The following is a 1,098,458-nucleotide window of genomic DNA, read 5'->3' on the forward strand; positions in this document are numbered from 1 at the left end:
TAACAAGCAATTAACTGACACAGCCAGCCAGTTTGACAACGCACTAGAAATTGCTGCCAAGAGGAGGACTCTGCTGAAAGCACAAACCAGCTTCAACATCCACCTGTGCAGCTCCTCACCTCAGTTCTGCCCCGGCCAGGAGCAGGCAGGGCTCGGTGATCTGACCCGTTCCCAGTCTGCCAAAGGAGGCAGCGTGACTGCAGGACGGAAAAACAGGGGTAGACATTCAGTATTCTCCCCTCTGAATAAACTAAGGCAGAGCAGAAAATTAAACGCAAGAAACTTTGTGAAATGAAGCAACTCCTTTGTCCTTCTAGAGAAAAGAGCTTTTGGGAAGGGATGTCCCTAGAGTTCCTCCTGACACTAGCAGTAATTTCCTGATGAAATCAATGGTTGCCATTGGCTTTGATTTAAAGGATGAAAGAAGTGCTTTTCTTCTTCCTTCTCCTTTCCAGATCCAGCCAAACCCCAGCACTTGCCTCATCCTTAGCCCAGCCAAAGGGTCCCATTGTCCTATGGCCCCAGAATTTAAATTACTGAACACTGTGGATATTGGGATTATAGGAAATGTCAATTAAAAAAACAAAAAAAATCTCATCAGTCCATCTTTTCTGATATCTGAAGATCCTTTGAACCTTTGGCACTTCCAAACATACTCAGGATGTTATCAGTAACTTGATTTCACAGTTTATTAACGTTGTATCTTGCAAACTGTCCTGCATGCCAGCAGTCCATAGATATGCAACTCTGTAAGCAGAACAGAAACTGAACAGCACGTCAGCAACACAGTCCAGTGACCCTTTCTTGCTTGCAAAGCTTTTGCCCCCTCACACTGAGCTGTGCTGGCTAAGGCCCAAAGCAGGGGAAGTCTGCTTCCCACAGAAGGACTGGTATTACCCATAAATTCTGCTTTCAAACCTGTGTTGTAACCTGCAAGCCAGTGGCAAATAAGGGAAACTGCTCTATTCCAAGATCAACCAATTGAAACAAGAATATTCCACAAGGTCCTTGTCACCAGAGCAGAACCCTCACTTGCAAACTGCAATAAAGAAATAAATCCTTTTTAATTGCCATCATTTTTTAACATTTTTAGAACATTTTAACCAATTCTCTTAAGACATTGGCACATAATAATTGTGGTATTCCTCAGATTAGTACATGTAGAAACGCAATGCCCAAATTGCTAACAGCATTTCATCCATCATTTACCACCCTAAGTGCATTTCTTCCCTGCCTGCCTTTTCTTTATCTGATCTATCTCCATACCATACACACAAGTTACAAAAGCATTTGAGAAAATTAATTAACAAGAGAACTTTTGCTCCATTTCTTCTGGCAAGGTCAATTTAGTAATTTGCAGTAATAATTACAGGTGCTTTGAGTCTACTACTGTTTGTGTTCCCTAGACACACACCTACTGGTGCAGATCAGAACAGGCGTGATAACTAAAACAGCCAGCACACAGTATTATCTGTTAATGCACTAGTTTAATTTCAACAGTCTTTGATTATGGAAAGTGCAGTAAAATAACCCCTAGCTTTAGATGGAGTTTTATTCATGGCTGGCTGAATAACTAAATCACAATGTGCACAAATAACATGCTGACAAGTATTGATTCACAAGTATTTATCACATTGTTTCTAGGATTGTTTTCCAGTTCCAATTTATTTTCAAAATGTGCCTCCTCTCAGTTTCCATCTTTCTTTTACTTACATGACCATGTGTTACTGACCCTGCTCAAGTTACGTATTTTGACATCTGAAAGTAGGAAACTTATAGTATATTACCTTAAGTCTTCCCCTGGCAGTAATGCACACACACACACCATTTTTGAAGCAATACATCGCTTGAAGTTTTTTCAGCCCATGTAGCCTTACAGCAGGGAAATGAAAGCTGACCTCTTCATGTCCCTTTCAGGTTATGCTTCTAATGGATTTCTTCTATAGTTTAAGATACATTAAAAACGTTTCTAAGATAATGTAACCAGAATTATAAGAGTTGAATTTTACTGCCATGCAATTAGGGTGCTGTTTAAAGTTTAAATCCATTTCTTCTTATACTTGCTGGTTGTTTTGTCCAAATGGGCTATGACTGTGTGATCCTTTCAATAACCTTCTACTTGGCATAGGCTTCACATTTTTGCACAGAGCCAGACAAACTACATTCATGCAACAGGAGATTATAGCAGTAGTCCTGCATACACTTTTATAGCTTGATATTGTATATATATTGTTATGCATTTTACTGCATAAATAAGCACTCACTATTGAATATCAAAGGAAATGTATGGAAATGTATTGCATCCAAGAACTGAAAATAATCATGTACTATCAGTGCAGTCTAAAAATAGGCAGTGTTTTGAGACTCTCACATGCAGACAAGTGTAACTCTCATTTATCACATGCTCTGAACATCTTCATACAGTTTATAACAACATAAAGAAAGAACTAGTTCCTTTCAACATTAGCCACTCATATTACCGATGTAAGTGGAAGAGAGATCAACACGTTAAAACCTGGTCTTCGTCATATCTGGCAGGAAATAGCCTTATAACACATTCCTAGCACTGTGTCACAGATAGAACAACACCCTGAATCCAGCGTGAAGAACACAGCTTCCCATAGGAACTGCTTACTTAGAAACAGGAGAAATTTGGATCAGTGAATGTTTTTTCACAGCCATGTGTTAACCGCTTTCCCTGCACTGAGAATCTTATTTATCTTAGCAGAGACATAAGTCCAATGTTAGGACCGATCTGCTGTTAAATTCACATGAGGAGACCTTGTTGCTTTATGATGAATACAGACAGAGCAGCATTGACATAATCTGAAACTGAGATACAAATTAATGAGGTGTGGTAGCATAAAATACTAACAGGATCTTCAAATGTATGTGGGGGACTAATAAGTAGGAGTAAGAAAGTTATTTTTCAGCACAGCTGAGGCAGACTGGAGGACTGTGCAGTCTGGTAGCCACGTTTGAAAAGGATATTGAAAAATCCTGAAATGATGGATGAGCTGTGGCTGGTACCCGGGGTTCTCTCTGACTGTTGCGTGGCAACAAGGGGCGCAGGCTTTTGGCCCAGCTCCCGTTCTCAGAGGAGCACCTTTAAAGGGAACAGATCTGCCAGCTGCAATCTTCCCTACAAACCCTCCTCCATCGTCTGACCTACTCCATGGCTCGTCACAGTTAGGCTCAGGAAAATGGTGAAAAGTTTCCATATCTCCTCCAGATAAAGGGAAGGGGCCCGAAAAAGAGGCAATCTAGGAATGTTATGCTGAAATGAGATACCACCTATAACTAAAGCAGATTTTTTTTTTTTCTTTGAAGCATTTTGTATTGCCAGTTATAATGTGCTTGGAGAAGTACTTATTTTTCACTAGTGGTATTTCTAGTTTGTCTGTGATAACAATTTTCTGTATTTTTTCCACTGAAGACACATCAAGCTTTTCCTGAGGAAGAGAAGGAATTAAACCAATGTTTTTTTCCCTAGCATTAGAAGAAAAAAAAAATCCCTTGTGCTTTGTGCTATCAGTTTTTGCTGTATGGTAGAACAAATGATACATAGGTGGCTTCCACGCCACATTTACAATTTGAGGAAATCTAAATCTCAAGGCTTAAATTTTACAGTACCATTTTGCCATTTTTTAAACACACAATCTTCCCTTCCTGTGACAGGGGCAACAGTACACCCCCCACCCCATTCCTTACCTCCTGACTCTAGGGATGAAAAAATAAATCAGTCTCCCATACTGAGTCAACTGTTACAATTAGTGTCTAGTGCCAGCAGCTTGAAGACTCAAAAATCCAAAGTCAGACTCCAGAATTTATCTGATTGCCCCCAAACAAGACATGTTTTACTGAAACAAAAATGATGCTCATGTCCACATATGTACTGTGTCTTTCTGCCCCACCATCTGTTGAAAAGGATCCATGTGAGCCCCAAATCCCACCAGGGTTACTGGAGAGCCCCCTTTTATTTCAGTGGTTTCTGGTGTGGATTCTTGTGAGCAAACTGCCTTTTTCTTTTCTGATTCCTACTCATTCTCATCCCAACTTGATCTAAGCTGCACTACCATCAAATGATGAGGATCTTGCCTTCACTTTATTAATGCCTCCCTTGGGAGTGCTAAGGACAGACTGGGAGAAGATGATCACATTATCAAAAGCTCTGTTCCTCAAAGAGACAAGTCTTGAGAGTTTATTTACATCAGATGTAGTGACTGAATTTCACTTGACATGTCACAAGCATCCAGTCTGTTGGCCACAGAATAAAGTGAATAATTTAGCAGAGAACTGCTCTATGCCAAGCAAACAGGTTGTAAAACAGTTCTGCACAAAATCTGGGGAACCAGCTGTCTAGATCTGAGGCACAGAATAGTATTTATTGCGTATGCATCATGCTGAATTGCTAACAACATGGCCCAAAGTTAGGAAAAGGATGATGCACATGGAGGAATTCTTTTTTGTTGTTCATCGTCAAAAGCTCTTTCAGCACATGGACAACTACGGGGAACTACAGGCATTACTTTTAAGGTTGCTAAATTTAAAGAAGTGTATACCAAAGCAGACATATTCATGTTGCAAACAGGGGAATATCACAGTCTACCTACAAGAGATGAGACAACCGCATATTTTTGTGTGATGAGAGCACTGGTGCACAGTTTGGGCAGGAAATGAAGAAGTCATTCTAATGAGTAAGTTGGGAAGCTAAATGCAGACCCATGTTTGCCTGGATGTTGCAGTTAGAAAACCTTTCCTTTCCTATCATGATACTGAACAAACAAATGCCAGTTTTATTCATTCCTCAGTAGGTGGATTTTGCAAGAAAGCTTGGCATTGACCTAATTGTGATCATGCCAGAATCAATGGGAATTTAACACCAGATTCAGCCAGAGTAGGAATTGGCTATTGCTGCCCCAAGATGTCCAGTGTTACAGATTTACACATTCTGTAAAGCCATTATAATTACCCCATTATTCAGAGTGGCTGCACGACCATGTAACTTCCCCCTTTTCTGGTCTGGCTTCCACAGTTGTCCATTTCTTTTCCAAGTGGCACCTCTGTCCATTTACAAACAATGCCTTTCTCCTGGCTTTATCGAGTTGGATTTGGAAGGAAAGATTTAAAATTCAATGAGGAAAAATTTTGACTGTCCTTAATTTTAGTCAAGGATATGTAGTTGTAAATTTGTGATTGATTTGCCAAACTTCTTTTAACTCAATAACAGAGGTAAAAAACATCTTAGTGGAGCAGACACCGAGAATAATTACCTATTCTCCTCCACACATGAAGTATTTATAATTAAATATATCCGTATCCAGCTATGTCTATTTGAAGAAGCAGTAATGCCAATGAATTCTTTAAAAAATATTCAAGGAAATGTCATCCTTTAAATTTTCAGTTAATTCTGGGTAGATTGTTAACGTTCAAAAGGTAAGACATACCTAAACTTTACTGCTCATCCAGAAGAAGACAAGAAATAAAATAAAGGAACATTTCACTATTATGCATAAAAAACTAAAACTGGGAAATAAATCATTATATTATCTTTGTGAAAAGAAATGAAGACTTCAGCAAACAAATTGTAGATGGAGATATATTAAACAGAGGCAACAGCTGTAATTCAAACAAAAATGTATAATCATTAGAGCAGAGCAGCTCTTTTAATAGAATGACAAATATAATGAATGGAGTTAGAAGACACGAGAATAATGGTATTGATGCCTCTCAGAAAACTAACAATTAACAATTATAACAATTTTTCAGGAAAAAAAGGTGAACTAATCTTACCGTGTAGTTATAGTCATTGTTCAGGTATAGTTTACAACACTTGAGCCTCAACAATCATTGGATGGAAATTCCCCCCTCACCCCACTGGAGTCCATCACCTCCAAAGCACTTCTCTTCCCATACCCCACACAGGATGTTTACACAAGAGTAAACCAACATAATTTGTGTCCTTTACTGAGGTTGCTATTATAACCTTGTATTAAATTGATGGTTTGCTCTTCAAACCTTCCAGCTGAGATTAAACATTATCACCTCATTTGTAGCCCAAACATCTCTGCAAGCACTTTTAGTATTTAAACCAGAAACTGGCCAACATTTAATTAGTGTCTGGCACACTCTGTAACCTACAGCGTCTTCCCCAAGGAAATGACTGTAGTTTTGCAGGCTGTGTTTTCGCCACCTTCTGTGTGACACTGACCTATCCCTGCAGAACAACCATGGTTCAATCCTGCTGTGACATGAGGAGCTCAGCACCTGCAATTCCACGTGACAGCTGTGGATTATCAGTAACGTGCAGGATCAGACTCTTAGTAGTCATTCTTTTTTTGGCAAAGAAGTAGATAGGGCTAAATAACAGCATAAAACTGTAGAGACACAGGCTTATCTATGAGTTAAACCATAAAATAACTTCATTGTACTATACCCTTGTGAACCTTCAAGTAATTCCCTGACTTGATTGATTACATTTGAAATGCAAAGACTGCAAAACCAGCATTCAGTTGTTCTATTTGTTCTAATTTCAATTTAAAGCTGCAAATAAACTAGCCCGCTGTCCAAGGGCAATTCCAGTTCCTCTAGCTCAGAAAAACTACTGCAAAACTAAATACATTATTTAGTACTTACTGCCTATCCTTTGCTTAATTTGGGAGCGTGAACAGGGAGACTGTGTGCTCAAAGTCAAGTTCAAAATGGTTTGGCTACGTCTTCAAAAACAACAAATTTTCACTGAAGTGGGCCGGGTGTTAGTTTGACCTCCACCTTTGAGTGCTGTGTTGGTTTTGTGTGTGGCAGTTTTTTGGTAGCAGGGGAGGGGCTACAGTGGTGGCTCCTGTGAGAAGCTTCTAGAGGCTCCCCCGGCTTCAAGTTGGGCCCACCTCTGGCCAAGGCCGAGACAGTTAGTGACGGTGGCTGTGCCTCTGCAATAACGTATTTAAGAAGGGGAGGAGGAGGAGTTGTGAGGGAAATACCAGTGCAAACACCGAGGTCAGTTGAAGAAAGGAGGAGGGGGAGGTACGCTGGGGCAGAGACCCCCCCGCAGCCTGTGGTGGGAGGGCAGGCTGTGCCCCTGCAGCCCATGGAGGTCACTGGTGGAGCAGATGCCACCTGCAGCCCGTGGAGGACCCCACACTGGAGCAGGGGCTGCAGGGGAAGCCCACGAGGGAGCAGTCTGTTGCTGGGAGGACTGCACCCTGTGGGAGGGACCCACGCTGGAACAGTTCGGGAAGAGCTGCAGCCCGTGAGAAGGACTCGCATCAGAGAAGATTCACAGAGGAACTGTCTGCTGTGAGAGGGACCCCACGCTGGAGCAAGAGAAGAGTGTGAGGAGCCCTCCCGCTGAGGAGGAAGGAGAAGAAGAGAAAAGGGGTGATGAACTGACCACAACCCCATCCCCTGCCTCCCGCGCCACTGCAGGGGAGGAGGGAGAGAAATTAGGAGCAAAGCTGAGGTCAGGAAGAAGGGAGGGGTGGGGGGAAGGTGTTTTTAAGATGTGATTGTATTTCTCACTGTCTTACTCTGTTTGACTGGTAAATTAAGTGGTGGTGGTGGTGTTCAAATTAAATTGATGATCTTTTTCTTCCCCAGTCGAGTCTGTCTTTTGCCCATGACCATAAATGGTGAGTGATCCCTCCCTGACCTTGTCTCCATTCCCGAGCCTTTGGTTTCATTTTCTCCTCCCCATCCCTGGGGGGGGAAGGAGGGACCAAGGGGCTGCACGGTGCTCAGTTGCCCTCTGGGCTTAAACCAGGACAACCATTCAGCCCCAACACTGTAATATCAACCCAATGTTTGCAAATAAAACACTGAAATGTCTCTTGATGCATAAGTATATCTCTTTGTGGTTAAAAGCCAATTGTCCCTGTGGTACAATCTAGAAAACAGTTTTATCTGCCTCTGCTCTGAAGGTGCATCAGCAGGAAATTCCAGAATTCAAGACAAAGGAAGATTACTTTCAATGATCCTGGACACAAGTTTCATATCTCACTGGGGCCTCACAACTCCTAGGTTAGGATGACAATGGCCACTCAGATACCTCTGAACTCAGCACAACAGTGGCTTTAACAGAGGTGGTGATCTGTACTAAAAACCATCAAGAACAACTACCTGCACCACAGCCAGACCCAGCAAGGTACAAAACATTTCACTGGCATCCCTACCTGGAGAAGAACCTGAATCTCCATTAAGAACTTCTTTCTGCACTGCAAATCTCCTTTTGGCACAGAGAATTTCAGCCAACATTACTGCTAATTACTTGACTGAAAACTCCAATCACTTACATTTAATTAGCACAACAAAATTATTCCTCATATCTGTGGTATGCTCACTCTTTTCAGGAACCTTAATGAGACACTCTCTGGAACACTTATAATTGAAGGAGAAAATGAACTTCAAGATTCTAAAAATGAAGGTCTTCAGGCACTGTAGGTCATAAATGTCAATGTATGTGAGAAACAAATATTTCATTTTGGTGCACAGTCCATACTGCGCATAGCTACGATGAAAGATTTGTATCTCTCCATTAACATTTTACCTGTAAGGTACTGGGCATCCACAGAGCTCATTCCCTTCCATTGAAGTTGGACTCTGTGATTCTCCACAGAAAAATCAGCTGGTATTTGGTGCTACAGGGCAACAAATGAGGGATGGACCTGAAATTGGCAGTGAAGGAGAGGTTATCAGAGAGACTGTTATCTCTAGAACTGCCCAAAGGAGACTGAGACAGCAGTACTTTGTGTTAGCAGAGTATGGCCCTTCCTCTTCTCCTCATGCTGCCTTAGCTGCAGTAGTATTGAGGCAAGGAGCAGCTCAGACAACTTCACACTAATGAAGACTTTCTCTTTTCAACAGGAATTCCTCCTGGTCCTCTGGTACTCAACTGAAACCATTTCACAGCCCAATTTTTCTGTCATGTGCAGATGCCCATCAGAAATAATGGGATTCTGGACTCAGTGGTCCTCATGAAAATTTTATCAAGGCAGAGTTAGAATTGGAATGTGCAGTTTTAAAGTCAAGTCTCTTTTTTGAGGTCCCTTCTACCCTTCCTACCTCTTCCATCTTGCAGTCTTTTCTCATGCTCAATTTAAAATGTCCCCCCACATGTAAAATACCAAAATTCAAATAGTTTTATAAAGTTACTACACTTTTTTGCTCTTGTACAATCAGACATTTCTCTTGGTGAATTTAATTACTGCATTTAATGGACTGCTCCCAAACAAACTGTACATGTGCTGATCATGTAGATCACGTACAAGTTTTTATACATGTGCTGACGGTGGATTCTTTGACCAACATCTCCAAAGACTGAATCTACCAGAGGACAGATGGCCATGTGAAGAAAAACATATCTTAATAGTTTCTTTTAAGGCTCACCTGTCAACAATGGAAGTATCTATATTTAGTTGGCTTTTCTACTAGTAAAATGTCTGGGTTTGTACATATGACTTGTCCTTTTTCTTACAGAACTACTGGTTCCACTAAAAATAACGAAGTATAATCTTATAATCTCTTCATTGTCTTCTTATAGGTTGTTCCTTGAGCACAGTTCCTCTTGTCCTGGCCCTAGAGATGCCAGTCAGCAATACCATACACTACCATGAATTACAAAGCAGTTATTATTAGGCCACAGATACTGCCATGCATTGCCACACTTTAGCATTGCTTCTGATTGCCTTCTGCTGCTGAAAGTTTAGTAAATCTAAAGGAAGAACAGTGTAACATCTTTCTCCTTCCACCACCTCAGCAGGAGTTTTGGAAAGAGCTTTTGGCTTTGTGGTCACTGATCATCATCAAGCTTTTCCCTTCGGGAAAGTATAGATTACAAAAGCTTTTCTTCTCTCAGTCACAGAGGGTTTAGTAGCAATGCTAAAGAAGTAACATTCTGAAGTGTCTGTGTACAAGAATGAAGTGGGAGAGCAAGGAGGAATGAGACTGTGAAAGTGTAATGTATGAAATATGATAACATCCCTCTATCTCCATCTCTTACCTTGCTTGCCTTCCTCTGGTCCGACCTCCTAAAGTGAAATCTGTCTACTCTTAATGAATCCCTGCTTGTCCTTCTCTTCCCTCATGTGGCCCAAAGGATCTGAAGCGCCCAGAGAAATACTCCTTGATCAGTTCTGATGGCAGGTAACAGCAAGCTAATCGAAGACTGAAAATGCAAAATACAGGATAAATTACCAGAGGGGAATAACTACCACAATCTCATTTTGTAACAGGAGTTAACTTCATGTGAGAACTACTCATACAAAAGCTATTTGTTTTAGTTGCTGAAGAATAATCTGAAAAAAGCACTGTGAATTGTTTCTGTTTTAATACAAATCACTTTCACATTTATTCTAGACCTGGTTTTGCTGTTTCCATAATTTGTGCTTTATCCAGTTAAATATTCACGAGTCATGATGCTGAACATTTACTTTTCCCTTGACAGTTGTTTTCTAAGCACAGTTCTTTGTTTAATATGTTCTGACCTCATGTATATTTGACAGCCTCTGAGGAGTGTTATTCCCCTAGAAGTAATAAATGAGTTCTATTTGTTATATTTTTATATTTTCTCAAGAATTTCTGCCATGAGCAACTCAGGTCGCAACTGAAATATTAAAATTTCATTCTCAAGATTTCATTGTAAGTCTTTGGCTTAAATAAAAAGAAGATATCTGTGATTTTTATGTGCTGAGTATCTTAAGATCCATAAATCCAGCACATTCAAATAAGGGAGCAGGCAAGAACAGTTGCAACAGTTTGCGTGAACAATCATTGTATGAATAATACTCAGAACTACCACAATTATCTGAAAGTCATCAGGGAGCCCAAAAAAGATTTGAGGGTCAAAGCAATTTAAGTATAGTTGCTGTTTATTGCCTCACAGAATACACAGACATAATAATAACGTCTTTTCTAAACTGTTACCACTGAGCTAATGCACCATAATTGTACTAGGTCCTCTGGAAGAGCTGTTATTTAAAAAAGCTGTAAATATAGGACTACAACTCTTTGAGGTCATTACAAAATTGACAACAGTGCTTTTGGTAAGAACAGGGTCTTTTGCAAAAACTTTCTTTGCAAAAATTGCCTTTAGGAAACTTTATTCTGCCTTTTTAAACTTCGATTTCATTAGATCCCTCCCAATCCCTGTGTTGAGATTTCTGGAAAGAAGGCCTAACAACAAATATACAATTAATTCTGCAGCACTGACTATTTAAGGTGATTTTGTGCCAGTTAATGGCACAAAAAAAAAAGCTGTTAAATGAATAGCCTTTTTTTTTCAAGTTATTGAGCTGTAACCCTGCGTCACCAAAGGAAACAGGAGCTGAATCAGACGTAAAGAGACCAGTACCAGAAATCTCTATCAGGTTCCCACAAAGGCAAAGTTCATTTTGAGTTCTCTGGAAAACTGAAAACGTGGCTGCTTTTGTACAAATCCTGACCATGACTTACTGCTACATGAGGTCAAATCATTCTGCATTGGAATTACATATCCCTGCATTTTAAAGGAGTTTCATTAACTGTTTTTAAATTTATCTTTGTAAATTTCCCTTGATTTTAAGGAAAACAACAGGCTCTTTGTAAATTTTAAAGGCCCTCCTTCTCTGTACACTTTAAATTAAGACTTTGTCAGGAAAAAGCTAGCAAGAGAATTCAGCCTTCTACAGCTCCATTCATTTTAGTAATCTCTGAACATTACTGTGAAAGGATCATTAATCCTACCAGTCCTCCTTGCATAGCATTTTCTTTCAGTCCAGTCTCAAAAAGGAGACAAAACCCTGCAAATTTTCAGTCAGTCATTGTTTAACTGTGCCATGCTGGGAAGCAAATGAATAATGAAAATGTTTTATCCTGACATGAAAAAAAAAAATCCTAAAGTTATGAGAACAAGTGTGCAGCCATTTGACACTTACTAAAAATCTTAATGGCCCGAGGAATCATTTTGTTAGTCAGATCTGACTCCCTGCATAACAAGAACTGCTATGCTCATTTAGTGGACACACATTTTAAGTCAAAACCATCTAGGGCCTGTCCCTGCCCCAAAATGGAACATAGTATTGGGACAATTGTGCTAGAAGAGGCACCAGCTGAATCTACAAAGCATCTTATCTAAACTTGCCACAACTGGTATCAGTTTGGTCACAAAGTAGTGAAGTCAAATCAGTAATGTTGCATTCTCAAGGTCAAGCTGCAACAAAACCATCTACAAGAACAAAGCTGGAGAATCAGGCCAATCCATGATTTTTTTTCTTCTTAAATGATGGAGAACCAAGAAAGGCATGTGCACTGTCACCTGCTGAAACTCCCGGAGGACTGCTGCAGGGAGAGGGCTTTCGGACATATTTTTTTTCCTAGTTGGCATCTAGCTACAGGCTGGAGCCTTGACACCCTGGTCACGTGGCTAGAAGAGACAGAAATGGCCTCCAACAGCTTGACATGTCAAGCAGCTTCTCCCCACTGTGTTTGCATCTGCCGGAGTCATCGCAGAAAGCCAGAACTGCCTGACGGAGCAACACACGGTGCAGACGGGGGAGTCCCATGCCAGCGAGCACCGTGTCACTCCCTGAACAGTCCAACATTCAAAAGTGTGCCGGGGGAGACACAGTCCCCAGACAGACACTGCAATAATACCACATCCTTCTGGGTCTGGAGCAGCCGGGCAGGAGCCTCAGCCCGACCCCGTAAGCATCACCACTTGCCATGAGACTCACACCAGCGCTCAGGGGAGCCGAGAGATCTGCACTCTGACGTGCCCGGGAGACCTGATATGATGACCTTTTCAAAACAACAGTTTATGTGATTCAAATAGCAGCCATAAAAACAACCGCCTTTTGTAAACACATCAAACAAATAAATGGGACTTAATTTCTTAGCATTTTTCAGAACAAGAAGCCATAGTTACTTTTAAACGGACAACAAAATTTCCCCAAACTGGCACTAAGTAGTTTTTTTATTACTACCGCAGTGCTCCAAAAGGCACATTAATAATGCAAATGCCCTGTATCTCACATTTGTTACTAGTTATGGGATAAGGCAGAGTGTGTCAGCACATTGTATTGGCTTTCAGGCAAAATGAGACATTTGAGAATCATCTGCGGCTAATGGGAAATGTTCTTCATTTACACATTCATATACAATGTTTTTGTTAACTTCAGTTTAGATCTTCTCTCAGTACACAATAACCAAGTCATGTAAATATCAACTCACTTCACAAAGGAAAACTACAAATGAGTTGTTTAGGACTAAAAAGCCTATAGACTTACATTTAGGAAATACTTATCCTACGTCCATCCCCACCGCGAAAATCCAGTCTATGAAGCTTTACAGTCTTAAAGACCATGTCACTAATCTGTGGCAGACATGAATTTAATCAGCTGTATGCAACTTTGTTATTTGTACTTTCTTTCATGAAGACAATATGCCACAATAATATATTCCCTTTATTCATCAATCCACTTACATAACATTCCAACTTCCAGTGCTAATCCCTAATGCTGCCTTGCCACTCTCCGAAGGCAGATGACCTGCAAATGTTTGCTGGCCGGGCTTAACTGCTCATTCCTTTTTAAATAAAACCATAAAAAGGGGGAAGGCCTCTTCAAGCAGCACCATTTCTCATGCTAGAAAAATACATTTGTAATCTCCAATTTGCAAAGTTGATTTTTTAAGAGCATGAGCAAAACTATTAAATCTGTGTGTGAGGAAAGCTTTTACTCTAGGCATAAGATTACCTGTAAACTTGACACTTTGAGGGGAAAAAATACATTTTAACACCTTCCCCTCCCATACTGCTGTGCCAGTGCTCTGTTTATACCAGACGTCGCCTCCTACACCGAGTGACCCCACACGGGGGAGGCCCACAGGGTCCTTATTTCACACCCCACAGCCAGCAGCGGAGGGGGATGAGGCCGGGCCGGCAGCCTGGGGGCCGGCAGCCTGGGGGCCCGCGGCCCCCGCTGCCGTGGGCAGCCTGGCAAGGTGTGAGCGGGCTGCCGTGCCCTGCCGAGTGCCACCCTCGCTGCCTCAGGGTGGGGAGCGGCGACAGCCTGGAGACGGGGCAGGCTGTGGATTTTCCCGCCCAGCGCTGCCCCGGCCTCGCCCCTCAGGCCGCGGGGAGGGGCAGCTGGAGGACTACGCTTCCCAGAATGCCCCGCGGCCGGCTATTCTCGCGAGAGCGGCGCCGGAAGTGGCGGGGCGCGGCCCGGAAGCGCCGCTGCGCTGGAGCCGGGAGCCGAGCGCCCGCCGAGCCCGCCATGGCCGAGACCGACCCCAAGACCGTGCAGGACCTCACCGCCGTGGTGAGGCTGCCGGCACCGGGCCCGCCGCCTTCGGGGGGAGCGGGCAGTGCCAAGTGGAGCGTCGGGCCGGGGCGGCCGGGCCGCGGCCTCCCTGAGGGGAGGCCCCGGCAGAAGGGGTGGAAGCCTCCGGCCTCGCCCCGTTCGCGGGCCTGGGCGTTGCCTCCTGGGGCCGACACGGCCGGGCTTGGGTGACCCGCGTCTGCCTGCTGTGGAGGGGCTGCTGGGCTGGTGGTGTGGCCTGGGCCTTTTCCCCGGGTCTTCTTATAAACCGCTTCTACTGTAGAGTTGTTTCTGCTGGGTCCCCCGGGAAGGGCTCAGGTGGGAGCGCGGTTATAGCCGTGTTCCCCCTCGCAGCACTAAAGCCGCTCGCTTATCTGAAGTGCTCTGGGCTGAGCCAGGATAGCCGGGGCCTTCGTGTGCCAGGAGGAGTTACCTGTGTCTGGGTGGGATGTGGATACAAGCAAGGGCTTGGGAGTGTGGAGAGGAAGGCTGTTATGCTGATACCGAAAAGTGTCATCGTGTGAGTAACAGGATGCTGGAAGCAGCTGTTGTGGGTTTAGTCCTGGTTGTGGAACGCAGGCGTTTTCTAGATCTTTAAAATTGTTTACTGTAAGCCTCAGTTCTTCTCTCTGTACATATATATATGTAAAAATGATGCTTAAATATGGAACTGTGTGGCAGAATTTGTGCACAGGTGAGCTCAGCAATGAAAGAAAATGTATTTATCTCATTACTTGAGATCAAATACTGTAGCAACCTCTTTAATGAAAACAAAACAGACTTCTATTTTTCCTTTCTATTAGGTGCAGACATTGCTTCAGCAAATGCAGGACAAATTTCAAACCATGTCTGACCAAATAATTGGAAGAAATATCCTTTTTTAAAGTCAGGTGCTATACACTGCAGAATCATAAGTATTTTAAAGTGTATTGATCAGTGGGATTTGTAAGATAAATTTAAAGTGACCAGAAGAGTTTGAGCAAAGCTGTAATAAAACTGCTACTAGATTGCAATCACAGTCCTTAACTCCAGTGAACTTGATGACATGAGCTGTCGCATAGATGACCTGGAGAAGAACATAGCGGACCTCATGACGCAAGCAGGAGTGGAAGAACTGGAAGGCGAGAACAAGACCCCTGCTACTAACAAGAGTTAAAGTGAGACAATTGCTTGCTAGCCTTGAAACAAACCCTTGGGTCACTTGAAATTACTGACTATAAAGTAGATGGACTTTTCCCTTTGATTTGTGCAGTAGCCTGAAATTCATTCAGAGCAGAATTATATATATATAATTATATATTATAATACAAGAAGCCTTAAGAAGCGCTCCTCAGCAGGCTCCTACTAGTCTCTTCACTGAGGATGTTTTCCTCATCAGTATTGGGAGGAGAGGTATGTTCTTCATGTCTAGTTAGTTCTGAGGAAGTGCAATAGCTGCGTTCATCCTCTGGTTCTCTGAGTGAGATCTGAAATAATGACTGGTTTTGCAGCATGGGAAGGAGAAGAGATGAGAAAAAATACCAGTAACAAACTGAGCTGTTTTTTTGTTTTTTTTTTTTTTCTCATCATATTTGAACGTTCTGTAAAGGACCATAATCTCACATACGTTACCAGCATCAGCTCCCTGAGCATGGTGCTACTCTTCCATCTTCCACTGCATCCTGTAGAGTTCAGCTCCCACTAAGCTCCTAAAGACTCAACTTGCTGCCATGCAGAGGGGCTGATGAGTGAGTTACTGTTGATCAGCTGTAATTCCTCCTGTGTAAGTTCGGAGCTTGCTGGGAGTACGTGACTCTCACGTACCACTGCAAAGCAGCAGGTCCTGACTCGGACAGTGTAAGACAACACTCAGAGACACAAGACAAGATGTATTCTAGGGCAACGCTTCCTGGAAAAAGAAATTTCTTATTGAGAGATAAATGTGATGATATTATCTATTCTTCTTACATAATTTCTTAATTGATAACCTCTCCCTATATTACACAAAAACGTTGGAGAAGTAGATGTTTCATCTACTTGGCAAGTAGCCTTTCAAAATTCAGTAGAAAAACATGTAAATAAATTCAAGTGATCAGGTGGCACCACACACAGCATTTACAATTGTTAAATGCATTTCAGAAGGTGGGGGCAGTGCAAGAGTACTAGAACTGTTACAGCATAAACAAGGCGGGTGTGTGGTGCTTAATTATAATTATATTAGCACTAAGATTTCACTTCAGTTTGTATAGAGCTTGATTTTTGTAATGCATGGAAGGCAACTGCTTACTAAAATACTAGATGTATTGTGTTAGATTATTTTTGAGGTGGCTAAGAAAGGCATGTCTCAGCCTCTCAGGCTTGAAATTCTGAGGTCACATCCAGAATACTATGTAGCCTGTATAGTAGGCTTGTATGTTTGAAATGGGAGTGTCTTGCCTGTTAAGGTACCTATTTTTTGCGATACTTTGACAGAAATACAAATTATGGGCTTTGTTGCACCCAGTGCCAGTTCCCATAGCCTGAGCCCCACAAATGAAAATTTCTGATGAGCACGATTCTCTTATTCTTCTCAGTAATATATTTTTTAAAATTATTTTTCCCCAACAGGTTGCCAATAACTTAAGATGAATCCTGGAAGACTTCTTTTTTTTTTTTTTTTTTTTAATTACAAATCCTTGGAATTGCAGAACAGCTTTTTGCAACTACTGTGTGTAAAAGCATTTTTATATTGTTACAGAGCTTGCATTCCTAATGTATATTGTATAGTTAGGGATAGGTTAGTTTATATTTTGATTTGTGTACTGTAATTTCACTTTGAATTCTTGTTATGAGGATCAATTAGTTGTGTTATTAAAACACAGATCTTATGGATCTCAACTACTGGGTATATATTTTTGTGAAGTCACTTTTTTCTCTTTCTTATACTTTTTCTAGACGTTTTCTTTTTGATAGCTAAACATCTAGTGACTCCTATGGAATGGAAATCTTAACTTGTCCTATGTAACTTTGTGGAGTGAAGCACAAGATTGAAACGTAGCATTAATTTTAGCTCTAAGCATCAGTCACTTAACTAGTTGAGGACTATATGTTGTTTTCTCATAAATGTAATAAGGTGATTTTGGAAACATAAGACACTGAACAGCAAAATCCTGTCTCCTACTCCTGGTGTTACCTTACCTGTGTGTTCCTAGAACATAAACAGAAACAGAGATTAAACATTAGAGACATCGGTACACAGCTGAGCAACCACTGCCGTTCAAATCTGTTATATTTAGACAGACAAGGAACTATTAACTATGAAAAATCTTTCTATGGGATTTAAGTTTTTTAACACTGTAAAACTACTTTGAAACTGACATGTCATTTAGCATCACCTTTGAACTATAATTATGATTAGAATAGTGATACTGGACAGAATAGGGATGGGATTGCAGGAGTGTCTGTGGGCTTTCAGTTCAAATCACTGGGTCGTACAAAACAGTTTGCTAACAAAGCAGTGATACACTGAGTAACAAAAAAAGGAGAGGATCCAGCTTCTCTTTGAGTAACAACTAGCTGGAACTGTTCAAAATATTTGGTTTAGAAGGGTGTTTGCTTTTATAATGATACCCACCTTTATGGGCCTGGAGTTTAATGATTACATTAGAGTATTTTGGCAATGAAAAGTGTATTTAAAGAGTCTGTACTATGTCACTTGTGAAGAAAAATGACCAGTGTGGGATATTACTGACAATCATTGCAATGCTCCTCCAGCTGGAAATATAAATTTAAGAAAGCACTAGTGGCAGTCAGCAGTTATACATGGACCATGCTTAAGACTGCTCTTTGAACGCCACCATGTTAGCGCCTGTGTGTTACCAAGGCAATATGACAGGTCATTTTTCAAAACTGAGGGGAAATTGTAATGAAAGCTCATAATAATGGGAATTTTGTGAACACAGGAAATGTATCAATATGCTTTGTAATACCAGCCTTAGGTTCTTTGTAATGTCATTTAAAAGATCTAATAAACTATTATGTGGTAACAAATAGTCAGGTCATATATATTAAAGCAAAATCTAGCATAAGTATATCCTTGTATGTGAAACTGTATTTAGTTATACATTACAGAAAGACTTTAGCACAGCCGCTGCTTATAGAATATAGTCTAGAATGTAGTGTGTTCTGTATATTAAAAGGGTGAGCGTGATTCATGCCCTGTCAAATCTGGATTTCACTAGGTAATTACAATATAGACCAAATTCACAGGAGAGTATGTTAAAGTGGAGGATCATTTTGTATGATTTTGATACAACTATAATTCTCATCTGGCCTCCTGTGGGAGAAATGGTCATTCTTGAATTTGCTTGCACTGTCCTGTACACAGCAGTAGTAGGCCTGCTTTCCTGAAGTTTATCGTGTCAGAATAACTTACTGGAAAATTATTCAGCTTTAAGAAGCTGCTGGATTCTTCAAGTCACTGGAAGGATTCTAATCACTAGTCAATAGGGATAGTTGTCCCTCATAAATTTAACAGTTAACTGATTTTGGAAAGTAACAATTCAAAACTTCAGACAGGAGGGTATTACTTGCAGCCCTTTAAATACTGCTTATTTTTGAGAAACATGTTTTATTCTTACTCAGAACCAGTGATAGAGCTTCTGCATATAAACAGCATATGCAGGCCAAAGTACAGTCCTTTTTAGCCACATTTTCTTGAGGTACAGTTAGTTTAGTAGACAAAGCAAAGCAGAAGATGATGGTTCTTAAGTGTTACTTTATATGGATTTGATAACACTTTACAAAATAATAGTGTTCTTTTTTTTTTCCTGAATAATGCTGGTTCACATCTTACCTGACAAATACTTGTCCCTTCCACTGGGCTGCTTCACTTGAAAAGAAAAGAATCAAGCTCTTGAGTAGGGTCTGTCTTTGTTACTAGAATATGAAGAAAGTTGTTCCATATATTCCATTTAAATCAAACTACGTGCTGTGTTCTGATCAGGATTGTTTGAGACAGCAACTTGCATTTTTTAGTTATTTATCTCTACGCTAAAGTCTAGATAAGCACTTTCTACTTCAAGAGAAATTTTCTGCTACCTGTCATCATGGTAACATACACTTGGATTTTATCATTGACATATTTACCTCCTACAGTTTTTTTTCCACAAACAGTTACAGATTAACTGTGCCCTGCTGTGATTTCCTTGTACAGACAGGCGTGGTGGATGCTGTATTTTCCAGTTTGCAGTTCAAAGCTGGTGTAACTTTGAGCGGACCTGCTGTAATTCCTAGGCACAGCCAACCTATGCTATGGCAGGAAAACTGTCTGCTCTGCTTGTGTGAGTGAGGGTGGGCATGTGCCCACGTCTGCCTCCTGCCTACCTGCAAGAGGGAAGAGGGTTTCTGGCATAATCTAGGAGGAGGTGAGATAGATGGAAGATGCACTGTGTTGAACTTCCCGCTTCCTTCTTTCCCATCCTAGCGCAAACAGCAGGTAAGGGGATAGCAAAGCTCCTCTTCGTAAGCAGGTGTGAGGTACGGAATTACACAGGACAAGTAGAGTCTAGGGGTCCTGCGCTTACAGGGAAAAGGAAGAAGAGCTAAGGGTGGAGAATACTTACCCCCCCCTCAAGTTCCTTAAGCTCTCCATTGTCTCTGCTTTCACCTCTCACCACCTCTACTCCAGATTTCCATTGCCATCACCCTCTTTAACCCCTGCTTCTCTTCCACTCTGACTCTTCAGAACCCAATTTCAGCTGTTACTGAGGAAAAAGCCAGTTTCCAAACTACCTCCAGGTAGCTACAAAGTACTGACGCTCTTTCACAAAGATCTACATGAGGAACAGCAAACAATCAGGTTTTTTTCTATGACAGGAATTAGAAGTGACACCATGCAAGTCTAAAACCACAGCTTTCCTAGCCAGTCATTAATAGCAGTATTGTTTTGTGAATGCTAGACTTAGGACCTGAGAACCCAGAAACAAGCTGAAGATCTCAGGAGCTGTGTGGCCTATGTATTTTACACTGGGCAACAGAAATAAATCTGAAATGCCTGTCTCGTCTCTTCTGGTGTCTTAATTCCCATTTTTAAAGCAGGAATGATACTCTCCCAGTACAGAGGAACAGTGTTATAATAAATCCATGTTTTGAAACACTTAGGCCTGCTGATAAGTGATCCAAAATTATGGTATCCTTAAGAGGATTTTTCATTTAATCTCTGCCCTAAAGACAATGTATGGTACGTAAGATCGCACACAGATAGCTCTTCAACTACCACCATCTGGTCCATGCACTAAGGGAAGCTGGTTATAGGCCAGAGAGATGCACCCAACTGCCACACTCACTGTCTGCAGGAGCTAATTAGAAGCCCCCCTTTCCCTGAGTTGAACCCGGGTCTCCCAGCCACCTGGCAAATACCAGTGCCTGCACTGCTGCCTGCTTTGGGACGGAGCTCATGAGAGATTACTTGGGGTTTATCTTGCAATTCTCACAATCTTTTGTTGGCAGGGGAGACAGCGAACATTTGTGCAAATTCATGTTATCTGGCCTCCTTTAGACTTACTATCTCAGCACTCCCAGTGAAGTACTGTTGGTTCCTTTCAGATGAATGAGGCACGGGGAATTGGTTTGCCTGAGATTACTATGGAAATCAGTAAGAGACCTAACCCGCCTGTCTTCCAAACCCAGGGGGAGCGCTGAAGTCAGTCAGTGGTTCTTCCTCCAGACTTGAAAGCTCATGAAATTCATTCCTTCATATTGTAAATACATTTGACACTGTGCCTTCAGAAAGAAAATAATTTTGATTCCGTATGGTTTTGCTGTGAAACACCTGTAACCAAGGCCAGAGACACTGTCCATCTTCTCTCTAAAATTACATCTGAGTCTGCAGTTTTTCTAGAGGTATTCACATGAAATTATTTAATGAAGCTCTCCACTTTTCCTCAAGATCATTACTTTCTAGCAGATAGTGCCTTCTAGTGGGCACACTCTCACTAGTAGAAGAAACACTACTCAGATTAATTATTCGGTTACCTTCAATGTACCAGTTCAGATATTAGGACTTTAATGAGCCACATGCTGCTTTGAAATGTGGTTATTACACAAGACACTGAGGCTTTGTTTACAATTAAGAAAATTAATAGAATACACAAATCCCTTCCTGAGCTGTAAGCCTTACTGTGTTTTGAAAAGACCTGATGCTCGCTGAAGTTTTTTTTCTGCCTCCAATGTAGAGTTAATGAATTTAGGTCATTAGGAAAATAAAGCGTGGGAATAGAGACTTTACTTCTTATAAGCACTCTGAGATAAGAAAGGTTAAACAGGAATTGTGTCTCTGAAAAATGCACATGTATTAATAGAAAGTGTTCTTTCATGCCATTTTGCCACAGACCTGACATTTTTATTTATCAGGCTCTTGTAGTTAGATACATATGTAAAGAACTCTTCAGTTTACAAAGGTGTAGAATATACAATTCTTGCTTGAGAGATTAAATTCTGTTCAAAATAGCAACCATAGAAGTGATGGAGTTAAGTGTTTCCCAAGTCTCAGATTCACGGGTGTTCATATGACAAGTCTGGATGGAAGACCCGTGACCCTTTCGTACAAGCCCCCATACAGATATGGAAAACAGTAAAAGAATCCATCCTCTTATGGGTAAAATGGAGAAAACAGGCAAAGGGCTACCTGAAAAGTGGAGGCAAAAGATATGAGAAAAATTACTTAAGGCTTCACAGCAGATCACTGGCTGAGCCAGGTCTTAGATTTAAATCTTTCTTAAGTGACCTGCAAAAAACACTTGCCTGTCTCCCAAAACAGGTAGGCAGGCAGGTATACTTGCAAAAAATGATCTGCTCCTTCACATCTGAATTCCCTTAAGAGTTTAGATCAGAAAAACACGTGCTGCGTAGTCTGCTTGTCTTCAGCCAAAGGTATCCCACATTTTGATGCAGCATAGCGTTCTCTTTTACGTAGGTGTCAAGTGGAGAAATGTTTGTCCAAATGCCATCTCATGGGCATGTAGGAATATCATCAGCTCAGGTGGGTGGATTACTGACAAAGACCTGCCTGGTATTCTGCCAGCTGACATTTCCAGTTGCTCAGGCTCAACGTAATTCACCTACAGGGCACCTCAGCTTTTACTTGTAACATTCTTCCTCAGTCCAATTTCTCCTTCCCTAAGAATATGAATTTCCCAACAGATAAAAGTTTCTGATTCCCACACAGCTCTAATAAATATTTCACTTATTTCTGTTGCAGACATGTTTAGTTTTGAAGACCAGATCCCTCTCTGTTTAAAACATCTTAGGGAAGATTTTTGCATTTTATCCTGCACCACCACACTGGAGGAAATCACTGCAATCAGCTGTTCTCTATCCACTGGCACAGAAATATCAGTTCCTTAGGAGCAACACAGGAAGGTTTCCAGGAAGTTTTTGTTCGTTCATTTATTTTTACAAGCAGATTGACAAGTCAGGAGGCCAAGGATATCCAGGACAGACATTGTGTAGTTTGGGAAAATTAAAGTAACTGATAACACAGAGGAAAAAGAGACAAACTTTAAGACATGAGGCTAGCTGCTAGTTTCTAGGCATTTAAGACCCCACATGTGGAGACTTTGTGTGATGAAGTGTCCACCATGGTCTGAGCTCTGACCTATAACACATCCCAGGGGCAATAATGAAGGAGCGTTCATTAGCTTCCCAAGAGGCTGCTCAGCAGAAGAACAGCAATTAATTTAGTTTGCCAACTGCTATAAAACAGGAGAAGTTTTGTATCGTACAACAGGTGCTCAATTCAGTTGTTAGGCTGTAAGAGGCTGAACCTCAGCCAAATCCTCTCTTCAAAACATGTTCACTCTAAAAAGTATTCTTTAGAGCTAGAAGGCAATAAGAAAAAAATCAAAGAGCACTGCGATAGTTAAATATCTAAGTCCCAAAAGTGCAAATGTCATTGATTGTTGTGAACAGATTGATTCTGCAAGGCCTTTGTTCACTCCTGAAGTACCAGAAAGAAGATGCTTCAAGGCTTGTCACCAGATCTTTTAGGAAAAAGTATGTGAATTTTTTCCTGGCTCTACAGAGCAGTAAATTTTTAATGCAAATGACTGGTCACCAGAGATAAAACAACCTGAGTGCTGGCTTGCCTAAATTCATGCTGTGAAACACAAGTACAGGACTCAGTCATGTTACAATCTTTTAAAAAAATACCTAGGTCCAACAACTGGAAAAGTGATTGTTAATGAATGTTAATGTGATAGAAGGGGGGAAAAAACCAAACCAGAACCTTACACAGTGAAGCCAGCACTCCTGCTATTGACACACAAAACATATTATAAATCAGACCAAATCTTAAAATATTAATGCAACTGCAAATGTTAAAATTGATGACAAATGCAATCAACATTTATGAGAAGGGACATCATTGGGATCTCCAACAAGTCAGGCAAAAAATTTAATCAGGTTCTTACCAGAGGGTTACAAATAGATGTGTCATTTTAATAAATTTGACAAGTGTACCATGCAACTGAGAATTGGGTGCATCTTGAAAGACAATTAACCGTAGATCCTTGAATAGGATTCAATGCTCTGGAAATTCTTTGCAAGTCCTTTTCCAAATTATTAGTGTTACCCTGTCATATGAGAAGGTACAGAATTGTGCTGCTCTTCATGAGTAGCCCTAATTCTCACCTTTTTAACTGAAGCTTTTAATAAAAAAATATATTCAGAACCAGTACAGAATTCATAAGCAAGAGCTCTTAAATTCTTTGAGTGTTGCAGGTGGCTGTGGAGGAGATGATTGGGGTACCTCTGATAATCTGGTTTTAAATGTTCTTATTTTGTTTTTCTACAATGTCTTCATATTAACATTGTTTTTCTTTCAGCTCAGAACCACTTTTAAATAAAAATCAAGACAGCGGTTTAAGATTTTACTACTGAACAACTGTGGAAGTGAATATGACCATGAAGGTTTAATTGCTTCACAGAAATCCCAGGTATGATCAAGGCCTTCCCCGCTACATCCCCACTGAAGACACTCTTTGGGATTCAAGGTGATTGACAAGTTAGATTATCAGTGCCACTCATTAGCAAGAAATGCAGCAAATTGAAGCCCTTGAAGGAAAGGTTTGTCACTTGAACAATAAAGCTCTTGTTTAAATTCCATTTTGAGCACTTCTAAAACAACAGGCAACAGTAAACAATATTTAGCAGAATGACACCATCTGCCTTTTTTTTTTTTCTTTTGTGTCATCTTTCCAGCGTTTTAAGCAAGGATTTGGTTATAAATACTGACAATTGGCACTATAAATTATGATTTTCTGCTCTCTGAATAGTGAGGAGCAAAAACAAATAAAGTGCAGATTTAAATCTCAGTTTTCACACATTACTGAGCTTGTGAGATGGGTTTCCAGATTAACATGCTTCTGCCTCATGTTCATGGGAGGGGGTATGGTCACTGCTGAAGCACATTCACTGAGTTTTGTAATTGGTTCTGCATTCAGTTGGGCCACCTGGTACTGGAGATAGGGTTCTGCTTTGTAGAGATAATGACGAGATGAATGGCTGAAGGAGTGCAGCAAGACAAACCAGTCACCTCTGCATCTTTATTTGGAGGCCCTTTACGTCCCAGTGCTGTTCCTTCTAAGGCAGAGACTAGCAGAAGTGTCCTGTTCTTCCAAATACTGCGAAATTTATAGGAGCTCTGTGTTCTTCCAGTGATACAAGACAACAAAGAGAATGGAAATTTCTACTGTCTTTACACATTTGTAGCCTCGTTGATCCAGAGTGTTTTAGGAAATCCTGCTCAACCCCCCTGAAAGCACTGAACAAAATCACTGTTTCACACATCACACAAAATTAAAAACAAATTTATTGAACCTGAGGTGTATTTAAAAATCGGGAGGCTTTTCATGCCGTAAGTTATTTTAAAACATTTTTGAAACTACTCCATAGACTGAAGTTAAACAATTAAAATGCATAATCACATTTAAAAAGCAGCACCAAAAATGTAAGTCATTTTGTCACAGACACTGCTCCAGCATGGTTTGATTATTTAATGTTATGCTCTAAAACCAATTTATACCCTATACCCTTGATCTCTATTTCAATTTCAGGATGTTAATGCATGCACCGTTGCTGTATTAGCTGATAGGGCAGAACAAATACTTCAGGAAAAGTCATGATGAGAATTTGAAATCTCTCTCAGCCATGTTTAATACCCAAATGTACTCACCTCACTGGCTTTTCCTGCAGATTTTCCCCACTGGAATCCCATGTTTTATACCTGGAAAGAATGATTATTTAACATCAGTAACAGGTGACCGTAGAGCTCTACAGGGAATATATAGATGCAGTCACTCCTGCCACGAATACTAAAATTATCAGGCATGAACTAAATCTCTTCAAACTGAACTGTTACACAGACCAACAGCCCGGCTCTCCGGGTAGGGAGAGCAAGCAGTCACCACATACCATGCTACAGAAATCTTAGAATCCAGATAGCTGAGTCTGATCTTCTTTGCATTACCCTCACCTCCAGTTTCTGCACTTTCCTCTATTCCTTGTTCTGACTTTGTTGCACCATGTACAACCCTTCAATGTGAAGACATTAGGGGGTTTGGATCACTGAAGCACACCACATGTTTTGAAGCCTCTTACACGGCCCCGAGTTCCATTCATTCACTACTAAAGGAAACAACACGCTAGATAAACAAGGAGACAGAATCATCATTGTAGAACAAATGACGTTATATCCCGAGCATTGGCAAAGAAATGAGTGAAATTTGAGGAGAAGCTTATTTATAGGAATTTAGCCGGCAGGCAACGTTAACACAGGGGCTACTATCCCCTGCATTATTAATGCTTTATTAATTGCGTGCATACAGCCAGTAACATGATTCATTACCTTTTCTTGTTCAAGACATATTGTGTATAAGTACAGCCCGCTATTGGAATATGCACTCCCAAGCATCTCAGCCTAACTGCTTGTCTAGCAGGAGGATGTAACACGCACTTGCGCTCTTTGCAGAAGGCACAGAGGATGTTCACATCCTCTCCCAGTTCCTTCAAGAAAGGAGGGATATTGCAGATGATTGCTTGAAAGGCACAGGGAGATGGGGACAGTGTCGAGCACATGTATTCACGTCTCAAAAACCAGTTGGCATAGATGCAAGTCTTTGCCCCTTCAAACGAATGTGTATAAATGATTTAGTGCCAGTTACCCACAGGGCAGCTGCCATTTCAGGTAGCAGAGGGACTTGCACTGGAACTGGGATTTACAAGGCTGGTGCCTGCCTTGGAGAAAGCAGAAGTGCAGTGCAATACTTCATAGTGGCACAGCAAAGACTGTAGGAACCCTGTGCAATAGGGCTGTCTCAAAAACCCTGCTAAATAAGCCTGATTCCTATAAAAAGGAGCAGATAATTTGAAGGAGACAGCTTTGCCTGGAATTAAGTGAACAGTTATTTTCACTGCATACTCCAAATTCACTCTTAAAGATCTGCCTGGTGTTTGTGTAATGAATCTTCATTCCGAGGACAGAAAGCTTTCATTTTTGGTATCAGTTAGTCTTTTTCTTACTGTTTTACAGCTTGTCTCTGAAAAGGATAGAAATGTCTCCCTATAGCAACCTCTTAAAAACCACAGAACCAAGTGGCTCATTCTTGATAGCAAAACCCCTGTATTTTCTGAGGAAGGTTTACTAAGCAAAGGGACTATGACACTTTGCAAAAGTTCTGCAGTTTCTCTTGTACAAGATAGGAAAGGATGGTAAAAGTACAGAATTGTCCTTCAAGTGCCCTTGCCTAAACAAAATGAACAGCTTGAGTGCCTATCATTAGCAGGCAGAACACCTCTGCAGGAGGCACACGGCTTGAAACCCAGAGAATTCTGCATGATTACAGCTAAGTAACTCCACAAAAATCAAGCAGAAAGTTTTCCTGAGGGAATTTATCTATGAAAAAATGTTTACACTAAAGTTAGCATGTATTAACTGAGTCTGAGTAGAAAAAATGTTATTTGCAGATAAACAGGGAGTTTCAGCTCTCAGAGGGAGAAAGAGTAGAGGGCGCACACCCTCACTGCAAGGACACAGATGATATATGCTTCACCTCAGGGTACTGTGAACACTATCTCCAACTCCAAGGTGATGGGTGAAAACACACTCACAGCATAAATATACAATTATTGGAAATTTTCTTTAAAGATGGGAAAGACTATGAGCCACGCAATGCAAGTCTACTTGAAAATGGTCTGTTTTAAATGGGAAATTGGAACTGCTAACCAAAATTATGCCATACCAGTTTTTCTAGCTCTGTCTTTATTTTCTATTCTGTCTTTAGAATCATAGAAAAAACAAGAAAGTACCTTGAGAAGTCAGCTATCTCTTGGTCTGCTCCAAAGCATAAGTATGCTATGAAGTCTGACAGATTTCGTTTAACTGTTGGTACAGATGCTCAATAATAGAAATTTCAGTCAGTTTTTGTGATTCTGGAGCACTCCCACTTGATCATCCTCTTGGAGCCACCTCAAAGGATGATGCTCAACCTGTAATTCTTTGCGCTTTGGATGATGCATGCCAAGGTGGAATCACAGAATCAGTGAGAACAGGTCAAGCAGGTCAACTTTTTATAATAAACAAGGCTCTTATACTTCTGTAGGAGGAGATCTACAGGTTAAGCTTTATCACAAACTAAATACACACAGTATAATTCCTCAGAATTATTGCACAAATGTCACTAGAATTTTTATTTAACTAAGGAATTTGGATCCATGACTAAAAGTCTTCTAATCTTCACCCAAATATCTGTTGTTGTTTAAACATCAGCCCATCTTACTTGTTACAATGACCATTTTTTAAATCCTAGTCTTATGGTAATGTTAACTGATTAGATTCCCACTGTTCTCTAGCACATAGAAGTGAATTGTCAGCTGGGTGGCAAAAATCTTGCTAACAGAGAAAATCCTTCTATAGGTTGAGTAGCAGAAATATGTTTTTTTCTGAGCTGACACCTTCGGACTGGTGCTACATTTTTATTACAGGAGCTTATTACGACTGAAGTTTTGCTTCAGTGTGAAATTAGTCCAGGTTTTTGAGAGTCCAGGTAAGCTGGCTTGCATGTAAAATACATAAATCTTCTACTTTATTCATTGCTTTGATTTTACCACTTTTCGGGTACAGTTGTTGGAACTGATTAGCTTCTGAAGAGATCACATCAGTGAGCAGACACATAGGCCAGACCCAACCTAGCCTCTGAATTTTGATAAGGTTCAGAGTCAAACTTCCCTGTCTCCACAACCTTTAGCAAAATAGATCAACTACAATTCTACAGTTGATACACTGGAGTCAGAGCCTCATGGTGAAGAGCAAGAACAATCCCTTGATTTTTCCTGTTCCAAAGAACAGGAACAGGTTTATTGCCTGAAGGGAAGGAGTGAAGCAGCACTAAAGCATTTACAACTGTCAAACTTGGAGCCGGTGGGATAGCAAACCTCCCAGGTTACATGAAAAGAGCAAATCTCATCCATTTTCCCCTTTAGATGACAGGTGCGTATAGCCTTTAAAAAAACCCGGGACAGTACTATTTAATTCATTAGCTATAGAAAACCTCAGTGTTTGCTTGAGTTAAGAATCAGTCTCCATTTACTGTAGGATTCCGGCCCACCAAGTAGATCCCATATTCCCTTCCTCTCTCAGAACAGCCATGTTGTGGGTATATTTGTCAGTATAACTGGGAAGCTTCTGAGTAAGTGGCATATACAATAATTGTTCACAAACAGCTAAGAGTTCAAGAGCTGAACAACTGCAAAAGAGCCTAAGAGCTGATGGAAATACATGTGATTTGGATAAAGATTAGACATTTTCTATGAAATCTGTCAAAAAGTCTTCAAAATGACACAAAACTGTACAGGGAAGCGGTTGGAATAACGCGATTTCAAAATTGCTTGTGTGACTACTCTGTACTACTGATGCTAAGTTATTGTCCATTATTTATTGTTAGTGTATTCAGCTCTAGACAGAACATACAGGAGGGCTCAGACCAAGCTGAAGGAGCGGAGAGTGCTATCTTAAATGAATCGTCAGCAGAGAGCACTAGGATAAATCGATAAATGTACAAGATCGTTTCACATTTTTGAGGAAGGTACAAAACCACATTGTCAGCCTGACTCAGTAGATGGCACTCTACCCTCTGTAATGAAGTCATGCTTCAGCACAGTGTTAAGGGAAGAATCAGGTTCTGGATGAGAAGTATAGCTGAGATCCTTACTCCTTGTACTCATTAGATGCTCAGATACCGTGGCAGTAAGTGCCACTGATAGGCCTTAACAGATGGCAAGATCCAGGGTGCTTTTCAACTCCAGGCTTGATAGCCCAATGACCTAGTTGTAGACTGGGTATTGACAATCTGCCTCCCAAAATTCCTGTGAAGTTGAAATTGGGCATAATGGCATCATTCATTTCCTGTCCTAAACTCCTTGGTCATCTCAGTGCCACTTCTCAACCCAGCAGTGAACTGTATTCCAGGCTGTGCTGAATGATTTCTGGATGCATAAATGTAACACTTGGTAATCCACTGGGGATGAAGAAATATCTTGAAAGATGTCAAAGATATTTCGCTTAGGCTTAGGGGAGACACTTTACAAGTTACATAATTAAGCAAATGAAGACATAGTCCTTCAGTTTTTCACAGCCAGTCTCCTTTTTTCAGCTCTTTTGTTGCTAAGGAAAGTCATTCTCCGACCTCAGTCTAAAAGAGATAGACAGCCACATTTCAAGAGTGGCACCTTTGTGAACTCGTTTCAGTACAGGGTCAGACTGCAACCAAATTCCTGATGGTGTTAAAACTGGACAGACTGGTATCCTTTACTTCATATCCTAAATCACTGGTGACAGCAGTATTCCAACCTAGGCCGCATATCAACTATGGATAAAACCATGTGGGTATACATGTGCAGCATTTTAGGGATGTAATGGGGGTGGGAAGGTAATGCAAAATTGAATACGAGCAGTACAACAATCAGAAGGTATTTTACTTACTATAAATTTGGTGACTGAAAAATGAAATGGGTCAGAAACTTGGCAATGAGATTGTGTTGGTGACCAAATAGGAAGTAGCATTTCTGGCCCACTTTGTCCTGCAAAAATAGATGTAGAAGATCTTAAACTTCTTTCCAAGCAAAACAAGAATCTGTAGCATCTCTGTGTTCCTCTGCAAAAATGCTATTCTCTTTTTAATAAAAGCACAAATCAGAAACAACTCACTTCAATGAGGCAGAATCAGAATGGGTGTGAGGAAATAAACCTTTTTATTCCTGAGGGCTGGCATGATGAGTGAGGTGGGATGGATGGGTGCATTACTGATATTCTCCTCCTCCCAGCTCAGGTGACAGTTCGGAATATTAAAGACCCATGACTCTAGGGATGGTGAGGCAGGGAATCCACAGATGAAAGCCGTAGATCACACTGTTATCTCACTTTTGGGTGAAAATAACAACCTTCTCTCTTCTTATATTCACTTGAATTTCAAACCACATCCTGACAAGCATAGGATAAGCACAATTTCCAATTACAGTGAAAGTCAAATTTATGTTGTACTTTATGCCTGCACTGTTCCACTCTCGTAAGCAAATACACGGTCAAGAGAGATGATGTTCCACCCATCATGCTACTCCCAACTCCCCAAGTAAAAAGGAAAGAATGGCAGATTCAGTGTTCTTCTGCTGAGAATTCATTCCTGCCCCCAGAGTTTTTGTGTTTCAGACCAAAAAAAACCAATCCTCCACTTTAGCTTTGAATAGTGATTTTTCAAAACGAACTCATTCTGCCATGATTCTTCTTATAACACTTCCATGTTTTTTCCACATCAGCAACTTTCTAATAGAGGCACAGAAGGAAAGAAGAGCTCCATAAAATAGTATTAAACAAGGAGGCTCATTGGTAATTAAAGTGGGAATGAAGATAAAGGAACAGTGGGTAAAGCCTGCTGGAATACCTCTTTGGGATATTTCAAACAGTTTTTTGAAATAACATTTCTGTCTTTCTAGAGCTAATTATACATTTGCTGCACACTAAGCAGAAGGCTAAATTAATTGGAAGAACAAAGGTAATTTGTTGAGGGTTGGAATGAGGCCATGGATGCTTGTTTCCCTTGTGGGAGAAGAACTGATGACCTATCCTAGGTTTGTTATTGACAGAAGATGGGATGCAGGACCAGAACGTGCATCTCACCCAGCCCACCATGCAGCAGTACTACCCTCCAGCCTCCCCTTCATCCCTAGCTGTGCCAGCCACTGTGACTACTGACTGAGGAGCAGCAGGTGGAATGTCCCTCTGCCTCTCCTTCCAGCCTCCCTCCATTCTTTCACCATCTGGCAGTAGACTGCTTCAATAAGAGCTGCCAAATTCAACATGTCAATATTAATCACCAAAGTCACAATGGAGTATTTGTGAGGCCCATACTCACGTTCTGCCTGTCAAATACATCATCTCCTTTGTGCTGGTTCTTCATAAACAGCTGGAGATTTTTAAACACCTTATTAAAATAGAATAGATCATCAGCAGCTGGAGCATTTCAAAGATGAATAGGCTTTATGCCAGTAAATATGGTACTTGCCAAAAAACAGGTGGCAACTATAACTGTAACGCTCTACAAGACTGCTGCCCTTCCTGCTGTATATATTGATTTAGACAGGCTTTACCATGTGGGACAGGTATTGAATACCTACCTCCTTTTCCCAGATTGTCAAAAGTTGCAAATATACAACACGTATTCTCAGGCTTCCAGAATGTCTGCTTAAATATGAAGAAATTCAGTAGTTCCTTCTTCTGATGGGGGAAAAAAAAGTATGATCAAAAAAAAAAATCTGCTGAACATTTGCAGAAAATCAGTTTCTCTAAGGTACAAGAGGGCCTATATTGCCAAACTTGGAAGCCGTTCAATAATATACATTTCAGTTTGAGGTGTTAGTTCTTTTTTGGCAAAACATGCATATGCTGTTGGTGTCTTTAAACTCAATTTTATTCCCCCGTGAGAAGGATTTAATTGGCTTCAAATAAGAAATCACTGTTTTACATAGTACAATCTTTCACTTAATAACCAAGAATCCATGTCATGTATTTAAATTACAAGTAAAATACTTACTAATGAACTAATGTTTTGCAAACACCCACAGAAATATTTGAACTTAACCACTTTCCTTTTAAACAGGACATGGTGTAGAGAGGGAGGTAGCTTTCTTGGGTAACCGCAGTGTTGGTGAGAGAACAGGGCTGTTACACAGAATTGTGGCCCTTCATTTTCCTCCTAGCATTTCCCTCTAATTCACTGTTTAACTTCGGGAAAGACACTTAACCTCTACACGCCTCAGTTCACCCGTCTGTAAAATAGTAGATAAGTCACCTAATTCACAGGGATGTTATGGAGATTAATTAACTAACGTCTGGAAAATGACTCAAGATCCTTCTGTGAAAGGCATTATAAGGGCAAGGGATAGTAGTATAACCATATGCAAAAGGTTTTATCACTTGGCACAAGACAGTTTGGTTTTATCCTCTTTCCCTCTGCAACATCACTGAGTATTTTTACAGGGACCATTGACTAACAGCAGAGTCACGCAGCTTTGCAGAGTACCATTATCTTAAGTCAAAGGATATGTTGTTTCAACCTAACTAAAATTGTATTTAGTCAGCTCCTGATACTGCTTCAAGATCCCCAGTGAGATCAGAGTCCTGGCAAGCTAGATGCTGTACACAAAGTCCTTGGAAAACAGTCCTTGAATATGTGAGAAAGCTGCAGCTTTTTAACATAAGAGATCTTTTTAAGCTAATTTAATTGAACTGACAAATGTGCTATGCAGGCTGTCTTTAACAGTGGTGTATTTTCACGGCCAGCTCTAGGTAGAGGCGAGGCAGGCAGTTGCCTTGAGCAGCAGACTGCTGTGAGTAACAAAATGGCCACGGGCTTCCTGCCAACTTTGCCTGTGCCGGATCCATGAGAAGTCTGACCAGCTACTGCTGCTTCCTGACAAAGAAGAGTTGGGATGGGATGGGATGGGATGGGATGGGGCATTCGTTAGTGACTCCTTCTACCCCAAAAATCAGTGGCATCAGGCTCCCACCCCTGCCCTTGCTTTTCGTTTGCCATTCTGAATATGCTGAAAGAACAGATTGCAGCTCTCTGACATGAGTTTGAGACAGTAAATTGAAGTCAGACCTTTCATTAATTCAGCTTTGCAGTACCCACAGTCACTGCTCTTTGGTGCTTGCCACATGAATAGGAAAAAAGAAAAGGCAGAGCAGAACAGGGACAAAGTGGGGAAATGATATGCCCTTCAATAGCATAGTCAGAAATAATTCCCAGAGTCCCTCGTCCCTAGTGTCCTAACTCCCAGATCTAGCTGGTTCCTAACATATATTAGTGATTTGTCTTGGTCTACCTGCTTTACCATCAACACTTCCTTGTATTATCTGATAGGGCTTTTACCAGGAAACTGAATTCTTCCACCATGTCTTCTCCACTGAGCTCTGCATGCAGCTTGACATGCTCCACTCCCTTTCACTTGTTACCTGCTCTTAAGAGCCACTTTTAAAATAGGAAAGTATCTGTCACAAACATGTTGCTTTCAACTGTAGCACAGCACATTGCAGTAAATTTTTATATTAGGAAGAGAACTGGAAAACTTTGTTTTAAAGCAGCTGTTTATCTTCCTGAGCTATTCTGATTCAGTTTTCTCTTCAAACAGCAGACCTGGAAGGGCAAGGGAATGGGGAGAAAGAAAGGTTTGGTCACAATTTAGAGTCATTTGTTCCTGTCAGAATTTATATGAGCTAAATCTCAAGCCTGGACAAGCCTTAATAACTATCATATTTAAAGTTCAGCTTTAACAGGGGAAGACTGTGTGGCCCAAGGGGATAAGTAATAGAATATAGAATAGTTCACCTTTCATATGCCCATTCACACCCAATCCAGCAAGGACAGGCTGGTGCTGGCCTTTCAGAAGCATACATGACATGAATTTAGCAGTCTTTAGCTAATCCCATTGGACCACACTACTGCTAATTGGTGTCCTTACTGGATAAAGTCACTCAGCAGGTCACTGACAAAGTCAAAAGAGCTAGCTTTACTGCTAGTTCTGTGCCGGAGGGATGGGAAGCCTCTACTTTCTCATGATAAATTGACCCACCCAAACCATTTTTAATGTTTCTATACATACTTTATCTTTACAATCACACAGGGTTTGTTTGAAGAGAATGCACCCTACTCAGACAGTAATCTAAAAATAAGAAAAATCAACGTGTGAGTGGACAGGTTTTCTGTGGAGTGAGGTGCACTGTGGATAGCAAAGACATGGAACAGAGCCAAAGATTCTCCTCCATTGAGGTGTCACAGGTCACAAATGGAAATGTCCTCACAGAAAACTCAGGAATGGCTTTAGCATATTTTTACCACTGCAGACTGCTAAGAAATTAATGATGGCAGAGCAAAGCAATAATTTGCCACTTACCCCTTCAGAAATTGGCCATAAACAAAGATGTGTCTCCCATTATCAGCCTCTCAAGTTCAGAGCTTCTCTGCTCAAGACTACAAATTATATGTTCCTGTTCCAGAACAGAGGAGAGCTAACACAAGCACTAGGTCTTTACCAGAAATATTTCAATTTTAGTTGATAGAGGCCAGTGCCTTCTGTATGGAAGGTCCCAGAGTTGGTCCCTGCTGACCTGTTGTTGTGAGGTTTACAATCAAGACATGAACAATACTGCTAAGAAATCCCCCTTGACGAAACTGCTTCTGACCCTAAAGCAGAATTCAAAGCTAGTGTGTTCAGCAGTAACCTATTTCTTGTTAGTGGTTCAGTCACACAAGATATCCACAGCAGCAGTCAGCATTCCCCATGGAACCTAATAAAGGAGTCAGCTGGTACAGGCCAGTGTCTTTTCAAGAAAGGGGTGAGGTAGAGTAGAAGAGAGACCAAGAAGAGGGGAAAAAAGGAATTTAGGAATAAATTCAGTTGGGCAACAACCTTGATGAGGATGTGATGAATGCTAATAGGCTTGAATTATTAATGTGTAATCTGGTGTGAAAAGGTTCAGCCCAATAGCCTTTTGTGGTATCTCTCTGGAGCAAGAAATCTCATTAAAAGCAAGATCTGAGAAAGAGACTGATCTGGTGAGAAAACAAGAGCAAGAGGATCCTCCCATAACAGCTGTAGCTAGAGAAGACATATTTCTCCAGCACTAGAAGCTGACAGCTTTCTGCAGCTCTAAATTTATTTTGGCAAAAGGACAAACACAAAGAAGAGGTCTGACATTCTGCATCGAGTCTTTAACCTCTCTCCCCATGTCCCCAGCTTCTGCACGTCAGGCAGTACAGAAATAGATCAGGTGAATCCAGACAGCAGCTTCCACACGCAGGTTCACCTCACCCCACCACACTGGACACAGCTGCAGCCCAGAAGTGCAAAGGCTTGTTATTTCTTATTGATGACCAGAGAGCTCCCTGTTCTTCAGTGCTGCCAACTGTTTCTGTGGAGGGGCAGCAGCAAAGTCTGAGGTTTGCAGACCACTGAACCTTGTTATTCATTACAGCCACAAGACTGCCACAGGGTATCAGTCCACAAAAACTTGCCCATTTTATTAGTCTGCTGATTGGAGTCCTTACTGGAGAGGACCCTCTTTGTATCTCCCCATATAAAATCCTTCAGGTGGAAGCTGGGACCTTGTGAGAAGCTTTATCATGTGCTTTCTATTAGTGGGAATCCACAGTGAAGTCTATGTCTGCATGAAAGATAACGTAGGGGAAAAGAATATTTCCTTATTTTTTAAAATCAATCTCATAATTTGTTTTAAAATCTGTAAATTGAAGCTGAGGCCAATTTACAATTGTTAACACCAGGTTTGCATAGAAGAGAGAAAGAAACGGCTCTAAAATTAGAAGACTAAATAGTCTCTGGTTTAAAAGCATCACAAATGCTGGTCTTGTAAACACTCTCATCAAGAGAAATACAAGTATGCTTGCCATGTAATTGCATATTCAAAAAATAATATGAAGAGAACATTTTGTAAAGAAATGCAAATGTGGTGCTCGCGAAAGGTCCTGTCTGGCCAGCCTACAGAACAAAGCTGCTCTGCTGACTCACTAAGGTGATAAGGCAGTAAGGCAGGTCAGTCTCCCTTCAGTTCTGCTCACAGTGGAACAAAATCAGTGCAAACAGCCCCTCATTTACACTTGGCATTCCTGTAGTTCACTCCTCTTGTCCCAGAGGTTGCAAGCCTTTGTTACACCATCACAGACAGCAGATAAGGATACAAGTTCACTGATTGTCCTTAGCCATTTTGCCTCAAGAGGTAGCTTGTCAATGAAAGACAGAAAACTACTTGCTGTCATAACTTCATTTCCTTAGACCTCCAGTCTACACAACATTCAGACAAAATCCTTGTTATGCCTCTCTTTTACTAGTAACTCCATATTTTTCCAAATCCTTTTCACTCTGAATAAAAATTAATAGGGATAGTGAGAAAGATTTCAAGATGAGGGATTAAAAGGGGTTAAAATAACCTCAATTTTCAAACACTTCAGGGGTCTGGTGTAGGCTAAATCTATCTCCAGATATCTCTAGGGCTTCTGGGAGGTTCAGGATCCAAACATGAATTTAAGTAAGAGTCACTTCTGACTCATCAAACTGGAATACATTTTAGCTGTTATGAAACTGAGATGCCGCTATTGCAATGATCTAAGCCCAGACAGTCCTGCTGGTGGGTGCTCAACCTTCAGACCCAAATGTTGCAACTTTGAATTATCTTCATTTTTTTCACGCTTACATATAATGTTGAGTAGGGGACGGATCCACAGAGCTGCTGCTCAACAGAGGCATATTAGGAGGTTCCTCAGAAAACTTTACTCTGCAGCTTCAATGTCTCAAAAGTGCATTTGCTAAAATAAACCAAAACATCACAATTTTAAACCTCTGCTCATGGCTTTCACACAGGTCTAGGATCGGCACAGAGCTACCAGATGGTGTCATATGCACTTACTGAGCTGCAACTCGGGGACCAGACCAAATTGGCTTAAAAAGCAATGGAAAAAACCCCCTGTGTCTGATGTAAATAATAGATTTGCAACTCTTGCAGCAGACATTCACACACAGACATGTTCTTCAAATAAATTCTGAATCTCTGCTATAATCAAAGGGTATTGAGCAGTACATTATGCAGCTTAAAAATAGACCCAGAGACTGGTTGTACCAGTTACTGTAACTTTAATCTGCAAGAAAGTTTTTTACTGAGGCATAAGTAGTGCCTGTCAAGAGCATAATACAAATCCTATCTGGTAAACCTTAGCAATTTTGATCCCTTTTGAATATATGACCTCATTTACAGTGTGTAAGACCCAAAACCGAGTCCTGCTGAACAGTGTTTTCCATGTTAAGCTTGAGCACCATTCTTCCAGACCTATTCTAGTGAAATATTGGTTTATCAAGGGAAACTATACAAATGGAATGGATGCATTACATTCTCATTGACTTTATTCAGCTACTTTGGTGGATGCATTTTCAGTAAGAGCGAGATGGAAGCCGGTGGAAAGCAGTATTCTTTGAAAAGGCACTTTGAAAATACTTCAGTGGGCACTTTCTAATGCGATTCATGTGATAAGATCACTTGTAACTCTGTCTCTGCAGCTGTGTCAGTCAGAAGCGATAGGAAGCGATAACTGCAGCAGTGGAGGTCTCCAAGTGTTTCCAAAAGGAATTCTCCATTTTATCGCTTTCTGTGTGATATTATGTGTTTGTAATAGTGCCCAAAGACTTCAAAAAAGCTTCCCCGAGGGCCTGCCATGCTAAATTCTCTAGATTTACCTAGGAAGCACCCTGAAAAGCTCAGTCTTATTTAGCCTTGCTAGTACAAGTATTGAAGTACCTGTATCAGGAATGGTAACACAGGGTGAATAATAATTTTACTGTCATAAATATGAGTTGACCATCTTTTTGAACAAAACAGCAAGGTTATATGTAGCTGAGAGAGTTTAGCAGCATCTACCATGATTAATCAGGGTACAAAGAAGGGGCATTGTCCTGCCTCTGGTAGAGGTTAACACCATCCAATTATGACAGAGAGAACCCTGGGGAGTTCAGCCACCTCACCCTTAAGGGCTCTTCCATTCAGACAAATAAAACCAGCTTCCATTCTGCAATACAGACATTTGAAGCAAAATTTATGAGTGATATTCAGCCAGAGTGTTTGCTTTGCACTAACAACCAACGTGCTTACATCGTAGCTCAGATCAAACGTAGCACAGAGTATATGCACTCCCTCTGAGGATTAATCATCAAAATAGGGCTGGAAGAGAACCTCAAAGGTCATTCAGTCTATCTTCCTGCCTAAGGCAGGCTCAGCTACACAAACTATTCTTGACAGACATTTCTCTAATCTCTTCCCAAAAGCCTCTAAGGATAAAGACTTCACCACCCCCAAGGAAATCTCTTCCATGCTTAACCACCCTTGCAATTCCAAAGTTTCTCCTAGTAAGTAAAATCTCCCCTGGTTTAAGTGACTCGTGAAATAGCAAAACAGTGCAAAATTAGGTCAGAGAGATCTTCTTGTCTCCATCTTGCACACTTCATTGCAATTTTTATTTTTTTTTTAACCAGAGCACATGGCCATGACATATTGATAGATCCCTGTATCTTGTCTGTCCAAGACATCAGCCAAGTGATAGGATTGTTGTGACAAACTTCTCTCCAGTTGTGACTTCATCTTTCAGATTGTAATGGAACAACAGAAAAATGTTTAAAGTAGAGCCTGTAAAAACAGTGTATCTATGAAATGAAATGAATTTGAATTTTCTCTTAATCTGATTGTTAACTAGGCCCTTTTCACATTTAAAGAGTTCACTATGTTTCTGCCTAGTTTTGTTGTGACACAGGCAGAAAAACATTGACTCGAAAGAGATTCTTTTGGCAATCATGCTTATGTGCACTCAGTTTTTAAAGACAGGCTTTTCATAAGGTTTCTCTTGACCTGAACCAGCATCAATCCATCCACAAATCTCTCCCAAATCTCAAGTCAATGATATAATCCCATATTGGACCAAAATAAGGTCCTTAAGACCATTTCTTCTTTGGATGTTCAGAGTATTTGAGAGGGAATTGCCATTTGGTCAAGATATACAGATTTTAATGGTCAGAAAGCAGCCCCGAAGAATTACATTAAGGCCAGAGAACTAAATAAGAGCCCAGAAAAGGGAACTCACTGCAAGAATACAACGAGTCGCAGGACCATGCAGAGAAGTACCCAAACCCAGCTAAGAAATGCAAGCAATTCTGAAGACCCTCCCCAGCTCTGCCACTAATGAACAAGTCAGAAGGCCACGCCTGCAAAAGCAAATGAAAATAGTCCAGAGAGAGCTTTTGCATTTGCTAAATAGAAAATGACAGCAAGTCCCCCAGCAGGCACAGGTTTACAAGCTTTCACTTCTCCATAGCGATCTTCCCTCAACCGCAGTACTCCCAGAAATGGAGAGGCATGACATCCAGAAGATGGTGCTCTTGGGTAAAGTACAATCTGGACAAAAGTTTCTTTAAGATTCCCTTGGCTTTCATGGTATAGCAAGGATTCCTGCACATTTTGTTCTTAATTCACAGAGGAAGCCCGTGTAATAATCACCAAGCAGCAGAAAAGAAGGCATAAGGAGGCAGGCAGATTAAGGGAAATAGCACTGTGCCACTGAGAAATGCCCCTCACCCCTTGCGAGTATATACGCACAAACCATAAAATAGCAAAAATAAACAATTTTGCTGGCAGTTTGATCAAGATCTATTCAGGATCAAGGGACTACTTGGAGTCCTCCTCTAAAACCCAGAGCAGAAAACATGGCAGAAATTGTGTGGGGAAGGGAAACAAATACACCATGAAGACCATGTCTAGCAATTCCCTCAGTCATCACATAATCTTTCCTGGGATACTCATCAGGGACTCTGGTGTGCAAGAGAGCACCACCTCTGACTGTTCTCCACAGAGGAGGAGGGGTTACTCCCAAGGAACCAGGAAAGGAAGCAGCTGCGTTATGAAGCCTCATGAATCAGTATTATTTAGCCACTGTTTCATTTTTTAAATGCATCTATCAAATAAACAACATTTTCTCTCAAGGATCTCCAAGTATTTTACATAAGAAAATAAATATAATTATCTACATAACAGAGATTGAAATGGAATTATTTTCACTGCCTTCCTTTTTAAAAGAGCAAAACCACAATTGTACTGTGGAGATGATGCATTGGAGTAAGCTACTGTGCCTTGTTCCTAAATTTCAATGCAATATATGAACACTCCAGAAAGAAAGAAAATATATGTTTATGTAGATAAACATCTAAAAGTTTGATTCACAGGAGGTCTAGTTGTGCTTGCATCTGAGGTGTAGTGAAATGAAAAGCAGATGGGAGACATAATGGATATTAAGGCAAGCTTCAAGTGACTCCCAAGGCCGGATCTGTGGCAGTGCCAAGGGTAGGGCATCTCGCATTCAGCTGAACCCTTGCTGCCACCTTCTTTAAGCTCTTTGCTTCCAAACAGGCAAACACGTCAGCCAGCCTTATCGTGGGCATGCGGTAAAGCCCAGCCTGCCTTTGAGCTAGAACTGGGCCACCCAGTGTGATGCTGCAAGCATCTTTCTATTAATCTAAAAAGTGGTTAATAACTCTCATCTTTTTATTTCTTTTAGGGTTTGGGTTTTTTTTTTTGTGGTGTTGGGGTTTGAGGTTTTTTTTGGGTTTGCTTTTTTTTTTTTTAAAATAAAGAATAACCTTGTACCTTAGTCCTGGGCTGGAAGAAAAAAATACTTCACCAAAAATAAATTAAGACCAGACCAGCAGGCTCAGAAACCTCTATTCCCTAAACTGAGAGTCAATTAGTTATAATCAATTAAATAAAATTAAGGAAAACAAAGTCACATGGGCTTGGGAAAGGAAAAATGATACATGAACTACCATTGTAGTCACTTGGGGAAAAAAAAGTCACCATCAAGGAGAAAAAAAAATGGAAGCAATTAAAAAAGTTAAAGACTTTCCTTATTGCAGGGAGACGAGGGACTGTGCCAGCCCCCCAAGGTTTTTGTCAAGACTTTTCAATTCATTTCATTTTTGTGTCTTTGCTGATAGTTTCTGGTGGGCTGTGGGAAGTACTTAAGCCATGGGGCCCAGAGCCTTGCAGAGTGCCCTACTTTGCAAACCCAAGTGTAGCTGCCATCACTTGTGCTAACACAGGCCAGATGTTTACAGCTGATTTCAACCCAAATGTTTTGTCCCCATTATATTTTAAGAATGCCCTCCCTGGGCAAAGAATGATCATAGAGTCTACACAAGTGTCAACTTGAGAAAATGTATATTCAAAGCCAAGAAAATGACTAATTAGACTCTATGACTGCTTACTAGCTGCATTTATCAGACTTCAGATAAGACCCAGAGAGAAAACATTTTAGATGAGGCATGCAGATTACAGTAAAAACAAACTCAGAAAAGTCCAAGGACATAGGGTGTCTTTGTGATGATACCTCTGAAGCCTGCACTCTCTGGATTTAAGTCCAGACAAATCTGACAAGTCTAGTATTAATACATCTCACTTTTAACATAGATGGAGCTTCCATGACACACTGCCAACAAGAATGTCAATGAATAGCAGCCTTGGTGGTAGGTTTCAAAATCAATATAATCAGCACAGTGTTCTATTCACAGCTTCTAAATTGCTGTCACAGTGGCTAAATTCACAGTCCTATCAGTTCCAGAAGCCTTGTTAAAACTGCCTGTGAAGTTTGCTGGACAGAGTTTTGTCAAAAGGTATTCTGCCTGCAGCTTAACACGGACACAATATTCAGTCTCTGCCCAGAAACTGCCCACATGGCAATAGCAGAGAGGCCACAGAGGAGAAAGAAAACATGCTGACAAAATTTCAAGAGATAAGGTAGAAACCAAAGTGGCATATTTGGAAACAGAAGTTATTTCCCCTGCCCCACGAAGAGGCATTCTTAAAGGCCATGAATTTGGGAGTCTTCAAACAGAAGCAAAAGGTAGAAAAATAAAGCAAATATCATTTAGTGTTTTCTACTTCAGCAGTTCACATTAACACCACAGACTTCCAGACATCTAAAAGCACATGAAGACTGAAACAGGCTATTTTTCACCACAGGACAATCCTACACCGCCCACAAGGCATACTTCCTTTCAACATGAATTCACATCATTATCAATCAACTAATTTAGTCTTTCACCTATCAGGTAATTAGGTGAAGAACTCACCACCCACTTTCAGTAAGCTCTAATATTATTTCAGGATTCCTGTGCTACGTGCCTTGGATCTGAATTTCACAGTATTTCCTAATTTTTCAGTCACTACTCCAGAAGTATCTCATTTTTCAAAGAATTTGAATAAATCACTTCTTGGTATAGTTCCCTTGATTTCAGTTGAGTTATACCTTTCAGTTTCAAACTTGTCAACATATTCTTAAAGTTTTGAAGAATAAAGTGCAGTTCTTCCCCCAGACAATCCCTTAAGGCCATAATGTTTCATCATGACCCTTAGTGGTGAAGTGTCATTTATTAAAATATTTCTCCTCTATTGTATCCTTTATCCTGCTACTGTTAAGATCTTCAGAAATCAAACCACCACCAAAACAAGGTGGAAAAGTAGTATTGCAAATCTACAGGGAGGGAAATAGACACAGATACTAAGTGATTTGCCTGAGATAGTTGAAGAAAACTGTATCAGGGTTTGGAAATGAAGTGATGCCCCTTGGCTCTTCATTCACTACTTTATTCTCAGAATCACTCTTATCTTTCTCAGCGTCAGCCTGGAAAGACAACACTTAAGTGCCTTGGGTGGTGTCACCTCCTTTCATTCAGCCCTGCAGCTCCTGCAGCAATGACAAGCTCAGAAAGCATGAGTCACTTTCACGGACAAAGCAAGCTCTTGCTTTTTAACAAGAATGCCTCAGTAATAGGTTTTAGTTTTTTTCTTCCCAAAAGATTTCAGGAATTTTAAACCACAGAGATTCACCCATTATTCTTTGGATTTTCTCTTTCCTTCACAGTGGTGTTGTGAAACAGATTAAATCTGTTGTCAAACTCATGATGCCAAAACACCAAATCACTGCAGATATGAGCTTTCTTAGGTAACTTGGTATTTCTGCTGAAAGAGATAGACTACATAGGAAATATCCAGTATAAAAAAATAATCATATATATTAAAAATACCATATATAAAAATATCAATATAGTTTAGATTCTTAGTATATGAATTTGGAACTGAACTGGTCTTTTCTCCATTTCTATAGATAGAAATCCTTGGAGAAATTGTATAAAAGTACAAAAGCAGCTTGCTGGAAAAAGGAATCACAGATCACTATCACCTGTCCATCATCTTTCCTTCCCTAAAGGACTGTAAACATACACAGTCCTTATTGGTGATATTCTACTCTAAATGCAGAAACATGTCCTCACTTTCTTTCCCCCTGCTGATTTGTTTACAGGTATCTCTCACCTGAAGAGATGGACAAATACTACCCCTTTTGTACTTAACTAAGTGGAAAGATAGAAAGTGTCTGCCATACAACCTGACTAGAAAGCTGAAAACCACACTTCCCATTTTCACCTCCTTTCATCTCATTTCTGCAATCTCCTATGAGCCGTCACATATCTACTGTAAATTTTCTTGTATACATCTGCCTGAACTTTCTCAATTTTTTTCTGGAATATTTTTCTGCACTCAGAATGGGAGTCACATGAGTGCACTTTGCTCAGATCCTTCTGCATCTATTATCTCATGTAACATCGTGAACATTAGTGATAGACTCAATACAAATGCTTTCAAACATCAGCTGTCATTGTTAAGAATACTAAATCAAATGAGAAAACAGCTCTTGCTAGATTTTTACCATCCATTTTCTATACGATCTGCCCCACTTGCTCACAGATCTCTAGCAAGATAGTTCTATTTAAAGATAAACCTCCACAATTTCTGCTATAATTTTTTCCCCCCTTCCCAAAAAATACATGCTCTCATTACTTCAAGCTGTATTGCTGCTCATTTTCAATGTGCTGGAAATATCTGCTATTGAGGTCTTTCAAACAGGACTGTTTTTAGTATGGACAAAAAGACATCTACAGTTCAGCCTCACATCACATCTGCAGTCACTACACAGGTAGACTCCTAGGCCTCTTTCACAGAAGGACCATATCTTTTCAACAGGAATGCAGGAATTTTTTTTTTTTTTCCCTGCTGAGTATTATCAACCTTGCTGAGTTACTCATACCATCTAGCTCCAGACAAGTAATTTCAAGTGTACCGTATTGCATGTTTGAACCCAAACGCATGGCCTTCAGTAAGCAAACCTTCTGACCCCTGGCCCTGCAGGCAGTGATGGATGCTCCTTACAGAGCGATGTTAGGGATCAGTCTTTGCAGAGGTGGAGCCGAGAACTGCTATTTTTCAGTCACACAGGGACCAGACTTGTCAAAACATTCTCCTCTGTTTATGCTCACAAGAAAAGCTCATAAACATCCTCCTACTCTCATCTAAGGCATCAACTTCCAGCACTATCTTTTAGTCACTAGATGCTGGTGAGTCTTACTTGCTTATAAAAAAAGAGAGGTACTGAGATGTCTGCTTTTCCTACAGTGTACACCTCTAAGGAGGCTTCTAAGCATTCTCGGAAGGGATGCCAGAACTGGGCATGAGACTGAAATATTTGAAAGCTCAGTGGAACTGAATTCTACCTTAAATGCTGGCTTGATTAACTTACTGGGAGCCCTTTCTCACCACTGACTTTGCAAAGAGTATAAAGACCTTCAATGTCTCCTTAGGGTGAGATTCAAGTCACCTACTCCACACTGATCCGAGTTGGGTGTGAAGCCAACTGAGCCTAAACTAGTCATCTGCACTGCCTCACAGCAAGCAATACAGAGGGGCCTCCAGCCAGCAAGTCAACCACTCTTTTAGCACAGAATAATCACCTGCTGGGCATGCCCAGCTTCCCATCTGCCTATAGAAAGCAAGCTTAAAGAAGATACCTATCTGAGGACAAGTAAAGTTAGCTGAATGACTCCACCCCTAACTTCACTTTCATAGACCACCCTATATATAGTTCACACCTTTCTGCAGTACTGAACACATGATTCTGTACACCACAGTATAAATATCTGTTTTTCTAAGGAATTAACTGAAGTAAAATAAAAATCCATGCTCTTTTCCTGGCTTTTGCCACTGATAGTGTATCTCACCCTGGGCACATCACTTTATGTCCCTTAGCTAACTTAGTTTCTCAAGTGTGAAAGTAATAAGAGTGCCTCACAATAGCAGCGCCCAGTGTAAAATTAATGTCTACAGAGAACATTCAATCCTCCCATGAAAGAGGCAGCATAAAGACAAGGCATCACTTACATGGATATTTTTAAAGAGGCAAAGGCTATAATGCATCTTATTCCATTTGACAGGTATCACAGACTCAGATGGAGTTACCCTGGATTCCAGCACAGTACTTTTCTATAATTATGCAAATGAGTCTGGTTACAACCACTGGATATATTCACATAAATGACCCTGATTTTTCAGAAACAGTCCTCTTTTTCAGGTGTAATTTTGCATGCACAATAAACTGTGGATTTCAGAGAAGCACTTTAAGCATCTAAATATCAGACTGTGCCTACAAATTGTTTAGACAGACATTTTAATACTGTAATTTGTTAGTGCAATTACTTAAGTAGGGAAGACTGTGTGCAAGGAGGCAGTAAATAATTAAGACCACCAAACTGGAGCCTAGGGCACCATTTAAAAATCTTTTATCTATTATCTAAATCTGGCAAGTGGAGGGAAAAGGTGCTTAAGGAGAACACACATAGACAACCAGCACATAAGCCTCCCATTGCACCATACAATCTAGTTTCACTTATTGCTGAAGATTATTTTTGAATGCTCTGATTCTAAAGTTATCAAAATTGGCTATTGTAAGTAGTTGATGCTGCTTGGCTTTTCAAAGCCTCATCAAGTTTTTAAAAACACAGATGGCTGTTCTACAATAAAAAAGAATCTACCTGCAGTGATGCATTTACACCAGAATAATCAGGCTGTAACAAGAGAAAGAACAAGCCATATATTCAATATGGAAAGTTACATCCATGAACTCTAGTGCTAACTGTCAGTATAAACAGGTGCTATGCTGAAAATGTAAAGCCTCATTAATGCATCATTTAATAAAATGCCCCATTTTCTTATATTCCAGGTCTCTTTACATCTTCCATAAAGATTTGCTTTTCTAAGTTAACTCATCTCAACCCAATGATGTGATAGATCTTGAATCTCAGAAATGGTTCTGACTACAGCAGTTGACAACATAAAATGCCATACAAAAGAAATACTAAAACCTTTATGTATGTGATTAAGGCTACTCGGAATGCTCCATCTATAGCCCTGAAAATAAAAAGCTTCTTGCTGCTTGAAAATGTTGCTCCAGCAGCATTTTAACTCAACAACTTTGCAGGAAAAACAAGAGACAAAAAGCCTTCAACAATCCCCCTTGCAGAAAACCCATTAAACACAACAAATTTCACAATGTCAAATCAGTAGCTTGAAGCTTTTTCGCAGGCTCAGTATTGTAGTGGGGAAACTGTCCAAGCCAACAGAGCATGGTACGAGCGGGTCAGAAAAAACTTGCAGAATCAGTGCAGGAGAAATCCTGCAGCCAAAGAAAATGAGAAGCAGTGGGGTAGAGATAAAACCACCATTTGGAAAGTCATTTCTCTGTGGACAGTGAAGAAATCCCTTTGGAGTCAGCTAGCTGAAAAAACTGTCCTCTCTATTGAAAGGAGGTGGGCAGTGTGGTCTCTCTATGGGCACAGTAACAGACTTTCAGCCTCTGGACATGAAGAGGAAAACGACAACTGGTTTGCTCTGACTGAGATTGTTCCCAGGAAACAACGGATCTACCGAAAAAAAAGTGAATTGCAGCTTTAAAAGCTTAATTTTTCCTCATCTCCCCAAGTTAAAATAAGTTTCTGAATTGCTTATGGATTTCTCATCTTGAAAAGCTTATACCCTGTAAAGCTCAAGAACTCTGGGTTTTGAGATGCAAGGATCCCCAAGGATTTCAGATCTTTGAACAGGAATTTTCCCAAGAAGTCTTCACCTTTCGCAGTTTCCGCAAAATCTTTTTATCAAGATGATTAATAAGTTTCTGTAAGCATATTTTGATTTCACAAGGCTTAGATTTAATTGCCTGGTAGAAGATTCAAACTTAAATCCTGCTTCTGGATCATCTCGATTTTCCTGTGGAACTGCAGTACTTGAACAGGACCTGCTCTTCAGTCATCTCTTGCTTTGTCTTTCTACATTCCCCTCGGTAGGCAAAGGCTCCACAAAGGCCTGATGCATGACAGTGTTGGACTTTCATAATTTCTCACTGCCACCATGTCTCTTCCCACCAAAATCAGAAGCAAAATTCCCCTGACTTCATGTAGAATTTATACTAAGGGCATCTTCAAATTCAGAGAAAGGCAAAAACGACCAATCTGACGAAAATGAAATACTTCAGAGATAAGTTCAAAATGTAGTGCAATAACAGATACCTGTTTTGGTAAGAAAGCCTATACGAGTAATAGGAGTAGGAGATATATCTGTTGTATCTTCATAAAAATATTCTTTACCTTGTTATCAACAGTAATTGGTTCTTCATAAGACTTCATAAATCTAGGTTATCTATACAGCCTAGTGTAGATTCACTGATGTCTGACAACGTGGCTGAACTTATGTTGCAACCTTTTCCACTGTAAGACCATCCACTGGGCTTTCTTCTCCCTGCCCGACCACCTACTTTCACAGAAGTGTTAACAGAAAACATCACTGATGCCACCATACCTCTATCAAGTTTCATTGAAAATACCTAATAGGATCAAAAGTTGCTAGAAGAACAAAGAAGAGACAATGAATTTATAAATCTTGTTTCTTTAAGAAACCAAACTAAAAGAGATAACATGCTGTATTAAATAAAAAATCCTGTACTAGAAATTGAATATTTCACCTGTTGATGATAACGATTGATTGTAATATGTATTTTAAGAAGTGCCTTTCAGCCACTTTCCTTGAGGGGGTGGATTCTCATTGCTTAAAGTTATAAAGTTAAGCTGTGGTGTCCCAACAATCTCTCAGAGCACAACTTCTAACTTAATGAGCTAAGAATCTTTCATTGAAATGAGGATAAATAGGTGGCTCAAAAAGAAGAAATCTTTTGTTTAAACAGAGATTGTCATCATCTAGCAGGTACAGTAGAAATATTCGGGCACTCATTACAGCTGGGCACATGTTTGTTTGAAGTCATGTTGCATAGCTTCCTTTAGGATATGAGAATTTTCCTTTTATTAACTCCTTGTGTGCTGCACTCTTATAAGGAAGGAGAGATTGATGTTTTAAACTGTATTCTTATAATAAAAATTCTGAAGACTTCTAGAGACAAGCATACCGTTAACTCATATCCTAATAGTTAACTGAAGAGTCAATTAAATAATGTTATATTAAGGGGGGGGTGGGGTGGGGTGTGGTGTGTGTGTGGGAAGCCAGAGAGTTATCATTTACAAAGTATTCAGAGATCTCAAAATGAGATCTAAAGTGGTACTGCATTACTACACATTTTGCTAGCCAAATCCACACCCACACTTTGATGAATGAAACTCAGTAACACTGATAGTGTTGCTTAACTGTCAGACCGCCTAAAAGTTGTCAGATTTTGTACAGTGTGCTTGTTATGTTTCTCCATCTTAAAGTATACTATTCTCTTTTATCCTCACATCTCAAGGTAAACAGAATTCATGTACCACTAAGGTAACCTTTTCTTCTCTGTTATACCAGGTGTCCTTGGAATCTTAGCACCTACTCGAAATGGCAAACAATATCTTCAGGCAGTTTGTTGGGTTTGGTGGGGTTTTTTTTGTTTTTGTTTGTTTGTTTGTTTTGCTTTGTTTTTTTTCCTGTTGTGGTGGTTTTTTGTTTGGTTGGTTTTTTTAGCATCATTTAGAGTTATGCCCTTGTCCTCAAAATAAGCCAGGAACATTCTATGTTGAAGTTACCAAACTTTTCTTGATAATAATCCAGAACAAATTCCTGCACAGCTTTTTCATTTGCTTCCTTCATTTCCTTATAGAAGAAAAAAGGGGTATCTTTAAGGCAACTGAAGCCAGTCCATGGCTGTTCTATGTGTTGTAATATATAGGAGACTCAGTCAGAATCAAGTCACATCATGTTAACAAAACCTCATGAGAGATCCCTTAGCCCCAAGGAGCCTGCCATATCAGAGGAAAAACATGAAGAGGAATGGGAAAGTGGACACACTACAGAAAGATATAACATGCTTGAAGGAGGAGAAAACAACACGATGAAGGAGCTTTAGGGTCCCTACAAGTATTTCTAGGAAATTCTTTTTTGCTAAAAAAATCCATGAACAGTTTGCATCTATATTCCACCTTATAAGAATTGCTTCAGTCTTAAAGCACCAGAAATGCTTCACACCATTACCTCTGCAGGGACTTTCTGTCATGTCACTACTGACTGAAAAGGAAAGGAGAAACAAGTACGTGCTAGGCAAAACCCATTACTTCAGATAAAGTAGTGATTCTATTTTAGTGTGAACCATTCATATTTTTCAAATAGAAGAAAAAAATAAGGCTCTTAAAAACAGATAGCTGACATACACTTTGGTTCAGTGTGTGACATTTCTTGGCAAATTTTAGAATAGAGATAATTTTTACCTTTTAGCTGAAGTATTTGGGGATGGGGGGGAAGGAAAGGAAGTGTCCTTAATGCTGATAAATCTTTCAAGTAACAGGAGCATGGGCAGAGCTGCAGACAGACTTCAGCACAAAGATGAGACCCACAACCAGAACAATTCTTGCTAAAGTGCAATCTTTGATAATGACTGTTAACAACAAATAAAAAAAACCACAACAGGAAAGGTTAATGCCCCCTTTTCTAGCATTTTCCTAAAGTTTATTCTTTCGTGCAAAATGCTTAAATCATGCTGAATGCTATTTTTACTTTAAATATAATCAGGGAGAATGAGAAACTAATATTCTCAAATTGCAATTATGAAAGAAAGTATGTAACATTTTAGGTGCTTCATTTAGAGAACACTCCAGGTTAATTACATGATTTTTCTAATGAAGATATTTCCATGAATACTTAGGATTGTTGCATTCATCTCATTTGGTAATGAATAGATTGATACACAGATGATTTCAGCATTTCATTAAAACAGCTGCAGAATAAATGCTGAAATTCATTCAAGTGAATTGAGAATGTTAGTTCCAATTATGCTTCTTCCCAAGTTTAATTAATAAGTTGTATTGTTACAATTAATCATAGTCAGATGGTTACAAGAAGTGAGTTTTTATGATCCGAATGCTTTCTAAATTCATATTGTGATATATCTATATCATATAAGTCCACATGCAGTAAATCAAGCAATATTTACAGTTATATCTAAGTACCTGGTATGACAACCATGAAGCTGCTGTGAAACTCTTTATGTTGAACTACATGCTAACCTGCTTTTTGGAACAGCTTTATCTAGGTGCCCACCTTAATGATGTCATTTACTGTAATAGGAAGTTGTGTGTAAAACAAGTGGGACTGGGTCCCCAGGCTCATCTCCTGCCAGAGCAGGATCATAGAAAACAGGATGCAAAGTCTGAAGGATCAAGGGCTAGAATAATTGAATGACATTTGTACTGGGTTGCTGAGTTTGCCCATATACACAAATGAGCAGAGGAACGACAGGCAGACATTCCCAGTATCTCATCAGAGCAAAGGCAACACCTTGAGCCTGCTCCTCTCTGGGCTACCAGAGGAGGATGGTCAGGCCAAGATCCACATGCGTCACCACGTGAATCAGCAGTTGAGGGTCTCACCAGTCACACATAAGCTGGTGTCTGGTCTTGTGCAGCCATGCCCTGCACCGCATCCCAGCAAACTCTCCTCTGCCTTTTGTTCAGCTCCATTTCTATTTGTTTTCCTGGCTGAGGGGGTCTCAAATCTGTGCACCTATGGAACAAGTGTCAGCCCCTGAAAGTGGAGCCATGGGTCATACAGGTCCACGTGCTTCAGACACCAGCAACTGGATAGACCAGAGTACATACACACAGTGTGAGTGTGCATGATGTGCGTGTATTTGCTGTGTGTGTATTTGGTGGCAAGCATTAAGCCAGCAAGTGGGGTAAGAGGCTTGAGAGCCAAATATTGGAGTGGCCATAAGTCTGGGGTGGATACTGGAGAAAACAGGTGATCTGAGAGCAACCAGGGACATGCATTTGCACATCTGTGTGTGTTTCGGTCTCTGCATGGGGCAACGGGTTGATGAGAGGATCCAGGGGCTAGCTACTGGACAGACTGTCTAAGACCAGCTTCTGAAGGGATCTGTATCACACATAGATATCTGTTTCCCACTAACAGGCTTTCATCCTCATCACTGGTGCTGCTTGTGTTGATCAGGGGCAATCAACCACATGCACATGTATTCTTTGCACGCATGTCTAGTGGGAAAACAGGCTCAGCGTCACTCCTGGCTGGACCTAGGGACACAGAGCCCCTATTAATTAGGCTACCGCATTTGGCAAGTCCCAACACCAGTTATTTCAACTGGCCCTGCTCAAAACAGATCTAACTGTGTCTAGGGGAGCAGGCAACTCATATAGATAATATTTGCTGGAGGAAACCAAGAACACTCCCCCACAGGTTTCTTCTCTATTATTTTCTCCACGTGCATGAGGAAGCAGGGAATTTGCAATCTCCTCCCAGCATCTGCTAAAAATCTTGGCTAACCAACTGTACATACAGCCTGGCCATTTCCAGGCACCTCCACAACTGCTGCTTATGGCCTTCTATCTTTTTTAAAACCAGCTCTTCTCACTGTTTCTTACCTGTCGGATTTCTCCCCTCCCTTTAATTTATGTCATAGCCATAAGATTAACGAGAGCACTTCAGATATGGTTTACACTGATACCCATTACCTTGAACTGGAGTAGTAAAAGTCTTACTGTCACTCTCAATTGAGGGCTTATTTCTAACTATAAAACAAGTGACCTTCTTTTGACCTGCTAAGAAAGCATTTGGTTTTCTACTTTACCTGGTCATTCTGCAGCTTTCTAACCCTCCATCCTTTATGGTACATTAAAAGAAAACCTCCTTTTGACACTGCATCTGAAAATGAGTTTTAAGAACTTTTTGCTGATAATAACCAAGGGCTTGATCTAAGGGACAGAAATGTCAATAGAAGGACTTCCATTTGTTCATGTCAGTGGGCTTTAGATTATAACTTTGGTTTACCAATTGGTTTTTAATCCTTTCCATGTATATTTTTGTCACAGTTCTGCATAACTAAGGTACTTGCATTGTGAAGAGAGAACACTATCAAAATAGGAAGTAAACATTTGTTGACTTTTTTTAAGAGTTGAATCTCCAAGAGTAATACAATTGTAAAGGGATTATTTCAGATTCCCTTCCTTTTTTATTTCCAATTACAGTTCAGATATTAAATAACACCGAATTACAGGCTCTTCTCAGAAGATCAAAGATAAATTGCTGTAATTGGATTCTGATTGGTTGAGTACAAAAACTGTGCTAACATTTACACATACCTTTATCTGTAAAGAATGCCGAGGTTTCAGTTCTTCAGCAGAGTGATACATGGTTTTCTAATAATGCTCCTTGAAATGATGTAGTTTGTTCTTCATTTCAAAACTGCCATAATTCAGGAACTCCTGGTCCTGTAATTTCTTGAAGGATGATCTGTTAGCAATGTGTTGTTTTGACATGTTATCTAATTTGGAGTGGACTTGGAAAAGCAAAGATAACTTGAATAACTAAGCCAAAGTTATTATCTGATAATGATTTTTGTCTGAAGGTTTAGGCCAAATTAATTTTAACACCATTGTGATTTATTTCTGGATGCCTTTGTGCTAGATATGATTATATTATTTCTATCAAAAATTATTTGGTGATAAAAATATACCTATTTTTAATAAATCAAACTATCATTGGCAACTTTTCATTCTGGTCAGAAATGATATATATAATTTAAATAGTCTTAATTTTTGCCTCAAAACCGACTATTGAAAAAGAAATGGAGACTACAGAAAGGTTACCGCTTGCATAATTGTGAAAATAAAAAACTACATAGGAAAAATATTGATTCTTTTATGCAAAACTTTAAAGAGGAGGAAGAGAAGACAAAAATCCCACCCTTTCCCCAAGCCTGGCTGGATACACGTGTTTCATCTACCTTCTTGTTAAACTGTTCAAGAGGTTGAGATTTTTTGGCCCATGTGTCATGACTCCTGACAATACTTTGCGAACCATGATGCAATTGTCTTCTTAAGATCTCCACAGAAATGCTGCCTGGCTAAATGGTGTGCAAAGCATGATTTTTAGTCTTGCAATCCTCACAATTCCCTTTGATCTTTTCTGGAACCCTCACATCAGACAAGTTAAAAGTGACCAAGCCAAAGTGAGGCTTTGCTGCATGACACGCTGCTCCAGTCCTGCATTGCTTCTACAGCCTTTTAGAAGTAAATGCTTGCTTTAAAGATGTTAGTGTATAATTTAAGTTCCCATTATCAGATTTGCTACTCAAACACCTAATGAGTATCTGGTTTTGATATTTCATACACAGATGTGCTGAAGGTCAAACTAGAATATCTAGAACAACTTTAATATGTTCCAAAGATCTGACTGTAAGAGAATTCCTTGGCTAAAGGATTTCTAGATTTAAATGCTCATTCAGAGGAGATTCTAGATGAAGAATTAAGGAGGCAGAAGACACTACGCTTCAGTAAGACCTCAGTTTAAACTATTCAATCATAACAATACGAGGCAGGACCAATAAGGACTTCACTCCTAAGAGATGTCTTTTAAGACAGTTGGGAAACAAGTGTTCTGCAGAATACACACCACACACAGTCTTGCCTAGGCACAATTTTAGATACACAAAGTATAGGTAGTTTGGCAACCACACAAGCTTGCTTTAAACATTTTTCACCCATAGGAAGGGAACTTGACAGTACAAAGTTTGATGTTATCACCTCATTCAAGAAATATAGTTTCTTCTCCCTAATAAGCAAGGGCAGTACAGCAAACCCACCATTGACTAAGATGACTGGTCTTTAATAACCACTTCTCTACATTTTATACTAGGTATTGGTGACCTACAACGGACAGTCAAGTTCCAGAAACATTTAATCAAGTCCAGGAAGCGTAGCACCTTGGTCACACCAAAATGATATAAACTGAGAATTTACTTTCTACAGCAGTTCCTGCGGGTCATTTATGTTAAAATGCGTTCCAAACCATTAGTATGGTATATGAGAAGATACTTACATTTCTGGGAAGCTCCATTATAAAAATAATAATAAAAAGTGATGGTTTTGTGATGGCTTTCCGCATTAATTGGTTGATGTAGAAAAGGATGTGCAATCAAACCACATCACAGCACTATGATTTTTTAATTAAACAATAAATTAACAGTGTGGCGATCAATACTCAATTCCATTTGAAAATGCCAGATGGGTCCAAATTCAGAAAAGGTCACACACATTGTAGATTAGCTCTCCTGAAATAATTAGTAAAAGAAGATGCAGTCTAGCCTCTTAATTTGGAGCACATTTTGAAAAATGTGAGTAATTACTTATTTTTAGTATTAGGAAATTAATACAAAGATTATTGAAAGGCTGGAAATTTTACAACAGCTTGAAGAATGTGAACTGAGGGTTGCAACATGGATGCTACGTTTAAAAGAAAAGTTTAAAGCTAGCTGGACAGAAGTGGGAGAGGGATGAGGTGTTTGCACTTTTGTTCTGATCTCCTTTAAAAGAACTGTTCAGCATAGACACGCAATTTCAAGCCCTGTAGAATTTCTTCTTTTCAGAAATGAATAGCCAAACTCAAGCTTATCTATCTAAGCAAAATATAGGTAAATAGAAAAATAGCAGGAAGGAAGCTAAATAAAATTATAAATAAATACCACCTATGGGATCTCAAGTGATCTGGCTACCTTATTTCTATAAATATCGAGATTGAAAATGCAATTCTAGATATGTTTGATGCACTATATTTTACTATATATATAATGACTACAAGGAAAATCATACTACTAACATCGGTTTTTCCATATACTTGTGTGATCAGCATTCTAATAAAGCTGAAATCCAAACTACAGATAACTTGATCCAGAGACACCAAAAGCACCAGAGGAAACTTATACCAGATAAGAATATACTTAGGCGTCTTCTGACCGCCAAAACTGTGTGTGGCATTGTGCAGTCTGGACTGATTTTTTGATTGCTTGTGGACAATTAAGCCCACCTCCTCCTGACATAGGCCAAGCAATCCAAGCCCGGTAGGAGAGTTCTTTGGGAGGTTAGGATCTGCCATGGTAGTAGGCAGATGCAGCGCTCAGGTAGTGCTACAGGGGAGAAATAGATGAGCATCCATCCCAGGACAGTCAAACCTACACAGTAAGTTTTCCCTTGTTCAACAGACAGTTCAACATTATTGCTCTTTTCTTCAAAATACTGAGCAAATTGCTCTTTTAAGGGGGGCAAAAGGGAGAGACCCAAACCGTTTACCCCAAGTACGCAAATCTGGATTCCAATCCCTGTAAGAGAGATAGGTTCCTGTATTAGGCATTTCAGAGCATGAGTTTAACTTCAGAGTCCTGCTATTTATCATATTAGAAGATTAGTTTCTCTAAGCTTCTAATACATATTACTAAAATTAGGCAGTACTAATCTCTCTGCCTTTCCCATTCTCCCAACTTCTTTACTTCTAAGGTCTCATATTACTTAAACATCACGGATTACAGACAAGAAAGAGGGTCTCATTCTAGTGAAAAGTTCCCTAGCATAACTGACAGAAAAAGAGATGCCCAATTATTTTAAGCAGCTGTATTAATGGGACTACATTCCAGGATACAGGCAGACTTCTGAAGCTCAGGCTAACTTCGGAGGACTTCAGTTTACTCATATTAAGAACCTAGTTCCAGAAATGCTGAACACAGATTAGCTTTATTACTTGAGATTCCTTATGTTATTGATAAAGAAGACACTATATTCTTCAACAGAGCTTAATAAGGGTAATAAATGGAAGCATACACCCTGTAGAGGATTTCTTGTGTTTCAGCAAGCTAGAAACACACCTTCCACCTCTCAAGTATCATTCTCTCAAAATGAGTATAAGCCTGCAATTTTCAGGCAACAGTCCCTGCAGATAATTAGAGAAGTATCAAGCTGGAATCACTACTCAAGGTGGGAATGACTAACTTAGCAACAACTCCATCATTAGTACCCTCGTAGCCACAGGTCCTAATCACATCTAATATTTTGAAGTCTATTAAGTATCTGATGCAGTGTTCAAAGAAAAGTGCAAAGAAGGACACGGAAGCCAATGAGCAAACACACAAATGAAGCATGCCATCTTCTATGAGAGGCTTTTTTTCTTCCTCTTTACAAAGCAAACTCTGTTCTACAACAGATTGGAAGATTGATTTCACACAGCAGCTGATGACCTTTTTTTTTTCTTTTTTTGTCTTTTCAAAAAGAAAGTGCTATTCGACCAAGAAGTAGGTGCCAGTCTGTCTGACACCTTTGGTAGAATAAGTACTCTTGCTCTCTCTTGTACCTTTTAATGGCCTGAAAACACAACTCTCAGGTGGGAGAAAACTAGAAGAAAAATGTATGCACTCACCTAGAAGGCACAGAGACTTCAGTCTAAAAAAATGTGTACTCTAGTTCCAGTTCTTTAATTTGTATGGATATGACTAGGGATTGAAAGAAAACACATTTGACCATGGGGCATCTTATCACAGTATACGAAGGAGCTGAAACCTTTCTTAAATAGAATTAGCATTTAAGAGAAATAGCAAAAGTCCTTGAATTTGGGTCCTAACAAATTAACAGAACTAGACACTTCTCTGTCAATTACAAAAAAATACAGGCTTTTCCCTCACCTTCACTGTATTACTTCAGTGGTATTTAATGGAAAAATCTGTGTTGGAAATCGCTGCACATTTAAGGATAATAATTAAAAAAATGTAAGTAGTTGAGCAAACAGGAATGTTTGGGAAGGGGCAGAAAGAATCTGTGCATCTCACTCAGGCTGGTAACATCAGCACACGCCAAACAAGAATCTGAAACAGGATATGTCAGATGTTACATTTCAGCTCAAGCTCCTGAAAGGCCAGTTTTCCCTTACAATTCTGTTTCTAGGTAACTGAATCCCTGTCACACACAGCTTTCCATATTCTCACTGAGGACACTGACACGGGCAGCACAGAGACCCCTGCTATCAATAGGTAACGCTATATCTTCATCTTTTTATTAAATGTCACGAAAATGTAACATTACATTGTCACCTATGACTGGGGGTAGAATAGAGCTGAGACCGGGCTACGTATGCTTGAATGGTTGTGTGCGCTGCAGTAAACTATTACCTTTCTGTAAAAGCACTTCACAGGGCTGGAAGGCAGCAACCTCAAGATCTGCAAAAGCATTCTTGGTTGAGCAGAACTGTGCTGTCACAAGAATTAGCCTGAAAGTTGTGAATGCCTGGCAGACTTTGAGCTATTGCCATCTGCAGGACGAACGGGCTGATGAGAAAGGAGCTCGGAAGTCAGCAGTCACTTTGTATGGCGGTGCCAAAGTCCTGTAGTAGCAGCTTTTGAGAAGGGATGACTGTTCTTACAGTTACTCAACAACAGACTGGCCCATAAACAGCAGATAGAGCAAGTCAGAAAGTAGCTAATTGGGGGCTGACTGATACCACCCAATAGTGTGCAGACAGCAGCATCACTTCGGCTGTTACACGGCAGAATTTGCTGCATCAAATCTGAGGCTGTCCCTGCAGCAAAAGGCCACAACAATCTAGCGGGAAAGGCAACCAAGCAGCTGAGCTGCTTCCTAGCATGCTGAGAGAGGAAGAAGACGACATTGCCAAGAAACTCCTCATGAACAGTGGAAGCGCAGAGTGGGAGTGAGGATGAGTAACACACAGCGGCTGCATCTTTGATAGTTGTGCAGCTCAGATCAGGCCATTACATGGGAACTTCAGCTTCCCTGTTCATGCTGCTGCTCACCCACTCCCCTTGGGTGCCTTTAAAGATTAATTCCAAGCCTAGGAGTGGTACTCATGTCAGATGCAATACTATTTTAGAAGGCCTTTTCCATGAGGCATCCTATGTTCTTCATACATAAGAGCCCCAAAATATCATCATGAGTTGAAATCCCATTGTGAATAATATCCTTTGGATGGGAACTCGAAGACGTATACAGGCTATCTGTACTTTTTAAGAGTTACAACACACTACTACTGTACTTTTACTAAAACCTTTTTAGCTTAAAATAAAAATAGCCAACAAAAAGAACTACATTTCAACCAGGAGAGACTGCCAGGAGGCATTATAGCATTTATAGCTTTCATCTAAGCACCCTCAACAAGCTCTGTAATTGCTCAACACAAGGCAGTTCCTCTCCTACTCTCAAGACAGTATCTATCTTGATACTCATTGCTCAGAGAGATGCATCAAGGCACAAAGTAGTAAAATAATAAGCCAAATACCAAACTATTCAGGCAGTGCTTAGACCAAATGTCAGAGACCTACTTTCTGGCAAATAACAGAAGACTAAAGGCAGTAAGTTACATTAAATGTTTGAAACATAAAACTGGTGAATACTACTAGAAAAGGAGTAAATTTAGGAAAAAAACAACAATGTTTCTGTCTTTCCTACAGAATTATTCTTCATATATGGATCTATTTGAAAACTGATATACCAGAAAAATACCCATAAACTTTTAACCTCAGTATAAAGACTTCATTGCAACATATCCAAATTGCAGATTTCATAAGCTTGAGGTAAATATTTGCTGAGAAATTATGTCTTTAAAAACACATCAGAACTGGGTCAAAGAAATTAAATGATTTATTGATGAAAATTATGTCCATGAAAAAACAATTACTTTGCACTCAAGTCTACATAAAAAGCCCATGAAGCCATCCCTGTTTCTCACGATCAGGTGGGTAGATCTATTTTTAAATACAGACAATAAGGGGAATTGAATTTATCTTAAGGTTCTTCACATCCACTTTAAAGTTTTAACGCTCTAGCAGTAACAAAATCTTAGTGTCTCTCAGCAGTGATGTCCCCTCTCTCTCCTGTGAATCACACCAAATGTTTGGTTGCTGTCATACCAGATGATGGCGTGAAGAAAAGATGAGAAGTGAGGTGGCATTTCAGCCCAAGTGGAATAGGCAGATTGGCCGGAATAATAAAGTTACCAAGATAAATGTGGCTTTGAAGAAGCCCTCAGCTTTAGTCTAGTCCTGTTATCAGTACTCACTGCTGCTGCTGCATGTGCCTGAGAAGAGAGGCCTAGATGAAAGACAGCAGGGGATGGAGAGATCTGACACAAAGGAAGGAAAATTGACAGGGAATGAGTTGACTGATCACTATTATTCAGCTCATAACCCTTAAATGTATTAAGCTGCAAACAGGTTACATGGATTGACAACAGCACAGCCATGACAAAATCTGGAGTCAATACAGACTGCAAAACCTGCCTGCCATTTTGGTAAAGCACTGAGATAGCCAACTTTGGTGTCTTTCTCTGCTGCAGAAACCCCACCGCTCTCCAGGCCCTATTACCAGTATGTGAATCACTTCATTTACAGCTGTTTTGTCCTGCAGACCTCCTATTCCTGCAGGATAACACTAACACTACAAGATGACAAGTCTTTAGATGGGTAAGATTGCTCAAATACACAGTATTCATACATATACAGCTATTAACTGCACTCCTACCATTCAGCTTTAAAGTTCAACATCTATCTTTCAGAAATTTGTTACAGCACATGTCATTTTCTTCAACTGGACCCAGGAGCTGCTGGGTACATAGTTCAAAGGAAAAAAAAAAAAAACACACCACCAAAACAGCAAGCAAGTCCATGGATTTAACTAAGAAAAAATTTACCTGTCATTTTATTCTTGCAGCAAGTTATAAAACTTAACTCAAACCCTTTTAAAACTACTAGAACAGTGAAAGGTACCTTTTTAGACTGCTCTTGTAGCAAGAGCCTGCATTAGGTTCTTGAATTTTCAGCTCAGTCACAGCCTGTCAGAGGTGTTTCTACCTCTTCCACTAACTTTTATTGCTCAAGTTTGTACTTTTCCAAGATGGATATCCCTTGTGGCCAGATTTCTGTCTGAATATTCCCATGATTCTGTTGCAACAATGACAGAGATCTTGTGACACCTGTGGAAAAATCAGTGTACCTTATGCATCACTAAGAAAAAAGGTGTTCCAGTGCTGATGAGGGTTAGAACACTGATTCCCACCTGCAAGACTATGGGGGGAGGGAAAAAAAGCTGCAGGAGAGAAGCAAAATCCTTGAGTCAAAAGACAACATACTTCTTCCACTTTCTGTCTGAAAATGTCACTTAGGAGAACTTAAAAAATCTTGCTGAAATCGACTGGGTATCTACTATTTTTCCTGTAGCCACAATTGTTTTCTCTATCAAAGAAATAAACTAGAGAGATTTGTCAGGAACAAATTTCGAAACAATGTTGGTTCTTACTCATCTCTTTCTTTTCTATTTTCACAATCATTTGTTAACTTTTTCAGTACTTCTCTGGGAACAGAAGCTAGCCCTCTGAGTAATGCCCCCTCTTCTAATGTTTCTAGCACCTCATCCGTTCCAAACAATCAGTGCTCAATCACTAGAGTGACTAAAGCCATCTCAGGTAAGAGTTCTGTCATGCCTGTCTTCAGGATTTCTAAATAATATAAATATTCCGTAGCCTGTTCTTTGCCGGCTTTAGGTAGAGGAATTCTGGCATTAACTGGAGTAACAATCTCATTTGTTGTAAATCACCTTCTTTGTGAAGGACGAGGCAATATAAAAATGCATAAACACGAAAGTTTATTTGGATCAGTTTGTAAACCTTTTTTTTTTTTTGTCAGTAGCAAGCCAACATTGTCTTTGCTATTTCTCTTATTACATATATACTTCTATGATGATCAAACTAACATTACATCTCTAACATATTTACAATGGACTATATCTTTCCAGTTGGTCTAGAAGTCAAAGTGACAAAATTAGAAGAAGCTATTTATGTCAAAAGTTTTAAATTGGTGACTTTCTCCTCAGACTTTTAAGATACTAACACTTTGCCATGCCCTCTTCTTCACACACTGATCCAGTTATACATGAAGCATGCATTGTCCCCTGCAACTATTTCACACATGGGCAGAATTTACTAACTTGGCAAACAGCATTAACATCTGCACTGCTTTAAAAGACAAATTCAGGACAAAACTTGAGGAATTTGGTACCTATAAAAGGATACCTGGGTGAGCGGTTTACTTAGTGTCTTCAAATTATCCAGTAAAGCATCTGACGAACACAGATGCAGAAGCTACTACTGAGAAATATCTGGACAGGATTCAAGTTTGCTTTGTTTTGCTCTTTTAACTACAGGAACCAATGTGATATTTAAATAAAGTTTCCAACAATAAACTACATTCTCAGTACAGAGAGATTATTTATGGGAAAACAAAGGTGAATTCAAAATGGTTTCAACTCCTCAAAGCCAATTCATATAATACCATAACTATTAAACGCACAGAGTATAGCAGATTTATTGTTTGTAATTTGTGCTTTCCAGCTCCGGGGTTTATGGTGATATTGTGTATGCATCACTATAAATGAAAAGACCATTTTTTAACTCATGTGAACTCAAGGCACGGAAAGGTGCTGCTCTGGCAACTGAAGAAACCACCTCTCTGTTTATGCTAACAAATACAATACTGAAAGCAACTCACATTTCTCATGGGTTGCCTGTCCCTTCTCACATTAAACAGAGTTTTAACACCAAAGCTGTCAGAATTTTCCATTCTTTTCTTTTATTAGAACTTAAATTCACAAAGATCAACAACTTTTCTTTTCAAAAGGTTATACCAATTTCTTGTATACTGCAACAGTGCAGTGGAGTCTCTGGCCAAAACAGCCAATAATGCCACAGCTAAGGACACAAATTCAATTCCCTGTTGGACCAGACTGAACCCAGAACCTCCATCTTCCATATGTTAACAGAGGGTCCAGACTACAGAGCTACAGAATATTCAGATTGCTGCCTTTCTCAAAATAAGAAAAGACACCTCATTTTTGTGAGAGCACAACAGTCATTTTTAAAAAAATATTTTTTGGCAAGAGAATTGGTGAGGGAAGGTGCAAGAGCACCATGTATAGGAAGGGAATTACTGCAACCTTGGTACCTATAAAAGGACTTTCCTTTCATGGTGATATCAGATCTTCTATTTGAAAGTTGGCTTCTAGATGATATTAGCAGCATTTGATTTTTCCTAATCCTAAAACTTTGAAGCTGTAAAAAGTATATCTATTTTGATCAGTATGTTAAGTTAGGAAGTATTTTCTGCTGAAACTGTAGAATCATTCCAGTAGCCTTCCTTATTCAGCTATACTGTGACTGCTATTACAGTAATGCCATTTTGTCAGTTGCCCTTTCATCTTTTTTTTTTTTCTTAACATGGATCCATTTTTAAATCTACCATAGGTTTTATGACACACCACTTTAATGTGTCATTTATACTCTTCCCACTTGAGTTTCGGCCTTTGTCCAAGACTCCAAAGCTACATGATAGTCTGCTCAATCTTAAAGCAAAGCAAAATAATCCCATTTCACTTACACAGGAGCAACCCATTTTACTTTGAAATGTAAATAATTCTAAGTGTGGGAGAAATTTCCTCACACAAGTTTCCTATTTAATAACTGAGAAAAAGTTCTGTCCCACCGCCACTGAACTCTAAAAATTCTGGCTGCAGCTCAGCAGAATGGATAACACACGTTTAAATCCTGCTGATCAATACGGGACTTACGTGCTTTGCCAGATCAAGATCTATGCAAATACAAGAAAAGTTATCAGTACCTCCCTATGCTTCACATTAACGAAATCTGTAATTCCAATCCACAAACAAGCATACAGATAACTAGCACACAGATAACCACACAACATATGCAAAAAAATAAATATATATATATGATATCATTCACATGAGCCAGTATTTTGTGGATTGGTGTGTTTTTGTGTTATGCTGCAGCAACTGCAGGGCAAAGTAATTTATTTCATCACATAGCAACAAATGTGCTTACAGCTAGCTGCAATTATCCTTGGGGAGCAACAGAAGCCCCAACTGATCTCAATTAAACTAGCATCAATTCTGAAGAACCCCAATGAATCCAGGCTGTAAGTGGAGATGACATTTAGCCATTTTTATACAGGTAATGCATTAATAAAACTTGCAACATTCTCTCTTAAGTTCATAATTTAATAAAATTCCAGAACAGTTTTTCACAAAAAAAAAGAGATGTTTTTAAACATATTTGTTCTTAAAACAGTTTTAGTTAGAGCTATCAACAGTTTAAGATGATTCCGACATGTTCTGAAAAACTATTCAAGTGTAATGATATTAATAAAGCAAATGCTGTTATTCTGGAAACACCACAACATAGTTTTGGGAGCCTTTGTTTTCCCACAACATATTTTTGCTTTTAGTCCCAATCACTATTTACTGTCATTGGCACTCAGATATGGAAATACAAGCCTAGCAGAGACTATTTTACAGACAAATCAGAACAGGCATCACATTATTTATCAAGGTTGGCACCCAGTTCTGCATTATGTATATAATACATTCAGAAAATGTCTTCACTATAAAGCAAGTTGAATGTTCTTTAAAATTAAGTGAGATTATTGGCTGGAAAGGTTTGTTATTGGTCCTACGCAGAGAAATACTGTAACATTTTATTGCTTTTTCAACAGCTGAAGAAGGTCCTGTTCCCTCTGCACTTTCTAGTGTATTATTTTTCAGATTTTATGAGGCATTTTATTATATGAATTATGGGTGGTAGATCTGACCTTGTTGCAATTTAAATTGACCAGTCATGGGTCAACATTTGCAAAAAATGCTGAGCATCTAAAGATTATATAAATTTTTGAAGCGAGTTATAAAATAATAAAATTAGTCAAGAACAGCAGCATTTTTTAATTCAGGTTGAAAGAGAGATAAAGTGGAAAATATATCAGGATTGATGCTGCTGAACCTAATAAAATTTTAATTTCTTCTCTCCACATGCATCACCTTTTGTTTAACTTTGAATCAATTGCTAAATTCATGCAAAACTCAATGGATATACAGTTGCACTACCTGATCTGAAAAATGCTCAAAGCTTATTATATGGGGGGAAAATCAGCAAATTGGAAACTTCTGTATAAAAACAACCCCATAAACAACACATTTATATTTAACATATCAAAAGCCAACAAGAAATACTCCAGTACATGTTCAGAACTTATTTTGACAAAGCTCTGACATTTTAGATCCAACCTCATGTGTTCCTTTAGTTGTCTATCTGTATGAGGATGTCTCTGCCACATCATTATAAATGGGGGTTACTCTAATGAAAAGCTCAGGGATTCCACCTTCCCACCCCTACTCACTTCCCTCCACACAAACAACCACCACTATTACACAGGTCCAGTCTAAAGCCAGCTAAGATAGTAGATATATTTCAATTATTTTGACAGGGTTTAGGTCAGAATTGTGTATGCACATTTGTGCCAGAAAACACTTATTATATGATTTATGAATGAGTACTGTTCTATTTTTAGAGGAAAGCATGAGGTATGAAGGGAAGGCAGTCAAAAGATGGTTTCAAGAACCTTTAAAATAAGGTATTTTCCTACTACTGATCTCCCTTCACAGTTCTTTTATTAATGATTACTCTATAGCAGAAAACAACCTGCTTGGCAGAGTTGACGCATTAATTTTTTTTTTTAATACACTATCATTAGTTCATTCAGTGGTAGGATCTCTTGGAAAAGATCAATTATATAAACTACTAAATTTGTTTCAGTGGCTACCCTGATACCAAATAAAAACCCATACTGAAACAATTAGTGCTCAAAAGCTCATTATACAATTCATAATAGAGAAGGTAAACTTCCTACAGACACCTACTGGGAGCTGTTAACAAGACAAGTACCCCTCTAGTGGCTAAATAAAAGAGGTTTTTTTCACCTTATTACCTCTGGCAAGGATGTGATGAGATCCTAACTCCCAAAAAGACAAAGCCTCAGAATAGGAAAAGCCAAATGCCATCCTGGCTGTTTCTGAGTATTCTTTTATTTACACCATAGATAAGGAAAAAGCCACATTAACTTAACCTAATGTCACATTAACCTATTATGCAGGCTAACTTTAATATCAAAGGAAATTATTCTTACAACATATGAAATAATTATTTCTCCTACACTTCATTGTTATTGAAATAAAGTGTAAGGTCATCGCGGGTTTTGTCTCTGATGCTTGATTTCAGAACTGTCTACTCTCTACCCCAGAACAAAAGCAATTATTTCTGGCACACACCACCCTTTAATATCACTCTATCAAATTCAGCTTTCAAAGTTTTTTATGCAACACCAGGTCAAAAACCTGACAAGCTCTTCATCTCTGAAAGCCCAAATAATAGTTCTCAGTTAAAAGTGAGTATTGAGAAAGTATCTTCATTTTACAGAAGAGAGAACATATATTAGTCACTACAATAATACAGAGAATCAGTTCTCCAAAATGCTTTTGGCAGTAATATTTCCAGTATATCAGGAAATCACAACTTCCAGGTTTTGCCTAGATCACCAAACAATATCTTTTCATGAAAAGTGAAAAAATCCGGAATTAATGTAATCTAATACAGTAGCATGTCATTAATAACAACTTGTCTGTGATTTGGCACTGATGTGACTGTTTTGCAGCTGTTGCTCTTACCAGGCAAATGATGCAATACTACTTAGAAAAATGTTCCATGAGAAACATGCCCTGTAAATAAGTATTGCTGCTTCAGGTAACACAGCAAATTAATGTGCAGAGCACTGTGATGACACCATCACTAAAGAAGTTTTCCTCTGAAATTTATTTTAATGTGTATAGCAGAAGGTTAGCTAAAGAAAAATGCTTACTTAAAATATAAAGCAATTATTAGGACAAAAGCACAAATTTGTAGGTTGTTGTTGGATTTTTTTTAAATAAAACAATGAGTTATTTTTATTAAAGCTTTATTCTTGCATAAGTGTAAAAGCCCTGGAAAACCCTGGGGAGCTGAATACAGGAAATGTTTAATAATTTTTCAGTATAGAATATTCTTAAACTGATTATTATGCTAAATTACAGTGGGTGGTTGAACATTTAACAAAGTTGAGTCATTTGGAAGCAAGTTTGTGAAATTACCTTTGAACTTTTCATAGTCACACAAACAGGGAAGAAAAATACTCTAGACACAGGTCATCCTATTAGCAAGGAATACTTTCTGAAGAGAAGATTCATCCGGTTTCAGCACTATATTACCACTATGGTTCCTTCAGTCTGATTGTGCCACTGACTTGGGGCCACACTGGGAAACTGATCTGCCTTTAAATAATCTGTTGCTCTGACTCCCCAAAGTAGGAGGCTGCACGGCAGTATTGAGAAGGCAGTGTGTTTATCCTGAACTCATCCAGGGTAAAATACCCCACAATCATCTTACAGGATCCTTAGGCTGGACTGGCCATTCTGTCTGAGCTATCATGGATGTGAAGTGCTGATACTGATTTATAAACAGTTATGAGATTCAGCCATATGTACCAACCATATCTTTTTCTAACAATAACCTAATAGTTCAAGTAATAATAACCTAATTTCAAAAAATATGGAAGAGTTTGGAAGTAACAATTCATTTATATGACTGTCATCCATAAGCTAACTTTGGAAAGTTTAGCTTTTTTTTTTTTTACTTGATAAAAGCCAACAAAATAACCATAGATCTATTTACACACATGCCCTTGCATGCAACAGTTAAAGAAAAACATGATTTGGGACCTTTGAATGAGAAGACAGAATCATGGAGAAAGTTTATAGATACAGAGTGGGGTTTAATTTCCTCATTTTCCCCTGTATGCAGAAGAGAGTGCAATACACAGATGCAAAATGTGCATGAAAAAGCAGATTTAACCTGGCAGAGTAGTACTATGCAGTCAAACAAAAAATCTCATCATTACTACAATGTGAGGCCCTAAACATCTGTACAGTGCAATATGATGCTCCTTAGCATCAGACAGTAGGAATATGGATACAATAAGGCTTGATAATCCACAGGGGCTGAGTAATTTGAAAGGTTTTCCCATTCCTTGAGGCAATAAGTGTAAAGTGGTGCTTCAGTACAGTTCAAAAATTATTGTTAGCATAAATAAGGCACTGGCACATTGAGGTGAGGGCAGATGGAAAATTCCATCATGTTCGAGGGGAGGTGCGACAAAACAAAGAAAACTGCTTCCATCTTAAAGCTGGAAAAGTTTAACAGCTAGACAAGAAAAAACCCCACAGCTTAAATAAGAAAACTAGTTTTTATTTGCTCATTTGGAGCTCTCCTAGACCAGCCATCTTGTGAAGAGCTGCCTTTCTGCTATAGATGCGTGGGGACACTGCCACAGAATTAGGAGGCTTAGATTTGTTGGGTCAGTTCTGTCTCCTGGTGTTTCTTCCATCATTCAAGGAAGTCACACAGTACTCGGCTCTCTGGTTCTTTATAATCAAACCTCCGTTTAACATGGCCCCAAAATTTGGAAGGGAGGAGAGAAAGAAAGTCTATATATGAAGGAAACAGCATTTCTAAAAGGGAGGAGAAAGACAAACTATTTTCAATGTCAAGCATTAGGAATGCCAAAACATTTGGGACCAAACCTCAATTACAAGGTTTCATATAAACCTGAATCACAGGAAAAGCTTTCATCTGAATCTAAGTGCTATCTATACCCTGGGAGATACATGCCTCAGAAAAGGTCTCCAAAGTGTAACTGGAGTTAGATCAAGGAGAGAAACTCTTCCTTAAGACTGGCGGAGTTACTTGCAGCAGAAGAATCAAGGGTAAATAACAAACCAAGTTTGCTTCTTACCTGGGCAATATAGCTTCTAGCTATGTTCACTGCCAGGCCTGTAACACCAAACAGGCAAGTTTAGGGGTAAATAAAAGTGAGTAAATGGCCACTTCCGAGCCTCACCGAGTCTGCAGGAATGATCTAGTATGTCATACTCCAGAGTCTTTCCAAGTAAATACCAAATGGTTAAGCACCATGTGCTGACTGCGCTGGAATCCAGAATAAAGCATTAATAACTACATTTTAGTGGGTGCCATAAGATTCAGGAAATTTGCTATAAGTAAACAGCTTTAAAAAGTGATTAATATGAAGCTGATCCAGGAATAAAAACATCCCTTTGTCTTCCTCATTATAATTCTGGGCTGACAAGTCCCAAAATTGCTAAGTCAAAACTTTGTCCATATTGAGTTTACAAGAACTCATTTGCCTCTTGTCTATCAGATTTGATATTGATTTAGTAGAATAACCTGTATTTCATTCAAAAAAGTGGCAGAACCAGTCCCTTTACAACTCTGAAACAATAAAGGATATCAAAGATGAAAACCTCTACTTTGCTTCTTGTTTGGGAAAATAATTGAATTGAATTCCTACTGAATACTTGCTCTAGGGAAGAAATCCAAAACAAATAAATACAGGTGGAATGTTATCTACAACATCAGAATTTAAAGTAATTCATAAATCTGGGGATCAGCCCAGATATTAATTGCAAATAGCACAGATCAGGAGAAGAAACGTTATAAAACAGATCCAAATACGTGAGTAGCAACTGTGTGATGGAGAGCAGCTTTCGAAGTAGCTTATTGTGTCTCAGTGAAGCTGGAGGCGGATAGAAACAAGTCCTCATTTGGGAAATGGGCAACATTTCACTTTAAAAAACTCAAGTTCCTCCACTGAGATAAAAAAACGGTTTTGTTATTCCCCTTACTATGCATTGAATGATGTCTCTGAAGCGTAGTGCTTGGAGTTCAGTGAGCTGTAGTTTATCTCCCCAAAGACTGACATGGTGCAAATTTATTTTAAAAACTCTCTCAAAAGTTTCTTTGGAAAAACAGAAAATAGCAGTCACTTGTACTTTGACATACATATTTTTATCCTTGGTGGAAGACCAGTAGGTTGACAAGCAAGACCTTGTTTTCACTATGCACATTTCCTTATTTTGTTTTTTCTTTGTTTAAAACTGTGCCTCCAAAAGGACAGAGAGTATGTCTCAAATACAGATTAGGCATATTACAGTTGAATCACAGTCAGCTCTTCTCAAATTCACCTTTTGCAGTGACTTTAGGGTTTAGCCCAAAATATGCCCTGGTGTTATTTGACTTTTATAAGATCCTTACCAGGATTTCTGAATTTAAGTCAAGTTCATCAAGAAGTGGGAAAACTTTCCATTCTTTTTAACACACCTCACAACACAAAATGCATCAAAAGGAGAACTGCTGTATACATGAAAAATTGGGAAAGGGGATTCTTATGTCCAGGTGATGGAGTCAAGCATTTAACGGTGTTTGGAAATAAACTGATAGTGGAGCATCACATCACTCAACTACTAAATGATAATGCAAAAAGAAAGTGTTTACAAGTGAGTCCTCCAATTTTAAATCAGTAGTACAATATGTACTAACCTGGCAATGAACTCTGGTATTTATGGGTAATTGCTTTGTGAAAAAATCAAAGCATATTTGCATCGATCGTGGGTGCTGTATGGGGAACACAATTCATTTCAAGAGATAACAGCAGCAAGTAGCTGGAAAGAAGAATTTTAGTCTGCTCCAGTGGAAAAAGAAGAAATAACTACAAGTAGTGGAGTAATGCAGGAAGCAATTTGCAAATGCCTTTGTGATAAAGTAGTGCAAATTAATTCTTTCTATACTTATATTTGTAATGTCTGTTTAAATATTTTCTAATAGATATTGGTTTGTCTGAAAACATTTATGAACCCTGAAGCTGCAAGAATGATATTTCAATTGAAATATGTTTTAAAAAATGTCCTTTTCAACTTTCACTTTTCTTTAGGAAGACTCAGTAAGCCAAAATGTAAAACAAAGACCTTTTGAACTCAGTAACAAATCACACAGAAAAGTCTGACACCCCAAACAGTAGTTTGGCGAAAATTCATAGTTTGGAATTTATCTGCAAGTGTTGTAAATTAATCAGAAATATCAATTAATACTTCCCAATTTCCCCCTCCTTATGAACGAGAACATGGAAGACTTGCAAGATAAATGACTAAATTCATAATTATTTAATTATGCAACGTGATCTCTACTCATCTTGTTCTAGCACAGGTAAAATCTTTGAAGTCCTTATAGAGGATACATTGCTTTAACCTGCTCGCTTATTGAAGAGAGACTCCTTTGAGCAGCAGGAACAGAGAAGAGGAGAGAATTTATGGAACTACAGCAGCTTGACCTGTAATGACCATGGACACATTGCTTCCACGAATTGGAAACATAATTCTAAAGCCAGACAGTAAGGTTCCCAAAGCTCATTTCCCTCCTGCATAAACCATTATTAAAATCTTTGTCAAACCCCCTCATGCAGAGGGGTTCAGATTACTAGACCTCAGAAGCTCTGCTAGTAAGAAAATGGGAGATTTGGGTGTCCTGGATAGAGAAAATTTGCAAACCTTGACCCAGTGTAATTCAAGTACAGACAAAGTGTATTGTGTTCAAGCTTCTGCTTTATATCCAAATCACTGGCCTGAAATCAGCAGGATTTCAGCAGTGCACAGCCTTCCTCATGTTCTTACAAAAACATAATAATTGACCTTGTGCCTACGCATTAAGACTATGCTGTGTGGTTTAGAACTAGCAGATTTTAATTTGAGTAATCTTGATTCGGCAATCTCAACATCCTCTAACACCTTCATTAGCCTGAAGAGTCAGTTCAAACTCTGCACACTAAAGGCAGATGAATCTGTGTCGTGTCTTGGAGGTTGCACTAGATAACCTTTAAAGGTCCCTTCCAACCCAAACTATTCTATGATTCTGTGATTCAAGAGTTTATTTTTAAAATTACTAGAACAGCACATACAAGGCTTGGAATGCTAGACAAGAAGAGGAAATTGAGTAGTCAGTAAAACATACTATAGCAAAGCTGCTAGCTTTCATGCTAAGTTAGGGCTGAAAAACATTCAGGTTTCTGAAGTGGAAAGTAACAGACTCCCCAGAGAAAAATATCACATTTTCCAGGTATTTTATTTACAAATGCTGATAAGCAACTTATTAATCTAATATTAGGAGACAACGTTTTCCTTTGTCTTGTGTTCCATATTTTGGTATTTGCTTTTATTCTACTGAAGGATTCCAATTTTTTTTTTTCTTTTTCCTCCTTCCTAAAGCCTACTGATGATGAGACCAACAAAGTACTTCTCCAGGCACTAGGTGAAATACTTCACCAAGTCAGTTTTCTGCTGTCACGGCTGATGGGAGAGGTTTTATAGTTATATTAACTAAAATATTCAGGGGCCTTAGCCATTTGCAGACATTGACCCACCCATTAAGGCTACTGAAAGCATAAACACTGACTCTCCAATTGCATACCAGTCAAGAAACAGCAGCATATCTTTTATTCCAATGCAATTACCATAAAAGTGTTTTTTTCCCCTAACAGTCTGAATGGTTTTGATTAAATGACATTTACTAACTAAGCACTTTCTCACTGGATTGTGGCAGGTTTTCAGTGCTGCTACATCTGTGGAGTGTTTTCAAGTTATTCTCTTAAGTAAACATAAGACTATAAAATGTAAATATAAACATAACAGTTCTATAACAGTAAAAGCATAATTTGAATAAATAGGGAAGCTAATGAAACACCATTACATGTAAAAGACTATCATCTCCCTCTATGCACTAAACAGTGAACTTGCAACTGCAAATTCAGAAGTAAAAGAATTCATTTGGCTCGATCTTTTGATTTTTATGAGAGTCACAAAAAATTTGTTCCTATACATTAGCTATTAAAGCTACCTTGCAATTTTCTTATTGTTATTACCTTTTCAGCCTTGACTTACCAATTGAGAGCAGACATAGGAAGTGAACCATTTATCTGTAAACTAACAATCAGGACAGTGGAAACAAGCAATCACCAATACAAACTGCAAAATGAAGACAAAGGTAGCAAAATATTTTCAATAGGTTCTTCAGTATTGTCAAACATTATCTGTCATTAACAGGCCAGTTTTTTCAAGAATGTAAAACCAATGAACTAACAGTGTCTGACAAAAAATAAAGTCACATATACATTATGCATTTGGATCAATACTCACTCTGATTTGAGTGCAACAGTTCCATTTGCCTGTTCTTTAACACATAAAGAACATCAACTTTAATTCTGAGTCAAGATTACTTTTGAACCTTCCTCCCTTAACTAAAAATTCAGTGTTATCTGCTACATATTTAAGCCTTTAGGTCTAGTTGTCTAGTTATAAGCAGAGCTGAAAAGTGACATCTACAAACCCATACAGCATTATAAATTATATCTCTAATAATTCTGGTACTCTTCAGGACTAAGATCATTCTGGTCTAGGGGTTTGATACTTCTGTTTATGTTTTCTTAGATAGAAAACATTAATCCACACAGTGTAGTAAAAGTGCATTGGAATGTTCTCCTTACAGGAAATAATAAATACATGAAAAGAGAGAGCACCAAAAGAACAAGACATCTCACTTTGTTACAAAACCTTCAGGATTCTATGTTAACATGTTTTGATTCTGTTGACAAAGCAAAGTGGTAGAATCTACTGTTATGGGGACACTGGGGACTGTTTGGGAAAAAAAAAAAAAAAAAAACAAACCAAAAAACACTGCTACTTCCAGTCAGACAAAGCAATTTAAATCTGTAGAATTAATTAGACATGAAGAACTAAATATAACTATTTTTTTATGGTTTTGGTAGCTTTTATCACAGTGATAAATTTGAGGAGAGGTAAGCGTGCTCAAACGGGATTTTTAAGTGTAACTGTGATTGTCAATTAAAGAAGAGATTACATTGTCAACAAAAGACAACTGTATCTTTTAAAATGCAGTTTGCATATACTTACCTAGAGTGCTGAAGAATCTGTGACTAGATTTTCCTCATTTGGGTGCTTTACTCTTAAACCAGAATGTAAATTCTAATATGTACTTACCATTTCTTTTGTTGCTCTTTCTCTCACTTTAATTTCAAGGCAGAACCATTTTCTACTCATCCCTTGGCTTCCCTTTTTACTGTTTTCGATAATTCCCTTCTCCCTTTAAGTACAGACATACATACACACATAAGAAAACCTCAGGAAAGGAAAATGTATTGTGCTGCCTGAAGTCATCTATCACATAACAACCATAAAATGTATTGCTCTAAAAGGTAATAAATGCAGCTTTGCTTTACAAAGCAATAGTGAAGAAAAACCAGGAGCTATAACTAAGTGGAATCTTTGCTACCTCATTCTCTTTGCAGCCTCAATACATTAAGAGAAATTTAAAGATACTGCTTTATTACTGAATTCTCAAACATTAAATGTTTGGTGTGTAAAACAGGGATAGGGCCTAAACTTTCTGAAAAGTAGAAGAACACATCAAAACCAAGAATGGCCACCTTCTCTGCACCAAGTCACAGAAGACTTTCCAAAACAAGACAGCCTGGCCCTCTATCATCACAGAAATTAAAATGCTCATACACCATGCTGCACTGAAAATCTGAGTTCCCCAAGTCAGACAGTAGGATTTCAGGTTGCAGACCCAGAATTTGCAATTGCACTGAGGTTCTTGCACCCAGCTATAATCCCTGGGCTCTTACAGCTACCCAAGAGCCATAAAATGGCCTGTTGACAGATCAGGAGCACCTTTTATCACTAATCTAAAAGGAGTAGCTGCTTCGGGGAAGAGGGAGATTTGGAGGCAGCAACCTATTCAGCCAGTGCAGCTGCAGGATGTCCACCCTTCGGAACTGCTCCTATAGTGCCTTAAGAAGCAGGTGAGGAATAGGCTTTTAGATTAAGGAAATAGTACAAATTCCTCATCAAGCCGAGCAGAAGTTCAAAACTGTTTCTCTTCATTTTCTGGCTGTTTTGTTAGGAAGAAAGGTTTGTTTGCCTCCACCTCAGTTATGACAGGAGGTTTCCATTCCAAATAAGTCAGTGACTTCAGTGCCTATGTGTTTTTCTACCAAGTAGAAGTATTCCTACCTGCTCTGAGAATTGTTAGGAATTGTCTCTTACTCAGAAAGTGCAATTTACCTTGAAGTCAGTTAAGCAACCTTTCTCAAACCTAGACTATGAACAAAATTCAAATGAAAGCACAATTAACTGCAAGTATAATAAAGAATGAGCAGAAAATGTCTTCATCTACTGATGAGTGGCATAACACCATAGTCACAAATCATCAGTCACATGGTACAATGAAAAGTGCAAAATAAAGAATAACCCACAGATATTTACCCAAGTAAGTTAGACTAGGAACAGAAACCTGCATTATAATTTGGCCTTAATGTTTATCTCTCATTGTTTTAGAATTCAGAAAATTCAGTTTTAATGCACTAAACCACATTACTTCTTGAGAATTCACCTATCATTGTGTGGTTTTGCTTAGTACTCCTACAGTTTCTCAAGAGAAACTTAATTAAACAATAGTCATAAACTGGCAGGGTTTTACAAGCTAATGAACAACTGCCTTTCTGATGATTAAATGCAGATGCCATTGATTGTAAGAACATAATAATCAGAAAAAAAAGTTTATTTCTTCATAAACTTCTGTCAGTTGTTCATGGACACCACACCAGTACAGGGGATACTTATGTCCACTTTTAAGATTTCTGGGCAGCTTTTGTGGTAGCATACTTTCCTGAAGAGGCAGATGAGAAATTAAGAAATTGTGCAGTGTTCAAGTCTCATCTGGGGCACTTAGAGACATTTCCCAGGTTGGCACTGATACACAGTTTAGATTCTACAGACAACAAACATATTCTTAGCTTGGAAGACCCATCCTAGTAAGTCAGACAGTTCAGACATGTTTGCAAAAACCAGAAGCACACAATCACATCTTACTGTTGCTTTTTAGAGATGATCATAAGAAAACAAGGATATAATCTCTTCGATAAGATTCACAGAGACTGACTGCAATGAATAGGAGTGGGCCATTATGTACAGACTACAAAGAGCACTTCTTTCAACTTTTGAGTAAAATAGTAACTTTCTTCTTGAAGAGTTCTGAATATTTGTTCAGAGGAAACAAACTGTAGCCAATACAATATGGCTCTTGGACTTCCCACTGGTTCGAAAACAAGAAAATCTAAGACCGGTAGCTATATTTTTCAGATGAATACAATTATTGTAACAGTTGTTTCTCCTCTTTTTATGCTTAGGTGACAAAAGTGGATTATTTAGGCGGTTTTTTTGCTGGCTTAGTACCACTATTTCTACCCATTATATCTTCTTTTGTTGCAAGATTACTATCCTCTGGGGGGAGAAATTATAACTCTCTTGGTCTGGTACTAAAACACTTTATGTAAATTGAATACAAGACAGCTTTTGTATTAGATATAGCACTTTCTACAAAATTAGAGCAATCATGAGGCCTTTTATAACTCACTTGGCTTCACTTCCCTAGCTCTCTCAGGGATATTATTATTTTTATTTGTTTTTTAATCTCCTGAACATTATGATCATTGAGGCAACTGCTCTCCAAAACTCACAGTAATCAGCCCTTTTGGAGAAAGGTCTTGTGAACATTGCAAATTGTGCCCAATCAAGGGATAGTTTATTCCCTCCAATTCCAAACCTCCATAAGAAACTTAACTGTATCTGCATTTCCAGTACCTGCTCCTTTTGAAATTTGAAGCCTAATGGGACTTAAGCTGGCAGCAGAAACATGATTTTATGACTGAATCAGATCTGTCCTAAAAAAATTTCACTTTTCCCTGGAGAGGTCAACTAAGCTTCACTGGAAATATTGTGATTTGCTCACATGGACTTTCCACGTTATTCTTCCCCTCTGCCCCAATCAGAAGCAGTTCCTGATCTGAATCCTAGCAGACCAGCCATCATTTACTGACACTTCATCACTCCCTGATGATGTAATTGTCTCAGAGAAGTATAAGGAACTAAACCCAAGAACTAACGAATAAACAGCTCATGATAGTTTGAACAGACTCAAATGACAGTTCTGAATACATGACCATCCTTCGACTCAAAACCAAATTATCAGTTAACTTTGATATTGGCTATTTGAAAACAAAAAGAATGGAAAAAAATCCTTGGCTTTTTTCTTTGGTGATGATTTTGTTTAAAGAGGTTCACTCAGCTGTGCTTTTCTCCTGAAAGTCTTGAACTGGAGATTGTTCTTTTTGTGCAGCCATATTTAAGCTGAATCAACAATGATAAAATTGGATACAACAGTTCATATTTCCTCATCACTTCCATTAGCAGAGTGTGCTTTTCCAGTCAGAAGCAATTCTACTTCAGTGTGATCTCATTTCAGCTGAACACTAGGGAAATACATATATATTATTTTTTATCCAAAGTACACATTAGAAACTTAAAGAATTGGAAATCCAGCTGATGAATACAGTAGCTACTAACTTTGTAGTGCAGATTGGTGGCATTTACACCTGATCTTCCCTGTCTTTTTTTATTATATGGAAAATAATTTGCAAAACAAAGAGCTTCACAGAAAAGAAGATATGTGAAATAGAAAGGATTTTTTTACTAGCATTTTCTATGCTATATTTAACATCATCAAATCTGAGGAAACCTAATCTGAAGAAGCCATCTTGATGAAACAGTATCAATGCACATTATTCTCTATGATCTATAACCAAACTCAGATTTAAAGTTAACCTGAAAGCGTTGCAGCCATTTTGGTGCCTAACATACCTGGCCAGGTAAGAGCTATTCCCTTGCTGGTGTGATTAGCACTGCATTAATGGCAAGGATTAGAGCAAGTACAGACAGAGAAGCTTTGGCAGTCATACCTGAAAAGGGCACAGGGGAGTTCTGACTTCACCTAGCCTGGCTCTCCTTCACGCTTAATATCTTATTGTTGCATGCACTTAATTCACTCCAGACATACTAAATGTTCACTGGCAACGATTGTGACAAACCTGGCAATCTATGTTTAAAGGTTTAACCTGATGACACAGCAAGATATGAGCTCATCCTTTCTATTAGGTCAAGAATAAGATATTTCACAGAGCCTTTAAAAATCAAAATACATGATTTAGTATTAGTTTTGGGCTCAGTGATTTTAAAATATTAAGTACTTAAGTACATGGTATTAAAACACCATGATAAAATGTTCAGACTTGAGGTTTAGAAGTGAGAAAGCCTCCAAAACTGAGATAAAAGACTAAAGACAGAAAAAGCAATGGCTTTCTGACACTGATGTCAGATGGATTTGTGAAGTGTTCATTATCTCCCATCACTGGTTGTTCCAGCCAGGCTTTGCATCTTTTCACTCTAGCCTTACTCTAGTTATCCTGCGTGCCTTGCTTTATCCATTCAACCTTACTCTGTTTAGCAATATGTCACTTTTTTTAATACCTTTGTCCTTGCATACATCCAAGATGTGAATTTCACCAAAAAAATTAGCACAAACACCTGAAGAGCCTGTATGAGAGTGTAAGATATTCTGATTTTTAGCCCTGGTCAAAACCACCAAAAACTTCAATTGTGAAACCAATTTTCATCCCAATTCTCCTCTAAATTTGCCACTTAAAGAGTTTCCTATAAAGATAATATTAGGCATTTTGAGTCAAGAGAAATATTTCAGTATTATATTTTAAAATATATAATATAAAAATTAACACACTTGGAAAAACCCTAGAAGTTATCCTTCAGAAATGTTGACATTTATTGAAATGACTCATTTTGACTTCTCTTTCACAACCATATTTTACTGAAGTTGGTATGGACTTGTGGAAAGCTTCCATGTTGGCAAAACTGTTTTCTTGTGAGAAAATGTTCTGTTGGAAAGGTTTCAAGTAGTGATAATTGCTCTGTACAGGCCACTTTTTTTCCCCTGATCCTTAAGCTACTTATTTAGATTCCCAGCTCTGAAGCAACTATTGCTTGCTTTCATAACTGAATAGCCCCAAACCTCACTGAGGATCCTAAACATCATGCTGATAAATAAATGACCATTTAATAGCAATGTAAGATTAATCGTCAATGGGATGTGTGTGAAATCAGTTCAAGAGTGATGATTTTATATGAATGTGTCTTAAAAGAGCCTACACAAAAATAGACTATGGTGGTAGAAAAACAGGTATTGCACAAATCTATAGCAACAAGTTCTTTCCCCAGACTAATGTCTGAAATAGAACTTCATGAAGGAATACATACATCCATAATTTTGCTGAAACAGTGTCTCTAGTTCTATCCTTGTATTTCAAATAAAAGCGATTAAAGTTGGAACTGCTTATTCAAGCTCAAATATTTGAGTGTTTGAAGCATGTAAAATTTAAAGTAGTACTTAACTAGAAGTAGTAGTTTTAAAAATCGCTAAGCAAGTTCTGAGTTTTCCATGTCTCTGTAAGAATAGCTTATAGACAATATGCTGTCTTCATTACATGTTGTTGATAAATACCATAGATACAATTAGCAAGGGAGCTAGCCTTTTGCTTTAAAATAATAATATCATAGGATTACAATACAAAAACAAAAAGCCAGAAGTAAAAGGTTGTTTGCTCCATATTGTCTATTCTGCAAATACAATATTTTTCCATTTTCAGATCAACAGTATCTCTTAATCTACTAGAAGAATACCTGTGGATAAATGCATTTATCACATCACATAAATATCACATTGTCTGCAATGTACTGTAGTATTTCTGAACTCCCAAATGCCAACATGTAATAAATAGAAAACATTTTTACAAGAACTAATGCCTGTCACAGCAAGAAGGATTTTACACTAGAGTTATATTTTTCAGAAAGTTCCTTTCCTGCAGTTGTGTAGAGAAGCTTATTTTATATTGTTATTAAGATGCACTTAACTGGAGGAGTCATGTCTTCCCTCAGCCACAATATTAACAATCTCAAAATTCCTCTCTAACTACAGAAACTAGCTTTGTAAGGCTGTTGCATGCTGCCTTTTCTCACTCTTCCAGAATCCTACAGAGAGCAAAAACCCCAAATCATAGTGCAACAGGAAACATGTTAGTCAAAATAAGTGTTACAGTAGATACTTTTACACCTGTCTTACTTCTTGGCTACAGTCAATGCCCTGAAGTCAATGTCTTGATTATCAAGACCCCTGACCTACACTTGGATTGGCATGATAAGTCTATGACAACTCGTGCTACTACATCAGATGAGATATTGCTCTGCACCAGGGCTCCTTTAGGACTCTGGCATCACTAATCACCATATGCCATTTACAAAAGCAAGAGAAAAACACACTAGGAACTTATTTTTTCAATGTCTCGCAGTTTCTTCACTCCTTTATTTTTTATGGTATCACACATATACAGTTGTCTTTCATAGCATTTGGTTTTCCTCTCATCTGGCACAGACTGCAGAACAGACTAACCTCTTTTACTCACCTATGCGTATCTAATACATAGTCTGGACATGATCTGGAAAGATTGACGGTGATTTCAAATTAGCTTACACGTCTTTCATCTCTGAAACAGCCCTTGGCCTCTCTTCTCTTTGCTCTCTTTGGACAGGGATGAAGTCAGAATCTTCTGTTTCTTCTTTGATTGGCTTTGAACTGGAACAATTTTAAGTTTTGACAAGAAAGGAAAAAAAAAAAAAGATGTCCTTTAAAGTAATAATTCTGTACTTCATAAGGATCAAACTCTTAAGATTCCTGCCTGAAAAAGGGAGGAACACCACACGAAAGAATTGAGGTAATGAACATTTCTGTCACTCACCTTACAAACTCATTTTTCTTCTACATTTTATTAGATGCTGCCTTGCTCTCCTCCTTAAACACAAATGACAGATTATATTAGATGCATAAATTATATGGATTATATTTCTGTCACCAGTAAATTAGCTGTTAAATTTAGTTTGCGTGATGCTATTGACAGGTCCCTGATTTAAGAACCTTTTTTCTTTTCAGTCATTTTTTCCACCTTTTCTTCTTTCTTCTTTTGTCAAGATCTCCAACACATTTTGGAAGAAACCAGTAAAAGTTGCAAATATATGTCAGAGACTTACAAGGACAGAGAGGCTATGTTTCTCTTAAAAGGGTAGGGAAAAGAAGGCTTATGAATGAGTACATAAATTAAGTAAATATTATGGCCAATAAATGCAGCTCTCAATGCAGATAAACATTTTAGTTAGTGTTTTTGTGTGTTTGTTTTCTTACTTTTTGTCCAAATTTTTTCTAAGCCTAACAAGTGTTTCTGTTCCAGATAGGAATCAGACAACTTCTGATATGTTTAAATAATTATTGAGATTTAAGCTTTATTTAAGCTTTATTGTTGATTCCTCAATTTGATTTTGTTTCCAGACCTCAGGGAACAATCCCTCTACTATGAAACCATTTCGACAGATCACTAGCAGCTGACAAGTTACAGCACAGTTCATTCAAGCTCTGTAGGTGTGAAGTTCTGCCATGTTAAGTGCAAGCAAGTTGCAGCAGGGTGCGTTTGCTTCAGCACAATGAGGTGTGATCCAGATTGATTTTTACTGGGGCTTGAACTTTCAAAGTTCAACAAATACCTACTCATTATCACCCATGGTTAAATGTCACAAATGCAATAAGTATTTTTTGAGAGACTTGATGATTCGTATAACACCTCCCAATTTGTTGGGGTTCATGAAGTACTTTAAGAAGAACACAGTCAGCATGTCCCATCCAAATTACAGAAACACTGTTCTGTCATCATCGCTGCCCAATTAGATAACACAGCTATGCCTCAAGTTGTCATTTTAATAAGTTATCAGGAAGAAGACAAGCTGTCGTCTGAGGGGGCGTGCAAAGCCAGATGTGCTGTTATGAGCAGTTTGCTCAAGTCCAGCAAATTGCAATAACACACTGTTAAAAACTTAACAGATTCAGCTCACTCTGCATTCCAGTATTTTCATGCCAAATCCTCAAATCTCCTCCCCTTTAATTAGACTGTTGTTGGGGAATCCTCAGGAAGTTATTGGCATCATCAAGCTTTGCTGATTCTATTATATGTGTGAACTAACAGAGTTTTTATACACACAAAATTTTAACGAAAAGATCAGTCTAAAGATGAATAGTTTCTCCTGGGGTTCACTTTATCAAAAGTCTTAAGTATTAAATTACAGTAAATTCAAGCAACTGAGAAACAGACTTTCCATGAAACTATTTCTTTACTTGCACAGAAATATTTATTCTTTCAGGATTGCTTCCTGAAATACTGCATAACCTTAAGGCAACTGTGATCTACAAATTTCATGAATAAATAGATGTTTTAATGTCTGGGTTAAACTCTGGCTCCAACATGCAAAAAATAATCTCAAACTACTTCATAAGAGGGATACTACTAGAAACAGATGTGTATTGTCAAAAAGTTCACAGCAGTGGTGGTTCTGAACAACAAGAGTTATCAACTGGTCATTTGATTTCTGGGTGATATTTAGAACTATTTATGTTGCCTCTGGTTTACCTAAGAAGGATAATTCTGTGGCACGGCACAGCAGAAAAATAACCAAGGAATTCCCTTAGTAATACAACATACCAAAACTGGAACTTTACTGTCAGGATCATGATGAAAGATCTGTGCTCCAGGGCTCTTTTTGCAAGAAAGGGTGAAAATGCTTTATGAAGCAGTTAACTAGAATAAACACTGGAGGTTGAAAATGAGTCTGTTTCTAAAAGCTTTTAAATGGGACATATGAAGAAATCTGTTCTAACAGTTTTTGTAATAAACACTTCTTGAGCAAAAGTTTTAAAGTTGGAACCTTAAATGTGTTTTTAGCATGAAATAAGTGCAATAAAATTTTAAAACAAAACAGCTCAAGTACTGTTGTTTTGTCAATGCTTCCACAGATATAAGTATTCTACAGACCAAGTGATATTTGGCAAGCTCGACTGCATAAGAATCATCTCAACATTCTTTCAGCTTTTGTTTCTTTTATCAGAAGGAGTCCTGCTTGAACTCTGAATGGGTCAATAGATTGTTTTGTGCCTGCACAGAAAAACAGGAGTAAAACAGGGGCAACAAGTGCTAATTAAGACTCTCCCCTCATGTAGCTTCCCCATCCTTTAACAAGCTTTACAGTATAAATAGAAACCAACACATTGTAGTAACCACCCAAAGAATCATGGGCATTTAACCCCTGCAGCACAACAACAACAATCATTTTACTACTGATACGTATCCCTTTCAGGGGGCTGGATTTTCTGGGGACTAGTCAGGTTTTGTTTAGAAGCAGTTCACTGGAAGAATCAAATTATGCTTGACAGCGCCAACTAAAATTATCAAAACAGACATATAGACAGACATTACTTAAAACCTTCAAATTTTCACACTGACTCTAATCTTCTTACAGCAGCAATTTATATGAAGGTTAAAAATAAAGCATACATAAATATGTCTTTTGAGTCAGACTCAAGTTTTTGCATTCCCCATTTATGCAAGCATGAATTCCAAGGGGACTGAGCTACCTACCAGTTGTATAAGGAAGGAAGCTTTAAAGAATTTGGTCCTAACAGTTAATCTTAAATTAAAAAGGAAAGCCAAAAGAGGTGAAAAATTGTTTCTTTCCTTGTATGCCTATGTGGTTTACTGTGGACAGAAGCAACTTTACAAGAAAATGTTTCAGTTTGCTAAAATTCTTAAGAGACACACAACAACAACCCCCGCCCCCTTTCAGGCCCTGTTAAAATTCTCATCTTTTAGGATTTAAAAAGTAAGTTTTAATCCTGGCTCTGCCAATAATCTTCTGGATGACCTTGAGCAAATCGCTTCGCCTCTGTTCTTTCAGCCTAGCTGTAAAGCTGGATTAATTCTTACCCACTCATAGTGGTGTAAAAGAAATGATTGTCACGCAGTATTCTTAAGCACTACAACATGCAAGAGATAAGCAAGACTTACACTAGGCTTTGCATGAACTTTGCAAAGATAAGCTTAGAAACAACTGTCTATGAGGTCTGAAGGGAAACTATCAATATTCTTATTCAAAAAGGTTTTCATTTTACATTCCAAATGAATACTACCTGAAACTCAGCCCGTTTATATTAAAAGCATTTAAGACAATATGCACAACTTTGATTTGCGTCAATAGGAGTAAAAAACCTAATTACCTCTTTTTCCTTAATATTGAATTTCCTTTCATGACATAAGGCTCTGGGACTTAAGCAGAAGTATGCACTGCTTCAGCCTTGTTTCAGTAGCATTCAAAAATTTTAATAAAGCATTGAAATAACTCAATTTTGCAAAACCATGCAATATCAGACCACCATTGCATTGCACCTGTAGCACGTCAAGACACCAAATAGTGCTGGATGATGGCACAAATGCTTACTAATCTCAGTCATTTTTCTAGCCAGTAACCAATTAATTTATATTTTGAAATACAGTCACACACTTGTTTTGCAAAATATTCCTATTAAATGCAAAGCTATATTACCTAGTGTTCCCAATAAGAATTTTAATTAAACTGTCAGCTTTTTGAAGCCAGAGTTATCTAAAGGCTGGTCTCTTATTACAGCTGGATTTTGTTTTCATTAGTTTCTTTCTTGTGGTGGCTTTATTCTCTACTCTCATTACAGTGAAGATTCATAGATCAAAACGACACTTTTGCAGGAACACCCAATTCAGCCAACACTGTATTTGCTCATAAAAGATACAAACCTGCTTATCAGGAACTCTGCATAAATGAACACAGAAGAATCACAATGACCTACAGCAGTGAAATTATTAAGTGTCAATCGTTCGCATGGGCAGAGAAAAACTGTTCCAAAGGATTATCATCTTTTTTGTTTCTAATTAAGAAAGCAGTTGCAATGTATACCAGAAAACCAAACCCAAATTTTCTACACACATGGATTATATAGTTTGAAACAAAGAGTTTATTTTCTCACATCTCAGCATGCAGAACTGCTCGTGTGCTAGAGATTCCAATTCCAATAATCAAGGAACTGTCATTTCATTAAAAAACCTTCTCTTAGCAAGTCTTCATTCTCATTGTTTGACTGCACTTTAGTATCTATTCTCTTAATACAGTGATAGTATATTCATGGCAGGACACTCTTAAGGCAGTGATTGCTTACAGAAGGAGATGAAAGAAAATATTCATAAGGTGAAGAACCTCAATAATCAGGCATCATAACAATTGACTCAAAAGGTCTTAAGACTAACACAGTGATGTTCCCAGATGAGTTAGCAAGATTTCCTCAGTCCCTAAAATCATATATCAGTCATTTAAAAATTATTTCATGGGACCTTTTCTGTACAAGTCCTTGGGACTAATTGAACATATTGAAATCTCATGCAGCTTCATATACTTCTTGAAAGTATTCTAAAATCTCAAGCACAGTGTCTCAAGGGAACAGGGTGAAGCCACTATCAGGGTTGTTCTTCGGACTACTGATGAGCTGAGTTACAAGTTTACTGACCTTCGCAGCACGCACTCACTCCCTTCCTGCGAAGTGTTACTATCCTCTCACATCTGCTGACAGAAGTGCTTGTGTAATTGCTCTGTATCCTAGTCATGTCAAGTGATCCTGCTTTTTCTTCTTTTAAAAAAAGGACTTGCTATTAAAAGTGGACAACAGTCAGTTGAAATAGAAAAGATTTTCAGGAAGCCACAAAAATCCTAGAGCATTCTGTGACTCCTCATTAAATATTCCCATGACTAAGAAAAAAGGAACTAGAACAATAACAAAAAGAATTAAATTAAAGATTCACTAGGTCTTCTGCTAAACAGGTAATTTTTAGGAGGTGGACATCCAGTGAGAGTAAAATCAACAGACAAAGTGAAGCGTGGCAGATTGAATGCAAGATAGGTATGAGAAAAGCAAAGCTCTTGTGTAAGAACTCTCTGAGTTTGTCTATGGGAGTTGGACAAAAGTAACTCCACATTATTGACCATCACATACAAACCTTTTACAGACTGCTTTGTGTATTGCTGGCATTCTCTATTTTGTCAAATAAGTCCCTAAATTGCAGGGGAAAGTCTTTGGGTGATATGTTTAATGCAGCCTTTCTTCCCTCTCTAGTTAAATGCTATTGCTCTTAGTATTTCAATTGCAAGATATTCAAGACAGGCGCTATTCCCACATACACAAATAAAGCTGTAGAATTACATTATTCAAGCTATTCATCCTGCACATGTTGTACAAACTTTTGTTACCTTCAAACTGTAGAAATAGGAAAACAACACATTTCCATCAGTTTCTGCTCACCAATTCAGTGGCCTTCCCCATCTGTACATCCGTTCTAGAAGAATGTTTCCTTTAATTTAAAGTTTCATAGCACATCTATCCATCAACAAAGAGACTAGCTTGCCTGCGGCCCAGTGCTGGTTTTCTGTGAGTAGTAAAGAAAGCTCCAGCTTACAGCAATAAATATGCATTTATTCCCCAGCAAAGCCAAACAGTGATGCGGTTCAGTCAGTGACTAAGAGGACCAGCACTGAAAGACATCCGAGTACATTCTATCAACCTGACAAGTTATCTAATGTCTACATGAACCAGAGAACAAGGGGAAAATGCAAATTCAGTCACAAACAAAAGAGGTCAAAATAAACAAATATAAGGACATCAGACCATAGACTCATAAGATACCTACATGAGGTTACATATATACTTGTAGTCAGAAACCGACCTACTTTCAGAACTGCTAAGTGTATTTCTGTCCTATCACAACTTACTATTGTTAAAAAAATCAACTTAACTATGCTTAAAACAACCTGCTTATTACAAGGCCCTATATATTTGATTGTATAATCAGAAAAAGGTTGGTTCTCATCAGTTTATACACATTCTTCAGCAGGTCACACGCACAGAATTAACTGTGTGTAAATAAAGGATTTGGGTGAAAAGGTATTTGCTTTTCAATGAAGATACACAATAGGAGACAAAATGCACAGCATGCAAAAGGCAAGTTCTAGTTGTTTATCTAACTTAAAGCTTCCAGAAATACATTACTTTTGTTTATAAACATGTATTGCACAATACTGTTGAGAAGCATACACAAGTACTTAGTTGGATTAAACACTGCACACCCCTTCTAACAATATAACCTGTCTGCAAAGAGAAATATTTTTTTCAGACTACGCAGTAAATTAATATGAAAAGTATACCACTTAAATACAATTACAGTAACTCATGCAATATCTGATAAAATAGAGTCAGCCTACACTAATACAAATGTTGGGGCTGTCACTACGTGTATTCTCCACAAGTTTTGTTTTATGCACTCATTTAAACTGTACACATGAAAAAAACCAAAGAAATCAATTAAATGTCAAAAACAACATAAAGAAGGTTAGAAGTGGAATGGAATTTTTAAATTATGGTATTAACAGATATAAAATTATGGAAGAGCCAATAGTTACACATTTAAGGGGACAAACTTTAAAGTTTTGGGGCTGGGAGATATACTAGCTCTATATTTAGCTATCACTTGGACTGCAAATTCCAACAATTTTGGAGCCAGGAAACTCAAGCTACCCTTTTCATGTGGGCATGCCTCAGGGATGGCAATAACTGGAACAATTAATTCCCGGAAGGAGAAAAGTCAGAGAGATATTTAGAGTGGGTGTTCATAATTATCAAGATGAGGTAATTAGTCTTTTTTTCAGTCCTCTGTATTTGTTCTCATTCTTTAGAGCATAATAAACATGAGGTCATTTTAAGTTCAAAAAGGTTACAATCACAAAGCAGCAACATTGGAAGCTTCATTACTGCAGAACATTGGAACAAGGTGGTTTCAAAAGGCATCAAATGACAGGATGATAATAAAACATTATCGATTTGCTTCTTCAGAAGGCATGCTGAACTCTGTTTTAGTAAATTAAATAACTCTGGACACAAGAATAAGTCCTGTGTTAATCCGTGGCCCCAACCCGATGTTGGGCTCATGTGGGAACAGGAATCAGACAATATAGTAAAATGCCAAATTGGGATTTAGGGTTTGCATTGTTTTCAGCTATCCATAGCTTAATTGTACTTTCAACTAACTGGCATTTCTAAACCATTTCTGTTTACTTGGGGTCAATGGCATGAAAACTGTGAAAGTCACTAGAAATTAATCTATGTATACTATCAGCACCTGTGGCCTCTTGCAAGCAGCTTAAACTAAACTCTATTTTTACAAAAGTACTCTTAATTTTCCATTTAAAACTTGTCTGTAGTAAGCTGTCGAAGACAATGACAGGTTTGCAATGATCATTAGTGTCTAGAAATATTTCAACCTGAATTTAGTGCATTTCGAAATAAACATTTTAGGAAGAAAACAGCTATCATTTAACTTTATGGCAGACAGTCATGCATTAATCCCTAAGCAATGTCCTAGAAGATCTCAAAAGTATGAAAATATATTTCTGACATACTATGTGTATAACTGCTTTTATGGTGGCACTCCAGTGCAAGCGTCGTAAACCACTGAACACCTAACAAATAATTTATAGCCAATAAAGGTATGTGTTGATCCCAACTGCAGTACAAACTTACTTTTTGTCCAAGTTCGTGTGCCAAAGCACTAAAAAAATGCTAAAAGTGGTTAAAAAAATAAATAATTTTAATGCGACTGGCTTCACAAGTATCATACAAGGAAACCTATATTCTTCAGTTATATGAGCTTGCTTTGAAGAAAAGAACATGTTTTTCTTTTATTTTTTTTGTTCTTTAGACACGTCCTTGGGCTTGAGTAAAAATAGTCTGTGTGTCAGTGAGTTACTACAATACTCTCATTTTTTTATATTAATGTATTTAATGGTGCCTAGCAGTGTCAAAAGAATAAAGAATGGTACACATTTATGAATTGTTCTTTCCTATATGGCATCCACACCATCTTAATGCATTTCAGCCTGGGCCACTTCATATCTCAAGCACAGCTCTCCTTGAGGCCACTTTCCATAGTAACCATCATAAGTGTCAAGGAAAATTACATATCATAGTCCTACACTCTCTAAGTGAAAGAAATACTTCTGTTGTTGTTACCATGATCTGATATATGGCTAGAACGAACATCAACACTAATAAAATATTTAACAGCCTAGATTTAACTTGGCTTGCTATAGGGTGCAATGAAGCTTTTGACTTGATTAAATATTCCACTTCAGCGTGGGATGCAGGTTTAGCATTTTTTAATTCTTCCCCAGAGCACCATGCCAGGTTTTCATATAATTAAGTGGGTACACTCCAGACTGTTTACAACTGGGATCCCTGATGAGACTACTGTCTGAAAACTTTATGTTCTTTTCAAAACTACATATAGGCTGTCAAGTTCCTTAATCATTTCCTTCATAGTGGCTGTTTCACAAACACTTTTAAGCAATTTATTATTAAGTCAAATAGATGCTCCCCCCTTTTATTTTTTTATTATTATTATTTTTCTTTTCTTTTACTTTCTTATTTTATTCTTTGCTATGGGTTTATGGGTCTTAATTACAGGAGTAATTAAGAAAAAGCTGAAACAGAACTAGCTTAATTTGAGGCATAGAAATGAGCCCATTTACAATATATTAATCTGTGGAATAATTAAAAAGAAAAGGAGAAACCTTTAGTTCCTTTAAAAAAAGAGTGACTAACAAAGCTATAGGAAGAGAATTATGTTTGATACATTAAAACCACACTAAATCTGAAACACTGTCATCAAATACCTGAGACTGCAAGAAAATAATCTAATAGCATATGAAACAGTTCTCTCAATTACTTTTTTTTCCCCCACAAATTTAATAAGACGGAACAGCTCCTTTATTTACAGGTCTTCAAGCTTTACCAGTCTGCTACCCCCCGTCACATCTTGTTAGGATGCAAGTAAAAAAAATCAAATGGGAAAGGGGCTTCAGATAAATACTTCATTAAGGAAAGCACAACAGTAGACAAGGTAGGAAGTTGCTGTACAGAGCAAGTCCTACAGTTAGAAAAAAGACATTACTACATACATTGTCTTTGTTCAGTGACACAGATGACCCAACCAGCCAACTTTAAGTGAATTTGTCTGCTCCAACGAATCTCTTCCTTAGCATCCATGAGAAAATACAGTCACCATGGAATAAATTGCACTTCAAGTTGCAGGTGATGAATTCACAAAGAAAGGAAAACAGAAGAAGAATATAACAAACACTTCCAATAAGTAGTAACAAAACCTCCATGAAAGAATCACAACACTGAGCCTTCCTTCTTCTTTTCTTTCACAAATAATTACACACCTTGAATGCCACTTCCAAAGGTCTTCAGCAATTCCAGGGATTCACTGCTTCCTAACAAGGATCTTAGATTTTCCACATGCTGATCTCAGTCAGAATATCAGGTAGGTAACAAATTCAGTTGTTCTTCCTACAACCCATCTACAGAGTAGACATTTGCCTATTAACTATTTTCAAGATAAAAAGTAAATTCCATTAATTATAAAAATATCATACAATTAATTGTTACTCTGCAACTTAATCTTTAAGCGTTTTCTTGTCCTGAATGAATACTATACAAAGTATTACAGTTCATTTTTTTAAACTCCTATATTAATCTTTGTTAATCCATACAAATTCAACTTAAACTGGTGATAAAAGCTTCTACTTTGAAGAAAACATCAAACAGTACAGCAATTAGTATGTAAAATAGGATTATTTCATTTGTTCAGCCTCTAGATCCTGTATTATTCCTCACTCATAACCAGAGCATATAAGCACATTGATCCACACACACCAAAGCCAGGTGATTCCAGGTGGATGCAAATACTATGTATGCAGGAACGAAGATCACTCAGTTATCAATGCAAATCTACACTGAAAATCCTGCACCATAACTGCAGTGGAAAACCAGAAAGGTCATTAGCCCCAGTCTCCAACCGTTGTAAAAAGGAAGACCAGAAACACTGCACATCCTCGGTACCGTGCTCAATTACAAGGACTGAGATACAGCCACACACCAAGAGACACAAAATCACAGTTTCGCCCTCAGAGGTGCATTTCCCAAAAAACCTTTCAATTTCTAATTTTGTTATGCTCTAAATTGAGGTTGTGGCCTTGTCTTATTTTTTTCTATCCTTTTGAGGTTTCACCAGCCACCAGTACAGTATTTGCAAAAAACCATCTGCAGCATCAGACAAGTCTCCCTAAGTTTCTACTCCCTCTTGTGTAACTATATTTACTATCACGTTAAATGAAATACACCTCTGCACAGCAGAGGTTTTCATGTTCCAGTTTGTGGGTAATTTCTTCGGGGTCAGTAATCAATAAAAGCTTAAATGAAAACTATGAACTGTATTAGATCTCTAAGTAATGGCATAACAGCACTTTCATACATGTTAGTATAAAATTCAGAAAATATTCCTCCCCCCACCCTGTCTAAAACTGGACACAGACATTTACATTTCAATTTTTGCTTACAAGCCTTACGAGTATACATTAACTGCATCAGCTGCATGCAGTGAGGCTTAAAAATTCAGGTCTAGGAATAAGGACTACATCATAGCCAAAACTTAATTCTGAAGGAGCTCCCTGCATTGAGTACATATTACATTTGAGCCTTAGCCCTTGGACCGATTGACACAGAAGTGTCTGTTTTTCACCGGTTTTTTTATGACAACTCAATGAGCAGCTTCAGTTGAAATTCAAGTGTTTGCTGGTGTAAGATACTTGCTCAGGCTTATGGATATGCTGTTACTTAATTATGGAATGTGTTCGGCATTTACATGAAGGCTTTTTCATATGTTTCAAAACCACCTCCTTGCCTGACATCACAGTGTTACTGAATGCAAGACTGCTCCTAAATATTATTCACAGTAAAGCAGAGAGTGCAGGTCTTAAGGTAAAAATGGTTTTGGAAGCTATGCAGTAAAAAGGGTACTCGGGACAAGCTGCTGACATCTGTCCTGAACTACTGTAGTGAGCTTCCGCAATGGGGAAAAATTGGCTCGAGCCTGATAATAAAATTATTTGCAACTCTTGGAAGTAAACACACTAAAGTATTTTTAATCTCCAAGATGCATTTTATTAGCACATAAAATAGAACAAGATCCATTTTTGGCAGGGAAAACAAATCTACCAAGCAAGAAAGATTTAAAGGTTTAGCAACAATGGCTTCTGTGCCCACTGGGCCCTGGCTGATGGGTCCATACCTCCAGTACTGCTCAAGTTCAGTGACTTCCACTGGCTTCCTGACACAGCCTCCTCTGGAGCTTAAGAAAAGCTCTTCCCACTCTCCGTGAGGCCTGACTGTGGCCTGTTCCTAAAAATTATGAGCGTTACATGAAGTCTCTGCCCTGTGATCTGAAGGCATAAGAGGAATAAATACTAGCTAGTTTGCTTGGGTAACACTGACTACAGACACCAGGATCTCTCTACAGTCAGTGGAGAGAGATGAACACATTTAGTTACCTTCTTGAAGAACCTCCTTCCTCCCATTGACCGTGGGAGTAAACCTGGTGAGATCAGCAGAACAAAAGCTAATCTGTATGTATTTCCCACTCACCAGTAACAGCTGCTTTGCAAACATCATTTAACTGGCTGACAAAGCATTGATTTATTTTTTTTAATTCCACAGTTGTAGCAAGTTTAAGTAACTAAACAGTATGTAGTAAATTCACAGAAACAACAGAAATTACCAAAATAAGCATCACCTTTTCCTGATTGGCAATTGATATGTGGGTAACTGTGGGAATAACATGGAGACACCTCAATGGTAACTGAGCTTTTAGAGGCCTTTAGAGTTAGTGACAGATTAATAGGTCAGTATCATAAGTGTTGACATCGTTTCAATTTCCGTATTCTTGGTTTATACACAAGCTAAACACCGTAAACACTTCGTGCATCAGCTCTAACATTACACATGGGATCAGACCACTGGTAACTTTATGAAATAAGACCACGTGTGTATTACCATATCACAGAGTAAGTCAGTGTACAACAAGAGAACTGAGTCCAAACACCACAACTATTCCAACAGATTATTTTTTTAAAATAATTTCCTCAAGGAAACTCCAGCAACATTAAAAATCAGGTCTGTTGAAGACAACAATATAAAAACACTATTTTCATTGCCACTAGTATAACAGCAAAAGATTTTAAAATACTTTGTTTCCTGACTATTAAGTTCCATGCTGTGTAAAGCAATTATCACATCTCTCAATTTCCCAATCCTTGCGTTATTTTATTAAAACTAATGAATGTTTTTAGCATACAAGAGACTAAATAAATTTGCACAGGATTAGAACAGCCAGCCTACAATCATCCCTGTAGACTTAAATACTAACTGTAAAAGAAGTAACATTTGCACAGTAAATAACTAGGTTGCATCCTGAATTCCTCCTCACATGATCTGGTAAACTCTTTAACTCAGCAAATGCCTGAAGCTGAATTGGAGGGGGCTGGCAAAAACACTCTAATCGCAGAGAGAGAGCAACTAGTCATCTAGGGCAATACCAAGGTCACTCATGGACAACATAACACTTTACGCATAACCCAGTTACAGAAATCAGGCTTCTACTTCAATAAAAAACTTGGATTGTCAGTGCTTCGGGTCGTTTATTCGCCTAAGCACTGCAGAGCTCAGACTCATTGGGCTGTATTGAGCTATTCATCTAATCTTTTATGATGAAGAAGAAAAAGGAGAAAGCAATGAAAAGTAGAAAGTTCACATAGTATTCTATGCTGTTCACAATCTAAATTAGAGCACAGGTGAGTTCAGTCCAACATCTATAATCCTCTCATGACAGATGAAAAATTATACATCCTTCCCCAAAGAATCTCAACTATTTCATTAATTTATCATTCAATTTCTGTGACTAAACACATAAATAAAACACAAATTACTTTTCATAGTCCCTCCATATTTCAATCATGCAACTTCCCCTTCCTGATGACCTCTGTTCCTCTTCCTCCTTGCTCTCTTCCATTATGTTTAAATATCTAATAATTTTTACTTCAAGCAGGAAAATGGGGAGATAACTTCTTACTCTTACATCCAGCCTTATTTCTGCAGGCTAGGAGGTAATTTAATTAAGAACTCACTGTTTTGATATCCAAATTCATGCAAGTGTAAAAATCTGGCTCAGCAATCAAGAAGAAAAATTACAAACATCAGTTTAGAAATAACTATTATAAGGAAGAATTTGGTACTATACTGTCTGATTTGTGCTATAAGCATAAAAGTTTTGTACAGAAAAGATTAGCTTTGTATGCAGTCACTGCAGGATTCTGTCCACCTTACATTAGAGGCAGCCATAAATAGAAGTATCTGCTTAAATCTGTGGCCTCATTTTCCTCTAATTTGCCATCTGAGCCTTAACAAGAATGAATATCAATAAACTGAATGAACTGGGTAAATACTAATAGACGCATTATCTAGGAACTGAATCATCAACTAATACTTCTTAAAGTGAGGAAAAGACAAAATAAGGAAAAAAGGACTATTTGTAAAGTGGGGGAACAACTTTGACTAACATTCACCTTTTATTTTTCATACTAAAACAGAAGTTAGAGTTTTGTTGCTGTTTCTCATAAGCCCAACATTAATAGGGGGGGAAAGAGCAGCTTGAAGCCTGTATGCTGCCAATCTCTGTGCTAATTATAAGGATTCTGAGGTAACAAGGGTGAAGTAGGTTTACATATAAACCCATGTACTATATTCCACTTTTATTTATTATCAAACCCTGTAAGAGCAAAATCAAGTATCAGGCAATAAAGCAAACCAAGTCAATGTTCATAACAACATTTGCAACATTCAACATAGTACTTAGGACCCGTGACTGAAAATAAAAAAGTACCACATTCATTTTAACTATACACTGAAATCCCAAAGACATTGCTTAAGATCTCCAGGATTTATTTTCCTTTTTTACAAAAGATAAAAACATTTAAATCTGAGAAATAGAGTCAGTCCACTATCAGTTATAAATATTCTTAAAGTTGGTAGAAGACATATAAACCAGAGTTTTATCATGAAACTTTTGATTCTACAGACACCTTAATAAGAATCCTTAACTTCATAGCCATTACTTCAGAGAACTACTCAATATAGAAAGATTAATCACTTGAAACAAGTATTACCATGATCTGATCTCAGACACCTATTCTGTTCAGTACTTCATTTCATTACCTAGTGAATAACCCATTGCAGGCAAATTAAACAAGCACTTGAAGATCTGAAGAATCAGGAACAAAACACTGAACCCAGCTAGCCTTACAACAGAACTCTAACAAAATTGTTCAGTTGAGAGTATAGAATTTATTCTATAGCCTCTGTGTGTCTCATGTGCTTAAAGCCAGATAATTCTATAAAACAGTATAATATTTATCTAAAATTAAGATTAAAGCTAAACACTGGCTACAGCTCTGACAATTGAACATTACTATCTAATTTTAAACCTACAGCTTTGGGAGTTGTAACAAAACAAGCCTCAGAATTGCCATATACAATTGCCTATCTGGAGGGTCTAAATAATTGAAGATCTAGGGCAAAAGCTGAAAAGATCCTGCTTTTTACTAAGTAACTAGAGCAGATTTTCCAATACCTTATAAGATTTATGAAATCTTCAAAATGGGATACTCGCATTTTACAAACTCTTTTCCGAGCTATTGCAAAACACATTTAGAGCTCACAACACAGCTTACCACTGTGCTATGGCACTGTAAGCACGGCTAATTCACCAACCTTGAAAGAAAAACAGGGGAAGAGGCCTTTTATCACCTCTCAGCCTTTGTTCTAATATCAACCTGAAAAGGGCTGTTTTTCAGTTAAATAGGGTTTTTTAATATTTTCTAATAGATATTAGAAAAAATCTTTAGTTTGAGGACAATGTTTAAAAAAGGAAAATTTGTGTATAGACCCCATTATTACCACAAGAATAAAAGCTTAGTCATGACACCTTTATGATAGGTGGGGAGTAATGTCTCCTTATAAATCTCCCTAGGATGAACACTCTGCAGGCACAAAGATGGACTTTATTGGAAATGCATGGCTCCATTTTGTTTCCTTTGAAGTTAATTGAAGTTCTGCTGTTCTTTTTTGTAGTAGTAGCACAGTCTGTTCCTCATTTAAGACTCTTGTCCTACTTACGCTTATATGGCATTCCACACGTAAGTGCAAATACTAAAAAACCAAAGTAAAACCCAAGCCACAGGACTATATTCATATCTAGCATAAATCAGTCTATCTTCATTACAGCAGAATTCTTGAGCAGAGAATCCAGGACATGTATTTTGTTTTTACTTAATGTTTGAACAGACTAAATAAAAAGGAAAAAAGGATCAGATTTGACTTTCCAACTTTATACGCTTCTCTTTTTGCTTGGAGACAAAAGTTACAATTACTAAAGTGTAATTAGTCGCTTTTTAATCTTCAATTTTCTGATAACATTCAGTTTTCAACAAAGCCAAAAAAATTTCACTTTAGAAGAATATAATAAATTCCTTTCCAAAGTGTAGCAAGGTCTTTGTTATTTCAAGGAAAAATAAGTTCTTGTACCTGAACAATTTGCTTATCTACCTTTGCTTCAATGGTCTCATTTGTGTAGGGAGTGTCAAGGAGCAGCAGGGGCTGGGTGCTCCCTATGGGACAGGGAACTGAAGACGATAACACAGCCCCACCATACCTGAGCAAGGCGAGCAGGGTGGGCCCAGGTAGCAGCCAGGTTCAACCAAGAGTCCAGATCAACAAGCAACTTCATGGTGTAAGGCCAAGACAGGAACATGAGTCAGGATCAGGCCCAGATAGAGAAGTGATAGAGAAGTCAGACACAGCCCAGTAATTGCTAGGCATGTCCATAGCGCCAAGGCAGGTCCAAAGTCAGGCCAGAAAGCAAGTCTAGAGGTTGGGGTCAGACACCTGCAGCCAGGCACAGGCATAGCCGTGGCTGAACTGGAGACCCACACTCCTACAGCACAGCCCAGGAAGGGACCAAAACCCCCCAGGCTGAGCTGAAATGGACCTCCTGGGCCCACAGGAGGGTGTGAGAGAAGGCCCCTGGTGAGGCTGGTCAGGGTCATTAAAGTCTATTAGTGCCCTCAGGTCCTGACAGAAAGAGATGTGTTTTCATTTTTCAAGCAGCAGCTGAAGCAGATAATAGTTTTCCCTTGGGGAAAAAAAGAAGTAGTAGAAGATTTCAAAAGAAATGTCTTACTTTACAAAGCCTTATAACTTACACCACAATGTTTTTTTGTCAATGAACAATATAGGTAGCTAGTTTTTATGGCCTGTGGGTTACACAGGAGAACTGTTATTGTAAGAATCGTAACCAAGGCCAATCTGAGAGGGTTGTCAAAATGAAAAGAATAGAAGCGATTTCTATGCAGGATTTTTCAAAGCAAGAAATGTTGGACTTGATCCTGAGAAATGCTGACCATTTCCTGGGAGGTCGTAAGCCCTCAGCGTCCATCACCACTCTCCCTGTATTAACAGAAGCCCACTCTTGGGCTTGAAATTTCCAGAAATCTCTGAATCGTACAGAAACTTAACTGGTGCATAAGGCTTTCTACTAACATTTTTGTAAATGCCTTAATGCTTTGTTTGAATTCATTTACACAGAGTTACAAGAGTGTCTTAAGACACTAAAGAGACATTGATGTGTCTTCCTGTGAATATGGAGGTCCATAGGGTATCTGGTTTTCTGGCCTTTGAGTTGAAAGCTGCTGTTTTATCCTGATAGTTTCAGAAGCTGATGTGAGCTAACCAAAACTGCCACAAAGACTAACTAAGCTCATGGAGACTTTTAGCACAATTTTTAGGCTTATGTTAACCAAATCTGCATAATGGATTGTAAAATTATATAATCATATATATGACAAATACAGCACATTAAAGATCATTATTAAACATATAGAAGGAAAAGCTCAATTTCTAGCTACCCTTTATTGAAAAAAAAAAAAGGTTGTCCACCTCTTGTTATGAAGTGTTGCTAAAAAAATGTTTTAGTTTGGTTTTCAAATGGAAAAAGATGTATTTGGCTAATGGATACCCATTTAAAACTGCACAATGCAGTCTATAAACAGTGAACATACAAATATCATCATGTTACTTCGTGAAAGTTCTTGCTTACCCATTCCTCTGTCTCTGAAAATATTAGCTTGGGAATCTGACATAGAAGCTTTCTTTGACAGCCCATTTCCTCTAGAGGTGAAGCAGAAGGACTAATCAGCCAACTTTTGAGAGCTTTCACTTTTGCTGAAAATGAAGTTATAAAGTTGTTAGGGGAATTTCTGAAACTTAATTCATTGCCTGGGGGATTCAAATGTTTTAAAAAAAGTATTTTTCATATATTGTAATCCTTCTGAGTCATGCTTTCCCTCTCTTAAAACTATCTTTGCTTATCTTAGTTTATCTGTAAGTGTCTTAGTTCCCCAGGGCTATGCAGCTCACACGGCTTTTTTTTTCCTACCCCCTTCCTTGGGAAGCTCTAACATACTGTTCTAGAAATTTGTAATTAGGTAGTGCTCTGGTTTTATGTTTGTCTCTTCACTAATAGAGAGGGCTTGATTCCCTCCTCAATTCTTAGTTTGAACGTTGAGAATCAAGAATTCTCTGCTTCTGAAGGTCAGAACGATTGGTGCTCAATTCTGACATCAGTCTGACCTATATCTTTTGTTTTAATGGGCATGTAACAATAGTAATGACAGAGCACATAGGATGTCAAAAGGATACAAATACATTTTTGTAAGACTGAACTGGGAGCAGTATGTATGTTTAGGTTCATTCATGAATAGTCCTGATGCGCTTTAGAGAAGTTTGGGCTCATGACTAGAATTTTTTGCAACAGGTCCCAAAGGGCACACTACTTTCAGGGCTGCATCCTCAAATTACACAATCAAATTTGTGCAGTTTCCTGCACTTCAGAGCAAACAGATGCCAGCAGGCCTGGCCTGGGCTGGGGCTGGGAAGTGACCCCTGTACCCTCACTGTTCAGCCGCTCGAACTGACTGCCCGCAGGCTTCCTGGAGCCCAAACCTGCTAACCTCCTAAAACCATGGGGACAAACCTTTTCAGGTGCCACCACTATCCTTGATACCATCCAAACTCTGTCAGGGCCTTGGCCTTATCATGATGCCTGACCTAGAACACGCTCACCTCAGGCCTCTCCCTCTGGTGCAGGTGGGCTGTGAGGGAAACTGCGGTGGATAGGGGAAAAATGGGAATGACAAGTCAGAGAGATACAGGGGCCAGCGGGTTGTACAGTGAAGGCTTGGGGAAAGTGCACTCAAGGAGAGAAAAGCGCCGAGCGATGTAGCAGCGCTGGCCACCGCGGGAGGAGGCGCAGCCGCCGTGAGGCAGCCCAGCGACCCGTCTGTCGGTGCGCCACACTCAAGATGGCGGCCGACACGATCCCAACCCCGCCACACTCTTCTCGCTTCCGATTGGCTAGAAGGGCTGGCAGTCTATGATGCCAGCCAATCAGCCGGCTGCTACGGCTGCGGGGGCGGTGCTGCGGCCTGTCCCCTGGGGGAGGGTGTTCTGCGGCTGTCGCAAGAGGCGAAATGAGCCGCCTGGGCCCGTGGTTGAGGCCGCGGCCCCTCGGGTGTGGGCTCTGGGCGGTGCCGCGGGGGCTGCGTCGCGTCTTGGTGGCTGCCGGCCTGTGCCGGGGCCTGGCGGGCTCCAGCACCGCCTCTGTCGCGGGCATGGAGGAGCTGCTGAGTCGCTCCGTGCCGCCGTTGCCGCCCTACGAGACCAAGGAGAAGGCGCCGCCTCCGGCGGAGCTGCGCAGCGCGGAGTTCGTGCGGTACTACCGCGGCTTGGAGGCCGGGCCGCCCAGGGCCGAGCTCCTCACCCGCCTGGCCCGCGACTTCGGCGTGGACCATGGCCGGGTGGCGGAGTTCAGCGCCAAGGTGCTGCAGGCCCGGGAGCAGCAGAGGGAGCTGGGGGCCCTACTGCAGGCCGAGGACCGGCTCCGCTACTACCTCAACCCCCAGTACAGAGGTCTCTTCCAGCACCTGGGCCGCCTGGAGGGCGGGCTGCGCTTCCTGGTGGAGCTGAGGGGCGACCTGGTGGAGGGGCTGGCGACCAAGGCGGTGGACGGGCCTCATGTCAAGGTGAGAGGGCTGGGCTGGGTGTGGGTGGCTCTGAAAGGGAGTTGAGGGGGAGGCTGTAGGGTTTGGTTTGGGGCATCTTGCTCATGGTGCTACTCGTTGGGCTGGAAAGCGGCCCGTGAGCCTGATTCACTCTTGGGGTCACCATGGTGTGAGATGACGGAACCCCTTCCCACAAGTGGTGGCACCAGTGGGAGCTGGCCTTGCGGACAGCTCAGGAAGGGAGCGGCCCGTGGTGTGAAGCAACAGGCTTTGCAAAGTGAAGTAAGTGGCAGTGGGAGGCTGTGCTGAGGGCTTGTATCAGCAATAGCGTGGCCGGCAGGGACAGGGAATGGATCTTATCCCTGTACTCGGCACTGGTGAGGCCGCACCTTGATTACTGTGTTCAGTTTTGGGCCCCTCACTACAAAAAGGCCTTTGAATGACTCGAGCGTGTCCAGAGAAGGGCAACGAAGCTGGTGAAGGGTCTGGAGCACAGGTCTGATGGGGAGCGGCTGAGGGAACTGGGTGGGGTTTAGTCTGGGGAAGAGGAGGCTGAGGGGAGACCTCATCGCCCTCTACAACTCCCCGAAAGGAGGTTGCAGAGAGCTGGGGATAAGTCCCTTTAACCAAGTAACAAGCGATAGGACAAGAGGTAATGGCCTGAAGCTGCACCAGGGAAGGTTCAGACTGGCTCTTAGGAAGTATTTCTTTCCAGAAGGGTTGTTGGGAGTTGGAACGGGCTGCCCAGGGAGGTGGTGGAGTCCCCATCCCTGGAGGGGTTTAAGAGTTGGGTTGATGTAGTGCTGAGGGATATAGTGGAGTTGAGAATGGTCAGTGAGGTTAATGGTTGGACTAGATGATCTTTACGGTCTTTTCCAACCTTGATGATTCTGTGATTCTGTGAAGGGCTGGCATTAGGGCAGTGGAGGAAGGGCCATACTGATGCAATGTGACATAATGCAGCTGATGTTGGGACTGCCAAGCTGTGTCAAGAGCTCCCTGCAGGAGTGATGTGCAGTGGTGTGATTCCTGGTCCAAAATAGGGCCACAAGTGACGTAGGAGCTGTGTCATGCTAATGATGAAGAATATCAACAGGAGAAATGAGTTGTGATTTAGCTCAGTAGTGTGTAGAAAATAGGTGAGGTGGAACATCCCCATGGTGCAGTGAGGTGATACGGGTGTGGAGGAAGGAATGATGTAGCAGATGACAGTGGCAGGAGATGACACAACTTCCTGGAAGGCAATGAAGAAAGACAGCAAGTTGGTCAGATGCACTGACCATAACTTGTTTGTCGATACTCAGATACAAATTAAGTTTGACAAGAAAACGATGGTTTTTATGTCAGTACTGTCAATTAACCACGATCATTGCATAACTGAAGTAGCAACAGCATTGGTAAGATTCCACATCCAGTTGGACCATCTTAAGTAAAAACAGACTGAATTTGCAAAATTAACACGATAGAAATGTGTAAAACAGCTGAATGTACATGCGTCAAATAATACAATATGTTCAGAAACATACTAAACCCATTTGAAAGTAGGAAAATACTGTCTGCAGAACTAAAAGCTTCAATAAAAGGGCTGTCATAAGCATTCTGTTATGTCATTTTCGCAAAATAGTTTTTGAAATGTTTGGATTCATTGTATGACTGGGCGTAGTTCTACATATCTGTTCTTGTAGTTGTTTTTGCTCTTGCTGGTTGGTTTTATTTTTCAAATGTGATATATTGTAAAAATAAGAGTTGGTAATAAATAGCACATAGTCCAGAAAAGATAAAGCTACAACTGGTTTGCATTCGTTTTTGTTTGTGACTGTATTGGCTTTAAGGATTTACCCTGGATACTGTTTCCTTTCATTTTGGAGTTCCGTTTGGGTCATTCTCAACTGTTTTGCACAGTAACCAAGACCTAGAACTATGTGCTATTCTAGTGTTCTTGCTAGTGTGTCTGGGAAAGGTGTTATTTCAGAAGCAAGACATAAGCATCTTGCTTGGCCTTTAAAATCTATTTGCTTCTATTGCAAATAAGCGTCAGAATAACTACGAGCGCTCAAGGGAGCACCCAACCCGCAGGAAGCCTTGACAGTCTCAGCAATGGAGCTGATTGCTAGCTGGTGCAAGGTGTTTGTCAGGAAGTGGTGTGAGGACATGTGTATTTAATTTGATACCTTAAGCCGTAGATGTGAGGGTTTTTTTATTACCTGTTCTGAGGCTAAATGTCAAGAACAGAGAAAACTATATAGCAGAATATTGGGGGGAGGAGGTGGGTTGTTAATTTTTTTTTTTTCTTTTTAATAAAGAATCTGAGTCTTGAGTAGAGAACTGTTCTCGTGATACAACATATATTTTGGGATCTTGTAGTGAACAATTTCAGAGTGGTTCTTCGCTAGTTTCCCTAACTGCAGGAAAGAGATGAAAAAAGGTAGAGGAAAGACTCTGGAACTTGGGATGGATGTTAACATGTCAGGATTCACTATTACATATGATGAATTCTTGTCTGTCTGAATTTCATAAGGTATTCTTTTAAAACAAGAAGATGCAAATTACCTGATGATTGTTTCTCCGCTGGTTTCAGTGTTCCTGAATCATTAATAAAATAGATTATTGGCTGCAAACTGGTGTAGTGTTGTCTTCAGTTACTCCCAAATATACTCATCTTCATAATGCCCTCAGTCGTCTTTCATAAATCACCTCTTAAGCTGAATTGATGTTGCAAGGAAAGGAAGAAATGCTAATGCCTAACTTATTCTGATTTTATGTACTGCGTGACATGTGCCTAGCTGCACTGCACTCCAAAACGTGTCTCATTATTAGACTTGTGAAAGATTCTGAGCACTGAAGTCGCTGAACTATTTTAGCAGTGTCTATTAAATCAGAAGTCATAGTGCCCTAGGTGTCAGGATCCAATGTAAGGCAAATTGGGTTGAAAAAGCTGACTTACAAGAAATTGAGAAGAATGGTGACTACCTTACTGGAAGAATTCTATAGATCTTGAACATAAAACCCGAACAATGTATTGGAAATGCTCAGAATGATGGATTGTGCAAAGAGAAGGAACATGCTGCAAATAAAGTTTAGTTTATATTTAAGTTAGTTATTAGAAGGCAGAATCGTCACCTAGAGCAAGGCAGAAAAATTACAGGTATCCTCAGTGACAAGTTGTTAAGACGTAGTAAATGTCTTTCTGTGGATATGTAAAAGATGACAAATACTCTTGACACAAGTCTCTTGATAATCAGATGGCAAAAATTTAGTGGTAAACTGTATTTTTGAAGCTATACAGCCTTTTTTCCAAAGAGTCTGCCAAAAATATGTGCAGGGCATATTGTGAAGAGAAATTTTTCTTCGTGATCTGTCCCAGAGATGGGTTTTCTTTTCTATTACATATATGAATCAATTATTACTGTTTTAAGCCTCATGCATAACGTTAAGATAACCATTTAAAAAAAACAGTACTGGCGCATAATACGTTGTTTGAAAAGTTAAATTAGAGTAAAGCTGGGCCTAATTATTTTTGATTAAGGTGTTTGAATTTTTTTCCTCTCTCTCTTATGTTCTTTTCATGTATTCTGTTTTCCACCAAAGGACATGCATGTTTTCCAGCATCTTCATAAATGAGTTGATTTTCTGATGAGCCCTTGCAGTGCACAGAGAAATTTGCTGAAAATGTTTCCTGAGTGTAGTTCTTCCTGTTACTGTTCAGAAGTACTTCACCTGCAGTACTTCTTTTTCTGTGCCAGCATTTTCCTCTTGAGACTTTTTATGTTTTGCTTGCTTACTCAGTTTCAGCATTTGAAATATGGACTATGGTGAAAAATTCACAACTTAATTATTTCAGGTAGCAAATCATTCAACTATTGCTTTTAAAATACTCTTCATCTTTCCATATGATTCAGAAAAAGTCAGTGGAAGGTTCAGGTTGCTGGTAAAAGATAATGGAAAAGATAGCATTTTTGTCAAATTGATTTATAAATAAACCTGCTTCCATAATTAAGCAGTAGTTGGAATGTATCTGTAATCTTGTTGTTCTTGTATTGGTCTATAGAAAAAAAGAAATACCATAACTGTTTTGGGTATTTTTCCCCTCATAGCAGCTGTTCCTAAACACAGCAAGGACCTAAAGTTGGACTTTTCCTTGAATTATTTTTTTTCTTAAAGCTTTCTCACAGATTTGAATGCTGGCCTTTGTATAATCATGAAAAAAAAGGTTTCAATTTTAGTAGAGGAATTGGAAAAAGTAAAACAGGCTTTAAGGGAGAATGTTTTGCGTGTGGGCTGTACATGGCTTTCTGGGGAGGGGAATTATTTGTGGTGATAGATGTCTTGCCTTCACATGTCCACAGAGGGATGTGTTCATTTCACCCAGTTGTACTGCCTTGAAAGAACTGTGGTCTCATTGATGAGGATTCATCAATGGATTGGAATCTCTCTTCACTCAGGGGAAACAGTGGCTATATGGAGAATCTGAATATTGAAACAGTTTGCTTTAAAGGTCTAAGAAGTTCTTAACTAGAGAAACAAATGAAAGTTAAAAGTTTTTCTATGAAAAAGTGTTTGGTATTTACCTAGCAAAAGTCCTGTATAGCCATTTTGTTACTGTAGATTTGATTTAAATTCTAACATACATAAAGACAAATGTGCAACAAGAATTTTGTAACTTCTGTGTATTTGTATCTGTACTGACAAGGAAATGTGAAAATAAAATTAAATGGGTCTTCTTGGTGCTGGAGGAAAATTGCAGAATGCATTATATGGCCTACTGGGATTTTGTTTTTGCCGAAACCGTCTAAAATATTTCTTACACAGTCCTTAGTTTTTACTTTGCATTTTGAAAGACCTATTAAAACAAGGATTACCCACTGCTGTGTTGTAAATATAAAATATTTTTCTATTTCCTCAAAACATATCAACACAGAAGCAGTTTGGACTGTTAGATACTGGTTGATGAAGCATTTCTATTTTGTGTTTGCTCAACAGATTAAGTAGAATAACATATACAGGTGATTAAGTCACTTGAAAATGCTCGTGCACTCTTTACTCACTGTCTAAAAGAGCAAAAATGGAGGGGGGGAAGGGAAATAAAATTATTTTAGGAATAAAACATCATACAATACAAAACACAAGAGCCAGGGAAGTTCTCAGTGCTACCATTACCACTGCAGTAGTTACTGTTAGCAATAAAAAAAGGAGAAAACCAGTCCCCTTTTGTTTGTGACACACTATTGAATCCCGTTTCGCGGATGGGTGTATTTTTCAGTATCTCACCAGGGGTATTCTGTATGTATATTTTGAAGCTAATTTGTAAAAAAAAACCCCAAAGACACCTTTAAACACTTGGCAATACCGGAGTAGATCTGTAAGTTAGTATGCCCAAATGAAGCATATCAGGTTAAAAACTTCAAATGCTCCAAAGCCATGGAAAAACTGGGCTCTTGTGAGGCGGGCAGAATACTTCTCTTGTGGCCCTGTCAGATATGTAACCAGCAACTAACAATAACTGAGCCATCTGTTTGATATGCATGGAGTGTTAGTTACTGCTGTTTCATATTATGTTTATCTGTAAATATCTGCATATGAATTTTCGTTGTAAGGGGTATTTTATTTTTTAGCAGTTTGAGAGGGAAATTGAAATAGTTACCTCATCAAGACAAGCAGTTTTTCTTACTAAAAAAAAATTGATTTAAGTTTTTCTTAAGGTTTTCCCATTTGTTGCCCAATAAATAGGGACCTGTTGTGAAGATTAAAAAACCTGTAATTTGCTGTCTTGTAGGAAGAACATGGAATGAAAAAAAAAAAAATCACAATTTATTATACTTGGCTAATAGAAACTGAAGTATAACTGGTAATTTTAAATACTAATCTGAATATGTCTTGTTCAAATTTAAAATTGGGATACTGAATAATAAATGTGGCTTTTTTTCTTTTTAATGAAATGTTGGATGTGTAATTTGATGACTAAAAAGGCCTCGGAAATGAAAATAAGAATTTACTTATCACTAAGTTTACAAAATAAGAGAACCTAATTTGAGACTGTCATTGTTGGAGTCAAGCCTTTCAGAAACTTAGCCTATACTATGGTATTGAACACAACCCAAAATTTTGATAAACACAGTTTTGGATAGTATAAAGTGTTTTATGTCTTTCTACACTAAGAAGTTTTGTCAACATACACAGTTGCAGTTGGACTAACTAGATGATCGTTGTAGGTCCCTTCCAACTGGAACTATTCTAATTCTTTGGCCTGCAAGCTGCCCTGTTGTTTTATAGAGCATTATTATTTACAACTGACAGATTATTTGAATTGAGTTGTAATTCCCCATAAACAATATTCCTGTCTTCCAGAATCGTTACTGAGAGCACATCTGTTTCACTTTCTCCTGTGGTTACAATTGCATTGCTTTTATACAGCTCTATCTTGGACCTAAAGCATCTCTGTAATGCATTCTGCATCTTGAAAAGTAGCCTTCAGTTCAGTTGGGCATCATTATGTCCTGTTCTATGGGGCATGTTTGCTAAGTCTATAGGTGCTTTAGAGAAGCAAAATGCACGATTCCTGTGTTTTCCACTTTTACCAGCTTCCGCGTAGTGTAACTGGCTTTCTCCCAAGTCACTCGTTGCCATCTGAGCCATGTTACTGCCAATAGATGCAGAGCAGTGTGTGCAAAATAATGACTAGGAGGAGCGCAGCCATCAGCAGTTTTCCCTCCTAGCTGCTAGACTGCAGCTTGAAATGGTGTCCCAAAAAACAGATGGATGACACGAGAGCCACAGGAATCTGTTAGTTTGACCCCAGATCTGACAACTCTAGCTTATTTTTCTGGTTTACAGTGTGCCCTTACAAAAGAAAACAAAAAAACCAATCCTGAAGACTCTTACTACACCAAGGGATATTTGACCAGAAGGATTTATGATTATTTTCTAAAAGCTTCAGAGCTGTGCAGAAACAAGGATTCACAAGGGAGGTACCTTAAAACCAGAATAAACAAAACAATCAAAATATACTTGTTTAGGACACTTACACCTCTACAGTTTGAGAGGAAAAATGTATTGAGAAAAAAAAAGACAAATCTGTGTATGAGAGCGTACTTGAACTAAAATTCATCATTTCCCAATAAAACTCTTGCTGCTGCAAGCCTTCTTGAGGTTGTAGGCTGGTACCTGTTCAGTTGTGCTGCCCAGGAGTTGCAATTCCTGCATGACTTATCTGTGCCAGAAAGAGCCCTTTTTGTGGATGCTGTAATGCAGACAATTCTGGGCTCTTTTTTGGTACAGCCTGTTTTACCTGCTGCTTTCTCTTTGATCCGCTAGTCCAGAAGCCTCAGCCAAAACAGCTTTGCCAGTATAGCTTACAGCTACTCTAAATGCAGTTGAGTGATGTATTGTCAGAGTGCGACAAGTGTTGAGGTGCCCGAGCCAACAGTAATTATGCATTTTTCACAGTAATGCCATATTATAGAAATATTCTACTCTTCTGAGGTAGTAAGGCAGCACGGGTTTAACATGTGTGTCTGGTAAGCCCCCCAAATCAATCAGACTTGCTATAAACGTGCAATGGATCCTTTCACTAGGGAGGGGAAGGCATACTGTGTATGTCCCTCTTAACTATCCTAGTTGCTAAGTTTTGACACAGCTTATCTGGTTCTTTTTAATGTCATCTATTATGTTACTTCCTCCCTTTGCTATTGTGTAGAATAGTGTTACCTTGAGACAGAGGAGGCAAGAATATTTTAATCACAGCGTCAGTGAAAACTTGTGAAGACTGTCCATACCCAGGGTGGATTTCACCGAGTGTGGTCCTTCATTTTTCTCAGTTCTTCAGTGGTACTTGTTGCAGATAGTCACATATGTGTATTGTTTTCAGGGGTTTCTTTTTATGCTGGTGCCATGCATTATGTGGCTTCCATTGTTTTTCAGTGGAGATTGCTTACCCTATAAATGTACTTAAGGTGAATTTTTTTTGTATTGTTTCAGTTTCATATTCATTGAACAACTTTTTTTACGAGCATATGCAGGCTTTGTTCAGCCTTGTACTACAAGTGCAGATGGAAGTAGAACTTGGCAGAAGACAGTTTGGCAGAAGACTTTGAGCACAGTTTATTATATAACAAATTTACAAATCTTGCGAGGGTTGACCTCGTGGAAGAGTTCATGGATACTCCCTGTGTTTGGAACAATGCAATTGACATTTTCACATTTGAAGTATATGCCAATTTATGCTTCAATAACTAAGCTCTTCTTTTCTTATATATTGGAGGATGCTTTTGAAAAAAAGTAGAAAGATAGCATAAAATTTTCATGCATGACAATTGTTTTATGCAGATGAATGACTGTTTTCTTCTGGATCATTTGTATAGCTGCCATTCCTGCATAAACAAAGATAGATGCCAAACAAAAACCTATATATTTCACTAACACAATTTAGTAGGTGTAGAAGGAGTAGGTAGGAAAAAGGGAAACTGAAGGAAAATTTGAATCTGCACTTCAGGTATGGAAAAGAGCCAGGATTTGTTAGGAATTTACGCTGCAAACTTCATGACAGTGGTCATTACCATCAACTGTAGGAGTTTTTATGGGAGGAGTTAATTCTAAATTTGGGTGGATTGGTGTAGATTGAACTATCTGATCACAGTTGGCTGCAAGCATAGTCAGGGTTTGAAAATTTTAGTTTTTCTAGTACATTGAATTAAAGAATAAAACTGTCCTTTTTTTCAGTCTTTGAATCCTTGTAGACATTACTTTGGCCAACAGGAACCTTCTGGAATGTGTGTCTCTTGACAAGTTCTTCTATGAGTTTCCTCTTTGTTAGGTTACAATAGGAAATATTTTTGCTTTTTTATGAAAGTCCTGAGACTACATCTGAGCTTTGGAAGGATGTTTTAAGTAGCGTTTTCTGGATAGTTTTACATCTTTCTTCTGTTGCTTTGCTTAAATATAGCAAGCTAAAGTACATTGGAGCATAATTTTTGTCTATTTTATGTACAGCAGCGGCTATTTAATAAAGGCCTGAATAGAAGATGAAGTATTTTTGTTTTTAAATAAATGATTATTGAGTTAGTAAGCTTACGTTTCTGATTAGGCTGTTGGTAAGTTGGTGCTGGTATCACAGTGTGCTGCATACAAAGCAAATGTAAGAAAGAAAAAGAAGCTCTACAATCTCTTTAAGGGATATTCATCCTGTGCTGAGTTCAAGAATACTATCTAAACTCAAACAATTTTAGACAGGAACATCTTTAATAATATAGGCAGCAGGAAATTAGTAGGGAATATAAGATTCATATTATGATGAATGTTTCTGAAAGTATTTGATATTACAGTTGGCTTTAATTCTGTATCATACTGTTCCAAATCTGTTATATTTGAGTTCTGTAGTCTTATGCTGCTGTTTTTGTTTTTCTTGCTCAAAAAGGTTCATACTTACAGAGAAGAAAAATTCTGTAAAGCCTATGTTTTTTATCTGCACCCTGTTGAAAGATACTAATTTTCTAATTTATCATCCTGAGTGGGCATGTGCAGCTCCTGTGCCGAGTTCTACATTCCATGCTAAAGTCCAGACTGAAGCATTTTTATTGTTTACTGGTGCCTAAATGTGTCTGTAATGGGTTTCAGTCACCTCCAGTATGTATGTTATGTGCCTTGGAAATCTGTCAGAAGTAGAAAGTTCCATGTGTTAATCATGGTGCAGAATGTGCAGGAGGAAATAGCTATTCTGTATCTTTCTCATAAAGAACAATGGAAAAAATGTTTAATAAAGGAGAGGTGACTCTAAACATGGATAGGAACTAGAAGATTTTAATTTGGTGAGTTGCTTTCTTATATTAATAAGCTAGTACTAATAGTCTTCCTAAAGCATGAACTGCTGAATACTCCGATTCAGATGTTAGAAAATTAGAGTGAAATTAAAGTCCTTATTTACATCAAATTTCACATAACTTTTTTTCATGGTATTTAAATCTGAGCACCTATGCAACTGCGGCCTTATGGTCAAGACTGCTCAAATACTTCTACTTACTGTTTTCAATATCCATTGTTTTGCATTATCTTCCTTTTCCCTGTCTGCAGTTTACTATAGACAGTGTCAGACATTTTCATTGACCTAGTCTTGTGTGAGGAAAGCTGAACTATTAGTGGTTAATCTTCTCAAACAGATGCATTAGTTTCCTTGGAACTTCCCGGTGTTGTAGTTTGAAATATCAAGGTTATTTTTACTCACAGTTGTATGTTCTACCTAGGTTATTTAGCAGATAAATCCCATCTTTCTTCTGTTTGCAGGAAATGAGTGGAGTGCTAAAGAGCATGCTTTCAGAGTGGTTCTCCACAGGATTCCTAAACTTGGAGCGGGTCACTTGGCAATCACCTTGTGAAGTACTCCAGAAAATTAGTGAGTAAGTGCTAAAAGTTGCTAATGATCCTTGATGAAAAGGCGATGAAATAAATGGTTGTGGCTGCACAGATCCACTATTTTCAAGGTTCTGCTTTTCAATACTCAACCATAGGCAAAGTATAATTAAGGAAGCGTTGCATTGAACACACTAAAGAGCACACTTTTAAAAACTGAATTAAGTAAACAGTAAAGGGGATCATTTGTCCCATAATTTGATCCTTTATCTCATTTGTAGACTGTTGTCTCTTCTTCCAACCTTCTCAGTTACTCCTCCCACATTCCCAGTGGTGCTGATTTGCAGCACTGCCCTCTCGCGTTCCCTTTCCTTGCACAGGTGCTGCTGCGGCTGCTGCCTCCATCACTGCTGCCACCTTCTTCTCCCCTCAGCTTGCACCAGCAGTGTTGGTGGAGAATCAGTATTTAAGTCTGATCCAGCATGGGGTGCCCAGCACTCAAGAGCATGTTTTTCTTCTCATGTACTAAGACTCCCCTTCCTGGCTAGAACTGTTGAGGTGCACAGAATCACTTGTAAACAATATGTGAAGAGAGCACCTTTTTGCAAAGCATTCCTTAAAATCTACAACATTTGCTTCTGAATTTCTGTCAAATATTTGAAAGTTGTAGTGATGAAGATGACTGAATCAAGGTTATGTTGAGTGGCATTTTGTCATATAAAAAGCTTGTCATATAAAAAGCTCGAAGAAAAATGAATCTCTAAAGAGTTCTGAAAGTACGTGACTTGATGAGGCAAAGAAAAGAGATCTTACACAAGCTAAATTTTCAAAATAAAAATAATTAGTAATATTTTACTTAATCTTCAAGGTACCTTGGCAAATACACTAGACTTTCAATATAATAGAGAAAAGAATATTTTGAATAATTGGTTGAAGACATGGCTGTGGGAGTGCTAACAGACTCTCTGTAGCTTGGGAAAGCTAATTCCTTAGAGGTGTATTCAGATTTCATTCAGTGACTTAGTTATCTCAATCTGATATCCTGTACTGAACAGTAAGTGCAAGTGAAATCTCAGATACGTAATAAGCATATCCCAAAGAAAACTAGAGAGAGTGGGTATGCAGTGCACCTTTACATTGGCACACTTTGCTGATGAATTTTATTTTTTCACTTGCAGTCTGATTCTCCTTTTTTGATTGGAGAGTTTTGTCATTGACATCAATGGGAAAAGTACTGAGCTTGTAGGGTTGGCAGCTGACCTCTACTTTTAAATGGAAAAAAAATATAATTTTACTTTTTTTTATTTTTTCATTGAGTTCTGAAGCTGTGCATCCTGTTAGAAACTGGGTTGATATGAAGCGTCGAGTTGGGTCATATAGAAGATGCTACTTTTTTTCTCACTGTGCAATCCCAGGAGAACCATTGATAGTCTTGCATGTTGCACTAACCAGTGATATCTCCAGCAGCATCCAGGTACAGTCACTGATGCATTTAGTACACAGCAAGATGCTCAAATTGCAATGTACTTATTTTAAAATCTGTAATTCCTTGTAATTTAGTAATATTTCTTTTTGTTTCATTTTTTTAAGAGATGAGAGAATTGACACTTAAAAATTACAGAGATAATCTGTATATATCCTGTATTACGTAAATTGAAATTTTGGGATTTTGCTCAAGTGCAAGAAAAGTGGGAAAAGGTAGGAAATATGTAAGAAAAGATAGCAAATGAGATTAAAACTTCAGCGCAGTTGTGATTACTTCTGAAAGTTTTAAACCACGTTACAGTTACTTCCTGCACTTGCTAATGGATAAGTAGCTCTTCTTTCTATGTTTTGATTAGATTTTTCTTGTTTCTCAAGGAGGGTAATGAATAAAACAGCAGGGGAAAAGCGTTAACACATTTGAGAGTTAAAAAGAAAGGCCCCGCCCCCATGATGGTGATAGCTACTACTAACTCTTTTTTCTAATTCTTATTTTCCCAGGCCATAGTGAGAGAAGTGCCACCTTTAGAAACAGAAGATACAGACAAAATTACAACAGCAATTTTCTACTCAATCAGTTTGACTCAGCAGGGACTGCAGGGTGTGGAACTTGGGACTTACCTCATCAAGCGGGTTGTAAAAGAGCTGCAGGTAGGTTTGGCAGGGTGTACGTGAGGTGCTGTTTGGCCAGTGTGTTCCCCTTACATTGCTGTTTTCATTTCCATTTTGTGTCATTGCTCAAGGCAAGGAGCTACTAGGTCTTCCCCTACATTTGTAGCTTCTTACCAGATCAGCCTTTGAAAGTGTGTAAAGAGTTGGAAGAACATTTTCTGCTATTGGTTAATGTCTGCGGTGTAGGTACTGTTACATAGTTGGCATGAATTACTTGTGTTTGCCTAATCATGTGCATAGGTTGCCTGAAAGTCAAATTGGTACATTTCTGTTGAAGGTAGCTTTAATATAGCTGTATTTTGCAATGTAGTGTATTATATGATTCACTACTGTGTCTCAGCTGAGTGAGTGGGACGTTCTTAATGCATGCTAACAGGCTCCCTTCCAGGCCCTGATCAACATTTTCTCTCTTCGATGTACTTATCTGTTCCTTTTTCAAAATCTTATGGCTGCTCCAGTAACAAAAATAATTCCTGTACATTAATTAATTCATTTTCTTGTTTGTTATATTGAATTGCCACTGGTTATGTGTGCAATTTGCATGCTTGCTTTGAATATATCTATTTAAAAAAAAAAAAAAGAGAGCTTTTTCTTGCAGTATAGTAACGAAGATGTCTTTAACATTTGAAAGTCACAGGAATCAGTTACTTTATGCAAATCAGTTCTGTGAATTTATATAATATTACATACTATGGGATTATTGTTAATAGTTTTAGGACTTCTTGTAGAACTTTCTTCCAAGTAACTGGAGAAAGGAATGAAAATTCATTAATTTACATACAGAGTGGTATGAGAGAGTTACATTTCTGTGTTGAGTACATTATTTTAGTTAATAGTCTTTACTACTTAAATGATTAACAAAGCTACCTCTTAAAGGTAATGATAGCTACTTGTGTTTCTATTAATTGTTCCAACATCTGGATTAGTAATGATGTCTGGAAAATTGTCTGTGATTTAGAACTTCAGTTCTACTTACAAAAATAGCTTAAAATTGGATGCACCAAATTTCTACTACTACAAAATGATTGATTAGTCAACTACTGAATCATAACTGGCTGTCCTGAAGTTTTTTATTTTATCTTAATTTTAGTGGATATTTTGGCTGAATTTTGTTGCTTCTTGCTTTCGGAATGGCTTTCAGATTAATTGTCTAAAGTGCAGTAGTCCAGGTATAATTAGGCTGTGCCATCTGTCTGATCTTGACTGAGAGGAAATTGGAATGAATTCATGCAGTTATCTGCTTTCACATCTGAAAAATAATTTCTGGATAATTGAGTTGCTCTCATAAAGTAACCCTATTGATAACGTAAACTAAATTGCTTACAACACCAGAAAAGTTATGAGTGAGTTTATAAAGGAAAATAGACATACCATACTTAGATAACCTATGTGCAACTAAAATTTGATGTATCCAACAGAAGAATGTGTTTTATTTATAATTACAATATGGGTCAGGGCAATCCCAAGCAGAAATACAGGCTGGGCGAGGAGTGGATTGAGAGCAGCCCTGTGGAGAAGGACTTGGGGGTATTAGTGGATGAACTGACTGAGCCAGCAATGTGCGCTTGCAGCCCAGAAAGCCAACTGTGTCCTGGGCTGCATCAAGAGAAGTGTGTCCAGCAGGTCAAGGGAGGGGATTCTCCCCCTCTACTCTGCTCCTGTGAGACCCCCCTGCAGTGCTGTGTCCAGCTCTGGGGCCCCCAACATCAGAAAGACACGGACCTGCTTGAGCGGATCCAGAGGAGGCCACGAAGATGATCAGGGGCTGAAGCACCTCCCTGAGGACAGGCTGAGAGAGTTGGGGGTGTTCAGCCTGGAGAAGAGAAGGCTCCAGGGAGACCTTAGAGCGGCCTTCCGGTACTTAAAGGGGGCTACGGGAAAGGTGGGGAGGGACTCTTTATCAGGGGTGTAGGGATAGGGTGAGGAGTAAGGGTTTTAAACTAGAAGAGGGTAGATTCAGATTAGATATAAGGAAGAAATTCTTTACTGTGAGGGTGGTGAGACACTGGCACAGGTTGCCCAGAGAAGTTGTGGCTGCCCCCTCCCTGGAAGGGTTCAAGGCCAGGTTGGACGGGGCTTTGAGCAACCTGGGCTAGTGGAAGGTATCCCTGCCCGTGGCAGGGGGTTGGAACTAGATGATCTTTAGGTCCCTTCCAATACAAACCATTCTATGAGTCTATAAAGTTTCTACATTTAAGTGTTGTAAAATCCAGCCCTTCAGTGCTCATCCAATACATGATGAATAGGAAACACTTTGGCTGAGATGCCTTTAAATACAGTCTAATCATAAAATTATTGCCTCAAGGTTAAATAACTTATTTAATATTGAAAGCTAAGTGCTTTCCATACGGTGCCAAAGATGGAGGTCTTCCACCCTAGTTAAATTTCATACACTGCTTTAAGATGTTATGAAAAATGTGCTGTTAGTAGGAAGGTTTTATATGGTGAATTGGAAATGTCCTTAGTTGACTATGAAGTTGTAGAAAAACTTGAACTGCCTATTTTTATTTACTCCATAACTACATATATGTAAAAGATACAACAACCTCCATGGATTGTCTCTACACCATTTCTTTTCTTGATGACAAACCTTGTTGGGGTACCACTGTAGGACTAAAAAAGATATAAAGGATAATCCAGGAGTGTTTATCCATGATTGATGTTGTTCTCTAATAGTTTTTCTTCCACTCTTACATGTTGTTAATATTTTTTTATTTTCTTTTCTTCCCACTCTTTTGTGCTTTCTTCCTCTTTGTTCCAAAGTATTGTTCTTGAATTTTGCAAGAACTGTCTCCCATTATGTGTGGTACATCTGTGAAATGACCCTAAATCATCATACTGTTGTTATCAGAATTATTTGATTCACTTCTATAATGCCTACTCATTCAGCTTTTGTTGTAAATGTTGTGACTCCCATCTTTGTGGACTTTGCCTTGCAGTGGAGAGAAGCCCTGGGTATTTCAGCTTCAAGATACTTATACTGTGAAATTTCTACAAAGTTAGATGGTTCAGGGCAAAGGCAGGGCATATGATGAGTATACAGCAGCAGGCAGCCTGTTTCACCTGTCTGCCAGAATTCTGAAAGTTCTACTTCAATGCATTAATTGTACACATGTGTTCTCTTTCTCTCTGGTCAGGTGTAAGCAAAGGACTTTCCAAGGTTGTCTGTGTTCAGGTTGGACATAATTCTTTGGAGCAGCATTATAGTCACTTACTTTAAAAGGGACAAATGGTACAGTAGTAGTGCTGAGTTGACTTGGTGACAGCAGCTGAAACAATACAGCCTCAGCAAAAAAATGTTGGGTCAAAAATTACATCTCATTAAGTGAGCTTCCAGCAGCCTTTGTAAAAATAGATACTTGAGGTCTCTGATAGGAAGAGGATTTTTTATATAACCTTTGCATGGCTTTGCAATAAACAAATCTTTATTTAAAGTGCTGCTAAATCACCAAGTGTTCCAGGTTACACAAGTAGAATCTCTTTAATTTAACTGGTAATAAAATGCTTTGGGAAGAGACAACCATTTGTAGGGGTTGAGGATTTTGCTTTTCATTATATTTGCATCATGGATGACTAATACACTTTTACATCTTGCCATTTATTTGAGTTAACTTTTGTGGACATTTGTTTGATCTGCAGGATGTTATTTGATTTGTATTTTCTCAAGGCACTGCAAACTCCTAAAACTTTTTATCTTCTAGTAAAAATCCTTTATCTGACTTTGCCTTAACTTAACCTGCTCTGACACTTCTACTTGTAAGTGCCATTGTAACCTCAAAACTGAATTCTCAGCTGTCATTCTTCATAAGAAAAACTCCCAAATTGGACCTGTCATGAACGTATATCATTAGATCAGAAAAAGACATGCACTAAGTTAGAAATATGCTAATAGCCACACTTTTTTTTCCACTGTTAAAGCCTTTATTTGGCAAGATTTTTTAAAACTGTACTGAAATGTTGATCTAGCAGGTATCTACACTAAAAAGTTATGTCTATAAATTCCATTAGTACCAGATTCCTTAAAATCTCGTTAATGGACAATTAAGATAGAGCTTAATTTTTTAGAAATCTTGATAATTTGCCTGAACTGCCACACACAGTGCTAAACATGAACGTGTGTAGGGTAGCACGTCTCCTTCAAAGAATGTCAAGTATGGATTCCCTCATGAAAGTATTTCTTCCAAATGGATTTTTATTAGGACTGTTACGAAAACTGCAGCGGTAGAGGCTCTGGTGAAGATTACAACCTCAGTGTTAAGCACTGTTAGTTTGAGGCACTGCATAGAAGTTAATGGCCCCTGCTTTGGAGTCTTTCACTAATTTAAGCAGATGGAGGACGTATGAAGTTGAGTCACAGAAATGGGTCCTCAGTTTCATCTCTTTATATGTGCACAGTTAGCAGTTTGAATCCTTAATCTCTACCTAGACATTGTGATCTGGCATTTGCCACAGGTATTGTAATATAATTGGGGAAAGGGGAGGGATATAATGGAGATCAGAATAGGACCTGAGGGGTGTAGCTTCTGTTGCATACAAAGTCCTGGGAGAAAGTGTGCTACTCTAAATAGGAGACTTTTCTTTTTTTGGTACTTGCTTGACAAAAGTTTGCTACATCAGTAACATAGAACGGTTTTGTAAACAGACTTCTATTGTTATCTGAGCATCTCCTGTTTGGGTAAGCAGTGGGGTGAATTAATTAGTCCACTGATACTACTTTGGTTCCAGTTCTCCCTGTACAAATCTGAGAACAGGCTACCTATGCTTTCTGTGTAGTCTCTCTGTAATTAATGTATATAAAGCAGGGAGCAGACACCTGAAATAATCTCTTGTATTTCTTAAATTTAAGCTTGCATTGTTCCCAGAAATGAATTGGATTTTGAAACAGTTTCAGGCAACTAGTAAGAAAACAAACCTTGAATTGGGTGCTGGAAGAGAAGCAGGCAGATGCATTTCTAGCAAGCTGATAGGTACTGGTGCATGTGTAGACAGATAGATTTCTCATTAGACAGACATTTAATTCAGAATGTGTTTATAGCCACTCTAAATGGTCTGTAGCTCTGCAGAAGGTACATCATAGCAATTCAGTCTGCAGATGACAGACACAGATAACTGTGGTGAAGCCTTTGAGAAAACTGCTTAGAATTTTATAGCCTGTGGCATTTGAGGAAGAAAACTGATAGCTACTATGTGACTCAATAGAATGCTTAACAATTGGTGGCAGATTTTAGCTTTCTGGTTGGGCTGTTGATAATTGCTACCTTAATTTGATCTAGGTGACCTGGGGAGATCATAATTTCCAAAACAGACTTTGCTTTCATTGATGAAAAATGTGACCTTGGACTACAGCTTTCAGAGTGCAAGACAGTGTCAGATGAGATATGGATAATAGGAGAAATCTGCACTCTTCTGCAGTGAAAAAAAACCCAACTAAAAGCCAACCAAACCCAGAAATCTACCCCAAAACAAAATGAGCAGCTGTTTCTTAATGGTGTGTGGGTTTCTGACAAGAAAATAAACATTAATGGATCTCCACCAATAGCCTTAGAAACTAGCACATCAGTTTAGCAACAACATAAATGTGCACACTTCCCTGCATCTATTTATTTTTCTACAAGAAATGTCTGCCTCAGATAAGCTCCTAAACTCAAGCATTTATCAGATATGTAGCAGTCTGTACTGTAGCTTCAAAATGGGGTCACTTTCCCATGCCTTATCTGTCCTAAGAAGTAAAAAATATGCACAAGTTCCCATTTTGTATTTATTAATAGAGTAGAAGCTACTAACTTCCTGATAAGTATTTTGGGTTGGGTTTTGTGAACAGGTCACTCCTGAAAGTGAATGATAATCAAAGAGCAGTCGACACCACAAGGAAGAAAAATGTCAGTTACTGAATTAGGAACTCTGCAGTGGTTATTATTAATACACAAATATGTGAAGAAATAGTTCATTCTCACGGTTTTCATTGTGGAATGTGGATGGGTACCCTCTTGGCTTTGCAGGCTGGGAGATGAGATTGGAATTGTTACCCTACGGAAGCCATGGGTGTGACTCAGCTCCTGTGTGAAAAGCCCTGTTTGTTAGCTCTGTTCAGTAGCAAAATAGTATTTTCAGACACTGTGCTTTCTTAGCAGAGATGGTGCAGAGGACTTCCAGACTTGACTTTGTAGTAAGCAGCCTTTTCTCTTGGTCCAATCAGTTTTTACTTGAAAGAAGAGTTTCTGCTTCTCAAATTTCAACATTACCTTCCTTCTTCCCCTCTCAGGTTTTAACCCGAAATATCTGTGCAGAATTTATGAAAGAGACCTAAGCAATATGTTCTCAAAGGCACTATCATTTATAGGATGAGTAATATAGTTAGGAAAAAAGGAAAACCTTTAAGGAATGTAATCCCATCTTTGGGTCAAAATGAAACACATCCTGTATTCCTTGAATCCATACCTAGAGGAAAATAGCCTTTAACAACCTCCTTCTTTTTCTCTCTCTCTTTTTTTTTTTTCTTCTTTTTCACTCCCACTGCACAATAGTAACATCTGTACTCCCTCTAGCAGCACATGTAGGATTTCTCATTGATGGGTCATTAATTTGAAAACTTTTACTGATTTATCCCTCTCTCTTGTATTCTCTGTGTGGTGGACTAAAGAAGAACTTTAAAGCACAACAGGAATGAAGACATGGAAGAATGAAAGCCCGTTTTGAAATCCAGTCTCTTTTGGGGGGAGCTTGCTGTTGCTTAAGGATGCTGACATGAAAAGAGTACTTCTCATTATAGATTACAGGTTTGTGTTTCTGCACCTAAAGGTTCATTTGCAGGTCTATCACATCCTAGAAAGTTGCTGAGTTGTCATCCATCATTATTGTGTGGACAGGCAGAAGGGTACTGGGTCATTGAATCTTCAGAAGGGAGTTGTGGCCTTCCGTTCTGGGCAGAAATTCATCTAGCTGCAGTAAGAGCTGACATGCAAAAGGTCAGGTTTCTTGTCAGCAGGCTGTCCCAGCAGCTCAGCTGCGGCCGGTCACAGTATTCACCACTGGCCAGCTTTCAGTGTGCTGAGGCAGAAATGAAGGTAGCAAGTCATGCTGCTCGTTACCATCTTGACAAAACTGAAAGCTATCACCTTTTTTCCTAGAACAAATATCTTGTAGTATTTTTTCAGTGGCCTTTAAAAATTCGCGTCTGTGCCATCTTTCTCTCTCCTTCTCCAGGAGATCTGTGCTTTTGTGCTAGCAGTGTTGTCTTCAGTAGGAGCTAGTGTTAAGTCAAGGAAAGTGTAGCTTACGAGGAGGCATCTGAGCATAACTCTCCTCTACCATACTAATTAAGATCCCGCTGCTTTAAAGAAAAGTGGATTCCAGATGTGATGATTAGATACACTCCTTGATTGAGAAACACTACAAGGAGGTGGATGAAAGGTGACTAAAGGAAGATTTAGTGAGTGCATTTGATTCTGTATTCAAATTTTATGAAGTTATTTTGAATTGATATGTGCATAAATAGTGTTTGTACCCGTGAGGAAGTATTTAGCATGGGGGTTGGGAAGGGAAAGATTTTTGAAGTCTATAGAGTTGCTTTGTTCTGTTCTCATTTTTGCCCTTTTTCTGCCCCCAGATATTTTCTTTTTTTAATTGTGGTCATTGCTCTCTTTTTCAGAAGCAGAGGGGAGACTTTTCTAAAAAGGCTGAACTGTCTACTCCAAGAAATATTCTTTTAATTAAACCATATTTTCTATATCCATGCCTCTTGTAGCCATGGTCCACAGTAAGAGCACAACCCTAATAAACTATTTTGTTTTATAAATGCTGTATTGTGTAAAATTGTACAAAGAGGTGTAAAATATCAGCAGATACTCCCTTCCACAGACATCTCTTTCCATATATTTACAAAGAATATTTTTCCTTTTATGAAATTCTCATGTGATGAAACCTGATAGTTGTATTTCATGTATCTTGTTACAGACTTATGCTTCAGAATTACTCTTAAAAATATCATCACGTCCTTTAGTGGAGACTTGAAAAAGTGACAGGAGATCAACGCTTTACTAGTATTGCACTATCTGCCCATGGTAGTTATAGCAGTTGATAATGGGACACAGTCAGGATCTCCTGGGTGCTCTGATTACAAAAATGGTTGTTTTGTTCAATAAGATACAGAAATTAGTGTTTTTATAAAATAATTTGCTTTTTTCTTTCTCCAGTCCCCTAAGGAGATGAAATGGGGTGTTTCTTTGTAACTTGGTCTGCCTTTCTTGTTCCTGTCTGGTCCCAAAAGAAGAATTCTCTGGCTTACATATCTGTGTAATAGAGAAGCTCAGATGAGGGGAGCAAGTGAGGCTATCCAGTTTATGTAGTTCTAAGTCATAAAACTGAAGAGGTGGTAGATTTGAGCTGGCTGGTGTATCATAGTGCCGGGAGCCAGCAGAACAGCAGTAAGCCAGTTGGGAAGCTCTGTGTGGGAAGGAAAAAGATGTAAATAACCACCTGAATATTATTCCAGTTATCGAAGTTCCTAGAAATGGTGGTTGGCTCCAGCCTGTGACAGAGGTGTGTGAGGCCCGCGTTCCCTGGCTTCTGCATCCTCATGAAACAGAAGGCAGACAGAGCGTTGTGTGGAGCCCAGCGTTACCTGAGGGTGCAGCAGCGCAGGTGCAGTTCACACAAGCTAGCAGCGTGCCTTCCATTAACGTTTGCTGGTGTAAGGTAGCATCTGAGTGATGATGGCTTTTTAATGGTTATCTCAGCTATGCTCAGAGTAGAAAAAACTGCATTTTGTAGTCATTTAAAGACAATTTTCTGTTGACATTAAGATGCTTCTGTAATGTTGATAAATGTCTTGGTTCTTGCCACTTCTTCCTATATGAGCAGTAATTAAAACAACACTCTGGTTGTTTCAGTTCAGCTCTGTCTTCCCTCTGTTCCTTGCCCCCCTACTCCTTCAGCAGGGTTGACTGATGTAATTTTTGTTAATTCCAAGTGACACTGAGTTTAACAACCTTCTCTGTTCACATTGGTGTGCCCCAAAACTAACACATGGTTTTCCTTACGTATGTTTTGCTTTCACAGTTAACAGTTTTTACTCATATATTAGTAGGAGTAGAGAAGAAATTTTATTAAAACAAGTATTAAGCTGTGTGATTAATTTTTTTTTTTTACTGGAAATATATATTTCTTATCTTGCTATTTTATCTGTGTAGTCCATAGTTTGGGAGTAGCATGAAAAATAGCTGGCCTGTATAAAGAACTGCTTTCATAACTTCAGAAAATACTTATTTCCCTTAAAATCCAGAAATCATACCTCTTCTGATTTTACAATAGAATGAAATAGGAAACCGCTCTTGATTTTAAAAAAAGACAGTTACATTTGAAAAATAAATGATATTTAAAGGGTTTTGAAAACTTGTATGGTTAATTTTAAAAAAAAAAATATTCCTCAGAGTAACTTCTTTATGTGATGTGATTGTTTATTTCTGCCTGTAAAATGATATATGAGAATGTAGTGTTGTAAGTAGTAAGTACTGCATAAGTGCTTTTGTATAGAGTGTGTGTGTGGACTGTAATTCAGTCAGAGTTAAAATTTTCTTTGTGCTCCAAGTGCTTTCTAGTCATTAACCTATTACTGGCAGGGTGATTTCCCCCCCACCCCACCCCCCTATGTGTGTAAGTTAATTTTCAGAATCCCAGGCTTCACTTGACATCAAGTAAAGGGTATCAGCTGTTCTTTCACTCAAACTTCTCATTGTCAGTCACAACAAAACTCATAATTTTTTTTTTCTCTCTTTTTGTCTGCAGAAAGAACTTCCTCAGATAAAAGCTTTTTCTACTCTTTCACCTATCCCAGGATTCACAAAATGGGTTGTTGGTCTCCTCTCCTCACAAACAAAAGAACTGGAAAGAAATGGACTTTTTACAGAATCAGAATGGCAAGAAATCTCTGAGATCACAGGAGACTCTACTACTGAAACACTAAAGAAACTCCTAAATAACAATGAGTGGGTGAGATCAGAAAAATTAGTCAAAGTGCTTCATTCACCATTTATGAGACTCTGTGCATGGTATTTGTATGGAGAGAAACATCGTGGCTATGCTCTTAATCCAGTAGCAAATTTTCATCTTCAGAATGGCTCTGTGATGTGGCGGATAAACTGGATGGCGGACACAAGCCCTCGGGGCATTGCTGCTTCCTGTGGCATGATGGTAAACTACCGGTATTTCTTAGAGGATACAGCCAGTAATAGTGCAGCGTACCTGGGGACTAAACAAATTAAAGCCTCAGAGCAGGTTCTTTCCTTGGTGTCTCAATTCCAGCAAAATAGCAAGCTTTAATTAAATATCATGAAAACTAAGAGCAAGTGTTCCTCACCTAAAAGAGCTGTAATATTTTGCAGTGTCTATATTTAGATGAGAATGTCCCTCATAAAACAAATTCACTCAGCACAGAACAATGCAAAGTTACCTAGATGATCAGTTGTCTTGCTTAATTGCCATATATTCAAAACCTGACTGGCTGTGACTGAGTCACTATGAGTTCTAGACATCTGTTATGTGCATATGGGTTGGAGGTATCTATTAAAAGGTGAGTAAAATTCTCTCAGTCAGTTTCAACTCAGTGGTAACTTGAATGGAAAGTACTCGAGCAGTACCATTATTATTTTGATAATAAACCTGTATAAACTGTGTCTATGAAAGGAGCTGCACTTTGTCATAGTACTACTATATATAGCTCAGTACCAAAGTACCTGGAAAGAAGTACCAAATGAAGGTAAATTTTTGGTCAAGTACATTAGAAAAACAGCAATCTACAATTTTATTTCAATAATATGTGTCTTTTTCACCCTCAAAAATGCTCATGTAAAAACTTCTTGGTATTTTCCTTTTTCAAACCCACTAAAAATCTCACTGAGTCCTTGCTTTGCTGGAGCATGGAAAAGCCTTGCATTAATGTTATTGAAAAATCAGGGTCTCAGTGCAGCAGGTATTGTTGTATTATATTTGCATGTTTGTCTGCTAAAATATAATGAGAAAGAAGGAAGTGTTCAAATAGGAGAGGGAATAAAGAGAGCCTGATACTTATGAGAGTTGAGAAGTTTTCAAATATGTATATTATACTTTGGCTCTGGTAATTTTTTAAGTTGATAAAGAGCTTTTTTAATAAAGAGGTAGGTGTGACCTGTAAACCAATAAAATAAACTTTCTCAGTAAATTATGTCTTGTGTATTTCAGCATGTACCTTTCTTTGCTTAACAGCCCTCCTTGGTAACAGTATCACCACAGCAGAAGGACCATCCTAACAGAATTTCATACTGTTTTGTAATTTCTGATTTATTTCCTGTCTGGTCAAATTCCAGTTCTGTTTTCAAGAAAAGAATTATACAGGAATTGAAAGTGATAGAGTCCCTGCTTGTGTATGAAAACAGAAGTGAAGAAAGCTGTAAGTGTCCAATTAGCCTTTCTCCTAGAATGAAATTATGTAATTGGATACAATTTTTTCGCATTCATTATTAGAAAAAAATCCCATACTCCAAGCTGATAACCTGTTATGGGAATCTGTTACACATATCTTCCAAGCAGAGAAAAGCTTGATTTAACTTCTGGTCATGGTAGATTTTGCAAGGAGAGGGTATGTTCACTGCCTGTTACTCCCTTGAGAGCAAAGACATTTTTATACAGCACCTGGTCATCAGTGGCAGTGATACCACGTTAGCAGTGGCAACTCTCCTCTGCCATGTTGCCTTCATTATGTTTTTAAGAATAGTTCCAAAACAGGGGCACCCTATTTAGTCAACAGTTTTCCATACATCAACAGCTTAGTTTATTGATTTTGATCAGATACAATTTTAAAAACAAATCATATCATCCCCTTGCAGGGAAGATGTGTCCAGCAATTTTTCAGTGGCTAAAACCACTACAAAAAAGTTGAGTTCCCCTTGAATTGTGGTGGTGGCATTCTGGTGCATATACCAGGAGCAATATGATGTAAGCCAAAATATAAGTTCTTTTTTTTTTTTTTTTTTTTCACCTCTGAATAGCTTGCTGAATGGGCACTAGGAAACACTGTAAAAGTATAAGGAAATCTGAATTTGATTATACTTTCTTTATTCTCAACTGAGGAGCTAAGGACTAAGGATTAAACACTCAAGGTGTTGGAAATTTAGTGAGAGACTTTGAGCAAAGCACCTGCATCCTGGCCAACCTGGGGAAATAACTTCAGAGTGATTGTTAATTTTTGCTTTTGGATCAGTAGTTATGGTAAGTATTCTGAAAAACTGTGCAGGTATGTATATAGTTTTTATAATACTTCATATGGAAGGTTTTAAAGTCTATGGTTCATCCTCAAGAAATGCTGGAAGTTGATCACGGGTGTAGAACAATTGTATGTCCAGAGGAGTCTTCAGGCTGGAAAAGAGACTGCGGTTGAAGGCAGCTGGACAGTTGGAGTCTTCAGGCTGGAAAAGAGACTGCGGTTGAAGGCAGCTGGACAGTTGGAGTCAAGTGTATATAATTTTTTGGATTATTTAAGACCTATCTTCTCCTGGCATGGCATTAATATGTGAAGAACCTGGTTGCCACTTCTATCCCAAATCCCACATTTTTAAGAAATAATTTTGTTAAAAGTTCCATCTGAATTTTGTTGTGTAAGTTTTAGACCTGGAACATGAACATAAGGGAGTACACAGTGTGTGTGTGTGTATATATATATGCACATGTATATATTTAGCACCCTGTATGAAAAACTTTCTAAAAAGTCGTTGTCTGCAGTTTAGAATATCAGACCTGTATCAGAATATCAGACTGAACAAACGACTTGGACATTGCTTTTTCTTTTCTATGTGGCATGTGCATTTTGTTAGGTTGTTACACAGAGCCTTAGGGCGAACACATGCACATACTGTATTGGTACAGAAGTTTTCACCATACAAAGTACTGTAGGACACACTAATTCTGTTTTTAACAGTGGTCAGAAGATGGCTTCATTCTCTTGTTTGTTTTTCTAAGCTTTGTAAACTTTAGAATTCAGGTTTCAAGGTGAAATTTAGCTGCTTATATAATTATGTACAAGCCGTTCTTGGCTGGGAGGAATAGAGAAAGAGAACCCTTTCTCTTTGTTATGTTAAGCTTCTCAAGTTTGAGGAAAGCAGGTCACTTAATTCAAATGACAGAGTTCTGAAAATGCAATGGTTTTGAAAGATGTTTTTATTTTGAAACAGGAGGAACTATGAGGGCAATTTACTGTGCATCCATCTGGCCATAGTTCAAAAAGAGCTAATGCTCCTACTTTATTGCAGATGGAAATAAAGCATAATCCTATATTCTTAACAGCTGGAGTCAAAGGATAATGAGTTTTTTCCACTTGTAGCCCCAAACAAATGTATGAGAATTGGTTCAGTGACATGAAGCGATAGTAGCTTATAAGGAAGAAAAACCAAAGCTGCTAACACTTTGTTAACACTTCAATTATTTCCCTAGACCTCTGCCGCCTTGTATCTAATACAGACACTACAGATACATAGATCTACCCTCAGCTTAAGGGAAGCAGGCATATCTGTTTTTTTCTTCCTATCAGTCTTAAAATCAGGAAGATGGTATTGGCATTTGGGCATGTCAGACCAGCCGTAGGAGTTTCAAATTCAAACCTGTACCCTGTGGTGCCAGACTGATTGCTCAGCTGCTTACCAGTGTAGTTTAGTTCATGTGTCATGAACAGGTCTACCCCTTCTACCTTACCTCACACATATGCCACGTTTCTCTAGACATTGAATTACCTGTCACTCCTGCACTAGCAGTCAATTTAATTTATTCATATTCATGGTAGCTGTTCTAAGGGGTTTGAGATGTGGGGCTGAGAAGTGGATTACAGGCAGAGATGAAGCAGCATCTTACTGGAGCTATTATGGATGAGTACATTTGTTGCATAACATCTGTTCTCTGTCAGAACCCTAGCACCTGCAGAGTTATTTCCTTTTCAACGGTTGTTACGGTTTTGGTTATTGGTTGTGTTTTGCTTTCTGAGGTCACTTCATCTATTACATTGATAAATTAGCAATGTGAGGCCAAAAATTCCTACAGCGAGTACTGTGTCAGAATCACAGTACAAATTTAAGTGCAAAAGGATCATTTGAAGATGAAGGTGGGACAGTCCGCTCATAAAAGCTCTCAGCTGTTAAGGGCTATTAGTTTTCTTTCATTAGTCATTGACTCTTAAGTCTCTAGCAGTGCTTGGATTTTCCAACATGCTACTAAAGAGTGATTTTAGCATGAAGAATGCTGAAGAGAAAAAAATAAATATTCACCATCTGTGCTACTTATAACGACAGTAACTATGTCAGAGAGGGATCTTACTCTATCAAAGTGAGTCTTCACAACGGAGAAGAGAGTTCAGTTTCTTTTTCTCCCCCTCAGTGTGTAAAAGTTGTTATGCCATATCTGAAGAGCATGCACATAAAGAAGAGGTAACTGCCTGTCCTTTAAGGAAGCTGAAAAGTTCTCAAAGTCATTGCTTCCTGTTACTATAGTAATGTGTTTCAAACAGTGTATTTTAAGATTAATTTAGGGTATGTAATACTGCACTGTGTTTCACTTTGAAATGCCAAGGCTGAAATCATGAGTAAATTTTCCCTTCCGTGGATTGTTCTTTGGATAAAAAGCTAATAAATACTTTCCCATTTTTCTGAAAGGCTTTTCAGGTGATTTCATTTCCTAGCAAATACTGATTTATTGCTAGTGATTGAGAAGTCTTGCAGCCGTGTGTGGGTCATGTTACAAAGCTCACTGCACTGCAGTGTGAGCTCTGAACTGTCCTGCGTGAAAGCTGCTGTGGTACCTCACAACAGAAGCTAGCACAGCTTGTGTGCATCAGATCCACCCTACAGCCCTTCCCCCTACCATCCTGAATATTAGAGGCTTCTTAAATCTACCTCTTGGGAGTCAACTGTTTTGCAACTGTTACTAGCAAAAGTGTCCCTATAGTTATCAAGGCTTAAGCTGTTAGAAGCCACGGTATTAATAGCTGTAGAATAATACGCAAAGGTATGTCTTATGGGTGGAAAACTGGCATTAATAAAAGGGCAACAGCTTAAAATATATCACTTCTTCCATTGTTTGATTCTAAAATGAGGCGTAGTAGAGACTGAGCATTATTTGTTCAAGTTACAGCTTTCTACTACTGGCTTACATCTACTTTTCAGCAGTCTTCAAAGTTTGAATTTTATTCTATTATTCTAATAGGGTGACATGCAAGTTGCTGGGTAGGGTGCAGTGGTTCTGGGTGCTGGTTTTTAACCAGCACTGCTGAAATGAACATAACACTCCAGGTCATGATGTAACACTGAGGCAGTAAACAGCGGTGCAGACCGTGAAGTGTCTGGACTGTTCCATAGCACTAGAGCCAGTAGGACTGGACTTCAACGTCAGCCCTTAAAGCATTGGGAGGAGGCATACCATGTTCAGGTCAGGGGCTGCTTTGTTTTCTACTGTCATTTATTTTCTCAGCTGCCCTGCTCAGTGCAGTTGGTAGCAAACAAACTATTCCTAAGTTATACAGTGCCATTTCTTCCTCATAGAAACCCACCTGACTGCAACTCCTGCTAGAAGCCCCTCCACGATGAAGTGACGTGATTGCCTAGTTAAAAGCACAGGTTTTGTCAGTAGGCTTTGCCAACAACCCTGGCCCTTCCACCTGCATCCCTGACTCACTTTTTCAGGACACCTTCTGTTACCATGTGTCTAGAAAGAAAAGGTGGTGGCTGGTTTCAGCAGCTGGCTTCCTCAGTAAGCAATGGTAGCTGCTGTGCAGCATGCTAGGTGCAGCATATAAAAGCATCAGAGTTTCACAGCTGCATCCCGCTTTTGAAAGCAAATCAATAGAAATGATGTTACTTTGTCACTTACGCTTGTTTTATGATCAACTTACACTGTTTTCTTGTCACAGGAGTAGGGCCTCTCTTTGTACAAGTTGTATGGAGTTGAGTAGGACCCGTGTTCTAACATGTACCCTGGATAGGAAATGAGAGGTCAAAATATTGCTTGAATGGAGGATATTCAGTTTATTTGCAGATGCAGAGCCATCACAAAGTCCTGTTAAAAGAAAGGAATGAGTGCTTCTTGAATCAGACAAACTTTCCCTGTATATCACTGTAGTTTATTTTAGTTATTGACTGTCATAACCTACAAAACATGCCTCCTGTGGTCTCCTTGTGGGCATGAGTACAAAGGTTTATTAAACCAGGTGGAGTAAGGTAATGGTAGTCTGATCCTTCAGCCTCTTGATAAGGAAACTCCCCTAGGAAGGGAGAGATCAGGGTTACAGTCAGCATGCCAGGAGCAGTTTACACATTTTTAGCACTTTTTTTTTTTTAGTAAATAAGAAATAAGCAATCACATTTATTGTCTTTTTTACTGCTTCCAATAGCGTTTGAATTTTTCAGCAGATTTGATAGAACAGCAGATATCTCGGACATACTAATTTCCAGACACAACAAAGATCAGGTGGAAGAAAAAGACTACATGAATATCACTCAGAGGTGAAAGCCCCAAATATTTCTCAAGCAAGTGTGCTAACCACTAAGATGTCGTATAGGTGTTTGTCACCATTTAGTACATGTCTTCAAAAGAGGACTCATAAATGGACCTAAAGGAAGGTCCTGTGTCACAAGCCAGTTCAGATGTGCTCCTGCACTTAGTCACTTACTCCTCCCTGTTGTTTGATATTTTTCCACATGCAGCTGCCATAAATCTTCCGTCAGGGCATTGACTACGTGGTACACCGGGTGCTAAGACAAGCTGAGTTGCCTTGATGTGTCTCTTCCAAGCTAGATGCTTATCGTCAGGGAACTAAGCGTAGCATAAGTGGGTTAGATTCAAGGCATTTTGTAGTCAGACTTAAGTTTTGTTTTTTACTGAGGATACTCAAAACTGTTCAGAAAAAAAATCACTTGTTGCCACATTATATCTAATAAATGAACACATACTCATTCCTCTTAAAAATAAATCTGTACCAGGACTGATAAGTATTCGGAGAATGCTGAGATACAGCAATATGTAATCTGACATGCTGGATAAGTTATTAAACCTCATACTCAGATTGTAGCTGAAAGCCCGAGGACAGCTTAACGTGGGATTCTGTCTTCCAGTCACTGTTTTCAACGGTGGTTTATTACGGCAATGCCTGGAAGCCATCACCCTCCTGATAAGCCTTGCAGTAGAGGGTAGTTCATGCAACACGTGTCAAACCCTGCTAAAGTTGTCATGACTCATTGGCTTCTTTGGATTTGATACCGGCCTACTCATTAGCTACTACTGGAAAGAGTTTGGGCTGGTTTCCTGAAGTTCTCTTAATTCTCTCAGTGGTGCAGGGCTGGAAGAAGAGCTTCTGGCATTTGATACTAGACCGTAATGCTTCTTGATAACAAGAGAAAAGTTGGCTAATTTTAGCCAACTTTTTCGCTTGTTATCAACAAGCATTACAGTCTGGTATCAACTCCAGATGCTTGCTGTCTATGCAGACTGCTTAAGGTGAGGCTCAGAAGCTCCCTTTTAATTTGGCTTTCTAAATGCTGGAATCTTGTGTCTTGTTTAAGTGCTGCCATTGTTGGAGTCAATGGGAAATTGGTTTTCCTAAGAAGTGTGGGATTTGGGTTATATTTATTGTTCTGTCATTGTGGCAAATGCAAACTCAAGATCTATGTGATAACGAACATGTGCAAATACAGATTTTGATATTTTTTTGAAAGGAGTTGCATTCATTTTCCATGTGGCTATTCCTGGAGATGCAGTAACTCCCTACAGGATGCATTAGCTCGCTGCAGTAGCTCACCTATTGAAAAACAAAAGAAGGTTGTATTGCATTTTTATATTATGTATAATATTTATCAATATCCATCTCTTCCTCTTTATCATCTCTTAATTGTGGGTAGAATTAGCAGTTGTAACCTCTGAAAGGCAGCACCTGCAACTAGTAGCTGAAAGAGATAAACTAGGCAGGCATTGGGTCACTAGGATTGCAAGGAAATAAAAGATACTCTGCTTCCTTTTTTAAGAAATGGCAATCAAAAAAGCAATTTTTACTACAATTGTTTAATACACCCTTTTTTTTTAAAGAATGGGAAGTACAAAGCAGAATTAAGGTAATCATTTGCTGAAACAGATATGTGAAGTTCTCCCCCAAATGTGATTTTTAAACCAGATAACTCATGAACTCAATTACCGGGGATTAGGCTGGAATAATTTACTGAATCTTAGCCAGAGGTGGAATTTGGGAGTGTTCGGGGGAGTGGTGGAGAAAGGGAAAGTATGAGAATTAAAATTACCTGGGTTGTTTCTGCTTAATTACAAAAAAAGGAAATGATGCAAGAACTTTAAATAGTGAAAAAATCATCAAGTTACTACAGTCTGTATCTAAGAATATACTTAGATAGGCTTTATGTTCCAGAACAGTATTTAAAATGCAATTTAAATATTGAAGATATTTTTGCCTAAACTTCTGAAACAAATGTTGTGGGTTTTTTCAAAGAATATTCTCTTGACAAAATGGCCTTGAAAGTTCATATACTTACTGCAAGTAAAGCTCTCACAACGAGTTACGTTTAAAGTTAAGAGGCTGGCTTTAGGGAAGGGATGAAGTTTCAACTGGATTTTTGAATAATCACCTTTTGAGTTCTCACCAAACTTCAGATAGTTCTGTGTTTGAAATACATATTACACCATAGATCTTTGATCTCATACTCAAAATCCAAAGCTCTATGCTTTATTTATGGCACACTACTCAAGCCTTTCTTAACATGACAGTTGCAGATTTTGTCCTGAGATACGTGTCACTGCGGTGCGTGACAGAGTTGTTAGCTCTGCTGCAGTAGCAGTGGGGTAGCTGCTACAGAGCTGGGCCTGACAGAAGCATTGTGCTAATTCTGAGAGCCCAACATGAGATGACTGCAACTTGATTCTAGCTAGTGCTTTTGTAGCACATTATTTGTGCAAAGTGGAGTTGCTGTTTGTTGACTGTAGTCTACACTGCTTGACAACTTTATGAATTGGGACTCGGCTGTCTCTTGCTTGACACTCAAAAACAATGAAAAAAACCTCCAGCTGTGCCTGTGAAAGCATGGATTGGGTCTAGTTCTTCAGAATCTGAGAGAAAATATGGGAAGAGGCCCCAGTAAAATTCAGCTCTGTGGGTGGACACCAGATCTCTGTTTCTCAGCTGCCCACTGGCCCCCTTACAGCACCGCTCTCCTTCCTGCTTTGTGTTGGTTACGCTACCCCCGCTTTTTTCTTTTGGTGATCAGCAGCAGAACTGGTCACAGAGTCACAGAATCATCCAGGTTGGAAAAGACCCTTGGGATCATCGAGTCCAGCCATCAGCCCTACTCTACAAAGTTCTCCCCTACACCCTATCCCCTGTACTGTCGCAGGGGACAGTTTGCTTGCATCCAGCAGAAGTGCCCAGTGCTGTATCCTGCTCTGGGTGCCAGGGACACAGCTGTAGGGCAAATTCTTACTCAGACCCTGCAATCCCAAGCAATGGAGCATGCTGGGGATAGCGAAATGCTTCAGAGAATTTAGCTGTCTGATTATTTTTCTCCTGAGCCTGGGCAAGCAAAGATTTTCTGAGGCTTACAATCAGGACAGATTTGTCCATCTTTCACAGGAGCGAGGTGATCTCCCGGTTTCATCACCAGAGCACTGAGGGGAGGGAGAAGGTGCTAAAGCATCTCTGTGAAATAGCAGTAATATACACTTGAGCAAAACAATACCTGTTCTTTGTAACTTTCCTCTGAAAGAAACATCTAGGCTTTTCTCCTTGCTGAAAATTTTTACCAACAGATAGTTATAGTGGTGTAAGAGTTGCACAGGAGCTTTCTAGCTGAATGGACTACTTCAGCTTGGACACAGGCAAATGAATGTACAGTATTTTTAAAATAATACTGGGCTAGCCTAATTAGGGACATCTGTCTACTGTTTCCATCCTACCTTTTCCCAGTCAGCCTGTAGAGGGATGCTTGACAGATCCATGGTTCAAAAACAAAGGTTATATTTGATTATAAGAAACTATTTCTGTTTTTTATTATGCATCTGATTAAGATAACATCACTCAGAAAAATTGTAAAACCTAGAAAGGCTACTGTTGTAGACTCCAGTTACACGGTTTGATCAGGAGCCTGTGAAATGCTAGGTGAGAGAGAGCATTAACAGAATGAATGATATAGGAGTGAATGCTTTTAAAACAGAACAAGGTTGTTCTTGCTTCTACATAGATTTATCATTTCTTTTCCAGAAGGAAATGATTCTGAGGATTTGAGTATATTCAGGCCGAAACAAGTGGCTGAGAAAGGGATTATTGAAAGAGCAGTTTTTTGATACAAAATACATTGCAGTAAGATAGCATGTGAGCACCTTGCACTTCCCTGAAGTGCAAACTTCTATGCTTAGGCCATTGTTAATGTAATGGGATTTATTAAGGGGAATTTATTTACTATGTTGGCACTTCTCTTGCTGATTCTCCTCCCTCCCTAATGCAGAGTGTGTATATACTACTGGTAAGTATTTGGTAGGCTTTGATGCATACATAATAGAGAAGTAGAGGGAAAGAAAACACTCATATTGTCTTGTTTGTAGAAAAGTTCTTAATTAGAATAACTAAGTGTTTGAGATGAATACATGTTTGGGTCTGTTCCTTAAAGTAATCAATTCATTTTCTTTCTTTAGCCCCTACTAAACTCTAGGGTGGTTACAGGTTTGTATGAGGAAAAGAAATACTAGTAAAGAGAGTGAATGAAGTCTCAACTATTAGCATGTTCCACTTTTTTTTTTTTTTTTTCTCCTCAGTGAGGTTATTTACTGGCATATCGGTGAGTATCATTTCCCATAACCAAGTTTATAAAAGTGAGTGAGAAAAGAACAATAATTAGATAATCTCTAATTTTTATAGGATTAAAAACTTCTTGCCCACAGACAGACAGCTGAAATACTGGTTCTGTTGAAATCAACATCGAAACTCCTAATGACTTTCATGGAGCCAGTAGTGATTTGTCTGTCTGCTTGCTCATTTGGTCTATCTTGATTTATCTCAGGTTTGCTCTTCCTTTGTGTGCTTATTGCTCCTGATGCAGCCTATCAAGCCATGCAACCCCCTATGATAGCTCTGTGGAGATATATTTAATTTGATTTGCTGCTGTCCCCAGGAGTTTATTCTCTGTCAAACAGCTGCCTGTTGCAGTGAAACCTCAATACAGAAGAGCATAATGGTTTATGGATGGAGCATTTAACAACCACCACTGAATGGCATATGTCTGAAAAATATGTTCAAAACATAGTCGTGGCATATGTAAAGGCCATTGTTCTGAAACAGTTATAAGGATACATCTACAAATGCAACACAACAGAGAATTACCTGACAAATGTATTCAAGAGTTTACAAGCACCTCTGCTATTTGAATGTTTCTGTACTGTACATTTTAGTCCATTACTTCCAATCAGGTTCTTAATATAAGAATAAGGTAGCTTCAGTACTCATTCCTGTGCTTTTTTGCGCTGCCATTCTTAAACTCTCTCCATCACTGCTTATTGCTTTCTCTTCCCTCTACCTCAAAAGAAAAAAAATGAAATAAATGTCTACTGAGGATGACTGAAAAAATCTCTGTTAACAGGGAATTAACTGAGGCTGCTAAAGCAAAAAAGACACAGAAAGGCACATCATTTGCATGTATTAATGGGAATAAGGAAACTAAAAAAATAGAAAATGCCTGTGCTCCATCACTGCCAGAGCAGTCATTTGTAGCTACCCAGACAGTGATCCACTGCCAGTGGCTTTATGCCAGAGTACATCCGGTAAGTGAAGTCCTGCCCTTGGTGAAAGTGCATTGATATTAATTTCAATAGGGCCTGGATTTTATGCACTTATTTTAACAGAGTGATTAATTCCTATTATTCCTATTTGTATGTTGTTTCTCACATGCTCTCGGGATCATATAGATGAGCAGTCAAACTGAAAATGGAAATGCTGGATTGTCATGTTAGAATGACATTCTCAACTGGGCCTAAAAATGTTACCTTAAACCTTAATGAAGTTCCATGGGAGCTGGATGCCACATTTCCTGACAACTTGCCTGCCCCTTTCTTTCCTTGAGGTGCTACCCACCCACATACCGCTCATCACTTCAGGCAGTTATTTCTCCCTAAGACCTTCCAGCTCAATGGCTGGAATATTCACAAACATATTTCAGGGCTCTGAAGACCTCACTGGCATTTAAATCTGAGCCAAATCAGTTCACTGTGAGAAAAGCAATCTCTCAGGTGGCATGTGAGAAGAGGTACCAGCCTCCAGCAAGAGGATACCAGCGTGCAGCTCGGGCGTTCAGATGGTAACCTCTTTGGCCAGCACAGATGGAACAGGAAAAGGTGGTGTGTACAAGCCTTATTACTGTCCTCTGAAAATCCTGACCCCATGGATCAAAGCCTGACTTCACAAAAAGAAGAAGAGATGGTCTGTGTCTACTAGGACCCTTCCGAAATTAAGCTGAGCGTCACATATGTGGAGTCAGATTCGAGTTTGCCTTGGCTGATTGATTCCTCCCGGTGTAGCTGTGTTGCTGTTTGGCCCCAGGACCTCGCTATTTCCCTCCAGCTGATTGAACGCCTGAATTTCTGAAGTCTGTATTCATCCAGGTCCTCACACACTGAGGAATTACCAATACATGGCTTAGGTGCTCACACAGGTACAGCTCTGTTCACTTGTAGGAGCATCTGAACAAATGCAAAGAAAGGCTTGATTTCTAGATCCCAGCATCATTTCAGACTGGGCAGCCAGTACATTGAGTAAGTATGGTCCAAAAGCCCTCAGGAGCCACCTCCAAAGGGACATTTTTTCACAGCTATGCTTCAGTGCCAGAGCCATACTTTTGGGGCAGGTATTTACTTCTTGAATGTTTTTGGTGAATCCCAGTTCTCAAAAAGCCCAGAATTCTAACAGATACTCTTAAAAAAAAAAAAAAAAATCAGCTCAAAAACCCCAAACCCACCCCAGTTTATTTTAAAGATATATCTTCTTTCTCAGATAATCCATGACAAGAGTTTTGTACTTCTGTTAACTGGTGAGTTATGCACTTAATGGCAGCTGCATGCTAATGATTGCATGAAAAAAAATGGCCTGTAAAGTTATGAGGGTTTACAGGAATATATATTCAGTTTAGATGCTGTTAGTTTTCTTTATAGGAGGAATCAACATTTGTCCTCAAAATGTTTTGGTTTTGAGGACTAACTACCAGTAAGTAGCATCATAGGCACAAATTTGTCATCAGAATTTCACTGGGGTGAGGAAGAAAAATAATCACGCTTCCTCACATGCTGCCAATCAAGTGACTGACACTTATATTACAGTTACAGCTGAACTCTTCACATGAAACTATGGCATATTACTGCAAACTTCCAGGGAATTGCCCTTTTTAAGGAGGAAAAAGAAAGGAAAAATGATATTTACCTTCTCTCACTAGGGTATGTCTGTACGCAGCAAGCAAATTTCATAAGCTTGTTCTGTGAGTGACAGACTATCCTAGAGTGGTCACACATGTTCTAGCAATAAGAAGCATCGAGACATTTTGAGGGGAAAATCTGCAGAATAACTAATCCAAGTAAATCAAAAAATAGTCATTATCAGGAATATGATTAAAGCCCTGATCCAGATCTTCTTTCATAATTTTTGTAGGAAATACTGTTGCAACATTGCATAAACAGTGTAGCAAATACCTATGCCAGAATAAAAGAGATGAATAATTAAAAATAATAATAACAACATTTTATTTAGTTAATTTGAATTTTTAAAAAATTATTATTATTTTAAATATATGTGGAGGGACCAGCTGTCAAGTCCCCCTCGTGTTTCCTGGGGTCTTCTTTGACTGGTGACCATGTGCAGGTCTTGAATGTACCTTTTTTTAACCCTTTTGAAGCCCCGATGAGCTGCTAGTCTGAGTGCCATGAACACAGGCTGTTCTCAGACCTGCTGTGTGCTCCTTGTGGTGCCTCCACAACCAGGTACTCCCATTTGTTCTCCGTTCACACCAATATTCACCTTTCCATTGTGGTTCTCTATGGTTCTACCCCAAATCTCAAAGAGGCTGTCTCAGTTGAAATGCTCAAAAGAAGTCTGTAGATTGTCAGAGAGTTTTCAGTCTCTGTGGTAGCCTTTACAGTTCTCTCATACGTGCAGTTTTTTGTTGCGCACTGTAAAATACTGCATTGCTGGTCTTACACCTCGCTTTAGTAATTGTTTTATACAATACTTCAGACAGTAAATCTTTTCTGTGTAATAGTAATGCAGTGTCATCTGGAAAATTATTGACTATATTTAACCAGTTTTATGGGATGTATGTACCCTCCTGAATAATGAGACTGTGGTTTGTGTGTTTTCAGTTGTGTTTGGTGCCTTGGGCTTCAGGTGTTTTTCTGCTTCTCGGAGAGTATAGAAGCTTCAGGATATAGCAAAGAGGTCTTCGGAACATTTCAAAATAAGAACAAAGTTATCAGCAAAGGAGAGTAAGCAAAAGGTGATTGTAGGAGAAAACTGGATTAAAGTGAAATTTATCACAGGTCTCACTTCTGCTGGGTCAGTATCAGTCTGTCCTGGATCTTCTGATGTCCTTGAAGTTTTTCTTGAGGAATATGAAATGTTGTTTCTTCTGTGCTCAAACAAGAAATGTACTTATGTATTTTTAAACAAGGTGTTGTTTTGTCTGGATGTATTGTTCTCCGAGTAGAATGTTGCTGTGCATTTTGAATGGGCAAACAATCCAATTAGAGAAGCATGAGGAGGTCTGATACACACTGCTTGAAGTGGAAAATGAAAAATGTCTGGAGGCAGAAGCAAAACATATCTTTTGGATGCTAACAAAAAAACATTTAATACTTTATGGTAAACCATTCACATCTCTAACATTCTGGAGAGGACATGAGTACATGTTCAGGTTTTGTATGTTTATTGCATATTGTTATAGGAGTGATCTGGTTTATATTTTGAAGCCTTTCTTATGAATAGAGAAGTGTGACAGAATGTAATATGTTTAGTTTGTAAAAATACCAGCTATAGAGTGAAAATCAGAGGAACCTTTAGAGGAATTAGCACTACCTTTTTGATTCAGTGGGACTTTTGCAGCTTACCCTGGCTAGGATATAACTCAGTAAGTGTAAAAAACCACATTAAGACACATGAAGATATGAAACAAAGCAGCATGAAGATTGTTTTTGTAATCCTTCCTTAAGTGGCTTAGGGTTACTGTTTTATAAGTGAAGGAATTTGTCTTGAAATTTGTCCAAAGGGACAGGGAGCAGTTGAGCATGGAAATCATCAGAAGGGAACCCTTAAAGCTTAAAATTCCAAACCCTCATTTTTCTTACTAAGTTTCCCTTCATGAATCCAGGTAAGTCTGCTTCACTTCTTTCTGTACCATGACAGTACTTTATTGGTAGCTATATTTACTAAAACATGCACACTACCTGTTTGTAGCGAGTTTTTTATCCAGTAGCGTCTGTAATTCTTTCTAATCTACTTAAGGGATTTAACCAAAGTATTAACATGAGCCAGAAGGCATAATGTTGTTACTTCATCACAGAATAACATGAATATCCTTTAATATAGGTAATGTCTATGCTTCATACCTCGGCTTTTCTGTACTTCACCATTTCCTTCCTTTCCATTCTTTGTTTTTACTTTGGAAGTATGTCAGTTATCTCCATCTCTGTTTGTTTACTTATATGATCAATAATTCAACGTGAGATATTTCCCAAACAACCCCCTGAAAGAGGTCTAGGTGAGACTAAACACACTGTCAAGGGATCTTTCAGAGTCTTCATTTTATCAGCTTCAGTGCAACAAGCTGCATAAGTGTGTGCCAAGTCTTAAGCCTAGAGTGGTCCTGTTTCTTTGACTTAATTACTGATGTATCCTGATGAACTAGGACTACAGGTTGTATCAACGTTGTATCAACATTTTATCAAATATATCGGACAAATCCAGCCTCCACTGTCTATGCCCCAAGCTGGGCAGATGTGAGCTGGCTCCATTTTGCAAACCATACAGGTATGATAATGAAATGATTGGTTGAGGCTCATAAGCTTTGTTGATGGGGTAACTTGGGCATAAGTCTGGACCCATGTGTTTAAACAGTTTCAGATCAGAGGAAGCTCACATCCCACCAGTTATAACATGGGCAATCCCTGTTTGCCATTCTCTTACCACTGCAAAGGGGAGGTTGATCAGATGGGACAAACAATGAAGCCAGTCAGTGTGCGCGGGTGGGTGCCTTACCCCGGGCTCTGCTAGGTCTCCTGCTCGCCCAGCACTGCTGGACCCAGAGCTCGACTTTGTGTGTCACATCCTTTGCAAAACCTGGACACATGCTGACAATTGGTCACCCTAGTATAGCATTAGGCTGCTGTCAGACTGGGAGGGTTCTAGACTGGTAGGCACTAAGGCTGATGCAATCCTTTTTAAACCACCTTCCGAGGCAGAAAATACATTTTTTCTTCATTTCAGTGCCTCTGCAAAAGATCTACTATTATCCTTGTTTGCAGCATACAAACATACCCAGAGATTCTAAGGTTTGATTTGGCAATTGAGCTTATAAAATAACAAACATAATCCCTCCATCCTCCACTGAACAGCTGGTGCAAACTTATTAAATGGCAACCTCATTTTGCACTGGCTTCTGTTGGGTTTTTACTTATTCTGCTCTCTGCATAGTGTACTCCATGTCTTCTTTCTTTTCTGTATTTCCACTAGCCTTTCCTCTATTTACTTATTTACATTTCAGTACCTACTGTTTTGTATGATGTTTGATGCTTTGCTTCATGTAACATTACCTTTGATCTACTGACTGCTATCACCCCAAATACTGTCATCATTCTTGACTTCCTGCTCTATGATATTTCTGAACTACTTTTAAAATCAACGCTTTGTAACCTTTCATAATTGCACTGCCTCCCCTTCAACTCTGTGTTTGAAAACTTCTCATTCTTATTACAGCACACCTCTTCATTCCTGTCTTCCCATCTGCTTGCTTTTCTTCGAGACCTCAGCCTATTCCATACACAATTTTATATACACAGATAATCTGTGTTAGTGTTATTGGTCCTCTGTGAACCAGCAGATATTTAGAGAGCCTTGGTGTTCAGCTTTCCTCGGATACGATATAAGCAACACAGAATAATGGATACTTTTACTTAAGCTCCTGGGAAGAGACAGTCACACACAGAGTGCTCGTGATTACCCAGGTATGAATACCTGGCTCCCACGTGACAAAAGTTTAGCCTAACTCTGGAAAGACTTTACCTCACGCTCAATATTCTCTCGTTGCCTGCTGCAGTTTTAGCCGTAATACAGAATCACAGAATCACAGAATCGTCTAGGTTGGAAAAGACCTTGAAGATCATCCAGTCTAACCATTAACCTAACATTGACAGTTCCCGACTACACCATATCCCTAAGTGTTATGTCAGCCCAACTCTTAAACCCCTCCAGGGATGGGGACTCCACCACCTCCCGGGGCAGCCCATTCCAACGCCCAACAACCTGTTCTGTAAAGAAATGCTTCCTAATATCCAGTCTAAATACTTACATTAATTTACTGCTTCTTGACTAAACAGTGCTTTCATATATTAGGGTAAAATTTTTAAAAGTATAAAAGTGCTGTTTAATGGTTTTCCTATAGTGGTGTAAGTGTGGATGCAAGTATCTTGCTAAATACATAAACATAGATAATCCTTTCTTTCTCTCCTCTTCCAGGCAACATTTTTTTTCTTTATAACTCATCCCTGGAGAAAGGTTCATGAGTGAAAAATCATTGCTAACTTCATTTTTTGCCTTCACTGTGAATTTCTTTCCTGGAACAATAATAAGAAATAATGGGGGTAATGCTTTCCTTCAGAATCCATAGTATATAACAAATTGTCTGTTGTTTTATTTGATGTTACCATATTAAATTTAAGTGTATTAATTTTCTTCTTGGCTTACCTATTTTATTTTAAGTTCAGAGGGTCTTCCAAACCTTTTTGTAATACTATTTTAAGAGCCAGATCAGTTGTGTAGTTAGATGCAGAAACTAAGATTCAGGTCTCAGGTCTCCCACTTCCTTCCTGGATTAACTTCAGCAGTTCCCATTATTTTTTGAGCAATCACCAATAACCAGTTGTAGATGTCCAGCTTAATGAACAGATTGTAAAGCAAAATCAATCAGAGGCTACAATTTAAACCAGCATAAGAAGACAGGCATTTTCTTGGTGTCCCCAAAAAGTAGACCAGCTGAGACACAGAAATCAATGTCTTGTTAGTCTTAATCCCTGTATGTCTCAATTTACCTTTTTATAAAATGGTTGTAATATATAATTCACATGGAAAGAATGTTCAGTCTATTTAAAGCTTGTGAAACACTGCACAGCTCTTAAGTGGATTGCATTTGATGGGTGCTAAGTTAAACGATGATATTATTTTCTGTCACTGTGAGATGGTTCTGCTTAAAACAGATTTGGAAAAAATGGCTGGATGGGCAGATTCTTTTGTCATATCTCAGCAAATTTAGCAAATCCAAGGACAAAAAGATCTCCTCAGTTACATCTTTGTGACCCTGTTTTCTTGATTAGTTCATCAGTTAGAAGAAGAAACATCTATCTGTAAGTGTATATGGTATGAATAATAACCTAGTGTTCTCTTTTTCATCTGTGGGTCCTACTTATTTTGACAAGTGAAGAATCTCATTAATTACGGATGGGAAAATGGAGATTAGAGAATCTTAAATCTGCAGAGTCTGTGTCAGACTTGCTGGGACCTGGTCTGTGCAGATAGCCTGTGTCCAGCTGGAGGGACAGAGGGACACACAGACTACCCTATCTTAAGTGCTTTGGGAGTGGCTCCATCTGAGCAATGCAGTCACAGAAGGCCTCCTTCTTCATCCTCCTTCAAGGCTAAAGTGGCACTCAGGTGCGAGCCTGATCCTTTGTGCTCTGTGTCAGTACTGCAAGAAACACCTCACTGGCCTTTATCTCCTGCTGGACACCCAAACCATTCCACCATGCTGCGGAGATCTAGGTTTGCCTGTTGGCCAGTCGGGTAAGCATCAAAACACAGAGGAGACTTTTTATGTATGTTAAAGAAAACAGGGTTTGTAGGAATACAAATTATCCTTTGAGAGCTCTATCAGAGCTCTTAAATAAAAAAGGTAAATAACACATTAAAATGTTAGTTTAAAAAGTCTTTTCAGTATCTCTTTAGATCCAAAGAGAATATATCTGTTGTCATTTTCTTTTCTGCTCCTTTGGGTTTTTGAAAATATACAGCTGCTCACTCAACAGAGGTAATGGATTTGAGGACAGGCATTCTTGATTATGCTGCAAATTACTGAAGACCTTTCTTTCCATGGTATTCTGAAAGGTTCAGTTTTACACAATCACTGCTTGGGCATTTCATCCAGCAAATAGGTAGGAGCTCCCATTTCGTGGACACGTTAAGCAGTGAAATGTAGTTTTAGGAGCATAAGCATGGGAATGATGACTGCTGAGTTCTTTAGGTTACAGGCACAGGTTGGCGTGGGGGTGTTTATTTCCTCAGTTCTTTCTGGCTAATATTTGCTGAGTGATTTTTCAGAAATAATCTAATCTCTTTTGGTTCCTTTGCAAAATGGGTAGCATTCTGTTCTTATTCACATAAATGCTGTTTGATGGTACACTGAGATCCTGGAATGAAAGCTGCTACATAACTTCAAAACATTGTTGTTAAGCTAAAAGTGAAGCAGCATCATGAAGTATGGATTCAGCTACTAAAGCTGGAGACCGAAAAAATACAAAGGAGTTTCACTCTGGTTTTCTAGATCTAGGTGACTTGTCAGGACCCTAACTGACAGTGCCTCATCCAAGCAGATCCCCAACAAAGCAGGGCAACAGTTTAAACAGAAGAATTTGAGGTCTTCATTTACAGCATAACGTTTAGTATAGACAGTAATTTATTTCTTTTTCTTTGGCTTCCGTTCCAGATGGGAAAGTTTTGCCTAGCCAGCTCAGTTTCCAGGTTGTTCTCGCATTACATTTTTTTGATGGCAGTAAATTGTCATGCAATTGCAGTTTACGCTGTATGAGAATACTATTATATTTGCAATCTTTTAATTTCTAAATTTCTTCTCATAGCTGCAAACCAAAAAAAGACTGTCTTTCTTTTCCTGGGGAAAATTAAACATGCATTTTAGTGTATTGTTATTAAATGCTACTTATGTTATTTCACTTGTTCTAAGCAAAGAATGGACACTTTAAAAAAAAAAAAAAACACCAACTTACTTGCCCTTAGATCCAACCTATGGGTAATCTATTCTTCAAATTATAAAAAATATTTGTAATAATCTTTAAAAAATTTACACATCCCACCAGTATTCACTTCCAAACCCAAGCTACAGTTTTTTTGTGTCACCTATACATATTTAATATACTGTGGGACTTATAAAACAATATGTCTTAGGCCAGCAAGCACACAGCTGTTCAAAGCAGGTTTTAAATTATGTTCTTGGCCTGTAGCTAACAGTATGCTTATAATATACAATAGTAAGAGTAAATAAAAGGCAAAGAAATAACTGGGAAATATAATCAAGAAAGAAGAAAATAATCTCCCTTAATAAAAAGGAGATTTCATTACATAGTCATGACTCCAAGTGCCATTAGGGTGTTGGGTCTCCATTATCTATAATACCTGAAATATTTAATTTGCAGCTATGAGCAATCTTTAACAAACGAAAAGGCAGGGCTCATGCAAAAGTAATTTGGAAGTAGTCAAATGCCTCAACTTTCAGCCTTTGTTTATTGTCTGAGATATGATTGCTGTACTTTAGAATGTATTTTTCACAGTGTCAGATTACTTATTTGCTTTGTTGTGTAACCTTAACTATGTCTTCTTTCACCCTCCTTTTTTGGAGAGGGGGTGTTGGTGAGTTGCCATTAAGGGAAAGACTGCAGTGTCCTAAAAACCACTGTGAAGTCAGGGACTCAGTCACAAGATATTAATGAGAGGGGTAGGTATAAAATCAGGAGATTCAAATCAATGAAGCCATCTTATAGGATGAATATTGGTACTGTGTTTTCCAAGGATGTGTTATCAAGGCCTTCATTTGCACAGCCATGAAGAGCTGCATGTTTACTGAAGTGCTTCATTAAATTCCCACCTGTGGCATCAATATACGTATATTCATTGCCAAGATGTAGCTCTGAACATTAAAACATTCTCACGGGGACCTGGAATTTCTATTATACTATGATATTTCAGATTTTACAAGCTTGAGTAAATTTGGAGTTAGGCACCTTTTGCAGAACTGATAAGGAATGCATGCATGGGAAATAAAGAATAAGATTTCATGCTGCAACACTGAGGCAGAGTTATATGATTTGGTGCAACAACTGTGCTAGTTCGTCCTGAGGATCCACAGGCTGGCCCCTAAAGTGACATAATATGCCTTATTTCTGTTGATGTCATTTGAATTATGATGGCTTACTCAAGCTGAGGATCTGATCCTATAAGTTAGTGGAAAGATTATTCCCCTTGGTGACTTTGAGACGAAACAGAATAGAACTGTGACGCTGGGAAAATGAATTAGTCAGGTGATAATTCAGGAGCACTGGCCTGAAGCTCTGCTCAGGGCACAAGAGGGGATAAGGCAAGACACTCCCTAGTTCAGGGCATGAACATAAGTTTTGTGCAAGTTACGCTGCTAGGAAATAAAGCTATGCTAGCGATGTTGTGTGCTTTTAACCTTCAGTACATTTATGTGAGAAAGCAGAGGGAATGAAAATGTGTAAATGTGCCTATGAGAAACCTTGATCAGTCTGGGAGGTTTATAATATGCTTGTAAAATATACCGTGGTCTATGGCTTTTATGTGGTAGTTCTTAGGATGGAATCACAATTTTTTAAATAACTGATATTTAAGTCATAGGAGAGCAAGTCATAAAGTAAATTGTACTGAGATATTTTTCTCATGTTAAAAGGCTTTGTGACTTTAACAAACGAAATGTTTCAGCCTCCATCAGGCAGCCTCTTATTCTGTACATATTTATTCATATGCTTAACCCTGGGCTCTGTGAATTGTCCCATTATCGGCCCCCCTGATGCCCTGCCTTAATATCAGTTAGTTAAGCTGGGTAACAGCAAGAAACCCTGGAGAGAGATCAAGATGCTATTGCACTAAGTGCTGTACAGACACACAATAAAAAAGGCAGTCTCTGCCCCAAAAGTCTTCCAGGTAAAGCCAAGAGAAAAAAGATGAATACAGAGATGCAGGCCCAGATAGAGCATAGAAAATGTCAAAATGTTATGGTCAGTCTGAAAGTCGAAAGTCAAAATTCTAGCCAGGCCTGACTTTTGGTAGGCTTAATGTTACTGAAGGGTTTAAAAGAAGACGAATAAATTGTTTCAGAGGGACTTGAAGAGTACATGCCCTAGGGGTAAATCAGTGAGAGAACAAATGAAAGTTCCCCCTGGAAAACTTAAACCAGTGGGATGAAAATTATGCATATCCACAAATCTTTGCAGGACTGGTGCCTATGTGTTCAGGGTGATTTTTCACATGTTTCTCGTTATGTATTTGGATTGTATAGTCAAATCTTATATGCTTAGCTCTGTGGGGGGAAATAATTAAAGATTAATAAACAGCTTCAGCACAAGAAAATTCTAATTATGAATAGGCTGAGTTCTTCAGCTTGGAAAAATGTAAGAATAGATATATAGGAGCTATGTGTGAATAATTCTGATAAGATTGGTATTGCTTAAAGGCAAATATAGCTTTCACTATTTATGATTTATCTTGGATGGTTGCTTTGGGTTTTTTTTTTAAAAAATTGGTATTTCCTTAATTTCTTTCTTTTCCTTCCTATTCTCTCTATGCCATAGTTGAGGAATTGCCACCATTAATATTTCATAACCTCCAGAGTACATGCTGAAAACATGGAAATGTAGAAACAAATCACCTTTTGGTATTAATGCAATATTGCAGGGTGTAGTTCTCAAGGCTGTGCGAAGAAAGGATTAGACTTTACAAGGGAAAAAACCTAGCAGTAAAAATGTGTCTAGGAAAACACATTGAGAGTTTTTAAACAGTTTAAACAATTTTATCACATCCTGTAGTGACTTATTAACAATGTCTTCAACCTTTATATATCCCAATAACAACCTGATGTCTTCATCTTATCTTATGGAACTATAATTGGCTGAATCCAGGTACCAGTGCCTGGAGGCCATACAGTCTTGCAGACTTTAATGGCTCATTAGGTATTTATTCACTTTAACTTAAACAGCTCAGCCATTTGTGGAAAATGAGCCTTTAAAATAGAATTAGGGTTTTTTTACCTAAGTGTAGTGTATAGCCTGAACTGCCACTGAATTTAAATTTCCAAATCTGCCAGTTCAATTTGGCCTTTCGGTCTTCCCTTTTCAGAATGGGTTATAGCTTTGTAATAACTTCTTATGCGGAAGAAGTATGCTGGTGGTACTTCAGCCAGCTTGAATTAAACAGAATGATTCCTTTAGTTAAAAAAACAAACCAACTCCCACGAAATGTGTGGTTAATGTATTTCGATAACTCATGCTGACAGGTGTCATCTCTAGCCTTTAATCATCAGAAAGCAGAGACTGGAGGGGTCCTAATTAATCTGAATTTTAGCCAGGGTGGTGGGTGGTTCTACTTCACTGTTCAAAATAGCACAAGCCTCAACACACACGGTGCACCTTGGGTTGTGTCCAAAAACATGAGCCGATGAGAGAAAGAGACTGTAAAAGATCACAGAGGACGGGGAGAATGGGATGGTGAGTTGCCTTTAACAGTTTCAGCTAAAGCCTGCACTTTGCATGTCCAACAGTTGTGACACAACAGGCAAATCTAGTCTCCTCTTTTGCTTATTGATCTGGAAGGCCTGACCCACAGAAAATCGTGGTTCATGTGCACGATTTCACGGCACTTCCTGCCTGATGAACCACATTCCTCTCTGGGAAAGGTTAACTGTGGTACAGCAGGTAGGGGTGAAAACTGAACCCAAAAACTGAACCCGTCACTACCCAGGAGTGGTTTGGAGAACGACTCTGCTGGATGCACACTCTCTCTTGTCTCCTATTCATGCAGATTCTCTCTGAACATGGTGAAGGTGACTGAGAGTCAGGTCCTTCCATACTGTTTGGAGTCTCTGTTTTTTTCCTGGAAAAATATAGTTAGTTCAATGAAAATAATGCCATAACCATAATGTTGTTGAATGGTTTTGTTGCAAATTATTATACAAGGGCTTAATAAAGGAAGTTCATTTCTGTAATGTGGTTGGCTTTATGTAGCAGTCACTGATTGTTTCTTGGTGCGTGCAAGTTTTTTTAAAGCACACTCATGGCTGCCCAATGCTGCCATGCTAGGGGCAATGACAATGTGGGCGTATGGCATGTGAAAAAGAGCATTATGTGAAGGGTGCCATGGAATTTATTGTGGCATTAGGCTGTTTGGATCATCAGGTTCTCTGTAGGAAGGATGAGGAAGGCTAGGGAGAGCTCTTGCCCCTTGAGATGCTGACTTTGGTAGATTAGTGATAATGACAGGTGAAAGTTCTGTTCTAGTGCCAAGCTACACAATTTTTCATTCTAGTGCATCTATTTCTTTCAGACACCTATATCATTAGGCTCCGGCTTCACAACCTGAGAGAAGTTTTATTTTATAAATGCATAACATAATAATGGCTGGAAATTGCTTTTAAGCTGCCATTTTTTCATCTTTCCTTTGTTTGTTCATTTCCATTATTTATATGGTCTGAAAATTTCCATATTTGCTCTATCTTGTTGAAAAAGATGCTATATATTTTGCCAGGGAAAGGGGAAAATATAAAGCTCTTAAAATGCTTAGGAAACAAAATGGTATCTTTAATGTGAACAGATTGTGATGGAATATGCACGCTTCAGACTCATGCAGGCATGGAGGTGGGGACTAAAATACAGTATTGTTAGAGCAGTGGTCTAAAGAATGAACAGGATGAAACTGAGGAAAAGCAGGTGTTGCTTCTTCCTCCATTTAGAATTAAAGAAGCAGTAAAATAGTGAAGGATTCTGTCTCTTCCAAAGCGATCATTAAGGTTAGTCAGTTACTTTAATTCACTGAGAGTGGTGCTTAAGGACAATTTGTTCCTGATTCCCCCCTGCCAGCTGAAGCAAACGGTTTTCTTTTCTTTTCCTCCCTTTTTACCTGATGAGACAACAAAAGGCATTGTGTGGAGGGAACTGCCGGAGGCAGGAGCCTGGTTACTCATGCCATGTCCCCTTTTCATTATCCCGTGTCTGTTTTCTGCATGCTGAACAGGATCTACAACTTTTAATACCCAATTTAAATTGATTTCAAGTAAGTGACACGGGCATGCATAAGAAGTGAACTCCTTCATGTCAGGGAACAGCAGAGGCGGTACCTTGGTGACCCTTTCTTTTAAGCTTGTATAGTCTCTGATGCTGCCTCCATTGATCAGCACCTTTGACAAATGAGTCCATTATTGTCTATATGAAATGTTTCTATGAACCATTTTTTAAGAAGCAATATATCTACAAAATTAACCTCTGGACAACTTTTAGGATTGTCCCTCTCCCCCAAAACACAGTTACACTTAGAGAAGGTGCCTTGATGTTTAATTACTGCAGAAAACTGGGATGATGTTCATTACCTATGCTATTGAAAAGATAACAGTGATAGCATCAGGACTGAATGTAGCTATGATGCACATAAAATGCTGCTATATCCTCTACCATATCAGAAAGACTGTACCCCAAATCACATAGTGAATAGAGGTGCCACAGTCCCTTAACCTCTTATTTTTCCCTGCCAGTAGATCCATTCCACAAATCATTATTAGGATAATGGTTCTTCTGGGGCAAGATAGTTACCACTAAATCAACATTACTTCCTAATGAATCACGGTTTTCCACTGAGCTCTTGAGCTGGGCCTAGCTCTGCTTAATTTAAAGTAGCTGTGTTGACATAATATATTTAGACTTCTGTAATGTGTTTGACTTAGTACTGCACAACATTCTGATTAAAAACAATTATCGCTATACAAAATCGGTGTTGTACATATTAAACGGCTCCCAAACTCTCTCAACGATAGTTTGTGGAAGGGAGCTCTAAATCAGGAATTGGCACTTGGGGGAAGTTTCCAGTTCCTCCAAGGTCTTGCTGCAGGTTCGGCACAGAAACTCCAGTGCAGGTGTGCTGGCGTGAACGAGGCAGAGGGCTGATTTCAGTAGCAACTCGGGGTTGTGTGATGGGAGGAAGTTGTCCAACATCTGCTTTGAATATAATAAGACCCAGGCTCATAATTTAGGCTACACTTCTCCGGTAGGTGCTGCATAATAGAAGAGAATTAATCTTAAAAGATGTGGAGGACATCGCGCATACCCAACTGCTTGTGACTGCTCAGAGTAATGTGGTAACTGAGGAGGCCTATGCCTCGAGGAGTACGATGAGGCTTTACTCAGTAGTACTGCTTTACTAATGGCAGAACTGATCTTGTGGCAGAGGAACACCATGTCAGCTTTTGGAAACTACGCCTCTTTTTTTTAAAGTACAGGGTGTTGGTGTGTGGGTGCTGGCAGCGGGGGCTGCAGGGCCTCTCTGAGGAGAGGCGGGGCTGCACGGGCGGGGCAGAGCCGGTTCCAGCCGGTTCCACAGCTGCCCCACCACAGGGCACAGCTGAGCCCCTCAGCGAGGCTGGAGGAGCCTCTGTGGAAGCCTTTAAAAAAGGGGCAAAACACCACCTGGGAGTGAGGGAAAAGAGTGTGAGTGAGCAGTGTGAACCCCAGGGGTGGAGGAAGAGGAGGAGGAAGAGGCTCCAGGCAGTGGAGCAGGGATTCCCGGCAGGCCCTGGAGGACCCCACCCCAGAGCAGGTGGGTATGTCCTGAAGGAAGCTGCAGCCCGCGGAGGGGACTTACGCTGGAGCAGAGGAAAGTGTGAGGGGGAAGGAGCGGCAGAGAGGAGCCATTATGAACTGACCGTAACCCCCTGTTCCTCATCCCCCTGTGCCGCTCAGGGAGGGGAGGCAGAGGGGTTGGGAATGAAGGAGTGAAGCTGATTCTGGGGAAAGGTCAGGGGGAGAGAAGGTGTGGTTTTGTCTTTTTTTCACCATCCAAATCTATTTTAATTGGCAATAAATTAATTTTCCCCAAGTCAGATCTGCTTTGCCTTTGATGGTAATTGATAAGTGATCTCCCTGTCTTTATATTGACCCATGAGCTTTTTCATCTTATATTCTCCCCCCTGTCCAGCTGGATGGGTGTCTGGATGCAGCCCAAGGTCAACCCACCACTACTTCCTTTCTGAAAAGGTTCAGAATACACGTACAAGAATCTGATGTGGAAAAATTAAAGTAACCAACTTATTAATCTGATTGTAACAAAGGTTTTGATGTAGTTTGATTAAAGCCTATGTGAGGGAACAGCTCATATGAGGCACAGCAGACATTTTCTTCATTTAACAAGCAAAGTCAGGATAGGATCCAGTTAACTTTGCTTAAACTGTAGTGAATTATTCAAATTGAAGATCTGGCCCTATAGGTCAGTGGAAAAATAACTGCCCTGTGTTGACTTTGAGCCGAAATACAGTAACTTAGCAACTGAAAGAAAGATGAGACCTGGTGGCAGACAAGTGGAGCCAGCAGAAATTCAGGTCAGATTTCAGGTGTTAAAATTTCACACAGAAAGTAACCAAATATTGGGATGATTTGCAGAGAGCTATAGGAGAGTTTTCATTATTTCATTTGTTTATCTTTCTAAAAATCTGTCCTAACTCCTACCACCAAATATGATCGGGATGCAGGAGTTTCCAAGTTACATATTTAGACCTGAACTATACTGGAAGTCAAATAGATAAATGTAGTTTTCCCTTCTGGTATAAAAATTCCATGAGGCTGGATGAGATCACAGCCTGCAATGGTAGCTTTTGCTGTCTCCTAGCACCACAAATGATTAGAAGCAGAATTATAGCATGGTGATTTTGTGTCAGAGGACAATGCTTTATTACTGTTTGATTTACTTAGTAATATAAGTACATTGAATCAGAGCAGGGGAAACTGCTTTAGAATTAAATTTTTCATTAGCTCAGTTATTTTTGTTTTGTTCTGTCTTTCTGGTGACCTTCATGTGTGTGTAAGGAATCCTGTAAACCAGGGATGTGACTGTTTTCTTTAAGTTATGATTCACCCAAATATAGCACTAGTGAAACAGCAGTCTGCCAAGGGGACAAAGGAGATTCAAGGGACTTGGCAACAGATTGATGACCTAAATATTAACGTAGAATGGATTCTTTTTGTAATTTCCATGAAGATGATAATAGCTACTGTTGATGACTAGGTGGCCCCTAGCTGAGTCACATTTATGTACTTGGGTGAGAATTTATACCATTTAGTTTTCCCATGGATAAGGTAAATCTGGTCTAATTTAGGAATATAGGTTCTCTCTACAGTCCAAGGAAAGAATTAAACCTCTCCAAAGATGATCATCCCATCATAAGTTTCTGAGATAGGTGGGCTAATATACCTTCTAGAAATATATGTATTACTACATATCATTAAAGGTATTCTAAACAGGTGCCTAACTTTTAGACTCCACCAGAAAAACTGCTCAGTGCTGGCTTGAACATCCCTGTCTCTCTACCTGTGGTTTCTCATTCCATGCTGCCAATTTAGTAGTGCCAGCTGTTTGTTGAGCTGTGACATGAATTACCAGGGAACTGTCCTACTCCCTGCTGCAAGGGCATGACAGGAGGGTGGTGAGATGGTGGGGAATAATTAGAGCAAGAAGACGAGTAGGTGGGGGTTGCTGCCCAGGAAATCTTTAACTTTTCATTAAGGCTAATTCAGTATTTTTCATGGGCACTTAAATTCACATAAAAATACATTCTTTGCTAGTGTACGGCTTCTGTCAAATTAACCCCCGAGTACCCCACCCTCAGAAGTAACATTGTTGTATTCCATGCAGCAATATGACACCACATCTTCAGTGAATGCATTGCCCGTGGGTACACCAGGGGTTAGTTAAGCAGTATTTCTGGATGTTTGATTACCATGTTGAGTTAATTAATGGGCTGCATGCGATCTCTATTAATTAGACCATGCTCAAGCCTTGATAAAGTGTATGTCCTTATAGTACAGCATAATAGTTTCACAAATCCCCTACAAACTGTGGTTAATTACAAGCTCATCATGATTTCAGGATTTAAGGGAAGAAAAAAAAGAATACTTTCTTTTTAATGGTTGTAAAATGGTTTTAAGAAAAATCTTTGGTGAAGTGAAAGAAAGGATGCTTTTTTGCAGATGAAATGATTTGGTGGAAAGAAACAATTTTTCTTTTAGAAAGATAGCTTGACAGCTTTCCTCTAACTACATCACCTGTGGGAGGAACAAGCTTAGGAAGGAAAAAAAGACAGGGGGGACACATTGCTTCAGTGGAGGGGTGGAAAGACAGTAACCTATAGTTACTATTTCTTTAAATTTGATAGTCAGCTCTACTCAGCAGTGTAAACTCCCCTTTCCAAATGCTGTGAGAGCACACCTACCAATTCTCACATCACAAGTTCCCATCACAGAAAACCCCGCTTCACTCCTACAATTAAGATTTCATCCTAGTTGTCCTTGGTTTCAACCCATTTGACTGCTACACTCTCATGGATGCTCAGAGGCAAAGACATGACCAAATTTGATAGCAGGGCTGTACTGCCTACTCTTCAGGCAGAAGATCGCATACACAGGTTTGGTAAAACAGCTACTGCTTCTCTGCCAACTCTAAAGGGTCAAATTCAAGAGTAAATAAGCAAATTAAACTGAGCTAATTGATGACTGCCTGCAGTAGGCAATCAGTAGCTGCCAGGCGACTTGTATGTAAAATTCTAATGCATTATTGACACATTTCCGAAAATGCACCTTCAAAAAGAAAACAGCTAATTAACTTTTCACTGATAGTGTGTGTTTCTTTATTTTGATGTACCTGCCATTTGAGCCGAAAAGCAGGATTATCAGTTCAATCTCGTCAGTTTGGCTTTTGGATTTGTGCACTCCCACAAAGTCCTTGTGACTAGTGTGGGGTCCAAAGACCAGCTTCCCAGTGAGCATAATTATTTTTGTTGCATCTATAGAGACTTCCACATTTTTTCTGTTTGTATTGATCCAAACCCTGAAGTTCTCTGCCCTTATTCTGGCACAGCTGCCCTTATAGTCTACAAGAATTTAGGTTGAGCACAGAGAAGGACTTTGTCCTGCAGAGTTCAATAAAATTCTTAAAAAAAAAATAACATGTAATAGTAAATATAATAGTTAATGTATTTATTATATACACATGTGTGTATTATATGTAATAGTTAATAAAATTAAAATTGATGAGCATTGTGGAACTGACCATGTTTAAGTTACAGTTTTGCTCTTTCCTCAGCTATCTGAAGAAGAGTCCTTCTGCAAGATTAATAATTACGTATTTACACTGATTCACTGCAGCATCATTTGACCTCTTCAGTGATTCCTCTCCATAGGATGAAGGCTTACTGCATGGAAACACCAATGCAATGGTAAGCTCAAATATAAATTTAAAAATATTATCAAAGCAGATTAGAGAGTATCTGTTCAGTTATTGTCTACTTAAGTAATTTTGCAGGACATGAAAAGCAATCAGCTTCATTTTAGGAGTGCTGTTTCACTTACCAAGCACCTTGATTAAGATAGATGCAAATACAGCTCTGGCTATCTTTAAAATGGTGGCTGATCATAGCTCTTTTCGTCTAAGACCTCATTTAAAATTACTACAGGAAATGTAATAGTTGCTAGGGAAAAAGTAGCGTGTGCCACCCAGACAAAGCACTTGTCTGGGGAGACAAACAGCTTTCAAAAAGAAAAAGAGGAGAAACCCAGAAAAAAAAGCAGAAAAAAAGGAAGAGTAAGAAAAAAACCCCACCTCAGTAGGAGCTGAGATTACTCAATATTTCTTATAACAAAGCAAGAATGATTCTCAGTACTGTTGAATCAAACCATCGTAAAAGAAGTTTTAGTGCATTGTAAAAGCAAGATAAACTTTTCCATTTCCCTGTAGAAACAAGCGACAGTCTTGCAACACAACAAATTTCTCCTGCTTTGACTTCCTTTTCTTAAACTTAACTGGAGTGTGGCCAGCAGCAGGACATACACCTAAGTAAACCACCCGCTCACAAAAGACAGGGGTCCTGCTCTTCTGTGAACCCAGCCTGAACACGGAGGTTTCTTACTTTTTCCCATACCAGATAGGTGGCAACGAACAACAGGGGTTTAGTATTCACCTGTACCTTGCAGCACAAGGAAGGACAGCAAATCAGAGGGGGCTGTGATGTTGAGGGGTTCGTTCTGGGGAGGCTGAAAGCAGGTGAGCGAGGTGGCGAAGAGGAGCAGAGAGCGGCGGCTTCCCGGTAGATGGCTCTGTGACACACCAGACTGTCCTGCAGCTCCTGCACCTCTCCCCAGGCAACCTGCGTTTTGTCTCAAGCAAACCTTTTAACACAAAACAGATGCACAGATCTTTGCCTTTTCGTTCGGGCACCAGTGTCAAGCGTAGGTGTCTTTTTTATTATTACTAGTTTTCCCCCCGATCATGACATGTAATTATGAGACTACTGTGACAACAGAAACTTTCACAGTTAAACCCCAGGACACAGAATAAACCAACACTTGGTAAACTGATAGGCTGAGTAATGACTAATAGCTGATGTAGAGTTCTACTGAATCATTGGTTGCACATCTATTCAGATAAAATTTAACAAGGCCAATTAAAGCCTTTTGTTTAACGCAAGGTTACTTCACAAATGGTATTTCCAATTTCAGAATTTTTGTTGGTTTGTTTTTTGCAAAGAGCACAATATGGGATTGATGAGTCTTGTTATTTTGCCTATAAAGAGAGGTCTTAAATGCTTACAAATGCCTGCCAAGTGCAGCCATTCAGTTCTACACCACAGAACTAGATGAGTTTTGCTCGAGTTATAAAATGCATTAATTTAAGATTATACCCCTGTATGCTGTGGAACATATGTAGGTACAGCACAAAGCTGACAATTTGTCAGGCCCTTCTCCAAGCCCTTTTCATGAAGAATGAGATAGCATTTGGATCAATTACAAGTGAATAGACATTATACACTCAAAATCATGCCTTTGTTGCTTAACAGTGCAAAATATTGTTTCTATAATTATTTTTGTGCAGTCATCTTGCCCTGTGGCATTGATCCAAATGTGATTCCAACTCTACCTGGCTGTAACCCAAGACCACTCCACATAAAGCCCTCAGGATCCTAATTCTCTCATTCAACTAACTATGACCAGTGCCTGTGTGTTTTTGGTTCAACATACAATGGTACATGCAGGGAAATCCAAATATTTTTCTAGTTTCTAGTCAGTAGCCTTCTGCAAAAATTGGTACAAATCTCTTGTACAATGCAAGTTCTTCATAGATTTCTCCTGTGTATTTGATACACTCTTAAGTTCTATATTCCTGAATGTCTTTATGTAACACTGTGTCTCCACTTTGGCCCCTGATATTTTTGGAGCTATTATATGATTCTGATTTTAAACTCCTGATACATCTGTTGCATTACACACAAGCAGCCATGCATGCAAATAAAGTAGGTTCCCAAAACACCTTTATTAACTGGGGCACCAAATCCATTTTGAGTAGCACATAATTCAGAAGGGAGATGGAGCATATGACATATAGGCAGAGGGTGGGGGAACTGAGTTTGTTTAGCCTGGAGAGGATAAAGCTGAGAGAATTCCAGCCTTTCAATAGATAAAGGAGGGTTATAAACAAGTTGGAGTTGATTCTTCTCAGAAGTGCACAACAGAACAGCAAAACACAACAATTACAAATTTTAACAAGAACGTTTCCAATTAGATATGAGGAAAACACTCTTCACAGTGAGGATTTGTAAACACTGGGTTAGGGGCCAAAAGACTGAAAAAGAGAGGGGCCAACATTCTCATTTTGGACATTTTCAGAACTTGGCTGGACAAGGTCTTTGGCAACGTTATACAAGCTCAGACCCAACCCTGCTTGGAGCAGGAGCTTGGATTAGATGACCTCCTGAGGTCCCTTCCGTAGCATTTCTCCATAATTCTATGACCAACATTTTTCCTGGGTTGTTTTTTTCACTTCACCTCATAAGGAAGGGGTACCTAATGTATTTTTCTAAAAGTTTTGGGTGAAGAAAGCTGGGACAAAACTTCTTGCAGTAGAAGGACTTGGAATTGGTGATGCTATTTAGATCTTTGGGAGGGAGGAGGGAGACAAAATCTAGGTTTGGCTAGGACAGTTAATTTTTCTACAAAGATGTGTATTATAATTATAAAAATTTTCTTTATGACAGAGAAGCAATGATGTTTATCTGTGGCACTCATTCTCATGTCCTCATGTTGTCCACAGGCTATTGAATGTGTTGTAGATAATACCAGTCTACCAAGCCTCCATTCTTGCTTCCTGGAATCCTCAAACCCTTATCCGTACTTTCATGCCTCTAAAAATTGAGCAGAAAACAAGTCTGATGTCTTATGCTAGACCATACTGCTGAGCTGAGAGATACAGCTTTCTGTATCAACTGAAGTATGGTAACAGGTTCCTTCCATTCCTGTCCTAGCAAGATTAATTCTGGACCCCCCAGATGGTGCAATTTGACAGCTCACTCTTTGACTAAAGCTAAGGCTAAGAGGCTCCTGATTCAGGAGCGTGTCCTCTACTTTGATATATCTAACAGATCCCACAGAGTTTCTCTGATGTTTTCTAAAGAGTTGGAGAGAGGTGGAGTTGGGCACTACAGTCACAGGAAAACCAGAGCTTTGGAGCTTTATGCTTCAGTATACATCTTTAGAGGACACAAAGGAGGTATTTTTTACATTTACCTGAAACCTGTTGCAGCAACATGGAGGATACTTTTTCTCTTATCAGACATTACAAACAGATAATCGAGTCCAAGCTTTTCTCAGAAATAACTTTCAAGAAACAGCTCTTCATGCTACATATACATAAACAATTGCTAAAATATGCGGATCAGGAAAACTAATGATGTGTAATACTATAATGTTTTAAATGTCTTAATTTAGTTTATAGGCACTCCAAAAAAAACCTCTTAAGGAGCCAAGCATCAATAATGTGAGCCTGTGCTGGCTGAGTAATTACCTCTCGGTGCTGAATTCTTAAATATTAATTTGCTATATGCTATTCATCATGTGCAACACTGTAATCTGTGACGGCAAGGCAAAATCAAGGCTCCAAAGTAAAAAGAGAGAGTAGCTTTTCCAGCCAAGGTTCAGAGTTGCCAGTTCTTCAGACTTGCACCTCCCCCACTTCTTGACAGTGCCTGTTTTCATGGCAAGTGCAGATACTGAGATGACATCACTACATACTCTTCAAAGCACTGTTGTAGCTTAGTTACAGAAACCAGCTTAATGTGATGGTTGATAAGGGTAAGGTGTGAGTGTCTGAGACTTTTACAAGTTTACCAATTTGCTCCTAAATTACTGCAGTGTTACTTTTATTTCCTTGTGAGGTGGCCAAAGAAATACTCATGGGTTTATTTTTGCCCTTAGCAAAGGAGTGCTGTTGCTGTTGTTAGTGGGGTCAGTGAATGTCTTTGCAGAACAACTTCTATGTAATCAAATTAGGGTATATTTGCATTGCAAAGTGCAGTATAGTAAAGACAGCTAAGTTCAAATGAATGAGGTCAGATACTAAAGGCACTTCAGCTGCAGTAGTATACAACAACCCCAAGTAATTTACTCTCTCGTAGACTGTAAAGAAAAAAACCCAAGTATTTAACTTTGAATCCTGAAATGTCGTCTTTAAAATGGATCTGACATTATCTCTCATGCTTTTCCACTAGGAAAACTTCACTTCTTGGACTTCAGTTCTTCCTTGTTATATGAGAGAGACAATCTGTATCTAAGACATGTAAACAGAGGGGAAAATTGATGTATTTCATATTCCCTGAAAATAAATAAAATTGATTTGGAGAATTTTCTCCTAGGTTGAGCAGACTATATTGGTTGGGTAGGCAGTCTTTTAATGCAAAGCTACATTCTGCTGCTATGGTTATGGTCATGCTGTAATTACAGTTCATTATGGTTCTGCTGTGGTCACTATTGCAAGCTGTAGCAACCACTAGGATAAAAGATTTCTGACTTGAGAGAGAGGGAAACTTCAGTCCTGATGGAAATCTCTAGTTCTGCTATTAAGAAGATTGCTACCGGTACACCAGTGTGCCTTACAGACAATGCCAATAAACACTGGGGTGGAAAAAAAAAAAATCTGCTTTTACTACTCATTTGGTGTAGGATTCTTGATAAGTGATTTCAACCACTTAGGGCCTCAAGGGTCTAATTTAAGTAGCAAGTCTCCGCAGAGCCTGTGAAGTTACAATACTTAGTGGCAGAAATAGGTATGAAAATCACTCCTTTTTCATTGTGCTTCATGTTAAAATGTGACAGGAGAGATCCATCAGGGTGGGTTTTGTTTTCCTTCACTTAGAAAGCTGTGGACATGCAAAATTAGTCAGAGAGAATGCTTGCTCCTTTTTTCTCTTTCACAATGGTTTATCCAGTAGTAAAATAAGAATAATTCCACTTATGCTCTCACAGGAGTGCTGTGGAGTGCAGGAGTTTTTGAAGGTCCTTCACAAATTTCCTGCAGAGTTTTACACTGGGTCTACAAGCCAAGATGTAAATCCGTGGGTGGGTATTATGTGTCTGAACTGTCGGAAAGGCTATGGCGCTCTTCCCCTTCTGGGTGTTATGAAGTTGAGGGTGCTTTTGATCCTATGAGAGGACAAAACTCCAGGTAAAATCTACTGGAAAAAATATCTCTACATGGGCTCAGTTTTAAGATCTGTAGACTTTCAGCCAAAAATCAGAACATGTTTGTCCACCTTTGCTTGTGCATTCCCTTGTCCGCTCACGCTTCTTATCACAGCCGCCTTCATCCTGAGCCAGTGAGAGTATCCCAAGAGCGTGTGTGTGTGCCAAAAATACGTCCTCTTATTAAGGAGCAGCTAGTGGAGAAGTAATCGTGTTCTAGTTCATCAGTTCCTCAAAGGCAAAGTCTCTTGGGAACAAAGATTGAGAATTAAGACAGCATACTCAGACCTGAACTTTCACCAGCTGATCTCAGAGAGACACAGTGTTCTCCTTGGGCTGATCCTTCAGGGAAGCACGTTTTCCAATCCTGCATCATCCATTTTGGAAGTTGTTTACCTTTTTTAACACAAAATTTTTAAATGATACTTAATCACACCAAAGAGCTTTCTTTTCCTCAGACAAATTATGTATTTACATACAATTCTCTAATTGCTTACAACATGTTGTCTTCCAAATGTAACACCTGCTTAGGGATGCTGCTAATTTAGATATAACAAGATAAACAGTAGAGTTATGCATTTTATAAGGCAGGAGAAAAGTAATTTAAAAAATATAATTAATCAAGATTACATAATAATAGGGATAAAAATAATTTTTTCATATTTCATAGCAGCTTCTATAGAAAATGATTTATTTTTCTACTGATTAAGGGCATATTTCTAGGAAAATTTGGCTTCATTCTATGACAGAAATGAAAAGGAAAATCATGCCTCCTGTTTAAAAATTAGGATATTTTAAAGATATGCAACTTTACAGCAAAAATAGCGCATATTATTTGGCATATGCAAATCAAGGAGGAAGAACTCGTGTTCTGAGAAATTGGCTGCAGTTCAGTGCAGGTGCATTACCTGTCTGCAGAGTGGCATCTGCACTTCAGAACCCACTTCAGAGGTGGGATTTTGTCCTGGGCTTTGCAAGGGCACTGAGTAAAGTTGTTGGTTTAGGGCTGGCAGGGTCTTTGCACCCTGCTTCAGTGCTCTTGTAGAGGCAGACATCTGTGTCTTTGCTGAGTGACAGTATTGTGATGAGTCCCTCAGCATATGCTTGATTTCTGTGTCTGCCACTGTCACTTTGCATCCTTGAGTCTTTCTTTATAGCTGCTGCTATGCCCACCAGAACTAAGATGAAACATACTGAGTTTTCTCTGTCTCTTCTTTTTGCTTTCTTTCACTTTCCCGGGTCTTACTGCAGAGACCTCTCCAAAACCTTTTTCTTCCATTTGCAGCTGCCTGCACCGTACAGTGGGGAGTAAACGTTCTTTGACTGTGGGGGCTTCAAAGGCAAGGTTAGATAATTGTTGATAGGTAAAGCTGTGTCTGTCCTAGTGGAAGTCTTGCTGCTCATAGTTTCTTCCTTTATTGACAAAAATGAGTTTGTTACATTTAGTCTGCTTGTCTTGTTCTGCTCTGTGCGTCATAAACTAAAAGGCCTATTTGGTTGTGGCTGCAAAAATGTTGGTTGAGATGAAGCGTGGGGAATTGATCTGGGCTAGGAAAAGCGTTTTGATTTTCACTAACCATGTTTTGAATATTGTCTGAGACCATTCATAGAAAATAACTGTATAGGGAAGTTGTGTCATTTTTTTTTATCCCTACCACTCAATTTCATTTGCTGTTTTTTCTTCCTCCCTAGGACATAGCTTTTCTTTTCTGAAGATCTAAAAGTGCTTCACAAATTACTGTTTTCTCAAACTTGTATGTAGTTAAATGTAGTTTGTCTCCTTTTTAAAAATGGAGGGAAAATAGGATGCCTTCTTTGTCCAATGTGTCCAAGCAGATGGGTTCTTGCCTCCAAGATTGGTTTTGGTTCATTGAATGAGTTTGAGTTGCAGCAAACCCAGTTTCCTATGGCTCCAGAAATGTTTTTCCTTTTTCTTTGTGGCCTGATTATCTGCTCTTCACATTCTTAGCATGAGTCACAGGTTCTCGGCTGTGCTGCAGATTTCCTGCCTACCATCCTTGAAACCCCCAAAGCATTCTCAGCTGCCCATCAGAATCCAGCTATGTTCATTCCCTCCCACTCCCCATACTTCACCCCAGTCGTTTTAAAAAGAAATATAACACAACCTGGTAACCAAACAAATCCATCATAGAAAGGGGTTTAACTGATCTTTGTGGACTCACATACGAGTCTGAACCGGAACTCAGATCCTGTCCATGCTTTTCATATCAGATTTCATTCCTGCTTGTGTAAAGATGGCTCTATTAAATTTAGTGCAGTGCCTTTGATAACTGTGCTGTGATAAATTGTAATCATGCCACACAATGCAATGCACTCTGATTTCTGTGGCCTGACAATATTTACAGAATTCTATAAAGTCACTTCAGATTTTTTTTTTCCTGAGGAACATATTTCATTTTACATCTGGGTCTTACTAAATCCTAAATGAGCATATATGGAAGGGGCAGAAGGGGGCTGTGAAATAATAGAACCTTTTCCTTCATACTTGAAGTCCATTCTGTGCTGTAACCAAGCAGATAGCTTTGCCACCTGCAGCCGTTTACAAGCCAAAATGAAATGAGCTGATGTTCGCTATCCTATTCCAAGCATACAGGTGTCCACTGTATGAAAAGTGTTATTGCCATTGGCATCATTGTTAATAGTGTCAGCACAGAAACCAAATGGCTCTGTTTGGAAATTGCCCTTTACACTGAACTGGGGCATGCTGGCTGGCAGTATGGATGAGCTTTGTCACAAGGCTGTACCTTGTTAGCAAGGAAACAGGATTTCAGGCTTTAATGTTTGTAGTCCAACATCAGCACCCAGAATATGACTCAAAGTTCATTAAATCATTGTGATCTGTTTATTGAATGCAAAGACCTTTAAACAAGGTCTTGAAGTCCTTTTTATAATGGATACAGAGCTTAAATTGCAAGGTAGACCAGACTTCCTCCTATCCATCTTCTTGTCTCTGATAGCATTGTTACCCACATTTTCTTAGAATCAGGGAATCATAGATTAATTTGGGTTGGAAGGGACTTTCAGAGGTCATTTAGTCCAACCCCTCTGCAATGAGCAGGGACACCTTCCAACTAGATCCGGTTGCTCAGAGCCCTGTCCAACCTGGCATTGAATGTTTCCAGGGAGGGGGGCACCACTCTCATCATAAAAATATTTCTTCCTTATATAGAGTCAGCAGAACCTGTTGGAATTTTGCTGTGGCAGAAAAGTAGTGCTGTTGAAACAAAAACTTTTCATGGGAATATATTTGCTATTTTTGACAGGAAGGATGTCTCAAATCTAAGGTAGAATTTCATTAGTGTACTAGCCTAGTCACAAAGGGAAACAAGGCAGCGATCAGGGCACTCCTTTGCCTGCTCCATCTGTCAGTCAAGATTCCTCTGACTGTGAGGGCAGGGGGTTACCATGTTGACAGAACACAAAGTTTTATTCATATGTGCTTAATTCATAAGCATATTCACATATCAGAACAAGCTGCCTTGCCTCCCTTCTGTTGTACCTGAGAATCTAAACATTTTCAAAATTTGAAACATTTTCAAAGGGCAATTAAACTGTTTCCCTCAGCACTACTTTATAATTCCTGCCCCACCCCAAAAGTCTTGGACTTTTTTACTACTGTTGTTTTTTTTGTAACCTAAGGGTAGTTACTGAATTCAGCTCTGAAAGCCAGATTTTTAGAAGTCTTATTCTTGTAAATCTTCTAATACTGTTATTAAATCTGGTGAAAGGTGAACATAATTTCAGGTGCCGTGTCAAACTATTGGCTATTTTGTCTTATTATTGGCTTCTGAGCAACACTGAAGAACCAATACAGACTGTGAAAGCAGCATCAGCTGAGAATCCCCTCTACCTGAATTCTGGTCCAGTTCAGAGGTAAGTGTGAGAGAACTGGAAAGTAAAGGCTGTGCAACAGCAAGGGAGTCAGCAAAATAAGAAAGCCTGGCTGAAGCAAGAGGGAAAAAATAACAGCAATGCAAATCAAAGCAGATAGGCAGGTGAAAAACACACATTGAGGCAGTCGAGTTAATAGGAACTCAGAAAAATCATGTTATCATTTGGTTAGAAACCCCATCAAATGTACTTGGCAGAAGAAATTTATTTAGATATAACTTCAGAAAATCCCACAAAGGATCCATTCTGACATGTGAATGCTTCGCATTATCTACGAACACACAGGTGGCCTTTGGATGCAACATGCTGCATAACAGATGCCTTTGCCCGTGTCTCAGGAGCCACTCTTTGTGCATTCATTTTGAGCCAAAACACTTTGACAATGCAAAAGATTTGGGAAAGGCTGCTTGGCTGATGCTTATGATGTGAAGCGAGCATTTAGAACAGAAAATCTGGATTGTTTTCATTGGTCATTAGAGGGTAGTTTAACTAGCTTACTGCTTTTATTCCCATAAAACTACTTAAAATAATTGTGGAGACTGAACCACTGCAAAATAACCCTTGTTTATATGTATGTATATTGACATCACTGTCCAATTTGGTCTTTGATACAAATTTCATTAGCACAGAATGCATAAACAGAAGTCTCAAACAGCAGTCAATACTTCACTAATATGCCATAAAGTGCTACATCATACATTTTCACAAATGATTAAAACTTCTGCTTTGTTAATGCATACAAACTTGGTGCAGTGCTGATAATGCTGCACACGTGGCATTTATTAGCACTGTCTTCAGCACTACTAAAGTTCAGAGATAAGGCTCAAGAAACTGCAGTAATATGTAGCCACTAAGTAAGAACTCTTGCCTGCAGTGAGGGAGTTCTACTCAAAGAAATGCAGTGGGTTTTTTTTCCTTTTAGGGATGACAGTGACTGTGAAAACAAGTCAATCCCCTTGTCAGCTGTTATCTGTTTCTGGGCTCTAAGACTGCTAGGGTTTAGTTGCTCGCAACAATTCTTTTGGAAGAACAATTCTGTCGTTATTTCAGTGATTTAAATGTGTAAGGGAAATGACTGTTGTGCTCCTGGCCCACAGTGACATCTGTAACTTAAACTTTCCTCTATACGATATGGAAATATTGTAATGATTATTGTGACCTCATAGTCCTATAGTTTGGGTGACACAGGTGGGAATGGATCACATGGGACATTATCAAATCCATATACCCACAACTACAGTTTGCACATATTTCAGGAGGATTTGGATTAGCTCCTCAAAAGAAAAGGGGTTTATCCATCTGTATGCAGTCCCCACCTCCCAAAATTCACAGCATCCCTCTGAAGTATTTGTAAACACTTCAGTATTTCATTGCTATGCTACTGCATGTCCAGTCTTTCACAGAAATACATTCTTATTTCCCATTTCTGGAGGGATGTTTGCTTATCTTCTTTCAACTGCCTTGGCCTTCAGGAAATTGAAACAGAAGGGCTAAGACCCCCTGCAAGAGACTTTGTTTCACAGTGCTATGGTACTCTTTATTGCTGAATGATGAATACCAATTTAATTATACTTGGGAGCCCTGGCTGTGTTTTCTTTTGTTAAGTCAGAAGTGTGGAAATTAGTTTCAGCTACTGTTAAAAAATTGCTACAATAATACTATGAAATATAGAATTTCCACTGTATCTGGCTTGTTCTACAGCCCTTCTAAATTGAACTCAATTAGGCTGCATGTCTCCTTTACTGTCAAAGATATAAAACTGCTACAGTCACATGTGGGATGTGGTAATGCATTAAATCAGGAGATTTGTCAATATCTCTAAACCGTTTCTTAAGGTGCCCTTTGCTGAAATTCCTTTTAAACTAGTGTGAATGACTGAAGGTATAATATATACATCTTTATCCATATTTAAGATATTTATTGTTGAATGGACCCAAGGGTATGCCATAAGATGAAGAAGAATTTTGCTCCTTTAAGACCTGTGAGCAGTGTATGTGTGCACAGATGGATAAATGAGTATTGATCGCTGTGAAATTTCTGTTGTGACATGGGTAAGGAACCTTCATATAGACACATTTTGCTTGAGTTTGGTCTTTCTGTAGAAACACTGTAGACAACATATGCTTCTAGCATAAGCTGGAGCATTTCCAAAGATTTCAGTGAAGCTTCATTACTTAACATTGGCAGAAAATTTGACCTTGTTTTGGAGAAAACAAAAAAAAGCAAAACATGTAAGAACCTGATGCAAAATTCCTTTAAGTTCTCAGGAAGTCTCAGTGACCACCATGGGCACTTCATGAAGCACTAAAACTATTCATAATATCTGCTTTTGAGTAATTTTGTCTCTGTTATTGCTGGTTCTTTCCCCACCCCCTTTAAACTTTACTAAGCAACACTGGTATTGAAGTAATATTTCCTAAAATACGTACTCTAGCTGACAAAATGTCAGCATACTGTTAAACAAAAAAAAAAAAAAGAAAAAGAGAATGTATTTATTTTTTCTGAAGAAGTGGGATAAGATGGAAAGCCCCATTGTCAGAAACCTATCGGAGCAGGCAATTAAGCAGCAGCAGTATACTATTCACATTCAGAGCATAATTCAATAAATACATACTGCATGCTCACATTCTACAACTAGTAATTACAAACAGATGCAATCAACAGGTCTTTTTCAACATTTTTACAAACCTCATCGAACTGTTAAGAAACCTCAAACAGGAGTTAATTCAAAAGTACGCCCACAGCACACACTCTGCTGAAATGTGTGTGCTTTTAGCACACCTCACCCCCCACTCCCAAATAAATAAATAAATGAATAGAGAAACAGAAATGTGTGGGCAGGAAGCATTTATATAAGGAGAGAATGAAAAATTCAGCATGATTTCAATTACAGGAAAGTGCCCTGAATGTCAGCTTTTAAAACAGATTGGGCCTAGATTCATAACTTCCCATTGTGATGTGTAAACCGCAGCACAGTGGTTGCCTTTGAGGAGGATGTAGTTACTCTATGATGCAAATGTGGCAAGTCAGAAGCAGTCCCTGTGCCTGAGCTGCTCTGTAGTCAAAAGACTATGAGGAAGAAGATACGTGCAAAAGGAGGTTTCCTTCTTTTTCCTCGTGGATGTAAAGATGTCATTCAGAAATGCCACATTTGCTTGATGTGTGGGAGTGGCAATGCCTATTCAAACCTAAATATTATTTTCATACATTTTAACAGCTGTTGAAACACAACTAACACTTGCAGTTCCACCCGCAGTTTTCCTTCTGCACCCTTGGACAGCATCAAATAAGAAATTGGAATTACAAGACGTTGGGTTTTTTGCTGAGTGGTGTAGCAGTTTATGTCACAAGAGGCATAATCTAAAACATGGAGGATGTTGTGGAATGAACAGCAAATATTTCTGTGAATAAGCTCGAAGCATTATATAAATTGACTGGTGTGAAAATGCCCCCTCACAATATCAACATAGTTATCACTTAATGTTCCAAATATAAAGCAATCATGTACCCTGTAATGTTGTTCTGTTTTCCTGTCTAAAGAATAGGATGCCATAGCATTGTCTGTTGGCACCATGAGCAGATAGATCTGTCAGGGAGAGTGAGAAGTCTCAGATCCCTTGTTATGAGGAGAAGGTGAAAGGTGTAAGAAGTCCTGGTGACCCTGAGCAGACCAGGAGGGAATGATCTGGAGAGATTCGGGTTTTGTTACAGTTTTCCTTCCCATAGTTCTGAAAGTTTGTAACTTCCTTATTGCTTTCCTGGTTCCAAAAAGAGCAGGGAATTTTCCTCCCCTCTACAACGTTGTTTGCTGCAGAATTTATAAAAAGTTGTAGCTAATAAAAGAGGGATCTATGGAACATAGATGGATAAGGCACTAGTAGAGGCATCAGGAGCTCTAACACTGATTTATGGGGCAAGTGACTTGGGGCCACATGCAGTAAACAACTTCAGCGTTGTTCAAAATCTTTAAATTACATCCCCAAACTCTTCCAGCTGAATACTGTAATCACCAGGCTATGTTTTCTAGTGCTCCCATTTCTGGCTTAATGCATGTTGAATTCCTCTCTCACAGGGGCCAGCTTTAAGAGGACAGTTGGAGGGCAGTATTCATTTTGTGACAGTCTTTCCTCCTCTGAAATCTCCTCCTTGAGACCCTTTCCTAGTCCTGAGGATATAGCTGTTCTGGGAAACCTCATTGGACTAAATCTCTGAGCGAAATGGCTAGGGGAGACCGCACCAATACAGTCAAAGGGATCATTGGTGGACATCTAATCTTTGCATCTGATCATACTCAGTTTCAGGTGGGAGCTGTTCCTAGGGCAGGGACTAGAAATCTGTCATAGTGTCACCAAAATGGGGTAAAAGAACTTATCGACACCAATGTGATATAGATAAGCAGACACTCCTTTATTAACGGCCAGATGTGTAGGGGAGTTGTCTCACCAACAACGTAACTCGTGTAGCATGCTGATTATACAGGATACAGTTATACATAATAAATTCTCATACATAAAATGGTAATTCCTGTAACTCATTTTCTTATTCCCACCTCTTTCTGGTCATGCGCACTTGAGTCCTGAATTGAGTCAGGGACTGAAGTGAGTCAGGACCACTGACTCAGAAAGAAAGACCCTCCAATGTCCTTGACTCAAGGTCTTTGGCTCATATTGCAATTTTAACATGCTTCGAGGCCCTTTCACAATGCATCTTTTAGAACACCTGGTCTATGGGGCAATAAATCGTCCTTGCTGAACAGTCTAACAATGGTACCTCATCATGAGTCTTATTCTTTGAATAGAAATCTAGTTAATAATTATTACTAGCCTATGCAGCCTTAGCCTGGGATTTTACAAAGGACTTTGTAGCAGCATAACTGGTTGTATGGTTACTCTAAACTAAATACAGTATTTCCATGACTACTTAAAACATTATACTACTATCTTTTTATAAAACTGATACTCCCATAAAATTTCATTTAATTGATTAGGCCTAATCATTCCTTATCAAAATCACAAAAAAATCATTAAAATCAGCTCAAATTAATAATAAATCTGTAACAAACAGTAACAACAGTAACATGCAAGACTCTATTTTTTTTATTTTTCCCAAATTATAGGTAAGGATGGTATTAGAAAGTTACAGGGAGCTGGGACATAATGTATCTCAGAGGGATAAGCTACTACCAATCAGGTGATGAGCAGTATCATCATCCTCTCTGCAAGGCAGAGGCTATCTTGTTGCCAGGTTTCACCAAGTTAAAAATTTTGCTGAATGCTGTGTTTGTAATCATGTTTGTAAGTTGTTCAGCCTGAACTAGGAGCAAGAAATCCATTCCTCTCAAATAAAGATGATTCTGCACCATATGGTATGAAATATAATTTTAGATACCCAAGGAAATGCTGAGTAAAAGATGTATTACCTCTGGGAAGGGTGGTCCTAAAGAACAGGAAGAGGAAGCATCAGTATACTTTGTACTTAGGCACCGATATTCTGATTCAGCCTCATTTTATAATGTTCAATAATTGGATATAGTTTTTCTCTATCTCTTAAATGCTCATTTACCTTTGGAAAGGATTTTGTGATCAATGCGTAGAACGTGTTTATTAAGCATGAATTATCACTTTATTTAGTTGATGATTGAGCTGAGGGCCTTGTACAGGTTTATAGCAGAGCATAAAGAAAGGCAAAGAGAAAGAAACAATAATTCTGTTGAATTACAAATAAAAAGAGGCATGGCTTTGCTGCTGATTTACTCTAGCTGTATGAAATGCACATAATCTTCATTATCTCTGGTAACAGAGGAGGAACACTTGCTTTCTTCAGATCTTTAAAATATCCCAGTTCCAGAGCCTCCTGTAGCCTTTGTCACACCCACCATCCCAAAGTGCTTTCTGTACTGAGAGTGTGTAGGGGAATCATTTTCCTGAGAGGAAATTCCCCACAGGACAGAAGGTGGCAATTGTCATTGTGAGCAGGACTGCTCTGGACTGCCTGAGGCAGGTGGGGTGGCCCTGAATCTCAGAGTTACCTGAGGGCGAAACTGGGCCTATTTTAAAAAAGGAACAGTTAGGAAGTTCTTCATTCTTCTCGAAAAAGACCATTGCAGGTTTGATACTAATTTCTTTCTGGGTGATGTTCACCAGACTAGCTAGAAGGATGAGAGAGCCTCCAGGGTGTTTGTGGTGATGGCACATGGTCAGACTTCAAAATGGAACACCAAATCAGCTATATAGCAAGCGAAATTCCCACTGATTTGAATTGCTACAGGACAGGTCCCAAAGGCTTTTTATATAACATGTTTCTGAAATGAGCAGCAATCCTGTTCTCCTCATGCTGGCTGTGTGGCCACTGAACCATCAGCCTTTAATTTGCTATAGCTCATCTTTTCTCGTCAGATCTGCACATTCCTCCAGTACGCTGAAGTTTTCTCATTTCACTTTGTTTCCCTAAATGCAGCCAGTTGTAAGCTCATAGATTCAGACACACTCTTTTAAGGAACCCCCTACCTATGCTGCTTCTGTATTCAACTAGACACAAGGGTCAGTAGTTTTCCGCACCACCATTTCTTTCTCATCTCTTGCTCTGCTTCTTCGAGCCTGGACCAATTTTTCATTAAGGAGAGCTCAGCAGTAGAAAGAATACATGCGGCAGCAAAAGCAGAGTGGCTTTTTCCATTTCCCACTGCCATACGATTTTTTATTTTGAAATCTAAGCACAACATGTGGCATGCTGTTCTTCAACTCAATGAATTGGTAACTTGCTTCTCTGTATGTTGTCACTAGCAATCATGAGCTGGGCAAAGGCAATCTCTCCCAGTACTGTTCCTTCCTAGGCAAGGGTAATAGAAGCCTTGCCTTCTAGATGAAAGATTATTCATACCCTTCTACTCAGACAGTCTCATATGGTGATTTTCTTTGGAGAATACAAAAAAGTTAAAATTTGCACCATTGGGATCCTGTCTAAACACTGCAGTTTATTTCATGCCTCTAAGTCAGAACTGTGTTAATCAAAATACTTGCTATAGGATTTCTAACTACCACTTTACTGGCTAATCTAGGTTGCTCCCTGAAATGTTCACGTGTGGGTTAAATGAAAGATAGAACAACAGAGCTTAATTTGTCTTTGCAGACTTTTATTTTTCCCTGTATGAGGAATAGTACATTCTTAATTGGGGACATTTCTTTCAAGTAATCAGATGCCTTATTTGCAATCAGAGGGACTGGAGTTTGAAGAGGCTCTACAGGTATGGCCAGATGATCAGAAGCAATTGCATTCACAAGCACTGCTGCCCATCTGCTGAGGATGGTAATTTTCGTCTAATGAGTGGTTATGTCTTAAGATGCGCTAAGTTGGTCTCTTGTGATCATCTGTCCACATTCTTACTCTAGTTGAAGATATGGTGTTGAAGGCTTAATTAAGTCCTAAGTCTCTTAAACACTAGGGAGGGAATTCTGCTTCCTTCTACAGACTTTCTACTTCACAGCCCACAGTGCTGTAGACAGAACAAGGCACCCTTAGAGCAAGTACAACACCAGGTTATGGTAAAGGGCCACATTCAAATTCCAGCAAAAGAGGGAGACTCGTGAAGAGGTGATCTACAATGGATGAAGCACAGAATTAATAGTGTTGTGGAAATGCTAAGCTATACCAGGCCAGGAGGCAGCCCACAGGTAGAGCCTGAAAATCTTAACAGGAAGAATACTGAATTCAAAGCACCTCTTGTGTACTTTGCTTAGGCCTCCTGGAGAATCCCCTCCCAGAAGTAGATGCTGCCATGGGAACAGAAAGAAAGAGCCCTTTAATATTCTGTGCATTAAGTAGACTTGTTATCAATATGCTTTTAGGATGGTAGCATTTCTGAGTTTAACGATTAAAGATGCAAAAGTATGGTTTGGTTTTGTACTTCCCAATGAAAATTAGACCCTCCAGAGATTATGGATAAATGACTAGATGTCCCAGAGCATAATTTGAGCAAGTTCCAGACCACTGACCAGAAGAAAATTCAACTACTGAACACAAAGACATGTTTGCAGCAATGAACACTATCTGACAGGGTAACTAGATTATGTCAGATTTTGCTTACAGGCAACTGAAAGTAAATAAACCTGAAAAATTACTTTACAGTGTATGACTGTAGGTGGTGAAAAATACCACTCATGAAGAATTATGATCCAAGCCAGAATTACCTTTATGTCCCTAATCTGCTCTCAAGGCTTCCTTTTTGTCTTTAAAATAAAAAAAAAGCTACAACCTTAATATTTCTTACATGTCAGCTCAGACCCCCTTGGGTTAATACATTCTGCAGTCTTGTTGTTTACTTCTCATTAAGCTAAATGTTTTATGCAAATCATCTGACATAAAGCCAGACGACCAATCTAGAAAGGCTGTAATTCCATCTGATGAGTTCATTCAACTGAAATCTGTACTTAATTTCCATAATTATACTACCCTATTCTCATAATGTGAACTGATTGCTGCAAAAACACAAAATAACTAAAATGCATTCAGATTTAAAATATGAAAATGATATGTCCCTTTGGGCACAAGAGTTATGTTTTACAAACAGTTTCTCTATTTTCTTTTTTTTCTCCCACAAAATATCTCTTTATTTAAGGCTGTGCCAGCCTAATTTAAAGACTATTAAAATGATAAGAGCTATTTCTAATGCATTTTTGTCTTGATAGAGAAAAAAAAAAGAAGAAAGGAGGAGGGGAAAAGAAAACAAAATTGAGAAAAAAAAATTACACCAGGGCATTAACAATTATATTAATGTATTATGCTCAGAACCCTGAAGATTGCTATCTTCCTTGTCATGGAGCTTAAACTTAGAACAAACTGACTGTGTTGTTGCTGACAAGTCTAAGTATCTTCTTAATTATAGAATCAGCCAAATGAAGTTACTACTGCACCAATCAGGCTGTAAAAGAGCTAGCGTAGCTGCTTTTCACATGGCTTGAAGGAGCTGACAAGGGTCTGAGCTTTCCTTTGGGAAACTCATGCCTTTCAAAACTCATGCTGAAACATCTTGTTTAGTTGCCCAGAACCAGAAAGGAAAGCTGTGTTGCGAGCTTTGACTTGGATTTATTGTGGTATTTGAAGGAATCTAGTCTAACAAACAGTCATATCTATTCAGCATGCTCCATCCAACAGGTTCCTAAAGTATTCCAAAGTTTGAGCTCAGCATAACTCCCCTAAAAATGAAGTCACTGAGCAACCAGGTGGCCAGGCTTTTTGTCTTTTTTCTGTCTGGTTCTATAACCACAGTCGTCTTATTGAGAACAACAGTTACAAAAAGTTGTACTTAAAAAAGTGAAGCAATAATCAGAAAACCTGGTTCTAAGGGCAGGATGAAAGAGAGGCATTTAAAGAGGTTGAATGGCATTAACCAGATGGTGTTACCAGCCCCTGTTGGTGCAGCCTTCTCCATCAGTGATTCATGAACAACCTGGGGAATGAAACTTGTGGCTGTTAGCCATAGAGTAAGAGCAAACTGATCACTCCATCTCACGCATGCTCTGTAGGAAGGTAGTCCGATATTGAGAAATGTATGCTTCTGTTCAATACGATGCATCTTATTATCTTTCTGTCTCCTGCATAGAATAAAACCACTTTTTCCTTGGGTTACTCAGAAAGGTGGTGGCTGTTTTTGGTAAAAGTCACTGATTCCCTCTCTCAGGTTCTGCCAGTTACCCAGGTCTGCCTTCTCCAGTGTCAACTGAGAGTCCTTGAGTCATGATTTGTGATGGCCCATTTGTCTGTCATCTAGGATTTGTGCTACCAAGTCAATTTTTTTTACATAGGTAGATGTCCTTGACTGGTAATCTCTCATTAGGAAGCAATGCTACAGCAATTCAGCTCTACTAATGATAATTGTAATACTATGATTTGAAACCCAGACTCCTTCTCTGTGGGGGGAAAAGTAGAAATTGCAGCTGTTTTATTCCTATTATATTTTTAATTGCTCTTGTCTCAGATATTTCTTCTTCATCTAAACTTCTTTTGTGTCTAGTAGCTGGTTTTAGGATTTGCTTGAACTCTGTGTGCTCTTAATTTACAAGGAGCTGAAAAATGTAGTTCAGTTTTCTAAAATCTTCCAGAGGTTTGAGTGTGTAGAAGACAGTTATATATGATGGATGGTGAAACCAGTTAAATATGCCACACCGCTGTAAGTCTGTGCAATAATATTGCTGCAGGAATTCTATAGAATGCAGATAATTCTGCTGTTACCATGATGACCTTTCTGGGGAAAAAAGAGAGCAGAATCACATTATAGCTTTCTAATAAAAATAAGAAGTAATCCTGTTAAATTCAAGCTCATCCAGCCAAATCACTTTAGCTTTCTCATATCCCTAGTTTAAATATCCTCAGCTGCCTTTCCTGAAATGAGAAATGCTCACAGATAAACAGCATCAGCCATTGCTATGTGGGGAGACGGATGGCAGCCCATCTGTCATCCTTGCCCAATAATGTTGAAATATGCAGACTTACATCCTTCTTTGGTCAGAGAGAATTTGATAGGGCACATGCATTTGGGAAGTGATTGCAGAACTGGGACAAACATGGTACTTCTGTGAAGTTGCCTGAGCCTCCATTTAATGATCTGTACTAAGAAGATATGTGTAGTTCAACAGAGCTCCTTGCTGGGATGCTTGCTGGTTATGCTTCAGGAGAAAGAGTGTCACTTACTTAATTGTCAGCATCACTTCCTGGAGCAACTGGTTATTCTGGAAGAATGAATTCTAGCTTATTCAATTAGTTTAATGGACTGGAAGTATCTAAACCCAAATGCTCACTCCGGCTAACTGAAAAGCTTTCTGTACTGAATAAAAAGGTTGTTCATAGCCTTACGGATTATTAAGTTTATACTTTTTAATCAGAACTGAGAAGAAAATATTGTTCCATAAGCCAAGTCCTATGAATTTTACAGTTGAGAGAAGTCCCTTTAAGAAATTAAATTGCATTTTACTTGTATGCAGGAAAGGCTAATGAAGCCAATTTGAAAAGGATGTCATTTGTTCTGAACAGTGTAGATTCCTTCATCTATTGGAGAGAATGACCTAATTTTACACAAGATGAGCCTAGTTCTGGATCTAGCAGTTTGGTTTTGCATGCACTGAATGAATCTACTTTTACCGGGTTTATTTGCATGAAGCAATTTGGATGCAGTTTGGTCATAAAAAGACTCTTGCCTGTATTTCACTGGAGTTTTCTAAGTGGTAAAGCATAGTAATTACTTAATGAGGAATGTAAGAATACTTTTTCAGTGTCTATGGCTCCCTGGAATTTACCTTGAATTGATCTCAGTATGTTACTGCAACAGTGTTCACCAAATACATATTTTGCTTGTTTTTCTCTTCCCTTCCTGTTCCTGCCACTCAAAATTACATTAAATCAAATGGATTTGTTTTATACTACATAAAATTTCAATGGGTTGCAGCACTGATTTGCCTACCAGTTGAGCAGACTTAACAGTTAATTGTAATTTTATTGGGGTTATAAGTACTACCACTTTAATTTACTACACAAATACCATTTTTATCTTTAGCTTGAATTCTCTTTTTAAGAGAGAATTTTGTGTGCGTCACAGAACTTGCTGCTTTGTGCATCTGAGGAATGGAGTAAAGTAACCTGCTGTGAGCACTCTATTGCCATTGCTCTTCTCCTTCCAGTATCTTGTAGCTTGTTTACAGCTAGCTTCTCTGTCTGTACACTGTTCTGCAGGCTGTAACACAGGCACACTCAAGATGGTTTTGCTAGTACAACTCAGTATAATGATACAAAATCTAGCAGATAAAGCATTGTAGCTGCAGACGGCTGTTGCTGGAAATAACTTTTCCTTGTTCAGCCAGTTTACAAAGTGCCCAGTTAAAGTAATATCCAACAATTAGTAACAGAAAATGTGGGTCTTAAGGCTTAGCTGCAGATCTTCTAAATATCAGACCTTGGGAGCAGAGGGAGTTGAATAGTCACCAAGATAATGACTCAGAAAAGGATTTTCAGAGTGACTTCACTGGCTTCAAGACAGCAGCTCGCTAAGCAGAGCCTTCCCACTGAGGATGCCTTGAGCTATTCTCAACCCAGTGTTAACCTACGATGATAAAAGACCCAAACTCAATTGGCTTATGGAGAATCGCGAGCAAGTTACTTCATTTTCTTGGCCCCAATTCAGCAAAGCAGTTAAGCATGTGCTTCTGCCTCATTAGTGTCCAATGGGGCTTTAAACCCATCCCTTAAAAAGGAGTTTTAATGTTGCTTGCACCAGGTGGAACAAAAATAGAATGAAATAAGCAACTAAAGAGAGACTTGGGGGATAGCAGGGGAACACTATATATAGAGAAAGCGTTTAGTATGAAAATAAGTATTTATGAACATGTGCAAATATTATTGCATTGTACATGAAGCACCTCCGGTAACTTAATATTTTTCCAGGCTAAAGGGAAATTCAATAGTAGAAACTTCCCTTTGCTAGAAGATAAGCAATGAGAGTGCAGAAGAAGGGGGGAAATAGAGCTGCCTGTGGGGAAAGAAAAGGAATTAAATTGAGGGGTGTGGGTGGAAATCTGCTTTGCAGACTCACACCGATTTTAGAGACCCCCAAATTAATGAAGTGATTCAGGGAAGCTGAATTGGAAGGCTTTACTCACTCTTGCTCTGCAAGTTCTCATTGAAAATATACTTCCCGAATACTAGATGAGTAATTGGAGTTCATGTACTGGCTACTAATTGAATGGCTAATCAAAATCTATTACTGCAGCTCCTCCTCACAAAAAATATGTTCTGGAGTGTGATTCAACTCAACTTATCCACCATGTCCATAGATTCAGCCCTCCTAATCTTCAGAGAAACAACTGTGCAGAGCAAATATTGACACATCATGTACATGTCAAGTTGCCATCTCCATTGCTCCGTTTTTTGCATTTCATTTAAAAGATAAACTTGATTTTAATTTTTCTCTAAACCTCATATGATAATCCATGCATGTTTACTTTACAGAGCAGCTGTCTAATTAGTAGACTTCTAATTAAGTTCATATACAAAATGGTTATATTTGGTCAACATTTCAAGCAATAGGAGCTCCCAGAATTGCTTGTGGCCTTGAGTGGCATCCCCATTTGCGTGAAGCAAACAGTATTTTAAAGTACTGGTTAAGTTCATGTGCCTAACAGTTTTAATAACAAATCTTGCACTGCTGTTACAAGGTTAGCCTAAAAAAGTGATGCCCAAGATCCTTGGGATGGTTATGAGACATCAAGATCATCACTGGCTGTACATTAGCTGACAAAACTAACCCCATGCACGTGATTTTGCAAGTTTATGTAGGTGAAGTTAAACATCTGCCCACAAGTCACAATCATGGACACTCTGCAACTAGCTCAGAAATAAAATTAGAATTAGTAATTATTTTTATACTGCTAGTACAGCACAACGAGTGATACCCTGAGTGGTAGGTTTGCTCAGTAGAGCATAGCACCAAGTGGATATGGTAGATTAGGTCTTGAAAAAACACTGTTGACACATCCTTACGGTGAAGTCCCTGTGTTAATACCTAATCTTGCCTATTCACCTTGCTTGAGTGAAATACCTTGCTAGCAGTTTCCTAGTGTCAGAACTTACTCAGTCTCCACTGCCTGGAGCTGTACATTATGCTGCATTGTGCAGAGTAACGAAATAAATCCATTATTTACTTAGTGTCAGTGTTGACAGTATGGCCATACATAGTGAGAGGTGGATTTGGTTGTTAATCCTTCATATGCAATTAATTTCTCTTCCAAGTTTATGTCCAGTTTCTCTTTGAGTCCATATAAATTTCTGGCATCTGTAGCATCCTTTTGCAAAGACTTTCCCTGATCTGCTACCTGTAGTGGTCGGAATTGCCTCCTTTCAGTTGTTTTGAACGTGCCCCCCCACTTCACTTGATGCCCCTGTTCTTGCATGAATGAGATAGTGAACAGTTAGTGAAAAGTTACTCCCTCTCCATCCTTTCAGAATTTTGTACACTTTTATCATATCCTACCAAATGATTCTTTTCCTAGGTTGAATAGTCCCAATTTACTCTAATTGCTTTTATGGAGAGTTGTTGCACAGCCTAGTTTCTATTTTCTGAAATTTTTCCACTTCTAATATATTCCTTTTCAGATGAGAGTACCAGCTCTATGCACAGTACTCAAGGTCTTTTTATAATGCCTCTTTATATGGTGCATATGATTGTGTCCTCCCTTTTCTCTAGGCCTGAGATGCTCAAGTCTCTTAGATGTCCCCTTCAAGGGCTTTTAGACTAGCTTTGTAAGAGTTTGGCTTTATTAAGTAATCTCTTTTGTTTTCTCCTTTTTTCCTCTGAATTCTATAGGCATCTTAAGAATATGCCAGCAATATGGTTATGTCTCTTTAAGCAAGTTGTCTGTATGCTTTTTGTGCTGCGTACCCTTTAACAAATAAATGTATCAACAGGAACCATAAAATAATCACTTGTCCACCATTCAGAGAAGCCAGCAATTCACCTCTTTGTGAATTGCTAAGGAACAGTTACTTGGGACCTGGCTGTGTCTCTGGGGCTTTTCCTATTATTTTTATTCACTGAAGGGCAAAAAAAATGTGAAAATATGAAATTTGAAATTTAATTTGCTATCAGCCTGAATCTTGGATCTCCTTCTCTTGCTAGTCAGTCCTTGTCATGGATGCAGTCCAATGCCATCCATTCCAGTTCATCTAAATTTGCAACCCTATCAATGGCAGATGAATAGTTGGAACATCCACATCCACATGGGTAGTTTCTGGAGCTTTGGCTGCCAGTAGGGCCAACAGCTGTGCCCCAAAAGGTAAAACAAAAATGTATTACTTACTTTTCAGGAGTACCCTCCAGATTACCTTTGCTATGGTTCTCAGTGATGCTTCTTCCACTGCTTGTGAAAGAACGTTCACCTGTGAGACTGTAATGAGCAGCTTATTAGAAGCCAGAAATATTCTACTTTGATTCTTTGGAGAGATGACAAGCTCCCTGCATAATCGGAACGACTTGAGCAATCAACCTCAGTAGGAGCTGATTTTCTAGTTCTAGTCCATTTATAATCCATACATTATTTCACTGTACTTTCGCTAAAGACATATATTCACTTTTATATATATTTTATATGGACTTTACATTATGGCTTCTTAGATGAGAGTCTTAATGTGAGATCATGCATACATTACCCACATACTAATAAATTATACATGTTCTATTAATTCTCCGTTTTCTTCATTACCTATCATGTATGAACCAAGATACCAAAAATATATATTAAATGGTTTGCAGTGCTTCTTAGGTTATTCTCACTTTTCTGATACATTACTTATTTCTATTTATTGGACTAGAATGAAGATTAAAATTGGAAAAGATATTTTCATAGTTTTTCTACTTGGGAAGAGAAATCAAACAGAATGAACTGATTACTGCATCAATGGATACATAGATTTAGTGTTAGCTTGTAAGAGAGAGACTGACTGGAATGAGAAATGATTTTGGTTGGTAGCTTACATTTATGATGGATTATAAAATACAGTGATTTACTATTTAATGCAGGGGCAAGAAATTCTTAAACTTTGATTCAGAGAGGGAATGAAATATTCACACAATTTTCAGCACACAAGTGTCCCATGTTATTCTAATAAAAGTCCTCATAGGTTGTAAGTCAGGCACCAGCCTTAGTTGTAGGTAAGCCTTTGTAATAACCATGATATCATTGACTTTTTAATAGCAGCCACTGGAGTAAGGACAATCTGGAATTAAAGATGCTAAAGTGAATCATCTGTTGACTGACTGGGTAATTAACCCCTTTCTGAACATAACCTTCTAGAGGACTTTGAAACATTAGAACGACTTGCTGCAAAAAGACGAACAGCAGAAAGAGCTTGGAGTCATGATGAGCAGCCTGTAGTATTCTCCCTGTAAGCACAATTAAGAATCTTGTTTTTCCAATGCTTAGATAAAAAAAAAAAAGTGCTAGATATCCATAGATTCCAGGTCAGCATTTCTTCCCAGAGTGATACTCTCATACCAGTAACTGTAGCCATCTATGAAGTGCGACAAGCACAGAATGACTGTCTCTTCCCAGTAAATGCATTTCAGGATGTTAATTAGAATTCATTAGTGAAGTGCAGCTACACTGCAAAATATATATGCCCTCAGTGCACACTCTGGGGTTTGGATCAAGAACATTGAGGAAAATGGCATGATTTTGATGCCTGACTATTCTGCGTACTGGGCTGAAGGCTGGTAGAATACTTTTCACTTTCCACTCCCACCATCTCTCTTGAATACTTATTTAAGTTCTGAAAAGAACTTTCATCAAAATTGAGTTCAGTCCATGTTCAGACTTCATTTCTTGCGAATCTTCCACCAAGCAATTTTAATCAAAATAGTCAACCTAAGAGTAATTTTAACAGAAGGCACATTTGTAACTAACAGTGTTCATTCTGGAAACCTTGATCTAAATGTTAAGTTTTGGGAAACACAAATATACAACAAATTCTATGTATGCAGCTGAAACAATTTATATTCTTAATACTGAATATTTGTAAATGAGCACGCAGCCAATAACTATTCAAGTAAATTTATTGGCACTGATATAATGTCAGAAACTTATGAGCTGTTCATGTACAATTCACCAGAAAGAAAGAGAAATTGCAAGTGAAATAACTTGCAATTGTAGCTTGAATTTTCTGTACCAAGACATTCTTTCTTGTTCCCTCTCTTTCCCTCTATCTTTTTTTTATCTCTCTCCATCTCTCTCTTTTTCTTTCTGTCTCTCTCCATTAGTAGCAGAAGGATGAAACCTTTCTGGAGAGGATTTTCTCCATGCCAGGGTGTTGACTGTGTGTGATAATATGCTGGGACATTACTAATAAGAAACCAAGCTGATTCCTTAGATCTGATTCCTTAGTGTTGCAACCAATTTGGGTTGTGTGCCTGGTGTAAAATAGCTCATTTTCACCCTCTCCCTCTAGAGATGAGTTAGATTATGATGGGAGGGGAAATCCAACTCGGAAAGGGCTTCTTCCAGGGAGACACTTCAGTGAATGTTTGCCACTTCATTTTCAACACTAACCGTGGCTTAGAGAAATAGGACTGTGGTTTAGAGGAATAGGGTGTGGTCAAATCCCTCCTTCAGGCCAGTTGCCCAGATAGGCTCTAGGTAGCATGCAGCCAGTGTGGTGCTGGCAGACTTAAACCCAGCCAGAGTTCAGGGAACTTCAGACACAACTTAAAGCCACCTTTACTCACCACCTCCTGCTCTGCAGTGTGTTTTGCTCAGCAACAGCTGAGAATCACGTTTCTTCATAAGTTACTTTTAGTAAGAGACATATTGATCTAAATTGATTGTCCTCAGTTCCTAAAGCAGTCCTTGGCCCTCCTTGTGCATTCGTTCTTGGTTGGCAGTACCCACACAGGACCTAAGAGCATTCATCTCCTATTCATTCGCTCTGTGGCATGGCATTGTGGATTTAATCCAAATGCACTGCTACAATTGTTTTTGGGGAATAGGCTCATACAATAGTTACATAAATAGGAAAAAATGCATTTCTAACATGGGTTAAAATGCTGTAGATATAAAATGCATTTCCTTCCTGTAATGCCATTCAATAAGAAAACAGTCTTCCAACATATTCTGTTGTACTGGATGCAGTACAATGGAGTCCTATACATTGCAGTCCTCATGCACCTACATCCTTCTCCCTGACCTCATTATCTGGATGGCAGCACTCTAGAATTAAATTTTCAGCCTTATAGAAATAGACTGTACTTCTTACAGTAAGCATTCCTTTCCAGTAGAATGGTTGACCACCTTTTCTTTCTTTTTTTTGTGCAGCAGTAGCTACGATCAGGCTTTTCACATCTGTTCATCCAATGGCCTTAATTTAAAAAGGGCCATCTCCTTCTCAGTAGATAGTATTCCCCTTAAATACTCAAGTCTTTAAAAAGAGTAAATGTGTCAATAAGGACAATAAAATAAACTATTGGCAAATGCAACATGGAATCTAGTAGCTTTATTCCAAGCTGCAGGTAAGGTCAATCGCAGATGAGTGGATTAGTCACACCAAGGTGCAAGCAAACCTACATATTTTCTTAAATTTCTATAAAAACATGCATAAATCAATTTTTAAATACTCTGCTTTTCACCAAAGTGTTAAAATGTCATTCAGCCCTGATCTCATTTTTGGATGTTCTACTTCCCCTATTCATTAGCACAAACAGAAAAGCAGATCACCTGTGACTGAAGAAAAGCTATTGTGTGGTCTCCCTTTTGAAGGAAGCAAACTGAATGAAAGACATGAGTGAGACCTGTGATAGTTTTCTGTTGGACTCAAGTGTCTAAGAGCAAGATTTGAATAGGTTTTTCAGGGAGAAGGATTCTTGTCTCCCCAAACTTTAGCCCTGCCACTCAGCCAAAAAGAGAGCATCTGAGAGCAGTTAACATTTAACACAGCAGCAGGAGTGGAAGCTAGCTTATCATAGCAGACAAGAAAATCTTTAACAGGAAAACAAGACTTCTCTGGAAGGAGAATATTGCAGAAGACCTTGTATAGGGTCTAAAGGCAAAGAAAAAGATACAGCATTTGATGTTTATGTCAAAATAGGTGTTTTCTTTGGTTAAAAAGTTTATTCTTGAAACAACATGGCATGATGGCACTAAACCATCACACTTGTCACATACTCCACTTTCAAGTACAGATATTGCAGATATTTTTAAAGTACATAGCCTTGAACACTGGAGTACCACAAGAAATCACCATGAAAAGAAAAGTTGCCTGGTTTTGACTCATTTACAGAGCATTTGCAGAGGATGCAGTGTAATATCGAGAACACAGGTGCCAATCCCAGTGTCGGTTGACTGCCTTTCTTCCTCTTCTTAACTGATCTATGGAAGCAGAAGAGGCATCCAAAATACTCAGGTATTACCCAAGAGTTTTTTGCTGCTAGAGCAGTGTCTACCACCTAAAGGAACCTATGTTTACAACCTCTGGAAAAAAGGTTGTAGGCTGGGTGGAAGTACCTTGTAGGTTAGATCTGTCCTGTGACTGCACCTGGCCTATACTGATCTAAATTTTCCATCTCTAGTATGAAAGATCATGGGTTTCTCCCATGCTGCTTTTGCTGAGGAGTGTTTTACTAAAACACCTTCTGTAAAGACACATCCATACCGAATCTGAAAAAAATTGTTTCAAAGTTTCGGGCCTCTGTTCCATTCTCTTATCTTCCTGTCTTTTAGTCCACCAGATTAAAAAACTAGAGGACATGGCATTTTTATCTTCTTCGTCCTCAAGACACCTTTTTTCTTTTTTATGATAAGCTAAATGGAGTGAGCTTTTAAGCCCCTTATTGTAAAGCATCTATTTGAATGCAAGAATTTCTCTATCAGACTCTTGAGTGTTTGGTGAGGAGATAAAAATCACATTTCTGTTTCTATTCACATTGCCTCTGTTTATATAAAGATTTCATTAGTTCTTTTTGGTACAGCATCATCCTGGAAACTCATCCATTCAGCTCCATATCCACTTTGAGCAGCAAATCTTTTCGGAGTAATTTCTTTCCAGGCTATAAATCCTTCGTGTGATAGGCATGGCCACCATTCCTTGTGCTTAGCTATGTCCAGTTGCATTTGGCTGTGTATAAGTGTCCTTTGCTTGAATTCCCCCAATTTACCAAGCAGTTCTGTTCAGGTTTCTTACCAATTTTTCTCTCAAGCAATAGCTACAGGAGCCTCCAATTTTCTCAATAGTGATTTTATATTTAATTCTGGATCACTGATGAAAAGATTGAATTCTAGTAGGCAGTGATGCACTAAAGTTCCATTTTTCCATGACAACTTTCCTTGAAAATAGGTTTGTAAAATCTGCCACTTAATGTTAATCCACTTAATGTTTATCTTAAGAAGGTACAATACTAAATTTAAACAGAATATTGTGCATTACAATACTCTAACATGACATTTATAGGAATTCAAGTGTGTTACTTCCATAAACTGCACTTGTAGTTTATCAGTTTATGAAATAGGTTAGTCTGGCAAAACTTTCTTGCACAGAACCGTGTTAACTCACAGTCCATTTTAATTCTTTATCAGATGAGTTTCTTTTCAGATTTTTGATGATAAGGTAAGAAGCCTTTGCTGAGCCATTTCACTTGGTCTTCCTGAATACTGGCTCGACATTTGCACTCTTACACATTTCTAAAATTTTTCAGTGGTTTATTTGGATAGTCTAGGTATGTCCTAAGTCTGTTCTCATTGAACTCTTGAAAGATATCCATTCTTTCTGATCTTTGATTTTCTGATATTGAACATGCTCTTGGAAAGTATTTAATAATCCTTATGACTAGAAAGCACTTCCATGTTTCTTTCACTGCAGCATAAAAAAACTTATAAAAATAGAATTTAGGTAGAAAGTCAGTCACTTGCTGTTGAACTCTCCTTGCACTTGTGGGTTTTGTTTTATTTCTTTTTCCTGACCAATTAAATGGAAATACAAGAATTTGTTTTGCTGAAAGACCCCTTCTGTCTCTCAGGCTTTCTTCCTGCTTGTACAATTCCACAATACTTGGTTTAGAAAGACTTTTTGGGTATGCTAATTTCAGTAAATTCAGTATATATGTTCTGTTTGAGCTGAAGTCAGCTGGGCACTGGGAATATGAAAGAGAAACCACAGGAACAAAACAGTTTGGAAAGGGGAAAAAAAATCTCCTTTGAAAAGCAGAGAGTTCTTTTCCTGGTTTTTCCCTGGTTACATTTAATAAGAGGAAAAAGACTCTTGCAGTGACACCTAATTGCTTTTGTTCCTGTATATTCCCTCTGCAAAACATTAAAAGTTGCAGATCTTTTTCTGGATTTGAGGACAGCTGTGAATCACTTTTCACTGGCAAAAAGGCAAAGGATCATAGCCCCCCCGTACGCAAACAAAAATATTCAGACATTTTCTGTATTTCCCGGCAAAGTATTTTTTCATATTTCTGGACATACACTCATTTCATACATCATGTTACCTCCATCACCTGTAGGACTTGCACCACTGGGTCAAAAAATGCCCCATATTGCATGGTCGCCCTTCAGGTGACAAGATGTGGCAGAAGACGGACTTGCCAGGTGCAATAGTCATCTCATTTGAACAAATTGATAAGCAAATACTCACAATTCCCCTGATAACAGGGACCGTTTCTTCCTAAACTTGAATATGATATTGCTATTAAAGTCTTCTTTACGCCTTGGTCTACGCGACAATTTTTTCAAGCTTTAATGTTGGTCTAGAATTGAAAGGAGAACAATGTTTACTTTCTAATTGCCCTACTTATTTTTAGTTTGATCTCATTTATTTAGCATTAAAATGAAATCTTTCCAAAGCAACTGCTCCATAAACCAAAGTGACAGCACTTAACACTGCTCCAGCACATATGTCTGTCACTCAAATAGACAGCCGTCTGTAAACACATATAAGCAACTTCATTCTTCCATCAGAAACCTTGCTGTTCCCAAGTCAAAACAGAAACATGGGTAGAATATAATTGTTTTGCGAACTTGTTCCACAGTTTCTGTGCTGCGGTACTGGCCTAATTTCACTGGGGAAGAATAGAAGTTTTATGGAGCTGGGAAAACCAGTGTTCAAAAATTACTTATAATTTATATGTGCCAAATGGCGCTTCTGGCACCTTAATTATTCCTTGTTTCATTATCCCTGGATTCATGATAGCAGACTGATTCATAGCTTTCACTTTTTCTCACCCTAAGATAATACAGGGAGAGGCAAAGCAGCTGCTGTTTGCAGCAATATCTGTCACGCGGGAGGCTCCTGAGTAGCGCCTAGGGGAGTCCTTTGAGGAAGGTCTATATGATATGCTGGCCTCTTTGAGGAGTTGTGGAATACTTTGAAAGTTAGTTTAACGATGCTCACTATTTTGTGGGAATGAATCACCTGAAATTCAGCATCAATAATACCTATATTCATAATGATGTCATTCTGCAATACATCTCAGAAAATGGACTGCAGGCAAAAGGCAGTGCATACAGGAACACTCTGCCAAAGCCAAGCAGTCAAAACACACAGAACCATCTCTTCTAACAGCCATTGCTTTTTTTTTTTTTTTTTTTTTCCTTGTAGTGAGTGAGCATCATCCATACAGGCTCAGAGTTCCTCTCTAGTTTGTAATCATATTCTGTATATGGTGACTCTCTACAATTTAGGTAGCAATTGCAATTACAAATTCATCAGTCTGATGTGATCTCTGACCCATTTTTCTGACACATCAGTGATTTATGAGTCAAGCTGCCAGGTTTGGTTTCAAAAGCTGGAGCCTGTGGTAGACATAACCACCTTATGCACAGCAGGAATGGGAGCAAGAGAAGTTCTCAGTGTGTGGGTCCCTCCTGCTGCCAAGGAACCTGCATCAAATCTTCCACTTGCGTTGGTCCAGGAACTCTGAAGATAGTTCATTAGGCTGGAATGATTGTGCTTTGAGGAAAAAAAAAAAGTTCATTTTGAAATTCAGCTGATGAACAACTTTGTCCGCCAAATTCTGTTACAGTGCAACAAGATGTGTTAGGTACGCTCCAGGAGCTGTGAAGTGGTTCCTTAGATCATCAAGGCCTTGTCCAGCTCCACACGGAGTAGTCTGCTCTGCTGCATTATAGGTAGATGAGTGAGAGTTTTCTGGAGCCTGATTATATTTCTGTGGCACTATATAAAAAATTCCATTCATGGCTGTCATAACTCAGCTCAATTTAAACTGAATAACACCTAGCTAGAGAGAGAGTGACATACTGTACTTAACCAGATCTGGCATTGCATGATGGCGTTTGTAATGAATGCCTCTTTTCCTTCATCACTCACTCCTAAATTCTTTCCTTCTCTAAACATTCTTTTTATTTGCAAAATTGAGTTGAAATGTCAGTGCTTCATGCTGACATACTTCAGTTTCTGATGGATTCATTTCTTCTGTGCTTCTCTGTGTTTCTTTTCATTTGTTCTATATAAGAAAAAGGTAATAACTAAATTAGATTTCTAGGGTTAACATCTTGTGTGTAATTTATATTTTGAAGGGCCTTACATAGTGCTAAATGGGAATAACTCTTTGGGCTGTTCAAAAAGATTCTCTCATATAACTTTTTATGATTATTTCCTTTGGTTGTTGTGATTTCTTTGGCAATTACTTTTTCTTTTTTTTTTTTTTTAAAAAAAACCCCTCATGTTAGCAAAATATACTAATTTTTGCTGAACGCTTTCACTTTCCTGTTAATAAAACACATTCCCCCTTTCTAAAAGGAGCCCAAAACCTAGCTAGAATAAGGAGAAGCAAGAAAAAGTAATTTTTTTAAAAAGAAATTCTTAACTTCCTTACAGCATAGGCATAACTATGCAGTTTCATTTCAATAATGGTCCTTGAAACCGTTCAACGAAAGGTGCTCTAAGAAGGCAAATTATAAAGAACCTGCAATTTGCAAGGCCATATTGACACCAAGTATTAATTCCCTGAGTGAAGAGTTGGGACCTCGGTAAAAAGAGGTGAAAGCCAGTCCTTGTAAGTTTCTTTGTACTTTTTTAGTTATGTCCAAATTCTAGCATTTATTTTTCAATAACGTCTTATGCATGTCTTTGAGCATATTGCCAGTATCATTCTTTTGCTATCAGAAATTATCCAGGCTTTCTTCTATCCACAATTTAGTTCCATGTTGCAGTTGTAGGAGGCATTGATTCTATGTGATTTACATAAGAGGTTCTGGGGGTTTTTTTCAGCCTGTACTCAAAATTCTCCCATTGTTAATCAATAGGTAATAGAAAGGACAAAGCATGCTAGGTATTCCTCCAGTTCCTTTTGTAGTCTGAAGTGATTCTGTCCTCCTTTTTCATTAATTCATTTAAAAACTGTAAATTTTAGACATGATGGGTAGAAGAGAGTATTTTTCTCATTTGCTCTGGGTCTGTCACATACAAATGTGTATGTGTAGTTGGACAGTTCCATTTCTGACAGGGTAAAAAATATTGATCACATTATGCATTTCCTTTTTAAGTAGAAGGACAATTTAGATTACAGAAATCCCCAAGACTGTGTTTTATGGATGTGAGACCTGGTGAAGAAGATAAAATGTGAACCAGACTCTTCCCAGAATGTGAGATGAATCTGGAAGAATAGGTTTAAAATGGCTCAGAGATCTTGCAAGTATTCACTCCCTTACAATCCTCTATCTTCTCCTTCTGTGAAGGGCAAGGGACCTATTTTTGGGAGCTGCTTAGTGCTTGCAACCTTCTCTGTATTCCCTGGGTTTTGAAGCTGAAAAGTGAAATTCACCTATACACTGAAAGCGAGCACTTTTTCATGCCATTTAATGGGTCTCCTATATAGGAAAAAAAAATAGTAAAAAAAGTCAGATAACTTTTCAGTAAGCAGAACACAAAGATGTGTCATTTTCACTTGCTGCTTAAATTACTTAAAATTTCATTTAGACAATTTAAAAAGGTGCAAAAGTGTAATCAAGAGCTGCCAACCCATATTAAATTATTCAGATCCTCGATTGGAAGGGGGATGTGAAAAAATAAGATTTGTTAATGTTTCTAGTTTGTGTTGTCTTGCTGTGGCAATTATACTTTCAAATATGATGTGCCTGGATGCCAAGGACTATGCGCATAACTGATTGATTAGAGAAGCTGTGAATGAGCTACCTGTGCTGCACTAATTTGAGACAGACAGAAGGCTCCAGAATGGCCCCAGGCTGGGGTTTGCATGGCAGGTGCCCAGGGCTGAGGGTAGAGCTACGTACCTCCTGGGGCAAGCTCTCACAGATTTGCATATATTTTTACTAGCTTATACTAAGGAGCTTGTGACAGGAAGAAAGTTCTTGCTGGTAGTAAACCAGTTGCACATCTTGCGACAGTTTAAAAAATTTTATTTCATGCCTTGTGAAGAGGGAATGGGCTCTTCCTTGGATCTCTCTGCCTCTTGTCCTTCAAGCAAGCGTACCAAGAACACCAAATAGGCTTTACAAATTCTGGAGCTAGGTCTGATTAGAAGACAGCCTAGAATCATGAGCTTTTAAAAACAGAGAAAATTTCTAAGTGAGACAGAGTAGCAATGTAAATAACTCATCCTGCTACATACTTGTGACTTTGCAGCAGCTGCCCTTCTTTTCAGGTCTGCTCTCAGGCTGGCAATCTCCAGTAGCATCCTGAGCTGCCGCAATCTCAATACACTTTTCTTTCATATCTTGAGATTTTTTTTTCCTTTCCACTGCATCTAAAGTTTGTTTTGATTCTCTTCTCTCCTTTCCTCAGACATCTCCTCCTGCATACATTGCAGGGTCCCTGCTGGCAGTATCTCTTTTTCCCTGCCCACATTATCCTGCACTTCTGTATATTAGTTCCCTGGGCATTATGATTTCCTCTCTAAGGAGGTGCAGTGGTCTCCCCACACTGTGTGCAGTAGCCATAGCAAAGTAGAAAAGGAGGCCTTCTTTTCTGTGGTCCAACCACAAACCCTTTTAAAGAAAACTACACATAGTATAAGCAGTTGCTGTGAGCAGATACATTAAATCATTACACAGTCTAGTGCAAGCAATGTTCAGTGTCAAATCACCAGTGCACATGTTACACAATCAAAGGAAATGATGGGGTTTAGAGGACTTTCAGCACAACAACTGAAATTCAGCTGAGTGGTCACCAATATTTTGAGATGAAGTTTACCAGGAAGAGAAGGAAGGAAGGATGAAAGGAAAAAGTTGTTTTTCCAGTAAAGCTCCAGAAAAGGTGACACAGTAAAGTACACCTTAAGAAGTAGCCTTGCTTAGGAGTAGCTGGAAGAAGGTACTGTGTGGGGATAGTTTCTGTTTACCCTTCCACCTACTCTGAGGCCTTCTCTCTCATTCCCTTCACTGATGAGCAGTCGCACTTGCTTTCTTTTTCTCCTATGTGCAATCACTGCATTAGTTTCTTTTCTCATGGGTGTAATTTCAATGCCAGGCCTACTTCATATTTTATTCTTGAAAAGGTGTATAAATCCTGGCTAAATATCACAGGCTACATCCCTCTCAAGCTTGATGAGAATGTGAAACTGAATGCACACTCTCATGTTAAAAATATCTTCCTCTTCTTTTACGTGTATTCCAGGATGCATTGCAAGGAGCAGACACATGTGCTTCTGTCCAAACTAATCAGCACATAGCGACAGAGTATCTTAGATGCTGAGGGGAGCTAAATGCCCAGCTCCTCCACAGTAATTTACCTATTTAACACCACCATTACAGCTCAGGCTGTCTCCATTTAGTCTTTTCATAATTGTTCCTCAGAATGTTCCTCCAAATAAATATCTCCTGTGGCTTGCATTGAAGACAGGTAACACCTGATTATTTGGCTGTCTATTTGTGAAGGGCCATATTCAGCTGTTTTGCAAGTGGGTACAATTCTGGAGATGTTGCTACAGTTCCATTCACTGTCACAAAAAGGGTATTTAGCCCATCATCTCTTTCCTTAGAGAGAAATCTCATCCTGGCTTTTGTTCCTCCTTGATGGATTTATTTCCCTTCCTGCCATGTGTCCTGGCAGGTAAGAAGCAGGATTAGGTTATAATGAATACAAATGGATTTACATATTGAGGCTGCTGGACACAGATAGACTCTGCTTTTCCACCTGGCTTTTCAAGCTGCCAAAGGGACTGCACATGCCGGCTCTGGTTTGTGTCACCACTTGGAACATCCATCCTGAAGGCAGCAGTCATTGAAGGGGTGATGCCACACTTTCAGCTGCCTTGGTTCTGCCAGTGGACTGTGGCTTGTCCCTTATCATTATTGCTAATGCCTGTTTGGGGGGATTTGGCATATCATTTTCCACTGTGTTTTTTCCCTTCTCTCAAACTGTCAGGGATCCTCTTAATAGAAATGGAAAATTAATTGCTGCTTCAGAAGTTGCTTTGAAATAGACAATATACTGCAATTTGATTTTTGGTAGAGCATCTTTCTTACATACTGAATCCATACCTCTTCAGTGATTTTGATATTATAAAAAACAATGAATAGTATAAATTATCCATCCCCCTCTCCCCCTCCCAGTTCTTTTAAAAACTTAGAGAATAGCCTAAGGAGTTCATTCTTCATACCCACCATTTAGAATCATTATCATCAAATCTTTTACAGGCTGGACATTATCTTGTCTTAGCATCACTTACCAAGATATAAACCACTAGGGGGTTAATAGTGTAGAGGAATGGCTTGCCTACAAGAGCTTATGGACAGACTAGTTAAATGACTCGGTTATATTCTCCATAAAAAGAGATTTTCATGCATTACTCCCAGCACACTGAGACATGAATGTGTCTTACTGTCTACATCTTAAGGTGTCCTTGAGAAAGTTTCCTATGACAGGAATGATTTGTTCTATGAGCTTCAAAAATTCACATCCAGGAAAAGACAGAAACAATGGCAACAACGAATACATATGTGGGATTGAGGCAACAGATACAGCAAATGAGACTTGTGTTTTCACAGATGCACTATTTTCAGGTAGGTAAAGCTGAGAGCTCAGAAATGGAGAGTTTCTGCCCTTTCACATATTATTCTTTCTTTCTTAGCCCTTAGTACTTCAATGCCTAGCCTCAGTTTCTCTGCCAGATGGCAGCAAGAGTACTTGCATATTTTAAAGGTGAATTTGTAATTGAGTGCTCCACAAGACTCCTTAAGAGTACTTGATGATATGTACATAAGGAGCATCTTTATTGGTACTTCTCAAACTGCAGCTGGTTCTAACTAAATTAAAAGATCCAGAAACACTGTGATAGTTCCTGGCACTTCCTTTTCCTTACAACATAGGTGAGGATTTTTAAGGTGGCTGTTTATGTATAAGAGAGACAGAAGTGATGGGGAAAGCAAAAGGAACAAAACAAATCCAAGAGTTCAAATTCTGCATGATGTAAAATCATTGTGGATTGGGAGAGCAATAGAAAAGGATGTTCTGAAATCAGAGCTAGCTTTTAGGCATGCAGAAATGAGGATATATTGTAGTATGCATATCCAAAGTGAGATGAATAAAAGACCAAATCAAATACGTGGCTGAATCATGGGGGAAATTCTGCAGTGTGCGTGACTCTCATTGCACAATGGGTGGGCAGCCCTCAATCAAAGCGGTCAATTCTAGTCAATGCTTTGGAAAGAATATTATGGCACTTGAAAAAAAAGAGGAACATGAGAGTAAAGCATTGACATTGTTGCCTTCAGCTTTAAAAGAATGAGTTATGAGGACTAGTTTAAAACCTTAACCTCAGAAAAAAGTTGAATAAGGGAATCTAATTAAAGAGCTCAAACTCTATAATGGTAGAGCTAATGTCAGCATTATTCATAACTCAATGCAGAAAATTTGACAAAAGAGCACAAATGGAATTTAAATTGAAATAAAGACACAGGGGAGCATCTTTTCTGTCTGAAAGTAATAAATGTTTGGAGCGAACTACCTGGCAAGGTTTAGGAGGTGATGACACCAAGGGCATTTTCAAGAAGCACCTAAATTTTGCTCTGTGGAAACAAGTTATTAATATGGATGAGCTCAGATAAGCCAAATAGCCAATTCTTATTCTCATATGTTTGCTGCCAGCACCAGCAGCTGCTTGATCTCTAATGAGCAGGAGATTGGCAATGGCAAATGGTGTCCTCTTTCGGGCTCGTGGCCTGAGCAAGACCCTGTAACGGATAAAGACATGTTTACCTTGGATTCATGTTTGATCTCTTCTTTACTGTAATCTTTATGAAAATGCTTTTCTCCCTGGGGATACACTGGTTTCCTCTCCATGTATATACCCCTGAAATATTTTACAGACAAGAAAAAAATGGTTAATTTCTTTCACTTGTCACAGCTAAAATAAGCCATTTATTGCTATTTATTCATAAAATGTAATAAAAATTAAGAAGGAAAGGGGAGGAGAGTGGTTTGGAGTTAGTTTTCCTAAAAGATACTGTAAAGACCAGTTTTTACCTTTTGCTGCCCCTTACTAACACCTTTTCTCATACATTAGAGTTTATCATCTGATCCCAGATGAAATGCTGCTCATATTGACATTTGAGCTGGCTCTTGAAATGCATACCTCTTCCATGGTTTAGTATTTCCCTGCTGTCTCTGGCCTGATGAATCCTGTTCTGGTTTTGATTTTTTTTTCTTTTTTCCCCCAAACTCAGGCCACTACTAAAATTTTATGAGTCTCACAGAGGAGTTTAATTCCATATAATGGCATGATAGTAGTTGCTTTGACAGCTCTTTGAAGATTCAGTATAAACACAGGTGTTCTGAAGGAATTGCACAGTTTCATTTTCATCCATAAATGCAGTGGAAATTAAAAATCTTTAATCAACCATCACTGGTCATTATGAGTTTCCAAGAGAAAAGGACTGCGTGGACCAAGCAGATCTCCCTTGTATTTTAAGGTGCACATTGCTCCTTCTAGTTATACCTTCAGAACATATTTCTGGTGACTCTGATGACTGTTTCTGGGTATAGAGTCTGAATTGTGTTCGCTGAAAGTGTAAACCTATCTCTTTATGTAAATTTCAATAGAGGTGATCCCAAAAGGCAGCTGTTGTTGATATGAAGCAAGGCTATCTACTGAGTAGCACAATGGAGCATTAAGGAAGTTTTGGGGGTTCTGTTCTTGATTTTGCCACCTAACTGTTTTGTAACTGTGGATTATTTGTGGATTTGGGGACATCAAAGCCTGGTAAAGTCAAATGATGTCTTTCAAACTATTTCAATACGCTCTGAGAATGGGACCTGCTTCCATTTAGATGAATTGATCTTTTTTACACAGATACAGATTAATAAAATTCTTTCTGTAAATTTATTCTGGATTTCATGTAAAACCATGAATTCAGTGCCTTGAATTTCTTGTCTTTTTTCTAAGTTCCTTTGCATCCTTCATTAAATATTTGACCATCTAGAGAAAGTTTCATGAGAATCACCAAATGTTTATTTTTGCCAGTTTTTCTGGCAAAAATTAACATACAAACAGAATACACATGGTTGTTTTCTCAGCTGCCATAAAAATCATCATTACATCCATCTGGTTGTGTCTCAACATTATTTGTTTCAAATAAGCCAATTCTGAACCTATTTTCAAGTCCAGACTCATCTGACATCCATATTGTTTGCGTGAGACACATGGACCAGCACAGCACATGCACTTTATGACCAAGCTGCAGCCAGATGAGTAGGGGCCCACAAAGCCGAAATGCTGCAGGCCACAGTTTCCTGTCCTTAAGTCTTTTCATGAGCCCATTCTTAATCCTCTAGTACAGAAATAGCCGGGAATCTGTAGATCCCAAATATATGATCTCCCACAACTCCTGTAAGAAATTAAGGTAGATTTTAATTGGGTCCTTGAGAAGCTTTATATAATTGCACGTCATGTCTGTATCAGATAAATTGCATTTGTTATGGTGCTTTCAAATTATGTTCTACAGTTCTGCTCTTTTCGGAGAAATTCCCCATAGCCCTAAACACCAAGTTAAATTGTATCTTTGTCATCCAGGTCCTTAGAGGTTGTGTGCAATTTCACTGCTTTTATAAGTTTGGTCCTTTATGAAATGCTTTAGATTGCTCAATAGAGTGGGAGACAAGATTGTGTAAGAAATAGCTATTTTTTTTAAAAATTGTTCTTTTAAAATAATTAACTCCCTGCAAGCTGTATTTGTTGGGCAGGCAAAATGTGCAGAAGTCTAGCTTTCAGAGAAAACAAATTAAGGTCCTATAGAAAAATAAAATGTTGCTAAGGGAAGCTGCAAACACAATAGAAGAACAACTTCCTCTGACTGATTTCTATCTTCAGCCGTTTTTTCGGTTTGCAAGAGTGGAACTGTCAGTTCAACTGGTGCAATACTTTGAATTTAATCACCTTAATTTATTCACATTGACCAGAAACAGAAGTACAAGGTTCTTTAATTAAATAGTAGTCCCACAGAATGCAGAAAAAAGTGATATCCATAGGGGATTATTATTCCACCTTTCCTTCTTTCAATAAGGACTTTCAAAACCTCAAGAGTCACTTCTGGTCCTTTCCTATTAATGAAATGATTAATAGAACATCCTAATTACTCTTTAACAAGGCAAGACATACTTCCCTCTGAGCCAAGCAGAAGAGCAAAACAAGGATTGTTCTAAAAAATTTGGTCAAAAAACTGAGAGGTAAAAAGAGAAAGATAAAAAAACCAAACCAAAATGCAAATTGCATTCAGCTCAGGTATCAGATCCTTTAACCTGTTCCTTCACAAATCCCACATGAAGACAATGGTTTCATGCAACCACTTGTATTTCTGCAGGACAATATGAATTATATTGAGTAATTAAATTTTAGCATTTACTGGAAATTGTGAAATTTCCCTGCTCTTTCACCTCCATTTTATTTGTTCATTTTCTTGTTAAAGTCAGACTATATGAGTACTTAAACCTATGAATAAGCAGTGAACTTGAGCTTTAAAATGATGTTCTGACAAACTTAGAGAACATTTACCTGCCGTATTGCAGAGCCAAAAGCTTGACCTCTAGAAGTTCTAAGAAGACATAAGCTTGCTCTACCTCGGTCTGAGCTCACCAGAAGTTGTTACTGTATTAGCATAGCACTGAGCCCAAGCTAATAAACCTGCCATGTGCTCAGGTATTAAATGTGCCTTTAGTCACGTCAAAGGGTTCCATACTCTGCAAATACTTTCACTATAGCCAGTGGATCTAATTTCTACAGTTGTAAATCAGCGCAGCTTCAGGGCAGTCACTGGTGCTCTGGCAAGTTATATCAGCTGAGGCTTTGATTCATTATGTCAGGAAATCACAACCTTGACAACAGAAGGCTGTGTAAGAGTTCTTGCAGAGTACCCTTTGCTGCTTGAAGCCTGCAGATCTCCAAGCATAGTCCTGTCCATCCCATGGATAACAAAACCCATGCCATGTTACCATTAGCATCTTCAGAGTTTATATAGTGCAGTATCACCCTGTGCTGTGATCTTGCCATACTAACCATGATGAGCTGTGCTGGATCAATTATTGAAACTTAATACCAAGATTTTGAAAAGCACCTAAATCTCCTGAGTGCCTCAGAGACTAAGAGTAGAGTGTTCTGTGACATGCAAGGGAAGACTGCACAGATTTGTAGATCCAATAAAGTTATAGAGGCACCTGGAAGCTGTGATGTGCTAGGCTGAGTGTAGAAATTAGGAGACTTAAGGAGTCAGGCAAATTCTTTTGGAGACTTGCTGTGTAATTTTGGGGCAAGTCACTTAACCCCTTCTGTCTGCTTTTGTCATCCGTTGAATGGTAGTTAATGGCATTAAATAAAAAATTCTGGAACAAAGAGTATTATTTAAAATAACACAAGGGAAGAGCAAGTTAGCTCATGCATTTCATGTATTTTATTCCTGGGTGGTGCCCTACAAAAATATCATGTCTAATAGGCAGTCTGTCTCCAGGAGTCACAAATTACTACAGTTAGAATGGATTATAAATCTCAAGTAAAGCCTAGTCAATTCTACAAGTGATATATTTCTTTTATTACTGACCCTTTATTGCTTCTCTCTCTCACATACATCTATCTTTTTTTCTTGGACAGAGTGGGTGTCATGCTGCATTAATATTCTTCTCAGCAGCTCTTCTAGTTAGTGCCATTTTCTTTCCTTCTTCTTGCATCAGGAAACGTGAATTCACTTTTTTTTTTTTTTTTTTTTTTTGAAAGTGCTTGCTTGGCTATGTAACAAAATATGAAAGGTATTTAAAAAGGCAAACTGGGAAATTCTGACATTTTAAACTCCCATTTTTTACCAGAGCACAAGGATTCAGTTACTACCACTATTTTTTAGGGGGGGGAAAATAAAAGGTCCATTTCACTTGGACATCAGAAAGACAAACCTTTAAATTAGGGAACACTAATTTAATTGGTCTGGGTTGAAATTATGATAATGAAATAATTTGCTGTTTCTAAATAAACATTCCTAGAAATATTTAATTCCCTGACAAGTTTTTCTTTTCCAGTTTTCATCTTAACTCACCTTGGGGAAAAAGAGTTGACTCATCTCTAGGTGTTGCAGAGCAGTACCAGTGTCCAAGTCTATTAGCTGCTCATAGTGCTTGAAGGAGTGAGTTTCAAGGGATGTAGGGGGTCTGGTATGAGTCCAAATCTAAGCACTGAAGATCTAGGATGCGATGGCCTCTCTGGTAACTGTGGTCATGAACAATAAGCTCCGAGTCAGTTATGCATAGTTGTTTAACAGCCAGGTTGGATGCTAGACCTTCAAGCCTGAACAATCAGAAAACTGTTAAATTAAATCCACTTAGGCACTGAAAAAAGGTGCAGGGTCCAATCTCTACTACAGAGCAGAGAAACAGGGTAAATAAAGCCCCTCATGCCAGGTGCAGGATGTTGAGGGACAATATAGACTCTTTATACTACACAAGGGAATCTTGATCCCCTCCTGGTAACAGGAAAGTTCTGCAAATCTCTAAGTCCGTGCTATTTTGATGTCTGAATGTAAAAATCTCTTGAAACAAATATACGAAACATGCTACGCTGGAGAGAGACAAATCTCTCTTCCACCCTCAGGGACTGAATGCAACTTACAACTGCTGAGTGAATAATTAGTGTTAATTAGCACTAGAAATTGATGCCTTTGGAGATAGTCTGCCAAGTTTTTAAGCACTTTAATACTAATGGATTTTTTTTTTCTCTGGGATAAATCTTTATAGAGGAAGCAAGTGCAAATTGATTTTTAAAGAGTCCGTCCAATGTTGAATTTATCTTACAAAAACATTGGTTTTAAAAACAATTACATTTATTTTCACTGTATGTTAATGCTTTTTCCAGTGGGTTCATTTCTCTTTAAATATTTTTGCCGTCACTTTTTGTCTAGTTTCTTGGAAAATGAGTATATGGAATACATCTTTATAAGGTGTTAGGATAAAATATGACACCATGTCAACCTATTTCATTCCTAAATCATTCTTCAGTTATAAAAAAGTATTCTGCTTTAGTGACAATGGTAACATAAGCACACTTTGAATCATAAGAATAAAGTTTGCTGAGCAGAGTAGGCAAAGACCTAACTGTTAACAAAATCGTGCATGCAATTTCATGCCTTCTCAGTCCAAACAGTTGTTGACTGAACTCACAATCTTTATTTAGGTTTCTTTTCAGATCCTTCCAGCTAAAATCAAGTAGTAAGGCATAGGAGTTGGAACAAGGACTTGAAACTATCCCTCTAACTCATATAATGTATGAGTTCTGGGTATTTCCATGGGGAAATAAACATTAAACTTGTAACTAGGGCTTTAGAGTTGGCACACTGACAGGCCAAGGAGTGGTGGGTCAGGCCCTTATTGCACTGCTGGCTTGGTGTGGGGATAGGGATGTGGTTATGTGCAGAGTCTGCTTCCAGTTGCTTACCTAATGAATTAGACTGAAAAGTCAAAAATAGATATAATATCTTGATTTCCAGAAGTTTTGGGCACCTTGACTTCTCCCTGAAGTTTCTGAGAAAGGCATATATTCAAGCTTCAAAACTCTGATTGGAAAAAGCTTAGAGATTTTTCCAGGCAGTGATACGAAAAACTCTAAAATAGCATAGAAAGAAAGCTGTCTTATTATATTATATGGTAGCCAGGAGTCAGTGCAGTAAATCAGTGCAGTAGTTCCTTTGTTGTTATTACCAGCAATACACTGAGGAATTTCTGCAGAAATCAGAGCTGAAAAGAAGGTTTGAAACATATACATGCTAAATATTAAGTACATTAATTACTGCAAAAGTATGTAACTTTTATAACAGGTGGTATATGGATGCCAGGTTCAGTGAAGCAGTCTGCTGTGGTTTTTTAACACTGTTCAAGTTGTGCAGACAACCTACAAATCAAATTAATTTCCTGCAGCAAGAAAGAAGGACCAATTTTTATTTACAGGGGAAAACATTTTTTTTTCACTGCCAGCTTGAGACATCACAATATTTGTTCATGGCAGTATAAATATGAGAGTTACAAAATTAACAAAGGCAGACCACAGCCTCTCTGTTCCTCCTTCCCTTCCATTTTTAGAATAGACATATTTTCTTATAGGCCATGATCTAAAACCAGCTCAAATCCATGAAATACCATCAGTGATTTCCACAGCCTGACTGCCTACTCCACAAGAGTAGATAATTCTCTGACCCCACAGGGGACCTGTGTGGACAGTTTACATTTGCGTTTGCTTTAATGACAAATTGTACCTTTGTTCATGAAGTGCATAAAAGGGAGACAAGCCACAGAAATTACCTTGTGGACTGTAGCAATGTCAGATTAAAACCTGTCACTAAAGCCCAAAGACCATTCTTTACAACCTAGTTTCTAAGCACACTGAATTTATAAATTGGAGGGTTTTTTTGATAAATATGTTTTAGTGTTTGTCTTCTAGTTGAATGTTTTGTGCACCACAGTGGGTTTCCATCCAAAATTACAAGCACATGGACCATAATGTGCCTGTGACAGAACAGTGAGACAAGGCAAGTATGTGAGGCATGGGAAACAGAAATGCTCTATTGCTGGCCCAGCCTGTGTGTCATCACTAGGAAGAGGCTAGCATTGGAAAATTCCATTCAGAACCCTCTGTGCACATTTTCACCAAGGAACACAAACATTTCACAAGTGGAGAGGCCTTTGGAAGTCTTCAGATTTACAAAAACTTTAATTCTGAGATACACTGAGATTCTGTATAGTTTAAAATCCTGAAACACCGTAATCCTTTGTGAGAATGTGCGTAGTTTTGTGTGTATACTTCAGAATAGCACTTGGACAACTTAGACAAAAGGATGCCTTCCTTTCCTGTTGTATTTATTTTCCCTCTTAAAACCTTCATACAGACAAAAGAGACTTGCTTTTACTGTGAATAAAAATTAATTAATGTAAAAGGTGTTTTACCCAAATAATCTCCGCTTCAGTTTGTACACAGACAGTAAGAATACGAAGCCTCAGCAGACATACTTTTTTCACCTTCACTGTTTATTATCAGGAGATACTCCAGACACGCAGTTGTGAAGTTGTACACTTAGGCTAGTTTGGGCTCAGGTTCTGTAAGCTCTTTGGTTGTGAACAAAACATCAAAGGAGACAAAGAGTAGACACTGAATTATTTTTGTTTATTCCAGCTAACACCAGAGGCCTTTGGGATCACAAATATGTTGCATGCTGGTATTAGGAAATTCACTACTTTATCAAAATTTCGAGTTTAGATTCTCCTTGAAAGCATCAGTTTTCCCTATTTTCCAGTGAAAAATTCTTTTGAAAACCAATACTCTTTACTCACACCTTTCCCTCTGCTGCACCCCTCCTCCTCCTCCATTCAGTAATGCCCTTTGCTCTCCAGGTATATTAAGTACAGCATGATTACTCTAGAGATTATTTTCTCCTTTTTTATTGCTTTTGAGTCTTTATTACTGCTCATTAGAATGTTATTAACTTGGCCTCAGTTATGACAATATTCAACACCTGCTTCATATAATAAGCACATTTCCTTTCCCTTCCCTACCATTGCACACCTGGGCCTTGAATTATTCCCTTTGGCTGAGTTGAAAGAAGGAGCGTGAGAGAGTGGGTCCTTGATTTTTTGAGGTAAGAGGCTTTTAATTTGTGACTCGCCATGAATCCTGTTATTATTGATTCTGCAGTATGCTTTTCATCCTGACTGTATGTAGTGACTGACACTAACAATTATTTTGGAAGAGAAGTAATGTGAGTGGTATTTCAGTAGGAAAAAAGAGGCAGGATTTAGTCTGCTTTTAACTGAATGGGATTGTTTGCTGAAAAATCTCCATGGTGAGAACATAGACATGTACAGACCTGGCCGTGGCTTGACTGGAGCGTGTAATGTGCCAAAGGCCAGCAGTCTTCTGGAGCTCTAGCTGTGTTTTACTTCCACCACTGTTAGCAGCAGGTCGGAAACAGAGGGTCACTACTTTTTATGCTCAGAGGCGGCTAAGTGAAAGCCAGGATTTCTCTCCTTGCAAGTAATGTCTCTGAACCTGATGCTATTAAATGCTAGCAAAGCAGAGACCTATAAGAGAAAAGAAAAATCATGGAAGAAATGGAGAGCATCAGATGAGATTATCCTGTGATAATGTATGTTATCTGAAAACTGAGGAAAGCTGCATTGTCTAGGACTGTATTGCAGAGAAATTCTTCCCCACCTCTCTGGTGATGGTTACGACTTACAAATAAAGACCACAGGTGTTATCTCATCAGGGTTCTTGCTTTTCCCTTTATTTAGTCTGGGTTTTTCAGTTTTCAAAAATGGAATGAAATCACAACAATATCCCATGGAGAGGACAGTGAGGGCAAGGGAACAGGGACAGGATAGAAATGTATCCATACAATTTAGATTTTGTTTTTATCAAATTATGAGGTACCAGAGCTTCTGTACTTCATGCACTGATAATCCTGAACCAGTACTGTGGGAATTGTCAGCATTTGCAAGGAAATAAGAAGCCACTGAAAGTCTATTTTTACCAGCATGAGACATGAGGCAATTGGAAAGTGAAGCTGTAATAAAGAATAGGTTTCATAGCCCCTTTTATCCATTAAAATTAGCCATTTACTTAAACAGGTTTGGGATCAGGTCTGAACTCCAGTACATAGGAAATTCATGTCTTTCTTTTTCAAATACAGTTCTTATGTGCCAAAATTCTTTGAATCTGAAGAAAGCTATAATTCTTCCCAGGCTTTCTGCTTTTTTTTTTTTTTTTTTTTAAAGAAAAAGTTGAGTCAAAGTCAAATATGCAAATAATGAATTTCTAAATGCACAGTTTGGTATTGTAAAAGTAGAAAAATAAAGGAATTTGGCTGTCTTCTAAAAGGGCCCTGTTGTCAAAGGAAATTTGACATTTCCTTGGTAAACTGAAAAACTATAATTTGAAGTTATTATAGTTTATCTGCTATGAATTAGGTTACCTTTAAATAATTATAAGCATCCTAATTAATCGTAGAATGGTTTGGGTTGGAAGGGACCTTAAAGATCATCTAGTTCCAACCCCCCTGCCATGGGCAGGAACACCGTCCACTAGCCCAGGTTGCTCAAAGCCCCGTCCAACCTGGCCTTGAACACTGCCAGGGAGGGGGCAGCCACAGCTTCTCTGGGCAACCTGTGCCAGTGTCTCACCACCCTCACAGTAATAAATTTATTCCTTATATCTAATCTAAATTGACATTTCTAATTGAAAAATAATTTTTAATTGAAAAATAAACCATATTTTCTGAGAAATGTAGCCACTAAACATGTATTTTTTTACCGTTCAGAGTGGAATGGTTGAGGTTTATTCAAGAAAAATTGGCAAAAAGTGACGGTTATTGGATGTCGTTTTGCCAGTTTGTACCCAAAGGTAAAATTTCTCTTAATAGTAAAAGGATATGAAATGTGATCTGTTTCTAAAATTGAAATAGGGAAAAGCCCAGAAACTCCAAAATGAAGGGTCACTGTGGAATGATTCAGGCAATCTGATTTCACTTGCACCAAGAATTTGTGAAATATTGGACTTAACCTCCTCACTTCTTTTAAGGTCTTTATTAAGTAGGCAGAATGCCTTTACAACAAACAGCAACACCGAATCTTGATATCCTTACAAAGACCTGAAGGAGAACCCATACACCTTTTGTGGTTATAACAAGCCTTTTGAAATCAAGGGGATGCTCCTTTAGTTTGTCCCATTTTTAGATCTCAGCTGAAGCTGCTGATGATTAGGTAACTCTGAAAGTCAGCATCCTGGAAAAACTGCTCTAAGGAGGAGGACTACCTAATCTCCTTTTGTTGATACATGGTTTGTTTTCTGGAAGGGGAGTTGACAGAGTTTACTGCTTGTCTGTTGATGTCATAGGAATAGAAACACAATGTGTTAAAATACATGATCTCTTTGTGTCTCAATATGTATTGAGAATATAGGAATTGTTTGAAGGTAGTGAACATGTATGCATGGTGTCCAGTAGACAAAATTTTAAATTTTATAGCAAGTTACTAGGCAGCTTTTAAACATTCCACTATTTGTGGATACATTCATTTTCTAGGCACTATAAGATGATAAAAAGATCAGGATTTTTCTTTATAGCCTCAACTCTTTGACCCATTCTGGCTGTATATCTTGATGTCTGGAAGTGTGAAAAGATTCAAGGCAGAATATTTTCATCCTAGGTCAACTTTCTCCAGTACCTAATGCATACAAAGCACGCCTTCAGGAGATTTCGCACACACTGGAGAGTGATATTGGAAAGTATATGCTTATGACAGCTCTAAATGTAACATTTGTCACTGAGAATCCTTCCCAGCTGTACACTATTTTCTGTTGCCTTTCAAAAGAAGAGAAGGAAAGGAAATTCTCAAATGACCAACCCAAGATGGCACTAATGGTTTCCTCTCCCCTGGGTTTCATGAGAGCAACTGCTGTTGAAGTTACCTATGTAACTGTGTTAGCCATAAGTATTAATCAATACTTGTCCATCTGAACTAAAAATAAATTAATAGTGGCCTTTAAAATACAAATCTGTCTCCCATTAGATACCTTTTTTATTTTATTTTTGTCATCCACTGATAGTAATGGATATTTATGTACACAGTTTTCTTTGCATTTCTCACCACCCATCTTTTGCCCCTATTCATTCATAATAACATGATTATTAGTCACAATAATAGCTGGAGTAACTGATTGTGCTGCTGGAATTGAAGCTATACCGATTTTTCTGTAATGAGCTGCTTTTTTTTTTTTTTTCCTCAAGGCTTTAAGTGAGCCATGAAATAGCTAAGAGTGAGGCAGCAGAAGGTCATAATTTGGGAAAGCTTTTTATTTTTAAAGAAATATTGATGCAGTGGAATTGATTGTTTTGAAGTTAAAATGAGGCAACAGGCACATTTTTGTTTGTTTCTTCTTTTGGATGGATTTTGTGTCTCAGCCTAATAATGGCTTTTCTTTTTCCTCAGATAAGGAAAAGTTACTTTTTCAGCCTGAAACGTTGTAGGTTGCTTTAAAAATAAAACGGATGTCTGTGGAAGTAAATTTTTTTGGGGGAGAGATGAATGGAATTATTATGTGATATTAGTAAAAAGTAAATTTGGAAACAGGAGAGATACCTGTATTTAAACATAGTTGCACAGCCAGCAGTTTGGCAGGGCAAGACTCTGAAACCCAGGAAGCCTTGGGAATGTGTTTTAGCTTACTGTTTCAGTATCTTTAGAAACCTCTGATTCCTTTGTTCTCCCTTTAGAGAGGAACTGCAAAGTTTACTCATTTAGACTTTGGTAGAGCAGCCTCAGGTGTGCAATGCTGGGTTGGTTTTGTACTTCATTATGAAAGGGAGGATACACAAATCTCTAAACCCTGGTTCTAATCAGTAGGGCTGGAGTGTGTGAGGTGGGTTACTGTTAGCAGTTACAGCCACACCTGGTGCTCTGTGGTATTACAGATTTATTGTATCTTTTTGTCTTTTCTTTAAGTGCAACTTCTGTTATGCTTTAGTGAATCCTATAGCTGTAAAAGTTACCAGCTAGGCATTACTAAAACATGGAAATGAAACTTCTCAGCTGGCCGAAGCTGTCATGGCTTCTGTGAAGCTACGTCTGTTTGTATGAGCTATGTATTTGTGGGCAAGCAGAGGAACTGCAGGGGCAGAGCAAGCATGTTATGAGCTAGCCAGTTCTCAACAACTCATACCGAGAGGTTTATGAAGGGAAGGGTAAAGATAATTGTGTTGTCTCAGCATGGTTGAATCCTACTGAGATGCCCAGTAAAACAGGATGTGTTTTTTCACTCACTTAAGCATGAACAAAATTCTTGAAATAGCAAAAATATCAAAGGCAACTTTCAATTTGGAATCATGCTTTTCTCCGTGACTAAACTGGCAAACAATGTGATGATAATTGGATGAAGGATAAGTTGCAGTTAAACACCACTTGATGTTTCCTTTAGCAAAAGAACCTGTCATGGACACATTGTGAAAGTAAAGCATCTAATCTGATAAGTATAGCCTATTTCAGTCATAGGAAAAATACAGCAATTAGACAATAAACTACATGTGTTCACACCATGAAATGTACCTGATTGGTACAGGAAAGGCTGAATGTACCTAAATATTTGTTAAGAAAAAAGAAAGAACATGAGATTTGTGTTTTGTAATGCTTGCAGTCCAGTCTGAATAATAAACAGCTGTCATTCTAAAATACTTCTAGTACATTACAGCATATTTTATGTCCATTCAGTTAGAACTGTATTAGCACTTTTGACTGTGTGCCTGGATCACATATCGACAGATAGATTTGTACTCAATTGGGAAAGTTATTCTTGATTTTCATGAAGATGTTTCCTGTACCTTATGTTACATCAGAAGAACAAAAGGACATCCAATGGACTCCTGTTTATTATTTTTGTATTTTTCTTGATGCATAAACCATTGTTTTGTTTTCTTTTTTTTTTTTGGGGGGGGGGGGGGGGGGCGGGGGGGGGGGAGATGACTTGTAAAAACAGGTCCTGAAAGAAACAGGCCTGCGAGAAACATTTGTCTCCCTCATCTGAGTGGGATGGGGGGGTGGGGGTGTGTGTGTGAGATAAAGTGGTATGTATTATTTTTAATTGATTTCAGTAATTAGAATCATAGAATGGATTGGGTTGGAAGGGACCTTAAAGATCATCTAGTTCCAACCCCCCTGCCATGGGCAGGGACACCTTCCACTAGCCCAGGTTGCTCAAAGCCCCATCCAACCTGGCCTTGAACACTGCCAGGAAGGGGGCAGCCACAGCTTCTCTGGGCAACCTGTGCCAGTGTCTCGCCACCCTCACAGTAACAAATTTCTTCTTTAATCTAAATCTACCCTCTTTCAATTTAAAATCGCTACCGCTTGTGCTACCCCTACACTCCTTGATAAAGGGTCCTTCCCAGCTTTTCTGTAGCCCTCTTTAAGTACTGGGAGGCAGCTCTAAGGTCTCCCGGAGCCTTCTCTTCTCCAGGCTGAACACCCCCAACTCTCTCAGCCTGTCCTCACAGGGATGGTGCTCCAGCCCCTGATAATCTTCGTGGCCTCCTCTGGACATGCTTGAGGATGTCCATGTCCTTCTGATGTTGGTGCCCCCAGAGCTGGACCCAGCACTGCAGGGGCATCTCACAAGAGTGGAGCAGAGGGGGAGAATCCCCTCCCTCGACCTGCTGGCCACACTGCTCTTGATGCAGCCCAGGACACGGTTGGCTTTCTGGGTTGTGAGCGCCCATTGCTGGCTCAGAGTCAGTTTTCCATCCACTAATACCCCCAAGTCCTTCTCCGCAGGGCTGCTCTCAATCCACTCCTCACCCAGCCTGTATTTCTGCTTGGGATTGCCCCGACCCATGGGCAGGACTTTGCATTTGGCCTTGTTGAACTTCATTAGGTTCACATGGGCCCACCTCTCCAGCCTGTCCAGGTCCCTCTGGATGGCACATCCAGAGTGTCGGCCCCACCACACAGCTCAGTGTCGCTGGCAAACTTGCTGAGGGTGCCTCGATCCCACTGTCCATGTCGCCAACAAAGATGTTAAACAGCGTCGGTCCCAACATGACCCCTGAGGTCGCCACTCGTCACCGCTCTCCACTCAGACATCGTGCAGCTGACCACAACTCTCTGAGTGCGACCATCCAGCCAACTCCTTATCCATGGAGTGGTCCATACATCAAATTCATGTATCTCCAATTAAGAGATAAGGATGTCATGTGGGACAGTGTCAGATGCTTTGCACATGTCCAGGTAGATGACGTCAGTTCCTCTTTTCTTATCTACCAACACTGTACCCTGTTGTAGAAGGCCACCACATTCATCAGGCACGATTTGCCCTTAGTGAAGCCATGTTGGCAGTCACCAATCTGCTCCTTATTTTCCCTGTGCCCTAGCACAGTTTCCAGGGGGATCCGCTCCATGATCTTGCTGGGCACAGAGGTGAGACTGACTGGCCTGTAGTTGCCCAGGTCTTCTTTTTTTCCCTTTTTATAAATTGGGGTTATGTTTCCCCTTTTCCAGTCAGTGGGAACTTCACCAGACTGCCATGACTTTTCAAATATGAAGGATTGTGTCTCAGCCACTTCATCCTCCAGTTCCCTTGGGACCCAAGGATGCATCTCATCAGGTCCCATGGACTTGTGCACCTTCAGGTTCCTTAGATGGTCTCGAACCTGATCTTCTCCTACAGTGGGTGGTTCTTAATTAGTACGTATAATGAAATCATCCTGGTTTTCCTTACTGTCCTGTTATGAAATCCTAGTTTAAAGGAAGCCTTTGGGAATTATAGTCAGTGAAAGGGGGTGGGAATTTTATCTAAGGTATCCTGAACTGAGTATCTTGCCTAGAGATGCAGCAAGCCTCTCGCTTTCAGTTTGAACACCAGTGAACATCTCCCAGGTTTGTCAGACCCAGGTATCTCAGTTCTTCAGAGCTGCTGGTTATATTCAGCATTAGGCAATGCATGTGCTATGGGGCTAATTACAAAATCTGCAGACTGAAGTGAATGACAGTTATGTGTCATGGGAAAGAAAAAAGAACATGACACATGCAAAAAATTAATTTAGAAAACCCAAAAGAGGGGTAAAATATGAATAAGATATACTGGAGACACAGTTGTTCAGAAATTTCCCAAAAGAGAACCCTTTCTTTTTGCAAAAAGTGTTACCTGAATTTTTTTACTCTTGGAAGTTTTTTCCCGTGAGCCGGTTATCCGCCTTTTTTGAAATCCATATGAAAACTGTTTGCCATGTATAAACTTTGACCATTAATAATACCATGATGTGAATCTGTTACCACTACTCACACATCCAAATACAGAGATCAACTTCCAATTTAAGAAAATGGAGGAGCGATTTAGAGGGAGCTGAGCCACCCAGTACACTGAGCTTTGTGCCACTGTGCTACTGAGGAACTTGTGGTTTCTTAAGAGCTATTGATTGATAGGTTGTTCTAAGTTGTGATGTGCTGGATATGTCCCACAAATGGGAATATTTTGCAGTCCCACTTAGTTTCATTACATCCAGATGTATTTTGTTTAGAAGACCCAGCTGAAATGTTTGAGTTAAAAAGGATTTTTGTTGTAGATTGGAATGCTGATGGATTTCTGGTTTTCCTTGAAAAGGACTTGGTACATTTCAGGACAGCTCGTTTGTTAGTTGGTGCACTGATGCCAAAATATAAAAGTAACAGTTTTGTCTATCTTTGATTTAAGATGGCTTTTTCCCAAACACCAGGAGATCTCCAGAAGACCACACCCTTCTAACTACTGCCCCTGTGCCTGAATGTGTCTGAATTTCCTTGTTCTTCTCTTGAAAATAATTCTCTTCAAAGATCATTACTATATTGGAGATGGCTCGTGCAGAAAGCCCTAATGATCTTTTTGGGGGGCACACTTCAGTTGTTCACTCAGAATCCTGTCCATCCTTTCTCTGCCTCATGGGTATTCCAGGTTCTAGAAATGAGTCTTTGGATTTTTGGGCATTGAGAGCATCAGGTGACATACAGCTGATCCATTTTTCCATTCAGAAAACTGGTCTCTTGTCTTCTGTGCAGTGTTCTTTTTTTTTTTTTTTTTTTCATGATTCAGTGGGAGATAATTGGTTTTCTGCATAAAATACCTGCATATTTTTGAAACAAGCAAAAAATACTTCACACACCAGAAGGCTTTGCTAATCAGTGTGTAATGTGCAATATAAAAGCATTTGCCAGCTTTTGGTCCTGGAAAATCTGAAGGCTGACAGAATTATGCCATAACTATAGGGCCTGAACAGTTTTGTTTATTTCTCTCTTTTTAATATATTTCATTAGGTTTCACATTATGCAGACATGCAGAACAAACCAGGGAAAATGGCTGTAAGCCTAAATCACCAATGAAGAGAAATGTTAGTTCTCTTCCTTCTTCATCCGTTGTTTTTACAGAATAAACACCTTAAAGATTGCATTTTGTTAATGTCGTATTTTTCTCACTGTTCTTGTTTCCCTTCTGATTCCACAAAGAAATCTGTTCATTGGTAATGTTTTGTTTTGTTTTTTGGTTTATTGTTTTTTTTGTTTTTAACCTGGAATATATGTCTGTGCACATCTTCATGTACTGTGTTCATACACAGACAAATTCCATCCCTTCTCCCAGGTACCATTTCTATATCCTTAACTGCATAGTTCATAAAATTAATTTCTACTGCTATATGTATATTTTCTAATGCTATTTGCTGCAGTGATCATAGTACAATAATGCTTTCCCAATAGAAATGTTTATGGCAAACTATATTATTGTTACAGAAACAATCACTCTATTTTGATTTGTATGAGGAATTGACACATTTCCTGCAGACTTTATTTTCATTTCCCTTAGATACCATGAAAGTCAAATCAAATCAAATCACCTCCAATTTATTACAGCATTTAACACCAACACAGCAGCAGCACCCGCTATTCAGTTGTTTGAAACTGCTTTTTAAAAGACAGTTATGTCTGTGTCCCCCTCCCCCTCTCTTTGAATAAAGCAGTAACCATAAAAGAAACAAGGATTCTAGTACAGGACGATAATTTGAACAGCTTCTTAGTCTGCTGCCTGAAAATTGTCTCCCCAGCCTATTAAAAGGAATTGGAGTCTTCCCAATGCCATTGTGTGCTCTGGGTCAGACCTGCATTTTCTGGAATATGCCATCTCTGGTGAGCAGGCAGGCTAGATTTGCATGGGAGAGTTTCATTTACTGTGCCTTAACCATATTGTTTGTCAAGTTTAATATTTTTTCCTACATTTTGATATGTTTGAAGTGTTTATCAGACAAACTTACAAATTAAATTTTATCAGTCTTTCAAATGCCAAGACTTTTTGTGTTTTCTCTGCACATGTATACAGAATAAAATTACTGCAGCAAGCAATGCTGGGAGACGAGCCAGAATATAGCTTTGATTAATACTTTGAACCCATTCCTAGATTAAAAATACATATATATATATATGAAAACATTTAATAATAACCTTTTTCCTGGCTGAGATGATGTGCTTAGCATTTTATTCTCATCTGTTTGGGGGCTACTGGTTTGATTTCTGAGGTTAGATTTTGAATGCTGCATTTCTCAGGCCACGGAAATATAGATGGTATTTTAGTTGATGAGCTATAGGAAAATGTATTTGCAGCCGTACTAGAATGGTTATAGCAGCAACACAGGTTATTATTCATGTGGTCAGGTGGTGATGTGGTAAACATGACTATATGTTACTGTGCAGTAATCCTTTTTGTCAATGTAGTTAGCTTGGAGACATTAAATACTCCCTGCAAAAATAATATGTGGCATTTCACAGCAACTAATCAAACTTGCATGACTTGTATCAGCACTACAGCTTATCTTAGCTTTCTTTCTAGCTGAAATGCTTAGTCGTATTATGACTTTATACTAAGGCAACCAAGAGAGGAAAGCTTGTGGTCTATATGTACACAATAGTATGTAGCTGGTTGAGGGAACTTGCTGGCACAGGAAATCACCTGCCATTGGATGGATTTAAACAGAAGATTAGGGTATTATATGAGAACATATTTAGAGCAGAAATTATAATATTTTGTGTAGCATAGTTTAAGCAGGGAACCTGTGTACAGCGAATTACAGAGGTGAGCAAGTGTTGTCTCAATGCAGGACCAACGTGGAGAGACTTTCCACCTCCGAGTCATGAATCAGAGGTTATTTTTGGAGCTGGAATATTAGGTGTGACAGGCTCTTATCAGAAAGACGGGGCAGCAAGGCCATCACTTGGAATATACTATTGCACAACAGACACTTTCCTTTATTAGATACTCTGGCTAAGCAATGTTGATACCCTTTAATAAAGGATGCTGATTAATGTCACATAGCAGGAATGTTTATGCACAACTGTCTGTACATTCAGCTGTAGCCCAGGTGACTCGGAGGTGCCTAGTGCTGGCAGCACACAAACTTTACAACTTCTATTCTGTACTTTTGAAATGTTAAAATATTAGACAAATCCAACTAACACAAGGAGCTCACAGATTTAATATGAAGCCTGAAACACTTGCAAGAAAGAAACCAACAATATTATTTTTTTCACTGATAAGATCCCCAAATCCCTTGCAGTTGAAAAATTACAGAGGATTTAAAAGACTTCATGCTCTAGGTTATAAATTGACAGTGAGCCAGTCACAGTGAGAAGTTCTGTCTTACAGGGACACTGAACCACTATTACTTCAAGCTTTCTAATTCTCTGCAACCTGAGTCTTGACAGATGACTGCAAAGAGAAGCCAGAAATGTCACTTGTTCCACCCCCTATCATGGTTTAGTTATTTACTTAAATGCTTCCTACACCATCCTTCCAGAGAGATGGAAGAATAATGAAAATGGAAAGGAAATCTTTCTTGAAAACACAGTGAGCTCCTCCTGAGAATTCTGCTTCACTGAAGCACAAGGGTGATTCCTGAGGGAGAAAAACTATCTGTTTGCTACATTGTTGGGGAAACCACAGAAAAGAGGGTGTTCTGCCTGCTGGGCTGCAGTAGCACAGACTTTGGGCTAGGCAAGCGGAGTATAGTCAATGCTATAGGCTGAGTCCAGTCTAAAACTCAGCAGCCACTAAAGGAGACGGTCCCATTAAGAGTTCTTGGTGCACCTCTTCTGCCCATCAGGTCTTGTGCATTTACATGGTGATGTCATCTAGTTGAAACTAACCTTGACCTGTTGTGGTGGTTGTGCTTTTATGAGTGCTAGTGCCAGCAAAAGGGAAAAACAACACAGAGCCAGCAGCAGAGAAAGGAGCACTGCTGTTGGGGGCTGCACAGGTGGAGGTTAGTTTACTTTGTGCAAGCGCACCCACTGACTGCTCCCGTAGAACTGCATTGGAGGAGGGATTTTCTCCCTATTGCTCAGCCTGTGTATTCTGAGTTGTGCCATTCAGTTACACTGCACAGAGCCCAAAGGGCTTTGAGCTAACAACAAACAAATTTCATTGGCATTTTTATATTGATGGGCAAGATCTGTAGTAAATGCAGAGGAAGTTTCTAGGAATAAACACTGTAGCTAACTTTCATGCAAGTCTCCTTTTCAGTTCATTCATTTCAGGTCCCAATAAGTTTAATGATAGAACAGGTCTCTTCTAAGGGTTTTTGCAGATATGTAGACTTTTAAAATTCTTTTCAGGCCCTTTATTCCCTGAAATAACATCATCCCCCAATCAGATTAAATGGGTCCATCAACTGCAGACCCTAAGCAAGAGCTCAGGTGGAGGTAAGCTGTAGTCATTACACTGAAATGAAAGCAGCTGTGCTGACTTGCACCAGCTGAGAGTCTAGTGAGGTGCGTAGAAATGGTTTCTCTAATTTAAGCAGTATCTGGGATAGAAAAAATCACTTCCCTGGAGACAGCCTAGAAACTCATGCTAGGATCATTTCTTGCTGTAAGTGCAGGGAGCTATTCTATACTGCCTCTCAGCTGCAGTCCCTAAAGCACAGCAAGATCTTCAGCAAGGTCTCTGGTGTGTTGAGTCAACACATCAGAACTCGTGGGTATGTTCAAGAAAGCATAACTTAATGATGCAAAACTGCTAAGTTCTGCACTTATGAAAAAGGGAATGCTAATTTAATGAGTGTATGTCTCTCATAACTAGTTTCCTCCATGGGTTTTTTTTCCTATTGATATTAGTTACACTCTAACTGCCTTCTTAAGCTCATTCTTACTGTAAGTTCATCAGCATGTTTTTATTCATAAATGCTTTGTATTTAGCTATTTCATATGTATATAGAAAACAAATGTAGGCCTCCCCTGAGGAAAATAAGAGCATTATTTTGTCTAAAATATTCTTTTTCCACGTGGATTACTACCCACATGCAACAGCTCAGCTGACTCAGGGTTTCACTACCTTCATAAGGGTTTTCAGCATAGCCCATATGTGTAAGTGCTTTCCAAACCTTAATCAAGGCCTTGTAAGTGTTTTCCCCTGATTGAAAAGAGTAAACACATGGATCAGCCACCTGAAATCTATTAATATTTTGTGGAGGGTAATGCTTCTGGTGTAGTTAATAGTCTGCAGAGATGATATGAGGTTATGGGTGTTGTAGCAGGATGAAAGTGCTACAAACCTGGAGTGAAATGCTTAGCTAGTAATTCTTCTCATAAAGACACACTTTCTCTAGGAAGTGTCTGTGCTATTCTTGGATTTAACACTTTTGTTTCCTGCTACTGGAGGTCTCGGATAGCAAAGCAAGTGTTTGGCGTATGGATTTCTTATCTAGCTCTCCATTAAAGGTGAGTGAGATGCTAACTCATAACTTTACATATTGCCAAGTCTGTAGTTGATAACTGAAATCAGAAAGCTGAAGTTGGGAATGAGAGATAAAATACTGATTAGCCCTTTAACTGCATTTTTTTTCCTCATTTTGCTCAGCTTTTTCTGAAGGTTTTTTTTTCGTGGGAGTACAGAAGATAAAGTTACTTATGGATAATTCATGAACTAGAGACTGAATATTTGGATTAAAGGTTTAAGATTTTTTCTAAACATTTTAATGAAATGAGCAAATAACATATAGGTATTTTTCTTCCTCATGTCAATCATTCTCAAACTATGTTAGCAACTTAATTTTTTTTTTACATGTTAATGACATCTCATTATTCCATTAATGGTGTGCAGCAGGATTATCTCTATTTATTTTCCATTAGTGCTTATGCATCTTGGTATGCCTGAACAAGTATTAGAAAGTTAAGCTTCATTTTTCCTTGGAAACATGGGAGAACTGAAGCTTCTTACAGACATTTTCTCAGTATACATATTTAAATGTTAAGTTCTAATTTTTGTTTTCTATTCCTGTAAACTTTATAGTTTTAATTTTCCAATCACTGAGTGATTGAGAATTCAGTGGGAATAAGAGCTGGTATCTACCAGGCTCCAGGACAGAGTTTTTAAAGTGATGTGAATGGATATTTCTCCACTGATCGCTAGAGCTCTGCTCACTTATAGTGGTTAAGAATCTGGCTCCACAGGCTCAGTGAAGCTGTAAATATCCTGTAAGTCCTTACAATCTGCTGAAGTAGGTTATCTTTATTAGTTATGTCTGTAGAACATTTCTATTAGGAAAAAGTGGAATAAAGTCACTAAGTTTACTTAAACAGTAAAAAATGGAGCATTTTTCAGTTTTCTTTTGCATTTATCATTGAAGAAGGTTCTGGAATCCTATCTTGGCAATGGTGTAGTGTTTTCCCTTGTGATCTCCTGAACAAGTGTTTTCCCAACTTGATGCAAGAGTTGACAAGATCAAAAAGCTTCTGGAATAGGTGTGTGGATTGGAGTCAGTGTTATCCACTTGAAAATATTTTCTAAATTGTGAATGAATATCTATTCAGAAACCATTGTGCTAATGCATCTAGCACAAGGAACTGGAGGTGTTGAATAGATCAAGTGTGACCATTTCAACTTGGCAGTACTAATTGATGCTAAAGATTGTCATGAAAGGAAATCTGAGCCAGACAGTGACCTGTTCTGTCCTGTTGTCACAAAAGCAAAGTAACTTGTAACTTTAGAAAATAGGGCTGGTGGCTTTTCCAGGACTTTAAAATAATAATGAAATATGACACTCAGTGAATGGTTTCCCTACATGTTGTTCCTGTTTCTTTCATGCTTTTATCACTGTTATTTGCTGTTTTGGTCGATTTTCTTCTCCATAATGATAAATCTTTCTGTGTAATACAAATTAAAACCTGTGCAATGACTTTAAAAAACATCTTCTCTGGATTAAGTCTCCATTTAAGAGAAATTTAATCTCAGCTGGTTTCTATTTTTGGAGGATGGTACTACATTTTGATTCATGAGGAAATCCTCTGCTTGAGGCAGGAACTGAAGCCAGTGTTGAATGTGTTGGTTAGTCCAAAGCAGTGCGTTTCAACAGTACCTTCTTCATCTTTACTGATTACAAATTGTTTGTCGGACTAAATAAAAATTGTTGCTTTTGAAATATAAAGTCCTGTATGGGTTGGGACTGCACTACAGAAATTTCTCTCTTGTATTGCAAGCATAGCAATAGGTAGAGACACTTGCATTGGTTCACTGCTGGTTTTGCCTGAAGTGGAGCATTAAGAAACTTCAGCTGTTAAGCAGGCTTTCATCTTGATTTGCAAAAGCCCAGGCCTGGTGATGTCCCTGTTTGTACTAGATCCTATGGGCTAGGTCTTTGAAAGAAAACTAATATATGTGGTCAAGATGAGCTACATGTCCTGCAGGTGAGTTAAATTATTGACTTTGAGCAAGAACACAGTCTTTCAGGTGAGGGTTTCTTCAGTAAGTTGTTCACATATGACAATGTTAGGCTTTTATAAAATCAGGTTAATGAGTGGTAAGGATTCAGTGGTACTGTTACAGGAAATCAGTAGAACACAGTTGGGTTTTTTAAAATCTTTGAGCTTTTTTCCAATTCCTTTAAAAAATTTCTCAGACTGACCTTCTTTCCCCTCCCTGTGTTACATACTGCACTTACTGCAAGCTAACTAGACAGTCATTTGCTTTAGCCCAGCTGATTTGTGGTATTTCTATTTTGTGTGTTAGCTGTGAGGTTCCTGTGATGCCTTGGAAAAGAACACACCTTATTTATTCCGTACATTTATCAAATGAAGCCTGACATGAAGTCATTGGATTTGACAAAAGATTTATGGTGGTTTTGGTTGGCTTTGCATTAGCCCCATGATATTCTGTGACAATGTGTTGAACAGAATTGGTTAAAGAGACTTTTTTTTTTTAAGGCCTCCTGTCCCATCAGGTTTGTAAAAAAGTTCATAGAATATTTGCAGTCTGACCCCTCTAACCCCTATGAAATTTACACATGTAGTATAATATTTTGTTGTCTGTCTTTCCAACTTCTGCAAAGCAAGTTCTATAGATTTTTATCTACTGCTAGTCTTTCTGCTCTCCGTCTTGGCACTTGACCACATGGGTTGCTGTTCCCCCTCCCCCCTGCCCCCCCACTTTTATGCTGCTTATGTCTCTCCAAAAATGGTCTGAAGCCTTGGAGAAATGCATTTAAAGTATGACTTTTGGCTCTAATAAAGAGGAACAAGAAGTGGTAGAGAGAGGGATGGAAAAGAGACAAATATTACAGACATGGAGAACATAATGCTCATTCACATTTAAGTCCTTAATGTTTGGTGACCCTTCTGAAGGAGTGGTCAGCATCATTGTTTTGACAAAAGATTCACCATCATTCTGATTCTGACCTTCTATGAGACCTTTAAAGTTGAAGCTTGTCTAAGAATAAAATTGGAGATCTTAAACTTTTTTGAAAAAGTGTAATCCAAGATGCTTTGACCTTTAGCTTAGAGTAGCCAGCTTGGGCCATTTAACAAGTGATTATAATAATGCAGCAGTCAAAAAAACCCCCAAAACAACCCACCCCCAAACACTTTTTGATCTTGAATGTAGACTTTATGTGCAAAAGCTACCTATCAGTGAACTGTTAAATATTGACCTTACAAAATTTCTGTGCTATAAAACTACCTCTGTAATATTATAGAACATGAAGAATCAGTCTGATGGATAATTCCTTCTTTCACTAGGGCTTGGAGTGAGGGTCTGAATTTGCTTTCTATACAAGAATATCAGAGTTAGGTCAAGGCAAGCTGATGTATTTTCTGATGTCTGTCATATTTCTCATAACCTTTGCATCCAATCTGCAGCTAATTTACCTCTGAGAAAGAGAATACTTCCTTCCCTGCAGCATTATATCAATCAGAAGATACTAGAGCTTGCATTTTCATGTGACCTTGACTTGTACTATAGTTGTGTCTAATATCTGGTTAGAGGGATAGCTAATTTGGTTTGGTGGTGACTACCTTTAAGAGCTACCTCTCCACCAGGAGGGGCAGGTGATGTTTTAGTGGGACTCAGTGGAAATTCTGGCAGAATGGAAATAAATATTACTGTGGGAGGTGTTGTCTATGCCAGAATTTACAATGCAAATCTAGTGGTCTAACTATTGAACTGTTCTGCATGTCTAGTCTTTTCTTGATTTTTGGATCCTTCTTCTGCCTACTTATCTGTAGGTGTTTTACTGGGGCATCAGGAACACGTCAAAAATGAAGTTGCATCAAAACAAATTCTGCCGTGAAAAGTTGCGAAACTGAATGTTGATTTCTTTACTTTCAAAATGATAAAACTGCAAAATATGTCCTACAAGTCGGCACCTCCTGTATCTAAGAATGGTTTCAAAGACAGATGGCAAAATATAAATGCACAACAGAGCTACCTAAGGTGGTTTTTGGCTGTGATACAGTAACAGAGTAGAAATAAATATGTATTCAACATAGAAATTAAGAAAAATGTTTTCCTGAACAAAAAAAGTTGGCACTCTGTCACTACACCACACATGCATCAGCCAAGCCACTGTTTTCAAGAATATCTAAATGATGTAATGTTAGATTTGTCCTTCTCCCAGCTGAATTCATAAGGCAGACAGACTTCCTCACAATCCCCTTATAGGAAAGCATACTAGAAAATACACAGGAAAATACATGTAACTCTGCTGCCTTGGTGCAACATTTGAATAACTCTTCTTGACTACAGTGGAAAACAATCTCAAATTTATTGTACATCTCAAAAGCAAGCACTCACCACATAGCTTTGCAGTATTTATTCTTTCAGTATCAGTAATCAGTTGCACCACAAGTTTATTGGACCATTTTACCTTTCTCTTTCTTTGGTTCTGTTTTACATTACCGCATTGCATTTACGTAGAGATGATTTTTACCCATCAGTTTGCAGAAGGTCCCACACAAGTTGTAAATAAAGAGCAGACCATAGGACATTGTGGAATAATTCTACCTTTACCTCCTGAGTAAGGAAGCCAACCTAATTAATGACTTCACCCCCAACTGGAGAGGTACAGAATAGTAATTCGGATACTGGCAAACCAGGGATTTATTGTCAATTCAGAAGACTGTGAGTGCCAACTCTGCAGTTCTCTACATCTCAACTTACAACTGGGATCAATACTGCACTTGCAGCTTCCACTTGTATATTTTATTTATGGAGCACATATTTTGAAACTTTTTCCCTGTTGTTTTTAAAGAGTTACTGCCACTACCTACTTTGATTTAGGCTAGCCAGAATTTACTTTGCTTTCTTTTGGAAGTAGGACAACAATTGCTAGTGATAATGGGATATGCATTTGGGTGTATGTAGTTAGAGGTAAAAGTATATGTAAATCTGTCAATTAAAAATGAATTTAACTTAATTTCTCCTTCAATGTCCCCTGGCAGTGCTATTGTCATGAACACATATCATGACCAACAGAATGGAATAAAGTCTTTGGGATGTGTGAGAAATATGCTTTGGATATATCTGGAAAATTCCAGTGAGCTTTCTATAGGCAACTGCAATTGATGGTTTAGAGGTACATTTAAACCCAGGTCATGGAGCTGCAGAGGTGATTTCCTCCAGAGCTGAGGTCAGCATCTCTATTCAAATCTTCCACCTCTTTCCATGATGTGCTGACACTTAAAGGTTATGCTCGATGTTGTATTTACTGAGGAATTATATGTTAAATGATCACTAAAATGGGAAGCACTACTTCCAAATCCTCCGTGTCGTTGTGTGTGTGTGTATATATACTTATATTTGCAGATATGCTTTGGGTAGACACTGGAGGTATCCAGGTTCACGGTGCTCTTTTTGAGTTACAGGTGCAATATCACAGTAAAAATTAGTTACTCTAATGGGCAAGGGGATGAGATAATGCATTTTTTTTTTGTTTAATGTCTAGCATAAAAATCCCTGGTTAACTATGTATAGGCACTGGGAAAACCAGGGAATTTTAATATAGAAGCCAAATGACATAAACTGTACATTCAGATAGCAGAATGACACTTTGAATAAAAGACAGAAAATACTTTAAATTTAGTCTCTGGTATATTACCTAGCTATGTAGTGTCACTGATGCCGAAGTATGTGAGTAGGGATCAAGCAGGAATCATCTACCAGTTTTGTCTTTATGGGAAGACAGAAATGAACTGGTAAACCAGTCCATTAGTCCCCTTTACTCTCACATGATAAAGATTTTAGGTCCTACAAATTATTTAGCAGTACCTCTGTTTTCCACTTCTCAACCTTAATTTTGCCTTTTAAAAGAAATGCAATTAATGATTACCTAATTAACCTGCTTACAAAAGGGTTTCTTGCATTTTAATTTTGTTGCATTACTATAGTGCATCTGTGTGAGGGTTTGTATTCCCTAGTTATTGTTCTCTATTAAATACCTGTGATTTTTTTTTTGGACCAGGCAAAGAGTAATAACAACCAAACCAAATGGAAATCGGGCAGGTATATTTTTCATCTTTTACAGTTAATGCATTTACATTCTCTGGATTATGCGCTTTACTTGTGACTACCCTGAACGCAGTCATTGTCACAATATCCCTAGATCTCAGAGCTTCAAGAAAAACAGCTAGAAAATTTTAATTAAATCCCTCTTTTTACCACCAGATAAAATAGCCTGCCCCCCCCGTAGGGTATTTTTTGGTTTTCTGTTCTATAAACCACAGACTATCAGCTTAGCTGTTGCCTAAAAGGTAATGTGATGGAAGTCTGGCTATAGATTTGATATATTGCAGGAAGGCTGCGTTCATGAATTGTGAATAAGAGCAACAATTTTTCAGATATATATTGTCAAAGCCGTTTTCTCTCCAATAACATTGCACATAAAATGTTACAAGTGTAATGGCTATTTTACTTGCAGTTAAAAAGTGCATACAATTGTAATATATCAGCTGTTGTTAAAATGACATCTGGGAATATATGAAGGTTTTTTCTTATCCTGTCAGACTTCTTTACTGCCAGTATTTCCTGTTAAAGGTATTAGTGTTAAAGAATTACTAGAGAGGACAGCACCTACATACATATATGTGTGTATATACACACGTATATATGTATTTGTTCTTGGCAGATCTTGGTACTTGAATTTAATGTACGTTACTGTCTATTAAATGACACAGTAATTTTTCTGTAGTTCAAACTGGACCTCACTGTATACTTTCACTTGCATCTGTCAAATACTGAGTGGCCATAGTTGGCCAATGCTCATTCTGAATAGCTATTTGTTTCCCAATCTCATGGAATTCAGTGGTTGATACTTGCTGCTCCAAAGATCGCAAAACTGTAGGGATGATCTTGATTCAACTCATCCAGTGAAGTCAGTTGCAGTAAAATTAATTCTTCAACTGCACTTCAAAGGTATTCTAATACAGGTTGTTAAAAGCTCTAAAGGTCTGACAAAGAAATTCAAAGTGACTTATAAAGAAGGATTTCTCTATTATGAGCAGATAACATGCAGTCCTTGATCAGTTGAGGACAAATGCAAAGCTTTCCTTTTGCTGAGGCCAGGATTTCATCCACAGTATGGGATTTTTGAGAAGTTCTCATCATAGATGTTTGAAGTCTTTAATAGGAATACCAGTGTTGAAAATCCCTCTTAATATGCTGTGCATATGGCACACACAGAGCATCATGTTCCTTCTACCCATCGTTGAATAAGTCATTGCTTATCCTTAATGCCTTATTTCTGCAGTTTCTCCTTGATCCTGCATAGGCATCTGTACTTGCAGGCTACACACTAGAGGTTCTGAAAGGATCTATGTTAGCTACTTCTACTTTGGACGAAGGTTTTAGCAGGCAAACCCTTGAGAGTAGGAAACTGCATTTATTAATTTAGAAATCTGTGAGGCTCCTCTCCTTAGTTTTAGGACTAGTGCCTGACACTGAGAAATGTGGTCTGGGCCTACTGGATTAGATATCTGGAAGGTGTTTCTCCAGTCTTCCCCTGCTTGACCAGCAATCCTGGACTAGCAAGCACAGTTTCTTGCATAAGATGACTGCAACTCCCTTCCGTGATCTGGGATGGAAATGCAACTGAGCTTCCCTGATCAACTTTATTTTAGACCCTAGAAATAAGAAAGCTAAAAGCAAGAGTCTGTTATGAAAGTTAACATAGTTGAATATTCCTGCTTAGTCTGAAGTTGCTGCTTTGTCCTTCTGCCTGTGTTTCCAGAGTGCTTTGATGCTGCAACATGCACTTTATCAAGCTCTGTTCTGAACTGGTTACCTCATTAGGTTTAATGTTTGATTAGTGAGTCATTAAATGCTATATAAGTCAGAACACAGAGTGTATCCAGTTTTCCTCTTACTTCCAGTAATAATTTGAAAAATGTTCAGAGTACGTGTGATATACCTTTGTCATGAGCAGGACAGAGGGAATGATAGTTTCTAAAAATCAATTCAAGCCAAATATTTTATAACACAATTTGTCATCCAATATTTGTAGACTGAAATTGCTAGTCTAAGGACATTGTTATTAAATTTCTAGTATGATATTTGACAATAAGTTGTAAATAGACCTTTATACTTGTAGTCTCTGGTGGGTGCCTTTCCTGGTTGTGCTCAGCTGAAGAATTTGACTTTCACAGGATTCAGTCCTTTGAAGAGAGAAGCAGCAGAGGTTAACATCATACTGAGTCAGGGATATGACACAAGACAGTTTGTCACTGACAGCATTCTTGAGGTTTAATTGTTCTTCTCTCCCTTCACCCTCTTCTTCACATCCCCCCCCAACTGGTTTTCCTGAAAATAGTTTAATACCAGCCATTCCTAATACAATCATACTGAAATTATGGAATAATTGAGCAAAGCTATGATCAAAGGCCCGTGAGCTTTTTTTCCTAAGCAGACTGTAGGCTACTTTTGATAATAAAATTACATGTGTTTCTGTCAAAAGGAGAAATTGCTATTGTTTTGTGTGATGTTATTTTAGTGGTGCCACTTAAAAATTAAGTTCTGCTGCTGAAACGCTAGCTGTGAATAGTGTTTCCTAGGTTCCAACATGTCTACCAAAGATGTACCTCTTGGGAACCGATCAGCGGTTAACATTGAACAGTATGCTTGTTTAAACTGTAGATGACAAGCTCAAGAAAAATGATTCACTAAATTCAAATGTAGTAAAAACAAAAGCGTGCTGATGCTAACGAGTGTGCATGGTGGCATGTAACTGCATATATCGTTGATGGGTAAATGTTCCTCTGCCCCTGCTTTCTGTGGTGAAGGAAAAGTGAGGAGCCTCTGTCAGGACCAAAGGTGCTGTGCTCCTGGTTTCATTTTGTGGAGCAGCAGTGGTGTCTTGGGCTGTGCTAGCTTTCATGAGCAGGGGAGAGATTAAACACTCTTAACAACTGTGACTAATCCATAAAGTGAGAGAGGATTATATGCTGTCCCATTATTCAAATGCTATTTCCTCTTCCTAAATAGCCAGAGGCTTTTTCTGGATCGTTTGTGGTCACTTCACTGTCCACAGTGTTGTCCGTTTCTGTCACTGTGTTACAGTCAGGGCATGTTTCCCCACAAGCAGGCCAACCAAAACTGTTTGTACTGAACCACTTGGTTTTCTTACTTCAATGGGAGTAGGAGCAGCAGAATCTGGATGTGTGTGGGTTGGATAGTGAATCTCAGTATGAGCATTAACAAAACATGTGCAAAGTGCTAGCTCAGGTCACAGAAGCCTCTGGCAAGGAAAAAGAGTATATTGCCTTGCTGTAGGGCTAGTTGCTGGCTTGGAGAGAAAAATCCGTACAGTAATAAGCATTCTGAAAAGTTGTTATTGTGTTACTTGCATAAAAATGAAGGCTCTGAACTATTTTTGTTTGTCATTGTATTAAAAAAAAAAATAGAAGACACTTGTTCCTGGGCAATAGAGAGTCAATAGGTAATTTGTGGAGGTGATAGAAGAGTTGATGCAGGTGAAGCTGTGCAGGGGGGGAGAAGGGGAGAAGCATGCTTCGTTCACAAGCAGCAGAGGATCTGAAGAAAAGGGTTATAGCTGGACATGGCAGGATGTCCGCTGGCTTTGTAATTCTGCATAGCAATCTTTTAGGATCAGTGCTCTTCGGCATTTAGCAATGAAGTAAAAACCCCAATCTATGTGTCCTAGAGCAGCTGAAGAGAAATGTCAGAAGTTCAAAGGCTCCAATTGAAGGCTTAGTCATAGTGGTGGCAATGACAAATTCGGCAAGCGTCGCACCGTGTTGGTAAGTGGCTTTACAGTGTATCCTAAAATGAGGCATGAGAGTTGTGAGTGGGGGAAGCAGCAAAAGAATCTTTGTTTGAAAGGAATTTGGTCTAAATCAGTATTTGGCCACTGTTTCAGTTTCACTTGAAAAAAACACATTGATGTCTCTTGAGAGGTTATTCTTAGAGGTTTGGTTTGTTGTTAAAAATAGCAGTAAACCCCTTGCTGCTCTGGTCATAAGGAAAGTTTTGGAAAGTGATATGACCAAAGCTGAGGTGTTTCTGAAAGTCTAACGAGGCTTCATGTGTTTTGATTATTGCCTGATATTTTCACCAACTTTCCGCTGGTTTTAACTTTTACAGTCCTTACAGAAAACCATACTGAGTCATCTTTGTAGTTACCTGCAGTTTGTGAATTTTAAGAAATCATGAGGAATCGTAGAACTCTACAGGTTTATTGTGAAGGTAACCTCATTTTGGTATGTCCTTATATATGTCCTTCTTTAATCTGCTCTTTCTCCAAAGAAAGAGATTTTCCCAGTCTCGTGGCATTGTCTGGTCTTGCTCACCAGATGAAAAATTTCAGGTGTTCATGGGGTCTTATGTATCATGCACTATCTTTTGATGAACATCTGCGAATTTAGTGTGATTATGCTTTCATCTTAATGCCTTGCACAGCCACAGGTCTTATCTTAAAGGTCAGCTATACTGCCTTCCTTCAGTCCTTTCCCTCAGTTGAAGCTCTAACTAGGTGCTCATCTTTTTCTCATGAAAACTGTTATTTATTTATTCCAGATCACTAAAAGATTAAAGCCATAGGTAAAAAAGGAATACTTCAGTGTCCTTCTTAACGTTGTGCTCATGGTGATGGACGGTCCAGACAGTGGGAGTGGGGAGGGGGGGAAATTGGTGATAATTTATTCCTCTCTTTTCATTGTAGGAAAGACATTTTAATTTTACAAGAACTGCCTTCATAAAAAGGAGGAAAAAGTTTGAGTAGGTAGGGGACATAAAATTACCTATCACGAGGAGGCAAAGCAGAGATGAGTAGGACTTTTCCATGGGGAATCCTTCCAGCAGTAGCAAGTAGGGGCAGGAAAAATAGCCACAACAAATTCAAAAGCAGGTTCTGGTCAAAAAGGAGTGAACACATACTTATGATTGAATGCACATCCCCAGGGAAGATGTGGTTGGGGAAGCATATGAATTGCAGATAAGTACTAGAAGAGGAGGTAAGGAAATTGTGATGCTGGGCTAGTAGAAAAGAAGATATTACTAAATATAACTGGGTACAAATATGATGCTGATGCTCTTATTTTACATATTTCATAGACATCACATGGGGAAATGACGCACAGTGGGATAACTGCTGGGTATTTGACAGTCTTGCGTTGCATCTTGCTTACACAAAAAATCCTGTTACAGTCTGTAGGTAAAGGCTGTGCAAAGGGAGTAAGAATTGCAGGAGACATTGTGATTATGCACCTGGCCCATAAACAGCTGCTTCCATAGAGGGAGAGTCATAAACCCAGACTGTCTTTCCTTTGCTTCCCTATTGTGGTGGTTTGACCTTGGCTAAATGCCAGGTACCCACCAAGTCGCTCTATCACTTCCCCCCCCCTTCCCCTTTTTTTCTCAATAGGGCAAAGAAGGGAAAGAAAATAAGATAGGAAAACAAAACAACCCTTGTGGGTAAAACAACAGCAGTTTTAATATAAGCAAAGCGAAGCAAAGGTCCGCGCGCGGAAGCAAAAAAAAAGAAAACAGATTTATTCTCTACTTCCCATTAACAGGCGATGTCGGGCCTTCTCAGGAAGCAGGGCTCTGATATGCGTAGCGGTTGCCTCGGAGGACCAAGGGTGACCCCACCCCCTTCCTCCTTTCTCCCAGCTTTATACTGAGCAGACGTCATATGGTATGGAATATCCCTTTGGTCAGTTCGGGTCAGCTGTCCTGGTTGTGTCCCCTCCCAAGATCTTGCCCACCCCGTCCCACTGTGGGGGGGGGAAATGTCAGAAAGAGCCTTGGTGCTGTGTAAGCACTACTCAGCAGTAGCCACAACACCAGTGTGCTATCAACACCCTGCCAGCTCCCAGCATAAAACACAGCACCATGAGGGCTGCTACAGGGGAAAACCAATTCTGGCTCAGCCAGACCCGATACAGTCTCCACCCCTTATTCCATACCATTTACGTCATGCCCAGGTCCCACATAACACTCATTTATTCATTCCGTAAGCTTTCTTCACTCCTCTAGATGTTCAGTGACTTGGCTGCCATCTGTCAAGGTGGATGTTCAGGACAGGAGCAGTATGTTTGACTGTTGGACTCCAGCACCGGCTAGGTTTGGGTCATCATCGCATGTATCTGGTTCACTCTTCGTCGTTCCTACTTCCTCCATCACTTCCTGCAACATACAACTCAGCTCACAGATTATTTCCCCCCCAAGGTTAAATCTCCTTGAGGCACACACTGAGTAGCCCCATTCTCCCGCATTACCCACCAAGTACATCCAGGTCCCTGAGCAAAAACAATCCCACGAGTGGGCTTGCCTTTTCCCAAGGGAGGAGCAATCCATACTGCCTTCCCCAGCCATTTCCCTGTGTGTACTACAGGGACCTTATCTCCTCCCACAGTATGAAGGGGTTTTGTTTGGGCAGGACCAGGACGGTTAACAGATCCTCTGGTATTAATTAGCCAAGTGGCTTCTGCTAAATTTATATCCCAGTGTTTCCATCCCCCATTGTCCAATGCTCTCAACATAGTCTTCAACAGTCCATTGTATCTTTCAATCTTTCCAGACGCTTGTGGGTAATAAGGGATGTGATACACCCACTCAATGCCATGTTTCTTTGCCCAGGAGTTTATGAGATTATTTCGAAAATGGGTTCCATTGTCTGATTCGATTCTTTCAGGAGTACCATGTCGCCATAAAATTTGCCTTTCAAGACCTAAGATGGTATTTCGGGCAGTGGCATGATTTACAGGGTACGTCTCAAGCCAACCAGTAGTTGCTTCCACCATAGTGAGTATGTAGCGCTTGCCTTGGCGTGTTCGTGGCAATGGTCCAATATAGTCAATTTGCCAGGCCTCACCATATCGAAAACTCAGCCATCGCCCTCTGTTCCAGGGAGACTTTACTCGTGTGGCTCGCTTGATTGCAGCACATGTTTCGCATTCATGAGTGACCTGTGAGATGGCCTCCATGGTCAGGTCCACCCCTCGATCACGAGCCCATCTGTACGTTGCATCTCTCCCGAGATGCCCGGATGTTTCATGGGCCCATCGAGCTACAAATAGCTCACCCTTGCGCTCCCAGTCCAGGTCCAGCTGAGCTACTTCAATTTTAGCAGCCTTGTCTACTTGCTCATTGTTTTGATGTTCTTCGGTGGCACGGCTTTTGGGCACGTGGGCATCTACATGACGTACCTTTAGAGCCACGTTTTCCACTCGGGCAGCGATGTCCTGCCACAGTGCAGCAGCCCAGATGGGTTTACCTCTGCGCTGCCAATTGGTCTTCTTCCACTCCTGTAGCCACCCCCACAGGGCATTAGCCACCATCCAGGAGTCAGTGTAGAGATACAGTACTGGCCACTTTTCTCGTTCAGCAATCTTTAGGGCTAGTTGGATCGCTTTTACTTCTGCAAACTGACTTGACTCGCCCTCTCCTTCAGTGGCCTCAACGACTTGTCTTGTGGGGCTCCACACAGCAGCTTTCCACTTTCGATGGTTTCCTACCACACGACAGGATCCATCAGTAAACAAAGCATACCGCCTTTCATCTTCTGGTAATTCGTTATATGGTGGTGCTTCTTGGGCACGAGCCACCTCCTCAGGCAGTGCTCCAAAATCTCTACCTTCTGGCCAGTCCATGATCTCTTCCAGGATTCCTGGACGGTTGGGTTTTCCCAGTCGAGCTCGTTGCGTGATTAACGCTACCCATTTACTCCAGGTAGCACTGGTTGCATGGTGTGTAGAAGGGATGTTTCCTTTGAACATCCAATGTAGTACAGGCAATCGCGGTGCCAAGAGGAGCTGTGCTTCTGTACCAACAACTTCGGAAGCGGCTCGAATCCCCTCATATGCTGCCAGAATCTCCTTTTCAGTTGGAGTGTAGTGGGCTTCTGATCCTCGATATCCCCGGCTCCAAAATCCTAATGGTCGACCCCGAGTTTCACCTGCTACCTTCTGCCAGAGGCTCCATGTGAGGCCATGCTCCCCAGTTGATGTGTAAAGTACATTTTGCACATCTGGTCCTGTCCGAACAGGCCCAAGAGCTACCGCCCGAGCTATCTCCTGTTTGATGTGCTCAAAGGCTTGTTGTTGCTCAAGACCCCACTCAAAATTGTTCTTCTTTCGGGTTACTTGATAGAGAGGGCTCACCAGCTGACTGTAACCTGGAATGTGCATCCTCCAAAATCCCACAAGTCCTAAGAAAGCTTGTGTTTCCTTCTTGTTGGTCGGTGGAGACATAGCTGCTATCTTGTTGACAACCTCCATAGGCACATGGCGGCGTCCATCTTGCCATTTTATTCCCAAGAACTGAATCTCCTGTGCTGGTCCCTTGACCTTGCTTTTCTTTATGGCAAACCCAGCTCTCAGAAGAATCTCAATTACTTTTTGTCCTTTCTTGAACACTTCTTCTGCCTTGTTGCCCCACACAATGATGTCATCGATGTACTGTAGATGTTCAGGGGCATCACCCTTTTCCAGTGCAGTTTGAATTAGTCCATGACAAATAGTGGGGCTGTGCTTCCACCCCTGGGGTAGTCGATTCCAGGTATATTGGACACCCCTCCACGTGAAAGCAAACTGTGGCCTGCACTCTTCTGCCAAAGGAATTGAAAAGAATGCATTGGCGATGTCGATTGTGGCGTACCACTTGGCTGCCTTTGACTCTAGCTCATACTGGAGCTCTAACATATCTGGTACAGCAGCACTCAGTGGTGGCGTCACTTCGTTCAGGCCACGATAGTCTACTGTCAACCTCCACCCTCCGTCAGACTTTCGCACTGGCCATATTGGGCTATTAAAAGGCGAATGTGTCTTACTGATGACACCTTGGGTCTCCAGTTGACGGATCAGTTCTTGGATGGGAGCCAGAGAGTCTCGGTTCGTGCGATACTGCCGTCGGTGCACGGTCCTCATGGCAATTGGCACCTGTTGTTCTTTAACTCGCAACAGTCCTACAACAAAAGGATCTCCTGAGAGGCCAGGCAGATTAGACAACTGTTTGACCTTCTCTGTGTTCACACTGGCCACACCAAAAGCCCATCGGTATCCTTTTGGGTCTTTGAAATACCCCCTCTTGAGGTAGTCAATGCCCAAGATACAAGGGGCTTCTGGGCCAGTTACAATGGGATGTTTTTCCCACTTATCCCCGGTCAAGCTAACCTCGGCCTCCAGTACTGACAGTTCTTGACATCCGCCTGTCACTCCTGAGATCCAGATAGGTTCTGCCCCTCTATAACTTGATGGCATTAATGTACACTGTGCCCCGGTATCGATTAAAGCCTGGTACTTCTGTGGATTTGATGTGCCAGGCCATCGAATCCACACTGTCCAATACACCCGATCATCCCTTTCCTCCTCCTGGCTGGAGGCAGGGGCCCTCTATTCCTGTTCTTGGTCAGAGTATTCACTGTCTGACCCTTGCTGTGCCAGGCCGGAAACTCCTTCATCAGGGCCAAGGGAGGTGATCTCATTCTTCCTGTATCTGGGAGATCGCTGATTACTTTCTTGCGGTTTCACGCCAGCTACATTAACAACCTTCTTGGATGTTGTCTTCTTGGCAGGGGTCTTTCCTCGCAATTCATGTACACGAGCTTCCAATTTGAAGGTGGGTTGACCATCCCACTTCCTCATGTCCTCCCCCTGGTCACGCAGGAAGAACCAAAGTTCGCCACGTGTCATGCGCCTAGGTTTCCCTTTCCCTCTGACTGGGGTGGAAGAGAACCGATTTCTTGGGGTGCTCCTGACATCTAAGGCACTCGCCCGTAGAGATGAGGAGGTTCCAAGACTCTCTTCAAAGTTCTGAAGCCAGGAAGAGACTGCCTCCACAGTTGGCGTACATCTTAGTCCTTCTCCCATATCCATTTCTGGATAGTACATCGCAGCCAAGCCCGCAGAATACGAGGATGGTGCACCTTTAATCACCTTCCTCCACATGGCCCGTGTGCACAGGACATCCTCTGGATTTTTAGGGGCTTCATCATTATTTGGATCACTATAGATGACTTCCAGCACTGCTAGTTCTCTCAGGTACTGGACACCTTCATCCGCAGTAGCCCACTTCCCTGGGGAGTTATCCGTAAGATCTTCCTTGAAAGGATATCTTGCTTTAACACTTGAAAGGAGCCGTCTCCACAGACTGCAAATTCCTGTTTCTTTTCCAATTCCCCTTTCAATTCCTCGATCTCTAGCAAGGGAACCCAGCTGTTGGGCTTCCTTACCTTCCAGCTGCTGAGCATCAGCCCCATTATCCCAGCATCGAAGCAGCCAGGCAGCAATCCGCTCACCCGGCTGGCGGCTATAGTCTTTCCGCAGATCTCGCAGTTCTGATGATGTCAGGGACCGGGTAGTTTCTGCCTCCTGTTTGAGTTCTGTTATTCCCTCTTCTGACCCCTTTGCTGAAGGACCCGCTTCTTCCTCCTCTTTTTCGTCCCTTATTAATCGAGGGTATGGACCTGTTGTTCTCCTTGTCCACTGTTTCTTTTTTACTACTGGGGCAATCTCTGCTGTTATTGTTTTTGTTTGAGTTCCCATTTCCACCACAGTCCTTTGAGAGCACTGAACTGCAGCTCGATAAGCATAGGCCAGGCCCCAGTACAGCGCTAGGAGTTGCTGATTTTCATCGGGATAGACAAGGCACCCTTCTATCAGGTGTTGTGTCAGTTTTGCGGGGTTGCTTGCCTGTTCAGGGGTAAGATCCCAGGCTACAGGAGGTGATAACCGTCCTAGGAATCTGCCCAAATCCTTCCACTCCCCCTGCCACCCAGGGACAGGCCGCCTCAGGGCACATTTTGGTATTCTCTCACCCAAAATTTGCTTTCTCTTACACCAAAAACCTAACGAGCTCCACACAGCCCACAATAGGCGAATAGCATTAATGAACAGTATCAAAGAGCTAACATAAGGATTAATAAGTACTTCGGGAGCTTGCAGAATAAAACCACTCATGATGTTCCCAATTTCTTCCAGCATGTTCCCGAGCTTAGCAAAATAAAGATAAGCAGAGCAATAAACAAACCCGTGACCAGCACAAGAGCTTGTCGCTTACTAACTGCTATAGCTATAGCACAATTAATATAAAACTGCCGTTGTCCCGCCCCACGTTGGGCGCCAAAATAGACTGTGGTGGTTTGACCTTGGCTAAATGCCAGGTACCCACCAAGTCGCTCTATCACTTCCCCCCCCCTTCCCCTTTTTTTCTCAATAGGGCAAAGAAGGGAAAGAAAATAAGATAGGAAAACAAAACAACCCTTGTGGGTAAAACAACAGCAGTTTTAATATAAGCAAAGCGAAGCAAAGGTCCGCGCGCGGAAGCAAAAAAAAAGAAAACAGATTTATTCTCTACTTCCCATTAACAGGCGATGTCGGGCCTTCTCAGGAAGCAGGGCTCTGATATGCGTAGCGGTTGCCTCGGAGGACCAAGGGTGACCCCACCCCCTTCCTCCTTTCTCCCAGCTTTATACTGAGCAGACGTCATATGGTATGGAATATCCCTTTGGTCAGTTCGGGTCAGCTGTCCTGGTTGTGTCCCCTCCCAAGATCTTGCCCACCCCGTCCCACTGTGGGGGGGGGAAATGTCAGAAAGAGCCTTGGTGCTGTGTAAGCACTACTCAGCAGTAGCCACAACACCAGTGTGCTATCAACACCCTGCCAGCTCCCAGCATAAAACACAGCACCATGAGGGCTGCTACAGGGGAAAACCAATTCTGGCTCAGCCAGACCCGATACACCTATAAATCCCAATGACTTCAGTTTAGTATGCATAGGTGAAAGAGAGAGTAGATCCACCACTACTCCTGTCTGTCTTCTGTTCTCTAACTTCCCTCGGGTGGTAATTTTTAATGTTTGGAACAACTGCTACTGTATAACCTGTGCTGTTCTTGACAGGTCCAGATGGTTGGTAAGACAACTTCATCTTGACGGGGCCAGAGGAGCTCTAAAGTCCAGTGTGATAGCCCTCTGGGGTTGGCAGGAAATATGCTCTGGAACTACCTCTGCATTGTCTGCCCCTTGTTGAGTTTCCTGCTCTGTCAAGATCACAGCTGGTTCAATCCCTCAGCAGCAGGGGGGCTTGGAGGCTGCATGTGGTGACCATGAAGGACATGCGTAGATAACTGTTCTCTTTTGTCCCCTGTTTTCAGTCAAGGGGATGGAGTAGCTGGGGTTGGTAAGGAACTTTCTGGATTAATTCTTCTATGTCATAGCTTTTCTAGACAGTAAGATTGAAGTAGCAAGAGTGGGGAGGGTGGAGAACTGCCTTGCTCTGTGGGAGGAGAGGACAGGGTGAAGATAAAAGAGCATCTTGAGCTGTGCATGAGGCCCTGCAACAGATGAACAGTCTCAGGGCTGTACAGCAGAAAGTAGTGTTAGCTCTTGCAGGTGTTCTGGGGGGAGGACTTCCTCACTCTGAGGGACTCTTGGAGGGATGCTAATTAATTGAAAGGTGGGTTTACCAGCAATCCACCAAAGGAGCTGTTAATGTTGTTTGTAACTGATTAGGTCTATTTGTAGTGTTTCTCCTCTCCCTATATGTTTATTTTTTTTTCTGCTAGATTGCTGCAGGCTTCCTGAGCGTTAAAGCAGTGGTTTGGTAGTGGTATGATATTGTGCCTGAGCTAGAGAGCAGCAAATTGACAGCATCAACATTCTTACTCCCTAGTTTAAGCTGCTGTACAGAGTAGGTGAAGTCAACATTAATGTCATAAATGCACATTTGTTGGAACCATACTGTTGCCCTGATACTTTTTTTCTCGCTCTAATGACAGGTGGCTGCATGGCAGCACTCAAATATTCATTTTGATATTTTTTTTTTATCATAAAGCCTTTTTTAACGTCAAGGATTCATTTTCTGACGCATTTTCAGATTCTAGATTACTACCTTAATCCTTTCCTTTATCATTCCCGAGTGCTAGGGATTGACTAACAGCCACTCTGTTAAGAGACTTGGCCACAAGAGACTAGGTTTAATAGTCATACTGGTAGGAAGTTCTACTGAGCTCTGGAGGTAGAATATCGTTTGTAGTCTTTATGGCACTGTGTGGCAAACACAAGCTAAAGCAGCGGCTGTCTATTAATTGAGATTAATTTTGATTTTTCACCTTCACTTGTTCCTTTTTTAACACTGGTAACTACAAAGGAGCAAAGACATTTCAAGATGAATTCTTCTTGAAGTTCCTTTAAGTTCTTGCTTGATGGGAAGTTTGGGCTCTGGGAAAAAGAGCCAGGAAGATGAGTGAAAGCATTTGAATTGGACTGAAGTCACTGCTGATGTGAAAAGAAGAGAGCCAAGAGCCTTTAATTAAGGAAAGGATTTGTACTTTGAAAATTTTTAATGGCAGATGAATAAGCAATTCTTTCATATCTGCCTTAAGAGGCTGAGTGGTGAAGGAAGACAGGTATTTTGTTGAGCAGTGAATTGATAGAACATGGTCTTTTAATAAGAACGTTTCTGCGTGATTGGTATTGTAATATCATGTTACAGCTTTCCACTGTAGAAAGACAACTTCTGGTGTCTGACAATATAAGTCGTATTCTCAAAGGAAAAAACCAACCCACACCACCACCAAAAAAAATAAAATCCCAAAACACACTCCCAACCAAAAACCAACAAAAGAAAAGAAAAAAAGTCCTGAGAACACAAACAGAAAAGTACATCTAAGACATCTGCACTGAAAATCTCTGCCTTATTTTCTTTCTATTACCATAGGTTACAGTCTTAAAAATTTCCAAAATAAATTTGTGGAAAAAGACCAGTATTTCCACACAGATTTCCATATGCGTGTACTGCTTTTCTTCAGAAATAATCTGATGGCTAACAAGATATTTGGCTGTCTTACTACTTGAAGGTAAGACTGTTTTATGAAGGTTGTTTTCTCTTTTGATTTTACTATAGATCTTTTGATCTATTGATACTTATGAATTTTCTAAGCAGCTATATAGGAGAAGACCTATCTCCTAAAATAGAAAACAATTATTTTTCTGCAACTTTTTCCTTCTTTTGTGTGTGTGGGTTCATTCTATCCTCTTTTCCCCTTTTTCATTTTGATACATGGGAGGAGAAATAAAGGGCAAGGCAAATAACACAAATTTTGAAAACTGAAACACTTTAAAAGTTTTCCATAGAAAAATATTTCCTTTTCACCTTGCTGTAAGTAAGGGACTGAACTGGTATGAAGTTGGCTCATCCTTGCTTTGCTCAGAATCCCTGTCATGGGATCAGGAGTTAATGACTCTTCCTTACCATTTGAGATAGTGGCTATTCTATTTACCGTTGTCCCTTGTACAGCTAGGGCAGAAGGGAATGAGAGAGGATGGGATAATCTCTTGGAAGGCAGCATTTAACACCTGTCTGGTAGGAGATAATTGCTGCATTCCTGGGGGATTAGTGCAGTGGAACTTTATTATAGTGTAGTGAAACTGTACCCAGCTATCTCTCACCAGAAGGATGTCAGACTACTTTGTCACAGAAGACACAGAGCACAGAATGAAAGATGCATGAATAAAGCATGTTTGTGCAGATGCAGTGTGGTTTGTGACACCCTCTCTGCTTCAAAACTGGGTAGAGATTTTTCTCGCTGCTGTCGTACTTCAGAACTGTTTGAGGAACACTTGAGAACGACTAAAGCGGTGTCTATATTGCAGTCAGAGGAGTGATTGTGTAGGAGGCACAACTATCTGTCATCTAGCCTGAGCAACAAAAGCGGCGTTTCATAGCAGTATGGCTTTTGGATAGGTAGCCCAAAAAAGCAACCTCAATAAGAAGTCTGGGTCATTGTGCCTGCATTGCTTTCCACTGAGCAAGTAAAGTTAAAGATAGCTTGGGAAACATTCGCTGCTTCTGTGGCCAGTTCCTGCTGCCATCCTTGGGGATTTGTTGATACAGTGAGCTATAGACCAGTGTACCTGAGCCACTTGGGACAAATGACTTTTCATCATCAGTACCCAAAGTAGTATCTGGGGTGTATGTCTTACTCCTGCTATGTAGGCATAGCTTGACATCTTTCCACTGCCTGTCCTGGTTTTCAGTGGTACCCTTTAATGTGTAAGATCCTTGTGGCTTACAAATAAAAATAATTATTTTCAAATACATACTGAGAAACTGGAGCTTTCTTATAAGAAGGAAAGCCCTTTGACATCTGATGCTGTAAATTAAATGGGGTGTGTTTGTGCATTTTCAGTAATTGTAGTTTGCCTATAGTTGGATCCTCATCATGGAGTTTGAATTGTGTTAGATAATATACTAAGAGGCAAATAAAACATACAAAAGAGAAAGGAAAAGATGAAAATTTAGCAAAAAAATTATCAGGAATTGGTATATGCTCTAACCTACAAATATGCTCTGCTAGTTGGTCTGAATGCCAGTTCCTTGCATCAGCAGGAAGAACAAATTGATAGCTTCCTAATTCTGCTGTTCATTTGCTTTTTATTTGAGTCTGTTCTGCCGATGGATTATAAAATACTGCATTGCTTTTTCTGTAAGCCTGAGTGTAGAATTGCATCACTTGTCGCTACACTGGGTTTAAGTCTCCCAGGGAATGCTGAGCCCGTAGTCTGATTATTTAATCATACCATGATATAAAGGAAAATATTTTGCAATTTTATTGTCTACCTTCTAACATCTTCATGCTTTAAAATTGGGTGCCCAAAATGAGAAACTACTTAAAACCTTGCTTTGCTGTTCTCATATTGTCATACTTAATGACCTTCACTATATATAACAGTCTGAGAAATGAAAGTTACTGAGAGGTTTGTGATAGCAGCAGAATTCCAGGGGAGAGGAAAAATTGTTTACTATTTTCCTGAAGAATCAACCCAGAGCAATACAATACTTAGTGTGCAATGTTTTAATTTAGTAGTGAAACTAAACTCCAGTAAGATTTACAATTTCCATTGTAGCTGTGTGACCACTGTCAATACAGAGCACTAATAATACTGTGTAAGAGTAATGTTCTTTACCTGCTAAAAGAAACACGGATATTAAGTTTCTACATTGATTGGTCCTGTGAAGAGCAGGGAGTTGGACTCTGATCCTTGTGGGTCCCTTCCAACTTGAGATATTCTATGGTGTTGACTGGCTAATTGCAATGGAAGAAGACAGCCTAGTTTCGTGGAGTTTATCCTGAACTTGATCTACTATTTATTTTTCATTATAAACAGACTTGTATAATTTTGTAGTGATCCTTGTTGAATGAAGTTATAGCCTCTGAAACATAACTAGAAATCTGAATACAAATCTCTTACTGTAATAACATCTCAAGGTGAAAAATCTTTGGATATATTGGGTTATATGTATCTGTCATTTCTAATGCCATCTCAAATGAAATTGCAAATAATTGTTCCAAATGTCTCAGGAGTAATAATTCTAAATCATCTTCATCCTGTAATCCTTTGAAAATTGTCTTCCATCTTGCTGATGTGTTGGGAATTACCTCTTGCTTAGCAGGGAAGATGAGTCATGACCCAACATACCATCGTGGCCTGAAAACACCTGACATTAGAATAAAGATTTAATCACAGTGGGGAGGCGAAAAATGAACTGTTTATGTTACAGTTGCTTTCCTGTCACACAGTGTGAATGGTGTTAATAGAGAGGGGACCATAACTACCAAAGGTGTTTTCAGCTAATGTGTCCTACTTTGCATTTGTAATAGACAAGGAATATGCAATAAAAATTGCTTATTGCATCATGACTAAATGTAGCTTCTTTCAGAATATCAGCTTAGTTTCTCATCACATGGGCATAAATGGAGACAAGCCTTATGCCTTTACATGCTTTGAATATGGCTTTTTTTTTTAAACACACCTTTATCATGCTGGAAACATTCAGCACGAATACTAATTTCCAGTGAAACCAAATGATCAGAAAATAGTGAATGATCTAGTAATCAGAATCAGCAAATGGAGTTTAATTCATTTGCCTGTAGAGTGCTTGCCAACACTGTCATGTAGAGCTCACTGCTGTTCCAAGAGCCACTTGTGCTTATAATAATTAGAGTTCCAATGATCTGGAACTGCTTGATTCAGCTGAAGTTTTGGCAGGTGGTTGACACACTGAAGCATATTTAAACACTCTGCTAGCCTAGAAAAAGTCACTTCAAATTATTTTCATGCCTGTAATACTGTTACAGGTGTAAAAAAAAATAGCCAATCTATCAGCTATAGTTGTGTAGTTATCATTTTCTGTCACATAAAACACATGAATTCCTGATTTTGGAGAATAATTGCACTGGGAAAGCTCAATTGGTTAGTTGCATTAAAAATTTTACTCTTATAAATTAAATTGTTCCTATATTTATTTTGATAGATGATAGCTCATGCACACTTAGCACTATTAGTAAGCGTTCATAACTGGAATTGTGCCTGATGAGCAGGTCTAGATGTGGAGTTACCAGAAAATGGATGAAATATATATACTTCCTCTTCTACTGCCAAAAAAAGCACAAAAAGCTCATAATAAATCCTTCATTTAATTTTTGAACCTTCTTAAATTTTTAAAGCCTTATTTATCAGAAAATGTCATTTTGCCACCAGATGTCAGTTAAGACCTAAGGAGCTACTGTTTTCCTAGACTGCTAAATGCCAAGGTACTATTGAGATAACTTCATCTGTATCTGTTCCAAACAAATACTAATGGACTTTTCAGGGTTATTTTTTACCCAAACATTAGAATATCTTTTAGGTTAAGTATAACACATTTTTTCATATGATTACTGACCAGTTAGCTGATTTTGCCATTGTGTCTGTGTAAGATTGTTTTATACAAGCTTTGAGGGTTTGCTTGATCTTTTGCTATTTTTTGATGTTACTTTGGGGAAAAGATGAATGCAGAGCTATTGTTCTTAATGTGCACTTCAGAACACACCAAAGTTTAACCTAGGGAAGCTAGATCAGCTCTGAACATGATGATTTTCCCATGTAGTCTAGGAGTTTAATAGGCATGAACTCTCTGTCTGCTCAAATTCCTGGGAATTTGTGTTCAGATAATAATGTTTGGGTTCTTTGCGTTCAAATTCTGTATTCCAGGGTTAATGAAATATTGGTTACACAGGAAACCAGTGTGATGAGCTGAAGTGCAATAAAATGTTTTTCTTTAAGATAGAAACATTCATGCCAGTTATAGAGGAGTAGTTGGCATGAGACACAGAAAAGGGAGGAAACAGTTGGAAAGGAACTGAGATGAACTGAGGACTGATGACTCTTTACTGATGGCTCATTGGCTCTTTTGACATGATCATAAACTTTCTTTTGAGACCACATGGAGTACCTGCATAAAAATGGCTGTTAACAACTCCTACTGACTTAAGAATTGGGGTTTTCAGCCTTAAAGGATCTGTCTCCTTCTCTGTAAAATTTTGTACACTGTTCCCTGTAATTAATTCTACTATGTCAAATCATGGTACTGTTTCATTTGCTGTCAACAGTCTTTTGTGATATGTTGTTTACTAGTCACAAGTTCTCTAGGGGGAGAGAACTCAAAGTGCTTTGCATTTCTCATCCAATTCATTTGTTAGCAGCAGTAGATGCTTATTTAGGAGACTGATAGGCAGAAAAGAAAATAAGCTTGTGGCTTTGTTTTTCTAAAAATTTTTTTTAGTTGGATTTTTTGTTGTTTTGTTTTAAGCTCTCAAAACTCAATACTAATCCAATGTGAAAGCAACTTGCATTACTACGTTTCTACTAAGAAAAAAAAAATTACAGGCAGTTTTTCATAAATGTTGAACTGCTGAAAGCCAAAAAGCAGTACAAATAAGAACTTGCTATGCAAAGATGCCTGTTTTGTGGCTTTTTGATATTTGAGTCATGACATAATGTCTGCTTTGTGAACTGGTACTGTCCACATGCATTTTATTAGGTACCAGTAGGAATGTTTCTTGCACCCATTAGCAATATATCTTTTGTAAAACCTGTCCTGATCCACTAAACGCAACCTGTTGCTTTGTAGAAGTCACCACTGAAAACAACATATTGGATTGTGCAGGCAACATTTGTTAAATACTAATTGGCACCAGCATATAAACACGTTCTGGCTGGGTGGGAAGTCTGCACCCAGTTTTGCTGCAATGCAAAGCTTTGCAAAACGTCTTGCTCCCATCAATAACAAAGACATTGTTAAATAATCAAAGAGTAGCTGTAGATTATAACAAGAGGTACTGCTTTTCAAGAATTAACTGCATGTCCGAATTAAAGGTTCAGAAAAGAGCTCTGTGAATGACTTGCGCTTTGGGACTCTAGTCCTAATGTTCAGTCTTTCATTTATGAAGATACATCTGGGGAACAGTGAACAGCTTCTTAATCTGTGCTGGAAAAGGTATGATTAGATGCAGTGATGGGCTGGAAGTAGATAAAATTGGACATGTTTCAGAATGGATGACTTCCTAAAGGGTGTGTTAAAGATCCAGCAGAAGTTAAGTGCATGATGCAGAAGCAAGAAGGTTCTTGAGCCATGTCTGGGTAGAGGGCTGAAAGAGTTCCTCCTATAGTCTTAAGATCAGTGAAGAAAGCTTGGAGTAAATCAGTTCAGTGTTTTAAGGAGCAATAGCTGTGGTTCTGCAGTAGATAAGCCCAAGGCTCTGGGCTCCCGGATTCAGTTCCTATGCTACAGACCTTCTGGTGATGTTGGACAGATTCTCCATTGTGCTGCACTTCAGACTTTTCTCTGTAAACTGACCATAGAATCGTCTCTGGAACGTCAGGCTGTGGATTAACTGCAGAGTTTGGATATGGAAGTGCCAATGTTGACTCTTTAGGAGCCAGTTTTCCTTGAGAAGTAACACATACTCCTATGTGCAGTGTGTTATTTGCCATACAAACTTAGATGCTCAAGTCAGTGGTGGTGTGGGAATTGTACTTTGCCAGGCTCCCCAGTGATGCTGATCTTTATCTTCGCCTTTCTCCTTACTATATCCTCCTTGTATGTCTTTCTACTCAAACTTTTGCATTGTCGGTGTTTTCCCTTTGTCTAACCCTTAGTCCTAACCCTTCCCTCCCTCACTGGCTTGGATAATAGAAAGCTGACAGAGACGTGAAGTTAACTACAGTAAAGGTTGTGAAGTACTTACACAGCTTCTATTGTGATAGTGTGTAAGTACGAGAGTGATAGATAGATACACATAGGCACAAGACCTCATGACATACATACTTATTCCTGGTATCAGTAACATCTAAGCTTCATTCTTTATAAAGCCTGGTTGTATAGCACAGTAGTTTCCTCAGTCTTTTATCCATTCTGACTCTAGTACTCTCTGAAAGTCACTTATTCTCTGTCAGTGTCATACCCCCAAAGAAAGAAAATGTAAATCATGCTTCAGTCTTTTCAGTAATAACATAAAAGTTGGCTAGTAAGAGCCTGAAATGAAGTTTGAAAATTGATTCTCTGTAGATGTGCATGATGATTTTTGTGCACATAAATGTCGGGTTCCACATTACATGAACTGATTTGTAATTTTGCAAATAAAGCACCAATGGGCTTTCCAGTATGCAGCAAGAGAGCTGAAATCTTGTCTTCTGGACTGATTCATCTCAGCCTTAATGTTCAAATGTGAATGCATACAAACCATTCCACGCACTCAGCGCAACAAAACTGGAAGTGAAATGTGCATGTAGAAAGTTGCACGTGCACAAATTGAGTCTGAACCAGATCTCTTTGAATATTCAGGCCTTAATGTGTAACATTTAATCACTAAATACTGAGTTTAAATAAAGCTCTTTTGATGATGATGATGAAGAAACAATTAATAAAGTGGTCTGAAATGTAGTTCAGAGCCTTTCTCTAGGGAGTCTTGCTTTGCCAATTTTGGCAAGATGGCCTCCTACAGCAACAGAATCAAAAATGCCAATTGTAATTGAAGTCTTTAATTACATTTCCTGCTTTATTTCAAGGTAACAAGCGTTTTGTTTTTCTTTTCCTATTCTTTGAATTTTGGTAGTGCTGAAAATGTGTATAAGCTTCCCGTGAGCCCTTGGTTTTCTGAAAATAACAATAACAGATGAATACAAAGAAAAAATGAGTCCCTTCCAGAAATAACTATAGTGTTTTGCAAGCCTTTTCAAAGTTCTGTCAGGCCTTGTCAGGCATGCTACAAGTTTACTTAAATATAATCTTCAAATTTCACTTTATGTTAAAAAAAGATTTGTGCAAGCAGGATGGTGCAGCTGAAAAGAATAGTATGTGCATGGGCTCTTCAACCCTCACAGCATGAAACATGTCTGAAATCATAAATCATGAAGAAAGGGCAGAAGGAGACAAAAGCAGCTAAGCCATTTCTTAGCGAGACAATTTCTTTACTTCTTATAAAAGGTTTACACTACCATCATCCTTGTCAACACAAAGGAATACAAAAGGGCCCCTGGAAGGATGGGTGATGTTACCAGGAACAAACCAGAAGAGTAGAGAAAATAACTCATACTGAGCATCAAGAAAACATTGCAGCCTGGTCACCAGATGCTGAACGTACACTGTGTTTAGTACTGCCCACAGATAGTGTTCTGGCCTGGTATCTAAACTATGCTTTGCTGCACTTAGTCATAATGTCACGTTTATGCCAAATCATTCTGATGAAGCTACTTAGGATTTCTACAGCCCTGAAATAAAAATAGCACAGTAAAAGGCAAGAGACATCTCCCCAAATTGTTTTTCCTACTGTTGCCCATTTATAGCAATATGCAATTAAATTACTTTAGTTACAGACAGTTGCTTTCTGCAGTGATGTTTTTTGCATGTCTAACCATTTTTTTTTAATGTACTAATGATTTGAAAAGGTCAATGGGGAAAAAAAATAAAGCAAATTGTACTTTTGACGTTGAGTAGTCATTCAGTGTCTACTTCTCAGTAGACCATCAGTTGGCTTGATGGATGTCAATGGTGCTCACATGTGGACCTGCTTGATAGTTTGCAGCAAGGAACATACTAGCCTTTGCTCTGGTCTGATATTAAAATCCTGTGAGTCGCATCCTTTTGTTTCCTTTCTGTAGAACTGAAGAGGAAGAAAGTGGAAGTAAGCCTTTGTTCTGACCTTGCTTTCCCCTGTTTTCTTCTGGTGCACGTGATCTGCCACAGAATTTCTCTACTTGGAGACATCTGTCATACCTGTCTTCAGCAGTGGATTTGCTGGTGTTCATAAGTTGCTCTTCTTTTTCAGATCTGCTTCTCGTCATACTGTTTCTTCTGGAGACTAATACGATTCAGTGCTGGCATTACCAAGTGTAGACCACAATATCTGTATATTGGTACTGTGATGATTAGACTTTCAGATGGGTTTAGTTCTACTTTTCCTACTGAAATAGAGCAAGCAAGGCTGAGGCTTTGGCCTGAAGACCTACTGTTTGACACCTTTTACGTTTTATTTTTAAACACAGTTTATTGTTATGCAAGATGTCATTCTGACAGATTGTTGGTACATAAAGCTAATGTTTGTCTTCCTGAAGAACTCCTGTTAACTTTTGTATTTCAGTTGCCCGTGGCTTTCAAACTGAAGACATGAATTGTTTCCTTAAGGAAATGCAATGAAAAGCATCACTTCTGTGATGGTTTTGTTTGTTTGCGATAAAGCTGATGGCAATATTTCTTATACGTAGCGGGGTCAAATTCCTCCTTCATGTGTCTTTCCACCTCAGAGATGTTACAGCAGAAATTTCCTTCAGGCTGTGTTGTCAAAAGATCTCATCTCCTATTTGAGAACCAAAGTTGTGCAATTTTCAGAATATATCAACACAGCAAGGACACTTTGGACACGGACTATCTGTGAAAACATCTGGAGTTTCTAAAATTTTATTCATTTTTTGGATGCGTAAATTGTAGCTTAGCTTTTTACAAAATCTTGTCTTGGCAAAAGTGCTGACAATCTTAAAGTCTGTGTTTGAACATCATAAAAATTAAGCTCTTTTAAATTTAGTCTAATGAAGTTAGTAGCTGGTTTTTACATTAGAGATTCCTGTAAGTATACACTCATTTTAAACATCTCATTTAGAAATATAAATTATGAATTTCAATAAACTATAAGTGTTCCTTTGGAGGAAAAATTAGTTTTTGAGTCCTTAACAGGCTTTTAAAACTTCCTTTAAACTCTACCATGTCTGAAAAAAAAAAGAAGTGAAAATTATTTAGCGTTCCTTTAGGTATGAATTTGTGTAACGAGTGTTTTAAGAGATGATATGGAGAATACAGTTTTTCTGGGGACTTGAAATATAAAAATGTTTCTATCCTTTTTTTAAAGCAGAATTCTAGGTTTTTATTTATTTTTATTCATTGGCTTATGCTTTGGTTTTGGCTCCATTGAGACACCAACTGCAGCAGAGGCCCTGGAGTGCTTTGTCTGTGTTTTGTTGGTGGCTGTTTTATAAGAACTGCCTCTTGTGTGACAAAGATGATTTGGGTTAAGGCTATGGAAATTCTGTCCCTGGAGAGGTGGTCATTGGAGAAAGTCTTTCTTTATTCTAATCGTATGTATTTGCTATACATGGCTTCATGTGGATAAACCACATTACCAACCTTTAACACTTCCCCTGAAAAACCCTGTTTGCATTCTCACCAGGGAAACAATTAGTGACTGCAGGGGGACATGGCAACACCCAAAGGACTACATATACCAATATCTGTAAGTTGTTGCTCTCTTGCCCTCACTTTATTCTGCCAAAGGGTGATGCAGCACTTCAATGTCAGAATAATCCTTGACATGCCTTGCTGCTACCATTTCTTTTGCAGCTGTGAGAGGGAGCATGAGGTGGTTGGAAAGCTAAAGCCTAGGGAGCACACAATGTTGTCCTTGCTGTGCTGTCAGTGGCCAAATGCCCAGCAGGTGACTTGGCTGGGTTATCTGAATTGTGTTAATAAAATCTTCTCTGGTACACATGTGCTACCATGTTGTGTGTGGGAACTTTGCTTACCACCTCTTTAACTACTAAGGAATTTCTCATTTTCAAATAGGAATTTCCTTTGGAGATGAATGAAAACACAGCTACCAGCTTCTTTCTTCCTTGATGATGCAGTAAAGAAATATTCATCAACAGCAAAAGCCATTTTTATTTGCTCTTGTTCTCCTTTCCCTAGAGTTTGCTGTGCCTCACTTGTGCTGCATGCATAATTATTCTTCAAACTGAAATGAAAAAGCAACTTTATTTAAGAAATTTTCTTTATCTGAACATAATACTCCATCCCAAGGCAACAGTTACAGTTTCAGATGTAACTATGACTTAATGGAAACGAGAGAAAAAGAGGCTGTATGTTGTAAGAGAAACTTCTAGTCCTGTTTGCAAAAGTGAACGTTATATCTTTTTTTTTTCATATTTTTCCTAAATTCTTATAGTCATACTTAGCTTGAATGCTCAGATTCTTTTTCTATAATGTCTCTGGAACATAACCTTCCTTCTTAACCACCCTTGCATCTAACCTTTTCAAGAAGGTTCATATATAAGCTGCAGCATCTGTCCCTTTCTCTTCCCTTGGTGCTCATGCTTGAATCCATTCTTCTTCAAATACTTTTTTTCTTATCTGCCCCTTGGACCATGTCACTGCTCTCTTTACATGCCTTCTTTGCCTCTTTCTTTATCACACCAAATCAAACCTCCGAGGTTCACTTTTAAATTTGTTTGCAGCCTCTCTTTGCCTTAACCCTTATCTCAAGGCTGGTATCAAAAGTCGGCTCCCATATCTGATCAGCCTCAGATGCCAGCCCCTATATGCCAGCTGTTAAATATTATGAGCAAACAACTTTGTGTTTCTCCCTCATCTCCCTCATCCTTGGGAAAAGATTCCTGTGCTCACAGCAAAGCCACATCTTGGTTCTCTTTCAAATTCCTCTTTTAAAACAAATTTTTCTTCTAAAACTCTATTTTGTTACAATGCCACCAAAACTCCTGAGTGGTTACCTGCTGCTGCTGAGACAGACTGTTGGCATATGATGTGGATTTAGTACTGGCTTGTTTATTTCTGTTCCTTTTTCTGTCTAAATTAATCTGTTTTCTCATGTGTTAAGTTCTTGGCATGGGCCATCTCTTTCTTTTGTGTCTGCATAGACTCTAACTGGCCCTAAACCACACAGAAATGCAAATAAGGTATGCATGTAATAAAAACAGAAAGGTTTATCCTTAAACTCATGTTCCTTAAATATCTGTAACATTAGAAGGTAAGGATGTTCTTTGCAGCATGAAATTTCTAATGTTTCTTATAGAGATGCTGAATTTCACTGTTTCAAGCACTTAATTGCTTTTAGCTCCATTTGAAAACACCAGTATGAAACAATTCATCCGCACCCTGTTGGAAAGTTAAATTTTAGCACTTTTCTTGGTTTTGCTTTGTTTATTTTCAGGGTGTATAGAGGCAGACAGAAACTGTTAGAAAAATACAGGGGTGAGAAAAGCTACCTGCTTCTTTGTGCCATCACTGTGGTTGCACACAAATAATGGAAGCAATCTGGCTGAACACTGACCCAACAACAAAAAATAACAACTAAAATGAATGACAGCCACGTAAGCTTTCTGCTGTGACTTGCTGGGAAGTCGTGTGACTGGTGCAGGCACAGGGATGGGGTGGAAGCAGAGCACCAGCCAGAAGGCAGGGGCCAGCTATCTCAGCACCAGCCAGCCTGTGGATTACAGCTATCGTGGATTGCAGCTGCAACCAGAATGCTAAAAATTAAAGAAAATGGAAACAGCAGAGGTACAATGAACAAAAATAGTGGGGTTATGAACTGGACAGTATAAGCATCGTTGCAGTGCTCCCACAATGAAAACTAGCTGGAAATGTCCATCTTAGCAGTTGATTGTGACTTCTGTCTCATTGACAGAGCAAGGTTACTTAAGGAAGCACCGTATTTCCAGAGTTCATACGTGTGTATGGTCATGGCCTAAGAACGTGATCAGCACAGTATGAGTTTTGATACCAAAACCAAAAAGATTATATGAGCAGGACTGAGTTAATCTCAGGTAGGAAACCATTCTAACAGACTAGCAACAACACTTGTGATAGCTTGAGAGGTGAAAAGAAAGGGTGTTTGAACAGAGGTTATTGCAGCTGTTTTTATGGGAGAAATTGTGTTGTGGATTTTTTAAAATTTTGGTTGCATATGTAGATCATCCAAAACAAGTCATACATTAATATTGAGTCTGTAAAAGTGTCTCGGTCTTCATAGGAAAAAGGTTGAGAACTGTTCTGAAAAACTGAGAAAAGGTTTGTTTTTACATACTTTAAAACTTTTATTCTCTTGAATGACAGTTCTTGTAATACATTTTTGAATGCAAGTGTAACAACTCTAAAACAAAATCAATTCATATTTCAAACAGAATGGTGTGAGTTTAAAGCCAAATGCTGGGAGTTTGGAGGCTAATGGAAGCATAAGAAAATCTTGTTTGGTCTTCATTAGTGCATGTAAGAACCACCTTCCCTCTGGTTGTAGTGGAACACTTCTGGGGAATTGTACAAATCTGATACAAAACCAGTCCTTCTCAGACTGCTGCAAAGAAAGGGAAATTAGGATGCCCCTACGTAACTGTAGACCTAGACTAGATCTCAAAAGATCATCCTGTCCATACTCTTTCCCCATCAGAGTCAAGCATACTTTCAAGATCTGTCAGACTCTGCAGCTTCTAGAGGCAGACTGTTTCAGTACATTACTTAGTCTGAGAAGATATTTCTTATTACCGAACATGACTCTTCCTTTTTTTTCAATTTAAATCTATCACTTCCCTCCCCAGCTTTTATGTATTTAAAGATCACTACCAGTTTTCTCTCCTGTTTTTTAATTCTTCAGGCTTCACAGACATGTTAGTCCTCTGAGGAAAGATGGGATGTATTTTTGAGACCTCTGAGCCTTATCATAAGTTAGTATAGATGATTGTTCTGAGCTTGTATAAAACTTCACTCCCTCTTTTCTACTCTGAAGACATAAACATACTTAAAATAATATGCAGCTTCACAGAAAATTTCTCTGTCTTTACAGAAGTTTAAAGCTTTAATGAGTAAAAAGGAAAAAAAGTTTGATTTCCATATGCAAAATCAAGGACTTTTCCAAGTCCTGCAATCCTACATGGAAAAGGATTTCACTGAGAAGAGATTCTGCAGTGGAGGGACAAATAAGTGATTGAATACTTAGTTAGGAATTCAATCACCGTATAGATTCTCAGTAGGCCTTAATTATACTCTTCCATGCATGATCTGGGAAGCCTTATGCAAGCAAATTTTCATTAAAACTGAAGAGAGATTTTTATTGCTTGAGAATTATAGATTTAGTCTGTTGGCGTGCATTGATTTGTTTGGTTGGTTTTGTGTGGTTTAGGTGTATATCCAATACTTAACTTTTTTAAGCTCTGTGTTTCAAACATGCAGATCTGCCTGATTTCTATGACGTAAATAAGGACAAAACTGTGCTTTTCAGACCAGTGACATAGAAAGAATTAATACCTGGTTATTGCTGCTGATCACTAGACTTTGTGTCTTCAGAAATAAACGCTTGAAAGAATATGACTTCCTAGTTTTGCCAGAAAATTTCTCTGATTGAAGGAGGCAGTAAAGCAAATACAGAAAAATAGTGGGCAAGATTCTGCATAGGTATATAGGCAACAAAATCTTAACAGGAAGCTAAATCAGGTTGCAGAGCTGGAGCAGTATGTTGTTGGAAAGTTCTTGCTGGTCTTCATATAGGAAGTGTAAAGTAGTGGCAAATCTTGCTAAATATTCAGCCTCATAGGGACTGCAAGCCAAGTACACAAGTTCCCTGCCATGAATATCTGCATGAAGCTAGTTGACAAGCTTTCCTTTGCATTCTTATGTAAGGCTGGGTAAAAGTATTTGGAAAATATCTTTTCAAAGCTAGAATACTAAAAAACCTGAGTTTTCTGTATTTTAGCATAGCTTCATTTTTTTTTTTCCCCCCACGGTATAGAGGTAGCCTTATTTTCTGAAAATGCCAAGGAAAAAATGATAAAAATTCACTGTCTCCACTTTCCATAGTGATGGAGGGGGGTATTTTTGATAATCTGTATATAAATAGGAAAGTTTTTACTTGTGTGAGAGAGACGACACTTTAGACTGAATTTTCAAATCTTCACTCTCAGTCAATTGGCTATAGGATGGCAGGGTGTGCGTTCAGGACCGGAGATGAAATGTTGGGTTTGAATGAGGTGATTCTGTTTCTGGTTTCTGATTTGGGTATTTCATTTGACAGTGCGGCAGAAGCAGTAACAAATGATACTGAAGTTTGTGGTGGTCTGGTTAAAGTGCTGTGTGCTATGGAATGAGTTAAACATCCTGTAGCATTTGCAATTGAAATCATTTGGAAATTATTCACATAAGTAATATCCAAATAATTGTGTATAATTGAATGTATTCAGTAAGGTTGTGATTAGAATTGGGTAATTTGCAAAGGCTGAAGAACAGGAGGAAGGATGAAGGTTTATCTTTGAGATGCATGATCCTCTTACAGAATTCACTTCAGAGAAATGAACCTAAGGATGGGGCAAGGGAAGAAAAGTATCTGATTGGGCAAAGTATATGTGTCTGGCTGCCCTTGAGTAACAAGTGCTGGTCAAATAAATCTATGGCTCTGGCATCTGGCTTCTGCATTGCTAGCAAAATATGGGTCTGCTTTTGTGCCAGCACTTAGGGCTGTGACAAACACTTCTATTCCCTCAAGTTTGTGAGGTGCCCCATCACTTGCCTTACCTGAGAGATTGTCTGCTCCAAGGAAACATGTTAGTTTCCTTAGTATTGAATCAACAACTGGTGGTTTTTGACTGGGACTTGAATCAATTAGAGGTAATTGCTATTCTGCCCTACGGAAGCAGAAACTCTGCCTGGCAGTCCCTGGTTTGTTAAATCAAGCTTCCAGAGACTGTTCAGGGGAACATATGCATCTACCTGTAGTGTTAAGTTTGCTATCTTCTATATTATTTTTTCCCTTGGTTGTTAACTTCAGTTCATTGCATTGTTTTTCCTTTCTTGAAAGAGATGTTTTCACAGGCGTTAAAAAAAAGTAGAAATTAAAAAAAATAAATACACCATATATATATAGAGAGAGAACTGTTCATTTGTTCACCTGTCCTGAGTTTGCAGTTCTTACTAATATTTTACAGCCTAATTCTACTGATTCATCCCCTCTAGGAACAAAAGTATCCTGTGAAGGGAAAAAAATTTCCTGTGTTTGTTTATAATTGGTTACAGGTTTAGATCTTTAAGGACAACAGAACAAATGTTTCTAATGTATCAAGAAGGAAATACTTTGAAGTTTGACCTAATGGTAAAAAAAAATAAAAGGGGAGGATAAAAACTTGATGTTTCCTTGTGGGTTTTTTCCCATTGTTTCTTATGTTACCTCTCTAATCTTTGGTAAGCGTTTTGTGGGGCCAACAGCTACCTCCATCACAAAACAAAATGACATTTCCTAGGCTCTCATGAGAGCTTGTATGTAAAGATTTAAACTGTGGCACAGGGCCTCAGGCACAAATGTGCTTGCAAAATGATACACAGAGAAAACTGCCTTATTTCGAATATCTTCAGTGTTGCTTAGGACAGAACTGTGTAGTACAGCACAGGAAGTCACAGTTACTTAACCTGTATTTTAATATTTTATGCATTTTCATTTGGAATAAGTTGGTCTGTTATACATGCTCAATGAATCCTGTGTCTCCAGGCTGGGAAGCAAAAGACTTAACAGCGTATACATTTCTTGCAAGATTCCCCTGTATTTAGTCATTGTAAGGTGTATGTGCCTGTGCAGTTCGGTCACCACTTGGAGTAGAAAGGGAGCAGTGGCTGAGGGAGGAAACAGGAGGAGGTAAATAGCAAACCCCTGTGGTGTTCAGGTTGGTGTATTCCCTCGTGCCCAAAGGAGAGGACATGCGTCCTACACACACTGTAATACAGCCTGCACATATGGTAACTAGGAAGTGCAGCCTAGCGCGGGGTGCTCACAGAAGTGGTCTTGGTTTAGTGCATCACTACAACTCAGTCTTTGCAGTACCTTTCTGTTCTAACTACTACTTGAAAGGCATTGGAAATAGGTGTCTGATTTTTTTTTCTCATTGGTCTTTCTTGAGGGCTGTTTATTAATCCAGGTCTTATTCTTAAACCTTGGGAGACATTTGGCTCTGACTGAAACCTTGTAGAGTGTATACTTATTCCTTGGGAAAGGTCCTGATCCACTGTAAGATCGGGCTAGTTCTGACAGATCTGCTTTATTTATGGTTATAGTAATTGACAAGTACTTTGGTAACTATAACTACGGACTAATTAGGCAGAAGCACTATTAAAACGCTAAATAGATAAGGGAACTAGAATTCTTTTAGCTTGTCAAATTGGTCCATTAAATCTGTGTGTGTTGTACCTGTAATTGCAAAGCTCCAATTATCATACACTTAGTGAAAGGACTGATAAGGTTTTCTGGAGTGGAAAGTGATAAGAGATAAAAGTGAAAAGTTGCCTAATAATAACTTTTAGTAAAAGCTATTGACAGCAAATGTATAATTCTGATAAGAAGCAGAAGCCAAGAACTTTAAATCCTGATATCTTCAAGCAAACAAAATGAGGGAAAGTAGAAGTTGGAAGGCAATACCATCACCTCATTTGTACAGGTGTTTTCAACAATGTAAGACCCTCTAGTCTTCACGGCCTACTTGTATTGCTCCTGTTAAGTTCTGCATTGGTGTCCATGCAGCACTGACATCAAGGGACCATGGCCTTTGGAGAAGTTTAGTACTTAATATTATCTAGCATAGAGTCATCTTTCATAAAACCATTAGAGAATGAAGGATCTATCTAAAGTGACATTCTTATTTCTTGCTGGTGATTGGTTTTGGCTGTAATCATCCCTGGGAGACAGCCAGCTCATAGGGATGGCTATAGTTTGGTTTGAAAATAGTGCTGCCTTACCGGTTCTGTTGAAAGTCTTTGGGGTAAGATGGAGAGGAATGACCAAAATACAGGTATGAATTAAGGCACTGATGAAGACTCGAGTTTATGTAGAGGAGAAGGGAATTAGAGGTGCTTCTGTTTCTGCCATAATTTGCAAGGGTAGAAAGCTGGATAAAGGTATATCCTGTCTCAGTACCTTTCTGTTGATCTGAATCTTTGAAGTGGGAGCTGGAGAGGTTTTTTGCAAGCCTGGAATCAATTTGTGAAGGGGTATAAAGGTGAAAGATTGTGTGAGGGACCAATAATTTTGAGAAATACATAAAAGGAGGAGAAGGGTGGCCTTAAGACCAGGAAAGATAGAAAAGATTGTTGTTGTTAAGCAGAACTTACTTCACAGAAAAACAATACTGAACTGACTGCTATTTGTGAGAAGGGGGGGAAAAAAAGAATCATTCTTTTCTGAGAACCCAAGAGGCTTTATCCATTTTAAAACCAATTCTGTGCAAAATAAAGGCAAGCGAGCATATGTATTCTAAATGGCACTTCAACCTCTCTCCAAAAAAAGTCATCAGTGTTAAAATAGGCATCATTACTCTGTGGTGTTGCTTTCTTTTTTTCTTTTTCTGTTGGTGGATTGAAAATGACAAGCCTGACTTCTAATTGGTTTTAGAGATATTGTTTGCGAAGTTTTGCATATAAAGGGAAGGAAGCTGAATTTCTCTGCTTGTGTCAAAAGAGGAAAAAATGAGAAATGATACAGATAAAAGACAAGAAAATTTCTGCAGTTAGAGTGGCTTTGGAAATTTGACTTTATATGAATGAATGTTTTCTTTTGAATGGTTGAGATAAAACAATGAAAAGTGTTTGCCTCTGAGAAATCAAAATGTTTGTTCCAAGTTAGGGAAGGCTGACAGTCAGATGGTTAAAATTGCACTTCTAATGACTTCCTAAGCTGAATTGTATCCACGCAACCGATGGCAATCACGCATGATACTCGGGGTTTATAGGCAGTTGGAAGGAGAAGGACGGAGATGGGGAAGAAGAAAGGAAAAACATGCCATCAGATTCTTGTATTTTCAAGATTTAAAAAGAAATTGGTGTACCGTTTCTCCAATTTTTGTTTTGCAGAACCTTAGACTGAAAGGGATTTATTCTTTTGAAACTTAAATTTTGTAATAAGGCTTAAAGAGGAAGGAAGCAACAACAGCCTTGTGCAGAAGATGTAGTAGATGGCAACAAATGAGTCTGTTGTGTTGGAGAAGGAGGAATGTTTACACTAATGTTGTCACTTATGGAAACAATTGGTTTAGACTTTGGTCTTGAAAACCATGTTTGTTAAAATGTAGGGTCTATCTATCAGCTGTAGAGCTGAGGATTTTAAGGGGAAAGTCTTCCATCCCAGCTTTTCTGTACTTAAGCCCATTGGCGTGCTGCCTGGGTCTCCTTGTGACTTCAGTGTCAAACGCTGAGAGATGTAAAGTGCTTTGCACCAATTCCTGCAGGAAATAGATAAAGGGGAAAGAATAATTAGTTGAATTCACTCTGGAATATGTGTGTTTGAACTGGTACAGAATATCCCCGCTGTGGTAGCGGATGTAAGCAGTTTGAGAGGAGGTGTAACAAGACAATCACCATTTAGTTGCTTTGGCATGATTTTTTGATTGGCACATCAGAACAGTCATTTCGAAAGGAATCTAGCTTCATAATAGGATGACTTCAATAGCAGTGGTCCTAAAATTATAGCTCAGCTGTCATAATATTTGTCTCCCTGTTCTTGTAAATATATACAAGTTTTTCAAAGGTTATTAGTAACAGAACAGTTTAAGAATTATTAGATGCTGAAAACTATGAAACCTTAAATTTAATTATATTTCCTTAAGTGGTGGGAAGATCTGGTCACATTGTGATTTATGTTTGACAGACTGCTAATATCCTATCTGACAGGACAAAGCGGAAGGTAATTACTCAATTTTAAAAATTTTATGATACCTTTTCTGTATCTTAGGTCATAGCAAATGATTCCTGGGACAATCTAATATCAAGCTAATAAATGAAGAATTTAGGCACTGACAGAAGGGGTGGGTGGTGAGAACTGGCTGAAGATTTTCGATGGTGTGGATGTGATCTCAAAGAACACACTTTTCCAACACCGAAGACTGTGTCCAGATCCATGCTTCCCAAGAAGCAAATTGATATTGGAGAAAGGGACAAGCTATAGCTGTTCCAATATTCTCTTGATAGGAAGCCTTCCACATGGAATAACAACTAAGCAATGTCCTTCTGTAAAGGAAAGCAGCAGCTTCATTGTGGTTAGACCAGGAATGTGCTTTTGGTTTATGCAAGTATATCTGCTGAAAGTAATTTCTGCTAGTTATTGTAAAATAAGGTGTCTTGTTATTCCCTTCTTCACTGTGGACCTCAATGTCTCAAACTTTTGAGTAATGTGCTTCACCTACCTGAGTAACAGCGTGCCTATAGTTTGTGATTGGATCATGGGATCTATGACGGCTGGCTGCTGCTCATCCACCTCTCTCTCATCTGGAGGAAGCAATTTGTTTGTTTATATGTTTGGAGATTCTGTGGGATAAAATATAAGAACTTCATAATAAAAACAATAACACCTGAGAGGCCACAAGTATCACTAGGGACTTCGATTTTATTAGCTAACGTATATTAAGTGTAAATTAAAAACTAAGCACTGCATCAAACAAGGGTCTGCAGTGACACTTGCAACAAACACTTCTACAGGATAAAATAATTTGTCTTGGGCAATTTTAAAAATAAAAACCTGGCGTTTAAATCCAGGCACTTTGTTTGCACTTTTTTGAACAACACTTTTTTTTTCTTAGTGAGGTATGACTTTTGATCACATAAAGAGGTTTCTTTAGGGAAATCAAACATTCTTGGAAGGCTACAAAATCCCTTCTGAACTGCAGCTGCAAAAGGAGAGCTTCAGACTACTGTGTCATGTTAAATGTTCACAGCAGGAAGAGAGCCAGGTACTTGAACTGACATGATGGATTCCCCCTTCACCTGCTGCCTCTATCTCATTAAACTGCAGTGATTAAAGAGTTATCAAAATTTAATACTTCAAAATGACTGCACAAAAGCAACTTTTCCTTATGAGAAGCCATCTTTATAAACTGTCACCCATGTACACAGAATTTCTCCCACAAATCTCTTCCTCTGTGCACCCCTTCCCCCTGCTACACATTCAGTCCTTAAATTTATGAGGAAGTGGTGAAACCTTTAGCCAGCAAGAACCACTCCTGAGAACAAATATGGGCTCTAAATTATTTGAACCCATCGGGCATATTGGTTATTAAACCTCGTCTGGTGCAAGAGGGCAGATGGATGTGCTGTGTCATTGCCAACTGTATTAATTGCATGTTAAAGATTTCAGTTTTTTAGAAATATGGATCGGAATTGTACCATGATTATTCAGGTGATGCTGTCAAGCTGTAGTTTGAGAGATGTATTGCAACAAATTAGGAGCAGCTTAGTTTGATCAGGCATTGAATGTTGGCACTTTGCTTTTTTTTCTTTCTCCCTTCTGTGCCATCCATGCGCAGGTGAGATTAGTTCAACAGGATACAGATATTAGAATTTGGTGATAAAACAACTAATTCTTAGCACTTTTCCATCAGTAGATCTCAGTAAAGTAGATCTGCCCCCACACCCATTACTCAAGAGGAAATGCTAAGAAGCTGAGTGACTTGCTTAAAGCCACTTGGAGAGATGTGGCAGTGTTATGTATAGAGTCTGTTTATCTTGAATCCTAACACATTGTAATGTTTACTAAGCTATGCTATTTCCCCATATATAACCCACTGACATGAAAAAGTACCTCAAGAGAATGGTGCCTGGCCTGAGGATCAGCGTAGACCACGCCAGCCAGTGGCATGGCCCCTGGACAATAACGTTTGCTCATGCCAATGAGGGCACCTTGGAGCTCTCTCTGCATCAAGCTGCAGAAGCAAGGGGATGAAAAAGTGGGGGGGGGGGGGGGGGAGCTTTGGAGCATCCAATTCGTCAAATCTGCCTGCAGCTGACATAATGTGAATTTTTTCATGGATAGCAATAGATCCTGTGAATTATGATACAGTGCCTGGCAAAATTCAGCTATACAACATGGGTACTGATAAAGCTGACAGTCTAGGGTGGGGTCCCTCAGTACTGCTTCTCGTGCGCTGCAGTTTTACCATTTTGAGGTTGGATACCTTCTGTGCTTAGGTGTATAAAACTTTTTCATTAACTAAATTCCTTGTGGCAAATAATAAAAGAACAACCTGTATGTAAGAGGAGGAAAAACTTCCTGCAGAAACCCAAAAGTAAACAAATATTATAGTACTGCTTTTGTAGGCAGCAAAAGCATCACTATTCAGCAATTCACAGTATTAATAACAGATCTAAAATATTCAGGGAAATATTGTAAGGTGTAATTTATCAAGGTCTAGGTTATATTGCAGGAATTACTGTAAAGGACTCCCATGTTTAAATGAAGCTTTTAAAATTAGTAGTCTTCAAGCTGCTAACACCAGAATATACTTATTTGTTTTGTGAGCGTGCTAGGAACTTCACGCATGCAGTAGGTGGGGTGAGGGGGGTGTGTGTGCAAAGATGTCTGCCCTTAAAAGTGTGTAGCCTGCATGTAGGAGAAGAAACATCACACCAGTATTGGCAAATAGTGGGGAAAAAGAAAGAGGGCAGTAGTGTTGGTTAGTCTGATGGACGGTGGTGTAGGTATGTGACTGCTCAGCTACTCTGAGGCATTAAAGAAAGGAAACTCAAGAGAAAGGGTGGTAATGTTGCACTTTTGATGAGGGTTGATCTGGCTTTCAGAAGTGATGTAAAATACAGAAAAGTCTGAACCACGTAAATCAGTTTAAAGTTGCATCAATGTCCATATTAACTACCTGTAATGGTAAGGAGACTCATAGGTTGAGATAAAAACAATTTAATAACTGAAATAAAATTAAAACTAGTAATGCACAGTGTGACTGCTCACCACTCCCTGACCAATGCCCAGCCCATTCTCTCCTAGCCATCCTAGAGAAGAGAAAATCCCAAACCTGTAATCCTGGAAGTGAGTGCATGAGCTTCCAGGCCCACCCTCATCTATATACTAAGCATGACATTGTATGATATGGAATATTCCATTGGCCAGTTTGGGTCAGTTGCTCTGGCTGTGTTCGCTCCCAGCTGCTTGTGTACCTGTATGTTAGTAGGACAGGGGAAGTTGAAAAGTCCTTGATTTCTTAGCAACACCTAAAAACATCAGTGTATTATCAACATTCTCCTTATATCAAATCTTATACTGAATCCAAAGCACAGGCACTATTCTAGCTACTAAGAGCTAGTTTTTCTTCTATCTCAGATGAAACCAGCATGCTATCTGATACGGTTCTGCTTTTATACTCCAGTTTATACCACAGTGTACCAAATCCAGATATATATGCACTGACTATGTAGTCTCACAGATTAATTTTAAGGAAAAGGAAACAATTGCATAATACATGTTTTAATTTCTTGAGTTTTGGTGGAAAGAAGGTTATTTAATAAAAATCAGTCAATCTGTATTCTGTCCTCCATCACGGACTTTGTTTAGCAACTCACTGGTCTATATCAGATAGGAAGATCATACTGCTGCCTTTATATAGATTATTTACTTACTGAAAGGTTACATTTCATTCTTAATTTCCTTTCCAGTTTATTATCATGTTCCCTTGGCTGCCTCTTTGTGTTACATATGTCAAAATGTTATGGCCAGAGCGGATAAAGGTTAATTTAGGAGGTGCAGTAATGGTTGCGGCACTGAGCTTGCTGGTTGAAAGTTCCTAATGTATAATTTTCAGAGCATAGGAGAGTGTGAAAGATGAAGTAGTTAACTATGATGCTAAGAGAGCGCACAGGATAGCAGTGGCTGGAGGATACCTGTGGGACACATGTATCATACAAAAGCTGGTGATATGGTGTTTTTTGACCTGGTGAAGATGGAAACCCTCCCCACCTTCATTACCGTATGTCAGCTTACGTTAGAAAGTGCAAGCGATAGCAGACACACAAACAGTGGGAATGAAGTTCATTCTATTATTTATCTCATACAAATAGCACAGGTCTAAACAGCTTGCACAAGTATGAATAAGCAGCAGAAGGCAAGAAACACTGGGGAAGCAAGAGTTATGTCTATAATAAGAATATGAGAGATGATAAGTTTATTTCCAGGCAAGCTCTACAACTCTTTTCATGATCTGCTACATCTCCATATTACATGGTAGTTTATTATTCTTTTTCTAATTGATTGCACTTATTTGTGGCACAGGCTTAAATGACCCTTAAGACAAGATACCCATCCCCTGGAGGTCATAGTCAAGGGGCCTGACCTTGTGTAGCACTGAACATGTTCAGTCTGGTGTAGATACTCACACTCAGTCCAGTCCAGTTCGCTTGCTGCAACTGCAAAGATGAAGAGTTTGGTTTGTTTATGCGCAGACACTTTTAACACTACTCTGAAAGCATAGAGGAGCTTTGAATATGATTATAAATGACCTTGTACAGCACACTACGCCAATATGCAAACTCTTTTTACCCTTGGAAGAAATGTAGCTAGTGACAGCTTGTGAAGCTTCTAAAGGCCAATGTTTTCTATTGTAGTGTGAGTGAAAGATGATTACAAATGGCGTCCGAGATGGCCACCAAGAGGTTTGTGTAGATGCAATGCTGGATTTGCTAAGTATGCTGCCTACTTGTGTTGTAATTTGTTTTACTCTGACCAAAAGTGAGGATGCTGCTGTTAACTGGATATCCCAGTGATCTCAGAGCTGTTGACTGTAGATACGAGAGTTGTAGCTCTTCTGTGCAATAAGGAGCTGCACAGAAGCAGGAGAGATAATGATGACATGAATATGCAAGTAGTTCTCAATGCCAGCATCATCATCACAGATGTTCCCATGCATCTGGGGTCCATGCACGATTCATTCATTTTGCACATGTTCCCACTCAACCAGCTACTCTGAATATTTTCACCCAATGGGGGATGGCTGATTGTTCAGCCTTTATCATATTTTCCTCAAGTTTACTCTAGTAACATCTGTGTACAGTCATTATAGACCTGGCGCTTGTTCTGAGTCAGTACTAATTTTCTCTTTTGGTGACAGGCAATGCTCTCTTTTTCTATCCCTTTGAACATGTAGTATAAAGCAACCAATGCTATGAGATACTGTCAGGTTACACTCATTCCACTGCAACTCTGAAGTGTTAAGTCATCTTATCTCTTCTTTGATAAGCTGTGGAGCACTGGCAAAGCTGATGACAGCACCGGTTCTACCAGGAGGCTGAGGCTGGTGTTGCCCTCAAAGTTGGTTGACCAGCTGAACGTAACGCTATAGTGTCAGAGCATTTTCTGAGCTTTGAGTGTGTGACACATTCCACCAATATACCGATCAGATTTTGCACCACTTCCTCTATTTCTAGTGTATAAAAAAAAAAAGATGAAAACAGCCTATTAGTTAAAAAGTTACAGAACTCTTCTGGGCTGTAGGTCTGGTGGAGTCAGATCCCATTTTGGGTAAAGAAGGCCTAGAACACTGTTTTTCTTTTTTGGGAGTTGATGAGTGATTTACCTGTAAGGTAGTTGTCCAAATATTATCTGCTGCTTCTACATGCTATGTGGAGAAGTGCATGCAATACCTGTCGGCTCAGCATGACCTTATCCTGCCCACATTTGAGTTTTGAAGCAGCTCCAATTGTTACAGGAGCCTATGAAATCTTGCAGTTGAGAAGTCAGGTGCTAAACAAACTGTGATGTTTGTGAACTCTGACAGTGACCATAAACACAAGATTTGCAGCATGCACTCGGATGCATACTAACGTACCAGCCTTCCTCTTGGGTAGCATAGAAATAGTTTAAATGAAGGAGCTGAACAGCTTTGAGATTTCCCTGTTCCTAGGAGCAAGATTGGGGTAAAGTTATTGAGTATATGGTGCATCTTAGTTATCAAAATATGTTTGCAGTAGTTTAGCTGTTTGGAACGGAGATTATTCTTGGCTTGCTTGTTAGTGGTGTGTGCTTTCCATGAGCAATAATTGAGATTAAACATTCTCTAGGGAAGTAAGTAATTTATTTTGTAGTAAACTGATATCTGTTGATATTTTAACATTGCTTACATTATTTATATGTAGATTTGCACCCATGAACTGGAAAATATAATCTTTTATTTCATAAGAAAAGTAATTTAATGTTAAAATTTAATAAAATATTAATTACATATGAAAAGGCTTATGTAGCACAGAACACGTACTGTATATTATTACAAATTGTTCATGCTGAATAAATGCTTTGCAAAGGAAATGGGAATACATTAGCACAAAAATAAAGCAATGGAAGTTGGTTGGGTTTTTTTGGTAGATTAGCAGGTATGGTTAAGCAAGTTGCACATGTGGATTCATCTCCTGTACCTGAAGACAGCAAAGCAGGAGAGAAATTGGTGTATCGCAGCTATCTATCCTTGTTTCTGAAAAGGATCTGCTGGCTAAAAGCTTCTCGACTGCAATGTGCTGTATTACTGCAACACATAATTGTTTTATGTCTTTTTTTTCCTCTCCTGTTGGAGTACTTGAGAACCTGCAGTTGGGAAATTTTGGGCTTCCACAGTCTAATGGAACTGCAGAGATGCAGTTCATCAGAACTCTCATGATTCAAGCAACAGTGTAATTGGACAAAGAGTTGGATCAATATTGTGACAACTAATTTAAGATTAATTCTTTTCAGGCAAAGGACGAGCTCGGCTGGCATTGGGGAGAATGGTTAAATGGTGTTGGGGGAAAGCATTTTGTTTCATTTACAATACCAATATTCTCTATTAACAACAGATTTCATTGCAAGCCATCAGCACATGATTATCCCTGGATTGTACATTAATTTCTATATTGAGTCTTGGCCTCACTTAATGTTTTATGTGCTGAACCAAATGACGTCTGGAACAAGGAACAGCTTGCTTAGATGGATGATCTCCTGGTAGTAAATGCAGTACTTCTGGAAGTTGTTTGAATAATGTGCATGCTCTCTCAGGCAGAAAAACCTACCTGACTTTCATATGGTTGAGAAAAGTCATGCCTTTTAACTTTGCATTGCTTTTGGTCAAGATGATTTATTCTGAGGAAACACTCCTACCTCATGCACTCTAACCTTTGCAAAGCTTGTTCCATTACACGTTCGTAGGCTTTTCTGCAGGAATGGTAGTTCTCCTTCTAATGTGCTCTGTGGCTTTATAAATGGCAAGGTCACACCTTTGTAGGATTTGCAACAAAGATGAAAGTTCTCCCCAAGCCTCTTTCCTGAGAGCTAAATCCACTATAAAACCAGGGCTTTCACGATTTTTTGAAGCTGACAAATGTTGAGCACTCAGATAAAGATCATACTTTTTTTTCATTGCAGCAACTACAAAAAGGCATATTTATTTAATTCATAGATGCTCTGCATATATTGGGGGCTTTCCTGCAACTCCTATCACTTTTCTACAACCGCTGTAATACTGATCTAATTTGAGTAGCTTTTTTCTTCTTATGTCGGCTACATGTTTCTGTGGGCTGGTTGTTGAGTGATTAATACTGTGAACATTTCCTCTGAATATCTCAAAGCTGATGATTTTTTGCAGTATCCTTGAGTACTTTAGATTATCAACTGTCAGTTAAAGTTTGTGCACTCAAAAGATTGTAAAATTTATGGAATGAGGCCTTAATACTTGGGCTGCGGCTAACTACATTTTAATAATATCCTCCACCAAGAGATACAATAATATACATATTCAGTATGTGTAGTTGTCATTGTGTGTCCATTCCTCATGTTTTCCTTATCTTTCTAAGGGCCTTTACCTCAAGGACTCTCTTTGGTGCATGCAGAGATATGTACATTTAAATTCATTATAATTAAATTATTTTCCTAGTATTTCTTTGTACATTTGATGGTAAAATTCTAGTGCACTACTTAGTTATAATTCAGGATGATTCCTGCTTAGTTGTTTCTCAGAACTATCAATATATTTCATATATTTCCTCCTTGTCTCTGAGCATCCAAGAACAGTGATGAATTTCAATCTTAAACACATGCTGTCATCTGGCAACACAAACAAAAAAGCCCACATCTAACTATATAGAACGTTATGAGCTTGAGGAGAGTACTGTTACATGTCACTAGCTGCCCACAAACTATGTTCAAGGCAGCTGTGATAGAAACAGTATATGCTCTTTTAGAGCTGAAGTTCAGCTTCTGAATGGCTACAACAAATACTGAGTTACTGCAGATGGAAACAGGAATTCCTTCATTCTAACATGTTTTCTCATGAACATATTAAATTAATATATACCTCTGAATCAAGATGTTCAGATATTTTCTCACAAGAGTGCCATTGGGATTCTATGTGCCTGTCATAACATTGATCCAGGCAGTCTGCTCCAATGGATTTGTTAAACAGGTTTTTACATCGGCACATAAAATCAGGAATTTATGGCTTGCCATAAGGCATACAAAGTGAGATTTCAACTCCCCGTGGTGCACAGCACATCACGCATCAGGAATGTCACTATTCCTTGTAGCATCTATTACTCCAACCTGCTGCTAAAATGCAATTCTAGGCTGTGCTTCATGTATTTCAGGAGCTAGGATAAGACAGGAAGATGGATAAATTGCCATGGGGCGATGGCACAGAGGTGGTAAAGCCTATCGTTCTCCAAAACTTTTTGTAATTTTATTTCTGAACATGACCCTTTCTAAAACCACTTTTGATAAACCTAACTGTTCAGATCCCCACAAACAGAACAAATTAAGTAAATGTGAAAGCATATTTAACATATTATGAAAATCAAAGTGATGTAATTTAAAAAGCACAACAAATAAATGATTATCAGTCTGAAATTAAAATTTCTTTCATGCCAATGATGACTTCTGCAAGCTCCATTTGTATATAGCACCTGATGTTAATTGCTTCTAGGAGTACTACTTGAGCTCTCCTCCAGTGCCTCTCTGCTGAAGGACCCATTTCAGTGCTGAAGAGCGATTTTTTCTTTTTTTTTTTTTTTTTTTTTTTGTCCCCTGTACAGCCACCAACAGTTACCTAGCAAGTCCTTGAGGGTTTCAAAACCTTCTGTCAAGACTTTATAATTTCCTTTCATCTACTCATGATCTCTAATCCTGGTATTCTCAGTGACAATAGCAATTATCACCAAAGAGACACTGAGTATGGTTGTGCTTTAGCTGTCATATAAAAATACCCAAACTTAATACCTTTGAAACCAGTGATGTGCTTCATAGCAGCTAGGGTTACTCAAGCTTTCAACACAACAGCCACTGCTCCAGGTAGGTCGTAGTCAAAGTGAACTTTTTGTTCTCTTGAAAGAGGTGGAGAATCTAGTGATAGTGACACTTTGATATTGACAGGCATAAATTCACTTGTGCAGGTTTTAATTACATGTGTTGTGTGTCCCTGTGAGTCAAGGCACCAAACCCATCTTCGTATGTATCTAACAAGCTCTTGCATTGACTCCTGTTTTGCTGGATGAATTTCAGCCTTGTTTCATTTTCATTTCACGCACCGGTGTACAAATTTCCTATCAGCTTCTTGCCAGAGTAATGCATGTGCCATGCTAGAGAACTGCATCTCAGGGTAGTATAAAAATAAAATTGTTTTTCATTGGCTGGGCTTTGGGAACGGATAGTGAACTGAAAAGCCTGTTATCTCCTGGCCTCCATTTCATGCGCTTCTCATGTAAATAGTGACCACAATCAAATAGTTGCCTGCTGGCTGCTTGATACCTGGTATGAGGAGGAATAGTAGCACTTGCTACACTGACAGTTGACAAGTCTTGTGCCTCTTACAGATACAATCTTCACTGTCCTTCTAAGCACTTATTGATAGAAGACACCAGGGATGCCAGTATATATAGTATGCTATATATACCTATACAGTCAGATTTGTGAAGGAAACTGCTACTCAGTCCTTCTCCCATCACATCCCATCTTAAGCTTTCAATCTCCAATTCTTCCGTGTGATCCAGCATAATTCTGTAATGGGGTGGTAGATAGCAATAGGGATGCTGGCTGGCTGCTGTCTGAGCTTCATCTAGCCTTGCGCTTGTCAGACTCTGGGTGCTGTCTGAGCTTGCAATAACAGAAATTTTCTTTCAAGATGCACACACCCTCCCTTTTATGCTGACAAGCAGTCTTTCAGCTGGAGGAGGACTGACCTTGAATGGAGTGAGGGCTGGATTTTGTGACATCTTTTAAGCGAGTGGGGGTCAGTGATTGCGACAGTTGGTTTCCTTTAGCCAATCAGGGCTTCCATCCAAATGTTAGCAGCCATCCTGCTGAGCGGAGAGAGGAGGCTCTACCCACGCTTCAGACTGGGAATACGTTTTCCCTGCTATATTTATTCTTCTAAGTGCATTCACTAAAGAGGCACAAGGAATTGTAACTTTGTTCCCTGAACTTTGACTCCAGTGTTCCACATTAATGGAAGACATTAAGAAAACAATCCATTTTTTTTTTTCACCATTATGTAACTTCTCTCTCCCTCTCATTTATTTTGGCATTGATAAAAACTGAGGAGAGGCTGCTGTATGACTGTGTTATTGTTTGGCTCAATTTCTAGAGAAACCTAGTTGATTGAGGTTCCTGTGCTAAAGGCAGCTGGTCTGCCCTGCTCAGAGGGATTTCAAAATAGCCTGCCAGCCTTTGCATGGGTCCGTGCTCTGCTTCTCAGACTCCAAGGCTGTATTCCAATTACTCCTTCAGAAGGGCTGATTTGAGAATGAGGATAGGCAGATAGGCGTGTCAAAAAGGCATTTTTAAGCTTGCTGGCTAAAATCAGCAGGCCTGATACTGCTCTGCTGCTTTCTGGCTATGTGGCACAGAGTAAATTGCTCCAAGAAATATCAAATATTTTCTTAGTGTGGCTAACAGGGTGCTTTGTACAAGGCAGGGAATAAAGAGGACAGGGTTGAAATAGGAATATAGGAGAGACAGGAGGGCAAGGTTACCAGTTAGGCTGAATCCTATCAGCCTTACTTATCCCTATAGTGTAGCCAGAACGCCCAATGTTCAGGGCTACGAGCAACAACTAGTTATGCTACATGCTGCTGGTTACTGTTGGCTGTTGCCAGTTGCATACTACTAGCTTTTTCAGTGAAATTCATCCTTTTCTTTTGAACTGATGCTTTTATATAACTTTTTCAATATTTATACCTTGAGATGGAGCAAGAGTATAGCTGTGGGACAGAACTGACATAATGAGAGATCAATTGGAACTTCACTGGGCAGCATCTAAGTGTCTAAGAGGGCTTGTGAGGTATTGGTGGCTTTCATGTGTCTAGTGAAGTTGCATAAAATCAAAACTTTGTCCAAGATACCATCCACTTGAGAAATGGAAATTCATCCACTTCAATACTGTTTCCAGTAAATAGAGACACACTCTGGAAGTGATGTGCTGGCAGAGGCTGAGCGCCAGCATTCCACACTTTGCTGCTCAAATTTCTGTTTGCAAAAGTTTGGTCCAAATAATGTTAATAGGTAGCCCTATGGGCAGAGGAGTTAATGAAGTCTGCTTCCCCATGTATTTGGGTCTATGGTTTGTTATCTACAAGACTCCTCCCATCCCCTCCATGGCTGCATTGTGGCCATACCCCTGACTGGATATCAAAGCCCACTTGGAGCAAATTCTTGGGGTGCTTTAAATGGTACTGTTAAGGTTTCCCTCTCATTGGAGGCGAGAGAAGCCTTAAGAGTGGATGACCTAGCATCCAATAAAGATCTGACTCACGGCACAGGCTTTTTCTCAGTGGATAACCTATATAACCTCTTCGTTCTCTATGTGCTTCCTCTTTTCATAAAGCTTGCAGGAATTTTGTATCTTTGAGACCTTTCCCCAATAAAAGTTGATTGAAACTTGATGGACAGGCTTAAAATCTGTTTTGTGAAAGAAAGACAAAGTTGTCCATACACTCATATATCTTATTCCCTAATAAGATACCGGCCTGAAATCTATATATCATAAAAGACCCACCCTAAATTTTGCAAGTTAGGCTTTGTCACAAGGGGGAAGAAAGGATAAATTTATTTGTTTATTCTCTGGATAATGTTTCAGACATCATTATTCTTGGAACCCTGTAGTTTGCCACATCAAGCAAAGCATCAGTTTCTAGACACCCTGCTGACCACACAAGGAAGAATGCCAAGTCCTTCCCAAACCCAGGACCTTCACGCAGCAAACAGATGTGCTGCCTGCAGTGCTGAGCCACCGAGTATAAAGGTTGGATCTGTTTCTAGGAAATTAACATTATTTAGCCTTTAGGAGAGAAATCCCATCTCTGGTACTCTTTTAATAATTTTTCTAGTAGCCTGTTTCATTTGAATATATTCCCCAGTGTCACATCTAATTTTTGTATCTGTATAGAATCCATTGCGAGGGATCAAACAGGCTGAAAAAGCAAGCATATGACCATGGGTGATATGGCACAGAAGTGTTTTCTCCTTACTCCATTGGCTACTGCTCTGAGCACAACAAAGAAAATCACTTTCAAAATACAATACAATGACTGTCTGAAGCCTATTCAAACCAATGCAGGACAAACCTCAGAAGGCCCTGAGGTTCTGTTTGACTCAGATAAGCTTCAGAAAACATCCAACTGTTTTGATGATTATCGGAAGCTCTTACATCTGCCAGACTGGGCTGAAAAACTTGTGAGAAGCTCCCAGCTTTCTTACAAGACTTTTGCTACTACCTGCTTTGGGCCAGATGTGCCTCTGGAAAGGCCTCGGCAGTAAAGATGAATGGTGCACTAGAAGAAACTAAAATGGACAGAAGCGTTTGGTCTCCAGTGAATGTGGCCTTTCATTTTCAGATTCCAGCTGGGAAGAGATGATAGAAAAGTAGGAACAGACGTTGCCTTTTAAATCTCAGTAACAGCAATAAAATGTCTGCTCTTCCCTCTGGTTGCAAGACTTTTTGCCTTTCTGGGCCAGTTGTATATCTTGTGCAGAACAGAGCAGAGAGTGTGATCTCCTCCTGCCATCTTTATAATTTTAGGTGGAACAAAACAGAGATACTGGCTAGCATTCTTACAAAATACTGTAATATAAATATGTAGTGTTAATTTAATTGCTGTTTCTTCCCTTGGCTCTAGTCATCTTCGTGAGATTCCTAGTCCTATGCAGCTGACTTTTATTTTTGTGTTGTTCCTGCCTTTTTGCTATTTACCATCACCCTTTTCCCTGGTAGCACATAGAGGAGTTACCAAGGTAGTAGAAGTCTAAGTGTTAGAAAGGAACATCCTTTTAAGTACACAAAAATATCCTTATCTCATTATGAAGATTCTGAACCTTGTGCAGTATTTGTGGGAGTTGGACATACACATATTTTTGAGACAGTGGGAGGGAGAAAGCATTCTCCAAAGAAATTATAAACATTTGAAAGTAGCATTTATCTTTCAAGGCTTTTCTGTTCACTGAATTCCAAAATAGTTCTTTCATTAGTTAGGTTTGTTATTAGGCTTCCCAGCTTAGTGAAGTTAGATATTTAAGAAAAAAGGAAAACAGTGAGTTGTCCCTACTGTCTTTCACGCTGCATCCCTGTGCTTTATGAAACAGTTCTGATGACTGGATTATCTTTATCTTGTATGTAGCACATCACATGAGTGATAACGTGTTTTATAGTTGTAAGTCTATGACAGTAAATCCTGGCCTTCTGCTGTGAAACTGAAATATTTACTGAGATTTGCCCACCCTGAATAGTAACAGACCTTTGTTCCCCATTTCTGAAAGACCCACAAGATCTGGGTTGCAGATCCACAGGTGGTGAGAGTGTTCTTCTAAAACAAATGCAGGTAAATGGGGCATTTGGGATGCTGACATCCCCAAAACCTGTAGAAGAGCTTGCTTTCTTAAATGGTTTGAAAAAAACTTGACAGGTTCCATTAACATTAAAAACTTTATGCTAAAGCTCAAATATTTTGCTTTTAAAAATAAATTAAATAATCGGTAGTTAACAAATTATATTACATGTGGTGAAACTCCAAACAAGCCTAGATCTGAGATAGAACATTATATGCAAGTATGAAACTGAGATGGTTTTACATTTGGGAGTTTCTCTGGTCTTGTTTGTCAGGGACTTGTTTCTAGAGGCAGTCTTTGCACTGTAGGCTGAGAAATGCACTTTGAGACCCAAATCCCTAAAATACAAGGGATGTCAGACCACAAAAACAGTAGAGGAGCTATGTGAGTGAATTCTGAAGGAAGCACTCAATGAATAAACTCTTAGTTTTCATCAAAAACCATGTATTATAGTTACTTTCATATTTCCATTGTAACAATACTTACTCCAGAAAGAAACTGCTTGCACATTCATGTCTAGGTTTGACTGCAGCGAAGTCAAGGTTCTTCTTTCTTTGAGCCATAGAAATTGGGGTCTGGTTCCCTTTATCCTGTTGTTCTTTGGCTGCCGGCTGAACTGCAGCAAGGGGTGTAAGTTTGCAAGCTCTCCTTTCTTGTCATCAGTTTAAAATTTTCAGTTTCTTTTTGCAAAGAAAAGACTGTAAGACTGTCAAACATCTTTAGTTTTAAAATGATAAATTCTATTTTGTCTGGATTTATTTTTGCTAAATCTGAAGGGCCCTTGGCCACAGCTTCATCCTTTCTTTACCACAAGACCCACTGATTTAAGTCAGTGGGAATAGTCAAGGATCAAAGACAAAATGCCTTTTCTAGGTAAAAAAGAATGACTTAAGTAGGAGGATTCCATGTTAATGCTTTTCTATCATTATTTGAATGTATTTTGGGTACATGAATTTCAATATATTATTCTCTTCAGTGATCTGCAATAATATCTTGCATTTTTAAAAAGAAGCATTTTTTTTTTAAATGGTTATTTGCTTGCTTCAGAGCTGTGGCTGAATTAATTCTTAATATTATCAGGGTTAAAGCATCATCTTTATTTGAATGGCAGGGGAAAACCTCAGGTTTATTCTCTTTATATACAAAAAATATCTCCAGCAATACCATTCACCAGTGGTTTCCATGTTGTCTGCGTTACTTGAACTTCTGTGCAATGGGAGATGTTGCTATATCTCTAATTGAGTACTGCAGTCACTCCTGATGGAATTTTATTCCTTATTACTTCTATTGTCTGCATTGCATTACTGGAAGATGACAAACATCTGGTTTTCACTCTGTTGTGTTCTGGACAAACACACGATAAGTGACTTAGAGACTTTGCAGTGTAAAAGTGATAAGAAGAGGTAGTTTAATAAAGAGGAAGGCTAAGGTGAAGAATATTAACATGAACGGACACATACTTGTGAGTAATAATTGCATTTTAATATTGCTAATGCTAAATCTGACTTTTTTCTTCTTTGTTTTTTAGCAGTTGTTACAAGGATTTCTGTAGAAATTATAACACCATTCTCAAAAATTCAGTTAGGGATTTTCTGCTGGCTCACTCACAAGGACTATTTGTTTTATTTTTTTATTTTTAGCTCTGCAACACATCCTCTATTAACTCGGACTGAAATTAACTGCCAGAAATAAAAATTCTAATTTAGATTCTTAATTACCTGCCTTCAGGTATGCTCATGGATCATCAGAGGCTAAGGAAAATCTGCAATGATTGTGTAATAATTTTGGACTGGCAGTACATTAAACAAATATATTCAGCCACATATGTCTGTAACCTCAAAGGCATTTGAATTGTTGCAGATCTGTGGACAAGAACAGATATGTGCCTGCATAAGAATTTAGTCAAGGGAAGACTATTCATGGTGCTTGAATGAAGTGCTTTGTAGGTTTTGTTCTGTTAGTGCAGAAGAGAGGCTTTTTTGTGACTAACACATCACCATGTTCAATTATATCAATGCACTAACTAGTTATGCCCATTCAGAGGTCTGCTGATAGGTAGATAAAATTCTACACTGCTGTCCCTCAGGGGAAAGCTATTTAATCAGCCTGTCATTTGGGAGACGGATCCTGCTAATTTTGTCCATGCTGATAGCCTCCTTATCTTTAATGGGACAATTTCTGTTGATAATAATCAACAGATTGTTTCACCAAGAGAAAGATAGCAACAGCTATTCAGACCTTATTCCATTTAGTTAACTACAGTAGTACAGTACGTTACAGTTTCTCTTTCATTTTAGTGCAAACTTCTGTTTCAATATATTTAATTTACAAGGTAATTCTAGTAATTAATTTTCAGCAATCCAGCAGAACTGTTGAATAAGGGGATCTTAAATCTATTGCTGCAAGCTAGCTGGTAATGCTAGTCACCTGGCAACAAGAACAAATAGTGTAAGAGAAAGCACTGCACTAGTGGTAGTGGCAGCTGAAGAAGGGTCCTTTCTACAGACCTAGGGCATTTGGTGCATGATGTTGGATGAAGGGTTTATGTCTTTTCAGATTTGGCAAAATATTTGAGATACCGAGTTTTTGTTTGTTTTATCAAAACAAAGGGGGTTTTAATTTTTTTTTTTTTATTTCTGTTCTTTAGAGTGGACTCATTAGCTTTCAATGGACTCATCTTTGCTTCTATGCTACTGTGGTTTGTGCTGGGTTGAATAAGAGTATCTGAAAAGTGAAATGCTGGGGTGCAGGTTTGCTTTGTTGAGAAATGAAATGAAGCTTCAGTGAGGTGTGTTACTGTATTTCCTTGTATCTTATATCCCCTGCAATTGCTAAGTTATATGGGATAATCAGTGAAGAAGATGTTCCTGTTTCATAATTGCTGTGTGACACTTCATGAAACTGTAATAGGCTACACAGGATTTGTGCACTGATTTAGTGAAGTACCTTTTAAAACAAGACAGCTGATTAAAGCATGTCAGCTTAAGTGAGAGTGCATAATAAGGGTCTAAGGTTTAGGATGTACTATTAGGTGGTGAATAAATATAATCCAGCCTTATAGCCCAACCAGGAGTGAGGCAGCACTGAGAAAATAGTGCTCACAAGGACAGGTTTCCTCCCAGTCTCTACAGAAGGTTGGCACCAGTGTGCCAAGCCAGCTACCTATCATGCTGAACAGCACTGTCTGCTTTTGCTCTGACTCAGCTGTAAGATAACTACATGATGTCTGACTGGATTGTTGTCAGGGTGGCTGAGCTTAGTTTGGCATGGAAGAGGAGCAGAGAGAGGTTGTGTGTTGGGCAATGACTATGTGTACCTCTGATCGTCTTTTTTAAAACTCTCTAGGACTGGAATTAGTGTACCAGGGAGCTGTTTATGATGAAGCTTCCTGTCCTTGCTGCAATACAGTAATTGTATAGAATCCTTCTCCATTGAATCACTTGGCTAAGTTCAAATTAAATCACTGTTGAGTGTAAATGAGGATGACAGAATTTAACCATCAAAGCATAAAAAAATCTACCACAATTTAAATTGTACTCCCTACCACTTTCCCACTTTTCTGGAGGAAAATGAGCTTCCCCTGTTGCCAAGAATAGTGTGCTCTGAGATATTCCAGCTGAAGCACTTAATGTATGAGTCAGCCTGAGTTTGCCTTTGAACCAAAAGGTTCATTAAAGTCTACGAAGTGGTGCTGAGTTTCAAACAAAACCCAAGGAATGAAACAGGGCAAGACTATTCGGTTTTGATGAGTTCTACTTTGAATTTTGGGTGCATCTATAGAGCCTTGGGTATAGGAAACCAGACAAAGGTTACCAGATTAACAGGAATCCACTCTTTAATAAGCTTCCCTTAGAGAAGCAATCTTAAAGAAGTGTCACCTATTTTAAAAGTTTATCCAAAGGCCATTGGAGTTTTCTCCATTGACTTTAGCAGGCTGAAGTGTCTGAGTGTCGCCATTTAATCTGAAAATGTTTCAGTGAAGCAAGCCATGTTTGCTAATACATGCCAAGTAGCTTTTTACCTTGTTAATATAATGAAATATTCAATTTGAACAATAGTTTAGTTTAATTGAGCAGTTATCTGATAATCTGCATGTGTTTAATGGGGCAAATGTGTGAGGCAGGTGCAAAAAAACCTTTCAGTAAATTAATACATTCAATGAACTAATGAGGTGCTGTGGGAGTTACATTTCAATTAAAAATCTATGAGGATATAAGCAACTTATGAAAGTTGTTTGTTAGTTTTGCCTGCTTCCAATGGAAGGGAAAAATCAGTGAAAGGCTCCTTAAACACATGACTGAGTTGGAAATGAAAGCTAAAAATATGTTTTAATGAAGATTTAACGTTTTCTCTTCCAACTGCATATGGCAGTCCTACTTCTTAACAACCTGCCTGGCCTCACTTATGTTCCACATAGAGTGACTTGGATTTTCTCATAACACTTTATGAAAGGGCCAACTGTAGAGAATGACCACATATGTCTCAATTCCTACAGGCACAGTAGAGACTAGCTGTGTGTCTGAGAAAACCATTAGGTTTATAGACTTTAAGAATGAATAACTCCTGATATGCTTGCAATAAGCTAAGCGGATTGATCTTTAATGGTTTTCCAGATATGTTGAGAGTTATTCAGCAATTTGAAACTCCAGAGGCAGCAGCTGAAGCGGCCAAGAACAGATTTGATTGTCAGCCTTGCAGAGGTCCAATGAGGATATAGATAATTTGTGAGAGTAGCGTGTTACAAATGGGCTATTTGAAGAGAAGCAAAGCAATAGGGAGAAGATGTACCAAAGGGAGTGCCATTGGCAGGATTTCTCTGAGCTTGAACCAAAATTTTTTGAAGTTTTTGAGACTCTTTCCTGTTAATTTAATGAATCTTAAACCAGATGTCATCTCTCTTTCATGATGGTCTAACAATGCTTTAATGAATTGTAATTGAACCTCCTGAATTGTGATTACTATAACATTAACTTATCACCAATATCTATCTCTTTCTGCATCTTTCACAGGAACAGCCAATGTGAGGCAGAATTTTCCATGGGATTTCTGTTCTCCTTGTTTTGTTAAATCAGGAAAAAATCTTCCGTTTCATTAAAATTTGTGACGTGTCGTTATAGGTGTTAAAATAGTGCAGAGCAAAGAGATCCTGATTCAGGCCAGAGATCTAACAAACAGTAAACAGGATTAACAAAATTAACAAAAATATACCTCTTCACATACAGAAGGCCTTACTGAGAGAGAAAAATGACCTAGTAGTATTTTAGAACTCAGATTACCGATTTTGATTGCTCTGGTGTTTTGCTAGGGAACAGATCCCCAAACAGTAGTAAAATGATATTCCTGTCTGGTCTCATCATCTTGGTATGCCTCCAGATATCAAACCTGTAAATTCTGATTACAGATTTGTCTTCAAAATAAAGTAGAATTAATCTTTTACAGAGAATCTAATGAGGGGCTTTCCACAAAAAGGTTACAAATAGTCTTCTAAACCCTGAAAATGATAGGGGCATCATTCTTTACTAAAGTAATTACCAATCACAGGATTAATGAGTTTGAAATTTGCTGTTATTTTTTAAGTCTGAATGGTTATATGTGTCAATTGACATAGGATTATTCTTGACAGGTGGACCTATAATTTAGTATATCATTTTCTTGTTATAAAAATAATGCTTTATACCAGGAGGAAATTATTTGTCATGCTCAATGTGTCAAAATATTTGGGAAGTTGCCCAGAACATGAGTTAACCAAACAGCATACAACATTAGTTTTAATGTAAATTGCATTAGTTACTCTATAAATTATACAGTGGTTGTATTTCCCATATCTCTAATGGTTTATCCCAAGGAGCATGTGAGCATGAAGATTGTGTTTTCATGATGCAGTAGACAAGCTATGCAGAGATATGCAAAAGCTGTGCTTTTGAAGAGGATCAGACTTTGGGCTGCAAATGGTTCCCATCCCATGTTCTGCATAAGCCTATCTCCAAACCCACTGAAATTAAAGGAAAAACTTCTGCTGACTTTAGTGGCCATGGAAGCCATATAATTTTCTGAAAATAGCTCAGCCTCCTACTTTTTCTGAAATCCGTGGCAAAACTCCCAAAGTCTTCATTATAGTTATTGTTTTAGACTATTTTTGAAGGTTTTTTCAGCTCGCGTATAGATACAAATTCAAGAATGAATAAGAAGTTCATGCAGCCATCAACATCCCATGGCATGCGCAGTTCTGTTTAAAGATTCAGTATTGCATTACATTGTAGTCTTCTGTTATTTTTACAAGCACAGCTATTTCTCACTGCAATTTTTTAATGTCGGATGGGCGTTTGCATTGTTATGCTTAGAATCAACATTTAGTCTTTCTTAATATGTTACGTGACAAAAATAGAGTTTAAAATATCGATCAGTTTTGCAATTGTCATTGTGGCAAAGTATTTTAGAGATACCTGCAGGTAGTCTATGAAAATAGGTATTTCGGAGGAAGCATAATTCTCTTTGATGAAGTACTTATGTTAAGGCAAAGACATTATCTGTATTGCAACCTTGTATGCTTTGGAGTTTTGCATAATTTCTAGCAATCGCAGTGTCTGAATTCTTTCCATTACGTATTCCGCTGGTTAATTTATGAAGTGTGAGGAATAAAGCTGGTTAAAAATAAATTTACTTTGGTGATACTTAATCTTTTTCCACAATACGTGCTGTAATTAACATATTAATCTATAACAAATGCTAAAAGTTTCTTCCTAATCGCTTTGCCGTACATTTTATTTGACATTTCAGTTATATTTCACTGGCTTGCCCTATGAGCATAAAGCGATAAAAAAATTCAATGAAATTGGACATATTCGTACTAAGAATCTGATTTTTATATAAGATTAATTTGATTTTTGTGAAGAGACCCTGTAGTTGGGAAGAATGTGACTTACATGAACAAAAATACCATTTGCTAAATGCTAAGAGGAGGGAATAGAATAAGAACTTGGAAATGATTATGTAACATTTTAGATACACTCTGAGCTATCTCAGTATAAGTTAAGTGAAAAGCATTACAGAGGCACATTAAGTGGCATCTTTATGGGGAATAAAAAGCTTACAAATCACAAAACCTGCTACACTCTGGAAATGAATGTATAAATATGCTGGCATCATACCGTGCTGTGGGTCAAATTCCTCTCTCAGCACAACAGCCCTACTCAGTTTAACTTTGGGAATAGTTTGAAGAACTTTAATAAGATTGAGTGAGTGATTTGTTTTGTTACAATGACAGCAATATTTGGGATTTTAGTTTCTCCTTTCAGTGTTGGGAATTAAATACGGCAGTACTGAGCTTAATCTGTAAGAGTTATAGAAGCAAGGTGATTACAAAAATGCCTCATTTACTTTCATCAGTGTTGTGTTGTATCAGCTCTTCTGTCTAACGGCTGAGAGCATTTTGGTAGACAAATTGTTATAGTTATTTTATTGTTTGTATTGGAGTAGCAGCTTAATGTGCTAGTCATGGGCAGTGTTTCACAGTGATAGACATAACAACGTAAGATCATGAGTTGGGCCCTGCCTCAAGTAGTTTATAATCTACTATAAAATAACAGTAGGAAACCTTGTGATGGAGTACTGAGGTGGTACTTATGGCATAACATTCAACATTGTATGCCTAACTAAGCAAACTAATTAATCTGCTTATTAATTTTGAATCAATTCCCCCAAAGCTTCTATAATAGATGATTCAGTTAACGCAGAAGGGAAGACCCTTTTTCCTGGGATTACAGGAGAAGTGTTTCATTAAATAAGAGCAACTGAGGGCTAAGGTGCCAAATTCCTCATTATTGCTCCTGCAGAAAAGAAAGTCCAAAACTCCAGATTCTCAAAATTACTGTTCATCTGTGTCTGCATCCTGGCAGCCAGCAATCATGTTTTTATCAGTAAATGGTCTATAAGTAAAAGTTGTTATTCTAGGCTGGACGACTGGGGTGTGTAGGAAAAGATCATGGTTCCAGATCCTGTCAAAGCATTGACCTGAGAAGTGAAAATTACAACACAGTATGAATTTGTTCTGTTTGTGGCTTCCTCTGTCATCCTTCCCTGAATTTCTCCTGCCTACTCAACTTCTCCTCATATTATATTTGTATGTTTGAATTTTCCTTCCAAAGTGAAGCCATTTGCGTTTGTCTTTTTAACAAATTTTGTAAACTTTGGAGTATTTATTAACTCCCTAACAACCCTTTTTTTCAAAGTACTTATTACTTACCTGTCTAACTTTTAATCATTTTTACAGTTTATGCCTAGACAATCCCTTTTAACATGGTCCATTTAATATGTGATTGCTCTTGGAGCAGGTTTATTCAGCTAATAATGTCTTCCCTCCTTACAGTAATTGACTGCTGGATAGGAAAATGCACATGGGCTGTCCATGGCCCACCAGAAGAGTTTGGTGCTCTGTGTGTTCTCCTAAAGCACTCTTCACCAGGCGCCCTCAGGTAGAGCTCGTCAGGGAAGGCAGCACCTGGATGCCTGACAATGCCATGTCCAGGAGCACATCAAGCAGTATCTGCAGCATAAACCCTTCAACAACAGCTTCAATAATCTATGCTTCTGTGTAGGAATTATTAATCAGAAGCCTTACTAAATTTAAGATGTATGACACCTACTTCTCTATCCATTAGGGAAGTTGCCTTGCCAGAGATGGAAATCAGACAAGCTTGACGTGATAGATTCTTGAAAAATGTCAGCCATTTCTTGTCACTTATTTATTCCCCAGGCACTGACAAATTAATTCTCTAATAATTTGTTCTAGTATTTTTCTGGGCACTGAAGTTAAAGTAGCTCATCTCCAGTTGTCTGTATCTTCCTTTTCACCTCTTTGTGAAGTTAGGTATGATATTTGCCCTTCTTATTCTTCTGGGGCCTCCCCTCTTCTTTGAAAGCAAGCTTGCTTATGGGAACTGAGTTAATCGTCCCATTTTGGCTTAGAGTTACTGCTGTGGCATGACTGGCATTTGATTCAGCACTTCTCTGATATTAGCATTTGAGAGAATACAGAAGAAACCGCTTGCTCTCTTTTCCTGGTTAGTATTCAAGGAATGACTGGAGCAGAATAGACAGAGATGTCCAAGCTTAGCAGGATTATAATTAAAAGAGAACAAAGAAACTGAGAACAAAGGTGAAAAATAAGAGGGAGGGGTGAGGAAGAAAAAAAGATCTAAAGTGTCAAAGAGTAGTAAGAAGTGGATCTCTTTATTTAAATCACTGATATGTTTTTACGTCATTTTTAGCTTAAAGTCTTACCATCTTTCTCCTTTTTTGTCTTAAACAGAAAAAGGAAGTTTCACTGTATGAAGTTGCTAAAAAATAATAACATTGGGATTTCCTTCTGCCAGGACATCAAGGTATGTTGCATATGCTGTACATATGTGTATTTTATAAAAAAAAAAATGTACACCAAGATTGATAGTTGCTTATGATAGTGCTAAGCCTCCAACCTATGTAGAAATAGATTTTACTTGGGATACTGGCTGTAGCTCATGGCAGTGACTGCACATGAGATCCCAATGTTCCTGAATTGTACTTTAGTCACTAAAAGAAAAATTCATTACAGCTTAGCACTGGACAGCTGGTACAACCCTTCTTTGGCAGTATGTTGTTACAAATCTCTTCTAATATTCTGGTTGGAAGATGGCTGCCAATGTACTCGGCATCAGACCAGTGACCAGAAAAACCTAGGTTTAAGTCCTCATCTCTTATGTAATGTAACACTCTGTGATAAGTGATTTGGCGCTCTGCGCTTCAGAGGAAGAAAATTATTCTGTAGCTGGTGTATTTGTAACCCAAATACATCCTAGTGAATTCACCACTGAAATTCTGCAATTCTGCTTTGTTCTTACACTAAGAGCACTAAACTGCTGATTTGGATGGGGTTTGATTTTTCCTCTTTGTTTAATGGCCCATTTTCTAGACAGGTGAAGTAAATAGCAGCTTTCTGTTTTCCAACCTGTTTCATGTAAGTGCAGTAGACAGGCTCATTCTTCTAAAACATAGCTGCTGTTTTAATTGTGTTTTTTTGTTTTGTGTTTTAAAATAGTAGTTAAGAATTCTAAGACCTTTGCTATTGTTTTTTTCACTTACAGTACACTGCATTTATCACTTGAAGGTCACTTGTTCACTATGGTTTAGAGGTAATGTGCTGGATACCTTCAAAAATTGCTAAAAAGAAAAAGGGGTAAACTTCAAAAGGATTTTGAAGAGGAGAGTAATGTATATAAATTATCCACTTATCCTCTCATCTATGGTCTCCTATTGATTTCTGTTTGAATGCAGAAGGGGTTAATTTAGTTATAACAAGTGTTTCTGTTCTTCTACTTAATGACATCACATATAGTTTTACTGTAAGCAGCATAGAGGACGCATCCTCTGAGATTTACTTTTGAACTATGCATCAGACATCTTCTAACAAGAGATGCTCAAACAGCTTTGGAGACCCACGTTGCCTGAACTTTGCTCTTGCATTTCCATGATGCTTCCGGCTTATTTGCAGAGACATTTTTATCATGCTAATAACGTGCCCTTTTGTGGTTGGCAGGGATGAACCCCACTGAAAGATCAGGACTGGTTATGGTGAGTTTTTAGGAAAGGTGGCTAATCTGAGATGAGCACAGGAAGGAAGGATGTCACGCTAGAAGTCTATGTGTTTAGGAATAAGTTATCTGGTGGATGGAGTAGGGCACCAGGCAGAGTTGAATGCAGGTCACAAGTCACAGAAATGAAGCCTCAAACAGCAGCCTCCCACTGGGGATTTGTGCTAGTTTGCAAGAAGGGTTGTTCTTTTCTAGGTAGAGCTGGGCTGTAAAGTAAAAAACGCAAAGGTGGAAGCTTGTCACCTGGCCAGAAAAAAGGGAGAGACTGGAGGTGCTGCTGGGCTGAATCGGAGGAGAATGATGACTAGTCCAAACTGTGCTCTGCCTGCTCAGCGATGCAGTGAGTGGCCCGTCCCTGGTGGTAGGGACCTGCTGCCTAGGGCAGGGCAATGTTTGTGGCCTGAGCAGAGTTGGCCTGGGTTCCCTCTGCTTCCTGGGGTACCAGAAAGAGCAATTGTTTTCCATTCAACTTTCCCGAACCATCTGCATTTCTGCATGCTCCTGCCACACATCCTTTATTACTAAACTGGAGAGCTCTGCCTTATTTAACCATTGTCAGTACAGAAGATGATCCATGCCTCTGTACTAGGTGCCCTTCCTTGTACATGTCTAATTCTGCTAAATCCCTCTGGTGAAAAACAAGGCAGGGAACCAACCTGCAAATCAAAAAGGAGAAGATAAAGGATTGATGACAGAATGTCACACTATGGGCACAGATATGAATTATGAGATTATGGCCGTAAAGGCAAAAATACAGGAAGGAATGAGGTCTGGTTATTGAATAAAGGGGTAGTGCCAAAGATTTTCATGTAGCTGGAGCAACTCATATCCTTGGGGGGAAGTGCTGTAGTGTCTCCTGGGTGGAGACAGAAAATGGATAAAAATTCTAATGTGATCTGGTTCAAAAAACAAAAAAAAAATCCAAGGAAGTTGCACGTTACACAGAAATGCAGTGAAAACTGGGTGTCATTGAAGGTACAGAGAGGATGAATATAATTATGTAACTCCTGGGAGGGAAAAAACAAAACCCCATTATCCTATTGGATGTGTTCAACAGCTGCTAAAATATATACCAGATGATCGGAGATGAGTATATTATAGTATTGCATATGCTTTCAGATGCTGGTTATAGACTAGGGAATTTATGAAAAGGCTGCTCCATTATCAACAAAAAGAAGCTATAATAAAAAAGGCCGGAGAACTGAGTGGATAAGCTTTTAAGGAAATTAGGTGCAAATTTATCGGCATATCTGTGTAATGAGTTTGGAATGAGGGGAGAATAAAATAAAGTAACTGAAATCTGGAGCAGGGGGAGGATTTGCCAGCATCAAGACATGATCTGCCCTTTTACATGGTTACGCTCTGCACAGTACCTGTGTCACTAGGCAACATTATCATGAGGCTTCGGGCAAGTTAATTCTCATCACCCTCTTAATTCTCATCTCAAAGACATTGCAGACAGCCTTCAGGCTATTTTTGAGAACATTTTTACTTTATTAGGAACTTGAACCAGGGGTGGCAGGATTCTCTAAAGTAGTGAATCTCGATATGAGGAGTGAGGATGCTCCACAGGGGTTGCTAAAAGGCAAGTCTGAAGTGGAATCAACAGTTAAAAAAACCCACCCGTGTATCTAACTGTACCAAACTGAAGGATACTGGACAAATGAAAAGCCAAAATGTCACTATAAAAATCAGACTTATGAAGGCAAAAGACGATGAAATGGGCAAAATAATTTTGCAGGTGATGGAGCATTCATGTGCAGTCTTTGAAGGATATTTTTTAACACTGAGTAATATACTTCTGTGTTATCTCTTTGATGCATCTGGAAAACATACACATGGAACTCAACAATTTGTCACATGTATATTTATATTGAAGGCCACAGATTTGTAAGTTACTTAATGTAATAGAAGAAAGTGAAAATGTAGCAAGTGCAGAGTTTGATAACAGAGAATTACATCAACAAAGAGTATAGTTACTAGTAGAAAATAGGAAGTGTGTGGCATTTATAGGTAAAGATAGGTAAGTATCCAAAGTAATTTGAAAAAATACTGATGTGAGGATCGGAATATCTAATATATTTTTCTTAGAGAAAGCTCTTAAATGTGAAAAAGATGATGTCTTTGGGTCATATCTAACATAAACTTCTATACTTTCAGTGTTTCAGAAGAACTATGACATCCTGTATCAGCTAAAGAATCTGTCTAAAATTGTACTGAAAGTAGCAACTGAAAAGAAAAATAAGACATTTTGGTATTCAAACACACCCAAATCAAAGAACTGTTATGATTAAATATTTAGAAATTTAAACCTGCTGCCAAAGTATAGCTCATTAAAACAGTGATTAAAAAACTGTTTCATAGACACTGTTGTAGGATCTGAAATTGATCTGATTTCCTAATTTTGCACAAATTTTTCTTATCTTTTATCACTTTAAGCAAACACTTTCATTAAATTACATTAAAAATTTAAAAACCCCACATTAATTACGCATTTTTTTCCCCCAGAAAAATGAAATTATAATCCATGTTATCAGTGACTGAAAAAATACACATATATTCATGTATAAGCCCCAGTGTCACTGTAGTATATTCTGCAGTGTTAAAGATCTGGAAAAAGTTTCTGGCAGCATTGCAAAACTATCAAAGATGTTGCCATTTTCACAAAACATTCAGTAGTCAAGGAAAAGCTGTTTATCATAGAAAACACATTGTATAACAAAGTTACAATCTCTAATTAATACAGGAGATTTTCACTGTGCGTTGAATCCCAAATTTGGAATTATCAGAGAGAAAGGTAATTAAGGATAAAGCTGCTGGAGATAAGTAACTCTTCAGCCATCTTCTGGGTGACATATGAAAGTGTCTAAACACTACTGTGAGCAATTAATCTTCTATAACTCACACAATATGCAGATTAAGAACAGATCTAGTACTGAGCTACACAACACATGCTGAAGTTTTGAATCTGTACATATAGTCAGCATCACTTTTCAAGTTTTACCTAAGTGGGTCTTCCATAAAAGGTTAGTTCTGGAGACAAGAAAAATAATATATGCTGTTAAATTGTTTATTAGCACAAGAACTTCACACAGTGGAAGAAATTATTGTTTATTGAAACAAGACCTTCAAGGGACTCTTTAATTATAAAACAGCTTGATATTTTAAAGAAAATGACACAGACAAGAGAAAGAACAATTTACTGTGTGTAGCAGGTTGAGTATAGCTTGGGGCCTAATAATCAGTCATGCACAACAAGTACCCTATAAAGAAATTGGAATAAACATACCGAAAATACTGCTTCTGCAAGTGGATTCAAAGAAACATTTCTAGGTTTTAAAGTGTACTTAACAGTTGCATCATATTACATTAAGAGGAGTAAAAGCAGTATCCATCTCACAACAACAGATGAATAAAATGAAGACATCAGTTCTCCAGCTTTGGAACCCTCAGACAGGAAAATAATTGCAAGTTCTGAAGAAATTGGCGCACGTTAGCTGCATACCTGCACTAGCTGCAGGTGTTGGTACTGAGACACCAAGCAGATGTATTTTTGCTGGGCATCTCCAGTTTCAAAGCCAGAGAGATAAGAACAGAGAATTTTGTCTTGAAGTTTTCTAGAAAGTAAACACAGACTATAGCTGTTATCTTTTAAAAACATACATCTTTAAATATGCATAAATGCTTAATAATGAAAGAAGAATGTTCTCCCACCGAAGTTGTGCATGGTGATGTAATGTAAAGAAACATGGAGGGGGGCAGAGTTTTCCATGTGTCAGCTATTGGTGTGGATTATCTAAGTTGCTGTTGGTGCAGGGCCCAGCAAGGTTATTCAGTGGGCTGTGATAATCTCTGGGGTCAGTCCTGCAGGAGCATGAGGTGTAACCCTTTGTTACTGTTGGAAGACACCAGAGGAGCTTTCCTTTACCCCAGATCACTATTCTGAAAAATTGAAGTCTTTTGAAAAGTATTATCTGTCTGACAGACTTGCACAAACACAAGACATTGGGCTACTCTTTGACAAGAGGGCAATAAAATCTAGTGTGGGTTTTTTTTTTTTTTAAATGAAGGAGTTAAACAGAACAGTGAGGAAGTGTGATGACAAGCATATGTTCGGACAGGTGAGATTAGGTGATGTAACTGGCATGAGGCCTCTCAAGATATTCAAGGAATTCAAGAGCTACAAATATTTCAGATGTTTTCCAATCTCGTTTTACAGAATTGATGTTTGTTTCATCCCTTGAATTGTAGCTTAGCCACGATTATATTGGTACCTGGTATGTAATTGTGTCTCGTTTGGCTGTGAAAACACTTAGGTTTTCCTGCCCTTCTATCTTCCCATCAGCTGAGTGTCAGGGCAGCCTTTATTTACATCAACAGAACTGGAATCTGGTTTGCTTGTGATTCCCAGCTAGGTAGATAATATTCTAATTAGTATCATTAAGAATATAGCATTTTGTTTAACCCAAGAGGTTAGATGCTACATTGAAATCTCTCCATAAAGTATATAGACAATACTAAAGAGATTTTCTATGTTGCAGCAGGTAGTAATGGATGCAGAGAGCAATGATCTAACATTTTGCAGTGGTAGGATGTATTTCTTCTGGAAATATTTTTGCTATAGCCATCAATAAGCTGGGCAGCTAGTCTAATATAGTCAACAGTAAGAAATTGGCCCTCCGAAGGGCAGTTTGTCCTATCCAAAAATAAAATAGATGAAGTGACTCACACTGACTGTAAAGGAAGGCTAGATAATTAGCTTAGATTCAATTCTTGGTTTTTTGTTAAACTGGGCTTGAATGCCTCTTAGATACTTTTCTGAAAGGGAACAGAGGCATAGAAAAGCTTCTAACAACAGCTCTCTGTTGATTATCCCCATTCACTGGAAAATAGCGCCAACATGTTGAACAAGTTGTGAGATTCTGTGGATTTAAGTGCTGGCAGGTAAATGCTGAAAATACCACTTCTACCTGCAATTACACAACCTTTGATAAGTCAAAATAGACTAACGCATGTATCAACATGTGTAAAATGTGTATCCGCAGGGGATGATAGCATGCATAGCACGTTATGTGGCCAAATGTAAAACTAAGTAAATAGTCTTCTTGATCCCTCCATGCAGAATGGCTGGTCCTTTTTCAAGGCCTTACAGAATTTTGGAGGTAGAGACCAGACTACTTGCAGTGGTGATTACCCTCTGTCAGGCTAGAATTTTAGTCACTCCTGTTTACAGCATCTCCAAATTAGATGCCTTTTACCTCATTAATCACTGCTAGGAAATACCACATTTTATTCACCCTGAACCCAGAGTCTGATCCCCATCATTAACTGCCATCTGCTACTTTGTGATAAAGTTATCCTCAGGCTTCCCCTGTCTGAGTCAGGTAAGAATGTCAAAATGACATTATTAAAATTGGAAAGACTGTTTTGTCATTAGCATGCCTAGAATAAGAGACTGTACATAAAATTAGGTGGGTTAGGCTGCTTGCAATCTGTGGTTTGGTTTTGTTAGTCAGAGACTGTAGTGACAGACACCCTGACTTTCAGTCTTTTGCAGACCTGTTGCTGAGGCCAAACCCATGTACGGGACTGCCAGGGAGGGTGATGCTGGGCCTTGTAGCCTGAGATCTAGACAGATAAAATGAAGAGGCTGGTAACACGGTGCTGTGTATCCTTGTAGCCCATTATATACAGTCGTATCACTAGTAGTGACAGATCACATGCCACATTGTTTCATTTTAGCCTAAGAAATTTTCTTGACTCCTCTTGCTTGCCTTAGTTGCAGAGCAGTTGGGTAGCTAAAGTCTAGTAGCAAAAATAAAAGGTTACATGATTATTTCTTAATGATGGGTCTTGTTCGCTAGTCTTCATCCTTGCAGTTATTTGGACAGCATATCTGGGAATGTTGAGTGATACATACATGCCAAAAGCCTAGTAAAGAGCCTTCAGTGAGCAAAAAATTGTAATATAATATGAAATTGCTAATCATCAGGAGAGAACAGGCAAGAAAATCAAAATTACCGTAAGCCAACCCTAAAGCAACACCATTGACGCTGGTGTCCTGGCAGGAGTGTGGGGTGCTAACACCACTCCTCAAACCCAAGTTCTGCCCCAAGGCACGCATGGCTAGCAGTGCCAGGAAACCATGGGTGGTGACCTCCGAGGGGGGAGAAACCTCACATAACAGGGACAGATGATAAGAAGCATACTCTATATATTACAGTTTTAATTGAATTATTAATGTTTTCTCCTTTCTCCTTTAATCAAACAACTTGTGTTGTGCAGGTGACACTTTAACTGGGTTAGTAACGTTTTTCACTTAATTTTAATTGGAGTAACAATAAATTCTTGCATTCTTGCATCCTTGTATGAGATGGTTTTCCTTTTGCCTGTAGCAAGGCTTTGAATATAACAACTAGAAGGGCCTTACTGAGTCCTCCTTTAATGTATTCTACTACTGCAAACATGTACCATCTCTTTTTGATAAGCTTGCACAATCTCACCTGAGACTTTAACTTAGAGTTTATGAGGCTTTTCTGAGTACCTCAGTAAAGAGAGGGTGTATTTTTTATTTTTTTTTTAAGCGTTCATTTGTAACTATGAGCTGTCTTCTGATAGGAGTGGGATAGAGCTTGTCCCTGAAAGGCCTGAATATGTCCACTAAGCATCTGAGGTGTCTCCTCAATTGTTTGAAGTTAGACACTAACATATGTGGCAGGATTGGGACCCTGGGCAAGGTAAGTGAACATGTGTAGGGAGTCTACCCAGTGCTTTGAGGGTTTAGCATTGGTGCTCTCCTGCAGCTATACCTCCTGAGAGTTAATGAAGATTAGATCTCATCTAGATATATAGCTCCAACACACTGAAACTTCCTTAATAAATTTTAGGATAGACTATAGTGCGGAATTACAGTGTAGGTCTCCAGCCATTAAAAAATGAATTATTGTTACTGATGTAACTCAGCAGCAGAGCACCCTGACAGCAATGGCCTGAGCTAATTCCCCCAAAGATTAGTCTTTGTTCCTGTAAGATAAGCGCTCTAGCCTTGTTTCCTTATGTTGGATTTTTATATAGTACCTTGTGTAGCACTGCACCATTTTCATTTGCATCTACTGTACAGGACTGTATCACCAATATCAGAGAAGGTATTATATCACACCTAATTTGGAAAGACTTGGTGAAGGTTATCTCTGCCTGAAGCAAAGATACTACAAGGCTGAATATAAAGCTGTTAGAGTAATTTCTGATGAATAACGTATTAAACAATTTTAATTCCCCTCCCCCACCTTTTGTGCATGAGTTGCTTGAGAGTTTTTTTAAGAAAAAAAGAGCTATTTCGTAATTAAACTAGAATAACGTTGAATACATAAGTTAGTTACAGGTGCCAGGTCCAGAGACAGACTTTAGTCTGGTTAAGTACTTTAGATACTCAAACTATTAGCTACTATTCTTTGCTGGTAAGTTTTGAGTTACAGGTCATTTATGAGTGAGCTGTTACAGGCATCTGGCACTTAAGTTTCAAGCTATTTTGACTGGATGCTCAATCACCTGTTGTTATTTTTCCTCCCAAATGGCTAAAGGGGGTTCATAGGCTGTCATGTTTTGTAACCTTTACTTTTCAACTTGAAGATGAAATTTAGTTTATACCAGCAAGCTGAAGTGCCCATTGCTGTGATAACCATTCCCTTTTTATTACTTGTACTTTTAAAAGCTGACAGAAACAAAACACAAAATGGGCAAGAGGTGAATTTTTTTCAGAATATGACCCTTTGTTTATGATGATCTTTGTGACACTCAGCTACTTGTTTACAGGAAAATAAATACAAGAGATTCAAAGAGAGAAAATGCTTATGGAGAATATTTGTTAAAGTCCTCAAGAATGAGCTATGTTTGCAGAAATTCAAAGATATGTAGTAGTCGTCTGTAACATTCCTGCTTGTATGATAAGTCTTTTCTTTATCTTTTCATGATGCCATTTTATCATCAATGATGATGTGGTCACCTGAGGCTTTGGTGTACTGGCGAGTGACAGCTGTGGACTGCCTGTTCAGCCAGATCTCTTTCAGACTTAGGTACAGGCTGGTCTGGGTGGCACTGAACTTGCAAGGCAACACGTTCCCTTTCTGGAGTTCAGTTCTCTGAAAATGTTTTAGATTCTCTGAATTTCTTTTTGAGGAAAAAATAATTTTAAAAAAAGAGAGAAAAAAGAGAAAAAAAAACTTCATCTGTGAAAAGGAGAAGCTTATCTCTGCTCATGCTTTTTATCAAGCTTGTTCAGATGTAACAACCTCATTGATAGCAAGTTGCTATAATTTTCTTGAGGAAAAACAGGAAGGTAACTGCCTTCAAAGAAGTAGATAAATAATTTTCATGATACCTTCCCATTCTAGTAGTCTCACCTTTGTTTCATTAATGGCAGTTTCACAGCAGTCTTTCCTCTCTTATGTTATTCTCTTTTTTTTTTTTCCAAAAGGCAAATTTAAAATTGCTAATTGCACCTATCCTTGGATGCGTGTGGTATATTTCATAAAGATGAGATAGATTCAATTAACATAATATGCAGACAAAGCTCATAATGTTTGAGCCCCCCCCACACAGGGGATGCATGCTAAAACTTCTGGCTTTTTTTAATAAACAGGAAGGCAAATCATTTGTGCAGGGCTGATATCAAAAGAGAAGGACTTAATGCACAATTTAATTGAACATTTGTTCTTAACTTTACTCAGGGACATTGAACGTGAAAATTCTTACCACATTTGGCGGGAGGTCCCACTGATTTCACAGATGAAACCAGTTGTGTGTATCCAGAACTGGATGGTTTATGGAGGTAGTGGAAGATGACTGCATATATTGTACAATCTCCCAGCCTCTCGGGGGCAATTAGAAATGCAAACCTGTTACCCTGGAAACTGCAAAATTTGTCAGGACTTGAAACCTCTGATCTCTTTGGATAAGACAGCAGCATTTATAAATTTTCCTCAGTCACCTTACTATAGCTGTGATGTTGAATTGCATCAGATAGCCTCTTCTCTTGCTGAAAAGACCTCATATTACTGTAGAACTAATATATAACAGAATAGAGGTTCCAAAATTTCACTCCATGGACCACTGGAGAACTGTCAAGTGCCAACTGGCTGCAAGATGGCGGTTCACTCCCTGTATTTCCAGCTGTTGATGTTTCACCAAAAGGCAGCTAAACACATTATATGTTCTCCTAATAGCTCCAGAGAAAAATAAAATCAATGGCAAACATCTAAACTGCTAATACCAAGCTTGTTCTCTCTCTTATTGTGGTCACATACTCTCAATTTTGTTGAATTTGGAGGCTTGGCTGCACTCGACCGCAATAAAATCATCTTTGCATAGCTGCATATTTTTGTTGTAAAATTGAAAGTGGGGAATTCTGCCTTGGATGGAGCTGGATTCTCTCTGGAATTCAGCACTGCTGAGATTAGTACCAAAGATCCCGGTTTAGTTCTGGTGTCTTTATTGTTTCTTTAGGTTTATGGCAAGTTTGGAGACAAAAGAGGCCCCAAAATAATTTTTGGGGACTGTGGAGAGATAAAGGTGATAAGTAACATGTAAAGATGACTGACAACCAGTTCAGTTACCATGTAAAAATAATTTAGTGGGGGGAAAAGCACAGCAGGTACAAAAAGGTGCTTTTGCAAAGAAAAGATAACAGGAACTAACTGCTAGTTAAGCACGGTGAAATTAGGAGTCAAATAAAAGCTTTTAACCATAAGACAACACTGTGCACAGGGAAACTCTAGATTCCCTGTCTTTTTGAACTGTTCAAGGAAAGACTGAATTTCCTTTTTTGTGGATGGTTGACATTAGTTATTCAAGTCAGTACAGGGGTGATAATATTACAGGGATTTTCTTACAAGAAGATCTGACAAGATGAATCTGTATTCAGAACCTTAATATGCGAATGTACTTCACTCTTCCTCTTTTTTTAAAAAAAACTAATAAAATTATTCCCAGTTAATACTCAGCATCACCGTGATATTTTTATACAGTTGATTGGCCTACTTTAGAGTGGTTTGTGTAATTTTAGGAGGCTGCTATGGAAGAGTTCACTGAAAAAATTTGAAATGTTGACATTTTTTGCATATCCCTGAGCTTGAAAAGGGCCTGTGTTCTCTTTGCTTCCTTGAAGTGTCTCCTGTATTGGGAAGCAGTTTCTTAAGCTTCAGTTAACCTCTGAGTATTCTGGGTGAGGTTTGAGAAATGTCAGAATCATTTGCCACCACTTAACTAGAGTCTGTCTCAGATTGTTAGTCTTGGCTTACCTTCCAATAACTATTAAAAACTCAGCCAGCTGTAAAACTTTCATTCTCCTAATTAGCGTTTTGGATTCTACACATCCTCTTTTCCTCTCAACTTCCAGCAAATTTGGCATTTGTGCCCAGCACTGGTTCCTAGCCACAGGAATAAATCCTTCTACGCAGGAAACTTCCCTATTGCCTAATTTTCTCCCCCTGATGGGGAAAGAATTGCCTCAAACTAAGGTGCTAATTATGTCATTGGATCTGTGATACATCTTCTGACTTACCTTACTCTTCTTAATAACTAGCACTAACTAATGACTTGGCTGCTATTAAGATCTGCATGGCATTAAGTGGCAAACTCAGTGAAACAGCTCCACATGCCCGTAGCTATCTAAACCCCTGTAATCTTAAAACTAGATTATACTTTTATCTTCAGAAAGAAGTAATGACATTTACTTTTCTTGCAGATGTCAGTGAAAGAGCTGAAGGATTTCATCCCAGCTGCATCATAGTTTCATTTACTCTTTAGAAAAAACACTCTTTTTGGATTTAATCTAGTAGTTTTTTTCCAGAAGCACTAAGCTTGCTTGTATATAGATTCAGAGATGGAAAATTCCGTTTTAAGGTTTGGGTTTTTTGTCTTCTGTTTTTTCATTTCTTTTGGGGTTCTGTACTTGTGGTATGTCAGCTAATTAGTTTTTAGGCAAATTAATCTTCAAGTGATGCTAGGAGGTGGGAAGTTAATTCTCACTCGTTCCTTGTTTCTTTATGACTACCTAATTATTCATGAATGTTGTAGGGTTATGTTCTAGAAAGGCAACTCAGCATGGGGTTAAGCAGTGCCCAAACAGACAAAGAAGGGTAAAAAATTTGCATATTTGACAGGCATACAGCTGCTTTGAGATTGTCATTCTCCAGTTTTCATTTCCATTCTGTTGGTATTGTAAATTATTAATCAAACAATGATTACCTGTACAATCCTCTGAATTTCCAAAGAGTTTTGTTAATATGAACCAAGACACCTGTCATGTGCCCAAGAGAAGTTATGATCTCCAAGCCAAATTTCTCCTTGCATGATGTTTATGTGACTTATGAATTGAGTTTGGCATGCAGGAAGAAGCATAATTTTACTGTGAATTAAATAGGACAAGGAAAGGCTTGTGATACAGGTTGGGATAAGGCCTTTTAAGAACAGAGAAAGAAATGCTGGCTCGGATGATCATAAAGAATCTGTATAATGTAGAAAAAAAGGGAAAAGAAAATTGTGCAGGCACCAGGGTTTAAAGAGCAAAACTGAAAATGGATAAAAATAATAAGGAAAGAATTTAAATTAAAGTCTTGGGAATAGCAAGGAGGTATAGGCATAGCTGTGGAAGAAATAAAACGAGGCAAAAAATTTGTAAAGTCTTATGAAAATACAATTGAAATTCAGGGTTATCTATATACACAAGAAGTAAACATTTGTGAAAGGTAAATGTTGTCATCAGATCATGAAAAAAGGAAGATAGACTCAGCTGCAGTATCTGAATGCTCTCTGGAAAGAAGGAAGATGAAGCCAGACAGGTAGGATTGGGAAAGGTTTGCATTATTTTATCTTTTTCATTTGCAGTTGTTAGAGTTGTATTTGATCTGCGAGGAATAGAGATGGTCAAATGTGTTCAGTGACTAGCAGAAGTAAGACCCCTGACAACACAGGTTCAACATTTACAGTCAGAATGGAGAGGGGAGAAATACCTCAGTATAAAATAACCTTTCTCCCAAAGATAAATGTAAAATAACTTTACTAATGTGCAAAAGGTGGGATGTATTTGGTTTCTGTCAACTTTTCCATAGAAATTCTTGACTTTTCTAAAACGAAAATGTATTGTTTTAATTTTGTTCCACTTCAGCCTTGGAGTTCTTCAAGACTGAAAGAGCAAATGTAAAAAATTATTTCCCCCCCCTCTTATTTCCTTTTGACTTTTTTTTGTAGAAGAAAAGGAAACTGTGGCCAGTGTTGAGACACCAAAGACATGAGGTGTGTAAGAAGGAGACATGAAGGTTAGCAAAAGCAACCTAAAACTCAAAAGTCACTTTTATCTGAATGCAAACCAGAACTGAGCAACATTTGAAACAGAGAAAACTCATCAAGACAGATTAAAATGACAGATCTCTCACCATTTTTGTTCAGGACCCTTGAGGTCTTTCTCAGTCCAACAAATTTCAGTGCATTACTGGTTTACAGCAAGTTCTACTTTAAGTCCCTCTGGGACATGCTGCTTTCTTCTTTCCATAACTTCTAAAGCTTGACTCTCCACCTGCTCCCTACCAAGATCAACAGACTTGTGTTGCTGGTTTCTTGTTTTCTGCCTGGTTTTCCCATGTTGAACTCCAGAATCTGCTTTTCCTCATTGATTTCTGCACTTCCAGTTGCTTTACAAGATGTAACAACTCCCGTTCATGACAGAGGGTCTCACCTTGGCCTGGGCCACACAGGTGTAAGCACAAAGCCTTCCTCCCATCTGCCCCACTGCAGCCTCTTTAGCAGAACATAGCACACAAACAGATGCCATCCATCTTAGAAACTTTGCCCCTCCCAATACCTGCTCCCTCCTGCCCTCACTTTTTACACAACTATGAAACAAATACTTGGAATATTATGTTGTGGGTTTTTTTTGTTTTGTTTTGTTTTTTTAAAAAAGGGACCAAATTAATAAATTAGTAAACCTTTCCATTATTGCTTGGTCAATATACTGTGATAGTTTTGAAGCTGCTTTTACCTGTAAAGGTTCTGAGGAAGGGCCACATACTGATCACTCTTAAGAAGCAGATGAGTTTGCTTCTCTCGGTTTCAGGTAAACAAATGAAGCAGGCATTAATAACATATTTGGCTGTTGGTTCAGAGAACAGAGAAGACAACTGGATTTTCAGTGATGACAGAAGAAAAGCTGAAGATCCAGATACAGGAAGTAGTATTAACTAAAATAAGTGAGGAGGTAATTAGCTTTCAAACTCATCAATATTTATAAGAACTGTAGATAAGACTACAGAAACAAAAGAGTAAGTACTAGCTTTCTCTGTGTCATTTTAATATGTTCCATCCCAGGCAGAATTTATTTTTCAAATGGTGTGTATCCAGCCAGTTTCACTACATCCTGCTCCTCTTGTTAAAATCAAAGCACTATAGCTTTCTCAAAAAAAAAAAAAAAGAAAAAAAGAAAAAGAAGCATAATATCTTGATGATATCTTAAAAGATCTCTTCTCAGAGTTATAGGTATGTTAGAAAGGAAATTGATGTATCTTCCTTTCTTCTTTGCGTGTTCTTGGTACCACAAGCTGTGCACAGCATGCTTTCAATTAATTTAAACTAACTTTCCATCTGCTCTAACAAATGTAGGATTTGAGTGAAAGACAGTATGATGGAGTGACATGAAATATGCTAATAGCAAACAGTAATGTGAAAGCCAGTCTTCTGTGGAAAATGTAATATCCATAGTGCACTCTTTCTACTCCATATTAAAGGCTCACTTTAGTGAAAAATGATTATTGTTTTCAATATTTGCCTAATCAAGATGGGAAATGAAAGCTTTAGCGATGGAGATAAAGATTTACATTTTACAGAGCATGGTAATGTGAGGAACAGGATGTATCAGATCGATTCCTTTTTAATTGCCACTTTCATCAAGCTTTAAGTTATGGAATTATTTCATTATGTTTCTACATTTAAAACAAAAGAACACAAATGCTGAATATGATTAGAACTTGGAAGGCTTTAGCTGTTGTTTGATCAGAATACTCTGTATTTTGAAAATATTCTATTTTTCCCCAACGAATTAAAGTTCCAACAAAGGTATTTAAATTAGAAAAGCCAAGGCCACAGCAAAACAGCTACAATGGCTCCATTCAAGTCATGACACAGACTAAATTATAGTAACTATGTACAACAGAAGCCTTTTACTACTAAATGTATGCACTTTACAGACATTACTGTGGTCCTTTGTGTGGGGGTTTTGGTGGTTTTTTTTGTGTTCATGGGGTTTTTTTTTGGGGGGGGAGGGATGCAGTGTTCGGTTGTGGGTTGGTTTTTTTTAGTATAAAGTAGGAACCTAACTGTGATTCTGGCACCAGGCTTTCAAGCAATAACCATTTAAAGCCATGTGGTAATTAAATTCTACCTGCAGCCTAATCTTGTTCCTAATTGAACCCTTGAGAATAGGGTTATGGCCTTTTTCCCCAATTTAAATTAGCATGTGAATTTACACAGTGGAATTTATTTTGGACCCTGCTTCCTCCTCCCCATATTTCTTACATTAAGTACTATACTTCTAACCCTGGTTTGACCAGTTCAACTGATCAAATAAATGCAAATCAAAATTCTAGACTTGGTGCAATGCACAGGGAAGCATGGTGGCAGCATTACTATGAACAATAGCAAGTAAAAGATAATAAGCTTATTCTTGATAATTTGTACCTCAAACTCAATACCACTTGCACTTAAAAGTAGAGTTCCATAGAGGATAATTCTTCTGCAGATCCATGGGAAGTGATATCATATTTTCATGGCAATTATATACCTGACTCCAAACTTGCAGTAAAGACAGATAATTCTCAGCTGCTGTATTCTATAGCTGCCACCTCTTTCTAGGTTAAAATTCCTCAAGCACTGACAGTGTTTTGATTTTTTTTTTTTTTTTTTTTTTTTTTTCTTTAAAGACATGCCTGGAAGGCCTTCATTCTTGGCAAGGCTGAGCAAGAGCTGAATTACAGGTGTCCTCATAGCCTACCTATAGATCAAACAGTATCAAAGATACCCATTGGATGTAGGAGAGGGTCCTTCAAAGTAAGAAAATAAACACTGCATTTCTTTCTTTCCCTGGGACAATATAACCATCTAGCACCTAATGTCTAGCATCTCACAGCAGTGTGCCCTCATCAGCAATTTATGGCAATTTGGGGGAGACTTTGCTTGCTGGAGCTGTTCCGTTGGGCAAAAAAGATTTAAAGATTTCCCAGGGCAAGATGATATGTGGGTAGAAGCTATTTAATTTCCTTTGGTTCCTTTTTAGTTTGCCGCAAACAGCCCCATCCAAAGAGAATTCTGTTCATCAGATAGCTACTTTTCTTCATTAGAAATGCTTTAGATGTAGCAGTGGTTTCAAAGATAGAAGGATGTGAGACAGGAAAGGTTTTATAATACTTTTATCTGACCAGCTGAGACAGGTGAGTATGAAAATAATGGGCATTCTTTTGGACATACAGTAAAATCATTCTTCACTGGTATGTAGCAAAGGTCCTATGTGTCCAAAAGCTTGTCCATTTTCCAGTTATGTCATACGGTCTCATAAAAAGTATTAACTTTCTCTACAGACTTTTCTTCCCTACTATTCTACAGGACATTTCTACACCTACAGCAGATAATGTCCTCAAGAATTTATATACTCAACCTGAAACCCTTGTAAGAGAAGTAATTAGACAGGCTTAATTAGAGCTGGCGTGACAAAATGTATGTCAGTAAACCTGCACAATTCTGCCCAGAAAGGCATTTTCAAAGGGCTCTGACTGCCATGTTAGTCATGATCATTTTTCAGGTAGTATGTACAACAGTATAATATTTAACTACCATTAAATGTTTTTCCAGTTGGGACTGTTTCATGCGTAACTCAACCATTTAATCAGTCTCATTCATTGTTAGATTACAACTGATGTGACTGCAAAGAAGTGAGAGAAAGGAGAAAATTAGATGCTCCATTAGAAAACACCATCCGGAAGTGACAGATTAAGCTATTTGAAATGAAGGCAATCATGAATGAATTTGGGGATATTTTACTTTATGTGTAAATTGGATCATTGACTGAAAAATAATCACTTGGTCCATCAAAGACATAACCCAGAAATGAGGTGGAGATAGAAGTTAACAGAGGATGAGTAATGGAGGTAAGAGATCAAGCATGCAGCAAGGCAGGGATGATAATACAAGTTATTTAACACAGGAAACAATGGCAACTAATGGTAACTAGCAGTAAAGCGAAGACATTTTCCCCTCATAAATCTGGCGTTGGTGTCAGTGTGACTTGCCTGAATGCAGATTCAAAAGAAATCATGGATCCGAAATGCTAACAAGAAAGCAGGAAAGAATTATCAGTGTCACTTGGGGGATGGAGGGGGAAGTCTAGAAAGATTAGTGGAAGAAAAATCAGAGGCATGTATCAGGGAGAATGTGCAGCCTATTGGTATATGTGTTTCTAGATCTTTCCTGTGCCCTGCAGAATAGAAGTTCCTTATGAACATAACTATATCAAGGCTCTGAGGAGACCTTAGAGTGGCCTTCCAATACCTAAATGGGGCTACAGAAAAGATGGGGAGGGACTCTTTATTGGGGAGTGTAGGGATACAATGAGGGGTAATGGTTTTAAACTGAAAGAAGGTAGATTTAGGTTAGATAGGAGGAAGAAATTCTTTCCTGTGAGGGAGATGAGGCCCTGGCACAGGTTGCCCAGAGAAGCTGTGGCTGCCCCCTCCCTGGCAGTGTTCAAGGCCAGGTTGGACGGCGCTTTGGGCAACCTGGTCTAGTGGTGGAAGGTGTCCCTGCCCATGGCAGGGGAGTTGGAACTGGATGATCTTTAAGGTCCCTTCCAACGCAAATCATTCTAGGATTCTATGATATATTTTTAGCCTTTAGGTTCCAAGTTACACACTGATAGTCATTACTGAAGGAAAGATGTCTTTGTTGTGGGACTAATAGCACTCCCACATACAGTCCCTTACATTTCTTACAAGATGAAAATCATGTCCTTAAAACTACTTGTGGTTTATTATGTGTCAGCCAGAATTTCTTATCATGTTATACAGAATGTGGTATCTGCAAACGTTCACTGTTATGTGTGGGTAAGTGTAAGTTGACAGAGATGAAGGAGTATTTTATTAAAAAATCTCCCTCTCAGAAGCACAGGGAAAAAGATTTCTTCTCTCTCACATATGAACATGCTTGTACATGCAACTGCCGTACCTAAGGCCTAACATCAGCAGAGGAGAACTCTTCTAGATTGTTCTAATGGTCGATAGCCATAACAGCTCCCTGCTAAAAACTGTTTCTAGCTGTGATGGAAGAAAGTCTTTACTTAAACGCAGTTTCAGCATTTCTTGCTTTGTTAATATAATGATATAGTTTTTTCTTAGAATAGGAGAAAACATCCTGAGTAATAGCTTAGATGTTATTTTCAATAATATTTTGAGACATGATAAAGAATAACATAAATTTATAATTTAACCTGCCTGCTTATGAGGCAGATTACCTGGATCCATTATCTGGCTTTTCTGCTTGTTTCTTAGAAGCTTAGTTTGAAATAAACTATATGTATATGGTGTGTATATGTATTTATATATGAGGGCTGTGTGCATACCTCTCAATTGTTATTTGAGCAATCTCTGTAACAGGAAAATATTTTTAGACACAGATTATTCTGTGTAGTGTACAAGAGACAATAATTCCGCTATCAAGTATTCAATATTATACACTCAGTCATGTGGTGGCAAATTATCTCTCTCACCTCCCCACCTTTAGGAATGCTCATTACTTGAAATAATTTTGTGTCCCAGTCCTGAAGGATGTGAAGAATAGGATTTAAGATTAAGTCTAGTTGTTTGTGACTAGAAAGACATGTCAATCTTGAAGCTTCTAGATTCAATTCCTAAGTTAAATTTGTCTACTGTTATCATAAAATGGAAATACACCACCTACTGTCAAAGTAGTTAAATATTGAGGAGTAAGACCATGGTTAATAGCACATTAATCATTAACCATTATTCAGACACGGTTTGGATGGGGCTGGAGGAATTATAAAAAGTATAGATGAGCTCTGAAAAAGCCAGCTGAGTTTGGGCGACAAAGCCATCAAGTGGACAGGAAGAAAAAACTATTCTGTAGCTAGATAAGACTTGCACAAGTGATAGACCCATGGGCTATAAAGAATGAACAACTCTCTGGCTGATTGATTTACTCAGCAAACGGTTTGTTAACATCTATGTAGACTTGTCCACAGCCACAGTACACCTGGGTGTCCTGACAGACTTTGCAGGCTGGAGAGGCCGCTGCGTTTCAGCGTAATGCCACCTCCTGTTCAAGAACATCTCCTTGAGTGTCTCCTTACAGAGACAATCTGTTGCCTTTCCGGATGGTGGCAGGGCTGTGCAGGTGTTGTGAAGGTATATGTAAAAGTGGCCAAATCACAGACCTTGCGCCAGCTCCCGATGAGAGCAGGAAACTTCTCCAGGTGGGAGACAGAGTTGTTCTGCATTAATGCAATCCAGAAGATGTGTTCCTTCAGAGCTCCTGTATTGTACATATAACTAACAGCTGTTGGGGGTTTTTTGGGTTGTTTGGTTTGGGTTTTTTTTTTTTTTTTAGGGCTGTGCATCATTCCTGGGCCACTAAAATGAATATAGGTGTCTTTTAATTTTATGGTATGCTGCTGGTAATACAACTTTATTTATAATGCAGGTAATGGTTTAAAACATTTTTAAAATACCTTTAGACATTAAGTTTTAGCTTCCTAGTCTAAAAATGTTGACGATAATTATTAAATGTTTAAGATACTCCACTCTTTGAAGAAAGGTTTTCTGGAGTACTATTTACCATTTTCTTTGTTCGGGTTAATTTTTTTTTTTTTTTTTTTGAAAAAGCCAAATCTGTTTTACATGATTATAATACCTTAGAGGTAATTACTGAGATTAAGCACCTATTTTATATAAACTGTCATCTCAATTCACATTGAAATAAACCAGAATTGCAACAAACGACAGAGTTTTTTCTAAAAATCCTTTTAAAATGCTAAATTATTTGTATACTCCAGTTCTTCATATTCTCATTTTTGTCTCGGTTTGTAAAGACTGGTTTTAAATTAGTAAACAGGCTTTTGAGGCTCATGGTGGGTCTTAGATAAGGTGCAAGAATGATGCTAAAATATGCAGTGATAATTGAGTGTCAATTTAAGAACATGTTCCCCATTGAACAGGTGCCTGTTGTTTCCTGTGAACTTGAGGTTATTGTTAATACACTGCTAACAGGTTCCCAGGAGTTTCCATGCAGTTCATTTCACACTTGGTTGTTGCAATACTTGCAACAATTCACGGAGTTCAGAAACGTCCAGGAGACTTTGGCAGGGACAGCCAAGCAAAATGCTAATAAGGAAAACAGAAGAGAAGTCTGAGCCAGGATTCAACTGTTGCCAGACTCCATCAGCACTACAGAATGTTGACATGAAAAAAAGAGTTCTTTCATCTTTTACAGCCGTAAGCCAATGGGGATTTTATTTATTTATTAACGGAGAAATAACAGAATGAAATACAAGGGAGGGCTTGAAAGAAGCCTATTGTGTTAGGCCAGTGACATCTCCCTCAAATGAATGAGAATCCGTGAATGGGTTTTGCTTCATAATACAGCTATATAACACAGCGATCTAACAGTCAGATTAGTGTTTGTCATCCTGCAGAGTAATTTACAATTCTACAAACTGGGAGAATACTAGTGAATGAAAGCTGATCTGATTTGTAGTCTTATACTTTGGGATAAATGCACCAGTTGTATTAATGCATACAAGGTGTAAAGTGATGGTCAGCCAACTGCACTTCCAAAATCTTAGGTCAGTCAAACATCAGATGCCGAGAACATCTTAGACCCATGCTTTACTTTTGGTTCGAATAGTAAACAGTAAAGTTGTGTTGTGTAGTGAAAGACAGACCTCCAAAGGGCAGAAATTAGAGTAGGTTGGCCTGTGAAATTCCCACCAAGATACATAACAAGGCCCAGACTTCCAGGGAAATGGCTCATAAGCACCAACAGCATTATCAAACTTCTCTTTGGCTTTTAGTCTCAAGCCCATCCTGTGTTTGGGTGTAAACAACTATTTTTAGCAAATCTCTGCAACAGGGCCTTCTGCTACTTAACTGTTTGTGTGATGCTAGTACTATCAAAAGTGAGTGGCAAACTTTCACAGTCTTGACTTGTGTGACAACCTACTTCTAAACAGAGTAACTTTTGGATTGAGTGCTTAAAAAAAAAAAAAAAAAAAACGCTAGCAGGCTCCTTCAGTGGTGTTTCCTTAGAGATTTGGCATCCTTCTTTCATCCTAATTATGAGAAAGCAAAATACTTTTCATGAAATTGTGGTTTATAACTGGTATAACTGGTAAATGCCTTCTGGCTCACAAGAAATTGGATAGCTTGTGAGAATGGTTCTTGACACAGAGGCCTTTGGTAAGAACAAACTAACAGGGATCTCCCATAGGGAAAAGATGCTACATGACTGAAGAGCTAAGGAGGCTGAGAATTTTATATTAAGTCTTATTTATTTGTGTATAGGAAAGATGCAGAGTGCCAAGAGTCGGTCTCTACAGAAACAAAGTGAGAGTTGACTGTGTTATGGGGGTAAGTAATACATGAATCTTTTTTTTTTTTTTTTTTTAAAGAGTGTTTTTCCAGACTTTGTGAAGACCCACATTAGAAAACATTTTTCCCCTAGATTTCCTTTGAAACTAAAACCAAAAAATAGAATGCTCAACAAAACCCTAAAGTAGCAGAAAATCCATCTGCTAGGCTAATGAAGATGACTGGTATAAGTCCATGCTGCCTACTGGCCCCTCTGCCATCTCCTTAAAGGTATTTGAATTGCCCTAATTCCCATATTAATTAGTCTGTAGTACAGTTTAATTGCATTGTAGTATTTTTTTTTCCCAATGAAGTGAGCTTTTAATGAGTATTCACTGTTTAATAACCAATTAAAAAATAGCCTATTATTTTGTGTGTGTGATAATGAAACTCATCACCTTCGCTGCTTATATTTATATATATACACACACACGTTTTAGTACTTTGATTTGAACAATAAATCTATTACATCCACGTATCTATCCTTGTTACAGACGAGTTATACTTTCACTAAATAATGGCATTTAAATGCATATATTGCCTCCCTCTCTTTTTTAGCCTAAGCAGGATAAGAGACAAAGAAGAGCTGCAGTAGCAAGAAGACTTTTGTTTAAAATTGAAGAAAGAAAGAACTGAAGAAAACAAGCCTTGGGTTGCATCCACTCAACCCCAGAAGACAGAGTTGTGTACAGCACACATTTTCATTACCTTCAGGTACTCGGTGCTGATTTGCTAAAGAACAAAGTACACAGTGCCAAAATTAAGAGTGTGAGAAGGTACTGCAGCCCACAATTTGTGTAAATGATGACAGACAACTGCAATTAAAAGTAAGTTTATCACAGAACTGATAAAAGAGTGAGCCCTGATGGCTCTTTAATAAGGTGCCAAGCTAGAGCATCAGTGCAAGAATGATGACTGGATGTCAATGGCACAGAAACCAGATGATGAGAACTGTCTTAACTGAGTGAGAAAAGCGGGGGTGGGAAAACCAACCAACCAAAAACCACTTTCGGTGTAACACTGTTGTTTCATTTGCTGGGGACGGTGTCTGCTCATCTCATACAAATGCTGACTGGCAGCCCAGCAGTACGTGGGACCTGCCATGTGCATCAGGACTGACAAAGGTGTGATGTCTGGCAGGAGCCTGGGGCACAGTCTGACAATTGCTCGGCTGCCATGTGGCCACAGGGCTACCTAACCTCCCCAGCCCTGCGTCTGGGTGGCCAAGCTGGTAGCCCCTCCTCTGGGAAGGGTTCAGCTCTCAGGCCGGTGCCTGCCTTGAGGTACTGGCATGAGGTGCCTCTGCACCCCAGCTCTTTGGTTGTCACGCTGAGGTGGCTGTGCTTGCCAGGAGGGTGTCTCCAGCTGCCTCTACTGCCAGGAGAGTTTTGAACTGTGCCCTCTGACTGTTCCTCTATTTCTATATATTGCGGTTCTGTCCCTATTGCTGAAACAGAGTGAGAAGAGGGCGCTTTGTGGTCTGATGGGACTAAAGACACAAGAACATAGCTTGACAGGTACATATAGGTCAAAATCCTGCCTTCAGCTCTGTCTTGTGATGGCAAGCAGCTGCACTAAGCCCTCGGCAGGGCTGAGGATATAGGGGGTTTTGCCCAGCTCAAAGGATTTCTCTCTAGAACCATTATTGTTTCGACTTCTCTGCACAGGATTCAAGAACAAGCCATTTTCATATGGATTAATGCAGTTTTTACCATTAGTAACAACGGTGAAACTTGCCAGGCACCATGACTGGGCTTTCCAGCACTGGTCTAGTTCTTACATGATATAGCTAATAGTCATGGCTTGCACATGTGAATTTTATTGCACCAAAAAGTCTAAAATTTTCCTTTAGACTTATTGTCTTGTAAGAAGGAGTATTCTAATTACTACAACGTATTGTTTCTACTTTGCTTTATATGTGGACTCTGTCTCGTTCGCTATGATCCCCATGTGAATTGAGCATCCCTGATCTTGTTATTTTTCTTTTCGGCAATCCAGTATATGAAAGGCTGAGTATCTGTTAATTGGGGCACCTGCTCTCTAGAGGTTTTACTGGGTTTGCTCAATATGAAAGATGATGACAATTAAGTTACCTTGGAGATACAGGAAACATTTCAGTGTATATTAGCTCATGATGACTTTAAAAAAATAAGTAATTTATAGCTATATAATTATTTCATCAGTGGTGGTGGTGGTGAAGTTTCAGCTCTTAGACTTCTGGCTTTTTAGTGATGCTAGTGGGAATTAGGTGTTCAAATCCCACCAAAGGCTAACTCCCTTGGTATGAGCCAAGTCAACAATACATGCTATAACCCCAAGGCAGGTTATAATCCCTGTTTTATGGAAAGTGTCTTACAGCACTGTTGCTTTACTGCAGCTGATCAAATAGCCCAAAAAATGAGACACAGCTGATGTGATTATTTATTTATTTGTATACAAAGAGGCACTATTTGATTTGCTGTCATTTCCAAGCGCAGGCTAGACTCTTTATTTTACCACTGTCCTCAGCAGATCAGTTGTTACAGCAAGGGTGAAGGTGACAAGATAACTGGAATGGCAAAATTAGCCCAGTATAAAATTTGTTACTAAGTGGCTGCTGGTATGAAACAAGATAAGAGGTGTGAACAACAATGGACACATTTATGAAAGCTAAGATTTTAAAAACCTGTTAGTGACATGAAGTTTTAATCCAGTCCATACGTACTGTCCACTTATGTTTCATTATCCTTCTGTTAAAAATATTATGTGGTCAGTTTGAAAAGACAACACTGAGAGTTTCGGGTTTTTTTTTTACTTTTCTTTAAATGTACCACAAAAAGCTGTTTATGAACATGCCCCTTCCAAAATCAATTACCCCAGTATTGTAACTGTACAGCAGAACACTATTTGCAAGCAATTAATTAATTGTAAGTGTCCACCTGTATATTACATTCTGATTTTGCAGCATGCCTTGCAGTAAACAAGTAAGGTCAACACTTTTGCTTTTCTTGTTTTGGACAGTTGTAAAAAGTACATCCAGCCACAGCAATGATGGTGAGTATCCCACAACTGCACGTGGAAACAGAAAGTTGCAAAATCAGTCATAAGTAATAAAATATACTGTCATATAATGTTGAAGTGTACTGGACCTAGAGTAACTTACTTGCTGCTGTAACCGCAGGAGCAGCGGAGGTCAGCAAGGTGGATGAGTAGAGTCCGGCCAGAGGCGTGGCGGCTGAGGAAGAGCATCCCAATAGTTTTACAGCAGGAGCAATGACCCTTGCTTTGTTTCTGCAGGTAAGAAGGTTGTACTGAAGCCAGAAGGGACTGTTCTGATTTACTGTTGCTGGAGAAAGAATGTAACTGGATTGAACTGTGCAAAGTTACTGAGTAACAGTAGACTGCAATCCAGAACTGTGGCATTAGATGAGACACAGAAAGGTTGAAAGGGCAACAGAAAACTTCTACCTGGCTAAAAACCATTCAGCATTTTCTATCTCTGTTAACATTTCCTTGCTTATGATTTAACTTTGTACTGTTTCAAACACCTTTTTTAAGGTATAAGGCACAGCATTAGTTTAGGACAATGATCTCAACTGAGACCAAAGGAGGTGACAGTTTTTTTGCTGTGGCTTTCAGGTAATGACCTTTTGCTGAATTACACCACAAGTTTCACATATGCTCTTTCATCCTCTACTTATTACAGACCACACTAAAAAGCCTCCTTTAGATTTAAAGTCTCATAAAGCATCGGCAATAGGCAAGAGCTGGAGGTGAGTCTCGGTGAAAGCAAGCTGCTGTGGCTTGTACTCAGATGTTTCCTTCAAGTGCTGCCCTCCCTCCTCCAGCTTCCTCTATTCTCAGATGTAGTAAAAGGCTATTTTCAGGGATATTCTATCTTTATGTGTCGCTGTCAGTTTAGATAACTTCCTAGAAGAGCTGAAAAACAACTTGCAGGAATTTCAGAAATTCCAGAAAGCCAACAGGCTCTAGCTTTGTGCTGGCAAAAGAATTCCCTGGTAGAGAAGCAATAATGCCATAGTACTGTGGTACAATTTTCCTGCAGGATTTTCACTCTACCTAGCCTTCTATTCTTTTTGTTACCCTGGATTCTGGGCCAGAATTATTATTTATTTCACCTACTGGGCCCTTCTGCAATGTCTGGGAGCAGCTGGCAGCAGAGGAAAGCACATCCCAATTCCTTTCCCCTCGTAATCACAGATTATGAAAGCTCAGTGAAAAAAGAAAATTCTATTTTACAAACTTTAAACCCAGCATGCTAAAGTGCTAAGCCTTGTCAATGAAGTCTGCAGTTCCTGGTACAGAAAGGCACTAAAGCAGGGCAAGCCTTTTGGGGCAATCTGGCCCAGAGCAGTTAGGGCCTGAAGGCAAAAAGGGCTCTAAATTTTGGCATAAGGTTTTCTGAATCAGGGCAATGACTAGAGCACACCTGCATACACATCTGTGTAGCAATACTTCCCCAGGAGTTAAGCACAGGGAGGGAGCACATCAGACACGATGGCAGTGCTAGCTGTTAAAAACTGTAATCGGTGTGCTGGCAGCGACAGAAGTGCACTCCTGCAGCATCCCACGGTGGTGCTCGCTGACTGACGTTTGTTCCGCCTCTTTCTGCGGTGTTTACAATGTTCACTTTTTGTGGCTGTCTGTTCTATAGAAGCTGATATGGTGGTGGTAGGTGGGGAAGGTGGCCAGGTGAAGCAGAAAGAAAGTGGAACAAAAATCCATTAAAGCTCCTGCATGCAGTCCAGCCTAGCGACACCTGACCCAGATTTGGCTCAAGGCAACTCTTTGTAATGAAAGTGTGACTTTAGAAGGCAAATCACTGCTGTTACCTGAATGGATGCTGATTAATCTGCTACTGCTTTCTTGTGTGGTCAAACCTTATTTACCTTTCTAACCTCCAGATTCTCATTCTATAACCATGGCATGTGACAGAGGCTGCAATTTATCTCTCTTACTTAGAGCAATGTGGGAGTTTCTTGTGTTTAGCGCACAGGCTATTCCAGCCCTTTGGCAGTCTCAAGGTCATTTTGTAGTCCTCCATTCCTGCTGTATTGCATCAGGAAGGTCTACGCCCAGACAAAAGGTAAAAGCCCATACATCCTTTATTTGAGCATTTCACAAATAAATTACAAGTTTCTTTGCAACCACGTCATAAATCAAAACGTTTATTTACACCTCAGAAACAGCAAGCAATTCAGCAACTAGGGCCCAAAGGAACGATTAACTGGAAAAGTAGCTGAATTAAGTATCTTTAAAATCAAACAAAGAATTTTCCTCCTTGCTTGAACTTTAAAAAAAGAAAATAATAAAAAAATATCTTAGTGGTAACTTAGAGAAACAGAGTTTGTTATGGGGCAAATATGATTTTACAGGAGGGTTCTGGCTGAAATGGCAGTAACAACACAGCTTGTTTGTACTGAATTCACACCATCACAGTCCACCAGACGTTCTCTTATTCTCCAGTCCCAGGCAGGGTGTGGGCATGTACACACACATAGTCTTTAGACTATCATTTTAACCCTAAGTCATTGAATACAATCATTTGCTGATGCAGAGGAGGAGTGCAATGTTTAAAGGGTGGATGAAACTTTCCCAAATAGCTGTCCTACTGAAAGCACAGTAACACAGAATTCTGGCTATAAACCCTTCCCTTTCCACTACTGGTGACCTGCTGATACATAGACAATAAAAATGAGTCAGTAGACAATTATGCATATCTTCAAATAATATAATTGTGTTAAGAGGGGACAGCTAAAGGCAGCATAAATACAACATGAGAGTTGGGATAAGCCTGGGTTTTAGTGTATGTTTTTTTGCCTTTTTTCTGTTCTTTAAATCAGACTGGTTTGGTATATGTAACCCATGCTGTCCCTTAACTCATGTATTCATCCATAATTCATGGAATTAAACTGCTTATTCCAAGTCCCCATGTTGTAGTGATCTCCCTCCATCTGTATATATTATATATATATATATTTATATGTGTATGTGTATATCTCTATATATCTACATATATACACACACATAGCAATTGTGCAACTAGTAACTTTCCAGTGAGAGCGTACGAGTGTATCCATTTCATTTGGACAACTATAAATCAACTAGTGTATCTTGATGTGAGGCAAGAGAACAGTGTAGTCAATGGGTTATGTGTTTTACATAGTAAAATAGCTAGTTATCTCTGCTTTAAATAGAATAGTTATAATGATAATTACTAATGTACTTTGCATGTTAATTCTAAAGATTATAGATCACAGAATAAATTGAAAGAAAATAATTGCCATTTTAGTTATTTATCTTTTTGTTAGCATTGGACAGTGTATCTCAGACAACAGTTTCTAGAGATGCAATAAAGGGAAGATAGGATCAGAGTTTTGCCTTGGACTTGGTGTTCTCAAGCTGATGTGACTTTAATATAATTTATCTTGTGGGTGTTTTTTTTTTTAATTAACTAAGACATTATTAAATCCATTCAGAATGAAAGTTAGCCTGTAGACAAACAGTGATGTAAAACTATTTGTGTACAAAATTCTGCTATGTTTCAAGTGGCTGAGTGTATTAGTAGCAATTGAGAAGAAAATTGGCAGCTTTCTCAGTATTTCAGACAGGAGGTTTTTGTAAAGGAAGGACAAATGATGTAAAAGTTGTTAATATAACATGTCTCTCTTTTTGTAGTGATAAAACATTTAAGCTAGGGCCCTACAAACCAATTGAAAAGTCCATAATTTAATAAATGAGGTTTATATTGTAGTGATCCCTAACTTAAATGACTATGCAAGAGACCAGGACAAATTATTTGACTACAGGCCACAGCCACTTCAAATAAAGGCTAAACCAAATTATGCTGGGTGCCTTAGAGACATGGTAAAGTGGTCGGTGAAGGAAGTGAGTCATCTGTGGGAGGCATCTAAGCTGTAGGTTTCTCTGTATGTCACAAAAGACAGACTTTCAATAATATATAAGCACTCAATAATCCTGTGACAAATATTGCTGCTTTACTGTTCACAGCAGACCAGTAAAAGCAATATGTGGGGAGGTTTAGATGAAAAATTTCATCTAAATATGATTAACTGAATCTCAAACAATTCTAGTAATGGAATTGCTCTTTGATTTACACCAGTGTAAATGTGATGAGAACAGGGCTCAGAAAGTCTATTAGCCAGTGTTCCACTCTTACCTAATTTTCCTCGATACCCAGTAGGAAATTCAGCTTGTTTCCCTTTGTTTTAATCTTCAGACCTACAGTTACTGAACAAAATGTACATTAATAAATGCACATAGGCATATTGTAAAAGCACACACATGAGGTGTACAGACAAGGGTTCAATTAGCAAGTACACCACAAACGAGACCTTTGTCTTGCTAATAAACTCCACTTGCTGTTTGTTATACCCAATTTGTTGTTTTAACAGCAGATACTCTTCTCAAGTGAAATGATTTTTGCACAAGACATTTTGTGCCCATTACAAAATGAAAATTAACAAGTTCACTGTCTGTCTGACTCTAGACAGTGTTATATGTCTACAAACATTGACTGAAATAAACATTGTAGTGACCAAAATAGCTAGGTAGAAATAAATGCTATGTTATAAAAACAGCAAGCTTGGCTGAACAAATGTTAAACATAATTAACTATTAAAAAAATGACAACCAATTTTGTAACTAACTTCTCTACATTTTCATGACATTGTAGAAAAACTAATAAATTATTGTTGCTCCTTTGTTTCAGGAAATGGGCATCATTTTTAGAGCCAGAGCCGACAATCAGGTAGGAAAACTCAGATTCTAATATGGTTCCTCGCTTGGATAATGCTACAGAAAGTGCCACAATCTCTTGTTAAATAGGGTTTGTTCTCAGGTAGAGAGAAACATTAACATGGCAGCTTGATCTTCTCTTTGCATGCTTAGGCAGTCCAGTGGTTAGCTCCATCTGAAGCCTAGAGACACACAGTAAAGGGTGAGAGGCTTTAATCTAGGTACAGAAATAAAGTGATAATGGTGAATGAAGGCTTCAATGCATCTTGATTCAGTTTCAGCCATGACACTGACCTCTCTACATGTCAAAAGGTTACGGTATTATCCAAGAAAAAGGCTCTTTTGTCCTTGGGCACAAAGTGGTAGAGTCTTCCCATTGTTAGTGTAGTTTCAGGCAGAAGAACTTTTTCTTTGTTCCTCATTTTGGATGCCCTTGGAATGATCCGCCAAATGCTATGTGAGCCTTGGTTTAAAGGAGAAAAGGGTAGCTTTATCTGGTACTTGATAGAAATGACACTAATGCAATGGGTGTCTTTCCAGAGGTGGGTTTTGCTGCATAGAGAGAGGAAGAAAGCAAGTAGAAAAAAGAGTATTTGTGGGGGAGGATATTATAATTTATTTTATTCAAGATAAAGGTTTTGTAGATCAAAGCATAGGGTGCAGTTTATCTTTGGGTGCATTTGGATGCATTCTTTAAATATACATGTTGAAAAATCCAGTTGTGGTACGCAATTGTTGATTTTTTTTTTTTTTTCTTTTTGAAAAATTTGCCTGAAAATTATGGTTTTTTTAAAAGACATGATTGTTGATGATAAAGCAGCAGCATGTGATTATTACAAGGCATGGGCAGAGAAAGAGAACTAGAAGCATGCCCATGTTAATGTTTGAGATCAGGCGCTTTCCCACTGAAATGCCTGCAGCTGCCTAACAGCCCACTCCTGAAGCCCTTGCTCAGCAGAAGCTCCCACTGACCTCAAAGTACCACTTTGGTAATTGAAACACCGAGAGTGTGCTGCAAGAGAAACGAGGTCAGTGGGAGATTTTACTTGGTCAGGACAGCAGGAGTTAAGCTGGAAGAGAAAAATAGGTTCCTGTCTGAAGGCAGCTTGTATCTTATCAAGAAATCTACAACGTTAGGAAAGTTCACAACAAAAACTAATTTTTCCTCTGTCGCTGTTGTTATTACTCCTTTTGATTAAAAATAAAAAAGACCTGTTTCATATTTGGTACAATACAGGAAGTCAGAGAAAAGCTATTGTACAGCAATTTTTAACCACCAACACACATTTAATATCTAGTGTAGCATTATGGAAAACTAAATGTATGTTTGGACTTTTTAATGCTTCCAAAAAGCTTTACTATTGAAACATATATGTGGTGTGGAAGATATGCTCATAATCTCACTGTAGTAAAGACAACATACAGTATGACTCATAAGTACTGTAAAAATGCTAACTAAAGAATGCAGCTGCAAAGTTCTATTGCATAAGGAAGCTTTCTTGTTTAAACTTTAAATAAGCAAGTTTATTAAAATATTCTAAGACACTTACCTTACCCTAGTTACTGGCAAGCTCTAATAAAAGCCACAGTCTGTCACTAGTATACCTTTTGTGTTAATTTTATAAAAATTTGGTGTGAGCTTTGATGGATCATTTACAATTTATTAACAAGATGATCATCTTGATACAATTAGAAGGGTTTTTTTTAACCTTACATGCTCACAGAATAAAAAAGGATTCATATTCATATATAACGAACACCCTTTTTTTCCATGTCTGCAAACAAGTGTGGTAAGTTTACACACACAAAGAAATGCGCTTGTTACTCTTAACTGGAAACTGTGTGTACATGTGTATGTATGTATATATATATTCAAAACTATATATATATGTGTGTGTGAGTATATTTATAGAATAGGGCATCTGTTTTCCTCCTTGCGCTTACATATGTGATGACAGCTGCATAGAGGCTGAGAGAGAGACCAGTGCTTCTGAGAAATACTTTGCTTTTGCTGTTCTAATCAGCTTCTCCTAGGCAGACACCTACCTACTGAACTGTGTCTGCAGAGCTGACAAAAGACTGGAATTTTGTGAACTGCCCCGGCAAATAATTATCCGCAGGAACATAAAGGAAGCTGACTGGAGCCCCTGTAAAGTCAGGCCCAGCACTCCATGGCTGTGAATCGTGACCCATAGAGCGCCGGCTTTCTCCCAAATCAAGGCTCTGCCGAACCTCCCAGCGCCGCTCCCACTGAAACGGGGAGCGAGGCGCTGTGCTCCTGCCCGATCCTAAATTCCAGTTGGGGTGTATGGACAGCAGTTCAGATCAGAAACAAGCCAGGGGCACTTGCATTTCTTGTTTGCTGAACCTGAGGTACGAGAAGTGACACGGCAGAGCCGTGGGCCTGCTTTATTTGTGTCAACAAAGTGGCTGTTGTAGTGGTGTGATTGCAATAGGCTCTCTCCTTCTGGCCACACTATAAACAGCAAATACAGTAGGTTTAGCCATGGTAGAATAGTTACAATTCATCTGTGGCTGTATTATTCTGCTTTGTCCCTTGCACACTCCAGATGAATACTTTATAAAAGCTAAACCTGTCGTATAACTCTTCTCTCTATATAAATATATATATATACATACACTCATACATATACAAATACTAACCCACAGACAAAATATTTTCTGAACAGTTGAATAGCAACAAGTCAACAGATAGAAAAAAATGGAGTCAATCTGTTTTCTGCTCTCCCAAGGTCCAGTTTAGATGTCATGGTCTTTTAACATTCAGTGAAAATCCGCATAAATCTTGCGTCTTGCAAGAGGAATCCGTTAATAAACGGAAGTTAGGGTAGAGGCTGTCAAACACCAATGTATAGTTGGACAGATTAAGTGAGGTTGCAAATTAAACTGAATCTGGAGCAACTGAGGCCTAGTAGTGAAGAACAGTAACTGTAAACTGCAATCTTCAGATCTGACGTTTTCTTTTTTCTCGTTGCCATGGCAACTCGGTAGGACAGCTTCAAATGTCAGGAGTTCTTACAGACCTAAATGACGGGAAATGTGTGTGATTATTACTACGCAGATCACAGTATCTTTCAACTTTTTGGTTTTTTCCCCAATCAAATTACTGATTGAGTGCATGCACATTTGTAATTAAATAGAAACTATCCAGCTTCAGAAGCAATTATTTGTGAAGACAGAAATCTCCAAGAGGAAACCCCAAAATGTCACCTGGGGCATTCAGAGACCTTTGTAGTGCAGTTCAGAAAGATGTAGGGCAGAGGTTTGAGCATAAATCTTGAGCCAGGACCTGATTCTCTCCATTTGACACCTTGATCATTTATGTTAGTGCAAGTAAAATGTCAGAGAGTCACTCCCTTGTGTGCACACGTGCCAACAAGCAAAGAGCAAACAAACAATATCTTTTTAAAAACAACGTGTTTATAGTGCCTTATAGTTTGTGACTATACCAGGGAATAAAAGAGCTGGCATATCATATTAATGTTCCTACAGAAATATAAATCTTATGTGGACTAACTTTTTTTTCTTAAATAAAGTGAAGGTGGCACAACTTGAATGCTTTTAGCTATTTTAGATGGGCACTCTGATAATACAAAGGTAGTAAAGAAATTCAGAAAAAACAGATTAGAAGCAAATGTAACAGTTGTAGCTAATGGGTCACTTTTCTCCAGTTTTACTTGGACACTATTAAATTGCAAATATTTGACTTCAGAGTTAAAACATGTAATAATAAGAATAATACTAACAAAACACATAGCTAAATTTGTTCTGGCTCCTCTCAAATACAACTTCTGATCCTACAGTGTTGGTTTACTGTTTGTACTGGTTTTGGCTGGGATGGAGTTAATTTTCTTCATAGCAGCTCATATGGTGTTATGTTTAGGATCTGTGACCAGAACAGTGTCAATAAGACACCAGTGTTTTAGCTACTGCTGAGCAGCTCTTACACGCATCAAGGTGTTTTGTTTCTCCTAGTGCCCCACCAGCAAGGGGGGTGGGGGGGGTGCACAAGGTGATGGGAGGGGGGACAGCTGGGACAGCTGACTCCAACCACCCAAAGGGATGTCCCACACCATAACATGTCGTGCTCAGCAATAAAAGCTGGAGGAAGCGGGAGGACATTTGGAGTTGTGGCGTTTGTCTTCCCAAGTCACCGCTACGTGAGATGGAGCCCTGCTTTCCTGGAGATGGCTGAACACCTGCCTGCCCAGGGGGAGTAGTGAATGAATTCTTTATTTCGATTTGCTTGTGCGTGCAGCTTTTGCTTTGCCTGTTAAACTGTTTTTATCTCAACTCATATGTGTTCTCACTTTTCCCCTCCTGAGTCTCTCCCCCATCCCGCTGGGGCAGTGAGCAGCTGTGTAGTGCTCAGCTGCCTACTGAGGTTAGGCCATGACAATGCACTGAAGGATTCATGCTCTCTACCCTGGGAGGAGGCAACTGCTACACCAAAACACAAAAATGCAAGTTGAACATACGCATCAAAACTCACAAACACTCGGGAAATGTCTGTCTAATATATATTGCATTTGTACACTTAAATGATGCAATATCAATAGTTTTGTCACAACCACAGGCACGTGTAGCATAAACAGTAACATAACAGTCGTTATTAGATGCTGGCTTTTGCTCTTTGCTCATTTTTAATTATCTAGTTTTCTTTTTGGGCAAATCAAGTTTAATATAATTACTGATAAGGCTATTTTACTTTCTCTGTTTCTTTCTTGTTATTATCTTGGTATTATTTGAATTGACTTCAATATTAAATTCTTCCAGCAAGAGGCCTGTCCAGATGGGCTATGCAGCCAGGCAGGCACCTGGATAGCAACAGCCTGTCCTTTCCCCTGCAGCGTCACCTCAGTTCTGTTAAACAAAGGTAAGCAGAGCAAATTAAGCAAGCGTAAGAATCCATAGAAGGACTGATGGATGGGGCTCACTGAAGTGAGAAGCATCACTGAGATTTCCAAATAAGCAATTCCAGATTTTATCTTAGCATGTGGATTTTTAGCATTCTGCTTAAAGAAAAGCTCTGGCCACAAAATTAGGATCCAGACTTACATATAGGAAATTTGTGATCGTGACTGCCAAAGTTTGGATATATTTGGATTAGGGATTCCAGCTAAGACTAAATTCTCATAAACAACTTGATTTCCTGGTGTACTGAAAAGCAAGAGTTCAGGACTCTGATCTCACAGACCATCTGAAAAATAGCATTTCCAGATCACAATGAAGCTTAGTATCATTAAAGGGCATTTATTCAATCCTGACTCAAAGGAAATAAGACCGGCTTTTGTATTGGCAAAACTACTCTGAATCTTTGGGAGATCCCTGGAGGTCTTCCTGCTAAGGACAGGCACTTGTATATGATGAATGAACAGCAGCTGTAGCACGGAATTTCATAGGCTGAAACTTCACCAGAGGAATCTCTCAGTGAAAAATTTATAAATATCACACAAATTCAAGCAGCTAGTGATTGCTTCACCAACAACTTGTAAATAAAGGGCAATATATGTTGATTTATGTGTAGACCTGAAGAAAATTTGTATATTTTACATTGTATTGACAGATATAATGAGTGTTACTACCTTGCCTTTTCTGAGTAAACTATATATTAAAACTAGTTAGTTCAGCTTTAATTATGAATATGCTTTCTCCTGTGCTAGTTTTTTATCTATTGAAGGCTAGCTTATCTCTCTCACAATATAAGCATGCTTTTGATTCTCCCTATTGCCCTACCTGCCTCTTCAAGCACCACCCCAGCTCTTTTCCCTTTCATCTCAAAGCTCTACAGTCCCTGCCTAGACTTTCTTTCTACTGAAATTGCTTCTCAACTTCATCCTTTCTGACCTATCAGCTGCCTTTGACCCATTTATCACATGCCTGGAAATCTGGTGTTTCCTTTGGCTCCTGTGACTCCTCCTGTCACTTTACTATGATTTCTCTAATCACTCTTCCAGCATGTCCTTCTGTCTCATTCTCCCCATCCCAGGTTTCTGGGGAAATCTTGCCCCTACCCCCCCGCCCCCTCTCAAATTTAATTTCTTCCCCTTCTCTGTGACATGGTTCATACACGTTCAGCAATCACTTCAGTGCTGACAGTTCAGTGATCTTACTCTTTTTACCTGTTTTTCCATTTAGACTGAAATGTCGACCTCTAGCTCTGATACCTTTTCGATGTTTAGCTGACAGCTCTGCACAGCTAAGACTGAGCTCTTAAATCTTTTCCCTAAAGCACTCCCCTTCTAGTTCTTTCTTTGATTGCTTAGGACAACACTATCATCCTGCCCCTTAATTCAAGCCTAAAAACAGAGACAAACTGGAGAAGGTTTTTGTCACGGAATCTCCTTTCTAGGTCCGTATATTTAGATTATGTCTTAATCGAGAAGATTCTTTTTCACACATCATCCCAAAGGGCTTCTTCAAGCCATTCAAACAGCTAAATCTCCTACGCAGGCTCTCCTCACTTAGCAGTTTTGCAACATCTTTTCACAGCCCTTGACAAATTCAAGCTCCTGTGCTCATATCCTGACAGTCTTTTGCTGTACAGAGCAGTTTCCTAGTCTGCCACTTTTGACAAAACCTCTGTTACTCTGACTCCTTCACAGCCTCTTCCCTACTGCACATATTTTTCTGGATTATCCCTACATGACCTGTTTTTCCTCTTATTCATAGCCCATGATGACAGCTTTCATTGACATGTTTTTCAAAGAGATCTGTTTGGGCTTTTCCCCAGGATCTCCCATGTAATAGGAGGAGCTCCCTGCAAGCATCCATAAAATGCTGTCTCCTTAACATCTGCTTTTGCTGACTCATCTACAAAAATCTTGACATTGGCAAAAGGTGCCAAGACTACTATGAATTCAACTCAGCCGTTTCACCAGCCTTAACTGAAGTGTTAAAAGAATTATCTTATTCCAAGCATGGTTTGGAAGGACAGTATATACCCCTCTACTCATTAATGATGATTTGGCCCTTTTGTAAAGATGGATTGCTAGAGAAGTAGTTTTTGGCTTTTAAAATCAGATTCAACATACAAAATTATGTGCTGTAAAATTTCAGTAGATAATAATCTTTGATAGTGCCAGTAAGAATATTTGAGAGCAAATCTGTCTTTGTTCTTTCTATTGCACACAAAGTCGACACAAAATTGCTTATGTCCAGTAGAGAAGTTAGCCTAACTTTTAGTTTCTGTGGTTAATATCAGTTTACCGGATACAAATTTACTTCCCAAAAATATTCTGATATAGTCATACAAGGTGTTATTGGACAAGCATTCCAGCCAGTAACTCCCTTAATACAAAATTTACAGAAGTCAAGACCAACCAAAGTATTGTGCAGAAAACTCAATGGTGACTGTAAGCTGATCTGTTGCAATCAACAGAACTGCTCTATTATAAATTCTTCAGGGATCTGATAAGCATCTGGTCAATATTTCAAATCTCTCTGTTCTCCCAGCTGGATTTCCAGTATTTATTATTGTTTTCTGTATAAGAATGGTAGATTTCTTGGGGACATTCTGTTTTGGTTTGTTTTATTTTTTTTTTCTTCTTTATTCTTCCCGTAAAGAGGGACCAAATAAAAGTTTCAGAAATACATATGCACTGCCAAATTATTAGGGTCTACTTCTGATTTGAGTCCTGTCTCCAAACAGCTAACCTGAAGACTACTGACTTCTAGTATTTATCCACTGACTTCAATGGGGTTGTGTTGATTTTTTTTGTTTGGACCCATTCTTATGTATTTTATATCACGCATGATTTAAAGTTTGCAGCTGGCAACAGCACATAAAAGATATTAGTATTTAAGGAATACTGTAAGCATTAAATGTGCAAATAATGTGTGCAGGGAGCACATTTGTGATCCATGCTAACTATCTCTTTTAGGAACTTAATGCCCTGGTAAGCCTGTGCCTGGCAGGTTTAGATCTGTACACTAATGATTATTATGCCTAGTAATTATTTTATCTTCTTTGTATTGGCTGTTAAGAACACCACTGTCTCTATAGCTGGTCTCAGCACTCAGGAATTATTACACACCATGTGTTGTTTTAAACGTGATTTCTGTCTACCTACAACAAGTAATTTGCTGCATACAGCTGCAGGCATGAAAGCCACAGAGGCGGTGTGTGCATCGTTGTTCTTATGTGGTCACCCCTCACCTTTTTCTTAAAGCATCTGGGGAATGCACAGCAGCATAAAGCTACCATAGCTATATATAACTTCTTTCTCCAGAAATCACTCTCACTGAAGTCTCTAATGTGATCTTCACCATTTTTATCTCACAGTTCTCCTCTGCTCTACCTCTTTGACACTGGAGAGATACATTCAGCCACATTCCTTTTAAGATAACAGTTAAATAGTGAGATAACAGTGAAATTGGCAGGGTTATTTTTATGCGCTTGCTGTCTGAATTATTACAATTATGGTTAATAGGTCTCTGATAAGAAAGCACAGCTTGTTATCATAAACAGATGGTGTCTGTTGGCATTAGTACTTTGGTGTTGGAAGAGGATGTTTGCTTTTGCTGGGCAAGAAAACTGACAAACATTGTACATGTTTATCTGGACCTAATGTACTAATAGTATGAAGTGTAGTAATGCTATAGGAATATAGGTCTAAGTATGCAGTTTAGGGTAGGGAGATTAATGATGTAGAAACTTAAATGGAACAAAACTCCCTTTCTATTCCCACTAAAATCTGTTGATATTGACTGTATTTGGAAGGTCAAAAGAGTTGTTGATGTTGGCGGCAAACTCTGCAGGACAGATCTGAATTGTCATCTAGTCATGGTTTTGGATGCTGAATTGGTTCAGAAAAGGAGCAAGTCACCTAATCGAGACTAAGTGCCTATAATATTCACTTAATGACTATAGCTGCCTGTTTATTTCACAGTGGGCTAATTTAAGGTTTATTTCTTATGCTGATTCACCCGATAGAAGAAAATGGAGAAAAAATGCACATAACTCTTTAAAACAAAGATTTCATAATCCCTCATCCTAGGAAAGAGACAACTGGTAGCATGTAACCTCATTCACTATGGTTCAGGTTGCCAAGAGCTCATATTCCAGCAGAACCCTTCTAATGAGCCAATAAACAATCTTGTTTGCAAAACGATGACTTCTGAGCTCAGAAAATGCTTTGGCATTTCCCAGGCACTCTAGCTTTCCCTGTTGCAGCCCTAGCTTTCTCTGAACATACTCTGAACAGACTCAATTCTCTGCTTATTTTGAAGACACAAGTCTAAATTGAGTAATTCAAAGCATTTGAAAGATGTTTTTCCTGATAAGACCAAATCCTCCCCCTATTACACAGACTATGCTTCCTACATTGTAGTTAAAACCTCATAAAAATTAAAGGCATTTAAGTTTCATGCCACCCTTTGCTACAAGAATGAACTTTACCCAAGATGCATTCATCCGCTAACTCCCTTTTAACATAGAGAAGAGAGTTAACACAGCTGGAGTTTGGAGTTCAACTCATGCATGCTCCATTTCTTCCAGATTTCTTTCAATTACCCTCTAATCAGAAATATTACATTAATCTTTATATAATTAAAAGTCTACATTACATCATGGATTTTATCTAAACCTCAGTAATATTAGAGAGGTAATGTGAAAATGGTAGAAGAGATCAGAACCATGTTTCTGATTAGGCAACTAATCGACATCCAGGTACTTCTTTCCTGAATTTACCATCTATAAAAGGACATTAATTAGATACACAGTTATTAGTTTAACCTTCACATAAAACTTAGAAAAACACAAATGGTTTTCATGTACATCACTTGTTGATTTGTCATGGGTAGTTTTCAGCACCAAAAGTGCTGAAATAATCATTTAATAGCTATGCTCTTCTGTAACCTCTTCAGTGGTCCAAAGCACTGTCTGGGCTTTGCTGCAAGTGCCAAAATCTAGTGGTCATTGATTTTTGCTATTGTCTGCTCGAAAAAGGCGGCACTCTTTTTACCCCAAATCTCACTGAATTTGAAAGACTGAAATAGCTATCCCCAGACAGATACTATCTGTCCTTATTCCTGCAATTAAGAAATTTGGTTTTAGTATCAGGAATAGCAGTAAGTATGCTTGTGACTAGAGCAGATTAGTGATCTCACTGAAAATTAGTAGATTGTGGAAAAGTTCATAAGAGAGAAGTGAGTTTATCCTGAAAATTTGCAGCTTATAACATCAAATACAATGTTTCCCAATTATGTGAGGAAATGATTTGAAAGTTCTTAATGATAGGAAGAACACAGTATGCATTAGTACTGTGTTTGTGAAATGACTGTGTCATAATTCTACTGAAAGCTCCAGTAGGCTCTTGTATACCAATGTCAATATTTAACTTCAGGAGTTAAATGCCAGCATGTGCTGTGCAATTGGCCAACGTTGTCAAGACAGTGGAGAAAGATGCCAATCTAAACTAATCAGCTTGCACAGGGGAATAAGCTGCTCAGGCTGAAGTAATTTTCAAAGGGTATCTGACACCAGCAGATGATATTTCCAAGAGTCTTTCACACTGCTAACTTATTATAAGACTACAGTGGCAGATCTGAAACAGTGCTGATGATTTACACCAAAGTGCTCTTACTCCTCTGACTTCTAGCAAGGGCCTTGCTCACTGCTGAATCTTTGTTTCTGCTTCACCTCTTCCTTGTCATGTACCCATATACTCACTATGGAAGGGGCTGTTCTTATGAAGTGCAAAACGTATGTACGTATAAAGAAGCACCATCTGAAAGAAAAGTTCCTCAGATCAACTGAAAGACTAGCTATGTTTGCTTAGAAATTCAGAAACATGTACTACCCAGTCCAGTGCAGTGCTACACTTATCTAATAAAGCCTCTTCTAACAAAATTCCTGTGCGCTAGGGATATGAAGTATCTTATTGGGGGAAGGGAGTGGTGGTGGTTTCTAGGGTAAAGCAGCTAAGATGTCCTAGATTATTATTTTTTTATATTGATATGAATTTTGGCTGGATACTTTGCCAAAGCAACATCACCTTCATTTGAGCAATAGGAAATCAATGCTTCCTTTCTTTTCCAGTTCTTTCAAAATAAAACAATTGCAAGAGGTGACTGCATGCAGGCTGGAAGTATATTTTCTCATGCTCTAATCTGATAAATTTAGCTGAACAGTTGAAAATATTCAGCAAATGAAATGAATTAAGTACAGTTTTGAAATAGTAGCATTGAACAAGTCTCCTAATTTTTCGTATTTGTGCTGAAAATGAAATGCATCAAATGTAACAGCTAGCTAACCTTTTAAAGCAATGTATAACTGCTTAAGCAGTCAGATCTCATCTTCCACAGCAGTACAGCTTAGTTTACTATCAGTTTTTAATAAGTAGAACATGAACATAAGTAGTCCAGACACATTCAGATCTGTAGTTATACACCAATCCCAGCTTGAAATACTAAAAGAATCATCTGAAAAACCTCTTATTAGGCAAGAATAAAAACAAGAGAAAAGTATTATGCTTAGAAGCCATGGAAAAGGAGAAATCAAATTAGAAAATTGCCAGGTTTGGCTATGTTGATATCAACCTGGCTATTTCAGAATTTTTCAAGAACTCATAAGCATGACAGCTTACATAAGTACTAACCGCTGACATATACAAATTAAGTGTATGGGTAAAGCAAGGCTTTAAGATGTATCTGAAATACTCCAAACATCAATGACATGTTAAAGGACTGACTTTGTAAGTACCAGCTGTCTAGTAGAGAAGCAAAAGCAACAGCATCTAACCTTTAGGCACAGCAAATCTCCCGCATTCATCTGTAATATCACACACCACATCTAAAGCTGAATAGCAAGCTCTCCTCACGGAGGGCACGTTTTGAGGTGTTTGGAGGTTATAGTGTGGGTAAATACTCAAGGACAGAGACAGTTAAAAAGCAAAAATCCCATGGTGTATAGTGGTCATTAATGACAGGAAAAATATTTGAACTGGTCATTTATTCAGTTCTAGTTTTTAGTTATAGTCCACTCCAGAACAGTTCAGATGATAACTATCTGAAGTTATACAGTAATGTGACTTTTAAGAGGTTGTTCAGAAAAGTAATACAAAATATTATATGTCAACAGTTACTGTTGAGAAAACGAAAACATAAAATGTTCATTTGAATTCACAACACTGAATGGTCTATCAAACCAATCTCTTTAAATGTTCATTTCATGTCTACAGAATGACCATCAGGAACAATATTACAGCTCTTAGGGAAGGAGCTGTATTTGCTAGTAATTTTGCATTCCAAACACGCATCTTCTAAGCTGTTGTATTTTTTCATGTCTATACTTCTGGAACACGTTTGGATGGTTTAAAATGTGCGTAAAATGCCATTTCCCACCTAATTGACTCAATAAAATGTAATGTCATTAAGTACGTTTTAAATATGCTGATGTACAATTTGAGGGTATTTCTATTTGTCAAGTCTCTATGACTAGGTATATAAACATCCTGTCTCCAATTATGTACATACATATGGACTTCTGTGCCATTTCAAGCCCCATTAACTTTAGGTGGGCTCCCAAAGCCAACTGCACAACAAATTGCAGGATTGAGTACACCTGCAGGGAAATTAGAAGACTGGACACAGAGGTCTGTGTTAAAAGTGAGATGCAAATCTAGACTGTCTCAATTTGAATGCAGTCCCTTAACCCCCGAACCATCCTTTCCTTACTAGAGTCTAATCAACCAAGATCTTTCAGGAGACAAATAACAATGGTATTTTTCTCATAAACGCATTTGAGAAAGCATCTATATTCACTGATAATTTAGCAGTAACAGTAATAATGTTAATATGGACAAAAGCATCTGTAACGAAGCTGGTAAGAGAGTAATAGTGAGTATTCCTGCTGTTATTACTGGTTTTAGGAAGTGAGATTTATATCACTGGAACTCACTAAATGTCAGTAATTTCCAATTACTTGAGTAACATCATTTAGCTGTTACTTTAAGTACCCACACGGTATGTGCTCTAATGCATGAATGTAACTTGAATTAGGATAGTGCAAAAAAAACCCCCCAAAAGCTACCTTTCACAGCAGAACTCCTCCCCACCTTGGTAATTTTTGAAATTCTAGCCAATATAGGGGTATTTTACTTCTCAGAAATGGGAAAATTTGTCTTGCAAAATTTCCTAGTCTTGCTAATTAAACTTTTTTTTAATTAAATGCCACTGTTCTGAAAAGTAGAAAATTGCTATAGAAGATTAAAATATGCTAAAACAACCTACAGGGTTAAAAAAAAAAAAAAATTCACCTATTTAGCAAATTCACCTATTGGGAGTGGTTCCTCTGAGGCTTCTTCTTTGGAACTATATGGAACAGGGATGAAGTTTTTACTTTTTTCTTGGGAAAAACAAAAATCCTACTGTAAAAACTAAATAGTAGTTGAGCCCTGAAAAATATATACTACCTAATAGTCTAAAACTAAGCCAAGTAACTCACAAGGAAGGCTGAAAACTGTGAATCTGCAGCTAAAAAATCTGCACTTGTAATGGAAAGAGCAATGACCTTAAAGGTCTTTTCCATCTGAAACCTGCTATGATTTGTCTTAGTCTTATGTCATTCAAGAATGCATTGCTTCAGTCTTCAGACATTTGATGATTCTGCACAAATAACACAGGATATACAAGCAATGCTTCTGTTGCTTTGAAAAATTAACTAGGTGAAAGATAACACTGCGGTTTTAACTCTGGCTGCTATGTTCAGGTAAATTCAAATCCACCAGTTTAATATAATCTGAATTTTTGTAATGGTTTAATTCCAAATACATAATTTGCAAGGAGAAAAAAAGACATCTTCTCTATTGACCCTGTAGCTTCATTCCTCAAATCAGAAAAACATTATGGTGGGGAACAGCAGGCATTAAAACAGGAAAAGTTAGTGGAAATTAATAGGAAGTTAAATTCAAGGGAACCTCTAAGGCTTCTTTGCAATCGCAGTACAGACATCTGTGCGAGTCTGTTTTTCAACACTCCTGAGGCCTTTCACCCTCAGTTTAACAAATTAATTTCAGTGTAGAGACCTCCAGCTTATTTAATTTCTTCATAACAGTATTTCCCCCCCAGTCTCTCACCTTACTTCCTGCTCATAATAATGGAATACTTATTTAAGCTCGAGTCAACTTCTAACTTTATAGTCCACTGGCCAGGTTAACAAAATAAAGTTTCTTATCAGTGTTTGACAGTCAAGTAAGATATCAATTTTTTTTTAACATGAAGTGTTTAATGTTCAGTCTTTTTCTAACAAGAAAATTTAAGTAAAATATTATTTCTAGTGTGACTGAGCTACTAATGGAATTGCTCTGAGTTCTGCTTGTTCAGGACATGACTATTGTGCCTTTGGTTCTTCTTTTAGTCCCTTGATTCAACACATTTGAATCTAATTTGGTCTTTTATGTTGGTAGAATATAAAAGGAAATATGAAATGCAATTATCATTCTATGATTATGTGATTAAGTGAAATAATTATTATCAAATCAAAAGTCCAGAATTTAAATACTACTTTACATAATAATAATAATATAAATAAGTTGTAATTGATATAAAGCCTAGTTCTGCCAGCTTCAGTAGTTCTTCCTCAGTCTCCCGTAGGTCCTGAGGCAGTTCTTGGTGTCGACTTCATTATGACAATATACATGAATTTGTTTTTATCTTGATCTTTCACTTTTTTAGCTTGTTTCATTTTCTCATTTACCTATGTGTAACTTAATTCCTAAAAGTTCTTTGATGTATGCCTTTGATTTGGCTTGTTCTGACCAAGTTCCTTATGGAAACTTACTCTGCCATGTTATTGCCAGTGGACAAGAACAACAGTTTTACTGACCTCAATATACCATGGAAGAGATTGCTGCTGAATGTTTGTTAAACATATATTTACAATGATTTGCCATGAAATCGATGATACTTAAGCAAAAGTTTCAAGGACAGCTATTCTCCCTTTTAGATACTGGTTCTCCCTTTTAGGTATTGTTTAACCCACACCTAAATGAAATATCAGCTACCAACTGGGGGTTGCAGTAAGGGGCATATTTTTTCCCCTCTCTCTTCATCCCTCACCGTTATGGAATGTTGTAGATATTCTCTTACTAAAAATGTTCAGGGTCTTCCAGAGAGAACTTTTTTTATAATTAATTCTAGTCTTGTTGAGCACTTCACTTTGGTTACATTCATTCTGAACAGAGCTACTTGAGCTGTGCCAGTTGAAAACATGACTGAGACAATACAGCAGTAAGGGACAACATGGATAATCTCAGACCCAGCACCAGACATGCTCTATAACATGCCTTCTCTTTCTCCCACTTTTTCTGTTCCTCAAGTAACTGATTTCTGTAGTCCTTCTCCCTGACTAGGAACCCAGATCTATTTTTCGATCTTTCTTTTTCCTCGATCTGAATTACTAAACTCTAAATTATATCTGAACATTTTGGTCCTATCTTGACCCCAGCAGTGGCTAGGAAAAGCTGACAGAGGACATGATGCTACTCCACTAGGTCTCATCTTAAACATGGTGTCTGCATTAATGACAGGTAAGACTCAATATTCTTTCCAATATTTGTTGGCATTAACTATTATAACTTTGGAAAATTCTCTCAACCCAACCACTATACATCTTTCCAGCTTGACTTCAGCGATTCCCAGTGGTAATAAATTAGGCTAAGTACAAAATATGCAACCATGCTCCTTTTTTCAATCAACTCTGTATTCACCATCTTTTAATTCCACCAAACACCTTACTGTTTTGTTGTGGAAAACCAGCAGTCTGCCCATATACTTTGACATCTTTTATTTTCTATTTCTGGCTGACAAGAACTAAATTTTTCTTGTTCCAAGTACATGTACCTTTCCAAGGGCTTCTGGGCAACTCTGCAGTCTGTATCCCATTATCCCTCAATATACTGAACACAGTAGGGCAGCTGCCGAATAGGCGAAACTGCTGCTTTTTGCATGCATTACAGTTTTAATCAGGCTCTTCAGTTTTATGCTCAGATACTTCAGAAATCTACCACATATGACTTCTTCCATGATTTACAAAGGAGGCACATATTCTAAGTATAGATAATAATTGCACCATTTAAATGATAATACCAAGATGTTTTGTATGGGGAGGAGATTCATGCAGGGCAATTTTACCATGAACAGCTCTTTCATAGGGCTATCTATCCTCACACCAGATGTCAAATACAAAAAGAAATACTTTGGCATGAATAACAAAGTTCATTTGACTGAAGGATTTACCTCCTAGGAACAAGAGCCTCATAAAACATAAACATCGGGAGCAAAGTGAGCCACGTAAGGGCTTTTGCAAAAATTAAACCCATAACTTGCCACTAGAAATGGGATATTTCATCTGTTCAATAAGCACTAAAGTTCTCTTTGTTTTTATGGCATCGTAATCTTTGATTACTCTGATAAATATTTGGACTATACAAAACATTGCAATGAACTAATCGCAGTTATAAAAAAAACTATGTGTGAAAATGAATTGGGAATGCAATGATACCAGCACATTTTAGAGAAGTTCAAATACAGAACCACATTATTTTAACTGGCTCCTAACCTCATTCTTTTATGCCTCCATGTAGTCATTTACACCTGAAGAAAAGGGTTATGGAAGTCGTTATGCTTGCTGGCTTTGCATAAGCATGATTAGGTAATGGTACCAGACATGGAATACCAGGCTCTCTCTGTGTGACTGGGTGAACCCAAACCACGCAACTGAATAGTAGCAAATTTTAGCAAAAAAAAATGCGGTCCTGTGTTGAGGATTAAGTCTCTCTATGCTGAAGCCTATTTGTGGAATTCATGCTCTCACTCACAACAACTGTGTATAAAACAGCCTCTGTCCCAGAAGAGAGATCTTTCCTTCCCCTCCCTTTCAACTCACCCACTATTTCCCTTTGTCTTGGTTTTATTACTCAGATAACAGACTGGAACATTGTACTGCTGGCAGATTATGTGCGTAATCTTACTCCACTCTTTGTTTAAAATTACAACTCTCTCCATACTTATTACAGTACTCTGAACGATTGTAAGGTTGCAGAAAGGCTCTAGGCATGTCTGTATTGTTTCACAGTGTAAAGACTATTCACTGCTATTTATTCTTTTACAGTAGGAGAGGGAATCCCTCTGTCATTCAGAGCACCACGCACAACTTGCATGCCAGGGGCCTATATTCTGCTCACAGAGAAGATCTGTAGTCAATAAAAGCAAGGAGAGCTTTCCAATACCTAGAACTGTTTTTTATAATTAAATGCAAGGAAGAAGATCAGACTTCTTTGGAGCTAGGAAAAAGCAACATGATTACTTTCAAAAGCAAAAAGCTTTTCTCTACCTCACTGTATTCTGAGCAGATGCATTAATGTAAATAAAGTTCAAGTGTAAATCATGTCAGATAAGAAAGTAATTCCAGTGGTGAAAGTCACGCTTAGCATAGCACCAGCAACATTTATGAAGTGGTAACAAGAATATGTTTGAATCAATGGGCTGCATATTTATATCACTGATGCGATAGGAGTAATATGTTAAAAATATTTGACAGTACGTGACACTAACAGCTGAAGTCTGCAGTTGGTTCCAGCAGACTGAACCCAGAATAACTGAACCAAAGCCAACGGAGATACTTCAGATGTCACCAATTGGAACAAAGAACGTGAATTTGCACTTAGCATTTATATAGTCCTTTTCATCTTCAAAGAGCATCACAAACATTAGCTAGTTCTAATTCTCTCACAATGACCTTCATGCTAACCTTTTGGGATAAAAGTAATATACTATAAGAAAAAATCTGACAAGACGTGTAATCAAGCATACACCGAGCCTCAGATGTGTAAACTATCTCTGCCTCATGGTAGATTTTATCTCCTCGAGAATATAAGGCCTTTCACCATGGCTCAGGTATTAATTCACCATACAATGTATTTTACTAACATAAGATGATGGTAATAATCCTGAAATAACAGATTTACTATCATAGCTGGAAGATACAGCTATTCCTTTTTAACAGATAAGGAACTCAAAATAATACTGCATAAAAAAAATCTGCTGGAAACTGTCACAGGACAAACGAGGGACACATCGAGGTTAGAAGCTGGGTTTCCATGGCTTTGCATTGCTACTGTTCAGTCATTCTGGGATTGTTTTTTTTAGTCTTTCCAATTCAAATTAGGAATTTTGTGTCTCTTTTAGAAAGCTTTCTGAGAAGCAGCAGAAGCTTCCTTTACATATCAGTTCTCTCTGCCCTCCAACCCAGACTTGCAATTTGATTATCAATTCTGGGTGGCTCTAAGCCCAGAATCTTGAATAAGTTCCTCATGTTCCAGTTGCTTGCGCACTTTATACAGAGGAATAGATTGAAGCAGACAGTACTCATTTTCATGGTGACCCAGAACCGCTATTGTTACAAGAACACCTTTAATCTCCTGTTTCTGTTTTTGAATTGAATTCAAGTGGGGAGAGATGAAAGCAAGCATCTCACAAATCTGCTGCTACAGCTGGTACTTCTTAGTTTATCATATGCTAGGTCTAATTCTTTTTGATTCTTCTTAAAATTATTGCTTCTATTTCTTAATTTGACAACCAGGCATTTGTTGCTATTTTTTGACTATGAAAAAACCCTCCCCTCCCTCTTTCTTGTAGCTTCTTCCTCAGGAAAACCCCCCCCAAACTTACTCCATTATGAAATCAATGTATGAATTTAACTTCTCTCTTGGTAGGTTTTCTTATGCAGCATACAAATGAGCAGCTAAATAATATTTCATTACTTACAGTTCAGGAAAAGACTTACAAAATAAACTGAAGAGTGAAAGAAGGATAAGGGTCATGCTGATATGAAGGGCATCAGTCGCACTGCAGTCCATTTTGGATTTCTTGCAGGAACACACTTGTAATTTCAGTTCTGTGTTGTTAGTCAGAGGCGGTTTTCCAGAATCTGTCACTGAGATTGGGATGTTGTAATTGGCCTTTTTCAGGTTTTGAAGCAGGACAACCTGGGCATGAGTATCTGCAAAGGATATGGTGAGAATTAGCCAAATAGTGGTTGCTTGGAAGGGAAGAAGAATCTGCAAACAATATCAGACATATCACAGTTACTCGTGGAAAAAAAATGAGAACACTCTAAAGAAAAGATTAAAGAGCTGAATTGGAGGTAAGAAGAGGCAGTACAGAAATTCTTTCATGGGCTGGGAGCTAATTGCAAACTTATTCCAAGCCCCACCAAAAGACTTAATTTTAAGAGCCCCTTTTGTTTAAATACATAATTTGGTCTGCAAATAATTGACAGAATTTGTCTGTGAAAACTAATATACTAAGAAATCCTAAGGCATGTCATCACCAAAGCAACACAAGAGTGTATATATATTTGTCAAAGAAAAAAAGCCCCATTTTGCAAGGAAGTACAGACAAAGCTCTTTAAATGCTTCCCCAGTTTGACTGAGAAGGCAGTGAGGGCACATAATGCCCCTTCAGGTCCACAGATCTGCTCCACCTGAGCAACAGTGGGCCGTACAGCTATCGGTGCCCAGGTGAGGGTGCTAACTCTTCTAGGGGGTTTAACAGAGCAGTGGTTTGATGTTTGGAGAACAAAGAAAATGACTCCTCCACTTTGTTCTGCAAGCAGGTACAGACATCACATCTGTCTTTAGCTTTTTCTAGGAAGAATATGAAATGAACTGCTAAAAGATTCGATAGAGACAAGAGGTAAATAATACATGCTAGAAAACAAATGGAAATAATCTACATTAAAATGTAGTACTTTGTGCCCACAATTTGCCATGCGAACCTTCTGCAATTACACAGTATGTGCTTTGATCCTCTTACCAATAGTGTACGGACCCAGTGCATTTGGGTATTTTATTTGTGAAGAGTTCAAATACTTAATTTAAATTCAGAAAGTTTTTCAAGTACATTGCTAAAACCCATGGAAAAGTTTCATGCTGTCCTATAGCAAAGCCTTGTGCATCTCATGCACGTAAATTCCATGCCATAAAATATGATAATCTTTACAAAACTGTAAGTCATTAGTAGCCTTTCTTTAATGCAAAGAGAAAAGTTTGGTCAACATAATAAAAAGAGGAAAAAAGTTCAGATTTCAGGGAAAATGCAGACAGACTATTAGTATGTCCCACCAGACAGCTGGTCCAAACAAAACCAACACGGTGTAAAGCAGCAGCGATGGGTCCATCCTGCAAGACTTTCATGCACAACTGCTCCAGAATTCACATAATGGGCAGCCTCAGGGTGAATACACTGGGATGGAGGGGTGGGAGGATTAAATGCATAAGAAAAAAATGTAACAGACTTACTGTTAAGCTTGGTGATTCTCCACAATTTTTCTGGGCCAGATTGCTTACTCAGTTCGAATTTGAATGGATCTGTATTGGGATGAAGGTCTTTGTCTGATGCTCCTAGTACCACTACCCTGAGATCTTTTGCATCATCACAAACTTTGGCCAGTGTTGGATAAAGGGATGGGACATTGTCATTGACATCCTCCAAAGTGATGTGTAAAGTTCCTGTACCTGTAGCGGGAGGATTACCTATATGAAAAAAACAAACATATATTTATTAGATCACAATTCCATAAACACTTGCTCTTATTTGTACCTGCATGCTTGCAAAGGGAAAGAATTTTTATAGTTCTTACCTCCGTTATATGAAAATTATTGTTTTCAAAAACTGAGGAGTCATTATTGTAAATTTGTTGCTGTGTTTTCAGAATGCAGACTGTCTGATTCTCTACAGTATGGATAATTATTCTAAGGAAACTTCTGGGAGAAGAATATTTTGAAGCTAAAATGAGATTAGGAGATGAATAGATATCTGGAAAAGAATCTGTTCTTAGAATCATAGAATGGGTTGGGTTGGAAGGGACCTAAAGATCATCTAGTTCCAACCCCTCTGCCACGGGCAGGGACACCTTCCACTAGTCCAACCTTTGCTCAAAGCCCCGTCCAACCTGGCCTTGAACACTGCCAGGGAGGGGGCAGCCACAGCTTCTCTGGGCAACCTGTGCCAGTGTCTCACTGCCCTCTCACAGTAGCTAAGTTCTTCCTTATATCTAATCTAAATCTACTCTCTTTGAGTTTAAAACCGTGACGCCTCATCCTATCCCTACACCCTACATAAAGAGTCCCTCCCCACCTTTCCTGTAGCCCCTTTAAATCCTGTGAGGACACTCTAAGGTCTCCCCAGAGCCTTCTCTTCTCCAGGCTGAACACCCCCAACTCTCTCAGCCTGTCCTCACAGGGGAGGTGCTCCAGCCCCCTGATCATCTTCGTGGCCTCCTCTGGACCCGCTCGAGCAGGTCCGTGTCCTTCTGATGTTGGTGCCCCCAGAGCTGGACCCAGCACTGCAGGGGGGTCTCACGAGAGTGGAGTAGAGGGGGAGAATCCCCTCCCTCGACCTGCTGGCCACACTGCTCTTGATGCAGCCCAGGACACAGTTGGCTTTCTGGGCTGTGAGTGCCCATTGCTGGCTCAGAGTCAGTTTTCCATCCACTAATACCCCCAAGTCCTTCTCCGCAGGGCTGCTCTCAATCCACTCCTCACCCAGCCTGTACTTCTGCTTGGGATTGCCCCGACCCATGGGTAGGACTTTGCACTTGGCCCTGTTGAACTTCATTAGGTTCACATGGGCCCACCTCTCCAGCCTGTCCAGGTCCCTCTGGATGGCACATCCAGAGTGTCGGCCCCACCACACAGCTCAGTATCGCTGGCAAACTTGCTGAGGGTGCCTCGATCCCACTGTCCATGTCGCCAACAAAGATGTTAAACAGCGTCGGTCCCAACATGACCCCTGAGGATGCCACTCGTCACCGCTCTCCACTCGGACATCGTGCAGCTGACCACAACTCTCTGAGTGCGACCATCCAGCCAACTCCTTATCCATGGAGTGGTCCACCCATCAAATTCATGTATCTCCAATTAAGAGATAAGGATGTCATGTGGGACAGCGTCAGATGCTTTGCACATGTCCAGGTAGATGACGTCAGTTCCTCTTTTCTTATCTACCAACACTGTACCCTGTTGTAGAAGGTCACCACATTCATCAGGCACGATTTGCCCTTAGTGAAGCCATGTTGGCAGTCACCAATCTGCTCCTTATTTTCCCTGTGCCCTAGCACAGTTTCCAGGGGGATCCGCTCCATGATCTTGCCGGGCACAGAGGTGAGACTGACTGGCCTGTAGTTGCCCAGGTCTTTTTTTCCCTTTTTATAAATCGGGGTTATGTTTCCCCTTTTCCAGTCAGTGGGAACTTCACCAGACTGCCATGACTTTTCAAATATGAAGGATTGTGTCTCAGCCACTTCATCCTCCAGTTCCCTCGGGACCCACAGATGCATCTCATCAGGTCCCATGGACTTGTGCACCTTCAGGTTCCTTAGATGGTCTCAAACCTGATCTTCTCCTACAATGGGCAGTTCTTCATTCCCCCAGTCCCTGCCTTTGCCTTCTGAGTCTTGGGTGGTGTGTCTGGCTGGATCCCTTGCTGGTGAAGACTGAGGCAAAAAAGTCATTGAGTACCTCACCCTTCTCCATGTCCCAGTTAACCAGGTCTCCTGTTTCCTTCTGGAGAGGGCCCACATTTTCCCTAGTCTTCCTTTTATCATCAATGTACCTATAGAAGCTTTTTTTGTTGCCCTTGATGTCCCTGGCCAGACTTAATTCTATCATGGCTTTGGCCTTCCTAACCTGATCCCTGGCTGCTCAGACAGTTTCTCTGTATTCCTCCCAGGTTACCTGTCCTTGCTTCTGCCCTCTGTACACTTCCTTTTTATGTTGAGCTTGTCCAGGAGCTCCTTGTTCATCCATTCAGCCTCCTGGCATTCTTACCTGACTTCCTCTTTGTCAGGACACATCGCTCCTGAGCTTGGAGGAGGTGATCCTTGAGTATCAACCTGCTTTCTTGGGCCTTTCTTCCCTCCAGGGCTTTATCCCATGCTGCTCTGCCAAGCAGATCCCTGAAGAGGCCAAAGTCTGCTCTCCTGAAGTACAGGGTAGCGAGCTCACTGTGTGCCCTCCTCACCACCTAAGGATCTTGAACTCCACCATTTCATGGTCACTGCAGCCAAGGCTGCCCCTGAGCTTCACACTCCCCACCAGACCCTCCCTGTTGGTGAGAACAAGGTCCAGCACAGCACCTCTCCTCAGTGGCTCATCCAGAACTTGGAGAAGGAAGTTATCATCAACGCATTCCAGGAACCTCCTGGATTGCTTATGTGCTACAGTGTTGTCCCTCCAACAGGTATCAGGGTGGTTGAAGCCCCCCATCTGGACCAGGGCTTGTGAAAGTGAGGCTGCTCCCATCTGTCTGTAGAGGGCCTCATCTGCTCAGTCTTCCTGGTCGGGTGGCCTGTAGCAGACCCCACTACAACATCCCCTGTCCCTGCTTTCCCTTTAATCCTGACCCATAAGGTCTCAGTCAGCTCCTCATCCATCCCTGGGCAGATGTCTGTGCACTCCAGCTGGTCACTGACACAGAGGGTGACACCCCCTCCTCATCTCCTGTGTCTGTCCTTCCTAAAGAGCCTGTGTCCTTCAATTCCAACACTCCAGTCACAGGAGTCATGAACACATACTGAAAGAAACGTAGTAGGAAACATCCCCCAGATAGACAGCATGATATTAAAAGAATCGAGAACAAGACGAGGAAAAATGACAGCAGAGAGGAATCAATTTGTATGGTGGGTGCCCATAAACAGAACAGGACCAGGTCATTCCCCAGCAACCCTTAGGGCCCCGTTTAGTTATGTCAGCAGAAGTGAAACCTGTCAACATGCAACTCTGGAAAATGAGATCTTTTATTTACCCAGAGCCATGCTGTGTTAGCAGTGGAGTTTCAAGCTTTCTCAAATTATTTGCCAGCCTGCCTCAGCCCTGACCCGAAAGAACCGGCTTCAGAGGTGAGGATGATGTTTATTCACCATGGTACGGCTACAAGCCTTTGTGCCAAGGCTGTGACTGACAAACCAGCCGTGGCACTGGAAATGTTTGTAACGGAGATGTCTGCCCACTGGGAGTCGGACTGAGACCAGCACCTCATTTCACGGAGGTCAGAGAGGAGCTGACAAGTGGTAATAACTTTCAGTCACTACAGATGTGTGCCGTGGTTGAGCCAGTAACCTGCTGCTTTCAGTCTAAAGCTCAATATCTTATTACAGATCCCTTTGCTATCCCATTTTAACTGATGTCAAATTTTTCCAAATGCACATTCCTTCCTTCATTGTATACTGTACTTATTAATTTCTCCTGTGAAATGCTGCACTTCTAGGTTGTGTTACTTGTTTTTCTCATTTAGTACACAACATCTATGATCTCTGCACTTCCCTTAGCTATAAACCCTTAGCAGGTAGAAAGGATTCAAGAGGTTGCACTTAACCTGTAAAGCACTAGTGCAATGTGTCACGGTATTTTTAAGTTTAGCACTGAAAGAGGTACACTTTAGCATAATTACCCTGCCTATAGCAGCCCCATAAACTGTGGAATTATTGCTGCACTGTGAGTGCATCCTAAGGGAGAAGTAAATACCCTGTGGTCTGGATCTGATAAACTACTAACTGTAGCAGAATGCAATTAGTCCTTTCAATAACAAATGTTACTAATGATGACACTTCATCCATTTCATGCACACATAAATGCATAACAAAGGCAAAATTTTCATAGTTCTTTAGCTTTCACCCCCTCCTCATCTTGCACTTTGTCATCAGAAGGGTTAGGGTTGAGTTCTTTTTAATGAAAAAGAAATTATTTTTCACTTTTTATTGGACTAATTGAATTTGCAGAAAGACTCCAATACATTTTTTGTTCTTGATATATTATTAAGTAAAGTCATACGGCAGAATGGATGAAAAGACATTCAAGTATTTGAAATATGATCATAAAAGCCAGCCTTTCATGCACTTAATTAAACTGCTGTCTTTAATTTTGAATGCATTATTTCCACACTGGACTGATAATGTCTTATGCACTGCCCTTCTTATCTTTCTCTGAAGTCAGTAATATTAAAATCTGCCTTTTGAAATTAAGAAGCCAACAGCATTATGAATGTACTGTTATTTTGTCAAATGCAGATATGGCTGCATTTTCTCTGCCAGGCAAATGTTTCACTCTCTTTGTATGGCTTTATGGGCCAGTCAACTATTACGCACAAATAGAGAGAAAGGAAATTGCTTCTGTCCATTTCAATGACTTATTCTGTGGTTGGTTTATTTATAATGATTTAAACAAAATCTTTTGGTGATTTATGAAGACCTCCAAAAGAAAAATAGGCAAATGTCAAGGTCATAAACTGAAGCTTGTTAACACACATGTCATAAAAAATACAACAAAAAATGAATCAAGGAAAAATGGTCACAACATATCCACTGGGAATATATGACTTTCATAAATTTGACAGTATTATGCCTTTGAAATAATTCAAAAATCCCATGATCTCCAGACAGCTTTGGTTTTAAAATGAAAGATTTCTGTAGCATATTTTAATTCTGAAATAAAACTTCTCTTAATTTGTATTGTAAAACCTTGCAGCTGAAAGGAGAATTAATATGCAAACCAAGACATAAAGGGTTCTGTCCACCAACCCTTGGGAGCAGCTTTTCAAAAGAGCTCCGCTCCGAGTTTTGTCACTGAACTGAATTGGCCATTCTTCCTGAGGATGAACACTTTAAACATTTAGGTGCCTTTAGAGCCATTTGAGAGAGAGATAATTTCAAATTCCTGCTAAGGCTCCCACAAGCGGCATAGCTGTGAATATGCACATGAATGGAAGAGCATTACTCACGTGTGTAAAAGCTACTAAAACAGAGACTGAAGGATGACTAATTTCATACTGAAAGAAACTGAAAGCTTGATATTGAATCCTGATTTTAATAATCTAGAGCAAGACTGAGCACCTTAAGAAGTAATCTCCAATGAGTCCAAAATGCAGGTAGGATCTTTCAAGTTAGTTAAGGTCTGTGGGACTGAGACTTTGATCAGCAACACTAAAAAAGTACAAATTCATATTAGAACATGCTGCAATTGGAAATGTATGATACACTTATCTGAATTGGGTCAGGACTGGTAATGTCTTTGTATCCTGGCATTAGACTGCATACAAAGCTTCTAACAGCAGTCTTCAGTTAGGCAACAGCTACTGCTGTTGTAAGATGCAACAAGTGAGAAATAGACTAACAAAGTAGTTATATTTTATGAGACAGAGTGCCATGGAATATGATGGGATCTGTTGTTGGGGAACTGGACTCTGCAATGCAAGGGCCTGTTACCAGAAGATGTAGATGTTCAATTGGATTTTAGTGCTATCAGTATAAATAAACCATGTTGCTAACTTCAGTTAAAAAAATAGTTTCAAAAGAAGTATTATAGAAACAGATACTTTGTATACTTCTGTCTACTTGAATTTTGATGAAAAGCCATGCAGAATAATTTAGAATTATTAGTGTAAAGTCTTAAATTATAAGCCCTCTGTAGAAACACAAGGTCAAGAAATTTGAAAACTGGCATTCATTTTTGGCCCAAAAAGTTCCCATAGGAACAGTGACGGCGTTTAGACATTTAACTATTCAAATGACTCTGCCAATCAGGTAGTTAGTGTCTTAAAAGATACCAATTATGCACAATGATGGCCATGGACTAAGATGACATTTCTCTTAAGTATCAAGACTTGTATAAAATGGCATGTCTAACAAGCAATCATATGGTTGAATGGCTGATGATGCATTTAATCTGAGCATAACATTTTTATGGACATGAAGAGCCATTTCATGTTCCACTTTCTAGTTTTTCTACAGAAATGTGATGCTGTTGTGTACAGATTTCTAATATGGCTGAGCTGTGCTCCGTGAAATTAAAGACAGTATCTGGACTGCTTTGAAACTAAATTAAGACACTCCTAATCAGTGCACATTCAAATAGCAACAGCTTTCATTTATTTGAAATGACAGCAAAAATAGTTAGGAATTGCCACACAGCAGGTAAGATTTTCTGATGTGTCACACAATAAGAAGCCAAACACCCCTAAAAAGTCAATGAAAGTTGACGACTTAATTTTTGGGGGTATCCAAAGAAAACCTCATAGTGTGACTGAGGGTTGCTACACAGCACCCTATTTCTTTGCATGATGTAAACACACCTGCACTTCTATCTTGTCTTCCTACTGTTAGCTTCATGAAAGCCTGACAGAAGGATCCACACTGCATGAATCAGTCCACAGTCATGTCTCAATGTCTCACCACATCTTGTGCAGGCTTTAAAAGAGTCAATGCAGATGCTAATACCTATGTAGCCTCAATTTATTAATATGAAAGTGGTTTTTATATGTTTTAACTCAAAGTGTGATTTTCATGGAGCATTTTGAGTTCACACATTTTTTTCACTTCATGCTAAGGAAGCCTCGGGGAACACAACACTGGCTACATGGTGTCTGGGCCATGTCAACCTGCTATTTTCTCCACTAACTGAGCTCTATCAACAACAGCAACAGTGGAAGAAACCATTCGGGCACTTCACTGTTGGAATCACAACCGTTATCTTGTTTAGACACTATATTCTCTTCTAGGACTACAGCTGAGCATAAGGGCAGTTAAAAGTAGCCATCCATCTGCACTAAATTGCCAGCATGTACTCACAGAAACTGGTCAGAGACATTGTTCTAAGTGGTAGAACATTTTCAAGATGAAAGAGTTGTTTAAATGCACCTCAAAGAAAAAAAGTCATGAAGATTTAATCCTTTTCTTCCAGCTTTCCCTTTCCAATTTGCAGTAAAGCTCAAGATTAGCCTAAATGACCCTGATTACATTTTCCAAGCATTCAAAAACATATTCAGAACTTAGAAAACAAACAGGTTTGGATATTTGAATTATGGTGAGTTTAGAGTGTCCTTGAAAATGAAGATGCATATTCCTTAAAGCAGTGGAAAGGTTCTTAAGAATGTATCCAAGTAAAACAATTGCTTGAACATTGCTGCTTAGAACATAAAATAATGTTCTTTGGTCAACAGACAACCCAAAATCAAAGAATTAAACAGATGTTGTCCATCCTACCTTGAGCTGAGTTCTAAAATTTTTGAATCCCTCTTTGGAATAACTGACATGTATTTTTTGTATTCTTTTTACTCTTAGAATTGGGTATTTAAAATATGTTTATATTAAGATTTAAAGGATATTATAAACTAAATAAATTGGATATAACAAGAATATGTGTTCAGGTAAATAAAATTTCATTTAATTTGTGAAAACCAACAGGAAAGTCCTCAAGAAATGTTATCCCTTCTAGTTTGATTCTTTTTTTTCAGTTTGATGCCAGACTTGACTTGATCTAAAATAGAACAAGTTGCACAAGGGAGAACAAGGAATATCAAACACAAAAAAGTACATTTCCACATGCTGTGTGAAAATGGGCTTTGAATAAATCAGATGAAAGTCAGTTTACTTGTAAATAATATAATTTGTTTAGTGGCAGAGCTAAGCTACAAAGCATTGATAATCAACTAACAGGAAAAATGCCAGACCCACAAACCAAAAAGTGTTAAGACTTGGAGAGAATGAGACTGCATGTTTTCACTTATATTTAGAAAGTTCACCTAATGGTCTCAAAATCTGAACATAGGAAATCTTCTCTATTTAGAACCCTAATGGTTTGTAACTTGGTCATTACAGCAAAGGAATATTTGTGTAAATGTATTTACATAACAAAATCTAATTAGAAACAAATATGAAAAAAAGGAATTTAATTTGAACTGCTATACTTCTTTTTTTTTTTTTTTTTTTTTTTTTTTTAAAGAACGCCAGAGACCTTGGATTCTGGCAATATTTATCAAATTTCCAAAGAAGAAAAATCAACCATTCTAGAGAATCCAGCTGACACACAGATCTAAGCCACAGTATTGCTGGAAGCCAGAACAGTTTTTAGGAAGAATGGAGCATGAACTGTCCCTTTTCACATGCTCATTATGAATGGTAAAAAGATTTCTGTACTCATTTCTTTTTATTAAATTAAGCTTCCAGCACCATCAAATGAATACATATTATCTATGTCCTTCTATGCCATGATGCAGAAATTACAAGGCCATTTATTTCCTAGAGCAAGCAATAGGGTATCCATTGCCATATAGATTTCCTCTCAAGCTGACAGAGTGGAAATTCATCTATTCTAAATTTTACTAGAATATTTATGGTTTACCATTTAGCAGCAGCTTCTAATCCACTTGCACTACTATCACTTATGTGACCCAGAAAGCTCAATTCCAACTTTTTTTCCCCACTTCTACTTTTTTTCTGGCTAACAAAGTTACGCAGATACAAAATGAATGACCAATTATAGTAAGAACAATTTTCCTTCATATTTGAGCAGGAAAAAAGGCCTTTGAGAATGTGGGTTTGCTAATTTCTGGCACAATTACCTTTCCTCTGAACCATCATGAATAAAGCCTTGTCTCAAAACTTCTATGAACTACATTTGAATCATATCGAGGACAGTCATATCGAGGTCAGTTTGGAACTGCAATGATGCCTACAGAATTTCTTACATTTCACTCCCATGGAACTAACTGTAAAATGTAGGACTGCCTAGGATCTCTCCTTGCATATGGATTTTTCACCTATTTCTCTATTTTCAGCTTCATATTTGCCTGAAGGAGAATACAGCAAGAAAGGAGAAGAAGAAAAAATGAAAAGAGCATTGTAGAAGTTCCCAAATTGTTTGGAGGGAGCTGTGCAGCCAGACTGTGCAGTACGTGGTTAGGCTAAGTAACATGTTCTCTCTTTAAATTACTATACTTCAAATATGGACTGTGAGAAACAATGCTTCATGCTTTCTAATGATACTGCTGTGAAAATCTAAACACAAATGTCTGTCTCCTCCCTCATGGTTCTTTTTTTTCCCTCCATATGCTGTTTTTCTAATCAGAATATGTGTGCATACTAGGTGATTTGGCAGCAGGTACCCTCACTGCAGGCATAAATCCCATTCAGACAGGCGTATTCCATTACATTTTGTGTTCAAGCTGAACTCTCCTAATGGTTCAACCAAAGTAAATGGAACCAGCAGAGTGGGAAGATACCAAGATTTGGGTGTGCTGCTCAAAATCTGACATACTTGAAAACTGGTCTCATAAATGCCATGTGCTGACATTTTGTATAAAAGAGGTCCCAAATTTCCCATGAGTTGAAATTTCCTACGCATTTTGTGTATGTATTGTCATATAGATATTTTTCAAAATTTGTAAAATAAATAGTCTTTAAAAGTTACAATCCTTCATTCATTCACTGAAATAATATATGCAGATCCTATTTTTGAGTAATTACATTTCAAAAGAGCACAGCTCTTTCAGCATATCAAATTGCTGCTGACATATGCCATCCGTCTTAAATACTGTTTTCGGCATTCTAATTTCTTTTTCTAATCATGAGTCTGTGATGACAAATTAAAACAATATTTTGTGTGCAATTCATATTTTACTGAAATTTGAAATGGCAAGAAAAGGATGAGTATTCAATTTATTTTCTCTTCTCAATTAATACAGCAATTAAGATAAGGGGTATAAAACTGGCTTAATTGGGTTGCCATGGCAACTAATTGCCTGATTTCTTCAAAAATAGCATGTTTTAGGTGGAATCAATCTGTGGTAATTTAATTATGTACATCATGAAGCAAGAAGACAGGTTAGATACATGTAAGGAAAAGTTCTAATTGCAAATTGCTACACATCTCTTTGTTACTCCAGTTTTTTTCTAGATGTTGTCTGTTACTGTTCATTACACATAGTACAGAATGATAATTTTTCTTTTTAATGATTAGGAGTACTGAGACTTGCACAATAAATGAGATTTGGAATTGCTTGGGTGTAGTTCAGCTGATCCTTGGAAACAAGGAAAAATAGTGAAAACTAGACCCTGACTCACTTCCTCATTTTGCTTGGCATATGCAACAGGGAAAATGAAATAGTGCTGCTCAGCTGGCTAGTCTGTACACGTGCAACTGGCCACAGTCACAGAAGCAATACCCAAGCTGTGGTTTTTTAAACTGGCCATTGTAGCTCAAGGCAAACACTGAAATCACATCAATCTAGAATCACATCTTTTTATAGTTCTCCATCTCTCTTAACCTCTACCTTGCTCAAATACATATACTCATTAAATGGAGGGCACTGCTCCTGACGCTTCTTTCCTGCCGCCCAGCCCTGCTGCTGGACATCCTGCCTGCGACCGCTGCCCTGCAAACGCTCGTGATGTCAAACACTGGGGTGGTGATGTCATGGAGGGAGCAAACCACTTTCAGAGAAAGAAACAGTTGTTTTCACTCATGAGTATTGCTGTAAGCAAGGGCTTACTGTGATTTAGTACATTTAAAGCTACCTCAGGTAACATTTTGAACCCTTAACTCTGTGATGCCCCATTTTTAATGACATTTATCCTCCTCTATGTTTAATGTAATAGAAGTACTTCTATTGCCAATTTTTGTCTCAGTAGTTCCCTGGTGATGAGAACAGCAGGGGAAGAAGGTGGCACACACTTCCCCTAGATCAGAGTATCTGTCTCAGAGGGAGAACATTGCTGCTTTGTGTGGGTGGTGCCACCCACCTGGCATAAGCAAACGGGAGTTGGCAGCTGCATTTAACCAGCTGAGCAAGACTGGGTATTAGTGTTTCACCAGTTGTCACCAGCAGCTGACATACTTCAACAGCATAGGTGGTTTTAACATGTATCGGGCAAACAAAGGTAACCAAAGTTTTTTTTCCTTAAAGAGACAGAAAAAGTTTCACAATGGGGACATTAACTAGGGTTGCATGCCCCGCAGCAACAGTGTGACTGATTATTGCATAGCTAAGGTAAATCTGGATATATTTTATTATCCATCCCTCCTAAAGGAAGAGGAGAAACCAATTTTAGCTTTTTTACATTTCACACATTTTCCAGATATTTTTTAGCTTCACCTCCAAAATTTTAATGTTTTTCTCCTCCCTTACTTTTTCTAAATAATGACTCAAACTGTCAGAATACAGGGGAAAGAAGGCCATTCCTGGAGAGTTTTTAGCATGACAGACCTTGTGAGAAAAACATACGGGTATTCTGCTTTACAATAGGTGTCCCAAATACTCCAGTGTGTAATAGAATCTCTAGGATGACACTACAACATAAGTCACGCAGCAAATTTGGAAAGTCTGTTCTAAGCCGATTTCTCAAACTCAAATAATTTCTTGTCTGTATTTAACATATGTGTGTTTTACAGATATACTCCCAATAACTGCACTGTACACTCGTGATACTACATTGGGGTTTGTGATTAGAATGCTAAATTCAGGAAATAAAATGATCATTGTTATTGGCACTTTTATTAGTTGAATGAAACCTCTGGTGTTTTCCAAGTTTGCATAAACCTGACTTTGTCCCATTATGAGCTTATTCTCAGATTAAACACAGTTCATGACACTTTAATGTGTTAACTCTGCTTCATGATATTTCCTACCAGTGTTTAATTTCTTCTTTAATAGACCAGAGACTCTATGTCCACACAATTCTTTAATAAAAAGTTTTCAAATTCTAAAGACACTACCTTGACCTTTACTGAAATCAAAAGTACAGAGAAAATTAGGATATTCTTTCCAAAAAGTCCTTTTTAAAGTGAAATTTCCCCTAATAAAAGGTCAAGCTTTATTATCTATAAAATTAATGCTGTGTCCATCAAATTTGCTCTTACACATTGTTTCTATTATGTTTGGGAAGGCACAGGAGCTGTTTAGATCAGAAATAACACGATTCTTACTTAACTACCTTTCTCTGAAGTTAATTTGATAATGCTGAAAAATAATATCATCAAGTTCAGAAAGAATATTATAAACAAGTAAATTATTTTCTGCAGTGGAATGACTCTATTTTCTATGGTCCATTCATGGTTACTGTCCTACTGGTAAAGAATAGTTTTGTGATTTACTGAAAAAAGATAAAGATGTGATGGATTTATATAAAGAACTACGAAGCATGAAGCCTCCTGGTTTTACTTCTGACAGAAATCTTCAACATTTTACAAATAAGAAAATTGCCCTGGCACTTATCCCCTGCACTGAAGCCAGTGCCTGCTGAATCCAGTGACAGATTCTCTATTGCCATCAGTGAAAGGGTAGGAGAAAAGCAGCACTGTGAGTTTTGTTTTCAGCTGTCTCCACTCTTCACCCATGATAGCACTCGAATGCAAGGTCATTTTAAAAAGAGGTGACCATGGATGGGACAACAGTATCTTTTCTGTAATTATATAAATTCTATATGGTATGAATACTGATAGAAAATAATATGTTTATTTACTGTTTTAATGTATGTCTAAGGTCCTTTAGCAAGGTCTAAGGTCCAAGGTTTTATTTGATTTTAGAACCTCGCCTTATCATAAATACTGTTAAAAATTAGCGCACAACTCACAGACACCCTTGCACAGTAAGCGTCAAGTTTGCAATCCCTTATACTGACAACTAACAACGTTAACGCTACAGAAACTCCTGCTAGCGCTGTCAGAAACCTGGGGGAAGGAGGATTAGGCGTTGTTGATGTGGCCCCACAGACAGGCAGAGCTCTAACGGAGCCTCGGAAGCCTGGTGAGGACCAGTGTGGCACTGGGCCCGGGCGCTCTGTGTTCCGCTGGGAGCGGTGTCACACTGCTGCGCTGTGCACGGGCACCACCTGAGCTGCTCTGTGTTCCCCAGTTAGGGAAAGGAAAGTCTATGGCAGCTCACACTTCCTCAGTGCATGTGCTAGCACATCTCAGGTTTGACTTAGAGATAAGATGACAGGCCAAAGGAAATAATAACCTACACTGAATGCTTTTGAAAGAAGTATGGCTGATTAAGTATGGGGTTTTTTTCCTCTCCCTCCTTTTTGCCCCAAGTCTGTTAGCCCAAGCAAATGACTTGCTCTATTGGAAATGCCTCTGAATTGTCAATTTACCTCCCTATCTCATTTTGCAATTCTTAATCCTGCCTTTGGCTGCCCTGTCACATAAAAGTCCTAACTGTATTCCCTGGCATTAGGCTGCACTTACTAACCCGATGAAAGAGACTTGCAGTTTGTGGACAATGCTGTTTTAAAGAGAATGCATACAGTCATATTCAATCTGATTTTTTTCCTTTTTAAGTTAATAGAACCTTCTTTTAGAGTCCTGAAAGACTCATGTATTCATTTCATATTATTCTACCACAATTTGGCTTGTCATCTAATGTAATATCCCTTTTCAAGATGGGCATTAGCTGTGATGGCTAGAAAAATGAAGCGGGTTTCACAGCTTTGCTAGTTAGAATTATCAGTGGCCTGGAAATAAGTTGGGGAACACCTTCCAGGGATATTATCAGTCCTAGTCGTAACTATGGGGGACAAGGCAGACCCCCCAAACCTACCCGTTGAAATCAGTTCTAAAATTTCCTTGGCTGCTTTAGCCACAGAGTCTAGACTGAGACTTCAGACCGGCAGCACCTCTGTGCAAAGACAGCACTGCTCCCTCTGTGGATGGAAGCAACTGGACTGCAAGGGAACCAAAGCTGGCCAGGGCCTTGCCACTGGCTGGCCCCGCGAGAAGCAGTGCTCTCCAGCAGGCCCAGCACCACTCTCCTGCCCAGGTGTGACCAGAGGCAAGTACCTGTGTGCGAGTGAGGCTGAGGCTCTGGAGGAGCTCCTGCCCCTCTCAACTCCCACAAATTCCACTCATATATTTATATAGACCTGGAGATAATTTTTCCAGTTACCAACCTGCCTCTAAGTTTAATATGTTTCACAAGATGTTTGGCAATTAATCCAGGGGTGATACAGACCACAAGGTTAATATCAGCTCTTTAAGTTTTGCTATTTATTGCCACTTCCACATGTGGCTAAGCTACATACAGTGAAGTAGTACAATACTTCTGAATGTTCATTATTAACATCTTAGCACGACAGTACTAAATGCACACATGTGGTTTCTAATTACTTCATTCAAAGAAGTCAATAATGTTGGAGTAGATTAGCTCCTGTGCTAAACAGTACTGCAGAATTACAAATAAACACAGTAACAGCCTCTTGAATTAGACGCTGACTCAGTACCTCAACTGAACAGGATTCCTTTTCTCTAACCCACATTATAGATCTTCTCTTGCTCTGCTGTTCAGTGCATGGGCACCTTCCCCTTCTCTTCTTTTTCCAGAATGGAAAAAATTCTGGGCATTAAGAGGAGTCCCCTAGCAGTGAGGTTCTTGGCTTAGAATAGATCAGCAATGTGTATTATTGCCCTAAGCGCAACATAAAGGTACACCCAGAAAAACACTTTGTCAGACTGGTTTCCACAGTTGAAAATATTCAGCTTCTTCCTCCATCTATTTTCTTTGAGGATATTTGACTCCACTTTTAAAACATACACAACTTTGTTCTTTTGATAATCCCTTCATAATATTGGCCTGAATTTTTACTCTCACTGTAAGATGACATTTCCCAGTGTACCAGATTTTAAGATGCATTTAAAATATCTTTGTCCAATAGCAAGTAAAAGACAGAAGTAAGTTGAGTGCTACATTTTTCCATGGAAATTTCCTAAGAAAAATATGTATATGAATGTATAAGTAAATCATCATCTCAGCAGATTTTTTTTTTCCTTTATACTTAAGGCGATATTTTCTTTTTCCTGTCAGGCCCTGCAAATGTTCCCTGAGTCATGTGGTTACAAAAATGTAGAATTACGCTCCTAAAAAGAACATTTTACAATTAATCACCAGGGCTAAACCAGCTGCAGCTGTGGAAAAGCGTTAGCATATTAGCTGTTATATTACAGACAAATCTTTTATTTGTTTTGTGCCTTTAGCTCTGGAGATTTGGAATGTTCAGGATTTTATCTCTCTTTCTCTGCTCCAAAGTCACTCACTGAATTTTCACTAAATAGTTTAATTTTGATTATATTTGACAGAAGGAACTTTAATCCACACAATATGTAAAAAATACTGCATTTTAACAAGGGTTTTTACTTATGTTTTTATTGTCACTGTCATGGTATTGAATAGAATTCAGCATATCAGGGATGAGTTGTTATTGGTATTTAGGTGCCTTAGGCTTTCTAACTGCTCAAATATTATGAAGAAATTAACTCTGATAAAGATGATTTATTACTTTCCAAGAATGTTCATAGAATATTTGCATCTAGCATTAAGATCCCAGCGTAGGAATACATGTGAGACGTAATCTTAAATCAAAGCTGTTCTAAATTTGAAGTTTTAAGTTAATTCCTGTTTTTTCTTTGTGACAAAGATCTCCGATACCTTCAGGTGGCCACCTAGCAAAGTGCTGAAGTGTACCCTTAAATTTACATGTGCACTTTTCTGAACAGAAAATTTCAATCAGGAAAAAAGTCATATACTTTAACAAATATGATCCATAATAGTTACTCACCACTGTCTATTGCCAGAAAGAGAGCAGTGTAGATGTTATTTTGAACATAAGGAGATTCCCGATCCAGGACAGCAGTGGTGCCAATGGTACCGTTGGTAGGGTTAATTTCTAGCCAGCCTGCTGGATCCTTGTAAACCGAATACCTAAATAAAAACATAGAAGTTGTTAACAAGTTACATATCTGGACATAAAACAATTACATTACTACAAAAGAATATGTCTTTGCATTCACTGGCTTTCGTGGGGTGAAGCTCTTAACACTTAAAAAATGCAATTTAAACCTTGTGTCTTCCCTTTGAGATAGTTCATTATTGTTAGGCTTATCTAATGAATGGAGAGATAGAGAGAGGTTTGAGTCAATTTCTTTGGATGCCTATGTCCCAAAACTTAGTATAGAAATCAGTATTTAAAACATTATGTAGGACCTATTTCCTACTGCTGTGTTACACAGCCAGAGAATCTGAACTCTTCCAGTGGACCTCTGCATCAACACTGGTATTCACAGACTTCCTGAATCCTCTCAGGGTCCTCCTTTTTCCAGACTCAAAAAGTCTGGGTGGACTAGGAGTTATAATTTTAATTTATTTTTTGAGTGTTTTTCATTTTTGTGTTACAATTAGTTATTTTGGGTGAAGCTGGAAACGTAATAAATTGTGGGGTATGGTAGCAAAAAGAGACTATGGATTCATTAGGTCTAACAGGAGCTGGTATTATGCAGACCCAGTTTGCATACATTTGTTCTGCAGTTGGTGATCTGCAGTTTCCTGCTTCTGATGGTTTCAAATAGATGCTTAGAATCTTGGAACAATTCAACCACATTTGTCTAAATAAGGATTTGAAAATGCTGTCTGTCAGATCCCTCAATAAATATTTCACTTGCACTTTCTTTGCACTAATAGGCACAAATATAAATAGGCCCTGATACTGAAAATATTTAGAGAGATTATGGAGTTTATGCACTAAGAACTATCCTACTTGACTGAAGTAATACACATAAAAATGTTCATGATTAGGGTCTAATTCTATAGTCCACTAAATATACTAAGTAATTTAACACCACAGAGCTGAATTGACTGGTACCAATTCCCTCTCTGATGAAATGTCTTAATATTTTAAATCAAAACTCCAATCATATAATCAATACTTAGTATAATAACCTGTTTCTCTTTTTTGTAATTAACTGTTATAGGTCATAAACAGCCATACAATCTTCTGTAGACATTTTAAATTATAAGTAATGGACATTAATGTCCAATTGTTTAATGAGTATGTGCCTGGCCAGTGCCTCTTAGTGACGTTCATGTAAGAGGTGTCCCATGTCATAATGCTGCCAAAAATAATTTATCAGTGCAACTATTTCCTGAGGGAATAATCAAAAATAACGTTGTTGGAGGGGAAAAAAAGAAGTAAAATGAAATACAATGGCAGTTGCTAGAAGAAGAAAGAATAAATTGCAGGCCAAAGAAAGACATGGTCTCATTGAATGCTTATTTCAGAGTCTTGCTTTGATCTCTTGTGCCCTCTGGAAAGCAGAAAAATAAGTTGTGATTAGTTGCTAGATCCCTCTAGCAGACTGTTAAGGGGTGGCCTTTATCATACTAACAATAAGGAGGCATGTGCAGCTGTCCTATCCAGCTGCCTCTGGCCTCCTAAGTCCTCATTCCAGACCTCAGTCCTGTATAACTCGAGCTTTTTCATGGTTGAGTTATTTTGATCTGGCAGAGTTTGAGAACTTTGGAATTTTGCTGGGATCTCAGAAAAGCTAGGCAGAGCTGGTAGATGTCCCAGATGGCCATTAATATCATTCATTATTGTTGCAGAAAATTTTATTGTGTTTGAGCAGTAGGTCTGACCATTGGCCAAAGGTAAAAGAAAAACAAAAGCAATTGACTTCGTGCATGGCTCAAGTTTAAATTCTGTCATTAAGACGGCACTGTAAAAGACTGTTGAATGAACCAAAGAATGGATCTCTTCCGTCCCTCATCCCAGGAACTTGCCCTCCAGCATTTGAAATAACGCCATGGGAAGGTGTCATTAAGCAAAGACTTTTTTTCCCCGTGTAAATTAGGATTAGAATGGATTTGATTTATGATAGCCTTTGAATAATAAATTTTGGACACGGACACCATACTATTCCACAGGAAGAAAACTTAATTGTTAAAAGGGGAAAAGTTCTGGACAAATTGGTTTCTTCATGCATAAATGAGGCAGTGCACATACAGGTACCCAGGCCTGAGACATACAGGGACAGAAACACAGACATATTTTCGCAGCCCGCAGATCACGTATCCATTATAACTGGATTAGCTGGAGGCAGAGCAAGACTTGAATTTATGCCTTAGAAAACGCAGGGCTCCAGAATCCCTATGAATTTGCCATGTGACCCGCAGGTCCATTTAAATAAACTATTCCATGGGTTGACATTATACTTCAAAGATGGATAAAGTACTCTTATTTCAAAAGAATGGGAGTCCAAAGATAAAATACTGAGTTTTGTCTTTGAAAAACAAGATCACTTTTAGCAGAAAGCCATCTCTTAATTCATCAGAGAAATACCTCTCATCAAAAAAATCATCAGTTGCCTCAAAATTTCTTTGGTGTGCCTCCAGGGGAGTTGATATTATCCTGCAGAAGATGAAGACAGCTAATTTCAGAGGTGCTAACAGACAACACTCTCCACGTGACTGCTGTTCTTCACCAAGACTGTTTGAGGCTTGAAAAATGCAACTTCCTCAGGGCTGCTGAACCAGATTGCCTCTTCCATGGTACATAGGAACACACAGGTGTTCAGGCAGCCAGTTTCAGGATCAAAACTTCTATATATATATATATATAAATATATACACAGCCACAAAATATTCCACATTTTTATGAGCTTTTACTATGTTAAAATAAATTAAAGGACAAATTTGCAAACCAGAACCTTTTGGAATTTATGAGAAAAAGAGACAAACACTGAAAATGCTTGGCTTATTCAGGCTCCCACAGGTGTCACTCAGACTTTCACAGTGGCTTCCCCAGGAGCAGAAATTAGCCCTTAGGGAGTACATGGAAAAGAATCAAAGGCAAATGCTAGTGCATAGTGCGACATTCCGTCATCCCAACATGTCCTTCCACTTAATAACCATTTAAACATTAATCAATACGTGGGCTTTATCTCCTGTTAAAATGAGTTACTAGAATAGTAACAATGCAGATCATTATTTCATTTCACTTCTTTGTTTCTTTTTTTTATTGTTGTTTTTATAACTTTGCAACAAAGGTATGCACAAAAAAATGAAACAAGGGCAGCCTAAACAATTCCTAGTCTATTGTAAAACTGCAAATTCTCAATTAACCCCGAAACAATTTAAGAAGATTCAACACTTCTAAAGTAATGAGAATTTAAAATGGATTGTATTATCTTCCCTGATTGCTCTACAAAGCACTGTTGGCTGTGCAAATAAAAAACTGAATTGTATAACCTGTGATTTGGCACAGGATATTGTAAAAGTAGTACTTTGTCTTTCCCACCACATTTTTTACTTATTGTAAGAGTATATTGCAGTACAGTTAAGATGATTGTTCTCTGTTCATTTTTTTGAGGGCTCTGCTTGCAAAAGTTTTAGAATAGACTCATTAAGAGAAGCACTATAAAAAAAATAGAAGTATAGAATACAAAACTTCACTTCCTACCTCTGACTATAGTGGGATCTGCTGATTGCACAGCAGTTTTGAAAATCAGACCATTTTTTAAGGTGGTTAAACATGGACTTATGTGCCTGCTTGTACCTATTCAGTTTTGAAAATCATAAGCACATTGATACATCTGTATGAATGTATACAGAACTATGTTCTCTGGTGTGCCAATTACTGTTTATTTTGGTCTTATTCTACACTGCAGTAGTGAAATTTAGTGCTGCTTTGTGGAGTTTCTTTATTTCTTTTTTTTTTTTTTTTTTTTTTTAATTTTAAACCATGCCAACAGCTTACAGTTCCCAAGGGCTTATATGACAACAGGGCATGGGCAAGGGGGAATAGACTATTTTGATTATGACCTCCTTGCACTAGGTTCATGTCCTTGCACTATCCATAAGACAGGTGTTGCAAAGGAAGTAGAAAAAATAATTCCCTTAGACTGGAAATCATCTGCTGCAAAGTTTAAGTTGACATACACTTTAAATACAGACCTACAAACAGATGCAGAGAGGCTATAGATGCAGAACAAGAGAACACAAATCAAAATAAAGTAGAAAATACATGGAAATAAGTTAAAATTTATAAATGGCATCTTCCCCTTCCTGTAACACAGGGAAATAATCCAGAGAACACCTCCTGGGGTTGCTAGCTGACGTGCATGGTGCTGGTGGCTGGCAGCTTGATCGTTACACAGAACAGTGGTGATAACATGGACATAGAAATCTCATCAGAGCCACAACCTTGCACCAGCCACAAACAGAATTTCATAGCCGACAGTGCAATAGCCCAGGGTGTCACAGGAGAGCAGCCACGCATCTAGGCACAGAGTCTGATGCTGCTCTTGGCAAGGACTTCCAGAGCTTGGTAGCTGCCAGACTTTTCCCATGTGGAGTCAAGGGGTCTTGGCTCTTACGCTTTAACAGAACGAGAAGGAAGGCAAAATGAAGCAGTGCCAGATCTGTGCAGAATGACACACCTGTGCCTGTCGGATGTGCAGCATTGACAGGCGTTAAGGTGAGCAATCGAGGCTTGTCAGGGTGGTGGTTTTCAGCCTTGCGCACCCAGAGACTGCTCGTGTTGTACAGAGGTGGCATGAACAGAAGACACAACAGAAGTGGTGCAGTGGCACCGGCCCAGTGAAATACCTGTCTGAGTCTGCAGCCAGGCTCTGCTACGATAATATGTAACAGGGTGAGAGACTGCAGGCAGCAAGTTGACACTGCAGTGGACTAGTGAGCAAGGCTGGTCTGGCTGAATTAGGACTTGGACAATTGGATTTTGAGTCCTGGCTCTGTCACAATGGAATTAGAGAAGCCCTTTAATTCATGCTATGCCCCCAACTCAGCTTTAAAATGGTGAGGATGTATTTCTGCCTTGAAAAGCTGTTAAAAGGATAAAATCTCTAAAGCACTGCAAAAGGACTGACAACATATAGCAATGAGGGACATCAAAAGTACCGAGATAGACAGAATAGAACAGAATAATTTGAATATTTACTGGCATTTTCAAATTAAATAGTTGCTTAATTTTTTTTAACTGTGTTTAAAATAGAGTTAAACCAAGCTGAGTAAAAATTCATATTCTCTGTGATACATACTTCTATATATGTGTGTGTATACTTCCTGGTCTTGGGTGAAACTGAGAGTTTCAAAATATTGATAGTAACCATTTCACAGTGTTTCAATCTAACTGGCAGGAGTCAGTATCAGAAATATAACAAAGCTTATTCATACATTAGATTTCTAAATCCTATTTGCTGCTTTTATGGATCCTGGTCCCACTGACATAAGTGAAAAAATATCAGTTGAATAGACCCAATAGTTCACCTAAGAAGTATAGCTACGCATTTGTATTTTGAATGAAAAGTATTCCTCTTTATCAACATTTCTGAATCCACAGCAGTTCCCCTACAATTAGGTAACACATTGAAGTTACCATATCTGCCTTGCTCCTGCTGGGACTATATCATGTAATGGCAGTGTCTGAAATTTTTCTATGAGCTCTTCATGCACTCCTCAAGTAAAATGATCAGTGGGGAAGGTAACTTTGTATTGTCTGTGCCTAAGAGCTCAGCATGAGAACTCCCTTTTGCCTCTGAATGAAAAAAATCTCTAAACATAGACATTATGTAACCTTTAAATCATGCCAATATGGATTTAATCTCATTATATCAAGTCCACCTGAAAAATCAAGAGCAACTACCTCTGGAAGAAGATTCACAAGTATTTCAGAGAGGCTGGCGTAACAATTACAGCATAAATATATGCACCTATGTAAACAAAGGAGGTTCTAAGAGAAAGACAAAAACACTTCCCAAAATATAAGTGTAACATTAAAAATATGGATTAAAACTGCATTGTGCTTCATATGCTTTATGTAGGGATGACATAACGGAGAGCTTTAGAGATCAACATGCTTCCCATCATGCTCCATCTTTTCTACTGTGCTATCATTACCTTTTGCCTGCACTAATTATGGCAGCATATGGCAGCAAAAAGAGTAGAAAGGAAACCTTATTGCAACACAGCAATTCTCTAGCTGAAATATACTCCAGACTCATTAATGATGACACACTGCAATTTTTCTGCTATTTGACTATATGATAGCAAAGGTATTCCTGCTCCCATACTGGTTTAGGTTATAAGCTTTGGGAGAGCAACTTACATTTCTTATACGTATATTCATAGTCTTGCACAGCAGGGTCTCTAATTGCTAGCCCATGCTGAATGAAAATGATAATAGCAATTCTCTAACATACATTACATCTAACGTTCTGTAACTGTATTAACAATTGATTCTGTGAAGATATTTTTTATGCAACTTTCAAGGTTGTTTTCTTATTTTAAAATGTTTGTGTCATTAAAACCATTGGAAGAATGACTTTGGAGCCTTGTGGGCTTTCACTGTTTTCAGATATTGAATTAAAATGTTGATGAATAAAATGTATTAATTGCAAGGTGCAAGTGAACACACCTCCTTTCAATACTACTTTCTCACGTGCTTTCCCATTTGGATACCCAAAAACATTGTTATTTCTTTATGACCCTTGAAGAGCTCTACAATTTCTACTGAGATCCGTATGACAGGATGTCTTCGCATCTTTCTGTATGAGGTAAACTCAGAGGCTGGTATCTTGCCATTCAAGTTGGAAATGCCTCGACCTGAGCCCGCATGTGAGCATCACGCTGTTTCACATCTCCTTCAACAGTCAGTGATGGTCTGTTGTCCGACAAAGCGCCGATGCCAACCACTCATCTCCGGTGCAGTTGGCATTGGTCTGCCCTAGCAGTTTTGTGCCTTCTTTTGCAATTCCTTTTAAATGAGCACATGCAGTTAGCGTGGCAGTGTTGTCAGAACTATAAAATTACTATTATGGGCACAAGATCATGAGAATTTCAACATAACTCAGCGGTTGCTTAGTGTTCTGTTATGCAGGCATAACTGAGTAATAATTCAAAGCTAAGACTTTTTCCATAACTCATTAGCAATTCAAATAACACTGCCTGAAATAACAAAAGCATGTCAACAGGTAAATGGCTGTGTGTTAGGAGAGAGGGGCAAAAACTGATTGGTCCTGTTTTTCATACTCACAGGCGCTACATTGCTGTTGGCAAGCGGATATGCAATGCTACCCTGGCACTTGCTAAATCTCCTATTCCACATTGCTTTCAACACACTCCTCTGTACCCGAGCGTGTGGCCCTTCTGCTTCCTGAGGGAATGCATCAGGCAATTTCACTCTATTTATAGACATATCGACTGCTCACTGCACTGCCTGCAATAGGTCTATGGTCTGCACACAGGAGACGTGGCTACTAGACAAGTCAGGTATACATGTAACATTCCAGGATCCAGATAACAGTTTGGCAGTTTTGGGGAACTGGGAATATTAAGTATTCATAACAGAGCTAATGAAGATCCCTGTTGAATAGTGGCCATAGATTTGTCATCCCATGCATAGGACACTCATAAGATGATAGATCAACACATGGAGCCCTACCAAGTCAGCCAGCTGAAATAGTTCTTTAGCTGTAGCATTTTTCCTTTCACCCCTGTAATATGAATCAACAGAAGAAAAATCCTGCATTAAGCTCAGTGCTATCAATAACAGCTTGTTAGTAGTACTAGCAAATTTAAAGCTAGCCCAGATATCTATCCACTGTGCTGCGGACACAACCTAAAAAAGCATTTCCATGGCAGGTAAGGACTAAAAAGTAACCAGAGGACTTCGTATCACAGGGAAAACAGAAGCGTAAGTGCTTCACTGCAGAATGTTTTTGAGACAAAATGTAAGCATTTATTCATCAAAAAAGCTACAGGTTATAAGAGAAATGATAAAGGCAACAGTACTGACAGCCCATTAAAGGGCTTTTTCAGATCTTTTCCGGTCACTTGTATAAATGTACATGTTGATTACTGACCCTCAGGGCTTTCAGAAAATGTCTTCTGTATGTCTATCCTTGTGATTCCACAAAATGGTCACTGACAGTTTTCAAGACCTGTCCTGAATCTTAAATGTAACTGCACCTGGCCAAAACCTTGACATACACATATCCCTCGTAAACCTGCTCTATTAACACAAGAGTTAAGAAGCCCCCAACAATCTTCAAAAGATGCTATTGAAAAGTCATAAAGGATATCTAAACTGTCATCTGTTTGTACTTTCCATTCCCCATATTTGACTTATATACTACAGTTGGCAAACTAAGCATAGTTAGGCATCTTTTCCCATTAACTATATGATCATACAAAATTCATGGTTTTGAATTTGGATTGAAATGCTGCTACTAAAAGTGTGGCTATATGCTAAATGTGCAGTAGGCTGTAAAATATCTCCTGCAGTGCTCTCCTGCAGAGACTTGGACATGCTCAAATTGCTTTGGCTAGATTGTTTAAAATAAAAAATTTTAAAATATACAAAGCAAATTTAACTGAAATATACTATTATTAATCAGAATAAACATATCATTAACAAAATCTAAAACCTCAAATAAATCACATCTGGTGACATTGTTGAGAAAGGTTTTAGGTCAGATGCATTTTTAAACTTACTGAAGATAGAGGATTTATGCAATAGTCATTTTTCAGCTTCATGGAACAGATTTATGGGCTTGCAGACTGTATTTTCACAGGCTGGAAGTGTCAACTTAGAGTACAATTTAAAAAATAAATTAAAATCCCCATCAATGTTCTGCCACAAGTTACTCTGCATTTTTGGTCACTGAAAATTCATGTTTCTCTTTGATAAACTGGACATATTCCAGGGTGAATTCATTAGCTACACACTAGTGCATAGCTTAGCTCTGCAGGTCGGGCACGACAATCTTTGTAGTAACTCACTGCAGCAGTTTTTTCCTGGGTGATCCTGAAGTGTCTCTCAAGCTTCTAGGCATTTATGTACAAACATAAGCATGCACATACTTTATTCTAACCCTATCTGAATAGGCATCATACTTCTCTGGCTTCAGTGCCAGTCTGGCACATGAAATAATGTAATAATCCCCTCCCAAGTGCATGCATATCGGTTAGGATGTACAGTGGACAGGATATATATACACACACACACTACTAAATTCAGTGGTGTTGCACAAGACTGATATAATGTTGCTTTTTAAGATTTAAGGTTTACGTACATTCATGTTCTGGTCAGGCATGTGTTGTTAACATCAGTTTTCTATTGATTCAGTCTCAAGAAAACCTCATTTCAGCTTGTTCTAAAGCAATGTGTATTTCACAGAGAACCAGAGCAGGATTGCTGTGGTACAACAGGGCTGAGCATACCACTGAAGAAACTCGGTAATTTTTATTAAAACTCCTCCATGATGTATAAACACAGAATATTCTCTAGAAGAAGCTTCCCTTTGGGCCACCTTCTTTCAGTCACCCTTTCACTTTATGAGTAATATATAGATATTTACGGCAAGAAAAGGACTCTGCCCAAAGCTCTGGAGGACAACTTGTCTGCTCCAGCCTTTCCTGGCTGGTGTCTGTCCATAAGTCACAGGAAAGTCTGCTGAAAATGTAAACCAGATTTTTCAGAAATATTTCAGCCATTATTTTTAAAATTATTTTATGATTGAAAGTGTACTTTTTTGATACAACATATTTAAAAAGGCAGACGAAATAATAAAATGGAAACTCTAGACACTACTTGGTCTATATCAAGATGCCATTATACTTAGAAACACTGTAACATTCTATTTCCAGTTTACAAAGTAAAATTCTAATTTAAAATTATAACTTAAAAAAATTCAGCCAGAAATAATAAAAATTAAATCTCCCTCCCCCCAGAGTATATTTTCTACAAGCAACAAATCTTGAGAGCAATGATTTTGCTTAAAACAAGCAAACAAACCAGAAGAGTTTCTTGCTTCAATCTTTTTTTGCAGTTAATTGGGCTACAATACAAATATTGCTTTATATGGGTGGAAGGAGATTGTAATGCTGAGATATCTCTATTTGTGGAATTTTCTCTTGGCTTCACTCAGAGCCAACTGCAGACCCAGCAGACAGAATTAAGTAGCATACCTCTTACAGAACTGGTTTTTGTCTCATTCAAGTAAAAATGAAGTATTGCCAATACAGGCAAATTGGAACATATGGGACGGCATAAAAGGTCAAATGAGAGAGCTTCAGCTGCTCATCCTTACTGCTAATGACAGATCAATATATACCCAATATTGTCGCCTGCTACTCACTGAATCAGAGGCAGCATGGTGGAAATTACAGTCAGAGTTATAAAAAGAAATGTTGGTGCTATTCCGCATCAGACTTGGAAGGCAATGAGCTCCTTTGCTCAGACACTAGTGACCAAGTATTTTTCAGGCTGGAGCTCTAATCTTGTAGAATTTAGCACTGGAAGTGGTTCCTGTGCCCTGAGGGAACAGTTTGCAGGGCTGCGGCCACATTACAGACAGAATTTGCTTCTGTTTCCATCCGCAGGGCACTTTTAAAATTATGCACCCTACCTCACTATCCGAGCAAAAAGATTCACTGTTTCAGGTTTATTTTGCTTGTCACGTCAGCAATTTAGGAGGTTGGCTTTCATCGCAATTCTCTATCTACAATGATATGATCAAAACAGAATGAAAAATTAGATGAAATTCAGTTTCTCATCCCCTGCCACTGAAAAATATCAGATGAGAAAATGGTTGACTAATTAGTTATCTGTGTGGAGACACAATAGGAGTAAAACTCCTTGGTAAACATGAAGAAACTAACAGGAGAGTCATTGCAACTGGAATAATAAAAAAATCCAAACACAAAACCTACAGCAATTAATCAAATTAAAATACTGAAATTGTAATAATGAGGTAGTTAAATAAAATGTTATGAAAAGGAAAATATTTTTTGTTATTATTGTACACTCTTTCAAACATTTCTCTATACCAAGATCTTTTTTCCAGGTTTTTTTTCCTTCAGGGCAAAAAAATCCTAGAAGCTGAGTTGTTACCAAAAAAATCCACAAACTCATTTATGTATTTTTTAATCAGAAGTGATTAGGGCTACGGTTAAATGAACCCAGAGGCTATAACTACCTGAATTATTCCTAAACCTAGGGAATAATACACCATATCTGGGACTAACACACTAGTATAATCAGGTTGTTACTGTTAGAATAATTGTCGACACATGCAAATCAGTAAAAGTTTTTTCATTGTAGCAATTGTGCCTCAAAAGCTAATCAACATGAGATGAGCTGGAGGTTCTTTTATAAACTACCTAGAGAAGGTTTTGCAGTAAAACTCTATCAAAGTTTCTGCACTTGCCAGTTCGGTGCAACTGTGCTTCCAGCAAAAGCAGCTTCTCCCCCTGCAAATCCATTTGCTACTTTCTCTTTCAAGCAGGGGTCCCGCTAGCTTTTGAAAAGATAGGACATTTTTTGTAAGAGCCCAGCAGATTCACTATTAAAATGTCACTATTGAACACAGCCATGAAATAGCACATTTCTGCAGATTCAGTGCAAGTTATTTTTTTCTAAGGGATGGGCAGAAAAGAGGCGAGAAGTGGCTCACTACTGTGAAGCATTAGTCCATCTGGATCAATAAAACTCCCGTTGGACTGCGGATCCTACTGCCAGGAACTGGCTGGTCCCAGCAAGGGATTACTGCTGCCAGCTGCCATAAAACCTCAGTTTTGCCTTGGCTATTACCAAAGTCACAAAGAAAACACCCTTGCCTGGAAGCACTTCCCCAAAAAGGCAGGGCAGGGGAGCCACGAGTCTTGGCTCCAGCACAGGTTTGCAACCTGAGCCTGTGTGATACAATCACACTCACAAGATCCAGTCCTGGCCCCTATTAACATCTATTAACTTTGGGACTCATCTCATAAGGAAGGAAGGGAATTAATGTTTCTGCAAATTAATTTCCAAAATGAAAGTGTAACGAATTGGTGAATATGCTGAATAATCATTTTAGCACAGTTTATGTCCTGTGCCAATCTAAGGCCTTCGCAATATTGATGCCTTTCAAAGCAGGGGTTAGGGCAGCAGGCATCCCCTGTGCACTACTTTAGCTGTTTCTTTCACACTCACTTGCCTCTCTTGTTGCCGTTTTCCCATCAAAACTTTTCAAAGAGTTACAGTCCAGTGTAAATCTAGAAGACCCTGGGACTAGGTTGGACCAGAGATGGGGAATAACTCCCCCTGTCGCTCTGAAAATAATTAAAAATAAAGTCTAGAACTATCATAGGTCATTCTCCCTATTGCCAGAGGAGCAAGAAGTACCAAAGAGGACTTCTTGAATTGGTTCCTGCAGGTTTAGCAGAATTACTTCCTTTGATACTAAACACGCACAACTTTTCCCATTAATTACAGATGTTCATTGGGAAGTGAAGAACATTCACAAATGACACAAATGGAAAGAACGGTGTCTAAATCTGAACATACACATGTGGGATCTCTGGGACCACAGCTTCCATTTATCCTCAAGGCATTCAGAATTATTAACAGCATGACTTTCCTCTATCTTATCCCTTATTACATGTAGTAATTTTTATCTCTTCAGTGCTAGAGAAAATGCTGGGAAGGAGTGTTGAAACTATGAATTTCATATGAATTAAAACTGAAATGCTTCTTTGATTTATGTGGGAGAACCTACCCTGGAATTTGAAAGAGGAAAAAATGTGAGGTATTTTTTTCATGCTCACTAGTAAAGAAAATAATTATCTCTAGCAGATTAAATTATAATCCTCAAGTTGAAAGATGATGCTTCTGTCAGTTTTTTCTTTCTTTAAAGACTGCAATGTTTACTAGAGAAAAATGTGCCCAGTATTTATGAACTATAGCTTTTTTTTTAAAAAAAAATTAATACCTGGAAAAAATAAGCAGCTGAAGGAGAGATGAGCTGCAACAGAAGTCAGGAAGTAGGTATTAACCAAAACAGCGCAATTTCAAGTAGAGGTATCTTATGAATTGTTAACAGAATTAAAAGAGACTGTAAACATTGCTGAATGGACAGTTATTTAAAAGTTAATGAGACCTTGAAAATGTAGCAGATTTGGTGAAATCTATTCTACCACAGAAATCTGGATCATAGACACAAGAAGAAAAATATTAACAAGATAGATATTTTGTTAGGAAATTAGTTCCAGACTCACAAACCTCAACCCTGAAATCAGTGGACAGCATTAAAGCTGTAAGAGTTGCCAAGAAGGAAATGTCCGATCAGTCTGTCAAGGACAGAAAAGATAAAGCGAAAGGTTCCAAGCAACGAAGAACAAGAGGCTGAGTCTCTGTCTTGGATAAAGTAGAAAATACTCATCCCTTAAACAGGAACATGAAGTATCTGCTACGAATAACATGTAACTACAGTAAAAGACAGACCCAGTGATTCACAGAAAAGATACCACATCAATCATGTGGCGATTTTCTTATTCCTAAGTAACTCTGTGAAATAAAAATTTCATTACAAAGGCCAAATACTTCAAACAAAGTTACTTGAGACCTGAGTCCTAATTCCATGAGATCTTTCTTCAAGAAAAAAAAAAAAAATTAGGGCTCCCCTGGCTATATCATGTATTTCAGCAAAAAAATTTACATAAAAGTATATTTATTGTGATGAACCAGCATGTTTTTTCTTAGCTTAGCAACAATAGACAAAAAAGGGACTGACATAAGAGAGAACAAAATTTAACACACAATAAATTGACCGTGCAATAAGTAGCAATTCAGAAAGAAAATCTGTGAAGAAGCTGATACTGCCAGAAAAGTAATCGAAGTAGTTTCCTGTGCTGACAGAGCTGGGACGTCCCTGAGTTGGCTGAACTTGCACAGGACTTATTTCTAAGATTCAGCTATTTCTAAGGCGAGCGCCATAACACAAGAGATGATAGGAGAGCAATAATGTTCTGCTGACTATGAAAAGCCTCTGAGCTTCTTGGCAGGTTGCAGTTAGGGGCCTGGCAAGAAAAAGAGCCCCATTCCTGCTCATTCCCTCTCCTTTTCCCATCAAGTGCACAACACTGTCCCCCCAGCTCTGTTTAAACTGTATGTATGTGACAGCTAGTATAAAATATGCAGCTGGTGCAGGTTTTCCTCTCCAGAAACTCAATTTGATGAGATACTGGTTGCTAATCCTATGATTCAATTCATGTGTGTTTTCATGTATTTGACAGGCATAATCTTGAGCGGCAAAGTTCCACGTTGGAATCCAAACTTCACTGAAGTGAAAGGAAAACACCAATTCTGGGAGTTGAGCTGAACCTGATCCAGGCAAAAAACCTAGCTTGAATCTTGTTTTTTCTCACTTAGAGCACTGCCTGAGTCATTATTTGTAGTCTTTGCTCAATGTGGAGCTGATCCCCAGAAGTATATTTCATGTTACCAGTTCACAATAACAACTGAATTAATAATTGACATCTCTTAGCAGGGATTTGTTCAGCAGGGAGAGCTGTGTGAACCCGCAGCAGTCTGCAGCATCACCCCTCAGCCTCTCCTGTCACCCTCCACAGCCACGGGCTGCTACTGCTGCCACAGCCCCATCAGCCCCCACCGCCCACTAAGCCCCAGGTGCGCCCCGTTACACAGACCCGAGCACACGCATTTACACATTTCCCATTACGTTTGTGCTTCTGTACCTCTGGGATGGGTGCCTGTGGGCAGAGCTTTATCAGCAAGGCTGGATGGTTTCACTAACTCATTTTCTCTACCCCCCACGACACCGATGCCAGCTCTAAACCAACAAAACGCCACTATGTCTCTCCCCTACCCGCTACGGGATCCCTGACGCAGGGAGCCTGACAGAAGCAACAGCAGTGTGCAGAAATTCAAGTTCCTGCTGGTACATGTCACTGGGAAGAGGAGAAGGTGAATGAAAGGCTCATCCTGGCTGAAGCCCTTCACTTGGACTTCCTAAATGCTACCTCTAGGGAGGAGATATGTGGAGTTCCAAACCTAGTCAAAATATTTTAGAATGAAACAGAATCAAATCAGAATGGTTTTGGTCACAGTTGGGTGCCTACTGATGAGTTAGTTAGGAGTTAGTTAACTCCTTGTTCCCCATTTAATCTACCAAGCATCTATTATGAAGGTTGAATTCTCTAAAGGCCAGTGCAAGAGCAGGAAATAAGGATGAGGGGTTTTTTTTAAGGAAAAGAGTTAGACTTTTACTAACTTTTTTCTTTAGTAGCCTGTATTTTCCTATATTTCCTCTAAATTCCAAGTGTTTCTTCATGAAAAATATTTTATACACACACAAGCACATGTAAATAAATTTGTCCAAGAAGGATTTCTCAAGGAAATTCTATGAGATATTCACACAGATATGAGAGAATTACTCTGTGTAGGCATTACTTCTGGAAAATTATAGAGGCACTTACATAAAAACTTGCACTACCCGATGTCCTGGTAAAAAACACATCCTTACCATTGCTTAACATCAGATTGTGTTTTCATTTGCATATTACAATCCATGAACATGATAATGCTAATTTCACATCAATGTCTATGTGAAAAATATATGCAAGGCTGTCTAATGTTTGATTAATGGTCTGACTTTATCCAGAAGAACTGGAAATTCTCATAGGGTTTTATAAATCAGTGAAGAGCCAACAAATTAATAACTTTATTTCCAAAGAAATAGAACTCAACTAATTCCATAAAATATGTCACTCTGGTATTATTATTGCAGCAATTAAGATGTTTTTCCTTTTAGTTCTTTAGTATAGCTTTGTTTAAAAATAACAGTATTCACAGGAAAATAGACTGTCTTGATGCTTTTGTATGTTTAATGTAGCCCAGAGGAATTAATACCCACCGAGTGAAAATACTTCCTGACCTTGTAGCATTCAATAACAAAGAACAAAAGGGTAGGTGAGAAATTCAGAGGCACGTGTGATAATGTGAGTATATAATATTCAAGAAAAATTCACACTGCCATCCAATCCAATAATATGAAGAAAAAGGCACATTTATTCCTTCCTAATAATAACACAAATTAAGTTTTCATTTTTCCAGCTGGTTTTGAATACACTATGCACTTCATGGGTGCAGTTCTTACAGAAAAAAACCCTTAATTAATTCTCTTTCATTCTTTTTGTTATAACAGCCAATCTCCTCTATCTAAGGTTTATTTGACTGGACACACTGAACTATACAAAAAACATCCAACCACTCTCTGTCCTAAATGTTGAAGCAATACGTGCTATCATGGCACATCTTTTCCTTTATTTTAGGCCAGTTTCTTTTGTTAGCCTAATTCACTATATTTAATGACCATGCCAAATGAAAAGGGAAGTGTGATTTACCTTTTCTAATCTCTATGAATCAGATTCTCAGGCATTCAAGCTGTCCAAATGCACTTTAAAACCCATGGACTTCCCTCTTACCTGTCTGGTCCTTATCACTTTTCAAGATTGTGTATAACCATGTCTTAGTTGTTTTATTTATAATGTCATCAAGTCTAGGTTGTTACATTTGTTATAGGTTGCTGCACTGAATTCCCCCCCTGCCCAACTCTTTCTGCCTGTGCCTTCAAGGGATGTTAAAAAAAATGAAATACCACTTTTCACTTGTACAACAAAAACATTAAAAGCCAGATCCCACACTCAGTTATATTCACTCAGGGGATATTCATTGTAACATTCTTTGTCTAACTGATGCTACTGCAAAACAAATTTGGTCCTGTACATGTAAATATCAATAAAGAATACTGACAGAAATTAAATTCTGCTAGATATTCTGAAAAACATGTCACAAGGTATAGCAGGATTGAGAAAATGTCCCTTTTATATATAGATCAAGATATAATACACAACCTATGAAAAACTGCTATGTTTTTCAAAGAAATAGAATATTAAAGGCTATTCTTTACAGGCAAAATTATCCTTTGTTTGCTAAATGATGAGTTTGTGCTGAACACTTCTCAGTAATATTCCTTTGGTGGCTAGAAAGCATCTTTTTTGTTACAGTAAGTATCCTGTGTGCATCTGAATGCTTGTTCTGATATACTGCCTACAACAAATCTACTCTATACAGAACAATTTTTATATCACGTTCATCATCATAATAGCCAAGCCCCTTTCAGATGTACATTAAGCAAAATGACAAATGTGTGTCATTTAAGAAATCTGCTGCCCAGTGATGGAAAATGTGAAGAAGTTAGAGGAAAAAGCTCCATGTAAGTATCCATTTATGAGACAAAATAGCCTTCTTTAGAAGTTACTGGATTAAGCACTAAAAAGACAGGAAATGGAAGAATTACAGTTGTTTGTTTAACCTTAATTTGCCACACTGACAGTTGCTGATAAGCTTTGCATCTAGGCCTTGTTAGACTGCAGCGTGGTGCCAATGAGGCAAATACTTTACCAACAGTCTGCCACTATTTGGTCATATATTGTTTTATTTTCTGCTTGATATCTATTTTATTCAGTGCACACCAATATATAGTGCTCTGTAAATCTAAGGTATTTAATCTTCTCCTAAGCTTCTTATTAACTATTATGTCTTAGTTACTCTATGCTATTTAACCCTGCATTGGAAGCCCAAAAGTTAAACTTCTCATGCACTTTTCCTTTGCCATTAGGGATCTAAACCTTTTGCCAGTCACCTTGAATGCATGTCCATAGTACCACTGTAGAGTGAATTTTACTGTTTCAATTTGACAGACAGAAAATGGAAGCCTCCAAGACCTTTAAAACTAAAAGTATCTGCTATTTTTTTCCTGAAATGACAGAGCTGAAATGAAAAAACTCCCCTAACTGCACAAAGAAGGACTCATTCAAAGGGTTACAGTTATACAATGATTAAAGCTATTATAGGCTTTTTCTTCTTTTTTTTCCCCTTGTACTTAAAAACCCAAACTCTGTAACAGTTTCCATGAGTTAAGATAACTTAACACAATTGACATGGAGATACGAAAAGCTGAGAGTGTGTTGTTTTCTTTCTCTACTAAAATGTGTTTTAAACACTAGTTAATAACTTAGAAGCTTCCAGGGCCAGAAGCAACTTATGAGTGCTCCATTTTGAGGCTGCAAACCTTGTGCCCTACTGATACAAAAAATTGTTGTTTTAGCCCTGGAGCATTATCAGATAAACTCTGTGGCTGCATTTGTTTTTTATGTATAAAATTCTACCAATGACCCAGGGCTGAATGTCCAGAGATGTTGGGCCTTAGGCAGATAGAATTCTATTGGAATTTTCCCATTTGAAAGGAAAAAGAGGAAACATTATTCTGACAGCCCCATTAAAATAGGTAAATGTGTAAAAATTCTCCAGGGTTTGGACTATTCAATGAAATCTGGGCGAGACAGGTTAGTATCTCCAAGGCAATGCTATGCTAAGTACTACCCAACAGAGCTGCCCCAAGGGATCACATGGATAATAATTACCTAGCTATATGTAGAGTAGGCATGCATGTCTCTGTAGGCATATTTACGTAGAGCATAATGGTCATAAAATTAGGAAGAAGTCAGTCCCTACCAATTCACATTTGAACCAAGAATGAATCTGCAGGCTTACTGCTGCTTAACAAAGTGCATAATTTCACTCTTACTCAGAAACTATTTTACAGAAATTGGCATCCTTATTACTAAGTTAATAGAAAAATTCCAATTGAACTCCACAAGATTTTTTTTCCTATTACGGTAACATTGCAGAGCTCCATTTAGTAAAAATGAGTGCTTAAACCTTCTGACAATTTCTTCACTGAACTTAAATTCCACTCCAATAATAACTGTCTGAAAGTCTAAAAGAAGATGGCGTTCTTTATGACTTGAAATGCACAGACTAGGGATGTCTTGAGGTTGAGCAGTGGCTGTAAACATACAACAGAAGTTCTGTGCATTTGGGAAAGCTTCTGCTCTGAGATGAAATCCTACACCCAGATTCCATTGGAATTTTGCCACTGAACCAAGTGTGTCCATGGTTTATTCTGTCCTTATTCTGGAGATGACAAATTAATGAAATATAGCCATAACATTAGTAGCCCATATCTTCAGAGCAGGGCAAAAAGCAATGAAAGAATTACAGAGTTTCCCTTTTCCAATCAGGACATGAATGCCAGACAACACCTGCTCTGGTGTCATCTGAGATCTATACCTGCTTTAAAGACAGAAGTGCTGAACACCACAAGAACAAGAATGGCTTAATTATACACTTCCACTTGATGATGGGATTCTGGCCTAGATGCATTACCAATCTTCCTGGAAAACTGTTATTTGAGTGCTTGGTTTTCCAGCTTTTACCTTCATATAAAATGACACTGGTCTCTAGAGCTACAATCTTAGATATTACCAGTCCAAATGAATTTCTGTCAAAGCACCACTGATAGCTGTAACTACATACAGGCACGCACGTGTGATCTAACTTGGCTGAGTGGGACTCAAGAATTCAATGGCTTTAAAATATTAACAAAAATTCATACCACCCCCTTCCCTGTCAACTTGCATCCTCACACTTGATAGCTAACTTATTATAATCAAGATACTCTTTACTTCTTCCAGTGGCAAAATCCTGCCTTTTCTAAAACTAGAAGAGAAAGTAATGACAAAGTGAGTTATTGTCAAGATCTGACTTCCACTGCAAGCATAACTTGTGACTGATATATCCTATTGTTATATTTCTCAAGAAGATCTGCAATATTGTTTAGTCAGTGACATGAAAAATGTGCCCTATAATTTCACAGTTCACAGCCATTCATTCTGAGTGCTGACATGGTTGAAATCATAATGTGGCATAATATTGTTATGCAAGATAAAGACAGAGGGTCTAATTAAACTCCCCTTAAATGTTACATTCATCCTTATTAATCAAGAATTTGGGATTCTTAAGGTAATATCAAGGGAAGCCAAAATTGGTTTCTACGGCTTATTTGATTACATAGAAACAGAGACTGTCAATGCTATCATCTATAGCTTTAATATCAACATATTAAGTATGATTTATGCTAACAGAGTAGAGCAGATGGAAAAATTTAGGGATATGATCTTCTGACAAGTATTGTCAGGAGTGATAAAGTCTGGCTTCAGGTAGCTGGGTTCTCTGCAAAACTATGAATAGCTGGATTGAGAATTCCTGGGACCTCTGCTTTAGCTAGTCTTTAATAATTTAATTCAGACACTTCTGCTATTTCAGGGACTAATCAAAGAGAGAGGGATTAATATTTTTTTTTTTCAGGAAAGGGACACTGTTCTTCAGGACAACTGCCTTATTCAGTCTGGGTGAAAATTTGCTGTATGCTCTGCCTCTTTTTCTACTAGGAGAGGGTAAGGGAAAAATAGGTGTTGTAGCAGTCTGTTTATGTACATTAATCTTTCCCCCAAACCTTGGCAACTGCTAGAAAGAACCAAGCACTAAGATCAGATGTTAACATAGATAAGACAAAGTAAGAATGGGAGTTCCCCCACCTCCCTGCAAGGCAAAAGCTGGCATACCAAAGTTTAGCACCAACTGGTTAGATGGGATTGCTCTTAAGCACTAAAAATTAAGATATACAAAAGCAGACAAGGAGAGAAGAGGCCTAACATCTGCCCCAACACAGAGACAGAGAATATCAGTAAGTAGAGGGCAAAAAGAAACAACAGGGGAGACTTTGAGGTGTTCACCTCTAGGAGAAACACTAGAAGCAACTGAGAAATCAAGAACTCCGAGGGACTCTCCAAGGTGCTAAAAGGGAGATGTTGTCAGGTTGGTTGTAAATTAAGCAAGCCAGGGAATATCTATGAGTAATAAAAGGACTGAATAACAGATGTTGGGAAGCAGACTATCAACATCTGTTCACTTCTCTGAGAAAAGAAGGTCCTGTAGTAGTATAGCTCCAATATTGAAGCTGACAGAGTTGAAAGTGGCTTTCCTGAATGGTCAGCGTTAGATGCTGTCCACAGCTTTTATAGGGCCTGGCTTCCAGATTTGGCAGATGTTTTAATTCTCTCAGCACTGGGGTTTTACTCCAGCAATTTATCCTCTTCAGTCTCATCTCAGTAGTTCCCACCAGTGACTTTTTTTTTTTTTTTTGTTACCAGCTGCTTCTTCCATGTTAATTCAGACTCTGTGATACATCTGCACAGTGCTGGCCAGCTACAAATCATCTTCTAAACAGGAAAAATGGGGCCTGATTTTACTCTTAAGTCCTTATCACCCTTCCAGAGTTACAGCAGTGCGGTCATAGGTATGAGAGGAGAATAATGGAGGTACAGTACCACTCCAGAAGCAATTTTGTTTCTTTCTCATCTTGCTGTAGGTCTAAGAGTTTGCTGTACGGGGAAAGAATTTTGTTTATTTGTCAATAAACAAAAAGCGGAGGTCAGTTTGGTCAAACACAACCAAAAAGAAAAAAAGCATTTTTTCATTAATTTTTCCCTTCAGATATTATGCTAGTAACATATATATATCACAGTGATTACCTATACAGATAGTATTAACACATTCAAGAAACAGTTTCAGTACAGAGTGTTGTATAGAATACTGTGGAGCTAATGGTTGACTCGGTGAGTACCTGCAATTATAGGTGGTAGTTGTATAGCAGGAGGGAATTGGCCAAGCTCGTTCTTTCAGAAGTGATTAAATCTCACCTTTTCTGGCACTGTTTGCTGGATACCCCAATACATGCAGCTCTCTAGAGTTAGCGTTTCTGCGTTTCAAAATTTTGCAGGAAAGACAGAAGAGGAAAAACTTTTTGCTTCAAGCAGATTCCCTCTCTACCTGGCTTTCCTTCTAACTTAAAAAAGAGAAAGGAACAGAAAAACAAAGTGCACTGTCCAATATACAGCAACTTCAGATCTAGAGATGTGCTACAAATTCCCAATGGCTGGGTTCAGGCAGGCCATAAATAAAACTGCAGAGCCAACTCAAGATGCTCTTGGGTGTAACTTACAGTGAAAAACTCTGGTGCTGCATGCTGAGAGATGGCTCAGCCATTCATTTATAACAATAGAACTATTCTTCTGTCTGCACAAGGAAAACAAATCTCCTGTTGTTAGGAATCAAAGACAAGTCCTTCAGACTCTAGGAGACATATTTAACAATGACTAAGTGTGTTACTTCATAAGCATTCACTCTTTAAGACTTTCTATCCCCCTCTCATTATATAGTACTCTGTAAGTGATTGTAGCATATCCCAAAAAGCAAGTTTATTGACCTCCACCTGCAACAAAAGTGCTTTAAAAAGGCTTGATGTGCAACAAAGTATGCAAAATTGATCCCTTAAGTGTTTGTGAGGAATGTGATTTGAAGCCTCATCCTTGTTTGGGGAGGGGGGGTTCAGGATCTCTGAAAAAATCCTGGCAAGAGACATGAAAAAGGCTTTTTGGATTGTCTTTGAAATTCACAGCTTATATAATCACTACATGTAAGGGTGGTGATTGGCAGCAAAGAGAAGTAGCAGAAGTAAACTTGTTTTTTTCCAGTGAATTCTCCTTAGTTTTCTCAAGTATTTGAGATTTTGAAGAAAATCACTGAACCATAAATCCCACTTCAGTGTAGTTTCTGCACTATTTTACAGAATTTTAGGCAGTCATTTTTTTGACAATGAGTTTGCAGATCATGGTTGCCACCAATAAGAGTTTGGAACATTTCCACTGACTTCCACCAACTCCATAGGGACTGACCCCAAAGCTATGATGATGTAATCTAAAGCAAAATGTGGCCCAGTAGCAAAAGTTCCCATTCCCAAAGTCAATGGCTAGTCCATTGTCCAACGGCTCTTGGTGAAATGACAAATAAACAAGCACGACTGCTTTTAATTTAGTGTCTGTTAGGTTCAGCCTTATCATCCCCATGGTCTGATGTTCAAGGATGAAGCCTCATTAACACAAAAACTTAGTTTGCATTATAGAAAAAGGCACTTTATATAAAGAGAAACAGAGTCTATCCACCTTTCAGATAGACCAGTAGCTGTTATTTGGAAATGATGACAATAATAAATATGACTTTGCTCCCATTTCCAGACTAGCAGAGCTATCAAACACACAGCCAGTACAATGGCAGTGCTGTAGCAGTCGAACATCCAGGCTGTGGGTTAACAGGCAGTTGGGTAGCTGGACCCATCACAGGCTATTCTAATCTGAAATGATTAATCTCAAACAAATGGAGATTTGCTGGTTTCATATTTGTGTAGTTCCACTATGTGATATGGTGATATAAGGAGACCAGAATCAAATAAAAGGATATCAACTTCCAAACAAAAAATTGGCTTTCAAATTTCTACAGTTGAGACTTCACCACTAAGACAATGTATGTACCTATGATTCCAGAAGCCACTTATACTATGTGGGGTCAGCTGGATTCAGGTGCAGATAAAAAAATTACACAAACACACATATATATTTACATATATTGCTTCAGATATTTTTGGCAGTCTTTCATATTCCCATGAAACTCACTGCAGTTTGGGTTCCATTTCTAAGTTCTCCAGCTTCAAATACTGCATTTTAATTCTACTTAATGAATTAGATATGCTTTAGAGCTATAATAAACTTTTCCTGTGAAGATATTTCTGAAGAATTGAGTCACATTGCTTACTGAGAATAAATACTGCAATAATATATTCACATAAATAATTTAAAATCCAAGAGCACAGTAGGTAATAAAAATATATTGCCACGATAAGCCATGAAACCAGAGAACAACGTTGCTTTAATTAAAAATTACAAATACACTGTGGTAAACAACTTATTTACACGTAGTTGAAAGTCTAACTATTGAATAGCCTGGTCTTGTTGAATCTGAAAAAGGGAAAAATACTGAAACCAATCACTTCACACAGACAAATATTGAGGACCGTAACTGTGTTTAATTAAGATCTACTGTTAATAATAGATTTCAGAGAGTGAGGTTCTTCTTTTAATTTCCCAAGGTAGAAAATGTTATTAAATTTGGCCTTTAACTTCTCATTGACATGTACACTTGAAACTTCTGATTAAAATTTCAGAGGTTGTGAAGAAGCACCCAAAATTAAACTCTTAAATCTGGTGCAAAAATAACAATGATCCTTGATTAAGAAATCAAATTTCAGAAACTTCATTACTGTTCTATTAATAAATTGTTGGGTTATAATTAAAATGGGGCCTGCTGGATTTCTTTCATTTTTTAATTCTAGAAAAGTTGGAAACTCTAGAGGGAATTAAATACTTTCAAAAAAAATAGGTTAATGAATCTAAGAAATGTGATCCAACTTGAACAGGTTCCTTTTCTTTCTGGGAGTGATCACAGCAGAACAAACATTATTTTCCATTCAAAGGTATGTGTTCAGGAAAAAGCACTGGTTCTGTCTGCTCCTTCCTTTCTACAACATCCATAGTCCAAAGCTCACTATACTCATTGCAGACTTTTCATAGGAAATCACAGATCTGGGTATAGTTGTGAAAGACAGCGTTAACCTAGTTTTAAACTGTTATAATTTAGACTAAGATTAAACTTGATGCTTACATTATTTAGCTGGTGAATACAAGCATGAAGTTCTTGTTTGCAGGATGATGTTTCTACCTCTACCTTGAGTTTCTTTGAAATGTTAACATCAGTAGATCAGAGAATAGCTGACACCATGAAAGTTCATTGCTAATCGCGTGCAGACAAATAGCTAGAGCACAAGGTACGTGCTTTTGAGTCTTACAAACACTTGGAGTCATATTTTTTTCAGTGTAATACATTTTTGCCAGCTTGTTTGAGCTTTTAAATGAAATTCTTTCTCAGTCTGCAAAAACACTTCAAGCTGAAGAATAAGAAAGAAAATTGCTTCAAAAGTACAGCTGTCTTTAGGAATTTTTACAAAGTAAGCCGCGGTTTTGAAAGAGATAAGTAATTTGAATCTGATTCAGATATGCAATGTTCAAAGAATAAATTCAATCTAGATGTGGACAATGGCACAAAAGGTTTCTATACGCTATTCATGGTTCTTGAAATGCATCTATGATGTTATATCTAGTAGAGTAACTAAATTTCCTGATTACAAATAATCATCAGTCCCTCCTACACATTTTATATAGAAAATTAATTAAAAACATACCTGCAGTTAGACATATCACAGCTGTTACGGGTTGAAAATAAAAGAAAGTAACATTACTAATTCTCTGTTCTTTTGTATATATCCATCTGCATATTTTGAACAGATATATATACTTTGTAGGGGGTGATGTATGTTGTTCACACAGCACACACAACACAAATTCGGTATTCATTGCTGCTTGCAGACACAAAACATTGCTTACTTGTGGTCATCGATATTTAGTGTAGTACAAAAGTCTGTATTGTGTCTGCTTGGCATTTATTTTATGAGTATAATCATAGTAAGGACTCTGATGACATAATTTATAGCTGCATAGTCTGAGAACCATGTAGTCTGGTGTGCATTCTCCATAAAAGTCCTGGACCTAGGCCCAAACTCTAAACACACACCTGCCTGTAGGAACTTACAAGAAAACGTTTTGGCCAGACTCAAACTAATGAGCAGCTTTGGCCTTTATACATGCAATTTTACACTATCCTTAATTGCAGATGCTGTTCACATATACTACAGTCTTCCTTTTTCCCTGCTAGTATCTATGTGTTGCAGTAATATCTGTCAGTGTTAAAAGCATCTTTTAAAAATGCTATTTTATGCTTTCGCGTTATTTTAGCAAAAGGACATACAGGTAGTCACATTAGCCTTTCCTGAATCATTCCACCATTTCCCAGATTTTCATTACATTTGCATTAATTTAGTCTAATTTATACATCCACTTCCTTTTACATAGTTTCCCTACATTATCACACTTCATTCCAACCCAATCTAGCTTATTTCTGCTCTTCTTTTCTGCACACGCAGCATAAGAAAAGAAAAATCTTGCTTTCAGCTAAAAACCTTCCGGGTTTTGGCCATGCAGATTGTGGTAAAACTTGTGGGAGAACTCTATTTAGATCATGAGCTAGTTATAGTTAAGATTTGAGAGTTCCTTTGCAGCCAGTTGTGAGACGTGGTGGACTGCAGAAGGTGTTTATATTACTTATCTGATTATACACAATACTTAAGGCTCACTCTGAGTTTTCATTGACTCATTGGTATGTCCTATAATTTCACTGTCAATGTAGTTAGGAGAAATTCAGCAAAATCAGTAGGTTAAGGGTAAAAATTCAGATGATAATTTCTGGATTGTTGGTTTTGATAACCAGATCCTTATATTTTCTTGGCTTTTCTCTTTTAGTATCACAAAATCAACTGCTACATTAAGTAAAATTATTTGTCTTATCTCCCACGAAAATACATAAAGTTATGGAGAACTTCAATAATTAAGTTCCTTAAAATCAGTCCCAATCCCAAAGGGAATAAATACCTTTTCCCTACACAAGCCAGGTTGTGAGTAATGCTGCTGAGGGTCATATTGCTGTATCTGACAAGCAATAGAGATACCATAGGTTTTCCATCCATAGACACAGATTTGTGTGACCACAATAAATGAAATAAGGAATCTTTAGAGCAAAAACTAAAGAATGAAAATGCATTCTGTAAATAAATACGTTTAGAAAACAAGAATGACATATGTGAAGAATCATTCTTCAGATAAACTGATATTTCAATGGCAGAACTCAAAGGTGTTTCTGATAGAGAAAAACTAAAATATTTGTACTCTATTAACTAGGTCTTTTTGAGGTGATGAAGAGAATTGAAACTTTTAATTATCTGCCTTGCCTTTTTCTTCCTTCCTTGGAGATGAGCACACTCACCTGCTTAAATTCACTTTCTCATCATTTGAATCCAAGGCTGTCAGTGAGGTTCCTTTGCAATTGCATGCCTACCAACATTTGTTACTGACAGAGAACATCTTCCAGATCAGCGGCTTTCTTTTTTTGTAGAACAGTACATATGTCAAACCTTCTTTAAGAAGTGTACAATCACTGCTAAATAACCCTGAGATAGTAGAGAAATCTATGTTTATGGTATAGATTGACAGTGCACATTGTTCAGGTAAAGCTTTGAAGTCATTCTCACAAAGATATTTATACCCTTCTATGTACATTGATAACTAGGGGAAATTAGACTTGCAAGTAAGAACAAAAAATTAAATACAGATGTAGATTTTGGGTTTAGTGCCTAACCTGCAAATCTCAAGTGCTGAGACAAGCTGCCTGGAAAGTCAATTTAGTATTAGAGAAGGAAGCGGTTGGATCTTTCAACAAATCTAAAAACAAAAGAGCAGACCAGGTGGATCAAAATATATGATGATGGCACCACTTAACACCAATGTTTGCTCCTTGTGACGTGGCACGTGTGTGGGATTATATTATCATAGCACAGAAATAATAATTTACTTTCACCTATCTGGGCAAGGCCAAGTCTTAGCTTACTGTAGCTACAGTGTTACACTGGGAAATACTTTATGAGCCCTTGAACGTGGATGCACGATCATTACATCACTGAGGGACATTATAAATGATCATAAACAAACTTAAACCATATGTAGAACAGATAAATTTCTATACACATTTTCAATCTTTACACGTTTTCTCTGTCTCATTAAGGAACAGGAATAAACAAGCAGGTTAAAAGTAATTTTGAAACACTATGCAAAGCCATGTCTATTGCTCATAGCAGTCAATTGTTCTACTGCAGTAATCTCATAGCCTGGAAAACTACTGTCCCCTCTCTAATGCAGTTTGTTTTCATCATACTGAATCTCTTCATCGCAGGAAAAAAAATTGCCATTTCTTATTAGGTAGAGCCCAAACTAATTTAATTCTGTACTGGCAGGCAAATTCTCAGGCACAAAAGACATGCTCACTTTCTGATGAATGACAATTAGAAGGTACTGCACTCACCTGATAGTCTGATGTTGCAAAGTATCCGGATCAGTAGCATTCACCGTCAGCACAACACTGCCAATAGGGATGTTTTCTTGTTTTGTCACTGTCATTGGGTTTGGGTGGAAAACTGGGCCTTCATTCACATCTTCAACAGTGATCTGAACTGTTGCCGTGGAACTGGGACCATAGGCTATGTCTGGAATCAGCGGGTCTTCATTTTCTACTTTGATCAGCAGTGTGTGAAATGCCGAAATCTCATAGTCTAAAGGCTGTAAAACATAACATAAAATCAGAGTGCAAGGTGCAAAGACAGCACTTAACACCTTTTTCCTTGTACCCCATTGTAAACTTGAAGAAGATAGAACTAACCAGAAAGGGACAATAGCATTAATTGCATCTGATACTGGGTCAGAGCTTAGCATTAGACACAATGGTAGTTATAAAGTGCATTAAAGATAATGAACCTAATGGACTTAATGAAAGATGGAGATGTCCCTCTATCCAAAAGCATGTAGTTTTTTGCCATACCTCATACATATAATTTAATTCTCATATATAATTTAATTCTCATATATACATGCTTATTTATGATGTAATATGCATTTAGCAAACAAATCAGTCATACTTAGTAGCTACTTAGCATAAGTAACATAAGGCTATTTTCTCAACTTACACCTTGAAATCAAAAGTGCCACCATGAAAATACATGCCATTTGTCTTAAGAATTGAAAATGCCTCTTCTGAAGTCAGAGAAAATTATGGTACAGGCAGCAATCAGGGCTATCTTCTTTTTTTTTAAAGTGTGAGATATAGGATTATCTTCATGTGAAGACAGGCAGTAAATTTTTTTATAAGACTTTAGAAATGCAGGACCAAAGATGTCTGTTCAGTTCCGTCTGAGCCACTTCCCTTACTTCCCTGGTATTTGCATCTGTATTCTCTAACCAAGAACAAAATGTGGCCCTTGAATTCTAATTGTACCCTCAGTCACAAACAAAACTTTGTTATAAAAGTCTCACCATTAATTGTGATGCTTACTGCAAAACTAGTTGTTATTTAAGTACAACAGTAATATAGTTAGCAACAGGCAGCAGGTCCTTTGGCTAAAGAAGTAAGGTTACTGTGACAGAAGAAGGGGTTATACATATTGTTTGGACAAGGACTGGTAGCCGACTCTATTTTTGAGTAACTTCTTATGCAGTAAATCCACTGGGTGGACCTTACAGTAATAATACAGTACAACAGCAAATTGTTCTTACTTTGACAACAGAGAGCATTCCCTCATTAGTCTGGGGATTGGTATGGATTTCAAAACTCTGCCCTGGATTTCCATTAATGATGGTGTAGACAGCTCTCCATGCTCCGGTTGCTGGGTCATCTCGGTCACCAACGGTTAAGTTTACTATTACACCCGTGACTCCCTCCTTTACAGTGGCTTGAAACTAGGAAAAAAAAACATAAGAGGAAATTGTTACTATTTTCAGTTAATGACCACACACACACATGAAATATCCAAGTCAGCATTAATTATTTACCACAACAGGAGAAAGATGTAATCCTTGACTGAAACTGAATGTTATAGGCTCTAAATAATACATTTTCACTCATGAAATATAAGGTAGCACATTACAGCTGCTCTCCATTTGCAGTGTGACAGGAATCAAGCTTCGGAAGATTCTCATCACAAGAAGACAGTTCATCTCGTATAATTGGAAAAGTGAATCCTGAAAATATATACAGTGTTGCATGGGTGTACATGCTATCAGAAACAGAACTATACTCATAGCTACGCAGAAGAGGAAGCAGACTAATATAGCCCATTCTTGCCCTGAAATGTACTTATTTAAAATAATCCAGTTTTGCATTTCAGACTATTAAATTACCCCACCCATATTGATTTTTCACTACACTGTTATCAATACATAAAACATTTTTCACAAAAAGTGCTCCCATACCATTTTTTGGAGGGGTTGCTCTAAAAGACTCAAAAATAATTGGTCCTCATGCTACCACTTTGTCTGCATAACTAAAAGTCAGTGTAACTTTCCTTTTTCAGTGGACGAATTTTTTATGACCTTGTGAAGTTTGTTACACTGCTGTACTATTCAGCTAGCCAAGCCTTATGAGAAAATTCTAATTTACTATCCAGACAAACAGTGTATAACATCATTCTTATTTATGTAGGAAAAACATTAAGCAAGCCGTTGGAAAAGCTTGTAAGGGTCAGACTTAATAATACACCCCACCTTTCAAGTACTTGAAGCTGACGTGCTAAAAGCACTGTATGTAAGAGTGATAAGATAATACCTGCTTTATAGGTGGATAAACTAGAATGATAACATACCTAATCCTGAGAAGTGCTGAACATCAGCAGTAGCATTATAGATCATTAGGAAATCTTAACTTTTCTAGGGATTAAGCCTTTAAAAGTCCAAAATTACAAATTTTAATGACACAAATAGGCTTTGCTGTACGTGCACTGCTTAAAAGCTACATTGTCAGTGACAATATAACACTCAAGGGCAAAAATCACCCAGTGGCTTCAAGACCTGAATAGACCAAATATCTTTTACTCTGTCTTATAGACCACATGAAGTCATAACACTACAGAAGATTTTGTGAGAATACTGAGTCCAGAAAATGGCATTTTATTAATATATAGATTTCACAGTCTGGACAAATACTAGGTAAAATGGATTTCCTCATAGTAAAAAACAGAGGAGACGATTTTGTCTTCTGTGTTATCTTTTTAAAAATTTCCTCCAATAGATTTGACTTATGTTTCCAAAGCTTTTTTCAATTTAGCTGTATAATTTGAGTGTATGCATTCAGTTCAAGTTTTCCAGCCTCAAACCTGATTTTATAAAAGGATGACATTAATGATTGGCTATTTCTATCTTCTTTGGTATATTTAACAAAGGATTTAAAGATTATTTTGATTTTGATAGTTAATATGTAACAGGTTGTGCTTGAGCTCTGTTTCAGACAGATCATTAAACTCATCTGCAGTTTAATTAACTCTAAATGATAATATAACAATATTTTCACTTGCTTTGAAACAAATCAAAAGAAAAGCTCTATTAAGAATCTTGGAAATAACAGAGGAATGATTACCAAGATTGTAGTCCTTCCTGCTCAGCAAAGTGCTGTCACTGGAAAGCACACTTGGATACCTCTTACTCTAATTGAAAATTAAGTGATTAGCCTGATTGATATTTTTGTATTATTTCATATTGTCTCAGCTTGAGCATGTATAAAATGAGACATCAGAACCATAAGGGCCAGACTTTTTCCGAACAAGTGTTCAGTACCAAACAATTCCTATTTAGCTATGTAAAAAGGTGATTAGACTTCAAGGAACATAATCCTAAAGCATCTAACCCTTAGATTTGACTGGGAATCTGGTCCTAATTCATATTGATCCTTCTGAAAAATCTTTCCCTTAATCCACTAGTCTGATTCAATTAATTGTTCAATACTCCCTGGATCACCTTGGGAACAGTAAGACCTGTTAGGGTAAAATATTTAAATATCTGGCTATTTTATCCAGATACATAATTGTGAAACCAGTGAGATAAATTTACTATGCTTACCCCACCAGTGCCAGACTATGATGGAAAAGGTTGCCTTCATGTGCCAGCTAGTTCAAAAAATATTGAATGTCAGTTTAAAGTTATCTAATTCAAGGATATCTCAGTTGGGGTTGGCTTTCTTCTGCATTCCTGTTTTCTCCTTATTTAGGAAGGGCTCTCAGTACCTTCAGTTGAAGTGAGTTAGTAGTGCAGAAAGGGCACATAGACTTGCTGGGGGCATAAAACTGCAGCTTCTGACACCTGCAGATCAAGGAAATGACAACGTCTACAAGCAAAGGCTATGCCAAGCCAAATAATTTCAAGTGTAGTGATACACTCACCCCTAGCATTCTTTGCATTTTAGAAATGACCACATAAGCGCAGAGGGTATTTGAAGCTGTCTGGAACATTGGACTAAAATCCGTTCAAGATGGATGAAAAAGCAGAATAATCAAATCACAGAAGTTGTCACATGGGTCTACTCTAAATTTATAATGTGAAAAGTGTAATAAATCACAGATATGTGATTGCAAAAGACAAATACCTACTGTGAAATAGAGAGGTCCAGAAAAATATAGTGTGTATTATCTAGAAGGTGAACTCTTTTGCCTGTTCAGCCACCTTCATATAAAGAATAGAATTCCTAGTATTTAGAAAAATCTGTTACATGTATACTAGGTCCTTTTAAAAAAACAAAAGAAGGGAATTTTAAAACTATGAAAGGACAAAAATAGGAATTAGAAATAGAGAAAAGATAACCACAGGTTCATCGTATTTCAAAACAAAAGGTTTACATTCTCAAAGCACGGTGCTTAACTGGGAGAATCTGATCCAGTGCGCTACAATAAAACCCCATAGTGACTAACACAAATAACTGGATCACAAGTTAATTGATTTTACTCTTTTTAAATATCTGCACATCCCCTAAGCACCACTATAAATTAAGAATAAAATAGATGAGTTCAGTACTTTATTTAAAACTGCTATCATCTGGACCCATATTAAAAATAATAACTTAGAAGGCAAATACCCTGGGCCCGGGTTGCATTTGGCCGGAAGGATCTACGTTCATTTACTACTACTGAGGATTTGAACATGTAAGGTTAACTTGCTCTGTGGAGTGATATGTCATTTTGTCATTTATTGTGCTTATCATGCATACAGCCTAGAAATTTTAGTAATTCTGTCACATTTAGAGTTTTATAAACATAGGGGAAAAAAAGACCTGATTTCCCTTTTTCTGCACTCAAAAGCTTATGAGAAAATGCAGAAAAACAGACAACAGACCAATAGCAACTTAGAAACAATGAGTGAACAGCAGCCAGCAGTCTACACTTAATCATCAGATTTTTGTAGACAAATGAGACTTTTAACAGGTAACTGAGAGACATCAAGGAAATATAATGATGGATAAAATGAAGAGCTCATCCAAGAGTGTGAGGGTAGCTTGTGAGGAAGCACAAATAGACTTGAAAATGTAATGAGTGAGCAATGTTTGCTGTCATGATGAACTGATGGGAAGTAGATATCGACCACTGGACATTCTTGTGAGATATCACAAAGATGGTTCCACTAGGCATGGAGGTTCCCGAGTGTGAAAACAGGCAGCTTGTATTTCTTACAACAAAGGAGTCAATAAAGGGATAGCAAGGAGATGAGTAACATTCAAAACAACTGTGTTAGAATACAGCCTATGTAACAGCACCCAGGGTAGCTCTGAGCAGAAGAGATAATCTCAGTTCAGCAGACAAACTCTATTTCTCCCTTCCCTGGATCTTGCAAGCCTGCTCCAAACTATGTGCAAAGCTTGAGAAGATAAAATGAAAAATTATGGTTCCAAGCTGGTGGGAATTTTATCTTACTGAGTAGAGGAAATTCACGATGGCAGCTATCTACTGAGAATAATTAGGCCTGCATCAAAAGCTAGCTAAAGGGAGAAGTCAAGTGGGGAAACAAACAAATTGAACCACAGCTTAATTTTAGTAGCTGTTTCCTGGCAGAGCCAGGATATAATATAACACTGAGCCAAATCCTCCTCCACACTGAGCTCTATGGCGAACTGGTGGGACACTACGGTGACAGCTCCTCTCACTGAACAGCAAAATGGCTCTGTATGGTCTCAAGAAAAAAAAATCTTGTCAGAGTTCCACCACAGGCAGATACATGAAAAGATCACTTTATAAAATATTATCACCCAAGAATCCAGGCACTAACCCCATCTCAAACTGAAACAAAACTGGAAATGGTACCTAGCCTGGATGAAAATTGGATTCTTATCAGACAGCCTTATTTAAACCTTCTGTAGTAAGTGAGATCTTATTTAGTGACTTCTCAGAGCACAGAGGAACAAATGAACTTAACTGTATCAGAATCACCTGAATGTCTACTGTCCAGCAACAGCATGAGAATGCAGCAATAACCTCAATACCTTTATGAAGCCACCAAAAAACTCTGAGTGGGGTACCGAAATACCCAAATTAAAAAGCTGCCACAAGCAACAAACACAATGCAAGATAAACGTGTCTGGGGTTGGTGATTGCTACCCCATGGCTCATTAAGATTCTGCATGCTGTGATTCCCAGTCAAGAACAAATAAATTAAAACTGCATGTCAGTTTGCATTTATCAGGGCAATATTCCAGTTGAAGGTATTCTGTACTACTGTCATGTGTTTGTTTCCTCATCTATGTATCATAAAAGATGAAAAATAATGGCATATATTAATTCACACATCTCTATTAGAAATTCCCCAGGGAAATGGTATTTTTGTATTTTTCCTCCTCCACTGAAGTCCACTGCCTTTGTAACTATAATTTATCTACTTTCTTGAAAATATAAAGACAAGTTTATACAATCTCTTGCAATCTCCTTGCTCTTTGTCTGTGTCTTTCACTTTTCACAGTCATTCTGTATGTGTGTGTGCACTTGAGTGGCCAATATTTATTTGTTAAGGAAACAATGTATTTCCATAGCTCTGTATCTGGAATATCTCCAAGAACAAACAAATTTTCAGTGATCACAAAGGTTTGCATTCTTAAGCAATCAGGAATGAGAATCTCATAAATGTCAGTAATGGACATTTCTTGTGAAATTCCCTGGGACACAAAGCCCAGCTTGCCAGTTAACAATGAACCAAGTAATCTGGCACATGGAGCTCATCAGGCTTCATAAACTAGGCAGGTGAAGTACTAGGTGGAAATATTTAGCATAACATTTGTGCATTGAACAAAGTGATACTGATGATTCTTCAGTCACCTTTCATCTCAGCACAATGACCAAACGTGCTGGCCTGTTATTGCGGGCCCCTAGCAGGCTGAAAAACAGGGGACCTGACCAACTGTAGTTTATACTGAACTCTTTATATGAGCAATTTAATTGCCAATTTTGTGGTCAGGGCAAATTGTAACTTGGTATTACATTCTCCCTAATCTCTTCCACAGATTTTGAAGGTACATTCCCTCTTAAAACTGTGCATAGCCTTTACTATATGGACACAAATAGCTGCTGTATTTCACTACAGAGATAGCTGTATTAACGTAATGGATTAAGTTGATGTAAGCTGTACACGAAGGAACATATGAAGCACTTTGGAAGCCATTTAGCTGAAAGACACTCTGTAAATATAAAGCATTATCGTAGCATGACAAGGATTTGACGGTGTAAACTAGATGCAAAACACAAATTAAAGCTATGAGTCACCCGAACAGTCTTTAGTAATTTTCATTGTCTTACTGCCATAATGCTGGCTCATAGGCACTATATTATCACTTAACTTAAAGTGTTTCTTTCAGCTTATTCTATATCTTTTTCTAAGTACATAATATTCTTTCGTCTCCCTAGTGAAATTACAGAAAGAATTCAATTGTAGCTTAGAAAAAATCTTTCCGAATATAAGAAATTGACCATAATCATTTTGGATGCATTTTCACTTTTTAGTTTTGAATGATTTTCACAGGCTATGCATTGTAAATGCCTTGTGATCTTTCAAGGCACACACCAGTTACTTTCAAAATAAAAGTACTGCTCAATAGTGAAAGACTGAATTAATATTTTTGTCCACCCTATGCTGCAGCCTGCAAGAACAGCAACAAATCCAAAAGATTAATTAGCTAAATGGAAGGCCAAAGATTAAGTTCTGCTCTCTGTAACATGGCTACAGTTTCTGTAGGCTCTATACATTTGTGCCATTTTATTGAAAAACACATAGATGCTTAATATCACCGATATTAATCATGGATGATCAAAAAAAGGCAAGTTTCAACATGACTTTATTTTGTTTTGCTGCTCATTAGTCTGCTTGGAAATTACTGCTAAGGAGTACTAGTAATGCCATAAAGAAACAAGAAAGTATTAATCAGGCTGTTTCCCCATGCTCCAGGTCCAAGTCCCTCTGTGAGCAGTTCTCCATTGTGATGAAGACAAGTTATCCCTGGGATTCAGTGGGACCACTTCAAGAACTCTTTAGGTATTGGGATCCATGGTTGAGTAGGGCAGGCACAGAATGCAAAAACAACAGGGTAAAATAAATGGATGGATGGATGCATGACCTGCTGGGCACCACATGAGTTGCCTGTAAAGTTGCCAGAGTGGCAATGTGAAGAGTCCTTCCATCCCTCTTGCAGACATCATAAATCTTAGAAAACTTTGAGGGCCTACAGAGTAAGATGCTCATAAAATTAATAAATTAATTTAAAGAACTTTCCTTCCTGCTTCTTTCCCACAGCAGCACTGGAACCCCATTCAGAGCTGATGTTGTACTCCTATCCTCTCATTTATGTGCTTGCAGAAGACTAAAAAGCCATTCAGGGACTGTAAATAAGTGATGGTGAAGGATACTTGAAAATAACCACTTTTTAAAAATAATTTTGAAGACTTTTGTTTACATTTGACTTTGCCTCTTTCTCAGCCCAGCTCATGGCCTCACTGAGTGAAGGCAAAAAATATAATTCTATTATGTATTAATCATATGTTGAATGCCTGCTTCAAAGCCTGTTACCTCCAGGGTGCACATCAAATGTAGCACAGTTTTCTGAAGATTCAGAAGGAAGACCAACATACGCTCTTTTTTCCCAGAATATATAAATTTTAAAAAGGATTCATTCTTCTCTTCACTTTTCCACCTATAAATGCAAAGTGTGTTCAACTATTTCTAGAATAAATCAAGTATCCATAAATACAATGGACACTTCTAGAATGATGGTTGTATCACAGAAAAACAAATATTCTTTCTCCAGGTGGACAGAGGTCAGCAAAAGGTCACTGTAATATTTACTACACTTAAGGTACTTTTGAGAAAAACTCAAAGAAATAATGATGTTATTTTCTTATCTATCAAAAATTCTTTCCCCCCAGGTAGAACAAACCTTATGTTTAAAACAACAGCATCATAGAAAATGATGATCTGACCAAGCCTGAAAGAGCAGACTACACCTATTCACCTGTTACAGCATCAGCGTTGCCTAGGGACCAGGGAGATACCTGCTTTTCACATTTATGAGACCGCTTGTGCTGTATTCAGCCAACCCAGCTACGTATTATTTCTTCCTCGGTGCACTTCCCATCAAGAGCACTGTTAAGCCTATCTTCTTTCTAAGATGCTGGTTCTCTTCTTTAAATAGAATGAACTTTAAATAGAATAGGCTCAGCTGGATTTTTTTTTTCTTTTTCGTCCACTGCATATTAGGAGCAGAAAGGTTTTACAGGCTTTTCCCTGCATCAATCCACACAGCTCTCACTTATGCTAATGATGGTCACAAGGGAAGGGAAGAAGGCCTTGTTAAATGCTCCTCTTTCATTTTTAGCAGAGACTTTTTCATACCCAAACCAACTTTTCTCATGCTGAAGATTAACATCTGAACATATATGGTTGAGCTTACTGATACTACCTTACTAATAGAAGAAAGTGTGGAAACCATCTACTCATATTACAAGGAATTTATGCAAACTCTCCTATGCCACTAAGACTGCTTCACATGCCAGACCCAGTTACAGTTACCCTAAGCAACAAATTCCTCTTACTGGTTCCCAAATTGTCACGTTTTTGGGGTTTGTCTGGACATGGAATGGGTTCAGAAAAGATGTCCTCTGTAATTGTTGAAGTTGCTATGTGTACCATTTAGGCTCCTTAGTAGCAGGACAGATGAATTCATTCCTTTCTGAACATCGAAGTGGGAGATAAAAGGGGAATTTTATCATGACAGAAAAATTGTTTTGATAGCATTAGCTGTAACATGAATATGCAGAGACCAGTTAATTAACTAGAATGTCTGGAAGATTTAGAGGAATGAAGGGGGAACTGCTCTAGTAGCTTTAGTCTCCTCCCAGGTATAAATAAATGCAAAGTGGCCTCTGTACTGATGGGGAGGGAGCTGGGCAGTGACAAGAGGTTCAGTAGATCAAAGCTATTCATGATTTTTAAATTATTGTCATTAGGAAGTAGAGAAGAGATTTCGTGACTTCTCTTTAGGAAGGCAACTTCCAGAATTTCTTTTCATACATGTATGAAAACTGTATTTTAGTGCTATACAAAGGCGAACTAATGGAAGAAGTTAAAAAAAGAAAAAGAATGCTTCACTTTAAATAGGTCAAAGAACAAAGATTTCCTATATGAAATTCTAGAGAGATCTTGTTCATCTATACAACTACTACTACAGTTACAAATGAATGTTCTGTGGAATCCTAATTTCATGACTTACTACATTTTTATTAACACAAATCTGTTCACTCCCCTATTCTATTGTTTGAGGACTTAGCAATGAACGATATATTCCTGAATACTTTACCAAACATGTCCTTAGAACTCACATGAGCTACAAGTGTACACAGATGAAAAAATAAAATGCCAAGATATCCATTCTGACAAGCAAGGGTTTATACAGGTCTTGACTGGGAGAAAGAAAAAGAAAAAATAAAAAGCCCTTTAAGATGATGCTCTTATTACTCAGGAAATCATTACCTAAAATGATGTAACCTGTTCTAGAACTGATTTTTCTGTGTGTTTCTCCTGCCTTACATGAACACCAAATAGAAATGCATTCAGTTTTTTGAATGCACAGTCTAATTTAGAGATTTTTGTAACACTGTTGGCTCTTTTAAATATTTGGTCACACACATTTTGAATAGTCATCTCCAGTGACTCAGCATCACTTTTGACAACTTGAAGTTGAGCACAATTTTCTGAAAAACCATCAATTCTAGATTTAAAGAACCTAAGTGATAAGAATATTATTACATTCATTAGCAATCAGCTCCAATGGTTATTTGTTCTCTGTTTAAAATCATGATTACCTCTCAACTGTGTATAAATAAGGAAATAATAAATTAGTCTATGAAGCTCATATATAGACAACTTCATAGCGACTGTCACAATGTTTTGGAACCCACTTAGTTCAAGATAAGGTTTAAAACGTATGTTAAATACAATTTGATTATTAAATGGTAGATGGAAATGAGTCACAATTTAGCAGTATTCCTAAATAAGATCGCACTGACTAAGGAAATAATGGATTAACATGGGGCTTTTCAAATCCTTTACACACTTTTCAGAACATCATGAAAACACTATTTTGGTACCTTAATATTGCAAGACTGAACCATATTCTTACCAGGTTAAGACGACAACATGTCTTTGCAGAGAGGTGGAAATTACAATGTAAATGAGACTTTTTCCATGGCAGAGTCTTTGGACTCTTTGATAAAAAGAAGCATATGCATCCAAATGAGAAATCTTGCTTTTTCTGCCCTGAGAGGACATTGCTTCCAAAGAAGATAGTTATTCACTGTGCCAGCTTACAGCTGATCATGACCCATGCTGCCAACAACAGATGTTTTGACAGTGGTTAAGCTTCTTCAGATGGTCTTTGGTGAGCAGTGCCTAGCAGCACCATTTGAAGCATTGAAAGCAACTTGTATCTCTAGAATATTTTAGCAATGAATTTCATCAATTCCCCAAACTTCTGGCATTTTAGGTTGTGCCAACCGATGGGGATGAGATGCCCTAGATTTACAAGCCCCTCCAGCTGAGAGCTGTCTGAAGTTAGCCCAGTTTGAAGACTCTTTTTTGGAAGCAGATAAGAACTCTGCAAGGTTTCACACTGTTCCAGTGGAGGCAGGAGGTACAGATGGAAGTTTACAGGCAGTATTATCTGCAGTGATACAGAATTTGTCTGAATTTTAAAAATGAAATCTCTAGCCAGCATTTTGTTTTCTGTGGAAAACTGGGTGGGGGAAAGGAGAATTTGGGCTGAACACTCCATATTTCAATCCATCTGAACACAATAGGTATTCCAAGTCTGTCAACAAAGTGATGAATGAAGTCCACTGCATGCAGTTTCTTCTACTGTACATACATGATTTTTTTCTCAAACGATCTAGCCTACATCCTCTTTACACAACATTCATTGAGCATAAATATTACTGCTATATCAAGAAGTTATGACACAAGAAGAATCATTTAGAAATCACAGACATAGGTGAACTATCATGATTAATGGTCTCTTTCCTTTTGTGTTTTCCTCCCATAGCTGAAAAATCTTTATATCTTGAACATCCAGGTAAGCACAGAGCTCTCATTACCCTGATAGGGAACAACAAGGTCCTGGGGTCTCCAACCCTATTAGCACAGAAAATTATTTTCCCAAGGTCAAGAAGAAACAATAATAGAAATAAATGCAACCTATTTGACCAATGACAATGGAGTGATCTGAGCCTCCCCATATAGCTCTGTGATGGGAGGTTTCAAAAGGCAGTTTGAGAGAAGATCACTTGCAGCTGGGGTGGCCTGCTTTGAAAACACATGAGATTTAAGAGTATATTGAGAAAACAGATTTAAGCATGTATTGAGACAAACTGTGCTGAACAATGACTGAAGCATGGAGCAACAGATATATGGTTTGGTACTGCACAGATGTGGAAAAGGTCAGGAAAAAAGCAAAGGTATGCTAAATGAATTTACTACTTTCTGCTTAAGGGATACCCATGGTCTCCATCTCCCACGGCCGAGCTCCTTTTGCCAGTGCTCATTTCATCTTTTCTTGAAAGAAAAATATTTGTAATAAAGGAAAATGAAACATTCCTTTTGTAAGTGCCCATTGTGTGCTTATTTCCTGTCTAGAATGTCACAGAGGGAACATTCAGGGCCCTTTCATTTTCTCACCTGTAATTTATGTTTTCCTAACCATACATTCACTGTACACACAGCCTTCTTCAACATGAACACCATTGCAGCCTCAGTTGGGTAAGTTTTGTTGTAAATAGATACATTTGGTCCATTTTATTAATGAGGATAAAGAAGGAGCTAAGGATTTTTATATATCCTGATAATGAATTCTCTCTAAGCTATTAGGAGAAGGTGAATGACAACAAATTTGATGGCAGTGCTCCTCAGTTTATTTGTCTGAGCACCAAGTATTGGGAGGGAGGTCAAGACAGGCCAAGGTACTACACTTGTGCTTTGGGCAGAAAGATGTGCCTGCACACCATGAAGTCTATATACAGTGAATTGAGCCTCTGAGACCTACCTTGTATGGGCTGCAGAGATTACCTGACCATGAACAGCAAATGTGGCCTGTCCCACTGGCACATCATAGTTATTGCACCTGTGAAGACCATCACTGTAATATGGTGACAGAAGGTGAGAAGCATCACGCCTAGCACAAATGCGCTCCATGGTCAGTCTGGGTAGGAGCAGAAAGTCTAATGCACCTATGCATTAGAGTCACTACAGCTGACTCTTGTTGGGATGTCCAGAATTCATACAATTCCTTCACCCTGGTCACAGCTAATGCTGTGGTATGCTTGGAAATCCTTGAGCAGCAGCTTAAGTCCTCCAATTCCAAGCAGAACAAATTTATAATGCAAATAAAGGCAATTCCCAGGAAATACAGGTGACATCAATAAGATAAATAAGCATTTGGTATGATCATTGGTTTATATCAGAAAAGCTTTTCTACAGGGTTGAATGCTTATTAAATCAGGACATGTATGAAGAAAATTAGTTTATTAAGTAACTGTGTTATTCCTCTCTCTTAAGACTGCTTCCCCTTCTTCCATAGCAAATCTCTACATAATATGCTAATACATCTGCATCAAAATTGCCACAGTGAACTCTTCCCAAGGAGAGCAAGCAAGTACACTAGCAATTAATTGGATCCTAACACACATTTCTAGATACAGATTTTTCAACTGAGCTTGCCAGTTCTAGGGGAAATCATTTTAAGGGACAATAAATAGCACTTTATTTCTATACACAGCAGTATGATATACTGTAAGCAGTCACCCTTTCTCCCCTTGGAAGGGAGAAAAATGCTGCGCTGGCAGGTAGCTTGAAACTTATACTATTTCTTGCTTCTGAGTAAGCTCATAATTAGAGTAGAAACATGAGGAACAATTTCAATGGAGCTGTAAACTCCAACAAGAGGGGGGAAAAAAAATCTATTTGAGGTTAGAACAAAATCTTTTTTAATCTAGCTAATGCTACTTTTGTGCTGATGCTGATCATTATATTTATTACTAAACTGTGGGACATTCCAAAGCGTTGACACATGACTTCACTTACCAGAAAAGCAATCACTTTTAGATATTCAGCTTGGTGATTAATATGTAGATACCTGATTTTTAGTGAATTAAACCAGGTTGTATCAATTTGGTGGTCTTTAGGATTTATAATCAAACCCTGATGACATCTGATTAATGCCAGCATAGGCTCTCTGAACCTTACAATACTCTTGTTCCTTTGGAGCTCAGATCATGGCAGGCTGATTACCCCCCTGATTATCTTGAGTAACTGGGGTCACAGGTTAGCTAGCACCACAGAACACATTTAATTCAATCAATTCAGTTAGTGAAGCAGTTGGGAAAAAATTATTCCAATTGCTGTAACACTGCATTAGAAAATTTGCCCAGGATTTCTGTGCTCCAACTGATGAGCATTTTTGCTTAATTTCTAATTTAATATTCTGCTGGGGTTTGCAACTTCAATTACTTGTGATATTTTCACTCATAACATCAGAGGCATTGAGCTTGGAGGGGGAAAGGAACCAGAGTAAGAAGAGCTGCCTGTATTAACCTGTATAATAACCTTTTCTCACAGACACACACACACTTTCATAGCTCAGTTGTGGTTTTTCTGGTTACACACTCTAGTGGTGACTCAGAAAAGTCCTCTTGGTTCTCTCCATTTGTCCCTTTTTTTCACTGCCAGATTTTAGCTCTTTTACTTTTAGTAGATTTTTAATATTGTTTAGCTGAGTATCACTTCATTTGTCTTATAAGCAAAGAGACTCTGATCACTTGTGATATGCCACAGTCCTACACTCAGACAGCCTAGCACCCTTGTGTGTGCTCAGATGGAGTTTGGGGGAGCTCATTAAAGATAACGGCACTGTACTTCAGTCACCTGAAGCAGCAAGTGCTGTGTCTGGGATGAAATATAAAAAAGGACCTCTTACTACTCCCTGAAAGCCTCAAGGCACTTCTCACATGAATACAAATGCCCAGCAGCTCAGTTTGACTCTTGCTAGTTAGTTTTGCATCCTATATAACAATCCCGAGTCTGCTGATGTACAGATATTCTTTACTGCGAGTCCTGAGGCTAGTGCCACAGCCACAGACTCTGACTTCTGACCCAGAGGTGGGTTGGTTATCAGAGTTTCAATGGTCTAATGATGATGGAGAGCTTTCTTTACACTTCAGAATGAGTCAGTGCACATCACTCCTTTACTCCCACACCAATCAAGACATTGGGCCACAGTTGCACAAAGTCCTCACCAGCCATGATACTTAAACTTCTTTCTGCTATGTATGGGATCCAAGTGCTGTCCCAATCATTGTTAACTGCAGCCCATAAAACAGAATGATACCGTAACTGTAGCTCTCTAGTATAGTATTACCACTGCTTGTAACAGACCATGTTTTGAGTTTGCAAGGCCTCAAACCTCAGGACGGAGTTTTGTCAGCCTTGCTCTGCCTGAACGTTCTTTGAGTTGCCTGCAGCTTTGTTTTACTGGGTTTCGCTGTAACAGTATTTGACTAATTTATTTTTACTCTTTTATCTTTGTACAGTACCACCAAAGTTTTGTAACTCTCACCTAATGATGTAGTACAGAGAAATAGAGGCCTTGTATGATAAAAGAGGCCTCGCAAAGTGGTGACACAGGATGCAGTACAGAGAAGTACAATCATGGGGTAGCAAGACATGAAGCAGAGACTTGTCACTGGAGACCCCATGGCTATAAACAACTCACCAATGTTTAGTTAAAGAAATGCAGACCTGGACAAAACTGATTTTAGGGGCAACAAAGGAAAAGTATCTAACAAATGTAAAAGACATCATATATAGTAAATTTGGATGCAACATGGAGCTTCAGGCCAATGAAGAGAGAGCAACATGTAAAAGCACGTTAGTAAATACATAAAAATGACCCCAAATGATCCCAAAGGGAGGAAGAAGAAATGATCAACATGAGCATCACGCTTGTCCTGACAAAGGACTCCAGGTGCTGACAGCTTACCATAATATCCCTACCACAAACACTGGAATGAAACCACCAACTTTACGACCCAGAGGAACCATGAAACAGGGCGAATAACAGCAGGAAAAAAGGTAGAAGGAAGAAGGATGTGTACAACAATTTTATAACTGTAATATTATCATTATTGAAAATTTTTCTGAATAGGAGAATTTTTTTTTTTTTCTGCAATAATTCAATCTGGATTAATAATGATTCTTGGATTAGAATGGACTTGGATTATTTTTCAATTTTACTAACAATAAATTCTTGGCTTTATATATAAGGTGGGCTTCCCCTTTACCCATCAACAAGATTTTGAGTGTAATAATACAACACCAGGGTTAGTCATTATTTGCAATGCTTCTTTAGAAATTAAAATAACTTTCCTGAGTAGGATTCTTTAATAAAGCAAATGAAGTCTTACACCTCCATTTTCCCTGCAAGCAGCAGAAAGTTGCAATTTAATCTTCTGCTTGCCCATGGAGAGGATCCATTTTCTGTATGTTCCTTTGGGGTTCTTTGGAATGAAAAATGCTCTATAGTTATAAAACATTCTCTTAATGAAACTCGCTCTGAACTAACTTTGGAATTGATGAATCTCCTCCTAAGCCCCAGTGTACATTTGCCCACGGCACAAAGTCTGACACAGCTGTCAGATTCCCTTACCTTAAGAGAAACCCAAAATAGGAACTGCAGGATAATTGCAGGTCAGAAGTTAGGTGTATTAGCAGAGAGATGTGGACAAGATCACAGTGTGCCTAAATGGGACATAAAGCTCCCCATCCAGTGCTTACAGACTCTCATTTGTGTATGAAATATCCTCAGCCTGCTCTATAACAAAATTCAAAACAAATAAAAACACCCAAATGATATAATCAAATTCTCCATATTAAACACAAAACCACATGTGTAGAAGAAAACAAACAGCAGCAAAACCCGATCCCATCAAAATGCTCAAAATATATACACTCTTCTCCTGTGGTGAGGATGAAAGAAGAAGAAACCACATATAGCAGATGTTAGTTTTGTCACTTACTCTGCTACTGGAGAAGAATCGTGGACAATAAAGGCAATTTAATGTTGTGAAAACAGCAAAACTGTGTTGAGATGTGTAAGAAGTAGCACTGTGTGCAAGACAGAAGCAGGAGTTCTTCCATCTGCTCAGCACTGGGGAGCCCCAGCTGTATTATAGCACCCGATTCCTGCCCACAGCGTGGAAGGCGAAGAGCAATTGGAGAGGCAGATGTCTAAAGCTCATGGTCTTGAACAAATCTGCATAGAAAATGTATACAGGGTTGTTGTAGATAAAAGGATTATCTGTGCATCACCTTCATAGTGGACAAGGCAAATAAGTGATGGGCTTCAGTGGGGCCAAGGAAAATTCTCATCAGAAAAGAGGCAAAACTTACTCCTAGTGGGGTAACTGAAGTGTGCTGTAGTAGATTGCTGGGAGATCACAGAGACTGTATCTTCAAAGCTCTTGAAGGAAAAATAAGCAAATACTGGAAATTATACAAAAAGGAGGGAGGGACTTGAGGATATTTTGAGAACCCTTCCCCTGCAGATTTCATGGTAAGCCTAAATCCAATAATCTATATGGAACAGAAAGGGGAACTAAACACTTTTACATAGTTTTCTAACATTTTTAAGGTCCATGGTCCTCATTAACTTCCATGAAGCTCACTGGATTGCCAAAACATGTTTTTTCTGTGGCCAAAAACATGTGATAGGAAGGAGTTCCCTAACTGAGATTCCAGTCTCAAACTCACCATCATACTAGACTCTTCAATTACGCTGGATTTGGTGCTGACAGCTAGAGATACAGAGTGTAACTACAAAATCACATTTGCCCTCCTTACTGCAGATAAAAGATGAAAATTATGCCTCTGGCATTTTCTTTCCTAGCTGGTCATATTCTCTTTTGGCAACAAAGCGTAAGGGAAAAGGAGAGGAAAATAATTATGATCTCAGCTTTGGGAAGGATTAAGAGGGAACAACAACGGCAGAACTAGATACCCAAATTTAATTGTTTTGAGACTGTCTGCAACATGGCCACTATAAAAAAAAAAAAAAACCTGCTCCAGTTACAACTCCATTCTTACTAGTGAATTAACAACTCCTTCCTAGCAGTCCCACAAGAACAAACTGCTCCTGTCACTGCAGAGAAGGTTTCTAACGAAAATCATGCTTTTTTACAAATCTCAACCATTACTTCATCATTTTCCTGAATTGTCTGGCAAAGAGGTATTTAAAGGCCTGCATTTAAATTCCAGAGCAGCTATGAAATGAAGAAAGCAGATTGATTCACATTCTGTTCCACTACTCTCTTTGCCAAAGTGATTTTTCTCAGAGGAAAAAAAAAAAACAACCCTAAAAAACCACAATCTGAGCCTGAGAATTCTGTTGTCAACTTCAAACCACCAAAAATTTTTACAGCTTGCTTACAATATAAACCCTTAGAAATAGGGTTTATGGAAGAAACACTGCCAGAAGCCCTAGGGGATATTATCCACTCGTTTCTCACATGGAATTAGTGCAAAATATCACCCTTACATTGCCCACAAACCTTGCCAACAAATAAGAATGGCGATAGGCTGAGAGCACACTGTCTGGGATTTTTATATTAATTTTTTTCCATGGCAACGTGTCTGTTTCATGTGCTTTTAAGCCTCCATAATTTTATTCCATCTAATCTCTGCACTGTCTTGTTTTGTTTGTTTACCACTTCCAGGGAGCACCTGCCATGCTCCTAGGCTGAAGCAAGACAAATAAAACACATCTACATGAGTGGTCGGGGCCAGCTGACATGTGTTCCTTAGCTGCAAATTTCTCTACAATTACACCCAACCTTCTCACCTCTCCCACTTACCAGTCATTATTTGTCCCTTCCTTGGTTTTTCCCAACTTGTTGCTAAGAAATTGCATAGCCTCCACTAGTATCGTAAATGCCAAGCAAAAAGATTAAATGCAGCTGTGTGCCACCTCATTCTGTCAGAGAGAACAGATAGTGTCCTCAGAGTCCACCTGCCAGTCTTCAACATAGATGGCAAGGGAGTTTTCCAATCAGATCCTGGGTGTTCCAGTGCCTAGGTTTTGCTGAATAGCCTTGAAAAGATGGGATTTAAATTGTATTGAGGATATTAGTCTAAAGTGAATGAAGTGGAGAGTATACTTCTCGTTTATATCCCTAGAGTGATAAATGTGAGAGTGTAATTTTTTTTTCTAAGGCAAAGAAAATGGGAAACCAACACGGATTTCAGACACATGAGAAATAGCTTATGAATTTAGATGATAGTTCAGCAGAAATAAATTGTACATCTGTTCATTCATTTTAATAAAGCAGGGAAATGACACACTGCTGGAGCCCTTTGAGAACGCTGGTATTTTTAAATTATGATCCTATAATAGTAGCATTAACATTTGTAATGCTGCCCATACTTTATGAATTTAAGAAAAATAAATTTATGGAATAAGTGAGCTTCAACCTATAGTCTGGACTCTGGGCATTTAAAAGTGAGTAAGGTGTTTCCTGAATACTTACAAATTAGCCCAGGAAAGACGTTACAATAGCTTTACTATGTAACACAGATAACCTTCTGTGTAAGTGTTGACAAACCATGCTTATTATTTCTGAATAAATAATTCAGATGTGCAACATGTAGCTGAATGCATTTATTTCTGCTGACTAGTACCTAGTGTTTGCATTTATAGGCAGCTACAGTCTAGTACTTCCCTTTGAAAGTAGTCTTTTAAAGAAATGAACTAGATGCTTTTCTTGGCTGTATGTATGCGTGGAAACATGTACTACCTTCTGCTGAATTCAGGCAGGAGTATTACCTTTCTCTTGTATCTCCCATAACAGAAAAATGAGAAACGGAAAAAGTTATGAGCTGAGTACAACTGCTTCGTTGTTTCTACTTTACCATTATTTACGAAGATGACATACAAATTTAAGAAATAAACAAGTGAGACTGCAGGGGATGTCACATTTTAAAAGCTTATGTTTTGATTTTTCAAACTGATCACCATGGGAAATAATAAACTAAGAGTTCAATAATAGCTGTCATGTTTCCTTTAAAAGCACAATTAGCAAGATCATTAAAATTCCCTTTTAATCGACCACATTAAAGCAATTGCTACTAGACTAAAGAGAATCTAAAACTGATTAGTTGCTCACGTATAGTCTCATTGATCAACGGAGATAATCCTCATTCAAGAAAAGGGAAAACAGGCAACCCTGACATCCTTGAAAAGTGGTGAAGTTCAGCTGAAATCACATGTCAGAATCCGAGACCTCTTTTTGCAATCCACCCTACACTATTTCCTACTAACATGTCAAAAGAGTCAAGAGTGCATGCTTAAATATTTAATCTTCCTAAAGCAAAGACTTCACAGAGGTTATGCTGGAACCCAATATTGCTAAAAGGTACCTTTCTGCCAACATCTATATCTGTGTCTACCAGCACGTGAGTGTGTTCGTGTGCTCTGTATTGTTCACCCCAGCTCTACCAGGCAGTTCAAAAACAATCTCAACAGGCAGTCTAGGTAAACAAGACTTACTGTAATTTGGTTCTCTCGTGAATACAGAAGAACTCAAGAAAAGAAATACCTCTGGGACACAGAAGACCCCTAGGGGAACACTTACCATTGACAGAAACCGTACAGATTTATTGATTGGAACTGCATTTTAATCATATGGCTGGAGGAAAGAAAACAGTTCCTAGAGACTGCCAGTGAGCCCCAGCATGGGGCATGATAAAACTGTTTCTGCCATTAATACCAGGCAGTGGCTATGTTAAAGGACATTAAAGAGTTCAACATCTGCAGGCAAAGTTGAATTTATTTACTCATGGCTTCAATTATTATTTAAGATGGCAAACTTGAAAAGGTCAGAGCTGCTAACTTAGAAAGCATGCCCTTCATTTGTCTTCAAATATACACTTTTTTCTTAGTGTAGTTCAACACTGAATCAATTAATCAGGTAGTGTTCTCTGTTTTCAAATGCTAGTTGTGTTACTTTCAAGTAGACAAGTAAAACCAAACCCAATTTCATTTTTGTTATAATCCATATTAGAAAATGCAATTTTAGGACAATAAAACACCTGGTCCTCAGTTTAGGTAGGCAAACATCTGCGGGTCTGTGTTTCTATGTATATAGATATGCATATGTATAAAATCCAGATTTAAATTATAGTCTAATCCTGCATTCACATCTCCACAGAGCACTCTGTTTGGATGGGAGCCATAGTTTGGATACAGGCAGCTAGGAATAAACGATTCTATAGATAAATCTTCTTCTTTGATATTATTTCAGCAAAAGACAACTGTTGGTTTAGATTTAAGCTTATTTAGCAGGATTGATTTTTCTTATGTATCTTTTGAAAGTTTCTCACATAACTCCTTAGATTTTACAAACTTTTTTTGAGCTAAAAGATTGCTTTCAACCCTTTAAACTTGTTGAGGACAGCAGCATTCTCCTTACCATCAGTCTTCTAAATGAAGAAAAATCATCGACCTAAGAACATCTGACAGTACTACACAACGTATGGGCACTGCTGGCCTCAGTGACTGAAGGCAGTCAAAACAAATGAGCTGAGGAGGAGGAAATAAAACATAAAAGAAAAAAAATGAGATGATGTGTGGAAGCAGACAGTGATGGTACTCGATTTATAGAAGGCAGGCAAAGACTGTACATGGACTTTTGTGAGTCACAGGCAAACAGTCAGTTTAAGTCATGAAAACAGAAAGGTGTTTCCCAAGGGGAACAGGCAGTGAGGGTTGAAGAAGAGTTCACTGGGGGACAGCATCAAGGAATGGAAAAAATAAGATCTTCCAGAAATAAAACTAAAGGGGCAAAATCATGGGGACAGAAAGAGGATCATGAGATGACAAAGGTCAGAAACATAGCTTTTTATGAAATACTAGAAGAAGAGTTTTCCATATAAAAATACAGTGAGGAAAGTTATGAAAATAAGAACAGAGCTAAAGGGGATGTCACACTCAGCAAAAAGGAGTCAATGGATATATCGCTGAAAGTAGTCTTGGTAGGTCTGAAGCAGGAACTGGAAACAAGAGCAGAGAGGCATCTAAGGAATGTTAGATGTTCAGGCTCTGAGATTCAAATAACAGACTCAAGGAATCTGGAGAGGAAGGAAAAATTAAAGTTAATTATTAAAATTCAGAGAAGGTTCCTTACAGGCTGGTGACTAAATAGTACAGTTGAAAAGGAAAAAAAAAAAAAAAAAGATAAGAGTTTGGTTTGGTTGGGGGGTTTTGTTTTGTTTTTTAAAAACATGATGAAGCAGGCAGAAAGGATTCTGAACTATGATGCAAAAAGATAATGATAAATTTTAGCACTGGACAAATTAAATATCAAGAAGACTAGACAAGTCAGTAGCTGGAAGAAATCTACAATAAGCAGGGAACAAAAACATCTCTATAAAAGCTGCATCAAGCTATGTGGAAGAGGAAAACAGGAGTTAGAACACAAACTCAGAAGGACTGGCCATAGATCAATGGCGTTGGAGGGAAACACAGGGTAACGTAACCAATTGGGATTCGGGGATTTTTCATTATGGGGTGAAATTCTAGATTGGGAAAGTGAGGATAACGTCAATATTCTGTAGTGTTGGGATTATACTTTTTATTATGACATATGGACTGGGAACTCAGGGGAAAACATTTGTAAAAACAAATAAATATTAAGTGACTGTTAGACAGCCGGCTAGAGAAAGGGCTACCCTTTAAGCAAATAAGCATCTGGGACTCTAAGGCAAACAAGTCCTGGAAATAAGCCAAAGTAGAAAGTACAAGGGTATGAATAAATTACACTCCTGAACCATTTTCCTCAACAGAGACTATAACTGCAAAGAGTTCTGTATGAATCCCCTAATCTGTTTTTTTCTTCAATGTAGCAACACCGTTTTCATTCCAGTAAGTTCAAGAGACGATCAGCCCTATAGAATTTTATTGCTTTCCAAATGAGTCTCTTTCATAGGCACTTACTAACAATTTTACTTGAATAAATGTACAGCTCCTTTTAGCATGTTGATTTTTATCGGTTCACTATTTTAATGTTTCAGAGCAGAAGGAAAAAAGATATTTTGTCTAAATAATCCTGACATTTTGATTCGTATGCACAGATGGTTAGCAAATTTTGTAGTAGCCAAATCAGTTTTAGTGTTGCTGACAAAAATCTTAAAATCTCACTTGTCAGTGAAGAAATTGATAAACTGATCACAAAACGCATTTCCACTCTACTGGAATGACCTACGCAGTCATATAACTATTATTTTTGTATGAATATACTTCAGCTTTACAAATCCCTTCTGCTCATATAAACTGCAACTATGATACCAGCTCACACATATTGTGTAATTGCTACTAAATAGGGTTTTGTCTGGTGCAAATTGAATATGTTAAGATCTATAGTGTGTTATCTTGTTTAATCCTACTTTTAAAATAGAACTCCTACAGATGCTAGAGGCATATTAACAGTGTGGGTTCCTTAACTCATGGGATTAGAGTGATATTTTGCTACACATCTAACAATTCCTCTATTTATTACTCCTGAAATCAGCTGTGCTGTGTCAGACAAGGAGATTTAGAGTTCTTGGTATTTCTGTTAAGATTCCACATTCCACGTGTGAGGAACTGAAACCCTTTATGTACATAAAAATACATAGAAAATTTTTGCTGGCTGCACCACAAAGGTAATCTGGTCATCTATTCCCCACTACCTGCCCATCAATTTACATATTGTCTAGGCTGAATGAGATAACAATGATTTAGGGGCCACTCTGCAATGAATACCAATGTTTGTAACCACAGTGTTTCCATGCAGAATTTAGGATTTCAGTCAACTGAAATACATAGTCAAATGAGGTCTCACAATAAAGAACTCAGAAGTTAATTTGAGAAAAGAGATTGATGTATTCTTTCATATCTTGATCTGAAAATAATTGTGTGAAGTGTCTTTGAAGTCTAGGTGTTGCCTGCCTGCACTCACTGTTGAAGGTGGAAGACCTTGGACAGGTAATGAGGTACAACAGGCTATAAACCACTCTTGGAGAAGAGTGGAAAAAAAGGACATTAAAAAATTAAATTATTTTCTCATGCAAAAAAAAATTATTTGCTTGGGCAAAAGTCTCCAATCTTCAAATCTACCTTACCATTGAAATCTCTAGAAAGCAGTTCTAATTTGATTTGAAGGCAACTGCAAAATTCCAGCTGGAGAGAAAAAGTTTAATTGGAAAATCACATAGCCATTCCTAGCAATGACTGCTAATAATTATGTTTATACAGCTTCCCTGAATAAGTGGTCCAAGACTAGGTCTGGAGACATTACATTATCTTTGTTTAGCTTGTGCTTCTCTCAAGAGCCTTTGTTTGAACCTTCCTTCCTCTTTAATTCTACTATCCGGTTACTTACCCAAACGTATTTGTGCTAGATATAGTCAAAACTCTTACTGCTACTGTTTGCTTTGTAATTCAGACCTTAATATCTATGGAAAAGTTCACACTTCATAGACCACATTGAGGAAGCATATTAACCTTCACTTCTTGTAGAAGAGAGCAATAAATTGTGGGTTTATGGCTTTTTTGTTGCTCGCAGTGTTTGGATATTTGCTGTTAGCAGAAGCAGATGGAAGAAGTCTTCAGAGGATAGTCAGCATTGGAATGGTTTTGTGGTGAGAATTTACCAGCTGTAGTGAAAATTGCTGTTATTACCACTGAGTTGCTGCTGACCTTCCAAGCATAACCAAAGGGTTACAAAAGGCAAGGACTCACACAGAAGTTTGCATCAGGATTGCTCAGATCAGCTGATCATAACAAATCAAGGAAACTAAACAAAGGGCAGGCAAGGAACAGAAAATGAGAAAAGGACTGGCAAAAATACAAGTTTACTATGTGAGCTGACTCGGAGAGCAAGAATGCTGGGAAAAAAATCAGATCTGGAGAAGCAGTGAAGTGCTTTTGTGTTCCTCCCCGATTTCACACTGTTGAATGATCATTTCTATTCATAGAACCTTTTCTGTACTTATACAAGTGTTTCTCAGCTGCTTTCATATTATAAAGCAGGCACTCTGTTGTTTTATGCACCACTGAAATGTGTTTATCTGGAGATTAAATAGACAACTTCATGTATTTCATGACCTTGGTGGAGAGAAACAAAGCAATGAACTCACCCCTCACAAGCAAAGATAAATGTAGAAGTCTGCTGCCTACTGCTATGCAGTGTATCCAACTCTAATTATGTGATAAGTGGATGGACTCAGTGTTAAACATATTTTGCAAAAGTTCCTGAACAAAGTGCTTACACTGGTTATGCAGATAGCTTGTTGAAAGCCACATGAATACAAATTATTATGCACACAGTATGAATCTGGATGAGTACAGGAAACACTGGTCTTCCAAGCCCTGTTTTTTGCTGAACAGTCCTCTATTTCAGTAATGCACAGAATAAGCGTGTTTGTTTTTCTTTCCCTCCCTAAAATTATTCTGTTTTTACTTGTAATGCTACAGCAGAGTATTTGTTTTTAAGGTCATTGGTAATTCAATCCTGAGTGGTGCTGAGCATTTCTCATCATATGAGTAACCTCAAAGCAGCTAATTCTGATAAGAACTGACACACGATATTGAAGAAGAACAAAAAATAACAAAAAGGTAATTTCATTATCCAGATAGCCAGACTGTTTAAATAAGTCTTCCAGATGTCCTTAGTGTGGTTATCAGCACAACACAACTCAGAAATATTAACAAACATTCTTCTTGATCACAGGCATTTTTCTAAGTTATTTGAAAGTGGTTAGGTTTAGAAGATAGACATTTGGGATCCTAATTGCCCTGAGAATCAAAGCAATCTATGCTCCTAAAACCAGCTTTTCAAACTCCAGTGGGAATTAGATGTCTTTACACCTATTTTTTAAGTCCAATAAGCTCTTTTTACCTTTGACATCAAAATTATTTCAGGAAAAAAAAAAAAGAGGTCTAAACACTTATGTTATTTAGGTACCTTGATTCCTGAACTGCTTATGGGATTTCGTTCTGTAGCTCATGACAACTAAGAAACCTTTGAGGGCCTTGGACTTTAACTGAGAGTAGTGACCAATTATTAAACATGAAGAAATGGTACAGTTAATAGAACTTTACTGAAAATTTCAAATATTGTGTTATTTTTGCACTGAGAACTGCATGTTCACAGTCTTCATTTAGAAAATAAAATATTTATGACCATTTAGATGCTTGTTTCCTTTCACATGGATTTAATAAATAGCTTTTCATTTGCCTAATAGACACTCTCTAAACTAAATTAATAGATACCTTGCAAAGGGACTCTAGTAGAAACACATATACATCTACATCTTTGCCTCAGCTTAAACATAAAACATGAGCCAGTTATGGGACAACTTGATCTCCTGTTTTCACCGACACTGCTAGGTTAATCTTTGTGGGAAAAAACATGAGTATCACAGGTTTAACACAAGAGTTATTTATTTATTTTAAGAAACAGACAATATATCCTGAGTTGCAAAGTTGTCTCCTTCATGCATGGTCTTGATTATACAAGAATAAAAAAGGTATTAGGGGCATACTCTGTCCTCCATATCTATGAGGACAACAGAAGAAGTAATGATTTTAAGTTCTAGCAAAGGAAATTCAGATTATGCTATGCAGAAATTTTCATTGTTAAGAGCTGTGCAGGAACAGATTGAGGAGCCTTTTGATTTTCAATCTCTGGATGTTTTAAGAATAGGCAAGACAGGTATCTTACAAGAATGACATAGGAATACTGCCTTGATCCCGTTTCCTCTATTTTCCATGACCAGAGAAATTATCTTTGAATTTTGCCTTTCACAGATGAAAAATATACCAAGTAATGTCTTTCATTTGTTTTCAAGGAGGCTCTTGGGCACCTGGAGCTTCAGATATGTCAAATGTGTTAGTGAACTGCTACAAGAGTGGAAGTAAAGCTGAGTGAAAAGGTCAGTGCAAATATTTATCTGTGTAGGGGGGTTCTAAAGGGTAAGATAGGCTTCAGGAGCCTTGCTAGCTGTATTTACAGCTCTAGAAAAACCAAGGATGGCCAAAGAGCTCATCTCTGGTGATCCCTAGCCATCATGAAGCTCTTCATTATGCCAAAGTTTACTAACAGCTGTAGAGGCTTTGTCCTGCTCTGTTGAGTTTCTGTATGAATTCTGCTTTCTCTTCATGTAAATTGTCTCATGGTCCAAAAATGGGAGCCAAATGAAAATTCCAATATGCATTTTGTTCATGTGATTTTGCTAAAATGGTTTTGTCCATTCCACAAAACTATTTCTCGTGACAAAGCAGTACTGGGGACAGTTTGCTCCAATCTGAACAGGTTGCTAGAATTTAAGACTGGTTCCCATAACATTCAGGCCATAGCACAGCTCCATTTCTTAATTATTAGCCTGGTAGTGGCTTCTTATCTGTTCAGATAGTCTTACTGCTGCTCAAGTATGTCAGCTCAATTGTCTGGCCTTCCAACATCCAGCATGAGAGAACAGTACATGAAATGGGAAAAAGCCAACTCAGCTTGTTCTCACCACCTTGCCGAGCCACGCTGGCAGCTCCTGCTAGTCTTTTTCCTCTGCTCAGTCTGGTTTACACACTGACTTCCCTCCCAAGAGGAGAGTGAAAGAGGGCTGGTACCCTGGCTGTGTCCCTGATCTGTGCGTTAGGACAGCACTCTTCTGCTCAGTTTTGCACACAACTCCTGGTCCTCACTAGTGATTTCTCCAAATCAGATGTAATGGTCTAGAGGAGGGAGTTGCAGGGGAATCACCTACCATTAAAAGAATTGTTAGTGTCCAAAGGTAGAGTCCAGCTCACTGGCAAGACCCACAGAGAAAGGAATAAGATCAATTAAGAGTCACAAAAGGCAACATTTTCCCTGTAAAACAAGATAAGAAGGACCAGGGTTGACTTTCAGATCACAGAAGAAGGGGAGGTAGGATTTCTTGTTGTTTTTAAATGTGCAAACTGAACAGATAGGTCTAGTCTGTGTTGGTAAGGTATGTCTAGCATGGGAAATAACAATCTCATGTCTAAGAGAGAAATTTTTGTAAAAGAACTATGGAAAAGAGAGCCAGAAGGAACCTTAAAAGTGCTTTTAGCTTAGTATTTGGTCCTCAATACAATTCAAACAATACCAGGAATCAAGACAGGTACTCTCAAAGCTACAAGCGTGTCTCTCAACAGTCTGAGCTGAAAAATAAATCTTTCCAGATGGTGCTCTGAAAGTCTCATATCCTCTTTGAACCATGAGCAGACGGAGATACATATTGTACTCCAGGGGCTGTTTTACCCCAGTGGGTAGCACAACTGAATCAGAAGACAGTGCTGGAAAGTCATCATAAATCATGGTGACAAGCAACCTATTCACTTACAGGTCTCTATAGGAATTGATGAATCATTTATTAAAGCACACATTAGTCATTTATTACTCTTTTATTAACCATTTATCAGTAGGTATTCAAAATGTGAGCAAACCATATTTTTCACTTAAGACTCACAGCCTCACTAGTATATCTCAAATTTCACTGTGGTGATGTTTTGTCAAATTACACAAATTTTATTCTGTTCACAGAAGGCAGGCTTCTTTATTTAACTGGAAAATTAATTTCTAAAAACATATATTAAAAAAAATCTAAACTAGGAAAAATATTCTCCCAACACTTACTCTCCCTGATGTGACAGAATTCTTTTCTATTTTACATTGCTTTGTCCCAGAAATGAATGAAATTGAAGGTGAGGATGGAAATAGCAGAAAGAGAAATTGTCTCCAGAATGAGATTGTTCCCTGGCCAAACAAAGTCTCTCTTCCTTATATGAACTAAGAGCACTCTGACACTGCTTTTCAATGTATGACTAGGGATGTGCTGCCGTCCCAAATCTGTGGTGAAGGAAAGATGTGAGAACTAGGTGGACTGTAGAAAAATCATCCCCTTAAGCCACATCACTGCATTCTTCTCTCACATGCCTGTTTGCATTTACTTAGGAAAGACAATATATCAGCTATTAAGGGCAAATAATGTATTACTAAAGAGCAGCAATGGAAGCTTCCTCCTTGGGAACAGACACTTTAAAAATACATGACAGAAGAGGGAGGTAACTATTCTCAGTGGAATCCCATTACTGAACATATACTCTTCATTCAATAATGGTATAAGACCAGAAGTACGATTTGGTGGACTACTCTTTCGGAGAAGGAAGAATAGACAGGAAAGGATCAAATTCATATGGCTAGCTGTGTGAAACAGTATTTTTATCTCCACTGGATCTTAGGGAAGATCTGGGCAGAACCATGCCTACAGGAACAGATACGAGAGAAGTATTTGCCAGTTTGTGGCTTCCAGCAGATGCTACACTGCTAATTTTTCATCACACTTCAACCACAGTGACATTAACTATAGACTAAAATCACTGTTTTGCAGGCACACAAAACTGCAGTGGTCTGTCACCAATTGTTAAAGTAACACAGGAAAATTATTCTAATTTTTCTTAATGTGCTAGGCATAAAAACAATACTCAGCACCATTAGTGTTCATTCAGTCTAACTCATTCCCACAGAGTTTGAATATCCTGCAGTACACAAACCAGGTTCCAGATTTTCCAGAATGATCAATTCCTGCTCCTTGCTTTGCTTCATTTCTTACTTTCACATAAGCAATCCCTTGCTGCTGCAGAAAAGCTAAGCCTAAGGCCTTAACTTGCTGGAAAGGAAATGCCAAATTGCTCTTTGTGATACAAAATACATGCTGTATTCAGTAATAATTCACAAAATTAATTTAAAAACTCTTTCATATTATAGGAATAGGGTTGTAAATTTTCAAAACTTCCTGAAGAAGAGGCCACTAACTTTACAAGTGTCTATATTTTCATTTGCTATAATTTAAATCTGGCACAATATTCCAGCCATTGTGACCTTTTAAAAGGTAGACCTTGTTACCTCACCTGGGATATTTGGAGGAGCTCTTAAAATATTGCTCTTTTAGGCATTAAAGATGAAATTATTTAAACCCCTGGAGGGAACAGCGTATTGTTTGCATGTCTGAATGCATTTTTGCACTGCTCAGAGCCTATTATGAACAGTAAGGGTAAGTATATATGTGAAATAGAATAAAGCAGATATTTTGGTCGTGAGTGATGGGGAAGTAACAAAATAATTAACTGGGCTGAATCCCACAAAGCAGTGTCTCATACATTAACCCATCAAAGTACCTGACACATACTCATAACCTCAAGGGCTTAAACTACTCCTCTGAAGTTAATGGAAGTACTGTGTTGGATCACAGCCGGGTTGTTCAGCTGCTTCTGTGATTATGCCCTGACACATTATCAGTGAATTTTTCCCTAAGCACAAAGACCACAACTGCATCAAGAATGGCATGGGTGTGTTACACAGGGGAAAAAAATAGCAGATGGAAAAACAGATTCACTAGACAAGTATGCCCTCTTCCAGCAACATCTACATAGACCCAGTAGAGGTGACTGCAAAACTACATACAGCAACAAAGGAGCATTTAGACCTTTCTGAAAACATCAAATAAAGACCTTTAATGAGCATTTTGAACACATGTGTAAGGACCTGACCTTCAAGGTATAAATATAGTAAATAGGAGTACACAGAAGTGTAGTATTGCTTAGGGGTAGATCCATAAACTCGTTTGTGGAGAAAAAAAAAAGGAAGACATTGGACAAGTGTCAGAAGATAAAACTCATCTCCAATGGACAGAGACATGCTCACGGATGGCTGAGATTGCCTTGCATGGGGGAATCAAAGAAAGATCTGTTAACACATGGAAGACTTCTTGGAAATAGAAATACATAGAAATATAGAAATCTTCAACTTTGGAGAAAGGTATGAAAAAAATGATTAAACATCTGTCTTGGCATTAATATTATTGAAATCATATATATACAATGCATCCTACATTCTCCAAAACACCATTTAGTGCATAGTCTGGGGTACCCAGTGTTGTACTGATACACTGTCCAGACTTTTGAACAACTCCAGCTCTCATTACTTCACTGAAAGCCTTCACTGTGTCAGATCAGGAATGAATTTGGCCCCTGTGCTTTCAGATGAAGAGAACACATTGAAAACATGGCTTAACTGAGCTACATCAACAGCATATGACAAATAAAGGCAGAGCTATTTTAGGTAGAAATTATACTGTCAGAAGAAAACATACGCCAGTAAATAAGCATTTGTTTTATAAAAGGGAAAAACACATTGAGAAAAACTATCTTTAAAGGGAAGGAAGACAGCTAGGAAAGCATGTCAATACCATAAGAACCCAATCCTAAAGCAGGCAGTCGCAAAGTAAATAAAAGAAGATGCACTCTGAAATCAAACCTTCAGATTTACTGAATTTGAGCTTTCTACTTCAAAAGTTATCTTGTAAAATATGTCTTTTTCTTTCAAGTCTTCAAATTAATAGTATCACAGCATGTGGTCTGCAACTGGTATTTAAATACAATAACTGAGTACTTTAAACAGTAAGCCAAAAAAGTAGCATTACCCCTATTAATAGACACTCTCCCTCCTCTTACACTACTTATTTTAAAATAGAGTATATGTTTCTAAAGGGGCCTGACACCATATGCCTAAAGACTGATTTTTCCTGCCTTATTCATGGAATAAAAATATCACTTAGAAAGGCAGAGGGAAGATTTCTGAGGTCATTAACATCTCTAAATAGTGAAAGGTTCAAAACCATGTCACAATGTATTAAAAAAAAAAAAAAGAGATGTCTCTGTGGGAAGATTTGTATGTCATATAAAGTGGGAGAAAAATGTATAAGACCGGACTTTTCAAAGAAAGCTACATAATGCTGCCTCTTCATACCTGCTATTTTATTTCCATACTGAAACCACCAGACTTTCAAAGGTACAGAGTACCTTTTACTATCACTGACTGAACTGAATTTATAAACATTTCTAAATTTCCACAGAAATAGACAGTGTCTGACAGAAGATTTGGGGCTAAGCAGGCACCCAAGTTTTTTAACATGCTTGCACAAATTAAGTAAAAGAGGACATATAATTATAGAAAGATATCTTAAAAAAAATTCTATTGAAAGAGATATAGAAAGATTTCTTCAAAAGAAGAAATCTCAAAGTTAAATAATATTCCTGTTGGGAAAATTGTCATTGTTTCTTATTTCTTCTTCCCTTTTTTTAAAAAACCTTCTCCATCCTTTTTTAATCTGGTTATCCAGTTTGCATTTATAAAAGAAATAATTAAAGTAAACTTGCAGTAATTTGTTTCAAAATAATCTGTGGTCAAATTGTTAAAATTAGGCCAGAAAAAAAATAATTAAAAAAGGTAAAAACATACCTTAAGGAGAAAACCAAGACTTCCATAACAATAGGCTTTCCTTTTATTCTTCTAAATTTAGCTTAAAATCAGCATCCCTCACACTTACTTCACATCTTTTGGGAATATTCTTTAAAATCTGCAGAGCCTTGGGAAACTTTTACAGCAAAATCCAAACTAGCAGTTATTAGGTAAAACTTTTGACACTCTCTAATTCTCTCCACATACCAGAGCAAAAAGAAAAAAAATAAAATCAGACTAACAATAAATGTAGGGGAGGGAAGGAAGCAATGTGAGAAGGGTGGGAAATTTGGTAGATGCTTTGCCTGAAACCATTTGATGTAGCAGTACTACACTCTCCTGCAGGCAGTGAATATCTTTTGGTTTGGTTTGGGTTTTTTTCAGAGTTTTCAGAAGTCTTCAGTGGAATTCAACTTGCAGGGGAAAAAACTTTCCTTGCAAATTCCACCTGTAGGTTAAAATTAAAGCTTTTAGAACTAGAGCTTTCATTACAGAACTCTCAACACTAGCCGTCTCAGAGGTGAAGTACTGAAGCCAGGACAAAATATGTTGATCTCATTCATGTTCCTGACAATCAAAAGCCCTAAGCTAGAACACAGGTAAGAGGGAATCTATTTTCCCCTGCAGGAGCAAAAGGAGAAAGTTGCCACTAGGAAACTTATTTTACAGGTTTTCATCCTGCTAGCCAACCTCTGAATGACATCTCTTGACATAAATTTCTACCTTGTGGTTGCATTATTTTTTTTTTTTTAAATGATGCATACAAATTTATTAATGTAAAAAAAGAAAAGAGCAGCTCCAGGAAAGTCTGTCACATTGAGTTAAAAACATGTCTTTAAATATTTTCTTCCATTAAGGAATATTTTTATATTTAGAAACAAGCTAATTACAATTGCATGCACCATTTTGTAGAACACAGATGGCAAACTTACCTCCTTCTTGGTAAATTCTGGAGGATGGTCATTTTTGTCATCAATAAGAATAGTGGCAGTTGCTGTGCCAGTTAGTCCCACATCAAGACCACCCATATCCTTTGCTTCTATAACTAGCTCGTATTTCGGGGTTTCCATAGTCTGAAAAAAGAACAGAAAAGGAAAGGTTAAAAAAACCCCACTGCAACAGATTACAAATTAGTTTTAACTCATGTTAAAATAATAAATAAAAAAAGCTAAAACTTAATTTGGCCTGACAAAACATAGCATAGAAACAGATCTGTTATCACAGTGTTTTACCAAAACACAACCACAGCTTTCTATGAGCTTCAGCTGCTACAATGGAAACCTTATTTGGAATACAGTATGAAGGAATACCAGTGAATATTGGTAAAGAGTACCTAATCTATCCTGTTATTTAAAGAGATTAGGAAAAAGGAAAGAAATTAAAATATACCTGCTCTTTAAGAGTAAGCTCTCACTTCAGTGCACCGATATTTAGCAGCTTGCTTTATCAGTGGTATGATAGGTACATAATTAAATACTAATGTCACAATCTACATATAAATTCATTTTATTTTATTAAATCACATCCATTCTATGTATTAGCATTTAGAATGGTAATCAAAGTTTGCTTCACTGTAAGAAACAAGAAAGCAGTTTCTAAAATGGGCAATGACTGCCAGTTATTGCACAACACAAATGTGTATAGTAACATTTATGATTTACATCTATAATATCCGATTCTTATGTCATGGTTATTTATCTGACTGCCTACCTATTGTAGAAACAGACAGCATAGGTCCATATCAAAAGCCATCCTTAATTTCCCTCCCTTGAAAGACAGCTATAACTTGGAAAAAAACCCAACTGTGGCCACCGTTCTGCAATGGGAATGCAACAGCATTTCTAATTCACCTCTCACATCAGGCACGAAAGCACATCTGTTTGCTAGCTGGACAATGGGTTAGTAATACATCCCATTAAAGGGAGCTATTATCAGCATCAGAACCTGCTCCCATGGAACTTGTACAGAATTTTGACATGGATTTCACTGGAGACAAGACCAGGCACATAATTAAAATGAATATTTTCCCCATTTGTATGGCTGCCTTATATGGAACCATCTGCCTGAAGACCATATGTGCTGCATCATCAATGGAGAACACAGATGGAAAAGTGCTGCATTCACCTTTAAAACTATATGGTAAGAATATCACATGGGCTCAGGAGTGTTTTTTAAAACCTTCCTTGAAAAATAAGTCTGGATCTCAGGGGCAAAATGACATAATGATGCTGAAAGGGTGGCTAGGGCACCACTGCTAGAAGGCTTTTTTAACCTCAGACCAGCTCTATCAGCCAACTGTGTTTACAAGAACCAAGGCTACACATCTTTGACATCACTCATCCTATGTCCTTTGTCTAACAGTTTTCCAGAGAATTAACATTCAGGGAGACAATTGGTGTGAAACTCCATATAGCAACACAGTGCTCTCTATCTACCACCCAGACACTGCCTTATAAAGCAGAATCAAGGAAGCTGATGTAGAGCTTATCCTGTAGCAGAGAACATAGAATAGTTTAGGATGGAAGGGACCTTTAAAGGTCATTAAGGTCATCTAGTCCAACCTCCCTGCAATGAGCAGGCACATCTTCAACGTGATCCAGTTGCTCAGAGCCCTGTCCAACCTAACCTTGAATGTTTCCAGGGATGGGGCATCTACCACCTCTCTGGGCAACCTGTTCCAGTGTTTCTCACCCTCATCATAAAAAATTTCTTTGTTATACCTAGTCTGAATCTACCTCGTTTATAGTTTCAAACCATTACACCTTGTTCTACTGCAACAGCCTCTATTAAAAAGTTTGTGCCCATCTTTAAGTACTGGAAGTCTGCTCTAAGGTCTCCCCAGAGCCTTCTCTTCTCCACGCTGAACAACTCCAACTCCCTCTGCCTTTCCTTGCAGGAGAGGTGTTCTATCCCTCTGATCATCTTTGTGGCTTCCTCTGGACCTGCTCCAACAGGTCCATGTCTTTCTTGTACTGGGGACCCCAGAACTGGATGCAGTACTCCAGAGGTGGGGTCTGACCAGAGCAGAGTAGAGGAGGAGAATCCCCTCCCTCGACCTGCTGGCCACACCTCTCTTGATGCAGCCCAGGACAGGGTTGGCTTTCTGGGCTGCGAGCACACAGTGCTGGGTCATGTCCAGCTCCACCAGTACCCCCAAGCCCTTCTCTGCAAGGCTGCTCCCAACCCATTCACCCCCCAGCCTGTATCTTGCCAGTTAAAATTTTAAAAGAGTTATTTCTCATCTCTTGTTTAGCAAAGCAACTTCTTGGGTCACACAATCATCTCTGTAGCTAAGTGATTTGAAAGCATTTACTAAATACTGCATTTTGCATTATGCATTTTCCTGGGTACATCATGACACCTTTCTTGGAGTGTGTATAAGAAGGAGATCCCAGTTCCTTAGTACTTAGATCTTGAAGAATTTTTAGGCCATGAGAGAAGCAACCCTATCAGTTGCTCATCAGATCAGCTATTATGAAGCAATATATTTGCATGTAAAATCAATGAGTCAAGCCAGAAGACATATTTAGTTCTAAAAACATATGGACTACTAGAAAATCAGATGCCACTGCCACATAGGGGATCCTAAGAAATGTATTTCCTTAAGTCTTACAACATTATTCCATGAAATTAATCTCAGAAGGCAGCAAACCCAGAACAGGATTTTGATTTATAACATTATATAAATATACGCAAAGAAATATGACTGACATGTCTCCAACACAAATTCAGATTACAGAGTGGAACAAAATTTACAGTTTTCATATACTTATTTTCTAAAATGCATTCAATGTACTAAAACCCGAATGGAACTTCCCTCCCCTCCCCCTAGATGCAACTTTTTCATTATTTTGATTAGAAAGTTGTTATTATCGTATGGAAAACTTGCAAAGCCATTTATCACTTGATGCTTGTAAGCCTCTTTGCTCAGAAAGAGGCCCATTTTTACTCACAAATTGGCCTTTTTTCCTTTGAAAACTGTCCCATTTTCTATTGAAAGCAAGCCCATTTATGCTAGAAATTGTGTCTACTGCAGCAGAAATTTCTGTGACAGGAGTCCAATGTTTAAGCTCGCAACAGAATGTGAAAAACATTGAATTTTGAGTAGTATTTCATATCATTATGAATACTTCACACTTCCCCGCTATGCAGCACTTTCTACATCTAGTTCTGTCACCAAATATTTGCTTTGTTAGAGAAAGCAACTCCTAACAGATCCAAACCCGAGAGCAGAGGCATGTTCCTGTCAGATGCTCTCTTTACACTAGGAGATTGCATGTAAAGGACATTTTAGCATTTCTTATACTTGTAGCCCAGCTAATTCAGGCACTAGAAGCAATTATTTGGATCTGTGTGAATTATCACACTCCTGGTAAATCCTGGGACATGCAAGAGGGGATCTGTGGACAGAATATGGGTCCCTGTGCTCTTATTCATTCCATTCCTCAGCTGATGACCCTGCAGAGGGCCAGGGTCTGTGCTGGGCGCATCCCCCGGGGTAGGGCCTGCAGTGCAAGCTGTCATGGAAACTCCTTGGCTTTTCCCTCTTCACAATGCTCAAGCCTCTACCGCAGTGCAGTCCCTCCCTGCACTTGCGCCCATCTTGTGTGAAATGAGTGCTCCTGAAAATGGGCAGTGAAGGAGAAAAGCAGCCTTCCTTCACCTCCTCCATCCCTGCTACGCAGGTTACACATCCCTGCAGGTTAGGGATAATGCAGTACCCACTACTGGTAGCATTTTGGGACCCCCCAAAGTTGCTCAGACTGTCATTCCACCATGACATTTCCTGTCATTAAACCCAGGCCCCCTGTTTCTCAAAGCAGTGACTTAGTCCCTGAAGCACACTTGCAAAAACAATCCAATTAATAACATTTGGATAGTGCAATATTAGCAATATAAATATGCAACAACACTCAACAAAGTGGATCTACAGCTAAAAAGGATAATAGATGATTTTAATAAATGAACACTGTTGCTGTTTGTGTGGCTTACTATTTATCAACTATGACTTTGTGGAGTGTAACACTGTTGAGAGGTTTTGTATAATTACAGCAGGAGAACCATTCCTTTCCCCATAAATTTTCACTTCAGTCATTTAGCCACGGCAGGGGTGACACTGGCAAATTGTTTGGTTTGCCAAGGAGGTGAGCTGTGCCGTAAATGTTTTCCTTTGAAGGTCCACCCACTGCCATTCTCACCAGTGTTAACATTCCTATCAGATTTCACTCTCCTGCTGCCTTGACATAACTGGTTCAGCACTAGTAAGCAACGAGAGGCCAGAAAAGCACTTTTTCAGAATTCAGATTCCTGACAAAGTCAGCAGGATCTAATCACAACAGAGGGAAATAAACAGTTCAGGGCAGATACACATAGGTGGAACAAACCAAGTGATTATTTTTAGGTAGTGCTGAATAAAACCAACTAATGATGGTTTTCTGCTGAGTTTTAATCTGTTAATATTTTGTACAGATACAATAAAAAACTATCAGTGACTTAAGAGAAGCAAGCCATGGCTAGTATTTCACACTGCCAGCAGTAACAGTCCAAGTCTTGGTACAGGCTATCACCTGCAAGCTGTAGGGCATTCATGTCCCATTTAAATTCAGCTGGAAGGGACAGCATCCTCAGTACAGCAGGACTCAATGTACATTAACTCAAGATGGAAACAGGTGGAACTACTTGCACGATTAGAAGAAAGGTTTAGGACCCTTAGGTAACCACTGGTATTTTCAAACTTGTCCAAGTCCTGAATTTCCAGTTAGGTACATGGACTCTCAAAGCCTTGGTACTGCTACCGAGCAATAACAACAACAAATTCCCTCTCTGCAACTTCACATGTCCAAAGCTTTTAGAAGTGTGACCAATGTATCTCCCCTTGTTTTTATTTATCTGGTAAGGTAGTGCAATCACCCAGGAGGTTGATGTTTTCACTGAGGCCTGGCTTTTTTCCGTCTATCTTTAGATGTTCAAATTAAGTGTCTACTTTTTAGAGCATCACTGCCACAGAGTGAAAGGAGAGAAGCCATCACTGTGTTTGTCTGCACTGATGATCTCAGGAGCTCAGTGCTCCCCAGTGCACGTACCTTGGTGTATGACTAAAGCTGGCTGAAGATCTTAATGACTTGATAAAGATCACAGAAAGTAGCACCCAAAGTGAGGAACAGAAATCACATTCTGTCACTGTATTAAAGAAGGATATTCAGGCAGTGAATGATTAATAGTTTATGTAGATTCGATGGCCCTAGTAACTGTACCTTTGGTTGTGGGAGGAGGTAGGAAAAAAAATGTAATTTTGCTCAACTTCTGAAGTTCAAAAATTTTGGTCACACTTTTTATTTGAATATAAAGAAAAGCAGAATAAGTAAAGCAGATTCATAAGAAAGAAGAGCATGGGAAAACTCTTGTAACAAAGACCTCTTTTTGCCATTGACACCTGAAGCAGTTATTACTAAATCTAATCTCTAAAGTTGGCATATAGATTGCACAGGTATGAAAAGCACTTCATTCTGGCTGAAAATTGAAATCCCGGTCACTGTTAGAGTCTGTCAGATACAACGTACATTGGGAAGCCTATTTACTAAAATAATGCTTTCTCTTTTTCCAATATAACTATCTAGTTATTTTCAGAAGATAATATATTTTCTGGGAGGACACACTGTGGGGTATTTGGAAATCCATTTGCGACACTGAAGCTAAACTAAGAAGAATTTGGATCAAGGCTTAATCTTCTTCATAACATATGAAGTGGACTGGGTTGAGAATTTTAGGCTACTTTAGTCTTTTATTTAATCTGTAATTCAAAAGAAGTTTAAATAAGAGTTCAACATATTTTCTTGTAGATCTTCACAACATTGTTTTTTACTACCAGTGTTTAAATTATATGTAGAGGGGTTGAAAATGGATCATTCTGGCAAACGTAATTTTCCCCTTTTGTATTTTTTCACATCATCAGCCTGCTACTCAACTTGGTATATTTCATAGTTTAAGTGCATTTGAGGATTCTGCTAAGGATTTCAGGCTGTGAATCCCTGCCTCACATCAGCACCCAGCTAAAAGCTGCAGATAGGCACCAAAGTCTGAAAACAACAGGATTCCAGAAACCATCTCTTCAGTGTTTCCTCCTGGCTGGGTGACCCCCATGAAGTGCCTTTAGCAAGGTCTCTATCCAGTGCTCTCCAGTCACTGAAAGACACCTATGAACTGCATGTCCAGAAAAGAGCACACACACACACACACAACACCCAGGCTTTCATTTGGTGCTTCAGTGCTTCATCTGAAAAAACCTAGGGAGAATAGAAATTACGGAATTCACATAAATTACTCAGTTGCTCAGATCAAAACTTACACCGTTTGGGAAGCAAACACTGTACAGAATGTTCAAAACTCTTGTAAGTGTTTTGAGTATCCTTTCAGGCTATCTTAATACTTATTACCAATAGAGACCTTTTTTACTGTTTTGTGGATGTTAGTATTTTCTGTAACAATGAAACAATGCCTTAATACTTCTATTTATAATCTGTTCATAAATGATGTTTTCATGCATAATACTATATCAGTAGTGTGCTACCATATCATAGTTGTTACTAATGCCTTTATAATATAATGCTACGCAGAAATAAAAATTGTTAGGATTTAAATAATTTCAGTTCATGCTAAATAAATGCTTGTGTTCATTTAAAATGATAATTGCATATAGCACATACTGAATATGTCCTATTAAGACATAATCAATGTTCTTGTTGAGTAACAATATCAACACTGAATCTAACATTGTTCCAGAGTATGCTGTCAGGATTTTGACAAATGTAGAATAAAAAAAATGAAGCAATGTGACTATTAACAGCTCTAACAGACATAATGCTTTTATAATTGTATTATCAGCATTTATTTTAAATGCCAATTGCTGCTGTGTAAAAAGGGCAAAATATGCAGAGGCTTTGCACTCAGAGCTTGAATTACAGTTTGATGAATACAAAAACCCAAACAATTTTGTAATGTAAATCCTCTTTAGCTCACCAATTTCCAATTTTTTACATCATAAAGGAAGGTCTACAGTTTAATCACTGTAATAATGTTCCTCTGTTATGAAGAAAATCAATATCTATTTACTACCCGCAGGAGACATACAGTTCATAGGTATATCTGGAAGCAAAAGGAAGACTAAATTTTCTCCCTCAGCAGTTGCTGTTAAAAAAGGAAAGAAATTGCTCCTAAGTGCTTGATATAAATAGGTTTCCTGGCCAGAGATATTTGTTTCCCAAGAGGAAATATCCAACTATTTAATACCTATGACATATAGGATCAAGACTTTAATTCTTCATAATGCTGACATAACTATAGGGCTGATATACATGGATATGTTTGTTATATTTTACATGGAAATAAAGGAACTGTATGTGCATGTTTCCAATATTTTATGTAAAATTATCAGTTTTGACTGATATGCAAATTAGGATTTAGAGTTGCCATTGAAATCATATAATTTTGGAGAAGGTTGCCAACCATTATGGGGTGACAACTTTTCTTTTCAGAAATATTAGAAATCTGGAGAAAAACTACTTGCTTACTTCTCACTCACTGTACAAACGTGCATCTTGGCACTTATATACATCACCACTGTATTTGTGCAGACATTAACTTCACTTAGGGGAGCATCCTTACATTGAGAATGTTATTAATAAGGAATTTCTCCTTGGGTGGAGAACACCAATTTCTAGGACAGAACAGTGACTGAAGCTCTGTTTAGTCTGAGATATTTCCATTTAAATTATTATCATTATGCTACTAACAAAAATAAGCCCTGGGAAGAGAGCAAATATTCAGTATTCTAAAAAAAAAAAAAAATCCTTAATTATCATAAAAGATATAACACCATGAAGTTAGTACCCCTACACTGATTTTTACTAGCCAGAGATATTTCCCTGAGTATAATTTGTTTGGAACAGAGTGGCATGTTGATCTGCAACAGTTACTCACTAGATGCTCATGTTTTGGGAAAAGAAACGTTTTCCATGTCCGCCATGCTAGAAGTAGAAAGTACTATAATAATTTTGAATAGCAATGGAGAATAAGAATCACAATGTTCCAATGAAAATACTTGCTGTTAAATGTCATTAACATATACTTTTTTTTAAAAAAAAGCCACTAGCTATGTTTCAGCTTTCTTTCTGGACCAATGTATGCAATTTCTTTTTTTTTTTTTTTAGGAAAAAATTCAGTTGTTCCTCACAATTAAAAAAGTACTGCAGAAACCTTTCATTCCAGTGTGAAAGCATCAATTATTATGTAACTTCTCTTGCTGATTTTAGACCATTTAATCACTCTATTATTATTACATACTTGGAGGTGTCAGGAATACAACTACCACACTCATCTTGCCTAAACCTTCTGTCAACAGCAGACAATAGCTACAGTGAGTGTCTACTCCCCAGTACTGGGTCTGAATAAAGAAAAGAGAACTACATTATAGTCTATATGCACCTATAGACTCTGATATATGCAAACATTCTCTTTGTGTTTACATGTCACTAAGGCTGTTGTTACTGCCATGCCCCTCCAAAGATTGTCCTGAGTTTAAAGAACACATATAATAATGGCTGCTAGATCCGAGTCCCTCCAAGCTCTGTGTTATATGGTAGTCCAACTCACTACCTCAAAGCTCGCTGGAGTCCGTATACCCTTCCTGCAATCACAGACATACCCTTTAGGAGATGAAGCATGTAATTCAGAGGGAGGTGGGTTTGGAGGCTAAGGCAGCTGTAAGATTCTTTTGGAGTTGCTACACACAAATATAATTTGGCCATGAAGCCTGTCCAGGTTAGAGCATCCTTTCCATTATCCATAATTCTTCACAGCTCTGACTTTTCACAAAGTGACATGCTGCCCTAACACACCTTCCCATGTGCTGCATATTCCTGATGTTCCCATTTCCCCTTTCACAATGCTTGCACCAAGGAGAACCCTCAACCCTTCCTGTACATGAAGCACCTGTGTTCTGCTAGCCTGGTCCTTTAACACAGTACCAAAGCATTGCTGAAACCATGGCTTTGTGTCTCTTCCTTCTTGACTATATACCTACTGGTGATTATATTCTTATTTTTGATGCTGGATAGAAAACACTGTATGTTATTCACAGTAATTAATTGCACCCAGATAAAAGCTATTGCTGGAGTGGGTGGCAAATAGTTTCCCTGATGCTTAACACTTTCCAAGCCTTAACATATTGAACACTGTAACAATACTAATAAACAAAACCTTCCAAGTACTTTTTCATTAAAATCAGAATATATGATCAGAAATGTTAACAGTCTGACTGACAGGTATAGGAGCCATCATTCTCCCCAGTCCTGATTAATACACTTGTAAAGCAATACTGAAACTACTATACATTCTGCCAATTTATACTTAATTATTTTTACAAAGGTAACCATTTGAACAGAGCATATCAAAAGAGCTTTGTCTCAGAATAAATAAATGTCTGCATCAGCACACCCTGCTGCATGAAGGAAGGTGAGATTCAGTTCTCCTGTCTGAACAGGGCATTCAAACCTGGTTGTCTCTACTGCTTCAGAAAGTACTAAACCTCAAGCTAGATATCAGGAGCACTCAAGAACTCACTTCTGGATTACAGATATGTATTTCAACAAAGCTTTCTTTTCAAATCACTATATTTCTGTAACAAATGTTCATTTCCACAAATCAGTATCTTTCCATAAAAACTGTTCTCCTGTAATACCCAATCAGCTCTATTTACAGTGTTAATTATATATTTCATTTTAACGGTCACAATTTGCAATTCAAATAATCTGCAGACCAAAAGATATTTGCTGAAAAAATGTTCAAATAATTTTCAGCCATTAACATATTAGAGTTGTACAATCTGTTTGCAGACAATTTGTGAAGAGAAAGAAGGGCAAAGTTCTTCTAATAAATTATTAGTTGCAAATTATTGAATCATTCTTAGTCACTGCCGTAGGTAGAAATGAGTCTATTTAAATCCAAAACCATAAAAAGACAGACAAGTTTCTCCAACACAGTAACCTACCATGGTTATCAGTAGAGACAGCTTTTCAAATATCTCTATATTAAAATACCTCTGCCAAGAGAATTCCCTAAGTATATGAAGGGTGTAAAGGTTACATAATAAGGATCAGCACACAGAGATGAGTGAAGGTGTTCGGCTGTAACTTTAAGAGAGAAAAAAATACCGAGCAACCCCCTAAGTATTCAAGCCTGAAAAGATCCTCAGCCTAGCATAAATCAGCACAGCTCTGCTGGCTTTAAATTGGCTACCCAAGTTTATTTATACATTTATTAAGCTATAACTTACCATGATTATGAATAAACATGCATATATGCTTTCATGCCACAGTATAAGATGCTTGTGTCTCTTGTAGAACTGGCAGGTTCCCATAGATTGGCATTTAAAACAAAGCAGAACTAAGTGCAAGGGGCTGCCTTCCATCATGCATCAAGAGCATGAGAGCCAAAGGTCCCAAAACAAACGTTTTGAAAAAAAAGTCCTCAAATTCTTCAAAACAGGAAGATGAAGGTAACATTTCCTGCCTTGTTGCAGGTATAATCACATTAGAATTAGGAAAATCTTGTTCATCAGTAATCACAAGAGGGTGTCTGTGCCTGTGTTCCTGCAACACACACTCTGGAAACTAATGAGATGTTCTATGCATTTAACTCATTGGGGAGTGGGATCTATCTGTGGTATAAATATTTCATACAAAAGCAATAACATGCAGCTGGTCAGCACTCCCCTCTGTTTACTGGAAACAAATTGCTTTCCTAAATTGTGTGGACAGCAGCCAATGTCAGTTATCAGTGATCTCATTGATAAACACGCATTATACCTGCAGCCCTGAAACACAAGAATCCTTCACTGAGCAAAGAAACAAAGGCTCTGTCAAGCATGCTTATCAGTGCTTGAATTTGCTCCTCCTTGAGTCTGAATCAGGTTTAAGAAGCCCTGAAGCATTCCCTGCAGGCTTTGGAGGAGGATACTGAACAGATCCAAAAGGTAAATACTACCTTTGTGTGTCCCAGAAAAGGCATCTGCGGGGGGGGGGGGGGGGGGTGGGGGGGGGGTGGGGGGGGGTGGGGAATAGCTGGAGTTTTATCTTAAGGTGCCAAGAAGTGGGTCTGAACAAGGCAGAGGTAAAACTTGAAGGAGTTCAACCTAAGCTTATTCCCAACACCTCTCTTTCCTCACAAAATCAGCTCTGAACCAAGCAACAAACTAATAGCATAGCTTAAATCCTGGACACTATAGGCCTCTGTTACTCCCGGCCTACGCTTATGAGCATATTTTTAAAGGAATGCATTGCAGGAAACTAAGTGAAACCTAATGCTGATTATTTTGTTTTCTGCCACCACCGAGCAATCTATCATCTCACCAGAGTTGAATTTAGATTAATCAAATTGATACCATTGAGACCTGCCTGGATGCCAATGTAACACTTGTACTAATCTACCTCATCATTCCAAAACATCACAGACCCATACAGTGCCTTCCTTCACCTCTTCATCAAACATCAAATCCTAGATGGATGTTCAGGCAAGTCAAATTCATTTAAATGCATCCAGTTGGCAATAGCAAGCCCAGAGGAAGCTGCTTGACCACATGCCCACGCAGGGTTTCTCCATACTATTGCTTCAGCACTGACCAGGAAAGACCTTTTGAAGTGAACTTTCCCAGTGTTTACGCTTACTACACTCCAGTTTGTATCACTGAGAGTGTGGCAACTGGACTTCTTTCAGCCAAAATCCAACTGGAGAATGTGCCCTGGGTGTCACCTAATTCTTTCCATCAGTGTTATTCAGACTGGGAAACCAGACTAGAGCTGTCTGAAGTGAAAAGCTTCAGTGTACAGTATGGATGTTGGGTCCTCAACATGAACTATTTTGCTCTAAAGATCTGCTCTACTGGTCTGCTTACCTGCTAACACAGAAATAGCTTTACAGTCACAATAAACTAGACAGCTATGGAGTTTACAGTATCTAACCAGTGACAGCATCCTCTTACACCAGACCAGGCAGGGACAAGAACCGATAGAAGCCCCTAAGTTCCAAAGACTGCGACACCACAAGAGCGTGGCAGTCGCAAGACAAGGATGAACCATCTGATAAACCATCTGACAGTACCTGATGCAGAGGCTTTTCAAGCAGGTGCTTCATCCTTACCCCCAAACAGCACCTCTTGATCTACAAAAGCTTAGCGTTATTCCTGTGCCCAGTTTATACTGAGGAATATGAACAAGGCCGTCTGATCTCTAAGGTCTGTGACTGATCACTGGGAAACAGGTTTCTTGAGAATCTTTGCACAGCAGCTGAAAATGAAAGTTTTCCTTGAGTTTCAATTTATAATCATCTAAACCAATATTCTCTGCCTAGGTAATAAAAGATAATAAGTTTTATGATACCTCCCTAATGCCAAGTCTTTACATAATCTGTTATCAAATGAATCAAAATGAAGCTTACTGGGTTAACGTCAGAAATCACATTCTCACAAATTAGGTGCACTTAGATTATATTTCCCTCCATAAACATTCCAATTCCCACAACAGAAAGCAATGTTATAAAGGTCAGAATGGAAATTGTATTTCTGCTGTGTAATCTGCTTTGCAAATTTGTACCAGTGGTCAAAATGCCCAGAAAACTCAATTACTGACTTGCTATGACAGCCATACATCAGCAGGCCTAGGCAGAGAGAGGTTATTTCTAAAATTAGTACCCTAATGCAAAAAGCATATTCTGTGATTCCAGATGTACCACCTTTGCCTGATGTTTATATTGTTAAATATTAATGGAAGCACTGTCTATTATTTCAGGCATATTATCAGGAACATAATATTATAGTTAAATAGGTGCATTCTAAGTTGGAGTTGAAGAGGAAAAAACCTTCCATGCCCGTTTGAACCACTTACCGTTGAAAAGTGGTACTCTAATCAAAATAGTCATCGAATGTTACTTTTAATCACTATTATCATTTTTCCTTTACCTTTAATTTTTTATGCAAATCTTATTTTAGAGCTTAGTGTTCTGTTGCCAGTAATAATTCCAGGTAGCTTTTGAAATAAAGGACCTTGCTGAGAATGTAATGAATCAGTAAATGATACTAGCTTTGCTCATGGACAAAAACAATTCTAGTGGCTACATTTATACTCTCATTGGGTTATACCTGCAGAATATAAATTGATCTAATTCTAAATCATCCAAGGGAAAATGATGTAAAATGGATTTCAATTACACTATTGCTGTTTTACCAAAAAGCTTATCACACTATGGGGTGAAAAATCAACCCCTCCATAGGGTTTACTTTCTGATGAAAGACATAACAATGGAATTTTCCATTTAAAAATTTCTCCAGTCAATTTCATTCTTTTCTTACTTAATCCTACGTATCTTTTTATCAGCTTCCTTTCATGATAAAAAATAATTAAATGCCTTATTTGGAATTCGTATACTTTCTGCTTTGGTTAATAAGTTCTATTTTTGCTAAACTTTCATAATCCTACTTATATGTTCTAAGAGCATCCACCAACAAAACAGCTTTTCCCCACCCCCCTAAAGTCAGACTGTTTTCAACCAAACCAAGATTTCTAGGTTATTCTCACTTTCAGACTTAGTCCGCCCCACCTTGTGCAGATTTTGCACTGTAGTACAGTTGCATTTGATGAACAATAAGGGATGTTAACCTGCTACAGGTTGCTCCTTTTATGTTTATGTCTGTGCACTAGAACTGTACACAGCTTCTTTCTGTAAATCAATCTTCAAAAGCTTTTCACATTCACTATGAAAGAGAGAATAGATTCCTAATTAATGTGGTTTATTAGCAATACCAAGATACAGTCTACTAATAGTATGGATTTAGTGTGGTGACCTAAAGGAAAACCAGTAGAAAATAAATATAAAAAAGTAAGTGTGGGAAGATCACGTATGCAGAATAATTTTCCTTTCAAGGATTCTGGAAGATTCAGTAAAGGCATAGCTCTTTCGGTAAATAGAAAAACACAAAGAGGCATAATAATCAGAATCCTGGCAGATTCTTGACATAAAATATAAGACGCATTGCTTGAATAATAAGAAATTATTATTTCTTATATATATTCTTATATACCTTATGAGGTATAAACTTAACTTCCCTTCTGTACAATCCAGCAGCTGTATGGTTTTTTAGATGTTTAGCAGTTTAGTTTTCTGGCCCAAAATCTTGCTGAAGACTTTGTTTCAGTGAAATAATTTTTTCTTTATAGGAAGTACATTATATTTTTATTCATTGCAATACCATGGTATTTGTTAAAAAAATTGCCTGAAGTAATAGAATTCTCCAAAAGTAAATATTTGGCTAATTTTGTCTGCTTTCCCCCACAGAGTATCACCATAAAATCTTTATGTCAGGTTCTGGAGGACCTGTTATCCTGATCTTCCTGTTCAAGGAAATATTCTGCCAGGAGGTCTGAGATGTGACAGATCTGGGAAGCTTATCTTCATCCTCACAAAGAGATCAGCAAAGTTAATGGGAAAGTTCCCTTCAGCTTCAACACGTCTGGGTGACACATTCTAATGGAAGCAGACTTCACAACTATGTCCTTGGGTAGAAACACAGTGATCCAGTCTTCATTTTAATAATTTGATCATTTTAATCATGACATTGCACTAGCAAAATTATGACAATGCACTCTAATAATGAGACATTAGTTAACCTTATATAATATTGCCTTGTTGTAACTATTTTACACCACATGTAAGGTAACTTAGTAAAATGTATAGAACTGGTACAAAGTTATAGTGATCTAAGACTGCACAGCATATTTGTCTCAGTATTGTACCAATATATCCTTCATTCATGCTACTCAACATCAAAAATTTCTGGAGGCCTGTTGCTCTACAAAGTGGTTGTATATACAACTTTCCTTGATGAGAATCCCCAAAACACACTGAAAAAAAAAAAAAAATCACTAATTTGCAGAATTAAGAAAAAAAAAAAGAATTAATAACTGAGAGATATCCACTGTTTTGTATTTGGATAAACCGCAATTAAGTGAGTAACATCTACCATCACAGAGAGACAGAGGGGAGGTGAACATATGAAGTGGATGTGGGGGTGAGCAGAGATCAGGGAACTACAATGGAGCAAGTCTGTAAAGAGTTCTGCAAACTTGATGTCCCATTTACAGGCAGTTCTTGTAGACTAAAAGCAATAAAATCAATAAAGGAGAGAATGGTATGGGAGGCACTGATTGCAGGAAAAGAAGTGGGAGGAAAGAATACTTGACTCCCTTGAAGAACTGGGAAGAGACATCCATAATATTATTAAAATAGCTTTTCAAAGCTAGAAAGTGCTCAGTTGTAGCTGTATCTGTGGATCTGAGAAGCACTACCATACTTAGATCAGCCATGGGAAGCACTGTGCCACAGGGACAGTTTTCAAAATCACAGTCCTGTCCTGCTCCCCTTGTTTCTTGCTATGAAGGTGAAGGATTACTAGTTTGTCACTCGTCCAGCAGCATATTGTGTTCCATGTGTCTATGGCATGCTCTTAAACTGTTCAATTTGGTTATATCTGCCAAATCCCCATCCATCTGTTGTGGAGAGGTATGTGTGCAGTGCCTGCTTACTCCTGTGTGCCTGGAGGCCTGATCCAAGTAGCATGGATGTCTGAAGGGATTCATACATCCTTGTATTCCACAGCATGGCATTTTAGCATGGTTCATATGGCAGAAGACAGATACAGAACTATAGTACAGATAAATTCTGGTCATAGTACAAATGTTTTGACAAGTAAGTTTGCCCACAAGCAAGGCAAGAGCTTTTAATAGTGTGAAATAAAGTGGGTCAAAATCTTTTCAGTGCAGTGCATCTTAGACACATGTAGATAAATGTAATTTTGTATTACTGTCTGACATCTCATAAAGATTTGTAATTACGCCAAATAAATGACCGAGACATCTTTTCAATTCTCTACAGATTAGCATTTTCTGTACATTCTGTACAATGTATACCAGGGGAATGTATGAAACCCACCATTCATATTTAAGGATGTCCTACAGCAGCTGTTGGATCAACTGCACATTTGATATTGACCTCAATCAGATTAAGATCTAATTCCTGACATTTCTGCAGGCCAGAAATTATGTGTCATTTTGGAACGCCCTGCAACCTTTACTGAATCTAAGAAACTCTTATTCACATTATTAATTTATATACATAAATCTCCTACTAAAATCAACAAATGAGTCAAAGTTGCAAGATCAGGTTCATGTCCTGGAGCTACTTAAAAAAATTATTGTAAAAAGAAAATCAAAGTGGGCATGGTAACTGTAAATCATGGGATTTAAATATAATTAATATTGAATACTAAAAATTAGGGTGTATAATCATAATGACAATTCAAGCTTAACAAGAGTAGCACAGTAATGAAAGTATTAAAAGCAATACCCTTTCTCTCTCTCTCAACAGAAATGTTTGAAACTATGATTTAATACAAATCCACTATTTGAACTGAGATTAACAAATATTAGTCTCATTATAATTTTTAATATTATTTGCATAAACTTTACTGAGAGAGGAAGAAAAGGAACAGAAATTTCAAATTCACAAGAAAACTGCAAAATAGAATTGAATTTTCTGCTGCATTAAAAGCCTATCTAGGTCACTTTAAGTTAAGCAGATTTCTAGAGGTAGAAAATGCTGAGTTAACATTACAATAAACAGAACTGATTGGAAGGGAGGCTACAATTAAAACAATTAGCTTAATAAACAGATGGAGAAGACACTTTTAAAATTACTGCCTTTGCCAAATTTCAGCATCTTAAGCCTGGTAAAATCCTGTTTATCAAAGCAGGAATGCAATTATTTGTGAAAATGTAAAATAAAATTTATATTAAATATGCATTAACTTATTAAAGCAGAACTATGGTACACAAATGAAAGTAAAGCAGAATAAAGAAATCAGCATCTATGTTTCTCTCTCTGTGAATTCAAAGGCTGGCAACAGATTATCAAGGCAGAATTCAGTTATTTTCCAGTATTCTCCCTCTCCCCAAGCTTTGCCTTCTCTGCATCTATCCCTGTTTCAAAAATATTTCAAAGGCACTGAATGAGAAACTCGCACATTCAGCCGTGCTTCCTGTCAGGAGGGATATCACAATGGGAGACAAAATCAAGCAAGGTTATCTCTCCATGGGAGTGAAACTGTCTGCAGTTCTCCAGGCTTGACGAGGAACTGCTGAATGAAATGCATGATTCTCAACTAATAACGATATATACAACATGTTAAAAACTCTCTGTAAGGTCTGAATGTGCCCTGGAGCATAGCATGTCCCAGGATGGATGTGTTACACTTTCTGGGGCTTAGAAATGCAATGAACTCAGCTATTAAGATCAAGAAAATCTTCCCTTAATAAACAGTTAAGTCGGCATTTTGCACAAACCCAGCGCCTCAGGATGGGGACCACGGGAACAGTGCCATTGGACGTCACTCACGTTGCTGTCTGAAGGTTGATCCAGTGAGACTAGTCTGGAGGCATACTAAAACATATATAGTGCAAGTGGAGCTTTGCCTGGGACAAAGTTATGTTATTTGCTTAAAAACCTTTTTTGAAGGAGGCCCTTACAAGAGGGTATCAGAGGATAATGAGTTTGGACTCCACTGATTTCCCCGAACCTAAGGTTTTGCTCTGTTTGTAGGACAGAGTAGGTAAAATGGATTTACAGTATCTGCAGAGTTTATCAGACACGTTCTCTTTTCAGTGTATTCTGAGTCCAGGTGGTGAAGAACAGCACCAAATAGCACCCATTTTAGTAGGCATTCAGATCCTCCATTATCCTGGGTAGACCACTGAACTGTAGCCACGCAGAGATAACTAACTCCTCGTTATTTGGTCCATAGTGCATAATTCACAATGGAAGTTTTCCCTTACAATACTTAGGAGAGGAGCATTTTAAAGGAAAATACTACAGCACAAAGAAAGGAAAAGCTAGAGTTTTTAAGGGGCTTTCCAAATAATAGCAAATTGCAAAGTATTTTGTGATCAGTCCTGGAAGAATGAAGGGGTATTATGAGTTTAATCACTACTTTTGAGATATGGTTCCACAGAGTCTAAGCATTTTAACCAGGATTTTATACAGCTGAGACATTCTTCCACCAATATTCAAAGCAGGCAGTTAATCATATCTGTTAGATGGAATATAACTGCTCCAAAACCAGTCCTACATTAAAAGAGCCTCAAATTCTGCCCTTAAAGTTTTTAGATGTCCCGTTTACCAGAGGTCAACATATTTGTTCCTGACAGTGTCCAGAATGGCACTGGACAATTATTGTGAAGCAAAATGTATCTCTCCACCTGCAGGGATCAAAAGAAATACTACCGCATCTTTGACTTTAACGTAACTGGTAGATTTTTGCCAGCAATCCAAGAAACAATTGGCTCCTAATAAAGGCACTTCTGAATTCAGTCCTTTCTTCAATGGAAACTATTGGAACGTGCAGTGAGGACTCAGGATGGCTTCAGTTCCACTTGGGAAGCTAAATCCAGCAGGTGCCTACTTCTACCTTCTCACATACACACTGTTGGTAGGAAATACACATGGTCTGCTAGTGTAAGGTATCCAGTGTCTTGTAAATTCACATGCTGCTTTTCCATTCACTCATTTCCCCACATAGACAAGTTACCAGGAAATGCAATTTGCTGATGATTATAAAATGATATCTCTTGATTACAGTTTAAAAAGGAACAGGAGAAAGCCTATAAAGAAATCCAGACTTAGAGTGAACCGTACTTCAATGACTCCCATGTATGAAGTTGTACAGGTTTGTGTCAATTAACATATTTAGGAAATAACTGGTATTGGTTAAGCAACTTTAAAAAGAGCAACGCTTTCGTCCTTACAAGTGACTTTTAACAGGACTTCTTTATCCAAGCCCTCCACTAACGTAAAGATTCAGCTATTAAAAACCATACTATTTAAATCTATGACAGAGCAACATGCTACTGTGACAGTGCATAGCCATCTATTTAGCATGCAGTACAATAACCAGAAGTAATGAAATGTGTCTTTACATGACGATCCTGATGTCCACCACAAACATCCATTAACTGGATACAGCAACACCCCATAGACAGGTTAATTGAAACAATGATAAATGACAAGACTGAGGTCGTGCTGAGAATCACTCGTCGACTTAGAAGTAGATGAGAGACTTCCAGTTCCTAGTCCGTAACTCTAACCATTTCCTCTCTCTTAGTTATAAATGAAAAAGAGGGAGACTCCCTTCCTTTTTATATAATGACTTGCACAATTTCCTTGCTTTGGATGGCTGATGTACACATCCCTCGTGTTACTCCCTTGACTTACCTATTGATCAGCTTGTCTGTCTGGCTGAAAATCTGCAGTCTGGAAGTTTGTGCTCCCAACAAATATAATATTATGGTAAAAGAAAACAGCATGTGCCCTCCTAATTTCTGCTGGTCATGGTTTCTTTGATTCAGTGGTTTTCTTTTTTCAATATTATAATTTTTACTGAGTGTTTCAGTAAAATCAAAAGTATAATTGCTTTAGGAGGCAGCAGGAATGGCAGGGTTTCAGATCAGGTCAGTTGCTGACGGCTTGTTACTGAGTGACTCTAATTGGAATATTTCCCTCAGAATTTTAAAGGCAGTAAGCTTTGGGGATATTTGCATAGCTAGTTTGGTTTAGGTATATCCTTGCTTATTAGATCTTCTATGGAATCAACATTTATATGCTCATTTTCCTGAGACTAACTTTAAATCCTCTAAGCCTCTAGGAAGTAGTTTGTTTCTACCATTTAATTGATATCTTTTATTTGATGTGACAGGGCACTCTGATGATCACATAAAGTTTGATATGTAAGTGTCAGATGGATGGAACATATTTTTTTTTGATCTGTTGTTTTTACCTTGAGGATAATGCCTGAGTTTTGCTGTACTTGGGGGAAAAAAAAAAAAAAAGAAAAAAAGAGAAAATTTAAATTCTTAAGCCACGTGCCCTAAATTTCTCAATGGCCAAGTGACACATGACTTCTTTCTGAAGAAGTAATAAAAATATTCTAATCTTAAAGAGATCATCACACACTTGAAAAATATTGTGTGTGTGTCAACCTTTGAAGGCCTAAGGAAAGATCTCTGTTATTCATGCTATTGTAAGCTCTGCATACCTTCCAATTCTTTATACAGAAAGCTTAATGGCCATGGATTATTTGCCTCATTGGTTATGGTGCTAGGAAATAAAACAATGGGAAATATTCATTATAATCTTCTCCTGTATTGAACTTCCACTTGGTTGAAGTATTAAAACAAGCTGCAAGGAAAATTAAACCTCAAAAAGAAATGGCAGGTGTATTTATGAACGCAAGACAAACTAAAGGCTCTATTTCTCTTGGTTTGCAGTGGTTATACTGTAAGCGCTCTTCACTATTGGCTTACTCCTCTATCTACCCAACAGCTTTTCAGTCACTTCCATTACTAGGTGGCACCCCAACAGAAACTGGGGGCATGTCGGACATGAGATTAAAAAAGAAAAAAAACAACGACCAAATGACTGGAAAACATAAAAAAGAAACTCATTGTCGTAGTTAGTATTTCAAGAAGAATGATACCGAGCTGCATATTATATTTTTTTCATACGTAATTGCAGAATTACAATATATGCTTTACTACTAACATTACTGGTTTATGATTAGGTTAACTTTCATCCAGCAGTTTGTGTTGGCAAATTTGAAGGCATTAATAAATAGAAAATTCAAAGTACTGACTAAAGAGTAATCTCAGAAAAAATATTAATGGAACAAAAGCTGTGTCTCAGGCCTATTATCTTGAAAATTTAGCTTTAATCTTTTTGGCAGTTAGCATAGATTGTGAAAAACAACATCAAGGCAAATTAAATGGCAAGCCTTGATTTGGAGACACTTGAAACAATGTCTCTGATGGATTTCTTCCCATGATATTCACAGGATGTTGAGAAAGCAGACAGACAAGATTGTTTGGGGATAGGGGAAGCACCTAGCCTTTTACATTTCATACAGCTGTATATGCCAACCTCAACCAGAGAGACATAATTACTCCTTCCTTTTGGCTAAGGCTAGTGGAAGTATAATAATTTCCCACTTTTTGTTACTGATTTATCCCAGTAGCAAATTGTGCCCAGTTCTGCACTCTGTCAACCAATGACAAGCTGCTACGCAAGGCAGTCACCTCCCTGCCACATACATCTGCCCCAATCAGGAGCTAAAATGTTATCTTCTGTGTGTTAGATGTGTAGACTAAGATCTGGTGAAAAAAACCAACAACTCAGGAGAATCCTTACTGCTATGCTCACATTTGCAACTCCAAGTCAAAAACAGTGCACTGGGTACCAACACCATTTTGCAGTAAGGTTCTAAATGGTATCATTATAAAATCAGTGCAAAAGGCTTCTTTATCTATATATATTCTTCAGTTCAATAGTCACATATTTGAACTGAGGTAATTTCATTAACCAGTTAGAGCCATCTTACAGGCGTGATGAGTCTTGCTTTCTTAAAAACACAGGCAAACTCCAGAACAGAGCTGGTTTTGTCTTATCCCCTGAGATCAGTAAGATTTGAGGCTCTAATCCTTTGAAATAGGAAGTAAATTTTAAAGACAAAAGTATGGCAACACTTCACTCTGGAAACTTGTCCCCTGTATTTTTATGTTACCAAAAATGATTCTACCACCTCCTCAGGCCTCAAAGTGATACACACAGTAATTTTTATTCATATCTCCATTTGTTAGGCACTACCTTTATCTTGTTGCAATAAAAATCAGTGTAAAGCTGCATCTCATCCACCTATAACAGAATTACAAACAGTCACAGTCTTAGATACCATAGCTTCCCATTCAAAATGAAGAAGGTGAAAGAATAAACTCCCCTACGAGTCAAAAAGTAGTGTGTTAAACAAAGCCAGCAGTGTTTGAAGCTTGCAAAAAGAGAAAAGAGGGATCACTCAAGAGCAACACACATGCCTTTCTCAAGGCCTGCAAGACCTTTATTCAGAACTAATCAGCCACTTTTAGACTTGAAAATGGGGCAGGCTTTCATATAGATAGGAAGAATCAACCAACTGTCACCAAGTGAAATGAAATTAGAGCAGATTCTGGGCAGTAATAAGCCCTGATGTTGGACTGACAACGAGCAAAAACCATGTGAGAAGGCCACACCCTGAAACAGTTGGCTCGTTACTGCTTTTTGAACACCCTTGCTCTGCAAGAACAGATTATATGATAGGCATTAACTAGCAAGAATTTAGTTTCAGAATCTCAGCTGGCACCATCCTGGACAGCCGAATGGGAAGCAGTGGAATTGCACTACACCTGAGGAGGATCCAGCCCTCCCATCCATCCCCATCTTCAGGAGCTGCTGTTCCTTCAGGAAGCAAGAATAGCAGCTCCAATAACACCAACAGATCCAATAATCAGATTACTCCCTGTGAGGATAAGAGCAGGCACTTGGCAGCAAGTTGTTTATATCCGTCTCAAGTGCCAGGGTTTATTTATGACAACCATGGTAAATGAACCCTTTAAAAACTAGTCCACTGTGGCAGCAAACTTGCACATCTGTTTTATTACCTCCTTCAGTCTTGCTATGTTAGTGGAGGTTTTCTTTTTTCACTTGTACCATATTGATTAGGTAATAAAGCCAAGCCTGAACCCCAAATATAGGAAATTAAGATACATAATTTTTGAGAAACATCTGCAATCTCTTTGGACAAAACCAATATCAAGATATCATTTAAAAGAGTACAGAAATATTCACTTATGGTATTATTGTGAATAAAGATTGTAGATTTATCAGTTGATTATAGTTTGCTATGAGGAATCAATAGTCTCAAACAGGCAGAATGATCCCTAAAAACCTTAAATTATGCTTAAGTAAATAGTTAAATATAGGCTTTTAATGAATGCATGTGAAAACTGTACATTAGCTATAGCTGGATATTGACAGTTTATTAGACAAATATTCGCCAATTACTTTTTTTACATCCTAATGGCTAATGCTTTCTTCTGTCAATAAGACATGGCTGTAATTCAGAAATACTGCTGTAGGTCAACACTGAACTGAATCCACATCACTCAGTAAAACTGATAAATAAGGTCCATTTAAAATATAAAACCTTAAGCCCTGGTTAGTACATTTGACAACTGCCTCATTAATAATACAGCAAAAATGCTTCAGGGATTCATGGTGGCAAGAACTCACGATTACATCCTTTTTTAGATTTAAGGGTGGCAAGAAAGTGCCATCAGAGATCTAGGAAGAGTGATAGGGATTTAGTCTTGCTCGTTTCTTCCTGAAGGTAAGGTTACTTTTTTCCTAGCACTTTTACATTTCATCTTTAAAATAAATTAATATTTTTAAAGGCCAAATGTGTGGTTTCATTTTTCACTTTGACAGCTCCTGAAATGCAGACAGATTTTGTATCATATAGAATATTTCCCCTGTTTTAATTTAGTCTTTTGTTCTAGTGCCATACAACAAACCACTGACTTTTCAAATGACCCTGTAGAAACACAAGATCAGAAAACAAAGTTATCCCAGCTGGACAGGAACATTGCCTTCTCATCTTGAGGAAGCTGCTTTTAGTTCTTATTTACTTCCTTTCCAGCAATTCCTTTTTAATCTCTTCTAGCAAGAGGTTTACCAACTTAGGATCCTTTTGCAAAATCCTGGTGAAATTTATAAGAGTGAAAATTCTTACCACTTAAGTTCAAATGTGACCTATGAAAGCAAGCTGCTTGTTTCACCTAAGTTCTTTCACTTTTTCCTATTTGGTAGTTGTTTCTGAAGGTTTTGCTATGCCGAAAGGAAACACCAAAGCACTGACATTCAAGTAAAAATAAAATCAGCTGAACCTGGCACAATATGTAAATACAGATTCCAGTAGATGAACCTACCATATAAGTCAAGACAGGGTATCCATGAGTTGTAGGTGCATATCACCTCAAAGATAACAAGCGTCCTTAGGTGCATCAGCCCAGAGAAGCTTGAAAATACTGCTAAGATAATAGCTTTGATATTTTGAAGAGACTATTATTTTATTTGCCATTGAAAAAGATATCTTGTCTTCATTTTGTGAAAGAACATGCAGTTTTCAAAGCATTTTTGCCTTCCAACTGCCTGGATGACCCTTGTGTGCCCAGGGGAAGCTTTAAGAATTGATGAAAGATAACCTTGTTGAGGTATTGAACTTCCACTTGTTTTTAGAGAGAGTTGTAGGTAAGGATTCTGCTTCCCAAAAGATGAAAAATTTGTTTATAAGAAACTTGTCTATATCATGCATACAAAAGTGCAAGAGAGGCAACAGTTGGGTTTATCTAATACCTACACATTAAAGCATTAGCACCAATGTGCTGACTATGCAGAACATACAATTTCTTGGTCTAGAAACTTGCTCTAAGTACTGTGATTTTTAAATTAGCTATTAAATTATGTGGTTTACTAAACAGTAATTAAAATTTAATTTTTATTAATGCTGTGAATATTAATCCATCCCAGGTTCATTTGTTTTATATAATTCTTATAAATGTATTACTGCCCTTCTAAAATATTTTTGTGTAACATTTTCTCAAAGAGGGACTGGAAAAGGCCCCCATATGTATCCAACAGTTCTCAGTGTGATTTATTTTTGAGAAACTAACACCATATGGGCTCTAACAGCATACACTATAATGGTATTGGGCACCGACTTACTTTTCTGTACTGTTTTGTAGACACCGAGGACATGAGGTGAATGTAAAACCTGACTGTACGGTATCAAAGTGATGGAGTATAAGTCAGTAAAAGAGAAAACTTCTCAAACTGATGATTGACTAGGGATGTGTTTTCCTACAGACATTTTACATTGTATAATGAAACCATAATATGAGCATACATTATTCTGCGTCTTCATTAGAAATTTAAACAAGCTGTAACGACACAAAATATAGACCACAATGTGCACAGCAGAGCTCAGTGGGTGATTTATTATCATCTTAAACAGAAGCAGAATTGGACTTGACACTGCAAACTTTGATTCACCTGCATCAAGACAACTGTATGCCACTAATTCTGACATTAAGTAACACTCAGAATATAAATTAGCAGTGGAACAATATTTTCCAACTGCTTCAATTTATTCTAAAGCAACAGGCATGTCATGAATAGATAGAAATTCATTAAAAAATTCCAAAAATATCAGGCGATTATCTGATGTATCAATTGCAAAGTCATTCAGTCACATTATGTAGCTAAAAGGCTGGAATTTTATATTGCCAGATTAAAGAGAAAACACAAATCAATTGGTGTAAGATGCAACACTGAAAAATTTATGTAGCAGCAGGAGAAAAATGAAGCACAAAGTATTTAAATGTTTCCCCAGGTCACAGAGCAAATTTGTGTCAGCAGATGATTCTAGTATCCTCACTCCCAGGACAAAGCTATAATTGCAAATCTATGCATCTTGGAATAGCTTCTGACTCCTAATACAAACCAGCTTTTTATTTATCAAGGGCATTCAGTCCTTTACCCTACCCTATATGGAGATTAAAATGAGGCATGGTTATTGGCAGCCCAGGTTTATATTTGGAATAGGAGGATGAGGAGGAAAAGAGTATTTTAAGGTATTGTCATATATTTGCTCTGGTGAACACACAGCTCAGTTACAAACTTGAAACTACAGACAGAAGGAAATTTCTCTTTCAGCAATGGGCACCTTTCTTTTCAACTGCTGTAGAATGTTGTGCTTGGAAACACAGAATTACAGTATAGGTAACACAGGTAGGATTCAGCAGGGAAGACTGGTATGACGCACAGATGTCAGGGTTGAAAATCTCTGGGTACACATCTGTAACTTTACCACTTTAACACAGGAAAGTCAATAAACCAAACAAGATTGCCTCTCTCATGAACTACTTGTGCAGCTAGTCTGCACATACCTGGGTGGACTTGTCCATTGCCATCAAACTAGAGCAGACACCTTTCCTTTTTTTTTTTTTTTTTTTTTTTTAATTTCTTTTTTATTTCTTCAGCAACACTTGTGTAATGAGGGGCTATTTGGCTTGGACTAGTAACACTCTTTTCGACAAGTGAGCTCATATTTTGGCACTGGCAATAAGTGAACGGGCAGTTTCAGATATATTAACAACTTTTGAGACTAGAACTGCTTGAAAAGTCTGTCTACCCTGATTTCTATGACAGGCCAGATCATGTTCCCCAGTTCACACAAAGCTGAGTGCTTTGGATCATATTTGGTTTTAGAGTTCTTAGACTTTGATTCTGTCAACCATCATTACCTAATGAGTAACAGGCACTCTGTTTTCTTCTTGGGAGGAAAAAAAATCCCACATTTAGGGGGAAAAAAATTTAGGGGGAAAATAGACTGAACTATAACTGAAAATAGCCAACTTAAGTCCTTTAGGCTTTAAAAATAGTATTCCCTTTCATATTTGTGCATCTGGATTTTAAAACACTGCCACCTCATTCCATCAATCTCCTTCCCCTATTTTCCTGACTTCTACCTGAACTCAGTAATATCTGTCACTGTCTCCTCTGATAAGAAATTCTGATTTACTTTCTCTTAATTTATTCACTTTTAAGAAGGGCACAATAAACAATAATGGCCATCTAAAGACTGAAACCGAGGATAATGAAAATTCAGTCACCAGCAGTGCAAACTGCAGTCTATCACTGACCTAATGATGAGAGACTGTTTAAATATGATAAACCTCTTGTTAGGAGTTAAAGTTAAGATTAAATAAATATAAAGCCTGCCTCATTTAGGTCATTTGTTCTATCATTTAGTTTAAGTTATGTGAGAAATAAATTAAACATTTCATGATCTATGCTGTCATGAATTCCTTAAATATTATATATAACCATGAACTCCTCACTCTGCAAACACAAGTCCTAAGCCTGAAGTCATCAGATTAGCCCATATTTATCATTAACTTTAAGGGGAAGAGGGACAGGTTCAGTCTCAGTAACACTCACACACAGGCAAAAAGTCTTGGTTGACAGTACAGTACAGCCAGCGGCTTCCACAGCAGCACCTTTTGCACCACTACAAAATGACGATTTTTTTATACCCCACCTCGGTTATAAACACTTTGCAGAAGAACTGGACATCAAACTACCACTAAACTGCATTGGCTTACACGGCCTTCAAGGCAGAAACTGACACTTATTATTATTGATCCTGGCCTGAATACTGTTCCTGTCTCTGCTGGCGCTGTTGTTATTTTTGGAAAGAACTGCTTTTCTGCTCTAAGACCTACCAATGAGTCTGATTCACCAAAACACCCTGAGGCACATCTAACAATAACGGAGCCCAGCACAAGAAGTGATCCCAGAGTGTGCTATTATGTGGCAAAGGGCAGCAGAGGAAGAGATGTTGGTTGGTGTCCTATAAGGACTAGGGCTGCTAACACAGGCCTCCACTGGACCTCATCAGCCCTGCCTGTCAGCAGAGCTAATTAGTGGCAGTTCACCAATGTGTTGGTGCAGCTACGCTGTTTCCAGTCCCAGCATTAACTTGCTGGTTGCTAGCTCAAAGCTGCATGATGCTTCAGCTGAATCTCCACTACTGTATTCCTCCTAAATTGGCTATCTGACTAGAATATAACTGGCAACTCACAGAAATTCAACTCATTTTTTCTTTTCTCTCTTTTGCCCTTCTAAATACTTTGGCCTAGTGAGGCTTTACAAAGGGCAACTGAACAAGGTGATTTTAAGTGGACAAAAATGTACTCAAGGAAAATAAAAGCAGCACCGCTAACAGCTTCTCAAAACACACATACAACCACAGGCTAGGAGTTCATCTCCTGAGGATCCTGTATAATGCAATCTTATCTCAGGCTGTCCTGACTTACTAAACTTCCCAGCAGAAGTCAACTTCAGGTTACTACTTTAGATCATTTATCCAACACAAATTCCACCCTGCCACTGCTCCTGCTGTATATCTGTGACTCAATTAGGAACTGCAACTTACCACTGCTGGTGTCTTAGTGGCTCAGCTAAGCTGGAGTGCTGCAGTGCTGGGCAGCATCTAATGTCAGGGACTGTCAGTCACTACCTTATTGCTTCATGGATTCAGAATTTCTTGTTGATAGAACTCATCTGCCGCAATATACTCCAAACAAAAATATGCTTGAACTAAGAAACAGGAAAAAGAGGTGGAAAAACAGGGAGTAAATTGCTATTTTTCCACCCCTACCAGCAGATTCCAATCTACCATGGTCAGATTATCTTCCATTCTTGACTGTTATTTATTATCACTTTGCTACTTAAACAGGGAAAGAAAAAAAAAAATCCCTTCAATATAACGTATGGGTAGAAAAACTGGCTACTACAAGGGTAAGAAGACTGACTGATGTGCATGCCCATTTACACATGGGACATCCAGAACTTGTGAGAAATTATACCTCCAGGAAGAGAAGAGTAGTCAAAGTAAGAAGTACATTTTCTCCACGTCTGGTTTATCCTTCTATTATCTGGAAGAAGTTGGTAAGAAAAAAAGCTAATCCTTTGTTTTCTAAAAGTTCTCTTTTAAGAACAAGACTTAGGACTAAGTGCAAAGAGCCACGGGGGTCTCTTAAAAATAGGTAATAAAGACCAAAAAAGTCATAAAGCAGACATTACAGAGGGGCTTGAGCACTTGTGCAAATATACAAAAGAGTTCTCACTATTACCAAAAGCACAAGACAAACACTGTGCATGCAGTTTAGCAGCTATAATTCTGTGATTACAAGCAGCCATTCTGCACATCATCGCTAACATCTCTCTGAAGACAAACTATAAGCTTTCCCTTGGTGCTAACAAGGTAGTGGCTTCCTAACATAGAAAATTCTGTAACACTGGAAGGCAATAACACATAAATTATTGTAGTGGAACACAAGCCAAATCTGAAGCTTGACATGCAGAAAAGAGTGCGTGTGGGAGATCACAGGGGGGACAGAGACTTAAAACTAGTGCATTAACTTACTGAACTTTCTATCACTTACTCTTATGTCCCTCTCTATTTAAATGATTTTCTACTGAATTGCTCAGCAGTGCCTCCCCATTATGGCCTGAATATGTATAGACACAGCAGGTGGTTTAAAAATAGCTGCAAGTGTCTCTGAAAAAAATACGTGGAATGTATTAGGTTGTTTAGGGAGAGTTTTAATGACACCTACAGCAATTTACAGTTGACAAATTTTTATGTTTCTGTGGCGCAGAAATACCCAAAATGAATTATCTTGTTTATCACTGGGAAAAGGACAGTAATGAAACATGCTAATTTGGGAAAGCAAAATTAAATTCCAGTCAAGGCAGTGTTCAAACAGGTGCCACCCGAATTACATTTGTTACACCTTGGAATAACATTCTCCAATATTAAAGGCAGAAAGGTATCTCAGGTTCATCCAAATAGATTTAAGCAAGCTCTGCACAAGACTACCGCTGCAAAAGCCTGGATGCATGTTTTAGACTGCCTGCATTACATCTCAGTAGGCTTTGCCCATTACACGGTAAAAGGAGTTTTCTCCATGGGATATCAAGGAATAGCTCTGTCACCAAATGAAAAGCTGCACATTCCCAAAACTAGATCCTCTGCTTAAATTGGATCTCTACAAATATATATATCATAATAATAATGACCTCTTCCTAAATTACATTTTATGGCATAAACTACCAAAAAAAAAGTCTCCTCTAAAAATAATTTATATTCTCACAGCAGTACTAATGCTGTTCTGGAATATTTCTGCATGCACTTATGATGCTACCATTGGCTAACAGTAAATTATAAATACTCTGCTGTTTTACTTCTAAGCATTTTGATTAGGAACTCACAGGTTTAATTTCAAGGAATTGTAGTATTAAACCATCTTATGAGAAGGTGATGTGTCACTCTGTTGAGACACATTGCTGTGGATCTGCGGTCCCTCCTGTGGCCACCCATCATCATTTCTAATTATCACTTCAAATCATACAAACTATATCCCTTGCTATGCACAGAAGGCAGGTGGGTGAGTGGAAATCTATTATAAAAACAGGCCTCCAGGGAATGAGAATTACACTATACTATTTTTCTTGGTTTTCAAAAAGTAGTGCTGCTTGTTACAGCCCCTCTTCTAGAACAACTTAAAAGCTTTAGACACATCCCTATGACATGACTAACCACCTACCAGCAAGAGGTGTGGTTATACCACAGAAAGAAGAAAGTGTGTATTGCAAGTAGTAAAACAGTAGAAGAGCACCAGTTACTACATGATGTACAGGATAACATACATGACAAAATGCCTCCAGGACAACACAGTTGTATATCTATAAAGTAATCCTGATAAAATGTTGAGAGTATAACAGCTCACATAGCACCTTCTGAGTCTGAAATGAGGATCTCAGTATCTGAAGGACAGACCAGAATTCACTGTTTGGCACAAGACTGAACATATTTGATAAAGCTAAGCTAGGAAATTAGGAAATACATAGCTCTAGTTAAGAAACAAGCAGAAGCTTCTTCTGTATCAGGGTATATTACCATCTATTATAAAACAATTTGTTAACTCTCATTTAGTATTGAGAGCAGGCTCTTATACTTTCTCCTGTGCTGTCCCTGGCCACATGAGGCAATACGTAGTGTATCTGGGAAGGTGTTTCACTATTCTCTTTTAACATCCTCTTCAGTCTCTCCTAAGTCTTTCAGGATGTTACAACTATTGTCCACCATGCCGAGAAAGTCCAGGGTTTCACCTGTATCTGTATTTCCCATTGGCTTTGCTTTTCCAATATGCTTATAATAATTTCTTAAAGGAAAGATTAAGGAGTTTTTCAATATCGTATTCATACAGTTATGCGATACATTGGGGTCTTAATCAAAGACTGATATTCCTATACACTAGTAGTAACAACAGTAAAACAGTCCCAAACATGGAAGAATGACCTATGACAAGGTCCAGGTAAGACATGGCAGTAAGAACTGCAATAAAAGCACCATTTAGATATGCCTCTCAGCCACGATGGAGATTTAGACTGGACAATGAGATTTGTCTTTGTCAGCCATCAGTTAAGAGTGCCTTCTGAAGGTGTCTCCTATTGCTCAGCTGGATATATTAGCTTGACTAATGAAGCTCTGCTGCTGGTTTTGAGCCCTTTAGGAACATGCATCTGAATACAGCACAGCTGGCTAGGATGGAGCAGCTAAGCTCCCTGCAGTAGTATGTCTGGAAAGGTTTCTTAGTTTAATAATGATGAATAGTGCACAGAACTGAGATGAATTAAAGCTTACATTGCTCTTATTTAATTTATAAATTTTATATAAGCCTCATCATAAAAGCACTAGAATGTTTTTTGCCTGAAATGCTATAGTAGTGCAATACAAGAAAAGCTGCATGGATCTTCTACGTACTCAAAGCTATTCTCCCACATACACCAAAAAGGGCAAGTAACCCATTTCTCAGTAAAGACACAGGAGGACATATAAAGAACTGTCTCAGCTGTAGCCATCATAACTGCAATATTACAGGTCAATAGTAAGCTATATCTTTTACAGTTACAAAACCAGTCTTTTAATCTCCAAGTTTTGTACTAAAGAGAAAAGGTAGGCAGATGGTGAACAGGAAAAAATGAAAAAATACAGCATTTTACTTTTTATAGGTCAGGGATGGAAACAGGATAAGAAAATAAGGTTATTTCAGTATTTCTCTGAAAATCCTAGTCCCAGTTCCTCCACTCTTTTAAGGATAGAATTCAAATACCAAGACCTTCTGGGTGGGAAGCAAAAAAAAAAAAAAAAGGCAAAAGAGGAAAAGTATGACATTTCAAGGGAGAGTTTCTACTGGTCCCTAGAGGGGAAAATCACCAAACAAAATCCAGGAATCTAATCTGGAAAGCAAACTGAATCCATCAAAAAGTTGGATAGGGCATGGACGTGGTTTGGAGAATCAGGTGCTCTCTGCACACTGTCTTTACCAAAGGATGTGACAGGCTCCCAGGTCAGCCAGGCATCAAGGTAAAGACAAAATCATCAATCTCTGAACTGTATCATATTAGAACATTAACTGCAGTAGCTAGAGTAAGGTTTGGAATGTGTGGTGGGTGGGTAGTTAGAGGCTTTTCATTTTTAAAGAGAAAAAGGTCTCCCCCTGAGCACTGTGCACTCTTGGTGGGGATCAATTTTGTTCTCACTGCCTTCTCAATCTGTAACAAACTCACACAGACCTCCTAGGAATTCTCTTTTTTTCCATAATCACTGAGGCTTGGCTGGAGATTTGCTCCCTGCTCTTTCTGGGTGTCTCCTGTTGTTTCCTGTGAGAGGCTCTCAGCTTGCTGCCTTTCTCTTATGCTTGCACTCCTGATACTCTCTTCCCAAATGAACACACTTTGTTGCTCTCCCCAGAGAAAGCAAAAACCTCCTGTCACTGCTCTCCTCCCGCAGTCACATTTCTCCACTCCACATTCCCTAGATCACAATGTGCAGGAAACAAGACAAGGCAATCAGACAGCATCCCTTTCAGCTGCCAACCTACTGCATTAACAAACCATACTGTTCTCACCCAAGAATAAGCAAATACAGCAGAAATACCTCCTGTCCCAAGGGGTTACTATGAAGAACCTTAAGAATGCTGAAACAAAGAACTAAGAACAAGAGAAAAGAGAAAAAAAAGTCAGTGTTGGGGTGAAAAGCAAAGTGTGTTAAAGCTGATCAGCATCTGTGAAGCCACCAGTGATCTTTCCAGATTCAAGTACAACTTAATGTGCTGATCACATTTACTTTGAACACGTGATGGCAAGAAATAACTACTCTACCCATTTCAAGAAACATTTTTCCATATTTACTGTAGGAAACCACCAGGACCACCAAAGCATAAGACAAGATCTTTGTTCTCACTATAACCAGACTTTTAATCAGAAAACACTGGTCTTTCAAGACCATCATTTTTAATTGGAAAGTACCAATGTCGATGAAATATGTATCAAGAAAAATTTTCACACCAATATGGTCTCATTAAAAAGACTGAGATTCAAGTCCTTATATGGAAGGCACAGAGAGATTTTCAGGTGAATATTTTAACCATGTCATTGTTGGCTTTTATTTTTTAACAGTCTCTACTTATCCTTACACTGATTCAGGTAACCGTTGAAAACTAAACAAGATAGGAAAGGTGCGCTCTGTCCTAGTCTAATTAAACTTTTCTTAAAATTTCTAATCTAAAATGTCTTCCTTTTTTCCTAATTAAACTTCTGTCTTTATAGCTTCCAGTAAGATTCAAAAGCTTAAAAGCTGTCGTAGGAACCCCTGCATTCTGATGAGGTTCTTTAAATCTCACACCCTATAACACATAAGAGTTCAACATAAATCACACATTAAGTTACTATACTGCCAGATGGAACCCATTTGTATAGTGCTTGGAAGACAAGGACCTTCATTTCATTTGAGCATTGCTTCTTATTAGTTACAGGTCATTCAGTCACAAGATGTTTCTAACACCTAACACAAACCAATTATGACAGCACATTCTGTGCAAGGATGAAAGTGTTACAGTCTCGCTGAGCGGCGAGCATTGCTAAAGGGGCTCTGATTAATATGCAATTCAGCCTGATTTGATTTGTGCAGAGCAGCCCTTGTTTCAGCATGCCGAAAGTAGGATGCAGAATCTCCTGAGCAGTTCTTCTTTTTGAAAGCAACAGAAGTGTGCAGCACTCCTGAAAGGGAGAACACAGACGGACTCTATTCCGTTTGATGTGCTGTCTTATGTCTGTTTTTACTGCATTTAAAAATTCCATTTCATTATGTTCATAAAAGCTGAATCTATCACACTGCTGAGTCTAACAGCTGTGTTGCATATAGATATTGATACCCACAGGCAAAACTCTTTTATGGGACATCTCATGGGATCAGATAGAGATGCTCCAAATGTTTCAACTAAGCAGTAGTTGGGATGACAAATAAATATTTGAGACATACAGACATGTACTCAGACTTTTCACTTTTGATTTCTAAATAAAGTCTATAAAATATGTAGCTGTGCCTAGAATCAAATGCCTTGTACCACACACACTGAAACTTATTACCTGCCTTTTACAGCAATACCATCATCTGTTTAAGCAGAGAACTTAATCTATGTCTGTATCAGTGATACAGAAGATTAGGTTTAATATTTATTACCCCTCCTAACCCACATCTAAAGCAACCACAACTATTGATGTCTACTGCACAAGGAACTATTTGTGTGGAATCTCTAACCCAGCTAAAGCAGGAGCTGTCTAAAATTGCACAAAAAGCTTTCTCTTGTGAGTTTTCAAGCCCAATTTTCTAGTTATGGAAACTCATTTTCAAAATGGAGGCCTAACTTGTGCAGGTGCAATTTTCACTGTCAGATAAATAGAAAATATACCTCAAAGAGTTACTGAGTTCTTCATTGCAGTTGACTTACTGCATTGCCTAAGTACAAAGCTGAACTGTAAAAGTATAAAATAATGTAAAAAGTCACTAATTTCTTTCCATATTAACCACAACATTAAACATCTGTAAGGCATTTGTAAGGGAAAATGAACACTCACAAGGTCTAATTTAGAAAACCATGTAAGAATAGTTATCTTCAGCTTTACTTGTATATTTTTCTTTTAATAGTGAATTTATGAATTCAGATTTCATAGCTGATTTTGGCCTAGATGATCAATATTTCCATGCTTCATCCTTCATATTCCCCATCTATGAAACTGGTGTAATAATAATTACTTTTGCTCTCAGAGGCACTGAAAGGTATTCTTACTATGTGGCAAGCACCTGGGAAATCTTGAATGAGAAGGGCCACAAGCGGCACAATAATTTGGAAGCAGTCAGTCATCAATGTTGAAAGGTAGATGCAATTTCAGCTTAGCTGTTCTTTTTGTCCTTTTCTGTTAGTTTTAGTGGTTATTTCTTTCATAATGGATCACTGCAGCAAAGGATTGGAAATGAGTAATAAGAGTAATTTTCTGGTTTTATTGCAAGACAATACAAGTTGTATTTTCAGTGTCTAACAGAGAGTGTTGCAGGGAGAGCACACACAGAGATCCTGCCATAAGAGAATCCAGGGGAAGGTTAAAGGAAAATGCCAGGCCTTCAAGTAGCTCACTCATTCAAAAAGAGACAGGCAACAAAGTTCAAAACCTCGTGAGAGTGAGGGCAGGGGAAAGAGTGACTCCAGGCTATGCAATTGCAGGGCGAGGGCACCAAGAAGGTCATGGCTGGAGCAGAGGGGAGAATGACTGTATGTACAAGGCTAACAAGGTTGGGTAAGTCCCCAGAGAGGGCCGAAACAACAGGGGCTATTTTGAACTCAGTGCTGTTGCAGAGCACTGGAAACTGATGAAAGTATCACTGCCCTGCCTCCCTCGCAGTCATCAAGATTTCCTTTCTCAGTTAGATCCGAATCTGGTTTCAACATACATTTTTAACCTGTGTAAATGTTGCATTTCAGCTGCCACATCCCCATCAGTTCAGTTAGCACTGAAAGACAAACTTATTGGCTGTCATCCCTGGGTGACTCAGTGACACTCAGAAAGCCCAGAACCACCAGGACAGCACAGGATCCACACTCCTTTGAATACCAACATGGTTACAGCTGACACCAATGGATTCTTCTAGGGGAAAGAATCAGCAGGACTGAGAACGCAGCTGAGACCTCATACTAGAAAGAGTATCTGAATGCAGTAATTTTTAGCATTATCATCCTCAACAATCCAGATTTTATACTACTGTGGGGTCCCAGTTTAGAGGGTTCCCCACCCCTACATTAGTGGCCAAATACCTGCAAGTGTGTTATTTCTCATATTTCAGGTCAAGAAGAGTAGCCCAAACTTATTTCTGGTGTTACTCACTCTACTCTCCTGATCATTAACCTCTATCTTTGGGTTTTTAAAAACAGTAGCAGAATGAAGCTGTGCTTTTTGATGAGCTTACATCTAGGAATGAACTACTTCAGAAACCAAATGTTTTGGCGTGGTTGTAACTAACGATGTGACAGTTATTTTAATTTTGCGTAAAATTTTGCCTGTTGCAACTGAATAGCTTTAAAATATATAGCTAATGACACAAGTATTATTGATGAAAAGAATATGCACAACTTTAGGTCAATTAAAGTATTTTTACATTGTCAATGAGTAAGAAATAACATATCTAGATGAAATTCAAATGTTCTGATTCAGGCCCAGGCATCAGTTTAAAGCAGATCAGCAGTGTCTAATGTGATGAAATATGTGCCTTTCACAGCTAATGACTGACTCTGTCTTTCACTTGAAATACCTCTTTAATGTAGGGTCAGCACAGAGAAGGGTCATGCAAGAAAGGAGAGCAGCATCTTATTACTAGCACCTGTGTTCTAGGTCATGCAAATTGTTTCAAAGACATTAAAACTATTTCTAGGCTACTGTATGAGGGAGTCAAAACACCCTTTTGGAAAACTCTATGTTCAGCATAAAATCTATCTTTAACTTATTTTCATACACTGTGAAACATTTCAAATTTCATTCTTGTATTAAAAATTTTACAAAACTGGATTAACAACAGATGACAGATGCAGTCCATAAAAGCCTCTACATGGGCCAAACATACACTTTGTAAATATTTTACAGAGCAGCTTAAATTGAGGTTATATGGAAGTAACATTGGAAGTCAGACCCTCAAACAATAAGCTGGTTTTATACATTTAGTAAATACCAGTAGGTAAAACAAGAACCAGTAATTAAAACAAGTGCTATGATTGTACTGTTATATGAATAAAGTAGATTTGTGCTGTTCACAAGCTAGATTTTGGGTTTATTACACTAGTGTAAATCCAATTTAAATGGTGTTAAAAGGCTTTAGAGTCTTAAAGTGTATGTGAAAACATGAATTATGTAAAGTATCCCCTAGATGGAGCAAGTTAGCAAGGGCCATGCATATGCAGGCATGGGCACTCAACTGTGCTGCCACACTCAGCTTCACAAACGATTACTTCATAACCAAATTTTAATGAAGGACAATCATTTTGCAGTCCTTAAGCACATGACTGATCATATTCAGTGTTGGTCATCTAGGAAAATCCTGAGTACATTCTGTGCTGAAAATGGGACAGATTTTTCTTACTCAACAGGTCAACAATCTTTGCCTAAAATAAACTCCACACCAATATGTTTTTTATTTTCCTCTTAGCACTGTAGAGCCTAATAATACAGCTACAAGAGAGTGTGATGTTAGCTTTCCCAAATGCTCTTTCACTACATCAAAGGTCCAAGATGAACGAAGGTTCAGACAGAGGCCCAGGTATCACTTTCAGTTATAACATTCAAAAGTTCTGAGGACAGAATATCATTTGCAACATCTATAGTGCTTAGCTCTAGGGAAACAAACAAACAAAAAAATCACGGCTGTAAGGCAAGAAATCAGATTTATTTGTCAATTACAAAAATAGGTTTAGGAGTCACCAGGGGATATAAATTCTTGATGCCCCATAAAGCTCTGCTAATAATTGTAGATACCCATGATTTTGACCTTTCTATTATTAAGACTTATTTTTTCTTCTGTTTATATGGCCTGATAAAATTAATGATGCTTCACCCTTGAACTAAACTTCCCATGCTTAAGATGACTTCTAAAAATGATTTTGTCTCCTATGATTTGTTTGTTGTACAGACCAAAGTTAACAAAAAAATCAAATGTCCCAGTTAAAATCAGGCCATGCAGAAAAGTTTTTGGAAGGTAAGAAGTGTGTGGGACAGATCAAGAATTCTCTCTTTTAATGCAGTTAAATAAAATCCCTTCATGAGCATACCCATCTAACATTCTCTAAGAAGGAGAATGTTTATATGAAAAGCCTCATGAGAATTTACAAGCTTGTAAAGCATTTCTTCTCAACCTGCCTCTGTTGTTTTCAAAAAATACTATAAATACAGCATACAGTCTCAGATGGCAAAAGGGAGGGATTAAAAATAGTAGCTGAGCATCTTCATGAAATGGGTACTGTTTTCCAACATTTCAGTTCAGGGAATAAGCATTTCTGACACCCTAATTAACAGAATGAAATAAGCAGCAGTTTCCATGGGGTGGAATATTTATTTCTGAAATGAAAGATATACAGTAACCTGTAAAGAAGTACGGTAGCAAATATGAATCAGCAGAACACTGGATATGAGAAAATCATTATATGTAAGAATCCACCTACACATGCCCTGGTTGTGAATGCCAAGAGCCACAGACTAACACCTAAAATCTGCTTCTGTTTTCCTTTGCCCACGACCCATTAACTTCAGCAACGATGTGCAAGGAAATCCTATCCCCTGCACTGATGCAGCATCACGCTGCCTGCACCTGAAGCTCTGAGTCAGCAAATGGACCAACTGATTTCAAGTCTACTATAAATTTAATGCAAATGATCTCTGCTGAATGCCAACATCCTTATTTCTCTAGGAAGCTATAACCGAAGCCGTATCTTCACTAAAAGAGAGAAAAATGTTTTTCAGACTTGTTTTAATTATGTAGAGTAAATGGGGCAAAATTTTACTCATGACAAGCATTTTGTGGTTTTCACCTAGGTCAGGAGTGTAAGAACAGACTCTGCCACCATCTTTAACTATGTATGCTCAAAACTTAAAGCTCTTTTCTTCTTACTGAAGTCTTCTCTTGTATTACCTACATGGAGACAACAACACACCAGTTTTTCCTCCACTAATGTCCTGGAAAACTACGTGTATTCTTTATATAACGAGTTCTTTGTTCAGTGTAAGACTTATTCAGACTACATTGTCCAATATTTACACATTTCACTCCTTTGTTTCAGTCTTGGTTTACAAATTTGGGATATGACTAAAATTTGAGGTTCACATATGTACATTTTATACTGTAATAACACTAATCTTACACTATGCATTTGTGTGCATAACTACCATCATCTTGAGTCAGGGCCTGTACAGCCCTATGCAGTCAGATAAATACATCTTGGATTTGGGATTTCACTGTAATTGGCTTAAGGGTTAGTTGTCTTGAATACATTTACTTGTTTTACCTTAAACCACTCTGATGTTTTTTACATATTAATCCTACCGATTTAGTAAATTTGAAGGAATACTTTTATGTAGCTACTGCATGAGCACACCCGATTTCCAGTATATGCAACATTCAAAACCACATTTGCAACGATCAAAACTATTCTTTTTGTAAATAACAAGCCTTTTGAACTTGAGCAGCAAGTTTGATGAGTAGAATATAAAAAGCATAAACATAATACAAGTGTATAATTATAGAAGATATGTTCTAAAATCTGTGTATCTTGTCAAATAATAGGGATAACTATCATTGTGCATACTGTGTTTAATTTCAGATCACAAAACCACAATGGCTGAAGTCTAGGAAGAACATAAACCCCAATCTAGGAAGAAAATAAACCCATTTTGACAGCCAAATTACATCTCAATCCAAGATTCACAGTTCAAGATGTCAGTCCAAAATAAAACTTCCCTGTGCAGAACAGTCTTTTTGTATACATTCCATAGAAAATGACATTATTGTCTTCCATATAAGAACACTTCAGTCACTCAAATAGCTTTTCACAATAACTGGGGATACAGAATTTCTCATTAATGTATAATAAGTGACTCGCAGACTATTGCTAGAAATGTGGGATCTCCATTAGGGGCACAGGCGGAGAGTACTCTTATCTGTGTGTTTAAGGCTGTAACATAATAGAGCCATGGCCTCCATGTATGTTGTTTACAAAGAAATTGTATACAAAGAACTAGTAACAAAAAAGAAGGTTCTGATCTGCCGAGGCCTGGATCCATTTGATTTAAGACTACGTGCTGTTTAACAAATTTTCATTTTGTTGATGAAGTAAAGACTTCAGCTGGTAGTAAAATAAACACACTTTACTCATGAAAGCTGTCTTTAAGCCTATGATCAGTTATAAGTGTTCAGTACGTTTTTTCTAGGTAAACATTTTTCAAATCTTTTCTATTATTTCCTTATCTGCTAATGTGTGTAAGAGGAACAGGTCAAGTGAACTACAGGCTACGGAGTGGGGCATCTTCAGATGAAACACCTATGTGAATTTGTGAGAACCTATCATTCTGCATATCAATAGCCGATTAGCTGAAAATGGATTTTCCTGTGATTAAAGGGGATGTAATAAAATGTATTGCTGTCTTCCTCCTTCTATTAGCTCATTTGATATCCTTCATATTCCTTGTATTTGTAATGCCCGTCTTTGAGGAACATTTTCATGTGAATTATATTTTAAAAATATTACTTCCCCTCTGCTGATACATGGAATATTGATATGATCACTCTATTACCATTTCCTTTTCATGAGATAGCTAAGATTAAGCCAATGCAATTGAATCTGACACTCTAGTTGTCTAAAATGAGGTTCTTTACACCTTTCTTTCACCATGTGGAAAACAGTCTAATTTCAGAGGTGTTGAGCAGTCCCACCTCTTGGCAAAGTCAGTACTTTTGAATCTCTGACCCCATTTCTTTAAATGATTAAATATGGAGGAAAACATCTAATTTTACACATCTGGATTGGAAATTTTGCCTCCAGTCTCTAACGTTCAGCATCCTATTGCCACATGGTCTCACCCAGGTGAGGTATATATTCACTATATCCGTCAAGTTTCACTTTGATTGGGTTAACTTCATCTTTGCTAAGGTGGGAAAAATTACCATTAAGCAAGGGCTTTACACTGCACAGAAATTTTGTGTAGCTTCTGGAGGAATGCGTCTTTGGTTTACTGTCAGGCTTGGACATGCCCCCTACGGTGATTAAACTACCAACCCACTCTTACAACAACAATAACCAAAGGCGTATTCAATACTATTAAATAAATCAAATGCATTTTCACACAAAAAATGAAGAATTTAATTTTTTTTTTTTTTTCAATAAAAACATCAGAGACTTCCCACCAGGGCTATCTTCTCTTGAAGCTTAAACTGTGAATGTCAATGCAAATCTTTGCAGGGTTCCTTGGAACTAGAACCTCTTTGAGGATAAAGAAATTACCCTCAATATGCAGCAGTAGTCTCTCCATCAATAGATAGGGTCAGTATGCAGCAAAGCACTTGCCAAAAGGTTTCTGTTTCCACTGAATCCCTCATTATGTCCATTAGATTTTTAGAAGCTTGAAATATTATTTATCTGCTGGTTTTGTTTATGCAACTCAGGCAAATACTGATTCCAGGCACTAGCCTTACCAGATTTTCACTTTCCAGTAATATCACTGTCACTTTTTTCAACACACTGGGAGCTGGTTTCCTGGTAACAAAAGGAGGTACGGAAAGAATTCCTTAATACAAGCATCACAAATATTTATACTAAAAAAATTATGCTTAGATTTCAGAAAACCTCACACCTTGATTAAGTTCAAAGTCTGGGAATAAAACCAAAAAGTATTTGTTAGTGTCCATTTAGAGTGAGCAGATGTGAACAAGCGTAGTAAGTCTATGAACAAATCTGGAAACGTGATTTTTGAGCTAACCGCCTGGAGCAATTTCTGAAGCAATTTTCTACAGTAGAGAAGAAGCTTGGATGACTCACAAAATCTAAAACAATGTGGATAAAATAACATTTTAAACCCTTTCTTGTTTCTATTCTTCTGCCACGCTCATATGTGTTGATTTGCATTTTTTTCTGAAGCACTCAATTTTTATCTTTTAAAAGACTTCAAAAGTCTGATGCTATCTAGAGAGATAGAGGGAAGTTTGTGCTAACTTTAAATAGCACCTTATTATATGAACATCTGGATATTCAGAAATGAACTGTTCTTCACAAAAGTCATCAGGGTTCTTCAGAAATAACACGAATGGTTTTCACCTGTTTACTTTTCCATTACACCCACTGATATTCCCGGCACATCTGAAAAACACTGCTATCTATCAATTGATTTATGCTGTACATTCCCTTAAAGGACTTATTTTAATAGTTTTTTAAAAAAATATATTATTTTTTGATTACTTGTTCTATGTTATTGAAACCTTAAACACAAAGTTACACGTGAAGATTCAAAACTAAGTGCGTTTAATTCCAAGCTGTAAAAATTGTCCATTTACTTCAAAACACATCTTTAAGGAACACCTCTAAATGTATGAAATCAAAGATTTTGAACCCTGAAAATTATTTTTTCTGACTGGTACATTGTTCATGAATGGCTTTTTTTTGTTAAAGCACACACACGGAAACCTGTTGGTTCTTTTTCTGTTCTACTGCAAAGTATACCTGTGAACATTCAGTTAGAAGGTAATTTCATAGTTTAGTCTTTGATAGAAAATGTTCCTGTATATTTTTCTTTATCCAATTTCATTCTGTTACTCATAAATACAATACACACAAGTGAACTAGCCAAAATTCTTACTCAATAGATTATGTTTTGTGCTTCATTGTCTTCTACAATTTTCTCTATCCTTGTTTCTCTTCTCTGACTGTTTTTCCCATAGTTTTGCTCCAATGTATCCCAGAGTGGTAAGTTGACCTATGTTTTACTATTGCAGTAATACATTTCTAACTCCTCTTGATTCTTTATTTTTTAATTTAACCTCACTGCTGTTGAAAACTTTTAAAAATATATTATTTGCTTAAATATATGTTGATAAAGAGAAATTCATCAGAAGGTGAGAGCCACTGAAAAGATATTATTTATCAGTCTAGAACTTTGGAAGAAAAGGGAAAATAAATAGAAGCAGGTGAGAAAATAGCTTTAAGATAAATAGTTCAAAGCCAATCTTTTTTATTCTGTCATCATCCATCCAGTTATTATTTCAAGACATAAATTTCTAATGTACCAGCTACCACAATATTCTGATGCCAAATGCACAAGGATTAGCAGAGGAATAAATCAGTGTGCCACCAGCACAGGAGTCTCTGGTCCTCCCAAGGAGATAATTATACTTATGAAAGATTGTTTGCAGAGATGGATTACCCAGGAAAAGGTAGATGTGTAGACAGGCCATTTGAGGTTTTCCTTACTGCATGAAAGGACTGAACAAAGACATAAATCTTAGTTGTGTTTTTCTTGGTCAGTCTCTACCAACATCAGCGTGCAAATTACTGTAGAATTTTGGAAAAGCAGAAATAGATGGTTCTGCATTAGCTCGGTCCCGGTCTAGCAACTTGAGAAGAGTATTCAACAATAATAAAAAAACTGGAATAGGAACAGCAGCTAGACATGTTGTTCTTAATTCATGTTACTTAAGAACGAGATGGATGCAGACAGTAGCAGGAGAAGTGTTCATGAATCTTTTACAAGTAGACAAAAAACAAACCCATGAATTATATGACTGGTTGAGGCTCTTTGGAGAAGAAGCATTGTCTTTTATCTGGTAAGGATGTTGTTATTATTTCCAGCTATGGCAGAGATTGCTACTAGATAATATAATCCATGTACCACAGAAATAAAATATTTGTGCTCTTCAGAGTTTCAGATGTACACTGAGCTAAAACCCACAAGGAAGAAGAAAATCCTAGAATTACTTTCAACTGAATCCATGTGACTGAGATTCTGAATACACATAATTGTACCTCTCCAGATGTTTGCACAATAGTAAAAAAGCCACACAGCAGTATTTCAGAGAGAGGAAATGATCTTGCAAAACAGAATGTGTCCCGGGGTCTTTTTTCCCCCAACTTTCCCCATGATGCTTTTTTGCAATAGTTGATGAGAGCAGTCACTTACCCCTCACGTCTGTGAGGAGAGAGCTCGTACCATCTAACATTTTTAAGCATAGTCTGGCTCGCCATATATCCATGGAGAGAAACAGGCATTTGGAATGAACTATGCAACATGCCCAAGGTCCAAACTGCCCTGTCCTCACTGAGTATACAGGAGCACATCTTGCTCAAAAGTCTAAATTAGGTAAATATATTCAGTATAAATATATATAGGTGTAAATTAGGTAAATCCCTTCACAAATTCTTGAACTTTTATTTGCTAGTCATTTTTCTCCTCCACTCATTACTTTCTCCTAGAATTCTTACAAGAACAGCTATGCATTTCTTAGCTTTTACCTTCTATTTGCAACAGATTCATTTTTGCCTACAAGTCTTAAATCAGCTATCATATCTTTGAGTGGTTACTGTTCTGCTCGTATATGAATAGGAAATAAATTTATATGCAAAATGCTATAGTACACTTTTCCAATTTTCTCCAATATTTATAACTGAGTGAAAAATATGTTTAAAATTATATAAAATATTCTAGTATGTTTTCCACAGTGCATTGTATGATTTGTTTTAAAGATACTGTCTATTATTTTCTGAGATGGGTTGTACAGAAAATAGGAAAGTGTTTAGAAAGTTACCATTCTCACTACTATTTATTGAAACTTAGAATATTCTGTTTGATCCATTACACTTATCAGTAATAGCCTGAATTGTACTATATAATTTATCTTCCCTGTATAGGATTGGAAAAGACAGGCTTTGCTCCAACTAAAGCACAAGGCATCTTCTGCTTATCCATTTCCTCAAAATGTCATCTAAATTCTTAATTTATATTCCAAAATCTGTGTCAGTTTTCTGTCTTCCATCTTCATGAAACAAAAATTAGATACTTCTTTCTATCATTTCAGAGATGAAAAAAGAAAAATATATCTTGCTTTATCTATTGGAAATGAATATCCTCAGTTTAATTTAAATCCCATCTTTTTGAGTAGGACTAACTTACTAAGTCACTAAGATCAAATCATCAAACCCCTTTGCCTCCCAAAAATAACACTGACATGTCAGATCATGTAATCAAATCCTCTTTACCTCATATGTAGGCTGATAAACTAAATATGATATATGAACTACAGGGAAAAAATAACAAGCCAATACATTGATGCTAGTGAAAAGTGCCTAACAAGACAGTTTTTGTTAAAACTTTTTGAACCCAGGTATTCATTATTCTGCTTCTTCAACCTGGAAGGGGACAAGACCTGCTTTACAGCTGAAAAGAAATTCTGCTCATTTACACAGCCTTTAATCTTGATTTTGTTTTTTAAATATTACTTCCTCCCTCAAATCAAGTTGTGAGCCTCCATTTTTGTAGCTGCTTTACTGAGAGTTTGGTTTAATTGTATCTACACCTTTCCCTGTGATGTGACTGGCCTTTCATGCTAACGTATGACAGCCACAACACAATCATATGAAATTCTGTGTCCCATTTTTCAATTAAAAGCAAGTCAGTTATAAGACGTCTTTCAAAGAACTCTCAATGCAAGAAAAAGAGGAAAATGTGTGTATATATATGTACATATATAGATTTACACACATATAAATCCATATGTACTTAAGCAGTTCACAACTACTATTCCAAGGATCCTTGTTAGTCAACACGAGTCCTCCCTACTTCCAGTTTACCCAAAGAACTGAATTTTAAAGAATTCCTGTTACCTGAAGACAGTTCTTAGGAAAAACTCACCCACCCCTTAACAAATTAGGCAAGATAGAAAATCCACTGCAGGCTTGGGGCCATTGCTAGTGGAATTTGATACTATGCAAAAACAAATTAATTTTCTTATTCTCTGTGGAAGAAGGGCCGTATTGTTGGTGATGACAGTGCTGAGGGCACAAGGTGGAAAGTGCCTTCAACTGTGTCATTCTCTACTCGGGAGGAAATCAATGCACTTTACAGAGCCAGAGCCATGTACAGTGAATTCAGAGTGGCAGCACAATCTGAGATACATTACAACTGCTACCCAGTGAGGTAAAAGTGTTTTGCCAGCCTTATCTGGTGTTCTGCTGCTGGATGAAATGAAGCGTAACTCTTGAAGCTTTGTTCAGTTTTTTGTTTGTTTGGGGTGGGGGAAGGGTGTTGAAAATTTTGGTGCAGCATTGTTAAATGCAATCTCTATATTGGGTTTCTAAATAAGCTTCCAGGTGTCACACATGCTTGAAAGAAGGAACAATTTGTACCAATAAAACTATGTACATAAGTGACAGTAAGTCATGGACCTAGGGGAGGGGATTATGCAAGCGGCTGAGGTAAGGAATGGCTCACCACTCCTGACAAAGAGTGGTGTCCTGTCCCTCTGCTCAGCCACATGGCTCCACCCCAGTGGCAGTTTCGGGAGGCACCAGGCATTGCTATCAGTCGATTCAACTCAGCACCCCAGCAAGCTTTTCTTGCTGGGTTAGCCTCTTGCTAGGTCAGTAAACTAGACAGATGTATGGAAAGATCCAGCATGAAAGATGGGTGTAGGAAAACATTCCCCTCAAAGCGTAAGAATGCAGTGAGGTAATATCATGCAGCGTAAGTGGCTGGGGGGAAGTCACTTTACCCTTTTTGTAACAGGAACCTGACACATCAGCACACCTTGCCTCACCACTAGCTCTCACTGCAAGCACCGCCAAAACCAGACAAACTCATAACAGTTTCTAAAAATTTCTGATTGGACTTAGACCTTTTCAGTTCATTTCAGCTTTTTCAGAAAAAACAGGCTTGAAAAAACAATCTATTTTGAAGTGCTGGAATTTTCTAACTGAACCACACTGCTTGCTTCTTTGAACCTCTTACAACCATCTCTTTAGCCACATTGCTAAAAGCAATGCTTTTACCTATTGTTATCTGAAAATGCTACCTTTAAAAGCAGAGCAATGACAGTGTACAGAACCTGGTGATTATTTTTCCTTTAAGGTAGGAACATGATGCCTTAATGTTATAATTAGGCTATGGTGAGAAGTCAAGAGTCCAGCAAAAAGCCCTGCAATCTCTAATTCCCCTGTTCAGCTGCACAGCTGCCTTGGACCTGCTGCAAAGTCTGACAAAAAAATCAATGGAGACAACTTTCCAGTTACGTCAAGAAAGCCTAAATCCGACCTTTATGACCATCAGCACAGATTTTACTGTCTTTCTCTGGTACTCTCAAACATTTAACCACATTAGTGGAAATCTTTGGACTTCCAGATATTAGAGGCACACTTTTGACAATTCCCCTGAAAAACACTCTCATTTCAGCAATTACCATCTATCACTCATGGTTCATTTAAAAAGTAGAAAACCTCCAGGGAAACTGTGATCTCCCTTCAGTTTGTCTCTTCTGTAAGTTTTGTGTTTTATCAAGGATACATTAACAAAAGTACACAGAAATGATTCAGAAATTTCTAAGACAACAGAAATTAGGGTAACGAATGATAAAGCAGCCAACAGGATTTCTGTCACTTCTCATGGGTAAGACAGCATTGCATGAATACATGTCTCAAAGCACCATTTTTCCTTAAGTTACTCTCTCTGCGAAGTTTTTCATGTATGTAGTAAAGTGCCAATGTTAAGGTCAAAGTAGCAACTGTTTCAATCTTATAATTTTTCTAATAAACCCATATATTCTTTTTATTACTGTGCAGATCTGTTTCTTCTCTAATGTGCAACTTCCACTGCACGGTTACCTGGATAACTATTTAGAGCTGCATTCCTGTACCTTCTGGTGCTTCACTGTCTGGTGATGGCTGAATCAGGTGTCAAAAAAGCATTATGCCAAACCAGAAATAATTCAGAAGTGAGATATTAGGCCAAACACCTATATTTGATCCCTTGTAGACTGAGTCAGTCTGTTTTAGCACAGAAAGCCACCATCTGTGATGGCCATGGCATGACTATCATTGTCCTCTGTGATATTAAGATATTAATAGGAGAAACTCCTACTATAGGAGGTCTGAAAGCTGAAAATGAAAGTATATTGGAAGAAAATTTAATTAGGATCTTTCAGTTTATCAGAGGGCTGTGGAATGAGTGTGAATGAACTTACAGGGCTACAGAGACTTGTACCTCCCATAAGAATATGACTCCATAACTTTCCTTCAACATTTTTAGAGGATATTCAGCAGTAAAAAAATTGTGATAAACCTAAATTGAACTGAAACAGCATATCTAATTTTTACAGTCTAGTTACTGCTAATATCAAATATTCATTTCTCCCAACAAGCAGGTAACTATAGCAACAAACACAACATGGCTGTATACAAAGGTATGAGGAATAAAAAAAAAAAGGTGAAAATCTTTATGTTTATCTCAGGGTTTTTAATTTTTTAACCTTCTTTAGAATTACCAGTACAGCTGTCGACTATTTAAAATATCTGCAAATGATTAATTTAGTAAAATATTATGGAGACACTGAACAACTTCTGTACACACACAATGGGAAGAATCCCATTCCTCTCTGAAAACTGCAATCAAAAATAATTTCCAATTAAAATACTTTCTGACAAGAAGAAGAAAATTAATTTAAATTTTAGCTCTAGGACGAAAGGAGAACGAGCAACGTCATGTTTCATTTTCCTCAGCCTGTCACTTCAATTCTCTTTTGAGGACGACTTATTTTCAGATGATATAATTACAATCCTGAAACGGCAGTTTTAAATATACATGACAGATGTTTATTAAATTGAAATACATTTGAAATAAAATTTACTTCCTCTCTTCTTCACTGCAGAAGCAAAGGTCAGATTCTAGGGCCTCTTTTCTGCTGCAGTCCCTTAAAGCTGAAATATTTTCATGATTGTCAGTGGAATTATCCTCCATTTCAAAGATTGTAACTCTCCTCCCCTGTCAGTACTACCATGTATTTCATCTGTAGCATGTATGTTGCCTGGCCCATCTAAATGCACTTTCAAAGTTTTTGCAAGGCAACATCCTAGTATAAATACTATAAAGAAAAATAATATGGCAAGTATATTCAGTTCTTATGTTGAAAATAACATCTCATATAGGGCAGGTTGTGGTCCAGTATTCGAAAAATCATTAAGTGAGCAGCGTCAGGCAACATAGTCTGAAGATGTCATATACTGTATGTCAAAAAAGAAAAATCAACATTCATAAATACTGCTCCATGGTACCATCAACCTACAAGGCAAAATTCATATATTAGATGGAGGTATCTATCTGAAGATGGTAGTATAATACAGCACAAACTTAAAGTGTTTACAAATCACTTTTCTGAGTGAGCAATATCTTTCCTTAAGAGTGATTTATATATGGTCTTGAAGGAGTCAGCGTATACTTGTTCTGCAGGGAGAATGATGCATTATGGATTTCCTCTCAAGGAAATTGAGTTTGCCTTAAAAAAATAAAAAAAAAAAAATCCATGACACAAGACAGATCATATTAAAGATGTCAAAAGCAAACTGTAAAAAGTAATCAGCAAAACTGAATTATCTGCATAAACGGCAGCATTTTGATCACTGACAGAGAATTCAGTGATCTTCCAGCAAGGAAAAAAATCAATCATTTAGGGAACTTTCGTAGCCATATCAAAAAAGTATATAAGAGATCTATAAAGAAAAGGCTATCCCTTCCATGGTAAATGGAACTTGTTTAATTCTACAATAACTGCATGATTGAATGACTTCATTTATGCTTTAGATTTTGAGCTTCTGAAATGTTTATATATACACATAATATGGATGTAATGTCCAACATTTACAACTAAAAACAGATTCAAAGGCTGTCACTAGTCTCTCTGGTGTGTTCCAGCTATATTTTAATTAAGATTTCAATTTTCACACTTTGCTTAATATATAAAAATGAAAACAAATAGGCAAAAAGTTACATGAATATATTACAAGTGAAACATAAGTGGATTCTCCAGTCCAAAAGAGAAGCAGAGGAGAATTTGATTAACATGACTCTTAATATGTGCTTAATTCAACAATTTATCCATCTCCAGGTCTCTTCAAAGGGATGATTCTTCAGGATATTGCTGTGTATTTACCAACATTATTTAAATTCTGCCTTCTCAGATCACCTTTTAATTAATTTACTGAGTATATAAAGATAAAACTAACAACTAATGTTATTCATGTAGTCTAAGAGGGCTTTTTTTTAACCTTGAATAGAGTTTTATATAACTCAGTAGTACAGACTGAGGACTATGGGATGTTGACACAATTAAATAGAGAAATGTTACCTAATGCTTCACAGAAGCCAAAAGAATACAATCACACTGAGAGTAAAAACTGAACACCTCCTCACCCACCCATTTTAATTCATGTTATTGTGATTAGATACTCCAGCAGAAAAGATAGGTACAATTAGGCAGAATTTGGAGAGGAAGAATTTTCTCATTGATGGTATTAAGATAAAATCTCCTACAAACCAGCATATGTTAAATAATTTTTGCTACATACACTCTCAAAATAGAAAGTCATAAGAAAACAAGAATGGTAAAATGGAAAATAAAATGAGAAAGATGAACCTGTTATCTGATTGGCATTTGGGGAATCAATAGTAACATCCATTGATGCTAGAGAAATTATCCCACAATAACAGCACTGGGAAATCTGAATTATGCTAGTGCAACACTAAAAATAATTATACATCTATTTGACATAGATACCTTTTTTTATGTAAAAAGGTGTTGAGGAACCAGACAGCTTTACAGCTAGATTCTTTTCTCCTTTTTGGTATTAAACATTAAACTAAAGTTTTTCTTTTCTTTGTTTTCTCTTGGGAAGATGACCAGTGTGTAATCCTAATTTCTGGCCCTGGGCAATTCTCTGCCTTGCCAAGGTCTTAACACAGTTTACAGATGCATATGGTTTGGTGACTTTCCAACAATATTAGGGCTGGGTGTTCATTACAGTCACAAGTGTGTAAAATATATACTTGATACTGCTCTTGACTAAAGGTAGAGTTGTTAACCACTCTGTTTCCAAAGTTTTATTGTATTTTGAGAAAAGAATGAATAGTGACTGATTTTCATATTAAAGCACACAAAACTTTCTCTCCTGAAGCATCTCTGGAGTAACTCATAGAGTCCTAGGTACTCTGAGCTGCAACTCCAATATAGCTAAGCAATTACTCCTATAGTGACTTTGAAACAATTCCATTTACTTTTCACTACTAACTCTACCTGAGTCATGCTGGTGGTAAACTGACCACTTCCACATGTTTTCCATTTTGCTCTCTTAAGCACTGAGCATTCTGAAAGTATTGATACTTGATGCAAAAATCAAACTATTATGATATTCAAACTATTATTCTCAAAAAGTTTCTTTCAAGCGTTAACTGCGATACATCCTTACTACTTCTATAACAAGGAGGAGTTCATCTTATCCAGATAGCAAAACCTGTTTGTAAACTGGGATATTTGCAAGAAAAAAAGAATGTATTAGAATTAATCAGTAGAGACTTCTACTTTTTGTAGTCATATTCCTTGGCCCTGAAGAAAGGACTGGAAAACATGGGCAGTGAGAATCTTTCAGATTTTTTTCACTTTTTGTCCCTTTCAATCCTCTCTCTCTTGAACTGAAACCACTGCCCCAGACACTTACAGAATTAGTGGTACATATCCAATCTGGAATCGCTAAGTTTTACTATCTTCCACTATAGCTGAACTTTAGCGAGCAGCGGGCTCTTCATACCAGCAGAATATGTGCCAGCATTTAGTAATTAACCAGCTCTCTCTGCAAAATCTTCCACTTGAAGTTTTTCTGTTATAACTACACCACTTCTTTTCCCCTCTTAGATAGTAATTTGTCGCAGTGGGATTTTAACATCTAGACATCCATAAAGCTAATACTCCTTTCAATTTTTTAAATAAAGAAACTCTAGCCAAAAAGATAACAATTCAGTTACCAGCCTCTAGTCAAAGTATATGGGCAGCTGATATCATGCTTTGTGTCACTCTTAGTAAGGGTCTTGAAGGTGATATTTTAAAAATCTCTTTGCAATACATTAGTGTCAGAGAAACTTGTGATGTTTAGATGAGTGACATGTCTAGAGGATCAGCAAACTATCTGCCAGGGGAGCTAGTGATACAAAACTCCTAACCCAAAACATGACAAGGACAATATAAATATTTCTCACTGCAGCTATAGAGAACTGCAAGTTTGAGAAATCATATTCACATCTACTTGTGGAAAATATGGAGCTTTTCCAGAAAGTAAGCTATTATAGGAACATATATTTTAAAATTATGTTTGGAGTCATCAGTAGTTGAAGCTCACCTGTTTTTCATGCTACAGAAAAGCCAGTTATAGCCATGCTAGAGGAAGAGCCAGTAGCGTATCTGAGAAATAAATTCAAGATCCTCATGGAGAGCTGGGAATGATCTTTCTTCTTCCCTCAGTATCAGAGGGAAACACAGAAAAAGCAAGTAGAAAAAGATTCCTTTGAGAGATGGCTTGAGATTTCACGTGATTCATCTACACAGAGGAGGGAAACATGTCCTTGTAGAAGCTCTGCCTGTTAAGTGGTTATTATTTATCTCACCTGCAATCTACCATTTAAAGAGCTTAAAAATATATATATAGTGATTATCCCAGTTTATATTGGATGAAAGTATAAAGGAGCACCTACGCATGGACGTTGGCCAGCAGATCTGGCAGGATGATCTGGAATCTGTAATGAAATATAGAGAATATTCTATTCCACTCCAGACTGGAATCTGGAGTCTGTAATGGCTAGGAGTTTCTACCTGCAAAGTTGTTGTCAAGGATTTAGAACTGCAGAGGAAAACCTGTTGTGGCCTCAACCATCCACACAGAGGAGCCAATGCAAGAATTTGAAGGGAGCTCCAGTGGTCAGAGCTTGCAGCCAGTCATGCTCAGTTCAGAGTAGGAAAGGTAGATGTAAGACATAGGGCAGTAGCTTATTCAGTGAGCCTTTCATTTACAAAGAAAGCAAATGTGTTGTTCACCCACTGGTTTTAGTTTTTCCAGAGGTAGGATTCTTACATGTTGTGCTTAGTGTTTTGAAGAAAAGCCATTCAGGGATTTTTCTGCCTTGTGATCTTGATATTATATTCACTGCCCAGAAAGAGTCAGTAACATTGTGCTGAAATGGCTCCCTGTGAGGGTCCTGATGTGCTGTTCATCCCTCACAGATTTTTATAGAAAAGAAAGTCTGGTCCCTATTATTGTCAGGTAATTTTCTTTTTTTTAAACAAAATCTGACTATCAAACTATGTGTTGAATTAAATGAAAGATGAAAAAGATAATAACAATATAATGAAAGATTGTCAGAAATTCTGCTACTACGGCTTTATGCTATTTTAAAATGAACTATTTTTCTAATGTTCTGGCAATGGGAAACTTTAACATTCCTAACCTGAATGATACTGCTCATATTTTGACATATAATTCGTACTTTTATACTTTTATTTACCTCTTTTGCACAGCCTCTTTCAAGACTTAAGAATGGGATAATGAGCTTTCTCATCAAAAACATAACAGGAATCCAACTAAGAATTACTAGTACATCTAGTAAAATAAGATCCTTTCTCACTGAAGACATTGAAGCCCAAATGCTGGAAAGTTCATCATAAACTTAACTTTAAATACGAGTTTACATTTCACTGTCCATCTCTCTGTCCATTTGTTCATAAGCTAGCATTATAACTGGAAGCTTTTTTCTCCCCATTTTTCTACTTTTCTAACATTTGAGACACAATGGGCTATGGAATAATCTCTGAAAAGAGACCAAAGACCCACCACTTTTTCTCTGACTGAAGACCACTGCTCCTCACATTTACAGGCATCAGAAACCACAGTATAAGAAATGCATTAATCAAGGAAAAAGGAGAAATGCCTTGTTTATCTTGTATTTTAAACAGAAAAGAAGTATGAGTTATTGCAACATCTGTCACTAAAAAAACCCAAACCATAGAAATTGAGGTCCAGCTATGGATTTTACTGTATTGCAAAACAAGTTAAAGGTGTGCAAGTGGGAATTCTGTCAGAGAAGACAAGACAAAATGATACAATTATTCCAACTCAGAGCTGATATGCTCCAAGCTATATGTTTTCCCACAATCACTGTAAATATGAATATTTTAGAAGTTAATATGAAGATCAAATGTGGAATGCATTTGCTGAAAAGATTAATATCTTTTCATTAAAAATGAGAGTGCACTGTTGGTTCAGCATTTGCATTTAGATCGAGTAAGTAATAAGTATATTGACTGCTTAAGACACATACCTCCAAAATGGAAAATATGGATAAAGAGGGTAGTGTCCATATGCAGAAGTGGACAAGTTTTTTCTATTTCCTACTGCTACCCCTTCAGAGAAGTTAAGCCCTATCAACAAGAACACTGTGATTTACTTATCACAGCAGAACTGGTTGCATACTGTAAAGAACATTTATGCAAGCATTCATTCCTTCATGCGAGCAGTGTATTGGTGAATATGTATCGGTGGGCTGCTGTTGACTTGAAAAATTGCTAGCCACTGTACAGTCATTCATCAATCTGTGGACAGGAATGGATATTTGCTAGCTGTTAGACACTGCTTTTTGTTGCAGCTGTTGTTTAAAGTGTAGAGCGATCCGGTTAAGCGGGAGGCTCAGCCAGCTATTACGTTATTACAAGTGGTCCACATAAACATGAGGAGAATGGGCTAATGTAACGCCAGATTTCTCATCATTTATGGCATAAGGCTTTCAGTTCCATGTTTCCAAGTAATAAAGAGAGGGAAAGGTATATATGATTCAAACAATGGTAGACTGATGCACCAAGGTTGGTTCAAATGGTTACAGAATATAGTACTTGCTTACTGAAATGGTGGCATGGCTTGCGCAGGCACACAGAGTGTCAGTCTCACTGCAGAACATACATTGCATTTAACTGAAACTAGCCCAGGAGTTCTCAGAATCAGATTACCTGAATTGGTTTTCCTGAGGTGTTTAAAAATATATGTGACAGCATATAGTCCAGCATGTAGCAGATATCTCAAACTATTTGTTAACTTTAATTCAAACTAAGCACAGCAGTTCCTATCAAAAGCAAAAGCATTTTACTCCTCAAACTGTGAGAAGTAAATATTTCACTTAAGCAAATGTGGTGGCAGGTTTCTTATAGTATTTTAGTCATATAAAATTTATACAAACTATACAGCCACTTTCCTGTAGAGCAGAGGGGTCTGTAACACTGGCAAAACAGCATTGTGGGTAAGCAGAAAAACTGATTACTGATCCATAAAGGAAATTTAAGAGTTGATTCTACAAGAGTACAAGCGTTTTCTCCTCCTATGCACGAGGAGAATTATTTTTCTTTCACTGCAGGGAAGTGTCACTTTGAAGTGGACTCTCCATCCCTGAAATATGAAATTCAGGACATTTCCTCAAGGTTTCTTTCCTCTTTTTTTCTTCTTCTTTCCCTCCCCCTTCTTTTTTTTTTTTTTTTTTTTTTTTTTTTTCTTCCCCCCTGTTGTGCTCTATTTTGGGTCATTTAGACCATACACTTTGATGGAGGGCATCCTTCTCCTCTGAATTTATGAATCAAAATGTATTCTCCAATGGATATCTGGAGGTATAATTTGCCCCCTAACACTCTTCAATCTTTATTGCTGACACATTCAAGGATGCCTAACTCCCACAAGAAAAAAACCACATTAATCTTCAAAAATATGTCCTTACCTGCCTTCTGAAAATGAAAATGGATGTTCTTTGAGAAATTATCTGAGTTTTGCTTTAAACCCTGAGGATCATGTACTTTTGGAAACAATTTTCAATCTGAAAAATTTATAAATAAAAATACACTGGTATATAAATACAAATCCTGCATGGTGCTAAGTATTTCCTTGGAGGCATGAAGCACTTGGCTTCCCTCAGCAGATGTCAATAGAAATCAAAAGCACTCAGCAGCTTGCTGGATGTAATCTGTGGGATTCCTACACACACTTTTTCTGCATTCTGGAGAGAATGACTTTTTTGCTTGATGCTTTTGTAGGTGATACTATACTATGGAAATAGCTCCAAAGCACACACTGTCATCCATCTGTGCTAAATCAAACAACCATTCAATTACCACCAAAGTTAAGAATATAAAATAGCTAGGTTGGGGATCTGAAAGCGGATAGGGAATTCAAAAAAAAGCCCCAAGATGACCTTTCTGTTTCTAGATAGTACAAGACAGAAAACAACCCTAAAGAGAGAGAGTGATGCCTTTCACATTACATATTCCTTCTGCTGCCTGATGCACAGAACTTTGGAATAGCCTTTGAAGGAGAGGTCACTTAACACACCAAGGAGCATTCCCATCTCCATACCTTCAATTTAACAAGAGACCTAATAAATGCCAGTCACAGAAAAGAAATTTTGAAGACTTGTAGGAATTAAAAAAAAATTGTCTTCATTTTGAGCTCATGCTATATAGCTAAAAGAACAAACAGATGCACAGTTGAGGTTCACCAGAAACAAATTAATGCTTTTCTTTTCCCTTTCTTTTAAATTTTGTTTTATTTTAAAAGTGTCTACTTAAGAGTTTACTTTTAATTCTAAAGTATCACCACAAAAAAAAAGCTTTGATTTGATTTTCATCTCCTTAAAATTATTAACCTAGATGTTTACTTATGTATGATGATATTTAATTGGATATAAAAACTGAGCTGTCTAGATGGCCAAATTTCTTTTAACTTTATGGTAAATAACTGTATTTTGATTCTTTGCACTGAAACAAGAATTTCTGAGGCTATGCCATAGCAACTTTTCTGAAAATGTTGCAGCATGGAAAAATAGTATGGACTATACAGTATGTGAAAAACCTTCCAGATGCGTTGTATCTCCACATCTCAGTATCTCCCACTGGGTAATATGCCCAGTCTCCTCTTCCCTCTGATACACAAACATAAAATAAATGATACTTAAAATTATAAAAAGGACAAAAACCAAAACAAAAGCCCAAACAATTTATATTCTGTTGTCTTAAATAAAATGTAAAGTTTCCCATAAGCATCAAGATCCAAGCAGTGGTAAAACTTACTAAAAGAGATGGAAAATATGAGCAATTTTAATCGTATTTCAACATGCTTTAAGAGTTCATATCTGCCTCTGGTGCATATGTATACGATTAATGAGAAATAGCTTCTCCCTTCTCCATGTCCATCCTAGAGAAATTTTTACTTTAATTCAGCTTCTTAATTGGTATCTAGGACTAATACAGTTTTAAACGGTACACCTACAAGGAACAACTAAGAATAATACACTTTTGATGGGTACTCACTTCTAAGATTCAAATAGAAAATAAACAGAGTTATCAAAAGACAGAAAAATCACAGGCAATTGACCCAATTTAAAGTTTAAGTAAAATCTACAAGAAGCTGCTGGTTTGAACTGGCAGTCATGAATAATCACATTTGCCATGACCAACTTTGCACTTCCTGGAGCTATGGAACTCCTCAGCAGAAATGCACCTTCCCTGCTGCCTCCCCATATAAATACCATGTATGCCTTCATGAGCTACACCCAGTTACCTGCAAATACTGCTGACTCAAATTCCAGTCATCAAAAAGGATCAGCTTGAGTTGTTCAACATCCATTCTCTTTTCCAAGCAATGGAAAACATTATGAAAAAACTTGCTGTTCTCTATTCTCCACTGAGTTCCCAACAAAAGGGTAAGAACCAAGGAGGTAAAAGCATTCCCCTCTCCTGTTCACAAATACTGTTGCGTGTAGTCTTTGTCCAATCATCATTCAGTGCCTCTATCTACAATTTTTGTCCTCTGATGTTACACACCTACTAGCAAGGTTTTCACGGGAAAAATCATTTCTTTGTCCCATGTTTCTACAATGCACTTCATAGAAGAACGTGACAAATAGCCAAAACATTTAAGAACTACAGAGGTTCACCAGAGAAAATATAATAACAATAAGGCACTAATATCAGCTGTTATCCTACAAAGGAGTGGCAAATAGTGCTCCCTCCTGGTCACCACCTTTCCAGCATCCTTAAAGTCACTTCTTCAAGCCTGGTGATGTGCAGATACTTTATTCCCTAAGCAGTAGCTAGACAGACATTTCCTCCTTCAGATGTTAATTCTGTCTCCCTCCACCTGAGGGAGACAATTCTACAATAATTCAATTTCATGAGCTATTTATATAGTATTGAGATTGTGTTGGTACCCAAAATTGTTCAGAATAGGATTATTAGGCCACTTGTACCTAAAAGCTGCTATTACGGTTAAAAATAGAAGTTATACATCTTTGACCATGAACTACTAACTCCACATATCTAAAAAAGGAGACACGACTACCAGTTTCTACACAAGATATACATAAGCAGCAAGGGGAAAAGCAGCTGAACCCAGAAAGATGACAGAGCACAACACAGAACACCTTGTGAAGAAATGGAAAACATACTTTTTCCCAAGCTTTTCACCTGACAAGACAAAACTGCAGATAATGCTTGGTTTTAGTGTTAAAATTTTACACAGCCCTACATTTTGGCTCATAAAACACACAGTATTTGCAGCAACAACAAAAATTACTTTGCAGTTTCAACAAGACTGCAGCGTGCCATGTCACCTTCAAGTAAAGGTATTGAATTGACTATTATTAAAAATCATGAGGAATTCAGCTCTTGCTTTCAGGATATACTACCCAGCCACAATATCCGTTCGATTGAGGCCAGGCTTCTTCTATGGAGACAGCATCATTATTTCATGAATCAGCAGTGACCTTTGGAAGAAACTAGGAAAAGCAGGCATGTTCATTCCCTTCCATTGATTTTCTAATTTTGAGTAAATTGGTTTAATCTGGGGAATGGTTATCTATTAGGAATAAAAATACTTAAACTGACTTTAGAAAACAGTATAAAGCTTTTAAACTGAAACAATGAATTTAGAAGGGAAACAAGGCAAAAAGTTAGTGATTGTATAAATCTTATCTTGGGCATGATTTTGTGGCCAGCCACACAAGTATGAAAGAATTGGAATATCTCTAAACCTAAAAGATAGATCTACAGACCCAGACCTTAGTTTTACTGCACTATGTCTCTAGATATGTGTCTGGTTTACCCATTAAATGTCTGCTGTTGGAAAAATCTGCAGAAAAACTACTCACCTGAAGTGGGAAGTGATATGGGCATCATTTTTATCTGGTTAAAATGAGAAATAACGTGCTGAATATTGAGAACATTGGTCAGTCCTGAATCTAACCAACTTATAAGACAAGTTCAGTAAATCAGAACAGACCCGAAACAGCCTGCAAGGAAAGAACTTGGTTGTCTCCAGGATCCTAAGAGCACACAGGCCTATGTAATCAAAGGAAATGGTGATTTACAGAGTAACTGTTTCAGGGTCATCATTGTATTGGTGCATGGATCTCTCATATTCTGATAATTAAACCTTTGTCTTAACAGATTTGGTCTACTTTATTATCTTCTGAACATGATGATCATACCTAAGCTTTCTTTACTATCAATTTATGCTCTCATAATGTTAATGATCTGTAATAAACATAGATTTTGGCACTATGGTAGTTCACCTTAAAACCACATGCAGACTACCTGTCCCTTTACTATTCCTTTTTTGTATTTCCATTTTTTGTCTATGGGGTACCCAGTTAACTATTCCCTTAAAGTTCACTCAATAAAAAGTGGAAAAAAATAGAAAAGGATTTAAAGCATCAAACTAACAATCTCATAGCAAGCTAAATGCACAGTTAGGTTTGGGGTATTTTTAACTTCCAAATGCTCAGTTGGTAATTCTAGGTTGAATTCCACTTATTCCTGAGATCGTTGTTCTCACCATCCAACACTAAATGTCTTGCCTAGAAATTATAAACTACTAGGATTTATAAATACTGATCAGAACATATAACTTCTTATGCCCAAATAAGAAATAAACAAAACTCTTAAAAGATTCCTCAGAGTTGAACATCTGAATCCCCACCCCTGCAATACTCTGAACCTCTTTTCACATCGCAGAGTATAGACAAATGTTAAAATGTCAGACTGGTGATAGGAAAATGTTCACTTACCTCACGATCCAACAGTACAGGTGACACCACTGTAACAATATCTCCCTTTTCTGGGTCAATGTAGAACATATTAGGAGACGGTTTGGTAGGGGTCTGTTTAAGGATGTTATACCGCAGAAGAGCATTGTCTGTGCTAGAGTCATCAGCATCAAATGCTGTCATACGCATCACAGTCGTTCCTAAGGGAAAAGTGGACAGACAACAGAATGCAGTTAGCAAGAACATGTAAAATTATACTGCCTTCCTATGTGAGAACCAGGTGGGTACAATATATAATTATCTCATCAAGACCACTGAGTAGTTTCACCTGATACTTAGTTTGTACTTGCATTTGTATTATTTTTACTTGCAACTGAGCTAACAACAGAAGACTAGTGGTTTGCAGCAGACATAAGACTAACATAATTTCCCCATATTTGTATGCTTTGTTGCCATCCATCTTAATTGCATTTCACTAAATGAACTACAGATGTATCTTTTTCACTTCTACGCGTAGAAAGTCTACAGGATATTTATGATGAAAATAACAATGCTGAAATAAGAGAAAGGTCTCTCTTCACTTTAAAGTCTTGCACAATTTCAGAATTGGTTGGATATTATAATTTCTGTTAACAAGAAATTTTGTAATGATTAAAGCCTACATTATTCTAATTTCAATTTGTACAAATTTATGGGCTTACTGTATCAACCTCAATAAAAACCAAAAAACAAAAAACACCCACCAAACAAACCCCAACAAAACAAACCACCTCTATTGCCAGGCTGTCCTTCAAGTGATGAAGGTTTTCTTTTAACATGAAAATCCTGTAGCACACAGTTCTGCTGTAGAATGCAATAAGGTAAATGCTGTTGACTGCACAGACTCCTACATGATGTACACAGGAAAAATCTCAATTCTTCTTCTATATCACAGTTAATACAGGGAGGACTGAGATGCTGCCAATTCTCTATTTAGCTAGTGGAACACGTACTCCTGCATCACAGGATCAAGTCTTTTCCTCTCCCTTAGACAGGCACGCTAGGCTGACATAGCCTACAAAATTCTGTCATAGCATTCTTTTATTTGCTTTGTACAGCACATTGAGAACCGAAGAAATGAAGTAATTAGACACCTGGGCTGAATCGTGAGTTATTCACCCTCAGCCCATTATAAATTCTTAATCAGTTCATTTATAGGTAAAAATGTAAGCATTTTTTTTTAAAAAAATCTAACTGAAAGTTATATATCATCATGCCAAAACTGAAGTATTTCTGGTAATATTGACCTGAAGAAATAATAAAATCCTGCCAAATAAAGTAATGATCAAATTAACAAACTAGTTTCAATGGTGAATCAAAGTTAAGTAACAAATTAATGCAAATAGTATTAGCAAACTTTATGCAAATAAGGAATCTAGGAAGGGATCCATTCTTTAGATTAAAAATCCCAACTGAAACCATTTATCAAACTCCATCATCTATACAATCTACATTTAAGTAGTTTAGCACTGAAACCATATCCAATCTGTGAACCACAGTGTCAAAATTAGTTATAATTCTTTGTTAGAGATTAGTTCTTATGTGGTGGCTAACCCTTTCTTTTCCCCCATAGACTTTCAGGCAAGTATTTTTTTAAATAGCATGACAAAAAACATTTCAAATACATTTTAATTTCTTAAGAGGTCTGTAAGACCATATGATCTGTTCTCAGTATCCACATAGCCCTTTGTGACAAAATAACTACAAGTGATTAAAATCTTCTGGTACAGACAAGGCCTAAGATATTACATTGGAAGTGTCAGCAGAAGAGAAATTCGTATTATTCATGTACAATGACAACACCTGCCTGGTTCACTGTTAAACAAACGCAACCAGCTTGTTTAGGTATGTTTCTTTTTTTTTTGCCATACTTCCCAGAGTGCAAAGTATTGCCTCTTGTTGTGGTGACCTTGAATATAAACTCTCAAAGGTTTTGCTTCATTGCTACTTCGGGCAGAGTTACCCCCTTGAGAAAACAAACAGAGATCTGACAGCATGTTGGTTTTATTCACCAGTGATTAAAGGTCAGACAGCTCAAAAAGAAGCTTACCACTGGATACCATGCTATGTTTTCCAATATTACAAGATAATCCTAGCCCTGATATTTTCGCCTACTTTGTTTGAGACTTCTTCAGAAGGAAAAAGAGCAGCTTTCTGTTTTGAAGAATGAAGATTCACCCTCTTTTCACAAGTACAACACACTGTGCTATTTTTTAGATATTTATTGCATTTTAAGAAAGTTATATTTGTATTAGATAATGTGTTTCCCAAAGATCTCCTAAGTCACAAGAATTCAGTGAAATAAAGAACAATTAAGGCAAATCTTCAAGGGATCTTAAATAGTGCCCAAGTACAAGTGAAATCAAATGGGTCTCGGTATGCAACTGTTTTCTGAAAAATGCAATTTCATCAGATGCTATATTCAAGTACATTAGACTACATTTCAAATGAATATACAGTTGCTACCATTATTAATCTATTAGATGAGTTGATGCCCAGCAGAGATTTAGAAACCGATTAAAATGTATACTCAGGTAGAAATCCTATTTATACAGTTGTCTAGACAGTTCTACTAAAATATTTCTGATGATAAGACTGTGGAAGGCACACATAGATTTTAAGATCTGATGTAAGTCCCCAAATCTTCAGTTACTCTGGCATAAAACTGGTTTAATACAATGGCTGAATCTGATTCTGATTTGCCAGCTGCAGTTCTTCAGCCTTTCAACTCACTGGACATTATCTTGTTCTGTGCAATCACTCCTTTGGTGCATACAGATAAGAAATTCCAGCAACTCTGAAGAGCTGAATTTTACATTCATTTTGCATGGAGATGTTAGCTCCAGGATGAAAGCTCTTGAGAATTAGATCCATTTTCTTCTATGTTGCTCCTGTCAGAAGTTTTGAGATACTGGTTTCTAGCTACCAAAGTGGCATTTACATTTAAGTGAAAGTTATTTTATTCTCACAAGTTCATATAACAGATGTAAAAACACACATAAAATTTGGGGTTGTCTTTAGATGTCATTATGCATTAGTACAGTTTATATAAGGTGCTACCTGTTTTCTGTTCATGAACATAAATACAGAAAATGACACCTCTTTAAACATCATCTATATGCTCACATCACTACAACAACCAGAGGAGCTGCGGAATATTGTGGCTCAAAGGAAGCCCTTGCACTGATCTGAAAGTTGGTGCCAGGCTTCTGCAGGCATGCTGAGAATGGCTTGTCCTCAGAAACATACCCTTTATGCTCTTGTGCTCACAAGCAGATTTGCAAACCAACCATGGTTCAGTGCCATCCATTCATTTAAAAGCACAGCAGTACCTACTCTGTATTCTGTTACATTAAAACTAAACAAACAAAAACCCCCTCATATACAAAAATCTAGAATGGGCTGGTATTTGTGGTTGATGCCTCCAAAATCACAACAGCTTTAAGCCAGCAGCTAAAATATATTCCATTGGACCTTTTGGAGAAGTCCAACAGCTGTATTTCCAGGGAAGAGCCTTCCTATCCCTAGCTGGGGTGTTCACAGAGAGACCACACATGACCATACATTTGGGATTGGACCACCCCAAAAGACAATGTTTATGGAGATCTCTTTCCTAAAAATACAGTGACACAAATTTTTATTTTAAAAGGCTCTACAGCATACATCCAGTCAAAAGAGTTTAATTCAAGATGCACACTTCCCCAGTATTACTCCTTCATCATAAAGTTTTATTCTTCATAAAAGATTCATTTCCCCAGACCCATAAACTGACTACTTCTAATTCAGTGTCATTTTATAAATACTTCCATTCCTGGCATCAATCAAATGCAGCTGGCTTTCAAACCACAAAACAACAGCTTGCTACATTATCATGTTAAACAATATATATTAACTTATCAAGCTGAGGAAGAAGTGTCTGCAAAATCAGCAACTTTATAGTTCTGCCGATGATGCACAGATACTCATTGAGTCAGTCTCTCTCAGTAAAGGTATAGTTATGCTTTGCTGTATTTCAATATTCATGGTTTATTTGTCACACCTTCTGGGCAGTTTCACTATTACCATAATCACTCAAAACCTCTACTTGCACCTCCCAGAGTTCCTCATTGATCAGACATATATCCCACTAGCCAGGTCATTGCTCCAGAGGCTGCAGCTATCCATCTGTTGATTGCTCATTTGGCCTGTAAGCTGGCTTGGAAATATTGGCAAAAAACTCCCCTTAGGCATTAAGAAGTAAAACACAATGCTTGCACAATTTTGTGGTGATTGGAGCAGATGGTTTCTTGGGAAAAAGCTCTTTCGCATTTTGTTATTTACCTCTTAATAACCTTTCTAGTTCTTTCTTTCTTTTCTTTTTTTTTGGTGCCTTTTTTTTCCTGTCAAGATGCCAAGAGAACACTGGGAACAGTTCAGCTGATAGATGAGATTATTACTAACCCCCCATCCCTTTTATTTATTTAATTTATTTATTATATTCAGCTGCTGGGTTTACAAAAAGGACTGGCACATAGTGGAAATGAGGCCTATTTCCAGCTTGATGAAATGTGAACAAGTGGCTTAAGCCTTAAAAGACAACTCTGAATTTGAGTACTAACATTAAAATATTATCCAGTTTAAAGACTGAACAGTTTTAACTTTATGAGAACTACGGTGCTCAAAAAGTTCACCCTGGAGTTCTCATGTTGTTTTCACTCTTTTTGGGAGTCTCCGCTGTATGTTCAGTACGTTAAATGTTTTCTACACGTACTAGAGAAAGGGCAGGGTCTACTTTCCTAATTAACGTTGCTGATTTTTGTTTCCACCTTTCTCACAAGTTCAGATGTACCTCTGCACGCTGATAATAATCTGTTGCACAGTGGCATACTTTAAAAAAGTAAAGCTATTTTAACCCAAAAAGGAGAACAAAGAATGAAAAATGAGCTGAAAAAGGAAGAAATCAAGAGGGTTACCTACATGTCTGGAGCACATTACATTTATTGCTACAGGAAAAGAAAAGATACCAACTTTCAGGGAAAGGAGCAAAGGAGGATACCCTCCTGACTACCATACTCATCATAACTAATTACATGTTTGACTGTCATTTTGTACTATAAAGACAACAAGCCCCAGGGAAGCAAAACAAATATAAGAAGAAAGGTCTATTATGGTTCCAATCAAGTGCATTTGAATTGCAACTGCAGTTATTAACTTATGTGTGTTATTAAAAACTTGAAGGCCTTGCTCAATAGCAAAGACATTTAGTAAGAATTAATGAGCTCAGGCTTTTAGTATATCTTATATTTGTACAGGGCAATAATTTTCTACGCTGCAGGACTTTTTCACATTGTCTATTTGGATGCTTGGCAAATTCAGGATATGTGTATACTTTTTAAACTAGAGTTTAGATAGCATCACCGGTCAGTACACTGGGCATGGCAACATATTGCAGTCAGCGTGAGTGGAGAGCACTGGTGAACTATCAGTTGTGGAATAATAATAAACAAACTTAAGTAGAGATGAACTGTTAAGAATTGCTACTATCTATGGAGAGTTAATGCAGACAGAAAACATAAATTGAGAAAGAAATAATGGGACATTCCTAGCTGAACAGTACGACAACAGTAAAGCTGTATGAGCAGGTCAACCTTTAGCAATACAGAATTTAACTTTTGTTCTCATGAGTAATATAGATGTTTTGGTAGAATAAGTTATTCACTCCTGGGACTTTTTGAGAATGAATTATATACAGTACTGTCCCTAGCCATACGGTAGGGTAAAGTGTCACATGACTGAAAACGATGTTTAAGAGCTTTCAGGTATCTGCTGCTCCAGGCGAGACGTTGATATATGAAATGTCAGTAAATGAATTTGCATTAGTTGAAGTTATGTGACATGGATGCTACTTCGGTATATTGTGCTTTGTCTCTAGTGCTATGAATGTTTCTTTCTTTAGGGTAAAACTGTTGGGTGGAAACACTGACAATTCTTAGCCCCGTCACCAATTCCCAAATCATGCATATATTATCAGTACATACTAGGTTATGAGATTTTGTGGTAGCATATGTACACTGAAACATGCTTTACTTTGTGCAGATACAAGAAATTATAAAGCAAATAAAAAGAGCATTATTTATTCTTTCATAATACTAAGAGCCCCATCACAGATCTTGGGTTGTACAAAATATGAAACACGTGGTCCCTGACTGGGATAACTTAAGATTTTAGACACTGTGCAGTCTTCCCTCACAAAAAAAAAAAAAAAAAATGGCATGTAGTCTTTGCATTTCTCTGATGGACTCCATATAGCATTAAAGAGACTACAGATAGCACGAAACCGGCAGTTCCATGAGGAGCAATATCAGTGAAGTTTCATTTCCTATCTGGTATTGTCCAAAGGCTCACCTCCTGGATAGATAAGATGATGTCTTAAAGGGTCTAAAGTCAGTCATTCCCTTAGAAAGGCCATTAATAGGATTTTTTTTCTCCTCCTTTATTTTCATAAAACTTTTATGAGTTTGAGGTACTCTTCAGACAACTCTATCCCTATGAGAAAATTAGTGGAAACTGAGTAATGAGTTCAAAAGTTTTGAGGGAGGGACTGACTGCCAGACAGACAGGTAGAAACACATGCTAAAACCTAACTTATTCAGATGGCTGCTTATTTTTATGTGCCGGTTTCTTTTCAACACATTTCTATATTCAAACTCAAAACCAAAAAGTATTCCCAAGAAGTCAGTCCATCAAGGGAAAGCAATAGGCTATTTTTTCTCTATGCCAAGTGTACTACTTATTAAGCTTCCCCCTTATCTGAACATATAGACGTATAGCAGTAACAACAGAAACCTTGATATGCGGTGACAAAGCTATTAAAGGCTTTTATGTAAGAGGAACAGGGCTGGTTGGTGGAAATGTTCGCCTCTATTTCAGAGTACATGTCAAACTCCTCAACTTAAAAAAAAATATTAACTTTTCACATTTAAAAAAATAAAAGGGCTTAATATTTTAACACATAGGGTTCCTGAGAAAGAAAGGAAAGTGCTGGGATGTGTTCCTGAACCAAGTTTATCCTTTCTTAAATGTGAATCTAAACCTCCAGATAACAGGAACAAGGGAAATAGGAGAGGAATAGTGACTGCTCTGCTGCTGTTAGAACCTCTGTACCAAATTATACCTATTACAACTCCATCTTCCCCTAAACAGTTCTCCCAGTTCTACTCGACATCATTGTTACTCCTTCAGGAAACAAGCCTTTCTTGCTCAGACATGAGGAATTCATCACATTGGTTCACCTACAGCTTCTTCGGATGAGCTGGAAATTACAAATTTAGCGAAAGTGGACTTAGAATAATAGAGCTATAAAAAGCAATGTCCTTTCTCCAGATAGGAACAGGCTGTAGATTTAAGCAAACGATCAAAGATTTTTTCTTAACTAGGATTCTAAGTTCTGGATCTGTAGTAAAAATGTTGCACTCTCATGTCTGCTTCCCTTTTGACCAGTGAAGTCTATTAAGAAAAGGCATGAATTACTTCTTGGATCATGACCATAAGCTATAAAAAGTCCCACTGTTCTAATATTCTAACTGCCAATTCATAACATAATCTTGTATGTCAGATAACATAATTCATAAAGCAATATAACACATTCTCTTGAAGTAAATGGTTTAATGTAAATGATGATATGCATTGAACATCTCACAGCAGGCGAATATGACAGAACAGTGATTTATGTGTGAAAGAATAGCTATTCAATATACAAAGAGTAAGATTCAGCCCTAGGCACACTCAGAAAACACAGAGGACCCACATTCTCTCTGGAGTTTGGCTAGCACTATAAGTCAATCAGAAAAATCACAGGAAATAAAGACTAGATGAGACATTAAAGCATCATTAAAATTCAGTCCCCTAAAAAGGATGCAGGACCATTCTTGAAAAGATACAGAAGAATACTGGCTTCTTTGCTGATAACCTCAAATGGACAAATTTCCACAATCCCCAAGTAAATTATCACCATGCCAAGTGCATTTGAAAACCTCTGCCAGAAAGCTAGCTCAAATCCTAAGAGATAGGTCAATGACTGAAATAACCAGCTAAACTCTAGACCATCACTGCACCAGCGGAGATGGAGGATGCAAAGCTCTTTCCTCACCTTTTACAAAGCTACCAGAGGTAAAAAGTCTGAAACTCAACACCTCTTGCCTAGAGTGACTTATTCACTCAGCCCTTTGATCTGAACTGTTTGACAGCTGAAACATTTTGTCAGAGATGCTTACAACTCACATGATTCACCATGCTGTTTTCCCAGTTCCCATGCAAAATTGGAATTGCCTGCAATCATTCAAATTTGATTTCAGACGTATACAAGCTGTTTAAATGCAGATGCAAACTTTTATAGTCAAGAACAGCCAAGCAGAGAGCTTACTAAAAATATATATTCTGCACTTATCTCTGTTTTATAATCCGAATGTTTTCTTTTAGCTTTTCTCTACCTTTTCTTTATTAGTTTCCCATTCTTCTATTCTTCCCTGTTTATCTGGGTGGCATAGTTCTGGCCAGAGCAATGCAAATTGCTAATAGACAGCAATTTTTAAAGTAATACAAATATATAAAGCCTGATGTAAATTTCATATCCAGAAATACCCATGAGAAATTACCTTTTGAATGTGGTAGGTAGCTTCCTCTAAACCTCAAGACAGAAAATAAACCAGACACAATTAGATTAATCATTTAACTTTCTCCCCAAAAAGAAGTTAATATCCAGTTTCTCCTAGTCTCTAAGCAGGGAGGCATTCTTAATCAAGATAAATGAAGAAAAGAAAATAGGTGTTTCAGAGACTTCACTTAGGTTAGTAAAAAAGAATTGTCAATTATTTGCATTCTGAACTTCTGGGAGACGACTGGCCATCTTTCACTTCAAAGCCACTTTCACCTTGTCTATATCCAGTCCTGTCAAGAAGAGTTAGTATTCTGAATATTTACAGAAATGGCCACAGGAACAAGTACAGACTCTTCTCTTAGCCCTTATATTAAACAAAACACAGCTAAACCACTGGGAACCTAGTTCACATTCAACTGTCCATCAAGCCATGAAAGCCTCTGAGTTTGGAGGCCCAGCAGCACTTACCAGCTCTTGGAGCCCGGTACAGATCCTAGCCATATTCTAGCCCACAACCCTTTCACAGCACCAGTGTCCTTTGGAAAGGAAACTTGGGTGCACTGGTAGAGAGGAAGCAGTGGTGTGTTTTAACAGGTCCACCAGTATAGACTACTGGAGACCCTAGACTGTGAGGGCATACCTCAGCTGAGAAAGAATCAAGGTAACACTTCAGACTACCTTTTTTTTTTTTTTTTTTTTTTTTAATGGAGAAATCCCATGCCAATAACAGCTTCAGCATAGAGATGTTTGTCAGTCATATTTTCTTTATAAGCTAGGACTGTCTGTAAGGCGAGAGTGAAACTAGTTAAATAATATTCATGGAAATGCAAGAAATTGGTGCCAAATGTAGGTTTTAAATCAGTAGTATATTAAAATCTAATAACACTGAGAATTAAAATGAATTGAGAAGAATATTTTTTCCTTTCACTCCAACAACAAATTATTTCAAAATAAAAAAAAAAGCAATGTAATGTCTTGACAGTTAAGTGTCTCTCTTTTTAAAACACAGTAAAAATACAGTGTGTGTGGGATGGGTAATAAGAAACCCATGCTACATACTCTGTGTGCATACTCTGCGTTAGGACTTGTTCAAGAACAACAGGATCGAGATATTTTTCTAAGAAGGTAATGTTTTCACAGATTTCAATAATCTTTTGATCAGGGCCACACTTCGCAGATGAAACATCTCAGTCTTTAAATTACCTACTTTTGTACGGGACTTGACTGGCTTCTTAGAAATATCTTATAAGAAAGGCAGCAATTATACTCCCCTGTTGCAGTGGGCTTTAATCAAAAACACGTCATTACTTTACAGAAATCACTGTAGACTATTCTTCTATGTCCAAGTAAGGTACACTGGCATCCTTCCTGATTAAAAGGTAATAATATTACATTTTAATAAGATCTCTTAGTGCAAGGTCAATCTTCGCTGATTGGAAATGCTTTTTGAGACAGTGGGCCAGAATTTCTGTTGATCTAAATCAGCCCAGCACTACTAAAGCAAAGATTTATATTAGGTGAGCTATAGAATACAGGAATGACCTTGAAGGTCTATATTAGGTATACACAGCATTATATTACCTTTATTCCCTTTTTACCTTCCTAATTTCTCACTTCGGTATATGTGAAATGAAAGAGAAAAGCAAAAGGATGATCTGTACCTTTTCTGTGTTTCTTCTGTATTAGACCCTTTTCTTTCTTGCTATCAGCAGCTTATACAAGTATCAATTTTTTCACATGGATATAGGATAATGACAATACATCAATACACAGTTCATCAGTTACTGCACCTTAGAAGTCCTCATCTTTATTTGCCTCTAACTAATATGAACTGGTTGTGCATTAATCTCATGTTACAAAGTGGGGATATAATTGAAACCCCTATCCTTGTTATCCACGATTCTGTCACTGTGATTCTCATCATCTCCATCAATCCAAAATTAATCCATATAAGCCAAGGGTGCTTCAATATTATAAAAGCAGTGCTAATGAAAGAAGAATCAGACCTCATAATGAGGAAGTAAATCTTCCTACATAGTTTCTAGTTTCATCTGTAGGAACCAGAGCACACATTTATGTATCATTTCATCTTTGTATTGATTTCATAGTCATGTCCTAGCCCTTTGATCTATTAAACATCTGAAAGTTTTTATCTGAGGGATGTTTCCATCTTAATACAGGTTCTTTTTAGGTGAGTTTTGTTTTTCCTCTCCCCTCCTGCAGATGAACTATCGGATAAATTATTTGGTTGGTCTCCCAGTGTCTGCTCTGTTGAAGTTATTAAAATTCATCCTGCCCCGACAATAGTTCATAATGAATTTCTTCACTGCTAGACCCAGTAAATGAAATAGGCAACTACTCCCTGTTCTTCATCCAGAGAATTGCATTAAGTCCATTGCACTTTTCTAGATAAATCATATCAAAGATGCAGTAATTCCTGTTAAAACTACGAACAGAAGTAGAATATTTGATTGTGAGGTCTTATACTTACTATTGAACAAATCCTTACAGCAGATCATAAGGCATGTCTTGGAAATATATCCTTTCCCTTAAAAAGGATTCATTCTTCCTCTATACATGCTGAACCAAGTTCAATAGCTTCCCACAGTAAAGGAGTTCACAGTGAAGAAGGATAAACACAATCAGTCATTCTGCAAACCTACACTTTGATTTGGTCAGCCTTTAAATCAAGTCCATGGCAACAACTCATTCCCTAATAGCATTCGAGAATAACAGAAGAGAGAATGTTTTTCAGCCATTTCCCCATCTTGAGATTGAAATATCTGCATATAGAAATCTTTGCAGCACTACTCAAAACTCTCTTTTTGGTTAAATTACATTTTAAAGCCACTGATAGCTGAGTTTAATAAATGATTCAGATACTGAAAGAGTATGTGCTATAATTTTAAGGCAGGTCTTTGAAACGATCTGATAAATCACAGGTTTCAAAACCTCCACCCATATACATAACAAGAATGCAGTTGGGAGTGTGTCATATTGGTTTTCAGTAAGGGCCTTGATATTCTTTCCTGAGTTAATTAAGCCACTAAGTTCAGCAAGTTTGAGGTAAGACAGTGTGATTAATTTCACTCAGTTATAACCACTTTAGGCTCAGGTATCTAGCCTTTTAAGTTTCTTAACAGTCACTGGAGAGGGACTGGCAATTTTGGATCCAGTTCATCCCATTCTAAGCTAAATATTTAAGAAAGGTGAGATGAGGCATCTTTAGAAGTGATTAATTCTGGAGAAAATCTAACTCAGAAAAGATATCAATCTCCCAGGCACTTAAAATACCACTCTTATTAATTCTGCCCATCACTACAGATGTGGAAAACAGGGTTAGAATAATGTACTTTTGTTCCAGTATCACACACTCCAAAAGACTTTCTCTTTCCTACTTCACAACTACTTATGGCTGAAGGGAAGGCAAGCTTGTAGGAAGCGCATTAGAGGCCTGCACCAGCTCTGTGCTGGACAGCTTTACAGTCTGCACTGCCACTTGACCCTTGAAAAGTAGGGGTCTGCAAGGATTAACAGCAGGCCATGATATCACTGTTCTTACTCCCTTAGAATTGATGCATCATGCTAGGAAAGGACCTTAAGCAACAAATCAAGTTGTTTTAACTTTGTGTGTAATTGATTTAGTATTAAAAGGGCTACATTATGTCCCTGCAGAGAAAATATGGGTATGGAAAAGGCTCTGTATGTCGTAAAACATCTAAATATTGACTGTGGAACTCCTTAATGTAAAATTAATAATTAAACACAGAACAGCCCACCATATATCACTGTCAGCAATTGGACTTAGAGATCATAAAGATTTGCAGAGCTGTGTGCAAATATAGTGTCATTAGGTCACAGGCTTGTTCAAGTATATTTATACATATGCACATATTCTTTCTTAGGCCCAGAGAAAACACTTATCAGTTAGTGCTATATTGTGTCAAGAAGGAAGACCCAGAAATAGATTTTAAATGGCTGCACACCTCTACCTTTCCACCAAGCATTTTTACACAGCCCTCAACTTGAACACACTCAAAATTCCAGTGGGTCGCACGGCTTGCAGTGAACTGATTTCAAGTACTAAACCTCCTAATCCACTAAGCCCTTTTTTCTTAATGTTTCCTCATCATGTTTTGGCTAGCTGAGGCCAAAAGTGGCTTTGTTCCTTCACTCTCCAAGCTGGCTGGCAGGGATCAGAGTCCAGAAGCTCTAAGCCCTATCTGAAGAGTGCTGACAAGCTCTCCTTCTTCCATGACTTTCACTGCTCCCTGGTTTTGAAGCTGAGCTTCTCATCTCACAGAGAACTTCATATGAACCTGGTAACACGGTCTTTGCTGTGGAGATGGCTCAAGTGTGGGGCAGTTCGGAGTGCAAATGGATGGGTATCCATATTGACTATTTTTTTCCTATTTTTCCATATTGTGGTGCTATACATACCTGGGTGAGTCCTAAACTGTAGGAAGGTAGACTTCTAGACTTCTTTCTAGGCTGAAGGCCACCAGAAATGGGCATAGTGCTATACAGCCAGCTAGTTCAGTCACCTCTGGATCCATTCTTACACAAAGCAGAAGATCATTTTCTGTCCCACAACAAACATCTGATTCTAGTCAGGACAATTTTTGTAGGCAACAACATCAAATACATGCTAGTAATTCAGTTCTATTGTATTCAATGGCATATATCAGGCATATAAATAACAGCAACTGAGCTTTTAATTTCCTTTTTACTTTTCAAATTCAGGACTTCAATGAAATACTGTCTCTTGGGGAGAAGGTGGGTCTGGCCTGTGTAAAGACTGTACTGAATGGAGCTCTAACAGAAGTGAACATCCATTCCACCCATCTTCTTTCCCTATCAGAAGCAAATGGAAAAGCATATGGGACCTAGGACCAGGCAGAAGCGTCCCTGTCTTGGGTTCCCTGTTGACTTTTCCCTCACAATTTACAGAGTTGAAAATGTCAATAGCAAAATACCATCAAGTTTAAAGGCAATCTGTAAACACAATTTGTCAAATACATTCATAAAGCTTCCACCCCACCTCAGCTCTTCTATAATTTTGAGTGGAGCCCTGGTGCAAGGTATATGGAAGAATGACAATTTCAAAAGGTATCAACCTTCAGGATACAATCTCTAAGATTTTGAGTGGATTTCTTCCATGCAAACTTCAGTTAGAGAAATCAAGTAAAAAAATTTTTACTTTATACTCCTTGTGCTTCTGTGATTTATTCATTTGTTTTTCCACTAACTTATATGAAATCTTACTTTCTATGAATGCGAGCTGTAAATCTCCCTGCTAGTCAACAAAGTCAAGGTCAGTACTGAGTCATAGTTTTTGTCTCCAAGATGTCTGCTAATATCTTTCCCTGACACTACCATACACTTCACAATTGGATGAGATTATCAGTATGTTATTACATATTATATTTACATAAACTCGAGGGAAGAGAGCCACAGAATCCCTACTACAGGTCTATTCCAAATTCTTTGTCTTTTGGCAAGGCTAGGAACCTCTGCAACCCCCCAAAACTTAACACCTGCTAAAGAAAAAAACCAAAACAACCAAACAAAAAAACCTTATCAACTTTGATATCTTTAAATTATAATTATTTTATGTCTGTTTATCTACAGCAAAATGACTATGACAGTTATAAGTGAGCCACAATGATTTGTATCTATGGATTACATGTCAAATTTGAAAAATTGTAGCTTAAATCATACATTCACAACAGATCTTGAAAGTCTAAGAGGAGACAGGTATTCCAATTAAATGTACCAATGTCAAATGAATTTATTCTGTATTTTTATTACATTACCAGGCACACGCATTACGATAGCTCCAAACTCTTTTGTTCAGGGAATTCACTTAGCTTTTTATTCAAATGAACTACTTTAAAGAGAGAACAGTTTGTAACTTCATTCACTTGCATGCCACTTATGAAATAACCCATTGATACTAATCCCAGCAGTACTCTGTTAAGCATATTGTACTTTCTATGCCTATAACAACCAGATCTGATAATGATCTTCTTTGCACTGAATATATCTGTTGACACAGTGCAACTAAGAATTAAACCAAATGGATAATTTGCTAAAGCAAATAAAAGGCAGCATATTTTACAAGTTTCCCAGTTACACTGTAATGACACAGAATACCAATAAACTTAAAAAAAATAAAGAAAACAGTCACATATACTCATGCAAGCACTGACTTTTAGAACTACACAACTGGTGACAAATTGGTATGTTGTCAAAAGCACAGAAATGCAGGTGGTAATACCCCAGCTTCTTGCATGGTGCTAAGAGCGCAATGGTCTTAAAGAATATAAGCTCTAAAGATATCAGGTGTGTGATCTCTTCTGTATATATTTGCTGAATTCTTCAGACTTTTCCTGGTTAATAAGACTCCATCTATATTAATATACATAAATACTTGTTCCAAAATTTAATAATACATACTAAGACTTTGTAGAGAAACATTTATTTCTTTGTACTGAATACCAGGGATATTTTCTATCCTTGAAGTGATCATTGTTTGAGGCTAAGTTTCACTTGAAAAATCTAGATGCATTCAGATCTCTTGTTAAAAAATCCCAGGATGAAAAATATCTCCTCTAACATTCCATATGGTTTTTGCTTTTAACAAACAAACAGCTTGTGCATTACATTACTGCCTTCATAGCATGCTATTCTCTTAGTTTCACATACCATGAAATATTGTAGTCTACTAACCAGTATTTTATTTGCTGAAATCAACACAACAGCAAAAAGTAAAATGGGAGTTTATAAACTTCCTTCATTGAAAGATGAGGCTCCCAGAAACAGGTCCTACGCAAACTGCACTGTAGGCTGACTTCCTTTCACTTAGTTCCAACTTTCTCAAGAGTTAAGTGTCCTTCAGACTTTCAGTTCATGAAGAAAGATGCTTTTGTTTATTAAAAATTACATTTACAAAATAGTTATTTTGGTGGCAAGCAATAATGCTAGAGCATTTCTAGCATTTACTCTGGCCTTTTGCATACAAAGATAACATAAAGCAGTTGCTAGCTGAATAACTAAGCTGCCTATATCCAACTGGAATAGGTTCACCCTGGTGCCTGAAACAGTCTGAGCCAAAATTCTCTCCCCCGCCCTTGGTTGGAAACCTGCTGGTGGGGCTGAAAATAAGATAGTTTTGCTAGAAGTAACATTCACACCTGGGTTCTGCACTAAATAAAATGAAAAGTGCTGCCATTCTCTGCTTAGACGTTGTCCATAAATCCGTTCTTTCTTTTGCAAAATTAGTACATAGTAGAAGCTGCAGAAAAGCACCACTGAAGTTTTATTCCAATTTAGCACTCTTAGAAGTAGTTCATAATATCGTTCAGCTGCATTCCACTTGCAAAATTACCTAGTTATGCTAATTTCAGAGGGGTTTTATCACATTTACATGTATAATATAAATTGATAAATGTTCTGTTGGCATATCAGCTATGGAATCTACCATGTATACTACTTGAGCTCCACTTATAGACACTTCCTGCTGCTTCAAAACAATAACATTCCTGTGTACAGGAAAGAAGTTATATCATGAATAATTCAATGCAATGGGACATACTCTTACAGTGTGTTTCAAAAATGTTCTTTTTAAACTAAATGCTTTGTTCACCAATATGCCAAGGTCTGAGCACTGGATAAAAATGCCTCTGAGCTATTCCATGTAGGACATCATGAGGGCATTGCTTTATCAGGATTTGAATGGAAATGTTACAAAGTGGCACAAACTGTACAGTAGTTGGAAAGGAATTAGAAAAAAGTAGTTTCAGTTAAGAAAATTTTTCATTCTCTAGTTGTGTGCATGTTTCTAGAGCAGTGAGATCTATGTATGTATCTACAAATTAGATTATAAATTAAACATGCTACAGATGTTTATAAGCCATAATTAAAATCAACCCAGTGACCCTCAGTTAAACATTTATGAAAGATTTATTCAAAACTGGTTAACCATTTATAAGGCATTTATATAGAAACGGAGTATAAATGATGACTTTCAATTTTCCAGGCAAACTTTATAAAGTACTTTCATTTTATCTTCTATCCTAGTTACTGCATGTGAAGACACTGCAATACTGGATATGTGGTAATTTCTTGCAAGTTTTGACTTTGCAATATTGGAATGACACTATGAATAATAGTACAGGAGCATTACAGGCTCATAAAAGCAAATGAATGCTCTAAGAACTGACAGTATATACATTCTTAAAACTGGAATCTATTTAAATGTACTGCTCTGAAGCAAAGAGATATGTTTTAATATATGTACAATTGTAACTGCCTGGGTGTTTTTCTTTGACATAATTTCATTTTGAATAGTAATATTTAAATACGTAACTTAGCTAATTTTATACATTATATACATACAAACATATACTTGGTGTAACATATACACAATAGATGTCATAGGAAAAAGTAGTAAATAAATAGATTTTAATGAAGTTACTTTTAGTTTACATCAGCGCAAATGAGTTTCAAACTCAGGACTGATATGGTTTGGCTCAAATAATACCAAAAGAACCCCTCATGAAATAAGCAGCTTTGTATCATCTCTTCGCTGCTGTAGCCAATATCCTTCCCCTATGCCCTGCTCCCCGTGCATCTTTAAGATGCTCAACAGCTAACTGATGCCACAGACTCATACAGCCCTACAGAAGAATGTACCTACCCCAGGGCTCATTCTTCCTACAAAGTGCAATATGCTTCCTTTCCTGTTTTTCATATTTCAGGCATGTATTTCATACTCTATCGTAAACAACAGAAAATATAACTGTCCAGTGATGGAAAAAGCAGTTACAGAATTTGAAGGTAACACTGCAACCTCTCCTTTCATGCTCTTTTGATGCATGCCAGTAGTGCTCTAAAGAGGTTGGAGTAACAATATCACCTATGACATACACAATCCTCAATTACTCTGCTACATGTCAATTCCAAATTACTTTTTTTTTTTTTTTTTTTTAATTATTCCTTCTGACGCAGACTTTGGGAACAAAATTGGGACCTCTAATTTCACATAGGTTAACATTTAGGCACCAAAGATTTTCGTTACTAACACACTGACCTATTGACACGGTTTTGCACCAGTGAGCTTAAAGATGAAAGATTACACAGTCCATCAAATTTCTGAGAAACTCAGATCCTTGTGATTTTGTTTTCTGAAGTAGAAATATTATCTTTACCCAAAGGCACTGGTCAAGATCTGAACTGGTAACTAAAAATACATATGCTCTTTAAAAGTAATCAGTGGAGATATAGCATTCATATTGTTCATGTTTTGCTGTATGCATCAAAACCAATTAATATTAATGAAAAATTATATATGTTGAGAAATGCACCACAATTATTATGCAAGAGGAACAAAACATAATTTCTGCTCCTGCTCTGAAAATACTTTCATTAAAATCCCTGGAAACTGAAATGTGACATTACAATAAATATATGTTATTCAAAAAGGCTATATTTTTGCAGCTGTACTGTATGAAACTGGTTATATTGATTATTTACAGGGTTTATTCAATTAGAATATTTGAAAAATATACAAATGTGTAAGGCAAACAGCCATAAATAATTACAAACTGCAGGATACTGACTTTTATGTTCAGAGGCACCTTAGAAAGTATCATAAGTAAAATTTCCATTTAATGTATCAATTCCCAAACATAGTAACAGAAGTAATTACAGAATACTAGCCAGCACTAGAACTTAGAGAGATAAAAAAATTCTGATTTTCCCCATTTGTTTCATTTAGGCAAACATACAAAGCCTAAACAAAAGAAAATTTAAAGATCCCTCTCCTTCTGTAAGAAAACAGCTTCATTTGCATAATCTCCTACAAGTCTAATTTTCCTTTATGATATTTTGGAATATTTTCCTGATCAGTAAATTCCCTACAGCGATATAAGAAGTTCTACACTCAGTAATGAAACACTTTTTTGAAATCACAAAATGAGGATTTGCAGTACAAATATTCCCGACATCCTGCCATAAGATAAAACTATTTAGTTCCTTCCTTTAAACAGAATCCATATAATCAGTAACAGATTTATGCTTTTGTAATAGAGCAAGTGAGAGCTTTCATGAGAGTGATGCTTACACTTACAAATAACCATCTTAAAATGTTGTTTTACTCTCTGAAACTGTGACAGTGACTTGTTTGCAATCTCTATGCTTCTTGTCCTTAATGGAACAGACAAAAGGACTTTGAACAGAAATGAAAGAAAAGATGAAGTCAGCCAATTAGTTTCAGCCTGAGCAGCAGTGCATGTGAAGCATGACCCTAGCAACTACTTCACTAACTTGTGCTGCTAACAGAAACTGTTACCCGTCTGGCTTCAGTGCTTGACTCTAGCACAGTGTTGTGATGTTCAGGTTTGGATGACTCATAAGGGGGCATGGCGTCACACCTGCTGCTAGAAGACAACTTAAGATTTGCCCATTATGCTTCCCTCATCCATATTAAATATTATTTACTCGCTGACAATGGAGGGAGTCATGCAGAAAAGGGCTATTTGAAGGGCCCTAGAGTTATGGTAGAAGGGAGTGACCTCTGAGTCCATCAAGAGTCCTTGTGATGGCAATATCACAGGAAAAGATGCTGACGCGAAGATGTCATTCGGATTCAGTACTCTAACAGCTGCAGCACTGCCCTTAAAGGGAGACTGTGGGTGGGTAAAGCAGGTACAGTTAGTGCTATGCTAGCAGCAAGAAGAGCTCTCATGCTCATGCCCAAGCTGTCCTGTGTTAGAGGCAGAGGGTACTACAAAAATATGCTCAAGACAGATAAAACCAAATGGAAATATAAGCAGGGAAACTTAAAAAGACAATCTAGGAAATCTCTTACTGTTGATTCTGAAAGCCAAAATTATTTATCCTTGCATAATTTTCAGAGGCTGTTTCATCACATAGAAAAGGAGTGCATGAAAAGCTGTTGATGGTGATCAATTCAAGGGGCGTGCAGAGTCATACTGCTTTATGAATCACTGCACTTTAATGTACTGCACAACTGGTTAGAGGTCTCATATTGTACAGCTGGAGAGATACATAAAATGAAAAATGTTTATTTTACTATGTACAACCTATGCAGAGAGGGTAGGCCAGAGGTTTTAGAAGGAAATACAGACCTCTTGAAATATATCAGCACAAGACCAACATAAAATAAAACTGTCATCATCTTTCCTACCCTTGGATATACTGAAGGGGTGTTGCTTTGGCAGGTTTCAACCTTCTTCAAATATTAAGTAACCGCAGAATTTTAAGGTCCTAAATTTAAATTCACATTAGCAAGCAAGCTGGTTTCCAAGTACTGTCCACATAAATATTTCCAGGATAGTGCCACTTCTCCTGCTATGTATGTCTTTCTCTGAATGGAGCATGACTTAGGAGAGGTGCTGACACAGGATCAAGTTCTTTGAAAGATGAACTATATTTTATTACACATACATTCATATTAATGCAGAAGAATTGTTAAATTAATGTTACTACTGCTGACAGCAGTAATATTAACGTGATGAGCAGATCATTATTTATTTAGTTTCTATATTTCCAATTTGTTCTATTTATTTCACAGCTACACAAAGTTGAAAAGACTTCTTAAAATGAATCATAGAAATGAGATCATCAGAAAACCAATTAGATCATCAAGTTCAACTCTACGTCATTATGCTGTTCTTGTTCTCTCCAGGTTATGTATGTGGGAACATTAATAATTCCTTTTAAAAGGCATTTTCAATGAACAACTTCTGCTGACATTAAGTCCAGATTTTCCTTTCCTTCCTTCTACCCCTCCTAAAGCATGCGTCAGTGACCAATAGGTAGTGCATTTATAAATCATCTGAGACTCACTAGAAATGTGGCAGCCCCACAGCACAGTATAGATTGTGCTTTATGCTCAGCTTTTACTTGAAACCATAAGTAATGTTTCTTTTTCTCTGTACTACTTTTTTCAGATCAATGATTTTCAGCTGCATTTTAATTACAAAACCGTAAAACAATCTATTGTCCTTATGTATACATAATGCAAACTGCTCCAAGAAAAGTGTATAAGAAATGAGGCTCATTCTGAACATATCAACTGAAAAGGCTGATTCAGCTTTTCTTCTAAACACAGAAGAAATGGACTTGATTCTCAGCTGTATCAAACTAATACTAAAGGTCTTTCAGGAATGAGGGAGGAGATAAAGATGCAATATGTCTTTGTATTTCCCCAGTCAAAGGAACAAAACTTATCAAAAGCAACTTCCATGCAGTCAGGTGGCCCATCAGTTGCTCTGGTGGCGTTCCACAACCTCCGTGTTCCCTGTTTACACCATTAAAACATTCCTTCTACTGACAGTAACAGTGATAGCTATTCCAGAGAGGAGTCTTTGGCTGTTAAAATCACTGAAGAACTCTGAACCCAAGACCAGGTAACTTGTCTACCTTAAGAGGTCCTCCTCAGTAAGAAGTGAAATGCCCATTGAATTTCAAAGCGAACAAACCAACTTTCTTTGCAGAAAAGCAGTATTGTTTTTAAACTCGAAGAAAACAGAAAAGCTTTTGGGCACATTATCTCTTACTTCAAGGGTACCTTTGAAAAGGGCTTGGTGCCCCAAAGGTCATCTTCTGCTACCAATTCTGTTGGACAACTAAAAACATGTCCTATCCTTCAACTGTAAGCCAGGCACGTTGTATCATCTGTGGTCATTCAGTCCTATGGTGGAATCTCAGTAGTAAAATAATTTCTACATTTTTCTGGTTCATGTTAAATAATTGCATGCTTGTGCTGCAGGGAAGATGGGACTGGCAGCCCACAACCAGACAGAAGAAAGAGTGTTTGACTGCAAGACTCTTCCTACCCGGCTTGTGATCCAGGGAGTTCTCTCTCAGCATGAGTCCTTCAGTCATGCAGTGGCATGAAGGGAGCAGCTAATACTCTGCCAACCGGTAGATCATGACAAGTGCTTCATCTTCATTTCCCCTGTGCAGTGAAGATTTTGGTATGCACATATGAGCACCACACTGCATAGACCTCTATGGAGTTTCTGTGGATAAAACCACTGAAGTTGAATTTTGATATAAATAGATAACACAAGCTGAGGGAAATATTTGACTGGCCTCTGCTCTTTATACTCTTCCTGTTCAGCTCTTTTATCAAGATTCATTTAATGGAGAAATTTAACTGCATCTGCATGAAAATCACACAGAGTATAGGGCAGAAATAAATATTTTACTAATGTCAGCCTTTTCTGTTGTAAACTTAAATAAGACGACTAGTACTTTATGTTTCAGAGAGGGAATCTACATAAAGCCATATGTGATAAATTTCTGAAGATGAAAATTGACCAACATCTTTGTTGCATTTCCTTCTTTGTCCTTGGAAAACCTGCCTGTATACTAAAACATATATAGTTTTTCTGAGGCTGATTAACTAGCTTGTTTCCAGTAAAATTACTTTCCCCTGAGAGGAACATTAAGATTTCTTTAATGCAATCTTCATCCATTACCATTGATTATGGCTTCATTAAATATGAAAATGAGGATTTACTCTTTGCAACAGATATCACTTTCTGCATAAGTCAGTAAAGATTTTCCTCTGTCTGCTTTGCTCAGAAAGAAGCGTGAACAAATATTTTATTTATGTACTATTTTGAAGGAAGAAATTGCCTGTGGAAAAAAAACTAAGCACATCTCACTGGCAAAATACTCTTCTCTGGCAAGGATGGAGAACCAATATGAAAGTCTGGGGCACAAACCACTCACAACCTAGGAACTCTCTGTGGCACCAAGAGATTAAATGCAATAAATATTCATTAGCGAGATAAACTGATGAATCACACAAATCCTTACTTGTGAATGAATCAATAAGTTTATGAAAAGGCTGCTTGAAGACAAAAAGATATTTCAGTCAGTATAAAGCTAACGGGCCAGTCAGCTTGGTAGCAGGAACGGATCTCTGGCAGGTGCAATGGCTTCATCTAAAACATGCATAAAATAGCCATAATTTAAGGGAAAACAGCAGAGAAATTACACATTAATGTGCTAATAGCACTTGAGCAGCACTAAAGATTTTTAAATTTTTTTCCCTTTCTTGCTAAATCATTTTTTGGAAACGTCTAACTTAAATTCTGTCTTTGAAAAAAAAAAAAAAAAGGTGGTTTTTAAGAATCTTCTAGTACTGAGTAAACATCAGAGGTTTCTCTAATTAACACGCTGTTCTGTAATCAATACGTAGTACATGAAGCTTTGAAATATTAAATTCCAGGTATAAAGGCAACTGTTCTGCCTTGCTATCTGAGTTGCCCAGCATCAGGTGAGCAGGTCTTGTACTGGCTTCTTTAAAGCAGTTCACTCCCATGCTATAATGAGATACTTCGAAGATCACATTCAAATTCTACCTCCATGACTTTTGCACACATTGTAAGTAGACAAATTCACCAAATACTTGCTGTAAAGAGTATTCCCAGTTTCCACATTTATCAAGGAGATTTTTTTAAAGGGCTGATCTATAACCTCAGGGATCAATTTGGACAAAAGCACATCAGATCAATAAAGTAAGGAAGAAAAAGCAAAGCGAGAGAGGAAATATAGAGAAATAGGAAGGTATTACTTTTAAGAGGCACTGCATACATCCCCTTGCAAACAAAAGCAATTCTCATGAGTAGACAATCTCACTCTTAGCTTACCTCTAAACCAGTAAAAAGTGCATTTTTAATACTCATGCAGCTTGTTATCTTCGCATCGAAGTGCCAGACACTGGTTTCTCTCTTAGGACCAAACATATTTCCATTGGTACACATTCAGCTGTTCTCAGCAGCTTATTATATGGAAATACACTAAAATAGATTAGAAAATGTGCCACGGATATAAACACTAACATTTGAGCAAAGACACCCAGTCACTGTACTGCAAAGACTTCAGCTCTCCCTAGTTGGGAGGCCGTTTCCTTCATGCTTTGTTCCAATCTTAACCAAAACCCATGGAAATATTTCCACTGAGATCAATGAGATCTAGCTGAGTCCACAGGAAGAAATGATACCAGAGTATTGCATCCCCTGTGTCATGCATTTGTAATTAATATTCGCAAATCCCTGGTGAGGGAGGTATATTCACCTATGATACATATTGCTGATGCGGGTAGTCCAGCAATCACTCCAAGGTGACTCAGTGGGAGGTAGACTGTAAATAAGTTTTGTCTCAATTTAAATGTCAAGTACTTTGTCCTGGTTTTCTCTAGGACTTGCTAGCACAGCCAGAGGGCATTTCAGTTTAATGTAAAAAGCTAGTATTTTGCCCTCAGTATCTTATGGGATAAAGAAACTATACAAAACTTGAAAGCATACAGCAAGAAGTTAATTTCTAAAAAATAACTGCTATAATTTCAATGACATATAATAAACTATGCTTGAAAGAAAGTGAAATCATTCTGTCAAAAAGAATACAGATTGTCAATCAACAACATTTCTTTGAAAACAGACTGCAATAAGCATAGCAAAAAACCCATTCCATCAAGAGGACTGTCTGTGATTAAAAATGTTACAATGGTATCTTTTAAATTCTTCTAAACTCAGAAAAGAGGGACCCCAGAGAACCCTGAATACCAACATCAGCAGGCAAAATGTAGTCATATATTCTTAAAGCCTTGAACTAGCCCAACTCCACTGTTTTCAAAGGAATTACAGTATGAGTGAAGAAAGACTGCAAGAACCAAGCTCCAGAGCACTGCGTGTAAAGATTTAAGAAGTGATAATTGGAAGCCCTCCATCTACAATTCTGCATGGGAAACATTCCTCTTTGTTAGCCATTTGACATCTAGAGCACATAGATGGCCCCTATTCTTTTTTCTTAAAGTGTTCCATTAGAAAGGTGAAACACAGACACAAAAAAAGTAAACAGTGAATTTTTCTTGTGGTAAGCTGATAAGATCAGTCTATGTTTTCTGTATAACTTTTGATCAATACAAAGCAAGAGCCAAACATTCAGGTGATATAATCAACAGCTTACAACAGCATCAATATTAAAGTCAGATCAGGGCACGCCTGCATTTACTACACAGGAACAGAACCCTAATGAAAGACATGTAGCTTTAAAAGGTGCTATCTAAAACACACAATAAAAATTTCATCACAAAAGTGAAATGCCAAATAAGTTATCAATTTACTGAACTATCCACAATTCTGCTTTTGATCTATCACAGAAATTAGACAGATACAGAATGAGGGATGGACTTACTGGGTTCATCCATGTAAGATTATCTCTTTATATTTCTCATGAGGATTCACAAAAGCTAGCTTCTTTGAATACAGGGTAAACTTGGCAAAACATACAAGCACATTGTTAATTTATAATAGCTTTAGTGGAGCATTGAAAAGCAGCTGCTTAAGTATTTATTTGTTTATGACGCTTTTAGTACTTTTTATTATCATCAGGGATATTATTTTATAACTTGCTCGTATCTACCATGGATCAACAATGATTAGCATTAAAAGCTGTACAATATTTATCATACCAATGTGTTGCCTGCCTAAGGGAAGAAGCTAACGAAAATAAGGATTTCGATCTTAAGAACAGATAACAAAAGATTTAAATATTTTTGGCCAAATATTTTTTCTCCATAAAGTTACACTTCTATGAAGTTCTCTTCATAGTGAGTATGATCAGAGCAGCTCTTATCTGACAAATAAAGACAGAAGTAAAAAGGATAGTCTTGAGCTAAATATAGCATTGAAATGGGAACAAATGGATCTTTGCAGCTCTGGTAAATATCCAGTGCGACCTCAAAAAAAAGTATAATCTTTTTCATTACTGTTATGGTTCCTCATTTGTAAAATATGGTCAACACATATTATGACAATACAGATGGTGAGCTGTAAACCAATGTCTAGACCCAATTAAGTAATTTTAAAAAATACTTTCAATGGTTAACTCAAAAGGTAAATAAACTAAAAATAACTAGATCTGCACTTTGAATAATATGGAAAGAAATGTACACAGTTGCATAGTATCTGGTTGAGTTATTTATTTCAAAGATTTTTTCTAATGAAATAGTAAGAAATCTGAAGGAGGAAGTAACAATACTTTGACGTGCAAATTGGCCCACATGAAATAATTTCAAAGAGCTGGATTTTCACACCATACTGAAACCTTCCCTTAGAAAGGCGAACTCTCTAAAGCACTTTATATTGGGCCTCCCAATTTTTCTGCTTTTGAAAACATGTCCAGGTCTAAAGATTTTAAAGATCACAGTCTGAGAGGATCTCTTATCTCCGCTTCTTCAACTAAAGTAGGAGAAATAACAGCAATGAACAAGGGACACATTAAGGGAATCATAACTTATCATCAGGCTGAAAGAAACCACAAAGGTTTCAAAAAGATTTACTGATCAGCTGGAGACTTTAGAGATCAAGGTAATGATGAATTTTAACTGAAAACAATATAGTTGGATTTAAGCTTCATTTTCTCATTCGTACTTCAATAAAAGTACAATTTTCTTACGAATATTTTCTTAACAAAGAAAAAACACAAAAGGTATGTCCAGTTATTTAATCCACTAGACGCTGCATTCTTAATGAAATATTGAGATGGTCAGGACTATATAGATGTCAGTAACTGGTGGTTTGAAATAGCACTAACAATAAGTACATAAATAAACCATGCGGTCATCATTCAAGTGTCATTGCATATCACTTTTTCAAAATTAGAAGTCTCCAAATGTGGGAAAGTTTGACTGAAAGAGCAGCCAGATAATGTGGTGGAAGCTGGGGGTCGTGCTCACCAAAGCTTCCAAAACCAGAGGTGAAATTCAAATGTTTCAGGGTTATCAGTCACACTTTTATAAGTGATTTTAGCCAGTTTCTTATAGAATACCTATCTCTAATCAGAAAAGTCATGAACAATTGCCATATCAATCCAGTGTAATAGAACACATAACGAAAGTCTCAAGGTGTCTCTTCAAAAAACTTACTTTGTGCCTGTTCACCTCTTGTGCTTTGTGTGTCTCACCTGATCAAAGAACAGCTAAGTGAACACAATCCTGATAGAAAGTCCATATCCCTTCTCAGCTTTAATTAGGGTCCACTACTGTAAAACTATGACTCATGTTGATCTGTTATCCTTAAACCTCCATGGTGAATGCTTTGCTTCTGGTGTGCTCCTCCTGGGCACAGATCCCCCAAGATTATCTCCAACTATCAGAAAACAAACCCACAGAAAGGCAAATTGTTTTGTATTAAAGCAGCTTGAGAAGCCAATGGGGAAAAATGAGAAAGAGTTATTGGAATGACTAATAGCACAGCAGGTGTTATATTAAAAAAGGTGTAGTATAAAATGAGATAATAAAAAACAGGTTAGTAGAAATTCATCCCCAGTGAATCATAATTTTAAAATATTTGCAGAAACAAATGAAATTACAATATAAAATCCCAATTATTTAGAATTGAGGTATCTTCCTGCCTTACATATTTACAAAGAACTACAAAGATGCTGAAAAAGCTTTTTAAAATATAAAGTAATGAGAAAAATAATTTTCTCATAATAAAATCCTTGACAAACAAGTTATAACTGCATAACAAAAAATTCACCTATTAAAACTTCCTAACTGCCAAAACTTCATGCAAATGCACTGAAAGCAAACCTTGTAAGAGGTGTAGAAAAATCTTGTTGCTGCTAGGAGATTCCAGTTTGAAATTTGTACGGAAAACCTAGTAATGGGAAAGTGTTGACTGCATGCTTTGTTCTTAGCAGTTTGCACACTCTCACATACTAACGTTTGAACATATAGTTTCATGTTTCTTTTATTTTTATGGGAGTAGGCATTTTCTGGCAGCTTTTTCAGTATTTCATATGACTGCAAGTCTATTTGGGGTATTGCCGAGTTTTGAATTGATTGCAGAACTTACATTGCAAGACACAATCTACATTTGGGAATGAAACTTTCTTAATTCTTTTGATTTATTGGTTGTTGCAGAAGATCACAACATCAGGAAGGAGTGTTTCATTTATCCTAGTATATGACGAAATGTAGAAGAAGCCTTTTTCTTCCCAGTACGTACTATCTGTACTTTCCTCTCAAAGGCTGCAAGTTATTTGTTGTGAAAACTATCCTAAAGTTCAAGGCTGCTAATTAAAATGTCAATAGCTAGGTAGCTAAAATCAGTAACGGTTCTCATGGCCTTTTTGCAGCCTTTCACAGGCTCTCCTGTGTCCTCTTTAAAACAGTTATCAACTGGTCAACACATAGTCAAAATTTCCAATTTGCTGCCACCATCCATGGCCTCTTGCCATCAGCAATTGGCACATTATTCTCAAAATGATGGTTTCCTATTACTCTCTACATAATCCATGTGATTGTCAGCTGGCTAAATGTGATGGAGAATTTATTCTTGAATGCATTGCATGCATGTAATCATTTATGTTATTGGCATATCAACTGGCTATATGTCATTAAAAAGAAATTTACTAAATGGCAGGTGTGAATGGCTGTAATTTATTCATTCTTTCTGCAACTCAGCTGTCAAAATATCAACCTAAAATTATATTGTTAAAAATAAAAAAATATGTCCAATAAGAGAGAATTACTTTTTTCCTAAGGACTAGCGGCAGCAACCACATTTAGCCTTAAACAGTTTATCCAGTCTTAAAACTGTTGTTGAAGTGACACTAAGAAAGCTCTAGGAAAGTATGAAGTGAAACATCAGTGTCAAGGCAATGGTTTTATCCAATGAATTTCACATATCAGTGCAGACTCTGCATTGAACTGGATATTGGCTGCTGAATCAGAGAGGGACCTGAAGAATATAGTATCAGTCTGCCGACACACATCCACAAAGTTCTGCTGTTGGAATGCTATAGAGGCAGAACTCTTAACTCATTTGATAAATACCATAAAAGTGATTAAAGATCACAGGAAAATGTCAAGAAGGAATGTCTCTTAGCAAAGCATCTAACAAACTCAACATAATCCTGAGTCATCTTGAAATACTAGAGGAAGATCTGGATAGGAACCCTTTGTTTGAGAACCATGTCTCTAGTTTTGCACAGTGGCTACATGCCAGCTTAGTAATGACCAAAATAATCTAATCAAATCATAGGCATGAAAAAGTTAAACATACAATCTAACATACTAACCCATACTCCCGCTGAAGTCAAGGAGAGCAGGAATCCGTTTTGTAGTGTAGTTCATCTGCTGCCCTAAAACCTGTGTGAGGATGTAATGAGTGCTCCTCAAGAGCTGATAGTAACTAATTGTTTTATTCAGCTGGAATTCAGAGACATTAGTGTTCTAATAATTCTGTTCTGAGTCAGGTTTTCAACCATCCACAATGCCAAGCAACCCTGACCTTCACACCACCTGCCCTCACTTAATTTGATCCCCATGCCTAGACCAACCATCCTGATTCCCTCTAATCGCTTGCTAGATCACTTCTGTTTCTCTCACATTTAACAATGAAGTCAATCTTGTGAGGTGCAAGGCAACCTCATCAAAAAGCTGAGCTCCTTTCCTTCCACAGAGTAAAATAGATGCACTTCAGCATCTTGAAGGATCTGAGCCTTCCGGGGAAAAGAGAAAATTGCAGGAAAATAAATTGTTGGGATTTGAGACTATAAAGCCTCCTCAGTGGCAAAAGCAATGAAAAGATGTCACTCAACAGCAGGACAAGGCTTTAGACTTTGCTGATAATTTAGATATTGGTGAACTTTGTCTGTTTACAAATCCTGAAAGAAACAGACACTAAATTCCATTAGCAATCTGGCAGCTTGAGGTTTAGTTTCAATTGGGAAAAAAAAAAAAAACCAACCCAAAACAAACAATAAACAAAAAACCCAAAAGGACACACACACCGCTAAGGACAAAATCCCCTGAAATCATGAGCAAAATTTAAACCCAGCAATCAGACTGCTCCTGAATGGGATCTGCATATACAGCACCAAAGACATGATTTATTAAGGAACCTATGTCTTAATGAAGGTGTGGCCCATAGCTAGGTCTTCTAAATGGAATAAAAAGATCTCTTCCTGCCCCTGCAGTGTCTTTCAGCTGCATCTGTCTTACTGTTTTGATATATCACAATTACTTAGAAAGGTAGCAGGGGTTGTGCCAAAACCAAAATAACATCTGTACAGAAAGTCATGAAAGTGATACGCTAAAAGCCACACAAACCTCCAGTACATAGAGAAAGCAAGCATGGCATGAGATGGGCTGCAAAACCTTTACAAAAAACAGTCAGCACTGGGTTCTACAGAAAGAGTGAAGTAAAGAAATGAAACTACACTTGGTCTCTATTCAGATAATGAAGGTGAGATTCAAACTGGTAGATAGATAGTATTCTGGGTGAAAAAAAGCACCAGAAGCTAAAAAAATTAATACAATGGAGACAAAAAAGCAATGACTCCTTTTTATACAAACAGTCATTCTGCACTTAAAATTTATCTTTGCATGCATTGTACATTTTGTAAAGCTACATACGTATCTTCAACTCCAAATAGAGTTGATCTTTCCGCAATCATTCACTGTGATTGCTAAAAGTTTTTCACTCCCATTTTTAATAACTGTTGAAGGGCACTGTCACTACCTGATGTCTGCAACTGCTTCTTGTAACATGAGTTAGCTGTGGATTTGTTCTTTAAGTCCTACGTCAGGTGAGTTGTACCTCTACTGGAAGCACACTGCATGAAGGGTTTGCACTAAGCTCACATAGTAAAATAGCTCCTATTGTATCTGAGGGGTTCATATCTCTGCCTAGCAATCTTACTCAAACCAGATGAACACATAAGATTCCCTAAAATCAGTATGAAATGCGTGCCAGAACACAGTACAAACATTTGTATATTGTCCATATTTTATGACTATATTCAATTCATATTGCTTTACTTGCTTGTTAGGACATCATTAGCATCAAGTTCTGAATATTATAATTAAAAATGGTTCAGAGAGTGACAGCTCTCCCTGAAGAAGAAATCTGAAAGCAATTCATAATCAGAAAGCCGGAGTCCACAAGCATGTATAATGAAGCCCAGCAAGTTTCACCACCATAGCTGCTACAAACATTTCAGCAAAGTTTTAACTAGTTTGCACACAGCAAGCTGTTGTGAGCTTGATTAAAATATAAGTGCAAGTTTGCCATCTCTTTGAGATGTCTCTCCAGTGATTATACTGTGCAACCAAGGAAAACATAAGTTGTTTAGACAAGGTTACTGCTTCAAGAGACACTAATATTGACCAAAAAATTTACTAAGTCAATCACAGATAACTCATGATCAACAGGCTAATGAGATCTCAGGCAAAACATAGCTTAAACCACACAAAGGACCACCGAAATCCACAGGTACAGGATTTAACCAGTTGACTTCAAATGAGAGCTGAAACATCAGTGTTATAGCAGATGTGTTTTTTCTCTTGTTAAACTAACAGAATGCAAACAGAAAACGATCTATTAAAATAATTTTTAATATTTGACCACAGTAATTTAAGGTACATTAAATGCATGACTTGGGAAGAATGCTGTTACAGTAAAACTGAAATAGTTTAGCAGTAATTTCAGCATCTCAAATCATGCATCCTAAGCAGACCATGGAAAATTATCACTGTACGATTAAAACTAAAACATGCTCCAAAATGATTTGAGCTCTATGGATGAAATGCAGCTTTCAAAATAAACATACATCCTGAAACAATATCCTTAAATCTGAAAAGCTATAAAAAGCTCTGACATTACTTGTTATTAAAGGTGTTTCTCATGAGTCTAGATGATTTTGTGATTTATCTTTTTTTACTGTAGTTCAAAGTCCAACCTACGATTTCATGCCAAAATATTAAGCCATTAAGAAATTATTACATCCTCCTACTTCTGAATTTCTCTGTCCTTCAGATAACTGCTAATTTAGCAGCAAAGTGGCACATTAGAGCGCTGGACCTAGTGACTGTGGTTGTATCTTGATTTACAAAGTCTTGGAAGAAAAGTACAGTATGATGCTGTGACAAAGAGCTGCACAATAATTCACTGTTTTTACCTGCTACTAACACTGAACAAAGAATATTTCTGTAGGAGAGGAAATAAGGGCAAAATATTTTATGAACTATGTTTCCTCCAAAGAACACCTATACACTCTCCCTGTTAAAAATAGTAACTCATATTGTAACTTGGCAATCAGGGTATTACAGCTGTAGTTTGCAGAAAAAAAATACAGACTGTTCCTGTGCTGGAGGAATACAAGTGATTGGGGGTGTGCTGATGGTGTTGGGGGAAAGAGGGTCTGTAATACCTGCTGCTCTGAGCTGAACTAAGAAAACATTCCGAACAGGGAATGGCTCATAGTTCTACCCCTTATTTCTATCAAAAATGGCAAAGTAATGAGTCTGGCCTGCTGTTGGAGACAATATGGACTCAAAGCATGGACTTGGAGCACTCTACTAGCTCTAATGAACATAATGTGATCCTGTGGTTTCCAGGCACTTGTGACATCATAGCCATAGAGTGAGTGATTGCTTTGGAAAAAAAGTTGTTATGATCATAAATTTTCTGTAAGTTCTCTACTGTAGCATTTGGCAATTGCCTAACTGTTTGAATTACTCCCCAATTAATGTGTTTGCAGGGAACTGCCAGCCAATATTTTCTGTCATTTAATAGTTTCTCCTCTTAGTCCTTTTCTATTTTTTTTTTTTCATATTCCAACATATAGTTGTCTTTGTTATACCTTTAACTTGGTATGTATCCTTTTAACTTTAATTGCTTTTTGACTCTCACTTACCACAGTGCCCTTTTTCATGTAATAACAGACAGCAAGTAATGACAGAAAAGCTGTGAATTTTCAAGGGTTACTGCAATTTTTTTCTCTTGTAAATCTATTCCTTATGATAAAAGAAGTAGTATACATCTGTTCTGCAATAGAGAACTCATTATCTTTTTGGGCTTCTATTAGCTACAAGCTGTGCAACATATTTTTTTTTTTTTTTTAAAAAAAGGATGGTCATTTGCAAGTGAAGTATGGGATCAGTTTTATACATTTAGCAAGAGAGTTCCTTTGTCATATATACCATTGGAATGTAACCCTGAAAAGTTAAGAAATTCAAGAAAACCAAGAAAAAAAGAGAACCTTTTAAGCTTGTTGACTAAGACGAAAATGTTGCAAGAATACCAGAAAAAGACTGGCATTTCCTTTTGAACTCATACTTTCCAAGGGAGGAAAATACCTGAAACCAAACCAACCTAACAAGGCTGGGTCGATTCCTATGAGCATGGAAATCATGCACCATCATAGGAGCAATCTACTGCTCCACTGGCAATGCATAGTGCTATGTCAGCAGTCCAGAAGGTGAAGCAGTTCTTCTACTTTATGAGACATCTTAATAACGTGAAGTCTATGTTAGATTAATAAACACATTTGGCATTCAAGATCCTCTGCAGAAAATAAAAACAGAGAATCTAATGTATTTATCTATGTTAAAAACAAACAAACAAAGTTAAAAAGCTTATAGAAAGCTTTAGTTGTCTGCAATTCACTAGCTACCACCAAGAAAAAAAGGGTTAATGAGACATAGGAATTAAGAAAAGGGTATGCTCATATAGGGGAATCCCATAATCATAAACATATAGCTATCCTTCTTTTTTTGCTCTTCTTTTATACTTCTCACATACAGTTTAAGTGAGGCATTAAAAAACATAGTTTTAACACTAGGGCTTTTCAGTATATTTAATATACTGGAATGATGTCACCTTCAGTAGTTCTTGAATGTCATTAGTAGGTGTCTCCCAACCTCTCTAGAGGTCTATTTCACAAGATGCTTTAATTATTCCTAAACTATTCTTAACAGAAATTAGCACATCAAAGCAATGAGAAACCAATGAGAAAAAATTCCCTTTGTAAAAATCCTCAAGCTCATGTATTGAGCCTGTGCGATTATAAAAGGTACCAGTTCTGTAAAAGTGTTGTAAAAAGAGGACACGGTGATAAAGTAATTTTTTTCCTAGCTCCTAAAAATTCAATTAAATGAAAGATTTCTTCAAAACTCTCAATGTTTTACAGATTGACTGCTGCAATGTAGTTTTTCAAAGTACACACTTATTCAAAACCATCAAACTGGCTTGTTAGTTTAATCCAGCTTCTGTTCAAGTCAATGGTTAAACTACAAAAATAAATAATCACTTAGGAAGTCCTAAGAGGAAGCCTAAATTTGGTTTTCTCAGTACCTGGCTCTCTTATTTACATTACTGTGCCAACTCAATTCCCACTGATACCTAGTGGCATCAGGTTTGACTTCAGTCTTTAACAAGAGCTTTGTCCATGACACAGTGAGAGAACTTGGACCCCTGGTATTTTGATTGTAAAAAGAATTACAGGATGAGTTAACATATTAAAACTAAGAAATGAGAAATACTTAATTATAATCAACCATTTGATAATTCCAGTTGATAAAACAGAGCTCCCAATAACTCCTCTTATCCAATGCCATAGCTGAAAGTCTTGTTAACAGACATCTCAAGGAAAAGTAGTTCCAGATCATTGGGCATTTTATGTCACTTTAATGTTTAGGGAGGCAGCTGAGGAAATATATTAGCTTATGCTTATGTTCCAGTATTCATAATAGCCAGAGTTTATGGGCTAAATGAGGGACCAGGTTTCTTTTTTAATAGATGCCTGCAATATTATTTTCATGGTATAAAGTATAATTAAATTTAAATATTCATTCTATTATGCATTTTAACTTTAGGTTGAGTCGACTACAGAGATACATTTGCTAACTTGTTTTGCCAAGCTAACTGTCTGCAGGGAAGATTAATGAGGGAGACAGGCGGTGAAACAGATTCATTCCAGGCCTTACAGATTTTAAGATTAGATTGGCCATTTCTTTTTATGCAAAATGTAAACATATTTGCAATTATTTCTGAGAAAGCTAAGTGCTCATAAGATATGATTAATATGGTATGCTACTGTATGGATACATATAGTTGCATTTTTTCTTTTACTTGACACTCAAATTAGTCTATGGTTAAAATTGTCAGTAATCATGTCACCTGAATGACCTGAGATTAGCATGACTGGTAAATTACTACGTCCTTACTCACACTGTTTTGAAACAAAAAACCAACCAATAAACCATAATGATTTTTCCTCTCATGAGAAGGAACGTGAGCTTGATGGCTGATGGCTATTTAGCAATCATCATTGCTTTTGAGTCTGATTTATATGTTAATGAAAGAAATTTGTGAGTTTAGATTTACTTTTAGTCCATGCCTCTTGATTCTGACTGATTAAAAAATTACAGCAATATCAACAAAAAAACAGTATCATGTAACAGACTTGCATGAAGATTTGTTATTGTCTGCTGTTAAATTCACTAACTCAAAATTGAGCAATCTCATGAAAGAAGACTGCATAAAGTTCCACCTTCCCAATTGGTACAAACCATCACAACCCAGTGTGCAACAAATTTAGGAAGACTACCCAGCTGCTTCCTGGGCAGGACAGAACAACAGTTGTGATAACACCTGGGACAACACGGAACACAACAAGGACAACTCCTACAAGTGCACTTTCTCTTGAATAGTGAGGGGGGGGGGAAAAAAAAAAAAAAAAGAAATCTATGCTAGTTTTCACCTACCAACTTTTTCTAACATCATAACAAATGCACTTAGAATAACAATCAGAATTAGAGTATCAAATCCTACAAGCATTGCAAAGCTATGTTTGAAATTCCATTTTAAGACAAAAATTGTAACCTCACAGAAAAACTCATAGTGAGGGCTCTTCAGGGAAGAAATATCCTTAAAGTTTCTTTCTATTCCATTTCCCGTTATTCAGTGTTGGATGAGCATTGAAGACTATCAAGACTGTCTCCAAAACTAGCAGAGCTGCAAAGTAATAACTAACTAATATTTATTATAATAATATAATAATTAATATAATAATTAACTTTTTAAGTCTCTTGAACCTGATAGTCCTTGTATCTGGAGAATCCAGACAAGAATACCCTTCTGGAGAGCCCTTTCATCTCTTCCTGAAAATGAACTTCCCTGGCCAAGTGTCACCAGAGGACTCTACTGCAGCAGTGCTGCATAGGGAGAGAACAAGACTTTGCCAGGGCAATCTCATGTCTCCTGTCCACAAGATCAGTATTTCTCCATCCCCTATAACTTCTCTGTTTTGTTTTGGTTTTTTTTCATTTAATAGCCTATCCAACCTCTATTGCAAATCAAACAATACTCTCCTCTATTCCAGACCTAGACTTCTGTAGCATCTGAAAGAGAAGAGCCTTTGGAAATCAAATTTAAGAGGGCATGCAGAGTGGATTAAGTCACAACTGTTAAATTAGAGAACTTTAAGAATCTTGGTTTGAATTTTACGAGTGTAAAGGACAGCATTAGTCACATAATGGAGGCAGGTCCAGAAAAAGTGCCAAACTGCTCTCAGGTTGCCAATTACCATCATAAAGTTTTGTCACACTAGCAATAATAGTGCAAAGTTATCAAAGAAATTCTGAAACTGAGATAGCAAGCCACCAACATCCAAACTAAAATTATCTTTATTCTAAGATAGTACACCAGCATGCAGTATATGCAAACCCACGCTACTTTATCTCTGTCCACTTTCCAACTTCTAATGCATGTCTGAATCTTTCCAAAATATCCAGTATCCATCAAATCCATACTGTGGTTCCTTCTTCAGTCCCCTCCACTCCCCCAGCTTTAAATCTTTGCTTATCTCTTTAGAGTTATACAAAATGGAAACTGTTTGGAGAGTCTTGGAACTACAAATTACACTGTGAGTTAAGAAACTATTATACTGCATTGCTTTCAATATTCTACTGGGTTACAGTTCTGGGCAAAAATGAATGAATGAACAGGTATCCTGTTAACAGTTACTTGACCCTTGTTGGAAGAAATTGAGACAGCTAATTTTATAGAATAGTTTACCTTGTTCATAGAATTCCCAAATAACCAAGTATACAAGGAGAAGACTGCTACTCAATATAAGTTAATTACATTATCAACTCAGTTCTTATTGAGTTTTTATTGTGCCACCTCTAGAGAACTGTTATTTATAAAAAGGTTTTGTAGATAGAGAAGACAGCTTGAGTTAGTACCCAAGTTACATTTCCAGTCTGCTATTAACTCATCTGTGGCAAATAACATAGAAAAAAGTTTGGAAAAAGCAAGAACTATGTGCTTTAAGTTAAGGTAAACGAATAACGTGTGCCGCTGGCTTTAGTAGAGCTATAGCCATTAGTGGTAAGCAGTAAACTTATGTTAAGCAGTAAAAGAAAAGTTTTGGGTTTGTTTTTGTTTTGTTTGTTTTGGTTTGGGTGCTTTTTTGGGGGGTGGTGGGGGGGTGGTGGGTGGTGGTGGTGTTTTTTTTTTTTAAATCTGCTCTCAGCCCCTGGTTTATTCACTGTACATCCTCTTTCCCTTCACATCACCTGCCTTTTGCGATAAATGAAATGCATCCTACAGGACACAGTTTACAACCACATAAACAGAAAAAGAAATGAAGTCATGTGTACACAGAATGAAGACAGCTAATGCTAAACAACCAAACTTCATTGTGGCATTTCCTAGCTTTTCTTTTGAACTGTGATAATAAAAACCTTCAATACCTAATTCAGAAAGACTCTGTAAGATTAATTAATATATGCAAGAGAAACTGAACAGACTCTACCCTTTCTAATTTCACGGTGTATAAAACAGAAGTAATACAGATGATTATCTTACAGGAAGAAACTCAAGACCTGTTCTCCAAAAATGTTAGTAATTCTACAATATTTCTACTAGACACATACATATTGAAGGTTACAACACTGAGATCAGAAAAATAGAAGCTACATGCTCATCTGGAAACTGAATCTCTATGCTATGTTATATATTCTGGTTCTTTTCTTAGTATTTACCATTTCTTTTCATTTTCTTTCATATTCCTTTGCCCTGCATAACAGGCAGGTATAATGTCAAAAACTATCAAAAACCAGACTAAACTCATGAATTTAGTTGTACAGTGTTTGACATACTGGTATACTTACATAGAGGTATTTTTATAGAAAGAAAACCTTCATTTTGACTTTTATCTGTTTGTTGCAGAATTGAGTGATTTTTTTATGGTATGAATATTCATGTCTTTTACCACAGTTTTGTATTTAAAGAATATCTGTTAAAAACAAAGTACATACCCAAGCTTACAGTAAGTGAAAAAAGATCGAACCAAAACCAAATCTAATCTGCTTAAAGTAAGACTTAGACTATTAAGTGCATGCAACTATTGAATATTTGATGAAACAAAAAAGTACTATTCAAAATTCTAAGATCAATTATCTTAATGAAATTAAAGAATTAAAATAAATTTATAGGTGAATAGAAAGGTTTCTTGTAGTTAACCAACACTGACTTTTTTCCCTTTTAAAAAATATTTTATAAATTTAATGTTCTAACCCAAACCTGTCATTCAAAATAAGGAAAATATTTGTTTCTCTTTTTTTTCCCTGTTTTAAGTTAAAATTAGTCCTCAAATTTGATTTAAAAAAATGTGCAAAGCTTCAGCATGTCAAAACTGCAAATTTGGGATCCACATTATTCTGCATAATCAGCCAAATGTTTACTCTTACTAAACATACATATGACAGACATCTATATAATGAAAGCCAATTGCACAACAAACGTTGATTTGACTTAAGGAGTTGCCTGCTTTTAGCCCAATGACATCCAGCTTAAAGACATTTAGTTACCTGGGGTGACATTTAGTTTACTGATGCCTGGACATTTAACATAGTTTTCACGGACCACACTAGCTCACTAGAGAATTAATCACCCTTTAGAGACACCTATTTCTTCCCACTGACTCTAGAGGGAAGTAGAGGACCAAGCTATAATCCACATCTCATTCATTAGAGAAATCTTCCCACTTTACAGCTAAGTCTATTTTTCTGCCTTATTTTGAAGATGGTTGCAGAGGTATGTTGATGCATGACCCAGGATCTTCCACATTTTAAATTCTCACTTTTTTTTTTTTTTTGGTGGCTATTGACTGTACTTGGAAGTTTGATGCAATTTTTTAAACATTTTTGAGATTGAACTTCAGAATATTGTCTTTCATGGCAAAGCTCCCAACATACTCACCATAGCAATATTTCACCTTGGAATGAAATAAATTTTTAAAGAAAAATAAACCCCAAACTTCTCTGAGCAGCCTTTATACCTCAGTATTGCTTCTATTATAACAATAATGTGTTCCAACATGATCATTTGGGTTTTGGCGATTATTTTGCAAAAATGAAAAGTATTAGTAACTCATATAATATCAAGTATAAAGTATTACATCTTTCTCCAATAATTAAAGGGAATTATAATTCCCTGTATCTTTTTGCAAAATTCTGCATGCTCTCTATATTAAAAGTTATAAAGATAATACAAGGTTCAATATTATTCAGCATTTACCAAACAATTTATATAACATAAATATTCATGTAGCCTTTAGCATTTTAGGAGTAAGGAATTCTGAATGCTATGCATTTCATTACTTCTAAATATTGCAGCTAGTTACTTATTGCATGACACTAAGGAGATTCTTGGAGGGGTGATATTATGTCGTAATAAAACAGAACATGAACTTTTTAAAACTCAGAACATTATTCTAGAACTACTTAAGTATCCTTCAGTGATCCCTTTGCTATAGACCTTTATTTTCACTGTTAAATGATTTGGGACTATTCTTCATTGAAGCTCTTCCAAACATGTTTTGGTTTATAAGTCCCATGGGTTTCTGACTTCTGTCCATAGGGTAACACTACTGATAGCAGAGAAACAATGAAACTTTTTCTTCCCCGCTATACTGAGCACTGCATTTTTAGCCACAAATAGGAATGGTAAAGCATGAGTTTAATATGGAAGTATTATCTTGAAGACTGCAGTGTTAAATATTTCTTTTTCACTGTTGGGTTCATAAAGTTATTCATAACAGAAAACTGTATTTGAAGTCAATATAACACACTGACTTTTTTCAGCTTTGAAAACCAATTTTCAAAAAAAAAAAAAAAGTCAGTATATGTGCATGGGGGTCAAAAAACAAAATGAGGTTTTAGCATCATTCTCATTAGATTCCATCATTTTACTGGCATTTTTCATTCTTAGCATGGCCCTGAGGCAGCTTTTCCATCCCTATGTGAACCCTGGCCTCAAACACAGCTGACCATTCTGCCAGACAGTTGCCCATGAAGTGTGAACTCTCAGGCACCGAAAGAAACTGCAGCATCTAAAAAGTTTCACACTGGTTTGCTTGCATTTCCCTAATGAACATAAAGAATGTATCCAAGAAATTTCATGACTGAGCCTTACACACTGTTAACTTTATGATTTGCCTAGTATGTGAAATCATCAGGCAGTGTTGCTTATCACACTTAGCTTTGTATGTCCAGAGTATAACCTCCAAACCAGGAGAGTAAAGTGAAGTAATAAACAGGACTATTAAAATCCATTTAATTCTTTAGTCTCCTGGGCAAATTATGGTTGTGTTTTTAAGTTTTTTCCTGCAACTTAGAAGTGTGGAAAGTTTTTATTCTGATGTATTCTCTTGCTTATAGAGCTAAACTCATAAGAAAAATATGGATTAACTTGCAGCTCTCCATTATATAATAAATTTTGGCAATATTTGTGTTTCCCAAAAGTGCACTGAATTTTCAAGATGACTAAATAGGAAGTATATGAATAACATCTGAATAAGTCATCTTAAAACATAAGGAAGGATGTTATGGTTGCTTTATCTCACTGCAAAGTAGAAATTCCAGAGGTCATTTATTCTTTTAAAAGGAAACTGCTCCAGGAGTTTAAATAGGCTCTTTGCTGACCTGAGGCAGGAGGACAGATTTCATCAATGAAAAGCATCTGCCTCCCAACTCTATTAACTGGAGCAAACTGTTAACATTATTCTGTGACTCTGTATGGACTAAACCATCCTTTACAGTTATTCGTTGCAAATGACACGTCACAGCTTGACCTCACTTACAAACTCCTCCCTAAGTGCTTTTCCAATCTACACCAGCAAGTGCTTGTTCTCAAATATATAGTACTTCACTACATAATGTACATATAAAGTAGTCAATATTTTCTCATTAACATAAAATATACTCCAAACTCCAGTGGGGCCAAACTTCCCCACAGGCTGATGCTCTTTTTGTCAACCAGCTCTGTTAACATCCCAAATAGTAATGAATTTATGTGACCTACAAATAGGTAACTTTCATGCTTCACAATAATTTTACAAACTGACACAGATAATGCAGAGTTCTTTGTCCAACTCTGAAAGGAATCTTCAAAATTTGGAATATAAGCTATTTTATTCAAGTATAATAAATATTAAATCTCAACCACAAAGTAGGAATTTATGAATTAAGATGTCAATATATATACACTCCAGGTACATGATGAATACATCTAAACATCATCATTCACCTTTTAAAGCCTGCAGAAAATATCTCCATAGCAACTTGCAGTTGCCAACTGTGGCAGTCATTTCCAACCATGCAAAAAAATTAATTAGCATGCAGGAATTTATGTTCTTGAAAATTAACTCAAAAAGTCAGAAGTAGAAGTAACGACTTCTGTATCCTATGCCAGTGGTCTACCAGATTGGTCTAAAAAGCTCAAGTGATATGCTAAAAGTAAAAATATAAAGCTACAGGTGCTCAACACAGTTCAGAAAAATTAGGAACCAGTATCTCAGACCAGCTTCCATGGGACCCATTCCCAATGGTGATTTGCAACACAAGAAACCACGTATGTGTATACATGAGTAAGAACATATTTCAAGAAGTGCCATCTATCAACACATAGAAATATGCATTTCTTGGCAGTTTACGGGCAATAAAATTCTCACCATGTCACAGATATTACTGACAAGGTTACAATTCACATCAAAACTGAGACCTTCAAAGCCACTTAATATTTCCAAGATGCTCACTTGACAAAATCCCTTACACATAATTAAAACACATCCCAATTTTGTACCCTTTAAGAAATAAGTTATACAAAACTAAAGTTAAAAAATACATCTTCTGGGTTTTGCAGTTTAACATGTGAGGAAGTACACAGCATATGCAATGCAAAAGAGATGAACAGTGCTGCAAGGCAAAATTGTTTCAGTTACTGATTTATACACATTTAAGCCTGTGCCCTTATGGTTCAGTAGCACTTTGTGACTATTCCTCAGGAAGGACCATGACAGAAGCAATACAGGGTCAGAGAGATGAGGAAACACGCTGCTCTGGTCGGTGTAAGGCATCCCAGATTTGTTACAGCCAAGGGCAGAAAAGATACTACACAGAGATCAGAAGGAAACCACAAAACAGTCGCTTGGAACGGTACAAACATAGAAACCATGAAGCCCCATCAACTCTTTCTCACAGGTATCAGTCATTACAAGCATTTAAGTAATAGTCTCTCCACAGCTGTGGTGAGTGGACAGTAGAGGGGAGCATTTATTTTTTCAATTTTTGCTTTTTATTGCCCGCAAAGGAAAAAGTATCAGCAAAAATAACATGACATTTTTTTCCAGTCTTCCTTCCTTAGGCAACTATTTTCAAGTGGAAAAATTTTTCAGTTGCAAGTTTTGACCAGACTCTCATTTCTTAAAAGTATTTGCACCTTTGTACTATAAGGCAATCATATCCTTGAGAAAGAGGTTAATTTTTTAGCTACTGGATAAGAGCAAATGCCAAAAAAATGGCAGAAGTTGTACCAAGGCTGCAGGGGATCTGCAAATGCATCTATAGATGAATCCTAAGTGGATCCACAGACTAAATCCTGCCATTTGCCCTGAAGTCATTTAGAAGTTCTAGTTTTCTCAGAAATTTAACATAAATTAGAATTTTGGGGATACAGCATGCAGAGTTGGAAAGCAAGCACAATTCTCAGCTGGCACATTAACGTCAGCTTACAGCTGTCTTTGGCCCAGGATCATAAAGAATGAAACACAAAAGCTGGTAATTAATTTGTACACCTTTAAAACAAAAGTGAGGAGAAACAAGGATTCCTCACCCCTGAAAAGCTTTGTACCCCTTCCTTCCATACGCTAATAGCAATGAAAACAACAGTCTCAACTACAAACTGACACATCCCACCAGGAAAACTGTCAAGGAGAGGAGTCTTTAAGAACATCCGATGGCAATCACAACGACTATGTCTTCTGCCAAGACTCTATCAAGCAGCCGTGTTCCACCAGATCTTGTACTCTGCAGACCTGTCAGGTAGATCTGGGCAAAAAAGTGTGTTTTAGTGCAGACTTAAGAAAATGAAATAAACCAAACAAACATCTGTGAACAAAACTGCAAAAAGTTTTACTGGAGCACAAGTCCCCGCTTCTTAGCATCAAGCCATTAAAATTCTTGGCAGCAGCAAACACTCCTGGCTTGCCAATGGCCCACTTTCATGCAGCCTATTTTTGTTTAGAAAAAGCTTCAGAAAATCCTGAATATTAAACCTTTCTTCAAGCTATAATGATCATGGAGATTAGCTCTGATCAGCAGTTTTAGGCCATATGTAAATTTGGTATCCCTAGGCAGAGTAGCAAACTATGAAATACCTTCTTTTTTCCCTTTGGCTAGCAGTAATAAGGAGACTGCTCTACAGACCCTCATTAATATTGGTCCACACCATCTACTTAGCATTCAACAGGTTGTAATTCCTGGACCATGTCAGGGACTAGCCTACAGCTAAGGTGTACCAGATTTGCAAGAGAAAACATAATTTAAGCACTGAAGTCAGCTACAATAACAAAGAAACCTTTACCTCATTCAGTTTCTCTTAATTAATGTTTTTTTGTGTTTTCCACTTTGGCTGCTGCAGTCCAAGCAAATTCAGTAGTATTTAAGCAGCCTCACCGTTACCCATCCTTACAGACATGCTTATGAAAATGCTAAAATACATAAGTTAAGGAAGATATTTTTCCTGTACTCTAGCACACATTGCTTAAAACCCTCAGGACAGGCCAAGGATATACCAGTCATAAGAAAGTATCACACCACTTTTTATGCAACAGTATATTTAGTATAGAGCCATGGTGGGAATGAACGAACTCCCTGTTACAGCCTGTGCAGTACAGCATCTCTCCCTGGATGAGGTCTGAGAAAACAGTCCTTGCCTTTATCAGAAAATTTGGTTTAGTTTCATTTAGGAAAGAGATACCTACATTCAACAGCAAACCATACACAGAACAAAGGTTCCTCAACAAACAGTTCCCAAATTGTAGTGCATGGCAGGAGGTGGTGGAATCAGCAGCTCTGAACGTCTCTGTGCCGGGGCTTCTCTGAGCATAGCGTGGACTTATCTGTTCCCACTGGTTTGAAGTGTATGCTAATAATCCTCTAACTGCTGTTTTAATCTATATAGTGATTGAGGAAAACATTCTGAATTTTGATGTCGTTCCCCTACACTTTCCAGTTATGAGTAATTACTTGTACAGGAACTGTCAGAAAAATTGTAATCTAGAAACCAGGAAGAGGGGAAAATGAAAAGATTTGCTTGCTTGCTTCCAAAAGGATTCTTCAGTTTGAAGAAAAAAAAAAAAAGATAAAAAAGAAAAATGAGTTAAAACTTTATTCAATAGCAATGAAGCCTGAAGCTGATAATTTCAACCTTCTTGGATACAGCTGTAGCAATGAGAAAATAAGAGCCCAAAGGATGGATAAACTATATTATCTTAACTAGCAAAGGCAAACCTTCAAAATATGAAATTGGAAAGGAAAAGCTATACTATTAACTTTTTTCCCTGGATAAGAAAATACGATCAAATTTTCAATTGTTTAGTTCTTATTTAGTAAGCCTGCAGCATATACGAAGCCTGCTGAAAGTGTAACCTCCCAAAATTAAACTGCCAAATAAGCAAGATTACAAGCCCAAGAGGCATGTCTATCTTTTTGTCTTATAATTATTTTGAGTACTGTAGGTTTTTGTTAACGGAAACTATGATAGAGTTCAGCTCAAAATCAAGAAGGCAAAACTGTTTAAATTAAAAAACAAGAAGTTTGCAAAACAATGCTTGCAAGTGTGTCCAAACAGTAATGTATGCAATTTCATGATCCATTACACTGTCTGTTAAAAAATGCTGATATGCCTCTATTGCTTTTGTTTTCTGTATCTATGGCCCCTCTCTGCTACCGTTGGGAACTGAGCTCCTATGGCAAGTTCTGGCCGACAAGATTTAGGGATCACTTATCCCATATGCACAAAAAGTTGACATAAGAACAGTACTGCCCATCATATCTTTGTTAAATCTATCATAAACCTTGGTTGCTAAACGAACGTTTGTTTTACTAACATTGTATAGGTTGCTCCTACACAGCAATGATGATAGGCAGTGCAAAATCCATTTATTCATAGCTACACCATAGACATTTCAGTATCTCATTATACCTCCTTTAATGTAATTACATTCTTTTAGTGTTATTTATATTTTTCGGTTTATACAACTACTCATTCAATGTCTGGCCACTCTAATTGCCAGGAATTTTCATAGTGGTTTTAGGCTATGAGCTTTCTCTCCAACAGGATTTGTCCGAGTAGTCCTCAAACTCATTGCAGAATTTGTCAGATGAAAACCTTAAACCACTTTTATTTAGTTGCTAATGGTACTAGCATTATCATAGCGGAGTGTAATATAGATCCTGGATATCAAGTACCTAGATAGCATTTTTCTGTCTTAAAACAATGAACTGATGTCTCTTAGTGGAAGAATCCAAAGCAAGTTCAATTGATAAAGATCAGCGGAATGCTTCCTCATCTTACATTCACCCTGGCTTTATTCCAGGGCTTGCTCAAAACCAGCCCAATCCTGCAAACGTTTACAATTCTTCTGACTGTAGCACTTACATAGCCTGTGGGAGTAAGAGCCTATTCTTGCATATAGAAAGGAACTCTATATTGTTTAATAGTTTGATTTGCTATTATATGCTACTGCATGAATTTTATTTTAATATCATGCAAATGCTGCGATTGCATTTTTATAATTGGTGCTCTACCCCAGAGGAGAGCTTTTTGAAGAGTAAAAAATGCTACCTAGGTGCTGAATCAGAGACTTTACTGAGAGTGCTTTGGGTAGCAGTACTTAGCTACGAAGCTTTCCAGCAAAGGTGCTGCAGGTGCTAAAGAATTCAAACTACAAGATCAATGACATTAATTAATGCTTCATGCAAAATAATATAAAAGAAAATGAAGTTAGTGAATTAAATTTGGAAAGAAAACTCCTGGACAGAATCCAGCTGAGATACTGATGCCCTTCTGAAATTTGTGTATATTCTATCAACTGATCCAGACTTACATTATCTTCATATTCTGAATCAAAGGTGTGGTGATGTAGCAAGAATGATTTTTTGCTATGCTAAATAGTAATGGTTGCAAATTTCATCTCCAAAGACTTGGATTTGCAGCACATGGGTTTTTAGCAACAACAAGCCTGCATGATTTTCACTGACATTCCTACACCCGTTGATTTTACAATATGCCAATCTCAGCTGACACAAAGAATTGTCATTTAACAGGAAAACACAAAGAGTCCTTTCATTAACACTCCCTTTAACTTAAGTGTTTCAGATGCCTCCCAAACTTCTAAGATACACCACAGGAGCACAGGGTTGATGGCAAGAAATGACATATAAAAAACTTTTAATAACTACCTCTTTAAAAATTAAAAACTGTTTTAAAGAAAGATACCGTATTTAAAATCGCCAATGGTAAAAGATAATGATTGTTCAACAAAATTTTTTAAATCAAGCATCACAGAATTCAGATTGTAAAAACATACTCAGAAACTGACAATGTTTTCAAAGCCCAAAGGAACTGTACTTCAGTATAGATGAGAGACTACAGCCTGGAGCAACAAATCAACATATCTTCATTTGAGAAAAGTGAAAAAAGTTTGTCCAACTGAATTCGTAGAGTTGGGGTTTGGTTTGGGTTTTTTCAGCCCTGACCAATCTGGGAAAAACCTCTCTTACCTGCCTCTACGAGATCAAGTGCCCTTTTAAAGTCTAAAGCAGCAAGGCCAAGAAGTACTGTTTGCCTGTGTACTTAATAAAATTACACCCTCGAGTGGGGTGGAAGAAAATACATAATGTATATTCGTTGCAGAAGTAATCATATGACGCCATGGACAAACCCTACAGTGTACCACAGATTGTTTCATTAATTAAAGTAGCTTTGTCTTAAGAAGTGTGTCTCAATTTCAAAACCATCTTAAAAATAAATTTCCCTACTAAGGTTCCTAACAATGCTTTTGATGGTTACAATGAAAAGATATTAAAAGTAGAATGTACTCTTTACTTTTAAAGTAAACATCATATTCAGCTTTCCTCTTAGAGATTCCACAGAGGAAACTGATTTCACCCAGTAACATCAATCTCATTTCTTTGTGGTACTACACATGCACTGTCATAATGTTTGCACGGCAAATGTTGTCACGGAAGCTTGTTTTATTCAAAACTGCATTTTTTTATAGCATCTCTATTTCTTAAAACAATTACTAAATACTTCTATTACTCTTAAAATATATTTTACCAGCACTAAATTTTAGAGTAAAACATTCTGTATAGGCATACTGTTAGAGCAGATTTGGAGCTGGGACAGAACTGTCTGAGAAAACATACATTATTTCCACTAACATAATTCTTAGCACAAACATGGTGCTATACATTTTTAAAGTACAAGTAGTTTGTAAGTATAGTAAATAAGGATTGTGGGAAAAATCAGTTAAAATGTTTTAACCAAATTATTTTCTACTTTTAGTTTTGAATTAAAATTAATTTTGCTTTCATAGTGTTGATTTGTTATACAAAACTGAAAACCTGAAACTGAAGACATACAGTTTCCATCCAAAAACTGTAATACCCCTTAATTTTTTGTTTTCCTTTTTACTGGAAATCCATCAATATTTTCCATTCATTTTTGTCTACATAGCTGGGAGACAAGGGCAGTGCAGCTACTTCTAACACATTACATCCAAAGGAATGTTTTTCAAATTTGAACTACATAAAATCTAGTCCCACGACTCCAATATTGCAGTTTCATGAAAGTCAGAGGTGCATATGCTAATGTTGTGAGACCCGAGATGCTTAGAACCTTCCAGGCCACAAACAGCAAGAAGTCATGTTGTCCCTGAATGGCAACATTCCCTTTTTCTACATGAAGAATGTATTCACTGCAAGTGAATGCAAAAAAATATTCTTCTTCCTGTTAGAAAACATAAAATCCTGGCTCCCCATTTTTTATTCTCAACTATTTGCCTACAAAAGGCAGCAGGCCATTCATTTATATTGATACTAGCTTAAGATGATGAGGATAATAGTAATATTAATTGCTTTATTACATAAACAGCCCATGAAAGTTAGTGATAACGAAACATCTATATTTCAAATATTTCATTAGCTACATGAGAAAAGTGAGATTATCAGTCACAAATTTTTTTATTCTTATTAGCTACAAACAATCACTGCTGAAAAGAATTTGGAGGTTGACTTAGTGTTATAAACTAAAAGGGAGTTGATACTTATTTCTGAAAGCTGTTTGGAAAGTAGGTGCAAAACCGTGATATACTGACATGGCCAGTTAGTTGAAAAATTGAGAAGTGAGAGAATATTGTAGTGACAATTACACACCAGTGTATATCATACATTGTGTTTTGACTTATTGACTATGATGGGATACAAAGGCACTTATACTTTCAGTCAGTATTAGGGAAGGAATCAACAATTCTGGAATTAGATTCAGACACAATCATGGCAGCAGGTCACTCAAACCAAGAGCTGGAATACTTAAGCAACAGTCATATCACAGGGTTGCCAAGTAAGTTAATACATTTCAACACTACATTAACCATAACCTAACTCTTTCTTTTCTTACACTGTGATTTGACCCACAGTGTTTTAAGAGACATAAAGGTAATAATCAAAACAAATACTCTTAGCAGAAAAATGTGAAGGAAACTTATTAGAGCAATTACGGTACCAAAATATGTAGTTCTGTTGCACTTCTGTTACTACTGAAACATTTTGAAAGATTAGGTGAATTTATCCAGACTTTTTATATAGAGAAAATCAGAAAAAGAATTTATAGTGTTAAAAGTCAACCACAAAAAACTGTTCCACTTTGACTTTTTCTTATCTATTGCTTTGAAATGACTTTAAAGTTGAATTAATTTAGATTTATTGATACAATTTTCTTCAAGGTCATTTTCTGCATTTACTGTAACTGAAAAACAGAGCCAGATTTCAAACTCTCAAAATATTTTTCAAATAGACCTTCATTATCCCAGTCATTCCTAATTAGAAAACAGACACAAATATATATATATGCAGTGGCTTCAAATATTTTATTTCCGGCATCTGTTTAATATATACATTTGATGTTCGATAGAATCCCCTTCACAGCAGCCATTGCTACAAGTGAATGGTTTCTAAATTCTACCACACTATCTATTGCACGTTTTTCCACTTTTTTAAACAATAAGTATTCCTGAAAAACATTTGGAAACCACTGGTGAACGTATTCACCATTCAAATGCGGCCCTCCTAACCAACTGGTTCTCAGCTACTTCAAGTGAATATAATTATGTTTTTTAGCCATGAGACACCTTCAGAGTAATCCTCTGTGTTCTGGCCAACACTGTGGTCATCATGTATTAAACCCTGAGAAATTACAGCGCTTCTTAAAACAGCAAAGGGAATTAAAACTCAAGTTGTTGACTGGTCAGTGATCCTTAAATGGGTTTTTTTTGTTGTTATCGTTTTTGTCTGTTTGTTTTCCCCTTCTAGGTTTAGAGTTTTATAAAATAGTCTAACTTAGAACCACGTAAAAATTATAGGATATCCTTTTGATAATAATTGCAATAATGATAACCATATTTTACTGTTGCATGCTTAAATCATAATATTGATGAGCTTCATTTGTATTCCAAAAATCACTGTCTTCAATATGTATCTGTTAATATTTTCTCAGATCCATATTTAAAAGATATTTCTACTGGGAGTTTCCAACATATACCAGCAGAAGATGGATGGAAAGTAAGAAATCTGCACCACTGTGAGATTTCACCTTCAACCTATCACATTTCTTATGTGCGATTCTAAGCTGACAGCAACTTTGAGTTTTTTCTCCCCTCTAAGAAACGCAATAATAAGCTTTTCAACTTTACCAGAATATTCTTGAGGTACAAATGTGTACTTTCTTTTACTTACTTTCAAGCATGTTAGTGCTGCTCACTAATAGGAACTTGATTTCTAAAAATAAATGTAATTTCCCATCTATTTTTATGGACAGCCATGGAAAGCTTCTACAAAACGTATGCTTGCATTTAGTGCAACTATGTGTGCAAATGAATAGCTGCATGCAAAGCTAGACACTTTCTGTACTTGAAAGACATAATCTGAATGAAGAAATCAACAAGTTACATTTTCTAGAAGTTTTGCTCAATATATGTAAACCAAGTGAACTATCTTGAAAATTTCTATAAAGAAAAAAAAATCACTTATAATACTATAAAAGATAGATTATCTATCATTATTTCTTCTGTTTACTTTTTACTGTTTGGTCATTCTCACTAAGGTTCCTTTTGCTATCACAATTGTTTTCAGTCTTCCAAATGTAATGTACAACTATCCTTTGACTTCATGGGACTAGAGACAGCAATTTTAGACCCCAGGCACTATATTTAATGGTGGGAAAAGAAAGACTGTGAGGACATGAAATGAAAGGAGAAATGGGAGAATAAAGCAAAGAAAAACATGAACCTACAGTTTAAAAACAACATCTCTTTTCTATCTCTCTTTTAAAAAAAAAAAAAAAAAGACAATATCTATCTGATAATATCTTTCAATACTATTGGGAAAAATAATCAGATTAACCCTCAAGGGAATAAATAATCCTGCCTCTCTGAAATGATGAGTTTTCAATTCAGTTACGTATCTCTTTCACAATAAATGTAGTATGGATCTGTCTATTGACTGATCCTGGCATTGCATAGTAAGGCAAACAAATCTTGCCTGCACTGACAATTTATAGGCTTTCTTCCATTTAGCACTTGGAGTAGTGGCCACACCACAGCATTACTGTCAAAGGAAATGATGTCCCATTGTTATAATACCTGGTAACACAACTCTAGGATTTACGTCCAGTTGAGTGAGAGGACAAGGAAGGGGGTGTAAGGCTTCAACTATTGTATCTACTGCCATCAGTCTCCAAATCATATAATAAATTTATGGCACATCATTGCAAGTTGTGAGGATTTATCACCCTTTTCATGCACTCTAAAGGACTTGAATGAAATACAGCAGTGTGGATGCTGACAGTCCACTGACTTAAAGCACAACTCGCCATATAGGCTGCGGGGCTGCTGGCCTGCAAATAGGTGGTGGGAAGACAATACCCAGAAATGGTGATTTAGAAGTATATCAACACAAACTGAGGTTTTATACCACTAATAAAGGCTATCAAGAGGGCTGAGCCATTCTCCTCCTCTGCAGTATGCCCCACAGCAATGCATTTATTCAGATAAGATTTTCCTGGCGCTACAGTATCTTCCAATTAATTGATTATATGGATGAGGTTGTCTCATGTGGCCAAACTGCTTGAACCTTTAAAGCTCATTCTTCTCTCTTCTGAGAGGACAGAAGTAGATGCATAAAACAGGTGCAAAAGCCCAGCTGCACAAGCCACTGGTAAAATTTATTAATGCATAAGTTTCCCTTTGCAAAGAATTACACACTGAATTACACAAACTCACTTGAGACCTTGTTTTTCAGTACCCAGCAAGGACTCCAGAATTTTTTTAAAAATTCATTTGTTCTTTAATTAAGAAACATGCTTATTTTTATTTAATGAACCTGGGCTATAATGAGCCAAAAGAGCTAACCAACACTGCTTTCACTGTTCTGTGCGTGGAAGTATGAATACTGTACTGCATGAAATGTCCAAGGTAGAGAGACCGTAATGCTTTTATAACCTTTAACATGAGGCATTAACGCTGATCTGGCCATAAGACTGATTTTTGATATATCATTGTGTGTAACTACAGAAAAGCAGATGAAAGCTCATTTTAGCAGGAGAGGCAGTGAGCAAACAAATCAGTTGTGCAGTAAAAAGAAGAAAGTCAAAGGGAATTTTCTGTCTGGTAAAGAAGAGGGTGGCTGATCATTTCTAGTCCTCTCAAACAGACCAGTCAGTCTGACCTGTGCACCTAAGACTGGTCTGGAGCCTTTTCTGAGTCTAACCTATTTCTGTTGAAAATCAAGAATAATTGAACCCTGGAGTGAACTGCAGAGTCCTGTTTCCAGACAGTCATATCACATATCCAGTTTGAGCGAACTGCTAATTGCTACACATGAGATTATTTTAATTTGCTCAAAATGTACTGGTTTAACCACACTTGCACGGCTGGGCACCTGTTAATCACTGGATAATACTTTAATGGGTTATTCCTCTCAACTTCTTCCAAAAAACACGGGCAGATTAGACTGGATGTACATCTTTGCCTGCCATAATATAATATATTATTAATAAATACATTTATTTTCTTGTCATCACATACGTATACAGTGTATATGTAGAACATACCAGGATCCCTAGGCCCTACTAAAAGATCCGGTAAGTATTTGTGTGTCTGTATATGTTCATCTCTCTGTAATGTATACATATCATATGTATATGTAATGTATAAAAATATACATATATACATACACACAATACCCACATTCATATACAGCTATATTTTATCCCACACAGATTTGAGAACAAATTCCTACTGGGATATACAAAGCAGCTGTGCATAATTAGCCAACTGGCTTCTGCTTGGCTTCTGTTTGAAAATTAAAATATTGACATTACAGATGTTTCTACCTAGTTCACATCCGTTACATTTACAGGCTAGATTACAAAAAACTTCAAGGCAGCAAGTGCATTTTTGCTGAAATGCAGATGATTAATCCTAAGAAAAGATTGCTGACAGTTTGCCATCAACAATTTTTAAAGTATGCACAAAACTACACACATTCATACACAGAACAACATAAAAACTGCAATGCTGAGTTATACCCAAAGCCTAGAATCCCATCTCCAGCAGTGAAAGACTAGTGAAAACGTACGTGAAAAAGGCTTGTTTTTCCAAAGATAGACTTTTCTGTATTCTTTTGTTTTCTTTAACTCAGAGGCTTCTAGGTCACAGTCTCTTTAAGTCCTAGCATGCTGAATAACCTAGTTGCTTATGAATTTTTCTCCCTGAATTTATCAAATTCCTTGAACCAATTTGTATTTGTTTTCTACAACAGTTCATAGCAGTGTTTCAGAATTAAATGTGTAACATATGACATTTCAAACCTCCTCTTATATTGAAGTATCTCTGCAGGAGACACCGCTTCGAATCAAAAAACCTCAGGTTCAAACATCTAATTTTGAGATATTTTCGAGGTGGATTTACCGAGACATTTCAGCTTTGCAGTTCAGATCTATATATACTTCTAAGTTTTCTACTGCTGACTTTTAAAAAAAATATTAATATTTTAATATTAAATAATGAGCTCACTCATTACATACTTTAGCAGCCAACAGAAAGAAACTAAAAATTAATTGATAGGGCTTCAAAAAATTTCTAAAGCACCATCCATAAAGGCAGGTTCTAATGAACACTTAAGTTTTCAACAGTTCTTTTAGTCAGAGCTCTGGTTTACACACAGGATATAAAGATAATATAAACGTCTTTATAAGCTGTTGTTTGTTTTTAAACAAAAAGAACAAATACAAAAAAATCAGGATGAATTCTTCTTTTGCTTAGCTTGAAAGAAAAAAAGTAATTTGGATCATATCAATATAATAAATACAAGATAGGTGAAATACATTCCTCGGGGCTAGCAGATCATGTTCACCCAACTGGGACCAAGACATATAGCAGGCAGGCTATTAAAGATTTAATTTATGATGTAGTGAGACTCCTATAATTAAAATTCATAACAAAATGCAATATTTTGCACACTGCACAGTGTCCAGAGACACTGGCACGGGTTGCCCAGAGAAGCTGTGGCTGCCCCCTCCCTGGAAGGGTTCAAGGCCAGGTTGGACGGGGCTGTGAGCAACCCGGGCTAGTGGAAATTGTCCCTGCTCATGGCAGGGGGATTGGAACTAGATGATCTTTAAGGTCCCTTCCAACCCAAACCATTCTATGTTTTTATTTTCTAGTATTAAAATAATCAAAATTCCTATATCATATAAAGCATGTCTAGAACACATATATGCAAGCTTCCATCATATGAAAATTAAATGTTAGTTTCTTATTTTCCTTGGTAAACCTAGTGGTAATATTTTTTTTTTTTAAGCTGAATACCCCAGAGTTCATCATAATTCTCTTATTACAAGAAATGTCAAAAAGCATTCATAAGTATTTCATTCTCCTTATACACTGTAAGCAGAAAACCATTTCTGCTACTGTCTTGAACTCATTCTTTTCATAGTTTTAAGGCCATCATCAGTGACAGCAGTATTTCAAGCATGTGCCTTTACTTAAAGTACACTTTGAAACCCATCAAAATGTACCTCTCTGTTTCAATTACATTTTTCTGAAATTCTTATTCAAACATTCTGGATTTTATTCTCTTTATGGTCATGAACTCTATCTACACTCAAACTGTTTTTCAAGTATTTGCCCCAGACTACTTTGCTTAGGAAGCAGTTTGCTTGGTGAAATAGTTTTACACAACGGTTGCATTCAACTAAACCAATTGCAGATTTTCTGTGTGGAAACTCAAAAACTTTGTAAATCTCCCTATCATACTTTGAGTAAAATTCAGCACAGTAAGAATCATCAGCACAATAAATACATGCAATCCACACCCTACTTGCGCTAAAGGGGTGTTGACACCGTTTTGTTTTTCATTCTATTTAGAATCTGGTATCCTGAACTACCCACTCCAATTTACTCTTCCAGGAAGTGTATTTTTATTTTTAAAATACATGCAATGCATTAAAAAAACCCCTATGAATGAATGTATGTACATGCAGAATGCACCAGCTTTCATGACAAGAAGAACTGAAGTATCATCTTAACACTGATGCAGGGAGAATCAGAAGCCACTGGGAAATTTCAGATACTACTTTTACCTAGATAAAAAGGAACTATACCCTTTACCTGTTCTCTTCTATGGCTGTGATTTTTTTTAAAAAAATTTTATTTGTAATTTCAATCTTTTGGTTAAAATAAAACCCCTAAAAGCACCCTTCTATTTTCCTCCACGTTATTGGATTTATAGGTCGAAAGGAAGAAGGAGGTCTGGAGACTTCACCAAATTCAATGAAATTCTATTCACTGTACAACTTTGATAATCTTCTTATTCCACAAACCAGCAGGTATTACCAAGGAACAAAAACCAACCACACTCCAGAAGATACTACCATAATATTTTACATGTATCAAAGATGACAACAGGTGCATATCAGACAAAGAGGCTTTATATATCCTTGCCACTTTGCTGGCCAGCCTGACTATAGTTTGCCTTTCTTGCTATCTTTTGATTCTCATCTATCATATCCAATCTCATTTATATTCATTTGTGCACTTGTTATTCCTTGTTATCGTTAGGTACAGAAAAAAAAAACCCCTCCTGGCAGGGTGCTCTTGATAAGAAGCCACCATCTTTAGAAACAGTTTTCATTTATCTGAATCATAGCCATGCCCTGTTATACAACGCATAGCTATCAATGATACTTCAGACCCTTCCTCACGTTTTATCCATTTTTACAAATTATTATTTTATGATACTTAACAAGCCTCTAGGCTACTCTTCTTAATTCCTTCCGTTTCCTCTCTAAATGTCTTCAAATGTCCCTTTATTTCTAGCAATTATTTATAGACATCTATCAGTCCCGGTTTGAGGCTCCCTGGCTGGAATGCAATGTATCCAGGCTATTGTGCATCATGGAAAACGAGTTACTTTTTGTAAATGCGATTCTCAACCAATTTTCCCCACCACTGCAGTTAAGATTTTACCCCACTGGGCTTGCAGCATATTGTTACAAGTCACATAATGTCAAATGTGTTTAAAATAATTTCTGTTAAATGCCTCCAGCAAGTGAAATGAGATGGCTGCCAAGTTCATTTAATCAGCCTTCACTTTCCAACTTTTAAAGAGTGAGATGTCCAAATGTTTCTGCCTGCCTATGTAATCCATAAGATTACAGTCACTCTCATTAATGTACTGAAGTAAATCTGCAGCAGGACACAGATTCTAAACCGTAGAGTTGGCAGCTGGATAGATCAGAGATTATAGGAAATAAACTAGGTCATAACTCATAAAACAAAAACGTGAGAATTCAGCAGTACAGTTAACACAAAACCCATTACAGTCAGTAGAAAAACTGGCATAGGTGTCACTGAATCAGGCTCAACTATTATTTTCCTGGTATATATATGCTGACTTCAGCCTCACAGTGAAATTAGTGTCTTAATAAATTAAAAAAAAAAATGCAAACTATTTCTCTATTGGTCTTTATTTATTTATTTATTAAATAAATAGCCACCAAGTTCACAGTTTGTCCAGGAAAAGACCTCCTAGTAGAAATCTGAAAACATCTATGGTCACTTTAAGCATATATTGGAGTGTACTTTTGTTAGAATTTGACTCCAAGCTATTTCCAGGAATATGACAATTTTCCATGAAAACAGCTAATTAACTGTAACTAACTATATAATGAAATTTCTCCAGGAAAGATATATCAGGAAAGAAATATATTACTAGATCACCTACTATTCACATATTTTTATCATTAATTATAAGCCGCAGCATGCCCCAGCTTGAAATTCATATGAGTATTTATTCACATAATGCATATACAAGTTTATATTCTCAGTAATTATGCCCAGGTATTTGCCTCTCTAGTAAAGTGATGACACACAAATTGCAGATGTCCAAATAACCAGTGGGATTTACTGTGAGTTCAAAAATCACACACACATGAAGAGGTGAATGACCTTAGTAACACAGAAAATGTGTTAACACACCACAAAACCACATCCTCTCTGGGACTATGCACAAAAGATTCTGTTTTCTTCTGTTTGTTTTATTCTGTTTTCTTCTTTCTCTTACTTGTACCCATCTCCAGTGGCAGAGAAAGGAGGGTCCCCTTAAAATAGGCTTGGCACAACATTTCACTGTAACTTCTGTGTCTTTCCCTAATTAAGGAACTAAACCTTCAACTCATTAAAGAGTAAAGTCATTTTGGAAAACAATAAAAAGCTGGAACATGTGGCTTGCAGCAACATCACGAAAGTCCAACACAAACATTCACTTGAATACTAAAATTAAGATTTATACATTTAAGTTTGTGATGCTCTCTCCAAGACTTATTTATTAGTAAATCTCTGATATTTCTGATGAATAATAGACAATGTGTAAGTACAATTTTAGAGCCAATAAATAAGTAGAAAGTCACTAGAAAACTCCATTGGGTTTGTGACTACTGAAATTATGGCCCCACAGGAAAACACACAGGAACCCAGTAATGAATAATTTAAAGCAAGATAGTAATATAAAAATCCCTTAACAAGGCCTCAAAATCCTTTAGACAAGTTTCACAGTCCAGTATATCTATAGCATTCTCTACATAATTAAACATCTCTCATCATTGAATTATTGGAATCCATGGACATTTACAGTCTGACCCAGTGATCATGAAGACAGATACAAGATATCTATATGAGCAGTTTTTTATTTTTCAGCAGAAGACTATTTCAGTAAATGGGTTTGATTCAGAGCTTGAATGAAGATGAAGGTGGCTGTGATAGAAAATAAGGTTATGCATCTAATGCAATGCCTTTCTTTTGGAACTTCAAAAAAGAAATACAATACAATTTTAATACAAAAAGAAGGAATCAGGAATCATACATGCAAACACACGCACATAAAGATTTCTATCAAGCTGTGCAGTGCAGCTATTGATTGGGAGCAGCAAGACAGCAGAACCTGATGAATAATTTTAAGACATATACCATAAAATTTGAAGAACTATGGAAAACAGATGTAAACAACATGAAACCTTGGTGGACTGGATGTCATTTGCATAGAGAACTATGACAGATTCTAGCTAACACTGATTCTACAGGTTCACTTTTGCACAAAATAATTTTGCAGGTATTGGTGTTCTTGACACCAGGAAAATGAGGTTATGAAGTTTAATGGGATGAATACCTGGGGGAAAGAGGGAGAGGATAAGAAAAAGATAAAGTTGAGAAAAATTATTCAAGCTTTGACTAACAGGTAAGGTATTCAAAATGCCAAATGCTACATGGATAAATACCAAAGAGCAGCAAGAGAAAATGGATAGAAACAATTATAGAAGAATTCACTGGAAGTTGGACTGAGAAACATGTCTACTGAATCAGAAACAAACTTCAATAGAAGGAGGGGAAAAAAAGGAAAAGCAAGATTAAGTTTATAGATGAGCAAAAATAGGGAACTGCCAGTTAAATAAAAAATAAAAATCCTTCGCAGAGAAAAGAAACTTGCTATAGAGTTTGAGTAAAGAAAGAACATACAGCAGATAACAGTTAAATATTGTCCCATAACCTGGAATTAACAAAGCTAAACATTAAACTAAATATAGTTTGGGAAGGACATGTCATACATAAGAGGTACAAACTTCTCTGATGGAGAGAGATGAGGCCACTGAAAGTCTTTCAGGAGCTCACAGCTCATACCCAGAGTTCATACAGTACCAGCAGGATTCAAGCCTAAACACTGCAGAGTTTGAGCTGTTTGGCACCACTTTTACTGTAATACTGGATTTAGGGGATGTGAATCTACTAACACTACTCCATCCTACTCAGCAGTCTAGGAATGTGTATCTAAATGGTCATGACAAGAAGATTTAGTTTAAAGGCAAGCGTAATAAAGTTGGTCCCTTGATCCCATTAGAAAGTCACACTCTGCTACATACTATTGACTGTGCAAAGGAATCTCTGACATTCGTTAGCAATGTATTTTCAGTTAATTATTAAATTATTGTTACAACACAGGGTGAATGGGAAGTGGGACAGTTTAAGGAAGTTTCTTTTGAATTCTGAATAAATGATCAATATCTGAAATAAATTAAGAATGTACTAGTGACCTACAACAAAAAAGAGTTAGTGTTCCACTTGCAGCCGTACTCACAAGTATGAACCACATTTCTTGTTTGAATGAAAAGATCGTCAGTTGGTTCATTACAGGCTTGTCACAAGGACAGTAAATGAACATTTACCTGGAAACACTTTTTAATCTGATTAACGAGCAGCTCATAATGCATTTCATACCTACAGCTTGTCAAACACTGGCAACTACATGTGAAAATCAAAACTCACTGAAAAGGTTACACGATTTCTAGAAACTACATAAATAATAAAATAAGGACAAAGAATAACTTCTAGTCCTATCAATATGTAAAACAAGGAAGTGAAAGGTAATGTCTACCCTTGTTCAGAGTAAACAGAGCACATGTCACCACATTAAGCTTCAATGAATATTAAATATTCATAAAAATATAATATACTTGATTCCAGCTTTTTTTTCCCAAATATTTCAGGATGCCTATACAGCCAAAACCTTATGTCTATACTCACTGCTTTAACTGTGTAAAGGAGGATAAGGCCTTGTGTTCAATGATGTATAGAAAGACATACAAATATATAAACCACAAGTCTCATCTCAATTAAATCACTGTCACTCCACTGATATTAATAACAGCTTCTACTGTTTTAGATTTCTTTTACCAAGATCCAGGTTAACTCCATAACATAACCTGATCATGCAATTACTGCTTATGAATGCAGTGGAGATACGTCTCAAGTGGAATGCAACAGCTGTTTAATAATTCACAATAAAATTCACAACAGCTGAGGATAACAGTTAAAGAAAACTAATTCAGCCTTCATCTGCAGGAAGAGTTTAGCTATGATGGTTCTACCCAAATTGAAATTTGGAACAACTTCTTATCTTACAGAATTTTCATCATCAGACAAAATCAACAGTGTATTTAACCAGAACATCTTCATTACTAATTTTAATTCTTGAAATGTGTTTTTATTTTGTTGCAACTCTTGTACCTGCATTTACACAAGTAACTGTTCAGTATTTCAATTTGCCCTACAATATTAGCATATTCATAGTGTGCTTTCCATTTATTCTTATTATTTACCTAGCCTCATGCTATATAAACAAATAAAAATGACCCTTCCAGCAGCTAGCCTTACAGAGACGAAGATGGAATTCCCACTCAACAGAAATTGTACGTTATTTGGTCTGAATCTTAATGATATCCTAGGAATTGTCTTTGCTTCCAGATATGAATAAAATAGCGTAAACCTAAATCAATGCTTTCATTCCAAACTATGTTATTTTACTTTTTTTTGTTATTTTTTTTACTGCAGAGACTTGACTGTTTTTCAAAAATCATTACCTGCTGTCCTAAAGGGCTGCTCCTACCTCTTTAGGCAGTAGAAGGATTCAGCGGGCCACAAAATCAGCAAGAAAAGTTGTACAATATGATAATAATAATGCATTTATCAACACAGAATTTGTTCAGGCATTATTTATAGAGATATGATTGGCATGGACTTACCTGTAGGGGATCCCTCCATGACATGACCAACATAGGGTCCTTCTTTGAACATTGGCCTATTATCATTTTGATCAATAACAGAAATATCTAGGCGGACCGGACCATCAATGGTTTTCCCACTTATATCTGTGACCTCAACTTCAAGCTGTATGAACAAAGAGAGGGGAATAAATTCATTAGTACACTATCACAGTGAACAAAGAGTAAGAAAAATATAGCTCAGATCAGTGCTGCTGTAACCAGACCCTGCCAAGCATACCACTTACAGCCCATTCTTTTGGACTAGGCTCAGAGCAGATTTTCAATCTAAGCAAAAGAGAAAGACAGATGTACATTCAAATCAAGATACTCCTTGGCAGCTTGAAAATGCCATATTCCCAGAAGAATGAAATGACTAGAGTATAAGAAAAAAGGACCCCCTGCAAATTTGATACTAATCATGTGAAGATTTGGTTATAAATTCTTTACTTTTTTTGAGCACATTTAGAGTGGACACATATAGAACTATCACAGTATAATTGACATATCTCCTAATGCTCAGCTAAAAGCAGTAAACAAATACATTTTCTCAGTGATGATGGCATGAAGTATTATGGTAGGCAATTTTGACAGTTCTCCAGCTTTTCTAATAAGGTATGGAAGGACAGAACATCACACGCAGTCTGATATAAGCAGGTATATATATACACATGCACACTCACATCCCAGTGTATGAAAGCACCTGTTGATCAGAAAGCCAACATGCACAGCTGAAGATTTGTTTGGACTTCCTTTACTTCCAAAAACTGGAAAGAGAGATCACACTGTATGTCTCATTCCTCCAATCCACTTGCAATGGAAAGTCACAAGTTACCAAAACTTAATCAGTCATTACGGTGAACCATGCCAAAACTTCTTAGATAATAGAAAAGGTCAATTTAGATTGCAACTGCATGCTATACCTGCAGTTCTCTCTCCTCACCAAGACATCAGTAAAGTACAGCAATAAACATATCAGAGACACAGCTATCATTTTCACCTACCCTATCCATCCCCAGACTCAATTCTTTAATGGAGTTAAGCCAGCCAGAAAATGAACCTGAGTACAGACATTATTACCACTCTCTTCCAGTCTTTCCCTGAGAAGGTGGTAACAGCAGGGGCTGACAGTCTCTGAGCATTTTGTTTATTCTGTTAATTTATTCTTCATTGCCATTTCTTATACCTGTAAGTTATTTATAAGTTAGTAATAAATCCTAGTGGGAAAGAATTAGGTCAGAATTCTAATTCCTTATTAAAATGGATGGCTTGTTATCACATCTCTCTGTATTTTGTTATGCTTATAAATACATTCCACTTCTATAATTCAATGTGCTGGGTGTGAGTAGGAGTATTTGTTATGAGTAAACTATCTACTCACATGCACTATTTGTAAATAGTGTCACAGTCCGTTTTAACATCTACTCACTGCTTATCCTCACTTCTCTAGCAATTGTTCTTGCAAGCCTTTCCCAAGTCTTATTTTTACTAGATATACAGCTTAACAGCTTAAAAGCAAACAAATACTCTAATGTGAAGACAACTGATTCATGTGGCATTGACACAGCTGAAGCTTTACAGGGGCGCATGCCTCTTCAATTTCGAGGGCTTGTTTAACTCTGTACTCTAATGTCAATGTAGTAAACTTAGGATCGCATGTGATGTGATGGGGACTAGGAAGGAAAATGCAGTCTTATTACTGAACTACATTAAAGCTAGCTACAGTTTTAGATACAGTTGGAAACTCTGACAAAAATAATTATAGAATCATAGAATGGTTTGGGTTGGAAGGACCTTTAAAGGTCATCTAGTCCAACCCCCCTGCCATCAGCATGGACACCTTCAACTTGATCCTGTTGCTCAGAGTCCCGTCCAACCTGGCCTTGAATGTTTCCAGGGAGGGGGCATCTACCACCTCTCTGGGCAACCTGTTGCAGTGTTTCACCACAAACATCGTAAAACATTTCTTCCTTATATCTAGTCTGAATCTACCCTCTTTTAGTTTAAAACCTTTACCCCTTGTCCTATCCCTACCCCCTGATAAAGAGTCCCTCCCCACCTTTCCTGTTGCCCCCTTTAAGTACTGGAAGGCCACTATAAGGTCTCCCCAGAGCCTTCTCTTCTCCAGGCTGAACAACTCCAACTCTCTCAGCCTGTCCTCACAGGGGAGGTGCTCCAGCATCTTCATGGCCTCCAACAGGTCCATGGATTTCCTGTTCTAAGGGCTCCAGAGCTGGACACTTTATCTTAATAATTGTTGACTCATCAAAACTATGTTAATTGCTTTAGGAAATGGAAGAATAACAATATTTCTCTGTGAAATTCCAGCAAATTCATTTTCAAATTCAAGATAATTTGCTCTTAATCTATCTCTCAATTTTAAGTGACTATACTGCTCTCTGGAAAGAACAAAGGCTTTGCTAAATATAAAAAAACTACTCCAGCTGCTTTATCAAAATTATAAGTCATCTAAAGCAAAGGCTCATCTAACACTAGGGTTGTTTTGTTTTGTTTTGTTTTTTTCCCCAGACTTGCACAGATTAAGGAAGAGAATAGGAGATTCTTGTTAATGACTGAAGAAGTTGTACTTTACCATTGCCAAAGTCCACTGCATCTGGGACCAACCGGTCAAAAAAGTTGGCGTGACAGTTACACAATCTCTGCTTAATTTTATTAAGATGGCAGAGGACTTTATTAGCCTTTGTACAATCATTTCCAGGCTTGTCCTAAGCATTATGGGTTAACTCACCAGCTCCTTTAAACCCATTCTATCACAGTCTTTTCAAAATAAAACCCTGCAGCACCAAAATTATGACCATCTATCTTTACATGACTAGTTTGTGAAAGAAGCTGCCTTGTATCTTATCTTGCCCAATCAAAAAAACCCTACCAAAAAATCCTTAAAGCCCCACCACCCACAAACCAAAAAACCAAAGAAGCAACAAAACAGCAACAAAGGTATATTGTTACTTTAAAAAACCCAACACATGCAAGAGAAAGAAGCATTCAAGAGACAGTATTGGCACAAAAACCAAATTACTTTGAACAAGCTGTAAATAAAACCAGGTGGAAAGTTAGACTGTGCCTAACTATAAGAATGAGATTTCAGTCTTTCAATAAAGAAGGCAGGAAATGCTATCTAGTTTTAATGTAAAACTTCACTGATGTATGAAAGATACTGCATTCATTCTTTTGATAGCAAGAAATTGTAATTGAACCTTCATAAAGTATCTAAGTTCCTACCTGATTATAACAACATAACTCCAAGGAAAAGTGGTAGGCATAAAGATAGATTTGGACAAACTGACCAAAAGAAAAAAATCCGCAGAGCTCTGTATCTATTAATTATGTGAAAACCTGATAAGACTGACTATGCTTTCAATGTTCCAATATAAAAGTTATGGAATTATGTTCATGATGTTGAAGTTATGTTCATCATAATCTAACCAATCAAATTTTCAGGAACACTTGACAAAAGTATATATGCAAACTACAAAGAATAACCAAGGGTTTATGAGAACGGTTACACCTCACAACACAAGTCTCCATGACAGGATACAAAGCAGACTTTGGCTATTGCTTCTAATATAGCTGAGAAACACTGATAAAATTAAGCACACCAATAAAACAGGGAAAAGCAATATAAAACTAAAAACTGCAGGCAGTAATAGATCTTAGCCTGTTTGTCTAGACAAAGTCTTATTCAATACTCTCCCTTCTCAAAAGGGCCTTCTTGGCTTCTCGTCCAATTTCCTTCACCATATCTGAAGTGAGGATCTTTCTTGTCACTCCAAATATAATGATACTAGAAGTTTAGTAAGCTTATTCAGAGCTGCGCAAACATGTTTTAAGCACTCTGCTTCATTTTATATAGTCTTGATTCCTTTCCACTCTGCAGTCAGCAACAACATTTACAGGAAAAGATAACCAGTCTCATTCTTACCATTACTTAAAGTAATTTCAAATGTTTCTCTTCACAGAACGGTTGTTTTCATTCATTTATTGCTTTTGGTGAAACGATTCTGGATAGCCACCTTCCTTCTCTGCATATAAATGTCTATTTTCACTTTGCAGCCAGCCAGCCAATAGCCCACACAAAATTACTTCGCAGATTTAAAGTTTTTCATAAGTAATCTGGAATATCTTTTAGTACTTAATTATCTTCAAAGTCTAATACAGGTTCTTTAGTCATTAACTGCCTTCTAATTTTAATTTCCAACTTCTTGCTGATAAGAATGTTTCTCACAGAATTCTTCCAGTTGTTTCAACAGATGGTTTTTCTACATGTTCCTCATACCCAGCTTCACCCAGAAAAAAATAAAATAAAATAAAATGAGTCGTTTCTGTGTGTGAAAGCAGCAGCTTTTCCAAAGCACAAGGTCCCTGCAGCCAGAAGTGCACAGGGGCACTGGGTGGCCGTCCCCGGGTGTCAGCAGCGGTGGCTGCTGTGAGGCGAGGTCAGGGCTGCCCCACACCAGTTCCAGCCGGTTCCGCCGCGGCCCCACCTCAGGGCTCAGCTGAGCCCTCAGCGACACTGGTGGCGCCTCTGGGAAAGCGTGTGTAAGAAAGGGCAAAACGCTGCACAGGTGCTTTGTCATCATCTTGACGCGTGAGCTTTTCATCCCTCTGCTCCAACCCCCCGCCAAGGTCAAGCCACCAGAGCAGGAAAAACAGACTAGTAAAATGGGACCAAGTGCGAGGAAAGGTGCAGCAGCCTGGAACTGGGGCACGCTCAAACATCTGAAAGGAGCATGGGACAATTACAAAAGGCTGCTATACCACTGCCTGCCCCAATCTCAGTTGTTTTGAGGTATCTATAGGTAAAGACCATTGCTGGCTTTATTTATTCCTAGCTTGATTAGAATTATTATTGATAATACTTGTTAGGTTTATTTATCATCAATTTTTAAGTGTGGATTGACAGTAAAGAAAGGTGACAGGCTTATACATCTTTCACGTAGGCAATTTCCTGGTAAGAAAACAACATTTGGCCATCTCTGGGTCATAAAAAGTAGTAAAGAAATTCTCTTTGTAGTGAATGGTTTTAGTAAGAATTTGATGCAATTACCTAAACCAACTCAGACAAGACAGTAATTCAGACACACAGAAATTCATTACAATTAGATTTTCCTGTTTTAATAATATGAATAAAACATTAGCTAATTTTTATATGACACAAGAAGAAATGGAGGGAGAGGATATAAAACCAAAACACACTGTTTCTAGCAGCTATGCGTAATTTTATCCCAAACTACTTGATGACAAGGTATCGATTACCTCAGCAAGGTTGTACAGATGATGGTAAAAAATGGCACTACTACCTGCAATGGGAGAATTCAGCCTCACATTCAGAGTTAAAACCTAGGTGGGAAGGGATTACTTAGCTATTCTAAGTACTCCTCTGAGCATCTTACAGAGGCTTTCTCTTGCTAATGCATCCACTTAAAAAATTAGATTCCAATTTCTTAAAGAATATACAATTTATTACTCTAGTATTATTCGTTTCTTATCTGGCAATAGTCACGTAACCTTTTATTAACGTGCCATTTTGCAATACCTTCACAAGTGAAACATAAGCAGTTCCAGTCTGAAAGGATCATTGTAGTATGTAGATACTGAACCCTCCTTTCAGTTAATGTTCAGTACATGGACTTTTGAAAGCCTAAAGCACTGCCTTGGTGATTACAGGTATCGCTGTTTTCTGATGTATATTTCACACTCGTGAAGACTAGAGGTGAAGAAGCAGTGTCTTGGCTTTTATTTTATGATAGGTTGTCTGTCCTTATTAGACATTATGTCTAACATGTTTTGTTGGAAAAACACTATTGGAAGAAAATGTACAGCACTAGAGAGTTTTCTGAATGCAGACTTTCTTTTACCCTAAGCTCTAAAACATTTTATATACTATACAGCTGCTGTAGGTCTTCCAATTCATTCTTCTAACAAGGATCTCTGCAAAGTCTGAAAAGCCATTAGATTTAGAGATACAAAGATAGTTCTGAATTCCTACTAGATCTTTGTGATCATCAGCTTATCATGAGGAAGTCCTCACTTCAGGTGTACCTAAACTCAGGAACCTAGGACTAGCATAAATGTATAAATATGCCTGCCCTACTACACAAAACCACTGAAGTTCCTATGACAGAAAATACAGATTGACTTTCAAAACATTAATCTCTATAAAGCCTTTAAAGAATTTCAGGACTCTATAGATTTCACTACCTAAATAAACCAGCAACTGAACCTTCTGTGAATGCTTAAATTTTTCTCTGTAAACCACGGTAAGTTGGGCAATATCTAGACTGTAACTGCATATAGCCTACAAAGTGAAGAAAGCAATACTGTGGGAATTAACAGTGGGCAAAGATTCCAAACTAGTCATTCAAATAATTTCATTCTTTTTACCTTTTTTTTAAACCTCATTTAACAAAAGAAGATTAAAGATCAAAACCAATATACAAAAAAGCATTTTCTTTCAGAACGGGTGTAGAGGTCTTTCTGCATATACAATATATGACTTAAACACTGCTCACTTTAGTGCATTCTCCAAATTAAGCATTAGGTATTACAATATCAGACGATTTCTATGGTTTCATTGTTATCCAATTCTACTCAGCAAGTCTGAACACTGAAATCCAAATTAAGAAGGGAAAGTTAAATTAAAAAATAAGGCTCATGTGAGTAGGACATTCCCCAAGCTACCTTTAAGTAGTATTCTCCTAAATAGCAGCATATACTTTGCAAAGGCCCAGTCAAACTATAACTGTTCTGCACCTCCAAACCAGGTGAAAGCTTTAGCAAACACCTCACTAAAGGGTTGCATTGACCTATCTTACAATCCTGGAATTACACTGCAGTTATTTCACAGTTCCTGTTTTCTTAGCACAACTACCTCTTAACTGTGTGCATTAATTAAACAATTTTTAAAAAAAAACCCAAGACTATCTCCCAAAAGAATGACAAAGGATGAATTCTTCATTAGGTAAGAGTCACTTCATCTTTAATCATATCAGGTGCAAAGCTTTGTAGACACATTAATAGAAGTTTTGTGAAAAGGAAGAGGAATTTAGTATTATAAACAAAGATGTTCTTTTTTCACTAGTTTTAAAGGTAGTGGTCTTAACATTTTTAATCATTAATCATGTAAGTGGACTGAAAGGTCAATGTCAACATCACAATATTCTGGTTTGTGATGTGTAACACAGAACATTCTTCTGAGCAAGTACCAAGGAATAAATATTTAACTGGTATTCTTTATATGATTTAACTTTTTAAAATTTCTGGGAATATAAACCTAATTAAGCAAACCCCCCCCAAAAAACACTGACAGTATGAATGTATATTTACTTAGCCCACTAGTAGCCTACTTAGCCTACTTGGAAGAAGGGGGGATTTAATTTATGTACTCACACTGGTACAGAACTCTCCATTGGGGAAGTAAGAGCAAAACAAAGTGGAGTGACTGGTCTGACACTTGACAACAAGACCACACAGCAATAGAAGAGCAAGATAAATGTGTTTAATGAAATTAATTGTGCTGCAATTTATTTCTGAAGCTAAATGTCACCGGTCAGCAAAACTGTTTTTTCTGTGGAATGGGAGGGGGTCGAGGAATGGAAAGATATGCCATAAGTGTGAAGTAACAGAAAAAGATAATGAGAGGAAAGAGGAAATGATGATGAATACCATTAACCTTTCCTAGGCGGCCTTGTCTAAGCTGAGTCAAGTTCAGGAATACTCTACAGAACCGAGCTAACCGCTGTCCCATGGTCTAACAGAGGCTGTCAAGGAGTGCTCTGGTGGCAGCAGCTGCCTCATGCCCACCAAATGCAATTCTGACTGCTCCCTGCAACTGCGTCCTTCCCAGCTGCAGCTCCCCTGAGATCATTCCTAAACAGACCTGTCAAGTCTAACACTTTTCTTTCTTTTTGGGAGAAAGAAAGAACAGAGGAGGAGAAAAAGAAGAACAACCTGCATTTTCATAGTTTATACACTTTTTACTAATAAGAACCTTTACCTTTTCAAAGCTAAAGTTGCATTTGAACCTGTCAAAAGAGAGGTTTGTCTATATGTGGCTATAAGTCATAACAAGATTCCCATGTTATTTCAAAAAGGTTTTTTTTAAACAAAACCAGCCCAAGTCAAGAAAGTTGTCTTAATTAAATAACAACTTCCTATATATTTTCCGCATTAATTTTTGTGCAGTAAACCTTTCTGTTGTGAATATCTACTGTTCATTCTTCCCTTGAAGCAGGAAGCACAAGAACACTGTCTTTGCTGGTTTACATTCAGTAAAGGCCAACCTCCAAAAGCCCATTGCACCTGAATCTCCTGTTGGCTTGAGGTAACATCAGAAACTGCACATCTCTCTGAAAATCCTGGCACTGGCAATCCAGAAAAACCACTACCTCTTGGGGGAAGGATCTCCCTCAGCATGAGTATGAAAACAAATCTTGAATGATTAAGTGATAACAGTACTTGGAGTTTTCCAGGTTCTCTACCCTGTACTGGCAGCACTACAGTCTGTCTTCTAGCACCAGCATGCATCTTGATTTGCAGTTCACTTTACAGAATATGCCTAGAAGATGCCATCAGTGAAATATGCTCATTGCTGCAAAATGAAGCTAAAATACTACGTATTTAACATTTTTTGAATATATTAAATTCCTCCATAGCACAAAACTAAGCAATTATTAATTCACTATCCAACTGAATGTATATACTGTAATGCTATTAGTGTCACAGTAAATGTATTTTCTTCCAGAGCTGTGTGTCTCTGAATCACAACATTGCTAAAAACATGCTGTTGTCTTGTAGAACTTAAGTCCTGAAAATTTTTCGCCACTGTGAGTATAAAACGGTCCCTTTTCCTGTGAACAAGATCACATAGCAGGAAAACAGAAAAAATGGCATAAACCTCAGAGTAAATAATACATTAAATACATGCTCATAGAAAGCTTATATCAAAATGAACTCTGCCTTTTCTGCAGGACTAAACCCAATTTCAAAAGTTATTTTGAGGTTTTCAGCTCATTAAAAAATAAAATAAATAATTTGGGATTTTGTGGAAGCTTTCTTCTGTGTCAACAGAAAAAATAAACCCACAAAATGGATAACTTAATCTCATATTTTACCACTTATTCCTGAGGATAGGTTTTAAATATTAAAAGCAAAGCTGGTCATCAAGCAGTAAATGGTATTTTCACTTATTTGTGTCAGTTTGTAGCAGACAAGATTTATTCTTTTGTGTTCTTGAGACTATTAACTTAAGATTTCATAATTTTAACATTTAAATATTTGTAAGATGTAAATCTTTGCACATGACAGATTCCTTCTGATACTCACATAATATTTAGTTTTATATATAAGATCGAATGTTAGTAACTAGCAATTTTTCAAAGGTTCAATCCTAGATCCACCCCTCATAATACTCAGTCCCTCTGATATATGTCACTATCTAGGGAATCTACACTCTGAACAGTCAGGTTGCACAGGAGAAAACTGAGTAGTTGTGGTTTAAACCCAGCCGGCAGCCAAACACCACACAGCCGCTTGCTCAACCTGCCTCACCCAGAGAATGCAGGAGTAAAATGGGAGGGGTAAAGGGAGACACATAGGTTGAAATACAAATGGTTTATTAATTGAAATAAAACAATAATAGTACAAATGGGTAATGTACAATGAGATTGCTTGCCATCCACTGACTGATACCCAGCCTGTTCCCAGCTAGCAATCCCGAAATACCAAGATCCTGCAAGTGTAATCCCAGAAGTGAGAGAAAGCCCTCCTCCCCGTCCACCTCCTTTTTATGTACTGAGCATGATGTGACATGATATGGAATATTCCATTGGCCAATTTGGCTCTGCTCCCTCCCAGCTTCTTGTACACCTGCCCATGGGCAAGACATGGAGAGTTGGAAACTCCTTGATCTCTTAGCAACAACTGAAAACATCAGGGTATTATCAGCATTCTTATACTAAATCCCATACTGAATCCAAAACACAGCACTAGTCTAGCTACTAAGAAGAAAAATTAACTCTATCCCAGCCAAAAAGAGGACACGGGTTTAACTGGTTCATTATACAAAAGTCTCAGTGAACAAAGGAATTGGGAGCAAAGAATGGGAGACACTGGCATTATGCACTGGTTTTGCAGGACACCTCAATTGCACTGCACGCAGCAGGGCTCGGCAGGGTGGGTAGCCTGTAGCTGCTTCAAGGCCCTGTCATCCTGGCAGAGGTTCCCCACAGGCTCTGGGTGCATGTGCAAACCCTGCTACAAGCAACGTAAGATCTTTCAAAAAGGCTCAAAATCACCATCCCCATTTTAGAGGCGGACATAAAGGAAGTATGAGGTATTCAAACTCATTGTAAACATCCTGATTAATTATGATATTATGATGGAACCAACTGATGCAGTATAACAGAGTGTTTCAAAAGAACATCAATTACATAAATAAGATAGGCAAAAGATGGGAGAAGAAACAGAGATGAAATGACTTCACCAAAGCCAGGCAAAATTTAAATCAAGCTTGAATCCAGGTTTTTTGATCTCCAAATACAAGACTGATAGCTAAATTCTATCTCTTGCTGAGAAAGTGATGTAAAATTAGATTTACAAAGGTTATTAAGCTACCAACATGCGCACAGTACGATTTTTCAAAGTGCCTTACAAGACTGGATAATATATCCTATTAAAATCAAAACACCTTTGAAAGAGCTTTGAAAACCTGATTGTCCTCTCAGTGTCTCATTTTTCCCCCCATTAAGCACTATTCTACAGCTGTATGGACACAAAACCACAACTGAAAATAATTTTCTGCACCCTCACAACAGAAAGCTGCATATTTCTAAGGGTCTCTCATATAGCTACAAAACCAGAATTAAATTTACTTCTGAAGCATACTTCCTGTTAAATATTACCTATGAGTTTTGAAATTAGAATGCCCACTCCAAAAATAACCTCAGTGAACAAATGAGAAGTAAAGGACATCCCTCAAATCTGTGGAGCAATACAGCTCTGCAAACGAAGCCATGTGTACTTCACACAGACCAGAAGTATTACGAATGTTCATATAAATACTAATTAAAATCTTCTCATATCACAAGAGAACACATGTTGTGCCCCTCAAAAATAGGGGGGGGGGAGACTAGATACCAGGATTCACCAAAGCAATCAAGTCTAATCACTACAAAAATATTAAATTAAAGAAAATCAAAAAGAGAGGAAGTAGCACTGAAATAAAGGATTAAGACATAAGCTGTGCCAGAATTTCTAGGCTCTATGCTGCACCACAAAAACAACACTTAGAAAATAAAAAATGAAAAATGGATTTGCACTTTTAAATAGCTCCTAGCAGTATTCAAGCACTGCTCACTGTTCTTACTGCTTGAAAATAACTCCAAACAGCACGTAGGAAGTGGCAAGAGTTTAACAAATTTCATCTCTCAGAAGGATTCAAGCAGCAACAGGGTCAGAGAGAGCCCATAACTAATCAGGCCAACAACAAAAATCCAAGATCTAAAATGCATCGGTGACAAGAAAACTGACTTATTTAGGCATAAGAAATAAAGGTCAGTGTAAATGTCAGGTATATATCACACACACATATATTTTTCTTTGTTATTATTGCTTAACATATCTGTTCCTACAAATGAGTAGGAAAAGGTCTTAGAAGTCAAGGATCACTCAAGCTTTTACCACCCTACAGACATAACCAACCAGGTTTCTCTATTTTAAAGCAACAAAACAAGCAATTACAAGAGCACTTGTACAGAGGACTTTACAAGCTGGACTGAAGGGCATGCAGCTTACTGCTGCCTTGCTGCCCAAGTTTCTGGCTCTGTCAGCATTCCTGGGACATGTCATTCTCTTTACACTGTCAGTTTTCGGGTGATAAGCTGCAGCCAGGAATCCTTCAAAGCTCCAGCCAAGAAGGGAGTAAGAGTGCTTGGGATTTAAGGGTTGATGAAGAGAAAAATTTGATGATTTGGAAGGAAAGGTTTCCTAGTGGACCTTCTCTAAGAGATTTGTTTATTTTGTAAATAAATTGCTCTCCTCTTCAAAATATGAAACAATATTTTATAATATACTGTATTTGCCACACCCTCGTAAGATGCAATTCTATTGCCTTTTTAAATTTCACCTTTTTAAAGGTTAGTCTGTAGAAGTCAGATAAAGAGAACAAGATGAGATTTATTTGTTTTATAGGATTTAGATGACTGTACTGCAAATCATAAGGGCTGTGTGTTATGAAACCCATTAAAACTAGACCTGCAAAATCCCCATCGCCAAGAGCATTTGCTACAAAACATTGTGTTATGGTACAAAATATCTGTCATTCCCTTTTTCCAACATACAGAATGCCATGATGATAAACCTGTTAAGTGTCCTGCTTCTGTACCTATACAGTCATTTATTTATTTATTTATTTTTATCCTGCTGCTAAATCTGATTCTAACTTCTCAGTCTCTGGCAGCCTCTCATATACTTGATGCACCTCCATTACCAACTGGAACCTGCCTGTTTGACCACTGAGCTGAACTACCTTCCATGGAGTACACCTCTCCTTCCTTTATATATTCTTCTCTAGTAAACATTTTATGCTTTGTTGGTTCTGTTTGCTAAGCCAAAGATAACGTATTTCAGTGCTGATGATAAAAGGTTTGGGTGCTGGGAATGCCATCTACATGATTCGCTACCTACTGTGTGTTTGGTTATCTACGTCAGTACAAGTGAGTTTATCAATCTTCCTCAAAATCATCATAAGAGGTTGTAAACTGTTAGATAATGAATGTTGAATTTTGACATCTGATTGGCTAAATATATCACAGAAGAGAAGTATTCACAGTGAGAACTTTGCTTTCATTTCCTTCCTGTATTCTTTGCCTGGCCTTAGCAGTTACAATGACATACGAGCACTGAAGGTAACAAAGCACTGTTTATCTTACCCTGTTATTCTGAACTAAATGAGTTTTTGCTGATTTTGTCTACAGTCAGCTTTATTGAATTTCACATTATGCTTGGTTGTTTTTTCCAAGAGAATGTCTATAGCAGATACTTTTATAATTCAGACAGCTGATCTTCCTGGTAAAAACATCTAAATGGATTAGGACATCCCAGATCACAAACATTTAGCAGTTTCTCTGTTTCAGTATAACAGCCTAGTAGTTTTTTCTACTTTGCCAACAATGGCAAGGTATATATTTCATATATAGAAAAAAGGAAACATCTGAATGGTTTCCATGTTATTTTTGTGGAAAAAGTTTGCAGACATGTATATAATGGAAAGATATGCCAAGGGCAGCCTGATCTGAAATAAAATGTTGTTTCTAATTACCTTTTTTCTCTCTCTAAAACTAATTTTTGTAACTCTTAACATGTTGGGCCATCTCTCTACATTAATTGTCAATGAAGAAAGATTTAGTCAATGAGCCACAAATTAGCTAAATTAACACAGTAATAGTCTCTTCTGAGTAGTCAAACAGTTCTAATGTAGCTGCCAAAGGATCAACAAGGGTCTGCAAGGTAGTGACACATCAAAACCCAGAATTTTTCACGTTATTTTATTTTTATTGCTTACACTTAGCCCAGGAACTTTCTGAAATGCTTCACTGGTCTTCAGCTCTGATGACACCATTACCTGTTAAAACTATTAATCTTCAGGTATAATTAGCAGGTCTAGTGTTTCTCACTGGAATTTTTTTTTTTTTTTTTGAGATCTCAGCTAACTCTAAATTACTGCATTGAGCATGCTAGTAAAGTCATCTCCTCAGTGAACTATACGCTCCATCACCACTTTCCCTTAATTCTGAACTCTCACTTGATGTTTACAATATACAACAGCAGCAATTTCTGTGCTGCATTTTCATAAAGTTACATCTCAAAACAAATCTACAGACTTTTGACTTACTGATTTTTCACTATCTTTCAGGTCTTTATCCATGCCATATTCTACACCTATTTTGTTTCTGGAGATAAAGTAGACCTCTCTTTTTCTCTCCCTCATGCTTCTCCTTAAACTGTAAGTTATGACAACACCATGTGAGCAATTTCCTGAATTCCAAGACTCACAATGTAACTGTCATCTTTTGTCTTTCTTCATCCTTTTCAAACCCTTTGATAATATACAAATCTTAACTGAAATTATTTTGAGTCCAAAAATACAACTAAAACTTATTTGCAAGGAAAATTGTTATATTGCAGATCTCTACTTTTTCACTCCTTGCATCAGTTGCATTGAATTGAAAAAAAAAAAAATGCATACAGACAGAAAACTTTACATATTTGGCAACAAAGGGAGAAACGGAAAGTCAGAGTTATTGCAGCAAAAATAAAGTCTGGATATATTCAGTCACAAAATTCATTAAATGCTATTTGCACCAGAAATTGCAAATAAAAAAAGGCCTTTTTGAATTACAACAATCAGCAAGACTCTTCTTCATGTACCTGCAAAATAAATGATAGTAAAAGGAATAAACTTCCAGAACTCATCACAGCAAGCTGTTACAGTAAAATTTGTTTCTCCTATTGGAAAGCTGTAACTGAAAACCCAAGAAAAGTATCTTTGTAACCACAGAGATATTCACTAAGAGAACATCAGGAGTGAATTAAAGTCATAACAGAAATAAAAGTATGTCCTATTACAAACTAATAGCAATTAAATAAAGGCCACTGTAATTTAAAACAAACAAGTTCACCATGATTAAGACTGAAAAATTAAACATCCAGTAGAAACAAATATGCAAAGCAGGTGAAATCTTGCATCATTTTGACCTGCTAAAATCTACTAAGGCATAGCATTTTTTTTCAAACCTTGACTGCCTAGAACAGGAAGTCCTTGAACAGACCCTCTGAAGTTGATGCTTTGAAGCATCACAGTGACTCCTTGCATAGACTAGACTATTCGGCCTTCATGTATTTAGTCCCAAAGTGTCACTGTGCTCACAAAGTAATGGAAATTCATCCTGTGGTATTTTACTCCATTACACTCCCCTTGAGCCTAGCTATGTCAACTAAGGGACTTAACATCACAGTACAGATCTTTTCTAAAAATAATAGCTCTGTGTATATTAAAATCTGAACTTTTTTTTTTTTTTTTAAATAGGGAGGTATTTGAACAATATAATATGATTTTCATGAAAGGTATTTAATTATACCTTGAAGTATCACCATTGTTACCAATGTAATTGCTAGTAGCCCTACTGAATACAAATGGTATCTTATTGCACAGGTTCCTGTCTAAAAAGACTAAAACATGATTGCACCTAGTATTTATTCTTCACCAAATTCTGGTGTCATTTGTGACTAGGTCTCACCCTGGCTCCATTGCATTGTTTCTGTCTCCTCCTACTTTTAAAGTTGATATATGCAGTATACATAATGATCAGACTTTACTGTTCAATAAAATAACAATTAGTTGCAATTTGCATAAAAATTCTTCACTCAGTTCTGCTACATCACCAAAAAGCATTCTTCTCCTTCAACTTGGCAAGGTCACTTTTCATCAACATATTGCTGGTTCAAATATAAGTTCTTTTATTTGGAGTAACCTATTTATAAATCCATCACTATTAAGTAACTTGCTAGCTCAATGTAAAACACATACAGAAACTCAGTCTAATCAATACCAAGAGTTTGATTTTTGAGCTCAAATCAGTAGCAATCCATCAACCATACAGAGTATCTATCAAAGAGAGTAAAACTATTCTGTTTGTAACTGAGGTGTCTTGCAGAACTAAACATTTGTTACTATGACACCAAGTAAATTCTATGGCATCTGAATAACAAAAAGCCCCTAAAACTGTATCGCAACCATATTTATAAGTAGTACAGTATCTTAAGAAATATGGAAGTAACAAACAATAGATCACTGTAATATGATCACTTCTAGTATAAAAATTGTTCAGTGAACACATACTGAAGACACAAATGAAAAAAAAATGTTGCATGAACTGATATCATAGAGCTAAGTTTATCATTTGGGAGAAACACCTTCATAAGGAATGCAGAATCAGCTGTGAAAAAACAGCTTAAAATTATTAGGTCTCCTTACAAAAGCAGAAAGATCTCCAAATATTTTCTCAAATGTAAAGGCCAAGAATAATTATTTTAGAGGCTCTGTGCTTATTTTATGTTAAAGAAGGAAATGAAAACGGAAGGAAACATACTAAAACCTCTAGTAGACTATTCATTTTTCTGTATGTTAAATGTTTTACAAATATGGTTGCATCTCACCTTCTTTCAAAAGAGCTGCAGGATCACATAATTGTTCAATAGATGGCACTCTATGTTCTTCTACAAATAGCTTATACACACCATTAAATGGAGACAGCTGAGAGAGAGATACGAGTGGACTGAGTTTAGCCACCTGCCCTAATTTTACTACAGACACCACTTAAAAAGAATACTCTTTATCAGAAGATAAATGAGCTTCATATTAAGCAATTCAAAGAGAGTGGAAGTTTTAACCACAGAAAACATGCCTGAGAGAAATGTATTTAAAGTAACCAGACCTTCATCCTTCTCACTAAAAGGTCAAAAAATAAGCATGTTTGTGGATTGCCTCTTCAGCAAGGAACTACAATTGTACAACAGCAACGTTTTCCTGCAGAAAAAAAAGACATTCAGAGAAGGATGTAGTGTCTGTTTAGTAGAATGTTCGTAAAAATCTTATAAAAATGCATACTACTAAACACTATTCATAGCTCATCAAATCCTGACATGTTCTGGAATATGCTAGTTCCAAACTATGTCACTTCAACTGGGTTTGACAGCAGGTAAATTATATCGTCTAAGACTTTAACTAAAATGAAGTTGCTCACCAAAAATATCTTGATCTAGATAGGATTTTCAATGTTAGAAAAATGTTCTATGATCAATGAAACTACAGACAAGAAAAGCAACAATAAGTTTATTTTTCTGCTCTATGTTCTGTTTTACTTAGATCACAGAGAGCAGGACTGAATACATGTATGGAAAATTTTTTTTTTAACCTTTCCTCTGAACAGGTTCATTTTCAGAACCATATTTATCTTTTAAAATTATCCATCAAGTGCTGTAATTGAACACATTTCAGCCTTTAGATTTTGAATAGCATTCTGACTGATCACTTCGGTCACATGATATTGCTGGTACACTCTGACTCCACCTCCCTTATAAACATTTATAGGACTGGAATAAGTAATTTCCAGCTCAAAGCTTTATGGCAGCATATTGTAGTATGACTATTCTATCCAATAGCATGACTACTATAAATATTCATATCAATACCAAATTTCTTAAACTCATATTATTTGAAAACAGATGCGTGAACAGCTACTACTGCCATCACAACAAACCTGGTGTTTACTATACAAATAAGTGTTTGACTTGCTGTTTTTCAAGATTCATATCATACAGCTAGTTTAGGCTTTTTTATATTTAATATTTGTATAATAATATTTAGTAAGTAATAGATGTAGTTAGATAATTTAACAGACACAACCCAGCAGCCTAGGAAATGGGCTCACATTGAAACCTATAGTGCAAAAATCTATTTGCAGTTGCCAACAGCTGTGAAGGCTCAATTTTTACCTGAAAACGGTTTTATCAGGCGATTTTGCTGCTGGAAATGTCTTAAATCTTCAGTATTTTCTGGAAGAATGCAAACTATTTTTCCGTGATCTTGCTTTTATATCTGTGCAGTTTTGTAATCTGATCACAAGAAATAAGATTAGTGAATGATATGACACTTGGTCAGCCTGCAGGTGTGGAGCCAAGTATTTTTTAAAAGTCCTTCGCACAGACAGAAACCTAGTATTAGTGTTCATTTTTGTCAAGTCACACAGCATATATGGCTATTTTCTTTTTTGTCATAATGAAACCTTTATTCGTATAAATTAACATCTAAAGATCAAGAGGCCAATTAAAAAGTGTATCATAATCAAAGAATGAAAAAAATAGGGGAATTCTGCATTTACCAAGGTGATAATCTATAGCCTATACTACAATAGCCTAAGAAATATTTCTCTGTCATTCACATCATCTATTCTGTGACTTCCAAGAAACTTCACTTTTCTCTTACCAAGAAAGGTTACTGTACGTACACGTTCCCTCAAGTAAATTTTATTCCAAATCTGTGTATAATTGGTAACATTTCTTAGGTTTATTTCTTGTTCCTTCCACCAACAACCACAAAAGCTCATTTACCTTATGCAGAATGTAATTAGTAGGTATCGTATTTATTTGACAGCTTTCTCATTTTCTCAATTCTACGTAATTTGACAGGGACCATTACAGATCCGTAACTAGTCTTTCAGAATGACTTTCACAAGGTTAGTTCACTTATTAATTGACCCTTGGTAATGGTAATTTAAGAAGCATATTAATCTCATCTGTCAGTTCTAACACATACTAGATGTATAAAATAATTTGTCTTTTGCAAGGAGCCTTGCAACAGAAATGAAGTGTCTAAATTTTTAATTAATATGCATTTTCTTTCAACAAATGAGATTGGATTGGAAGGAGACTTCTTTTCAGTGATTTTCTTTATTGTGCTTTAAAGCTCCTGCATTTTCTTGTTATGAAGATAAACACTATTTCACCAGTCAATAAAGCCTATGATCTAAATAATCTACAAAGGACATTCTGGTATTCTCAACACAGATCCCCGAAACTTAAAAATGTGTGAACAAAGTATTCAGCACTTCAACAGCAGTGTCTTATTACTACATATACAGATTAAATGTTTCTGGAATTCAAGGAGATTTAGTTCACTAAGAATATTAAACAAAAGATTACTATTCAGAAATTGAAAAACTTCAACCAGTATCAGATGCTTCAAGTTGTAATCTTTTTAAATCTGGTTTCTCAAGGCATCATATGTTAAGCAGGGCCTGCAGTTTATGTCTATGAAACAGGTATACAAAATTCTTAATCCAAAGAACTAGTAAGGGCCATATGTAAATTCTCCTTTATTCCATTCATTAACTAAATAATGGAACCAGTTAACAGCAAGGGGAACCAGTTGTGCCCTTAGTGTGTGATCACCTCCAGTGCACAACACTTGGGTGAAACACAGCTCCCCGCACAAACACTCCAAGAGGGCATAAGCCTTCACTGATGAATGTGCACAGTTCTCATTAAGGTTAGCCCAGGCCTGAGGTGGAACAGAAATCCTATGGTCTGTATTTAAAAGCAAAGAAGTCAAAAATGCACAAGGTAAAATATGAGGTCCTCCTCCACCCCCCTTCTACTTTTCCTTTTGTGTTCAAAGAATGAAGAAACCTTGTGAAAGGTACTTTTACAAAGAGTAGACCCTTACGCTGTAAACCCAGGGAGGCTGTACTAAGAAAGCAGGTCAGGCCAATATTTCTGCATTACCCTACAACCTCTTAGAGACTCAGCTATCTTTTACTTCATGCTGGCAGCAGACTTCTACTGTTAACATATAGCAGCAATGCAAAATCCTACCAGCTCTATGGGGTATAAAGCCCTTCCTAGCATCAGCGATCTTACTATGTAGACACCTTGCAAAATTAAGCATGCGGAACAGATTGCCATACAATGATTACAATCAGTGGGTCGGTCCACAACACACTCACAGAGGGCCTTCGGGAAAGAGGAAAGCGGGGAGCCTGCTGAGGGTGGGTAACTGCCCTGGGTGACTGCATTCAGCCCTCTGGGTGGGGGACCAAACGCCATGGGAGGCCACCTCACAGTGCTTGTGTTTTCTACCATGGAAGGCTACTGTGGATTAGGAATGGGAAGTAGATGTAGAGGACACTATACAAAATCCTCGTATCACTCCACACGTGACTTATTCCCCACTAATGATGACTATCTGTTATTTAGATCAATCCAGCTCTGAAGTGGAGTAACAGATGTAAGACCAAAATGTTACCAACCATATTCACAAATGTTACCTTGCTTAAACACCCACAAGTTCCATGGATTCAGATCAGCCAACAATTTGTTAAGAAGTAACTGTTCATGAACAAAACAAATATCTTGTAGAAATGCATTCTGGAAGATATAAGCAATAATACTACGATCCCCTGTTCACTGAAGCTTATCCCACTAGAATATGCAAGCTACTAATAATCTCGATCATTAAAAACTAGAGGCAGCTAGACCAAAAACATGGTTTTCTCTTTACAAAATTTTACAGGTATATGAATATCCATTTCCTCACAGCCATCATGCTAGATTTTATTGGCATGTATTTCAGATACTTAAGAAAAAGGTAACCATCTTATTTATTGGCTATATCGCCACAATGTCTCCCCCGCTGTTATAGTCTACCACATAAACAGGTATTCAAGCAATTTTTTAAAAAACCAAATTACTCACTTGACAGACAATGGTGTCTCCTTCAGAATCATTAGTGTCAATCACGCGAGCACAAGTTTTAAGTGCTGTTGAAATTCATGCTACTTAAACAATTGATCATCATATGGAACCACTTCAAGCTTAATACAGCCCATGAGCATACACAGTATTAGCAACTCAGCTGCTACCACACTATCCTTATTTTTAACAATACAGTAAGAACTTACTATAAAAAACACTTACTTCTTCACTCACAATTAATAAAAGTAACTCAGTTTCTTAATTTTTAACCTTCTAACTTTTGAAAAGCTATGATTTTTAATGAATATCACAGATGTTAGTGTACACAAGGAATGAGCCTTTAAGAAAGGATATGGACCCTGTATCCAGATGTTAGAAGTCAGGGAAATCACACCAGACTGTAAAACCGGTAATTAAATTATCTTGCCTTACTGCTTGTGATTCCTAGAATGCAATGACATCATGCATTGATTTTTGCCAGCTGAACATTTGCATTTCATTTGAGGATCTGAATCTAAAATGATTCTGAGGACTTGCTAGTCTCAAAGAACTCCGTACAGAGGGAATAAGCTTTCCGCTCTGTCACAGTGTATGCTCCTACAAGTTTATAACACAGCAGCAAAGATCAGAGATGACCTGGACCATGTATTACATTCTACCACCATAATTACAAGATTGGCAAGCTACATTGTAATCAGCAACATTTCTGTTGCTGAAAGAGTTATTGACAGCTGGAGAATCCCGGCTGTTATTCACTGTTTTCAACAGCAAGTGGAGAAAGTAACCAAATCGTCAAACCAAATACATTCTTAAAGCTTTTCTTTATAACTTCTCAGTCCCTAACTGCCATCCAGTATCTTCACCTAAGTTACTCTAGATCAATGTCTGTAACAAAGAAATGAAAAATTGTCAAGTGGAAGGAAAAGAGAACTCTTGGACTTTCCGTGAAATCACTCTCATACATTGCAAGGTTTATGAGTAACAAAAAACACATATTTTGCTGTTTGTTCATTTTTATACTCTGTTGTGGCCTATTTTCTGATGATCACTTGTCTTGTATATTTGACAGAAAACCCATATGCCCAAACAACTTTCTTCACTTCCTATTAGGGAGAACAACAAAAATATTCACATACACACATAAAAAGAATATAAACAGCAATATATTAAGTGTTTAATTTCTAGTCTGGATAAAGTATGAACCTTTTAATACCAGAAGCAAAAATATCTCTCTTGAAAATAGGCTGCTTCTGAAACTCAGAAGAGATGAATGCTCTATTTAATACTTTAGAAAAGCTGAATTACTGCATAGGTGCTCATCATCTTAGCAGTTCTTGCATAACTGTAAGAAAACTTCTCACGTAGTTTTGCAGACATAAGGGGATTTTACTGCATTTTATGAAATCCTTCACTCATATGATAGGAATGCAAACCAGTATGTATGTTTGACAAAAGAACAAATAATTATTCACAGTGGTGTGATACATGGTGTTAGTATCCATGCTACAATAGGAGCGCAGAGACCAGGATGGTCCAACACGAGATCCGTGGGGCCAAAAGACAGTGATGAGGACCCAACACCCCCACTCTGCACCTCCTGCACGAGAGCTCCCCTCTGATGATGAACTCAAGCATGAAAGTTGTGCTCCCAAGCACTGCTTTCAGTTTGCTTTCGCTCAGAAGAGTCCAAATCATGATTTCCAAGCCCACTGCACAATCTGAAGCAAAACGCAGTAAGAGGGGACAACTGAAGGATTAATTTCAAAAGCTCCCTCCTGATCTAAACTAAAAGCTAATGAAGAGGCACCATCAGATCAACTTCAGAGTCTCACCTACTTAGCACTCTGCAACCTGTGCACTTCAAAGTCTCATGCAACTTGTCACCAGATGTACCTTCAAAAATCAATTCAGTTCTGGATGATGCCTATTGCTGACCCCACTTAAATGACAAGCTGCAGTATGAAATGTTTGCATCCTGTCTGAACAGCAGGTATGCAAGAAACCTCATACATAAAGTTGTTTGTCCTTCATGGAGATGAAACTCCAATCGAAAATAGACTGTTATGTAGAGAGGGCTTAATTTATGCCTCCCTATATGAGCTCGAATGAAAGCAGCCCCCAGAAGAATCTGAATATTGAGCTTTATCTGTGTGCAAGTCAGAATTCAAGCTTTTAATGTTCATTTTGCTTTCCTGTTTTTCAAATCATTCAGGAGAAAAAAAAATAATTGAACACTTTTTCATATAAAATGTGCATTCTGAATAGCCATTAGCTGACAAAAAAAAAAAAAAAAAGAGGAAAAGCAGGTAACACAACCACGTAAATCTTTGATGAGAATGGAAGCTTCGGGAAGATGTACAAGTCAGCATGGAATATACCTAGATTAAATGGAATTCTCAATTATGCTGTTTGAAAATGAAGTGGGTATAAATTTTGATATTTCTGCAGTTGCAATCCTGTAGGTGGCTTGGTAATGGACATTGACAAATAAGTCTCAAAATCACTGAAATCTTTTCCACAGGTTGCAGGATAAGGCTGTTTCAAGATACCGATGTAATGAAGAGTTTAAGAGTAGTTTTCTCTTTTATTGGAAAATGTGAATGCTATGCATATACGCAGAGATTAAACATGAATAGGGCAGAGGAGAGGATAAGCAGGGAGAAGGGACAGATTTGTAAAAACCCAAGCATGACTTTCTAATGAGCCAAGCCAATTTTGTAAACCAAGCTTTAAAATGTAAATTGCCCTCATTCCTTCAGTAAACTGTCAGCACAGAATTTAAAAATGTGAAAGACAACATTTCTAAAGACTGCTGACTAAAATCTATGCTCTATATTTTCACATTATTTCACCTTATTGCTGCTTATTATTTCTATTATGGTAATAGTGGGAATAAATCAGGATCCTTACTGGGATGAGCAGCATATAAACTAAGCTACATGGTTAGAGACAAGCCCTGCTCCAATAAGCTAGAAATCTAAATTTAAAGATACCTCTGTGACTGCAAGGTGCTATTATTTCAAATTAAAATACTACTTCTGTGCCCAATTTTGTAATAATCTCTCAGAAACAACCTATGTTGTACTGACTGGACACTGTGCCATGATCTAAGCTGAGAAGAATGAATGTTGAACTCTTAATACTATCAAGTCAGTCATTTGTAAAACTCATGGAAAGGTTTTCCTAGATCTTCACAGATCCTTACTTCAGTACGTCATCATCCATGCAGAAAGCACTAAAGGCAAGTTAGCCAAAAGTGAACCAACCATGTAAGAGAGACACTCTTACAGGTTATTGAAAAAGTTACAGTTATTGAAAAAGCTGAAGAGAACTGAGGTAGGATCACCGTACCATGGATGCAGAAAGCCAAAGCTAGCACAATGGTCAAAATCTAATTGTTACTTCACCTAGAAAAATGTCTGTGAGATTAGCTGTAAATCCACCAGTGGTCAGACATCATGAAAGCAAAACAATAATTAAAGGCATATGATGATAACAGTACAAGAACAAATAATTAAACACAAGTACATTTAAGGATGGACATACAGAGAAATTTCCAATCAGAGCAAAGAGAGTCTAGATTAGCCTTTCAATGGGAATTTGAGTGTACAAAAATCAGATTAAAGATGGAGATGGATCAGTTTATTCAATGAACTGCAATGACACAGATCATCCTGTACAAGACCCCTTTCAGTTCCTTTTCTAAGACTTACGATCATTCTGGTGTTCTCACTCTTCTCTTCCCTTTGGCAAAGAGGTGTTAAAACACAGTGAAACACAAAGTGAGATTGTCTTCCTTTTCATTAATAAAAATGTGACGGTTTTATTCATGTTACATTTGGAAAAAAACAAAACAAAACACACTATTTGTCAACACATTCTGGCCCCTGTGGCCAATGACTATGACTCTTTCTACCGTCTTTGCTCTAGATGCCTCTGCTCTATTTTCTATTGTCATTCTTTGTGAAGTTCTGCTCTGTTGCTGTGAACTGCTGGATTTTGCAAATACAGAGAACTTGATAAAAGTGATACTGGTAGCTAAAATGAAAATATCATAAGTCTTTTCAAAATTAAGGAAAATGAATAGCTAAGACAACAAACTGACAACTGTACTCAATGCAGTAATGAATCTGGCTGCAGTAAATCTAGTATTTCACCTTGTGTATGCAATCTGAAAATACTCAGTTTGCCATATTTTGCTTGTACCATATGGAACGTAAGTATAAAAACTTCACTCCCACTCCAGAGCAATCAGCCTTGACTACAGTCACACCTAACATCTTTGCACAAACAGATGGCAAGTCTCTTAATATTTCATGGCACTGCCCCTCATAATTACATGTTTTACACAAATAAACAAAACACACATTACACAGCACTTTGCATCTTGCAGTAAAACAAATCAGTGGTAACATTTAACACAAGTTTAGAAGATAGAAGAGCAGAAAATAATGATTTAAAAAAAAAAAATAAAATGCAACAGACATTTATTGCCTGAATAAATTCTGTGACTTTTCAATAAAGAATGCCTTTTGTAAATATACCTTTAACATTATAAATCTATCACTGAATGATAATTACTACTGTAATAACTATATTGTTTAATAACGCACTCCTTGTTAACACTTGGTAGTTGACGCTTTTCATTGTTTAGTGCTCTCATTTCACATTTAATTATAAATGGATTCTGTTATCTAGTATTAACCACCACATCAAGTATTATTATCCGATTAGTAAAGAGTGATTATTTAAAAAAAAAAATTAGATAGTATTTACGAAGCACAAGAAAAATATATAAGGCATATATGTATGTTCCACAAACTAAGTTTAAGCAAAGCTAAAGGTCTATCCAAATAGTTTAAAGTAATTGGACAGTAAAATAGTAAATCACTTACTGATTCTGATAACTTTTCCCTTTCAGCTGACTTGAAAGACATTAAACAATTTTCCAATCAAAAGCTGTTTTTCTGTATTTTTAAGATTTTGACATGAATTGAGGAAATGAAACTCAAGATGAAGAACCACATTCATATCTCTTAACATTAATTATCTATGGGTTCATCTTTCTCAGCTATAAATTACATGTTTAGAATGTAAGCCAAAAAACCATAAAAGCAAAGGGAAGTCTCCTTTATTCCTTTTGTATTATTTTGCTATGCTATTTGCTAATCTAAATTGCATTGAAAACATAGGAATATGCCTAGTAATGTGTTGAATTTGTTCTATAGTCTTGCCACAGGAACCGGACAGGGTTCTCGAGGTAAGAATTGGAGATTTTTATCATTTTTGCCATTTCCATTTGGACCTGCAAAAGTCAATTAACCTGAACAGCCATTTCACATCCTTTCATATATCCTTCTGTTCTATAGAAAACTCATATGGAGCAGCATTATATGACTTATGTTTAATTTCCTAAAGCTCCTTACACAGGCTTGTATATTCTGATCTGTGATGAAAGCCACCGATTTCAAAAGTGCATATTCAAGCAGTAAGGAACACTTCAGAAAGAGCAAAAGTAGTAAAATCTGGATCCAGGATGGAAATTTCTACATGGGTAGAGCTATAAGACTGGGCTAATTTATCTTTTTCCCCACACTGCCTTTCCTTTGCTAGCCACAGAGTAAAAATAGGAGTCCATGAAAATACCACTTGTCAGAAAGTGCTCAACTGTCTTTAAAGTTCTTTCGTATCCGCAGCACTCAAAGCTATTGTTACAATCTGACACATGCACACAATTTCTTTTCAGAGTGAAAGAAAGTAGGTCTCTCTAAAACAAGCTGTGAGTAATTACTTCTTGAGGTTCTATTCATAAAACACATCTGTTTTATAGTTCAGGTCACATTTATTCCACATGTTTTTGTGTGCAACTCAAGTTGATTTATTCTAATCACTAAGGGAAAAGAGTATTTTATTCCTAGTAAAGATTAGTATTTTGCTGGGGTCAGATGAGTGCTCCTTTACTCTCTTAAGTAAAAATAATAAAAATTACTAAGAGAAATTTGGTATCAGAATACCTTTGTTTCCTCTGTGAGCTACCCGCTAATTGAAGCGCTATGGTGCACACGCACACGCGCATGTTTCACCCCTATTCAATGCCCCATCTCAGGATCACCAGCTACTGAGCTCTTGTTGCTAAGAAACAGTACTCAGTTATATTTGAAATATATATTATGAAAAGGTGCTGCTTTTCTTTGTGAAATAAATATGTTGCCAGATTGACAGCCATGGAAACAGGCTAAGCAGTATGTATTGTTTCTTTCAGTGTTTCACAATATAGCCAACCATGCTACCTGATTAAAGCATTTAAAAATGTGAAATGCTTGTTTAGCTGTTGTCAGTACACCGAGGCAGCTAAAAAGTGTATTGCACCAAGTAGATTCAGCCTTTATTATAATAGATATTTATTCACATTAAGCTAGAAACTGAAACTTGGAATCCTCATTATCTGAGAAAACATGGAATTGATACACGCGTATGATATACACATGTATGTATATCTCATCTCCGCATCTGTAGGTGTGTATATACATATATATGTATATGTGAGAGCAATAAGATGTGCTACTACTGTTCTGGAGCAGACTTATACCCATGGGGCTGTCCTCACTGTAGAAAAGCATTTCAGTAGGATCATGCTGTTGCTCCTAAAGATGAAGAATTTAAATGCTGTGTTCACAGCTTCCTCTCCACTCCAGCAGACCCCTTTAACCTTTATCAGTAAATAATGTATGTATAACTCTAGATGAATATTAGAGAAAAAGTATAAGCATGGTTTGTTGAAAGATGTTATTTTCTCCTAGATATAAATAAGCAAATAAATGAATACATAAATTCATATATCTTAGTGTTTCTTTTGACCCTAAGATTTTAAGAGTTTTTTGCATTTCCTGCTTTAATAAGACTTTTTTTTTTGCCAGCACATTAATAGTAGTCATAAAACACACACATTAGGAATGGTTAATTAATCTTAAAAAGACATATAAGATGAATCTCTTTTTAACAATGCATTAAATTACCACTCATTGAAATACAATTGAAAAAAAGCCTACCACCTTTTCAGTCCCATTGAATTCCTCTAATTTTTTTTTTTTTTTTGCAAGAGTATTCATCTTCTTACAGATTATCAAATCTCTTGCCCCTTAGTTATAACAAAAGTTAGGAGTTCAGCAATCATAATTTACCATATCGCAGCTGCTCCTAAGGTATTAACCTTATATATAAATAATAAGAAGCCTTTTCCAATGGAAAGTTATTCAGCATGTTACCTCTAATTAATTAGGGCTGAATTGCCACCTTCACGAGCTAGCGATGACTTTGGTAATTCAGAAGATATAACAACTGCAAGATCCTGTTATGCTTAGTGTTACTGCAGTAGTTGTACACCCAATGTATTCAATTCAATTTTCAGTTCATAGGAAGGTAGCTTCATATTATATAGTAACAGTGCAATAAGTCAGTCAAAGAATCGCATATATTTAGTTGCTTAAATCAGGAACTTCCATGGGTACTGTATAATATAATATAATATCTTCTGTCATACTCTTACTTCAGATAATGGGAAGTTGAACAAATTAATGTTCTGAAGAGGAATAATGGTAGCAGAAAATTGAGTGAGGATTGGCTGATGTAAGCAAATTTTAACATAAATAAACAAATTTTTGATTGATGCAAAGAGTCATTCTAACTTTCTTACTCTTTTCTCATGAAACTCTGGTTCCAATTCTGTCTTGCATGAATGCCCTTTAGAGGAGTTTTACAATTTGAGATGAGATGTGAAATAAAAGTGGTCATGAAAATAATTTAGACTTAATTTAGGAATACTTAACATTACCCTGTCATTTGAGTGGGTTTTGTTTTAAATTATGGTGTATATCAAATTCCTTGCTGATATGATACAAGGCCACAAAAAAAAGTTCTAAAAACTCTTATTTAATAAAAACCTTCCACACCTCCATGCTAAAATATGTATTTGTTCATACATATATATACACATATGTATGTACATATAATGATGGGGTTTGTTAATGCAAGGATGTAAAGGTGATCATCAACAAAATAACTGTTCAAAAGAAATATGAAGTAAAACCCGCTCAAACAAAATGGCAAAGAATTCAAACACTTTCAAATTAGTTGATGCCACTGGCTAAAATCTGAATGATTTGTTATTTAAAAATTTGATCATTGTTGTATAAATTGTTATTTAGTCAAATAAGATTACACAAAGTGAAAAAGCAGAACCCACAGAAAATTATCAGATTGTTTTTTGTTCAAAACTTCAAAAAAATATTAGGACATGAATAGAGTTCTAATAGCAGAATTGAGTCTAGATCCTGTAAATGAAGTTTTTATATGTCTCAGACAAAATTTGAAATGAAACTGTTCCTCTAGAAATAAAATATAATTTTAAGTTTTAAAAATACGTTTCAAATAAATATTTCACTTGAAATGTCTACTTTGTAATAAAGCATTTGAGTTTCAAAATCACATTCACAAAAAGAAGTAAAAATACCATTTTCCATAGAAAAGGTATATTTTGGATACCAGTCTCTTAAAATATCCAAATACTAAACCCGATCTTGTCTGAGGTTTCCCCCAGCCACTAGATAAGGCATAAATAGTCATTTCTGGAGAAGGAGTTGATAAGTGTTATTAATATTGTAAACAATCTTGAACACCACATAAATGCTCTCTCAAGTAGTTGCTGATAAATCAACCAGAGCGGGGTGACTCACGTCATCAAAGAATCATCAGCTTCAAATGATTCCATCTAGAACCATGAAATAATTCAAAGAAAAATCATTGAACTAGATTACAAATAATTTGGTGCTGTTAGACAAGGAGTATCTGATTCAAGGTTAAACTTTTGTTATAAATATTTAAGTTAATCAAACACTGACTGACTGCAGAAATAGTTCTAGTTGAGTTGGAAAGAGAAGAATCTTTTCCTGTCTGTTGGGCCACCTACTCCTTTAATGTCCCTCTCCTATTCACATACACACACCACTATATATTTCTTCATCAAATTCTAATGCTTCACCCATTAATAATACATCATGTGACTAGAACTATCAATTTCTTCACCATACAAAGTCTGTATATAATTCTAGCCATTTACTCCTCAATATAGCAAGAAATAATGTAAAGAAACACGTGAAGTCTTCTAAACCACTCTGGCTTGGTAAGATGTTGGGAAACCTCAAAACAAAATCTAACCCTTATGGGTAATAACAATAACAAAAAACCAATGGCTCACTGGGTGCATTTTTTTTGGTACACATGATATTTACTGAGAAGAGATGAAAAGCTTAGTTTTAATCCTGGAGATTCTTTTCAGTGAGCGTAAAATTACTTTAAATAAAGTGAAATGGTCTTACATGGTAGCATATAGGTTTTTCTTTCATGAGATAGGACAGATCACAAAGCTGACATTTCATCAGCCTTTGGGCATATTAGAATTAAGGTTTTAGTTCACATCCTTGCTTACTCCAAGCCACACCCTGGGCACCCAATTCTCCCATTCAATGTCAAAGCCTCCTCTGATTTAACAGACCAGGTGCAAACCTCAAGGAAAACGATGACATGGCACTGAAGCAACAGCAGTGTAACAGGAAGGATTTTAAGTAGGGCATGAATATTGAGAAAAGAGAGTGATACCAAACGTATCCATGGCTTTCCCTAAAGAAGTCTGGACACAATGTCTTAAGGGATAAATGAAAATAAGTGAGGAAATATACAGTACTTCTTGGAACAATTTCACACTCAACAGGAATCATTCCCTTCTTCATATTTTTTTATGACTCTACTGTCCATCTATATGTGGTTTCTCACACCACTGGAATTGACCTCCTACAGTGTTAACAGCTCATTCAAACTGTTCTACCCTCAAGATCATTCCCAACATAGAGGTGTGATACCAGAGACAAAAAGATGAGGTGGCTTGCCAAAAATCTAATAAGGAAGTAGAAACACAACGAAGAACATAAAACATATAGCCTCATAGTTTATCATAACCACAAAATAAATTTTCATCCCTTTACAGCCATCATACATAAAAATATATGCATTGTGAAATACACATTTTAAACTGTGGTCATTAAGAAGCTTACAATCTCAGAGGAATACTATAAATTTGACTCAACTTCTTATCTCTATCCATTTTATAAGGATACACAGTTTTCTTATGCCAATGACTTAACCCACACTTTAAACTTTGATTCCTTTTTCCTAAGGTACAACCACCCTTCCTAAAATATGTCAAAGTTTCTTTAATCACTCTTTATTTATGTTTGAACCAAATTCCCTGCCAATAAAAGATATCCAGTGTGCAGCTTCAATGAAGGCTCAGCATGTTAATGAGGTTACTTAATGAGCTTAAAACTGTTAGCTTTGGTACAAAGGATAAGACTAGCTGAGATGTATCTCAGCACAAATACTAAGTGATTTCAACTCACAGTGTTGTTTATTTTCAAGATGAAAAAAACTGTATACATTAAGACGGAAAGAGAGCTCACCAGGACTTCCAAAACAAGAATACACACAAAAAAAATAATCCCCAATTGAAAGAATAAACTGATTACTGTCAAAGTCTATGTCCTTACAACCTACAAAGTTATAATCTGGAATTTCAATAGTGGTTGAAACATTGGGACTTCAGTCCCCAACTGCCTTACGTGTTTATTTTGCCTGCAGCCTGTAACGCCTTAGTATGAGACTTGTCATTCTACTGTTCTGCTATAAAGATAAAACATAAATAAGATGATGCAATAGATGAAGTGATAAAAACAAAACAGTGCAGAGACAGTAGCTCTCTTCTATAGAAGAATTTGCGAATTTTGAAATTTATTTGACTGGAAATGAAATCCAAAACTGAATTTTAATTCTCTGAAAAATAATTAAAATAAATTATTAAGGAAATTACTTAGTTTTAACACACAAAAAAAGTTTGGAAGAAGCTGCTGAACTGGATATTCAGAGCCTTTGGCCCTGTCTCCAATATATCAGTCAGGATGAACTTAATTCTGAAATCAACAACCTCTGTGAATTTTCTAAACAAGTCCATTTTTCAGAGAGTGATCCACAGCGAATTTTAAAGGTTTGGGTTTTCATCTAAACTTGCCCTTAGGAAGGCACCAAAACATCTTCTCCGAGCAAAGAATACCTTCTCTTCAAAGAATATCTGATGCTCTGCAGACAATACTGTTAAAGTGACATCAACTGTCAGCCATAGATCAGTTTTGCAGTGTGCGTGAGACAAATGTCCCAGTTCAGTTTCCCTTGACACCTTCTATTAATGCTATGGCATTAAGTCAGTGGTAAAGTTGTTGGTCACGACACTCAGAAAACAACTACAGAAACTACACCTCTTACTTTCAATAGCTAAATGCACTTCAGTCTATCAACAATATTAAAATTTAGTTCCCCAAGGGTGAAAAATGGGGCCCTAAGAAAAGTGGTAGTGTTTTCTTTGAGGGATTTAATTAGGGGGATAGGTTTTTTTGGTTTTGTAAATATTTAACCAACAAAAGGAAAGACTATTCAGGTAAATTACTGCCAATTCCTAGTTCAAGACTCCTTGAGGACCATTTCTTCTTAACCTGTTTGGACCAAAACTAAGGCGCTTTGATCCCAGAAAATATTTTAATTTTTTGAATAAATTCTGACACACAGAATAGACACAGAAGGCAGCAATATTTTAAACTTCTCAGCATTGAGAAATAATGTTGCCATCACCTGGGTTTACTCCATCAATTTGCATAGTGAGAGACTGCTGTAAAGATTTTTTGCTAGTGGCAGAAGAATCTAAGTGGTAGAAGTGTCTAAGAATCGAGGATTACAATTTTCTTTTGGCAATTATAGAAACAGGAAGAAAGACTGTTCTCCAGCTAAATGCAAAATGATGGAAACACACTCTTTATACCAGTCTTTCTATACTAAAAAGAATTTCTAAGGGAAGCTTTATTTTTAAGTGTACCTCACGAAATCCATAAATTACACCATTCCAGTGGAATTCGGAAGAAAACCAATGGTAACCATTGCCAGGTTTGACATGACTATGCAAAACCAACATATGTATACTTCAAAAAAATTCTTTCATCTCTCCTTTATTGCTTCTTTTTTGAGACCATGAACAACTAAAGCAGCTAAGTTCAGCTCAAGTATTAATATTTGTATTACTAAGTATCTTATAAAGGACTTGGAATGGGTTGGACAAAAAAAAAAAAGAACAATCCAAATCAATTTCAAAAAGACAATTTTGTTTTCATGCTGCTGTATATTTCTTCCGAGTGAATAATAATACACAAGATTGCAAGGAGAGGTTTGCTGTGGCTGAGACTACAACTAAATGAGAATGCAAAAAGCAGACAAATAAGAGCAAAAAGACTATTTCCCAAGCCACAGGATCCTGACGGTTGGCTGTCACAGCAGGAGCCACTCTGTGTTACTGAGACTATTAGTCTCTCTCACAATCTGAGACATAAATGATCCATAAGAGAATTCATTGCCTTTCTACACAATTAGAAAAACAAGTTACTGCAACAGAGAAACAAAACCAAACCAAAGTCCGAATTAAAGATGTCAAACCTTTTCTGTTCAAGTTTCTGAGAAAGGAAGACAGAGCTAAGGGAGCTGAAAAGCATCAGGACTTCATGCGTGGAGTTCCAAAGTGTGGTGAAAGGGAAACTTTTACTGCTTGGCAGAAGCAGATGGCAAAACATGGGAACTTCTTAGCAACTACCACTTATACCACACTGCTTCATCAGATGTGAGACAAGAAATTGGCTCATTCCCTTGAAGTTCACTGAAGATCTTCCCATACGGGATTTATTGGCAGCTTGGATATTACTTCAAGCTTGTTGTAAACCACCTGGTTTAATCTTAACATCAAAGAGCTGGGGATTTAATTTATGAAACTTTTTAAAGTTTTTCTGAGCCCATAGCAGCTAAGTATATTTCACATCCCATCTGTTTTCATTCTTGTTTCCTCTTCACAAGAAACTATTCTGGTAACAATCACACTTGGGCAGAAGTTGAAGCTGGGTAATGCAATAAATGGATATTCTGGAAAATACAGAAATCAGGAGCATGGTCATATCTATTCCACTGCAAAAGCCCAAGAAAATTACACTTGTAAAAATTTTTCTACAAAAATATTACAGAATTGTTTTATAACCATTAAAAAAAAAAAGAAAAATACTTAAACAAGTAGTTTCGAGGGTGAGGGATGAAAGAGGAAGAACAAATACCTGTTAATACGGCTAGTTTAGAACAGCAGAATTCCACCTGAAGCATTATCAAGTATTTCCATTTTTTCATTAAAAAAACAGAATGGTATATTTCTTGACATGGGTTTTTGTTTTGGTGGTCCATTATGCCATCTTTTTGACAGCTACTTCCATTTATAGTGTTGCACAAAGTCATGTTAAAATTCTACAATGTTGTAATGAATGAAGAAGTAGCAAACACTTTCCATCTATTTTCAACAGCACTCATAACCTCTGGACATGCCTTTCTTCCTAGTCAGATTCCTTGATATTTTTCTGGAAATGACTTGTTAAAGACATGCATTTTCTATAATGATTCATTATTTAAGTCAAAGCTGAGCTAAATTTTAGAGTAGAGAAAGAAATTCTGAAACATACACTATACTGTAACTGTCCTACTTTGGCAAAAACTTGGATCAGCCTTTTGTACCTTTAATATCTTAGACTTTCTTTATATATACTTTAATATCTTAGACATTTTTTCCCCCTCACATATATGTAAACAAAAGCATTAACAATTAATTTCCCCTGCATGACTGAATGTTAAGTTGCAGAGTATAATCAATCCCAGTATAATTTCAAATATGCAGACTTTAAAGAATCACCAGAATTCTTCTATTATTAGTATTGTTTTCATTAGGTCTCCCCCAAGCCTCATAATATGATCACAAAATTTTCATTTCAGTGGCCTCTACTGGGTTCCACCACTGCTGCTCCTAACACAAGATATTTGCAGCATTAATTTTACTGCCACTAACATAAATTTCTGTTTTCTTAGGTGCTTTTTTTGCCCATAGATTCTAACTACTGATCTCCTTACTTAAATTCCCAAAATACAATCCCTCAAACCTCTTACAATCATAAAATATTACAGTGTCAATTGTTTAGTGGACTTTAACTAAGAGTTCTCTTGCACATCTTATCCATATATTTTAAGAAATCAGAAGAGGACTTCTTATAATCGAGATTTTTTTTTTTTTTTTTGCCATTATTAGAGATGCTTACAAATACTCAGTGGAAAACTCCATCTCTCCTCTTCCATAGTAGCTGATTTGTGTCTACTGCAGCTTGGCTGCTCGTATATACTGGTCCTACTCAACCTCTACATGCTTTATTTGTTTACAAGAATCATATTAAAAAAGACACAGTTTTCACTGGCTTTCCCCTCAGAGGAGATTACAATTCAGAAGAAAGCCTGTATTATTGTCAAGAGATAGTTTACATGGTGGGACCTATGGAAGTTAGTCGTTCTATACACACCAAAAGCACAATTTTAAACCCACAGAGAGTCACAGAGTATAAATTAGAATGGGCTTTAATCAAAGCCTAATGCAGATGGAATGAAACTGAGCCTCTCACCAACAAATGAGGCTTTTAAAAATGTATCTATTACCATATAGACATCAACTCACTCTACAGAGAAGGTCAGTTGTTTCATTACCCCACATGTTGGATCCAGCATCATCCAGAGATTTGAAGTAAAACTGTCCTACTTTTTTCTTGGAATTGAGCACAGAAAATACTTGGAGCCTGACAAGGACAAAAACTGTCTTTTATTAGATGCACTTATGACCCAATAAAAAGTCTCTCTCAAAAACCAAACAAAACCTGGATCTGTTGGTTGTGGTAATTTAAACAACAAGATTTGAATACAGATCTACTCCCTGCCCACCGTGTCCAGTTTTAGTACTCGGAGATGGAGAACCTCACTGTACTTTTTGAACTATGACAGCTTTTTCACCTTGGACTTTACTAATTTCTTCGGGTCAGTTTTTAGTGTTAAGCAAAGTCGTACAATGAAAAGACTTCTCAGCTTTAGGGAAATCTGCAAGTATAGTTGTTACCAGGTCTTTTTTCTGTTGCTTGTTTTATATTGTTGCCCTGTTGTGTGATAGTGTCTAAAAAACTAGTAGTATCTCTCACTGGTGTTTTCTGAAAATTCAGATTCCTGATACCATGCTAATTAATTTCCACATGGAAAACAGTTTACTTTAGCAAAAAGATTAATACAAAATTTTTCAGAAGACAAAATTCTGTTAGGCAGCTGCAATGCCAAAATTTCCTCTCATTGGAATCGTTTTAAGTGGCTATGCTATCTGTTACTGAAACATTCTGCCTTTTTCAGGCTATTTAGCTTTACAAAATAAAGGATTGAGAAAACTACAGGCCCACAACAAATAAAGATAATAGAGCAAAGTGTTAGCCTACTTAAAACTGACGAAAAGCAGTAATTTTAGTACATCACTTTCTCAGCATAAAGAGCCTTCTTAAATACAGCATTATTTATTCATCTATATATTTAGAATAACATTTACCTGTCTTGCATTAACATGGTCATACCAAAATCCCCGATTTGTACATGGAACCATAGTTTTTGGAAACAAGCATTTCATATCATTACATTTGTTGTGTTTGGACAGTTCTAAACAAGCCATGTGAAGGAAAAAATACATGAGGAAGCAAAGAAGATCCTAACAGCCCATTTATATTCCTATATATATGCAGCCACTTCACAATGTTGTAGAAAAGAACCATCTGGAAAACTTCTGGGACATGGAAAAACAGGACAATTTTATTATCTTTAACTCAAAGTTCCTTATGCTTTTTAAGGTGAAAGAATATATTTTTAGTATTGGAGTAGTATGTCAGACCTTTCTTCTATCTAAAGCTATAAACTTTTTTAATCACAAAGTAAGCTAGACAACTTGCCACCTTATTGCTTGACAAAGTACCTCCCTGCTTTCCCACTGAATGCAAAGATCCTCTGTTTTAACCACAAATACCTGTTCATGGCTCCATACGTTTATCAAAGCGTGGATGCTAAATTTCAAACTAGTCCTTGATCAGATTTAAAAGCAGCCTGGATCAAAGGTTAAAATAAGGGAGTTGTTACATTTCACATCAGTCAAATGCCAAAACTTTGCAATCCCTGTAACAGACTGTAAGGATAAGGGGAAGTTTAGACTAATTTCCAAACATAACAAAGAAATATTACATTTTTAAAAGGTACTAGATCACATATATATCCCTCCTGATATGTTAACTAACATCAGCTGCTCAGCCTAAGGTCAACATCATTCATCTTTCCTTAGATACACATCATTCCTGTTAATGTTGGAGAGTTTGCACATGATCAGGGAAAAGAAAATAGTGTGATGGCTGCTAGTAAGGAACCACAAAACCAGATTTAAAAGGGACCCGAGTTCATGTATCATGCCACAGTATCCCCGGTAGTTAATCAGTTCTAAAGGTCTTGTATTAGAATAAACTACCAATGAAAAACTGAGTGCAAGAAATAGAAAAACACAGGAAGACTAATTGAATTAGAAGCTGACTGACGTTAGATGTTCCTGAGTGTTTCATGTTTCATAAAAATGCACTAAGCAATAAAGAACAAAACTGGAATTTGAAAACCAGAAGTTCAGCAGTGGAGAGCCCAAACAACTGCTTTTTTGATGACTATACAAGACTGACCCCCATCCTTTCTGCAGTGAGGACAACTCATGAGCAAGTGACTATCCTCGGACTTAGCTGAAGCTTCCTGTAACATTTCGTTGACAGTGCTAGAATAATAAAGTCACAGTGCTTGTCCTTGAAACAATCCTGAAATAATCTTTGTTATTCAATAGGATAAAATGCTTGTATTGATCCAATACGTAAGCTGGGAAAGCTCAAAATTTATATTATGTTTCCTCCAAATAACAAAATGTACATCTGGCTTCTCTGAAAACACTTTGCTGGGCTTCCTCATGAAACATTGGTAATTTCTAACATCTTGCAAAAAGATTTTAAAAATAATGTGACAAAAACCTGTATTAAGTCATTCTATGTAAGTTTTCCTGTGAACCAAGAACTATAGATTTCATTTGAGAGTTCATCTTAATAAATACCGGAAAATGCATTAGAAGACAAGTCTTAGACCAGTGGACTCCCATATATATTTTCATTATCTTCTGAATGCATTAAAGAAGCAGCAAAGGTGTTTTGCATCTCACACCACTCACACAAAGCACAATGCTAGTGTGAGCCATGATATAAGGAGCAGGTCTGGTGCATTCCCAAAGAAAGTGCTCAAGTGAGAAGCAAAGGTGAGTAGTGGCTAAACAACTGGTAAGAGCTGAAGATAAGTAAGTGTTCACCAAGGGCAGAGCAATAGCTGGGAAAGACAAACTTGTCCAAAGTTTCAATATAGGAATACTTTGAATTTAATCCAGTAAGAAGAAATGCAGTGGATAGAACACTGTGGTACCATGGTACAAGTACCTGGTAGTAGAGATAACAGCAGCTTCATTTACAATGAACAGGAGGTACAAGGCATTTGTGCTCCAGAAAAGCTGGAAAAGATGTTAAGATTGAGAAGACTAGGACCTGGATGAGGGAGGCAAGGATCAAATCAGTTTGTAGTTATAATGGAGGAAGATCTGAAAGGCTTGGACATGGCAAGTGTATGTGGAGCACGCACAAAAGATGACAGTATTGGGTTGACTGGAAAGAGGATGGTTGGGTTGCCTATATTGACAGGAAGATGCAATGATTATTTCTAAATTGGCAGCAAGACACCCAGGAGGGCATGTCAAACAGAAACATTTTGATACAAACCTTCGTCAAGAGAGAGGTCAGGATAGAGATGGAGCTGTCAGTGTATATATAATTGGAAGTCAAAGGAGGAGACTAGGGGTGCACAGACAGAAAGTGGTCAAGACAGCCCAGGGAAAATCCCACAGAAAGGAGATTCATCAGAAGAGATGCTGACAGAACAGCCAGAGATAAGACACAATTAGAAAAAGATGAATTCATGAGAGATGAGGAACCTGAGATTTCCTTATCAAAGTATGATGGACAATGTCAAAAATATTATTCTTCTCTTAAGGTGAACTAGAATTTTCTTCTCCTGTTTTACTAGTACTCTTGTAAAGTCAACCCTTTCCTTAGCAAGGTGGTTGGAAACATCACATATGACATTTACATTGTGATATAATGAACGAACCTAAACTGTGTCAAGTTTTTAAAAAATAAACTCATTTATACATGCCTACCCAGAACAAAAACTTTCAGTGATGTGAAAACAATTACAGTGCATTTCCAAAGTGCCAATATGAGGCACAGTAATTGAAAGCACCATTTAAATAACAATAATATGGATATGAAACATGTACCCATAGTTTATAACAACATGATGTGCTCTATACCATTAACTTTTAATTAACTCCAATTTTGCCACAATTAAACTCAATTAGAGCAGAATGTCTGACATTGCAATTAGCTGTATATAAACACCCCAGTTGGTGTCACATTGAATTAATGTCTCCTGATGGTGGACTCTCTTTCCAAGGATAATGGATTTACCACCATCAGACTGTTAATTGGACCTGGCACCTTATGTGTTGTATGTATCTGAGACATAACACCAGAACTTAGTTTCCTGAACAACTGTGCTTGTCAGAGCTACACAGATTTCAAATACAACTAGCCAAATTGTTTACTGCACCGTACATTCTGTAATCATTTCCATATAGAAAAGCTCTAAAAATGTGAACATCCCATTTTTTACATCCCAAATTTTACATTCACTTTTATACTTATTTGCTCATCAACAATGAAAATTATTATACAGCAAAAAATACCATATATAGAAAAAGAAATCATGTCTATTAGTAAGCACCACATTTAACGCAATAAATCACTGCTTGTTAGCAGGTTTTATTTGGAATGATCTATTTCTTCTGTCCTTTTTCATATTAGAAGTTCAATCCTATCTCCTGAACAGTCCTACTGAAATTATTTGGTTTTGTCTTAATATACTACAGTCTCAATGGGAAGCAGTTAGACAGTGATTAGTCTCAGTTCAGTATCAGACTGTTGATGCAATTATGCTACCCTGAAGACAGGTATTAAGACGAAAACACCTATCACTCCATTGCCAGCCTCACCACTGTTGAGCAATGCATGCATGACTTAAACCACTTGGTATTAGTCATAAAATAAGTCAGCATTTACTACTAGTAAGTGCACTAGTATCTGACTTTAAGCAGCAAATCTGTGAGATTAAGGTGACAGTATAAGTGAAGAAAGAAAACTGATCCTAACACCTTTAAGAAAATGGTTATTTAAATCCTCTGAATTCCCTAACAACTGTTAGGAAAAAGATAGAACCAAATCTAACACAACAGACAAGTGAAACTGAAATACTGGCTTCACAAGGAAAAAAATGAGCATTTACTTCTCTGCATATTTAACCCTAAAAAAGCTGTAGAAAAAATCTATACACAGTCATATAAAATACAGAAAACTGGAAGATAATCTACCACATCTTTTAAAGAGCTAAATCTTGTTTTAAGAGATTCTTGGTAACTAAAAATCTAATACTAAGTGAAATCAATGAGCAGTAGAGTTACTTAAATACTAAGTGCTTTGGGGTTTTTGTATTTTGAAAATAATGTATTTCAGCTCCGATTTGTAAAGAACCTCTGGCTTCCTTTCCTACCATCCTAATTCCCCCATTTCATTCCTGTTTAGGATAAAACAAATAGCCTGTGTAGAAGCTGGTAAATTCTCCATGCTGCTCACACAGGACAAGTTTTGTGTTATGAAAAGGAAAACATTCTCATTAATAAGCAGCTTGAATAAGCCTAGCTTAAAATTATGCTCATAAGCTTCATAAGTATGCCCTAGCATTCTCTGTGAAAAGATAAAAGAAAATTGACCTGGTGAATATGACCATAATTACATGCTTCTCAAAAGTTTTGGGATTCAGAGCAGAATTCATAATTGGTTCAAATCATACCTTTTACATTTGTCATAAAATACCATAATTTATGGTGCCGAATAGCAAAAATTAAAATTACGTAGCTAATATCAGCACATTAGCTTCTCACATAATCCAAATGACAATATCAGCAGAAGCAAAGGATCCTTCAACACAGGTGCGGCTTTGAGTCACTACTGATGCTATATGAGGAGTAGCATCTACTAAATCACTAAAACTACTTCTGTGGGGATTAGAATGTGCTCTTCATGTCTGCAGGGTGAGGTGATTAAAATATGCATATTTTGCAAGAACTGCAGAGATCAAAAGGTCAGGTTCTGTCATCATTTCCAATAACATTGGACAATCATATATGGACTGAAAAGGATAAATGGTGGAAATAGAATAAGTGATGACAAAGCCCAGAACAAAACATAAGGAAGGAAGAAAGGGGGAAACTTCATAACAGGATAGCAAAATACTGCCAGTATTAGGAATAAACATGCTTATAAGATTCTCGGCACTTTATCTGTCATAAGGGAAGGTTCCAGTTTAGTCTCAAATGCAAATGGGTATGCCTGAAGTATCCCTGAGACTGCTGGAACAAAGCATATATCAATACACTGCAAATACTAATTGTAATTGAATATACAATGCCCACACTGTCATTTTAAATACTTTGAGCAGAATCTATTGGAAAAAAATCATTATGTGCTACAGACGGCATTTATTTGTAATTATTTTCAGTGAATCAGATCTTCAGTATTTTCAAAAATCAATGGAATTTCCTCTGTAAGGTGAAAAACTGCAAAAAAAAATACATCATATCTTTTTTGTTTACTAATTGCTACTATTCTAAGAGTTTGATTTACAAACAGAAAAAAAGGCTATTGATAACAGCTTTTATTCACAATACAAACCTTTGTCAAGTCTGTAATCTGACTGCTATACTTTGGGGAAATGACTTGAAGCCTTTCTAAGAGATACAATTTTGCCTTTAATTGCAATTTTAATTCAGAATTCAACTAATCAATTCACTAATCCCACTCACTAGAATTTTGGAGACAACTTGCTTTTCATATTTCAGCCTGGGTGGATCAGCCAAGAATTGACATGGGAAATTATTTATACGCTTGCATCTACAAGTTCAAAGCATGTGGTAGAGGTAGAAAGCACAGCACTGATCAAAGTTACCAATAAAGAAACAGAATAAAATTAAATGCATATCCTCAAACACCTCAATTCCTTTAAAGCATTTTCTTTAATAAATACATTGCAAATATCAATTGCAGGTAGGTTTAACAGAAACTGAATATCACTATCATTAGATGACTTAGTACCTTAAAATTAATAGTGAATGTTAATTTTGCAATTTAAAACCTGAAAAAAATGCAGGGTGTTTTTCAAATTGAATTGTTAATATATTAAAGGTTACAAATGCAGTTACAGTCTTCTACTTCTGTACTGTCACATCTGTGTTCTGCAAAGCTGAATGACAAGTAAATTACATATTTGGAGAAACAGTTTGCTGGCTCTTAAAGCCTATAAACATAGCAGATTGTGCTTTAATTTGCTGGTTTCATGTACAGCAGATCCACCATTCAATAAGGTCAACGTCATTACATATACCCTGTAGAAGACCACACAGCACAAATTTTCACATCCCAAGATTTGAACTTAGAAACACTTTAGGCCTGACAAGTACTGAAATTGCTGGTTTTTTCTCCCAGTCTCTATTGGAAGCTCTAGATTTCTGACTGAGACAAAGATTGCAGCCTTCTCTGAAGAAAAACTCCAGTTGCTGGGAATAAGGCCTTCAGACCTGTGACTGCCAAGACTCTTGAATGAAACTCACGTCTCTCTGTATACAGCGGGGGGCAATTGTCACACTGATCATGGGGAAACTAGAAGCTCCAATAGAATGGCTAGCTAGTAGGGTATTCTTCCATATCAAATGGCTTCTCTTCTCTTTAGAGGGGAAAACGTAAAATACAGTAAAGTTGCATAGCATTTCGGGAATATATGTTATTTTTAGAACAATTTCTTTACTCCCTTTTTGTCCTCTCCACTAGGTTTCCCTAGCAGCAAGGAAAAAAATGGAAGTTTTTTGCAAATTGTTTTAGATAACAAGAAAAATAGGTAATTTAAAACTGTCATGGTTATCCTCCCTTTTAGTAACTTTGAAGTAGAAAATCATAACTCTGTTATTTAACGCTATTAAACCTTCTAAAACTAATGGAAATATAACAACAAGCTTTACTTGTTCCCATCCACAAATAAAATCTGTAATCTGTATTCACATCACCTGTGTATTATGTATACATAATACATTTAAGAAATACATAGAATAATAGAGCCTTAAATAGATAATAAAGATTTTCAATGCATTGCATTCAGATATCTGAATTACCATTATGTAAAATAAATACTAAGAATAACGCCAGAGCAAAGGTTGGGATGAATTCTGCGAAGACGAACTCTCTATTTTGCAAATTTAAACTGCAAATACAACTGCACAAAAAGGTACACTACAACACATGCTAATGACAAAAACTATAAGAAATCATAATTAATATTTCTCCAAGCCTCTCATGCATATAACCATTTCAGACAGAGTTCTTCTGGCTCTATACCACCTTCTCCAATATTTTACCCATGTGCTTTCCCACTCAGAAACCTTCAGTCCCAACCAGACTGTTTTATGATCCTCTACATTTTAGTATTGGAAGATCAGAAGAGATCGAAGCATAATATTTACCAGCCCCTGCTCCTGCTGCCAGCAGTCTAACAAGTTCAGACAAAACGTTTCAAATATGATAGAAATGCTCCGAGAAAAATGTCCTTATGGGGTAACTTCAAAAGGATCAGGATCACAGTTAATGTATCTGTCCTTGTAAACTTCTAGTCACACGGCTGCATGAGTTTTGCCAGTAACTACTGAGACCTGTTCTATCCTCTAAAGAGAAATTTTGAACAAAGTACCTCAAAACAAAAAGATCCATCATGTGAGTTTACATGAACGATATAAACAAATTATCTGCTGAAAAATCTTAAACTTAAGTCACAGCTCTTGTTAATGAGCTACTAGAAAATAAAAAATGCAGACATTCACATAAATATAGCTTCATTTTAAGGAATACGTCTAATTATGAAATAATTAGTAATGACCTGAGTAAACCAGGACAAATACAGCAAGACTTTTATAATCTACATGTTAACAAAATGATGCCAAATAAATTTCCATATTAAAGTCTCTTCACACAGCACACTCTAAATATTTATAACTGTAGTCCCCTACACCTCTCTCACTCATTTGCTATTATGTATTGAAAAAGATCTAAAGAAGGAAAAATGTGAATACAGAAGGATCACCTGTTTCCATGAACGTTTTCACCACAAAAGACTAATAAAGGGAAAAATGGAGATTCTCACAGCTCTGCTTGCAACATGTAGCATTTCCAACTCTTACATTTTTATGAGTTTCATTACAGTTAGTGGTTTTCTTGAAGTTCCACCTATCGAGTCCTGTCATATTTTCATTTAAAAGAGATAAATATATAACTGCCAAAAAGAACAAAAAAGTTCAGATGATGTGGATCAAAAAAAGCCCAGAAGTCAGATTAAAAACAACTCAATGCATCAGTCAAACTCTCACACGAGTTCTGGGGCTCTGACACATTTTAAATTCTTGGGACAGGTAACATTTCAGATGGTGAGAGTAGGATCCCTAAGGTTCAGCATGACTGCAGTCTCCACAAATAACTTAGAAATACTGTAATTAAGAAATAATGATAGTGCAGTAGCAATTTCATGCTCTCAAGCATGGAAACAAGATTTCCATTTGACGGCAATAGAAGCAAGATTTGAGTGGAATAGACAAAGTAGTTGTATATAAATGTTAGGATATGCTAAGGTTTATGATATCATACGTTTGTGCTTATGCATTGACATATACTTTTGAACATATTTGTAGGTATTTAATCAAAGTATAGCAGAAAAGCAACCTGCATGCACACATACATGCAACAGACTGAAGGGCAGCTGTATCTTTTCAAAGTGAATTTGTATATAAATTAGTCTCTTATTGTTTGATTGGTAAATGTTATCAGTCAGAAAGATATTCACAAAACACGGATTTTCTTACATTCTATTTCCTGTAAACACTACAGAGTTCATCTGTGATGCAAGAGGAAAATGGATTCTATTTGTGCCCATGCAGCATCAGTCAAATTGTTAACTTACATCTAGCTGCAGGGCCAAATTGTGCTGCTAGAGTCACCCATTACACACTACTGAAGAATAGTTAATTGCCATCAGTGTGGGAACAGACAGATAGCTAATATATTGGGGGGGGAGGTGAAGGGGTGGGAGATAACCCACAAAGGGTTCTAATTTCATTTCCACAGACTAAAATTTAAAATTTTACTATCATCCACCTACAACTGGTCATCTGCCTCATCCATGGGCCTGAGAAACAGATGAATCATGCAGTGGACTTAAAATTTTAAAAAGCCAGAAAGCTTTGAAGATGACACAGGCAAGTGGATCCTGGACTCCAATCATTTTTTTTTTTTTTTTTTTTTACATTTCTTTTTGCAGCAGAAAGTAATTATTATATCATTTTAATAATGGAGACTTCATGGTCCATACTGCCATTTTTCCTCAGAGTCGTCTACAAACATGGAAAAAATACACAACATCGAACATGCTATAGAGGGGGCCTATGAAACAATTGCATCATATTAGGACTCCTAAACCTCGCTGCAAGAAAAAGCAGATGCAGAAAGATTGGATTTTGAAGAAAACTTAACTGCATATTCAACTAGACCATGATACTTAAGTGATGAGATTTGTTGTAGCCTAATTCCCTCTAATGATGTTACAGAAACATGTGCAATGGAACACAGAATGCACAAATTGAATCATTGAAGCATGCTTATTTCTTAATTTTATACAAATCTTTTCACATATCTTGCAAAAATATCATGCCACTCCACATTAATTAAAACTTCTGCATAAAAATTACAAACCTGTTTAGTGTTTTTGCCAAAACCACATACATATACAACTTTTAAATTATGACCCACTATCTTACAATAATTTTAGAGAGATCAAGTATTAAAGCCACAGTTCTGAAGTCACAGAACTAAATATTGTATCAGGTGTTCCGTGCTACAGCTCCCTTTTTGAGGCTGACCACTTTTAAGCAGACCACAATTCCAGCATTGACAGAATTAAGTATTAGAATTATTTTTAATAAACTAAATGCTAAGAATTTCCAGCCAATCATATATTTCTTACGTTAATATCCATAATTTGATGGAAGAGATATGTAGTCTAAAATACATTAAAATGGAAACAAAACTCAATTTTTCACTGAAATTTCTTAGCATCATGTATTAACTACGTAGGCTGTTTCACAAAAAGCGAAGAAAGGGTATGGTCACGTAGAATTTCCAGAACACAGGTTTCTAAAGGAACTTATTTATGAACACAGCAGATTAGAATGGATAAAGCAGTACAGCTTTTGCAAAGACAGTGGAAAGGTTCTATACAATAACAAAACAAATTCATGCTTAGATGATGGTTATGCATAACCCTAGCAACACTATTTATAAAGAGCATAAAACAGGTCAGTATGTCTGAGTACGGAATTGCAAAGAGTGTAAGAAAAGTCTAGGTGAATGACTTAAAACATCAAGAAAGACAGGGGGAGTAGAAAGGTTATGGAATGAAGTTAAAAGTGCAAGGGAAAAAAAAGATGCAAGAAAGTGGAAAATGAAAAGAAGATTGCAGGAGAGGATAAGACAGGTAATATGATTTTCTTCAGGTACATAAAGAACAAGAGGTCAGAAAGGAGACAGCAGGTCCTCTAGCTGCAGACAGGAAATTATTGACAAAAAATATAATGAATTCATTGCCTTAGTTCTCAAAAAAAAAGAAAAGAATAAGATATAGTTATTACAGACCATACCTCAGCTTTCATTAAAAAAAAGAAGCTATAGATTGTGATGGAGCCACATTTCCAAGATAAAGAAATAGCCGTAGAAGTCAAGGTCTTTCCAAGCAATTAGAACATTAAGATTCTGAATTTCCTCCAAATATCTAAATAAGACAGACTTCGTTCTTTACTGGGAGAAACAATAGATATAGAGATTTGAGCAACCAAACTGCAAAAATTTCTGAATCATATTCTGAATGTTACTAATGGACTAGGAAGAGCTTAGTGTTGCAAATTAGCAAAGTAAGGCCAGCTGCTCAAGACTTTGACTTGAGCCACAAGAAAGGTACTCTATTTCAAAATACACACTGCAACATTTTTGCATGCTTAGCAAAGGATCGAGAAGCTCAGAATTTGAGCGCTTTCTCCATAAAAAAACAACCAAAAAATATATACCTAATAAGAGATGAAATAGGACCCTCCTCGCCATTCATAAAGGCAAGATTAATAGTTTCTACTTAATCTATGGTTAGTTGGCAGAATGCCAACATATCAAAATGGGTTCAAGAAAAGTTTTTGAGCCGGAAAAAATTTCCTAACCAAGCTGTTTGACACCAACTGAAAAAAATGTTCCTATCTTTCCACTAAACTTCTAAGCTGCAGCTTTGTGTACATGAGCGTAATCAGGCACATCCGAGTACACAAATGTGTACAAAAATGTGATAAATTGCCCAGAACTAGGATACACACAGTAATGGGTAGTGCAGACTTAAGTTGTAGGAGCTCACCTAGTCCTTCCCTCCCCTCCATTCAGAGCTGACATGCCCTTGCTGGGGAGGATAAGACATCAGCAGCCTGTGAAACTGCAGTCATGTCCATCACTGCATAAGGCTGCAGTTACGAGTGTTTGCAAGGCAAGACTCCTGCCTTTCGCTGTAGGAAAACATGAGGTCTGGGGAAAGGGCAAAGCATCTTCCTAAGTATTTATGCTGTGCCAAGAACAGTGAGCCTTCAGCAAGATATTTTGAGGTTTGCTATAATACAAATAGACAAGGAAAAGAAACAAACTGATCATGCTAAAGAGTGAAGTATCATGATGACATCTAAATGCCTTCAAATGCAATTAATATGTAACAACAAAAGTAGTTTCACAGACTATTAACATAATATGACAAAAATTATATTAGTCTCCTTTTACTGAGCACATCATTATTCTTTCCAGGAATGGTGTTCTATTAGAAAATAATTCTAATAAAAAATAAACAAACAAAACCATGAAACCAAATTTTGTGTCATTTGTTACTGTCTCAGTAAACTCCAATTTTTCTTTATTTCTTACTGCTGTGAATTTCCACCTCCCACTCTTCAATGAGAAAATACTAATTTTGCCTGGTGTTTGGAGTCTGCATTATTTTTAGCGTGGAAATCCAAGCCCACTACCTTGTCTTGACAGTTATAGGTTATAAACAAACCTTTGTCAATTTTTCCCTTTAATGAAAATTTACTCTGTTCCTCCTACAAATGACATGACAGTGCCGTTGAACAGCAGGAACGTCAAAGCCATGCAAGCAGTTAGATCTAAGAATAAAGCATATGCCCTCCGACAAAACTAACTGTTGACTTTTGTAAGCTTTCCACATAAATGATATGAGGTTGCTAGTGGCTTCTGAAATGAATCACAGTGCCCTGCTGGTATCTCATAACATTAAGATCTACAATATGTACTGAATAGACTATTTACAGTAAAAATGAACAAGATATGGTAAATTAGAGAGTTTATATAAAATAGATATCTTGTGCCCCCAAGAAAAAAATGGGAAAATATACATAAAAATAACATGAATTTTAACTTCATTTCTTGTCAGGTTTTTTTTCTATCCCATAAACCAACCTTGGGAGAGAAAGAGATATTTCCAGTAACTGGAAATCCCATTTATATCCCAGCTGCACAAGCAATTATTTAAATCATACTTTTAAGAAATGTGACTCTACGTAAAATTTATATGCTCAAATATTTGATTTAGCCACACAGTTATGGTGACCACCTTATTTTTGACCTCGGTAAACAATTGATGCCAAAAAGTTCCCCATGAATTCAGGAGTCTGACCACACAGATCTCATCAAAGAATCCAGACCTTTGTTTCTGCTGGGTTTGTTCCTGTTGCTGCATTTCTGCTTCCAGGTTTGATGAAATATCTGTTAACACTTAATCTTGCCATTTCATAATCTCAATGGAAAAAAAAAAGATTAAAGAAATACTAATTATCTTTTAACAAACAATGCCTGTTTTTCTCCAATTTATGGCATCCTAAAAAAAAAAAAAAAAAAAAAAGCCTTCTATGCCTAAATCAATTTGTTACAGAACAGGAAGCAACAATTTTTTGACTAATCCATCACTCTAAGTTTTTAGATGAAAAGTGGATTTTTAGGTTGACAGATTCATTTACTTCACCCTTTCCATACACAAGTAAAAGCAGTGCTAAGTTTTGAACAATCATGTCAGAAACAAAGTTCAGTACCAAGCTGGTATTGTCAGAACAAAGAACAAGTTTCTGTAAGACTCATAGAGTCCTCTATAGCATAATGGTATGTTATGAACAGGTGCTTTATTGGAGATTACAGACACCAACAGTTGCTTGTTAATGAGAGACAAAGAGACATACAGAGCCTCGTATCAAGCACCCTAAATTCATTCAAGGCATCTCAGCCAAGTTGCCCTGGAATAAAGGTCTTGCTGGGGAATGAGATTTGTATAACCGATGGAGCTCATGTGCACACTACGTCAACCGAACACACCATCAGCAGTACTGAAACTTCACTGCTCCAAAACTTTTGGCTGCAGTGAAAGTTTCAGAAAGAAGAGTAACAACAGGTAACATTAACCCCAGAGCAGACTATCTGAACTTCCTGCATTTTGTATCTTCAAGACTTGTTGAAATAGAAGGGATTCTGATACAAAAGTATTGATTTCCTCCTTCCTCTAGGAAAAACCCTATATTGGAATAATAACAGTGTAACTGAGTTTCAACGTGAATTGACCAATGTCTGATGCTAAGCCTGATGCTGTGCTAACACAGGTTTATAGAAATTATATTACATGAACAGGAGTGCAACTGCTGAGATGTAAGTCTCTGTGCTAGCTTAAGATTATTATGCCTACCTCAGGATATGGAGCAGCCTGCAGTTCCTTCATGTGCAGCCATGATAGAGGCTGCCCATGGTTTTCCGAGATCCTACCTCTAGCAATTCATTATTTTTAGCATTTACAGTGATGAATTTTCCTCTTTTGCACAGGCATTATCATCAGCTTGCTTACTGAAAAGGGATAGCTAAATTTCAAGTAACACTGCCACGCAACAAACTAATGGCACTTTCTCAGTCACTGTTCATTTCTTTCTCTGTGGTCAAAATATGAAATTAATTCAAAACAGTCCCCCTGAATTTACCTAGTGCCCCAACATGTGAACACATCAATGGATATATACATAAACACAGCCACCATACAAAGAAAAAACCAAAATCTCATACACTCTCTACTTAAACATGTGTAACACAATGTACAGGAGATCTTTTCCACTGCCAGAATTTTCCACTGTATGTCAGTTGATGTAATTACAGCTCATTTATACAAATAAGTTTCTAGCTGATTAATAATCATATCCAATAGCCGCAAAAGAACTCTTTTTTTTTTTTCAGGGCAAATTTTTTTCCTCCTTGTTAAATAATCAGGATTCTTCCCTGAAAGTTTCTACTCTACCATTATTCAAACTTTTTTTGATGTAACAGATGCAGTTCGGGTTTGGGACCACCAGTATTTTAACAGGTTTTCTCTATGTATTACTGATGCTTCAATTAAATCAAGTATATTTGACTGAAATTTACATCTCTACAAGACCAAGCCCCTCTTCCATGGAAGGCTGAGTGCCTTTTTTTTCAGGATATTGGTGGGAGATGACTTAGGCCTGACATGCTCCAGCTTCAGCTCAAGACAGAGCCGATCATCTACACTTCAGACAATTCTGCCAGCGCAGATAACCAAGATTACAATACAGTTTAGACCAGTCTTGAAGTTAGAAGCAAGTTTGTGGTTTTCCTTCCCAAAGAGAAGCATGCTTCTGTGTGCTGTCTATATATCTCCACAGTGCATATTGCAGAAATTCAGTAGCAGGGTATGATAAATCATTCTGAAAAGGATGTGGCTGCACTAAAATGGACTTACACAGAAGACAAATTCGTTCTTCTGTACAGGATAAATTACAGCTGTTCACTTCCAGTTTTTGCTACAGTAACACTTTCAGTATCTGCAAAAATGCATTCAAGTACTTAAAACTCTTTCTCACAAAATATTCCTTGGCACCTGACCAAGCTAGTTTTCCTCATGATTGTGAAGAATTTCCATTATTGGTTCCATATTAAACACAGAAATAGAGTCCATTAGGACTCTAGCATCACTCTAAATGTTTGTCTCAGTCACAGAAACAACAGTCTCACATAACCTACACTGAAGCATTTCACACTAGAGATTTGATTGCTGTTGCCTGGTCTGAATTCTTTAGCCTGTTCTCAGTCTACTTGTCATCCAACATGTAGAAACAATACTACATAGAACAAATACTCCTAATTTGCTTTTCAGTCCTGTTAACATACGCTTTCTAAATATCTCAGTCTGTCACTACCAGTTGCAAGGCACCCTTTCACAGAAGTGTGATCTGTCATTATAAAAAAGCTGAAAGTTGATTTCACACCTCTGCTTGTTAAGTATTTTCTAAAGCAAATAAAGCTCTTTACTTAAAAAATAATTAAAACTAACTCTTCATTAACAGTTCAAATTGCCTAGGTAAATTTGGTCACAGCTCTAATTTGCACACTGTCGCTGAATAGTTTTATCAAGCCTCTTCATTTCATGCTTGCAAAGGATCACCTTCTGATTATTTCTCTTCCACACGTATTTACACTTGGCAAGCAGTTATGAAAAAACCCATCAATGATGGCAACATCCTTTAAAATCTGGAGGCCCAACTGAAAGCCCCCCATTGACTGGTTGGCAATTTGCCACTGATGCTTAAGAGGTTACATGCAGTGGTAAGTGATGGGAAATAATTTCATTACAACTTCAGGCTTTGTCCTATACCCAAGGAATGCCAAACCAAAATCTCAATGCCTAACCAAAATCTTAACTGTAAAAAGTTAAAGGAGTATTGTTCACATTTCTTCTAAGTCTACCCTACTTTCGGTAAAGAACAAAACATAGTTCTTTAGCAATTTTTGTCATCTTGGTCGTGGTAATCAATATATACAACTCTTCCTGCTTCTACTTGCATTAAAGCATTCTGTCTACGAATACATTAGCTATGTAAATGTAAGATTTTGAAAATGACCTCAGTGTGTTGAATTAACAGATTACCCCATAGCCAGTGTTTTTCAGCCAGTCCTCACTGACCCTCCATTTGAACATTTCCCAATTCACTAGTCTTTTATCAACACTTAACACAACTAGAATTCCAACTTCATTGGAATCCATTAGTTCTATTATTGCAGCTCTTTTTAGAAGCACTTGATTTTGTTTGCAACTGAAAAGTCACTAATATTTCCATTCTGCTTGAATTCGAAAAGACTGGGTCCGAAGTGAACTCAGATTAACGGCAACTTTTGGATGGGGTGTACCTCACTGATTTGGACTAGAAAATCGATTTTCAGTCTCCCCACAAAGTACCTTCATCTGTTTTTACACATCTACATTTTAAATACTAAATAAATGATTTGCCATTGTCTGAAATTTCCAACTAGTGTTATTCATCCTGAGAGAAAACCAAAGACATTATTTTTAAGAGAGTATTTGTACAACTGAACACCTTTTGCTCCCACTAAATAGGGGCTACCTGCTTATCTCACCAACCCATCAGCAATTCAATAATATGCCCATATTCTGCTTAAGCCCCTTCTTCAGAGCATCATTTATTAGTTTCATCAACAGGCTGTAGCAAGACCCAAAACAAAAACATGCAATGTAAATCCTCTGGTTTACTCTGACCCAGAGAATTCCTATCAGGATGCTCTTTATCAAACCTCTTTAGAAGACAAAACAAATTACTACACACTTTTCTGAAACAGTCTGTCTTTGCTGGGCCTAACAACGTCCTTACATCCTCTTCTTCATAAACAGCTTTCACTTAAAACTGAAGCTGACTGACACACTCTGACCTTTAAGGAGACACCCCACAAAGTTACAGGGACAAAGACACCAGAAGCATCTACCTTTCCCATTGCAAATGTGATTTCATTAGTGGAGTTCTATACACATAAGAAAAAAAAAATTACTAATGGTTAATGTCAATGTAGTGGCTTCTGGACTTTTGCTGTCTCACCCAGCCTCCTCTGGCAGAGTTTCATTTTCTCAATAGAAACCATCACATTTTCAAATGTGCAGGTGATTATGTCAGAAATACTACGACAATTAATCACACCAACACTAATATTTTGGTGGAATTTCACATATTTGTCCATTTTTTAACAATTTAACTGGTTTCATAAAAAAATAGACTCATAAAGCAATCAAATAAGTCTGTTCCAGAGGGGGTAGGGTGTCAATAATGTAGCCGCCTTACATTCCTCTTGCCAGTTTGAGTTTCTTTTGCTAACAAACAAAATCTAAACTCCTCTGAAAACAGAACTGCCATGCAAACGGGCTGCACCAAATAGACTGGCAGGCCCTGACCCTCAGACAGATTTTTTCACTCTATTTTAAAATGTTTTCTATCTTTTACTAAAAATAAAATATTTAAAAATAAGCAGTAGAGGGGATTAACTCAGACAATCAACAGTTGTCTGAGTAAAATTCAGTACCCCTCTAGTTTAATCACATTTCTCTTGTAATGAATGTACAGAAAAACTCCTACAAGTTTTTTGTTATTCCTCCAGAAGAAAGAGGGCAGTAAAAAGCAGCATTTCAGTCAATGAAAGAAACAACAAAAAATTTTTGTAATAGATTAAATATTCTTAGCTAATTTAAAACATTTTGAGGTACACAGATAGTAAAATCTGCAAAGTTCTATGAAATACTGTGATCACTGAAGGTCTATTTCGTGCCCTATTAACATTTTTTAAATCCTTATCTCTTGAGTATATATGCACTAAGCCTAGGAAATAAATCAGTGCTCATGCACAGCAGCCCTCTGTGTAGCTGGAAGGATTCAAACAGATTTCATCTTTTTATCCTTGTTCCACCACTGATTATATACTAGATAGCATGATGGCTTGCAAAGAACTTGTGCTCTTTCATGGAGATCTATTCTTTCCTTGTTTGCCCTTTGCTTTGAACTTTTACTTTCAGGACATCAATACTGGGCAGGGGGGAGCTCAAACAAAAGCAGAAAACAAAAACACTTTTGAGAGAAATTTAAGGGTCTTTCATGTAATTCGTCTTTCAGTGTACCAAGGAAATCAGGGGGAAAATCCTGCTGCCTTCCTGACACCATGATACATCTTTATTGGAAAACAACGGGCTGGATTCAGAGACAGACTAATCAAGTTGAGGGTTCTCCTGAAGAACTTTTCAACTACATTTTGCACAACAGGATGCCAGTGAGCATGCTGAGCAGAGTGCTATATAACAGGTTAGAAAGCACTACGGCCTATTAGGATATACATTCACATTGCTCTGGATAATCTACTACACTGTGCTATTTGTATATAGCTTGCATTGCTTCAGAAAGGCTCCTCTAGGGAAATGTTTTTGTCTTAATTTAAGTGTATACTTTGCCAGATCAGATAGGAGAGCCATTTGTGGTTTGATGCATTAGGTTGAAAAGACTACTATGATTTTCCAGCAAAAAAATATTCAAGGTTTATACTGAACACATTAAGGTGGAAAGCCACTGATAAAATAAGAAACAGCTGGTAAATGAAGACAAGGAACAGTGTTAAAAAGAGAAACTGCAATGTTTTTCTTTTAAGAAGGACATCACTAACTACCATAAATCCTATGCGAGTGGTTAACATACATTTCACTGTAGACCCAGATGAGAAATAGATGTTTAAGTGTTGAAAACCAACATATGGTAAATTTTAGCAGTGCTGTTAGAGCTAGTGTGACTAGTCATCTAACTGGCAAACTCTTCCAGCATTGAAAATACAAGTATCAGTTACTACACAGTAGAAGACAAAACAAATAGGTCAGGGATGTCGGTTAGAACTGTCACCAGAGCCTGTGCCCCACACGGGCTGGAGCACCGCGTGCTCCCTGCTACATGAGGATACAGAGCTCAGTCCCTCATGCTGGGGCAGAAGTGGCAATGTGCAAAGGTACCAGCCACGTAGCATTTTGAATTCTGCTGCTCACAAAGTAGCCAGACACAATTTATCTGACAGCATGTTTCAAGAGATGGATAGGAAAGATGAATTAACAGATGCTCTATTTATACTATGCACTTCAGGACATCGTGGTGCAGTTACTTTGCAGATTTCGGAGATCATTTGTTAGAATTTCAGTGGGGAGAAACATAGCATTTACTGACAAGGAAAGGAATCTTTAGTAAAATCTTTGTAGGAGACATACATCTGACAGATGTATCTGCTAACATTTTCATATTAACAGAATCTTCTTTATCTCTATTAAAGATATCCATTACTAAAAATGGAGTTGAATAGTGTATTCCATTGACAGCTTGACAATAAAGAAGAAAGAGTATAACCATGTAGTACCTTAGTGGCAACTTCCCGAAAAGATCTCCTTTTGTCCAAACATAATTTTGTATTCACAATCAAATGCATACACGATGTTCAGACAGTAATTCTACTAAAGATAAATTACAGAAATTACATGCAGAAAGCAGAGTAGAGTTTTTATTGAATGTAAAAATAAACACATTTACTATTTCCAAAGGACAAACGCTTCTTCTGGAAATTTTATAAGACAGTAGCCGCAATTTAGTCTTCAATAACTGCAGCTCTTTTAAAAGGAAATACACATAAAAAAAAAAAGTATTATAAACATAGAGGCACAGATTCTATTGCTACAAGTACTCACCTCATAATTGGCAATTGCTTCTCTATCAAGGGCTCGGGTCACTGAGACATCCCCACTGATCTCATTGATTCTAAAAATTCCTTTTGGATCTTGATCTACTCCCTTACCAGAGAGTCGAAACTTCGCTCCCTCTGTCCCTTCCCTGCTGATGACCTGCATGACACAAAACAAGAAGTTACAGGATATATTATGAAATCTTCTAAAATAATTCTAAAATTACATAAACCATTTGATCTTTAATCTAATGTTGAGGTATATTCCCTGCCAATAATATATAACTATAAAACATTGTTCATGGTAATACACAATATATAACTATAAAACACAGTTACAATCATTCAGAAAACCCTGTGAATTCTTGGGTTAAACCCCAGAAAAGCTACTCATGTCCTTAGCCAGTTCCTATCTTATCTTTACTGTCTTCTAGTTCACTACTTCATATTTCTATTATTCCATTGCTACTGTATTCATTCTATGTCTAGAATTTGACATTTTATTTAATTTTATTTCTTTTTCCAGTTAAATTGATAAAACAGCTATAAACTTACAAAAAAAGAAACATATTCCATTGAGTGGCATAAAGCGTACTTATTTCACAACAACCCTTACAATACCAGATAGCCATCGTAGCCATCACACATTATTTTCCAATTAGTCAGTCCTTTTTATTAGTCATCGTAAAGTCATTACAAAATAGACTACTTTCAGGTTGTTTCCCACCCTCCACTCCCTTCTACAGTTGTCCTTTCCCAGGATTTTAAACCAAGGGAAAAAACTCCTCATGAAAATATTTGGGTATCCTGCCCAGAACTCTGCATGGTCACACAGTTGGAATTCCTTCACCTTCCAAATTTATATGTATATTTGTATATATACACACACGTGTGTATGGAAACTCCTAGTTACTATCACTACCTTACTTCCCCATAAGGAAAACAAAACAAAACAAAAAATCCTATTTCTAGGCTGTCTCACATTAGGGACAGTAGCATATGCAAATCTGCAGAGCTACACAACATTTGTTATAAGCTACATGCTTTGCAAATTTGTATTTGTACACCAGAATCTAGAAGGATTATAAATTAATCTTGCCCTTTAAGGCTGATAAACTTGCCAAGCCATTCCTTCCCTCTGCCGTTTCATGTTCTTTTGTTTCCAGCAATTTTATATCGTTAGTATTTCCGCAGAAACATTAAGTCAAATATTTATATGCTGGTCTGAATTACAGCTCAGGAAGAGGAAGGGGAAAAAAGTGGCCTTAGAAATTTGGACCTGCTCCCATTTTGAGGTAATAAATATGCAGGGTGTTTAATAATGTTCCTGAGGAAATGCGTGTTTGGTGCCCTATTGCTGTGGGTTCAGCAATGCTGGTTTGCAGATTACTGGGCAGTGAGATTTTGACTAAACTCCATAATCATTATTCCTTTATTTTAATTGAGAAAAAATTGCCACAAGTTATGAAACAGGAAATCCGCATTTTCAGAGATAAAGTTTCAATTCTCAAACCCTTTGGGGAAGGGAGAAATTTCAAAGTAAAAACCTGTTTCACCTTTTTTTTTTTCCTCCTCCTTCCAAATCAGAAACACTAATGGATGAAGTTTTCTCGTGTATTTTTGAGCATGTCATGCCAAAGCACAGAGGCAGACAACACTGCAAGTGACAAAAGGGCAAAGTAACTTTGTAACTTCAGGTTTTGTGATGAAACTGAAACTTAATGGTTCCCACTGAAAAGTTACCTGCTGTTCAATTCATTTTTTGACCAATCCCTGGTATTTTTCACATCAAGCCTAAAAATACGTGTTTTTCTTAACATAAATCTATGCTTACAATTTTGCAATGTCATGACCATTGCTCACTTTTGTAGGGAAAAGATTAATTGATCAACTTCTGCCCTGACTTCTGAGACTTATTACAAGACAAGTGCACCCTCCCATCTAATATAAGAACAGTAGTTTGAAAGGCCTGAAGCCAGCCACAGGCCACCACAAAAATATGATTCAAGAGATGTCTACACAACTGCCATTTCCACCATGGTCAAACATTACCTAATTGTTCATGACAAATTTAAGATGTAGTATAGGTGCAATGTCCCAGTTGTAACAAGTCACAGAAAGAAAGCAGAACAAATAACAGTCTGTGCAAAGGAATTTATCTGAAAAATTCCAGATAATCATATATAGATCTTTCTCCACACTAGAAAGGCAGAAGTGTAATAATAATAATAGTAATAAGGCTCCCTGCAAACCTCACTGGAGGGAAAATTTCCTTTCAACTCCAAATCTGGCAAAGATCTTAACCCTGAGTTTGATGGAAAGACATGTCAATGTGGTACCCAAAATATTTGTACTCCTTGGGGCTACAAGATGTCCCATATCTCATCCTCACTTTAGCTATCAACCATTCTTTAGCTTATAATGTATAAAACCAACAGAGTTACCAGACAGCAGACGTTTTTCTAAATGACTGGATGTGTCCATTCAGCTTCTTTAAAGCTTCAGGAAGCAGTCACATTCATGGTGCAAGTATGTGCAGACCCTTCTCTCCTATCTATTTACCCATCTGTGCATCTAGTTATTGCACGGCGACTTATGCTTGATATAGTAATAAGCAGCCTAAGTTAGAAATGCTTCATGTACCACTGCATCATTTCTTCAAGAACAATGGTGGTCACAAAAAAAGTAATTTTCAGAAGCATGATTCTTTAAAATGTTTAATTAGCCACAAGATGGAGCTACATACTCCCAGGAATGTAAGGAAGAACATTAACATCTCCTAATTAAGATGCTTATATAATGGCTGCATAGTTCAAAGAAAGTGCATTTCCCAGTTCACACTAAGCTCAGTACAATGAAAAGTTTAATAAAAATCAGGCTTAATTTGCCATATGGTTTGGTGCTTCAACAAGAGCAAGGAAGAAAGAACAGGAGGATTGTCTGACATCTCCTCTGGCAAGACTGCTATTCTGAATACTGTCATAAACACAGCACTGTTCATATGAAAATTTCCTAGCTTACAATGTATTTACAGAATGACGTTTTCCCAATTTACCGGCTGAGAAAAACAAGGCCAGATTATTTCTGCTGGAATGTTTACTATGGAATGTCATTTTTACGTTTCTAAAATACGTAAATTACTTTCCCACAGTTACTACTACCTGAAGCCCAGACAGAAATGCTTATTTCCATACTTTGTTCACAGCTTTAGGAACTTCAGTGCAGGTTCTAATAGCGAAATGTCTGCACCATATGACAGTGGCTATGTGTTGCATACAAAGACCCTTCACATTCTTAGGAAATGGTCCAGTTAAGGTAGCACAGACCTAGGCACTCACCTACTGAGAATATGGATAAGGCAGGCATACATTATCTAGCCTCCCAATTTCTACCTATTTCTTTTTCCATTGTTCTGTTCTCACAATTCAGAAGGGCCTTGACATTACATGGGCAGATGGCATAGACAGAATAGATGCCAGCTGAGCATCCCACAATAATATAGACTCTTGAAGGCTATTTCCTCACCCAGGACCCAAAGGACAGTATTAGATGTAGACTTAGACATTACTCACTACCCCACACCTGATAACACTTTCCTATGTCAAGGGTGCATTGGAGAATAAATGTATTGAAAACCAAAGTGACCCATGCTAGCGTTGTCAGGAACGCATATCTAGCACACAAGACAAACCTTTTTTTTTTTTTTTTCCAAAAAGGCAATGACTGTACAATTCTAACTACTTTTCAACTAAAAGACACTTTCAAGAAAACAGAATGTTACTTAGCTGACAGGATCTGCTTTTTGCTGAGCCATGGCCAAAACATATTTACCAAATGCTATTTTTCAGCTGACATTATGTATCCCTTCCAGCTAAACTCATTTCAGCAATGTGATTCCCCTGTTGTTACGGGTTTATCGCAAAAGTAAATCAGAGTGTTCTCAAGAGAAGAGGAGAAACAGAAGTACAAAAAGCACACTATCCCCAGAGAGATACTTCACAGTTCTGCAACCCCAGCAAATATGTCCTTAGCAGCACCATCCTAGTTTACCAGTTTCATTCTTTAAGAAGTGTTTGCCTCAACCAGTTCCATAATTTCTTAGTTCTGGGCACCATCTGAATTGAGAGATGCATCATCACTTTTTAGAAAACAAACCCCACCCTCAGACAGAACATTTGGTTCATACCCCAGTACTTTTCATTTCATGACATTACACAGTCTTTCTCATGTGTTGTTTATTTTTGTGGGGGTTGTTTGTTTTGGGTGTTTTCCCCCTCCTCTAGCCTCCTATCCATGGAATATTTAGAGATGAACTATTTTTTCCTTTAATCACTATGTTCCACAAGAGCAAAACAATGGTTTAGGCCCATTGTTTAGATATCATATAAATATTTAAACAGACACTTCCTGTCCTGCCATACTGACAATCACTCTTTACAGTCAAAGGCTCCATCTGCTCTTAACTGACTCAGTCTTTCAACTAAAACAAATGCAAAATATTCCTATCATTATTCAAAAGCACTAACCAACAGAAACTGCTTCATTATTATAAGCTCAACATATAAAAACTGTGGTTAGAAAGCCATTTATACAATTTGCTGAGTTCAATAATTTATTAAATCTATTGGTTCTCAGTAACTCTATCTTCATTAATTAAATACTAGATAAACTAGTTGAGCATGGGAACCAAATTCTGCTCTTTGTCATGTTGGCCAAAAATGACCTTTGCTTTCTCTCTGACTAGGACTTTCTTCAGAATTCATTCAATATACGGGTGATAGCCAAGAACATCCAGGTGATTTATTCACATAAGTAATGGTAACAGAAATTATAAAGCCTCTCTAAGTGACTATGCCCTTTGTTCACGGTAATTAGGGATACAACCAACACACTACGTATGACAGTATGTATTTTAGGTAACACTTTTTTCTTGTTCACAAACATAGTAAGCCTTGCTATTAGATTCATTATATTATCAACCAAAACACATCTGGACAAATGCCCATTCAGTATGTTATGCAAAACACAAGCTAAGTTAATATAGACAAGTATGAAAAATATTTGCAAAATTCAAATAAGCAACAGAACAAAACTTGAGCAATTAAAGATACTTATGCAATACAATAATGCAGGCAATATCATAGTCCTAAATTTCAGAACATTTCCGGGTCAGTTTTCAATCTCCATTCTATGTACGAGGCAAGATTTTCAAAGTTGTACAGACCATGTGCTTTCACTGCAAAGCTTAAACCAGACAGTCAATCAATCACTTAAATTCTAATATTTGTTCTTGCACTGGAACAGCACCCCAGAGCCACAAGCACAGAATGAAAAAGGAAATGTGACCAGCAATGAGACAACACTAACCCAACCTCCTATGACAGCCAAGGTAAAGGAACACAAAGTCAAGGTGAAGAGTTTGGTTTCTGGGGGAACCAAAGCTGAGGAAAACTACGTTTAGTACAGCAGACATTGCTTCTGTGTCATCAACTACAAATATTTTGCTTGATGCTGTTGGCAGTCCTAATAAAATATTTCCCAGAGAAAGAAAATTGTATATAAACATCAGACTAAATTTAACCCAGCAAAGAAAGATATAATTCAGTTATTTTAAACTTTAAAAATCTATTTTCTATGTCAGATCCCCAAGACTCAGTTTTAACTGGGCGAAACACATGATGGGAAAGTGTCTGAATTTTGCACTTTAATGTACGCATTAAAAACTCAGTGACCGCTGGGTAAAACTGCTATTACAAGATTAGCCATTACCTCTTATTCACATTGGTTCTCTTAAAAGTCTTCTGGATTACAGAAAAAAGTTCCTCCAACAGGAACACATGTATTATGCACAATAGTGCATCTGTAAACTGGAACCTTTTTACTAGCTGTATAAAATTCTTCAAATAGAGTACTGGGTGTACTAATACCTTGAATGTGGAAACTTTTAGACTAACTATCAGAGATGTAATATGGAAATGGAAAAAAAAAAAAAATCAGGAGTTGAAATTAAATTAATTATGGAAATGAAAATACCATACACTGATATTCTCAAGAGGGTTTGTTTTAGCATCTTAACTTTGAGCTTTGTCATGGAAAACATTTCAGGAAGTGTCAAATTTATGAACAACATCACGAGAATTAAAGCACGTAGTTTTAGCATATTTTTGATGCATGTTTGCAAGACTGATTGGGGGCTGCAAATGGTACAAATGTCCCTTGCCTGAAGCAATCCAAACAAAACTGCATGAACACTCTTATCAGGTATCATATTCAGAACTTTACATACATGAAGGAAATAGAACTTTTATTGCTTGAAATAGAGACAGTATATTTAAGCAGTTTGTTGGACTGGGGCTCTGCTTCTGATAGAAGTTATTATGCCAGCTATTATTTCCTTACACCAGTGCAAATACAATGTTTTAAAAACTATAATCAAAACAACTCCAAATCTGGATTTGCCAAATTCCATAGACAAATATTTCAACAAAATATCTTAATGTATGAAAATGACGCAATAATATTAGAAACCATTGAGGTTGTTTCGCCATCAGGGCTCATTTTTCGAGGTCTTTTTAGAATAATCAACACAAATAGGATATTTGATATTCAACCAAAAAATCTTCTCAACATAATGGCTTTTTATCATAATTATGCATAAACTTTTACAAAATTCATATCAGCTTTGTAGTAGGATGCACAGGTGTCCAAATGAAGCAAAATGATTTATGCATGTGGAAGCCCTGTGCACTGGTGAATCCCTTCAGTCTGAGGTTCATTATTGTAGCTGTGCACAGATGCAACAATTCCTTGAAGAATCAGTTGCAACACTGGGGCCTGTAGGCTTCATCTACAAATGCACCAAATTTGAGGATTTAACCAATATAAATAGCTAACAGTGAGCATTTGCTCACAGATCGAAGTAATTCAATGAACACATCAAGATGTGCATTATCTTTTGTAGCAGGTAATCCTTCAGCTTCCTTTTACTCTTAATTTATAAAAAGTAAGAAAATTCATTACAAATAATTATCACTTCCCCTTTTCCTAAGTAATAGTCGATTTCACATATGTATCTACAAACTCTGGATTCAGTACACAGCGATTTCCTCCTACTGAGAACACTGAATTTATAAACACAGTTTTTCGTAATCTCAAAGGAAAATGACCTAGAGTATTACTTGTCCCAGAAGGCCTGGGTATTTCACTGGCTGATTTGGTCTTCAGTTAGCCATTTAGTCACGATATTTTAATTGCTGCTTAATTTACTAACTTGCAGCAAACCCTGTTAGTTGAAGGCATTTGAGGACCACTGTCTTTTGAGTGACAGCCAGACAGACTAGCTCAAAAGCTATGGTTAGTTGCTAGGAAAAATTTGACTGTGATTGACAATATTAAAGAAGAACTTAAAAAAAGAAAACAACAACAAAAAAAGGGATTATTTGGATTCATAGAGGTGTTTTATTGCAAATTTATCACTGATCTAAAAATGCAGAGACAACATACAACATTTAACAGTTCTAATTGCAAAAATTCAGGACACAGGACAGAATATATAATGTGTGATCACTACACATGTAGTTAAGTCTAAAAGAAGTGGGAGAAAAGAGAACAGAGCCAATTTATAGTACCTTTTTCCAAGTATTTCACAGTACTATCTGTTCTGAATAAGATCAAAGTCTTCACTTATTACTCAAGGCCACTTTGCAGCATCCAAGAAAGCATAAGACACTGGTCTAGCACCAGACCAGAAGCAACACAGCAGCATCTCAGCTGCACTGTGCCCAGGCTAAAATTATCTGCTGATAAGGTCTACAGAAATCTGCCCTGGGGTGTCTGGGGAATATAAAAAACCTAGTTTCTTCCTCTCCCTGCAGCTACAATTACTGCCCATGGGATTTAGCTACAAATGTTATCTTTATATCCACGCATGCAGCAAAGAAAGAAATCAAGATCTGGATTAAGTGGGAACTTCCAGCCGGGTAGGGTAATTGGAATTGCAGAATAAGACATTGAAGTTGCAGAGCCAACCTGAGAAACTGAATAGGAGTAGTAAAGTGAGAAAAATGGAGCTGGTGAGAATGATTCACCTAAAACCACTCTTGGAAATTAAGTTTCAGTTTAATTTGAAGAAATTTATTAGAAGATTATGTCTAATTTTATTTTTGCTTTAACTAGCAACTTGCCGAGTCTTGACTTTTGAAAATATTTTCCAGTTAAATTTAATCTGGAGGAATAAGTACTCTATCAAAACTATTTAAAAATTTTAATTGAAGATATTAAAAAAGAAATATCATGATGAAGGGCATTTTTAAAAATTTGGTTCCATTACATGACGTCAGTGTAATACTTCTGGATACTTTAAGAACCTGCTTAGCACCCAATTCCCATTTGTAGCAAACAACCCACAGATCTAATTATAGATTTTCCTCAGTCACTAGTTCCCTAGGAAACAAATCCATGGCTCATGTCTTGTGCATGGAAGGTCATAGTAGAAAGATAAATATTTTTCTGTGTATAGTAACTTATCTAGAGGTCACAGGTCTGCATCTCAGCAGATGTTGGCGCTTCTGTCAAGGACAGACAGCAGCTACATTTGACAGCTATCAGATATTTAAAACTTTAAACATTTTAATCTGATGAGGCACTTAATACTTCTATTAGTAACAATTCTCTATGATGCATTATGCTGTAAACAAAGGATTTTAATTTTCCTTCTCTAAACTCATTTCCTTTTTTATCAATGGGTCCACCTCAATTTTCATCTGAAAATGATTAACCATCAGAGGTCAATTCAAAACAGCTGTAAGTAGCTACAATTTATTAGAAACGATAGGCAAAAATTTAACTTAAAGTCATGAATGGTAAATATAATTTGTGTTTTCTGATATTGGCCCTTAAATTATCAATGTCATCACAAATCAGATCAACAAATTTACCTAACTGCATGTAACTGCAATAACCTTAGGGGAAAAAAAAAAAGGTATAATTATTGTTACGCTATTTCTGATTTAATTCTAATTAATTGTAGAAAAAATAGACAAAATATAATTTATTGGAAACTCAGATACATGTGAATACATACCTTGAACAGGACCGAATTAGAATGAATTCAGGGGTGACAGAGGGAAGCTTTGTCAGATTTGTCCTCCTCATTTGTAACACAAAACCACTATCCAGCTCTATCCTGACCCATCTACAATGACATCTTAAAAAGTATGCAATTAGGCAACCCTACTCACACTTAGTGTAATATTCAGTCTGACTTGAGACCAAACAAAGGATTTAAGATAAATCAGAGTGTCTTTAATCTGTGGGAAGCAAGAAGGAAGCCTACCTTGTCAGCACATCCTAAGGAACGAGAAGCTACTCATGAAAACTGATCCCCAAACCCAAGTCTTGTTCCACTTGTCTCTGTAGAAAGGCAACCATCCAGATTCAAGCCCACAACTAATACCACAAACCTGGACTGCTCTCCTCCCTAGATCACTGGACGAATACATAAATGGATGCAAAAATACTTGATTATCAAAAATGTTTTTGACTCCCTACTTCGTTCTGTTAAATTTACATTCTTTTCCCACATGGGGTTTTTTTAGTTGGTGGTTTCATGTTTGATTTTTTTTTTTTTTTTTTTTAATTCCCTCCATCTTTCTTCCTTTCTTGCATCTTTTACAGATGCTACCAAGTGTGCTACATTGCCTTTGTTTCTATAGCTTTAATGGATTGAATTCTCATTAGCTAGAGGTGGAAAAAAAATCCACATGACTGGCGAAATGGCTACCACTAGAGAGCATTTCAAATCTCTTAATGAATCCTAGTCTCAAATTGGTATTTCTTTGCTGAGGAGGTGTTACTCAGTTTCTTGCACAGAATGCCACAGACATGATTACCTAGCCAGGGAACACTTAAGGAATCTGGTCTCTCCACACATCATGTTCACTCAAAAAAACAGAAAGTGCAAGTTTTCACAACAGCATAGCAGTTACCTCACTCACCAAGGCTCAGGCAGCCTCAGGTAACATTTGTTTCGCTTTTCTGGGAACTTCACACCTTCATGTTCTCTTCTACTTCCAAAGGACATACTACCTTTCTTTGCTAATATCCAGATGGGGCTGATAAGCATTTTAACACCACCATTCCTCAATTAGGCTATTTTTAATAGTAGAAGCATTAATTGAAAGTGCTTTTGTTAGCAATTCCAGAAGTGACTACCTCCCTTAACAAAGCTTCAGATTCCAAGTTTATCCAGACTTGGGATTCTGGAATAATTTGGTTTTCTCAGTGATAACGTCACCAACAAAGCATGGTGAAACATGCCTTCAGTCTTCTATTACAATCTTTTCAATATATAGTTTGCTCTTTTTCTCTTCTTCCTTCTTTTCCTCCATTTTCCCCAAAGATAAAGGTTAAAAATCCACAGTACATTTCACAAATATTATCACCTCACCGTTAAAAAGCTACCACTAACTTGGATTCACTTTCCCACTTTAAAGAGGTCAGTTTTTAACCTTACTGATTGCTTGACTCTTGCTAGAATTAGAAATGTAATGTATCAAAGTAGAGGTTCCAATGCACAAACATCTGGACAGAGTTGCAATTAGTGACAAAGTTACATTAGTCTCTTAGGAAGCTTCCAGATGACTATATAATTACAATATAGTCTTATATGTATATCACTTCATGGAATCGTGCTGGGGAATTATGGAATCAATCAAGATTCAATTAGCTGAAAAGAACACACAATTTCCAAACTAGTCATTGTCAAAATGTAGAACTTAAAAGTTGGATTTAAACTTCTAAAAGCTGTAAGATCTCTGGAGTAATGGAACAATTATGCTTCAATAATACATATGGTACACTGTTGTCCAGTATGTCAAGTTATTGTCTTCCAGGTGTATTAGTACTGTCTTCAAGAAGTCAGAATTAAAAGTTATCTAAATTCAACCTAAATTTAATATCTAAATTTAATATATCTAAATCTAATTCACTGTGCCACAAAAGCTGTACACTGACGTTTTCAGTTCATAGCAATACCTGAAACCCTTCCAAGGCAAGACCTGTATTTGACAAACCTGGACTAAGAGGAACTCTTAAACTTAATAAAAGTGGAAGTACAAGGCTCTGTAATAACTTTAAAAAGGAAAGAGCTATACATTGTGAAAAGCTGCCTAATAGGAAGCCAGAAAGGCAACTCTAGCCTGGGAATCAGACATCCAGAAAAACCTACTGTATCTAAGTAACCTATGCTACCAACACAGCTCTGCATAAATGACTTTCCCAAATCTTTTAAGATTGAAACAAGAATGCTAATAAGATTGAATGAGATTGAAAAAGTCACAACTCTGAAACAATAAGCATTGTTTATAAGCCTGCACTCTTGTACAGCTGAATCCAATATTCCATTCAAATTCTTCAGTACTGAATTTTCTACTGCCTAGCTGAGAATTTTGAGCTATCATAGGACATGAAACCATTAGTACACACCACTCAGTTTTCTCAAACATCTCTGGAGTAATTTTGTTAACGGTTAGAAAATATGTGTTTTAACAATCACACAAAACAGGTGCTGTATTTGCTGCATTTACAGACATACAAGAAAACAGTAAGTCCTAAACCTGTGAAAGAGCATCAAATTTCAAAAAACAAATACCCATAAACACTCTTTAAAGTTATTTTCCCACCTCTATCTTTTCCTTTATCTATTTTGTATTACTGCAATACATTTTGAAGTTAGTTTCAGCAAACAGTTTCAATTTGACGTTACAGAACACACTGTGACCATCCTCAACTCCACATCTATTAGAGTCAATAGAAAATCTCCTATATCTTCCATTCATTCAGGCCCTCATTGCTTAGGCTGTGTTTGGAGATCTAACACAAAGACAACGTGGCAGTAGCTAGTGATAATGTTATATACTCAAAAGAAAGTTATAACCACACCTTGATAAATTTGACTGAATCTAACTTGAAACAAAAGCAGTCTATTGTGACTAAATGATAGAATTAAAGACTTTTTAAAAACCTAAAAATAGGTAGTTTTTAAAATGTTACATTAATCTATTTAGTGCAAAAACTATTCATACTAACATTGAAATGAGCTGTACATATTTAAAAACCATAAAAACCATAAATGAAGTACCTACCAGGCTGACTTGCTTGGTTTATGTAAAGCCAGTATTCAGTTCATAAAGTAGAATCACTGCTCAAGTAGGTAGAAAAATTGAAGGGTGAATCTCTGATGCTACAATTTTCACTGGAGGCTTTGCCATTTATTCCATGGCAGTTTTATTTTTACCTACCTGTTTTCAATACATGCAGAACTTGTATCTCAAGATACAACATGCTAAACATACAGTACTTTAAAGTGTTTGTAGAGCCCCAGAAAATGGAACACCTGTCCTTTCCAAGCTACTTGACAAAAATACCGAAGGTCTTTAGTGTACTTTTAAAACCTACTGCTAAATTTGTAAAAACCCCCAAACGGATCAAGTGTAATCAGAAATTGCTGGCAGCTATCATGAAATCAATATGGTTCTTTTTACTGGTGCCCACCAAGAACTTACTTTATCTCCATGCATACACTGTAAAAAGATCTTCACCTGTTCATAGCTCTTATAAGAGCTCTTTCCAACAAAATCATAGACAATATTATTCATGTTTATTTGCATCAAGATTCCTCAGTATACCTAATTCTGAACTTGCAAAACTATTTAATTCAATTTTGCAACAACACCAATTACCCAAACAATTTATGCAGAAAATAGTCACTCTAGATCAGTGTGATAATTCATTCAAATTTTATAATTTCCTTCTTTGAAAAACTAGAGGCTGAACCATAAAATTTAACTATGCATAACATCTATATTTTCTGACTCAGCAAGCCAGAAGTTGTCCCTGTTCCAAGTGAGGGCATCTTTTAGACTTTTCTCCTACTGACACACATATTTATATAAATATGTATGCCTAAACAGATGTACATGTCCAAAAACTGGCATCTATATATTAAGATACAGTTTATTGTATATGCATGCAAACATTCATGTGCTTTCAGAAGTTTCACTTCAGTCTACACTAGTCAGCAAGAGAAAGACAGCCAAAGGTTTGCAGGTAACAAGTCAAATCCACACTCATTCACAGTTACTGATATGAATCCCTACTTCAGTCCACTGTGCTAAACCAAACTGCATATCAAAACTTCCAGTACTGCTGGAACAAATGCTTTATTAAGGAAATAAAGCACAAAGCAGTAATAATGTACACCTCAGTTTACCAGAGCTTTTGTGCTATAGAAAAAGGTCAAATTTGTAACAGAAAATACAAGTGCTATTAACTACTCTTTTAAAATAGTGAGATCTATTACAAAGACAGTTCTTGTCAACTATTATCTTAAGTATGACAATTGCCACAGATTTGCTCTACTGGCAAACAAATGTTAATCTGATTTAATCTAATGACTCATTTAGGAAAAGAACTCCATACATTTCAAAAAAATCTACTACAGAAATCATCTAAAACATTAAGGTGATTTCAAGGATATTGGAAAGAACTGCACAACTGCTTGCTTGTAGGTCTAACAGGTGATTGTGTTGGATTATAAAGATGATTTATTGATATCTCTGAGAATAAATAACAAATAATCCACAGAAGCAAACACAGTATGTTAACTTTGTTGAGTGATTGATTACATTATATTTAAAGCTTTATATAATCTCTTTGGTTAAGAAGACTTATGCAAGAATTCAGCCAAATCAGTATATTGTTCACCATCACAAGCAAATAATGCCTTTAAGTCAGATGACACAGAGCCTTCAAAGCATTTTCCCAATTTTCAAAGTGCATTGAGTGCTCTTTCCCTCAACTGCCGTTATGTAACAAATATAATGACTATATAATAATATGAAGCTATGATTCTCACAGTCAGCACTGCCTACTTTTACAAAAGACAACAACAACAACAAAAATTAAATCTACAAAGTCACAATTTAGTACAATCTTGAGTAAAAGCTTCCTTTCCTTAAGGATTACACATGGCAACCTTTGGATGTTTTAACCAATAATTATTAGAGATGGGCTTAAAATGCAAATGCTCTGTCTGGATATGAAACATTCCCAAAGTTTAAGATGACCTTTATAGGAAGCTCTAGATTGAACCCAGTAATACACTATCTATACTGTATTCTTTTTAGAGAATACCATTCTAAGCTACCTAACAGGCATTACTGTTATTATGTACATCACCATTAAAAAAATTCTTGACATCTAAGCTTGCAGGAAAAAAATATTCCATACCATAATCCATTAATATAACTATTATATTTTCAGGCTCCCATCACCAGCTATTAACAATTAAAATTTTGCATTCAAGAACCCTTATAATACAAAGAACAGAATTTCTGTTCTTGAAGTTGAATGAAATTTACTTTCAGGAGGAACAAACCAGAGGGTAAATACACACAAGGTCCTATAATAAAAGGTTTGATTTTGCCCAACAGTTTGCTGAAGCCAACAAAAAAATAATAGGCAATACAAATAGATTTAATCTTTTTTTTTTAAAGGCAGCAGTACATTTTATAAACTTGCTAGCTAGTATCAGCCTGTGAATTTATGAATTATCAATACATAAATCTTATTTCCAGTTATTATACAATTAAAACATCACTTTTACCCAAAAGAAACAAAACATTTCCAGGCTTTCTAATCCACTTGTGACTACATACATTTTTTTTCCCTACCTATAGCAGCATTTCGAACTCTGAAAAATTAGATGATTTCCAGTCACATACAATTGCTTACCATAAGATTGTTCAATGACAGAAAATACAATTTAAAGCTAATGGCAAGATTTTGTGAAAGTTTAAACTGTTAAATTATTAAACTGGTACATACATAAGTTTGGTGGATAATAGCTATGCATTCTATATATTTGCAGAATGTAAATGTAGCTATTAGTGTGGAAAAAAATCAGTTTAATAATATGGTTCTGATGGAAGGAAAAAAGAATAAAGACATTCAAGAAGCAAAAGTCTTCACACTGAATAAAGCAAAGCCAAAAAAAAAAAAAATAGTGGGATATTTGTATAAAGTATTCTAAATGTTAAAAAGAAATTCACTCTTTTGTAGCAATAAGGTCTTGCTTCTAGATGAGCATAGGAGAGTCCAGGAGGTTCTGTTGCATCCACCAGAACAAGCTAAAGTAACTTTAAGCCTGTCTTAAAAAAAGCTGTTTAAACCTGTTTAGTGGGGATGAATCTGATACAGCCTGGCCCTGCCACTCTAAGAGACACATCAGGATTCAACAGAAAAAGCTACATTGAGCTGTGTGCTGGTAACATCTGGCACAACGGGGCCGCGGAGACTGATCCACACCAGGAGTTATATGGATGTCAGAGCAGCCTTTGAGCTGCTCCATCCGCACACGTGGCTTTCTGCTTCCCATTGGTCACAAACGTGAAGTTGATGTTAGAGTCTGGAAGATGGTCTGCTCTGAGTGGGTTTTTGGTGGTTCCCTTAATTCATTGATATCAGGGTTTTATCCTATTATGCTTAACAAGCATGCAATCCATCATTACAGGAAATAGAAATCAAAATGAAACAGAGGTCTCCAGTGCCATCTTAAACTGGCAAAATATCCAACCAGTACCTGCTCCACCTGTACTGTGCAGAGAGAGGATTCAGCTATATCATGCAATTACTGTAAGTAGCCACAACTATTCTGGGCCTTGGTTTTATACCTTGTTCAAAACCACTAATACTGAAGCCTTGGATTTACAGCCATAACAAGGCACTGGCTCACTGCTAACACAGAGAAAAGAGAACACACACCTAAAAAGGAAAGCGTAATTTAATTTCACGGCTGTTTCCACTTCATACCAACCACTTCTTACTGATACTAACTGACATTATTAAGCGATAATCTATAATCACCTACAGCCATATTTGCCTTCACTTACACAGGTGTAAATCCAAAACCTATCTAGTTTTTATAGACATTTCTTTAACTTAGTGTTAACAAATAGCACTATCCATACTACATCTTATATAGGTTCAAATTATTACTCTAGTTAGATGATATAGAACTAATGAAAGAGTTAACCACTATTTCTTATGTAATTAATTGTTGTCTCCTATTTAACTGCAGTTATAGAATGACTAAACCATCTAATGATAACAAACTTAAAGCATGTTACTTATAACTTGTTTTAATCTTACTATATATTGATATAGCAACATTCATACTGCACTTCCAGGCAAAAAGGACTGGATTTATCTAGAATATTAGTGAGTCTCATACAAAAATAGAATCAAAATATTTGATATACTCTAAATAATATGCTGACACATGTAATGATGAAAGCACAAGAGTGCACCCATCTTCACAAAGAATTCAGCAATATACTTAAAATATATGTGGTTTTCTCTTCTAATTTAAGGGAAATGCAGGTCTGAAACTACAGGGATAATTAATGAGGTAAAATAAACCTGTAGATTAATGAAGCAAGTTAGTTTCCCCAGGATCAGACTTTGTTGTTTAATTTTTACTGAAAATTAAGGCTACAGGCATATGATCACAATTCTCAAATAAAAATAAAAAAATATTTAATGGTATTAGTAGCTATTTGTTTTTTGGAAATTAGTCAACAACACATCGTGGAGCTAGAAAAACAATTTAACAAGGTCTACTAATTTTATTAAAAAAGAAAATCACCTTAATAGGTATGTTTCTATGGCTACACTCATTGTGTCTAGAATACAGAAAGATGTTAAAACAGTTCCGGGATTACCAGCTAGTATTGAGAGCAGAGACGGTTTTGAAATTGATATTTAGAAAGAACAGTCAAGTCCTTTCAATTACAAATCATTCATTTTAATTTCAAGCAAAGAAATCAATAGGCAAGAAAACAGATCTCTTGTCAATTAGGACTACTTCTCTAGATCTATCACTGTGGCGTATCTTAGAAATTTTCTATTGACAACACAGCATACCAGCCTTAAACTAAATTCACAGAGCAGTACAACAATTTAAACATGATACTATGCTCAGAAACTTAAACGTTCAAAACGCCCAATTTATACAGTTAAGACTAGGGATATATTCCCATTACAACCACAAGTCTGAGGAATGATCTGTCATTCAGTTGCGCTATTGTCTTTTTACAGTTTTGATATTTCACTCCTAAACAAAGGAACTATAAGCATCTTATAGTACAACCTGTCTACCATACACTAACAAAAGCATTGCTAGTGTACAATGATTTTTAGTACGCAGACATATTCTGTACATTTAAATTCTGTTACCTCTTACAGCACTGTATTTTACTGAAATCTAGATATTAGTTTTCTCACTCTTAAATCCCAGCATCTCCTTGCCTCTCACTTCCTTGAGTAATAGGAAATACATATATCTAAAATAAATATTAGAAAATTTGGTTGATAAATTTAGCCCTGCAGTGTCTTGTGCATGAAGTAGTAGAAATGAAGCCTTAAATCATCCAATTAAAAAGCCCAACTTCAAATGACCCTCACCTCCAGGGACAACTTCTGCATGGTTAACACATTAGGACAATTTAACCTGAAAACAGCATATATATCAGCCCAGAATCACAGGTGTGAATAGCAGTAAGGAACCACATTAAATTACAATAACCCTTTAAAAACCAAAACATCCAAAAGAAGTCACGCTAAAGACAAGGGACTTCTTTCTGAGCAACTCTAGGATCTACACAATATTCAGGAGCATCCAGAACATCTCCAGGGGCTTTTAGGGGCCTGCTCGGAAAGTTATACTCAGTGCAAGACAGAGTGGCTCCTATTGACCGCTGTATTTTTCTACCTATTTCAATAATCAGAAATGATAATATTTCCTTTTACATTACATGAGAGCTGGAGGTGCCCAAATGCTCATAAATGCCAGAAGAAATAACTGTTTAACCGTGGATTACACACCATCATGCTGAAGGAAATGAGGCACCTAAGTACCCCTGAAAATGTGGGCCCTAGTAACTGAAATCTCACTGCTTTCAGAAATAGCTTTTATTTCTAATATTGCCTACATGCTTTTGAAATTCAGAATAACTCTATAAATAATAAAGCAATATTTGAATACAAATAATGAGTCAGACATTCCTCACCCTTTCTCTCTACTTTCCAGATACATTTGCATGATATAAATTGTATTTAGAAGAACAAAAGCTTAAACTTGAGATGGTTTGTGGAAATACAGAACTGCAAAGGAAGTATTTGTGCAGTCACCCTGAGATGGTTTTGCAGTTTGTTACCTTTGCAAAGAGCAGTAAAAATAACGTGCAATTCAAAAACGAACCATGCGCAGCAAATTACACAATGATGGTCGTGGGCCGGTCCCAGGATACATCTGCCCCTATATTCTGTCTGTAATGATGACTGATACTGTCCTGTACCAGCAGCAGACCCCAAACTATCCGGTGTAATAGTGAGAAGTATACCCTTTACTTCTGGCCTCTATATCTTGTGACAACGTGTACAGTATCACAATGCTTGACAAAAAAAATATTTTTTTCCTTTCAATCCACCACCTGGTACTCCATGGAAGTTCCTTAGTTCTTCAGTAGGAAAAAGAGTGGATAATTGTTCCCTGTGTTTCCTCCATGCGATCAAAAATTTTCTATAGCACTATCATATCCATCCTTAGTTGTTTCTTTTCCAACATGACCAGCCCTGTTCTGTTTAAACTCTCAGTTTCTTACCTCTGATTATCTACACTGCCCTTTTCTGAAGCTTCTCTAAGTCTACTGCATCCTTTTTAAGATGGCATGACAAGAACACAAAATTCAACTTTCTATTTGACATCTGGTAACTGTTAAGGATTCAGCTGACTTTTTCAGAGACCAATTCACAATGGTTCCAGAACTGCTGCTGAATTTTATATATGACTAATCTGCAGTTATCAACAAACTCAAACATTCAGTACTGTAAATCCCTCTGCAACACTATCATCTTTTCATTACTTGTCACTCTCGAATTGTTTTAGATGATCTGCAAACTGTCACCTCACTGTCTCCTTTTTCAGATAATTTTTTGTTGTGTTAAACATCACAAATCACTGTATAGATCCTTGAAAATATCCATTGATAAAACCTTCCCTAAGAAAATCTTTTTCCACACTGATGTTTCAATCTTTGTTAGCCAAAAGAACGCCTTTCTTCTTAACAGAGAAATCCAAGTATGGTTTATTGATCAGATTTATCTATACCTTTGCCTTCTCCATAGATCTTAATACATCTATGAGATATGGTTTGCCTTCAGAAAAGCCATGTCAACTGTTCACTTCATGAGCATCCAAAAGTTGATCTATTCCAGTGACTGTTACAGCATGGCTTTGACTGATTCACCTAGTGTGGCAGTTAGTGGGCTCCAGTTCCCAATGCATTTCAAGGCTTCCTAGGGTCCTTTTTAAAAAGGATGAGCGGTATATGACACCCACATTCCAGTGCAAGTGAAGCTAATGCTTGTGAATAGTTACATGCCTCAGTTAGGAGTTCAGCAATTCCCTGTTTGAGCTCTCTTCAAATTTGGACTTTGCTATTTTATAATATTCATTTTTCTGGATTGCTCTGCACCCATTTCTTCTGACACTTCAGTTTGAGATGCTCCTTCAGACTCTTGTCCCCTTCCTTCACTGAGAACATCTGCAGTGTCACACAGCCACCCTTTGCACGGAACATGCTAACTTCTGAAATACTTGAAAAAATTGTACTGGTAGTTTATAGTTTACTCTTCCATTTCAACAGGACTTCCACTTTTTAAGAGAGGTTGGGGATTTTGAAGAACCCTCTTACAGCCTTTCTGAGCCTCCAATGGAAGTAAAATTGTTTATATTAACTGTTTGTCAGCTATTTGCTCGTCGCACAGATTTACAAAAACCTCAATCTCCTGATGCTAAATTCATGACTGAAACCAATGGCAGATCCTGCTACTAAATTATTTGCAATGAGATAATTTCCCTAGCTCTTCAACACAATAATTTCTTACTTTGAAAGCTACTGCATAAGGGTCCACATGGTTCATTACACAAGCAGCAGGGAGTCCCTCCGTGAGAGAATGAAGGACAAAAAAATGGCAACCTAGCTGTATTTTGCCTCTGGTCCTTGATTTAAAAAGCTGATGGGAAAATTTCAGTCTAATTCTAAAAATATAATTAACTCTGACAGTCTAATAAGAATTTTACAAAATCGTTCTTTTCAGAAGCATGTGAAGAAAAGATTATTTTTTGCTCTTACCTCTGCTGTAATACTGTACTAGAATGCATTGTACCTGTCTTCATCTGCTATAAATTATATACATGTGTGTGTACACATAAGTTATGATCACTGAACATGTGCTTAATTTGTTCCCAGAATTAAAAGACTGTTCAGGATAGGGAAGTTTTCAACATAATAAAATGTGGTCAAAACTTATTTTATTGTAAATAAGAAAAATAACTAGAGCATGCATTCAGCAGCTAGCATGTTCAGAGCTCATAGCAGCTAAATGTGAACTACATCTGTATCTTTTTATCTGAAGAGTTTGAAATCACCAATCTTTGTGGAATCTTGGAAAAAATTACGATCAATTTTCTACCACTTACAAAGAGCATCCTTCATCAGTCATTCCCTAAACGAAACAATATTCCTGGTTTTTAAGATTTCCCATTAACAGATAATTACATTTTTTTCCAAAGCATTATTGACTGTATCGTGATTGTGTTAAAATTATTAAAAAAAAAAAAGATCATTTTAAAAATAATAATTACTCTAAGATTCTCACAAGAAATTAATAAAATGCAGTAATGGTACTATATGACTTTAAAAAAAAAAATTAATCCATGTATAATAGATTCTATTAATTCAAATTAATTTTTATGTTCCAGTGACCCTTAGCAAATTCAGATTAGAAAGCCCAACAGCACAGTAGTAATGGATGAAGTTGATTTATTATGTTTTCCTATTTACACAATTTTAGCATGCTGTGTATTGTTCATTAATTTTTATTAGTGATAAAATTCTATAAATCCTTGTAAGTTTTTCCCTTATATAATTAGCGAGTTCCTCATTGCAGACATTGCTCTTTGAATATGGCTGATTTAACCATTATTCCAACCCTACATGGAATAATAGCTTCTTCAGTAACATTTAAGGGCTTGTTTGTCAAGTAGAAATGAATCTGTCAAGGAAAGGGTGTTCTGCTAAACACATGCTTCTTTAGTCTGGTCTCCTAAAAAAACAGTATTTAAGTGATTACACTGTCTGACCCATTTTAAGCCTTTTGGCTAGTTTCAACCAAATGTGACCAATAAAAAAAAAAAAAAAATCCAAGAAACAAGGTTCCTAGAAGTTCCATGAAAGTTATAGCAATGTAAATGGAAAAGACCTACTAACACCTGCAGAGACAGAAAGGTAGGAGGAGTATCCATTTTGCACATGTATATTCATGACCCAGTCAGGCTAGCTGTAGCACCAAGATGTGCTCTCTCTTATCCCATTTTGAAATGCCAGAAAGTAGAAAATAACACCAGTGGTGCTGAGGGTACTGTGGGATGATTTAGGGTCATTGTGCTTGTGGTGTTATCACAGATAAGTGGACCCAAGCTTGTTGCAGGAAAGTAATATTTGTAGGAAGCCAGCCTTCATCACTTCAATTGCTCATGAAAATACTTGTAATATATTGCAAATCAGGTTTGAACATGAATTTCTGTTAAATTAATATAGCTCCTGAATTCAAGTTGTAGCCACATTCAGCTACATCCACACTTCCTCATTTTTGTTTGCAATTCTAATAAGTAAAAAAATATATTAAGACACATGTTATTGGATTATGGGGATCACTACTACTTTCAATCTCTGGACTTCATTGTTATACAGATTTCTATTATGAAAATCCATTCTCATCTCCAGCAAGCTCAACTGAAAAATGTAAGCTTAATAGTTTCGTCCATGCATTGTAGAAACGAAAAGAACTTCTGAAGCTGTGCAAAAATACTTATGATATCAAAAAAAGAGACAAATATGAACCTTGATGAAAATCCTATTTTCCAAATGTACTTTAATAAATTTCCCTATAAACATAGTGAAATAAAGTATAACCTGATATGTACATGATCAGCTTAGTTCATGCTTTCCCTCAAGCATCCCTTTTACCCCCTACAATCTCCCAAAATGGTTGGCCTGATCAAAAGTCCTTTCCCACTTTGATAGGAGAATTTCTGTTAGCTTCAGCGTCCTTAAGGTCAGACATCATTGTACAATGGTACAGTAAATGCTTTAGCATGTGCATGTGCTTAACAAACATACTGCCACTCCATGGAAGCACTGAGTGATGAGGACAAGCTTATAAAGACTCGTACATCTCAGCTTAAATGACAACTCAAGCTAAATAAAATTGCTAAAATAATGTGCTGGCAAATTCTCCAAGTATTTTAACAGCCATTTCAATTCTTAGATAGAATTTGTATATTTGTTTCATGTTATTCACCTGTTCTTCAGAAATATGAGACAGATAGTAACGTGGCAGGAAAATAAGATATGGAAGAACAACAATGCAACTGATACTTGTTGACATAAGAGCAGATGAAATTGGGAGACTTTCCAATAGAAGCAATATGTACTCACAGCAGGATCTTATAGATTAAAATGGGAGAAAAAGCACATTAAAAAGTCAATAGTATCGACCAAGAAGAGAGTACATGAAAGTCTGGATATACATGTACAAGCCTGTACTCATTTATTGTTATGCATCTCTGAGTATGTATGTATACATAAATATAATATGGAGGGCATGAATCCTGTAGTTAAATTCAAAAAAATATAAGTCCCAATAATTAGCATAACTTCATAAACAGCCTCAGAAAATGTAAATATGACCACCAAATCAAAAATCAATGCTCTTGCTAATTTAATTACAGAACATTGAAAAGCAGGTTAATCCAAAAGTACAGTAGTCTGAATTTTAATTTGCCTTTGCTTAAGCAATGTTTCAATGGTAGAAAGTTATTTTTCTCTCAGTGACTTTAGAGCGGTCAAACTAGAATGTTCTTTTCAAAAGATAAGTAAAAGGAAATTGGACATTTCTGTAATTGAAAATTTTAGTTCAACAATGGATCATTGATTACAAAGAAATAATTCACATTTTTACATATTTGACCCTGAAAGAAAAATAGGTCAATAGAGTGGAGCAACATTTTCTTCAAAATGACATATTATTAACTATGATAAAAGACATCAGCTTGTCTTAAATAAGGTAAGGCAAAAAAAAGATGTCCTCATCATACACTTAAAGGTGCAAAGATACCCAAGTCATTCTGTCAAGCAGATAAGGCCCTCTACAAATAGATGGGAGCAGCCTTAGGTCTGCAGGCCCTGGTCCTCACAGGAGACTTCAACCACCCCAATACCTGCTGAAAGGACAAAACAGCAGGACATAAGTAATCCAGAAGGTTCCTGGAGTGCATTCGTGGTATCTTTCTCCAAGTGACAGAGAAGCCAGCAAGGAAGAGTGCTCTGCTGGACCTCAAACTTGCCAATGAGGGACTTGCTGGGAACGTGAAGGTCAAAGGCAGCCTTGGCTGCAGTGACCCTGAGATGGTGGAGTTCAGGATCCTGATGGGAGGGAAGAAAGTAAAAAGTAAGCTCACTACACCCTAGACTTAAGGAGAGCAGACTGTTGCCAGTTTAAAGATATCCTTGAGTCCCATGGGAAGAGAAACCCAAGAAAGCTGGTTAATATTCAAGGATCACCTCCTCTAAGCTCACGAGCACTCCATCCCAATGAATATGAACTCAGACAAAAATGCCAGCAGGCCTGTGTGAAAGAACAAGGAGCTCCTGGCCAAACTCAAACACAAAAAGGAAGCATAGAGAGGGTTTAAGTAAGGACAGGTAACCCAGGAGGACTACACAAACATTGTCCAAGCATCCAGGAATGAAGGAAGGAAAGCTAAGCCCAAATAGAATTTAACATGGCTAGGGATCTCAAAGGTAAGAAGAAGGGCTTCCATAAGTAGATAGGTGACAGAAAGGTGACTAGGGGGTTGTATCACCAGAGAGTCATACTACTAGAGGAACCTCAACAGGCTGGAGAAGCGGGCTCCATGGAACCTCATGAAGTTCAACAGGAGGAACTACAGAGTCCTGCACCTGGGAAAGAACAACCCCATTCACCCATATATGCTGGCGGCCACACAGCTGGAAAGCAGTTTTGCAGAAAATGACCTGGGGGTCCTGGTGGACACCAAGTTGAACACGAGCCAGCAATGTGCCCTTGCTGCAAAGAAGGCTATTGGTATCCTGGACTGCATTAGGCAAAGTATTGCCAGCAGGTCAAGGGAGGTGATCTTTCCCCTCTGCTCAGCCCTGGTGAGGCCATACCTAGAGTACTGTGTCCAGTCCTGGGCTCTTCAGTACAAGAGAGGCATGGACATTCTGGTGTCCAATGAAGGGCCACAAGATGATTAAGGGACTGGAACATCTCTTCTATGAGGAAAGACAGAGAGCTGGGATTGTTTAGCCCATAGAAGAGAAGGCTCAGGGTAGATCTCATGAATGTATATAAATATCTAAAGGGAGGGAGCAAAGACCACTGAATCAGGCTGTTTTCAGTGGTGCCCAGTGATGGGATAAGAGGCAATGGACACAAACTGAAACACAGAAAGTTCTGCCCAAACAGAAAAAACGCTTTTTTAGTGTGAGGGTGATTGAGCATTGAAACAGGTTGCCTAGAGAGGTTGTGGAGTGTCTCACCATGGACACACTGAAAAGCCACCTGGACACAGTCCTGGGCAGCTGGCTCTAGGTGGTCCTGCTTGAATGGTGGGGTGGTTCAAGATGACCTTCAGAAATCCCTTCCAACCTCAACCATTCTGTGATTCTGCTCTATAGACTACAAATTACTTTGACTTTGAAATTTACAAACAGGGTTGCAAACTGAGAAAGTAGCCTTTAGAGTGCAGCTGGAAAAGAGTAACAAATGTTTACTGAATTAAAACACAGCTGCCATTATAGATATTAGCATCATACTCCTTCACCTACCCTACTGATGTTACTATACATCACTCTAAAATGCAAGAGGAATAAAATTCAAAAGAAAAATCATCCACATATAAGACCAAGAGCAAAACACAAAAAGGTTAAAATCAGTTAGCAATCATTGAAGAGATCCAGCAGTTAGTCAGAAGGAAGGAAATGACTATTTTTCCCTGAGTGACAGCTATTTACTCCACCTTACAGATGAGCCATATATAATACATAGCATTTTTCCTTCTGGAAATACTCTGCCAACCACTTTTTCTTAATACCACTTTAACAAGCCACAGCTACTGATATCAAATTTGTCGCCAGTCCAGTCCACAAAATGCCTTTATTAGAGTCTTTCATTAATGGATGTATGAAGGTTGACAGTATGACAGTATTTAGTTTGTGAACTGGCAGGGATAAGTTATTTTTCTTCCTAAAATGACATTCATTTGGGTATTGTTTTATATTACACTATACACTTGCTAACAACTGACTTTGCTTAATAGGAAATCAAAGGAATAATTTGGAATGAAACAGGAAAATGATTGGCTGGAGAAGGTATAGTATTCAGATAACAAACAGATCACATCCGAAGCAGTATGAAGCAATTCACAGCTATCAAATAAATATCTTCATTGATTTAAAGGAAGCTCTGTGGTCATGTTCTCGCCACTGACTTCTGTATTCTGCAAATCTCATCTTCTTGCTAGTAATATATTAACACAGCACACTGCTAAGTAATGCTTGATAAGTCTGTTGCATTTGTCATCCTACTTAAAAGAAAGTGTTACTGTAAGTAAATTTGTAGGAATAACTTTTACAAATACCAAGCAAACAGAAATCCTGGATCCAAATATCCTGTTTTACCAATCCGAGATTACAGAATTAGGCCCTACATCTTGTTAAAATTTGACCCTATTAAGATTGCAGAGATCAAGATATAGCTCAAAACTACATATTCAATAAGAAAATAGGTTTTTCAAGCTGGACAGATTAAGTGGTTATTTCAAACTGAATTAAACCAAGACAGAGGAAAGTCAAGGTGGATAACAAAAAAACTTTCCATTAGTCAACTCAGGGTATAGAATCATCTTGGAAGATTGTAAAGATGAAAGTAAAAAAAAAAAAAAAATCAGTATAGTTTCATGTAAACCAGAGAGAACCAAGTCAAGGAATAGCAATTTAATAACTATTATTCTACATCCCTAGAAGAGGGTTTCTGGCTGCTGCTGTTGACAGCACGCTCCATTCATAGCATGCTCAGTAAGACCAAAATCATACCCTACATGTGAATCTTAAAATATGAGCATGGGGATTTATTTGGGCCAAGGAATCTGGAAGCGATTTTTTGGGTTTGTTTTTGCAAAAATGACTATAATTTACCATGTAAGGAAAAAAACATTATGGAAAGGTGTCTAACATCAGGCATCATTAGATGAAATAGCTGTTGTATCTAAAAATAAACCAAACATTTTCCTTAAACTTTAGTCTAAAATTCAATTAGTGTGTCAATGAAAAATTAGTTGCCAGGGCTTTATTTCATCTTAGTTACTTTACATAAGTCATTTACTGGCAGTGACAGACTTTTTTGCCCCTCTACCTTCATCTGCAACACAGTTTAAGATATCAGCTTCTGAGATCAAAGTTAAGACGAACAATGTGACAGTTAAACTGTAGTATTCTTTGCTGAACAGCTTCAGAGCATAAAATCTCTTCTGTTTGGTGCTTTCCATAAGGTCATTAGCATGATTTATTATGAGGCAGGAAATTAGGTACTGGATATTTCAATATTGGGCATAAAATTTAATTCTATCATTGCCAGAGAACTGCTTTATCTCCAACAAACTTGTAACCATAGTAACAAGATTAGAAAGTATTTCTCAAATGTTTAAACATTCTTTTATTCTTATTAATGACACCAAGCACTGAAAAAAAGGTAAATTCTTATTATTTTCCAGTTTTCCAAGGCACCTACTGCTTGTGTGATTCTTCTGAAATACCTTAAGTAAGCAGAGGTATTTTAACAAGGTTTTCCATTAAAATTCTGTTAGCTTTAAGAGAACAAATTCTTTTGAAATTGTTTATGTGACTATCAATATTTTAAAAAAAAAGGAAGTTTGAAGAGAGTCCTTTCAGAAAAAAGAGATAAAATTGAAGTGCTGTTTTCACTTAATGGTTTGTTAGGACATCAAATACATATTCTTTAATGAAAATTAATATGCTGTAGTTTAATAATTCATGTACTTGCATCAAAAGCCCTTTAATTTAATGGAGTGCTGTTCATTTCATTACATTCATTGCTGAGGTAGGTTGGTACTTTTCCATGAAGGTCAGAAGCGTGCCATTCCTTCATGCAAGCCATGAATTTGATCAGATGTTAAACTGTGACATCTCCAACGGCCTGTTCAGGTCCAACTCAGCAGGGTATTACACATTTTCAAGAATGCTAGAATAGCAGGAAGCCTCTAGGTGTCTGTTCTTTCAGGATCAGAAGCAGCTGTATTATGCGACTGTGATCGTATATTTATCAAACTTTGTATTCCCTCTTCACTACTTCTGTTGAAAATTAATTCTTCTTCTCTGGGGACTAGAAACTTTTCTTCTAATCTTACGCCAAAATTTATATCCATTAGTTACTACGCCAGTGCATTCCTTTCGCTTAAATCATTACACTCTCTCTGGATTTACAGAAAACACTTACTGTGCTAGGCTGAACAAATTGAGCTCATATATATTTCTGCCCAATCTTACTGTATTAGTACCATAACTTGATTTTTCTCTAATCCCAATCTTTTTTCTCACTGGATTAGAAAGATCTTAATTTATTAAGACTGTCTTTATTGCCTAAATGCTATTCATTAATAACACCCTTGTTTCTTCCTTTTCTGTACATCTTTCTACCACTCTTTGGTTGCTGCTTGTTTATATATCCTCATCTGTGGATTTGTCTTTTCCTGCACAGAATGACAGACATACTTTAGCAGAGTGCTCTCCTTATATGCCATCAGACTTTGATGCAAGAAACCAGAATTCCTGATACGTGAGTAATTCCATCTCCTCTCTGAAAAGGATCTTCACCCTGAAGTGCCTCCCAGGAGTCAATCATTCCAACATCTCCCTCATGGTACCACTTTTTCAGCTGTCACTGAAATATTCTTGCCTTCTGGACTAGTCAGAATTCTTGCTGATGACCACCTCCCCCTTTTCTGACCATACTCTTTGGAACAGCCTGATCATTACATCTGATGTGGTGATGATCTGAAAATCACCAAATGGATATTAAAAAATAATTTTAAAAAATCCAGTGGATATTTCCTGTAAACCTCAGACCAACTTCTAGTTCCATAGTAAGAAATACATTCTCTTGCTTCTGCATCATTTTTAGTAACTGACATGGAGATGCAGACCTTTACCAGCTGAGAAATTGGTAAGGACTCGGAGATCACCCTCTTGGTGTTGGAAAGGCTTTTAGGTATAGCTCCTCTGTTCTGCAAATCATTCAGTTCTCTGTTGACACACACCATTATCTTCCAGACTCGGACACCCATCCTAGCTAGGTTCTTTTCCTCCTCCACTTCTCTTTAGACTCTCTCTCCCCACTCCCTCATTTTCTACCTTATTTTCCAGTAGAACACATACACTTCTTAATTCAGCTTTTATTTCACTGTTCTTGTTCCTCTGTTGTCTTTCACGTGACCTCCTCTAATCTACAAACCTTCTCTTTAGGTTCTTTTCACAGGTCAGTGGATCATGATCATCTCTCTTGACACTTCTATCACCTTCTTTTCAAACTTTTGCCTGAAGTTTGGTATTTTCTCCAGCTGCATTTTTAGTACTTAACACTTCTCTTCTGTGAAGCATATAATTTATCATATATAAATAGCCTCAATCAGATAGCCACTCAAAAATAATAAGCTTCCAGCAGCTTTTCCATCCAGTTATCTTCAGTTTCCTCCTCTCTTCAGGTTTTTCTATTGCTGCATTAACAGACAAGCTGTGTTTTCTCTTTGCCTTAAATTCACAGCTCAGAGGAGAAAAAACTACCTCCTCATAGATCTTAAAGATTTATATCCTGTTTGCTAGCCTGCACCACTTGTATTCTTGAGGTTTTGCTTAGGTTGGTCCTGCTATCTAATTGTCATTTCGCAGCTAATTGTCCATCAGCCCAGATCAGAGGCGGGGTATATATACAGTATCGGATGTAAAATACCTGAACAAACACCCCCTCCTTCCAAAAGGACAAAACAGGCAAGTAACAAAGAAAAAAATTCTCTTACTCGCAAAAAATAAGGTTTTGCTTTTTCTTCATTCTGCAGTTTCCTACAAAGTCTCCTGTATACCTCTCTCTGTCTTCTGGCTTTCACTGAGTATAAAAAGTCCTGCCAATTTTTACCGGGCCACTCATGGCTTCCAGATCTTACGTATCAACAATTAAAATACTAATTCTTATGAAGGACAATTCCTTTAAATTAAGAGACTCATGAATTCATCATATGTCCATCAATAAAACCAATAGCAAAACCTTTCAGCCTATATTAAAACACTCTCACTTTGCAGATGTCCTTCTCTCCTAATGCCTGGAAGAGCTGGAACTTATTAGCCATCTCGCAATTACTTTCTTGCACTTTAAACTCTGCATTACTGTAAGGATTAAACTTCATAAAGTACCATCATGCAGTTCACCACCACAGTTAAAGTGTGTCTGGAGATTGGCATCAAATAGATACATAGAACCACCACTCTTTAGTCTTAGAAAACATTTCCATAGCATAGTGGTGAATAACCTATCACCATAATTACAAGATAATCCTGCATCCCACTGTTTTGTACTTCATTTGACTTAATGTGGACAAATAAACCGGAAAAGTAACATATGGAGAGAGACTAAAAATTGAATATCATATCCCTGTACTATATCAGCAAGAGCTAAACCAAACACATCAATAACAGTCAACAGTTGTAGCCTGGGCCATCTGGTCACAAAGGCCCTTATTACCAAGATTGTATTAAAATATTTTAATCTCACTATTTTCCCTCAGGAATGAAGGACAATATGCAAAAGCTTAAGTTCTGCTAAAAGGTGAGATTCCTCTACCTAGAAGCACAGCACGTCTATGATAGTTATTTAATTAAGAGATACCCTAATGAAGGGTGTGCAAATGGCAAGACAATAATCTAATTCCTAAGTGGGTACGCTGGAAAGCCAGTAACAGCACAGAGAATAGCCTCTACACATGTATTTCCTTGTTAAGCTAAATACCAATTTGAATTTCTGTAATTAAAACAAACCATTTTTTTCACTTGTCCAGTGCAATATCTCCTTCCTAATTTATATTACCAAACCTTAAAGTCCCCCAAAATACCCCTTTTTTCTTTGTTTGTTTATGCTATCGTTTCCTAATTCTGAAATAAAACTTAATTAATTGTTCTCCTCCTGCTCTCCAATTTTTGCACATCTGCCCTGCTCCCATCTAAGAGCTACTAAGCAGTTCAACTATTGGTGGCTGCTGCAATCACTTCCAAACAACCTTGTGCATTTCCATGCAACACAGCATGGGTTAGAAAGCAAGAGGCAGTCAGGACCAATGAATAAGCCGGCAATTTGCTAAAACTGGTGAAAGAAAGGGAAAAATAACACACTCAGGGTACAACTGAAAAACTAACTTTATGTGGACATCCAAACCAGACCCCATGATGGTATCAAACAGAACTAGTCATACCTGAAATTATCACTATCCTATATTTCATTCAGTCAGAAAAGCTTCACATTCCTGATAAACAGAAAACGTATCATTGCATGAACAAAGCAAAGCAAAAGTGGGAATTACTTTTCACACAGGAAAATGTGTTATCTCCCACCCACACACACACATATTATTGCATTGGAATTCCTTGTTCCTAAATTATTTTATTGCTATGCTTATTGCTACATCTAAATAAAATATAAACTGCCCCACAGTTCAATCTGACAAAAATTTGGCCCAGAACGCTCATCACAGAGGTGCTCAGAAGGGCACTGCTGATGGTGTTGGGCAGCCAGGGCAAGTCCTTGCAAGCCCCTGGGTGTTGAGACAAACTGCTGTTCCCATCACACCAAACCTACACGAGTCCTCAGCCCTGACTGCTGGCAGTTACATGACAAAAGCCTGATCCAGAATCTGCTTTCCTTTATTCTTCCTTCTCATTTTTAAAATTCTATTGTAACATGCAAATTATTCATTTTCTGTGTTTTTTTCTTCCCCAAACCACTATAAAAACCACAGCTACTACATACATCTGCAATGTCCCTTCACACTGATTACAACAGACCAGAGACAGAAAAGTTTAAGTTCAAGAGAAATTCATACACATCAGAAGCTGCAATTCATCAGTCCATGTAATGCCCTGTTGAAGCTTCTGAAGATAAGCCCCAAAATATTGTGGAAGAGGAAACAAATGTATTTCTCATGCCTCACAGAAACGGGCAGCTAAATAGATTTTTGCAAATTCATGAATCTACGTACAGTTCACAATAAACACCTGAAGTTGAATGAGACAGATGATCAATTTTTTCTACAGTTCATGCAGGATCTGAAACAAGTACATAAATTGGGTGTCTAAGGCTCTCTAGGTTAGTACAGACTATTCTATTTCTGAAGACTTCATGGCCCATCTTATGAAGATCTGTGACATGTCAAAAAGACCTAAAAGAATTGCTTTTATTTTCAGCATTGACTCCTATTGGATTTTCTAGTTACAGAACAGTAGACTCACTTCCCTACCATCAGTATGTCTGAGGCTCTAAACCTTTTTATTTATGCTTTGTTAAACATTCAGTTGCAAATTACTGCAGCTGACCTAGAATATTTCATTCCACTATTTTAAATATCTAAAATTTTTGTCTCACTTGACACATATACACTCTGTGTTACTGCTTGCAATAGACTATAGTCAAAATACTCATGTCTAGATACCTAAATTAGAGATACACTGAAAAAAAATTATATTTAAAGATTTTTAAAACTGATGACAGCTCAAAGTATTTCAAGGTGCTGATCATTTGCAGTTTGTATAATTTAAACATTAGTTGAGGACAGGTATTTTAGGGCTTTTGAAAAACAGACCACCAGATACTTTTACACTTCTGTGTTTGTACATCATCTAATGCACTTGTGACCTGTGACTAGCATTTCAGGAACAATAACAAATCAAGATGACAAGATGCTAGGAAAACATTTAAGTACAAATAGGACCCAATTCATCTCATTCTGCTTAAGGAGTCTCAGTTACCAGGACTAGCATCCTAAACTTCCAATAAAAATACTTAATGGAGGTACTTCTAGAGAGCAACTCTGACTACCTCAGATCCAAAAAATCAGCGTTCACAAGCAGTAAGGGTGGGAGGGGGCAGGGAGAAATTAATCAATAACCAAAAAAAATATAAAGACTATAGATCTGTGTATAAGTAACCTTTTTCATTCTCTCACTGCTTCAAAACTGCACAACAGAAGAATTAAAAATTAACTATTTATCTACTATAACTAACATTAACCAACAATATTTACTGTAGTTGTCAATTCATAAACAGTGAAATATGAAGGTAAGAGTTCAGAAATAGCTTTAGAAATTTTAGGACACATTGAAAAAACTTCAGAAAGATAGAAAAACTTACAAAAATTTATGAGATCAGTATAAAATACTGACAGGGAAAGAGGAGAAAATTAAATCTTTATAGATTATTCTTTCTTTTTACTGATAGCAAAACAAACTTTCCTAATTATTGAAGTAACTGATTAGGTGCGAGCTGGCTAAATTACACATCGATCGTAGAGTAAAATTCTGCCCTCGAGCTGTGCATTTAGCTCCAGCAATTGTATTGGTGGGAATTAGGAATAGAGTCCACAGTTGTACAGGCCATCATGTCATTAACACACCTACTAAAGTCAGAGCGATGCATTAGAGTCCCTGTTTCACAACTGCCAACATGCAAGAATCTACTCATGCAATTACAACTTCTGATATCTAAATAGCATCTGAATGATTATTGGTGTTAATGATTTTTGTATATACAAGGTGTATATCTGAAGTTCTGGAAAAGTGGCTGTTAGAACTGTTGTCTACCTGGTTGCCTGCAGACACAAGAAAAACTTTCCACTTCTTTGTCAGACCTTTGCAAACAACAAAAAACAAAACTGAAAACATCTGCATGACTTATTGTCTTTGGACACTAGAAATTAATTCAGGAATGAACAAAAGACATTTTTACATGTAATTCCTCATGAGTTCCTTCTAGGTCTTGAGAACAGAAACAAAATAATCCACACTATGCAGTAGCTTTTTAGCAGAATGTATGCTGTTAAAGTCTGCCATGAATACAAAGCCATTTTCATCTATGCAATACAGACAGAAAAAAAATCTTCTCTTCAGATTTATGTTTCTTCATTTTATCTGAGATATTACTACCAACATGATATGCATTACAAAATTAAGAGAAATAGATCAATTACTTAATATCAAAATTTGATCCAGCTCTTTGTTGACTTACCTTGCCAACAGATCTGGGGAACGGTGGTCTTTGATTTTCAGGAATTAATATCGGAGTTGCCAAAATAGCCCTTTTTTGTCTTGGAATTCCAAGGTTGCCTTCTATCTTAAAGATTTCCTAAAAAAGAAAAAGACCAATTACAAAGACTTTCAAAATAATATTCAGTTGTTATTTCCATTCCCTGCATCTTTAGGCAAAATTAACATGAACTACCAGATTGTATTGTATGTTTGTTTGGTGTTATATGTTTTCCAGCAATTAGTCATAACATATCAAACTATTTATTGAAATCTGTCAAGTTACTGCACTTACTACAGTGACAGTAGACAGGCCATATTCACTTTGTATTCCTGTAGACTACCGTTCAACTTAAGCAAGTGTGTCTACCATCTTAACCTGACAGCTTAAATCATAAATCTTAAACAAGGTCTGGCTTACCTCAAATACTTGTATGACACCTGTAAAAAGCCACACTTCAAATGTCTTACATAATTTTCACATCTCAAGTCACATCTATGCTCGGTAGCTTCTCAGTCCAGGCTTTTAATCAAACAGAATTTACAGGTGAATTTGCTGAGACTGTCTCTAGCTAATGAACTCTCAATAAACACCAAAAGCTTATAACTTAAAAATAAAAATAGACACCAAAACTCAGGTGCAATTTAGAATATAAGCTAGTAGGAGTTTTTTGTGTTAAGTGTTTTGGTTTGTTTGGGTTTTTTTCTTAGAGTAAACTTCATGCTACTATATCAGAAAAAACAAAAGTACAAGTGGTTTATACACAAGCTTTCCTTTTCCTGCTGCATTTCTGGAGTATTAAGTTCCATCCGCGCTTCAGGCAATTCAGCACTTTATGAGATACAGCAAACTCTTCACAGTGCCCTCTGGCCCGTAGAAAACTCTGTCACACCTTTGCCTTGCCTCCCCTTACTGCTCTCTGATTCTCTTGGTGCTCTCTCTGCATGAGCTTCAGTTTCCCAGAGATCACCCTCTTCCTTTTGGTTCCTCCTATGGTCTCTGCAACTCTCTTCTCCAAGCACAGGTACTACCAAGATCAAAACCAGTCTCTCCCCATCTCCCAAAGCTCTCCCCTTGATCCAGGCCCCTTTTTGGGAAAAAAAAACAACCAAAAAACCAACCAACACCAACCAACACCCCCCACCCCCCCAATGCACAAAGTTGCACTGTGTTGAGAACTGTGAAACTGAAAAAGATTTTGATCCATACTATTCATTCAGGTTGTCATGACAGCTTTACAAAAGAAATCACAGGTTGAGTTAAATGTCTAATTCCAATCAGGTAGTTACATCCTACAGATAATCACTTTGCTCTGCTCTCTTTATGCATAAACTCCAAAAACCTAAGTTTCTCAGTCAGTTCTGGAATCCATGTTGTTGTTTTAATAGCTGCTACTTTATTACATAAGGAGAGCTCCATCCCTAGGCTGTATTTTTATAGCATTGCAAAGCTGAATGAGTTTTCTTGGTGGCACAATCTGGATATCCATCGGTCAAGAACTCCACAGGCTGCTCCTGCTGCTGTCTGTAGAGGGGTCTCCCATCTCACGAGTCTATCATCACCAGAACACTGCTCTACCTCTACTAGCTTTAACATCACTTTTCAAATTTGACAACAAACAGCATCAAGGGAAACTCAAGCCTTCAACAGTTAGATTTAGTCACGATAAAGTCAAAGAGCAGTGGGAACCATTCAGAGAATCCCTTCTCACAATTTTGCCAATTTTCATAACTTTTTGAGGCACACCCTGATACAGAGTTCCCATCTCTCCTAAAGGCTTTGCCATGTCTCTCTAATCTTTCAGTCTGCAGGCCACTTGGGTCCCTATTTTTGTCTCTCAACTCCTCTCCCAAAAGAATTTTCCTTAATAAAAATTCATGAGAAAGTTCAAGATAAAAACATTTGAATTGTCAAATAAAAAAGAAAGAGCTGAATTCTGTCCAAAGGCAAATGCAAAGAGCAATAAGTTTGAGCAGGTCCATGTCCTTCTGATGTTGGTGTCCCCAGAGCTGGACACAGCAGTGCATGGGGGCGTCTCACGAGAGCAGAGTAGAGGGGGAGAATCCCCTCCCTCGACCTGCTGGCCAGACTTCTCTTGATGCAACCCAGGACACAGTTGGCTTTCTGGGCTGTGAGCACACATTGCTGGCTCACAGTCAGTTTTCCACCCACTAATACCTCCAAGTCCTCCTCCACAGGGCTGCTCCCAATCCACTCATCAGAGCTAGTTTGGCTGACATGTGTCTGTGACATTTCTAAGGAGAGTAAAAGTGACTACCAGCATGTCTGAAAGGAAATATCAGTTCTCTAGCGTAGCAGAGCAGTGCTCAGCTGGTCACAATTTTCAGTCATGCTAAAGCCTACCTTCATGGTTACCCTTCCACTCATGCAAATGTAAGGAAGAACTCCCCGATGCATGCTCTTTGGAAATGAGTAACACAGTTGTTCAGATTTACATCTCTGTATCATAGAATGGCTTGGATTGGAAGGGACCTTTAAAGGTCATCTAGTCCAACACCCCACCCCACCCCCCGCAATGATATCGGGGACAAATTCAACTAGATGAGGCTGCTCAGAGCCCCAGCCAGACTGACCTTGAATTTTTCATATTTCTTTCTATGTTAGTTTGAGGAGCAAAAAGAATTTTCAGATTGTTCAATATCTAGATCTCCCAATTTTTCTAGCCATAGATTTATAAGCAATTATTCATCACTTTCTCATGACAGGTTATTCTTACACTTTCCCAAAAGGTCCACAAATAGAAGAAAAAGCCAAATTATATTGAATGAGTCAACACTACAGTCATTAATACAAAGAAGTGAAGTTCTAAAGGAAAGCAACAGGGTAGTAAGACTTAAGCCATTTAAGTCCAGATTTCCAAGCAGGACTTTGGAACCAAAAAGGAAAAATAGTATTATTTGTTTGTGTTTCAAGCACAATTAGTCTGTTGCATGGAGAAAATAGCTGCAGATTGGACACAGAAATGTAAGCACTTCTCTGAGTATATTTCACACTGTTTATTCTTCAAATCTCACTGCTGGTTTTTAAATAGTGATTTCTTCATGATGATTTTGCTCATCATCCCCTGGAGTCTAACAGCAATATGACTGATTAAATGAATAGCCAAAAGTATCACTATGGAATGCAGGTAAACAGAAAGGAAGAAAAGGTCAAGAGTACTTCACCAACACATTTAATAATTCACTGCTGTTTGTGGTTATCATAATGATTTCCCCATTTGTAAAGAATAGGGAAAAAGAAAGAACATTTTGCTTAATGCCAAGCAGCTGCAACTGATAGTTTGCTCCCCAACTAGTATATAAGACAGAAGCCAAGGAATATTAAATTATATGTGTACATATCACCTGATTCAACAGTTAAAACACTGGAAAGATTCTTATTCATGGGTAGATATATTGCATATATCATTTTTACTGAATTTAGATATTTAATATCTTGAAAAAGCAGTTCACAAGGAATATGAAATTATTCCAGATAGAGTTGGCAATTTTGCTTCAACTTTTCTTACAATATCAGGCTAGAATTATAACAAGTCTTCTTTTGCCCTTTGACGCAAATGAAACCCACAAGAATTCTCCATCATCTTTGCTGGCACCAGCTGATCAAAGACTATAGTACCTACCAGGTCTTTGTAGCAGCCATGACTCCAGACAGTATTTATGTGCCAGGAGTCTGGAGAGCTTAGAATGGCATGTCCCAGATGGGTGGTGTTCAACCAGCACCTAGAGAGCCGGTGGCTATGATTACCATGCCTGTTATTTTGTGCAACAAACAGAAACCTAAGGTGTATGTCCAGAGAGCAAAATTTGTTTTTTAAAAATATATATTACAATAAATATATGCCTTACTAAGAAAAGTGCACCAAAAAAATAAAAATTCTGGTTTTATGACTGAATTTTTTGAACAAACAAACTGGTAGGAGAGAAATCCTATCAGTTTCTTTATTTTTACTATTTAACTGCAATATCACATCTGTGACCACTATGTTTCAGCTGCTATTTTCATGGACAGTGGAATATCTGATCAGAATCCAACTATCATTTCACTGTCCACAATTTCATAACCAGCTTTTACACCCTATTTTTGACTTCACTAAATTCCCTTTCTAGACTCGGGATCAGTACAGCAATAGTTCAGCACTCAATATGCTGATTCACTGGCAACAACTCTTGATTCCCTACTCACATTAAGCAAGCAACAAACAAAGCCTTCTCATTTGTCCAGTATTTAGGTTAGGCTTTTATTGAAAGATGTCAGTCTGCTCAAACTATGATGCCACACAAGCTGTGATTTCCCTAGATTCCTTGCAAACTCTCCACTCTGTTTTGGTTCTCTTTCTTTTTACCAGAGGGTTTTGGGAGCATTGCAGTACTTGAATATTTGAATGAATGGCCTAGTCACTATCCAGTAGCAGCCACCATTACTCTTGACAAAGAAAATTTCATTAGAACTTGTCATGGGAGTAAGGTGGCTGAATACTGATATCGATTCGTCAGGATAAGGATTGAAAACATCACCGGAGTGGCAATCCTTAATCCACTATGGTGACCAGAAAAAGAGGTTGAGTTTCTTGCCATTTAGTTGATTTTATATACTAAGCTTGATGGTATAAAATGGGGTCAGTCCCAAATACAAAAAAAATAAAATTAATTGGATAATTGCTTCAAGATAAACTCCTCTGAAATTGCAAATGGGATGTGGTATTCAGTGGTATATCAGTCTTTCTACAAAATAACATCACTACACAAGACTGAACAACTAAAACTATATGCAGGTTAATTTAAGAAATAATATATATTCTCAGCTGAAATTTCACAATTGTGCTGTAATACTTAGTTGTTTTATGTATGTTATTTCTATCATCAGAATACTATTATCAGCAGTATTAACAGTTAATGATTTCTAAAACATGTCAAAATGGAAAAATATTTTCTCATGTAGTTAATAATATGAAAATCTAAGAAATGTGCTGGAACTTTACTTGTAAGTTAAAGAATAACTGTCTAAGCAAATGATTAACTCAAAGAATAAAGTTAAGAATTGTAAAGATCAATGGCATACACACAAACAACTGCTCAAAAGTAGTCTGTCCTCAGTGCCTGTAAATGTCACCCTAAAAATCACATTTTATACTTTAGAAGAACAAATCCAGCTAAAATCTAGCATGCTAAGAGGAATCAGGTATGTCAGAGCACATAAGCTTCCAGGCTTGTGAAGCATGGTCAGATATAACAACTGGGTAATGGAAATTGCTGGTGGAACTTGATTTAATTACACTGGGTGTTTCTACTATTATAATTGATACATAAATAGAGAGGCAGATCCTTACACTGCCTAACTGATATACCCATTAACTTCATAGACACTTGGTAATCTCAGACTATATGTGCCATTCATCTAGCTGTGCTATATGTATTACTATAGGATGAAGGTTCCTTTTATCTTTAGAGGAGTCAAGAACATATCAAGAAAAATTTTATTCTTGTTAAAATCATTTGGTCACATGTAAATCATAACTATTTCAATACTAATTTATTCTAAAGTATTTCTGTAACGTATATGTGACAAAACATCAACTATCATGGAGACAAAACTGAACTTTTGCTTTGTGAATGATACATTCCATTATTGCCCTGAACCTCTGCAGTATTTTTTGACATGGAGAAGTCCTGTTTCTATTAAGTATAAATTTCACTTGTCTTCATACCTGCCTTATTCTGTGTCAGGGAAAAGCTTTTCTAAGATGATAGTGGACTAAATGCCATTAACTTGCCTTTTGTACACGTTAACCATAGGAGTTACCTGCTCTGAGAATAGTACAGAATTTACAACCAAGTGCCTTTTCTTTTAAATTAACATTTCAGACTTTTCTTGTCATCATTTAGTGAGTGTTATTTTCATTTTGAACCATATGTGAATTACCCCCTCCTTCAGGAAATCTCATATTGGTTCCACACTGCTCATTAAATATAATGAGGTATCCCTTATACACAAACAACCAGCTATGCTCTGACTGACTGCATCTGTCAAACAGCACTGCAAATACAGGCTTAAGGAAGAAGGCAATGGCTGACCTTATGCCTCTGTCTTCACCACGATACACTAACAACACATCACTTACCACCATTAAAAATAACATTCTCCCCATCTCTACTGTGCTTACCCTAGTTGCAAAGCAAACAAAACCAGACTGCTTTTACAGCATACCAGAAAAAATTCAAAATTGTTAAAGATGTCCCAAAATCTTCAGCACCTTAAGTAAATGTAGCGTAAATAAGGAACACATTTGCTAGTGGCAATTGCCAAGCCATACAAACCTTAACAAAAGTGTCCTGTAATAAAAATTTACCTTGAAAATGGAGGGGTTTTTTTGCTTTTTCTTTTTTCTTTTAATGAAAGCATCATCCCATTGGGTTAAATACCAAACTACTATTGAAAACAGTACTAGACACATAGCGGAGTTCTAAAGCAATTAAAAACTTCCACAAATTTGATCTTTTTGAGACTTCACAAAAGCTACGTGGAAAATTCATTGCACAGCATGGACACAAAGCCTTAACTTCTTACTCTTAATATTCCTACTGAGTCCACTCATTGGACTCCTTTCTTCACTAATATTGGAGGAATTCAAAATGTGAGAGCTTCTCTTTAACCCCCAGCAAGCTTCACACATGTTGAAAACACCCTGGTTTCCAGAGTAAGAAGGAGAAAGAACACATATGTCAATTCTAGAGCATGATAAATGAATCAAAGATGAACCCTTTTGGTGGGGCAGTAACCTATATAAAGTCACAAAATCTGTGGATCAGTAGCAGACAACTGACAACTCCAAATACGGAATAACACAAGCAGCCATGAATAAGCTGTTCCATGTTTCACTTCTGGGATATAAGAACAATTTCTAATAAAGAAAATTTATTTCTTATGTAAAATAAATCCTATTCATAGCAGAAGTTGTCCTACCTTGGAAAACCAGCTTTCTATGTCTTGCTGCAGGGCAGCCAGCCATAAGTATATAGAAGAAAACTAACACATTTTATACCCATGTTCTGGATTGCTCAAGTGCTGTGGAATTCATTGCATTATAACAATGCTGCAAAAAAGCAATTTCATGATACCCTAAAGCAATAATACTGTATTGTTAAAGTCACGTATACTGTTTAATAAATCTAGTGGTTGCAGTCCCAGTCCCATGTCTAAATGCATGCATAAAACACACTTCTTCCCACTCCTTCCAAGGCTCCAAGTGGTGATTACAATTAAAACCTCAGTCCTGCTCCCCAACAATTCTTTTAAAGCTTTATTGCCACATATTCCTTGTTATCCCTCAATTTCTTCATTATCTCCATTCCCTCACCAAAACAACCCCTCATCTAATTCTAAACATTATTTACCTTGCTATGCTTTTCTAAACCGTGCACAATCCTTCTGTTCTTCCTGTTCACCTCCTGCATTCCCAAATAACACCTCACTTTCTCTTGCTCCAGGTGTCAGTGTAATTCTGCAAGTCTTGTTTTTCTTTAGTCAACATTCATTCCTTAACATTCATTTTGAATTTCTCTTGAACATTGATGATACAACGTTATCCAAACTGAAGTAATCTCAAATCTGCATTTTTGTTTCCAGAAATACCTTTTTAATATTCTTATGCTTCTTTTTGAGCAACATCTGTCTTGGCATTAACTTTCCAAAGCTTCCCTATTTCACCCATCTTTATCAGATAACTAGTTCCATGCTCCCACCAAAAGCACAGCCACCGTCAAGATTTCTGAAATCCTGGTAGCTTTGGGAACACTTCTGGTACAGGTCCTTCAACTCATTCAAAGCAAGAGAAGTAACAGCAATTCCTCCTAATGCCATATTTTAATCCCAGACTTTCTCACTGGAAGCTGACATGAGATGCATGAAGTACTGCAGCAGGTAGATTTGCACATACTATAGATCAGCCTAAGGCTGGTGAAATACCACCATAACACATCCAGAATCTCTCCTGTTCTCCTCTCCCCTGCCATTTTCCCAATTCACAGCCACCCAAGCCAATTCAAGGAATGTATACATTCTGTCAAGTCACAACAGCGGCATTTTAAACTCAGTGTGCATGGTGTAAGGAGCAATTCAAGAAGCAGGACAGCAGAAAGAGAAGCCCTTTGTTAAGCTACCAAGACCCACATATTCCAAAGTTTCCAGGTCATTGTTTCTCACTTTAAATAAAAGCAAGTCTTTATTTAAAATGAGAATTAAATCGTGTCACATTGGGCAGATACACACATTAGACATTATCTCTTCCTTCTCTCACGATATATCACTAATCCTGACTGTCAAGAAAAATGTCTTATTTTCCCCATGTCATAAAATTCTCAGGGGGGAATGAGAAATTCAGCCTTTAGCCTGAGATTTCACAAAACTCAGAAAAAAAAAATCACAATGCAGACACTGACTGTATGTCCTACAACCCTACCCTGCACATTTTGGCAACCTGAACCGTGCACGTGCAGTCAATTGGACACACCCAGATGAATCATACCCTTTGCACTGCACAGATTACATATAGTAGACTGGGTCATGGGTCTTGCAAAAAAGTTGCCAGTTAACTCATGCTGAAAAACAAGACCCCTTTTACTAGGTGTCTGAGAAGCCTGATTCTTGTTGCAGTAATCAAGGACAGTTTAACTAGGAGGAAGCTTCAATACTTTTCTTTCCATTAGTACTGGTACACCCTTGCACATAATGTAATGTTGCAGTCTCATGCACCTGCACCACTTCCTTTCTCCTTTCCATTAGATCAGAGCTGTATTGACTCCTAGCAAAAATAATGTTACCTAAGACTGCAAAGCAGGAATGCGTTATGCCTAGATCACAGATCTGCACAACAAAAAACTCTGGATATTTTCTATTACACTTGACTATGCATGGTGCTCTACAGAGTTGGCATTCTTGTGCTTTCCTATACAGGAGCTGCCAGACTGACAAATGAAGTGGTAGTCTGTGATGAAGACAAAATTTCCATTTAGATCTAGGCTACAGCAGAACTCCTCATTCACCAACCTAGATTTGAAATTTGGTTGAAAAAACTGAAATGTTAGTGCATTAATCCACTTCACCACTTGGTCCAGCTACTCCGAACAAATTAACTAACAGGCATTAACTGAGTCCAAAGAGCTGAAATCATAGTGTATTAATCCACTTCACAACTTGGGCTGTATTTTTACTCTTCAATACAAACAAATTAATAGACAGTAACTGTCTGATACCAGAAGCTTAATTCTATTCTGTGATACAAATAAAGAGGCAGTGTTGTAGTGTTTTGTGGACAGCTTCTTATTACTACCTGAGTGGTACTGGACTTCGACTGCATTTGTCAAAGATGAAAATACAAGACCTGAACGTGCCCTGTGCTATTTGTTCCCACCACAGTGACCCAATTAAATTCACAGAACAGTATTCCTTAGTTCTAAACCTTTTATTTGTCTGGACAGGCTCAAAGACCCACACAGTATTACTGAAGAAGAGAGTACACAGGTGAAGTTCTGACTTGGATGAAAGGTATCTAAAAATTCACATGCAATAAAGCAACTTTTTAAAAAGTATGACTACAAAGACACTCAGATTTTACATCTAGATCCAACTTCTATAGGACTTGTAAAATATGCTAGATAGAAATAGCAACATTGTTTTGGTTTTGCCGTATCTATTTTGGGGTGGGAAACAAAGCTCAACTTTTTTTTGTGGAACATTTCCAAAGTGAAACATGCAAGATGGAGACGCAGACATCGGCTTGGAGATCTCAGTGGATTCTCACATTTCTCCTTAATCACATGCTGGCAATTAAGTCTAATTCAGGAAATTCAGAGTGTACCTGTCAGGCATCAGGAGCCAATTAATTGCTAGAGTGGAACAGATCAATGATTCATGAGCAGTAGCATCAAGCTGCTAACAATATTCATTGCCACATACTTCAGGAAAAAGAGCCTAAAATGGCAGGAGTTATAGTTTACACTGGTTTGAAGGCTTTTTTCTAGCTTATAACCGCTGAAACTGAAGTTGAATACAGCTTTACAATACATGAAATGTGACATTGTTACTTCAATACTGTGTATCAGTAAAATTCATATGTTTGGATCTGAGCATTTTGCCCTAACAACCTGCAGCCATAGAAGCACAGAAATATTTATATTCCCTATTTCACACCTGTTGACTTTTAACTGAGTGTCTCCATGGGATGAGAACAGTCACCACCTACACAAACACCAAGTAAACACGTTTTATTCAAGTTTCCTGGCCAAGAGAAGACAGATCCAACCTTACTCGCAGCCTGCATGCCATCTGTTCAGCAACTCCACTGCTACTCCTACTACCTTGTTTTTGTAGCATTGGCCATGGGCTACCTTACTCTAGGTTTCTGGTCAGTGGGAAGCGGCATCCAAGATTATTAAAAAGAAATAATGCTCTCAAAACTCAGAGCAGGGTTGGAGCACCCCATAGGTCCTTACTGACTACAATGGAGTGGCTGAATTGAGATAGATAGTCCAGCAGTCAAAGCGTTCACACGGGATAGAGAAGATACGGATTCAGTAGTGTTCTAATAATTGCTTCCAGAGACTTTCCAGTGAACCACAGTAGTTTAGTACTTACACCCCACAGATCTAAAAACTCTGCTCAGGTCTCTTGATTGCTAAACCAGCGTCTTTCTGAGAAAGCAGTGATGCATTCAAATGCATTCAAAAACCTGAGGTGCAACCAAAATAGAATATTACCCACCCCTTAGTTTCCACTTTACTTTTTTGTTCGTATTTCATATTTGTTCAGGTCTGTCATCTAAGTTTTATTTTTATCTATAGCCATTATCTTGCTCCCAAAGTCACTGAAGTCATTAAAGTCAGACCTGTAATGTCTGCTGCCTTTACTGACACATTGGAATTTAAACAGGAGAATTCTAGAATTAAAAACCTGAGTTCTCACAGCTTGAGCTAAATCAGCAAAATCTCTCTACTCCTTGTAATAATCCATCATGCAGCTAGCCCCAGAAGAATCTCGACTGGACTGTATTTAAATGGCATTATGAATTCATAAAATGAATTCTTCAGTTCTAGTCACACATGCCAAGTACAAATGTTCTGCTTCAAAATGTGACCAAAGACCCATTGTGTATATCAGATTATGCACAGCATGTTGCTTCTATGAAGTGAAGAACTTCCAAGGAATGTAAGAAAATTAATTCTACTCTGTGTTATTCAACTTTCTTTGCACCATTCTCTTTGGTATCTGAATGTAGCACTTCAACAAAACCAAACTACCTGCTTAAGGTTCTGGTTGCTATTAGCTGACCATTTCAGAGTGGAGTAAACCACAGTATCAGTTTCTTAGCTTAAAATAGCTTTATTTTGCTGAACTTATCTCATAGAGACAGGTTAATAAATTGCAGCATTCATAATTTGATATATTTTTGGCCCTGTTTCAGTTTACAAACTGTCCATTAACAGACCTTGAAATCTGTGAACAAATACATTATCTACCATTATACGCAAGTTTCTCAGATGAGTAATTTTTGATCTTCAGATGGATCAGGCAGTTGCTTAGAAACATTTGTCTGTATTAGTTACACAAGTCATGTGGTAGTATTTTTCTTTTCAGATTGGATGGCTTATGTGAATAAGCAACAGAGCATGAAATGCAAATTTCATGATATAAAATTCAAAACTTGCTTTTGGCAAGGATTTGATTTATTACATCTACAGCACAAGATGAAAACAAAAGGTTATCTCTGTGATCTGTATGACTTGACAGGAGAAATACTGCCTGTACCACTTGGAGAACTAGTGGCATAAATTGCAAAAACAAATAAAAAAAAAGCATAAAAAAAAAGTAATTGCATGGAATCAGTGAAGAGCACGGTTTAGGGAGTTTATCTGGCTGAAAAGATCATTCACAGAAACATGAAGATGATAAAGAACAGGATGGAAGTCTGGAGTAGTCTTGCTATGGGATGAAATTAAACCTGTACAATTTACAAGTTACCTACATAGAAATTATGGGTTCTTTTCCAGGGATTAGTCATTTCCTAGATTAAATCATAGGTAGTTAGATCAGAAAAAAAGTCACGGAGATTTAAGTAAATTATTATTATTTGCCTTTCTCAGAGTTTTGAGCAAGCAAAAAGAGACAAGCAAGTAGTCTTGTTCATACTGATAGTAACAGCCAAGGCTCATTCAATAAGGTTGAAGAAATATTCACTAGTACTTCATTGTAGATTATATAGAAATACAGAAGATTCTTTTTTTCTGCTGATGCTATCAGTATGAGAAACATTGAAACACACCTTTTTTCTTCTTTTAACTTTGTAAAAGAACTGCTTGTATTTGCCTAAGTGTTTCTCCACTGATAGTAATGATTTTTCTTCTCTATTAGATGCAATGATTTATAACAGCAAAATCATGGTTCAAAACTAAATATAGGATTTTACTAGCAGAAGCTGTTTCTTTCAGTTGAATAGAACCAAATATGGTAAAACTATGTTACTGAGCACGCTTTCAGACTGTGAACCAGCCTACTTCTACAAACTATAAAGTCTACATTCAAAATATAGCCAAAGTCATAAAGACCAAACCAAACAAACCCTGAAGGAAGAAATACTGCTAAAACATTGGAGAGAAACTTAGAAAACAACAGTAATTTTTAATATTTTTTTCCCAGTAAATATTTAAACGCAGGCTGCAAGGACTGATGGACAATAAAACCGTTGGCAAGGAAGAAAATATATCTAAGTTTTTGCTGAATTGTAATGCCACATTGGCATATAAAGATATTGGGTCTTATTTTTAGTGACACGTGATAGCCAACAGTGATACATCTCATGCCACTACTAATTAGCTAAAGTCTCTAACTTTCCTGGTACTCCCTTTCAAGTCACCAGCTCTGGTAGAAACTAATGCCAGAGGGTCCCAAAGACAGCAAGCGTGCCTAGCAGGTGAAGCCTGACATCAGTGCACAATACTTGTGCCACCCATAATTTAAAACAGGCTTAGTTTTGGATGGATTATGACTAACCCACAATTAAGATCAAATCCTTCTGCCAGCAGAAACAGCACAGAGTGAATGTGAAATACGTATGCACAGTCCTTGCTTACTGTTTAACAGCCTAGCTCAGAAATCCTAGTACGGGCATTCCACAAAACCAGCCAGTAGTAGTGTCACACTGAGCACTTCTCTCAAAATTCAGTCAAATTCCAAAGTGTTCTTAATGAAGTATTGAAACACTGAATATGAATTTGATTAGAAAACAAAACTATGAATTTTGATTTTAACAAAAAGTCTTCAATAAACCCAAATTTCTCCACTGCATACTTTCAATGTTTGTATAAAAACTTACACATTTCTTCAATACCAAAGAATCACTTTTTTTCCTCCCTCCTTTCTCTAACATGCATCTCAGATCACACTCATCCATTTTCAATAATATGTTGCTCCCTTCATAGCTGCAGACAGAAACTCGGTTTAAGGAATATAAGCTTATAAACTGCCATTCTTTGCCTGTTTTTTAAATAAGGCAGGGGAAAAAAAAAAAAAAAAGAATCAACATCCTGAGCTAAGATTAAAAGCAGCATTCATATTAAAGAATGGTGTCTTTTTACCATTGAAACTGAAGCTGTAGATTATTCTGTGCTGATAAAGTGCTACAGTGGGCAAAGAACTTTCTCATAATGAACACTGGTGTAAAACAATTTATCTACAAGAAAGGAAACAAGTTTGCATAATCCATTTATGGTTGATTCAGTTTTAGAGAAATTTATTATATAAATATATCTCGCCCTAGGGAATTGTTTTGCCAAAATAACTAATGAAAGTATTTGAGCAACTTAACACTGATAATTAATAGGATTTTCCAGTATCACAATGGGCAACGACATCTTCCCATGTACATTAACCATCTCACCAGTGAAGAGAGAAAAACTTGTAGACTTCAAGAGCCAAATACATCAGAAAGTGGAAAATGAATTAATTTAGCACTTGCAAAACTGCTGAGTAGGTGACATGTTTTAACTGATGATCAAAAGGTGGTTTATAGTACACTTTCTTAAAAAACATTCCATAGCTCAGTAATTATCACTTTAAAAATCTTAATTAATAGTTCATCAATTGTTTAACTGACATTTCTAATATTCTGCTATCATGCTGGAATGTTTGACAAAACATAATCAAGTACCAATTATGTTGTTACACACTTAGCTAGCAATCACAATTTATGTTTTAAGTTTAGGTGTCAATATTAAATCATCAAGAAGGATAACCACAGGTAACTCTTTCACGATCTCATCAATAATGCCTTGCCAACTACAATTCTGTGGAGACTTAAAATTTACAGTGAACCTTACCTGCTTTTGTGGTCAAATAATTATTTTTATTATGCTTTGTGGCAATGTTGGCTGCCAAAAGAGGTTGTCCTAAAATCCCAGTGTGACAAAAATCAATTTTCAGATGTAAATGAGGGTGCCATAGGTGACATTTTTCATACCCAATAAATTGCCTGTCTGTGGCTTTGAACTAATGGACACATAAACAAGAGAGATTGGTGCCAAGGTATTGCATTATAATCTTAGCAAAGTTTTATGACACTCATGCTACAGGCTGCAAAGAGAAACTAAAGCAGAGGGAGGGGCATGAACAATTTGAGGAAACCTATAAGAATAGATACAGATTTTTTTTTACATTATTTTCCTTTATTTTTTTCTGAGCTCTGATTTCCCATCTACCTACTTTTCTCCCCCCTCCCTTTTTTTTTTTAGTTTCATTGCTCTTCATAACCCCTTGTCTGCCACAACTTCTACCTCATTATTGTTCTCCAACTCTTTTCTTCTCTGTTCTTTACCTGTCTTCCCAGTTTCTGTCCAAGAAAATTTGTACAAACATGATTCCTTCCCCTTGTTCTTTTTTAATTGTCAACATTGTTTCCATTTATTTCCACCTCCTAGTAGTGACACGCATTCCCTGGCTGGGAAATTATTCAAAGTCACCTTGCTGTAGCTGCAAAACCAGTGTGAAGAGCCACTAAGGTAGACCTCAAAACTCTAGCATGTACTTCTAAAGCAAGATCTCCAGAAGACAGAATGAAAACACAGTTTATCAATGCTATTAAGAATATTTACAGCAGTTAAGGACAGGGAAGAGCTCAGATTAAAGCTCTGATCTGAATTTGTGGGTAATGAAGCAGAAGCAGCAGGCAGGCATCGCAGTGATGTCTCACCAATGTCTAAGGGAGACATCTGCCTCTTCAAGGCATTGGGTCCACATGACACTGCAGTTGAAGGCTGCAGTTTCAGACTATTTATTTATTACAGATACAGGGATTACAACCAGGTCACTCTCAGACAGGTCATTTTTTTCCCCTCCCCTTTCTTTTTCTCTGAGTCACAAGTATTTCAATTTTTGCATTAAATAATGAAGGGATATATATTAGTTCTGTGTTACTAAATCTGTGTACCTAGGCCACAAATACATTTAAACTTTCCAAGAAAATACAAGAAATAGACTGAAACTACCTTTAAAAACAACAAAGACTTTAAGTGACCCCACTGCTCATGTCAGATATGGCTACACTTCAAAAACATGCGGAGGTCTGCATTTACACAAAACAAATAACAGGGGTTTTATAGGCTTGTCTGAAGCTTATCTTGAATAATCACAGACTTCTTGAGCCTGCAAATTTAGGTGTGAAGTCCTGAGAGATATTTACTCTTGCAATACAAATAGAAACATGATAAAACCAGTATTTTTATGCCATGTTGATATTATTGTTTCCAACTATGGCTGAAATGAAAGATATGATTACATAATAGCTTTTCAAACCTCTTCAAAAGATTTAAGTAAAGTTCAAATCTTAAGCTTTTGAAACTTCAATCTTGAAATAAAGATCAATCTTTTTATTATTTCACCTCTCTCTCATGTCAGGAAAATATGAACAGTACTAAAATGACAAAAAACCAAATCCTGCATCAGACTTATCCCCATGCATATCCAGTTGCAAGACTGGGATAATAATTTGGGGAAAAAATTTAACACACACCCTTTTCAACCTCTCATCCTGGCATCCTCAGTAAATAATACTATTGCTGCTGGTGTTCCTTACTTGTGTTTTGAGTTCTGTTTGTTGTGAGGTAGAAGGCAGAAAACAGTATTTTAGTCTGCTGCACATCTAGCTCCCTCCTCCCGAAAAACTCAGAGCTCCCGTTAAAGTCAACAAACTGGTGCACCTTGACTTTGCCTGTCAGCGTCGTCAGCACAACAGGGAAGCAGAACAGGCTTCTAATACTGTGCAGGCATAACTTCAAAAAAATACAGTTTTAAACTTTTGTTTATGCCAGTGGTCTGGTTGACCAAATACCATTAGTGTATTCCTCAGAGGCAACAGTTTATTCCCATTGCTAGAGCAACGCCTGGCAAGGCGTGCGTACAGAATTCAGGGCAGCGTGCCACAAACATCTCCACCCTGTTCTTCTGAAAAGAGCAATTATGACGGAAAGTATGAAACATACTGTTCCCTGCCTTTTAAGGTCACCACAGAAATTTACTTCACAAGCTAGCTAATATATACAGCTTCTCATTCTTCCATCACTCCATTTAAGTATGGTCTTGTAACCCGTGCAAACATTTGGAAAGCAAGTCTTTAATTCCAAAAGTCCACAAGTGACTTTGGTGGCTAAATTCCCTGATCAGATTAACTATCTGCATCACTGCTGGTAATGCAGAAAGCGCCTAGCAGAAAATTCCCAGGTGGTGGAGAATTACCTTCTAGCAAATCTGCATGACAGAAGACTACCATGGCCTACTCATCCTTTACAAGCACAGCAAGTGTTTCAGGGTTGGACACCCTGTAGGTTGGCATCGGTTAATGTAGAGCTCAATTTTACCCTGTTTTGCAGTTGTTCTCTGGAAGAAGCTTCAGGTTGTACAGACAAAAAACCTACTCACATACAACTAAGAAACAGACCCTAGGATTTTCAGCTTTTTCTGATGCTGAACCAGATTTGACCAGATCATAACTGCCAGTGGCAGAAGATACCAGCCAAAAGATCAACTGCATCAGATTCACTAACTTACCTGTGTTAAACAACAACAAAACAGAAATTGGAATAATATATATATGAAAAAATTAAAAAAAAAAAAAAAAGGAAAAATTTAGATACCAGAGATATTCATTGGCAGTATATCAGGGGCAAAAGATTTACAAACGAGTTTAGTGAACAATCTGCTGAGACGCAGTTCTACAGTCCTGATCTCCATTACTACTGTCCAAAGCTATTCGTTTATACAAGAAAATAATTAAAAAATAAAAGATATAATGCAGCATGGTTTTATGAAGCCTTACTAAATGTAGGGCCCTAGGGCTCAGTGCACTTTCATTTTAAGTAATTGTATTCCACATATATTTATTAAAGACTTCAATATACTGGCATAAATGAATTTAGACTTACTAAAAGGTTTCTATAAATAGCCCCCTATTATGTCACTTCTCCAGATAGTCTGGTTTGTTGACAGTTACTATAAGAACAGAGCATCTCAGTTTCTGTGTAGTGAACATGAGAGTCACCTAAGGAAAGCCTTTCATAATTAGAACAAGGCAGGTACTAAACCTATCCCTTGGCTTATCTATGTATTTGTAGCTGGAGTTCATTAACTTGTCAGCACTGATTCCTTTTGAATAGGAAAGTGAAATGAAAAAATGACATGCAAATCAATATCAACTGTTAAGTCATGTTCTCATTTAGAACAGTGTCAGATATGAAATACTGAAAATTAAAAAGAAACTTTCTGGTGGAAAAACACACTTAGTATGCCATTTCTTTTATAAGAGAATTACTACAGTGAATTAACCTAGTTGTCATCCCATGATAAAAGTTACAGCATGATAAAAGTTAAAGAAAATATTCTAAATCCTATTTATATCTTCAGGTATTTTTAAAAATGACATTAAGCTTAATATATGGGAGAAGCATTTAAGAATATATAATTCATACTCATTCATTCACACAAAAGCTGTGTAGCACATCCAGAGAGAGAGACATCCACTAAAAGGACTTCTACATAACTCAGCGTTACAACACAAATCACAGACATATTTTTCAAAAATACATTTCACACATGTTATGAGAAGGGACTACAAATTAGTCTTCATGGACCTGTGAAATTATAGTAATGGGGTGTCAAAGGTCAGAAGGTATTCATTGGAGATGAGCATAAGATAAAGGCAAAGATCTGTTTGTGTGTCCTGATATATGCTGAATTGTTTATTACCTTTCTAGAGAGAAACTGTCAAAGCCAGCAAGCTCTACCTGGTAAACTGCAGGCCACATCAAGACCTCCAGGGTGCCACTGCATGCACCCTCTGAAGTTGAGCTCAGCCGTAACCCACCAAATAGATGTCTTGGGATAAAGTTAAATCAAACAACCAAATGTAACAGCCTTAATTTCAAAATTGCGAGGTCTCTTCCAGCAAAAGGTAAAAGGTCCCTATTACCCTGTATCAGAACACCTTACCTTTAATGTACTTATTGAGTACCTTCATTTTACACACAGAAATCTGAAGCAGAGAGGTATAAATGAAGATTGTCAGTATTATAACACCTTTTCCTTTTGTCCAACCTCTATTTTTTCTGGGAGCTCTCTGGGCAGATGCTGTCTTTTACTATATGTATGAACAATGTCTCAAAAGCCACAATCTTTGTCAGTCCTTCTATATTATTACAGTAAAATGAAGGAGAAGCAATGCAAATGCAGAATGTTTTTGCTCTCTCTCCTTCGATTCTCCTAGACACATGTCCTTACATTGGAAACCAGAGCCCTATCTTCATGTTGTCTAGAGTCAAGATTAATTACCCACACCTTATTTTCTCACTTTATATTTTTAAAGACTGAGTCTTCATCAAGTCACTTATGTAATTCACAGTTGTTCTGAAACACAATTTCAATTAATAAAATGATCCTAAATACAGCCTAATGCACTGAGCACCAACTAAAAGAAAAGACACAATAATTACCAGCAGTGACAAGGAATTGGGAAAGCCATTAAACAAAATCAAAATAACTTCCCCCCAACCTTCTAACTACTCCATCTTTTCATAGTACTAGCAGATACAGTAATTATGTCCCTCAAGTAAACCAGCTATTTTTCTGTTTAGTAGGCAAATCTTAAAGGAACTCTTTCCCTTTTATATTTCTGATATTTTTTCCATTATTTTTCCCTAATTGAATTAAATATGACATGTTAAAACAGGAAACATTTCCATTTGGGATACAGAGGACTGAACTTTTCTGCCAGATGTTAAATTTATAAAACATCATAGGACTGAATAGAATCTTGCATGGTATTTACAAATTTAAGATATAATTTTAAATTACAGTCAATACACAAAATCTGGGATTAAAAGCCACTGAATAAGAAACTTCTGAGATCCTCCAAAGAGCTACTTTATCAAAAGAGCATTAATTTTGCAGGGATTCAACTGAAGGCACAAATGACATTAAAAATAACTGAAGAATTTTTTTTTCCTGTTTCATAGACACAAAATATAACTGGCATACCGTGCCTGCCCACTAACATTATGCATAATTAGCATTATATATATCAACTTGATGCTAATAGTATCCAATAGAAAACACTATACCATATGATAGTCCCACTAATACATTCAGTTTTCCTGGCAATTAAACAACATAGAAGCACTAACAATTAACATCAAGGTCACCCTCAAATAAATTTTGATTTGGACACTCCTCGTAGCAGATTTATGAGTAGATTCAAAGCTCATTAAAGTCAGTGGAACGACTCCTGTTGACTTAATGGAGATTGCATTTGGTGTACTGCTTTCTACGTTTTCATCTGACAGATTAATTACATGGTTTTGTGAATAATCATGCCTAAAATCAACCCTGTAACTTAAAGCTTCAAGCCTTACCTCACATATGCATGTAACTTTGTCAGTAACAAGTTTGAGTGTTATAGATGTGAGCCAAATTCAGAGCCAAATCTTTCCCAACTTTGACTTTTAATCTTTAAACCGAAGTTCTAACATCCCCTCCCCTTACCTCCATCTTAATTCCCTATTTGAGGGCCAATATGAAGCATGACAGACTTTTCTGACTTTAATGACCATATCAGCTCCAAAAGGATGGTTATTGGGAGTGGGGGAAGAGAGCGAACCACATAAGGACAACACAATACAGTGGCAAAGAGAAAATAAAGCTATCTGCAGATAAAGTCAGAAAGTTACTTAACCTGCCCTGCATAAGCAATAAGGACACATAGTTTGAACTATCTGTAGTTCTTTTGACATAGATGGGAGAGATGTCCCCCCCTTCACCAACTCACATGGCAATAGAATAACCAAAAAGGACAGGAAATGAGTAGAACTTTGTATCATATTGACTGCACAAAGTAGTTTACAATTTTTCCCTTGAACTGCTACTAAAACAATTTCACCTCTGTTGAAAACCAAGAGAGGAGGCAAACAAATAAAAATGGCTCAGAATCAAATTAAAGGCATTATTGAAACAGAGCAGATAGAACAAACAATTGTATCAAATTTTAAGATTATGATTTTAATTAAGCAGCATGAACATGACTTTGTTGAAAAATTGTCACGTGTTGTTCCTCTTTTCCATTAAAAAACCCAACCCATACATACTCCTATATTAAGTTTCTCCACACAAAACTACAACATATGCATTGAAAAGAATGTGTTTTAAAGTCTCTCTTGCAAGATATCCCACGCTAATACATTGGTAATGTTTCTACGGACATAGTTGGAAATTAAATATATGTGAACAGTTCCAATGAACCTCTCAGTATGGAGGTTCAGTTTTTGATATAATTAAGGGCAGTAAATGAATGAGTCTATAACTGATAAAATGACTGTTGACTGAGCCAGTACCAAAACAAATAATCAAATCCCCATTTCCTAAATCAAGAATTCATTCTAAGTGTTTTTATTTCTAGCAGGCAATTCTGCTGCAAAGGGCTAGTAGGATTAATGCATGCCAAATCAAATACAGAATACTAGTGTAATAATCATCTTAATCTAAGGCATGAGTTTATAGTTTGCAGCAAGAACAGCAATAAGAACAGAAGATCTAGTCTGAATATTGTTCTTGCCAGATGCTGCCACGCTGGAGCACAATGACTGAGTACACCTGGTCCCGCCAGGGGTTTTGTCTACCAACATAGTCTTTCAGCAGTCATGAATTTTCTATCAAACAGAAGTGGCTGACTTTTTATTTCATCTTAAGGGAAAAGATAAAAAGTCACTGGTATGAGAATATTCTTCCTCTGCAGAGAAGAAACTGCAAAGTGTAGTATTTGTCAGCCAATCAGGAATTTTGAGTTTACCAGAATTTTTGTTAGTGAGTTCAACAATATCCAAATCAAAATGATATGCCTCATGAGAGCACTCAAGGGCCCTATTTCATAGGAGCTGACATGCTATTTTATCACCACACTGCTGTGCTTGAAGGAAACCCTCTGAATTTTGATATAGTCTTTTAAACTATTCGTAGTGGAAACATGAACAGATTTCTTACTAGCATTTCTTTTTTGGGAGGTCAAAAAAGGCAGGTGATACTGATGTGTACTAATGTCAGCACATGTATAAAGTCTTCAGCATCTCCTAGGATAGTCTAGTGCTTCACAGGATCATACCCTTGAAATCCCTATACAAAAAATTTCTACGTCAATATCTGAGAATGAAAGTTTGGTACAGTCTTCCAGATTTTAAAAAACTTGTACTGTCACCTTTCTTCCAGGTGATTAGAGGATAAACAGCACAACAGTGTTCAATACTGTAAAAAAGCCACTGAAGAGCAAAAAAACACCACACAAACATTCAACATGTTAACATACAGCATCAAATGGGATCTAAAAGAACTAAAAAAAAAAAATGGCGTTTTTTTAATAGCTTGTAGATTATCATAATTAAGTCTTCAATGTGTATAAATCTTCATCTGATTAATATAATTTGCTTTTGTTCTAGTAACTCTGAAAAATGTTGGGCATCAGGATAGAATGAAAATGCTTAACTCTGTGTTGTTTCTTATTAGCAAAGTCCTTCAAGCCCCAGAAAATCCTGTCATTTATACTCACTTGAGATATGAGTAATCTGAAGACCAGTTCACACACACACACAAAAAAAGACTTCAAGTTTCCATTTGTGAATACACAGGTCATGTCACAACATGTCTGACAGAGACCATTTAAAAAAAAAAACAACAAAAACCCTAACAGTTCATCCATACTGCCTCAACATTAACTATAGAAAAGGGTACTTGGTCACATAAAATATTCAGTAGTTCTCCAGTGTCGTTAGTACCATTATAGAGACAAATGTACTTTAAATAAAGTTAAGCATTTAACCCATTTCTGATTGATGATGCAAAACAGGACCCTTTTAAGCAGTATAAGCTACAGTATTGTACTAAGATCATACAATTTAGTCCACAAGAAGGCTGGTACGTGAAGAGCTAGATCTCATTTTAAAAGTATTATAGTCTATTCATTATCTTAAAAAGCTGCAAACACTAGGTCCATGATTCATTTATTTCCAAACCACAAGGTTATTCTAGAGATTAAAAAAAAAAACCCAAACAAAAAAACCCCAACAACAAACAACAAACGAAAGACAAAATGATTTCAAGATAATTTCCTGCTGAGTTCAAACATATGCCAAATGGTTCAACAAGTATTGAACACCATGAACCACAAGGGTGTTTTTGCTGACTTACAGGTAAATTAAAGTGTATCTGTTCACGGTAGTTTGAACAGTTGCTGACTAAATGACTTTGTGTTGCTAGAACTTGAATCAAACCACTTACCAGAACAATTACTAAAAATATTTTAACAAGTTTATTCTTACTAACCAGGAAGCTTCTTGCTTACTGCTATGCACCAAACTACAGTCATAGCAAGGTTGTTAAGAAAATAGAACCAAATCCAATCTCTCCTTTTCCTACTAGCACATCTGTTCGCCAGTTACCTTAAACAAGAATCTATCTTTTCCAATGTAATGAAGGACACTGAGGAATTTTAGTGGTACCAAAAGTATTAGCAGCAGCCAATTACTGTACATAGCAGGACTACTGGCCAGTTCAAATCAACCTGCTGCCCCTCCACTCTCTTCCTGTGTAATCACTATCCCTAGTGCCCTCTCAGTAAGAAGGGGAGATAGATAAACAACCAGTAAAATTATTTTTTATAAGATGGATCAACTTCTTAATGCAAAGGTTATTTAGTTTGATTTGGTGGTGAAATAAGAAGTGAGGAGCTGGATGATTAATAACTCCAATATGACTGTAAACGTTAACAGAGTTGTTTATTATGGAGATACCAAGTTATATTAAGCTTTAACTCTGTCATTCTTACACTGAATATTTCTTCAACTTGCCAAGTTATTCTAGGTCCTTAAGAAAACTAGCTGTAAAATAAGATGCAGAAGAATACTCTTAAAAGCAACAGAATTGTGATGATCAACAAATAAGGAATTTTAGGTCCAGAAGGAGCCATCTGCCCTTGCAGTGGCAGAATCAATTCTTAGGGGAGGACAAATGTAGATTTTTATTTTGTGATGCTGCATTAAATGCTTAAGATATTGTGCTGAGATAGGTGTTACTGCAATAACCATAATAAATGTTCCTTCAGGTTTGTGAAAACCAGCATGGAACTACCAGGGCAATCATTAGGAATGATTATTGATGTGTCTGATGGAGAGAAATGACTAAACTCTTACTCAGGAAATCATCTTTTCATGTGAATAATTTCTCCTATTATGACTCTCTCTCAAATCCATCCTGTTTCTGGAAGCTGATGGAAAAGCTTAGAGTGGGAAAACACCAGCAATATTTTGTGTCTCTGACACAAAGAAGAGCCTTGAGTTTAGTTTTGAACACAACTTAGTTTGATCTCCTCTTGGAATTGTCTCTGTTCCTTAATAAATCTGAGGTATCGTTGGTGAAACCAGGGTAGTTGTCATATGCTGACTGCATCATTCCTGCATGCCGGATGAGAACAACTGTGGAAGAAATGGACAATTTTTCTTCTGTACCAGAAGTTTCACAGGTTCTTCTGGTTTCTGTAACGTCACTTGTTCATTATGGATTTGAGGACATTAAGGATGTCATGGCAATTTTCATTACATCTAGAAATCATCATGTACTTTTCCCAAGTCTCTTATTTAAAAATTACTCTGTTCCTATCCTGATGTGAAAATGTAATATAAGTACCAACACTAAAGATATCTATGCAGATACCTCTTTTTACAGATGTATGTATATAGACATCCACACACACATATTCTTTCTGTGTACTTAATAGTTACACTTTAAGGATCTTACAGGATGAAAACCGCTTTATAAATGAAAGATATTACATATCCTAAGAGACATCTACTTATCCTTTATGATCTTGCTTAATGTTCTACTAAATCATGCTTAGCCTGTTGCTTTCTCACTTATATCCTCATTTACTACAATGAATTTTAAATTTAAACCTTTTCCAAATGGCTCCCTTTATATGTTCCCTGCACCTCTGTCACAAGTTTCCACATAGCTCCATCAGTCTCTGGAGATTAATGCATAGGACTGGCATAGTTTTCTCTATATCAGAATACTTTCAGGCTGGACTCAGAACAAAAACAACCTAAAAAAATATTATATGTCAATGCATATGATGACTTGTCACTCATCCACAAAATTTAGTGGATTTTTTTTTTTAGTGGATAAAGGACAGTTAGCGTCCTAGATGATAAAAAGAAGCTAATTCAATTCAAAATGTCTTCACACAACTCATCTACCATTCAAACATTCATAAAAATGTTTTAGGGGCAAGAGGTGAATTGGTATTTTCTTGGCAGTCTGTGCCAGGGTGAATTTTAGTTCAGATAAAAGACTTCAGAATCTTTGAATAATCTCTCAGTGAGATTTATGGAAGCTTTGTCATTAAGTCTTATGGAAGAAGGATAAGACCGAAATGTGTTTTAAAAGAAAATAGAATAAAATTTGTTGCATTCCAGAACTGCATTTGGTTCTGACCTTCCACAAAAACCTTAAATTTACACCAGAAGCACACCAAGAAATAGTGAAAATGTCCTGTGGATGATACCTGTTACTGCAAGGAGAACTAAACTGAGAAGTCTAGATGCAGATCAGGGCTGAAAGAAATTATGATTTTAGAAGCTTTTAATAAAATGCATTCATTTAGAATATTTTTGCCCCCCATTTTTCATTATTCTGTTAATAATTTGGAATAATTAACAAGGTTTGCATTTGTTTCAAAAATCATCTCATTTCACCTCTGAATCACTGTTAAACATATTCTATACTTGTCTTAGCACTGCTTGCTACTGAAAAGCACAAAGTCCCTTTTCCTGGATAAATACATCCCTAGTTCACATAAAATCTGAATGTAGATTACTCATAGAGAAAAGCACTGAACATTCACAGAAGCTAACACCTTCTTGTTTCACAGTCAATTATTCATGTTTCCAGTCTATAAGACCATTTTTCTCTCCTTAAATAACGAAGCACTTCTCATTTACATGCTGAAGTTGCACACTGAGGGAAATGGAAGGAAAGCTAGCCCACACGTTTGATCTAAGCATTTATACATACAGTGAATAAACTTACAAGACACACTTTGCCCAAAAACGAACATTAAATTAATGAAACCCACCAGTGGCTCATGTTCTTTATAGTATTTACTCTGGTATTCAACACAATATGTAATTGTTGCTATGGCAACTGCCACATCTCTTGGCACCATAATAATTCTCAGATAAATGGATCTTTGTCAGAGCAAACTCCAAAGCCAGTGTATATGAAACCTGCATTTCTTTGGTAGTGGGAATCTGCAGAGTTAAGTTGGAAGTATAAATTCAGTCCAGGCCTGAGGGAAAGCACAAGCCTATCAATAGAGGTGAAGCTCTGCTACAGAGCTGAGTAAAAGGGGGAGCATGGCTATATATGAAAAAATCATAATCGCTGTGCACTACCATGGGACTTGTCAGGTCACTCAGAAACAGTCCAGCAAAGGGGTAGGGAAGTCACGTCCGTACGGCACTGTCAGACAAAATTCCTGCTTCAAGGGTGTGATCTAAAGTTTGCTGGAATCTGATTATTCCAGCAGGTCCTGCATCAGACTGAGGGATAAAAAGGGAAAGTAGGTGACTGGAATTTCTATGGAAAATAGCTTATTTCGGTGGTTAAGGAGATTTCTTATATAAAAGGCGCTCTTTGTTGTTGCCCCAACAACAAGTGGTCTGCACAGAGGATTTTTATAAAAATATAGCCAAAAAGGCAGCTAAATGATACTACAGAATGACCCATTGATGAGAACAAGCTCTTGCTTTCATTGACATTAATTAAGATGTATTCTGTGAAACCCGCAATGTAGCATTGCAGACTTTAAAAAAAAAAAAAAAAATTGCATCCTTTCACTGGTGATTAAAGCAGGGAAAAGTCATTTACCAAAATACCATTAACACACAGGTATTAAATTCTAAAATCACTTATACCTCAGCTTTTCATGCATGAATTCTAAGTCAATAGGTGTCTGCACTGTGATAACGAACAAAAGTAAAAGAAGTAATAACAGATTAATCATTTAACGGCTAGTAGGAGAACGTTACTATGTTAAGCTTTCTGCCAAAACTGAATACAAAATTGAGAAGATGAATTTTCTTTTGTTTGTTCTTTAAAAAAAATCCCATCTGTACATGCCTGAAGGCCACCTTCATATTCAAAGGCAAAATATCTCCACAGTTTTTCTGAAAATGGTATTCCATATACTGTTTTGATCAGTATAATAACTCATAAGTGTATCATAGATATTGATGTACCCCTGTGACTTACTCTATTTTGTGCCTTAAAATTAAATGCAAAACATGGTATTTTATTTATGCAGTGCATTACTTTTTGCAGCAACTGCTATAAGCAAAATCTAATAATATGAAACTCTTCTAGCCTGTTTGTCAATATCTCATATGAGAGTCCATCTTCATACTTTTGCACAGTCATTTTCAGCCTATTTGGAACTCTATTCTATAAACTGAAAAAATGCTAATATACGTTAATGGGAACGATTGCTTGCTATATCAGAGAGGCTGATTCTTGATCTTATTTTCCAAATAAATTATTGAACTGCCAGATGACTAAACTCAACTATTCACTTCCTTATGTGAATATTTTTTCTGTGAGAGAATCCCAATTCATAATAAGATTATTGATCCATTATCATCTCTTCTAAGGCAGAAAGCCATACATGTAGAATTTAAGGCTCTAGGCACTTTTCACTTCATATCAATAAAATTTGCAATCTCTATCCTGGAGTGATAAAGCAGCGAGTAAGAAACAAACAAGAAATGCTAATGCTTAAACCCAAGGAGCTTAGATTTGTTATTTCTGTTTGATACTTTAGGAAACAGTCACGCTCATAAAGCAACTTGCACAAACATATACATCCAGGCAGTGATTTAGTAGGAAACAGAATTCAGGTCTGCAAGGCGGCTGGGGAAGTTTTCGGCCAGGCTGCCTCTTCTGTCCCCATTATAATAAACATAGCAGCATACTGATGTTGGGAAAAGCAATGGTTTGACAAAGGGAAAAGCAGAAACAGCGTATCTGACTAGCCCCTAGCTGCTACAAAGTGGACTGGACAGAGGAGCAGAACTACAGCAACTTCATTTCCTTCGATCTGAGCTACTCTGGAGATGATTTTAAACTTTTTGTCTACAACATGCTGTCTCAGGGTGTGCTCCTCCCTCTTATCTCTTCTTTTCTTTCTCCTATTCCTTTTCCATCTAGTGCCTGAAAAGTGTCCTGAGGGTTTGACAGTTTCTGTTTAATCATTTCATCCTTCTGTATGGAAGACTGCTGAGCACCATACAGTGAAGTTACTACCAGCCTAGAATTTCTGAATATCTGCCTGCCCTCTTATCTGCTTTGGTGCCAGACTCTTGATATCTCACTCCCCCCCACCCCTCACCCTGTGTCTGTGATGCTGTAACAAATAAAAGTTCTAAATAACTCACTTTGTTGTGGGGAAGAAAAAAAAAAAAAAGGCTGCATTTCGCCAACATACAAAAAAAGGCAGAGAAAGGTTGTTTCCCAAGGTTTTCTTTTTGCTCCCAGTGTACTAAGGGTATATTCATTAAAACCAGCATTAGATTACAGAAGGGGAGAAGGAGTAGCAGCCAACCATTTTATTTAGCCTTGGAGGACTCAGTTCAACTCCCAGCTTGCTGCCTTTTGCAACTCACAATCTGTTACGAGACTCTACAAGAGATTGGCTTTACTTTCTGTCTTCCACAAAACAAGACTCTTTAAATAAGTAAATAAATCCACTAACATCTAGCCAAATGCTCTGATGTAATGAAATTTCCAACTTTCGGTCGTCCTACTGTTTCCATAAAACAAAGCAGAGACCAAGCATTGGATAAGACATAAGTTAAAAAAATAATTATTGCCACTCATTGGCTCAGTCAGTTTGTTCCCAACTAGGGTTTGCAAGTGATTTATTTTTCCATTAGGGATCTGAACCTTCGCAATTCTATGAATTATTCAGAATTCAGAAGTTCATTTTGGGAATTTTGTGTGAATAGAAACATTTCCATACCTTTTTTTAATATCACCAAGCACTCAAGTCCTGACTGCATAGAAGAGTATTAAGCAAACATCAGGCAAAGCAGCGCATGATTGCAGGTGTGCATGCCTCACCAGTACTACCCCATGGTGAATGCAAGTGAACTTCATTTCTTTCACTGAGCACTCTGGCTGCCTGAGGGTACAAGTGTGTACCCACAGATAACTATTAAAAAGATGCCACACTGTAATGTTATACCTTCCATAGACACATGGCAACTCTTCTGTGCACTTATATATTCCACATGCCTCAAAAACGACAGTAGCTTTTTTATGAATACTCCCGTCTGTAAAGACAGACAGTAACCAATATATCCAGCCAAAACCATAGCAGGACAGGGGCAGTAACAGCAGGTTGTAAAAAATCAGTCTAACTAATCTGATGTGCAGATTTTTGCTCTCAATAGCATATATGCATATCTGTAGGTATAGACATTCAGGATGTTTAGAGTATTTTGCAGAAACATCCAGACATCTGGAAAGGCAGTAGTGCTGTATCTGCCCCTCTGTCACTAGACCCTGCAAAAAAGATTCTGTGATCAGAGAGCAACAGCCAAGTTGGCTGACGATGTTGAGGAACCATCTACCTTCTCATATTGTAGTTATGGCCACCCTTTGATAGAAAGCTGCAGGCTCTGCAGATCTAATATGCTTCTGGCAGATGAGTAAGAACACACACCCTTCAGACTCCAAAAGCAGAGTTAAATAGTAAGTGGTATTCTAACAGCCACTGATCATGCTGTGGCCATGAAGTTAGTTTAAGTTAATCACATAGGGCTGATCAGTGAGGCTAGCTGGAATCTTCCCACATCTTCAGCAGGAAAGAACCGCACCCTTCCACCACTAGAATACCAAAAGCTTTTCTGCACACTCCAGATTGCACCTCTAAATATTTTCAATGTTCATCTAAAGTATGGGCGGTAGCAATCAGAAAGTTTCAGGAATTATTCTATCTCTTCCTAGGCTCAGACTGCCAGTCAGCACATTAGAGATCATTGTTAGTCATTTCCAAACATGTTGGGAATCTGCAATGAGAAACATTAACAATGGGATTTCACAGATGTAGGTTACATGCTTTCAGAAAAGAAACGGCAGTTGCTGGCAATAGGGAAATACTTAAGAACTACTTATCCCCTAATTAAAACAAGGTACTGTACTCTAAGTACTGAATGCTAAGCAGTGCTCTAGCATGTGCTCATCTTAACCCTACAGAATTATGCTGAATTACTAAGGCTCCATCTGAGCATTTCTTAGCCAAGACTCCTTGCATAACAGATGGAGCAGTTCTGCTGTTTTCATGCTGACACATTTAGACTGCAAAAGTACAGGATTAAGTTCAAATTTATCATAAAATCACTTTAGATAGGATGCTGTAATCTTTATATCCTTCTCAAGGATGACAAACAGAAAGACAAGACTGTCTGTTGTGTTTAAAATAGGCAACAATAGCTGAAATGGTTGGTAAAAAATACTGATTTAACAGCTACAAAGTGCTGTCTGAGGTCAGAGTAGGACAGCCAGTCCCAAAGATCTTTATATTCCCTTGAAGACAAGGATGATCCTTACAAGGTGGATTTCCCGGGACACATTAAAGCACTGTGTAACTCTTCAATGGCACTGCAGATGCCAAAGATCACTACACTAAAAGGGTAATCTAGTTATGAACTGAATATCAAAATCCATAAGGAAGTGATGAATGCAGGTAGAGATGATGTTATGATATTGCTTTGAGGAGTCACCTATGAGGGAAGACTGGCAAGTGGCAGAATATGCCAGACTTAGACTGGTTTTCTTTCTCTGAACAACACAAAGTGGTTGGAACAGAATCCAGGAGTGGGGCCAAATTAAACTTGGCTGTTGAATCTAGTCTGGTGATAGATTTCAACACCAGGCATTAATTAATATTGCTGGAACATTTTGAGGGGAGACTACCCAGAACCCAAACAGGACAAAGAGAAAAGGTCACTTACAAAGCTGTATCACAGCCTGTGCAAATACACATCTGTTAATTCCTACTCAGGAGACAAGACTTCCCCTAGACTGTAACTTCCATAAACTATCTCCCCTTAAAGACATTGAAGAGCTGCTTCTCTAAGAAAACCAGAATAAAACTTCAGAATATGATTCTGAGAGTCAGATCTTCGCACATAAATCCATCGCCTGAAGTTTAACTCCAGACATCCTGTCAGAGATGTCTCAAACTCCTCTGTGGTTTCAGTAACTTCTAACTGGAGAATGAGAATCCCCATTTTGAAACTACTCCTAAGATTTCAAAACCTGGAGTGAAAACAAAATCATTTGAACATTCCTGTGAAAGCACCAGAAGGAGCATTCCCTGCTAGTTTGACACACAGGACAGCCAAGTGGCCAGCTCCTGCAAGTGTAGCTTTCCTACTCTGAATTTGGCAGTGCATCGTCCTAAATCCACAGCTCCACCATGTAAGAGACTCTCTCAAATGTGACCTTGTTAAATTTTAACTTTGTGAAGAAACAGCATATTTAAATAAAATTAAATTCCATTTAAGTGTTCTGATCAGCTCTCTGCAGTTACACATTCTGGAACCGTCACTCCTGCTGGCAATCTATATTCACATTGCACGCTGCTTAAAGTGCAGATCAAAACCTTTCCTCAGTCACGGACTTTCAGAAGTTTGTTTAACCTTTCCCCTAAAGCTAATTTTTTTTTTTTTTTAATAGAAGACTTAAGTTAAACTAAGCCATTGTTGGAAGTATAATGAGAATGCTGGCAGCTGAAAGTCTAAATACCAAAATAAAACAATATGTCGGTCATTTTTATCATGGCTTCTTTATACTTCCTTGAAATTATAGGTCTGTAAAGGTACCAGGCTTAACTGTAAGACCAGTAAGGCACTGTCCTGCCTGTCTCTCTCCTAAATACCATGACACAGAACTGAAGGATATCTCACATTTCCTTTGTTACTTTCATGAGTGTGAAGTAAACAATTCAATCAATTTGTGAAGCACTTTTTCCCCATAGTACGAGGTTAGTATTACACTGACATTCAGAAGTGGAAAGAAAAAGACACATCATTCAGTGGACAGAGTGAAGCAAAAATCACTAGTGCACAGAATGTACAGATGTGTTGCTATTTGTGTGCAGATGTTGATATAGTTTAACACATAACAATCCCAGATAAGCAGACCTATATGAAAATTTAAATTCCACAGCATAGAATTCATTGCCACATACTTACACTTGGAGCAAACATGAACGTTCTGTAAATTCTAATTCCACAATTTAGACTATGATTTTTCATTTTCAGTTTATAGCCAAACTGTGGTTATCTGGCATAATGTACACCAGAAGAACCAGCCAGTTTTGATACTCGGGTTCTTTCATTTGACTCAATTCTTCATGAATGTTTAGCATTTACACCTGAAGATGTAATACATCATTCAAAACCTGGAAAATTTGTATTTTAAGTTAAACTAAGTACTAAAATGTTACAGCAATATCTGGATTGAAGACTAATTTTGATCTCTGCTAACAGATTAAAACTGCTTACAGTCCTAGATGGTACTTGTAAATATCTAGCAGCATCTCCCTGACACTTTCTTCTAGTCTTTTGTATTCATCTTACCTTTAATGCACCATGGTTTTCATTTGCTCCAACAATCAAAATTTCTGCCATATCCTCAGCATGCTCAGACCGCGCATGGACAAACAAGGCTCTGCCGGCTTCTGATATATTCTTTAGCGCAACTAAAGACCCATCACGTTCCACCTTAAAGTCTGGGTTAGAAACTTCGAAGTTCAATTTGTTATTCCCCTTGCAGTCATCAAATTCCACTGGGAGGGGGAAAGAAAAAAGAAAAAACACAATTATGATTACCCACTCTGGAACATAGACTTCAAACATCTTTATGTTATCGGCTTGCCTACAGATCTCAGGAAGAAATATCGCTCAATCTAAGGGGAAAAACTTTCAAAGAAGCTTTATATTTGTGTGACTATAATTCATAGACAAATCTTATGAATATGCACTTTCAGAAGGATGAAGAGATTTTGACCATGCTAATTCAGGAGGCAGGAGATAAAACATTTTGGACATGAACATTTTGTGACCCCTCAAATCAAATGCACACCTAGTTCTACAAATTGGGCAGTAGCAGTAGAGACCTTGTTATCCTCCTCATAGTAACCCAGGATCTCTAAAGGCTCTTCTGCTGGCAAGGTGGTTTCCGATATCCAGTAAATCTTTATGCTTGGAATGGGTTGTTTACAGAATATTCAACCTCATGTAATATAGTGCATGAGCCGCAACATCAGTACAGCTAAGAATTATGAGAACTTTTAATTAAACAGCAGCTGTCAATAATCTTGTTCCACTTTACATGGAAGATTTTAAGCATTTAAGAAAGGCTGGCATAAAGACAAAAATGTCTCTAAAGTACAAAGATTTGAGACTTTGCTTGAAGTTCCTTCTCCAATTCCAGTAGCTTCACTTTGCACAAAATGCTGGAAAAGACGTTAGTGATGTAACTACCAGTTACATGATTAAGATGTCTTCACCACAAACTTGTAATTGCTAAGTAAACTTCTCAGGTTTTGACATCTCTGAACAATGTATTTGCATGTGAAGGGTTTTTTTTGTAGACAATCTTCTGTATTCCCTATCTGCTCCTTGAGTTAGTGCTGCTGTAGACTTTTCACTTATCTCTTCGCTCTCGCTATTTTGATTTTACATTTCATTTCTATTGGATCTTTAAAAACTGCATTACACTTTCAGAAATGAATACAGACAGGAATACAGACTACAGAAGATCAAAGAAAATGGAGTTACTGAAAATAAAGAACTTTGCATAATGGTTTAAATTCACTGTATAGACTTCTTGTACTGGGTCATTGTTTTTAAAGCAAAAAAAAAATCATCTCACATTCTCTCACAGCCTGACCAATACTAAACTTCTCCTGATCGTGAGACCTCTATAACTGGTCTTAAAGCACAGACAGAATATCACAGTGGATGGCCACACAACACTCCTAGGAGAAACCCTCTTCTCCAAATTTTGCATCTATTTCCAGACATACCAACTTAAAGACAAGGCTGCCAGAGGACCTTGTGGAGATCCTTCCTCTCTGGGCATTCGCTAGGATTGAATCCCAAAGTAGAACCACACAGAAAAAGAATGGTTGCTGGTTTCTGAATCTGAATACAACTTCATTTTATGATGAATATTGATGAGAAAGGTTAATTTAAACACTAACCAAAAGCAAAAATCTCAAATGCCCAAAGTTCAGAATAAGGTAGAATATGAGACGTGGGACACTATTTGCCGAATCAGCAGTGGTGTGTTGACCTAGGGCTGCATCCAGATGCCCACCCAGCTGCTCTCACACAGCCCTCCGTCAACAGGATGGGGGGAGAAAATAAGATGAAAAAGCTCATGCATCAAGATAAAGACAGGGAGATAACTTACCAATTACCATCACAGGCCAAACAGAATTGACTTAGAGAAAATTAATTTAACTGTCAATTAAAATTGATTTGGATGGTGAAAAAAAGACAAAATTAAAACCGCACCTTCTGTCCCCCCAACTTTTCCCCAGAACCAGCTTCACTCCTTCATTCCCAACCCCTCTGCCTCCCCTCCCTGAGCGGCACAGGGGGATGAGGAACAGGGGGTTACGGTCAGTTCATAATGGCTCCTCTCTGCCGCTCCTTCCCCCTCACACTTTCCTCTGCTCCAGCGTGAGTCCCCTCCGCGGGCTGCAGCTTCCTTCAGGACATACCCACCTGCTCTGGGGTGGGGTCCTCCAGGGCCTGCCGGGAATCCCTGCTCCACTGCCTGGAGCCTCTTCCTCCTCCTCTTCCTCCACCCCTGGGGTTCACACTGCTCACTCACACTCTTTTCCCTCACTCCCAGGTGGTGTTTTGCCCCTTTTTTAAAGGCTTCCACAGAGGCTCCTCCAGCCTCGCTGAGGGGCTCAGCTGTGCCCTGTGGTGGGGCAGCTGTGGAACCGGCTGGAACCGGCTCTGCCCCGCCCGCGCAGCCCCACCTCTCCTCAGCGAGGCCCTGCAGCCCCCACACACCCCATACATCCACAAAGACTTTAGGAGCCTGAGGTGGGAGTTTAAAAGAACAAAGTTGTGATCCTGTGAATTTGTGCCTGACTATTGTCTACTGAGAAGAGTCCAAACTCTACAGTCACCACAGTCTCTGGCATAAAAATTATCCCAGCACCTGAAGGATCTGCTTCTGCACAAGTTTTAGGCTTGCTTACATATTTTTAACTAAAAGCTACTCCCATTTCCTCTACGTTACTTGAGGGCAAGAGAACTATCCTTGGATTCACAGTGGGATAACAAACCAGAATTTCATCAGCCCATTTGCCATTTCATTGAATTTTGCTGAAAGCAAGAGGGATTATAAATAAAAAACCCCCCAAAAAGCTCTTTCCCCTCAGATACTCCAATCCCTCCAGACAAACCTATCTCAGTCTGTCATGTCGCAGACCCCTGCTTGCAAAGTCTTATGCTGCAGTAGAAGCAGGGGGGGGAAAAACCCACAGAATTTGGGAGCAGTAGCCGTTTAAAACATTTCACAGTGCTCAGACTGACTGTGCTGGTGTCCACGGTGCTCTCCGAGGCCAGGACCTGCTTACAAAAAAAGGGTCTTTTGCTCACGGTAGGATTTTGATGGAAGGCTCTCCGTTAGCAAGGCCTCCCTGGTGTAAAACCACCCGTTGCAATTTACGTTGGTGATATGACAGGAGTTTTAACAGATTCACTGCAACCTCCTAAAGCTATCAACCCGCAAAAAAGACAAAATTTTCCTGTCACCACAAATGTGGGAAGTTGAAATTCTCTATACTAATCACTGTACAGATTGCAGTCTTGATGAATTATGAGTAGATTCTCTTTTAACTTATTCTTTTCCTCCCTTTAAGAAAAAACCAAAAAACAATGAAACAGGGTCTTAGAAAGGTACCTTGTTATGCTGAATAAATATGTGCTTCTCATATATAAAAACTGCTGATGATCTACTGTCTATTAATAGCTTGCAATTGGAGAAATTTGACATCACTCTCTGAGAAACTGTCAGAAGTAAAAGAAATTAAAAGCCTAACAAAACTATGATAAAGTAATCACTTAAAAACAAATGTCGTAGTTTGAAGCTATAGCATCACCAGCCAAACACTACAGGTCACACTCAAGAAGAGGCCACGCTGTGCTGTGCCTCAAAGAGAAGAGAAGCTGGCTGGGAGCACACTTCTCCCACCTTGCTGCTCAGCATTCAAAAACCTTGAGATTCCTGCATTGCTTCCATCTGCATTGCAGAAATTTGAAGACCAACATGCAGATTCAACACATGGAATCAGGAGTACTTGGACTTATATTCTATATTCCCTTGGAGTTATGAATTTGACACTTCGAGACCTGTTATATTTTGCTCATCTATTGACCTTCCTTTACCAAACCCTACAACTTTTTCCAAGGGCAGAAGCAGAGTTGTTTGAAAGAGAGAAACTGTTTTCTTACCATATCTCATCCAAAAGCACTGATGCTTTCAATTCCAAATTCTAGCACAAAAGTATCTGATGAGGTTAATAGCAAGGAGAGAAAAAGAAAATGAAAAGGCTCTGAGAAGTACTGATATGTAGGAGAGAAATTAGAAGTGGGTGGAAGGAGATTAAGTGATCATAAGGATAGAGAACAATAAAGAATATTCAGACCAAGGGCCAACAGACATGAAACTGAAGCCAATTGTTAAGAGAGTTGAAGGGAACTGCAGCCTTAGATAAAATCCCTAGTCTGAAGTTAGGGGCAAATATGAACTTTATCAGAATGATGATTTCTCCTGGACTGGGATGACCAGGGAACACCACTCAAGACTGCATTGCATTCCCAGTCATTCTCACGATGCCCCTCACTGGGAACATTTGCTTCCTTAAACTCCTGCGGCTTCTGGGGAAAAGCCAATGCAAATAACCCAGAATTTACAGTACTTGAGCTGCCTGTACCTGGCTCCAGTAGCAGCTACATAGCTTGGGCTGGCCCTGGCACTGACCACACTATCCTGCCCTGCCAGGTACTCAGGGGAGATCTCAGGATCTGATTTCTCACCTGTGGCACTACATCATCTATCTCTTAAACAAACCTACACATTGCTGATGCTCTAAAAAAGCACAGCCCATTAAATACAGGGCAAATAGGATTTTTAGTTCTCTGGTGAAGAAGCTTGCTTTGTACGCAAAGCCTGTGTACAAATCTCTATGTAAAAACTATAAAGAGTGATTAATTAATTACTCCTCATGTCCTCTGAGTACTAACTTGTATAACCAGAAACTAGAAATGGTTTTGTGGATATTGGTTGTGTGAAGGTTCAGACAGATATTGAAGAAAGTTTTCCGGCTAACCCTTAAAAGAGGATGCTGAGGACATGCAGGGTTTTAACACGAGGTTAATCAAATACCAGCTTAATCCAGAATCACTCAAGACCAATCTCAGTGCCTGATCCTGCTTCAAACCAGGAGGGTGGACTAGGTGGCACCTTAAAGTCTTTTGCACACATACAAGCTCTAGATTCAATTAATCTCCCTATCTTTTCAGGTCTACATTAGGCCTATATATGCAGGGTTCATTCAAGAAAATAAAAACTACAAACATGCAGTGAACTAACCGCTGCGTCTTACTACACAGCTTATTCATCTAGCTGAGTCCTGGACACTGAATTCTCTCCCAAGACAGAAGGAAATTTGGGCATGGGACTGAGAACTTCTGAGCACAGGATGAACAAGCACATGCAAGAAAACAGAAAACAGCTCAGACTGTTCCACTGAGAAGATATTTAAATGATCAAAAGTACCAGGTTTCAAGAAGACAATATGGATGTCTCCAGAAATAAAACATCCCATTACAAAGAGTTCTTCCAGTAAAATATTTTCAGATTAGTATTTAAACAATCCCCAGATACCAAAAAAATAAAAGTAGTTACTGAAAATCTATATCAGTTGGATGGAGAGCACATGCTCTCTAAGGAGTCTGCCAAGGTTCACAGAGAGAAGAGACCAAACTGGCAGTCTGCTTAAAATGAAGAGGTGGTCTCCCAGTGTGTAACATTTTGCTGCTTGGCAGCCATGATGACGTATGAGCCTTATGATGTATGATGCTGGTTTTGATGTTCACGCATTTGCCACAGAGATGAGGTGTGAGGAAAGCTATGCAATGGATACCTGACATTATTGATACTACCCAGCTGCGTTGTAACAGACTGGACGAACTGGCAGCCTGATGAGAGTAGCCACACACACTAAAACCTCCCATGTCCTCCTGCAACTCACTTTGTGTTAGAGCTTAAGGAGTTTAACTAGATTCTAAGCTCTTCAGAGCAAAGACCACTTGTTTGCTCTGCCTCTGTACAGCACTTGCAACAAATTGATTCATGTTTGGTGCTCCAGGTGCTACAGAAATGCAAAAAAATTAATAATAGTAACGGTCCAGCTACAGCCCTAAACTAAAATTTTGGTAATGCTACACCAGACATGACTAGCGATTGTGTCTCATTGTCAAAAACTCAATGGGCAATTACAACAATGATCTAATATTTATTTATGTGAAGGCAGAGTTCTTAATTTATTGATGCATATATGACTCTTTTGATGTTCCTAGTCATGCTCCAGCTGCCAAATGAACATCTTTATTGTGCTTAATAGGCCACATGGTATGAGACAGACTCCAAAATTCCATACAAGGAAAATGAAAATACTGCCAAGCATCTCCCAATGAAAAACAACATGCATGTCACTCATCGCCCTCTGTTCATTTCTCAGCTTCCTATATTAGACTTTTACTCCTTTCTGTAAGAAAGCTCATTCACATGTGAATTGTACAGAATATTTTTGTCCACCAAGCAATAATCATTATTACTAATACTTGCATGCATCCCAAGGCTTTAATCACTGACTTTGGGCGTATTATCAAAGAACCTGTCAGAAAAAGGATTCTTGTGCAAGATCACAAGTCCATTACTGTAGCCGTGGGAAACTGAAGTTGCGATTGGAAATATTACCCTTTATAGATTTCAGCAAGAAATTCCACATTCCTGGGATTCATCATTTCAGTTCATCCCATTCTCACTGTTATGATATACCACATATGTGAGGTTTCTGCACAACTGTGATATTTATGATAATGAATCACAGATGTTTTAAAGAATACCATTTTAAAGCATTGAAAGGTTAACAGTTGGATTTCTTGTAAACTATATAAAAAGAAAACAAGCTGAAAGAGATTTCTTATATTCAAAAGCATATATTAGGCTGATATATTCCTCTTCCAAAGTATTTTTTTTCTGAGTTTAATTCTCAGAATTTTATTTTGTTTAAAACAGAATACCAAATCTATAATTTTCTCTCTGATGAAACCTCTACAGAGGTAATTCTGTATAATTAAATATACATATTTATCTATAAGCACACAAAAACTTACTCTGTATGTCTCTACGTACAGGTATTTGTATGTTAGCTAATGATAGCTATCAGCAAAATGGCTCCTCAGTGAGGAAGTTTCACACTGAAAATACACACCAAACACACAGGCTTAATTACTCTATCAATGAAGGTTAGGATCCTTTTTGTAAATACAACCTAGCCTTGTTCAAATCAGTGGGAATTACAGCATCATCGTAAATATTTTGCTATGTATTTCCTCTTATCCTGTTTAACAAACAACTTCAGCTCATATTGAAACCACAAGTCGGAAGCTGTACCTCTGAGAAGTCTAGAGATATAAGAAAAGTACATTACAGCTGCACAAAGGCAACTTAACTTTCCAGCCCAGCAGGGATCCCTCAGCTCTGTTAAAAAGTCCTCCCTTCTCAATGATAGTAGCAAAATAGAGAAGTTAAAAACTGGCAAAGCTGAGCTTCATTAACTACAAAGACAGAAAAGTGATGGTTGAAGCAAACAGAAATGCTTCTGAGTGCTGTTGTTGTACATAAAAATTCATAAAGTACCACGACCCAGCAAAGCGCCTGTTAGCAATAAACATTGACGCTGACTGAAAACAGCAGGCAAGTAACTACAGAGATCGTAACAGGCCGCTACGTGACAGTGTTGGTCGCACTGTTGAATGCCTGACTGTGGTACAGCGTGTCACACTGCAGCCCAACACAAACTAATAGAAATGCAAAGTGTTATGTGTGTTCAGGAGATGAATTATCTTGTCAATGTGGAGAGGATGAAATCTACCTGGAACCAACACATCTGGACAAACTAAATCCATCTAAGAACAAAAGAGGAAACTGTTACAACAGCTAATGACAAAGGCAGCTGAGAAACAAAAGAAATCCCGCTTTTCAAGCCAACAATATTGTCAATTAGAAGAAACAGCTTCTCTCCCTTCCTTTGAGATGCCTTCAAAATCATCTCTGGAACATGGGTTCTGGCAGGGAGCCCACAGTGTGTTTATTTCTGCTGTTTTTCTGCAAGAATACCTGAACAGTAGAAGGAAAAAGATTAGAAAGGAACAATCCTGCCCCATGACACTTCTGGGGGCAGACTAAAGTCCAGACAAGACACTGTCAACAGCTAAGTCAGATAGGAGATTATCATTATTTCATATCTAAAAGTGCTCTAGAAATAATGGACTTGTGGCTTAGAAAAACTACACACATGACTAAATTCTTTACACAGAAAAATCTTATTGAACATTTAAGAAAATGAACAAAAATAATTTTATTAAAATCTTTTTAAAAGGTTTTTTTAAACAGTTTAATGCTAAATTCTGGCTTTGCAGCAGAATTGCTACAGAATGATTTTTTTAAAAAAAATCCAACGAGCAATAGTAGGTTATTATCTCCCACTGCATGGTTATGATTCTCTTGTATCTCTATAATTTCTTTATGTGCCCCTCAAATAAATTATAATGGTGATTTATTTAGCATGCAGATAGTCAAAGACTGAGGAAACATGAGCAACAGTGCAATGCTCATCAAAATATAACAAGAATTGCTTAATACAAATACACATCTATATTCTACCTCTTTGGAACAACTACTAAACAACAAACTTTATCCTTGCACACACTTATTATGTCTACAAAAACAAACATATTACCTAAACTGGCAAACATCCCCAGGCAATTTGTGTGTGATGACCAGATTTGTGCATAGCCCTGTTAAAATGCAAAATTTAGGCCAACAGTTCACCCACTGGGCACTAGGGAATACCCCTTCCACAGTATAAGTGGTACCTATTAATAATCATGGGGTTCTTCTGTGCTGTCAAAACGAATAGCAAGAATCTACCACAGATGGGAGATAAGCTTCCCATAGGCTCCCTCTGCGTTTGCGTAATGGGTATGAGGTGTGATTCCAGAAGGAGTGACTCCCTCCCCACTAAAGACCCCCACTAGTGATGCTCTGCTCTTTCTCCTCACCCTCTGCTATACTCAAACACCATACTCTGGCATCTTTTCACATCTCTCCAATCTCTGCTTCTCTTTTCCTAGCACATCACACCACCACTTGGCTAGTTAAGAGTATCATGTCAAGTACCCTGAGCTAGAGATGAACAACCCTAAAACCAGAAGCATCACAACTTGTATCAGCCCAGCACTGAAGCAAAATGTATTAGCCCTGCAGTGCTGGCATTGCAGTTTGGGATTCCAGCGAGTATTTCACAGAGCACAGAGTATTATGTGAGCAAAATGGCTCCGTCAGCACCAAACTCAAGGATTCCTGCCTTTTTCAGCACAGATATGCTGCTGCTTCTTCTTGCCTTTTTCCACCATGCTCCCTTATTTCCTTTCTTCTAGAAAGGAAGATCCCTCAATGACATCTCGTGTTCTTCAGCAAATTTATCCTACCAACAGGGTTCCATCAGCAGTCTCTGGCTGACTGAAATTATGGGAAAATACAAACACTGCAATCGAAACTGAAGGCATTCCTTGCCCCCCCAGCAGACTTCACCAGCTCATGTTACATGATACCTTCACACATCATTTTGCTGCCCATTGTCTCATTTAGGGCAAAAATCTAATCAGGTGGAAGGAGTTGTAATGAGTTGTTCTCAGCTGGAAGTTATCTTGACTTATTCATTACAATGTAGACACATTATTGACTGATCTCCTGGGTCAGTGGCTGCATTATAAGGCATGGTAATACTACAGCTTCTGTTGTAAGCCCTAGAGAAAAATTATTATTTCAACAAAAATATTATGTCAGTGAGTGTGTCTGAAGAAAAATATAAAAATCAAAACTTTAGATATCACAATCATTCATTTTCTGAGCACAACACATAGTTCAGTTTAAACGGAGCTGTTGTCTCTTTGTAAATGCAGAGGACACTTAAACTGATACTACATTTGTGGACTTACAGTCTCAAAGGAACTGTCACGTCTGTGGAGGAATATGACATTTCACTTAACACTGCATTGATTCTGATCAGCCCAAATGACCCCAAACCCAGAAGCAATATGTAGAAAAGACTCTTTTTAACTGTTATTTTCAAACTAAAGGATTTCCCATTGCAATGCAAATATCGATATGATTCCATTTTAGCAGATTTACATAACATTTTGCTAAGAACCTCAGGAGAACATAAGATGAAATTAACTTTAGATTCTTACAAAATCTTCACTGGCAGAGTCTGGGACACAAGCAGACAGAATCAAAGACATTCAGATATATTCAATATGTTCTGGCTCTGCAAATTGCTGTGAGAAGTTTGTCGATATGAAATTAATTGTATCCTACAGTGGAGGAAGGTGGGACAGAAGTCTGAGTTTGTACAAGAATTCCCAGAGGGATATACTGGATAATTTCCTTTGTATGCTGGCTGAATAAAGCATGAAGAAGCAGTATACTACTGACCATGAATGTTTTTGGCTTCTGCAAGAGCCCGCATCTGATCTTTGTGCAGCCATCCTAAGTGCTACCAAACCCAAATTTCTTGTTATATGTAATTTATTGAAAACTAATCAGTTGAGGTTGTATTCAGGAGAAGGAACAGTGTCCCAGGAGATTTAACTATGTAAATAAATTGCTGCCAGCAGATGTCAAAAAGTAACAACAAGCAATCACTCACAGGAAATAACTATAGTGCAACCAGCACAGAAAGTACCTTATTTATGCCAGTATGTGTTTAAAATGTCTCCAAAGCCACAAATTTATTTAGTAAGGGTTTTCAGTTAACTAGACAATTAGCCACAGGTCATGGGGATTTTTTCCCTCAAGTTCACAATTAAAACTGTTTGTCTTCAAGGTCGGTTTGTTATAATTACAGTGATCTGTCATTTCTTAATGTGATCTGTCATAACTTCTTGTTTCCTTCTTTCTTTTAAATTTTTTTTTCTTTTTTTTTTTTTAATGGCAAAGCTTCTGTCAATGCTCAACTAAGACCATTTTTTCTATGAGTCTTGAGTTAAATTAATTGAAACTATGATATACTATCAGATGAACAGAAGATTCACTAAATTATGCAGACATTTATGTTTGCCTGAAGTTTGGGCCATTAAGCGAGAAAGCTTACTAAATGACAGTAACGACGTATCAGGCCTCTCTGGAGGAATGGATGCTTTGTCTGCTCCTTCAGTGGGAAGTACAAATAACTCGGTGATTTGAGGATAGGAGAAATAATCAGTATTGTAAAAAAAAAAAATTCTTTTGTTCTATACCAAATCTGTGGCAGCCACTCACACCCTTATAGACTTACTTTTTTCAGAGATGGGAGAAAAAAAATATTGCTTGATATCTTTCTCTCTCTAGCAGTACATTGAGACAAAAAGTCAAAGTGCAGGAGCTTTTCATTAAACGAGCTATCAATATAAAGTGCTTTTTACACATTACCCACAGATATGGTGTGGAGGCAATATTGCCTCCATCTTCTCAATCTTGGATCTTAGTTTCACCTTCTGTGTGAAATTACAACTAATCTGTAATTCAACAGTGAGTTGCATAGACTGCTTCCTAACCTCAACACTCTGATAAGAAGCAAAGCTATTGGTCAGTATATGTTAGGAAACATTAAAAAGAACCACAAATACACGGACATCTACGTACAGCTTCCCTTCTGGAATCATAATCGTTATAAAAGTCTTTCCTGCTGTACAATAATGTTTTCTTAAAAGACATCCCCAGGAATAAAGCTTTCAGCTTGTGTCATGTGCAACTAATTTCCAAATAGCACTCAGTGGTAGGAGTTTGTTTCAGAAATAGAGAATGACGCATCATTTACAATACATAAAAGGAAATGAGAGTGAGTAATAAATCCACTGTGTAATATTTTCCTTTCAAAATGGATACTGTAGGTTGCTGGCCTATTTTCCCAGCTGCTGAATGAGTAATGTCATGCCTGAAAATCTGCTCAAACCATTTATTCAGTGGATTGTTCAACTTTCCCAGTGAAAATCTGAAACAAAGTTTCTCCTGTTTCCAGGGGAAATCTTTTGCCTTCTCACCTTCTCCATCACTGAACCTGTCAGAGAAATAACAATTTCTCTTAGTGCCTTTTACCAAGTTCTCTCAAATGAGTTCTCTCAACCTTTTTTAAGAGTCACCAATAGAAAATTTTGCAAGACATATCTGATAAATGCACAAATAAGAGACCTACACTCAAGTCCTCAGTCTAAAAATTGAGTTAATAAAATGTAGCCTTTGGACACAGTTTATGAATAGCTTTACAGAATGCCTTCAAAAATCTAAGCTGCATTTAAATTTCCAAAATTATTTGGTAGTTAAGCTTTTGTTTTACACAAGTATCAAGCCAATTCCAAGACACAGAATCTATAAACCATGGAAAATCAACTGTTTAATTGCAGCCTGCTAAAGTACAAAACTTGAGATTAATGAGGAAAGCCACCACTCAAAACTCTGCTGGATTTTAAACTTGCTCAACTTATTGTCATCTCTTTCAAACAATATCAGTGCTTGACTAACAGTTACAGAACCAAATAACCTTGGTTTGAATTTTGACTCTCACACTAAGATCAGACAAGTAGCACTGCTGAGAACAGTGTAATTAAAATTGCACCATGTAATCTTGCTCTGCACAGTCATTCCCAGAACAGTTTCTATTCACATCAAACACAGGCTTTTATACTTTAAAGACAGACAGGTTTTGGCATCTTCCACAAAAGAACTGACCTGAGGGAAAGTATATTCTGTCAGTCAGGATCATTTATAAGCAACCTGAAGTTTGTTTACATAGAAAAACCAAGGAAAGAACATCAGGCTGCTGAAGATTCTGCCTCTTTTTAATAACTAAGAAACAATGAAAAAAACCACAACAGGTAACACATACAGCTCAACAGCGATTATTCGTCGAGCCAGGTGACTGCTATTCACATTTGCTACTTAAACAGGTGGCATTGCTACCCATGCTCATACTTAAACCAGTAGCATTGCATGTGAAGAAAATGACAACAAAAAGTTGTGCCAATTGCTTAACACAACCAACATTTCAAATATACGCTATGGGTAATAGTGCCATTTGGCTGCTTGCTGGTTTCCAAACATGGATACCCACTTTCATTTAGCAGCCCATAGTTTGCATCAATGCAAACCACAAGCTAAGGTTGAGATCAATGCAGTGCTTGATTACAAGCCTCTTTCTCAGCTTCAGGAATATGGATCAGGCCGATAACTGACAGTTTCTGCAGAAATCTGTGACCAATAAATAGAATTTTTTCTTATATTAAACTCCGTAGTCAACAAAAGGATGCAATGAAATCTAATCTGAGCCAACATCCCAGATATGAACACCCACAAAGGGGACTGTTTGTAGAAAAAAAACTTTACACAATAAATGAAAACAGAACATCTCTTGTGTGGAGACTAAGGACACCAGAATACCCCTAGTAAATAATATTTCTTTAAAGTAATATAGCTTTATATTATTTCATATTAGTGTCATATTTATTTTCAGATGGCCATCACACTGGAGATAGATCAGACAAGATGTTGGCCTACCACACAGTAATTGCAATACTGACTTGGCAATCAATACATAACTAAAATTTTATTACCAAGTACTCTCTTAGATTTAATAAATTAGTTATCCTTAAAGCTACATGAATTCCATGTACCATCATAGCTGCCAACACAACAAAACTTGCTATTCAGTGGCAGATCTACATCCACTCAGTTTATTTTTAAAAATCTAATATTTACTTTCATTTTTCCAAGTCAAATAGATGAAAAAAGCATGATTTCTCATCTTCCCTTCTTCTTTCCTTCGACTCGGTATAGGTACCATTAATTGCAAATGCTCTGATGACTGTATTGAGGATTCATGATATAGATTTCCTACACTACCACCTCACTTTGCAGTATTAGAATGCAGAAACCTTAGCATATCTGTTTGAATAACTGTCTCTTTTCTTTCACGTTAGAATAACTGTAATGATTACAATGCTCCTGAAGTTTCAAGAGATAAGATAATAATCAGTCAGTCTTTACTTTGCTTCTGGTTCTAAACCCATTAAAAAACAAAACAAAACACCAAAAAAAAGGAACAGCACTAAATCTGTGCATTTTTCCAGCTCATGTCCCCTTCCAAAGCATTAGTCTCTTGTGATAAATAAAGCACCATCCTTCTGTACACTGATATACTTCATTTGTGTTGCACTTTGCTAATGGCTACAATCATGACAAACTAAGAATTCATTTGGTAAATGTGATTTGCCAAAAGTTTTCAAGTGACACAATGTTATATATTTATACACATGGCTGCTTAGCAACTTTGTAGTAGTTCTATCCAGGAACTGAGGCATAAATAAAGAATTATGCTATATCAGAGAGTGCATATGAGACATTTATAGATTTAGGAACAGAAAGGTTATCAGAATTCATCACCTAGCAACAAATATAATATCATCAGCTCCCCTGTCTAGCAAGCAGCTAGCAAGAAATATATTATCAACTCCACTGACTAGTGAGTTAACTTGGTAGTTTGAAGTTTAAATGAACTCCACAGCTAATTAAACCTAGTTCAGTGCTTCTGTAGGCTGTATGTTTGCATTTTAGCACATGCTTTATTCTGGAATAAACAGTTGCCATTCACTCATCAACAGATGGGTCACATTCAGAAGCTGACAGATTCAGAGGAAATGAGAATACAGAAATGCCATACACTTTCTTACGGTTCCCAAGAAAACGAGAATGGTTACACATAATGCATGTAAATACAATGCACAGAGCAATTCTGAGAACACTCTGAGAGCCCTGCAGACTCCGAGAATACGATCAAACTGTAGTGTCAACATGGTTTCCACAATGCAACTTTGGTGATGATTCCAGTATAAAAGATTGGTTTTACAACTCTACACTTGTCTCAAACATTTCAAAGTGACGGATGTAATTATTCACTAGAATCATTTAACAATAGACTAGAACTTGCATCAATGAATATTAACTAAAAATAAAATTAGTTTTCAAGTACTAAAGGCTTGTGTATTCAGCCTACTAGACAACTTTAATTCCCCCCCCTCCCCTTCTCTCTCCCCTCACTGTTTTGCATAAATACTCTATTATTATAAACTCCCGCTGTCTTGAAACTGATGATACATATTATTGTATAGGCAATGTCTGCTATTGTATTTCAATGTAGAGTGATACAGGTGCGCTGTTACCATCTTAAAGGTGCTCCTCTCGTATTATTTTAGGAAAGGCAGTTCTTAATCATCACCTCTGAGACCTTTGTTTTACAAGCCTCTTTATTAAAATCTCCTTGCAAAGCTGAAGGCTAAACAAAAAGAGATTTCATTACAACCCTGATAGATGTCCATTAATGTTTTGAAGTTCTGCCAGAGACAAGTCTAGAATGAGTATATTCTTCACCATGGAAGCTTTCACAGAAGACTAAATGACAGACAGAGAGCTGGATCCTGAACTGGCATAAACAACACAGCCCTACTACCCATTTCCTACACATAGATGCATCCCAATCTCAACATATGAGAACATTTCCTTGCAGAAGGAATCACAGCCCAGCAGCCCTGGCTTAGTGAAATTTGGTTACCTGTCCAATCACAACAAGCAATCAATAAAATATAGATTCTTTACATTCATTCGTATCTTTGCAGACCAAGCCTTTATACTGTTTGCATACTCAGTCTCTAGGCTACTCCACATGGCTCGCATCTTGAGAGCACGTGACCAACAAGCACCAAGAAGGAATGTGCTCAGTCCTTCAGGGAAGTGTTTCTCTTACAGTGATTTACTATTTACATGCCTGCTCTTCTGCTGACACTACCTTTCCACAGGAGGCTCCTGCAGAGTAACTGACAATAAATTATACTGCTCAACTTAGTTACCTTTCCAGAGTTGTTTCCCAATTCTACATTCCTCCTCAAGTGTTCCAAACCACCAGAGGAGTAAATACTATTTTACTATCGCATTCATTTGTTCTTCCAGAAGAAGACTCTGCATTTCTTTCTCCCTTTCTTTTGAAGTATCTAGAATACTTTTCTTTATAGTCATGGAAGATAAACCAACTTTTATCCTGACTTAACATATTGGGACTTCCAGGTTCTGTAACTGTAAATTGCTCATTTGAGGTCACAGAGCCAGCCAGTTCCAGAGCCAGTGCAAGGACTCAGGCTGGCTCTCTCCACTGCAGGGACCTGCCAAATGGCCATAGGTCCGTAGGGCCCTACTTATATATAACAGTCTGAATCAGCACGCCACATGAAGTTGCACACACCCCAGAAGAACAGCAGGCATTTTGACACAGGCAGCAACACTTGCTTGGGAAGAAATCTGGAACTGCAGGGGTAGTTGATCGGCACTCGTAAGATAGGCTCAGAAAATTAACTACCACCTGAAAGCACTATTTGACAATAGACAGTGTTACAAAGACTGTCACTCTCAGAAACGGCAAAGCTTTTCTTAGGCAGAGGCATGTTAAATTTATTTCATTGTCTCCTTGTACAGAAGCCGTCAGTTTTTTATTTGCACTGAAATGGGTTTTGGCTACTAGTACTGAAAATTCATTTGTTCAAAATGCATACTATGACCTACAGAAATCAGGCACAGCCACAGAAACTACCCAAGAAGGTTCATCTCAAGGGCAAGCACATATATAAAGTGTTGAAAATGTTAGACAGGGATGCTCAAATTGGTATTTAGGATTAAATAAGGATATTTAAAATTCAGTAGTACCAACATGAGCATCCAAGTGCTGTATATGGACAATAACTAGACATTAATATTTGGAAACCTGACCTAGTGCATTTAATGGTTATTAAGAATGGAATAAAATGCAAAAAGGAAGCTTCAAATACCATAGCTCTATTCCCATTCCCAGCTAAACATTATTTATACAACATGGACCAGCCTCTTAACAGGCAGACACCAGTTCTTGTCCAGCTAGTACAAATGATACAACATGAATAACATCTGTAGGGAAAAATCAAGAACTGACAATTAGATTCCATAATGTGATACAACATTGTGGTTAAGAGACAAATGGAAAAGGAATTCACATATTCAAAAGGAAAGTCTTACTGGTTGTTTGAGTGAATTCTTTAATTCGTAGGCCATAGGACAGATGGAGATTTCATTAATGGCGAGAGTGTTTGAATCTTAGCAACATAAAAACTGCATCCAAAATGAGTGCTCCTAGTGCTGAGCTCCCAGAGAATGGTAACACTAACCCTGTACTTTGGGTAAAAGCAACACACACCCCCCCCCGCCCTTTTTTTTTTTTTTTTTTAAATTCTGACTCCACCAGTTATTCCAATCTTGATTTTTCACTGTAGGTCAAACAAAAGAATCTCTTTATATTAATAAGATTTTTATTTTTAACAGAAGCAAGGGGAAAAAAACCACAAAAAAAGAAAACCCAGATTTTCAAATTAAAAATTTTGAGGCCAAAACGCAATTGTTCTCATGGGTCTATAAGGTACATTATGAGGTGTTACCATAAACTAACATGTAACTTAAGAGTTACATCAGAAACAGAATTTCAGTATTTTTAAATAAACAATGAGATTAAATAGGTTTACAAAAAATACATAAACATCAGTGCCCCATTAAAAACCCACCACCTTCCAACCAGTAAAGCTATTCAGTGTTCTTTATCTTGTCTGAAGCACTGCGTGAGGCAAACCAGATAAACAATTTTTCTATTCCTTTTTACACGGACCCAATATCCATTCTATGTGGAAACAAATACTGCTGCTGTGTAAATTAATTTCTCACTTATTAAAATAATATCACATTCCCAAAGGCACAGAAGGGAATTAGGGATTTCTCTTTTCAGATGTTACCTCCTCCATAAATCTTAAAACTTTATACATAATTAATTAAAAACTGATGCAGTGTATAACTCATCATATATATATCAGCTAACATTTCTCATTAAGGCTACAGATTTTGCAATTGCAGCTGCTGCATGGCAAATAAGGTCTTTTTATATGCACCCCTCATAAAAGAACCTGTTACAGATTCATATTGTTTTGTTTGTGGTTTGTTGGGTTTTTTTTCCCCTGGCAGTTATGCACATTTCTGCTATCCCTTTAAGACAGCATTTACCTGAGAAGCAGGAGTTCAAATCCAGCATTTTAAGAAAGCCCCAAAAAAAGACACTTCTTAGCAAACATCAGAGCAGAGCAAATAATTCAGAATAATCATTTATTTATTGGATTTGCCATTTATTTTTCTATTCACCACCGATTGCTAAATTCTTATATGTAAATTATTCATGAATTTCTGCCAATACTTCTTCCATTTAAATTACTATGAAAATGTAGTTGCAATTATTCAGATTTCAACATTGGCTCTGTCAGTTTTTTGGAGCAGCGGTTCTGTTCCATGATTGGTTGCAACTTGCCAATTTGGAATATGTTTCAAGCATTACACTTGAGTACACAGTTCAAAATTTACTTTGTCAGTTCTATACTTGCAATTTGTGCTCTGAATATAATGTTTTCTGACATTTCCATACTGACAAAAGCTCTAGTGTAGACACAGCTATATCTTGCTTCAATGGACATTTCCGTGGCATTATTTCAGTTATTTTCAGTGCCAAAGCCATTACCAAAATACATAAGACAGACAGAAGAGTTCTTTGACATTAACTGCCTCTGTGTTTTCTACTATTTATAAAGGTGCTGCCTGTGCCTGAGTCAGTAGGGCTTTTGCTAACAATCTCAGCTGATTGATGCTCAAACTGGCCTTAAACTATCTACCCAGCACTTAAGGGTGTAACACAACAGATCACATCCCAAGAGCCCAAAAGAGAGGTAAGGGGATGGCAAGTAACAGTCCTTCTAGACAGTAGGTTCACACCTTGGCTCATCAGTTGATTCCCTCCACCCAGGAGGGAATACTCTGCCATATGGAGCTGTTAATCACTTTAGATGAAGCACGCTGGCATCCCATCAGGCCACCCCCAGCCAGAAGTCCCTATTCTTCTCCAGCACCTGGAGCTCATGCGTGTGCACAGCAGGAAGCCGTCACTACTGCCCCTACAAATCTTCTCTGCCAAAAAAGAGATGGTGAAACTCAAGGACACAGAGACAGTTTGCTACCAAATCAAAAACAGAGTTCTCCTAAAGTAAGGTGAGTCCTAGGGTTTCTTGTTCTTCAATTCCCCATTGTGTTTTATTTCTGGTTTTATTTCCAAGTGTTTCACTGCATCTCCTTCAAACTGGAGTGGAATGGTGAATGTAAAAAGCTTTTCACCTCAATATTAGAATTACTGAAGATCATCACATTTTCATCTCAAAATCTCTAAAGCTACCTGTGAATCTACATTTTCACCTTTACTGAGACCCTGTTTTTTACCCAGTGTGTCTCATGCACATGTCAACAGCCCAATGGCCTAACAACCACGTGGTTAAACATAGATCAGGAGGAGGGGATGGGCATTAAAAACAGAGCTACAGAAAATGTTGCAAGCTGCAAAATGGTAATTCACCATTCTTTCAAACTTTCAACAGTTTACTTTTTCCTCATCACTTTTTCAGAAGATATGTCTTGGAAGAGAAAGATTATAATTGAATCTCCCAGTGTTAGCAGTAATGCATTTTACATTAGAGACCCTGATCTTGCTTCACAAGATTGAACAGTGTTTGCAAGCCAGTAAAGCCACACCGCTTACTGTAATACATTCCTCTTTCCTCAAAACAGTAAGCTCCAGCAGTGATGGAGAAGGCACTCAATTGAAAAGATCCAAATAAGAAAGTATCATGTGAAATAAGGATAGATTATGTACTATATTCAGACTGCCTATTTCAGGAGTGAAGTTTACATAAGAAATGCACCTTTATAATGGTACAGACAAAAAACAGTCAAAGAAATAGTAACATAATCTAAAATTAAATCTAATGTAATCTATACAGTCAACCTAAAATTATGTTAGTAATTGTAACTGGGATTTATAAACAAAGCATTTTTTAAGAGGATGTATTTTGTATAAGTTTTTCTTTGAAGTCCCTGGGCAGCACATCAAAGAAGGGAATACAGCAAGCTTATTCTCTAGGGATGATGCTTAAAAAATCATCCTGCCACAGAACGGGGATGCATAAAAACTGCATTGGGGACACATTTTGTCACTTCTCTCAGCAGAACAAATGCGCAAAGGCAGGTTCTGTCTATTGCCTTCAATGAAGATTTGATCACATCGCCGCTTTCTGATAATTACCTTTTGGTACAAAGAACACACTACTGAGACGGGGAATGTGTCATCTCTCTTCAAAAACACACAGAGGAACATGGTATGTCACTCAGAATTACCCAGTGAGCCATCTTACTGGGACCATTTGGAGTAAGTGGAGATTCTCAAATCACTGTGTCCTGATTTTTAGTGGAAAGCAGGCTTGAGCCATGAGGTATGAAGGCAAAACGGAGGAATAAGTGTGCGCCTCATGCAACTTCTTTCAGCAGCTCCAAGCTTTTATTTTTTATTTTCAAACAAGTATTTCAACAGTTCTCGAAGGATCAACCTGAATGCTTCTGCAGCCCGGATACTAGATAGAGGAGCAGAAGTAAATCAGTTAAATTAAAAAAAAAAAAAAAAAAAAAAAAAAGAAATCTAGATGGTGCACTTCAAAATTTCATGCAAGCCACTGATGCTGCAGAAAATTGATTTTCCCACAGGTTCTGCAGCTTTGCACTGCCTTTTGAAGTACAGAAGCTAGATATATTTTGCTACGTATATTCCTCTGAACTAGAGCCCATAACAGTTTTATATTCTGCTGAGCATTTTCCAGCTGATTAATGTTATGTTTACTAGACTATAAATATAGGATGATGCCTCCTTGAAGAAGTAATTTAACTTTTTTCCTCTATTTTCGTAAATTGTTTTTGCTGTGTGTTTTTAAATGGTGTAAGCATAAAACTAAAAATAGATCCCTACATTACATTTTACATGCAGATTTTCTTTTGAATAATGAGTTGTATCAAAATAGCTATAACAATCCTATGTACAAACATGACTCAGATATTATCGATACAACATGTGCTGAAGTTTAGTACAACATTAAATAGTTATTCAATAAAACAGAAAATTATTGTGTCATTAATCAGATGACAGTGTAAGAGGGTTTTTTTAAGTAGAGGCTGAAGTTTAGCAACTTCTCCATGTCCTTTCTAGGAAATCTCTTCTGTGCTGTTATAAACACAGCTCAGCTTTTCTGTTTACTTGTTTGCTTCAGAGGGGAGATTCAGGACATATGGTTCTTTGTCTGGCTTTATCTGTTAACCTGAATATTTCTGCTTTTACTTCCTCACATGAAGAGGATACTAATTCTTACCTGCTGTAAGTTTTTTTGTGCCCACTGACAGAACTGATTAATAGACTTGAGCTCAGATCCCTAATGTCAGAGAGGTTTTTGCATTGGTGTCAGAAGGTTTCGATTAGGTTTTAATTAGAAAATATTCTGTTGAATTGATATGTAACTGTACCGACATACCAGCCTTCACAAAAATATTTTTCCTTCTCACTTTTCTTCATTTTCACAATTATACATTGGTAGTGCCCAAAGGCGCTGGAGAAAATGGAGAGCTTTTCAGTGCCAGGTGCAAGACATATAGTAGGTGACACTTCCCCCTTGGCCACAATGTCATATAGATTCTTCAGTGCTTTGTGAAGCACTGGAAATGCCATTCTTCAAACTTAGACTACATCATCCTGCTGTGAGGAAATGTCTTTGCTAATGATTTTACTGATTCAAACCAGGGCTTCTTTCCAAAACTCATTACGTAACAACTAATTTCTCATATCTTGTTTTAACATTTTTTACATAGCTCGGTACTTTTCCCCTGTGCTAAGCATTCCATATTTTGTGTAGTGTACAGATTATAAACAATGCTAAAATTAATTTGCATCTCATGCATTCAGCCTCACCCTGACTTAATCATTCTGCTGTGTGTTTACTTAGATAAATGCCTGACAATGTTATTGACACTTCAAAGAAAATAAGCCATTTTCTTTACACACATACATCAGCATTGCTCACATTCACAAAAAATAAAAGCAGAGAGGGATAAAATCAAAAATAATCCTGGCTTAATCCAAATTCCATTTCCCCAAATTTGCAAGCATTGTAGTGCAAATATTTCACTAAATTATACTATTCTGTCCTCCAGACAGCAAAAAGCAATGAACAACACACTGATTAGTCAGGCCCTGTTCTGAAAGGCATTAAAATGATTTGTTTTTCTCACACCTCTCAACGATCTCTCATTTGAGAGAGCCGTTCATTTTAGTCCAAGAATAAACTCCATTTCAAATACACTGATGACTCCTGACACTTATTGGGGAAAACAAATTATTTCCATCAGAAATAAAGAATCTAGCAAGGTAATAGAAAATAATACTTTTTTTTTTTTTTCTCACTAAATGAATTGATTTTCCTGCATCAACATATTTAGATCCTACATTTGGAGTTAACAGGGTAAAGGAAATATTCACATTTCTATAAAACTAATAAGGCAATGCTTCCTTAGCTGCCTTACCTAAAGCTCTGTAATATAATTGGAAAAAAAAAAATTCTTTTAATATCAAACTGCAAACATTTCACAGAAGCATGTTATGTTTATTTTGAAAATTTGGAATAAGACAGTGTTTTGTTTCCCTCTTTTGATTGCACAGCTTCATTTCAATCTCCTCTTCACTCCAATTCATTTCAACAAGCTCTTTGGGGTCCTAGATATAGCTTTTATAAACTTATCCAATACTGATGTTATTCAGAATCTGATAAATATGCTAACAAAATATTTTGTCCTTAGAACTATTAAATGGTTTTCTGTGTTTACAGTAATGGTTCTACTTCAACATTTTTCCACTGTTTTTTTCACAGCTTTGAATTTTTGTCCAGAACTAAAAGAAATTAGTTTGTTGGGGTTTTTTTTGGTTGGGTGTCTTTTTTTTTTTTTGTATAATGTGCAAATTCCTACTGGACAAAGATTTTTTTCAAGACCAGATTAATTTTGTATTATGGCTTCTTAGAGCACTGCACGTCTATAACAGGGTGAAATATGAAAAATAAGCACTGATGCATGCAGAAAAAGTGACAAAATTGAACATTACACAACAAAGGAGTTTCTTAGCCTTTAAATCTGACATCCGTAATAGCACTGACAACACTATAAAAGCTAACTTCATAATATGACTTAGATTGACATCTTAGGCAAAGAAAACAAATGGTTATCTTGCTAATGCTGATGTATAGACATACATTTTCCTGGCCATTAACAAATTTATTCATTAAATAGTACAACTACTGGATTCCCTAAAAAGGTGAGGGGCACTGCAGCTGTGTCCATTTGATGTGATACTGAAGGCATTAGCAATAAAACTGGGTGAACTCAAAATCAGAGTTTATCATATTTGGTTTTGCAGTTTTGCACATCTGGCTTAGTAAGACCTGATCTACTGTTTCTAACTTATGCATTACACTTTCTGCAGTGTTACAAAGGACTATTACTTGAATTGGTAAAAGTAAGATCCCAGGAACTGTACCCAGGTTCACAAGAACATCTGCAAAGATGTTGGATGTGAACATCTAACCTTTTATGCAGAGACTACAGTGAAGCTATCTCATTCCAGACTTTCAATACCACTCACTAGTTCTGAGGACCCAGATTACAGCATCAGAGGTAAAATTCTCTCAGACTAACCCAGTGAATTAGTGTAAGTGGGATTTCTCCCTCATTATCACAGCTAGCACATTCCAAACAAGTGGCTACTATCAAAGCAGTTGCAGTCCTACCTCCAGTAGGTATACTTTCCCCATTAACAGGTACTTATAATTACACATAAATACTTCCTTCACATGAAGGAACTCTATGTCATTTAATGCTTGCTTAAAAATGCTTTGTGATTTAAAGATGAAATATTGGTACACAGAGTTGTCAGCTTGACAATACATCCCACCTACATTGCGCATTTGATTGCGGCAACACTTTGCATAACATCAGGATCTGCATCTATGGAGAACACTTAAGGAATATGTTATTAATATGTGCTTTTCAGGTCAGATTCTGCCCACTTTAGTTAGCTGAGTACTCTTTTTGAAAAGACCTTGTCAATGTTAAAAGAGTATGATTTTGAACTATGCTTTTATAAAAGTTTGTTGGAAATTGTAGGTGGAACTCCCATTGGTGGAGAATTAAGCACACTTCTAAAATAATATGTAAACCACTTAACCAATTATGAATATGAATAATCACAAGAAATTTCTGAAACATTTTTCCATCTTTCTGTGTTTAGATCACTTTGAAATTGTTTCTGCATAAACATTCAGATGTACAATTTTTAAAGCTAGCTTACACTAGTTATTCTACATTCTGCCACTAAGTAGTTATGCAATCTCATAATTATGCAGAAAAAAATTATTTAGTAGAGATGATGCCAAATATGGAGCGTTTCTGCAAAAATCTCCTTTATAATAAATATGAACAATGTAGACTTCAATTGAAAGTTTTTTCCCGTGCTTACTAAACATTTAGTGAATTCTGAGTGAAATGTTTGGGATGTTCCCATGAATCTGTGGTCGGAAAGACTTGCAGTCACATCTTGCTTGTCTAGTTTCTCTATGACTAACCCAGTCACCACTGTCTGAACACATAATATGAGTCTCACTATGCACTCTGATTACCAGTTGCAAAACATGATATCTGTCCTTCCTCACTCTGAACACTTTTACACAATACACATGCCCTCCATGGTTCCCCTGGCACCCACTGGAAAAACCTGAGCCAACTAATAAGATCTTGTGTAGAGTCCTAATATATTTAAGTAATATTGAAGCAGTTATACATGCACTCCCCTCAGTCACAGGCACAGACGTATATTTGCGTACCTAATAGATAATCTGTGTATTTACTTACCACAATTACTTGTGTACTTTTGAGAATTGCATGCACTTAGGAATGCGTGAAGTTCTGAAAACCTGGGCCTTTTTGTTTTTAACAAAAAGATACCTCCTTTTCTCTTCCCTGGTTTAATGGGAGTGTTGCCTGCAAGCAACTAGGACTTCAGATAAGGCTGAAAGATAATTTACCTTCCAAGAATGCTGCTGTAAGTATTAACTTGGAGAGTTAAAAACACATCAGTTCGTTATATTTATGTAACACCTTCAACAATTGATCAGGTGTCATTAAAACATAGGAAACAGACCCAATTCTAATATTAAGGACCAGGTTAAAAGATTCATACAAATCCACCTAATTAATGATAACTAAAGAAACAAACATCTTGGGTTAATTTCTATCTCGGATCACAAAAGAAAAAGGGAACACTTACGGACTTTCATCACAAATTCTGCAAAACTGAATCAAAACAAAACGTCCCAACCTCTGAGCTGTCAGTTATGGTGATCTTCCACCATGAGCTTTTCTATAAGTTATGCATTAAGAAAGTGTAAATGATAGCTTCATTAATATATTTTCTATAAACCTGACAGCTGCTTTCAACACAGTGTTGTTAACTTGAACTTGCATTTAATAAAGTCTCCTTTCTATATTCTTGTGAGCAGCATATTATAGTCCATCTTTGTTTAGCACCCTTCTTTCCTTGCTGACTGTTCTTCACTGATAGTTTATCAGTTATCAGGCTTTATCAGCTAACACTTGCTTTTTTACGTGTTCGTGAAACCTAGTAAGCTGACCAAATAATCATGGTTGGTGTCTGTAGAAAATACTCCCCAAAAGCAACATGATTTTGGTCTCAGCAGCAGCAGTGTGCATTATTACAGCAGAATTCAAAAACAGCTTGCCACACATGGAATAGAGCTAAGCATTTCAACAACTGTGCTGAAAAGCGCAAGAGATTTATTTGTCATGGAGCATTCAACAAAACATTCCTAATGTTCCATATAGTCAGCAAGTCCCACATCCGTGACAACATTCTTCCAGAAAGAGGCAATCCTTGCAAAGGAGGAGAGAAAAGGAAAACTCTCATCAAAATACCTCCAGTGGGACTGAGACAGCAGCACTTCAATACATGGAAAAATGGATCAGCTGCTCAGTGAGCTTTTCCACTGACCAGCCTTCAAGGACTGGTTGAAAGTGAATCCATGGGCTCTTCCACTCCTCCAGCCCTCTGAGACACAAAAGGAAGGCTACTGAAGGCTGCCTCAGTAACTCCTATCTGCTATGCTTATTTTTGTTCTGATGAAAAATTTTGTGTACAGGGAAGGGATGTCTTGGCAAATACCAATGAACGGAAAACAAAGCAGACTTTTGAGGTATAATTCTTTTCCAGTGAGGCACAGGGCACACAGAATTTTATACAGCACTGCATACTATATCCTGAGTTCATCACAAACTAAGAAAATAAATTACAAGTTCAGAAACAAGATATTTTATGTGTTAAGAACACATTATATATATTATAGCATCATTTCACTGACTCTGCTGCTATCAAGGTCATACATTTATGAAATGCCTGAGTGACACCAAGGCCTCTTTTCCCTTGAAGTATTATCACAACTGAACAATAAATTATTAAATTCAGTTTTCAAAAATGTCTAAAAAGACATTATAACTTTCCTTCTGTTCTATATACACTCTGAATAACGGTTTAGATACACAGCAGAACAGAAAAGAACTTTGGGAGTCAACTAAGGCAAAGCAGAGGGATAAGAGAGAAACTTTAAGGATTATGAAAACAGAAACTAAGTCAAAGAAATAAGACCAGAAGCTCATAAGGAATCCCAATATCAGGCTTGAGCACTCACAAACGCTCCTCAGCACCTAGATCCAGCTACAGACCCCTAAGCAGTTTTGGCATGGTCTCTCAAGGTTTAATTCCCTTGTCTCAATGCACATTCAGACTTCACGCTCCTGTTTCTCCACTTTCAACTTTAACTGCAAACAGTTCACCTAGTGGGACTGTTAGCTTCTCCCTCAGCCTTGGACAGCTCCAGCAAGGGGCAGAAATCCCTGAAAATACACCACATCCACAAAGAGAGGAGTTGACCAGAGATGAAAAATGGAGGGGACCTCTAGCTATCACAACATCCTGTATCATCCCATTGTTTAATAACTCGGAGACTTTGTAAACATGGTGAAAAAGAAAAATTTAAAACCCTGCCTTACAAAGTGTGGCAATGGTTTCAGGATTCTCCCTACATATCCAGGGGTTGCCTCAGGCTCTAATTTGCATGTATTTGGGTGAATCGCTACCATACTGTGGGAACAGAGGGTTTTGAGAACTTCTATTTCCCTTCTAACTTCAATTTACACAACTTGCAGAAAAGAGGCCTTTTTGGCCTTTTTTTATACACTACAAAATAGCAGGATAGTTTTGAAGTAATAGCAGCTATTAGGAGAAATAATGGGAAATAAAATAAACTTTTACCCCTTGAGAAATAACCTTAGGGTCAAATCCTCCTGTCCTTTGTAAGGTAAATCCTTCTCTTAACATCAATGACATAGAGGTTAGGATTCTCAGTGTCTCTTTCGTCTAGCCTATAAAATGATACAACTAGGAAGATAAATCCCTCCATCCAACTTTTATAAACTCGGAGGAACAATTCTGTCTTTTAGGAATTTGTGATGGGAAAGAATGCAAGGTGGTGGTTTATAAAGTAGAGCAAGAAAACAAAATCAAATATTTGAACAGTTAATTTAATTCTGCCCCAAGCAATCATTCCATAAAATATATTGCTTCAGAACAGCATAAAATGTCAACGTTCTTCTGCAAAAAGTAGTACAAAATGTCTATAAATAAGCACATAACTACTAACACGCCCCTTTATTAGCATTATTATTTTTGCTGTAGATATTTAAGTTTAAAGTGTACTGACTAGAAGATGCTGCCAAATGAAGGGAGGAGTAGTGAGGAAGATCATAAGTGTACTGGTCTGTGCATTTTTTAGTAGGGAAAAGCTGCTTATTAGTTTTAGAAAACAGTTGCCTTGGTGACTAACTCACCATTGAAAGAGAACTATAAACATATAATGGTCTGTTTCTGTGCCATTTCAATTGGACTCTTCCTATTGGCTTTGTTACCGGGCTCCACGTTGGATTCAGTAACAAAAACATATCCCTTTAGTATAGTAATCAGCATATGCATACAGGAAGAGATCAAAATTAATCAACTGTAGCATTACACAATTTAACTGATTTCATTTGCCAGTTCCTTGTATATTCACTTCCGCACACAACTACCCAGTTGTACCTGCACCTGCAGATCAAAGACTTTTCACCATCCAGGGTTTTCATCTGCTAGATACATCTGACCAATGAATTTTTGCTCTGTAACTTTCTAACTAGCCTTACACTAAGGTATCAACAGGTACCTTGTACTTAGGCAAGTCCCCTAAAAGTTTGTCAAGACTCATCTTTTCCTAGACCTGAACCAGTAAAGGTGAGAGCGCCTCTAGCTGTGCATCTTGAAGGTACTGCAACATGAAGCTAAAAGCACAAATCATGGTTTTCTCTCTCAAAATTTAGTTGTCAGCTTTGACCAAGTTAGTAACTATCACACACAATTTAAGACATACTTCGTTGTGAAACAGGTAGAAACACATTTAAAAGCTTCCCCCCACCCCCATCACTTGTATTAGCTTGTAATTCTACTGTCTTCTACCAAAGCTCTCCTCATTCACAGTAAATATATAAAGTGACTTGAAACAGAAGAGAGTTGGGGTTGGTTTGTTTAAGTCTATGGGCCAGCACAGTTGAACCATCTTAACAAAAGGACTGAAAGCAAGGATACAGTGGGTGTTCTTGATTCAGCCTGGAGACAGAGGTGCAACAGCAAGAGAACAGCTGGAATACCTGTACTCTCCCCAGCTTCCTACCTAGCATTTTCCATTAACTTAAGGTCTTTATAGCTATGTGAAATTAAAACCGAAACAACTCACAAACACAAAAGACAACAAAAATGCCCCTATGATTTTGCATGAATGCTTCACTTTATCAAGCAAAATTGACCCTCTCTGCCCAGATTTTTCTTTTTTTAAGCCTTGAAATTATTTTACATCTCAATGTAAAAAAAAAAAAAAAAGGTCATTTTCTCAGTGTAAGAATCTCTGTAACAATAAAAAGGCTGCTCTGCTTCTATGATCAACCACAAGGCTCACAGTAATATAAAATCTTATTTCTCTAGCTCAGTCTAAAGAACTGATACAAGGGTATGTTCACGAAGGCATATCTTCCCAGGTTTTACTTCTTATTTAAGAAACCTTTAAGTTAATGCAAACAATTCAATTTAATTCCAAGGTAGATTTCCTTTGAACATACTTTCAGCTTTGGTTATGTTTGGCTTTTTTTTCATTTCAAGAACAATTTTAATATAAGTAACTTAGAAAGCAGATTTATAAACATATGAGCATCCAGAAGGGAAAAAAGCACCATTTACAGTAAAACTTGGTGTTAAGGAGCAGAACAATTAATGTTTTAAGGAATTGCATGTAGTATTGTGATGGTCGTCTTCTCTTGGTTACTAGATAGTGCCAAGGACAAAGTTTTGAGGTACTTCTCAGACTTAAACCATCTTTCATTTTGGATTCCAGAACAAACTCATTAAAACTCCTTAGATTCTGGCACAGGAAGTGCAAGCACATGCCATTTGGGTCTATAAAATCTCTAGAGTAGAACTGAATTAAAAGAAAACAATGCAAGTAATTTAAAAGAAGATGACTAATTTAAATCTCCCTCTTTCATAAAAATGTCCAACAGCTTCAGCTGAAGTTAGGCATAACTGTAATATCCAGGGGCTTCTGAAGAAAGATCTCCAATAACCAGTATTTAGAAGTATGAGACTGTATTCCATAAGAATAGTTACACATGTAGCACAGCTACATTGAGGTGCTGTCTCAGATCTACAACCTAGTCCACAAATTATGAGAAAACCTGCAAAAGCTAACATGTAAATGACTTGAAATGCTTGAGAACCACAAATGAATCCCACCCTGTAGCTCAAAAAAAAAAAAAAAAAAAAATTTTGCTGGAATTGATACAGTAGTACTTGAATGCAGTCACTACCCAATTCCGTACTTTGCTAAGTACAGGTCCCAGGGCTGCAATCCTAAAACAGACAGTGCTAAGCAAAGAATTGAAAGTATTCTATTAAAACAAGATTGCTCCAGTGACCAGTCTTTAAATCCTCCTACATTTGTATTAGACAAAATACGGCTAGCTCGATGTTTTAGAAATACTTACATTTAAACCAGGATACGCCTGAACTACGACACTTGCCGAGGCAAAGTATTTCTTCTGAAGGTAGATCAGGGCAGTTAACAACCTTTGAAATCCTCATAATTGCTTAAGGACTTTTAAAAAGTGAAAGCAAAATATAGGTTAAAGAAATTCTGTACAGACCCACCCTTCAAGAAGATGACAAAATGATTCACAAAAGTCCATTAAGCATGTTCTCTGCCCTGCTCACCCTATAAGGTCCTAAATAATGGACACAGTATAAAACAGCCTAGATTAATAGCTTTTTCAGTGAAGAAATTATTTTACATCCACAGTTAGGTTACGAATTAAATGACAAAAGTTGTGTTATACATCAGGAAACATTCTTGCCCCTTGTTTCAAGCCTGACTAACACCTGATCTACACAGTGATGCAAGTGTTGCAACTGACAGTGACTTCCTTAAAAAGCACTCTATTAGCATGGATTCAATGATGCCTGACATTATACTTTTCACATAAATTTTACATAACAGCTGAACCATTTAACCATACAGGTTTGAAGCAACGAAAGCAAAAGCAATACAAAAGCTTCAAAAGCTTTGCTTGTTTTCCAGTCACACTTTCAAAACCCTTTGATGTTACCATGGCCTTTACCTGTAACTTCTCAGAAAAAGAGCTATTACGTCAGGTATAGCTTCCAAGGTAACTGTGAAATATCCTTGCTAACCTTTTATTGAGGAGCATTCACCAAGGAGCAGCTCTTAATTTACTCTCACATTCTTTGGCGACTTGTGTTATCCAAAGTCAGAAAGCTCCTTGGCAAAGGTAGCATGGTACGGGATGACCCGCAAGCTGGGAGCAGAGTATCACAGGACCGTGTCCTTTGGAGCTCTGAGGGGTAATAGGAGCTGGGGCAAGAGAACACCTCCTGGTGGGACAAGTGGAATGACTGCTGCTATCACCAGACAAACCCCTTCTCACAGCCAATGTGAAACAGAGTGCTAGATTTCACCACTTCTAACTAGTTTGTTGAGTTACAGATTTCATCAAGAACTGCCATTTCCTTAATGCTTTGTGCAACCAAACAGGACTTAACCCAATCTGCACAAATGCAAAAAAAACCAAACACCTGGTTTTACAAATTACACATGGAAGTGGTTACATCAGAAGATACACAAGAGGAACACATTACTGCAATCAGATCAAGAACATTAGGAAAATGGTTGCCTATAGTAATGTTGTATCTTCAACATCCATAACCTATGTCTAACATAGCCTCTCCATGGCTGAGAACCCACCACAACTTCCAGACCTTCCTGCAACCCTGAAGGAAGACCCAGACACAACAGCAGCTTCCTGCAACTCCATCACAGCAAGCTGAAGCAGCATTAATGAGGAACAATGGTTAATGCAGCTGTTCAGCAGTTGGCCCTTTTATCACCAGCCGGGGAACACTAAAACACCACAACTGAGACCAGAGCATGAAGATCTTTACTATAACACAAACAACCTGCCCTTGTAGGCATTAATCAGACTACATATGTATAGAGAGCTGATTAGACTAACAATTCCTCTCTAAGGCTCCATGATTAAAGCAGAATAAAAATACATATACAGTCAAAGACACACAAGAGGATACTAAATACAATGTAGGTGTCAGCACTGTTAAGACCATATTTTGTGGCAGCCATAACAACCACTTACTGAGCTGCTTTTTAACACTGGGCAGTTGTGTGATACAAACATAAGGCTTTGAAGCCCCCAAAGCATTTCATATGAGGCTTAAAGGAAACTGTATAGACCTTGTATGTGCTATCAGTGAGGCCATATCCAAACTGATTTCCTACCAATGCACCTAACAGCAGCCTTGTTCTGAGACTGTAGCAAATACTATTTTCTGAAAGTAAAGCAATATCTTCTGGTGTCCACCTCTAGTAAATGGAGCTTCAACCACCACTTGTTCCTTCTTCTTCCAGTTCTCCCAGATGAACTTCCCACCAGAACTCCCTCATCTAGGAACTGTTAATTTGATTGTGAGAATTAATAAGTAGCAAAGCAAACATCAGCTCACTAAGTGCTTTCAATCACTGTCTCCTATTTGGTGGATGTTAAAATGTATCTCAAATATTGAAAACCTCACAAAACTGTTGGCTTGGGTAGCTCTGATTTTGTGTTACTAGTTTTTTGCTGTATCTCACATAACTATTAACACCTTGGTATTATTTTGCACAATGTACTGTTTTGGTTTATTTTTCAGTAGGGACTAAAAAAAAAAAAAAAAAAGGAAATCACACCCTGGACTATTGTTTCTTCTGATTGATCCTATTTTCTTGATTGGTTCTTGTGCTCTAGCAAAGACTGTCCAGATGACAGAATAGCCAGAAGGAGGTGGAAAACCACAGTAATCTTTAAACTCTGTAAGTACCTTTGGATATAATGCAATGATATTCTTGTCTCATCAAATTCAGGAGTCATGCAGATTTTTTTTGTGCCTCCACATATTGTAATGGGCATAAACCTCATCCCATGGACCTCATCCCATAGCCTCTAGTTTCATCCTGACAGTCTCCTGTTATATCTTTCTGAGCTCTTCCAAAAATGTTTGTTCCAAAGTGTCATTTCCTCACAGTTGGAGCTACTCTCATCCTGTACCACTTTTCCTCTCTCTTGCATTAGGCACTCTTTCCCCCAACCCCAAACCTGTTTTAAAAATTTACTTTTCTCAGCTCCTTTTAAAGTTTTTTCTCCTGTTGTTAATAGCCAAATGACACACCTTTAAAATTCATTCACCACTGAATATCTTTAAATTACAATAACCTGTAATTTCTATGATGCTGCACTTTTGTACCACAATTCCAGAATGTGTTTGGGGATACAGACAATGCATTAGGTAAGTGGAACTGGGAACAGCAAATGGCAAATATATAGTTTGGAATTTTGTGTTTGCATTGAAATATGTATACAAAAGATATACTAAATAGATATTACAGTACCGTCTTCTTAAACTAATACGATACTAGTAAAAAGATAAGTACAAGAACACGAATTTTTTAACATACATAAGCCAATGAAACATTATCACTGTATAAAAGTCATTCTAGGTATTTTAGAAACTACAATAAGTTTGCAAAATGTGACATCTTTTCCTGATTTTGTTATGATACTGGAAATATACCATTTCACAGGGAGTGGAAATTAAATTAGCCTTAATGTCATGTACAAGTTGTGCCTATTTTAAGTCTCACTGATTTTGTGTAATCCTAGCAAAAACTAAAGCTTTTTTAAAAAATGTCTGGTTTGTGCTTTAAACTCTCATAGAGCTCATTTTTAAATGGGGAAAAAGACAGGTTCATAGACTGAATTATCTGTTTAATAGTTTCTTAATTGGCCTACAATTTACAAAAAGCCCTGTCTCTTCTTCTGCTCTTAAATGTAAATTCTTCTCAATTCAAAATAAACAAATTATCAGAATGCAAGAGAACCGATGACATCAACATGCAATATATTAACTTTCAAGTAAGTGTAAACCTGACCAAAAATGAAGTTGGCAGGTTTTGTGTGCAGCTCTGCTCTGTAGCCTTTGGGCATGGAAGTTTTTATTTGTCAAAATGTGCACAGCAGAAGCTCAAAGAAAGTAAAAATCACCAGAGATTTGCAGTAGATGAAACAAAGACATGATCTACCTTTCTAGAGAAATACACATTTTCAAGAAGAAATTAAGTTGTTCAACATTTATGTTGTTCCCATATACCTGAGTATTTCTTCAGAAGCCCTCAGAATTTTGATGCAAGCCTCAAGTATTTTCAAGTGGAAATTGTATTTGATCAGGAGAAAACTCAGTCTTACTGGCCCTCAGCTAAAGAGCCAACACTGAGGGTCAAGGTTTTGTTTCTACTAAATCCTTAAAATCTGTGTGTTTCTGCACAGTATTAAGTACAAGAAACCCTCAATGAAAAGTCTGGAAGATACTTTACAATGTACAGCTTGAATAGATCAGTCTAAATTTAATTTAATTCACCTTATTGGCATGTGAGAAAGTTTACACAGGCTTCATAACTGTTCTTGAAAGATTAAATCCTACCTGTTTTTTCCTAATAAGTGGCATATAATATTAGTTGATCATGATTATTTTAGATTAACCTAATCAAACTAATCCATGTGAAAGAAAACCATCACTACCTGCCTTATTTCATCTTGGTCATAAATTTAATACCTGGAACAGGTTCTCAGCTGTAAATTCAATGGACTCAAAGCAGTTCCACACGCGAAGAATTATGTCAATGCACATTTTCTAAAATGTTTTTCTTGAGAGACATAGCTATCACCTCTAAAAAGCTAGGATTTTATCAGTGGTCCATCGAATGCCATATTTAAGGCCAATTAACAGAAAACAATTTGTTTCTTAGTATACATTTTTATTTAAAATAAAACAATTTTGCAAAGGCTAAATCATCTTCTATCCTATACAGACTACATCACACGTACATAATTTTTTAATTTTCAAAATAAATGTAGTCTAAACACATAACTATTCTAGTGTTTGCTAAGTATAACTGAAAAAAAACCTAGCTTAAACTTGTATTTGAATATATGTGATATATCATAGCACATCTGAAGAAATCATTAAAGGTTTTTCAGAACTGTGCTTTTACCATGTCCTTCTATTAAGCAACAAAAACGTGCTACAAAACTTCAAGTTTAACTCTTGCAAATGGAGCTGGAGATGCACTCCAACACATTTATGCAAATACAGCATCACTAATGCTATGAGTAAGTGGGAAAAATGCAAAGGAAATCTATTTCAGTATATAGATTTAGAACTAAAAATCATTTGTGTTTTAAAATAATGTCAGTGAGGTCTGCTGTGCCATTGATTTTTTTTTAGCAGAAGTCTCCATTTAATTCAACAGGGGAGTTCTGCTTGAAAATAAAAAGCTACAGCAAGCCTGCTATATTTAGGGCCAGCTGATGTAAATCAGAACAACAGTGATTATAATAGGCATATCCTGATTTACTTCAGCTGAAAATTTGGCTTTTAAAAACTGATGGAAATCATTTGTATATGCTACAGAATTATGATGTAGAACAGAAACAAATTCTGAGATTGCATTATTCAAATGTCAGCAGGTAAGCCATTGCTGTAGAAGAGAATTTGCTTCTAAGCTAAATTAACAACAAATGGAAGTTGCCTTTTCAGAAAACTTTACATAAAGCAGTCGCTGTGGTTGCTTGCTTACATGTTGATTTTATCTGACATGATTTTACAAGTCTGTGATCAGAACAGCAGAGGAACATATGTTCAGTTTCCTATTTTTCAACTTAATCTGCTGCTAATACAGTGATGAAAAGAATTATGACTCAAGTACCTTTAAAGAATTTAACTGAAGCAGAATAAACTAGGCTTAATTTATATCTTCTTTAGTAAGAAAAATATCAGAATATATGCATGTTATTTAGGTGCTTTCTTTGGCCTCAATGCAAAAGAACATGTGGATTGAAGGAAAATAATGGAAATGACAAACAATCAAGGATGTGACTATACCATATGCGTGTCACATTGTAGTTAAATCCTGCAGTGGATATTTTCCCATCATGTTCAGTTCATTCTGAAGAGTTTCTGGCCTACACAGACTCCACTTTAGCTTTATACTTGTACAACCATTTTAACTTCCAGGAAGATATCGATAAACTGAAGTAGTCAGTGAGAAGCAAAAGAATGACTAAAGGATTGCAAGGCATGCCTTGTAGTGACAGACTCAAGAGCAGCAAGCAGCTTAGCTTATAGAGTTTGCCAAAGAAATGCTTACAGGTTAACTTGATCTTCAAGCTGTAAGCAAGCAATACAGGGAGTACAATGGACACTCCACTTTGCTTTAGAATACAAAAATAGAGCAAGACACTATGTGCAAAGGTTGAAATTGAATTGCTTCTCAGGTCTCCAATACTGGTCTTTTTTTTGTCTCCCGAGAGAAAGGCTCGGTGTCAAACAAGGACCAGTTCAAGGAAATCACCTGATCTGTGAATACTGGGGGTAAAATTAAGTGCTCTATGGATATATAATTTTTGTGTTTCCTCCAGAGTAAGATGTTAATTAGTAAAAACAGAAACATGTTTGTTGACCTCACAATGTAATAAAAGACATTAATTTCTAATTATAAATTAGAAATACAAATCTCATTAAAACATGAGACTTAAGCAGAATTCCACAAACAAATCTGTTTCCTCCAACTTAACACTTATTTAAATGAAATCAAGAGTGTTAATATCAATATACATCTTAGTTTAGAACACAATTGAGAACAAAATATGAAGTTTAAGATTAACCCAAATCTGAAATTTCCACTTTAACATAACTTTATCCTATTTTCCAAGGAGTATGTTGATATATCAAGAGAATGTGCCCTCCCCAGGCAAAATGTAAAATAGGAATTGAATGGTTCATCAAGAACTGTAACTAATGTTGTTCCATTTGATAGAATTTTGGTAAGAACTCTCTCATGTGAAAAAGCACTTTAAAATGAATTTTCACAAAAATTTCCTAGCATCATGTTCCACTGTTCATTACAATCCTCCCTCCTTCCTCCCAACGATATTTTACTGAGTCTTCACTGACATCTCAAATATAATAGCCAGAAACTTACTCTCTGGTCACCATTCAAACTCTCCATAAATCCCTACCACTTCACTGCAACAAGAATGAACATTATTTCTTAGCAGGTTTTGATAAACCGAGCAGATGAGTACTATGGTCTTGGAAAATGAATGATTCCTGCTTTGAAGTGAAAAAGACTTTGATAGATCGATCAAGACAAAACCTTTAATCTCTAATCAAGAATCTAATTCCTTGCACGATTCTAGTAGTCAAGCTCGCCTGTTTTTATGACCTTCAGTGATAGCTGTCTTTTTTTTTTTTAACAAACACTCATTGTCAGCAACTCACAGAAGTTCAGGGCATCTCAAAAGACAGAAGGTGAAGCATAAGACCAGTTGTAAGTTTACTGCTACAGTGAAGACATGAATCTCACTGGAATTTAATACCTGCTATTAAACTAACCTAATGAATATTCTGATTTTATAGTTTAATGGAATTTTCAGTTGTAAGAGAGGATACAGGGTAAGCTTCTTGCCAAGGACTCACCCTTTTGCTTCAGACTGAAGGCAGTGGCAGAAATAACTGATTTCGATTGGGGTAAACAAACACGTTGGTATGTCCAAAATTATACCAACACTGTTAGTAAAAGCTTGTATCATAATTCACTTTAAGTCAGAAGATTCTGTATACTGAAGCTTATTGAAGAGCAAATAAAAGAAATAAGTGTTTATTATCTATAGCAATTTTAACGTACTTGATATACTTACATTCATCTTCTAAAAGTGCATTTTCCAAATGTATTAAGTTATGCTACAATTTGACTTAGCATTATGTGTCTCAATAAATAAAATAAGGGTATATCTTTAGTTAACACATTCCATGCTGTTCAGAAACATGTAAGATACCTAATTCAATAGTATATGAGAAGGTAAGAACAATAACAATTCTGCCAGAAACTGATTAGTCCTCAAGAAAATTTCCAGATTGAAGAGGTTGACATTTTACAGGAAAACTAAAGTGCCTAATCCATATTATTTTTTAATATCACAATTTACTCTATTCTAGGAGATTACTTCATAGCCACATGAGAAAAGAACTTGGGTGCAAATGGAAATCCAAGTTACTAAAGTGAATGGACAGGGCTTTTTCTTTTGTTTTTAAAGTTGGTCAATACATGTGAAAGGAAATTGAATATAGAATAGTAGAATTATTTAGGAAAACTGATTATATTAAAAGAATTACATTTTTCTACTCCAGGAAAACCTCACAACTGTCCCAGCAGCTTTTAATGACATTTTTAAAATACATTCTGTGATACTACAAGTTACAGTTTGAAAGAGATAGTAGAGTCTTTTCTAGGTTAAATGGTTTTACAGTACATTATATGACGATTAGAACTGATTGGCACTTAATTAGGCAGTGTTACTGATTGATTATTGATTCACCATTGGGAGATTTCACATATCTGTTTCTTATTTTAATGTTAGATTTCACCCTTGAACAAGGTTGTCAGCACTACATAATCTCACATCTCAGATGCAAAAATAGATTTTAATTAAAGAGTCAATATAATATTATATTAAAATTATTCAACAAAAGCATATCCCTGCTTCTTTTCTATTATGATTCAAAGAGATGATTCAGATCTCTATTGCGATAGCAGATTTTTCTGAGCTTCTGAATCAGAGGGAGAGAAAAACCAGAAGGAAAAAAAGCAATTAACAAGATTCATGGTTTTACTATTTTATTTGATTTTGTCAGTCTATTATCATGAGTTTGCTGTATCTAGCACCTAGACTACTTTAACAGGATATTTACTAACATGCATAATTTAAAACATATTGACAAAAAGTCCCAGCAATTGCCGAGTGGGGACTTGGACTTTAAATTAACCTGGGAAGGAATCAAATCTGCTTCCACTTTTATTTGGAACACAAACAAAGTGTGGTCTTTCCTCAGTAGCTCTACATTATTGTCATGTAAATAATAAGTAAGCATTGACTGTCTGAACAGAGGCCCCAGAAACACAAATGCATAAACAGTTAAGTGAAAATTATAATGTTCTTGAACCACTTCACTAAAACCATGATCCCTTACTATTCATCTAGCTAAATAGATAAAAGATAACACAATTTAAGAAGAGCTAATTATATCCTGCACATTCATGGCATATTGGATGCATAACATGCTTCCTTAGTCACCCTAAAATTATTTTATTTATTGAGAACAACAATTATAGCACTGACACTGGTAGCTAGATGCCCCCTCTCATTCCTTCTGTGCCAAGTATATCAAAACCCAATTTTCAGAGGTGAACATAAGGACCAAACGCCACCAGGTTTGGAGGTGTTGTTGATGAGGAGATACGAGGAAAAGCTGCAAATGGTAGTACCCTTCCGTTAGGAAAAAGCTATGCCATTTTAGCCCTACCATTGAATTTGCATAATTAAAAAAAAAAAAAAAAGGAGAGAGAGGAAAAGAAATATCTCGCCTTAACATAAAAAGCTGAATTCCTCTGTCAGAACATGGTCAGCTCATAATAGCCACTTTGTTCAGTACTTTCTTATTGTCTGAGAAACCTGCAAGTAAATACTAAACTACTGCACCTTATTTCTGCATATGTAACAAGTGTATTCATCAAATATTCATTTAAATAAATTAGAAAACAAAAAGCCTTCTTTTTCATTAGAAAATTCCTCATAAACAGAGCCAGAAACCAATAACAAAGCACTTTAACCAAATTGTTCTCCAGCATAAAGTGAACTAGCTCTATTCCTGCATCTAAAAAGTTGTCAGACTATAAACCTGTCCAGAAATGAGGGATATGTCTTAGACTCATTGAAGTATCATGTGGTACTTGCAAAAATGACATTTAGCAAGTGAAGTGCTAGATTTGAACCTGATCCTCTAAGAACCTATCAAGAATTATTTGCCCAATTTAATAAAATGCTCAGATCCATGTATTATATAAGTACACTAATAATCCTTCTGAAGTCAAAGGATCTATCCATGCATTGAATATTTAATGTCAAGTGAGGCACTCAAGCACATATTTAACATTAAATGCATGGGTCCTCACAGAATCTAAAAAGGACTCCTCATTAGCTCGGTTATTTGGGTACACTGAATGATGGATTAAGCACTCACTCCAAGCCAAGTATCCTGCCTTCCAATTTTATTGTCCCAATCTTTTACAGACACTAATTTATGAAAACAGAGGCAAATTTATGCTTAGTTCAGCTTGTTGTGCACACCACCATTGTTAGTTGATTTTTCAAACAATATTATGTTTTCTCTTATTTAAAGGTAGGACTTCTAGCACGTGATGATTCCACGTTGGAGATATTACTCAGTTTTACTTATTCAATTACAAACCCTACTTACTTTGCAATTTTCTGTTGGATTTCATCATCTATTCACAATAATAAACAACATTATCTAGGTCATCATTACATACTGCTTTAATAAAAATCCTCCATTCTTTAGGATCACTACAGTTGGTTACCAAATTATTTCAAGACAGACTTTGGCAAAAAAGGGTGGATGCTATGGCAAATGAAGTTTGACACAAGTCAAAATAATACCCATCCTATGTGTGGAGGTCACTGATGAACTTTGTCTTAATGATATATGCTAAGATCACCTTTTAGAAATTATTTTTTTTCCTCTCTGGTCTTTCAAAATAAAATCTACATTTTGGAAAAAAATATTGCTTTCACTCTTCCTCAAAGTTTTCCTGTGCCTTTGATCTTTGAAAAGCCCTGAAATAATGATTTGTTTTGTCTAGAAATACTTCTTCCCCAAGGATAAAGTGTAAATTTATTTTTCTGACTATAATATATTCAATAACACAAATAAAAGTCAAAAATAGATGTAACTTCTGTACATGTGGGTTTTGAAAGTTTAACATGTAAGACTGAAAATATGCATCTTAATCCAAGATGAAAGAGCAATTGCTACTAAGAGAAAGACAACAATTTACAAAACAATTACTTGACAATAGTATCTGAAATGTTACAGTAAGGGCTTGACTGAAAAACCTCTGAAGTCGAAGGGAATTTCTTCCATTATTCCAAGTAGAATTTGGGCTAGGTCTTTACTCTGTTTTCTGAAGAATCCTATTTAGGTATCACTTGTAATCATGAACAATAAATACAAATAAAAGACTTTCATAACACAGCTGCTCAGCATGTTTGGGGGGCAGGGAATCGTGTCCTGACTTCAAGCAACAGAGGCACAAAACACACATCATGACACAGAAAAGGAAGAGATTATATGTGTTTAGGCAATAGCTACAGCAGTATCACACTCCTGATGCAGGAATACAGCAATAATGCTTTTTATAGCTCTGATGCGATAGCATCTGGAATATTGCACTCCCCTGCAAAAAAAAATTGACAAGCCACTAAAGTGAAATACAAATAATCAAGGGGCTAGAAATATTGATTTAAGGTAATGATTGAGAGCGCCAAACATATCAAGCATGGCTAAGAGAAAACAAAAGGTGGGATCTGATAACTCTGTACAAACACATAAAAAGGGCAGCTTTCAGAAAGAGAAAGGAATTATTTAGGGTCCTTTCACAGAAGAATCAGCAGCAGTAATGGGAAAAAAGCAGGGGTGGCACCCTCATCTCATTGCTTTCAAAAACAAATCTACTCCTCTTTGATTAGCAAAAGTTGGTGCACAGAGAATATAGGGGAAAACTTGGTGGTAGCTAACAACTGATTCAGAACAGACTGGGCCACGCACTGAGCTGCCCTGTGGCTTTTTCTTTCTTTGCAAGAACCACTTGACTTTGTAATTAGGCTGAAAACTCTTGTAGGCAGGGCACAGCATAATGAAGTCTTTATCTTAACTGATGTTCTGGTTATAAATAATGCACTAAGCTAGTTAACAACAAACAACTTTGAAAGCTTTAGGCTGGCAGTGTGTAACTGCAGTGGTTTTGCACAGTCCGACACTGCAGAGCTGTAACATTAGGGATCTAGTATGGAGAAAGTCTAATTTGAAGACTTTTTGAAATCTATATGAACATCTGTTTTATTACTGTACTAGCAATCTGTAAACCCTCCAATTGTACAAATTCCCTTGCAGCAAGACCATTAGTGGAAGAAAAGCAATAATGAAGAGTGTTCACCAAATAGCCTTCTTCAAGAAAACCAACAGGTTTCTTTGTATTTCTAAACTAGGAGTGGAATATAAATTATGAAATCATGGCAATATTAAATAGTATGAAGTACATTTTCCTGTATTCATCTAAGGTATATATTTTGAGTTACTCCAAAAGGAAAAGGTTAATATGAACTGAATGAGCAATGCTAATACAAGATATACCACTATAATCACAACACAGAAAACTGCTTTTTCCCCATTGCACTCCAAAACTTCATTATGGTGCTGTGAATATCCACTTATTTCCAAGCTTGTTTTTAGCTGCGTATGGTGACAGATGGGCTTTAGGCCCGAGTTCTGGGACTTACATTAGGGAAAGAACTTGTCAGATGGAACATTTATACTTTTTCTAGTTTCTGAAATATTTCAGAACTTGTTTATTTTCAAATCATAAGAAGAAATAAAGTATGATTACGGATCTCATGTTGCTCAGGAAAAAAAAAGATTATTTTAAAAATATATTTACAAAAATTCAAATTCCCTGTATTTTACAGAAATTTGTTTCTCTGGATGTCACAAGATAAAGTCACAGGTCTACTTAAAATAACTATTAAGATTGCAAATTCCACATGGACAAGAAAACATCATCCATGCAGACTGCCCATGGTCCAAGGAGAATGATTTTCAAAGAGATGAAAAATGGAACTGTGAGTTTTCAGTTTGAGTTGAGTTTGAGTTACTGAGAACGAGGAAAACCAAATGTTCCAGCCTGGGTGAGACATGGACCATTCATGTTTGAGATTTATCATCAGATTAAGCAAGAGGATGAAACACACACACACACACAAAAAAAAAAAAAGACCAAACAGACACTTCAGTGAATATACAGATTTTGCCTCCAAGGTGACTAATCCCGATTTAAAACAATACAAATAATAATCCCATATCTCCTTCATACACTACCCAAATCCTTGCAGGCCTCCTGGGACACATGACTGTACTCAAAAGCCCCACAGGCATATACCATGTTTATTTGTGCCCTCAGTAAGGAAAAGAGAAAAATAGAAAATACTAAGACCTGTAAGTCCTCTATATCCCCTCAAAATTAGCACTGTATTTCCACAAGGCCCAAGTAAGTAGCTTGAGTACACCGGCATAATTCACTTCACTAACACTTATTTACATCAAAATCCAGCTCATGTTATGTTTTTAAAGTGATGATTAAATACAGAAAGAGGAAAAAATAAATCCTTCCAATCCAGTCAATGTACTTTCTGCAACCTGAACATGGTCTTCAGCCAAGCCAAAGAATAAAGGGCCCAAATGAACAGAAATTGTGTCCAACCTCAACCCCTCAGCCATGCGCTATTCTCATAGGCTTCATGTGTTTCATATTACCAGCTCATTACCTGTAATACGTAAACCCTATGTACTTCATCTTGAAAGCTTATTTTCTTGAAGTATGAGGTTTAGTACTAAAAAAGGACTGTGTTTAATTGTATGACAATGGAAGGATTTGAAGCAAAGCCCTGAATAATGGAACTTTATCCTCCCGCAAACAAGAGAGCTGACACAATGTATTCAGTATTATAAATCCTGCTGTTCTGCCAAAGTTATAATAAGGCATTCTTAGCGGAGAGCCTAATGATGGAGGGAAATACAACATTTCTTTTCCTTACATGATTTCATAAATTTTCTCAGAATCATATCTAAACAGTAAGGTACTACCTGCAGGAAAATAAATTAACATAAAGCTGTTATGTTCGTTTCAGGGGGTTTTTTTGTTCTCTGTTACAGATTATGCCTTCTTCCCGAATATTGCATTAAATGCAGGTATTATAGCAGAGCTTTTAACACAAGCAGCCTGAAATGTATGGAAAACAGCTTTGGTGAAAGATATTCGTCTCAGCCTCCTGTGTGTTGGATTTGTTTATATACCTCAAATAAGTTAGTATCTGGTTAACTCTGAAATCTACAAATAGACCATGTCACTTCTGTTGTACAGTTTTTGAGGGTTAAGCAGTGTCTGCCAGGAATAACCCTAGAGCATAAAGAAAACATCCCTTTCTAGACGTGAGAAGGGATTTTTGACTGGGGGAAAGAATTGTATAAAGTATAAAGGTCTTTGGACACCAACCAGTGAAGCAACTGAGCAAGAAGCAAGTGCTCCAGAGCAACAAAAAATAACCTCTTTCCTTATTATTTTAACCTTGCGGTACACAGACTGTCCCCTTTTTTTTGGTCATACAGTAGGAAAGAAACACAAAGATTTGCAATATATTCACAAAAATTCCTGTATCTAGGGATTATGAAGTCCTTCAACTTCATTCTTCAGTTTCATTACCCACAAAAGATGTTTATTGACTAATATACTTCTCTGTTATGAGAAATTAATTAATGTGACTATTCCAGCTAGGGCTCAGCATACACAAAACCATAACTCTGCATTGACACGCAAAGCAAATAAGTATTTCAGGTAGCTCCATGCGGAAGCTTTGGCTTTATCTTATATTGTTATAGTTACACTATATAATTGAATAACCAACACTTTGTTTCCAGAGAAAACAAAATTCATGAGAGCATGAGGCTTTCAAAACCCTGTGTGAAAGAGCACTGGTCTGCATGTTGTACAGCAATATTCCTCACTGGAAGCTACGCAACTGTATACTATGATAGAGAGTAGTATTTTAACAGGTTTGCCACTCTGTTACTGTATTGGGAAAAAAAAATGTGAGGACTGTCATTGCTTCTGTGAGATCTAATAAGCATATTATATTCTGCTCTAATAATAGTAATGAATGAAATCATGGATGGATAATTAATTGCTTCCTTCTAGGTCTAAGAGATAAATCATACTTGATCACAATGGTTCCAGCACCATAGATATTTACATCTAAGTTTCCAGAAGACCGAAGGCTGCAGAATTGCACATAGCTGTGGTAACTTTTGTTTTGCTTTTTGTTCATGCCTTCATTTAAAAACACCTACTCCATCCCATAATAGATATTTCAGTGGTTAATTCTGGCTTAGGAAGAGCTAAACCTTTCACACTCATCCAAAGCTAAGAATAGATCCCTCACAAGCTGGGTTTATTGGAAGTTAATTCTGAACCCAGTGTGGACAGACATGCTCTCTCCAAAAGGCCAGCTGTTCCCTCTGGCTTCACAGGGCTGCTCAAACACTCAAGCCATGTGGGCTGCAGCCCATGGTCAGCAAGGTCAGACTTGCTGCCTAGTTACAGTAAGAAACTTTTACCAAAGTCTAACACTAACAGACACAGGAACTCCCTTTTCATTTAGTGATCTTCCAAACAAGTTTTGGGATCGATCAATTTTGAAGTAATAACTACAAAACCAATAACTTGTTTAGTGCATCTTTTCAGAGATGACTGTATGCAAGACATCACATTAAGGGAATTAATGTAGATTCTTGTTACCCAATTCTGAGCTGTCACCTTATTCTTGACTTTACAGAATTTAACTGGACTTTTGCCATTTTTTCCAGAGGAACAGGGTTAGAGTCTTAGAAACACAATTACTAATGGAAGTCTGTGTAAGAATTATCCAAGACTTCTAAAATGAGAGGACAAGCACCCCAGTTGTCATAAGTCACTGCAATGCCACCACTTTATAACAACTAGGGATATGCCATGCAAAACACATGTTTTGGTAGGGGTTCAGAAGGGAGAGGGTGGTGAAATGAGTTCATCACTATAAAAAGGAAACAATAATTAGAGCAGTAACTAATTCTGTCCTGAACCTGTGTAAGGGCAGAAATAAAAATATTGAATAAAAAGCAAACAATATTTTAAGACAACATTCTAATCCCCGTTCTTTTGAGACAGATAGCCTCCAAATAGTATTTCTGCAGCAATGACAAAAAATCATTCTCAATAATTATTAAAAAAAAAAAAATCATGATTCTGATTTGCTAGGGCAAATTAACATGAGTGTAACTTCATAACCACCGTTAGAGTTTGCATCCCAGAGCAGTATGTTTCACTTATACCATCTGAACAAGATCAGGGTTTTTTTTTTCTACCAACTAGAGTGTACAGCTTCTCTACAAAAAAGGACTGAAATAGGGTGATAAATGTCACAAGTTTGTGGTATTTTGCAATAGTCACATTAACAATGTATTAGTTCCATGACATGTTGGGCTATTAACTTAATTCTATAATTATATGGTTTAAAATACATGGGCAAACAGAAGCTATAATCATGAAACAAATATATGCCATGTTATTATTTCGAAACACCAAGTTTAACATACATTTGACTCCTAAATGAAAAAACTTTGTATCAATTAGATAGTAAAGTAAGCAGCAGCATCAGGAGTATCAGAGGATTTAATGAAATCATAACCAGATTGATAAACTGTTTGTTACGCTACCACAAAGCATTCATGTCCAATAAATTTAACTCTGACATTTTAGATAAATGCAGAGATAAAAAATGGAGACCCCATTTTGTATAAAAACACCTTTTACCTAATCTCACTTCATGAACTGATACAGGAGACAAAAAAGCACCAGTCCACCATGTATTTCTTTAGAACGGTTTTTAATTTGGCGATCTGGAATTGAATGTCTGTGGACCGACACTTGCGAAGCGTTACCAGTGAAAGATAAGGAAATAGGGTCTACTTTACAAAAGCGTTTGTGAGAAGCTGTCAGGGGAACTTCTGAGGCACTGGTGTGATAAAGGTAAAGGCCCCAGTGGAGTACATCTCAAACAGCCACATTCCATATGTTAATCTTGTTATAAAAGAATTGCCCTAATTAAAAAAAAAAAAATAAATAAAGCCTGACTGACAAAACCCAGCATTCTAAAGCTCAAAACATGCTTTCTTGTCATTAGATAAAGTCCAATGAGAAACACTGAATGCTTCTGTAGCTTATCCAAGAAAAAAGCCCTCAATAATTAAACAATGCTGTGAAGAAGGGTTGTAAGCATGTCTATCTCAAAGACATCAATCTCACAAAATCTACTGCTTTATGGACCTGAAGTAAAAGAGTCTTCTAGCATCAAAACATTTCCTTCCTGTAGCTTTCCAGGTTTGCCTTAGCTTTCTCATTTCTAGTGGACAAGTTGATAGATTGTAGGGAGCAGCATAAGAAAAACACCACATTATCTGACAGCTGTAAACAGTTGAATCAGGAGCTGCCTTTAGATTTATCTTCACATTGCACCCAGCACACAGAAGCTTTAGCCTATTTCTGTGTATTACCATATAAAGCACCAAATCATAATCCAGGGGTAATAGGGTGTAATAAATACAGATGGTACAAGAGACGGATAAACTTTTGTGATTAGTCAGCTCTTTACAAAGGTAACGAAGCTAAACTGAACTGAAAACAACTGTTGCCAGATCTACTTGAGCAGGAATCTTGCTGCCTCTGCTTCAGAGCTGAAGCTTCTGGCTTCACAAGCTAGTCTTCTCTGTTTCTTCTATCAGTTTTATAATATGCTTCCACCTGAAAATTTCATCTTACTAATATGCCAAGAGCACTATAACTATAAAATAATACTTGTCATAAAACTTCTGAAAGATCTGTAGACAACATGACTTAACTGAAGTAGGACTTGGATTAAATTAGAACATTTGTATGTAAAAGCAACTATTTCTGTAAGATCTGGCTTAAATATCCCCATAACTTTCAGAACTATTTTGAACTGACAACAGAGTCACAGCTTTTGTGATCAGCAAGTGGTCAAAAGTGCCCAGTGCTTTGGGCATACTCCCCACTAATGGAGACAGTTCCACAAACCACGTTTGTTTACACAGATTAATAAAATGTTTCAAATTTAACACAGAAACCTGGCTTGGCAGCATGATGTTGTGCCTCATTACACCAAAGCTCACTTTGTCCCAGAATCTATCATTAGAATTCTAGGTACTGAAGCATCAACACTGATGCTGCATCAAAAATAAAATCAAACCCCACCAAATCTGGCTTCCTTCACATTAACCAGTTCCAAGAGTATATCTGATTACATTAAAATAATCCCACATTTTAAAATTCTCCTGTTCCATTGTAGCAGTTTTGAAACATTTATAAACTCAGCCTGTGTGTGTTCTAATCCCAGTGGCTGGTGTAACAATGGCCTGAGGATCCTAGGCTGTCAGGAACAACAAATTGCCAACAAGAAACACATCCTGTAAAACACTGCCTGGGTAGTTTATTTAAATTTGAATCTGTATCTCTGTTGTTGGCACACAGCATTAGTCATGACTTAAACCATTAGTAACAGAACACTCTCCCCCACCTAACACACAATACAATAACAAATGTGACTACCGTATCAGCAGAGAGCAGGCTTTTTATCAGTTTATTTTAAAATGCTAGTTATTCGTTAAAATAAAATAAAATCACAAAAACTAAATAGAGTGTGCAGTAATTTTCAACTGGTTATCTACCTCACAGACCAACTACAGAAATCACAGTATTAAAGGTTGTGGTGTGCCTGTTGCATTGATTTTCATGCCAGCATACTTGGCATGGTGCAAGAGCATCAGTACATGATAAACTACAATGTATTTCATAATGGAATGGTTTGCATTAAAAAGGGAAAACAACGGACACTTGCTGGGTGTAGGCCATGGCGTGCAATTTTTACTGTCTTGGGGGCAGCATGATTTATGGTACCACTAGGAGACACCGGTTTATATCTACCTCCACCAGCTGTGTTTAATAACCTTAACTGTCTCTTTTGCCAAGCAAGCACCCACAAGCAAGTGGTGCAGTCAGCAGGGGATTACTGGGTTCATACCTGTAAGAAACCAATGCAATCCAGCTTGAAACACTGGGAAAATCCACTGTGCTAATGAGACTCGAATAAACAACCAAAAGAAAATGCACAGAAATGTAGAATTTTTCCACTTAATTCAGGCTTATAAAACACCTCCAAACAGGGGCTGAGTCAGCTTAAGGTCACTCCACAGTCAGCAGATGGATGGGTCACCTCCAGAGAGGATGACTATGTGGATCTCAGGGAGCTTAGAATCACTCTCTGATGGTACCTTTTTTCTCTCTATTGATGACACAATCACTTTAACTAGAGTCCTGGTACATCTCACTTTGGTATCTCAAATAACTGCTAGAGAAAGGTGGGATGGATCTATGCATCTGTACACTTAATTATTTGCTTTTTATTGCCCCAGTGCCAACAGCTAAAGTCTAGCCCTGCTTTCAGGTGCAGAAATTAAGCAGAGATAGAACTAGCACCTGCGAAGCTTACATCTCAACTAGAAGACACTTAGTAGCCTTCCAAAAAAAATATAGCCTTTCATGATTTATCACAGTTTTAGTGACTGTGATGTATTATCTTACAAAAGGCTACAAGGACAGTCTCTGGCAAGGAAGCCTACCACAAACAATAGGGTTGATGATTAAAAAGCATTAATATGAAACTGTGACAAGCTACAGGACGGAGGAGTTGGATTTAAATGACAAAAACACAATGACACATTTTTAATAACAAAACCGAAACTTTCAGTTTCATCAGAGGCTGAATGTAAACTGCATTTTTAATGTCTTTTGCTCCTTTTAAGCAAGTACTCCAGTTTGGTACTTGGGCAGTAACAAGACCAACTGATTTGAGGATTCATAATACTCCTCCATTCAGAAGGTCATGACATCCTGTTTGTGGATGTCACAGAAATGAATTCTTCAAAGCAAACTTGTTACTCTCCCATCCAAAGAGAAAGCTAGAATTTATAGAAGTTCCTCCTTTCACTCAGTCTTTTCCTGCATTTGGAATGCATTTCTCCTGATCCAATTACCTCCATCGCTGGCTTACAAGACTGCTAACCTCAGCATACGTGTTGCTTTGACATTGTAACCTTGCATGCTTGTCAGGCTTTTCACCATCCCTGAACAACATTACTCAGCTCACGTAAACTCCCTCTACCTTTGTCCCCCTCGGGGTCCAGTTTTGGTTTAATGTTCTCTTTTGAACCAGGCCTTAGCCTTGCAAAAAAGCAAACTATTGTAGCCTGAGTGCAACCATGAATATGGATCTTCTACAAGAAATAGTTTCTCTGCTCTTTTCTCAAGGATTTCATCTGTCATGCTTTTGTCTCTTCTACTTGCATGTTTCAACGCACACCTTTGATTTAGCAAAATGCATTCAGAAAAGATAATAATATCAGAAAAACTGAGGCATAATGCTGTACAAATCATTCACAAGGATAAAATTTTAGCCAGTTGTGAGGAGTTTAGTTATTTCATGGAGATTTATTAAGTTTTACCTATGGCTCAAATGTTTTCAAGCAAAACAAATTAAAATAGAGAATTAAGATATCAAAATGTTAATTATTTGGAATTGAGAAAAAGCAGATATTTGAAGCTTAAAAGTATTTCATAAATGAAATTGAGAGTTGATAAAGAATAACAGTTTTCCCCTAAAGTGCAGTAGTCTGTTGAAAGATAACAAGCAAAGGAGAGTTAGTAAACAAATAGCAAATTTGATCACAACAGACCTGTTAATTTGGAATGGACTCAAAAAGACAGATAAATACACATTTATTTTCAGGCTGAATTTTCTTTTAAGTGTCCTGAGATTTTTATTAATCGCTCTGCAGGCAATATATATGTCCCCTAAGGTTTTTCATGTACTTCCTACTATGTTTATTAGAGAATAATTACCAGCTGGCTTTTACTGGCTTACATTTGCATCTTTGAAGAAATTTACGCTTTCATATAGTATCAAAATGAAAACTGCAACTGTGTCTTCCAAAAAGCTGTTGTTATAATTGCTTCAGAAACCTTGATCAATTTAAAACATGTAGCTCTGCTTTGAACTAATAAGAGTCAGTCTAAGCAGAAATATTAAAAGTGTGGTTCAGATATCCAGTAAAGGTGACAGGCAGAGAAACCAGAAAAAGCTGCAAGAAAGAAAATCTTTAACTCCATGAAAATGGGATTAAAGAATGAATCTTAAAATAAACATAAAGAGAAAAGATATTAAGCTCCTAATCCAACACAAGTGAGCTGAAAAACATGTTGTACTATGTTCATAATCATCTGTTTTGACAAAAATGTGCTGTGGTGACTGTTTAATATGCACAGAGTATATTCAAACCCTTTTTGCAAATAAAAAAGTAAATCTGTGAATATAATTGCCTTAAGTATACACTGGAAGCAACAATTAAAGATTAAAAAACCAAGGTAGGAATCACTGTTAAAACAAAGATACACCAGTCTGAAATTTATGAGCTTGGTTCTCAGTTTTACATTTTCTCCAGATCAGTTCTGCTGCCCCGCCCTTAAATATTTTATAAATACCTATCTCGCAAAGGTCTGTATGCAGCACATACTGTTTAATGAACCTTCATATTCTTTATGTATCATTGCAGGCTGAACCCTTTCCTCCAGAAATCTGACTACTTCCCTCAGTTACTCTGAAATATAGGACATTTTCCATTTAAGTCTCAGAAGTTTTCCAACTTTGCTTACCCTGGAGAATCACTTGGGCTTTTTTAATAACTGTACTTTATCTATGCAGTGGCCTTGGAATGATTTTGCCATGCATTCCTAAGAGATTATGTTTCTCAAGCCTAATAATTCTGCATACAAGTGCTGCTGGGCTCTCTGCAATTGCAGCCCAGAGGCCAGCTGGCAGCAGGTCAGTATTTGAACCAGTGGCCTGGTTGCAGATAGGACAGCTGGAAGTTTGGCATCCTTTTGTGATACACGGCCATTTGAATGCTTGGGATATGACAAAACATTTATTCTCCTCCACCAGAAACCTCTTTCAGTTACTGCATGTTACAGCTGCTTTTCTTCCTTCTATGGTAAAATAGGATTCTGACTCCTGACAAGTTCACCCAGAACCGGCCTTTTCCATTTCTCCTGTGCCGTGATGGCTGGACTCCTGTGTCTGTCACATTTGTCTCTCTTTAGTTTGGTCCTACAGACTTCCTCTACAACAATTAGTCATCACTGTTTTTATCTGTTCCCCAAATTGCTGAGACAGTACCCCAGAATCTGTTGGCTATTCTAATGATTTGAGGTGTTCCAGGCAACACTGTTTCACTGACTTCTCCTTTCCCTTCAGAGACAAAGGGAAAGAGCATGCTATTTGCATCACCTTTCTTTCTTTTCCAGGTCTAAATGGGTGCATAATCTAGCAGTAGTTCCAGCGCTTTTCCAATTTGTCAGTTGTCTTGCAATCCAATACCCTCAAAGATCCCTAAATCAGCACACAGCTTGTTTGGTTTGATTCTACATGTCATTTTATTTGCACATTCAACCCATCCCTTCTTGGCAGTGGATTGTGCTGGACTGATTTCTGCACTGTGCTTGACATCCTGCATGGACAGAAGGCTCCATGTTTCTAACACAGAATGATTTATCAAGAAAATTAGTCAGAGGTACTGCATTTCAGCCTGATTTCTCAGTGGTTCTGTAGTCTTGCATTGCCAGTTCTCCTTCTGCAGTTCCATGCAAGTTGCTCCACTGCTATGTACATGCCTTCCGTCTCAGTAATCCAGGTGAAAGTCTAAAGCAGTCACCACAACAAACTTCAACATATACTGGAAAAACTACAAATAGATAGTGTGCCAAGAAGGCTAACTGTATGAGAGCAGTAGATGTCTTACTGGTCCAGTCAGGAGCAAATCATTCAGCATCTGTTTCAAAACCAATTTCATAGATATACTACATCTCTCAATTAGTACATATTGCAGTGTTTCTTTTTATTACCTTCCACTCCACTCCCCAGGTAAATCAGTAGGAAGGACAGTCTCTCTAGACAAACCACCATTTGAAGAAAGACTTGGAATAAGCAGTCAAAACGATGTTATTCACCCTCCAACTATTCCATTGCAAAAGATGCCTTTCAGTTGACTGTGCAATGTCAAATTGCCTCACTTGAATTGCAGAGGAGAAATTATATATGACCTTTATCCTTATGCTCAGTCTTCTCTATCCTGGAGCTTTTTAATATAATTTAGCACAATTATTTAGAATGATTCCACAGCAATATGAAGGCAACATTTTTTTCTACAACCTTCTAAAAAGCATCTAAGATATAAATTAATTTCATGGACACTAATTCCACTGAGCTCTCAAAAGAAAACATAACTAAGAAAGTTCCACTGACAAATAGGATGCAACTATGTAATTACAGCACATTTTTACAGAGGAAAAAAAAAAGCTGACTCTTCATGTAAACTTACCTTTGGCATTTTGCACCTTTATTGGAAGAACTTACTTTTCATTTACAGGATTTACATTACTTTCAATTTACAGGATTTTCTAGCATTTTAAAGTCATACTTTATTAGAAGAGAAGAATTTAACAACCCACGCTTTTTGGGCAGACATGACATAATGCCACATACAAAGAAAATAAGCTGGTTTTACTTGAGCCTAGATCTCAAAGAACCAAGGCCTCTAGAAGGCTATATCCACACTGCCCAATAAAGCAAGTCACAAACACACACTGTATATTATTTATTTAAACAAAGTCCTCTACCCCTGCCAAATCAAAATCAGCTTTCACCCAAATAAAAACATTTCTTAACAATGAGTAATACTGTGTTACTGAATTTCAGCTGTCCTCCTACACTAGTTGAACTGTATGCTGCAGAAGATTTGTTTTTACAGAAAGAAAATGGGCATTTTTATTTCTGCTGCATATAAAAATACCTGTTTTCCTTTTTGAGTTGAAGAGTGTTTTCCTCTTTTTGGTTTGGGGTTTGTTTTTTAAGATAAAATAAAATGCAAACTCAAAAATACAGACAACAACTGAGAAAAAATGTCTCAGATGTGAGAAGTTAAGAAAACTTATAAATTGAACACAAATGCTGTGTTCAACTGTACCTACACTTATTTTTCCAACTGTACCTACACTTATTTTTCCACCTTAATAATTACAGGCTATAATCATAAACAGTTTAGGAATACTTTACATAATTGTTTGCCAACAAAGCTTTAAATGTTGATGTTCGGCTTTGGGTTTTGGGGGTTTTTTTGGGGGGTGGTGTTAGTCTCTTGGGTTTTTTTTTTTTTAAACCAATACTATTCACAAACTCAGGGGGTTGGGGAGGGCAGGTACTATGATCTGAAATTTAGAAATGTACAATTCAGGATTCTTATAACTGTGATCAACATCCCAGCACATGAGGAAAACAGAGGAAAATAATTTACTCTTGTAGAGAGGAAAGTAATTCTTCAAAGGTTTACAATATACATAAAAATGAAATTTCCTAATGTACAGTAATAACTTCTGTAACCAACTGAGTATTTTGAGGATAACCAATTAAATAATTAAGTAGGTGCACAAGAGAGACAGTATTGATAGAAAAAACCCTCTGGACTAAAACCACATCTATGAGCTTCTGCTTAATCAAATTTTTCTTCCTCAAAATGGCCAACACTCTCAACATTAATCTTTAGAACAGAACTCGGCTTTAGCCTGACAGATAACAATGATTCTTTCTTCAAAATAAAAGAAAAATGGATAAAAACATTATCGGAGACTTCAAATTTTATAACACGTTCCATGACTTCCAAAAGTGTCAGCAGTTCTTCCCTAAGTATTTTGAAATAAAGTGACAATTTAGACAGAAAAGTCTTACAAAATCCTCATCTTCAGTTTTGCTGACCCTGACTCTGTATCTTCACACTCACAGATGCCCAGCATCACCACAGATGGCAAACATCTAGCAGAAGTCATAAAACAAATGGACTTTTCGAAACTTGATTTAGTTCCTCAGTTTCAAATGGAGATTAAAAAAATACTGAACATTTCACTACTCAATTTGCAAACATGTACCAAAAAGACTTTTTGATAAAAAGTCAAAACAACAAAAGCAGTTTTTCTTGTATTAAGATTTCTAAAAGTAAGTTATCAGAAGACAATTGTACACCCTGAATTAACAAAGAACGCACAGATACAATGAAGTCATCCACAGAAGATTACTTTCATTTACAAGGATTACAAGTTAAACACTATTTAAGAGATTGATACTGCTGAATTTATACAACATAACAATAGAAAATTCTCAAGGAAAAGACTTTTGAGAACTGCAGAACAGATGTGTGAAAAGGGGAAAGGACACTTAAACTTTGTCCATTTATAATTATTAAACAAGTAGTTTGTCAGCATATTCAGCTTATTGACAGACCAAGGATCACACAGTGTTTAACTGTGTTCATTACATTGGTCCTATACTGAAGCCCATTCAAATTAAGTATCCTTAACCTTACAAATACAGATCAATTTAAAAAGAAATTGCTACCAGCATCTAAACTTATTCATTACACAGGTAAGGACTTTCTGTGCATGCACTGTACCCCAGGCAAGTTAAGCAGTTCTTCAGTAGGGCTACTCACACACAAAATACTCTTGCCTGGCAGAGATCAACTGCCTTGCACATCTGCAGTAGCTCTGGCTGTTGAGAGCAGGAGTATTGTTGATCCTCACATTAGAAACCTGCCAGAGATGCCTGGCACATGCTGGCATTGCCATACGTGCTCAAATCTACTGCCAGGCACTCAAAAAATAGCTTTGACATAAAATGTTGCTAATAAAACTGGTACATTTGGTATCACTACCAGCTGCCATGGAGACCATAGCGCTACCAGGCCAATGAGATCTAAACGATGCTGGGATGCTTCATTTGTGTTTTAAAATTAAGAGTTCGCTCAGGAGTCTTGGGAGGTCTGAGGGCTGTTAATCTGAAATGGGCTCTGGAGAACAGTCATTACAAGTCACATCTCTTTCAGGCAGGCTAGGCTGGAAGAGAGACTGAGAGCCTTTGTAAGGGAACAGCCCAAAAAAGGGGCCCTATTCTCAGAGGAGTCAATTCAGCATCTCCTACTGACTACAATGGCCCAACACTGTCGTTAATTAGTGTGTGTTGGGAGGGAGGAACAAATAACATTCTAAGCATGACTTTGGTCTAAGTCTTCAAACATTGAATGAGTTATATTCAGCAATATATTTCACACAACACTGTCCATTACTCATAAATTAATGTTGTCCTCTGAAGAGTCTGGTGGGTTTTGTTAATAGACAGCCAACAAGAATGGCAATTAAAGTGAAACAAGTTATGCAGTGATGGGTACATGTTACAAACAAAATGCTCCCTTTGATCCTCCAGGTTGAAAAGCCTCCTGAAAAACCTTCATCGTGCAAGGAGATAAACACAATGTTTTAGAACCTTTTGACTTATCTGATATCAGCCTTGAAACTTTTTTTTAGTCAGGTTTTTAATGATTCCCTATGTAATTAGTAGCATCAAAGTGGAAGCTGATTGACAAGCTACCAGCACGCTGTCTATACAGTGGGAAAACGAGGAAAATAACAGCATGAGATGTTTATTTAACTCCCTAAGCAAACACAACACAATCTCCCATTACCTATACTGCCTCAGAGCCACCATGCGAATGGTGTGGCAGTGAAAGACGTGCTGCTCACAGTTAGCAAGGCCACCTTCGTGCTGGCTTTACACAGAGCATTCCTCCAGACACACACCAAGGCATGGGAAATTACTGTCAGCCTCCACAAGTGCAAAATCATATGCATCTGCTCCTTATTGTAATCACCAAGCAGAGTCTAGCCTGGCACTGAGATTCACTGGGATCAAACCTCAAAATTAATGTTTGGAGAAGCAGTTATATCAAACACCTAAAGTCTTCCCCTCCCCACCCCCAATCAAAGTACATTAAAATAGTTCATAATTATGTCATCGTCTCACCAAGTAGCATAGCCTTCTTTTAAATATAGCTTTGTAAAGCTCACAAATGTTTTAAGACTAGGTCTGTTTCTCTGCACCCACCCTAATAGGAGACAGCCAAATAGAATGAAGTTTCTTCTTTTAATCTGCAGAGATAAGAAAAATGAAAAAAAGAAAAAATATTTCCCAAGTGAATAAACTGGCAGAAAGGGCGTCAGAACACTGGCCCTAGGAATTAAGTTCTACTTCTCCAGCAAATATCTGGAACATGACTGGAATCTACTCAGCACCTGCGGGTATTTAATACTCTTCTTTAGCCTTCCCATCATAGCACCCAAATAACTTTCAAATGTGAGTTTATATACATAACACACTTGCAAAGAAAGAGTTCTGATTCCACATTTATGTGATGGACAGATATGAATACCTAGGCACAGATTATCAGAAGTACTTTAATGCTTTTTGAGGATCCTGGCTCAAATGACCTACCCACATGAAATCTGTGGCTGCTGGAGAATAAACAAGAAGTCTCTGTAGTTCTGAGCACCTGCCTGGTCTTTAGACTGGTATTTGTTCTTCATGTCCTAATGCTCTGACCATGAGGATTTTGGACAAGGACCCTGCTTATCTTCCTCTGCAGTTCTGCTCATTTTTGCTATTGAACAATAGCTTTTAGTCATTGGGATTTTGATCCAACTCATCAAAACTCAGTAGGATTTGACTTTCCAAAATGTTACCTTATATTTGATCTATCTCTATGTTTTATGATTTCAAGAAGAGCATGACTCAATACGGGGGAAAAAAGAGAAAAATGTACCTATCAGAACAGCAATATCAGACAAAAGCAAAACACATTATTTTCACTCCATTTCTCCCACTGTTTAATAGCTTGACTTTTGTATACCAGCATTCCACAGTTATAATATGAAGACAGCTACAGCATAATGTGTTTTCTTTTAAAAGGTCATCATCATATTAGCATTATTTGATGCATTGTGACCACAGAACACATTTTTTAGAGATAAGAGTGTATCTAACATTTTGCTATAATTTATTGGCATCAAGAAAGTCTATTTAACTTCTGCTTTCAGAAGAACATCTGCAAATGATTGGCATAACTCAAGGAACCTTTGCAGCTGCAACTTTCTCCAAGAGTAGAGCAGAAAGCCATGTTTGTCAATATGCCTGAGTAGGATTAAAAAATAACAAAAAGAAACAAAAAATTTTAAAAACCCAAACTATAAAACAGTTAATTATTGAAAGTAAGTGTTTCATGATCTGTGTATGGCACCCAGAGCTGAATAGATCGTTAGCTAAACTTCCAGTCAGCATTCCACATAAGCATATGTTTTCCTCATAAGTGCTTGCATAAGTTTGCCAGCAGTCTCAGTGACTTAACTGGAAGTACTTATGTACATTGTGGAATAAGCAGAGCCAAGGAAAAGCAGTGATTTTTCTAGGGTCTTAACTTCATAATCATATGCATTTCCAATAGTCCTATGTATTTTTTCCAGCTCTTACTGCTCTTAAAATTTCCCTTCATATTAAACACTCAACAGAAAACCACTAATCTGACAAATACTGTTAAGCGCTACACCCAAACTCATAATACCGTTCAGTACAGCTCCTTCAATTTTCTGTTTGTGATTCTCTGTTGCAGCCTAATTGCATATATTCTCAGACCTACTTTGAGAGCATGCACGAGTCAAGGATCACACACAGCAGAGTTTGCATGCAGCCACCCTGGGTTTGAGAGTAAGAATTTAATGGTATGGATACAGGCAGTTCAGTGCCAAGTGGCCCTAGTACCATCGAGCAGTCCAAGGCATGTTCAATTTACTACTATAGATGTAGCTGCAGTGCATTAACGAGCAACACGGACAAGACTCTGTGAATTCCTGTCTCCTATCTCACAATGTACACACTGTGCTGCATGAATGCTGCTCGTAAATTAGATGACAGCTGAAGATCAATACACAGAGAAACCAGCTAAATAAAAGCAAATCCAGGTAGAAACCACTGCAAAGATCTTGAGGGAGCCCATAAAGGAATAAGACAGCAGGTGCTGTCAGCAACTCCATCCAGTTCAGATCTGACCCATAACTATTTTAGTATGATGGGCTCAAAGTGACCATCTGGGTGTAAAAGTCCCTTCAGAGGTTCCCAGCTTGGCAGCAACAGCCTGTGCACAGGACAGAGTGCCCCCAAACAACCCTGAGAAACATCCCAACTCAAAACTCCCAAGCCTCAAGTACCCTATTCATGTTTATCTTTCAAGAACATACTGAATTATTTTGATATTTTCAACATTTTATAAAGTACTGTAAAGCCTGGAAAATGCACTAATCTCCAGTTATTTCTAGCAGTGATCTACCAAGATTCTCACTAACTGAAAACAGATGTAGGAAAGATATTCCCTGCCTCAGAGGTCATATTACTTCTAGCAGTTAGAATTATTTACCAGCTACAGGATGCTTCTGTACGTGGTGTAAATAGGATGCAATTTCAGTAATGACCTCCCCTCTTTATTCCACCCAAACTGACTGTTTTGAGATAGGTTCTGCATCTCATTTAATTTTAGAACAAGAGGGACATGCTGTTTGCTGAAACCTTCTGGTCAGATGTGTGTGTTTGCTTATTTCTGGTCTGTAGGTGGGCTGGTGCTTGGAGCGTTTGAGCTCAAGGAAGCAGGTGGGTGGCAGGGACCTCGCTTTCCCTGCTGTACTAATTTCCAAAGACTGAAATAAACATAAAAGAAAGAAGTGCAGCTCACAAAAGGTGTTCAGGCACATGAAACGAGTTCAAAAGCCTCCTGGAGGTAAAGTCTTCCTGAACAGAGAAGCTACAGTACTAAAGGAGCAATATTAATTAAAAACATCTTAATAGTATCTGCCAGAAGACACTTCACAGGATCCCGGCTTTCCTGGAATTCTCAAAATGTGGCCATGGATGGAGACTATGTACAAATGCTGGAGTTTCTTTCATAGGAAAGATTAAAAAAACAAAACAAAATCATTTTCATGGTCACAGCACATAAGGCATACGTTAAGAAAGAAGAGCTTTCCGCTAAGCTTTGTTACAGTGGGAGTTGTACACCTCCCAGAAAAGATGATTCCTCTAGAATAAAAAAAAAAAAAACAAAACAAAAAACACCAAGAGAGCCAACACAAGGTGTTTAATTTAATCCTAAGAAGCCCAGTGTCTTCCTCACTGATCACATTTTTTCATAAGCATCATTACAATATCAATTATTTATATTGACCAGACATAGTATTGATTGTGATCCAAGTTCACTTTTCATTGCTATATAGCCCATAGGTGGCTGCTACATCATATTCTTATGAAAACCTAATACCAACTAGCAATTTTGGTATTTTGATTCGTAGTGATCCCAGTTCAGAGTATCTTCAGATACACATAGTATTCAGAGTGCTATATAACTCTCCCACCCTTATGCTGAAAAAATTTTGTGTCTACCTAAGAAACCTACCCAAACTACCCCAGAAATGAAGCAGTCAAGCTATTTAGTCCACATGAGTGAAAGATAGTCCTGGACTGCTCGGACTCCAAACCCCTGCTCCAGGTTAGCAGAGGTGCATGAGTGACCAGCCTGCATCCAGGCTGTTTGTCTGCTCACAAGAGCAACAGGTAGAAGGGCAGCTGTACATGAAGTTGAAACACAGCAGTATGTTTTCAAATCACAGAGCAGGGTTAAAGGAACTAAATACATTATACATGAAATGAGTAAATAAATCCCAAGAAAAGGAATTAAGATGAGTATTAATCAGGAGGGTTTTGAGCATGCCACATACATGGACTAGTTCATAGGAATCTTGCTAATTACCTTTCAAAAGGCCACTTTATCCTATTAAGATTATCCTCAGGAGGCTCAAGACTTTGGGGGCAGCAGAAGACTGAAAAACCTAGCCACATTTATCTTGTTTAGAAACAAACAGAAATTGATTTTTATTTATCTTATGAAGCAAAACCTCTATTATCTTTCTCTCCTGGTATTTAATCCTTTTTTTCCTAGCAATATAAATAATGAGACACACCAATTAAGCTGAGGGTAACCTTCTAAGCAATGAGAGATAAATGCCATGATACCAACTTTAGTAAGCAGTATATGTAATTTCTCTTGTGCACAAGCATTGATACAGATTACATGACAGTTTTAGACTTATTGCTGTGACCAAGCAAGGTATAAATTATGACAGGTCCACATGGATTACAGATGATTTGAAGCAAATCAAAGGCATTAATTTTAATAAGGTGCTTTGTCTCTCTTAAATGCCACTCTTCCTTTCTGTAACAGCAGCCACTAAAAATCAATGATCAGAGACCTCTGCAGGCATCAGAGCTGTTAACCTCTGGAACTTCAGCCAAAGGAGCCCGTGCAACCAGAGCCACAAACCCATCTTCCAGATTCCTCCTCTGTAACACACAGCATCTGCAATAGCTCCCACCAATAAAATTTACAATTAAAAAAGTGTAACTAATTTTTACTTTTAAAGTCAACTCTACACGTGTCTCCCTGAAAGCTACAGACAAGGATTGCAGTACACATTGCTAGATGTAGCAGGACCACACGCATCACAGAGCTAAAATGTAAGATCATGAAAGAGATTGAAAATTGAATCAAAATGCTTATTATACTTTCAATAACATGCGATAGTTCAATCCAAGTCTCAGCCAGCTCTCAGTGAAGTCAGTGAGAGTTGTTTCATTGAAATCAAACGATGTATGATTAGGTCCTGACAGAATTATATGTAATAGTATATTCAAAATTGTAAAGAGTTTTGGGTTGACATCTAAAAACCTATTTTCCTTCTGGAATTCTGCAATGAAGCTACTGTAAAAAAAGAATCAATACATAATTCAGTATAGTAGAAAAATTATTATAAAGGGTTATTAAAAATAGCTCAAAGATTGTGGATAAAAAGAATGAAATTCCTCATTGCTTCAATCATGCTTTACTGACTTATACCAAACCCACTGTTTCAAACTACAAAAAAACCCTGTTCCAGATTTCAAAATGGAGCCTCTAATACAGAAAAAACAACAGCATTATTTTGCAAAAGGGGGTGGGGGTGGGGAAAAAGGCTCCTAAATCTCAAGATTAAATTTAATTTTGTACACTGATGTTAACCTAAAATTTAGTTTTTCATTAACTGTGCCAGGACAAGGCAAGAAAGCGTTTCTTAACTTAGTTTGCCAATTTTACTTTCAGGCTCACACTGTTATTGATAATATCCATCACAATTCTTTGTCTTCCCAACAGGCTGGCAGAAATATCTGAGTAAGTGCTGATTCACACATCTCAACACTTCCCTGTCAAAGTTAATCTGAAATTGATTTTACTTTCCAAAGGTAAAACAGAACTGCATGAAGTCAGCTGCAAATAGCATTCACAGATCAGTATTCAGCACTTTTTATAATTCCTGTAAGATTTCACAAGTATATCACAGGAGTTTTCTACTAAACCCTTGGAAGATTCATATCAAAATAGTTAATTATATTTCTATCTTTCGGGGGGGAGCAGAATATATATCTATTTAATGAGATACTGCTATTCAGAAATTCTTCTTTAAAGATAATTTGTTCATCCTTGTTTCATTCCCTCCTTTCAAGGGAAAATTTCTCCATTTTTTTCCCATCTGAAGTCTCTGAAATAAATATAGCTGAGGAACTACATGGTTGCTAAATCCACTCATGAAAATCAACCATTATCACTTCAAGTTGAGGTCTTAAGCTTTGTTCCGAAAAAACAAGTGAAATACCAACCAGTCAGATCTCCTGCTGGCATGCAAGACAGCAGGGCCAGGTAACACAGCTACATAATCTCCTTTGTGTTTGATAACAGTGCTCTTAATAGAGTAAACCAGATGGCAAATAAATCAGAGTATGGCTTTCCTGTAATCTATTCATGAGCAAGGAGCAGATGATGTGCAAAGGAAGAGGTGTTCAGGATCCTTCAAGGGCATCCATGTTGCTTTTCTCATTTCATAGCAATATCTAAGTTATTAATTTCTCTTCAAAATTTCTATTGTCATTTATCATTAATAACAATCACTTTAGGGCATTCCAGAGAGGAAATGCAGTCTTGTGTTCTAGGGAAATCAATTTACTGACACCGTTAGAGCTGTGCAAATAATTTATTTTTGGTTCAGCTGTCAAGCAGAAGGTGTTGAGGGAAAGGGTTCCACCAAAATCAAATTCAAAAGAAAAATAATTTTCTTGCCAAAACGAAAAGAAAAAAAAAGAAAAAAAAAGAGTTGTTCAATGAAACAGAAAGCATTCCTCTTGATAAACAAAGGTTAGATTTCTACCCATTGTAGAAAAAATAAGTAAGGTTCCAGAATTACAAAGCTATAAGGTGGAGGAGGAACAGCCGTGATGTTCTTCATGTACCCAGTAGCTCCAGTATTCCACCAGGATCTGGAATGCTCCAGTTCAGCTGCTCTGCTTGCTCAAAGCTACTGGAGCCTGGACCATCCCCTCTACTTTTTAGACAACTCTAACCAGCAAGCTCTGTCAGCCTCTTTTGTTGGAGCCATTTCAGTTGTATCCAATTAATCATTGTAGGAAAAAAGAAAAAAAGCAAGTCACAGGAATGATACTTTAGCATATAGCTTGAAAAATCCAGAGAACAAGGCACTTTTTCCTCTGCTTCCTGCTGAAACATCACAAGCAGGTTCCACTCCCAGCTCCCTGAATACTTATTAAAATGCCTATAAAAATACTTATTTTAAAATCACTAATGCTTCTCATGGCTTTTCGTTGGGTTTTTTTGTTTTGTTTTTTGGGTTTTTTTTTTTAGAAAGCATTAAAAAGTTATAAGCACTCAGATGAGCAGGAACCAAAACAACCACCTTTGCACATGTGAAAATGGGCAAACTACCAGGTTACGGAGTCACTCATTTAATCCACATGAAATTAATCCATTTAAAGTATAACATTTTCAACAGAAGGAAGAGGCAACAGAAGGGTAAAACAGGGGCATATGTGCAGTTAAAAGATTTCACTCTCCTGGGTATATGGCACCTGTAGACCCAAGTAAAAGCTCTGCTCCTCAGGAAAACCTAAATAACAAACACTATGTGGCATATAAAATCTCAAAGACTGCCACAAAGTCTCTGGAAGACTGTCGGAGATGAATGGACAGGAAGAAGAAGCAGAGGTTTGCTGTCTAGTATGCTGTATTTGCCTGAATCTTGCTTTAAAGGCTCTGTTCAGTTTTTCTTGCTTTTGTTTGTTTTGGTAGGGTTTTGGTTGATTTTGGGTTTTTTGTTTGTTTGGGTTTTGTTGTTGTTGGGGTGTTTTGTTTTGTTTGTTTGGGGTTTTTTTCCAAACAACCCTGAAAAGCAGGAGGTGCCATTCCTGCTTCTGCACAGCACTACCCAACTACCCAGTTGAGTCCCACCTGCAGCTGGCTCCGTGTGTGCCATCACACTCACCGCATCTCACATCTACCCAACTCCAGCAGGCTGCTGTGTGCAGGCCGTGCAAAGCACGCAATGCCTGGGTACCTTCTAATGATCTTTTGGTCTAAAATAAGCTCTTTTAATCGATCTTTGTGGGCACTATCTCGTTCTGTTGCCTTGATGGAAGTAAGCGCTCAAGATTTTCTCTTGAGTGAAACTGGCTCATTCACTGGCTCTCTCCCACCATTACTAAACTGACAATATCGTATTAAACTTATGCAGATACTTTCACAGAGGACAAACTGAAAGCAGGGGCTGCTGCTGGGTTGTCCAAAGCCCCAGCTCTAGCAGAAAGACTGTATTGTAGACCTGGAATTAAAGACTAGTATAAAGAGTAAAGCTAGACAGAGAACAATGTTATGACGTTTACCTATAACCTACTATTTCCGATCTGGTCATATTAAGCTTGGCCTTTAATCTTATTTCACAAATATTTATTTCTTTATTAAGCTTTTAAATCTGTCAGTTCTCATGGGGGCAGTGCCAGCTGTTCAGGCAAGGACTGTTCCCCCCCCCAGCCTTCCTCAGCAGGAGCCCTGCCAGCAGGCCAACTTCCCGAGGCTCTCGCCTACATACTGCTGGCAACGGGGGTGCAGCACCAGCCTTCGCCTATTTTCAGCGCTCATTCCTATCTAGAGTTTCATTATATTTGAGAGGTCATTAAGTGAACATAAAAAAAACCTGTCTAGATTTGTTTGTTCTTTTACCTAAAATCCAGCACACTTGCCGCTAGGAAGAATGAGTTTTGGCACAGACTTCTGCAGGAAAACCAAACTTCAGCAGAAACAGCACTCATCCATGGAAGTGGAACTTCGTGCTGTATTTATGGTTCAGAGCATAATCACTCCGAATCATCCGTTTGAGCACAGAAAACACATGTGCTAGGAAAGTTGTACGCCTTTTCTTTTGCATGGCTGCATAGGTAACTGTCACCTTACAGTTCTGTCATTGCCAAGTCTTTCCTAAAGGGCAAACATTTTATGTAAGCAAAGACTCAAGCTGAAGCTAATAGAATTTAGCCCTATGGTACGCTGAAGTCAAATTTCTATATAGAGCATGGAGGGAACTTAAATTAAGGTGCTGCTTAAATACCTCGCTAAATCAGGATCTAAAGCATAGTTATGGCGCCGGAAAGAGTTAAGTCAAATGTGTCCAGCACTCACTCATTGTACAAGCAATTTCATTTCAATTAATTACCAGTGCTAACTGTAGTTAGTATCATACAATTCTGGGAAATGATGCTGACTTATAAAAACAGTAGTAAGTAGTCAAATACCTCATATTTCCAGAAACATTAATAGATTTATTATGTAAGTGTTAAAGCTTCTATATTTCAGTTTCTAACTTTATTGGAGAAGCTATTAAAGACAGTGTCTCAAAGAATAAAAGTAAAGTGCCAGAAGTAATAATATAATTTTTAATAAAGTTTCTTATTTTGATTTACAGTCGACAAGCTGCTATTCTATTATGCCAAAAAGCTTCTGTCTACCTGCATAAGATCTGACATTTCTCAAGAAACACCAAATCTTACAGAACATTTGGAGCATTGCATTTTCTTATTAATCAGAAGAGTGAACTGATCAGCTCTGTTATTAAAGATAATTTTAGACTATTTCCTGTATCACAAACCTAACTTTTAAAATTTAAATGAAACGAGCTCTTTGGTTGCAAATTACATTGTATAACTCCCACAATACTGTTCCCATGTCTCTAAAAAAATATTGTAAAATCACTATTTGCTATTTTCTTCTATGTCACACTTGAGTTGTTTCTCCACAAATACAAGCCGGGCTGAATACCACTTTTACCTAGAAAATCCAAGATTAATAACAAAGAAAAACAGGAAACGCAAACCCCAAAGCAAGAGTAACTAGACAACCAAAACCAGATTCTTAGACAATGGAGTTCATGGCCTTTCAGCCACAATGAATCCCTGGGGAGCTCCCTAACCACAGTATTTAATAGCTGCCATCCTACCCTCCATATCCTCTTTTTACATGTAGCATCATGTTTGAACAACAACTCATACAGAGGAATTAAAGAAACTCCCTTGTGGTTCTGTCAGGCCTGCCTGGCCTTCAAGTCTAAGGAAACTCTTTGGTCAATAGGGATGCAGCTAAGAATTGCACACCAAAAGACAGGAGCAATTCTGCTGCAGGTATTACATCCCCTCCTTGCTCAAGCACCAGGACAGCACTGAGACAGCAGAGGAAGCCTCTCTTTGGATGCAAACAGGGCAATTATTGGAACTGTGCTGTTCCCCACAGCAATATAGACACACCATGCTTCAAGACAACTTTTAAACTTAAATGGGCCTGTGATCCATTAGTTGGTGTAAGTTTGAGTACTGAAACATTCCATTCCCAGAAACTGATATACACTCTTTCTCTTCCCCAGTATATCTGGCATATAGCATTATGCATCACAGAAATAGGTGCATCTTACTAACAGCAGCTATCCATAATATAATGTGTTGTGAAACATAACATCAGGAATTCAATTAAAGAACGACAGATTTGGACAGTTAATGCTTCACCTGTCAAACAAACAGCAAAATAAAAGTGACAGACAATGAAAACAAAATGTTTTAGGTCACATAAAAGCAACTTATAACCTTGGCATTCAAACATCTTTGATTTGATTTTTATTATGGGACATAAAAACCAATTCATTTAAAGTATCCTTACGTTTACATCTTCAGTTTCACAAAAAAGTGTATAGTTGACTAAACTATGCTTTGAATTACATTAAAGATAACAGAAGACCTGGATCACACTCTTAATCACCTTTCCACAATGACAGAACTACAAAATACTGTGAGCTGCCACACCATGACTCAGGGACTATTTTAGCCAGAATTCGTATTTGTGACTGTTTATGGTGCTGTATACAGCTGGAAGCCAGTACTGTTACACATTTCATGTTCTACAGTGCTGTTGTGTTGACATTCCCATGCAACTCAAGCACAGACTGCCCTGCCCCATTCCTCCTCTCCAGCCCCAACCTCATTCGTTCGTGACTCTCAGCAGAAGGGAGTACTTGGCCCAGGGTACAACTCACAACAGTTGATTCATTAATACTTCCCTCTCCAGGGAATACAGCAATGGAGATGAGACAGAAGAGTGACAAGAACAGATTCAGAGGGAGCGAGTGGGCACCTGAAGTTTCCTGAATTGACACTTCCGGGGAAAGAAACAGACTTTTTTTGTACATCAACATTTCCCATATGGTTTGTATAGTATCCTTTATTCTACGCCTCACAGCAAGACTGCTTTCCCCGAGGCATGATAAAACCATGAAAAGATCCTTCTGCCAACTGTGCAGCATTCTTGTATGAGGACCAGAAGATGGATACAGGGAACCAGACACACCGACGTCATTTTGGTGTCCACCCTAGCATATTTTTATGATTTTTTCCAAAAGTAAAAATATTATATGCACACAATTCATTGAATTCTGCCTCCCACTGTATTTATTCTTTAAAGTTGAAGTTATATTTTTGTATAGGTTGGTGTTAATGTTTTATAAAGGTCAAATTGTAGTGGTCTCCCTACTGCTTTATTGTAGGAGTTGAGAGCTCGCACTGTAATTAAAATTCCAGCTAAATAAAGTCTGCAGGAGTCCTACTTGTAACCAGGCAATTTGGTTTTCTAGCAAACCAGAGCACATTTTCTGTTGCCACTAGTTCACTGTCACACAAGAGAAAGTAAACAAAACCCATGTGCCTGAATGCATTAACACAATGTTTCCTATCAGTATGGTTAATAGAGAACATAAACATATTCTAGTTAGAGAATATAATATAAATAAAATTAAAATAAAAAGTGCACCCATTTTCTACAGCCTGCTTTTCAATATTTTGGCAAAAATTGTGAGAGAGGACAACTCAGTTTATACCTAAACCTAGGTTTAGCCAAAGCGTTCGCACCACCGTCTATAAGATTTATATAAGAGCTGTAATTTGCTCTTCAGTAAAATAAACCTGAATCCCTAGCTACAGAATGGTCCCATGCATCAATTAGATTATCATTTACTTCAGTCTAACCTGAATTTAAGCTCTAGCACTTGCTAGAAAGTGTCAAGATATACGAATGCTGGCTACAACTTCAGGGCTGAATTGCTCTTTTGCTATCAGCTGCCTGAAAGCTGCTCCAGTATTGCCTCCGTTTTGCTGCCTTCTTTAAAGGCCCCTCAGTTGTGCTTCAGTTCTCTCCCCAGCTGAGACAGAGAAGGTTGCACTGTTGTGGTTTTTTTGGATTGGTTTTTGGGGTGGTTTTGGGTTTGGGTTTTTTTTTAAAGAAAGAAAACAAATCAAAGCTAGCATTGAAGGTGGAGCTCCTGTCTTAAAAGCAACATCCCAGATTGCTACAGGAATTGTCTTTTTGGCCTTCCTAGGGCTCTCAATTTTATTTTTACCTTGTTTAAAAATAATTCTTTAGTAAAGGAATTTCAGATTTTTGTTAAAGAAAATCCCTTTCAGACATGCTTTCTTTAGTCAATTTCTTATTTCGGCAAACCCTGCCAATCACCAGGGTTGATATTTTTTCAGGTATTAAAAAAACCCCACAACACAAACATTTTAGTTAATATTCACATCACAGAACACGACATGCACTTACTCCACTACAGTTTCACTTTGCCCAAGAAGCAGCAGCAGGTACAAGGCATACAAATATGCACAAAGTCACTCCAAGATGACCAGAGTTTTCAGAATCAATCCATTAAAAGTTACTTTTTCTTTCCCTTCTCTAAAGGAAAGAATTTGCATGGATAAGCTGAACAGAGACATAAGACAAAATCAGGAACACTAGTCTCCAGCTAGAAGAAAAACACTCAGTCTAATAAATTTCTGAAAGAATTCATGAGTTTACTGCTTATTCTCAAAGCGAGATGGAGAGATCACATGCCTCAAGAAAGCTATGTAAAAAGGAGATGTGTCCATTAAAGCAGACAATAGCTGATGGATACAGACAGATTGCTCTGTCCAAGAAAGACTGCTTTAAATAAGCAAGGGGGGAAAAAAAGGCAAGTTGAACCATAAGCATAATTACATTAGAAAAGTTATAATTTGATTTGGATTAGCAGAGAGAAATCCTAAAAGCTAAGAATTAATTGTGAACTACATCTACAATTATTTTCAAGAATACTTGCATGCTTTAAGATATCATTAACTTAAATGAGATTTTATGTTTAAAGGAAGATTTAACCTCATATACTCCCATTAATTCTTGCTAAATGTCCACACTGCACTTTGAAACGTAATGGAAAAGGTTAGCTAGCCATGATTCTTTTGAATGGTGCTTTCCTAAGATCCTCAAATTAAAAGTTCTATCAGAAATGCAGTCTGTGAAAATACAAAACTACACACTAAAGAAATGCATTAATGTCTCAGCATGTAATAATTTGTGTTGTATCTGTTTGTCAGATATGAACAACAGCTTCCTCCTGACAAAGCTTGGCTGATGCTGTAGCCTCTTCAACATGACCCCAGCTCTAAACTATAACCAGAAGTCATATCCCTTATCTCCTCAGGAAGATGACTCTGTTCAGTTTTGTCAGCCATAAGCAATTAATGTCAGACTATTTGCTTGCTGAGTTTGTCCAAAGTTAAGCTACCTACGTTTTCCTAAAAGACAGATTTTGGCCTTCCAACATGTTTACACACCTGCAGAAAACAAGGCTGCCTCTTGGCCTGCATTGTTAATCAGAGTTAGGGAGTTAGCTTAGTTAATATGATTTTTTTGTTTTGGAATTGGCAACTGGAAACGAATAAAGAAGTCTTCCATTGAACCACCTGGGGACATTATTAATGCAAGGTTTGCACTGCACTGAGCAAAAGACCCATCGTACTAATACCAAGCAGTTGGTCATTGATTTAGACTATTAAAAGAACAGCTGGCATGCTTTAGCCAACCAAAGCCTACATGTATTGCAAAAAAGTGTTGTCTGTGAAACATTATGGTTCTTGGAAAGTCTCCAGAAACAAATCAAATCTCAAACCAAGTAATGTGCAACTTATATCTTCTTAAATCCAGACCAACCTGTTAACAGAGCATTCGCTGTCACTGCAAAGATCCTCATCCACTACATTATTTTTTTTTAAACCAGCGTTGCATGGCTTTTCTCAACAAAATAAACAAGGCAATTTCTGAGCTCAGAACTTCATTCCTCCACCTTGGAATTATAATGTCAAGAGGAGGTTTCAGCAACACATATAGCTTTCCCTCCATTTCTCTCCAAGAGCTGACTACATCCCTGAGAGACTTTCACTTAGCCCTGAAAATGTTTTTCAGAGACTAAATTTTTTCACATTGTTTAGTCTAATGTCCTACTTTGTCAAAAATTGGCTTCATTAAATGTATATGCATTAAAATCAGTCTATTTTAAACACATTTCCTTTCAGGTCCTGTTAATATGCACTGTTTGGAAGACAACTGTCTTCTGACCACCTACCACGCAAGAATCATTTTTTCCTGTTTTGTTTTGCTGTAATCACGTGTGAAAGCAGTTTAACAGATGATATGATATTCTGTTATGTTGCAACATCAACCTGCATACATCTATTCAGAGACACATCTGAGATGTTCTATATTACTTAATCACAATGCATATTTGCAACACATATGCAAACAACTTTCTCCCTCTGTGTAAGTGCTAGGCATCAAACTTCAATTAAAAAGGAATGCCTTAGGTATTTAAGTGCAAAAGGATCTTTCCTTTGAAGATCCTCCTCACTCTGCCTCCATGAACATGTTGCAAAGTTCCCAGTCTCCCACTATAAAAATTACTTTCATAATTTTGCAAACTTCTTGCATACCGTCAAATATTTCCTGGAATTTTAGTAACGCATGTTTGGCTTCTTACAGTCAAACAGAAATACTGTGATTAAGAGATATCTCTAATGCTCAGCTTCAAATCCTGACCAATATTTCTGTCCACATGGTATAACAGAGTCCCAGATGCCTGGTCTTAATTATGCATCCAAGTGTCAAAATTGAAGCTCTGGTATTCAAGTTCTATACATGGGTACGTGCACATTAAGATAAATTTTAGACTATAAAAAGCATTCTGCTATCTGGGTAGAAAAGTTGAGACACATTTCTGTAGAACCTGCTACCACATGCCAAACACAGGAACCAAGTCATTTTTCAACATTTTCTAAAGTAGTACATTTCTTAACATAGTGAGTGATTTATGTGAAATGAAAGTAATGTTAAGATGTTTGTAGAATTCAAAATGCATTAAAGACTTCTGCATTTTGAAAAGCCACAACTACATTTCAACAAGGACGCACTAGAGATATGTACACCTGAATAGGTGAAAAAATCCATAGTTATCTACCTATTACCCAGAAAGTCTAGACAGTTTTCCCTGCAAGAAATTACTAAGCCAAAAATCTTACCTCACTTGAACATGTTTTTGCAAGCTACAACTACCACCTGTTGTTCCAATTATCTGAAAACTACAATATTTAGCATGAAGAGTTAACACTAGAATATAAACCTTGTGTTAAAATTTCATAGAGGGTTTGCCATATTATAATATGTTGAATTAGGCTGCCACATTGGCTCTACACAAGCTGCAGGAAAAGTGAAGTAGGGGGAGATGAATCAAGTGTGTGTGATAACACACACTGTGTGGATCAGAATAAACAAGAGAGTAACAGCAGTAATATTGATAGCATGAAACAGTCACAGAAAGAGGCCATCTGTACAGTCAAATGGCATGGTAATCGGGAAGAGTGGTTGTGATAAATCACAAATCTCACATGGCATCATCTAAGACTCAGTAGAAAATGTTTTGATGTGAGCATGATCAGCACTGTGACCCATGTACACACATGGTATTGCAATATCAGGAATGGTCTTCTCTGATCTTTCCACAGGCATTATTCAGTTTGAACAAAGGAAATCTTGTTGGAGGCTATGGCTTTGCTAGACAACAGAACAACTGCCTTTAAGCATTAACGATAAGCAGACTAATATATTTCCCATCATATGAGTAAACAAAGATTTTTGGTATGGTTGAATAGAAAAGTCTTTGTTAAAATCCATAGCATAAAAGAGTACCCAAATGTGGACAAAACCCTGATCTTGAAGCAGCCCAAGCTCTGAAACATGCAATCTATCACGTAAGAGACAGAAGAGGTCAGCCATTAATTAACATCCAAATTAAATCTTTTCAAGTAAGGGTAAAAACTTCCTTTGTTTTGACATTTAAATCACTGGCAATGTATTCCCCAGTTTAGTATGCACAACACATCACCTAACGCCTTTATGTTAATTGCCTCAATTTTTCAAGTGCACTATTTGATTCATTGTCAATTAAAAATACCCCCAAAAGCCAAGACTCATGTGTGTTAAGTATAAACATGATTAATGTAGCACAATTACATTTCCACATTTGATGAGTCTGATTAGGAACTTTCTATCAGCCTGGCATGACAGAGCATTGTCACTACCAGTGACCTATCAGCCTTGCCAAAGACAAGCTTTCTGATGGGGAAGCATTTCATGGCCACAAATGTTACAGAAAGGTGTAAAACCTGTAATTAAATGCTGCCAATTATCACTTTATCAAGAATGTATCTTTATGATCCTCTAATTTGATTGCAGGAGATAGTCCTAGGTATAAACTAAAAAAAGCTATCAAGAAAGAAAAATCCAGTAAAGCAACTGCTTGTTATAGCAATAATTATGTGGACAGATCCTCTAGTATTTCCAGAAAGCAACTCTATGAATCCTCTCCCACTACATCAAGGGAACAAAGAACTAGGCAAACCAAAAGTAGGAGAGCAATGCCTTTTGTTTGTAGTCATAGAAAACACAAGTTATAAGGAGGATAAAGAAGTCTAATAGCAACAACAAAAAAAAAGTCAAAATTAGGAAAAATAACAAAATTAAGTAAATAAAATGGTCAAGTCTGGAAGTTGCTGTTAAGTGAGATACAATAGTCAATCAATTGAAAAAAGGAGTTCAGCGTGAGCACAATGAGATAAGAGCTGAGAAATAGCAACAAAATTCCAGTAAACTAATGGGAAGGAGGATATGCATACACAACTGGACTGATGTAATTGTTATTGCCGACTTATAGGTACTCTTTGATAAGAGTTGGTACGTATCAGAATAAGAAGCGAGATAAAATTCTGTACCCTCGGGATGGGTTTCTCTTCTTTTGCCCCATCAGTAAATGTAAAATATAATTAACATTGCCATATGTAGAAGTAACAAATACATAAGAGCCATCCATAACGTACATTTAATTACAAGGGAGATACTATCAATGAAGTGTACAGTGGGTCCTTGTTTAAATTGAAAAAAAAACAAAACAAAACAAAACTGGCTTATTGTACTTCAGAAAAGAATTAGGGAGCTCCTTGGCTTATCGAGGACTACAAAAACAATCACTACTATAGGCCTGCTTTGCATATTCGGTCTATTAATTTACATAGCCCTGGTAAGCCTCACATTGCAATGCAGCTGCTAAATTTCACCACACTTAGGTAATGGGTATAAAAAGATGCAAGAGCATGCAAAGTGAATTCAAACAGACAATTAAAAATATCAATTCTGTTGACAGATAAAATGAAGAAACTGTGCAGAGGTTTAATGCTGCTGCATGAAGGACATACTGTTTACGAGTGATTGAATTAACTAGAATCATGCATCAACAGTCTGCCTCTGTTGAACATCACATATTAGGCCAATTTAGTGTCTGCTTATTAAAATAATTTAATTCCCAAGATTGTTTCCAGGCATTTCTGAATCTCCTCCTGCTCTTCCCTCCTCCTCACATTAATGATGGCATCTTAATTATTGTGCTAGTTTCACACCAGTGCAATTTGCTGGGTCAACCCAGAGCAGCCCAGACAACTTTGGCCTAACCAACTCGTCCTTTAGGTGTTTGGGAGGACAAGAAAATAACAGCGGGAGATCTGGCCAGACGCACTACAGCCTCAAAGTTGTGAACCAGCCAAAGAATACAACAAAGGTTATTTATATTCAACTTAATACTGACTTCTTAATATTGCTTTTCTTTACATAGGTCTTCAACTTTGCATGCTTATTAAAGCTATTATACTTTCTACATTCTAAGAATTTCTACTTTTAATCATGTAGCAATGATATGTTTGTCAACTCTTTAAAATAATTTCAAAGAAAACAAAATTGCCTAAAGAAACTAGAATTTTGAAATCTCTCTAAACTGAATAACAACTCACATCTCTGTGAATAGCATTTACTACTTATGATATAAATTGCCTCTGAAAATGCAACTCAGACTGAGTAACTTACCAAAATGCTTAGACTAAAAATGTTATCCTAAAGGTTTATTTTAGCACCTGTTAAAAGCTGAATGACTTAAACTTAAGAGAGTCATTTCAATAAACTGTGGTAACTAATTCTGACATTTCATTTTGAGAAGTTAGTGTTATTTTAAAACAAACGTGCACAGATTACACCTTCATCCAAACATGTGTAACAATGAAAATATATCAATATGTAGTAGTAATATCTGGAGGGAACTGAGATGGGAGATATGTGCATTTAATGAGTAATATTGCTTTGCATTTTTTGGTTTCACCAAACTATCACTATCTATCACATTGTAGGATCTAGGTAGGGAATATAGATAGGATTTAGAAGGAAGAAGGGTCCCGGAAAGCTGGTTAATATTCAAGGATCACTTCCTCCAAACTCAGGAGCGATGCATCCTGACAAATAGAAGTCAGGCAACAGCACCAGGAAGCTGCATGGATAAACAAGTTGCTCCTGGACAAACTCAAACACAAAAAAGGAGCCCACAGAGGGCAGAAAGCAAGGACAGGTAGCCTGGGAGGAATACAGAGAAACTGTATCAGCAGCCAAGGAATAGGATAAGGAAGAAAACCTTTACTGTGAGGGTGAGGAGACACCAGAATAGGTTGCCCAGAGAAGTTGTGGCTGCCCCCTCCCTGGCAGTGTTCAAGGCCAGGTTGGACGGGGCTTTGAGCAACCTGATCTAGTGGAAGGTGTCCCCATCCATGGCAGGGGGTTAGAACTAGATGATCTTTAAGGTACCTTCCAACCCAAATCATTCTGATTCTATAGATTAGGAAAGATAAAGCCCCCATCCCAATGATGGCCAGGGACATCAAGGGCAACAAGTAAAGCTTCTATAGGTACATTGATGATAAAATGAAGACTGGGGAAAATGTGGGCCCTCTCCAGAAGGAAAACAGCAGACCTGGTTACCTGGGACATGGAGAAACCTGATGTACTCAATGACTTTTTTGCCTCAGTCTTCACCAGCAAGGGCTCCAGCCACATTGTCCAAGTCATGGAAGACAAAAGACAGGGACTGGGAGAATGAAGAACCATCCACTGTAGGAGAAGATCAGGTTTGAGACCATCTAAGGACCCTGAAGGTGCTCAAGTCCTTGGGACCTGATGAGATGCATCCATGGGTCCTGAGGGAACTGGTAGGTGAAGTGGCTAAGTCACTAACCATCACATTTGAGAAGTTGCGGCAGTCTGGTGAAGTTCCTGCTGACTGGAAAAAGGGAAACATAACCCCCATTTTTATAGAGGGGAAAAAAGGAAGACCTGGGGAACTACAGGCCAGTCAGTCTCACCTCTGTGCCAGGCAAGATCACAGAGCGGATCCTCCTGGAAACTACACTAAAGCACATGGAAAATAAATAGGTGATTAGTGACAGCCAATATAGCTTCACTAATGGCAAATCATATCTGACAAATTTGGTGACCTTCTACAATGAGGTTACAGAGTTGCTGGATAAGAGAAGAGCAACTGATGTCATCTACCTGGACTCCTACAAAGCATTTGACACTGTCCTGCATGATATATCTGTCTCAATTGGAGAGACATGGATTTGACAGATGGATCACTCAACAGATAAAGAATTGGCTGGATGGTCGCACTCAGAGAGTTGTGGTCAGCAGCTCGATGTCTGAGTGGAGAGCGGTGACGAGTAGTGTCCTCAGGGGTCATGTTGGGACGAGCGCTGTTTAACATCTTTGTTGGTGACATGGACAGTGGGATCAAGGCACCCTCAGCAAGTTTGCCAGTGACACTGAGCTGTGTGGTGGGGCCGACACGCTGGATGTGCCATCCAGAGGGACCTGGACAGGCTGGAGAGGTGGCCCTGTGTGAACCTCATGAAGCTCAACAAGGTCAAGTGCAAGGTCCTGCACATGGGTGGGGGCAATCTCAAGCACAAACACAGGCTGGGCAAAGAGTGGCTTGAGAGCAGCTGAGTAGAGAACTTGGGGTGTTGGTTGACAAGAAGCTCAACATGATGCAGTAACGTGCATTTGCAGCCCAGAAAGGCAACCATATGCTGGGTGGCATCAAAAGAAGTGTGACCAGGCTGAGGGAGGCAACTGTCCCCCTCTACTCCACTCTCGTGAGACCCCACCTGCACTGCTGTGTCCAGCTCTGGGGCACCCAACATCAGAAGGACGCAAACCTGCTCTAGACATGGGTCTAGAGGAATGTCATGAAGATGATTGGGGGGGGGGGGGGGGTGGAGCACCTCCCCTATGAGGACAGGCTGAGAGATTTGGGGTTGTTCAACCTGGACAAGAGAAGGCTCCAGGGAGACCTTATAGCAGCCTTCCAGTACTTAAAAGGGACTACAGGAAAGATGGAAAGGAACCTTTTACAAGGGTGTATAGCAATAGGATGAGGGGTAACAGCTTTGAACTGATAGAGGGTAGATTTAGATTAGATAGGAGGAAGAAGTTCTTCACTGTGAGGGTGGTGAGACACTGGCACAGGTTGCCCAGAGAAGCTGTGGCTGTCCCCTCCCTGGCAGTGTTCAAGGCCAGGTTGGACGGGGCTTTGAGCAACCTGGTCTAGGGGAAGGTGTCCCTGCCCGTGGCAGGGTGGTTGGAACTAGATGGTCTTTAAGGCCCCTTCCAACCCAAACCATTTTGTGATATTTTATGTAGATGCCAAGCACTACTGTGTCATGCTGCATACCTAGAATTCCCGGTTCAACGGCAGGCAATCAAGCATGACAAAAACTATTAGTAACATATACCACATGTAAAAATGCTGGCGTGCTTGGAAGTCATGAAAATGACAGCACTTAGTATCTTTAAGTCTTCAAAATCATTGACCATTGAATAAGGTACTACCTTAGTTTGACAGTCTTGAACTCCCAAAGCCACAGAACGGAATGAAGAAGCAACACTTGCTCACTAAAGTATTTGAATGAACACCAAGACTGAAAGACAGTTAAATCTCTTCCAGCTTGATTCTTTGAGTATACAGTGCTGGATTGGTTTTCATTATGTGACATCTGGTCATTGGAAATACTAACAAATATCCCAGTCGTATGACACATGTAGTAACAATTTTCTAGGACTGATGATCACAAGCTTCATCCAGCCTCCTCTGAGTTTCATGTGAAGACTTGGACTTGCACCGGCTTTAAACAAAACTTCTAATATACAAGCTTCTAAATCTGAGTTGCAGAGATGAATCAACAGTGAAATGTTGACAGGCAAGCCCTAATTTCCAAAACTATAGAAAAGACTATAAAAAAGTTCTGAGTAAATTTACTTTTTAAAAAGTGGATAATTTTGTTTTCACAGTATTCACATGATCCTATATGATTATATATAGTATTTTGGCATCTCTAATACATGCAACAGAGTAAAGCCTGTAAAGTTATAGGATTAATGCAGGGGAACCCAGACAGAATCATGGCAATATTCAAAATCCTATGTACAAAAAAGAAGCTTTCTGATAAATGGGAGGAGTGATATGAATACATAAGCAATTCTGATTTTTGCACAATAGTAATATATGAAAATAACATACGGTTCAGAACTGGCTGGTCCTCTGTGAATTCAAATGGCTGTTCAATATAAAAAACCTTTTGCTGGAATCCAGGGACACATTCTAAATCTTCTGCACATGCAAGCAGCAGAACCTGAGGGGAAAAAAAAAAAAAAGGAAATGGACTTTTAACATCCACTCATTCATCCATCATGTTGGCTTCTGGGAATGATACTGAGTCTAGGTTCAGTGCTCATAAAACAAAACATTGGGCTCCACGCTCATAAAACAAAATATCCATCACATCACACTTCGCCTTCAAATCTTGCTAAACAATTTTTTTATGTAAGGTTTTTGCTTTTATATATGTGGGCTGGCATGAAAATTACAAAATAGTAGCTGTGAAGGTTAAGTTCAGTTCAGACTACCAGTAAAGGATATTACTGGTCTTTGTGAAAACATAGGACATAATGTTGCTCCTAAAAATTACAGGTGAATACAGCTAGGCTTAAATACATGCTTAAATTAAGCACTTTAAGTTGATTTAAATAATTACTGAATTAGGGTCTGCAAACTGAGTTCCGAAAGTTGACCACCAAGTTACAGAAAGAATTCTTTATTCAAGGATGAAGTTTTGCATCATAGAAGTTTCCTCTGTAAAAGAACTTCTTTGCTAACAAATGTAAACTGTTGCCTTTTCTTTTTTACTCTCTGAGCCACATTTTGTCCATTTTCCCTGTAATCAAAAGCTTGTTTACATCAAGAGAAGACCGAAAATGAAATGTGTGCATCACAGTGGAGGTGGACCTGAAGGTTGAAGTTGAATACAGCTTGTGTCACTGTTAGTCTGTGGCCAAAGTTCCATGTCACACAGGAACACCTTAGCAAAAGGGGAAGCTTAAAAGAAAATAGACTTGGTTGGAAAGGTTTGTGTTCTATCCCTGAATAGAGACAACAACATGAAAGGCTATTTTTCTTGGCAGCTTTTAAATGAGAGCATGGGGGTAAGAATGTCCAAGAAAGAGGCAGCAAAAAAAAAAAAAACCCAAACAATTTAGTAAAAAGTTTAAAAGGTTAAAGAGAGAGGCAAAAGGAGGCAAGTTCAAGAGAAGGAAAAGCCAAATCTGTATTTTTCAACCTATATATGTGTAACCACATTTTCAAAAGTACTTTTTACTTCAGAACTTCCAACGGTGTTTTTCAAAACCTGACTTTCAGCTGGTGTACAGAGTACTCTGATCTCTAAGTTATGGCAAATCTACTGCTTGTTGGACAGACAAAGAAAAATCAAGTAGAGAGGGCACACATAGTGGCCAAGAAGAAAGTGGTCAAAAACAGTGGTTCTGAACGACATTCGCTCTAAAAATCAAGTGATACTGCACAAATGGGACTATTTACTGAAGACATCCTCAACATGTGATTACAATTTTGCAAATAAAGCTCTTCAGCTGTAAAATTTCTCCCCTATACCACACAGGTGAATGTTAAAGGCTCCTTTCTCCTTCACCAGCCCATATGACAAACCGTACTCTCACTTCTCCCAACCCAATAGCAGCATCTCACACATTTCTCAGTTCTACCTCCACCACTTTATCATCTAGGTATGCTGATCCTGATCCTAGAGAGTTGTCCTGCAAAATTTTAATATCTGCATGTTTCCCTCTTAACCAGCACTCACAGTCCATTCTCTAGATCAGAGCAATACACTGTCTGCTCTCTCTCTTCATGCACTTCACACTCACTATAAGTTTTATGTGATCCCATTTATAAAAACCAAAGACAGCAATACCCCACCTGGTCTGCATTAGTTCTTCTTATTGAAACCAACTGCTGGATCATTTGTTTCATGTCACTGACATTTGCTATAAAAGCTTGGCTAGAAGTGCTAACAGACTGTGAGAAACAGACAGAATATTTCATGACAATTAAGCTGGTGGTAGTCAAATGCAGCAGATGGATGCCTTTGCCTTCCATCCTGACCTGCTCTATGTTTGTCCCTTTGAAGGATTAACCAAGACAGACTTAAAAGTAATACACCAGGCAAGGTGCAATACACTTGACTACCATTCACTTCCATAGACCCATATAACTGCTGCCTTACAAAGGCTTAAAGAGCACAGTGCCTAATCCCTCATTCAGTTATTGACATTGATATATTGATTTTATTGGAGCTTCTGGACTCTATAGGGATTGAGAATTGGACATGTCCCCTTCAGTCTTCCAGGATGAGGCATCTGCCAACGTGAACTGACACATTCAGAGCCTGCCCTCAAAATTGTGCATAAAACTTGATTACTGATTATTTTAAAAAATAGCCTTATATGCATCTAAATCATCACATGCACAGAAAAACAGACACGCGTGCATTTTCTGCACCCATTTTCTGTGTACACAGGTGCATTTTTAAAGTACCTTTCTGACTCATGGTGTTACTGAATGAATATGCATAGAAGTGCAATCACAGCAGAAGGAAAATCCTTCCAATCTCAAGATACAAGCAACAACTGAACCAAAGTTAGAAGTCCACACCAGAAAAATAGCCCAAGCAACATATGCTAAAATTTAACTACAAACAACTCTTCCCCTAAAGGTTTAACACAGCAAGCAAGAAGCAAATCATGTTCTGATCTCCCAGCTACTGGCATCTTAAAGTTGAAACGCTTGTCTTAGCTATAAATAAAAAGCCAGCTTTGGACATCATCTATGTCAGTACTTAGGGAAGGGAATATGTCTACTTTATCAGATTTGTGACAGTATAAGTTGACTTTGAAATCTGGGCAATCTAAATAGGTCATGAGTTAACTTCTGTAAGCCTGGTACAGAAACCTCACATAATACAGATGTAGCAAATAGAAAATGACCTTTACTCCCTTTGAAATAATTACAAGACTCAGGCTTGGCCTTGCTGTGAAATGGAACATTTTATCCTACTTGTGCAATTCCAGGCACTTTCGTCTTCTCAACATGTCAGACAAGATGTTAAATTTGTCACCACACTAAGAGTTTTTAATTATCTTTTTAAAAAGCACAATTATTCCTTTATTTTTCTCATGAAGAAACTTCTACTGTTGAACAAAATGTCTACCTCATTAAAATAATTTGTTGAGGTTCTTCACTTTGTGGAAAAAAGTCTTTAAAAATACCTTCAAAAAACATCAGCCAAGCAGATATATGTTAAAGGCAAAGAGAATATTGTTCAAAGCAGAACACATACTGAATTTAAGCACCACGTGGATTTCATACTTTTGGGTACAATAAAAGGGCTTATGGGTTGATAGCTGTCCAGAGAAAGACTTCAGCTAAATACACTGAAAATAATGTTTAAATGTCATATATGTAGAATTCAAGATATATATTATTCATACATCTAGTCAAGTAAATACTGGGCAAGTAGTACAAAAGGATCCTTCACCCACTACTAAGAAAAAAAAAGCCTCCTTCCTGAAAGAATATGACTATTATGCAGCAAACATCATTTGCTCATGAAAATCTAAAGGGGTAGAAGTCTGAGAAAAGCAAACTACAGAGTCGTGACTACTCAGACCTACAGATCCTATATTCACTGACAAGCAGAATCAAAGTTTTTCATAACCTACTGCTTTTCAGAAATGTAGAGTGTGAAGACTCATTTTTAATATCCTGACAATTTGTCTTTCTGAATTTATTACCAGTCACTGTAAGGAAATGTCACTAGTTCACATAACTCTTGTGAAAGTTTGGTCACTGGGCTAGAACTATACTTCTGATGAGGTATCAAGCCTATGAAACACCTTTTTTTTTTTTTTTTTTAGTTAATAAAACAGCACACACATGCTGGCAACCTTGACTGACCTCAACATTTGCACTGAAAGCTGCTCACATAGAACATGGATTGGAAAGCAAAAGAGGATGGAAATTTTATACCATACTGAAGAGGAAATTAATAAAGTCCCTGATGTTAGAGTACCCTTGGGTATTACCACATCTCAAAAAAACGGGCTCTTCTACCTCCTCTGCTGGTAACTGGAAGTTAGTCACTGAAATGACCTTTCAAAGAATTTCAAAATCTTTATGTCCTTTTTGACTCACCCAGTTTCAGCACATGAAGCAACTCCATTCAGGTTTGTTTGGCCACATCCTCACTCTGAAAATGAATTCTCTCACCATTTACTGTAAACACTCTCATATTTCATTAACTCTACCTGTATGAGATCAGCTATCACAAAAATGCAAGCTTCAGAATATTAATTGCATTTCTCACACATTCTTACTGTGTGAAATTCATCCTTGTGCAAGGCTTTATTTCATTAGAGATGTAAACGGTGCAGACACCTGTGAAAACCATCTGCCCAGACACGAGTTTTACACACAATAAATACAAACAAATCTCATTCCAGGGGGCAAAATTCTGTAGGACCACATTCTACCTTTGGCTTCAGGAGAGTAATTTGAAATGCAAACAAACCAACATAAAACCCCACACGAGAAAAGCTAAAATAGAAATAATTGTTAACTCATTTTTAATAATAATAATCTCAAAAGTTCAAAAATTTTGAGTCACTTCCTGAAAAATTAGGGTTTTGGTTGGTTGGGGTTTTTTTTGTTGTTTGGAATTGTTTGGAGTTTTTGGTGGGGTTTTTTTTGGAAGTATGGCTTTGGGATTTCTTTTTTATTCATTTGACTCATTTACTTGAAAGTGAAATTGAAAATTTATGCTTCCGAGTTCTCCTCTTGAAATATGAGAGCTAGAAATTTGCTTTTTGCATATGAAAACTTCAAATTTTCATATAAAATACGGTGATCCAAAAGCTGAGAACTGAGAGGAAAAAAGTAATCAGAATAATGAGAACTGCCAACACTGAATTAAATTGCACATGACAAAATATTTTTATCATGCAGATCAAGATCTCTGAATCTTAAAACCCCTTCTATCTTCAGGTGCTGCAACACTAGAAAGACCCACAAAAATGGATTGGGAGGAAACCATCAGAGAAGAAAAACACATAATAAGCAGTACACAGTCACAATGATTTGCAGAGAGATGATGAAATCTTGCCTTCACTGAAGTCAGTAAGAATTATTCATTGATTTTTAGGTTTTTACTCAAGATTTAAATGAGGGAGTTATTTAAATGAAATTAACAGAGGGATACTTAAACAGAATAAAGAGAACACTGCTTTAAGCAAGGCTCTGATTCTGCATTATGCAGACTCCAATTAGAGTGCCAGCAGGTCCTAAGGCAATTGTTTCGTCAAATCACATACAGACTGGACATGAAGTTCTCCTTGTCTTCTGTATTTTTTAACATCAATTGGAACAGAAAAAAACTCAAAAGCCTGGATAACTCATCCTCTGATTGGCATAATTAACAAAGCTATTTTAACATTGCATAAAGGTATGTTGAATTATTTATCTCTGAAAGTGACTAAATTAAATAAAACACACAGTTCTTTTGCATTAATTTGATTTCTAGAGCACTACCATTTGGGGAATTTTTTATTCAATATTTTCATTTTGAAGGGAAAGTTTTCACTGTTTTAAGCTTTAACCTCTTCTTTTTATCAAGAAAGAGGTTCAGAAAAAGAGTATTCACAATCTCTACAGCTCTACCTCTAAATCTGATAGTGAATTCCAGTCATTTTTGTAAGAAATGCTATTAAGATTTGGCACCAAGATTCTTCAAGGATGATAAATATTCTTTTAAAGGGCCTACGTATCCATTTACTGCATAGCTCTGTCCTAAAAGTGAAAGTCACACTTGGAGTACTGAAGAGTGGGCTATGAAAATGCAAATTAGAATGACTTTATTGGCTCAAATGAATTCAGTTCTCCTGTCACTAAGCCGTGTGACTGCAGTAGGCATCCATTAACTGGAAACAAAATATGACAAACTTTTGTGAGACTATCTAGCACAGGACCTTTCTTTTTATGAGCATTTTCCTTGTGAATGTATGTTTATTGTAAGAATTTTATCACATATTCAGTAAAAAGCGTGCATCTTCCGTGACAATGGAAATCTTGTTAAGTTATTCAAGAAGTAATTTGCCAGCACTAGTGTCTGAACAGACAGCTACTTCTGAAATTCAAGATCTCTGGAAGAGGCTCTATGAGTTTGTCAAAATATGACCCTCAGGGTCTGTTCAGAGCCCAAAATTACTCTGGAGTCCCCACTGCTTAGGGTGAAGGAGGATAATATGAGAAGTGTACTAGAAAGTATGGGAGCACTTCCATGGCACCCTTGTTTGAAGCCAGAATTGTGGCAATTCCTCTCTCCCCAGGCACTGACCTACCTGGAAGAAACCATCACTTTTTCTGCTCTTCTTCCAGTCACATCTGCTCCCTGAATCAAGTCACCAGGTACCTCTGTGAAAGCCAGTGCCCACAGCATAGGGCAGCTGGAAGAACATGGTTGGGTGCGAGACCACCACAGTCTCGTTAAACTGCAGTGAAACTGCATCCTAAAATTAATTTTTAAAAAACCCCTTACTAACACATCTTTCATGCATCAGAACTTGAACTAGCTTACAGTACCTTTGACTTGGGAGTCCAGAAAAGCCATATACAGGCCTGGAAGGAACCACCTCTGGTGTCACAAGCAGGCACAAAATAGACTCCTGGCTGGATCACTTGATCCTGATAATAAATAATTCCTCCTGCATTCCACAATTCTGGACCCTAATTCTGATGGTCATTTTGTAGCTTCCAGAATAAATCTGTTCATGGTAAATTTACAGCCATTTAATCTTGTACAAGTCTGGTCTCATAACTTAATTAAACTTTCTCCTCTCTGAGTCTTCAATTTATTAGGCTAGACAAACCAAGCTCTTTCAACATCCTCCTATAAGAATACATTCCTTTGGTCATCTCAGTGACCTTTCATTGTGCCTACTTAAGTTTGCACATGTGCAAAATACACAAAGAATTCCAGATAAACGTTCTCCGGGATCTGGTAAACAATATTAATATTTTCTTAAGCCCAAAACATGTTGCCTAATGCTTCCTAAAATTCCACTTTTCCTTTTTAAAGTCTTGTCATACTGATGGATCACAATCATTCTAAAATTAACTAACACACAAAGAGCTAAAAAATTTGACATCAACAGAGATACTGCCTCTATTTAGCTATTTAGCTACAACAATGTTAAGCAGCTTTTGCAAACATCGTCAGGATTAATCTTTATGAAATACAAACACAGATGCAAACCCTCATGCATTGCTAAATCTATGCCCTTTCTGACCAGATGGGAACCAACTCTGCTCACAAGTATCAGACATCTTACAGTGCAGAGCCCAAGCTTATTATCTGAGACTCAGGTTTTGCCAATAGATCAATGGCTTCCAGGCTCAAGGTGGCTTGTACCCATACGGCTCAGAGTGCAGAATCCACTTACTGTTTCATCTACATAGATGTATCTGAGAATTGTTCAGATTTTTGTAATCCAGGCAATAACTATCATCCTGGTCCATTAATCATAGAATGGTTTAAGTTGGAAAGGGCCTTAAAGATCATCTAGTTCCAACCCCCTGCCACAGGCAGGGACACCTTCCGCTAGACCAGGTTGCTCAAAGCCCCGTCCAACCTGGCCTTGAACACTGCCAGGGAGGGGGCAGCCACAGCTTCTCTGGGCAACCTGTGCCAGTGTCTCGCCACCCTCACAGTGAAGAACTTCTTCCTCCTATCTAATCTAAATCTACCCTCTGTCGGTTTAAAATTATTACCCCTCATCCTATCCCTACACCGCTGATAAAGAGTCCTTCCCCATCTCTCCTGTAGTTCCCTCTAAGTCCTGGGAGGCCACTCTAAAGTCTCTCCCGAGCCTTCTCTTCTCCAGCTGGACACCCCCAACTCACTCAGCCTGTCCTCACAGGGGAGGTGCTCCAGCCCCTGATCATTTTTGTGGCCTCCTCTGGACCCACTCGAGCAGGTCCGTGTCCTTCTGATGTTGGGGGCCCCAGAGCTGGACACAGCACTGCAGGGGAGGGTCTCAAGAGAGCAGAGTAGAAGAATCACCTCCTTTGACCTGCTGGTCACAGCAGTATTTTAATGATTAATAACAGAGGCCAAAATGTGTTACTTGTGCTCAAAGTAATATTTTAAGTTATTCAACTATTTAACAAGTAAATACCTACCCATCATGATTAATAACACTATTTAACAAATAAGACTCCTCAGACAAAAAGACGGGTTGGGTTCCAAGGTTATTTTTTTGTTTATTTTTAGCCATTATGGAAAAAGTAATCATATCTTGCTGAAACCCATACACCACTGGAATGAGATTACAACTGGTTAGCCTATTTAGAGAAGCTGCATAATAAATTCATTTTACAGGGCACAGAATAATGCAAATGAGCCATTCAATAGCTCTCCTGTACCAGTGAAAGAGGCATAAAGAAGAAACATTGAAAGTCAAGAGTTCTGATCTGGTTATACTGCAAGGTATAGAATTACCGAAACCTAAACTGCATTACAATAACCTGTTCAAAGATCTGCTTATACCAAACATTTTAGTTATTTATCACCTCATGAAATAAACAGGTTGATCCTATTTTCCAGCAGTTAATGACTTCATGAAACACTTAGATGAATGAAAATATGGATCTCTGGTTTTAAAAAAAGGAAATAAATTAAGAGTTGTTTAAACATATTTATAACCCTTCACATACAGTTGCATGGGGCAAAGTCATTATTCCACACAGGAAAACACTGATGTGGCAAAAGCCATTTGAGAAAAAAATTAAAATCATATTTCTTACAGTAGATAGTGGTTTTTGGATAGGATGGCTGGAAACTATAAGGAATATGATACATGCTTAATTTCCCAACAGTGTGATCATTATCAAAAAAAGTGCAACCTTCCACCTATCGTTTTCTGTATATTCCACAAAGTTATAGCATAAAGCAATTATTACTGCACCACAAAACTAAACATCTGTCTTTTGCAATGGTAAGCTAAAACCGAAAATGAGCTTGCTGAAAACAATCTTTCAAAGAACAGCATGGTTTAGAGAATTAAACACATACACAGTGCTATCACCTTGAAACATTACAAAAACGGGAACTAACCCCCAGAACTCATAAAAGTATAAGGACAAGTGAAAATGTCTGATTTTTCAACTTCAAGAAAATGTTTGTTGAACATTTTCTGACCTTCTCCTAAACAGTCACTGATGCAACAATTTTTTTAAAAAATTAGTACTTTCAAGTAAATCCTTCAATTCCGGGGGGGGGGGGGGGGGGGGGGGGTAGATAAAAAGCCTAACAATCCAAACACTCATAACAAAAATTGAGAAATTTCTCCAAGGCAAGATGCCCAATGGAAACCTGTCTACCAATTTTGGTATGCTTTTGACTTCAACAGAAAAAAGACAATATATTCTGTAGAACAAGCTGTAGACAATTTTTGCACACACTTATCTGCACATCACATGGTTATTTTTTCTCTACTACAAATCATACCGAGCAATAGTAGTATGATAGTGTTAAAATAAATAGTTATGAAGATTGGCTTCCTATTGATTTCTGTTTAAAAAAAAAAAGTGCCAAGCTCATAGGTGGATTTCTCTTTTCGTAAGGACAGGGCCTGTTAAGCACCTCAATCTTTCTTTCAGTGGGTATGTCAACATGTTCTCTATCTTTTCATCAGCTTGCCATTTTCACAAAACTCCTATGAACTTGACATTTACAGCTCAGCCTACCAACTATAACTGAAACTACCCAGTGGTTTCAAGTGTTATAAGAGGGAATCATGAAAAACAAGGTTGAGCAATAAGGCTTATACAGTCTCAGAAAGCCAGACCAAAAACCATGTCAGTGACATGATGACATACAGTACCATTTCTGCTTGTCCTATTTACTAGTTTCCAGGAATAAATATGTGTATGCCAGTTTTTATTCTAGTTCTTAAAGTTTAGGAACATAAATAATTTCAGGATGTAAATGAATTCAAGAAATCTCTTCATAGCTAACAAAAAAATATTGTTACATCATGTACATAATATATGCTTATAGGAGAGGGAACTGAGCTTAGAAATCAGCAAAGCATGAAACAAAACACAAACCAGAAACTACTTGCCTATATGCTAACTTTTGCCCACAGGATAGAGGAAAGCCTTCAAACAGTGTAGTAAATACATAGATAGTCCAACAACAAAAAAAAAAGTAATTTAAGCCTTTATTAGATGTACAAACTGAGGTCATTGGAATTGTAGTCAGTTATCCCACACAGTACATCACATTTAGACATATTACCTATTCTACCTTTATCTCACAACCCACAGAACAGAAATTCCAGGAAGGAAAATGAAAGTAGATTAGCTGCCTGGTCAACCTTCTTAAGGGACATGCTTCTACAGATCATAGAAGATCAACCTGAGCTATATAATTACACTAAATTCATTTAAAGTCCTTTTGCACTCCTCCCCAACCCCCCATATACACCTATCAAAATGAAGCACCACTATCCCCCAGTTAATCTTGATCAACTACTACAAAAAGTTAGAGTTTTAATAGAAAGACAATAACTGATCAACTTTGAAATAACTACAGCAGGGGAAGGAAGATGCTTGAATGAAATGAAGAAAAATATATGCAATATATGTATTTCTATATTGCACATATATATAAATAGATGTGTATCTTTAAATTGTTTTAACAGGGACTGTTTGATACCTGCAGAGGATTCATAGTATAATTTAACATTATTTCAACCTAGAATTCAATTCCAAAACTGATTATTAAAATTATTTACACACTTTGGTATTTCCTTGTTTACTGCTGGTTTTCAAGTGATTTTACTTTCTTTTACTAAAGAGCATTAACTGTACCTTATTATTAGTAGGTGAGTTACCACACATTTTTAATTCAGTTAACCGATATGACTCAAGTTGTTGTATCACTGTTCATTTTACCAGTCAAGGGCTTGTGCATTTATTTACAATAGGCAGTAATTTTCAAGTTCCTTGAGTCATCCAGAAATAAATTTTTTTTAAAAAAAGACCCAAGTCTTTTTGGTAGTGCCAGTTGCTACTTGAGGAGTATTTTTAATGAATTGCAAGAACACAGTCAAAAATGTAAGAGAACTTGTACTAACTCTTCTGAGTTTAGAGAAAGCATGCCCCAGGGGAAAGGCAGCAAGTAGTTGAACATTTTCGAGCATATCACAATAAAGCAAAATCTCTAAAGCTTACAGGCTCCCTTGTGTTAACAGTGACATTACATCAAGAATGACCTTTCCAAAGAAATAAAACCCATTAATGCTAGGAACATGATAACTATTAAAGATCAACACTTAGTAGCCAAAGTTGGGGGGGAATCAGGCTGGTAAATTAATTAGAACATAAATAATAAGGAACCAAGACCTTGGTCTATAACCAATCTCTTATAATTGCTTGCCATTTAAAAGCTGAATGAAATCTTTTATGTAAAAGATACAGCTATTGACCCCACATGTATTAGGAAATCACAGCAAATCCTGACACATTGAGAATGAAATCTCATGAGTACTGGAGAAAGCCTTAGTAACTCGCGATTGAATACCTATTTCTTATTTCTTTACAGTAGAACTTTGTTTCAACCATCAAAAAATGATGTTACTGGGAAATAGTGCAAGTTAATTGTTAAATATTTCAGGGCTTCTTTTGATCGATCGTAAGAACAGTCACAGAGAAAGTTATCTGTACCTATGAGAACCGGTTTGTTTTTTGGCCTTTTTTTTTCCTCCTCACATGAAGGGACAGCTGTCAGTCCTGAGACATAAGGACATACGTATGATTGTATCCCATGAACTCCATCGTGAAACCTCTACAATAAACTAATATTTGATTTTGAAATCCATAGTATAAATCAAGTTAGGTTTCTGCACTGGTTAGGAAACTCAATATGTTATTGTAGCCCCCTCACTTAACATTGTTGACAGCACTTTCAATACATTTATTAGTTCTATAATTATCTGTATTTACCAAGTCTATCATCTGTTCCACATGAGATTCAACAGGCAAACACAAGCAATAAACATAAAACACATGAAAGGTTGTGAAAAAATGTGAATCTCTGCCTTGGATCTTGCTTTTGCAACCTATATCTACATCTAAACATGAACATTATCAGTGAAGTAGTTGAGAGCGGAGTCACATCTTTCCTTAAAATTTCTGGACAGAAAACACGTAAGGACATGCTTTTGCATCTGACTAGACTGACCAGGTAAAAAAGTCTAACATAAGACTGGGGGATCTGAAGAAGTCTATTTTTTTATTTAGAGACACAGGCTAAAGAATTCTAGTGTTTAAGCTATTTTCTTTATAGGGTTATTTTCATTTTGTTTGAGCTACATATAAGAACGGAAGCACTGAGAATTCCTACACCAGGATATATGCATTTGATCGTGGAATGTCCTACCATAACAGGGCTTAATTTCATTTTTTTGCAAGTTTAAACAATCAGATTTTTTGATTCATTTTGACAAAGGAAAACCATTTGAGTTGTACATGAAAAAAGAAATCTTAAAGAAAAAAATGCAAGTATCCAATAATTTAAAGGCCCTTTTCCTTGTACATAGCAATTCAAATTTACTGGAGCACTTCAATAATTTTTTTTTAATTTTTTTTTTTTTTTTTTTTTAAGTGCTTCAATCTGGAAGTGATTGGGGTTCTGTGCTTGCATGGTATAAAGCAATTTGAAGTTATTCAACTGCTTCAATTTTTTATAGGTACTTTTATTTGAAAATGATTGGGGTTCTGATCATGCTCAGCACTGAACAATTTTAAATTATTTAAATACCTTTTTTTAATCAATGCTTCATGTTTGGAACTGAATTCTGGGAGGCTATAGTACATTATCAGGCAGTTCCAATTATACAAGAATTTTATATTTTACACAATCTTTCATCTCCTAAATAACAATCAGTTTGCAAGGGTGAAAGCATAAAGCATTACACTTCAAAATAAGTCATCATTATGCAAAATCAGAAACTTATTTTTTCTTTCTTAAATATTTCAATAGACCCTTTTCCATAATCAAATTCCCATGCCTTACTACATACTATGAAGCATGAGCATTTCAGAAGATACACACTTCTACTTCACTAAACTGAAATTAATAATTTCAAAGGAGGAGAACAAAGTCTAAAAGAAGTTTTCTGAGTCCATGACAAATGAGGATTTATTCCCACAGCATTTTACTTATCAAACTTCATGTCAAGCAAGCATTGAAGTCCTCTGTAGCATGGATACAGCATGCTCAACAGCTTCTGGTTCAAGTTTATTGCAAATATAAAGTATATCAAGTAGGAAATTCAGGTTGGACTTCAGGGACATCATTCCTGATTTAACAGGACCGATATACAGAAACCATTGGGGTTTTTTAAAAATTTGATTAGTGGAGTTATTGTTCTCAATGGTCAAGAGCATGCTCTGCTCTTAAGTATTTCCATATGAAAGGAGAGGAAATTAAGGTGTGACATTTGAAAAGCACTGGAGATGTACAAACGGAGAATGAAAAATACAGCTGACAGGTCACATCATTAGTGAATCCTCCACTTTATTCTTACCTGGTATCTTTCATTAATACTCTACCAATATGCTTACATTTACTACCAAACAAAAATCCAATGCAAGTAATTTTGTACTTCCCACCAAGATATTCAAAATATGAATGTTATCTAACCTCTGTTTTAAAATATGACATCCTGAAAAGAAAAAATTAGTGACTAATTTCTTCAAAAGTCTTGTCTTCATATTTCACCATTTGCTTTTTAACACAAATGACGTAGAAGAAATAGGATAATTTCTCACCAAGAAAAACAGCCCAGTGTTCCTCTTCGCGTTCATTTGAAAAGATAGTAGCTAATCCTTAAAGATATTGGCATGCCTCACTAATCATAGGCTTTTAATTCTGTCTCTCCAATTTCAATTAGTAAGTAAACACTGACATCCTCAATTGCACTACACAGAGCTCCCCTTTATCCAGTTAATCATGTTCACTGCAGCTATTCCCTAGGCCGAGGTTTCAGAGTTCCTAGCTTCTGTAAATCCTCGGTATTACATCTTTTGATTCAGAAACAAAAATACTAACATATCTTATCGTTCAAAAACATGTGTCCTGGGTTCAGGAAGGACTGTATTTTCCTGTCTCCCAATAGTCAGCTGCTGTGCTCCATGTATAAAATTAAGTTGCAAAGCATCACTAAACTCGTCTGAAATATTTTGCTTAAGTTAAACCTCATATTATAGTAATTAAAGAAGCTGTGAGAAACCATAATTAGACTAAGTGTCCAACAAATATTAATCAGTAAAGTAATATTCTATTATTAAGAAGCAGCTATTCACAGTAGGAGTTTCTCTTGTGAGAAACAAGATTAGGAACCGAGCCAAAAGCAAACCAGAAGGCACAACAAACTTGGGTCATTTGGTGCCTTGTTTTAGTTTATTAATGCTTTCACCTGTATTTTACTTAATTTTTATTGCTATTTTAGTGGAGAAGGTGTAAGCAGGCTCCAGGCTGCGATCCCAGATCTGTTGGTTAGTCCCAGTGTTCCCTGTCACTGTGAAAAGGATTTCCCTTCCTCCGTTCTATTCCAAGCCAAGAGACAAACTCAGACCGCACACTACAGGCAAATCACTTAACCTCCCTATGTTCCCCCATCTGTAAATGAAAACAATACAATTAACATACATAGCAGGGAGGCTCTGTGATTTACTTGAGTGTTTTGAAGAGATTTGAAATCTTGAGTAAGAACTACTGTACAAATGCTGAAAAATACTGCCCGTTTGAGGCACCATCAGTAACTATTTTGAGCATATAAGAAATAAGATCATGTCAAAAACATCAAAGTTTCTAAAATACTAGGCCTGGTTTAGTTTCTTATTTTCTTGTTACACCCTCTCCCTACATTACAGATAAAAATTAATGATAGCAGTCTCATAACAAGTCTCCTTTTCTGAGATCAATTTTAGAGCTTTCCTCCTTAAAGTCTATTTCTCTGCAGTGGGAAAATACCAAGAGATTCAGACTAGAACCTAACACGACAGAGTGTCAGGGGTTAAGGTAAGGTACAGCTATCTTATAGTAAAAAATTATTTCTGAAGTTACCCCATTAAATACAGATACACAACAATACAGTGCAAGACCACAGATTTATTCGGTGGAGGAATCTCTAATGGAATGACTTATAAGAAAACAAGTATCAATGAAATATCTGTTCTTTCCACTTCTGAGTTATTTTACATAGATTCTGATGAAGCAATAAACTGTGCTATTAGTCAAGTTTTCCACTGCTGTCCAGAGGAACTATTTTTTAAATGGCATGTTAAATCACAAATTGTTACCTGAGACATTACAAAATAGATACAGCTTAGAGTAATTCTCGATTTTAAAATCTATTTGCTATATCTATGATACACCCGTAATGTCCTTATATGTTACTGCTCTTACATGTATTCATCACCCCTAAAGAGAGGTGCTTTCTTCAGAGGACAGAAGGAAGAAATATCTACAAAACTTAAGATTTAAAAACTTGAAACAAAAATTGAATTTTGTTTTCTCATTAGGCTAAATAGGCATATTTATATAGAGATACTCAAGGCAAACATCCAGACATTATGATCTTTCAGCACTGTTGAAAATTGTAACCAAGTCCAACTTTTAGTTCTATAATTTCCAGCACTAATAGAAGGTTCTTTATTTATTACTGAAGAAGCAACAAGCAAACCAAGCACACCATCCACAGTTTCCAGAATTGCCTTTTATACATGATGAAATGTAACTCCTCAATTAGAATAGTCATTCCAGTAAATTCATATATACTACAATGTTACCTTTTTCCTTTTGCATTCATTAGTGCCTTGACAACAGCAAAGGCTTCATTAGTAACTAACATAAAATCAATATTAATATACAAAATTGAAGAATAAAACTCTTGCAAGTGGTTTATGCTCAATGTTATACTAGACTTCAAATCCACACAGGACATAATTCTAAAATTCTAATTTAAAGTAGTGATCTACATTGTAAGAGACAAAAGAAATTCTGAAAAACAAAGCCATAATGCAAATGAGACAGTTACATTCACTTCTGCCAACAATAAAATTACAATCCTTTATTGTATCCATTGGCCACAGACATGAAAGCCAAGTAACAACAGGAACAAATATTATATGGAGCAGATGGAGAATGAGAAAGTGTTTGATCAGATGTCAGGGAAACCACTCATTTTATTACTTTCATTTAAAAAAAAAAAAAAAATGAAATCCAGAAAAATAGGCACAGTAGATTTGGCAGTAGGTATCTACTAGTAGAAAAGTTCCTGAAAAGCAAGAAGTTGCTGCTATAATTTATTCCCATGTAGTAAGAAAAGGCAGCACTTGCAGGGTTTGTTAGTTTTGGGGTTTTTTTTAATCAACTGGTAAAGAACTAGAGAAAGAACTTGGTGAAAATCAATTAGCTCAAGGGGGAAGCACACCACAATGCTTGTGGTGTGACCTGAAGGGGAAATGAGAAAAGGACAAAAATCTCATGTTTGCTCTGCAAGCTCACAGAAGATGTTACACAACAGTGTTGAGTACATGATGGTTCTATATTCAGCACCCCCAAATAGCTCATAGACAACATGCTTTTGTATCAAATACAAACACATCAGTGTTTTTTGGCATGTAATTTGTTTCACTAACATAGTTCATATTGTTTCCATGCTCACCAAAAACTGTTAAAAGAGGGTAAGGCAGAAGGAATAATTGCTCTTTTTTTCATAGCTTGCTCTAGTCAGCTTAGAGGATGGAGAGTACTCCTGCCAACCTACAAGGGCAAAATCCTAAGCCCTCATGAAAGTCTCATCTGTGACAAAGCCAGAATCCCAGCCCACTTATTTTTATTTAAACTCCATGCCTTTTCACTTGGCAATGTACTTCTTGTCATTAGCTAGCTTCTATGTCCTAGATTCGGTTTCTCTCTTTTTTGGCTTTCATTTCTGCTCCCTTATCCTACATCCCAGAGGTTGCCAGGATTACTGGGCAATTGAAAGGGGCACATGTGCATGAATTCCCTTCATAGCTATGACAAAGACAAGAGCATCCATTTCACTTTAAGTAGTGTTCAGTTGCCAGCTATAAAAACACAGGTGGTCTGTGTGCTCAGAGTAAATAGCTTCAGAGAGGATTTCATACAAATACATACATAAACATATTTAACTCAAGTTTCCACAGGAAATTGCACTACAGCTGACAATGTCAAGACTAATATACTTTATAACTTTACCTCCCCAACAATATTAACTCATTCTGAAACTCAGTGCAGTAACACATTAAGACTTGAAGAGCTAGAAATTGTTAGGTTAACTCATTAGTGGACACCCATTCTAACTAAGTTGAAGGATAAATGAAGCAAGAAATCAGTATGTTAAAAGGTCTGTCTTCAGTTAAGATAAAGGGAAAAATTTTGTCAGGGAAAAAATTTCTACTGAATAATTGATATCCATCTTTCCGCCTGTGAAAAGCCTAGGGAACAAACAATAAAGTCAATATTTTTAAGTCAGGTCAATATTAAAGCACTGTAATAGGAGAGCAGAAGACTGATATGAGCAAAGGTTAACTTGGGACCAGAAATTAAACTGTTTTTTTCCCCCCCCCAGAATCAAGCATGGAGACGAGTAAGACTTCACAAAGCATAAATAAAACTATCCAATTCCATTAATATTAATGATATTTGTTGTCATCTGTTATATACAATTTAGATAAAATATTCTATAAAAATAATTGAAATGTGATTTTTTTTTTTCCCTACCCTGGGAAATATTACTGTTTTAGGGGGGGTCCACTTGAACAGTAAAAAGCCAACTAAACTTTTTTATTTTTAAATTATTAAATTTATTTTTAAATTTGCATGGGAAAAAAATTCTGGAAGTGTTGAATCATTTTGTTTTACCGTTTTTGAATAAAATGAACAGTTAAGAGACTCCCAAATCAGAGCATTTCATTTTTGGTTTAATAGCCAAATTGTATGGTTTTATTCACGTTAGCTCAACATCACACTTCAACTGCTGCTGTACGGTCTGGAAGCCAGTAATTTTTTCTCTCTTATCCTGTGTGATAGGGCCTCCATCTGAGCGACAGCTCTGGACATGTTTCTGCCATTCAACTATACAGGAGAATTAAGCACACGAATGAGGCACCCGAGCTGTAGCCTTAGTGGCCACGTACCTCACTGAGGAAACACAAATCACTATTAAACTGGCAAAAAGAAGGGGTTTCTGTTTACTAAGCTTTCAAAACAGACATGTATCAACTAGAGATGACATAATCTAAAATATATTCTGTTCCTGATTTCCAAGTGAAGGAGAAAAAGCTAAAATTCTTTAGAAGAGATCAGAAAGAAGTTTCAGATAATATTTTGAGTTGCCTGTATGGCTCAATTTCACTGGCTCACTGAACCACCAGTTCATACTTATTTTTGTCATTGTTTAAAATCATTTCAGTATGCCATTATAGTAGCAATTAACACCTTCATTAGTTCAGCATAGCATTCTGTAGACATACCAAGCTGTCACAAGCAACAATACAAGACCTTAGTGAGGCATCCCAACATAGGCTGAAAGCTCTGATAGGCAGGAGGATGAAACTTTAACCCCACAAGGAAAATTGCACAAGTGTAACACATTTGTTCCTAGTGACCAAACTACACCTTTGTGAGTAAAGCAAAGTCAAGCACTGCCTAGTTGTGGAAACACTTTTCCAAACCCCAGCCAAGGTTATGAAACTGGTAATATTTTTCTCGCAGCATAATCTAAAACAATCCAAAGAAATAAATGTTGGGAGAAGAATTGATAACATTAAGGAGTAAAGACCGTCATTTTCAAATCAGAACCACGTTTTGAAGTAGTTCAGGTTATCAACCAAGCTGTCTACATATAACTTTGTAAAGTATTGAAAATTAGACTTGTCACCTTTGCCTAGTTTCAGTGTACTGAATCACATGATAGTTTTGCAATAGCTACTAATGAAAACTACCCTTTTAATTTATTTTTTTTTTATTTGAACTTTAGATCTACAGATGAAGAGTGAGTAAAGCTACAATAGCATCTCCAATTTACCTGACCTAGTTTCTACAAAGCTATATTGTAAGCCAGGCTTTCATTATGCTTAAGTGAATGCTCACCAAAGCAGATTCTGGCAAGCAGGAATAACGCATGAACTCTAAAGGTATTGCAGGATGCCTTCCTTCTCTATTATCCTCCTTAGTTTGTATTCCCCATTATATTTAGGGTCCCCTGTTGTGCTATAAAGAACAGTGAATCTATCTTGAGCATAAATTAATGTGAAGCCATTGCAGCAGTTTCTTCCTTCCCCTATGAATTCTTTCTACAACACACCTGTTTCAAACATGCAGGAATTATTTTGCTGTTACCTAGAAGGGAAGCTTGATAGCAATGAATTGATCTTGCCCTTTGTCCCCTTTTATTGTATCTACCTACAGCAGACAGCACCAAAATGCAACTCAATTAAATATAGCCCTCTTGTCAGAATATAAACAGAGGCTCTCCTCACAGCAGAAGCAGGAAAGTTTTGCCATGACACTCCTTGTTGCATTTGACAAGTTTATTCAAAAGCAAATATTTCAGTGGGGAGGTCTGTCATTCTAATCCTGTTCTTTATGTGAGAGCAGCTAATACAATTTCAGCTACCTGAATAGAAGGACTCTTGCTTCCAGATGTTCCATTGTGCCTTGCAGACAACAACTGCTATAGGACTGACACCAAAAGACAGATATTATGAGTATTTTTTCCATTGTTAGTTTCCTCTTAGCACAGGGTTTACAGCTTCCTTGTTGATTCCTGTAATTCTGATAGGCATAGTAGAAGCCAGCATAATGCTATCCTTCTATAGGTCTGTCATAATAGCAACAGAAAGAGGGCAATTGTACAGAACAAGGTGGTAAACTTAAGTTACTCCTGAGCTATTGGAAGACTGTTTAAAAAATGAAGAAGATTGATTCAATGAATCAAGTCTTGAAGAAAATTGTAGACTGTTTATACTTCCAAACCTCAAATTGCAGTGTCACAGATTAGCTATACTTACAGTGACTGGAGAGAGAGCAAACCTGCAGGAACACCTGTGCAGGGGAGACCAGGGCACCGAGAAAGCAAGAAGCTAGAGTGGCCAAGCCAGGATGAATAATACAGCCAACTAAGGAAAAGACCTGGAAAGAGGCTCTACTAACTTTTGGCAGCAGCCTAAGAAGCTATACAGACATATTTGTTGCCTGCTGGATTACAGTAAGGCTAAGTGAAAGAATACACACACAAAAAAACCCTACTAACAAACAAGGCATTAGCTTGTCCTGTTGCATGTATTAACATTGGCTAACCAATAAGCTGGTTTTATTTAATTAATAGTGTATTAGTGCTTATAACCAGCATAACATGCTTTTTCCATCTGTCCTCTACAAGTTTAAAGAAATAAGCCTTGTCATGAAACTGTTGACGTTTTTTTTAATCCCATTGGAAAATAGCAAACAAATGCAAATAAAGCCATGCAGGAAGAAGAGCAGTAAGAGAACAAGAGTGTAGAAATGCTTTTAACAGGTTGAGACTTACATTTGTCTTTGCTTCTTAGTATCAATTCACATTATTTGACACAATGTCTATTGTCCAATAGCAACAAGTTTTCTTCCCCTATCTGTGATTTACAATGTATAAGCAATATTTATCTAGATAGTAAGGGTTTTTATCCATGAGCTTCTGCTAAGAAAATTAAGAGCTTTCCTTATAATGTGTAAAGTAACTAATCAGCTGCTCCACAGGACTGCTGAGTATTTGCAGTTCTCTCTGAAGTCAATGGAGACTGTAGGTGCTGTGTTTTTTTCCCATGGCTAAAACTCACATAGGTTCAACACATAGGTTGGAGAATAAGCGTTGCTGCAGAAGAAAGTCTACCACCCATGCCAAGCATATTGTGCTTTGTCCAAAATAACTGAGTAAAGACACTTGCTATATAGGTAATGCAGTTACTGAGTGTGACAATCCAGAATTTCATTCTACATACGATTACTGAGACACGAGCAATCACTGTGTAACAACCTCACAAATATATTTTCTAGTTGCCAAAACCTTGTGGAAAATAATCTGTTCTACTAAATTTCTCCTTCAGAATAGAGGATGTGTTATAAAGATGAAGATCAAAATCTGATCCAACTGGATCAGGAGTCAATGATATTTAAGAAGTGGCATCACCACATCTTATCCAATTCAATAGCAGCAATCTATTTCCTAAGTGCAGAGATGCATTCATATATCACAAATGGCTCCCACTCTGAGATGGAAAGAAATGGTAGTGTCTCAACTTACATAAAGAATGATTATTATTCTCTAGGCCATTGGAAAAAAATCTTCTTATTTTGAAGTACTGTAAGTGATCCCCTTTTCTCTGAAAGAAAAAAGTAATTGCTTCTGATTTGCTTGTTATCAAAGCACAATGATGCATCCTTTTCTTCTGTACCAATTCCTGTAATAGACATACATAGTCATTCAGATATGCCACTTCTCATCCATATGCTATTTTCTTTGCCTAGTGTTTTGGAAAAAAAAGGATATAGCACAAAAGAAAGTGGGCAAAAATGCAAAGCTTTGTAGTGATATTAAATAGCAATAGAGATGTTCTTCCAGAGACTTGACTGCAGAGTGCACCCTCCCTTGTTAAACATACTAACTAATGTGAGTAAATTAACCACCTGGTCTATATTCAAAATCCTTTTCAAACATCAGTTCTCTTGCAATTCCTTCCCCTGTTAATCTAGTGTTGAAATAAGAGAAAAATCTGTACAACTTTAGAATATAAATTGTTATTAAGTGGTAATGTGGTGCTTCATCTATATGAAGTTTATTGTTTTTCTAACTGCAGAAGGATAGGAGGACTGGCTTGTAATTAAGGCACTGTACTCTAACTCAGAAAAGTGGGTCAAGTCTCCAGCATTTGTTATCAAATGTCTTTCAGTGTGGCTGGCAGACTTCTGACTGACATCCATAAGGTCTGGCTCAGGTCCTTCACAACTTCGAGGAAATGTGGATAACAGCTGCCTTCTCTGCCTGCCTGATCCCCATCTCTTTTATTTAGCTGGTAATTTGGGGGGACAGATTATCAGTTACATCTCTTGGCAGCATATAGCCTCATGCATCCCAATTTCAGTCAAGCAAGACATAAGAAATCCTTGAGGCCACGTCTAGATTTTCTCCCTTTTCTACAGCACAGAGCACACATCTCCTGTTATAATAAATCATTCCCTGAAATGGTAGCTGACAACAGTAAAAACACTTTGTATAGCAGCATATTTACACCAGATGTGAACATAGGTCACCAGAAAGATGTTCAGATTAAAACAGATGGAGAACCAATGAGGCAGAGAGCTATAGGAAAGCACTTCTGGATGGCAGAAGCAGCAAAGAAGGCTGCGACTTGACTCTGGAAAGGGAAAGACACTCCGAGGTAATATGGGGAGAAAACCACCAAGGTTCCTATGATCTTCCTTTTTCTACACTGACACAAGCTGGTTTTGAACCAAACGATCCTAAGAACTATTCCATAACTTTTGGAAATCAAACGGAATCTGTCCAGAAACTAATGGGTTTTGGATCAGACAAACAATGAAATATTTCCTCATAATAAAAAATATCACAATTATAAGATCATGAAGTGAGAGAAGTATTCTAACATCTGTAGTAGTGTTTGCCAGGGAATAACAGTACATACATAACATAGGCTATTCAATTTTACACTAAGGTACAATTGAAGTGAGGATTTTCATGATACCTTCTATGTAGAGAAGAAAAAGGAATAAATGTATAGAAAAATGGCAAAATATTGTAGGATCTGACAATAAAAAAATAGAAACAAAGACAGTATCTTGAAATAAGTCATAGATTATATGCTGAAAAGACTATTTAATATATTCATTACTTTTTTTATACTCATATGAACATTCCTTTCCTATAGAAAATATTTCTTGCTATCTTATGTTTCATCCCAAGTCAGGGCCTACAACAAAAACAACAGAAAAAATTATCACATTCTTTGTCTGAGACCTTGAAGACTTCATAGAATTAGTGACATTGGTTTCCGTCCTTCCTTTTCCTCCTCACTGTTCTGTTTTACTTACCTACTCCCTAAATCAACAGTAGATGCTTCAAAATGCCTACTTCATCGGGGTACAGGTTTTAATATTATTAGTACAATTTTACAAGACACAGGAAGGGTGAGAAGTATGAGAACTAGATGACCTAATTGATCTCTTTATATCTAGAATATATTTGCACACTAGTAATGCTTAGGCACGTTGATGATCCAAGGCCATACTAGTCCTTGAAATTATCTTCCTTTTCAGAGCCCTTATGCCAAAGCAGCATTAACCATATCCGACTTGATCCAAAGTCTAGTAAAGTTTATGGACATCTCTTCTTGGGCGAGATCGCTAGTTTCCAGGGCACAGTGGGTGCATGGGTATTCTTCCCATTGCCAGCATGTTCACATGCAACAATTTCTTTCTTAGGAGTCCCTTAAGCTCTCTTCTGTCCCAGCCCTCTCAGTTTCTTTTCGTAGCCTTAAAAAACAGGATTTGAGAGAAAGTCTCTGCCATGCACTAGCAGAATGAAAGTAATCTACACAAAAAGAAACCATAGCATTTAAGAAATAAAGCAATGATGCAAGAAATGTGATGCTACTATGTTCAGTGTTAAAAAAAAAATACAAACAAAAACCACACCCCCAAACCAAACCACACAATACACTTACTAGGTTTTTGACTTTTAAATGACATGGCTCAGTAAGGGTCTCCCCAAGTGTGAGGACAGGCTGACAGAAGTAGAGAATAATCATTTGCAAGAACAGTTTTTGAAACAAGGTACTGTACTCAATTGAATAATGAAACACCAGCAGCTCCACAGGCAATATTTTTCACTTCTATAAAGAACAAAGTTAAAGAACTTTTTCATTTAAAGGGCTTTAAGAAGAAAAAAAAAAAAAGCAGCAATAGATGCCTTCTTAGCCTCTAGACGTTTTCTTTTCACCCACCCCAACCTTCTGCTAAGTCTTTTCAACACTCCCTGTTATGAAAATGTTCTATATCAACGTAATTTGATGATAACTTCCTTTATTTCCTCACTGCCTTAAAAACGTCCCTGGGACAGACACAGCAATCACTTCAGGGAGATATCCAGTTTCCCAAGCTTTCTTTTTCACTTAGAACATACCTCCCCATGTATCAACTACAAGAGATGACAATCTGCTGAGCTGAAACGCAGTGAGCACACACATTAAATAGATCCATCCCTTTTTATGCTACTAGACTTGTTACCAAGATATTTTAGCCAGGCTTGTTCACTAATCCATGACTTCTTCTGTTGCCCACCTGCTATACAGCAAGGGAGTTTCCTCTTCCTAGCTCACTTTCATAAGTCCATTTCAATATAAAGTCTATCTGCGTGGCAAACAAAAGCCATCTGTCAAAGGGAAGAGCTGACTTTGCTAGCAGCAGAGATTTCAGTCCCACATATGGGGCACTGCAGTGATCCCATTGCACTACCTGTGTCTTTAGTAAAAGAAGCTAAGAAATGTGGATAAAAAAAAATATCAGACTGGTAACTTCACTCCTGAGGCAGCTTCCCCAGCCTTTCAAAAGAGAATCCCATCCAGCAGCGCTTCTTCCGTACTTTGAATTCATGATCACAATAAGGAGACATAATAGCTAGGTGGGAATTGGGTAGCACTAAAGAGGAACTCCTTGAAGGGCTGCAATAAGTGAGAAAGATATAGCAAAAGAAGGCATACTTAGAAGTCCTGTTGCTTTTGCAAACTCTGTGGCAAGTCACTAGAGTATTACCCCTGAAAACCGAAGTCTCAGATGGCATTTTTAATTTCCCTCCCCCAAAATCACTATGCAGGGGGCTCGTCAACAGACTGAAGTCCTACGTGACATAAGGCTCATGGCTTCCAAGACTACTTTGGATCCCTTTTATTATAGGGATACTATGACTGGGAATATTTCCAAAGAAGCAATTCTAAATCTTCTTACAATTCTACAGTTCTTAAGATGACATAGGTTTTAAAGTCAGAAAGAAACACAATGATCATCCAGGTCCGAACTACTACATAACAAATGCCAAATATTTTTCCTCAGTAATTCCTCCTTCTAGTTCAATGACTTTAGCTGTGTGCCAAGGATAAGATAATGTTTTTTCTCACTGAAATAGCTTATTTAGGGACTTAATTTCAGCAAAGGATGTAAAAGTATTAGATCAAAGTCCTTGTGTGACGGAAACTCTAAATATGGGGCAGATCCAGTGTCACAAAGTAGTGAAAATCCCAGCAACTGCTAAAATATTAACAGCTTCTTCACACTCACTGGAAGATGAGACTTACCTACCTCAGCCCAGAGGGGCCTTCCATGGTGTGGGGCTTCAGGTAATGGCCCACAATAACTCAAAAACAGTCCATATGATAATTCCATCGTGTAGCATATTTTAACAATAAACCTATACCTCATTAAGTTGCTGATATAACTATACCAAGATAGAAAGCAACAAACTGAGCCCATAACGGATGATATTTATTATTATTGTTTCTTACACAGCATGCATGAACATATGCATGCCAAAAACTAACTTTTATCCACTCTGCAGATCAGAAAATAGAAATTGAGGGTCTGGTAGAAGAATCTGCTTGGAAGAGAGCCAGTAATACACAAACAAGATAATTCTTGCTGAAATACAGAGGTGACCAGTTTGTTTTCAACATAGTACCTTTTTACCAGAAAAGGCAGTTTTACCAAGAATAAAACATTTCAACAGCATGTATTTCTTTAAACCTGATTTCAGTGACACAAGAAGAAATTAATGATGTTTTGACCTGCATAATATTGAATTGCATAATGCCAAATTATTTAATATTATAACAGTATTTCAGTAATGATAAAATACAACATTTAGACTAGTCCAGAGGATTTTTGTTTGTTTGCTTTGGCATTTAATTTCCATAGTAATCTTACTAGGAGAAATTCTAAACATTTTTTTTTTTTTTTTAAGTGTTTTCCTTTCCCTCAGAATATCAGTCCTGCTTCCCAGCCAGTGTTAATCCAGTACACTTAATCAAAATTTTGTTTCACTCCATCTCAGAAATCCCAATCTAGATGCTCTAAACATGACTGTCTCTTAGGGGTGTCATCTCTAATTGTAACCCTGCAAAGAAACATGCATTACCTCCGTTAACTCAATAAGCACAAGAAGGTTCCTCAGCTTGTAGCATCATGATCAGCAAAACCTTGTTATAAGCCTCACAGATACTTTTTAAGTGTACACACCTGTACCTGAACTGCTTTTCATGTTTGTTACACAGTTCTCAAGCATATTTACTTCTGATTTGCAAAAGCAGCCTCCCCATTCCTCTAAAGATACTGAGATTTTTATAATTAACTGAAAGGAGGCATACTGATAAATCCTCCCATCATTTAAACGCATTTATACAACTATAGTTTATTCCCCAAAATTAACTAGGGTTTTCAACACTGACTACATTGATTCCTACTCAATGTGATTAAATGGGTAAAAAGAAAAAAATGTAGATGCAGATCAGCCTGCTTTTAATAGTCAATCCTTGCATGGCACGCACAGGTATAGTTTAATACTACAGGGCTGTATCCACCCCAAGAGAGGGATGTTCTGCTGATATAGCTAAACTGGCACAACTCTTGTTGTATCAGCAAAGCATTAAATGAAAGCAGAATTAAACCAAGAATGAACGCTTCTGGAAAAGCCCACTTGTCACTCAAGGTGGGATCCCAAACAATAGCACTCGGAAAGTTAATACAAGGCAACAACGGAAAGTGGCTGCACACATCACCCAGCCTTCGTTGGGGGAAGCATATAGTCGCATGAAAAGCGGCACAACGCACGTGCAATCACACACATCTTACAAAGGTAGGAGAACTACTCCACCCCTCTTGCCACTGCAGTTGTAGAAATTGTAGGCTCACCTCCTTCCTACAAGAGTTCACGTGAACTCTTAATAGAAATACACACAACATAAGAAGTGATGCACATGAGCATCTTTTTGACACCATTTCACTTATTTGATACAAACAACAACACCCAAGTGCCACGTCTGAAGATCAGCATGATTTCCCTTAACTGTCATGCAGCATATAATGCACCTTGCTCTGATATTCCTGGCAGGAGGCAACAATGTTAGCTATGAAATCTGCAGGCTTCTGCCAAATTCACAAATACTGGCAGCAAAACCTATGGAAGGGGCAGACAGGGCTGGGAAAATGAGGAGTAATTTAATGCAAATGTTCTGTAGCGCTCCCCAGGCTCTGTGATTAGGGATGTCAAAAAATTTAAGTGCTCCTTCTGGTTAATATTATAAAGAACTGATTATTACTCACTGTATATAAGGTTTTCTAAAATGATTGTATTTTTCATAAGTAAGTCTCTCATTATTTTGTTCACTAAAGTGTATTTTGCATTGTGCTCAATAATTTCCCCCCGAAAGTGAAAGCTAATTGTTAAGTTCTGATTTTAACCATGATTTCCTTTTACTTAACTTATTTTTACTCCCTGGTGTAGTAGATAATGGTATATGGGTTTTTTAAAAAAAAAAAGAGAGGGGGGAAAAAAAATACATTTGCTAATGCAGGTAGGCATATCTTACATTGAGGGCTAGAGTGTTTCAAACACATACCATTTGATTTTCTCAGATGTTTAAAAAACCCATTTAGAGATTGCTTTTCATGGTGAAAGTACCCATGTGTACAGGGTAAGTGGAAGTTATATTTATATATTTGCCCATACTACCAAATACTGAAGAGTGTGTTTGTACAGGTCACTGATTCATTGAGCTGGATACGCCTTACAGTCACAGAAATAATCCTGAATAATTACTGAAAATTTCTGGATTAACAGCTATGTTTTCATACACAGCAGACAGTTCATTAGAGAACTTAACCTAACTGCAATATGTCTAAAGAAGAATAAAATATATTGAGAAAGAACCGTAATGAGATAAGCACAGTCAGCAGTCCCCTGCTAAAACAAATGAAGCAGAATTTTACCCACTTTTTTTTTTTTCTTATTCAAGGAGGGGCTGAAGGGAGAGTTTGTTTCTGGAATCAACATAGAAAAAATTGTTAGTGAAAATTCCTCATCTCTGATTTATAAGCATCCTATTCCTATTGAGTAAAAACTTATGTGGTAGCATCCAAAAGCTAATTCTCCACAGAAATAATAATCTGCTATCTTCAAAACCAAAGATTTTCATGGAAATACAGTCTCAACTTCTTCAGAAAGGTCTTCGGTTTGGTATAATTTTGATATTCAAGCTGTGTTCAATGTTTGGTAGAAACTGTGTTCCTGAAATAGAGATAGGTCTCGCACAGCGGTAAAGCAATGCAACTGTACAGATAAACCATTGTGGTAAAACTCTGAAGAGATCCAGTATGAAATGGTGTGGGTACTTCCTGCAGAGAACCACTGCTTTCCAGTACTTAATCTTTGTATGTGTTGAATCTCGATATTGAACTAATGTCAAGCATCAGTTTGATATTCCATTATCCATGAGTTGTCCACACATTCACTGTTAACCCACTGTTAGTCTTCTGATCCACAGAAAGAGAGATGTTTCTTTAATATGACTTTCAGACCTATTTTAGGACCATACATCAGGAAAAGATTAACTATAATACAAAAACTACGTAATCTTCTTCATAGACTATTAAGATAGCCAGGAGAACTAGGTCAGATACAGACACAAAGAGTAAAATAAGATGAGATGTACGTAACGGAGCACCCAAAGAAGGGTCATTTATGAGAATCTGGTTCTTTCTACATACACAAATAGTCTTATTCAACTGGTTCTGTAGTTGATTAAAAGCCACCTTTTTTTATTGTAGGGAAATCTGATTCCTCAGTTCATATTACAGCCACAAAATTATCTTCAACTGCTTTTACAAGGTATATATTTTTAACCTTTCTTATTTACTGAAAACAGTCATAATGAAACTCAACTGGTTTCTTAAATGCTTTATTTCTAACAACAACATATTCGAGAAAGTCACTGCTGGAAAACTGATGGAATGAAAGTGTTCATTACTCACTAGTGCATAAGTGCATAGGAGATGCAAGTCTGTATTTTGGTTGAGAAAGAGGTAATTTACAGTTACCCACATTCCTCAGAATCGATCCAAATTCTGTAAGAGATGCATAGCAAATCAGTCTATAATCAAATGTTCTCTAATAAGATTAAAACTTTTTTTAAAGTCAATCTACAGGCAAAGGGAGGTTTGCTTATTACCCAAAGTCTAGAACTGAATGTGAAATTAAGAATATGCTATTCACCACAAAGACAGCCTCTGTTATTGGAATTCGAAATCCAATTAATTAGGCACTTACTCCAAGTGATTTATCCCACCCCTGTCTCCACTGGTGTTTGCAAATGCCTGCTGTGGACATGAGGTGTATTACTCCACTTTGTTATATTAATCCAATTCTAGACTTGTGTATTAAATACTGTTTTCAAGATTTACTAAAATTCTCCAGAATTTCATAGTTCCTAAGATTTCCAGCCAAAGAAACCAGTATCTATACATATACCCAAACTTGAGACTGTTACTATACACCAGAGTAAGGAACCAGAGGATAAACACAATCACCAAGCTACAGAGTTCTGCAGTTCTGTTTTCATATGTTTATTTCAGATTTTTTTCAAACTGCAATAGTCACACATACATGTTTGTCAAAATATACAAGCACTTCCTCAATGCATTTTGCTTATTAAGGTTTGGTGTAAGAATACACTTGAATACTTTGGCCAACAGCTTCAGCCCAAGCAGGACTAATAAAGACTGGCTACCTATCTATCCCAAATAAAATAACAAAACTTCCAGAATCTTGACTATCTTACTGCTATGTTGCTTGATTTTTTTTTTCCTGCACTGTTTTTAATCAAACTGAAAATACGTCCATCTTCTGTTGAAGTTTTAGGATTTGTTAAATTGCTGGTTATTAAGCAGCAATAAACAACATGAAAAAGGTTCGTATGTGCAGCACCTTCTGTAGCTGAAAGTTCTTCCTTGCATCAGGAACCTAGGAAGAACTTGTTTCAATGAGCACACTCTCTGCTGTCATGCCTGGAGAGCTGGCAGGATCCACAGAGCTGCCCACATCCTGCTGTCCTCTTAGCCATGTGCCAGGGGCTCTTCCCTATGGCCCCAGAAGCTTTAGAAAAATAAGGAATCCCAAGTGTCAACAAAAAGAGGCAGGGAGAAGGTTTTCTTTACTCTCTATGCAGCATTTTGCCTCACCTGATGTCAGAAAAGGCTCATTCTATACAGATGCGGAATATGCAGTGGTTATTTGTTTGCACAAATGAATCTTGGTGAATTACATATATCTATTTTTCCAGAATCTCCTGAGATCACACGAAATCACACAACTAGATTGTGGGGGTGGGTGAACCCCACCAAATTTGAGTGATTAGAGAATGTGCTTCTTCCACATACTATCCAGCTGTCTAAGCTTAAGCCTGCCTAACTAGGAGGTGCTACAATGGTTCAGAGAGGATCACTATGCCTCAGCACAATACTGGTAGGTGCCTAGCTTGAGTAACACAAGTGCTAGCATTTCTAACACGCAGAAGTGCAGTTTTCCAGCTGGAGAAACTCTGCAGAAGTAATTGATTTTATGGCTTCAAACCATCACTTAATCTGACTTTATCTCTCTTCTGTGCCAACAATAAGCTGTAGTTTCTTATATTTGGATGCTCATCTTTTGTCATTCATCTAGTGAATAAAAGGGTAAAAGATAAGAAAGGGTAACATGAGATTTTGACAAACATCTGACAGTTAAAGCTACTAAGCTGCAATGGAGAAGGTACAACTGAAAAGAATAAGTTAAAGAAAAATAAATATTAATAAAAATAATAAATAAAAATTAAAACTAGCCTTTTTCTATGTCACCAGGTCTGGAAAGGAGAAATGCCAAAAAATTAAAAAAAAAATTATTAAAAAAAAAAATCAACCCATTAAGCCCAGCACACCTACACTGCATTCTGCTGGATTTACAAACATGCATCATTGACTCATGACCCAAAAGAACAAAAAACTTTCTTGCTTAGTAGTAAAGATGTTCAGAAGGTTGCTTTACATTTCATTTTTGCTTCATCAACTTCCCAGCCCTCAGGGGACTCAATCTAAATTGCATAAGTATGGAAAATGAGTTAGCCACCCTGCAATGTCCATGCTGCATATAAATGCATATTCTTCTAGCCATTTTTGACTGGTGTCTGGATAAGCCCGTTCAATAGAAGAATATTCAGGTAAAAACAGCATAAACATCTCCAAGATTAACAACCCCCTGCAAAACTGTCAGTATATCTAAACAATCTCAGATTTGGTCAATTTTCATATCTGGACCATATAAAGTAATAAGGTTGCTTTGCATCTTCTGCAGTAGTTCAGACAGTTAGAAAGCAAAGTCAGATCTTTACAGGAACTGATCAAAAGAGAACATTGATTTCTGAACCAAATCAAGCTGTCAAAACACATGGTCTTTGCTTGGCTGCCAAAACCATAACATCCAGATTTGTTTCCAAATCGAACCCATCATAATGTAATCATTAATCAGTCTGATTTAGAATAACGTTTGCAACAACTGATTACCGCTGCACATAACCATTTATCCTTTAAAATCCAAAAACATTTCCCCTACCATTGAAGACAATGCAACTAATTCCACCAGTATGCTGGGGCTATGCAGAAATGCCAGTGACTCATCTCAAAAGGATGAAGTCTTGCCTAAAGTAAACAGCACATACTTTCAGTATATTCAAAGGCTAAAAGCACCATTCCTCTCAAAACACTCACGATAGGCATCTGTGCCCAGTTGTGACCTGTGACTTTAAACATCATTGCTCCTGAGTCATGTACTGGAAGCATATGGAGTTTTGTTGCTCAAATCAGATCAAATTTCTATATGTTGAAGTTTCAGAAAAGAGAAACAACTTTATGCTACACAATAGCAGGAACTATAGAAATAACTGTCATGCATATAAAACCAGATTAGAATCATACTTGACAAGTGTCATTTGAAATAACACTTAATCAGATTTGGAAAAAGGTTGATTGAAAACTTTTTTATTCCTTCACAATATATACAAGTGAACTGTTGCTGTTCAGATTCAGACCTCACTGGGAGGTTTCTGCTTGGAGATGTCCCATTTAACATGGGAAAAAACAGCCCTGATGAATCCAAAGCGAACATCTGAACTTGGAGAAGGAGAAGAAAGCAGCAGAGCAGATGAGAATTAGAGTCGGAGTTTTTTTTTGCTATAAGGGTGCCTACTCCAGATACAGGTAGATTTGGGGCAGGCATACATAGGCAAGAGCTCAGCATGTGCAGCATGGCACCAACACTGACACGACAGCAGATGACATACTCTTAGTCCCTGGGAGCATCTTCATGCACCTATCTCACTACTGCCACACCAACAGGCAGCGGAGCCACCAGCAGCAGAGGCTGATGTCCCTCGCAGTTTGTTCCCACTGAGTTGAAAAGGGGCCAAAACGTAAGAGGGTGTTGAAAAGGCAGAAGGCAAAATAGAAGTCTGAAGCACTGCAAGAAGTTCAATCCTGGGGGTAACATGACAATATTTATATACAGCTGCCCATTAACTACAACCTTTCTCCTGTCACAAGCATCCTGCCTAAAAGAAGAGATGTAAATAGATAATGGGTGAAGGAAAGATGCTAGAACAAACAGAATTAATTCACGTTAGGGAAGAAGTGGCTCTGCCCTTCTAATCTTTCTGCTTCTCCAGAGCCTAAGGAACAGGGGACATTTCTGTTGCACTGCTGATTGCTAAACAGTTCATTAAGAAAACAGTTTCAAGTAATTCTGTAACTGGGCATAATTCCACCTAATTGAAAACTGAACATTTCACTGTTAGCATCGTTGAAGGACTGAGCCAAACTACACATGAACAAGTTGTTTTATCTGCCTTAACATATAGCCTGGCACGTAAGTGGCAACACAGAAGTGATGTCAGAAGACATCATAACAAAGTGCCTACACAGCACTGCTCAGCATCCGCAGCATCCCTATTTGTCTCTAGAATTAGATGTGCTTTTCTCGAGACTTGTCTAACCACTTGATTTGTGTTTTGGCACTGAGAAACAGTAAATGAAAAGCTTTCCCCACCGAATTTAAGTAATGCTGAAGTTGCAATAGGAGACAATGAAGCCAACATTCAACATTAATAGTGAAATCCATTCCTCATTAGTGGAGGTTGGTTTCAAAGGAGAAGAGAATATTTTTATCAAAACATGCTCATTACTTTGACTAAGTGCTCCATCTTCCATAGGGATCCAGAGTTACTTATGCTTTTGCATAAAATATCCAGTTATTTATACTTTTGCATTCACTCTAACTCAAATCTAAAATAAAGACTTATGAGAAGGTCTCTGCCACAGGGAGCTTGTAACATAGCTCTATCTTTTGGGGAACAGAAGAAAGTTTTAGTTGGAGGTTGTTTGTTTTTATTGGGGAAAAAAAAAACCCACATATTGAGGATCATGTAGTGTTTCTTTGCAGAGAAATTCTAAGGGACCCTCTTTTAAAATACTAACAGTGTACCCCAGCTCCAAAATACCTGTATCCATACCACAGCAATAAAAATCAGTGGAGATACTTATCATCAGTCTCTGCAAGGACCTCATGAGAAAACTCCCAGTAGAACTGGCTATGAGCAATTAACTTTGAAGACCCTCTAAGGAGGTGTTTTCATTCCTCAGCATCACATTTAGCATAATGGGGTCTCACAATCACAGTGTAGTTCAATAATTATTTTAGAAGCTCGAGAGCATTCATTTCTCATATTTCAGAAAGACCACCTTCTACCAAAACAAGTCCCCAGTACAAAAAAAGGAAACTGTCAAAGATGTCACGTAGCATAGAGCTAATGAGAAAATGGGTGAAAATGGAATTTTCTTCTAGATCTACACCTAGAATAAAGAAGCACAAAAATCTCTTCACTAAGTTCCCACGGATGTGCAGCATGGCACACTGAAGAGCTGCTTGAGCCATATTCATAAAGCTGGGACTTGGAAGTTTATTTATTGGCTTGTCCCATGTTGCTACATTGCTTCCTCAAATTCCTGCTGCTAAGTTCTTTACCAAAAAGCTGAAAATCCATTAGCTACCTTCCCATTCAATTGATTACCTAGCTCCAAACAGGAATGCTACAGGGTTGAGAAAAGCTGAAGGAAAAAGGTATGTTTGCGAATAATGTTTGATAAGATTGAAGGCACACATTTACTGGTAAGAAAACATCCACTTTCTATAAAGGAAAAGTAAACTGCTAACCAACAGGGTGGGGCATGCAATGTGTGTAAGTGCATATGGTCTCAGAGGTTAACTTAAAAATTACATATTAGTAGCTGTACTGCAAAAGTGATGAAAAATCAAAGCAATATAGACATAGATAAATACAAGGGAATCCTGATATTTAATATGGAATATACACATGTTGCATTTCAATAATTAATTATCAGTACTAAAGAATGAGATTCAGTTATATAAAAGTCTAATTACATTCTTAATCAAATTATGATATATTAAAAAAGGTTACTGGAATACCTTTGAAGCTATATCAGGAATAAGAAATAGCATAAGCCCTTTGGTATCACTCTGGTTAATTAAACACCAAAAAAATTAATACTTGTAGTTAGTCAAGAAGGAGCCTTCCTTCAAGGCCACAGTAACACCAAGCAAAAACACGGACTGTACTTCTCTTCATACAGAACCTTATGAAGGGTTAAGTTCTGCCCTCAAATTCTTCCCCAGCAACTAAAGTGTGGGCGCAAAGGTGAAATTGGATGCAGAATTTGTTCCTGCAGTGCAGTCATCAGCTCAATTACCAGCTCTGCAGTAGCACCTCTATGCCACCAGTAGACATCAGCGCTCCTTTGTTTTAAGCAGAACAAACATTCAAGGAGACCGCTCCTTGCCCTCAGGAGTTTACAGTCCTGAGAGACAAGAGACAAAGGACAGAAGAATGACAGGATCACAACTAAGAGCTGTTCTGCCTCCTCAGGTCTCCTTTGCAAGTCTAGAAAAGTTCAGAAGGCTTAAGTAATTTTGTATTAAGAAAAAATGTAAACAAAGAACTGCAACTTAAATAAGCTCATGATAAAACCAGGACACAGCTATATTGCACCTGCAACTTCTTCATGGATCCATATTGGTGATTAACTCTGTCAGTGTTCAAACACCTGTAACAGCTCAGACATTGCCTAAATTATTTTCAGAGCTGGTGCAGTCTAAAGAGCACTTGAAATCATTCTTTTATACCACATTTCCTAACTCAATGGCACAGGTAAAAAGAAAACATCTGTCTGTCTTTTTTGCATAACCTCATTTACATGCTATTAATACAATTAATATTATATAGGCATTTATACTAAAGTACTTCCGATTCTTCCAGCTAGCAACACTCCAGTTTGTAGACTGCAAGATAATTTCAAACATAAGTGAATCTGAGGTCACTTCAGAAGCCAACCAAATCAAGGGAAAGAAAACCAAACGTGTTTGTCATGAAATGACAGGTCACTTGAATCTGAACAAGATTACATTTTTGTCTGAATACAAGAATTAAAACATTCAAGGGATATTATTACACTAATGAAAAAAGATACTATTTAAAAAGAACCTGTTTCATTCTCATCATGTTTCTACATTTGTAACACCACACATTAAGAGGCAATTAAAGAAGCTGTAATGTTGCTAGGATTTTTGTTTAGTTTTTGCAATGACACATTTTGCTTCAGAAGCAAATTCAATCAGCCATCTGAAGTTATCTTTGAAATTGTGTTCGTAACAGTTACTTAAAACTACAGAAACATAGTGTTTTCACTGACATCATTTATTTTTTGATATCTAGAGGGAATCTTCATTTTTTGCACTCGCACAAGGAGATTGATGTTAGCCTCCGATTAATTCAGAGCATCAGGTTCTCACCCATGTTTGTTAAACATGCTGATTCATACACTAGAAAGCAACTCTGCATAACCCTATACTATCCCTTTTCCCATCATAAGTATGTTGATTTAGCAGCAAGTGAGGCTAGTTTATTGCCTGGGCTATATGTACCTACAATACACAGTAGGAAGGTACTGTGATATGTCCCAGAGTCCTGGTCTCCTCAGTGTCCTTATCAGGTCTGCTGGAGTCCACACCAGTTCTCATCCAACTCACATGCCCAGATTTCCTTAGGAAGGAAACCTAAACACAAAGGGAAGCACGGGGCAGGATGAAGCCAGGCACCCTCTGGGAGAACAGCCGCAAGACAGCACCAGGTGACTGTACATGCCATGGGATACAGGCTCAACCATAATGCATTCGGTTTGTTGCATGTTTCAGACATTTATTTGGTACCTGCAGACTTTTCTCTACAGTAGACAGTTAGTCATCTCCTTTAAGTATTAAATGGACCAGTTAAAGGTTAGCTTTCAAACATCAGTGTACTTAGTTCAACAAGACTAAAACCAAGCCTTGACCTTCCACATCCTTCATTTCTCCCTTTACAGCCCTCCTTGAAACTGCCATGATGGGGAAAAAAAACAACCCAAAAAAAAAAAAAAACCCCAAAACAAAAAAAACCCCAGAAGTCACCAGCATACTAGAACTACTACCTGTTCTAAACAGTGAATTTTATTCCTTTCTGTTTTCCATCTCTGCATTCCTTACCTTCCAGTAAAAAAAAGCTGCTTTAAGAAAGGATCATCTCATTCCATTTGAGCACTAGGGTTTTAGCCCATTCAATAACACACACAGCCCATCACAAGTAGCAGGCATCAACCTAGCAAACAGCTTCTGCTACACAACCACCTACTCTCAAGAACAAGGAAAACATCTCACCAGAAGAGAACTGAGACTCACAGCTGATGCTGTGGTCAGCGATTCCACGATGAGAGCATAAATCAACCTCAAACCTATTTCCACTATTAGTTATTTGTAAAAGTTTGTTTTTCCTATTCACTTTCATAGACCAAATATTCCTTTCATATTTCCTACAACAATACTCACACTTTGGGGAGGCTTTCAGGATTTTGATGATCATCATCATATATAACATAAATCTATTAACCCGAAATGAGCAAGAGGAAAACATCTAACATTTTGCCATCAAAACAACTTGCTCAGGGACATGCACCCAAACAACTCACAGAAGTATCAGCCACTGCATAGAACTGGAGGCATGGCAGAGCACAGACAAGTTCACAGCTACACAGGAACTGTTAACATTTAATGTGGAAGGGTGACAAAATGGTGTGCATGAAGTAGCATTAGTATTCGCCAATGGCAAATGTATTGCCAGAGATGGGACAATTTTGCAAGCCATTGTGCTACAAGTGGCTTTTTTAAAACGACTATTCTACTGAGAGAATTGCTCTGCTCAGTGAAATTGCCAGAAAAGTTCTAGTTTAAGAAATAAAGTTATATTACTTTTAGATCACATTTAAATTGCTGTAAAGTGAATAGCCTACTAAGAAAGAAGGAACAGTATATGCTGGTCTTAGAGGAACCTGCTGTCAGTTGAAAAACCACCTGTGTTACAATGATAAACCATGAAGGGAGAACATCTCTGCTTGCTGTTTAATCTGATAATTGAGAGGGTCTATAGTGGACATACCAACATGTGTGATTCAAGACTGGTTGCTTTATCAGCAACACTGCATCCCTCTCTTATATCAGCTATTTCCAACTGTGGAAGGGGTAGAGCCAGGTGAACTGTTTAACTAGGATCCAGGCCACTGCCTGAACTACCATCATTTCAATAAACCTGGAATAGATTAACTGGGTGGATGAAATAAGCATGGGCAAGTTCTGTAACCTTCAGAGACAGGAGAGTTACTGGAGAGGCTTACAAATCAGGGTATGGTATCACTGCAGGAGAGTCAGGAGTAAGAGCTGCACAGTCCCAGCCCTAAACTCCTGAGCTGGAATCAGTTTTGGGCCATTACAAAGTATCATTTGGAGTCTATTAATGAACCTTTTATAATCACATTTACCACTAATACACATTTTTAGCCTTATTAGTTAGCCCAACTACTTAATGGCATGCATTAAGGAATCATTTTAGGCAAAACAAAGTTAAATCTGGTGCCAAAAAGAAGAAGAAAGAGCAATTTTCCTTTTATGAACAGTAGATAACATTTAGAGGCAATCAATTTAACTCCAAGCCTTCAAAATCTCACTTGAGTAACTGTGGTTAGGATAGAAAGTGTCCTTCTGCACATCAGGCTGACTGGTTCAGAACAGTCTTCTGATGAATAAACTAATCTCTTCAGATATCGGATTTCTTATTGCTGTTCATTCCACTGTTTGGGCTTAAAAGTAATCAGAGTTCATCTTCCTGACTTTGTTATGAGGACTTTTTCCCCAAAAGCTATTTGTTGTCCTGCCTTTGTTTACGCTAATGACCCTGGCTTTGAACAAAGTACTTCAAAATGTCAGAATAATATATAAAGGAGTCTTTGGGTGACCAAGAGTTGAATGTTCGGAAAAGAAGGATAATGTGTGCAGCTGTAGTGCTAGAGAAAGAGAAATTTGAAAGGAGGGAGAGTTGATGGACAGCATCTATATAGTTACTTACATAGCCTAAGGCCAAGTTATCCCATCTTCCCATCCCTCAGTCTCCCACATAGAAATTTTTTTTTATTCATTTATTTTAAACGTAAGTCTACTATTCAAGTCAGTCAGGAATATTTGAATTATAAATGCTTTGAAGTAGCAACTCTGTTAGACTGTGTCCAGGCACAGAAGAAGAATTAAGACTGACACATGAGGTAGAGCTGAAGAATTTCTCTAAATGTGAATTACAACAACTGCGAGAAGAGTTAAATCTTCAGTCAGCTTGATTTCCTCTTCCTGAATGTTAAGATGACCTATATATGTGTCCAGTAAAGTGGGTACTGTATCCTTGAGGGACATTTTGCCTCTGTCCCAGATCTTTGAGATTACATTTAGCACCCCAGAATAGCTCACAAAGGCATGCACTACTGACTACAAACTGCAAGGCATTCTCTCTTCATTAGCAATATGATCCTCTCCAGATAGTCTGAGGGGACTATGTTAGTGCACACAGCAATGATCATTTCAGCTAATTAATTTTAGCTGAGATGCTCAAGCTGACAATTTCTAAAGTTGTGCATCTGTGAGCTGGGATGTGCTTCCCCAGTAGAGATTCACTTATTATGAGAAGGCTTGCTCCAAAGAGTAACTCTCCATTAGTTTGTTCCCCTGCCTCCACTAGTGCTGATAAGAGTCTTAGGGCATTAAGGTATCATGTCACCCATCCCTACACCCACAGTTAAGCTATCATCTCATGGTTAGTCCCTTGCAATGCAGCTACTCCCATCTCGTTACCAAACCTATCAACAGCAGGCCTGCAGCCATTCTGCATCAACAAGGATTTTTTTCAGCTCAAGATCAACCTTAGATGGAATAATTTAAAACCTTATTTTGTACTTTACTTATCCATGTGGAGCATTTCACTCAGCAAATTGAGTTTTGATGGAAGAGAAAGAGATGGTTCTTATTCACACATAGTTGTATATGTTACTGTTCTATGTATTTTTCCATTGTTCCTGTAAGGGAACTAGGGATAGAAGTAATTTGTAACATTCAAGTTGAATACAAATTTTGTATCTACATAACTGAAAAAATTGTTGCCAGTTCACTACCAAAAAGGAAAAACATGCCAATGCTACAAAGCTCAACCCAATTATTCTTTGTTGGAAGAGAAAGCTAAGAAACTGCTTCTATAGCAAGTACTTTCTAACAGTTGTTTAGCTGTAAGTTACACTTCTTACTACAAACACTAGTTCTATAAGGCTCCCCCGGCCACCTTTATGCCTTGGAGAATCTCTGGCTTTCTCAGGATGTCTTTGCATGCTGCTATAGAAAGTATTTCACCTCCCAAAGGCCCTTTCTCAGCTTTCTTCTATTACTGACTTGTAACATATGGGGATATGTTTATTTTTTTATTTTTAATACGGATATGGAAAAATAGAAATGCTATGTTGACTTAGGACAGATAGTTGTAATCATTTTGACTACCATTTTATGTCTCTGAAATATAAAAAAAAGCTTTTTTTTTTTTTTTTTTTTTAATATTGTGGTTGTGGTAAAAGCCCTGTTCAACTTCAGTCCTCATCTCAAGCTTAATGCAAGTACCAGATGCTTTGAGGTAGCAATTCAACAAGACACACAAGACGTTCACACTTAAGAGTATGGCCTTCCTGAGATTAGTAACAGAAGGCAAAGAAAATTACATGCAGAATCAGTACAGAATAGGTTAAAGATTGAGTAAATAACTCATTTAATGCATATCCCACTGTCATCATCAATATTTAAATAAAATTGATTACTGCATGTGAACACACATAAAATACACTGCCCTGTAAAAGGAAAGTTCTTATCTATAACCATACCTCAAGCCTGTTCAAAAACCCACAAGACAAACCAATAACTTAAATGACATCCTCACTACCAAGCAACTTACTGACCATGACAAAAAAAATCCACAACCTCAGGTTTATTACCACTTTATCCAGAAATCATCCTGTGATGCAAAACAGACAATTTTTACACTGCTGGGGCACATTTATATGCCTTATTTGTGCATGGAATAACCATGATTGCATTTGTAATTTGGGTAATTGTGCATGCACAACTGGCCAGCTGCATGCAGAATCACCCAGTTTGCACATGTTGCCTTAATTGCCACTTGAATTATGACATTTTACAGCTATGTGCATGCAAATATGAGTACAAAAAGGACTCATTTGATAAACAAAGCACTTTGACTGATTAGGAAGGACTGTAAACCAGTGCAGAGTACTTGAGGCCATTTCTGCTGACACTTGAAACAGTAGATGTATCCTGAATTTGGTACTGATAAGCTTCTCCCAACCTTATGTAAGCAAGGTTAAGTATTGGAAAACAGAGTAATGCAACATGGGTAGAACTTTAAAGCAAGTCACTTATCACAGCAGGTAGAGGTAGACCTCTACCATATCCCCTTGCAGCCACCCTGGATGCTGATTATTCATTGATGTAAAAAATAAGTATATTTATTCCTTTGTAGTTCTATGAAATTTCATCTACTGGTCTCCAAGTAAAACAAATACTAGAGGTCAAAACAATGAAGGACCACCCAAGAATACCACAGATGTGAAGTTACTCTAGTTTGCCAAAATTATCTGGTTTGGAGGATCTCGATTATGCTGAAGACTAAATAGGCAGAGCTGGATCTCCCATTTCAGGAAAGAAGTTTGCAACTCAAGAGAAAGATATGACGAGCCTCAACCTTAGCACCTTAGGTTGTGCCAGTAATGTGCAGACTTGTTGAGCTAAAGCACCCACCTGTTCAAAGGCATAATATCAGGATTTACTTCATCTAGCAAAATTAGCTCTAGGATATACCACACCTGAAATAGGAAGTATTCCTATTCAAAAAGGTTTCCTGCACAGATGAACAGAAGGGATTAAACAAAGAAAAAACAAAACCAAAACCAAAGAGGCATATGACCTGGTCTTTACAATGGAAATAAACTATTTCATTGGCTAAACAACTCACAAGTCAAGAAGTTACTGTGATTGCTAATTATTCAATTATCAGTTGTGAAGGAATAAGAAAGAGCAAGTGAACAGTTATTGGTCAGTATTTCAAACGTATTCCAAACTAGATTAATAAATATACTCCAGTGAGTATTTCTTATGTCAATAGCTGGAAAGCAACTTTAAAGCAATAATCAGGGACCACCAGTCATGCAAGATCAAGAGAGTTGGGTTTGGAGGTTCCTCCCCTCCCAGGAACTGCAGATGATAACAAGAAGTTTTGTTATTTACTATTGAGTCCTCCATGACTAAGTCATATATATACACATGAGAACAGAATATACAAATAGGGCTTTTGACATGTTGCACATGAGAACTAGCCATCAGATTTGTTAGGGGGAAAAAAAAAATCTGTAGTTATCTAAACACAAATTTGAGGTAGCATCCACATGTCACAGTAATCCTTTCTTCCCTTATGTACTATGTGTTCCATTAATGTACCCAATATGAATTGTACAAATACCCAGGTACCCAGGTTTTGAGTATTTGAAAGACTTCCATATAAAAGATACACACTGGTTTATTTGTTGGGGCTTGTTAAAAGCAAACCTGTCCCAAATTTCCTTTCTCTACAGTTCATCTTGCATTTATCTATGCTACATGATGAGGCTGATGAGGTCTGTTTCCTCAAATACAAAAGTATGACTGGACAGAAGCACCCTCAAGATCACACCATCCTATCTTCAATAAAGTCACACTTTCTTTTTTATGAAACAGTCATCTTCCCTTCTTAGAAAAAAGCAAGCCTCCCCTGCTTACAGTTTATTGAAGTTCTATTTTTGTCACAACACTTTAAAAAAAAAAATAAATACTGCCTGATACAGCATTAGATGCTGACTTCCACCACACTGGAAGTGTGAGTACTGAATTTCCTGGGATATGTGGTTCTCCATGTAGATATTTTCATCCCTGATAAATTTTCATCTTAGCAAAACAAAGTATTTGTCTCCCAAAATTCAAGTTCTGAATTGCTTCTATACATTTTTTGCTTACATCCCTACATTTGGGATCAGATTTCTTTATTTTATTTACTCATCTGCAAAAACAAATTACCTTTCAATAAACAGGATTTAATTGATTTAGAAGAATGCATTTCAAGTACAGGAAGGGCAAGAAAGAGTAGTCACATTCTGAAGTTAGTTACAACCAGAGCCTCTGTCTCCATAACATTACTAATACTGTCTGAAACTATGAACATCATCTATTTTATTCAGATCTTTCTTTTTCCACATAGGCTAAATCACTGTGGAATCTGGAAGTCTTCTCAATTTATGAATTTATTCTCATAACACTTCAGTGCAGCTGGGAAGTAAATTTGACACTTTGTTTAAAAGAGAAGGAAAGAAGTAAAGCAGGAACACAGATCTCCAAGGCCTGCTCAGACTGACAGAGGAAGTCTGCATCAGATGCGATACATTTCTTTCCTGTCACAAGTAACAGTCCGAATAAACTCAAGTTGTCAACCTAATAACCTCAAAGCAGACTATTCCCTAAAACAGCTCTTCAGCAGTCTGTGGCAAATGATACAGAGACTGTCTTCACAGAACTAGTCTCACCTCTCAGTTACATCTCTCCTAAATCACTCACATTACATTAATGCTCCTTACCACCATAATTATAATAGCAAACCTGCACTCCCTGCTGCATACACTTTCCAGGAGAACATAAGAGGCAGATAATAGATGCTAATTGATAAGCTAGTGAGGTCAGATGTATGAAGGCTGTAATTGCTAATTCACACCTAGTAATGCAAATTGTCAACACATTAAAGGAAAGAAGGATGAAACTTTGATTTCCTCAACACCACTGGACATAAACTACACTTTCCACTTCCTTTCTACACTCTAAGCAATGAATAGACGCCAACAGATTTAAGCAAGTATAAAGATGTTACACAGTTTATGAATTTTAAAATAATCATTTGAGCATATAGTCTAATTCTCATGTGAGACATAATTCCATCTTTATTCCTTACATATTACACACAGATAGTGGAAGTTTCAGGTTCTGGCAGTCATCTGCCCAAATACGGGGTAGTCAGCCAAAGATACAGTATTCAATTCTAAAAAAAAAAAGTTTCTTACTCAAAACTTCCCACAGAAAAAAATTTCAACCAAGATTCCATACAGTTGAAATCATCTCATCCAAACTGCGGTTTCTTGTCCCTTGCATTTCTCAGGTTTTGTTTAGTTTTGTTTTAAATGAAAGTCTTTTCCTATTGAGTCATGACACATTGATGCATTTTATTAGCGTTACTAATAACCATCTGAACAAATAGCTTGCTTTATTGTTTGGTGAAGCTAAGGCCCAGTAGGGATACAGCAAGTTTCAGTCCATGACAGGTTTGGGAGCATATCTCCGAAGGTTATAGCTACGTTCTCCAGCTTTTTGAATAAAGATACTTAGGTCGGCTGTAGTTCCAGGAAGCTTAGTAAACTCCTTGCAGCATCAGTAAAAACCCATAGACAAAACCCTCTTCCATCACCTTCAAACTTTCAAGAACAAAAGTCCACATTTGCATAAGGCATGCCCCTGGAGGCTTTTTTTTTTTTAAACCACAAACTTTGAGGGACACTAGGTTTCAATTTTTCTCTTTTCAGGGACCAGAGATTAAAGAAATATTTTGCATCCCACTGAAATGTTACAGCGTGCATTCTTTCAGTCAAAATATTGCTGATAGTTTAAGGTGAAATAATTTCTCTTTAAATTCTCTGGACCAAAGCATACAGTTCTGCAGCACTTCACACTTTTTTTTTATAAACATTCTTTGTTAATGAGAGTACAAGAGCAGGAATCACCACACTATTTTTTACTTTCCCCAACCCCCTTCTTCCACATAATCTCATTTCTTTGTTTGACAAATGTCAGTTACTCCAAACATCCCTTGTTTATCTATCATGTAGAAGCTGTCATAATCATAGGCCTTCTAGTGTTATGCCCTCAACCAACCTTGCCACTGCTTATTTGGCAAATTCGTGCTGACAAGACAGCATTCTAGCTTAGGCAGAAGCTAATCACCACCACCCCTCAAAAAAAAAAAAAAAAAAAAAAACAAAAAACAAAACACAAAACCCAAACCACAAAACATTTAACCATTTACTCACCTAGCAAGCTGTAGAAGCTAAAAAAAGCAAAGAAAATACAGCAAAGAAAAAGACAAACCAAAAAACAGTGTTTCATTACTAGCACAGTTTTCATAACCTTTTGCCCCCTTTCTTCCCAGTGTTTGAATGGACTCATGTAGAAGTAGGCTGTATCAAAAGTACATTTCTTAAGCACTATTAAGGAGGCCCTATTAAAAATATCTCAAGCTGTGTAACAAAATAGGAAATAGCTTCCAGAAAAACAGCAGAACTCAAAGTCACTGAAATTAGGAGTACAACGTTGATGGGAGCCAACTGAGAGCTTGGCTTGAGATTGTTTCTTTTTAAGTATACAAATCTTAGTTCAAAATTATAGGCTACATTCTAGATATCCATGCAGACAAGGAGTAAGGGTTCTTGATAAAACAGTCAAAGTGAGCTTACTGAAAACACCACTTGCCATACTGCACCCTATTACTGTGGGCGTGAGGCACCCAATATACAAAATTTCCCAGATTTTTATATTCAAGCACATGTGTAGACAAAGGAATGACAACAAACCACCATTTATGAATAAGGAGAAGAATCCAGCAGTACTAAATGGAATTCTTCATCAATCATGGGGGAATGGCAAATGAGTGAGAAAAATAATAATCTAACCAAAACCCAGAGTATTGCAATTAGTCACAGAACTAAAGCTCCTCTAAACTTCAGGATGCCACTATTCATCTCCCCACTACTCCCCCTCCCATAAAGTGGAGAGACCTCTGCAAGTTTTCAACCATTCCAAAGAATCCTAGCAGGAAACAAAAGTGCCCTTCAGTTGAGAAACAACATTTAGATGGGGACAGCCCCTTTGCCCTTGAGTTTCAGTGCTTCTGCAGGGAGATATCCCCCAGGGCACTCTGCAGATCCCCAAAACACTCACCTCCTCTGGTGATGTGCATCAGTCCAAGTTAAAGTCAGCAGGATGCCAACTACCCTTCCTCCAATCTCACAGTTTTATATAAAAAAAACACTACAAAAAAGTTTTTCTACCCTTCAGGAGGTCCTCATTTAAAGCCATCAGATATACATTTTTTTTTTAATTATCTATGAGTGAAAAAGGGTTTATTAAGTGTACTTTCTGATTTCTATTTTTAGAGAACCACTACAAAGCCTAGGTATTTATAAGTTTCCTCCTTCACTTTCCACACTTTGGCTTTCACCGTTAAAACTTACTGTGCTGCTATAAATCTGACACCCACAGGAATAAAAATCTAAATTAAATATTAGGCATTTTTACCACATGATTTATAAATGCACTAACCATTTCCTTTTTAAAAGGAAGGTTTTATGCTGTATAGAATAGGACCTACTTTTGATTATACCGTACAAATGCTGTCCACTAAGTTTGTAATTATTAGCTTTACACATGGTGGGGAGGGGACATGCATGTAACTTTCACTTATAATTTATTACAATGTCCTGAATTTAAGTTGATCAATTTATTTTTAATGGACTCCTAAAAGAATTGTTAAATACATTCCTTAGACTTACTGTAGTTCACCAACACTTTCTTTCAACATATGATGGATAGTTTCCATTTTAAAATATGACATTTGTTGTAATATAGTTTAAATTACTTTTCTTCCTGGAGCATGTGTTATTCAGAGCTACCATTATGCAGTAGGAAATTGTACATTATGTTGCTGCTTTATCTCCTTTTACGGCTCATGTTACAGTTGCATCTATTCAGGTACAATTACATTGGGGGGAAAATGATTTAACATTTGTATTAAGAACAGTCCTGTTCAAATTTATTTTACCTTTTGGTTAATTACTAAAGAGTAGTGAGAATAACCCAAAACAGCTACAGTATCTAGACTTTTTAATTAAGTAAATAAAACATATTTCCCCATACATGTACTCACAGTAAGCCAGATTTATGGCACTGCATTTATAGGCAAAGTTATAGTAACCTTCATGTATTACATACATTAATTGTAACATAGGTTAAAGAAATTTTTCCCTAAGGGCTCAGCTTTTAGTATTAGTTCACTTGATGTCTGAATTCTCTCAAGTTTCACAAGCTGAATTTTGCTGGGGAAAAAAAAAAAAACCACAACATGATATATGCATGTATTAATATATGACTTAAGAGTGCCAAGTTTCTCAGATTCTAGGTGCTAAATTATTATAGGACTCCAGATAGTGGGATTAATATCTGTTCAGAACTAAACTGTTTCTCTCTTCTGCTTCAATATAAATCCAGAAAATTCCCCCCCCATTACTTATTGTATCTATGGATACAAACAATAAAAAGTTATGCTGTAAATTAGAATCTGTTTTGTTCACATTGCCAGTGAGACAGGGAAACAATATTTTTATAGACACAGAGTATAACCTGTTGGACAAGTACAAAGACATTTTAATCAGGATATAATAGGTATTCTTATTCTGTTCATTAAGATAAAGAAATGTTTGGCAGGCAAATGTTTCATTAGGTTGTAATTTGCTTTGATATGCAAATTAAGATGTAATTAGTTTTGAATTTCTGAAGAGGTAGAGGCTATGTGCTAGACATTTTTATATGTGTTGAACAATGAAAGTTCAAGTAGCTACCCTCCTTCCCCACCAAAATAAGCCTCTAAAACCCCACTCACTTCTCTTGTATATGTTGTTAAAACCAAGAGCCTTCCACACAGTTCCCTGAGATGTTTTAAGTTCTTAAAAGTTTACTTAAAAACATAGTTACCTAGGAGGATGCCTGTAAGAGTTGCCTTTTTTTTTCCCTCATGTTTCAACTCTATTTTGCAATATTAGAAATTGTGAGACAAAATGAAAATCTGTTGTAAACAAACACGGCTACATTATCAGTAGGACAGCTGTATCAATTTACAGCGGCTGTGAACGTGACATATACTGTGAGAAGAGCTTGAGGTTAAGTAGGGTTGCATATTTGAAATGAGAGAATTAAGCTTAAGACACAAAGGTATCTAGGGTTATTAACAAGCAGCTAAGGAAAGCACAATTTTATACCTGCATTGTTAAAAATATGACTTGAAGTATAAAGACAGAATTTACAATAATCCATTTGGCTCAGCTCACTACAATAGATCAGTAGAAATTAGTTACTGTAGTAAACAATGAAACAAGCCACAACAGTACAGGAGTACGTGGGAGTTTCTGCACATTCCAAATTGTCACATTGACATCAAGTAAAGTGCTTAGACCATGGCAACATCAGAAACCAAAACAGAGCTTGATCCAGTGATAATATCACCCAACAGCAGCAGTACCACATACCAACCCCCCTGTAGTGACACTCTTACTGAGTCTGAGCAGTGCTGTTGGATAAATCAGTCTCTTTGGCACTCCGGTGAGTCAGGAGAGCCACAGTCAAATGTTTCTTAGTACAAATATGCCTAAGGATTGGAAGTCACTCTGGAGTCTGCCAGGCTGCACACATTCCATACAAGAGCTGCTCATCGCTCTAATTCAGCAGAAATTCTGAGCAGCCACTTGGCTACAGTTAGGGCCTATTAGTATTTCATCTTTTGAAAGACATTTTGTTAGGACAAACTAACTTTTTCCCTTCATTTAGCCAGAAGCTTAGAATGTGGTAACTATGAAAGGTGAAAATATTTGAGTTCAAGATTTGGGCTATCTCCATTTGTGAGCCAAACCATGATTGAACTCTTAACCAGTTTCATCAATATTGTTGAGTGCTGCCTGATTTTAAGAAAACCCATGTATTTTGTCAGCATTTTAAGGAAGTATCAGTAAGAAAATTTACACAAAAAGTTGTTAAAGAACTTTGTCAAAAAGGTGTTGGGAGGGAATACTCCTTTTTACTTATTCATTTCTGTGTCTATTCATGAGTGTCTCAATGCATTAATTTTCAATAATGAATTAAAAAAAAAATAACTAACATGTTAGCTATAACGCCAGTAGAAACATTTCACAAAACCTCCAAAGATCATATAAGTAGTTCAAGATATATATTAATAGAGACATCTATTTTCATTCCAAGCCAGGCTGAAAGTCATCTAATCATCTTCATACAACAGAGAAACCAAGATTTTAACCAGCTCCATCCTTATTATTTGGCAAGAAGACTGACTGCTTTTCTTCTCTTCTCTGAAAGGTTTACATAACAGAACAACATTGCACAATGAATGTATAACTCTGTATTCTTGCTTGAATACTCCTAACCAGCATGAGGGTTGCCAATGCTGTCCTACTAAGATGTTTAAAGTGCCACTCTAGCAAAGCAATCATTTTACTTCAGCATGAGTTGTCTCTGCAGGACCTTCTGGGCATTTTCAGTGAATAACACACTATTTCTATGGGACTAAATCCAAATGTTAAGGTCAGCAACAGTATTAAAAAGTTAAACCCGTACATCAGATGAGCTCTATCAGGCTGCCAGATGACAGACATGCATTTGTGATTTTTGACTCAGAGGACTTTAACATTGCCCTTGCTCATACAGGTTGACTGGACAGTACCACAATTGGAATGCAATTATCAGGGACTAAAACAACAACAACATAGTTTGCCACATTGTTCCAGATGAAAATATCTCATACAGTTATGATTTAATAGCAATTTCAGATTTCTTTGTGAAGTGAGGTAGATCAAAGGTTAAATTTTAGCAGCACTTAATGATTAAAGATTAGCAAGCTGATTGAGTAGAATATATTATGCTTAAAATAGCAACTTAATTACAGATTCAAGAATGACAAGATTCACATTTACTACAGGGTATTCTAAATCAAAGTGTGTGTGTATATATATATGTATAAACACAAAACATACACACACAGAGCAAGAAATATTCTGATATCCAATGACATATATAGACATCCACTCTTGTGACTGCAAATGTGCTTAGTTAAACACAGGTAAAGAGGTGGATGAAAGAGGCTAGCCTATAGTTAAAATTTCCCTCTTCTCAAGTTTGGAGCAAATACTCACAATGCATCAGTATTTCTCAACAGACAGTAATTGAGATTCAAGAAGTATGACTTCACCCCAGCCTTTCAATGGCTTTGTGGGCAGATGATCTTCAGATTTCAAGAAGTCTGAGCCTGAGAAGCCCCCCATCTCAGGGGAGAGGCTAGTCACAGCTCACTGCGATCCAGGAGAACTCAAAGGGTCTTGCTTAGGGTCTCTATTTATAGGGTCTGAGACAACTGATTTTCATCAGGTACTTTTCCATTTCAGCCTGACTTGGATGATGGAATATTCTGGTACTTTCTACCAGTTGTGCAGCCCCTGAACTTGCTAGATCTTTGAGATCTGGTGTCACTCCCTTTGGGCCACAACCCAAGTACGGATGTACTAGGCTGTGAGGAGATACCGATTGTTCCAATTGTTCTCAAATGGCAGAAGAGGAGGGGGCAGAAACCAAGTGGGCACCTTAATGCTCTAGTCTACTGTCTTTCCCAATCCATTTGAGTTTCCAAGCAATAGGGGAGATAGGAATCAGGAGAGTTAAGGGAGTGCCTTTATGCCCTGGTCTACTACCTTTCCCTATTCATCTTGGCTTGGCATGTGAACCATGGGGGAAAATTGCACTAAGTACCGAGAAGACCAAGAGCAGGGGGGGCTTGCACCACCATACACATAACCATTAGTATTAGCATTAATATGTATTTAATCAACTTTATCCACTGCTTCTAATTCATGATCTGTTAAAACAGGGAACTTTGGAGATTACAAAAACAGCCCAAACTGGATAGGAAGCATCCAGAAATCCAGAGAAAGTGAGGAGGGACAGAACAAGGAGGAGTCCTTCCTGAGGCCAGGCTTCTGCTCATGTTCTGCTGCTAGGCTAGATCTGTTGATCTTTCAAGAGATATGGAGGGAGTAAAAAAATCATTTAGTAGTGAAACAGCAGGTCTGAATTTGAAAGAGGTGAAGAGGGGTGATAAAAGAGGATATTAGTACATAAAATTGAGGAGTGCCTGTTAATTCTAGATGAGAATTTCAGCTTAACACTGAGAAAGAGCAATCACAAACATGCAGGAGCAGCATTTAGGATCATGCATTCCAAGAAGTTTGAGATGTGTATGTACTTAGTACATCATGATAGCAGCTTACTACTTAACTGATGCATTAAACATTTAGAATTTTCTTGCATTCACTTCCACCTAAAAAGCAGAACCTGCCATAAGTCTGCCAGGTATACTTGTATACTTTACATGACAGCTTCAAACAGGTAACAGATGCCACTGGAGAGTAACAAAAGTTTTCTTTGGATATAATCAGTACAATAGTGGCTTTCAAATGCATTATTGGCACTTACAGATCACCTACAGTCTTTGGTCTTTAAGAAAAGTCATTCTTCAGAATACATGCATCTTTTATCCCACAAGTATAAAGTGTTGAGATCTATCATACTGAGAATGTACTTTTGTTTGCAAGTATAGTAAAACTTTCAAAAAACAAGAGTTTACAGGGATCTTTCATCCTGACGCTACATACTGTGTAGCACAACATTCAGTTTCCTCTGTCTTTATTTTCACTACCTGAAATAGGAAGATGACATGGATTTAATGAATTTAGGTATGTTTTATCCAGACATAACCCAAGAGAAGAGGGTTGAAATTGAAAAACTTCAAGTTTTGACAACAGAAATAATGAGGAAACATTCACAAGAGATAAGGAATGATTGATACTGATCTACGAAGATTTACAAGTGTGATTTGTCATGTTCTGAACAGGTCTGATTTTATGCCTGTCAAACTCAATAGAAATACTCCCCTGAACTCCAGTATGCTTAGGTGCAAGCCCTTAATCTGTAATCTTAACAAGATCTACAGGCTAGAATTTCAAGCTAGAAATGCCTGACTGGAAATGTGATCACAGTTTAAGTGAGTTGCTCCCAGCTTTCCAAGATATATAGTGGCTAGACCATCAGTGCAGTCTTTAGAAAGACATTGAATATTGATTTAAAGATAAGCTGTATTTCAGTCAGAAGGTTTTTGAGACAGAAATTGCCATTCAGATCTATAGACACAACACAGAGGTCCCCAACTGCAACAGTTCATCCTACTCTGAAAACTCCTTGAGGCCACAATTAAAATAAAATTGTTGATTGAACTTCTTCGCTGTTTACAGCGGAGAAAAAAGAAATCAGATCAGCATTTTTTGTTAGGTGTTTGGTGTTGTCACTGTTCCTATAAGGGAGTGCAAATGAACCTCTCATTTGCAAGGGAAACAACTACATGAAACCAGTAGGCAGGTACTAGTAGTATGCACACAGGATGACATCTGAAGTGTTATGCCTAAAACAAACAGCATCAAAGCTCCATCACAGTGATAGCTTAGAACCTATGCCAACAGTCTAAAAAAAATTGTTTCTTCTGTGGCACTTTCCCTTTGATAATGTTCAAGTGCATTACAAACATGAATTAATCAGTTCTTATATCACTCGGAGCACAAAAAGATAGCTTTGACTGTCTTACAGACAAGGGAAACGAGTTATGCCTGCTTGTGCTGTAGAAGTCATAACTAGCTAATGTAACACTGTATTATCCCATATTTGAATGGAAGAGCTTTGTAATAGTCTACAAGAAATGAAGGAACAACATATTAAAGGATGTCATTTAAGAGGTCATTCTGCATTAGCCTACATCTTGTATTTATTATCAGCCTAATTCTGCTACAGCAGAAATATTTAGGAGCTTTATTATAGGCTTACACAGTTGCACAGGAAGACCAGTAATGCATGCTTTCTGCAATGTCACCCTCAGTCTTTTGCTCAAGTTTATGATAAAATGCTGTATGAAAATTCTCATTCTCTGCTCACTAGTGTTATTATCATTTCAAAATACTCATACAACAGTAGAGCTTTAAATTAATTTCAGTAAAGCAAGTGATCTACTTAACTATATGATGAATTCTTAGTTTCATAGCTCTGCTGTGGGTAGCAATAATGTTATTTTCTGCTGTGTAATCTTTACAAACAACTTCTAGCTTTAATGTACCTGTCAAGCTCATGAACTTTTTTCATACCCAGAATCATCTCAGTACATATTCACAAAAGAGTATGTCAGATATTTAACTGATAAGGATTAGCTTTCCTTTTAAGAGTTTTTGTAACAGCAGTGCTGCAGACAAGGTCTCAAAGTGTAATTCAAACATCCACGATTAGTGATATGAAACCATACAATTTAAGTTACAGATGTGATCCACTTAGACAGCATAGCAATGTTAACTGCTGTTAAGAGAATAAAAAAAGTAAATCTTTGCAATATTAACTTTCAATAACCCCACAGATAATATTTTTATTGGTGTATTCTTATTACTAAACTACTTTTGAATAACTGCACTAAAGCATGAATTTATACCGTTTTTTAAACGGTCAAATTTCTAATTTCTACTGAAAATATGTATCTTAGTTGTTGTTGTTAATGACAAATAATAGGAGGTGCAATACTTCACTTTACATAATAAGCAGAAAAGGCACATCTGAAAAAGGAGAGAAGCATACAAATTTAATAGCATGCTCTAATCTACTTTAAACTTGCAGCATAACATAATTCTAAAGGAAAACAGATCCCAATGAGTTTTCAAGCATCCTCAGTCAGCTGGTGGGTGTGGGTAGATGTGATAGATTCTACCTCATCCCTTGAGGTCTTTACATGAAGGTTCAATGTCTTTATTAAAAAAAAAATCTATACAAGTCAGCAACTTGACACCAAAATGAAAATACAGAACTCACAGCCATTTAATTTCAGAAGTTTTTCTCCATGCAATTGTTACCAGAAACTCCTTTACATACACATATCTAACACCTCACCATCAGTCTCCCACAAGTGTACATTAGAAAGTGTTTCAGCTGGTCACTTGCACAAAAGAAAGGTGCAACAAGCCCCTCTTTATTCTTTTCTAGGCTGCTATGAACAAAGGTTTATAAATCTCATCACTGACCTGAAAGATTTAACCATATGCAAACTGAAGTGAAATTTTAACTGCACTCATGTTAACGAAGTGGGAAAATATGTATACATGCAAGTCACATCATCCTAGTAGTTACTATGTTTTCTGCTCACACAGTATTAATATATAATGAAAAGAATGTTCTACCTTATTGATCTTCAGACCACAGCTAAGTGCTCTAATGCTTGAAGCATACCAAAGATGTTCTTCATTCTCTCTTTTTTTTTTTTTTGGGTTACATTATGATAACTTCCACAAAGTGTTTTTTATTACTTGATGTGTTGTTGGACTTTTCACCTTGAAATTGTTGACAGGAGAATAGAATGCTCTGTGTTGTATTTTTAATCTCTATTCAAATATACATCTTGCTAGTTTTCACCCTGTCAAGTTAATCCCTTGGAAGTATCATAAAATAGCAGCAAGGTATAAAACTGTAGAACTGCTCGGTATGGAACAGAGCTCAAACATGCCAAGCATCTGCGTGGAAGGTTTGTCTCTCCCTCACAACAGTGAAAGAATTCCTTTGGGTTTTTTGTTTGTCATCTTAAACTGAAAGCTGTCTCAACGATAAGGTGACTTGAAATAGCAAGCCTTGAAAATGAAGCAGCCTGCCTTTGTGCTTTCTAGGATCAAATTGACTTTTTTTGTTTGCTTACTTTTATTGTTGTTTTTTTTTTTTTAATTCACTTCACAGTTATTGCTCTCTAGGATTTTAATTATAAGCTGCACAAAGTCTAATATTCCTTTTTCTCCCCTTTTACTACCTCTCACTCATGTTCTGAAATGTTCATAACCACCTTATTACAAGAGATATGACAAAAAAGCCTTTGAAAGTGCTGGCACATAGAACAGATTATATCACAGGGCAGCAATCAGCTGTTCTATTCCCACAAGCATACATTCAGGAGATCAAAGGCAGCGTTAAGATTATGATCCCCCCATGGATCCATAGAAAGGAGAAAATGAAGGTCACTTTCACGAGACATATACAGGACACTATCACCCTAATTCATTCAAATCACATACAAAAGTCACTGTCAGGATTTCCTCACTGTAAAGCAAGGAGATTCTTCTAAGATTTGTGAGGGGCATTGTGCCTTTTGATATACCAGGTTTGAAGGGCAACTAAAGTAACCCCTGTAGAAGAAAACTAATTGCTTAGGTTTCCACAGCCACTCTCACCCTTCTGTAAAAGAGGGAGAATTTGCTTAGATGTTACAAAGGCATATTAATCAAAGTTTCAGAAAGTATCAGGAAACACAGAAAGACACTTTAGTTTAAGATTGTTCACCACTGATGCTACGTTATTTATTTTTGTTCATGTTATTTTAAGTTAGATGCAATTTATGCCAAAAATACGACCTGTAACTTTAAAACAATATGCACAAAAATGGAGTCTTGAAATTTTAATTAACTTCCCCCCACTTTTCTGGATACTCTACTGCAGTTAGGTTCACAGGAGAAAGGGAATAAGCCACATGTTTCTGTCCCACATGAGAGTCATGGCAGAGAACCAGATTAAGCAGCCACATGACCAAAGAAAAAAGTCCTTGTCTAGAAATACCAGAATTCCCATTGAGCAGTCTTGGCCTTGACCTGAGGCTTTGTGACAATGAGATATCATACATCACCTGGATTCAAATGCCACTTGAACAGTTTCCTATTGACTAACATGAAAGCTTCAACAAAACCAGTTTCAACACAATACTAATTTCCATGTCCTTTGAATCAGAACCTAGATTTTTGTAATGGTTGAGTGAATCCTGGAGCTATTATCTCCATTTGAAGCTGACATTAACAAAAGACAGAAGTTGAACTATTCAAACAGATTCTCTACTTGATTTCCACTACAGACAGTCACTCTGTTCCTCTCTTCAAGGAAGAGCGGTAGGATAAAATTGAAACAGAATTAATAGCAGGTATTATGTGCTAATGCCATCACACTGATATTAACTGGACACTGAGTATAGGAATACATTTTATGTTAGGTTTTAATCCATTCCCATGAGACATTTTAGTGCTTCATTCTGTCATTTGCTGGCATAATATTTGCACATACTCACATGCGGTAAAACACTGAAATCTATAGAGAACCTGACAGTCTAAGGGTTAAAATACATAATTGGGGTACAAGCATTAAACCTCTACCTACTTTTAAATCTTTCTACAGAAGATAATTATCCAGGTTTCTGGAATAAAAGTATATTAGTGTTTCTACTGACGCTTAAATGTTTGGCTCACAACATGAAAAATGATGGACTAAGTTTGGCTCAAGTTGGCTCCGACTCCTCGGTGAACCAAGCAATATCAGCATTTTTTTATGGCATCTAAATTCAGGGAAGAAATGTTTTGGAGTACACATTTTGAGCAAACCCACAGGCAAGGTCACAGGGATGCTTCATCTACATTATACTCATCTGAGCAACCGTTCATGTCTATCATATAACATGCAATTAGAATTGCTAGAGGGTTTTCATTTCCTTTTGAATGATTTACAGCTGTTAAAACCCAACCTTTCTGTGGGAATGGGCTGATTTGATTAAGTCTTTGTCAGAAAAACATTCCTTAGCTGTACATCTTAGGTAGGTACAGATAGGCACTCTCCCAGGCAGCCAACAAATCAATGGTTAGAGCAGATCAGTTAAAGCTCTGCTAGTTTTCTTTTCCTACTGGCTCTTCAAGAGTGCCTATATTGCTTGTTTAAGAAACATATCCAAAAAGCTTTAGAACTTGGGGTCATAACAGTATGCCAAAAGAAAACCATTAAAATCTCAAACATTTTCATAAGTAAATTATTTCCCATGAAAACCCATGTTAAAAGTACTTGACCTGAGCGTTACAATTTACGATTGAGTGCTTTTTGCTGAATGTTCTGAGAAGTTACACTTCCCACTGCTAGCCATTATGAGAAGATCTTAAAATATGCTTGTTTTATTTAAACCTTAAGGTTAAACATGCATCACGAACACAGAAACTGAAGATTAGGACTCTATTTAAACCTGTCATCACTTCTCTTTAGTAAATAAAATATTCATTGCTGTCTTAGTTATAACTATGTTCCCATACCCATGCAGGTAAAAACATTCATAGTTTTAGAAAATATGTTATACTGTCAGCTCTGTTTGTTGCTATATCAAGCATGGATGATGCATTTTGTATAGGATGAACACCTACAGAAATTAGAGACAAATTCAGGCAATACAACAAAAGCTGCATTCAGAATGTCATTTAGAAGACTCCATTCCCTCCTCCTCCCCGCCCCAAATAAATATTTCTGTTACCAAAGGACTTATGGTCTTCCCAAAGCTGGAATCTTACTTTAAAATGCTGGTGGTCGGACAAGAACAAGCTTTAATTGTTCATTAGAATTATTACTTCTATTTTGTTACAATAGAAATATTGTAAGAGACCCTTTTAATTCCAGATGACCAATCTGAACGATTTTAGCGAACATTTTCTGTTGAAAGCATGCCCTAGTGAATTGTCATTCACTTATGTTCTACTATTCTCAAGCTTTAATGTCACTTTGTAGTTGTCTGATATCCATATTCTGTTTCAGAAAAACAGAAAAAAAAATGAAGGTAACACTGGAGTGGAGAAGAACATGTATTCGTGAGGTTATAGAAGAGTTTTAAGAGGAAGACAAAAATTGCTAGACTGGTTTCATTGCCACAGGAGTCAGAGAGGCTTATTTACTTATCCCAGTATGGAAACAGGAAAAAGGTGTAACGGTTGTTTATTCACCTTCTATGACGCAAACAACCTTTGCTCTTCCATTTGGTGAGAGAGTGATTTGCTTTTTAGTGTGGTTTGCACTGTCATTTTCTTTTAGTACTCTGCAAAGATATCATATTTTCTGGGGGGAAAGACATGGAATAAATGCCAGTAGAATACCAGGTTAAGACTATACCACGCAATTATGCAATGATGCGACTGTGTCTTCTCATAAAAAGAAGAGAGGTTTGTTGTCCAATCTCCACTTTTCCAATACCTTCTTGGCATTTCAGATTCTTCTAATTTAAGTAAGAAAGCCTCAGTTTCCTATCTAGAGAGACTGTTCATCACTCGAAATAACAGACAGCTTTTAACATGAGTCTGTCAGTCAATTTCAGCAAGTATTTTTCCCCCCTTCCCACTTTCATCACCCAAAGCTAAGGTAACTCAGCTGGCCTACAATTCAAAGCAAACACTATTTCCATAGGACCAGGAGCAAACTGGGAATGAAACAAAGTGTTCATAATTTTTTCCTCTATTTCATACAGAGCTCCTTCAAAGTTTGAGCAGTGCAAGTTGATCTGAGTCTTGGCATCCCAAACATGGGAGTATCAACCTGCCCAGAATAATAAGCCTAGAGAAGAGCTCTGCAGAGCAGTAAACCCTGCTCCAGGCAGGAGAAAAGAGGGACAGAAGGAGGAACCAGTCCCTACAAAATACCAGCACCTCTGCAGAAAACAAACTGGGCTCTTCAGGGAGCTCAGAAACCCTGTTCTCATCTACCCTACACAGACAAAGCAGGAGCAGAGCCAGAGTTATCCCATTGAGTAGCTTTTTTATCACTACCAGTCTTCTAACATCACAGGCAATTGCCTGCTTATTCTTAAGGGTAGCTCCAATTCTGGTCCTAAGGGGAAAGGCAGGTGGGAAAAATCACACCTTATGCAGGAAGGAGTGCAAAGAAGCTATCCAAACCAGAGACAAAGTGTTTGGAAAAGATATCTTTGCTCATCCTTTTCATTAAAAGTGTTTCTCAGTCTTCAGAATTATTTTGTACTCGGTGATGCATCTTTTAACTTCAAACAGCAATGGTCATCAATTTTTGCAGCTCTATAAAACAAGATTTATCTGTCCCCCAGAGACTGATTTGCACAATACTGTATAAAAAGCTCTTTAGATGAACACAGTTACTTGTATTGTAAAAGGCAACTCAAAAAATAAGTCTTGAATTGGCATTCAGACATACTGTAGAAGGTGTTGCCAAAACACAAATAAACAAAACAGCATCTATGCTAAGAACACATGACAAAGAACATTACACAGAAATTTTTCTAAAATAAAATTCAGTTTGACTATTTCTGACTGAAAAGAATGAAACTGATAGAAAAATTTCTGGAATTATAAGGAAAGAACACATTCCAGGTAGTTACAGTTTTTAATCAGTAGGTAAATTTACTGTAATATAAAACTAACCTACTGTATTTCTGTCCTTCACCCAAAAGCATAGAGCATTTTGTGTCATATACCATGTGTGATCAAAACACATATTGCTAGCTTCAAGTGATCAAATAAATTTAACGAAACAAGTTTTCCATTGACAGAATGTGCTCTTCCAGCCATAGTAAACTTGAGATTTTTGCTTAACTGCTGAAGGAATACAAAGAATAGGGAAACTAGCAACACACCATGAAATGGTAAATTAGGAAATCTAGCTAAAGGGGAGCCACAATGCATAGGGGTCTAAAAAGCACACTGATGTACAGGAAATTCATAGGACTAACTTCCATTAGCACTAATTGAATTTACACATTCCAACTCCCATTACCGTTAGTACAAGTCATCCCCTGACTAGTAGGCCCTATGAAGCAAAGAACAGAAATAAAACTTGAGCAGAGACAAGGAAGAAAACTCAAAGCCTGTTTCAACTCCAAATGCATCTTCTGAACAAAAGCAGATAATGAGAACAAAAGGGGGTGCAAACAGAAATTTCATGTCAAAAAGTACATCTCAACTACTTTTTCTTACTCAACTGTTTGACAAGCTATGAAATAGGCTGGGTAACTACAAACACGAGAATCAATGAAAACATAGGCAAAGAGACAAACACACCACTACATTCTCTTTTTCAAGAGGCATCTAAACACTTCCAATCTATTCATACTCCAAAAACAACAAACTGTGGATGTATGTTTTGATTTTCAAAAGCACCACAATATGTGCACAAACTGCATTACATTTTAATTTACTGAGTACCATAAGCATGTAGAATTCCTGATTGCTCTAAACTGAGTACAGGTACTGGCAGGTCAAAGCTATACATTTCTCTGAAGTTCACCTTTGTTATTTTTAATAAGGCTAAGCCTGGAGAGCTGCTCTTGCTCTTATTTCCCTTCACACCCAAGAAATATTAGCACCTTGAATAACAGTGACCAGAACAAATAAAACTCAGCTAAATTAAAATTGGAATAAGTCAGCAAAAGTGACTCTGTGTGTCTGTAAAACTCTATGATCTGATGGTGACTGATGACTCAGCAGAAGATCTATGCTTTCACTGTAGAGCCCTGGGATTTTGCAAGTTACTCCATACTGACACTTTACAGGAACAGTTTCATGTTACCTATTACAAACAGGGATAAAGAGAATGTGAGACAGGGCACAATAGCAAAGATGCTGGTAGAAGCTGTTTATAATAGCTATAAACTACATGGGGAAAACATTGCCCTTCTACATCAGCAAAAGGCAATTTTCAAGCAAGATAATGTAGATGTCATAATAAATCATATGGTGCTATTCACACATCTATTGATCATTTCACAGAACATGCCCTAGTGTCCTGCTTTGCCTGTTGTAATGGCAGGGATAACCTTCTGAGAATGACTATGCCTCTGTAAGGGATTCAGTAGGCTGCCAAATTGACAAACATTTCATTCTACGTACTGTTGGTCATGGTATGATAGCTGCTGAATATACACTTTAATAATGTGCCCAAAGCAAAGCACAGATGGTAACAATGGCCAGAACAAACGCAATTCCTAGCTTGTTGAAAACATGGCAGTAATTTTTGCATTCAGCCCCTGGGAATGACGACCAGGATGCTCTATCACCTTCCAGAGAGCTCAATCCCATTTAGAATTTGATCATATGGCTGTTGCAGTTGCTACTAGACTCTGATACTCACACCTCAAAGAGAAACCTACTCAAGGTTCATCTCCCAATGCTAGAAAGAGAAGCTTCACATGCGCTGACTATCCTCTAACTGTAAGAGAAAGAGCTTTAGGTTTACCCCTTTTGACTCATTCCCTCTAGCTTTGCATGACATCTTTATGCAGAATCTCTGTGGGATTTCCAGAAGACTGTACCCACTAATGGGAAAAGGGCCAGTATTTTGCATGCATGAAATGCAATTCCTACAGGCATGTGGCTGCCTTGGCCCAAAGAAACAGCTTGCTTTCCATGTAGGGGGAATCTGCCCAGTGCAACAGCACATCAGAGATACCAGCTTATAACACCTGTCGTCCTTCTCACAAGCTCCTTCTTCCTTGACCACACGGTAATAAAAGGCTTGTTTGAGAGCTAGGGATGCTTTTTGCATTTCTCAAGTCTGTTCTACATGCAGCACCTTCAGTTTATATTTAAACAAAACATCCACTCCTGTTAGGCAATAGACACCTGCTGTGAGGAATTCAGGGTCTACCAAAGGCACAAGCAACTATACATCACCAGCTTTTTCAAAAGCAGGTTCTTAATTGCATACTTAATGACTGGTAAAAATACAGATTTGATACATAAACAAGCAGCTACTTCAATTATTTGGGACCCATTAAATTATAACTACCAGAGAAGTCATCTGCCCTGCCAATCCTTATGCTGAAAGCACAAAACTACAAGTACAAACTAATAGTACCACCAATGTTCACACACAAGAAACATGAGAGGTTATGAATGGAACAATTTTGGCCATATTTCAGTAATGACTGTTCAAACAGAACTGTTCTCTCTCAGACTGAATCCAAGGGGCTTTTCCTTCAGGTCTATAGTAAGGAACACTGTAAATTTTAGCAAGAATGCATTTAATTGAAGATTGGCAGAGAGAATTCTCTAGGATAAAGAATCATGTACAACCAATTAACTAAGTTAATATAATAAAAATTCATATTGAAGAGAGAAAAATTAATAGTAACCATCTCTCAGGCGAGTGCCCTGCTATGAAGCCAAAATGGCTCCAACTCTTAACCTTACCACAGCAGTCTAATCCTCAGCAAAATTGCACAGATCATGTTTCCTGGCTTTTAAACAGGACCCAAATTAGCATAGCATCAGTATGTGGTCCAGGTATGATGAAATATGCACAGAGGAAACTAAGCTACAGTGTCTGAGAGCAATTGCTTATCTCTATTTTGAAAAGTAATTTGCTAATGCTATAGTGAATTCCACAGCTAGGTACTGATAATTTGGACATAATCTACCTCAGGCAATAGCAAGGCTGAGAAATGACCTCCTCCATCCCAGTCTGCCCCAATTAGGTATTATGTGAAGATGCCTTCTCATCTGCCGAAATAAGGATACACTCATTTTTGCAGTGTTCACTATAAAGCCAGAGGCGAGGGTAGAATTAAGTCCTCATGCCAAGGGACAATTCAAAATGGAACCTCAAAAAGTCAGAAAAAGGGGAAAAATGCAAATATAAAGTAGTTTGATTAAGAGTTCAGTGATTAACTCTAGAAGGAGAAGAAAGGGAAAAAGCTCGTTTGTTTCATTGTTAGATGAAGGGGGAAAGTCATGATATCTGTTATCATCAGATTAAATATCACACAAAGAATGGTACTTGCATGGGCTAAAGTACACTAGTTCTTCCACAGAAAAGATCCATTTATCATATCTAATCCAATTTTTGCTTCTGAAGAAGGCAGTCAAGAGGGCACTGTCAAGGTATTTTGGTACAATGATTGATACATCCTGACAGCAGCTGCTCAACCTGGGAGACCTGGCCTCCTAGAGTGCAAGGATTTAGCTTTCCGACCAGCTGCCACATGCTTCATTCTTGTATGCTAGAGCTTTGAATTAGTGTAAATAAGCCAATCTGTTTTTAAACTGACAGAGTCAAGTGCCTTTCATAGGAAATATTGGCAGGTTGGAAGCAATAAGGACATCCCTGAATTCCTGTTCAGGGCCAAAATCAGGGCTGGTCAGAGTATATGACATTGGAAACTGAGAACATGGCTTTGATCAAGCTACACATTACATATCTACCACACATAAAGTGCCTGGTTCACCATGTAAGCATCAGTCCTTAGCAATAAATAAAGATTCATGCACATGAATACTGACCAAATCCCAAATGCCTCATTCCAGCAAAATCCCATTGACTTTTTGGTCAGTATTTAACAAAACACTAGAAGAAAGGCACTTATGAGCTGTTCTAGATGAATGCACAGCCAGCCTGGAATGAATCGTGTATGAACATTTCATTAACAAATTTTTATTCCATTCATAAATATGCATAAATATTTGGGGCTCGTTCTTTGCCATTTAGAGCCTGATTTGAAGTCCTCTAAAGTCAATACAGAGATTTCCATTAACTTCTCTGGAAGCTGGGCCTGCCACCTAAACTGAAAGGATAATGGAAATGAAAATAAATTATGTGCACTGAATATTTTTAAGATATGATAAAATTAACAGGGGGAAAAATGTTATTCTGTCAGCTCTAATCTTTATCCTCATCTATGTACATTTTTTCCTTGGGAAATCTAATGCTAGTTACAATTTGGTTTTTTTTTTTAATTCAAATCCACTGGTTCCCATTACACATTACAAGGTCGCAAATGAAACAGGCTGTTTGCTGCAAGGTCCTGTACATTTTGTTGATATGCTCTTCTTGCTATGTCAATCAAGAAGTTAGCACTGAATAAATTCAGCTCTGTTGGAAAAACAGCTTAAGTGCACTTAAAGGCTAAGGGTAGTAAAATAAACAGTCTGCTAATCCTCCAAATGCAAATAAAGGCTCAACATTCAAACCAGCCTATATCTTCAGGCAATTATATGGCAAATGCATGCACAGGCCTTTAAAGTGCCAACACTTATGACATTTTATTTGCATAATAAATCTCTCAATAAAACTTTTCTTTACATAAACTACAATAAAGCATGACGTACAGCTGTATGATTTGTACTCTAATGCTCCAACAATCCTGTACTTTTACTCATCTTGTAGCCCACTCAGCATTCATTTAATTCCAACTCCACTTCAATTTCCCAGAGCGGCATCCATAAGACCTACCCATAGCTGAAACACTGCTGCTCCTAACTTCTGAGTTGTGAGATCTGCCATGTTTTACAAGCAGTTAGACAAAACATTTCAATTGCAATCATTCAATACAGCAGTCCAGAAACCAGTCAACTACTTCAGTTGTAAGCAAGTATTAAAAAGAGTAATCCTGGTAGGTTTTGTGTGTATACATACAAATGTTTTATCTAACCTATTAAAAGATACAATCATGCCACTTCAAACGTTGTGAGTGGTATCACCCAGAAATTATACTTGGCTAAGTCAAGCTTGCTTTAATAAAGTCTTATGCCATGAGAAAGGTGGGCTTTAATTAAATGAACAGAAAAGCCTTTCCAAATCATCTCTAGTACTTTCACTTATCTCAGAGTTGTTATATGACAAGCTTTGGTTTTGAAAGGTTTTTTTTTTTAAATAGTAAAAATAGATGTTAGTTTACCATGATTGATGATTTATGGGATTGCAGCTAAAATAAAAGTTTCACAGCTGATTTGGTCCAGTGTAACCTCAACTCCTTCATGACTACCTAGTGCAAATATAACCACTATGTAAAAAATATTATCCATACCACACGAAAGACAACAGAAAGACTATGAGCAATTCAGTTCTTCTTTTATAAACTCTATACCAAATTGCCTCACGCTGTGTATCCTGAGTGACTCCATTGCTTCAAGTTAGAAACTGTCACAGAGCAAGGCCTGACATGGTCTGTCAGTTCCTGCTGTGGAAGAGCTGAATCTTTCCCTGCTGATTCTGAAAAATTTAATTTCATAGTATTGCTGAACTCTTCAAAGGTGTTAAAGTATCTTATTTTTAAATTGCTACATGACTATCTCATCATGCCTCAATTCTATAAGAAATACAAAAGCACTGCATAGCCAATACAAACGTTTTTTGGGGAGTAAAGAGGAAACCACTACTTCCATTCAATAGTCTGAGTAAACTGCAACTGAAGAACTTCCTATCATTTCATACCAATGGTACTTTTTCACTCCAGTTACACTGGTATTGAATTCAGATGTAGGAACAATACTCGCATTTTATAGTAGTAGAAGCTGAAATTTCATTTTCATGCCAAAGAAGGTAAAGCCTCTTTTCAGTATACAATTAGGTGACCTGCATATAGCAGAGTAGGATAGAAATAAGTGTCAAGAGAGTAAGGAAAGAAAGAAAAAAGGGCAAAACCAGACTTCATCTCTGAAAACAGACCATTAGAACAGAAGAGAAAGCAGCAGAGAGCTTTCAATCAACTTTTGATTGTCTTTCAACAAAAGCATATTATAGGCTTCCCAATTTCTTCATCCTGACTTTTTTTCCCCCAAAAAAGATCAGACTCAATTGTTTTGAGCTTACTCTTCACAGGTACTACTAAAAGAGCAGCTAAAATTTTGCATCCTTAATCAAAAAAGTTTCCAAATACCATAAATTATCCATTTAACCTCATCCCACATGAAAATCAGCAAGTTCCACCAGTGTCAGTGGAGCTAGTGACTACACAAAGAATGTGGTCCAACATTCCCTAAACACTTCACTCCTGTAATTAGGACAGATGTAAAAATCCTACAATTCTTCTCCTTGAATTGTTATTTCAGAACTCCCTTTGTTAGACAGTTTCTTTACTTGGTTAATGTTTAGCTTCTTAATTATTTGTCAAATAATTCTTTAGCATGCTCCATATATTTTCATCATTTGCTTAGTTTATGCAAGCACATTCTGACCATCTCCTTTCAATATGCCAGGCAAAATGTTAAACTACTGCTAGTAAGACTGTTATGAAACATATTGTACTGGTTTATGGGATAGGATAAACCTCTTGTGAATACCAGAATGCTTCCTATCAGCTGCATTAAAAAAAAAAAGACGGACTAAAACGGAGCATCTGTCAGGCATGCAAAATTCAAACACCTCCTGGATAACACTGCATCAAGTTTTGTTGTCATTCTGTTGGTTTGGTTTGTTTGGTTTTGTTGTTTTGGTTGGGGGATTTTTGGTGGTGTTTTTTGTTTGTTTTTTGGGGGTTTTTTGGTTTTGCCTTTTTTTTTTTTTTTTAACAGTAGCTTTAGCATTCCTCTGGTCTTCATGATGCTACTGCACACATGTGTTGCCCTATCTTCACTAATTCTTGAACATCATCACCTGAAGCTGCCCATTTGAGGATCAGGATTTAGGGAAAGTCATGTACACTCATCACTGGCTTTACACACTCTTCCTACATGAAACATCAGATCCAGATCAATTTCTTGATCCTCCCATCTAAATTTGTACTCCATGTTATGAAAACTGAAAGACAAAGCTTTCCTGGTGAGTTAATATAAACTCCCATAAACCACCGGGACTAGCATCACAACTACTACAAGCAGCAAGGAAGACAACAGTCTCCCATTCTTACTCCCAGCTTTCCCTTACCAACACAAGTATGTCCATAACAGCAAAGGGTCAATTCACCCAACATTTCATTATGAGGATATAGGAAGTCAGCAAAGAGGAAAGTCCTGACATTCCCAGGGTAGGCAGCTAAATGAAGAGAATGTCTCTGGTCCTCCCACACTCCATTCCCTATGCTACCACTGGGAGTTGACTTCTAGAGCTCACTGAAAAGGTAGAGGGGCTCAACATCTCTTGCTGTTCCCTTCCCCCTACAGACTTCAAATTTTATATTTCCAGATTTAACATGGCACGCTTGTATTTACGGATTCCTGGAAAAAGGTTTACAACTTAAAACTACAGATGATTACAGCAAGAAGAAATCCAAGTGTCTTCAAAGTGTATTGCACAGATTTAAGACTAAAAGTTAACAAAACCTGACAGACATCTTTCCAAGCTGTAGCAAAGTTTGGCAATACATATATGAAGTTTTAAGAAGAACCAACTTACAGTTTCTACAAAGCATGAAGTTATTAAAGGAGTAATATTAGATAATGGGATGGACTACAAACTGCTTGAATCAGGAACAGTCAGACTAACATGCTCAGCACTGAAGACAACGACTTCAGACAACTAGATCAAAAGGATGCTTCTGTCAATGCTTTCAGTCATGTTAGTCTGGGAATGACTACTGATCTTCCTCTATCCTTCAGACTCCCTTTCTCCCATTAAAAGGATTCTTAGATGTAAAGAAATATTTTTCAGAGGGCAAAACTGCAGAGAACATGCAGCAAGGGATCAGTGTCATGCACAGAGACAGTGAAGAAACAGAAGGTAGACTTGTTACAATGACAGATTTCACAAAATTAAATGACAAAAATAAAGACTAATCTTGCACTATGCCGATTCCAGCTGGTCACACCTGTTAGAACCTCTATCGGAATTAATCATTCATGTATAATACTGCATGTAAAACCCAGGAAAGAGAACAGATACTCAAATTCCTTCAGAAATAAGTCTCCTGTGGATGTACCCAGACTAAAGTGGAAGCATTTTGGAATCATGTGGGAGGCTGGAATAATTTCCACTTCTGTATCATATCCAAGCCCTGAAGCTAATGGATTTGTAGTTCTCTTATTTAGAACTGTCATAGTTGAACTAGATGATCTCCAAGGTCTTTTCCAACCTAGATGATTCTGTGGATGTTCCCAGGTGGCTCCATTTGTAGAAACTTTTTACTATAAAACACTGTAAATAGTTAACTAATTTGAGAGCAACTATTACCCTGTCACCCAACCTAGTAACAGCAACATCCCAGATGTTTTGTTTATACAGTTAAGGTTATAAAATAGTAATAGCTAGCTCTTATATAGAGCTTCAATAGTGCATTGCTAGAACTTAATGCGATTTACAAGAGATCTCAGTATCATTTTCCACATCAAGATGTGGAATATGAGGTAACAGAGCCTGCAAGTGAACACCAGAGGCAGCCACCCCTAACTCCTAAGGCAAACCCTATACCAGGTTATATCAACTTCTAAAGACAGTTTAATGAAACTGCTAATTAAAAGGAAGTATAAGAATGCTATTTCCCCTTTAAAGCTTAAAAAAAAAACCCCTCAAAACTCTAACAGGGAACACTGCCTGTATTTTTTTTTTTTTATTCAGACTTCAGTTTTTAAACCAGCTGATACTTATATCAGCAACATCTTGCTCTATCTCAGCCAAGCAAGCGAAACAGAACACAGCAACCTATCCTCCCTAGCTGCCATGCCCCCATACTTTTCCATCCATGACAAGCAAAATGATACCAGCTTGACTGCCATAGACTCACTGTAGCATACACTGACATTCACACCTGGTGCCCAGCATTCAATTAGTCATTCATAGATGCTGAATTTGTGGCAGCGAGGTCAAAAGCCAAGTTTGAACAGGTATTACTTGATTTGGCATGTGAACAAATTCTGAGCAAAGATGCCAAGAAACTATTGAGATAAATTGTCAAATGAGCAGTTAGGCAGGGGGGAAAAAAGCCTATTAAAGTTCTTGCTGGTAAGAGCACAGCAGAGCTGAGTATTCCTAGTGTGAGCATCAAGAGCAAGCCTGTAAGAAGATTTGCAAAGCATGTGGTTTGTCAACATTTGTTAATAGATGCCATACTGTTACCACTAGAGCTAGGAAACCACACACAGAGGCGCACGCTTGCAGCTATGCTGTGATGAGGTTATGCCCTGCAATCAGTACAAGACTTCACCTGTACCTCAGATGCCCAGAGCCTATCTGGGGGGGACAGGAGCCACCACTTCTGCTGGAGTAAGTGATGTAAAAGCAGCGAGAGCTCTTTCCTCTATCCACAGCGTGCCAGTTAGCAAACCAAGTAGATATGGAAGAGATCTGCTGCATGGTATTAATTTCTGTATTGTAAGGAAGCATAAGAAGAAACCCTTGACTGAGAGCAGCTTCTGAATCATTATTCATTCTAGCATTAGCCCCTTTTTGCTGTATAGTTTTTCACAAGTATCAATGTTATTTTTATTGCATACATGCCCTCCTCCTCCCAATCTCCTTCCTATGTTCTCCTCTTTCACACCAGTTCCTAGGCATTCAGACTTTTGTCCAAATGTACTTTTATCCTGGCACTAGGAATTACACAGGAAAGAGGATGCACTTTATAGGGGAAAGGTGCTTCTCAAAACTTGTCCCACAAGAACCTCTTCTAACCAAGTAATCAAGAGAAGATTGTCCAAAGATTGCAACACCCTGAATACTTGAAGTCAGGTGAGCTAAAGCCTGTGGGTAATAGGGCTGTGACAGATAGGTCTCCCAGCATTGCAGAATGCTCTAAACACTCAATAAAATAAATCCATCTATGGATTGTATAATCACTGATTTTTTTCACCTAGCAGCTGGCTGTGCAGTAGAGGAGACACTGCCATCACCACTGCTAAAGTCTGAAGTCCAGTCCAATTTGTTTCTGCAGATCACGTGCACATGGCATGTTCAGCTGTTTTCACAAGCATGGGAGACTGGAACCACCTTTCTACTTGGCAATTTTAGTGTTTCCTTAGCTACAGGTGCTGTTTCTGGCTATGTCTCAACATTGTTGTGTGCATGCCCGAATACATTGTTGTTATAACCTTCTATAAGAACAAACTGCATTGCAGTCTACAATGCTTGCCTAACTACTGCATTAAATAGGCAAAAGCTGTTGCATTCCCACTGTAACAAAGCAGTCACATAGTAAACCTTTGTCTTTTTGGGGAAAAAAAAAAAAATCCCTCTCAGAGAAAACAAGGAATAGATCACCTGCCAAATCATGCTAAGTGGTCACATTCATTCACATACACCGAATCAACTTAGGACCATCTCGGTGCTCTCACAAGAGCAATACAGCACCTGTCACAACCACCTGAGTATTATGATACATTACACCATTCCTTAAATGCTTTGTTTGCCCTCCTTCTGCATACACCCTCTGATATAGATTTGCATCTGATATCAAAGCTCCTTACAACATCTGCCAACATTCACCATCCCAAGGGTCCTGTGCCTTTGACCCAGCCCATTACATTCCAGGTGCTACCATTAGTTTTCTTCCCACTGCTATAACAGACATCTCACTAGAGGAACAGAGACCAATAAAGACTTAAGATGGAAGAGGCTTTTGGACTAATAGTAAAATATTGCACTTTGTACAGTGAGAAACAGACATTTGAATATCAAGATTTAATTACTCTAAATTAAGTTTATTCTGAGAAAACAAGACCCTTTCATCAGACAGGTTCTAAAGCATATTGTTGCCTCTTCTTTCACTGAGGAAAAGATGTTGGATGCATAACTGCACTAAGAATGGTGGTGATCACATTTTGCTTAACAGCTTTCTGCATAAATATTGCAACTCACCTAAGCACTAGAAGCTGCCAGATCATGGTGCTGATTACAAACATTTAAACTGATGACCCAAGCCAAACACAGCAATAAGGCTGCTGCCACAAATTCAGACCTCTACAAGCTCACCCATAGCTTGCCTTGCATTTGCTTATTTCAGCAGTTCTCTCCTAGCAAGAACCATCTGAACACTCTGAAAGAGTTCATAGGAGTTCCCACAGAAGTTATCCTTACAAAGACACAAATTTCTGTTTTGTAAGAAAAGCTCTCCAGCAAAGAATAAACAGCAGTTGTCCCTACCTTCCTTGCTCACAAAGGATATTGCTGCTTCCGAATAACAAATCTGGATCTAATTGTCAGTAACTGCAGCTTGTAACAGACAAGCTGTGGAATTCTATGTCATTTTGCCACTTGAGTTATATATATGATGTCTCCACTTGCCCTGTGTTCATCCAAGTTAGCAGCTAATGGAGGCTGACAGCACTAAAGCAGCCTGACCTCGAGTATATTAGCCAGAGATGCATTCCATGTCATATAACAGAATAAAGGGTCATGCCTTGAAGTGCCACAGTATAACATGCAAATGGCAAAAAAACCCTCACATTTTTACACCAGATTTAAAGCGTTAACACTTATGGCTCAGATAAACAGGCTTTTGATATGGTACAAGATCCAACAAGAAAACCTTGAAAAAGTATATGTAGTGAAGTCATGAGAACACATAGGACATTTTTGTAATGATTACAACAAGGAGAAGAAAGTTTAATTACTCGCTTGGTCTCTCCTCAGACAGTTCAAATGCCTACAAAACATTGTAAACCAATTAGCTAGACTCTACTTCTTTTCTATTCATTAGCAGTATCATCCCATTTAGGTATTTGCCTAGTGCTCTCAAAAAGGGAAACAAAACAAAGAATGTAGAGAGCTTCTAGCAGCATTCTCATCCAGCATAACCAGTCCCTTGGGTCTTGCATTAGAGAGCAATCCCCTCTGTCACAACTTGCATGCAGACAGGGGCACTCTAACACCCCCAGTGAAGGAGCTCAGAGGTCTGTCTCCACAGCTCAATCCCCCATTTTCATGCTCATAGAGCTCTGAAAAATAAATGAGACTAACTTAGATTATTCACACTACAGAACTTGTCAAAATTAGGCACACAGCTTCATGACACTGTCAGAAGAAAGAAGCAGGCTCCTAATTTAGATGCTTTCATTTGCCTACTAAAGGCTCAATTACCATCAGAAAGCCTAGGTATCTAGCTTAGGCTCTTAAATCTGGATGGTATAAATACATCTCCTTCTCCCATCTTGCTCTCAAAGCTGCCTTTTATTCAGCTTTAAATTTATTATTTAATTGGTAAGTGCCAGAAGGGAGCAAAACAGGAAACACCATTAGCAAATCTGCCTGTGAATTAATACAAGAAGTGTCACGAGGATGTTCAAGAGATTCAGGTGCAGAATCAATATCATGAATGTTTCATACTAAACTTGCTCAGATTGATCTAACATCTTAACAAGCTCTCTGGGATTTGCATTACTGTTTGTTATTTATACATATAGCGGTAGGGTTCCCTGGGTCAGGGACTGTCCACACACAAATTCAGAAGCAAAAAAAAAATAATAGTCACATGCTCCGGGCATCCAGCCAGGATACAACAAATAATTCAGAGCGGGTATAAGATAGTACTTATTAGTGTTACTTGTCAATGACTCCACAGAGCAGTTACTGACTCATTACAAAGGGGAACTTTAAAGAACAGTTGAATGAGGACAATAAAGTGATCTTGCAAATGTTTGCAGATAGCTCTTCCAGGTAAGAGTAGCAACATGGGAGGAAGTATTTGCATCACTGTTCACACCACTGGTAGAAGAGATAGCTGAGATTTCAATAAATAAGAGCTGAGATTGTATAGGGCCATAAAAGCACCCATATTCAATGAAGATTGATGCTGCTCCTCCTAAAAAAAAAAAATTCTGAAGTGTACAAAGCCACTATGTTATTCAATCAAAATCCTTTAAAATTCACTTATGCTTGCAGCACCAGGCAACTATCGAGGGCTGCTAAGAAGCTGAAAAGGCCGTTACACTCACAACAGTACTTGCATTGTGCTCTCCCCATCGATAGCTTGCCTTTTTCTCTTAGTGTTTTAGAAAGATAAGATTAATATACTGAGTCTCTGCTACAGAATCTCTAGATTCTGCTGCAATGCAAGAAAAAAAAAAAGATAACCAAATGCTGGAATTATAAAAATCTCCACACCTGACTTAGGAACATTAAAACTTTTATTTAACAAAGCCATTGAACCTCTTCAGAACAAGCAGGCACAACCCAAGCGCAACTCACTTGCTACAGCCAACTTCAAGAAGTTTAGAATTTGTTTAATGATGAGATCAAACAGGTCTCCTTCCCTGTTACACTTAAGCACTGAAAGAACTTACTCTTTTCTTTCACAAAAATAAACACAGTGAAAAATACCAGCACAGTAGAATGTCCTCCACAATACCAACCCACGTACTGGAGCAAAACAGAAAGCCTGTATTAGCTTGCTAGGAACAGAAAGTCAAATTCAAAGCATATCAACTGCAAGCTGCTATTACATCATGACACAAGCTACCAACAGCACTTGGGAAATTACTGAAGTTGCAATTGATATATTTTTGTCATCAAAAAGCCAGAATGAATTATAGGGAATGAAAGACATAAGCAGAAATGCTGACAAGTATTAGAAGTTTTTCCTCCTATTTATCAGGCATCAAAAACCTGCTTTCAGTTTGTGGTTGTACCAGGGAGTCATTTCCCTTGCAATATCAAGGTTTTACTCTTCCCATTTCTAAAAGGTACAAGACCACAAGCCAATTTCAGTTTGTAAGCTAAGCATGTCTTCAAGGAGAAATGAAAGCATTTTGCAAGAAGAGTATTACAAATAACTAGATCACCACAGAGTCACAGAATACTCGAGGTTGAAAGAGGCCTCTGGAGGTCAGCTAGTCCAACCTCCCACTCCAAGCTTCAAAGTCAGACCACATTGCCCAGGGCCTCCTCTGCTTGAGTTTTGAAGTCTCCAAAAATCTCCCCCCCCCCTCTCTCTAACAGAGAAGTACTGTAATACCTTCACTGAAGCTCTCCCGAATGAATTAAAATCTTACAAGAAGAATTTTGTTTGCTTTGGCTAAAATAGATTAGAAAAGGAGCCATAAAAAAGTTCTGGACGTGATTATACTTGGCATGCATGCTCTACACAAAATAAATCTTTGCCATCTTAACCAGCTTCTCTTGCAGGTTTGAGATTAAATAACCTGAAGTGAAGCAACTGTTGCCTTTTACAGGCCTATTGGCTATAAGGAACTGAAAAGGTCAGAGTCCCATTAACTTTCAGATTCACAACCCCAGAACCCAGGAGCCCCAGAGATATCTATGGTCTCTTGTTTCCTACGCAGGGAGCCATCAGGCACAACTGCAGTCCAGAAGATGCAGCACAAAGAAGAGGAAATAAAAAGTCTGCACAGTGTGCAAATGTTTAGAGACAGCTGCTGCTATGCAAAACCTCTTGGGCTATCCCAGATAGCTCCCATTAACAGTACCCTGGCACATTTGGGAATTAACACAGGGCAGAAACCATTTCTAACAGACATTCCACATGCAGAGGAAGACAATTTTTATAGTATAGACACAGACAACAGCAAGATACCTGGCTAGTGCTAGATCAGTCCTTAGCATGTATGGGAACAGCTAACATCACCTCAAGGGCAATAGGATGAAGCTCCTTCCATTTGAGATACTGAAGACTTAATTTTGTCCTTTCATTGTGACCTACTCCTCCTCATTCAGGGGATCAAATCTTTCCAAGTGACATAGGACAATGACAAGGTAATAGGTTTGTATCCTGTTTATTTTCTTGTCTAAAGCCAAGAGCATTCACTCACACTCCATTTTGTCCTCCATCCCAAGATGACTCAAATCCACACTTTCCTCTTTCCCAAGACAGGAACCTAATTAGTTAATACAGACTGAGAACTCTCCTGTTCAGGCTGAAGTAGCTGTAACCTGGGGATGATTTTTTGCATTTTCTGTTTGAAAGAGCATCATATTCCAGACAGCCACAACTAAGGTTTAGTTGCAAGGAAATACACTGTACAGACAATCAAGCCAAGATCCTATAAGCACTTGGAAATGAATACATGTACCCTACGTATGCACATACAAGAACTTATATTTCATTGATGAGTCAAAAACTGCATGATTTAGGTCAGTTTGTGGTGCACTTCCAAGCCTTTAGAATAACATGACATACAAAATCATTATGCAATTAATTAAGATTAATTAGATTAGGTAAGAATTGAAATGTCATCATTTTATTTTTTAGGTAACACTTATGGTGAAATCCTGACATTACCAAGGCCAAGGGAGTTTTACAATCAGCCCACTGGGAACCAGAATGTCATCCATAATGAATTATAATACAAAATTACTGATATTTAGCATCCTTCAGCATGAGGCTATGATTATAAATTATTTACACTTGAACATCCATACTGCATAACGTTTTTAAAATCAACTTATAGATAAAGCACCTGAAACATCCATTAAAAATATCACATTATTGTAACAGAAAATAAGGAATTTTTCTAGTTAAATGTGCCTAGAATGAATCAAAAATTGTACACACACAGCCACAGATCTACTTGTTCTGCAATACATATATTCAGACTCATGGTAGGCACAGATCAAGATGCTGGATAGGTGACTTTTAATCACTACTGGAAATAAACATCAAAAGAAAAAACAATGCCCCAGACAGAAATAAACTTCATTGTGCTCATGTTCTTAAAGAGTCCTCTTGTGTCCTTACTAGGAAGTGAAAAGAAAAAACAGTCAGCCGGTATCACAGTTAACCATTTGCCCTCATCAGGAACCCTTATCATAAATACAGAGCGAAAAAAAAAAAATCTATTAATGTGTCAAATATCAATATTATTCTATCCTTGAAGTGATAATATTCTGTACAGGCAGTTTAAACATTACTGGATAAATGAATTGCTACACCATTGGTGCCCTAAATAGAATTCACACCCCAGAGGAATCAGGAAAGGGGCATCAAAAGAAAAGGAAAATATGCTAGTGCCACATGTACTTTTTTTTTTAGTGCTCTGTAATAGTCTGAGATCTTAATCTGCTTCTGTATAAATCCCACCATTGACTCCAGAATGACCAGAATCTGCCACAAGGAACACTAAAATCAGATTATTTGGCTAACATCTCTGCTTCTTACAGTGGCAAGGTTTAAAAGGAACGGTTGATAAAGGCATGCCACGTAAACAGCTGCTTGATTGTGTACATTCAGTTCTAGCATATACCACATTCCTATTACTAGGGGTGTCTGAAATACACTGGACAAGCAGTACCCATGTCAAAAAAAAAGAAAAATTCCCCATGTCAAAGGGAGCCTCAGCAGGTTGCAACTGATGCTACCCCATCTTCCCACCTTCAGTGAACAAATATATCCGATACCCTGAGACAAGAGAGAGAAAGCCTGAAACATGAACCTTCAGAAAGGGTATCTGGGTGGTATTGGAGGTTGCAATCCAAATTGCAGCAGCTCAAAGGCACATTTTCTCTGTCTATTCTCCAGTCCATGTGACAACATAGCCTACACATTTCCTTTGAATCCCAAGTTAGAACAAGAGAGTAAAAGCAGCAAGTGAAAAAACGCTGCTGTCACCTCATTTTTCTTGTTTTCAGTTTTGTTTGTGGGTGGGTTTTTTTTTTTTCTTTCCTTCTAGTGCTCAAGGGACAGTAATGCAATTATATGTATATCACCACAGTCAACGCACTGGATAATTTCCCCTATAGGAGTAAGGATTGAAAAAAACAGTATGAAGAGTTTGATCTGTTAAAATTGTGTTAATACGATGCACTTCAGTACTAAAGCACAGTGTATATAAGGTCTATAATTCATTTTATGATTTCTTCTAAAGTTTTTTTCTTTTCTTTCAGTAGGAAAAAATATTATAAAACACACCACTATTCCTAGTCCAGATTTTATGCAATCCTGTGTTCTATTTGATCAAGTTTTGAACAATATCTTGTTTTCCATCCATTCTTTCTTCTAACCAGACCTTTTTCCTACTGTACCTACTCCAAAACTAGTACTTCCAGGAAAATTAACTGTGACAACTATGGATAAAATCATGTTTTGTTTATATTTCAGGTACTAAACAGCTGCTACTAGATATTGCTACCAGATGTTCTAGAATTATATGCAACATTATGCTCAATTTTAACTTTTACAAAATTACAAGCTAATAAAATATGACACTGCTGTATTCAAATGATTTATTAAAGGAAAAGCCATTTAGTTCCTTTTAAGCTTCACACCCTACTACCCCAAATAACTCTTCATTATATACATCAGTGAACAGATGCAAACGTCTGTACCATTTTGAGATTTCAGTACTATCCCATATACCAATTATATATCCAGATGCCTTTTGCTTTAACAGCCTCATGCACATCTGTCCATCTTAACCTGAAAGCATGATGACTGTTCATTTCATGGCTAAACTACCTGCAAGATGACAAGTCCAGGTTTCACACAGGTCATGTAAGGATGATCTCCTTCTGCCACACAAGTGAGCTTGTAAACAGCTAAGGCAACATTTTACACGTTGAAAACACTTGGAAGTTAAACACTGGGATTACTGATTAACAGAACATACAAAAATTTGCTATGTTACATTCAATTTCATTTAGACACCTCACTTTCCAAATAGTTTAAAGAGACGGTACATTTGTTGTGGGATTTTGGGGTTGGGGTGTGTCTTTTTTTTTTAAACTCTTATACCCTGATGATAATCAAAGTACATGCTTTATTTTGTACAAGCTCCCCAATTAAAGTCACAGAGCAGTATGTAATACCCAATGTAGCTAACAGCCTTTCCCATCCACAATCACAATAAACATAAGTAACATCAAACAGGAGTGACAGCCAGTAATTATGGAACTGAAAATTGTCGTGGATTCTTCCGTACTAATGAAGCCAGGCACAAATATAGTAAATCTAAATAGCTCCTTTCAATCTTCTAACAGGAAAATACACACATTAACTGGTCCACAGAGTACTTTAAAAGTTTATATAAATCTGTGTCTAGGCAAGCAAATAAAATATTCCACCTAATTCTACCCTCACATGTAGCAGCAGAAGGTCCTTACCAAGTAAAGCAAATTACTGCAACTTGAAGCTTGTAACAGAGCCCATTAGAGTTGAAGGCACTGTGAAAAGGTCCTCAAACTGTGTTCTAAATCAGAGGCAAGTTCACTTAAGTCAGTGAAAACCCCCTGGGACAACATGGAGAAAAAGAAATACAAGTGCAGAGTGGCTCCAGCTTAATTCCAGCAATTAAACAGCTTATACAGGAGACAAGAATATATATGTATTACTTCATAAACTTATTTTATTGTAACTACATCATTTAGAGAGAAAAAAAATGAGCAAACACAGGAAAGGAAAAGGGAGAAATAGTGAGGGAGATCAGCCAGAAATGATTGTTTATAACTTTAGATAGCAAATCCTCAGTTAATGAATAACTAGTCTAGCTCCACTGAGGTCACAGTAGCCACACAATTTACACAGCTGAGCATCTGACTCTAAATATTTAACTGTTCAAAATTCTAGTGTGCATCCTTGCGTAGCAGAGCTTCTCTGACTAATCACGCTAGAGGTAACCACATCTTAAGTGTGTAGTTCTAAATTGAGTAATATTACCATTAATAACAGTGCCTAATTAAGACATCTATAATGTTTTTAATGAGAAAAATTGAAAGTCCTTCTGGAATTTTTCCAGTCAAATTAATTCTGAGGACTTTAGACGTTATTAAAAGTAATGTTACAGGAATGAAAATTAGGTCTAAATTAGGACATGTCACTGTATTTAAAAGCAGGACAAAAAAGGAAACACATTCCATTTCCTCCTTTATACACAATTCTCTGGTATAGCATTGCACCACAGGGGAAAATAAAAACACCATTTTGTAGTCTGCTCTAAGTTACTCTGCATATAGTTATACCCGATGCATCTCTAAGGTCTGCACATGTTTTGACACTTTGCTTTCAGGCTCTTTTTAAATATCACATCACTATTCTCTTGAGAACAAGTATTTCCAGAATCTTAAAGTGATAACTCCTATGACTTATACAAGCCCAAATCCTTTTGGCTATAATTCACGAGTTATGTTTGTCAAAATAAGAAATCCCTCTGTGAGGCTGCACGTTTAGACAGAGAGCACCTGTGGTTAAAAGGGATCAGATCCAGCCTGCTAAAACTGTACAGGAAGGAAAGAATCCAAGTGGTCCTGAACAGTTCTCTTTAGGATAACGACTAGATATTTGAAAGGCTATCAAACCTGGCAAGTCTTTATTTGTACTTCGAACAGACCAGTCCTTCAAACTACTCCATGCACATTTCTGGTCCACAGTTGTTGTTTCTTTATCACTCCTTTCATTGTAAGAATTTAGCAAGTGTAAATGCACAAGTCTGCTATGCAGCTGAGCTAGGTTACTTTGAAGATATGAAGACACTCAATCCTTGCTCTTCAAAACAGCTTATTTGAGCACTTGCTTTCATACCAGTAATGTGAGTTTAAGTGTGTTCAAAAATACACACAGATTCAAAACACAAGAGCAGGAGTCATAACTGCGTTTTGACTGGATTTTATATGAATGGTTTTATATGTCTTAGACTCAATTTAGAGGAACTTGAAGTGAAGCCCAAATTGAGTCCAGGTTTGGTTTTTTGGTTTGGTTTTTTTTGGTTGTTTGGGTTTCTTTAAAAATTTAGAAACTTTTATATAAAGGTATGAATATAAGTTAAGAGAATAATGAGTTACAAATGAAGTATTACCTTCAGGAGTAAAAAAGCCATTGTAGCATTACAAAACCCACAAAGCCTACCATTGTTTTTGCTTGACCTACATTGTGTATATAATCCTACATATATTAATGATACCTTCACACATGTATATATACACACACATACGCACAATTTGTATATGCATACACATAGTATTCTCTTGATTGCAGTACCTAATGCCTTCACATTTCACCTCCCCTCTCTACCATGAAAGGCTTCTATCTCCAGATCATTCAGGTTCCAAAAACAAAATCCAAGTTCTGCAATTTGCTGTGTCTTAATAAACAGAAACACATCAGCGTGTGTTTCAGGCAGGTCATCTAATTAGATGGTTCGTCTTTGAGAGTAGAGATTGCACAAAAGACTTTTATTAATACATTGTACTAACACTGAGGATGTTGTCAGTGCTTAGATAATATTTTGAATGGGCTTACAGCTTACAGTGATTAGAGTTATGAGAATAGCAAGGACATTCAAACATATGTGTGTTCCCTAAAAGCTCAGGGAGGTTTACCCTCTTTCAAATCAGTTTTGTTCACAAAATCCTAGCTTAATTGAATTGTAAGGACTCCTTGGAGAAAGAAAATCTGTTTTTTATCTTCTGTTAATACCATAAATATTAAAAGCAGAAAATAAACAAAATGTTTAACTGTTATTTATGCTTCACAGATATACATCTTGGATTTTTAGAAACATCACAATCATTGCTCTCAAGTATAATGCCAAAATGATGACAAAGTTTCAAGATCAAGCATTTCTTTTCAGGGCCTTGCAAGTCAAATGCTGCATGCCACCTAGAACATGGAAGTCTAAGAAAAAAGTGCTAGTATTGAACTAATATACATATATGGCTGCCATGAATACAAATTCATATTCAAATTGTATCACTCATATTGGCCAATATTACTTTGTTTCTTACCAAGTGTTTCACATACAGAAGTCTGATGAAATATTATTCAAATAACTAATCCTTAGCTATGCAGTTTAACCTCTAGTTTGAATTGTAGTATAAAAGAAACAAACAAATCCATTTGCAGTAGTAAGCTTCAAATTATCTGATGTAACACTTTTAGCTAATATTTCACTGCGGACACTAATGATATGATATTTCTGGGCTGCACAGGATACTACATGTAGAAAGGAGACCACCGACTTGGTCACGTGAGGAAGTTTGGTCAGGTAACACTTCTCACTGTTTCTTTCCTCAGACCATCTCAGAGTAAGACTACAAGCAATGGGAGAGAGTGACTTACATGGCAGTTTGAGCCATCGGAGAAGAATTTAATGTCTGCACCAAGCCTCTGCAAAAAAGAGTTGTTGACTGAGCTCAGAAATAGGTAGATGAACACATTATTCCAATGAAGAAGAAAACTGTAGTAATTTGTTCTTCCATGCAGAAGGAGAGAAGCATTCCTAGTAGACCACCTCCAGTCTTTTCTTTGATCACAGCTAACTGCAGACAGCACATAGAAAGGATAGGAACCTAATTCTTTCAAGTAGTTTAAAGCATGACAGAAACATGGATCCAGCAATTGTCACATGTGCTACTGAGTTGTTTGACACTGCATCTCTAATAATACCTACAATTTCATTCCATAATTCCCCGAATGCCTTTGCACATTAATGCCCATCAGGATGACAAAGGAGGATGAACTTGAAATGGACAGCTTGATGACTTCCGAGAGTCTGTGCAAGATGGGGTTTATCCAGCAATGGTGAAGAGCAGCTGAGAGGATTCTGTTGTCCATCTGCCAGGACTCACATGGATCCTTATATAAAATATGTTTTTCAGTGTCTGATTATCATGATTTAGAGGGCAGAGGGGATGAGGTGTAGTAAATATAGGAAGAATAAGAGAACTTACTACAAGATAAATCTTTTCTGCTTTTATTCTCAGATTTGTAACACACAACTTGCTTTAAATGCTCATAAGCAAGATTTAAGTTGCCAAGCAAAGAAAGTGACAGAGTACTCCTGAGGAAAAAAAGAACCTCAGATGGGAAAAAATGAAAATATTCTTAAAAACCCCTCCATCCTAATCTTATTTTACTTTTAGTAAAGCATTGATGTCAACAATGTATTTCAGATTATTGAACAAGAACAAAATGACAACAGTCAAGCTTCCCCTTCGGGTAAAGTCATTCTGCTAACCACAACTCCCCAAGTGCACTACAAATACATCTTCATCATCACAAGACTGCAACATATCTTTAAGACAAGGATTAAATGCTGACAGTCAGATGCACTGCAGAAACAGAGAGACGGATTTTTCATTAAGAGACAAGCTAGTTACTGTAATTAACGTTTTAGTTCTAATAAACAGAAAGAGCACAAAACTCTTCCCAAGATCACACACCCCCCCCAGCCCCTGGCACATTGCCCTGAGTTTTCAGTACTGATGTGTGATTTGGGGCTCCTGAGCTGTGACTGCATCCTACATGTTCAAGGCTTCCTATAGGACTTTCCACAAAGTACTTTCTTGCTTCGTACTTTAGTTTTCCATGCTCTTAAGTTTTATTATCATCTAACTCCTCACAGAAGTCAGGAAAATAAAAATTAGAGATAAAGTAGCATACAGAAAATGAGGTCCCTTCATTATGTAAGGTTATTCATAGCCCCCAGTGATGCAGTTCTGCCTTGAAAGATACATCCACCAGGCGTTCTTAACTATAATAAATAGCTGTAAAAGGCAATTGAGAAGAGGCATGCTGAATATGGGTCGCCTGTCTTTCCCCTGTATTTGCACTGCTTTACAACTAAGGGCTCAGCTTCATGCAATTCCCAGGCAGCTCTGTATTCACAAGAGGCAAGTGCCCCAACTTCAGTCAAATCGCAAGAAGAGGGGAAAAAAAGTATCCAGCATCTCTTGAAACTTAGCTCATTTGCCTCAGAGCTATGGTTTTAGTTATATCCTCAAAAGGACCCAAAAGCTCATGGCTTAATTTCTCACTCTTCTAAATGCTAGCATTTTTGACTAAGAACTTGTTTTTGTAGTTTTTTCATTTATCAGTTTCTGCCACTCTGGAGCCAACATATCAAAATCCCTTACTGATTGGCCTCCAGCAGTCCATAAAAATCTTACAGTAAATCCTGCAGCTGGAGACATGCTGCTGGTACCTTGCCGAACGCACTAGACAGCAAAAAGAAATAAATGGTTAGTGTTAGAAAGAGTATTAACTTAGTTCCACAGAGCATTTACAGATTTTTTTTTTTCTTTTGGTTTCACTTGGTTCACAAAGCAATTGAAAAACTTTTTCTCTGCAAAGCAAAGTTACTGTTCCCGGCCAGAAGACCCAGCTCTATCTCCCAGACCAATCGGTCTATACTCAGCAACTCCAGAAACCCTGGAGACTGGACTCTAAGACAGTCTGTCAGACAGTAACTGACCCCTCTCAAAGAAATCAGAGTTGCTTCTTTTTGTTCACATACTTTTTTTAATAGTACACTAGAGATTTCACACTATTAGGTTTCAAAGCCCTTTGCAGCTGGGGAAAATGAGGCAGAGGCATGCTCCTTAAATCTTTGGAATCTCTGGATAGCAGAAGCTCATCTTTCTAGTCATTGTACACACACAGGACATAGTCATGGGTCCCCAGACTGATGCTGCAACTCTGAGATCTTGACACTAGTCAATCCACAGACAGATAGTCAATTCACAGACTCCTGGTTTCCAGTATACTTCCTTTATTTATCACAAGTATAATGCAGCATTGAACATGTCAGGACTACACTTGGTGGCAAACAAAAAGTTAATGCTCTCCAAAGTGCAGTTACTCACAAGACCATCCTGACATTTCAGAAGTCAAGAGGAACTATTATTAGCTGTGTCTAATAATATTGCAAGTTCCCACCCATGGAATCTGTGTGCAATCCTCCATTGAACTGGCAGCCTTTGGCAGTTTCACTGCCTCATGATTTGAACCAGGCAAGTCTCAAAAACACTGCCACAGCCCTGTGTAGCCAGCTTGAAAATATCTTTACTGCTCTAGGGAGATGAGTGATCCCTTTGGAATTGGTTTTTGGAACGGTAAAGTAATGAATCACTAACAGCTTTAAAGTAGACAAAATGTATTGCAACACAGCATGTAGTGCTGCAGAACCAAAGGAAATCTGTTTACAGTGCTTCAACAGACACTTGAAATCAAGATGCTCAAGAAGGATGAGGCTGTTAAGAGTCAAAAGCTCCAAGTGCTGTGAGCGCAGTTATCCCTACCAGGGCCAGCAGCCATTCCCTGGTGCCGGGGGGGATGGGGCTCTGAGCCCCAGGCATGCTAGCCAAACACAGCAAGGCAAGTCCCAGCTCAAGGGAGGGTGTCCACACGGAAACAGGGCAAGGGAAAGAGCAAGAAATAATCCGCTTTTTCCTGGGCCTGCTGATGCATGTACTTCAGTGCTAAGTACAGAGATCAGAAATTACTTCTGTCATTCAGACACACTCCCTGCCTACATCCCCCCAGCCACAGCTGCCTGGAAATCTCGTCAGTAAGATTTACACTGTATTTGGTAATGGGACAAGGTTGCCACCAAACTTCACATTCAAGCCAAAGGTCAGCCTTATGCATGTGGCTGGTGAGAAAAGGCACTGCTTTACAAATCAAATTCTTAATGAAGCAGCACAGACTGAAGAGAAAAGCTGGGGGGGGTGGGGGGGTGGGGTGGTGGAAATCAAAGTCTACAAGGAGTTTAGGAGTTTGCTGTGCAAGGAGAAGACCAAAGCTCAAAACCCTCCTTAACCTAAGGACACTCACAGCCACAGCTATTGCTTAAGAAAGCTGCCTGCCCTACTTTTGTCCAGCCAAAGCTAGGCTGTTACACAAGTAAGATGCCTTGGGCCATAAGGAGACTAAGCAAAAAGGAGCATAACTCTGAAGGAAACAGTTAAAACCTTGTCTGGGAAAGATGGCAAATTTGATGTACTAGTGCTGCTTATCCAGGGACTAATTACATCTTTTACAGCAAAGAGTTACCAAATAAGAGAGAATATCAAGGAATCCCTTCCTTGAAGGATGCTTTCTACACATTAAACTGCAGTCACACTTTCTTGTGGAGCCTAAGAGAGGGAGACAAGTACTACACACCTTACAGTCCAGCAGCCCTGCTTCAGCAAGAAGCCTTGCCAATAGCACTGAACAACAACAGAGAGATCTGTTTACAGGTGCTAAGGTAGCTAGCTCATCAGATAGTTTACCAATTGACAACAAATGTTTGGAAGAAAGGCAAATTAAAAGACATGCTGATCATTATTTAAGGGGATTGCTCAAGATTTGCTATTGAAATTCATGTAACCACATCCACAGAAGACAGATACACAGCAAGCCAAGAAATAAGAAAGGGGGATGAGAAGGGAAAAATGTTTCTCCCTGCTGCACTGGACTTGACCAGCATATGACGGGCAGCAGGGTAGTACAAATGAATCAAGGAAGGACTATTGCTTAGTTAGGCAGCTCCAGACCCAAAAAACATCCAAATTCCATTGCACCAACTGCAAAGTAGTTTTAGAAATACTAAAAATAGTTGTAGCAATACCAGATCAGAGCCCTACCCCAGGTGCTGTATAGCCTTCTCTCTCTTCCCCAAAGAGGCTTAAGAAAAGTTTACCCTTATCACTCATTCAAAACCTACCCCTGCCCTCAGAGCTTGGCACAAAATTCTGCACACTGTGTATATCTCTAGCTTGCAGGCTGAGAGATGTACTGCATGTACTTCCTCTGATTTTAAAGCAAAGGAATGTGCTCACAAATCAACAACAGTTTTATGAGGAAAATGAGGGAAGATCTTCAGTTCCCATCATATTTGGAGCCATAATCAGAACTACACCCCAGGAGCAGTCATGACATGGGGAGTGGCAGCATAACAGGCCTGGCATGCCCCTGACTCAGCCACGCTGCTATTTAAAAACCCCAGCTCTTCTGGGGGGTTAACTCAGGGCAAGACTGAACCTTGCAGCAAGCCCACTGCAGCACTAACTGAACAGGGGTATTTACACCATAAGGCACCCATAGAATTACTCACTTTTTAAGTTACTCACAGCAGTATTAAGAGCTGGCTGCATCGCAGCTAAGGCTGTAGCTAGCTAAGGATTTTGACAGAAAGTTTCCACAGGTACCTGAGCCTTACTTCTGTATTGGTACTACTAATTTAAAGTGACAGTTGCAGTGACATTTCACATTTGAAATACAGACTCCTGCCCATCAGGCAAGCGAACCAAGACCAGCATGCCAATTGTACAAGCATAGCTTATCAAACAGTAAAGATTTTGGGATGCAGCAGACCTGAACTACAGAAATCAAAGTTGACTTGTACCTCTACTCCAGTGTCAGGCCAACTCACACACACTATCCTTGTGTAAAACAGTGAATCTCAGGCCTAGAAGCCTCTGTGCTACTCAGGGTCCTGAGGCAGAAATAAGAATGCTAGTTTACTTGCAGTCATTACACATGTACAAGGAAAAACTGCAAAGTAACTGTTTTACAATTTTTGTTTTCTTTCCAATGTTTTAAAAGGTCAAATGTATTTGCACTCTGCTGTTGTTCTCTTTATCAGTGCTTAAACTCAAGCACTGCCAGATGAATCATGAGTCCTGCAAACACCCCAGAAATACAATGTCAAAAGTAGATCCATTGTACATGAATTGTATGCTCAGTTGTCACGGGAGGATTGTTTCCATTTTAAGCATGGAAGAACCTGCAGAAAACTAACAGCTAGTTTGTAAGTGTGCCTGAAGTCAGGTTCTCTTCCCTTTAATCTTTGCTCTTCAGCTGGCCTCTAAGAGACAGGGGATACATCTGTGAAATTATATATTAGCAAAAGTGGTAGAGGGAGGGAAATCACATACAATCTGACAAAACTCATAACAGCTGACCCATAATACTCATTTCAGCAAGACATTGCCCAGATTTTCCTGGTATCTGGGCTTGCTTAATAGTTATTGCTAGAACTAATAGTTATCCCTTCCCCTCCCAGGTTCCCCAGTCTTTTCCCACTTTGTCATTTTCTCTTGGACATACAGACTTCCACCAGTATGTGCTTAAAAAGTATGCTTGTGCTACACAGAGGATGTGTGGGAAACAACCTTTCTGATATACATAACATCATTTCAGCCAGTTAAAGAAGTGACACAGTTTCAAAAGAAATTGCAGCGTACTCTCCTGCAATGAAGGCTGGCTTGGCCTCACACCTTATACCCAGCTTGTTCTCCGTTCTCTCCTTTCCCATTCCCTCGCCAGCCAACTAGTCAATTAGAAGAAGGTATCTCCTAAGTTTTATTTCATCTGTGTGGTAACAAGTTTCCCAAAGCATCAGTAGAATGGATTTAATGATCATGAACACAACAATGTCAAAGCAGCAGAGATAAATATTGTCTATTAAGACATACAACAAATGATAATAAAGAAGTCCCACCAAAATATAAAATGTAGACAAGAGAAGAGTTCTGTGGCTGGGTAGCTAATGAATGCTGGAAACAAATACAGAGTTTTACAAAGGATTAAATTTCCTGCCTCTCATAAACTAGCATGCTGATACACACACAAATGTGCATAAAACAGAGGAAAGAACTGCTGTTTCCCAATGCCAACAACTTCAGATCCAGATACAAGCAAGAGCTCTGGATATGGATGTCAGCCTAAACTATCAGGTAAGATTCTGTGTAAATGAAGATGTGGAAATCAAGCAGAATCGGAATAGATGCTGTGTTCCATTCCTGTATACACCTGTTAACTGTATCACAAACATAAAGGGCTGCGTTCCAAATCCTAAACAGCTGTAAAAAGTTACAGGGCATTGAATACCATTTTGGTTTTCTTTCTCCCTTAGTGTTGCTTCCCCTTCAATTTTTGTGTGTTAAGGTTTGATCTTCTTTCTTGTATTCCTCAGCCAGCCAAGGAAAGGGACAAGAAATTCATCAGCTATGTCAGCATTTTTATTACTAAAAAACTATCCCAGCACTTCTCTGGTTGGCTCTAAGAGATCAACTTAAAACCATTATGGGGCAGCTAAATTAAATTCTCTTTTCTACATGTGCAGATGCCTCCAGGGACTGAGGGACACAGGAGTCGGGCAATATGAACATACCAAGGAATGCACAAGATTGGGGCCATATACACAACTACTAACAGTACAGTGCTTATAGTTACCTACCACCTTTAGCTAAAGGTTACAATTTAACACTGTACTACATCTAGGCAATCTGCATATTACCCAGTGAAAAGAACCAGGACCTATGCAAAACGCTAAAGGAAAGTGACTCCTCAGGTGTGTCTGGTTTTCCTCATGCTACAGGAAAAATCTCCATCATTTTCTCATCTACCACCAAAATAAAAACATCTATAAGCACCAAGAACAGGGATGGACTTTTCAAAAGGGCCTGTTGAAGCCCATCTAAGTGAAGTCAAACCACAGTACTAAGTAGTATTCATCCTTTCCCTCAACACTAAAAGTTCTGGAAAAAAGTTTGAGTAGAAAAACTAAAGACACTCAGACTATCTGAATTTTTTTGAGCAGATGAAGTGGAACAGAGAAAAAGTAATTTGAACAAGGAAATTACAGGAATGCTGATGCTTCCAGTCAGCCTGGAGGTAAGGCAGGAAGAACCACTTGTGCTGTGCATGATTGCTTTTTCTTCCTTCATATCCCAGCTAGACTCCACAAACACAGAGTGTGCCGAAATCAGAAGTCAAGAACAAGTTGGAAAAACAATTTTGTTCAGGTTCAACATGAATTATGGCAGACAACCAAGTCAGTTTCTATTTTAGCCAGACTCCTTTGGCCACCCATAATCAAAGTTTAGCTCTCATGCACAGCAAGAGACAGGTTCTGTGCTTGTTATGCTTTTGACTCATGAAGGAACAAAAGTGTTAAAAATTGTAGAAAGAAGAGCAAATCCATATTTCAAAGGGACACAACCATATGGGAAGAGGCAGCTGTTCCACAAAAGTCAGAGGTTAGCTTTCAATAGTTCATACAAGTCTACAGATTCTCATGTTCGGGGCTTGTAACAACGTGTCCATCCATGCGTCATTGTCCCCCCAGGAATTCAAACATTTAGGTGTATCTCACTACAATGACACTTTAGGACAGGCATATCACACTTTCAGAAGCTAGACAGAGAAGTGGAATAGCCATGAGCAGGCAGCTCACCTCCTACCAGAGGAGCCCAAGTTTTTGGTAGCTTTGCCTCCCCTAATTTGAGGAAAGGAAGGAAGATGGAAACCTTTATTAGTGAGCGGATGCTGGGGGAAATATTCTGCCATTGAGACTACATGTCACACTGCAGTAGAAAGATTCAGCACCTCTCCCCTGCCCAAGCACTGGAAGTATAGTTGGTTATACATTACCTGTCCCTGTCTTCTACCCCAAACTGTTTGGTGGTAAATGCTGTAAGTATATATAGCACTGCCAGCCTCATCCTCCTCCTCTGCTCCAACTGATCATTTTGCCAGCAACATCACATAAACACCAGTTGTAAGCGAGTACACTCCATTTTCCTTATGCCTAAAAGAACTCTGTGCAGTTATGATTAGCTAAACATTTTCTCTTCTTTGTTTCCTCTAGATGCAAAATCCTAGCTGTATAGAGATTGGCAGTTCTTTGGCAAATCATAATTATATTCTTGAAAGTTGAGCAGCATTATTAAAATAGTACTACATACACCAGCTTCTGATTGGCCTAAAGACTGAATTTATTCTGGGGTCCCTCCAATCAGAATTAATCTTTCTATAGTACAATGAACTGTCACTACTGAATCAACACCAGCAGCAGAAGTGACAGCAGCCTACATCATTACTCAACTAAGATAATAGAACTAAAGTCATTGAAACAGGCAGATGTTGGAGGCTGTCTCCCATTTCAGAATAATGTTCCTGTCGTAACTCAGCATTTATTTTAGGGAAGCAAGGATAAATTCATTACCATTTGCAGGGTGCTCAGATATAATAGTAATAGAAGCCATGTAAGCCTCCCAGGACGTACGCCATAGAAAAGCACATGGCATTGCTACTAACCATCCTTCACCTAGATAACACAACGTGGGAACACGCAATCAATCCATGTCCACTGGAGACCTACTACTATATTAGTGTGAGCAGCAGTGTTTTGCTATTGCAAACTCAGAAAGCTAAAGTCAAGAGATATGCAAAACAAGAATTCATTTCCACGTTTCATGATTTATTCCCAGCATTCTTACCTTATTTCCTCGTAACACACTGTATCTGAAATTACCTAAAGAGATGCTCTTTTGTTAGATTGCAATAATCAATATCCTCACTGCACAGAATGCCACACTTCTGCATTGACAACTAAACTGCGCAGATCCAACAATTAGGGAAGACTATTGATGACATTTAAAACTGGAGATTGTATTTTTTTGAAATGGGATCTTTTAATTAAAAGCATTAGAAGAAAATAATGATTCAAAAAATAGAAGCAAATGTCAGTCTTATCTATTTCTGAACAGTAGTGTAAGTGGGTGCAAAAAGGTGTACCTTCCCATTACTGCTAGGCTTTAATTAGCATCCTTACAGCTTTGTCCCACTGAATAATGTCTTCTGCAATGATATTACCACATATTAAGGAAAGGTGATCAAATATCATCTTAACTACTTTAGTGTTCAGGTCAGAGCTGCGTAACAATAAATTGATAGGATTATCAATGAACTCTATGAATCTTGATTTATGAGTAGAGTCCAGTTAGTTCAATTAGATCGTGAATTATGAAACAAAAGACATTTTGGAAGAATAGAACCACTTAGCCTGACACACAATACAACTTTCAGGTAGTAGGCTAATACAAATGCCCAGAAATCAAAACTGATTTTTACATATTGTTCTATTTTAATTTCATTCTCATTTATCTTTACCCACAGGATTTCATTTTGCATTTCACCCAAATAGGATGATGGATAATAGCCATGACTTCCTGACACTCGCAAGACCAGTTATCTTATCTTGGCAGAAGGTCAAACTGAACACCTTTTAATTTGGCCAGTTACCTAACCGTACTGAACAGCTCAAACCTGCAGTTCAGATATCCATTCCTGCTGCGTAGTGCAGTTGGAATTGCTCAGCTTCCTCTGACAGAGCTCTGAAACAATGGGTTTAAGGGGGAAGGAAATACCCATCCAATTCTAATGGCTATTTCCATCTCCTTTCACTGAGAGAGCAAAGTACCAGATGCTCTGGATTTCCTGCTTTGTCAACTATAGAGCAGTGCTATGTTCAGCTCTCACATTTTGTTATAGCTGTTTGTTGTCTGATAAAACGCAGTTCCTCAGGGAAAATAGAGGGCTGTCTCCAGAGAAATGTACAAATACACCGTATTTGGCAGTAGGGGAACTCAAAGCCAGCAAGTTCATCTATGGAAAAATGCAAGATCTTGGGAATGCTGTTCCCAGGGTTTCCTCTGTTCCCAAGCAGTTATCAACAGTTGTCTCTAAATTAAAATGTAATAGACAGTTTAAAGACCATCTTACATCGAGAAAACCATAACAGGCAGGGGAAAGAGCAACTTGACATGATTTCCCCCCGCCTCCATCCTCATATGCTGTCTATACAAGCTATGGATCATACTCCCAATTCATGCATGCTGGGATAGCTCCCTAGTGGATCCAAATGAATTTATAGCAGATTGGAATTTCTGCCTTTATACAGTGACTCCATGGACAGCTGCCAGCTTTTATTTTACTCTTATGGGTTCAAAACTCCCTATGTTTCACTCCAAGATTCCTCTTTAGAGACAGTTTGCACAGAAACCCTTCTTGCAATTCCAAGTTATGCCAAGACAATGAAAAGAAATAGATTAAGTGTCTATAAAGTAGATGAGCCGATTATCAGCGTAATAAGTGTGTTGTAACATGCTTTTTTGCTCCATAGCAATTCAAACAAAATTCAATGTGCTAACAGTTTTATGGATTGATTTGAAGCAATATGAGAAGTCATTCATCCTCTTTCTACCTCTGCCACAGATGTGCTACTGTCCACATGGCAGACAGCCATTAATGCCTGGAATCAGTACTCCCCCAGCTGTGTTTCCAGACAAGCTTGCCAACTTTGCCCTGAAGCAGATAAGGGGCACTCACAATTAACACATCTTAGGGGAGGAAAAGGGGGTAACCTTCAACAGTAGTCTTCAGCACACAAGTAGTAATAGCTGAGAGAAGCTTACAGGTATAGATATTTGCAAGTGACCATCTCTTATCCTAAATTCAAGATGTATGCATACATATTTCTTTGCATACAGCCACATTAACAGGCCTGTGACAGCCTAATGGCCTAGAACCCATGGTTTTCAGCATTTTGGGTCCTTGTTACACACAAGTACTACAAGGTCCATCTGCCATGATTACTCATTTGCTAAACATTTCTTCAAACTTTTAGAAACTCACTTTCTGTCTGTACTCCTATTAACACAGCCTTCATACACACAGGAATTATTTGCTCTTCATTACATACCAGACTGCAAAGTTCTTGGGAATTAAATATTTGCTTTTAGAAATATATATATTGCCATTACCAATAAGAAATTAAACATTAGTTGCTCACAGCAAGAGAACAAAAGAGTTTAGACTGAAATAGATAGCTATTATTAGGTTTGGGTTTTTTTAAATTATAGTTTGGGGAGTAGAACCTTTATCAAATGGAGTCTGAGGAGCCTCAGGCAATAAAAACTTATTCATTTCAGAGAGCTGCATATGGGTGCCCCATTTTGAGGCACTTCAAAAACTTGAAGGTGGATGTTCAGCTCCCTAAAAACAAGGCCCATAAAGATACCAAATTAGACATCCATACATGGATATTCACAGAAGTTATTTAAACACCTTAATCAGCTTTTCCAAGTGGTTAGAGATACTGATAACTACTGTGTGCTGAAGAGATTCACCCCACCCCACTCTTAATAACTCATATTTATTTTAGTCTGTTCTTAGAACTGTTTTAACCTGCTCCATCAAACTAAATCTTAAATTCCTCCTTTTTTCTTTAGCCAAGAAAATTAATGGTGCAAAACAGTAGAATATTGGATAAGTTAGTAGTGGAATGAGTGAGTTCTCCTCATACAAAACAGTAAGGCTTTCAAAGAATTAGATTCTTCCGTTTCACAGAGAATACTGTCCACATCACAACACACACAAAAAAGCAGTGGGCAAATTTCCAAGACCTTTGAATAATGAAACAGTGGTTAATAAAACAAGTCTTATTTGTCACTCCTCTTTGGCATTTAATATCCTACTGATTTGTATATACTAACATTGTGCTAGCTACAGGACACATGAAGTGACAGAAAAACAGTCTCCCATCTGGGCTGGTCTCATCCATCTGGTGATTAGGGCAGGCCACAGTGCAACCATATGGCCATGATCAAGAACCCACTAATATCATCCGGAGTTAACTGGGAATAGCTACAGCATAGTCCCCTAAGGATGATAAATCTCTCTCATTCTGTCTCTCCTCCCCAGTGGACATGGTAGATTTGTCTTTTTGCCTGCAAAGATGAAGCTTTGCTGGTTAGAATACTAGAGATATACAAAAAAGTGAATTTGGTACTTGTACCTGTCAAAGATGGAATGAAGTAATCATTTCCATGAAACAATTAAAAAACCCCACTAACCTCATATTTCCATCTCAAGACCCAGATGAAGCCCCTTTCCTCCTCAAAGGCTTATGCTGACATAGGAACTCTGAAACCTGAGGTCAAAATCCTGACACACAGCACATTGGTACAACCCAGCAGCTGAAGAGTAGAGCTGTGACCCCAGCAGTGATGCAGAAAGAGTATAACAGTAACAGCTGTCATCTTACACATTAATGGGAAAAGCCTACTTATCTAACAACAAACAGGAAGAAAACAAAAGGCAGAACACTTCATGTCTTCTTGAACAGGCACCACTACTGCTGTCTACATAGTTCTAATAGCTCCTGTTGCACTGATCTATTGAGATACCTTTTAGAAATACTCATTTCCTAGCTGACAAGTCACTAAAAATCAAGTCAATAACCCCCAGAGGATCACAGCACGGAGATATTACATGTGCTAGAATAAACTTTTTCAATTTTTGATCATCAGAAGCAGAAACCAGTTCCCAACATATTGCCTGAGCTACATCTTAAACTGAAAGACAGAGTCTCAAGTGGTACACAACAAAGTGTATGTAATTATAACACCGTAACTCTAGGAGCATTTTCACAACCAGTTTCCACTCATGTATGGTAACAAATCCACCCAGTAAGGAGTCTGGTCAAGTCCTATGTAAGAATATCTTTAAAAGGTTAGTGCTATTGCCTAAAGTCATACTAATTCACCAGGGACCAACCTTCCCTCCAAGCCAATATTTGACAAATAGCACAGGATGACTACTGGAATGGCTCTGTTTTGGGAGACACCATCTTTTCAATGAGATATATAAGTAGAAGATCTTTTTGACTATGGGACCAAAAATGATGGCTTGAAACTGTCAGGAGGAAGCATCAGCCTGCTCACAAAATGGTCATCAGTACAAATAATTATACATAATAATTAGCAATTGAGTTTCTTAAACATTTTTCAACTCGGATATAGCACCAGAGATATAGGACTTTTTCTCTAGAACTCTCAAATAATAAGCAGTCTCAAAAAAAAAATAAGACCTACAGCAACATTATACAGCAGGGAAATACTTGGTCAGAATTTGAGCATAATCTGTAATGTTATATCAAGAGACTTTGTGCAAGCAAGATTTTTCTTTTTTCCTGAAGCTGTTCAAATTTCTTTTGCTTTTAATACATGGGTGCCTGACTTTCAAGCTGTGCATGGAGCCCTCTTCTGGAGAAATTTGAAAAAATAAAAGCTTAAGAATGCAGCAGTGTGGGCTATGCATTTGGGGAAAGAGTTTTAGGACTAATTTTCTCTACTCACTATAATGAAAAGCTTGTAAAATCTATACATTTTTCTAATTAACTTAGTTGCAACCCAGTGAAACATGACAGTTATTGTTAAAGCTATCAAAACAATTATTTTTTTTTCTTCTCTTGTAAGCTTTACTTACAAATTTTATGTTGATTCATCTGTCTGCATGAAATGCATAACATACAAAAGCAAGCCTGTGAACAACTTTTGTTTTAAAACAAATATTTTGTGTATAGGCCTTAGAAATTATCCTTTGGGAAAAATGTAAAAAACAGTTTGATCTGATAGATTTAAAAATCTGTATGTATTTACAGCTTACTGCACACTGTATAGTGAACTGCACAAGCTACCAGAGTACACTTAGTTTTTCTTGACGGCTTCAGATCAATAAAGCTGTATATTATAGATATGCTTTGTAGTTTTAAAGGTGATCCTGAATTAAAGGATTACTTGAAACATCTTCCTCAGCTACTGCAGCTAATGTTCAGTTTTCCTCTTGGTGAAAACAGGACAAACAGTTGGTAGTAGACTAAATCTTTGCAAAAGAAAAAAAAATTATCACCAACCTGTTTACCACAATTTTTACAAACATACTTAATAGGCTGCTTTGTTGAGATGAAAAAGTGATTCCCCATCCTCATCCTTCTAATGCCTCAAAAGGCAATTTTTTTATATTTTAGAAATGCAGTTGAATTAGATACAGATCAAGAACACACAAAACCAACGTTTCTAATTTTAGAAGTGATCTTTTAATAGAAAATAAACCTTTTTTCAGTTCATGTTCTCATGAACATAAGACTTTCCTCAAACTTTTTTTACACTGTAAACTTTGCTATCATTACTTCAAAACAAAGTTATTCTTATGTTCTACTTCCAAAGAAAGTGTTGCATTAGTAGATTGCTATTGCTTAGAAATCATTTTACCAAAATTGAGCTTTGCTGGTTCCACTAGCACTGTATTATATGAGGCATTATTGCTACTGCTAAGGGAGAAAAAAAGAAAACTTACAAAAAAAATCCCAAAATGTGTTACAACCACTACACAGCCAGATGGCTGCATTTGTTTAATATGTTGTTTCTCACATTCTTCTGTTTACTTTTCCTGTCACATGAAAGTTGTGCATGTGGTGTGTCAAAGAGAAAAGCCAAACAGCACTTCAGTAATTCCCTTTTCCTAGCATGCTGTCATCTTCAGTTCATACTTTTACGTGCCAATTCTCAACCACCTTACACCTGAAAACAGAATTACGTACACTTCCTTGTTATAGTCCAATTCATTCCCTAATTCATTAACTCTTAGACACGATCTATAAAGTAACTTGGAGATGTGTTAAATCACCAGGTAGAGACATTGTCAGGAAAAGCTACATATGCTAATAAAGGTGGGGGGCAGTTTAAGCACTGAAATACAAAGCAATGCTAAAGCACCACAAGCTCAGCCCTGCAGTATGGTAGAACTCAGCCCAGTAAGAGAAGAAACTCTGAAGTATTGCGGAAAGTTATCAATAAAGTGCACAGTTGCTTTCAGAATCAGGTGTTCTGCACCTTGTCAGATTTTAAGTAGATACTGATGTCAAAAAAATGTGATTTAATAGGCCTTCGAGTTCTGTCCTCTATCATACACATACTGCTTTTCCTACAAGGGACTGCTAAAGAAAATCCAAACTCAAGCTGATTAATTCAGTAGTGTGCGAGAGAAGACAGACAAAAAAAGAACTGAAAACACAGAGGAAGCCGAGCAAACTGCAGTCCGGATGACAAGTCTCAAGCCCAAGGTGAAGGAGCACCAGCTCAGTATATCCACAGGTTACGTTTACACTGTGCCCTCTCTCCCCAGCCCCTCTGCTCCCTGAGCACTGCCTCTCACCAGCAGCTCTGCCAGCCCAGCTGCCCTTCCAGGCTGGATCTCAGCCCACTTTGACAACTTCTTCTCCCCAGGAGCCCTTCGGGCATCCCCAGCCCCGCCGGGGAGCCGTTCAGCCCTCCCCTGGAGCAGCAGCGTGCCCGCTCGCTGCAGCCAGTCTCAGCAGGGCTGGCGAGCTGCCCACTGGCCAGCCCTCCTACACAGCCCACAGAGCCTCAGCCTGAGGGGTAAGGGAGGCCCTGCAAGAAACTCTGTGTATATCACCAGCACATGGTGCTCTGACTCCTCAAACTCATCCTTCACCAGTGCGTTCAGGCACCATACCTATGGCCCACCGCAGCTGCTTTCATTTGTTACACTCCCTGCAGCAGGATTGTTATCCTGAACCCACCCAAATGCCTGTGTGCTTCCTCATGAGTCCCTAGTCACTGAGTCTCCCACTGTCCCATAACTTCAGCCACCCACATTCATGCTTTTACTCATCAGGTTAAGCCAGGACCCAAATATTCTAGCCTTGATCCACAGCATATATGCATTCAGTTCACCCTACTGCTTCCTACTTACTCTTGGTGTATCTCCTCTCAGCAATAAAGCTCGCCCAACAGCAATCCCTCACTATTTTTCTCCTTATCATCCTATTTTGGAAAAGCAGACTAAATGCCTGATGGAGATTGCAGTTACACAAACACAAGTGCACAGACTCAGTGTCCCAAGCACTAGTTTGACGCTCTAAAACCTACCAACCCCTTAAGGGTTAACAAAACCATTCAATCGCAAGTCAAAAAGGAATTAACTTTTATCTCTACTCAGTTCACAGGATGCCAGTGTCAATGTCACTAAATGCAAGAGTTTACAGAGCTCCTAAAACAAAAGAAGGACGGAGGCATTTAAGCTGGACAACAACAAAGGATTTTCAAACCTCCACAGAGCTTCCCAAAAGTGAGCCCTGTAACAGCAGCAAGAGGAAAAGAGAGCAACCAGAAGGTAGCGAGAAGTCAGAGCCCAGCGAGTCTCTGCTTTGACAGACAGCAGCAGCAGCTCCGTGTTGTTAAGGCTGGGTGTTTTTTCCTCTGCTTTCTGGCAGAGGGGGATCTATTACATTTAATAAGAGAAAGGCTACATAGCAAGTCACTAACAGAGTATTACACATCTATCAAGAGAGTACGGGGAAGGGAACCTTTTGCAAGGTCTGATTTTATTTTTCCTCCATATTCCCCCCTCCTCCTTTTTTTTTTTTTTTTTAAAAAAAAAAGCAATAAATAATGTGAGCTGCCTATAACAGCCTATAAGCCTACTACCCGGCAAAAGCCACAGAGGAAAGAGGCAAATCAAAGTTGCAGCATTTGATATGACAGAAAATATTGCTGCTGCAGCTGCAACCGTGACACTTGAAAGATTCCCCCCACCACCCTTCCTGAAGGGAAACAAAAAAATGCTATATATCACACAGCAAATTTGTTGTAATTGTAAATCAAGGAACTATGAGATTCTACATTCCTAGCAACTGGCTTATAGCAGAGATCTTGCATCTTTCAACAGTAATTCAAGCAATGTATAATTACTCAGAAATCAGACCTGAATTACAAATACTTTCAAATCCAAATGCACAAGAGAGGGAAGATGAAAGAAAGCAAGGAAAAAACCACATATTTCTTACCTGGGACAGCAGAAAGGACAGAGTAAGTTGAGTTTTGTGCTGCATTTTGCCAGACTAGAAGGTACCAGAGGCTTTTTCATTCATGCACTCGGCTGCACTGAGCATATTTTCACTGTGAAACAGCCTTTGAGAAGAGACTCTGCCTTGAGAGCCAGCCAACTTCCCAAATAGATCAGCAGCATCATCACTAAAGCATTGGATAGAGTCTGATGACCAGAACCAATGGCTTTACAAGGATGATTTCTTCACAAAGCATCCCCATTTTGCATCACACATATTGGGCAAGCACCTCTCACAAACACAGCACCTTTAGAAAGCATTTTGCTTTGGTGTATTTGTGTGTTTAGTTTCAGTCTAACAAATCATGCCTCATAGATCTCAACAGTATTTTCCCTTTTAGAGAATGGAATTGCACAGAGAGAAATAAGAGCAACTCTGAGCACCGCTGCAAAGAGATTCTCTTTATTAAAATGTTAATAAGGTACGCTTTATTTTCTATAAATCAAAAAAATGACCACTGCAGTTTTAGTTACTTCCAAGCCTTAGAAGTGGTGAAATTTTTCATTGCAGGAGAAATACAGATTATATTTTGTGTTTTCCCCTCAATCTCACAAATCACAATGAAGACAGATCAATTCTAGCCTGCAGAAAAAATCCATCATAAGGCAATAGATTTTATTAACTGCTCAGGTAATGGCAGAACTGGCTGTTGATTCAATGAACTTGAATCTAGGACAAAGTTTCAAAGGTGCATGCCCTTCAATTAAAAAAGTTTTCCTGTTTGGAAGAGGGGACCTGATGTTTCAAGAACATGCTTTCTCTGGATTTGTTATGTTGCAACCTAGCAAGTAACACCAGGCAGATGGACGAAAGATTACAAATTCCCCTGTCTGCATTTCCAGCTCCACCTCTCTCACCACTCCCCATTATCACAATGGTCCAGTCCTTTTCTGACTTGTCTTCTTGCAGTCACCAGGGTTACTTAGCAGTATCCTTCCCCCATTTTCAGTAGGGTCAAAAGTCTCCTCAATTCTTGTGACTGACACTTTTCCCTTGCTTGCTCATCCAGCAGAGCCAGCTGCCACCACTTCTCTGCCCCTCCATGGGTAGCACTTGCACCAGTAGAGATGAGCAGAAACATTGGGAGGAGAAGGCAGGTAGGCAGATACAAAGGGATAAGCATTCAAAGGAGCTGCCAACCACTTGGAGTTTCTCAGCATCAGCAGGTGCTTCCTGCTGTGAATAATGTTGTTTGATAGCTTCCCCAACAGCTGCTAGTCTACTGCTTGCATCTTCCTTTACTTACACACTGGACCAAAATTGAGGGAAAACACTGGCCTTCCAAGTCTAAGCCGTCACATGGAGCAACAACTCTGCTCCAGCACCTTCATCACAAGTATAAATTAATACTTGAGATGGATCAAAATTCAAACTAAACCCAGCAGAAGCTACCAGTGGCAATTATAATGCTCTATATAACTGCAAAAAGTTCACCACTTATACATAAAAAAGCAGGTAGGTTGCTTTCTTTTTCATCCTTTTTTTTCAGGCAGAAAAGCAGCTTAGCAGGATTAAAAAAAAATTCTTAGAGCTCTTTATGATTAAAAATGAGTGACCATCTCCCATTGCTCCTTCAGGTCCTGGATTTCCACCCAGTCCAAGCCTCAAGAGAAGCACCTCAGAAGTTTATAAACAAGGCTGTGTTTTTATTAGGGTATAGACAACAGCACCAGCTGTACCACAGCATGCACAGCCTTTGCATGGGAGTACTGAGATTTGTACAGTCTCTTAAACACCCCAAACAGAGGCCAAACAGCTGAGTGAGCTACCAGACCAACCAGAAGTAGGTGCTGGCTGAAAGAAACAAAGGCATATCTGCATCCTGTTTCACAAGAGACTCACTTGAAAAAAAAATAAAATTAAAACCAAGTCATGGGGTGGATGATTCACTCCAAGTTAATGCTTGCAGTAACATGAGATTTGAGCCAATATGAGCAGTTAATTTCTGCACCAGGCACAGCATGGCTAAGGGGCCACCCCACCAAGGGACAGAGAGAGAAATGAGGAATTTGAGGTTTTTTTCTTCCCCATGCTCCCACAGCCAGAGGGACATGGGCTAGGCCTACTGCCACAGCCTCCCCTCTCACCACAGAAGGGACAGACATCACAGCCTCCAGCCCTTCACAGCCAAAAAGCCACATACCACAACCATTTGCCCTCAGAAACAGCAACTACCCTCTAACAAGGACAAAAAAGAACATTGTTTTAAAAAAAAAAAAAAAAAAAATCACTAACCTTTTACCTTCAGTCCCACACAACACATCATCCTGCAGCAACCTGTCCCTCTTGCCTTGGCCCTCTGCTTACAGCTGCCCCTCTTTGTCCTCTGGAGGGGTAATTAACCACACCTGGAGTGGTTAATTAACAGCTCACAGGGGTTAACTCTTCGCAGGCTGCTGCCAGGCCCAGGCCCAGCATGGCGTACCAGTTTGAGGGTGACTGTGTCCTTCCCCAGCACTCACCCACAGAGGGTCTGGCCACCTTTGAGAAATGGCCTTTTTAGCATTGTTTGTGTGAGGTAAAATCCAGTGTACAGCAGCCCTGGATGCTGAGGGAGAGTTAACTGGGGTTAACTGGGACCTCCAGCAGTTGGAGGGGAGCAGCTGCTGCAAATCAGCCCCTGAGGGTCAGGACAAAGGTTTGGCCCTTTGCAGGTGGGTTCCCAGCAAGGCTGTATCTTCTGGGGTCAGGAGCAGAGTCTTCTCTGCTAATTAGATTATTAATGACAAGCTGGTAAGTTATTAATTAGAAATTAAGAGTTGGTTCCTTAGTCCTTCTCAGCCTTAGGTAACAGGGGGTTCAAACTTTGTAAAACATCTCTGAGGAGCAGGCCTGGAGGCAAGGCTCCAGGTGATGGAGGCAGGTTGCTCTCTGATCTTCCCCTTGAAGCAATTTTGCTGCATAAATGAAACATGAAGTTGTGGGGCCATAGAGTGACAGCAACGGAAATAACAGCCCCAGGATTAGGGCATGGGCAGAGAAGAGGCTCCAGGGTTCAGGCCTTCCCTTTTAGGACAAGCTGTTTTCTCTCACCGGCTACCTGCTGATGTAAAATGCGTAGTAAGTGTAGGCAACGACTGAGAGGGCTCGTGGTTTGTGAGCAAAGTAAACTCCTGCTGAGACCTTTTCTAGATCTGAGCCTATGTTAACTGATGGCTATAATGTGCTCTGCAGTCCTTAGATATGAGATGCCATCATTTTCACTTATAAAAACTTGGGCAACTTGACACCTCAGCTTGCTCCCTCTCCATGACATACTCTGGCAATAGAAGCCAATGCTGAGCTGAGGCTAATATGAACAATATTAATTGCCTGCACCACGTAAGAGAGAGACCCATTAGCAGACGAGGGAGTGACTGTATGCTGCCAGAAATGCCTTTTGACCTTTGGACGATTTGCCCTGACTATTTTGTAAAAGCTGAGAAGTAGCTGCTATGAATCTATCAGAACAAGTGAAGTTTAATTTCACATTAAAGTGAGTCACATAAGAAACCTGGATGCAAGAGAGAGGGACTAATTTCCCCTGCTATAGTACTGGCAATCTATATACTCCTGGCTGGTACATCACACTGCAGTTTCTGACTCCTTCCAGCTTGGAAAATGTTTTAGCACTGGGCAGCAACTGGGGATGTGTGAGCTTGAGTGGCATGTCTCTAGGACAGAAGGGGAAAAAGCTCACACCCCCAATTTGGGAACATAATACAGATAAGACAACTTGACCCTCATCAGATCAGCATCTGCCCCTAAAGGACAGGTATAGTTGAATTTCTTTTAGGGCAGATGGGCCAAGTATATAGTGGAACAGAAATTCAGTCAAGCAAACTAATTTTAAAGTGTAAGTTTAGCTGCAGTGTATTTGACATTGCACTTGTTATTAGGAAAAATCATGCTGGTTAGGGCTTTCTAAAATCCTACTGGGTTCACTCCAAGAATGGCCAGAGAAAAGAAGAAAGTGAGCCTGACCTGCTGTGTCCATCAGGTTTCGCATGTCACCCTCCTGCTATGCCTGCAGAGCCACCACCACTTCCTGAGGATAAGAAGTTGCAGTAAACATACCTGGCTAGTGCTGGCATCCATAGCAGGAGTGAAATCCCCTCTTCCTGCCTGAGGTTCTCCAGCAGAAAGAAATGAAGCAACTGGCTGCAATAATGTTTTATTCTGGAGAATGGAGATTCTGAAGACCACAATAGAGTTGATTTAGTGAAGAGTTAAGGAATGTGTTTCCAGGCACTGTAGTTTTCTGCTTGGCAGTTCTGCCAAAATAGGTTTGGGTCAGGATTCTGAGTCTTAGTGCAGCTGAATTTTCTTTAAGAAAGTTTCACAAAAACACCAGAAGAAGGGTTTTGCAGTTTGAAAGTGAGCCCATAGCTTTTCATTATGTACCCAACCCAGTACCTCCATAATACCTCAAACTCCTACCAGTATTTCTTACACTAGAGGCTTATTGGCAACAGAAAGTTTGGCATTAGTACGGCTTTCTCTAAAACCTGTGGGACTGCTGAATACTTTGTCTGCTGTTTCCCTACATCCCAGCCCAAGCTCTAGGATAGTAAATGGGTTTTGTTTTCTTACTTGCTAACAGGCAAGTCACAGGCAACTAGAACAGACTAATACTTCAGAAAAGAAATAGGGTGTGTTTCATTGTCAGAAGAGGACTAAAAACAGTTGGTGAGTCAAACAGGAATCTTACATTTTAGAAAAACCCTTAAGAGACCATCACACCCTTTTCTCTCCAAATAATAATAATCCCTGTTTATCATGACCACAGGAGCCATTTCTTCAATTCTTAAAGCAAAAGAGACCCTATGACTTTATGATTTTTCATCCCTGAGCCCTTTAAGCATAAACAAAATGTATGTTCAACTTCTAAAATTGAGCTATTGTAAAGCATTCTAGAGTGACAATTTGCAATGCTATATCTCTAATCTTCTAATCCTTACTTGGACCAGAAGCAAGCTGTTCCTTAATTCACTCTTCATCTGAACTAAGCTGGGGAAGGAGTGAGAAGAGCCTTAGGTATGTGGTGGGTGGGGTGCTCCACAGCATCTGCTTCACGGAAACAAGTTTGTTTCTGTCCTTGTCTCTCAGTGGGCCCCTGTGTGGCTCCTCAGCTGACCTCCAGCATGTAACTCTGTTTTCTGGAGTGGTGGCAGGTATTTTCCCATATCTGTTATGGACTTGCCCCTTTCAGCTGAATCTTAGCAATTGAGCCTGCACTGTGAGCTTGCCCCAGCTGCGAAGCTCCCAGGCACTTTGGTTTAGCGGTAGTCCACAGTAATTCGATCACTTGCAATCCTACACCCATAGCCATGGGCAGGTAGTCGAATTCTGGCCCTCTATTTATCCACTTTTCAGTAATACAAAGTTACCTTGCATGTATTAGCATATTTGTCCTCTCCAAAATATAGGGATATAGCAAAATATTCCTGCAATGTTACAGAAGAAGGAAAACTGAGGTACAGGATGCAAAGGGATCTGATTAAGATCATAAAGGTGGTCAAACAGAGAGCTAAAAATTGGACTGCTTGCTAAATGTCTTAGGCATTGGCCCTTCCGTCTATTGAAAGAACCTGTCAGCCTTCCTGGGGTACCTGGGAGCTTCCTCTGTTATTGTGCAAAACCAAAGCTGAAATGCAGTTTAATTTAAAAACTCTTCATTGGCTGGGCTATCTGTTTTCATTCCCTACATGTGCTTCTCCCTCCTCCTTTTAACACCACTACTACTTTGCCCTCCCCCCGTATGTATGGTTGTATCTGGCCTAAATACAGGTGTTCTGGAAGCAATTACAGCTCCCTTGAAGCAGAATATGACGAATGGCAGCTCATTAGTGGTTTGCCCATATTAAGGGAATGACTCCTTATTTCCCTTCTGACCTCACCTATTGTCTAGGAAGTGAATGGATCTGGGAGTAAGAAAATTTGTTTTGGCAATGGGATCTGTATTTTCCAAGGCTCTGTTATACTGAATTCTCCCCAGAAATACAAATCAGATTAATTAGCCAAATAAATGCAACAAAAGAGCTTATCATTCCCTATTTTGGTAGCAACTATACAAAGCCAAAGTCATTATTTAAAATTTCACTGTGCAAGTTTATTAGAAAAGTTACTCTTTTATACATTTAAAAAAAAACATTTCCACAGGAAATGGGAGAAAAAGCAAGTTATCACTGTCAGAGGTTCTTCTAAGACATATCCAAACTCAAGATATTCATCATGAGTTATGGGAAAGTTAATACGGCAAGAATAAATTAACCACAGAATTGTAATGGCTTTATTGTGTGACAGTTTCTAAAGCCCAACCAAATATCAGCTAGGAAATTCAAATGTGAGAGATATGCTCTTAATTCCCACAGTTATGAATTTTTTTAAAATCCCTTCTTATGATATAAGGGTCATTTAAAATATTCTACCATGAATATACAGCTTACTTATGGGTAGCACATTTCACCATTCTTACCCAGCCAGAAGCCAGCTTAATCTTTCATCTTTTCACAGAGAAACAGCAGATGCCTAAGTATATTTTAGGGAGAATAAAATAGTTGAGAGAGAGAGGGAGAATGTGTCAGTCTTTGAATACCTCTGTGCACAGGACTTCATCTGACACATAGGCCCAGAGCTGTTAAACCTCCTGACTTTGGGCATAGCTGCTTGCACTGTATGTGTTAAGAGAGTGGTGCACTGCCCTGTTTCCTGTTATTTTCAGCTACTGTGTTTGCCCTGGCCAGGGCAGCTCTGTATTTCACATACCATTATCATAAAGACATGGTTGCAAAGCCCCTCCATCAGAATCACAATTGTATCTGCCCTGGGCATGGCAGCAACCAAACTGTCTTGGGTTAAAAATGGGGTCAGATACTGGGGGGTTGTGTCCTAACAGCTGCTCCTGCAGGAAGACACGGTTGTAGGAAAAGAAACCTGAGCAAAACCACACTTTTAAAATGAAAAGGCACATTTATGACCTGACCTGGAAGTACAGGTTAGGCAGCCTGACCTCTGTAACAGGGATAAGCTTAGGGTGAGCTAAGGGATATCCTTGTCCCGCTGAACTCAAAATGGATAGATTTCAGCAGCATCAAGATTTCACCCTCCATCCTCAAACTCTTTCTTCCCCATTTATATTCACAACCTTTTCTCTGTGCAACTGTCATGGCTTTTAGGCAGATAAATATCTTACATGCTTCTCAAGGGTGTCATACGCTATTTAGTATTTTCCCTCTGGTATCAGCACCTGTTAAGCATGGAAATAAAGTGATTAGTCTTACATGTTTGGCTTCAAAAATTGATTTTAGGATACATCTCCTTATCATTGGCAGATTTGCCAACTCAGAATAATGACATCCTCTTCAATGATAACTTTTCTCAATCTTGAAAAGTAGGAATTACATTGGGAAATTTTCTGGATTTCCCTTTCTCATGGAATTTTCTATACTTATCAACCCATTTGTGACAAAGCTGTCTGATATTATGTAGCCTTAGAGAAAATTTTTCTCTGCAGATCTACACATGACTTAAGAAAAAAAGTCCTTGTGATGCAGGGGAAAAAAAAAAAAAATCACATTTGAAAACTGAATGTTCTTTAAATAACCAGAAGGCTGTTTTGTTTAGGTTTTTAAGTCTGAAAATATCCTGGTGCTTTAATCAGCCTAAATAGACCTGATGATCAGGTTGGTCATAAAGTAGCACTATACTGCTCTGCAATTACTTTAGACCTAAGCTAGTAGCATCTCAGCTAAAACCAGCTATGTTCAGTTTTAATAGGTCATTAATTACCATCAAATTAGCTGAGTATTCTGTTATAACAATGTATGCAAGTATTTCTAGAGATAATTATTAGTGAGCATATTGAAATGATCCTCAAAAATGTACATCCATACAGAACTCAATCTAAACCATGGGATCCTTTCTGCCCTCCTGCATCCAGAAGGTGTATTGTGCCTGATGCATCTTCAAGTTTCAGCTCCTTAAGGAAGAATACCTCTCAAACTACTCTCTGTACACCAAAGGCATCTGATCCTTATACTGCTCCTTCTGATTCTTACACTGCTTCTTTACATGCCTTTGAAATATTGTATATTATGCACGAATTCTTGGTTCATCATGTATCTTGAGATCTCTTTATATTTCATTGTTTGTCTTCAATTTTGTATCTTTCTTATGTAAAATTCATTAAGCCTTTGTAAATATGAGGAAAAAACCTGTTCTTTTGCTTTCTCCCCTGGGATTCTAAAAGGTTACCTTGCCTCATGCTCGGCTGTAATATGTCTCTTGGGCTTAGTTTTTAATGCATACAGTACTCCAAGAACGAAGCAGTCTAAGGGTGTTTTACTGGGCTTAGCCTTGAAGTGAAACAAATAATTTCTTTTGAATTGATGGAATTGGATCCTCTAGCACTAGAACAAAATATTCTCAAATTATCTTGCTTTGCTCAGGTTGTGACCATAAAATTACCTGCTTGGTCCCTTGTCAGCTGCTCGTGTGATAGAGCGTGGGTTGGAAATTTGCTTTCGTTGATGCGGGAAGAAAGCACTTAACTTGGAGGAATGGAATGCTGTGAGAATGACCCACATCCGAGTATTTAATTCCCTATTTTTTCCTATGTTTTAAATCAAAATAGGACTTTGGTAAATCTAAGAAATCCTGCTGGCCATGCTTGATAAAAACTAGTGCTGCATATTCTCATGCGTGCCATAGAGCCAGCATCAGCAGGTCATTGGTCTCCTGGGAGCTGTAATCAACTGGTGTATATTAGAGCAGCTTTGGGCATGTTCTACTTTAAGCTGAACCCAGCACAGACAAGCCAGTAGATCAAAGAAGCCACAGTCAGCTCCACAATACCTATTTTCTTTACACTGTGGTTAACAATATCAGATCAGGAAATCCCCTGAGCTGCAAATAGTTGGAAACTGGAAAAGCACTCAGGGGAAAGATCATAGGAGAGTTCCTGCTCTTTCTTATGCGTCTGTTTATGGCCACTGTTGCCATTGGTCTCCTCTGAGACGCAAGTGTAAATGCATTCCTAAAAAACTTTAAAAGACTGCCTAAGAAGGTGAAGGGACAGAGCAAAAGGAAGTGGGGTGGTGGGGCTATTGGTGTAGTGGTACCTGTATAGCACTGGGGATGGTGGCAGAGGTGGTCATTTCAGGTGAGAAGGCAGGATCAGCTCTTGCAGGTGACAGTCCCTCCCCATGGAAGAGCAGGAGGTGGATAGACTGACCTTTCTCACTCTGCTTGTGATCATCATTTTGCTCTTTCCCGTTTTTTTTTTAATCAGGGGAAAAGGGTCCTTTTGTCCCCTCCCATCAGTGCCACTAACACAGGCAGCTTGCTGCACGGAGGGAAATGAAAGGGTCTGTGCAGCTGCAGGGCAGGGACTGTGCCTTGCCAAGAGAAAGTTGTGTTCCTGTCAGGATGCTGTTAGACTAAGTAATGCAGGTGAGATGGATGGAGCCAGTACAGCTGTTCTTGTGTTAAGTACTGAACAGATCTTAGTAAGGAAAAAAAACCCCATGAAATAAGAATTATTCTACAGTATTAGAAGTATTCTATTGAAATAGAGGTGTTTTCTAAGAAGCATTCTTTTTCCTCGTTTAGAGAATAAAAGAAACTTTTTCTGACAGCAGTTTAAATTTAGTGAAGCCAAAACCATTTTGTGAGAGACTCCTCACAGTGATCAATGTCTGCTTCCAAAAAATGGCCAACATGAGCTCCTAAAACCCATGTACCACATCCTGTGTAGCAGGACTGTCCAGCTTCAGCTCTAGGGAAAGCAACTTCTATGCATCACAGCCTGGGGATGCAGCAGAGGTACTAAGATGCTGAGAAGTGTGTTTTCCACTTTTCAGCAGGTCTCAAAAAGATTCAATAACATCAAGGCAATAAGAGCTCTTATTAGAAAGCTCAAGTGAGAGTGTCTCCTGGAATGGCCTGGGTAGGTGGCACAGCATGGGGACAGTCCCAGGGTCTCTTCCTGAGGTCTAAACTACTCTGGGAGCAAAGGGAGTGAGCTCTTTGTCAAGTCTGTCCCACCCTTCCTGGGAGCCCAGTACATGCAGGGTGCTCCAAGAAGGACATTTCATAATAAAACATATAGCTTAAGGTATTGGCTCCATGCCTCAAACCCAGCCTACTCAAGACAGATGCTAAGATTTTGTGCCATGGCAAAGGAGAAATTGTTTTTTCAGGCTTTTTGCATCTTTTTATATCTTATTTGTATTTCTTCCCTTTAAGTAAAGAGGGATTAAAATAAAACTCTAGACCAGAATGTACAAACTAAAAGACTGCTTTATTTTTGGAAGAGAGATTGTGGGAATGCTGACTCAGCTATTAGAGTCAGCGCTTCCCTGATTTGTCTCACTTTGAGACCAGAAATTAAGTAGTTAAGTGAGATACACTGAAATGAAGGGGCACAGATGAGTTTGCTAGCCAGTGGTTAGGAGGTTCGCCTGGGATAAGAAAGGTGGTTCAATGGAAGCAATTAAGGTAATTAACTCTTTCAGTCTATTGAACCCTGAACCCCAGGGATATAAAGTAATAGCAATGTAATGTTATTAAACATGTCAAGTGCCTTAACAGATAATCATATACAATCAAGCTCCAATAATAAGAAATAAAATTTACTTATGATTAGATCCAAGTCAAAACAGTCAAAACAGATGCAAAAGGAGCTGGTAAACTCAGCAGAAAAAATCTTCAGGATATCTACTTATGTCAAGATATAATGGAGTTTACTAAAGAAGTTGACTAAAAAGTGATAAAAGCTGGTCTCTGAAGTAAGCAATCAGATTGTACACTCTTTGGGAAACGTCATCATATATCTATATAACACTATTTCAAAGCATGTAGTTATAATGTTGCCAGGGTGCCATCAACCTTAAAGTAGAAAACAATAGTTGTTGAAGAACTTCCTGAAAAACAGCTTTTAAGCCTGGAAAGCTGAGAAGAGATAGGTTTAATCATAGATCAAGTTAAGAAGGAAGAAAATAACAAAACAGAATTCCAATGTAGACAGAATGCTGTTTCAACATTTAAAAACAGTTGCAAAGAATAGCTGCAGACAACATTTCAGCTTTATTCAAAAGATGTCAGCACATAAATTAGGAGCCCTATTCTATCATGACAGGATACTGGATCACTAATACAGAGAAAGAAAACACTAGTAATATTTTCTGCTTAATAAACAGTGAATAGAGAGGAATTTGTTGATCAGTAGCTAGGTGTTGTCTTTGTGCAAGTATGCAGCCAGCGAACATGGGAGTTGATCCAGGGTTTTTGTAGCTTTGAGCTGAAGTGGAAGAGAGAAAGCTCTGCACTGACCAAGGCAGTAGTGAAAGTAGAACTGAACCCAGGCTCCTTAGAGCTTGTTTTTCCAACTGGTTAAAAAAAAAAAGGCGTAATTTCTCCCTACAAACTCTGCTTCATTGTGAACTCTCCTGCAGGGTCATTAGTTGAATGATGATGCAAAAACAGAAACAGGAAAATGTGTAATATTGTTCTCTTTCAATCAAAGCCTTCAATTCTGACCTAATATTGCTGGCATATTGGACAGATTTAAAATACCAGGGTTTGGGGAGTCAATTTTCCAATATTTTCCAATGGGGTATTGGAGTAAGCTGCCAACTCTGTGTGAGCTGATGTGACACTGCTTCTTTCAGCCATCCCTCCCCAGCGAAATCCAAACCTGCAGCAGAAAGCAAACTGACTTCTGAGTGCCTGCCGCTGCTTTTATGCAAAACACTTGCAGACCATAAACCTCATAACAAGAATAGACAAAACTGACTTGTACACTGAGGAAAAAGCCCTGGAGGTCTAAGTGTGCCTGCTGGTGACACTTGCCCTAACTGGAAACTGCGTTTCTATTGATTAACCACAGAGGAGTAAGGAGGCAGAGTGCTAATACATCCTGAGGTCATTGATTAAAGAAATCAATGCTGTCACATATTTATGCCAGATTTTGTTTCTTGGCATACCTCTTATTTTATGGTTCTGTGGTTACGCAAAAGCCTGGTGAGACATAGCTGCTTCAAAAACCCACGGCTGAACACGAATTTTGCCTGAGTTCATGTGGTTTCATGGGTTTTAGCAGCAGTAAGTTCAGTCAAGCTTAGCTCCTTGCTCTTCCATTTTGTAGGGAATTTATCCCAAACCATTTCTTCCACACCAAGAAATACATTAACCTTAGCCAGCAAGTAAGATGCTGTCAGAGACGACAGGTTGCCTCGTTCCTTACTCTTTGCTACAAAACGAGCAGCATGAAAACACATTTAGGCTGATATATTTTTCAGGCATTTTACAATATGTACGCAGCTACTTCAGTTGACAGAACTATCCAAGTATTATAAAGCATCTAAACATTGCATCTTTATCTCCATCCTGGACTAGCAGGCAAAAATATTTTTATTCCCCACCAGAGAACTCAAGCAGGTGCTATTTGTCTACAGTTACGTCTTCTGCAGAAGTTCTTTCTTACTTTCTGAATTTGCTTTAGGCAATTCATAACTTTGGCATAAACGGTCAGTTCTTAGCATTGACCATTACTCGTGTGAGTAATGCAGACGACCTGGCTTCACAGAGTATTTTGTTTCCTTTTATGCAGAAACTAAAAGGGCTCGTGGATTTCATACCTATGAACATAATTGTTCAGCTGGTAAGTTCAGGCAAGAGGCAAGCTTTACTAGTGATTTTGGTAGGAACTGCACCACAGCTGATGCTTTGCATCTCATGAGGAGATTCCCTTGATATCCAGATGAACAGAACCAGACAATGTACAATAGCACCATCTGGTGACTCCCAATAATCTTACTGTTGCCCCCAATTCCCAAAGACAGGATCCATTACAAAAGAAAGAAAAATAAGTATGTATATATTCGTAAAAAGGAGCAGGATTCAGTAAGAAATTATTTTAGTTAAAGAGCCAGTCCACCTCCCTATGTGTGCAATTTTTATATTGCATGAAGTGGTAACTGCAAAGGACATGGTTTGTAAAGGATTTGGGGAGTCTATTTTTAGTTAAATACTGTGTGATTTTCCATCCCTATTCTAGCAGATTCCAACATTTAACAAAATATTCAAAAATCGACCCAAGTCCCAAGACAAATGTACTTGTCTAGTTTTTAATAACCAAGTATTCTGCACCTATTCAAATGAATTGGATCATGTTTGTGCTTTCATTGTAACTTATTTGGGCTGAATATTGTTTCCTGTAGGTGAATCTGCAGCCTCTGGGTGGAAGGGGCAGATCTGGAAACATGAGTTTGTGGGGGTCTCTGGAAGACAATGACGCAATCATAAGTACTGGTGAAATAATTACAGAACTTTTCCCTCTGAGCATCACCAGGAAAGATATCCTTAATTGGTTTAGTAGATCTTCCAAATTATTTTGTTTCATTTACTTCCTTGCTGGCTGAGCCCAATCTATGAGCTGAATTTTGTAAACACCCAAAACACAGTTTTCTGCTGTGAATGGAGGGTGCATGTGATTAGAGGCAACATCTACATGACAAGCTGATGCTTGGGTAACAGTCTGTCTTCTGAAACAGGAAAGACTGAAAGGTTTTCTGTAGAGCACAGGAGAAGCACGAAAAAGCCAAGGACCTTCTTTGCATAGTTATGTGGTTGGTTATCATTTTAAAAAGAGTTGCAGGAGAAACATTGAAGCAAAAGGTTCAACTTGCTGTGGCTGCAGCTGTGTTTATCTTTTTCTAACAAAAATCTGGAATAGTTGAGCACAATAAAAATTTCTGCAGAGCTAAAGCCAAAGGAGAAGGCTTGGGAATTTAAGTAGCGGTCCTGGAGCTGATGAGAAGTCACTGGAGAGTGAAGCCAGTAATTACAGGGTCATTGTAAGTCTCATGGGTCTGAACGATACCCTTAATGCATTTTTCTGCTGCACATGGATCCCAAAAGATTTCCATTTCTCCATTCAAGTCAGCTTGTACGTGAGTTTGGTGCTGTGCCATGAATTCTTCACTGACAGCACTGCATGATTTTACGTTGGCTAGAAACAGTCTCTTCAGGTGCTCTTCGGTATTCAGACTTGTTGAAGGATGTATATGGAGGGACAATCTTGCTGGAGAAGATTTTCCATTTAGGTATGTCTCAAAACTGTAAAGAAACCATTTTGAGCTGTCTTCTGTGGTTAAGAATAAATTATTGTCGTTTTGATTTATTTTATATGTACCTAGTATTGCAATGACCTGCAGCCTGCAGAAGCTGAGACTTTTACTATAACATAACATGCAGCACTTTTATTTATTCATGAAGAGTGAACAATCTGCTCTTCTACTATATGTATATTTTTTTAATGAGGATATAAATTGGAAATGTCCAGAGCATGGGATAGGAAACTATTGACTGAATGCCAAACATCTTTCCAAATCAAAATAAATAAGAACGAATAATCCTTGTTGTGCTTGTCAGCTGTAGCCAAGTTAATGATATGATGATAAAAATAAACAAGCTGTTTCACAAATTGGCTGTAGCACACTATGGAACTTATAATGCTCCACTTGTGATTGGCCTTTCCTGCTGATTTTTCCATTTCTTGGGCAACAGAGTTTCCTCCATGTTGTCTGCCATCTGAAATACGAATTCCAGAGACTGATTGTGGCTTAGTGTGCTCTGTACGACTGATAGATGTGTATGTGTGTGAAAGAAGCTTTGCACATCATTACATCCTCTGAAGGTTTGAGCCATCCAAATCTTCTAGGCTGTGCCAGTTCTCTCTTTTGCAGAGAAAGGCAGACAGAAAATGCCTGCGCAGATGGAGAAGATTTCTTCAAGGAGACAGAACTTTGTTTTTGTTCTGTAATGTCATCCTCTAGTGAGCTCTTGACTTCTTGTCTGGTATCCATGAAACATAATTTTGAATACAGAGAGCCATTTCAGGATGATTTATTGCATCAAAACAATCGGCACAAGCAGAGAAATATATTCTGGTTACCACTTTTTTCTGGTCCCATGTGTGCTCCTATCCCTCATGTTCCTTTTCTAAATACACAGGGGAATAAGTATGTAGGTGTAAATATGTATTATTTATTTGTTAAGCTGAGAGTGAGGTCTGACACTTAGATGATTTGCAGCATTTCCCACATCTTACTATAGGGAATGCATGCAATGAGACAATAAGCATTATTTAGTTCTCTTTAACAAATGGTAAGATTTTAGGAGAAAGTACATTAAGTATTTGTGAATATAAAGCACCAGCCCCTCATATTGCCTGCCTCCCCCAAGACACATTCACACTGTCACGTTAGCACCCAGGGCAGTGGGATGCTGGAATAGAGATTCACAGCCAGCAAATTACTGCTCCTCACATACAGACTACAAGACAGGCCTGGCAGTGCTGCAGTGGTTATTTCTGCTGCCATTTTTATCTTTTTTTCTGTCAGAAGTCTTTTGAAAATCCCCTCCTGAATCAGCTTGCATCTTTAGATACTTAAATATTTAAACAGACACAGGATACCATTCCCAGGAGAGTTTTGTTCCCTCCACTTGTGAACCTCATTGTATTTTCTGTCATTTTTAAGTAGCGTATTGATGTCCTCAGAAATCCTAACCATGCTTATGATTGGAAGGAGAAGCAGCCTCACAGGTATTACTGCTTTGAACATCAGGACAGAAAGCTGTGCCTGGTAAAACGCTCGTATGGAGAACTCTAATAAGCTCCTGCATCGACATGTAGCTGCTCTGCTGCATGGGCTGCGCAGTGCCCCCGAATGTGCACAGGCATGTCAATGCCTTGTTCCGATGATTCATGGAGGGTGTTAACATCTACTGCGTCTTCCAGTGAGTGCTAATGTAACCCCTCATATTTCTATAATCACTTAGCTCCGGAGCAGTTCTTGATACTTTAGTATAATTCTTCTCATCAATGCAGACCTGCTTTTCAGATGTTCTTTCTTTATATCCCACTTTCTGCACCTAGTAACTAGGTTGGGAATTAATGAAATTGCTGTTTGCATGAGGAGAGGATAGTTTAGGGATTCAACCCATTACAATTAAAAATAGGGCCCCCAATTAATATATGTTCCAGCTAATTTTCGGTTTGCAGTCTTCAAATTGTAAATCATTTTTGTGAGGTGTTTTTAAAAGAACAGAATTTTAAATGTTGGGGAAAAAAAAGGTAAAGAAGCAGAGATCAATTTATTCTTGGTATAGTTTTCTTGTCATGTCCTAAACCCTTAAAAATGAGGGTTTCAGTGTGGCCAGAGATAGAAACATATCACGCACTGAGCTTCTCAAGCTTATAAGCCATTCATTGAAAGTCAAAAGTTTATTGAAGGGTAGCTGCAATTTAAAGTTGTTTCCTCTAAAGTATTATTAGCATTTGACGGACACTGATAGATGTTACTAAAACATCTTTAAAAGGCAAAGGAATAATTCACCCAACAGTTCCACTGATTTTGCTTTCTGATATATCCTCTCATAAAAATAATATCCCTTTGATGGATTTCTTCCAGAATAGAGTGCTGTATCTGAAAAAGAGAAGCAAGATATTTCCTGCAGTATTTTCGCATTGATGAAGAGCTTACAAGAAGGAAAAAGTCACTGCACTGGGATGCAATGAAATAATTAATACCCAAGACACAATAGGGCAGAAATAATGGATGGGCTCTGCCTGAAATACCCAGTGCTGTGACGTGGGTTACTTTCCTCATATAAACAGGAAGCTCTGTGAGTTGATTCTTGAGGAAATCCCTAGCTGTTTTTAAATTGTTTCCTACTCACAAAAAGCTATTAAGTAAAAAATTTGGTCTCTCTTTTTCCTTTGTGTAGCATCCTTTTTTAACTCTCAGTTCTGCTGATGACTTTGGGTAGCTAAAGTTTTGTATGAGACTGTTCTTAAACTACTTTTGCATGAGCATTTCCCCTAGCTTCAATTTCTCTTGAATTATTTAGTAGTGCAGATAACTTATTGGCATGAATCTGTCACCTTTGTCAAGAGTTTATCTACCTCTTTTCTACGATAATCCCCCATGACTAGCTAATCTTTCCTTTTGACTCACATTCCATGAACCTTTGAACCCTTATTTTTTTGTTGTTGCTACAGCACTACCAATTCAATCTCTGCTGAGTGTCTTATATTTCAAGGACCAAAATTGCTCATAAAATGTTAATGGTGTCTATCTTATTTCCCCATAATGCTAAAATAACTGTAATGTTCTGTGGGCTTGTCTACCCCAAGAAACTAGTGCACAGTAAAGCAAGGTTTAAATTTATAGCTCTTCACTTCTCACATAGACATTTTAAGGGCACACTGAGTAGCGGATGACTTCTTCCACTATTAAACGTGGAGTAAGCCACCGTGAACTTAAATGTGCATGGGGCTTTAGAATGTAGTAACTAGGGCAGAGAAAATCCATAACAGCTCTCTACCTCCTGTAGTAGAGAAGTCCTATATTTTTAAGCAGCTTCTTCCCTGTCTCTAAGAAGGATTTTCTTGTGGTTATAGTAGCGTAGAAGAGACTTCTGTCCAAGTACTCCATGCACCTCCTGTTGGGTAAACACCAAATAATTTAATATAAACTGGTTGAAAATTTTCTTTCAAATTAGTGTTTCTTTAAATTGGAAGCTTGGTTGCAGAGAACTAATGTGCATATTAATGAATTCATGCTTGTTCTTGCTTTGAAAAGGCTTTTCTTGGGAGGGTGGTAAAGGAAAAGACATGAAGAATATTTTCATTGTTTTTTGTTGTAACCCAAAACACAGGCTTTTCACTGCAACTCAAAATTTCCCATGTGAATTGTGACAAAATTTAAATATTTTTCATTTTCAGCTGTATTTTTAATTAAAAGGTCACATTTTACGAACAGCTCGAGCTTTACCATCTCTGTGCCTCAGTTCTCTGTCTGTCATTTGGGATTATGATTATTTTCTATCTTTTTGTTTCTCCTGTCTATTTAGATTATGAAATGTTTCTTACTGTGTTTTGATACAGTGCCTAGCAGAATGGGATCCTGAACTTGGCTGGTATATAAAGTTGCTACTATAATGCAAATCAATATTAATAAATGAGCATCAACCTACTTTCCTTTTCACCTTTTACATTTCACATGTTTCAGTCAATATGCTCTTGCAATTATTGCTGGACTTTCTTTACTCTTATAAATAACACAGTATTCTACTATATCATCTACAATCATCTTTAAGCCCCCACCACGATCAATGTCTCCTAAGAGCATAACCTTATAATCATTTTCTGTCCCCTACTGCATTACCTTATAATTCCCTACTGGAAAGTGTATCACACATTTGCTTGCACATAAGTCTAATTAATTTCATCAAATTATTTTTAATTTGTTGGCTTTGTTCCATCACATTTGTTGCCCTTCTTCCCTGATACCAATAAATTTATTCTCTTTCCAAAATACACCTGCTGCCAAGTTTACATATGTAATATAAAAAGTAGTCCCTAAATCATCCTTGATGGGACCAATCCTATTGCCTCACTTACCCTTTTGAAACATTGCCCATGACTTATTTCTTGTCACTCAGCAGCCCTCTTTGGAGCCAAATGAAGAGAGTTTTCCCACTTACCAGGTAGTCTTTGTAGATTAACCTTTTGTGTGGTATGGCTTTTAAATTTGCATAATTTATATCATCTACTTCACCTCTGTCTGATAATTTGCTAACGTACTCAGCAACGCCACACGCATCCCTCACGGGACTGTGGAGGGAGAATTACTGTGTGCACTGTGTTCAGCTGCACATCCCCATGATTGTCATGTGGGGCAGCCCTTAATTCCACCTGGAGATAGCAAATGGTAAGAACATCACTGCACCTCATTTCTAGAGAAAGCAAAAAAAATCCAGAACAGGAATACCAAATATTTAGGGAAGGGTTTGCTTTCTTTTGTTTTCAGAGGGAGAGGAAAATGAAGGATTGACAGTGCTGTGATGGATTAAATGAAAGAAAGCAAGATATGGCACAAGCCATGCTCCAAAGCTAAGCAGACTTTCAAATGGAGTATTTTAAAGATAATTTGATAGGAATTTCATCGTTGCACTAGCTGCACATTTGTCAAGATGCCACAGCAGGTTGACCTTCCCATGCTGCCTAAGAGATCTGAACCAGAAAGGCCTGATATCTCATGAGCTCATCAGATATCTCAGGCAGCTCTTGAGATTGACAGGCCTTTTTTGCATCCCTATAATTAAGCTGGAGCATCTTTATTCTTCGGTGCTATCAGGTCTGGCCTTCTGAGCTTCTTCCAGCAGAAATACATAGTTTTCACAGGGGGAAACTGGAACAAAGATAGGTGGTAATCTTTCGAAAAGAGAGAATCAATTAATAAACTCTCCTGGATTTGCTCCAGGTCTAGCTTTGCGGTAGTGTCTTCGGAAGCACTGCCATCTACAAGCAGTCAGGACTCCCCAGACAACACAAGATCGTTCAGCATGTGAATTATAGACTTCAGCCTTGAGAGTATAAATGATGGTCAGGAACAAGAGGGCAGATACAGAGTGATAATCATTCCAACTTCAGTGTTAACTCAGTACTATATTGCTTCATTACAGTGCAGCAAATCAGCAAAGAGGTCTGATTAATCCTTGATGTAACTTCCTTGACATGCCCTGGTTGTTAAAACATACTGTCTTTCTCTAGCACCTACATGCTGCTTCAACAATAAACATTTGAACAGCTACCCGAGCACACAGACATCAGGAAAGCTGAGCGATCTATATTATAAGCTCATCCTTAGAAAGCAATGAGTCAAAATGACAAAATGTCCTGACACACTAGGAAAATGCACTTACCTAATCAGTTCGTCGCCCTTTATTTATAAACTGATATGGTGCTAGACCATAACACAGAAGGCAACATTTGGTCTGAATTTAGTGATTGATAACTTTTTAATGGCAACCATTAAAATGCAACTAGCTACGTGTACTTGTTCCTGCCTGGAACAATGGGGGAGGCAGGATAGGAGCTATTCTGTTGTATCTGATAACAGTGTGAAAATCTCTAAAAGCTGATACAAGGTAAACACCTGCACAGAAGTTTGCAAGATCAGAGCAAAATCTGCATGTGCAGCAAATACAAATCACAAATGACATAAATATTCTGATAGATTAGTAGACAAGTGGACAGGCTCACCAATCACCCCTATATAAGAACTGATATGTGTATAGATATAGCTATATATAAAGAATGCATTTAATGTACAATTTAGTTCCTATAAATCTGGAAGAGTAGTGAAGTACGAGGGGTAATTGTAGTCTACTGACCTGTAGCCCCTGCAGCTAGTCAGAGAAGCACAGAGCTGATTATTTCTCAGAAATGCTCTCTGGGGTTGTAAAATGTATTTTGCTTAATACAGCGATGGTGGAGCTTGGGGTCATGGGGAGAGTGAACAGTGGGCTTTGTAATGAACCTTAAAAAGAGAAGCGTTCCCAGAGCTTCATCTCTGTACATCCTGACACACAGATCAGTGTTTTCTCTCTATGCATTTCAACCCTGGCTGTCAAACTGAAGCACATACACATGCACCCATGTGCACAAATGCATACACAAAGATAGCTTGCAATAAAAATCCCTTTAAACACTGGTTCTCTCTCTTAATAATATCTCTCCTTTGTGAAAAGTCTCACTTTGGGATAATCTCATTATGGGGTATCTCCTTGACAGGTTAATCTTCTCAGTTACCTCCTGAAGATTTTGTCATCTTTTAATCTGGAATACGATCGGATAACATCTACAGATCAATATCTTCTTTGTAGTCATGTTCCAAAGGCTATGAGAGCTGTTCTCCCATGCAGTTCAAATGCCTCATTAAAGATTTCTCAAACTGTAAAACCCTTCCAGAGATATCATGCCTTCATTTGCTATATATTCAGTATAATGTTCCTTAATTCACTCAAGTGTTTTAATGTCTGTCACAGTGACTGTTCCTTCCTTAAAGCCAATATATTTCCTTAAAATAAACTTAACAGTTCTTACACATTTTCAACAAGTAGCATATTAATTTGAACAAGCTTTAAGTGAATTATATCAGAACATTTCTTATGATGCACTGTCATATTTACTGCACATTTCAACACGAATATAGTATCTTCTCATTTGTTAGCTTTATGTCTCTTGTGACAGTAAATTAAAATGATCCATTGAACTCTGATTTTCTCTTTTTGCATTCACTTCCTAACATAATTACTTTCCAACATTTTATTGACTTTTTTGTGTAGTAGGATGATTCACATATATTAAGATTTTTGAAATTATATTAAGAAAAAAGTGTAAGGTTACCTATTGAACATTCTTTGCTTTGTGCATATTGTTAATCATTAACAAGATTTCTGATGCATTCACAGAAATTAGAATGTGTTTCTTTTCTAAACAGATAAGGGGACATTTTCTTCTGGGGGCAAATATCCTGATGACAAAAAGAAAGAATAGGTAATATTAGGAAGACATATGGGAAAAGCTAGCCAAAGGCATATGAAGAAGTAAGGCTAACACTGAATGAGTGTTTCACTCACAAAGGAGAAAAAAAAATTATTTGCCATTTCACTCTTTTGTAAGCTTCAGTGATTAAGAGTCTGAAAATATACCTGGTCTCAATTTACACAGCAAGGTGTTTATTAGTTTGTCAGATCTCACATAGGCAGAAGCTAATTTGCTCATAGGGTATGCTGTAATTATATTGCTGAATAGTTGTTTTAAGAGATCCAGTTTTAATTTCTTCCTCTTTGATATAGTCATTTAATTACAACACAGCGCAATTGATTAATTGCAATTACAGTATTTTCTTTCTGAGAATTCACCTACAAAGTACAGTAGGGTATTAGTGAGTGCAAGGGAAAGAGCTGCGGGATTTAGTTTATGAGGCCAACAGAATATATACAGAATATATACCTGTTTTCTTTAGGTAGGAATACAGCATGTGCTATACTGGTGAGATGATTCTATGTTCAATTCCTCTCTTCCATCTCTATTTAATACGGGGTGGGAGGGGGTGGAATCTCTAACGTCCGTATGCCCACTTGTCAAAAGTCTCTTAATGACCCTCATCTCCAACTCACTGAATTCAGTGAAAAGATTTCTCCTGACTTCAGAAGCCTTTGGACTTGGCTGGTTACGAGCTCATCTTTCTTTCTGATCTGCAAGTTACCTCAAACCTTTGAGGGCAGTATAAACAGTCATAATAATTGAATCAGCACGCATTCCTCACCTCTGCTCACCGCTTGGGTTACACCAGCTTTGCCCAGAAGAGCTAATGGAAATCAGAACCTGTCAGGTGATGCCCAAATTGCCTTGCTACCTTTGTCTCAATAATTTTTGCAATAAACACAAAGGTTAGAGACAGGCTAATAGCCGGTGAGACAATCAGTGTCAACTGAAAGCTTCTTTGGTGAGAGTCTAAATAACAGTTAACTAAGCACAAGAGAGACAAAAGGATATAGGCATTGCAATGCTAACACAAAACCTGGCTTCTGGGGACCCTCAGGAATCCACACAGCCTTGTCTTAGGTCAGAGGCTGCCAGTAATAAGAGCAGGTTAGCCTGTGTGCAGCTCTGTACTAATGCAACAATATTTCCTACCATCCTAGAGGTGGCGGGGGGGGGAAGTCCTGAACTGCTCTCCAAGCTCTCAAGAGACCATGCCATAAACCCAACCACACAAGACTCCTTTTGAGGATGGGGATTGCAGAGTCAGAGTAACTCCAGGTCACGCTCATGGTGTAATGTTAAGAAGGAGATACAGCTCTCTTTGTCCTCTCCTCGTATGCATCTATACTAGTGCACTTAAGGAGAGAGGGAAGAGGATGGGGAGCTGCAGTCTTGAACCCAAACACCTGAATTCTGACAGAGACCCTTTTAGGTTTCAATATCCTTTTGAGGATCTTGGCCTTCAAGCCTTAGTTTCTCAAGCAACTTGCTGTGATGATCAGTAAAACAATATAGGAGTGTTCTTTAACTCACCGTGAAAAGGTTGAGCTTTAAATCTAATGAAATTTAATTACGGCATTAACATTGTACAGGTACGGATTTCAATTCAGAATGCCAGAGTCGTAGGGAGCATCTCAAGAATTAACTCTGTCCTAACTTACCCTGCTTTATGTGGTGGATTTTCTGTGTAGACAGGAGGGAAATATTCTAGTACTAAATTCACAGTTAAGATGCTGCTTTGACATATCCCTGAATAGTGCACTCAGCAGAGTTCAAACAGCCTGACATTCAAAATTAGTACTATAAATATGACCCTAAAAACGTCTGGAGTTCTAAAGTAGTGGGCCATTAACTTTTACAGTGTCGACCTATTCACTCTTAGATCAGTTTAATTAGTGTACAACGTAAGACATAAAAGTAAATATCACATGGACAAGCACAATAATCATTGTTGGCTTCAAACAGATAAACTTTTTGATGAGCTGCAAAGCATTAAAACAGCCACCTACACATTGCCCACACATACCCATGGCAACAAATATACATCAACATAAAACAGAAAAAAGCTGCAACCTATCAAAATTTTAATATTCATCATCTGAGGCTAGCGTGATTGCATTTGCATGCCTTTGCTGCCTTTTTTCTCCCCCCAAGGATGAAATGAGAGGAAAAAAATGTAGAAATGTAAGAGAAAGTGCTTTGAAGCTTCCAAACAGTTTTGATCCTATGTCCAAAATGAATCAACAGTTACTTAGTGCAAGTGTGTGGTATGGACATTGCCTGTGCCCTCTGAAAATAAATCAAGATGGACATTAACCCGTATGTGAATGTGGAGAGAAAAGTAACTGGTGGCACTACAGCCCTGCCTGTTAGCTTCTTGGACAAGTCATCTGCTACCAAATGGACAAAAAATGTCCTAAGTCCAATGCAATTAAGAATCTTTTTTACTCTCTTGAAAGAGAAAGGGCTTTGCTATTCACATATCTATTATTTTTCAGTGGTAAAACAAAACATCTGATAAATAATTAGTCTAAATTGCTATAAAACATAGCATACATTCCTTTCTATATATGTGTCTTGAGATTCTTTTCCTGGCATGGGCTCAAATCCACTTCTTGAATGCAGTAAGTTTTATATTACCTTCTGCTTTTTCCATTCTATTTACATGGCATTTACCCAAGACTCTGGACCTTCTCTTCAAATTGTTTTTACAGCAGCAGAAAGGGGCTCAGACTTCCAAGAAGCTCAACCCTCCCTGCAAAACACCAAATGATTTCTGCTCAGTGAGATGAGAACATCCAATATCCTGCAGAACCTGTCTGTGTGAATGGGTCTCAGGGCAACATCCAAAGGGTTATGAGCTTCTGTTGTTGTGTGGTTTCTCTTTTGTAATAGGTTGTGAAATGGGTCCTGACATTGTTTCAGCTGTGACATTGGAGCTTGAATTGGAACCACTGGCCTATGAGATTCTTCATTAACGTCAGTTCAACAACATCCTTTCTTGCTCTCCTCTGCAAAATTTTATGAACTCGACCACCCTATCTCAGAGAAGACACAATGTGCAGATATAGGCAATAAAAGTGATTAGCAGTCTGGAGAGGCTTCCATTTAAAGGGAGACAGAAAAAGAATAGACCATTTAATCTGGAAGCAAAAGAAACCCCATGGAAGGGACAGAGGGAGACAAGTAAATTCAGTGGGATAGGAAAAAATGCATGTTACTAATATTTACCCTCTCACTTAATGAAGTCACAATCAATTGATTTGAAAGGCAACAAATTAAAAGATGATAAAAAATAAAAGAAAACACAGCATGATCCATAGTGGCACTAACCAAAATGAAATATCATTGAGGACAAAAACTAAATTCAATCCAAAACCAGATTAGATATGCAAATAATGTGAAAGTGGATAGTTACACTACAGAGAAACACAATTGATTTTATTCATATCAAGTAAAAATTACTGTGATGTAGGTCATAAGTCAACTGCCACTAATAAGGTTTAGAATTTTCCCTAGGATCATTTTCCTCTGGACTAGACAGACTAAAGTGCCAATAACTCCTGTGTTCTTCCAGCAATTACAGCCATGCTTTTCACTGTAGATATATAGTTATGTTGAGAGGGTGGAACAAAGTTTGCATATATACTCAATATACAAGACAATGTCTGGAAACAAATAGCTCTGTGCGCAGTGGAACCAATGAAGCTTCCTGTAACTGTCTTAAATCAGAGCTGCTGTGTGAATCCTCTTTTAATACCACTTTTCTCATCAAGTACAAGTGGATTTTTAACTTCTGTTTCCCCAAAAAGCTAAACATCCCAGGGAAACTACTCTTGGGCACTGGTGACACACAGTAATCCTTATCTCAATGAGAATATTAATAGAGTCTCTCTATTCTCCCTGTTCACCTATAGAAAACTTACAGGACCTTAACACCTATCAGATTATCCAATGGGTATAAAAGGGATATAAAAATATTTAAGAGACCAAGAGATCAAAATGCACACAGAGTATAATTGCGTAAGCATTACAGTGAGAAACCAGGACAGAAACATTAATATGGGAAGTGCACTCCAGCCCAGCCGTTTACCTCCCCCACACTCCCCCAAAAAAAGCATTCAGGAACAGCAGATTGCAAAGAGCAATCACGCCAGCCACAGGTTGGCAATCACATCTTCTCCAAACAGCAATCATGGTTCCTACTGATGGACAACAACATGTGAGAAACTGTCATTTTGATATTTAAAATCTGTGGTGTGTAAAACACTGACTGTCAGTCTCAGCTGGTGGGATCTGAGTTACTGGAGAAGGAAGTACAGAAATTATTGGATCTGAAATGGACCCTACAAGTCAAAATGTTTGGCTTTTTGCAACTTTTCAACATTATTTGTCTATGCTGCAGACTGTACAGCTCATTTATTTGCCTGACACTGTATTTCAGTGAACAACACTTGGTCTTAGGACTTCAAAATTGTATTTTTTTCTCCCCAGATTCTCTTATCAAGTATTTCTTAACTGTGTAGGGACAAAAAGGTATATTCTTGCCTTCAACTCTAGAATCTGAAAGCAAAGTTGTGTGAGGCCACTTGTCAGGAGAGAAAGACTATGTTAGCACCATGTTTCCTGTCCTCTTCCTATATATAGTACTGCTATAAAGGTGGTAATGTGATCAGTGCTGCTGAAGAGGGATTAAGGGCTTGACCTAGTCAAACTTTATGGTTTCCCAGCTGGCAGTGAGAAATTACTTCCTGTGTTCCCAGTGCCAAAGAATGACTTAACTGGAGGAATTGGATTTTTTTTTTCCTTTTTTTAAGATAGGCAGAAGGAGGGAGACCTTACATTTTTATGAGAAGAACAGAACAGCAAAAATCTTAATGGATTGTCCAGCACAAAATGTCCATGGGATGAATGAGGCCCTTAAAACATCATGGCTTAGGCTGAAATATTGCCAGGCTTTTGAGTAGTTTCAAGTCTTTGCTTTCAATTTGAACTTTAAATCAATTGTCCCACTCATTTCAAAATCAAATTTCAAAGCATGGAGGGTAATGTAAACTTTTGACTTCATAGATATTTATAAAGGGGGGGAAGAGAATTGTATGAACATTTTTTTTAAATGCACAACTTTTAAATTAATAAACATCCTGAGGGACCAAAAACTGCCCGCCCAAGGGCACATCTAGTAAAGTTTCCTTCTGAACAAAGTTGGGGTGCACAGCTAGTACTGAGGAGCAAGTTTCTTTCCTGTCCAGAAACCAGTAAATTTTATATGTTCTACTGTATACTACTCCAAAGAAAGTGTGCTTATACATGTACTTATGTGCTTATACAGAGATGGGAAAGTCAGAGAAGCTGTCATGAAACAAAACACCAATGTTAAAATACAGATGGGGACAACACCCAAAGATGCAGCACATTGTTGTAACAGATCAGATTCTATTTTCTTCATCACCTGAGAGAAGTGTCTGAGAACTGACCTGGTATGTCTAATGACAGAGGAACTACAGGCATTATGTGAATTGAAACAAACCTGATTCAGCAATTTATAGATTTAGAATGGGCTAATGAAAGATCATAAAATGTGGAGAAGGTGTTCCTCGTTAAGTGACACCTACTTATTCCAGTTGGAATTTCTCCATTAATCTACAAGTTTTGGAGCGGGAGCGAAGTGTGCTACTGCAGAGTCCTCTCTGGAGAAGATACAAAGCCATCTATCTCAAAGGATATCATTTGCCATATTTCATTCCAAAGACTTTAGTAATTTTTTAAGCCAAACGATTTTTTTGGATAACCAATATCTAGAACTCAGAGAAGTTGCACCTTTTCTCTGATTTTAGTATTGGTCAGTGATGATGCAACACAGCTTATGATAGCTTCAGCTCTGCTTTAAATTACGCTGCATCAGCACAACCACCATGGTCTAGGATACCTGGCTACATGCTTTCCTTCTTCGGCATGTCACATGTAACCAGCTGTAAGCAATGCAAAGCAAAATCAGCCTTTGCCTTCTCTGCCAGGGCAAGCATATTTGAGAGACGTGCCAGTCGTGCTACAGAACCACAGCTGAAACTTCTGCAAAAGTGCCAACTACAGCAGTTGTTGTTGCTCTTGTTTGTATGTTATTGCTGCTGACTAATTCAGTGTCCTTTAGCTGTCACAAACCTGAGCTGATTTGGCTCTTCTTTAGAGAAATAAGCAAGCTCTCTGACTGTATTTTCATGATGCTATCAAAAAATTTGGCTGGGTGGCTTTTCAGGGGCATTATTTGGGGTTTTTGTTTTATTTCTTGGAGATCTACTGAGAAAGCCCTTTCCTGAGCAAAGCACTGGTTAGTAATTCATGAGTTTCAGGCAAATGTTCAGTGTTTCAATGATGAAGAGCATTGCTGCTATTGGAAGGAAAGCTGATCTGGAGTAGAGACCCATCTGTTCCTTAATAAAGTTTAGAGGCAATAATCCATTTCTACCTGGAAGGCAAGCCTAGAGACAGACAATAATCATTTTTGATGAGATATTTAGATAACTGTCAGAGACTCCTGCTTCTTATAATCAGCGGTATCAACTACTGCTATTCCTTGTGCTTTAGTGGTTTGGACTTGTGACAGAAAATTCATCTCTGGGAGGATACATCTGTGAGTGCCACAGCATATAAGATTGATCAACTTCTGCTATTGCTTTGCTGTGTTCAGTTCCTTTTCTGGATATATATAGTCAGTGAGATAGGTGGTCAATTTTTCCCTTTTTTTTTAGACCACTGATTACTTCCTGCTCTTAAGGCATAAAAAGATGATGACAATTTACAAGGACATTGGAGTCTATTCAGAATTTGTATTGGAGAAGATGGTGGAGTGCCTCCATGCATCCATTTGAGCTCACCTAGAAGAAAAGCGGGCTGCCAACTTTGCAGACTTTTCTGCACAGTAAATCTGAATTTTCAGGTTCTATAGAAATATAGAGTTCATTCCACTGAATGACAGGAATGGAAAAGTAATCACTGCAAGAAAGGGAAAAGATAAAATTCTGTCGCTCTATGGTGCCTTTCACGAGAGGATTTTACTCATGTTAATGAGGCCTTGTAACATAATAGTGATATTGAATTTCTTATGGAGGATGAATTCAGGCTTTCCAGAATGTGTGGCACAAAGTCATAGTGTTGAGGGCAAAAGTAGAGCTCGGGTAACAGTTTGGCAGTCCAGAGTTGTCGTCTTTTAAACTAGCCATTAAATCATCTTTATTTAAGGGAAGAAAAAAAAAGAATCTTCCTGAGGCTCTGTCACATTGCTGTGCATGCCAACCTCCCCTCTACAGTGGAGATTATGCAAAATTAGCCAAAGTGGGGAAGCGACCATCTCTGTTCAACCTCACTTTAATTAATCTTCTGAAGGGGCTCAGAAGTTGGGCTGTACCTGTTTAGGGTCTACACTCCATGGTACATCAGGAGTGGTCAGCACCATCCATGACAGTTACAAAAATTAACGCATACAAGAAACAAGTGCTGGGCTGGTTGGGGTGAGGCTGTGTGAGATCCTTCTAGCAAAAAGCAATGCCAGGTGAGGAGTCATCACAGGCTGCGTGTCCCAGCACTCCTGAGAGCTCCAGTCCTTCGCATTCCTGTGAGCTGGGCTGATTTGTTTTCAGCAACATCTTCATTACAGGAAGGTATATTAACAGTTTATTTGATTTTCCCTTTTCCAGCTCACTGTTAGCTGAGGGACACTGCAAAATGTAATTGCTCATGCCAATTTTTCTTTTGCCTGCAGATTTCATTCGTGCAGTTTCATTCTTCTCTTCCTTCTCCTCCTCCTCTCCAGCTGACAGAGCCAGGACACCCTTGCTGCACTTCACAAACAGTATGAGCCTAATTATAGATTTTTTCAGACTGGATCTTAGTGAGTTTAAGTGGAAGACAAAATATTTAGTTTCTACAAATTAATGAGGACAACAGAGCACACATCCTTTGTATGTCAATTAGCAACATATGGTGTAAGGCTTGCAAAACAATCAAATGATCAAACAATAAAGAAGTGAAAGAATGTAGCAGTTTCTCCCTCTCTTATTAGCTAAATATAGCACGTGATGCCTGTTTTACAGATTTTCCAAGCAGATTGTGGAACACCTGCAAGCACATAGGTATTGTTTTATCAGGGTAAGCAGCAGGTAGATTTTCTGTATAAACCATTATGTCTAATTTCTTTTAAACAGCTAGAATTGTATTTAAAAAAAAATAAAGATGTCAGACAGCTTGCAATTTTTTTTCATGAAAATGGTAGGGGAGACAGTGGAACATATTTCTTAAAATCTTTCCACCTACTTTTTTTTGTGCACCAGTCAAGCATTGGGGCTTTTTGTATATGCAGGAGCAGCAAAGGGAAATGGGAAGGAGCTGGGGTGTTCTTGCCTGTTGCAGACCCTCTGGGGCTGCTCCCACAAGCAAGCTCTCCGTCCCAGGCGATATGCATATCTTTTGTATTCTCACTTCCAAACCTGGCTCATGAGCCCAAAAAAGGCAAACTTTTTTGTTAACACTTCTGAAAATCTGACCATTTATTTAAATGTGAAATATAAATTAGGACTTCTATTGAAATCTGGTTTTAAAGCCTTGCGTAGCTTTGTTATATGAAACCTTTATTAGTCTCACACTACGAGCTATCTGTAGTAAAATCTTCCTATTACTACAGATAGCTATGCTCCTTGTAGATAATATATCTACATTCTCAGATCCTGATTTTCTAAGGTTATAAATCCAATACTCCGAAGCACAGCAGCAAATCTAGTACTTGAAAACACACTTTACTGTTGATGATGATGAAAAATAGTATTCACTGGTTTCAGCAGCAGAACTGCTGCTTGATCCACTTTACATAGATGCCTAAATTTGCCTGCAGAAATACCTGCAGTATGATGCTAAGGGACTGAACAGAAGGACAGATGGGGATTACTGGGTCAAGGAGATCAGGAGGAAGAGAAGAAAACTGGAGTATAAAAGAAGGATATGAGTGCAAATGACCATCTTTAGCTGTATTTTTGTGACGGCTCATGGCATGGGGATAAATGATGGGAAGGTATCACCATGTAGTGCACAAAACCATTCCCACAAGAGAGGAATATTTGGGGGTTTTGGGTACCAGACAGACCATAATGGAAGTTTTACATCTAAACTTTCAGAGGTCTTAAAAGAAAAAGGTAGGAGGGAGAGGCATCATTGCAATAAATAGAGATGTCTTATTTATCCCCACAAACCCCAGAACTGCGTATCTCACCATGTCTCTCTCCTCAGGCCATCTCCACAGCCCACTTGTCCCTGATCTGCCCTTCATCTGAATTCCATCTGGCAGGGGCAAGAGAGGAGTTCAGAGGAACCCAGGGTATTCCCAGAAGTATAGCAGAGGGAAAGAAAGCAGAAGAGGAAGTGTAGTGTAGGAAAACGACAGAACAATTTAGCATCCTAGAAGATTACAAAACTAATAAAGTGATAAACCAACTGTTCTTCTTTGGAGTCAGTCATGAGAAGCTGTGAGCTGAAGATGAGATTACCTGGAGTGTCAAATACTAATAACTTCAGTTATGGCTTCTATAAAATGAACCAGGACATTATCTCCTCTCTTTTCATATTACATGGAAAGATTCTGAGGTGAGGCAGAGCAAGTGCAAGAAGGAAAAAAGACCAAGCTGCTGAATTATATTATGGTGTAGTCCTTAAATTACAGGGGAGGCAAGGAGTGTGGCAACCAGAGGAATGGCACTGCAAGGAGAGGCAGAGGAGAGGAGGTGGCAGTGCCACACAGCTGCCATGGGCTCTGGGGACAGTCTCAGCACAGACAGGAAAGTTCAGCATCTGTGAACTGAAAAGATGTCAGGATCAACAGCAACATGACCAGTGACGCTGTGCCTCTGTGGCAAGAGTGAGCTATGTTTCTGATGCAAAGATATCCATCACAGAATAACTTCTTAGTGGAGAGAAAGCCAGCTAGCTTTCTCAGCTGCTCAAGGTCAAGTCCGGATAGGGAATATAATGCTGTCCTTGACTATACTGCAAAAGAAAAAATTACTTTGGTGCCTTGTCACAGAGTTCAGCCATTTCCAGTAAGTAATCATAGTGTAAAATCATACCTGGTTTGTGTAGTGAGGAGTGAGCCCAAGTGAATTTTTGTGGCCTATCCATTGAAAACAAAACTAAACCAGCTCATTTATATAGGCCACCAATTAGCTATTTAATTATAATAACTTTCACTCTCCACATATATAGCTGGATTTGAACCAGTGATCAGAGGCTGTAACTCATACCAATAGCATAAAGCAAATATTCTGGGTTGTTTTAGCTCAAACAAGAGATTAAACATTCCTCTTTTTTAGCATTGTGATTTCTTCTTTCTTTCTTGTAAAATCAGAAATAAAAAATTAGTTTCCTCTTTGTTGTACCATGAAATCTCCCTTCTCTAATGAGTATATGAACCAGTCATTTCACTCTTAATAGGCCACTTACTGAATTTGATGGAAGAGATAATTAAATGTGACAGATATTCGCATACATCTATCTTAAAACTAGCACTCAAAGATTATAAAAGCCATAACATTCTCTTAATGAAATATAGCTGAACATGAGAAAAATACATTACAATGTATCTGAAAACAATTGCAAAATTTAGAGATAAACACTGTTAACACTTGAGAAGCCTTTACAGTTTTGGTATGTACAGCAGACATAACAGTAGCAAACAAAAAACCCTTTTTGAAGTAGATGAAAGGTGGAGATTAATTTGGCTGGCATCCAAACAAGAGACAATGAGTTTGTGGGTCCAAGTAAATATATGCCTTATAAGTACTGAAGAAAGAGAGAGGATTTTTATGACTTGTAAAGAAAATGCTAAGTAAAATTCATTTAAATAAACCCTTTCAAAACTTCAGTGCTGAATTTCAGTGGCCACCAAAGTCAGGCCTTGTGTTCCTGGGTGGTGTTAAAAGGCTGGGCTGCATGGTGAAATATGTTGGGAAATCAACCGGATCGGTAGCCCCCAGGATTTTCTCCATTCAATTTCAGTCCTGCTCTATTCACCCCGCTGGGTTCTTGACAATTACACTTAGTCAATTTAACTAAGGGACAAGGAGATGTTATAGAAGGTGGAGAACTAATTATAAAAGTATTCAGAAGCCATGACAATGGGATGATTCTTAGGGCTCATGAGATGACAGATACAGTCAAGCGAGCTGCCAGAAAGCCACTGGTGTGCAGCTGTGACCCAAAGCCAGTGCAATGGGAAGGGAGTACCAGGGAAGGGCGATGCTCCCACTTCTCACTTGCCAGAGCACCAGTGCCACATGAATCCAGGCCCTTGTTGTGTATCAGCCCTGGAAAAGCTTAAGCAGTCAAACCTTCATGACAGCTGGAAGATACCAGAAGTGAAAATAGTAATTAAAAAAAAAAAAATTTGAAAAACCCCAGTAAAAGGGATGTGAACAGGAAAGCTTCCTCACCAGGAATGAAAATGTTGAGAACCCAAGAACCCCCAGCCACCTAGATTTGACTTTGTGTGGTCCCATCCATGATGGGTCTAATTTAGTCTGTTTGTAGTCTTGATTATGATGAACAATTAAAATATTTCAGAGCTTGATGAGTTTTTGTGTCTTTCTTCTGAAAGTCTGAAGTTGCTCAGTTTATGCATCGTTCCCTGGGTAGGGGAGGACGGCAGGAGATGCCTGTGAGATGCAACAAGAGGAGGTGTGGGAATAACTGAAGCAGAGGAAGGGCAAAGGCAGTAGCTGTTTATTGTGGAAGCAGGCAAGGGCACTTGGTGGCCTTGGTATCAGGTCTCAGACACGGAAAACTTGGACTTCAGGCTATAGTGAGCCATATATGTTGAACAGTATTTCAGTTGGATAGGATGATGCTGTGTGCTCATCTGAGACTCCTCTTCAAGGCTGATGATGGGTTTCCACTTTAAATTTTATGCACTTTGAAAAGTATATGCTTGCCTTCCTGTGGGGAAGGGACTAGTTTAAGTATTGCTAAGACTGCTGTCTTGCTGACTGCATTTCATGTTGCTGTGGTTTGGCTGCCTGAATTGAGAAAGCATGCCAGGATCCAAACGATCTGAAGGGGAATAACCTCCTTTTCCTGCTTAGGAACAATTCTCTCTCAGACATCTGCAGAATCACTACCCACTTCTTAAATTTATTTACAAGGTTTCCCTTGTTTACACAGTATTTAGACTTGACGTTCTCCTCAGGGGAAAAAACCCCCACATCATTTCAGGGCTGCAAAACCTGTTTCTAGCACAAATAAACTCTCCTGTTCCTCCTCTGCCTCTAAGGACATTGCTTCTTTTAGGAACCTCTCTTGGGTTAAATGGTTTGATGAGCAGCTTCTGATGGAGAAAAGTACTTATCCCAGAGTTTTGTATCAAGAGCTGAATATGAGGTTCCAAGACAACGGTTGAGCTCTGTCATGCAAGTGGTTGGTACATGCCCTCTCAGATGATTACTGCCATTAGAACCCAAAACTTGGCCTCATAAATAGAAACAGGCATTTCAGAGCAGAGCGATGCCTGGCGGTTGCAGGCCTTGTTCCAGAAACAGAGTTTGCAGAGCTGAGTGAGATGCTTGAATTCCCTCTGGGGTGAATGGAGAGGATTAAGTGCCTCAGAATGAGATTCAAAGCAGGCAGCAAGTAAAGCAGGGAACACTTAAGCCTGCCTTAGGAAATACTAAAGAGAGGGGTGTATTTGAAATCCTCCATATATCCTGGGTTTAACATTGACCCACATCCATGAGATAGGAGATGCTGTGAAAATGGGATTCAGAGCCCGTAACCCCTTTCCAGAATTAATTTGTCAACTTTGAGTAAAAGACTTCTGCTTGCTGTTGATGCCAAGGTCAAAAGCCAGATGGAGCAGGAAGTGGAGGCAGTAACTGCAGCCACCTTTTATAGTAGCTTAGTAGCTAAAACACATGCCTGGGAAGCTGGAAACCTACGTCTGAGTTCCTCCTCAGGTTTGAAGAGCCAAAACCACATCTTTCCCTTTCCAGGAGGGTGCACATTAACCTCAGCGGCCACTTTCCCTTTCGCTTTTTGGAGTAACAGCACAGCAAAGATTCATGGGGCCAGAGATGGAGAAGGAAAACAAGGTGAAGGGTGGCAAATAGAAATGAGCATCGTGGTCCCTTCTTCAGTGACCTGCAAAGTGAGGAGCCTTAGTTGCTTGTAAGGACATGTAGCTTTATGCTTCACTCACCTCTGTCATGTGAAGAGGGATACAGCAGGTCTAATGGTAAGAGGAAACTTTCTTTAATCATGAAGAAATTTTATTTCAGACCACATGAGAGGAGAGAGGCTACGGGGTGAGAGGGAGAAGGTGGTGGAGAGAAGCCAGACATGGCAGCTGCAGGCACCGTGAATGTGCTTTCATTACCAAGCTCTCATCTTGCACTAGGAAAGCCTTTGGATGAAACACTTAAAACAGCAGCCTTTAGGTATTAGCTGAAGATTTTATTAATTTCCATGTATGTGCCCTTGCAGAAGGTTGAATTCCTTTCTATATATCTCATTCAGCCCCAGTGTTCTCCAGCCTCTCCCTATATTCTGTGTTGGCAGCGCTTCCTAACATGTCTTTAGGGAATATAATCCACACGCTTCTCCTCCTTGTGTCTGTATCATTAATCGGAAAATTCAGCAGGACCCATGGCAGGCATGATTTTTAGTCTCCCACTTCCTCTCATGACTGCCTTTAGTCAGACAAATCAGTGTCACTTCAAAGCTCCCTACTTCTTCCAACATCTAGAACACCTTATACCGGCTGCTTCATAAGACACTGAGATAAATAAGATCAGCTGCATTTCCTCTCCTTATTAATCTATTGCTTTTGGGGCTTTGTTTTCAAACAAAATATCAGGATAGTTTGGCATGAGCTATTTTTAGTAAATCTTAGTTGCATTTTCAGTCTTCCACTCACCAAAATGGTTTTTTCCACCATGAGTAGCTCTGAAACTCACACAGAGTCTGTACCAGTAATGGAGAAACTTTTTGGTACGCTGTGGCAAATACATACATTTTTGAAGTCATTCTTTCTCCCTGGTGGCATCCCAAATCACTCCGCATGCCAAACTTGACTGAGTGACCAATGGTTTGCCATCCTGGGTTAAATAAAAACACCTACTGTTGCCTTCATGATATTTTATTTGCTATTCTCCAGTCACACAGGTCACATACCAGTTTGAGCAGTTTATTGCCGACCTGCAGTTTGTTTTGCCAGTTCCTTCAGAAGTCTGGGATGGAAATTATCTAGTCCCCCCTCCCATGGATGCATTAAGCTTTTTTCTTTAAAGGAATCTTAAAAATGCAAACAAACAGTAATGGGGAAAAATAAAGCTTTTTGGTCGTCTTGAGTGAAGGCACTTTTTCCCTTTCAACATACTGATATGAGGAGGTTAATGTGTCACTATAAAAGAAATGTGGCACTTCACTGTTCTCTCACAGAATACATTACTTAAATTCTCACTATGAATTTACATCTTTTTCCCTGAAATGTAGTTTGGCACTTAGTAGGAAATGAATCTTAAATATTTTGAAAGTATAATTTAACATCTCAGCAAAACCCTGAATTGTGAATTGTGCTTTATAGAAACTTTAAGGGCTAGCTGAAGCTGACTTTATAAAGAATAGAGAATTACATCTTTAGGTGGTGCTTTAGCTGCAGTTGAGTCTCCTACAGTTTTTAGATACCTTGTTTATCCAGATGTATACTTGGGATATACTCTTTATAGATTTCTTTTTGGGTGATTTTTGGTTGGAATGATTTTTCATTCTTTGCTTAAATATGATGTATACAAATATACATGTAAAAAGTTACATGTTACCAAAACCTAATTTTTAACTAAACCACAGCAAAAATCCAGAAAAAAATCCCAACACTATACTCTAGAAAAACAGAGAGATGTATGATTTCTAATTGTTCATCTATATGATTTATGATTTCTGGAGGCACATCTAAACCATGCAGGTCAACTCTATAAGACTTGAGACAGAACTGGTGGTGAACTCATCATTCTCTGCTGCTCCCATCCAATTTGTTAGGAATAATCTGCCCTTCTGCTTGTACCAATTTTACATTAGTGTAAATGGATGCTCACACCACTCGATTCTGTTTTACATGGATTTAAGTCAGAAATTAGGGATGCTCTGAGTATACAGCTGAGAAGCCCAAAACATTCACAGGGGCAAAACAGTAATTTTACTCCATATAGAGCCATTACTGGATGTTCTCAAGCCATTGTTCATGTGCACCAAAAAAGCCCCCTGCAAAACCACTCATTTGTCTTTTATTTCTTTTTACAGTGAAATAATATGAGCTTGTCCTAGGGTTTGATGGCTTCTGATGCAGTGAAGAAGTACAGCTCTGGTAAGCACTTTGGGATGCTTACCTGAATGGAGTGCTCTCCCGCACTTGGTACTTGCTTGATGGTTGGTGCTTGGCGTTAAATGTGATCATTATGTTTCCTCCTGAAGGCCTGATCCAATATCCATTAAGTCAATGGAAATCTTTCTTCCAGCCTCAGTGAACGTCCTTTAGTTCTTGGAGATGTGCCTATGTTAAACTCTGGTTTTGATAGTGTATTGAACATGCACTGGAAGGGGTTGTACTTTAATAACCTTCCCTCTGGACTAATTCATTGTTTTACTTTACAATTCATTAACATCTCAACAGTCATCCAGGTCTTGTTTGCAAACAAGAAAAAAAAAAGCCTGAAAACTTACAAGACTGTTCATTTAGTAAGACTGAAATCGATGTGTGAGTGTAACTTTCAGTAATGGTGCGGGTTCATACCAATGTGCATTTCCCCTTAAATCCAGTTCGAATATGTTACATAGATTAATTACACACTATCCAAAGCATCCCATTATTTTTCATTATTTTCAGTATCATCTTGTTATGGGAAATGGTGAATAGGATCATCTGACTGGCCTACACTGTAGCATCTTTTATTCGATAAGATAACCTCCTATTGTTTTTCTTTTCCTGTTATAAAAATGAATAAATCTTCAATGTCTCCTTTTACTGAAGCTTAACCTATTTACATATTTTTTCTTTTTTTTGGAATTTCCCTAGATTCAGTCTTTTTTTGCAGTTTCTTTTTTTGAAACAAGAATATCCAAATTAAGCACTCAGCATATACAAGGTTATTGAGAGTCCTGTACTTGTCTTTCATAGCCTCGCCCCTGGGTTGCTCTGCACATACTCACACAGGAAGTTTTCCTTTCATGGGATGGATGGCTGTGTCACTATTTATTTCATAGAATCATAGAATGGTTTGGGTTGGAAGGGACCTTAAAGATCATCTAGTTCCAACCCCCTTGCCATGGACAGGGACACCTTCCACAAGACCAGGTTGCTCCTCCTCGACATGCTGGCCACACTTCTGATGCAGCCCAGGACACGGTTGGCTTTCTGGGCTGCGAGCACACATTGCTCGCTCATAGTCAGTTTTCCATCCCCAAGTTCTTCTCTGCAGGGCTGCTCTCAATCCACTCATCACCCAGCCTGTGTCTGTGCTTCGGATTGCCCCAACACATGTGCAGGACCTTGCACTCCAGCCTGTCCAGGTCCCTATGGATGGCACATCCCTTCACTCCAGCGTGTCGGTCCCACCACACACCTTGGTGTCATCAGCAAACTTGCTGAGGGTGCACTCGATCCCACTGTCCATGTCACCAACAAAGATGTTAAAGAGCACCGGTTCCAACATGACCCCTGAGAACACCACTCATCACCACTCTCCATTTGGATGTTGAGCCATTGACCACAACTCTTTGACTGCGACCATCCAGCCAATTCCTTATTCACCGAGTGGTGTATCTGTCAAATCCATGTCCAATTAAGAGATAAGGATGTCATGTGGGACAGTGTCAGATGCTTTGTACAAGTCCAGGTAGATGACATCAGTTGCTCTTTCCTTACCCACCCATCCTAGAAGGCCACCAAATTTGTCAGGCACAATTTGGCCTTAGTGAAGGTATGTTGGCTGTCAGCAATCACCTATTTTCCATGTACTTTAGTGTAGTTTCCAGGAGGATCCACTCCATGATCTTGCCAGGCACAGAGGTGAGACTGACTGGCCTGTAGTTCCCCAGGTCTTCTTTTTTTCCCTTTTTAAAAATGGGGGTTATGTTTCCCCTTTTCCAGTCAGTGGGAACTTCACCAGACTGCCATGACTTTTCAAATATGATGGATTGTGTCTCAGCCACTTCACCTACCAGTTCTCTTGGGACCCACGGATGCATCTCATCAGGTCCCATGGACTTGTGCACCTTCAGGTTCCTTAGATGGTCTCAAACCTGATCTTCTCCTACAATGGGCAGTTCTTCATTCCCCCAGTCCCTGCCTTTGCCTTCTGAGTCTTGGGTGGTGTGTCTGGCTGGAGCCCTTGCTGGTGAAGACTGAGGCCAAAAAAGGCATTGAGTACCTCAGCCTTCTCCATGTCCCAGGTAACCAGGTCTCCTGTTTCCTTCTGGAGAGGACCCACATTTTCCCTAGTCCTCCTTTTATCATCAATGTACCTATAGAAGCTTTTCTTGTTGCCCTTGATGTCCCTGGCCAGACTTAATTCTATCAGGGCTTTGGCCTTCCTAACCTGATCCCTGACTGCTCAGACAGTTTCTCTGTATTCCTCCCAGGTTACCTGTCCTTGCTTCTGCCTTCTGTACACTTCCTTTTTGTGCTTGAGCTTGTCCAGGAGCTCCTTTTTCATCCATGCAGCTTCCTGGCGTTCTTACCTGACTTCCTCTTTGTCAGGACTCATCGCTCCTGAGCTTGGAGGAGGTGATCCTTGAATATCAACCAGCTTTCTTGGGCCCTTCTTCCCTCCAGGGCTTTATCTCATGCTGCTCTGCCAAGCAGATCCCTGAAGAAGCCAAAGTCTGCTCTCTGAAGCCCAGGGTAGTGAGCTTGCTGTGTGTCCTCCTTTTCTAATCAGGCTGAGCCAAGCATATGCTCCCTTCCGCTGCAACTCTTTACAATTGTTTTGGCTGAGGCTTTATTAGGTTTTTAGATCTATGCTGCTCGCCCTCTTGTTCAAATCTGCTTTTGGGCTTTTGTTTTTTATGCTTGTCTCCCATCAGTCCTTTTAAAATGAGTGTCAGAGCTGTGTGATTTATTTTTATTCTTGCCATCAGTTTCTGCTAACAGAATGACCTGTTCGAGAGCATGTTCCTTTGCTTGACTTTCTTTTCTTTCCCACCATAAGAAATAAATGCTTACAAGAAAGTTTGGAGATTTGACACTAGGAGCAAGAGGGAAGTAGAGCATCCAAGAGTCCCTAGATCAGAAGAGAAGACACATCCAAAAGAACTGAATTTCAGCTGCAGACTGATTTCTGAGGCTCCTATTTTGCAGCTAAAGAAACAAAAGAAAAGCTGGGGGTGGAGGGAAGGGGGTGGAGGGAAATGAGAGCAGTGCAGAGGGCAAGAGAGGTCTTTGTATTTGGGATAGATTTTTGAGCTTAATTTAAATGATAATTGGAAACAGGATGCAATGGGGAAAAGCAGACAATCAGAATACAACAAAACAAAAAGACTGACCAGACTAAATGTGAAGAGTTATTTTAAAAATCAAAGGCAGAGAAGGTGTAAGCTTAGAAAAGCCCTTCCTCTGGCCATTCTGGTAGTTCAAAAAAGTTTTGTTCAATATCAGAACAAAACCAATGAGCATATGAGAATTCCTATCAGAAGGAATATCCTGGAGAAATTAATCTAGATAAATCAAACTGTTAGCTTAATGACCCAATGCAATGGGGAACAGCCAGCTGCCCAGCTGCAGGAAGCAATCTGGGCTGGCAGGGGATGGATGGACCTTGAAGTCTGACAACCCTGACCTGAGTCAAGGCACCCAGGATTTGGAGGCTGAAAATTTCAGGACCTGTGTTACAGGTATCCTTCTGGAGACGAGGCTTCCAGGATGCCTGGACAGGCCTTTCTGCAGATAGGGAGCTGCTCCCACATTGCCACACTGGGCACATTGACACCTCAGCAGTCAGCCAAAAGCTGGCAGAAAGGAAGCAAACCCCCATGCATTTATATGAAGCGTGGTTCATTTGGGCAAATGGACACTTTCTGATGAAAAAAAAAAATAGTCCAATTAATTTCCAACCAAAATCTTCACGTGTCCTATTTTATTTTATTCTGAGCAGTACATCAGAAACCAGGAATGTGAGAAAGGATGTGGTGATATGGGACACTGCTCCTCACTGTCTCCAGACCATGACAACTATTGAACTGCATTTTCTTATGCCATGAAAAGATAATGAGCTAAATTTGATTAATTTTTGAGCTCAAAGCATTAAGTAGTAGAGAATTAGTTTATTGCAAACCCAGGACTCAGACATCTCAGTCTTCCCTACCTAACTTTAGTAAGCTGTGTGCACCTATGATCTGGAAGAATTTTGTTATACTAAAGGGGCAGTTGTCAAGGATGGGAGCTTAATTTGCCTCCATCTGCATGAGCAAATGTCTGTGCACAGTCTTTGTTATCCATATGTAAGTAGTAACTATTCACATGGAAGGAATCTGAGAAAAATTATCCAAAATGCTAACAAATTACAGCTGTAATACAGTTTATCATGTCCATGCTATGGGCAGCTTTGATGATTTCTCTATTGATACCAGTGGAAGTACTCACTGGCTGAGCACTCACCAATGTGAGCTGAGGTTATGCACTCAGCCTCATAGCAAACACATCAAAAAGCTGTTTTCCTTCCCTAGGGTTTAATTTTGATGTCCTGGATGTCCTGCCTTCTGAAGCACATCACAGCATGTCAAGAAACAGCAAAGGGAGAACTACAGAACCCAGGTAGACAGCAATACACTGGACTGCTGTTTTCGTATGCAGTTCCTGAGCCAAATCTGGCCACCTGCATTTTGCTCAGCATTTTGGCTTGTGAATAGAGAATATTTGCAGCTGGGTAATTAAATCTATTTGTACTAATCTGCATATGCATATTTTTCAGGTAGAAGTTAAGCATCCAACTTGCAAAGTGTAACCTCTGATGTATAGAGGAGATAGCAGTAGTTATTAAAATAAACATTATTTCCATATCGAAATGCAGTTTTCCTCAAAGTTTGGTCTTGGATTTTTGAAATTTTTTAGCAGAAATTTGGCCCCATATATTTTCAGCAAAGGCATAAGCAACCAGGGGCTAGAAGGAAACACATCTCTTAAATGTGTATGTACAGACACATGGCAATTTATCACACATCTAGTGTTCCCACAGTACTGGGGTTCTAAAACTTGGCACAGATAAACTGTGAAGTTCCGCTGACATTTTCTTTTGAACACATAACAATTTATATTTTTTTTGGTAAATGTAATGGACATAAAATTTAGAGAGAGTTCACAACTGCACAACTACAAAAAAGCTATTCTGTAAAGTAACTCTAAGATGTGTAATACGGAGAAAACCAGCTACGATGATCTAATGAACCTAAAATCTATAAATCTATTAAACTGAGAACAACAGAAAACTCAGCATTGGGCAGCTGTTTGCATGAGCTGTTATATAAAAGTATCTCTGTTAATGGGCATCATTCTCAAATGGGAAACACACTTGTTAGCAATGCAGGAAATTCAATTCTGAAACTAGTCACGGTATATTATACAATATATAACAATAGCAGTAACCAGAAGAGCCATTTTATCCTATGTTTGGATAGAGTTTTAATTCACAGTTGATTTATAACATGATCATGAAGACCTGAAAGTCCATGCACTGGGTTTCAGCCTGGGGAGAACTTTATTTTTAATACTTTACATTAAATATAGTTTATTGTTGGCCCATTCTAAAGGTATAGAGCAGCAAGGACAAAATAAAACAAAAGTTGGTGTCTGTTGGCAGTTTTGTGGCAGTTCTGAGCATCTTCTGAGCAGGGATCACAAATTACATCCTACTGACAAGCTGAACTATTGTAAAATATAAATGAAGTGAGGGAAGTTTTGGTGTTGTCTTTCTTTGTTTTTCAAGGATTTTTTTTTTTTAAGGATTTACAGTTTAAACCCATGAGTAGTGCTTATGCCTCTTTTGAAACTCAAAATGTGTCAGCTGAACACAGGCAATAATTTATAAAGCAATCTCACCACTTCTGTACCCCTCCACCCCTTTCTTCCCAGGAGCCCAGACGATGGCATCACAGTGAGCAGCATGGTGGTGCAGTCTTCAGTGCCTCTCAGGCTGTCCTGCACCCACTCGGAGCACCATCTGCACGATTAGAAATACTGTGAGGGTCACATGTAAGCACACAGAACATCCAGGACGCCCCCAGAAATTAGACCTTGCTGAGTGGGTCCTCTGTGCACCCCACTAATGTCTCTCCTTCCTTTAACCCACCCAGCCCTATAGCAGTGCACTGGCCATGGGCTGCCCTCCCACTACTCTTCGTCTCTCAACATCACCAGCTGGAGCACGATGGCAGCCCTTTGCTCAGGAGCTGGAATTGCAAACAGATCTTTTCACAGATGCTTCTCCTGATGTCTGGGAGGAGCTCGAAATCAGGTCCACGGAGCATACAGATTAACCCATGTATCTGCCAGAAAGACATCAGATGTTGTCTCAGATGTACAGCTTCCAGTTGGTAACAGGCTGGTAACAGGGAGGGCAAGATAATTGATGACTGTTTTCTTCCAGGTGATCTGGAAAAAGTGAGTGAAGCAGCATTGTCCATCACATGCCGTGCTTTACTACACTCCCTTTACTCTCTTATTAGAAGCAAAAACTTCTAGGATTTAAATATCTCCAGTACATCAATGCCATTTACATCCCTGGTCATCCATGGGGTTCTGATTTTTATATTTATGACCAACTGTTTAAAGTCCATTGCTGTTTTGTTTTTAGTGCCTGACCATGGCTTGATTGCCCATTACTGAGGCAATTACTTAGTTCTTTGTATTCAGTGAGCAGCACAGGTTAGAGGATGAAGAGATTCCTTTTGGCATTTGCCAGTTGTGAAGTTTCTCCACATTAAATACTTGATTCTAAAGTAAATTTATAATCCTCATTCCTTTGCCACCACAAATAAGAGTTCAACAGATTTTTTTCCCATTAATTACTATTTTTCATTTTTAGATGTGGATCTAAACATTTAGAATATCGCTCATGAAAGCCCAAGGAATGAATATGAATGGATGACTAATCCTAGTAAACATGCAATTCACAGCATAGGAGTTGTATCAGCAAATGCAAGTTAGGCATCCTCTTACTACCTGTGCCAGAAAAACCGCTGCCATTGCACCCTCCAGGCATGGGGGTGAGCAAATTGTAGAGTCACAGATCCAAAAAGCTGACACAGAGTCTTCAGCAGGATGGAAAGGCTCTGCATTGGAAAGGTTTGCCCATGTCCTGTGAAAAGGGTAAACTCATAGCACAGATCATACCCCTCATGTAAGGTGTAATGGGAGCTGCAGGGAAGACCCCAAGCACTGAATTTTAGGTCTTTGCCTCTTGCTATACCCACATTTTCTTCTAGCCTTTCACCACTGATGTAGAGGTGCACCCACTTACCAACTGTGGGGGAGGATTTGGTTTTAAACCCCGACATAGCAGTCACAACAGCTGGTAAGGAGGGGAAATTTACTGTTGTTTGTGGAGCCCTGACTCCAAGCTGCAGTTCTGCCTTGGTCTGCTCCAGGATTGCCAGAGCTACCCACAGCCAAATGGTAAAAGAAGGGACCCCCGCTGCCTGCAGAAAAGTAACCAGGGGATGAAAGGCAGCATTGCCCCTTTCCATGCAATAGCCTTGAGCTGGAGCACCCTGCTGAAAACCAGGGATCTGTCTTCCTCCCCCATCAGTGTTCAGGATTCAAGATAAGCAAGAGGGTGAGATGTCCCAAACTGAGAATATTTCTGCATTTCATGTGAAATCAGCTGAAATAAGTATCTACTTCTGAAGCAGGAACAGGAGTCCGGCAGCCTGGAGGAGGGGGAGAGCATCACAGGTTTGGTCCTTAGCTGCATGACCAAAAAGTGGTTTTTACTTATGCTTCACTCCCTGAAAACTGTGTAGAAGGATTTAGAGCTGCCTGAGTAGCCTGTGATATTCTCACTGTACCTTGAAATTCATCTAAATATTGACTCTTTCAGAGGAGGTTTGATGGAGAAAGGCAATATCTTGGACCAGAGTATTTGCACTAAACCCCTTGAAGATCAATGAGCCAGAGTGATCAGACAATTCCAGTTGCTTTTGGGGACTGCATTTATCTTACAATCCAGCCTTAAAATTTGGATTTCATACATTATTCAAAGTCCAGATGCAACCAGTCTTTAAGTATTTCTTCTTGCTTGTAAAGTCTCTTCATTGCTTTTATTGCCACTGTAATAATAAAGCTAGCTTTTTAATAGGTACAGTAGGACCAGCAAAGTTGTACATATTAAGCTAACATTTTGGATCAAGTCAGTTTGGTGGAAAACAGACATTGACAATTCCAAACAGAAACTTCTCTCCTGCAAGAGCTCCTAGGAATTAGGAAATTAGATGTAAATGCTGCCATATTGCACAACACAGAGGAGCCTTGCAACCATGGGAAAACACTACTGTGGTGTTCCTATCCATGTTGCAACAAGTATTTTTCTCTAACATAAAATGGTGGTCTGCAAATTGTCAGGATGTGTATACATGCAGCACAGGACTACGTAATTTTTTCCCTCTGCTTGACCGCTCTGTTGGATCAAGGCTTTAGGGCAGATAAATTATTAGCCTACATATGCATATGATACATTTATGTATATGTTTACATATGTAAATACATATATATACACACATACACATTTAGGTTAGTATTCAATACCAATAATTCACATTTATAAGCTGTGAGGGGCTCCCTAAACGGGTCACAAGTTTGAAGGTATCTGCCTACTCATGAGCATGCTGCAGTCACCAAAAGATCCTCAACTATTGGAGCAAAAAATTCGGAAAGATCCAGTATGCAAATGACAGAGGTTTGTAAACCCAAGTCCTCTCTGCCCACTGCATCCTCTAAAAGTGGGACCTATCCTCCAGGTTTCTTTCACTGCAGCCAGTTTTGGTGCCATTGGGGCTGGATCAGATCTTACACTTAGGAAAAGGCTCTGCAGGTGTGTGATTGCTTCAGCCTGTGCAGCTGCTCTCGATGGTGTCCCCAGCTTTGTCCTCAGCTGTGCCTCAGCCCCTCGTTGGCTCTGACCACCTCCCATACCCACAGCTTCCCCTGCCCCAGTACGTGTTGTTGCTCTCACAGGGAAGCCATTTTCCTTCCTCTGACCAAGGCAGGATGTGCAGCCTTTGTCTCTCCAATGAGTCACGTCCTTCTATCGGAGCAAAATTTGTAACGCCCAGTCTGGTGCTGGCAAAGCAGTTCAGAGGTAATGACAACCAGGTAGGGCTGATGGGATGGGAGGTCATACAAGGGTCTGGCTTTTCTCCTTTCTTGATGGCAGTGATTGTGCTTTGGTCTATTTTCTGCAATAAATACATAGCCATTGCATTCCTCGTGCTGCTGCTTTAATTTTATATTCCTTCTGGAGTAATGCAGTCCCAAAGGTTTTGAAAGCTTGAGCCTGAACTATCAATATCTGTGCTATATGTAACCAGAAGAATGGGGAGATAGGTTGGAAGAGCAGTTATGCCAGCTCTCAGAGGTGGTTTTGTGAGCTCAGACTTTTGATAGAGTTTCTCTGGATTTATACTGGTATCATTAACAATGGTACGTGGTCCGCTGTGGTAAGCAGACTAGGAAGACATGACCCATTAAAAGAGGCCCCTGAACTTCTACTGTGCAATTTCAGCTGTGTTTTATTCATTTGCTGTTACCTTGCAATGATTCTTTTTTGTGTTTTCTTTGTTTTGTCCCTGCAGCTTGTTTATTTGCCAACACTTGGGAATTTTGCTTTTACAAGGTGTTTACAGTGTTTGCTTTAAGGCACATATTTAAGTATCTGAAACACTTTGGGTTTTTAATGTTTGAGGTAAATATAGTATTGCTCTGCCATGTACAACATGTAAATATCTACAGTATAAGCATTTTAAAGTACTTGAAGCTGAGTCCCATTCTTCCAAATATGTGCTGTTTTCAACATAGGTAGATTAGAATTAAGTATAAAATGTCTGCTTAAATGAACATGGGGAAGTAAAAATTCTCTCAAGGCAGCAGCTTAAATCTGTCCACATTGCATTAATGCCCAGGTGGGCTGTATTCAGGTGCCACGCCGCTTAGCTGCAGTGGGTATTTGCTGCGTATGGTGTGAGCAAAAGGCTCAGGAGACTTGGACTGAATTCTTCACTCTGCTACAATCTGCTTTAATTCTCTGTGTGCCTCTGTCCAAAAGGACTTCACAGTTCCTGATGAAAGTTGAGATAAATGCACTGAAAACTGTGAAAGTCTGAAATAGGAGGTAGCAGGGCTGTGTCGGTAGAGGTGTGTTCTGTTCTGCCAGTTGTTTGCTGCTGAAGTCTGCAGAGAGGAGAGAGGCTTTATGCTGAACGAGCCTGACAGGGTCATGCAGGACTTTATGCACCTCAGGGACAAAGTTTCAGAAAAGAGTTTCAGTTTTTTATCAACAGTCTCTGCAACTGAAATTCAAACAAATATGTGTAAAGAGCTCCAACAGTGCCATACAGACAACTGTCTTAGGGGAAGCAGAATGGTGGTTAGGCCATCACCAGTGTAAGCTTATTGACCCAAAGTTCTGTAGACAATAAGCACACAAAATGTAAGCATGAAACTGAAAAACCTTTGGAAAACGTCTTTGTCAACATGTAGGTTCTCGGAGGATGTTTCCCACCTCTCTATTGATCTGTTGATGTAAGTCACAAAGACCGTCCTGCTCGGAAGAAAAGGATTGCTTCCCTCAGAACGTGTATTTGATAAAGATTGTAATCATTGCTCTCGAACAGCAGCAAAATCCATCCTCAACTTTGCTGCGTGCAGCAAATCTGAAAATCTTGTATGGGAAGGGTGTGTCCTTAGTTAATTGTTGCTGTCTTGTTTCTTAAGGTATTATCTATACATCAAGTTTCATTTCATTTAAGAGACCCGGTTTGCCTTTTAGGCAGAATTTGATGTAGGCAGGAACAGAGGGTGCTCAGCATCTCGAGGAGACAGCAGCCTCCAAAGAGGCACTCAGTATGGTGGGAGATGCTGAACCACAGCCCGCATTTCCCATACCGCTCCTTACCAGGCTGCTGCTGTATTTATAGCAGCAGTCTGTATTATGTGGTTGTTGCATTCTGCTGAGAATTACTTTAGCGGAGGGATGAGCTTCTGCCTCTGACTGGCATCAGTGCTCTGTTCCGGCTCACGTCGTGGCTCCAGGAGGGCGAGAACCCAATTGCAAAACCATCCGGACTTCATTATTTATTAAAGCTGGGAAAAACAAGTTACCCAAGTCATAAATATATGGGTAACATCGGTTAATCCTGCAAAGGCAGCACTCTTATCACAAAAAGTTCAAGTACAAATAAATTGTTTCTGGGACCAAGAACACATTTACAAATGTGACTGAAGCTACTGGCAGTATTAAGATTAAGATGCAGTGGGGTTTAGATCATGAAATGAGTGATACTGAGGATAGTCTTGAAATAGGCACTATCATTAGTGCTAAGTATGCTTAACAGAAGTAGCGTGCCACAGATTTAACACAAGGGCACGAATTAAAAACAATGAAGCGTATGTTGCTTGGTAGTGACAAAGAGTCAAACACATCTTTTGTGCTGCAGTTGTGCAACTGCTTGCCTGCTTTGGGGGACTGTTTTCCCAGCTCCTGTCTGAAAATGATTTGCCCTCTTGAAATTGGGAGTTTGTATTTCCTTCTGTAGATGGCTGCAGCGAACTAAGTCTGTTTTGCTTCTGTGCAGGCATATCGTTAAGATCACTGGTGTAAGAGCAGAGATTAAGATTACTCAAAACCAGGATTGTGTTCTTCTAAAATTAATGTACTGCCCTTCTAATGACTGTATGCAGTGGGTATCTGTTAGTATATCACCTTCTTGTTATATGCACTGTAATAACTGCTTGATGGATTATTACCTGTACAAACACAAGTTTGTATAAATTTGAGTTTAATCACTTCCATGCTGGTGGGCTTATTTTATTTCTAAGGCATGAGGGTCTGTTAGGCAGGTTTCAAACCCTTTTGAAAAAACATAATCTGCATCTCTTCTTTTAGATCACACTCTAATCCTTTTGACAGTTATGATTACAGCAGACTTCAGAAGGTTTTCCACCAATTATAGTCTTATTTCTGGATGTCATCGGTAGAGCTTAGAAGGGTGTTTTTTTGTCTTCCTCTCTCCCCACAATAAAGCAGCTGCACAGAAAACAGATGGCGCAGAGTCACTCCAGTTGAAATTAATGGAGTCAGGCTATCCACACAAATCTTTGCAATGAAAAAGGAGAGATTCTTTTTTCAGTGAGTTGCGTACAAGATGTATGTTGTTTGTAAAGGAATTTAGTTCACGTAAGGGATAAAAAGCTGTAACCAGTGAAGAGGAAAGCCTGCTTTTTAAATCAAAACTCAAATATGAGTACACAGGAGCAGTCACACTGTCTCAGTGGAAGCCTCCACATTTGTAGTTGAAGGCTGAAGTAATATTTCTATTCTGGAAAAGTTCTATTTAAACCATAACTGTGCATGCAATGATACAACACACAGCCAAGTTTTGCATGCAGATTAGTAACAAATTTGTAACTGGACTGGACTCATTTGAACCCACATGTGGCACGGACCACATAAGACTCTAACAATGCAGATAGTCCTTAAAAGAACTGATCAAAATTGTGTGACTCCGTGAATAGGCATTTGTACATTGGTGTTTATCATCTGTGTCCATAAAAATCTGGTTGCACAGGGGAGCAGATTTACAAAGGTCTTTTGATGTCTACTGGGAGTTTCAAAAACACTTAAGCAATTAGGCTCTGAATACCTTTACGACTGGTACAAATTAGGTGACTAACTTATGCAGGTGCTTTTGTGAATCCCACTAGGCTCATATATGCATAAACAGGTGCCTAAACAATGTTTATATGTTTGCTCCATGGTTCCTAAACCTTTCGGTGACATATTTTGTTCCTTCCTCTGAGTAATAGAATTGTCTTCTTGCTGTGAGTAATCCACTTATCAGGAGCTAATGCCATGTCTTGCAGGTGGGGTCATGGCTGGTGTGGAGCCAAGTGAGCTATTCCCCTTCTTCTGTTGCTGCTGCTTGGAAAAAGTCCAAAAGTGTGTTGCACAAGCCCCTTTGCTGGAGCACACCTGTGTTTGGCACCAGGGAATAGTAGCCTGGGTTTCTAAGAATGGTTCATTAAATATATGATTGTAGAGCGTGGTAGATGTTTGTACTAGCCAGCTTGGTTAACGCGGGGTTGTGTCAGGAGAAGTGCTGGGTGGATGTGTTAGAGACTCCTTGCTGAAAGAATGTGTCACAGTCTGGATGTATTAAATATATCTGTGTTGGGGCTGGAGTCTTACACTGTTGTGATAAGACAAAATGACAAGTGTACTCTAAGCAACAATCTTACATATTTTCAACAAAAATGTAAAAGCTTTTTTTTATTCACCATAATCAGGGAGTTAGAAGAAATGACAGATATAGTATAATGAAGGTGAAAAAGCATTTCAAGAGGCATATCAGAAGATACTGATTAGCAATGTAATGTGGCAGGTTAGTGCAAACAGAAAAAGCTGCCTCAGAATTGCAGCAGAATCCCATTGCCAAAGGTGTAAGCTCTTTACAAACAAAGCATCAGGAAACCTAACGCAGCCCTCGCTCCTGGAGTGACAGAGAAGCGCTGGAGGCCACAAGGCAGCAATCAGGGATTCATATTTTCTGCCTCTTTGACATGAGTGGCATTACATGGTGCGTGGCCTTTATTTGCGTTACATTTGGGTTTATGCACTGACGTTTTTGTTTTGGGAAAAGGCACATCTAGTTAAGTATTGCTGTTTCACGTGTGAGTGTTGGCTGGAGAGGAAGGAGAAAAGGAAAACGCTCTAAAAGTGAGGCATTGGCAGAAAAGGGAAAACTACTACCAGCTGATATTTAGGGTGAAGTTTTACAATTGTCAGCCAAACCATCAGGCATTTTACCCATATGCTTTCTTGCTTGAAACATTTTATTCTCTTCTACTTCAAGACTCAAACAGCCTTCAGGGATTTATAGCATTTACTTAAAAACAGCAAACATTTTCAATTATTTCCACGCTGTTCAGGGACCATAATTTACTTAATGCTATGAACAATCACAGTTCTTAGGGACTGCTGTGAAATGTCACCTCTAAAGGATGGCTCCCTTGCTGGTAGCAGTGAAAGCCCCGTTTGTAGTTTTCATTTTTTATTTTGATTTAATTTTCAGACAATTCAACTTTCACACCATGCATGAGTGACTAAATTCATTTCACTTGTCAGAAGAGAAGAATTTTCATAATTAAAATCTAAAACAAGGGTGGCCTTTTGCTTGCCGATCACATATTTCACATCTGGTTTATTTTCTCCTATTGTGGTTGGCTTTTGTTCTGGACATAGTTTGGGGTTGGGTTTTGGGTTCTTTTTTTCTCTTCCCCAAGCTATTATCAATGGGCAACCTTCAATAATTTGTCTGAACTTTGGAAGAACTTCAACGAAAGAGGTAGATGAGCTGTGAATGAAAATCCTCTCTGTCTGCATGGAGACAATCCACTCTTGTTTTTCAGAACAGTGCAATACAAGCTGATATCACATGTAATTGAGCTTTTTATATGCAATAATTCCCCTGGGAGTACCCTGGTGTGAAAAGCTGTGTGAACTTACTTGCTGCTCTGTCTAAAACCAGACATGTTCCAGCAAGATTGTCTTGACACGTTTGTCTCATCCCTCTCTGGTTGATCTCCTGTAGCTATGAGTGACCATCAGTTGTGCAGGACGTCTCTGGGTGTTGTCCTGAGAGTTGGTTATCACATGGGATAACCTGAATTCCTTTCTTGTGACATGGACAGTCACTGGGCAAAGAAGCTGAAGGTGAAGAATCCCATTCCCACCAACCAGCTAGTAGGTAAAGACTAATTTAGTTACAGTTTGAACTGGCCTTAGATCCAAGGCCAGTGCAAGGCAGCAGACAAAATGATTGTGTCCCCACTACCTGATTTGCTACCATGGAAAGCTAGACTGGCTGCCTACCTACTTGGTTCAGGCATACTGGCAAACTTCTGGTTGTTGGGGACGGTCTGTCATCTCAAAACACACCTGGAAAAAATGAACTGAGTTCTCCCAAAAGTTGGGCTCATTTTCATTAAGAACCCATGCACTATTCTCTAAATGTACTTGCCACTAAAACCTTATGCAAATAATTATTACAGCTAAGCTATGGTTGTAATTTCCATTTCACTGAGGTCAGTTGCATTACATTTTTAGGATTAGTTGCTGGTGGTATAAATGGCTTATGTTGCTCTTTGAGGGTGCTGGTTTTAAATTAAATATAGAGCTGGAATGTGCATCTGCTTTAGGCTTGCAAGCCGCTAACATGCTCTCTTTAATCAAAATCCATTACCTTTCATGAGATGCAAAGGATTAACCCTTAAGTGACTCTAGGGACACTGTTCAGTTAAAGTTGCACTGATAAAGTCAGTGCTACACAGTATTTATGCTCTCCTGTTGAGATAAATGGTCCCAGGGAAGTGCTGAACTAGGCAAGCCAACAAGCATAGAATTTCAGAGGTTAATTGTATTCACAGTCTTTTCCAAACATGGCTTTAAAAGGATTATTTCTCCTTTTTTTTTTTTTTTAGGCTGGTTAAAACTTTTCTAAAAGCTATATACATCCTTCATACAACCTGGTAATGTTTTCCCTGCTGCCAGGAACATGCCTTTTAAAGATATGGAAACACAGATGCACATGCACTTATGTTAACAAAAGTTTATCTTTTAGTTAGCCAAGGTAGAAAAAAGTGAGAAAATCAGAGGTTTCAGTTGCTACAAAAAGTGAAGAAGAAACAAGATTTAATTTTAAACTGTGTATAGTACATACTGGAAATTAATTCTACTTTCAATTAAGTTTGTCAGCATGGCTAAAATTTAAGGAAATATCACAGAAGTGTGGAAATGTAGGGCTAAAGAAGGTAATTTTTTATCTGGGATGTTCTCAAGGAGAAACATGGTACCTGTGAAAGATCAACCACTCTTCAGTGAACCTGAGTTAACAAAATAATGGTCTAATTAAAGAGAGATCTCCCCACCAACCTTTCCTCACTGTAATATCCATAGGCATCTGAACTGGGGACGGGGGGGGGCTGCTGTACTAAAACCAAAGCTTTCTTGATGCAGAAAATGTACTATTTATTTAGCAAAAGCATAGTTGCAAATTTACTAACAAACTTAAAAATTTAACCAACATAATGGTTTTACACCGGCTAGTAATAATCTAAATATTTGAGTACTAGGAAGGAAATTAAAACCCCACTTTTGTGTCTTCCTCAACCTTGGAGAAATTCCAGTCCGTGTCTCCAAAGAAAGCTCCCAGCACAGCAGGCTATGAGCTACCCTGGGCAAGGGGCAGCTGCTACCCTGCTTTCAGCAGCTGGGTGGCTGCTTGTCCTTCCTGACCCAGAAAGGTCACATTTTTACCAGTCTCTAACTTAAAGATGTTTATCTGCACATTCTAAACTTGAGCAGGTTATTTCACCTTTGTGCATGAACAAATGGAATTGTCTGTGGTGATCCTGGTGTATCTACTTAAGCATTGATTCTTCTCCATCAAAGGGAATTGAAGCAATTCATTGTCCTTACAAGTATCTTTTTACCACTTTTTCAAGGAGTTTCCCACTTGGTCTTAGTGTTGTGGGAGGAGAGTAATCTCTTTCTTTAATCATGATTTGTTTTTTCCCCTCCTCCACAGAAATTAGTAAATAGGGTCCTCTGCATCTCCCTTCTTCATATAATCTCATCCAAGTAATCCTCTGAAGTTGGGGTGGGTAGAAACATTCTCTGGATCATTTCTGGGACACAAGTATCAGGTGTGATTAATCCTGTTGGAGTAGGACAGGAGATGTGGGGGTTGAGAGGTCTTGTTGCTTCCCCTCACTAGAAGACGACTTCTGTGTCACAAAGCTTTGCTTTGGCAATGCTGGTTCCTTTGAGAAACGCACAGATGTCCAGCCTGAAAAGGGGTGGAATTCCGGTGCTCGTGCAACCAAGGGAGGTTTGCTGTAGTTTCTCCCCAGGAGTAGGATTTCATCTGAGATTTTTACTGTCACTGAGAATTGACAGAATCCTGAAGTCTCAATTCACTTGATGTGAGTCAGCTTGCAAACTCTTATTTATTCGCTGTGCAGCTTCCTCAATATGCCACAGGAATCATTAACCTACGTAAATTAACTGCATCCTCAAAATGTATAAACAAGCTAATTTTAAGCATCCTCTAGATCTGAGCAAAACATATTTTGTGTGCTAAAACATTGAAAATTAGAATACGTGATGGTGAGAAGAATAGTATTTAACACTGAGTGCTTTTAATCTTCAAAGAGCTTAGCAAACATTAGTTGATTAATAATAAGTGATGTATATCAAAGTGTAAATAGTGCAAATACAAGCCTCACTTTATACTTTGATTTGGCTTCTATGACTAAGGATTTTTTTCCAAATAATGTTGGTATAAAATTAAATTGAGCAACTAAAGGAGCTTGTGCATTCACTTTCCTTTTAAACTTGGAGTTTCAAAAGTTATTGCAGTAATATAAAACCTTAAAGTATTTAATAATAAAGAATTGCATTTACTTTTTAATTTCTGGATTGAATGGTCAATAAATAAGATGGCTTGTAAGTAAACAATTGTTAGAAAAATCCTGTGCTGGACTGTCACACTAGCTGTCATGCTAAATTGCATTTCCAAATGACACATCTTCCACTTGATACTTACAGAACAAATTAGGCAGAAAATACCTCATATTCCTAAATACTTTTAGCCAGTGGGCTTCTCAAGGTTAAATAGACAACATACATGATCTTTAAAGTAGCAAATGGTGCTACTAAAAATCCATTAATATGCACATTAGCAAAAAATTGACAGGCCCTCGTGGCAGTTGTTGGAGACAACTAACAAGGGATGTTTCACAGGACGGGCCAGACTTCCATGAGGTTCACTTTGTTAATTATTTGTTGCTCTGAGTGCAGTGATAAAAGCATGCTAATACACCATAGAAGCCTTTTCTTTCCCCTGGCCTAATTAAGGACAAGCTCATCTTTTTGTTAAGTGACATGCCTTCAAAAAGGTTCTTTTAAATTCCTTTTCACTGTGTTTCTGATTCTCCTGTAATTACTATCAAGGAAGGAGCAATCCACTGACTGCAGCTAGGTGAATAGCATTAACTATCAAAGTAGTAAATACAATCTGTATTTGCAATAGCCAGCAAAAATACAACAGTATGGTGTGAACTCTAAGTAAAAGTCTAGGAAATAGATCTTCATCTGCTACAAGTTGTCATAGGACCACTGGCCTCCTTGGCCTGTGGAAACTTATACCAGCAATGGATTTGGCCACTGATTATATGGACCAAGCATGCAGTGAGTGCTCCTGCATCATCTGCCTTTTGTAAAATCTAGCTATTTATATAAAGCTCTTAAGATTGACAGTTTTAGGTTAAGGAAACACCTGGGCTGATATGTTGTGACTCCTGTGTAAGTAGACTGGATGCTTGCTAAGGTTGAAGTTTTCTCTAAACCCAGTTTCTGTTCAGCAAATGCATTTCAACATATGCTCAGCTTTAAGCCTGAGGATGATGACTTTCCTGTCTGGCAAAGCACTTAAGCAAATGCTTAAATTTCAGGGTAACAGTAGCCTTGCATTAAGTCGATGCTTGCCTTTAAAGAGACAAGCCAATATTCTTCTTTATCAGTATTGCCTTAGCTACTAGTTGTAGATCACCCAACTCCTCCTGCACTTCCCTTGCAAGCAGGACCATTTTAACTTTTCACAAGATCCTCGAAGATTTATACCATTCCTGTCCTTCACATGAGATTTCCCTGAAAAGATAGTCTAGAGGTGGCCCCCCATGTGAGTCTAGAGGTGAACATAAGGATTGTGCAGATGTGAAGCAAAAGATTTCTGTTTCCAGTGCATGTTTAGGACTTGCAATTTTACCAGTCCTGAAGCAGTATATAATGGTTCACACTAGATCAGCATAATCTACCCCTGAGCTGTTTCCTCCTTAATCATGATGATGCTCAGGACACATGGGGGTATTTTTCTTGTTTCTCCAGTTCTCTGTACAGCACTTCCATCCACCCTCAAGCATCCCCAGATGAATATTTTTAGTATGCATACAAAAATTTCAATCGCTGTAATCCTCGGGGAGTTTCAAACACTCTCAAAGTTAGCTTTCACAGTGTCAGAACTGTTTGTGCTACTCTTATCCTCCTAAGCGCTAGGGCTGTTGAAAAGCACTGTCACTGCCTACTTCTCAGAGGCATTCTCTCCCTTCACAGTCTTCCCAAGGAGGTGTCAAAAGTGCTTTGTTGCGTTTGCTCTGTGGCACCATTCCCTTAGAGATCCTGAATTATCTCCTTGACCATCACATTGCTTGGAAAGGTGGGAACAGGCTTCTTATTCTGTGCATCTCACAAGACCTTCTGGGGCATCACATTACCTCCTCCTTTTCATATCAGCTCAGCCTCCACTCTTCCCTTGTTAAATGCTGCATCACCATGTCTTCACTTAAGAACATAATAGCTCTTTTAAGCTCTTCTGTTTCTCTCTCCTTCAGAATCACACAGTTAAATCCATTTGGCTTCTTGTCAGTTTACTCTTCCTGAATACTGATTTTAGGGTTTTTTTTTTCCTTTAGATAGATAGTCACTATGGAACATCATTAAGAATTTCAACATTTCTTAAGGCTAAAAAAATAAATAAAAATAAGAGCAAAGTGATTTCATGATTGTGCTCCTGCACAACAGGCCACAATGTTTTGTGAAATCAGCCTCTTTCAATATGTATGAAAAAATTAATTTCCATTCTCTCTTGAGAATGAACCAGATTGAGACAGTAAAATTATTATAAATGGGAAAATTATATTAAATGTATGGAAACCACCTTCACAGGCTATTCAGGTACTAAGGAGAGAAAAATAAGAGGAACAATGGAGTATTGATGAGGAAATTATTAGTAATGGCTTGAAAATTTAACAGTCCCCAGATAGAGCTTGACTTGAAGTAGGGAAGTGTCAATACTTGGCTCAGATGTGAGTTAAGTGTGGATTGGCTGGGCACAAAAAAGACTAGAAGTGCTGGGTTTATGCCAACATCTGCCACCAACCTGCTGTCTGCGTTTAGCAGACCTTTGCCTTGTTTTACCCTGGTGTGAGGAGATGAGTCACAGAACCCTGGATTCATGGGGATGATACTTAATCAATCTGAGCTGGCACTTGCAAATTTGCAGCTTGGTTGCTTTACCGTGGTGTGCAAAAACCTCACAGCCTTAACTGTGTTTTTCTTGAAAAGAGGAGCTGTTTGCACCCACATTGTTGTATTGGCAGACAGTTAAGGCATTTGGGGACTGTGGGTCACCCAAAAAGTCTTTAGCAGAACAAGGAACCAAACCTGCATCACAATACGTCCCAGTGCTGTTCCATCCTGCCTCCCATCACGTGTGCTGTTTTAGCAAGGGAAAAGGGTTTTGGAGAAGAAAGTCTGCATCTGCTGAAAATGGCAAGATGATTGTTTGAGCCATTCCTTGCCCCCACCCATGTAATCAGAACTGGATTCCTTCTCTCTTTGAAGCTGACTAATGTAGTTTATCATATAAAATCCATTTACTCAGGCTATATGCGGGAGGAAGAAGGGTGAACTTCCCTGTAATGCTCATGAAACACTTTGATATTTTAGCCTGGAAGGCACCATAGAAACGCAATGGATTATTATTAATGAATTAACTAAATGATTAATTTAGTTAAAAGCTAAATTATTTAATTATTCATTAAATTAGCCCCAAATGTGACAGCAGCAATGAGACAAGCACTCAGTCTGCAAAGCAGTAACACAACTTGCATTAAAAAGTTGTTTTCTCCATTATTTAATGAATTAAAGCTTTGGTTATAAACAAGTCATCCAACAGCCTTTTCAGTCATGGTACGACTGATGCCTCTCTGGTGTGTCATTACAGATGATAGCAGTGTGAGATTGGAGACAAGATGAGGTCGTTCCTAATGAAGAAGAACTTAACCTTTTTGATAGTGGGATGTCTAAAACTAATTAATCCTATTCTTAGAAACTCTAACTGAGGTGAATAAAGATATGTCATTTAACAGAAACTTCCCTCAGGAGAACAATTGGGGGTTTACCAAAACTGCAGAGGTTTTACAGATCTTAAGCAAATTTTCTATAAGGCCACACGTGTGTGAGAGAGAAAGTGAAGCCAGATGCATTTCTGATGTGTGGCTTCACTGAAATCAAACACACACAAAAAAGTTTTGGTTTCCTTATTTTTCAGCTGCACAACTAAGTTAGCCTTTTAGCATGTCCCTCTTCCTCCAGACAAAAGTATTTGAAAGGAAAAATTAGGATGGGATATTTTTCACCATGTTTTGGTTTATCTTCTCTTCAATAAGAGAAGGTTTTGAAATAATCACTTGCCCAACAAATGGCTTGAGCACATGTGTAGGTTGGACTGCACAGTAGATCCAGCAGTGACTGGGGAGGCTGTAGTGCATTCAAAGCCAGGTGACGCCCTGTAGAGGCAGCACAGGCAGTAAGAGGAATGTCCTTTGAGGAGATCATAATTGGAATACAGAGGGCAGAACTCTGCAGAGGAAAAATGGCCTCTGCAGGAGTTGTTGAACTTAAGTTCAAGGGCAGGTGTTCAGGTAATAGCTGTATATGCAGTGGACTGGGTGAGAAATAATTTCTCTGGTTCATCAAGGGTTTATGGATTAATTCATTAGTGCAACTACTGTAGCATCTTCCTGAGTCTTCCCCAAAATTAACTGAAAGAATGTGACTGTAGAAGGAGCATTTCTGTGATGGTAGGCACTCATCTAGGATGTGGGAGATCAGAGTTGAAGCCAGGCTTGGGCTGAGCTACTGTGTGCTCAGCCAGCTGCCTCTCTGCATGGAGCAGTCCCAACAGAGCGCCTGGGAAAGCTCTGCTCCAGGGCAGTGGCAGGGAAATGCCTCTGGGATATGGGAGAACAGCTTTCTCTTTTGCAAGATTGTAGAAGCACGTATTTCCCACTTCTCAGGCAAGCGGTCCATTTAGCTGTTTGTCTTTCATCTTGAAGGTTAGCAACCTTCCCTAACAAATATTTTGATGAATTTGCTGTAAAAGGTGTTTTCTTTTCTGGCATACTAATGTTTCTGAACAGAAAGATGCTCCATCAGAAATCCTCAGCTAGCTTCAGTGAGCACTTAATGGAACTGATTTACATCCTTAAACTTCCAGATTGGTCTGTCCTTAAGGATTGCCTTTTCTTTCTGGAAACCGCAAGGACTTGCCCAGGCAGGCATCTCAGTTTGACCTGGGCAGTCAGAAATGTCGAGGCAGCCAGTCCCAATAGGGAAATGTATCCTCAACCTCTTCACAATACAGTGAATTTTCTTTTCTGCTCAGCCCTGCATTCCTTTTCCTTTCCAATTCTCTTCTGCAGACCCATGAATGCTAACTGACACTGCCATTATCATCTTACAAGGCAGAAGTCAGGCTGCATTTGGGAAGAGCTATTTAGCCAGCTCCATGAACTCTCGCAATTTAGATCATCTATCAACCACTGGAGTCTAGGCCTTGATTCTGCAACATCCCAGACATACAATTAAATCTATCATTCTAACTTGTCCTATTGAAGTCTGCTGGCAGGCACAAAGCTTAAGTTATGTATGTCCTTGAAAGACTAGACCCCTTATTCTTCTCTAGCACTTCAAATAAAATAGTTGGAAGTCCATTTCTTGTAAAGTTCACTGTATCTCCACCTGCAGAGTAGCTGTGGGCAAAGGGCCCTGTGTTTTATGACTATTAATAATTCAAGCCTGCGCTACAAAAATATATGAGAAACTTCAGCAATTTTTTGAGCCTAGTACTTGAATTCTAGCATTAGACTTTGAGACATCTTGTTTCACACATACTGCAGAGGCGGAGAATGGAGACAAGTTGTCATGCATGAATGAAGATGCTGGGAATTAGATGAAAGAGATTTTCCCACCTCCTAATAAAAGTCAAAAGTGACTCATCTGAAATAGAGATTAACAGTGGCCAATAATTTGAGTACTGCTTTGCTAATGTTTGATGTTAGATATTCTTATGAAAAATATGACCCAGGAAAATCTGTGTGAAGCACCTGAGAGCTAGAGACTTGATAGTTTCACACGAGAGCCATTTTTAGGCCAGAATTTTAAAACAGAAGTGCCTCTGTTCTTTTCTTCCTCAAATCCACAGTTCCTTAAATGTGAAAAAGCTTTTAGAAAGATTTTTTGGTCTGTTACTAAAACAGGAGTTGACAGGTTTCAGAACATCTATTTTGTAAAATAAGAAAGAAAAATGGTCTCAGGTTAGTGGCCATTAACATGTCAGCTAGATAAATCAAATATCTTCTATCCTGGATCTTAATAATAATAATAATAAAAAAGTCCACTTGGGATAATGAAAAGTAGGAAAATAATCACCACTAGACCTTTATTTCTCCCAGATTCCAGGGGAGAACTATCAAAACGTTAATTCATAGAGACACTTAAAAAGGCATTGCTTAAATTTATCTATATCATGAATTCTGGCTGACAAAAAGTTACTTTAAACAAATTTACACTATCCATCATGAAGTATGTCTTCAAATGAAAAGATTTAGATTTTAACATAGGACCGTAAACTCCCAAGGACTTTTGGACAGTGAACAATGAGTTCAACCATCCTCTTGAGAAGCTGGTGTGATCTACAGCATCTAGAGGCTCTGTATCTCACTCTTTATTGCTGCAAGGAGATCTTTCAAGACCCGTGTGTTTGACAACATACAGATCTCAAATGCTGACAGGGGTTTGGCCTGGATTTTTACTACCCGTAATTTCTAGCTGTGCAACCAGGTGGGAGGGGATTTGCATCCGATGTAATCCTTGCAAACAGGAATTTGGTTTGGTAGTAACAGGAGGTGACTTGGAACCAGCAGACAGACAGATTCTGCAAAGCGGTTTTTTTTATTAGTGTGTTGTGGAAGAAACTGATCTGTTTCTTTTCCATTTCAGGAGGGAAGAGGCCATAAAGTCTGTGGTTGTGAGGCTGCAGCAGGGTAGGTTTCCAGGCTTATTCAGGTACAATTGTCAGTGAAGCTCCAGTGAACAAAGCGATGAATTTAGAAACAAATATTCTCAAAACCACTGTAGATCATGACGAGAGCACCAGTGGCAGTGGGGTCTCTTCCCTTCTTCTGCGCAAAGATAAATGCTGTGCTGAAGAATTCCTGTTCTGAAGCCTTTTAAATAGGATTCTGGCAAAAGAGCTGCAGAGCCTTTTCCCTGTGAATCTCCATTCAGCTCATCTTACAATTGAGCTACTTTACAAACAGGGGAAGAAATCCCCCAGCTTCGTTTCAAGTTAGGGATTTTCAGACATGTAGGCTTCAGTCTCTTTAATGGGAGAGAGCTAAGAGAGATGACATAATCATATATTAACAACACAACAACCTACTTACTATCCTCACTGATGCTGGAACTTGGCTCTGGGGAGGCAGTCAAAGCATCGTCTATTTGAAGGAGCAAAGGTGAGGCATTACACTGGCGGTTTTATGAATATTTCATAGCTTAGAGCAGTAACCTGTCTATTCCCCTTACAGATGCCTACTTATGCTTTAAACAAAACGCAGAGTGTAGCTATAAGCAGATGTACATTTGTTTAAATTTTTCTTTGTACATCAGTAAGTGGACTGAAATTGCACAAGCAGGGTGTGAAAACATTGTACAGTGTAGAGGAAGGAGGGATGAAAAGAGACCTCCAGGGTTTAACAGCAATTTTCTCATACTCCTCTCAAAAGAGAGAAAAGCACACAATCAAAAAAACTGATAACAAACCTTATCTGCTGCCTATGCCTTGCACCTGGGGCATGCTTACTGCAGCAGTGGGACTGGTCCTGCGATGTACCACTGCAGGATGCACCACTGCTGTGCGATGCTGGAGGAGAAGAGCTGTCCTCCTGTGCTGCTTATGATACACAAACAAGCAGCTTTGATTCCACCACGTCAAAGGCAATGGCAACACATGTATGCCTCTCACAATGATTGCCCTTTCTGTGACTCTTGCTGTTTCATTTACTCAGCACTTTCAAGGCCAGGCTGTTTCTTTGGAAGATATTACTTAGAATAGAATAAATAAAAATAATCCAGAGTCTTTCTCAGTAACATTTTATGTCTCATATGCTGTGGTTAACATCTAGCAGAGTTCCCCAAAATTATCATTGATGGTGGCCTATGCATCAACTTTAAATTTTGTTTCCTGGCATTTTCTGGACTTCTTCACAGTATAAAGTACTGGTGGCTCTGCAGTAAAAAGTGAGAACTGCGTGTAGTTTTTTGATATTAAGGTAATGACAACTTTCAGCAAATTTTTTATTTCACAAACTTTAACAGCTAACAACCTTCAAAAGTAACAACATCCTGGTGTATTTTTCTATGTGCTTGTACTGCAAGAGGAAAGTAGGTAGCTCAGAGGACTAGCATCTAAATGCCACGTGTAGTAATTTGACACACAACTGCCATTAACAATAATGGGAATTGTACGTCTGACGATCCATCATGCAGAGCAAAGAAAATTCAACCCTGGGGGGTTTACTGTGCAGTGTTCAAAAGTGCAAGGCAAAATATGAAGACAAGTAAAGACTAAGAAGCTTGTTTCTCCTTTTGTGCCCATAAAAAGATGCAAAGAACAGCATTTTTAAGTCTCATGAAAAATCCACATCCCTGTTTTGTGTTGGGTTTGTTTGGTGTTTTTTTTTTTTTAATTGATACAGTAAAACAAAGAACTTCTGAGCCTGAGTATTTAAGTTCAGACTTTGAACCCAGCTGCTTGTAACCAGGTGATTAAGAACCCAACTTCCTCTCAACCTCAAGGCCAGGTGCTTACAGGGTCAAGAGCTTTGCTCGCTGGCTCCCTTCCCTCTTGAAAGCAGCAGGCTAAGCTGTGTAAATGACATGAAGGCCCAGAAAAGCTTTGCCTGTGCTCCTCTCACTGGTGTTATTTGATGAGCTACCTCAGCATTGGAGCTGATTTAAAAAATAAAACCACAGTTTTCATCTGAGTTCTTCCAGCTACTTTTAATTATTAATTTCTTGAAATCACAAACATAAAAATGTTCTGGGATATTTCTGATGTTTGTTTAGTCTCTTTTAATGGAATAATATTTTTTTTTTCCAAAAAGAATATTCAGTTTCCTAACCAAATCTGGTTGGGACCCAGCTTGCAAAATTTGTCCCCCACACATCTGAATGAGGAGGCAATGAGTTCCCCACGAGAGGTGATCTCACCGGGGAAAAAAGACGGTGCCTTGTGCACAAGGACAAAATCTGGGCCAAAGCAATTAATTATATTTCTAAAACCAAACAAACCACTGGATCAGCTTCTCTGACTTCCCATATGGCATAGCCTTTAGAAGTTCAGCCCATTCTGTTTACTGACCCCAAAGGCCATTGCATGATGAGAATTTTTTCTCACTGATACTCTTATTTAAGGCACAGTCTTCCTCTGAAAAGTTAATCTCTTGGCAACAGGTCAGCCTCTCTTTGTGCTCTGGGCTCTGTCCATCCATGTCGGCAACAAAATATATTTTCCCATTTTATTTCTTAATCAGTGATGGAAACCAGGCATGAGTACAGGGTAAGTGTTGGACCTTAACTATAGCGTGTGTGCTCTCTTTCTTGTACACATGAGCTCAAATGAGTTACGTTTGTAGGAGTCCACTAAAAATGATTAATTGGTGATCTGGGAGGCCCGTTGGATGTAAAATTCTTTTACTATTTGTGAGTAAGTGTGAAAAAAGAGCAAATGGGAGAAGAAAGCAATGTGAGCTTCAGATCCAAAGTGGAGTCTGCAGATCTGGCACACAAAGATGCTTTTGAGTTGGAAACAGGACACATCTGATGTCAAGGTTTGAGGGAATTAATATTGGTCTCCTGTATGTCACTTCTCTCTTCATGTTTCGTATTAAGTTGGACTTCACCTTCCCTGAAATTTTTTTCCTTCCAAGCTTTCATTTCTTGTTTTGCCACTACCTGGAAAAATAGGTTATGTGGAAGATGAGCTGAAGGATTGTTTTTAGGTATAAGGTTTTTTTTACAGTTTGTAGTTCCTCACTGTGCCCCTTTGAAGGCATCTCTGCAGTGTGACATTTCAGAAGGAATAGAAAAGCAGCCATGGTATGCTGGCAGGAGTAGAGATTTGGTTCATTTAAGTTCCTTCTGTGGACAATTTATATATTTTTCTTTTCTGAAGAGTATAATTGTCTCCCAAAGTGTGAAAAGCTCCATCATTTAGAACATTTAAGAACAGGGAAGAAAGCACTAAAAATTATCTGGCTCAGCACTAAGGGTTTTTGTTGGGGTAGAGGCAGAGTATGGACAAAGTGGCCTAATAGCTTTTTTCAGCTGCAGTTTTCAAGGTTCTAAAATACATATCACCTAAATAATTCACTGCCCTGTGTTCCCAGTATGCTCCCAGGTGTCCCTTTAACAGCACGCATTTGTACTGTATTAATAAGTGACATTACATTTGTTAAGTCATTTTACCACCAACTCTCTCTTCTATTTTTTGTATTTTTTGTGACCTAAGAAGTTCTTTGGAAAAAATCTGGTTTAATCTTTTAGTTACACATGTCCCAATGTTACACCCACACCAAACAATGGAAGGATGGATTTTTTTTTTTTAGCAGTATAAATGCAGAATCATGTACTTGGTGATATACCTAATTTGATTGTGGAAATGCACACAAATGACACAATTACAGCTTACGCAATTAAGTAGTCATTTGTCCATACAAGTTCCTCACTTGCATGCCCAGTGGCACATGTCAGCCATTATACATAGTTGTTTATGCTCTGGCTAGGACAAATAGAGTTTAGATGTTAATATCTGAGATCTGCATTTATTTCTTTTACTTTTTTTTTATTGCCACTTACTGATTGACAGCTATTCAGAAAAGTGTTTCTCTGGGCTATGTTTGTTTGTATTTTCTGGGTAGAAGTGTATACTGTATCTATTAAGACCTTGTGTTATCTGTCACTTTCATTTTATTCAATCATGTACCTGTCGTTTTTGCTAAAACATGACTCCCATTTTTATGTGGGTTGTTTTTTTCTTTCTTCCAACATCCCTTGAAAGTTAGGTTTTCTGAAATCATAGACTGCATCTTCAGAACCAGCCCTTAAATCTGCTCCAGCAATCAACTGCAGGTGCAATTTTGTGAGTACAACCAATTGCAGGAGGAAATTATAGAACTTAAATATCAAGCATCATCCTGATTTGTAAGCACAAATAGCAAGTATAAATGAAGTCGATGGGAACTGTAAGTGCTCAGAGCCTTCTCAGTGTAATGCTGTTGTTTGCACGCACAAATTAGATGATAAGAAATCAAATCCTACTATTTGCAGTGTCAGTTGATTGCTGGATTGATGTGGGAGCTTGAGATGAAGTCCCCCTAAAAATATGACCCTTGAAGCTTACTTGTGCTTTTCCAATAAACACAGGATTTGTCACGCACTGTTGGCTAATCTGTCTGATTTGGCGTCTTCAGCAGTGGATGGTATCCCGTGCTTCATATTTTAAAAAATTAAATTAAAAAATGGGGAAACAATGTAAGGCTGTGGGGATGCAGAGAAGTTGGTAGCAGGAAGCTAAGGGGTGATTACAGGATTCAGCCCTGTATATGCTGTTGCCCTCAGTAGATATCAGCTATGAGAGTTAGCTCAGAGGTCCTGGGACAAGAACTGGGCAAGAATCTCCTTGGGTCTCTGGCTTACACATTCTTTGGGCAAAGGCTGTCTCCCAGTATATGTCCGTACATTTACGGTCCCCCTCTTGGTGTGGCCAGGTGGTGACAGAAATCACAGTGGATAAATTGCTGCATAATCTCTGGGCATTCTTCTGTTTCTTAAAAAGGAAGCACAAAAATTTTATGTAGTCCCACTGTTGGGTTATAGGTTAAACTCAAATCCAGCCATATTTTTTGTATCGTTTGAGCCTCTTACATTTTGGACTAAAAGGTAATCATTTACTACTGGCTATCCAGAATTTTATATCTGTATATATCTCGGGGGTTTCCTAATATACACTTAGTAGTTTGAACTCGACCATAATTACACCCTTATTATCTTCATAAGCTTTACTTATCTCATTATCAACTCCTTCCTATGTTGGAGGTCAGTAGCATATCCCTTTTATTAGCCATTTAATCCTTTTACCCAGTAGCTCTATTCTCATTGATTCACTTACTATATTTCTGTGCAGCTAATATTTCTGACATTTCAGTCTAACCTCTCCCCTTGCCTTTTACTCTGTCCAAAGTAATCTCTACCCCTATAGATTCTGAGTTCATTACCGCCTGTTTTAGGAGTACTGGAGGTCGCCATTAAAATCTTTATGATTTTGCCTTTAGAGTCGTGTACTGCAGATTGCTGGCACTGCCTGTCCTCAGCACAGGGTGTAAGTGGGGGAGACTATCATAATGCATATTATTTGCAGAGATAGGTAAAGACTGCCATGGTGATGACAATAAATAAAAGGAATCCATTCCCATAACAGTAGCAAAACTACTCTGAAATTACCATTCTTATAACACAGCGTTTTTGCTCATTTATTCTATATCAGATATGTTTGCTGCTGGATACTATGGTTTTTTAGAAATAGCATTTATTGATTTTATTCTCCCTTTGAGATATAATTAACATTTTGGAGGCTTTGTTTTCTTATTCCCTTTCCATCATATTGTTGTTCACATGTGATGCCTTTCAATGTGAATTCTTGTTTATATTTCTGACTGGGCTTGTCTCTGCAGACAGGAACTTCTGTTGGGGAAAGAGAGAGTTTGGTTTTGAAAAATCTTCCAACTACTTTCCCGAAGAAATTATTTCCTGTATGCTAACTTGAAGTATCATTGAATGATGATTTTTTCTTTAATGACCCTTTTTTTTTTTTTTTTTTTAATAAGGTGGCAGTTACTTAGGCATTCTGAATGTACTTCAGCTCTTGGCAGTCTTAAGCGTACAGCTGAACGCATGCTAAGTCTAGCAAGGATAATTACACCAGCTGTGACCTTTTTAAACATGTATTTGGACCAAAGCAGTTTTCAGTCACTTCTGATTGACTTAGAGCTTACTTGAATTTGCTTTCTGTAAACTTCAAATATTACCTTCCTGGTGCTGTGGTTAAACTTGGTAGTATGTGTGTGTGTCATGAGAGGTTTTATCATTTGATATTTGTTCCTCTTTATGATATCTGGTGGCTTTGGGGAAGTTTTATAGCAGACTGGGCCCTGTGTTCGTTGTCGCTTTGGGCTCAGGTGGCTGTAACAGGCTGTGAAAGGTGTTCCTGGAGATGGGCACTGGGTTCCTGCCCTTGGGCCAAGGAAGGATGGAGCCAACTAATGGTGCTTGAGCAGCTCACCAATTTCTGTTTTAATGTCATGTGCCATACGAGTCAGCTCTTAGGAGAATAAAGTTAAGATGAAAATGAAGAGAGATGACAAATTACTGGCTTGGCCATTGGAAAGTTCTCTACGCCCCCCCCTTTTTTTTTTTTTTTTAAATCAGGATATTATTGGTGTTACTGAGAATGTCCTTGGATCCAGAGCAGAGTTTTGGCTCTACTTAATGATTTCTACATCTGTAATGTTATGTGTTTGGCTCTGGTTTATTATTAAAGGGCAGCTGCTTAATTAAGCAGCTTCTTTATGCAAAAAACAAATGTTCTGCAATGTATTTAACAGAAGTTTTACTGCTGTTTTAGAGCTACACCCCTGAGTCTGCATGGTGGGTAGTATGATCGGTTAATGCAGCATTATTATTATTAATTAAAGCTAATGAGTGAGAGATCAGTGCAGACTTACCAGAAAGTGCACGAGAAAAATTTTTAGTTATTTATGAATACTTCCTTTTTATAATTCTTATGCCCACAAGAGATATAGTTATATCTTATTATTTTCACCTTTAGAGTTCCTTCCTTGCACTAAATAACCTTTTTTGGCTTCTGTGCTACAGGGCAGGCAGAGTTGGCAGCATTCATTTACTGGAGTTGGTTGCTTTCCACCAAACAATTTCACTGTTGACTCAACAATATGCTTGTTTATATCAGAAGGGTACTCTTACCGTGAAATCCAAGTAACTCTCATAGTGGAGACACATAACTTTAGGCTGCTGAAAAGGTCTTGGGCTTCAAAGGACTCTGCAGCCTCTCAGTAGCCCTTCTAGAAAGCTGTGGTTGAGCCCACATCATGGTTTCCAACACTGTTGCTCTTGTGTTGAATAGAGCTGGGTTTTGTGGGAATGAGTTTCTTCTAAAAGAAGGTGAGCAGAGGTAATCCTGTTGTTGGGTAAGCTATACCTAAGAGTATCAAAGGGGTGACATTTGTATCTTCTCTCTGATCATCCACCTCTGGTTTAGACCAGGGAGGGGGCTATATTACTCTGAGTGCACCAGTTTCATGTTGTGTCTAACTGGGACCAGGCAAGTGAGCTGCTTCCCTTCAGAAGTCCATCTTGGGACATTTGTGACTACCAGATGGACTCTTGCAACACCTGTATAGCTTGGTTACATCAGGAAACAGTGCAGCCTGAATAGAGCAGACTGAGTAAAGCAGTTGCTGCTGAGGACTCACCATCCACACAGCGCTAATTTCAAGGGATTTTGCTCCCTGATAGCTCTAGTCTGGCCCTGTTGACTGCACATCTATTAGTGCTGGAAATACACTGCGTGCCTGTGGAGCACATCTTCCAGGGTCCTTTCATCCTAACATTTACATCCTTGGGGACCACTCTGATGTGAACCAAATCAGTGGGGATGATTGAGAGGTGTAGTCCAACGCTGCACTGCTGATCTGCAATAAAACACTAACACAGAGGCACCCTCTATATTTTGCAGCAGGAACAGAGCTTAGAAAGTGCTTTTAAAACAACCCAGTCTACACACATCTGTCTCACCTAAAACCTTCCCTCTGTTTCAGATAAGTCACTTGCGTTCAGATCCAAATCATCTAATACCAGGGCCACCTGTCTCCTCTTAAGCCTTGCCGATATTTTTTTGTCTTTGAGTTCCCTGGCTGCGAGCTTGGCCAGAGCTAGTTCTGCCGCTCGGCGGGGGCTCAAGGTGGAGTCTGCAATCCAATTACCCAGACCTTGTCTCTGAACAGCCCTTAAGTGGTTGCTGAAGGATGGTTCATCTTAAATCATTCTTTCTGTCAGCTTTTTTGCTCTACACCAGACCCCTGTTTGTTTAAACCAATATAGTCACATATAAAACACTGACAGCACATGCTCAACATACTGGTAATAAAGACAGACATTCTTTCAACAGCTTGTCCTCTTCAGCAATCCTTGTTTTTGTGTATTGCTGTTTCCACTGAAATGTTGCAGGTAGCGATTTTGCTCACAGGGAGACATTAGGCTGAACGTTCCTGTAAATCCCACCCTAACTATGCATTTGGCATAATCACGTTGTTTTAAAAGATGGTAAAAGCAAATAGATGGGATGTAATATCCCATTAGCTAATAACGCATGCTCCACTGAGCTGGATTCATTTTCTACCCAGGTTATACACAGTGCTATAGATATTGTGGCCAAATTCTTCCCTGGCCCTACCATTTTAACACAGAGATGGACTTTGCTGGACTCTGTATGTGGAAATGCAACATGAAGACATGGCAATGCCCAGAAGATGTGGGAACCCTGCAGCAGCCACCCTATTGTAGGCAGTTTGGCCCAGCAATGCCACACATAAAATAGTAGCATGGTAAAGGCTCCCAGCAAAAAAAAAAAATGTCCAGCATAAAGCAAATTACTTCAGGAACATGGATGAAGACAGGTTTGCACCCAAGAGACTGCGGTACAAAGGCCAAATGCTGCACTGATTTAGAGGACCTGGAAACAAAGGAGAGTGGGTTTTTTGGTTAGTTTTGGTATTTTTTTCCCTTTTTAGGAGCATTTTAAGCATCTGTACTGAGTAATGTGTGTGACCCAAACATGTGGCATGTTTCAGGGTCCCTGTCTCTGACCCATCTCCCACTGGGAAGATATAGAGAAGAAAGCCCAAAAACAACAGCACTGTCTTCCACATACTTTCTAAGTTTCAACAGCGTTTAAAAGTAAGCTGTACCTTCCCTCCTCCATGATCTGACCCGGACAGTCTCTGCTGCAGTGCTGTCACAAGGTGAGCACCAGGAACGCCATTGCCCTGCATGATGTGGTGGGAGCTTGAGAGTTTCCTAGATGTTAGTATTATGAGATTTAATATCCTGAAAATCTTTCTCGCAAATATATCTTGGGATATATTCCCAAGAGGTTGGTTTTTTCCTTGGAGAGAATCCAGGGCTCATTAAGCTATAAAGTCTTCAGTGCAAAGATTTTTGTTTTCTTTTATGTTTCAAATGCACCTCGTGCCACTGTACACTCACTTCAAGCCAAGTAATATATTACCATATGAAAACATCATTTACATTCAATCAAGGTTCCTCTTATTCTCTCTCAGAAAACCCAGACATCTGAAAACCAGATAGGGGTAAATCACACAATACTGACTATCTGAAGGCCACCAGCTATAGACTAGCCAAAAACCAGCGTTCTGCTCCATGACATCTCACCTACCTACAATTCATGATCCTTCAGTGGTACAGAGGTGCTACAGAGTTGCCCTGTATCAGAGTTAGAGTTTAGCTGGGGGATATGGCCCCACATGAAAAAACAAGGCAAAACCACATAGAACATCCAATGAGGAAAATAATACAGTGAGTAAATTTTTAAGGTACAGGTCCTCATGATCTTGTGAATTCCTGTAGTCTGCATAGTATTAAGGATCATTAAAATGAAAACACTCTGCCATTACAGCCAGGAAAGGAATCTATACCACTTATATGATAATACTGTGAAGCTACACAGAGGTTCATGAAATATGGATGTGCTTATATGCAACATACTCTAACTTAAATTTGTAATGCTAAGTAAGGTAACTACCTGCAAAACACACATTCATTCAAAAACATTCAAGTGGTGAAGACTTAATTTGATTTACCATAGGTTAGCACTTTATTATTTTCCTGTTATTGTGGCATTTTGTTGTGCTTGTTATGCAGAAATTCTGGCACTGGGTCTTCTAATACTTGTATTGATAGATGGGAGGTCATTGAGGTTCAGCTCTGGGTCATTTTCTGCTTCTCCCTTTTCTTGACAGCTATCTTTTGTGTTAGATTCCTGTTTAAATCTTGGATTCTCTACTTTAGGAACTGCAGCTAAATTACACATGCATAGTCTATATTTGAACATGCACCACACTGGCAGATTACGTGGTATTATTACTATTTGTTAATTATATTTTTACAGTTTAATGATTTTACATGCTCAGACATCAACAGCCACATATACAAGTGTCCAGATACACAGAAAATTAATTTTTGTTGCAAGGAGTTCACAAATTAAGGCTACATACACGTTTAGCTTTGCACACTATAGACTTCAGTGAAATCACTTCCAGCATGTGAAGGTTAGCATGGGTATAAACCTTTATGGGTCTGCAGCCTAGAGACTAAATGCACTAAATGAAAGAAGGAGGTGATCATAATGAGAGAATAAAAAAATACATCCTGAACTTACAGAGGGTTAGGGCAAAGATTAAGAGATTCTGGATTTATCATTTTAATATGAGTTTATATGGCTGAATTATGGCTTCAGGTTGCAACTGTTGTGAATTGTCAAGTAAGCATACAAATTCACTGAAACAACCCAGAGTAAAATGTACTTTATTAGAAAATGAACTGTAGGAGATTTAATAAAAATAATGGTGCCTTAGCCATAAAAGACTTCTCTATTGCTTGTTGGTACTATATAATTGCTTTAAAGTGTCATGTTTTTGGAAAGGAAAGAAATACTATTTGAATGATCAAGAGAGAATCGGACAGATCCTGCTGTGTCGGTGGACCCAACCCAAGGCAGGCTGAGCACTGCCACTGGCATCCCCAGCCTTTGGCTCACTTCCCTCAGCAGCAGGACCTGCAGCTCTAGGATGAATTTGCAATCAAGCCACTGCTTAGTTAAATGGGCCAATATTGCAAATCTTTAGCACAAACCCCTGCTTGTCCACCTGAAAGTCCTGAGTATGGGTATTGCATAAGCTGCTAGGTCAGTCTTGTGGGGAATTGATGCATTTTTAGGAATTAAACCTCTGTACTATTTCAAGATATTTCCCCCAGCACAGCTTGCAGTTGTTGGGCTGCCCCATGGATGTGGGGATGCTTTAAAAAGTTATGGTGAAGCCTCTGGCTCTTTCAGTTGCCCAGGGGATTTGGTGCATGGGGAGTTAGTAATAGATGGACTCCATGGGATGCCTAGCCTTGCTTTTGCTGATGCTTCTTTTTATTGCCAATAGGTGACACATTAAAGCTTTCAAATATTGTGTCTCGTTCTCATTGTGGAGTTTTTGCTGGGGGTGTCTGTTGGAGGACTGAACCCAAATCTCCTGTTGCTTCACCAGGACCCTGAGGCCAAGCCTTGTCCTAGCAGAAGGTGGTGTGTAATTGCACAGACAGGAACTGACAAGGGCAAATCAAAGATAAACTCTGCTCCTGCAGTTTGATACATTTATAAACACTTTTTTCCTTTCTTGCAGCATTTAGGACAAGTGTCTAACAGTCTATTTTTCCTTGGGTTTATTTTTTGAAGTCTGTTTCTCCCCAGGAAGTTGAATGGATGAGCAAGAGTTTGATATTATCTGCCCCTTGCTGTGGAAAATGTCAAAGGCATGCCATGACAAATGCCACTGCACTCCTGTTTCATAGGCAAGAACATCAGTTGCCAGTCACACACAAACTGGTGGTGTATATTACTGGGGAAGTAAAGCTGGCTTTTACCCAAATCCGCATTTGTGGAAGAAAAAATGCCTGTGCATTCCTTTGTGGCAGAAATGAAAACCAAGATCAATGACTTACTCTTTTAAGTCTTATGTGCAAGGTAAAACTACTCTTTCACTCTGTGATAATGTCAAGTGGAGAGAAATACACACCTAGTGAGGTCATGGTCAGTTCAGGAAAAATATGTTAAAGAATAAATCGCCTGCCTTTTCTCTCTGTGTGTGGTGGTAGGGGGTGGTCTTTTTTGTAAAGAAAAAGAAATTAAATGGATGATTACTGTAGCTGAATTAAATATAATGAAAAATGATGGGAAATTTTATCTGTTTATTTTTAATCAATGTGATATTTCTACTCTTTGCTTCCTGGCTGTTCTAGCTATTTGATGAAGGCAAACTGCTTCTGGCTTGCTCGACACATTGATTTAAATGTCAGCTGCATTTTGCATCATGGCTCCATAGGTTTCCTAGTATTTATGGCAGTGCAAGGGTGAGATATTCATGGAGTCATTATGGAGAAACTGGAAACCAGGGGACACTGTGCTCTGGAGGGTAGGAGGGGGATTTCCCAGCTCAGATATCTGTCAGAAGATGAGTGCACTTGCCCACAGGTTATGAATGGTAGTTTCTTATCAGGAAGACCAAGAAGCCATCCTGAAGGTGCTAATTGGGTGCGAACCAGATCTTCCAGAGCTTTAACCACAGCAAAGAGATGGTGGAGAACCATGAAGTGCAGCTCCTTGCTCCAGAATGAAGGCCGGGGAAGAGTCAGCCACTGCCTTTGCCCTCTGTAACAGAGATGACCATGGCATAGGGCGTGGGGTTGTCTGGGGCAGCATTTGCCACCTCGGATGTCCCCATCAGAAATGGTGGGAGGTAGCACGGGTGCTTCTGGACACTGCTGATTCCATACATATAGAGTAGCATGTGCTGCTCGAGCTGACAGCCTCTCCAAAAGCTCCCTAAAGGTTGACTTGCCCACCCCGGCTATTATTTTAGTTCATGAAGAATGTGGAAGTATGAGAACAAATGAGGTAATAATGTTTTGAACAAGTAGATAGTAACCAGCAATCCTGAACCTTCAGTCCTTGACAAAGTAACGTAAGAAATATTGAGATGATAAAATTTGTAAGTACCTTGAAACCCATATAAAGGGTAGAAAACCTAAACTCTTATATTTAGGATGGCTTTTACAAGTCTTAGATTCAAAGCCTGAATTTCTAATTTTGGCTGCCATTTGGCTTGACTATCTGGTAGGGCAACTGCAAAATAACTCATGATACCGACTCCAGAGGTACCAGTTGACTTTCTAATGTTCTGCAGTAACTTTCTGTGTGGACAGTTCTTCTGCACTGAACACTTTTTTGTTTAAATTGATCTGTTTCCAGAGATAACTAAGAAAGGCAGAAGCTACTTCAGAGAAGAAAAAAAAAAAATCAAAACTTGGAACATCCACAGCTGCGGATTTGCTCAGGAACAGCTTTTCTGCTTTGACTTCACATCCACCCATAATCTGAATTTACTGTTCCATGTAAACAAGTGTTGCTTCTTTAATAAGATTTTCCATATTAAGTAATATTGTACAATAAGTATTCTAAGCTGTTTCTCCTTTATAGATAAAGCCTGATCTTGCCTTTAGTTTGCATATCCCTGTATTTAAGTTTGCATATCCCTGTATTTAATTTAGACTTTAAGTAATTTATTAAAATTACTATTGTGCAAGATCTCCCTTTTTGGTCCTGGCACATAGCACAATATTCTGGTTTGGGGACCCTAACTGCTGCTATGAAATATAAAATAGGTAATAGGTGGCTGAAATGAACACTTTGCTTTCTGTGTGTAGATCTGTTCTTCCAGCCTTGTGCACCCAAGATTAAAATTTGGATCCCTCAGAGAGGAGGTTTGCCAAACCATTGTTAGCTTGATTGCCTCTTTATTAAAATTACAAAACTGGTCATTAGAGGAAAGGCAGTACTTATAATCCATCTACATTTTATAACAGGCCGGCTGAGAGCCTCACAAAATCCTACTTGGAAAAGAAGTGCAAAGGAGGCTGGCTGTGAGCATGATCACATGGAGTCCATACTGGCTGAAGGACAAACAGTGGTGTATCAATTTGGAGAGAAATAGTCATTAGGGGTACTTTGGGGATTGGTGTTAAGCCTCATTTTATTTAATGAACTGAAAGATGGGGTAAACAGCAGGTTAATGCAAGGTTTTTCTAAATTGTGAAGGGTTGCATCACTTTGGGAAAAAAAAGAATAAATGGAGGGGGAAAAAAAAGGGAGATGAGGGAGAGGTCTGGCCAACATAGTAAAATTCAGGTTGTCATAATATGCAGTTAAAACAACTGCAGAAGAAATAATCTAAGAGGTAGATAATCACTTGGAGAAGGAAAAGGGATTTAGGAAGTGGTAACGACTTCATGTAATTGTGGAAAGCAAAATGAGAATAATGTTGCCATGCAGAGCAGGAGCAGAGAAAAGGCACCCTGGTTTAGTGCTCTGTGTGTAAGTGTCACAGGTAGATGTCTCTTTAATGTCACAGAGGAGGGCACCATTAAAATATTGAGGACATTTTGTCCTGAAGGCTGGGATTTTCATAAATGCTCTGTACTTGCCAAAACCCGCTTCTAGTGAGGATCCCAAGAGTTTTGCCATTGATTTCCATGGGAGTAGATTTGGGCCATTGCTGAAACCTTTGTGAAATTGCCCCTTAAAATACAAAAGACACTGACAAGTTAATTTGGCCTTAGAGGTAGGCAGCCAGAATGATTAGAGTGATTCATTTAAAAGACAATATTAAAATAATTGACTACATGTTGGCTGTGCGGATGTTTGGCTAGATAATTGCCTAAGCATCCGTTATCTGTGGGTAGCACCAAAAACTGTGGCGCTAAACATGGATCAGGAAGGTCTAAGGAGAGAACAGCTGGAGTGAAAAACCACTAAGCAAAATAAAGGTTGAAATTCAAAGTCCTTTCCCAGGATGAAGGTCATCTGAGCCCTATTCTTCAAAAAGAAATGCTAGATTTTAAAATACAGTGAACACAGCACATGAGTTTATAATATAGTAGTGTCTGAGTGGACTCTTTCCTTTCTGGTCTCAACTATTCCACAGAAATTAGTTGGATATATATTTGTGAACAGGAGTTAGAATGTATTTTCGTTGACTGACAACAAATATTTCTCATCCCAGACATAGAGGAATAATTCGCTTTTTCTTGCATCTTTCTGAGTGTTTGCACTTCTCTAAACATCTTTCAGAGTGTTTACACTTTGCTAAATCACTGCTGTTATTCTGCCATGACAGGGGCTTAAGAAGACATTAGAGTCTCAGTTTCTTCTACTGAGGTGGTGACATCTGGGGACAGGCATGTACAAACACACCCCCAAGTCTGCGAAGAGCACTCACATGGTACCTCAATGTTACTGTGTGTGGGTGGAGAATTTGGGGCTGATCTCTCTCTGACAGATTTCCTCTAAAGAGATAATATCCCTCATGGAAAATAGCTAGGTACGATTTGTCAGTACAGCTGGAAACACTGTTTAGGAGAATCTGAATGCAGGTGTTTAATTTAGCTTTCATCTAGGGTCTGCTAATGGACACATTGTTAAATATGACATTTTACATTTCACTGCAAACCGCACCGCGCTGCTGAAAACTTTTCAGGGCTGATTGTCATTAATACCCACCAGTATGAAAGGGCTCTGCAGAAAATGATGCTCTTCCTGACATGAGATGAATGGTGAAAACTGTCAGATATTGCTTCCATCAAACCCATCGCATAGAGGTTATCTAAGGACATCAGAGGGTAAATTCCAGTGTTTCATTAAGAACTAAACTAGGATGGTATGACATAGAGACATTGAAAATTGTTAAATCCAAGTCAAGGGGAATTTCAGATGTCTTGTTCCTCAGATATCTACTTTTGGTTTATTATATATCTTTATTTGATGTTACATATTTCATATCCTCACCCCAGCCCAAATATAGTGAAATTTGCAATGCAAAAAAGGTCACTGTGTTACTACAAATGAAAAAATCACTACTGCATTTGTTAGCCTTAATCTATGATCTCGCCTGCAAAATATTTTATTCATAAATGTGTGTCTGCAAATCTAAAGGTAACATCTACATAAAATATAATAATAAACAGCTATACAGAAATATGGGAGGATAAAGAGGTGAAATAAATCTTTTCACTGATATTCTGAATTAAAAAAACATTTTTCAATCAACTCTTATAAATAAATGTCTTGGCAGTAAAATGAGTAACAGATTTAATGGGCTTGATGTATTTCAGTGGAGATACAGCAAGTCTGGGTATGACGAAGGACGTATCTGACTAAGATTCTGTATTGCCATCCTCAAGCACTCAAAGATTTTTGATTCCACTCTGGAAAAAACCCAACTTTGCAACTTACCCCTTTTATTCTTTTAAAAAAAGAATAAAAAGAAGTAGACAATGTTATTTACCTAATGGGTTTTGACACTTCAGGGTAACATTCAACACCACCTATCATCTTTCTGTGATATTAACCTAATGTCGATATCCTTTCCTAATTCTTATATTCTTTCCTTATCTTTCCTAATTTTTCTCAGTATCGGAGAGTGAAGAGGAAAAAAGCTCAGATATTGTCAGATGTATGCTATTGCCAGAAAGCTGACAAAATGGAAGACTGATGGGAAAATGAGAATTGCAACTAGGGAAAAATCGTTCAGAAACCATGAAAGAGAGAGCAGGGGAAGACCGCAAGCCATGGAGATACTTGACACAGGGACCACTTTGTGCTGTTTGGGAAGGGAGGGATTTATGTGCTCCAGGTGAAATCCCTACTGTTTCTGGGCCACAGAGGACTAGAGCTACGATGCCAGTGCTGTGTCACCACCATGTGTTGGTCTAGAAGGTGAATGGCAAATGCACAATGATTTTACAAGCATTTTGGCACAGCACTATAGCATTATGTACTTCTTTTGGTAAGAATTGGTGTCTGAATACCACAATAGATGTCCGTTCTTTGCAGTCTTTGAGGAATGTTTACCACTGACTTGTATGTGCAAAAGTTACACTTTATTATAAATCCTAAGCATCTGAAAACTAGTTAAACCTAATATAGGGTAGGTTTTAAAATTATAAATTTTAAAATTCATATAACTAAACAGTTTTCTCTGAACTATTAAAAATCATCCATTTCTGTGCAGTCATAAAATCATAAACTAACAAGATTAAGGTATAATCCCCTGACTCCAAGAGCAAAGACTTCATAAAAAAAGCTTCAACGATCACAAGGCTTGAAATAAAGTCCCAAAAGCTGAATGAAGAGGCTGAGCAGCACTAGTTAGAGGTAATAATCTTTTCTTTTCAATTAAACTTGACCTAAGTTTTTTAAAAGTGTGATCCCAAGTAAATTTGTGAGCGGTGGCAAGATCCCTCGGTGCACAGAAACTCCATTCTCCATGATCTGGGATGACTACAAGTTGGGACACAGCATTAGCCTAGGGCCAACCCAAGCTAATAATACCCATATGGGGGCCAAATATGCATTTGTTCTCATGGAATTGTATATATCTTGTATAGGACATGTCTTATGTGCTGTGTGGTCAAAGCAGAACTCCAGTGTATATTCCTGCAATATTCCATGCATGAACATATATGTATAGATAAATACATGAATCATGATGGAATCTATATGAACAGCAAGTGAAACATATTTAAAATAATAAACCAGTTTAACTATTGCTCAAAAACGTTTTTGAGAGATTCCAGTGCTGATGTACAAGAGGCAGTTCCCCCATCTCTTCCCCTACCCCTTTCCCAACAGAAACGTTTAAAATGCAATGCGTTTATTCCAAAATCAAATTTACAGCTTGCTAAACTTTTTCTCTGTGTTCAGAATGCACCCAGAGAATGGATTTATCAGAAATAATTAATGTTTTTATAGCCAACTCTGATTGCTGCAACATTACATTTCAGCACTGGTGTATATAATTGCAAATCATTTCCTAGAGGTGTCATGCAAAAGCAGAAGATGCCTTTTGGAGTAGTGTTGTGCCCATGGAATATAAGATTAATGCTTGTATAGTACAAGAATACATGTAAAGACTCACTATCTTTTTTTTTCCTTTCTAACCTTGTTGATGTCATGAATATCAATTTACTTTTTTTTTTTTTTTTGAGATAATTTAACACTCCATTTAGTCATCCTTGGTAATGCAAATCATATCAATTCTGCTGCCAGACTACAAGGTGATCTCCATTGTATCCCTTGGAAATGAGAGATCCATTTTTCTTCATTTATTTTTATTAAAAGAAAAATCTTCCTTTTTAAGTCTTTTGTTAAGAAACAATTGAGAATTCCAGGAATTTCAATCAGGGAGCAAAGCTATAACTATCCAAAAGTATTATCCTTTACTCCTCAGTTTTTCTGTCTGCCTCTTCTTCCTCCTTCCCTCTCAGCCTATTTGCATAATGTGATTAAGAGAGCAGTAATAATTACAGCAGCACCCAAGGAACACAGAGTATTGCAGATTCCTTTTAGGAAGAAACACTGCTGCCCTGTGCCTTTTCAAAACATGTGAAAGAGCATCTGGTGTCTTGGCTAACTCCCAGGTCTACCTGAAATGTCCTAAAGTCTCCTCTTCACGGTACTGTGGGTCACACATGGGCAGCCCTCTCCCACTCCCCGTGGAGCTGCCTGGTCTCTCAGACCATCATCAAAATCAACAAAGGTGCTGATCTCCTCCAAGGCAACATGGTCCCCTCAGTGTTCCATTCTTCTGAACCATAGTTCATGTTAAAACAAAGCCATAAGATATTAAACACTGTAAGCGGAACATTTTTTCAAATAGAAATCAATGGAAAAGGTTTAAGAAGCTATATGGAGTGTTCGTTCTTTTAGTTTGGTTGTTTTTATAATTTTTTTATCATATGATTTTCATACTTGTGATCCTTGCTGATAACATTAGTTGCAGATATTTTGTGTACTTTTGTGTACTCAGTTCATGCCTCAGGCTTGCCCTGCCATTAAAGGCTACTGAGGCACGTAATATCTTAGAGTGAAGAAATTCAATACGGAATTTCAATATTGTTTTATACCTCTGTTAATCAGGATCAGTTAATTCAATAATCACCATTGCTCAAAGCCTCTGAGGTCATTTCCAGCCTCACAGCAGCTCCATGAAATGGGAGGTGTCAGGGCAGGGCTTGCTAAGCAAAGCACGAGAATAAACTCCTCCTGCCCTACAGAGCTGCTGTGGGACAGCAGGACGTGAGTGCCTTCCCATATACATGTTCATATTAAAGGTGAAAAAATATTTTTTCCATTTATTTTTATTTTCATTGCCCAAATACAAAAATGAGAGGTGAATACATGCAGTAAATGAGGAAAGACCTCAAAGACTTGGGCCATTTCTGGGGGGTTAATGTGGGGACACCTTTGTTGCAAATCTTCAGCAGAAAGCTTTTGCTTTTATAAAATAATGGCACTGGTGAATTCTGATTTCACTCAGGAGGAAATGGCTGAGAAACTTTCACTCTAGAGGAAAATATAGCAAAAATATTCTTTTAAAATTCTTGTTTCCATGGTTTAAAAGCTGTAATTATTTTAAATGCTTAATGGTAGCTCAGTATCTATATTAGTGACTGTTCATTTCTGTTTGCCCTGTGAATTTATCCTATTAGTACACGTGTGTGAGTGTGTGCTTTTATGTATGTTTAAAATATATATGGTATGGAAAAGATATATATTTATCCATTAGAAGTTACTTGTTCTTCTGTCTTTTCAAATGTCTTGCTGCCAGCTGCCTGTATCAAAGGAAGTGAACAGCTGAAACATTACAGCAGTCTAATTTTATGTCTGTTTATCAGGCACTGCTGCTTTGCTGTATATTTTCTAAAAGAGTTTATTGTCCACTAGGGCTCTTTTAAAGGGAGGCTTGGATACTGGGGACCTTAAAAGTGATGAAACTTAAATGCAAATCCATTTACCTTTTCTTCCATGCAGTATATTCTACTACCTGCGCTCTGAAATGCAGAAGATAACTGTTATGGTACACTATTTTTTAATTCAGTGTTGACTCTTTTGTGCTAACTTTCTTATATTTACTGTTTCCAAATAAGATGCAAATCTCAGGATACAGAAATCACCCAAAGGGGGTTGTTTGTTCCAGGTAGAGTAGGATTTAACGTGGTTGGTCAGTGCTGTGCTGGTAATTTTACTTTCATTTCATCTTTGCTAGAGGGCCTATTCCTGAATAATGGTAATGTCCCTGGATTTGAAAACATTGCTACGGGAGAGGAGGTGCTGATAGGAAAAAGTGAAGATGGGTGTGAAATACTGAAGTGGGAATAATATTTCTTCTTCAGACCAGCAGAGTAACAAATGTGTTTCTGGTCTGTCTTTTGACTCTTCATGACTAATCTCTACAATTAGAAATAAAAACCGCATCCTCAAGAAGAGATTCAGTCCTTGATGGAAAAATGTCCTTAAGAGTCTGTGCTTAGCTCTAAGCATGTGCCTAGCTCCAAGTCTGCCCTCAGTGCTGCTGGGATCTTGGCAAGCCACCTTCTTAAGTGTTTTGACTGATGGCAGAAATAATTATTCTGTGATGCTCAGTTTAGTGGGAAAAAAACTTCTAACCATCTGAGGGATTTACATAATCAATTCCTAGGGCCATCTTTTCAGTTCTAACAACATTAATTAGGAAAAAGCGCATCAATAGCAGAGCTTATCTGTGTTCATGGTGCTTGGTGAGGCCATTCACATAGCGGGTGGTCTTTAGGGTCAGCCAAGATGAGCAGGTAGACAGCAACATCCACTCAGCTCTTTTTAGGTGCAATTTGCAAATGGTTTTCCATCTCCTGCATCACCTCTAACAAGCCTCATCACAGGCAACCTTTTTGCACGGTCATGGGAATGTGCTGAGGCAAGCAAAACACTGTATATCTACCCAAAGTGCTGTTCTTTTCGTACCAGGTAGCTGCAAGTGTAGAGCTGATGCTTCATAAAATTCTGACATCCTGGAAAGGGTCTGTTTTATACGCTGTAGTAAAGGTGATCTTTGGAAATTGTTTGTTGAATAACTCCGCAGTCTGCTATAGATCATTTTTATTGATGATAAGGAAGATGTCATCAGTATGGCTTACCTTGGAGGGGAAGGTGGCGAGACATTGAGTTGGCTGAAAACACTATGTTCTGTGTTAGACTTCGGTGGCTATTGTGGAAAGAAAATGTTCCCACTGGTACTCCTGGGTGTATTGGCTGCAAAGTTTATCAATATCCCCCAATGATCTACAGGCAAGTGGCACATAACTCTGCAACTTCCAGGAGGTCCTTTGCTCTTGTATTAGGGCTTCTTATTTTTCAGTGCTATCTGGTGGTAGTTTGCTGTGAATTACTGACTTCTGTTAGCAGTCCAGCCATGGGGATGGACATGTGCAGGTCTTTAACCTTCAAGCTCAGAACTGCACCCCTGCCTGCTAAATATGGTTAGGGTGTTTTTATGATAGCTGCAAATTGTAGACTATTAGGGGAGAATGATTGGTTTTATGAGCGAAACAGGATCTTTCTCATCTACTGTATGTGCTGGGTCATAAAGGGGTCACCTATCTCATGTGGGATTTATATAGGCAACTGCCCACTCTGCTACTGAGAGCAGAAAACCATCACAGGGTATTATGAGAAGCAGTTTACAGATTAATTTGTAAAACATACAGTGCTACTAACTAAGAGTACTTTGCAAATTGTCTCTCTTCTAAATCAGTTTGTGTCCGTTGAAATCACACAAAACATTTAGAAATGAATAATTGGAATTAAAAATGAATCAAGAAGGCAAATGCCTTCTTTCCCCTTCAGATTGGTCTTTAAAACTCTTTATAGAGCTTTTTCTCCTGGAGTTTTCCACCTTCAGAAGAAAAATATTCTTTTAGCCCTGGGCATACATACCAGATTTGTCACGTTTCTATAGATCTCTGGGGTTACAACCTCAGCGCCAAGATGAACACAGCTGTTGAAAGGAATTGTATGCTTGTAGAAGGAACTGCAAGGCAAGATCATCTGCAGCTAGGAAAATAAGGACTTAATGACTCCACAGATCACCATTCTGTCTTATTATTTAGTACCTGGGCTTATAAGTGCAATTCCTGTCTATCCCAGACAGTCTTGTATGTTCTGTACTTTTAAATCCTGTAAGTTTTCTCCCTTTAGATATAACGCAATAGAGGTGTCCTGGACACTGGAGCCTTTTAGAAGCTTCTGTTAGAGGACAGTTGCCATAACCTCACTTCTAACACATCTTGGTTATTTTCATCTTTTCCTTTGGGCAAATCTGGAAGGAGAGCGTACTTGAATCTTGAGAGCCCACAGTATTTGTCATAACTGCATTTCATTTAATACCTAGTACTTTCTCAAGACATTTGCTTTCAGAGGCGTTTTCCTCCTATTTGTAGTTTTGATGGATTTTCAGCTTTTCCCATCCATTACTGAAAATGGGAATTAACCTTGAGTTTGAAGACTCATAGTCTGGTCTTTACAATATCCGCTGCTTAGGGATAAGTCTTGTGTGAGCAGGTGAATGCAGCTGCTTGCATCCCAATTCATGGCAGTATTTTCCTGTACCTTTTGCTACTGGCTAGCCACTGGCTGCCAAAATAGGTTGATTGACATGTGCTCTATATGCCTTTTCCTTCCAGTGTAAGGACTGAATTGAGAGTAACTTTAATTTGGGTTTTCTCAGTGCTATCTGTTTTGTGACACTGGCCAGTCTTTCACTCTTTCCTTGGATGCTGGCTGCACTGTGGCCACGAGTAAATAGGGAACCATGGCTTAACCACACAGTGCCCTTTCAGATCTGTCCATAGAGTGAGCCACAGCACTGTACAAAAATACACCATCTAACTTATCTTCTTAACACCCTGCTCAAAGAAGTCTGGTATTTCTTCCCACTCACATCCTGGCCGCTGATGCCCACTGTGTCAGAAGATCAGAGAGAATGAAGGAAACTTTTGCTGTCAGTATTCAAAATTTCTAAAATCCAGAGAGGCAGCAATTACCACTCGGGTAGGACACCAGGGATTTCTTGAGATCCAGCATTTGAGAGCCCTGGTTAGACAGCAGTCTCCAAAAATGGGAGTTATTCCCCACGGTGGGAAGAGAGGGTGTCCGATGTCAGTGAAGCAGGAGCCTCCTCTGAGCCGCTGATGGACCTGCTACAGTTGAAGAGATGCAGACTGGGCAGAGCTGCCACAGGAGGCTGCTCATCGCTGTCAGCAGCAATTAAAAAAATTAAAAAGGTGAAAACTTATGGCAGCACTCAGTAAGTCCCAGGTTATTTGCTCAATGTACTGAGAGACCTGTGTGTCAGGTTTTATATCAGTGCATGCACCAGAAGCATATTTAATGTAGTGCACACAAACCGGTGATATTCTGTATTTAATAACTGTGTGTGCATGTGAGTATTGATGTATGGCACTTGGTGGTGCAAGGAACAGCCCTTTTTTGCAAATGAGGCCACCTGTTCCTCCTTCCCTGATTTGACAGGTTTTAGTCTCTTCACTGCAAGTGGGCGGACAGTTGGATTTGATTTACTGGATACTCTCATCTTGTGTGATTGAAGCATAATTATTTCGATAATCAGCTTTGTTTGTGGTCAAAATGTTCTCTGACATACACACACAGACACACACACATATAGCCCAGATCGCAACACATTTAGAAAATGTGTCCCTCTTTTTGTTCAGAATGGTTAGGTTATGTGATAAATATAGATTGATTTTTAAGAGCTCGTAGCTGTTACTCAATCGACCAAGTGTGTGTGGTACATGATAAAATTTACAGTTACGCTTTGTAGTTATTTCATCAGGTAAGACTGGTCCTTGTTAGAGAAGTGCAAAAAGTGGATAATTGATTTTTTTTTTTTTTTTTCTTCCAAGTTCACCTGGAAAATGGGAAGGGAACTAAAACCGTGGAGGGGGTGTCATGCTACACAGGCAAAGAATATACATTTTTCCACCAAAAAGACTGATCAAAAAACATTTTGGAGAACATATATTTTTTCCCTCGTCTGAAAACAAAAATTATTCTATTTGTTTAGGCTTTGGCTGGTTTTGTTATTTCTGAGCTTCAAAAAGTATAAAGGCAGATATAATTAGAAACACCATTTCATTTTTAATAAGTACGACTGAAAAGATTTTTTGAAAATTTATTTTTTTTAGATAGGGTTGTGTTTTGATTTTATTATTTTTAAATGGTTGCTACATTTGATGCATGCTGATGGATTGTCGACTCACCAAGTATTTTACCGTGGGAAAAAATTGTTCCAAGCACTTAGTCTAGCTTTAAAACACACATCCTAGTTTGCTGTCAATGTCCATGCAATGTGTGTCTTTTAAAGTATACTTAAACACAAGAGCTTAATGCATTGGAAATTGGGAGGAATCTGGAATAGGTATGTGCTGGACTGGTTATACCTTTAACATAAGCAAAAAAGCAGACACAAGAATGTGTGCTGGTATCGGAAGCTGAGCAGCTGGTGAGGCATGGAGCGTTACCCAGCGGTCAGTGGCACCGTTAACTAACATTGAGCATTTTTTCTGCACTTCTTTCCATATCACTTCAGCTTCTCCAAAAAAAGTAGCTTGTGAATGAAGGTGAGGATGAGTGGTGGCTCCCATGGAAGACTCTAGGCAGGGATAACCTGGCCAGGTCCCCCGAAGGCAGCCCTTCTCATCCTGCAGGCACGGCTGGACCTGCCAGCTGTTGGCAGTGGAGGCAGCAAGTTTCCTACCTTCTCCATGTGCTGCTCAACTTTGGGCCAACACCTTTGAACCTTCAGCAATGATTGTACAAAACTCTTGTGTTGAAATATTTTTTTTGACCAAAAATGTCATTCTTGTTGAATGTGAAAATACTCAAAGCAGGGCATGCCCACTGCCCACACTGGACCTGTTCTGGGTGAACAGGCAATGTCAAGACTGTAGGTCCAGTCCCTTCCCACATGCATGAAGTTAAATAGACCTTCTCCAACCTGCACATATATTGTAACTTCATCAGGACTGACAGTTTCTCAGTGATTATGATATTTCTCTTTCTATCCAGCTGCTACAAAAGCTCATTACTGCAAAGTATCCCTTTGCCCTCGCAAAGTTTTATGATGACCAAGCTGCGCTGAGCCAAGTGTGTAGATGCCAAAGGTTTCCCCACTGCTTGATGTGATGTGCACCAGTCTGCAAGACCAGAACAGACCACTGGTCACTTCAAATTTAACAGCATCCAAAGAGTGAATCTCTCAACCTTAATTAATTGTAGCAAAGGCTCCCTCTGTCTTCAGCTCTGCAGTTCTCTGTGCAAGGAAACGCCAGGCAGCAGGGGAGGGGATGTCTTTGTCACCAGGAAAGTCTTCATGAGCCTCCTTGGCTCAATCCCACAGCCTAGCAGATCTGGAGCCAAGGCAAGTTATGATTGCCTTAATTTTGGGGGGGCTGAAATGAATGACCCGATGTAAAAATGAACAGAAGGAAGTAGCAAAGAACAATGTTGCTGGTTTTAATTGCTGGCCAAAGCCAGGGTAGCAGAAGATGCTCCAGAGAAAGATTGTGGCTTTGCCCTGTCCTGTATTGGGAAAGGTGTAGAAAATCAGTCCTGGGCAAATTCCATGGTGCCTTGAGTTTTAAAGTATTTAGTACAGAAAATAAATCTTAGCTAGCTGGAGTTTATACTGTCTTTCTGCCACCTTCTCCCACCCCTCATCCTTCCTGCTTCATGGGCAATATCCCAAAATACCTCCCTTGGTAAGGTGATGGCATCTATGTCTGTGACACTTCAGAGGTTTGTGACATCACCACGCAGCACATTTCCAGTAAATGAGGCAGGACTAGGATGGTTTGCCAAAGTGGAAAATTTAATTTTATTGTTGACTACACTGAAACCTGGATGTTATAGAGTTCGAGTTTTGCCTTTGTGTTCTTCCTCTTGAAGGTAATTGTATGTTGTGCATCGCAGTCCACCAGCAAACACCACTAATAATAACAAATCTGACACCTGTAACTAATGTCCTTACTGGTACCATCCGGTATGTGATCACACATTGGGTAGGACAGAGAAAAAATTCATCAGAGCAGTAGGAGAAGCTTGTTTCTTTATTTACATGCTGGAGCAAAAGGATAGAAAGGAAACTTGGCAGGGAGAAATACCTATTATCTTTCTCAGAAGTGATCTTAAAGATGACACATCATTAATGAGATAAAAACCCATTTCCTACTGATTTTCTAGTTGTGTGTTCTTAAGTAGGCCAAGCAAAAATTATAATATTTGTTTTGTTTTCTGAACAGAAAATTTAAAAAAAAATTAATTTCAGATTGGGAAAAAAACACAAAAGAATTCTTCTACCAGGAAAATTTATCAAGATCTTAAAAGCATCTTTGAATAAAATGCATTTGAAATGTCATCATCAAAGATGACAGTTCAAATAAGATCAACTTTTTTTTACGTATAAAAAGCTAGAAATTATTTGCAGAGACAGATTTGTCTAACTTGAAGTCATATTTTGGCAGGGGGGAACCAAAATTCATCAGAGTCTAGTTATAAGTCAAGTCTTCAGTTAGTGTTTTGTTATCCTAAAGATAATGGAAAACTCTAGGAAGGCTGGAGAGTGTTCAGTGTTTGCATGCATGTGTGTGTATTTATGTGGTTATTTAATAGGGGTAGGTCTTTATCTTTAAAATTCCTATTTGAGTAGAGATTTAACTAGACCTTTGGCTTCTTCGTGTTGTGAAAAAGGAGTGTGTTAGCATTTTATTGGTGAAATGTGTACATTCAAAGCAGAGCATGGCATTTAAAATCCCTTGGGAACCTAGTTTGATCATTTTCTCCCCGATAATGTTTGTGTTGCTCTTGTGTGGCTCTCTTGTTGTGGTTTCCTTACTTTGACTGGGATTTTATCTCCTCACCAAACAAATTGTTTTATCTATTTTTATGAACCTGTGCCAGAGAATTAATTTATTAAGATAATTGGTCCAGAGTAAGGAAGAGCAGGTGATCTCCCCTCTAGACAATTGAACTTTAGTTAAATTTAAATGAAATTATGGAAAGAAACACACTTCTTTCAGTTTCTTTTTCTGCATGAGTTGGAGGGGAGCACCAATTCTTGCCCCCTCCAGCCTTGCTTCTGCATGTGTTACCCTTCCTTGTGCAACCCAGCTGATGCACTGCAGGGCACACCTCTGGGGAGAAGTGAGTGTCTGCAATGGGTGGAAGTGGATGGACACTGGGGATAGTTTAACTACAAGGGTAGCCAGATCCATGGTCCATGCTGTTCCATTTGATCGTAGCAGCAATAAATGAGTGACTAAAAGTGTTTGCTTCACTTCTCATAAGGAAGGATAACTGTTGCCCATCTACCTCCACCCACAGAGACTGACATCATTGACGACTTCTGCTGGGTATGACTGATTGTAACCAAGATTCTAATTGTGTAGTCTTGGAGAGCTGCGGGTTTTTTTAAATAAGGGCAGAGTCTTCCAGTTTTTCCTATGTTCTCCCACTTAGAATCACTATTTGTGTATCTGAGACTCTGGCATTAATGTCCACGTGATATAGTCCAGCCTTAAACAAGAACTCAAGACAAACCCTACTTCTAGCTTCAACACTTAGCTTCTATCTATAACATACAGCTAGAAGTACCTTTCATTGCAACCTTCTCTCTCTCTCCTTCCTGGCAGCTATTGTGGCTGTTATGATCCTCTCTAAGAGTATGTCTCACATGTGGTTCCACGTGAAGTGTAATATCTAAGCACAATAGAAAAGAGCTGCAGAACTTAAATGCTTTCCTGTCACTTGTTTTAGAATGTTATATTGTTACTGTTGTGTTATGTGTAAAACTAATTGGAAGAAGAGACTGTGGGAAACTTTTTCTTGGTAGTATTCTTCCAGCTGTAACAGCAAATTGCCAAAAGCAATATCCATGCTCTGAGCTTAATATTAAAGAGAAGGTTATTTTTGGAAGTTTTACCCAGAAAGTGCAAACTTTAGAAGTACAGTGGTGCACTAGTGAATTGACTGTGTACTTTGGAACACCCTTTTCATGAAGTACAGATTAATGTCCTTGCTAAACCTCTGTGTTCAGCCAAAGCTGGAGTCAGGCAGCAGTGAGAAGCTCCATTCTGCTTACAAATCATGTATGGTGTTAAAGAAACTGTGGGCTTTCTGAATAAAACATTTGGGGATGTTATCTTGTCTGGTGATCATGCTAATTTTTTCATTTGCATTGTTTTTTGACTCAATTCTCACCAGCATTCCCCAAGCAGTGGTGCCAGGCACTGTAGCACAGGGCTGCCCCAGGGACTGTGACACGGATGGTGACATGATGCTTCTCTCATCAGAGCCCAGATGGAGAAACCTGCATTTTTTCCAAGGCGTGGACAGCCCAGCAAGCCACAGCAGGAGTGCAGGGGAAGCTCAATCCTTAGCTCAGGTTGCATTCAGAGAAGTCCGTATATAAATGGTATAAACCATCATTTTGGGTTCTGCAGTTGGGATGCAGCTAGGGAAGGCAAGTTGGGATTTTGAGGAAAGCAATAGCAAGAAGGAGGTAGCAAAGCTAGGAGCATGGTTCATGCATTTCTGTAACGCTCATCAGCAAACTGGTAAGTAGCTCAGGAGAAAAACAAAAAACATCAAAGATTTGTGTCCATACACGATCCATTTCTTCCCACTGTAGCAGCTGGTCTAATAGAAGCTGATACCTCTGCTTCCACCTTTGTCTCTCTAGCAAGAAAATGTGGGTGTTAGCTGTGCTGAAATGCTGTGTCTTCATCTTGCTTTGGTGGCAGCCGTTGCTGTGTGACATTGCCCTTTGCAGGCTTAACGCAGGTGTAAACCAGTCTGGCATTTAGCTGATGTTGGGTCCAAAAACTCTAAGAGCTGCTGACTACTTCGGATTTAAGTTTGTCTTCACAGTCATATTGACAGAGCCAGCGCCGACCTAGCAATCTTCCCTGGCAAGAAATAAATCGTACCAAAAAAAAAAAAAGTTCTTTGCTGATAAATTAAACCAGATTTCCAAGTGATTTTGGCAAAAGATATATGAGGCTTTTTGTACATTGCTGTTACGTCAGTTAGAGGGTGTGAAATTTTTTTAATTTTTTTTTTCCTTCACGCTCCTATGTGTCAGAGCTGGGCCAGCAAAAATTCAAATATAGACCAAGCTTGAGAATGCAAGTTGTATTTTACCATTACTCCTCAGACTGGGAGTATGGCATGTACAAGAGCACTTCACTTTCTGTGCACAGAAGTGGTTAATAGCGGCTGGAGAAAGGAGATGACAATTTATTTTAAACAGTCATTGCAGCATGGTTATAGCAGAGTTAGAACTGGTCCATGGCTGTGTTGCAGCCAGCGGGTTTTAGAGTGGCAATTTTGCCTCTCTGCTTGCCTAGGGATTGTCTGTAGGTTTTTTAAATACATCTGTATCAAAAAATGGTCTTGGGACAGGTCCTCAAGCCGGTAATACCTTCCCTCCAACCCAGTAGTGTTCTGATCTGGAGCTATGGGTTGCACTAGCTGTGCTCTCCCATTTGCTAACTGGAACCAGTTCAGTCTTAAATTGTTAATCCTGACTATCCATCAGGTTTTTACAGGTCCTGATTCAGCAAGATGCTAGCATATATTTGAGTTCAACCATGTGACTATTTCCACTGAAATAAAATAATAATAATAAAATTTAAAAACCTACTTTCAGTCCTAGAAGTGAAGCTTATGCTTTATTGCCATATCCAATCCCCATCTGAATGCTGGTGTCTGAGGCATATAGCAAAAGGCTTTAATGGAGCCATAAGCTTAATCTTAACTGTTTAGCACTCTTAATGAGTCAGATGTTGAGTTTCTTCTTTAGTCTTGAGTCAGGCAAAGCGCTCCCTGAGTTCTGCTGGAGCTGTGTCAAAACTTCAGGATCTTGGTCATAAGGATTTTCCTTTTCTTTTCATCTTATCTGCCCACTGTAGCGCACCGTCCTGGCGTGTTCACCATCCACCCCATCTCCACAATCCCTTCTCAGCTCACACTGCTGCTGGGAAGCTCATCGTCTTTAAACCCCTTGCTTCAGATACAGGGGAAAAAAGAGAGAGAAAAGGGAAAAGAGACAAGGCAGAGCTATATATCAAATCATCTTTGGAAGCCCTGGGGTGTTCTGTCTCTGGTTCATGATGTTTGTCTCCTTGTGCTGAAGGTGTTTTAGGCAGGGACTCGATCTCCATCCACCGGGCATGCTCGCAGCAAGGAACAATACAAATTCCAGATGGCATCCTGCCTCCGGAGGGACTTCCAAGGCCTTTCGGTTTGTTGCTAAACGAGCTGCAGTCTTAACCGCTAGCAAAGGGGCTCATTCCAGACAGGTGCCGGGAGAAGACTCAGAGCAATCCAACTTTAAATGGCAGTGCTATTAAAGCAGCCACTCTGTGGATCAGTTCAAGGAATGTGCACTTTAAAAATGCATCAAATAGGTAAAAAATAGACTTCAGTGACTTCATGCTTTCGTTTAAGGAAGGTGAGAGGGAATTAAAAATCATTAAAAGGCAAAACCAAATTCAACTTATAAAGATATAAACCAATCAATGGGGGAAAGGTAACTGAACAGAGACTTTGTTCAAAAGTTGCAGGAATCTGAACAGCAGGCAAGGTCCCCAGGCTGCCATAGAGACATGGATGACCTTGGCCAAGTCTCTTTGTTTTTTCTGGGCTTATGTTTTACCTGGACTGTCTTAGGTATTCAGGCTGCAACCTCTTCCCAGCTGGGACTGTCACTGTGGATTCACACAGTACTGAGCAGTAAAGGTCCTGAGTGATTCTGCATTTCTGGGCACTTGGTAGAAAATAACTAATAAGGTCCGGGGTTAATGCATGAAGATCAGGTATTACAGTTGATGTGAAAAGAGAATACAGACTGCACAGAATATTTCTATCCAGAAGTCCTATTTATTTATTTTTTACATCTGCAAGGAGCCCTAAGCCACAGCTGAAAAAGTCACTTCTGTGAAAAAATGAAATAGCTATTTTTACAGCACACGGTTGTTTTGGACAGGATATGAAGAATATTACATCTGATTGAAAGTATAACAGCAGCAGAGGTGGGCAGGATGTAATTACTCAAATTGTAGTTTGGCCAGGACACCAAAAATATCTAGTATAAAATGCCACAAGGTTGTCGATTCTTTTCAGTGTCCAGGACATGTATCTAACAGCTCCTCCAGAGATGGCACCTCCCCCAGCACAGCTCCATTCCAATTCTCCATCGAAGGACAAGTATAATCAACTCAATTGCTCAGCCTGTTTTGTGCAATACTTTCTGTTTTGCTTAACAGCTTCCTTTTCCAAAGCTGTCTAAATCCAAACCTATTAGCTTGCAAAAGCTGCCCAAAACAGTGCGGCTGCAGGGATCCATGACATCTTTAAATTCGTGTAACAGATACGGGTTTTAAATCCTCACTTGTTCCATGGGATGGAAGCATGCTCCTTGGATGGGTTAGCCAAAAGAGGTGGGTGGTACTGGTGTGCATGCATTAATTTTAAGAAGTGCTTCACGAGCAGTGCTTAGGGTTTCCTCTCCCCTCTGGCCATGCTGGGACAGAGGAATTAATCTACTTGGGGGTTAGTTAGGAGATCTTGCTTCAGTCAAAGAACCAGTCCTGAAGCCATGAACTGTAATCAGAGCAGGGTGAGTGAAAGAAATCACCAAGGAAAAAGAAAAAAAAAAAAAAAAAAAAAAAAGGGAAGGTAGTAAATTTCAGGTTTTACGGCCATTGCACATTCCTTTCATCATACAGAACCTACAGGGGTAACCTACGGTAGGTCCAAAGCCCTTCTCATCTCTCCCTGGATCATAGGGCAGTTGTGCCTCCTTTTCTCCCTTAGAGAATGAATGGGCTTCTGCAATAAGAAATTATTCCTTGAACTTTGTAGGCTGGCTTTCATGCATATAGTCTTTAGACAGCTCATTCTCACTGATTTCTACTTCTGGTGGGTATTATTCATGTAAACAGACTCTCTTAAAGAGTGTAAGGATTTGCAAGAGTAAGTTGACAAACCCTTTGGTTGGGGAAAAAAAATCCTTTTTTTTTTCTTTTTTTCCTCACTAGAAGTAATTTGTGGCTCTATATTTGAAAGCTGCTTTTTGCTGAATATAAAATTACTGTAATCCTGAAATGGTCTCCAAAGTGCCACAAAGTTGTATTTAAAATGTATGTTAATCTTTACATCACATATGGCCTTGTTTCCTGCTTTTACAATTCCTTTCACTTCTAGGAATTGTTTTTTATTTACACCTCTGTGAAAACAGAATCAATTCCCCCATACACACTGTTGCATATTCTTTGGAGAGAATATATTGATTGAAAAACCTTCTACCAGTCTTATTAATCTCAAGCAGTATTGACTATGTACAGTTGTATGTACCAGTTATACATGTGGAAAGCTCACAAAATAACAATATCAATAATGTTCTGCAACAGAAACAATCATTTTATAAATAATGAATGTACCATATTGAATTCTACAGGTATTTGGGGCACTTTTTTACTTTTACAGGCCCTGTGTCCAACTTTGTTGACACCAATATAAATAAAAAATAAATCTGTTGCATTCAATGCAGTTACATTCGTGCAAGAGCCAATATAAGAGTCTTAGAGCAGTCATTTGTCAAACGAGAAAGTAGGACATGGCATAAGTACCATCTGTGGAGAGTGATTCATAAGACAAGAATGCAGCATAATCAGTTAAATAAATACTACCCTTGTGTTTTGTAGTCTAAATGGACCTTACTCCAGCACAAATCATAGGGCAAGGTCAAAGCAATTGCAGGGACACATGGAATTTGTTATTCTGATTCCTAGAACTATGAGGAATTAACTTCACTTTAAACTGAAGAAAAGCCATCAACTATTCTTTTCCATGTAGAGCAGGATCTTAATTTCTGCCTGGAGGGACAGAACACAAGAAGCTGGAGCAGGTCTTAATAAATTAACTGACCTGAAGATGTGAGTTTTTGAGAGAAGACATCTAGCAGCTAGTGCCAACCTATATCTTGGCCATGCTGGGTCACCACAAGGTCTGGGTGAGCACACAACCAGCATGGACCCCTTTGTATGGCTAACTGGATAATTCCCCATGATGTCAGGTGAATTGTGGTGGTATATAAAGGTTTTTATGTAAGACTAGCTTAAACCCAGTCCTAGCTGTCAGGGCATAGGCAGGATTGTTAGATGCATGGATTTGCTGGTGCTTTTGGGAAACTGCCAGAGTGTCTGAAGTCTTGGAGACAGAGCTGAGGGGACTCCAGGAAGGCACCTGTCAGGCTGGTTTCTCACCTACTACGACTGCAGTATGTATGCTCAGTTGAGGAGATGAGAGGTGGGCAAACATAAAAGCAGTGCTTAAATGTCATCTGGCAAATGAAGAGGGTGACTTGTGGGCAAAAATATTTCACCCATGTCCTCCGTTTTCTCTCAGACTTGGATTTTGCAAGGAGTTTACCCTGTGTGTCCTCTGTTTAGGGGGAGGAGCCTGTGATTTTCATAATTTTGACTCCATCGGAGTCATATCCTTCAAAGCCAGAATAAAAACTAACATAATAAATACTTTAGCGATGAGTAAGCCATTTAAACAGTTACTTTAAAAGGTACAAGATTGTAATGTTGAAAGACACTACATATATTTTATTTTTTCTTCACTGTACTATTATTATTTGAATCATCATAGGTTCTAAAGGTTATTAGCAAGATTAGTATTCAGTATCACCAAAATCTAGTGAAACAAAGACCCTGCTCAAAAGGGGTCTGAAATGTCAAGTGATGAGAACGAGAAAAGAATTAGATGGAAAAAGGTGATGTGACTTGTCCCACGGTCACGCAGTGAGAAGGCAGCAGACCAAGGAATAGACCTCAGGTCCTGTGGCTGATAGCAGTGATTTTTCTTCCAGATTACATGGCCTCTCAGTTATCTTTTCTATTCAGAACTGTTTCTTCACCCTTTTACTATTGTCACACTCAAACCCAGCACTGTCTTGGACTGCAGTGGACTTGCACCAGGAGGAAAGTGCCTTTTAGTTATCAAGTGTCACATGGATATTTGAAGACTGGGTGCTTTGGTTTAGCAACTCCGAGCTTTAAGTTCTTATTTCAGCAGTGCTTGGGTTTGGGTGTGCCACTTTGGACCAACTCCCTCATCATTTTGATCTGGTTAATCACGGCTAAAATGACTCAGGCGCATACGTGCAAAGAGGGCTGGGGCCCAGGAGTATGTGTCTCCCTCTGAATTTCTAGAACTTCTTGTTCTTACTTGTTCTAATAATAAAAAAGAAAAGGCCTTTCTTTGGTGGCATTTTGGCATTTCTGCTGCTGTGAATCATCAAGGGGTATGTAACAATGAGAGTAAACTTTTCAAAACTTATTGGCACTGGAAGGAGGCAAATGTTTATTTTAATCCAGCTTGCTTACATTTTCCCCTCTCTTTTACAATTCCATTTGTAAAAGGGAATGCAAATTACTGACATAATCTTAAACATGTAAAGAAGATTGAGCTTTTAGAAACTGTATGGAATGTACAATTTTAAATCTCTATGAAAGTGCAAAACATTAAACTCAACCAAATTCTAGTATTTGAGCACTGTCTGAAGGACAAAGGATGCTAAAAACATTACAAATGCACTAGCTTAATTTTTCAGTTTGTGATGGCTTAGCTTTAACATGCATTTTAATTTGTAGTTGGATTTTATCAGCTGTAGACAAAGTTTGATAATCTCTTCTTGTTTAATTAGCACAATCCTCTTAGGAGGGAGAAATGCACAGACAATAATAATTTACGTTATATGACAATTTCATACTGACAGCCTGAAATATCTTCTTTCTTTAAAACATACCTACGTGTGGTTCTTGTAAACATCTTTGTCCTTCCTTCTCTGTAGTGCATGCATGTGTGTATATGTAAGGGGTAAAAAAAGAGAGGGAGCTTACACAATAAAATGTTTCCTCTGTGTAAAGAGCCAAGAGAACGTGTAAATAGACTGCATAAATAACAGCCAGCTCCTTAGAAACCAAGAGGCACACTCATATAGAGGCTCAGCTCCGTTACGCTGCTTGAAATGTGAATTGACTCATTAACATTGAAGCTTTACTCCGGCGTTTTTTTGCATGGATGAGGTCTGAATCTGGCCCTTTGTTTCCATGTAGAACTAAGCATTTGTTGTTTTTCTGGAGTTTTGAATCCTTTCTCTGGGATGGGGGGGCTGGTATTTTCTCCTGGTATAAAGCAAAGAAATTTTCTTGCCTCTCTTAAAGTTTCACCCAACAGATCCATTCTTTTCACACTGAGGTTGTTCTGGTTTGACATGTTGTGCACAGGGCCCTTCGCACGCAGGAATAAGGGGCTGCTCATGGAGGTCCATGGCACTACTTTCATCGGGACCTGGGGGAGATGAGTTAACACTGAACCAGTAACCTGTACATCCGTTTTGGATTTAAGCCCATATCACCAGGTTCATAAGGTTAGCACAGGCCTCTGTTGTAGGGGAAGGGAATGCACTGAACCCCTCCATCCTGAGAGGTGTTGCTGCGCAATGCCACTGCAGCTCAGATGATCAGGCAGCCTGTGGTAGAGCTTCCCAACAACCCCAGAGTGTGCTGGAGAGCAGAAGAGATGCCCAGAGGTCTCTTCTCCATGATAGCAAAATCTTGCCGAGGCAGGGGGCAAAGATCTTGTAGCTATGCTGCCCCATTCGGCTCACCCACACCGCTAATGCAGCCGTCTCTGCTGACCGCAGCCAGGCTTTACCCTTTCACTGGGAAGAGCTCTTTGAGTTTCATGGCATGTAAGGCCAGTAGGAACAAGGTTGAGTTTGCTCTATATCACATACATACACACATATAACCATAGAAACCTGATATAAATATTTTAGTGCATATTTTACACTGCAAGGTTTTTTAGGTCAGACTTTAAAAGGACTGAATATATTTTTTTCACTTATCCCTTCCTTTGACTCTGTTTTTAAAAACCAAAATCTTCCCCTCTGATTCCAGCAAGCTCTAATGGCAAATTAATGTTGTTGTAATAACTTGGGTTGTGCCTTTGGAAGGCATCAGAATACTCTTTTATTGCAGCTGTATCCAAAAAAGGTCTCTCCAGTCCCCAGCCCTCTGTGAGGCTGTTTTCCCATCCTTCCCTGCCAGTTTCCAGGCTGGAATAGATGAGCATTGCTACATAACCACTGATGGCTGGAACAGCACTGTCAGAGGTATCATTTTCAGGCACGGTTTCAGTATGCTTGTTCTGACCTTTAGGGGAAGCATCAGTGCCCTGACATTTAAGTTGGTTTATATCCCCTGCAATCCCTTTTCAATTAAAACTCATATCTATAGGGCTTCCTCTGAGCACCCCGCAACCATTTATGACAAAACCTTGATGAACCAGCTCTGAATGGACTGGACTGTGCTTTCACCTGGCTTCCAAGCTGCCCTGAACATCAGGAATCTCTTTGATTTGACCCTCTCTGGATGTATTATTTTGGTGATGAAAATCCCAGAGCTGCCTTAAAAAGCTGTGGTGTTTCAGATAGAGGCTATGTGGGAATATTCAAGACTTCAGTGATGCAAAGCAAGAGGGCTGCTATCCATGTTGATGAGACTGGTGGTGTTCCCCGTGGGGAGCATGGCTCTTAATGATGTGTAAGAGTGTCTGCTGGATTGGGGAGAGACTTGAGAGCAGCCAGCCATGGAGACAGCTCCATCCTCTGTCTTATAGCGGGCTGCCCTGTGTCTTTGTGAGCTGCTATATTGGAAATATTGTGAAGAAATGCACTTAATTAGCTGTTAAAGCCTGGTTCCCCTATATTGTCTGGTTCACACTGATCCCTCTACCTTCTGTTCCCCAGAATTTTACCTTTGAAGTAGCTTCTTTGAAAACTCATATTCTGGTTGCTTAGGCTCAGGGACTAGGATCATATTTCTTAAACTCCTCGCATCTCCTGATTATTCTTTTCAGAATAAACATATGCAGATATTGTTGCATTTCCTTGCTTAATCTCAGCAGGCAACTTCACTTTAAAGTATCTTCAGGTAATTACTACCCAGCCCTTCCCACAGCAGCTTTTCTGACATAGGACACAGCTTCCCGCATGACAATACCCAGATCAAAGAGAGCTCAAGAATTGTTTTATCTTTTACTGCATCGGGCCAACACATGAAGGTTCATCTCCTGCCGTGTTCGGAGACCCCAAAACAGAACATAATTCAGCATTTGAAGCGGTGATTTATCACTGCCCATGGGTGACTGTGTGGCCAAGGGAAGGGTCTCCCAACAGGAATCTCAGCTGAAGGGGCTGAAGCTTAGGAGGGAAGATTGCAGTAAAATATAAATGATAGCAAGTATTCTCATTTTTATTTGGGGTAGAATAGAGTTTATTTACTTCTTGTATATACCAAACAAAAGAGTTTGTCCCCTTTTTTTGATTCATCTCTATTCTCCTGCTTCCCTGTTTTGTGCAGGGTATTTGCAATATTGACTTGTTAAGACTCCCTGGGCTGTTTTTAGGTGGGTTGCTGTTGGTTTACCTGTTTTGCTGCTGGCTATAGTAGGCAAAAGGAGTTAAGTGCTTTATTCATAGAGGCACTGTGAACCTGTGCGCAAGCTAGATAGAAAACCCAAGAATTCTGCTTACAGTAAATCACATCCTGCCTTTGCCTATCAGTAAATATTATTACTATTATTATTATTGTTATTAAAATGTTAAGACTATCAAGCAGTGTTTTGCAGTGCAAGCATTAGGAGGCACAGCTGAGCTTGTCTGACCAGATCCAGCAGATGCAATGCATGCATACCAATGATTTCATTGACTTATTTGTCTCCCAATATATTTTAAAAGGTAAATTAATGTTCTTCTACCTGGTCTTTAATGAATACCTTACACCCTGCATTAGGAACTCATTCACTTTCCTAAAATACTGCCAGCACCAGTCACAAGGAACAGTTAGAAATTTGCTGGTGCAGGAAGTGGTAGTCTTCAGAGCTGCAGATAACTTTGATAATGGGGATTCTTCCTTTTTCAGACCTATGCTTGCAGCTAGGTTAGTGTTTATATACAGCAGATGAGCTGTATTTGAAAGATTTCTGGAATAATTAAGAATTCAAACAAAAATGGTTGCACGCACCTTTTTTTTTCTTAATCAACACATACATAGGAGGCTATGTCTTTTACAAGTGTAAATAAAGAGAATGATTGATGCTCCATTGACCTCTAGGGGCTGTCTTAAACATAGTGCTAGCATTTTCTCAATATAGCAACTTTTCAGAGAGACTTTTTATTTTACACAACAAAAATGTTTTTTCTCCTTTGCCTTGTGCACCCTGCACCTTCCCCCAGGAGTAACAGCCAGCTGCAGTTCTCAGACACAGGTGTGAGAAGAGTACCCAATCTACACAGTTCATAATAAAGATTTCTCTTTTTGTGGATGGTAAAACATAAGGAAACACCACATGGGGACAGCTTGGGGGTCCATCAAATCTGCTCTGGCAGTGGCTATCACCAGAAAAAGCTAAAGGCCCTCCAGATGTGAACTCCTGTAGCACATCTCCTCTAAGAAGTTGCTCTTTCCTGCTGCTCTCACAGTCTTACCACAGTTACAATCCTTTTCAGCTGGTTCAAACCACCAAGTTTTGCATCATGCTGTGGTTCCTCATGTTTTGTGCCATGAGGAGGTTAGTCTCTATGCCAGCTACTAAATGCTGGACTACTTTATATGCACTGATGCACCCCCCTGGGCTGTCAACTCACAGCCGTTGCCTAGATAAATATGGGATGCGTGTTTTTAGCAGAAAAGTCTTGCCCTGTCTGTCTTTGCTTTCACATCCCCACTCAGAAAATGGAGATAAGGATCCTTGATTCCCTCCCAAGAGAACAGTGAAGGTGTTTATTTATGTGTGTTGAGTACCAGGAAACACAGAATGGCAAATGTTTATTTTAATGTTGCTTTGGAAGAAGGGAATAGACGAGGTGGTGACAAGAGGAAAATCTGGCTAGTGAATGACAAAGTCCAGGTCCCTGTCAGTCACTGCCGCTCCGTGTCAAGTTTTATTGCTCTTTTATTTCCTGTTCCAGCAATCTGAGCGTCACAAGCACCAAGTAAAAGATGGCCCATGTCTCAGAGAGCTTTCAGTTTAACTGAGCAAGAGATGAAAAAGCCAAGGAGAAAAAGAAGGCAGAGGCAGGCCCAGGTGGACCAGCAGGCCCACAGTGCAAGAGAAGGGGCAAAGCCTACATCTTGTACTTTTCCCCACTGCTCTGTGCGTTAGACCAGATTTTCCCCCAGAAAACATTGTGCAAATGAAGCGATGGCCAGAGACATGTGGTGTGGGACACTCCTTATCAATGCATTGAGGGTGATGCATAAAATAGACAACTACGTGTGACGACGGGGCGTAGCAAAACCCTACTGCAAGGCTTGGATTTTTATCTAAGGATTTTTTCTTGGATTTCTGGTGGGAATACTGCCCAAGCAGCACCTGCACGTGTGCGTGCTGTGGGAATGCCCTCTTGCAGCCTCCTGGTCCACCACCTACCAGGGGGAGGGTCTGCCGGCAACACTGCTGTGCTGCTGCATCATCCCAGCTGCTGAACCATTCTTAGGACTTTGGATCACCAAAGCCCTTCGGTGCCAGTGAGAGTTTTCACACAGATTTTAACTGGCACTATATCCAGCCCTCACTGGATAATTTCTTTGACTAATATAGTCATTTAACATTTTCAAATTAAATATAAATTTAAAAAAAAAAAAAAAAAAAAAAGGTGAAGAAGGAGGAAAAGAAATGGTTGGTTGTCTACTACCAATTTTAGAGTGTAATATTTCTGACAGTATGTGTAAGTTTCTCCATTGACAAAAGATCTCGTGATTTATTGAGCCATTTATTAATTAGAAGATTACAGCAAGACTGCTTCCCAGTAGCAAAAAAAATAGACTTAGAGTTAATTATAAATGCTGTAAAGGGTATAAGAAGATTCATAATCCAGCTCACTCTTTATTCCTGCTTCAAGTTATCCACAATAACACTTAAAATATGTTGAACTTTAAACCTGCTAAATCCTCTTCAGCAAAAAGACCTTAAACTTAGGTAGATGCTTTATGCCCATTCTTAGCCAGGTCAGGACTAAATGCATAAAATATAATTTCAGCATTAAAACCTGTCCGCATCTTGACTGTTCTCCTCTTCATTTGCTGGACCTGAGCTGTGTGCCTTGTGGAGGCCTTTGCATTCCAGGGTCTGCAGACGTTCTTCTGTCCATTCCCTGTGATGTCTCCTCTGTGATTTACACCTCTTTCTCCTTGCATTTTTTTTTTTAAGGGCAGCTCCCAGCCCTTCAAGTTAGAAGACTACAGTTCCTCATACCTGTCCCTCCAACATCTTCACTTTTGTGAAACAAGAACATCTGATTTTATTTTTTTTTTGTCAGCTTAATAGCCACAAGCTCTCTCTTTGCACTTGATAATCCCTTTGATCTTCTTCACTCATTGCTCAGCAGAGTGCCATAAGGATGTTACTACCTTTAATCTTTTTTGCCATTGATCAGTAATATTCCTGTCTGCTGTTTCTCTGTGATTCCTTTGCTGAAATTGCCACTACATCCTCTCTACGTTTTCGTGAAGGAAGTGTCATAACGTGGGCAGCACTTTAGGAGAAGATCACAGTTGTTGGAATGAGAAAAGAATTTGAGGAGAAAGGTTAGGACTAGTAACAGTAAATTTATCAGATGTTCTACATATTTGTACTGTAGTATTTTTTCTAGATAAGGAAAAAAATTCACATTTAATCCCAATTTCTGGTCTTTCAAGCTGTCTCTGCTGCCTTTCTCTTCAAGGCATGAAGAAGGAATTCTACAAACTCTATGAACTTCCATTTCTACTGTTGCTCAATGGTTTGTGGATGGAATCATATCATTTTACATGGCGAATATGATATTTCCAAGAGTGAATTGTAACAAATTCAACTTGAGATCTGAGAATACCTAGCATTCCTTACGCTTCTTGAAGTAGGTCATTGCCAAAAGCAGATTAGCTGATGATGTCGCTGGTGATAACAGGGGACGCAAAGTAAAACCTAACCTTCTTTCCACAGTTATGTTGCCTAACAGCAATAGTAATAATTATTAAAAAAAATATGCTGTGAAGAAAGTGAGGCCAGCATGACTCAGATTGACAAAAGGTAGGCACTGGATCAAGAAGGAATCTTTTGCATATGTTAATTATTCTGGGTATAATTACACTTCACTGCAAATATGCTTCACCTGACACATTTTGTATATGGATTTTTAATCGTCTAGGTTGTGAGGTGGGGGAGGAAGGAGACAGGTTTGGTTTTGCCCATTATATGTATCAGGAGTCTTTGGGAAAATGTAACTCGAATATGAGTCAGAATTTTGAGGGCTCCAAGGAATGAACCTCAATTACAGACTTTTATGAAACTAAGATTGTAATGCATCAGCGGGATGAATGACTTTGTGTTAATCTGTTAATCATTTGAAAAGGCCAGAGTTTGGGGTGGTAGATTCTGCTCACACTTTGTTACAAACACATGCTCTTCTCTGCCACATGTAAGGAGATGGAAAAGGGGGGTCTCCAAGACCCCATATTATCTAAGCCCTCTCAGATGGAAGGTGGCTGTGTTGGATGGGTGGAGGTCAGATGAGCTTTATTGGATGTTTATTCTAGTAGTGTCTTCTCCACCTGCTATGGTTGGAGGTAGTGACATCTGACCTGCTTATACCTTCTTTTTTTTTTTTTCTTAGTTGATTAAATAAATTAAATAAAGAACTTTCTATTTATTTGAATTTTAAGCAAGCAAGAAGTGTTGCTGCCCTACTTACATGACTGAAGGTCTTGCATTCCCAGAGGAAGGAGTCTCTTCCTTAGAGCCCTGTGTTCAGACTTATTTTATAACCAGAAGTGAAGCCAAGTTCCTCTACTAGAAGTGCTGAAGTGTCAGGGCTTGTGATGTATAGCTGAGTGTCATCTGTACAGAGAGAAATTCCTGTCTCCACTCCCTCTGTATTTATACCTTGTATCTGTGAGTTATTGCATATTTTCCTGGCCAAGGTCTTGACTGCCCAAAGTAATGGGCATAAGGGAAGATTCCTATTTGGCTTCACCCTGGCAACTGGAAGGTGGCTATTTCAAAACATCCACCCAGGCTGTGCATGAGAGAACTGAACATAAGGCTTAATTTGCTACATAACTTCACCTCTTGATCCCATATGATGCAATTCTGCAAAACCGTGAAGCCACCTTACTCTTTCCAATCCTCTCCCCAGTGTAATTACCACTGCTGTCACTTGTGTCACATTGGACCTAAGAACCGCTCCTGAGCACGGGGTCTCCATATCACAGACACTGGTCATGGGCCATTCATGCTCTGAAGAATTCTATAAATGAGACAGATCTAGCAGATGTAGCATAAAGGGAAAGGGGAGGTGATTCACCAAGGTCACAGAACTCAGTAGTGGCAAAGCCTGAAACCTGCTGATAGCCAGTGTAGCACCCTCACTGCTGGTTTACGTAATAGTTCTGTATTTTCACATAATATTGCATAATATCAAATGCCCAATTGTGTAAAATGTGAGAAGGTGGACAAGAGCTGGTTATAGGTACCTGCCAGGTGGTGTTTGCCATGAAGCATCAGTGGAGCAGAGCCAGAAATGGCTGTGAGGAACCAGAAAGCAAACGAAAGGGGACCAATATCCTTCCATCCTGCTATGTTCAACATCTTCTCATCTTTGCTGGCCTGGAGCACTCCTAGGAGTTATGGCTGGAAGTATTTTAGGGACCACGTATCAGGAGACATATCAGGAAGGGGCTGGAAGCAGAGGTGGTGCGGAAGCAACTCTGGATTTCTAGATGTTCCTCAGTTTGGGGAAAATTGTGGGTTTTAAGGGAGTTAAAATCTGGGATTTTAAAATCTGGTCCATCTGGGACCCAAAGACTACAATCACATATTTACTGGCTAAAGACAGGCTGTCAGAGGGACTGGCTGTCCATCTGCAGCCCCATTTGATCACTCTCAGTCCTGTGGGGACCCACTGTGCTCCCCAGCGCCTGCTACCTGCCCCAGCAGGCATCCCCACTGCAGTCAAGAGCACGATCAGCTGTTTCGCAAAGCTGGAGGGTTCACTTTTAGCATCATTTGCTGTGTCTTGAATTATTTATTGCAATTATGCTGCTGATCCACAGAAGCATTGCTGCTGTGCATGATATCCAGATGTCTGCAAATGCACTCGCAGGGCTAGAGCCTAATTTTAGCTGCCTCTGCAAAATATTCTCCTCTGGACTAAGGCCCTATTTCTGTTCCTGTTGAACTCTATAGCTAAGCAGACTGCTAGCTTGCGGAGATAAATACTGTTCCTCTGAAAGAAAGGGATCACTGAAGGGCCCATATTTTACCTGTTGAAGATGATAATAGGACAGGCTTCCTCAGCATCATTTAAAAGTACAGATGGAAGCATGGAGACCTCTTGCATGGTCAGAGAGCTGGAGCCAGGGCAGAGTAAGGGTGAATATTATTTGTACTAAGGACATTGCAACTGTGTAGCTCTTCCCCATCTTCCCCCATGCCTGGAAAAGCCCAGAGACTGCAAATCCTGATCAAGCATTTGGTAGCCCGTGGGAGCTGCAAATGTAGTCAGAGCAGTTAGAAAACTAACCTGTCATCAGGAGATACTGTAATCCAACCTGCAGTTCCTCATCTAAATGAATTACTAAGCATATGTAATAAGATACATCTATTTAGCAACAAATGTAAGTTGCTTATTAGGAACTTGGTGTCAGGATTGCTTTTGCTTTATTAAATGACATGCCAGGCCAGCCTGAGAGATGGAGCTGTCTCCCATTACCTGAAAGCAACTCCCCAGGGAAAATGACCACCCAACATAAGCCAGAGTTGGGGTTTTATTTGGGCAGTTCTGAGTTGTTCACGTACTGGTTTTATAAAGTTTTCTAGGCTGAAGTTTAGTTCCCTGTTCTTCTGATCAGTTGGCTCATAGGCCAATTTGAACAGTGGGTAGGAAAGGATTAAATATGAGAAAATCCACAAAATGTGTGACATGGGTAACCAGTCCTGCTTCTTCTCACAGTCTTCTTTGCTTACCAAATTAAGCAATTGATGTGTAATGAAGCTGTGCATGTAGGAGCACACTAGGTTGTCCCAGCATGAGGGAATTTTTGCAGTAGACTCACATCCCTATTGTTGGCATTATTATTGACACTGGTAGTAATTTTACATACACAACACCTCTGGCCGAGCATTTGGGGCATGGTGCAACTTGTTTTCAGAGTGATTCAGAAAGCTTAACAACACAGGATTCAAATGCATGCTGTTTGTAAAAGATATAATTATTGTATGGTGTGTTTATTAATAATAAGTCATGGTGGGTAGCTTTCTGGCTGAACTGCTGTGAGAAACGGGATGCTTCCACCATCTCTCAGTGGGCCTTCCTATCCCAGACAGCAATACTCTAATTAACTTTTGTCAAGTGGTTCACTGAATCTAGCAAAATGGAGCCATCCGGAGGTGCCTACAGATCTGTCAGCTGCTACCTGAAAAATTACTTTCTATTCTCCACAAGGAAAGGGAGGAAAAAAACACTTGCTAATGATCAGTTCTCTAAACATGGTACGGTGTGTCCTGGGACAACAGATGCACATGAACTGAAGGGACACTTGGGGGAAAGGAGAAAAAAAACCTGTCAGGATTCATAAATGAAAGAACCAGAGGGGAGGAAGAAAAAAAAAGGAAGATCTTCCCCAAATTGCATGGCTAAGTAAGGAAATTTATGCAAAAGGTGGTAATAGAATTTCTCTTAAGATGGAAAATGATGACGAACTACTGGGACTAAAATATTTAGTGTCCATTTGAGGAAGAGTTAAAAAGCGGCAGTACAGCTTTCCTGGAGTCTGCATGCATGTGTAAAATCAAAAGCCTGAATCATAAATTCTTATCTCCCTCATCTTTCCTCTCTCCCAAATTCATAGATTTTAATACAAGAAGAGACTATTATGTTCATTTTTTCTGACTTGGAGCAGTATCTGAAGAGAGCTTATTTCCATACAAGGGTCCTGCTGTGCCTTTCCCATCCCTACGGTTCTCTCCCCACACCTGGATTTTATATTATTCTGGGGTCTCGCAGCCCACCTCACCCTGTGACGGCACTGCTGTATTCCCATTGCGGCCTGCCTGCATACACAAAATTGCAAGATTGGCACCTTTGATTGCAAGCTTGTCAGGACAGGAGACATGTCTTCTGTTCCATGAACTGCCTAGCACATTTTTAGCACAGTAATGATAATAATCACACTTCTGAAATATGTTCTCCAGGCATAAAATGATTTTGGTGCCTAAAGTAGGTCTTAGCTGCTTCAATCCACACTTTAGATCTTGAACACCCTACAAGAAGCCCTGGGGGTAGTTTTTAACCTTAAAGGTGCTGGAAATACTCAATACTTATCCAACATGAAACCCACAGCAGGAGCCAGAAACTTGGTATTTCCCTGCTGAAACTCAACCCAGTAGATGTCCTCAGAGCCTTCCTTTTTGGGTCCAGACATACCCCAGTGTCTGTTATCGTTTCCCTTCACCACATTTCTACATGGTTTTTTATGATATAGCGCCTCTCCTGCGTGAAAGAGGTCAGATTTTAGCTCCCCTCCATCTGAACACCAAATCTCTTATTTTCCGAGAGCAAGGTCTCTGTCAGCCTTGTTTCCACACAATGGAAGCCACCTACATCATTGCACACAAATACAATTTTGATATTGGTAGTCTTCCAGTTGTTTATACATGCATGTATATGTGTATATCTACTGAAAAAAAAAATCTGCATTTCTTTGTGTGTATATGAAATAGGAAATGTAGATTCCTTTCAACTCTCAATCTTGTTAATAGTTCCACAAAACGCACCCCTAATAGCATACGTAAAACTGCATAATTTTACAGTGCTGAATACTTTTGACTTCATTTCAAGCAGAGAATCTGTGCTATGATGTGGAAGTTCATGAGATCATAAAATCTGACTTCTAAAATTGTGCCAGACGGTGAAACTACCAACTACTCCCTTCACACATGCAAGTATTATAACTATGTGTTTTGTAAGGTAAATTTGAACATAAATGCTTGCTTACATTTTAAATGTAAAGACACGTAAATGTTAATTACATGGTCCTTAAAGATGGCAAATTAATTTCTTAACTTACAAACTCAAGGGGTAGATTTGGAAAGTCCCACTTTTGAGGCTGCCTAACAATTTGAGCTGCTGTTGACATGAAGTATTTTTTGCTACATATTGTATTTTCTGGTGATAACATAATAGGCATAAATTTGATCCACTGTAAATGTAAGACTGAAAATAGAATTTTAAAATTGTTGGCTGTTCAGGAGGCTGCACACGATTTTTTATTGTTGGACAGTATTTCACGTAAAGCTTAGAACAAGTCTTTTTGACTGTAGATGTTTTTTTTTTTCTTTAATTTAAGTCTTTCAACAGTATTTCAAGAATCATTGTTGACTTTTGAACTATATTGCCTTGTGGAATCATAATATTAATTTATACAAACTGTAAACCTGTGTCATTTCCAAATTTGCAATTCACCATTCAGCTCTGCTTGAATAAATCATCCAGTTTTTTAAATGTAAAAATGCTTTTTGCTGTCAATGCTCCATTGCAACTTCTTGTTTAATCTGGTTATTTCTCAGAGTGGATTTTTTCTCCTGCCATAATTATTTCTAATTGAATGTGATTAGCTGCCACTCTGTTTTGCACAGGAGCAGCTGCCCATCAGTACAACTTTTAAATTTTTCATTGGTGATCTGTACTATGAGGGTGCATTTGACATACCGGTACAACAGAGGCGTGAGGATTTGTGCACTCCTGAATCACGCAGCAACACAAATGTCATCCCGCTCAGATGTGCGAAGATGACTGTCCCACCAGATCTTCACCACCATTGGAGTGAGACCCATGAGCCCATCCCTTGGAGCCTTTCAAAGCTGAGAGTTCCCTGCTCTTCTTTGTGCATATTTAATGTATTTGTGGGAGTCAGCCAGAATTTGTTGCTAGAAACTAAAGATTTCCTATTTTAGATAGTCTGTCTTCAGATGATCTCAAAGCAGGATAGGTGCCCTCAAGTATGCAGGAATTAATGCACCGTGGTGGCAAAGTGCGGGTCCTCCTCCCCACACAGGCACCGCCATCGTCAACTCTAAGTTCAGCCAAATCACACTTGTCTGATGCCACAAGTATGAGTCAGAGAAGAAGGAACAAAGGCTCTGAAGGTGCTTTATCAGGACCCTGTTCCCTCTGCATGGACAGGCAATGCAGCACCTCCTGCAGCTCCTGCGGATAAGCTGCTGCTCTGCTCTGCTGGGTGTTGGCTCAGTTATATCCGCGGTACAAAGCCAGGATCAGTGGAGGAAAATTAAGTACTCATACTGCTGGGTTTGCTCTTCCCCCTGTAGAACTGGAATTCTTCATGGGGAGAAGAGTCAGCATTTCTAGCAGGGTTTTTGGAGGTGCCTCACAGGCTGTTTGGTCTCTTGGGATGTGACCTCTGCCAGCCCGGCTGGAGAGCCATGGACTGCCGAGCTCCCCGCTAGCACTGCTGGAGAAGGAGGGTTTGAACTGCTCAGCTTCCAAAATTTGCCCTTCTTTCATCCTTCGCTTTGTGGGATGTTCTCATGCTAATACTTTGGAGAGCTGGAGCATTATCCCTGTGCTGCCAGCAGCCTCTGTGCATGCGTTATGTAAATTTGTCGTCTCCAGAATTGTTTCTACGTGAAGTTGTGGCTCAGGCCTATTATCATTATTTAATGTCACTTTTGCAGCAGTGTAATAGTAAAGCTTTTTATAAAATATATTATCATTCTGAACTTTGTTGTTAGCAAGACAAAGCAGAAATAACAGTATGCTGGGTTCAGCCATCAATATAGAGGGTATATCATCAATCAAATCCATAAAGCTTTTAAGCTGTCTTGTTTTAAATTAAGGTTTACAATGCATTACAATGGGATATTTAAAACTGTGTACACGTTTTATCAGCTCCTCGTGACTCTGTAAATGCTTTCTGATTAGTAGGTCTAAACACAGCAGACTTGATTCAAAGCTGACTTTTACAATTAATTCCATTTATTTTGCAGGACGTTACCTCTATTGTATGGGGGGACTCAGGGCTCTGTTTTCATTTCTCGTCAAAGGCAAAATGAAATTGGAACCAACTTTGACATTCACTGAAATCTAACAAGGCTTGGTAAAACTATAGAACTAAAAATTTGCCATTATATGAAGACTTTGGGCAGGATGTGGCATTGTGGTAGTGAAAGGGAAATATGTAAAAAGAGGCAATATTTAAAAGTGAATGAATGTCTGGTATATATGTCATCGATTACAACATGCTTGCATGTCTCAAACAGTGTCATGGCTGCACAGTGTTAAACGCCATTTGGGTACATCAGGGAGATGTTAATGTGCTGTAAAGATCTCGCATTCATATAGATAACACAGAAAAGGATGGAAAGGGAAACAGATGTGAAATTACTTGTCTGCAGTCAGACAGCCATTCAGCAGGAGAACTGTGATTACAACCAAGTCTCCTCATTTACAGTCTGGTGCTCTGAATTCAACCAGCTGAAATTCCCATTCTTTTCCTTATTATACCTGCACGCCCTGGCTGACAGCTGTGTAAGAGAAGCCCTGCTTAATTTGTAAGAGTAGATGCATCATTGTCAGTGACAGGAGGGGTTCATCTGCAGTAGGAGAAGGTCTTACCTAATCCTGCTCCCACAGCACTAAGCGTCTGCTCTGGAGCTAAGTGTTTAACATGGGAGGAGGTAGGTTTGATATGTAAGAATAGTTTGGTTTCCAGTCCTAGGCTTCTCCAGTAAACCTACCACGATCATTTGGTGATCCACACAAAGACAAATAATGGAGAGATGAATTGGGATATAGAGACTGTAGATACAAACATAGGTGGCATGGAAATTCAATTTGGTTCTTTCTCTTCCCTTTTCCATTTAGAAATTTGACACCCCATTGGCAATCATCTTTGGGATTCAGCAGAAGGGCTGAGAACAAACGGGAGTGGAGGAGTAAAGAGAAATACATGGAGGGATGAGGATGGAAGAAGGGCTTAATGTGGAAAAGCAGAGCGTACACAGACAGGCGAGGTGAGCAAAGTCCTGATGGGAGTGGAATAGATCAGCAGTTTCAGGTTGAATCATAACTGTATTGCCAAGGGTGACTGCTTTCTGAAATCTTGGTTGGCAATGTTAGACTAAAAAGAGTAAGCTTCTAAGTTTCAGATTCAACCCACATTATATTAATGGTTATTTGAGTCATGCCCACAATCTGCACAATGGCAGGAGAAATCAGAGACATAGATCAAAAGCTCAGATCAAACGTAAATATTCTCTTCACAATCTTAATAAAGGTTGCGGTCAAGGCAGGAGCTGGCTTTTAACTGTAACTATACAAGACTGACAACTAAATGAACGGGAAATGAAAAGCCAGTTTAATTGTTGCCTGTTGTTATTGTCAAAATGACCGGCTAATTAAATATTTATTGTTTACTGGTTTCAAGCATACATTTGGCATGTTGGGATACTGTGTAATCAGTAGATCATACATTTCCCTAGAACAAAAGAGTAGCCTCACAAAAGCCTGTTCTGAGGATTAGCTGGCTAATGGGCTTGACTCACCCCCCTCGCACCGAGGGTGCAATTTGCAATTGCAGTTTTGAGTTTCCAGCTGGAAGTGCTTCATGCTCCCATTGCATCTCCCAGCCGGGGGGGTGCAGCTCTGCGCCTCCAGCCTGGGCTCTCTCGGAGCCCCGCCAGCAAAAGCTGCCCTCGAGAAGCAGTGATTTAGTATAGCTGGCTCCATCTTCCTCTCCCTTTCCTGCCCTCACCTCCTGTCTGGCCACGTCCAGCTCCTGTGCTCGATGGCTCATCGACTGCCCTGAGGAATGAGCTTGTGCTCCGCTCCCCTTCCTAAAGAAAAGATTCTCAGCAAGCAGGGAGGTCTGAGGCTCCAGAAATCAGGATGCTTTCTGCTTGGGCTACAAATTACTGGCTTTTTTCATCAGCAGCAAAAAGAGAGATCCTACAGGATCTCACACTCCTGCCAAGTCTTAGATGAATGGTGATCCTTTGGGGTACAATGGTGACGTGTAAGAAATGAGGACAATGCAAAGACCTGTGAAGATGCACAAAGGCTTAAGATGCTTCTTGTGCTCCCAGCTTCAACTGCAACTTTCCAGGAATGGTATTTTAAGGTGGGGAGAAAGAACATCTGGACCACACCATGGCCTGAAATGGATGGCAGCGGCTGGATGTCAAACCTGAGAGATGCTCCTGTGAGCCCCTTGATGGATGCAATGCTGCCAGCTGCTCTGGGGAGGGGGAAGTCATGCTCACAGATTGCACAGCAAAAAACACTTCATGCTGAGGCTCTCAAAAGAGCCTTTTTTTCTGATTTCCACCCCCAGGAGACAAGGCTGGGTGTCAGCAGACTGTCAGCCTCATTTGCACCTGCATAACAGCGAGGAAGGAAGGGGCAGCAGTGCAACAGGAGATCCAGACCACCCGCTCTCTGCCAGCAAATGTTGCAGGGGAAGATTGCCAAGCTGCAAGCGAGCAAGGCTCAGGAATGCTCACAGGCCTGGAGACATCTTTATTAGGAAGGAGGAGGAGAATCCAGGCAAGAAAAGCCAGAAGGAAGGAGGAAAAGTTTGCAAAATAAGAGTGGGCTCATTGCAGTGAGCTTCACTCAGATCTATCCCCACTATCAGGCCTTTTTAGTAACAAAATAAAAACAAAATAAAGCAAAAGCTGGCATTTGCAATTTCTCAATTAAAATGTAATTTACACCCTGCGCTGTCTCTCAGATAAAAGCATGCTTTGCTCACCCAAGTGTGAAACAATATTTACAGAAACATTTTGTGGCTTAATGTGCTGCTCTGAAGTTACAGCCGTCTGCACGCGTACGGACACACGCGCCGTTGGCCAAAGGCAGCTCCCTTTCCATGGCTCCAGGCTGGTGTCTGAGGACTACTAGGTGTGGAATTTCTCCAGAGCTGAGCTCCCTGCTCAGGGCTCCCTTTGTGGCCAAGGAATAAAAACATACTGCTATAAAGTGCAACCCATCAAAGCCTGTGCTAGCTGGGTAGGCTGAAACCTTCCCTAGGAGTCATCCCTTCCTACAGCAGGTTCTGGGACTCAGCTGAGGGTGTTCACCCCTGCCAGCAGCTGATTTGGGGGATTTTTTTCTGAGTGTATAGGGAGCCTTGAGCATGAAATGGAGTTTTACTGGGCTGGTAGCACTGAACGGGGGTGGGAGCCAAGATGCTCTTGTAGAGGCCTGTGTTAAGGAGGAGCTGAACTGCTGAAGGATGCTTTTGTCTCCAGCAGCTACTCAAAGATGAGAAAAGATGTGCAGAAAAGAGGTTAGACTTTTCTACATGACTTCTGATCCTTTTGATTGGCTTGTGAAGGTGCCTTCCAGCTCTGTCAATCCCAGATTGCTCTGAAGAGCTTTTGGCATAAATAGGATTGGAACAGCTTTCTGGTACTTACCTTTTTGGTATGAGGTCTTGGCATGAGGCCTTTCAATGCAAGGATTTCATTTCCTGTACAGAATCACATACTCCTTGCAATCGCTTCATTAGAAGATTCTGATTATATCAACCCTCTTACTTTTTTTCCAAGTTACCTAGATGTGTTCAAGGGCAATGAATATGCAGTTTATGTTTGGGAAAAAAATCTGCATGAAAGTTAATGGAAATCTTATAACAAGCACCCCACTTCCATTAATTGATTCCCTAATCCAGTGAAGCATTATTCATATAATTAATTTCAAGCATTCGATCTCTACAATCAAAATTGCTGGCTCTGATCCGAAGCCAATCAAACCATCAGCAGTCTTGCCATTGATTTCCATGGATGAGATCCAAAGGAACTATGCACATGTTAAAATTAAACACATCCTTAATTGACTTGCTGGAGGTCATATTTAGATCTCCTTAAATCACCTGTGCCAAACAAGGCCCTACAAATAGAATCATGAAATCATAGGATCATAGAATGGTTTGGGTTGGAAGGGACCTTAAAGATCACCTAGTTCCAACCCCCCTGCCATGGGCAGACACACCTTCCACTAACCCAGGTTGCTCAAAGCCCCGTCCAACCTGGTCTTGAACATTTCCAGGGAGGGGGCAGCCACAACTTCTCTGGGCAATCTGTTCCAGTGCCTCACCACCCTCACAGTAAAGAATTTCTTCCTAATATCTAAACTAAATCTACTCTCTTTCAGTTTAAAACCAGTACCCCTTGCCCTGTCACTGCACTCCCTGATCAAGAGTCCCTCCCCATCTTTCCTGTAGCCCCCTTTAAGTACTGGAAGGCTGCTATAAGGTCTTCCCAGAGCCTTCTCTTGTCCAGGCTGAGCAACCCCAGCTCTTCTCAGCCTGTTCTCATAAGGGAGCAGCTCCAGCCCCCTGATCATTTTTGTGGCCTCCTCTGATGTTGGTGCCCCCAGAGCTGGACACAGCACTGCAGGGGGGTCTCACGAGAGCGGAGTAGAGGGGGAGAATCCCCTCCCTCGACCTGCTGGCCACACTTCTCTTGATGCAGCCCAGGACACAGTTGGCTTTCTGGGCTGTGAGCGCACATTGCTGGCTCAGAGTCAGTTCTTCATCTACTAATACCCTCAAGTCCTTCTCCGCAGGGCTGCTCTCAACCCACTCATCATCTCCCAGCCTGTATTTCTGCTTGGGCACAAATACAACAAAAGTGAGAACAAAAATGTAGCAACCTTCCCAAAAATGGTGCCCATACCTGAACATATAAACTTACCCAATGCACCGTTGTGTCTCCCTGGGGTTTGGCTCATGTCCCTAATTCACTTGCTAAATCAGAAAACTCTAGACACCGTTGACATAGGCTGTCTCAGACTGAGAAATATTTGGGACCAAAACCTTCTCTTATCACCTGACCTGGTCACGGGAGGTCAATCACCTCTCCTTAGCACAGTGACAACGTGACCGCATGGCAGTGAATGAATGCAAAATCAGCGACAAAAAAAAGTGTCACTGTGGGATTTGGAGGGATTTGGAGGTCTTTTTGTACAGCAGAGCCTGCTGGTGTAATGCTTCTGCCTGGTATGCCTGTTAAAATCTTGCCCTAAATTTGTTATCAGAATTCAGGAACTCTAGATTGAACCCATCTTCTTATTTTTAAGACTTTTGCTAGGAGTACATGCACCTGTCTCATTCTGGGTCCAGGGGACAGCAGGGTTTCCTCCAGACCTGTGGCAGAGAATTCAGTTCTGATCCAGATATGTCTGCCTCCTCAAGAGCCCAGTGTTGCAACAGCTGCATAAAAAATTATTCCAGACTAGAAAAACCTCAAATTAGGCAATTAAACTGGCAAAATACCTCCAGTTGTGAAGAAATCTAATAATTCCTGTGTTGTGGGCTTTTTATGCTTTTTTCCCCCATTATTATTATTATTATTATTGTTGTTGTTGTTGTTATTACTATTATTATTATGGATTAGCTCTAGACACTTGTATCTTATTTGCAACACAAAGAATTATAGATAGTAATTGGATAATCTCTCAATTATCCCCAGTGACTTAATTATCATCATTAACTGTATTTATTTCACTAATTTGGAGGATTTCTTTTGGGGGTTTCATTCTTCAGGCCTATTAGTCTGACTGATAGTGGGGTATACTGGCAATAGTAAGGCACTATTACACAATTATTCAAAAATGATGGGTCATATATTGCAAAACACAAGCAAAAAGAAAACCCCGTTCTATTTTAGGGATATGTCAAAAATCAGAACTTCCAGCTCAGATTTTGATTAGGTAAATTATAAAATTTTGCCCCTGTTGCACTGAGTTTCTGAATGTACAGTGAAATTTGTTGTGTTATGCTACAACAAGAAAAGGCTACTGTAAATTGAAAGTCAATGCAAAGAGCAAACATAATGCCTTAAAGAGAGAGTGTCAGGATCTGAAATTTCGGAGGTAATGCAACTTCTTTGTCTGACTGGTACACTTATATCTGAGCATAATTAAAAAGCCCTGGAAGTGAAACTAATTCCTGCAGCTTTATACTAGGAGATGGATCGCCTGACTAATGAAAACGATCTCATCCACATAGTCTCCATAGCGATGTCAAGTACAGGTGGACTTTGAGCCCCATCTTGCTGCTGTTGAATTACAGAGGATGTCTTGGACCTGGTGTCCAGCACTGCTAACTTTAATATTTAGGAACACACATGATAGCTGGTCCAGCACCGGGAAGCAATAGATGACAGTTCTTATTTCTTTTTATCTCAATTTTCTGTGTGGGGTTTTTTTTTTAAGCGCCTGAAGCAGAAAAATATAACTGTTGGAAATTGCTTTACATTAGTTGATTATCTCTGGCTAAGCTGAGAGCATTTGGCCTTGCTTATTTGAAATAATTTAACATGAGAACCCCATGGAGGGTGGTAATTTACAGGGTATAGTCTCAATTGTGGTATGTACATATTGTGAGGCAAAGGGCGGGGGAACTGCCAAACATGTTTAGATAAATCTTTGAACTGCTGCTTATTATTCCAGGCCGTATCTTGTTTCAGTAGACCAAATGCTGTTAAAATCACCAACGTGCTCATATTAGAAGCAAAATAATTTGATGCTCTTTGTCTGTTCAGAGCCGTGAAACCTAAATTTTCAATATAACCTATAAATTCATTTAAATGTGCCGTATACACATATATATCTGCATAGTTTATGTGACGTGCTCTGCTGGAGGTGGACAGTTGCTTTTTTTTTCTCCACAAATTCTCCAGGTTACTACCTCATGCTCCTTTAGGCTAAAATACCCTGTCAGTTGTCACACTGTCACCTCCTTCAGCGGTCAGAGCTTTGTGTTACCTTCGGTAGCTGTACGGCAAAGCCACAGCTCATTACTAGCACTTGTTACCAATGCAGCTTTTGCTTACCTGAAGGATTATCCTCAGTTTTGATTGTTATTTCTTTAATTACAATCAGTGAATTGCAATACTTTTTCAGTAACCAGATATCCATTTTATACATAAATACTGGCTTTTTGGTCTGACATGTCAGGAGCATACTCATACCTCTGCCAGTAGCTTCCTCATATGTAAGTAATTTGTTTCCTCTAGGTTATTTATTTAGGTGACTATTTGATACCAGACTGCAATTTGGTTGTCTTCGATACACATAAAACTATTTTTTCCATATTAATTGCCCTCTGAACTTTATCCTTTCACTCAAACTAGAGCCAAAAGACCAGGACCAGTCATAGATCAAATGCCAATATCAGGTGTAAATCCATGTAAGCCAATGGATTATACAAGCAGAGACTCTGGGTCCACATATATTACAGAAAGACAGAAATAAATCTTACCTGCGCTGAGAGACTGCATTAGCTTATTGTGCTTGTAAGACTTTGAAAAACCTAATATAGATTCCTGTAGTGGATGAGCACAGGGAGCTCCATCATTTCCTACATGCATTTGGCAAGCCCGACCACTACAAAGTCAAGCTGCTTTGTGCTTTTATTTTTCTGCCTTGTTAAGACTAGGCAGTGAGTTTGCTCACATGGAAAAGTTAACTAGTTAAACTGGATTTCATCTCGCAGCAAAGGGAGCTCAGGTGAAAGCAGCCTGATTTCAATGGAGAGCAGTGATGTTAAAATTTAATGTGGTTTAGCCAGGGCGCTTTTAAATCACATCTCTGTTTAACCCAGATACCTTTCCTGAGTGTCCTCTGAATAGCTAGGGCACAAATTTAGCCAAGATTTCCTGTATTTTCACAAGGCATGGGAAAGGAGGTTGAATTTAGTCTGAGGGCTCTAGGAAGGTTCCCACCCATGCAGGATCTCATCCCTTTGACTCACTTCAGTGTTTCCAGAACAAATTTTTCCCCGAAGGCAGACCTGGAGATATCACTGCTGGGTCTCTGGACACCCAGTTTCTCTCTCAGACCTGGAGCAATTTGATAAGGTGAGAAGCTCAGCTCTCAGTTAAGATACTTCCAGCTTTCCTCATTGCAGAGAAAAGCCTGAAGGCATGAAGCGGGGATATCTGGGAGGCTCAAAAGCCAGATAGCAAAATAAACCTCTTGCCTCAAATATTAACACTTCAAGCCTTTTCTCACAATCCAGAGGAGTGAGGGCAGTGTCATAATTTTGGGGAGACCTGAGCACTTGTGATTAACCATGCTGCTCCTCTGTAGAGAAGGAGCTGCTGAATCCCACGAGGTTTAGTGGCCTCAGTGGGAAATCAGAGGTGCAAATGAGCAGGAACAAGGGTAGCATATTCTAGCCGTTTCCTTGCTGTTGCTGTTACATGGGGTTACAGCACTGAAGGATTGTGTTTAAATCCCCAAAAAGGTTTTCAATTTTAAAAAAAATAAAAATATTCAGGTTTTGTAAAGTTCATCCTTCAGTGTAATCTTCCAGTGATTTAGAAATGTAATTATAAAGCCAATTGACAGTGCCCTTTAAAATATGTCATGTAGGAAAATTAATTTTAGGATTTCTTTCCCTTTTTTTTTTTTTTAGCTTCACTGTCACATCTTGGGCTAGAGAGAAGCATTTGAAGGTCCAATGAACCTTCTTCATAGGGACAGGGAATAGTGGGGCAATAATGTACAATTCCATCATGTTCCTCTTTCTTACACCTCATTGTAACATTTTTCTGTATCTCAGGCCAGATGTTCTTTCTTCTCAGGACTTTCAGCCAGCATTGAACATGGAGTGGGAATAACCTGCTTAATTTTTCAAAAACCTTAGGCAGTGTCTTCATGGCAGTACATAAGTGCTTTGGGATGAGAGAATGGTCACAGATGAGCCAGGGAGGTGGAGCGGGATGGAGCCAGAAGGGAAGCTCAGATCTCCAATGCACACCTCCCTGCATTGGGAAGGGACTTCTTTATCCTCGCCTGGTTTCTATGACCTAAGCACAGCCTGAATTAAGTTGCTGCAATGCAAGTTGCACAAACACAGACTAATATAATTTGTCACAATTAGGGCTTGATTGGATGTTTTCATTCAGGGTGATCCAGGCCAAACTGTTACAAATGACCTCTTAGCCTTAGAGTATAAAATAGATTTGCTAAATTGAGGGTGAGACTGGAAGGAAGACAATTGGAGCAGCCGTCTCTTGTGGCCATGCACCTCTGTTGCACAGCACCTGCGAGGCCAGAGCAACCGGGACTTGCAAATGCCTGAAAGCAGGGAAACTATCCAGCGCATACGATTTAGGAGCATTCCTAACTTAGGAGGAGTATTTTAATCTCTCTGAGTATTTTCATCTCTGTGGAAGTGTAATCCATGCACTTCGTGCTTGGCATTTGTTTCCATTTGGCTGGAAAGATGGGAAGGGAGGAGAAATGGGAAATTTTTCTGCAGCACCCTCCAGGTCTGCAGCAAGGCCAGGGGCAGCAGTGCGTGTGTGTGGGGCAGAGCAGGGGGTCTCACTGAAAGTGGGGGTGGTCACTCACAGCCTCTGGGAGCTGCCCAGTTTGGGGCTTGGGAGGAGAAAGGGGCTTTAGGCTGAGCTTGTCCAGCCTCTCCCAGGAAATCATTCCACTTTGCATGGAATGCTGCTATAAATATTAAGAAATGCTCACCGGGTCATGGGTGGGAATCCTCATCTCCACCCTGGTGAGTGCCCTAACGCATATTTCCCCTTCAAACCTCCCACAGCAGAAGATTGAGCCTAGCCCTTTGTTTCCAGCTGGGAAGCTGGTAGAAGAGCTGCCGGTCCCCAAAACACATGTCCATGCTGCCACCGGCATCTGAGGCCCTCAAAGCTCATTAGAGGACAGCGAGGCACTGGAGTTGGAGGCAGGGTGAGGTGCTACTGAATGTAAATAAAAGTTTGAGGCTTTCAGCCTGGCTTGCTTTTTCAGCAGCCAGGGCACGAAGCATCCGCTTCACCTTGGCACTCTGCATCACTCACAAAACAAATGCTGATAATGATGGGATGACCGCTCTGCTTTCCTCCACTTGCAAGCAGTTGGTGGTAATGATGTTCATTATGCATTCAATAGGCTATTTTACAATATGAAGTCATTTAGAAAAGGATAATTAGTCCACAGCTTGCTTTTCATTTTATTTAATTTTCTTTACTTCTGTTTGAAAAAAAAAAAAAAGGGAAAAAATAAAAAGTATGTAGGAATTGTGTTATTTTTGCAGCAAGCAAAATGGGGCTGTTTGATTATCCTCACTCACAAGAGATATCATGAAAATTGTGCCCCTTTTTTTGCTGAATGATTTCTTGCAATTGAGCATCCAAAAGAGCATTTTAATCTCAATGTATGCTCTGCTATTGTATCAAATTAAGAAGAGCAGGCACGGGAGGCTGCTCAGTGAAGAATCCTCTTTTCCATTAATTTGGATGTGTTAAGTGCACTTTCAGAAGCCAAAAATATTCTTGTAAAAACATGATTGCACAATGGGATTTCTTTCTAGGGCTTCAGTCATCTACCAGCATTCATCATTGCTAAAATTAAAGCGGGAGTGAAAGAGTAACATCTCCAATTAACAAAGGTGCATCACATATCTGTTTGTTTTGGTTGGGTCTGTTAGTTTGCTCCTATGGGGTAGGCATCCTACAGACCTACTAGAGCAGAGGATTTGGGGCTCTGAATCCTTCCTTGTACTTCCAAATTCCTTTTGCTTTTCTTACAACAGCCCAAAACAAAGCACTCCCTGTTTAAAAGGCATCTAGGCACAAACTGAGTTTTCAGCCTACGAAATGGCAATCGTTGCGCTCCAGGATGATATAAATATATTCATTTATATATTGGCAGCTGCAGTGCAATGAATTGATAGCTCAGGGAAGATGGTTCCCGATGGTTTCCAGAAGCTGAGGAATAAGCTTGGTACTGGCACCCTCGTTGCTTCAGGCAGGGAAGCCTGTTGTTACGTCCCTGGAGATGTCTCTGCTCCCTGCATGGCTGCAGCCCCCATCCAGAGTCAGATATCCCCCCTGGATTGGGGCTCTCACCCTTGCACAGTTTAAGGTTTAGTGAAGGGGAGGTTCCTCATGCCGTTTTTGTGTGATGCACTGCACAGGCAGGCAGCACAGGCGACTGAAGTCAAATGGTTTTCTGTTTCTCTCAAAGGGAAATGAAATTCATATGTTTGGGGAAAAATACCTGGAACTGCACTGGTGCATGGAAGCACTTTTAGGTGACTGACCTACTTATTGAGAGCTCAAGTATGATTTTAGGTAAGTAGTCCCTTGAGTCTCTGACCAACCGCTACACTAGGAATTTCCTAAAGGTGATGTCTCCGTACAGTTAGAGTCAATAAGGCATGAAAGAAATAAGATCTGAAACAGTGTAATGTATGAAATATGAATTGCACAGCAGCCTTGGATTACAGCAAGTCCAACTGAAATGCTGGTGCTTCCCTTTACTTTTATTTCTATTAATATTTCTCAAGCAACAGCAAAGATCGATTTGAAGTAGAGAGCACAGAGAGTCATGGGAGCTTCATTAGCATGCAAATCTGAGTGAATTCATTAGCCCTGCAACCGATGCTGATGCTCCTGGAAACTAGTAAAAGAGTAAAGTCTGCAGAAGTAAATCAGGCCGTGCTAATGAGCCTGTTAATAAAGCTTTTGTAAGCCTTTTCCAGAGCCAAAGTGACAAAGCACACTGTCAACTTTAAACCTCTGGTACTGTACCTTAGATGAGGGACTCATATTTATTTCTTTTTTTTTTTTTTTTTTGGTGCTGGGGAAGAAAGCAGAGAACCGTAGGAAAGGTAGAGAATGAGACAAAGGCAGTTACAATATTTCCTCATCAGAGATAAAAGTATTGTGTGGATGCAGAAAAGAGACAGAATGACAAATGCAACTGTGCAAATAAGATCCATTTGACTGAAATTATATTTTAAAGAAAAAACAGGAGACCAAATTTTTCATAATGGGACTTTCACCTTCTGGCTGTATGTTCTCATTTTCCCTTTGCCTTATTAGGCATAATTTCAGGATTACATTTTGTTTCATCTCCTCTTAAACTTGCAGAAATGCTTATGGCACTGATGCAGTGCCCAGCTTGCTAGGGTCCACTGTCCACTGCAGCCCACGCACCTCCTCACCACAGGGGATGGCTGGTGGCAAAGGGAAAACCTGTGACTGGCCAGTTCTGGTGCTCTGACCTGTTTATTATAGGATCTAGGAAGATCTGAACCAGGGTCCTGTCCCTTCACTTGTGGGATATGCTGGTCTGGGGCAAACCTGGTGGGCTCTGACAAACCCAGCCGCCGCCCCCCCCCCCCCCCCCCCCCGCCCCAGATCAGGGGCTCTGCTGGGGGCAGTTTGGCCCAGCTGGGTCCATGGCTGCTGGTGCGGAGGGTAAGGATGCTGATAGCATATGTGTTAGGAGCAGCAAGTGGTCTCCAGATGGTGCTCTGATTGCTTCTGGTAGAGGCAATGCTGAGGAGGGGAGCACATCATATTGAACAGATTGAAGACTGCATTTCAGTCCATATCACTTAAAGTGGACCCATTCTTTGCACACATATTGCCATTTTTAGACCCCCGTGGTTACAGGTAGGAGGGTGAGCACCTAAGGGACTGGGTGATGTTTATTCTGAAGATCAAAGCTTAATTTTAGTACTGAAGCATTTCTTCCTTTGCAACAACTGAAATGGTGGCAAAATAGAAGGTAAAGCTAGAGATCTCCTTTCTCTGCTATCGCACCAAGGCTTTAAGTTTTCCAGGTGGGAAATAAATCACAGTGCCCAACCCACAAGCCCTTCCAAGATCAGCTGGGCACCTACACTGACGATGCTGCTCATCACCCTCGACCTTGTGTCTGCTTCACATGGCCGCAGCAGCCACAGCGAACGAACAGGCCGTGGGTTCACTGGCCTCCAAGGTAGAGATAAGGGGGAGGCCAGTTAGAAATCTATTTGGTTTCATTTTGCAGCAACTTCTTTGTGTAAAAGAGCTTGATGCAGGGGGAAACTGATTACTGCTTTCTCATCAAGTGGAAAAAGAAGTGCTTTATACACAGGCTGATGGAAAACTACTGGAACGCTTTTCAGTTTCCCTCTCTAACCTTTAGTGCTTTCTGGTGCCTTAAAGGGAACAAAACACTGGACTGGAAAAAGGGGGAAATATATCAAAATATTTTTGGAGATAATGGCAAGTAATACAATAGACAATGCAGCTGGGCAATAAAAAGTGTAGCAAGGGGAAGGCATCAAAGATACCATCAGAGAGTGGAAGGAAAGAAAGAAGACAGGGAGAAAAGGTAAAAGCAAGGAAATGAAGAAAAAAGCCACTTGTATAATGGGGTGGCAAAGGATGAAGAGGAGATGAAGGGAGGGCAGAGTGAGAGCAGTGCAAGAAAAATGAAGAGGCACTGGGTGAATGATGGAGCAGAGTCACAGGTAGGCACAAGCAGGGAGGAGAAATGCAGTGGAAATGAAGCAAAGGGAAGTGTGGAGTGGCGGTGATGCTGCTGACCTGTTTTTCTTTTAGCTGCAGAGTGATGGCAAGTGTTTGCGTTAATAATGCTAATGCTTGGTTACCCGAGGGGAGAGGGAGCCATGGCTAGCTGGTGTCAGGGATGCCGTTTGGTCAGTGCTATGGGTTGAGCTACGCTGAGCCTTTTTCACAGCCTCCTTGGACTAAAAAGGGAGGGAAAGCACTAAGAGGTAAACAATGCCAAGGTCTGGGCTAAGACCCATTGGTCTGACAACCCACCCATAGATTTGCACTTTTTCCTTTGGTGCTGGTAACGTGCCCACCTGCCGGAGGACATTTGGCTCACTCCCCTTCACCTCTGGATAGCTGGATTTAATCTGATATAATATCAGAGATCTTTCTGCCCAGTTTTCATGCACAAGCTCACCCAGGTAGTTCATCCTGCCTATAATCTCATAATAAGCACAGCGTCATAACGCTTGTGCTCAGCTGCATTTCTCAAAGCCTGCTGCATATTTACATTGTGCAGCGATCCCAGCACTCACCATGCCACACTTTAGGTGCAATCGCACTGGCGCCTTACATACCAACTGCACCATCTGTTTTGATTCCTCTTTCTTTTGTATTACATCGCAGCATCGCGTTTTCTTTTTTTTTTTTTTTTTTTTTTTGCTGCAGCTGCAAAAGCTTTGGGAACATTCCTATAATAACTCCCATACAGCTTGGTTTAGCAGATATTTGGGCTCTTTCATTCTTAGCTGTCGAATTACATTTGGTTATCAACATGCATTATATCTGCTGTCAATTAGCTGTTATCTAACACCGTGAAATGACTTAACTCCTTCAGCCCGTTCAGAGATCTGTCCCCTACCAGCACACCGCACAGCTTGTATCAGCTTGCAAAGATCCAGGCAATTTTGTCACACTTATTTTTTTACTGGTGCTCATTACAGCTAAAGGTCAGTTGTGTTTCCATTGTAAGCCTAGGGATAATGGCAAGATCCAGCAAACTCTTTCTTGTGTAAAGTTAACAGGACTATTTGCATAAAAATCCTTACTTGGGGAGTAATTTGCAGGATCGAACCTTTAAAACCTTAGCCTCAGGAGCAAGGCAAAATCTGGAACCTGGAACAGCAATCTTCCAAAGCCATATTTTATCAGAGAAAATGATCAAAATTTAATGAGGAGAAAAAGGTACTTAATGGCTGTAGATAGTGTAATTTCAGCCATAAAAATGGGATCATCTTGTGAGGCATCTTGCTGCGGCCTTTCAAATCAGTGTACCCGCTGACAGCAGCCTCAGCAGTGGGTGAAGCCCTACAAGGTGTCAGACAAAAGTCCTAACCCACTGCAAAATGCATGGGGTCGGTCTGTAACTTCCAGCAGGATGGACAATTTGGATGAGTGACTGGGGCTTCGTCTTCCACAAAATCTGTGCTTGGTGGGAAAGACGTTGCCTGACCACCTTTTATAAGCAAGTACGGTGAAGCCCGGCTGCAAGGCATGATGGCCTTGCTATCATGGCCAAAGCTGCTCGCATCTCAGGAGGGATTTTATCTGCTCTCACAGCAAATGTTTCAAGTGTTTCACCAGCTCAGTTGTTTATAATACTGGAGAATCCCTGAGGCTCAAAGCTAGCCTTGAAAATCTGTTTATATTTTTAAATATATGCCAAAGTGTAAGCCTTGGGACAATTAAACAAGTTAGATCGGCAAAGCAACCAAAATAGAATCAAAAAAGGCCTTTAGTAAGCCTTGGGTGGATATCTCTGAATATTTTCCTGAACAGCCTACATGACAAATGCTAGCCTTCATATACGAGGTCACATCTGAGAAAGCCAGCGGATGGGTTTGGCCATTGGTGAGCAAATATTAGTCCTGGACAAAGGCAATGCTTTATTTTCCCAGTGTACCAAAATTAGAGAACCCCCTAGTGCTAAATAATTTTGTTCTGCCTCGCTGTGAAAATTCCCGGTGTTCAATAGCCCTCCAGAAGTTCTCATTTTATCCCTGTAGTGCAGTGCTCCTGTGGTTATATGTCAGCTGCAGTAGCGGTAAACATGTACACACTACTCATTTAAGAGCTTTTAAAAGACTTCTTACTGTGCCCAAAAATTACACCTGTGCTTTCTTACTTACCCATGCTGTTGTCTTTGTTTCTCAGGCTATATTAAGCCTTTTTTTTTTTTTTTCCCCTTTGAAAGAGTGGGAAAGTATAAACACCTTTAAGTCCTGTTTTTCTCTCTAGCAAACATGTTGTGCAGAGGGACAGAGACAGTTAATCTGAACAGAGGGAAAATACATGGGTGCGTTGCAGTAGGGATGGCAGGAGATGTCTGCCCCTCCTGAAGACACTTGACTTTTCAGGAGCTCTGCAGTGTTAGCTGAAATCCCTGGCAGCTGCAGTGCTTGACTTCCCCAAGATGGGGACCTGTGATATTCTGCCTGCGTTTTCTATATCTAGAAATGATGAAGGGAGACAGAGCACGTAGTACCCGGAGGAGCTGCGTCAGCAGATGGAAAGGTGGATCTAAGGGTGCAATAAGGCATTGGCCTCTAATAAACTTCTTCATTGTAGGAGAATCTTTCAATATTAAAGATGATTTGATAGAAACAACAGTAAGAGGAGATGGGGTAATTAATGTAAAATACCATATCTAAAAGACTGTTTGATCTGTTTGCATTATGCTGCTAAATAAAAGAAATTGAAATAGAGATCCTGGTAATGTCAGTAGTCAAATTCTACATTGGTATCATTTGTCCAATATTTTATGTGGGAACTTTCCCTCAAACAAAAAGACAAAAAAACCCCCAAACAAACAAACAAAAATAATCAACTTCAACCGCTTAAATATCTCTGATAATACAACAGTACTTTGGATGGTGTGAAGTTGATCTGTGAAGCGCTCTGATATGGGATATGACTAAGAAAATAACTCAAAGATTTTTGAAGTAAAGGTCTGGTGTAGGATATGTTTGGCACCTCCTCCCTGATAATGACAGAAGTGCTAACTGTGAGCCTTCACTGAATTTACATGATTCAGCCCATCCCAGTGACTCTCCTGTTAGAGTCCCTGCATGTACATGGTAGTGGTGGCTGCTGTCAGGTCCAGATCCAAGTTTCAGCAGGCTGCCATCCTCCCGTTTTTCATGTTGTTTTATGGGGCCAGACCCAACATTTTTCCTAACACATCCCCAATTTGCAATGTCAACACTGGGTTTTAGTGTTAAATATCTGCTGATGCACCTCTGCTGAGAACTTAATCTTCATGTTTTATCCAATACATTAAAAAATAATAAATCTCCTGCTCTGTATTTCACAAATATTAGAACCAAGCCTCGAAGGTATCCACATTAGTTATATTTGAATCTTAAGAAATGCCTTCTGAACTCCCCCCTCAATTCATTGCAGCTCTTGAACCTCTGACTGATCATGTCAGGAGTTATCAGTATGTCTCCTCTCAAGTTCAGATCCTGCCTCTCCATTCTGCAAGTGAAATTATCTCTGTATGTCTGCACCCGTAAAGTGAAGTGCACTTGTGCTTCCAACTTCCGCAGAGTACCAGACAGTTAGCTGTGCTAGGGCTCCTATTAACGCCTGCAATTAGCACTGACAAAAGTGCTGTTCCCCCCACTCCCCGAAACCGCACTTCCTTGATTGGTTTTTTTAGAAAATCCAAGTGCAGTATAATATCTCCCTGGTAGTCATGTTTCCACAGAACAGCAAAGTTAGTGAGGCGTGACAGTGCTCTTTTTTCTAAACCTATACTGAACATCCTTAATCAAGCTTTGCTTTTTTAAAAATAATGGGTCTAATTCTCCTTTGCCTTACAGGATATTCATGCTCGTGTAATTCCATCAGGCCGTATCCTCAGCTCCTGTAAACTGGCAGAGCTCTTTCAACTTCATTTAAACCCCAGGAAGATCAGTAACAGCTGAAGAGTTGGGCTGCTGATTTCCAAGCTATTCCTGATTTATGCCAGTTCAAAAGGATAATGGGTTCAAGCTTTTTTCCTTTTTTTTTTTTTTTTCAGTAGATCCACACTCTTTACCTCATTTACATCAAGCAATACATGAAGTACATCCAAACAACTGCTTGTTTCCTCAGATCTTGATCCCTCTTCATTCCTGCTGGTTCTGCTGTAGAGCTCACACACCCAGCAGCTCCTGAAAACATCCATCGATCTCCCTAAAGGCCTTCAAACTATCAGGAAAGTTGCCTTGTATCACTACATACATTGCAATTTTTTGTGTTCTCTAAATTAGATGCTGTCTTCCCATATGCAGACATACAATGACATATTGCCATGGCTGTGCTGTGTCCAGAGCTCTTCCAGGAGGAAAGCTCATGGATGCTTCAGCATGTCTCTGCCATAACCCAACAGATAACATGTCCTCGGCCATCGCACTTCGCAGGTTCTGCAGTGAAGTAGTTGTGTTTTGTTCTTCTCTCTCCCTTCTTTCGTTCCTGTGTTCAGTAGTCACATGTCTGCTGGCAGTAGCCAGCATCCACAGCTCTGTGGATCTGCCAACAGGCAGGTAATGAAACTGAAGAGGACAGAGTCAGCACATTTTTTCTTGGTGGTGTCAAATTTGTCTTTGGTAAGATCCTGGCCAATTTGAAATGCAAGAAAGATGTGAACCAAGAAAGACATGTGTTGAAGGGCTGCTTGTTGCAAGCCCATTCCCATGATCAGAGAGCACATATTTATACTGGCAGTACAGTGGCTTGTCTGATATTAGACTGACGTTTAAATTAGGCACAGACTTGACGATAACTCTGATTGCACCTGGGACTTCTGAGTGAAGCACAGGGCAAATAAATAATGATGTCTGTAGCAGTAGATAGAGATGCTATTACTAACTTTGATACAGCAATGTGAAACACTGGGTGAAACATCACACAGGTTGACAGATTAGAGATTTCATAGGCTTCAGGTACAAGAATAAAGAAAATGAAACTTGAAATGAACTTTCTTTGATAAAAGTAGCCACGGAGGAAGCTTCCAAACACCTGTAAAACTACTATGTGCGTCCCACTGGTAACTGCACCCAGTACTTCAATGTAGAAATATGAACTGTAGCAACTGAGCTGTAGTTCTTTGATAAACTTTTTATAAGCTTGGGTTTTTATGGACATGGAACATTACATGATATAGAGCATGCAAGCTTTTTCAGAAGGAAGGTGCCTAATTCTTGGTTCTGCACTGACTCACTGCATTCAGAGACATAACTTGTGATCTATACTGTACCATACTGGCCATACATACCTGCAGAGTCAGACTTGTTAATTCAGTTCTGAACTATCAGTTGTTTAGTCCTTCCCAAGGACTGCCTCTCTGCAAGGGAGAGACATGGTAAGGCAGGTACTGGAAAACTAGAGGAATGTTTGCATAAGCTTTCATGACATACTATGCTGTATAAAATACTAAGATGGTGCCAATACATTTTGGGGACTTCCACATAATGATCTCCCATAGAGGGAATCACTTCAGTATTCTGGCACTCTCAAAGTTGTCAAGTCAGTTGCCCACAAAATGCTTCGATCCTCCCAGCTGTGCTTTGATGTCTTCATCATTCTGATCCTCCAGGAGCAGGACATGTCTCCCAGATTCCATTAAAATGCACTCAGCTTTCTGAAGCACTTCATTTCTCTTTTGTGTTTGGGGCTTGGCTGCACAAGTCAGAAGAATGTGGTATCATCTCCTTTGGAGGATAAACCCTGGGACTTCAAAAGTTTCCCTTCCTCTAGGATTATTGTCATCATTTATCATCCTGTATATGCAGTACCTTTGATGGTAGGAATCCTTGCTCCTGACCCCACCAATGACATTAATAGAGACAACACCACACTTGTGTGCAATTGTTTCCTCTCAACTGCTGCCCAGTTTTTGATAGTGATTTGGATGAGTAAATCAGCACAATTTTATGGAGTTCTGCCAGTTGTGACTCACTGATTTTTCCAGCACTTATGATACTGATGTTTTTGTCCCCCAGTGAGAAGCCTCTCCCAGCATCACTCCACCCCTGGAGAGAGCAGCTGAGTCCCTGCTGACACCCTGAGCAAGGCGCCCCACCCTGCCATGTCCCCCATGGGAGGCCATACGAGAGAGGTAAGGCATGGGGTGAGGCCTCAAACCAACACTTATTAATCGTGCTAATTATTAAAAGCTAATGCAATGTCCTCCCTCCATCCTCTTCCCAAAGCTTTGGTTTCTCCATGATGTTTAGAAATGGTATTTGATGTTGTTTTCAATTTTGATGTGGTTTCTAACCTATGTAAGAGCAGGACAAACCATGACTATAAGCTCGTGGCCACTTTTTTGTTAGTTTTAGCCTGATTCAGATATCACATCCTGAGATGTAAATCAGAACTGCGATACACTGAAATAAAACTGGCTTACATTAGAGGGAAAAAACAGGCTCAGTTTGGTCTAAATTACCCTCCTGCTTGCTGAAGTGCCCATCAATACTTCTTTCCAGGAGGGCAGGGATTCTCCAGGGCATTAGCTGTTTTCTGTTGTGGATAAGATTTTGCTGAAATGTGCTGCATGTTCAGAGGCCTTTTTCAAGATGCTGGTTCATGAAATCAAGTGTAGGACAGTGCCCTCCCTCTCCCCACAGTACATTATGGTTGAACTCATAGAAACAAAACAGTTCTTGAAAAACACTTGCTGAATCTACATAATTAAAAATCTTTCCTGCTGGGGGTTAATGATTTGGGTAGATTAACTTGATAATGTAATGTAAAATGTTGAAATCAAGAGTGTGCATTCAAAAATACTGGTGCAGCTCTGCAATGGGAGACAATTTTAAGTAAATAACCAGAGAAAGTATTTTGCAATTAAATTAAAGATGTTTCCAAACTACTGTACTTTGCTATAAAAAACCATCATCTTGAAAAGCCAAGTTTCATTTATTTTAATTAGTGCTGTCATGAAGCATTCCATTCGGCAAACACTGACTAACAAGCCCTTTTCCAAACATCAATTTGAAATGTGTGCATCAGAAAAACAATCACAGGCCCTTCATGTGGTATCTTCTGGACCCAATTCTCAGATGGCCAAAACCAGCCTCACTCCACCAAAGTCAGTGTGGCAAACCGATTTACATCAGGGGAAAACAGAGGTTTTAATCTCCCTGATATGCCCTTCGGGAGGTGATGCAAAGTCTACTGACATTGGTCAGAAGAATCCTGTTTTCTTCAGAGAAATTCAGGTTCAAAGCTGTGTGTGCTGGGATGAATCTCTGGCCTCTTTCACTGTTCTCGCACTAGAGTTATTTAACTGGAGTGGCATCACTATCAAATTGATGGAAAGCCAAAGTGATCTTGATCCTCCTTTGAGACGTACTGTTGAATTGCATTATATATAAGCAGAGAAGCTTTTTTATTATTAATGGGATAGAAAATAAGAACCATCAAGGAAAATGATATAAGTCCTATTAAGATGGATGAGTTGGAGTTAAGTCTATGTATTCATAACAAGATTGTTCTTTGCGACTCCTGTGAAAGTGTATTGTCCTCTCATGGGAAGACCTCACCGGGGTGGAAAATGCTGGGGGAAATGCCACAAACTTTTCCTGGAGCAGCTGCTCAGCCTGGTGGGCAGTTTGTAGGCAGCAGTCACGTGTGCAGGCGTGAGGCTGTTTTGGGGGATGGTCCACTCCAGGGTGGTGAACCTGGGGCTGCCACCCCAGGAGCTGACCTTCCTTAGGATCTCTTGCCTAAATCTCTTTCTCTGCCATCCATCTTGTTTTCACATCTGCCAGGTATTGTGGTTCCTTCTGCGTGTCCAATGAGGGATTATTTCGCAGGCTTAAATCTCACTACTGAAAAAATAAAGTTACACTGATAAATACTTGTTGTCTACATGGTGAGGCTAATGAGGAATAGACTGAAGTGAGTGTGAAGGGCACTGTCAGTTCTGTAGAAATGTCTCTTATTTCACATGGCTAGTGTCACAACCAGAGTGGTCAAAGCAGTCTTTGTGCAGCACAAGATATCCTTCTGGGAGCAAGTGAGGAGCAGCTATTCTGGGCTGCCCCCTTATTTAGGTAAGCCCACGTATATAAAATCTGAGTATTCCCTTTTAATTTCATCCTGTTGCTCATAGCTAAAACCCCTTGTTTCGCCTTAATTTATCCCATTCTCTCTGTTAACACCTTACAAATACTTATGGACTCTTCCCCTTTCCCTGCCATTTAGCCATGCTTTAATCTTACCTATTTATTCATTCATCATAAATCAATCTCTCCTGCCCCCTAATCAGTGCAGTGCAGGAGCTCTGCTGGGAGCTCCCTCCAGTCGATTTGCCAGGAGCCTCGTGAGTGCTGCAGCATCATGCCAGGAGGGATCCTTAACACCCAAACCTGGGGTGTCATGTTTTCCATTTGCTGACTCCACCTCCCCCGCTGCTACTTCCTAATACAAAATCAAGGTCTGTTTTCCTCCTGCTGGCAGCCCTGCGTATTTTATCCCCATTACTATGATTTTGGAAGGAATGGCTTTGTTCAGATAATAATAATTTTCATTTCTCCATTCAGAGTTTCCTCTTTTGTTCTACCCGTGTGTAACTGACTGAGCGATAAGGACATTCCCTCTTTACTTCTTACCTTATAATAAGCACCAGCAAATCTCTGCCAGTTTTGAACTCAGCACGTGTACACTCTGCACCTTCAAGTGGATCCTAATCCAAACATTATACAGCTGAAAGCATTCAAGTGCTTAAAGGATCCACAGCTATTCTCCCCACTCCCCAGGGGTAATACGCACAAACCTACCTGGCAGCAGGTCCCTCCCCAAACCTTTACAGCAGCAGCATAACTTCTGAATAGTCTCCATCTACGCAGACCCTTGCGTCTGATTTCCCCTCCACTGTTAATCTGCGATCTTCATAAAAATTACTACTATGAGGTTGTCTTCCACTATGTTATTCCCCATGCTGAATGCTTCTAACACTCTCAGCAGCTTTCATCTTGGCACCCCAGAGTCAGCTCTGTAGCCCCTTTACTTTGAATTATACCAGTCTATGAAATGCTCCCTTGAAGAATATCTTCATCTTTCTTAGTGTTTGCATTCAATACAGGTGATGGGCGAGCTGGTCCCTGCCTGGTGTGTCTTTGGGCACTCAGGAGCAAGCCAAGAGGAAAGTTGCCCCCCAGACCAGGGTAGCTGGATTTTGTTCTGGTTTATTTTCCTGCCTATTCCTTCAGAAATCAGTGCAATCTCTTTCTGATGTTGCATGGTCTTAGCATCCGGACAAGTGATCTTTCCTGCCCTGTCTGCAGTACTTTAGAGTTGTGTCTTTACATTTTTCACTGCAAGTCTGCATTTGTTACATGGTCAGGGGGAACTCACAGCTGGCGGTACAGCGTATACGTTGCATGGACTCCTCTGAATCGAACATTGAGCTCATGATCATCTGCAGTGGTGGCAAGCTAGACTGGATGATTGCTCTGATCTCTCCTACTCTTGTGTTTCTACCCTTTCTCAGTTTGATTCACTTGTGTTTCACCATCACTGGGCTCTTCTGAGTGCCTTTTGTTCTGTGCCCGGTTCCCATTGGTGGTGCTTTTCTGTTCTTCCATTATTTTCTCTATATAGGGGCACCTGACCTTCCCCTTGAATATCTCCTGCTAGTGACCAAGACTACCTATGAATTCTCCTTTCTCATCATGATGTAACTTCCATTCATTTACAAACACAGTGCTATTTGTGTTCTCCATCTCCTCTTCATCTGTTGGGAAGCTTTGACACCCTTGCTTACCAGGTACACCTGCTCCTTTACCAGGAAACCACTCCCTCCACCTGGCTCTCCCGGTGTGACTGTCCATGCCTCTGACACCATGAAGCGTAGGGCTTTGCCTGCTCCCTCTCTGGTGTCTCCCAAACAAACCACCCTGTGTTCCCACCTCATCCCAGTTTTCAATGCAGCCCAGCCAGTGCAATTAACTCAGCTCACTCCCTAGTTCATCTCACATTCAGTTTGGTTTAATGAAGTGACATTCAGATGAAGTCAGAAACAATTACTGCAGCTGATGTCTCCACAGTTTCTCACACAAATCTGGAAAAACATACTGTATCAGATACTCTTACCCTACTCTTAAAACGAGCCATTTCTCAGTGCGTTAGTAACTCTGCTGCTTTCAATGCCTGAATAGCATGAGAGTATTTTATTTTTTTTCCTCACTGTGATGGACTGAACTATTCATGGCAATGTCAGACACCAGAGGGCGAAGGAGAAGGATGAAATGACCAGGGGAGCACAGCCAGGGCAGTGGGAAGGAAGCTTGGCGATAAAAGTAATTGGTGAGATGACAGTGAGATGAGCTGCGATCTAAGCCCTCCTCATACCTTGTGTTTTTATACATACACTCGAAACATATTTCACGGCTTGAGAGTGTTTTCTCCTTTCTGGAGATCTATTTTGTCATTACTTTAGTTGACAGCCGTTGGGGAGAATCAAACACTTTGGTTAGCCTCAAACACCTTGTTAAGTTCTCCTTAGGTTGAAGTACAGCGATGTTTTATTACAGCTGACACCAATCAAGGCAAATAGACAAAAGTGAGAATTCTGATTTTGAGTCCATGAAACGAAGGGAATAAGTGAAGGAAATTTGGATTCGCAGTTCAAAGGAAGGGGTAAGTAAGTCCCAGGAAAAGGTTTATCTTATCAACACCTTGTGGTTTGGGAGGAACAGGCTGTTTAACAAGGGATTCTGCAGCTTCAGCAAAGCTGTTGTGGCAGGATGAGTGCTTGGTACATCTCTGCTCCTGGGATTTCATAATGCAGCCGAGGTCATGGGAAACTGGTGTTAGGGGGAAAAAAAGAAAAAGAAACAGTGACCTTGTCCTTCATAAAAGATTGAGCACTTATGAGTCTGGTCCCAAAAGAATTAAATTATTGTATGTTAGTGTTGAGGTGGCACCTGTGGTCCACAGCGAGTCATTACCCCCCTGTACTAACTAGTACACAATGACAGAGAGCTGTCACAAAGACGCTATCCAAAGATAAGAGAAACCCCTGTCCTTTCAGTGACTCTGATCCCAGCCTCTACCACTCTAAATTACCTCTGAATATCCTCATGGGGCATTAAGCAAGAGGAAAACATTATAAGGCACCAGTGACTGACCTCGATGGATAGCCAGAATGGGGTCATGACACACCAGTTCTCAGCCATCGAGGTGTCACCAGGAAGGGGAATTTTAAAGCAAGATGAGATGGGCTGGAGGCTGAACCTGGTTATATGGCGGTGAAGCCCCTGCCATCAGGGGAGCTCCCCTGGGTTGGCATCGGTGGGATTGGCACCAGAACCGGCCCCACAGCACCGATGGGGAGTTATAATGGGGCTGGAGCAAACATCCATGCTGACTTGCTCCTGTGAAAAAAGGCGAGAAATTTTTGCAATGAAACGTGGAACTGTTTGAAATTCACGGTTTGTCACAGCCCATTGTGAATTCAAGAACAGGCCTTCTTTCAAAGGAGATTTCTGTGATGGCATATTAAGAAAAAACAGGCCACTTTCTAGTAAAAATGGCCAGCAAGCAGGCCTGTTCCTGAGTGAGGCTTTGATAATATGAGCCCATTTTCCATGGCTTTGGCATTAAAAATACAGAGAAGTGCACACTGTCCAAAGTTTGTACAGAAAACAGAAATGTCAAAGCTGTGAATGGAAAGAAATAGGAGACACCTGGAGAAAGGCATTTCTATCCTCCTTTAGGAGAACACTACCTAAACACCTGCTTAATATTGAGTGTGTGTTTAAGATACAGAAGGAACTTATCCACATATCCATGCACCAGGGAAGAAAAGACCTGAGTATTGCACCCAGGTCGCAGCAGGATTCATTGCTCTGATTTAATATTAAGCCTGTATGTTTGTGCCAATGAATTACAGCGCTTTTTCACTTCTGTGGCATTAATAGCAGCAAAATCAAGCCACCTACAAATCCCCACACCTTGTATATCCAAACAAACCCCGTGTCCTAGGCGTTGCTCTGTTATGGTGATTTGGGTAGAGATTTGTTTGAAAGAAAGGATAAAGCCAAATCTCACTTTGTTTTCCTGCTGTCCTAAATTTCACCCCGCCTTTGAATAGCTTTGCCTCAGCACTTCGAACTTTGCATAACTCTTAAAAATAAATAAGAAAACAACAACAACAAAAAAAGAGCAGTTTTGCAGACCAGGCGCAGTCCCCAGCCAGCCTGGGGGGCGAGGGGAGCAGAAAGCCCCGGTGCGGGGCCGCTGCTCGGGGCTACCCGGGGCGTTTGTGTGACTTAACAGTGACATCCAGCGGTCACCCGGGTCCCTCTGACATCGACCTGACCAGGAAAACTCGCAAAATCCCTTTTCTTATTTAAATATGAGGATGTTTGTGCATCAGCTCTAGCTGGGCTGGGTCCAAGCTGTTGCCCCTTGCTCGGGATGCCCCAACGCAAGCTCAGCTGCCTCCTGACTGACAGCTACTTTAGAGTGTGCCTTCAACTTTTCTTTTAAACCTCAGAGAATAAAATAATCTTAAAATCACCCTGGTTTTCCTATGTGTTTCCAGCATCATTAATATTATTCATAATTAAGTTGCTATAAATGTAAAAATAAATCAAAACCCTATTAAACATGAGATCACAGAAACTTTTCCTTCTAGTAGTTATTACACTAAACACAAAAATAAGCAGTTTTCATCTCAAGTTTAACATTACAGGCATATTTTTACATGATAATTTGGTTTTCAAAAAAAGTCTAACTGTGAAGTTTAATGATACCACATGAAGCAGCTTGTCAGTTCATATTTATATTCAAATCTGAGCTTTCACAGTTCCCAGTGTGTTTCTTTAGTATTTTGTTGAAGATATTCTGACAGTCTTTCTCAAAACTGTCTCTAGGAAAAGCAGCATGAAAACCTGCAAAGAAACAAAAAGCTTCCTACACTTTTGGCTCGGGGTTTGGATGCTTGAGGAGGAGACTTTTATTTCCTACATGCACATGAGGCTGATGCTCGAAGGCTTAAATGTTTGGCTGCCACAACGCAGCACTTCTGGCTATGCTTGTCTTTTGCTACAAGCAATGGGTGGTTGCACCAAAGTCCTGGAGGAGTCCCCAGAGGTTAAAAATACAAAAATCTGAAGCGTGGAAAGCTGCAGGCACCAGAGCATTACTGAATCTGCCCAGGTACCAGTTCTGGGGCTCCCCTCTGTCCTTTCTGTCCCCCTCTCCTGGTTGCAAGCCAGGCTGGCTAGGCATAGCCAGGGGAAGAGGTATTTGGCCGGTGGTTTCTGAGTGCTGCTCTCAGCGCCAAGACGGATGCAGCCTGCCAAGCACAGCTTCAGCCTCACGGGTTACAGGACCCGCCTTACCACAGGTAGCAAAACCTGAGCCATTATTCATCATCTGTTGCTATACAGTGAAAAATAGGGGTCACTTCCCTGCTGACAGGGGTTTGTGAGAGAAGGTCTTACTCCTGCCCTTGTCCTAGGAGGGGACACATCACCAAGCCCAGCCTGGCTGCTTTATTTAAAGGAAAATTTCGGTCTGCAGTTCTCACAAAAGCCACATGCACTCTGAATGAGTCCCCTGTTGTTCCCCAAATCCCTTCTCCTCCTCAGCCAGTGTGGCAAAGAAAAAAGCAGGGTGGAAGCAGAGGATGTGCCTGAAATTACAGGTGCATCCCAACACAGTGCTCATTGAGGATGGGGAAGGAAAAACCTGTGGCTGAACCCTGCCTCTCGTAAGTGCATTCTCCTGCCCCTTTGCACTAGAAAGCCAAGCAACACCCTCGGCTTGTCAGAGAGCTCAGATGCCTCCTCAACCCGCCCTGCTCTCTGAGAAGGTCACCCCATGTCACAGGCGGTGCAAGCAACAGCCCCACTGTCAGGAGCCCGAAGATGTATTTCTTTTTAATATAAGATGTGGAGGGTCTAAAATGACGGCAGCTGCCATTGCATTAAAAAATATATGTCTGCTGCCTTCAGGTTTTTGACATTAGATGTTCCTTTCAGTCTCTCCTTAGCTGACAGCTGCATTTCATGGTCTCATGTCCACTCCAGAAACAAAAGCAACCTTTTAACTCCAGCAAGCCAAGATGAATGACCTCTTTTGCAGCACCTCCTGATTCATGAGTGTTAATTTGTCCTAGTTTCCCTCTTCTCTCTCAGCTACACTGCAGAAGCCTGGGGACAAGGTGACCGAAGTTTGGGTCCATCCCTCTTTGTGACCTTGGTCACTTTGCTCCCTCCTGCGCTTTGCTGTGTGACAGTGGGATGGGAGTCGCAGAGGTGGAGAAGGTGAAGCGATGAGCACTGTGCACGGGGGTCTCAGCAGCAAACCCCCCCATGCCCCCCATCCCCTCATGTCTGCCAGCGCTGCCCACCACTGGGCTGCACGAACGCAACCGCCACATCCCACAGCCCCAACTGCAGGAGGCACGTGCTAATTCCCGATCGGCTTTTAATGATCCCAAGCCCCTCTACTGACTCAGACGACAGCTAAATTTATCCCAAGGTTAGGGTGACTCTGCTGCACTGAAATCTATTTAAAGTCAAAGCAAGCACTTCCAAATAACAAGTTGTTATACAACTCCAGAGACCAGGCAGCTTCCCATATTCTTTTTTTAATGTAAAAAGTAACATATTTCCATATTTTGTACGTGCTAATTGTTGGGAACACTGTCAGATGGTTCAGCAAATTGAAAATGACAACATCAACCTGTTCAATCCATTAAAATCTCTCCAGGATTGTAAGGGACATTGTCAGCCAAGTAATGCTGGCATCCCTGTGGTAAAGCCATCTTGCTTCTTATTAATGACTGGCTTTACAAATGAGCAGATTCTCTTAGTGTGTTCCTCTCCATCACATTATCCAGGAGGGGCATAGGCACAAGGTAAGGAAATCCAGAGGTTAAAAGAGAAGACTTTCACCCCAATGCGGATTTAATGAAGAGAATGGATGAGTAGGATTTAAATGGGTCCCAGGCCACACAGCCAAGATAAAAGGTTGGGAATAGCTTTATTCTTGTCCAAGGACCACTGCGGGAGTTTAGAGGGACTACAATATAGATTCTGGACCAGAATCTATAAGAGAGAAGTGGTAACATTTTGCAAAACTCCCAAGTCCCATCTTCAGGAGAAGCTAAGGAAAATAGCAACCCAAACCCTGCTGTAATTCAGCTCTGGATATCATCTGGGGGAGTCAGGTGTTTAATACCTTGATGTGGACCTTAGCTCCTTTGTGCAGAAACACAAGCCGGCTCCAATCCAAAAAGCTGTAGAGATAAGTTAGTGCAGTGCTATGCCCAAGCCAATATACCGTGGTATTTATTTCCACTAGTATTTATTACCTTGGCTGTGGTATTTCCCAAAAGCAGAAAGCAGCTGTGTATAACTTCCACACCAGAATTTCCAACTAGCCGGGACTGAAGGAAGAGAAAACTTGCATCTGTTTTCATCCATCCTGATAGACACATCCAAAATCATTTTGCTTTTGAAAATGTTGCCATAAAGCTGTTAATTCACTGTAGCTGTGAGCCTTTCAACCCATCCAAAAGCTGAATGTGAGGATCCTGGTATCTTACCCAGCTCATTGTGAGCAGGGTCCACTCCTCCTTGAGGGACGGTAGCACTGGCTTTGCTAGGGACTGTCATAAAACAAACAATAGCTCGTTGTCCTAATACTGATGGATCTCTAATACTAAAATAATAGTTATTTTTTCACTTCCTTAGTATTTTCTGCACTCTCTTTGTCTCTGCGATGTTCTTGCAGGTTTAAAAATCTACTGGGATGGATCGCAGATGGAGAGAGCATTAGTTTAAAACAGTGATGCAATAATGGCTACGACACAGGGGAGAAATGCAGGACTGTTATTCAAGTTGAGAGCAGAATTCCCATTATTTTGTGTTTGAGGACTGTGGAACATCTCCCAGGAATATCACTTTTTCTCCGTCAGTATCCCCAGCTGCTTCATGTTAGTGTCTCACAAGCTAAGCTGTTGTTCTGGGAACGTCACAGACTATTAGTATTTCTTTATCTTTCATTTATGCCATCTTGTTTGCTCTCCTGGGCTGCTCTAAAGCAGGCTGACATTGCCAAAGAGATTTATTGCGTGTACTTTGTATACACTTTAATTAGGTCTCCATTCATGTCTCTTACCTGACACTTACATAAGAAATCACTCATAAAGTACTAGCACAGTACGGAAATCAATACATGTCTTAAACGCACGGTGACTTTCAGGCTGAAATTAAGTGCCTTCACTTACTCAGGTTGTGTCCACCTCCGCTTCGTGGCATGGAGACATATGGGTTTGCTCTGAGGCTTGTACTGCAGCCAAGCTCAACATCTTTTGGTCAAGCAGAGGCATAAGTTGCCCCAAACACAAAGGTCTCAGCACAGCTGGGATGGTGTATTTCCACTTCATCTCCACTCATTTTGACGCACAGCAGCTACAGCCAAGGAGGTGTGCAGAAATTAAAGCTTTAAACAAGGAATTGTTTCTTTTTGTCACTTCAATTTCATTTTATTAGACTTCCTGACAGCTCCAAGCTTCAGACATTGGTGGCAACAGTGGCTGAAATATGGTACTATTATAGTATTGTCACTTCAATTTTTGCTTGTGTTTCTAATAGAAATCTAAATGATTAGGTGTTTAACTTTCATGCTCCATCAATGTGAGGCAGAAAAAAATAGAACTGCCTATATTAAGGTCTAGCACTCTGGAAATGGCAGTTTTCAAGAGGGGATTTTCTTTCAGCTGTTGGGTTATATGACTTTATTTGTCTCTCCCTGGCTGAGAGGGGCCTCCCATTCACTGGGCAGATTATCTCCAGAGAGGGAAGGATGGATTATTATTTTGTTTAGGGGTGAATATTCCACTTCTGGTAGCTGTGTGCCCTTGTGCATCCTGGCCAAGACTGTTGCTATCACTGAGACTAAGCCTCTGACTGAGTCTACATCCTAATGCCTGCTTTGTTATTCATCTTGCAAGCTAGTGAGTAAAGATGCTACAAGATAAGGGGCTTCTTAAACTTAGCCCCACAAGTTACACGGAGGAGTGCCCACTGCAACTTTATTTCTAGGAGATGGGGAGATGGGGGTGAGAACCTTGCACTTGCCTTGGGCTGCTTCATTCCTGTGGGAACAGGGTGCCACCAAGTGTGCAAGGTACACATGTATCTACAGAGAAAACCAGAATCTGAAGTGTAATCACCTTCAGAACAATCATTTTCTTCCCTATGGCATTCACATGGAAAATTTTTAATAAATCCTGAAAAAAATATATGGCCTATCTAAACACATACTTGCAAAAATACAGGAATGTACATGGCAGATGCTGGTTTGGCTTTTTTTCTTTTTCAATAATAAATGCACAGCAGAACTCAATGTACTCCTTTTTTGTCTGTTTTTTTAAAGGAATATGAATTGGATGCATACATCCAAACATGCTAAGGAGGTATCACCAGTAATTTACTGAATTTTCCTTCATACTTTTCATTTTGTTTTCATGTGCCCATTTCTTCCTGGCTGTGACAGTCAACTCCAGAGCCGTTTCTCCTTCTGCTTCCCTGTCACCTTGGTAGAGCCATCAAGGGCAACAATTTTGACAACTACGGACTTCAAGGAGACCTACAGAGCTGTCCATTTATGGGGGTGACTAAATCAGGTTTGGAAGCCTAACTCTTTGCCCCCATTTGGACTCCCTTGGACTAAACCCCAAAACTCTTTTTTGGCTTCAGTGAATGGTCCCAAGGGCTGTTTTCCTCTTCTCAGAGACACCAGGCTACAAAACCTTTCCACCAAGCAGCATTATTTCAATTATTCTAAAATAATCACACTGCAGTCAACTGCATTGCTCCCAATACAACATGCTGTGTGACACAAGCAGCAGCACTCTTTTAAAGAGCAGAAATGAAAGACTACAATTCCTGTATCTGGACATTCAAAATTTACATTCAAAACCTCAACATCAGGGGTCAACTTTGAAAGTGTAAATCTTCAAAGCTGGAGAACTTTGGGGGGATTCCCATTCTTATAGTTCAGAGGAAAGAAATCCCTCTGCACACAGGCACATCCAGTAGATAATCTCATCCTGGAAATTAATTTGTAAGCAGTGTAATAGTTCCATTAATAAGATTAATGCCATGTACAGCTCTATAGATTATTGAAAAGACAAAGCGGCCTGATCCATGCAATTAGAATGAGATACCTGCATTAATTAGGATGCTCACCTGACAGTAATGGTTACATCAAACAGCTCAAGGAACTCAATCTCCCCCTCTGGTCTCATAATTCTTTCTGGTTTGTGCTGGCAATGCTTTATCAGTTTTCTTATATCATACATATTCAGGAAGAATAATAGTGTTGTTTTGACATGCAAGTGTAAAATCCTTTCTTTCTCCATCTTGGTTCTGATCTAAGTGATAATCAAATATTCATCATCAGTTTTTGTGTTGGCTTATTTGAATTATAGAAAAATCCATAGGTCTGGTTAGTGTGAAATAGGACAGTGTTGGCTCACCTTGTTCGGACACCAGCCACTTTTCCTCTTCAGATGAAAGCAGAAACCACCACAGCAGATTTCATCATGGTGTCTGCACATTAAACTCCATTAAGTAAATGGAGGAGGTCAAATAACAACCAGGGCAGGAGATAACCTACTTCCATAATCCAAAATTCTCATAAATATTATAAAACAAAACCAAATAACACACTGTTCAAGCAGAGAATGCCACTCAGGCCCACTGCATGCTGATGCTTAGGGCTCTATCTCTGCAGTGGAGCACCCTGCCTGCCCCACAGCAGTCGTGTGTTCCACGGCTCTGTGCAAGGGCCGTAAAAATTTCTGGATTCTGCCGATGGAGAGCCCGATGCATGAGTATGGATGAGGCCACTGGCACCCCGTCAGTGTTACCTTGCTTGTGTACCTCCAGGGCATGTCCCTTTTTATCAAGGAGTTTACAATCACGCCCTGTTCTGCAGCATTGCTAGGAGGGTTTCTCTCCTGCAGTGGGTTAAGCACTGGAGTACCACGTCACCCTAACAACCATCCTTGGGAAAGGAAATCACTCTGTTCTGCTCTGTTGTACTCATTCCCAATTACAAGCCAAGTATCTCAGTCATGAATGTCAAAACAGATACTATCTGGTTAAATGATACAAGATAGGAGCAGTTAAGCCATAAGCTGTCATGCACCCAGAAGTGATTGACAGGAAAGCTGTCTCCTGATGGTACGGGGGAATTAGCTTAATACTTAAGGTGAAGTGATGTCTGCTTAGCAGAGCCCCTGTTGTTCCACATTAGACATAATGCTGGCAGTGTTACTGTTACCACACACTATTTTAATTTTTTTTAGAAAGATTACCATGCTTTTGTACCTTTCTAAAAATGTGTTGGGCCCTTTAACCTGCTGTGATTAATTTTCAAAAACCAAAGCTACAATTTAGACTAAAGAAATGATCAGTTTTTTATCTCTGCATCACATGAACCACGTTGTGTTCAAAACCACCGGTCCCCTTTGGGGGACTTGTACCCTGGGTTCCCTTGAATGGTGTGACCTATAAATGGTGCAACACTCCTTTGATTTCTGCCTGCACAGAGTTCTGGCCATCGCTAGTTATGCCCAGCTGTGAGATTAATGTGTCATTCTTGTTATGTCAGAATTACTGGCATGCTGTTCTGCTCGTTTTGCTGAGCTACAGGAGCTGCTGGGCAGTGCTGGATCCTCTCCAACAGAGATGAAAGGAAGTATCAGGCGAGCTAGAATTGGGGAATCTGTGCTTGAGATTTCACCGCTGAAGCTCTCAGAGTCACCTGTTTCATTTTGCCAGGCACTAGAATCATTTCTGCCTCATCCTCTACTGTGAAGGTATTTGCTGGGAGCTTACAGATGAGAGGGAATGGCCAAGTCAGCAGAATCAGTTTGCCCACACAGTCACCCCAAGCCCTGACCTGTCCTAACAGGCTGCTGAACCCATCTTTTTTCCCTCTACCCATCAAGCCGTTGAGCTGGAGGGTGGCTGAGGGCTGACACAGGTCTGTGCTCGGAGCCAGGGGCTCCATCCACACCCTGTGTGCACGTCACGAGCATGTACCACAGAAACAGATGAGTGCAACAGCACAGCAGCACCAGGAAGGCATCCTCATGATGGATGGGGAGATGTGAATTTCCACTGGTATAATGACTTCTAGAATAAGAGTAGAAGAAATAACTAAAAACACCCCAAACCATAGTAGCTAGATGTTCATTCAGCTTTGAAACCTCTACAATCAGCTATGCTGAGAAGTGTCCTCCTTCCAGCCCACGTACCTGCGGTTTGTAATGCCCCCCTGGAAATTCAGAAATCATTTACTGAGTGGAGGGAAAACTGTAAAGATCTTTAGATGTTTTCCTGCCTAATTAGAAAAAAAATTCTTACAAAACAATCAGGGGGGCTGTCAGTACATTTTTACAAAACTGAACTGCTATTTCTTCTGTCTTTATGCCCAAGCATTTGCAGCATATTGGTCACAAATCTGAACGCCTTGCATATCTCATGCACAATTGGTCAATAAGGCTGGAATATCAATTCTAATCCCAGATACACTGAATTTTGTAGAGACCTTGCTCTAACCTAGCCTTATGAGAGCTAAATCCTGCTCTGGATATTTCCGCATTTGGGGCCAATTTGGTCCTTTCAGACTGAAAGTGAAATTTGGCCTTTTATATCAGCAAAAGGGATTGCTGGGAGGAGTGCTCTTCAACCTGCTCTTCAACTACATTTTCATGATACTTGGACACTCCAAGCAGTCACAGAAGCTTCCCACGCTGGTGCAGGCATGCACCAGGGACCTGCTGTACAAGCTCAGGTGTCCATGATGCTCAAACTTCTATGTTTCTCCAAGATATATTTGAACTCTGTCCATGATGTTTGTTGAACAGCGAGGTATTTGGATAGCATTTGAGTTTGCTATGTTTGAAATGTTCTCACTCTGCATAAATTTGTCAGGACTGAAGATTATATTAAACATAAACTCGCACAGGGAGATCACACAGTCAGCTCTCCCTCCCCCATGCACACTCGAATAGACTTGCTAAGTGCACAGACAAGGAACCCTTTCAGCCTAAGTTCATGATTCAGTGAACCAACCCTGAAATGCAATTCCAGACCTGAAAGTGATATACTCTTACTTTACTCCCATATCTGCAGAGTTTTACTTGGGTTTTTTTTTCCCCCCCTTTTTCTGCTCTGGTGTTTTGCCCTGATGGGGCTTGTTCTTTATTGCAAAGAATTATATACTTGATAAAAGAAAATTTGGGGGCAACCTGAAAGATATCTTAGGAAGTCTTGAAGGCCTGAGGAGGAATAATTTAGCTGGCAGATAAATTGTTGTAATAAGTGACCTGACATTTCTTTCGTGTTTGACCATGTTGCACAGTGAAAATTGACAAAACCCTGTTCCAATCAAAAATATTTTCTCCTGGTTGTGTAGCTGGTTAATCCTTAAAAAGACCCAGATTTTCCATCCCATAGCAGAAGAGCTCAGCTGTAGCTGTGTGCTCATTATTCCCAGCTGGCTGGAGTTATTATTCAGCTGTTCTCATTCCGGGCTATTGTTCTAGTTCACCTTAAACCAGTTACACTAAAAACATCTTCAGGAATGGCGGTGGCACCATTTTCTGGGCAGTTGAGGACTCAAAAGCATGAAAGCCAAATAGGCAGACGGAGCCAATCTGCAAAAGTCAGCTCAAAATCAATAAGATGATACATTTCAGGTGAGAAGATGCTGAATAGTTATTTTAAAATGCCTTGGGATTAGACAAAATGTACTTCCCATCCCATTCATCTGTAATAAGTCGGTGGCGCTTTCTGCATGATTGAATTTCATTTCACATCTATGCTGTATATTAAGGTTCACCTGTACTTGTTTTTTGGTGGGTTTTTTTTTAGTCCACAGACTATTTTGAAAAGTTTGGGTGTTTTTTTTTAAATAGAATAGTATCAGCACAGAGGGAAACTGAAGAAAATAGTTCTCTGGGATGTGTCTCCTGTTAAAGAGCTTTGCTTATAAAGAGAATTGTTCTTTTGGGGAAGATGGAAGAAATACACTATGTGAGAGGGAAGCCAGAGAAGTTTGCTGTGGGCTGTAAAGTGGTCTGCAAATCCTGACAGATTACCTGAAGGTGCAGGAGCAAACCTTAGCTAGTGCTATCACTGGATATTCCAGCAATGTGTGGGCACCTGCACAAAACAGCATCACTTGGGGGGGGAAAGATAAGACAAGCTTACTCCCACAGTACCTTAGTTAGCTCCAGGATTAATGACTAATGAAGAAAAGGTTAGCAAGCTAAGTAAAGAGAAAATGCATGGACTTCTTTATTTAATTTCCTTCCAGTTTGTTTGGGCAGTATATGCACACTGGAGGCAAGCGGACTGAATTTAAGGGTTTTTTTTCTGTTTGGCTTTGCCAGATCTTGAGTTGAACCTGGTGTATTCAGGACCCCCTTTAAGAACTAAGTGCAATAGTGTGAATGAGAAGGGCTGCCACAGTGGCCCAGGCTTGGAGGGCTCAGTGTCAGAGCATCAGGAGGATAACGACAGGCTTTATTTTCTCCAGAAAGGGCATGGACTGTGCATGACATCCCTGCAACTTCCATACCTAGTCCTCCACACCCAGCACGTGGGGCTGACTGCTCTCAGCTGAACTCAAGAGACATGGGAGAGCTCAGGTTGTATCTCATGCTGCATGCACAATGGCATATTTGCAATCCAAACACCTTCATATTTTCTAAATTCTCTGGGATGCAAACCTGATTTCCTTGTTTACCATCAGCTTTTAAGTTTCCCACAACAAAAGTCAGCCCATGCTGGGGAAACCCCTACCACCTGTGTCTGTCAGTCCCACGCTTTTCCAGGGGCACCCTCTGCTGCAAATGAATCTGTCAGTCTCCAAAGTTACTAATAATTTCAATGCATGATTAGTATAATGATGGGAAAAAAAAAAAAAAAGGTAGCATAAAGATATACATTTTGCCTCTAGTAATTCCTCCATCTGTTGATAGGCCTAGCAGGGTGTGATGCTCAGCCTCTACAGATTTCAAATTAAAGGTTTGCCAAGATACTTAACTGAGTTAAAGGCAAATCAAATACAGCAGCTTTAGCAAATTACAGCAACCGCCCCATTGTTTGACTTCCACAGTCTCTATTTCAGGCATTCTGATTCTTAAGCAAAGTAAGATTCAGCCTAGTATTTTAACAGTACGAGACTCAGAGCATCGATTACGATTGGAACAACTGCTGTTTTGAAGTCAGAGGGACTACGCTGCAACTTGTCGATGCCTAGCACACTCTCATATAGTCCGTTAGGTGTGTTCAAGTAACCAGCACTTGGGTCCCAGTTATGGAAATCGCTTACAAAACTTCTTTTAAATATTCCAATTGATACAAGTAAATAGTAATGATGTGATTTATACATTAATGAATATAGGGGTGGTAGAAGTTGTCCAAGAGTGATAAAGAGAAAGTAATGCCTTTTCCTACGTAGTTAATGACTCATGAAATGGCATATGGATGAATTAGCAGGCAAAAATGTACAGGTAGGTGAGCAATTTCCTAAATGTAATATTGATTTTAAAGATTAACAACATTTTCAGAGCTTGCGTACGGCCAAGAGTTTTCACCAGACGTCCAAATACCTAACTGTGTAGCTAGAATGAAGACTTAAATAAGAATCTGAGTTGAAATAAATGTCCTATTTCCTACTCTCTAATCTTGTTTGAAGCTCTGGGAGTCCCACCGTTCTCAACACCAGTTGGTAGTCAACAAGCAAATAAAGCCTATGTTGGATTAGTGGATTTATTCCCCCCTTAGGACCTGAACATTTTTTCTTTTCTTTAATGTTCAGACTGAAACACTTACTGCATAATAACAACAACCTGAGTCAGATGCAAGATGCATAACTGTGAAAAATATGTTCATTGCTTCCCATGCAGCCTGCCAGTTTGGGAAAGAGAGCCTGGCTTACTTTCAAGGTTTGGGGATTGTATCATAATTTTGAATAGAGCCTAGGATGCATCTGAAATGGGGAAGTCAAAGAGCCACAGGGCTTTATAATAATAAGAGCACTACTGGAAAAATATGAAATGGACAAAGAAAAAATCAATCAGATTAAAGCTGTAATTGGTCCATGCGAGCTCCTTGCAAGAAGGACCATGCTGTATGCTTGGTGTATACATGTATGCTGGTGCCAGCTCTGCTCGCTCTGCCTTGCTCAGCAGCCCATCAGAGAGGACCACAGGGACCAGCTTCCTTGCTCTAGAGGAACAAAAGTGGTGAAATCCAGCTTATAGCCAACCCCATGCTTTAATCTTCTCTCTTTTGAATGACAGACCCCCAACTTGGATCAGTATGTCCAAAAACATTGGTTTGGTTTCACTTAGGAGACAGCTGACAGGAGAAAACGCTTCATTTCTGGGCTCTGTGGATGGTTCCAGACAAGATCATCTTGATGGCAAGCAATATGCAGTTCTGAAACAAATGTCCCTTCATTTATATAGTAAATAAGTACGAATGTATACAACCATATAATGGAGACATGCAGAGATCAGAACGTATTAATGCAAACTGTGTCTTTATTCTGACGGAGGAGGAAAGTTAATTTAAGCTTCACCTTCTCCATTATCTTGATTCTAACTGTGCCCAAAAGCATGTGTCCCAGACAGAGTGTAAATGGGCAAGAACCGGAGACATTTTCCAGATGTAAACTCACAATCCCCAGCAGTCTGTCATCGCATTTAGTGAATGAGCCAGTCAATACAGCCTCTCGACTGAAAGGCTGGCAAGATCAGAGTCTTTCCCCTAGGGGCTTCTTTCTGTGGGTCTTGCTACTGATTGAATGTTCTCTGAACTTTCCATGTTTTTTCTTGAAACACCAGTGACTTTTCCTACTGGTTGTGAAAAGCCAAAATTCAGCTATTCACGCTAATATGGCATCACAACTTCTTTTGCAACTGTCATCAAAGAAAGTCTTGACACTAGTTTTGGTGGGCTCAATAAAACTAAGAATGAACTCTCAAAGGTTAAGTGTAGGAATGCATTTCCCTCTCTGGCTATGGCAATGACCTTATAGCACTGCAGATTGCCATTGAGGCAGAAGCATTTCTTTCTTCACATGACACATGAATCTCACATTCTCACTTGCTTCTTCTGTGAGAGCTGAACCTCAATTTATTATCCAGGAGCTGCTATCTGAGCATACTGCATGCAGACACATACTGGTACCTGTTTCAGCATTGTGCAACTTGCAGATGTCAAGGACACGTCACCATCCCTGAGGAAAACTTGGCACAATAAGCTACCTATTTTTAATTTTTCTCAAGACAACTAACCCTATTCCATATGCACAGCCTGCTGACATCTCCTCTCTTTTTTTTCTCTTCGTTAAACCATCTTGAACAGCATCTGTCTCATTCCAAGAAAGCTGTGAAGCAGCCTCTTCCCTGGGTAACACTTCTTTGGTCTGGCTCAACTTCTAGAAGTTATTTTCATATCCTGCATGTCCTAATTCTCTACTCAGAGGAAAAGACTCTGAGAAATGAAGAGGATTAAGCTTACATATTTTACCTTACACATATAGTAGTGAAAGAGTATGGTTGGCCCAGCTCTTTCTGCTGGTGTACAGTAGCAACCTGTTGAGCCATGGTAAGTTGATTGTGTTTCTAGCTCTCAGCCTGGTGCTTCAACTGCCTTTGAAGGTGCAGCCTCCTTCTTTGCATAGCCTTGAAGCTTGATTGTTTCATCAATGTGTAAGTGAACTTTTCCTGAGGACTCAGCTCTCCACAAGAACACTACATGGAGAAAATGGTCAAAAGGGGGAAAATGTAGAAAAGATAATCCATGGAGGAATTCCTGCTCTAGCATGAGCAGTAGAATAGCCTACAGTGACAACAATAAACAGATTCACTCATCTTTACCACTAGCAGCGGGGAACACAGAAAGTTTCCCAAATTTTATTATATTTCCTGCAAAGCTGTTTTGAGAGTCCCTGTCTTCCGTGGGGCCACCAAAAGCACAAGGCTGGGAACTACAGATCTGAGAGATCCAAACCTGCTGCAGGGGTGTGCGTATTCCCCAGGGAGTCTTGGGTTTGATCCCTGGTTTAATTCTGAGGATACATCAGCTGAGATATCTAAGATACCCTCCAGTTTTCTTCCCATATGCTGTCACTTGAGGATTGTCTGAATGTCATCTAAAACCATGAAACTGCAGCTGTGTCACCAATACAACAGGACTGAAGTGCTCCTGATGACCAGGAAATGGTTGTTCATTTACACCCCCCTGCCTATTATATTCTCCATGGGACTGTTTTAGTTGATCTCAGTTATTCCAGCTGTGCAATTTTTTCACCATTACATTCCTTCTCCTCTTCACTCTTGATGGGTCAGCAGTACTTTAACATGGTAATGCTGGCCTATCACCGAGTTTACAAAGTGCTGCAGTCAGCAAGTTGCTCCAGCAGAAATCTCTTCTGCTCCCCACCAAGCAGCACCACCGCAAAGCTTGATCCAGCCTTTGAATATCAGAGATATGAGGATCTTAAGGCTGGACGCTAGCCCAAGTTCCTTCAATAACAGCCCAGCATGAGCCCAGATGAGCTGTCAAGCTGGCTGATGATACTGTTTTAAATTCACGATAATATATTTTTCTAATTTAATCTCTAAAATGGAAGTGCACATTTCAGCTCATGATTTCCAACTTATCTTCTATTTCCTTTCAGCTTTTCAATGTTTCTGAAATGCCTTATGCTACAGGCAAAACACACTGATTATGATGGGGCTTTTCTTTTAGCAGCTGCCACTGAGCAATGTCACACATGGAGAAAATGGAAAGTCGACTCTGCCCAGTTGTGTCAAGCATTTGAAAAGAGGAAAAAGACCGCATGGTAAAAAGCAGGTGGCAACTGCTGCTGTTGAATCCTGCTTTAAGGAAAAGTACAGAAGGGAATTTTTAAGAATTTAGATATGATGAAGCTCCACCAGGTGAGTAATCTAATAAAAATCAGCCCATCAAAGATGCATGATATGCTAGGCACAATGATTAACTGAGCTTTGGCTTTATGACATCAAGATAAATGCATCTCTGTATCTTTGAGAAGGGGTAGATAAGGAGAAATTAATTTCCATAATGTGTCTGAAAGAAGTGTGGCCAAGAACCTTGTTTATATCAATGTAGCGAAATCCACCCCCTCCACAATAGGAACAATTTTTTTTCTGGTGCAAAGTGTGAGTGGCACACTGGAATTTCAATTCTGAAATTAAAGTGAGTATGTGTAACCCCCCCAACTTGCACATTGTAGCCTTCCAAAAATACTACTGATGTATATATTTGCTGATCCTATCTACATCATTAACACCCAGACAACTGCAATTAATATGAGAGCTGGGGGCGGGGGCTTAATAATGATGTAAAGTGTCTTGTGCAGCACTGTGGGATACAAGGTTTTCTGTTCAAGTGTGTCCTCTGCCTACAGATGCAGAAGATACTGTAGTTGCATCCAAACTGAGAAAAATGCAGCAAGACACGTAGTTACTTGTTGCCTTCAAACAACAGCTGTTCTGAAGCAGCGCATCTCTCTGACTTTTTGCTGTCGAGAGACATTGCACTCTGAGAGGGCAACCTCGATTAGAAGCAGCTTATTGTGACAGCCTAGGGAGAAGTCTGCATCGGATCAAAAACTCTCTGTTTTTTGGAGAAGAAGGTTCTCCCTCTCTTTTTCAAGGTAACCTTCTCTGAACTGGCACTTTGTGCTCCCACCTCCGTTTTGGATAAAACCATTCCCCCTTAGTGAGAGGCTGAGCCCCACAGGTGAACGGCCACGGGAGAGAGACTCATCAAACCCAGCAGCTGTGAGTGACTTTCTTCCTGCAACAACAATTTTGCTGCTGATAGGGGGCATTGATTTTCAATGGATTCATTACCCTCTACCTATTTGGGAGTGGGGAGCTGGAATTTCTTGGTCTAATTACGTGGCCAGAGGTTTGACATTTCTCTGCTGTGAAAGAAAGGGCAGGGAATATCATGTAAGAAAATGTTGGTGGAGGAAGCAAAGCCAGGGGGAAACTCTAAACATGGGTTCTCCTCAGGACTGCATGTTCAAGCTGGGCACTGCGATTGGTCACCATGCAGACCCAGATGGCACCAAACCGTGGGCAAGGGCTGCTGGCTCTGCTCGCGGCCAGGAAGGTGGGAGCCAGGCTGGCACACCTGCGAATGGTGCCCGCCTACGAGGCAGCCTGGCAAGCCCTGCTCTGCTGAATCAGTGGCTTTCCAGCTTGCTCCCGTCCTCCACAAGGGCACCTACTGCCTGGCAAAGCCAGGACACAGCTGCTTTTTGCAGTCACGTCTCTATATCTTGGCCACCGCTCTCCCAGAGCCACAGCAGGCCCTGCGTCTTCAGTCCTTTGAGCCCATAAACGCCGCTGGCTCAAAGGCAAGAGCACCGAGAGGCAAATTTCAACCCAGCACAGCTGCACTCTTTGCCCACGCGACACGTTTTGGAGAAGCGAGAGGCGGTGTGTACTCCCAAAACACCACATTGCGCAGATTTTATTTTCCCCTGTAATCCTTTTTCACAACAGCTTGGACGTTTGCAGTTGGGGGACTGGAAAAAAGCTTTCCCCAAAGCGACAGCGAGAGGACAAATCCCGCAGGAAGGTCGTCTGCCACCCCCTGCCCGCAGCGCTGAACACGGCTGTGCCGTGCGTCGCACTGGGGCTCGGTGGGAATTAAACCCAGGGTTCAAATCTGTGCCATGCACTTTGAAAATGTGAGGGATTAATTCAGTCCCTCGAAATATTCCAGCCTTCCAAAGTACACAGAGCGAGCACGGCTCTCATTTAGTGCTCATGCTCTGTGAAGAGGTTTTCATGCTCGCTGCGGGGAAGCGGGGATTGTTTTTATTCAGAGCAAGAAAGGAAGGTGCATCTGATGTAGAGCCAACAAAAGATGCAATGAAGATGTAGTGCTGGGGAGGGAGGGGGATGGAGAAGCACTTGTAGCGTGGCTTTCAATTAGGTGCCCTATTTTGTTCACAGGGGTGGGGAGACATTTAAATCTGCACTGGTTTGTAGGCAGACGGTGACTGCGCAGGACCAGTGCCTTCTGCGAGGATGCTCATATCTCTGCACGAAAGCGAAAGAGAGAGGTACTTTCAAACAAATGTTAAATAATGAAAGCAGCCACACATGCCTATTAGCGGCTAACGGAGCACCGTCGCATCCGCTTTACTGACAGATAGCTGCACTTTCAACTTCGCTTCACAATACGGGAGATGTTCATTGCATGCATGGCTCAGCCGTTTCCCCAGACTCCTCTTACATTAACAAGACCTGGATCCAGGGTTTGTTTGCCATTTTCAGGTAGTTTTCAGAGATTTAGAGTGGATTTGGCCTAGAGGGTGGGATTTAAGAGTCTGTTCTTACAAACTTGGTGGAAATCCTAATAGCATGTTCCCTCATAGACTTAATGTATTTTCTGAGTTGCTGAAGACAGCTTTTGAGACCTGCAGATGTATTCCTTATGCACTTCTATTCACAGTTTCTTTAATACAGTATTTCTTTGGATTAAATTTCCACCACAGGGTGTCCATGGACACTGTGGTTGAATGTTTTTTTTGAGAAATACTATGAGCTTTGTCACTCACATTGCTTTGGCAGTGCATCTCCTTCTGGATCACAGAGGCCTAATAAAGCGATTTACCCCCACCAGATGCCACAAGGAAAGGCCTGAAGATGAGGAACAGTTAAAAGCAGCTATTTGGGCATGGTTCAGAGCTCCAACCCAGTGCAGGAGAAGGTCAGGCAGCTGCTGGAAGGAGCTGGAAGGGCTGGTGGGGGTGAGAGGCACTGGAACATGTCCATTCAGCAAAACCAAGCCCCAGTTCCAGTCTCTGCACCCAGCACTGTGCAGGGTCAGTGCAGCACTGTCTGCCTGTTGCTGTCTGAGATTTCTTTCTTTTTTCTGGAGAAAAAGCTTGCCTTGAAGGAAGCCACTTCAGCTCTCCCTTTAGGCTTTCTTGGGTGATGGGAACAGACCAACTGTGTTATGGAAGAACACAGAAATGCCAAGTAGCTCATAACTTCCAATGACGAAAAGCAACTGAAACTGTACAAAAGTTCTAGAATTTTCACGTGTTGTCCAAAGTGAAGTAGCAGGCATCCCAATGTTATACAATCTGCCGTACTTCCTCATAAGATAAACTGCAGCACTAATTCAGCTGTGAATTTAACTTGTCCTTAATTTCTCTTTGCTTCAGGTTCCTGGCTGTAAAAGGTTATACAATAGGAAATGTGATTATAAGAACAACTTATGAAATTCATGATTTAGTGGAGGTTGGGGAATCTCCAACTCTGAGGGTCTCGGGAACAAACGGTCTAATGAGGGAGGGTTTTGGCATTGTTGATCCTGCCCTGGTACGTAAGGCTGGAGGAGTCATCTTCTTGAATTCTCTATCTTGTTTTTTCTCAGTGGCCAACCATGCACCAGCCTGAGAGGGGACTTCCCAGGAATAGGTAATATGTATTTAAAGAGCACCAGGAGGCCCTCAGTAAAGATAATATGTCCCAGGAACTGTTATATTTGTTCTCATCCAATTCTTGAATTTAACCTACTGCATGTCATTGGAGCTTGTTATTTCCATACAAACAGTGGAGGAAAAGGCAGAGAATCACAGCAGGTGGGTGGGCAGAACTGGATCAGTTAAGAGGCAGACACTCCTCTGGCAGAGCCCACTGCTTGTCATACCCGACATTTATATCAGCTCCACTGCAACACCCCACTCCAAGGATGGGATTCACCATTCCTAATTTTAAATGTCTATAGTGTCTCTAACCAAAGTTGCTCAGATGAGTTATAGCTTAGAAGAAAGCTCTTCTCCCTGTTTACTGTGGAGGGAGTATAGCCAAGGGCTCTGCAGCAGAGCACTGGAAGACACGCTAAGTGAGGCAGGATGAGTCCCTGCTGCCCGGTTCTGCCTGGGAATGCTCTGCCTGTATGGTAAGTTGCATTGAATAAAATTAGGTTTTCATATGGCATAGCCTCGTGGCAAAAACATCTAACTTTGAGGATACACAAATCACTTTGGAGCAGCAGAACTCATAAAAAACTAGTTACCAGTGTCATGCTGTCTTGAAATTGAGCCCTGGCGTGAATTTTCTGATGCCTAATGAGAGCTAAACTAACACTGCAATGGTTTTGCCAGCAAGCTTGTATAGAAGCTGTAGAAACTAAATATCTCTAAGACTGTCCCCCCCAGCCAAATTTGACTGAAGTCAGCCCCTAAGTTCAAAATGTGCACAAGTACACAAAGCACAGTGGTATTGGTTTGATTTCTGGTAAAACCAAAGTGAAATTAGATTCCAACTGTGCTGAAGTCGATCACGTCTCTGTGCCCAGGACTTTCCTCAGAGCAAACCTGAAATTATTTCTTTCCACAACAAGGGGACGTTGCCAGCTGAGCTCTTTGAAAATGCAAACACTTCCCCATCATGCTATATTTTCCCATTATCTTGAGTGCTCATAAAACTATTGCCTTAATTTTAATAAGATTTCATAGAGTTTGATATAAATACCTTCTATCCATCACCATATTAGAAGAAAGAGAAACAATAATAACTTAATTATCTCTTATACAGAAACTAATTGTAATTCTCTGGATTCATAATCGATACTTTAAAGCTGTTCTATCTCAGAGAACAGTTTGTCAATATTTTATATACCGTTAATAATTCATGGGTTTATTACATAATCAAACAGGAATCTAACTGCAGAAGGCCTCAGAATGGAAGAATGCAAACCCTCTGGGTATTAAGTGAGGGGGAGACCAACAGCTGCTCATACACACATCGCACCATCAGCGTGCTCTTCACCTCTGATCTGCAAGGGTAAGGCTGTGTTCATAAGACAGAAGATTTCATTAGAGGAAAGAAATATGCCAAAAATCCACATCAAAAGAATCAGTTAGAATGGAGACCAACATTTTTAAGCATGATGTCAAAATTTAATTTTTCCACTGGGAGTGTGCATTTGGGAGTGGAGGACAGGAGGGATGAGGACTGCCCCTTTTGAGAGGCAACCAGCATCATATTGGCTCAGCTATATCATCAGCTCTGTCCTAAAAATGCACAGACATAAATCGCAGTCTCCTTTCTTAATATCCCTCCTGTCTTGTCAAACACTTGTCCTTTGTTACTGCAGCGCCACAACTGTTGACTCCATTGTCCATATGCCTGAACCTGTCACGCAGGATGACGCAGATTATGAGTAACGCCTGCAGTGATCATCTCAGGAGGTACAAAAACTGCCTAAAAACCAATGGGACACATGGAAACACAATCTCTACGACATGAAAAAAAAAAGTGAAAGATGATTTATGATGATCTAATTGGCATTTGAAAGAGCTCATCGTCACCTTTTGAAGAGAAGGGAACCCAAGGGAAATGTAGGAAAAAAGTGCTCCTCAGGTCAGCCTGACATTTGTCGTCCCATGCATAGGAAAACACTTTCTCTGAAAATAAGATGTTACAGTCATGAGGACTTGGAAGCAAAATGGGGAAACTGTTGGCTGTGATCCTGAGCAATTAGGGACAGCTGCCTCTGCTAGTGTGCTAGCATGTGTGTTGTAGGAGAATGTAGAGCCCACAGCAGAGATACAGTTCTTCTGGACCCTGCACAGAGATGTGATAAAAGATGACTTCTCTCTTCAAAAGTGTAGAGTCTGAGCAGGTGCAGCAGTGAAATCAAGGCTTAGCATTGCTTCCTTACCAAAGAGAAACCCAGCAGTGCTCTTGTTGGCACGGGGAGTGTGCAACTCTCATCTGCTAAGTGCTGCTGCAGCATCTTGCACACAAAACCATCCTCTGTCAGTTTGTTTTACTTTAATGAGTGCAGAATGGGTGTACTGGGTTTGTGCAACCAGGTTTTGGTCATGGGGGGGGCTGCAGTGGTGGCTTCTGTGAGAAGCTGCTAGAAGCTTCCCCCATGTCCAACAGAGCCAAGGCCAGCCGGCTCCAGGATGGACCCGCCACTGGCCAAGGCCGAGCCCATCAGCAATGCTGGTAGTGCCTCTGGGATAATGTATTTAAGAAGGAGAAAAAAAACTGTGCAACTGCAGACAGGAGAGACGAGTGAGAATATGTGAGAGAAACAACTCTGCAGACACCAGGACAGTGAGGAAGGAGGGGGAGGAGGTGCTCCAGGCACCAGAGCAGAGATTCCCCTGCAGCCCGTGGTGCAGCCCCTGGTGAGGCAGCTGTGCCCTGCACCCATGGAGTCCCACAGGGGAGCAGATTCCACCTGCAGCCCGTGGGGGACCCCACGCCAGAGCACAGGGATGCCCAAAGGAGGCTGTGACCCCGTGGGAAGCCCACGCTGGAGCAGGTTCTTGGCAGGACTTGTGACTCCGTGGGGGATCCACACTGGAGCGGGCTGTGTCTGAAGGACTGCAGCCTGTGGGAGGGACCCATGCTGGAGCAGAAGAGGAGTGTGAGGAGTCCTCCCCCTGAGGAAGAAGGAGCAGCAGAGACAAAGGGTGATGAACCGACCACAAGCCCCATCCCCATCCCCCTGTGCTGCTGGGGGGGAGGAGAGAGAGCATATCAGGAGTGAAGTTGAGCCCAGGAAAAAGGGAAGGGTGAAGGGAAGGTGTTCTAAGATTTAGTTTTTATTTCTCATTACCCTACTCTGATTTGATTGGTAATAAATTAAACTAATTTCCCCAAGTCGAGTCTGTTTTGCCTGTGATGGTAATTGCTGAGTGATCTTCCTGTCCTTATCTTGTCTCACAAGCCTTTTGCTGTATTTTCTCTCCCATGCCCAGCTGAGGAGGGGAGTGACAGAGTGGCTTTGGCAGGCATGTGGCGTCCAGCCAGGGTCAACCCACTGCAATGGGAGTGCCCTCTGTTTTTTCTCTTTCTTAGCATTTGTATTGCACTTCATCAGGAGCAAGTTTGGTATGTCTGTGGTACAGTCCTGGACGGAGTAGTTCTCACTCCACACTTGTCTTTTTTTTTTTTATTACGTTATTCTTTTTATATCATTATCAACTTTTTATGTGTCTATAAAATAGGTGCAGGATAGTAAAAATCTTCAGAGTAAGTAAATGGACATTGTGCTAAATGAGTTATGTCTTTGATGCTATTATCTCTAAATCAGCATAGATTATTCAGGCTAGGGGCTTTTAGAATCATAAGTGGCTGAGATCATTTCTCAGTTCATCATCCTATTACCCGTAATGAGAAAATACTTCTAAATATGAAGATTACTCTTCCAAAAGATCCCTTGTGAACAATTCCCCAGGCACTAACAATATTTATTAACTCTTTTCTTTCTGCATGGAAGGGACTGAGAGAAACTCGAAGTCCTCAAGGATTATCCTGACACATCCAGCAACTCTGAATTTGTTACCACTCTCCTGGGACTCCTTTGGCTCTGCACTCACATCTCTAACAGCATTTTCTTAGTTTCCACCTGTGGGGCTGCTTTTCTGCAGTATGTAAATTCAGCTGCTGGTGCTGAACCTGGAATGCGATAAAGCCTTTTAGAACTTCATTTCATTATTTTTGAGTGACTCTGTTTATGCTGGTTTTAAGTTTCCATTTCATCAAGCATAAATTTTACTGTTTCTCCAGTCAATGATTTCTATTTGCAAGCTTGACAAAATTACAGGTCCCCTTCCCAGCTCAAAGTGGGGAAGACCCTCAGCATACCCGTGATGAAGCTTCCCTTCATTCCTTTATTTTTTCACACCGTCGGAGACTCGTTTCCTTATTGTATGTGTAGAATTACCAGTTTTATTTATTGGGCTGCACATTTCTAAGAACCCATTTAATGCACAGTTTCATGAGATAGTTTTCATGGAACATAAACTTCATATTCCAGCTCTGGAGTAAAGGATTCCTTTTACCTTCCACTGAGTATTACACAAATCTGTAAAAAAATACCTTCTTTTTCTGCTGGGCAAGGTGAGATTTCAACATACCACACCGATGAACTAATCCCATTTGAGGAATGCTGCTGCTCTTGCTGAGTTTGGTCCCATTGTATTTCCAGGGAAGAAGTTCAAGTCTGTGATTAAAGAGCTGATTAGATGTCAAAAGCCTCCATACAGTCCTCCAGCATGACCCCTGCAACACCACTTTACATCAGCCTCTGCTAACTGCACTATATAATTCCCCTAACTATCGCGGAGGAGGATTCACAAAATCTTATGCACTGTAAGGTCTTCTTCACCTTTTCTTCTTTACTGCAAAACTTACCATGCCTAGATTTGTCAAATTAGTGTCATATTTTACATTGTGTAAAGCCATACTTCTGTAAACCACACTTATAATATCTTTTCCTTTTACAACAGAGGATGAAGCAAAATCAAGTGTGGCTTTTGCTCTAGGTTTACTGGTACACTTTGCATGTTATACAAAGAGCAACTGTTACTTCCAACTTCTGCCCTGCTTTGCTATTGTCTTCTTATTCTCTTTTAATGAAAAACTACCTGCACTGATCTAATTATTTATTGTAATTTGTGTGGTGGTGCGTTTTTTTTCAGAGATCTACATCTGCAAACAGCACATGATGTTTGCAAATGTTTTATTTCAGAATTGTTTGAACGGCTTTATGGGCAAACGTCAGCCTGATTGTTGACAAGCAGCTCTTTTGTGGCAGTTTATGACAGACTTTTTTTCTATCATCACAAAAGTTGAAAGAGTCTCTTGTTAACACCATGTCACACCAGAAGCCTGAGGTTTACTTGCTGTAATCATTTACTCGTATAAAACTTGGGTAGCAAGAATTTACAGGGAAAAAAAAAAAAAAAAAAGGAAGGCTGAGACCTAGTGTAAAGGGTGAATTATTTCACAATTGCTTCCTGCATGATCTTTACACTTTCATCTGCAGTATTTTATGTTGGCTGCTGGCAGAGACAACACACTGGATTAGAAGGACCCCACATCCAAGCCGGTATGATAGCCAACGTGATTCACATTCATAAAAAATAGATACCGGCTATTTGTCCAGTCTTCCATCATGAGGTAATTTTCCATTATTCTCTACATGTAGCTTCATAATTACAGGTAGAGTACACAGTAAAATGTCAACATTTAGAAAAACATCACTGGAGCTTCTGGGAGAACAGCGTCTCCCAGAAGATCTGTTCCCCCATAGTTTTGCACACACACATACGTGTGATGAGGAAGGGTTTATACATTAAGAAATATAGTTTTTAACTAAATGTGGGGGGTTTAACACATCTGTTTTACTTCATGCTGTCTTGTTGCACTGTCTTTGAAATTCTGTGTAACATTATCCCTTTTTTCTTTGCTTAGGCAAGGATGGATAAAGCAACAGGGCCACACATCTCTGCTTTCTTGATGCAGGGTCAAAGCTCAAGCCATGCTCATGATACCGTAAGTGCTGTTACTATTATTAACCCCTGTGGGGGCAGAAACAACCACACTGACTCTGCCTTAGTCAGAACAGCTAAGGAAGTAATGCTGTGCTATGATGCTATGCTCGTTTAAATAGCTAATGCCATGGCATGTGCCTCAGGCCCCATGGCTTTAAGCAGCTGAAAGCCCTTGGTGAGCCCCACAGCTGCCGTACTTTTGACCAAACTGCTCTTCTTTTCAAGGTCTTTAAAAACTTGTTTTAAGGTTGAAGTTTGTTCCAACAAAATGCAGTTGTGGTGCAGAGAGTAGAGGCATGGGGTGTTTGGGGGAAAATGTACAGCTAGGTAAGATCCCAGACAAACCCTGGAGCTTTGTTCAGCACCAACTTGGTCTTTGGAGGGACATGCCTGACCAGCTAACTTACCAGCTGAAGGCTCCAGAGGAGCTTGGAAAGAGTGCCAGATCAGACCTGAGACAAACTGTGACATTGCATGAATATTATATATGTATAGTATATTGCATAGGATACCAGAGCTTGGCTTTTTGTGTAAAAAAGCATCTTCCGAAATAGTAAAGGTCCAGGTTTTTTACATTGTGCAGGCATATTAGATGACAGTTATCATAGAAGAGATCATTGGGTGGGACTGAATGAATATAGTCCTGTTACATCCCTTCAAAGGATCCTTTCAAACACATTAGCCTAGTATTGAGATTATTTTGTTCTGAACCACATTAGTGTTGGTTTTTGAATTTAATGTGATACATAAACCAGCCTATTTCAGCTGCATTTAAAAAACAGCACTATTTCAGACTTCCTGTGTCTTGAAGCCCTCCATAAAGCATGCTAATTTTTCTTTTTAAAAAAAACCCAAAACTATCTGTTTTCCAGAAGAAATGTATTTTATAATTTCAGAATGTCTTTTTAATGATCATTATCCAGCCATTTAAAATAAAGTCTTTCAGAAAAGATGTCTTCATCCTAAAGAAGATTTTAAAATTGATTTTTCTATTTTTCATTGTTTAAGATTCAGTTCAAGAAAAGCAAAGACTCCTTTTCAGTACAGACAGGCTCCCAACATGTGCTGCCAAAGTCTGTACTTGTCATTCTTTTGGTGGGAATAGCTGTTTTAGAAATGTTTACATATTATCAAAATTAGGTTCCAAAATGAGCTGCAGTATCTATAAAAAAAGGGGATAATATTATTTTAGAGAAACTAATTGGAAACTTCTATTTGGCTAAAGTAGTTATTATTTCCATTATGACAAGCTGGAAGCAGATGAAATTCACCTTTATCTTCCGCAGCCTGGTGTCTCACACTATTTATTCAAACTGAAATTAAAACCTGACAAAATCCCAGTGAGGCATTTCACACCAGTTAAAGATTACTCTTCTGGAAAAGAACTTTTGTTCAACAATTTCATTATGTTGTTACAAATGTATTTATTACAAAAGGGTGATACATAAATCAAAAGCTACCTGTTCTTACATATCTCCATCACCCCCAATAAAAAAAAACCCAAAACAAAAAAAAAAAAAAAGCTTAGGATTGTACTTTTCTCAGGAAACTAAAGTTTTAAGAAAAAATGACCATCACTCTTCATACAGAGGAGAGGGTGTGCTACAGCACAAGGAAAACTGCCATGGGAAAACAGATGCCTCACAAGCTTTCAGCACAGACTGGACCCTCGCTAACCCTATCCAAGGGCAGAGTCCAGCCAGCACATGCAAGAGAAGAGCAGAAAATAAGGCAGAAAACTCTGGTTGCTTTATTCTGCCATGCCAACCTGTAGCTCTGTGCCCAGGGAATGTACAGGAGAAGGAAAGGGGGGAATTTTGACCCTGCATATTGCGTGGTTAAAAACAGCACAAAATAGCAGCTGGTTGTAATATTTGCCAAAGGCTGTGCACAGAGGTGTCATCCTTGGGCGAATTTAAAGGTTTGAGACCAGTCCGCCTGTGAAAAGTGGCCAGCCTTAGGCCAGTACAAAGCAAAGCAAATCAGCAGAGTACACAGCACAGCAGTGGTGTTGGGCAAGCATCACTTGCATATGGAGGCAATGGGGTGAAAAATTGTTTCCTGCTCTAATAACTAAAGGATATTAAGAGGGATAGGTTCACAGGGGTGTGGGCTACTTTTCATATTTAGGAGAAATTTTCCAGAAGTGTAAAATGATAATTGCATGAGGAAAGGGTGGTTAATAATTTTTCCTGTTAATTCAAATGCACAAAAGTTAATTGCAGTTTGGCAGTCTGAGATATACAAATTAGGAGAGTTTAATTCCGCTAATCCTCACTTTAAGTTGCAGGGTATTGAATATAAATATGATCACCCCACAAAGGGATGAATCCTGCCTCCACTGAAGCCAGTAGGAGTTTTGCCATTGACTTCAGAAGGAGATGGGTTCAATCCCAGATGCCTGTGTCAGCTGTGCATGTATGAGTGAACTGGCTCAGAGAAAGGGAGACTAACATGATTTTTCTGTCAGAATACGGGCCAGAAATTCCTCAGAGATTCTGAAAAACTTTGGAAAACTTCCCCAGACCCACTATTCAATTCATGCAGCTATTTTTGGCTACCCACATGCCCTGCGGGAGAGGTTGTTTTCTGTGGTTTTCCATTTCCTACTTCATTGTCTGACTTCATTACATAACCAATGCCAAAAATCCCTAAAAAATCAAGGGCTGTAATCAAACGGTGACATTTCACATTCAGTAGCCTGCAACAGTCTGTCTGCTTTACCAAACTCTTCTCCCTTCCCTGTATGTGGTTGCCACCACTTGTTGTATTATACATCTCATTTGAGACCATGTAAGGTTTAGGCCTTTCCTCCTGTGAGCAAACCCAGGGAGATTAGAAGTAAGCCAAGCAAATTTGCTGCCAGAGGCTGGATATTCTGCTTTGACATACATGAAAATTTTGGTGTTGGTTTCAGTGGATGTAGGATGAGGCTACGCATTACAGTGGAGGAAGGCTGCAGTTCAGACCTCTGCCTCTGAGCTGGTCCATGCTTTGGGGCTAACTGTTGTCTTTGAATACCTCTAAAATGATGATAAAGCTATTTATCCATCTTTGTAAAGTATCTGCATACCTGTATAGCTGAGAAGTGCAATTTAAGGTTGATCAAGTGAGCAGGACTTAATCTCTTATGGTACAATATATCTGGGCCAAACACCTTGCCATCATTTAATTTGAATTCATGTGCACAAATGACATGAGATAAATAGTACAAAGACCAGTCCAATCAGAAATGGGTATTGCTTGAAAATATCCATTTGGCTTGAAATATTGCAAGAAAATCAATCCAGGATCTCTACAGAACTGTATAAGAACTTAAGTCACCAAATACATCTGATGTGAGCCAAACTTCATCTTGAGTTCAGTTATGACTGACATTTCAGCTATTATTCATCAATTTAGGAGGAAAAGCTGAACCCAGATTGTTTGCAAAACCTGTATGGTATTTCCAAACACTTCTCCTTCCTTCCCGGTGATGATTATTATATGCTGCTCTAATTAAACATTAATTTGCATCTCCCATCATGAGAGGATACGAATACCAGCGCAGATTTATCTCTCTGGATTGCTTCCCTCAGTCACTGCTCGTACCTGTGAGGCTGCAGCAGTATTTTCTCCTTGGGCCTTCAAAAATGCAGAAGCAGAGATGCTCTATGATTCCAAAAGAAATAATTTTGATGTCACAAGAAATGTCATTAAAACTACTGCAGTCTTTTAATAAGCTCCTTCTTGGGAGAATGGATTTTCAGCCTCTTCGCATCAGCGCTCAGCAGAGTAACTACAGAGAAGCTTTGTGCCAGTGTCCCTGTTACAAAATCCGTTTCTCAAGGGTTTATAATTACAACATGCCTATAAAAATTTACTTTAGTCTGAAACCCAGGATATAGTTTCTCAGACAGGGAGGAAATATTGCTGGCTGAACCTGGTTTAAATCAATTTTGAGTTTCAAGAATCCAAAAATAATAAGTTTTGTGGGTTTATATGCTTTTTCTGTGGTTCTATAACTCAGAAAGAAATCACTTTGTAGAATAAAGTGTCATGTTTGTTTATAAAGCAGAGCGGGAGAAAAAATAACACAGATAAAAGTTCAGACTTTTTATAGTGGCTACTGAAAATTCTAAGAAAATAATTTTCTCAAAGAATTTCCCTATAGCATCCTCGCGCACAAGCCTTGTCCTGAATAGATACGATAATACGTATTGCAGGAAATCAGCGGGATTGTGGCTCATATACTTGAACTGGAGAGTTATTTTAAGCAGCTGGAGAAATAAGGGATGCTAGTTCCTACATCAGATTTTGTTCATTGAGGCTGCTTCAATGAAGACTAGTCTGCTCTGTTCCCATACCCAGGACTGGAAGAGTCATCAACGGGCAAAGATGCAAAAAGCCCCATTGCTGAGACACCCTGCCACTGTGCTCAAATGTATTTACATTATGCTTGTGGCTAGTCACAGGACAGAGCTGTGTCCAGACAAAGCTGTCATACAGTTAGCTAAGTTCAACAGGCATTTTCCCATTTTCCACATTTTCACATTATGGCAGAGAGAAGGAAGACAGAATGTGCCCTTATAAGGACTGCTAATAAAAACATCAATAACTGGACCGCACACAACTGAGAGTTCCCATTTATACTGGCATTGCCAAATGTCTTGCAATATTTAGCCTCTGGCTTTTATCAATAAAGAAAATAATGCTGCTGCTAAACTGAAATATTGATGACACAAGCAAAGCCCAGCAAACACAGGCAGAAAAAAATACAGAAAACAAACCCTATAAATCTTAGCACAATATTTTTAATTTTGTTTGAAATTCACAATCAAGTCAGTTTTATCCAATTAAGTATTATTCAGTCTGTCTTTGCCAGCTCTTCCCTATTAGACAAAATGTTCCACTTCTCAATATTCTACTTCTGTATCAAATTGACAGGGTCATTTTTCACATGACAAACTGGGATTAAGGTGATATTAAACCATTTTGCATACAACCAAATTTGCATGCAACGAAAAACTAGCCATTTTCTTTTGTTGGTGTCATTAAGATTGCCCTTCATAGCGATTTTGGTGGGTTCCTGAATATGTACAGTTTTGCTAGCCCTATGGGATACTGATACGATATTGCAGGTTTGGAAATTGTGTCTCACCCATAGTCGTAATGCTCTATTATTCCCATTAGCAGCTTTCGGCATAAAGAAGCAAGACCTAGCTAGTCTTAAAGGGCCCATTAATGGAGTGTACCCCCAAAGTCTTGCAAAAATACACATTTGCCGCAGGTGAGCTTTTTCCTTCCATTTTGAGAGAAGGAGGGGAAATGTTTTTAATTACTTCAGTTAAATTATTAATTTTACGCCTAACACTATGACTTCTTTAAAGTCACTTTTATATAAGAAGAATTACCTCTTTTTGCATGTGTTATTTCCACCTTGCAATGTATCAGGTATTTCACTCTCACAAAATGATGGAACAAATGATTTTTAAAAAAACCCTTATCAAAGAACACAGTTATAAATGCATTTTGTTCTTCCTTCAACTTCAGGCTTTTAGTATTACTGATTCAGATCCCATATGTAAAGAAATATACTGAGTGTGTGCGTGGGTATAAGAGGAAGTATGTATATTTTCCAGAACTGGCTGAAATCCAAATGTATTCCTAAATCCTAAAGAAATTCTGCCTGTGAGTCATCCTGGTAGTGCAGTGTAGGAGTGTGTAACTGTGTGGGAAAGGGTGGGCTCTAATGAAGAGCACATAGTGCTATGCAGAGAGACTTGGTAATAAACTTGACTATGATGGTTTACAGTAATCTAATGGTTGTCCAGGCCTTTAAAAGCTTCATTTCTCTATCACTCTTGAAAGTCCTAGAGGAGATGTTGAACCATAAGACAGATGTTTGGGTAATATAGTCACAGATTTTTGGTTTTGTACCAGTTTTGGTTTCCTAACTAGCCCCGCAACTCAGTTCAGTCACGGCTCTAGGAAGAAGTGCTCTTTGGTGCTAAAAGCCATTAGAGAGCAGATTTTACTCTAAATTTTGACTGAAACCATCAGGGCTTAACCATGCTACCATGGTTTCTGCAACCATGCAGAAAAAAAGACACAGGAGCAATGTCACAGAACTAATCACTTGGTACAGTCCCATGCTCTGACGCAAGTGATGTATCAATGAAACATCACTGTTTATCTACCATCTCTTTTCAATCTTTTCTTTTTAAATGTCATGGAAAGCTAAGCAGTCTGATTTTTCTGAGTGAGCTTTTAAAAACACATTTTTCTTCCATAATAGGAAATTCCTCATGACCACTTCTGTGCTTCCTTTCTTCTACAGTTTAGTTGTCAAAACAAAACAGACACTCACCTATATCAAACCAGTGCTATGCAATGGCCCATTGCAGGAGAATTCAGGAAGAAAATGAAAGAAACAACTTGTAAGAAGGGTAACCAGATAACAGATACACTTCCCAAATGAGGAAAACTGAGATTCTCACCGGCCTTTTACCTAGGGCAGCCCTAAGCCAGTAGCTTTTCCCATTGTTTCACATTATCAGTCCATTGCATTCATCCTTCTTTTAGACCCTGCAATTTCTTAGCCAGTATTGCAAAAGGTCAGGGAGGTTCATCAGTTCATCTCTTCTATGTGGTACAAGACTTTCAGACACAGATTTTTTTCCTTTCTCATCCTCATGTAGCTTTGTAATGAAGGACTAACTTGGAACCCATAAATCCAGTTACTTTCAAATAAGTTTCAGATAGACATCGGGACTTTAAGGGACATATTAAAAAAGAAATGGGGTTTTTTTCTGGGTTTTTCCAGGAGCATCCAGGACTCATAAAACTTTACGTTAAATATCAGCCTCACTTTTCACAATATTGCAGTGATGAAAAACTAACTCAAAATTGATTTATTGATCCCTTAAAAGACAGATATATAAGGTTATTAAAGTTAACACTTCAATACGTGCAAAATCTATTATTTGAGCTTGTTAACATTCATGTGTTGGCTAACAGTGGCTATAAAAAGGACAAGGCAGACACCTCCCTTCTGAAACAACTGCTCATGGACAAGAATTCAGCACTGTGCCTTTTCTGGTGAGTATCCACATCGAGGCTGGAGTCACTGAGAAACATCAGCTGATATTCCTACAAAAATTAAGCCATGCACTTAGTCCACGTTCTAAAATTTGTACTCATCTTTTCCAATTTTGGTGTCTGTAGTCGTACCTGGGTCTTACATATGTGTCTGAATTATTTTGCTAGTTCCTTTTCCTGTGCAGTTACTTGCAAGAAGAAATCAATGTTCAGTGTGTTTGAAAATCAGGCATGAGTCAAAGTATGGATTCAAGGACTGTTGAGTGCGCAGCTATATGTATTCAGAGAAAAGTGTTTCAGTGTAGAGATGTAAATGAAATACTTTTTCAGTCAGAGAAAGCAAAGTTCCTGTGGTCCTTCATTTTGAATCCATTAGAGTTTTCAATAATTTATTCACATGCAGAGTTTCTGTCGCAGTGGGTTTGCATTTGTCACATCACCTCAATTTTTCTAATGAGTTGCTAATGAGAGGTCAATTACTTATGGAAATTAGAAAAACATTCATTGAGGAACTGTACTGAGGTAAAGTGTGCTAACTCATAATGTTATGATATAAATCATTACAGCTTTAATGAATATTTTACTCTTTTTCATGTTACAGCTTATTTCCCACACTACAAAATGGCCTCAAGATGATTTTGAAATGAACATGAGCAACTCTTCTAAAAATGTTATAATATTGTATTTATGATAATTGCAGAATAATACCTTACTTTTTGTTTTTGTCATTTAAAGTTTGCTCCTGCATCAACATCTTGCTGTGAAATCTTCAGCTGATTAAAACAGAGGTGTTAGGATCACCAGATTTGCCATGCTGAATCAGAGCACTAATCTGTCATCTACCCCAGCTCCGTTTCCAGCAGTCACCTTTTGTTTGGCACTACTGGGAGACAATGGACATCCTGTAAAGCACCTGGCACGGTGGATCCTATCCAAACTGGTGCTTGCAAAGGGTCCTCCTGACCCCTCTTTCAGGTAACCAGCACTAGCAGCACTGCACCAAAACAGCCAGAGCCTGCAGCACTTCATCCTGACCCCAATGTTGGTGAACTCTACCTCCGTCTTTTTAGTGAAAGACCTTCAGGAATTGTTGGCGGGTAAGAAGTTTAAATGTTCATTTCACAATTCGCCTTCTTCCTGGGCACCTACTTTGCACTTTTTAAAGGTCTTGAATGAATGGTATAGAAACAGAGGAAAAGAGGCAAAAAGAATTCAAGGGACCAAGATGGATAGCGGGTTAGTTGCAGTACCATGCAATTAAAGTTAGAGGCCAGGGATATAATTCACTGCTGAAATTCAGCTTTGCACTGTCATAAGTTATTATTTCAGACCAGAAGCTGAAATGGCCAGAGAGGGAAAGTGTACAAGCAGAAGTATAATTGGACTTCAGTATTTCATATTGATACCCTGAGACTTCCACCACTAAGCACTGTTTCAGAGTCTGACCAGGGTAACACTGCAGTGAACAAACGTAAGATCTCCCATATTCAGACCATTAGATTACTCCATTTCCCCTGCAGGCACTATAAATCAAAACCAAAAGACACCCTGTTATGTGCTACAAGACAGTTTTGTTGGCCTTTCTTTCCAAACACATTCTGAACACACATGTTTTTTATCTGAGTCTCATTCACTTCAGCTTTACTGTCTCGAATACAGATTTAAATTGCGGGGAGAGAAGGAAAGAAAAAAAAAATCAGACCTTGAAACCAAGCAGCTATCCACAGAGAAGAAATGTGGCAGCTGGTTAAATAAAAAAATTAATGCATCATCACATGGATGTGATTTTCTCAGTTTCTAAAGAATTACAAGGTCAAACTTGTCCCTTTGAACCAGACCCCGTCTGGATTTAGGTGAAAACCTTGCAGTGATTTGACTTAGGTGTGTTCAGAGCCCATCATTTTGGTGCAAAGAAATCCACTGTCTGTATTAAGGGGTAAATCAGTTGGTCCAAAGTACAATTCTGCCACTTCCTGCTAATATCTCCTTGGGTAGCACTCACATTTATGTCTCCAATTCCCCCTCCCTTCCCTTCTCCTTGGAAATATAAACGTTAGCAACAACGAGGTGTATAACTACTAATCAAAAGCAATATAATACTGCACAGATCAGCTCCATGATGGAATAAAGAAGAAGTGAGCGTGAATCTAAGTACCTTCTCCTCATATCATAGCCTCTACATTGTTTTCAGGACCATTTTTGTCAGGCAGTGATGAAAGGCTGAGAACAAAGTGAGTAAAATTTCCTTTTACTGCTTAAAAATTCTCAGCTGGTTTGCTATATCAAAAAGCTGTCTCTTTAAACAAATCACACGGTTAAAAATGCCAAGTTATAATTCAGCAACTAACTCAGAAAATGACAATTTAATCAATCAGAACCAACCCTCCTGAAAAAGAAAAAAAAATAATCTTCAAGCTTTCATGCAATGTGCGTGGTTGAAACTATAAAAGGTTCAATCACTGTAGAACAAGCCTGCAGCATCAATGTTTATTAAAGTCAGGGGAGCCATTTATTGACCTGGGAAATAGCAAAGCACCAGCAGCACTGCTGGATTGCATTTTTATAGTTAACAAACGGAAGGTGATATTTTCCTTTTCTCTTTTAATTGTGATTCCATCAAATCCAAAAAGTTAAAAGCCTTTCAATTTTTAAAGGAAAGCAAAGAGAAGGACGTTCCACACCATCCTTCAGTCATTCTCTCTGTTCTGACTCCTAGCACTGGGATATATCAAATCATTGCAACACATGATCAGATTTCTAGGCTTATCCGCATGCCAGTAGAACGACAGACTGGTGAGTGTTCCCCCTGCCAACCTAGGTGATGGCAGAAGATAGGGAGCTACCATTATGAAGTTGCTTCTTTCTGTAATCAAAAAGGAATTATTGTATTTATTCACATAAAGGTCACCCTGCCACCAGGACAGCCAAAAGCACCCAGAATGAATTGTCTTCTCCCAAACTGACAATAGGCACTTTCTCCAAAGACATGTCTTGGTTGTTCTGAAGATTTTGTAACTCTATTTTGCTACAAGCACATTTTCAAGGCACACCTTTTCACGCTGCATAAATTGTGATCCACATAAGGCTATTAAAAGGAAAGCATCAGAAACGTGAATGGTGCTTATGGATCTATGTTACCCAAATTACAGGAGTTTGGCTTCTGCGTCATTCTTTCCATATCATTCCCCATCTACAGGAAACCTTGAGGTCAACTGAGGAACACTGGACAGGGATTTAAAACACTCTGTGTGTGTCAGCTGCCACCTAAGCTGGTGCCAACGCCAGAAAAGGGGACTTCAAAAGCTAAGAGGATGAGTCAGTGCAGTCTGAGCTGACATGCCACACGCTGAAGCGGAGAGCTGTAGCTAACCCATATCCTCCGTGGATTAGGTACAAAGCAGGCTGAGCAACGCACGCAGGCCAGCGGGTTATACATGCATGCATCAAAGGGTAATGAATATTGTAACAAATCCCCAGTCACCTAGGACCTTAGCAGTTGTCAATATGCTGCATGCATTAGCGGCTCAGAGCTTGGTGGGAGCAAGAGAGATAAAAACTGAGTCCTCCACTTCAAAACCGTGACTCTCTACCACTTGGAGAATTTCACACTACTTCTGCACAGGGTACAAAACTGCCTTTCTGATCCCACCCAGTCGTACACAGCACTTCACACTTCCCTTTCAGGTTTGCAAACAGACCTCCAGCAGCTCTACTTCTCATTTTCTTTTTCTCATTCATAGAGAAAAACACATAATATCCTTACTTAAAACATAGTGGAGGAGTTTGACAGAAATTAATGACTCACCTGTCATACTATAAGAATTTTGATATTTGCAGGGGGAAAAAAAGGCTTTGAGTATTTTGAGAGCTGTAAAAAGCTGCTTCAGAATTCAAAGACAGCTCATAAAAAATCAAGTCAACTGATAGGTTGGTGTAAGCTTTGAGATACCCATTTTGCGCTACAATTGCAATACTGCGAGAATATTAATAAATAAAAGGTTGTGAAAAAAAGTAACCCACGAGTTCCCTCAAATTAGATCCCATTGGCATGAAATTAGTTCACAGCTGTCGCTTGTGTTGCTCCAAGAGAGATTACTTCTTAAATAATGTTAATGACAACTTTGATTTGACTTCTGTAATTACTAGAGGGAGAAGGGACCACATTTCCTAGGAAGAAAAATCTTTTATCTGCTTGTTTAATGTACAATCTTTGATGAGACGGAGCTCCTTTCCCCTGAGTTGTTTCCCTGAGCATTTTTGTTTTGAAAAAGAAATGGATTTCCAGGTTGAAAGCGGAGCTGCCGTGCAGCTGTCAGAGCTGTGGCAGAGGTGTCTAATTGTCATTTACAATGACCCTTGATTCTTCTCTAAATAGAGCATCTCTCCCACCTCCTCTCCTCACCCTCGCTGTACCTCACAAGCAGGCGTATTTACAGGGCTGGATTCTTCTCTGAGCTACCTCCACCACCACCAGTAAATCATAAAAATTTCTCCTATAATCAATGGAGTGTCTTCAGATTTACCAGACAGTATAATCTGGTCCACGAGACAGCTGATTGTTATCTATAACCTCCCCATCCAATTCAAGCGATGGGAGATGTAATCCAAAAATTTCCTTTGGACTTTTTTACTGCCAAAATAGATCAAATTCTGTGGCAGCCTTTTTACAATCTCCACTTTTCTAAATAAACATCACACAGCCTCTACTGCCTTTACTGCAAAACACTTATCCCTGCTGGTATCGAGGCACGTTGTTAGCTGATGTGCTGACACAGAAAACAGCGGCAGCATCTCTGTGCAAGCCCGTAGTGCCTCACCAAGACGCGGGGTGCAACGGGGCGCAGGCTCTGGATCCCAAGCTCTCGCTCACCATGGAGCACCGGGAATAATCCTTGTGGTTAGATGAGTTGAAAGCCCCTTGCACTGTCCCCCTCCCAGTTAGACACTGCATGGCATTGTAAATTATTAGACCCAGCTCCCAAACATTAAAGAGATAATGGCATCCTGGCTTGCATCAGAAATAGCGTGGCCAGCAGAGACAGGGAAGTGATCTTACCCCTGTATTCGGCACTGGTGAGTTTTGGGCCCCTCACTACAAAAAGGACATTGAATTACTGGAGCGTGTCCAAAGAAGGGCAACGAAGCTGGTGAAGGGTCTGGAGCACAGGTCTGATGGGGAGCGGCTGAGGGAACTGGGGGTGTTTAGTCTGAAGAAGAGGAGGCTGAGGGGAGACCTCATGGCCCTCTACAACTCCCTCAAAGGAGGTTGCAGAGAGCTGGGGATGAGTCTCTTCAACCAAGTAATAAGCGATAGGACAAGAGGCAATGGCCACAAGTTGCGCCAGGGAAGGTTTAGGCTGGATATTAGGAAGCATTTCTTCCCAGAAGGGGTTGTTGGGCATTGGAATGGGCTGCCCAGGGAGGTGGTGGAGTCCACATCACTGGAGGGGTTTAAGAGTAGGGTCAACTTAGTGCTGAGGGATATGGTGTAGTTGGGAACTGTTAATGTTGGGTTGATGGTTGGACTGGATGATCTTCAAGCTCTTTTCCAACCTAGATGATTCTGTGATTCTGTGATTCACAACAAAGGTATCAGACAGCTGATGCGTGCACTGGCCGCATCCAAACCAGGCTGGACGCAGGGTGTGCTGAAGAAGGGGGCTGCAGGAATTGTTGAGCTGGGTTGCTCCGCAGGCAGGGACAGGGGAACTGGAACAGCTCTCACAAAGGGCACCAAGCAAAACCTCGCGCTGCCGTAGCTCAGTGGCTGGAGAAGCGCTGATGGATGTGCAGGAATGTATTTAGAACAAATCATTCAAAGTATGTTCCCGGACTGTAAATTAAATTAAACTGCTCAGAAAAAGCCCTGAGTGACATTGAAGGCCATGCAATTAAATGCAGAGCTCTGATTTGCAATGATCAACAAAAAGCAAATACATTATTAGAATGCATGGCATACAGAAAATAACAACAAAAATTGTGAGATTATGGCTGTATTATACTAATTAACAGTTTTCCCCCATTGGTTTGTTCGCTAAGGTTCAAACATATTCATTCTTTGATGCACATTTGTATTTATAAAACTGTGAATTTCTTCCCAGCCTTCTTTTGTTGGCAAGGGTTGATAGCTGGTAATGAGAATGTGAACAGAGAAGGACCTAAACATGATGGGGCCAAACGAAGCAGGATAGCTCCCACACTCACAAAGACTTTCTCGCTGGGGCCTTGAATTTCAGAGCAGCTTCAACTCATTTACGGAGCCTGGAAATGAAGGTGCCTTGCCTATATGAAAATTAAATACTTCCATGCAGTGTTATGACTTTGCCTTGAGGCGGTTGTGGCTCCGTGTTTCATTCACGTTTGTGGCCATTTTAACCCACTGAGCTTAACTGTGTAATAAGGATGCCTGGATGTGGATAATTCTTCCTCCTCCTTTCCCACTGCAATCAGGTTTTGCCCTTCGTTATACAATTTTGTGGACTCTATTAGAGCATAAATCTTTACAGAGTTCTTCAAGCTTTGACCTACATCTTGCATATACGGGAACTTTTCTCCCTAGATTGCCTTTTGGAGCACAACAGTTCATTAAAGTTTTGAACACTGAACCCTCACTCTTACTGCTTTATTGCCTGGTTTATGTGCCAAATGTCAAAACAGGCGTCAGAAATCTGATTTATGAGGATATATACAGAAATTGTGGTACCTGCTTGCGACTAGGAGTCAGCTGGCAATTTCTTATCATGATTTCCTCCTCAGCTACCAGGGCCCAGGCTGGCAGCCCAGAGACAGCACAGCCAAGACAGAATTCAAAGATCATGATTCAGGACTAACAAAGCTTTGAAGCTTTTTTGTAGTATCTTTGAATTTATGTGTTTTCCAATTTTAATCACATTTAACCATTTTGTGACTTTTTTTTCCAAGTAAAAGTCAGTGCTGATTTTTAAAAATGAAAGCTAAACAAGTCAAGCAGTCTCCAAATGCCAGTATGAGATTTTATACTCTTTCCTTCTCTCTTTGAAATATCAGAAAATTATGGATGAAACCGGAAGCCAGCAGCACTCCAGAACGCACAACCGTGGATAAGAAATCTCAGGTTCCCCTACTAATTTACCATTTCATACCTAATCACATTTATCTCCTGCTCACACACCCGATCTCCCTCACCCCACATAACCGGCTCCGTACAGGAAAGTTGCTTTTTTTAAAGTTGTTTTTGCACCAACCGCGCCCCCCCAGCGGCTCCAGGGTGTGGGCAGGGGCCTGTCCCCGCAGCTGCGCCCCGAACGCGGAGGGTGGAGCCGCGCCGCCGCCTCCTCCCGCTCCTCCCCCGCCGTGCGCGGCCTCGGCGCTACGCGAGCACGGGGATCCGGTGCGGCCTGCGGGTAGCGCCAGCCACCATGGCCGGGGAGGTGAAGACGAAGCTGTCCAAGAACCTGCTGCGCATGAAGGTGACGCGGGGGGCGGCGGCGGGGCCCCGGGAGCGGGGCGGGAAGGACGGGCAGGGGGTGCCTGAGGCCCGGTCCGCCCCGGGGTGAGGAGCGGGCGGCCGGGCCCGGCTGCCGCGGCGCTGGGCGGCTGCTGCCGGGGGGCTGCCCGCCGCGGGCCCGGAGCCGTGAGGCGGCCCCGGGGCGGGAGGATGGAGTCGTGAGGCGGCCCCGCGGCGGGAGGATGGAGCCGCGCCGGCCCCGGACGCGTGTGCAGCCGCCCGGGAGGGGCCGAGCCGTGCGGTGAACCGGGCGGGGGGGTCTCCCGGATAAACCAGGCCTGCTCGGGAGCCCCGTGCCTGGTGCAGGGTATTTCCCGTGTGTACACCGTGTGTACAGGCGCAGCGCCTGTCCTCGGCTGACACCCGGACTGTCTGCGATCTCCCGTAACGCCCGTTTTAGGACACGTATCTATTTATCGTCAGCTTCGCTCGCCGTGCCACTCGGGCCCGCAGCTCTCCGGGCTGCTCCCGTCCACCTTGAGGCCATTTCCGAGGGCCGTCACCGGGTACCGGGCTGCTCACGGGCTGGCGAGAGGGCTCGGGGGGTGATGAACTGCAGGGTCCTGCCGGGCTGGATCCAGGAAAGCAACTTCATGATTGCCGCAGAAGTCGCCCTAGCAAGAGCCAACTTTTGGGCACCACTTGAGAGTCTTTTCGTTCCACCTGGTTTCTCTGCAGTTAGGTTGCTTATTGTGAATAAAAGTGGTAAGACTTCTTCCCCCGCTACACACGCACACGTTGAAATTAAAACACTGATGTTGCTTGCCTTACCTCGGGGGGGGGGGCTTTTAATCCTGAAAAAAAAGTTTCCTGTATTTTGTTCCCAATTTTTGTCTGTTTACTCTGATGTCTGATAAAATACCCAACCTGAATGGCTCCCAGCTCAGCAATGCAAGGGCTGTTAGTAACATCGTGACATACCTGTTACCCTTGGAATTGTGAATCTCATGTCAAGACCGATGTGAAATTAGTCTCCGCTTACTGGCTAATGGATTCTGCTTCACATCGTGTACTACAACACCTAATTCAGTGGAGTACATTCTCCTGTGATTGATGGTTCTTTATTGCTGGAAAACAACCAGTAAAAGTCGAGTTGCCATTAATTTTTTTTCAAATGTTAATATCCATTAAATTTTTATAACTGAATATGACGGGGCCTTTGTGGCTTCTTGGTTGTGGTGTTTTATTTAACCATTTTTTTTCCCCACATATTTGTATGGGACTATATTTCAGGCACATGAAGTACACTCTGCTACAGTAGGGTGGTGGAATATTTACCCCAATTAACAGATGCTGCTAATGAACTAGTGCACAGAGGGAAGAGAACACATCTTGCCTCGCTCTCAAAAGGGAGTAGATGTTGGGCTCAGTTAGCCAGCAGTGTATGACAGAGTAAGACTCCCATAACCTGCATTGCAGCATCATTTTTTCTTATTTAATGTAATACTCTCTTTTAAAGTGAAACTTCTGCTTCTGTTTGCCAGTTTATTAACCCCCTGAAGATTTCAAAAGCCAGTTTTTAGATTTTCTTCCTTGGAAGGCTGTGGAGGACCAGCCTGTGAATGTGCTGCCCGTGACATTTGCAGGTTTACAGTCTGGGCAGTAGTACCAGCTTCTGAAGAGATGAGTAGGTTTTGAAAAGGTCATGCACAGATCTTTTTTTTAGCACTTTCCTTCTGCAGATCTTCTTGTTTACAAATGTTTCAATTAATCCTTTAGCAGCTGCCTCCACAGGTACTGATAAGATGTATTATCACAATTCAGCAGGTGGGTGAAGTGGCACCCAAAGGTGACATGTGGTCAGTGGTAGCGTTGTGAAGACCATTTGTGCTAAGTCCTGGGCCATGTGTGCTCACTGCTTGATGTCAAAGGATGGCTGGTGCTTTTACATCTTGCACCATTTGATCCAAGGCCCATTGCTTGGGGAAACCAATACAAGTAACTGCTCAGTTACTGACTTACTTACTCTCTGTCTGCCACAATAGGTATATTTTTAATTAGGTGTTTACATTTTAGATAAACATGATCACATATTTTTTATCTAGTTATTACTGTAGTAATCTTTACGAACATAATCTTTAAAATGTAATGTGAAATGATTATTTAATAGGGTGCTTGTAGCAGAATTTCTCCTGTTGAGATTTCTGACTGGCTAACCAATTTCCTTGAGCAATATGGTTTTCCACATGATAGATTCACATATTTTCCTCGAGAAGATACTGTAATTTTAATTGGAAAGCTTTGTCATATTTGGATCGACTCAGAAAACAAGTCAATTTTTCTTTCATTAAAGATCTTGTACAATGGATGCAAATAGAAATATAAATGGAAAACAAGATGCTAGCACTATATTGGCTTTTATTCAGAGTTTGGTTTGGTTTACTTGGGCATGTTGTAAAGACTGATAAGGTATGTGGGGTGTATATAATACATGTTTTACACATCTATATTACCTATATATTTTAAATAAGCTCTGTAATGCAGGTTTTTTGTAGGAGGGAAGTATTTTGTGAGACCTTCTTGGGCTTTATCCCCAGCCAAGTCCATTTTAGCTGGGACCTAAGCTATGTCCAAGTCTATTGTTCCCCACTGCCACGTTACCTATCAGCCTGCAGGCTTATCTAAACGCAAAAATGATGCTGCTTTAAATGAGAAGGGTAAAATTTATTTGATAGAAAATTCCTCTGCAGTGTTGCCACATACAGGTATGCTTTCATAGCCACAAAGCAATTTTTGTACAAGAGTGCTTATAAACTGTACTGGTAGACTTGCCTCTAGCTGGGAGCTACATTGGTATAAATGTACACCTCTGACAGACACAGTTATTCACACACTTTCTGTAGACCCTAAGGGAGGTCCCAGTTCCTAGGGATGTGAGAATATAAGGATTATTACCATAAAAGTATGAAAAATTCTGTTTTTTCCAGCATGTTTGGTTAACATTGTTGATAAGGAAATGGTCATTCAGTTCAGGCGCCTGACTTGAGAAAAATAAAAAGGGTACTTCACATGCCTCAGGTCTGTAGTTTTGCGTGTGCAGCGACTTTTCGTAGGCTGTGTCAGATGACCTCTTTTACTCCCAGCTGTGAGAGGTTACTGTTCCTATCTGCCTGTTCCCATCCTCTGCCAAAGGTTATCACTGAGGAGGCAAAAATAGCATCTTACCCTAAACTAAATTATTGGTCTCAACTGATTTGGCAGACTGTTCCTGCAGTGAGTTAACAGTTGCTTACAAACAGTTGTTTGACTGGTACTTTGGTGGGTCATCAATGAGAACTTAAGAGCTGCCAACTTTTCATTTAGCATAGCTGGAGACAAAAGACTTATTTTTGTAGCCTCAGTTACCTTTTAGCCCTTCCAAAGGCAGGTTCCAGCATTCGGGCAAGCCAGTTCATTAAATTAAAGGGTTGGAAGTATAGATGTTTCAAAAAATGGCCAACGTGGTAAGACATAGCTTTAGCTCTGAGCTCCAGTGCTGTTTGTACGGTGGCGTAGGTTTCTCTCTAGCCTTTGTTGAAATATTAGAAAAATCTTAGCAAAGTTAGGGAGTTGTAACAAATCCATCAAAACTAACAAGGAAAGGTCTGTTTCTTTGTATGTAAGTATAGATATGTGGCTGACTGTTGACTTCCAGTAGATAGCTGTGATCAGCAGTTTTTACTTTTCCATTGCATTTGCCCAAACTTAGACCAAACCCAGAGAAAAATCACAAAAAACATTTACTTTTTATCAACTGCTAAATATTATGTAATGGATAAATGTCATCATGTAATTATTGCATGTTCAGAACACGATGCAAAAAAACTGAAGTTATGTGTTCATGTGTCTTTCTTTTTAGTTCATGCAAAGGGGTTTGGATTCACAAACTAAAAAACAACTAGAAGAGGAAGAAAAGAAGATAATTAGTGAAGAACACTGGTATCTTGATTTACCAGATCTAAAGGAGAAAGAGTAAGCTTGTACCCTTTTGTACTTCTTATCATCATTGGATTGTTGTGGAGTGGGAATAGCATATAGATATTTTTCCTGTAAAAGAAATATTATTAATAACCAATTAACAGAAGCAACAATAGTGACAGACTGGCATTACAGCTTTTTTATTACTTGTTTTCAGGGACGTTCTCAAGGTTGCCTAGTGCAGTTTGACCTAGTTTCATTTCTTGTCTGTTGTTTCTTTCACTCACACATTCTTCTAGATGCATGTAATTAGTTTCTTTCAGGCAGGACCAGTTCATTCATTGCTGCTTTTTCCCTTCGTTTGAAAAAAAGAAGTTTGAAACCTTGTGTGACTGGAGCTGGATTTACTAACACAGTTAGGTCTGTTCAGGACAGTTTTGTCTTCTGGAGTCCAAGCTCACTACAAATCCTGTTTTTGAAATAGGAGAGAGAATGGCAAAAATAAAGGAAGGCCTAGCTAATAAGGAAGAAAATATCCATTCCTGCTATTTAGAAAGGTTCTTTAAATAGCAAGAGAACTACTTTAAAAATTGCTTGATTTTTGTCCTTTCAAAAGAGGAGGAAAATTCCACTGAGGGAGAACATACATAATTTTTAAAAAGATGGGATCCAAGGAATTAGCTGTAGTTGAATAATATCATTGATAATCTATTCTCTATTACTGTTGGTGGGTATGACAAAAAGGTATTAGAGCTTCAGTTGCAGCAAGGAAGGTTCAAGCTGGACATTGGGAGAATTTTTCTAACAATAAGGCTATTGAAGCTCTGGAATAGATTGCCTAAGGAGACACTGGATTCTTCATCATTGGAAGTCTTTTGAGGACAGGTTAGATGGACCTCTGCTGTTCATGGAACATTTTTAACTGATCCTACCTTGAGGTAGGAGAATGAGCTTAATCTCTTCAGCCTAACTTCCTATGATTGTGGGAGTTTGTTTTACATGGGAGATGAAGAGGAGGAGGGAAGAGGTGCATATGTGTGTGAGGAAAAGAAGGATGGAACAATTCACGGAAGTACTTTTATCTAACACGTGTATTATGAACGCCTCAGGGTCATGTTTCTTTTCTCGCTCGTGCTCATTAAAAGAGGAAAAAAGAGGGAGAAAGGGGAAGTCTTTCTCTGCTGAACAGAGAATTACACGGTGTTTTATATTCTGACAGACTCAACTAATGCCAGGTCTAACATCACAATGAAAAATTAATTAGAAGCTTTTGCTGGTATAGTAATGCCACCTGGAGAGTGATATTTATGTGGTATTTTTATTCTGGCAAAAGCATTAATGTAGGTGGAATCACACCAGCAAAGAGTGCTTTTTGTTAGGAGAGTTAATTTTGCTTGTGGAACTGGCACAGCTTTACTGGCAAAAAGTATTCCTTTGCACTCCAAGTGCCTTGTATTGAAAGATTTATCAGAGCAATTAAGCTTCAGAAAGTAGTTGATGGTTTAAAATACACTGTGGTTTTGTTTATTTGTGTGGGGGGAAGACAGCAAATGCTTTTTGCATTTGTTTAATTTGATTATTTTAAAGCACACTGTTTGACAAAATACTGGGTTTGGGCTTTCATGTAGGAGCTTTATAATAGAAGAGAGGAGCTTTATGCCATGTGAGGATCTACTTTATGGCAGAATGTCCTTCAAAGGATTCAATCCAGAAATCGAGGTACCATTTAAATGTTCTGTTTTGTGCTGGTCTCACATTAGGATTGAAGCCCTTGGGGATGGGGATTTGAGTGTTCACACTGCATGCTGTTTGGCCTTTGCAGAACCTTCCATAAATCCTTCCATGTACAGGAAGTCGGTGATTCAAACCAAAATGTTGATCTATGTAGCATCTGGTAAATAGGAGCTTTTTATCTCCTTGTGTTCATGGTCAGTAATTGCATGACTCCTGCAGATTTTCCCTCCTGAAGTGAGGAAGCTTTCCCACATGCTGCTCACCAAAACAGTAGCTCACTTTTCCTCCTGCTGTTTAATTTAGAGTCCAATCCTACAAACATTCAACCCTATTTATGCAACACTTACTGTGTAAGTCAGGGCTTAAAGTTTCAAAGTAAAAATTCCGGGCAAGAGAGTCTTTAATTTCTTTCTGGCATGATTTATGCTGATAGAACTACACTGAGATAGTAATAAAAATGTTACCACTGAACTGAAGCAAGAGTATGAAGGTGTAAAGACTAAGGTATGCAAAATGCTATGCAAGGTGATTTACTAGGGGATTCTTTTTAGTTATTTTGAACTTGCTCTCACTGTGACTTTGCATATTATTGCTTCATGGTTTTTACTAGTAGTTTATTGTAAATCCTTGCAGATATTTTTCCTTCTTAACAAAACCATTTCAAGGACTATGTGCTAACATCACAATGAAAAATTAATTATGATCTAATTCTCTGGTCTCCTGAAGATGCCTGGCGTGCCCTTGAGGATGTTTCAATAGTACAATTCACTGAAAACCCTGTCTCTGTGTTGCCTCTTTTCCCAAAGGCAAACTCTAAGCTTAGCTTAGCAACAGGCAGGCATGTTGCCTTTTTCTTCATGAGTTTTTGTAACTGTATGGTCTAACCTGACCGGGAACAGCAAATAATTATTAAATTTGATTCTTATCTTTTATGTATTTCTCTTACCAGTCAATTTCAGCATAGTTGCTTGTCAGGGTTACATGTTTAAGCTATTTCTTACTTCATTTTCAGAAGTTAATGATCCAAATGAACTCTAGATGCAAGGAAGAAATTGAAGTGGATGATAAAATGGAGGCTGATGTGTCAGATGAAGAAATGGCCAGAAGGTAAGTTATATTTTATGCCATCATCAATATCAGCTGGGAATATGGTATGTTACTGCATTATGTGTGGGAAAATAAACCCCAAAAGCAAACAAACAAAAAAAAAACCCCTAACAGATATGGTACTTTACAGAACTGATTTTCCAGATACTCTGGTGTGTGTTTAGTGGAATCTCCATCACTTTTGGAGGTAAAATATCTTGTAGGGGTTTTCTGCCCTTTGATACCCAGGTATTCCATGCTAATTCCCTCCTTGTTCCAGATTGCTAACAAACCCAAACTGTCAGAATGAATAGTAACGTAGTAAGTGATCATGTAGTACTTGTGCTTCATAAGCTTCTGGTAACCAGCTTTTTTACGCCACTTAAATCGTTGATTAGATTTATGATTTGCTCCATTCAAGTTTTCTGTGATTTTACTAAAAGCTGTGGATTTTTTATTATCTGTACAGATATGAAACATTAGTGGGAACAATTGGGAAGAAATTCTTGAGAAAAAGAGACCAGCGTGTACTCCAGGATGAAGATGAAGATGGGAATAGTAACACAAGACCTAGCAAAAAAGCCAAGAAAAAGTTCTTAAAACCTCAGGATTAATGTCAACTGCACAACTGGAGCTAATAGAAATGTTATCCATGAGATATAGTATCACGAACTGAAGTTTTTGCTATATAATGTAAAGGATAGATTTGTAAATCTGAGTCTGTTCTCATTGAAATTTCTACCATCCACATGACAAACATTTTTCAAAGTGGATGTGTGTATAATGGATGTCATACATCCTTTCCTCTCAGCAGCTTTTAATGTGTGGGACACTAATGCCATCAGGTTTTTTAGATGTTGTGCATAGGTAGAGTGTCACGTGCAGTCAAGAGCAACATTATTTACAATATATGATAACATCGGAAAGAAGTATTTGGAGTAAAGATGAGTTTTGTCCAATCCAGTAAGGCAGTTCAGCTTGCACTGCTTTTTTATTACGAAAATGAAAACCTTTGCTGTCTTCAGATTGAAAGAAGTCAGCAGAAACATGGATATTTTTTTTTCTGTGCTAAAAATAAGATGGGAAAAGAACAGAGAGATAGAATCCATTTTGTTGAATTTTGTTTTTATAAAGCTTACTTAAAAATAGAGGGTTTTGTAGTAAAACTTTTTTTTTTCTAGAGCAAGCCAAATATTGGGCAACGTTTACAATTTGACAGTTGAACAGATTGTGAGTCTTACTTTGTCTTCCAAAAGACGTTTGCTAATCTTGCCTCTTTTACAGAAAAAAAATCCAATCTTACAGTTATCTAGGTCTTGTCATAAAAGCATAATAGCAGCTTCTGAAACATTTTGGTGGTTAATGATTGTGGTTTAGCTAATTTAATGTAAAAAATTATGCTTAATACAATCTGATATAAGAAGTGATCCTGTTTATTAGTTGCCTGCACTGACTTTTTCTGTTTAGCGTGCAATGAAGCCATCTGAAGTAAGGATAGGACGGAAGCATCGTGCTCTTTCGTCAGTCAGTGCTCTGGGCCTATTGAAAAATGTCAGTGTGGTCTTGTCTAAAATTACAGCAGTTCTCTATACTCTGCCTTTCAACAAGAAATACTTTTTTCTATTACTTCATTTTCCCAGCCAGATCTCTAAGTTACTCATCCTTAATGCTGACTCTTTGGAGAAAGAGGAATTTGTTAAATTGAAGCCAGTAGTGGCCATTCTGTTATGGACACAGGAGCCTTTTTTTTTTTTTTTCTTTAACAAAGCGAAGCAAGACACAAAACTCAATTATATAAAGAAAGAGACTGTATGTCTGCTGTATTTTGTGTGTGATATGTGAACTATAGTCCATATATCAAGAGCACCTCATTAGATATTCAAGATGAATCACACATGGAAAGAGAAATATACTTTTAACCTAGTAAAGGGACCTCATACAGGTGGAAAGTCTGTGATTCATGATCTGAGATAGTTTTTCGGAGCTAATTAAATGCTACTGGTTCAATTACTTAAAACCTGATCATATATTATTGCTAGCTGAAAAGAAGTTAATGATGGCAAGACATTTTTCTTCCCATGGAAGATGTGACCTGAGCTAACAAATGATTTATTGTTGGTCATCACAAGAAAAACTCAGAATGTATCCCATTATTCTTTCTTGCTTATTAACAGGAAAATTATTCCCCTCTATCTGAACACATTTCTTCAATGGAGAGAGAGTTTCTGCATAGTTATGCTGGATAGTTGAGGGGGGAAAGTATGTTCTAGTGAACCACCATCAACCAGGAGATGTCACTGGAATTGCACGTCCTGAGAGATTGTGAATTGGAGAAGGTTCTGGTGGTGTCATGCAAAGGACCTTTTGGGTAATTTTGGTAATGAATAGTGGCTCAGATAAACTCCATGTGAAGTCTTTCTTTGCCAGGGCTCTATGCAGAGAGCTCTCTTGCATTGCAGAGTTCTGTTCAGTCCAATGGGGAGTAATTTTGCACAGTTAAAAGCGTTCTGCCGTACATTGGTCCTTAATTTCATGTAATTTCCTGAGGGATGGCAGGAAATGTGAGTGTCATGGTGCATGGGTAAGAGTGTGAGTGAACTCTAAACAGCTTCCTAGAAAATCCATGATTTTGAAATTTGGGAGGGGAGAAGGGTGGTTCTTCTGTTTCCTAAACATGCCCAACACCAACTGTGAAGAAATTACAGATTTTGGTTTATTGTCTTCAAATCTGATTGCCCTCTGTTCACATTTAGCTGGTGGCTAGGTGAGCTATTGAAATGCTACAATAAGACCAACTACTAATTTTTAGCACAATCTCTTATTCATGCGGAGTTTGTAAAATGCACCTTTAAAAGCACCATTCATAGTGCATTATTATGAGCAAGACAAAACTAAAAATCAGCCCTATGTGACCTTTTAAATGTACTTTTAAGTGCCCAAAGTTACAAGCAGGCGTTTTATGATGGGATACCCATCTGTATTTCCAACCTTATATATACATATATATGTGTAGGTATTTTAAGTCTGGCTCTCGCTGCTTAGGCAGGGTGGAAACATTCTGCTGTATAAAACCTGTGCTTGAACTACTCTTGACAGAGATACCAGTGTAGCGGTGAAATACTCATAATGTGAACCTACATTAATTCAAGCTTTCTTGGCTCTGACATAGTCTCAAATGCAGATGCATTTTCATGTGCAGCTTCCTAAGCTGTAGAACTTTCCTGCATGGTCATGTTTCTAAATGAAAAGCATTTCTGCTTTGAGAACAAAAGCAAGTTGGGATGGGTAGTAAGCATTTTTGTTAGAGAAAATGGCTACTTGCAAAATTTAATTGGTAAAGAGTTACCAGACACCAGAAGTGTTTGTGCCTGTTACACTAAGGTACCTATTAAAGTGAACAAAGCAAAGTGTGCGTTGTAGTTTGTGCTCGCTGACAGCTCACAGTGTTAAGTTTAAGGAAGTCTCTTGTCAGGTGAAGTTGTGTCCCTCCCTTTGACAGGTTGACAGTGTTTATTTCTGTACTAACTGCTGATGTTGGAAACATGTAAGTATAGAACAACTTCATCTTTTTTGCTGATGTTTCTCGTTTTGTTACTTTTATTCTGCTTAGTCTTGGATCTTAAAAAGTGCAGGACCAGAGTCCAACTGAAGTGAGCCATCCTGTATCGTCCCTTTAGTAATGCATGAGCTGATTAAACTTTGATTCTTGGTGGAGGCGGGGGGTGTTCCGTGGTGCCATGGAGTTTGAACTGTGTTTCTTCTGTTATGTGTCTTGTTTTCTAATAAGACACTTGATTATACAACTCCACAATCATAGATGGCTGTCGTTGCCATTGGGCATTGTGTGTGTGTGTATTGGGCAGCTGGGCTGGGATTCTGGGACTTAATCCAGCATTCAGACTTAAAAAGAAATTGTCTCGTCTTTCTGTTAATTGGAATACCATACTTTTAAATTGTATTTGGAATTAGACAAGTCCTGGGTGGGGGGGTATAAGTGTTGTGTTCTGCTTCATTTCAACAGCAGTCAACAACTAAAACTGCACAGTAGTATAGGCTCTCATTAAACCTTTCTCAGAGAGTGCTAATAAAGCATAGTGGTGGTGAAGGATGTCAGACACCTCATGTTTCCCATCTGCATGTGAATGCAAGTTTCTCTGAGAGCTGATGCTCTAAGGTCTTGGTTATTTCTTTTGAGTCTGGGAGAGTATCTGCCTTATACAATATTACCTTGCTAATGGAACCCCAGCATGAGGCCTCTGGGTTTGTTTGGTTTTATACCATTTTCATCTCAAACCTCTGAGACATTTTGGGTCTGGCATTCACAACTCGGTAACCTGCCTTCATCAGCTTTTGGGGAGCTTTAGTTAAACTGTGAAACTGTTCCTCAGCTGTACGTGTGCGATGTTGCACAGTGAGGACCTGGTTATAATTGTCACATAGAGAGGAAAAATCCCACTTAAAGAGTGGTTATCAACAGATGGAGTCAGGGGGAGGGTTGAAGCTTCAGTCATTGGCAGACCCATCGATTTTTAATAAGAACTGAATAGTAGCAGGGGGTATCCGGGTTGAGTCCCATTATTGCAGGCACCGTTAAAAATGCCAATATGAGTCTGTAGACTTCTGCCCAAGAAGAATTCTGCAAGAAACCGTTGCACACCATAACCTCAACAATTAGCTGAGAGCAACAGCAGGAACATCTCTAGAGAAGTATGGAGGCAAAATAACCAGTCTGTTAATGGCTGGCCTCAAGACAACAGGCGGCAGCACCGGAAAACTTGTTCATTGCATAGAGAAATATGGTTTGGTGACCTGGGTGAATGCAGATGGGAATTTCTGTCAGCTGGAATAGAGGTGGTGAGTGTTTTGAAGCTCATAATGTTCCTTGGGGTCTCAGGGAACACCTAAGTTTGATCAATCATTTAGAAAGGGGTAAAAACCCTTAATGGGACCTTAGTATGAGAGAATAATACGAACACAAATTAGAGAACAAAGTCCTTAGTTCTATTATTATAGAAAAAACTGTGTTCCCACCTCAGTAAGATTTTCAGTGTCTCATATTGCCTCCAGCTTGGCCCTTGGTTCCTTGTCCTTGTGCAAGTACGCGTGTACCCAGGCCATCAGCTGCCACCACGGCCGGTCAGCAGGGAAGAGCCAGCGTGCACCGTGGCCAGCCCAGAGCTGCTGGCTGCTGAGGCCAGCAGAGGAGGTGACTACTGGGCCTCTTTGGTGATCGTCGTCTTCCTCAGTCTACAAGCTCTTTTTCCAGCAACTGGTAGGAACTTACCATCTTCAACACTGCTGTCAAATTTGTTCAGTATTGGCCTTTTTGGTTCAAAAAGTTTGTGGTGGTGAAGGTTGGCCAGCAGAGTGACAGCATGATTGAACAGACCTCATTTACGTCGCAAATGGTGTGTGCAGGAGTCATGCAGTTGGGGGGGAGGCTGTATTTACAGCAACTTTTTATGTTTTTGTTTTCCTTTATTTTCAGGTATACGCTTACAGAATTTGTGAGATTTATGATCGGATGATATCTTTGAGCAAAAAGATACACTATCACTAGGAGGAATCAATATTTGACCAACACTCAGGATAATCACAGATTGGGGAGAAAGAGTGTTTTTCAGCGTTACTGCTATTTTTTTGATGCATTTGAGAATGCTTCCCCTTTCTCAGTGGTTTCGTTGTTTGGGCTTTTTGGAAAAAAAATTTTAAATGGGGAAATGTGATTTGTGAAACAACTCTAAAGAAAGGGATTCCTTTAGATTTGGTTGGCTCCTTGATTTTTTTCACTTTGATAGAGATGAACTCCCTCACTTGTGACAGTAAAGCTCCTGCGCTAAGTGGTAGTCATTCAGGATAGCTGTATGGACTCCCATATTTGCTAGACACAAAGAGGGCAAAATTAAGGGTATAGTGAGTGAGCTTCATTGTTCTACCTTTGTTATACAAATAACTTGCAATGCTAAAAATATAAAATTTCCACCCCTTTTGGGATAGAAGTAAATCGAAGCCAATGTTTTGCGGATCGAGGATGTCAATTAAACTCAGAGACCAGAGTGAAAAGAGTAGGCTGATTTTACTGTTAATAATTAATGGCTATAACTAAGTACTACAGAAAATAAGCAGTAAGAAAAATACAGAATAGTACACTTACTTATTACTACACACAGTTAAGCAAGGCAATGCCCCTAATCATTACTACACGACAGGGAGAATAGTGATTAAGAAAGATCCATCACCACTTGCATACATTACCAACATCCAGATCCACAGTCGCTGGGGAGCCCGGTTGCAGCGAGGATTTGGAGAGCCTTTCCCTGCAAGTGGGAAGTCCTACGTGATGCGTCCATCCGCAGGTGAGGCATCCAAAGTTGCAGCAAGCAAGTCCAGCCTTATATAGCAAAAATCAGCAAGCTAGAATAACTTGCACCTTTGTTTTGAGCGGAAACATCTGGTTTCATCCTCATGTTGGATTCCACCCAAAGCCTGGCCAGGGCTCGGGGGCGGAAAACCAAGGGAGTTTCTAACAAGGCCAAACACTTGGGTTCTCAGCCTTGAACAAGGCTGAACGAGGAATGTTGAATACATTCTCACAGCATTTCATCCTCACTACTGATTATATTCTAAGCTATATCTTTAACTAGTGAGCATACATATTTCATTAATGATCAGATACTAATAATTAATGCTAATGGTAATACAGATTTTACTAATTAACAGATACTAATAATGGATAATGTTTAGTTGTGAGGTTCATCTAGAGGTCAACTTTGTTTCAGGACCTATTACTCAGACCCTAGCACTGCAGCTAGTTGTGATGTTTAAGCACCATTCCCCTTTATAGGATGATTACTTAATCAGCAGCAAAGCTTGTAGGTATCTCCTTAGAGCCCATCAACCACAGTAATGCTGCAATATATACAATTTGCATCACCAGAAAATATGCACATATCAAAACTTACTTAGGGCAGTTTACTGCAGCCATGACAAAAGGGATGCACATGATGATAATTTTCATTTTGTACCATGTTTTGTCTAAGGATGACGGTCAAAGAATTATGCCTCCTAATGCGCCTTTCAAAGATGACATTGTTTTACTTATATTAAAGGTAGAGAAATGAGATGAGCTGCAAGTGGTTAGACCTTGTGAAAAATGAAGTTTTAAATGTGTACTTCATTGTCTAAATGCTCACAGATTACTTTTCTCCCTATAATAACCATAGAAAATGTGTTGACAGCATATCACAATTAATAATCCATGTGCTATAGGCACTCCAAAATTCCCCAGACATATTTATTACCCAAGTTTATAACCAAATTCAAATCAGATCCTATATTTGTGCCAAAAATTGAACTGCAGTCATCTCACAGCAAATAATTCTATCTACCTGGCAGAAGAGTCTTAAATTCCTAATTTTTCTCAGAGTGAAATTCACTTTAATCTGGTATTAATGTATTTTTCATTCAGTCACCTGCAAAAGAATCCCATAATCTTAGAGTAGTGATTGCACAGACAGTGTATGTACATACACAGCATTATTGTAGGTTCTCCTGGTCATCTAGATTGTATAAAATCCTTTGACATTAATTGGGACAAGTTTTCTCTCTAGGGTTATGTTAAATTTCTCTTTGAGTGTTTTTTCCACCTCTTCATCTTCAAGAGTTACGAATTCCACCAGATCCATATTTTCCTTGTAGTTGTATGTGGTCTCAGTCAGTGTCCACCCAATTAGCGCTCGAAAGCCATCAGTGGTCTGGAGGGTGCAGATGGACTTCTTTGTAAAGAGGGAATCTGGAGATGTCTGAAGGTACGTGCACTGGAAACTGAAATCTTCCACTGTCCGTGGCTCAAGGCTGAACATATAAACTTTCCGACACTCTTTTTTCTCCAGAAGATCAGAATTAGAGAAATTTTGATTGGGGATATATTGTTTCCGTCTCATTTTCTCAAGGTACCAGATGGCATTTTTTTCTGTGAAGCGAAAGACGCCGGGAGCCTGGGGCTGGTCTTTCCCCGACACAAGCTCCATCGGTTGCCACATCTGATAGGATACACCAAAGCCTCCGTCAACAATATAGGCTTTGCCATCAATAACTACCTTTACAACGAGATGGGTCATGATGGTGGCGTACGCATTTTGATGTGGATTGAACACATATGCTCCCAGAAAGCTGGCGTCGTACCCCAGGCGTTTCAGGACCCAGCCCAACAGCTGGTTGTTTTCCATGCACCAGCCACCCCTCTTCCTCCGCACGATTTTGTTATAAACATGCTCCAACTCCAAAGTAATTTTCTCCCCACAATGGATGCTAAGGTTTTCGAAAGGAACAGCACGGATGTGGTGCTGGAATATATCGGTTAAGGTTTCTAAATCTTGTTTTTCAAGGGAACCTTTATAGCCAGTTCTAGCAAAATACTCTTCAAGGTTCATGTCACCTGTAAAGGAAGGAATTGCATTTTTGTTTTGTTTCTTTACATCAATGATTTATGATGCTGTGAAAAACCGCCCAGGCTGCTGCCAGCAAAGATGCTTTAATCTACTGAACCTCATCAGAGCAGTTTTTAAAGGTAGCAAGTATTCATATCAAATGTTTCCGCAAGCAAAGAAGAGCAGTGCACATGAGGGTTTGCTTTTTGTCTTAGAGTCATCCCTATGGCAAACAGCTGATGCAATTTCAGCTTGATATGCAGTGGCGGTGAAACGGGGATTTGCTATATTTGCATCGTAACAGTGGGGTTATGAAGAAACGTAAGATCACGCTAGGGATTGTTCAGGAGGGTTCATGAAAACCAGTCTAAATCCACTGTTCAGTGAAAGGCGTGTCAGTGGGGGAAGCAGTGTTGTCTGCCAGTTGGAGGGAGGATAATTTGAGCCAGGATTCACGTGTTCTTTTCGTGAGTCTGCCACTGATCTACGTGACAGTAAATGAACTGCTCATTTGGTATATGGCACTCTTTCGCCACTTAAAAAAAGTGAAAATGATACTCCCTGTGCATTTTGTAAAGTGTCAAATTTTATTCAGATAACTGTAACTGAAAAAAACCTCTGACTTTTGCAAGAGTTACAGACCACTGACGCTCTTGTCTGCTCTGAGTGTTGCACAAACTCATTTGGGTGTTGGAGTAATGAATCTGAATGGAGGTGAGTGACCTAAAAGACAGAGTACATCTCTCTAGTCCTGGCCTTTCTCAAAACTCACTTTATTCCTTTCAGAGGAGACATAACTGAGAATTACTGAAGCCTCATATAGTGCATCCCTGGTCTGTCCTGTCTCCAGCAGTGCCCACCCCCTAGCCTGCCTTGGTAGGACTCCTCATGAACAAGACTGCTGGATGAGGAACTACTCAACTTATTTTCTGCCTTCTAATACTGTGGAAAGCTGCACAGTCACCTGGCTTTCTCAGTGGCCCATCACAGTCTGCTGGCCACCATTATGAGCTGGATGCTCTGCAGGTATCTGATAGATACTGTTTGTGAAATGCACTATAGATAGTCTACTTGGGTATGGAGCTGGGCACAAAATGTTTTGAAGGCTTGAACCTTTGCAAAGAACGCACTAAGCGTTTCAGCAGTCTAGAGTTACTGCAAATATTTAGCTTCTTGACAGCCCACAAAGCTACTTGGAAATCTTTTGTGCATACAGTAGGCTGAGGTTTAGACACTTAATATTAGCGATTCAGGAAGACTGTTGTATTCAGATAAATTTAGTGGTGAACTGTTGAGTGTTTACTGCAGACTAGAATTTCTCAAGATGATTTTCAGTGACAGATTCATGATGTGCATATGCACGGTATAGAAGCAGCTGTCTAAAGTGAATGGAGAGCCCCATCAAAAACCACGTGTTATCTTCTACAGAAAGGAATTTAGCTTCCAGTGATATTTAAGTGTATTGTTGGAGCATAGTCTCAATATAATGTTTGTTAAGTAGAACATAAGACTTACGGCACTTTTTTCTTCTGATGTGTGGAATCCAAGTCTATCCGATCCTACCCACTGAAATTGTGAATGCTAAATAGATTACACAAGCGTAAAGCTCGTTCTCAAGTTTATATTATTTTTAATTTCTCTCTGCAGTTCCATAATATGATTGATCAGTGTTAAATCTTGACTGTAGGAGATGAAAGCTACCATTCTCTTGAATTGTGAGCAGATCAGAGGAAAAGCTACATACTGAAAAGGTAGTCCCACAAATGTGACTATGATTTATGCAGAGAAAAACATCAGCAGAAAAACCTTAAAGAACTATCTCTAAATGTGCAAATGAAGATGCTCATACAAAAATATTCCTTACCAGGACTATACACTATCAGCAATTCCACTTTTAAAATACGTTATCTGTCTACCTTTGTCCTAATACGTCAGCACGTGGACTTTCTGGAGTACAAAACCCACAGTTTGTAATTTCTTTTTTTTAAGTTGTGTTTAAAGGACTGTAACTTTATTCCATTAAAGCAGAATCTATTGATTATTAGACTGCTCTTTTGCTTCCTTCGCATTTGCAATATTTTTAAATGAAGTTCAAAATCTAAAATAATAACTTCCAACAAGAGGTTGTAGTTCTTAATTTATATCTCCTATTGTATCTAAACAAAAGAATTTCTCTTATACTCAAGTGAATCTCCTACTAAGAGTAAAAGATAGAAGAATTCAAATTGCATTATCACTGTTTTGCCCTCTTTAAAAGCCCATGTTTAGGCAATATTTTAGCTCTATATCCACACATCTTTATAACATTTTTCCTAAAGAGAATATTGCTTATGTTATTGCCCATGACCTTTACCATCATAAAGAAACAAAAGGGTTTTGTTTCTTTGGAGTTTTTTTGAAGAAAATAAACTTACCTCTTAAGATAGCCTTATTTACTTATCGATGTATTCAGTTTCTGTGTTGTTTATTACTGGAGCAGCAGTCAGTAAAGCCAGGAGTGGATACAAATTGTGAGGGTTGTCTTCCTCTCTAAGCTCCACTGGCCCTCACTCATGAATCTTAAATGCTGAGAAAGGACAGAGTCCACCCAAAATGAATGCACATTTTTAGAATTCACTGATCCATGGGCAAATTAAACTTTGTTTCTTCTCTATTAGTAGATGTTTATGTTTTCCCTTAGTTAAGACCAGACTGAACTTGTTTTCCATGTAAAATAGTTACAGTAGACAGTTCCAAATGGCTCCAAAACTCTTTAAAATTAAATTATTGTTATTTTGCAAGCCAGCACTTTGAGGTGGAGGATAGTCATCTGCTTCCCTGTGGGTGCACTGAATTGCCAAGTTATTTCAGGTTGCATGTTCCCATGCTCTGTGGATGCAGAAAATGACCCTTCTTTGATCACAAAGGAACTTTTTCCATCAGTTCAAAGCTTCAACTGCAACAAGTAGTTATTTTGGAGCTGCCATGCTCCAAATGACAAATATGTATCTGCATGAAGTAAAGCATTTCCTCTTTAAAACTTGGCCTTCTGCATCTTCAAAGTGTTGCAGTGCTGTTATTTAATTCTCTCCCTGTCAAGCATGTCTTCTCTTCATTTGATGGAGGTGGAAAGATGGACATCCCTTTCGGGAAGGCAAAGGGCACATCTGGGAAAGCACCTGAGTTTTTGGCACATCAAGTGCCCTGTGAGTCTGTGTGATTGACTAACACGAGCATCAAAGTCTTTTTCCTGGCTGAGGACTAATGCATTTCTGTCACGCGCTTTCATGACACCTGCTGTATAGTACCGGCCACAGGTATCAGAAAGTTAAAAGGCTTTTATGTTACACATAAGATGCTGTAAAATCACACCAGTGGTGTGTCCTAACTTCCCAGTGTTTCCTTTTGCATCTGCAGTATTACTTATTTAGGTAGATTTTGTGCAGAATATTGTTTGTAATAAATATGAAGAGTTTTATCTACAATACTGTCATGCCTGCTTGACATCGCAGGAAGGTTAGGCCATAAAAGTTTAGATTACAGTTTGCAAAGGCTGATCTAAATATCCATTTCCATTTTTGATACCAAAACCCTGATTTTTAAGAACTGTTGAATCATCTCAGTTTCTACAGATTTTGTTTTGATTTCAGATCTGTTTTGATTTCAATCGTCAGAAACAATTTCAGAAAAATCAGACTCGGAAAAAACTGGATGCTCAAAATTAGAGAGCTTTTGGGTTTTTTTAGGTGCCCTTGCATAAATAGCTCACTTTAAGTCAATTTCTGGTAAGGATTGAGACTAGGACTCAAGTCTTTCAAGTTATTTCATCATAAGCTAATCAGCACCTAATAGTGGCTTGTTTTGAAAAAGTCTTAACCTTTCTTTTCTTTACGAAGTCTTTGAAAGCCAAATTCAGCTCAACTTTCTCTTTCAGACTGTTAACGGAAGTGAATCATTTGTAAAACTCTGCTGAGAAGAAAATTGGAAATAATGCCAAAAAAGGTTAGAGGTCTTTTGTGTAAAATGGTAACTCAGCTTCTCCTTCTGTATCGTTTTGGTCTCCTCTGCCACAATATATATCTGAAATAAAATAAGATCCAGAGAGTTATGGAGTCAAAAAAGCAATTTCCACATGAGCAAACTAGAGGTAGTAAGATGTCTCTGTTTCCAAAAGAGGAAAAGCTTAAGAAAAAAAATGCAGTTGGTATATGCAGTTAATCAGCAATGTACTTGAATTTACCAAGCTTTGTGTTCATCTGATTAGCTCAATTTCAGATTCAGATTACTATTATTAATGTTAATTTTTATAGTGGACATTTAAAGATCCATCTAGCACAGCATTAGAATTAGATCGTATCTACTAAATTAGGTGGCAAGCCACGAACGTTTACTGGTACGAGTTTGTTCTCCAACACTATATTGAATTTGTCTTTCAGTGTCTTCTCAACCTCTTCATCTGTAAGAGTTGTGATCTGCACCACATCCATGTCGTCCATGTAGTTATACTTCATCTCAGTGAAGGTCCATCCAACTAAGGCGTAAAGCCCTTCAGTGGTCTGGAGGCTGCAGATGGACTTCTTCCGAAGTATGTTATCTGGAGACACTTGTAGGTACGTGTTTAGCTCCTGGAAGTCATCTATATGCCGTGGCTCGAGAGTGAATGTATATATTTTTCTGATATTCCCCAGTTCTGGAGTATCAGTGAAAGGGACACTTTGCTCGGGAATATAATGCTTCCTTTTGACTTTCTCAAAGAACCAGGTGCCATTGTCTTCCATGAAGCGGAAGATGCCGGGGGTCTGGGGTTGATCCTTCCCAGAAATCAACATCAGTGGCTGCCACGACTGGTAGGCACCGCCAAAACCGGCATCTACTATGTAGGAATCTCCCTTGATCACCACCTTCAGTAGGATATGATTCATCTCAGCAGTGTACGCCCTCTCTGCTGGTTCATAACTATTTCCTCCAAGAATACAGGTGTCATAGCCTAATTCTTGCAAGGCCCAAAATAAAAGGTGGTTGCTTTCCAGGCACCATCCACCACGATTCTTCCTCACAATCTTATTGTAAGTAGACTGTAAATCCAGTTTGACGGGCTCCCCACAATGCATGCTGAGGTTTTCAAAAGGAATTGCCTGGATGTGATGCTGGAAAATGTCTGTTAAGGTTTGCAAGTCTGCATCCTTATGGGACTTGTTGTAAGAAATTCTTGCGAAATACTCTTGAATGTTCATTTTGCCTGTGTGAGCAGAAAAATAGCCAGTTACTGTTGTGCAGCTGTCAAGGGGTTCACTCCTATTTCTGTAGCACAGGTTAACCAGCCTGCAAATGGAACCTAGGCCGTTTTATTGAGGATTTGAAAGAAATCTGTGCCCTTGATAGGAGATGAATGCAGGCGAGGCCTGCCTGTGTCATCTGTATTTCTTAAAAAAGAGATGAGGATAGGAGCAGGTGACAATAATGCTTTCTCTGGCTCAGATGTTGCCTTCAACCCAGGTGAATGTTTTTCCTATGGGAAGGCACGGCAGGTGGCACAACAGAATCTCTGGCCCCATGTAAGGTGCTACGTGACAAAAAATTAATAGAACTGACAAACAACAGGTTTGCAGAAATGCTGCTAGACCATACCGGCATAGAATTCAAAGCAATTTCTTACTGCCTCTTTTACCATATCAGATAAGCAATTCTTTATTTATCCCACAGGTAATTTAACTGGAAGGATTTTACATTCGTGGCTTCAGCTAACTGGGATGAACATCTCCGTGTGTCACCATTTTAGACATTTAGCCGTCCATGTGAAGTAGGTTGTTGTGTTCTTAACCTCTTCAGTTTCCCTGTGGAGTTTAGACAGAGCTTTGACCCTGGCTGTTGAAAGGAAGGAACACTTAGTTTTTCTATAACCCAAGGGCCAGGGGAATTGATAATTACTAAGAATACATTCAAGACATATTCTGTGGCTTTGGGTTCCTTTTACCATCATTTACAAACCAAAGGCCTTAGTTTCAGGTCAAATTATTGGATATATTTTGTGTCTTCATATCTCCAATCCCTTTTCCTTTCCTTAGCAGAACGAGACCATCATCGGTACTGGCTGCATGGTCAAGATGCAAAAGGTTCCCTATAACACTTCTAATCCACTGACTCATCTGGTATCTGTAAGGATTTCTCTTGCCTTTTATTGAGATTTAACTTGGCTTTTTTCCATGCAAGGGTATTTGTTTTCCAGAATGATTCACAGTCTGCTAAGGACTGTATTAATTTCCAAAAGGTCTGAGGATTTCTTTCTCCTTGAAATTGGTTGCACGTTCCCTGGGAGGATTTTCCAAAAATCAGTTGATGTAGATGAGATGGGAGAGATTACCTTCCAGCGACTATTCTCTGCTTTGGTCCAAGTTCTCCCCTAGCAGTGACCAGCAGCGTGACCCAATGTCCATGCCAGCACTTGAGCGAGTGCTGGGAGCTTTTGAAGATCCCACCTCAAATATATAGGTGGAAATCCCCCCGCCCCAGCAGGTGAGCAAAACAGGTGACCTGATCTCTAGACTTGGACCCCAATTTTGATGCCAGCAGCAAAACTCACTTGACTCGGTTGTATTGCTCCTGATCTGCACTGGTACCAGGATTCAGACTGGCTGATGCACAAGCACAGGAAAATGTAAAAAAAGAGAGGACTATCCCAGTAAGGGAATACGAAATACACATTTTCACTTCAAAAGGACCCAAAGAAGCTACATGAAAAACAGTAATGGGTCTTTTGATACTGCGTTTTATGGGTTTTTTCCATCCCTTTTTTAGGACAAGGGCACTCATCTCTGGCAGGATCTCCTTGGAAACGCTGGTTGTAGAAAGCCATTCCCTCCCCAACAGACAGTGCACGTGTACACTTGCAAGCTCATCCTGTGGTTCTCTGCCTCGTTCTTCTTTCTGTTCCCACTTTTAGCCATTTTGCACAGCCAGACAGAAACGTCTTTTCTTTATGATGGTCTCAAGCTGAATCTCTATGACCAGGAGGGACCCAAGTGACTCCATGAGCCTGGTGGGTCTGATATGCTTGAAATTTGCTTTCAAGCAAAAACCGATCAGGCCCTGCTCTGGGCCAGCAGCAGAAGACCTGATGCCCTCTGTATAACCTGTCTCCTGGGTCTGGGTGTCCCCATCACCCCAGCGAGAGAGTCTAACCAGCTCCCTCCCCTCTTCCAGGCACGAGCAACCTCCCCATGGAGAGCCTCCACGGGGCGCTGGCAATGAGGCTTTGGGAAAAGTATTTTGGGAAATGTGCAGGCTGTGCCTCAGTTTCCCCAGCTGCCTCTTCTCTGGCCTCATCAATTTAAAGTCTGTATAGCAGAGACAGCCCCGTGGGGGCTGACAAAATGGGCTCTGATCCCAATGAATACTTACAGAGGTTTAAGGATAATAAAGCTGCACTACAAACTCATTGGCATTAGGGAGCATTCAGGTAAACCAGCGGTTACTCCCTTGCCTTCTCGGAGGCAGCTTTTCTACTTGGCACAACTGTTCCCACCGCACTAGTGATGGGGCTGCAGCAGCAAGCAAGCCCTCACCCAGGGCACAGTTTGCATTCCAAAAGTGGGTTGCCAAATACCTTAGGCCTCAGTCCGGATCTCAGCCTTGTTTACTTTTGCTCCTGCAGCAGCCGAGCTTTGTTCAGCATTTGTACAGCTTGGTGGTTAGCGAGATTCAGACGTTAGTTCTGCCTGTCTGCAAGCGTCCCTGGGGATCACTGTGTCCTTCCATAATTAGGCTGGATATTAGGAACAGTTCTCTGCTAAAATTCATGAGAGGCTTCCCCCGTTGGATCCTCTTGCACGTGCCTATACCATTCTTTTGATTTTAAGCTACACTGAGTCAGTTTTTTCATGCACTGTGGCACAGCATAAGGGGATAGTTTAAGTCTCGGGCACCTGATCTTTGTACTTGGACAATGTCCTTGCAATGCAACCCGTGCTGTCGGCCCTGGGGTTGCTGTAATTGATACTTGGCTAATACGCCTACAGTGCTAAGCACAGGGTATGCAGACCCACCAGGGTGGGCTTTTCCAAACAGGCTGACCCGCAGCTGCAGGATGAAGTTAAAGATCAGGCACTTACCTCCCAGACAGCGAGCTCAGGCTTTCCACCCCAGATGGCTCCAAAGTTCCCAGGAAGAGTTGTGGAGGGAACTGCTGCTCTTAAAGGTCCAGGCTGCCTTTACTGCCTGGCAGGGACAGAGTTATCCTCCAGCAGAACAAGAAAAGAGGGGAGAGAGTTTCTGCTGTTATAATATTCTATATTCTGATGGGTTTATTGGTTTTTTTTCTATTGACGTATGTGCAGAACGCCCTGTCACACAACTCATGGTGTTAGGTGCTGTACAGAGAGCCTGAAAATGATCCAGTCCTCAAATTGGTTACAATATTGAGTAGATTGTAACCTCCCACGTTACTGATTGAGAACTGAAGCCCTCCAGGAATGCAAAGGAGAAACACAGTATGGGTATTGCAAGCAACTTTTGTAAGCGGTTATAACCCCGTCCTCAACCCCGCAGGTCACTCAGGTGCTTCAGTCTCTGGCGCACCTTGATGGCTGCACCCATGCTGAAGCAGCAAAGCCATAGTGCAAATTTTGATACAGATTTTCCGTTGTGGACACTCAAATGGCCTGGATCCCTGTAGGAAGCTGCTTATGTTAGAGAGATAGTAATCCAAGCCAAGAACTCATTAATTTGCTGGTGGGGATGGCAATCACTGAATTAATCACACTGCGCTGAGCTATCCTTCATGGCTGATACCAGACCCTGAAAGCAACAAGGTCAGACTGGCCAAGTCATGTAGCTGTGTAAATCCCCTTGGGTTCAAAGAGAAGCCCTGTCCTTCGGCAGTGAGGATGCTGCTCCCGGAGAGCGCTGCGCTCCCTGAGCCTGCTATGCCTTTAAGGATTTGGCTCCAAAGTTAGCGATAAGGGAAAAACAAACCAGTGCAATCTGCAATGAAGAGCCTCTTTTTTTTTCCCTTTCCAACAGAGAGCTTCCCTCGATTGCTCAGCAATAAAATCTGCTTCTGTGGGTGTGCTGAGCAGGAGGGCCAGAAGCGCTGAGCTGTGCCACAAAGCGGGCAGCAGCCAGAGCAGGGGATGGGGCGCACGCTCGAGAAGATGAATCAGCTGAAAGGAAAGTGGTTTTTCTGTTATTGTGGGCCCTTCACATGCTGAATCTCTGCGGCAATGGGCATAATGCCCTACTTCTTCCCCTGAGCCTATAAAACAGCCCAAAGCACAAGAAATACCCAGGCACGGGGAGAGGAACAGGCACAGCCCATTCTAGGTGTTTCCCATGTCTCTTCCCACAAACGATGGAGCTGCTTGGCTCTGCATGGACCTTCTCCTGCCCCACACCTCTGCAAGACCCGGCCGGGCTTTTACCTCTGTCCCAGTGCTCTGCCCCAGCTGCCAGGCTGCTGTGAGGATAAACCCACCGAGTTTAGCTCGTTTAGCTCTTCCACTAACATGGGGACCAAAGAAAGATACAGCTTGCACACAAGCCAGGTCCTGGGACAGCTTCTTCTGACCATCTCTGTTGCAAGCTGCTGGTCCACGCTATAAGAAGCCCCTTTGTCTTCTGCAATCGACATTTCATTTCCCTATAGCATGGGGGAGCCTCATGCGCTGTAAGGGACTATTGCACACATGCAGCCAAGCACATATAGAGTGTTTGACTCTGGGAAGACGGGATTTGGGGAACTCTCTGTGTCTCTACGAAATACATTGTGCAGAATAGCAGCAGCTTTTATTAACTATAACCTGCTAGTTAGGGAAAGCTGCACACTTTGCATAACAAAGGGTCAGTGAGTTACTGTACTTTTTAAAAAATCAGGACAATTGCAGTGGTTAATGAAATTTTTTACTTTGGGAATACATGTTTGGGAGTACATACTTCTACTTCACAATTCTTGAGTTCTTTATTTCACTTCTATAATTTACTTAATTCTAAGTGCATAGTTGTAATGCTTCCATGATTTGTACATAAAGGAACATCAAGCATCATCTCAGAGGGCAAAGTGATTATATTTGAGTAATTTCCCATGCTAAAAATCTTAGCCTTTAGGTATCTGATTAAGACGCATCGTTTCTCCTTATATCAATATAATTAGTATCACTGCAAACACATCCTCAGTAGGACAGATATGTTTCAAAAAAACAATTCTGCGCATGTGTTTGAGTTCAGCCATGATAATTAATGTGCAGTAACACTTGGAGAAGAGTAGCACTCTTAGGAGAGGAGCGTGTATTCCCAGCAGTCTGCTGCTGGGTGGGAGCAAACAAAATGCAGGGAGATGCTTCCCATTCAATTCAATGGGAGATGCTTTCAATTCAAAGAAATACTGGTGTTTGGCTATGTCACTGAGAGAACAGGAGTTGTACGAAGTCTGAAAGAAGACAATTGTCCGCTAATATGTCTCATCATCAGTTTTAGGCTGTAAATAGCCAGTCCGTAAGTATTTGCACAGTGCAGCCTAGGCATGGGGTGGCCCGACTGCTGCCTGAGAGGGTGTTGTGAATACAAGAGCGAATAGGACAGGCTTTTGGCTTACTGTAGCAAACTCAGCAATGGATGTCTTTGTTTTTCTGGCTATTAAATTCCAGAAATACTATGGTATTCATTTAAGAGGTGGGTATGATTTTCCCCAGCTGGCAGCGCAAAGTAATAAAGGAAGAGACATACAGCTCCACTGCTCTGCCCTGCTACTCTGGATGTATTAGGAAAAGCTTTTAAGAGATGAAAGGAGTAGGGAATGGGCAGAGTGTGCTTCCAGCTAAGCACAAACAGAAGGGGAGTGATTTGATTGAGCTAGGAAGAAAGTATTTGTACCCAAACCAAGAAGAGATGCAGGAGCATTTGTGAAAATCAATTTCTTTTCCAGATTCATGCTAATATGTTCTGACTTACACAGGTGTAAATGGAAAGAGAAAGCTTAACCTTTAGATGCTTGTCAGAAATACAGGAAGGATTGCATGCAATAGAATTGGATTGAATTATAATTCAGGCAGTGAGTTAAAACAGAGACAACCTGCTTGTATTGATGGGTACAAATTTCTTGTCTAGTGTTATATTGAATTTCTCTCTCAGTGTTTTCTCCATTTCTTCGTCTGCAAGGATTCTGATTTCCACCAGATCCATATTATCCTTATAATTGTACTTTATCTCAGTGAGTTTCCAGCCCACCAGAGCCCGGATGCCATCAGCAGTCTGCAGGCTGCAGATAGACTTTGTCACAAACAGCGAGTCTGGCGCTGTCTGCAGGTGGGTGTTGCTGGCTCTGAACTCTTCGATGTCTCGTGGCTGAAGGGTAAAGAGATAAACCTGACGGCAAACTTCTTTCTCCACGTTATGGAAAGTGGAGACACTTTGGTTGGGAACCCACTGCTTCCTTTTCACCTTCTCGAGGTACCAGACCCCGCTCTCCTCCAGGAAGCGAAAGACCCCAGGAGTCTGCAGCTGGTCTCTCCCTGAAATCAGCTCCATTGGCTGCCACATCTGGTAAGCTATTCCAAACCCACCGTCCACAATGTAGGATTTGCCATCAAGCACCACTTTTAGCAGCAGATGATCGATTTCATCTGCATACGCATTGTACTCTGGGACATAAACTTTTGATCCCAGAAGGGTGACATCGTAACCGAGGGTTTTCAGGACCCACGATAAAAGGTGGTTGTTTTCCATGCACCAGCCCCCACGTTTCTTCCTCACTATCTTGTTGTAAGTCGCTTCTAGGTCCAGCTCAATGCTTTCCCCACAGTGGATGCTGAGGTTTTCAAAAGGGACTGCTCGGATGTGGTGCTGGAATACATCCGTCAAGGTAGCCAGATCCGGCTTATCGTAGGAGCCCTGGTAAGAAATTCTGGTGAAATATTCCTTGATGTCCATGCTGCCTCAGAGAGGGTGGAAAAAAAAAAATAGGTTGTGTCAGAAGTGACGGAAGGATTTTCCGTTATAATGGGGCCCTCATCAGTATGGGCAGCCTGGCCAGCAGAGGAGGGGGATTTGACTAATGGCCCCATCAAAGGCAGCTGAGTGTGAGTATTAGCACCAAGGGAAGCCAATGGGACACTGCTGATGAGCACAAATGTTATTTTTAATTGTTTCTTTTACAGCTGTGAGGAGAGGCTCCAGCTGTGCTAAGCACATTTCAGTAGAGAGCTCCTGCCCAGCAAAGCTACAAATCTCCGTAGGAAGGAACAAAACACAGTAGCAGCACTGTTTCCCTGCTAGAAATTATAGGAACCGAGACTCTCCAGATCTGAACTGCTTTACTCGTGGTTTGACTCAGCAAAGCAGAAGCAGGAAACAAATGCTCCCACTCTTGCAGAGCAATCCAGAGCCTCCTCTGCAACCAAATCTGAAATAAATCTGCCCTGCCATGGTATTTCCTTCATTGTTTAGGCAGCCTGGCACGAGCTGGTCTCACCTGCTCCTGCTCTCCATGCTGGCAGTAGCAGACGTCCTGGAGTGCAGAAGGGTATTTTGGGGGCAGAAAAGGGAGGGGTTTTGCTGCATCTGGTGTGAGCCACCTCCCTGCAGCACACCTAGCTTCCCAGCTCTGCTAATCACAGTCCCACATCAGCAGCAGGACGACACCAATATTTGGGCCAAAACTGCAAGTTTCAAGGGGCCTCACATTTTCTGACATCATTTTTTGGGAGGCACTTGCTCCTTCAACTCATAGCCTCCCCAGTGGCGGGTGGCTGCCCATGGGTAAAGGACCAGGCATCGCCCTCCCCAGCACGGCAGAAGAGCTCAGTGGGAGGCTGTTTCACGAGCACGGGGGTGGAAAGCAGCTGGAGCCCTCCCAGCCCTCCTAAGGAAACAAGAAAGGGATTTTGATGTAGCCAAGTGCTTTTGTTACTCCTCCCCAGGCACTGCTAAATTTCAGGCATCTCTGAGTATGGAGCAATGTTGTTCAGATTACTGACGCGAGAGGTCCCAAAATGTTCTCAAGTTCCTGTATACAATTCTTAAGGTAAAATCATAAGAAAAAGTCCAACTGTTCCAACAGGATTAAATTCTGAATCTGGTGAGAAATGGCACACCCCAAATTCCATGGCAATTTTGGAAAGATACTTTCAGTATATAAACAAAGCAATGAAAATGAAAAATTTCCATTTGGCACAATGTCCTGGCAGAAGCAGAGGGTGCCCCAGTTTGGCTACACACGTTTCCCAACCTTTAGGATAGAAGCATTACAGAAATCTGTAACTATTGCATCATGGCCACTGCCACGTCTTTGATATCCAGCAAGCAGGCCTGAATGATGCACCATTGGGTGAAGAGCATCATCGGATGATTATTCAGGGGAAAAATGTTGTTCAGCTTTGGGTGCATTCCCAAGCTTTACCCCAAAACCCCAGAACTACAACTCTACTGATTCTTGAAAACTTGGCAGAAACTTAGTTCTTGCCCTGTGAACTTTTAACCAGCATCACCAGCAATGAGCTGTTCTTCCCTTTCTTTCTCCCCTTCTTTCACTTTCACAGGCAAAACACGTATAGTAACATTTACTTAAAGGCAAAATGTTGTGGGGTTTTTCTGTCTGTCTGTCCATCTCTTGAGGGTGTTTATAAGGCCCTTTCAACCGTGGTTTCTGAAATCAGTGAGGGGGCACAAATGCCCGATCTGCTTGAGGCTGATAAGTGAGTAAATAAACCAACGTATCTATTGTAACAAGCAGCTGTGCATTCCCCAATCTGCTGTTACACCATTTTCTGCCAGGTTTTGTCTTCAAACATTTAACTTCCTGGTTAGAGAGCACTTAGCTACTGAGATTCAGGGTTTAAAAAAAAGGCTTACCTGGAAAATCAGTTCAACCACCAGTGATTCTCCCGTGTCTGGGTGGGGGGAAGGTTTTAGGCTAAAGCAAGTGGTGTGGCTGGCTGTCCTTTAGTGAGCACAGATGGGGCTTGAGGATTTTTCTCCAGCTCCTCTTCAGGGGACTGCCTTTTCCCTCAACTTGCTTTTGCCCGCCTCTGTTAGATTGCAAAAGCTGATGAAAAAAAAAAAAAAAAACAAACTAAAAAAAAAAAACCCGAAGGGTGGAGCACAAGAGCTGTAGTGAGCAAGCAAAACCAAAAGCACTGGCTCGACATGCATGCAAAACCTGGTTGTTATTAGAGCAGAGGCTGCTTTGCATTTTCACTCATTTCATGCTTTCTGCAGAAGCTAGATTGGGCTGTGAAGAAAAGGGTATTTTTTTGCTTTGGTAGCTAGCTGAACGCACTCGGGTAATATATCTATTTTTTTCCCAGGTGTTAGGTTACTATTTGTTTGGAAACATGGGGAAGAAATCTTGCATGCATTCAATCTGAGAAGATTTTTGCACTGTTTCTGAGAAGTAGCAACGCCCTGGCACAGTAAATTGCACCTGCAATCCCCTTGCCCCAGTCAGCACACGCAAGAACTTTGGCATTGCCTTCGCTTAATTTGCTCTCTGTCCTTTATGTGCAATTTTTTATTGCAGTACATTTCATAGAATGTAAGAAAGCACTGGGACAGCAGTGTGTCTTCTTTGCCCACAAGTAGCACCTGAGGATGTGGCGGTGGTGAAGAAGCTCTTGGCAAAGTGATGACTATGGAGTGCTAACACATAGGGTGCTCCATCCTTCCCCAGTGTTTCATACTGCTTTTGTATCTACAAATTTTCTTGCATTTTGCCAAGCTAAGTCTTATACAAGCTGTATATACAGCTGGATTCTTTCCTGTTAGTTCCCCAAGAGTAGGTCCAGTCCTTCACGTTTAGCACCAACGGCAAGTTTCAAGCTAACTGATTTATTGGAATAATTAGCAGAGATAATAAATAAGAGCAAACAGAGATGTCTGTGGTAACGCATTACACAGCTCCACTCTCGTATCAGAATGTGGCTCTTTATCATCCCATCAGTGGCTGGTGTTTGACTCCACAAGTGAGAACAAATGCCCAATCCAAGAGGCCCTGAAGGGAATGGATTACCTGCCCTCGTCAGGCTCCCCTGGGCAGATCCAGCTTGGTACAAAGAGCAAGTTGGTATTCCTGGGTGGATCTTGCCGTACGTGGAATAATCCCTTCTCTTCCCACAGGCTAAGAGCTGCTCATTTTGACAAAGAGAAGCCAATAGCCGAGCAGGCAGACCCACAGTCCTGGTGGGAACCGTAACGAAAAGAAGCCTGTGGGCCCGTTGCTGTGCAATGTGTGAGCAGATCCTTGCCCATTTTGGGACCACAGACGGTGCCAGAATTGAACACTTGCTGTGCTCCCTCAGGCAAGCGTGTGCAGTGGTTGGGGATCTGTTCCAGCTAACTCTGGGGTCCCATTAAGACACAAGTGTTTTCACACAAGTAGGAGTCAACCCCATTTCTCCTGGTACTTTGATACTCAGCTTTTCTCAACTCCTCTCCCTATAATGTGGCTCTGATCTTGAGCATTTTCTTCCTATGTCTTTCCAATGTTCATCCCAACTCACTAGCTTATGCTGCCATTCCTGCATCACTTCCTTTTTCTCCCTATCCTGCACATTTTGCTCCTCAAGCCATTAAAACCACGAGCTCTCATTCTCCCCAGGCGTGCCCAAGGCCATCAGAGGACAAAGCTCACTCAATGAACAATAAAAGTAAGAAAAGGCTGATCCTGACCCAGGAGCCTTGCTGGACTCTGTTTGCATTTCAGCTCTGTGCCAGATCATTGGGGCTATTTTCAGGCTTGGTGGGACAATAAATTGCAATCACGGCTGCTGGGTAATGCAGCCATGAGGTGCCTGCACCCATCGCCAAAAGCAGCAAAGGCAAAGTCCAGCTTGGGCGGGCTGGGTTGCAGGAAGCATGACTGCGGGGTGAAGGTGTAAACGGGAATGTCCTTGGAAAGGATATTGCTGTCCACCTGAACACTGTAACACAGTTTCCCAGCCTTGGCAAGCACTGAAGCTGGTTGAGCTTTTCCTGGAAGACCCCCACTGTAATTGCACTTGCAGTGCAATTATATGCTGCAATATTTGCCTGGGGAAATAAAAGTACAGGGTGCCCTATTTGGGGTAACTGTCAAGTGTCTGCTCACTGTTAAGCAGCTCCCCTGTATAATGAACTCTGTGATGGGCTGCATAACAAAGCAAGGTATATTTATATTATATTATATTATATTTATATTATATTATATTATATTATATTATATTATATTATATTATATTATATTATATTATATTATATTATATTATATGGTTGCTTAATATACAGACTATTTGGTATTCTACTTAAATATCTGGGTTTTTTAGGGAGGAGACTGTTAAAGTAATAAGACAGTCAAGGTGTTTTAAATGGAATTAGTGTAAAATCATAAACTCTTACACAAGGTCAGATTTTCCCATCTTGCTCAGCTCTGAGTCGCTGAGAAAGGAAACACTGCACACCCTGAGCCGAGTGGCTGGGTCTAGACTTTCACTTCCAAAGGGAATTAATAGATGTAGTCTGCCCTAATACAAGACTGGTAAATAATATTCTTGGCCTATAAATACAATTCCTAATGGCAGAACTCCCTCATGATTTATATTCATTGCCTTTCTTGCGTGATTATAGATATCAGATAGCTGTGGCTACATATCTTTCTCTATTTGTATCTGCAGATTCCATCATGTACAGTTTTTGTGGTGTCAACCCCAGCAGCCGAAGGATGAGCCTGCAACTATGGCACCAACTTCTGCCCATGGGATGACAGAAGGGAGTAGCTGTGCTGGACGTTGCTTGGCTTTTTCTCGGTATCTGAGCTTTCTGTACCTGATTGTCCACCTTACCTGGGGCTGCTGCGGCCAGTGAACTCTTTATCAAACATTTTGGGTAACTCAGGCTTTCACAGCAGCTCTTTGGCCTATTTTCCCCCTCCCCACTAGCTCCTTCATGAGAAATGCTGTCCTACCTGGGCCCACATACTTTTCCAACTGGTACGTCCACGACCCCCAAACTCCTCTGGTTTTTCCTTCTGAAGGGTCTGCTTCAAGAAAAGCTGATCAGCAGTTAGCAGCAGTCTTCTCTGGGGTCTGGAGTATGCAGGTCATGATCCCAGAAGCAAAATAAACCAAAACTCACTCTGCCACACTCGGACACAGTTTTCTCATGCAGCACTTGGATGTGCCTATAAGGCAGCACCAGGAGGTCAGCTTGTATGGGCGGGCAAGGAGTGGGGGTCCCAGTCCCAGGCAGGGAAGGCAGCTCATGCAAAGGGTTGGCAGATCCCAGCCCCTTCCACGCTGAGTGTTTGGAGCAATGCAGAGCTGCAGACACGGCTGCAATTTCCACTCCTTTCTTCCGTGTTTAATTTTCCCCCTCCTCAGCTCCCACAAGCGCTGCTCAAAACGCTCCTTACCAGACCGGAGGTAAGACAGCACCAGCAGGGTCACATGGAAGTGGTTTCAAACAAGAAATTCAGTGTGGCAGGAACAGGATCAGAAAGCAAATCTTCTCCCCAGGGCCCAGGGGCAGAGTCAACAGCTCCCTCCCCAGCCCAGGGTACCTCTGTCTGCAGCCACCCCCCAGCAGCCGTGGGGCTGCCCCTGGTCAGGGCACCCTCCTGGTGAGCAGGAGGTGGCTGCATGATTCGTTCCCACCATGAATGTCAGCAAACGGTGGGTGTTTTTTCCCCTTCCTAAAAGTTCAAACCACCACATCAGCATGCAGCGCCACTGCTTCCTGCAACACTTGGCAGAGCGGGGCACAGGGCTTTGGCTCCCTCCCAAAATCATCGGGGAGGTAGGGATTGCCTCGGCAGCCTCCCAGGGAGCTTGGACACCCAGCATTTGCTTGTGCCTGAGATTTTACTTTTGCAACTTTGCAAGAAGTACACGACTCCCTCCCCTCTGCATCTGATCCTTGCGCACACTGCCACAAAAATATTCCAGCGCTCCCCAAATCAGTATGTAATATACCCAGAGCACCTCTGGAGACCCAGGATGTTAGTCTTTCTCTCTTCATTTCAATGTCCTATCTAGAAATTGGAAACATTCCGTTTTCCTGTCTTTTTGTGCAAATAAATGCTCCCATGATTAACCAGTTAATAACTGCCGTCATGTCACGCTGTCGCTGCCGAAGGGAAGTATGACAGAGTAATATGTAACGGGGCATCGGCACTGCTGGCTGGACCCTGAGACAGTTTCATTTCACGCTTTCTAATGAGAGCTGTCAAAAGCCTACTCTGGACAATTTCCAAATGGGAAGATTTGGAAAAATTTGGGGCTGAAACGCCGTTACAGAGGTGCAGCCGGGCAGAATAGGCACCCATGGCAGAGCCCACAAACAAAGCAGATGGTCTATGGGGAAATACTCCATTGCTAAAGACCAGTTTATAACTCTCTTTAATTTCACCACATTTTCACCATAGCTGCTTGGTAATTGCAGGGCAATGCATCTTCCTGTGTGGGGACAGAAAGGCCTTGTTTGAAAATAAAGATGTTGTGCTGGTCTAGTCCAGAAGTCAACATAAGACATCCTGTTAAAATTAATTACCTGACCATGTGCAAAAATTCTGTACACTTGCTAAACAAACAGATAAAATAGCCTGTGACCTGGGCACATGCAGTTCCACTCACTTAGGTATGACCTGCCTGCACAAAGAGGATTCACAAGTCAACAGTCTCTATCAGGCACATAAATGGCTGGGTATTCAAACCTGTGTGCCACATGCAAAACAATATCGTTGCAAGATATTTTAAGAGGAAAATAGTCCCAGCTAATCAACATGTGCACTGACTAAAGGAGAGTTATATATGTGTATGAATACGGAGTTCACTGAAATTCTTTTGGTGAGCTCATATTTGGGATAGCAGAGAGGTGCCGATGAAACACTCGCAATATTTCTGCGACTGGGATATGAAGCAGCAGAAGAAACATCTCAAAGGGAAATAGTCCTTAATTTTCCTACATGGAAAATATCTTGGCTTTATAATTGATGTGTTCGCTATATAGTGATCTAATTTATATTACTGGACAACTTATATATTTATGTATATATAATCATATTTATTAGCTCTGAAAAAAAAAAAAATCAGCAGCAGTCATTATTTATGAGCAGTGAAACTACCAAGCTCCATCTTCATCAGGGTTAAATTGTCCTTATTCCACCAAAGCCACAGAGTAATGCTACCTTCGGTCTCCTGGCTTTCTGACTCAGAAAAAACTGGATGCTCAAAATTAGAGAATTTTTGGGGTTTTTTAGGTGCCCTTGCATAAATATCTCACTTTAAGTCAATTTCTGGTAAAGATTGAGACTAGGACTCAAGTCTTTCAAGTTATTTCATCATAAGCTAATCAGCACCTAATAGTGGCTTGTTTTGAAAAAGTCTTAACCTTTCTTTTCTTTACGAAGTCTTTGAAAGCCAAATTCAGCTCAACTTTCTCTTTCAGACTGTTAACGGAAGTGAATCATTTGTAAAACTCTGCTGAGAAGAAAATTGGAAATAATGCTAAAAAAGGTTAGAGGTCTTTTGTGTAAAATGGTAACGCAGCTTCTCCTTCTGTATCGTTTTGGTCTCCTCTGCCACAATATATATCTGAAATAAAATGAGATCCAGAGAGTTATGGAGTCAAAAAGCAATTTCCACATGAGCAAACTAGAGGTAGTAAGATGTCTCTGTTTCCAAAAGAGGAAAAGCTTAAGAAAAAAAATGCAGTTGGTATATGCAGTTAATCAGCAATGTACTTGAATTTACCAAGCTTTGTGTTCATCTGATTAGCTCAATTTCAGATTCAGATTACTATTATTAATGTTAATTTTTATAGTGGATATTTAAAGATCCATCTAGCACAGCATTAGAATTGGAGCGTATCCACTAAATTAGGTGGCAAGCCACGAACGTTTACTGGTACGAGTTTGTTCTCCAACACTATATTGAATTTGTCTTTCAGTGTCTTCTCAACCTCTTCATCTGTAAGAGTTGTGATCTGCACCACATCCATGTCGTCCATGTAGTTATACTTCATCTCAGTGAAGGTCCATCCAACTAAGGCGTAAAGCCCTTCAGTGGTCTGGAGGCTGCAGATGGACTTCTTCCGAAGTATGTTATCTGGAGACACTTGTAGGTACGTGTTTAGCTCCTGGAAGTCATCTATATGCCGTGGCTCGAGAGTGAATGTATATATTTTTCTGATATTCCCCAGTTCTGGAGTATCAGTGAAAGGGACACTTTGCTCGGGAATATAATGCTTCCTTTTGACTTTCTCAAAGAACCAGGTGCCATTGTCTTCCATGAAGCGGAAGATGCCGGGGGTCTGGGGTTGATCCTTCCCAGAAATCAACATCAGTGGCTGCCACGACTGGTAGGCACCGCCAAAACCGGCATCTACTATGTAGGAATCTCCCTTGATCACCACCTTCAGTAGGATATGATTCATCTCAGCAGTGTACGCCCTCTCTGCTGGTTCATAACTATTTCCTCCAAGAATACAGGTGTCATAGCCTAATTCTTGCAAGGCCCAAAATAAAAGGTGGTTGCTTTCCAGGCACCATCCACCACGATTCTTCCTCACAATCTTATTGTAAGTAGACTGTAAATCCAGTTTGACGGGCTCCCCACAATGCATGCTGAGGTTTTCAAAAGGAATTGCCTGGATGTGATGCTGGAAAATGTCTGTTAAGGTTTGCAAGTCTGCATCCTTATGGGACTTGTTGTAAGAAATTCTTGCGAAATACTCTTGAATGTTCATTTTGCCTGTGTGAGCAGAAAAATAGCCAGTTACTGTTGTGCAGCTGTCAAGGGGTTCACTCCTATTTCTGTAGCACAGGTTAACCAGCCTGCAAATGGAACCTAGGCCGTTTTATTGAGGATTTGAAAGAAATCTGTGCCCTTGATAGGAGATGAATGCAGGCGAGGCCTGCCTGTGTCATCTGTATTTCTTAAAAAAGAGATGAGGATAGGAGCAGGTGACAATAATGCTTTCTCTGGCTCAGATGTTGCCTTCAACCCAGGTGAATGTTTTTCCTATGGGAAGGCACGGCAGGTGGCACAACAGAATCTCTGGCCCCATGTAAGGTGCTACGTGACAAAAAATTAATAGAACTGACAAACAACAGGTTTGCAGAAATGCTGCTAGACCATACCGGCATAGAATTCAAAGCAATTTCTTACTGCCTCTTTTACCATATCAGATAAGCAATTCTTTATTTATCCCACAGGTAATTTAACTGGAAGGATTTTACATTCGTGGCTTCAGCTAACTGGGATGAACATCTCCGTGTGTCACCATTTTAGACATTTAGCCGTCCATGTGAAGTAGGTTGTTGTGTTCTTAACCTCTTCAGTTTCCCTGTGGAGTTTAGACAGAGCTTTGACCCTGGCTGTTGAAAGGAAGGAACACTTAGTTTTTCTATAACCCAAGGGCCAGGGGAATTGATAATTACTAAGAATACATTCAAGACATATTCTGTGGCTTTGGGTTCCTTTTACCATCATTTACAAACCAAAGGCCTTAGTTTCAGGTCAAATTATTGGATATATTTTGTGTCTTCATATCTCCAATCCCTTTTCCTTTCCTTAGCAGAACGAGACCATCATCGGTACTGGCTGCATGGTCAAGATGCAAAAGGTTCCCTATAACACTTCTAATCCACTGACTCATCTGGTATCTGTAAGGATTTCTCTTGCCTTTTATTGAGATTTAACTTGGCTTTTTTCCATGCAAGGGTATTTGTTTTCCAGAATGATTCACAGTCTGCTAAGGACTGTATTAATTTCCAAAAGGTCTGAGGATTTCTTTCTCCTTGAAATTGGTTGCACGTTCCCTGGGAGGATTTTCCAAAAATCAGTTGATGTAGATGAGATGGGAGAGATTACCTTCCAGCGACTATTCTCTGCTTTGGTCCAAGTTCTCCCCTAGCAGTGACCAGCAGCGTGACCCAATGTCCATGCCAGCACTTGAGCGAGTGCTGGGAGCTTTTGAAGATCCCACCTCAAATATATAGGTGGAAATCCCCCCGCCCCAGCAGGTGAGCAAAACAGGTGACCTGATCTCTAGACTTGGACCCCAATTTTGATGCCAGCAGCAAAACTCACTTGACTCGGTTGTATTGCTCCTGATCTGCACTGGTACCAGGATTCAGACTGGCTGATGCACAAGCACAGGAAAATGTAAAAAAAGAGAGGACTATCCCAGTAAGGGAATACGAAATACACATTTTCACTTCAAAAGGACCCAAAGAAGCTACATGAAAAACAGTAATGGGTCTTTTGATACTGCGTTTTATGGGTTTTTTCCATCCCTTTTTTAGGACAAGGGCACTCATCTCTGGCAGGATCTCCTTGGAAACGCTGGTTGTAGAAAGCCATTCCCTCCCCAACAGACAGTGCACGTGTACACTTGCAAGCTCATCCTGTGGTTCTCTGCCTCGTTCTTCTTTCTGTTCCCACTTTTAGCCATTTTGCACAGCCAGACAGAAACGTCTTTTCTTTATGATGGTCTCAAGCTGAATCTCTATGACCAGGAGGGACCCAAGTGACTCCATGAGCCTGGTGGGTCTGATATGCTTGAAATTTGCTTTCAAGCAAAAACCGATCAGGCCCTGCTCTGGGCCAGCAGCAGAAGACCTGATGCCCTCTGTATAACCTGTCTCCTGGGTCTGGGTGTCCCCATCACCCCAGCGAGAGAGTCTAACCAGCTCCCTCCCCTCTTCCAGGCACGAGCAACCTCCCCATGGAGAGCCTCCACGGGGCGCTGGCAATGAGGCTTTGGGAAAAGTATTTTGGGAAATGTGCAGGCTGTGCCTCAGTTTCCCCAGCTGCCTCTTCTCTGGCCTCATCAATTTAAAGTCTGTATAGCAGAGACAGCCCCGTGGGGGCTGACAAAATGGGCTCTGATCCCAATGAATACTTACAGAGGTTTAAGGATAATAAAGCTGCACTACAAACTCATTGGCATTAGGGAGCATTCAGGTAAACCAGCGGTTACTCCCTTGCCTTCTCGGAGGCAGCTTTTCTACTTGGCACAACTGTTCCCACCGCACTAGTGATGGGGCTGCAGCAGCAAGCAAGCCCTCACCCAGGGCACAGTTTGCATTCCAAAAGTGGGTTGCCAAATACCTTAGGCCTCAGTCCGGATCTCAGCCTTGTTTACTTTTGCTCCTGCAGCAGCCGAGCTTTGTTCAGCATTTGTACAGCTTGGTGGTTAGCGAGATTCAGACGTTAGTTCTGCCTGTCTGCAAGCGTCCCTGGGGATCACTGTGTCCTTCCATAATTAGGCTGGATATTAGGAACAGTTCTCTGCTAAAATTCATGAGAGGCTTCCCCCGTTGGATCCTCTTGCACGTGCCTATACCATTCTTTTGATTTTAAGCTACACTGAGTCAGTTTTTTCATGCACTGTGGCACAGCATAAGGGGATAGTTTAAGTCTCGGGCACCTGATCTTTGTACTTGGACAATGTCCTTGCAATGCAACCCGTGCTGTCGGCCCTGGGGTTGCTGTAATTGATACTTGGCTAATACGCCTACAGTGCTAAGCACAGGGTATGCAGACCCACCAGGGTGGGCTTTTCCAAACAGGCTGACCCGCAGCTGCAGGATGAAGTTAAAGATCAGGCACTTACCTCCCAGACAGCGAGCTCAGGCTTTCCACCCCAGATGGCTCCAAAGTTCCCAGGAAGAGTTGTGGAGGGAACTGCTGCTCTTAAAGGTCCAGGCTGCCTTTACTGCCTGGCAGGGACAGAGTTATCCTCCAGCAGAACAAGAAAAGAGGGGAGAGAGTTTCTGCTGTTATAATATTCTATATTCTGATGGGTTTATTGGGTTTTTTTCTATTGACGTATGTGCAGAAAGCCCTGTCACACAACTCATGGTGTTAGGTGCTGTACAGAGAGCCTGAAAATGATCCAGTCCTCAAATTGGTTACAATATTGAGTAGATTGTAACCTCCCACGTTACTGATTGAGAACTGAAGCCCTCCAGGAATGCAAAGGAGAAACACAGTATGGGTATTGCAAGCAACTTTTGTAAGCGGTTATAACCCCGTCCTCAACCCCGCAGGTCACTCAGGTGCTTCAGTCTCTGGCGCACCTTGATGGCTGCACCCATGCTGAAGCAGCAAAGCCATAGTGCAAATTTTGATACAGATTTTCCGTTGTGGACACTCAAATGGCCTGGATCCCTGTAGGAAGCTGCTTATGTTAGAGAGATAGTAATCCAAGCCAAGAACTCATTAATTTGCTGGTGGGGATGGCAATCACTGAATTAATCACACTGCGCTGAGCTATCCTTCATGGCTGATACCAGACCCTGAAAGCAACAAGGTCAGACTGGCCAAGTCATGTAGCTGTGTAAATCCCCTTGGGTTCAAAGAGAAGCCCTGTCCTTCGGCAGTGAGGATGCTGCTCCCGGAGAGCGCTGCGCTCCCTGAGCCTGCTATGCCTTTAAGGATTTGGCTCCAAAGTTAGCGATAAGGGAAAAACAAACCAGTGCAATCTGCAATGAAGAGCCTCTTTTTTTTTCCCTTTCCAACAGAGAGCTTCCCTCGATTGCTCAGCAATAAAATCTGCTTCTGTGGGTGTGCTGAGCAGGAGGGCCAGAAGCGCTGAGCTGTGCCACAAAGCGGGCAGCAGCCAGAGCAGGGGATGGGGCGCACGCTCGAGAAGATGAATCAGCTGAAAGGAAAGTGGTTTTTCTGTTATTGTGGGCCCTTCACATGCTGAATCTCTGCGGCAATGGGCATAATGCCCTACTTCTTCCCCTGAGCCTATAAAACAGCCCAAAGCACAAGAAATACCCAGGCACGGGGAGAGGAACAGGCACAGCCCATTCTAGGTGTTTCCCATGTCTCTTCCCACAAACGATGGAGCTGCTTGGCTCTGCATGGACCTTCTCCTGCCCCACACCTCTGCAAGACCCGGCCGGGCTTTTACCTCTGTCCCAGTGCTCTGCCCCAGCTGCCAGGCTGCTGTGAGGATAAACCCACCGAGTTTAGCTCGTTTAGCTCTTCCACTAACATGGGGACCAAAGAAAGATACAGCTTGCACACAAGCCAGGTCCTGGGACAGCTTCTTCTGACCATCTCTGTTGCAAGCTGCTGGTCCACGCTATAAGAAGCCCCTTTGTCTTCTGCAATCGACATTTCATTTCCCTATAGCATGGGGGAGCCTCATGCGCTGTAAGGGACTATTGCACACATGCAGCCAAGCACATATAGAGTGTTTGACTCTGGGAAGACGGGATTTGGGGAACTCTCTGTGTCTCTACAAAATACATTGTGCAGAATAGCAGCAGCTTTTATTAACTATAACCTGCTAGTTAGGGAAAGCTGCACACTTTGCATAACAAAGGGTCAGTGAGTTACTGTACTTTTTAAAAAATCAGGACAATTGCAGTGGTTAATGAAATTTTTTACTTTGGGAATACATGTTTGGGAGTACATACTTCTACTTCACAATTCTTGAGTTCTTTATTTCACTTCTATAATTTACTTAATTCTAAGTGCATAGTTGTAATGCTTCCATGATTTGTACATAAAGGAACATCAAGCATCATCTCAGAGGGCAAAGTGATTATATTTGAGTAATTTCCCATGCTAAAAATCTTAGCCTTTAGGTATCTGATTAAGATGCATCGTTTCTCCTTATATCAATATAATTAGTATCACTGCAAACACATCCTCAGTAGGACAGATATGTTTCAAAAAAACAATTCTGCGCATGTGTTTGAGTTCAGCCATGATAATTAATGTGCAATAACACTTGGAGAAGAGTAGCACTCTTAGGAGAGGAGCGTGTATTCCCAGCAGTCTGCTGCTGGGTGGGAGCAAACAAAATGCAGGGAGATGCTTCCCATTCAATTCAATGGGAGATGCTTTCAATTCAAAGAAATACTGGTGTTTGGCTATGTCACTGAGAGAACAGGAGTTGTACGAAGTCTGAAAGAAGACAATTGTCCGCTAATATGTCTCATCATCAGTTTTAGGCTGTAAATAGCCAGTCCGTAAGTATTTGCACAGTGCAGCCTAGGCATGGGGTGGCCCGACTGCTGCCTGAGAGGGTGTTGTGAATACAAGAGCAAATAGGACAGGCTTTTGGCTTACTGTAGCAAACTCAGCAATGGATGTCTTTGTTTTTCTGGCTATTAAATTCCAGAAATACTATGGTATTCATTTAAGAGGTGGGTATGATTTTCCCCAGCTGGCAGCGCAAAGTAATAAAGGAAGAGACATACAGCTCCACTGCTCTGCCCTGCTACTCTGGATGTATTAGGAAAAGCTTTTAAGAGATGAAAGGAGTAGGGAATGGGCAGAGTGTGCTTCCAGCTAAGCACAAACAGAAGGGGAGTGATTTGATTGAGCTAGGAAGAAAGTATTTGTACCCAAACCAAGAAGAGATGCAGGAGCATTTGTGAAAATCAGTTTCTTTTCCAGATTCATGCTAATGTGTTCTGACTTACACAGGTGTAGATGGAAAGAGAAAGCTTAACCTTTAGATGCTTGTCAGAAATACAGGAAGGATTGCATGCAATGGCATGGGATTGAATTATAATTCAGGCAGTGAGTTAAAATGGAGACAACCTGCTTTTATTGATGGGTATAAATTTCTTGTCTAGTGTTATATTGAATTTCTCTCTCAGTGTTTTCTCCATTTCTTCGTCTGCAAGGATTCTGATTTCCACCAGATCCATATTATCCTTATAATTGTACTTCATCTCGGAGAGTTTCCAGCCCACCAGAGCCCGGACGCCGTCGTTGGTCTGCAGGCTGCAGATAGACTTTGTCACAAACAGCGAGTCTGGCGCTGTCTGCAGGTGGGTGTTGCTGGCTCTGAACTCTTTGATGTCTCGTGGCTGAAGGGTAAAGAGATAAACCTGACGGCAAACTTCTTTCTCCACGTTATGGAAAGTGGAGACACTTTGGTTGGGAACCCACTGCTTCCTTTTCACCTTCTCGAGGTACCAGACCCCGCTCTCCTCCAGGAAGCGAAAGACCCCAGGAGTCTGCGGCTGGTCTCTCCCTGAAATCAGCTCCATTGGCTGCCACATCTGGCGGTCTCTGCCAAACCCACCGTCCACAATGTAGGATTTGCCATCAAGCACCACTTTTAGCAGCAGATGATTGATTTCATCTGCATACGCATTGTACTCCAGGTCATAAACTTTTGATCCCAGAAGGGTGACATCGTAACCGAGGGTTTTCAGGACCCACGATAAAAGGTGGTTGTTTTCCATGCACCAGCCCCCACGTTTCTTCCTCACTATCTTGTTGTAAGTCGCTTCTAGGTCCAGCTCAATGCTTTCCCCACAGTGGATGCTGAGGTTTTCAAAAGGGACTGCTCGGATGTGGTGCTGGAATACATCCGTCAAGGTAGCCAGATCCGGCTTATCGTAGGAGCCCTGGTAAGAAATTCTGGTGAAATATTCCTTGATGTCCATGCTGCCTCAGAGAGGGTGGAAAAAAAAAAATAGGTTGTGTCAGAAGTGAGGGAAGGATTTTCCGTTATAATGGGGCCCTCATCAGTATGGGCAGCCTGGCCAGCAGAGGAGGGGGATTTGACTAATGGCCCCATCAAAGGCAGCTGAGTGTGAGTATTAGCACCAAGGGAAGCCAATGGGACACTGCTGATGAGCACAAATGTTATTTTTAATTGTTTCTTTTACAGCTGTGAGGAGAGGCTCCAGCTGTGCTAAGCACATTTCAGTAGAGAGCTCATGCCCAGCAAAGCTACAAATCTCCGTAGGAAGGAACAAAACACAGTAGCAGCACTGTTTCCCTGCTAGAAATTATAGGAACCGAGACTCTCCAGATCTGAACTGCTTTACTCGTGGTTTGACTCAGCAAAGCAGAAGCAGGAAACAAATGCTCCCACTCTTGCAGAGCAATCCAGAGCCTCCTCTGCAACCAAATCTGAAATAAATCTGCCCTGCCATGGTATTTCCTTCATTGTTTAGGCAGCCTGGCACGAGCTGGTCTCACCTGCTCCTGCTCTCCATGCTGGCAGTAGCAGACGTCCTGGAGTGCAGAAGGGTATTTTGGGGGCAGAAAAGGGAGGGGTTTTGCTGCATCTGGTGTGAGCCACCTCCCTGCAGCACACCTAGCTTCCCAGCTCTGCTAATCACAGTCCCACATCAGCAGCAGGACGACACCAATATTTGGGCCAAAACTGCAAGTTTCAAGGGGCCTCACATTTTCTGACATCATTTTTTGGGAGGCACTTGCTCCTTCAACTCATAGCCTCCCCAGTGGCGGGTGGCTGCCCATGGGTAAAGGACCAGGCATCGCCCTCCCCAGCACGGCAGAAGAGCTCAGTGGGAGGCTGTTTCACGAGCACGGGGGTGGAAAGCAGCTGGAGCCCTCCCAGCCCTCCTAAGGAAACAAGAAAGGGATTTTGATGTAGCCAAGTGCTTTTGTTACTCCTCCCCAGGCACTGCTAAATTTCAGGCATCTCTGAGTATGGAGCAATGTTGTTCAGATTACTGACGCGAGAGGTCCCAAAATGTTCTCAAGTTCCTGTATACAATTCTTAAGGTAAAATCATAAGAAAAAGTCCAACTGTTCCAACAGGATTAAATTCTGAATCTGGTGAGAAATGGCACACCCCAAATTCCATGGCAATTTTGGAAAGATACTTTCAGTATATAAACAAAGCAATGAAAATGAAAAATTTCCATTTGGCACAATGTCCTGGCAGAAGCAGAGGGTGCCCCAGTTTGGCTACACACGTTTCCCAACCTTTAGGATAGAAGCATTACAGAAATCTGTAACTATTGCATCATGGCCACTGCCACGTCTTTGATATCCAGCAAGCAGGCCTGAATGATGCACCATTGGGTGAAGAGCATCATCGGATGATTATTCAGGGGAAAAATGTTGTTCAGCTTTGGGTGCATTCCCAAGCTTTACCCCAAAACCCCAGAACTACAACTCTACTGATTCTTGAAAACTTGGCAGAAACTTAGTTCTTGCCCTGTGAACTTTTAACCAGCATCACCAGCAATGAGCTGTTCTTCCCTTTCTTTCTCACCTTCTTTCACTTTCACTTTCACTTTCACAGGCAAAACACAAACGTGGTGGGGTTTTTCTCTCTGTCCATCTCTTGCGGGTATTTATAAGGCCCTTTCAACTGTGTGTCGTGGTTTGAACTTGGCCGGCAGCCAAACACCATGCAGCCAGTTGCACGCTCTCCCCCCACCCAGGGAATAAGGGAGAAAACTGGAGCAAGAAAAGGAGACTCGTAGCTTGAGATAAAAAACATTTCAGTGATTGTAATAAAAAAAACAATAATACAAAGTACAAACAGGTAATGCACAATGAGATTGCTTACCACCTGCCAACTAATAGCCAGCCTGCTCCCCACCAGCGATCCTGAAAGAAGGAAGATCCTGCTGCCGGAAGCAACAGAGAACCCACCTCCTTTATACACCGGCCATAATGACACATGATATGGAATACTGCATTGGCCAATCTGGGCCTGGCACTCCAGCTGTGCCCCCTGCCAGCTCAAGAAAAGTTATCTCTATCCCAGTCGAAACCAGGACACTGTGGTATCTGAAATAAGTGAGGGGGCACAAATGCCCAATCTGCTTGAGGTTGATAAGTGAGTAAATAAACATATCTATTGCACTAAACAGCTGAGCATGCCCTTCTCTGCTGTTACACTGTTTTCTGTTGAGTTTTGTCTTCAAACATTTAACTTCCTGGTTAGAGAGCACTTAGCTACTGAGATTCAGGGTTTAAAAAAAAAGGCTTACCTGGATAACCAGTTCAACCACCAGTGATTCTCCTGTGCTGGGGGGGGGGGGGAAGTTTTAGGCTAAAGCAAGTGGTGTGGCTGGCTGTCCTTTAGTGAGCACAGATGGGGCTTGAGGATTTTTCTCCAGCTCCTCTTCAGGGGACTGCCTTTTCCCTCAACTTGCTTTTGCCCGCCTCTGTTAGCCTGCAAAAACTGATGGAAAAAAAAAAAAAGAAAAAAAAAAACCCGAAGGGTGGAGCACAAGAGCTGTAGTGAGAAAGCGAAACCAAAAGCACTGGCTCGACATGCATGCAAAACCTGGTTGTTATTAGAGCAGAGGCTGCTTTGCATTTTCACTCATTTCATGCTTTCTGCAGAAGCTAGATTGGGCTGTGAAGAAAAGGGTATTTTTTTGCTTTGGTAGCTAGCTGAACGCACTCGGGTAATATATCTATTTTTTTCCCAGGTGTTAGGTTACTATTTGTTTGGAAACATGGGGAAGAAATCTTGCATGCATTCAATCTGAGAAGATTTTTGCACTGTTTCTGAGAAGTAGCAACGCCCTGGCACAGTAAATTGCACCTGCAATCCCCTTGCCCCAGTCAGCACACGCAAGAACTTTGGCATTGCCTTCGCTTAATTTGCTCTCTGTCCTTTATGTGCAATTTTTTATTGCAGTACATTTCATAGAATGTAAGAAAGCACTGGGACAGCAGTGTGTCTTCTTTGCCCACAAGTAGCACCTGAGGATGTGGCGGTGGTGAAGAAGCTCTTGGCAAAGTGATGACTATGGAGTGCTAACACATAGGGAGCTCCATGCTTCCCGTGTGTTTCATACTGCTTTTGTATCTACAAATTTCTTGCATTTTGCCAAGCTAAGTCTTATACAAGCTGTATATACAGCTGAATTCTTTCCTGTTAGTTCCCCAAGAGTAGGTCCAGTCCTTCACGTTTAGCACCAACGGCAAGTTTCAAGCTAACTGATTTATTGGAATAATTAGCAGAGATAATAAATAAGAGCAAACAGAGATGTCTGTGGTAACGCATTACACAGCTCCACTCTCGTATCAGAATGTGGCTCTTTATCATCCCATCAGTGGCCAGTGTTTGACCCTGTAAGTGAGAACCGATGTGCAAGCCGAGAGGCCCTGAAGGGAATGGATTACCTGCCCTCATCAGGCTCCCCTGGGCAGATCCAGCTTGGTACAAAGAGCAAGTTGGTATTCCTGATTATAGATATCAGATAGCTGTGGCTACATATCTTTCTCGATTTGTATCTGCAGCTTCCATCATGTACAGTTTTGGTGGTGTCCACCCCAGCAGCCGAAGGATGAGCCTGCAACTACGGCACCAACTTCTGCCCATGGGATGACAGAAGGGAGTAGCTGTGCTGGACATTGCTTGGCTTTTTCTCGGTAAGGAAGAGACCAAATCTCAATTATAGTGTGGCCCCTATCTGAGGCATCTTTCTGAGGGCTGGTGAGTGTCAAAAATTATCTCCTCTGCTTATCTTTAGCCTGCCAATATGAGGTTTTTCACAAAAGCCAACTCCAAGGGTGTTAGTGCAGACCAAGGAGACCACATTGGTCTGTAGGGCCTTCCAGTCCTGAGGGTTTCAGCATAAATCTCCTACATTTAAGTGGTAATTCAGTTAAATTCCATTACAAGGGGAGTAATCGGCTTTTCCACATGAATGGCTTTATCTCATAGAGGTTTTGAAGCAAAAAAGCCCATTTTAAGTAACTGCTTTGATGAAAAACATGCCCATACATCTGGCTCTTATTTTCCCATCAGTCGTGACAGCTGCGGTGGGACACATTGGGGTGGGATCCTCATTGAAGTGTGGTCACAGTGCTGTGGGAACACCCTATAGCTGCTTCTGCCACCCCAGCACGAGTCTCTGGGGTGCATATTAGGAAGAAGTTGTCTTCCATTTCACAAGAAATGATCACACCCTCAATGTGCTGTTACTGTCTTGATCTCATGGGCCACCGCTCCTGGAGATGCCAGCAGTGTTGTCAAACTATGAAATGTTGAGAAGAAAATCCTGCAGATTGAAAATCAGTCGTGCTGGTTTCTCTGAACATGCCGGTAGCTGGTCTGCAAGGGCTGGCGAGCAGCTGGGCAGGCTCTGAGCCACGGTAGCAGCAGCTTTGCTGGCATCTGGAGACGAGGAGTGGTGGAGAACACTGAAGAGGAGGATGAAGAAGACAAGGAGAGCAAGATGGTGTGTGTGCACGACTGCTGCTTGTCCTGGTAGCTGGAGAAGGGGATGGACGAGAAGCCAGCAGCCTGGTTAACAGCCTGGGAGCTTTCTATACCTGATTGTCCACCTTACCTGGGGCTGCTGTAGCCAGTGAACTCTTTATCAAACATTTTGGGTAACTCAGGCTTTCACAGCAGCTCTTTGGCCTATTTTCCCCCTCCCCACTAGCTCCTTCATGAGAAATGCTGTCCTACCTGGGCCCACATACTTTCCCTGTTGCCCACCTGGTACATCCACAACCCCCAAAAATCCTCTGTTTTTTCCTTCTGAAGGACAAGCTGATCAGCAGTTAGCAGCAGTCTTCTCTGGGGTCTGGAGTATGCAGGTCATGATCCCAGAAGCAAAATAAACCAAAACTCACTCTGCCACACTCGGACACAGTTTTCTCATGCAGCACTTGGATGTGCCTATAAGGCAGCACCAGGAGGTCAGCTTGTATGGGCGGGCAAGGAGTGGGGGTCCCAGTCCCAGGCAGGGAAGGCAGCTCATGCAAAGGGTTGGCAGATCCCAGCCCCTTCCACGCTGAGTGTTTGGAGCAATGCAGAGCTGCAGACACGGCTGCAATTTCCACTCCTTTCTTCCGTGTTTAATTTTCCCCCTCCTCAGCTCCCACAAGCGCTGCTCAAAACGCTCCTTACCAGACCGGAGGTAAGACAGCACCAGCAGGGTCACATGGAAGTGGTTTCAAACAAGAAATTCAGTGTGGCAGGAACAGGATCAGAAAGCAAATCTTCTCCCCAGGGCCCAGGGGCAGAGTCAACAGCTCCCTCCCCAGCCCAGGGTACGTACCTCTGTCTGCAGCCACCCCCCAGCAGCCGTGGGGCTGCCCCTGGTCAGGGCACCCTCCTGGTGAGCAGGAGGTGGCTGCATGATTCGTTCCCACCATGAATGTCAGCAAACGGTGGGTGTTTTTTCCCCTTCCTAAAAGTTCAAACCACCACATCAGCATGCAGCGCCACTGCTTCCTGCAACACTTGGCAGAGCGGGGCACAGGGCTTTGGCTCCCTCCCAAAATCATCGGGGAGGTAGGGATTGCCTCGGCAGCCTCCCAGGGAGCTTGGACACCCAGCATTTGCATGTGCCCGAGATTTTACTTTTGCAACTTTGCAAGAAGTACATGACTCCCTCCCCTCTGCATCTGATCCTTGCGCACACTGCCACAAAAATATTCCAGCGCTCCCCAAATCAGTATGTAATATACCCAGAGCACCTCTGGAGACCCAGGATGTTAGTCTTTCTCTCTTCATTTCAATGTCCTATCTAGAAATTGGAAACATTCCGTTTTCCTGGCTTTTTGTGCAAATAAATGCTCCCATGATTAACCAGTTAATAACTGCCATCATGTCACGCTGTCGCTGCCGAAGGGAAGTATGACAGAGTAATATGTAACGGGGCATCGGCACTGCTGGCTGGACCCTGAGACAGTTTCATTTCACGCTTTCTAATGAGAGCTGTCAAAAGCCTACTCTGGACAATTTCCAAATGGGAAGATTTGGAAAAATTTGGGGCTGAAACGCCGTTACAGAGGTGCAGCCGGGCAGAATAGGCACCCATGGCAGAGCCCACAAACAAAGCAGATGGTCTATGGGGAAATACTCCATTGCTAAAGACCAGTTTATAATTCTCTTTAATTTCACCACATTTTCACCATAGCTGCTTGGTAATTGCAGGGCAATGCATCTTCCTGTGTGGGGACAGAAAGGCCTTGTTTGAAAATAAAGATGTTGTGCTGGTCTAGTCCAGAAGTCAACATAAGACATCCTGTTAAAATTAATTACCTGACCATGTGCAAAAATTCTGTACACTTGCTAAACAAACAGATAAAATAGCCTGTGACCTGGGCACATGCAGTTCCACTCACTTAGGTATGACCTGCCTGCACAAAGAGGATTCACAAGTCAACAGTCTCTATCAGGCACATAAATGGCTGGGTATTCAAACCTGTGTGCCACATGCAAAACAATATCGTTGCAAGATATTTTAAGAGGAAAATAGTCCCAGCTAATCAACATGTGCACTGACTAAAGGAGAGTTATATATGTGTATGAATACAGAGTTCACTGAAATTCTTTTGGTGAGCTCATATTTGGGATAGCAGAGAGGTGCCGATGAAACACTCGCAATATTTCTGCGACTGGGATATGAAGCAGCAGAAGAAACATCTCAAAGGGAAATAGTCCTTAATTTTCCTACATGGAAAATATCTTGGCTTTATAATTGATGTGTTCTCTATATAGTGATCTAATTTATATTACTGGACAACTTACATATTTATGAGTATATACACATATTTATTAGCTCTGAAAAAAAAATTTCTGTACATGTGCCTAAATGCACCAGCAGTCATCATTTATGAGCAGTGAAACTACCAAGCCCCATCTTCATCAGGGTTAAATTGTCCTTATTCCACCAAAGCCACAGAGCTATGCTACCTGCACTTGCCTCGTTTTGGACTTGCTCCTCCAAAAAGCTCCTCCAAAAATGTTGTTTCAGTGAAAAGGCTCTCACGACCTTCAGTGGGACTTTGGATCAGCCCTAATTCAGTCAATCAACCTGGAAACATGCAAAGTGGGAAAAGTTACATGAGTTCTGTCATTTCTATTACTGAGATTTTTTTTTTTTTTTGAGGTAGGTGATATTTTATCTCAGTGAAAAGTGGAAAACAGAGCGTTACAGTGACAGCAAAGGAAAAAAAAACAACCACGCCTTTGGAAAACAGATATCCACTACAATGTACTAACACGCATCACAGAAATAATATATGTTTGTGATAACAACATATTCCCTCCACCCCATTGCTGAATCAGGAGTGCAATTGGGGAAAAGAAAGGAGAGATGCTCTGGATTCAAAATGCTTCCCCAGACTTACCTTTATTGGGTTTTTTGGCTGTGTCGAGGAGAGCCTGGAAGTTGTGGGAAGACGCAGAAGCAAGATGGTTGTGCGGGGCTCTTCATTGATTCTTGGCAATAAACAGCCCCACCACAAATATTATCAGTCTCAGGCCTGTCCGTGGAGCTGGGTGTTTACAGAGTAAAAGGTTTTCCCTCGTGTAAAACCCAAAGGTGCTAGAGCAAGGGTTACTGTGGCAACCCGGACTCTTGAGCTCTTGGCTTTCATCCCTGCTCTGCACTCATGGGAGATGCTGGTGTGACACCTAAGTGGCACTGCAGAAAATTGTGGGCATGCATCCACAGCTGGTATATACAGCACAAAGTAATGTGCGCCACATGTGTATGGAAAAGAGAGACAAAGTATTCACACCTGGAGCAGGAGGGGAGCAGATGGTGCCAGGGAAATCACCCGCGGTTTTGCCGACTGGCACCCTGCGTGCTGTCATACCCGAGGAGGGATGGAAGGAGGAACACAGCCCTCCAGGGATTTGTGAGGGTCCAAAAGCTGGGAAGCAGGTTTTAGATACAGTCAGTGCAGAGCGTTGTATTCTGGAGAACAGAGTGGGGAAAGAAATTCACTATTGACAAGGTAAATTGTCATAGCTGGTGGGATCTAAAATCACATCCACTTCTGCATTGCTCAGCTGGGAACTGAGTGAATCTTGTAAAAGAATATTTCAGGTTACTGAATCTAATCATCTTTCAGGAATCAAGCTATCCCAAGAAGCAGCCCTTTCCCAAAAACCAGCTCCGTGCCTGCTGTGTTGCCCCAGGGCTGATACCCACAATATTATTATTTTTTTCTAGCAAGGACTGCTTTGATCCATCTGAACTAGTGAACAGCCTTTGCTGTGGGATGATGAACCTGATTAAAGTGACATTGACCCTGTGTATTTTCATCCCATAAGGTAAAAGGCAACTAATTTCCATTAAATGGTGATGGTGCTTACCTTTCCTTGTCACACCATTGCAAATTGATGCTACCTCCAGGTCAGTGTTTCCTCTCAGGCAAATGCTGAGGATGTCTCCATGCTGGAAGATTGTCATTCGCCTTTCCAAACCTTTATTTAATAGGAGCTGTGGTATGAAATTCTGGTGAAATAGTCCTTGAAAAGTAACCACCTGCTTTTTAAGCAGCTGGAGGCACATCTCTGCTGCTCCCATATTTAAAATAAATAGACATATCATGGAGAAAAGCCTATGGTTCAGCTACATGCCGTGAAGTCCCACTGCAACCAAACCCAACACTAAATTTGTCAATTCACACTAATGTTATTTTTAATTGCTTTCTTGGCAGCTGTGCTCAGAGCCCACCTAGCACTGGGCACTGCACCTTGTGTTTGATTGCAGCTCCTGCCCAGCACAGCTCATGATCCCCCCAGACCAGAGCAAACAGAGACAAATATAATGTTGACAAATATAGTATTGTCACTGGAGCTGGAGACAAGGACCCTGAACCCGGGCAGGCAGTGGAAGAAAGTGCCTTCAACTCAAGATAGTTTTCTGCTAAAATATCAGAGCTATGCAAATCCTTTGGGAAATTTCCATGATGTAGCAGGACTCAGCAGATGGCTGGGTGAGGAAAACAGCTGCAGTGCCCTTTTTCCTCCGATTTCCAGCTTTCCTGAGAGGTACCATTGCTCCCCAGCCCTGCAGGGAAGATGGGGTGAGCAGGTCTGTAAACCCTTAAGCGAGTGAACCCCGTCTCCTTCATCACCCATGAAGGCACTAAGTAACCTCACTTAAAGCAATCGCCAGTCCTCTCTCAACCATCTTTTTCAGGTCCTTACCCACTTTGAAATTATTCTAATTTCTGCCTATGCCAGCATAGCTAATAATTTTCCAAATAGTGTTGTAACAAAAGCTTTATGGAAATGCAGTACCTAAAGTCCCACTACACATTTCTTCCTTCTAGAAAATCACTTACCCAATCATAGAAACCAAGTCATTAATTTTGGCTACCATTTTTAACAAACTCCTGTTCTGTTGTTATTGCTTTGTACAACAGTCAGAGGCAGCCATAGCATATGATGAGCCTGAATCTGTCTGTCCCTTATGCATGTATCTGAGGCATATTCTGTCTCTCCCTTATGCATGTATCTGAGGCATATTCTCCAGCGGCATCCGAAATCAGACGGTGGGAATGTATATTCTGCTTTCAGCTAATAATTGAGAGACTAAACCTGCCTGGCTGCTAGGGACTCAAGGGAAGGACTCGGAAATTGGCTGGGAGCTTCCTTCTCAACTTTTTTCAAAACAGTTCCTGAATGTTTCATCATAAGAAAATTTGACTGCATATTTATATGGCCACAAAGATACCCAGTTTAAAACTGCAAAATCAATTCACCAACTACATCAGTTATCTCTTAGCTGTTGTTACTCCAGTTAATCTGGGTGATTTGGTTTTCATCACTTTGCACAGTGAAGACATGAATAAACAATGCCTTGCCCCATCATCATCAGAGTTTCTCTTAATCGTTTGCTCAGTGACACATCATTTGCTCATACCTAAGGCTTCAGGTACTTCCAGAATTTAAGCCCAGCATAACCAAGTGGACAAGACTGTGGTCAGACTGCCCATCTGATATTCAAAACCAGAAGAAAAATCCTCTTTTCTTAAAAAGCTATGTCATCAGTTAATCAGTAACCTGGAGTAGAAAACACTCAATCTAAACATCACAAAACCTGTGAGTTTCTACTGCTGTTGAATGCAAACCCAAATCCCTCTTTGATTCAAGATGTAACCCTGAATTGTAGCTTTGATGCCCAGTTGGTATTCTCTCTTTATTCGTTTTTAGCTTGGTTGGTCCAGCGCTCAGGCAGAGCTGCCTCAGCACCGCATATTCCTACCATGGAAGAGGGTTCATTTTGCTTTTCTCTCCCAGGGGACTAGCACATACTTTTCGAAGCTGCACATCATTTTATTAGTTCTATTCCCAGCCTCCAAAACATCGAGCTTCTTTCATATGGATGTGCTGCAATTCAGTACCATCAGCAAACTCTGCTGAAACAGTGAGAAATACAGACCTAGCAAAGATCCCTGTGGAAACCCACCCACAGCCCTTTCCCAGCGTTGGCACTTTGCTCTGTATCATCCTCGCAACACTTCTAATTCACATAATCTGCCCTTGTTTGTAACCCATCTCGTTCCCTGGCCTGGTTAATGGTCTGGTTTTGTGTGTTATGTGTTTAAAATGCTGTCTAACAATAAATGTTTTATTTTTTCACTGGTAGCAACTTTGTGAAATATTTATGATCACTAGATGTCACTGTAATTTTACTCTGTCTTCAGCCCTATTGAACCAACGTGATTCCTGGGCTCTAGTGAGCTCGCTTTAAAATCCTTTTGAAGAATTAATTAATGATCAGAAAAATACCCAGCTGCTATCATGATGAAGGGTTTCCTGTGGTGTGAAGGGAGAACCGGCCTCACTCCGGGCTTTGGCTGAGTTTTTATGGGCAGTTGTTAGGCTGTGGCAGTGTGAATAATGCAAAACCCTGCAAATTTGGAGCCAAGTGCTCACACACATGTGTGCATGTACATATCGTGTGTGTCTGCACACACAGGTTTCTGCTCAACACATGAAAGTCCTGTTAATTTTATGCTGAGTTATTAAATCCCTCTGGTGTGTGCATGCAGCAAATTGTGTGTGCAGACACACACTGCGCTGGACTGTGTGCTGTTCACTGGGGCAGGCACATCTATAAGGCCACTGTTCGCCTGCAGATTTCCCTGTAGTTTTAATGACCAAATGCTCTTAAAATTTTGTTGTTGTTCTCTAATAATGCTCCCACTTCCCTCTCAAACACCCAGCCCAAATTCCTTCACCATCATCTGAGCACTCCCATCTCTTTCCTTTTCATCCAATCATCCCATTCCTACTGTAACTTCAGTTAATTGCACAGGTTTTAGGACTCAGAAATCTCTATAGCAGTAGCTTGCCTCTTTCACTTGCCTTAAAAGATTTTACAGAATGTATTTCTTCAAGGCCAACTCAAATTCACATGCCCTATTTCCTGAATTGTTGATTTCTCCATTGTACTCAGCCTTTGGGATATGACAATTTAAATATTATAGAACACACTCCTGCATAGGCACACTTGGGATTATTTTTTTTTAATTGGAAAAAAATTTACCACTTAAATTAGTAGAAAAGCCTGCTTAAAAATCATTTGTCTCCATCTAATGACATTATCCAGATCAGCAGAATATGTCTTCACTCTGTACTCCGGGTCCCACTGGGGAATATGCCAAAAGCAGGTCTTTCAAGAAAAATCAGTTAATGGGTGTGCAGTGCAGAGGCTCCTAACACAGCACTGGCGGCTGAGCCCGAGGAACCAAAGCTCTTTGCTGGCATCTTTTGGTGAGGAAGGAGAAAGGACCGAGGGCTACAGCTGTCTCCATGTCCCTGCAGTGGCAAAGGATGGATGGCAGAGCCTGGCCATGTCCAAGGGAGCTTCACAGCCAGGGAAAATAAGAAAGATCTGCTGTGAAGTAGTTACAAGGAAGCCACGATGGCACAAGGGATGCTGGGGTGATGTGCACTGGGTAGAAGTTAATTGCGATGTCTGCAGCAACATATTTTCCTTCAAATTAGTCCACATTGACTTTGTAGTGGTCCAGTCTGGCAACAGCAGGTTTTTAAAGGCTCATGGGTGCCTGCTGCTCCTGTAAGCAGTAGCAAGAGGTGGGCTGGCTGGCAGGAGGTAACGCCACAAAGGAAAGGCACCTTCTGCCTTCCTAATTCCACCCAAATTATATGGCCTGTCCACCTCTATTAATCCCAACATCTCAGCTGCTCTGACACATCACTTTCTGGTATCGACACCATCTCACTTTTGATAAGCCTTTCTATTCAGGATTCACTAAAAAGAGCCTAAATGAGCAATTATGCTTCTGGACAAGCATTTTATTTATCTGTGGAGCCACAGGAAGAGCTTTTTTGGTTCCCTTGAGGTCAAACACCTTTCATCTTCTATGCCAGGCACGGCCTAAAAAGTCCTAAATTTCCTTTGAGTTCTGTAGATTAGTTGAAGCGACACAGTGCTCTCTTTAGAAACTCTCCTCCACATCTCATGCAAGAGGACGCACCACATTTTGCCTAATGAGTAACAGCAACACACAAACCAGAAGATAAAGAGATTTTTAAAAGTTTTGCCACTGAACTTAGACAAATGTTAGGGCTAGGCTGCTAATCCTAAAAAAATTACTGGGAAACTTGTTAGTACAACCACATCTATTTTAGATTAGGTCTGGGGGTGTGTTGGGTGCAGCACCCCAGCTTTGCATGCACTCACTTGTCAAGCTCCGGGTCCCGGGGGCCGATGTCTGTATGATAGACATTTGCAATCACGCCAGCTCTCTTGTTGGGTTCCTCTGCCAGGAACAGTGCTGAAAGGTCTTTCATCAAGATAACTGGTGAAAAAGGTAAGGACGGACAGAGAAACCAGAGAACTGAAGTGACTAACTAATGAAAATTACATCCGGGATCTATTTTTGTATATATAGCAGACTCTTCTTAAGGAACTGCATGAATTTTCTTATTTGTTTTGAAGGGTTATAAATTACCTAGGAGTCTGATTGTGCATACATAAAAAGTGTTGAAACAGTTCAATTACAGGTGTGACAACTTTAAGCCCCATTTAGACATGGGCAACTCCCTATACATAGCATCTCCTTCAAAGTCATTGACATATTTCAATATAAGTCAACTCAATCGGGAATCCTTTCAACAAAACCCAACATAAACCATTGTCAATACAAAGTGAGGGACTGCATATTAAGAGTTACCACACATTTCATTTCATCGGTTGAAAAACAGATTAATATTACACGGAAGAGGGTTCAGAATGATACTAAAGTTATGTGGAACACCCTTACATAAACATTACTGTAAATCATATTTTTAAACAGATTTAATCTCTGTTTACCCAGAAATACCCCAGAAGACTAACTTGAACAATACAGGGCTATGAATTCATAGCACAGATTAGTTAAAGCAGATGGCAAGCCTGTGTGGATGCGCTCTGTCAGAGGAAATGTGGCCATAATTGGATTTATTTTAATTCACTTATACTTTGACTACAGGAGATCTGCTGGTAAAGTTCCTCATGCAGTCAAGCCCTGAGGTCAGGGCTTTCAGGGAGCTGCTGGATTCTTTGCTCTCAACTCTATTTTGAAAATTGAACTTAAATGCAAAAATAACATTAGGTGCTTATAAATGAAAGTGAATCCCCAGTCTTAAAACCTTTATTCATGGTCAGATCTTGCCTCCTTAATTCACTCTGACTAGCACTTTATGCAGGCAGCCCTGAATGAAATGATACTTCACATAAACAGCATCTCACTTATCAAAGTGTTTTGCACAGACTAGGCTAATGCTGGGCGCAGGAGGGCACATCGCTCACCTCCAGCAGTTTCAATTTTCACATGCTTTGCAGCAGAGGAAGGAGACAAGTTCCTGTCGGGAGGTGCCATCCCTGCCACACCGTGCGGACCCAGAGAAGGCAGGTGACAGCCTTTTCCAGCCGCATCTTCTGCTGCTGCCTTGGATGTGCTGCATTCCCACCTCTGCAGCCGGCCGCGCTTCAGGGATTTTCTTTCCTTCTCTTGATTTGTAGGCTTGTATTCCCACGCAGCCTAGCTGCTACCTGGATGGCACTTAATCATCACCTTGATCCTGGGTTCTTGTTAAAAAGAAGGCAGCTTGCTTTTTCCTCCTAGAAAGGTGCTGGTGATCTGAGTCCTGACTTGTCGGAGGATGTGTGCAGTGGCTGTGAGCGCTGTGCACCAGCCAGAAAGGGGGAAGGGGTTCACTTCTCTCTGCATTGAGCTGTAATGGGTGTAAATACATCCAGTAATTACAGGCATATTGCTGTGCAAACACATAATAAATGCAACTCATTTCCTTATGAATTATACTTAACGGGCCACCCACGTTTCTAGCTGGACTACACATTGCACTGACTGGCCATGCTGAAACCTGCCAACCGCACCATCACAAGCCTCAGTTTCCCTTATAATTTCTCAAATGTTCTTGCTTTCAAGCTGCCCCAGCAAACCGTAAGTACAGGATACATGAGAGCCGCTGACCAGCTGCCAGCGACCCACAGCCAAGCTGGCTGGATGGCCATGGGAGCACGTGGAGATGTGTGACTGCAGAGGCAGATGGTGTGTGGGGAGGAACGACCTACCTCTAGGTACACCTCTGATATCTGTTTATTCCACCACATTTCATTTTTTGTATGTGTGCTTATTCTATGTTTTAATCTAAGAAATACTGGCTGGGTGAGGCAGTGCCCAGTTAATGAAAGGCTGTGGTTGCATGCTGGAGTATGGAGAGCACACCATCAGCAATACAGTGCTGCTACGTGTGCCAGCCTTGTCCCCACATTACTCACTCTGAAATTATTGCTGATTTGTTTGAGCAGAACCCAAATACAATTTCACTCGTTCATCACTACAAAAATCAAAGTATGTTTCCCCATTCAAGGCACAGAGCAGAGAGCAACGGGAAGAGACCAGCCTGGCATCTGTGCTCAGCCTCACATTGTGGGTAACCCTTCCCTGAGCCTGCCCTGGAGGAAACAGCTGCTGAGAGCCCTCCAATACACAGATGTTGCTTCCTTTCTGCATTTGTTTTTTTCAAACATTTCCTCAGCCATACTTATCTGCATACCTCTGATATATATCGGCAGTACCCTGTTCTTGCAGGCTGCACAACCTATGCATTTAAACTCAAATCACATCAATGTTTCTCATCTAAGTGCCAGTTCTACTTGGCATGAAATCAGCCTATATTCTAGCACCCCACACCAAACCTTCCAGCTTCACAGAATATTTGTTTTTGTATTTGTTAATTAACACATAATGCCATATTACTTTCCTTGCAATTGGCTTTTCAAAATATTTCTGTAATTGGCCTAAATTTCTCTCACTAGACATATGCAAACTAATCTTCCTGTGTTACGTTTCAACAAACAGCCAGTCTGTGGGTGCTGGTGAGCACAGAGAGCAGGACGGTTGGACACAGGAGGCTGTCCTAAAGAATAGCAGGATTTGGGAGACAAAAGGCCGTTTTGGTGTTGTTTACCTATTTTTGGTCTCTCCAAAGCATCCCAGGTGCTGGGTATAACCAGGAACATGGGGACAGCAGGGGAGCATGGCAGGACTTCTTGGACAGCTGCACTAGTCAAAGAAATTCCAGCAATATTGTCCTCGAGCAAGATGGAGAGGCCTCTAAATTCAGATTGTGTAAGTCTGTTGGTTTTGAAAGGCTCAATATTTCCACCTCTGTTTTGTGCCCAGCATGGTTTAAGGTCAGAGCGAGGGTATTCTCACCTCTGGTATCACTGCCAAGTCCCAGCAGCCACTAGATGTCACCACGATTTTACTTGCTTCCTACTCTGTACCCAACCGGGGACTGTAAGAACACAGAAAAACAGTTAATCATTAATAATAAAAAATTATTCACCTGTTACAATGGACACAGAGCTCAGAGAAGGGGGAAAAGTGACCCTCACTCCTGCTTTTCTGTGTGCCATCTCTGAGAGTATTTAGACAGAGCACCTGTACACATGGATACAACTTTTAATTTGTCTCTTGATGGCAGGAGGATAGTTTGATATTGTAATGATCAAGTTTCTCCAGCTAGGCATCAGGCTAAAACTTACTTTTGTTAATGCATTTATTGGACCCCTATTTAATTCTCCAACCTTGCTATCTTTAAAAGTTATCTGCCCCCCCCACTTGGTAATCCTGCCTGGAGAGAAGCAGCTAACAGGGAGCAACATCACCTGGGCAGTAAAGTGGACAAGGAAAGATTTGGGGATGGGATGAACCAAGTAGCTCCACATGCAAACAAATCATCAAAGCCATTTCTGGGAATACTTCTGTCTCCAAAATGTCTGAAGCCATAGAAAAGCAAAGGGCTCCAGTGACCAGTGCAGCTGACTCATTCATTTTCATTAACCTTCCCTGGTTAATTATTAACCTGTAACCATGCCATTCATAAAATGGAGGATAAAGATTAGAAATTGTGTTCATAATCCCACAAGGCTCCACTTTTATCTCCTGCCTCACAGGCACAAACATGTAAACACAGCCCAGGCAGAGGTGGGATTTGGCAGCCCACCACAGGCTCAGTGAACACTGGAGCCCCATCGCAGTGTCCTGACTTCTACACCTGTGCCAGCGTAAAATGGAAGAAGCCTCCGCAGATATGTGCTCACACATGTGATGCACAAAGCAGGTTGTATGTGCAAATCCTACCGGGTACATGCTGAAGTCTCCCGTGGTGGCGGCACAGCCCATGCCGTAGCCATGCTGAAGCCTAAAAATCAATCTTTACTTTTGGTGACTCTCTCTAACACTAAGGAACTGGTGCTAGTTCATGTATCTGTTCATTAGACATTGAACTTAAGGTCTGTCTTTTAAAATATTTAGATATCGAGTTGAGAAGAATTCTTTGCATTTTCTTAAAATCCCTAGTCTCCAACTGTTGGGGTTTTTTAACACAGATATTTTCATTGTCCTATCCTACTGGCCTAATACTAGCACAAGCCCTAATGCCTGCCTCTTCCTCTTTGGCTGTTAAATTCTCCATCCAGCTCATCTCTTTAATCAGACCATTCTTGTCCCGTTGTTCTGCTTCTTTGGGTCCAAGATGTTTGTGCAAATTCATCCCCCTCACTTACACAAAAGCCCAGCAACACAAAAGTCCTTCAAAAGGAACTGAGGTCAATACCTCATTTCCTAAATCATGCAGTAATTCAGCAGATCCCTGTGAGACTGTTTGGCTTTGGATACGTCCCAGATGGCATAAATTACTGTACATAGGGGTCCCTTTCTGAAAACATTTTCGTCAAGATTTCCATAGTCAACCCTTAGCAAGATGAAAGTGTCTGTCCCCCCATCAACCCCAGTTACATGCCGGTTCTCTTCTCAGAGCTAAAGGTATATAGCCCACAGTAGTAGCTACTGGAGATGCCCATGTCTGCTTAAAGGATCGTTCTGGGTTTCCTACAGCACATATTCTTTCAATCTGAAGTCTGCTGTCTTCCAAGAAAAGTCAAACAAAGCAGACTTTACAGCTCTGTCTGAAGACAGCTTTTTAAATTAAGTCGGGGGTTATTTTCATTTTTGCTTCATGACACATAGTATATTTAATACAAAAGAAAATATGCCTGGCTCAGAACTTCAGCCAAAGATGACAAGTCCAAAATTATCTCAACTTAGAAATATTACTACCCAGGTTATTAGTCTTAGGTTTAGTTTATGATCACTTCTTCCAGCAGTGCTGCTGCACTTGGAATTAATTGCAGCTTGTGTACTTTCTGTAGAGAAGAAGGTGAAAGAGTATGCATTTTATCACTACTTCTTGCACAAATATGAAAAGAGCAAAGGTTGCTTATTTTAATTTCTTTCATGCAAGTATATCTGTAACTTTGGCACTTCGTAGCCTGCTACTGGTTATAAAGTTGATGTAGGTTATCTTTCATTTCACAGTTTTCCTTAGGAAGTAAGTACCCCTCTTTTAGGCTTAAGGAATTAATTTAAATTTCAAATTACCTTTTTTGACAAAATATCTTCAGTTCACTCTGATAGTAAAATGTGTGTAATACCCAGTGGGACTGGCCAGATCTCACTTCCATAAGAAAGACAAAAAGAAGTGCATATCTATCTTTCATGCCTCATTTCCCGTAATCCTCTTTTCTTGCTTCCCACACCACCCTGATCAACATACAAAAGATCCACCTGACAGGCAGGGAAGGCAATCCTATACCCTATGCCTGTCCACCCAGAGACACAGCTCCCATCTGTGATAACCCCTCAAACACAAGGTTTCTGCTCAGAAATCAGATGTTGCTCAAAATCATCAGATTTGAGCACACACATTTGCCTTTTTTTTTTTTTTTTTTTTTTTTGACCAGGGAGATACATTCTTCCAGGGCTATGGTTTCTGAAGAGGTGGAAAAAACTACCATTTTATCCCTTACCTCTAACAAGAGGTGATGGATCCTCCCTATATGTTGATCACACCATCAGGTGAGAGTGGCCACCATTGGGGTACTCTCTGCCTCAAGCGATGACGCTGCCAGCATCACCAGAAGCCCCAGGAGATGGTCACCTCAGCAATCTGCTACGAACTCTAATTCACAACCAACACTTCAAAAAAATACAACTGCAATGGCCACAGATGGGTAATTCCTTCTCTAGTAAATCACCCAGTCAAAAGCCTAGTGTCTCAGTACCAGGTAGACAATAAAAGCATTTGGGGGCCAAACTTTCCATGACAGCCCCTGTCCCTTTAACAGTTTGCTCCCCCTAAAGTAAGTGTCACAGTGAGTGATGGATGCTGGGGAGGTAGCTGGTGTAGAGGACCTACCACTGCCATGAATAATGCAATGGAGAAATGGCATCTTGCTATTTCTCAGCCTTGTTGGTCTAATACCACTTATTTAACTTGTCTATTTGCATTAAGCCCAACACTTTGGATGCCCTGATGTATTTTATGATACTTCCTTGCCGTTGCTTTTGATGGTCCTATTTGTGATTCAGCAAATAGTACCTAAGTAATCAATATTCTGTCTGGGTGGACATTTTATTTATCTACAGAGCCACCATATGAATTCAGTTGGTTTACTGGAGGTCGAACACTTTTCATCTTCTCCATGAGCCAAAGAAAATTGGAAGATTTAAACTCCCTTTGAATTCCTTTGATTAACTCGGGGAAAATATCTCACTTTTCTTTTTTTTTTTTCCAAACTCAGACGCAGCATTGTCTTCATTATAAATCTACCTCATTTTGACACATTGATCTCTGCATAATGGGTAACATGAGGTGTTGAGGCATAAACTGGAAGATGAAGGAAGCTGTAGAAGATATATGAATGATGCTGTTATCACTTATCACCCATACATACACACCTCCTTTGGGTTGGATTTTTTAAAAAACCCACATAAAATCAATAAGAGCTATGGGGGAACAAGGGCTGGGATCCACACACACATTTGGGAATTGCACCCTGCTGACACAAAGCACCCGCACTGTATCAGCAAAAGATACATCAATGTTACGTATTTACATCAGTATCATCCCCCCACTTGGACCAAATTCAAACCGTACAAGTGCATGCAATGCCACTGCTTTCATCATGCTGTTTTAAAAAGCAAGAATAAACCCATTATGTTTCAGACATGTGGAGGTGAAGAGAAGCTGAAGACCAGATTTCAGCTTCTTTGCACCTCCCTTGCGCAACTCTGCAGTGCCCCAGCTTGCAGGGCTGACAGGGACAGAGAAACCCAATGACTAAACCAACTGAATAATGAAAATATTATCCTGGATCTCTCTCATATTTCTTTTCTGCTGGCTTCTATGATTATTTTTTTAATTTATAAGGTTTTAGAGTAAAATTTTTAAGATTGCTTCAATGATCCAAGATTTTTCATGTAAAAGTTGTATCATTTGAAAGAAAAACATGACTTGAATCCCATTTAGTTAAACACAGAAATCCCTATACAGACACACATCAGTTTTGGTGACTTGTTCCTAGTTATTGCATTTGACCTGGAACTGGTTTAAGATTAATTAAAATAAGCCTCTCTTTCAACACACTGTGACTTGCATTCATTTAACTAAATTATTGTGAAAAGTGGAGTCAGGTTAAGCAAGTGGAGATTCTTCACATTGACGGGACTTCAAGGTGATCCTCAGTGTGATTTGGACACTACTGCCCAGGATCACAGAAGCTTCAAATACACTCAGTTTAATCAGCTTATACTTTATGCAAGCGAGATCTGACTTCTTCCAGTATAATCATGGCCTGAGCACCTGCACAAAACATCCAGAAGTTTGCCTTGTGTGGTTTTCAGAGACTCAGAGCTGAGACTATGAGAGTCCTATGGATGCAGGGTGTGAAGGGACAACAAGAGCTGCTGGGGTCCCACCCTCTGCACTAGGGCAGATTCAGGTAGACCACGCCTGCACCAGGCAGGAGAAGAATTAAAGAAAACCTTCTCATTGCAATGCCAAATCCCAGGCTTGGCACAAGGAGCCAATATGCTGCCTCACCCCTGCACCTCCCAGCCCATCAGTGCTGGCTGCTGCCGCACCAGCTCCCTCCTGTTCCCTGTCAGCTCACCACTTGCCTCCAGTCATCTCAGACAAATAAGTTTGTTATTCCTCCTCATGAACTAAACAAACCTTATTCTAGCCACAGTTTCTGATAAGGGAGGTTTTTTTTTTTTAGAAAGCTTCAATTATTTTTGGTGGTTTTCCTCTGGGCTCCTTTCTCCCCCTCAGTGCACCCCCTTCTTCGTGATGTGCAACAAAACTGGACACATCTTTGCCTCTAAATCACTGCTCGCTGCTCTTTGTAAACAGTCTTTCAGTTTTAATACATCCACCTTGCTGCAAATGTTTTTAGCCTGTATTTCCTCTACTGGTTTAAAAGAATGTCACAGGCACAGCATCAAAAGGCCTGTGAAGATAACGACAGATCAACACATACTTCACCTTGATCTTCGAAATAAATTAGATTGGCTTGAAATTATTTGTTCTCAGAAATCTGTTTAGCAATGTAGACATTTATATGTTGTTCAATAAGGCCTTCTGGTAACCTGCTTGGTACCAATGAGAGAGAAAGAAGGAATACACGGGAATAAAAGTCATGCAGGTGAACCAGTAGAGCCAGGAGCTGAAGGGTGAGGAAACTGTGGTGGACAACACTCCACGGTTCCCTATGTGGTTTCAATGGTTTTCTTCAGTTCTTGCTTCATTCAGACACAAGCAATGCTTTGATGCACCCTGGCTGTATTTTTCTAGAGCACTGACATGTGTTTTAACCTTTGGCTCCAATAGGCAGGTGGGTGCATGTACATCCCCGAAACACTGTCCCACAGCACTCCACCTTTGGGCTTGTTTCCACTCTCTGTTCAAACTTTCTCATGCTTCATTGGTGTCACTAAATATTTACACAAGTCAGCAGTCATTTTCGCTGTGGTTAACAGGCAGTTACGCATTTGCAGCATCTGTCAGGGTTTTTGTTTTTGTTCCTGCAGTGCTGGCTGAGCAAGCACCCACACTGCCTCCCACACCGGTGGAGAACCAACCATTTCCTCACAGCCATCGCAAACAGTTTTTATAACAAATTACACCTAAGAAAATAAGGGTGTTGAATCCATATTGGGCTTCCCCTTGGTGGGGAAGCAAAATCAGCTCTTGGCTTTCATGTCTCCACTGCAGCACTGCATGACCCTGCTGCCCGTGCAAACATTTCTGTTTTGCGTAGCAGTGATAGAGAGGGGTCTTGCTGGAGCACAGAGGTTATAGATACAGAATGTATTCGTCAACACTGCAGCAGTAACAGGAGGTTGCCACAAGGTCAAGATAAAAGTGTCCAAAATAGGTATAACAAGCTGGCAGGAAGCAGCAAGGGCGGCCACTGCAGCCAGTAGGAACGGTCATGGCCATGCAGGATGTGGCCCCCAGCTCTCTGTGAATGGTACTGCTTCACAGGGCTTTTTTATGTCCTTAGAAAACTTGAGTGAATGAGTTTCCATTTCCAACCAACTGTCACGTAATAACAATTAGTTTACTACCAACCATCTGACACAGAGGTGCTTGGCAGCGCCTAACAAGAATACCAGGGCTTTTCCTTCTGTCAGACCCCAAGCTAAAAAGAGATGACCTGCCTCAACCCGATTTGGACAAGAAAATGCTTGTGAGGCATTCACAGCAGCCCTGGCCTGCAAGTGATTTGGCTCTGAAGACCTTCAATAGTGTTTCTGGCCACCTGATTTTCTGTAACCAGGATAAGATGACTGGCTGACAGTTGAGGGGAAAAAGCTAGAGAGGATTGAAGCAACATGTGGGTGGTGATGAGTCTTGTCTCAGCAAGCAGAACAAGGTGACCTTCATCTTAGTAGCCTGAATGGTGTTCTGACAATGTTTGGGGTGGTTTCTTTGAGGGATGATCCTTTATCATGTTGAAATAGTCTTCCATTGAACCCTTAAAAAACATCTCCTGGTGAGCTGACTCATGGCTCCATGAATAATCAGACGTTCAATCAATCATCGACTTTTGTTTTTTGTAAAGTAGCTATTGATGTTGTATGTTATTAGTTTCTTGGCACCTGATACTAGGCTTTCATCAAAGCAAAATGCTGATGCAATTAGCAAAGGATATCAATTTATGCAGCAATTCACATTATCCCTCAAAGCTTCATTAGCCTCAGAAGCTAAGGCACTGGAGAGAAAATTTGGGGAAGTGCTCTGTTACCTTCTGCAGCTCAGCCCATCTGCGCTGCTGCAGCGCTCCTGCATTATGCTGCCCTTCGCGGCCAGGAAAGGGAGATTTGGCAGCTCTGCAGCACAGGCAGAGGACAACAACTGCCTCCATCCACCCCAGTTCAGCCTGAGGACCTACTCACACATTTTGCATGGGTCAAAGTTATTGTGTGGGACCAAGCATGTTTCGACAGCCAGAGCAAGAGCAGCTGGGGGCATTATCTGCAAGGAAAAAACAAAAATAAAATTAAGGTTTCCTGTCCTAGAGACATCCTGGAGCTCTTGCCGGTGGGTGATGCTCTGCATCTGTGGCAGAGTGCCCTGACCAACTCATGCTTCTCTTGTTCCCTACAAACACTCCTGAAGTCAACAAGGCGTAATTGCCCCATTATTTCACAGAAAAGCCACTGACGTCAGCAGGAAGCAGCTGCTGGTGGGATGGAAACCTCACTTAGCAGCCCTTTTGCTGGGAAGGTAATTTGGTCTTTACAACTCTGAACACAACCATCTCTTTATACCTATTTCACTGCATTTACCAGTAAATATTTGGTCTTCAGGTTTTTGGTGTAGTTTTTTTTCTTTTTCTTTCAGCTGAATAATTTTTATTATGTTGATCCACATTGTTGTCTACCTCTTCACAATTCTGAATACAAGCCTTGCCCTTGACTGAACAACACAATGAAAACCTTCAGGTCATAGCTTTTAGAACACTTGATATTGTTTTTTCTTTCTGGAAAGAATAAATAATGTTAACCTCTCTGCTAATGTAGAGGAAAAATGAAAAGTAAAAGGCTATCAGAGGCATGTCAAAAAGACTGCTATTGAGCTTGGATGATTCTAAACCCATTGACTAGTTTGCACGGCTTGACACAAAAATTAACTCATCTTCCAATTAGCTGAATAATTAACATCCATCATCAGATTTCCAGCTACATCCCATAGACAGATTTATTGGGGCAGCCATGGCCAAGTGAAACAGTATTTTCCTTTTCACTGCACATCACGGCTGGAGCTGGCTTGTACAAAACAGAGGTGCTGCCCCAGTGCTGTACCTGGAGGTGAAGGGTCGGAGGGGACACACACAGGCTGGGGGACAGCTTGGGCTGTGGTTCGTGGCAGAGTAGGCTCCGTCTCTGGACGTCTTCACATCAGGAGCGGTGAATATGTTTTAGTCACGCACAAATCGTTTGGCTCAACAAAAAGGAACAGATGAATGCCACTGCCAGCAGGACACATTGCACTATTTAGTGATCTGTTGTTCCCTACAGAACAAGTATCTATGGATTTATAGAAAATTTTAAAAAGTGACAGAATTTAAGTGACTCATCCATGTCTGGTATAAATGCAGCACCGGAGTGTACTGGAGAGACATTTGGCTGAATGCACTCTTGTACAAATCCAGTCCCAAAGATCGTCAGCATCTCCCCTACCTCACAGGGATCCCGAGCCCAGCAGCAAAATGCATTTCTGCGAGGCTGGCTTGCTCTCTTTAAGCACCCCTGTCCTTCTGAGTTAGGATCATTTGCATTTTATACAAACTGTACAGCTGGAGGTAAGGAAGAGTGCACAGGAAAGAGGTTACAGCCCTCTTCTCCAGCTGCGTGGCCAAAAGCAGGCAATGCTCTTCATTTGAAGAACACCTTATGGAAGGGATGAGGATGGCAGGCATGCTCCTTTGAGAAGGTGCCATCTCATTTCCTGGAGCTCACATCAGGGTTTGCAGGAACAGGAGGAACTTCTCATGCCTTCCTGGAATGATAAATTCAATACCAAGCTGGCAAATCTGTAACAGCCCTGAGCAGAATAAATTGTACAGCTGAGAATAACTTTGTTTTCTTAAACCCTTTGCCGAGTGCCCTTCCCTTTCAACAGATCCTAGACAAACAAAAAGAAAATGGTATATATGTTCCTACATAGAGATGTCTGATACATCCCACTAAAACGATAAACCTGTTCTGAGGCAAACCTACCTCTTATTATTCTTACTTATTGACTTTCACATCCTTTCATCTAGTCTTAAACCTTCTTGCAATTTTGCAAGACAAAAGAGGTTAAAAAAAATAAAACGCAATTAATTGTGCTATTTTACTTGTCTACAACGGCATAAATTATTGTCTTTTTAACTTTTTTAGCAGCTTGGAAAACAGCAGGAAGTAGCAGAGGGTTTTTTAAGTGAACCAGTCCATTTAAATTGTCTGCATTATGCAGCTTCCTTCTGGCTTCATGCTTGAAAATGCAGGCAAACCCAACTGCTAAGAGAACAGTGTTATTGCTGTGCTGGAGGTGAGAATGGTCTGGTGGTAGAGACATTAGCATGGGACTTTGAAGGAGTGAACCCAGTTGCAGCTCACATGACAGGTGTTATTATGTGAGCTCAGATACATCTTGTTCAGCCAAACTTTTAGAAGCAGTCGTGTGCAGATCAGCACCCCACGGGACTCATGGGCAGGAACCGGGCATTTGCCACTCCTAGGCACTGAATTGCAGGCTCCTAAGTCACATTGATGTATTTCAAAATTTTGGCATGCACAGACTTTTAAATGAATGGGATCTTAAATTTAATTAGAAGAACACTTTGGAATATCAGGTAGAAAGAGCCCAGTGTGCCCCAGTGCAAACAGTGCCTTAATGTCTGTGGCATGGTCAGATCATCCCTTCAGCTGCCTGGGATTCAAAGTCTCAGAAAGAAAACAAATCCCATTCTTGACGCCTTGCAGGGGAAACGCTGGAGCTGCTATTCACTTTTCTGAATCTCACCCACTGGATAGGGGACATAGCTTAACTCTGCCAGGACTTCTAGGAGCTTTCCTATTTCTGTTTTTTCTAAGCAAGTGTTTCAGCGGTGTGTATCGGCACCCAAAATTTACACCTAATTCACTCTCCTGATCCAGATGAGTGTTTCTATGAGATAAAGCAAAGATTACTTTGCTCTGAAGTCCAAGACACTTCCTCAAATTAGTGGCTAGGCTGGCTTTGCAAGAATTACTATGTCTGATAAGATTATCTTGGTGTTATCTTCAATTCTCCCTTTTCTTCGTGCCCTGCCCATTCGATACATCACAGGATCATGTACATCCAGACACAGAAAGGCTGAGCCTCTCCCGCTGCCATCTGGGGAGTAACTTCAGGAAAAGCCCGTGTCGTTCATTAGCACACAGATGGCCAACCATCCATTGCTGACCACCATATGGCCATCTTCACAGCCATTCATCACTTTTGGCCAACCACAATTTTACCTCGTTGAAGCTGAGTGGTATTTCTGCAGGACAAAGAGGACATCAGGCACTGCAAGGATGCAATCATGCTGTAAATTCCACCCTTTCTGCCTTTTCAGCTGTATTTTCATGACAGACAGCAGACTGTGACACAACTACAGCATCTCCTGCTTAATTTCAGAACAACTTGCCCTTCTGGCTGCATAAACCCCATCATCATACAAGCCCTTGGTGGCAGCTGCTGTGAAATCATGGAATATTAAGAGGCTGTCATTCATATTTCTCTGAATCTCTGCAGAATTGATAAAAATTGTATTTCTGGATAAGATTTGCAAGAATAAGTCAGTCATCTAATTAAGAAGCACAGCCAGGCAGTCACATAGATAAAGAAGCAAAAGAAGTTTCAAGGTGAGAAACTGAATCTTCCTAGATGGACCTAAAAGAGGGGTGTAAGGGCTCTGGAGAGAGAGATACACTTTAATTAATGCTGTCTGATGGGGACCTCTACCCAGATACAGCCTGAGGGGTACTATGGGCACAAAGAAAGAAACCAAGAGCCCGCTGTCAGGAAGGGATTAGGTGAGAAGGAGAGAGCTTTCTCCAGTTTAACCTTAGTGTCAGTAAGCTGAGACAGTTTTTCTCATTTCTTCATGTTTTGTTTTGGTTTTGTTTAATTCATACCTATGTTATCTATTCAGACATTATTAACAAAGAGTTAAGACCTGCTGGGGGGTTGATGGGCTTCGAACCTTTTGCACTTCTCAAGTGAACATTAGATGACCACAAGAAAAAAGGCTGCTGGTGTTGGGGCTTGGCTTCCTCCACTTAATGCTTTTTGCTTAGAATAAACAAACGGGGAGCCCTGGCAAGACTCTGGAGAGCCAGCTGCATGCACATGAAATTGCAGGGGTTCTCATGCCTGTGAAGATTTCACAATTTCTTCTCATTTGTGCATGAAATATGATTTCATTTGCAAATTCAAGCCCTGTTCTTTTTTTCTCTTAGCTTTTGTTGTTTGCAAGGATCCAGATTTTAATCAGAACATCCTGTGAATCCCATTCTAAGTATTTCTGACAGTAAGCACTTACCCAGGATGAGAATATCAGTTGCCTCAGCTCAGTCAGTTTAGCTAAAGGAGGGCAGGCTATGTGACTGCAAGGAGGTTGAATGGTTGCCACTTCTCTTTCCCTAGTCCAAAAAGAAAATTTGCTGAGTTAATTTCTGTTCCAACCAATTAAGGATTTAAGTTGGTACAGTGCGTACCGTGCACCTGATTAATTGCAAACCACCTCCATAGTTCGTTCAGATAGGCTCCCACTGTTTTTATCACTAAGTTTACATTCATGGAGTGCACAAACATAATTTTTTTTGAAAAGAAATAGAAGTCCAGGCTTGTTCATTGCGAACAGCTTCCTATAGATCTGTGCAGACAGTGAGAATTACGTGCTGCAGGTCTAACGCTGTAATATCAGCAACTGGATGCATGTCCAGTCCCAAAAATGCATATTAAGGTAATGATGTTGTTTTTATAAAAACAGCATAATCCTTCTACAAAATGCATGACCTTGAATCTGCCAAGTCAGAGACCTTCCTCTGCTTTCTAGACCTGTAAGATTATTGCACCAGTAAGAACTAGTCTGGTCTGGGGCTGGGTGCAGTTCAGTATTACCAAGGTAAGCCTTCAGTACCCCTCCACCCACATGGGTCGTACTCACCAGGCCCAGTCCATCTCCTGGCACCTTGGAAAGGCAGCATTAGGTTTGATGGAAGATGTCCTGCAGCTAACTCTGAATTTACTGTGCCTGGCATTCGGGATGCCTCATTAGCTCACTCCTGCCAGTTCCTCGCAACACGCCAGGACACGTTCCCTTGCCTCTCATCATTTTCACTTCTATCATTAGGAGATGGGAATCGTTTCACCTGTCCCTCTTGGCAGCACACATCGAGGTGATGCGTCCCCAAAACGGCGGTCTGCCCAGATGCAGCTCAGCCATGAAAATCCCTGCTTTTCTTCATATTCTCCAGGTGGTTACCTCCAATCCACTCCAGCTTGATTTTCCTCTTTGTCTACCACTAACAGAAAAACATCTAAATCATCTGCTTAAATCTTAAAACAATTAAATTATTGGAGTTAAAGAGACCATAGCTCAACTGCAGAGGAGATGTTTATGTTGGGTAAAACTAGCGTGACTTTTAGGGATTCCTTCAGTGTGTTGCATCTTTCCTCACAGCTCAAAGCATCTCTGTATGTGAGAGGATTTGTTGCTAAAATTCAGGTGTAAATATTTAGCAAAGTGTAGTAAATTGTCTGGTTAATATGCTGGCAAAGAGCTGCTGGCTCTGACTGCTGTCCAAACAGAGTTATCTGGTCACAGCCCAGCAGGCAGCAGCATGCTTTGCTGTCTGCAGGGGGATTTTTACCAGTGCATGCTGGCCAACCAGGTCCTATCCCCAGGTCCCCATGAGCATCAACACAGAGGTGCCAGCAACATTCCTTTATATAGTTTACACAAAAGACAGGTTGTGCCCCAGCAGCACCTACTTTTCACTTTTACCACTGGTCCCAAGTCATACTGCAGTCTCTGAATAAACCATATTGGGGAGAAGGAGGAGCTTCAGCTGGTTTAGGTTGGAAGTGGGTTGAAAGCTCCTCATGGGAAAAATTAGCAACCAGTTCCACTGCCTAAAGGGGATTGGATTGTTAAAGTCACCCTTGACACACGCGGAAAGCAAACAGCTCGATGGCGTGGAGGGCTCACAGGAGAAACAAACTGCTGTCACTACTGCTTCTCAAAAGATACCAGTGATATTTGGCACGGAGAGATTTCTGCGATGCTGAAACAGCTTGTGTGACAACCCATGGGGAATCCCAGTTCATTAGTGCAAAAATTAAGACACTTGACTTAAATGCTTCAGTATTGAAAACCTAATTACTGCACCAGGAATTTGTTACATGCAGAAACACCCATTAAGAACCAGGTTACAACAGGGCTTCAAAAGGTTAAAGAAACCAAGCCTGAAGAGCTTTCATTCCTCTGTGGAAGTATTTGCTTTATCTCTAGGGGCTGTTACAACAGCAGCATGCACCAGATGCTGCCCTGGTGCAGATGCCCAGGGACCCGGCATTGCTGGTGCTCTGGCAGCGTTCCTGCCAGGCTGCATGCGTGCCAGTGACATACTGATGGACGTAATCTAACTGCCCATTCCCTGTAGGAGAGCCAACATTTATCTTCGCTCCCAGTGACTCCACTCCTAGAGATAAATACACTCGGGAGCTGTCAGATGGAAGCAGCTGTAACATAGCTCTGATGTGCAAATGTTGTCCTGCTTGATCAAGCAGTAGTAATGTCACTCTGGAAAGAAAAAGGCCTGTGTAGGTATATCACACGTTCAGGTAGGAGCCTGCCAGCCACCTCACAGCTGCCACAAGCTGAAGCATAGCCAGGATCAGTCTTACAGTGGCTGTCCCTTCATGTTAGCCATAGCAATACTGCTCACACTAGATATATTGCTGCACACCAAAGAACAAAGGAGCAAGGACTTTTCCAGACCAGCTGGACTTCTCCAGACCAGCCCAAATCAAGACCAAGCAGAGGCTCTGGAGAACCACCTTTCATGGTGGTGTATGTGACCCCAAGAATATGAGACCATCAGACCTCAATAGAGGGGCAACCACAGGCAAACCCTATTTCATCAGCCCTGGTTTCCCTCCTTACCTAGATACACACACTGCCAGAACAGTGTCCTCTTGAGCTGATCAAGCACCAGGGAGTAAGAAGAGAAAACTGAAAGCAATGCCTACTTTCAGTGGATACCAGGAGGTTGTGCAAATGTTTACATGGAAGATTAACTCTTCCAGAGGCATCTGGCACTTCTAAGCTGATTCCCTCAAAATGGTTGGGACTGAATATTTTCTGCAGGCCCTGGGTACTTTTATTGCAGTAAGATACACAAAAGGTCACAAGAGCTGTCTCTCAGCTCAGTCAGGAAACATCCCCGTAATCTTTTCCTCAAAGACAGAAGGACTCACCTCTTAAATCATTAATCCCCTAAAAGACAGACAGCAGGGTGCAGACACTGCATATTGCGATTAAAAATCTCAGATAACTTCAGGGTGAAAGCCCACATTTCCTCCCTTCTTTATGGAGGAAACATCTGATGCTTAGCAATGCTTTCAAGAGACTTCAAACCAACCAAGCAACCAACACTAAAAAGTCCACTTCAGGCAGCCCCCTGCCCCTCAGTGCAGCACTCCCTACTGCTGCACCTCAGCACCGGCAAGGACACAACCTCTCCCAGTGCAGGAGCTCCCTTCATCGCCATTGCACAAAGCCAGTCTGGTAGATTTTAGCTTTAAGCTCTACCTCGTATGTTCATGCTTAGGCACCCTTTGCTGCCTGACGCCCAAATCCAGCTGACACCACTGGAGTTGGGCTGCTGTGCCACTGCCACTTGGACACAGTCATCCATTACAGTGCATGTGGGTCTGTCACCAGGTCCCATTTGCTTCTCCACACCATATGTTAAACCAGCAGGCTGAGCAGAATCAGTTATCTTCTTGTTTTTAACATCTATCCTTTTTTATTATTACTATTAGCCTTTTCCTATCCTTAAGAACACTTGTAAGATGCAGAGGGAGCAATAGTCATGTTTTTGGGTCACTGCTGGTGAGTGGGTGCCTTTTTTGTGGCTTTTTTTTTCTTTTAAGAATAGTGCTTCCCACTCTAACATCTAAAGCAACACATTTGCATTCACAGTGGCAACGTTTGGGGTGAAGGCATATAAACAACACTATATTATTGTATGAACATGTAATTCAAATGAGACTATGAAACAACCAGGTCCCAACATGAACTTTTAACATGATTCTACATGATAAAACATTTTCAAAACTGCTAGGTTTTTAAGGCTCTTATTCCCTTAATTCATCTATGCCAAGCATGCAACATGATTACATTGCTGTATATACATTAAAACATAATAATTGTATCGTGTTTGCTCTGTTTTCCCCCATTCATCTTTTTAATTAACTTAGCCCTTTAGGATTTTGTCCTTCAGGCAGAAAACTGAGTTTGTTTGAAAAATTAAACACATTAAGATGCTTTCTGAGATATGCAGAATCCATAACAGTGATTTCTAACCCCTTTTCTGAAAAGGTAGGATTCGCCCACACAGCAGGGGAGTAAATCACCCTTGGGCCATTCTCGGATGCACAACTTCTTCACCTTGTTTGCATTGTTCGCTGTCACACACGCATCAGAGATTTCCACATACGCTGGTGGATTGGTGTCAGCACTTGCTGCTGACAGTGCATGCCCACAGAACACTCAGGACAGACAATGACGCCTACTCTCACAGACTGCTGCTATGGAAATTGCTATGGAAATTTCTATGGCTAAAGGGTTGTTGTTTGGTTTTTTTTTTTTTCATTATGAAACAAAGTATAGTGTGATATTCTTTCCCCCAAAGAAAGAGAGCAAACAAGTCAGCACTGCCAGACATGTGCAGGCTTAGTGTGGGAGCACTGATGTGCACTGTCCCACCACCACCACCATCTCCCCATTCCCAGGGATGTGGAAATAAAAGACCTGCTTCTCTCATTACCACCTAAAGCCACTGAGATCAGGTCAAGCTTGGAGCATCCACCCCTGTCCTCACTACAACACCCTATGTCAGAACAGGTCACCCCTGTCCCAGGGTTTTGTGGGATGGGATGCTACAAAACCAAGTAACACATTTAAGGCTTCAAAGTAAGTAATTTTATCACAATTCACAGTCTCTTAAATAGCACTTTTTAAAGTCAGGTGTTAAAGGAGGTGGTGGAGGAGGTGTGGAAGACAGGTAGGTTAACATGAGCGAGAGCATGACATGCCAACAGAGCTGAACGTGCTCAAACCCATTTCTTGAGCACCACCATGCTGCCTGCCTGCCTTTGCCACCTTCTCCGTCTGCCATTTATACCAATCATTGTCATTTTGGTTTCTTTCAATCTTTCATTCTCTCACCCCTTGATCTTAGCTTCATCTTTCAGCTCTTACTTTGAAGTTTGAAATGTGTCCTTTTATGCCACAAGGGGAAAGTCCCAAATCCAGATGGGCTATGTGAAAACATGGCTAGAATGTGAAACTCCCAGAAGAAAAATAGTCTAATTAAGAGGTCACATCTGAAAGGCTCTGTAGAAAGAGCTACACACTCTGCGCCTCCCAGAGCCTTCCTGATTTATCAGACTAGTAACAATGACTGAGCTGGCTCCACTAGGATTTGAGACCCATCCTTTGGCCACTGAGCCGCCTTTACCTTTCTCACTCATGGCAGTTGGCAAGATCCAAATTCTTAGCTCACAGGATTAGTTTCCAGCTTGTTCAGTGCTCTTGCCAAAGCTAAAGGCAACAAGATGAACAGGGATATAAACTTGGATTGCTCAACCTACATATTCCAGGCATTAAACCTGTGGAGACTGTTTATATCACTGTAATTACTTTCATACAGGTTGTTAAAGCCAGATTCATTAGCTTAGGTTACAATGACCTATACAACATGCTTAAAACCCATTTATCCTATTAAAGAGATTTAAAACTCACCTCCTTTCATGAGATGTCAGTGATTCTTGATTTATGATTTGGTCATGCTTTAAAAATAAAAGTAATTACTTCTCTTACTACGGTAAAAGCCTGCTGCCTCAAGGTTGCCACAATACATCTATAATTGAACAGCAACAGCTCTAATGTTCAGCTTGGATGACAAAAGCATTGGCTATTGAAATACTGCCTACGATGGTGCCTGCATACCAGGGAGCACTACATCAGCTGACAATTTTCAGCAGGAACGATTGCACCTTAGGCATCTTAGAATCCAATGTGCTGGGTGTTTCCTGGCAGTGGAAATACTTTCTATTTATGTATCCTAACTCTTTTAAGAAATGAAAAAAAAACCCATCACCCTTCCTGTTAATTTCCTTGCAAGAGCCAAGGTCTTTTGTTCGAACACTTTTCCTTTGAAGGCTGCATGAATTTTATTTCAAAGGAATGTTCTTTAAGCATTCCTAGAAATACAACAACTCTGTGATGCACAATACACTTGGGTGTTGCATCATTTTGGGAATGCAGCTGGCTTCCGAAACATAGCCATAAAAAGGCTAAACCAGGCAACATTTTGTCCCAGAAAGGATCCCAGAACCAGTCTCTCTAGGAAAAAATGACTGAATTCATGTATTTGTCCCAAACTTGCTGTAAATATTATTCGTGCACAGATGGGTGCTGATGGCCAGATGTGGACGCTCCAATTCAAGCAAATGAAATGTGTGACCCATTTTAGTTGTATCTGTGCAATGCTCTGCCTGGACTAGTTAATTTACAGCAAAACCAGTGTGTTTTGACATCACCAAGATCTGGAAGTTCCCCCGAAGCATCCTCTTCATATAAAGAATACATACAAACATTATAAGAACTTCTCTTATGCAACTATAAACAAAAAACACAACCTCACACACTGCAGGGCATGCACTCATAGAAACATAGAAGTTATTCCCTCAGGACAGCAGGGACTCAAACTAGCAAAATCTGAAGATTCTCTAATATTCATGCATATCTTAACAGTAAGAAGTTATTTTGACAGTCACATAGTCAAATTTTAAATACTTCTGTTTAGGAATAACTAAGATTCTGTTCGTGTTCATTAAATTAGAAAAAGTGACTATTCCCTTTCTCCTCATCCCTGGTTTTGGCCTCTACTAGTAAAAAATGGGCTTTGAGATTACTGTATGTATTTGATGCTAAATTGATGGTTTTGGCTTGAACAACACAGTTGTGCATAAACATTACCAAGGCAGCCAGCACAAAATGGCCTGATGTAGGAGGGGCTACTCAACCTCCTGCAGAGCTTGAAGGCAGTTTTAGGATTAATCCCTGTCCCCACATGAGTCAGTAACCCTCAGTGACCCAGAGCTCCCCACTCTCCTACACCATCAGTTTTATCCAACCCAGAACTCCCTGTCAGAGCTCTCATTTGAACACACTTTAAACTTTCATGGCCCTTTTCCTTACCTCCAGCCACATGGACAGTACCACACATTAACACTTCTTGAAATGCAGAGGTGGTCTTTCTGCAGATGGCCACCGAAACTTCCCCACCATGGCTTTCTGCCATGGCTAGCCAGTGACTTAACCACAAAAACGCCTGATATTTTATCTCTCTTCCCCAGCTTGCAGTGCTAGAAGAATTAGATTGGGTTGTCATCAGGGGTCCCATAAAGAGTGCAAATGGATCCAGAATAAAAAAAGTTATAAAAACAAATGACTTTATAACTCACCTTTCATCTCACCAAAGCTACATATCTTAAAATCAATTGTTCACATGAAGTAATAACAGATGTCAGCCAGAGTAATAAACGCCGAGTAGGAGAGTGTGAGACCCAGGACACCAACCAGGGATTTGCTCGGTAAAAAGCATCCGACAGCATTTACTTCTTGATCACAACCTGCATTCCAGACGCTGGATCAGAGGGGTGTGTATAAAACTACTCTTCAATCATGATTTCTGCAGTATAGAACCCCTTTTAAACTATACGTGTGTGTTTTTAATAGATACACACTTGATTAGTGTGGAGCATTAAGTGACATTTTAGAGTATTATTTATTAGTCCTTTTCTAGGGCTACAGCCAATTTCTTCAATTTCTCAGATACTTTTCTTCTTGCCATATGCTTTTTGTTAGAAACGTTGTCTTTGAAAACAAGCCCAAATCATAGTGGTGATTTTGGGTTTTTTAATGCATTAGTTTCAACTGCTAGAACTAAACATCCTCTCTTCCCACCTCTAAAAGAGCTTTGCATTAGATCAGCCTTTTTAGTAGCCAAAGGAGCATAACACCTAGACACTAGTCCTTGAGAGCATGAGCTAGCGTCTCCATTAACATCCACAGGGGCATATTGGCCACAAACACCCACGATTTATTCTGCAGTTCTCCCAGTTTGGATTATTTGCAATGCAAGCCATTAGGAAAAGAAATTTACCTCTAATGCTACAGCCCATTAAATGACACATAATTCAATAATGTGTTACAACAGAATTATCTTTAAAACGAAGTAAGATCCCTGTAGGAACAAAACAATAACAACCTTTGATACCACAATTATTTGAGACTTGCTGAAATATCTTTGTAGTTAGGTGAAGAGATATAAAATGACTATTTAGAACACAAATTTCCTGGGAAATAAAAGTAAAAAAAAAATAAAATCAAATCTTCCAGGTAGATGCCTATTTTAATATGTCTGCAATGTGCAAGATAATATTCCTATTAAGAAAGTGAAGGGGAGGAAAAAAAATTACATTTTATAACCACAGCCAAATAGCAAAGCAACAATTAAAGATTGTTATGAAGATTGCTACGCAAAACAGCTAACTGGCTGCTAAGAGGAATTTTGGTTGTATAATGTATAGTGTGCCTAAGGGCAAAATTCCAGCCCACCTGTTACACCTAGATTGGGTGAAGTGAATAAGTGAAAAACAACCACCTCCATCCAAGGCAGAGATGGGCTGACAGGCAGCAAGTTCCCTCACCTTGAAGACTGCCAAAATTCAGAGGTTGCCACCCAGTGTGCCCCCAGCTCTACACCCCATTGCACCTGCCTTTCCTTTCAGCTCACAGGCTGCCTTTGAGCCATTTGGGATCATGTCCTGCCCAAAACAAGCCACTAACCGCCATTTTGTTCCTTTTCCTTTGAGAAGGTCCCCCACCACCTCCCTCCTTGGTGCTCTCCTACTACAAGAACAAGGCCAGCCCAGCAAGGGAGGGGCTGTAGCACCCATCCCCAAAAGCACAAAGGGTCAGATGAGATAGAAGGAGTCACAACAATCCAGTTACTAATTTTTTATTATTATTATTATTATTATTATTATGCACTTCTACTGACAAAAAATTTGGGAAATAGATAAACAAAGAAATGGGCAGAGAGATAGTAATAGTCCCAGGTTTTCTGAGTGAAAAGCATTTTTGGACACTCTTTCTCACAGGAAAGCTAAAGTCTGTAATCAAGGGACTGATATAAACCCACGAGGAAATAAGCCTCACTAGCAAAAGTAGTAATCATGACAAAATTTACAGGACAGGAGGATTTCCACACTAGGGCACAAATTAAAATGGTGGGGCAAGTCTGCTGAGCATCCTCTGTGCATTTACAGGAGTCTTGCATTGATGTAAAAGATGCAGGAAGGAGATGAAAGAAATACTACAGATGCAAATTAAATTGTGATTTTGTTCAGTTGACTGTAAGGGTACATCACACGAGTAGGATTATGATAGAAGACTAGAAGTTGCTCAGAAAGGAAAGGAAAAAAGTGCATCTACATTTAAAGCCCAGAACATAATGACTTTATTTTTTCATCATTGGAAAAGAAATGCAACTTGTCAAAGCAAGGCATAGGACAGAAGGCCAAACCAGAACTTGGGGGGATAAGGCTTTCTTTCAAAATATCCCAGCCTTTCAAAGCCTGAGGATGTGACAGGCAATGCACAAAGGGAGTGGGGTAGGAAAAGTATAGGTGAGCTGCCCAACCTCTTGGCATCGGTGAGGGCTTTATGGTATAGGTGCAGGGACAACCAAGCAGCAGGGAGGGCACCTCATGTTCCTAGAATTAGTTTAGGGAAGGGAAATCCAAAATCTATCAGAAGATGGACACTGGACTCCAGTAAAGCCAACCTAAAGACTGACTGATCTTAGAGGAGGGAGTACAAACTCTCCCCAAAACAGAGGGGGACACGGGAAAGTGTCAGGAGAAATGGGCAAAACCATGAGTTCTTCAAAAACCCAGTACTGAATAAGGAATCGTACAAAAAGCAGAAGTAAGATCAGAGTTTGCTAATAATTAAAGAAGCGCAGGCATATACAGGCAATGCACAGAATGACCAAGACAGTCATATCAAATTAGCTGCTGATATACTTACTATTACTTTTTCTAATACTATAGGAAGGAGATTGTTAGCTTCTTTGTGAAGGTCTTGATCTGTCTTTGTTCATTTTTCCCCCAACTAATTTATGTTGCTTAGTCTAACTAAAAGGACATGTAAACGTCACAACTACACTTCATAAAACTTGTGGAAAACAGGTCAATCGTTTCTCAGGTCCAATAGCAACAGAACAAAAAAAAACAGCAAAAAAAGCAAAACATATTAGGCTGAAGCTGCAGTGGAAAAGATTTGCATTAGACATTTCTAAATCTCTCCAATGATAGGATTATATGCAACTCCTTATAACGTTTAAGAAGGTTGTTGCCTCTCAAGGATTTTTTTGTTTTCAAAAACAGGTTATAAATCTGTCTGTGTGTTGGTGGTGCCTTTTGAAGCAGACAGGAACTCTATAACCTCATGAGATACCTTACACAGAAGGCAGGATACAAAGACGTCATGAAAACATTGAAATTCCTCCTCCAGATAGCTTTCTATTTCTGTTTATCCACTGCTTTTCCTGAACATTACTTTTAACACAAAGATTTACCTCTGTTTGCAAGGCAGTGTAAATGCAATTTAACAAAGACAGTACAATAAATAGCAGTGTCTTAAAATAGAGGTTTTCCCAGTTATCTCATCAAGTAAGACAAACGCTGATGGATACCCTTAGAGATTCTCACTTTCAGCTTCTGATGTTCTCAGTGCCCTTGGGAGAGACTCAGTACTCAGCATCTTACTAATGAAAAAGTCATAGAACCAGAGAGGAAAGTAGCAGAAGATGCAGAGGGACATGTAAGCCCCTTTGCCAGGGGTGTACAAGCCGTGTGGTCTCTTGGCCAGCAGAGCGTGCAGGACAGCACTCAGCACGGGGGAGAGGTCAGCATTGCAGTACGCAGGCATGTGCAGGAAGTAGCTCTTCAGGCCCAGGAGGTAGTCCTCACCATAGTCTTGCCTTGTGTCTGCTGGCAGGTTCTCCATCAGCTCCTTTATTTGCTTATCCCACAGGTCAGATGTGCCTTGTATACCTGCAGTAGAAACATCACAGGATAGCAAGCAGGTTTGGGGCTGAATTTAAAAAATTCATCTATAATTAATAGTCAGTAAGTTGTTCACCACCACCACCCTGTTCACAGTTGTTCTAAACTGGGTCAGTGAAGAACAGCCAAAACAGCTGGTTAGCTGTGAATGCTTTTACCAGGAAGAGAAGGGAAAGCACGAAGCACAGACTACTCAAAAACCATAGGGTTCATGCACCATTTGGTTACCAGCTCTACCTAAAAAGGCTCTCTCACAGCCAAGTCAGCATTTTTTCCCCTTCCCTCTCCCACCTTCCCCTGCCATTCTGTCCTTATTCATTTTGTGGGTGTTTCTGATCAGTATTTATCAACTTGGGTTGGCCAAGTGCTAAGCTCCTCTTTTGTGAGTGACATTAGTATTTCAGTAACTAGTTTCACGAAGGATAAGGCTTATATTAGGCCAGGCTTTTTTTTTTTTTTTAATAATCTATTTTTCCTCCATCTGCATCATGTAGGAATGAAAGCAGCGGCTCTTCTAATGCATTTATTGCCTAACTATCATGAATTAAGTATGGCAAATAAAGAAAAATCTTTAAATAAATACTAAAATCTCAAATACTGGGACTTGTTTTGATGTATGAAGTTTTCATCCACAAGTCTGACAACAGCTAAGCAGGGCCTGCAGGTGACACCTCAGCCAAGTACCGCTGACCACACAGGCACTGTCAGAGCCCAGTGCCCTGCCAGCTCCCCACCCAGGAGGGGAGGTGTTCAAGGGAGTGGAGTTTTACCAAAAAGACCATTTTGTTTTTCATCAGCATAAAAATTGTCTCCATGAAGACACCAGGGCTTGCTGAGTAGGCGGCAGTGGGTTTGATATTGTCCTTGGGCAGCTGCCAGGCATGTCCACAGAGTGGGGACCTGTGTGTCACCCACCCTGCTCCCGGCTAGGCACGGGGTGCAGCGAGGGTGCGTGGTGCAGGAGATGAGTCTGTAACCCAGACAGGCTCTGTGGAAAGTGCTGAGAGCAGTGGAAGGAGGAGAAGGATTTGGAAGAGAAAGCAGCAGGAATGCAACAGAGGGAAGATCAGAGACTATATAGACTAATATTGACAGAAAGTAATCAGGATGACAGGTATTGCTAAGATTCTTCAATGCAGGACTGAGCAGTTCAGTAAGAGCTCCAATCTTGATACAGGTAGGACTGACAGTGAGTCCTGAAGCTCTCATGCAAGAGAAGCAAGCCATACCACTCACATCAAACACATCGTGATGCTTGGTTTGTTCACTTCAACAAAGCTAGAGCAAAGGGAAGGCACCAATTGCCTGGACCCTGTCCTGTCTCAAAGCAAAGAGCTCTGCCCAGGAGAAAGGCTACACTCGCAAGGCAGAGGCAGGCAGCGTGCAGAACTGGAGGGAACATCTCTCGCAAAAATTGCGGATCTTAATTTCCATAACCAATGTGAAGAATGGAAAAAAAGTCCGACTGTTGAGAATCGCTCAGAGCTCTGAGGATGCTGGACTACAGGGAAAGAGACGAGGTAGAAAGAACTACCTGAAATGTCAAATACCAACCTGTTCGGAAGCCTGACGGATGAATTGCAGCAACTTTAATTCCCCATTTGGAAAGCTCTTGCCTCATTATTCCCGAAAACATGGACAGAGCTGCTTTTGATGCACCGTATGCAGCATACCTTGGTAGTGGAATGCCTCCTGCAGGAGCAATATAAACATGATAAACCTCGACGGTGGCTCTTTCCAGCCTTTATTTTTGTGATTTAGAAGGAAGATTATAGCGCAACCAAAATTATGCAGCTCTCACTGAGGTTAAAGACAAGTCAGTGAGGGAATCATTTCTTTCTAGAGGTTAAAAAAAAGTGAAAGTTGTAAATTAACAGTTGCTCATAGCAGTTATGCTCAGTAACACCTGATAAGACACCTTGTATGGCAGAAAAAATAAACTGTATTGCCTTTAAGGGAAAAAACTGCTGAAAATTATGATTGTTGTTCTCAGAAACACAGATAATGTTTTAGTTCATATAAATAGTGAAGCAATAGTTTAATGTCGCTGTTCTTGTTGTCACCATAACACGAATTTCAAGCTCCTACTATAAACTTACAGGGTAAGTAATCTCAATTTTAGCTTTATAAAGCCAACTTATCTTCCATTTCTTTCCAGATAGTTTCCAAAAGACCAGAGACCACAGTGCAAGAGTGGGGAAAACCTCTGTGGACAAACCAAAGCTGGAATCACACCACCCAGGCGACAGGACTCCCTGAGACCCATCATGGAAGCACATCCCCCTGCCTATAGTTATATCCCATCTTCTCCAATCCCAGCAGCATTTGTTCAGATGGAAAAGATAGAAAACAGCCAGTTTTTTAGGTGAATTTAAAATATATCCATATGTTTACAAAACAAAAGCTTCCAGAAAATATCTTCCAAATACAGAGATCTCCTCTGCTCCAAAACCTGGTAGACTGTCACTTCTTCAGATTTAGAAAAATCCAAAGACACCTTGATTTGAGCATCTTCCCCTTCTTCAGCCCCTCTACTTTCTCCACAAGATTGGTGTTATCACCACACAGAGTATTACTGCCAGATTTACAGTTCATCGCAGCCACCACGGGCTGTGTTGGCATAGTGGGGAGGAGGGAACAGAACAGGCAACCTTCTTCTTGAGGCACATCAGTCCTCCTCCTGCCTGCATGGGCAGTTGGGCACATCTGCTGGTACAGCCTCCATTTCAAACATTACACACTTATCTCAATGTATTACAATCTTTTAAAAGAAAATACTTCCATACAGGGGAATTTTCAGGTAAGCCACTGGTGCCATTTATTGGGTTTTGTCCTGCAACAACCAAGGTATCATGCGAGCATCTTACGGAGTCATTCCTTTGAAGAAGTCAGGCCAATTATATGTTAATTATTCTTCTGTGTGCATCTGAATAAGTTTGAGTTTCAATTGGTTTGAGCCAATTGAATCACATACTCTTTCCCTCTGAGGTCAGGCTAACCTCAAACCCAGTTAAATTAGCTCTACAGACAGGAATAGATACAGCACAATGAGACCTCGCTAACTTTTCAGCTAATGTTTTACCAAAGGACCCTCAGACCCTGTGTTAAGAGGAAGCTATTTACCCAAACCAGCCCCTGTGCAAGAACATCTGTGCAAACAGCTCTAGTTTAAGCAGGGTCATTATCAGCTCCTGTAAGGGCAAATTACTCAGCACAGAGAAACCCTCCATTTATCCCTGCAAGGCAGCTCGGGGATTCATGCCAATAAATAAAACATCTGCCCCAAAACATCAAAAGTGCAAGCTTCACCTGGGTGCTCAGAGAAAACAAGAGGTCTGTCCTCTGTCTCTGTGCTTGCAAGGGCTGGTGGGCAGAGCAGCACCAGAAGGGTCCTTCTGATAATTCAGTCCTGATTTCTTTAAGTGTCAGCAACAAATCAGAAACATGGGCATGCAGATACAAAACATACTTGGGATTAAAAAAAGAAGACAGAAAAATGCAGTGTCAAAGCTAGGCTGAGGCCACATCCTCAACATAAGCCTTGAACACAAGGTAATGCTTGCACAAGCCACCATGGCAATACAACAGGATTTGAGTGGACACCACCTGTGCAGAAATAAGGGTCCAAGAAGACAAGGCAAAGGAAAATTTGGGAAGCAGATGATATGGTAAATCCTTAAGAGGTCTTAAGCCAAAATACTTTCCAGCATCACGACATCCTGCTTCTAGCAGGTCTCATTTTCAAAGGAGCATTCTTGCTCCTCAGCTGTTGGCTACCAGATACTGTATTACCTCTGTTCCTACATCATGGCATCTCAGTTGTCCTCCTAGACTAGAAGGTCATGTTGTAAAGGCATATATAGTAAGAACACAATCCAATTTATGGGACAAAACTGAAGAGCATATTATAGGCTGTTTCTTTTTTTTAAAATTTATTAATGAAAAAATACCATTTTGCTAATATGTTAGGCTAATGTATTTTTAAGAAGACATGCACAATATTTTAAACAAATATAAAGACATACTCTCTTCAGGTTCCAGGTTATTAGCAGACCATGCTCTAGCACTACACACTCTGGAAAGAACCATAGGATGTAGTAAAAAATAAAACTGGCTTCTGCTCTTGAAGAATTAAATGTTTCTCTTCAGCAGGTGTTTTATCATTGTGCTTTCTCATTCTAACTATAGTACTTGAGCCCTACAAGGATGAAGAGGTGGAGCTGCCCAGGAGAAATATCTAACATTTATTATAGACTGTTACAAATAGCAAATGTCATTAACTTACCCAAAAGATATTTATGCTCCAATTTTAAGCCAGAGTTTTAAAAAAAGATCGAGACTTTAGGTGCAACCAGCCCAAATGGAAGAGGGTCTGTCTCTGCAAAAGGCAGAGAGCTTTTGGGTATCTCCACAGTGTGATTCAATGACACACAAACTGAGGTGGTCACAGACTTCTGTTGGAACATATTATAGAAACATCTGTGATTTACCACCCACCTTTCTGGAAGCTCACAGAGCTATCACTCATAGCATCTATAACACAAGATCTGAATTTTACTGTCTTTTCTATAACAGCATATTTTTAGCCATATTAAAGTCTTCTTTAAATGCTGTTTTCCGGAAATAGTCTCCTAAACAAAAGAAAAAACCTAGATATTAATTCCCTAGGTGTATTGACAAGCCAGACTGACCAACACCTTCCTCAGCATTTTGGCCAAGTTAGTTGTTTTTTCTGTTGCACCAGAAATTTAGTTGGTGCTTTAGTTCAGCTCACCTGCCATGCTGGACACGTTAACCAGCCTGCCCTGGGATTTCCGAAGTAATGGCAAGAAAATCTTTGACACCTCTACAGCCCCAAAGAAATTCACCTCCATGCACTGCCTGTACGTGCTCATGGGGAGCAGCTCAGCGTCGGCAGGGATGCCCAGGATGCCTGCATTGTTCACAACTCCCCAGAGCCCTGGAAAGAGAGGAAAACACAGGGTTGCTATACAGCAGGAAATCAACTCCATAGAGATTAAACTGATGAACTGGATGGTGCCTCCAGATCCAAGCAGAGATGATCTGCAACTACAGATACACAGTACCCACTCCATGAACATTTTTTGTGTCCCAGAAAGCAGGAGTCATCAATAGAAATACCCTGACTGCCCACAGACTGTGGTGTGGAAATGACCTACACACATAAGCCATGATGCAGCCAACAGTTAAGAGATGCACCTCATAAGCAGCTATATTAGTACTCCCGTTATAATTGAAAAAAGCTGTACCTGTATTTTGCACCTTCTCTGACACTTTTAGATAGGCTTCCTTGACTTGGGTGGCATTGGTTATATCCAGCTGCAGCAGAGAGAGTCTCTGAGAACAGGTCCGTCTCAGTTCCTCAGCTCCAGGTCCATCCTCATTCAAAACCCCAGCAAACACCACAAAACCTAAGTTATCCAGGTATTTAGCCAGTGCATGTCCAATCCCAGTGTCGCTTCCTGGAAACATCAAAAAGACACTTGAAAAGTGGGCCTGTCCTAAACCATCATTTAAAAAAAAAAAAAAAAAAAAGGCACACATTGGAAGAACATGCAAATGTAACCAAAAAGATGGTGAAATAAAGTCACTAAAATACATATGACAGTAGGAAGAAAGGTTCAGAACTGAAGGTTTGAGGAGCTGAACCTTTGCATGTTCCATAAAGATTGACAGATCATGTCCTCTGGGCTCAGAGCTGATGGTATCAGCTCATGCTCTATACCAACAGATTCTAAGACTTTCTTCATACATACAAAGGAAATAAAACCCTAGAGTGGGTTTATACAAATATTCAGACTGAAACCTGACAACAGAAGTATCTAGCAAAAAAAAAAAAAGAAAACACCATACAAATATTTTAATTTTAAATCTTAGATGGACAAAGCAATTATAGGGCATTGGAATTCAACCTGTTGGGTTCTATTTCTTAATTCAAAGAAGTAGCATTATTTATTCAAACATCTACTATCCAGATGCTTCTGATAAACACTTTTTTGTCACAGGCTGCAACCAAGCCAAAGCTAAGCAACTATTTCTTTACCTGCAAAGGAGTTCATTGCTTTCAAGCCCTAAGAAAGCTTCAGAATGGCATTTTTAGGCTAAGCCAAATAGCAGCAGCTATTTAATTCATGCAAACTTGCACCAGAATTTCTCTTATCCTCTCTATCCTCTTCCAAATTTATTCCCAAACTTTATACTCCCATATAAAGTAATGAACTACCAAATGCAGGAAGCACTGTTAGAGCAAACACACAACGATCTTTGCAACCAGAACGGTGCAATTTCTCCCTCCAGGTAACAATGATAACTATTTAAGAAATAATTCAATTGATTCACAAGTCTCTGCCTTTGAGACAGTATTTTGCTGCTGCTGTCTTACTTTTAAGTGTTTTCTTTCCTGGTGTCTTTTATAATTCTGGTTTCCATTCTTCCTATCTACAGAGAAACTTCTTAGCAAGGGAGGAAACATCTCACCCATCTGCCCACCAAGACTCACCATAAAGCAACACAGGGCTCTGCTAGAGACAGGGAAGGAGTTTATAGGGACTGTGCTGCAGGAGTCAAATCCACAGTCAAAAGAATCTGATTGCAAAAGAGACTCATCTTAATCATGCTAGATCTCATTTCTGGGTTCTGTCTTTTAACTGAGGCTTTAAGTATTGAAAGGTGAAAAAAATTAATTTCAGGTGACTTGAAAGGAACACGTACTAAATGCCTGGATCAATCAGTGCAACATGTTGAAAAGAATTACTCATGCTCTACTTAATTCTTAATTTCTGAAGTCTGCAGTTTGTTGAAGATGCACCACAGCACCACATATATCACACTGAGCTTCTCGTCACCCTGACCCGAAAGAGAACAAACCTGCATTCTTGGAATTCCCTAAAGAGATGAAGAGGCCTGCAAATATCCCAAAGATATGACAGATTTCTGGGTTTGGAAGTTGGATGTCTTTCCTTTTTTTTCTTTTAGTGAAAAACCACATTTCTGAATCCTTCCCCTTTCACCTTTCCCAGCAAGCACACAGCCAGAGATACATATTACTTAAGTTTTACAACATAGCTTTAACTTGGGAAGGGGCAGAGTGCTCAGCAACTAGGGATGGGTGTAGCAACCCTGAGAAGGAAATGAAAAGCAGTGTTTATCTGTGCCTGCCGCTGGGTTTGTCCCCAGCCTTTATTGAAACAAGTGTGATTTGAGTTTCAGACCTGTTATTGAAGTCCAGAGAAACTTTACCCTTCAACTCAGAAAATTCAAACAGTAGTTAGGTCTCTATAAGGAAGAAATAGAAGCAAGGGGGGTGGGTGGGAGGAGTTCTCCCTGTCAAAAATAACAATTTGTGAATTATTAGAAGATTTATTATAAGAAAGGCAGTCACTACTGATTGTAACTGAATCGTTACTACAAATTTATCATTGACTCACACTAAGCATCAGAAAACACCAGGTCACACATCAAGAATGAAAAGACCAAGTTAACTGGAGAAATTCATCCCACTGCACACAGAATTACAGAGGCAAGAATTTCACAATTCCTGGTACTTCAGATCTTCATGGTAATTTAATTTTTAAGGAAGTTGGCTATTCAGTCTACCAAACTAAAGTGTTCACATGCCCACAAGCTTCACTGAAGCACTCACTCCCAGCAAGAGGATCAATAGAAATGTTTCACCAGTGACTTTAAGACTGCTCACATGCCCACAGTTATTCATGTGAAAAAGCATTTTGACAACTGGGCACAGTTTTCCCTTATCACGGTACTCTGGTGACCTGCCGGCTTAAATAAATAACGCACAGCAGCACCCACACAAGGGACATCCAAAGAGGACCAGAACAATATCTGACAAAACCCAGAGAGAGAAGTACAGAGATGACTCCACCCTCTGGCCAAAGGCAGCTGTCTCACCAGTGATACAGGGCAGCTGCCCAGAGCACAACAGCATTCCTCAACCCTGTGGAGCTGAAAGAGGTGGAGGGGAAGAAGAAAAAAATTTTTTAAAAAATCACAATTTCTGCCTCAGGTCTTGTCTAAATTGGAGAAGATTACACCAAAATTGATTTAAAGACACCTTGCACCTGCACACAGACACACATCCTACAGTTGGTATGGGGAATATTACAATCAGAGCAATTCAACCAAGAAATGTGTTGAGTAAAATTTTCATTTCAGTTGATGGAGGGTTTGATTGATTGCATACCAGTCTGGATCAAATAAAAACCAAGAACAGCCTTGCTGGTGTCCAAACTTGCATTTCTTCAGTACAGCTGCAGCACAGGTACAAAGAAAACACCTTGATTTGATGAAACATAGCCAAATGTTCTTCACTCCCATATATTCCTCTAATTCAAACTTTCTAGAGCAGCTAAGCTCTGAGAGAGTGCTTTTTCCTGAATAATTGCAGTCTTACAATAAGCAAGGAGATGCCCAAGTGCAAGAGCAACCCCTGCATCTTCAAGGATGGGAAAGGAGTGCTCCCTGTTCCCTCCCTGACTGATATCCATCTTCATCTGATACACCTGCAGGGAGAAACCCAGCTGGCAGATAAACCATGAGGGGAGAATTTGCTGCTCATCTTGTCCTCTCTTAACTTTAACCCCCATATTAATGCTTGCTAGGCAAATCTAAATTATTTCCAGGTGTCCCTATAAAACAAAATGAAATTCAGCAAGAAATAGCTATATAAACCAAAGCAACTTGATTCAACTTTCCAGAGGGGAAAAATAGAAGATAAAACAAAAAAGAGAAAGTTAACAGTGCAAGAAGCAGTTGGCAGGCACTCCGGTTTAAGGATTTGATTAACACAAATAAACATTTAAAGTTTTAGAAGAAACAGGAGAAAAGCCATAAACCAACAAAAATGCCATCCATGCAAACTAAAAGTGGGTTTTGAGTAGATCAGTGTTAATAGAGACTGAATTGATTAGCTCTGAACTTCAACTGCTAGTGAAGGAAATTACTCACTCCCGAATGATTCCATACTTCGTTTCAAAGAGATGGCACCAAACCAGTGTCTTGAAATACATGCATGATATACACAGTGTGTACTGTGTAAACACGCACACTGAAAGATAACTGTACATCCATAACCAGTGCAATAAATTCAAGTAAACAAAAGTAATGTCTGAATGTAGTGTTCTAACGGCTTCCAGAAATTAATGTCTCCTAAAAAATTAGACCATCGTAAGTATTCTTCTGCTTTTTGCACCAGTTAATTTCACAAGTATGTCTAAAAAGCTACTTGTAAAGATTAAATGAGACACTAAAAAATAATAGCATCTATTAAGATGCTTTTCTACTTAATTTCAGAACACTTATTTACCTGGAAAATACATCTCTGGCAAAGCAAATAAAATGAGAAAAAAAAAATAAAAGGAAACCTTACAAGCATGCATTTCACAGATACCTAACCCGAGAGCACAAAGTTTTCCAGCCTACTTGTGAGAAAAGCCAGTTTTTGCTTCCTGGCACGCATCTGCAGCACCTTACCTGTGATGAGCACGGCTTTGTCACCCACAGGCAGCAGCGCCCTGACACCCAGGTACGCGGAGGAGACGAGGCACACAGCGCAGAACACCACCAGCCCCCCGCCAGCCCCCAGCGTGGCCGCACACAGCAGCCCCAGCAAGGCGGGCAGGAGCCTCCAGACCAGCACATCTGCTTTCTCCACTGGGCTCCTCTTGGCCATACCGAGCACAGTCACCCCAAAAAGCAAAGTGATGCCTGTACAGAGCCATCCAAGGGGGCTGCTGGGGAGAGCATCCATCGGCAGGGGCAAGAAGCAGGCACACCACTGGCTGGGAAAAGGCAGGTATTGCTAAATGCAGCACGTGTTATATAGGAGCAGGGGGTGGGGCAGAGAAAGGGGACTCTGTTTAAAGGTTTGACATAATCTCACCCTCAGCAAGAAACAGAAGCCTTCCTTTTCTTACCTTTTATTCCTTCTGCCTGACAGCTCCACCTTCTGAACAATATGCTGGCTGGATAATGATTGACAGCACTGGGAATGGACATGATGTAGCAAGCCCTGGCTTCAGGAAAAAATTAACTGCTATATGTTTTATATGTTTAAAGTACATTTTCCTAGGCAGTTTAAAAAGAACAGTTTCTTTTGTGGGAAATAGTTGGAATTTCCTACCTAAAAACTTAAGGTGTTATTTCAGTGGAACCAATTTTTGATAGGCAGTGACAAAAATGAGTCAGGACAAGGTTATTTACTCTCTGTAGTGCAAACTGTGTGGTTAGCATTGGGCTTTTTCACACATGGGCCACCCTACTCTTTCAACAAAAAGCCCAAAATGACCTTCTCTACTTTAGTACAGAGCTTTAGCTATTTACCTACTCCACAGTAGGCAAATACCTATGGTTAATTGATATTCAAGGGGGTCTGGGAGGCTGGGAAGGGGTGATTGCTGATTTGCAAATCAATTGTTAGGTGAACACATGTAACACACCTGAGATTGAGTCTTCAGTTGACCTCCAGTGACGACGTTCACCTTAGTTTTGACAGGAATCACTGGTTCAATATCCACAGCAAGTTGGGGGGAAAAAAATGCAATCAATTAAATATATTTTAGAGATTTAACACCTCCTGTGGTGTACTCTGAAAGTTATTTAAACGATAAGAAAATTTTAAAATCCATCCAGTTAAAAAAGGATTGAAATACAATTTAGGCATATTTAACCCTGTTTAAAAATCCCTGCTAATTGGTTTGAGAGACGAGCCTAAGCTACCACACAACCAGCTAACATGATGTTACTGGTTTTCTGAAAGAAAATGTAGTGCTGACCTATTTATTTTAGACATGAACCAGAAGATTGAAGTGCAGGGTACAAACCTAACATGAGACACAAGCACATTTCCATTCCATTATTCCTTTGAGGTTTTATGGGATGACAAATATGTTGAACATAAATTTTTACATCCAGTGAAAAGGTTTACATACCTCTATAGGTAGTTTACATTACAGATGAGGTCACTTTCTTAAAGGAACATTACCCTTGAGGTCTGCTTGTCATTCATTACTACTGTGAACACTCATTCATCCATCCTCCCACTAGTGCACAAAGTGTAAACTATTTTCACTTCTCTTTGCCATTTGCTGCTTCTGCTTTTAGTAGTGTGCTGGTCTTGAGGTCAGTTATACCTTGCCCTCCGTTAAGGCATCTTCTTAAAGATTTCCTTGGAGAATTTTGCTTTCTCTCCCCAATTGGTCTTTATCTCATGATTTAGATGATCACAAATGTGCTGGCATTGAAAGCATCTGCTCTCACACTTGAGGATGCAGCGAGCTGGAGTTTTTGCATATTGGGATGAGGGGCAGAAGTGACCACCTCCAACCTGATGTCTGCCCTGGCTCCCCTCAGCCTGTGGGAAGGGGACAGAGGTGGGTGAGGGCCACGCCGTGGTGGCCACCATGCCTGGTCCCTGCAGAGCGATCTCCATTTGAGTCTCCCCCTCTGCTCCATGCACCCCTGCTACATCCCCCACTGAAATGCATATGTTGGGGATGCCTGAATTGTCTGCATGCCTGCTGCTGTCCACTGACACACCCATCTGCACCCATGACACTGCAGAATGACTGTGGGAAGGGCTGGTGGGGACTGATCTCTGTCTCAATTAATGTTGAATTTATATTTTTAATATAAAATATAATCACTGAAGGCTTCTTTTAAAGAGAAGATGACCATGTGTTCACTGTGGTGTGTGAGTAAAATTATATGTAAGTGCATAGATCATACACACCACGAGACAGATTGCTATCAGAAAGTAGAGTGTGATCTAAAACTGGCTGAGAAACATTAACGTGGTGTACCCGCCCCATGAACCCTCTGCACTTTCTCTGACACCAGCCAGAGACAGATTGCTCCTTGAGGATTTTTCAGCACAATTTTGCAACAAGATAAGTTTTATCATCTCATGCCCACTATCCACCTTAAGAAATCATCTACTTTCCTCTCTATGACTTTGGTATATCTCCAGTTCTCACAGCTGTACATTAACACAAGATTGCAATTGAGCTTGCATTATTTCCTATTTCCCTATGCCATGCCTACTCATGCTATGAATATACACCCTTATCTCACCTCCTTCTTGGCAGTTTTGCTGGAAAAGATGTGGCTCATCCAAATTACCAGGATGTTTCATCAACATGACATCTGTGTTACAAGGAGGATGTATTTGAGCTAATTGATTTTGAGCTAAGCTTGACTTACCTTTGCCAGGACATTTGTCTGTCTTTCCAGAGCCATCACACAGTAACTCAGTGCCCCGTCTTTTTATGCCCCAGCAATCTACATATTCTATACTGAAGCCTAAACACTGCCTCCATAGTCAACCCATGCCAATGCCAAACATCAGCACAGAAACGATTCAGACGAGCCTCCCGGCTGAACCGTTCTGCTGTGTGATTCCTTAACCTCATTGAGCACTTTGATCTATGTGCATGTTTCTGATGTTTCTAACTGGGACTTTGCAGATGTCAAACGTGCCCCACCATGTAAATCTCTTCATGCTAAGTGATAACTCTTGAAGGTCAGTTAAAGCAATGGCAAAAGAAGATGCCTTTCATGAAGAACAATCCTTCCACGGTAATCTGCAACATAAACGACCAGTCTCTGCAATATCTCGAGTCCAAATCCAGCTTGTTTTTCTCCAAATTCTACAGCTGCAGCATCTTTCACCCTGTGTAGTATGACTGTAGAAGACTTTCCCCAGGACAAAGCAAGGACACCTCCCCAATATGTGGTATCTTTATGATAGGCATCCACTCATTGACTCCACATTCGCGTTCTTTAGGCACAATCACTTCTTCCCAGATATTAATTTACTTCCCATTTCACTAAGCTTTTCTCCTGTCATCCTTTGCTGGCTCTGTATTTTTCAGCATGATGGCTGCAGCCTGTGCTTTCGATGTCTATTCTTAACACAAAAAAGGGCAAAATGTTCAGGTTCCCCTGTTCCTTTGAAATGTGGTGAAGCTGAGCCTGTTCACAACTTCTTTGAAATGCGTCACCAAGCTCTTTTTCTGTTCTACCTTGGAAATGAGCACTCTTCTGTCTTTGCTTTTCATGGCTCCATTTCTGGTTCAGAAGTTTTCCCGTTGTTTATTTTTTTTAAAGCTTCCGTGACTTTCCAGCATAGTAGAAGCTTCCAGTTCAACCACAAGGCCTTCAGCATGTCTCTGTTACTTTTCCCTGCATCATTTTTCACTTCTTTGGCCATGTTTCTCATGTGCTTTCTTTGCACTTTCCAATAATTTACTAGTCAACATTTGTCTTTTCAGTGCTTTCCCTTCATCCAGAAGTACCACATGCCATATCCAGTAGTTGCTGTCTGTTATATTCTTCTGTCCCAGCTGCAACATGAATTACATTGTCTAGAAGCATGAAACATTTTTTCTACATGTTCAATCTGTATCTCAGCTTCCTCTGCCTCTGCCAGTCACAGAGTTGTTTTTCAGTTCAGGCTAGAATTTCTCACAGAACTCTTCAGTTTTTCATTTTGCTCTATTTTGTTGGCCCATTCAGGCTTTTTCAGCTGTGCAATGCAACGACTGTCGCTCCTGAGAGCCCCTGCTCAGTGTGCTTCTTGTGCTTTTGTGGCTTGGGTAGGGGACCTGCATTTCAAGTTCTGTAGGGAGGTTCTTGGCTACCAGCCTTTTCTTGGAAAATAATTTCAGCAAAAAATAAGTTGGAATCTGTTTCAGCAAATGAGACATTAACCAAGACAGAAAAATTATTCTCATGAGTAGATACGTATATAAGCAGAAAAAATATGAAATTATTTACTTGGATTGACTACAGCTTCTGAGAGTACCTAAACACCTTCATACATTTGGATTTTGGTGGATTTAATGGCTACACAAGCACTTGTCTGGCTCTAAATCCTGGATGCAGAAGCTATTGAACTTGCATACACTCATTTGAGCAAACAGACTTTGCTCTTACAAATACTACTGAACTCCTATACAAAGGTTGAGATAATCCTCTGCCTTCAGCCAGTTATCTATTCATGCACTCAGCTTGAAGCACATGAATTGTCCGAGTAAAGACAACGGAACTATTACTCTGCCTAAAGCTAGGAACGTAGCCAAGTACCTTTGTGAATTAAGATCTCCAAACTCACAGACATGTATTGAATAAGGGAAAAAAAAAGATTATGTGCAACTGAAAATAAGGCTGTGTAACCTCTCCTTTGTCTTCAAACTATTTCTTTAGTAGACCCATAGGGAAAATAATTCCTGTCAAATAAAGTATGTATCCATTAAAGAAAAGTAAGAAATACATTTTACCTCTAAGTTACTGGAGATTTTTTTTGTAAAAATACAGTAATTGTAAAGATTGTAAATTCAGAGACAGACAGTAATTCCTGAAGATCACTTGTCAGTGAAGAAACAGCTGTAGCTCACCATTTCTCGATATTCAATTCTAACAAAAGCTAATAATAATAACAATAATAATTACTTCCTCACCTAAATCTCCTGTTACTTTGCCAAGTGTAAGAACCTCAGAGTGAGGAACTTCTGTAATGATGGCCAAACTGGACCTGTAAATCCCTTTCACAGGCACCCATGCAACACACACCTTAGCATTATACAATCTTCAAAAGAAATAAGCGCAGCTTGCAATTCCCATGTGAATCGAATGCCTGCAGAAGCTCTATCTTTGCTTTGAAGCAGTAGGTCTTGTAATGTGCCATATGAAATGAAGCCATGGGCTGTAAGTTCTGCCTTGGTATTTACTTGAACTCTAATCACCCTTTGTAAATTTTCTGCAATAGACAAAACATCTTAAATCAGAGAAATCATTAAGATTATGAGCACTCCTTTGTATTTACAAGGGAGGTTTTCTTCTCTAGCTCTCCAGACATTTATGGAACTCTAGGCTTTCAGGAACAGCTAAAAGTCAATTGCACTCTTTCCAAAATAAGTAATTTTTTATCAACTCAATTGTCATTATTTTCCAAAAAGAGGATAGAATCAGAAAACCTAAAGGCAATTAGGTACTCTTTAGGAAGTTAGCCAGGAATCATCTCTAGGCTGTCCTCATGAGAAATTACACTTGCCTGCTCTTCTCCTGTCATCTGATAACATGAAACAGTTGTCACAGAACCATCAGTGTTAGAGAAGAAAAGATATCAATTTGTCTTAGTCCACTTCTCTGACAGCAACAGACTTTTCCCTAAAATTTCCTTTGGAGTGAAATTCCAGCCCTGCCTAGGACAGAGCACAGCATAGCGGTGCCTCAATACGTGAGAAATAAAGATGTAAGCTATACCCTGGACTGAAAGATTAGTTTGTTTTTCCAACTAGCTTTTTATTATAACTCTCTATTCCCTTCCCTTTCCTACAGCTTTGTCTCTCTGAAGTTAATGGTAGCATCTCTGTGCCCAGAACACAAAGGATTTCCACATCTTCCTAGCCCACAGTCTGCTCGTTTCTTTGCAGGTGCTTCCTGAAATGCAACTGCAATTTTGCCTGCCTTAGTTCTAGATGGTTTCTCCTAACCACAAGTGACATAGACCGTATCTATATCAGAAAAAAAATACACTTCTGCATCTTCTTTCTGGAACTTTTCATCCAGCATGTCTCAGAACAAAGGCAGGTTGGAGAAACATCTGGTTTACATCTGACCTTTTCCACACATGCTAATAGTAGACCACAAAACATTTTCAAATATTTAGGTATTATCTATGCAAAAGCAACATAATTTTTATCATAGTTAAATTCACAAATAGCAATGCGAATATGGAGGCAAACAGAAAATTAGACATACATGGTAATCAAAAGTCTGATTAAAGCATGGGTAGACAAACTGAGTAGCTAAGACAGGTAACAGTAGTGATGAAGATGCCAACTTCAGCCATCCCAGCTCGCCAGGGGCTTCAGGTACACGTGGTAGATTATTAGTTCCCATTGAATTCTGGGCCCTACAGCACCCTTAAAAATATTTAACCAAATAGTGCTAACTTGCAGCTATCATAAACACATACCTTTAATCAGACCTTTAAGTGCAGTCTAGACATGGACTAATATTGTCCAAAGCAAGATTTTGACAAAAAAAAATCCTCAACTCCAAGTCTATCTGCACTTCTCTCTTTTGCCCCCAGAAAGGAGTCCCTTCAAAGTGGGAGGATTTACTATATCACCAACATGACTTGTCATTCATGATAGATAGTGACAACATTAAAAATAAATCACATACAACTTGGAGCCCCAGAACATGTCTCTCAGCCTTGAGCAGCGATTCTGCAAAGGGGATGAAAGAAAATGGGTGGCAGCATCTCCCCATCATCACTTGGGTTATTAACAATGCACATCTGCAACATGCCTTCCCTCCCATCTGCAAACTCTTAAAAACATCTCTGCCTCTCATGAACGGAATTCACTTATTTTTAGATTTTCCTCACAGTTACATCAGCTAGTCTTTGAAATGAAAGCCGAAGCACAATGAGATGAAAAATGAGCAATGATTCAAAAAGCATTAAGTGATCAGCCATGACAAAGTGTCACCTGCCCTAAACACATTCTGTTTTCTGTCACTTGAAGGACAAGTCCCTCGCTTCCGAATGGTGAAGCCATGTATTTTTCCTTTTGAGGAATCGTGACCTCACTCTGTGCGTAATCAATGACTTACATTATTATTTTGATTGAATGTGTGTTTGCTACTTACTGAATGTCACCGATTTCTCCTTTAACGCTGCTGATCTGAAGGGCATTCCCGTCACTTTTCAGCAATGTTTGTGCTGCTTGTAAACTGCCACAATCATATTCGAATATTGTCAGCAAGACCAGCTCTCTGTCAGGAATGACTTAGTGATAGATAATCCTCCTGTGGAGCAGGGGGACAAACGAGATGGCCTCTCAAGGTCCCTTTCAGGATCTGTGGGGGGTTTTGATGGTTCCATGACAGGTAGCATTTTAGTTAAATGGTATTTTTTCTTTAGGCAATCCACCAATGGAAAAATCTGTATACTCAGTGTCACTTTTTGTTGTTTTGCTTCCCTTCATTATATTGTCCATCTTAGACATTTTACATCATGCAGTAACCCTAACCCCTGACTCAAAAATTGTTTAGATGTAAGCATATCTAATCCCATTAAAATCACTATGACTATCCACACATCAAACTAGACAGATGATTTAATAGGTTGCTGAATGACGGTCCCAATACCCATTAGGTCTAAATGTTCCCTGAGAGCCCAAACCCACAGACACTTACATATATTCCTAAAAATAAACACAGATATTCATACACAAGTAAAGGACAGAAATATTCATACTCATGTATTTAAACATGTGCACACCTGCAGAATTAGACCCTGTCTTAAAGACCTCCTCCACCCAGATTTGAGACATGCTAATACATTCATCCAAATGAACCTATACCATAAAACTATTTATTTCGCTTTCTAGGTGACACAACTATCAAGTGCAACTTTAATGAACTTCTCCAAGTTTTAAAGTCAGTATTAAAATATTGTCAAGCCCCAGATTGAGGTCATACCCAAACAGGCACAGATTCTACAGGGATAAGTCTGCACAGGCACTTCACACTAATCATCCCTTGCAGGGGATTCCTTCCTGAGCTGTGCAGTTTGTAACTTGTTTTATTAATACTGTAAACTATCACTTGACTTTTAGTTTTAATTTCAAAACTGCTTTTTAACAACATATACAACAGCCTTAGGGCAAACGTCTCTCTTGGATGCATGCAAAGTTTGCTAGAATCACTAAGGGCTATGCAGGCATAGCTTCAAAAGCAGATTTGGGACCTATAACTTTAATTCATCCACCAAATGGAGCTCCAAAATCCATTAAGGAAAAATAACTAGTAACCATCTGTCTTTATTCATCAGGCTGAAAGCAGTTAATCAAACCTAGTGGACATTTTTACTTTCTTCTTTCTCTCTTAACAGCTTTGAACACAGATGCAGCCTTTCCATAATTAAACTGAGCATAGTAGCGCCTAGACAGATTAATTCTGGAGAGCTTGTCAAAAATGTCAGATGGCACACAGGTTCTGTGTCTTGTCCCTGGGATTTCTGGGATTTTTATATTTATTTATATCTTTTATTTTTATATATATATATATATACATATATATGGGCAGATTCGTGACACAATTATTAAAATTAACAGCTATCTATAGCCCATTCTCTTAACCCATCACAATGACAGCAGTGTTAGGAGAACCCATTCTCTATGATAAGGTATATTTCTTCTCTGTCTGTTAGGGATACAAGTCAGGATATCACCTCCACAGTGAACAACTGTCTCTGGGAACTGAACTGAAACACAGGATGCAAATGGCCACCATAAGGCAGCTACTTTTACTCAATGCTGAACCACATTTTTACTAGTAACTGAAGGGCAAAAATTTTTGAAAAGTCATTGACAGTGTTCTGAATCAACCTAAAGATGTTCCAAGTTACAAGAAGTATACTCTAACAAGTTGGAATATAATTAGATAGTTCATGCCTAACAACTATTCTAGACACGTGTTTTTAGGAAAGTTTTCAGATATATGATATGGTTTCTATTAACTTTAAAAGGATATACACAAGTATCCAAGGTGGCTTTTAGAGCTCAATTACTATTAATAATGAGCTCATACGTGTTTTCAATTTCCCTTTTTCTGAGTTCTAACATTTTAAAGCAGGGAGCATCTCCAATTCCTAAGGGTTTTATGTTACTTGTTAAATATTCTGGTTTTTCATTTAACTCTACAATCAAATTTATGGACTGAAACTAGGATTTAAAAGTACCAGCCTAGGAGCAATTTTTGCTTCCTTTAAACTGGGTTTTTATTTTATTTTTAAATAAAGTATAAGCTCATGCCAAATATATCTTTGTGCTGTTAAAATTAGAATTTCAATGTCATATAAAAGTTTAAAAGTTCTTACCTTTATAACTGGTTACAAAAAAGAGTTGATTATTATTACTTTCGATTAAACAATGCAGTTTGAAAATGAGTTGTGCAAAATAAGAAGAGACTGTCCCAAAAAAAGCCATTCGATGACTCTAGAAAAGAGACAGGTGGTGGGCTTTCACAGTAGTCATGAAAACTGGACCACAGGAAGTACCGATAGAAATCAGCAGATACTGGCCAAACTTCACCAGTCAAATTCAAATGAAATTCTAAAAATTATGGGAGTTTAAAACATGGAATCTGTTTGTATACTTAGGAGCATAATTTTGCCTCCATATTTTTAATTGCTGATAACTGGTTCATCTATCAGCCTTTTATCCCCACAAATATATTCAAAATGGCAAATGGAAATGAGGTACACAACTACAGTTGGAAAAGTGGGCAAGGATTAGGTAGCCTTAGTACCTCTAGATATCAGACTCTACAGCAGAAAACAGAGAGGAAGGAGGTATTTTTAAGAACTATGCCGGCATGATCTCTCTTTAAATGGTGCTCCTCTCCCTCAGGAATGTGTAATCACTTAGCTGTCATAAATGCTCTAAGAGGCAAGATAGAATTACTGTTCCCACAGCACACATGAATAAACTGAAGCAAAGAGAGGCCATCTTCTAATTAGTCAAAAAATCATAGAGGAAAACTCCTGTATCATGGCATTCAGTCCTGGACCCTGCTGCCTGAATATGCTGTCAGTAGCGATCAGCTTGACAGGAAGTGCTCTTTGAGCACAAGTAAGCTCAAGACCATCAAATAATGTTTTACAGACATCGTAACACAGTTTAAAGGTCAGCAGAGAATCACACTGCAGATGCTTATACAGAATTCCGCTGGAGAATGAGACAAACATGAAAAAAAAAGTAGTAAGATGCCTAGTTGAAAAAATAAGAAGTGGGCAGTGGAGACTGGAATTGCGGGCTTATGAGAAAAGGGTGTTAGCATCTCTCTGCTGAATCAGAGATAAGTGTAGAAGATAAAGACATACATATGTAAATGGACAGACACAAGTGAAAAAACACCTGCTTTCACAAAGAAGGCCAAGGAAAAAAGATATTACTAATCCAAGGGAATTATGCCAAAAGCCTGAATAAAAAATGTTGTACAAAGGTATTGCCCGGGGGCAATTGCTAACCATAACACACTTGGCCTCACTGGTGTAATTCGCAGAAGGGCTTTTTACACTCAAGATATTTCTCCTCTCCTATTTACCTTTTCTGATGTTACCATCCTCACTTGTTTCATAACTGTTATCATAAACTAAATTTCAGTATTTCTAAATCCAAGCATAATTACTCAAAATAAATAAATTAAATTTAAAAAATGGATGGAGCCTAAAAATTCTAAATGTGAGGCACTTCCTACTTACCCTTTTGGTTTTGAAGGCACAGCATGATCAGACTGGAACCAATTTGCCAGCAAAACAAGTCTCAAATCCAAGATCTTCACTCAGGAACAAACTGTATCTACATTGCAGCAGAGCCACGTTCAGCTAGAATTTGTGGAAAAAGTACCAGTGAGATGCTAAGCCAGGTGAGGTTCTTTACAGGATGCTGTTTTGCAGAACTGCTACAGGTTCAGTCCTGAGCATTGTCTCAATTTCACAATTCTGGCAGGAACTGTTTGCACCATGCTCTTATCTTTTCTATTCATCTTTCATAAACTTTCCTTGAATCTAAGTCCAGCTGAGTGGGACTCCTGCCACCCACTGCGTCCCCTTTGAGAAAGGATGCTCCATGCAAAACTGTTTGGATTTAACCAACAGAGGTCAGAGAGGAGGTATCTCACAGAATGGAAAAAGTACAAAGCTGAGCCTCAGCTCAGGCAGATGAGTATCTTTAAGGCCTAAGAATCATAGAATTATTTAGGTTGGAAAAGACCCTTAAGATCATCGGATACATGACAGAAATTAGTAATATTGGAATCTTTAAAACTGGAACTTTAGAATCCATGAAACTTTGTCAGTACATTAAACAGCTACTGCAACTTCATGAGGCTACACCACAGCCCAGCATTGTACAGTAACACACCTGCGCAAATGGGGATACATTCAACAAATTATCCATTAAAATTAAATTTCAAGTACAGTAATGCAAGTCAGAATATTAAGAGGAAAACACAAAGACTTTTAATCAAAAGGTGAGAAGGGGCAACAATTTTTTTCATCCATTCTTTTGAATGCCACTACCTACTTGCATGTTGTGCTGTTATAAAGAAGTCTCTTTGTAATCTCTAAAGTCTCTAAAATGCCAGAGAAGCCATAAAACTTTTATGGTAAAGGAACATGAAAACCTAGGTGAATGGTATTAAAGGTTTACATTTGGTACCTCACCTGCAAGAGCACAGTTCAACTACTGAAAGAGTCAAAACTGGACAGCTCCATCGCCCAGAGACTTCAGAAAGTGCAACTGAAATATGACAGTCATAACTCAAAGGCTGCAAATGGAGCCACAGAACAGATGCACCAGAGGAAAAAAAATTACCCCATCAACCCTTCTTAGAGTGCAGCCCTCCAGCATGATGCACTAAACAAGCTATAACCACTATGCATGAAGTATATTTTGTAGTATTTGCATACATATGTTTAGTTTAGCCTTAATTTTTGTACTGAATATTCCTCTTTTAATTCATAAAAGGAGAAAATAAAAGTCCATAACCCACATCACCTTCATTCCAAGATATCAGGCCCCATGATATTAACTTCAGCTGTTATGGCCAGAAGCACCTAGTGGTCAACTTGTTAAAGAAATTTAGTAACTCAAATAATCTAATAATTCTAATTTTAAGAAGTCTAAATTATGGAACACATTAATGATGTAATATTGCACCAAGATTACCTATAAAAGCTGGATTCAGTGGCAGCAGATGTTAACTGAGATGACTTCTTAAAGTATAATCTACTGGAATTGAAGGCCTGCCTCCTTATTCAGTCCGGGTTGGGCTGCTTCATTTCTTACCAGAGATAATAAGGGAAATAGGTTTCCTACCTCAATGGGAGGAATGGTTGTAGCCTATTCTCACAAGGGTCATTCCAGCTTCGAAATTCTCTTCAAGTTAATAAACTTCAGGACATGATGAGAAGTCCATCACTGACAAGAAGCTTACTGAAAAGACAAAAGCAATGTGACCCCCTTTGAAAACAAGACACAAGGAGAGTTTGGCTGCATAATATGTTCTCATTAACACTTACAAACTGTGAGTCATTTTGGTTTGTCAATTACAATTATGGAAGGTACCTTCTTCACAAATAGCTAAAACATCATGGGAAGTGGGATGATTCTGCCTGATAAGCTAATAATGTGCATGTTGTTTGTGTGATTAACTGCCTGCTTTAGTTGATGCCTGTTCCTAGCAGAGATTATCTTTATTTATGACAGCAGGGAGTGGAGTCAGGATCAAAATTACATGTGAAACACAAATGGTGAAGTCTGTTTGGCTTTATCATTAACAATATGGCACTCAAGGGATTCTCACTGGCCACCCAAACTGCTTTCTCAGCCTTTCCCAGACGATTTTTTAAAAGGCCAAAGGAGCTTAGGCAATGTCAGTGACAGACTTGGGGAAAGAATTGTACTAGACAGAATGCTTTGTCTTGGAAAGTGTTAAAATGGCAACTGCTAAAACAGGCATTATTGTGATAATAATAATAATTATAAATTGTTAAAACTGAATATATCTACATTGATTAAGCAAGTAATTTTCTTCTATATCATTTTATTCATCTAGTGTATAAAGAACTCTTTAGGTACAATCTTTTTTTTGTAACTTGAAGATTACATATTAGACTTGACAAACTTTCATTATACAAGAAATCCAGTTACTAGAACATGTCGTTCTTCTAAGTCATTTAGAATAATATTTCACTTTATACAGCTTGTCCATAATGTGTTTGATGTTTGATTTTTCCATGTTCCTAGGATGAATGAAGAATTAAGCTGATGTATGTCCTGGAATTAATCCAGCGTTTTCAACTGGCACACATTCTGATTCAACGGGCTGGATACTCTCTGAAAGATAAAGAAGCAGCACTTTAAATGCAAAGCTCAGTCAGAATTCTTTCACTGCAAGAATCAAACAAAAAATCATATACTTGAATTCCTCAGTTATTCAGATCTTGCTTCTCCCTCAAAAGTAGCAAAAATTCAAAATTAGTTATAGCCAGATGTTGTGCCCACAACTTCTGTTAAGTGAAATGAAAATTAAGAGCAAGAATACCTTGCAGTAAATTACTTTAAGTTACAGCACACTCCCACTCCCAGTTGAATAGCTCCCACTTTGAACATGTTCTTCTGTGTTACCATTCCAGGACAAAACATGTCCAAATAAGGCTTTTGAACAGAAGATAAATTCATGTTCTAAGTATCTCATCTTTATAACTTTAGTAATTTTGCCCTATTGTAGAGTTAGGGGAATTATTTTGTTTTGTCCAAGTGACTTCAACCTTCAAAATTTTTGGTTCTGAACAAATCCATTTCAAAGGAAAACTCAGGTTTTTGCTAGAACCACTTGGTTTGAAATAGCTCAGAATTAAGTCACCCATCAGGCCATGATAAAATGCTTATGAATTCTGAGTTCTACAATCATTACTTTTGTGGAACAGAATAAATAGCATCACAGACACGTAAGAATGCTGTGCTGTTGTAAATACCAAGATTCCATTAAGTAAGCCTTATAGAAGTTATTAAATTTAAACACAGCTGAAGCAAGAAAGAGATTGCATCCTTTACATGAGGTTGTTTTCCTCTACTTAGATGTTCAAACTCTTACCTAATCCTTCCTTTGCAAAATTATGTAATTTTTGCAATGTTTTTAAGGTAATTACAGAACTAAAATGGGTAGTACCATATTTAAGCCAGTGTCTGTTCTGTTTTCTTGATGTTCTAGGAGATCATTGCCTAGACCTTGAACACAGTATCATGAATATGAAAGCACCAGAAGTAAGTGTGAAGATGGGTAACATTTCCTCAGCAAATATATTTCCTTTCCCCGTCAGCAAATACAGCTTCCACTGAGAAACCTGCAGAAATGCTACAATAAACTCAGGCTTTGGTGTTCTTGTTGATGCATCTCTTCTCATCCTCACCACCAGTACCTGCAGACTTCACAGACAGAAAATTAGCACAGTACAAAATACAGATTTTGCCTCGTGTTTGTCCTACATATGATATAGCACGTGATTAGCTGCCTGTGAAGCTGAAAGATCCTTTAGATCCTTCCAAAAGATCAAAGTAGTACATCTCCACCCATCAGTTGAATGTTCAATTATTAGTGTCAGCAATTCATAACAGACCAACCTCATCTTGGTTTTGCTAGCTAAGAGGGTACAATTTCTGTAAACCTATGGATAGCTGAATTAAACTATAAATTATTACAACAGGGAAGCCATTCCTTGTTATCAGTGTAGCAAATAAGGGCAGCTGGATGCACATCAATCACAGTTGAAACCAAATCAGACAATTACTAAAACATAAGTATGTAATTACCTTCTGAAATAGTTGCCTATTTAAACTTTAAGTAACTGAATCAAAGACACTCACCATTGCATTCCAAGACCTGTCCTCCCTCACTTTGAGAGCAAAAACATCTGTGAAAGTCTTTTCAAGAATATTTTGCTAGTGTTTTCATAAGATGTTTCTTAATGTACTAATATACTCTTTTCAGGTACAAAGAGGTTCAGTCCTTTAGCCCTTGCAGTCCTGTGTGCCTCCTCTGCATTACTGAAATTATTCATAAAGTTACAGGATCAGCTAAAATTCAGCTTTTTACCTTTAAGTTGCCGCAATAATATTGGATAACATCCTTTTATACTGTTAAGTACTAATATGTTTGCAATATATTTTGAAAACGGATATTAGCGCCTCAGAACATCAGGTAATACATTGGGTCAAATTACAACTTAAAAAACCCTTAAGGGAGCTTAAGATCAATATTGTTGGAGCAACCACTTACTTCAGACACCTAGACTGAAATGCTTAGGGGTGGCTGTTAAAAGTCCCTTGAGACTCTGTTTAGCTCCATGGAGGTTATGAAGATTAGCATCCACTCATTCTGAAAACTGTGTTATCGATGTACCAAGAGACACACAGACCATAAACAGCTACTTGTTATCAAAGTAAAAAGGGAGAACATGTTATTCTCAGTCCTGTGCTCTAACCATTCATTTATCCTAAAATATGTAAACTTTCTTTCTTCCCTTCCTATTATGATAAATAACTAAATGTAGCTTTTGAAAATATGATAATATACATTTCTGAAGTGTTACAGAATGGAAGAGAAGTTCATTTCTGATTACTTCACATTCTTTCCTATTGCTGAATAGACATCTCAGAATGAAGCTTGTTCTTTAAGAATCCTTGCAAAAATTATTCCAAGCATTTTCAGTGTCTTTTATAGTAATGATTTTTCATAACTAATGCACTAAAGATGACCACAATGAAACCCACCCATAAAATTCAAGATAGTCAAGGCATGACTACCGAGCCTGGGTTGTTCCGATCTGTGAACAGCTATCTGGAAAGAAGCCTGACTTGTGTAATCCTGTTGTTTACAAGATACAGTGCACATATGTTCCATGAAATACGTAGTTGGTAACTAACCCGTAAGATCCGGTACCACAGCATCCAAAATAACGCTGCTAGAGATGATGTCAGGCAGCCATGCTATGTCAGTGCTATGGTACAACAGCACCCTCTCTCAGGTCACACTGAAGAACACCTAACTGCAAAGGGAATCGTCCAGACACTGTAAGAAGCTGGTTAAACTGGCAACTGCTCGATATTTCCACCCAACCTGATCTTTTGGGGTGAAAACAGACAAAGTTTGAGCAGTTTGTACCTTCTGAAGAGCTGACTGCACCCTTCTACACCCAACATCACAGGTCAGAGCTGCTGCTGCCATCGCCTGGTGAAAGGAGGCTGTGAAAGGCTCCTGACTGCACAGCTCTGAGTAGAGCTGCCTTGACCCAACCAGGCGGGACAGAAACCTGCGAGCAAGGGCCCTGCATGGCTGCTGCCAACACCGCATCAGAGTCCTTCTATGGGTGCTTTGTTGGATCATACTTCCAGACGTGTATTAAAAAGAATTTGCTAGCTACAGATTAACGTTCACCCCAAAAACTGCATCCACATTCAAGATGATTCCAAAACTAAAATGAAATGGAGATTATTTTTTTTTACAGTATAGGAAGAATTATATAACAAAGCCCACACATCTTCAACATATACCAAACTTCTTCCTCCACCTAACGATCTCAAAATACTCTGCAAACAGTCTGACCCTTTGCAAGAGCTCTGTTGAGTAGGAACTACCTTCTATTTTGTGAATTCCTATTTTGGTAAGGAAACCACTACATCCTGCACCTCCTTCAAGTCAGGACTAAAAATGTTTATAAAGTCATATCTCCTAAAATTAGAGAACACAGAATAATTAGATTAGGAAAATGATATAAAGCAACTCTTTGGATGAAAAATTTTAATCAGCCTTAGTGAATGGTGTTCACTAAGCAGTGAATACAATTAATGTTGAAATCCTTTTCCTCTCTCAAGGTGGAAGAGAGAGGCTAAGTTCTTCCATTACTGGAACTCACAGGAAAAAGAAACAATAAGCACTTTGATTTGTCATCTCCATATCACCAAATGTATGACACTTTCCACAAGCAACACTGTACGGTGAACACATGTCTTCAGAAGTCAATGTTAACATTTTCAGAGGGTCTAACTAGAATATTTGCCTAAACTCTTTAAGCCCCATACAATTGATTTTCTGGTTTATTAATACTTGTACAGCACCTCCAATTGGACATTTAGAAACACAAATTAAACAAGCACCACTGCAACCTTGAGCCACCTTGTTACAGAACAGAAATAGATTTTCTGAAGGTCACTCAGGAAACCTCTGACAGAGTCAAGAATAAAACTCACACTCACGTTTTTTTATCCATAACCCTGTCCTCCATAACCCTAAATATTCCAGTCTAATCTAGATTGAATGTTTGGTTCTAATTTTGAACATTACAATTCTCTCTACACCCATTCACAATGTAGATGATGTTTTCACCTTTTTAGTACTATTCTAACTAATTGGTTTTATATGTTTTAGTGAGACTGTTAATGTGGTTGGTTCTGACCTAGTTTTAAACCTTGTTCTCTTCTCTCATCCCATTGTTCAATGAAAAAAGCACAATTAAGTAATACCAAAAAGAAATCAATCAAATAAGATGAAAACAGTAGACTAAGGTTTATTTCCCCAGATGAAATATTGCCCTCCTTCCTGAGACAGTACTGTTTGCATGCTTTGTATTTTGATGGCAAAACTAATTTTACTAGCTAAGTATTTTAAATTGCAAAGGGAACCAGATGAACTAACATACTATGAAAGAATAATTAATGATTTCATTGCTCATTCTTCCTAACTTGCATTGTTCACTACAGCTGCTTATTTAGCTCTGTTCAGTTGCTGATTTAAGAATTTCTTTGCAGCCTATTTCAGGTTCATTCAACTCAGGTTGTGGCAGATAACCCCCCATTTACACTGCAAATGTTTCTGTCCTGACACATCTTGCCCTAATGTGCAATTCCACATATTAATGCGATCTCTTCAAGTGACTGTAACGTAGTCTGATTCTCTGCATGCTGGAATATATGCAAGGTGTGCTCCGAAATCCCTGTTCTTTAAAGTGAAAATTTGTAGCGGAGACACTGTTCAGATAGTACAAAGCTCTATAAACTATCAGGAGAAAGTGATTGAACATGTGAAGTTTCCATCCTTGGAGATATTCAACACCAACATGGTCCCGAGTAACCTCTCTGGCTGAACCTGCTTTGTGCAGGAGGTTCAACTGGGCAATAGCTAGCATTTCTATCCTCAACTATTCTGCAATTCTGCAATATTCCATTCAAACACATTTGATCAGAAGACAGACATCAACTGTCATAATCTACTGTGAGCCTCCTAAATGATAAAACACTTTGTGTTAGTGTATCTCAGGGAAAATTCAGGACTCTTTTGCACCTTCCAGGTGATTAAACACTTGGGAAGATTTTCTAAAAATCTTCATTAAGTAGATTGAGGTATTATACAAAAATCCAGAAGGTATATGCACAGATACAGAATTCTTATATTTAGTATTTAGGGATACATAAGTGATTTTTCTGCTTCTGAGCTAGAATTCTCATACCTCTGTGAACACACCACTGATTATATGTCTGTACCACATTTTAAGGGATGGTTCAAGGCTGCCTCAAACCCACTCTTCTGCCCACAGAGACAGGGAAATCAGCTATGATTGAAGAATGCCCTCCAAACCAGACACTCCGCATGTCTACATAGATGCAGCAGCTTTGTGTAGTCGAGTTGCACAGCACAAGCTCAACAGATGAGATTGCTATTTAAGAGTCATAGAGGTTCACCAGCAAGAAATAATTGCTAAAAAAATTCTTTAATGCTCACAGAGTTCTTTTTAGAATCTGCCTAGTTTTAATTCTTGCAAGCCATCAATCAAAATAAAAACAGCATACTGAGTCTACTTCTGTCAAGGCTTTGCACAACAGAAACTTGTGTGTTTTAAGTAGTTTTGACACTGAATCCACTTTTTGAGTTCTTTCGAACATTCCCCAAGTGACACACTTCTGCAAAAGAAAAAGGGAAAATACCACAAAACAGACTTTGATAGTGTGATTCTTCGTTGTTT

The 1,098,458-nt window shown here is 38.7% G+C and overlaps 10 protein-coding genes across 19 annotated transcripts; 3 read left to right on the forward strand and 7 right to left on the reverse strand.

Moving 5' to 3' along the window:
* The first annotated feature begins 14,177 nt into the window (after positions 1–14,177).
* Positions 14,178–24,463, forward strand: HSBP1 (heat shock factor binding protein 1). 2 transcript variants are annotated; one of them, XM_074839459.1, is made up of 4 exons: positions 14,178–14,291; positions 15,095–15,161; positions 15,329–15,448; positions 24,134–24,463. In XM_074839459.1, the coding sequence occupies exons 1-3, from the start codon at positions 14,247–14,249 to the stop codon at positions 15,445–15,447; spliced, it is 231 nt and encodes a 76-aa protein (XP_074695560.1). In that variant the 5' UTR covers positions 14,178–14,246; the 3' UTR covers position 15,448; positions 24,134–24,463. The 2 variants fall into 2 exon arrangements, with proteins under 2 accessions (XP_074695560.1, XP_074695559.1); XM_074839458.1 differs by lacking the exon at positions 24,134–24,463 and adding an exon at positions 16,878–18,299.
* Positions 24,464–98,780: 74,317 nt separating this feature from the next.
* MLYCD (malonyl-CoA decarboxylase) lies at positions 98,781–123,048 on the forward strand. Its single transcript, XM_074839481.1, has 5 exons — positions 98,781–99,383; positions 109,635–109,747; positions 111,018–111,174; positions 111,684–111,833; positions 121,638–123,048. Exons 1-5 carry the CDS (start codon positions 98,832–98,834, stop codon positions 122,169–122,171), a joined length of 1,506 nt encoding a protein of 501 aa, XP_074695582.1. The 5' UTR covers positions 98,781–98,831; the 3' UTR covers positions 122,172–123,048.
* Positions 123,049–299,977: 176,929 nt separating this feature from the next.
* CDH13 (cadherin 13) lies at positions 299,978–816,473 on the reverse strand. 5 transcript variants are annotated; one of them, XM_074839583.1, is made up of 15 exons: positions 816,379–816,456; positions 799,236–799,283; positions 719,172–719,283; positions 641,502–641,710; positions 609,190–609,306; positions 575,651–575,803; positions 520,328–520,472; positions 460,073–460,251; positions 400,321–400,461; positions 368,199–368,381; positions 366,955–367,208; positions 339,055–339,197; positions 322,973–323,206; positions 321,457–321,672; positions 299,978–305,692 (listed from the first exon to the last, which is right to left on the reverse strand). In XM_074839583.1, the coding sequence occupies exons 1-15, from the start codon at positions 816,421–816,423 to the stop codon at positions 305,685–305,687; spliced, it is 2,187 nt and encodes a 728-aa protein (XP_074695684.1). In that variant the 5' UTR covers positions 816,424–816,456; the 3' UTR covers positions 299,978–305,684. The 5 variants fall into 5 exon arrangements, with proteins under 5 accessions (XP_074695684.1, XP_074695683.1, XP_074695685.1 ...); XM_074839582.1 differs by lacking the exon at positions 299,978–305,692 and having other exon boundaries at positions 321,434–321,672; XM_074839584.1 differs by lacking the exons at positions 299,978–305,692; positions 799,236–799,283 and having other exon boundaries at positions 321,434–321,672; positions 816,379–816,473.
* Positions 816,474–989,145: 172,672 nt separating this feature from the next.
* Positions 989,146–999,666, forward strand: MPHOSPH6 (M-phase phosphoprotein 6). Its single transcript, XM_074839475.1, has 5 exons — positions 989,146–989,334; positions 993,211–993,323; positions 994,898–994,988; positions 996,016–996,110; positions 996,559–999,666. Exons 1-5 carry the CDS (start codon positions 989,284–989,286, stop codon positions 996,701–996,703), a joined length of 495 nt encoding a protein of 164 aa, XP_074695576.1. The 5' UTR covers positions 989,146–989,283; the 3' UTR covers positions 996,704–999,666.
* Positions 999,667–1,002,146: 2,480 nt separating this feature from the next.
* LOC141929976 (arylamine N-acetyltransferase, pineal gland isozyme NAT-10) lies at positions 1,002,147–1,008,620 on the reverse strand. The gene is made up of 2 exons (XM_074840174.1): positions 1,006,933–1,008,620; positions 1,002,147–1,004,526 (listed from the first exon to the last, which is right to left on the reverse strand). Exon 2 carries the CDS (start codon positions 1,004,519–1,004,521, stop codon positions 1,003,649–1,003,651), a length of 873 nt encoding a protein of 290 aa, XP_074696275.1. The 5' UTR covers positions 1,004,522–1,004,526; positions 1,006,933–1,008,620; the 3' UTR covers positions 1,002,147–1,003,648.
* A 42-nt stretch (positions 1,008,621–1,008,662) lies between these two features.
* LOC141929974 (arylamine N-acetyltransferase, liver isozyme-like) lies at positions 1,008,663–1,014,291 on the reverse strand. The gene is made up of 2 exons (XM_074840170.1): positions 1,012,606–1,014,291; positions 1,008,663–1,009,736 (listed from the first exon to the last, which is right to left on the reverse strand). The coding sequence occupies exon 2, from the start codon at positions 1,009,729–1,009,731 to the stop codon at positions 1,008,844–1,008,846; it is 888 nt and encodes a 295-aa protein (XP_074696271.1). The 5' UTR covers positions 1,009,732–1,009,736; positions 1,012,606–1,014,291; the 3' UTR covers positions 1,008,663–1,008,843.
* Positions 1,014,292–1,014,369: 78 nt separating this feature from the next.
* LOC141929975 (arylamine N-acetyltransferase, pineal gland isozyme NAT-3) lies at positions 1,014,370–1,021,862 on the reverse strand. Of its 2 annotated transcripts, none has more exons than XM_074840173.1 (3): positions 1,021,422–1,021,862; positions 1,018,337–1,018,512; positions 1,014,370–1,016,417 (listed from the first exon to the last, which is right to left on the reverse strand). In XM_074840173.1, exon 3 carries the CDS (start codon positions 1,016,414–1,016,416, stop codon positions 1,015,544–1,015,546), a length of 873 nt encoding a protein of 290 aa, XP_074696274.1. In that variant the 5' UTR covers position 1,016,417; positions 1,018,337–1,018,512; positions 1,021,422–1,021,862; the 3' UTR covers positions 1,014,370–1,015,543. The 2 variants fall into 2 exon arrangements, with proteins under 2 accessions (XP_074696274.1, XP_074696273.1); XM_074840172.1 differs by having other exon boundaries at positions 1,018,337–1,018,529.
* A 1,598-nt stretch (positions 1,021,863–1,023,460) lies between these two features.
* LOC141929973 (arylamine N-acetyltransferase, liver isozyme-like) lies at positions 1,023,461–1,029,760 on the reverse strand. Its single transcript, XM_074840169.1, has 2 exons — positions 1,028,075–1,029,760; positions 1,023,461–1,025,205 (listed from the first exon to the last, which is right to left on the reverse strand). Exon 2 carries the CDS (start codon positions 1,025,198–1,025,200, stop codon positions 1,024,307–1,024,309), a length of 894 nt encoding a protein of 297 aa, XP_074696270.1. The 5' UTR covers positions 1,025,201–1,025,205; positions 1,028,075–1,029,760; the 3' UTR covers positions 1,023,461–1,024,306.
* Positions 1,029,761–1,029,842: 82 nt separating this feature from the next.
* Positions 1,029,843–1,034,430, reverse strand: LOC141929972 (arylamine N-acetyltransferase, pineal gland isozyme NAT-3-like). 4 transcript variants are annotated; one of them, XM_074840168.1, is made up of 3 exons: positions 1,034,202–1,034,430; positions 1,033,475–1,033,662; positions 1,029,843–1,031,886 (listed from the first exon to the last, which is right to left on the reverse strand). In XM_074840168.1, the coding sequence occupies exon 3, from the start codon at positions 1,031,883–1,031,885 to the stop codon at positions 1,031,013–1,031,015; it is 873 nt and encodes a 290-aa protein (XP_074696269.1). In that variant the 5' UTR covers position 1,031,886; positions 1,033,475–1,033,662; positions 1,034,202–1,034,430; the 3' UTR covers positions 1,029,843–1,031,012. The 4 variants fall into 4 exon arrangements, with proteins under 4 accessions (XP_074696269.1, XP_074696267.1, XP_074696266.1 ...); XM_074840166.1 differs by lacking the exon at positions 1,033,475–1,033,662; XM_074840165.1 differs by lacking the exons at positions 1,033,475–1,033,662; positions 1,034,202–1,034,430 and adding an exon at positions 1,033,775–1,034,154.
* A 35,024-nt stretch (positions 1,034,431–1,069,454) lies between these two features.
* On the reverse strand, positions 1,069,455–1,079,612 carry HSD17B2 (hydroxysteroid 17-beta dehydrogenase 2). Its single transcript, XM_074839677.1, has 5 exons — positions 1,079,336–1,079,612; positions 1,075,096–1,075,308; positions 1,074,600–1,074,785; positions 1,071,380–1,071,517; positions 1,069,455–1,069,813 (listed from the first exon to the last, which is right to left on the reverse strand). Exons 1-5 carry the CDS (start codon positions 1,079,610–1,079,612, stop codon positions 1,069,455–1,069,457), a joined length of 1,173 nt encoding a protein of 390 aa, XP_074695778.1.
* Between the last annotated feature and the right edge of the window lie 18,846 nt (positions 1,079,613–1,098,458).

This window comes from Strix aluco, chromosome 14, assembly GCF_031877795.1.
Source record: "Strix aluco isolate bStrAlu1 chromosome 14, bStrAlu1.hap1, whole genome shotgun sequence".
Lineage (NCBI taxonomy): Eukaryota > Metazoa > Chordata > Aves > Strigiformes > Strigidae > Strix > Strix aluco.

Bases quoted from the DNA above. Each gene is read 5' to 3' on its own strand.
- MLYCD (XM_074839481.1), top strand. From the start codon at position 98,832: ATGAGCCGCCTGGGCCCGTGGTTGAGGCCGCGGCCCCTCGGGTGTGGG. The intron at 99,384-109,634 runs GTGAGAGGGCTG...TTCTGTTTGCAG, and splicing joins TGGACGGGCCTCATGTCAAG to GAAATGAGTGGAGTGCTAAA. The intron at 109,748-111,017 runs GTAAGTGCTAAA...TTTTTCATTGAG, and splicing joins GTACTCCAGAAAATTAGTGA to TTCTGAAGCTGTGCATCCTG.
- HSBP1 (XM_074839459.1), top strand. From the start codon at position 14,247: ATGGCCGAGACCGACCCCAAGACCGTGCAGGACCTCACCGCCGTG. The intron at 14,292-15,094 runs GTGAGGCTGCCG...CCTTTCTATTAG, and splicing joins TGCAGGACCTCACCGCCGTG to GTGCAGACATTGCTTCAGCA. The intron at 15,162-15,328 runs ATATCCTTTTTT...ACTCCAGTGAAC, and splicing joins TGACCAAATAATTGGAAGAA to TTGATGACATGAGCTGTCGC.
- LOC141929972 (XM_074840165.1), bottom strand. From the start codon at position 1,033,890: ATGTGTCATTATGGCCGGTGTATAAAGGAGGTGGGTTCTCTGTTGCTT. The intron at 1,031,887-1,033,774 runs GTAAGCAATCTC...TCTCTGAGGCAG, and splicing joins TGGCTATTAGTTGGCAGGTG to CATGGACATCAAGGAATATT.
- CDH13 (XM_074839582.1), bottom strand. From the start codon at position 816,423: ATGCAGCACAAAACTCAACTTACTCTGTCCTTTCTGCTGTCCCAG. The intron at 368,382-400,320 runs GTAAGTTTGCCA...TTTTTTTCCTAG, and splicing joins CAGAATTTACCAAGAAGGAG to TTTCAAGCCACTGTAAAGGA. The intron at 339,198-366,954 runs GTGAGTGCAGTA...GTTTTTATTTAG, and splicing joins TTGCAACATCAGACTATCAG to GTATTCGGTTTACAAGGATC.
- LOC141929976 (XM_074840174.1), bottom strand. From the start codon at position 1,004,521: ATGAACCTTGAAGAGTATTTTGCTAGAACTGGCTATAAAGGTTCCCTT.
- LOC141929974 (XM_074840170.1), bottom strand. From the start codon at position 1,009,731: ATGAACATTCAAGAGTATTTCGCAAGAATTTCTTACAACAAGTCCCAT.
- HSD17B2 (XM_074839677.1), bottom strand. From the start codon at position 1,079,612: ATGGATGCTCTCCCCAGCAGCCCCCTTGGATGGCTCTGTACAGGCATC. The intron at 1,075,309-1,079,335 runs GTAAGGTGCTGC...TGATGTTTCCAG, and splicing joins CAAAGCCGTGCTCATCACAG to GAAGCGACACTGGGATTGGA. The intron at 1,071,518-1,074,599 runs GTGAGCTGAACT...TTGCTCCTGCAG, and splicing joins TAACGTGTCCAGCATGGCAG to GAGGCATTCCACTACCAAGG.
- LOC141929975 (XM_074840173.1), bottom strand. From the start codon at position 1,016,416: ATGGACATCAAGGAATATTTCACCAGAATTTCTTACCAGGGCTCCTAC.
- MPHOSPH6 (XM_074839475.1), top strand. From the start codon at position 989,284: ATGGCCGGGGAGGTGAAGACGAAGCTGTCCAAGAACCTGCTGCGCATG. The intron at 993,324-994,897 runs GTAAGCTTGTAC...GCTTTCATGTAG, and splicing joins CCAGATCTAAAGGAGAAAGA to GAGCTTTATAATAGAAGAGA. The intron at 994,989-996,015 runs GTACCATTTAAA...CTTCATTTTCAG, and splicing joins GATTCAATCCAGAAATCGAG to AAGTTAATGATCCAAATGAA.
- LOC141929973 (XM_074840169.1), bottom strand. From the start codon at position 1,025,200: ATGAACATTCAAGAGTATTTCGCAAGAATTTCTTACAACAAGTCCCAT.